Source organism: Stenella coeruleoalba, assembly GCF_951394435.1.
Source record: "Stenella coeruleoalba genome assembly, contig: scaffold_112, whole genome shotgun sequence".
NCBI lineage: Eukaryota > Metazoa > Chordata > Mammalia > Artiodactyla > Delphinidae > Stenella > Stenella coeruleoalba.
Genome location: NW_027646328.1, coordinates 1 through 1,118,939, shown reverse-complemented (window position 1 = coordinate 1,118,939; position 1,118,939 = coordinate 1). Strand labels below are relative to the sequence as shown.

The 1,118,939-nt window shown below is 44.1% G+C and overlaps 2 long non-coding RNA genes across 2 annotated transcripts; both read left to right on the top strand.

The window, feature by feature from the left end:
* The first annotated feature begins 388,189 nt into the window (after positions 1-388,189).
* Positions 388,190-944,070, top strand: LOC307181170. Its single transcript, XR_013826061.1, has 5 exons — positions 388,190-388,271; positions 765,019-765,104; positions 851,271-851,352; positions 892,308-892,389; positions 944,026-944,070. It is a non-coding gene; the product is annotated as an uncharacterized lncRNA (long non-coding RNA).
* Positions 432,405-437,227, top strand: LOC307181169. The gene is made up of 3 exons (XR_013826060.1): positions 432,405-432,490; positions 435,562-435,647; positions 437,139-437,227. It is a non-coding gene; the product is annotated as an uncharacterized lncRNA (long non-coding RNA).
* Positions 944,071-1,118,939: the final 174,869 nt, after the last annotated feature.

Sequence of the window (1,118,939 nt, the reverse complement as noted above, 5' to 3'; positions counted from 1 at the left end):
CGGGAGAGTGTTAGTAAAGCGTCTGGAATGTTACACCCGAGTACCAGGGTACGAAAACTGAGACATATTTGAACACGTCTCCCGATCACATGGTTGATCATACTCTAGGTTCCACATGCATGTTTTAGCTGAAGGAAGAATACCTTAAACCTGGGTAGTTGAAACCCGTGGAATGGATACCATGCAATATGACTTCAAAGGGTCTTCATTTGCTCACCGAACCTCTCCAATCCTATCACTGCTGCGTTTATGCCCCTGTACACATGCTTGATTCTCTTTCGGAGACATAGCAATCCATAGGTTTTAAGATACTTACTAGTCAGGTACATTCTTAGGCGTTTAATATGAGGTGTTGAGTCCATTTCGTTGAGCAAGGAGTAGCTCTTGTCTATTCCATATTTGGCTTAAGGAACTTTATCTGTGCTCATTTCAATCTCTGGTTTTATGCAGCACCCCAACTCACCTTTACCCTTAAGCAAGCATAAGTTGGTTTTCTAAATTTGAGACCCTGTTCTGTTCTGTAATTCAGTTCCTGTGTAGCCAAGTTTACATTCCATGTATTACTGATATCTTATGATGTTTCTTTTTCTGTGTGACTTATTTCAGTTAGAATCATCATACCTGAATCCACTCATTGTGCTGCTAAGGGCCTGATGACACAGATTTCATTGCTGAGTGATATTGCTTTGTAAGTAAATACCACAACTTTTTTATCCATTTTTCACTTTCTGCGATGTTGAACTTGTACTGTAAACGAGGTTCTTGTAAACAGAGCCGTTCCAAACTTTGGGGTGGCTGTGTCTTTTTGATTTTAAATTCCCTAAGCTATAGGACCATAAGTGGAAGTGCCTAGGCTCTGTTGCTTTGTTTTTTAGATGTTTCAGGAAGCACCATACACTTCTCCGGAGTGGTTGTTGGCAATTTACATCCCGCCCATCAGCATAACAAGGCTCCCAGTTCTCCATGGCCTGTCCTGCCTTTCTGGATTTTACACTTTTTTCAGATGGCCCTTTTGACCGGGGGGAAGTGAGACTTCATTGTAGTGCAGATTTCCTTTGCAAGCTTGCTTGGTTGGCCAACAAGGGCGTATGCGTTTTTTCCTGAATATATTCAGGAAAAAACGCATACGCCCTTTTTGGCCAAGTGCATCATTGTGGACGTTCTGCCTCTTTTCCTATGCTTTCAATGCAATTCCAGTCTACCTCCTGAAATCGGTTTCCTGCAATTCTGCCCCGCTTTCAAGTCCTCTTGGCAGCCTTACTTCAGTCTATTTTTGGACGATAGCTGTCATTTATAACTCTGCAGGTTTGTGAATTACAGTGCCCCTGAGCTCCTTTCTTCAACTCGCTTTCTTGTGAGCTGGCCGCAACACCGCAGGATGGCTTCAGGCCCTAATCTGGTTCCGGCACGGCACGCTGAGCCTTTGGTTAATTCCTCTTCCTGGTGGGAAATGAGAGTTAAATTTGCCCGTCCAGACACCTCCAGCTAGTCTCTCATTGGTTCTCGCTATTCCTGTTCATCTTCCGCAGAAATTGCAAACTGGGCCAAACAGGAGGTTAAAGGGACTGACTCTCCAAGTCGGGAGAGTGTTAGTAAAGCGTCTGGAATGTTGCACCCGAGTACCAGGGTACGAAAACTGAGACATATTTGAACACGTCTCCCGATCACATGGTTGATCATACTCTAGGTTCCACATGCATGTTTTAGCTGAAGGAAGAATACCTTAAACCTGGGTAGTTGAAACCCGTGGAATGGGTACCATGCAATATGACTTCAAAGGGTCTTCATTTGCTCACCGAACCTCCCCAATTCTATCACTGCTGCGTTTATGCCCCTGTACACATGCTTGATTCTCTTTCGGAGACATAGCAATCCATAGGTTTTAAGATACTTACTAGTCAGGTACATTCTTAGGCGTTTAATATGAGGTGTTGAGTCCATTTCGTTGAGCAAGGAGTAGCTCTTGTCTATTCCATATTTGGCTTAAGGAACTTTATCTGTGCTCATTTCAATCTCTGGTTTTATGCAGCACCCCAACTCACCTTTACCCTTAAGCAAGCATAAGTTGGTTTTCTAAATTTGAGACCCTGTTCTGTTCTGTAATTCAGTTCCTGTGTAGCCAAGTTTACATTCCATGTATTACTGATATCTTATGATGTTTCTTTTTCTGTGTGACTTATTTCAGTTAGAATCATCATACCTGAATCCACTCATTGTGCTGCTAAGGGCCTGATGACACAGATTTCATTGCTGAGTGATATTGCTTTGTAAGTAAATACCACAACTTTTTTATCCATTTTTCACTTTCTGCGATGTTGAACTTGTACTGTAAACGAGGTTCTTGTAAACAGAGCCGTTCCAAACTTTGGGGTGGCTGTGTCTTTTTGATTTTAAATTCCCTAAGCTATAGGACCATAAGTGGAAGTGCCTAGGCTCTGTTGCTTTGTTTTTTAGATGTTTCAGGAAGCACCACACACTTCTCCGGAGTGGTTGTTGGCAATTTACATCCCGCCCATCAGCATAACAAGGCTCCCAGTTCTCCATGGCCTGTCCTGCCTTTCTGGATTTTACACTTTTTTCAGATGGCCCTTTTGACCGGGGGGAAGTGAGACTTCATTGTAGTGCAGATTTCCTTTGCAAGCTTGCTTGGTTGGCCAAAAAGGGCGTATGCGTTTTTTCCTGAATATATTCAGGAAAAAACGCATACGCCCTTTTTGGCCAAGTGCATCATTGTGGACGTTCTGCCTCTTTTCCTATGCTTTCAATGCAATTCCAGTCTACCTCCTGAAATCGGTTTCCTGCAATTCTGCCCCGCTTTCAAGTCCTCTTGGCAGCCTTACTTCAGTCTATTTTTGGACGATAGCTGTCATTTATAACTCTGCAGGTTTGTGAATTACAGTGCCCCTGAGCTCCTTTCTTCAACTCGCTTTCTTGTGAGCTGGCCGCAACACCGCAGGATGGCTTCAGGCCCTAATCTGGTTCCGGCACGGCACGCTGAGCCTTTGGTTAATTCCTCTTCCTGGTGGGAAATGAGAGTTAAATTTGCCCGTCCAGACACCTCCAGCTAGTCTCTCATTGGTTCTCGCTATTCCTGTTCATCTTCCGCAGAAATTGCAAACTGGGCCAAACAGGAGGTTAAAGGGACTGACTCTCCAAGTCGGGAGAGTGTTAGTAAAGCGTCTGGAATGTTGCACCCGAGTACCAGGGTACGAAAACTGAGACATATTTGAACACGTCTCCCGATCACATGGTTGATCATACTCTAGGTTCCACATGCATGTTTTAGCTGAAGGAAGAATACCTTAAACCTGGGTAGTTGAAACCCGTGGAATGGGTACCATGCAATATGACTTCAAAGGGTCTTCATTTGCTCACCAAACATCCCCAATCCTATCACTGCTGCGTTTATGCCCCTGTACACATGCTTGATTCTCTTTCGGAGACATAGCAATCCATAGGTTTTAAGATACTTACTAGTCAGGTACATTCTTAGGCGTTTAATATGCGGTGTTGAGTCCATTTCGTTGAGCAAGGAGTAGCTCTTGTCTATTCCATATTTGGCTTAAGGAACTTTATCTGTGCTCATTTCAATCTCTGGTTTTATGCAGCACCCCAACTCACCTTTCCCCTTAAGCAAGCATAAGTTGGTTTTCTAAATTTGAGACCCTGTTCTGTTCTGTAATTCAGTTCCTGTGTAGCCAAGTTTCCATTCCGTGTATTACTGATATCTTATGATGTTTCTTTTTCTGTGTGACTTATTTCAGTTAGAATCATCATACCTGAATCCACTCATTGTGCTGCTAAGGGCCTGATGACACAGATTTCATTGCTGAGTGATATTGCTTTGTAAGTAAATACCACAACTTCTTTCTCCATTTTTTACTTTCTGCGGTGTTGAACTTGTACTGTAAACGAGGTTCTTGTAAACAGAGCCTTTCGAAACTTTGGGGTGGCTGTGTCTTTTTGATTTTAATTTCCCTAAGCTATAGGACCATAAGTGGAAGTGCCCTAGGTTCTGTTGCTTTGTTTTTTAGATGTTTCAGGAAACACCATACACTTCTCCCGAGTGTCTGTTGGCAATTTACATCCCGCCCATCAGCATAACAAGGCTCCCAGTTCTCCATGGCCTGTCCTGCCTTTCTGGATTTTACACTTTTTTCAGATGGCCCTTTTGACCGGGGGGAAGTGAGACTTCATTGTAGTGCAGATTTCCTTTGCAAGCTTGCTTGGTTGGCCAAAAAGGGCGTATGCGTTTTTTCCTGAATATATTCAGGAAAAAACGCATACGCCCTTTTTGGCCAAGTGCATCATTGTGGACGTTCTGCCTCTTTTCCTATGCTTTCAATGCAATTCCAGTCTACCTCCTGAAATCGGTTTCCTGCAATTCTGCCCCGCTTTCAAGTCCTCTTGGCAGCCTTACTTCAGTCTATTTTTGGACGATAGCTGTCATTTATAACTCTGCAGGTTTGTGAATTACAGTGCCCCTGAGCTCCTTTCTTCAACTCGCTTTCTTGTGAGCTGGCCGCAACACCGCAGGATGGCTTCAGGCCCTAATCTGGTTCCGGCACGGCACGCTGAGCCTTTGGTTAATTCCTCTTCCTGGTGGGAAATGAGAGTTAAATTTGCCCGTCCAGACACCTCCAGCTAGTCTCTCATTGGTTCTCGCTATTCCTGTTCATCTTCCGCAGAAATTGCAAACTGGGCCAAACAGGAGGTTAAAGGGACTGATTCTCCAAGTCGGGAGAGTGTTAGTAAAGCGTCTGGAATGTTACACCCGAGTACCAGGGTACGAAAACTGAGACATATTTGAACACGTCTCCCGATCACATGGTTGATCATACTCTAGGTTCCACATGCATGTTTTAGCTGAAGGAAGAATACCTTAAACCTGGGTAGTTGAAACCCGTGGAATGGATACCATGCAATATGACTTCAAAGGGTCTTCATTTGCTCACCGAACCTCTCCAATCCTATCACTGCTGCGTTTATGCCCCTGTACACATGCTTGATTCTCTTTCGGAGACATAGCAATCCATAGGTTTTAAGATACTTACTAGTCAGGTACATTCTTAGGCGTTTAATATGCGGTGTTGAGTCCATTTCGTTGAGCAAGGAGTAGCTCTTGTCTATTCCATATTTGGCTTAAGGAACTTTATCTGTGCTCATTTCAATCTCTGGTTTTATGCAGCACCCCAACTCACCTTTACCCTTAAGCAAGCATAAGTTGGTTTTCTAAATTTGAGACCCTGTTCTGTTCTGTAATTCAGTTCCTGTGTAGCCAAGTTTACATTCCATGTATTACTGATATCTTATGATGTTTCTTTTTCTGTGTGACTTATTTCAGTTAGAATCATCCTACCTGAATCCACTCATTGTGCTGCTAAGGGCCTGATGACACAGATTTCATTGCTGAGTGATATTGCTTTGTAAGTAAATACCACAACTTTTTTATCCATTTTTCACTTTCTGCGATGTTGAACTTGTACTGTAAACGAGGTTCTTGTAAACAGAGCCGTTCCAAACTTTGGGGTGGCTGTGTCTTTTTGATTTTAAATTCCCTAAGCTATAGGACCATAAGTGGAAGTGCCTAGGCTCTGTTGCTTTGTTTTTTAGATGTTTCAGGAAGCACCATACACTTCTCCGGAGTGGTTGTTGGCAATTTACATCCCGCCCATCAGCATAACAAGGCTCCCAGTTCTCCATGGCCTGTCCTGCCTTTCTGGATTTTACACTTTTTTCAGATGGCCCTTTTGACCGGGGGGAAGTGAGACTTCATTGTAGTGCAGATTTCCTTTGCAAGCTTGCTTGGTTGGCCAAAAAGGGCGTATGCGTTTTTTCCTGAATATATTCAGGAAAAAACGCATACGCCCTTTTTGGCCAAGTGCATCATTGTGGACGTTCTGCCTCTTTTCCTATGCTTTCAATGCAATTCCAGTCTACCTCCTGAAATCGGTTTCCTGCAATTCTGCCCCGCTTTCAAGTCCTCTTGGCAGCCTTACTTCAGTCTATTTTTGGACGATAGCTGTCATTTATAACTCTGCAGGTTTGTGAATTACAGTGCCCCTGAGCTCCTTTCTTCAACTCGCTTTCTTGTGAGCTGGCCGCAACACCGCAGGATGGCTTCAGGCCCTAATCTGGTTCCGGCACGGCACGCTGAGCCTTTGGTTAATTCCTCTTCCTGGTGGGAAATGAGAGTTAAATTTGCCCGTCCAGACACCTCCAGCTAGTCTCTCATTGGTTCTCGCTATTCCTGTTCATCTTCCGCAGAAATTGCAAACTGGGCCAAACAGGAGGTTAAAGGGACTGATTCTCCAAGTCGGGAGAGTGTTAGTAAAGCGTCTGGAATGTTACACCCGAGTACCAGGGTACGAAAACTGAGACATATTTGAACACGTCTCCCGATCACATGGTTGATCATACTCTAGGTTCCACATGCATGTTTTAGCTGAAGGAAGAATACCTTAAACCTGGGTAGTTGAAACCCGTGGAATGGATACCATGCAATATGACTTCAAAGGGTCTTCATTTGCTCACCGAACCTCTCCAATCCTATCACTGCTGCGTTTATGCCCCTGTACACATGCTTGATTCTCTTTCGGAGACATAGCAATCCATAGGTTTTAAGATACTTACTAGTCAGGTACATTCTTAGGCGTTTAATATGAGGTGTTGAGTCCATTTCGTTGAGCAAGGAGTAGCTCTTGTCTATTCCATATTTGGCTTAAGGAACTTTATCTGTGCTCATTTCAATCTCTGGTTTTATGCAGCACCCCAACTCACCTTTACCCTTAAGCAAGCATAAGTTGGTTTTCTAAATTTGAGACCCTGTTCTGTTCTGTAATTCAGTTCCTGTGTAGCCAAGTTTACATTCCATGTATTACTGATATCTTATGATGTTTCTTTTTCTGTGTGACTTATTTCAGTTAGAATCATCATACCTGAATCCACTCATTGTGCTGCTAAGGGCCTGATGACACAGATTTCATTGCTGAGTGATATTGCTTTGTAAGTAAATACCACAACTTTTTTATCCATTTTTCACTTTCTGCGATGTTGAACTTGTACTGTAAACGAGGTTCTTGTAAACAGAGCCGTTCCAAACTTTGGGGTGGCTGTGTCTTTTTGATTTTAAATTCCCTAAGCTATAGGACCATAAGTGGAAGTGCCTAGGCTCTGTTGCTTTGTTTTTTAGATGTTTCAGGAAGCACCATACACTTCTCCGGAGTGGTTGTTGGCAATTTACATCCCGCCCATCAGCATAACAAGGCTCCCAGTTCTCCATGGCCTGTCCTGCCTTTCTGGATTTTACACTTTTTTCAGATGGCCCTTTTGACCGGGGGGAAGTGAGACTTCATTGTAGTGCAGATTTCCTTTGCAAGCTTGCTTGGTTGGCCAAAAAGGGCGTATGCGTTTTTTCCTGAATATATTCAGGAAAAAACGCATACGCCCTTTTTGGCCAAGTGCATCATTGTGGACGTTCTGCCTCTTTTCCTATGCTTTCAATGCAATTCCAGTCTACCTCCTGAAATCGGTTTCCTGCAATTCTGCCCCGCTTTCAAGTCCTCTTGGCAGCCTTACTTCAGTCTATTTTTGGACGATAGCTGTCATTTATAACTCTGCAGGTTTGTGAATTACAGTGCCCCTGAGCTCCTTTCTTCAACTCGCTTTCTTGTGAGCTGGCCGCAACACCGCAGGATGGCTTCAGGCCCTAATCTGGTTCTGGCACGGCACGCTGAGCCTTTGGTTAATTCCTCTTCCTGGTGGGAAATGAGAGTTAAATTTGCCCGTCCAGACACCTCCAGCTAGTCTCTCATTGGTTCTCGCTATTCCTGTTCATCTTCCGCAGAAATTGCAAACTGGGCCAAACAGGAGGTTAAAGGGACTGATTCTCCAAGTCGGGAGAGTGTTAGTAAAGCGTCTGGAATGTTACACCCGAGTACCAGGGTACGAAAACTGAGACATATTTGAACACGTCTCCCGATCACATGGTTGATCATACTCTAGGTTCCACATGCATGTTTTAGCTGAAGGAAGAATACCTTAAACCTGGGTAGTTGAAACCCGTGGAATGGATACCATGCAATATGACTTCAAAGGGTCTTCATTTGCTCACCGAACCTCTCCAATCCTATCACTGCTGCGTTTATGCCCCTGTACACATGCTTGATTCTCTTTCGGAGACATAGCAATCCATAGGTTTTAAGATACTTACTAGTCAGGTACATTCTTAGGCGTTTAATATGAGGTGTTGAGTCCATTTCGTTGAGCAAGGAGTAGCTCTTGTCTATTCCATATTTGGCTTAAGGAACTTTATCTGTGCTCATTTCAATCTCTGGTTTTATGCAGCACCCCAACTCACCTTTACCCTTAAGCAAGCATAAGTTGGTTTTCTAAATTTGAGACCCTGTTCTGTTCTGTAATTCAGTTCCTGTGTAGCCAAGTTTACATTCCATGTATTACTGATATCTTATGATGTTTCTTTTTCTGTGTGACTTATTTCAGTTAGAATCATCATACCTGAATCCACTCATTGTGCTGCTAAGGGCCTGATGACACAGATTTCATTGCTGAGTGATATTGCTTTGTAAGTAAATACCACAACTTTTTTATCCATTTTTCACTTTCTGCGATGTTGAACTTGTACTGTAAACGAGGTTCTTGTAAACAGAGCCGTTCCAAACTTTGGGGTGGCTGTGTCTTTTTGATTTTAAATTCCCTAAGCTATAGGACCATAAGTGGAAGTGCCTAGGCTCTGTTGCTTTGTTTTTTAGATGTTTCAGGAAGCACCATACACTTCTCCGGAGTGGTTGTTGGCAATTTACATCCCGCCCATCAGCATAACAAGGCTCCCAGTTCTCCATGGCCTGTCCTGCCTTTCTGGATTTTACACTTTTTTCAGATGGCCCTTTTGACCGGGGGGAAGTGAGACTTCATTGTAGTGCAGATTTCCTTTGCAAGCTTGCTTGGTTGGCCAAAAAGGGCGTATGCGTTTTTTCCTGAATATATTCAGGAAAAAACGCATACGCCCTTTTTGGCCAAGTGCATCATTGTGGACGTTCTGCCTCTTTTCCTATGCTTTCAATGCAATTCCAGTCTACCTCCTGAAATCGGTTTCCTGCAATTCTGCCCCGCTTTCAAGTCCTCTTGGCAGCCTTACTTCAGTCTATTTTTGGACGATAGCTGTCATTTATAACTCTGCAGGTTTGTGAATTACAGTGCCCCTGAGCTCCTTTCTTCAACTCGCTTTCTTGTGAGCTGGCCGCAACACCGCAGGATGGCTTCAGGCCCTAATCTGGTTCCGGCACGGCACGCTGAGCCTTTGGTTAATTCCTCTTCCTGGTGGGAAATGAGAGTTAAATTTGCCCGTCCAGACACCTCCAGCTAGTCTCTCATTGGTTCTCGCTATTCCTGTTCATCTTCCGCAGAAATTGCAAACTGGGCCAAACAGGAGGTTAAAGGGACTGATTCTCCAAGTCGGGAGAGTGTTAGTAAAGCGTCTGGAATGTTACACCCGAGTACCAGGGTACGAAAACTGAGACATATTTGAACACGTCTCCCGATCACATGGTTGATCATACTCTAGGTTCCACATGCATGTTTTAGCTGAAGGAAGAATACCTTAAACCTGGGTAGTTGAAACCCGTGGAATGGATACCATGCAATATGACTTCAAAGGGTCTTCATTTGCTCACCGAACCTCTCCAATCCTATCACTGCTGCGTTTATGCCCCTGTACACATGCTTGATTCTCTTTCGGAGACATAGCAATCCATAGGTTTTAAGATACTTACTAGTCAGGTACATTCTTAGGCGTTTAATATGAGGTGTTGAGTCCATTTCGTTGAGCAAGGAGTAGCTCTTGTCTATTCCATATTTGGCTTAAGGAACTTTATCTGTGCTCATTTCAATCTCTGGTTTTATGCAGCACCCCAACTCACCTTTACCCTTAAGCAAGCATAAGTTGGTTTTCTAAATTTGAGACCCTGTTCTGTTCTGTAATTCAGTTCCTGTGTAGCCAAGTTTACATTCCATGTATTACTGATATCTTATGATGTTTCTTTTTCTGTGTGACTTATTTCAGTTAGAATCATCATACCTGAATCCACTCATTGTGCTGCTAAGGGCCTGATGACACAGATTTCATTGCTGAGTGATATTGCTTTGTAAGTAAATACCACAACTTTTTTATCCATTTTTCACTTTCTGCGATGTTGAACTTGTACTGTAAACGAGGTTCTTGTAAACAGAGCCGTTCCAAACTTTGGGGTGGCTGTGTCTTTTTGATTTTAAATTCCCTAAGCTATAGGACCATAAGTGGAAGTGCCTAGGCTCTGTTGCTTTGTTTTTTAGATGTTTCAGGAAGCACCATACACTTCTCCGGAGTGGTTGTTGGCAATTTACATCCCGCCCATCAGCATAACAAGGCTCCCAGTTCTCCATGGCCTGTCCTGCCTTTCTGGATTTTACACTTTTTTCAGATGGCCCTTTTGACCGGGGGGAAGTGAGACTTCATTGTAGTGCAGATTTCCTTTGCAAGCTTGCTTGGTTGGCCAAAAAGGGCGTATGCGTTTTTTCCTGAATATATTCAGGAAAAAACGCATACGCCCTTTTTGGCCAAGTGCATCATTGTGGACGTTCTGCCTCTTTTCCTATGCTTTCAATGCAATTCCAGTCTACCTCCTGAAATCGGTTTCCTGCAATTCTGCCCCGCTTTCAAGTCCTCTTGGCAGCCTTACTTCAGTCTATTTTTGGACGATAGCTGTCATTTATAACTCTGCAGGTTTGTGAATTACAGTGCCCCTGAGCTCCTTTCTTCAACTCGCTTTCTTGTGAGCTGGCCGCAACACCGCAGGATGGCTTCAGGCCCTAATCTGGTTCCGGCACGGCACGCTGAGCCTTTGGTTAATTCCTCTTCCTGGTGGGAAATGAGAGTTAAATTTGCCCGTCCAGACACCTCCAGCTAGTCTCTCATTGGTTCTCGCTATTCCTGTTCATCTTCCGCAGAAATTGCAAACTGGGCCAAACAGGAGGTTAAAGGGACTGACTCTCCAAGTCGGGAGAGTGTTAGTAAAGCGTCTGGAATGTTGCACCCGAGTACCAGGGTACGAAAACTGAGACATATTTGAACACGTCTCCCGATCACATGGTTGATCATACTCTAGGTTCCACATGCATGTTTTAGCTGAAGGAAGAATACCTTAAACCTGGGTAGTTGAAACCCGTGGAATGGGTACCATGCAATATGACTTCAAAGGGTCTTCATTTGCTCACCGAACATCCCCAATCCTATCACTGCTGCGTTTATGCCCCTGTACACATGCTTGATTCTCTTTCGGAGACATAGCAATCCATAGGTTTTAAGATACTTACTAGTCAGGTACATTCTTAGGCGTTTAATATGCGGTGTTGAGTCCATTTCGTTGAGCAAGGAGTAGCTCTTGTCTATTCCATATTTGGCTTAAGGAACTTTATCTGTGCTCATTTCAATCTCTGGTTTTATGCAGCACCCCAACTCACCTTTCCCCTTAAACAAGCATAAGTTGGTTTTCTAAATTTGAGACCCTGTTCTGTTCTGTAATTCAGTTCCTGTGTAGCCAAGTTTCCATTCCGTGTATTACTGATATCTTATGATGTTTCTTTTTCTGTGTGACTTATTTCAGTTAGAATCATCATACCTGAATCCACTCATTGTGCTGCTAAGGGCCTGATGACACAGATTTCATTGCTGAGTGATATTGCTTTGTAAGTAAATACCACAACTTCTTTCTCCATTTTTTACTTTCTGCGGTGTTGAACTTGTACTGTAAACGAGGTTCTTGTAAACAGAGCCTTTCGAAACTTTGGGGTGGCTGTGTCTTTTTGATTTTAATTTCCCTAAGCTATAGGACCATAAGTGGAAGTGCCCTAGGTTCTGTTGCTTTGTTTTTTAGATGTTTCAGGAAACACCATACACTTCTCCCGAGTGTCTGTTGGCAATTTACATCCCGCCCATCAGCATAACAAGGCTCCCAGTTCTCCATGGCCTGTCCTGCCTTTCTGGATTTTACACTTTTTTCAGATGGCCCTTTTGACCGGGGGGAAGTGAGACTTCATTGTAGTGCAGATTTCCTTTGCAAGCTTGCTTGGTTGGCCAAAAGGGGCGTATGCGTTTTTTCCTGAATATATTCAGGAAAAAACGCATACGCCCTTTTTGGCCAAGTGCATCATTGTGGACGTTCTGCCTCTTTTCCTATGCTTTCAATGCAATTTCAGTCTACCTCCTGAAATCGGTTTCCTGCAATTCTGCCCCGCTTTCAAGTCCTCTTGGCAGCCTTACTTCAGTCTATTTTTGGACGATAGCTGTCATTTATAACTCTGCATGTTTGTGAATTACAGTGCCCCTGAGCTCTTTCTTTAACTCGCTTTCTTGTGAGCTGGCCGCAACACCGCAGGATGGCTTCAGGCCCTAATCTGGTTCCGGCACGGCACGCTGAGCCTTTGGTTATTTCCTCTTCCTATTGGGAAATGAGAGTTAAATTTGCCCGTCCAGACACCTCCAGCTAGTCTCTCATTGGTTCTCGCTATTCCTGTTCATCTTCCGCAGAAATTGCAAACTGGGCCAAACAGGAGGTTAAAGGCGCTGACTCTCCAAGTCGGGAGAGTGTTAGTAAAGCATCTGGAATGTTGCACCCGAGTACCAGGGTACAAAAACTGAGACATATTTGAACACGTCTCCCGATCACATGGTTGATCATACTCTAGGTTCCACATGCATGTTTTAGGTGAAGGAAGAATACCTTAAACCTGGGTAGTTGAAACCCGTGGAATGGGTACCATGCAATATGACTTCAAAGGGTCTTCATTTGCTCACCGAACCTCTCCAATCCTATCACTGCTGCGTTTATGCCCCTGTACACATGCTTGATTCTCTTTCGGAGACATAGCAATCCATAGGTTTTAAGATACTTACTAGTCAGGTACATTCTTAGGCGTTTAATATGCGGTCTTGAGTCCATTTCGTTGAGCAAGGAGTAGCTCTTGTCTATTCCATATTTGGCTTAAGGAACTTTATCTGTGCTCATTTCAATCTCTGGTTTTATGCAGCACCCCAACTCACCTTTACCCTTAAGCAAGCATAAGTTGGTTTTCTAAATTTGAGACCCTGTTCTGTTCTGTAATTCAGTTCCTGTGTAGCCAAGTTTACATTCCATGTATTACTGATATCTTATGATGTTTCTTTTTCTGTGTGACTTATTTCAGTTAGAATCATCATACCTGAATCCACTCATTGTGCTGCTAAGGGCCTGATGACACAGATTTCATTGCTGAGTGATATTGCTTTGTAAGTAAATACCACAACTTTTTTATCCATTTTTCACTTTCTGCGATGTTGAACTTGTACTGTAAACGAGGTTCTTGTAAACAGAGCCGTTCCAAACTTTGGGGTGGCTGTGTCTTTTTGATTTTAAATTCCCTAAGCTATAGGACCATAAGTGGAAGTGCCTAGGCTCTGTTGCTTTGTTTTTTAGATGTTTCAGGAAGCACCATACACTTCTCCGGAGTGGTTGTTGGCAATTTACATCCCGCCCATCAGCATAACAAGGCTCCCAGTTCTCCATGGCCTGTCCTGCCTTTCTGGATTTTACACTTTTTTCAGATGGCCCTTTTGACCGGGGGGAAGTGAGACTTCATTGTAGTGCAGATTTCCTTTGCAAGCTTGCTTGGTTGGCCAACAAGGGCGTATGCGTTTTTTCCTGAATATATTCAGGAAAAAACGCATACGCCCTTTTTGGCCAAGTGCATCATTGTGGACGTTCTGCCTCTTTTCCTATGCTTTCAATGCAATTCCAGTCTACCTCCTGAAATCGGTTTCCTGCAATTCTGCCCCGCTTTCAAGTCCTCTTGGCAGCCTTACTTCAGTCTATTTTTGGACGATAGCTGTCATTTATAACTCTGCAGGTTTGTGAATTACAGTGCCCCTGAGCTCCTTTCTTCAACTCGCTTTCTTGTGAGCTGGCCGCAACACCGCAGGATGGCTTCAGGCCCTAATCTGGTTCCGGCACGGCACGCTGAGCCTTTGGTTATTTCCTCTTCCTGGTGGGAAATGAGAGTTAAATTTGCCCGTCCAGACACCTCCAGCTAGTCTCTCATTGGTTCTCGCTATTCCTGTTCATCTTCCGCAGAAATTGCAAACTGGGCCAAACAGGAGGTTAAAGGGACTGACTCTCCAAGTCGGGAGAGTGTTAGTAAAGCGTCTGGAATGTTGCACCCGAGTACCAGGGTACGAAAACTGAGACATATTTGAACACGTCTCCCGATCACATGGTTGATCATACTCTAGGTTCCACATGCATGTTTTAGCTGAAGGAAGAATACCTTAAACCTGGGTAGTTGAAACCCGTGGAATGGGTACCATGCAATGTGACTTCAAAGGGTCTTCATTTGCTCACCGAACATCCCCAATCCTATCACTGCTGCGTTTATGCCCCTGTACACATGCTTGATTCTCTTTCGGAGACATAGCAATCCATAGGTTTTAAGATACTTACTAGTCAGGTACATTCTTAGGCGTTTAATATGAGGTGTTGAGTCCATTTCGTTGAGCAAGGAGTAGCTCTTGTCTATTCCATATTTGGCTTAAGGAACTTTATCTGTGCTCATTTCAATCTCTGGTTTTATGCAGCACCCCAACTCACCTTTACCCTTAAGCAAGCATAAGTTGGTTTTCTAAATTTGAGACCCTGTTCTGTTCTGTAATTCAGTTCCTGTGTAGCCAAGTTTACATTCCATGTATTACTGATATCTTATGATGTTTCTTTTTCTGTGTGACTTATTTCAGTTAGAATCATTATACCTGAATCCACTCATTGTGCTGCTAAGGGCCTGATGACACAGATTTCATTGCTGAGTGATATTGCTTTGTAAGTAAATACCACAACTTTTTTATCCATTTTTCACTTTCTGCGATGTTGAACTTGTACTGTAAACGAGGTTCTTGTAAACAGAGCCGTTCCAAACTTTGGGGTGGCTGTGTCTTTTTGATTTTAAATTCCCTAAGCTATAGGACCATAAGTGGAAGTGCCTAGGCTCTGTTGCTTTGTTTTTTAGATGTTTCAGGAAGCACCATACACTTCTCCGGAGTGGTTGTTGGCAATTTACATCCCGCCCATCAGCATAACAAGGCTCCCAGTTCTCCATGGCCTGTCCTGCCTTTCTGGATTTTACACTTTTTTCAGATGGCCCTTTTGACCGGGGGGAAGTGAGACTTCATTGTAGTGCAGATTTCCTTTGCAAGCTTGCTTGGTTGGCCAAAAAGGGCGTATGCGTTTTTTCCTGAATATATTCAGGAAAAAACGCATACGCCCTTTTTGGCCAAGTGCATCATTGTGGACGTTCTGCCTCTTTTCCTATGCTTTCAATGCAATTCCAGTCTACCTCCTGAAATCGGTTTCCTGCAATTCTGCCCCGCTTTCAAGTCCTCTTGGCAGCCTTACTTCAGTCTATTTTTGGACGATAGCTGTCATTTATAACTCTGCAGGTTTGTGAATTACAGTGCCCCTGAGCTCCTTTCTTCAACTCGCTTTCTTGTGAGCTGGCCGCAACACCGCAGGATGGCTTCAGGCCCTAATCTGGTTCCGGCACGGCACGCTGAGCCTTTGGTTAATTCCTCTTCCTGGTGGGAAATGAGAGTTAAATTTGCCCGTCCAGACACCTCCAGCTAGTCTCTCATTGGTTCTCGCTATTCCTGTTCATCTTCCGCAGAAATTGCAAACTGGGCCAAAGAGGAGGTTAAAGGGACTGACTCTCCAAGTCGGGAGAGTGTTAGTAAAGCGTCTGGAATGTTGCACCCGAGTACCAGGGTACGAAAACTGAGACATATTTGAACACGTCTCCCGATCACATGGTTGATCATACTCTAGGTTCCACATGCATGTTTTAGCTGAAGGAAGAATACCTTAAACCTGGGTAGTTGAAACCCGTGGAATGGGTACCATGCAATATGACTTCAAAGGGTCTTCATTTGCTCACCGAACATCCCCAATCCTATCACTGCTGCGTTTATGCCCCTGTACACATGCTTGATTCTCTTTCGGAGACATAGCAATCCATAGGTTTTAAGATACTTACTAGTCAGGTACATTCTTAGGCGTTTAATATGCGGTGTTGAGTCCATTTCGTTGAGCAAGGAGTAGCTCTTGTCTATTCCATATTTGGCTTAAGGAACTTTATCTGTGCTCATTTCAATCTCTGGTTTTATGCAGCACCCCAACTCACCTTTCCCCTTAAACAAGCATAAGTTGGTTTTCTAAATTTGAGACCCTGTTCTGTTCTGTAATTCAGTTCCTGTGTAGCCAAGTTTCCATTCCGTGTATTACTGATATCTTATGATGTTTCTTTTTCTGTGTGACTTATTTCAGTTAGAATCATCATACCTGAATCCACTCATTGTGCTGCTAAGGGCCTGATGACACAGATTTCATTGCTGAGTGATATTGCTTTGTAAGTAAATACCACAACTTCTTTCTCCATTTTTTACTTTCTGCGGTGTTGAACTTGTACTGTAAACGAGGTTCTTGTAAACAGAGCCTTTCGAAACTTTGGGGTGGCTGTGTCTTTTTGATTTTAATTTCCCTAAGCTATAGGACCATAAGTGGAAGTGCCCTAGGTTCTGTTGCTTTGTTTTTTAGATGTTTCAGGAAACACCATACACTTCTCCCGAGTGTCTGTTGGCAATTTACATCCCGCCCATCAGCATAACAAGGCTCCCAGTTCTCCATGGCCTGTCCTGCCTTTCTGGATTTTACACTTTTTTCAGATGGCCCTTTTGACCGGGGGGAAGTGAGACTTCATTGTAGTGCAGATTTCCTTTGCAAGCTTGCTTGGTTGGCCAAAAGGGGCGTATGCGTTTTTTCCTGAATATATTCAGGAAAAAACGCATACGCCCTTTTTGGCCAAGTGCATCATTGTGGACGTTCTGCCTCTTTTCCTATGCTTTCAATGCAATTTCAGTCTACCTCCTGAAATCGGTTTCCTGCAATTCTGCCCCGCTTTCAAGTCCTCTTGGCAGCCTTACTTCAGTCTATTTTTGGACGATAGCTGTCATTTATAACTCTGCATGTTTGTGAATTACAGTGCCCCTGAGCTCTTTCTTTAACTCGCTTTCTTGTGAGCTGGCCGCAACACCGCAGGATGGCTTCAGGCCCTAATCTGGTTCCGGCACGGCACGCTGAGCCTTTGGTTATTTCCTCTTCCTATTGGGAAATGAGAGTTAAATTTGCCCGTCCAGACACCTCCAGCTAGTCTCTCATTGGTTCTCGCTATTCCTGTTCATCTTCCGCAGAAATTGCAAACTGGGCCAAACAGGAGGTTAAAGGCGCTGACTCTCCAAGTCGGGAGAGTGTTAGTAAAGCATCTGGAATGTTGCACCCGAGTACCAGGGTACAAAAACTGAGACATATTTGAACACGTCTCCCGATCACATGGTTGATCATACTCTAGGTTCCACATGCATGTTTTAGGTGAAGGAAGAATACCTTAAACCTGGGTAGTTGAAACCCGTGGAATGGGTACCATGCAATATGACTTCAAAGGGTCTTCATTTGCTCACCGAACCTCTCCAATCCTATCACTGCTGCGTTTATGCCCCTGTACACATGCTTGATTCTCTTTCGGAGACATAGCAATCCATAGGTTTTAAGATACTTACTAGTCAGGTACATTCTTAGGCGTTTAATATGCGGTCTTGAGTCCATTTCGTTGAGCAAGTAGTAGCTCTGGTCTATTCCATATTTGGCTTAAGGAACTTTATCTGTGCTCATTTCAATCTCTGGTTTTATGCAGCACCCCAACTCACCTTTCCCCTTAAGCAAGCATAAGTTGGTTTTCTTAATTTGAGACCCTATTCTGTTCTGTAATTCAGTTCCTGTGTAGCCAAGTTTCCATTCCGTGTATTACTGATATCTTATGATGTTTCTTTTTCTGTGTGACTTATTTCAGTTAGAATCATCATACCTGAATCCACTCATTGTGCTGCTAAGGGCCTGATGACATAGATTTCATTGCTGAGTGATATTGCTTTGTAAGTAAATACCACAACTTCTTTATCCATTTTTCACTTTCTGCGATGTTGAACTTGTACTGTAAATGAGGTTCTTGTAAACAGAGCCGTTCCAAACTTTGGGGTGTCTGTGTCTTTTTGATTTTAATTTCCCTAAGCTATAGGACCATAAGTGGAAGTGCCCTAGGCTCTGTTGCTTTGTTTTTTAGATGTTTCAGGAAACACCATACACTTCTCCCGAGTGGTTGTTGGCAATTTACATCCCGCCCATCAGCATAACAAGGCTCCCAGTTCTCCATGGCCTGTCCTGCCTTTCTGGATTTTACCCTTTTTTCAGATGGCCCTTTTGACCGGGGGGAAGTGAGACTTCATTGTAGTGCAGATTTCCTTTGCAAGCTTGCTTGGTTGGCCAAAAAGGGCGTATGCGTTTTTTCCTGAATATATTCAGGAAAAAACGCATACGCCCTTTTTGGCCAAGTGCATCATTGTGGACGTTCTGCCTCTTTTCCTATGCTTTCAATGCAATTCCAGTCTACCTCCTGAAATCGGTTTCCTGCAATTCTGCCCCGCTTTCAAGTCCTCTTGGCAGCCTTACTTCAGTCTATTTTTGGATGATAGCTGTCATTTATAACTCTGCAGGTTTGTGAATTACAGTGCCCCTGAGCTCCTTTCTTCAACTCGCTTTCTTGTGACCTGGCCGCAACACCGCAGGATGGCTTCAGGCCCTAATCTGGTTCCGGCACGGCATGCTGAGCCTTTGGTTAATTCCTCTTCCTGGTGGGAAATGAGAGTTAAATTTGCCCGTCCAGACACCTCCAGCTAGCCTCTCATTGGTTCTCGCTATTCCTGTTCATCTTCCGCAGAAATTGCAAACTGGGCCAAACAGGAGGTTAAAGGCGCTGACTCTCCAAGTGGGGAGAGTGTTAGTAAAGCGTCTGGAATGTTGCACCCGAGTACCAGGGGAGGAAAACTGAGACATATTTGAACACGTCTCCCGATCACATGGTTGATCATACTCTGGGTTCCACATGCATGTTTTAGCTGAAGGAAGAATACCTAAAACCTGGGTAATTGAAACCCGTGGAATGGGTACCATGCAATATGACTTCAAAGGGTCTTCATTTGCTCACCGAACCTCTCCAATCCTATCACTGCTGCGTTTATGCCCCTGTACACATGCTTGATTCTCTTTCGGAGACATAGCAATCTATAGGTTTTAAGATACTTACTAGTCAGGTACATTCTTAGGCGTTTAATATGAGTTGTTGAGTCCATTTCGTTGAGCAAGGAGTAGCTCTTGTCTATTCCATATTTGGCTTAAGGAACTTTATCTGTGCTCATTTCAATCTCTGGTTTTATGCAGCACCCCAACTCACCTTTCCCCTTAAGCAAGCATAAGTTGGTTTTCTAAATTTGAGACCCTGTTCTGTTCTGTAATTCAGTTCCTGTGTAGCCAAGTTTACATTCCGTGTATTACTGATATCTTATGATGTTTCTTTTTCTGTGTGACTTATTTCAGTTAGAATCATCCTACCTGAATCCACTCATTGTGCTGCTAAGGGCCTGATGACACAGATTTCATTGCTGAGTGATACTGCATTGTACGTAAGTACCACAAGTTCTTTATCCATTTTTCACTTTCTGCGATGTTGAACTTGTACTGTAAACGAGGTTCTTGTAAACAGAGCCGTTCCAAACTTTGGGGTGGCTGTGTCTTTTTGATTTTAATTTCCCTAAGCTACAGGACCATAAGTGGAAGTGCCCTAGGCTTTGTTGCTTTGTTTTTTAGATGTTTCAGGAAACACCATACACTTCTCCCAAGTGTCTGTTGGCAATTTACATCCCGCCCATCAGCATAACAAGGCTCCCAGTTCTCCATGGTCTGTTGCCTTTCTGGATTTTACACTTTTTTCAGATGGCCCTTTTGACCGGGGGGAAGTGAGACTTCATTGTAGTGCAGATTTCCTTTGCAAGCTTGCTTGGTTGGCCAAAAAGGGCGTATGCGTTTTTTCCTGAATATATTCAGGAAAAAACGCATACGCCCTTTTTGGCCAAGTGCATCATTGTGGACGTTCTGCCTCTTTTCCTATGCTTTCAATGCAATTCCAGTCTACCTCCTGAAATCGGTTTCCTGCAATTCTGCCCCGCTTTCAAGTCCTCTTGGCAGCCTTACTTCAGTCTATTTTTGGACGATAGCTGTCATTTATAACTCTGCAGGTTTGTGAATTACAGTGCCCCTGAGCTCCTTTCTTCAACTCGCTTTCTTGTGACCTGGCCGCAACACCGCAGGATGGCTTCAGGCCCTAATCTGGTTCTGGCACGGCACGCTGAGCCTTTGGTTAATGCCTCTTCCTGGTGGGAAATGAGAGTTAAATTTGCCCGTCCAGACACCTCCAGCTAGCCTCTCATTGGTTCTCGCTATTCCTGTTCATCTTCCGCAGAAATTGCAAACTGGGCCAAACAGGAGGTTAAAGGGACTGATTCTCCAAGTCGGGAGAGTGTTAGTAAAGCGTCTGGAATGTTACACCCGAGTACCAGGGTACGAAAACTGAGACATATTTGAACACGTCTCCCGATCACATGGTTGATCATACTCTAGGTTCCACATGCATGTTTTAGCTGAAGGAAGAATACCTTAAACCTGGGTAGTTGAAACCCGTGGAATGGATACCATGCAATATGACTTCAAAGGGTCTTCATTTGCTCACCGAACCTCTCCAATCCTATCACTGCTGCGTTTATGCCCCTGTACACATGCTTGATTCTCTTTCGGAGACATAGCAATCCATAGGTTTTAAGATACTTACTAGTCAGGTACATTCTTAGGCGTTTAATATGCGGTGTTGAGTCCATTTCGTTGAGCAAGGAGTAGCTCTTGTCTATTCCATATTTGGCTTAAGGAACTTTATCTGTGCTCATTTCAATCTCTGGTTTTATGCAGCACCCCAACTCACCTTTCCCCTTAAGCAAGCATAAGTTGGTTTTCTAAATTTGAGACCCTGTTCTGTTCTGTAATTCAGTTCCTGTGTAGCCAAGTTTACATTCCATGTATTACTGATATCTTATGATGTTTCTTTTTCTGTGTGACTTATTTCAGTTAGAATCATCATACCTGAATCCACTCATTGTGCTGCTAAGGGCCTGATGACACAGATTTCATTGCTGAGTGATATTGCTTTGTAAGTAAATACCACATCTTTTTTATCCATTTTTCACCTTCTGCGATGTTGAACTTGTACTGTAAACGAGGTTCTTGTAAACAGAGCCGTTCCAAACTTTGGGGTGGCTGTGTCTTTTTGATTTTAAATTCCCTAAGCTATAGGACCATAAGTGGAAGTGCCTAGGCTCTGTTGCTTTGTTTTTTAGATGTTTCAGGAAGCACCATACACTTCTCCGGAGTGGTTGTTGGCAATTTACATCCCGCCCATCAGCATAACAAGGCTCCCAGTTCTCCATGGCCTGTCCTGCCTTTCTGGATTTTACACTTTTTTCAGATGGCCCTTTTGATCGGGGGGAAGTGAGACTTCATTGTAGTGCAGATTTCCTTTGCAAGCTTGCTTGGTTGGCCAAAAGGGGCCTATGCGTTTTTTCCTGAATATATTCAGGAAAAAACGCATACGCCCTTTTTGGCCAAGTGCATCATTGTGGACGTTCTGCCTCTTTTCCTATGCTTTCAATGCAATTTCAGTCTACCTCCTGAAATCGGTTTCCTGCAATTCTGCCCCGCTTTGAAGTCCTCTTGGCAGCCTTACTTCAGTCTATTTTTGGACGATAGCTGTCATTTATAACTCTGCAGGTTTGTGAATTACAGTGCCCCTGAGCTCTTTCTTTAACTCGCTTTCTTGTGAGCTGGCCGCAACACCGCAGGATGGCTTCAGGCCCTAATCTGGTTCCGGCACGGCACGCTGAGCCTTTGGTTATTTCCTCTTCCTATTGGGAAATGAGAGTTAAATTTGCCCGTCCAGACACCTCCAGCTAGTCTCTCATTGGTTCTCGCTATTCCTGTTCATCTTCCGCAGAAATTGCAAACTGGGCCAAACAGGAGGTTAAAGGCGCTGACTCTCCAAGTCGGGAGAGTGTTAGTAAAGCATCTGGAATGTTGCACCCGAGTACCAGGGTACAAAAACTGAGACATATTTGAACACGTCTCCCGATCACATGGTTGATCATACTCTAGGTTCCACATGCATGTTTTAGGTGAAGGAAGAATACCTTAAACCTGGAGAGTTGAAACCCGTGGAATGGGTACCATGCAATATGACTTCAAAGGGTCTTCATTTGCTCACCGAACCTCTCCAATCCTATCACTGCTGCGTTTATGCCCCTGTACACATGCTTGATTCTCTTTTGGAGACATAGCAATCCATAGGTTTTAAGATACTTACTAGTCAGGAACATTCTTAGGCGTTTAATATGGGGTGTTGAGTCCATTTCGTTGAGCAAGGAGTAGCTCTTGTCTATTCCATATTTGGCTTAAGGAACTTTATCTGTGCTCATTTCAATCTCTGGTTTTATGCAGCACCCCAACTCACCTTTACCCTTAAGCAAGCATAAGTTGGTTTTCTAAATTTGAGACCCTGTTCTGTTCTGTAATTCAGTTCCTGTGTAGGCAAGTTTACATTCCGTGTATTAGTGATATCTTATGATGTTTCTTTTTCTGTGTGACTTATTTCAGTTAGAATCATCATACCTGAATCCACTCATTGCGATGCTAAGGGCCTGATGACATAGATTTCATTGCTGAGTGATATTGCTTTGTAAGTGAATACCACAACTTCTTTATCCATTTTTCACTTTCTGCGATGTTGAACTTGTACTGTAAATGAGGTTCTTGTAAACAGAGCCGTTCCAAACTTTGGGGTGGCTGTGTCTTTTTGATTTTAATTTCCCTAAGCTATAGGACCATAAGTGGAAGTGCCCTAGGCTCTGTTGCTTTGTTTTTTAGATGTTTCAGGAAACACCATACACTTCTCCCAAGTGTCTGTTGGCAATTTACATCCCGCCCATCAGCATAACAAGGCTCCCAGTTCTCAATGGCCTGTTGCCTTTCTGGATTTTACACTTTTTTCAGATGGCCCTTTTGACCGGGGGGAAGTGAGACTTCATTGTAGTGCAGATTTCCTTTGCAAGCTTGCTTGGTTGGCCAAAAAGGGCCTATGCGTTTTTTCCTGAATATATTCAGGAAAAAACGCATACGCCCTTTTTGGCCAAGTGCATCATTGTGGACGTTCTGCCTCTTTTCCTATGCTTTCAATGCAATTCCAGTCTACCTCCTGAAATCGGTTTCCTGCAATTCTGCCCCGCTTTCAAGTCCTCTTGGCAGCCTTACTTCAGTCTATTTTTGGACGATAGCTGTCATTTATAACTCTGCAGGTTTGTGAATTACAGTGCCCCTGAGCTCCTTTCTTCAACTCGCTTTCTTGTGACCTGGCTGCAACACCGCAGGATGGCTTCAGGCCCTAATCTGGTTCCGGCCCGGCATGCTGAGCCTTTGGTTAATTCCTCTTCCTGGTGGGAAATGAGAGTTAAATTTGCCCGTCCAGACACCTCCAGCTAGCCTCTCATTGGTTCTCGCTATTCCTGTTCATCTTCCGCAGAAATTGCAAACTGGGCCAAACAGGAGGTTAAAGGGACTGACTCTCCAAGTCGGGAGGGTGTTAGTAAAGCGTCTGGAATGTTGCACCCGAGTACCAGGGGAGGAAAACGGAGACATATTTGAACACGTCTCCCGATCACATGGTTGATCATACTCTGGGTTCCACATGCATGTTTTTGCTGAAGGAAGAATACCTTAAAACTGGAGAGTTGAGACCCGTGTAATGGGTACCATGCAATATAACTTCAAAGGGTCTTCATTTGCTCACCGAACCTCTCCAATCCTATCACTGCTGTGTTTATTCCCCTGTACACACGCTTGATTCTCTTTTGGAGACATAGCAATCCATAGGTTTTAAGATACTTACTAGTCAGGTACATTCTTAGGGGTTTAATATGGGGTTTTGAGTCCATTTCGTTGAGCAAGGAGTAGCTCTTGTCTATTCCATATTTGGCTTAAGGAACTTTATCTGTGCTCATTTCAATCTCTGGTTTTATGCAGCACCCCAACTCACCTTTCCCCTTAAGCAAGCATAAGTTGGTTTTCTAAATTTGAGACCCTGTTCTGTTCTGTAATTCAGTTCCTGTGTAGCCAAGTTTACATTCCGTGTATTACTGATATCTTATGATGTTTCTTTTTCTGTGTGACTTATTTCAGTTAGAATCATCATACCTGAATCCACTCATTGTGATGCTAAGGGCCTGATGACATAGAATTCATTGCTGAGTGATATTGCTTTGTAAGTAAATACCACAACTTCTTTATCCATTTTTCACTTTCTGCGATGTTGAACTTGTACTGTAAACGAGGTTCTTGTAAACGGAGCCGTTCCAAACTTTGGGGTGGCTGTGTCTTTTTGATTTTAATTTCCCTAAGCTATAGGACCATAAGTGGAAGTGCCCTAGGCTCTGTTGCTTTGTTTTTTAGATGTTTCAGGAAACACCATACACTTCTCCCGAGTGGTTGTTGGCAGTTTACATCCCGCCCATCAGCATAACAAGGCTCCCAGTTCTCCATGGCCTGTTCTGCCTTTCTGGATTTTACACTTTTTTCAGATGGCCCTTTTGACCGGGGGGAAGTGAGACTTCATTGTAGTGCAGATTTCCTTTGCAAGCTTGCTTGGTTGGCCAAAAATTGCGTATGCGTTTTTTCCTGAATATATTCAGGAAAAAACGCATACGCCCTTTTTGGCCAAGTGCATCATTGTGGACGTTCTGCCTCTTTTCCTGTGCTTTCAATGCAATTCCAGTCTACCTCCTGAAATCGGTTTCCTGCAATTCTGCCCCGCTTTCAAGTCCTCTTGGCAGCCTTACTTCAGTCTATTTTTGGACGATAGCTGTCATTTATAACTCTGCAGGTTTGTGCATTACAGGGCCCCTGAGCTCCTTTCTTCAACTCGCTTTCTTGTGACCTGGCCGCAACACCGCAGGATGGCTTCAGGACATAAACTGGTTCCGGCACGGCACGCTGAGCCTTTGGTTAATTCCTCTTCCTGGTGGGAAATGAGAGTTAAATTTGCCCGTCCAGACACCTCCAGCTAGCCTCTCATTGGTTCTCGCTATTCCTGTTCATCTTCCGCAGAAATTGCAAACTGGGCCAAACAGGAGGTTAAAGGCACTGACTCTCCAAGTGGGGAGAGTGTTAGTAAAGCGTCTGGAATGTTGCACCCGAGTACCAGGGGAGGAAAACTGAGACATATTTGAACACGTCTCCCGTTCACATGGTTGATCATACTTGGGTTCCACATGCATGTTTTAGCTGAAGGAAGAATACCTTAAACCTGGGGAGTTAAGACCCGTGTAATGGGTACCATGCAATATGACTTCAAAGGGTCTTCATTTGCTCACCGAACCTCTCCAATCCTATCACTGCTGCGTTTATGCCCCTGTAAACATGCTTGATTCTCTTTCGGAGACATAGCAATCCATAGGTTTTTAAGATACTTACTAGTCAGGTACATTCTTAGGCGTTTAATATGCGGTGTTGAGTCCATTTCGTTGAGCAAGGAGTAGCTCTTGTCTATTCCATATTTGACTTAAGGAACTTTATCTGTGCTCATTTCAATCTCTGGTTTTATGCAGCACCCCAACTCACCTTTACCCTTAAGCAAGCATAAGTTGGTTTTCTAAATTTGAGACCCTGTTCTGTTCTGTAATTCAGTTCCTGTGTAGCCAAGTTTACATTCCGTGTATTACTGATATCTTATGATGTTTCTTTTTCTGTGTGACTTACTTCAGTTAGAATCATCATACCTGAATCCACTCATTGTGCTGCTAAGGGCCTGATGACACAGATTTCATTGCTGAGTGATATTGCTTTGTAAGTAAATACCACAACTTCTTTATCCATTTTTCACTTTCTGCGATGTTAAACTTGTACTGTAAACGAGGTTCTTGTAAACAGAGCCGTTCCAAAATTTGGGGTGGCTGTGTCTTTTTGATTTTAATTTCCCTAAGCTATAGGACCATAAGTGGAAGTGCCCTAGGTTCTGTTGCTTTGTTTTTTAGATGTTTCAGGAAACACCATACACTTCTCCCGAGTGGTTGTTGGCAATTTACATCCCGCCCATCAGCATAACAAGGCTCCCAGTTCTCCATGGCCTGTCCTGCCTTTCTGGATTTTACACTTTTTTCAGATGGCCCTTTTGACCGGGGGGAAGTGAGACTTCATTGTAGTGCAGATTTCCTTTGCAAGCTTTCTTGGTTGGCCAAAAAGGGCGTATGCGTTTTTTCCTGAATATATTCAGGAAAAAACGCATACGCCCTTTTTGGCCAAGTGCATCATTGTGGACGTTCTGCCTCTTTTCCTATGCTTTCAATGCAATTCCAGTCTACCTCCTGAAATCGGTTTCCTGCAATGCTGCCCCGCTTTCAAGTCCTCTTGGCAGCCTTACTTCAGTATATTTTTGGACGATAGCTGTCATTTATAACTCTGCAGGTTTGTGAATTACAGTGCCCCTGAGCTCCTTTGTTCAACTCGCTTTCTTTTGAGCTGGCCGCAACACCGCAGGATGGCTTCAGGCCCTAATCTGGTTCCGGTACGGCACGCTGAGCCTTTGGTTATTTCCTCTTCCTGGTGGGAAATGAGAGTTAAATTTGCCCGTCCAGACACCTCCAGCTAGCCTCTCATTGGTTCTCGCTATTCCTGTTCATCTTCCGCAGAAATTGCAAACTGGGCCAAACAGGAGGTTAAAGGCGCTGACTCTCCAAGTGGGGAGAGTGTTAGTAAAGCGTCTGGAATGTTGCACCCGAGTACCAGGGGAGGAAAACTGAGACATATTTGAACACGTCTCCCGTTCACATGGTTGATCATACTTGGGTTCCACATGCATGTTTTAGCTGAAGGAAGAATACCTAAAACCTGGGTAGTTGAAACCCGTGGAATGGGTACCATGCAATATGACTTCAAAGGGTCTTCATTTGCTCACCGAACCTCTCCAATCCTATCACTGCTGCGTTTATGCCCCTGTACACATGCTTGATTCTCTTTTGGAGACATAGCAATCCATAGGTTTTAAGATACTTACTAGTCAGGTACATTCTTAGGCGTTTAATATGCGGTGTTGAGTCCATTTCGTTGAGCAAGGAGTAGCTCTTGTCTATTCCATATTTGGCTTAAGGAACTTTATCTGTGCTCATTTCAATCTCTGGTTTTATGCAGCAACCCAACTCACCTTTCCCCTTAAGGAAGCATAAGTTGGTTTTCTAAATTTGAGACCCTGTTCTGTTTTGGAATTCAGTTCCTGTGTAGCCAAGTTTACATTCCGTGTATTAGTGATATCTTATGATGTTTCTTTTTCTGTGTGACTTATTTCAGTTAGAATCATCGTACCTGAATCTACTCATTATGCTGCTACGGGCCTGATGACATAGATTTCATTGCTGAGTGATACTGCATTGTTCGTAAGTACCACAAGTTCTTTATCCATTTTTCACTTTCTGCGATGTTGAACTTGTACTGTAAACGAGGTTCTTGTAAACAGAGCCGTTCCAAACTTTGGGGTGGCTGTGTCTTTTTGATTTTAATTTCCCTAAGCTATAGGACCATAAGTGGAAGTGCCCTAGGCTCTGTTGCTTTGTTTTTTAAATGTTTCAGGAAACACCATACACTTCTCCCGAGTGGTTGTTGGCAATTTACATCCCGCCCATCAGCATAACAAGGCTCCCAGTTCTCCATGGCCTGTCCTGCCTTTCTGGATTTTACACTTTTTTCAGATGGCCCTTTTGACCAGGGGGAAGTGAGACTTCATTGTAGTGCAGATTTCCTTTGCAAGCTTGCTTGGTTGGCCAAAAAGGGCGTATGCGTTTTTTCCTGAATATATTCAGGAAAAAAACGCATACGCCCTTTTTGGCCAAGTGCATCATTGTGGACGTTCTGCCTCTTTTCCTATGCTTTCAATGCAATTCCAGTCTACCTCCTGAAAGGTTTCCTGCAATTCTGCCCCGCTTTCAAGTCCTCTTGGCAGCCTTACTTCAGTCTATTTTTGGACGATAGCTGTCATTTATAACTCTGCAGGTTTGTGCATTACAGTGCCCCTGAGCTCCTTTCTTCAACTCGCTTTCTTGTGACCTGGCCGCAACACCGCAGGATGGCTTCAGGACCTAATCTGGTTCCGGCACGGCACGCTGAGCCTTTGGTTAATTCCTCTTCCTGGTGGGAAATGAGAGTTAAATTTGCCCGTCCAGACACCTCCAGCTAGCCTCTCATTGGTTCTCGCTATTCCTGTTCATCTTCCGCAGAAATTGCAAACTGGGCCAAACAGGAGGTTAAAGGCACTGACTCTCCAAGTGGGGAGAGTGTTAGTAAAGCGTCTGGAATGTTGCACCCGAGTACCAGGGGAGGAAAACTGAGACATATTTGAACACGTCTCCCGTTCACATGGTTGATCATACTTGGGTTCCACATGCATGTTTTAGCTGAAGGAAGAATACCTTAAACCTGGGGAGTTAAGACCCGTGTAATGGGTACCATGCAATATGACTTCAAAGGGTCTTCATTTGCTCACCGAACCTCTCCAATCCTATCACTGCTGCGTTTATGCCCCTGTAAACATGCTTGATTCTCTTTCGGAGACATAGCAATCCATAGGTTTTTAAGATACTTACTAGTCAGGTACATTCTTAGGCGTTTAATATGCGGTGTTGAGTCCATTTCGTTGAGCAAGGAGTAGCTCTTGTCTATTCCATATTTGACTTAAGGAACTTTATCTGTGCTCATTTCAATCTCTGGTTTTATGCAGCACCCCAACTCACCTTTACCCTTAAGCAAGCATAAGTTGTTTTTCTAAATTTGAGACCCTGTTCTGTTCTGTAATTCAGTTCCTGTGTAGCCAAGTTTACATTCCGTGTATTACTGATATCTTATGATGTTTCTTTTTCTGTGTGACTTACTTCAGTTAGAATCATCATACCTGAATCCACTCATTGTGCTGCTAAGGGCCTGATGACACAGATTTCATTGCTGAGTGATATTGCTTTGTAAGTAAATACCACAACTTCTTTATCCATTTTTCACTTTCTGCGATGTTAAACTTGTACTGTAAACGAGGTTCTTGTAAACAGAGCCGTTCCAAAATTTGGGGTGGCTGTGTCTTTTTGATTTTAATTTCCCTAAGCTATAGGACCATAAGTGGAAGTGCCCTAGGTTCTGTTGCTTTGTTTTTTAGATGTTTCAGGAAACACCATACACTTCTCCCGAGTGGTTGTTGGCAATTTACATCCCGCCCATCAGCATAACAAGGCTCCCAGTTCTCCATGGCCTGTCCTGCCTTTCTGGATTTTACACTTTTTTCAGATGGCCCTTTTGACCGGGGGGAAGTGAGACTTCATTGTAGTGCAGATTTCCTTTGCAAGCTTGCTTGGTTGGCCAAATAGTGCGTATGCGTTTTTTCCTGAATATATTCAGGAAAAAACGCATACGCCCTTTTTGGCCAAGTGCATCATTGTGGACGTTCTGCCTCTTTTCCTATGCTTTCAATGCAATTCCAGTCTACCTCCTGAAATCGGTTTCCTGCAATGCTGCCCCGCTTTCAAGTCCTCTTGGCAGCCTTACTTCAGTCTATTTTTGGACGATAGCTGTCATTTATAACTCTGCAGGTTTGTGAATTACAGTGCCCCTGAGCTCCTTTGTTCAACTCGCTTTCTTTTGAGCTGGCCGCAACACCGCAGGATGGCTTCAGGCCCTAATCTGGTTCCGGTACGGCACGCTGAGCCTTTGGTTATTTCCTCTTCCTGGTGGGAAATGAGAGTTAAATTTGCCCGTCCAGACACCTCCAGCTAGCCTCTCATTGGTTCTCGCTATTCCTGTTCATCTTCCGCAGAAATTGCAAACTGGGCCAAACAGGAGGTTAAAGGCGCTGACTCTCCAAGTGGGGAGAGTGTTAGTAAAGCGTCTGGAATGTTGCACCCGAGTACCAGGGGAGGAAAACTGAGACATATTTGAACACGTCTCCCGTTCACATGGTTGATCATACTTGGGTTCCACATGCATGTTTTAGCTGAAGGAAGAATACCTTAAACCTGGAGAGTTAAGACCCGTGTAATGGGTACCATGCAATATGACTTCAAAGGGTCTTCATTTGCTCACCGAACCTCTCCAATCCTATCACTGCTGCGTTTATGCCCCTGTACACATGCTTGATTCTCTTTCGGAGACATAGCAATCCATAGGTTTTTAAGATACTTACTAGTCAGGTACATTCTTAGGCGTTTAATATGCGGTGTTGAGTCCATTTCGTTGAGCAAGGAGTAGCTCTTGTCTATTCCATATTTGACTTAAGGAACTTTATCTGTGCTCATTTCAATCTCTGGTTTTATGCAGCACCCCAACTCACCTTTACCCTTAAGCAAGCATAAGTTGGTTTTCTAAATTTGAGACCCTGTTCTGTTCTGTAATTCAGTTCCTGTGTAGCCAAGTTTACATTCCGTGTATTACTGATATCTTATGACGTTTCTTTTTCTGTGTGACTTACTTCAGTTAGAATCATCATACCTGAATCCACTCATTGTGCTGCTAAGGGCCTGATGACACAGATTTCATTGCTGAGTGATATTGCTTTGTAAGTAAATACCACAACTTCTTTATCCATTTTTCACTTTCTGCGATGTTGAACTTGTACTGTAAACGAGGTTCCTGTAAACAGAGGCGTCCCAAACTTTGGGGTGGCTGTGTCGTTTTGATTTTAATTTCCCTAAGCTATAGGACCATAAGTGGAAGTGCCCTAGGTTCTGTTGCTTTGTTTTTTAGATGTTTCAGGAAACACCATACACTTCTCCCGAGTGGTTGTTGGCAATTTACATCCCGCCCATCAGCATAACAAGGCTCCCAGTTCTCCATGGCCTGTCCTGCCTTTCTGGATTTTACACTTTTTTCAGATGGCCCTTTTGACCGGGGGGAAGTGAGACTTCATTGTAGTGCAGATTTCCTTTGCAAGCTTGCTTGGTTGGCCAAAAAGGGCGTATGCGTTTTTTCCTGAATATATTCAGGAAAAAACGCATACGCCCTTTTTGGCCAAGTGCATCATTGTGGACGTTCTGCCTCTTTTCCTATGCTTTCAATGCAATTCCAGTCTACCTCCTGAAATCGGTTTCCTGCAATTCTGCCCCGCTTTCAAGTCCTCTTGGCAGCCTTACTTCAGTATATTTTTGGACGATAGCTGTCATTTATAACTCTGCAGGTTTGTGAATTACAGTGCCCCTGAGCTCCTTTGTTCAACTCGCTTTCTTTTGAGCTGGCCGCAACACCGCAGGATGGCTTCAGGCTCTAATCTGGTTCCGGTACGGCACGCTGAGCCTTTGGTTAATTCCTCTTCCTGGTGGGAAATGAGAGTTAAATTTGCCCGTCCAGACACCTCCAGCTAGCCTCTCATTGGTTCTCGCTATTCCTGTTCATCTTCCGCAGAAATTGCAAACTGGGCCAAACAGGAGGTTAAAGGCGCTGACTCTCCAAGTGGGGAGAGTGTTAGTAAAGCGTCTGGAATGTTGCACCCGAGTACCAGGGGAGGAAAACTGAGACATATTTGAACACGTCTCCCGTTCACATGGTTGATCATACTTGGGTTCCACATGCATGTTTTAGCTGAAGGAAGAATACCTTAAACCTGGGTAGTTGAAACCCGTGGAATGGGTACCATGAAATATGACTTCAAAGGGTCTTCATTTGCTCACCGAACCTCTCCAATCCTATCACTGCTGCGTTTATGCCCCTGTACACATGCTTGATTCTCTTTTGGAGACATAGCAATCCATAGGTTTTAAGATACTTACTAGTCAGGAACATTCTTAGGCGTTTAATATGGGGTGTTGAGTCCATTTCGTTGAGCAAGGAGTAGCTCTTGTCTATTCCATATTTGGCTTAAGGAACTTTATCTGTGCTCATTTCAATCTCTGGTTTTATGCAGCACCCCAACTCACCTTTACCCTTAAGCAAGCATAAGTTGGTTTTCTAAATTTGAGACCCTGTTCTGTTCTGTAATTCAGTTCCTGTGTAGACAAGTTTACATTCCGTGTATTAGTGATATCTTATGATGTTTCTTTTTCTGTGTGACTTATTTCAGTTAGAATCATCATACCTGAATCCACTCATTGCGATGCTAAGGGCCTGATGACATAGATTTCATTGCTGAGTGATACTGCTTTGTAAGTGAATACCACAACTTCTTTATCCATTTCTCACTTTCTGCGATGTTGAACTTGTACTGTAAACGACGTTCTTGTAAACAGAGCCGTTCCAAACTTTGGGGTGGCTGTGTCTTTTTGATTTTAATTTCCCTAAGCTATAGGACCATAAGTGGAAGTGCCCTAGGCTCTGTTGCTTTGTTTTTTAGATGTTTCAGGAAACACCATACACTTCTCCCGAGTGTCTGTTGGCAATTTACATCCCGCCCATCAGCATAACAAGGCTCCCTGTTCTCAATGGCCTGTTGCCTTTCTGGATTTTACACTTTTTTCAGATGGCCCTTTTGACTGGGGGGAAGTGAGACTTCATTGTAGTGCAGATTTCCTTTGCAAGCTTGCTTGGTTGGCCAAAAAGGGCGTATGCGTTTTTTCCTAAATATATTCAGGAAAAAACGCATACGCCCTTTTTGGCCAAGTGCATCATTGTGGACGTTCTGCCTCTTTTCCTATGCTTTCAATGCAATTCCAGTCTACCTCCTGAAATCGGTTTCCTGCAATGCTGCCCCGCTTTCAAGTCCTCTTGGCAGCCTTACTTCAGTCTATTTTTGGACGATAGCTGTCATTTATAACTCTGCAGGTTTGTGAATTACAGTGCCCCTGAGCTCCTTTCTTCAACTCGCTTTCTTGTGACCTGGCCGCAACACCGCAGGATGGCTTCAGGCCCTAATCTGGTTCCGGCACGGCACGCTGAGCCTTTGGTTATTTCCTCTTCCTGGTGGGAAATGAGAGTTAAATTTGCCCGTCCAGACACCTCCAGCTAGCCTCTCATTGGTTCTCGCTATTCCTGTTCATCTTCCGCAGAAATTGCAAACTGGGCCAAACAGGAGGTTAAAGGCACTGACTCTCCAAGTGGGGAGAGTGTTAGTAAAGCGTCTGGAATGTTGCACCCGAGTACCAGGGGAGGAAAACTGAGACATATTTGAACACGTCTCCCGTTCACATGGTTGATCATACTTGGGTTCCACATGCATGTTTTAGCTGAAGGAAGAATACCTTAAACCTGGAGAGTTAAGACCCGTGTAATGGGTACCATGCAATATGACTTCAAAGGGTCTTCATTTGCTCACCGAACCTCTCCAATCCTATCACTGCTGCGTTTATGCCCCTGTACACATGCTTGATTCTCTTTCGGAGACATAGCAATCCATAGGTTTTTAAGATACTTACTAGTCAGGTACATTCTTAGGCGTTTAATATGCGGTGTTGAGTCCATTTCGTTGAGCAAGGAGTAGCTCTTGTCTATTCCATATTTGACTTAAGGAACTTTATGTGTGCTCATTTCAATCTCTGGTTTTATGCAGCACCCCAACTCACCTTTACCCTTAAGCAAGCATAAGTTGGTTTTCTAAATTTGAGACCCTGTTCTGTTCTGTAATTCAGTTCCTGTGTAGCCAAGTTTACATTCCGTGTATTACTGATATCTTATGATGTTTCTTTTTCTGTGTGACTTACTTCAGTTAGAATCATCATACCTGAATCCACTCATTGTGCTGCTAAGGGCCTGATGACACAGATTTCATTGCTGAGTGATATTGCTTTGTAAGTAAATACCACAACTTCTTTATCCATTTTTCACTTTCTGCGATGTTGAACTTGTACTGTAAACGAGGTTCTTGTAAACAGAGCCGTTCCAAACTTTGGGGTGGCTGTGTCTTTTTGATTTTAATTTCCCTAAGCTATAGGACCATAAGTGGAAGTGCCCTAGGTTCTGTTGCTTTGTTTTTTAGATGTTTCAGGAAACACCATACACTTCTCCCGAGTGTCTGTTGGCAATTTACATCCCGCCCATCAGCATAACAAGGCTCCCAGTTCTCCATGGCCTGTCCTGCCTTTCTGGATTTTACACTTTTTTCAGATGGCCCTTTTGACCGGGGGGAAGTGAGACTTCATTGTAGTGCAGATTTCCTTTGCAAGCTTGCTTGGTTGGCCAAAAAGGGCGTATGCGTTTTTTCCTGAATATATTCAGTAAAAAACGCATACGCCCTTTTTGGCCAAGTGCATCATTGTGGACGTTCTGCCTCTTTTCCTATGCTTTCAATGCAATTCCAGTCTACCTCCTGAAATCGGTTTCCTGCAATGCTGCCCCGCTTTCAAGTCCTCTTGGCAGCCTTACTTCAGTCTATTTTTGGACGATAGCTGTCATTTATAACTCTGCAGGTTTGTGAATTACAGTGCCCCTGAGCTCCTTTGTTCAACTCGCTTTCTTTTGAGCTGGCCGCAACACCGCAGGATGGCTTCAGGCCCTAATCTGGTTCCGGTACGGCACGCTGAGCCTTTGGTTATTTCCTCTTCCTGGTGGGAAATGAGAGTTAAATTTGCCCGTCCAGACACCTCCAGCTAGCCTCTCATTGGTTCTCGCTATTCCTGTTCATCTTCCGCAGAAATTGCAAACTGTGCCAAACAGGAGGTTAAAGGCGCTGACTCTCCAAGTGGGGAGAGTGTTAGTAAAGCGTCTGGAATGTTGCACCCGAGTACCAGGGGAGGAAAACTGAGACATATTTGAACACGTCTCCCGTTCACATGGTTGATCATACTTGGGTTCCACATGCATGTTTTAGCTGAAGGAAGAATACCTAAAACCTGGGTAGTTGAAACCCGTGGAATGGGTACCATGCAATATGACTTCAAAGGGTCTTCATTTGCTCACCGAACCTCTCCAATCCTATCACTGCTGCGTTTATGCCCCTGTACACATGCTTGATTCTCTTTTGGAGACATAGCAATCCATAGGTTTTAAGATACTTACTAGTCAGGTACATTCTTAGGCGTTTAATATGCGGTGTTGAGTCCATTTCGTTGAGCAAGGAGTAGCTCTTGTCTATTCCATATTTGGCTTAAGGAACTTTATCTGTGCTCATTTCAATCTCTGGTTTTATGCAGCAACCCAACTCACCTTTACCCTTAAGCAAGCATAAGTTGGTTTTCTAAATTTGAGACCCTGTTCTGTTTTGGAATTCAGTTCCTGTGTAGCCAAGTTTACATTCCGTGTATTAGTGATATCTTATGATGTTTCTTTTTCTGTGTGACTTATTTCAGTTAGAATCATCGTACCTGAATCTACTCATTATGCTGCTACGGGCCTGATGACATAGATTTCATTGCTGAGTGATACTGCATTGTACGTAAGTACCACAAGTTCTTTATCCATTTTTCACTTTCTGCGATGTTGAACTTATACTGTAAACGAGGTTCTTGTAAACAGAGCCGTTCCAAACTTTGGGGTGGCTGTGTCTTTTTGATTTTAATTTCCCTAAGCTATAGGACCATAAGTGGAAGTGCCCTAGGCTCTGTTGCTTTGTTTTTTAGATGTTTCAGGAAACACCATACACTTCTCCCGAGTGGTTGTTGGCAATTTACATCCCGCCCATCAGCATAACAAGGCTCCCAGTTCTCCATGGCCTGTCCTGCCTTTCTGGATTTTACACTTTTTTCAGATGGCCCTTTTGACCAGGGGGAAGTGAGACTTCATTGTAGTGCAGATTTCCTTTGCAAGCTTGCTTGGTTGGCCAAAAAGGGCGTATGCGTTTTTTCCTGAATATATTCAGGAAAAAAACGCATACGCCCTTTTTGGCCAAGTGCATCATTGTGGACGTTCTGCCTCTTTTCCTATGCTTTCAATGCAATTCCAGTCTACCTCATGAAATCGGTTTCCTGCAATTCTGCCCCGCTTTCAAGTCCTGTTGGCAGCCTTACTTCAGTCTATTTTTGGACGATAGCTGTCATTTATAACTCTGCAGGTTTGTGAATTACAGTGCCCCTGAGCTCCTTTCTTCAACTCGCTTTCTTGTGACCTGGCCGCAACACCGCAGGATAGCTTCAGGACCTAATCTGGTTCCGGCACGGCACGCTGAGCCTTTGGTTAATTCCTCTTCCTGGTGGGAAATGAGAGTTAAATTTGCCCGTCCAGACACCTCCAGCTAGCCTCTCATTGGTTCTCGCTATTCCTGTTCATCTTCCGCAGAAATTGCAAACTGGGCCAAACAGGAGGTTAAAGGGACTGACACTCCAAGTGGGGAGAGTGTTAGTAAAGCGTCTGGAATGTTGCACCCAAGTACCAGGGTACGAAAACTGAGACATATTTGAACACGTCTCCCGATCACATGGTTGATCATACTCTAGGTTCCACATGCATGTTTTAGCTGAAGGAAGAATACCTTAAACCTGGGTAGTTGAAACCCGTGGAATGGGTACCATGCAATATGACTTCAAAGGGTCTTCATTTGCTCACCGAACCTCTCCAATCCTATCACTGCTGCGTTTATGCCCCTGTACACATGCTTGATTCTCTTTTGGAGACATAGCAATCCATAGGTTTTAAGATACTTACTAGTCAGGAACATTCTTAGGCGTTTAATATGGGGTGTTGAGTCCATTTCGTTGAGCAAGGAGTAGCTCTTGTCTATTCCATATTTGGCTTAAGGAACTTTATCTGTGCTCATTTCAATCTCTGTTTTTATGCAGCACCCCAACTCACCTTTACCCTTAAGCAAGCATAAGTTGGTTTTCTAAATTTGAGACCCTGTTCTGTTCTGTAATTCAGTTCCTGTGTAGCCAAGTTTCCATTCCATGTATTAGTGATATCTTATGATGTTTCTTTTTCTGTGTGACTTACTTCAGTTAGAATCATCATACCTGAATCCACTCATTGCGGTGCTAAGGGCCTGATGACATAGATTTCATTGCTGAGTGATATTGCTTTTTAAGTGAATACCACAACTTCTTTATCCATTTTTCACTTTCTGCGATGTTGAACTTGTACTGTAAACGAGGTTCTTGTAAACAGAGCCGTTCCAAACTTTGAGGTGGCTGTGTCTTTTTGATTTTAATTTCCCTAAGCTATAGGACCATAAGTGGAAGTGCCCTAGGCTCTGTTGCTTTGTTTTTTAGATGTTTCAGGAAACACCATACACTTCTCCCAAGTGTCTGTTGGCAATTTACATCCAGCCCATCAGCATAACAAGGCTCCCAGTTCTCAATGGCCTGTTGCCTTTCTGGATTTTACACTTTTTTCAGATGGCCCTTTTGACCGGGGGGAAGTGAGACTTCATTGTAGTGCAGATTTCCTTTGCAAGCTTGCTTGGTTGGCCAAAAAGGGCGTATGCGTTTTTTCCTGAATATATTCAGGAAAAAACGCATACGCCCTTTTTGGCCAAGTGCATCATTGTGGACGTTCTGCCTCTTTTCCTATGCTTTCAATGCAATTCCAGTCTACCTCCTGAAATCGGTTTCCTGCAATGCTGCCCCGCTTTCAAGTCCTCTTGGCAGCCTTACTTCAGTCTATTTTTGGACGATAGCTGTCATTTATAACTCTGCAGGTTTGTGAATTACAGTGCCCCTGAGCTCCTTTCTTCAACTCGCTTTCTTGTGACCTGGCCGCAACACCGCAGGATGGCTTCAGGCCCTAATCTGGTTCCGGCACGGCACGCTGAGCCTTTGGTTATTTCCTCTTCCTGGTGGGAAATGAGAGTTAAATTTGCCCGTCCAGACACCTCCAGCTAGCCTCTCATTGGTTCTCGCTATTCCTGTTCATCTTCCGCAGAAATTGCAAACTGGGCCAAACAGGAGGTTAAAGGCACTGACTCTCCAAGTGGGGAGAGTGTTAGTAAAGCGTCTGGAATGTTGCACCCGAGTACCAGGGGAGGAAAACTGAGACATATTTGAACACGTCTCCCGTTCACATGGTTGATCATACTTGGGTTCCACATGCATGTTTTAGCTGAAGGAAGAATACCTTAAACCTGGAGAGTTAAGACCCGTGTAATGGGTACCATGCAATATGACTTCAAAGGGTCTTCATTTGCTCACCGAACCTCTCCAATCCTATCACTGCTGCGTTTATGCCCCTGTACACATGCTTGATTCTCTTTTGGAGACATAGCAATCCATAGGTTTTTAAGATACTTACTAGTCAGGTACATTCTTAGGCGTTTAATATGCGGTGTTGAGTCCATTTCGTTGAGCAAGGAGTAGCTCTTGTCTATTCCATATTTGACTTAAGGAACTTTATCTGTGCTCATTTCAATCTCTGGTTTTATGCAGCACCCCAACTCACCTTTACCCTTAAGCAAGCATAAGTTGGTTTTCTAAATTTGAGACCCTGTTCTGTTCTGTAATTCAGTTCCTGTGTAGCCAAGTTTACATTCCGTGTATTACTGATATCTTATGATGTTTCTTTTTCTGTGTGACTTATTTCAGTTAGAATCATCATACCTGAATCCACTCATTGCGATGCTAAGGCCCTGATGACATAGATTTCATTGCTGAGTGATATTGCTTTGTAAGTGAATACCACAACTTCTTTATCCATTTTTCACTTTCTGCAATGTTGAACTTGTACTGTAAACGAGGTTCTTGTAAACAGAGCCGTTCCAAACTTTGGGGTGGCTGTGTCTTTTTGATTTTAATTTCCCTAAGCTATAGGACCATAAGTGGAAGTGCCCTAGGCTCTGTTGCTTTGTTTTTTAGATGTTTCAGGAAACACCATACACTTCTCCCAAGTGTCTGTTGGCAATTTACATCCCGCCCATCAGCATAACAAGGCTCCCAGTTCTCAATGGCCTGTTGCCTTTCTGGATTTTACACTTTTTACAGATGGCCCTTTTGACCGGGATGAACTGAGACTTCATTGTAGTGCAGATTTCCTTTGCAAGCTTGCTTGGTTGGCCAAAAAGGGCGTATGCGTTTTTTCCTGAATATATTCAGGAAAAAACGCATACGCCCTTTTTGGCCAAGTGCATCATTGTGGACGTTCTGCCTCTTTTCCTATGCTTTCAATGCAATTCCAGTCTACCTCCTGAAATCGGTTTCCTGCAATTCTGCCCCGCTTTCAAGTCCTCTTGGCAGCCTTACTTCAGTCTATTTTTGGACGATAGCTGTCATTTATAACTCTGCGGGTTTGTGAATTACAGTGCCCCTGAGCTCCTTTCTTCAACTCGCTTTCTTTTGAGCTGGCCGCAACACCGCATGATGGCTTCAGGCCCTAATCTGGTTCCGGTACGGCACGCTGAGCCTTTGGTTATTTCCTCTTCCTGGTGGGAAATGAGAGTTAAATTTGCCCGTCCAGACACCTCCAGCTAGCCTCTCATTGGTTCTCGCTATTCCTGTTCATCTTCCGCAGAAATTGCAAACTGGGCCAAACAGGAGGTTAAAGGCACTGACTCTCCAAGTGGGGAGAGTGTTAGTAAAGCGTCTGGAATGTTGCACGCAAGTACCAGGGGAGGAAAACTGAGACATCTTTGAACACGTCTCCCGTTCACATGGTTGATCATACTTGGGATCCACATGCATGTTTTAGCTGAAGGAAGAATACCTTAAACCTGGAGAGTTGAGGCCCGTGTAATGGGTACCATGCAATATGACTTCAAAGGGTCTTCATTTGCTCACCGAACCTCTCCAATCCTATCACTGCTGCGTTTATGCCCCTGTACACATGCTTGATTCTCTTTTGGAGACATAGCAATCCATAGGTTTTACGATACTTACTAGTCAGGTACATTCTTAGGCGTTTAATATGCGGTGTTGAGTCCATTTCGTTGAGCAAGGAGTAGCTCTTGTCTATTCCATATTTGACTTAAGGAACTTTATCTGTGCTCATTTCAATCTCTGGTTTTATGCAACACCCCAACTCACCTTTACCCTTAAGCAAGCATAAGTTGGTTTTCTAAATTTTAGACCCTGTTCTGTTTTGGAATTCAGTTCCTATGTAGCCAAGTTTAAATTCCGTGTATTAGTGATATCTTATGATGTTTCTTTTTCTGTGTGACTTATTTCAGTTACAATCATCGTACCTGAATCCACTCATTGTGCTGCTAAAGGCCTGATGACATAGATTTCATTGCTGAGTGATATTGCTTTGTAAGTAAATACCACAACTTCTTTATCCATTTTTCACTTTCTGCGATATTGAACTTGTACTGTAAAGGAGGTTCTTGTAAACAGAGCCGTTCCAAACTTTGGGGTGGCTGTGTCTTTTTGATTTTAATTTCCCTAAGCTATAGGACCATAAGTGGAAGTGCCCTAGGTTCTGTTGCTTTGTTTTTTACATGTTTCAGGAAACACCATACACTTCTCCCGAGTGGTTCTTGGCAATTTACATCCCGCCCATCAGCATAACAAGGCTCCCAGTTCTCCATGGCATGTCCTGCCTTTCTGGATTTTACACTTTTTTCAGATGGCCCTTTTGACCGGGATGAACTGAGACTTCATTGTAGTGCAGATTTCCTTTGCAAGCTTGCTTGGTTGGCCAAAAAGGGCGTATGCGTTTTTTCCTGAATATATTCAGGAAAAAACACATACGCCCTTTTTGGCCAAGTGCATCATTGTGGACGTTCTGCTTCTTTTCCTATGCTTTCAATGCAATTCCAGTCTACCTCCTGAAATCGGTTTCCTGCAATTCTGCCCTGCTTTCAAGTCCTCTTGGCAGCCTTACTTCAGTCTATTTTTGGACGATAGCTGTCATTTATAACTCTGCAGGTTTGTGAATTACAGTGCCCCTGAGCTCCTTTCTTCAACTCGCTTTCTTTTGAGCTGGCCGCAACACCGCAGGATGGCTTCAGGCCCTAATCTGGTTCCGGCACGGCACGCTGAGCCTTTGCTTATTTCCTCTTCCTGGTGGGAAATGAGAGTTAAATTTGCCCGTCCAGACACCTCCAGCTAGCCTCTCATTGGTTCTCGCTATTCCTGTTCATCTTCCGCAGAAATTGCAAACTGGGCCAAACAGGAGGTTAAAGGGACTGACTCTCCAAGTCGGGAGAGTGTTAGTAAAGCGTCTGGAATGTTGCACCCGAGTACCAGGGTACGAAAACTGAGACATATTTGAACACGTCTCCCGATCACATGGTTGATCATACTCTAGGTTCCACATGCATGTTTTAGCTGAAGGAAGAATACCTTAAACCTGGGTAGTTGAAACCCGTGGAATGGGTACCATGCAATATGACTTCAAAGGGTCTTCATTTGCTCACCGAACCTCTCCAATCCTATCACTGCTGCGTTTATGCCCCTGTACACATGCTTGATGCTCTTTCGGAGACATAGCAATCCATAGGTTTTAAGATACTTACTAGTCAGGTACATTCTTAGGCGTTTAATATGCGGTGTTGAGTCCATTTCGTTGAGAAAGGAGTAGCTCTTGTCTATTCCATATTTGGCTTAAGGAACTTTATCTGTGCTCATTTCAATCTCTAGTTTTATGCAGCACCCCAACTCACCTTTACCCTTAAGCAAGCATAAGTTGGTTTTCTAAATTTGAGTCCCTGTTCTGTTCTGTAATTCAGTTCCTGTGTAGCCAAGTTTACATTCCGTGTATTACTGATATCTTATGATGTTTCTTTTTCTGTGTGACTTACTTCAGTTAGAATCATCATACCTGAATCCCTTCATTGTGCTGCTAAGGGCCTGATGACACAGATTTCATTGCTGAGTGATATTGCTTTGTAAGTAAATACCACAACTTCTTTATCCATTTTTCACTTTCTGCGATGTTGAACTTGTACTGTAAACGAGGTTCTTGTAAACAGAGGAGTCCCAAACTTTGGGGTGGCTGTGTCTTTTTGATTTTAATTTCCCTAAGCTATAGGACCATAAGTGGAAGTGCCCTAGGTTCTGTTGCTTTGTTTTTTAGATGTTTCAGGAAACACCATACACTTCTCCCGAGTCTCTGTTGGCAATTTACATCCGGCCCATCAGCATAACAAGGCTCCCAGTTCTCCATGGCCTGTCCTGCCTTTCTGGATTTTACACTTTTTTCAGATGGCCCTTTTGACCGGGGGGAAGTGAGACTTCATTGTAGTGCAGATTTCCTTTGCAAGCTTGCTTGGTTGGCCAAAAAGGGCATATGCGTTTTTTCCTGAATATATTCAGGAAAAAACGCATACGCCCTTTTTGGCCAAGTGCATCATTGTGGACGTTCTGCCTCTTTTCCTATGCTTTCAATGCAATTCCAGTCTACCTCCTGAAATCGGTTTCCTGCAATTCTGCCCCGCTTTCAAGTCCTCTTGGCAGCCTGACTTCAGTCTATTTTTGGACGATAGCTGTCATTTATAGTTCTGCAGGTTTGTGAATTACAGTGCCGCTGAGCTCCTTTCTTCAACTCGCTTTCTTGTGACCTGGCCGCAACACCGCAGGATGGCTTCAGGCCCTAATCTGGTTCCGGTACGGCACGCTCAGCCTTTGGTTAATTCCTCTTCCTGGTGGGAAATGAGAGTTAAATTTGCCCGTCCAGACACCTCCAGCTAGCCTCTCATTGGTTCTCGCTATTCCTGTTCATCTTCCGCAGAAATTGCAAACTGGGCCAAACAGGAGGTTAAAGGCGCTGACTCTCCAAGTGGGGAGAGTGTTAGTAAAGCGTCTGGAATGTTGCACCCGAGTACCAGGGGAGGAAAACTGAGACATATTTGAACACGTCTCCCGATCACATGGTTGATCATACTCTAGGTTCCACATGCATGTTTTAGCTGAAGGAAGAATACCTTAAACATGGAGAGTTGAGACCCGTGGAATGGGTACCATGCAATATGACTTCAAAGGGTCTTCATTTGCTCACCGAACCTCTCCAATCCTATCACTGCTGCGTTTATGCCCCTGTACACATGCTTGATTCTCTTTTGGAGACATAGCAATCCATAGGTTTTACGATACTTACTAGTCAGGTACATTCTTAGGCGTTTAATATGTGGTGTTGAGTCCATTTCGTTGAGCAAGGAGTAGCTCTTGTCTATTCCATATTTGACTTAAGGAACTTTATCTGTGCTCATTTCAATCTCTGGTTTTATGCAGCACCCCAACTCACCTTTACCCTTAAGCAAGCATAAGTTGGTTTTCTAAATTTGAGACCCTGTTCTGTTCTGTAATTCAGTTCCTGTGTAGCCAAGTTTACATTCCGTGTATTACTGATATCTTATGATGTTTCTTTTTCTGTGTGACTTATTTCAGTTAGAATCATCATACCTGAATCCACTCATTGTGCTGCTAAGGGCCTGATGACACAGATTTCATTGCTGAGTGATATTGCTTTGTAAGTAAATACCACAACTTCTTTATCCATTTTTCACTTTCTGCGATGTTGAACTTGTGCTGTAAACGAGGTTCTTGTAAACAGAGGCGTCCCAAACTTTGGGGAGGCTGTGTCTTTTTGATTTTAATTTCCCTAAGCTATAGGACCATAAGTGGCAGTGCCCTAGGCTCTGTTGCTTTGTTTTTTAGATGTTTCAGGAAACACCATACACTTCTCCCGAGTGTCTGTTGGCAATTTACATCCCGCCCATCAGCATAACAAGGCTCCCAGTTCTCCATGGCCTGTCCTGCCTTTCTGGATTTTACACTTTTTTCAGATGGCCCTTTTGACCGGGGGGAAGTGAGACTTCATTGTAGTGCAGATTTCCTTTGCAAGCTTGCTTGGTTGGCCAAAAAGGGCGTATGCGTTTTTTCCTGAATATATTCAGGAAAAAACGCATACGCCCTTTTTGGCCAAGTGCATCATTGTGGACGTTCTGCCTCTTTTCCTATGCTTTCAATGCAATTCCAGTCTACCTCCTGAAATCGGTTTCCTGCAATTCTGCCCCGCTTTCAAGTCCTCTTGGCAGCCTTACTTCAGTCTATTTTTGGACGATAGCTGTCATTTATAACTCTGCAGGTTTGTGAATTACAGTGCCCCTGAGCTCCTTTCTTCAACTCGCTTTCTTGTGACCTGGCCGCAACACCGCAGGATGGCTTCAGGCCCTAATCTGGTTCCGGCCCGGCACGCTGAGCCTTTGGTTATTTCCTCTTCCTGGTGGGAAATGAGAGTTAAATTTGCCCGTCCAGACACCTCCAGCTAGTCTCTCATTGGTCCTTGCTATTCCTGTTCTTCTTCCGCAGAAATTGCAAACTGGGCCAAACAGGAGGTTAAAGGCGCTGACTCTCCAAGTGGGGAGAGTGTTAGTAAAGCGTCTGGAATGTTGCACGCGAGTACCAGGGGAGGAAAACTGAGACATATTTGAACACGTCTCCCGTTCACATGGTTGATCATACTTGGGTTCCACATGCATGTTTTAGCTGAAGGAAGAATACCTTAAACCTGGAGAGTTAAGACCCGTGTAATGGGTACCATGCAATATGACTTCAAAGGGTCTTCATTTGCTCACCGAACCTCTCCAATCCTATCACTGCTGCGTTTATGCCCCTGTACACATGCTTGATTCTCTTTCGGAGACATAGCAATCCATAGGTTTTAAGATACTTACTAGTCAGGTACATTCTTAGGCGTTTAATATGCGGTGTTGAGTCCATTTCGTTGAGCAAGGAGTAGCTCTTGTCTATTCCATATTTGACTTAAGGAACTTTATCTGTGCTCATTTCAATCTCTGGTTTTATGCAGCACCCCAACTCACCTTTCCCCTTAAGCAAGCATAAGTTGGTTTTCTAAATTTGAGACCCTGTTCTGTTCTGTAATTCAGTTCCTGTGTAGCCAAGTTTACATTCCGTGTATTACTGATATCTTATGATGTTTCTTTTTCTGTGTGACTTACTTCAGTTAGAATCATCATACCTGAATCCACTCATTGTGCTGCTAAGGGCCTGATGACACAGATTTCATTGCTGAGTGATATTGCTTTGTAAGTAAATACCACAACTTCTTTATCCATTTTTCACTTTCTGCGATGTTGAACTTGTACTGTAAACGAGGTTCTTGTAAACAGAGGCGTCCCAAACTTTGGGGTGGCTGTGTCTTTTTGATTTTAATTTCCCTAAGCTATAGGACCATAAGTGGCAGTGCCCTAGGCTCTGTTGCTTTGTTTTTTAGATGTTTCAGGAAACACCATACACTTCTCCCGAGTGGTTGTTGGCAATTTACATCCCGCCCATCAGCATAACAAGGCTCCCAGTTCTCCATGGCCTGTCCTGCGTTTCTGGATTTTACACTTTTTTCAGATGGCCCTTTTGACCGGGGGGAAGTGAGACTTCATTGTAGTGCAGATTTCCTTTGCAAGCTTGCTTGGTTGGCCAAAAAGTGCGTATGCGTTTTTTCCTGAATATATTCAGGAAAAAACGCATACGTCCTTTTTGGCCAAGTGCATCATTGTGGACGTTCTGCCTCTTTTCCTATGCTTGCAATGCAATTCCAGTCTACCTCCTGAAATCGGTTTCCTGCAATTCTGCCCCACTTTCAAGTCCTCTTGGCAGCCTTACTTCAGTCTATTTTTGGACGATAGCTGTCATTTATAACTCTGCAGGTTTGTGAATTACAGTGCCCCTGAGCTCCTTTCTTCAACTCGCTTTCTTGTGACCTGGCCGCAACACCGCAGGATGGCTTCAGGCCCTAATCTGGTTCCGGCACGGCACGCTGAGCCTTTGGTTATTTCCTCTTCCTGGTGGGAAATGAGAGTTAAATTTGCCCGTCCAGACACCTCCAGCTAGTCTCTCATTGGTTCTCGCTATTCCTGTTCATCTTCCGCAGAAATTGCAAACTGGGCCAAACAGGAGGTTAAAGGCGCTGACTCTCCAAGTGGGGAGAGTGTTAGTAAAGCATCTGGAATGTTGCACCCGAGTACCAGGGGAGGAAAACTGAGACATATTTGAACACGTCTCCCGTTCACATGGTTGATCATACTTGGGTTCCACATGCATGTTTTAGCTGAAGGAAGAATACCTTAAACCTGGGTAGTTGAGACCCGTGTAATGGGTACCATGCAATATGACTTCAAAGGGTCTTCATTTGCTCACCGAACCTCTCCAATCCTATCACTGCTGCGTTTATGCCCCTGTACACATGCTTGATTCTCTTTCGGAGACATAGCAATCCATAGGTTTTAAGATACTTACTAGTCAGGTACATTCTTAGGCGTTTAATATGCGGTGTTGAGTCCATTTCGTTGAGCAAGGAGTAGCTCTTGTCTATTCCATATTTGACTTAAGGAACTTTATCTGTGCTCATTTCAATCTCTGGTTTTATGCAGCACCCCAACTCACCTTTACCCTTAAGCAAGCATAAGTTGGTTTTCTAAATTTGAGACCCTGTTCTGTTCTGTAATTCAGTTCCTGTGTAGCCAAGTTTACATTCCGTGTATTACTGATATCTTATGATGTTTCTTTTTCTGTGTGACTTACTTCAGTTAGAATCATCATACCTGAATCCACTCATTGTGCTGCTAAGGGCCTGATGACACAGATTTCATTGCTGAGTGATATTGCTTTGTAAGTAAATACCACAACTTCTTTATCCATTTTTCACTTTCTGCGATGTTGAACTTGTACTGTAAACGAGGTTCTTGTAAACAGAGGCGTCCCAAACTTTGGGGTGGCTGTGTCTTTTTGATTTTAATTTCCCTAAGCTATAGGACCATAAGTGGCAGTGCCCTAGGCTCTGTTGCTTTGTTTTTTAGATGTTTCAGGAAACACCATACACTTCTCCCGAGTGTCTGTTGGCAATTTACATCCCGCCCATCAGCATAACAAGGCTCCCAGTTCTCCATGGCCTGTCCTGCCTTTCTGGATTTTACACTTTTTTCAGATGGCCCTTTTGACCGGGGGGAAGTGAGACTTCATTGTAGTGCAGATTTCCTTTGCAAGCTTGCTTGGTTGGCCAAAAAGGGCGTATGCGTTTTTTCCTGAATATATTCAGGAAAAAACGCATAGGCCCTTTTTGGCCAAGTGCATCATTGTGGACGTTCTGCCTCTTTTCCTATGCTTTCAATGCAATTCCAGTCTACCTCCTGAAATCGGTTTCCTGCAATTCTGCCCCGCTTTCAAGTCCTCTTGGCAGCCTTACTTCAGTCTATTTTTGGACGATAGCTGTCATTTATAACTCTGCAGGTTTGTGAATTACAGTGCCCCTGAGCTCCTTTCTTCAACTCGCTTTCTTGTGACCTGGCCGCAACACCGCAGGATGGCTTCAGGCCCTAATCTGGTTCCGGCACGGCACGCTGAGCCTTTGGTTATTTCCTCTTCCTGGTGGGAAATGAGAGTTAAATTTGCCCGTCCAGACACCTCCAGCTAGTCTCTCATTGGTTCTCGCTATTCCTGTTCATCTTCCGCAGAAATTGCAAACTGGGCCAAACAGGAGGTTAAAGGCGCTGACTCTCCAAGTGGGGAGAGTGTTAGTAAAGCGTCTGGAATGTTGCACCCGAGTACCAGGGGAGGAAAACTGAGACATATTTGAACACGTCTCCCGTTCACATGGTTGATCATACTTGGGTTCCACATGCATGTTTTAGCTGAAGGAAGAATACCTTAAACCTGGAGAGTTAAGACCCGTGTAATGGGTACCATGCAATATGACTTCAAAGGGTCTTCATTTGCTCACCGAACCTCTCCAATCCTATCACTGCTGCGTTTATGCCCCTGTACACATGCTTGATTCTCTTTCGGAGACATAGCAATCCATAGGTTTTAAGATACTTACTAGTCAGGTACATTCTTAGGCGTTTAATATGCGGTGTTGAGTCCATTTCGTTGAGCAAGGAGTAGTTCTTGTCTATTCCATATTTGACTTAAGGAACTTTATCTGTGCTCATTTCAATCTCTGGTTTTATGCAGCACCCCAACTCACCTTTACCCTTAAGCAAGCATAAGTTGGTTTTCTAAATTTGAGACCCTGTTCTGTTCTGTAATTCAGTTCCTGTGTAGCCAAGTATACATTCCGTGTATTACTGATATCTTATGATGTTTCTTTTTCTGTGTGACTTACTTCAGTTAGAATCATCATACCTGAATCCACTCATTGTGCTGCTAAGGGCCTGATGACACAGATTTCATTGCTGAGTGATATTGCTTTGTAAGTAAATACCACAACTTCTTTATCCATTTTTCACTTTCTGTGATATTGAACTTGTACGGTAAACGAGGTTCTTGTAAATGGAGGCGTCCCAAACTTTGGGGTGGCTGTGTCTTTTTGATTTTAATTTCCCTAAGCTATAGGACCATAAGTGGAAGTGCCCTAGGCTCTGTTGCTTTGTTTTTTAGATGTTTCAGGAAACACCATACACTTCTCCCGAGTGTCTGTTGGCAATTTACATCCCGCCCATCAGCATAACAAGGCTCCCAGTTCTCCATGGCCTGTCCTGCCTTTCTGGATTTTACACTTTTTTCAGATGGCCCTTTTGACCGGGGGGAAGTGAGACTTCATTGTAGTGCAGATTTCCTTTGCAAGCTTGCTTGGTTGGCCAAAAAGGACGTATGCGTTTTTTCCTGAATATATTCAGGAAAAAACGCATACGCCCTTTTTGGCCAAGTGCATCATTGTCGACGTTCTGCCTCTTTTCCTATGCTTTCAATGCAATTCCAGTCTACCTCCTGAAATCGGTTTCCTGCAATTCTGCCCCGCTTTCAAGTCCTCTTGGCAGCCTTACTTCAGTCTATTTTTGGACGATAGCTGTCATTTATAACTCTGCAGGTTTGTGAATTACAGTGCCCCTGAGCTCCTTTGTTCAACTCGCTTTCTTGTGACCTGGCCGCAACACCGCAGGATGGCTTCAGGCCCTAATCTGGTTCCGGTACGGCACGCTGAACCTTTGGTTATTTCCTCTTCCTGGTGGGAAATGAGAGTTAAATTTGCCCGTCCAGACACCTCCAGCTAGCCTCTCATTGGTTCTCGCTATTCCTGTTCATCTTCCGCAGAAATTGCAAACTGGGCCAAACAGGAGGTTAAAGGCGCTGACTCTCCAAGTGGGGAGAGTGTTAGTAAAGCGTCTGGAATGTTGCACCCGAGTACCAGGGGAGGAAAACTGAGACATATTTGAACACGTCTCCCGTTCACATGGTTGATCATACTTGGGTTCCACATGCATGTTTTAGCTGAAGGAAGAATACCTTAAACCTGGAGAGTTGAGACCCGTGTAATGGGTACCATGCAATATGACTTCAAAGGGTCTTCATTTGCTCACCGAACCTCTCCAATCCTATCACTGCTGCGTTTATGCCCCTGTACACATGCTTGATTCTCTTTTGGAGACATAGCAATCCATAGGTTTTAAGATACTTACTAGTCAGGTACATTCTTAGGCGTTTAATATGCGGTGTTGAGTCCATTTCGTTGAGCAAGGAGTAGCTCTTGTCTATTCCATATTTGACTTAAGGAACTTTATCTGTGCTCATTTCAATCTCTGGTTTTATGCAGCACCCCAACTCACCTTTACCCTTAAGCAAGCATAAGTTGGTTTTCTAAATTTGAGACCCTGTTCTGTTCTGTAATTCAGTTCCTGTGTAGCCAAGTTTACATTCCGTGTATTACTGATATCTTATGATGTTTCTTTTTCTGTGTGACTTATTTCAGTTAGAATCATCATACCTGAATCCACTCATTGTGATGCTAAGGGCCTGATGACATAGATTTCATTGCTGAGTGATATTGCTTTGTAAGTAAATACCACAACTTCTTTATCCATTTTTCACTTTCTGCGATGTTGAACTTGTACTGTAAACGAGGTTCTTGTAAACAGAGCCGTTCCAAACTTTGGGGTGGCTGTGTCTTTTTGATTTTAATTTCCCTAAGCTATAGGACCATAAGTGGAAGTGCCCTAGGCTCTGTTGCTTTGTTTTTTAGATGTTTCAGGAAACACCATACACTTCTCCCGAGTGTCTGTTGGCAATTTACATCCCGCCCATCAGCATAACAAGGCTCCCAGTTCTCCATGGCCTGTCCTGCCTTTCTGGATTTTACACTTTTTTCAGATGGCCCTTTTGACCGGGGGGAAGTGAGACTTCATTGTAGTGCAGATTTCCTTTGCAAGCTTGCTTGGTTGGCCAAAAAGGGCGTATGCGTTTTTTCCTGAATATATTCAGGAAAAAACGCATACGCCCTTTTTGGCCAAGTGCATCATTGTGGACGTTCTGCCTCTTTTCCTATGCTTTCAATGCAATTCCAGTCTACCTCCTGAAATCGGTTTCCTGCAATTCTGCCCCGCTTTCAAGTCCTCTTGGCAGCCTTACTTCAGTCTATTTTTGGACGATAGCTGTCATTTATAACTCTGCAGGTTTGTGAATTACAGTGCCCCTGAGCTCCTTTCTTCAACTCGCTTTCTTGTGACCTGGCCGCAACACCGCAGGATGGCTTCAGGCCCTAATATGGTTCCGGCCCGGCATGATGAGCATTTGGTTAATTCCTCTTCCTGGTGGGAAATGAGAGTTAAATTTGCCCGTCCAGACACCTCCAGGTAGCCTCTCATTGGTTCTCGCTATTCCTGTTCATCTTCCGCAGAAATTGCAAACTGGGCCAAACAGGAGGTTAAAGGGACTGACTCTCCAAGTGGGGAGAGTGTTAGTAAAGCGTCTGGAATGTTGCACCCGAGTACCAGGGGAGGAAAACTGAGACATATTTGAACACGTCTCCCGATCACATGGTTGATCATACTCTAGGTTCCACATGCATGTTTTAGCTGAAGGAAGAATACCTTAAACCTGGGTAGTTGAAACCCGTGGAATGGGTACCATGCAATATGACTTCAAAGGGTCTTCATTTGCTCACCGAGCCTCTCCAATCCTATCACTGCTGCGTTTACGCCCCTGTACACATGCTTGATTCTCTTTCGGAGACATAGCAATCCATAGGTTTTAAGATACTTACTAGTCAGGTACATTCTTAGGCGTTTAATATGGTGTGTTTAGTCCATTTCGTTGAGCAAGGAGTAGCTCTTGTCTATTCCATATTTGGCTTAAGGAAATTTATCTGTGCTCATTTCAATCTCTGGTTTTATGCAGGACCCCAACTCACCTTTACCTTTAAGCAAGAATAAGTTGGTTTTCTAAAATTGAGACCCTGTTCTGTTCTGTAATTCAGTTCCTGTGTAGCCAAGTTTACATTCCGTGTATTACTGATATCTTATGATGTTTCTTTTTCTGTGTGACTTATTTCAGTTAGAATCATCATACCTGAATCCACTCATTGTGCTGCTAAGGGCCTGATGACACAGATTTCATTGCTGAGTGATATTGCTTTGTAAGTAAATACCACAACTTCTTTATCCATTTTTCACTTTCTGCGATGTTGAACTTGTACTGTAAACGAGGTTCTTGTAAACAGAGCCGTTCCAAACTTTGGGGTGGCTGTGTCTTTTTGATTTTAATTTCCCTAAGCTATAGGACCATAAGTGGAAGTGCCCTAGGTTCTGTTGCTTTGTTTTTTAGATGTTTCAGGAAACACCATACACTTCTCCCGAGTGGTTGTTGCCAATTTACATCCCGCCCATCAGCATAACAAGGCTCCCAGTTCTCCATGGCCTGTCCTGCTTTTCTGGATTTTACACTTTTTTCAGATGGCCCTTTTGACCGGGGGGAAGTGAGACTTCATTGTAGTGCAGATTTCCTTTGCAAGCTTGCTTGGTTGGCCAAAAAGTGCGTATGCGTTTTTTCCTGAATATATTCAGGAAAAAACGCATACGCACTTTTTGGCCAAGTGCATCATTGTGGACGTTCTGCCTCTTTTTCTATGCTTTCAATGCAATTCCAGTCTACCTCCTGAAATCGGTTTCCTGCAATTCTGCCCCGCTTTCAAGTCCTCTTGGCAGCCTTACTTCAGTCTATTTTTGGACGATAGCTGTCATTTATAACTCTGCAGGTTTGTGCATTACAGTGCCCCTGAGCTCTTTTCTTCAACTCGGTTTCTTTTGAGCTGGCCGCAACACCGCAGGATGGCTTCAGGCCCTAATCTGGTTCCGGTACGGCACGCTGAGTCTTTGGTTATTTCCTCTTCCTGGTGGGAAATGAGAGTTAAATTTGCCCGTCCAGACACCTCCAGCTAGCCTCTCATTGGTTCTCGCTATTCCTGTTCATCTTCCGCAGAAATTGCAAACTGGGCCAAACAGGAGGTTAAAGGCGCTGACTCTCCAAGTGGGGAGAGTGTTAGTAAAGCGTCTGGAATGTTGCACCCGAGTACCAGGGGAGGAAAACTGAGACATATTTGAACACGTCTCCCGTTCACATGGTTGATCATACTTGGGTTCCACATGCATGTTTTAGCTGAAGGAAGAATACCTTAAACCTGGAGAGTTGAGACCCGTGTAATGGGTACCATGCAATATGACTTCAAAGGGTCTTCATTTGCTCACCGAACCTCTCCAATCCTATCACTGCTGCGTTTATGCCCCTGTACACATGCTTGATTCTCTTTTGGAGACATAGCAATCCATAGGTTTTACGATACTTACTAGTCAGGTACATTCTTAGGCGTTTAATATGCGGTGTTGAGTCCATTTCGTTGAGCAAGGAGTAGCTCTTGTCTATTCCATATTTGACTTAAGGAACTTTATCTGTGCTCATTTCAATCTCTGGTTTTATGCAGCACCCCAACTCACCTTTACCCTTAAGCAAGCATAAGTTGGTTTTCTAAATTTGAGACCCTGTTCTGTTCTGTAATTCAGTTCCTGTGTAGCCAAGTTTACATTCCGTGTATTACTGATATCTTATGATGTTTCTTTTTCTGTGTGACTTATTTCAGTTAGAATCATCATACCTGAATCCACTCATTGTGCTGCTAAGGGCCTGATGACACAGATTTCATTGCTGAGTGATATTGCTTTGTAAGTAAATACCACAACTTCTTTATCCATTTTTCACTTTCTGCGATGTTGAACTTGTACTGTAAACGAGGTTCTTGTAAACAGAGCCGTCCCAAACATTGGGGTGGCTGTGTCTTTTTGATTTTAATTTCCCTAAGCTATAGGACCATAAGTGGCAGTGCCCTAGGCTCTGTTGCTTTGTTTTTTAGATGTTTCAGGAAACACCATACACTTCTCCCAAGTGTCTGTTGGCAATTTACATCCCGCCCATCAGCATAACAAGGCTCCCAGTTCTCCATGGCCTGTCCTGCCTTTCTGGATTTTACACTTTTTTCAGATGGCCCTTTTGACCGGGGGGAAGTGAGACTTCATTGTAGTGCAGATTTCCTTTGCAAGCTTGCTTGGTTGGCCAAAAAGGGCGTATGCGTTTTTTCCTGAATATATTCAGGGAAAAACGCATACGCCCTTTTTGGCCAAGTGCATCATTGTGGACGTTCTGCCTCTTTTCCTATGCTTTCAATGCAATTGCAGTCTACCTCCTGAAATCGGTTTCCTGCAATTCTGCCCCGCTTTCAAGTCCTCTTGGCAGCCTTACTTCAGTCTATTTTTGGACGATAGCTGTCATTTATAACTCTGCAGGTTTGTGAATTACAGTGCCCCTGAGCTCCTTTCTTCAACTCGCTTTCTTTTGAGCTGGCCGCAACACCGCAGGATGGCTTCAGGCTCTAATCTGGTTCCGGTACGGCACGCTGAGCCTTTGGTTGTTTCCTCTTCCTGGTGGGAAATGAGAGTTAAATTTGCCCGTCCAGACACCTCCAGCTAGCCTCTCATTGGTTCTCGCTATTCCTGTTCATCTTCCGCAGAAATTGCAAACTGGGCCAAACAGGAGGTTAAAGGCGCTGACTCTCCAAGTGGGGAGAGTGTTAGTAAAGCATCTGGAATGTTGCACCCGAGTACCAGGGGAGGAAAACTGAGACATATTTGAACACGTCTCCCGTTCACATGGTTGATCATACTTGGGTTCCACATGCATGTTTTAGCTGAAGGAAGAATACCTTAAACCTGGAGAGTTGAGACCCGTGTAATGGGTACCATGCAATATGACTTCAAAGGGTCTTCATTTGCTCACCGAACCTCTCCAATCCTATCACTGCTGCGTTTATGCCCCTGTACACATGCTTGATTCTCTTTTGGAGACATAGCAATCCATAGGTTTTACGATACTTACTAGTCAGGTACATTCTTAGGCGTTTAATATGCGGTGTTGAGTCCATTTCGTTGAGCAAGGAGTAGCTCTTGTCTATTCCATATTTGACTTAAGGAACTTTATCTGTGCTCATTTCAATCTCTGGTTTTATGCAGCACCCCAACTCACCTTTACCCTTAAGCAAGCATAAGTTGGTTTTCTAAATTTGAGACCCTGTTCTGTTCTGTAATTCAGTTCCTGTGTAGCCAAGTTTACATTCCGTGTATTACTGATATCTTATGATGTTTCTTTTTCTGTGTGACTTATTTCAGGTAGAATCATCATACCTGAATCCACTCATTGTGATGCTAAGGGCCTGATGACATAGATTTCATTGCTGAGTGATATTGCTTTGTAAGTAAATACCACAACTTCTTTATCCATTTTTCACTTTCTGCGATGTTGAACTTGTACTGTATACGAGGTTCTTGTAAACAGAGGCGTCCCAAACTTTGGGGTGGCTGTGTCTTTTTGATTTTAATTTCCCTAAGCTATAGGACCATAAGTGGCAGTGCCCTAGGCTCTGTTGCTTTGTTTTTTAGATGTTTCAGGAAACACCATACACTTCTCCCGAGTGTCTGTTGGCAATTTACATCCCGCCCATCAGCATAACAAGGCTCCCAGTTCTCCATGGCCTGTCCTGCCTTTCTGGATTTTACACTTTTTTCAGATGGCCCTTTTGACCGGGGGGAAGTGAGACTTCATTGTAGTGCAGATTTCCTTTGCAAGCTTGCTTGGTTGGCCAAAAAGGGCGTATGCGTTTTTTCCTGAATATATTCAGGAAAAAACACATACGCCCTTTTTGGCCAAGTGCATCATTGTGGACGTTCTGCCTCTTTTCCTATGCTTTCAATGCAATTCCAGTCTACCTCCTGAAATCGGTTTCCTGCAATTCTGCCCCGCTTTCAAGTCCTCTTGGCAGCCTTACTTCAGTCTATTTTTGGACGATAGCTGTCATTTATAACTCTGCAGGTTTGTGAATTACAGTGCCCCTGAGCTCCTTTCTTCAACTCGCTTTCTTGTGACCTGGCCGCAACACCGCAGGATGGCTTCAGGCTTTAATCTGGTTCCGGCACGGCACGCTGAGCCTTTGGTTATTTCCTCTTCCTGGTGGGAAATGAGAGTTAAATTTGCCCGTCCAGACACCTCCAGCTAGCCTCTCATTGGTTCTCGCTATTCCTGTTCATCTTCCGCAGAAATTGCAAACTGGGCCAAACAGGAGGTTAAAGGGACTGACTCTCCAAGTGGGGAGAGTGTTAGTAAAGCGTCTGGAATGTTGCACCCGAGTACCAGGGGAGGAAAACTGAGACATATTTGAACACGTCTCCCGATCACATGGTTGATCATACTTGGGTTCCACATGCATGTCTTAGCTGAAGGAAGAATACCTTAAACCTGGAGAGTTGAGTCCCGTGTAATGGGTACCATGCAATATGACTTCAAAGGGTCTTCATTTGCTCACCGAACCTCTCCAATCCTATCACTGCTGCGTTTATGCCCCTGTACACATGCTTGATTCTCTTTCGGAGACATAGCAATCCATAGGTTTTAAGATACTTACTAGTCAGGTACATTCTTAGGCGTTTAATATGCGGTGTTGAGTCCATTTCGTTGAGCAAGGAGTAGCTCTTGTCTATTCCATATTTGACTTAAGGAACTTTATCTGTGCTCATTTCAATCTCTGTTTTTATGCAGCACCCCAACTCACCTTTACCCTTAAGCAAGCATAAGTTGCTTTTCTAAATTTGAGACCCTGTTCTGTTCTGTAATTCAGTTCCTGTGTAGCCAAGTTTACATTCCGTGTATTACTGATATCTTATGATGTTTCTTTTTCTGTGTGACTTACTTCAGTTAGAATCATCATACCTGAATCCACTCATTGTGCTGCTAAGGGCCTGATGACACAGATTTCATTGCTGAGTGATATTGCTTTGTAAGTAAATACCACAACTTCTTTATCCATTTTTCACTTTCTGCAATGTTGAACTTGTACTGTAAACGAGGTTCTTGTAAACAGAGCCGTTCCAAACTTTGGGGTGGCTGTGTCTTTTTGATTTTAATTTCCCTAAGCTATAGGACCATAAGTGGCAGTGCCCTAGGCTCTGTTGCTTTGTTTTTTAGATGTTTCAGGAAACACCATACACTTCTCCCGAGTGTCTGTTGGCAATTTACATCCCGCCCATCAGCATAACAAGGCTCCCAGTTCTCCATGGCCTGTCCTGCCTTTCTGGATTTTACACTTTTTTCAGATGGCCCTTTTGACCGGGGGGAAGTGAGACTTCATTGTAGTGCAGATTTCCTTTGCAAGCTTGCTTGGTTGGCCAAAAAGGGCGTATGCGTTTTTTCCTGAATATATTCAGGAAAAAACGCATACGCCCTTTTTGGCCAAGTGCATCATTGTGGACGTTCTGCCTCTTTTCCTATGCTTTCAATGCAATTCCAGTCTACCTCCTGAAATCGGTTTCCTGCAATTCTGCCCCGCTTTCAAGTCCTCTTGGCAGCCTTACTTCAGTCTATTTTTGGACGATAGCTGTCATTTATAACTCTGCAGGTTTGTGAATTACAGTGCCCCTGAGCTCCTTTCTTCAACTCGCTTTCTTGTGACCTGGCCGCAACACCGCAGGATGGCTTCAGGCCCTAATCTTGTTCCGGCCCGACATGCTGAGCCTTTGGTTAATTCCTCTTCCTGGTGGGAAATGAGAGTTAAATTTGCCCGTCCAGACACCTCCAGCTAGCCTCTCATTGGTTCTCGCTATTCCTGTTCATCTTCCGCAGAAATTGCAAACTGGGCCAAACAGGAGGTTAAAGGCGCTGACTCTCCAAGTGGGGAGAGTGTTAGTAAAGCGTCTGGAATGTTGCACCCGAGTACCAGGGGAGGAAAACTGAGACATATTTGAACACGTCTCCCGTTCACATGGTTGATCATACTTGGGTTCCACATGCATGTTTTAGCTGAAGGAAGAATACCTTAAACCTGGAGAGTTGAGACCCGTGTAATGGGTACCATGCAATATGACTTCAAAGGGTCTTCATTTGCTCACCGAACCTCTCCAATCCTATCACTGCTGCGTTTATGCCCCTGTACACATGCTTGATTCTCTTTTGGAGACATAACAATCCATAGGTTTTACGATACTTACTAGTCAGGTACATTCTTAGGCGTTTAATATGCGGTGTTGAGTCCATTTCGTTGAGCAAGGAGTAGCTCTTGTCTATTCCATATTTGACTTAAGGAACTTTATCTGTGCTCATTTCAATCTCTGGTTTTATGCAGCACCCCAACTCACCTTTACCCTTAAGCAAGCATAAGTTGGTTTTCTAAATTTGAGACCCTGTTCTGTTCTGTAATTCAGTTCCTGTGTAGCCAAGTTTACATTCCGTGTATTACTGATATCTTATGATGTTTCTTTTTCTGTGTGACTTATTTCAGTTAGAATCATCATACCTGAATCCACTCATTGTGATGCTAAGGGCGTGATGACATAGATTTCATTGCTGAGTGATATTGCTTTGTAAGTAAATACCACAACTTCTTTATCCATTTTTCACTTTCTGCGATGTTGAACTTGTACTGTAAACGAGGTTCTTGTAAACAGAGCCGTTCCAAACTTTGGGGTGGCTGTGTCTTTTTGATTTTAATTTCCCTAAGCTATACGACCATAAGTGGCAGTGCCCTAGGCTCTGTTGCTTTGTTTTTTAGATGTTTCAGGAAACACCATACACTTCTCCCGAGTGTCTGTTGGCAATTTACATCCCGCCCATCAGCATAACAAGGCTCCCAGTTCTCCATGGCCTGTCCTGCCTTTCTGGATTTTACACTTTTTTCAGATGGCCCTTTTGACCTGGGGGAAGTGAGACTTCATTGTAGTGCAGATTTCCTTTGCAAGCTTGCTTGGTTGGCCAAAAAGGGCGTATGCGTTTTTTCCTGAATATATTCAGGAAAAAACGCATACGCCCTTTTTGGCCAAGTGCATCATTGTGGACGTTCTGCCTCTTTTCCTATGCTTTCAATGCAATTCCAGTCTACCTCCTGAAATCGGTTTCCTGCAATTCTGCCCCGCTTTCAAGTCCTCTTGGCAGCCTTACTTCAGTCTATTTTTGGACGATAGCTGTCATTTATAACTCTGCAGGTTTGTGAATTACAGTGCCCCTGAGCTCCTTTCTTCAACTCGCTTTCTTGTGACCTGGCCGCAACACCGCAGGATGGCTTCAGGCCCTAATATGGTTCCGGCCCGGCATGCTGAGCCTTTGGTTAATTCCTCTTCCTGGTGGGAAATGAGAGTTAAATTTGCCCGTCCAGACACCTCCAGCTAGCCTCTCATTGGTTCTCGCTATTCCTGTTCATCTTCCGCAGAAATTGCAAACTGGGCCAAACAGGAGGTTAAAGGCGCTGACTCTCCAAGTGGGGAGAGTGTTAGTAAAGCGTCTGGAATGTTGCACCCGAGTACCAGGGGAGGAAAACTGAGACATATTTGAACACGTCTCCCGTTCACATGGTTGATCATACTTGGGTTCCACATGCATGTTTTAGCTGAAGGAAGAATATCTTAAACCTGGAAAGTTAAGACCCGTGTAATGGGTACCATGCAATATGACTTCAAAGGGTCTTCATTTGCTCACTGAACCTCTCCAATCTTATCACTGCTGTGTTTATGCCCCTGTACACATGCTTGATTCTCTTTCGGAGACATAGCAATCCATAGGTTTTAAGATACTTACTAGTCAGGTACATTCTTAGGCGTTTAATATGGGGTGTTGAGTCCAATTTGTTGAGCAAGGAGTAGCTCTTGTCTATTCCATATTTGACTTAAGGAACTTTATCTGTGCTCATTTCAATCTCTGGTTTTATGCAGCACCCCAACTCACCTTTACCCTTAAGCAAGCATGAGTTGGTTTTCTAAATTTGAGACCCTGTTCTGTTCTGTAATTCAGTTCCTGTGTAGCCAAGTTTACATTCCGTGTATTACTGATATCTTATGATGTTTCTTTTTCTGTGTGACTTACTTCAGTTAGAATCATCATACCTGAATCCACTCATTGTGCTGCTAAGGGCCTGATGACACAGATTTCATTGCTGAGTGATATTGCTTTGTAAGTAAATACCAAAACATCTTTATCCATTTTTCACTTTCTGCGATGTTGAACTTGTACTGTATACGAGGTTCTTGTAAACAGAGGCGTCCCAAACTTTGGGGTGGCTGTGTCTTTTTGATTTTAATTTCCCTAAGCTATAGGACCATAAGTGGCAGTGCTCTAGGCTCTGTTGCTTTGTTTTTTAGATGTTTCAGGAAACACCATACACTTCTCCCGAGTGTCTATTGAAAATTTACATGCCGCCCATCAGCATAACAAGGCTCTCAGTTCTCCATGGCCTGTCCTGCCTTTCTGGATTTTACACTTTTTTCAGATGGCCCTTTTGACTGGGGGGAAGTGAGACTTCATTGTAGTGCAGATTTCCTTTGCAAGCTTGCTTGGTTGGCCAAAAAGGGCGTATGCGTTTTTTCCTGAATATATTCAGGAAAAAACGCATACGCCCTTTTTGGCCAAGTGCATCATTGTGGACGTTCTGCCTCTTTTCCTATGCTTTCAATGCAATTCCAGTCTACCTCCTGAAATCGGTTTCCTGCAATTCTGCCCCGCTTTCAAGTCCTCTTGGCAGCCTTACTTCAGTCTATTTTTGGACGATAGCTGTCATTTATAACTCTGCAGGTTTGTGAATTACAGTGCCCCTGAGCTCCTTTGTTCAACTCGTTTTCTTTTGAGCTGGCCGCAACACCGCAGGATGGCTTCAGGCCCTAATCTGGTTCCGGTACGGCACGCTGAGCCTTTGGTTATTTCCTCTTCCTGGTGGGAAATAAGAGTTAAATTTGCCCGTCCAGACACCTCCAGCTAGCCTCTCATTGGTTCTCGCTATTCCTGTTCATCTTCCGCAGAAATTGCAAACTGGGCCAAACAGGAGGTTAAAGGCGCTGACTCTCCAAGTGGGGAGAGTGTTAGTAAAGCGTCTGGAATGTTGCACCCGAGTACCAGGGGAGGAAAACTGAGACATATTTGAACACGTCTCCCGTTCACATGGTTGATCATACTTAGGTTCCACATGCATGTTTTAGCTGAAGGAAGAATACCTTAAACCTGGAGAGTTGAGACTCGTGTAATGGGTACCATGCAATATGACTTCAAAGGGTCTTCACTTGCTCACCGAACCTCTCCAATCCTATCACTGCTGCGTTTATGCCCCTGTACACATGCTTGATTCTCTTTTGGAGACATAGCAATCCATAGGTTTAACGATACTTACTAGTCAGGTACATTCTTAGGCGTTTAATATGCGGTGTTGAGTCCATTTCGTTGAGCAAGGAGTAGCTCTTGTCTATTCCATATTTGACTTAAGGAACTTTATCTGTGCTCATTTCAATCTCTGGTTTTATGCAGCACCCCAACTCACCTTTACCCTTAAGCAAGCATAAGTTGGTTTTCGAAATTTGAGACCCTGTTCTGTTCTGTAATTCAGTTCCTGTGTAGCCAAGTTTACATTCCGTGTATTACTGATATCTTATGATGTTTCTTTTTCTGTGTGACTTATTTCAGTTAGAATCATCATACCTGAATCCACTCATTGTGATGCTAAGGGCCTGATGACATAGATTTCATTGCTGAGTGATATTGCTTTGTAAGTAAATACCACAACTTCTTTATCCATTTTTCACTTTCTGCGATGTTGAACTTGTACTGTAAACGAGGTTCTTGTAAACAGAGGCGTCCCAAACTTTGGGGTGGCTGTGTCTTTTTGATTTTATTTTCCCTAAGCTATAGGACCATAAGTGGCAGTGCCCTAGGCTCTGTTGCTTTGTTTTTTAGATGTTTCAGGAAACACCATACACTTCTCCCGAGTGTCTGTTGGCAATTTACGTCCCGCCCATCAGCATAACAAGGCTCCCAGTTCTCCATGGCCTGTCCTGCCTTTCTGGATTTTACACTATTTTCAGATGGCCCTTTTGACCGGGGGGAAGTGAGACTTCATTGTAGTGCAGATTTCCTTTGGAAGCTTGCTTGGTTGGCCAAAAAGGGCATATGCGTTTTTTCCTGAATATATTCAGGAAAAAACGCATACGCCCTTTTTGGCCAAGTGCATCATTGTGGACGTTCTGCCTCTTTTCCTATGCTTTCAATGCAATTCCAGTCTACCTCCTGAAATCAGTTTCCTGCAATTCTGCCCCGCTTTCAAGTCCTCTTGGCAGCCTTACTTCAGTCTATTTTTGGACGATAGCTGTCATTTATAACTCTGCAGGTTTGTGAATTACAGTGCCCCTGAGCTCCTTTCTTCAACTCGCTTTCTTGTGACCTGGCCGCAACACCGCAGGATGGCTTCAGGCCCTAATCAGGTTCCGGCCCTGCATGCTGAGCCTTTGGTTAATTCCTCTTCCTGGTGGGAAATGAGAGTTAAATTTGCCCGTCCAGACACCTCCAGCTAGCCTCTCATTGGTTTTCGCTATTCCTGTTCATCTTCCGCAGAAATTGCAAACTGGGCCAAACAGGAGGTTAAAGGGACTGACTCTCCAAGTGGGGAGAGTGTTAGTAAAGCGTCTGGAATGTTGCACTCGAGTACCAGGGGAGGAAAACTGAGACATATTTGAACACGTCTCCCGATCACATGGTTGATCATACTCTAGGTTCCACATGCATGTTTTAGCTGAAGGAAGAATACCTTAAACCTGGGTAGTTGAAACCCGTGGAATGGGTACCATGCAATATGACTTCAAAGGGTCTTCATTTGCTCACCGCACCTCTCCAATCCTATCACTGCTGCGTTTATGCCCCTGTACACATGCTTGATTCTCTTTCGGAGACATAGCAATCCATAGGTTTTAAGATACTTACTAGTCAGGTACATTCTTAGGCGTTTAATATGGGGTGTTGAGTCCATTTCGTTGAGCAAGGAGTAGCTCTTGTCTATGCCATATTTGGCTTAAGGAACTTTATGTGTGCTCATTTCAATCTCTGGTTTTATGCAGCACCCCAACTCACCTTTACCCTTAAGCAAGCATAAGTTGGTTTTCTAAATTTGAGACCCTGTTCTGTTCCCTAATTCAGTTCCTGTGTAGTCAAGTTTACATTCCATGTATTACTGATATCTTATGATGTTTCTTTTTCTGTGTGACTTATTTCAGTTAGAATCATCATACCTGAATCCACTCATTGTGCTGCTAAGGGCGTGATGACACAGATTTCATTGCTGAGTGATATTGCTTTGTAAGTAAATACCACATCTTCTTTATCCATTTTTCAGTTTCTGCGATGTTGAACTTGTACTGTAAACGAGGTTCTTGTAAACAGAGCCGTTCCAAATTTTGGGGTGGCTGTGTCTTTTTGATTTTAATTTCCCTAAGCTATAGGACCATAAGTGGAAGTGCCCTAGGTTCTGTTGCTTTGTTTTTTAGATGTTTCAGGAAACACCATACACTTCTCCCGAGTGGTTGTTGGCAATTTACATCCCGCCCATCAGCATAACAAGGCTCCCAGTTCTCCATGGCCTGTCCTGCCTTTCTGGATTTTACACTTTTTTCAGATGGCCCTTTTGACCGGGGGGAATTGAGACTTCATTGTAGTGCAGATTTCCTTTGCAAGCTTGCTTGGTTGACCAAAAAGGGCGTATGCGTTTTTTCCTGAATATATTCAGGAAAAAACGCATACGCCCTTTTTGGCCAAGTGCATCATTGTGGACGTTCTGCCTCTTTTCCTATGCTTTCAATGCAATTCCAGTCTACCTCCTGAAATCGGTTTCCTGCAATTCTGCCCCGCTTTCTAGTGCTCTTGGCAGCCTTACTTCAGTCTATTTTTGGACGATAGCTGTCATTTATAACTCTGCAGGTTTGTGAATTACAGTGCCCCTGAGCTCCTTTGTTCAACTCGCTTTCTTTTGAGCTGGCCGCAACACCGCAGGATGGCTTCAGGCCCTAATCTGGTTCTGGTACGGCACGCTGAGCCTTTGGTTATTTCCTCTTCCTGGTGGGAAATGAGAGTTAAATTTGCCCGTCCAGACACCTCCAGCTAGCCTCTCATTGGTTCTCGCTATTCCTGTTCATCTTCCGCAGAAATTGCAAACTGGGCCAAACAGGAGGTTAAAGGGACTGACTCTCCAAGTGGGGAGAGTGTTAGGAAAGCGTCTGGAATGTTGCACCCGAGTACCAGGGGAGGAAAACTGAGACATATTTGAACACCTCTCACGTTCACATGGTTGATCATACTTGGGTTCCACATGCATGTTTTAGCTGAAGGAAGAATACCTTAAACCTGGAGAGTTGAGACCCGTGGAATGGGTACCATGCAATATGACTTCAAAGGGTCTTCATTTGCTCACCGAACCTCTCCAATCCTATCACTGCTGCGTTTATGCCCCTGTACACATGCTTGATTCTCTTTTGGAGACATAGCAATCCATAGGTTTTACGATACTTACTAGTCAGGTACATTCTTAGGCGTTTAATATGCGGTGTTGAGTCCATTTCGTTGAGCAAGGAGTAGCTCTTGTCTATTCCATATTTGGCTTAAGGAACTTTATCTGTGCTCATTTCAATCTCTGGTTTTATGCAGCACCCCAACTCACCTTTACCCTTAAGCAAGCATAAGTTGGTTTTCGAAATTTGAGACCCTGTTCTGTTCTGTAATTCAGTTCCTGTGTAGCCAAGTTTACATTCCGTGTATTACTGATATCTTATGATGTTTCTTTTTCTGTGTGACTTATTTCAGTTAGAATCATCATACCTGAATCCACTCATTGTGATGCTAACGGCCTGATGACATAGATTTCATTGCTGAGTGATATTGCTTTGTAAGTAAATACCACAACTTCTTTATCCATTTTTCACTTTCTGCGATGTTGAACTTGTACTGTAAACGAGGTTCTTGTAAACAGAGGCGTCCCAAACTTTGGGGTGGCTGTGTCTTTTTGATTTTAATTTCCCTAAGCTATAGGACCATAAGTGGCAGTGCCCTAGGCTCTGTTGCTTTGTTTTTTAGATGTTTCAGGAAACACCATACACTTCTCCCGAGTGTCTGTTGGCAATTTACATCCCGCCCATCAGCATAACAAGGCTCCCAGTTCTCCATGGCCTGTCCTGCCTTTCTGGATTTTACACTTTTTTCAGATGGCCCTTTTGACCGGGGGGAAGTGAGACTTCATTGTAGTGCAGATTTCCTTTGCAAGCTTGCTTGGTTGGCCAAAAAGGGCGTATGCGTTTTTTCCTGAATATATTCAGGAAAAAACGCATACGCCCTTTTTGGCCAAGTGCATCATTGTGGACGTTCTGCCTCTTTTCCTATGCTTTCAATGCAATTCCAGTCTACCTCCTGAAATCGGTTTCCTGCAATTCTGCCCCGCTTTCAAGTCCTCTTGGCAGCCTTACTTCAGTCTATTTTTGGACGATAGCTGTCATTTATAACTCTGCAGGTTTGTGAATTACAGTGCCCCTGAGCTCCTTTCTTCAACTCGCTTTCTTGTGACCTGGCCGCAACACCGCAGGATGGCTTCAGGCCCTAATCTGGTTCCGGCCCGGCATGCTGAGCCTTTGGTTAATTCCTCTTCCTGGTGGGAAATGAGAGTTAAATTTGCCTGTCCAGACACCTCCAGCTAGCCTCTCATTGGTTTTCGCTATTCCTGTTCATCTTCCGCAGAAATTGCAAACTGGGCCAAACAGGAGGTTAAAGGGACTGACTCTCCAAGTGGGGAGAGTGTTACGAAAGCGTCTGGAATGTTGCACCCGAGTACCAGGGGAGGAAAACTGAGACATATTTGAACACGTCTCCCGATCACATGGTTGATTATACTCTAGGTTCCACATGCATGTTTTAGCTGAAGGAAGAATACCTTAAACCTGGGTAGTTGAAACCCGTGGAATGGGTACCATTCAATATGACTTCAAAGGGTCTTCATTTGCTCACCGCACCTCTCCAATCCTATCACTGCTGCGTTTATGCCCCTGTACACATGCTTCATTCTCTTTCGGAGACATAGCAATCCATAGGTTTTAAGATACTTACAAGTCAGGTACATTCTTAGGCGTTTAATATGCGGTGTTGAGTCCATTTCGTTGAGCAAGGAGTAGCTCTTGTCTATTCCATATTTGGCTTAAGGAACTTTATCTGTGCTCATTTCAATCTCTGGTTTTATGCAGCACCCCAACTCACCTTTACCCTTAAGCAAGCATAAGTTGTTTTTCTAAATTTGAGACCCTGTTCTGTTCTGTAATTCAGTTCCTGTGTAGCCAAGTTTCAATTCCGTGTATTACTGATATCTTATGATGTTTCTTTTTCTGTGTGACTTATTTCAGTTAGAATCATCATACCTGAATCCACTCATTGTGCTGCTAAGGGCCTGATGACATAGATTTCATTGCTGAGTGATATTGCTTTATAAGTGAATACCACAACTTCTTTATCCATTTTTCACTTTCTGCGATGTTGAACTTGTACTGTAAACGAGGTTCTTGTAAACAGAGGCGTCCCAAACTTTGGGGTGGCTGTGTCTTTTTGATTTTAATTTCCCTAAGCTATAGGACCATAAGTGGCAGTGCCCTAGGCTCTGTTGCTTTGTTTTTTAGATGTTTCAGGAAACACCATACACTCCTCCCGAGTGTCTGTTGGCAATTTACATCCCGCCCATCAGCATAACAAGGCTCCCAGTTCTCCATGGCCTGTCCTGCCTTTCTGGATTTTACACTTTTTTCAGATGGCCCTTTTGACCGGGGGGAAGTGAGACTTCATTGTAGTGCAGATTTCCTTTGCAAGCTTGCTTGGTTGGCCAAATAGTGCGTATGCGTTTTTTCCTGAATATATTCAGGAAAAAACGCATACGCCCTTTTTGGCCAAGTGCATCATTGTGGACGTTCTGCCTCTTTTCCTATGCTTTCAATGCAATTCCAGTCTACCTCTTGAAATCGGTGTCCTGCAATTCTGCCCCGCTTTCAAGTCCTCTTGGCAGCCTTACTTCAGTCTATTTTTGGACGATAGCTGTCATTTATAACTCTGCAGGTTTGTGAATTACAGTGCCCCTGAGCTCCTTTCTTCAACTCGCTTTCTTGTGACCTGGCCGCAACACCGCAGGATGGCTTCAGGCCCTAATCTGGTTCCGGACCGGCATGCTGAGCCTTTGGTTAATTCCTCTTCCTGGTGGGAAATGAGAGTTAAATTTGCCCGTCCAGACACCTCCAGCTAGCCTCTCATTGGTTCTCGCTATTCCTGTTCATCTTCCGCAGAAATTGCAAACTGGGCCAAACAGGAGGTTAAAGGGACTGACTCTCCAAGTGGGGAGAGTGTTAGTAAAGCGTCTGGAATGTTGCACCCGAGTACCAGGGGAGGAAAACTGAGACATATTTAAACACGTCTCCCGATCACATGGTTGATCATACTCTAGGTTCCACATGCATGTTTTAGCTGAAGGAAGAATACCTTAAACCTGGGTAGTTGAAACCCGTGGAATGGGTACCATGCAATATGACTTCAAAGGGTCTTCATTTGCTCACCGAACCTCTCCAATCCTATCACTGCTGCGTTTATGCCCCTGTACACATGCTTGATTCTCTTTCGGAGACATAGCAATCCATAGGTTTTAAGATACTTACTAGTCAGGTACATTCTTAGGCGTTTAATATGGGGTGTTGAGTCCATTTCGTTGAGCAAGGAGTAGCTCTTGTCTATTCCATATTTGGCTTAAGGAACTTTATCTGTGCTCATTTCAATCTCTGGTTTTATGCAGCACCCCAACTCACCTTTACCCTTAAGCAAGCATAAGTTGGTTTTCTAAATTTGAGACCCTGTTCTGTTCTGTAATTCAGTTCCTGTGTAGCCAAGTTTACATTCCGTGTATTACTGATATCTTATGATGTTTCTTTTTCTGTGTGACTTATTTCAGTTAGAATCATCATACCTGAATCCACTCATTGTGCTGCTAAAGGCCTGATGACACAGATTTCATTGCTGAGTGATATTGCTTTGTAAGTAAATACAACTTCTTTATCCATTTTTCACTTTCTGCGATGTTGAACTTGTACTGTAAACGAGGTTCCTGTAAACAGAGCCGTTCCAAACTTTGGGGTGGCTGTGTCTTTTTGATTTTAATTTCCCTAAGCTATAGGACCATAAGTGGAAGTGCCCTAGGCTCTGTTGCTTTGTTTTTTAGATGTTTCAGGAAACACCATACACTTCTCCCAAGTGTCTGTTGGCAATTTACATCCCGCCCATCAGCATAACAAGGCTCCCAGTTCTCAATGGCCTGTTGCCTTTCTGGATTTTACACTTTTTTCAGATGGCCCTTTTGGCCGGGTGGAAGTGAGACTTCATTGTAGTGCAGATTTCCTTTGCAAGCTTGCTTGGTTGGCCAAAAAGGGCGTATGCGTTTTTTCCTGAATATATTCAGGAAAAAACGCATACGCCCTTTTTGGCCAAGTGCATCATTGTGGACGTTCTGCCTCTTTTCCTATGCTTTCAATGCAATTCCAGTCTACCTCCTGAAATCGGTTTCCTGCAATTCTGCCCCGCTTTCAAGTCCTCTTGGCAGCCTTACTTCAGTCTATTTTTGGACGATAGCTGTCATTTATAACTCTGCAGGTTTGTGAATTACAGTGCCCCTGAGTCCTTTCTTCAACTCGCTTTCTTGTGACCTGGCCGCAACACCGCAGGATGGCTTCAGGCCCTAATCTGGTTCCGGCCCGGCATGCTGAGCCTTTGGTTAATGCCTCTTCCTGGTGGGAAATGAGAGTTAAATTTGCCCGTCCAGACACCTCCAGCTAGCCTCTCATTGGTTCTCGCTATTCCTGTTCATCTTCCGCAGAAATTGCAAACTGGGCCAAACAGGAGGTTAAAGGGACTGACTCTCCAAGTGGGGAGAGTGTTAGTAAAGCGTCTGGAATGTTGCACCCGAGTACCAGGGGAGGAAAACTGAGACATATTTGAACACGTCTCCCGATCACATGGTTGATCATACTCTAGGTTCCACATGCATGTTTTAGCTGAAGGAAGAATACCTTAAACCTGGGTAGTTGAAACCCGTGGAATGGGTACCATGCAATATGACTTCAAAGGGTCTTCATTTGCTCACCGCACCTCTCCAATCCTATCACTGCTGCGTTTATGCCCCTGTACACATGCTTGATTCTCTTTCGGAGACATAGCAATCCATAGGTTTTAAGATACTTACTAGTCAGGTACATTCTTAGGCGTTTAATATGGGGTGTTGAGTCCATTTCGTTGAGCAAGGAGTAGCTCTTGTCTATTCCATATTTGGCTTAAGGAACTTTATCTGTGCTCATTTCAATCTCTGGTTTTATGCAGCACCCCAACTCACCTTTACCCTTAAGCAAGCATAAGTTGGTTTTCTAAATTTGAGACCCTGTTCTGTTCTGTAATTCAGTTCCTGTGTAGCCAAGTTTCCATTCCGTGTATTACTGATATCTTATGATGTTTCTTTTTCTGTGTGACTTATTTCAGTTAGAATCATCATACCTGAATCCACTCATTGTGCTGCTAAGGGCCTGATGACACAGATTTCATTGCTGAGTGATATTGCTTTGTAAGTCAATACCACAACTTCTTTATCCATTTTTCACTTTCTGCGATGTTGAACTTGTACTGTAAACGAGGTTCTTGTAAACAGAGGCGTCCCAAACTTTGGGGTGGCTGTGTCTTTTTGATTTTAATTTCCCTAAGCTATAGGACCATAAGTGGCAGTGCCCTAGGCTCTGTTGCTTTGTTTTTTAGATGTTTCAGGAAACACCATACACTCCTCCCGAGTGTCTGTTGGCAATTTATATCCCGCCCATCAGCATAACAAGGCTCCCAGTTCTCCATGGCCTGTCCTGCCTTTCTGGATTTTACACTTTTTTCAGATGGCCCTTTTGACCGGGGGGAAGTGAGACTTCATTGTAGTGCAGATTTCCTTTGCAAGCTTGCTTGGTTGGCCAAATAGTGCGTATGCGTTTTTTCCTGAATATATTCAGGAAAAAACGCATACGCCCTTTTTGACCAAGTGCATCATTGTGGACGTTCTGCCTCTTTTCCTATGCTTTCAATGCAATTCCAGTCTACCTCTTGAAATCGGTGTCCTGCAATTCTGCCCCGCTTTCAAGTCCTCTTGGCAGCCTTACTTTAGTCTATTTTTGGACGATAGCTGTCATTTATAACTCTGCAGGTTTGTGAATTACAGTGCCCCTGAGCTCCTTTCTTCAACTCGCTTTCTTGTGACCTGGCCGCAACACCGCAGGATGGCTTCAGGCCCTAATCTGGTTCCGGACCGGCATGCTGAGCCTTTGGTTAATTCCTCTTCCTGGTGGGAAATGAGAGTTAAATTTGCCCGTCCAGACACCTCCAGCTAGCCTCTCATTGGTTCTCGCTATTCCTGTTCATCTTCCGCAGAAATTGCAAACTGGGCCAAACAGGAGGTTAAAGGGACTGACTCTCCAAGTGGGGAGAGTGTTAGTAAAGCGTCTGGAATGTTGCACCCGAGTACCAGGGGAGGAAAACTGAGACATATTTAAACACGTCTCCCGATCACATGGTTGATCATACTCTAGGTTCCACATGCATGTTTTAGCTGAAGGAAGAATACCTTAAACCTGGGTAGTTGAAACCCGTGGAATGGGTACCATGCAATATGACTTCAAAGGGTCTTCATTTGCTCACCGAACCTCTCCAATCCTATCACTGCTGCGTTTATGCCCCTGTACACATGCTTGATTCTCTTTCGGAGACATAGCAATCCATAGGTTTTAAGATACTTACTAGTCAGGTACATTCTTAGGCGTTTAATATGGGGTGTTGAGTCCATTTCGTTGAGCAAGGAGTAGCTCTTGTCTATTCCATATTTGGCTTAAGGAACTTTATCTGTGCTCATTTCAATCTCTGGTTTTATGCAGCACCCCAACTCACCTTTCCCCTTAAGCAAGAATAAGTTGGTTTTCTAAATTTGAGACCCTGTTCTGTTCTGTAATTCAGTTCCTGTGTAGCCAAGTTTACATTCCGTGTATTACTGATAACTTATGATGTTTCTTTTTCTGTGTGACTTATTTCAGTTAGAATCATCATACCTGAATCCACTCATTGTGCTGCTAAGGGCCTGATGACACAGATTTCATTGCTGAGTGATATTGCTTTGTAAGTAAATACCACAACTTCTTTATCCATTTTTCACTTTCTGCGATGTTGAACTTATACTGTAAACGAGGTTCTTGTAAACAGAGGCGTCCCAAACTTTGGGGTGGCTGTGTCTTTTTGATTTTAATTTCCCTAAGCTATAGGACCATAAGTGGCAGTGCCCTAGGCTCTGTTGCTTTGTTTTTTAGATGTTTCAGGAAACACCATACACTCCTCCCGATTGTCTGTTGGCAATTTATATCCCGCCCATCAGCATAACAAGGCTCCCTGTTCTCCATGGCCTGTCCTGCCTTTCTGGATTTTACACTTTTTTCAGATGGCCCTTTTGACCGGGGGGAAGTGAGACTTCATTGTAGTGCAGATTTCCTTTGCAAGCTTGCTTGGTTGGCCAAATAGTGCGTATGCGTTTTTTCCTGAATATATTCAGGAAAAAACGCATACGCCCTTTTTGACCAAGTGCATCATTGTGGACGTTCTGCCTCTTTTCCTATGCTTTCAATGCAATTCCAGTCTACCTCTTGAAATCGGTGTCCTGCAATTCTGCCCCGCTTTCAAGTCCTCTTGGCAGCCTTACTTCAGTCTATTTTTGGACGATAGCTGTCATTTATAACTCTGCAGGTTTGTGAATTACAGTGCCCCTGAGCTCCTTTCTTCAACTCGCTTTCTTGTGACCTGGCCGCAACACCGCAGGATGGCTTCAGGCCCTAATCTGGTTCCGGACCGGCATGCTGAGCCTTTGGTTAATTCCTCTTCCTGGTGGGAAATGAGAGTTAAATTTGCCCGTCCAGACACCTCCAGCTAGCCTCTCATTGGTTCTCGCTATTCCTGTTCATCTTCCGCAGAAATTGCAAACTGGGCCAAACAGGAGGTTAAAGGGACTGACTCTCCAAGTGGGGAGAGTGTTAGTAAAGCGTCTGGAATGTTGCACCCGAGTACCAGGGGAGGAAAACTGAGACATATTTAAACACGTCTCCCGATCACATGGTTGATCATACTCTAGGTTCCACATGCATGTTTTAGCTGAAGGAAGAATACCTTAAACCTGGGTAGTTGAAACCCGTGGAATGGGTACCATGCAATATGACTTCAAAGGGTCTTCATTTGCTCACCGAACCTCTCCAATCCTATCACTGCTGCGTTTATGCCCCTGTACACATGCTTGATTCTCTTTCGGAGACATAGCAATCCATAGGTTTTAAGATACTTACTAGTCAGGTACATTCTTAGGCGTTTAATATGGGGTGTTGAGTCCATTTCGTTGAGCAAGGAGTAGCTCTTGTCTATTCCATATTTGGCTTAAGGAACTTTATCTGTGCTCATTTCAATCTCTGGTTTTATGCAGCACCCCAACTCACCTTTACCCTTAAGCAAGCATAAGTTGGTTTTCTAAATTTGAGACCCTGTTCTGTTCTGTAATTCAGTTCCTGTGTAGCCAAGTTTCCATTCCGTGTATTACTGATATCTTATGATGTTTCTTTTTCTGTGTGACTTATTTCAGTTAGAATCATCATACCTGAATCCACTCATTGTGCTGCTAAGGGCCTGATGACACAGATTTCATTGCTGAGTGATATTGCTTTGTAAGTCAATACCACAACTTCTTTATCCATTTTTCACTTTCTGCGATGTTGAACTTGTACTGTAAACGAGGTTCTTGTAAACAGAGCCGTTCCAAACTTTGGGGTGGCTGTGTGTTTTTGATTTTAATTTCCCTAAGCTATAGGACCATAAGTGGAAGTGCCCTAGGCTCTGTTGCTTTGTTTTTTAGATGTTTCAGGAAACACCATACACTTCTCCCAAGTGTCTGTTGGCAATTTACATCCCGCCCATCAGCATAACAAGGCTCCCAGTTCTAAATGGCCTGTTGCCTTTCTGGATTTTACACTTTTTTCAGATGGCCCTTTTGGCCGGGGGGAAGTGAGACTTCATTGTAGTGCAGATTTCCTTTGCAAGCTTGCTTGGTTGGCCAAAAAGGGCGTATGCGTTTTTTCCTGAATATATTCAGGAGAAAACGCATACGCCCTTTTTGGCCAAGTGCATCATTGTGGACGTTCTGCCTCTTTTCCTATGCTTTCAATGCAATTCCAGTCTACCTCCTGAAATCGGTTTCCTGCAATTCTGCCCCGCTTTCAAGTCCTCTTGGCAGCCTTACTTCAGTCTATTTTTGGACGATAGCTGTCATTTATAACTCTGCAGGTTTGTGAATTACAGTGCCCCTGAGCTCCTTTCTTCAACTCGCTTTCTTGTGACCTGGCCGCAACACCGCAGGATGGCTTCAGGCCCTAATCTGGTTCCGGCCCAGCATGCTGAGCCTTTGGTTAATTCCTCTTCCTGGTGGGAAATGAGAGTTAAATTTGCCCGTCCAGACACCTCCAGCTAGCCTCTCATTGGTTCTCGCTATTCCTGTTCATCTTCCGCAGAAATTGCAAACTGGGCCAAACAGGAGGTTAAAGGGACTGACTCTCCAAGTGGGGAGAGTGTTAGTAACTCGTCTGGAATGTTGCACCCGAGTACCAGGGGAGGAAAACTGAGACATATTTGAACACGTCTCCCGATCACATGGTTGATCATACTCTAGGTTCCACATGCATGTTTTAGCTGAAGGAAGAATACCTTAAACCTGGGTAGTTGAAACCCGTGGAATGGGTACCATGCAATATGACTTCAAAGGGTCTTCATTTGCTCACCGAACCTCTCCAATCCTATCACTGCTGCGTTTATGCCCCTGTACACATGCTTGATTCTCTTTCGGAGACATAGCAATCCATAGGTTTTAAGATACTTACTAGTCAGGTACATTCTTAGGCGTTTAATATGGGGTGTTGAGTCCATTTCGTTGAGCAAGGAGTAGCTCTTGTCTATTCCATATTTGGCTTAAGGAACTTTATCTGTGCTCATTTCAATCTCTGGTTTTATGCAGCACCCCAACTCACCTTTACCCTTAAGCAAGAATAAGTTGGTTTTCTAAATTTGAGACCCTGTTCTGTTCTGTAATTCAGTTCCTGTGTAGCCAAGTTTACATTCCGTGTATTACTGATAACTTATGATGTTTCTTTTTCTGTGTGACTTATTTCAGTTAGAATCATCATACCTGAATCCACTCATTGTGCTGCTAAGGGCCTGATGACACAGATTTCATTGCTGAGTGATATTGCTTTGTAAGTAAATACCACAACTTCTTTATCCATTTTTCACTTTCTGCGATGTTGAACTTGTACTGTAAACGAGGTTCTTGTAAACAGAGGCGTCCCAAACTTTGGGGTGGCTGTGTCTTTTTGATTTTAATTTCCCTAAGCTATAGGACCATAAGTGGCAGTGCCCTAGGCTCTGTTGCTTTGTTTTTTAGATGTTTCAGGAAACACCATACACTCCTCCCGAGTGTCTGTTGGCAATTTATATCCCGCCCATCAGCATAACAAGGCTCCCAGTTCTCCATGGCCTGTCCTGCCTTTCTGGATTTTACACTTTTTTCAGATGGCCCTTTTGACCGGGGGGAAGTGAGACTTCATTGTAGTGCAGATTTCCTTTGCAAGCTTGCTTGGTTGGCCAAATAGTGCGTATGCGTTTTTTCCTGAATATATTCAGGAAAAAACGCATACGCCCTTTTTGACCAAGTGCATCATTGTGGACGTTCTGCCTCTTTTCCTATGCTTTCAATGCAATTCCAGTCTACCTCTTGAAATCGGTGTCCTGCAATTCTGCCCCGCTTTCAAGTCCTCTTGGCAGCCTTACTTTAGTCTATTTTTGGACGATAGCTGTCATTTATAACTCTGCAGGTTTGTGAATTACAGTGCCCCTGAGCTCCTTTCTTCAACTCGCTTTCTTGTGACCTGGCCACAACACCGCAGGATGGCTTCAGGCCCTAATCTGGTTCCGGACCGGCATGCTGAGCCTTTGGTTAATTCCTCTTCCTGGTGGGAAATGAGAGTTAAATTTGCCCGTCCAGACACCTCCAGCTAGCCTCTCATTGGTTCTCGCTATTCCTGTTCATCTTCCGCAGAAATTGCAAACTGGGCCAAACAGGAGGTTAAAGGGACTGACTCTCCAAGTGGGGAGAGTGTTAGTAAAGCGTCTGGAATGTTGCACCCGAGTACCAGGGGAGGAAAACTGAGACATATTTAAACACGTCTCCCGATCACATGGTTGATCATACTCTAGGTTCCACATGCATGTTTTAGCTGAAGGAAGAATACCTTAAACCTGGGTAGTTGAAACCCGTGGAATGGGTACCATGCAATATGACTTCAAAGGGTCTTCATTTGCTCACCGAACCTCTCCAATCCTATCACTGCTGCGTTTATGCCCCTGTACACATGCTTGATTCTCTTTCGGAGACATAGCAATCCATAGGTTTTAAGATACTTACTAGTCAGGTACATTCTTAGGCGTTTAATATGGGGTGTTGAGTCCATTTCGTTGAGCAAGGAGTAGCTCTTGTCTATTCCATATTTGGCTTAAGGAACTTTATCTGTGCTCATTTCAATCTCTGGTTTTATGCAGCACCCCAACTCACCTTTACCCTTAAGCAAGAATAAGTTGGTTTTCTAAATTTGAGACCCTGTTCTGTTCTGTAATTCAGTTCCTGTGTAGCCAAGTTTACATTCCGTGTATTACTGATATCTTATGATGTTTCTTTTTCTGTGTGACTTATTTCAGTTAGAATCATCATACCTGAATCCACTCATTGTGCTGCTAAGGGCCTGATGACACAGATTTCATTGCTGAGTGATATTGCTTTGTAAGTAAATACCACAACTTCTTTATCCATTTTTCACTTTCTGCGATGTTGAACTTATACTGTAAACGAGGTTCTTGTAAACAGAGGCGTCCCAAACTTTGGGGTGGCTGTGTCTTTTTGATTTTAATTTCCCTAAGCTATAGGACCATAAGTGGCAGTGCCCTAGGCTCTGTTGCTTTGTTTTTTAGATGTTTCAGGAAACACCATACACTCCTCCCGAGTGTCTGTTGGCAATTTATATCCCGCCCATCAGCATAACAAGGCTCCCTGTTCTCCATGGCCTGTCCTGCCTTTCTGGATTTTACACTTTTTTCAGATGGCCCTTTTGACCGGGGGGAAGTGAGACTTCATTGTAGTGCAGATTTCCTTTGCAAGCTTGCTTGGTTGGCCAAATAGTGCGTATGCGTTTTTTCCTGAATATATTCAGGAAAAAACGCATACGCCCTTTTTGACCAAGTGCATCATTGTGGACGTTCTGCCTCTTTTCCTATGCTTTCAATGCAATTCCAGTCTACCTCTTGAAATCGGTGTCCTGCAATTCTGCCCCGCTTTCAAGTCCTCTTGGCAGCCTTACTTCAGTCTATTTTTGGACGATAGCTGTCATTTATAACTCTGCAGGTTTGTGAATTACAGTGCCCCTGAGCTCCTTTCTTCAACTCGCTTTCTTGTGACCTGGCCGCAACACCGCAGGATGGCTTCAGGCCCTAATCTGGTTCCGGACCGGCATGCTGAGCCTTTGGTTAATTCCTCTTCCTGGTGGGAAATGAGAGTTAAATTTGCCCGTCCAGACACCTCCAGCTAGCCTCTCATTGGTTCTCGCTATTCCTGTTCATCTTCCGCAGAAATTGCAAACTGGGCCAAACAGGAGGTTAAAGGGACTGACTCTCCAAGTGGGGAGAGTGTTAGTAAAGCGTCTGGAATGTTGCACCCGAGTACCAGGGGAGGAAAACTGAGACATATTTAAACACGTCTCCCGATCACATGGTTGATCATACTCTAGGTTCCACATGCATGTTTTAGCTGAAGGAAGAATACCTTAAACCTGGGTAGTTGAAACCCGTGGAATGGGTACCATGCAATATGACTTCAAAGGGTCTTCATTTGCTCACCGAACCTCTCCAATCCTATCACTGCTGCGTTTATGCCCCTGTACACATGCTTGATTCTCTTTCGGAGACATAGCAATCCATAGGTTTTAAGATACTTACTAGTCAGGTACATTCTTAGGCGTTTAATATGGGGTGTTGAGTCCATTTCGTTGAGCAAGGAGTAGCTCTTGTCTATTCCATATTTGGCTTAAGGAACTTTATCTGTGCTCATTTCAATCTCTGGTTTTATGCAGCACCCCAACTCACCTTTACCCTTAAGCAAGAATAAGTTGGTTTTCTAAATTTGAGACCCTGTTCTGTTCTGTAATTCAGTTCCTGTGTAGCCAAGTTTACATTCCGTGTATTACTGATAACTTATGATGTTTCTTTTTCTGTGTGACTTATTTCAGTTAGAATCATCATACCTGAATCCACTCATTGTGCTGCTAAGGGCCTGATGACACAGATTTCATTGCTGAGTGATATTGCTTTGTAAGTAAATACCACAACTTCTTTATCCATTTTTCACTTTCTGCGATGTTGAACTTGTACTGTAAACGAGGTTCTTGTAAACAGAGGCGTCCCAAACTTTGGGGTGGCTGTGTCTTTTTGATTTTAATTTCCCTAAGCTATAGGACCATAAGTGGCAGTGCCCTAGGCTCTGTTGCTTTGTTTTTTAGATGTTTCAGGAAACACCATACACTCCTCCCGAGTGTCTGTTGGCAATTTATATCCCGCCCATCAGCATAACAAGGCTCCCAGTTCTCCATGGCCTGTCCTGCCTTTCTGGATTTTACACTTTTTTCAGATGGCCCTTTTGACCGGGGGGAAGTGAGACTTCATTGTAGTGCAGATTTCCTTTGCAAGCTTGCTTGGTTGGCCAAATAGTGCGTATGCGTTTTTTCCTGAATATATTCAGGAAAAAACGCATACGCCCTTTTTGACCAAGTGCATCATTGTGGACGTTCTGCCTCTTTTCCTATGCTTTCAATGCAATTCCAGTCTACCTCTTGAAATCGGTGTCCTGCAATTCTGCCCCGCTTTCAAGTCCTCTTGGCAGCCTTACTTCAGTCTATTTTTGGACGATAGCTGTCATTTATAACTCTGCAGGTTTGTGAATTACAGTGCCCCTGAGCTCCTTTCTTCAACTCGCTTTCTTGTGACCTGGCCGCAACACCGCAGGATGGCTTCAGGCCCTAATCTGGTTCCGGACCGGCATGCTGAGCCTTTGGTTAATTCCTCTTCCTGGTGGGAAATGAGAGTTAAATTTGCCCGTCCAGACACCTCCAGCTAGCCTCTCATTGGTTCTCGCTATTCCTGTTCATCTTCCGCAGAAATTGCAAACTGGGCCAAACAGGAGGTTAAAGGGACTGACTCTCCAAGTGGGGAGAGTGTTAGTAAAGCGTCTGGAATGTTGCACCCGAGTACCAGGGGAGGAAAACTGAGACATATTTAAACACGTCTCCCGATCACATGGTTGATCATACTCTAGGTTCCACATGCATGTTTTAGCTGAAGGAAGAATACCTTAAACCTGGGTAGTTGAAACCCGTGGAATGGGTACCATGCAATATGACTTCAAAGGGTCTTCATTTGCTCACCGAACCTCTCCAATCCTATCACTGCTGCGTTTATGCCCCTGTACACATGCTTGATTCTCTTTCGGAGACATAGCAATCCATAGGTTTTAAGATACTTACTAGTCAGGTACATTCTTAGGCGTTTAATATGGGGTGTTGAGTCCATTTCGTTGAGCAAGGAGTAGCTCTTGTCTATTCCATATTTGGCTTAAGGAACTTTATCTGTGCTCATTTCAATCTCTGGTTTTATGCAGCACCCCAACTCACCTTTACCCTTAAGCAAGAATAAGTTGGTTTTCTAAATTTGAGACCCTGTTCTGTTCTGTAATTCAGTTCCTGTGTAGCCAAGTTTACATTCCGTGTATTACTGATATCTTATGATGTTTCTTTTTCTGTGTGACTTATTTCAGTTAGAATCATCATACCTGAATCCACTCATTGTGCTGCTAAGGGCCTGATGACACAGATTTCATTGCTGAGTGATATTGCTTTGTAAGTAAATACCACAACTTCTTTATCCATTTTTCACTTTCTGCGATGTTGAACTTGTACTGTAAACGAGGTTCTTGTAAACAGAGCCGTTCCAAACTTTGGGGTGGCTGTGTCTTTTGATTTTAATTTCCCTAAGCTATAGGACCATAAGTGGAAGTGCCCTAGGCTCTGTTGCTTTGTTTTTTAGATGTTTCAGGAAACACCATACACTTCTCCCAAGTGTCTGTTGGCAATTTACATCCCGCCCATCAGCATAACAAGGCTCCAGTTCTCAATGGCCTGTTGCCTTTCTGGATTTTACACTTTTTTCAGATGGCCCTTTTGGCCGGGGGGAAGTGAGACTTCATTGTAGTGCAGATTTCCTTTGCAAGCTTGCTTGGTTGGCCAAAAAGGGCGTATGCGTTTTTTCCTGAATATATTCAGGAAAAAACGCATACGCCCTTTTTGGCCAAGTGCATCATTGTGGACGTTCTGCCTCTTTTCCTATGCTTTCAATGCAATTCCAGTCTACCTCCTGAAATCGGTTTCCTGCAATTCTGCCCCGCTTTCAAGTCCTCTTGGCAGCCTTACTTCAGTCTATTTTTGGACGATAGCTGTCATTTATAACTCTGCAGGTTTGTGAATTACAGTGCCCCTGAGCTCCTTTCTTCAACTCGCTTTCTTGTGACCTGGCCGCAACACCGCAGGATGGCTTCAGGCCCTAATCTGGTTCCGGCCCGGCATGCTGAGCCTTTGGTTAATTCCTCTTCCTGGTGGGAAATGAGAGTTAAATTTGCCCGTCCAGACACCTCCAGCTAGCCTCTCATTGGTTCTCGCTATTCCTGTTCATCTTCCGCAGAAATTGCAAACTGGGCCAAACAGGAGGTTAAAGGGTCTGACTCTCCAAGTGGGGAGAGTGTTAGTAAAGCGTCTGGAATGTTGCACCCGAGTACCAGGGGAGGAAAACTGAGACATATTTGAACACGTCTCCCGATCACATGGTTGATCATACTCTAGGTTCCACATGCATGTTTTAGCTGAAGGAAGAATACCTTAAACCTGGGTAGTTGAAACCCGTGGAATGGGTACCATGCAATATGACTTCAAAGGGTCTTCATTTGCTCACCGCACCTCTCCAATCCTATCACTGCTGCGTTTATGCCCCTGTACACATGCTTGATTCTCTTTCGGAGACATAGCAATCCATAGGTTTTAAGATACTTACTAGTCAGGTACATTCTTAGGCGTTTAATATGGGGTGTTGAGTCCATTTCGTTGAGCAAGGAGTAGCTCTTGTCTATTCCATATTTGGCTTAAGGAACTTTATCTGTGCTCATTTCAATCTCTGGTTTTATGCAGCACCCCAACTCACCTTTACCCTTAAGCAAGAATAAGTTGGTTTTCTAAATTTGAGACCCTGTTCTGTTCTGTAATTCAGTTCCTGTGTAGCCAAGTTTACATTCCGTGTATTACTGATAACTTATGATGTTTCTTTTTCTGTGTGACTTATTTCAGTTAGAATCATCATACCTGAATCCACTCATTGTGCTGCTAAGGGCCTGATGACACAGATTTCATTGCTGAGTGATATTGCTTTGTAAGTAAATACCACAACTTCTTTATCCATTTTTCACTTTCTGCGATGTTGAACTTGTACTGTAAACGAGGTTCTTGTAAACAGAGGCGTCCCAAACTTTGGGGTGGCTGTGTCTTTTTGATTTTAATTTCCCTAAGCTATAGGACCATAAGTGGCAGTGCCCTAGGCTCTGTTGCTTTGTTTTTTAGATGTTTCAGGAAACACCATACACTCCTCCCGAGTGTCTGTTGGCAATTTATATCCCGCCCATCAGCATAACAAGGCTCCCAGTTCTCCATGGCCTGTCCTGCCTTTCTGGATTTTACACTTTTTTCAGATGGCCCTTTTGACCGGGGGGAAGTGAGACTTCATTGTAGTGCAGATTTCCTTTGCAAGCTTGCTTGGTTGGCCAAATAGTGCGTATGCGTTTTTTCCTGAATATATTCAGGAAAAAACGCATACGCCCTTTTTGACCAAGTGCATCATTGTGGACGTTCTGCCTCTTTTCCTATGCTTTCAATGCAATTCCAGTCTACCTCTTGAAATCGGTGTCCTGCAATTCTGCCCCGCTTTCAAGTCCTCTTGGCAGCCTTACTTTAGTCTATTTTTGGACGATAGCTGTCATTTATAACTCTGCAGGTTTGTGAATTACAGTGCCCCTGAGCTCCTTTCTTCAACTCGCTTTCTTGTGACCTGGCCGCAACACCGCAGGATGGCTTCAGGCCCTAATCTGGTTCCGGACCGGCATGCTGAGCCTTTGGTTAATTCCTCTTCCTGGTGGGAAATGAGAGTTAAATTTGCCCGTCCAGACACCTCCAGCTAGCCTCTCATTGGTTCTCGCTATTCCTGTTCATCTTCCGCAGAAATTGCAAACTGGGCCAAACAGGAGGTTAAAGGGGCTGACTCTCCAAGTGGGGAGAGTGTTAGTAAAGCGTCTGGAATGTTGCACCCGAGTACCAGGGGAGGAAAACTGAGACATATTTAAACACGTCTCCCGATCACATGGTTGATCATACTCTAGGTTCCACATGCATGTTTTAGCTGAAGGAAGAATACCTTAAACCTGGGTAGTTGAAACCCGTGGAATGGGTACCATGCAATATGACGTCAAAGGGTCTTCATTTGCTCACCGAACCTCTCCAATCCTATCACTGCTGCGTTTATGCCCCTGTACACATGCTTGATTCTCTTTCGGAGACATAGCAATCCATAGGTTTTAAGATACTTACTAGTCAGGTACATTCTTAGGCGTTTAATATGGGGTGTTGAGTCCATTTCGTTGAGCAAGGAGTAGCTCTTGTCTATTCCATATTTGGCTTAAGGAACTTTATCTGTGCTCATTTCAATCTCTGGTTTTATGCAGCACCCCAACTCACCTTTACCCTTAAGCAAGAATAAGTTGGTTTTCTAAATTTGAGACCCTGTTCTGTTCTGTAATTCAGTTCCTGTGTAGCCAAGTTTACATTCCGTGTATTACTGATAACTTATGATGTTTCTTTTTCTGTGTGACTTATTTCAGTTAGAATCATCATACCTGAATCCACTCATTGTGCTGCTAAGGGCCTGATGACACAGATTTCATTGCTGAGTGATATTGCTTTGTAAGTAAATACCACAACTTCTTTATCCATTTTTCACTTTCTGCGATGTTGAACTTATACTGTAAACGAGGTTCTTGTAAACAGAGGCGTCCCAAACTTTGGGGTGGCTGTGTCTTTTTGATTTTAATTTCCCTAAGCTATAGGACCATAAGTGGCAGTGCCCTAGGCTCTGTTGCTTTGTTTTTTAGATGTTTCAGGAAACACCATACACTCCTCCCGAGTGTCTGTTGGCAATTTATATCCCGCCCATCAGCATAACAAGGCTCCCTGTTCTCCATGGCCTGTCCTGCCTTTCTGGATTTTACACTTTTTTCAGATGGCCCTTTTGACCGGGGGGAAGTGAGACTTCATTGTAGTGCAGATTTCCTTTGCAAGCTTGCTTGGTTGGCCAAATAGTGCGTATGCGTTTTTTCCTGAATATATTCAGGAAAAAACGCATACGCCCTTTTTGACCAAGTGCATCATTGTGGACGTTCTGCCTCTTTTCCTATGCTTTCAATGCAATTCCAGTCTACCTCTTGAAATCGGTGTCCTGCAATTCTGCCCCGCTTTCAAGTCCTCTTGGCAGCCTTACTTTAGTCTATTTTTGGACGATAGCTGTCATTTATAACTCTGCAGGTTTGTGAATTACAGTGCCCCTGAGCTCCTTTCTTCAACTCGCTTTCTTGTGACCTGGCCGCAACACCGCAGGATGGCTTCAGGCCCTAATCTGGTTCCGGACCGGCATGCTGAGCCTTTGGTTAATTCCTCTTCCTGGTGGGAAATGAGAGTTAAATTTGCCCGTCCAGACACCTCCAGCTAGCCTCTCATTGGTTCTCGCTATTCCTGTTCATCTTCCGCAGAAATTGCAAACTGGGCCAAACAGGAGGTTAAAGGGACTGACTCTCCAAGTGGGGAGAGTGTTAGTAAAGCGTCTGGAATGTTGCACCCGAGTACCAGGGGAGGAAAACTGAGACATATTTAAACACGTCTCCCGATCACATGGTTGATCATACTCTAGGTTCCACATGCATGTTTTAGCTGAAGGAAGAATACCTTAAACCTGGGTAGTTGAAACCCGTGGAATGGGTACCATGCAATATGACTTCAAAGGGTCTTCATTTGCTCACCGAACCTCTCCAATCCTATCACTGCTGCGTTTATGCCCCTGTACACATGCTTGATTCTCTTTCGGAGACATAGCAATCCATAGGTTTTAAGATACTTACTAGTCAGGTACATTCTTAGGCGTTTAATATGGGGTGTTGAGTCCATTTCGTTGAGCAAGGAGTAGCTCTTGTCTATTCCATATTTGGCTTAAGGAACTTTATCTGTGCTCATTTCAATCTCTGGTTTTATGCAGCACCCCAACTCACCTTTACCCTTAAGCAAGAATAAGTTGGTTTTCTAAATTTGAGACCCTGTTCTGTTCTGTAATTCAGTTCCTGTGTAGCCAAGTTTACATTCCGTGTATTACTGATAACTTATGATGTTTCTTTTTCTGTGTGACTTATTTCAGTTAGAATCATCATACCTGAATCCACTCATTGTGCTGCTAAGGGCCTGATGACACAGATTTCATTGCTGAGTGATATTGCTTTGTAAGTAAATACCACAACTTCTTTATCCATTTTTCACTTTCTGCGATGTTGAACTTGTACTGTAAACGAGGTTCTTGTAAACAGAGGCGTCCCAAACTTTGGGGTGGCTGTGTCTTTTTGATTTTAATTTCCCTAAGCTATAGGACCATAAGTGGCAGTGCCCTAGGCTCTGTTGCTTTGTTTTTTAGATGTTTCAGGAAACACCATACACTCCTCCCGAGTGTCTGTTGGCAATTTATATCCCGCCCATCAGCATAACAAGGCTCCCAGTTCTCCATGGCCTGTCCTGCCTTTCTGGATTTTACACTTTTTTCAGATGGCCCTTTTGACCGGGGGGAAGTGAGACTTCATTGTAGTGCAGATTTCCTTTGCAAGCTTGCTTGGTTGGCCAAATAGTGCGTATGCGTTTTTTCCTGAATATATTCAGGAAAAAACGCATACGCCCTTTTTGACCAAGTGCATCATTGTGGACGTTCTGCCTCTTTTCCTATGCTTTCAATGCAATTCCAGTCTACCTCTTGAAATCGGTGTCCTGCAATTCTGCCCCGCTTTCAAGTCCTCTTGGCAGCCTTACTTCAGTCTATTTTTGGACGATAGCTGTCATTTATAACTCTGCAGGTTTGTGAATTACAGTGCCCCTGAGCTCCTTTCTTCAACTCGCTTTCTTGTGACCTGGCCGCAACACCGCAGGATGGCTTCAGGCCCTAATCTGGTTCCGGACCGGCATGCTGAGCCTTTGGTTAATTCCTCTTCCTGGTGGGAAATGAGAGTTAAATTTGCCCGTCCAGACACCTCCAGCTAGCCTCTCATTGGTTCTCGCTATTCCTGTTCATCTTCCGCAGAAATTGCAAACTGGGCCAAACAGGAGGTTAAAGGGACTGACTCTCCAAGTGGGGAGAGTGTTAGTAAAGCGTCTGGAATGTTGCACCCGAGTACCAGGGGAGGAAAACTGAGACATATTTAAACACGTCTCCCGATCACATGGTTGATCATACTCTAGGTTCCACATGCATGTTTTAGCTGAAGGAAGAATACCTTAAACCTGGGTAGTTGAAACCCGTGGAATGGGTACCATGCAATATGACTTCAAAGGGTCTTCATTTGCTCACCGAACCTCTCCAATCCTATCACTGCTGCGTTTATGCCCCTGTACACATGCTTGATTCTCTTTCGGAGACATAGCAATCCATAGGTTTTAAGATACTTACTAGTCAGGTACATTCTTAGGCGTTTAATATGGGGTGTTGAGTCCATTTCGTTGAGCAAGGAGTAGCTCTTGTCTATTCCATATTTGGCTTAAGGAACTTTATCTGTGCTCATTTCAATCTCTGGTTTTATGCAGCACCCCAACTCACCTTTACCCTTAAGCAAGAATAAGTTGGTTTTCTAAATTTGAGACCCTGTTCTGTTCTGTAATTCAGTTCCTGTGTAGCCAAGTTTACATTCCGTGTATTACTGATATCTTATGATGTTTCTTTTTCTGTGTGACTTATTTCAGTTAGAATCATCATACCTGAATCCACTCATTGTGCTGCTAAGGGCCTGATGACACAGATTTCATTGCTGAGTGATATTGCTTTGTAAGTAAATACCACAACTTCTTTATCCATTTTTCACTTTCTGCGATGTTGAACTTGTACTGTAAACGAGGTTCTTGTAAACAGAGCCGTTCCAAACTTTGGGGTGGCTGTGTCTTTTTGATTTTAATTTCCCTAAGCTATAGGACCATAAGTGGAAGTGCCCTAGGCTCTGTTGCTTTGTTTTTTAGATGTTTCAGGAAACACCATACACTTCTCCCAAGTGTCTGTTGGCAATTTACATCCCGCCCATCAGCATAACAAGGCTCCCAGTTCTCAATGGCCTGTTGCCTTTCTGGATTTTACACTTTTTTCAGATGGCCCTTTTGGCCGGGGGGAAGTGAGACTTCATTGTAGTGCAGATTTCCTTTGCAAGCTTGCTTGGTTGGCCAAAAAGGGCGTATGCGTTTTTTCCTGAATATATTCAGGAAAAAACGCATACGCCCTTTTTGGCCAAGTGCATCATTGTGGACGTTCTGCCTCTTTTCCTATGCTTTCAATGCAATTCCAGTCTACCTCCTGAAATCGGTTTCCTGCAATTCTGCCCCGCTTTCAAGTCCTCTTGGCAGCCTTACTTCAGTCTATTTTTGGACGATAGCTGTCATTTATAACTCTGCAGGTTTGTGAATTACAGTGCCCCTGAGCTCCTTTCTTCAACTCGCTTTCTTGTGACCTGGCCGCAACACCGCAGGATGGCTTCAGGCCCTAATCTGGTTCCGGCCCGGCATGCTGAGCCTTTGGTTAATTCCTCTTCCTGGTGGGAAATGAGAGTTAAATTTGCCCGTCCAGACACCTCCAGCTAGCCTCTCATTGGTTCTCGCTATTCCTGTTCATCTTCCGCAGAAATTGCAAACTGGGCCAAACAGGAGGTTAAAGGGTCTGACTCTCCAAGTGGGGAGAGTGTTAGTAAAGCGTCTGGAATGTTGCACCCGAGTACCAGGGGAGGAAAACTGAGACATATTTGAACACGTCTCCCGATCACATGGTTGATCATACTCTAGGTTCCACATGCATGTTTTAGCTGAAGGAAGAATACCTTAAACCTGGGTAGTTGAAACCCGTGGAATGGGTACCATGCAATATGACTTCAAAGGGTCTTCATTTGCTCACCGCACCTCTCCAATCCTATCACTGCTGCGTTTATGCCCCTGTACACATGCTTGATTCTCTTTCGGAGACATAGCAATCCATAGGTTTTAAGATACTTACTAGTCAGGTACATTCTTAGGCGTTTAATATGGGGTGTTGAGTCCATTTCGTTGAGCAAGGAGTAGCTCTTGTCTATTCCATATTTGGCTTAAGGAACTTTATCTGTGCTCATTTCAATCTCTGGTTTTATGCAGCACCCCAACTCACCTTTACCCTTAAGCAAGAATAAGTTGGTTTTCTAAATTTGAGACCCTGTTCTGTTCTGTAATTCAGTTCCTGTGTAGCCAAGTTTACATTCCGTGTATTACTGATAACTTATGATGTTTCTTTTTCTGTGTGACTTATTTCAGTTAGAATCATCATACCTGAATCCACTCATTGTGCTGCTAAGGGCCTGATGACACAGATTTCATTGCTGAGTGATATTGCTTTGTAAGTAAATACCACAACTTCTTTATCCATTTTTCACTTTCTGCGATGTTGAACTTGTACTGTAAACGAGGTTCTTGTAAACAGAGGCGTCCCAAACTTTGGGGTGGCTGTGTCTTTTTGATTTTAATTTCCCTAAGCTATAGGACCATAAGTGGAAGTGCCCTAGGCTCTGTTGCTTTGTTTTTTAGATGTTTCAGGAAACACCATACACTCCTCCCGAGTGTCTGTTGGCAATTTATATCCCGCCCATCAGCATAACAAGGCTCCCAGTTCTCCATGGCCTGTCCTGCCTTTCTGGATTTTACACTTTTTTCAGATGGCCCTTTTGACCGGGGGGAAGTGAGACTTCATTGTAGTGCAGATTTCCTTTGCAAGCTTGCTTGGTTGGCCAAATAGTGCGTATGCGTTTTTTCCTGAATATATTCAGGAAAAAACGCATACGCCCTTTTTGACCAAGTGCATCATTGTGGACGTTCTGCCTCTTTTCCTATGCTTTCAATGCAATTCCAGTCTACCTCTTGAAATCGGTGTCCTGCAATTCTGCCCCGCTTTCAAGTCCTCTTGGCAGCCTTACTTCAGTCTATTTTTGGACGATAGCTGTCATTTATAACTCTGCAGGTTTGTGAATTACAGTGCCCCTGAGCTCCTTTCTTCAACTCGCTTTCTTGTGACCTGGCCGCAACACCGCAGGATGGCTTCAGGCCCTAATCTGGTTCCGGACCGGCATGCTGAGCCTTTGGTTAATTCCTCTTCCTGGTGGGAAATGAGAGTTAAATTTGCCCGTCCAGACACCTCCAGCTAGCCTCTCATTGGTTCTCGCTATTCCTGTTCATCTTCCGCAGAAATTGCAAACTGGGCCAAACAGGAGGTTAAAGGGACTGACTCTCCAAGTGGGGAGAGTGTTAGTAAAGCGTCTGGAATGTTGCACCCGAGTACCAGGGGAGGAAAACTGAGACATATTTAAACACGTCTCCCGATCACATGGTTGATCATACTCTAGGTTCCACATGCATGTTTTAGCTGAAGGAAGAATACCTTAAACCTGGGTAGTTGAAACCCGTGGAATGGGTACCATGCAATATGACTTCAAAGGGTCTTCATTTGCTCACCGAACCTCTCCAATCCTATCACTGCTGCGTTTATGCCCCTGTACACATGCTTGATTCTCTTTCGGAGACATAGCAATCCATAGGTTTTAAGATACTTACTAGTCAGGTACATTCTTAGGCGTTTAATATGGGGTGTTGAGTCCATTTCGTTGAGCAAGGAGTAGCTCTTGTCTATTCCATATTTGGCTTAAGGAACTTTATCTGTGCTCATTTCAATCTCTGGTTTTATGCAGCACCCCAACTCACCTTTACCCTTAAGCAAGAATAAGTTGGTTTTCTAAATTTGAGACCCTGTTCTGTTCTGTAATTCAGTTCCTGTGTAGCCAAGTTTACATTCCGTGTATTACTGATATCTTATGATGTTTCTTTTTCTGTGTGACTTATTTCAGTTAGAATCATCATACCTGAATCCACTCATTGTGCTGCTAAGGGCCTGATGACACAGATTTCATTGCTGAGTGATATTGCTTTGTAAGTAAATACCACAACATCTTTATCCATTTTTCACTTTCTGCGATGTTGAACTTGTACTGTAAACGAGGTTCCTGTAAACAGAGCCGTTCCAAACTTTGGGGTGGCTGTGTCTTTTTGATTTTAATTTCCCTAAGCTATAGGACCATAAGTGGAAGTGCCCTAGGCTCTGTTGCTTTGTTTTTTAGATGTTTCAGGAAACACCATACACTTCTCCCAAGTGTCTGTTGGCAATTTACATCCCGCCCATCAGCATAACAAGGCTCCCAGTTCTCAATGGCCTGTTGCCTTTCTGGATTTTACACTTTTTTCAGATGGCCCTTTTGGCCGGGGGGAAGTGAGACTTCATTGTAGTGCAGATTTCCTTTGCAAGCTTGCTTGGTTGGCCAAAAAGGGCGTATGCGTTTTTTCCTGAATATATTCAGGAAAAAACGCATACGCCCTTTTTGGCCAAGTGCATCATTGTGGACGTTCTGCCTCTTTTCCTATGCTTTCAATGCAATTCCAGTCTACCTCCTGAAATCGGTTTCCTGCAATTCTGCCCCGCTTTCAAGTCCTCTTGGCAGCCTTACTTCAGTCTATTTTTGGACGATAGCTGTCATTTATAACTCTGCAGGTTTGTGAATTACAGTGCCCCTGAGCTCCTTTCTTCAACTCGCTTTCTTGTGACCTGGCCGCAACACCGCAGGATGGCTTCAGGCCCTAATCTGGTTCCGGCCCGGCATGCTGAGCCTTTGGTTAATTCCTCTTCCTGGTGGGAAATGAGAGTTAAATTTGCCCGTCCAGACACCTCCAGCTAGCCTCTCATTGGTTCTCGCTATTCCTGTTCATCTTCCGCAGAAATTGCAAACTGGGCCAAACAGGAGGTTAAAGGGTCTGACTCTCCAAGTGGGGAGAGTGTTAGTAAAGCGTCTGGAATGTTGCACCCGAGTACCAGGGGAGGAAAACTGAGACATATTTGAACACGTCTCCCGATCACATGGTTGATCATACTCTAGGTTCCACATGCATGTTTTAGCTGAAGGAAGAATACCTTAAACCTGGGTAGTTGAAACCCGTGGAATGGGTACCATGCAATATGACTTCAAAGGGTCTTCATTTGCTCACCGCACCTCTCCAATCCTATCACTGCTGCGTTTATGCCCCTGTACACATGCTTGATTCTCTTTCGGAGACATAGCAATCCATAGGTTTTAAGATACTTACTAGTCAGGTACATTCTTAGGCGTTTAATATGGGGTGTTGAGTCCATTTCGTTGAGCAAGGAGTAGCTCTTGTCTATTCCATATTTGGCTTAAGGAACTTTATCTGTGCTCATTTCAATCTCTGGTTTTATGCAGCACCCCAACTCACCTTTACCCTTAAGCAAGAATAAGTTGGTTTTCTAAATTTGAGACCCTGTTCTGTTCTGTAATTCAGTTCCTGTGTAGCCAAGTTTACATTCCGTGTATTACTGATATCTTATGATGTTTCTTTTTCTGTGTGACTTATTTCAGTTAGAATCATCATACCTGAATCCACTCATTGTGCTGCTAAGGGCCTGATGACACAGATTTCATTGCTGAGTGATATTGCTTTGTAAGTAAATACCACAACTTCTTTATCCATTTTTCACTTTCTGCGATGTTGAACTTGTACTGTAAACGAGGTTCTTGTAAACAAAGCCGTTCCAAACTTTGGGGTGGCTGTGTCTTTTTGATTTTAATTTCCCTAAGCTATAGGACCATAAGTGGAAGTGCCCTAGGCTCTGTTGCTTTGTTTTTTAGATGTTTCAGGAAACACCATACACTTCTCCCGAGTGGTTGTTGGCAATTTACATCCCGCCCATCAGCATAACAAGGCTCCCAGTTCTCCATGGCCTGTCCTGCCTTTCTGGATTTTACACTTTTTTCAGATGGCCCTTTTGACCGGGGGGAAGTGAGACTTCATTGTAGTGCAGATTTCCTTTGCAAGCTTGCTTGGTTGGCCAAAAAGGGCGTATGCGTTTTTTCCTGAATATATTCAGGAAAAAACGCATACGCCCTTTTTGGCCAAGTGCATCATTGTGGACGTTCTGCCTCTTTTCCTATGCTTTCAATGCAATTCCAGTCTACCTCCTGAAATCGGTTTCCTGCAATTCTGCCCCGCTTTCAAGTCCTCTTGGCAGCCTTACTTCAGTATATTTTTGGACGATAGCTGTCATTTATAACTCTGCAGGTTTGTGAATTACAGTGCCCCTGAGCTCCTTTCTTCAACTCGCTTTCTTTTGAGCTGGCCGCAACACCGCAGGATGGCTTCAGGCCCTAATCTGGTTCCGGTACGGCACGCTGAGCCTTTGGTTATTTCCTCTTCCTGGTGGGAAATGAGAGTTAAATTTGCCCGTCCAGACACCTCCAGCTAGTCTCTCATTGGTTCTCGCTATTCCTGTTCATCTTCCACAGAAATTGCAAACTGGGCCAAACAGGAGGTTAAAGGCGCTGACTCTCCAAGTGGGGAGAGTGTTAGTAAAGCGTCTGGAATGTTGCACCTGAGTTCCAGGGGAGGAAAACTGAGACATATTTGAACACGTCTCCCGATCACATGGTTGATCATACTCTAGGTTCCACATGCATGTTTTAGCTGAAGGAAGAATACCTTAAACCTGGGTAGTTGAAACCCGTGGAATGGGTACCATGCAATATGACTTCAAAGGGTCTTCATTTGCTCACCGAACCTCTCCAATCCTATCACTGCTGCGTTTATGCCCCTGTACACATGCTTGATTCTCTTTCGGAGACATAGCAATCCATAGGTTTTAAGATACTTACTAGTCAGGTACATTCTTAGGCGTTTAATATGGGGTGTTGAGTCCATTTCGTTGAGCAAGGAGTAGCTCTTGTCTATTCCATATTTGGCTTAAGGAACTTTATCTGTGCTCATTTCAATCTCTGGTTTTATGCAGCACCCCAACTCACCTTTACCCTTAAGCAAGAATAAGTTGGTTTTCTAAATTTGAGACCCTGTTCTGTTCTGTAATTCAGTTCCTGTGTAGCCAAGTTTACATTCCGTGTATTACTGATATCTTATGATGTTTCTTTTTCTGTGTGACTTATTTCAGTTCGAATCATCATACCTGAATCCACTCATTGTGCTCCTAAGGGCCTGATGACATAGATTTCATTGCTGAGCGATATTGCTTTGTAAGTAAATACCACAACTTCTTTATCCATTTTTCACTTTCTGCGATGTTGAACTTGTACTGTAAACGAGGTTCTTGTAAACAGAGCCGTTCCAAACTTTGGGGTGGCTGTGTCTTTTTGATTTTAATTTCCCTAAGCTATAGGACCATAAGTGGAAGTGCCCTAGGCTCTGTTGCTTTGTTTTTTAGATGTTTCAGGAAACACCATACACTTCTCCCGAGTGGTTGTTGGCAATTTACATCCCGCCCATCAGCATAACAAGGCTCCCAGTTCTCCATGGCCTGTCCTGCCTTTCTGGATTTTACACTTTTTTCAGATGGCCCTTTTGACCGGGGGGAAGTGAGACTTCATTGTAGTGCAGATTTCCTTTGCAAGCTTGCTTGGTTGGCCAAAAAGTGCGTATGCGTTTTTTCCTGAATATATTCAGGAAAAAACACATACGCCCTTTTTGGCCAAGTGCATCATTGTGGACGTTCTGCCTCTTTTCCTATGCTTTCAATGCAATTCCAGTCTACCTCCTGAAATCGGTTTCCTGCAATTCTGCCCCGCTTTCAAGTCCTCTTGGCAGCCTTACTTCAGTCTATTTTTGGACGATAGCTGTCATTTATAACTCTGCAGGTTTGTGAATTACAGTGCCCCTGAGCTCCTTTCTTCAACTCGCTTTCTTTTGAGCTGGCCGCAACACCGCAGGATGGCTTCAGGCCCTAATCTGGTTCCGGTACGGCACGCTGAGCCTTTGGTTATTTCCTCTTCCTGGTGGGAAATGAGAGTTAAATTTGCCCGTCCAGACACCTCCAGCTAGCCTCTCATTGGTTCTCGCTATTCCTGTTCATCTTCCGCAGAAATTGCAAACTGGGCCAAACAGGAGGTTAAAGGCGCTGACTCTCCAAGTGGGGAGAGTGTTAGTAAAGCATCTGTAATATTGCACCCGAGTACCAGGGGAGGAAAACTGAGACATATTTGAACACGTCTCCCGTTCACATGGTTGATCATACTTGGGTTCCACATGCATGTTTTAGCTGAAGGAAGAATACCTTAAACCTGGAGAGTTGAGACCCGTGGAATGGGTACCATGCAATATGACATCAAAGGGTCTCCACTTGCTCACCAAACCTCTCCAATCCTATCACTGCTTCGTTTATGCCCCTGTACACATGCTTGATTCTCTTTCGGAGACATAGCAATCCATAGGTTTTACGATACTTACTAGTCAGGTACATTCTTAGGCGTTTAATATGCGGTGTTGAGTCCATTTCGTTGAGCAAGGAGTAGCTCTTGTCTATTCCATATTTGACTTAAGGAACTTTATCTGTGCTCATTTCAATCTCTGGTTTTATACAGCACCCCAACTCACCTTTACCCTTAAGCAAGCATAAGTTGGTTTTCTAAATTTGAGACCCTGTTCTGTTCTGTAATTCAGTTCCTGTGTAGCCAAGTTTACATTCCGTGTATTACTGATATCTTATGATGTTTCTTTTTCTGTGTGACTTATTTCAGTTAGAATCATCATACCTGAATCCACTCATTGTGATGCTAAGGGCCTGATGACATAGATTTCATTGCTGAGTGATATTGCTTTGTAAGTAAATACCACAACTTCTTTATCCATTTTTCACTTTCTGCGATGTTGAACTTGTACTGTAAACGAGGTTCTTGTAAACAGAGCCGTTCCAAACTTTGGGGTGGCTGTGTCTTTTTGATTTTAATTTCCCTAAGCTATAGGACCATAAGTGGAAGTGCCCTAGGTTCTGTTGCTTTGTTTTTTAGATGTTTCAGGAAACACCATACACTTCTCCCGAGTGGTTGTTGGCAATTTACATCCCGCCCATCAGCATAACAAGGCTCCCAGTTCTCCATGGCCTGTCCTGCCTTTCTGGATTTTACACTTTTTTCAGATGGCCCTTTTGACCGGGGGGAAGTGAGACTTCATTGTAGTGCAGATTTCCTTTGCAAGCTTGCTTGGTTGGCCAAAAAGTGCGTATGCGTTTTTTCCTGAATATATTCAGGAAAAAACGCATACGCCCTTTTTGGCCAAGTGCATCATTGTGGACGCTCTGCCTCTTTTCCTATGCTTTCAATGCAATTCCAGTCTACCTCCTGAAATCGGTTTCCTGCAATTCTGCCCCGCTTTCAAGTCCTCTTGGCAGCCTTACTTCAGTCTATTTTTGGACGATAGCTGTCATTTATAACTCTGCAGGTTTGTGAATTACAGTGCCCCTGAGCTCCTTTCTTCAACTCGCTTTCTTGTGACCTGGCCGCAACACCGCAGGATGGCTTCAGGCCCTAATCTGGTTCCGGCACGGCACGCTGAGCCTTTGGTTATTTCCTCTTCCTGGTGGGAAATGAGAGTTAAATTTGCCCGTCCAGACACCTCCAGCTAGCCTCTCATTGGTTCTCGCTATTCCTGTTCATCTTCCGCAGAAATTGCAAACTGGGCCAAACAGGAGGTTAAAGGGACTGACTCTCCAAGTGGGGAGAGTGTTAGTAAAGCGTCTGGAATGTTGCACCCGAGTACCAGGGGAGGAAAACTGAGACATATTTGAACACGTCTCCCGATCACATGGTTGATCATACTCTAGGTTCCACATGCATGTTTTAGCTGAAGGAAGAATACCTTAAACCTGGGTAGTTGAAACCCGTGGAATGGGTACCATGCAATATGACTTGAAAGGGTCTTCATTTGCTCACCGAACCTCTCCAATCCTATCACTGCTGCATTTATGCCCCTGTACACATGCTTGATTCTCTTTCGGAGACATAGCAATCCATAGGTTTTAAGATACTTACTAGTCAGGTACATTCTTAGGCGTTTAATATGCGGTGTTGAGTCCATTTCGTTGAGCAAGGGTAGCTCTTGTCTATTCCATATTTGGCTTAAGGAACTTTATCTGTGCTCATTTCAATCTCTGGTTTTATGCAGCACCCCAACTCACCTTTACCCTTAAGCAAGCATAAGTTGTTTTTCTAAATTTGAGACCCTGTTCTGTTCTGTAATTCAGTTCCTGTGTAGCCAAGTTTACATTCCGTGTATTACTGATATCTTATGATGTTTCTTTTTCTGTGTGACTTATTTCAGTTAGAATCATCATACCTGAATCCACTCATTGTGCTGCTAAGGGCCTGATGACATAGATTTCATTGCTGAGTGATATTGCTTTGTAAGTGAATACCACAACTTCTTTATCCATTTTTCACTTTCTGCGATGTTGAACTTGTACTGTAAACGAGGTTCTTGTAAACAGAGCCGTTCCAAACTTTGGGGTGGCTGTGTCTTTTTGAATTTAATTTCCCTAAGCTATAGGACCATAAGTGGCAGTGCCCTAGGCTCTGTTGCTTTGTTTTTTAGATGTTTCAGGAAACACCATACACTTCTCCCAAGTGTCTGTTGGCAATTTACATCCCGCCCATCAGCGTAAAAAGGCTCCCAGTTCTCCATGGCCTGTTGCCTTTCTGGATTTTACACTTTTTTCAGATGGCCCTTTTGACCGGGGGGAAGTGAGACTTCATTGTAGTGCAGATTTCCTTTGCAAGCTTGCTTGGTTGGCCAAAAAGTGCGTATGCGTTTTTTCCTGAATATATTCAGGAAAAAACGCATACGCCCTTTTTGGCCAAGTGCATCATTGTGGACGCTCTGCCTCTTTTCCTATGCTTTCAATGCAATTCCAGTCTACCTCCTGAAATCGGTTTCCTGCAATTCTGCCCCGCTTTCAAGTCCTCTTGGCAGCCTTACTTCAGTCTATTTTTGGACGATAGCTGTCATTTATAACTCTGCAGGTTTGTGAATTACAGTGCCCCTGAGCTCCTTTCTTCAACTCGCTTTCTTGTGACCTGGCCGCAACACCGCAGGATGGCTTCAGGCCCTAATCTGGTTCCGGCACGGCACGCTGAGCCTTTGGTTATTTCCTCTTCCTGGTGGGAAATGAGAGTTAAATTTGCCCGTCCAGACACCTCCAGCTAGCCTCTCATTGGTTCTCGCTATTCCTGTTCATCTTCCGCAGAAATTGCAAACTGGGCCAAACAGGAGGTTAAAGGGACTGACTCTCCAAGTGGGGAGAGTGTTAGTAAAGCGTCTGGAATGTTGCACCCGAGTACCAGGGGAGGAAAACTGAGACATATTTGAACACGTCTCCCGATCACATGGTTGATCATACTCTAGGTTCCACATGCATGTTTTAGCTGAAGGAAGAATACCTTAAACCTGGGTAGTTGAAACCCGTGGAATGGGTACCATGCAATATGACTTGAAAGGGTCTTCATTTGCTCACCGAACCTCTCCAATCCTATCACTGCTGCATTTATGCCCCTGTACACATGCTTGATTCTCTTTCGGAGACATAGCAATCCATAGGTTTTAAGATACTTACTAGTCAGGTACATTCTTAGGCGTTTAATATGCGGTGTTGAGTCCATTTCGTTGAGCAAGGGTAGCTCTTGTCTATTCCATATTTGGCTTAAGGAACTTTATCTGTGCTCATTTCAATCTCTGGTTTTATGCAGCACCCCAACTCACCTTTACCCTTAAGCAAGCATAAGTTGTTTTTCTAAATTTGAGACCCTGTTCTGTTCTGTAATTCAGTTCCTGTGTAGCCAAGTTTACATTCCGTGTATTACTGATATCTTATGATGTTTCTTTTTCTGTGTGACTTATTTCAGTTAGAATCATCATACCTGAATCCACTCATTGTGCTGCTAAGGGCCTGATGACATAGATTTCATTGCTGAGTGATATTGCTTTGTAAGTGAATACCACAACTTCTTTATCCATTTTTCACTTTCTGCGATGTTGAACTTGTACTGTAAACGAGGTTCTTGTAAACAGAGCCGTTCCAAACTTTGGGGTGGCTGTGTCTTTTTGAATTTAATTTCCCTAAGCTATAGGACCATAAGTGGCAGTGCCCTAGGCTCTGTTGCTTTGTTTTTTAGATGTTTCAGGAAACACCATACACTTCTCCCAAGTGTCTGTTGGCAATTTACATCCCGCCCATCAGCATAAAAAGGCTCCCAGTTCTCCATGGCCTGTTGCCTTTCTGGATTTTACACTTTTTTCAGATGGCCCTTTTGACCGGGGGGAAGTGAGACTTCATTGTAGTGCAGATTTCCTTTGCAAGCTTGCTTGGTTGGCCAAAAAGGGCGTATGCGTTTTTTCCTGAATATATTCAGGATAAAACGCATACGCCCTTTTTGGCCAAGTGCATCATTGTGGACGTTCTGCCTCTTTTCCTATGCTTTCAATGCAATTCCAGTCTACCTCCTGAAATCGGTTTCCTGCAATTCTGCCCCGCTTTCAAGTCCTCTTGGCAGCCTTACTTCAGTCTATTTTTGGACGATAGCTGTCATTTATAACTCTGCAGGTTTGTGAATTACAGTGCCCCTGAGCTCCTTTCTTCAACTCGCTTTCTTGTGACCTGGCCGCAACACCGCAGGATGGCTTCAGGCCCTAATCTGGTTCCGGCCCGGCATGCTGAGCCTTTGGTTAATGCCTCTTCCTGGTGGGAAATGAGAGTTAAATTTGCCCGTCCAGACACCTCCAGCTAGCCTCTCATTGGTTCTCGCTATTCCTGTTCATCTTCCGCAGAAATTGCAAACTGTGCCAAACAGGAGGTTAAAGGCGCTGACTCTCCAAGTGGGGAGAGTGTTAGTAAAGCGTCTGGAATGTTACACCCGAGTACCAGGGGAGGAAAACTGAGACATATTTGAACACGTCTCCCGATCACATGGTTGATCATACTCTGGGTTCCACATGCATGTTTTAGCTGAAGGAAGAATACCTAAAACCTGGGTAGTTGAAACCCGTGGAATGGGTACCATGCAATATGACTTCAAAGGGTCTTCATTTGCTCACCGAACCTCTCCAATCCTATCACTGCTGCGTTTATGCCCCTGTACACATGCTTGATTCTCTTTCGGAGACATAGCAATCCATAGGTTTTAAGATACTTACTAGTCAGGTACATTCTTAGGCGTTTAATATGCGGTGTTGAGTCCATTTCGTTGAGCAAGGAGTAGCTCTTGTCTATACCATATTTGGCTTAAGGAACTTTATCTGTGCTCATTTCAATCTCTGGTTTTATGCAGCAACCCAACTCACCTTTCCCCTTAAGCAAGCATAAGTTGGTTTTCTAAATTTGAGAACCTGTTCTGTTTTGGAATTCAGTTCCTGTGTAGCCAAGTTTACATTCCGTGTATTACTGATATCTTATGATGTTTCTTTTTCTGTGTGACTTATTTCAGTTAGAATCATCGTACCTGAATCTACTCATTATGCTGCTACGGGCCTGATGACATAGATTTCATTTCTGAGTGATACTGCATTGTACGTAAGTACCACAAGTTCTTTATCCATTTTTCACTTTCTGTGATGTTGAACTTGTACTGTAAACGAGGTTCTTGTAAACAGAGCCGTTCCAAACTTTGGGGTGGCTGTGTCTTTTTTATTTTAATTTCCCTAAGCTATAGGACCATAAGTGGAAGTGCCCTAGGCTCTGTTGCTTTGTTTTTTAGATGTTTCAGGAAACACCATACACTTCTCCCAAGTGTCTGTTGGCAATTTACATCCCGCCCATCAGCAAACCAAGGCTCCCAGTTCTCAATGGCCTGTTGCCTTTCTGGATTTTACACTTTTTTCAGATGGCCCTTTTGACCGGGGGGAAGTGAGACTTCATTGTAGTGCAGATTTCCTTTGCAAGCTTGCTTGGTTGGCCAAAAAGGGCGTATGCGTTTTTTCCTGAATATATTCAGGAAAAAACGCATACGCCCTTTTTGGCCAAGTGCATCATTGTGGACGTTCTGCCTCTTTTCCTATGCTTTCAATGCAATTCCAGTCTACCTCCTGAAATCGGTTTCCTGCAATTCTGCCCCGCTTTCAAGTCCTCTTGGCAGCCTTACTTCAGTCTATTTTTGGACGATAGCTGTCATTTATAAGTCTGCAGGTTTGTGAATTACAGTGCCCCTGAGCTCCTTTCTTCAACTCGCTTTCTTGTGACCTGGCCGCAACACCGCAGGATGGCTTCAGGCCCTAATCTGGTTCCGGCACGGCACGCTGAGCCTTTGGTTAATGCCTCTTCCTGGTGGGAAATGAGAGTTAAATTTGCCCGTCCAGACACCTCCAGCTAGTCTCTCATTGGTTTTCGCTATTCCTGTTCATCTTCCGCAGAAATTGCAAACTGGGCCAAACAGGAGGTTAAAGGGACTGACTCTCCAAGTGGGGAGAGTGTTAGTAAAGCGTCTGGAATGTTGCACCGGAGTACTAGGGGAGGAAAACTGAGACATATTTGAACACGTCTCCCGATCACATGGTTGATCATACTCTAGGTTCCACATGCATGTTTTAGCTGAAGGAAGAATACCTTAAACCTGGGTAGTTGAAACCCGTGGAATGGGTACCATGCAATATGACTTCAAAGGGTCTTCATTTGCTCACCGAACCTCTCCAATCCTATCACTGCTGCGTTTATGCCCCTGCACACATGCTTGATTCTCTTTCGGAGACATAGCAATCCATAGGTTTTAAGATACTTACTAGTCAGGAACATTCTTAGGCGTTTAATATGGGGTGTTGAGTCCATTTCGTTGAGCAAGGATTAGCTCTTGTCTATTCCATATTTGGCTTAAGGAACTTTATCTGTGCTCATTTCAATCTCTGGTTTTATGCAGCACCCCAACTCACCTTTACCCTTAAGCAAGAATAAGTTGGTTTTCTAAATTTGAGACCCTGTTCTGTTCGGTAATTCAGTTCCTGTGTAGCCAAGTTTACATTCCGTGTATTACTGATATCTTATGATGTTTCTTTTTCTGTGTGACTTACTTCAGTTAGAATCATCATACCTGAATCCACTCATTGTGCTGCTAAGGGCCTGATGACACAGATTTCATTGCTGAGTGATATTGCTTTGTAAGTGAATACCACAACTTCTTTATCCATTTTTCACTTTCTGCGATGTTGAACTTGTACTGTAAACGAGGTTCTTGTAAACAGAGCCGTTCCAAACTTTGGGGTGGCTGTGTCTTTTTGATTTTAATTTCCCTAAGCTATAGGACCATAAGTGGCAGTGCCGTAGGCTCTGTTGCTTTGTTTTTTAGATGTTTCAGGAAACACCATACACTTCTCCCAAGTGTCTGTTGGCAATTTACATCCCGCCCATCAGCATAACAAGGCTCCCAGTTCTCCATGGCCTGTCCTGCCTTTCTGGATTTTACACTTTTTTCAGATGGCCCTTTTGACCGCGGGGAAGTGAGACTTCATTGTAGTGCAGATTTCCTTTGCAAGCTTGCTTGGTTGGCCAAAAAGGGCGTATGCGTTTTTTCCTGAATATATTCAGGATAAAACGCATACGCCCTTTTTGGCCAAGTGCATCATTGTGGACGTTCTGCCTCTTTTCCTATGCTTTCAATGCAATTCCAGTCTACCTCCTGAAATCGGTTTCCTGCAATTCTGCCCCGCTTTCAAGTCCTCTTGGCAGCCTTACTTCAGTCTATTTTTGGACGATAGCTGTCATTTATAACTCTGCAGGTTTGTGAATTACAGTGCCCCTGAGCTCCTTTCTTCAACTCGCTTTCTTGTGACCTGGCCGCAACACCGCAGGATGGCTTCAGGCCCTAATCTGGTTCCGGCCCGGCATGCTGAGCCTTTGGTTAATTCCTCTTCCTGGTGGGAAATGAGAGTTAAATTTGCCCGTCCAGACACCTCCAGCTAGCCTCTCATTGGTTCTCGCTATTCCTGTTCATCTTCCGCAGAAATTGCAAACTGGGCCAAACAGGAGGTTAAAGGGACTGACTCTCCAAGTGGGGAGAGTGTTAGTAAAGCGTCTGGAATGTTGCACCGGAGTACTAGGGGAGGAAAACTGAGACATATTTGAACACGTCTCCCGATCACATGGTTGATCATACTCTAGGTTCCACATGCATGTTTTAGCTGAAGGAAGAATACCTTAAACCTGGGTAGTTGAAACCCGTGGAATGGGTACCATGCAATATGACTTCAAAGGGTCTTCATTTGCTCACCGAACCTCTCCAATCCTATCACTGCTGCGTTTATGCCCCTGTACACATGCTTGATTCTCTTTCGGAGACATAGCAATCCATAGGTTTTAAGATACTTACTAGTCAGGAACATTATTAGGCGTTTAATATGGGGTGTTGAGTCCATTTCGTTGAGCAAGGAGTAGCTCTTGTCTATTCCATATTTGGCTTAAGGAACTTTATCTGTGCTCATTTCAATCTCTGGTTTTATGCAGCACCCCAACTCACCTTTACCCTTAAGCAAGAATAAGTTGGTTTTCTAAATTTGAGACCCTGTTCTGTTCTGTAATTCAGTTCCTGTGCAGCCAAGTTTACATTCCGTGTATTACTGATATCTTATGATGTTTCTTTTTCTGTGTGACTTATTTCAGTTAGAATCATCATACCTGAATCCACTCATTGTGCTGCTAAGGGCCTGATGACACAGATTTCATTGCTGAGTGATATTGCTTTGTAAGTAAATACCACAACTTCTTTATCCATTTTTCACTTTCTGCGATGTTGAACTTGTACTGTAAACGAGGTTCTTGTAAACAGAGCCGTTCCAAACTTTGGGGTGGCTGTGTCTTTTTGATTTTAATTTCCCTAAGCTATAGGACCATAAGTGGAAGTGCCCTAGGTTCTGTTGCTTTGTTTTTTAGATGTTTCAGGAAACACCATACACTTCTCCCGAGTGGTTGTTGGCAATTTACATCCCGCCCATCAGCATAACAAGGCTCCCAGTTCTCCATGGCCTGTCCTGCCTTTCTGGATTTTACACTTTTTTCAGATGGCCCTTTTGACCGGGGGGATGTGAGACTTCATTGTAGTGCAGATTTCCTTTGCAAGCTTGCTTGGTTGGCCAAAAAGGGCGTATGCGTTTTTTCCTGAATATATTCAGGAAAAAACGCATACGCCCTTTTTGGCCAAGTGCATCATTGTGGACGTTCTGCCTCTTTTCCTATGCTTTCAATGCAATTCCAGTCTACCTCCTGAAATCGGTTTCCTGCAATTCTGCCCCGCTTTCAAGTCCTCTTGACAGCCTTACTTCAGTCTATTTTGGATGATAGCTGTCATTTATAACTCTGCAGATTTGTGAATTACAGTGCCCCTGAGCTCCTTTCTTCAACTTGCTTTCTTGTGACCTGGCCGCAACACCGCAGGATGGCTTCAGGCCCTAATCTGGTTCCGGCACGGCACGCTGAGCCTTTGGTTATTTCCTTTTCCTGGTGGGAAATGAGAGTTAAATTTGCCCGTCCAGACACCTCCAGCTAGTCTCTCATTGGTTCTCGCTATTCCTGTTCATCTTCCGCAGAATTTGCAAACTGGGCCAAACAGGAGGTTAAAGGCGCTGACTCTCCAAGTGGGGAGAGTGTTAGTAAAGCGTCTTGAATGTTGCACCCGAGTACCAGGGGAGGAAAACTGAGACATATTTGAACACGACTCCCGTTCACATGGTTGATCATACTTGGGTTCCACATGCATGTTTTAGCTGAAGGAAGAATACCTTAAACCTGGAGAGTTGAGACCCGTGTAATGGGTACCATGCAATATGATTTCAAAGGGTCTTCATTTGCTCACCGAACCTCTCCAATCCTATCACTGCTGCGTTTATGCCCCTGTACACATGCTTGATTCTCTTTCGGAGACATAGCAATCCATAGGTTTTAAGATACTTACTAGTCAGGTACATTCTTAGGCGTTTAATATGCGGTGTTGAGTCCATTTCGTTGAGCAAGGAGTAGCTCTTGTCTATTCCATATTTGACTTAAGGAACTTTATCTATGCTCATTTCAATCTCTGGTTTTATGCAGCAACCCAACTCACCTTTCCCCTTAAGCAAGCATAAGTTGTTTTTCTAAATTTGAGACCCTGTTCTGTTCTGTAATTCAGTTCCTGTGTAGCCAAGTTTACATTCCGTGTATTACTGATATCTTATGATGTTTCTTTTTCTGTGTGACTTACTTCAGTTAGAATCATCATACCTGAATCCACTCATTGTGCTGCTAAGGGCCTGATGACACAGATTTCATTGCTGAGTGATATTGCTTTGTAAGTAAATACCACAACTTCTTTATCCATTTTTCACTTTCTGCGATGTTGAACTTGTACTGTAAACGAGGTTCTTGTAAACAGAGCCGTTCCAAACTTTGGGGTGGCTGTGTCTTTTTGATTTTAATTTCCCTAAACTATAGGACCATAAGTGGAAGTGCCCTAGGTTCTGTTGCTTTGTTTTTTAGATGTTTCAGGAAACACCATACACTTCTCCCGAGTGGTTGTTGGCAATTTACATCCCGCCCATCAGCATAACAAGGCTCCCAGTTCTCCATGGCCTGTCCTGCCTTTCTGGATTTTACACTTTTTTCAGATGGCCCTTTTGACCGGGGGGAAGTGAGACTTCATTGTAGTGCAGATTTCCTTTGCAAGCTTGCTTGGTTGGCCAAAAAGGGCGTATGCGTTTTTTCCTGAATATATTCAGGAAATATTTTTCCTGAATATATTCAGGAAAAAACGCATACGCCCTTTTTGGCCAAGTGCATCATTGTGGACGTTCTGCCTCTTTTCCTATGCTTTCAATGCAATTCCAGTCTACCTCCTGAAATCGGTTTCCTGCAATTCTGCCCCGCTTTCAAGTCCTCTTGGCAGCCTTACTTCAGTCTATTTTTGGACGATAGCTGTCATTTATAAGTCTGCAGGTTTGTGAATTACAGTGCCCCTGAGCTCCTTTCTTCAACTCGCTTTCTTTTGAGCTGGCCGCCACACCGCAGGATGGCTTCAGGCCCTAATCTGGTTCCGGTACGGCACGCTGAGCCTTTGGTTATTTCCTCTTCCTGGTGGGAAATGAGAGTTAAATTTGCCCGTCCAGACACCTCCAGCTAGCCTCTCATTGGTTCTCGCTATTCCTGTTCATCTTCCGCAGAAATTGCAAACTGGGCCAAACAGGAGGTTAAAGGCGCTGACTCTCCAAGTGGGGAGAGTGTTAGTAAAGCGTCTGGAATGTTGCACCCGAGTATCAGGGGAGGAAAACTGAGACATATTTGAACACGTCTCCCGTTCACATGGTTGATCATTCTTGGGTTCCACATGCATGTTTTAGCTGAAGGAAGAATACCTTAAACCTGGAGAGTTGAGACCCGATGAATGGGTACCATGCAATATGACTTCAAAGGGTCTTCATTTGCTCACCGAACCTCTCCAATCCTATCACTGCTGCGTTTATGCCCCTGTACACATGCTTGATTCTCTTTTGGAGACATAGCAATCCATAGGTTTTACAATACTTACTAGTCAGGTACATTCTTAGGCGTTTAATATGCGGTGTTGAGTCCATTTCGTTGAGCAAGGAGTAGCTCTTGTCTATTCCATATTTGACTTAAGGAACTTTATCTGTGCTCATTTCAATCTCTGGTTTTATGCAGCACCCCAACTCACCTTTCCCCTTAAGCAAGCATAAGTTGGTTTTCTAAATTTGAGACCCTATTCTGTTCTGTAATTCAGTTCCTGTGTAGCCAAGTTTCCATTCCGTGTATTACTAATATCTTATGATGTTTCTTTTTCTGTGTGACTTATTTCAGTTAGAATCATCATACCTGAATCCACTCATTGTGATGCTAAGGGCCTGATGACATAGATTTCATTGCTGAGTGATATTGCTTTGTAAGTAAATACCACAACTTCTTTATCCATTTTTCACTTTCTGCGATGTTGAACTTGTACTGTAAACGAGGTTCTTGTAAACAGAGGCGTCCCAAACTTTGGGGTGGCTGTGTCTTTTTGATTTTAATTTCCCTAAGCTATAGGACCATAAGCGGCAGTGCCCTAGGCTCTGTTGCTTTGTTTTTTAGATGTTTCAGGAAACACCATACACTTCTCCCGAGTGTCTGTTGGCAATTTACATCCCACCCATCAGCATAACAAGGCTCCCAGTTCTCCATGGCCTGTCCTGCCTTTCTGGATTTTACACTTTTTTCAGATGGCCCTTTTGACCGGGGGGAAGTGAGACTTCATTGTAGTGCAGATTTCCTTTGCAAGCTTGCTTGGTTGGCCAAAAAGGGCGTATGCGTTTTTTCCTGAATATATTCAGGAATAATTTGCCCGTCCAGACACCTCCAGCTAGCCTCTCATTGGTTCTCGCTATTCCTGTTCATCTTCCGCAGAAATTGCAAACTGGGCCAAACAGGAGGTTAAAGGCGCTGACTCTCCAAGTGGGGAGAGTGTTAGTAAAGCGTCTGGAATGTTGCACCCGAGTACCAGGGGAGGAAAACTGAGACATATTTGAACACGTCTCCCGTTCACATGGTTGATCATACTTGGGTTCCACATGCATGTTTTAGCTGAAGGAAGAATACCTTAAACCTGGAGAGTTGAGACCCGTGGAATGGGTACCATGCAATATGACTTCAAAGGGTCTTCATTTGCTCACCGAACCTCTCCAATCCTATCACTGCTGCGTTTATGCCCCTGTACACATGCTTGATTCTCTTTTGGAGACATAGCAATCCATAGGTTTTACGATACTTACTAGTCAGGTACATTCTTAGGCGTTTAATATGCGGTGTTGAGTCCATTTCGTTGAGCAAGGAGTAGCTCTTGTCTATTCCATATTTGACTTAAGGAACTTTATCTGTGCTCATTTCAATCTCTGGTTTTATGCAGCACCCCAACTCACCTTTACCCTTAAGCAAGAATAAGTTGGTTTTCTAAATTTGAGACCCTGTTCTGTTCTGTAATTCAGTTCCTGTGTAGCCAAGTTTACATTCCGTGTATTACTGATATCTTATGATGTTTCTTTTTCTGTGTGACTTATTTCAGTTAGAATCATCATACCTGAATCCACTCATTGTGATGCTAAGGGCCTGATGACATAGATTTCATTGCTGAGTGATATTGCTTTGTAAGTAAATACCACAACTTCTTTATCCATTTTTCACTTTCTGCGATGTTGAACTTGTACTGTAAACGAGGTTCTTGTAAACAGAGGCGTCCCAAACTTTGGGGTGGCTGTGTCTTTTTGATTTTAATTTCCCTAAGCTATAGGACCATAAGTGGCAGTGCCCTAGGCTCTGTTGCTTTGTTTTTTAGATGTTTCAGGAAACACCATACACTTCTCCCGAGTGTCTGTTGGCAATTTACATCCCGCCCATCAGCATAACAAGGCTCCCAGTTCTCCATGGCCTGTTGCCTTTCTGGATTTTACACTTTTTTCAGATGGCCCTTTTGACCGGGGGGAAGTGAGACTTCATTGTAGTGCAGATTTCCTTTGCAAGCTTGCTTGGTTGGCCAAAAAGGGCGTATGCGTTTTTTCCTGAATATATTCAGGAATAATTTGCCCGTCCAGACACCTCCAGCTAGCCTCTCATTGGTTCTCGCTATTCCTGTTCATCTTCCGCAGAAATTGCAAACTGGGCCAAACAGGAGGTTAAAGGCGCTGACTCTCCAAGTGGGGAGAGTGTTAGTAAAGCGTCTGGAATGTTGCACCCGAGTACCAGGGGAGGAAAACTGAGACATATTTGAACACGTCTCCCGTTCACATGGTTGATCATACTTGGGTTCCACATGCATGTTTTAGCTGAAGGAAGAATACCTTAAACCTGGAGAGTTGAGACCCGTGTAATGGGTACCATGCAATATGACTTCAAAGGGTCTTCATTTGCTCACCGAACCTCTCCAATCCTATCACTGCTGCGTTTATGCCCCTGTACACATGCTTGATTCTCTTTTGGAGACATAGCAATCCATAGGTTTTATGATACTTACTAGTCAGGTACATTCTTAGGCGTTTAATATGCGGTGTTGAGTCCATTTCGTTGAGCAAGGAGTAGCTCTTGTCTATTCCATATTTGACTTAAGGAACTTTATCTGTGCTCATTTCAATCTCTGGTTTTATGCAGGACCCCAACTCACCTTTACCCTTAAGCAAGCATAAGTTGGTTTTCTAAATTTGAGACCCTGTTCTGTTCTGTAATTCAGTTCCTGTGTAGCCAAGTTTACATTCCGTGTATTACTGATATCTTATGATGTTTCTTTTTCTGTGTGACTTATTTCAGTTAGAATCATCATACCTGAATCCACTCATTGTGCTGCTAAGGGCCTGATGACACAGATTTCATTGCTGAGTGATATTGCTTTGTAAGTAAATACCACAACTTCTTTATCCATTTTTCACTTTCTGCGATGTTGAACTTGTACTGTAAACGAGGTTCTTGTAAACAGAGCCGTTCGAAAGTTTGGGGTGGCTGTGTCTTTTTGATTTTAATTTCCCTAAGCTATAGGACCATAAGTGGAAGTGCCCTAGGCTCTGTTGCTTTGTTTTTTAGATGTTTCAGGAAACACCATACACTTCTCCCAAGTGTCTGTTGGCAATTTACATCCCGCCCATCAGCATAACAAGGTTCCCAGTTCTCAATGGCCTGTTGCCTTTCTGGATTTTACACTTTTTTCAGATGGCCCTTTTGACCGGGGGGAAGTGAGACTTCATTGTAGTGCAGATTTCCTTTGCAAGCTTGCTTGGTTGGCCAAAAAGGGCGTATGCGTTTTTTCCTGAATATATTCAGGAATAATTTGCCCGTCCAGACACCTCCAGCTAGCCTCTCATTGGTTCTCGCTATTCCTGTTCATCTTCCGCAGAAATTGCAAACTGGGCCAAACAGGAGGTTAAAGGCGCTGACTCTCCAAGTGGGGAGAGTGTTAGTAAAGCGTCTGGAATGTTGCACCCGAGTACCAGGGGAGGAAAACTGAGACATATTTGAACACGTCTCCCGTTCACATGGTTGATCATACTTGGGTTCCACATGCATGTTTTAGCTGAAGGAAGAATACCTTAAACCTGGAGAGTTGAGACCCGTGGAATGGGTACCATGCAATATGACTTCAAAGGGTCTTCATTTGCTCACCGAACCTCTCCAATCCTATCACTGCTCCGTTTATGCCCCTGTACACATGCTTGATTCTCTTTTGGAGACATAGCAATCCATAGGTTTTACGATACTTACTAGTCAGGTACATTCTTAGGCGTTTAATATGCGGTGTTGAGTCCATTTTGTTGAGCAAGGAGTAGCTCTTGTCTATTCCATATTTGACTTAAGGAACTTTATCTGTGCTCATTTCAATCTCTGGTTTTATGCAGCACCCCAACTCACCTTTACCCTTAAGCAAGCATAAGTTGGTTTTCTAAATTTGAGACCCTGTTCTGTTCTGTAATTCAGTTCCTGTGTAGCCAAGTTTACATTCCGTGTATTACTGATATCTTATGATGTTTCTTTTTCTGTGTGACTTATTTCAGTTAGAATCATCATACCTGAATCCACTCATTGTGATGCTAAGGGCCTGATGACATATATTTCATTGCTGAGTGATATTGCTTTGTAAGTAAATACCACAACTTCTTTATCCATTTTTCACTTTCTGCGATGTTGAACTTGTACTGTAAACGAGGTTCTTGTAAACAGAGGCGTCCCAAACTTTGGGGTGGCTGTGTCTTTTTGATTTTAATTTCCCTAAGCTATAGGACCATAAGTGGCAGTGCCCTAGGCTCTGTTGCTTTGTTTTTTAGATGTTTCAGGAAACACCATACACTTCCCCGAGTGTCTGTTGGCAATTTACATCCCGCCCATCAGCATAACAAGGCTCCCAGTTCTCCATGGCCTGTCCTACCTTTCTGGATTTTACACTTTTTTCAGATGACCCTTTTGACCGGGGGGAAGTGAGACTTCATTGTAGTGCAGATTTCCTTTGCAAGCTTGCTTGGTTGGCCAAAAAGGGCGTATGCGTTTTTTCCTGAATATATTCAGGAATAATTTGCCCGTCCAGACACCTCCAGCTAGCCTCTCATTGTTTCTCGCTATTCCTATTCATCTTCCGCAGAAATTGCAAACTGGGCCAAACAGGAGGTTAAAGGCGCTGACTCTCCAAGTGGGGAGAGTGTTAGTAAAGCGTCTGGAATGTTGCACCCGAGTACCAGGGGAGGAAAACTGAGACATATTTGAACACGTCTCCCGTTCACATGGTTGATCATACTTGGGTTCCACATGCATGTTTTAGCTGAAGGAAGAATACCTTAAACCTGGAGAGTTGAGACCCGTGGAATGGGTACCATGCAATATGACTTCAAAGGGTCTTCATTTGCTCACCGAACCTCTCCAATCCTATCACTGCTGCGTTTATGCCCCTGTACACATGCTTGATTCTCTTTTGGAGACATAGCAATCCATAGGTTTTACGATACTTACTAGTCAGGTACATTCTTAGGCGTTTAATATGCGGTGTTGAGTCCATTTCGTTGAGCAAGGAGTAGCTCTTGTCTATTCCATATTTGACTTAAGGAACTTTATCTGTGCTCATTTCAATCTCTGGTTTTATGCAGCACCCCAACTCACCTTTACCCTTAAGCAAGCATAAGTTGGTTTTCTAAATTTGAGACCCTGTTCTGTTCTGTAATTCAGTTCCTGTGTAGCCAAGTTTACATTCCGTGTATTACTGATATCTTATGATGTTTTTTTTCTGTGTGAGTTATTTCAGTTAGAATCATCATACCTGAATCCACTCATTGTGCTGCTAAGGGCCTGATGACACAGATTTCATTGCTGAGTGATATTGCTTTGTAAGTAAATACCACAACTTCTTTATCCATTTTTCACTTTCTGCGATGTTGAACTTGTACTGTAAACGAGGTTCTTGTAAACAGAGCCGTTCCAAACTTTGGGGTGGCTGTGTCTTTTTGATTTTAATTTCCCTAAGCTATAGGACCATAAGTGGAAGTGCCCTAGGCTCTGTTGCTTTGTTTTTTAGATGTTTCAGGAAACACCATACACTTCTCCCAAGTGTCTGTTGGCAATTTACATCCCGCCCATCAGCATAACAAGGCTCCCAGTTCTCAATGGCCTGTTGCCTTTCTGGATTTTACACTTTTTTCAGATGGCCCTTTTGGCCGGGGGGAAGTGAGACTTCATTGTAGTGCAGATTTCCTTTGCAAGCTTGCTTGGTTGGCCAAAAAGGGCGTATGCGTTTTTTCCTGAATATATTCAGGAAAAAACGCATACGCCCTTTTTGGCCAAGTGCATCATTGTGGACGTTCTGCCTCTTTTCCTATGCTTTCAATGCAATTCCAGTCTACCTCCTGAAATCGGTTTCCTGCAATTCTGCCCCGCTTTCAAGTCCTCTTGGCAGCCTTACTTCAGTCTATTTTTGGACGATAGCTGTCATTTATAACTCTGCAGGTTTGTGAATTACAGTGCCCCTGAGCTCCTTTCTTCAACTCGCTTTCTTTTGAGCTGGCCGCAACACCGCAGGATGGCTTCAGGCCCTAATCTGGTTCCGGCCCGGCATGCTGAGCCTTTGGTTAATTCCTCTTCCTGGTGGGAAATGAGAGTTAAATTTGCCCGTCTAGACACCTAAAGCTAGCCTCTCATTGGTTCTCGCTATTCCTGTTCATCTTCCGCAGAAATTGCAAACTGGGCCAAACAGGAGGTTAAAGGGACTGACTCTCCAAGTGGGGAGAGTGTTAGTAAAGCGTCTGGAATGTTGCACCCGAGTACCAGGGGAGGAAAACTGAGACATATTTGAACATGTCTCCCGATCACATGGTTGATCATACTCTAGGTTCCACATGCATGTTTTAGCTGAAGGAAGAATACCTTAAACCTGGGTAGTTGAAACCCGTGGAATGGGTACCATGCAATATGACTTCAAAGGGTCTTCATTTGCTCACCGAACCTCTCCAATCCTATCACTGCTGCGTTTATGCCCCTGTACACATGCTTGATTCTCTTTTGGAGACATAGCAATCCATAGGTTTTAAGATACTTACAAGTCAGGTACATTCTTAGGCGTTTAATATGCGGTGTTGAGTCCATTTCGTTGAGCAAGGAGTAGCTCTTGTCTATTCCATATTTGGCTTAAGGAACTTTATCTGTGCTCATTTCAATCTCTGGTTTTATGCAGCACCCCAACTCACCTTTACCCTTAAGCAAGCATAAGTTGGTTTTCTAAATTTGAGACCCTGTTCTGTTCTGTAATTCAGTTCCTGTGTAGCCAAGTTTACATTCCGTGTATTACTGATATCTTATGATGTTTCTTTTTCTGTGTGACTTATTTCAGTTAGAATCATCATACCTGAATCCACTCATTGTGATGCAAAGGGCCTGATGACATAGATTTCATTGCTGAGTGATATTGCTTTGTAAGTAAATACCACAACTTCTTTATCCATTTTTCACTTTCTGCGATGTTGAACTTGTACTGTAAACGAGGTTCTTGTAAACAGAGGCGTCCCAAACTTTGGGGTGGCTGTGTCTTTTTGATTTTAATTTCCCTAAGCTATAGGACCATAAGTGGCAGTGCCCTAGGCTCTGTTGCTTTGTTTTTTAGATGTTTCAGGAAACACCATACACTTCTCCCGAGTGGTTGTTGGCAATTTACATCCCGCCCATCAGCATAACAAGGCTCCCAGTTCTCCATGGCCTGTCCTGCCTTTCTGGATTTTACACTTTTTTCAGATGGCCCTTTTGACCGGGGGGAAGTGAGACTTCATTGTAGTGCAGATTTCCTTTGCAAGCTTGCTTGGTTGGCCAAAAAGGGCGTATGCGTTTTTTCCTGAATATATTCAGGAAAAAACGCATACGCCCTTTTTGGCCAAGTGCATCATTGTGGACGTTCTGCCTCTTTTCCTATGCTTTCAATGCAATTGCAGTCTACCTCCTGAAATCGGTTTCCTGCAATTCTGCCCCGCTTTCAAGTCCTCTTGGCAGCCTTACTTCAGTCTATTTTTGGATGATAGCTGTCATTTATAACTCTGCAGGTTTGTGAATTACAGTGCCCCTGAGCTCCTTTCTTCAACTCGCTTTCTTGTGACCTGGCCGCAACACCGCAGGATGGCTTCAGGCCCTAATCTGGTTCCGGCCCGGCATGCTGAGCCTTTGGTTAATTCCTCTTCCTGGTGGGAAATGAGAGTTAAATTTGCCCGTCCAGACACCTCCAGCTAGCCTCTCATTGGTTCTCGCTATTCCTGTTCATCTTCCGCAGAAATTGCAAACTGGGCCAAACAGGAGGTTAAAGGGACTGACTCTCCAAGTGGGGAGAGTGTTAGTAAAGCGTCTGGAATGTTGCACCCGAGTACCAGGGGAGGAAAACTGAGACATATTTGAACATGTCTCCCGATCACATGGTTGATCATACTCTAGGTTCCACATGCATGTTTTAGCTGAAGGAAGAATACCTTAAACCTGGGTAGTTGAAACCCGTGGAATGGGTACCATGCAATATGACTTCAAAGGGTCTTCATTTGCACACCGAACCTCTCCAATCCTATCACTGCTGCGTTTATGCCCCTGTACACATGCTTGATTCTCTTTCGGAGACATAGCAATCCATAGGTTTTAAGATACTTACAAGTCAGGTACATTCTTAGGCGTTTAATATGCGGTGTTGAGTCCATTTCGTTGAGCAAGGAGTAGCTCTTGTCTATTCCATATTTGGCTTAAGGAACTTTATCTGTGCTCATTTCAATCTCTGGTTTTATGCAGCACCCCAACTCACCTTTACCCTTAAGCAAGCATAAGTTGGTTTTCTAAATTTGAGACCCTGTTCTGTTCTGTAATTCAGTTCCTGTGTAGCCAAGTTTCCATTCCGTGTATTACTGATATCTTATGATGTTTCTTTTTCTGTGTGACTTATTTCAGTTAGAATCACCATACCTGAAGCCACTCATTGTACAGCTAAGGGCCTGATGACATGGATTTCATTGCTGAGTGATATTGCTTTGTAAGTGAATACCACATCTTCTTTATCCATTTTTCACTTTCTGCGATGTTGAACTTGTACTGTAAACGAGGTTCTTGTAAACAGAGCCGTTCCAAACTTTGGGGTGGCTGTGTCTTTTTGATTTTAATTTCCCTAAGCTATAGGACCATAAGTGGAAGTGCCCTAGGCTCTGTTGCTTTGTTTTTTAGATGTTTCAGGAAACACCATACACTTCTCCCAAGTGTCTGTTGGCAATTTACATCCCGCCCATCAGCATAACAAGGCTCCCAGTTCTCAATGGCCTGTTGCCTTTCTGGATTTTACACTTTTTTCAGATGGCCCTTTTGACCGGGGGGAAGTGAGACTTCATTGTAGTGCAGATTTCCTTTGCAAGCTTGCTTGGTTGGCCAAAAAGGGCGTATGCGTTTTTTCCTGAATATATTCAGGAAAAAACGCATACGCCCTTTTTGGCCAAGTGCATCATTGTGGACGTTCTGCCTCTTTTCCTATGCTTTCAATGCAATTCCAGTCTACCTCCTGAAATCGGTTTCCTGCAATTCTGCCCCGCTTTCAAGTCCTCTTGGCAGCCTTACTTCAGTCTATTTTTGGACGATAGCTGTCATTTATAACTCTGCAGGTTTGTGAATTACAGTGCCCCTGAGCTCCTTTCTTCAACTCGCTTTCTTTTGAGCTGGCCGCAACACCGCAGGATGGCTTCAGGCCCTAATCTGGTTCCGGTACGGCACGCTGAGCCTTTGGTTATTTCCTCTTCCTGGTGGGAAATGAGAGTTAAATTTGCCCGTCCAGACACCTCCAGCTAGCCTCTCATTGGTTCTCGCTATTCCTGTTCATCTTCCGCAGAAATTGCAAACTGGGCCAAACAGGAGGTTAAAGGCGCTGACTCTCCAAGTGGGGAGAGTGTTAGTAAAGCGTCTGGAATGTTGCACCCGAGTACCAGGGGAGGAAAACTGAGACATATTTGAACACGTCTCCTGTTCACATGGTTGATCATACTTGGGTTCCACATGCATGTTTTAGCTGAAGGAAGAATACCTTAAACCTGGAGAGTTGAGACCCGTGGAATGGGTACCATGCAATATGACTTCAAAGGGTCTTCATTTGCTCACCAAACCTCTCCAATCCTATCACTGCTGCGTTTATGCCCCTGTACACATGCTTGATTCTCTTTTGGAGACATAGCAATCCATAGGTTTTACGATACTTACTAGTCAGGTACATTCTTAGGCGTTTAATATGCGGTGTTGAGTCCATTTCGTTGAGCAAGGAGTAGCTCTTGTCTATTCCATATTTGACTTAAGGAACTTTATCTGTGCTCATTTTAATCTCTGGTTTTATGCAGCACCCCAACTCACCTTTACCCTTAAGCAAGCATAAGTTGGTTTTCTAAATTTGAGACCCTGTTCTGTTCTGTAATTCAGTTCCTGTGTAGCCAAGTTTACATTCCGTGTATTACTGATATCTTATGATGTTTCTTTTTCTGTGTGACTTATTTCAGTTAGAGTCATCATACCTGAATCCACTCATTGTGATGCTAAGGGCCTGATGACATAGATTTCATTGCTGAGTGATATTGCTTTGTAAGTAAATACCACAACTTCTTTATCCATTTTTCACTTTCTGCGATGTTGAACTTGTACTGTAAACGAGGTTCTTGTAAACAGAGGCGTCCCAAACTTTGGGGTGGCTGTGTCTTTTTGATTTTAATTTCCCTAAGCTATAGGACCATAAGTGGCAGTGCCCTAGGCTCTGTTGCTTTGTTTTTTAGATGTTTCAGGAAACACCATACACTTCTCCCGAGTGGTTGTTGGCAATTTACATCCCGCCCATCAGCATAACAAGGCTCCCAGTTCTCCATGGCCTGTCCTGCCTTTCTGGATTTTACACTTTTTTCAGATGGCCCTTTTGACCGGGGGGAAGTGAGACTTCATTGTAGTGCAGATTTCCTTTGCAAGCTTGCTTGGTTGGCCAAAAAGGGCTTATGCGTTTTTTCCTGAATATATTCAGGAAAAAACGCATACGCCCTTTTTGGCCAAGTGCATCATTGTGGACGTTCTGCCTCTTTTCCTATGCTTTCAATGCTATTCCAGTCTACCTCCTGAAATCGGTTTCCTGCAATTCTGCCCCGCTTTCAAGTCCTCTTGGCAGCCTTACTTCAGTCTATTTTTGGACGATAGCTGTCATTTATAACTCTGCAGGTTTGTGAATTACAGTGACCCTGAGCTCCTTTCTTCAACTTGCTTTCTTGTGACCTGGCCGCAACACCGCAGGATGGCTTCAGGCCCTAATCTGGTTCCGGCACGGCACGCTGAACCTTTGGTTATTTCCTCTTCCTGGTGGGAAATGAGAGTTAAATTTGCCCGTCCAGACACCTTCAGCTAGCCTCTCATTGGTTCTCGCTATTCCTGTTCATCTTCCGCAGAAATTGCAAACTGGGCCAAACAGGAGGTTAAAGGCGCTGACTCTCCAAGTGGGGAGAGTGTTAGTAAAGCGTCTGGAATGTTGCACCCGAGTACCAGGGGAGGAAAACTGAGACATATTTGAACACGTCTCCCGTTCACATGGTTGATCATACTTGGGTTCCACATGCATGTTTTAGCTGAAGGAAGAATACCTTAAACCTGTAGAGTTGAGACCCGTGGAATGGGTACCATGCAATATGACTTCAAAGGGTCTTCATTTGCTCACCGAACCTCTCCAATCCTATCACTGCTGCGTTTATGCCCCTGTACACATGCTTGATTCTCTTTCGGAGACATAGCAATCCATAGGTTTTACGATACTTACTAGTCAGGTACATTCTTAGGCGTTTAATATGCGGTGTTGAGTCCATTTCATTGAGCAAGGAGTAGCTCTTGTCTATTCCATATTTGGCTTAAGGAACTTTATCTGTGCTCATTTCAATCTCTGGTTTTATGCAGCACCCCAACTCACCTTTACCCTTAATCAAGCATAAGTTGGTTTTCTAAATTTGAGAACCTGTTCTGTTCTGTAATTCAGTTCCTGTGTAGCCAAGTTTACATTCCGTGTATTACTGATATCTTATGATGTTTCTTTTTCTGTGTGACTTATTTCAGTTAGAATCATCATACCTGAATCCACTCATTGTGCTGCTAAGGGCCTGATGACATAGATTTCATTGCTGAGTGATATTGGTTTGTAAGTAAATACCACAACTTCTTTATCCATTTTTCACTTTCTGCGATGTTGAACTTGTACTGTAAACGAGGTTCTTGTAAACAGAGCCGTTCCAAACTTTGGTGTGGCTGTGTCTTTTTGATTTTAATTTCCCTAAGCTATAGGACCATAAGTGGAAGTGCCCTAGGTTCTGTTGCTTTGTTTTTTAGATGTTTCAGGAAACACCATACACTTCTCCCGAGTGGTTGTTGGCAATTTACATCCCGCCCATCAGCATAACAAGGCTCCCAGTTCTCCATGGCCTGTCCTGCCTTTCTGGATTTTACACTTTTTTCAGATGGCCCTTTTGACCGGGGGGAAGTGAGACTTCATTGTAGTGCAGATTTCCTTTGCAAGCTTGCTTGGTTGGCCAAAAAGGGCGTATGCGTTTTTTCCTGAATATATTCAGGATAAAACGCATACGCCCTTTTTGGCCAAGTGCATCATTGTGGACGTTCTGCCTCTTTTCCTATGCTTTCAATGCAATTCCAGTCTACCTCCTGAAATCGGTTTCCTGCAATTCTGCCCCGCTTTCAAGTCCTCTTGGCAGCCTTACTTCAGTCTATTTTTGGACGATAGCTGTCATTTATAACTCTGCAGGTTTGTGAATTACAGTGCCCCTGAGCTCCTTTCTTCAACTTGCTTTCTTGTGACCTGGCCGCAACACCGCAGGATGGCTTCAGGCCCTAATCTGGTTCCGGCACGGCACGCTGAGCCTTTGGTTATTTCCTCTTCCTGGTGGGAAATGAGAGTTAAATTTGCCCGTCCAGACACCTCCAGCTAGCCTCTCATTGGTTCTCGCTATTCCTGTTCATGTTCCGCAGAAATTGCAAACTGGGCCAAACAGGAGGTTAAAGGGAATGACTCTCCAAGTCGGGAGAGTGTTAGTAAAGCGTCTGGAATGTTGCACCCGAGTACCAGGGGAGGAAAACTGAGACATATTTGAACATGTCTCCCGATCACATGGTTGATCATACTCTAGGTTCCACATGCATGTTTTAGCTGAAGGAAGAATACCTTAAACCTGGGTAGTTGAAACCCGTGGAATGGGTACCATGCAATATGACTTCAAAGGGTCTTCATTTGCTCACCGAATCTCTCCAATCCTATCACTGCTGCGTTTATGCCCCTGTACACATGCTTGATTCTCTTTCGGAGACATAGCAATCCATAGGTTTTAAGATACTTACAAGTCAGGTACATTCTTAGGCGTTTAATATGCGGTGTTGAGTCCATTTCGTTGAGCAAGGAGTAGCTCTTGTCTATTCCATATTTGGCTTAAGGAACTTTATCTGTGCTCATTTCAATCTCTGGTTTTATGCAGCACCCCAACTCACCTTTCCCCTTAAGCAAGCATAAGTTGTTTTTCTAAATTTGAGACCCTGTTCTGTTCTGTAATTCAGTTCCTGTGTAGCCAAGTTTCCATTCCGTGTATTACTGATATCTTATGATGTTTCTTTTTCTGTGTGACTTATTTCAGTTAGAATCATCATACCTGAATCCACTCATTGTGCTGCTAAGGGCCTGATGACATAGATTTCATTGCTGAGTGATATTGCTTTGTAAGTGAATACCACATCTTCTTTATCCATTTTTCACTTTCTGCGATGTTGAACTTGTACTGTAAACGAGGTTCTTGTAAACAGAGGCGTCCCAGACTTTGGGGTGGCTGTGTCTTTTTGATTTTAATTTCCCTAAGCTATAGGACCATAAGTGGAAGTGCCCTAGGCTCTGTTGCTTTGTTTTTTAGATGTTTCAGGAAACACCATACACTTCTCCCAAGTGTCTGTTGGCAATTTACATCCCGCCCATCAGCATAACAAGGCTCCCAGTTCTCAATGGCCTGTTGCCTTTCTGGATTTTACACTTTTTTCAGATGGCCCTTTTGACCGGGGGGAAGTGAGACTTCATTGTAGTGCAGATTTCCTTTGCAAGCTTGCTTGGTTGGCCAAAAAGGACGTATGCGTTTTTTCCTGAATATATTCAGGAAAAAACGCATACGCCCTTTTTGGCCAAGTGCATCATTGTGGACGTTCTGCCTCTTTTCCTATGCTTTCAATGCAATTCCAGTCTACCTTCTGAAATTGGTTTCCTGCAATTCTGCCCCGCTTTCAAGTCCTCTTGGCAGCCTTACTTCAGTCTATTTTTGGACGATAGCTGTCATTTATAACTCTGCAGGTTTGTGAATTACAGTGCCCCTGAGCTCCTTTCTTCAACTCGATTTCTTGTGACCTGGCCGCAACACCGCAGGATGGCTTCAGGCCCTAATCTGGTTCCGGCCCGGCACGCTGAGCCTTTGGTTAATTCCTCTTCCTGGTGGGAAATGAGAGTTAAATTTGTCCGTCCAGACACCTCCAGCTAGCCTCTCATTGGTTCTCGCTATTCCTGTTCATCTTCCGCAGAAATTGCAAACTGGGCCAAACAGGAGGTTAAAGGGACTGACTCTCCAAGTGGGGAGAGTGTTAGTAAAGCATCTGGAATGTTGCACCCGAGTACCAGGGGAGGAAAACTGAGACATATTTGAACACGTCTCCCGATCACATGGTTGATCATACTCTAGGTTCCACATGCATGTTTTAGCTGAAGGAAGAATACCTTAAACCTGGGTAGTTGAAACCCGTGGAATGGGTACCATGCAATATGACTTCAAAGGGTCTTCATTTGCTCACCGAACCTCTCCAATCCTATCACTGCTGCGTTTATGCCCCTGTACACATGCTTGATTCTCTTTCGGAGACATAGCAATCCATAGGTTTTAAGATACTTACTAGTCAGGTACATTCTTAGGCGTTTAATATGGGGTGTTGAGTCCATTTCGTTGAGCAAGGAGTAGCTCTTGTCTATTCCATATTTGGCTTAAGGAACTTTATCTGTGCTCATTTCAATCTCTGGTTTTATGCAGCACCCCAACTCACCTTTACCCTTAAGCAAGAATAAGTTGGTTTTCTAAATTTGAGACCCTGTTCTGTTCTGTAATTCAGTTCCTGTGTAGCCAAGATTCCATTCCGTGTATTACTGATATCCTATGATGTTTCTTTTTCTGTGTGACTTATTTCAGTTAGAATCATCATACCTGAATCCACTCATTGTGCTGCTAAGGGCCTGATGACACAGATTTCATTGCTGAGTGATATTGCTTTGTAAGTAAATACCACAACTTCTTTATCCATTTTTCACTTTCTGCGATGTTGAACTTGTACTGTAAACGAGGTTCTTGTAAACAGAGCCGTTCCAAACTTTGGGGTGGCTGTGTCTTTTTGATTTTAATTTCCCTAAGCTATAGGACCATAAGTGGAAGTGCCCTAGGTTCTGTTGCTTTGTTTTTTAGATGTTTCAGGAAACACCATACACTTCTCCCGAGTGGTTGTTGGCAATTTACATCCCGCCCATCAGCATAACAAGGCTCCCAGTTCTCCATGGCCTGTCCTGCCTTTCTGGATTTTACACTTTTTTCAGATGGCCCTTTTGACCGGGGGGAAGTGAGACTTCATTGTAGTGCAGATTTCCTTTGCAAGCTTGCTTGGTTGGCCAAAAAGGGCGTATGCGTTTTTTCCTGAATATATTCAGGAAAAAACGCATACGCCCTTTTTGGCCAAGTGCATCATTGTGGACGTTCTGCCTCTTTTCCTATGCTTTCAATGCAATTCCAGTCTACCTCCTGAAATCGGTTTCCTGCAATTCTGCCCCGCTTTCAAGTCCTCTTGGCAGCCTTACTTCAGTCTATTTTTGGACGATAGCTGTCATTTATAACTCTGCAGGTTTGTGAATTACAGTGCCCCTGAGCTCCTTTCTTCAACTTGCTTTCTTGTGACCTGGCCGCAACACCGCAGGATGGCTTCACGCCCTAATCTGGTTCCGGCACGGCACGCTGAGCCTTTGGTTATTTCCTCTTCCTGGTGGGAAATGAGAGTTAAATTTGCCCGTCCAGACACCTCCAGCTAGTCTCTCATTGGTTCTCGCTATTCCTGTTCATCTTCCGCAGAAATTGCAAACTGGGCCAAACAGGAGGTTAAAGGCGCTGACTCTCCAAGTGGGGAGAGTGTTAGTAAAGCGTCTGGAATGTTGCACCCGAGTACCAGGGGGGGAAAACTGAGACATATTTGAACACATCTCCCGTTCAGATGGTTGATCATACTTGGTTTCCACATGCATGTTTTAGCTGAAGGAAGAATACCTTAAACCTGGAGAGTTGAGACCCGTGTAATGGGTACCATGCAATATGACTTCAAAGGGTCTTCATTTGCTCACCGAACCTCTCCAATCCTATCACTGCTGCGTTTATGCCCCTGTACACATGCTTGATTCTCTTTCGGAGACATAGCAATCCATAGGTTTTAAGATACTTACTAGTCAGGTACATTCTTAGGCGTTTAATATGCGGTGTTGAGTCCATTTCGTTGAGCAAGGAGTAGCTCTTGTCTATTCCATATTTGACTTAAGGAACTTTATCTGTGCTCATTTCAATCTCTGGTTTTATACAGCACCCCAACTCCCCTTTACCCTTAAACAAGCATAAGTTGGTTTTCTAAATTTGAGACCCTGTTCTGTTCTGTAATTCAGTTCCTGTGTAGCCAAGTTTACATTCCATGTATTACTGATATCTTATGATGTTTCTTTTTCTGTGTGAATTACTTCAGATAGAATCATCATACCTGAATCCACTCATTGTGCTGCTAAGGGCCTGATGACACAGATTTCATTGCTGAGTGATATTGCTTTGTAAGTAAATACCACAACTTCTTTATCCATTTTTCACTTTCTGCGATGTTGAACTTGTACTGTAGACGAGGTTCTTGTAAACAGAGCCGTTCCAAACTTTGGGGTGGCTGTGTCTTTTTGATTTTAATTTCCCTAAGCTATATGACCATAAGTGGAAGTGCCCTAGGTTCTGTTGCTTTGTTTTTTAGATGTTTCAGGAAACACCATACACTTCTCCCGAGTGGTTGTTGGCAATTTACATCCCGCCCATCAGCATAACAAGGCTGCCAGTTCTCCATGGCCTGTCCTGCCTTTCTGGATTTTACACTTTTTTCAGATGACCCTTTTGGCTGGGAGGAAGTGAGACTTCATTGTAGTGCAGATTTCCTTTGCAAGCTTGCTTGGTTGGCCAAAAAGGGCGTATGCGTTTTTTCCTGAATATATTCAGGAAAAAACGCATACGCCCTTTTTGGCCAAGTGCATCATTGTGGACGTTCTGCCTCTTTTCCTATGCTTTCAATGCAATTCCAGTCTACCTCCTGAAATCGGTTTCCTGCAATTCTGCCCCGCTTTCAAGTCCTCTTGGCAGCCTTACTTCAGTTTATTTTTGGACGATAGCTGTCATTTATAACTCTGCAGGTTTGTGAATTACAGTGCCCCTGAGCTCCTTTCTTCAACTCGCTTTCTTTTGAGCTGGCCGCAACACCGCAGGATGGCTTCAGGCCCTAATCTGTTTCCGGTACGGCACGCTGAGCCTTTGTTTATTTCCTCTTCCTGGTGGGAAATGAGAGTTAAATTTGCCTGTCCAGACACCTCCAGCTAGCCTCTCATTGGTTCTCGCTATTCCTGTTCATCTTCCGCAGAGATTGCAAACTAGGCCAAAGAGGAGGTTAAAGGGACTGACTCTCCAAGTGGGGAGAGTGTTAGTAAAGCGTCTGGAATGTTGCACCCGAGTACCATGGGAGGAAAACTGAGACATATTTGAACACGTCTCCCGATCTCATGGTTGATCATACTCTAGGTTCCACATGCATGTTTTAGCTGAAGGAAGAATACCTTAAATTGGGTAGTTGAAACCCGTGGAATGGGTACCATGCAATATGACTTCAAAGGGTCTTCATTTGCTCACCGAACCTCTCCAATCCTATCACTGCTGCGTTTATGCCCCTGTACACATGCTTGATTCCTTTTGGAGACATAGCAATCCATAGGTTTTACGATACTTACTAGTCAGGTACATTCTTAGGCGTTTAATATGCGGTGTTGAGTCCATTTTGTTGAGCAAGGAGTAGCTCTTGTCTATTCCATATTTGACATAAGGAACTTTATCTGTGCTCATTTCAATCTCTGGTTTTATGCAGCACCCCAACTCACCTTTACCCTTAAGCAAGCATAAGTTGGTTTTCTAAATTTGAGACCCTGTTCTGTTCTGTAATTCAGTTCCTGTGTAGCCAAGTTTACATTCGGTGTATTACTGATATCTTATGATGTTTTTTTTCTGTGTGACTTATTTCAGTTAGAATCATCATACCTGAATCCACTCATTGTGATGCTAAGGGCCTGATGACATAGATTTCATTGCTGAGTGATATTGCTTTGTAAGTAAATACCACAACTTCTTTATCCATTTTTCACTTTCTGCAATGTTGAACTTGTACTGTAAACGAGGTTCTTGTAAACAGAGGCGTCCCAAACTTTGGGGTGGCTGTGTCTTTTTGATTTTAATTTCCCTAAGCTATAGGACCATAAGTGGCAGTGCCCTAGGCTCTGTTGCTTTGTTTTTTAGATGTTTCAGGAAACACCATACACTTCTCCCAAGTGTCTGTTGGCAATTTACATCCCGCCCATCAGCATAACAAGGCTCCCAGTTCTCCATGGCCTGTCCTGCCTTTCTGGATTTTACACTTTTTCCAGATGGCCCTTTTGACCGGGGGAAGTGAGACTTCATTGTAGTGCAGATTTCCTTTGCAAGCTTGCTTGGTTGGCCAAAAAGGGCGTATGCGTTTTTTCCTGAATATATTCAGGAAAAAACGCATACGCCCTTTTTGGCCAAGTGCATCATTGTGGACGTTCTGCCTCTTTTCCTATGCTTTCAATGCAATTCCAGTCTACCTCCTGAAATCGGTTTCCTGCAATTCTGCCCCGCTTTCAAGTCCTCTTGGCAGCCTTACTTCAGTCTATTTTTGGACGATAGCTGTCATTTATAACTCTGCAGGTTTGTGAATTACAGTGCCCCTGAGCTCCTTTCTTCAACTCGCTTTCTTGTGACCTGGCCGCAACACCGCAGGATGGCTTCAGGCCCTAATCTGGTTCCGGCCCGGCATGCTGAGCCTTTGGTTAATTCCTCTTCCTGGTGGGAAATGACAGTTAAATTTGCCCGTCCAGACACCTCCAGCTAGCCTCTCATTGGTTCTCACTATTCCTGTTCATCTTCCGCAGAAATTGCAAACTGGGCCAAACAGGAGGTTAAAGGGACTGACTCTCCAAGTGGGGAGAGTGTTAGTAAAGCGTCTGGAATGTTGCACCCGAGTACCAGGGGAGGAAAACTGAGACATATTTGAACACGTCTCCCGATCACATGGTTGATCATACTCTAGGTTCCACATGCATGTTTTAGCTGAAGGAAGAATACCTTAAACCTGGGTAGTTGAAACCCGTGGAATGGGTACCATGCAATATGACTTCAAAGGGTCTTCATTTGCTCACCGAACCTCTCCAATCCTATCACTGCTGCGTTTATGCCCCTGTACACATGCTTGATTCTCTTTTGGAGACATAGCAATCCATAGGTTTTAAGATACTTACAAGTCAGGTACATTCTTAGGCGTTTAATATGCGGTGTTGAGTCCATTTCGTTGAGCAAGGAGTAGCTCTTGTCTATTCCATATTTGGCTTAAGGAACTTTATCTGTGCTCATTCCAATCTCTGGTTTTATGCAGCACCCCAACTCACCTTTACCCTTAAGCAAGCATAAGTTGTTTTTCTAAATTTGAGACCCTGTTCTGTTCTGTAATTCAGTTCCTGTGTAGCCAAGTTTCCATTCCGTGTATTACAGATATCTTATGATGTTTCTTTTTCTGTGTGACTTATTTCAGTTAGAATCATCATACCTGAATCCACTCATTGTGCTGCTAAGGGCCTGTTGACATAGATTTCATTGCTGAGTGATATTGCTTTGTAAAGGAATACCACAACTTCTTTATCCATTTTTCACTTTCTGCGATGTTGAACTTGTACTGTAAACGAGGTTCTTGTAAACAGAGCCATTCCAAACTTTGGGGTGGCTGTGTCTTTTTGATTTTAATTTCCCTAAGCTATAGGACCATAAGTGGAAGTGCCCTAGCCTCTGTTGCTTTGTTTTTTAGATGTTTCAGGAAACACCATACACTTCTCCCAAGTGTCTGTTGGCAATTTACATCCCGCCCATCAGCATAACAAGGCTCCCAGTTCTCCATGGCCTGTCCTGCCTTTCTGGATTTTACACTTTTTTCAGATGGCCCTTTTGACCGGGGGGAAGTGAGACTTCATTGTAGTGCAGATTTCCTTTGCAAGCTTGCTTGGTTGGCCAAAAAGGGCGTATGCGTTTTTTCCTGAATATATTCAGGAAAAAACGCATACGCCCTTTTTGGCCAAGTGCATCATTGTGGACGTTCTGCCTCTTTTCCTATGCTTTCAATGCAATTCCAGTCTACCTCCTGAAATCGGTTTCCTGCAATTCTGCCCCGCTTTCAAGTCCTCTTGGCAGCCTTACTTCAGTCTATTTTTGGACGATAGCTGTCATTTATAACTCTGCAGGTTTGTGAATTACAGTGCCCCTGAGCTCCTTTCTTCAACTTGCTTTCTTGTGACCTGGCCGCAACACCGCAGGATGGCTTCACGCCCTAATCTGGTTCCGGCACGGCACGCTGAGCCTTTGGTTATTTCCTCTTCCTGGTGGGAAATGAGAGTTAAATTTGCCCGTCCAGACACCTCCAGCTAGTCTCTCATTGGTTCTCGCTATTCCTGTTCATCTTCCGCAGAAATTGCAAACTGGGCCAAACAGGAGGTTAAAGGCGCTGACTCTCCAAGTGGGGAGAGTGTTAGTAAAGCGTCTGGAATGTTGCACCCGAGTTCCAGGGGGGGAAAACTGAGACATATTTGAACACGTCTCCCGTTCACATGGTTGATCATACTTGGGTTCCACATGCATGTTTTAGCTGAAGGAAGAATACCTTAAACCTGGAGAGTTGAGACCCGTGTAATGGGTACCATGCAATATGACTTCAAAGGGTCTTCATTTGCTCACCGAACCTCTCCAATCCTATCACTGCTGCGTTTATGCCCCTGTACACATGCTTGATTCTCTTTCGGAGACATAGCAATCCATAGGTTTTAAGATACTTACTAGTCAGGTACATTCTTAGGCGTTTAATATGCGGTGTTGAGTCCATTTCGTTGAGCAAGGAGTAGCTCTTGTCTATTCCATATTTGACTTAAGGAACTTTATCTGTGCTCATTTCAATCTCTGGTTTTATACAGCACCCCAACTCCCCTTTACCCTTAAGCAAGCATAAGTTGGTTTTCTAAATTTGAGACCCTGTTCTGTTCTGTAATTCAGTTCCTGTGTAGCCAAGTTTACATTCCATGTATTACTGATATCTTATGATGTTTCTTTTTCTGTGTGAATTACTTCAGTTAGAATCATCATACCTGAATCCACTCATTGTGCTGCTAAGGGCCTGATGACACAGATTTCATTGCTGAGTGATATTGCTTTGTAAGTAAATACCACAACTTCTTTATCCATTTTTCACTTTCTGCGATGTTGAACTTGTACTGTAGACGAGGTTCTTGTAAACAGAGCCGTTCCAAACTTTGGGGTGGCTGTGTCTTTTTGATTTTAATTTCCCTAAGCTATAGGACCATAAGTGGAAGTGCCCTAGGTTCTGTTGCTTTGTTTTTTAGATGTTTCAGGAAACACCATACACTTCTCCCGAGTGGTTGTTGGCAATTTACATCCCGCCCATCAGCATAACAAGGCTGCCAGTTCTCCATGGCCTGTCCTGCCTTTCTGGATTTTACACTTTTTTCAGATGACCCTTTTGGCTGGGAGGAAGTGAGACTTCATTGTAGTGCAGATTTCCTTTGCAAGCTTGCTTGGTTGGCCAAAAAGGGCGTATGCGTTTTTTCCTGAATATATTCAGGAAAAAACGCATACGCCCTTTTTGGCCAAGTGCATCATTGTGGACGTTCTGCCTCTTTTCCTATGCTTTCAATGCAATTCCAGTCTACCTCCTTAAATCGGTTTCCTGCAATTCTGCCCCGCTTTCAAGTCCTCTTGGCAGCCTTACTTCAGTTTATTTTTGGACGATAGCTGTCATTTATAACTCTGCAGGTTTGTGAATTACAGTGCCCCTGAGCTCCTTTCTTCAACTCGCTTTCTTTTGAGCTGGCCGCAACACCGCAGGATGGCTTCAGGCCCTAATCTGTTTCCGGTACGGCACGCTGAGCCTTTGTTTATTTCCTCTTCCTGGTGGGAAATGAGAGTTAAATTTGCCCGTCCAGACACCTCCAGCTAGCCTCTCATTGGTTCTCGCTATTCCTGTTCATCTTCCGCAGAGATTGCAAACTGGGCCAAACAGGAGGTTAAAGGGACTGACTCTCCAAGTGGGGAGAGTGTTAGTAAAGCGTCTGGAATGTTGCACCCGAGTACCATGGGAGGAAAACTGAGACATATTTGAACACGTCTCCCGATCACATGGTTGATCATACTCTAGGTTCCACATGCATGTTTTAGCTGAAGGAAGAATACCTTAAACCTGGAGAGTTGAGACCCGTGTAATGGGTACCATGCAATATGACTTCAAAGGGTCTTCATTTGCTCACCGAACCTCTCCAATCCTATCACTGCTGCGTTTATGCCCCTGTACACATGCTTGATTCTCTTTTGGAGACATAGCAATCCATAGGTTTTACGATACTTACTAGTCAGGTACATTCTTAGGCGTTTAATATGCGGTGTTGAGTCCATTTCGTTGAGCAAGGAGTAGCTCTTGTCTATTCCATATTTGACATAAGGAACTTTATCTGTGCTCATTTCAATCTCTGGTTTTATGCAGCACCCCAACTCACCTTTACCCTTAAGCAAGCATAAGTTGGTTTTCTAAATTTGAGACCCTGTTCTGTTCTGTAATTCAGTTCCTGTGTAGCCAAGTTTACATTCGGTGTATTACTGATATCTTATGATGTTTTTTTTCTGTGTGACTTATTTCAGTTAGAATCATCATACCTGAATCCACTCATTGTGATGCTAAGGGCCTGATGACATAGATTTCATTGCTGAGTGATATTGCTTTGTAAGTAAATACCACAACTTCTTTATCCATTTTTCACTTTCTGCGATGTTGAACTTGTACTGTAAACGAGGTTCTTGTAAACAGAGGCGTCCCAAACTTTGGGGTGGCTGTGTCTTTTTGATTTTAATTTCCCTAAGCTATAGGACCATAAGTGGCAGTGCCCTAGGCTCTGTTGCTTTGTTTTTTAGATGTTTCAGGAAACACCATACACTTCTCCCAAGTGTCTGTTGGCAATTTACATCCCGCCCATCAGCATAACAAGGCTCCCAGTTCTCCATGGCCTGTCCTGCCTTTCTGGATTTTACACTTTTTCCAGATGGCCCTTTTGACCGGGGGAAGTGAGACTTCATTGTAGTGCAGATTTCCTTTGCAAGCTTGCTTGGTTGGCCAAAAAGGGCGTATGCGTTTTTTCCTGAATATATTCAGGAAAAAACGCATACGCCCTTTTTGGCCAAGTGCATCATTGTGGACGTTCTGCCTCTTTTCCTATGCTTTCAATGCAATTCCAGTCTACCTCCTGAAATCGGTTTCCTGCAATTCTGCCCCGCTTTCAAGTCCTCTTGGCAGCCTTACTTCAGTCTATTTTTGGACGATAGCTGTCATTTATAACTCTGCAGGTTTGTGAATTACAGTGCCCCTGAGCTCCTTTCTTCAACTCGCTTTCTTGTGACCTGGCCGCAACACCGCAGGATGGCTTCAGGCCCTAATCTGGTTCCGGCCCGGCATGCTGAGCCTTTGGTTAATTCCTCTTCCTGGTGGGAAATGACAGTTAAATTTGCCCGTCCAGACACCTCCAGCTAGCCTCTCATTGGTTCTCACTATTCCTGTTCATCTTCCGCAGAAATTGCAAACTGGGCCAAACAGGAGGTTAAAGGGACTGACTCTCCAAGTGGGGAGAGTGTTAGTAAAGCGTCTGGAATGTTGCACCCGAGTACCAGGGGAGGAAAACTGAGACATATTTGAACACGTCTCCCGATCACATGGTTGATCATACTTTAGGTTCCACATGCATGTTTTAGCTGAAGGAAGAATACCTTAAACCTGGGTAGTTGAAACCCGTGGAATGGGTACCATGCAATATGACTTCAAAGGGTCTTCATTTGCTCACCGAACCTCTCCAATCCTATCACTGCTGCGTTTATGCCCCTGTACACATGCTTGATTCTCTTTTGGAGACATAGCAATCCATAGGTTTTACGATACTTACTAGTCAGGTACATTCTTAGGCGTTTAATATGCGGTGTTGAGTCCATTTCGTTGAGCAAGGAGTAGCTCTTGTCTATTCCATATTTGACTTAAGGAACTTTATCTGTGCTCATTTCAATCTCTGGTTTTATGCAGCACCCCAACTCACCTTTACCCTTAAGCAAGCATAAGTTGGTTTTCTAAATTTGAGACCCTGTTCTGTTCTGTAATTCAGTTCCTGTGTAGCCAAGTTTACATTCGGTGTATTACTGATATCTTATGATGTTTTTTTTCTGTGTGACTTATTTCAGTTAGAATCATCATACCTGAATCCACTCATTGTGATGCTAAGGGCCTGATGACATAGATTTCATTGCTGAGTGATATTGCTTTGTAAGTAAATACCACAACTTCTTTATCCATTTTTCACTTTCTGCAATGTTGAACTTGTACTGTAAACAAGGTTCTTGTAAACAGAGGCGTCCCAAACTTTGGGGTGGCTGTGTCTTTTTGATTTTAATTTCCCTAAGCTATAGGACCATAAGTGGCAGTGCCCTAGGCTCTGTTGCTTTGTTTTTTAGATGTTTCAGGAAACACCATACACTTCTCCCGAGTGTCTGTTGGCAATTTACATCCCGCCCATCAGCATAACAAGGCTCCCAGTTCTCCATGGCCTGTCCTGCCTTTCTGGATTTTACACTTTTTTCAGATGGCCCCTTTGACCGGGGGGAAGTGAGACTTCATTGTAGTGCAGATTTCCTTTGCAAGCTTGCTTGGTTGGCCAAAAAGGGCGTATGCGTTTTTTCCTGAATATATTCAGGAAAAAACGCATACGCCCTTTTTGGCCAAGTGCATCATTGTGGACGTTCTGCCTCTTTTCCTATGCTTTCAATGCAATTCCAGTCTACCTCCTGAAATCGGTTTCCTGCAATTCTGCCCCGCTTTCAAGTCCTCTTGGCAGCCTTACTTCAGTCTATTTTTGGACGATAGCTGTCATTTATAACTCTGCAGGTTTGTGAATTACAGTGCCCCTGAGCTCCTTTCTTCAACTCGCTTTCTTGTGACCTGGCCGCAACACCGCAGGATGGCTTCACGCCCTAATCTGGTTCCGGCCCGGCATGCTGAGCCTTTGGTTAATTCCTCTTCCTGGTGGGAAATGAGAGTTAAATTTGCCCGTCCAGACACCTCCAGCTAGCCTCTCATTGGTTCTCGCTATTCCTGTTCATCTTCCGCAGAAATTGCAAACTGGGCCAAACAGGAGGTTAAAGGGACTGACTCTGCAAGTGGGGAGAGTGTTAGTAAAGCGTCTGGAATGTTGCACCCGAGTACCAGGGGAGGAAAACTGAGACATATTTGAACACGTCTCCCGATCACATGGTTGATCATACTCTAGGTTCCACATGCATGTTTTAGCTGAAGGAAGAATACCTTAAACCTGGGTAGTTGAAACCCGTGGAATGGGTACCATGCAATATGACTTCAAAGGGTCTTCATTTGCTCACCGAACCTCTCCAATCCTATCACTGCTGCGTTTATGCCCCTGTACACATGCTTGATTCTCTTTCGGAGACATAGCAATCCATAGGTTTTAAGATACTTACTAGTCAGGTACATTCTTAGGCGTTTAATATGGGGTGTTGAGTCCATTTCGTTGAGCAAGGAGTAGCTCTTGTCTATTCCATATTTGACTTAAGGAACTTTATCTGTGCTCATTTCAATCTCTGGTTTTATGCAGCACCCCAACTCACCTTTACCCTTAAGCAAGAATAAGTTGGTTTTCTAAATTTGAGACCCTGTTCTGTTCTGTAATTCAGTTCCTGTGTAGCCAAGTTTCCATTCCGTGTATTACTCATATCCTATGATGTTTCTTTTTCTGTGTGACTTATTTCAGTTAGAATCATCATACCTGAATCCACTCATTGTGCTGCTAAGGGCCTGATGACACAGATTTCATTGCTGAGTGATATTGCTTTGTAAGTAAATACCACAACTTCTTTATCCATTTTTCACTTTCTGCGATGTTGAACTTGTACTGTAAACGAGGTTCTTGTAAACAGAGCCGTTCCAAACTTTGGTGTGGCTGTGTCTTTTTGATTTTAATTTCCCTAAGCTATAGGACCATAAGTGGAAGTGCCCTAGGTTCTGTTGCTTTGTTTTTTAGATGTTTCAGGAAACACCATACACTTCTCGCGAGTGGTTGTTGGCAATTTACATCCCGCCCATCAGCATAACAAGGCTCCCAGTTCTCCATGGCCTGTCCTGCCTTTCTGGATTTTACACTTTTTTCAGATGGCCCTTTTGACCGGGGGGAAGTGAGACTTCATTGTAGTGCAGATTTCCTTTGCAAGCTTGCTTGGTTGGCCAAAAAGGGCGTATGCGTTTTTTCCTGAATATATTCAGGATAAAACGCATACGCCCTTTTTGGCCAAGTGCATCATTGTGGACGTTCTGCCTCTTTTCCTATGCTTTCAATGCAATTCCAGTCTACCTCCTGAAATCGGTTTCCTGCAATTCTGCCCCGCTTTCAAGTCCTCTTGGCAGCCTTACTTCAGTCTATTTTTGGACGATAGCTGTCATTTATAACTCTGCAGGTTTGTGAATTACAGTGCCCCTGAGCTCCTTTCTTCAACTTGCTTTCTTGTGACCTGGCCGCAACACCGCAGGATGGCTTCAGGACCTAATCTGGTTCCGGCACGGCACGCTGAGCCTTTGGTTAATTCCTCCTCCTGGTGGGAAATGAGAGTCAAATTTGCCCGTCCAGACACCTCCAGCTAGCCTCTCATTGGTTCTCGCTATTCCTGTTCATCTTCCGCAGAAATTGCAAACTGGGCCAAACAGGAGGTTAAAGGCGCTGACTCTCCAAGTGGGGAGAGTGTTAGTAAAGCGTCTGGAATGTTGCACCCGAGTACCAGGGGAGGAAAACTGAGACATATTTGAACACGTCTCCCGTTCACATGGTTGATCATACTTGGGTTCCACATGCATGTTTTAGCTGAAGGAAGAATACCTTAAACCTGGAGAGTTGAGACCCGTGTAATGGGTACCATGCAATATGACTTCAAAGGGTCTTCATTTGCTCACCGAACCTCTCCAATCCTATCACTGCTGCGTTTATGCCCCTGTACACATGCTTGATTCTCTTTCGGAGACATAGCAATCCATAGGTTTTACGATACTTACTAGTCAGGTACATTCTTAGGCGTTTAATATGCGGTGTTGAGTCCATTTCGTTGAGCAAGGAGTAGCTCTTGTCTATTCCATATTTGACTTAAGGAACTTTATCTGTGCTCATTTCAATCTCTGGTTTTATGCAGCACCCCAACTCACCTTTACCCTTAAGCAAGCATAAGTTGGTTTTCTAAATTTGAGAACCTGTTCTGTTCTGTAATTCAGTTCCTGTGTAGCCAAGTTTACATTCCGTGTATTACTGATATCTTATGATGTTTCTTTTTCTGTGTGACTTATTTCAGTTAGAATCATCATACCTGAATCCACTCATTGTGCTGCTAAGGGCCTGATGACATAGATTTCATTGCTGAGTGATATTGCTTTGTAAGTGAATACCACAACTTCTTTATCCATTTTTCACTTTCTGCGATGTTGAACTTGTACTGTAAACGAGGTTCTTGTAAACAGAGGCGTCCCAGACTTTGGGCTGGCTGTGTCTTTTTGATTTTAATTTCCCTAAGCTATAGGACCATAAGTGGAAGTGCCCTAGGCTCTGTTGCTTTGTTTTTTAGATGTTTCAGGAAACACCATACACTTCTCCCAAGTGTCTGTTGGCAATTTACATCCCGCCCATCAGCATAACAAGGCTCCCAGTTCTCCATGGCCTGTCCTGCCTTTCTGGATTTTACACTTTTTTCAGATGGCCCTTTTGACCGGGGGGAAGTGAGACTTCATTGTAGTGCAGATTTCCTTTGCAAGCTTGCTTGGTTGGCCAAAAAGGGCGTATGGGTTTTTTCCTGAATATATTCAGGAAAAAACGCATACGCCCTTTTTGGCCAAGTGCATCATTGTGGACGTTCTGCCTCTTTTCCTATGCTTTCAATGCAATTCCAGTCTACCTCCTGAAATCGGTTTCCTGCAATTCTGCCCCGCTTTCAAGTCCTCTTGGCAGCCTTACTTCAGTCTATTTTTGGACGATAGCTGTCATTTATAACTCTGCAGGTTTGTGAATTACAGTGCCCCTGAGCTCCTTTCTTCAACTTGCTTTCTTGTGACCTGGCCGCAACACCGCAGGATGGCTTCAGGACGTAATCTGGTTCCGGCACGGCACGCTGAGCCTTTGGTTAATTCCTCTTCCTGGTGGGAAATGAGAGTTAAATTTGCCCGTCCAGACACCTACAGCTAGCCTCTCATTGGTTCTCGCTATTCCTGTTCATCTTCCACAGAAATTGCAAACTGGGCCAAACAGGAGGTTAAAGGGACTGACTCTCCAAGTGGGGAGAGTGTTAGTAAAGCGTCTGGAATGTTGCACCCGAGTACCAGGGGAGGAAAACTGAGACATATTTGAACACGTCTCCCGATCACATGGTTGATCATACTCTAGGTTCCACATGCATGTTTTAGCTGAAGGAAGAATACCTTAAACCTGGGTAGTTGAAACCCGTGGAATGGGTACCATGCAATATGACTTGAAAGGGTCTTCATTTGCTCACCGAACCTCTCCAATCCTATCACTGCTGCGTTTATGCCCCTGTACACATGCTTGATTCTCTTTCGGAGACATAGCAATCCATAGGTTTTAAGATACTTACTAGTCAGGTACATTCTTAGGCGTTTAATATGGGGTGTTGAGTCCATTTCGTTGAGCAAGGAGTAGCTCTTGTCTATTCCATATTTGGCTTAAGGAACTTTATCTGTGCTCATTTCAATCTCTGGTTTTATGCAGCACCCCAACTCACCTTTACCCTTAAGCAAGAATAAGTTGGTTTTCTAAATTTGAGACCCTGTTCTGTTCTGTAATTCAGTTCCTGTGTAGCCAAGTTTCCATTCCGTGTATTACTGATATCCTATGATGTTTCTTTTTCTGTGTGACTTATTTCAGTTAGAATCATCATACCTGAATCCACTCATTGTGCTGCTAAGGGCCTGATGACACAGATTTCATTGCTGAGTGATATTGCTTTGTAAGTAAATACCACAACTTCTTTATACATTTTTCACTTTCTGCGATGTTGAACTTGTACTGTAAACGAGGTTCTTGTAAACAGAGCCGTTCCAAACTTTGGGGTGGCTGTGTCTTTTTGATTTTAATTTCCCTAAGCTATAGGACCATAAGTGGAAGTGCCCTAGGTTCTGTTGCTTTGTTTTTTAGATGTTTCAGGAAACACCATACACTTCTCCCGAGTGGTTGTTGGCAATTTACATCCCGCCCATCAGCATAACAAGGCTCCCAGTTCTCCATGGCCTGTCCTGCCTTTCTGGATTTTACACTTTTTTCAGATGGCCCTTTTGACTGGGGGGAAGTGAGACTTCATTGTAGTGCAGATTTCCTTTGCAAGCTTGCTTGGTTGGCCAAAAAGGGCGTATGCGTTTTTTCCTGAATATATTCAGGAAAAAACGCATACGCCCTTTTTGGCCAAGTGCATCATTGTGGACGTTCTGCCTCTTTTCCTATGCTTTCAATGCAATTCCAGTCTACCTCCTGAAATCGGTTTCCTGCAATTCTGCCCCGCTTTCAAGTCCTCTTGGCAGCCTTACTTCAGTCTATTTTTGGACGATAACTGTCATTTATAACTCTGCAGGTTTGTGAATTACAGTGTCCCTGAGCTCCTTTCTTCAACTTGCTTTCTTGTGACCTGGCCGCAACACCGCAGGATGGCTTCACGCCCTAATCTGGTTCCGGCACGGCACGCTGAGCCTTTGGTTATTTCCTCTTCCTGGTGGGAAATGAGAGTTAAATTTGCCCGTCCAGACACCTCCAGCTAGTCTCTCATTCGTTCTCGCTATTCCTGTTCATCTTCCGCAGAAATTGCAAACTGGGCCAAACAGGAGGTTAAAGGCGCTGACTCTCCAAGTGGGGAGAGTGTTAATAAAGCGTCTGGAATGTTGCACCCGAGTACCAGGGGGGGAAAACTGAGACATATTTGAACACGTCTCCCGTTCACATGGTTGATCATACTTGGGTTCCACATGCATGTTTTAGCTGAAGGAAGAATACCTTAAACCTGGAGAGTTGAGACCCGTGTAATGGGTACCATGCAATATGACTTCAAAGGGTCTTCATTTGCTCACCGAACCTCTCCAATCCTATCACTGCTGCGTTTATGCCCCTGTACACATGCTTGATTCTCTTTCGGAGACATAGCAATCCATAGGTTTTAAGATACTTACTAGTCAGGTACATTCTTAGGCGTTTAATATGCGGTGTTGAGTCCATTTCGTTGAGCAAGGAGTAGCTCTTGTCTATTCCATATTTGACTTAAGGAACTTTATCTGTGCTCATTTCAATCTCTGGTTTTATACAGCACCCCAACTCACCTTTACCCTTAAGCAAGCATAAGTTGGTTTTCTAAATTTGAGACCCTGTTCTGTTCTGTAATTCAGTTCCTGTGTAGCCAAGTTTACATTCCATGTATTACTGATATCTTATGATGTTTCTTTTTCTGTGTGAATTACTTCAGTTAGAATCATCATACCTGAATCCACTCATTGTGCTGCTAAGGGCCTGATGACACAGATTTCATTGCTGAGTGATATTGCTTTGTAAGTAAATACCACAACTTCTTTATCCATTTTTCACTTTCTGCGATGTTGAACTTGTACTGTAAACGAGGTTCTTGTAAACAGAGCCGTTCCAAACTTTGGGGTGGCTGTGTCTTTTTGATTTTAATTTCCCTAAGCTATAGGACCATAAGTGGAAGTGCCCTAGGTTCTGTTGCTTTGTTTTTTAGATGTTTCAGGAAACACCATACACTTCTCCCGAGTGGTTGTTGGCAATTTACATCCCGCCCATCAGCATAACAAGGCTCCCAGTTCTCCATGGCCTGTCCTGCCTTTCTGGATTTTACACTTTTTTTCAGATGGCCCTTTTGACCGGGGGGAAGTGAGACTTCATTGTAGTGCAGATTTCCTTTGCAAGCTTGCTTGGTTGGCCAAAAAGGGCGTATGGGTTTTTTCCTGAATATATTCAGGAAAAAACGCATACGCCCTTTTTGGCCAAGTGCATCATTGTGGACGTTCTGCCTCTTTTCCTATGCTTTCAATGCAATTCCAGTCTACCTCCTGAAATCGGTTTCCTGCAATTCTGCCCCGCTTTCAAGTCCTCTTGGCAGCCTTACTTCAGTCTATTTTTGGACGATAGCTGTCATTTATAACTCTGCAGGTTTGTGAATTACAGTGCCCCTGAGCTCCTTTCTTCAACTTGCTTTCTTGTGACCTGGCCGCAACACCGCAGGATGGCTTCAGGACGTAATCTGGTTCCGGCACGGCACGCTGAGCCTTTGGTTAATTCCTCTTCCTGGTGGGAAATGAGAGTCAAATTTGCCCGTCCAGACACCTCCAGCTAGCCTCTCATTGGTTCTCGCTATTCCTGTTCATCTTCCGCAGAAATTGCAAACTGGGCCAAACAGGAGGTTAAAGGCGCTGACTCTCCAAGTGGGGAGAGTGTTAGTAAAGCGTCTGGAATGTTGCACCCGAGTACCAGGGGAGGAAAACTGAGACATATTTGAACACGTCTCCCGTTCACATGGTTGATCATACTTGGGTTCCACATGCATGTTTTAGCTGAAGGAAGAATACCTTAAACCTGGAGAGTTGAGACCCGTGGAATGGGTACCATGCAATATGACTTCAAAGGGTCTTCATTTGCTCACCGAACCTCTCCAATCCTATCACTGCTGCGTTTATGCCCCTGTACACATGCTTGATTCTCTTTCGGAGACATAGCAATCCATAGGTTTTACGATACTTACTAGTCAGGTACATTCTTAGGCGTTTAATATGCGGTGTTGAGTCCATTTCGTTGAGCAAGGAGTAGCTCTTGTCTATTCCATATTTGACTTAAGGAACTTTATCTGTGCTCATTTCAATCTCTGGTTTTATGCAGCACCCCAACTCACCTTTACCCTTAATCAAGCATAAGTTGGTTTTCTAAATTTGAGAACCTGTTCTGTTCTGTAATTCAGTTCCTGTGTAGCCAAGTTTACATTCCGTGTATTACTGATATCTTATGATGTTTCTTTTTCTGTGTGACTTATTTCAGTTAGAATCATCATACCTGAATCCACTCATTGTGCTGCTAAGGGCCTGATGACATAGATTTCATTGCTGAGTGATATTGGTTTGTAAGTAAATACCACAAATTCTTTTTCCATTTTTCACTTTCTGCGATGTTGAACTTGTACTGTAAACGAGGTTCTTGTAAACACAGGCGTCCCAAACTTTGGGGTGGCTGTGTCTTGTTGATTTTAATTTCCCTAAGCTATAGGACCATAAGTGGCATTGCCCTAGGCTCTGTTGCTTTGTTTTTTAGATGTTTCAGGAAACACCATACACTTCTCCCGAGTGTCTGTTGGCAATTTACATCCCGCCCATCAGCATAACAAGGCTCCCAGTTCTCCATGGCCTGTCCTGCCTTTCTGGATTTTACACTTTTTTCAGATGGCCCTTTTGACCGGGGGGAAGTGAGACTTCATTGTAGTGCAGATTTCCTTTGCAAGCTTGCTTGGTTGGCCAAAAAGGGCGTATGCGTTTTTTCCTGAATATATTCAGGAAAAAACGCATACGCCCTTTTTGGCCAAGTGCATCATTGTGGACGTTCTGCCTCTTTTCCTATGCTTTCAATGCAATTCCAGTCTACCTCCTGAAATCGGATTCCTGCAATTCTGCCCTGCTTTCAAGTCCTCTTGGCAGCCTTACTTCAGTCTATTTTTGGACGATAGCTGTCATTTATAACTCTGCAGGTTTGTGAATTACAGTGCCCCTGAGCTCCTTTCTTCAACTCGCTTTCTTGTGACCTGGCCGCAACACCGCAGGATGGCTTCAGGCCCTAATCTGGTTCCGGCACGGCACGCTGAGCCTTTGGTTAATTCCTCTTCCTGGTGGCAAATGAGAGTTAAATTTGCCCGTCCAGACACCTCCAGCTAGCCTCTCATTGTTTCTCGCTATTCCTGTTCATGTTCCGCAGAAATTGCAAACTGGGCCAAACAGGAGGTTAAAGGGAATGACTCTCCAAGTCGGGAGAGTGTTAGTAAAGCGTCTGGAATGTTGCACCCGAGTACCAGGGTACGAAAACTGAGACATATTTGAACATGTCTCCCGATCACATGGTTGATCATACTCTAGGTTCCACATGCATGTTTTAGCTGAAGGAACAACACCTTAAACCTGGGTAGTTGAAACCCGTGGAATGGGTACCATGCAATATGACTTCAAAGGGTCTTCATTTGCTCACCGAACCTCTCCAATCCTATCACTGCTGCGTTTATGCCCCTGTACACATGCTTGATTCTCTTTCGGAGACATAGCAATCCATAGGTTTTAAGATACTTACAAGTCAGGTACATTCTTAGGCGTTTAATATGCGGTGTTGAGTCCATTTCGTTGAGCAAGGAGTAGCTCTTGTCTATTCCATATTTGGCTTAAGGAACTTTATCTGTGCTCATTTCAATCTCTGGTTTTATGCAGCACCCCAACTCACCTTTACCCTTAAGCAAGCATAAGTTGTTTTTCTAAATTTGAGACCCTGTTCTGTTCTGTAATTCAGTTCCTGTGTAGCCAAGTTTCCATTCCGTGTATTACTGATATCTTATGATGTTTCTTTTTCTGTGTGACTTATTTCAGTTAGAATCATCATACCTGAATCCACTCATTGTGCTGCTAAGGGCCTGATGACATAGATTTCATTGCTGAGTGATATTGCTTTGTAAGTGAATACCACAACTTCTTTATCCATTTTTCACTTTCTGCGATGTTGAACTTGTACTGTAAACGAGGTTCTTGTAAACAGAGGCGTCCCAGACTTTGGGCTGGCTGTGTCTTTTTGATTTTAATTTCCCTAAGCTATAGGACCATAAGTGGAAGTGCCCTAGGCTCTGTTGCTTTGTTTTTTAGATGTTTCAGGAAACACCATACACTTCTCCCAAGTGTCTGTTGGCAATTTACATCCCGCCCATCAGCATAACAAGGCTCCCAGTTCTCCATGGCCTGTCCTGCCTTTCTGGATTTTACACTTTTTTCAGATGGCCCTTTTGACCGGGGGGAAGTGAGACTTCATTGTAGTGCAGATTTCCTTTGCAAGCTTGCTTGGTTGGCCAAAAAGGGCGTATGCGTTTTTTCCTGAATATATTCAGGAAAAAACGCATACGCCCTTTTTGGCCAAGTGCATCATTGTGGACGTTCTGCCTCTTTTCCTATGCTTTCAATGCAATTCCAGTCTACCTCCTGAAATCGGTTTCCTGCAATTCTGCCCCGCTTTCAAGTCCTCTTGGCAGCCTTACTTCAGTCTATTTTTGGACGATAACTGTCATTTATAACTCTGCAGGTTTGTGAATTACAGTGCCCCTGAGCTCCTTTCTTCAACTTGCTTTCTTGTGACCTGGCCGCAACACCGCAGGATGGCTTCACGCCCTAATCTGGTTCCGGCACGGCACGCTGAGCCTTTGGTTATTTCCTCTTCCTGGTGGGAAATGAGAGTTAAATTTGCCCGTCCAGACACCTCCAGCTAGTCTCTCATTCGTTCTCGCTATTCCTGTTCATCTTCCGCAGAAATTGCAAACTGGGCCAAACAGGAGGTTAAAGGCGCTGACTCTCCAAGTGGGGAGAGTGTTAATAAAGCGTCTGGAATGTTACACCCGAGTACCAGGGGAGGAAAACTGAGACATATTTGAACACGTCTCCCGTTCACATGGTTGATTATACTTGGGTTCCACATGCATGTTTTAGCTGAAGGAAGAATACCTTAAACCTGGAGAGTTGAGACCCGTGTAATGGGTACCATGCAATATGACTTCAAAGGGTCTTCATTTGCTCACCGAACCTCTCCAATCCTATCACTGCTGCGTTTATGCCCCTGTACACATGCTTGATTCTCTTTCGGAGACATAGCAATCCATAGGTTTTAAGATACTTACTAGTCAGGTACATTCTTAGGCGTTTAATATGCGGTGTTGAGTCCATTTCGTTGAGCAAGGAGTAGCTCTTGTCTATTCCATATTTGACTTAAGGAACTTTATCTGTGCTCATTTCAATCTCTGGTTTTATACAGCACCCCAACTCACCTTTACCCTTAAGCAAGCATAAGTTGGTTTTCTAAATTTGAGACCCTGTTCTGTTCTGTAATTCAGTTCCTGTGTAGCCAAGTTTACATTCCATGTATTACTGATATCTTATGATGTTTCTTTTTCTGTGTGAATTACTTCAGTTAGAATCATCATACCTGAATCCACTCATTGTGCTGCTAAGGGCCTGATGACACAGATTTCATTGCTGAGTGATATTGCTTTGTAAGTAAATACCACAAATTCTTTTTCCATTTTTCACTTTCTGCGATGTTGAACTTGTACTGTAAACGAGGTTCTTGTAAACAGAGCCGTTCCAAACTTTGGGGTGGCTGTGTCTTTTTGATTTTAATTTCCCTAAGCTATAGGACCATAAGTGGAAGTGCCCTAGGTTCTGTTGCTTTGTTTTTTAGATGTTTCAGGAAACACCATACACTTCTCCCGAGTGGTTGTTGGCAATTTACATCCCGCCCATCAGCATAACAAGGCTCCCAGTTCTCCATGGCCTGTCCTGCCTTTCTGGATTTTACACTTTTTTCAGATGGCCCTTTTGACCGGGGGGAAGTGAGACTTCATTGTAGTGCAGATTTCCTTTGCAAGCTTGCTTGGTTGGCCAAAAAGGGCGTATGCGTTTTTTCCTGAATATATTCAGGAAAAAACGCATACGCCCTTTTTGGCCAAGTGCATCATTGTGGACGTTCTGCCTCTTTTCCTATGCTTTCATTGCAATTCCAGTCTACCTCCTGAAATCGGTTTCCTGCAATTCTGCCCCGCTTTCAAGTCCTCTTGGCAGCCTTACTTCAGTCTATTTTTGGACGATAGCTGTCATTTATAACTCTGCAGGTTTGTGAATTACAGTGCCCCTGAGCTCCTTTCTTCAACTCGCTTTCTTGTGACCTGGCCGCAACACCGCAGGATGGCTTCAGGCCCTAATCTGGTTCCGGTACGGCACGCTGAGCCTTTGGTTATTTCCTCTTCCTGGTGGGAAATGAGAGTTAAATTTGCCCGTCCAGACACCTCCAGCTAGCCTCTCATTGGTTCTCGCTATTCCTGTTCATCTTCCGCAGAAATTGCAAACTGGGCCAAACAGGAGGTTAAAGGCGCTGACTCTCCAAGTGGGGAGAGTGTTAGTAAAGCGTCTGGAATGTTGCACCCGAGTACCAGGGGAGGAAAACTGAGACATATTTGAACACGTCTCCCGTTCACATGGTTGATCATACTTGGGTTCCACATGCATGTTTTAGCTGAAGGAAGAATACCTAAAACCTGGGTAGTTGAAACCCGTGGAATGGGTACCATGCAATATGACTTCAAAGGGTCTTCATTTGCTCACCGAACCTCTCCAATCCTATCACTGCTGCGTTTATGCCCCTGTACACATGCTTGATTCTCTTTTGGAGACATAGCAATCCATAGGTTTTAAGATACTTACTAGTCAGGTACATTCTTAGGCGTTTAATATGCGGTGTTGAGTCCATTTCGTTGAGCAAGGAGTAGCTCTTGTCTATTCCATATTTGGCTTAAGGAACTTTATCTGTGCTCATTTCAATCTCTGGTTTTATGCAGCAACCCAACTCACCTTTACCCTTAAGCAAGCATAAGTTGGTTTTCTAAATTTGAGACCCTGTTCTGTTTTGGAATTCAGTTCCTGTGTAGCCAAGTTTACATTCCGTGTATTACTGATATCTTATGATGTTTCTTTTTCTGTGTGACTTATTTCAGTTAGAATCATCGTACCTGAATCTACTCATTATGCTGCTACGGGCCTGATGACATAGATTTCATTGCTGAGTGATACTGCATTGTACGTAAGTACCACAAGTTCTTTATCCATTTTTCACTTTCTGCGATGTTGAACTTGTTCTGTAAACGAGGTTCTTGTAAACAGAGCCGTTCCAAACTTTGGGGTGGCTGTGTCTTTTTGATTTTAATTTCCCTAAGCTATAGGACCATAAGTGGAAGTGCCCTAGGCTCTGTTGCTTTGTTTTTTAGATGTTTCATGAAACACCATACACTTCTCCCGAATGGTTGTTGGCAATTTACATCCCGCCCATCAGCATAACAAGGCTCCCAGTTCTCCATGGCCTGTCCTGCCTTTCTGGATTTTACACTTTTTTCAGATGGCCCTTTTGACCGGGGAGAGTTGAGACTTCATTGTAGTGCAGATTTCCTTTGCAAGCTTGCTTGGTTGGCCAAAAAGTGCGTATGCGTTTTTTCCTGAATATATTCAGGAAAAAACGCATACGCCCTTTTTGGCCAAGTGCATCATTGTGGACGTTCTGCCTCTTTTCCTATGCTTTCAATGCAATTCCAGTCTACCTCCTGAAATCGGTTTCCTGCAATTCTGCCCCGCTTTCAAGTCCTCTTGGCAGCCTTACTTCAGTCTATTTTTGGACGATAGCTGTCATTTATAACTCTGCAGGTTTGTGAATTACAGTGCCCCTGAGCTCCTTTCTTCAACTCGCTTTCTTGTGACCTGGCAGCAACACCGCAGGATGGCTTCAGGACCTAATCTGGTTCAGGCACGGCACGCTGAGCCTTTGGTTAATTCCTCTTCCTGGTGGGAAATGAGAGTCAAATTTGCCCGTCCAGACACCTCCAGCTAGCCTCTCATTGGTTCTCGCTATTCCTGTTCATCTTCCGCAGAAATTGCAAACTGGGCCAAACAGGAGGTTAAAGGCGCTGACTCTCCAAGTGGGGAGAGTGTTAGTAAAGCGTCTGGAATGTTGCACCCGAGTACCAGGGGAGGAAAACTGAGACATATTTGAACACGTCTCCCGTTCACATGGTTGATCATACTTGGGTTCCACATGCATGTTTTAGCTGAAGGAAGAATACCTTAAACCTGGAGAGTTGAGACCCGTGGAATGGGTACCATGCAATATGACTTCAAAGGGTCTTCATTTGCTCACCGAACCTCTCCAATCCTATCACTGCTGCGTTTATGCCCCTGTACACATGCTTGATTCTCTTTCGGAGACATAGCAATCCATAGGTTTTACGATACTTACTAGTCAGGTACATTCTTAGGCGTTTAATATGCGGTGTTGAGTCCATTTCGTTGAGCAAGGAGTAGCTCTTGTCTATTCCATATTTGGCTTAAGGAACTTTATCTGTGCTCATTTCAATCTCTGGTTTTATGCAGCACCCCAACTCACCTTTACCCTTAATCAAGCATAAGTTGGTTTTCTAAATTTGAGAACCTGTTCTGTTCTGTAATTCAGTTCCTGTGTAGCCAAGTTTACATTCCGTGTATTACTGATATCTTATGATGTTTCTTTTTCTGTGTGACTTATTTCAGTTAGAATCATCATACCTGAATCCACTCATTGTGCTGCTAAGGGCCTGATGACATAGATTTCATTGCTGAGTGATATTGGTTTGTAAGTAAATACCACAAATTCTTTTTCCATTTTTCACTTTCTGCGATGTTGAACTTGTACTGTAAACGAGGTTCTTGTAAACACAGGCGTCCCAAACTTTGGGGTGGCTGTGTCTTGTTGATTTTAATTTCCCTAAGCTATAGGACCATAAGTGGCATTGCCCTAGGCTCTGTTGCTTTGTTTTTTAGATGTTTCAGGAAACACCATACACTTCTCCCCAGTGTCTGTTGGCAATTTACATCCCGCCCATCAGCATAACAAGGCTCCCAGTTCTCCATGGCCTGTCCTGCCTTTCTGGATTTTACACTTTTTTCAGATGGCCCTTTTGACCGGGGGGAAGTGAGACTTCATTGTAGTGCAGATTTCCTTTGCAAGCTTGCTTGGTTGGCCAAAAAGGGCGTATGCGTTTTTTCCTGAATATATTCAGGAAAAAACGCATACGCCCTTTTTGGCCAAGTGCATCATTGTGGACGTTCTGCCTCTTTTCCTATGCTTTCAATGCAATTCCAGTCTACCTCCTGAAATCGGATTCCTGCAATTCTGCCCTGCTTTCAAGTCCTCTTGGCAGCCTTACTTCAGTCTATTTTTGGACGATAGCTGTCATTTATAACTCTGCAGGTTTGTGAATTACAGTGCCCCTGAGCTCCTTTCTTCAACTCGCTTTCTTGTGACCTGGCCGCAACACCGCAGGATGGCTTCAGGCCCTAATCTGGTTCCGGCACGGCACGCTGAGCCTTTGGTTAATTCCTCTTCCTGGTGGCAAATGAGAGTTAAATTTGCCCGTCCAGACACCTCCAGCTAGCCTCTCATTGTTTCTCGCTATTCCTGTTCATGTTCCGCAGAAATTGCAAACTGGGCCAAACAGGAGGTTAAAGGGAATGACTCTCCAAGTCGGGAGAGTGTTAGTAAAGCGTCTGGAATGTTGCACCCGAGTACCAGGGGAGGAAAACTGAGACATATTTGAACATGTCTCCCGATCACATGGTTGATCATACTCTAGGTTCCACATGCATGTTTTAGCTGAAGGAACAACACCTTAAACCTGGGTAGTTGAAACCCGTGGAATGGGTACCATGCAATATGACTTCAAAGGGTCTTCATTTGCTCACCGAACCTCTCCAATCCTATCACTGCTGCGTTTATGCCCCTGTACACATGCTTGATTCTCTTTCGGAGACATAGCAATCCATAGGTTTTAAGATACTTACAAGTCAGGTACATTCTTAGGCGTTTAATATGCGGTGTTGAGTCCATTTCGTTGAGCAAGGAGTAGCTCTTGTCTATTCCATATTTGGCTTAAGGAACTTTATCTGTGCTCATTTCAATCTCTGGTTTTATGCAGCACCCCAACTCACCTTTACCCTTAAGCAAGCATAAGTTGTTTTTCTAAATTTGAGACCCTGTTCTGTTCTGTAATTCAGTTCCTGTGTAGCCAAGTTTCCATTCCGTGTATTACTGATATCTTATGATGTTTCTTTTTCTGTGTGACTTATTTCAGTTAGAATCATCATACCTGAATCCACTCATTGTGCTGCTAAGGGCCTGATGACATAGATTTCATTGCTGAGTGATATTGCTTTGTAAGTGAATACCACAACTTCTTTATCCATTTTTCACTTTCTGCGATGTTGAACTTGTACTGTAAACGAGGTTCTTGTAAACAGAGGCGTCCCAGACTTTGGGCTGGCTGTGTCTTTTTGATTTTAATTTCCCTAAGCTATAGGACCATAAGTGGAAGTGCCCTAGGCTCTGTTGCTTTGTTTTTTAGATGTTTCAGGAAACACCATACACTTCTCCCAAGTGTCTGTTGGCAATTTACATCCCGCCCATCAGCATAACAAGGCTCCCAGTTCTCAATGGCCTGTTGCCTTTCTGGATTTTACACTTTTTTCAGATGGCCCTTTTGACCGGGGGGAAGTGAGACTTCATTGTAGTGCAGATTTCCTTTGCAAGCTTGCTTGGTTGGCCAAAAAGGGCGTATGCGTTTTTTCCTGAATATATTCAGGAAAAAACGCATACGCCCTTTTTGGCCAAGTGCATCATTGTGGACGTTCTGCCTCTTTTCCTATGCTTTCAATGCAATTCCAGTCTACCTTCTGAAATTGGTTTCCTGCAATTCTGCCCCGCTTTCAAGTCCTCTTGGCAGCCTTACTTCAGTCTATTTTTGGACGATAGCTGTCATTTATAACTCTGCAGGTTTGTGAATTACAGTGTTCCTGAGCTCCTTTCTTCAACTCGATTTCTTGTGACCTGGCCGCAACACCGCAGGATGGCTTCAGGCCCTAATCTGGTTCCGGCCCGGCACGCTGAGCCTTTGGTTAATTCCTCTTCCTGGTGGGAAATGAGAGTTAAATTTGCCCGTCCAGACACCTACAGCTAGCCTCTCATTGGTTCTCGCTATTCCTGTTCATCTTCCGCAGAAATTGCAAACTGGGCCAAACAGGAGGTTAAAGGGACTGACTCTCCAAGTGGGGAGAGTGTTAGTAAAGCGTCTGGAATGTTGCACCCGAGTACCAGGGGAGGAAAACTGAGACATATTTGAACACGTCTCCCGATCACATGGTTGATCATACTCTAGGTTCCACATGCATGTTTTAGCTGAAGGAAGAATACCTTAAACCTGGGTAGTTGAAACCCGTGGAATGGGTACCATGCAATATGACTTGAAAGGGTCTTCATTTGCTCACCGAACCTCTCCAATCCTATCACTGCTGCGTTTATGCCCCTGTACACATGCTTGATTCTCTTTCGGAGACATAGCAATCCATAGGTTTTAAGATACTTACTAGTCAGGTACATTCTTAGGCGTTTAATATGGGGTGTTGAGTCCATTTCGTTGAGCAAGGAGTAGCTCTTGTCTATTCCATATTTGGCTTAAGGAACTTTATCTGTGCTCATTTCAATCTCTGGTTTTATGCAGCACCCCAACTCACCTTTACCCTTAAGCAAGAATAAGTTGGTTTTCTAAATTTGAGACCCTGTTCTGTTCTGTAATTCAGTTCCTGTGTAGCCAAGTTTCCATTCCGTGTATTACTGATATCCTATGATGTTTCTTTTTCTGTGTGACTTATTTCAGTTAGAATCATCATACCTGAATCCACTCATTGTGCTGCTAAGGGCCTGATGAGACAGATTTCATTGCTGAGTGATATTGCTTTGTAAGTAAATACCACAACTTCTTTATCCATTTTTCACTTTCTGCGATGTTGAACTTGTACTGTAAACGAGGTTCTTGTAAACAGAGCCGTTCCAAACTTTGGGGTGGCTGTGTCTTTTTGATTTTAATTTCCCTAAGCTATAGGACCATAAGTGGAAGTGCCCTAGGTTCTGTTGCTTTGTTTTTTAGATGTTTCAGGAAACACCATACACTTCTCCCGAGTGGTTGTTGGCAATTTACATCCTGCCCATCAGCATAACAAGGCTCCCAGTTCTCCATGGCCTGTCCTACCTTTTTGGATTTTACACTTTGTTCAGATGGCCCTTTTGACCGGGGGGAAGTGAGACTTCATTGTAGTGCAGATTTCCTTTGCAAGCTTGCTTGGTTGGCCAAAAAGGGCATATGCGCGCATACGCCCTTTTTGGCCAAGTGCATCATTGTGGACGTTCTGCCTCTTTTCCTATGCTTTCAATGCAATTCCAGTCTACCTCCTGAAATCGGTTTCCTGCAATTCTGCCCCGCTTTCAAGTCCTCTTGGCAGCCTTACTTCAGTCTATTTTTGGACGATAGCTGTCATTTATAACTCTGCAGGTTTGTGAATTACAGTGCCCCTGAGCTCCTTTCTTCAACTCGCTTTCTTTTGAGCTGGCCGCAACACCGCAGGATGGCTTCAGGACCTAATCTGGTTCCGGTACGGCACGCTGAGCCTTTGGTTATTTCCTCTTCCTGGTGGGAAATGAGAGTTAAATTTGCCCGTCCAGACACCTCCAGCTAGCCTCTCATTGGTTCTCGCTATTCCTGTTCATCTTCCGCAGAAATTGCAAACTGGGCCAAACAGGAGGTTAAAGGCGCTGACTCTCCAAGTGGGGAGAGTGTTAGTAAAGCGTCTGGAATGTTGCACCCGAGTACCAGGGGAGGAAAACTGAGACATATTTGAACACGTCTCCCGTTCACATGGTTGATCATACTTGGGTTCCACATGCATGTTTTAGCTGAAGGAAGAATACCTTAAACCTGGAGAGTTGAGACCCGTGGAATGGGTACCATGCAATATGACTTCAAAGGGTCTTCATTTGCTCACCGAACCTCTCCAATCCTATCACTGCTGCGTTTATGCCCCTGTACACACGCTTGATTCTCTTTTGGAGACATAGCAATCCATAGGTTTTAAGATACTTACTAGTCAGGTACATTCTTAGGCGTTTAATATGGGGTGTTGAGTCCATTTCGTTGAGCAAGGAGTAGCTCTTGTCTATTCCATATTTGGCTTAAGGAACTTTATCTGTGCTCATTTCAATCTCTGGTTTTATGCAGCACCCCAACTCACCTTTACCCTTAAGCAAGCATAAGTTGGTTTTCTAAATTTGAGACCCTGTTCTGTTCTGTAATTCAGTTCCTGTGTAGCCAAGTTTACATTCCGTGTATTACTGATATCTTATGATATTTCTTTTTCTGTGTGACTTACTTCAGTTAGAATCATCATACCTGAATCCACTCATTGTGCTGCTAAGGGCCTGATGACACAGATTTCATTGCTGAGTGATATTGCTTTGTAAGTAAATACCACAACTTCTTTATCCATTTTTCACTTTCTGCGATGTTGAACTTGTACTGTAAACGAGGTTCTTGTAAACAGAGGCGTCCCAAACTTTGGGGTGGCTGTGTCTTTTTGATTTTAATTTCCCTAAGCTATAGGACCATAAGTGGAAATGCCCTAGGTTCTGTTGCTTTGTTTTTTAGATGTTTCAGGAAACACCATACACTTCTCCCGAGTGGTTGTTGGCAATTTACATCCCGCCCATCAGCATAACAAGGCTCCCAGTTCTCCATGGCCTGTCCTGCCTTTCTGGATTTTACACTTTTTTCAGATGGCCCTTTTGACCGGGGGGAAGTGAGACTTCATTGTAGTGCAGATTTCCTTTGCAAGCTTGCTTGGTTGGCCAAAAAGGGCGTATGCGTTTTTTCCTGAATATATTCAGGAAAAAACGCATACGCCCTTTTTGGCCAAGTGCATCATTGTGGACGTTCTGCCTCTTTTCCTATGCTTTCAATGCAATTCCAGTCTACCTCCTGAAATTGGTTTCCTGCAATTCTGCCCCGCTTTCAAGTCCTCTTGGCAGCCTTACTTCAGTCTATTTTTGGACGATAGCTGTCACTTATAACTCTGCAGGTTTGTGAATTACAGTGCCCCTGAGCTCCTTTCTTCAACTCGCTTTCTTGTGACCTGGCCCCAACACCGCAGGATGGCTTCAGGACCTAATCTGGTTCCGGCACGGCACGCTGAGCCTTTGGTTAATTCCTCTTCCTGGTGGGAAATGAGAGTTAAATTTGCCCGTCCAGACACCTCCAGCTAGCCTCTCATTGGTTCTCGCTATTCCTGTTCATCTTCCGCAGAAATTGCAAACTGGGCCAAACAGGAGGTTAAAGGGACTGACTCTCCAAGTGGGGAGAGTGTTAGTAAAGCGTCTGGAATGTTGGACCCGAGTACCAGGGTACGAAAACTGAGACATATTTGAACACGTCTCCCGATCACATGGTTGATCATACTCTAGGTTCCACATGCATGTTTTAGCTGAAGGAAGAATACCTTAAACCTGGGTAGTTGAAACCCGTGGAATGGGTACCATGCAATATGACTTCAAAGGGTCTTCATTTGCTCACCGAACCTCTCCAATCCTATCACTGCTGCGTTTATGCCCCTGTACACATGCTTGATTCTCTTTTGGAGACATAGCAATCCATAGGTTTTAAGATACTTACTAGTCAGGAACATTCTTACGCGTTTAATATGGGGTGTTGAGTCCATTTCGTTGAGCAAGGAGTAGCTCTTGTCTATTCCATATTTGGCTTAAGGAACTTTATCTGTGCTCATTTCAATCTCTGGTTTTATGCAGCACCCCAACTCACCTTTACCCTTAAGCAAGCATAAGTTGGTTTTCTAAATTTGAGACCCTGTTCTGTTCTGTAATTCAGTTCCTGTGTAGGCAAGTTTACATTCCGTGTATTAGTGATATCTTATGATGTTTCTTTTTCTGTGTGACTTATTTCAGTTAGAATCATCATACCTGAATCCACTCATTGCGATGCTAAGGCCCTGATGACATAGATTTCATTGCTGAGTGATATTGCTTTGTAAGTGAATACCACAACTTCTTTATCCATTTTTCACTTTCTGCGATGTTGAACTTGTACTGTAAACGAGGTTCTTGTAAACAGAGCCGTTCCAAACTTTGGGGTGGCTGTGTCTTTTTGATTTTAATTTCCCTAAGCTATAGGACCATAAGTGGAAGTGCCCTAGGCTCTGTTGCTTTGTTTTTTAGATGTTTCAGGAAACACCATACACTTCTCCCAAGTGTCTGTTGGCAATTTACATCCCGCCCATCAGCATAACAAGGCTCCCAGTTCTCAATGGCCTGTTGCCTTTCTGGATTTTACACTTTTTTCAGATGGCCCTTTTGACCGGGGGGAAGTGAGACTTCATTGCAGTGCAGATTTCCTTTGCAAGCTTGCTTGGTTGGCCAAAAAGGGCGTATGCGTTTTTTCCTGAATATATTCAGGAAAAAACGCATACGCCCTTTTTGGCCAAGTGCATCATTGTGGACGTTCTGCCTCTTTTCCTATGCTTTCAATGCAATTCCAGTCTACCTCCTGAAATCGGTTTCCTGCAATTCTGCCCCGCTTTCAAGTCCTCTTGGCAGCCTTACTTCAGTCTATTTTTGGACGATAGCTGTCATTTATAACTCTGCAGGTTTGTGAATTACAGTGCCCCTGAGCTCCTTTCTTCAACTCGCTTTCTTGTGACCTGGCCGCAACACCGCAGGATGGCTTCAGGCCCTAATCTGGTTCCGGCCCGGCATGCTGAGTTTTTGGTTAATTCCTCTTCCTGGTGGGAAAGGAGAGTTAAATTTGCCCGTCCAGACACCTCCAGCTAGTCTCTCATTGGTTCTCAATATTCCTGTTCATCTTCCGCAGAAATTGCAAACTGGGCCAAACAGGAGGTTAAAGGGACTGACTCTCCAATTCGGGAGAGTGTTAGTAAAGCGTCTGGAATGTTGCACCCGAGTACCAGGGGAGGAAAACTGAGACATATTTGAACACGTCTCCCGATCACATGGTTGATCATACTCTAGGTTCCACATGAATGTTGTAGCTGAAGGAAGAATACCTTAAACCTGGAGAGTTGAGACCCGTGTAATGCGTACCATGCAATATGACTTCAAAGGGTCTTCATTTGCTCACCGAACCTCTCCAATCCTATCACTGCTGCGTTTATGCCCCTGTACACATGCTTGATTCTTTTTTGGAGACATAGCAATCCATAGGTTTTCCGATACTTACTAGTCAGGTACATTCTTAGGCGTTTAATATGCGCTGTTGAGTCCATTTCGTTGAGCAAGGAGTAGCTCTTGTCTATTCCATATTTGACTTAAGGAACTTTATCTGTGCTCATTTCAATCTCTGGTTTTATGCAGCACCCCAACTCACCTTTACCCTGAAGCAAGCATAAGTTGGTTTTCTAAATTTGAGACCCTGTTCTGTTCTGTAATTCAGTTCCTGTGTAGCCAAGTTTACATTCCGTGTATTAGTGATATCTTATGATGTTTCTTTTCTGTGTGACTTATTTCAGTTAGAATCATCATACCTGAATCCACTCATTGTGCTGCTACGGGCCTGATGACACAGATTTCATTGCTGAGTGATATTGCTTTGTAAGTAAATACCACAACTTCTTTATCCATTTTTCACTTTCTGCGATGTTGAACTTGTACTGTAAACGAGGTTCTTGTAAACAGAGCCGTTCCAAACTTTGGGGTGGCTGTGTCTTTTTGATTTTAATTTCCCTAAGCTATAGGACCATAAGTGGCAGTGCCCTAGGCTCTGTTGCTTTGTTTTTTAGATGTCTCAGGAAACACCATACACTTCTCCCGAGTGTCTGTTGGCAATTTACATCCCGCCCATCAGCATAACAAGGCTCCCAGTTGTCCATGGCCTGTCCTGCCTTTCTGGATTTTACACTTTTTTCAGATGGCCCTTTTGACCGGGGGGAAGTGAGACTTCATTGTAGTGCAGATTTCATTTGCAAGCTTGTTTGGTTGGCCAAAAAGGGCGTATGCGTTTTTTCCTGAATATATTCAGGAAAAAACGCATACGCCCTTTTTGGCCAAGTGCATCATTGTGGACGTTCTGCCTCTTTTCCTATGCTTTCAATGCAATTCCAGTCTACCTCCTGAAATCGGTTTCCTGCAATTCTGCCCCGCTTTCAAGTCCTCTTGGCAGCCTTACTTCAGTCTATTTTTGGACGATAGCTGTCATTTATAACTCTGCAGGTTTGTGAATTACAGTGCCCCTGAGCTCCTTTCTTCAACTCGCTTTCTTGTGACCTGGCCGCAACACCGCAGGATGGCTTCAGGCCCTAATCTGGTTCCGGCACGGCATGCTGAGCCTTTGGTTAATTCCTCTTCCTGGTGGGAAATGAGAGTTAAATTTGCCCGTCCAGACACCTCCAGCTAGTCTCTCATTGGTTCTCGCTATTCCTGTTCATCTTCCGCAGAAATTGCAAACTGGGCCAAACAGGAGGTTAAAGGCGCTGACTCTCCAAGTTGGGAGAGTGTTAGTAAAGCGTCTGGAATGTTGCACCCGAGTACCAGGGGAGGAAAACTGAGACATATTTCAACACGTCTCCCGTTCACATGGTTGATCATACTTGGGTTCCACATGCATGTTTTAGCTGAAGGAAGAATACCTTAAACCTGGAGAGTTGAGACCCATGTAATGGGTACCATGCAATATGACTTCAAAGGGTCTTCATTTGCTCACCGAACCTCTCCAATCCTATCACTGCTGCGTTTATGCCCCTGTACACACGCTTGATTCTCTTTTGGAGACATAGAAATCCATAGGTTTTAAGATACTTACTAGTCAGGTACATTCTTAGGCGTTTAATATGGGGTGTTGAGTCCATTTCGTTGAGCAAGGAGTAGCTCTTGTCTATTCCATATTTGGCTTAAGGAACTTTATCTGAGCTCATTTCAATCTCTGGTTTTATGCAGCACCCCAACTCACCTTTACCCTTAAGCAAGCATAAGTTGGTTTTCTAAATTTGAGACCCTGTTCTGTTTTGGAATTCAGTTCCTGTGTAGCCAAGTTTACATTCCGTGTATTAGTGATATCTTATGATGTTTCTTTTTCTGTGTGACTTATTTCAGTTAGAATCATCGTACCTGAATCCACTCATTGTGCTGCTAAGGGCCTGATGACACAGATTTCATTGCTGAGTGATATTGCTTTGTAAGTAAATACCACAACTTCTTTATCCATTTTTCACTTTCTGCGATGTTGAACTTGTACTGTAAACGAGGTTCTTGTAAACAGAGCCGTTCCAAACTTTGGGGTGGCTGTGTCTTTTTGATTTTAATTTCCCTAAGCTATAGGACCATAAGTGGAAGTGCCCTAGGCTCTGTTGCTTTGTTTTTTAGATGTTTCAGGAAACACCATACACTTCTCCCAAGTGTCTGTTGGCAATTTACATCCCGCCCATCAGCATAACAAGGCTCCCAGTTCTCAATGGCCTGTTGCCTTTCTGGATTTTACACTTTTTTCAGATGGCCCTTTTGACCGGGGGGAAGTGAGACTTCATTGCAGTGCAGATTTCCTTTGCAAGCTTGCTTGGTTGGCCAAAAAGGGCGTATGCGTTTTTTCCTGAATATATTCAGGAAAAAACGCATACGCCCTTTTTGGCCAAGTGCATCATTGTGGACGTTCTGCCTCTTTTCCTATGCTTTCAATGCAATTCCAGTCTACCTCCTGAAATCGGTTTCCTGCAATTCTGCCCCGCTTTCAAGTCCTCTTGGCAGCCTTACTTCAGTCTATTTTTGGACGATAGCTGTCATTTATAACTCTGCAGGTTTGTGAATTACAGTGCCCCTGAGCTCCTTTCTTCAACTCGCTTTCTTGTGACCTGGCCGCAACACCGCAGGATGGCTTCAGGCCCTAATCTGGTTCCGGCCCGGCATGCTGAGTTTTTGGTTAATTCCTCTTCCTGGTGGGAAAGGAGAGTTAAATTTGCCAGTCCAGACACCTCCAGCTAGTCTCTCATTGGTTCTCGATATTCCTGTTCATCTTCCGCAGAAATTGCAAACTGGGCCAAACAGGAGGTTAAAGGGACTGACTCTCCAATTCGGGAGAGTGTTAGTAAAGCGTCTGGAATGTTGCACCCGAGTACCAGGGGAGGAAAACTGAGACATATTTGAACACGTCTCCCGATCACATGGTTGATCATACTCTAGGTTCCACATGAATGTTGTAGCTGAAGGAAGAATACCTTAAACCTGGAGAGTTGAGACCCGTGTAATGCGTACCATGCAATATGACTTCAAAGGGTCTTCATTTGCTCACCGAACCTCTCCAATCCTATCACTGCTGCGTTTATGCCCCTGTACACATGCTTGATTCTTTTTTGGAGACATAGCAATCCATAGGTTTTCCGATACTTACTAGTCAGGTACATTCTTAGGCGTTTAATATGCGCTGTTGAGTCCATTTCGTTGAGCAAGGAGTAGCTCTTGTCTATTCCATATTTGACTTAAGGAACTTTATCTGTGCTCATTTCAATCTCTGGTTTTACGCAGCACCCCAACTCACCTTTACCCTGAAGCAAGCATAAGTTGGTTTTCTAAATTTGAGACCCTGTTCTGTTCTGTAATTCAGTTCCTGTGTAGCCAAGTTTACATTCCGTGTATTAGTGATATCTTATGATGTTTCTTTTCTGTGTGACTTATTTCAGTTAGAATCATCATACCTGAATCCACTCATTGTGCTGCTACGGGCCTGATGACACAGATTTCATTGCTGAGTGATATTGCTTTGTAAGTAAATACCACATCTTCTTTATCCATTTTTCACTTTCTGCGATGTTGAACTTGTACTGTAAACGAGGTTCTTGTAAACAGAGCCGTTCCAAACTTTGGGGTGGCTGTGTCTTTTTGATTTTAATTTCCCTAAGCTATAGGACCATAAGTGGCAGTGCCCTAGGCTCTGTTGCTTTGTTTTTTAGATGTCTCAGGAAACACCATACACTTCTCCCGAGTGTCTGTTGGCAATTTACATCCCGCCCATCAGCATAACAAGGCTCCCAGTTGTCCATGGCCTGTCCTGCCTTTCTGGATTTTACACTTTTTTCAGATGGCCCTTTTGACCGGGGGGAAGTGAGACTTCATTGTAGTGCAGATTTCATTTGCAAGCTTGTTTGGTTGGCCAAAAAGGGCGTATGCGTTTTTTCCTGAATATATTCGGGAAAAAACGCATACGCCCTTTTTGGCCAAGTGCATCATTGTGGACGTTCTGCCTCTTTTCCTATGCTTTCAATGCAATTCCAGTCTACCTCCTGAAATCGGTTTCCTGCAATTCTGCCCCGCTTTCAAGTCCTCTTGGCAGCCTTACTTCAGTCTATTTTTGGACGATAGCTGTCATTTATAACTCTGCAGGTTTGTGAATTACAGTGCCCCTGAGCTCCTTTCTTCAACTCGCTTTCTTGTGACCTGGCCGCAACACCGCAGGATGGCTTCAGGCCCTAATCTGGTTCCGGCACGGCATGCTGAGCCTTTGGTTAATTCCTCTTCCTGGTGGGAAATGAGAGTTAAATTTGCCCGTCCAGACACCTCCAGCTAGTCTCTCATTGGTTCTCGCTATTCCTGTTCATCTTCCGCAGAAATTGCAAACTGGGCCAAACAGGAGGTTAAAGGCGCTGACTCTCCAAGTTGGGAGAGTGTTAGTAAAGCGTCTGGAATGTTGCACCCGAGTACCAGGGGAGGAAAACTGAGACATATTTCAACACGTCTCCCGTTCACATGGTTGATCATACTTGGGTTCCACATGCATGTTTTAGCTGAAGGAAGAATACCTTAAACCTGGAGAGTTGAGACCCATGTAATGGGTACCATGCAATATGACTTCAAAGGGTCTTCATTTGCTCACCGAACCTCTCCAATCCTATCACTGCTGCGTTTATGCCCCTGTACACACGCTTGATTCTCTTTTGGAGACATAGAAATCCATAGGTTTTAAGATACTTACTAGTCAGGTACATTCTTAGGCGTTTAATATGGGGTGTTGAGTCCATTTCGTTGAGCAAGGAGTAGCTCTTGTCTATTCCATATTTGGCTTAAGGAACTTTATCTGAGCTCATTTCAATCTCTGGTTTTATGCAGCACCCCAACTCACCTTTACCCTTAAGCAAGCATAAGTTGGTTTTCTAAATTTGAGACCCTGTTCTGTTTTGGAATTCAGTTCCTGTGTAGCCAAGTTTACATTCCGTGTATTAGTGATATCTTATGATGTTTCTTTTTCTGTGTGACTTATTTCAGTTAGAATCATCGTACCTGAATCCACTCATTGTGCTGCTAAGGGCCTGATGACACAGATTTCATTGCTGAGTGATATTGCTTTGTAAGTAAATACCACAACTTCTTTATCCATTTTTCACTTTCTGCGATGTTGAACTTGTACTGTAAACGAGGTTCTTGTAAACAGAGCCGTTCCAAACTTTGGGGTGGCTGTGTCTTTTTGATTTTAATTTCCCTAAGCTATAGGACCATAAGTGGAAGTGCCCTAGGCTCTGTTGCTTTGTTTTTTAGATGTTTCAGGAAACACCATACACTTCTCCCGAGTGGTTGTTGGCAATTTACATCCCGCCCATCAGCATAACAAGGCTCCCAGTTCTCCATGGCCTGTCCTGCCTTTCTGGATTTTACACTTTTTTCAGATGGCCCTTTTGACCGGGGGGAAGTGAGACTTCATTGTAGTGCAGATTTCCTTTGCAAGCTTGCTTGGTTGGCCAAAAAGGGCGTATGCGTTTTTTCCTGAATATATTCAGGAAAAAACGCATACGCCCTTTTTGGCCAAGTGCATCATTGTGGACGTTCTGCCTCTTTTCCTATGCTTTCAATGCAATTCCAGTCTACCTCCTGAAATCGGTTTCCTGCAATTCTGCCCCGCTTTCAAGTCCTCTTGGCAGCCTTACTTCAGTCTATTTTTGGACGATAGCTGTCATTTATAACTCTGCAGGTTTGTGAATTACAGTGCCCCTGAGCTCCTTTCTTCAACTCGCTTTCTTTTGAGCTGGCCGCAACACCGCAGGATGGCTTCAGGCCGTAATCTGGTTCTGGTACGGCACGCTGAGCCTTTGGCTATTTCCTCTTCCTGGTGGGAAATGAGAGTTAAATTTGCCCGTCCAGACACCTCCAGCTAGCCTCTCATTGGTTCTCGCTATTCCTGTTCATCTTCCGCAGAAATTGCAAACTGGGCCAAACAGGAGGTTAAAGGCGCTGACTCTCCAAGTGGGGAGAGTGTTAGTAAAGCGTCTGGAATGTTGCACCCGAGTACCAGGGGAGGAAAACTGAGACATATTTGAACACGTCTCCCGTTCACATGGTTGATCATACTTGGGTTCCACATGCATGTTTTAGCTGAAGGAAGAATACCTTAAACCTGGAGAGTTGAGACCCGTGGAATGGGTTCCATGCAATATGACTTCAAAGGGTCTTCATTTGCTCACCGAACCTCTCCAATCCTATCACTGCTGCGTTTATGCCCCTGTACACATGCTTGATTCTCTTTTGGAGACATAGCAATCCATAGGTTTTACGATACTTACTAGTCAGGTACATTCTTAGGCGTTTAATATGGGGTGTTGAGTCCATTTCGTTGAGCAAGGAGTAGCTCTTGTCTATTCCATATTTGACTTAAGGAACTTTATCTGTGCTCATTTCAATCTCTGGTTTTATGCAGCACCCCAACTCACCTTTACCCTTAAGCAAGCATAAGTTGGTTTTCTAAATTTGAGACCCTGTTCTGTTCTGTAATTCAGTTCCTGTGTAGCCAAGTTTACATTCCGTGTATTACTGATATCTTATGATGTTTCTTTTTCTGTGTGACTTATTTCAGGTAGAATCATCATACCTGAATCCACTCATTGTGATGCTAAGGGCCTGATGAAATAGATTTCATTGCTGAGTGACATTGCTTTGTAAGTAAATACCACAACTTCTTTATCCATTTTTCACTTTCTGCGATGTTGAACTTGTACTGTAAACGAGGTTCTTGTAAACAGAGGCATCCCAAACTTTGGGGTGGCTGTGTCTTTTTGATTTTAATTTCCCTAAGCTATAGGACCATAAGTGGCAGTGCCCTAGGCTCTGTTGCTTTGTTTTTTAGATGTTTCAGGAAACACCATACACTTCTCCCGAGTGTCTGTTGGCAATTTACATCCCGCCCATCAGCATAACAAGGCTCCCAGTTCTCCATGGCCTGTCCTCCCTTTCTGGATTTTACACTTTTTTCAGATGGCCCTTTTGACCGGGGGGAAGTGAGACTTCATTGTAGTGCAGATTTCCTTTGCAAGCTTGCTTGGTTGGCCAAAAAGGGCGTATGCGTTTTTTCCTGAATATATTCAGGAAAAAACGCATACGCCCTTTTTGGCCAAGTGCATCATTGTGGACGTTCTGCCTCTTTTCCTATGCTTTCAATGCAATTCCAGTCTACCTCCTGAAATCGGTTTCCTGCAATTCTGCCCCGCTTTCAAGTCCTCTTGGCAGCCTTACTTCAGTCTATTTTTGGACGATAGCTGTCATTTATAACTCTGCAGGTTTGTGAATTACAGTGCCCCTGAGCTCCTTACTTCAACTCGCTTTCTTGTGACCTGGCCGCAACACCGCAGGATGGCTTCAGGCCCTAATCTGGTTCCGGCACGGCACGCTGAGCCTTTGGTTAATTCCTCTTCCTGGTGGGAAATGAGAGTTAAATTTGCCCGTCCAGACACCTACAGCTAGTCTCTCATTGGTTCTCGCTATTCCTGTTCATCTTCCGCAGAAATTGCAAACTGGGCCAAACAGGAGGTTAAAGGCGCTGACTCTCCAAGTGGGGAGAGTGTTAGTAAAGCGTCTGGAATGTTGCACCCGAGTACCAGGGGAGGAAAACTGAGACATATTTGAACACGTCTCCCGTTCACATGGTTGATCATACTTGGGTTCCACATGCATGTTTTAGCTGAAGGAAGAATACCTTAAACCTGGAGAGTTGAGACCCGTGGAATGGGTACCATGCAATATAACTTCAAAGGGTCTTCATTTGCTCACCGCACCTCTCCAATCCTATCACTGCTGTGTTTATGCCCCTGTACACACGCTTGATTCTCTTTTGGAGACATAGCAATCCATAGGTTTTAAGATACTTACTAGTCAGGTACATTCTTAGGCGTTTAATATGGGGTGTTGAGTCCATTTCGTTGAGCAAGGAGTAGCTCTTGTCTATTCCATATTTGGCTTAAGGAACTTTATCTGTGCTCATTTCAATCTCTGGTTTTATGCAGCACCCCAACTCACCTTTACCCTTAAGCAAGCATAAGTTGGTTTTCTAAATTTGAGACCCTGTTCTGTACTGTAATTCAGTTCCTGTGTAGCCAAGTTTACATTCCGTGTATTAGTGATATCTTATGATGTTTCTTTTTCTGTGTGACTTATTTCAGTTAGAATCATCGTACCTGAATCCACTCATTGTGATGCTAAGGGCCTGATGACACAGATTTCATTGCTGAGTGATATTGCTTTGTAAGTAAATACCACAACTTCTTTATCCATTTTTCACTTTCTGCGATGTTGAACTTGTACTGTAAACGAGGTTCTTGTAAACAGATCCGTTCCAAACTTTGGGGTGGCTGTGTCTTTTTGATTTTAATTTCCCTAAGCTATAGGACCATAAGTGGAAGTGCCCTAGGCTCTGTTGCTTTGTTTTTTAGATGTTTCAGGAAACACCATACACTTCTCCCGAGTGGTTGTTGGCAATTTACATCCTGCCCATCAGCATAACAAGGCTCCCAGTTCTCCATGGCCTGTCTTGTCTTTCTGGATTTTACACTTTTTTCAGATGGCCCTTTTGACCGGGGGGAAGTGAGACTTCATTGTAGTGCAGATTTCCTTTGCAAGCTTGCTTGGTTGGCCAAAAAGGGCGTATGCGTTTTTTCCTGAATATATTCAGGAAAAAACGCATACGCCCTTTTTGGCCAAGTGCATCATTGTGGACGTTCTGCCTCTTTTCCTATGCTTTCAATGCAATTCCAGTCTACCTCCTGAAATCGGTTTCCTGCAATTCTGCCCCGCTTTCAAGTCCTCTTGGCAGCCTTACTTCAGTCTATTTTTGGACGATAGCTGTCATTTATAACTCTGCAGGTTTGTGAATTACAGTGCCCCTGAGCTCCTTTCTTCAACTCGCTTTCTTTTGAGCTGGCCGCAACACCGCAGGATGGCTTCAGGCCCTAATCTGGTTCCGGTACGGCACGCTGAGCCTTTGGTTATTTCCTCTTCCTGGTGGGAAATGAGAGTTAAATTTGCCCGTCCAGACACCTCCAGCTAGCCTCTCATTGGTTCTCGCTATTCCTGTTCATCTTCCGCAGAAATTGCAAACTGGGCCAAACAGGAGGTTAAAGGCGCTGACTCTCCAAGTGGGGAGAGTGTTAGTAAAGCATCTGGAATGTTGCACCCGAGTACCAGGGGAGGAAAACTGAGACATATTTGAACACGTCTCCCGTTCACATGGTTGATCATACTTGGGTTCCACATGCATGTTTTAGCTGAAGGAAGAATACCTTAAACCTGGAGAGTTGAGACCCGTGTAATGGGTACCATGCAATATGACTTCAAAGGGTCTTCATTTGCTCACCGAACCTCTCCAATCCTATCACTGCTGCGTTTATGCCCCTGTACACATGCTTGATTCTCATTTGGAGACATAGCAATCCATAGGTTTTACGATACTTACTAGTCAGGTACATTCTTAGGCGTTTAATATGCGGTGTTGAGTCCATTTCGTTGAGCAAGGAGTAGCTCTTGTCTATTCCATATTTGACTTAAGGAACTTTATCTGTGCTCATTTCAATCTCTGGTTTTATGCAGCACCCCAACTCACCTTTACCCTTAAGCAAGCATAAGTTGGTTTTCTAAATTTGAGACCCTGTTCTGTTCTGTAATTCAGTTCCTGTGTAGCCAAGTTTACATTCCGTGTATTACTGATATCTTATGATGTTTCTTTTTCTGTGTGACTTATTTCAGGTAGAATCATCATACCTGAATCCACTCATTGTGATGCTAAGGGCCTGATGACATAGATTTCATTGCTGAGTGATATTGCTTTGTAAGTAAATACCACAACTTCTTTATCCATTTTTCACTTTCTGCGATGTTGAACTTGTACTGTAAACGAGGTTCTTGTAAACAGAGCCGTTCCAAACTTTGGGGTGGCTGTGTCTTTTTGATTTTAATTTCCCTAAACTATAGGACCATAAGTGGCAGTGCCCTAGGCTCTGTTGCTTTGTTTTTTAGATGTTTCAGGAAACACCATACACTTCTCCCAATTATCTGTTGGCAATTTACATCCCGCCCATCAGCATAACAAGGCTCCCAGTTCTCAATGGCCTGTTGCCTTTCTGGATTTTACACTTTTTTCAGATGGCCCTTTTGACCGGGGGGAAGTGAGACTTCATTGTAGTGCAGATTTCCTTTGCAAGCTTGCTTGGTTGGCCAAAAAGGGCGTATGCGTTTTTTCCTGAATATATTCAGGAAAAAACGCATACGCCCTTTTTGGCCAAGTGCATCATTGTGGACGTTCTGCCTCTTTTCCTATGCTTTCAATGCAATTCCAGTCTACCTCCTGAAATCGGTTTCCTGCAATTCTGCCCCGCTTTCAAGTCCTCTTGGCAGCCTTACTTCAGTCTATTTTTGGACGATAGCTGTCATTTATAACTCTGCAGGTTTGTGCATTACAGTGCCCCTGAGCTCCTTTCTTCAACTTGCTTTCTTGTGACCTGGCCGCAACACCGCAGGATGGCTTCAGGCCCTAATCTGGTTCCGGCACGGCACGCTGAGCCTTTGGTTATTTCCTCTTCCTGGTGGGAAATGAGAGTTAAATTTGCCCGTCCAGACACCTCCAGCTAGCCTCTCATTGGTTCTCGCTATTCCTGTTCATCTTCCGCAGAAATTGCAAACTGGGCCAAACAGGAGGTTAAAGGCGCTGACTCTTCAAGTGCGGAGAATGTTAGTAAAGCGTCTGGAATGTTGCACCCGAGTACCAGGGGAGGAAAACTGAGACATATTTGAACACGTCTCCCGTTCACATGGTTGATCATACTTGGGTTCCACATGCATGTTTTAGCTGAAGGAAGAATACCTTAAACCTGGAGAGTTGAGACCCGTGTAATGGGTACCATGCAATATGACTTCAAAGGGTCTTCATTTGCTCACCGAACCTCTCCAATCCTATCACTGCTGCGTTTATGCCCCTGTACACACGCTTGATTCTCTTTTGGAGACATAGCAATCCATAGGATTTAAGATACTTACTAGTCAGGTACATTCTTAGGCGTTTACTATGGGGTGTTGAGTCCATTTCGTTGAGCAAGGAGTAGCTCTTGTCTATTCCATATTTGGCTTAAGGAACTTTATCTGTGCTCATTTCAATCTCTGGTTTTATGCAGCACCCCAACTCACCTTTCCCCTTAAGCAAGCATAAGTTGGTTTTCTAAATTTGAGACCCTGTTCTGTTTTGGAATGCAGTTCCTGTGTAGCCAAGTTTACATTCCGTGTATTAGTGATATCTTATGATGTTTCTTTTTCTGTGTGACTTATTTCAGTTAGAATAATCGTACCTGAATCCACTCATTATGCTGCTACGGGCATGATGACATAGATTTCATTGCTGAGTGATACTGCATTGTACGTAAGTACCACAAGTTCTTTATCCATTTTTCACTTTCTGTGATATTGAACTTGTATGGTAAACAAGGTTCTTGTAAACGGAGGCGTCCCAAACTTTGGGGTGGCTGTGTCTTTTTGATTTTAATTTCCCTAAGCTATAGGACCATAAGTGGAAGTGCCCTAGGCTCTGTTGCTTTGTTTTTTAGATGTTTCAGGAAACACCATACACTTCTCCCGAGTGGTTGTTGGCAATTTACATCCCGCCCATCAGCATAACAAGGCTCCCAGTTCTCCATGGCCTGTCTTGTCTTTCTGGATTTTACACTTTTTTCAGATGGCCCTTTTGACCGGGGGGAAGTGAGACTTCATTGTAGTGCAGATTTCCTTTGCAAGCTTGCTTGGTTGGCCAAAAAGGGCGTATGCGTTTTTTCCTGAATATATTCAGGAAAAAACGCATACGCCCTTTTTGGCCAAGTGCATCATTGTGGACGTTCTGCCTCTTTTCCTATGCTTTCAATGCAATTCCAGTCTACCTCCTGAAATCGGTTTCCTGCAATTCTGCCCCGCTTTCAAGTCCTCTTGGCAGCCTTACTTCAGTCTATTTTTGGACGATAGCTGTCATTTATAACTCTGCAGGTTTGTGAATTACAGTGCCCCTGAGCTCCTTTCTTCAACTCGCTTTCTTTTGAGCTGGCCGCAACACCGCAGGATGGCTTCAGGCCCTAATCTGGTTCCGGTACGGCACGCTGAGCCTTTGGTTATTTCCTCTTCCTGGTGGGAAATGAGAGTTAAATTTGCCCGTCCAGACACCTCCAGCTAGCCTCTCATTGGTTCTCGCTATTCCTGTTCATCTTCCGCAGAAATTGCAAACTGGGCCAAACAGGAGGTTAAAGGCGCTGACTCTCCAAGTGGGGAGAGTGTTAGTAAAGCGTCTGGAATGTTGCACCCGAGTACCAGGGGAGGAAAACTGAGACATATTTGAACACGTCTCCCGTTCACATGGTTGATCATACTTGGGTTCCACATGCATGTTTTAGCTGAAGGAAGAATACCTTAAACCTGGAGAGTTGAGACCCGTGTAATGGGTACCATGCAATATGACTTCAAAGGGTCTTCATTTGCTCACCGAACCTCTCCAATCCTATCACTGCTGCGTTTATGCCCCTGTACACATGCTTGATTCTCTTTTGGAGACATAGCAATCCATAGGTTTTACGATACTTACTAGTCAGGTACATTCTTAGGCGTTTAATATGCGGTGTTGAGTCCATTTCGTTGAGCAAGGAGTAGCTCTTGTCTATTCCATATTTGACTTAAGGAACTTTATCTGTGCTCATTTCAATCTCTGGTTTTATGCAGCACCCCAACTCACCTTTACCCTTAAGCAAGCATAAGTTGGTTTTCTAAATTTGAGACCCTGTTCTGTTCTGTAATTCAGTTCCTGTGTAGCCAAGTTTACATTCCGTGTATTACTGATATCTTATGATGTTTCTTTTTCTGTGTGACTTATTTCAGGTAGAATCATCATACCTGAATCCACTCATTGTGATGCTAAGGGCCTGATGACATAGATTTCATTGCTGAGTGATATTGCTTTGTAAGTAAATACCACAACTTCTTTATCCATTTTTCACTTTCTGCGATGTTGAACTTGTACTGTAAACGAGGTTCTTGTAAACAGAGGCGTCCCAAATTTTGGGGTGGCTGTGTCTTTTTGATTTTAATTTCCCTAAACTATAGGACCATAAGTGGCAGTGCCCTAGGCTCTGTTGCTTTGTTTTTTAGATGTTTCAGGAAACACCATACACTTCTCCCAATTATCTGTTGGCAATTTACATCCCGCCCATCAGCATAACAAGGCTCCCAGTTCTCAATGGCCTGTTGCCTTTCTGGATTTTACACTTTTTTCAGATGGCCCTTTTGACCGGGGGGAAGTGAGACTTCATTGTAGTGCAGATTTCCTTTGCAAGCTTGCTTGGTTGGCCAAAAAGGGCGTATGCGTTTTTTCCTGACTATATTCAGGAAAAAACGCATACGCCCTTTTTGGCCAAGTGCATCATTGTGGACGTTCTGCCTCTTTTCCTATGCTTTCAATGCAATTCCAGTCTACCTCCTGAAATCGGTTTCCTGCAATTCTGCCCCGCTTTCAAGTCCTCTTGGCAGCCTTACTTCAGTCTATTTTTGGACGATAGCTGTCATTTATAACTCTGCAGGTTTGTGCATTACAGTGCCCCTGAGCTCCTTTCTTCAACTTGCTTTCTTGTGACCTGGCCGCAACACCGCAGGATGGCTTCAGGCCCTAATCTGGTTCCGGCACGGCACGCTGAGCCTTTGGTTATTTCCTCTTCCTGGTGGGAAATGAGAGTTAAATTTGCCCGTCCAGACACCTCCAGCTAGCCTCTCATTGGTTCTCGCTATTCCTGTTCATCTTCCGCAGAAATTGCAAACTGGGCCAAACAGGAGGTTAAAGGCGATGACTCTTCAAGTGCGGAGAATGTTAGTAAAGCGTCTGGAATGTTGCACCCGAGTACCAGGGGAGGAAAACTGAGACATATTTGAACACGTCTCCCGTTCACATGGTTGATCATACTTGGGTTCCACATGCATGTTTTAGCTGAAGGAAGAATACCTTAAACCTGGAGAGTTGAGACCCGTGTAATGGGTACCATGCAATATGACTTCAAAGGGTCTTCATTTGCTCACCGAACCTCTCCAATCCTATCACTGCTGCGTTTATGCCCCTGTACACACGCTTGATTCTCTTTTGGAGACATAGCAATCCATAGGATTTAAGATACTTACTAGTCAGGTACATTCTTAGGCGTTTACTATGGGGTGTTGAGTCCATTTCGTTGAGCAAGGAGTAGCTCTTGTCTATTCCATATTTGGCTTAAGGAACTTTATCTGTGCTCATTTCAATCTCTGGTTTTATGCAGCACCCCAACTCACCTTTCCCCTTAAGCAAGCATAAGTTGGTTTTCTAAATTTGAGACCCTGTTCTGTTTTGGAATGCAGTTCCTGTGTAGCCAAGTTTACATTCCGTGTATTAGTGATATCTTATGATGTTTCTTTTTCTGTGTGACTTATTTCAGTTAGAATAATCGTACCTGAATCCACTCATTATGCTGCTACGGGCATGATGACATAGATTTCATTGCTGAGTGATACTGCATTGTACGTAAGTACCACAAGTTCTTTATCCATTTTTCACTTTCTGTGATATTGAACTTGTATGGTAAACAAGGTTCTTGTAAACGGAGGCGTCCCAAACTTTGGGGTGGCTGTGTCTTTTTGATTTTAATTTCCCTAAGCTATAGGACCATAAGTGGAAGTGCCCTAGGCTCTGTTGCTTTGTTTTTTAGATGTTTCAGGAAACACCATACACTTCTCCCGAGTGGTTGTTGGCAATTTACATCCCGCCCATCAGCATAACAAGGCTCCCAGTTGTCCATGGCCTGTCCTGCCTTTCTGGATTTTACACTTTTTTCAGATGGCCCTTTTGACCGGGGGGAAGTGAGACTTCATTGTAGTGCAGATTTCCTTTGCAAGCTTGCTTGGTTGGCCAAAAAGGGCGTATGCGTTTTTTCCTGAATATATTCAGGAAAAAACGCATACGCCCTTTTTGGCCAAGTGCATCATTGTGGACGTTCTGCCTCTTTTCCTATGCTTTCAATGCAATTCCAGTCTACCTCCTGAAATCGGTTTCCTGCAATTCTGCCCCGCTTTCAAGTCCTCTTGGCAGCCTTACTTCAGTCTATTTTTGGACGATAGCTGTCATTTATAACTCTGCAGGTTTGTGAATTACAGTGCCCCTGAGCTCCTTTCTTCAACTTGCTTTCTTGTGACCTGGCCGCAACACCGCAGGATGGCTTCAGGCCCTAATCTGGTTCCGGCACGGCACGCTGAGCCTTTGGTTATTTCCTCTTCCTGGTGGGAAATGAGAGTTAAATTTGCCCGTCCAGACACCTCCAGCTAGTCTCTCATTGGTTCTCGCTATTCCTGTTCATCTTCCGCAGAAATTGCAAACTGGGCCAAACAGGAGGTTAAAGGCGCTGACTCTCCAAGTGGGGAGAGTGTTATTAAAGCGTCTGGAATGTTGCACCCGAGTACCAGGGGAGGAAAACTGAGACATATTTGAACACGTCTCCCGTTCACATGGTTGATCATACTTGGGTTCCACATGCATGTTTTAGCTGAAGGAAGAATACCTTAAACCTGGAGAGTTAAGACCCGTGTAATGGGTACCATGCAATATGACTTCAAAGGGTCTTCATTTGCTCACCGAACCTCTCCAATCCTATTACTGCTGCGTTTATGTCCCTGTACACATGCTTGATTCTCTTTCAGAGACATAGCAATCCATAGGTTTTAAGATACTTACTAGTCAGGTACATTCTTAGGCGTTTAATATGCGATGTTGAGTCCATTTCGTTGAGCAAGGAGTAGCTCTTGTCTATTCCATATTTGACTTAAGGAACTTTATCTGTGCTCATTTCAATCTCTGGTTTTATGCAGCACCCCAACTCACCTTTCCCCTTAAGCAAGCATAAGTTGGTTTTCTAAATTTGAGTCCCTGTTCTGTTCTGTAATTCAGTTCCTGTGTAGCCAAGTTTCCATTCCGTGTATTACTGATATCTTATGATGTTTCTTTTTCTGTGTGACTTACTTCAGTTAGAATCATCATACCTGAATCCACTCATTGTGCTGCTAAGGGCCTGATGACACAGATTTCATTGCTGAGTGATATTGCTTTGTAAGTAAATACCACAACTTCTTTATCCATTTTTCACTTTCTGCGATGTTGAACTTGTACTGTAAATGAGGTTCTTGTAAACAGAGCCGTTCCAAACTTTGGGGTGGCTGTGTCTTTTTGATTTTAATTTCCCTAAGCTATAGGACCATAAGTGGAAGTGCCCTAGGTTCTGTTGCTTTGTTTTTTAGATGTTTCAGGAAACACCATACACTTCTCCCGAGTGTCTGTTGGCAATTTACATTCTGCCCATCAGTATAACAAGGCTCCCAGTTCTGCATGGCCTGTCCTGCCTTTCTGGATTTTACACGTTTTTCAGATGGCCCTTTTGACCGGGGGGAAGTGAGACTTCATTGTAGTGCAGATTTCCTTTGCAAGCTTGCTTGGTTGGCCAAAAAGGGCGTATGCGTTTTTTCCTGAATATATTCAGGAAAAAACGCATACGCCCTTTTTGGCCAAGTGCATCATTGTGGACGTTCTGCCTCTTTTCCTATGCTTTCAATGCAATTCCAGTCTACCTCCTGAAATCGGTTTCCTGCAATTCTGCCCCGCTTTCAAATCCTCTTGGCAGCCTTACTTCAGTCTATTTTTGGACGATAGCTGTCATTTATAACTCTGCAGGTTTGTGAATTACAGTGCCCCTGAGCTCCTTTCTTCAACTCGCTTTCTTTTGAGCTGGCCGCAACACCGCAGGATGGCTTCAGGCCCTAATCTGGTTCCGGCACGGCACGCTGAGCCTTTGGTTATTTCCTCTTCCTGGTGGGAAATGAGAGTTAAATTTGCCCATCCAGACACCGCCAGCTAGCCTCTCATTGGTTCTCGCTATTCCTGTTCATCTTCCGCAGAAATTGCAAACTGGGCCAAACAGGAGGTTAAAGGGACTGACTCTCCAAGTCGGGAGAGTGTTAGTAAAGCGTCTGGAATGTTGCACCCGAGTACCAGGGTACGAAAACTGACATATTTGAACACGTCTCCCGATCACATGGTTGATCATACTCTAGGTTCCACATGCATGTTTTAGCTGAAGGAAGAATACCTTAAACCTGGGTAGTTGAAACCCGTGGAATGGGTACCATGCAATATGACTTCAAAGGGTCTTCATTTGCTCACCGAACCTCTCCAATCCTATCACTGCTGCGTTTATGCCCCTGTACACATGCTTGATTCTCTTTCGGAGACATAGCAATCCATAGGTTTTAAGATACTTACTAGTCAGGTACATTCTTAGGCGTTTAATATGCGGTGTTGAGTCCATTTCGTTGAGCAAGGAGTAGCTCTTGTCTATTCCATATTTGACTTAAGGAACTTTATCTGTGCTCATTTCAATCTCTGGTCTTATGCAGCACCCAAACTCACCTTTACCCTTAAGCAAGCATAAGTTGGTTTTCTAAATTTGAGTCCCTGTTCTGTTCTGTAATTCAGTTCCTGTGTAGCCAAGTTTACATTCCGTGTATTACTGATATCTTATGATGTTTCTTTTTCTGTGTGACTTACTTCAGTTAGAATCATCATACCTGAATCCACTCATTGTGCTGCTATGGGCCTGATGACACAGATTTCATTGCTGAGTGATATTGCTTTGTAAGTAAATACCACAACTTCTTTATCCATTTTTCACTTTCTGCGATGTTGAACTTGTACTGTAAACGAGGTTCTTGTAAACAGAGCCGTTCCAAACTTTGGGGTGGCTGTGTCTTTTTGATTTTAATTTCCCTAAGCTATAGGACCATAAGTGGAAGTGCCCTAGGCTCTGTTGCTTTGTTTTTTAGATGTTTCAGGAAACACCATACACTTCTCCCAAGTGTCTGTTGGCAATTTACATCCCGCCCATCAGCATAACAAGGCTCCCAGTTCTCAATGGCCTGTTGTCTTTCTGGATTTTACACTTTTTTCAGATGGCCCTTTTGGCCGGGGGGAAGTGAGACTTCATTGTAGTGCAGATTTCCTTTGCAAGCTTGCTTGGTTGGCCAAAAAGGGCGTATGCGTTTTTTCCTGAATATATTCAGGAAAAAACGCATACGCCCTTTTTGGCCAAGTGCATCATTGTGGACGTTCTGCCTCTTTTCCTATGCTTTCAATGCAATTGCAGTCTACCTCCTGAAATCGGTTTCCTGCAATTCTGCCCCGCTTTCAAGTCCTCTTGGCAGCCTTACTTCAGTCTATTTTTGGACGATAGCTGTCATTTATAACTCTGCAGGTTTGTGAATTACAGTGCCCCTGAGCTCCTTTCTTCAACTCGCTTTCTTGTGACCTGGCCGCAACACCGCAGGATGGCTTCAGGCCCTAATCTGGTTCCGGCACGGCACGCTGAGCCTTTGGTTATTTCCTCTTCCTGGTGGGAAATGAGAGTTAAATTTGCCCGTCCAGACACCTCCAGCTAGTCTCTCATTGGTTCTCGCTATTCCTGTTCATCTTCCGCAGAAATTGCAAACTGGGCCAAACAGGAGGTTAAAGGCGCTGACTCTCCAAGTGGGGAGAGTGTTATTAAAGCGTCTGGAATGTTGCACCCGAGTACCAGGGGAGGAAAACTGAGACATATTTGAACACGTCTCCCGTTCACATGGTTGATCATACTTGGGTTCCACATGCATGTTTTAGCTGAAGGAAGAATACCTTAAACCTGGAGAGTTAAGACCCGTGTAATGGGTACCATGCAATATGACTTCAAAGGGTCTTCATTTGCTCACCGAACCTCTCCAATCCTATTACTGCTGCGTTTATGTCCCTGTACACATGCTTGATTCTCTTTCGGAGACATAGCAATCCATAGGTTTTAAGATACTTACTAGTCAGGTACATTCTTAGGCGTTTAATATGCGATGTTGAGTCCATTTCGTTGAGCAAGGAGTAGCTCTTGTCTATTCCATATTTGACTTAAGGAACTTTATCTGTGCTCATTTCAATCTCTGGTTTTATGCAGCACCCCAACTCACCTTTCCCCTTAAGCAAGCATAAGTTGGTTTTCTAAATTTGAGTCCCTGTTCTGTTCTGTAATTCAGTTCCTGTGTAGCCAAGTTTCCATTCCGTGTATTACTGATATCTTATGATGTTTCTTTTTCTGTGTGACTTACTTCAGTTAGAATCATCATACCTGAATCCACTCATTGTGCTGCTAAGGGCCTGATGACACAGATTTCATTGCTGAGTGATATTGCTTTGTAAGTAAATACCACAACTTCTTTATCCATTTTTCACTTTCTGCGATGTTGAACTTGTACTGTAAATGAGGTTCTTGTAAACAGAGCCGTTCCAAACTTTGGGGTGGCTGTGTCTTTTTGATTTTAATTTCCCTAAGCTATAGGACCATAAGTGGAAGTGCCCTAGGTTCTGTTGCTTTGTTTTTTAGATGTTTCAGGAAACACCATACACTTCTCCCGAGTGTCTGTTGGCAATTTACATTCTGCCCATCAGTATAACAAGGCTCCCAGTTCTGCATGGCCTGTCCTGCCTTTCTGGATTTTACACGTTTTTCAGATGGCCCTTTTGACCGGGGGGAAGTGAGACTTCATTGTAGTGCAGATTTCCTTTGCAAGCTTGCTTGGTTGGCCAAAAAGGGCGTATGCGTTTTTTCCTGAATATATTCAGGAAAAAACGCATACGCCCTTTTTGGCCAAGTGCATCATTGTGGACGTTCTGCCTCTTTTCCTATGCTTTCAATGCAATTCCAGTCTACCTCCTGAAATCGGTTTCCTGCAATTCTGCCCCGCTTTCAAATCCTCTTGGCAGCCTTACTTCAGTCTATTTTTGGACGATAGCTGTCATTTATAACTCTGCAGGTTTGTGAATTACAGTGCCCCTGAGCTCCTTTCTTCAACTCGCTTTCTTTTGAGCTGGCCGCAACACCGCAGGATGGCTTCAGGCCCTAATCTGGTTCCGGCACGGCACGCTGAGCCTTTGGTTATTTCCTCTTCCTGGTGGGAAATGAGAGTTAAATTTGCCCATCCAGACACCGCCAGCTAGCCTCTCATTGGTTCTCGCTATTCCTGTTCATCTTCCGCAGAAATTGCAAACTGGGCCAAACAGGAGGTTAAAGGGACTGACTCTCCAAGTCGGGAGAGTGTTAGTAAAGCGTCTGGAATGTTGCACCCGAGTACCAGGGTACGAAAACTGACATATTTGAACACGTCTCCCGATCACATGGTTGATCATACTCTAGGTTCCACATGCATGTTTTAGCTGAAGGAAGAATACCTTAAACCTGGGTAGTTGAAACCCGTGGAATGGGTACCATGCAATATGACTTCAAAGGGTCTTCATTTGCTCACCGAACCTCTCCAATCCTATCACTGCTGCGTTTATGCCCCTGTACACATGCTTGATTCTCTTTCGGAGACATAGCAATCCATAGGTTTTAAGATACTTACTAGTCAGGTACATTCTTAGGCGTTTAATATGCGGTGTTGAGTCCATTTCGTTGAGCAAGGAGTAGCTCTTGTCTATTCCATATTTGACTTAAGGAACTTTATCTGTGCTCATTTCAATCTCTGGTCTTATGCAGCACCCAAACTCACCTTTACCCTTAAGCAAGCATAAGTTGGTTTTCTAAATTTGAGTCCCTGTTCTGTTCTGTAATTCAGTTCCTGTGTAGCCAAGTTTACATTCCGTGTATTACTGATATCTTATGATGTTTCTTTTTCTGTGTGACTTACTTCAGTTAGAATCATCATACCTGAATCCACTCATTGTGCTGCTATGGGCCTGATGACACAGATTTCATTGCTGAGTGATATTGCTTTGTAAGTAAATACCACAACTTCTTTATCCATTTTTCACTTTCTGCGATGTTGAACTTGTACTGTAAACGAGGTTCTTGTAAACAGAGCCGTTCCAAACTTTGGGGTGGCTGTGTCTTTTTGATTTTAATTTCCCTAAGCTATAGGACCATAAGTGGAAGTGCCCTAGGCTCTGTTGCTTTGTTTTTTAGATGTTTCAGGAAACACCATACACTTCTCCCAAGTGTCTGTTGGCAATTTACATCCCGCCCATCAGCATAACAAGGCTCCCAGTTCTCAATGGCCTGTTGTCTTTCTGGATTTTACACTTTTTTCAGATGGCCCTTTTGGCCGGGGGGAAGTGAGACTTCATTGTAGTGCAGATTTCCTTTGCAAGCTTGCTTGGTTGGCCAAAAAGGGCGTATGCGTTTTTTCCTGAATATATTCAGGAAAAAACGCATACGCCCTTTTTGGCCAAGTGCATCATTGTGGACGTTCTGCCTCTTTTCCTATGCTTTCAATGCAATTGCAGTCTACCTCCTGAAATCGGTTTCCTGCAATTCTGCCCCGCTTTCAAGTCCTCTTGGCAGCCTTACTTCAGTCTATTTTTGGACGATAGCTGTCATTTATAACTCTGCAGGTTTGTGAATTACAGTGCCCCTGAGCTCCTTTCTTCAACTCGCTTTCTTGTGACCTGGCCGCAACACCGCAGGATGGCTTCAGGCCCTAATCTGGTTCCGGCACGGCACGCTGAGCCTTTGGTTATTTCCTCTTCCTGGTGGGAAATGAGAGTTAAATTTGCCCGTCCAGACACCTCCAGCTAGTCTCTCATTGGTTCTCGCTATTCCTGTTCATCTTCCGCAGAAATTGCAAACTGGGCCAAACAGGAGGTTAAAGGCGCTGACTCTCCAAGTGGGGAGAGTGTTATTAAAGCGTCTGGAATGTTGCACCCGAGTACCAGGGGAGGAAAACTGAGACATATTTGAACACGTCTCCCGTTCACATGGTTGATCATACTTGGGTTCCACATGCATGTTTTAGCTGAAGGAAGAATACCTTAAACCTGGAGAGTTAAGACCCGTGTAATGGGTACCATGCAATATGACTTCAAAGGGTCTTCATTTGCTCACCGAACCTCTCCAATCCTATTACTGCTGCGTTTATGTCCCTGTACACATGCTTGATTCTCTTTCGGAGACATAGCAATCCATAGGTTTTAAGATACTTACTAGTCAGGTACATTCTTAGGCGTTTAATATGCGATGTTGAGTCCATTTCGTTGAGCAAGGAGTAGCTCTTGTCTATTCCATATTTGACTTAAGGAACTTTATCTGTGCTCATTTCAATCTCTGGTTTTATGCAGCACCCCAACTCACCTTTCCCCTTAAGCAAGCATAAGTTGGTTTTCTAAATTTGAGTCCCTGTTCTGTTCTGTAATTCAGTTCCTGTGTAGCCAAGTTTCCATTCCGTGTATTACTGATATCTTATGATGTTTCTTTTTCTGTGTGACTTACTTCAGTTAGAATCATCATACCTGAATCCACTCATTGTGCTGCTAAGGGCCTGATGACACAGATTTCATTGCTGAGTGATATTGCTTTGTAAGTAAATACCACAACTTCTTTATCCATTTTTCACTTTCTGCGATGTTGAACTTGTACTGTAAATGAGGTTCTTGTAAACAGAGCCGTTCCAAACTTTGGGGTGGCTGTGTCTTTTTGATTTTAATTTCCCTAAGCTATAGGACCATAAGTGGAAGTGCCCTAGGTTCTGTTGCTTTGTTTTTTAGATGTTTCAGGAAACACCATACACTTCTCCCGAGTGTCTGTTGGCAATTTACATTCTGCCCATCAGTATAACAAGGCTCCCAGTTCTGCATGGCCTGTCCTGCCTTTCTGGATTTTACACGTTTTTCAGATGGCCCTTTTGACCGGGGGGAAGTGAGACTTCATTGTAGTGCAGATTTCCTTTGCAAGCTTGCTTGGTTGGCCAAAAAGGGCGTATGCGTTTTTTCCTGAATATATTCAGGAAAAAACGCATACGCCCTTTTTGGCCAAGTGCATCATTGTGGACGTTCTGCCTCTTTTCCTATGCTTTCAATGCAATTCCAGTCTACCTCCTGAAATCGGTTTCCTGCAATTCTGCCCCGCTTTCAAATCCTCTTGGCAGCCTTACTTCAGTCTATTTTTGGACGATAGCTGTCATTTATAACTCTGCAGGTTTGTGAATTACAGTGCCCCTGAGCTCCTTTCTTCAACTCGCTTTCTTTTGAGCTGGCCGCAACACCGCAGGATGGCTTCAGGCCCTAATCTGGTTCCGGCACGGCACGCTGAGCCTTTGGTTATTTCCTCTTCCTGGTGGGAAATGAGAGTTAAATTTGCCCATCCAGACACCGCCAGCTAGCCTCTCATTGGTTCTCGCTATTCCTGTTCATCTTCCGCAGAAATTGCAAACTGGGCCAAACAGGAGGTTAAAGGGACTGACTCTCCAAGTCGGGAGAGTGTTAGTAAAGCGTCTGGAATGTTGCACCCGAGTACCAGGGTACGAAAACTGACATATTTGAACACGTCTCCCGATCACATGGTTGATCATACTCTAGGTTCCACATGCATGTTTTAGCTGAAGGAAGAATACCTTAAACCTGGGTAGTTGAAACCCGTGGAATGGGTACCATGCAATATGACTTCAAAGGGTCTTCATTTGCTCACCGAACCTCTCCAATCCTATCACTGCTGCGTTTATGCCCCTGTACACATGCTTGATTCTCTTTCGGAGACATAGCAATCCATAGGTTTTAAGATACTTACTAGTCAGGTACATTCTTAGGCGTTTAATATGCGGTGTTGAGTCCATTTCGTTGAGCAAGGAGTAGCTCTTGTCTATTCCATATTTGACTTAAGGAACTTTATCTGTGCTCATTTCAATCTCTGGTCTTATGCAGCACCCAAACTCACCTTTACCCTTAAGCAAGCATAAGTTGGTTTTCTAAATTTGAGTCCCTGTTCTGTTCTGTAATTCAGTTCCTGTGTAGCCAAGTTTACATTCCGTGTATTACTGATATCTTATGATGTTTCTTTTTCTGTGTGACTTACTTCAGTTAGAATCATCATACCTGAATCCACTCATTGTGCTGCTATGGGCCTGATGACACAGATTTCATTGCTGAGTGATATTGCTTTGTAAGTAAATACCACAACTTCTTTATCCATTTTTCACTTTCTGCGATGTTGAACTTGTACTGTAAACGAGGTTCTTGTAAACAGAGCCGTTCCAAACTTTGGGGTGGCTGTGTCTTTTTGATTTTAATTTCCCTAAGCTATAGGACCATAAGTGGAAGTGCCCTAGGCTCTGTTGCTTTGTTTTTTAGATGTTTCAGGAAACACCATACACTTCTCCCAAGTGTCTGTTGGCAATTTACATCCCGCCCATCAGCATAACAAGGCTCCCAGTTCTCAATGGCCTGTTGTCTTTCTGGATTTTACACTTTTTTCAGATGGCCCTTTTGGCCGGGGGGAAGTGAGACTTCATTGTAGTGCAGATTTCCTTTGCAAGCTTGCTTGGTTGGCCAAAAAGGGCGTATGCGTTTTTTCCTGAATATATTCAGGAAAAAATGCATACGCCCTTTTTGGCCAAGTGCATCATTGTGGACGTTCTGCCTCTTTTCCTATGCTTTCAATGCAATTGCAGTCTACCTCCTGAAATCGGTTTCCTGCAATTCTGCCCCGCTTTCAAGTCCTCTTGGCAGCCTTACTTCAGTCTATTTTTGGACGATAGCTGTCATTTATAACTCTGCAGGTTTGTGAATTACAGTGCCCCTGAGCTCCTTTCTTCAACTCGCTTTCTTGTGACCTGGCCGCAACACCGCAGGATGGCTTCAGGCCCTAATCTGGTTCCGGCACGGCATGCTGAGGCTTTGGTTAATTGCTCTTCCTGGTGGGAAATGAGAGTTAAATTTGCCCGTCCAGACACCTCCAGCTAGCCTCTCATTGGTTCTCGCTATTCCTGTTCATCTTCCACAGAAATTGCAAACTGGGCCAAACAGGAGGTTAAAGGGACTGACTCTCCAAGTGGGGAGAGTGTTAGTAAAGCGTCTGGAATGTTGCACCCGAGTACCAGGGGAGGAAAACTGAGACATATTTGAACACGTCTCCCGATCACATGGTTGATCATACTCTAGGTTACACATGCATGTTTTAGCTGAAGGAAGAATACCTTAAACCTGGGTAGTTGAAACCCGTGGAATGGGTACCATGCAATATGACTTCAAAGGGTCTTCATTTGCTCACCGCACCTCTCCAATCCTATCACTGCTGCGTTTATGCCCCTGTGCACATGCTTGATTCTCTTTCGGAGACATAGCAATCCATAGGTTTTAAGATACTTACTAGTCAGGTACATTCTTAGGCGTTTAATATGGGGTGTTGAGTCCATTTCGTTGAGCAAGGAGTAGCTCTTGTCTATTCCATATTTGGCTTAAGGAACTTTATCTGTGCTCATTTCAATCTCTGGTTTTATGCAGCACCCCAACTCACCTTTACCCTTAAGCAAGCATAAGTTGGTTTTCTAAATTTGAGACCCTGTTCTGTTCTGTAATTCAGTTCCTGTGTAGCCAAGTTTCCATTCCGTGTATTACTGATATCTTATGATGTTTCTTTTTCTGTGTGACTTATTTCAGTTAGAATCATCATACCTGAATCCACTCATTGTGCTGCTAAGGGCCTGATGACACAGATTTCATTGCTGAGTGATATTGCTTTGTAAGTAAATACCACAACTTCTTTATCCATTTTTCACTTTCTGCGATGTTGAACTTGTACTGTAAACGAGGTTCTTGTAAACAGAGCCTTTCCAAACTTTGGGGTGGCTGTGTCTTTTTTATTTTAATTTCCCGAAGCTATAGGACCATAAGTGGAAGTGCCCTAGGCTCTGTTGCTTTGTTTTTTAGATGTTTCAGGAATCACCATACACTTCTCCCGAGTGTCTGTTGGCAATTTACATCCCGCCCATCAGCATAACAAGGCTCCCAGTTCTCAATGGCCTGTTGCCTTTCTGGATTTTACACTTTTTTCAGATGGCCCTTTTGGCCGGGGGGAAGTGAGACTTCATTGTAGTGCAGATTTCCTTTGCAAGCTTGCTTGGTTGGCCAAAAAGGGCGTATGCGTTTTTTCCTGAATATATTCAGGAGAAAACGCATACGCCCTTTTTGGCCAAGTGCATCATTGTGGACGTTCTGCCTCTTTTCCTATGCTTTCAATGCAATTCCAGTCTACCTCCTGAAATCGGTTTCCTGCAATTCTGCCCCTCTTTCAAGTCCTCTTGGCAGCCTTACTTCAGTCTATTTTTGGACGATAGCTGTCATTTATAACTCTGCAGGTTTGTGCATTACAGTGCCCCTGAGCTCCTTTCTTCAACTTACTTTCTTGTGACCTGGCCGCAACACCGCAGGATGGCTTCAGGCCCTAATCTGGTTCCGGCACGGCACGCTGAGCCTTTGGTTAATTCCTCTTCCTGGTGGGAAATGAGAGTTAAATTTGCCCGTCCAGACACCTCCAGCTAGCCTCTCATTGGTTCTCGCTATTCCTGTTCATCTTCCGCAGAAATTGCAAACTGGGCCAAACAGGAGGTTAAAGGGACTGACTCTCCAAGTGGGGAGAGTGTTAGTAAAGCGTCTGGAATGTTGCACCCGAGTACCAGGGGAGGAAAACTGAGACATATTTGAACACGTCTCCCGATCACATGGTTGATCATACTCTAGGTTCCACATGCATGTTTTAGCTGAAGGAAGAATACCTTAAACCTGGGTAGTTGAAACCCGTGGAATGGGTACCATGCAATATGACTTCAAAGGGTCTTCATTTGCTCACCGAACCTCTCCAATCCTATCACTGCTGCGTTTATGCCCCTGTACACATGCTTTATTCTCTTTCGGAGACATAGCAATCCATAGGTTTTAAGATACTTACTAGTCAGGTACATTCTTAGGCGTTTAATATGGGGTGTTGAGTCCATTTCGTTGAGCAAGGAGTAGCTCTTGTCTATTCCATATTTGGCTTAAGGAACTTTATCTGTGCTCATTTCAATCTCTGGTTTTATGCAGCACCCCAACTCACCTTTACCCTTAAGCAAGCATAAGTTGGTTTTCTAAATTTGAGACCCTGTTCTGTTCTGTAATTCAGTTCCTGTGTAGCCAAGTTTCCATTCCGTGTATTACTCATATCTTATGATGTTTCTTTTTCTGTGTGACTTATTTCAGTTAGAATCATCATACCTGAATCCACTCATTGTGCTGCTAAGGGCCTGATGACACAGATTTCATTGCTGAGTGATATTGCTTTGTAAGTAAATACCACAACTTCTTTATCCATTTTTCACATTCTGCGATGTTGAACTTGTACTGTAAACGAGGTTCTTGTAAACAGAGCCGTTCCAAACTTTGGGGTGGCTGTGTCTTTTTGATTTTAATTTCCCTAAGCTATAGGACCATAAGTGGAAGTGCCCTAGGCTCTGTTGCTTTGTTTTTTAGATGTTTCAGGAAACACCATACACTTCTCCCAAGTGTCTGTTGGCAATTTACATCCCGCCCATCAGCATAACAATGCACCCCGTTCTCAATGGCCTGTTGCCTTTCTGGATTTTACACTTTTTTCAGATGGCCCTTTTGGCCGGGGGGAAGTGAGACTTCATTGTAGTGCAGATTTCCTTTGCAAGCTTGCTTGGTTGGCCAAAAAGGGCGTATGCGTTTTTTCCTGAATATATTCAGGAAAAAACGCATACGCCCTTTTTGGCCAAGTGCATCATTGTGGACGTTCTGCCTTTTTTCCTATGCTTTCAATGCAATTCCAGTCTACCTCCTGAAATCGGTTTCCTGCAATTCTGCCCCGCTTTCAAGTCCTCTTGGCAGCCTTACTTCAGTCTATTTTTGGACGATAGCTGTCATTTATAACTCTGCAGGTTTGTGAATTACAGTGCCCCTGAGCTCCTTTCTTCAACTCGCTTTCTTGTGACCTGGCCGCAACACCGCAGGATGGCTTCAGGCCCTAATCTGGTTCCGGCCCGGCATGCTGAGCCTTTGGTTAATTCCTCTTCCTGGTGGGAAATGAGAGTTAAATTTGCCCGTCCAGACACCTCCAGCTAGTCTCTCATTGGTTCTCGCTATTCCTGTTCATCTTCCGCAGAAATTGCAAACTGGGCCAAACAGGAGGTTAAAGGGACTGACTCTCCAAGTGGGGAGAGTGTTAGTAAAGCGTCTGGAATGTTGCACCCGAGTACCAGGGGAGGAAAACTGAGACATATTTGAACACGTCTCCCGATCACATGGTTGATCATACTCTAGGTTCCACATGCATGTTTTAGCTGAAGGAAGAATACCTTAAACCTGGGTAGTTGAAACCCGTGGAATGGGTACCATGCAATATGACTTCAAAGGGTCTTCATTTGCTCACCGCACCTCTCCAATCCTATCACTGCTGCGTTTATGCCCCTGTACACATGCTTGATTCTCTTTCGGAGACATAGCAATCCATAGGTTTTAAGATACTTACAAGTCAGGTACATTCTTAGGTGTTTAATATGCGGTGTTGAGTCCATTTCGTTGAGCAAGGAGTAGCTCTTGTCTATTCCATATTTGGCTTAAGGAACTTTATCTGTGCTCATTTCAATCTCTGGTTTTATGCAGCACCCCAACTCACCTTTACCCTTAAGCAAGCATAAGTTGGTTTTCTAAATTTGAGACCCTGTTCTGTTCGGTAATTCAGTTCCTGTGTAGCCAAGTTTACATTCCGTGTATTACTGATATCTTATGATGTTTCTTTTTCTGTGTGACTTACTTCAGTTAGAATCATCATACCTGAATCCACTCATTGTGCTGCTAAGGGCCTGATGACACAGATTTCATTGCTGAGTGATATTGCTTTGTAAGTAAATACCACAACTTCTTTATCCATTTTTCACTTTCTGCGATGTTGAACTTGTACTGTAAACGAGGTTCTTGTAAACAGAGCCGTTCCAAACTTTGGGGTGGCTGTGTCTTTTTGATTTTAATTTCCCTAAGCTATAGGACCATAAGTGGAAGTGCCCTAGGTTCTGTTGCTTTGTTTTTTAGATGTTTCAGGAAACACCATACACTTCTCCCGAGTGGTTGTTGGCAATTTACATCCCGCCCATCAGCATAACAAGGCTCCCAGTTCTCCATGGCCTGTCCTGCCTTTCTGGATTTTACACTTTTTTCAGATGGCCCTTTTGACCGGGGGGAAGTGAGACTTCATTGTAGTGCAGATTTCCTTTGCAAGCTTGCTTGGTTGGCCAAAAAGGGCGTATGCGTTTTTTACTGAATATATTCAGGAAAAAACGCATACGCCCTTTTTGGCCAAGTGCATCATTGTGGACGTTCTGCCTCTTTTCCTATGCTTTCAATGCAATTCCAGTCTACCTCCTGAACTCGGTTTCCTGCAATTCTGCCCCGCTTTCAAGTCCTCTTGGCAGCCTTACTTCAGTGTATTTTTGGACGATAGCTGTCATTTATAACTCTGCAGGTTTGTGAATTACAGTGCCCCTGAGCTCCTTTCTTCAACTCGCTTTCTTGTGACCTGGCCGCAACACCGCAGGATGGCTTCAGGCCCTAATCTGGTTCCGGCACGGCACGCTGAGCCTTTGGTTATTTCCTCTTCCTGGTGGGAAATGAGAGTTAAATTTGCCCGTCCAGACACCTCCAGCTAGCCTCTCATTGGTTCTCGCTATTCCTGTTCATCTTCCGCAGAAATTGCAAACTGGGCCAAACAGGAGGTTAAAGGCGCTGAGTCTCCAAGTGGGGAGAGTGTTAGTAAAGCGTCTGGAATGTTACACCCGAGTACCAGGGGAGGAAAACTGAGACATATTTGAACACGTCTCCCGATCACATGGTTGATCATACTCTGGGTTCCACATGCATGTTTTAGCTGAAGGAAGAATACCTAAAACCTGGGTAGTTGAAACCCGTGGAATGGGTACCATGCAATATGACTTCAAAGGGTCTTCATTTGCTCACCGAACCTCTCCAATCCTATCACTGCTGCGTTTATGCCCCTGTACACATGCTTGATTCTCTTTCGGAGACATAGCAATCCATAGGTTTTAAGATACTTACTAGTCAGGTACATTCTTAGGCGTTTAATATGCGGTGTTGAGTCCATTTCGTTGAGCAAGGAGTAGCTCTTGTCTATAACATATTTGGCTTAAGGAACTTTATCTGTGCTCATTTCAATCTCTGGTTTTATGCAGCAACCCAACTCACCTTTCCCCTTAAGCAAGCATAAGTTGGTTTTCTAAATTTGAGAACCTGTTCTGTTTTGGAATTCAGTTCCTGTGTAGCCAAGTTTACATTCCGTGTATTACTGATATCTTATGATGTTTCTTTTTCTGTGTGACTTATTTCAGTTAGAATCATCGTACCTGAATCTACTCATTATGCTGCTACGGGCCTGATGACATAGATTTCATTGCTGAGTGATACTGCATTGTACGTAAGTACCACAAGTTCTTTATCCGTTTTTCACTTTCTGCGATGTTGAACTTGTACTGTAAACGAGGTTCTTGTAAACAGAGCCGTTCCAAACTTTGGGGTGGCTGTGTCTTTTTGATTTTAATTTCCCTAAGCTATAGGACCATAAGTGGAAGTGCCCTAGGCTCTGTTGCTTTGTTTTTTAGATGTTTCAGGAAACACCATACACTTCTCCCAAGTGTCTGTTGGCAATTTACATCCCGCCCATCAGCATAACAAGGCTCCCAGTTCTCAATGGCCTGTAGCCTTTCTGGATTTTACACTTTTTTCAGATGGCCCTTTTGACCGGGGGGAAGTGAGACTTCATTGTAGTGCAGATTTCCTTTGCAAGCTTGCTTGGTTGGCCAAAAAGGGCGTATGCGTTTTTTCCTGAATATATTCAGGAAAAAACGCATACGCCCTTTTTGGCCAAGTGCATCATTGTGGACGTTCTGCCTCTTTTCCTATGCTTTCAATGCAATTCCAGTCTACCTCCTGAAATCGGTTTCCTGCAATTCTGCCCCGCTTTCAAGTCCTCTTGGCAGCCTTACTTCAGTCTATTTTTGGACGATAGCTGTCATTTATAACTCTGCAGGTTTGTGAATTACAGTGCCCCTGAGCTCCTTTCTTCAACTCGCTTTCTTGTGACCTGGCCGCAACACCGCATGATGGCTTCAGGCCCTAATCTGGTTCCGGCACGGCACGCTGAGCCTTTGGTTAATGCCTCTTCCTGGTGGGAAATGAGAGTTAAATTTGCCCGTCCAGACACCTCCAGCTAGTCTCTCATTGGTTCTCGCTATTCCTGTTCATCTTCCGCAGAAATTGCAAACTGGGCCAAACAGGAGGTTAAAGGCGCTGACTCTCCAAGTGGGGAGAGTGTTAGTAAAGCGTCTGGAATGTTGCACCCGAGTACCAGGGGAGGAAAACTGAGACATATTTGAACACGTCTCCCGTTCACATGGTTGATCATACTTGGGTTCCACATGCATGTTTTAGCTGAAGGAAGAATACCTTAAACCTGGAGAGTTGAGACCCGTGGAATGGGTACCATGCAATATGACTTCAAAGGGTCTTCATTTGCTCACCGAACCTCTCCAATCCTATCACTGCTGCGTTTATGCCCCTGTACACATGCTTGATTCTCTTTCGGAGACATAGCAATCCATAGGTTTTACGATACTTACTAGTCAGGTACATTCTTAGGCGTTTAATATGCGGTGTTGAGTCCATTTCGTTGAGCAAGGAGTAGCTCTTGTCTATTCCATATTTGACTTAAGGAACTTTATCTGTGCTCATTTCAATCTCTGGTTTTATGCAGCACCCCAACTCACCTTTACCCTTAAGCAAGCATAAGTTGGTTTTCTAAATTTGAGACCCTGTTCTGTTCTGTAATTCAGTTCCTGTGTAGCCAAGTTTACATTCCGTGTATTACTGATATCTTATGATGTTTCTTTTTCTGTGTGACTTACTTCAGTTAGAATCATCATACCTGAATCCACTCATTGTGCTGCTAAGGGCCTGATGACACAGATTTCATTGCTGAGTGATATTGCTTTGTAAGTAAATACCACAACTTCTTTATCCATTTTTCACTTTCTGCGATTTTGAACTTGTACTGTAAATGAGGTTCTTGTAAACAGAGCCGTTCCAAACTTTGGGGTGGCTGTGTCTTTTTGATTTTAATTTCCCTAAGCTATAGGACCATAAGTGGAAGTGCCCTAGGTTCTGTTGCTTTGTTTTTTAGATGTTTCAGGAAACACCATACACTTCTCCCGAGTGGTTGTTGGCAATTTACATCCCGCCCATCAGCATAACAAGGCTCCCAGTTCTCCATGGCCTGTCCTGCCTTTCTGGATTTTACACTTTTTTCAGATGGCCCTTTTGACCGGGGGGAAGTGAGACTTCATTGTAGTGCAGATTTCCTTTGCAAGCTTGCTTGGTTGGCCAAAAAGGGCGTATGCGTTTTTTCCTGAATATATTCAGGAAAAAACGCATAGGCCCTTTTTGGCCAAGTGCATCATTGTGGACGTTCTGCCTCTTTTCCTATGCTTTCAATGCAATTCCAGTCTACCTCCTGAAATCGGTTTCCTGCAATTCTGCCCCGCATTGAAGTCCTCTTGGCAGCCTTACTTCAGTATATTTTTGGACGATAGCTGTCATTTATAACTCTGCAGGTTTGTGAATTACAGTGCCCCTGAGCTCCTTTCTTCAACTCGCTTTCTTGTGACCTGGCCGCAACACCACAGGATGGCTTCAGGCCCTAATCTGGTTCCGGTACGGCACGCTGAGCCTTTGGTTATTTCCTCTTCCTGGTGGGAAATGAGAGTTAAATTTGCCCGTCCAGACACCTCCAGCTAGCCTCTCATTGGTTCTCGCTATTCCTGTTCATCTTCCGCAGAAATTGCAAACTGTGCCAAACAGGAGGTTAAAGGCGCTGACTCTCCAAGTGGGGAGAGTGTTAGTAAAGCGTCTGGAATGTTGCACCCGAGTACCAGGGGAGGAAAACTGAGACATATTTGAACACGTCTCCCGATCACATGGTTGATCATACTTGGGTTCCACATGCATGTTTTAGCTGAAGGAAGAATACCTAAAACCTGGGTAGTTGAAACCCGTGGAATGGGTACCATGCAATATTACTTCAAAGGGTCTTCATTTGCTCACCGAACCTCTCCAATCCTATCACTGCTGCGTTTATGCCCCTGTACACATGCTTGATTCTCTTTCGGAGACATAGCAATCCATAGGTTTTAAGATACTTACTAGTCAGGAACATTCTTAGGCGTTTAATATGGGATGTTGAGTCCATTTCGTTGAGCAAGGAGTAGCTCTTGTCTATTCCATATTTGGCTTAAGGAACTTTATCTGTGCTCATTTCAATCTCTGGTTTTATGCAGCACCCCAACTCACCTTTACCCTTAAGCAAGCATAAGTTGTTTTTCTAAATTTGAGACCCTGTTCTGTTCTGTAATTCAGTTCCTGTGTAGCCAAGTTTCCATTCCCTGTATTACTGATATCTTATGATGTTTCTTTTTCTGTGTGACTTACTTCAGTTAGAATCATCATACCTGAATCCACTCATTGTGCTGCTAAGGGCCTGATGACACAGATTTCATTGCTGAGTGATATTGCTTTGTAAGTAAATACCACAACTTCTTTATCCATTTTTCACTTTCTGCGATGTTGAACTTGTACTGTAAACGAGGTTCTTGTAAACAGAGCCGTTCCAAACTTTGGGGTGGCTGTGTCTTTTTGATTTTAATTTCCCTAAGCTATAGGACCATAAGTGGAAGTGCCCTACGTTCTGTTGCTTTGTTTTTTAGATGTTTCAGGAAACACCATACACTTCTCCCGAGTGGTTGTTGGCAATTTACATCCCGCCCATCAGCATAACAAGGCTCCCAGTTCTCCATGGCCTGTCCTGCCTTTCTGGATTTTACACTTTTTTCAGATGGCCCTTTTGACCGGGGGGAAGTGAGACTTCATTGTAGTGCAGATTTCCTTTGCAAGCTTGCTTGGTTGGCCAAAAAGGGCGTATGCGTTTTTTCCTGAATATATTCAGGAAAAAACGCATACGCCCTTTTTGGCCACGTGCATCATTGTGGACGTTCTGCCTCTTTTCCTATGCTTTCAATGCAATTCCAGTCTACCTCCTGAAATCGGTTTCCTGCAATTCTGCCCTGCTTTCAAGTCCTCTTGGCAGCCTTACTTCCGTCTATTTTTGGATGATAGCTGTCATTTATAACTCTGCAGGTTTGTGAATTACAGTGCCCCTGAGCTCCTTTCTTCAACTCGCTTTCTTGTGACCTGGCCGCAACACCGCAGGATGGCTTCAGGCCATAATCTGGTTCCGGCACGGCACGCTGAGCCTTTCGTTATTTCCTCTACCTGGTGGGAAATGAGAGTTAAATTTGCCCGTCCAGACACCTCCAGCTAGTCTCTCATTGGTTCTCGCTATTCCTGTTCATCTCCCGCAGAAATTGCAAACTGGGCCAAACAGGAGGTTAAAGGCGCTGACTCTCCAAGTGGGGAGAGTGTTAGTAAAGCGTCTGGAATGTTGCACCCGAGTACCAGGGGAGGAAAACTGAGACATATTTGAACACGTCTCCCGTTCACATGGTTGATCATACTTGGGTTCCACATGCATGTTTTAGCTGAAGGAAGAATACCTTAAACCTGGAGAGTTAAGACCCGTGTAATGGGTACCATGCAATATGACTTCAAAGGGTCTTCATTTGCTCACCGAACCTCTCCAATCCTATCACTGCTGCGTTTATGCCCCTGTACACATGCTTGATTCTCTTTCGGAGACATAGCAATCCATAGGTTTTAAGATACTTACTAGTCAGGTACATTCTTAGGCGTTTAATATGCGGTGTTGAGTCCATTTCTTTGAGCAAGGAGTAGCTCTTGTCTATTCCATATTTGACTTAAGGAACTTTATCTGTGCTCATTTCAATCTCTGGTTTTATGCAGCACCCCAACTCACCTTTCCCCTTAAGCAAGCATAAGTTGGTTTTCCAAATTTGAGACCCTGTTCTGTTCTGTAATTCAGTTCCTGTGTAGCCAAGTTTACATTCCGTGTATTACTGATATCTTATGATGTTTCTTTTTCTGTGTGACTTACTTCAGTTAGAATCATCATACCTGAATCCACTAATTGTGCTGCTAAGGGCCTGATGACACAGATTTCATTGCTGAGTGATATTTCTTTGTAAGTAAATACCACAACTTCTTTATCCATTTTTCACTTTCTGCGATGTTGAACTTGTACTGTAAACGAGGTTCTTGTAAACAGAGCCGTTCCAAACTTTGGGGTGGCTGTGTCTTTTTGATTTTAATTTCCCTAAGCTATAGGACCATAAGTGGAAGTGCCCTAGGTTCTGTTGCTTTGTTTTTTAGATGTTTCAGGAAACACCATACACTTCTCCCGAGTGGTTGTTGGCAATTTACATCCCGCCCATCAGCATAACAAGGCTCCCAGTTCTCCATGGCCTGTCCTGCCTTTCTGGATTTTACACTTTTTTCAGATGGCCCTTTTGACCGGGGGGAAGTGAGACTTCATTGTAGTGCAGATTTCCTTTGCAAGTTTGCTTGGTTGGCCAAAAAGGGCGTATGCGTTTTTTCCTGAATATATTCAGGAAAAAACGCATACGCCCTTTTTGGCCAAGTGCATCATTGTGGACGTTCTGCCTCTTTTCCTATGCTTTCAATGCAATTCCAGTCTACCTCCTGAAATCGGTTTCCTGCAATTCTGCCCCGCTTTCAAGTCCTCTTGGCAGCCTTACTTCAGTCTATTTTTGGACGATAGCTGTCATTTATAACTCTGCAGGTTTGTGAATTACAGTGCCCCTGAGCTCCTTTCTTCAACTCGCTTTCTTTTGAGCTGGCCGCCACACCGCAGGATGGCTTCAGGCCCTAATCTGGTTCCGGTACGGCACGCTGAGCCTTTGGTTATTTCCTCTTCCTGGTGGGAAATGAGAGTTAAATTTGCCCGTCCAGACACCTCCAGCTACCCTCTCATTGGTTCTCGCTATTCCTGTTCATCTTCCGCAGAAATTGCAAACTGGGCCAAACAGGAGGTTAAAGGCGCTGACTCTCCAAGTGGGGAGAGTGTTAGTAAAGCGTCTGGAATGTTGCACCCGAGTACCAGGGGAGGAAAACTGAGACATATTTGAACACGTCTCCCGTTCACATGGTTGATCATTCTTGGGTTCCACATGCATGTTTTAGCTGAAGGAAGAATACCTTAAACCTGGAGAGTTGAGACCTGTGGAATGGGTACCATGCAATATGACTTCAAAGGGTCTTCATTTGCTCACCGAACCTCTCCAATCCTATCACTGCTGCGTTTATGCCCCTGTACACATGCTTGATTCTCTTTTGGAGACATAGCAATCCATAGGTTTTACAATACTTACTAGTCAGGTACATTCTTAGGCGTTTAATATGCGGTGTTGAGTCCATTTCGTTGAGCAAGGAGTAGCTCTTGTCTATTCCATATTTGACTTAAGGAACTTTATCTGTGCTCATTTCAATCTCTGGTTTTATGCAGCACCCCAACTCACCTTTCCCCTTAAGCAAGCATAAGTTGGTTTTCTAAATTTGAGACCCTGTTCTGTTCTGTAATTCAGTTCCTGTGTAGCCAAGTTTTCATTCTGTGTATTACTGATATCTTATGATGTTTCTTTTTCTGTGTGACTTATTTCAGTTAGAATCATCATACCTGAATCCACTCATTGTGATGCTAAGGGCCTGATGACATAGATTTCATTGCTGAGTGATATTGCTTTGTAAGTAAATACCACAACTTCTTTATCCATTTTTCACTTTCTGCGATGTTGAACTTGTACTGTAAACGAGGTTCTTGTAAACAGAGGTGTCCCAAACTTTGGGGTGGCTGTGTCTTTTTGATTTTAATTTCCCTAAGCTATAGGACCTTAAGCGGCAGTGCCCTAGGCTCTGTTGCTTTGTTTTTTAGATGTTTCAGGAAACACCATACACTTCTCCCGAGTGTCTGTTGGCAATTTACATCCCGCCCATCAGCATAACAAGGCTCCCAGTTCTCCATGGCCTGTCCTGCCTTTCCGGATTTTACACTTTTTTCAGATGGCCCTTTTGACCGGGGGGAAGTGAGACTTCATTGTAGTGCAGATTTCCTTTGCAAGCTTGCTTGGTTGGCCAAAAAGGGCGTATGCGTTTTTTCCTGAATATATTCAGGAATAATTTGCCCGTCCAGACACCTCCAGCTAGCCTCTCATTGGTTCTCGCTATTCCTGTTCATCTTCCGCAGAAATTGCAAACTGGGCCAAACAGGAGGTTAAAGGCGGTGACTCTCCAAGTGGGGAGAGTGTTAGTAAAGCGTCTGGAATGTTGCACCCGAGTACCAGGGGAGGAAAACTGAGACATATTTGAACACGTCTCCCGTTCACATGGTTGATCATACTTGGGTTCCACATGCATGTTTTAGCTGAAGGAAGAATACCTTAAACCTGGAGAGTTGAGACCCGTGGAATGGGTACCATGCAATATGACTTCAAAGGGTCTTCATTTGCTCACCGAACCTCTCCAATCCTATCACTGCTGCGTTTATGCCCCTGTACACATGCTTGATTCTCTTTTGGAGACATAGCAATCCATAGGTTTTACGATACTTACTAGTCAGGTACATTCTTAGGCGTTTAATATGCGGTGTTGAGTCCATTTCGTTGAGCAAGGAGTAGCTCTTGTCTATTCCATATTTGACTTAAGGAACTTTATCTGTGCTCATTTCAATCTCTGGTTTTATGCAGCACCCCAACTCACCTTTACCCTTAAGCAAGCATAAGTTGGTTTTCTAAATTTGAGACCCTGTTCTGTTCTGTAATTCAGTTCCTGTGTAGCCAAGTTTACATTCCGTGTATTACTGATATCTTATGATGTTTCTTTTTCTGTGTGACTTATTTCAGTTAGAATCATCATACCTGAATCCACTCATTGTGATGCTAAGGGCCTGATGACATAGATTTCATTGCTGAGTGATATTGCTTTGTAAGTAAATACCACAACTTCTTTATCCATTTTTCACTTTCTGCGATGTTGAACTTGTACTGTAAACGAGGTTCTTGTAAACAGAGGCGTCCCAAACTTTGGGGTGGCTGTGTCTTTTTGATTTTAATTTCCCTAAGCTATAGGACCATAAGTGGCAGTGCCCTAGGCTCTGTTGCTTTGTTTTTTAGATGTTTCAGGAAACACCATACACTTCTCCCGAGTGTCTGTTGGCAATTTACATCCCGCCCATCAGCATAACAAGGCTCCCAGTTCTCCATGGCCTGTCCTACCTTTCTGGATTTTACACTTTTTTCAGATGGCCCTTTTGACCGGGGGGAAGTGAGACTTCATTGTAGTGCAGATTTCCTTTGCAAGCTTGCTTGGTTGGCCAAAAAGGGCGTATGCGTTTTTTCCTGAATATATTCAGGAATAATTTGCCCGTCGAGACACCTCCAGCTAGCCTCTCTTTGGTTCTCGCTATTCCTGTTCATCTTCCGCAGAAATTGCAAACTGGGCCAAACAGGAGGTTAAAGGCGCTGACTCTCCAAGTGGGGAGAGTGTTAGTAAAGCGTGTGGAATGTTGCACCCGAGTACCAGGGGAGGAAAACTGAGACATATTTGAACATGTCTCCCGTTCACATGGTTGATCATACTTGGGTTCCACATGCATGTTTTAGCTGAAGGAAGAATACCTTAAACCTGGAGAGTTGAGACCCGTGTAATGGGTACCATGAAATATGACTTCAAAGGGTCTTCATTTGCTCACCGAACCTCTCCAATCCTATCACTGCTGCGTTTATGCCCCTGTACACATGCTTGATTCTCTTTTGGAGACATAGCAATCCATAGGTTTTACGATATTTACTAGTCAGGTACATTCTTAGGCGTTTAATATGCGGTGTTGAGTCCATTTCGTTGAGCAAGGAGTAGCTCTTGTCTATTCCATATTTGACTTAAGGAACTTTATCTGTGCTCATTCCAATCTCTGGTTTTATGCAGCACCCCAACTCACCTTTACCCTTAAGCAAGCATAAGTTGGTTTTCTAAATTTGAGACCCTGTTCTGTTCTGTAATTCAGTTCCTGTGTAGCCAAGGTTACATTCCGTGTATTACTGATATTTTATGATGTTTTTTTTCTGTGTGACTTATTTCAGTTAGAATCATCATACCTGAATCCACTCATTGTGATGCTAAGGGCCTGATGACATAGATTTCATTGCTGAGTGATATTGCTTTGTAAGTAAATACCACAACTTCTTTATCCATTTTTCACTTTCTGCGATGTTGAACTTGTACTGTAAACGAGGTTCTTGTAAACAGAGGCGTCCCAAACTTTGGGGTGGCTGTGTCTTTTTGATTTTAATTTCCCTAAGCTATAGGACCATAAGTGGCAGTGCCCTAGGCTCTGTTGCTTTGTTTTTTAGATGTTTCAGGAAACACCATACACTTCTCCCAAGTGTCTGTTGGCAATTTACATCCCGCCCATCAGCATAACAAGGCTCCCAGTTCTCCATGGCCTGTCCTGCCTTTCTGGATTTTACACGTTTTTCAGATGGCCCTTTTGACCGGGGGGAAGTGAGACTTCATTGTAGTGCAGATTTCCTTTGCAAGCTTGCTTGGTTGGCCAAAAAGGGCGTATGCGTTTTTTCCTGAATATATTCAGGAAAAAACGCATACGCCCTTTTTGGCCAAGTGCATCATTGTGGACGTTCTGCCTCTTTTCCTATGCTTTCAATGCAATTCCAGTCTACCTCCTGAAATCGGTTTCCTGCAATTCTGCCCCGCTTTCAAGTCCTCTTGGCAGCCTTACTTCAGTCTATTTTTGGACGATAGCTGTCATTTATAACTCTGCAGGTTTGTGAATTACAGTGCCCCTGAGCTCCTTTCTTCAACTCGCTTTCTTGTGACCTGGCCGCAACACCGCAGGATGGCTTCAGGCCCTAATCTGGTTCCGGCCCGGCATGCTGAGCCTTTGGTTAATTCCTCTTCCTGGTGGGAAATGAGAGTTAATTTTGCCCGTCTAGACACCTCCAGCTAGCCTCTCATTGGTTCTCGCTATTCCTGTTCATCTTCCGCAGAAATTGCAAACTGGGCCAAACAGGAGGTTAAAGGCGCTGACTCTCCAAGTGGGGAGAGTGTTAGTAAAGCGTCTGGAATGTTGCACCCGAGTACCAGGGGAGGAAAACTGAGACATATTTGAACACGTCTCCCGTTCACATGGTTGATCATACTTGGGTTCCACATGCATGTTTTAGCTGAAGGAAGAATACCTTAAACCTGGAGAGTTGAGACCCGTGGAATGGGTACCATGCAATATGACTTCAAAGGGTCTTCATTTGCTCACCGAACCTCTCCAATCCTATCACTGCTGCGTTTATGCCCCTGTACACATGCTTGATTCTCTTTTGGAGACATAGCAATCCATAGGTTTTACGATACTTACTAGTCAGGTACATTCTTAGGCGTTTAATATGCGGTGTTGAGTCCATTTCGTTGAGCAAGGAGTAGCTCTTGTCTATTTCATATTTGACTTAAGGAACTTTATCTGTGCTCATTTCAATCTCTGGTTTTATGTAGCACCCCAACTCACCTTTACCCTTAAGCAAGCATAAGTTGGTTTTCTAAATTTGAGACCCTGTTCTGTTCTGTAATTCAGTTCCTGTGTAGCCAAGTTTACATTCCGTGTATTACTGATATCTTATGATGTTTCTTTTTCTGTGTGACTTATTTCAGTTAGAATCATCATTCCTGAATCCACTCATTGTGATGCAAAGGGCCTGATGACATAGATTTCATTGCTGAGTGATATTGCTTTGTAAGTAAATACCACAACTTCTTTATCCATTTTTCACTTTCTGCGATGTTGAACTTGTACTGTAAACGAGGTTCTTGTAAACAGAGCCGTTCCAAACTTTGGGGTGGCTGTGTCTTTTTGATTTTAATTTCCCTAAGCTATAGAACCATAAGTGGAAGTGCCCTAGGCTCTGTTGCTTTGTTTTTTAGATGTTTCAGGAAACACCATACACTTCTCCCAAGTGTCTGTTGGCAATTTACATCCCGCCCATCAGCATAACAAGGTTCCCAGTTCTCAATGGCCTGTTGCCTTTCTGGATTTTACAATTTTTTCAGATGGCCCTTTTGACCGGGGGGAAGTGAGACTTCATTGTAGTGCAGATTTCCTTTGCAAGCTTGCTTGGTTGGCCAAAAAGGGCGTATGCGTTTTTTCCTGAATATATTCAGGAAAAAACGCATACGCCCTTTTTGGCCAAGTGCATCATTGTGGACGTTCTGCCTCTTTTCCTATGCTTTCAATGCAATTCCAGTCTACCTCCTGAAATCGGTTTCCTGCAATTCTGCCCCGCTTTCAAGTCCTCTTGGCAGCCTTACTTCAGTCTATTTTTGGACGATAGCTGTCATTTATAACTCTGCAGGTTTGTGAATTACAGTGCCCCTTAGCTCCTTTCTTCAACTCGCTTTCTTGTGACCTGGCCGCAACACCGCAGGATGGCTTCAGGCCCTAATCTGGTTCCGGCCCGGCATGCTGAGCCTTTGGTTAATTCCTCTCCCTGGTGGGAAATGAGAGTTAAATTTGCCCGTCCAGACACCTCCAGCTAGCCTCTCATTGGTTCTCGCTATTCCTGTTCATCTTCCGCAGAAATTGCAAACTGGGCCAAACAGGAGGTTAAAGGCGCTGACTCTCCAAGTGGGGAGAGTGTTAGTAAAGCGTCTGGAATGTTGCACCCGAGTACCAGGGGAGGAAAACTGAGACATATTTGAACACGTCTCCCGTTCACATGGTTGATCATACTTGGGTTCCACATGCATGTTTTAGCTGAAGGAAGAATACCTTAAACCTGGAGAGTTGAGACCCGTGGAATGGGTACCATGCAATATGACTTCAAAGGGTCTTCATTTGCTCACCGAACCTCTCCAATCCTATCACTGCTGCGTTTATGCCCCTGTGCACATGCTTGATTCTCTTTTGGAGACATAGCAATCCATAGGTTTTACGATACTTACTAGTCAGGTACATTCTTAGGCGTTTAATATGCGGTGTTGAGTCCATTTCGTTGAGCAAGGAGTATCTCTTGTCTATTTCATATTTGACTTAAGGAACTTTATCTGTGCTCATTTCAATCTCTGGTTTTACGCAGCACCCCAACTCACCTTTACCCTTAAGCAAGCATAAGTTGGTTTTCTAAATTTGAGACCCTGTTCTGTTCTGTAATTCAGTTCCTGTGTAGCCAAGTTTACATTCCGTGTATTACTGATATCTTATGATGTTTCTTTTTCTCTGTGACTTATTTCAGTTAGAATCATCATACCTGAATCCACTCATTGTGATGCAAAGGGCCTGATGACATAGATTTCATTGCTGAGTGATATTGCTTTGTAAGTAAATACCACAACTTCTTTATCCATTTTTCACTTTCTGCGATGTTGAACTTGTACTGTAAACGAGGTTCTTGTAAACAGAGGCGTCCCAAACTTTGGGGTGGCTGTGTCTTTTTGATTTTAATTTCCCTAAGCTATAGGACCATAAGTGGCAGTGCCCTAGGCTCTGTTGCTTTGTTTTTTAGATGTTTCAGGAAACACCATACACTTCTCCCGAGTGTCTGTTGGCAATTTACATCCCGCCCATCAGCATAACAAGGCTCCCAGTTCTCCATGGCCTGTCCTGCCTTTCTGGATTTTACACTTTTTTCAGATGGCCCTTTTGACCGGGGGGAAGTGAGACTTCATTGTAGTGCAGATTTCCTTTGCAAGCTTGCTTGGTTGGCCAAAAAGGGCGTATGCGTTTTTTCCTGAATATATTCAGGAAAAAACGAATACGCCCTTTTTGGCCAAGTGCATCATTGTGGACGTTCTGCCTCTTTTCCTATGCTTTCAATGCAATTCCAGTCTACCTCCTGAAATCGGTTTCCTGCAATTCTGCCCCGCTTTCAAGTCCTCTTGGCAGCCTTACTTCAGTCTATTTTTGGACGATAGCTGTCATTTATAACTCTGCAGGTTTGTGAATTACAGTGCCCCTGAGCTCCTTTCTTCAACTCGCTTTCTTTTGAGCTGGCCGCAACACCGCAGGATGGCTTCAGGCCCTAATCTCGTTCCGGTACGGCATGCTGAGCCTTTGGTTATTTCCTCTTCCTGGTGGGAAATGAGAGTTAAATTTGCCCGTCCAGACACCTCCAGCTAGCCTCTCATTGCTTCTCGCTATTCCTGTTCATCTTCCGCAGAAATTGCAAACTGGGCCAAACAGGAGGTTAAATGCGCTGACTCTCCAAGTGGGGAGAGTGTTAGTAAAGCGTCTGGAATGTTGCACCCGAGTACCAGGGGAGGAAAACTGAGACATATTTGAACACGTCTCCCGTTCACATGGTTGATCATACTTGGGTTCCACATGCATGTTTTAGCTGAAGGAAGAATACCTTAAACCTGGAGACTTGAGACCCGTGGAATGGGTACCATGCAATATGACTTCAAAGGGTCTTCATTTGCTCACCGAACCTCTCCAATCCTATCACTGCTGCGTTTATGCCCCTGTACACATGCTTGATTCTCTTTTGGAGACATAGCAATCCATAGGTTTTACGATACTTACTAGTCAGGTACATTCTTAGGCGTTTAATATGCGGTGTTGAGTCCATTTCGTTGAGCAAGGAGTAGCTCTTGTCTATTCCATATTTGACTTAAGGAACTTTATCTGTGCTCATTTCAATCTCTGGTTTTATGCAGCACCCCAACTCACCTTTACCCTTAAGCAAGCATAAGTTGGTTTTCTAAATTTGAGACCCTGTTCTGTTCTGTAATTCAGTTCCTGTGTAGCCAAGTTTACATTCCGTGTATTACTGATATCTTATGATGTTTCTTTTTCTGTGTGACTTATTTCAGTTAGAGTCATCATACCTGAATCCACTCATTGTGATGCAAAGGGCCTGATGACATAGATTTCATTGCTGAGTGATATTGCTTTGTAAGTAAATACCACAACTTCTTTATCCATTTTTCACTTTCTGCGATGTTGAACTTGTACTGTAAACGAGGTTCTTGTAAACAGAGGCGTCCCAAACTTTGGGGTGGCTGTGTCTTTTTGATTTTAATTTCCCTAAGCTATAGGACCATAAGTGGCAGTGCCCTAGGCTCTGTTGCTTTGTTTTTTAGATGTTTCAGGAAACACCATACACCTCTCCCGAGTGTCTGTTGGCAATTTACATCCCGCCCATCAGCATAACAAGGCTCCCAGTTCTCCATGGCCTGTCCTGCCTTTCTGGATTTTACACTTTTTTCAGATGGCCCTTTTGACCGGGGGGAAGTGAGACTTCATTGTAGTGCAGATTTCCTTTGCAAGCTTGCTTGGTTGGCCAAAAAGGGCGTATGCGTTTTTTCCTGAATATATTCAGGAAAAAACGCATACGCCCTTTTTGGCCAAGTGCATCATTGTGGACGTTCTGCCTCTTTTCCTATGCTTTCAATGCAATTCCAGTCTACCTCCTGAAATCGGTTTCCTGCAATTCTGCCCCGCTTTCAAGTCCTCTTGGCAGCCTTACTTCAGTCTATTTTTGGACGATAGCTGTCATTTATAACTCTGCAGGTTTGTGAATTACAGTGCCCCTGAGCTCCTTTCTTCAACTCGCTTTCTTGTGACCTGGCCGCAACACCGCAGGATGGCTTCAGGCCCTAATCTGGTTCCGGCCCGGCACGCTGAGCCTTTGGTTAATTCCTCTTCCTGGTGGGAAATGAGAGTTAAATTTGCCCGTCCAGACACCTCCAGCTAGCCTCTCATTGGTTCTCGCTATTCCTGTTCATCTTCCGCAGAAATTGCAAACTGGGCCAAACAGGAGGTTAAAGGGACTGACTCTGCAATTGGGGAGAGTGTTAGTAAAGCGTCTGGAATGTTGCACCCGAGTACCAGGGGAGGAAAACTGAGACATATTTGAACACATCTCCCGATCACATGGTTGATCATACTCTAGGTTCCACATGCATGTTTTAGCTGAAGGAAGAATACCTTAAACCTGGGTAGTTGAAACCCGTGGAATGGGTACCATGCAATATGACTTCAAAGGGTCTTCATTTGCTCACCGAACCTCTCCAATCCTATCACTGCTGCGTTTATGCCCCTGTACACATGCTTGATTCTCTTTCGGAGACATAGCAATCCATAGGTTTTAAGATACTTACTAGTCAGGTACATTCTTAGGCGTTTAATATGCGGTGTTGAGTCCATTTCGTTGAGCAAGGAGTAGCTCTTGTCTATTCCATATTTGACTTAAGGAACTTTATCTGTGCTCATTTCAATCTCTGGTTTTATGCAGCACCCCAACTCACCTTTACCCTTATGCAAGCATAAGTTGGTTTTCTAAATTTGAGACCCTGTTCTGTTCTGTAATTCAGTTCCTGTGTAGCCAAGTTTACATTCCATGTATTACTGATATCTTATGATGTTTCTTTTTCTGTGTGAATTACTTCAGTTAGAATCATCATACCTGAATCCACTCATTGTGCTGCTAAGGGCCTGATGACACAGATTTCATTGCTGAGTGATATTGCTTTGTAAGTAAATACCACAACTTCTTTATCCATTTTTCACTTTCTGCGATGTTGAACTTGTACTGTAGACGAGGTTCTTGTAAACAGAGCCGTTCCAAACTTTGGGGTGGCTGTGTCTTTTTGATTTTAATTTCCCTAAGCTATAGGACCATAAGTGGAAGTGCCCTAGGTTCTGTTGCTTTGTTTTTTAGATGTTTCAGGAAACACCATACACTTCTCCCGAGTGGTTGTTGGCAATTTACATCCCGCCCATCAGCATAACAAGGCTCCCAGTTCTCCATGGCCTGTCCTGCCTTTCTGGATTTTACACTTTTTTCAGATGACCCTTTTGACCGGGGGGAAGTGAGACTTCATTGTAGTGCAGATTTCCTTTGCAAGCTTGCTTGGTTGGCCAAAAAGGGCGTATGCGTTTTTTCCTGAATATATTCAGGAAAAAACGCATACGCCCTTTTTGGCCAAGTGCATCATTGTGGACGTTCTGCCTCTTTTCCTATGCTTTCAATGCAATTCCAGTCTACCTCCTGAAATCGGTTTCCTGCAATTCTGCCCCGCTTTCAAGTCCTCTTGGCAGCCTTACTTCAGTCTATTTTTGGACGATAGCTGTCATTTATAACTCTGCAGGTTTGTGAATTACAGTGCCCCTGAGCTCCTTTCTTCAACTTGCTTTTTTGTGACCTGGCCGCAACACCGCAGGATGGCTTCAGGCCCTAATCTGGTTCCGGCACGGCACGCTGAGCCTTTGGTTATTTCCTCTTCCTGGTGGGAAATGAGAGTTAAATTTGCCCGTCCAGACACCTTCAGCTAGCCTCTCATTGGTTCTCGCTATTCCTGTTCATCTTCCGCAGAAATTGCAAACTGGGCCAAACAGGAGGTTAAAGGCGCTGACTCTCCAAGTGGGGAGAGTGTTAGTAAAGCGTCTGGAATGTTGCACCCGAGTACCAGGGGAGGAAAACTGAGACATATTTGAACACGTCTCCTGATCACATGGTTGATCATACTTGGGTTCCACATGCATGTTTTAGCTGAAGGAAGAATACCTTAAAACTGGGTAGTTGAAACCCGTGGAATGGGTACCATGCAATATGACTTCAAAGGGTCTTCATTTGCTCACCGAACCTCTCCAATCCTATCACTGCTGCGTTTATGCCCCTGTACACATGCTTGATTCTCTTTCGGAGACATAGCAATCCATAGGTTTTAAGATACTTACAAGTCAGGTACATTCTTAGGCGTTTAATATGCGGTGTTGAGTCCATTTCGTTGAGCAAGGAGTAGCTCTTGTCTATTCCATATTTGGCTTAAGGAACTTTATCTGTGCTCATTTCAATCTCTGGTTTTATGCAGCACCCCAACTCACCTTTACCCTTAAGCAAGCATAAGTTGTTTTTCTAAATTTGAGACCCTGTTCTGTTCTGTAATTCAGTTCCTGTGTAGCCAACTTTCCATTCCGTGTATTACTGATATCTTATGATGTTGCTTTTTCTGTGTGACTTATTTCAGTTAGAATCATCATACCTGAATCCACTCATTGTGCTGCTAAGGGCCTGATGACATAGATTTCATTGCTGAGTGATATTGCTTTGTAAGTGAATACCACAACTTCTTTATCCATTTTTCACTTTCTGCGATGTTGAACTTGTACTGTAAACGAGGTTCTTGTAAACAGAGGCGTCCCAAACTTTGGGGTGGCTGTGTCTTTTTGATTTTAATTTCCCTAAGCTATAGGACCATAAGTGGAAGTGCCCTAGGCTCTGTTGCTTTGTTTTTTAGATGTTTCAGGAAACACCATACACTTCTCGCGAGTGGTTGTTGGCAATTTACATCCCGCCCATCAGCATAACAAGGCTCCCAGTTCTCCATGGCCTGTCCTGCCTTTCTGGATTTTACACTTTTTTCAGATGGCCCTTTTGACCGGGGGGAAGTGAGACTTCATTGTAGTGTGGATTTCCTTTGCAAGCTTGCTTGGTTGGCCAAAAAGGGCGTATGCGTTTTTTCCTGAATATATTCAGGAAAAAACGCATACGCCCTTTTTGGCCAAGTGCATCATTGTGGACGTTCTGCCTCTTTTCCTATGCTTTCAATGCAATTCCAGTCTACCTCCTGAAATCGGTTTCCTGCAATTCTGCCCCGCTTTCAAGTCCTCTTGGCAGCCTTACTTCAGTCTATTTTTGGACGATAGCTGTCATTTATAACTCTGCAGGTTTGTGAATTACAGTGTCCCTGAGCTCCTTTCTTCAACTTGCTTTCTTGTGACCTGGCCGCAACACCGCAAGATGGCTTCACGCCCTAATCTGGTTCCGGCACGGCACGCTGAGCCTTTGGTTATTTCCTCTTCCTGGTGGGAAATGAGAGTTAAATTTGCCCGTCCAGACACCTCCAGCTAGTCTCTCATTGGTTCTCGCTATTCCTGTTCATCTTCCGCAGAAATTGCAAACTGGGCCAAACAGGAGGTTAAAGGCGCTGACTCTCCAAGTGGAGAGAGTGTTAGTAAAGCGTCTGGAATCTTGCACCCGAGTACCAGGGGGGGAAAACTGAGAGATATTTGAACACGTCTCCCGTTCACATGGTTGATCATACTTGGGTTCCACATGCATGTTTTAGCTGAAGGAAGAATACCTTAAACCTGGAGAGTTGAGACCCGTGTAATGGGTACCATGCAATATGACTTCAAAGGGTCTTCATTTGCTCACCGAACCTCTCCAATCCTATCACTGCTGCGTTTATGCCCCTGTACACATGCTTGATTCTCTTTCGGAGACATAGCAATCCATAGGTTTTACGATACTTACTAGTCAGGTACATTCTTAGGCGTTTAATATGCGGTGTTGAGTCCATTTCGTTGAGCAAGGAGTAGCTCTTGTCTATTCCATATTTGACTTAAGGAACTTTATCTGTGCTCATTTCAATCTCTGGTTTTATGCAGCACCCCAACTCACCTTTACCCTTAAGCAAGCATAAGTTGGTTTTCTAAATTTGAGACCCTGTTCTGTTCTGTAATTCAGTTCCTGTGTAGCCAAGTTTACATTCCGTGTATTACTGATATCTTATGATGTTTCTTTTTCTGTGTGACTTATTTCAGTTAGAATCATCATACCTGAATCCACTCATTGTGATGCTAAGGGCCTGATGACATAGAATTCATTGCTGAGTGATATTGCTTTGTAAGTAAATACCACAACTTCTTTATCCATTTTTCACTTTCTGCGATGTTGAACTTGTACTGTAAACGAGGTTCTTGTAAACAGAGGCGTCCCAAACTTTGGGGTGGCTGTGTCTTTTGGATTTTAATTTCCCTAAGCTATAGGACCATAAGTGGAAGTGCCCTAGGCTCTGTTGCTTTATTTTTTAGATGTTTCAGGAAACACCATACACTTCTCCCGAGTGTCTGTTGGCAATTTACATCCCGCCCATCAGCATAACAAGGCTCCCAGTTCTCCATGGCCTGTCCTGCCTTTCTGGATTTTACACTTTTTTCAGATGGCCCTTTTGACCTGGGGGAAGTGAGACTTCATTGTAGTGCAGATTTCCTTTGCAAGCTTGCTTGGTTGGCCAAAAAGGGCGTATGCGTTTTTACATCCCGCCCATCAGCATAACAAGACTCCCAGTTCTCCATGGCCTGTCCTGCCTTTCTGGATTTTACACTTTTTTCAGATGGCCCTTTTGACCGGGGGGATGTGAGAGTTCATTGTAGTGCAGATTTCCTTTGCAAGCTTGCTTGGTTGGCCAAAAAGGGCGTATGCGTTTTTTCCTGAATATATTCAGGAAAAAACGCATACGCCCTTTTTGGCCAAGTGCATCATTGTGGACGTTCTGCCTCTTTTCCTATGCTTTCAATGCAATTCCAGTCTACCTCCTGAAATCGGTTTCCTGCAATTCTGCCCTGCTTTCAAGTCCTCTTGGCAGCCTTACTTCAGTCTATTTTTGGAGGATAGCTGTCATTTATAACTCTGCAGGTTTGTGCATTACAGTGCCCCTGAGCTCCTTTCTTCAACTTGCTTTCTTGTGACCTGGCAGCAACACCGCAGGATGGCTTCACGCCCTAATCTGGTTTCGGCACGGCACGCTGAGCCTTTGGTTATTTCCTTTTCCTGGTGGGAAATGAGAGTTAAATTTGCCAGTCCAGACACCTTCAGATAGTCTCTCATTGGTTCTCGCTATTCCTGTTCATCTTCCGCAGAAATTGCAAACTGGGCCAAACAGGAGGTTAAAGGCGCTGACTCTCCAAGTGGGGAGAGTGTTAGTAAAGCGTCTGGAATGTTGCACCCGAGTACCAGGGGAGGAAAACTGAGACATATTTGAACACGTCTCCTGTTCACATGGTAGATCATACTTGGGTTCCACATGCATGTTTTAGTTGAAGGAAGAATACCTTAAACCTGGAGAGTTAAGACCCGTGTAATGGGTACCATGCAATATGACTTCAAAGGGTCTTCATTTGCTCACCAAACCTCTCCAATCCTATCACTGCTGCGTTTATGCCCCTGTACACATGCTTGATTCTCTTTTGGAGACATAGCAATCCATAGGTTTTTAAGATACTTACTAGTCAGGTACATTCTTAGGCATTTAATATGCGGTGTTGAGTCCATTTCGTTGAGCAAGGAGTAGCTCTTGTCTATTCCATATTTGACTTAAGGAACTTTATCTGTGCTCATTTCAATCTCTGGTTTTATGCAGCACCCCAACTCACCTTTACCCTTAAGCAAGCATAAGTTTGTTTTCTAAATTTGAGACCCTGTCCTGTTCTGTAATTCAGTTCCTGTGTAGCCAAGTTTACATTCCGTGTATTACTGATATCTTATGATGTTTCTTTTTCTGTGTGACTTACTTCTGTTAGAATCATCATACCTGAATCCACTCATTGTGATGCTAAGGGCCTGATGACATAGAATTCATTGCTGAGTGATATTGCTTTGTAAGTAAATACCACAACTTCTTTATCCATTTTTCACTTTCTGCGATGTTGAACTTGTACGGTAAACGAGTTCTTGTAAACAGAGGCGTCCCAAACTTTGGGGTGGCTGTGTCTTTTTGATTTTAATTTCCCTAAGCTATAGGACCATAAGTGGCAGTGCCCTAGGCTCTGTTGCTTTGTTTTTTAGATGTTTCAGGAAACACCATACACTTCTCCCGAGTGTCTGTTGGCAATTTACATCCCGCCCATCAGCATAACAAGGCTCCCAGTTCTCCATGGCCTGTCCTGCCTTTCTGGATTTTACACTTTTTTCAGATGGCCCTTTTGACCGGGGGGAAGTGAGACTTCATTGTAGTGCAGATTTCCTTTGCAAGCTTGCTTGGTTGGTCAAAAAGGGCGTATGCGTTTTTTCCTGAATATATTCAGGAAAAAACGCATACGCCCTTTTTGGCCAAGTGCATCATTGTGGACGTTCTGCCTCTTTTCCTATGCTTTCAATGCAATTCCAGTCTACCTCCTGAAATCGGTTTCCTGCAATTCTGCCCCGCTTTCAAGTCCTCTTGGCAGCCTTACTTCAGTTTATTTTTGGACGATAGCTGTCATTTATAACTCTGCAGGTTTGTGAATTACAGTGCCCCTGAGCTCCTTTCTTCAACTCGCTTTCTTGTGACCTGGCCGCAACACCGCAGGATGGCTTCAGGCCCTAATCTGGTTCCGGCACGGCACGCTGAGCCTTTGGTTATTTCCTCTTCCTGGTGGGAAATGAGAGTTAAATTTGCCCGTCCAGACACCTTCAGCTAGTCTCTCATTGGTTCTCGCTATTCCTGTTCATCTTCCGCAGAAATTGCAAACTGGGCCAAACAGGAGGTTAAAGGGACTGACTCTCCAAGTCGGGAGAGTGTTAGTAAAGCGTCTGGAATGTTGCACCCGAGTACCAGGGTACGAAAACTGAGACATATTTGAACACGTCTCCCGTTCACATGGTTGATCATACTTGGGTTCCACATGCATGTTTTAGCTGAAGGAAGAATACCTTAAACCTGGAGAGTTGAGACCCGTGTAATGGGTACCATGCAATATGACTTCAAAGGGTCTTCATTTGCTCACCGAACCTCTCCAATCCTATCACTGCTGCGTTTATGCCCCTGTACACATGCTTGATTCTCTTTCGGAGACATAGCAATCCATAGGTTTTAAGATACTTACTAGTCAGGTACATTCTTAGGCATTTAATATGCGGTGTTGAGTCCATTTCGTTGAGCAAGGAGTAGCTCTTGTCTATTCCATATTTGACTTAAGGAACTTTATCTGTGCTCATTTCAATCTCTGGTTTTATGCAGCACCCCAACTCACCTTTACCCTTAAGCAAGCATAAGTTGGTTTTCTAAATTTGAGTCCCTGTTCTGTTCTGTAATTCAGTTCCTGTGTAGCCAAGTTTACATTCCGTGTATTAGTGATATCTTATGATGTTTCTTTTTCTCTGTGACTTATTTCAGTTAGAATCATCGTACCTGAATCCACTCTTTGTGCTGCTAAGGGCCTGATGACACAGATTTCATTGCTGAGTGATATTGCTTTGTAAGTAAATACCACAACTTCTTTATCCATTTTTCACTTTCTGCGATGTTGAACTTGTACTGTAAACGAGGTTCTTGTAAACAGATCCGTTCCAAACTTTGGGGTGGCTGTGTCTTTTTGATTTTAATTTCCCTAAGCTATAGGACCATAAGTGGAAGTGCCCTAGGTTCTGTTGCTTTGTTTTTTACATGTTTCAGGAAACACCATACACTTCTCCCGAGTGGTTGTTGGCAATTTACATCCCGCCCATCAGCATAACAAGGCTCCCAGTTCTCCATGGCCTGTCTTGTCTTTCTGGATTTTACACTTTTTTCAGATGGCCCTTTTGACCGGGGGGAAGTGAGACTTCATTGTAGTGCGGATTTCCTTTGCAAGCTTGCTTGGTTGGCCAAAAAGGGCGTATGCGTTTTTTCCTGAATATATTCAGGAAAAAACGCATACGCCCTTTTTGGCCAAGTGCATCATTGTGGACGTTCTGCCTCTTTTCCTATGCTTTCAATGCAATTCCAGTCTACCTCCTGAAATCGGTTTCCTGCAATTCTGCCCCGCTTTCAAGTCCTCTTGGCAGCCTTACTTCAGTCTATTTTTGGACGATAGCTGTCATTTATAACTCTGCAGGTTTGTGAAATACAGTGCCCCTGAGCTCCTTTCTTCAACTCGCTTTCTTGTGACCTGGCCGCAACACCGCAGGATGGCTTCAGGCCTTAATCTGGTTCCGGCCCGGCATGCTGAGCCTTTGGTTAATTCCTCTTCCTGGTGGGAAATGAGAGTTAAATTTGCCCGTCCAGACACCTCCAGCTAGTCTCTCATTGGTTCTCGCTATTCCTGTTCATCTTCCGCAGAAATTGCAAACTGGGCCAAACAGGAGGTTAAAGGGACTGACTCTCCAAGTCGGGAGAGTGTTAGTAAAGCGTCTGGAATGTTGCACCCGAGTACCAGGGGAGGAAAACTGAGACATATTTGAACACGTCTCCCGATCACATGGTTGATCATACTCTAGGTTCCACATGCATGTTTTAGCTGAAGGAAGAATACCTTAAACCTGGAGAGTTGAGACCCGTGTAATGCGAACCATGCAATATGACTTCAAAGGGTCTTCATTTGCTCACCGAACCTCTCCAATCCTATCACTGCTGCGTTTATGCCCCTGTACACATGCTTGATTCTCTTTCGGAGACATAGCAATCCATAGGTTTTAAGATACTTACTAGTCAGGTACATTCTTAGGCGTTTAATATGCGGTGTTGAGTCAATTTCGCTGAGCAAGGAGTAGCTCTTGTCTATTCCATATTTGGCTTAAGGAACTTTATCTGTGCTCATTTCAATCTCTGTTTTTATGCAGCACCCCAACTCACCTTTACCCTTAAGCAAGAATAAGTTGGTTTTCTAAATTTGAGACCCTGTTCTGTTCTGTAATTCAGTTCCTGTGTAGCCAAGTTTACATTCCGTGTATTACTGATATCTTATGATGTTTCTTTTTCTGTGTGACTTATTTCAGTTAGAATCATCATACCTGAATCCACTCATTGTGCTGTTAAGGTCCTGATGACACAGATTTCATTGCTGAGTGATATTGCTTTGTAAGTAAATACCACAACTTCTTTATCCATTTTTCACTTTCTGCGATGTTGAACTTGTACTGTAAACGAGGTTCTTGTAAACAGAGCCGTTCCAAACTTTGGGGTGGCTGTGTCTTTTTGATTTTAATTTCCCTAAGCTATAGGACCATAAGTGGAAGTGCCCTAGGCTCTGTTGCTTTGTTTTTTAGATGTTTCAGGAAACACCATACACTTCTCCGGAGTGGTTGTTGGCAATTTACATCCCGCCCATCAGCATAACAAGGCTCCCAGTTCTCCATGGCCTGTCCTGCCTTTCTGGATTTTACACTTTTTTCAGATGGCCCTTTTGACCGGGGGGAAGTGAGACTTCATTGTAGTGCAGATTTCCTTTGCAAGCTTGCTTGGTTGGCCAAAAAGGGCGTATGCGTTTTTTCCTGAATATATTCAGGAAAAAACGCATACGCCCTTTTTGGCCAAGTGCATCATTGTGGACGTTCTGCCTCTTTTCCTATGCTTTCAATGCAATTCCAGTCTACCTCCTGAAATCGGTTTCCTGCAATTCTGCCCCGCTTTCAAGTCCTCTTGGCAGCCTTACTTCAGTCTATTTTTGGACGATAGCTGTCATTTATAACTCTGCAGGTTTGTGAATTACAGTGCCCCTGAGCTCCTTTCTTCAACTCGCTTTCTTTTGAGCTGGCCGCAACACCGCAGGATGGCTTCAGGCCCTAATCTGGTTCCGGTACGGCACGCTGAGCCTTTGGTTATTTCCTCTTCCTGGTGGGAAATGAGAGTTAAATTTGCCCGTCCAGACACCTCCAGCTAGCCTCTCATTGGTTCTCGCTATTCCTGTTCATCTTCCGCAGAAATTGCAAACTGGGCCAAACAGGAGGTTAAAGGCGCTGACTCTCCAAGTGGGGAGAGTGTTAGTAAAGCGTCTGGAATGTTGCACCCGAGTACCAGGGGAGGAAAACTGAGACATATTTGAACACGTCTCCCGTTCACATGGTTGATCATAGTTGGGTTCCACATGCATGTTTTAGCTGAAGGAAGAATACCTTAAACCTGGAGAGTTGAGACCCGTGTAATGGGTACCATGCAATATGACTTCAAAGGGTCTTCATTTGCTCACCGAACCTCTCCAATCCTATCACTGCTGCGTTTATGCCCCTGTACACATGCTTGATTCTCTTTTGGAGATATAGCAATCCATAGGTTTTACGATACTTACTAGTCAGGTACATTCTTAGGCGTTTAATATGCGGTGTTGAGTCCATTTCGTTGAGCAAGGAGTAGCTCTTGTCTATTCCATATTTGGTTTAAGGAACTTTATCTGTGCTCATTTCAATCTCTGGTTTTATGCAGCACCCCAACTCACCTTTACCCTTAAGCAAGCATAAGTTGGTTTTCTAAATTTGAGACCCTGTTCTGTTCTGTAATTCAGTTCCTGTGTAGCCAAGTTTACATTCCGTGTATTACTGATATCTTATGATGTTTCTTTTTCTGTGTGACTTATTTCAGGTAGAATCATCATACCTGAATCCACTCATTGTGATGCTAAGGGCCTGATGACATAGATTTCATTGCTGAGTGATACTGCTTTGTAAGTAAATACCACAATTTCTTTATCCATTTTTCACTTTCTGCGATGTTGAACTTGTACTGTAAACGAGGTTCTTGTAAACAGAGCCGTTCGAAAGTTTGGGGTGGCTGTGTCTTTTTGATTTTAATTTCCCTAAGCTATAGGACCATAAGTGGCAGTGCCCTAGGCTCTGTTGCTTTGTTTTTTAGATGTTTCAGGAAACACCATACACTTCTCCCGAGTGTCTGTTGGCAATTTACATCCCGCCCATCAGCATAACAAGGCTCCCAGTTCTCCATGGCCTGTCCTCCCTTTCTGGATTTTACACGTTTTTCAGATGGCCCTTTTGACCGGGGGGAAGTGAGACTTCATTGTAGTGCAGATTTCCTTTGCAAGCTTGCTTGGTTGGCCAAAAAGGGCGTATGCGTTTTTTCCTGAATATATTCAGGAAAAAACGCATACGCCCTTTTTGGCCAAGTGCATCATTGTGGACGTTCTGCCTCTTTTCCTATGCTTTCAATGCAATTCCAGTCTACCTCCTGAAATCGGTTTCCTGCAATTCTGCCCCGCTTTCAAGTCCTCTTGGCAGCCTTACTTCAGTCTATTTTTGGACGATAGCTGTCATTTATAACTCTGCAGGTTTGTGAATTACAGTGCCCCTGAGCTCCTTTCTTCAACTCGCTTTCTTGTGACCTGGCCACAACACCGCAGGATGGCTTCAGGCCCTAATCTGGTTCCGGCATGGCACGCTGAGCCTTTGGTTAATTCCTCTTCCTGGTGGGAAATGAGAGTTAAATTTGCCCGTCCAGACACCTCCAGCTAGTCTCTCATTGGTTCTCGCTATTCCTGTTCATCTTCCGCAGAAATTGCAAACTGGGCCAAACAGGAGGTTAAAGGCGCTGACTCTCCAAGTGGGGAGAGTGTTAGTAAAGCGTCTGGAATGTTGCACCCGAGTACCAGGGGAGGAAAACTGAGACATATTTGAACACGTCTCCCGTTCACATGGTTGATCATACTTGGGTTCCACATGCATGTTTTAGCTGAAGGAAGAATACCTTAAACCTGGAGAGTTGAGACCCGTGTAATGGGTACCATGCAATATGACTTCAAAGGGTCTTCATTTGATCACCGAACCTCTCCAATCCTATCACTGCTGCGTTTATGCCCCTGTACACACGCTTGATTCTCTTTTGGAGACATAGCAATCCATAGGTTTTAAGATACTTACTAGTCAGGTACATTCTTAGGCGTTTAATATGGGGTGTTGAGTTCATTTCGTTGAGCAAGGAGTAGCTCTTGTCTATTCCATATTTGGCTTAAGGAACTTTATCTGTGCTCATTTCAATCTCTGGTTTTATGCAGCACCCCAACTCACCTTTACCCTTAAGCAAGCATAAGTTGGTTTTCTAAATTTGAGACCCTGTTCTGTTTTGGAATTCAGTTCCTGTGTAGCCAAGTTTACATTCCGTGTATTAGTGATATCTTATGATGTTTCTTTTTCTGTGTGACTTATTTCAGTTAGAATCATCGTACCTGAATCCACTCATTGTGCTGCTAAGGGCCTGATGACACAGATTTCATTGCTGAGTGATATTGCTTTGTAAGTAAATACCACAACTTCTTTATCCATTTTTCACTTTCTGCGATGTTGAACTTGTACTGTAAACGAGGTTCTTGTAAACAGATCCGTTCCAAACTTTGGGGTGGCTGTGTCTTTTTGATTTTAATTTCCCTAAGCTATAGGACCATAAGTGGAAGTGCCCTAGGTTCTGTTGCTTTGTTTTTTAGATGTTTCAGGAAACACCATACACTTCTCCGGAGTGGTTGTTGGCAATTTACATCCCGCCCATCAGCATAACAAGGCTCCCAGTTCTCCATGGCCTGTCTTGTCTTTCTGGATTTTACACTTTTTTCAGATGGCCCTTTTGACCGGGGGGAAGTGAGACTTCATTGTAGTGCAGATTTCCTTTGCAAGCTTGCTTGGTTGGCCAAAAAGGGCGTATGCGTTTTTTCCTGAATATATTCAGGAAAAAACGCATACGCCCTTTTTGGCCAAGTGCATCATTGTGGACGTTCTGCCTCTTTTCCTATGCTTTCAATGCAATTCCAGTCTACCTCCTGAAATCGGTTTCCTGCAATTCTGCCCTGCTTTCAAGTCCTCTTGGCAGCCTTACTTCAGTCTATTTTTGGACGATAGCTGTCATTTATAACTCTGCAGGTTTGTGAATTACAGTGCCCCTGAGCTCCTTTCTTCAACTCGCTTTCTTTTGAGCTGGCCGCAACACCGCAGGATGGCTTCAGGCCCTAATCTCGTTCCGGTACGGCACGCTGAGCCTTTGGTTATTTCCTCTTCCTGGTGGGAAATGAGAGTTAAATTTGCCCGTCCAGACACCTCCAGCTAGCCTCTCATTGGTTCTCGCTATTCCTGTTCATCTTCCGCAGAAATTGCAAACTGGGCCAAACAGGAGGTTAAAGGCGCTGACTCTCCAAGTGGGGAGAGTGTTAGTAAAGCGTCTGGAATGTTGCACCCGAGTACCAGGGGAGGAAAACTGAGACATATTTGAACACGTCTCCCGTTCACATGGTTGATCATACTTGGGTTCCACATGCATGTTTTAGATGAAGGAAGAATACCTTAAACCTGGAGAGTTCAGACCCGTGTAATGGGTACCATGCAATATGACTTCAAAGGGTTTTCATTTGATCACCGAACCTCTCCAATCCTATCACTGCTGCGTTTATGCCCCTGTACACATGCTTGATTCTCTTTTGGAGACATAGCAATCCATAGGTTTTAAGATACTTACTAGTCAGGTACATTCTTAGGCGTTTAATATGGGGTGTTGAGTTCATTTCGTTGAGCAAGGAGTAGCTCTTGTCTATTCCATATTTGGCTTAAGGAACTTTATCTGTGCTCATTTCAATCTCTGGTTTTATGCAGCACCCCAACTCACCTTTACCCTTAAGCAAGCATAAGTTGGTTTTCTAAATTTGAGACCCTGTTCTGTTTTGGAATTCAGTTCCTGTGTAGCCAAGTTTACATTCCGTGTATTAGTGATATCTTATGATGTTTCTTTTTCTGTGTGACTTATTTCAGTTAGAATCATCGTACCTGAATCCACTCATTGTGCTGCTAAGGGCCTGATGACACAGATTTCATTGCTGAGTGATATTGCTTTGTAAGTAAATACCACAACTTCTTTATCCATTTTTCACTTTCTGCGATGTTGAACTTGTACTGTAAACGAGGTTCTTGTAAGCAGATCCGTTCCAAACTTTGGGGTGGCTGTGTCTTTTTGATTTTAATTTCCCTAAGCTATAGGACCATAAGTGGAAGTGCCCTAGGTTCTGTTGCTTTGTTTTTTAGATGTTTCAGGAAACACCATACACTTCTCCCGAGTGGTTGTTGGCAATTTACATCCCGCCCATCAGCATAACAAGGCTCCCAGTTCTCCATGGCCTGTCTTGTCTTTCTGGATTTTACACTTTTTTCAGATGGCCCTTTTGACCGGGGGGAAGTGAGACTTCATTGTAGTGCAGATTTCCTTTGCAAGCTTGCTTGGTTGGCCAAAAAGGGCGTATGCGTTTTTTCCTGAATATATTCAGGAAAAAACGCATACGCCCTTTTTGGCCAAGTGCATCATTGTGGACGTTCTGCCTCTTTTCCTATGCTTTCAATGCAATTCCAGTCTACCTCCTGAAATCGGTTTCCTGCAATTCTGCCCTGCTTTCAAGTCCTCTTGGCAGCCTTACTTCAGTCTATTTTTGGACGATAGCTGTCATTTATAACTCTGCAGGTTTGTGAATTACAGTGCCCCTGAGCTCCTTTCTTCAACTCGCTTTCTTTTGAGCTGGCCGCAACACCGCAGGATGGCTTCAGGCCCTAATCTGGTTCCGGTACGGCACGCTGAGCCTTTGGTTATTTCCTCTTCCTGGTGGGAAATGAGAGTTAAATTTGCCCGTCCAGACACCTCCAGCTAGCCTCTCATTGGTTCTCGCTATTCCTGTTCATCTTCCGCAGAAATTGCAAACTGGGCCAAACAGGAGGTTAAAGGCGCTGACTCTCCAAGTGGGGAGAGTGTTAGTAAAGCGTCTGGAATGTTGCACCCGAGTACCAGGGCAGGAAAACTGAGACATATTTGAACACGTCTCCCGTTCACATGGTTGATCATACTTGGGTTCCACATGCATGTTTTAGCTGAAGGAAGAATACCTTAAACCTGGAGAGTTCAGACCCGTGTAATGGGTACCATGCAATATGACTTCAAAGGGTCTTCATTTGCTCACCGAACCTCTCCAATCCTATCACTGCTGCGTTTATGCCCCTGTACACATGCTTGATTCTCTTTTGGAGACATAGCAATCCATAGGTTTTACGATACTTACTAGTCAGGTACATTCTTAGGCGTTTAATATGCGGTGTTGAGTCCATTTCGTTGAGCAAGGAGTAGCTCTTGTCTATTCCATAATTGACTTAAGGAACTTTATCTGTGCTCATTTCAATCTCTGGTTTTATGCAGCACCCCAACTCACCTTTACCCTTAAGCAAGCATAAGTTCGTTTTCTAAATTTGAGACCCTGTTCTGTTTTGGAATTCAGTTCCTGTGTAGCCAAGTTTACATTCCGTGTATTAGTGATATCTTATGATGTTTCTTTTTCTGTGTGACTTATTTCAGTTAGAATCATCGTACCTGAATCCACTCATTGTGCTGCTAAGGGCCTGATGACACAGATTTCATTGCTGAGTGATATTGCTTTGTAAGTAAATACCACAACTTCTTTATCCATTTTTCACTTTCTGCGATGTTGAACTTGTACTGTAAACGAGGTTCTTGTAAACAGATCCGTTCCAAACTTTGGGGTGGCTGTGTCTTTTTGATTTTAATTTCCCTAAGCTATAGGACCATAAGTGGAAGTGCCCTAGGTTCTGTTGCTTTGTTTTTTAGATGTTTCAGGAAACACCATACACTTCTCCCCAGTGGTTGTTGGCAATTTACATCCCGCCCATCAGCATAACAAGGCTCCCAGTTCTCCATGGCCTGTCTTGTCTTTCTGGATTTTACACTTTTTTCAGATGGCCCTTTTGACCGGGGGGAAGTGAGACTTCATTGTAGTGCAGATTTCCTTTGCAAGCTTGCTTGGTTGGCCAAAAAGGGCGTATGCGTTTTTTCCTGAATATATTCAGGAAAAAACGCATACGCCCTTTTTGGCCAAGTGCATCATTGTGGACGTTCTGCCTCTTTTCCTATGCTTTCAATGCAATTCCAGTCTACCTCCTGAAATCGGTTTCCTGCAATTCTGCCCTGCTTTCAAGTCCTCTTGGCAGCCTTACTTCAGTCTATTTTTGGACGATAGCTGTCATTTATAACTCTGCAGGTTTGTGAATTACAGTGCCCCTGAGCTCCTTTCTTCAACTCGCTTTCTTTTGAGCTGGCCGCAACACCGCAGGATGGCTTCAGGCCCTAATCTGGTTCCGGTACGGCACGCTGAGCCTTTGGTTATTTCCTCTTCCTGGTGGGAAATGAGAGTTAAATTTGCCCGTCCAGACACCTCCAGCTAGCCTCTCATTGGTTCTCGCTATTCCTGTTCATCTTCCGCAGAAATTGCAAACTGGGCCAAACAGGAGGTTAAAGGCGCTGACTCTCCAAGTGGGGAGAGTGTTAGTAAAGCGTCTGGAATGTTGCACCCGAGTACCAGGGGAGGAAAACTGAGACATATTTGAACACGTCTCCCGTTCACATGGTTGATCATACTTGGGTTCCACATGCATGTTTTAGCTGAAGGAAGAATACCTTAAACCTGGAGAGTTGAGACCCGTGTAATGGATACCATGCAATATGACTTCAAAGGGTCTTCATTTGCTCACCGAACCTCTCCAATCCTATCACTGCTGCGTTTATGCCCCTGTACACATGCTTGATTCTCTTTCGGAGACATAGCAATCCATAGGTTTTACGATACTTACTAGTCAGGTACATTCTTAGGCGTTTAATATGGGGTGTTGAGTCCATTTCGTTGAGCAAGGAGTAGCTCTTGTCTATTCCATATTTGACTGAAGGAACTTTATCTGTGCTCATTTCAATCTCTGGTTTTATGCAGCACCCCAACTCACCTTTACCCTTAAGCAAGCATAAGTTGGTTTTCTAAATTTGAGACCCTGTTCTGTTCTGTAATTCAGTTCCTGTGTAGCCAAGTTTACATTCCGTGTATTAGTGATATCTTATGATGTTTCTTTTTCTGTGTGACTTATTTCAGTTAGAATCATCGTACCTGAATCCACTCATTATGCTGCTACGGGCCTGATGACAGATTTCATTGCTGAGTGATACTGCATTGTACGTAAGTACCACAAGTTCTTTATCCATTTTTCACTTTCTGTGATATTGAACTTGTATGGTAAACGAGGTTCTTGTAAACGGAGGCGTCCCAAACTTTGGGGTGGCTGTGTCTTTTTGATTTTAATTTCCCTAAGCTATAGGACCATAAGTGGAAGTGCCCTAGGCTCTGTTGCTTTGTTTTTTAGATGTTTCAGGAAACACCATACACTTCTCCCCAGTGGTTGTTGGCAATTTACATCCCGCCCATCAGCATAACAAGGCTCCCAGTTGTCCATGGCCTGTCCTGCCTTTCTGGATTTTACACTTTTTTCAGATGGCCCTTTTGACCGGGGGGAAGTGAGACTTCATTGTAGTGCAGATTTCCTTTGCAAGCTTGCTTGGTTGGCCAAAAAGTGCGTATGCGTTTTTTCCTGAATATATTCAGGAAAAAACGCATACGCCCTTTTTGGCCAAGTGCATCATTGTGGACGTTCTGCCTCTTTTCCTATGCTTTCAATGCAATTCCAGTCTACCTCCTGAAATCGGTTTCCTGCAATTCTGCCCCGCTTTCAAGTCTTCTTGGCAGCCTTACTTCAGTCTATTTTTGGACGATAGCTGTCATTTATAACTCTGCAGGTTTGTGAATTACAGTGCCCCTGAGCTCCTTTCTTCAACTTGCTTTCTTGTGACCTGGCCGCAACACTGCAGGATGGCTTCAGGCCCTAATCTGGTTCCGGCACGGCACGCTGAGCCTTTGGTTATTTCCTCTTCCTGGTGGGAAATGAGAGTTAAATTTGCCCGTCCAGACACCTCCAGCTAGCCTCTCATTGGTTCTCGCTATTCCTGTTCATCTTCCGCAGAAATTGCAAACTGCGCCAAACAGGAGGTTAAAGGGACTGACTCTCCAAGTCGGGAGAGTGTTAGTAAAGCGTCTGGAATGTTGCACCCGAGTACCAGGGTACGAAAACTGACATATTTGAACACGTCTCCCGATCACATGGTTGATCATACTCTAGGTTCCACATGCATGTTTTAGCTGAAGGAAAAATACCTTAAACCTGGGTAGTTGAAACCCGTGGAATGGGTACCATGCAATATGACTTCAAAGGGTCTTCATTTGCTCACCGAACCTCTCCAATCCTATCACTGCTGCGTTTATGCCCCTGTACACATGCTTGATTCTCTTTCGGAGACATAGCAATCCATAGGTTTTACGATACTTACTAGTCAGGTACATTCTTAGGCGTTTAATATGCGGTGTTGAGTCCATTTCATTGAGCAAGGAGTAGCTCTTGTCTATTCCATATTTGACTTAAGGAACTTTATCTGTGCTCATTTCAATCTCTGGTCTTATGCAGCACCCAAACTCACCTTTACCCTTAAGCAAGCATAAGTTGGTTTTCTAAATTTGAGTCCCTGTTCTGTTCTGTAATTCAGTTCCTGTGTAGCCAAGTTTACATTCCGTGTATTACTGATATCTTATGATGTTTCTTTTTCTGTGTGACTTACTTCAGTTAGAATCATCATACCTGAATCCACTCATTGTGCTGCTACGGGCCTGATGACACAGATTTCTTTGCTGAGTGATATTGCTTTGTAAGTTAATACCACAACTTCTTTATCCATTTTTCACTTTCTGCGATGTTGAACTTGTACTGTAAACGAGGTTCTTGTAAACAGAGCCGTTCGAAAGTTTGGGGTGGCTGTGTCTTTTTGATTTTAATTTCCCTAAGCTATAGGACCATAAGTGGAAGTGCCCTAGGTTCTGTTGCTTTGTTTTTTAGAAGTTTCAGGAAACACCATACACTTCTCCCGAGTGGTTGTTGGCAATTTACATCCCGCCCATCAGCATAACAAGGCTCCCAGTTCTCCATGGCCTGTCCTGCCTTTCTGGATTTTACACTTTTTTCAGATGGCCCTTTTGACCGGGGGGAAGTGAGACTTCATTGTAGTGCAGATTTCCTTTGCAAGCTTGCTTGGTTGGCCAAAAAGGGCGTATGCGTTTTTTCCTGAATATATTCAGGAAAAAACGCATACGCCCTTTTTGGCCAAGTGCATCATTGTGGACGTTCTGCCTCTTTTCCTATGCTTTCAATGCAATTCCAGTCTACCTCCTGAAATCGGTTTCCTGCAATTCTGCCCCGCTTTCAAGTCCTCTTGGCAGCCTTACTTCAGTCTATTTTTGGACGATAGCTGTCATTTATAACTCTGCAGGTTTGTGAATTACAGTGCCCCTGAGCTCCTTTCTTCAACTCGCTTTCTTTTGAGCTGGCCGCAACACCGCAGGATGGCTTCAGGCCCTAATCTGGTTCCGGTACGGCACGCTGAGCCTTTGGTTATTTCCTCTTCCTGGTGGGAAATGAGAGTTAAATTTGCCCGTCCAGACACCTCCAGCTAGCCTCTCATTGGTTCTCGCTATTCCTGTTCATCTTCCGCAGAAATTGCAAACTGGGCCAAACAGGAGGTTAAAGGCGCTGACTCTCCAAGTGGGGAGAGTGTTAGTAAAGCGTCTGGAATGTTGCACCCGAGTACCAGGGGAGGAAAACTGAGACATATTTGAACACGTCTCCCGTTCACATGGTTGATCATACTTGGGTTCCACATGCATGTTTTAGCTGAAGGAAGAATACCTTAAACCTGGAGAGTTGAGACCCGTGTAATGGGTACCATGCAATATGACTTCAAAGGGTCTTCATTTGCTCACCGAACCTCTCCAATCCTATCACTGCTGCGTTTATGCCCCTGTACACACGCTTGATTCTCTTTTGGAGACATAGCAATCCATAAGTTTTAAGATACTTACTAGTCAGGTACATTCTTAGGCGTTTAATATGGGGTGTTGAGTCCATTTCGTTGAGCAAGGAGTAGCTCTTGTCTATTCCATATTTGGCTTAAGGAACTTTATCTGTGCTCATTTCAATCTCTGGTTTTATGCAGCACCCCAACTCACCTTTACCCTTAAGCAAGCATAAGTTGGTTTTCTAAATTTGAGACACTGTTCCGTTTTGGAATTCAGTTCCTGTGTAGCCAAGTTTACATTCCGTGTATTAGTGATATCTTATGATGTTTCTTTTTCTCTGTGACTTATTTCAGTTAGAATCATCATACCTGAATCCACTCATTGTGCTGCTAAGGGCCTGATGACACAGATTTCATTGCTGTGTGATATTGCTTTGTAAGTAAATACCACAACTTGTTTATCCATTTTTCACTTTCTGCGATGTTGAACTTGTAGTGTAAACGAGGTTCTTGTAAACAGAGCCGTTCCAAACTTTGGGGTGGCTGTGTCTTTTTGATTTTAATTTCCCTAAGCTATAGGACCATAAGTGGAAGTGCCCTAGGTTCTGTTGCTTTGTTTTTTACATGTTTCAGGAAACACCATACACTTCTCCCGAGTGTTTGTTGGCAATTTACATCCCGCCCATCAGCATAACAAGGCTCCCAGTTCTCCATGGCCTGTCTTGTCTTTCTGGATTTTACACTTTTTTCAGATGGCCCTTTTGACCGGGGGGAAGTGAGACTTCATTTTAGTGCAGATTTCCTTTGCAAGCTTGCTTGGTTGGCCAAAAAGGGCATATGCGTTTTTTCCTGAATATATTCAGGAAAAAACGCATACGCCCTTTTTGGCCAAGTGCATCATTGTGGACGTTCTGCCTCTTTTCCTATGCTTTCAATGCAATTCCAGTCTACCTCCTGAAATCGGTTTCCTGCAATTCTGCCCCGCTTTCAAGTCCTCTTGGCAGCCTTACTTCAGTCTATTTTTGGACGATAGCTGTCATTTATAACTCTGCAGGTTTGTGAAATACAGTGCCCCTGAGCTCCTTTCTTCAACTCGCTTTCTTGTGACCTGGCTGCAACACCGCAGGATGGCTTCAGGCCCTAATCTTGTTCTGGCACGGCACGCTGAGCCTTTGGTTAATTCCTCTTCCTGGTGGGAAATGAGAGTTAAATTTGCCCGTCCAGACACCTCCAGCTAGTCTCTCATTGGTCCTCGCTATTCCTGTTCATCTTCCGCAGAAATTGCAAACTGGGCCAAACAGGAGGTTAAAGGCGCTGACTCTCCAAGTGGGGAGAGTGTTAGTAAAGCGTCTGGAATGTTGCACCCGAGTACCAGGGGAGGAAAACTGAGAAATATTTGAACACGTCTCCCGATCACATGGTTGATCATACTCTAGGTTCCACATGCATGTTTTAGCTGAAGGAAGAATACCTTAAACCTGGAGAGTTGAGACCCGTGTAATGCGTACCATGCAATATGACTTCAAAGGGTCTTCATTTGCTCACCGAACCTCTCCAATCCTATCACTGCTGCGTTTATGCCCCTGTACACATGCTTGATTCTCTTTTGGAGACATAGCAATCCATAGGTTTTCTGATACTTACTAGTAAGGTACATTCTTAGGCGTTTAATATGCGGTGTTGAGTCCATTTCGTTGAGCAAGGAGTAGCTCTTGTCTATTCCATATTTGACTTAAGGAACTTTATCTGTGCTCATTTCAATCTCTGGTCTTATGCAGCACCCAAACTCACCTTTACCCTTAAGCAAGCATAAGTTGGTTTTCTAAATTTGAGTCCCTGTTCTGTTCTGTAATTCAGTTCCTGTGTAGCCAAGTTTACATTCCGTGTATTACTGATATCTTATGATGTTTCTTTTTCTGTGTGACTTACTTCAGTTAGAATCATCATACCTGAATCCACTCATTGTGCTGCTACGGGCCTGATGACACAGATTTCATTGCTGAGTGATATTGCTTTGTAAGTAAATACCACAACTTCTTTATCCATTTTTCACTTTCTGCGATGTTGAACTTGTACTGTAAACGAGGTTCTTGTAAACAGAGCCGTTCGAAAGTTTGGGGTGGCTGTGTCTTTTTGATTTTAATTTCCCTAAGCTATAGGACCATAAGTGGAAGTGCCCTAGGTTCTGTTGCTTTGTTTTTTAGATGTTTCAGGAAACACCATACACTTCTCCCGAGTGGTTGTTGGCAATTTACATCCCGCCCATCAGCATAACAAGGCTCCCAGTTCTCCATGGCCTGTCCTGCCTTTCTGGATTTTACACTTTTTTCAGATGGCCCTTTTGACCGGGGGGAAGTGAGACTTCATTGTAGTGCAGATTTCCTTTGCAAGCTTGCTTGGTTGGCCAAAAAGGGCGTATGCGTTTTTTCCTGAATATATTCAGGAAAAAACGCATACGCCCTTCCTGGCCAAGTGCATCATTGTGGACGTTCTGCCTCTTTTCCTATGCTTTCAATGCAATTCCAGTCTACCTCCTGAAATCGGTTTCCTGCAATTCTGCCCCGCTTTCAAGTCCTCTTGGCAGCCTTACTTCAGTCTATTTTTGGACGATAGCTGTCATTTATAACTCTGCAGGTTTGTGAAATACAGTGCCCCTGAGCTCCTTTCTTCAACTCGCTTTCTTGTGACCTGGCCGCAACACCGCAGGATGGCTTCAGGCCCTAATCTGGTTCTGGCATGGCACGCTGAGCCTTTGGTTAATTCCTCTTCCTGGTGGGAAATGAGAGTTAAATTTGCCCGTCCAGACACCTCCAGCTAGTCTCTCCTTGGTTCTCGCTATTCCTGTTCATCTTCCGCAGAAATTGCAAACTGGGCCAAACAGGAGGTTAAAGGGACTGACTCTCCAAGTCGGGAGAGTGTTAGTAAAGCGTCTGGAATGTTGCACCCGAGTACCAGGGGAGGAAAACTGAGACATATTTGAACACGTCTCCCGATCACATGGTTGATCATACTCTAGGTTCCACATGCATGTTTTAGCTGAAGGAAGAATACCTTAAACCTGGAGAGTTGAGACCCGTGTAATGCGTACCATGCAATATGACTTCAAAGGGTCTTCATTTGCTCACTGAACCTCTCCAATCCTATCACTGCTGCGTTTATGCCCCTGTACACATGCTTGATTCTCTTTTGGAGACATAGCAATCCATAGGTTTTCCGATACTTACTAGTAAGGTACATTCTTAGGCGTTTAATATGCGGTGTTGAGTCCATTTCGTTGAGCAAGGAGTAGCTCTTGTCTATTCCATATTTGACTTAAGGAACTTTATGTGTGCTCATTTCAATCTCTGGTTTTATACAGCACCTCAACTCACCTTTACCCTTAAGCAAGCATAAGTTGGTTTTCTAAATTTGAGACCCTGTTCTGTTCTGTAATTCAGTTCCTGTGTAGCCAAGTTTACATTCCGTGTATTAGTGATATCTTATGATGTTTCTTTTCTGTGTGACTTATTTCAGTTAGAATCATCATACCTGAATCCACTCATTGTGCTGCTACGGGCCTGATGACACAGATTTCATTGCTGAGTGATATTGCTTTGTAAGTAAATACCACAACTTCTTTATCCATTTTTCACTTTCTGCGATGTTGAACTTGTACTGTAAACGAGGTTCTTGTAAACAGAGGCGTCCCAAACTTTGGGGTGGCTGTGTCTTTTTGATTTTAATTTCCCTAAGCTATAGGACCATAAGTGGCAGTGCCCTAGGCTCTGTTGCTTTGTTTTTTAGATGTTTCAGGAAACACCATACACTTCTCCCGAGTGTCTGTTGGCAATTTACATCCCGCCCATCAGCATAACAAGGCTCCCAGTTCTCCATGGCCTGTCCTGCCTTTCTGGATTTTACACTTTTTTCAGATGGCCCTTTTGACCGGGGGGAAGTGAGACTTCATTGTAGTGCAGATTTCCTTTGCAAGCTTGCTTGGTTGGCCAAAAAGGGCGTATGCGTTTTTTCCTGAATATATTCAGGAAAAACCACATACGCCCTTTTTGGCCAAGTGCATCATTGTGGACGTTCTGCCTCTTTTCCTATGCTTTCAATGCAATTCCAGTCTACCTCCTGAAATCGGTTTCCTGCAATTCTGCCCCGCTTTCAAGTCCTCTTGGCAGCCTTACTTCAGTCTATTTTTGGACGATAGCTGTCATTTATAACTCTGCAGGTTTGTGAAATACAGTGCCCCTTAGCTCCTTTCTTCAACTCGCTTTCTTGTGACCTGGCCGCAACACCGCAGGATGGCTTCAGGCCCTAATCTGGTTCTGGCACGGCACGCTGAGCCTTTGGTTAATTCCTCTTCCTGGTGGGAAATGAGAGTTAAATTTGCCCGTCCAGACACCTCCAACTAGTCTCTCATTGGTTCTCGCTATTCCTGTTCATCTTCTGCAGAAATTGCAAACTGGGCCAAACAGGAGGTTAAAGGGACTGACTCTCCAAGTCGGGAGAGTGTTAGTAAAGCGTCTGGAATGTTGCACCCGAGTACCATGGGAGGAAAACTGAGACATGTTTGAACACGTCTCCTGATCACATGGTTGATCATACTCTAGGTTCCACATGCATGTTTTAGCTGAAGGAAGAATACCTTAAACCTGGAGAGTTGAGACCCGTGTAATGCGTACCATGCAATATGACTTCAAAGGGTCTTCATTTGCTCACCGAACCTCTCCAATCCTATCACTGCTGCGTTTATGCCCCTGTACACATGCTTGATTCTCTTTTGGAGACATAGCAATCCATAGGTTTTCCGATACTTACTAGTAAGGTACATTCTTAGGCGTTTAATATGCGGTGTTGAGTCCATTTCGTTGAGCAAGGAGTAGCTCTTGTCTATTCCATATTTGACTTAAGGAACTTTATCTGTGCTCATTTCAATCTCTGGTTTTATGCAGCACCCCAACTCACCTTTACCCTTAAGCAAGCATAAGTTGGTTTTCTAAATTTGAGACCCTGTTCTGTTCTGTAATTCAGTTCCTGTGTAGCCAAGTTTACATTCCGTGTATTACTGATATCTTATGATGTTTCTTTTCTGTGTGACTTATTTCAGTTAGAATCATCATACCTGAATCCACTCATTGTGCTGCTACGGGCCTGATGACACAGATTTCATTGCTGAGTGATATTGCTTTGTAAGTAAATACCACAACTTCTTTATCCATTTTTCACTTTCTGCGATGTTGAACTTGTATTGTAAACGAGGTTCTTGTAAACAGAGCCGTTCGAAAGTTTGGGGTGGCTGTGTCTTTTTGATTTTAATTTCCCTAAGCTATAGGACCATAAGTGGCAGTGCCCTAGGCTCTGTTGCTTTGTTTTTTAGATGTTTCAGGAAACACCATACACTTCTCCCGAGTGTCTGTTGGCAATTTACATCCCGCCCATCAGCATAACAAGGCTCCCAGTTCTCCATGGCCTGTCTTGTCTTTCTGGATTTTACACTTTTTTCAGATGGCCCTTTTGACCGGGGGGAAGTGAGACTTCATTGTAGTGCAGATTTCCTTTGCAAGCTTGCTAGGTTGGCCAAAAAGGGCGTATGCGTTTTTTCCTGAATATATTCAGGAAAAACCGCATACGCCCTTTTTGGCCAAGTGCATCATTGTGGACGTTCTGCCTCTTTTCCTATGCTTTCAATGCAATTCCAGTCTACCTCCTGAAATCGGTTTCCTGCAATTCTGCCCCGCTTTCAAGTCCTCTTGGCAGCCTTACTTCAGTCTATTTTTGGACGATAGCTGTCATTTATAACTCTGCAGGTTTGTGAAATACAGTGCCCCTTAGCTCCTTTCTTCAACTCGCTTTCTTGTGACCTGGCCGCAACACCGCAGGATGGCTTCAGGCCCTAATCTGGTTCTGGCACGGCACGCTGAGCCTTTGGTTAATTCCTCTTCCTGGTGGGAAATGAGAGTTAAATTTGCCCGTCCAGACACCTCCAGCTAGCCTCTCATTGGTTCTCGCTATTCCTGTTCATCTTCCGCAGAAATTGCAAACTGGGCCAAACAGGAGGTTAAAGGGACTGACTCTCCAAGTCGGGAGAGTGTTAGTAAAGCGTCTGGAATGTTGCACCCGAGTACCAGGGGAGGAAAACTGAGACATATTTGAACACGTCTCCCGATCACATGGTTGATCATACTCTAGGTTCCACATGCATGTTTTAGCTGAAGGAAGAATACCTTAAACCTGGAGAGTTGAGACCCGTGTAATGCGTACCATGCAATATGACTTCAAAGGGTCTTCATTTGCTCACCGAACATCTCCAATCCTATCACTGCTGCGTTTATGCCCCTGTACACATGCTTGATTCTCTTTTGGAGACATAGCAATCCATAGGTTTTCCGATACTTATTAGTCAGGTACATTCTTAAGCATTTAATATGCGGTGTTGAGTCCATTTCGTTGAGCAAGGAGTAGCTCTTGTCTATTCCATATTTGACTTAAGGAACTTTATGTGTGCTCATTTCAATCTCTGGTTTTATGCAGCACCCCAACTCACCTTTACCCTTAAGCAAGCATAAGTTGGTTTTCTAAATTTGAGACCCTGTTCTGTTCTGTAATTCAGTTCCTGTGTAGCCAAGTTTACATTCCGTGTATTACTGATATCTTTTGATGTTTCTTTTCTGTGTGACTTATTTCAGTTAGAATCATCATACCTGAATCCACTCATTGTGCTGCTACGGGCCTGATGACACAGATTTCATTGCTGAGTGATATTGCTTTGTAAGTAAATACCACAACTTCTTTATCCATTTTTCACTTTCTGCGATGTTGAACTTGTACTGTAAACGAGGTTCTTGTAAACAGAGCCGTTCGAAAGTTTGGGGTGGCTGTGTCTTTTTGATTTTAATTTCCCTAAGCTATAGGACCATAAGTGGCAGTGCCCTAGGCTCTGTTGCTTTGTTTTTTAGATGTTTCAGGAAACACCATACACTTCTCCCGAGTGTCTGTTGGCAATTTACATCCCGCCCATCAGCATAACAAGGCTCCCAGTTCTCCATGGCCTGTCCTGCCTTTCTGGATTTTACACTTTTTTCAGATGGCCCTTTTGACCGGGGGGAAGTGAGACTTCATTGTAGTGCAGATTTCCTTTGCAAGCTTGCTTGGTTGGCCAAAAAGGGCGTATGCGTTTTTTCCTGAATATATTCAGGAAAAAACGCATACGCCCTTTTTGGCCAAGTGCATCATTGTGGACGTTCTGCCTCTTTTCCTATGCTTTCAATGCAATTCCAGTCTACCTCCTGAAATCGGTTTCCTGCAATTCTACCCCGCTTTCAAGTCCTCTTGGCAGCCTTACTTCAGTCTATTTTTGGACGATACCTCTCATTTATAACTCTGCAGGTTTGTGAATTACAGTGCCCCTGAGCTCCTTTCTTCAACTCGCTTTCTTGTGACCTGGCCGCAAAACCGCAGGATGGCTTCAGGCCCTAATCTGGTTCCGGCACGGCACGCTGAGCCTTTGGTTAATTCCTCTTCCTGGTGGGAAATGAGAGTTAAATTTGCCCGTCCAGACACCTCCAGTTAGTCTCTCATTGGTTCTCGCTATTCTTGTTCATCTTCCGCAGAAATTGCAAACTGGGCCAAACAGGAGGTTAAAGGGACTGACTCTCCAAGTCGGAAGAGTGTTAGTAAAGCGTCTGGAATTTTGCACCCGAGTATCAGGGGAGGAAAACTGAGACATATTTGAACACGTCTCCCGTTCACATGGTTGATCATACTCTGGGTTCCACATGCATGTTTTAGCTGAAGGAAGAATACCTTAAACCTGGAGAGTTGAGACCCGTGTAATGGGTACCATGCAATATGACTTCAAAGGCTCTTCATTTGCTCACCGAACCTCTCCAATCCTATCACTGCTGCGTTTATGCCCCTGTACACATGCTTGATTCTCTTTTGGAGACATAGCAATCCATAGGTTTTAAGATACTTACTAGTCAGGTACATTCTTAGGCGTTTAATATGCGGTGTTGAGTCCATTTCGTTGAGCAAGGAGTAGCTCTTGTCTATTCCATATTTGACTTAAGGAACTTTATGTGTGCTCATTTCAATCTCTGGTTTTATGCAGCACCCCACCTCACCTTTACCCTTAAGCAAGCATAAGTTGGTTTTCTAAATTTGAGACCCTGTTCTGTTCTGTAATTCAGTTCCTGTGTAGCCAAGTTTACATTCCGTGTATTACTGATATCTTATGATGTTTCTTTTTCTGTGTGACTTATTTCAGTTAGAATCATCATACCTGAATCCACTCATTGTGATGCTAAGGGCCTGATGACATAGATTTCATTGCTGAGTGATATTGCTTTGTAAGTAAATACCACAACTTCTTTATCCATTTTTCACTTTCTGCGATGTTGAACTTGTACTGTAAACGAGGTTCTTGTAAACAGAGACGTCCCAAACTTTGGGGTGGCTGTGTCTTTTTGATTTTAATTTCCCTAAGCTATAGGACCATAAGTGGCAGTGCCCTAGGCTCTGTTGCTTTGTTTTTTAGATGTTTCAGGAAACACCATACACTTCTCCCGAGTGTCTGTTGGCAATTTACATCCCGCCCATCAGCATAACAAGGCTCCCATTTCTCCATGGCCTTTCCTGCCTTTCTGGATTTTACACTTTTTTCAGATGGCCCTTTTGACCGGGGGGAAGTGAGACTTCATTGTAGTGCAGATTTCCTTTGCAAGCTTGCTTGGTTGGCCAAAAAGGGCGTATGCGTTTTTTCCTGAATATATTCAGGAAAAAACGCATACGCCCTTTTTGGCCAAGTGCATCATTGTGGACGTTCTGCCTCTTTTCCTATGCTTTCAATGCAATTCCAGTCTACCTCCTGAAATCGGTTTCCTGCAGTTCTGCCCCGCTTTCAAGTCCTCTTGGCAGCCTTACTTCAGTCTATTTTTGGACGATAGCTGTCATTTATAACTCTGCAGGTTTGTGAATTACAGTGCCCCTGAGCTCCTTTCTTCAACTCGCTTTCTTGTGACCTGGCCGCAACACCGCAGGATGGCTTCAGGCCCTAATCTGGTTCCGGCATGGCACGCTGAGCCTTTGGTTATTTCCTCTTCCTGGTGGGAAATGAGAGTTAAATTTGCCCGTCCAGACACCTCCAGCTAGTCTCTCATTGGTTCTCGCTATTCCTGTTCATCTTCCGCAGAAATTGCAAACTGGGCCAAACAGGAGGTTAAAGGCGCTGACTCTCCAAGTGGGGAGAGTGTTAGTAAAGCGTCTGGAATGTTGCACCCGAGTACCAGGGGAGGAAAACTGAGACATATTTGAACACGTCTCCCGTTCACATGGTTGATCATACTTGGGTTCCACATGCATGTTTTAGCTGAAGGAAGAATACCTTAAACCTGGAGAGTTAAGACCCGTGTAATGGGTACCATGCAATATGACTTCAACGGGTGTTCATTTGCTCACCGAACCTCTCCAATCCTATCACTGCTGCGTTTATGCCCCTGTACACATGCTTGATTCTCTTTTGGAGACATAGCAATCCATAGGTTTTAAGATACTTAGTAGTCAGGTACATTCTTAGGCGTTTAATATGCAGTGTTGAGTCCATTTCGTTGAGCAAGGAGTAGCTCTTGTCTATTCCATATTTGACTTAAGGAACTTTATCTGTGCTCATTTCAATCTCTGGTTTTATGCAGCACCCCAACTCACCTTTACCCTTAAGCAAGCATAAGTTGTTTTTCTAAATTTGAGACCCTGTTCTGTTCTGTAATTCAGTTCCTGTGTAGCCAAGTTTACATTCCGTGTATTACTGATATCTTATGATGTTTCTTTTTCTGTGTGACTTATTTCAGTTAGAATCATCATACCTGAATCCACTCATTGTGATGCTAAGGGCCTGATGACATAGATTTCATTGCTGAGTGATATTGCTTTGTAAGTAAATACCACAACTTCTTTATCCATTTTTCACTTTCTGCGATGTTGAACTTGTACTGTAAACGAGGTTCTTGTAAACAGAGGCGTCCCAAACTTTGGGGTGGCTGTGTCTTTTTGATTTTAATTTCCCTAAGCTATAGGACCATAAGTGGCAGTGCCCTAGGCTCTGTTGCTTTGTTTTTTAGATGTTTCAGGAAACACCATACACTTCTCCCGAGTGTCTGTTGGCAATTTACATCCCGCCCATCAGCATAACAAGGCTCCCAGTTCTCCATGGCCTGTCCTGCCTTTCTGGATTTTACACTTTTTTCAGATGGCCCTTTTGACCGGGGTGAAGTGAGACTTCATTGTAGTGCAGATTTCCTTTGCAAGCTTGCTTGGTTGGCCAAAAAGGGCGTATGCGTTTTTTCCTGAATATATTCAGGAAAAAACGCATACGCCCTTTTTGGCCAAGTGCATCATTGTGGACGTTCTGCCTCTTTTCCTATGCTTTCAATGCAATTCCAGTCTACCTCCTGAAATCGGTTTCCTGCAATTCTGCCCCGCTTTCAAGTCCTCTTGGCAGCCTTACTTCAGTCTATTTTTGGACGATAGCTGTCATTTATAACTCTGCAGGTTTGTGAATTACAGTGCCCCTGAGCTCCTTTCTTCAACTCGCTTTCTTGTGACCTGGCCGCAACACCGCAGGATGGCTTCAGGCCCTAATCTGGTTCCGGCATGGCACGCTGAGCCTTTGGTTATTTCCTCTTCCTGGTGGGAAATGAGAGTTAAATTTGCCCGTCCAGACACCTCCAGCTAGTCTCTCATTGGTTCTCGCTATTCCTGTTCATCTTCCGCAGAAATTGCAAACTGGGCCAAACAGGAGGTTAAAGGCGCTGACTCTCCAAGTGGGGAGAGTGTTAGTAAAGCGTCTGGAATGTTGCACCCGAGTACCAGGGGAGGAAAACTGAGACATATTTGAACACGTCTCCCGTTCACATGGTTGATCATACTTGGGTTCCACATGCATGTTTTAGCTGAAGGAAGAATACCTTAAACCTGGAGAGTTAAGACCCGTGTAATGGGTACCATGCAATATGACTTCAACGGGTGTTCATTTGCTCACCGAACCTCTCCAATCCTATCACTGCTGCGTTTATGCCCCTGTACACATGCTTGATTCTCTTTTGGAGACATAGCAATCCATAGGTTTTAAGATACTTAGTAGTCAGGTACATTCTTAGGCGTTTAATATGCAGTGTTGAGTCCATTTCGTTGAGCAAGGAGTAGCTCTTGTCTATTCCATATTTGACTTAAGGAACTTTATCTGTGCTCATTTCAATCTCTGGTTTTATGCAGCACCCCAACTCACCTTTACCCTTAAGCAAGCATAAGTTGTTTTTCTAAATTTGAGACCCTGTTCTGTTCTGTAATTCAGTTCCTGTGTAGCCAAGTTTACATTCCGTGTATTACTGATATCTTATGATGTTTCTTTTTCTGTGTGACTTATTTCAGTTAGAATCAACATACCTGAATCCACTCATTGTGATGCTAAGGGCCTGATGACATAGATTTCATTGCTGAGTGATATTGCTTTGTAAGTAAATACCACAACTTCTTTATCCATTTTTCACTTTCTGCGATGTTGAACTTGTACTGTAAACGAGGTTCTTGTAAACAGAGGCGTCCCAAACTTTGGGGTGGCTGTGTCTTTTTGATTTTAATTTCCCTAAGCTATAGGACCATAAGTGGCAGTGCCCTAGGCTCTGTTGCTTTGTTTTTTAGATGTTTCAGGAAACACCATACACTTCTCCCGAGTGTCTGTTGGCAATTTACATCCCGCCCATCAGCATAACAAGGCTCCCAGTTGTCCATGGCCTGTCCTGCCTTTCTGGATTTTACACTTTTTTCAGATGGCCCTTTTGACCGGGGGGAAGTGAGACTTCATTGTAGTGCAGATTTCCTTTGCAAGCTTGCTTGGTTGGCCAAAAAGTGCGTATGCGTTTTTTCCTGAATATATTCAGGAAAAAACGCATACGCCCTTTTTGGCCAAGTGCATCATTGTGGACGTTCTGCCTCTTTTCCTATGCTTTCAATGCAATTCCAGTCTACCTCCTGAAATCGGTTTCCTGCAATTCTGCCCCGCTTTCAAGTCCTCTTGGCAGCCTTACTTCAGTCTATTTTTGGACGATAGCTGTCATTTATAACTCTGCAGGTTTGTGAATTACAGTGCCCCTGAGCTCCTTACTTCAACTCGCTTTCTTGTGACCTGGCCGCAACACCGCAGGATGGCTTCAGGCCCTAATCTGGTTCCAGCCCGGCATGCTGAGCCTTTGGTTAATTCCTCTTCCTGGTGGGAAATGAGAGTTAAATTTGCCCGTCCAGACACCTCCAGCTAGTCTCTCATTGGTTCTCGCTATTCCTGTTCATCTTCCGCAGAAATTGCAAACTGGGCCAAACAGGAGGTTAAAGGCGCTGACTCTCCAAGTGGGGAGAGTGTTAGTAAAGCGTCTGGAATGTTGCACCCGAGTACCAGGGGAGGAAAACTGAGACATATTTGAACACGTCTCCCGTTCACATGGTTGATCATACTTGGGTTCCACATGCATGTTTTAGCTGAAGGAAGAATACCTTAAACCTGGAGAGTTAAGACCCGTGTAATGGGTACCATGCAATATGACTTCAACGGGTGTTCATTTGCTCACCGAACCTCTCCAATCCTATCACTGCTGCGTTTATGCCCCTGTACACATGCTTGATTCTCTTTTGGAGACATAGCAATCCATAGGTTTTAAGATACTTAGTAGTCAGGTACATTCTTAGGCGTTTAATATGCAGTGTTGAGTCCATTTCGTTGAGCAAGGAGTAGCTCTTGTCTATTCCATATTTGACTTAAGGAACTTTATCTGTGCTCATTTCAATCTCTGGTTTTATGCAGCACCCCAACTCACCTTTACCCTTAAGCAAGCATAAGTTGTTTTTCTAAATTTGAGACCCTGTTCTGTTCTGTAATTCAGTTCCTGTGTAGCCAAGTTTACATTCCGTGCATTACTGATATCTTATGATGTTTCTTTTTCTGTGTGACTTATTTCAGTTAGAATCAACATACCTGAATCCACTCATTGTGATGCTAAGGGCCTGATGACATAGATTTCATTGCTGAGTGATATTGCTTTGTAAGTAAATACCACAACTTCTTTATCCATTTTTCACTTTCTGCGATGTTGAACTTGTACTGTAAACGAGGTTCTTGTAAACAGAGGCGTCCCAAACTTTGGGGTGGCTGTGTCTTTTTGATTTTAATTTCCCTAAGCTATAGGACCATAAGTGGCAGTGCCCTAGGCTCTGTTGCTTTGTTTTTTAGATGTTTCAGGAAACACCATACACTTCTCCCGAGTGTCTGTTGGCAATTTACATCCCGCCCATCAGCATAACAAGGCTCCCAGTTGTCCATGACCTGTCCTGCCTTTCTGGATTTTACACTTTTTTCAGATGGCCCTTTTGACCGGGGGGAAGTGAGACTTCATTGTAGTGCAGATTTCCTTTGCAAGCTTGCTTGGTTGGCCAAAAAGGGCGTATGCGTTTTTTCCTGAATATATTCAGGAAAAAACGCATACGCCCTTTTTGGCCAAGTGCATCATTGTGGACGTTCTGCCTCTTTTCCTATGCTTTCAATGCAATTCCAGTCTACCTCCTGAAATCGGTTTCCTGCAATTCTGCCCCGCTTTCAAGTCCTCTTGGCAGCCTTACTTCAGTCTATTTTTGGACGATAGCTGTCATTTATAACTCTGCAGGTTTGTGAATTACAGTGCCCCTGAGCTCCTTTCTTCAACTCGCTTTCTTGTGACCTGGCCGCAACACCGCAGGATGGCTTCAGGCCCTAATCTGGTTCCGGCACGGCACGCTGAGCCTTTGGTTATTTCCTCTTCCTGGTGGGAAATGAGAGTTAAATTTGCCCGTCCAGACACCTCCAGCTAGTCTCTCATTGGTTCTCGCTATTCCTGTTCATCTTCCGCAGAAATTGCAAACTGGGCCAAACAGGAGGTTAAAGGCGCTGACTCTCCAAGTGGGGAGAGTGTTAGTAAAGCGTCTGGAATGTTGCACCCGAGTACCAGGGGAGGAAAACTGAGACATATTTGAACACGTCTCCCGTTCACATGGTTGATCATACTTGGGTTCCACATGCATGTTTTAGCTGAAGGAAGAATACCTTAAACCTGGAGACTTGAGACCCGTGTAATGGGTACCATGCAATATGACTTCAAAGGGTCTTCATTTGCTCACCGAACCTCTCCAATCCTATCACTGCTGCGTTTATGCCCCTGTACACATGCTTGATTCTCTTTCGGAGACATAGCAATCCATAGGTTTTAAGATACTTACTAGTCAGGTACATTCTTAGGCGTTTAATATGCGGTGTTGAGTCCATTTCGTTGAGCTAGGAGTAGCTCTTGTCTATTCCATATTTGACTTAAGGAACTTTATCTGTGCTCATTTCAATCTCTGGTTTTATGCAGCACCCCAACTCACCTTTACCCTTAAGCAAGCATAAGTTGGTTTTCTAAATTTGAGACCCTGTTCTGTTCTGTAATTCAGTTCCTGTGTAGCCAAGTTTACATTCCGTGTATTACTGATATTTTATGATGTTTCTTTTTCTGTGTGACTTACTTCAGTTAGAATCATCATACCTGAATCCACTCATTGTGCTGCTACGGGCCTGATGACACAGATTTCATTGCTGAGTGATATTGCTTTGTAAGTAAATACCACAACTTCTTTATCCATTTTTCACTTTCTGCGATGTTGAACTTGTACTGTAAACGAGGTTCTTGTAAACAGAGCCGTTCCAAACTTTGGGGTGGCTGTGTCTTTTTGATTTTAATTTCCCTAAGCTATAGGACCATAAGTGGAAGTGCCCTAGGCTCTGTTGCTTTGTTTTTTAGATGTTTCAGGAAACACCATACACTTCTCCCAAGTGTCTGTTGGCAATTTACATCCCGCCCATCAGCATAACAATGCTCCCAGTTCTCAATGGCCTGTTGCCTTTCTGGATTTTACACTTTTTTCAGATGGCCCTTTTGACCGGGGGGAAGTGAGACTTCATTGTAGTGCAGATTTCCTTTGCAAGCTTGCTTGGTTGGCCAAAAAGGGCGTATGCGTTTTTTCCTGAATATATTCAGGAAAAAACGCATACGCCCTTCCTGGCCAAGTGCATCATTGTGGACGTTCTGCCTCTTTTCCTATGCTTTCAATGCAATTCCAGTCTACCTCCTGAAATCGGTTTCCTGCAATTCTTCCCCGCTTTCAAGTCCTCTTGACAGCCTTACTTCAGTCTATTTTTGGACGATAGCTGTCATTTATAACTCTGCAGGTTTGTGAATTACAGTGCTCCTGAGCTCCTTTCTTCAACTCGCTTTCTTGTGACCTGGCCGCAACACCGCAGGATGGCTTCAGGCCCTAATCTGGTTCCGGCCCGGCATGCTGAGCCTTTGGTTAATTCCTCTTCCTGGTCGGAAATGAGAGTTAAATTTGCCCGTCCAGACACCTCCAGCTAGCCTCTCATTGGTTCTCGCTATTCCTGTTCATCTTCCGCAGAAATTGCAAACTGGGCCAAACAGGAGGTTAAAGGCGCTGACTCTCCAAGTGGGGAGAGTGTTAGTAAAGCGTCTGGAATGTTGCACCCGAGTACCAGGGGAGGAAAACTGAGACATATTTGAACACGTCTCCCGATCACATGGTTGATCATACTCTAGGTTCCACATGCATGTTTTAGCTGAAGGAAGAATACCTTAAACCTGGGTAGTTGAAACCCTTGGAATGGGTACCATGCAATATGACTTCAAAGGGTCTTCATTTGCTCCCCGAACCTCTCCAATCCTATCACTGCTGCGTTTATGCCCCTGTACACATGCTTGATTCTCCTTCGGAGACATAGCAATCCATAGGTTTTAAGATACTTACTAGTCAGGTACATTCTTAGGCGTTTAATATGCGGTGTTGAGTCCATTTCGTTGAGCAAGGAGTAGCTCTTGTCTATTCCATATTTGACTTAAGGAACTTTATCTGTGCTCATTTCAATCTCTGGTTTTATGCAGCACCCCAACTCACCTTTACCCTTAAGCAAGCATAAGTTGGTTTTCTAAATTTGAGACCCTGTTCTGTTCTGTAATTCAGTTCCTGTGTAGCCAAGTTTACATTCCGTGTATTACTGATATCTTATGATGTTTCTTTTTCTGTGTGACTTACTTCAGTTAGAATCATCATACCTGAATCCACTCATTGTGCTGCTAAGGGCCTGATGACACAGATTTCATTGCTGAGTGATATTGCTTTGTAAGTAAATACCACAACTTCTTTATCCATTTTTCACTTTCTGCGATGTTGAACTTGTACTGTAAACGAGGTTCTTGTAAACAGAGCCGTTCCAAACTTTGGGGTGGCTGTGTCTTTTTGATTTTAATTTCCCTAAGCTATAGGACCATAAGTGGAAGTGCCCTAGGTTCTGTTGCTTTGTTTTTTAGATGTTTCAGGAAACACCATACACTTCTCCCGAGTGGTTGTTGGCAATTTACATCCCGCCCATCAGCATAACAAGGCTCCCAGTTCTCCATGGCCTGTCCTGCCTTTCTGGATTTTACACTTTTTTCAGATGGCCCTTTTGACCGGGGGGAAGTGAGACTTCATTGTAGTGCAGATTTCCTTTGCAAGCTTGCTTGGTTGGCCAAAAAGGGCGTGTGCGTTTTTTCCTGAATATATTCAGGAAAAAACGCATACGCCCTTTTTGGCCAAGTGCATCATTGTGGACGTTCTGCCTCTTTTCCTATGCTTTCAATGCAATTCCAGTCTACCTCCTGAAATTGGTTTCCTGCAATTCTGCCCTGATTTCAAGTCCTCTTGGCAGCCTTACTTCAGTCTATTTTTGGACGATAGCTGTCATTTATAACTCTGCAGGTTTGTGAATTACAGTGCCCCTGAGCTCCTTTCTTCAACTTGCTTTCTTGTGACCTGGCCGCAACACCACAGGATGGCTTCAGGCCCTAATCTGTTTCCGGTATGGCACGCTGAGCCTTTGGTTATTTCCTCTTCCTGGTGGGAAATGAGAGTTAAATTTTCCCGTCCAGACACTTCCAGCTAGCCTCTCATTGGTTCTCGCTATTCCTGTTCATCTTCCGCAGAAATTGCAAACTGGGCCAAACAGGAGGTTAAAGGCGCTGACTCTCCAAGTGGGGAGAGTGTTAGTAAAGCGTCTGGAATGTTGCACCCGAGTACCAGGGGAGGAAAACTGAGACATATTTGAACACGTCTCCCGTTCACATGGTTGATCATACTTGGGTTCCACATGCATGTTTTAGCTGAAGGAAGAATAACTTAAACCTGCAGAGTTGAGACCCGTGTAATGGGTACCATGCAATATGACTTCAAAGGGTCTTCATTTGCTCACCGAACCTCTCCAATCCTATCACTGCTGCGTTTATGTCCCTGTACACATGCTTGATTCTCTTTTGGAGACATAGCAATCCATAGGTTTTACGATACTTAGTAGTCAGGTACATTCTTAGGCGTTTAATATGCGGTGTTGAGTCCATTTCGTTGAGCAAGGAGTAGCTCTTGTCTATTCCATATTTGACTTAAGGAACTTAATCTGTGCTCATTTCAATCTCTGGTTTTATGCAGCACCCCAACTCACCTTTACCCTTAAGCAAGCATAAGTTGGTTTTCTAAATTTGAGACCCTGTTCTGTTCTGTAATTCAGTTCCTGTGTAGCCAAGTTTACATTCCGTGTATTACTGATATCTTATGATGTTTCTTTTTCTGTGTGACTTACTTCAGTTAGAATCATCATACCTGAATCCACTCATTGTGATGCTAAGTGCCTGATGACATAGATTTCATTGCTGAGTGATATTGCTTTGTAAGTAAATACCACAACTTCTTTATCCATTTTTCACTTTCTGCGATGTTGAACTTGTACTCTAAACGAGGTTCTTGTAAACAGAGGCGTCCCAAACTTTGGGGTGGCTGTGTCTTTTTGATTTTAATTTCCCTAAGCTATAGGACCATAAGTGGCAGTGCCCTAGGCTCTGTTGCTTTGTTTTTTAGATGTTTCAGGAAACACCATACACTTCTCCCGATTGTCTGTTGGTAATTTACATCCCGCCCATCAGCATAACAAGGCTCCCAGTTCTCCATGGCCTGTTCTGCCTTTCTGGATTTTACACTTTTTTCAGATGGCCCTTTTGACCGGGGGGAAGTGAGACTTCATTGTAGTGCAGATTTCCTTTGCAAGCTTGCTTGGTTGGCCAAAAAGGGCGTATGCGTTTTTTCCTGAATATATTCAGGAAAAAACGCATACGCCCTTTTTGGCCAAGTGCATCATTGTGGACGTTCTGCCTCTTTTCCTATGCTTTCAATGCAATTCCAGTCTACCTCCTGAAATCGGTTTCCTGCAATTCTGCCCCGCTTTCAAGTCCTCTTGGCAGCCTTACTTCAGTCTATTTTTGGACGATAGCTGTCATTTATAACTCTGCAGGTTTGTGAATTACAGTGCCCCTGAGCTCCTTTCTTCAACTCGCTTTCTTGTGACCTGGCCGCAACACCGCAGGATGGCTTCAGGCCCTAATCTGGTTCCGGCACGGCACGCTGAGCCTTTGGTTATTTCCTCTTCCTGGTGGGAAATGAGAGTTAAATTTGCCCGTCCAGACACCTCCAGCTAGTCTCTCATTGGTTCTCGCTATTCCTGTTCATCTTCCGCAGAGATTGCAAACTGGGCCAAACAGGAGGTTAAAGGCGCTGACTCTCCAAGTGGGGAGAGTGTTAGTAAAGCGTCTGGAATGTTGCACCCGAGTACCAGGAGAGGAAAACTGAGACATATTTGAACACGTCTCCCGATCACATGGTTGATCATACTCTAGGTTCCACATGCATGTTTTAGCTGAAGGAAGAATACCTTAAACCTGGGTAGTTGAAACCCGTGGAATGGGTACCATGCAATATGACTTCAAAGGGTCTTCATTTGCTCCCCGAACCTCTCCAATCCTATCACTGCTGCGTTTATGCCCCTGTACACATGCTTGATTCTCCTTCGGAGACATAGCAATCCATAGGTTTTAAGATACTTACTAGTCAGGTACATTCTTAGGCGTTTAATATGTGGTGTTGAGTCCATTTCGTTGAGCAAGGAGTAGCTCTTGTCTATTCCATATTTGACTTAAGGAACTTTATCTGTGCTCATTTCAATCTCTGGTTTTATGCAGCACCCCAACTCACCTTTACCCTTAAGCAAGCATAAGTTGGTTTTCTAAATTTGAGACCCTGTTCTGTTCTGTAATTCAGTTCCTGTGTAGCCAAGTTTACATTCCGTGTATTACTGATATCTTATGATGTTTCTTTTTCTGTGTGACTTACTTCAGTTAGAATCATCATACCTGAATCCACTCATTGTGCTGCTAAGGGCCTGATGACACAGATTTCATTGCTGAGTGATATTGCTTTGTAAGTAAATACCACAACTTCTTTATCCATTTTTCACTTTCTGCGATGTTGAACTTGTACTGTAGACGAGGTTCTTGTAAACAGAGCCGTTCCAAACTTTGGGGTGGCTGTGTCTTTTTGATTTTAATTTCCCTAAGCTATAGGACCATAAGTGGAAGTGCCCTAGGTTCTGTTGCTTTGTTTTTTAGATGTTTCAGGAAACACCATACACTTCTCCCGAGTGGTTGTTGGCAATTTACATCCCGCCCATCAGCATAACAAGGCTCCCAGTTCTCCATGGCCTGTCCTGCCTTTCTGGATTTTACACTTTTTTCAGATGGCCCTTTTGACCGGGGGGAAGTGAGACTTCATTGTAGTGCAGATTTCCTTTGCAAGCTTGCTTGGTTGGCCAAAAAGGGCGTGTGCGTTTTTTCCTGAATATATTCAGGAAAAAACGCATACGCCCTTTTTGGCCAAGTGCATCATTGTGGACGTTCTGCCTCTTTTCCTATGCTTTCAATGCAATTCCAGTCTACCTCCTGAAATTGGTTTCCTGCAATTCTGCCCTGCTTTCAAGTCCTCTTGGCAGCCTTACTTCAGTCTATTTTTGGACGATAGCTGTCATTTATAACTCTGCAGGTTTGTGAATTACAGTGCCCCTGAGCTCCTTTCTTCAACTTGCTTTCTTGTGACCTGGCCGCAACACCGCAGGACGGCTTCAGGCCCTAATCTGTTTCCGGTATGGCACGCTGAGCCTTTGGTTATTTCCTCTTCCTGGTGGGAAATGAGAGTTAAATTTGCCCGTCCAGACACTTCCAGCTAGCCTCTCATTGGTTCTCGCTATTCCTGTTCATCTTCCGCAGAGATTACAAACTGGGCCAAACAGGAGGTTAAAGGCGCTGACTCTCCAAGTGGGGAGAGTGTTAGTAAAGCGTCTGGAATGTTGCACCCGAGTACCAGGGGAGGAAAACTGAGACATATTTGAACACGTCTCCCGTTCACATGGTTGATCATACTTGGGTTCCACATGCATGTTTTAGCTGAAGGAAGAATAACTTAAACCTGCAGAGTTGAGACCCGTGTAATGGGTACCATGCAATATGACTTCAAAGGGTCTTCATTTGCTCACCGAACCTCTCCAATCCTATCACTGCTGCGTTTATGTCCCTGTACACATGCTTGATTCTCTTTTGGAGACATAGCAATCCATAGGTTTTACGATACTTACTAGTCAGGTACATTCTTAGGCGTTTAATATGCGGTGTTGAGTCCATTTCGTTGAGCAAGGAGTAGCTCTTGTCTATTCCATATTTGACTTAAGGAACTTAATCTGTGCTCATTTCAATCTCTGGTTTTATGCAGCACCCCAACTCACCTTTACCCTTAAGCAAGCATAAGTTGGTTTTCTAAATTTGAGACCCTGTTCTGTTCTGTAATTCAGTTCCTGTGTAGCCAAGTTTACATTCTGTGTATTACTGATATCTTATGATGTTTCTTTTTCTGTGTGACTTACTTCAGTTAGAATCATCATACCTGAATCCACTCATTGTGATGCTAAGTGCCTGATGACATAGATTTCATTGCTGAGTGATATTGCTTTGTAAGTAAATACCACAACTTCTTTATCCATTTTTCACTTTCTGCGATGTTGAACTTGTACTCTAAACGAGGTTCTTGTAAACAGAGGCGTCCCAAACTTTGGGGTGGCTGTGTCTTTTTGATTTTAATTTCCCTAAGCTATAGGACCATAAGTGGAAGTGCCCTAGGTTCTGTTGCTTTGTTTTTTAGATGTTTCAGGAAACACCATACACTTCTCCCGAGTGGTTGTTGGCAATTTACATCCCGCCCATCAGCATAACAAGGCTGCCAGTTCTCCATGGCCTGTCCTGCCTTTCTGGATTTTACACTTTTTTCAGATGACCCTTTTGGCTGGGAGGAAGTGAGACTTCATTGTAGTGCAGATTTCCTTTGCAAGCTTGCTTGGTTGGCCAAAAAGGGCGTATGCGTTTTTTCCTGAATATATTCAGGAAAAAACGCATACGCCCTTTTTGGCCAAGTGCATCATTGTGGACGTTCTGCCTCTTTTCCTATGCTTTCAATGCAATTCCAGTCTACCTCCTGAAATCGGTTTCCTGCAATTCTGCCCCGCTTTCAAGTCCTCTTGGCAGCCTTACTTCAGTTTATTTTTGGACGATAGCTGTCATTTATAACTCTGCAGGTTTGTGAATTACAGTGCCCCTGAGCTCCTTTCTTCAACTCGCTTTCTTTTGAGCTGGCCGCAACACCGCAGGATGGCTTCAGGCCCTAATCTGTTTCCGGTACGGCACGCTGAGCCTTTGTTTATTTCCTCTTCCTGGTGGGAAATGAGAGTTAAATTTGCCCGTCCAGACACCTCCAGCTAGCCTCTCATTGGTTCTCGCTATTCCTGTTCATCTTCCGCAGAGATTGCAAACTGGGCCAAACAGGAGGTTAAAGGGACTGACTCTCCAAGTGGGGAGAGTGTTAGTAAAGCGTCTGGAATGTTGCACCCGAGTACCATGGGAGGAAAACTGAGACATATTTGAACACGTCTCCCGATCACATGGTTGATCATACTCTAGGTTCCACATGCATGTTTTAGCTGAAGGAAGAATACCTTAAACCTGGGTAGTTGAAACCCGTGGAATGGGTACCATGCAATATGACTTCAAAGGGTCTTCATTTGCTCACCGAACCTCTCCAATCCTATCACTGCTGCGTTTATGCCCCTGTACACATGCTTGATTCTCTTTCGGAGACATAGCAATCCATAGGTTTTAAGATACTTACTAGTCAGGTACATTCTTAGGCGTTTAATATGGGGTGTTGAGTCCATTTCGTTGAGCAAGGAGTAGCTCTTGTCTATTCCATATTTGGCTTAAGGAGCTTTATCTGTGCTCATTTCAATCTCTGGTTTTATGCAGCACCCCAACTCACCTTTACCCTTAAGCAAGAATAAGTTGGTTTTCTAAATTTGAGACCCTGTTCTGTTCTGTAATTCAGTTCCTGTGTAGCCAAGTTTCAATTCCGTGTATTACTGATATCTTATGATGTTTCTTTTTCTGTGTGACTTATTTCAGTTAGAATCATCATACCTGAATCCACTCATTGTGCTGCTAAGGGCCTGATGACACAGATTTCATTGCTGAGTGATATTGCTTTGTAAGTAAATACCACAACTTCTTTATCCATTTTTCACTTTCTGCGATGTTGAACTTGTACTGTAAACGAGGTTCTTGTAAACAGAGGCGTCCCAAACTTTGGGGTGGCTGTGTCTTTTTGATTTTAATTTCCCTAAGCTATAGGACCATAAGTGGCAGTGCCCTAGGCTCTGTTGCTTTGTTTTTTAGATGTTTCAGGAAACACCATACACTTCTCCCAAGTGTCTGTTGGCAATTTACATCCCGCCCATCAGCATAACAAGGCTCCCAGTTCTCCATGGCCTGTCCTGCCTTTCTGGATTTTACACTTTTTCCAGATGGCCCTTTTGACCGGGGGAAGTGAGACTTCATTGTAGTGCAGATTTCCTTTGCAAGCTTGCTTGGTTGGCCAAAAAGGGCGTATGCGTTTTTTCCTGAATATATTCAGGAAAAAACGCATACGCCCTTTTTGGCCAAGTGCATCATTGTGGACGTTCTGCCTCTTTTCCTATGCTTTCAATGCAATTCCAGTCTACCTCCTGAAATCGGTTTCCTGCAATTCTGCCCCGCTTTCAAGTCCTCTTGGCAGCCTTACTTCAGTCTATTTTTGGACGATAGCTGTCATTTATAACTCTGCAGGTTTGTGAATTACAGTGCCCCTGAGCTCCTTTCTTCAACTCGCTTTCTTGTGACCTGGCCGCAACACCGCAGGATGGCTTCAGGCCCTAATCTGGTTCCGGCCCGGCATGCTGAGCCTTTGGTTAATTCCTCTTCCTGGTGGGAAATGAGAGTTAAATTTGCCCGTCCAGACACCTCCAGCTAGCCTCTCATTGGTTCTCACTATTCCTGTTCATCTTCCGCAGAAATTGCAAACTGGGCCAAACAGGAGGTTAAAGGGACTGACTCTGCAAGTGGGGAGAGTGTTAGTAAAGCGTCTGGAATGTTGCACCCGAGTACCAGGGGAGGAAAACTGAGACATATTTGAACACGTCTCCCGATCACATGGTTGATCATACTTTAGGTTCCACATGCATGTTTTAGCTGAAGGAAGAATACCTTAAACCTGGGTAGTTGAAACCCGTGGAATGGGTACCATGCAATATGACTTCAAAGGGTCTTCATTTGCTCACCGAACCTCTCCAATCCTATCACTGCTGCGTTTATGCCCCTGTACACATGCTTGATTCTCTTTTGGAGACATAGCAATCCATAGGTTTTACGATACTTACTTGTCAGGTACATTCTTAGGCGTTTAATATGCGGTGTTGAGTCCATTTCGTTGAGCAAGGAGTAGCTCTTGTCTATTCCATATTTGACTTAAGGAACTTTATCTGTGCTCATTTCAATCTCTGGTTTTATGCAGCACCCCAACTCACCTTTACCCTTAAGCAAGCATAAGTTGGTTTTCTAAATTTGAGACCCTGTTCTGTTTTGGAATGCAGTTCCTGTGTAGCCAACTTTACATTCGGTGTATTACTGATATCTTATGATGTTTTTTTTCTGTGTGACTTATTTCAGTTAGAATCATCATACCTGAATCCACTCATTGTGATGCTAAGGGCCTGATGACATAGATTTCATTGCTGAGTGATATTGCTTTGTAAGTAAATACCACAACTTCTTTATCCATTTTTCACTTTCTGCAATGTTGAACATGTACTGTAAACGAGGTTCTTGTAAACAGAGGCGTCCCAAACTTTGGGGTGGCTGTGTCTTTTTGATTTTAATTTCCCTAAGCTATAGGACCATAAGTGGCAGTGCCCTAGGCTCTGTTGCTTTGTTTTTTAGATGTTTCAGGAAACACCATACACTTCTCCCGAGTGTCTGTTGGCAATTTACATCCCGCCCATCAGCATAACAAGGCTCCCAGTTCTCCATGGCCTGTCCTGCCTTTCTGGATTGTACACTTTTTTCAGATGGCCCCTTTGACCGGGGGGAAGTGAGACTTCATTGTAGTGCAGATTTCCTTTGCAAGCTTGCTTGGTTGGCCAAAAAGGGCGTATGCGTTTTTTCCTGAATATATTCAGGAAAAAACGCATACGCCCTTTTTGGCCAAGTGCATCATTGTGGACGTTCTGCCTCTTTTCCTATGCTTTCAATGCAATTCCAGTCTACCTCCTGAAATCAGTTTCCTGCAATTCTGCCCCGCTTTCAAGTCCTCTTGGCAGCCTTACTTCAGTCTATTTTTGGACGATAGCTGTCATTTATAACTCTGCAGGTTTGTGAATTACAGTGCCCCTGAGCTCCTTTCTTCAACTCGCTTTCTTGTGACCTGGCCGCAACACCGCAGGATGGCTTCACGCCCTAATCTGGTTCCGGCCCGGCATGCTGAGCCTTTGGTTAATTCCTCTTCCTGGTGGGAAATGAGAGTTAAATTTGCCCGTCCAGACACCTCCAGCTAGCCTCTCATTGGTTCTCGCTATTCCTGTTCATCTTCCGCAGAAATTGCAAACTGGGCCAAACAGGAGGTTAAAGGGACTGACTCTGCAAGTGGGGAGAGTGTTAGTAAAGCGTCTGGAATGTTGCACCCGAGTACCAGGGGAGGAAAACTGAGACATATTTGAACACGTCTCCCGATCACATGGTTGATCATACTCTAGGTTCCACATGCATGTTTTAGCTGAAGGAAGAATACCTTAAACCTGGGTAGTTGAAACCCGTGGAATGGGTACCATGCAATATGACTTCAAAGGGTCTTCATTTGCTCACCGAACCTCTCCAATCCTATCACTGCTGCGTTTATGCCCCTGTACACATGCTTGATTCTCTTTCGGAGACATAGCAATCCATAGGTTTTAAGATACTTACTAGTCAGGTACATTCTTAGGCGTTTAATATGGGGTGTTGAGTCCATTTCGTTGAGCAAGGAGTAGCTCTTGTCTATTCCATATTTGACTTAAGGAACTTTATCTGTGCTCATTTCAATCTCTGGTTTTATGCAGCACCCCAACTCACCTTTACCCTTAAGCAAGAATAAGTTGGTTTTCTAAATTTGAGACCCTGTTCTGTTCTGTAATTCAGTTCCTGTGTAGCCAAGTTTCCATTCCGTGTATTACTGATATCTTATGATGTTTCTTTTTCTGTGTGACTTATTTCAGTTAGAATCATCATACCTGAATCCACTCATTGTGCTGCTAAGGGCCTGATGACACAGATTTCATTGCTGAGTGATATTGCTTTGTAAGTAAATACCACAACTTCTTTATCCATTTTTCACTTTCTGCGATGTTGAACTTGTACTGTAAACGAGGTTCTTGTAAACAGAGCCGTTCCAAACTTTGGTGTGGCTGTGTCTTTTTGATTTTAATTTCCCTAAGCTATAGGACCATAAGTGGAAGTGCCCTAGGTTCTGTTGCTTTGTTTTTTAGATGTTTCAGGAAACACCATACACTTCTCCCGAGTGGTTGTTGGCAATTTACATCCCGCCCATCAGCATAACAAGGCTCCCAGTTCTCCATGGCCTGTCCTGCCTTTCTGGATTTTACACTTTTTTCAGATGGCCCTTTTGACCGGGGGGAAGTGAGACTTCATTGTAGTGCAGATTTCCTTTGCAAGCTTGCTTGGTTGGCCAAAAAGGGCGTATGCGTTTTTTCCTGAATATATTCAGGAAAAAACGCATACGCCCTTTTTGGCCAAGTGCATCATTGTGGACGTTCTGCCTCTTTTCCTATGCTTTCAATGCAATTCCAGTCTACCTCCTGAAATCGGTTTCCTGCAATTCTGCCCCGCTTTCAAGTCCTCTTGGCAGCCTTACTTCAGTCTATTTTTGGACGATAGCTGTCATTTATAACTCTGCAGGTTTGTGAATTACAGTGCCCCTGAGCTCCTTTCTTCAACTTGCTTTCTTGTGACCTGGCCGCAACGCCGCAGGATGGCTTCAGGACCTAATCTGGTTCCGGCACGGCACGCTGAGCCTTTGGTTAATTCCTCCTCCTGGTGGGAAATGAGAGTCAAATTTGCCCGTCCAGACACCTCCAGCTAGCCTCTCATTGGTTCTCGCTATTCCTGTTCATCTTCCGCAGAAATTGCAAACTGGGCCAAACAGGAGGTTAAAGGCGCTGACTCTCCAAGTGGGGAGAGTGTTAGTAAAGCGTCTGGAATGTTGCACCCGAGTACCAGGGGAGGAAAACTGAGACATATTTGAACACGTCTCCCGTTCACATGGTTGATCATACTTGGGTTCCACATGCATGTTTTAGCTGAAGGAAGAATACCTTAAACCTGGAGAGTTGAGACCCGTGGAATGGGTACCATGCAATATGACTTCAAAGGGTCTTCATTTGCTCACCGAACCTCTCCAATCCTATCACTGCTGCGTTTATGCCCCTGTACACATGCTTGATTCTCTTTCGGAGACATAGCAATCCATAGGTTTTACGATACTTACTAGTCAGGTACATTCTTAGGCGTTTAATATGCGGTGTTGAGTCCATTTCGTTGAGCAAGGAGTAGCTCTTGTCTATTCCATATTTGACTTAAGGAACTTTATCTGTGCTCATTTCAATCTCTGGTTTTATGCAGCACCCCAACTCACCTTTACCCTTAATCAAGCATAAGTTGGTTTTCTAAATTTGAGAACCTGTTCTGTTCTGTAATTCAGTTCCTGTGTAGCCAAGTTTACATTCCGTGTATTACTGATATCTTATGATGTTTCTTTTTCTGTGTGACTTATTTCAGTTAGAATCATCATACCTGAATCCACTCATTGTGCTGCTAAGGGCCTGATGACATAGATTTCATTGCTGAGTGATATTGGTTTGTAAGTAAATACCACAAATTCTTTTTCCATTTTTCACTTTCTGCGATGTTGAACTTGTACTGTAAACGAGGTTCTTGTAAACACAGGCGTCCCAAACTTTGGGGTGGCTGTGTCTTGTTGATTTTAATTTCCCTAAGCTATAGGACCATAAGTGGCATTGCCCTAGGCTCTGTTGCTTTGTTTTTTAGATGTTTCAGGAAACACCATACACTTCTCCCGAGTGTCTGTTGGCAATTTACATCCCGCCCATCAGCATAACAAGGCTCCCAGTTCTCCATGGCCTGTCCTGCCTTTCTGGATTTTACACTTTTTTCAGATGGCCCTTTTGACCGGGGGGAAGTGAGACTTCATTGTAGTACAGATTTCCTTTGCAAGCTTGCTTGGTTGGCCAAAAAGGGCGTATGCGTTTTTTCCTGAATATATTCAGGAAAAAACGCATACGCCCTTTTTGGCCAAGTGCATCATTGTGGACGTTCTGCCTCTTTTCCTATGCTTTCAATGCAATTCCAGTCTACCTCCTGAAATCGGATTCCTGCAATTCTGCCCTGCTTTCAAGTCCTCTTGGCAGCCTTACTTCAGTCTATTTTTGGACGATAGCTGTCATTTATAACTCTGCAGGTTTGTGAATTACAGTGCCCCTGAGCTCCTTTCTTCAACTCGCTTTCTTGTGACCTGGCCGCAACACCGCAGGATGGCTTCAGGCCCTAATCTGGTTCCGGCACGGCACGCTGAGCCTTTGGTTAATTCCTCTTCCTGGTGGCAAATGAGAGTTAAATTTGCCCGTCCAGACACCTCCAGCTAGCCTCTCATTGTTTCTCGCTATTCCTGTTCATGTTCCGCAGAAATTGCAAACTGGGCCAAACAGGAGGTTAAAAGGAATGACTCTCCAAGTCGGGAGAGTGTTAGTAAAGCGTCTGGAATGTTGCACCCGAGTACCAGGGGAGGAAAACTGAGACATATTTGAACATGTCTCCCGATCACATGGTTGATCATACTCTAGGTTCCACATGCATGGTTTAGCTGAAGGAAGAATACCTTAAACCTGGAGAGTTGAGACCCGTGGAATGGGTACCATGCAATATGACTTCAAAGGGTCTTCATTTGCTCACCGAACCTCTCCAATCCTATCACTGCTGCGTTTATGCCCCTGTACACATGCTTGATTCTCTTTCGGAGACATAGCAATCCATAGGTTTTAAGATACTTACAAGTCAGGTACATTCTTAGGCGTTTAATATGCGGTTTTGAGTCCATTTCGTTGAGCAAGGAGTAGCTCTTGTCTATTCCATATTTGGCTTAAGGAACTTTATCTGTGCTCATTTCAATCTCTGGTTTTATGCAGCACCCCAACTCACCTTTACCCTTAAGCAAGCATAAGTTGTTTTTCTAAATTTGAGACCCTGTTCTGTTCTGTAATTCAGTTCCTGTGTAGCCAAGTTTCCATTCCGTGTATTACTGATATCTTATGATGTTTCTTTTTCTGTGTGACTTATTTCAGTTAGAATCATCATACCTGAATCCACTCATTGTGCTGCTAAGGGCCTGATGACATAGATTTCATTGCTGAGTGATATTGCTTTGTAAGTGAATACCACAACTTCTTTATCCATTTTTCACTTTCTGCGATGTTGAACTTGTACTGTAAACGAGGTTCTTGTAAACAGAGGCGTCCCAGACTTTGGGCTGGCTGTGTCTTTTTGATTTTAATTTCCCTAAGCTATAGGACCATAAGTGGAAGTGCCCTAGGCTCTGTTGCTTTGTTTTTTAGATGTTTCAGGAAACACCATACACTTCTCCCAAGTGTCTGTTGGCAATTTACATCCCGCCCATCAGCATAACAAGGCTCCCAGTTCTCAATGGCCTGTTGCCTTTCTGGATTTTACACTTTTTTCAGATGGCCCTTTTGACCGGGGGGAAGTGAGACTTCATTGTAGTGCAGATTTCCTTTGCAAGCTTGCTTGGTTGGCCAAAAAGGGCGTATGCGTTTTTTCCTGAATATATTCAGGAAAAAACGCATACGCCCTTTTTGGCCAAGTGCATCATTGTGGACGTTCTGCCTCTTTTCCTATGCTTTCAATGCAATTCCAGTCTACCTCCTGAAATTGGTTTCCTGCAATTCTGCCCCGCTTTCAAGTCCTCTTGGCAGCCTTACTTCAGTCTATTTTTGGACGATAGATGTCATTTATAACTCTGCAGGTTTGTGAATTACAGTGTCCCTGAGCTCCTTTCTTCAACTCGATTTCTTGTGACCTGGCCGCAACACCGCAGGATGGCTTTAGGCCCTAATCTGGTTCCGGCCCGGCACGCTGAGCCTTTGGTTAATTCCTCTTCCTGGTGGGAAATGAGAGTTAAATTTGCCCGTCCAGACACCTACAGCTAGCCTCTCATTGGTTCTCGCTATTCCTGTTCATCTTCCACAGAAATTGCAAACTGGGCCAAACAGGAGGTTAAAGGGACTGACTCTCCAAGTGGGGAGAGTGTTAGTAAAGCGTCTGGAATGTTGCACCCGAGTACCAGGGGAGGAAAACTGAGACATATTTGAACACGTCTCCCGATCACATGGTTGATCATACTCTAGGTTCCACATGCATGTTTTAGCTGAAGGAAGAATACCTTAAACCTGGGTAGTTGAAACCCGTGGAATGGGTACCATGCAATATGACTTGAAAGGGTCTTCATTTGCTCACCGAACCTCTCCAATCCTATCACTGCTGCGTTTATGCCCCTGTACACATGCTTGATTCTCTTTCGGAGACATAGCAATCCATAGGTTTTAAGATACTTACTAGTCAGGTACATTCTTAGGCGTTTAATATGGGGTGTTGAGTCCATTTCGTTGAGCAAGGAGTAGCTCTTGTCTATTCCATATTTGGCTTAAGGAACTTTATCTGTGCTCATTTCAATCTCTGGTTTTATGCAGCACCCCAACTCACCTTTACCCTTAAGCAAGAATAAGTTGGTTTTCTAAATTTGAGACCCTGTTCTGTTCTGTAATTCAGTTCCTGTGTAGCCAAGTTTCCATTCCGTGTATTACTGATATCCTATGATGTTTCTTTTTCTGTGTGACTTATTTCAGTTAGAATCATCATACCTGAATCCACTCATTGTGCTGCTAAGGGCCTGATGACACAGATTTCATTGCTGAGTGATATTGCTTTGTAAGTAAATACCACAACTTCTTTATACATTTTTCACTTTCTGCGATGTTGAACTTGTACTGTAAACGAGGTTCTTGTAAACAGAGCCGTTCCAAACTTTGGGGTGGCTGTGTCTTTTTGATTTTAATTTCCCTAAGCTATAGGACCATAAGTGGAAGTGCCCTAGGTTCTGTTGCTTTGTTTTTTAGATGTTTCAGGAAACACCATACACTTCTCCCGAGTGGTTGTTGGCAATTTACATCCCGCCCATCAGCATAACAAGGCTCCCAGTTCTCCATGGCCTGTCCTGCCTTTCTGGATTTTACACTTTTTTCAGATGGCCCTTTTGACCGGGGGGAAGTGAGACTTCATTGTAGTGCAGATTTCCTTTGCAAGCTTGCTTGGTTGGCCAAAAAGGGCGTATGCGTTTTTTCCTGAATATATTCAGGAAAAAACGCATACGCCCTTTTTGGCCAAGTGCATCATTGTGGACGTTCTGCCTCTTTTCCTATGCTTTCAATGCAATTCCAGTCTACCTCCTGAAATCGGTTTCCTGCAATTCTGCCCCGCTTTCAAGTCCTCTTGGCAGCCTTACTTCAGTCTATTTTTGGACGATAACTGTCATTTATAACTCTGCAGGTTTGTGAATTACAGTGCCCCTGAGCTCCTTTCTTCAACTTGCTTTCTTGTGACCTGGCCGCAACACCGCAGGATGGCTTCACGCCCTAATCTGGTTCCGGCACGGCACGCTGAGCCTTTGGTTATTTCCTCTTCCTGGTGGGAAATGAGAGTTAAATTTGCCCGTCCAGACACCTCCAGCTAGTCTCTCATTCGTTCTCGCTATTCCTGTTCATCTTCCGCAGAAATTGCAAACTGGGCCAAACAGGAGGTTAAAGGCGCTGACTCTCCAAGTGGGGAGAGTGTTAATAAAGCGTCTGGAATGTTGCACCCGAGTACCAGGGGGGGAAAACTGAGACATATTTGAACACGTCTCCCGTTCACATGGTTGATCATACTTGGGTTCCACATGCATGTTTTAGCTGAAGGAAGAATACCTTAAACCTGGAGAGTTGAGACCCGTGTAATGGGTACCATGCAATATGACTTCAAAGGGTCTTCATTTGCTCACCGAACCTCTCCAATCCTATCACTGCTGCGTTTATGCCCCTGTACACATGCTTGATTCTCTTTCGGAGACATAGCAATCCATAGGTTTTAAGATACTTACTAGTCAGGTACATTCTTAGGCGTTTAATATGCGGTGTTGAGTCCATTTCGTTGAGCAAGGAGTAGCTCTTGTCTATTCCATATTTGACTTAAGGAACTTTATCTGTGCTCATTTCAATCTCTGGTTTTATACAGCACCCCAACTCACCTTTACCCTTAAGCAAGCATAAGTTGGTTTTCTAAATTTGAGACCCTGTTCTGTTCTGTAATTCAGTTCCTGTGTAGCCAAGTTTACATTCCATGTATTACTGATATCTTATGATGTTTCTTTTTCTGTGTGAATTACTTCAGTTAGAATCATCATACCTGAATCCACTCATTGTGCTGCTAAGGGCCTGATGACACAGATTTCATTGCTGAGTGATATTGCTTTGTAAGTAAATACCACAACTTCTTTATCCATTTTTCACTTTCTGCGATGTTGAACTTGTACTGTAAACGAGGTTCTTGTAAACAGAGCCGTTCCAAACTTTGGGGTGGCTGTGTCTTTTTGATTTTAATTTCCCTAAGCTATAGGACCATAAGTGGAAGTGCCCTAGGTTCTGTTGCTTTGTTTTTTAGATGTTTCAGGAAACACCATACACTTCTCCCGAGTGGTTGTTGGCAATTTACATCCCGCCCATCAGCATAACAAGGCTCCCAGTTCTCCATGGCCTGTCCTGCCTTTCTGGATTTTACACTTTTTTCAGATGGCCCTTTTGACCGGGGGGAAGTGAGACTTCATTGTAGTGCAGATTTCCTTTGCAAGCTTGCTTGGTTGGCCAAAAAGGGCGTATGGGTTTTTTCCTGAATATATTCAGGAAAAAACGCATACGCCCTTTTTGGCCAAGTGCATCATTGTGGACGTTCTGCCTCTTTTCCTATGCTTTCAATGCAATTCCAGTCTACCTCCTGAAATCGGTTTCCTGCAATTCTGCCCCGCTTTCAAGTCCTCTTGGCAGCCTTACTTCAGTCTATTTTTGGACGATAGCTGTCATTTATAACTCTGCAGGTTTGTGAATTACAGTGCCCCTGAGCTCCTTTCTTCAACTTGCTTTCTTGTGACCTGGCCGCAACACAGCAGGATGGCTTCAGGACCTAATCTGGTTCCGGCACGGCACGCTGAGCCTTTGGTTAATTCCTCTTCCTGGTGGGAAATGAGAGTCAAATTTGCCCGTCCAGACACCTCCAGCTAGCCTCTCATTGGTTCTCGCTATTCCTGTTCATCTTCCGCAGAAATTGCAAACTGGGCCAAACAGGAGGTTAAAGGCGCTGACTCTCCAAGTGGGGAGAGTGTTAGTAAAGCGTCTGGAATGTTGCACCCGAGTACCAGGGGAGGAAAACTGAGACATATTTGAACACGTCTCCCGTTCACATGGTTGATCATACTTGGGTTCCACATGCATGTTTTAGCTGAAGGAAGAATACCTTAAACCTGGAGAGTTGAGACCCGTGGAATGGGTACCATGCAATATGACTTCAAAGGGTCTTCATTTGCTCACCGAACCTCTCCAATCCTATCACTGCTGCGTTTATGCCCCTGTACACATGCTTGATTCTCTTTCGGAGACATAGCAATCCATAGGTTTTACGATACTTACTAGTCAGGTACATTCTTAGGCGTTTAATATGCGGTGTTGAGTCCATTTCGTTGAGCAAGGAGTAGCTCTTGTCTATTCCATATTTGACTTAAGGAACTTTATCTGTGCTCATTTCAATCTCTGGTTTTATGCAGCACCCCAACTCACCTTTACCCTTAATCAAGCATAAGTTGGTTTTCTAAATTTGAGACCCTGTTCTGTTCTGTAATTCAGTTCCTGTGTAGCCAAGTTTACATTCCGTGTATTACTGATATCTTATGATGTTTCTTTTTCTGTGTGACTTATTTCAGTTAGAATCATCATACCTGAATCCACTCATTGTGCTGCTAAGGGCCTGATGACATAGATTTCATTGCTGAGTGATATTGGTTTGTAAGTAAATACCACAAATTCTTTTTCCATTTTTCACTTTCTGCGATGTTGAACTTGTACTGTAAACGAGGTTCTTGTAAACACAGGCGTCCCAAACTTTGGGGTGGCTGTGTCTTGTTGATTTTAATTTCCCTAAGCTATAGGACCATAAGTGGCATTGCCCTAGGCTCTGTTGCTTTGTTTTTTAGATGTTTCAGGAAACACCATACACTTCTCCCAAGTGTCTGTTGGCAATTTACATCCCGCCCATCAGCATAACAAGGCTCCCAGTTCTCCATGGCCTGTCCTGCCTTTCTGGATTTTACACTTTTTTCAGATGGCCCTTTTGACCGGGGGGAAGTGAGACTTCATTGTAGTGCAGATTTCCTTTGCAAGCTTGCTTGGTTGGCCAAAAAGGGCGTATGCGTTTTTTCCTGAATATATTCAGGAAAAAACGCATACGCCCTTTTTGGCCAAGTGCATCATTGTGGACGTTCTGCCTCTTTTCCTATGCTTTCAATGCAATTCCAGTCTACCTCCTGAAATCGGATTCCTGCAATTCTGCCCTGCTTTCAAGTCCTCTTGGCAGCCTTACTTCAGTCTATTTTTGGACGATAGCTGTCATTTATAACTCTGCAGGTTTGTGAATTACAGTGCCCCTGAGCTCCTTTCTTCAACTCGCTTTCTTGTGACCTGGCCGCAACACCGCAGGATGGCTTCAGGCCCTAATCTGGTTCCGGCACGGCACGCTGAGCCTTTGGTTAATTCCTCTTCCTGGTGGCAAATGAGAGTTAAATTTGCCCGTCCAGACACCTCCAGCTAGCCTCTCATTGTTTCTCGCTATTCCTGTTCATGTTCCGCAGAAATTGCAAACTGGGCCAAACAGGAGGTTAAAGGGAATGACTCTCCAAGTCGGGAGAGTGTTAGTAAAGCGTCTGGAATGTTGCACCCGAGTACCAGGGGAGGAAAACTGAGATATATTTGAACATGTCTCCCGATCACATGGTTGATCATACTCTAGGTTCCACATGCATGTTTTAGCTGAAGGAACAACACCTTAAACCTGGGTAGTTGAAACCCGTGGAATGGGTACCATGCAATATGACTTCAAAGGGTCTTCATTTGCTCACCGAACCTCTCCAATCCTATCACTGCTGCGTTTATGCCCCTGTACACATGCTTGATTCTCTTTCGGAGACATAGCAATCCATAGGTTTTAAGATACTTACAAGTCAGGTACATTCTTAGGCGTTTAATATGCGGTGTTGAGTCCATTTCGTTGAGCAAGGAGTAGCTCTTGTCTATTCCATATTTGGCTTAAGGAACTTTATCTGTGCTCATTTCAATCTCTGGTTTTATGCAGCACCCCAACTCACCTTTACCCTTAAGCAAGCATAAGTTGTTTTTCTAAATTTGAGACCCTGTTCTGTTCTGTAATTCAGTTCCTGTGTAGCCAAGTTTCCATTCCGTGTATTACTGATATCTTATGATGTTTCTTTTTCTGTGTGACTTATTTCAGTTAGAATCATCATACCTGAATCCACTCATTGTGCTGCTAAGGGCCTGATGACATAGATTTCATTGCTGAGTGATATTGCTTTGTAAGTGAATACCACAACTTCTTTATCCATTTTTCACTTTCTGCGATGTTGAACTTGTACTGTAAACGAGGTTCTTGTAAACAGAGGCGTCCCAGACTTTGGGCTGGCTGTGTCTTTTTGATTTTAATTTCCCTAAGCTATAGGACCATAAGTGGAAGTGCCCTAGGCTCTGTTGCTTTGTTTTTTAGATGTTTCAGGAAACACCATACACTTCTCCCAAGTGTCTGTTGGCAATTTACATCCCGCCCATCAGCATAACAAGGCTCCCAGTTCTCAATGGCCTGTTGCCTTTCTGGATTTTACACTTTTTTCAGATGGCCCTTTTGACCGGGGGGAAGTGAGACTTCATTGTAGTGCAGATTTCCTTTGCAAGCTTGCTTGGTTGGCCAAAAAGGGCGTATGCGTTTTTTCCTGAATATATTCAGGAAAAAACGCATACGCCCTTTTTGGCCAAGTGCATCATTGTGGACGTTCTGCCTCTTTTCCTATGCTTTCAATGCAATTCCAGTCTACCTTCTGAAATTGGTTTCCTGCAATTCTGCCCCGCTTTCAAGTCCTCTTGGCAGCCTTACTTCAGTCTATTTTTGGACGATAGCTGTCATTTATAACTCTGCAGGTTTGTGAATTACAGTGCCCCTGAGCTCCTTTCTTCAACTCGCTTTCTTGTGACCTGGCCGCAACACCGCAGGATGGCTTCAGGCCCTAATCTGGTTCCGGTACGGCACGCTGAGCCTTTGGTTATTTCCTCTTCCTGGTGGGAAATGAGAGTTAAATTTGCCCGTCCAGACACCTCCAGCTAGCCTCTCATTGGTTCTCGCTATTCCTGTTCATCTTCCGCAGAAATTGCAAACTGGGCCAAACAGGAGGTTAAAGGCGCTGACTCTCCAAGTGGGGAGAGTGTTAGTAAAGCGTCTGGAATGTTGCACCCGAGTACCAGGGGAGGAAAACTGAGACATATTTGAACACGTCTCCCGTTCACATGGTTGATCATACTTGGGTTCCACATGCATGTTTTAGCTGAAGGAAGAATACCTAAAACCTGGGTAGTTGAAACCCGTGGAATGGGTACCATGCAATATGACTTCAAAGGGTCTTCATTTGCTCACCGAACCTCTCCAATCCTATCACTGCTGCGTTTATGCCCCTGTACACATGCTTGATTCTCTTTTGGAGACATAGCAATCCATAGGTTTTAAGATACTTAGTAGTCAGGTACATTCTTAGGCGTTTAATATGCGGTGTTGAGTCCATTTCGTTGAGCAAGGAGTAGCTCTTGTCTATTCCATATTTGGCTTAAGGAACTTTATCTGTGCTCATTTCAATCTCTGGTTTTATGCAGCAACCCAACTCACCTTTACCCTTAAGCAAGCATAAGTTGGTTTTCTAAATTTGAGACCCTGTTCTGTTTTGGAATTCAGTTCCTGTGTAGCCAAGTTTACATTCCGTGTATTACTGATATCTTATGATGTTTCTTTTTCTGTGTGACTTATTTCAGTTAGAATCATCGTACCTGAATCTACTCATTATGCTGCTACGGGCCTGATGACATAGATTTCATTGCTGAGTGATACTGCATTGTACGTAAGTACCACAAGTTCTTTATCCATTTTTCACTTTCTGCGATGTTGAACTTGTTCTGTAAACGAGGTTCTTGTAAACAGAGCCGTTCCAAACTTTGGGGTGGCTGTGTCTTTTTGATTTTAATTTCCCTAAGCTATAGGACCATAAGTGGAAGTGCCCTAGGCTCTGTTGCTTTGTTTTTTAGATGTTTCATGAAACACCATACACTTCTCCCGAATGGTTGTTGGCAATTTACATCCCGCCCATCAGCATAACAAGGCTCCCAGTTCTCCATGGCCTGTCCTGCCTTTCTGGATTTTACACTTTTTTCAGATGGCCCTTTTGACCGGGGAGAATTGAGACTTCATTGTAGTGCAGATTTCCTTTGCAAGCTTGCTTGGTTGGCCAAAAAGTGCGTATGCGTTTTTTCCTGAATATATTCAGGAAAAAACGCATACGCCCTTTTTGGCCAAGTGCATCATTGTGGACGTTCTGCCTCTTTTCCTATGCTTTCAAAGCAATTCCAGTCTACCTCCTGAAATCGGTTTCCTACAATTCTGCCCCGCTTTCAAGTCCTCTTGGCAGCCTTACTTCAGTCTATTTTTGGACGATAGCTGTCATTTATAACTCTGCAGGTTTGTGAATTACAGTGCCCCTGAGCTCCTTTCTTCAACTCGCTTTCTTGTGACCTGGCAGCAACACCGCAGGATGGCTTCAGGACCTAATCTGGTTCCGGCACGGCACGCTGAGCCTTTGGTTAATTCCTCTTCCTGGTGGGAAATGAGAGTTAAATTTGCCCGTCCAGACACCTCCAGCTAGCCTCTCATTGGTTCTCGCTATTCCTGTTCATCTTCCGCAGAAATTGCAAACTGGGCCAAACAGGAGGTTAAAGGGACTGACTCTCCAAGTCGGGAGAGTGTTAGTAAAGCGTCTGGAATGTTGCACCCAAGTACCAGGGTACGAAAACTGAGACATATTTGAACACGTCTCCCGATCACATGGTTGATCATAATCTAGGTTCCACATGCATGGTTTAGCTGAAGGAAGAATACCTTAAACCTGGGTAGTTGAAACCCGTGGAATGGGTACCATGCAATATGACTTCAAAGGGTCTTCATTTGTTCACCGAACCTCTCCAATCCTATCACTGCTGCGTTTATGCCCCTGTACACATGCTTGATTCTCTTTTGGAGACATAGCAATCCATAGGTTTTAAGATATTTACTAGTCAGGAACATTCTTAGGCGTTTAATATGGGGTGTTGAGTCCATTTCGTTGAGCAAGGAGTAGCTCTTGTCTATTCCATATTTGGCTTAAGGAACTTTATCTGTGCTCATTTCAATCTCTGGTTTTATGCAGCACCCCAACTCACCTTTACCCTTAAGCAAGCATAAGTTGGTTTTCTAAATTTGAGACCCTGTTCTGTTCTGTAATTCAGTTCCTGTGTAGCCAAGTTTACATTCCGTGTATTACTGATATCTTATGATGTTTCTTTTTCTGTGTGACTTATTTCAGTTAGAATCATCATACCTGAATCCACTCATTGCGATGCTAAGGGCCTGATGACATAGATTTCATTGCTGAGTGATATTGCTTTGTAAGTGAATACCACAAATTCTTTATCCATTTTTCACTTTCTGTGATATTGAACTTGTACTGTAAACGAGGTTCTTGTAAACAGAGCCGTTCCAAACTTTGGGGTGGCTGTGTCTTTTTGATTTTAATTTCCCTAAGCTATAGGACCATAAGTGGAAGTGCCCTAGGTTCTGTTGCTTTGTTTTTTAGATGTTTCAGGAAACACCATACACTTCTCCCGAGTGTCTGTTGGCAATTTACATCCCGCCCATCAGCATAACAAGGCTCCCAGTTCTCCATGGCCTGTCCTGCCTTTCTGGATTTTACACTTTTTTCAGATGGCCCTTTTGACCGGGGGGAAGTGAGACTTCATTGTAGTGCAGATTTCCTTTGCAAGCTTGCTTGGTTGGCCAAAAAGGGCGTATGCGTTTTTTCCTGAATATATTCAGGAAAAAACGCATACGCCCTTTTTGGCCAAGTGCATCATTGTGGACGTTCTGCCTCTTTTCCTATGCTTTCAATGCAATTCCAGTCTACCTCCTGAAATCGGTTTCCTGCAATTCTGCCCCGCTTTCAAGTCCTCTTGGCAGCCTTACTTCAGTATATTTTTGGACGATAGCTGTCATTTATAACTCTGCAGGTTTGTGAATTACAGTGCCCCTGAGCTCCTTTCTTCAACTCGCTTTCTTGTGACCTGGCCGCAACACCGCAGGATGGCTTCAGGCCCTAATCTGGTTCCGGTACGGCACGCTGAGCCTTTGGTTATTTCCTCTTCCTGGTGGGAAATGAGAGTTAAATTTGCCCGTCCAGACACCTCCAGCTAGCCTCTCATTGGTTCTCGCTATTCCTGTTCATCTTCCGCAGAAATTGCAAACTGGGCCAAACAGGAGGTTAAAGGCGCTGACTCTCCAAGTGGGGAGAGTGTTAGTAAAGCGTCTGGAATGTTGCACCCGAGTACCAGGGGAGGAAAACTGAGACATATTTGAACACGTCTCCCGTTCACATGGTTGATCATACTTGGGTTCCACATGCATGTTTTAGCTGAAGGAAGAATACCTAAAACCTGGGTAGTTGAAACCCGTGGAATGGGTACCATGCAATATGACTTCAAAGGGTCTTCATTTGCTCACCGAACCTCTCCAATCCTATCACTGCTGCGTTTATGCCCCTGTACACATGCTTGATTCTCTTTTGGAGACATAGCAATCCATAGGTTTTAAGATACTTACTAGTCAGGTACATTCTTAGGCGTTTAATATGCGGTGTTGAGTCCATTTCGTTGAGCAAGGAGTAGCTCTTGTCTATTCCATATTTGGCTTAAGGAACTTTATCTGTGCTCATTTCAATCTCTGGTTTTATGCAGCACCCCAACTCACCTTTCCCCTTAAGCAAGCATAAGTTGGTTTTCTAAATTTGAGACCCTGTTCTTTTCTGTAATTCAGTTCCTGTGTAGCCAAGTTTACATTCCGTGTATTACTGATATCTTATGATGTTTCTTTTTCTGTGTGACTTATTTCAGTTAGAATCATCATACCTGAATCCACTCATTGTGCTGCTAAGGGCCTGATGACACAGATTTCATTGCTGAGTGATACTGCATTGTACGTAAGTACCACAAGTTCTTTATCCATTTTTCACTTTCTGCGATGTTGAACTTGTACTGTAAACGAGGTTCTTGTAAACAGAGCCGTTCCAAACTTTGGGGTGGCTGTGTCTTTTTGATTTTAATTTCCCTAAGCTATAGGACCATAAGTGGAAGTGCCCTAGGCTCTGTTGCTTTGTTTTTTAGATGTTTCAGGAAACACCATACACTTCTCCCGAGTGGTTGTTGGCAATTTACATCCCGCCCATCAGCATAACAAGGCTCCCAGTTCTCCATGGCCTGTCCTGCCTTTCTGGATTTTACACTTTTTTCAGATGGCCCTTTTGACCGGGGGGAAGTGAGACTTCATTGCAGTGCAGATTTCCTTTGCAAGCTTGCTTGGTTGGCCAAAAAGGGCGTATGCGTTTTTTCCTGAATATATTCAGGAAAAAACGCATACGCCCTTTTTGGCCAAGTGCATCATTGTGGACGTTCTGCCTCTTTTCCTATGCTTTCAATGCAATTCCAGTCTACCTCCTGAAATCGGTTTCCTGCAATTCTGCCCCGCTTTCAAGTCCTCTTGGCAGCCTTACTTCAGTCTATTTTTGGACGATAGCTGTCATTTATAACTCTGCAGGTTTGTGAATTACAGTGCCCCTGAGCTCCTTTCTTCAACTCGCTTTCTTGTGAGCTGGCCGCAACACCGCAGGATGGCTTCAGGACCTAATCTGGTTCCGGCACGGCACGCTGAGCCTTTGGTTAATTCCTCTTCCTGGTGGGAAATGAGAGTTAAATTTGCCCGTCCAGACACCTCCAGCTAGCCTCTCATTGGTTCTCGCTATTCCTGTTCATCTTCCGCAGAAATTGCAAACTGGGCCAAACAGGAGGTTAAAGGGACTGACTCTCCAAGTCGGGAGAGTGTTAGTAAAGCGTCTGGAATGTTGCACCCAAGTACCAGGGTACGAAAACTGAGACATATTTGAACACGTCTCCCGTTCACATGGTTGATCATACTCTAGGTTCCACATGCATGTTTTAGCTGAAGGAAGAATACCTTAAACCTGGGTAGTTGAAACCCGTGGAATGGGTACCATGCAATATGACTTCAAAGGGTCTTCATTTGCTCACCGAACCTCTCCAATCCTATCACTGCTGCGTTTATGCCCCTGTACACATGCTTGATTCTCTTTCGGAGACATAGCAATCCATAGGTTTTAAGATACTTACTAGTCAGGTACATTCTTAGGCGTTTAATATGCGGTGTTGAGTCCATTTCGTTGAGCAAGGAGTAGCTCTTGTCTATTCCATATTTGACTTAAGGAACTTTATCTGTGCTCATTTCAATCTCTGGTTTTATGCAGCAACCCAACTCACCTTTACCCTTAAGCAAGCATAAGTTGGTTTTCTAAATTTGAGTCCCTGTTCTGTTCTGTAATTCAGTTCCTGTGTAGCCAAGTTTACATTCCGTGTATTACTGATATCTTATGATGTTTCTTTTTCTGTGTGACTTACTTCAGTTAGAATCATCATACCTGAATCCACTCATTGTGCTGCTACGGGCCTGATGACACAGATTTCATTGCTGAGTGATATTGCTTTGTAAGTAAATACCACAACTTCTTTATCCATTTTTCACTTTCTGCGATGTTGAACTTGTACTGTAAACGAGGTTCTTGTAAACAGAGCCGTTCCAAACTTTGGGGTGGCTGTGTCTTTTTGATTTTAATTTCCCTAAGCTATAGGACCATAAGTGGAAGTGCCCTAGGTTCTGTTGCTTTGTTTTTTAGATGTTTCAGGAAACACCATACACTTCTCCCGAGTGGTTGTTGGCAATTTACATCCCGCCCATCAGCATAACAAGGCTCCCAGTTCTCCATGGCCTGTCCTGCCTTTCTGGATTTTACACTTTTTTCAGATGGCCCTTTTGACCGGGGGGAAGTGAGACTTCATTGTAGTGCAGATTTCTTTGCAAGCTTGCTTGGTTGGCCAAAAAGGGCGTATGCGTTTTTTCCTGAATATATTCAGGAAAAAACGCATACGCCCTTTTTGGCCAAGTGCATCATTGTGGACGTTCTGCCTCTTTTCCTATGCTTTCAATGCAATTCCAGTCTACCTCCTGAAATCGGTTTCCTGCAATTCTGCCCCGCTTTCAAGTCCTCTTGGCAGCCTTACTTCAGTCTATTTTTGGACGATAGCTGTCATTTATAACTCTGCAGGTTTGTGAATTACAGTGCCCCTGAGCTCCTTTCTTCAACTCGCTTTCTTTTGAGCTGGCCGCAACACCGCAGGATGGCTTCAGGACCTAATCTGGTTCCGGTACGGCACGCTGAGCCTTTGGTTATTTCCTCTTCCTGGTGGGAAATGAGAGTTAAATTTGCCCGTCCAGACACCTCCAGCTAGCCTCTCATTGGTTCTCGCTATTCCTGTTCATCTTCCGCAGAAATTGCAAACTGGGCCAAACAGGAGGTTAAAGGCGCTGACTCTCCAAGTGGGGAGAGTGTTAGTAAAGCGTCTGGAATGTTGCACCCGAGTACCAGGGGAGGAAAACTGAGACATATTTGAACACGTCTCCCGTTCACATGGTTGATCATACTTGGGTTCCACATGCATGTTTTAGCTGAAGGAAGAATACCTTAAACCTGGAGAGTTGAGACCCGTGGAATGGGTACCATGCAATATGACTTCAAAGGGTCTTCATTTGCTCACCGAACCTCTCCAATCCTATCACTGCTGCGTTTATGCCCCTGTACACACGCTTGATTCTCTTTTGGAGACATAGCAATCCATAGGTTTTAAGATACTTACTAGTCAGGTACATTCTTAGGCGTTTAATATGGGGTGTTGAGTCCATTTCGTTGAGCAAGGAGTAGCTCTTGTCTATTCCATATTTGGCTTAAGGAACTTTATCTGTGCTCATTTCAATCTCTGGTTTTATGCAGCACCCCAACTCACCTTTACCCTTAAGCAAGCATAAGTTGGTTTTCTAAATTTGAGACCCTGTTCTGTTCTGTAATTCAGTTCCTGTGTAGCCAAGTTTACATTCCGTGTATTACTGATATCTTATGATATTTCTTTTTCTGTGTGACTTACTTCAGTTAGAATCATCATACCTGAATCCACTCATTGTGCTGCTAAGGGCCTGATGACACAGATTTCATTGCTGAGTGATATTGCTTTGTAAGTAAATACCACAACTTCTTTATCCATTTTTCACTTTCTGCGATGTTGAACTTGTGCTGTAAACGAGGTTCTTGTAAACAGAGCCATTCCAAACTTTGGGGTGGCTGTGTCTTTTTGATTTTAATTTCCCTAAGCTATAGGACCATAAGTGGAAGTGCCCTAGGTTCTGTTGCTTTGTTTTTTAGATGTTTCAGGAAACACCATACACTTCTCCCGAGTGGTTGTTGGCAATTTACATCCCGCCCATCAGCATAACAAGGCTCCCAGTTCTCCATGGCCTGTCCTGCCTTTCTGGATTTTACACTTTTTTCAGATGGCCCTTTTGACCGGGGGGAAGTGAGACTTCATTGTAGTGCAGATTTCCTTTGCAAGCTTGCTTGGTTGGCCAAAAAGGGCGTATGCGTTTTTTCCTGAATATATTCAGGAAAAAACGCATACGCCCTTTTTGGCCAAGTGCATCATTGTGGACGTTCTGCCTCTTTTCCTATGCTTTCAATGCAATTCCAGTCTACCTCCTGAAATCGGTTTCCTGCAATTCTGCCCCGCTTTCAAGTCCTCTTGGCAGCCTTACTTCAGTATATTTTTGGACGATAGCTGTCATTTATAACTCTGCAGGTTTGTGAATTACAGTGCCCCTGAGCTCCTTTGTTCAACTCGCTTTCTTTTGAGCTGGCCGCAACACCGCAGGATGGCTTCAGGCCCTAATTTGGTTCCGGTACGGCACGCTGAGCCTTTGGTTATTTCCTCTTCCTGGTGGGAAATGAGAGTTAAATTTGCCCGTCCAGACACCTCCAGCTAGCCTCTCATTGGTTCTCACTATTCCTGTTCATCTTCCGCAGAAATTGCAAACTGGGCCAAACAGGAGGTTAAAGGCGCTGACTCTCCAAGTGGGGAGAGTGTTAGTAAAGCGTCTGGAATGTTGCACCCGAGTACCAGGGGAGGAAAACTGAGACATATTTGAACACGTCTCCCGTTCACATGGTTGATCATACTTGGGTTCCACATGCATGTTTTAGCTGAAGGAAGAATACCTAAAACCTGGGTAGTTGAAACCCGTGGAATGGGTACCATGCAATATGACTTCAAAGGGTCTTCATTTGCTCACCGAACCTCTCCAATCCTATCACTGCTGCGTTTATGCCCCTGTACACATGCTTGATTCTCTTTTGGAGACATAGCAATCCATAGGTTTTAAGATACTTACTAGTCAGGTACATTCTTAGGGGTTTAATATGCGGTGTTGAGTCCATTTCGTTGAGCAAGGAGTAGCTCTTGTCTATTCCATATTTGGCTTAAGGAACTTTATCTGTGCTCATTTCAATCTCTGGTTTTATGCAGCACCCCAACTCACCTTTCCCCTTAAGCAAGCATAAGTTGGTTTTCTAAATTTGAGACCCTGTTCTGTTCTGTAATTCAGTTCCTGTGTAGCCAAGTTTCAATTCCGTGTATTACTGATATCTTATGATGTTTCTTTTTCTGTGTGACTTATTTCAGTTAGAATCATCATACCTGAATCCACTCATTGTGCTGCTAAGGGCCTGATGACACAGATTTCATTGCTGAGTGATATTGCTTTGTAAGTAAATACCACAACTTCTTTATCCATTTTTCACTTTCTGCGATGTTGAACTTGTACTGTAAACGAGGTTCTTGTAAACAGAGGCGTCCCAAACTTTGGGGTGGCTGTGTCTTTTTGATTTTAATTTCCCTAAGCTATAGGACCATAAGTGGAAATGCCCTAGGTTCTGTTGCTTTGTTTTTTAGATGTTTCAGGAAACACCATACACTTCTCCCGAGTGGTTGTTGGCAATTTACATCCCGCCCATCAGCATAACAAGGCTCCCAGTTCTCCATGGCCTGTCCTGCCTTTCTGGATTTTACACTTTTTTCAGATGGCCCTTTTGACCGGGGGGAAGTGAGACTTCATTGTAGTGCAGATTTCCTTTGCAAGCTTGCTTGGTTGGCCAAAAAGGGCGTATGCGTTTTTTCCTGAATATATTCAGGAAAAAACGCATACGCCCTTTTTGGCCAAGTGCATCATTGTGGACGTTCTGCCTCTTTTCCTATGCTTTCAATGCAATTCCAGTCTACCTCCTGAAATTGGTTTCCTGCAATTCTGCCCCGCTTTCAAGTCCTCTTGGCAGCCTTACTTCAGTCTATTTTTGGACGATAGCTGTCACTTATAACTCTGCAGGTTTGTGAATTACAGTGCCCCTGAGCTCCTTTCTTCAACTCGCTTTCTTGTGACCTGGCCCCAACACCGCAGGATGGCTTCAGGACCTAATCTGGTTCCGGCACGGCACGCTGAGCCTTTGGTTAATTCCTCTTCCTGGTGGGAAATGAGAGTTAAATTTGCCCGTCCAGACACCTCCAGCTAGCCTCTCATTGGTTCTCACTATTCCTGTTCATCTTCCGCAGAAATTGCAAACTGGGCCAAACAGGAGGTTAAAGGCGCTGACTCTCCAAGTGGGGAGAGTGTTAGTAAAGCGTCTGGAATGTTGCACCCGAGTACCAGGGGAGGAAAACTGAGACATATTTGAACACGTCTCCCGTTCACATGGTTGATCATACTTGGGTTCCACATGCATGTTTTAGCTGAAGGAAGAATACCTAAAACCTGGGTAGTTGAAACCCGTGGAATGGGTACCATGCAATATGACTTCAAAGGGTCTTCATTTGCTCACCGAACCTCTCCAATCCTATCACTGCTGCGTTTATGCCCCTGTACACATGCTTGATTCTCTTTTGGAGACATAGCAATCCATAGGTTTTAAGATACTTACTAGTCAGGTACATTCTTAGGGGTTTAATATGCGGTGTTGAGTCCATTTCGTTGAGCAAGGAGTAGCTCTTGTCTATTCCATATTTGGCTTAAGGAACTTTATCTGTGCTCATTTCAATCTCTGGTTTTATGCAGCACCCCAACTCACCTTTCCCCTTAAGCAAGCATAAGTTGGTTTTCTAAATTTGAGACCCTGTTCTGTTCTGTAATTCAGTTCCTGTGTAGCCAAGTTTACATTCCGTGTATTACTGATATCTTATGATGTTTCTTTTTCTGTGTGACTTATTTCAGTTAGAATCATCATACCTGAATCCACTCATTGTGCTGCTAAGGGCCTGATGACACAGATTTCATTGCTGAGTGATATTGCTTGGTAAGTAAATACCACAACTTCTTTATCCATTTTTCACTTTCTGCGATGTTGAACTTGTACTGTAAACGAGGTTCTTGTAAACAGAGGCGTCCCAAACTTTGGGGTGGCTGTGTCTTTTTGATTTTAATTTCCCTAAGCTATAGGACCATAAGTGGAAATGCCCTAGGTTCTGTTGCTTTGTTTTTTAGATGTTTCAGGAAACACCATACACTTCTCCCGAGTGGTTGTTGGCAATTTACATCCCGCCCATCAGCATAACAAGGCTCCCAGTTCTCCATGGCCTGTCCTGCCTTTCTGGATTTTACACTTTTTTCAGATGGCCCTTTTGACCGGGGGGAAGTGAGACTTCATTGTAGTGCAGATTTCCTTTGCAAGCTTGCTTGGTTGGCCAAAAAGGGCGTATGCGTTTTTTCCTGAATATATTCAGGAAAAAACGCATACGCCCTTTTTGGCCAAGTGCATCATTGTGGACGTTCTGCCTCTTTTCCTATGCTTTCAATGCAATTCCAGTCTACCTCCTGAAATTGGTTTCCTGCAATTCTGCCCCGCTTTCAAGTCCTCTTGGCAGCCTTACTTCAGTCTATTTTTGGACGATAGCTGTCACTTATAACTCTGCAGGTTTGTGAATTACAGTGCCCCTGAGCTCCTTTCTTCAACTCGCTTTCTTGTGACCTGGCCCCAACACCGCAGGATGGCTTCAGGACCTAATCTGGTTCCGGCACGGCACGCTGAGCCTTTGGTTAATTCCTCTTCCTGGTGGGAAATGAGAGTTAAATTTGCCCGTCCAGACACCTCCAGCTAGCCTCTCATTGGTTCTCGCTATTCCTGTTCATCTTCCGCAGAAATTGCAAACTGGGCCAAACAGGAGGTTAAAGGGACTGACTCTCCAAGTCGGGAGAGTGTTAGTAAAGCGTCTGGAATGTTGGACCCGAGTACCAGGGTACGAAAACTGAGACATATTTGAACACGTCTCCCGATCACATGGTTGATCATACTCTAGGTTCCACATGCATGTTTTAGCTGAAGGAAGAATACCTTAAACCTGGGTAGTTGAAACCCGTGGAATGGGTACCATGCAATATGACTTCAAAGGGTCTTCATTTGCTCACCGAACCTCTCCAATCCTATCACTGCTGCGTTTATGCCCCTGTACACATGCTTGATTCTCTTTTGGAGACATAGCAATCCATAGGTTTTAAGATACTTACTAGTCAGGAACATTCTTACGCGTTTAATATGGGGTGTTGAGTCCATTTCGTTGAGCAAGGAGTAGCTCTTGTCTATTCCATATTTGGCTTAAGGAACTTTATCTGTGCTCATTTCAATCTCTGGTTTTATGCAGCACCCCAACTCACCTTTACCCTTAAGCAAGCATAAGTTGGTTTTCTAAATTTGAGACCCTGTTCTGTTCTGTAATTCAGTTCCTGTGTAGGCAAGTTTACATTCCGTGTATTAGTGATATCTTATGATGTTTCTTTTTCTGTGTGACTTATTTCAGTTAGAATCATCATACCTGAATCCACTCATTGCGATGCTAAGGCCCTGATGACATAGATTTCATTGCTGAGTGATATTGCTTTGTAAGTGAATACCACAACTTCTTTATCCATTTTTCACTTTCTGCGATGTTGAACTTGTACTGTAAACGAGGTTCTTGTAAACAGAGCCGTTCCAAACTTTGGGGTGGCTGTGTCTTTTTGATTTTAATTTCCCTAAGCTATAGGACCATAAGTGGAAGTGCCCTAGGCTCTGTTGCTTTGTTTTTTAGATGTTTCAGGAAACACCATACACTTCTCCCAAGTGTCTGTTGGCAATTTACATCCCGCCCATCAGCATAACAAGGCTCCCAGTTCTCAATGGCCTGTTGCCTTTCTGGATTTTACACTTTTTTCAGATGGCCCTTTTGACCGGGGGGAAGTGAGACTTCATTGCAGTGCAGATTTCCTTTGCAAGCTTGCTTGGTTGGCCAAAAAGGGCGTATGAGTTTTTTCCTGAATATATTCAGGAAAAAACGCATACGCCCTTTTTGGCCAAGTGCATCATTGTGGACGTTCTGCCTCTTTTCCTATGCTTTCAATGCAATTCCAGTCTACCTCCTGAAATCGGTTTCCTGCAATTCTGCCCCGCTTTCAAGTCCTCTTGGCAGCCTTACTTCAGTCTATTTTTGGACGATAGCTGTCATTTATAACTCTGCAGGTTTGTGAATTACAGTGCCCCTGAGCTCCTTTCTTCAACTCGCTTTCTTGTGACCTGGCCGCAACACCGCAGGATGGCTTCAGGCCCTAATCTGGTTCCGGCCCGGCATGCTGAGTTTTTGGTTAATTCCTCTTCCTGGTGGGAAATGAGAGTTAAATTTGCCCGTCCAGACACCTCCAGCTAGTCTCTCATTGGTTCTCGATATTCCTGTTCATCTTCCGCAGAAATTGCAAACTGGGCCAAACAGGAGGTTAAAGGCGCGGACTCTCCAAGTGGGGAGAGTGTTAGTAAAGCGTCTGGAATGTTGCACCCGAGTACCAGGGGAGGAAAACTGAGACATATTTGAACACGTCTCCCGTTCACATGGTTGATCATACTTGGGTTCCACATGCATGTTTTGGCTGAAGGAAGAATACCTTAAACCTGGAGAGTTGAGACCCGTGTAATGGGTACCATGCAATATGACTTCAAAGGGTCTTCATTTGCTCACCGAACCTCTCCAATCCTATCACTGCTGCGTTTATGCCCCTGTACACATGCTTGATTCTCTTTTGGAGACATAGCAATCCATAGGTTTTAAGATACTTACTAGTCAGGTACATTCTTAGGCGTTTAATATGCGGTGTTGAGTCCATTTCGTTGAGCAAGGAGTAGCTCTTGTCTATTCCATATTTGACTTAAGGAACTTTATCTGTGCTCATTTCAATCTCTGGTTTTATGCAGCACCCCAACTCACCTTTACCCTTAAGCAAGCATAAGTTGGTTTTCTAAATTTGAGACCCTGTTCTGTTCTGTAATTCAGTTCCTGTGTAGCCAAGTTTACATTCCGTGTATTACTGATATCTTATGATGTTTCTTTTTCTGTGTGACTTATTTCAGTTAGAATCATCATACCTGAATCCACTCATTGTGATGCTAAGGGCCTGATGACATAGATTTCATTGCTGAGTGATATTGCTTTGTAAGTAAATACCACAACTTCTTTATCCATTTTTCACTTTCTGCGATGTTGAACTTGTACTGTAAACGAGGTTCTTGTAAACAGAGCCGTTCCAAACTTTGGGGTGGCTGTGTCTTTTTGATTTTAATTTCCCTAAGCTATAGGACCATAAGTGGCAGTGCCCTAGGCTCTGTTGCTTTGTTTTTTAGATGTTTCAGGAAACACCATACACTTCTCCCGAGTGTCTGTTGGCAATTTACATCCCGCCCATCAGCATAACAAGGCTCCCAGTTCTCCATGGCCTGTCCTGCCTTTCTGGATTTTACACTTTTTTCAGATGGCCCTTTTGACCAGGGGGAAGTGAGACTTCATTGTAGTGCAGATTTCCTTTGCAAGCTTGCTTGGTTGGCCAAAAAGGGCGTATGCGTTTTTTCCTGAATATATTCAGGAAAAAACGCATACGCCCTTTTTGGCCAAGTGCATCATTGTGGACGTTCTGCCTCTTTTCCTAGGCTTTCAATGCAATTCCAGTCTACCTCCTGAAATCGGTTTCCTGCAATTCTGACCCGCTTTCAAGTCCTCTTGGCAGCCTTACTTCAGTCTATTTTTGGACGATAGCTGTCATTTATAACTCTGCAGGTTTGTGAATTACAGTGCCCCTGAGCTCCTTTCTTCAACTCGCTTTCTTTTGAGCTGGCCGCAACACCGCAGGATGGCTTCAGGCCCTAATCTGGTTCTGGCACGGCACGCTGAGCCTTTGGTTAATTCCTCTTCCTGGTGGGAAATGAGAGTTAAATTTGCCCGTCCAGACACCTCCAGCTAGCCTCTCATTGGTTCTCGCTATTCCTGTTCATCTTCCGCAGAAATTGCAAACTGGGCCAAACAGGAGGTTAAAGGCGCTGACTCTCCAAGTGGGGAGAGTGTTAGTAAAGCGTCTGGAATGTTGCACCCGAGTACCAGGGGAGGAAAACTGAGACATATTTGAACACGTCTCCCGTTCACATGGTTGATCATACTTGGGTTCCACATGCATGTTTTAGCTGAAGGAGGAATACCTTAAACCTGGAGAGTTCAGACCCGTGTAATGGGTACCATGCAATATGACTTCAAAGGGTCTTCATTTGCTCACCGAACCTCTCCAATCCTATCACTGCTGCGTTTATGCCCCTGTACACATGCTTGATTCTCTTTTGGAGACATAGCAATCCATAGGTTTTAAGATACTTACTAGTCAGGTACATTCTTAGGCGTTTAATATGGGGTGTTGAGTCCATTTCGTTGAGCAAGGAGTAGCTCTTGTCTATTCCATATTTGGTTTAAGGAGCTTTATCTGTGCTCATTTCAATCTCTGGTTTTATGCAGCACCCCAACTCACCTTTACCCTTAAGCAAGCATAAGTTGGTTTATTAAATTTGAGACACTGTTCTGTTTTGGAATTCAGTTCCTGTGTAGCCAAGTTTACATTCCGTGTATTAGTGATATCTTATGATGTTTCTTTTTCTGTGTGACTTATTTCAGTTAGAATCATCGTACCTGAATCCACTCATTGTGCTGCTAAGGGCCTGATGACACAGATTTCATTGCTGAGTGATATTGCTTTGTAAGTAAATACCACAACTTCTTTATCCATTTTTCACTTTCTGCGATGTTGAACTTGTACTGTAAACGAGGTTCTTGTAAACAGATCCGTTCCAAACTTTGGGGTGGCTGTGTCTTTTTGATTTTAATTTCCCTAAGCTATAGGACCATAAGTGGAAGTGCCGTAGGTTCTGTTGCTTTGTTTTTTACATGTTTCAGGAAACACCATACACTTCTCCCGAGTGGTTGTTGGCAATTTACATCCCGCCCATCAGCATAACAAGGCTCCCAGTTCTCCATGGCCTGTCTTGTCTTTCTGGATTTTACACTTTTTTCAGATGGCCCTTTTGACCGGGGGGAAGTGAGACTTCATTGTAGTGCAGATTTCCTTTGCAAGCTTGCTTGGTTGGCCAAAAAGGGCGTATGCGTTTTTTCCTGAATATATTCAGGAAAAAACGCATACGCCCTTTTTGGCCAAGTGCATCATTGTGGACGTTCTGCCTCTTTTCCTGCGCTTTCAATGCAATTCCAGTCTACCTCCTGAAATCGGTTTCCTGCAATTCTGCCCCGCTTTCAAGTCCTCTTGGCAGACTTACTTCAGTCTATTTTTGGACGATAGCTGTCATTTATAACTCTGCAGGTTTGTGAATTACAGTGCCCCTGAGCTTCTTTCTTCAACTCGCTTTCTTGTGACCTGGCCGCAACACCGCAGGATGGCTTCAGGCCCTAATCTGGTTCCGGCCCGGCATGCTGAGCCTTTGGTTAATTCCTCTTCCTGGTGGGAAATGAGAGTTAAATTTGCCCGTCCAGACACCTCCAGCTAGTCTCTCATTGGTTCTCGCTATTCCTGTTCATCTTCCGCAGAAATTGCAAACTGGGCCAAACAGGAGGTTAAAGGGACTGACTCTCCAATTCGGGAGAGTGTTAGTAAAGCGTCTGGAATGTTGCACCCGAGTACCAGGGGAGGAAAACTGAGACATATTTGAACACGTCTCCCGATCACATGGTTGATCATACTCTAGGTTCCACATGAATGTTGTAGCTGAAGGAAGAATACCTTAAACCTGGAGAGTTGAGACCCGTGTAATGCGTACCATGCAATATGACTTCAAAGGGTCTTCATTTGCTCACCGAACCTCTCCAATCCTATCACTGCTGCGTTTATGCCCCTGTACACATGCTTGATTCTTTTTTGGAGACATAGCAATCCATAGGTTTTCCGATACTTACTAGTCAGGTACATTCTTAGGCGTTTAATATGCGCTGTTGAGTCCATTTCGTTGAGCAAGGAGTAGCTCTTGTCTATTCCATATTTGACTTAAGGAACTTTATCTGTGCTCATTTCAATCTCTGGTTTTATGCAGCACCCCAACTCACCTTTACCCTGAAGCAAGCATAAGTTGGTTTTCTAAATTTGAGACCCTGTTCTGTTCTGTAATTCAGTTCCTGTGTAGCCAAGTTTACATTCCGTGTATTAGTGATATCTTATGATGTTTCTTTTCTGTGTGACTTATTTCAGTTAGAATCATCATACCTGAATCCACTCATTGTGCTGCTACGGGCCTGATGACACAGATTTCATTGCTGAGTGATATTGCTTTGTAAGTAAATACCACAACTTCTTTATCCATTTTTCACTTTCTGCGATGTTGAACTTGTACTGTAAACGAGGTTCTTGTAAACAGAGCCGTTCCAAACTTTGGGGTGGCTGTGTCTTTTTGATTTTAATTTCCCTAAGCTATAGGACCATAAGTGGCAGTGCCCTAGGCTCTGTTGCTTTGTTTTTTAGATGTCTCAGGAAACACCATACACTTCTCCCGAGTGTCTGTTGGCAATTTACATCCCGCCCATCAGCATAACAAGGCTCCCAGTTGTCCATGGCCTGTCCTGCCTTTCTGGATTTTACACTTTTTTCAGATGGCCCTTTTGACCGGGGGGAAGTGAGACTTCATTGTAGTGCAGATTTCCTTTGCAAGCTTGTTTGGTTGGCCAAAAAGGGCGTATGCGTTTTTTCCTGAATATATTCAGGAAAAAACGCATACGCCCTTTTTGGCCAAGTGCATCATTGTGGACGTTCTGCCTCTTTTCCTATGCTTTCAATGCAATTCCAGTCTACCTCCTGAAATCGGTTTCCTGCAATTCTGCCCCGCTTTCAAGTCCTCTTGGCAGCCTTACTTCAGTCTATTTTTGGACGATAGCTGTCATTTATAACTCTGCAGGTTTGTGAATTACAGTGCCCCTGAGCTCCTTTCTTCAACTCGCTTTCTTGTGACCTGGCCGCAACACCGCAGGATGGCTTCAGGCCCTAATCTGGTTCCGGCACGGCATGCTGAGCCTTTGGTTAATTCCTCTTCCTGGTGGGAAATGAGAGTTAAATTTGCCCGTCCAGACACCTCCAGCTAGTCTCTCATTGGTTCTCGCTATTCCTGTTCATCTTCCGCAGAAATTGCAAACTGGGCCAAACAGGAGGTTAAAGGCGCTGACTCTCCAAGTTGGGAGAGTGTTAGTAAAGCGTCTGGAATGTTGCACCCGAGTACCAGGGGAGGAAAACTGAGACATATTTCAACACGTCTCCCGTTCACATGGTTGATCATACTTGGGTTCCACATGCATGTTTTAGCTGAAGGAAGAATACCTTAAACCTGGAGAGTTGAGACCCATGTAATGGGTACCATGCAATATGACTTCAAAGGGTCTTCATTTGCTCACCGAACCTCTCCAATCCTATCACTGCTGCGTTTATGCCCCTGTACACACGCTTGATTCTCTTTTGGAGACATAGAAATCCATAGGTTTTAAGATACTTACTAGTCAGGTACATTCTTAGGCGTTTAATATGGGGTGTTGAGTCCATTTCGTTGAGCAAGGAGTAGCTCTTGTCTATTCCATATTTGGCTTAAGGAACTTTATCTGAGCTCATTTCAATCTCTGGTTTTATGCAGCACCCCAACTCACCTTTACCCTTAAGCAAGCATAAGTTGGTTTTCTAAATTTGAGACCCTGTTCTGTTTTGGAATTCAGTTCCTGTGTAGCCAAGTTTACATTCCATGTATTAGTGATATCTTATGATGTTTCTTTTTCTGTGTGACTTATTTCAGTTAGAATCATCGTACCTGAATCCACTCATTGTGCTGCTAAGGGCCTGATGACACAGATTTCATTGCTGAGTGATATTGCTTTGTAAGTAAATACCACAACTTCTTTATCCATTTTTCACTTTCTGCGATGTTGAACTTGTACTGTAAACGAGGTTCTTGTAAACAGAGCCGTTCCAAACTTTGGGGTGGCTGTGTCTTTTTGATTTTAATTTCCCTAAGCTATAGGACCATAAGTGGCAGTGCCCTAGGCTCTGTTGCTTTGTTTTTTAGATGTTTCAGGAAACACCATACACTTCTCCCGAGTGGTTGTTGGCAATTTACATCCCGCCCATCAGCATAACAAGGCTCCCAGTTCTCCATGGCCTGTCCTGCCTTTCTGGATTTTACACTTTTTTCAGATGGCCCTTTTGACCGGGGGGAAGTGAGACTTCATTGTAGTGCAGATTTCCTTTGCAAGCTTGCTTGGTTGGCCAAAAAGGGCGTATGCGTTTTTTCCTGAATATATTCAGGAAAAAACGCATACGCCCTTTTTGGCCAAGTGCATCATTGTGGACGTTCTGCCTCTTTTCCTATGCTTTCAATGCAATTCCAGTCTACCTCCTGAAATCGGTTTCCTGCAATTCTGCCCCGCTTTCAAGTCCTCTTGGCAGCCTTACTTCAGTCTATTTTTGGACGATAGCTGTCATTTATAACTCTGCAGGTTTGTGAATTACAGTGCCCCTGAGCTCCTTTCTTCAACTCGCTTTCTTTTGAGCTGGCCGCAACACCGCAGGATGGCTTCAGGCCGTAATCTGGTTCTGGTACGGCACGCTGAGCCTTTGGTTATTTCCTCTTCCTGGTGGGAAATGAGAGTTAAATTTGCCCGTCCAGACACCTCCAGCTAGCCTCTCATTGGTTCTCGCTATTCCTGTTCATCTTCCGCAGAAATTGCAAACTGGGCCAAACAGGAGGTTAAAGGCGCTGACTCTCCAAGTGGGGAGAGTGTTAGTAAAGCGTCTGGAATGTTGCACCCGAGTACCAGGGGAGGAAAACTGAGACATATTTGAACACGTCTCCCGTTCACATGGTTGATCATACTTGGGTTCCACATGCATGTTTTAGCTGAAGGAAGAATACCTTAAACCTGGAGAGTTGAGACCCGTGTAATGGGTTCCATGCAATATGACTTCAAAGGGTCTTCATTTGCTCACCGAACCTCTCCAATCCTATCACTGCTGCGTTTATGCCCCTGTACACATGCTTGATTCTCTTTTGGAGACATAGCAATCCATAGGTTTTACGATACTTACTAGTCAGGTACATTCTTAGGCGTTTAATATGCGGTGTTGAGTCCATTTCGTTGAGCAAGGAGTAGCTCTTGTCTATTCCATATTTGGCTTAAGGAACTTTATCTGTGCTCATTTCAATCTCTGGTTTTATGCAGCACCCCAACTCACCTTTACCCTTAAGCAAGCATAAGTTGGTTTTCTAAATTTGAGACCCTGTTCTGTTCTGTAATTCAGTTCCTGTGTAGCCAAGTTTACATTCCGTGTATTACTGATATCTTATGATGTTTCTTTTTCTGTGTGACTTATTTCAGGTAGAATCATCATACCTGAATCCACTCATTGTGATGCTAAGGGCCTGATGAAATAGATTTCATTGCTGAGTGACATTGCTTTGTAAGTAAATACCACAACTTCTTTATCCATTTTTCACTTTCTGCGATGTTGAACTTGTACTGTAAACGAGGTTCTTGTAAACAGAGGCATCTCAAACTTTGGGGTGGCTGTGTCTTTTTGATTTTAATTTCCCTAAGCTATAGGACCATAAGTGGCAGTGCCCTAGGCTCTGTTGCTTTGTTTTTTAGATGTTTCAGGAAACACCATACACTTCTCCCGAGTGTCTGTTGGCAATTTACATCCCGCCCATCAGCATAACAAGGCTCCCAGTTCTCCATGGCCTGTCCTCCCTTTCTGGATTTTACACTTTTTTCAGATGGCCCTTTTGACCGGGGGGAAGTGAGACTTCATTGTAGTGCAGATTTCCTTTGCAAGCTTGCTTGGTTGGCCAAAAAGGGCGTATGCGTTTTTTCCTGAATATATTCAGGAAAAAACGCATACGCCCTTTTTGGCCAAGTGCATCATTGTGGACGTTCTGCCTCTTTTCCTATGCTTTCAATGCAATTCCAGTCTACCTCCTGAAATCGGTTTCCTGCAATTCTGCCCCGCTTTCAAGTCCTCTTGGCAGCCTTACTTCAGTCTATTTTTGGACGATAGCTGTCATTTATAACTCTGCAGGTTTGTGAATTACAGTGCCCCTGAGCTCCTTACTTCAACTCGCTTTCTTGTGACCTGGCCGCAACACCGCAGGATGGCTTCAGGCCCTAATCTGGTTCCGGCACGGCACGCTGAGCCTTTGGTTAATTCCTCTTCCTGGTGGGAAATGAGAGTTAAATTTGCCCGTCCAGACACCTCCAGCTAGTCTCTCATTGGTTCTCGCTATTCCTGTTCATCTTCCGCAGAAATTGCAAACTGGGCCAAACAGGAGGTTAAAGGCGCTGACTCTCCAAGTGGGGAGAGTGTTAGTAAAGCGTCTGGAATGTTGCACCCAAGTACGAGGGGAGGAAAACTGAGACATATTTGAACACGTCTCCCGTTCACATGGTTGATCATACTTGGGTTCCACATGCATGTTTTAGCTGAAGGAAGAATACCTTAAACCTGGAGAGTTGAGACCCGTGGAATGGGTACCATGCAATATGACTTCAAAGGGTCTTCATTTGCTCACCGCACCTCTCCAATCCTATCACTGCTGTGTTTATGCCCCTGTACACACGCTTGATTCTCTTTTGGAGACATAGCAATCCATAGGTTTTAAGATACTTACTAGTCAGGTACATTCTTAGGCGTTTAATATGGGGTGTTGAGTCCATTTCGTTGAGCAAGGAGTAGCTCTTGTCTATTCCATATTTGGCTTAAGGAACTTTATCTGTGCTCATTTCAATCTCTGGTTTTATGCAGCACCCCAACTCACCTTTACCCTTAAGCAAGCATAAGTTGGTTTTCTAAATTTGAGACCCTGTTCTGTTTTGGAATTCAGTTCCTGTGTAGCCAAGTTTACATTCCGTGTATTAGTGATATCTTATGATGTTTCTTTTTCTGTGTGACTTATTTCAGTTAGAATCATCGTACCTGAATCCACTCATTGTGATGCTAAGGGCCTGATGACACAGATTTCATTGCTGAGTGATATTGCTTTGTAAGTAAATACCACAACTTCTTTATCCATTTTTCACTTTCTGCGATGTTGAACTTGTACTGTAAACGAGGTTCTTGTAAACAGAGGCATCCCAAACTTTGGGGTGGCTGTGTCTTTTTGATTTTAATTTCCCTAAGCTATAGGACCATAAGTGGCAGTGCCCTAGGCTCTGTTGCTTTGTTTTTTAGATGTTTCAGGAAACACCATACACTTCTCCCGAGTGTCTGTTGGCAATTTACATCCCGCCCATCAGCATAACAAGGCTCCCAGTTCTCCATGGCCTGTCCTCCCTTTCTGGATTTTACACTTTTTTCAGATGGCCCTTTTGACCGGGGGGAAGTGAGACTTCATTGTAGTGCAGATTTCCTTTGCAAGCTTGCTTGGTTGGCCAAAAAGGGCGTATGCGTTTTTTCCTGAATATATTCAGGAAAAAACGCATACGCCCTTTTTGGCCAAGTGCATCATTGTGGACGTTCTGCCTCTTTTCCTATGCTTTCAATGCAATTCCAGTCTACCTCCTGAAATCGGTTTCCTGCAATTCTGCCCCGCTTTCAAGTCCTCTTGGCAGCCTTACTTCAGTCTATTTTTGGACGATAGCTGTCATTTATAACTCTGCAGGTTTGTGAATTACAGTGCCCCTGAGCTCCTTACTTCAACTCGCTTTCTTGTGACCTGGCCGCAACACCGCAGGATGGCTTCAGGCCCTAATCTGGTTCTGGCACGGCATGCTGAGCCTTTGGTTAATTCCTCTTCCTGGTGGGAAATGAGAGTTAAATTTGCCCGTCCAGACACCTCCAGCTAGTCTCTCATTGGTTCTCGCTATTCCTGTTCATCTTCCGCAGAAATTGCAAACTGGGCCAAACAGGAGGTTAAAGGCGCTGACTCTCCAAGTGGGGAGAGTGTTAGTAAAGCGTCTGGAATGTTGCACCCAAGTACGAGGGGAGGAAAACTGAGACATATTTGAACACGTCTCCCGTTCACATGGTTGATCATACTTGGGTTCCACATGCATGTTTTAGCTGAAGGAAGAATACCTTAAACCTGGAGAGTTGAGACCCGTGGAATGGGTACCATGCAATATGACTTCAAAGGGTCTTCATTTGCTCACCGCACCTCTCCAATCCTATCACTGCTGTGTTTATGCCCCTGTACACACGCTTGATTCTCTTTTGGAGACATAGCAATCCATAGGTTTTAAGATACTTACTAGTCAGGTACATTCTTAGGCGTTTAATATGGGGTGTTGAGTCCATTTCGTTGAGCAAGGAGTAGCTCTTGTCTATTCCATATTTGGCTTAAGGAACTTTATCTGTGCTCATTTCAATCTCTGGTTTTATGCAGCACCCCAACTCACCTTTACCCTTAAGCAAGCATAAGTTGGTTTTCTAAATTTGAGACCCTGTTCTGTTTTGGAATTCAGTTCCTGTGTAGCCAAGTTTACATTCCGTGTATTAGTGATATCTTATGATGTTTCTTTTTCTGTGTGACTTATTTCAGTTAGAATCATCGTACCTGAATCTACTCATTGTGATGCTAAGGGCCTGATGACACAGATTTCATTGCTGAGTGATATTGCTTTGTAAGTAAATACCACAACTTCTTTATCCATTTTTCACTTTCTGCGATGTTGAACTTGTACTGTAAACGAGGTTCTTGTAAACAGATCCGTTCCAAACTTTGGGGTGGCTGTGTCTTTTTGATTTTAATTTCCCTAAGCTATAGGATCATAAGTGGAAGTGCCCTAGGCTCTGTTGCTTTGTTTTTTAGATGTTTCAGGAAACACCATACACTTCTCCCGAGTGGTTGTTGGCAATTTACATCCCGCCCATCAGCATAACAAGGCTCCCAGTTCTCCATGGCCTGTCTTGTCTTTCTGGATTTTACACTTTTTTCAGATGGCCCTTTTGACCGGGGGGAAGTGAGACTTCATTGTAGTGCAGATTTCCTTTGCAAGCTTGCTTGGTTGGCCAAAAAGGGCGTATGCGTTTTTTCCTGAATATATTCAGGAAAAAACGCATACGCCCTTTTTGGCCAAGTGCATCATTGTGGACGTTCTGCCTCTTTTCCTATGCTTTCAATGCAATTCCAGTCTACCTCCTGAAATCGGTTTCCTGCAATTCTGCCCCGCTTTCAAGTCCTCTTGGCAGCCTTACTTCAGTCTATTTTTGGACGATAGCTGTCATTTATAACTCTGCAGGTTTGTGAATTACAGTGCCCCTGAGCTCCTTTCTTCAACTCGCTTTCTTTTGAGCTGGCCGCAACACCGCAGGATGGCTTCAGGCCCTAATCTGGTTCCGGTACGGCACGCTGAGCCTTTGGTTATTTCCTCTTCCTGGTGGGAAATGAGAGTTAAATTTGCCCGTCCAGACACCTCCAGCTAGCCTCTCATTGGTTCTCGCTATTCCTGTTCATCTTCCGCAGAAATTGCAAACTGGGCCAAACAGGAGGTTAAAGGCACTGACTCTCCAAGTGGGGAGAGTGTTAGTAAAGCGTCTGGAATGTTGCACCCGAGTACCAGGGGAGGAAAACTGAGACATATTTGAACACGTCTCCCGTTCACATGGTTGATCATACTTGGGTTCCACATGCATGTTTTAGCTGAAGGAAGAATACCTTAAACCTGGAGAGTTGAGACCCGTGTAATGGGTACCATGCAATATGACTTCAAAGGGTCTTCATTTGCTCACCGAACCTCTCCAATCCTATCACTGCTGCGTTTATGCCCCTGTACACATGCTTGATTCTCATTTGGAGACATAGCAATCCATAGGTTTTACGATACTTACTAGTCAGGTACATTCTTAGGCGTTTAATATGCGGTGTTGAGTCCATTTCGTTGAGCAAGGAGTAGCTCTTGTCTATTCCATATTTGACTTAAGGAACTTTATCTGTGCTCATTTCAATCTCTGGTTTTATGCAGCACCCCAACTCACCTTTACCCTTAAGCAAGCATAAGTTGGTTTTCTAAATTTGAGACCCTGTTCTGTTCTGTAATTCAGTTCCTGTGTAGCCAAGTTTACATTCCGTGTATTACTGATATCTTATGATGTTTCTTTTTCTGTGTGACTTATTTCAGGTAGAATCATCATACCTGAATCCACTCATTGTGATGCTAAGGGCCTGATGACATAGATTTCATTGCTGAGTGATATTGCTTTGTAAGTAAATACCACAACTTCTTTATCCATTTTTCACTTTCTGCGATGTTGAACTTGTACTGTAAACGAGGTTCTTGTAAACAGAGGCGTCCCAAATTTTGGGGTGGCTGTGTCTTTTTGATTTTAATTTCCCTAAACTATAGGACCATAAGTGGCAGTGCCCTAGGCTCTGTTGCTTTGTTTTTTAGATGTTTCAGGAAACACCATACACTTCTCCCAATTATCTGTTGGCAATTTACATCCCGCCCATCAGCATAACAAGGCTCCCAGTTCTCAATGGCCTGTTGCCTTTCTGGATTTTACACTTTTTTCAGATGGCCCTTTTGACCGGGGGGAAGTGAGACTTCATTGTAGTGCAGATTTCCTTTGCAAGCTTGCTTGGTTGGCCAAAAAGGGCGTATGCGTTTTTTCCTGAATATATTCAGGAAAAAACGCATACGCCCTTTTTGGCCAAGTGCATCATTGTGGACGTTCTGCCTCTTTTCCTATGCTTTCAATGCAATTCCAGTCTACCTCCTGAAATCGGTTTCCTGCAATTCTGCCCCGCTTTCAAGTCCTCTTGGCAGCCTTACTTCAGTCTATTTTTGGACGATAGCTGTCATTTATAACTCTGCAGGTTTGTGCATTACAGTGCCCCTGAGCTCCTTTCTTCAACTTGCTTTCTTGTGACCTGGCCGCAACACCGCAGGATGGCTTCAGGCCCTAATCTGGTTCCGGCACGGCACGCTGAGCCTTTGGTTATTTCCTCTTCCTGGTGGGAAATGAGAGTTAAATTTGCCCGTCCAGACACCTCCAGCTAGCCTCTCATTGGTTCTCGCTATTCCTGTTCATCTTCCGCAGAAATTGCAAACTGGGCCAAACAGGAGGTTAAAGGCGCTGACTCTTCAAGTGCGGAGAATGTTAGTAAAGCGTCTGGAATGTTGCACCCGAGTACCAGGGGAGGAAAACTGAGACATATTTGAACACGTCTCCCGTTCACATGGTTGATCATACTTGGGTTCCACATGCATGTTTTAGCTGAAGGAAGAATACCTTAAACCTGGAGAGTTGAGACCCGTGTAATGGGTACCATGCAATATGACTTCAAAGGGTCTTCATTTGCTCACCGAACCTCTCCAATCCTATCACTGCTGCGTTTATGCCCCTGTACACACGCTTGATTCTCTTTTGGAGACATAGCAATCCATAGGATTTAAGATACTTACTAGTCAGGTACATTCTTAGGCGTTTACTATGGGGTGTTGAGTCCATTTCGTTGAGCAAGGAGTAGCTCTTGTCTATTCCATATTTGGCTTAAGGAACTTTATCTGTGCTCATTTCAATCTCTGGTTTTATGCAGCACCCCAACTCACCTTTCCCCTTAAGCAAGCATAAGTTGGTTTTCTAAATTTGAGACCCTGTTCTGTTTTGGAATGCAGTTCCTGTGTAGCCAAGTTTACATTCCGTGTATTAGTGATATCTTATGATGTTTCTTTTTCTGTGTGACTTATTTCAGTTAGAATAATCGTACCTGAATCCACTCATTATGCTGCTACGGGCATGATGACATAGATTTCATTGCTGAGTGATACTGCATTGTACGTAAGTACCACAAATTCTTTATCCATTTTTCACTTTCTGTGATATTGAACTTGTATGGTAAACAAGGTTCTTGTAAACGGAGGCGTCCCAAACTTTGGGGTGGCTGTGTCTTTTTGATTTTAATTTCCCTAAGCTATAGGACCATAAGTGGAAGTGCCCTAGGCTCTGTTGCTTTGTTTTTTAGATGTTTCAGGAAACACCATACACTTCTCCCGAGTGGTTGTTGGCAATTTACATCCCGCCCATCAGCATAACAAGGCTCCCAGTTCTCCATGGCCTGTCTTGTCTTTCTGGATTTTACACTTTTTTCAGATGGCCCTTTTGACCGGGGGGAAGTGAGACTTCATTGTAGTGCAGATTTCCTTTGCAAGCTTGCTTGGTTGGCCAAAAAGGGCGTATGCGTTTTTTCCTGAATATATTCAGGAAAAAACGCATACGCCCTTTTTGGCCAAGTGCATCATTGTGGACGTTCTGCCTCTTTTCCTATGCTTTCAATGCAATTCCAGTCTACCTCCTGAAATCGGTTTCCTGCAATTCTGCCCCGCTTTCAAGTCCTCTTGGCAGCCTTACTTCAGTCTATTTTTGGACGATAGCTGTCATTTATAACTCTGCAGGTTTGTGAATTACAGTGCCCCTGAGCTCCTTTCTTCAACTCGCTTTCTTTTGAGCTGGCCGCAACACCGCAGGATGGCTTCAGGCCCTAATCTGGTTCCGGTACGGCACGCTGAGCCTTTGGTTATTTCCTCTTCCTGGTGGGAAATGAGAGTTAAATTTGCCCGTCCAGACACCTCCAGCTAGCCTCTCATTGGTTCTCGCTATTCCTGTTCATCTTCCGCAGAAATTGCAAACTGGGCCAAACAGGAGGTTAAAGGCGCTGACTCTCCAAGTGGGGAGAGTGTTAGTAAAGCGTCTGGAATGTTGCACCCGAGTACCAGGGGAGGAAAACTGAGACATATTTGAACACGTCTCCCGTTCACATGGTTGATCATACTTGGGTTCCACATGCATGTTTTAGCTGAAGGAAGAATACCTTAAACCTGGAGAGTTGAGACCCGTGTAATGGGTACCATGCAATATGACTTCAAAGGGTCTTCATTTGCTCACCGAACCTCTCCAATCCTATCACTGCTGCGTTTATGCCCCTGTACACATGCTTGATTCTCTTTTGGAGACATAGCAATCCATAGGTTTTACGATACTTACTAGTCAGGTACATTCTTAGGCGTTTAATATGCGGTGTTGAGTCCATTTCGTTGAGCAAGGAGTAGCTCTTGTCTATTCCATATTTGACTTAAGGAACTTTATCTGTGCTCATTTCAATCTCTGGTTTTATGCAGCACCCCAACTCACCTTTACCCTTAAGCAAGCATAAGTTGGTTTTCTAAATTTGAGACCCTGTTCTGTTCTGTAATTCAGTTCCTGTGTAGCCAAGTTTACATTCCGTGTATTAGTGATATCTTATGATGTTTCTTTTTCTGTGTGACTTATTTCAGGTAGAATCATCGTACCTGAATCCACTCATTATGCTGCTACGGGCATGATGACATAGATTTCATTGCTGAGTGATACTGCATTGTACGTAAGTACCACAAGTTCTTTATCCATTTTTCACTTTCTGTGATATTGAACTTGTATGGTAAACAAGGTTCTTGTAAACGGAGGCGTCCCAAACTTTGGGGTGGCTGTGTCTTTTTGATTTTAATTTCCCTAAGCTATAGGACCATAAGTGGAAGTGCCCTAGGCTCTGTTGCTTTGTTTTTTAGATGTTTCAGGAAACACCATACACTTCTCCCAAGTGTCTGTTGGCAATTTACATCCCGCCCATCAGCATAACAAGGCTCCCAGTTGTCCATGGCCTGTCCTGCCTTTCTGGATTTTACACTTTTTTCAGATGGCCCTTTTGACCGGGGGGAAGTGAGACTTCATTGTAGTGCAGATTTCCTTTGCAAGCTTGCTTGGTTGGCCAAAAAGGGCGTATGCGTTTTTTCCTGAATATATTCAGGAAAAAACGCATACGCCCTTTTTGGCCAAGTGCATCATTGTGGACGTTCTGCCTCTTTTCCTATGCTTTCAATGCAATTCCAGTCTACCTCCTGAAATCGGTTTCCTGCAATTCTGCCCCGCTTTCATGTCCTCTTGGCAGCCTTACTTCAGTCTATTTTTGGACGATAGCTGTCATTTATAACTCTGCAGGTTTGTGAATTACAGTGCCCCTGAGCTCCTTTCTTCAACTTGCTTTCTTGTGACCTGGCCGCAACACCGCAGGATGGCTTCAGGCCATAATCTGGTTCCGGCACGGCACGCTGAGCCTTTGGTTATTTCCTCTTCCTGGTGGGAAATGAGAGTTAAATTTGCCCGTCCAGACACCTCCAGCTAGTCTCTCATTGGTTCTCGCTATTCCTGTTCATCTTCCGCAGAAATTGCAAACTGGGCCAAACAGGAGGTTAAAGGCGCTGACTCTCCAAGTGGGGAGAGTGTTATTAAAGCGTCTGGAATGTTGCACCCGAGTACCAGGGGAGGAAAACTGAGACATATTTGAACACGTCTCCCGTTCACATGGTTGATCATACTTGGGTTCCACATGCATGTTTTAGCTGAAGGAAGAATACCTTAAACCTGGAGAGTTAAGACCCGTGTAATGGGTACCATGCAATATGACTTCAAAGGGTCTTCATTTGCTCACCGAACCTCTCCAATCCTATCACTGCTGCGTTTATGTCCCTGTACACATGCTTGATTCTCTTTCGGAGACATAGCAATCCATAGGTTTTAAGATACTTACTAGTCAGGTACATTCTTAGGCGTTTAATATGCGATGTTGAGTCCATTTCGTTGAGCAAGGAGTAGCTCTTGTCTATTCCATATTTGACTTAAGGAACTTTATCTGTGCTCATTTCAATCTCTGGTTTTATGCAGCACCCCAACTCACCTTTCCCCTTAAGCAAGCATAAGTTGTTTTTCTAAATTTGAGTCCCTGTTCTGTTCTGTAATTCAGTTCCTGTGTAGCCAAGTTTCCATTCCGTGTATTACTGATATCTTATGATGTTTCTTTTTCTGTGTGACTTACTTCAGTTAGAATCATCATACCTGAATCCACTCATTGTGCTGCTAAGGGCCTGATGACACAGATTTCATTGCTGAGTGATATTGCTTTGTAAGTAAATACCACAACTTCTTTATCCATTTTTCACTTTCTGCGATGTTGAACTTGTACTGTAAACGAGGTTCTTGTAAACAGAGCCGTTCCAAACTTTGGGGTGGCTGTGTCTTTTTGATTTTAATTTCCCTAAGCTATAGGACCATAAGTGGAAGTGCCCTAGGTTCTGTTGCTTTGTTTTTTAGATGTTTCAGGAAACACCATACACTTCTCCCGAGTGTCTGTTGGCAATTTACATTCTGCCCATCAGTATAACAAGGCTCCCAGTTCTGCATGGCCTGTCCTGCCTTTCTGGATTTTACACTTTTTTCAGATGGCCCTTTTGACCGGGGGGAAGTGAGACTTCATTGTAGTGCAGATTTCCTTTGCAAGCTTGCTTGGTTGGCCAAAAAGGGCGTATGCGTTTTTTCCTGAATATATTCAGGAAAAAACGCATACGCCCTTTTTGGCCAAGTGCATCATTGTGGACGTTCTGCCTCTTTTCCTATGCTTTCAATGCAATTCCAGTCTACCTCCTGAAATCGGTTTCCTGCAATTCTGCCCCGCTTTCAAATCCTCTTGGCAGCCTTACTTCAGTCTATTTTTGGACGATAGCTGTCATTTATAACTCTGCAGGTTTGTGAATTACAGTGCCCCTGAGCTCCTTTCTTCAACTCGCTTTCTTTTGAGCTGGCCGCAACACCGCAGGATGGCTTCAGGCCCTAATCTGGTTCCGGCACGGCACGCTGAGCCTTTGGTTATTTCCTCTTCCTGGTGGGAAATGAGAGTTAAATTTGCCCATCCAGACACCGCCAGCTAGCCTCTCATTGGTTCTCGCTATTCCTGTTCATCTTCCGCAGAAATTGCAAACTGGGCCAAACAGGAGGTTAAAGGGACTGACTCTCCAAGTCGGGAGAGTGTTAGTAAAGCGTCTGGAATGTTGCACCCGAGTACCAGGGGAGGAAAACTGAGACATATTTGAACACGTCTCCCGATCACATGGTTGATCATACTCTAGGTTACACATGCATGTTTTAGCTGAAGGAAGAATACCTTAAACCTGGGTAGTTGAAACCCGTGGAATGGGTACCATGCAATATGACTTCAAAGGGTCTTCATTTGCTCACCGCACCTCTCCAATCCTATCACTGCTGCGTTTATGCCCCTGTGCACATGCTTGATTCTCTTTCGGAGACATAGCAATCCATAGGTTTTAAGATACTTACTAGTCAGGTACATTCTTAGGCGTTTAATATGGGGTGTTGAGTCCATTTCGTTGAGCAAGGAGTAGCTCTTGTCTATTCCATATTTGGCTTAAGGAACTTTATCTGTGCTCATTTCAATCTCTGGTTTTATGCAGCACCCCAACTCACCTTTACCCTTAAGCAAGCATAAGTTGGTTTTCTAAATTTGAGACCCTGTTCTGTTCTGTAATTCAGTTCCTGTGTAGCCAAGTTTACATTCCGTGTATTACTGATATCTTATGATGTTTCTTTTTCTGTGTGACTTATTTCAGTTAGAATCATCATACCTGAATCCACTCATTGTGCTGCTAAGGGCCTGATGACACAGATTTCATTGCTGAGTGATATTGCTTTGTAAGTAAATACCACAACTTCTTTATCCATTTTTCACTTTCTGCGATGTTGAACTTGTACTGTAAACGAGGTTCTTGTAAACAGAGCCTTTCCAAACTTTGGGGTGGCTGTGTCTTTTTTATTTTAATTTCCCTAAGCTATAGGACCATAAGTGGAAGTGCCCTAGGCTCTGTTGCTTTGTTTTTTAGATGTTTCAGGAAACACCATACACTTCTCCCGAGTGTCTGTTGGCAATTTACATCCCGCCCATCAGCATAACAAGGCTCCCAGTTCTCAATGGCCTGTTGCCTTTCTGGATTTTACACTTTTTTCAGATGGCCCTTTTGGCCGGGGGGAAGTGAGACTTCATTGTAGTGCAGATTTCCTTTGCAAGCTTGCTTGGTTGGCCAAAAAGGGCGTATGCGTTTTTTCCTGAATATATTCAGGAGAAAACGCATACGCCCTTTTTGGCCAAGTGCATCATTGTGGACGTTCTGCCTCTTTTCCTATGCTTTCAATGCAATTCCAGTCTACCTCCTGAAATCGGTTTCCTGCAATTCTGCCCCTCTTTCAAGTCCTCTTGGCAGCCTTACTTCAGTCTATTTTTGGACGATAGCTGTCATTTATAACTCTGCAGGTTTGTGCATTACAGTGCCCCTGAGCTCCTTTCTTCAACTTACTTTCTTGTGACCTGGCCGCAACACCGCAGGATGGCTTCAGGCCCTAATCTGGTTCCGGCACGGCACGCTGAGCCTTTGGTTAATTCCTCTTCCTGGTGGGAAATGAGAGTTAAATTTGCCCGTCCAGACACCTCCAGCTAGCCTCTCATTGGTTCTCGCTATTCCTGTTCATCTTCCGCAGAAATTGCAAACTGGGCCAAACAGGAGGTTAAAGGGACTGACTCTCCAAGTGGGGAGAGTGTTAGTAAAGCGTCTGGAATGTTGCACCCGAGTACCAGGGGAGGAAAACTGAGACATATTTGAACACGTCTCCCGATCACATGGTTGATCATACTCTAGGTTCCACATGCATGTTTTAGCTGAAGGAAGAATACCTTAAACCTGGGTAGTTGAAACCCGTGGAATGGGTACCATGCAATATGACTTCAAAGGGTCTTCATTTGCTCACCGAACCTCTCCAATCCTATCACTGCTGCGTTTATGCCCCTGTACACATGCTTTATTCTCTTTCGGAGACATAGCAATCCATAGGTTTTAAGATACTTACTAGTCAGGTACATTCTTAGGCGTTTAATATGCGGTGTTGAGTCCATTTCGTTGAGCAAGGAGTAGCTCTTGTCTATTCCATATTTGGCTTAAGGAACTTTATCTGTGCTCATTTCAATCTCTGGTTTTATGCAGCACCCCAACTCACCTTTACCCTTAAGCAAGCATAAGTTGGTTTTCTAAATTTGAGACCCTGTTCTGTTCTGTAATTCAGTTCCTGTGTAGCCAAGTTTACATTCCGTGTATTACTGATATCTTATGATGTTTCTTTTTCTGTGTGACTTATTTCAGTTAGAATCATAATACCTGAATCCACTCATTGTGCTGCTAAGGGCCTGATGACACAGATTTCATTGCTGAGTGATATTGCTTTGTAAGTAAATACCACAACTTCTTTATCCATTTTTCACTTTCTGCGATGTTGAACTTGTACTGTAAACGAGGTTCTTGTAAACAGAGCCTTTCCAAACTTTGGGGTGGCTGTGTCTTTTTTATTTTAATTTCCCTAAGCTATAGGACCATAAGTGGAAGTGCCCTAGGCTCTGTTGCTTTGTTTTTTAGATGTTTCAGGAAACACCATACACTTCTCCCGAGTGTCTGTTGGCAATTTACATCCCGCCCATCAGCATAACAAGGCTCCCAGTTCTCAATGGCCTGTTGCCTTTCTGGATTTTACACTTTTTTCAGATGGCCCTTTTGGCCGGGGGGAAGTGAGACTTCATTGTAGTGCAGATTTCCTTTGCAAGCTTGCTTGGTTGGCCAAAAAGGGCGTATGCGTTTTTTCCTGAATATATTCAGGAAAAAACGCATACGCCCTTTTTGGCCAAGTGCATCATTGTGGACGTTCTGCCTCTTTTCCTATGCTTTCAATGCAATTCCAGTCTACCTCTTGAAATCGGTGTCCTGCAATTCTGCCCCGCTTTCAAGTCCTCTTGGCAGCCTTACTTCAGTCTATTTTTGGACGATAGCTGTCATTTATAACTCTGCAGGTTTGTGAATTACAGTGCCCCTGAGCTCCTTTCTTCAACTCGCTTTCTTGTGACCTGGCCGCAACACCGCAGGATGGCTTCAGGCCCTAATCTGGTTCCGGCCCGGCATGCTGAGCCTTTGGTTAATTCCTCTTCCTGGTGGGAAATGAGAGTTAAATTTGCCCGTCCAGACACCTCCAGCTAGCCTCTCATTGGTTCTCGCTATTCCTGTTCATCTTCCGCAGAAATTGCAAACTGGGCCAAACAGGAGGTTAAAGGGACTGACTCTCCAAGTGGGGAGAGTGTTAGTAAAGCGTCTGGAATGTTGCACCCGAGTACCAGGGGAGGAAAACTGAGACATATTTAAACACGTCTCCCGATCACATGGTTGATCATACTCTAGGTTCCACATGCATGTTTTAGCTGAAGGAAGAATACCTTAAACCTGGGTAGTTGAAACCCGTGGAATGGGTACCATGCAATATGACTTCAAAGGGTCTTCATTTGCTCACTGAACCTCTCCAATCCTATCACTGCTGCGTTTATGCCCCTGTACACATGCTTGATTCTCTTTCGGAGACATAGCAATCCATAGGTTTTAAGATACTTACTAGTCAGGTACATACTTAGGCGTTTAATATGGGATGTTGAGTCCATTTCGTTGAGCAAGGAGTAGCTCTTGTCTATTCCATATTTGGCTTAAGGAACTTTATCTGTGCTCATTTCAATCTCTGGTTTTATGCAGCACCCCAACTCACCTTTACCCTTAAGCAAGAATAAGTTGGTTTTCTAAATTTGAGACCCTGTTCTGTTCTGTAATTCAGTTCCTGTGTAGCCAAGTTTCCATTCCGTGTATTACTGATATCTTATGATGTTTCTTTTTCTGTGTGACTTATTTCAGTTAGAATCATCATACCTGAATCCACTCATTGTGCTGCTAAGGGCCTGATGACACAGATTTCATTGCTGAGTGATATTGCTTTGTAAGTAAATACCACAACTTCTTTATCCATTTTTCACATTCTGCGATGTTGAACTTGTACTGTAAACGAGGTTCTTGTAAACAGAGCCGTTCCAAACTTTGGGGTGGCTGTGTCTTTTTGATTTTAATTTCCCTAAGCTATAGGACCATAAGTGGAAGTGCCCTAGGCTCTGTTGCTTTGTTTTTTAGATGTTTCAGGAAACACCATACACTTCTCCCAAGTGTCTGTTGGCAATTTACATCCCGCCCATCAGCATAACAAGGCTCCCCGTTCTCAATGGCCTGTTGCCTTTCTGGATTTTACACTTTTTTCAGATGGCCCTTTTGGCCGGGGGGAAGTGAGACTTCATTGTAGTGCAGATTTCCTTTGCAAGCTTGCTTGGTTGGCCAAAAAGGGCGTATGCGTTTTTTCCTGAATATATTCAGGAAAAAACGCATACGCCCTTTTTGGCCAAGTGCATCATTGTGGACGTTCTGCCTTTTTTCCTATGCTTTCATTGCAATTCCAGTCTACCTCCTGAAATCGGTTTCCTGCAATTCTGCCCCGCTTTCAAGTCCTCTTGGCAGCCTTACTTCAGTCTATTTTTGGACGATAGCTGTCATTTATAACTCTGCAGGTTTGTGAATTACAGTGCCCCTGAGCTCCTTTCTTCAACTCGCTTTCTTGTGACCTGGCCGCAACACCGCAGGATGGCTTCAGGCCCTAATCTGGTTCCGGCCCGGCATGCTGAGCCTTTGGTTAATTCCTCTTCCTGGTGGGAAATGAGAGTTAAATTTGCCCGTCCAGACACCTCCAGCTAGTCTCTCATTGGTTCTCGCTATTCCTGTTCATCTTCCGCAGAAATTGCAAACTGGGCCAAACAGGAGGTTAAAGGGACTGACTCTCCAAGTGGGGAGAGTGTTAGTAAAGCGTCTGGAATGTTGCACCCGAGTACCAGGGGAGGAAAACTGAGACATATTTGAACACGTCTCCCGATCACATGGTTGATCATACTCTAGGTTCCACATGCATGTTTTAGCTGAAGGAAGAATACCTTAAACCTGGGTAGTTGAAACCCGTGGAATGGGTACCATGCAATATGACTTCAAAGGGTCTTCATTTGCTCACCGCACCTCTCCAATCCTATCACTGCTGCGTTTATGCCCCTGTACACATGCTTGATTCTCTTTCGGAGACATAGCAATCCATAGGTTTTAAGATACTTACAAGTCAGGTACATTCTTAGGTGTTTAATATGCGGTTTTGAGTCCATTTCGTTGAGCAAGGAGTAGCTCTTGTCTATTCCATATTTGGCTTAAGGAACTTTATCTGTGCTCATTTCAATCTCTGGTTTTATGCAGCACCCCAACTCACCTTTACCCTTAAGCAAGCATAAGTTGGTTTTCTAAATTTGAGACCCTGTTCTGTTCGGTAATTCAGTTCCTGTGTAGCCAAGTTTCCATTCCGTGTATTACTGATATCTTATGATGTTTCTTTTTCTGTGTGACTTACTTCAGTTAGAATCATCATACCTGAATCCACTCATTGTGCTGCTAAGGGCCTGATGACACAGATTTCATTGCTGAGTGATATTGCTTTGTAAGTAAATACCACAACTTCTTTATCCATTTTTCACTTTCTGCGATGTTGAACTTGTACTGTAAACGAGGTTCTTGTAAACAGAGCCGTTCCAAACTTTGGGGTGGCTGTGTCTTTTTGATTTTAATTTCCCTAAGCTATAGGACCATAAGTGGAAGTGCCCTAGGTTCTGTTGCTTTGTTTTTTAGATGTTTCAGGAAACACCATACACTTCTCCCGAGTGGTTGTTGGCAATTTACATCCCGCCCATCAGCATAACAAGGCTCCCAGTTCTCCATGGCCTGTCCTGCCTTTCTGGATTTTACACTTTTTTCAGATGGCCTTTTTGACCGGGGGGAAGTGAGACTTCATTGTAGTGCAGATTTCCTTTGCAAGCTTGCTTGGTTGGCCAAAAAGGGCGTATGCGTTTTTTCCTGAATATATTCAGGAAAAAACGCATACGCCCTTTTTGGCCAAGTGCATCATTGTGGACGTTCTGCCTCTTTTCCTATGCTTTCAATGCAATTCCAGTCTACCTCCTGAAATCGGTTTCCTGCAATTCTGCCCCGCTTTCAAGTCCTCTTGGCAGCCTTACTTCAGTATATTTTTGGACGATAGCTGTCATTTATAACTCTGCAGGTTTGTGAATTACAGTGCCCCTGAGCTCCTTTCTTCAACTCGCTTTCTTGTGACCTGGCCGCAACACCGCAGGATGGCTTCAGGCCCTAATCTGGTTCCGGCACGGCACGCTGAGCCTTTGGTTATTTCCTCTTCCTGGTGGGAAATGAGAGTTAAATTTGCCCGTCCAGACACCTCCAGCTAGCCTCTCATTGGTTCTCGCTATTCCTGTTCATCTTCCGCAGAAATTGCAAACTGGGCCAAACAGGAGGTTAAAGGGACTGACTCTCCAAGTGGGGAGAGTGTTAGTAAAGCGTCTGGAATGTTGCACCCGAGTACCAGGGGAGGAAAACTGAGACATATTTGAACACGTCTCCCGATCACATGGTTGATCATACTCTAGGTTCCACATGCATGTTTTAGCTGAAGGAAGAATACCTTAAACCTGGGTAGTTGAAACCCGTGGAATGGGTACCATGCAATATGACTTCAAAGGGTCTTCATTTGCTCACCGAACCTCTCCAATCCTATCACTGCTGCATTTATGCCCCTGTACACATGCTTGATTCTCTTTCGGAGACATAGCAATCCATAGGTTTTAAGATACTTACTAGTCAGGTACATTCTTAGGCGTTTAATATGCGGTGTTGAGTCCATTTCGTTGAGCAAGGAGTAGCTCTTGTCTATTCCATATTTGGCTTAAGGAACTTTATCTGTGCTCATTTCAATCTCTGGTTTTATGCAGCACCCCAACTCACCTTTACCCTTAAGCAAGCATAAGTTGTTTTTCTAAATTTGAGACCCTGTTCTGTTCTGTAATTCAGTTCCTGTGTAGCCAAGTTTCCATTCCGTGTATTACTGATATCTTATGATGTTTCTTTTTCTGTGTGACTTATTTCAGTTAGAATCATCATACCTGAATCCACTCATTGTGCTGCTAAGGGCCTGATGACACAGATTTCATTGCTGAGTGATATTGCTTTGTAAGTGAATACCACAACTTCTTTATCCATTTTTCACTTTCTGCGATGTTGAACTTGTACTGTAAACGAGGTTCTTCTAAACAGAGCCGTTCCAAACTTTGGGGTGGCTGTGTCTTTTTGAATTTAATTTCCCTAAGCTATAGGACCATAAGTGGCAGTGCCCTAGGCTCTGTTGCTTTGTTTTTTAGATGTTTCAGGAAACACCATACACTTCTCCCAAGTGTCTGTTGGCAATTTACATCCCGCCCATCAGCATAACAAGGCTCCCAGTTCTCCATGGCCTGTTGCCTTTCTGGATTTTACACTTTTTTCAGATGGCCCTTTTGACTGGGGGGAAGTGAGACTTCATTGTAGTGCAGATTTCCTTTGCAAGCTTGCTTGGTTGGCCAAAAAGGGCGTATGCGTTTTTTCCTGAATATATTCAGGATAAAACGCATACGCCCTTTTTGGCCAAGTGCATCATTGTGGACGTTCTGCCTCTTTTCCTATGCTTTCAATGCAATTCCAGTCTACCTCCTGAAATCGGTTTCCTGCAATTCTGCCCCGCTTTCAAGTCCTCTTGGCAGCCTTACTTCAGTCTATTTTTGGACGATAGCTGTCATTTATAACTCTGCAGGTTTGTGAATTACAGTGCCCCTGAGCTCCTTTCTTCAACTCGCTTTCTTGTGACCTGGCCGCAACACTGCAGGATGGCTTCAGGCCCTAATCTGGTTCCGGCCCGGCATGCTGAGCCTTTGGTTAATTCCTCTTCCTGGTGGGAAATGAGAGTTAAATTTGCCCGTCCAGACACCTCCAGCTAGCCTCTCATTGGTTCTCGCTATTCCTGTTCATCTTCCGCAGAAATTGCAAACTGGGCCAAACAGGAGGTTAAAGGGACTGACTCTCCAAGTGGGGAGAGTGTTAGTAAAGCGTCTGGAATGTTGCACCCGAGTACTAGGGGAGGAAAACTGAGACATATTTGAACACGTCTCCCGTTCACATGGTTGATCATACTTGGGTTCCACATGCATGTTTTAGCTTAAGGAAGAATACCTTAAACCTGGAGAGTTAAGACCCGTGTAATGGGTACCATGCAATATGACTTCAAAGGGTCTTCATTTGCTCACCGAACCTCTCCAATCCTATCACTGCTGCGTTTATGCCCCTGTACACATGCTTGATTCTCTTTCAGAGACATAGCAATCCATAGGTTTTAAGATACTTACTAGTCAGGTACATTCTTAGGCGTTTAATATGCGGTGTTGAGTCCATTTCGTTGAGCAAGGAGTAGCTCTTGTCTATTCCATATTTGGCTTAAGGAACTTTATCTGTGCTCATTTCAATCTCTGGTTTTATGCAGCACCCCAACTCACCTTTACCCTTAGCAAGAATAAGTTGTTTTTCTAAATTTGAGACCCTGTTCTGTTCTGTAATTCAGTTCCTGTGTAGCCAAGTTTACATTCCGTGTATTACTGATATCTTATGATGTTTCTTTTTCTGTGTGACTTATTTCAGTTAGAATCATCATACCTGAATCCACTCATTGTGCTGCTAAGGGCCTGATGACACAGATTTCATTGCTGAGTGATATTGCTTTGTAAGTAAATACCACAACTTCTTTATCCATTTTTCACTTTCTGCGATGTTGAACTTGTACTGTAAACGAGGTTCTTGTAAACAGAGCCGTTCCAAACTTTGGGGTGGCTGTGTCTTTTTGATTTTAATTTCCCTAAGCTATAGGACCATAAGTGGAAGTGCCCTAGGTTCTGTTGCTTTGTTTTTTAGATGTTTCAGGAAACACCATACACTTCTCCCGAGTGGTTGTTGGCAATTTACATCCCGCCCATCAGCATAACAAGGCTCCCAGTTCTCAATGGCCTGTTGCCTTTCTGGATTTTACACTTTTTTCAGATGGCCCTTTTGACCGGGGGGAAGTGAGACTTCATTGTAGTGCAGATTTCCTTTGCAAGCTTGCTTGGTTGGCCAAAAAGGGCGTATGCGTTTTTTCCTGAATATATTCAGGAAAAAACGCATACGCCCTTTTTGGCCAAGTGCATCATTGTGGACGTTCTGCCTCTTTTCCTATGCTTTCAATGCAATTCCAGTCTACCTCCTGAACTCGGTTTCCTGCAATTCTGCCCAGCTTTCAAGTCCTCTTGGCAGCCTTACTTCAGTATATTTTTGGACGATAGCTGTCATTTATAACTCTGCAGGTTTGTGAATTACAGTGCCCCTGAGCTCCTTTCTTCAACTCGCTTTCTTTTGAGCTGGCCGCAACACCGCAGGATGGCTTCAGGCCCTAATCTGGTTCCGGTACGGCACGCTGAGCCTTTGGTTATTTCCTCTTCCTGGTGGGAAATGAGAGTTAAATTTGCCCGTCCAGACACCTCCAGCTAGCCTCTCATTGGTTCTCACTATTCCTGTTCATCTTCCGCAGAAATTGCAAACTGGGCCAAACAGGAGGTTAAAGGCGCTGAGTCTCCAAGTGGGGAGAGTGTTAGTAAAGCGTCTGGAATGTTACACCCGAGTACCAGGGGAGGAAAACTGAGACATATTTGAACACGTCTCCCGATCACATGGTTGATCATACTCTGGGTTCCACATGCATGTTTTAGCTGAAGGAAGAATACCTAAAACCTGGGTAGTTGAAACCCGTGGAATGGGTACCATGCAATATGACTTCAAAGGGTCTTCATTTGCTCACCGAACCTCTCCAATCCTATCACTGCTGCGTTTATGCCCCTGTACACATGCTTGATTCTCTTTCGGAGACATAGCAATCCATAGGTTTTAAGATACTTACTAGTCAGGTACATTCTTAGGCGTTTAATATGCGGTGTTGAGTCCATTTCGTTGAGCAAGGAGTAGCTCTTGTCTATAACATATTTGGCTTAAGGAACTTTATCTGTGCTCATTTCAATCTCTGGTTTTATGCAGCAACCCAACTCACCTTTCCCCTTAAGCAAGCATAAGTTGGTTTTCTAAATTTGAGAACCTGTTCTGTTTTGGAATTCAGTTCCTGTGTAGCCAAGTTTACATTCCGTGTATTACTGATATCTTATGATGTTTCTTTTTCTGTGTGACTTATTTCAGTTAGAATCATCGTACCTGAATCTACTCATTATGCTGCTACGGGCCTGATGACATAGATTTCATTGCTGAGTGATACTGCATTGTACGTAAGTACCACAAGTTCTTTATCCATTTTTCACTTTCTGCGATGTTGAACTTGTACTGTAAACGAGGTTCTTGTAAACAGAGCCGTTCCAAACTTTGGGGTGGCTGTGTCTTTTTGATTTTAATTTCCCTAAGCTATAGGACCATAAGTGGAAGTGCCCTAGGCTCTGTTGCTTTGTTTTTTAGATGTTTCAGGAAACACCATACACTTCTCCCAAGTGTCTGTTGGCAATTTACATCCCGCCCATCAGCATAACAAGGCTCCCAGTTCTCAATGGCCTGTAGCCTTTCTGGATTTTACACTTTTTTCAGATGGCCCTTTTGACCGGGGGGAAGTGAGATTTCATTGTAGTGCAGATTTCCTTTGCAAGCTTGCTTGGTTGGCCAAAAAGGGCGTATGCGTTTTTTCCTGAATATATTCAGGAAAAAACGCATACGCCCTTTTTGGCCAAGTGCATCATTGTGGACGTTCTGCCTCTTTTCCTATGCTTTCAATGCAATTCCAGTCTACCTCCTGAAATCGGTTTCCTGCAATTCTGCCCCGCTTTCAAGTCCTCTTGGCAGCCTTACTTCAGTCTATTTTTGGACGATAGCTGTCATTTATAACTCTGCAGGTTTGTGAATTACAGTGCCCCTGAGCTCCTTTCTTCAACTCGCTTTCTTGTGACCTGGCCGCAACACCGCATGATGGCTTCAGGCCCTAATCTGGTTCCGGCACGGCACGCTGAGCCTTTGGTTAATGCCTCTTCCTGGTGGGAAATGAGAGTTAAATTTGCCCGTCCAGACACCTCCAGCTAGTCTCTCATTGGTTCTTGCTATTCCTGTTCATCTTCCGCAGAAATTGCAAACTGGGCCAAACAGGAGGTTAAAGGCGCTGACTCTCCAAGTGGGGAGAGTGTTAGTAAAGCGTCTGGAATGTTGCACCCGAGTACCAGGGGAGGAAAACTGAGACATATTTGAACACGTCTCCCGTTCACATGGTTGATCATACTTGGGTTCCACATGCATGTTTTAGCTGAAGGAAGAATACCTTAAACCTGGAGAGTTGAGTCCCGTGTAATGGGTACCATGCAATATGACTTCAAAGGGTCTTCATTTGCTCACCGAACCTCTCCAATCCTATCACTGCTGCGTTTATGCCCCTGTACACATGCTTGATTCTCTTTCGGAGACATAGCAATCCATAGGTTTTACGATACTTACTAGTCAGGTACATTCTTAGGCGTTTAATATGCGGTGTTGAGTCCATTTCGTTGAGCAAGGAGTAGCTCTTGTCTATTCCATATTTGACTTAAGGAACTTTATCTGTGCTCATTTCAATCTCTGGTTTTATGCAGCACCCCAACTCACCTTTACCCTTAAGCAAGCATAAGTTGGTTTTCTAAATTTGAGACCCTGTTCTGTTCTGTAATTCAGTTCCTGTGTAGCCAAGTTTACATTCCGTGTATTACTGATATCTTATGATGTTTCTTTTTCTGTGTGACTTACTTCAGTTAGAATCATCATACCTGAATCCACTCATTGTGCTGCTAAGGGCCTGATGACACAGATTTCATTGCTGAGTGATATTGCTTTGTAAGTAAATACCACAACTTCTTTATCCATTTTTCACTTTCTGCGATTTTGAACTTGTACTGTAAATGAGGTTCTTGTAAACAGAGCCGTTCCAAACTTTGGGGTGGCTGTGTCTTTTTGATTTTATTTTCCCTAAGCTATAGGACCATAAGTGGAAGTGCCCTAGGTTCTGTTGCTTTGTTTTTTAGATGTTTCAGGAAACACCATACACTTCTCCCGAGTGGTTGTTGGCAATTTACATCCCGCCCATCAGCATAACAAGGCTCCCAGTTCTCCATGGCCTGTCCTGCCTTTCTGGATTTTACACTTTTTTCAGATGGCCCTTTTGACCGGGGGGAAGTGAGACTTCATTGTAGTGCAGATTTCCTTTGCAAGCTTGCTTGGTTGGCCAAAAAGGGCCTATGCGTTTTTTCCTGAATATATTCAGGAAAAAACGCATAGGCCCTTTTTGGCCAAGTGCATCATTGTGGACGTTCTGCCTCTTTTCCTATGCTTTCAATGCAATTCCAGTCTACCTCCTGAAATCGGTTTCCTGCAATTCTGCCCCGCATTGAAGTCCTCTTGGCAGCCTTACTTCAGTATATTTTTGGACGATAGCTGTCATTTATAACTCTGCAGGTTTGTGAATTACAGTGCCCCTGAGCTCCTTTCTTCAACTCGCTTTCTTGTGACCTGGCCGCAACACCACAGGATGGCTTCAGGCCCTAATCTGGTTCCGGTACGGCACGCTGAGCCTTTGGTTATTTCCTCTTCCTGGTGGGAAATGAGAGTTAAATTTGCCCGTCCAGACACCTCCAGCTAGCCTCTCATTGGTTCTCGCTATTCCTGTTCATCTTCCGCAGAAATTGCAAACTGTGCCAAACAGGAGGTTAAAGGCGCTGACTCTCCAAGTGGGGAGAGTGTTAGTAAAGCGTCTGGAATGTTGCACCCGAGTACCAGGGGAGGAAAACTGAGACATATTTGAACACGTCTCCCGATCACATGGTTGATCATACTTGGGTTCCACATGCATGTTTTAGCTGAAGGAAGAATACCTAAAACCTGGGTAGTTGAAACCCGTGGAATGGGTACCATGCAATATGACTTCAAAGGGTCTTCATTTGCTCACCGAAACTCTCCAATCCTATCACTGCTGCGTTTATGGCCTTGTACACATGCTTGAATCTCTTTCGGAGACATAGCAATCCATAGGTTTTAAGATACTTACTAGTCAGGTACATTCTTAGGTGTTTAATATGCGGTGTTGAGTCAATTTCATTGAGCAAGGAGTAGCTCTTGTCTATTCCATATTTGGCTTAAGGAACTTTATCTGTGCTCATTTCAATCTCTGGTTTTATGCAGCAACCCAACTCACCTTTCCCCTTAAGCAAGCATAAGTTGGTTTTCTAAATTTGAGAACCTGTTCTGTTTTGGAATTCAGTTCCTGTGTAGCCAAGTTTACATTCCGTGTATTAGTGATATCTTATGATGTTTCTTTTTCTGTGTGACTTATTTCAGTTAGAATCATCGTACCTGAATCTACTCATTATGCTGCTACAGGCCTGATGACATAGATTTCATTGCTGAGTGACACTGCATTGTACGTAAGTACCACAAGTTCTTTATCCATTTTTCACTTTCTGCGATGTTGAACTTGTACTGTAAACGAGGTTCTTGTAAACAGAGCCGTTCCAAACTTTGGGGTGGCTGTGTCTTTTTGATTTTAATTTTCCTAAGCTATAGGACCATAAGTGGAAGTGCCCTAGGCTCTGTTGCTTTGTTTTTTAGATGTTTCAGGAAACACCATACACTTCTCCCAAGTGTCTGTTGGCAATTTACATCCCGTCCATCAGCATAACAAGGCTCCCAGTTCTCCATGGCCTGTTGCCTTTCTGGATTTTACACTTTTTTCAGATGGCCCTTTTGACCGGGGGGAAGTGAGACTTCATTGTAGTGCAGATTTCCTTTGCAAGCTTGCTTGGTTGGCCAAAAAGTGCGTATGCGTTTTCTCCTGAATATATTCAGGAAAAAACGCATACGCCCTTTTTGGCCAAGTGCATCATTGTGGACGTTCTGCCTCTTTTCCTATGCTTTCAATGCAATTCCAGTCTACCTCCTGAAATCGGTTTCCTGCAATTCTGCCCCGCTTTCAAGTCCTCTTGGCAGCCTTACTTCAGTCTATTTTTGGACGATAGCTGTCATTTATAACTCTGCAGTTTTGTGAATTACAGTGCCCCTGAGCTCCTTTCTTCAACTCGCTTTCTTGTGACCTGGCCGCAACACCGCAGGATGGCTTCAGGCCCTAATCTGGTTCCGGCCCGGCATGGTGAGCCTTTGGTTAATTCCTCTTCCTGGTGGGAAATGAGAGTTAAATTTGCCCGTCCAGACACCTACAGCTAGTCTCTCATTGGTTCTCACTATTCCTGTTCATCTTCCGCAGAAATTGCAAACTGGGCCAAACAGGAGGTTAAAGGGACTGACTCTCCAAGTCGGGAGAGTGTTAGTAAAGCGTCTGGAATGTTGCACCCGAGTTCCAGGGTACGAAAACTGAGACATATTTGAACACGTCTCCCGATCACATGGTTGATCATACTCTAGGTTCCACATGCATGTTTTAGCTGAAGGAAGAATACCTTAAACCTGGGTAGTTGAAACCCGTGGAATGGGTACCATGCAATATGACTTCAAAGGGTCTTCATTTGCTCACCGAACCTCTCCAATCCTATCACTGCTGCGTTTATGCCCCTGTACACATGCTTGATTCTCTTTCGGAGACATAGCAATCCATAGGTTTTAAGATACTTACTAGTCAGGAACATTCTTAGGCGTTTAATATGGGATGTTGAGTCCATTTCGTTGAGCAAGGAGTAGCTCTTGTCTATTCCATATTTGGCTTAAGGAACTTTATCTGTGCTCATTTCAATCTCTGGTTTTATGCAGCACCCCAACTCACCTTTACCCTTAAGCAAGCATAAGTTGTTTTTCTAAATTTGAGACCCTGTTCTGTTCTGTAATTCAGTTCCTGTGTAGCCAAGTTTCCATTCCCTGTATTACTGATATCTTATGATGTTTCTTTTTCTGTGTGACTTATTTCAGTTAGAATCATCATACCTGAATCCACTCATTGTGCTGCTAAGGGCCTGATGACACAGATTTCATTGCTGAGTGATATTGCTTTGTAAGTAAATACCACAACTTCTTTATCCATTTTTCACTTTCTGCGATGTTGAACTTGTACTGTAAACGAGGTTCTTGTAAACAGAGCCGTTCCAAACTTTGGGGTGGCTGTGTCTTTTTGATTTTAATTTCCCTAAGCTATAGGACCATAAGTGGAAGTGCCCTACGTTCTGTTGCTTTGTTTTTTAGATGTTTCAGGAAACACCATACACTTCTCCCGAGTGGTTGTTGGCAATTTACATCCCGCCCATCAGCATAACAAGGCTCCCAGTTCTCCATGGCCTGTCCTGCCTTTCTGGATTTTACACTTTTTTCAGATGGCCCTTTTGACCGGGGGGAAGTGAGACTTCATTGTAGTGCAGATTTCCTTTGCAAGCTTGCTTGGTTGGCCAAAAAGGGCGTATGCGTTTTTTCCTGAATATATTCAGGAAAAAACGCATACGCCCTTTTTGGCCAAGTGCATCATTGTGGACGTTCTGCCTCTTTTCCTATGCTTTCAATGCAATTCCAGTCTACCTCCTGAAATCGGTTTCCTGCAATTCTGCCCTGCTTTCAAGTCCTCTTGGCAGCCTTACTTCAGTCTATTTTTGGACGATAGCTGTCATTTATAACTCTGCAGGTTTGTGAATTACAGTGCCCCTGAGCTCCTTTCTTCAACTCGCTTTCTTGTGACCTGGCCGCAACACCGCAGGATGGCTTCAGGCCATAATCTGGTTCCGGCACGGCACGCTGAGCCTTTCGTTATTTCCTCTACCTGGTGGGAAATGAGAGTTAAATTTGCCCGTCCAGACACCTCCAGCTAGTCTCTCATTGGTTCTCGCTATTCCTGTTCATCTCCCGCAGAAATTGCAAACTGGGCCAAACAGGAGGTTAAAGGCGCTGACTCTCCAAGTGGGGAGAGTGTTAGTAAAGCGTCTGGAATGTTGCACCCGAGTACCAGGGGAGGAAAACTGAGACATATTTGAACACGTCTCCCGTTCACATGGTTGATCATACTTGGGTTCCACATGCATGTTTTAGCTGAAGGAAGAATACCTTAAACCTGGAGAGTTAAGACCCGTGTAATGGGTACCATGCAATATGACTTCAAAGGGTCTTCATTTGCTCACCGAACCTCTCCAATCCTATCACTGCTGCGTTTATGCCCCTGTACACATGCTTGATTCTCTTTCGGAGACATAGCAATCCATAGGTTTTAAGATACTTACTAGTCAGGTACATTCTTAGGCGTTTAATATGCGGTGTTGAGTCCATTTCTTTGAGCAAGGAGTAGCTCTTGTCTATTCCATATTTGACTTAAGAAACTTTATCTGTGCTCATTTCAATCTCTGGTTTTATGCAGCACCCCAACTCACCTTTCCCCTTAAGCAAGCATAAGTTGGTTTTCTAAATTTGAGACCCTGTTCTGTTCTGTAATTCAGTTCCTGTGTAGCCAAGTTTACATTCCGTGTATTACTGATATCTTATGATGTTTCTTTTTCTGTGTGACTTACTTCAGTTAGAATCATCATACCTGAATCCACTAATTGTGCTGCTAAGGGCCTGATGACACAGATTTCATTGCTGAGTGATATTTCTTTGTAAGTAAATACCACAACTTCTTTATCCATTTTTCACTTTCTGCGATGTTGAACTTGTACTGTAAACGAGGTTCTTGTAAACAGAGCCGTTCCAAACTTTGGGGTGGCTGTGTCTTTTTGATTTTAATTTCCCTAAGCTATAGGACCATAAGTGGAAGTGCCCTAGGTTCTGTTGCTTTGTTTTTTAGATGTTTCAGGAAACACCATACACTTCTCCCGAGTGGTTGTTGGCAATTTACATCCCGCCCATCAGCATAACAAGGCTCCCAGTTCTCCATGGCCTGTCCTGCCTTTCTGGATTTTACACTTTTTTCAGATGGCCCTTTTGACCGGGGGGAAGTGAGACTTCATTGTAGTGCAGATTTCCTTTGCAAGTTTGCTTGGTTGGCCAAAAAGGGCGTATGCGTTTTTTCCTGAATATATTCAGGAAAAAACGCATACGCCCTTTTTGGCCAAGTGCATCATTGTGGACGTTCTGCCTCTTTTCCTATGCTTTCAATGCAATTCCAGTCTACCTCCTGAAATCGGTTTCCTGCAATTCTGCCCCGCTTTCAAGTCCTCTTGGCAGCCTTACTTCAGTCTATTTTTGGACGATAGCTGTCATTTATAACTCTGCAGGTTTGTGAATTACAGTGCCCCTGAGCTCCTTTCTTCAACTCGCTTTCTTTTGAGCTGGCCGCCACACCGCAGGATGGCTTCAGGCCCTAATCTGGTTCCGGTACGGCACGCTGAGCCTTTGGTTATTTCCTCTTCCTGGTGGGAAATGAGAGTTAAATTTGCCCGTCCAGACACCTCCAGCTACCCTCTCATTGGTTCTCGCTATTCCTGTTCATCTTCCGCAGAAATTGCAAACTGGGCCAAACAGGAGGTTAAAGGCGCTGACTCTCCAAGTGGGGAGAGTGTTAGTAAAGCGTCTGGAATGTTGCACCCGAGTACCAGGGGAGGAAAACTGAGACATATTTGAACACGTCTCCCATTCACATGGTTGATCATTCTTGGGTTCCACATGCATGTTTTAGCTGAAGGAAGAATACCTTAAACCTGGAGAGTTGAGACCTGTGGAATGGGTACCATGCAATATGACTTCAAAGGGTCTTCATTTGCTCACCGAACCTCTCCAATCCTATCACTGCTGCGTTTATGCCCCTGTACACATGCTTGATTCTCTTTTGGAGACATAGCAATCCATAGGTTTTACAATACTTACTAGTCAGGTACATTCTTAGGCGTTTAATACGCGGTGTTGAGTCCATTTCGTTGAGCAAGGAGTAGCTCTTGTCTATTCCATATTTGACTTAAGGAACTTTATCTGTGCTCATTTCAATCTCTGGTTTTATGCAGCACCCCAACTCACCTTTACCCTTAAGCAAGCATAAGTTGGTTTTCTAAATTTGAGACCCTGTTCTGTTCTGTAATTCAGTTCCTGTGTAGCCAAGTTTTCATTCTGTGTATTACTGATATCTTATGATGTTTCTTTTTCTTTGTGACTTATTTCAGTTAGAATCATCATACCTGAATCCACTCATTGTGATGCTAAGGGCCTGATGACATAGATTTCATTGCTGAGTGATATTGCTTTGTAAGTAAATACCACAACTTCTTTATCCATTTTTCACTTTCTGCGATGTTGAACTTGTACTGTAAACGAGGTTCTTGTAAACAGAGGCGTCCCAAACTTTGGGGTGGCTGTGTCTTTTTGATTTTAATTTCCCTAAGCTATAGGACCATAAGCGGCAGTGCCCTAGGCTCTGTTGCTTTGTTTTTTAGATGTTTCAGGAAACACCATACACTTCTCCCGAGTGTCTGTTGGCAATTTACATCCCGCCCATCAGCATAACAAGGCTCCCAGTTCTCCATGGCCTGTCCTGCCTTTCCGGATTTTACACTTTTTTCAGATGGCCCTTTTGACCGGGGGGAAGTGAGACTTCATTGTAGTGCAGATTTCCTTTGCAAGCTTGCTTGGTTGGCCAAAAAGGGCGTATGCGTTTTTTCCTGAATATATTCAGGAATAATTTGCCCGTCCAGACACCTCCAGCTAGCCTCTCATTGGTTCTCGCTATTCCTGTTCATCTTCCGCAGAAATTGCAAACTGGGCCAAACAGGAGGTTAAAGGCGGTGACTCTCCAAGTGGGGAGAGTGTTAGTAAAGCGTCTGGAATGTTGCACCCGAGTACCAGGGGAGGAAAACTGAGACATATTTGAACACGTCTCCCGTTCACATGGTTGATCATACTTGGGTTCCACATGCATGTTTTAGCTGAAGGAAGAATACCTTAAACCTGGAGAGTTGAGACCCGTGGAATGGGTACCATGCAATATGACTTCAAAGGGTCTTCATTTGCTCACCGAACCTCTCCAATCCTATCACTGCTGCGTTTATGCCCCTGTACACATGCTTGATTCTCTTTTGGAGACATAGCAATCCATAGGTTTTACGATACTTACTAGTCAGGTACATTCTTAGGCGTTTAATATGCGGTGTTGAGTCCATTTCGTTGAGCAAGGAGTAGCTCTTGTCTATTCCATATTTGATTTAAGGAACTTTATCTGTGCTCATTTCAATCTCTGGTTTTATGCAGCACCCCAACTCACCTTTACCCTTAAGCAAGCATAAGTTGGTTTTCTAAATTTGAGACCCTGTTCTGTTCTGTAATTCAGTTCCTGTGTAGCCAAGTTTACATTCCGTGTATTACTGATATCTTATGATGTTTCTTTTTCTGTGTGACTTATTTCAGTTAGAATCATCATACCTGAATCCACTCATTGTGATGCTAAGGGCCTGATGACATAGATTTCATTGCTGAGTGATATTGCTTTGTAAGTAAATACCACAACTTCTTTATCCATTTTTCACTTTCTGCGATGTTGAACTTGTACTGTAAACGAGGTTCTTGTAAACAGAGGCGTCCCAAACTTTGGGGTGGCTGTGTCTTTTTGATTTTAATTTCCCTAAGCTATAGGACCATAAGTGGCAGTGCCCTAGGCTCTGTTGCTTTGTTTTTTAGATGTTTCAGGAAACACCATACACTTCTCCCGAGTGTCTGTTGGCAATTTACATCCCGCCCATCAGCATAACAAGGCTCCCAGTTCTCCATGGCCTGTCCTACCTTTCTGGATTTTACACTTTTTTCAGATGGCCCTTTTGACCGGGGGGAAGTGAGACTTCATTGTAGTGCAGATTTCCTTTGCAAGCTTGCTTGGTTGGCCAAAAAGGGCGTATGCGTTTTTTCCTGAATATATTCAGGAATAATTTGCCCGTCCAGACACCTCCAGCTAGCCTCTCATTGGTTCTCGCTATTCCTGTTCATCTTCCGCAGAAATTGCAAACTGGGCCAAACAGGAGGTTAAAGGCGCTGACTCTCCAAGTGGGGAGAGTGTTAGTAAAGCGTCTGGAATGTTGCACCCGAGTACCAGGGGAGGAAAACTGAGACATATTTGAACATGTCTCCCGTTCACATGGTTGATCATACTTGGGTTCCACATGCATATTTTAGCTGAAGGAAGAATACCTTAAACCTGGAGAGTTGAGACCCGTGTAATGGGTACCATGAAATATGACTTCAAAGGGTCTTCATTTGCTCACCGAACCTCTCCAATCCTATCACTGCTGCGTTTATGCCCCTGTACACATGCTTGATTCTCTTTTGGAGACATAGCAATCCATAGGTTTTACGATACTTACTAGTCAGGTACATTCTTAGGCGTTTAATATGCGGTGTTGAGTCCATTTCGTTGAGCAAGGAGTAGCTCTTGTCTATTCCATATTTGACTTAAGGAACTTTATCTGTGCTCATTCCAATCTCTGGTTTTATGCAGCACCCCAACTCACCTTTACCCTTAAGCAAGCATAAGTTGGTTTTCTAAATTTGAGACCCTGTTCTGTTCTGTAATTCAGTTCCTGTGTAGCCAAGGTTACATTCCGTGTATTACTGATATTTTATGATGTTTTTTTTCTGTGTGACTTATTTCAGTTAGAATCATCATACTTGAATCCACTCATTGTGATGCTAAGGGCCTGATGACATAGATTTCATTGCTGAGTGATATTGCTTTGTAAGTAAATACCACAACTTCTTTATCCATTTTTCACTTTCTGCGATGTTGAACTTGTACTGTAAACGAGGTTCTTGTAAACAGAGGCGTCCCAAACTTTGGGGTGGCTGTGTCTTTTTGATTTTAATTTCCCTAAGCTATAGGACCATAAGTGGCAGTGCCCTAGGCTCTGTTGCTTTGTTTTTTAGATGTTTCAGGAAACACCATACACTTCTCCCAAGTGTCTGTTGGCAATTTACATCCCGCCCATCAGCATAACAAGGCTCCCAGTTCTCCATGGCCTGTCCTGCCTTTCTGGATTTTACACTTTTTTCAGATGGCCCTTTTGACCGGGGGGAAGTGAGACTTCATTGTAGTGCAGATTTCCTTTGCAAGCTTGCTTGGTTGGCCAAAAAGGGCGTATGCGTTTTTTCCTGAATATATTCAGGAAAAAACGCATACGCCCTTTTTGGCCAAGTGCATCATTGTGGACGTTCTGCCTCTTTTCCTATGCTTTCAATGCAATTTCAGTCTACCTCCTGAAATCGGTTTCCTGCAATTCTGCCCCGCTTTCAAGTCCTCTTGGCAGCCTTACTTCAGTCTATTTTTGGACGATAGCTGTCATTTATAACTCTGCAGGTTTGTGAATTACAGTGCCCCTGAGCTCCTTTCTTCAACTCGCTTTCTTGTGACCTGGCCGCAACACCGCAGGATGGCTTCAGGCCCTAATCTGGTTCCGGCCCGGCATGCTGAGCCTTTGGTTAATTCCTCTTCCTGGTGGGAAATGAGAGTTAAATTTGCCCGTCCAGACACCTCCAGCTAGCCTCTCATTGGTTCTCGCTATTCCTGTTCATCTTCCGCAGAAATTGCAAACTGGGCCAAACAGGAGGTTAAAGGCGCTGACTCTCCAAGTGGGGAGAGTGTTAGTAAAGCGTCTGGAATGTTGCACCCGAGTACCAGGGGAGGAAAACTGAGACATATTTGAACACGTCTCCCGTTCACATGGTTGATCATACTTGGGTTCCACATGCATGTTTTAGCTGAAGGAAGAATACCTTAAACCTGGAGAGTTGAGACCCGTGGAATGGGTACCATGCAATATGACTTCAAAGGGTCTTCATTTGCTCACCGAACCTCTCCAATCCTATCACTGCTGCATTTATGCCCCTGTGCACATGCTTGATTCTCTTTTGGAGACATAGCAATCCATAGGTTTTACGATACTTACTAGTCAGGTACATTCTTAGGCGTTTAATATGCGGTGTTGAGTCCATTTCGTTGAGCAAGGAGTAGCTCTTGTCTATTTCATATTTGACTTAAGGAACTTTATCTGTGCTCATTTCAATCTCTGGTTTTACGCAGCACCCCAACTCACCTTTACCCTTAAGCAAGCATAAGTTGGTTTTCTAAATTTGAGACCCTGTTCTGTTCTGTAATTCAGTTCCTGTGTAGCCAAGTTTACATTCCGTGTATTACTGATATCTTATGATGTTTCTTTTTCTGTGTGACTTATTTCAGTTAGAATCATCATACCTGAATCCACTCATTGTGATGCACAGGGCCTGATGACATAGATTTCATTGCTGAGTGATATTGCTTTGTAAGTAAATACCACAACTTCTTTATCCATTTTTCACTTTCTGCGATGTTGAACTTGTACTGTAAACGAGGTTCTTGTAAACAGAGGCGTCCCAAACTTTGGGGTGGCTGTGTCTTTTTGATTTTAATTTCCCTAAGCTATAGGACCATAAGTGGCAGTGCCCTAGGCTCTGTTGCTTTGTTTTTTAGATGTTTCAGGAAACACCATACACTTCTCCCGAGTGTCTGTTGGCAATTTACATCCCGCCCATCAGCATAACAAGGCTCCCAGTTCTCCATGGCCTGTCCTGCCTTTCTGGATTTTACACTTTTTTCAGATGGCCCTTTTGACCGGGGGGAAGTGAGACTTCATTGTAGTGCAGATTTCCTTTGCAAGCTTGCTTGGTTGGCCAAAAAGGGCGTATGCGTTTTTTCCTGAATATATTCAGGAAAAAACGCATACGCCCTTTTTGGCCAAGTGCATCATTGTGGACGTTCTGCCTCTTTTCCTATGCTTTCAATGCAATTCCAGTCTACCTCCTGAAATCGGTTTCCTGCAATTCTGCCCCGCTTTCAAGTCCTCTTGGCAGCCTTACTTCAGTCTATTTTTGGACGATAGCTGTCATTTATAACTCTGCAGGTTTGTGAATTACAGTGCCCCTGAGCTCCTTTCTTCAACTCGCTTTCTTTTGAGCTGGCCGCAACACCGCAGGATGGCTTCAGGCCCTAATCTCGTTCCGGTACGGCATGCTGAGCCTTTGGTTATTTCCTCTTCCTGGTGGGAAATGAGAGTTAAATTTGCCCGTCCAGACACCTCCAGCTAGCCTCTCATTGCTTCTCGCTATTCCTGTTCATCTTCCGCAGAAATTGCAAACTGGGCCAAACAGGAGGTTAAAGGCGCTGACTCTCCAAGTGGGGAGAGTGTTAGTAAAGCGTCTGGAATGTTGCACCCGAGTACCAGGGGAGGAAAACTGAGACATATTTGAACACGTCTCCCGTTCACATGGTTGATCATACTTGGGTTCCACATGCATGTTTTAGCTGAAGGAAGAATACCTTAAACCTGGAGACTTGAGACCCGTGGAATGGGTACCATGCAATATGACTTCAAAGGGTCTTCATTTGCTCACCGAACCTCTCCAATCCTATCACTGCTGCGTTTATGCCCCTGTACACATGCTTGATTCTCTTTTGGAGACATAGCAATCCATAGGTTTTACGATACTTACTAGTCAGGTACATTCTTAGGCGTTTAATATGCGGTGTTGAGTCCATTTCGTTGAGCAAGGAGTAGCTCTTGTCTATTCCATATTTGACTTAAGGAACTTTATCTGTGCTCATTTCAATCTCTGGTTTTATGCAGCACCCCAACTCACCTTTACCCTTAAGCAAGCATAAGTTGGTTTTCTAAATTTGAGACCCTGTTCTGTTCTGTAATTCAGTTCCTGTGTAGCCAAGTTTACATTCCGTGTATTACTGATATCTTATGATGTTTCTTTTTCTGTGTGACTTATTTCAGTTAGAGTCATCATACCTGAATCCACTCATTGTGATGCAAAGGGCCTGATGACATAGATTTCATTGCTGAGTGATATTGCTTTGTAAGTAAATACCACAACTTCTTTATCCATTTTTCACTTTCTGCGATGTTGAACTTGTACTGTAAACGAGGTTCTTGTAAACAGAGGCGTCCCAAACTTTGGGGTGGCTGTGTCTTTTTGATTTTAATTTCCCTAAGCTATAGGACCATAAGTGGCAGTGCCCTAGGCTCTGTTGCTTTGTTCTTTAGATGTTTCAGGAAACACCATACACCTCTCCCGAGTGTCTGTTGGCAATTTACATCCCGCCCATCAGCATAACAAGGCTCCCAGTTCTCCATGGCCTGTCCTGCCTTTCTGGATTTTACACTTTTTTCAGATGGCCCTTTTGACCGGGGGGAAGTGAGACTTCATTGTAGTGCAGATTTCCTTTGCAAGCTTGCTTGGTTGGCCAAAAAGGGCGTATGCGTTTTTTCCTGAATATATTCAGGAAAAAACGCATACGCCCTTTTTGGCCAAGTGCATCATTGTGGACGTTCTGCCTCTTTTCCTATGCTTTCAATGCAATTCCAGTCTACCTCCTGAAATCGGTTTCCTGCAATTCTGCCCCGCTTTCAAGTCCTCTTGGCAGCCTTACTTCAGTCTATTTTTGGACGATAGCTGTCATTTATAACTCTGCAGGTTTGTGAATTACAGTGCCCCTGAGCTCCTTTCTTCAACTCGCTTTCTTGTGACCTGGCCGCAACACCGCAGGATGGCTTCAGGCCCTAATCTGGTTCCGGCCCGGCACGCTGAGCCTTTGGTTAATTCCTCTTCCTGGTGGGAAATGAGAGTTAAATTTGCCCGTCCAGACACCTCCAGCTAGCCTCTCATTGGTTCTCGCTATTCCTGTTCATCTTCCGCAGAAATTGCAAACTGGGCCAAACAGGAGGTTAAAGTGACTGACTCTGCAATTGGGGAGAGTGTTAGTAAAGCGTCTGGAATGTTGCACCCGAGTACCAGGGGAGGAAAACTGAGACATATTTGAACACATCTCCCGATCACATGGTTGATCATACTCTAGGTTCCACATGCATGTTTTAGCTGAAGGAAGAATACCTTAAACCTGGGTAGTTGAAACCCGTGGAATGGGTACCATGCAATATGACTTCAAAGGGTCTTCATTTGCTCACCGAACCTCTCCAATCCTATCACTGCTGCGTTTATGCCCCTGTACACATGCTTGATTCTCTTTCGGAGACATAGCAATCCATAGGTTTTAAGATACTTACTAGTCAGGTACATTCTTAGGCGTTTAATATGGGGTGTTGAGTCCATTTCGTTGAGCAAGGAGTAGCTCTTTTCTATACCACATTTGGCTTAAGGAACTTTATCTGTGCTCATTTCAATCTCTGGTTTTATGCAGCACCCCAACTCACCTTTACCCTTAAGCAAGAATAAGTTGGTTTTCTAAATTTGAGACCCTGTTCTGTTCTGTAATTCAGTTCCTGTGTAGCCAAGATTCCATTCCGTGTATTACTGATATCTTATGATGTTTCTTTTTCTGTGTGACTTATTTCAGTTAGAATCATCATACCTGAATCCACTCATTGTGCTGCTAAGGGCCTGATGACACAGATTTCATTGCTGAGTGATATTGCTTTGTAAGTAAATACCACAACTTCTTTATCCATTTTTCACTTTCTGCGATGTTGAACTTGTACTGTAAACGAGGTTCTTGTAAACAGAGCCGTTCCAAACTTTGGTGTGGCTGTGTCTTTTTGATTTTAATTTCCCTAAGCTATAGGACCATAAGTGGAAGTGCCCTAGGTTCTGTTGCTTTGTTTTTTAGATGTTTCAGGAAACACCATACACTTCTCCCGAGTGGTTGTTGGCAATTTACATCCCGCCCATCAGCATAACAAGGCTCCCAGTTCTCCATGGCCTGTCCTGCCTTTCTGGATTTTACACTTTTTTCAGATGGCCCTTTTGACCGGGGGGAAGTGAGACTTCATTGTAGTGCAGATTTCCTTTGCAAGCTTGCTTGGTTGGCCAAAAAGGGCGTATGCGTTTTTTCCTGAATATATTCAGGAAAAAACGCATACGCCCTTTTTGGCCAAGTGCATCATTGTGGACGTTCTGCCTCTTTTCCTATGCTTTCAATGCAATTCCAGTCTACCTCCTGAAATCGGTTTCCTGCAATTCTGCCCCGCTTTCAAGTCCTCTTGGCAGCCTTACTTCAGTCTATTTTTGGACGATAGCTGTCATTTATAACTCTGCAGGTTTGTGAATTACAGTGCCCCTGAGCTTTCTTCAACTCGATTTCTTGTGACCTGGCCGCAACACCGCAGGATGGCTTCAGGCCCTAATCTGGTTCCGGCCCGGCACGCTGAGCCTTTGGTTAATTCCTCTTCCTGGTGGGAAATGAGAGTTAAATTTGCCCGTCCAGACACCTCCAGCTAGCCTCTCATTGGTTCTCGCTATTCCTGTTCATCTTCCGCAGAAATTGCAAACTGGCCCAAACAGGAGGTTAAAGGCGCTGACTCTCCAAGTGGGGAGAGTGTTAGTAAAGCGTCTGGAATGTTGCACCCGAGTACCAGGGGAGGAAAACTGAGACATATTTGAACACGTCTCCCGATCACATGGTTGATCATACTCTAGGTTCCACATGCATGTTTTAGCTGAAGGAAGAATACCTTAAACCTGGGTAGTTGAAACCCGTGTAATGGGTACCATGCAATATGACTTCAAAGGGTCTTCATTTGCTCACCGAACCTCTCCAATCCTATCACTGCTGCGTTTATGCCCCTGTACACATGCTTGATTCTCTTTCGGAGACATAGCAATCCATAGGTTTTAAGATACTTACTAGTCAGGTACATTCTTAGGCGTTTAATATGGGGTGTTGAGTCCATTTCGTTGAGCAAGGAGTAGCTCTTGTCTATTCCATATTTCGCTTAAGGAACTTTATCTGTGCTCATTTCAATCTCTGGTTTTATGCAGCACCCCAACTCACCTTTACCCTTAAGCAAGAATAAGTTGGTTTTCTAAATTTGAGACCCTGTTCTGTTCTGTAATTCAGTTCCTGTGTAGCCAAGTTTCCATTCCGTGTATTACTGATATCCTATGATGTTTCATTTTCTGTGTGACTTATTTCAGTTAGAATCATCATACCTGAATCCACTCATTGTGCTGCTAAGGGCCTGATGACACAGATTTCATTGCTGAGTGATATTGCTTTGTAAGTAAATACCACAACTTCTTTATCCATTTTTCACTTTCTGCGATGTTGAACTTGTACTGTAAACGAGGTTCTTGTAAACAGAGCCGTTCCAAACTTTGGGGTGGCTGTGTCTTTTTGATTTTAATTTCCCTAAGCTATAGGACCATAAGTGGAAGTGCCCTAGGTTCTGTTGCTTTGTTTTTTAGATGTTTCAGGAAACACCATACACTTCTCCCGAGTGGTTGTTGGCAATTTACATCCTGCCCATCAGCATAACAAGGCTCCCAGTTCTCCATGGCCTGTCCTGCCTTTCTGGATTTTACACTTTTTTCAGATGGCCCTTTTGACCGGGGGGAAGTGAGACTTCATTGTAGTGCAGATTTCCTTTGCAAGCTTGCTTGGTTGGCCAAAAAGGGCGTATGCGTTTTTTCCTGAATATATTCAGGAAAAAACGCATACGCCCTTTTTGGCCAAGTGCATCATTGTGGACGTTCTGCCTCTTTTCCTATGCTTTCAATGCAATTCCAGTCTACCTCCTGAAATCGGTTTCCTGCAATTCTGCCCCGCTTTCAAGTCTCTTGGCAGCCTTACTTCAGTCTATTTTTGGACGATAGCTGTCATTTATAACTCTGCAGGTTTGTGAATTACAGTGCCCCTGAGCTCCTTTCTTCAACTTGCTTTCTTGTGACCTGGCCGCAACACCGCAGGATGGCTTCACGCCCTAATCTGGTTCCGGCACGGCACGCTGAGCCTTTGGTTATTTCCTCTTCCTGGTGGGAAATGAGAGTTAAATTTGCCCGTCCAGACACCTCCAGCTAGTCTCTCATTGGTTCTCGCTATTCCTGTTCATCTCCCGCAGAAATTGCAAACTGGGCCAAACAGGAGGTTAAAGGCGCTGACTCTCCAAGTGGGGAGAGTGTTAGTAAAGCGTCTGGAATGTTGCACCCGAGTACCAGGGGAGGAAAACTGAGACATATTTGAACACGTCTCCCGTTCACATGGTTGATCATACTTGGGTTCCACATGCATGTTTTAGCTGAAGGAAGAATACCTTAAACCTGGAGAGTTGAGACCCGTGTAATGGGTACCATGCAATATGACTTCAAAGGGTCTTCATTTGCTCACCGAACCTCTCCAATCCTATCACTGCTGCGTTTATGCCCCTGTACACATGCTTGATTCTCTTTCGGAGACATAGCAATCCATAGGTTTTAAGATACTTACTAGTCAGGTACATTCTTAGGCGTTTAATATGCGGTGTTGAGTCCATTTCGTTGAGCAAGGAGTAGCTCTTGTCTATTCCATATTTGACTTAAGGAACTTTATCTGTGCTCATTTCAATCTCTGGTTTTATGCAGCACCCCAACTCACCTTTACCCTTATGCAAGCATAAGTTGGTTTTCTAAATTTGAGACCCTGTTCTGTTCTGTAATTCAGTTCCTGTGTAGCCAAGTTTACATTCCATGTATTACTGATATCTTATGATGTTTCTTTTTCTGTGTGAATTACTTCAGTTAGAATCATCATACCTGAATCCACTCATTGTGCTGCTAAGGGCCTGATGACACAGATTTCATTGCTGAGTGATATTGCTTTGTAAGTAAATACCACAACTTCTTTATCCATTTTTCACTTTCTGCGATGTTGAACTTGTACTGTAGACGAGGTTCTTGTAAACAGAGCCGTTCCAAACTTTGGGGTGGCTGTGTCTTTTTGATTTTAATTTCCCTAAGCTATAGGACCATAAGTGGAAGTGCCCTAGGTTCTGTTGCTTTGTTTTTTAGATGTTTCAGGAAACACCATACACTTCTCCCGAGTGGTTGTTGGCAATTTACATCCCGCCCATCAGCATAACAAGGCTCCCAGTTCTCCATGGCCTGTCCTGCCTTTCTGGATTTTACACTTTTTTCAGATGACCCTTTTGACCGGGGGGAAGTGAGACTTCATTGTAGTGCAGATTTCCTTTGCAAGCTTGCTTGGTTGGCCAAAAAGGGCGTATGCGTTTTTTCCTGAATATATTCAGGAAAAAACGCATACGCCCTTTTTGGCCAAGTGCATCATTGTGGACGTTCTGCCTCTTTTCCTATGCTTTCAATGCAATTCCAGTCTACCTCCTGAAATCGGTTTCCTGCAATTCTGCCCCGCTTTCAAGTCCTCTTGGCAGCCTTACTTCAGTCTATTTTTGGACGATAGCTGTCATTTATAACTCTGCAGGTTTGTGAATTACAGTGCCCCTGAGCTCCTTTCTTCAACTTGCTTTTTTGTGACCTGGCCGCAACACCGCAGGATGGCTTCAGGCCCTAATCTGGTTCCGGTACGGCACGCTGAGCCTTTGGTTATTTCCTCTTCCTGGTGGGAAATGAGAGTTAAATTTGCCCGTCCAGACACCTTCAGCTAGCCTCTCATTGGTTCTCGCTATTCCTGTTCATCTTCCGCAGAAATTGCAAACTGGGCCAAACAGGAGGTTAAAGGCGCTGACTCTCCAAGTGGGGAGAGTGTTAGTAAAGCGTCTGGAATGTTGCACCCGAGTACCAGGGGAGGAAAACTGAGACATATTTGAACACGTCTCCCGTTCACATGGTTGATCATACTTGGGTTCCACATGCATGTTTTAGCTGAAGGAAGATTACCTTAAACCTGGAGAGTTAAGACCCGTGTAATGGGTACCATGCAATATGACTTCAAATGGTCTTCATTTGCTCACCGAACCTCTCCAATCCTATCACTGCTGCGTTTATGCCCCTGTACACATGCTTGATTCTCTTTTGGAGACATAGCAATCCATAGGTTTTACGATACTTACTAGTCAGGTACATTCTTAGGCGTTTAATATGCGGTGTTGAGTCCATTTCGTTGAGCAAGGAGTAGCTCTTGTCTATTCCGTATTTGACTTAAGGAACTTTATCTGTGCTCATTTCAATCTCTGGTTTTATGCAGCACCCCAACTCACCTTTACCCTTAAGCAAGCATAAGTTGGTTTTCTAAATTTGAGACCCTGTTCTGTTCTGTAATTCAGTTCCTGTGTAGCCAAGTTTACATTCCGTGTATTACTGATATCTTATGATGTTTCTTTTTCTGTGTGACTTATTTCAGTTAGAATCATCATACCTGAATCCACTCATTGTGATGCTAAGGGCCTGATGACATAGATTTCATTGCTGAGTGATATTGCTTTGTAAGTAAATACCACAACTTCTTTATCCATTTTTCACTTTCTGCGATGTTGAACTTGTACTGTAAACGAGGTTCTTGTAAACAGAGGCGTCCCAAACTTTGGGGTGGCTGTGTCTTTTTGATTTTAATTTCCCTAAGCTATAGGACCATAAGTGGCAGTGCCCTAGGCTCTGTTGCTTTGTTTTTTAGATGTTTCAGGAAACACCATACACTTCTCCCGAGTGTCTGTTGGCAATTTACATCCCGCCCATCAGCATAACAAGGCTCCCAGTTCTCCATGGCCTGTCCTGCCTTTCTGGATTTTACACTTTTTTCAGATGGCCCTTTTGACCGGGGGGAAGTGAGACTTCATTGTAGTGCAGATTTCCTTTGCAAGCTTGCTTGGTTGGCCAAAAAGGGCGTATGCATTTTTTCCTGAATATATTCAGGAAAAAACGCATACGCCCTTTTTGGCCAAGTGCATCATTGTGGACGTTCTGCCTCTTTTCCTATGCTTTCAATGCAATTCCAGTCTACCTCCTGAAATCGGTTTCCTGCAATTCTGCCCCGCTTTCAAGTCCTCTTGGCAGCCTTACTTCAGTTTATTTTTGGACGATAGCTGTCATTTATAACTCTGCAGGTTTGTGAATTACAGCGCCCCTGAGCTCCTTTCTTCAACTCGCTTTCTTGTGACCTGGCCGCAACACCGCAGGATGACTTCAGGCCCTAATCTGGTTCCGGTACGGCACGCTGAGCCTTTGTTTATTTCCTCTTCCTGGTGGGAAATGAGAGTTAAATTTGCCCGTCCAGACACCTCCAGCTAGCCTCTCATTGGTTCTCGCTATTCCTGTTCATCTTCCGCAGAAATTGCAAACTGGGCCAAACAGGAGGTTAAAGGTACTGACTCTCCAAGTGGGGAGAGTGTTAGTAAAGCGTCTGGAATGTTGCACCCGAGTACCATGGGAGGAAAACTGAGACATATTTGAACACGTCTCCCGATCACATGGTTGATCATACTCTAGGTTCCACATGCATGTTTTAGCTGAAGGAAGAATACCTTAAAACTGGGTAGTTGAAACCCGTGGAATGGGTACCATGCAATATGACTTCAAAGGGTCTTCATTTGCTCACCGAACCTCTCCAATCCTATCACTGCTGCGTTTATGCCCCTGTACACATGCTTGATTCTCTTTCGGAGACATAGCAATCCATAGGTTTTAAGATACTTACTAGTCAGGTACATTCTTAGGCGTTTAATATGGGGTGTTGAGTCCATTTCGTTGAGCAAGGAGTAGCTCTTGTCTATTCCATATTTGGCTTAAGGAACTTTATCTGTGCTCATTTCAATCTCTGGTTTTATGCAGCACCCCAACTCACCTTTACCCTTAAGCAAGCATAAGTTGGTTTTCTAAATTTGAGACCCTGTTCTGTTCTGTAATTCAGTTCCTGTGTAGCCAAGTTTACATTCCGTGTATTACTGATATCTTATGATGTTTCTTTTTCTGTGTGACTTATTTCAGTTAGAATCATCATACCTGAATCCACTCATTGTGCTGCTAAGGGTCTGATGACACAGATTTCATTGCTGAGTGATATTGCTTTGTAAGTAAATACCACAACTTCTTTATCCATTTTTCACTTTCTGCGATGTTGAACTTGTACTGTAAACGAGGTTCTTGTAAACAGAGCCGTTCCAAACTTTGGGGTGGCTGTGTCTTTTTGATTTTAATTTCCCTAAGCTATAGGACCATAAGTGGAAGTGCCCTAGGTTCTGTTGCTTTGTTTTTTAGATGTTTCAGGAAACACCATACACTTCTCCCGAGTGTCTGTTGGCAATTTACATCCCGCCCATCAGCATAACAAGGCTCCCAGTTCTCCATGGCCTGTCCTGCCTTTCTGGATTTTACACTTTTTTCAGATGGCCCTTTTGACCGGGGGGAAGTGAGACTTCATTGTAGTGCAGATTTCCTTTGCAAGCTTGCTTGGTTGGCCAAAAAGGGCGTATGCGTTTTTTCCTGAATATATTCAGGAAAAAACGCATACGCCCTTTTTGGCCAAGTGCATCATTGTGGACGTTCTGCCTCTTTTCCTATGCTTTCAATGCAATTCCAGTCTACCTCCTGAAATCGGTTTCCTGCAATTCTGCCCCGCTTTCAAGTCCTCTTGGCAGCCTTACTTCAGTCTATTTTTGGACGATAGCTGTCATTTATAACTCTGCAGGTTTGTGAATTACAGTGCCCCTGAGCTCCTTTCTTCAACTTGCTTTTTTGTGACCTGGCCGCAACACCGCAGGATGGCTTCAGGCCCTAATCTGGTTCCGGCACGGCACGCTGAGCCTTTGGTTATTTCCTCTTCCTGGTGGGAAATGAGAGTTAAATTTGCCCGTCCAGACACCTCCAGCTAGCCTCTCATTGGTTCTCGCTATTCCTGTTCATCTTCCGCTGAAATTGCAAACTGGGCCAAACAGGAGGTTAAAGGCGCTGACTCTCCAAGTGGGGAGAGTGTTAGTAAAGCGTCTGGAATGTTGCACCCGAGTACCAGGGGAGGAAAACTGAGACATATTTGAACACGTCTCCCGTTCACATGGTTGATCATACTTGGGTTCCACATGCATGTTTTAGCTGAAGGAAGAATACCTTAAACCTGGAGAGTTAAGACCCGTGTAATGGGTACCATGCAATATGACTTCAAAGGGTCTTCATTTGCTCACCGAACCTCTCCAATCCTATCACTGCTGCGTTTATGCCCCTGTACACATGCTTGATTCTCTTTTGGAGACATAGCAATCCATAGGTTTTACGATACTTACTAGTCAGGTACATTCTTAGGCGTTTAATATGCAGTGTTGAGTCCATTTCGTTGAGCAAGGAGTAGCTCTTGTCTATTCCGTATTTGACTTAAGGAACTTTACGTGTGCTCATTTCAATCTCTGGTTTTATGCAGCACCCCAACTCACCTTTACCCTTAAGCAAGCATAAGTTGGTTTTCTAAATTTGAGACCCTGTTCTGTTCTGTAATTCAGTTCCTGTGTAGCCAAGTTTACATTCCGTGTATTACTGATATCTTATGATGTTTCTTTTTCTGTGTGACTTATTTCAGTTAGAATCATCATACCTGAATCCACTCATTGTGATGCTAAGGGCCTGATGACATAGATTTCATTGCTGAGTGATATTGCTTTGTAAGTAAATACCACAACTTCTTTATCCATTTTTCACTTTCTGCGATGTTGAACTTGTACTGTAAACGAGGTTCTTGTAAACAGAGGCGTCCCAAACTTTGGGGTGGCTGTGTCTTTTTGATTTTAATTTCCCTAAGCTATAGGACCATAAGTGGCAGTGCCCTAGGCTCTGTTGCTTTGTTTTTTAGATGTTTCAGGAAACACCATACACTTCTCCCGAGTGTCTGTTGGCAATTTACATCCCGCCCATCAGCATAACAAGGCTCCCAGTTCTCCATGGCCTGTCCTGCCTTTCTGGATTTTACACTTTTTTCAGATGGCCCTTTTGACCGGGGGGAAGTGAGACTTCATTGTAGTGCAGATTTCCTTTGCAAGCTTGCTTGGTTGGCCAAAAAGGGCGTATGCGTTTTTTCCTGAATATATTCAGGAAAAAACGCATACGCCCTTTTTGGCCAAGTGCATCATTGTGGACGTTCTGCCTCTTTTCCTATGCTTTCAATGCAATTCCAGTCTACCTCCTGAAATCGGTTTCCTGCAATTCTGCCCCGCTTTCAAGTCCTCTTGGCAGCCTTACTTCAGTCTATTTTTGGACGATAGCTGTCATTTATAACTCTGCAGGTTTGTGAATTACAGTGCCCCTGAGCTCCTTTCTTCAACTCGCTTTCTTGTGACCTGGCCGCAACACCGCAGGATGGCTTCAGGCCCTAATCTGGTTCCGGCCCGGCACGCTGAGCCTTTGGTTAATTCCTCTTCCTGGTGGGAAATGAGAGTTAAATTTGCCCGTCCAGACACCTCCAGCTAGCCTCTCATTGGTTCTCGCTATTCCTGTTCATCTTCCGCAGAAATTGCAAACTGGGCCAAACAGGAGGTTAAAGGGACTGACTCTCCAAGTGGAGAGAGTGTTAGTAAAGCGTCTGGAATGTTGCACCCGAGTACCAGGGGAGGAAAACTGAGACATATTTGAACACGTCTCCCGATCACATGGTTGATCATACTCTAGGTTCCACATGCATGTTTTAGCTGAAGGAAGAATACCTTAAAACTGGGTAGTTGAAACCCGTGGAATGGGTACCATGCAATATGACTTCAAAGGGTCTTCATTTGCTCACCGAACCTCTCCAATCCTATCACTGCTGCGTTTATGCCCCTGTACACATGCTTGATTCTCTTTCGGAGACATAGCAATCCATAGGTTTTAAGATACTTACAAGTCAGGTACATTCTTAGGCGTTTAATATGCGGTGTTGAGTCCATTTCGTTGAGCAAGGAGTAGCTCTTGTCTATTCCATATTTGGCTTAAGGAACTTTATCTGTGCTCATTTCAATCTCTGGTTTTATGCAGCACCCCAACTCACCTTTACCCTTAAGCAAGCATAAGTTGTTTTTCTAAATTTGAGACCCTGTTCTGTTCTGTAATTCAGTTCCTGTGTAGCCAAGTTTCCATTCCGTGTATTACTGATATCTTATGATGTTGCTTTTTCTGTGTGACTTATTTCAGTTAGAATCATCATACCTGAATCCACTCATTGTGCTGCTAAGGGCCTGATGACATAGATTTCATTGCTGAGTGATATTGCTTTGTAAGTGAATACCACAACTTCTTTATCCATTTTTCACTTTCTGCGATGTTGAACTTGTACTGTAAACGAGGTTCTTGTAAACAGAGGCGTCCCAAACTTTGGGGTGGCTGTGTCTTTTTGATTTTAATTTCCCTAAGCTATAGGACCATAAGTGGAAGTGCCCTAGGCTCTGTTGCTTTGTTTTTTAGATGTTTCAGGAAACACCATACACTTCTCGCGAGTGGTTGTTGGCAATTTACATCCCGCCCATCAGCATAACAAGGCTCCCAGTTCTCCATGGCCTGTCCTGCCTTTCTGGATTTTACACTTTTTTCAGAAGGCCCTTTTGACCGGGGGGAAGTGAGACTTCATTGTAGTGCGGATTTCCTTTGCAAGCTTGCTTGGTTGGCCAAAAAGGGCGTATGCGTTTTTTCCTGAATATATTCAGGAAAAAACGCATACGCCCTTTTTGGCCAAGTGCATCATTGTGGACGTTCTGCCTCTTTTCCTATGCTTTCAATGCAATTCCAGTCTACCTCCTGAAATCGGTTTCCTGCAATTCTGCCCCGCTTTCAAGTCCTCTTGGCAGCCTTACTTCAGTCTATTTTTGGACGATAGCTGTCATTTATAACTCTGCAGGTTTGTGAATTACAGTGTCCCTGAGCTCCTTTCTTCAACTTGCTTTCTTGTGACCTGGCCGCAACACCGCAGGATGGCTTCATGCCCTAATCTGGTTCCGGCACGGCACGCTGAGCCTTTGGTTATTTCCTCTTCCTGGTGGGAAATGAGAGTTAAATTTGCCCGTCCAGACACCTCCAGCTAGTCTCTCATTGGTTCTCGCTATTCCTGTTCATCTTCCGCAGAAATTGCAAACTGGGCCAAACAGGAGGTTAAAGGCGCTGACTCTCCAAGTGGAGAGAGTGTTAGTAAAGCGTCTGGAATGTTGCACCCGAGTACCAGGGGGGGAAAACTGAGACATATTTGAACACGTCTCCCGTTCACATGGTTGATCATACTTGGGTTCCACATGCATGTTTTAGCTGAAGGAAGAATACCTTAAACCTGGAGAGTTGAGACCCGTGTAATGGGTACCATGCAATATGACTTCAAAGGGTCTTCATTTGCTCACCGAACCTCTCCAATCCTATCACTGCTGCGTTTATGCCCCTGTACACATGCTTGATTCTCTTTCGGAGACATAGCAATCCATAGGTTTTAAGATACTTACTAGTCAGGTACATTCTTAGGCGTTTAATATGCGGTGTTGAGTCCATTTCGTTGAGCAAGGAGTAGCTCTTGTCTATTCCATATTTGACTTAAGGAACTTTATCTGTGCTCATTTCAATCTCTGGTTTTATGCAGCACCCCAACTCACCTTTACCCTTAAGCAAGCATAAGTTGGTTTTCTAAATTTGAGACCCTGTTCTGTTCTGTAATTCAGTTCCTGTGTAGCCAAGTTTACATTCCGTGTATTACTGATATCTTATGATGTTTCTTTTTCTGTGTGACTTATTTCAGTTAGAATCATCATACCTGAATCCACTCATTGTGATGCTAAGGGCCTGATGACATAGAATTCATTGCTGAGTGATATTGCTTTGTAAGTAAATACCACAACTTCTTTATCCATTTTTCACTTTCTGCGATGTTGAACTTGTACTGTAAATGAGGTTCTTGTAAACAGAGGCGTCCCAAACTTTGGGGTGGCTGTGTCTTTTGGATTTTAATTTCCCTAAGCTATAGGACCATAAGTGGAAGTGCCCTAGGCTCTGTTGCTTTATTTTTTAGATGTTTCAGGAAACACCATACACTTCTCCCGAGTGTCTGTTGGCAATTTACATCCCGCCCATCAGCATAACAAGGCTCCCAGTTCTCCATGGCCTGTCCTGCCTTTCTGGATTTTACACTTTTTTCAGATGGCCCTTTTGACCTGGGGGAAGTGAGACTTCATTGTAGTGCAGATTTCCTTTGCAAGCTTGCTTGGTTGGCCAAAAAGGGCGTATGCGTTTTTACATCCCGCCCATCAGCATAACAAGACTCCCAGTTCTCCATGGCCTGTCCTGCCTTTCTGGATTTTACACTTTTTTCAGATGGCCCTTTTGACCGGGGGGATGTGAGACTTCATTGTAGTGCAGATTTCCTTTGCAAGCTTGCTTGGTTGGCCAAAAAGGGCGTATGCGTTTTTTCCTGAATATATTCAGGAAAAAACGCATACGCCCTTTTTGGCCAAGTGCATCATTGTGGACGTTCTGCCTCTTTTCCTATGCTTTCAATGCAATTCCAGTCTACCTCCTGAAATCGGTTTCCTGCAATTCTGCCCTGCTTTCAAGTCCTCTTGGCAGCCTTACTTCAGTCTATTTTTGGAGGATAGCTGTCATTTATAACTCTGCAGGTTTGTGCATTACAGTGCCCCTGAGCTCCTTTCTTCAACTTGCTTTCTTGTGACCTGGCAGCAACACCGCAGGATGGCTTCACGCCCTAATCTGGTTTCGGCACGGCACGCTGAGCCTTTGGTTATTTCCTTTTCCTGGTGGGAAATGAGAGTTAAATTTGCCCGTCCAGACACCTTCAGCTAGTCTCTCATTGGTTCTCGCTATTCCTGTTCATCTTCCGCAGAAATTGCAAACTGGGCCAAACAGGAGGTTAAAGGCGCTGACTCTCCAAGTGGGGAGAGTGTTAGTAAAGCGTCTGGAATGTTGCACCCGAGTACCAGGGGAGGAAAACTGAGACATATTTGAACACGTCTCCCGTTCACATGGTAGATCATACTTGGGTTCCACATGCATGTTTTAGTTGAAGGAAGAATACCTTAAACCTGGAGAGTTAAGACCCGTGTAATGGGTACCATGCAATATGACTTCAAAGGGTCTTCATTTGCTCACCGAACCTCTCCAATCCTATCACTGCTGCGTTTATGCCCCTGTACACATGCTTGATTCTCTTTCGGAGACATAGCAATCCATAGGTTTTAAGATACTTACTAGTCAGGTACATTCTTAGGCGTTTAATATGCGGTGTTGAGTCAATTTCGCTGAGCAAGGAGTAGCTCTTGTCTATTCCATATTTGGCTTAAGGAACTTTATCTGTGCTCATTTCAATCTCTGTTTTTATGCAGCACCCCAACTCACCTTTACCCTTAAGCAAGAATAAGTTGGTTTTCTAAATTTGAGACCCTGTTCTGTTCTGTAATTCAGTTCCTGTGTAGCCAAGTTTACATTCCGTGTATTACTGATATCTTATGATGTTTCTTTTTCTGTGTGACTTATTTCAGTTAGAATCATCATACCTGAATCCACTCATTGTGCTGTTAAGGTCCTGATGACACAGATTTCATTGCTGAGTGATATTGCTTTGTAAGTAAATACCACAACTTCTTTATCCATTTTTCACTTTCTGCGATGTTGAACTTGTACTGTAAACGAGGTTCTTGTAAACAGAGCCGTTCCAAACTTTGGGGTGGCTGTGTCTTTTTGATTTTAATTTCCCTAAGCTATAGGACCATAAGTGGAAGTGCCCTAGGCTCTGTTGCTTTGTTTTTTAGATGTTTCAGGAAACACCATACACTTCTCCGGAGTGGTTGTTGGCAATTTACATCCCGCCCATCAGCATAACAAGGCTCCCAGTTCTCCATGGCCTGTCCTGCCTTTCTGGATTTTACACTTTTTTCAGATGGCCCTTTTGACCGGGGGGAAGTGAGACTTCATTGTAGTGCAGATTTCCTTTGCAAGCTTGCTTGGTTGGCCAAAAAGGGCGTATGCGTTTTTTCCTGAATATATTCAGGAAAAAACGCATACGCCCTTTTTGGCCAAGTGCATCATTGTGGACGTTCTGCCTCTTTTCCTATGCTTTCAATGCAATTCCAGTCTACCTCCTGAAATCGGTTTCCTGCAATTCTGCCCCGCTTTCAAGTCCTCTTGGCAGCCTTACTTCAGTCTATTTTTGGACGATAGCTGTCATTTATAACTCTGCAGGTTTGTGAATTACAGTGCCCCTGAGCTCCTTTCTTCAACTCGCTTTCTTTTGAGCTGGCCGCAACACCGCAGGATGGCTTCAGGCCCTAATCTGGTTCCGGTACGGCACGCTGAGCCTTTGTTTATTTCCTCTTCCTGGTGGGAAATGAGAGTTAAATTTGCCCGTCCAGACACCTCCAGCTAGCCTCTCATTGGTTCTCGCTATTCCTGTTCATCTTCCGCAGAAATTGCAAACTGGGCCAAACAGGAGGTTAAAGGCGCTGACTCTCCAAGTGGGGAGAGTGTTAGTAAAGCGTCTGGAATGTTGCACCCGAGTACCAGGGGAGGAAAACTGAGACATATTTGAACACGTCTCCCGTTCACATGGTTGATCATAGTTGGGTTCCACATGCATGTTTTAGCTGAAGGAAGAATACCTTAAACCTGGAGAGTTGAGACCCGTGTAATGGGTACCATGCAATATGACTTCAAAGGGTCTTCATTTGCTCACCGAACCTCTCCAATCCTATCACTGCTGCGTTTATGCCCCTGTACACATGCTTGATTCTCTTTTGGAGACATAGCAATCCATAGGTTTTACGATACTTACTAGTCAGGTACATTCTTAGGCGTTTAATATGCGGTGTTGAGTCCATTTCGTTGAGCAAGGAGTAGCTCTTGTCTATTCCATATTTGGTTTAAGGAACTTTATCTGTGCTCATTTCAATCTCTGGTTTTATGCAGCACCCCAACTCACCTTTACCCTTAAGCAAGCATAAGTTGGTTTTCTAAATTTGAGACCCTGTTCTGTTCTGTAATTCAGTTCCTGTGTAGCCAAGTTTACATTCCGTGTATTACTGATATCTTATGATGTTTCTTTTTCTGTGTGACTTATTTCAGGTAGAATCATCATACCTGAATCCACTCATTGTGATGCTAAGGGCCTGATGACATAGATTTCATTGCTGAGTGATACTGCTTTGTAAGTAAATACCACAATTTCTTTATCCATTTTTCACTTTCTGCGATGTTGAACTTGTACTGTAAACGAGGTTCTTGTAAACAGAGCCGTTCGAAAGTTTTGGGTGGCTGTGTCTTTTTGATTTTAATTTCCCTAAGCTATAGGACCATAAGTGGCAGTGCCCTAGGCTCTGTTGCTTTGTTTTTTAGATGTTTCAGGAAACACCATACACTTCTCCCAAGTGTCTGTTGGCAATTTACATCCCGCCCATCAGCATAACAAGGCTCCCAGTTCTCCATGGCCTGTCCTCCCTTTCTGGATTTTACACTTTTTTCAGATGGCCCTTTTGACCGGGGGGAAGTGAGACTTCATTGTAGTGCAGATTTCCTTTGCAAGCTTGCTTGGTTGGCCAAAAAGGGCGTATGCGTTTTTTCCTGAATATATTCAGGAAAAAACGCATACGCCCTTTTTGGCCAAGTGCATCATTGTGGACGTTCTGCCTCTTTTCCTATGCTTTCAATGCAATTCCAGTCTACCTCCTGAAATCGGTTTCCTGCAATTCTGCCCCGCTTTCAAGTCCTCTTGGCAGCCTTACTTCAGTCTATTTTTGGACGATAGCTGTCATTTATAACTCTGCAGGTTTGTGAATTACAGTGCCCCTGAGCTCCTTTCTTCAACTCGCTTTCTTGTGACCTGGCCACAACACCGCAGGATGGCTTCAGGCCCTAATCTGGTTCCGGCATGGCACGCTGAGCCTTTGGTTAATTCCTCTTCCTGGTGGGAAATGAGAGTTAAATTTGCCCGTCCAGACACTTCCAGCTAGTCTCTCATTGGTTCTCGCTATTCCTGTTCATCTTCCGCAGAAATTGCAAACTGGGCCAAACAGGAGGTTAAAGGCGCTGACTCTCCAAGTGGGGAGAGTGTTAGTAAAGCGTCTGGAATGTTGCACCCGAGTACCAGGGGAGGAAAACTGAGACATATTTGAACACGTCTCCCGTTCACATGGTTGATCATACTTGGGTTCCACATGCATGTTTTAGCTGAAGGAAGAATACCTTAAACCTGGAGAGTTGAGACCCGTGTAATGGGTACCATGCAATATGACTTCAAAGGGTCTTCATTTGATCACCGAACCTCTCCAATCCTATCACTGCTGCGTTTATGCCCCTGTACACACGCTTGATTCTCTTTTGGAGACATAGCAATCCATAGGTTTTAAGATACTTACTAGTCAGGTACATTCTTAGGCGTTTAATATGGGGTGTTGAGTTCATTTCGTTGAGCAAGGAGTAGCTCTTGTCTATTCCATATTTGGCTTAAGGAACTTTATCTGTGCTCATTTCAATCTCTGGTTTTATGCAGCACCCCAACTCACCTTTACCCTTAAGCAAGCATAAGTTGGTTTTCTAAATTTGAGACCCTGTTCTGTTTTGGAATTCAGTTCCTGTGTAGCCAAGTTTACATTCCGTGTATTAGTGATATCTTATGATGTTTCTTTTTCTGTGTGACTTATTTCAGTTAGAATCATCGTACCTGAATCCACTCATTGTGCTGCTAAGGGCCTGATGACACAGATTTCATTGCTGAGTGATATTGCTTTGTAAGTAAATACCACAACTTCTTTATCCATTTTTCACTTTCTGCGATGTTGAACTTGTACTGTAAACGAGGTTCTTGTAAACAGATCCGTTCCAAACTTTGGGGTGGCTGTGTCTTTTTGATTTTAATTTCCCTAAGCTATAGGACCATAAGTGGAAGTGCCCTAGGTTCTGTTGCTTTGTTTTTTAGATGTTTCAGGAAACACCATACACTTCTCCCGAGTGGTTGTTGGCAATTTACATCCCGCCCATCAGCATAACAAGGCTCCCAGTTCTCCATGGCCTGTCTTGTCTTTCTGGATTTTACACTTTTTTCAGATGGCCCTTTTGACCGGGGGGAAGTGAGACTTCATTGTAGTGCAGATTTCCTTTGCAAGCTTGCTTGGTTGGCCAAAAAGGGCGTATGCGTTTTTTCCTGAATATATTCAGGAAAAAACGCATACGCCCTTTTTGGCCAAGTGCATCATTGTGGACGTTCTGCCTCTTTTCCTATGCTTTCAATGCAATTCCAGTCTACCTCCTGCAATCGGTTTCCTGCAATTCTGCCCCGCTTTCAAGTCCTCTTGGCAGCCTTACTTCAGTCTATTTTTGGACGATAGCTGTCATTTATAACTCTGCAGGTTTGTGAATTACAGTGCCCCTGAGCTCCTTTCTTCAACTCGCTTTCTTTTGAGCTGGCCGCAACACCGCAGGATGGCTTCAGGCCCTAATCTGGTTCCGGTACGGCACGCTGAGCCTTTGGTTATTTCCTCTTCCTGGTGGGAAATGAGAGTTAAATTTGCCCGTCCAGACACCTCCAGCTAGCCTCTCATTGGTTCTCGCTATTCCTGTTCATCTTCCGCAGAAATTGCAAACTGGGCCAAACAGGAGGTTAAAGGCGCTGACTCTCCAAGTGGGGAGAGTGTTAGTAAAGCGTCTGGAATGTTGCACCCGAGTACCAGGGGAGGAAAACTGAGACATATTTGAACACGTCTCCCGTTCACATGGTTGATCATACTTGGGTTCCACATGCATGTTTTAGCTGAAGGAAGAATACCTTAAACCTGGAGAGTTCAGACCCGTGTAATGGGTACCATGCAATATGACTTCAAAGGGTCTTCATTTGCTCACCGAACCTCTCCAATCCTATCACTGCTGCGTTTATGCCCCTGTACACATGCTTGATTCTCTTTTGGAGACATAGCAATCCATAGGTTTTACGATACTTACTAGTCAGGTACATTCTTAGGCGTTTAATATGCGGTGTTGAGTCCATTTCGTTGAGCAAGGAGTAGCTCTTGTCTATTCCATATTTGACTTAAGGAACTTTATCTGTGCTCATTTCAATCTCTGGTTTTATGCAGCACCCCAACTCACCTTTACCCTTAAGCAAGCATAAGTTGGTTTTCTAAATTTGAGACCCTGTTCTGTTTTGGAATTCAGTTCCTGTGTAGCCAAGTTTACATTCCGTGTATTACTGATATCTTATGATGTTTCTTTTTCTGTGTGACTTATTTCAGTTAGAATCATCGTACCTGAATCCACTCATTGTGCTGCTAAGGGCCTGATGACACAGATTTCATTGCTGAGTGATATTGCTTTGTAAGTAAATACCACAACTTCTTTATCCATTTTTCACTTTCTGCGATGTTGAACTTGTACTGTAAACGAGGTTCTTGTAAACAGATCCGTTCCAAACTTTGGGGTGGCTGTGTCTTTTTGATTTTAATTTCCCTAAGCTATAGGACCATAAGTGGAAGTGCCCTAGGTTCTGTTGCTTTGTTTTTTAGATGTTTCAGGAAACACCATACACTTCTCCCGAGTGGTTGTTGGCAATTTACATCCCGCCCATCAGCATAACAAGGCTCCCAGTTCTCCATGGCCTGTCTTGTCTTTCTGGATTTTACACTTTTTTCAGATGGCCCTTTTGACCGGGGGGAAGTGAGTCTTCATTGTAGTGCAGATTTCCTTTGCAAGCTTGCTTGGTTGGCCAAAAAGGGCGTATGCGTTTTTTCCTGAATATATTCAGGAAAAAACGCATACGCCCTTTTTGGCCAAGTGCATCATTGTGGACGTTCTGCCTCTTTTCCTATGCTTTCAATGCAATTCCAGTCTACCTCCTGAAATCGGTTTCCTGCAATTCTGCCCCGCTTTCAAGTCCTCTTGGCAGCCTTACTTCAGTCTATTTTTGGACGATAGCTGTCATTTATAACTCTGCAGGTTTGTGAATTACAGTGCCCCTGAGCTCCTTTCTTCAACTCGCTTTCTTTTGAGCTGGCCGCAACACCGCAGGATGGCTTCAGGCCCTAATCTGGTTCCGGTACGGCACGCTGAGCCTTTGGTTATTTCCTCTTCCTGGTGGGAAATGAGAGTTAAATTTGCCCGTCCAGACACCTCCAGCTAGCCTCTCATTGGTTCTCGCTATTCCTGTTCATCTTCCGCAGAAATTGCAAACTGGGCCAAACAGGAGGTTAAAGGCGCTGACTCTCCAAGTGAGGAGAGTGTTAGTAAAGCGTCTGGAATGTTGCACCCGAGTACCAGGGGAGGAAAACTGAGACATATTTGAACACGTCTCCCGTTCACATGGTTGATCATACTTGGGTTCCACATGCATGTTTTAGCTGAAGGAAGAATACCTTAAACCTGGAGAGTTGAGACCCGTGTAATGGGTACCATGCAATATGACTTCAAAGGGTCTTCATTTGCTCACCGAACCTCTCCAATCCTATCACTGCTGCGTTTATGCCCCTGTACACATGCTTGATTCTCTTTTGGAGACATAGCAATCCATAGGTTTTACGATACTTACTAGTCAGGTACATTCTTAGGCGTTTAATATGCGGTGTTGAGTCCATTTCGTTGAGCAAGGAGTAGCTCTTGTCTATTCCATATTTGGTTTAAGGAACTTTATCTGTGCTCATTTCAATCTCTGGTTTTATGCAGCACCCCAACTCACCTTTACCCTTAAGCAAGCATAAGTTGGTTTTCTAAATTTGAGACCCTGTTCTGTTCTGTAATTCAGTTCCTGTGTAGCCAAGTTTACATTCCGTGTATTACTGATATCTTATGATGTTTCTTTTTCTGTGTGACTTATTTCAGGTAGAATCATCATACCTGAATCCACTCATTGTGATGCTAAGGGCCTGATGACATAGATTTCATTGCTGAGTGATACTGCTTTGTAAGTAAATACCACAATTTCTTTATCCATTTTTCACTTTCTGCGATGTTGAACTTGTACTGTAAACGAGGTTCTTGTAAACAGAGCCGTTCGAAAGTTTTGGGTGGCTGTGTCTTTTTGATTTTAATTTCCCTAAGCTATAGGACCATAAGTGGCAGTGCCCTAGGCTCTGTTGCTTTGTTTTTTAGATGTTTCAGGAAACACCATACACTTCTCCCGAGTGTCTGTTGGCAATTTACATCCCGCCCATCAGCATAACAAGGCTCCCAGTTCTCCATGGCCTGTCCTCCCTTTCTGGATTTTACACTTTTTTCAGATGGCCCTTTTGACCGGGGGGAAGTGAGACTTCATTGTAGTGCAGATTTCCTTTGCAAGCTTGCTTGGTTGGCCAAAAAGGGCGTATGCGTTTTTTCCTGAATATATTCAGGAAAAAACGCATACGCCCTTTTTGGCCAAGTGCATCATTGTGGACGTTCTGCCTCTTTTCCTATGCTTTCAATGCAATTCCAGTCTACCTCCTGAAATCGGTTTCCTGCAATTCTGCCCCGCTTTCAAGTCCTCTTGGCAGCCTTACTTCAGTCTATTTTTGGACGATAGCTGTCATTTATAACTCTGCAGGTTTGTGAATTACAGTGCCCCTGAGCTCCTTTCTTCAACTCGCTTTCTTGTGACCTGGCCACAACACCGCAGGATGGCTTCAGGCCCTAATCTGGTTCCGGCATGGCACGCTGAGCCTTTGGTTAATTCCTCTTCCTGGTGGGAAATGAGAGTTAAATTTGCCCGTCCAGACACTTCCAGCTAGTCTCTCATTGGTTCTCGCTATTCCTGTTCATCTTCCGCAGAAATTGCAAACTGGGCCAAACAGGAGGTTAAAGGCGCTGACTCTCCAAGTGGGGAGAGTGTTAGTAAAGCGTCTGGAATGTTGCACCCGAGTACCAGGGGAGGAAAACTGAGACATATTTGAACACGTCTCCCGTTCACATGGTTGATCATACTTGGGTTCCACATGCATGTTTTAGCTGAAGGAAGAATACCTTAAACCTGGAGAGTTGAGACCCGTGTAATGGGTACCATGCAATATGACTTCAAAGGGTCTTCATTTGATCACCGAACCTCTCCAATCCTATCACTGCTGCGTTTATGCCCCTGTACACACGCTTGATTCTCTTTTGGAGACATAGCAATCCATAGGTTTTAAGATACTTACTAGTCAGGTACATTCTTAGGCGTTTAATATGGGGTGTTGAGTTCATTTCGTTGAGCAAGGAGTAGCTCTTGTCTATTCCATATTTGGCTTAAGGAACTTTATCTGTGCTCATTTCAATCTCTGGTTTTATGCAGCACCCCAACTCACCTTTACCCTTAAGCAAGCATAAGTTGGTTTTCTAAATTTGAGACCCTGTTCTGTTTTGGAATTCAGTTCCTGTGTAGCCAAGTTTACATTCCGTGTATTAGTGATATCTTATGATGTTTCTTTTTCTGTGTGACTTATTTCAGTTAGAATCATCGTACCTGAATCCACTCATTGTGCTGCTAAGGGCCTGATGACACAGATTTCATTGCTGAGTGATATTGCTTTGTAAGTAAATACCACAACTTCTTTATCCATTTTTCACTTTCTGCGATGTTGAACTTGTACTGTAAACGAGGTTCTTGTAAACAGATCCGTTCCAAACTTTGGGGTGGCTGTGTCTTTTTGATTTTAATTTCCCTAAGCTATAGGACCATAAGTGGAAGTGCCCTAGGTTCTGTTGCTTTGTTTTTTAGATGTTTCAGGAAACACCATACACTTCTCCCGAGTGGTTGTTGGCAATTTACATCCCGCCCATCAGCATAACAAGGCTCCCAGTTCTCCATGGCCTGTCTTGTCTTTCTGGATTTTACACTTTTTTCAGATGGCCCTTTTGACCGGGGGGAAGTGAGACTTCATTGTAGTGCAGATTTCCTTTGCAAGCTTGCTTGGTTGGCCAAAAAGGGCGTATGCGTTTTTTCCTGAATATATTCAGGAAAAAACGCATACGCCCTTTTTGGCCAAGTGCATCATTGTGGACGTTCTGCCTCTTTTCCTATGCTTTCAATGCAATTCCAGTCTACCTCCTGCAATCGGTTTCCTGCAATTCTGCCCTGCTTTCAAGTCCTCTTGGCAGCCTTACTTCAGTCTATTTTTGGACGATAGCTGTCATTTATAACTCTGCAGGTTTGTGAATTACAGTGCCCCTGAGCTCCTTTCTTCAACTCGCTTTCTTTTGAGCTGGCCGCAACACCGCAGGATGGCTTCAGGCCCTAATCTGGTTCCGGTACGGCACGCTGAGCCTTTGGTTATTTCCTCTTCCTGGTGGGAAATGAGAGTTAAATTTGCCCGTCCAGACACCTCCAGCTAGCCTCTCATTGGTTCTCGCTATTCCTGTTCATCTTCCGCAGAAATTGCAAACTGGGCCAAACAGGAGGTTAAAGGCGCTGACTCTCCAAGTGGGGAGAGTGTTAGTAAAGCGTCTGGAATGTTGCACCCGAGTACCAGGGGAGGAAAACTGAGACATATTTGAACACGTCTCCCGTTCACATGGTTGATCATACTTGGGTTCCACATGCATGTTTTAGCTGAAGGAAGAATACCTTAAACCTGGAGAGTTCAGACCCGTGTAATGGGTACCATGCAATATGACTTCAAAGGGTCTTCATTTGATCACCGAACCTCTCCAATCCTATCACTGCTGCGTTTATGCCCCTGTACACACGCTTGATTCTCTTTTGGAGACATAGCAATCCATAGGTTTTAAGATACTTACTAGTCAGGTACATTCTTAGGCGTTTAATATGGGGTGTTGAGTTCATTTCGTTGAGCAAGGAGTAGCTCTTGTCTATTCCATATTTGGCTTAAGGAACTTTATCTGTGCTCATTTCAATCTCTGGTTTTATGCAGCACCCCAACTCACCTTTACCCTTAAGCAAGCATAAGTTGGTTTTCTAAATTTGAGACCCTGTTCTGTTTTGGAATTCAGTTCCTGTGTAGCCAAGTTTACATTCCGTGTATTACTGATATCTTATGATGTTTCTTTTTCTGTGTGACTTATTTCAGTTAGAATCATCGTACCTGAATCCACTCATTGTGCTGCTAAGGGCCTGATGACACAGATTTCATTGCTGAGTGATATTGCTTTGTAAGTAAATACCACAACTTCTTTATCCATTTTTCACTTTCTGCGATGTTGAACTTGTACTGTAAACGAGGTTCTTGTAAACAGATCCGTTCCAAACTTTGGGGTGGCTGTGTCTTTTTGATTTTAATTTCCCTAAGCTATAGGACCATAAGTGGAAGTGCCCTAGGTTCTGTTGCTTTGTTTTTTAGATGTTTCAGGAAACACCATACACTTCTCCCGAGTGGTTGTTGGCAATTTACATCCCGCCCATCAGCATAACAAGGCTCCCAGTTCTCCATGGCCTGTCTTGTCTTTCTGGATTTTACACTTTTTTCAGATGGCCCTTTTGACCGGGGGGAAGTGAGACTTCATTGTAGTGCAGATTTCCTTTGCAAGCTTGCTTGGTTGGCCAAAAAGGGCGTATGCGTTTTTTCCTGAATATATTCAGGAAAAAACGCATACGCCCTTTTTGGCCAAGTGCATCATTGTGGACGTTCTGCCTCTTTTCCTATGCTTTCAATGCAATTCCAGTCTACCTCCTGAAATCGGTTTCCTGCAATTCTGCCCTGCTTTCAAGTCCTCTTGGCAGCCTTACTTCAGTCTATTTTTGGACGATAGCTGTCATTTATAACTCTGCAGGTTTGTGAATTACAGTGCCCCTGAGCTCCTTTCTTCAACTCGCTTTCTTTTGAGCTGGCCGCAACACCGCAGGATGGCTTCAGGCCCTAATCTGGTTCCGGTACGGCACGCTGAGCCTTTGGTTATTTCCTCTTCCTGGTGGGAAATGAGAGTTAAATTTGCCCGTCCAGACACCTCCAGCTAGCCTCTCATTGGTTCTCGCTATTCCTGTTCATCTTCCGCAGAAATTGCAAACTGGGCCAAACAGGAGGTTAAAGGCGCTGACTCTCCAAGTGGGGAGAGTGTTAGTAAAGCGTCTGGAATGTTGCACCCGAGTACCAGGGGAGGAAAACTGAGACATATTTGAACACGTCTCCCGTTCACATGGTTGATCATACTTGGGTTCCACATGCATGTTTTAGCTGAAGGAAGAATACCTTAAACCTGGAGAGTTCAGACCCGTGTAATGGGTACCATGCAATATGACTTCAAAGGGTCTTCATTTGCTCACCGAACCTCTCCAATCCTATCACTGCTGCGTTTATGCCCCTGTACACATGCTTGATTCTCTTTTGGAGACATAGCAATCCATAGGTTTTACGATACTTACTAGTCAGGTACATTCTTAGGCGTTTAATATGCGGTGTTGAGTCCATTTCGTTGAGCAAGGAGTAGCTCTTGTCTATTCCATATTTGACTTAAGGAACTTTATCTGTGCTCATTTCAATCTCTGGTTTTATGCAGCACCCCAACTCACCTTTACCCTTAAGCAAGCATAAGTTGGTTTTCTAAATTTGAGACCCTGTTCTGTTTTGGAATTCAGTTCCTGTGTAGCCAAGTTTACATTCCGTGTATTACTGATATCTTATGATGTTTCTTTTTCTGTGTGACTTATTTCAGTTAGAATCATCGTACCTGAATCCACTCATTGTGCTGCTAAGGGCCTGATGACACAGATTTCATTGCTGAGTGATATTGCTTTGTAAGTAAATACCACAACTTCTTTATCCATTTTTCACTTTCTGCGATGTTGAACTTGTACTGTAAACGAGGTTCTTGTAAACAGATCCGTTCCAAACTTTGGGGTGGCTGTGTCTTTTTGATTTTAATTTCCCTAAGCTATAGGACCATAAGTGGAAGTGCCCTAGGTTCTGTTGCTTTGTTTTTTAGATGTTTCAGGAAACACCATACACTTCTCCCGAGTGGTTGTTGGCAATTTACATCCCGCCCATCAGCATAACAAGGCTCCCAGTTCTCCATGGCCTGTCTTGTCTTTCTGGATTTTACACTTTTTTCAGATGGCCCTTTTGACCGGGGGGAAGTGAGTCTTCATTGTAGTGCAGATTTCCTTTGCAAGCTTGCTTGGTTGGCCAAAAAGGGCGTATGCGTTTTTTCCTGAATATATTCAGGAAAAAACGCATACGCCCTTTTTGGCCAAGTGCATCATTGTGGACGTTCTGCCTCTTTTCCTATGCTTTCAATGCAATTCCAGTCTACCTCCTGAAATCGGTTTCCTGCAATTCTGCCCCGCTTTCAAGTCCTCTTGGCAGCCTTACTTCAGTCTATTTTTGGACGATAGCTGTCATTTATAACTCTGCAGGTTTGTGAATTACAGTGCCCCTGAGCTCCTTTCTTCAACTCGCTTTCTTTTGAGCTGGCCGCAACACCGCAGGATGGCTTCAGGCCCTAATCTGGTTCCGGTACGGCACGCTGAGCCTTTGGTTATTTCCTCTTCCTGGTGGGAAATGAGAGTTAAATTTGCCCGTCCAGACACCTCCAGCTAGCCTCTCATTGGTTCTCGCTATTCCTGTTCATCTTCCGCAGAAATTGCAAACTGGGCCAAACAGGAGGTTAAAGGCGCTGACTCTCCAAGTGAGGAGAGTGTTAGTAAAGCGTCTGGAATGTTGCACCCGAGTACCAGGGGAGGAAAACTGAGACATATTTGAACACGTCTCCCGTTCACATGGTTGATCATACTTGGGTTCCACATGCATGTTTTAGCTGAAGGAAGAATACCTTAAACCTGGAGAGTTGAGACCCGTGTAATGGGTACCATGCAATATGACTTCAAAGGGTCTTCATTTGCTCACCGAACCTCTCCAACCCTATCACTGCTGCGTTTATGCCCCTGTACACATGCTTGATTCTCTTTCGGAGACATAGCAATCCATAGGTTTTACGATACTTACTAGTCAGGTACATTCTTAGGCGTTTAATATGCGGTGTTGAGTCCATTTCGTTGAGCAAGGAGTAGCTCTTGTCTATTCCATATTTGACTTAAGGAACTTTATCTGTGCTCATTTCAATCTCTGGTTTTATGCAGCAACCCAACTCACCTTTACCCTTAAGCAAGCATAAGTTTGTTTTCTAAATTTGAGACCCTGTTCTGTTCTGTAATTCAGTTCCTGTGTAGCCAAGTTTACATTCCGTGTATTACTGATATCTTATGATGTTTCTTTTTCTGTGTGACTTATTTCAGGTAGAATCATCATACCTGAATCCACTCATTGTGATGCTAAGGGCCTGATGACATAGATTTCATTGCTGAGTGATATTGCTTTGTAAGTAAATACCACAACTTCTTTATCCATTTTTCACTTTCTGCGATGTTGAACTTGTACTGTAAACGAGGTTCTTGTAAACAGAGGCGTCCCAAACTTTGGGGTGGCTGTGTCTTTTTGATTTTAATTTCCCTAAGCTATAGGACCATAAGTGGCAGTGCCCTAGGCTCTGTTGCTTTGTTTTTTAGATGTTTCAGGAAACGCCATACACTTCTCCCAAGTGTCTGTTGGCAATTTACATCCCGCCCATCAGCATAACAAGGCTCCCAGTTCTCCATGGCCTGTCCTGCCTTTCTGGATTTTACACTTTTTTCAGATGGCCCTTTTGACCGGGGGGAAGTGAGACTTCATTGTAGTGCAGATTTCCTTTGCAAGCTTGCTTGGTTGGCCAAAAAGGGCGTATGCGTTTTCTCCTGAATATATTCAGGAAAAAACGCATACGCCCTTTTTGGCCAAGTGCATCATTGTGGACGTTCTGCCTCTTTTCCTATGCTTTCAATGCAATTCCAGTCTACCTCCTGAAATCGGTTTCCTGCAATTCTGCCCCGCTTTCAAGTCCTCTTGGCAGCCTTACTTCAGTCTATTTTTGGACGATAGCTGTCATTTATAACTCTGCAGGTTTGTGCATTACAGTGCCCCTGAGCTCCTTTCTTCAACTTGCTTTCTTGTGACCTGGCCGCAACACCGCAGGATGGCTTCAGGCCCTAATCTGGTTCCGGCACGGCACGCTGAGCCTTTGGTTATTTCCTCTTCCTGGTGGGAAATGAGAGTTAAATTTGCCCGTCCAGACACCTCCAGCTAGCCTCTCATTGGTTCTCGCTATTCCTGTTCATCTTCCACAGAAATTGCAAACTGGGCCAAACAGGAGGTTAAAGGCGCTGACTCTTCAAGTGCGGAGAGTGTTAGTAAAGCGTCTGGAATGTTGCACCCGAGTACCAGGGGAGGAAAACTGAGAAATATTTGAACACGTCTCCCGATCACATGGTTGATCATACTCTAGGTTCCACATGCATGTTTTAGCTGAAGGAAGAATACCTTAAACCTGGAGAGTTGAGACCCGTGTAATGCGTACCATGCAATATGACTTCAAAGGGTCTTCATTTGCTCACCGAACCTCTCCAATCCTATCACTGCTGCGTTTATGCCCCTGTACACATGCTTGATTCTCTTTTGGAGACATAGCAATCCATAGGTTTTCTGATACTTACTAGTAAGGTACATTCTTAGGCGTTTAATATGCGGTGTTGAGTCCATTTCGTTGAGCAAGGAGTAGCTCTTGTCTATTCCATATTTGACTTAAGGAACTTTATCTGTGCTCATTTCAATCTCTGGTCTTATGCAGCACCCAAACTCACCTTTACCCTTAAGCAAGCATAAGTTGGTTTTCTAAATTTGAGTCCCTGTTCTGTTCTGTAATTCAGTTCCTGTGTAGCCAAGTTTACATTCCGTGTATTACTGATATCTTATGATGTTTCTTTTTCTGTGTGAGTTACTTCAGTTAGAATCATCATACCTGAATCCACTCATTGTGCTGCTACGGGCCTGATGACACAGATTTCATTGCTGAGTGATATTGCTTTGTAAGTAAATACCACAACTTCTTTATCCATTTTTCACTTTCTGCGATGTTGAACTTGTACTGTAAACGAGGTTCTTGTAAACAGAGCCGTTCGAAAGTTTGGGGTGGCTGTGTCTTTTTGATTTTAATTTCCCTAAGCTATAGGACCATAAGTGGAAGTGCCCTAGGTTCTGTTGCTTTGTTTTTTAGATGTTTCAGGAAACACCATACACTTCTCCCGAGTGGTTGTTGGCAATTTACATCCCGCCCATCAGCATAACAAGGCTCCCAGTTCTCCATGGCCTGTCCTGCCTTTCTGGATTTTACACTTTTTTCAGATGGCCCTTTTGACCGGGGGGAAGTGAGACTTCATTGTAGTGCAGATTTCCTTTGCAAGCTTGCTTGGTTGGCCAAAAAGGGCGTATGCGTTTTTTCCTGAATATATTCAGGAAAAAACGCATACGCCCTTCCTGGCCAAGTGCATCATTGTGGACGTTCTGCCTCTTTTCCTATGCTTTCAATGCAATTCCAGTCTACCTCCTGAAATCGGTTTCCTGCAATTCTGCCCCGCTTTCAAGTCCTCTTGGCAGCCTTACTTCAGTCTATTTTTGGACGATAGCTGTCATTTATAACTCTGCAGGTTTGTGAAATACAGTGCCCCTGAGCTCCTTTCTTCAACTCGCTTTCTTGTGACCTGGCCGCAACACCGCAGGATGGCTTCAGGCCCTAATCTGGTTCTGGCATGGCACGCTGAGCCTTTGGTTAATTCCTCTTCCTGGTGGGAAATGAGAGTTAAATTTGCCCGTCCAGACACCTCCAGCTAGTCTCTCCTTGGTTCTCGCTATTCCTGTTCATCTTCCGCAGAAATTGCAAACTGGGCCAAACAGGAGGTTAAAGGGACTGACTCTCCAAGTCGGGAGAGTGTTAGTAAAGCGTCTGGAATGTTGCACCCGAGTACCAGGGGAGGAAAACTGAGACATATTTGAACACGTCTCCCGATCACATGGTTGATCATACTCTAGGTTCCACATGCATGTTTTAGCTGAAGGAAGAATACCTTAAACCTGGAGAGTTGAGACCCGTGTAATGCGTACCATGCAATATGACTTCAAAGGGTCTTCATTTGCTCACTGAACCTCTCCAATCCTATCACTGCTGCGTTTATTCCCCTGTACACATGCTTGATTCTCTTTTGGAGACATAGCAATCCATAGGTTTTCCGATACTTACTAGTAATGTACATTCTTAGGCGTTTAATATGCGGTGTTGAGTCCATTTCGTTGAGCAAGGAGTAGCTCTTGTCTATTCCATATTTGACTTAAGGAACTTTATGTGTGCTCATTTCAATCTCTGGTTTTATACAGCACCTCAACTCACCTTTACCCTTAAGCAAGCATAAGTTGGTTTTCTAAATTTGAGACCCTGTTCTGTTCTGTAATTCAGTTCCTGTGTAGCCAAGTTTACATTCCGTGTATTACTGATATCTTATGATGTTTCTTTTCTGTGTGACTTATTTCAGTTAGAATCATCATACCTGAATCCACTCATTGTGCTGCTAAGGGCCTGATGACACAGATTTCATTGCTGAGTGATATTGCTTTGTAAGTAAATACCACAACTTCTTTATCCATTTTTCACTTTCTGCGATGTTGAACTTGTACTGTAAACGAGGTTCTTGTAAACAGAGCCGTTCGAAAGTTTGGGGTGGCTGTGTCTTTTTGATTTTAATTTCCCTAAGCTATAGGACCATAAGTGGCAGTGCCCTAGGCTCTGTTGCTTTGTTTTTTAGATGTTTCAGGAAACACCATACACTTCTCCCGAGTGTCTGTTGGCAATTTACATCCCGCCCATCAGCATAACAAGGCTCCCAGTTCTCCATGGCCTGTCCTGCCTTTCTGGATTTTACACTTTTTTCAGATGGCCCTTTTGACCGGGGGGAAGTGAGACTTCATTGTAGTGCAGATTTCCTTTGCAAGCTTGCTTGGTTGGCCAAAAAGGGCGTATGCGTTTTTTCCTGAATATATTCAGGAAAAAACGCATACGCCCTTTTTGGCCAAGTGCATCATTGTGGACGTTCTGCCTCTTTTCCTATGCTTTCAATGCAATTCCAGTCTACCTCCTGAAATCGGTTTCCTGCAATTCTACCCCGCTTTCAAGTCCTCTTGGCAGCCTTACTTCAGTCTATTTTTGGACGATAGCTCTCATTTATAACTGTGCAGGTTTGTGAATTACAGTGCCCCTGAGCTCCTTTCTTCAACTCGCTTTCTTTTGAGCTGGCCGCAACACCGCAGGATGGCTTCAGGCCCTAATCTGGTTCCGGCACGGCACGCTGAGCCTTTGGTTAATTCCTCTTCCTGGTGGGAAATGAGAGTTAAATTTGCCCGTCCAGACACCTCCAGTTAGTCTCTCATTGGTTCTCGCTATTCTTGTTCATCTTCCGCAGAAATTGCAAACTGGGCCAAACAGGAGGTTAAAGGGACTGACTCTCCAAGTCGGAAGAGTGTTAGTAAAGCGTCTGGAATTTTGCACCCGAGTATCAGGGGAGGAAAACTGAGACATATTTGAACACGTCTCCCGTTCACATGGTTGATCATACTCTGGGTTCCACATGCATGTTTTAGCTGAAGGAAGAATACCTTAAACCTGGAGAGTTGAGACCCATGTAATGGGTACCATGCAATATGACTTCAAAGGCTCTTCATTTGCTCACCGAACCTCTCCAATCCTATCACTGCTGCGTTTATGCCCCTGTACACATGCTTGATTCTCTTTTGGAGACATAGCAATCCATAGGTTTTAAGATACTTACTAGTCAGGTACATTCTTAGGCGTTTAATATGGGGTGTTGAGTCCATTTCGTTGAGCAAGGAGTAGCTCTTGTCTATTCCATATTTGACTTAAGGAACTTTATCTGTGCTCATTTCAATCTCTGGTTTTATGCAGCACCCCACCTCACCTTTACCCTTAAGCAAGCATAAGTTGGTTTTCTAAATTTGAGACCCTGTTCTGTTCTGTAATTCAGTTCCTGTGTAGCCAAGTTTACATTCCGTGTATTACTGATATCTTATGATGTTTCTTTTTCTGTGTGACTTATTTCAGTTAGAATCATCATACCTGAATCCACTCATTGTGATGCTAAGGGCCTGATGACATAGATTTCATTGCTGAGTGATATTGCTTTGTAAGTAAATACCACAACTTCTTTATCCATTTTTCACTTTCTGCGATGTTGAACTTGTACTGTAAACGAGGTTCTTGTAAACAGAGGCGTCCCAAACTTTGGGGTGGCTGTGTCTTTTTGATTTTAATTTCCCTAAGCTATAGGACCATAAGTGGAAGTGCCCTAGGCTCTGTTGCTTTGTTTTTTAGATGTTTCAGGAAACACCATACACTTCTCCCGAGTGTCTGTTGGCAATTTACATCCCGCCCATCAGCATAACAAGGCTCCCAGTTCTCCATGGCCTTTCCTGCCTTTCTGGATTTTACACTTTTTTCAGATGGCCCTTTTGACCGGGGGGAAGTGAGACTTCATTGTAGTGCAGATTTCCTTTGCAAGCTTGCTTGGTTGGCCAAAAAGGGCGTATGCGTTTTTTCCTGAATATATTCAGGAAAAAACGCATACGCCCTTTTTGGCCAAGTGCATCATTGTGGACGTTCTGCCTCTTTTCCTATGCTTTCAATGCAATTCCAGTCTACCTCCTGAAATCGGTTTCCTGCAATTCTGCCCCGCTTTCAAGTCCTCTTGGCAGCCTTACTTCAGTCTATTTTTGGACGATAGCTGTCATTTATAACTCTGCAGGTTTGTGAATTACAGTGCCCCTGAGCTCCTTTCTTCAACTCGCTTTCTTGTGACCTGGCCGCAACACCGCAGGATGGCTTCAGGCCCTAATCTGGTTCCGGCATGGCACGCTGAGCCTTTGGTTATTTCCTCTTCCTGGTGGGAAATGAGAGTTAAATTTGCCCGTCCAGACACCTCCAGCTAGTCTCTCATTGGTTCTCGCTATTCCTGTTCATCTTCCGCAGAAATTGCAAACTGGGCCAAACAGGAGGTTAAAGGCGCTGACTCTCCAAGTGGGGAGAGTGTTAGTAAAGCGTCTGGAATGTTGCACCCGAGTACCAGGGGAGGAAAACTGAGACATATTTGAACACGTCTCCCGTTCACATGGTTGATCATACTTGGGTTCCACATGCATGTTTTAGCTGAAGGAAGAATACCTTAAACCTGGAGAGTTAAGACCCGTGTAATGGGTACCATGCAATATGACTTCAACGGGTGTTCATTTGCTCACTGAACCTCTCCAATCCTATCACTGCTGCGTTTATGCCCCTGTACACATGCTTGATTCTCTTTTGGAGACATAGCAATCCATAGGTTTTAAGATACTTAGTAGTCAGGTACATTCTTAGGCGTTTAATATGCAGTGTTGAGTCCATTTCGTTGAGCAAGGAGTAGCTCTTGTCTATTCCATATTTGACTTAAGGAACTTTATCTGTGCTCATTTCAATCTCTGGTTTTATGCAGCACCCCAACTCACCTTTACCCTTAAGCAAGCATAAGTTGTTTTTCTAAATTTGAGACCCTGTTCTGTTCTGTAATTCAGTTCCTGTGTAGCCAAGTTTACATTCCGTGTATTACTGATATCTTATGATGTTTCTTTTTCTGTGTGACTTATTTCAGTTAGAATCAACATACCTGAATCCACTCATTGTGATGCTAAGGGCCTGATGACATAGATTTCATTGCTGAGTGATATTGCTTTGAAAGTAAATACCACAACTTCTTTATCCATTTTTCACTTTCTGCGATGTTGAACTTGTACTGTAAACGAGGTTCTTGTAAACAGAGGCGTCCCAAACTTTGGGGTGGCTGTGTCTTTTTGATTTTAATTTCCCTAAGCTATAGGACCATAAGTGGCAGTGCCCTAGGCTCTGTTGCTTTGTTTTTTAGATGTTTCAGGAAACACCATACACTTCTCCCGAGTGTCTGTTGGCAATTTACATCCCGCCCATCAGCATAACAAGGCTCCCAGTTGTCCATGGCCTGTCCTGCCTTTCTGGATTTTACACTTTTTTCAGATGGCCCTTTTGACCGGGGGGAAGTGAGACTTCATTGTAGTGCAGATTTCCTTTGCAAGCTTGCTTGGTTGGCCAAAAAGGGCGTATGCGTTTTTTCCTGAATATATTCAGGAAAAAACGCATACGCCCTTTTTGGCCAAGTGCATCATTGTGGACGTTCTGCCTCTTTTCCTATGCTTTCAATGCAATTCCAGTCTACCTCCTGAAATCGGTTTCCTGCAATTCTGCCCCGCTTTCAAGTCCTCTTGGCAGCCTTACTTCAGTCTATTTTTGGACGATAGCTGTCATTTATAACTCTGCAGGTTTGTGAATTACAGTGCCCCTGAGCTCCTTTCTTCAACTCGCTTTCTTGTGACCTGGCCGCAACACCGCAGGATGGCTTCAGGCCCTAATCTGGTTCCGGCACGGCACGCTGAGCCTTTGGTTATTTCCTCTTCCTGGTGGGAAATGAGAGTTAAATTTGCCCGTCCAGACACCTCCAGCTAGTCTCTCATTGGTTCTCGCTATTCCTGTTCATCTTCCGCAGAAATTGCAAACTGGGCCAAACAGGAGGTTAAAGGCGCTGACTCTCCAAGTGGGGAGAGTGTTAGTAAAGCGTCTGGAATGTTGCACCCGAGTACCAGGGGAGGAAAACTGAGACATATTTGAACACGTCTCCCGTTCACATGGTTGATCATACTTGGGTTCCACATGCATGTTTTAGCTGAAGGAAGAATACCTTAAACCTGGAGAGTTAAGACCCGTGTAATGGGTACCATGCAATATGACTTCAAAGGGTCTTCATTTGCTCACCGAACCTCTCCAATCCTATCACTGCTGCGTTTATGCCCCTGTACACATGCTTGATTCTCTTTCGGAGACATAGCAATCCATAGGTTTTAAGATACTTACTAGTCAGGTACATTCTTAGGCGTTTAATATGCGGTGTTGAGTCCATTTCGTTGAGCTAGGAGTAGCTCTTGTCTATTCCATATTTGACTTAAGGAACTTTATCTGTGCTCATTTCAATCTCTGGTTTTATGCAGCACCCCAACTCACCTTTACCCTTAAGCAAGCATAAGTTGGTTTTCTAAATTTGAGACCCTGTTCTGTTCTGTAATTCAGTTCCTGTGTAGCCAAGTTTACATTCCGTGTATTACTGATATTTTATGATGTTTCTTTTTCTGTGTGACTTACTTCAGTTAGAATCATCATACCTGAATCCACTCATTGTGCTGCTAAGGGCCTGATGACACAGATTTCATTGCTGAGTGATATTGCTTTGTAAGTAAATACCACAACTTCTTTATCCATTTTTCACTTTCTGCGATGTTGAACTTGTACTGTAAACGAGGTTCTTGTAAACAGAGCCGTTCCAAACTTTGGGGTGGCTGTGTCTTTTTGATTTTAATTTCCCTAAGCTATAGGACCATAAGTGGAAGTGCCCTAGGCTCTGTTGCTTTGTTTTTTAGATGTTTCAGGAAACACCATACACTTCTCCCAAGTGTCTGTTGGCAATTTACATCCCGCCCATCAGCATAACAAGGCTCCCAGTTCTCAATGGCCTGTTGCCTTTCTGGATTTTACACTTTTTTCAGATGGCCCTTTTGACCGGGGGGAAGTGAGACTTCATTGTAGTGCAGATTTCCTTTGCAAGCTTGCTTGGTTGGCCAAAAAGGGCGTATGCGTTTTTTCCTGAATATATTCAGGAAAAAACGCATACGCCCTTCCTGGCCAAGTGCATCATTGTGGACGTTCTGCCTCTTTTCCTATGCTTTCAGTGCAATTCCAGTCTACCTCCTGAAATCGGTTTCCTGCAATTGTTCCCCGCTTTCAAGTCCTCTTGACAGCCTTACTTCAGTCTATTTTTGGAGGATAGCTGTCATTTATAACTCTGCAGGTTTGTGAATTACAGTGCTCCTGAGCTCCTTTCTTCAACTCGCTTTCTTGTGACCTGGCCGCAACACCGCAGGATGGCTTCAGGCCCTAATCTGGTTCCGGCCCGGCATGCTGAGCCTTTGGTTAATTCCTCTTCCTGGTCGGAAATGAGAGTTAAATTTGCCCGTCCAGACACCTCCAGCTAGCCTCTCATTGGTTCTCGCTATTCCTGTTCATCTTCCGCAGAAATTGCAAACTGGGCCAAACAAGAGGTTAAAGGCGCTGACTCTCCAAGTGGGGAGAGTGTTAGTAAAGCGTCTGGAATGTTGCACCCGAGTACCAGGGGAGGAAAACTGAGACATATTTGAACACGTCTCCCGATCACATGGTTGATCATACTCTAGGTTCCACATGCATGTTTTAGCTGAAGGAAGAATACCTTAAACCTGGGTAGTTGAAACCCGTGGAATGGGTACCATGCAATATGACTTCAAAGGGTCTTCATTTGCTCCCCGAACCTCTCCAATCCTATCACTGCTGCGTTTATGCCCCTGTACACATGCTTGATTCTCCTTCGGAGACATAGCAATCCATAGGTTTTAAGATACTTACTAGTCAGGTACATTCTTAGGCGTTTAATATGTGGTGTTGAGTCCATTTCGTTGAGCAAGGAGTAGCTCTTGTCTATTCCATATTTGACTTAAGGAACTTTATCTGTGCTCATTTCAATCTCTGGTTTTATGCAGCACCCCAACTCACCTTTACCCTTAAGCAAGCATAAGTTGGTTTTCTAAATTTGAGACCCTGTTCTGTTCTGTAATTCAGTTCCTGTGTAGCCAAGTTTACATTCCGTGTATTACTGATATCTTATGATGTTTCTTTTTCTGTGTGACTTACTTCAGTTAGAATCATCATACCTGAATCCACTCATTGTGCTGCTAAGGGCCTGATGACACAGATTTCATTGCTGAGTGATATTGCTTTGTAAGTAAATACCACAACTTCTTTATCCATTTTTCACTTTCTGCGATGTTGAACTTGTACTGTAAACGAGGTTCTTGTAAACAGAGCCGTTCCAAACTTTGGGGTGGCTGTGTCTTTTTTATTTTAATTTCCCTAAGCTATAGGACCATAAGTGGAAGTGCCCTAGGTTCTGTTGCTTTGTTTTTTAGATGTTTCAGGAAACACCATACACTTCTCCCGAGTGGTTGTTGGCAATTTACATCCCGCCCATCAGCATAACAAGGCTCCCAGTTCTCCATGGCCTGTCCTGCCTTTCTGGATTTTACACTTTTTTCAGATGGCCCTTTTGACCGGGGGGAAGTGAGACTTCATTGTAGTGCAGATTTCCTTTGCAAGCTTGCTTGGTTGGCCAAAAAGGGCGTGTGCGTTTTTTCCTGAATATATTCAGGAAAAAACGCATACGCCCTTTTTGGCCAAGTGCATCATTGTGGACGTTCTGCCTCTTTTCCTATGCTTTCAATGCAATTCCAGTCTACCTCCTGAAATTGGTTTCCTGCAATTCTGCCCTGCTTTCAAGTCCTCTTGGCAGCCTTACTTCAGTCTATTTTTGGACGATAGCTGTCATTTATAACTCTGCAGGTTTGTGAATTACAGTGCCCCTGAGCTCCTTTCTTCAACTTGCTTTCTTGTGACCTGGCCGCAACACCGCAGGATGGCTTCAGGCCCTAATCTGTTTCCGGTATGGCACGCTGAGCCTTTGGTTATTTCCTCTTCCTGGTGGGAAATGAGAGTTAAATTTGCCCGTCCAGACACTTCCAGCTAGCCTCTCATTGGTTCTCGCTATTCCTGTTCATCTTCCGCAGAAATTGCAAACTGGGCCAAACAGGAGGTTAAAGGCGCTGACTCTCCAAGTGGGGAGAGTGTTAGTAAAGCGTCTGGAATGTTGCACCCGAGTACCAGGGGAGGAAAACTGAGACATATTTGAACACGTCTCCCGTTCACATGGTTGATCATACTTGGGTTCCACATGCATGTTTTAGCTGAAGGAAGAATAACTTAAACCTGCAGAGTTGAGACCCGTGTAATGGGTACCATGCAATATGACTTCAAAGGGTCTTCATTTGCTCACCGAACCTCTCCAATCCTATCACTGCTGCGTTTATGTCCCTGTACACACGCTTGATTCTCTTTTGGAGACATAGCAATCCATAGGTTTTACGATACTTAGTAGTCAGGTACATTCTTAGGCGTTTAATATGCGGTGTTGAGTCCATTTCGTTGAGCAAGGAGTAGCTCTTGTCTATTCCATATTTGACTTAAGGAACTTAATCTGTGCTCATTTCAATCTCTGGTTTTATGCAGCACCCCAACTCACCTTTACCCTTAAGCAAGCATAAGTTGGTTTTCTAAATTTGAGACCCTGTTCTGTTCTGTAATTCAGTTCCTGTGTAGCCAAGTTTACATTCCGTGTATTACTGATATCTTATGATGTTTCTTTTTCTGTGTGACTTACTTCAGTTAGAATCATCATACCTGAATCCACTCATTGTGATGCTAAGTGCCTGATGACATAGATTTCATTGCTGAGTGATATTGCTTTGTAAGTAAATACCACAACTTCTTTATCCATTTTTCACTTTCTGCGATGTTGAACTTGTACTCTAAACGAGGTTCTTGTAAACAGAGACGTCCCAAACTTTGGGGTGGCTGTGTCTTTTTGATTTTAATTTCCCTAAGCTATAGGACCATAAGTGGCAGTGCCCTAGGCTCTGTTGCTTTGTTTTTTAGATGTTTCAGGAAACACCATACACTTCTCCCGATTGTCTGTTGGCAATTTACATCCCGCCCATCAGCATAACAAGGCTCCCAGTTCTCCATGGCCTGTTCTGCCTTTCTGGATTTTACACTTTTTTCAGATGGCCCTTTTGACCGGGGGGAAGTGAGACTTCATTGTAGTGCAGATTTCCTTTGCAAGCTTGCTTGGTTGGCCAAAAAGGGCGTATGCGTTTTTTCCTGAATATATTCAGGAAAAAACGCATACGCCCTTTTTGGCCAAGTGCATCATTGTGGACGTTCTGCCTCTTTTCCTATGCTTTCAATGCAATTCCAGTCTACCTCCTGAAATCGGTTTCCTGCAATTCTGCCCCGCTTTCAAGTCCTCTTCGCAGCCTTACTTCAGTCTATTTTTGGACGATAGCTGTCATTTATAACTCTGCAGGTTTGTGAATTACAGTGCCCCTGAGCTCCTTTCTTCAACTCGCTTTCTTGTGACCTGGCCGCAACACCGCAGGATGGCTTCAGGCCCTAATCTTGTTCCGGCACGGCACGCTGAGCCTTTGGTTATTTCCTCTTCCTGGTGGGAAATGAGAGTTAAATTTGCCCGTCCAGACACCTCCAGCTAGTCTCTCATTGGTTCTCGCTATTCCTGTTCATCTTCCGCAGAGATTGCAAACTGGGCCAAACAGGAGGTTAAAGGCGCTGACTCTCCAAGTGGGGAGAGTGTTAGTAAAGCGTCTGGAATGTTGCACCCGAGTACCAGGGGAGGAAAACTGAGACATATTTGAACACGTCTCCCGATCACATGGTTGATCATACTCTAGATTCCACATGCATGTTTTAGCTGAAGGAAGAATACCTTAAACCTGGGTAGTTGAAACCCGTGGAATGGGTACCATGCAATATGACTTCAAAGGGTCTTCATTTGCTCCCCGAACCTCTCCAATCCTATCACTGCTGCGTTTATGCCCCTGTACACATGCTTGATTCTCCTTCGGAGACATAGCAATCCATAGGTTTTAAGATACTTACTAGTCAGGTACATTCTTAGGCGTTTAATATGTGGTGTTGAGTCCATTTTGTTGAGCAAGGAGTAGCTCTTGTCTATTCCATATTTGACTTAAGGAACTTTATCTGTGCTCATTTCAATCTCTGGTTTTATGCAGCACCCCAACTCACCTTTACCCTTAAGCAAGCATAAGTTGGTTTTCTAAATTTGAGACCCTGTTCTGTTCTGTAATTCAGTTCCTGTGTAGCCAAGTTTACATTCCGTGTATTACTGATATCTTATGATGTTTCTTTTTCTGTGTGACTTACTTCAGTTAGAATCATCATACCTGAATCCACTCATTGTGCTGCTAAGGGCCTGATGACACAGATTTCATTGCTGAGTGATATTGCTTTGTAAGTAAATACCACAACTTCTTTATCCATTTTTCACTTTCTGCGATGTTGAACTTGTACTGTAAACGAGGTTCTTGTAAACAGAGCCGTTCCAAACTTTGGGGTGGCTGTGTCTTTTTGATTTTAATTTCCCTAAGCTATAGGACCATAAGTGGAAGTGCCCTAGGTTCTGTTGCTTTGTTTTTTAGATGTTTCAGGAAACACCATACACTTCTCCCGAGTGGTTGTTGGCAATTTACATCCCGCCCATCAGCATAACAAGGCTCCCAGTTCTCCATGGCCTGTCCTGCCTTTCTGGATTTTACACTTTTTTCAGATGGCCCTTTTGACCGGGGGGAAGTGAGACTTCATTGTAGTGCAGATTTCCTTTGCAAGCTTGCTTGGTTGGCCAAAAAGGGCGTGTGCGTTTTTTCCTGAATATATTCAGGAAAAAACGCATACGCCCTTTTTGGCCAAGTGCATCATTGTGGACGTTCTGCCTCTTTTCCTATGCTTTCAATGCAATTCCAGTCTACCTCCTGAAATTGGTTTCCTGCAATTCTGCCCTGCTTTCAAGTCCTCTTGGCAGCCTTACTTCAGTCTATTTTTGGACGATAGCTGTCATTTATAACTCTGCAGGTTTGTGAATTACAGTGCCCCTGAGCTCCTTTCTTCAACTTGCTTTCTTGTGACCTGGCCGCAACACCGCAGGATGGCTTCAGGCCCTAATCTGTTTCCGGTATGGCACGCTGAGCCTTTGGTTATTTCCTCTTCCTGGTGGGAAATGAGAGTTAAATTTGCCCGTCCAGACACTTCCAGCTAGCCTCTCATTGGTTCTCGCTATTCCTGTTCATCTTCCGCAGAAATTGCAAACTGGGCCAAACAGGAGGTTAAAGGCGCTGACTCTCCAAGTGGGGAGAGTGTTAGTAAAGCGTCTGGAATGTTGCACCCGAGTACCAGGGGAGGAAAACTGAGACATATTTGAACACGTCTCCCTTTCACATGGCTGATCATACTTGGGTTCCACATGCATGATTTAGCTGAAGGAAGAATAACTTAAACCTGCAGAGTTGAGACCCGTGTAATGGGTACCATGCAATATGACTTCAAAGGGTCTTCATTTGCTCACCGAACCTCTCCAATCCTATCACTGCTGCGTTTATGTCCCTGTACACATGCTTGATTCTCTTTTGGAGACATAGCAATCCATAGGTTTTACGATACTTACTAGTCAGGTACATTCTTAGGCGTTTAATATGCGGTGTTGAGTCCATTTCGTTGAGCAAGGAGTAGCTCTTGTCTATTCCATATTTGACTTAAGGAACTTTATCTGTGCTCATTTCAATCTCTGGTTTTATGCAGCACCCCAACTCACCTTTACCCTTAAGCAAGCATATGTTGGTTTTCTAAATTTGAGACCCTGTTCTGTTCTGTAATTCAGTTCCTGTGTAGCCAAGTTTACATTCCGTGTATTACTGATATCTTATGATGTTTCTTTTTCTGTGTGACTTATTTCAGTTAGAATCATCATACCTGAATCCACTCATTGTGCTGCTAAGGGCCTGATGACACAGATTTCATTGCTGAGTGATATTGCTTTGTAAGTAAATACCACAACTTCTTTATCCATTTTTCACTTTCTGCGATGTTGAACTTGTACTGTAAACGAGGTTCTTGTAAACAGAGCCGTTCCAAACTTTGGGGTGGCTGTGTCTTTTTGATTTTAATTTCCCTAAGCTATAGGACCATAAGTGGAAGTGCCCTAGGTTCTGTTGCTTTGTTTTTTAGATGTTTCAGGAAACACCATACACTTCTCCCGAGTGGTTGTTGGCAAATTACATCCCGCCCATCAGCATAACAAGGCTCCCAGTTCTCCATGGCCTGTCCTGCCTTTCTGGATTTTACACTTTTTTCAGATGGCCCTTTTGACCGGGGGGAAGTGAGACTTCATTGTAGTGCAGATTTCCTTTGCAAGCTTGCTTGGTTGGCCAAAAAGGGCGTATGCGTCTTTTCCTGAATATATTCAGGAAAAAACGCATACGCCCTTTTTGGCCAAGTGCATCATTGTGGACGTTCTGCCTCTTTTCCTATGCTTTCAATGCAATTCCAGTCTACCTCCTGAAATCGGTTTCCTGCAATTCTGCCCCGCTTTCAAGTCCTCTTGGCAGCCTTACTTCAGTCTATTTTTGGACGATAGCTGTCATTTATAACTCTGCATGTTTGTGAATTACAGTGCCCCTGAGCTCCTTTCTTCAACTCGCTTTCTTGTGACCTGGCCGCAACACCGCAGGATGGCTTCAGGCCCTAATCTGGTTCCGGCACGGCACTCTGAGCCTTTGGTTAATTCCTCTTCCTGGTGGGAAATGAGAGTTAAATTTGCCCGTCCAGACACCTCCAGCTAGCCTCTCATTGGTTCTCGCTATTCCTGTTCATCTTCCGCAGAAATTGCAAACTGGGCCAAACAGGAGGTTAAAGGCGCTGACTCTCCAAGTGGGGAGAGTGTTAGTAAAGCGTCTGGAATGTTGCACCCGAGTACCAGGGGAGGAAAACTGAGACATATTTGAACACGTCTCCCGTTCACATGGTTGATCATACTTGGGTTCCACATGCATGTTTTAGCTGAAGGAAGAATACCTTAAACCTGGAGAGTTGAGACCCGTGTAATGGGTACCATGCAATATGACTTCAAAGGGTCTTCATTTGCTCACCGAACCTCTCCAATCCTATCACTGCTGCGTTTATGCCCCTGTACACATGCTTGATTCTCTTTCGGAGACATAGCAATCCATAGGTTTTACGATACTTACTAGTCAGGTACATTCTTAGGCGTTTAATATGCGGTGTTGAGTCCATTTCGTTGAGCAAGGAGTAGCTCTTGTCTATTCCATATTTGACTTAAGGAACTTTATCTGTGCTCATTTCAATCTCTGGTTTTATGCAGCACCCCAACTCACCTTTACCCTTAAGCAAGCATAAGTTGGTTTTCTAAATTTGAGACCCTGTTCTGTTCTGTAATTCAGTTCCTGTGTAGCCAAGTTTACATTCCGTGTATTACTGATATCTTATGATGTTTCTTTTTCTGTGTGACTTATTTCAGTTAGAATCATCATACCTGAATCCACTCATTGTGATGCTAAGGGCCTGCTGACATAGACTTCATTGCTGAGTGATATTGCTTTGTAAGTAAATACCACAACTTCTTTATCCATTTTTCACTTTCTGCGATGTTGAACTTGTACTGTAACGAGGTTCTTGTAAACAGAGGCGTCCCAAACTTTGGGGTGGCTGTGTCTTTTTGATTTTAATTTCCCTAAGCTATAGGACCATAAGTGGCAGTGCCCTAGGTTCTGTTGCTTTGTTTTTTAGATGTTTCAGGAAACACCATACACTTCTCCCGAGTGTCTGTTGGCAATTTACATCCCGCCCATCAGCATAACAAGGCTCCCAGTTCTCCATGGCCTGTCCTGCCTTTCTGGATTTTACACTTTTTTCAGATGGCCCATTTGACCGGGGGGAAGTGAGACTTCATTGTAGTGCAGATTTCCTTTGCAAGCTTGCTTGGTTGGCCAAAAAGGGCGTATGCGTTTTTTCCTTAATATATTCAGGAAAAAACGCATACGCCCTTTTTGGCCAAGTGCATCATTGTGGACGTTCTGCCTCTTTTCCTATGCTTTCAATGCAATTCCAGTCTACTTCCTGAAATCGGTTTCCTGCAATTCTGCCCCGCTTTCAAGTCCTCTTGGCAGCCTTACTTCAGTCTATTTTTGGACGATAGCTGTCATTTATAACTCTGCAGGTTTGTGAATTACAGTGCCCCTGAGCTCCTTTCTTCAACTCGCTTTCTTGTGACCTGGCCGCAACACCGCAGGATGGCTTCAGGCCCTAATCTGGTTCCGGTCCGGCATGCTGAGCCTTTGGTTAATTCCTCTTCCTGGTGGGAAATGAGAGTTAAATTTGCCCGTCCAGACACCTCCAGCTAGCCTCTCATTGGTTCTCGCTATTCCTGTTCATCTTCCGCAGAAATTGCAAACTGGGCCAAACAGGAGGTTAAAGGGACTGACTCTCCACTTAGGGAGAGTGTTAGTAAAGCGTCTGGAATGTTGCACCCGAGTACCAGGGGAGGAAAACTGAGACATATTTGAACACGTCTCCCGATCACATGGTTGATCATACTCTAGGTTCCACATGCATGTTTTAGCTGAAGGAAGAATACCTTAAACCTGGGTAGTTGAAACCCGTGGAATGGGTACCATGCAATATGACTTCAAAGGGTCTTCATTTGCTCACCGAACCTCTCCAATCCTATCACTGCTGTGTTTATGCCCCTGTACACATGCTTGATTCTCTTTCGGAGACATAGCAATTCTTAGGTTTTAAGATACTTACAAGTCAGGTACATTCTTAGGCGTTTAATATGCGGTGTTGAGTCCATTTCGTTGAGCAAGGAGTAGCTCTTGTCTATTCCATATTTGGCTTAAGGAACTTTATCTGTGCTCATTTCAATCTCTGGTTTTATGCAGCACCCCAACTCACCTTTCCCCTTAAGCAAGCATAAGTTGGTTTTCTAAATTTGAGACCCTGTTCTGTTCTGTAATTCAGTTCCTGTGTAGCCAAGTTTACATTCCGTGTATTACTGATATCTTATGATGTTTCTTTTTCTGTGTGACTTACTTCAGTTAGAATCATCATACCTGAATCCACTCATTGTGCTGCTAAGGGCCTGATGACACAGATTTCATTGCTGAGTGATATTGCTTTGTAAGTAAATACCACAACTTCTTTATCCATTTTTCACTTTCTGCGATGTTGAACTTGTACTGTAAACGAGGTTCTTGTAAACAGAGCCGTTCCAAACTTTGGGGTGGCTGTGTCTTTTTTATTTTAATTTCCCTAAGCTATAGGACCATAAGTGGAAGTGCCCTAGGTTCTGTTGCTTTGTTTTTTAGATGTTTCAGGAAACACCATACACTTCTCCCGAGTGGTTGTTGGCAATTTACATCCCGCCCATCAGCATAACAAGGCTCCCAGTTCTCCATGGCCTGTCCTGCCTTTCTGGATTTTACACTTTTTTCAGATGGCCCTTTTGACCGGGGGGAAGTGAGACTTCATTGTAGTGCAGATTTCCTTTGCAAGCTTGCTTGGTTGGCCAAAAAGGGCGTGTGCGTTTTTTCCTGAATATATTCAGGAAAAAACGCATACGCCCTTTTTGGCCAAGTGCATCATTGTGGACGTTCTGCCTCTTTTCCTATGCTTTCAATGCAATTCCAGTCTACCTCCTGAAATTGGTTTCCTGCAATTCTGCCCTGCTTTCAAGTCCTCTTGGCAGCCTTACTTCAGTCTATTTTTGGACGATAGCTGTCATTTATAACTCTGCAGGTTTGTGAATTACAGTGCCCCTGAGCTCCTTTCTTCAACTTGCTTTCTTGTGACCTGGCCGCAACACCGCAGGATGGCTTCAGGCCCTAATCTGTTTCCGGTATGGCACGCTGAGCCTTTGGTTATTTCCTCTTCCTGGTGGGAAATGAGAGTTAAATTTGCCCGTCCAGACACTTCCAGCTAGCCTCTCATTGGTTCTCGCTATTCCTGTTCATCTTCCGCAGAAATTGCAAACTGGGCCAAACAGGAGGTTAAAGGCGCTGACTCTCCAAGTGGGGAGAGTGTTAGTAAAGCGTCTGGAATGTTGCACCCGAGTACCAGGGGAGGAAAACTGAGACATATTTGAACACGTCTCCCGTTCACATGGTTGATCATACTTGGGTTCCACATGCATGTTTTAGCTGAAGGAAGAATAACTTAAACCTGCAGAGTTGAGACCCGTGTAATGGGTACCATGCAATATGACTTCAAAGGGTCTTCATTTGCTCACCGAACCTCTCCAATCCTATCACTGCTGCGTTTATGTCCCTGTACACATGCTTGATTCTCTTTTGGAGACATAGCAATCCATAGGTTTTACGATACTTAGTAGTCAGGTACATTCTTAGGCGTTTAATATGCGGTGTTGAGTCCATTTCGTTGAGCAAGGAGTAGCTCTTGTCTATTCCATATTTGACTTAAGGAACTTAATCTGTGCTCATTTCAATCTCTGGTTTTATGCAGCACCCCAACTCACCTTTACCCTTAAGCAAGCATAAGTTGGTTTTCTAAATTTGAGACCCTGTTCTGTTCTGTAATTCAGTTCCTGTGTAGCCAAGTTTACATTCCGTGTATTACTGATATCTTATGATGTTTCTTTTTCTGTGTGACTTACTTCAGTTAGAATCATCATACCTGAATCCACTCATTGTGATGCTAAGTGCCTGATGACATAGATTTCATTGCTGAGTGATATTGCTTTGTAAGTAAATACCACAACTTCTTTATCCATTTTTCACTTTCTGCGATGTTGAACTTGTACTCTAAACGAGGTTCTTGTAAACAGAGGCGTCCCAAACTTTGGGGTGGCTGTGTCTTTTTGATTTTAATTTCCCTAAGCTATAGGACCATAAGTGGCAGTGCCCTAGGCTCTGTTGCTTTGTTTTTTAGATGTTTCAGGAAACACCATACACTTCTCCCGATTGTCTGTTGGCAATTTACATCCCGCCCATCAGCATAACAAGGCTCCCAGTTCTCCATGGCCTGTTCTGCCTTTCTGGATTTTACACTTTTTTCAGATGGCCCTTTTGACCGGGGGGAAGTGAGACTTCATTGTAGTGCAGATTTCCTTTGCAAGCTTGCTTGGTTGGCCAAAAAGGGCGTATGCGTTTTTTCCTGAATATATTCAGGAAAAAACGCATACGCCCTTTTTGGCCAAGTGCATCATTGTGGACGTTCTGCCTCTTTTCCTATGCTTTCAATGCAATTCCAGTCTACCTCCTGAAATCGGTTTCCTGCAATTCTGCCCCGCTATCAAGTCCTCTTCGCAGCCTTACTTCAGTCTATTTTTGGACGATAGCTGTCATTTATAACTCTGCAGGTTTGTGAATTACAGTGCCCCTGAGCTCCTTTCTTCAACTCGCTTTCTTGTGACCTGGCCGCAACACCGCAGGATGGCTTCAGGCCCTAATCTTGTTCCGGCACGGCACGCTGAGCCTTTGGTTATTTCCTCTTCCTGGTGGGAAATGAGAGTTAAATTTGCCCGTCCAGACACCTCCAGCTAGTCTCTCATTGGTTCTCGCTATTCCTGTTCATCTTCCGCAGAGATTGCAAACTGGGCCAAACAGGAGGTTAAAGGCGCTGACTCTCCAAGTGGGGAGAGTGTTAGTAAAGCGTCTGGAATGTTGCACCCGAGTACCAGGGGAGGAAAACTGAGACATATTTGAACACGTCTCCCGATCACATGGTTGATCATACTCTAGATTCCACATGCATGTTTTAGCTGAAGGAAGAATACCTTAAACCTGGGTAGTTGAAACCCGTGGAATGGGTACCATGCAATATGACTTCAAAGGGTCTTCATTTGCTCACCGAACCTCTCCAATCCTATCACTGCTGCGTTTATGCCCCTGTACACATGCTTGATTCTCTTTCGGAGACATAGCAATCCATAGGTTTTACGATACTTACTAGTCAGGTACATTCTTAGGCGTTTAATATGCGGTGTTGAGTCCATTTCGTTGAGCAAGGAGTAGCTCTTGTCTATTCCATATTTGACTTAAGGAACTTTATCTGTGCTCATTTCAATCTCTGGTTTTATGCAGCACCCCAACTCACCTTTACCCTTAAGCAAGCATAAGTTGGTTTTCTAAATTTGAGACCCTGTTCTGTTCTGTAATTCAGTTCCTGTGTAGCCAAGTTTACATTCCGTGTATTACTGATATCTTATGATGTTTCTTTTTCTGTGTGACTTATTTCAGTTAGAATCATCATACCTGAATCCACTCATTGTGATGCTAAGGGCCTGCTGACATAGACTTCATTGCTGAGTGATATTGCTTTGTAAGTAAATACCACAACTTCTTTATCCATTTTTCACTTTCTGCGATGTTGAACTTGTACTGTAACGAGGTTCTTGTAAACAGAGGCGTCCCAAACTTTGGGGTGGCTGTGTCTTTTTGATTTTAATTTCCCTAAGCTATAGGACCATAAGTGGCAGTGCCCTAGGTTCTGTTGCTTTGTTTTTTAGATGTTTCAGGAAACACCATACACTTCTCCCGAGTGTCTGTTGGCAATTTACATCCCGCCCATCAGCATAACAAGGCTCCCAGTTCTCCATGGCCTGTCCTGCCTTTCTGGATTTTACACTTTTTTCAGATGGCCCATTTGACCGGGGGGAAGTGAGACTTCATTGTAGTGCAGATTTCCTTTGCAAGCTTGCTTGGTTGGCCAAAAAGGGCGTATGCGTTTTTTCCTTAATATATTCAGGAAAAAACGCATACGCCCTTTTTGGCCAAGTGCATCATTGTGGACGTTCTGCCTCTTTTCCTATGCTTTCAATGCAATTCCAGTCTACTTCCTGAAATCGGTTTCCTGCAATTCTGCCCCGCTTTCAAGTCCTCTTGGCAGCCTTACTTCAGTCTATTTTTGGACGATAGCTGTCATTTATAACTCTGCAGGTTTGTGAATTACAGTGCCCCTGAGCTCCTTTCTTCAACTCGCTTTCTTGTGACCTGGCCGCAACACCGCAGGATGGCTTCAGGCCCTAATCTGGTTCCGGTCCGGCATGCTGAGCCTTTGGTTAATTCCTCTTCCTGGTGGGAAATGAGAGTTAAATTTGCCCGTCCAGACACCTCCAGCTAGCCTCTCATTGGTTCTCGCTATTCCTGTTCATCTTCCGCAGAAATTGCAAACTGGGCCAAACAGGAGGTTAAAGGGACTGACTCTCCACTTAGGGAGAGTGTTAGTAAAGCGTCTGGAATGTTGCACCCGAGTACCAGGGGAGGAAAACTGAGACATATTTGAACACGTCTCCCGATCACATGGTTGATCATACTCTAGGTTCCACATGCATGTTTTAGCTGAAGGAAGAATACCTTAAACCTGGGTAGTTGAAACCCGTGGAATGGGTACCATGCAATATGACTTCAAAGGGTCTTCATTTGCTCACCGAACCTCTCCAATCCTATCACTGCTGTGTTTATGCCCCTGTACACATGCTTGATTCTCTTTCGGAGACATAGCAATTCTTAGGTTTTAAGATACTTACAAGTCAGGTACATTCTTAGGCGTTTAATATGCGGTGTTGAGTCCATTTCGTTGAGCAAGGAGTAGCTCTTGTCTATTCCATATTTGGCTTAAGGAACTTTATCTGTGCTCATTTCAATCTCTGGTTTTATGCAGCACCCCAACTCACCTTTCCCCTTAAGCAAGCATAAGTTGGTTTTCTAAATTTGAGACCCTGTTCTGTTCTGTAATTCAGTTCCTGTGTAGCCAAGTTTACATTCCGTGTATTACTGATATCTTATGATGTTTCTTTTTCTGTGTGACTTACTTTAGTTAGAATCATCATACCTGAATCCACTCATTGTGCTGCTAAGGGCCTGATGACACAGATTTCATTGCTGAGTGATATTGCTTTGTAAGTAAATACCACAACTTCTTTATCCATTTTTCACTTTCTGCGATGTTGAACTTGTACTGTAAACGAGGTTCTTGTAAACAGAGCCGTTCCAAACTTTGGGGTGGCTGTGTCTTTTTTATTTTAATTTCCCTAAGCTATAGGACCATAAGTGGAAGTGCCCTAGGTTCTGTTGCTTTGTTTTTTAGATGTTTCAGGAAACACCATACACTTCTCCCGAGTGGTTGTTGGCAATTTACATCCCGCCCATCAGCATAACAAGGCTCCCAGTTCTCCATGGCCTGTCCTGCCTTTCTGGATTTTACACTTTTTTCAGATGGCCCTTTTGACCGGGGGGAAGTGAGACTTCATTGTAGTGCAGATTTCCTTTGCAAGCTTGCTTGGTTGGCCAAAAAGGGCGTGTGCGTTTTTTCCTGAATATATTCAGGAAAAAACGCATACGCCCTTTTTGGCCAAGTGCATCATTGTGGACGTTCTGCCTCTTTTCCTATGCTTTCAATGCAATTCCAGTCTACCTCCTGAAATTGGTTTCCTGCAATTCTGCCCTGCTTTCAAGTCCTCTTGGCAGCCTTACTTCAGTCTATTTTTGGACGATAGCTGTCATTTATAACTCTGCAGGTTTGTGAATTACAGTGCCCCTGAGCTCCTTTCTTCAACTTGCTTTCTTGTGACCTGGCCGCAACACCGCAGGATGGCTTCAGGCCCTAATCTGTTTCCGGTATGGCACGCTGAGCCTTTGGTTATTTCCTCTTCCTGGTGGGAAATGAGAGTTAAATTTGCCCGTCCAGACACTTCCAGCTAGCCTCTCATTGGTTCTCGCTATTCCTGTTCATCTTCCGCAGAAATTGCAAACTGGGCCAAACAGGAGGTTAAAGGCGCTGACTCTCCAAGTGGGGAGAGTGTTAGTAAAGCGTCTGGAATGTTGCACCCGAGTACCAGGGGAGGAAAACTGAGACATATTTGAACACGTCTCCCGTTCACATGGTTGATCATACTTGGGTTCCACATGCATGTTTTAGCTGAAGGAAGAATAACTTAAACCTGCAGAGTTGAGACCCGTGTAATGGGTACCATGCAATATGACTTCAAAGGGTCTTCATTTGCTCACCGAACCTCTCCAATCCTATCACTGCTGCGTTTATGTCCCTGTACACATGCTTGATTCTCTTTTGGAGACATAGCAATCCATAGGTTTTACGATACTTAGTAGTCAGGTACATTCTTAGGCGTTTAATATGCGGTGTTGAGTCCATTTCGTTGAGCAAGGAGTAGCTCTTGTCTATTCCATATTTGACTTAAGGAACTTAATCTGTGCTCATTTCAATCTCTGGTTTTATGCAGCACCCCAACTCACCTTTACCCTTAAGCAAGCATAAGTTGGTTTTCTAAATTTGAGACCCTGTTCTGTTCTGTAATTCAGTTCCTGTGTAGCCAAGTTTACATTCCGTGTATTACTGATATCTTATGATGTTTCTTTTTCTGTGTGACTTACTTCAGTTAGAATCATCATACCTGAATCCACTCATTGTGATGCTAAGTGCCTGATGACATAGATTTCATTGCTGAGTGATATTGCTTTGTAAGTAAATACCACAACTTCTTTATCCATTTTTCACTTTCTGCGATGTTGAACTTGTACTCTAAACGAGGTTCTTGTAAACAGAGGCGTCCCAAACTTTGGGGTGGCTGTGTCTTTTTGATTTTAATTTCCCTAAGCTATAGGACCATAAGTGGCAGTGCCCTAGGCTCTGTTGCTTTGTTTTTTAGATGTTTCAGGAAACACCATACACTTCTCCCGATTGTCTGTTGGCAATTTACATCCCGCCCATCAGCATAACAAGGCTCCCAGTTCTCCATGGCCTGTTCTGCCTTTCTGGATTTTACACTTTTTTCAGATGGCCCTTTTGACCGGGGGGAAGTGAGACTTCATTGTAGTGCAGATTTCCTTTGCAAGCTTGCTTGGTTGGCCAAAAAGGGCGTATGCGTTTTTTCCTGAATATATTCAGGAAAAAACGCATACGCCCTTTTTGGCCAAGTGCATCATTGTGGACGTTCTGCCTCTTTTCCTATGCTTTCAATGCAATTCCAGTCTACCTCCTGAAATCGGTTTCCTGCAATTCTGCCCCGCTTTCAAGTCCTCTTCGCAGCCTTACTTCAGTCTATTTTTGGACGATAGCTGTCATTTATAACTCTGCAGGTTTGTGAATTACAGTGCCCCTGAGCTCCTTTCTTCAACTCGCTTTCTTGTGACCTGGCCGCAACACCGCAGGATGGCTTCAGGCCCTAATCTTGTTCCGGCACGGCACGCTGAGCCTTTGGTTATTTCCTCTTCCTGGTGGGAAATGAGAGTTAAATTTGCCCGTCCAGACACCTCCAGCTAGTCTCTCATTGGTTCTCGCTATTCCTGTTCATCTTCCGCAGAGATTGCAAACTGGGCCAAACAGGAGGTTAAAGGCGCTGACTCTCCAAGTGGGGAGAGTGTTAGTAAAGCGTCTGGAATGTTGCACCCGAGTACCAGGGGAGGAAAACTGAGACATATTTGAACACGTCTCCCGATCACATGGTTGATCATACTCTAGATTCCACATGCATGTTTTAGCTGAAGGAAGAATACCTTAAACCTGGGTAGTTGAAACCCGTGGAATGGGTACCATGCAATATGACTTCAAAGGGTCTTCATTTGCTCCCCGAACCTCTCCAATCCTATCACTGCTGCGTTTATGCCCCTGTACACATGCTTGATTCTCCTTCGGAGACATAGCAATCCATAGGTTTTAAGATACTTACTAGTCAGGTACATTCTTAGGCGTTTAATATGTGGTGTTGAGTCCATTTTGTTGAGCAAGGAGTAGCTCTTGTCTATTCCATATTTGACTTAAGGAACTTTATCTGTGCTCATTTCAATCTCTGGTTTTATGCAGCACCCCAACTCACCTTTACCCTTAAGCAAGCATAAGTTGGTTTTCTAAATTTGAGACCCTGTTCTGTTCTGTAATTCAGTTCCTGTGTAGCCAAGTTTACATTCCGTGTATTACTGATATCTTATGATGTTTCTTTTTCTGTGTGACTTACTTCAGTTAGAATCATCATACCTGAATCCACTCATTGTGCTGCTAAGGGCCTGATGACACAGATTTCATTGCTGAGTGATATTGCTTTGTAAGTAAATACCACAACTTCTTTATCCATTTTTCACTTTCTGCGATGTTGAACTTGTACTGTAAACGAGGTTCTTGTAAACAGAGCCGTTCCAAACTTTGGGGTGGCTGTGTCTTTTTGATTTTAATTTCCCTAAGCTATAGGACCATAAGTGGAAGTGCCCTAGGTTCTGTTGCTTTGTTTTTTAGATGTTTCAGGAAACACCATACACTTCTCCCGAGTGGTTGTTGGCAATTTACATCCCGCCCATCAGCATAACAAGGCTCCCAGTTCTCCATGGCCTGTCCTGCCTTTCTGGATTTTACACTTTTTTCAGATGGCCCTTTTGACCGGGGGGAAGTGAGACTTCATTGTAGTGCAGATTTCCTTTGCAAGCTTGCTTGGTTGGCCAAAAAGGGCGTGTGCGTTTTTTCCTGAATATATTCAGGAAAAAACGCATACGCCCTTTTTGGCCAAGTGCATCATTGTGGACGTTCTGCCTCTTTTCCTATGCTTTCAATGCAATTCCAGTCTACCTCCTGAAATTGGTTTCCTGCAATTCTGCCCTGCTTTCAAGTCCTCTTGGCAGCCTTACTTCAGTCTATTTTTGGACGATAGCTGTCATTTATAACTCTGCAGGTTTGTGAATTACAGTGCCCCTGAGCTCCTTTCTTCAACTTGCTTTCTTGTGACCTGGCCGCAACACCACAGGATGGCTTCAGGCCCTAATCTGTTTCCGGTATGGCACGCTGAGCCTTTGGTTATTTCCTCTTCCTGGTGGGAAATGAGAGTTAAATTTGCCCGTCCAGACACTTCCAGCTAGCCTCTCATTGGTTCTCGCTATTCCTGTTCATCTTCCGCAGAAATTGCAAACTGGGCCAAACAGGAGGTTAAAGGCGCTGACTCTCCAAGTGGGGAGAGTGTTAGTAAAGCGTCTGGAATGTTGCACCCGAGTACCAGGGGAGGAAAACTGAGACATATTTGAACACGTCTCCCTTTCACATGGCTGATCATACTTGGGTTCCACATGCATGATTTAGCTGAAGGAAGAATAACTTAAACCTGCAGAGTTGAGACCCGTGTAATGGGTACCATGCAATATGACTTCAAAGGGTCTTCATTTGCTCACCGAACCTCTCCAATCCTATCACTGCTGCGTTTATGTCCCTGTACACATGCTTGATTCTCTTTTGGAGACATAGCAATCCATAGGTTTTACGATACTTACTAGTCAGGTACATTCTTAGGCGTTTAATATGCGGTGTTGAGTCCATTTCGTTGAGCAAGGAGTAGCTCTTGTCTATTCCATATTTGACTTAAGGAACTTTATCTGTGCTCATTTCAATCTCTGGTTTTATGCAGCACCCCAACTCACCTTTACCCTTAAGCAAGCATATGTTGGTTTTCTAAATTTGAGACCCTGTTCTGTTCTGTAATTCAGTTCCTGTGTAGCCAAGTTTACATTCCGTGTATTACTGATATCTTATGATGTTTCTTTTTCTGTGTGACTTAGTTCAGTTAGAATCATCATACCTGAATCCACTCATTGTGCTGCTAAGGGCCTGATGACACAGATTTCATTGCTGAGTGATATTGCTTTGTAAGTAAATACCACAACTTCTTTATCCATTTTTCACTTTCTGCGATGTTGAACTTGTACTGTAAACGAGGTTCTTGTAAACAGAGCCGTTCCAAACTTTGGGGTGGCTGTGTCTTTTTGATTTTAATTTCCCTAAGCTATAGGACCATAAGTGGAAGTGCCCTAGGTTCTGTTGCTTTGTTTTTTAGATGTTTCAGGAAACACCATACACTTCTCCCGAGTGGTTGTTGGCAAATTACATCCCGCCCATCAGCATAACAAGGCTCCCAGTTCTCCATGGCCTGTCCTGCCTTTCTGGATTTTACACTTTTTTCAGATGGCCCTTTTGACCGGGGGGAAGTGAGACTTCATTGTAGTGCAGATTTCCTTTGCAAGCTTGCTTGGTTGGCCAAAAAGGGCGTATGCGTCTTTTCCTGAATATATTCAGGAAAAAACGCATACGCCCTTTTTGGCCAAGTGCATCATTGTGGACGTTCTGCCTCTTTTCCTATGCTTTCAATGCAATTCCAGTCTACCTCCTGAAATCGGTTTCCTGCAATTCTGCCCCGCTTTCAAGTCCTCTTGGCAGCCTTACTTCAGTCTATTTTTGGACGATAGCTGTCATTTATAACTCTGCATGTTTGTGAATTACAGTGCCCCTGAGCTCCTTTCTTCAACTCGCTTTCTTGTGACCTGGCCGCAACACCGCAGGATGGCTTCAGGCCCTAATCTGGTTCCGGCACGGCACGCTGAGCCTTTGGTTAATTCCTCTTCCTGGTGGGAAATGAGAGTTAAATTTGCCCGTCCAGACACCTCCAGCTAGCCTCTCATTGGTTCTCGCTATTCCTGTTCATCTTCCGCAGAAATTGCAAACTGGGCCAAACAGGAGGTTAAAGGCGCTGACTCTCCAAGTGGGGAGAGTGTTAGTAAAGCGTCTGGAATGTTGCAGCCGAGTACCAGGGGAGGAAAACTGAGACATATTTGAACACGTCTCCCGTTCACATGGTTGATCATACTTGGGTTCCACATGCATGTTTTAGCTGAAGGAAGAATACCTTAAACCTGGAGAGTTGAGACCCGTGTAATGGGTACCATGCAATATGACTTCAAAGGGTCTTCATTTGCTCACCAAACCTCTCCAATCCTATCACTGCTGCATTTATGCCCCTGTACACATGCTTGATTCTCTTTCGGAGACATAGCAATCCATAGGTTTTACGATACTTACTAGTCAGGTACATTCTTAGGCGTTTAATATGCGGTGTTGAGTCCATTTCGTTGAGCAAGGAGTAGCTCTTGTCTATTCCATATTTGACTTAAGGAACTTTATCTGTGCTCATTTCAATCTCTGGTTTTATGCAGCACCCCAACTCACCTTTACCCTTAAGCAAGCATAAGTTGGTTTTCTAAATTTGAGACCCTGTTCTGTTCTGTAATTCAGTTCCTGTGTAGCCAAGTTTACATTCCGTGTATTACTGATATCTTATGATGTTTCTTTTTCTGTGTGACTTATTTCAGTTAGAATCATCATACCTGAATCCACTCATTGTGATGCTAAGGGCCTGCTGACATAGACTTCATTGCTGAGTGATATTGCTTTGTAAGTAAATACCACAACTTCTTTATCCATTTTTCACTTTCTGCGATGTTGAACTTGTACTGTAACGAGGTTCTTGTAAACAGAGGCGTCCCAAACTTTGGGGTGGCTGTGTCTTTTTGATTTTAATTTCCCTAAGCTATAGGACCATAAGTGGCAGTGCCCTAGGTTCTGTTGCTTTGTTTTTTAGATGTTTCAGGAAACACCATACACTTCTCCCGAGTGTCTGTTGGCAATTTACATCCCGCCCATCAGCATAACAAGGCTCCCAGTTCTCCATGGCCTGTCCTGCCTTTCTGGATTTTACACTTTTTTCAGATGGCCCATTTGACCGGGGGGAAGTGAGACTTCATTGTAGTGCAGATTTCCTTTGCAAGCTTGCTTGGTTGGCCAAAAAGGGCGTATGCGTTTTTTCCTTAATATATTCAGGAAAAAACGCATACGCCCTTTTTGGCCAAGTGCATCATTGTGGACGTTCTGCCTCTTTTCCTATGCTTTCAATGCAATTCCAGTCTACTTCCTGAAATCGCTTTCCTGCAATTCTGCCCCGCTTTCAAGTCCTCTTGGCAGCCTTACTTCAGTCTATTTTTGGACGATAGCTGTCATTTATAACTCTGCAGGTTTGTGAATTACAGTGCCCCTGAGCTCCTTTCTTCAACTCGCTTTCTTGTGACCTGGCCGCAACACCGCAGGATGGCTTCAGGCCCTAATCTGGTTCCGGTCCGGCATGCTGAGCCTTTGGTTAATTCCTCTTCCTGGTGGGAAATGAGAGTTAAATTTGCCCGTCCAGACACCTCCAGCTAGCCTCTCATTGGTTCTCGCTATTCCTGTTCATCTTCCGCAGAAATTGCAAACTGGGCCAAACAGGAGGTTAAAGGGACTGACTCTCCACTTAGGGAGAGTGTTAGTAAAGCGTCTGGAATGTTGCACCCGAGTACCAGGGGAGGAAAACTGAGACATATTTGAACACGTCTCCCGATCACATGGTTGATCATACTCTAGGTTCCACATGCATGTTTTAGCTGAAGGAAGAATACCTTAAACCTGGGTAGTTGAAACCCGTGGAATGGGTACCATGCAATATGACTTCAAAGGGTCTTCATTTGCTCACCGAACCTCTCCAATCCTATCACTGCTGTGTTTATGCCCCTGTACACATGCTTGATTCTCTTTCGGAGACATAGCAATTCTTAGGTTTTAAGATACTTACAAGTCAGGTACATTCTTAGGCGTTTAATATGCGGTGTTGAGTCCATTTCGTTGAGCAAGGAGTAGCTCTTGTCTATTCCATATTTGGCTTAAGGAACTTTATCTGTGCTCATTTCAATCTCTGGTTTTATGCAGCACCCCAACTCACCTTTCCCCTTAAGCAAGCATAAGTTGGTTTTCTAAATTTGAGACCCTGTTCTGTTTTGGAATGCAGTTCCTGTGTAGCCAAGTTTACATTCCGTGTATTAGTGATATCTTATGATGTTTCTTTTTCTGTGTGACTTATTTCAGTTAGAATCATCGTACCTGAATCCACTCATTATGCTGCTACGGGCCTGATGACATAGATTTCATTGCTGAGTGATACTGCATTGTACGTAAGTACCACAAGTTCTTTATCCATTTTTCACTTTCTGTGATATTGAACTTGTACGGTAAACGAGGTTCTTGTAAACGGAGGCGTCCCAAACTTTGGGGTGGCTGTGTCTTTTTGATTTTAATTTTCCTAAGCTATAGGACCATAAGTGCCCTAGGCTCTGTTGCTTTGTTTTTTAGATGTTTCAGGAAACACCATACACTTCTCCCGAGTGGTTGTTGGCAATTTACATCCCGCCCATCAGCATAACAAGGCTCCCAGTTCTCCATGGCCTGTCCTGCCTTTCTGGATTTTACACTTTTTTCAGATGGCCCTTTTGCCTGGGGGGAAGTGAGACTTCATTGTAGTGCAGATTTCCTTTGCAAGCTTGCTTGGTTGGCCAAAAAGGGCGTATGCGTTTTTTCCTGAATATATTCAGGAAAAAACGCATACGCCCTTTTTGGCCAAGTGCATCATTGTGGACGTTCTGCCTCTTTTCCTATGCTTTCAATGCAATTCCAGTCTACCTCCTGAAATCGGTTTCCTGCAATTCTGCCCCGCTTTCAAGTCCTCTTGGCAGCCTTACTTCAGTCTATTTTTGGACGATAGCTGTCATTTATAACTCTGCAGGTTTGTGAATTACAGTGCCCCTGAGCTCCTTTCTTCAACTTGCTTTCTTGTGACCTGGCCGCAACACTGCAGGATGGCTTCAGGCCCTAATCTGGTTCCGGCACGGCACGCTGAGCCTTTGGTTATTTCCTCTTCCTGGTGGGAAATGAGAGTTAAATTTGCCCGTCCAGACACCTCCAGCTAGTCTCTCATTGGTTCTCGCTATTCCTGTTCATCTTCCGCAGAAATTGCAAACTGGGCCAAACAGGAGGTTAAAGGCGCTGACTCTCCAAGTGGGGAGAGTGTTAGTAAAGCGTCTGGAATGTTGCACCCGAGTACCAGGGGAGGAAAACTGAGACATATTTGAACACGTCTCCCGATCACATGGTTGATCATACTCTGGGTTCCACATGCATGTTTTAGCTGAAGGAAGAATACCTTAAACCTGGGTAGTTGAAACCCGTGGAATGGGTACCATGCAATATGACTTCAAAGGGTCTTCATTTGCTCACCGAACCTCTCCAATCCTATCACTGCTGCGTTTATGCCCCTGTACACATGCTTGATTCTCTTTTGGAGACATAGCAATCCATAGGTTTTAAGATACTTACAAGTCAGGTACATTCTTAGGCGTTTAATATGCTGTGTTGAGTCCATTTCGTTGAGCAAGGAGTAGCTCTTGTCTATTCCATATTTGGCTTAAGGAACTTTATCTGTGCTCATTTCAATCTCTGGTTTTATGCAGCACCCCAACTCACCTTTACCCTGAAGCAAGCATAAGTTGTTTTTCTAAATTTGAGTCCCTGTTCTGTTCTGTAATTCACTTCCTGTGTAGCCAAGTTTACATTCCATGTATTACTGATATCTTATGATGTTTCTTTTTCTGTGTGACTTACTTCAGTTAGAATCATCATACCTGAATCCACTCATTGTGATGCTAAGGGCCTGATGACATAGATTTCATTGCTGAGTGATATTGCTTTGTAAGTAAATACCACAACTTCTTTATCCATTTTTCACCTTCTGCGATGTTGAACTTGTACTGTAAACGAGGTTCTTGTACACAGAGGCGTCCCAAACTTTGGGGTGGCTGTCTCTTTTTGATTTTAATTTCCCTAAGCTATAGGACCATAAGTGGAAGTGCCCTAGGTTCTGTTGCTTTGTTTTTTAGATGTTTCAGGAAACACCATACACTTCTCCCGAGTGGTTGTTGGCAATTTACATCCCGCCCATCAGCATAACAAGGCTCCCAGTTCTCCATGGCCTGTCCTGCCTTTCTGGATTTTACACTTTTTTCAGATGGCCCTTTTGACCGGGGGGAAGTGAGACTTCATTGTAGTGCAGATTTCCTTTGCAAGCTTGCTTGGTTGGCCAAAAAGGGCGTATGCGTTTTTTCCTGAATATATTCAGGAAAAAACGCATACGCCCTTTTTGGCCAAGTGCATCATTGTGGACGTTCTGCCTCTTTTCCTATGCTTTCAATGCAATTCCAGTCTACCTCCTGAAATCGGTTTCCTGCAATTCTGCCCCGCTTTCAAGTCCTCTTGGCAGCCTTACTTCAGTCTATTTTTGGACGATAGCTGTCATTTATAACTCTGCAGGTTTGTGAATTACAGTCCCCCTGAGCTCCTTTCTTCAACTCGCTTTCTTTTGAGCTGGCCGCAACACCGCAGGATGGCTTCAGGCCCTAATCTGGTTCCGGTACGGCACGCTGAGACTTTGGTTATTTCCTCTTCCTGGTGGGAAATGAGAGTTAAATTTGCCCGTCCAGACACCTCCAGCTAGCCTCTCATTGGTTCTCGCTATTCCTGTTCATCTTCCGCAGAAATTGCAAACTGGGCCAAACAGGAGGTTAAAGGCGCTGACTCTCCAAGTGGGGAGAGTGTTAGTAAAGCGTCTGGAATGTTGCACCCGAGTACCAGGGGAGGAAAACTGAGACATATTTGAACACGTCTCCCGTTCACATGGTTGATCATACTTGTGTTCCACATGCATGTTTTAGCTGAAGGAAGAATACCTTAAACCTGGAGAGTTAAGACGCGTGTAATGGGTACCATGCAATATGACTTCAAAGGGTCTTCATTTGCTCACCGAACCTCTCCAATCCTATCACTGCTGCGTTTATGCCCCTGTACACATGCTTGATTCTCTTTCGGAGACATAGCAATCCATAGGTTTTAAGATACTTACTAGTCAGGTACATTCTTAGGCGTTTAATATGCGGTGTTGAGTCCATTTCGTTGAGCAAGGAGTAGCTCTTGTCTATTCCATATTTGACTTAAGGAACTTTATCTGTGCTCATTTCAATCTCTGGTTTTATGCAGCACCCCAACTCACCTTTACCCTTAAGCAAGCATAAGTTGTTTTTCTAAATTTGAGTCCCTGTTCTGTTCTGTAATTCAGTTCCTGTGTAGCCAAGTTTACATTCCATGTATTACTGATATCTTATGATGTTTCTTTTTCTGTGTGACTTACTTCAGTTAGAATCATCATACCTGAATCCACTCATTGTGCTGCTAAGGGCCTGATGACACAGATTTCATTGCTGAGTGATATTGCTTTGTAAGTAAATACCACAACTTCTTTATCCATTTTTCACTTTCTGCGATGTTGAACTTGTACTGTAAACGAGGTTCTTGTAAACAGAGCCGTTCCAAACTTTGGGGTGGCTGTGTCTTTTTGATTTTAATTTCCCTAAGCTATAGGACCATAAGTGGAAGTGCCCTAGGCTCTGTTGCTTTGTTTTTTAGATGTTTCAGGAAACACCATACACTTCTCCCGAGTGTCTGTTGGGAATTTACATCCCGCCCATCAGCATAACAAGGCTCCCAGTTCTCAATGGCCTGTTGCGTTTCTGGATTTTACACTTTTTTCAGATGGCCCTTTTGACCGGGGGGAAGTGAGACTTCATTGTAGTGCAGATTTCCTTTGCAAGCTTGCTTGGTTGGCCAAAAAGGGCGTATGCGTTTTTTCCTGAATATATTCAGGAAAAAACGCATACGCCCTTTTTGGCCAAGTGCATCATTGTGGACGTTCTGCCTCTTTTCCTATGCTTTCAATGCAATTCCAGTCTGCCTCCTGAAATCGGATTCCTGCAATTCTGCCCCGCTTTCAAGTCCTCTTGGCAGCCTTACTTCAGTCTATTTTTGGACGATAGCTGTCATTTATAACTCTGCAGGTTTGTGAATTACAGTGCCCCTGAGCTCCTTTCTTCAACTCGCTTTCTTGTGACCTGGACGCAACACCGCAGGATGGCTTCAGGCCCTAATCTGGTTCTGGCCTGGCATGCTGAGTTTTGGTTAATTCCTCTTCCTGGTGGGAAATGAGAGTTAAATTTGCCCGTTCAGACACCTCCAGCTAGTCTCTCATTGGTTCTCGCTATTATGTTCATCTTCCGCAGAAATTGCAAACTGGGCCAAACAGGAGGTTAAAGGGACTGACTCTCCAAGTCGGGAGAGTGTTAGTAAAGCGTCTGGAATGTTGCACCCGAGTACCAGTGGAGGAAAACTGAGACATATTTGAACACGTCTCCCGTTCACATGGTTGATCATACTCTGGGTTCCACATGCATGTTTTAGCTGAAGGAAGAATACCTTAAACCTGGAGAGTTGAGACCCGTGGAATGGGTACCATGCAATATGACTTCAAAGGGTCTTCATTTGCTCACCGAACCTCTCCAATCCTATCACTGCTGCGTTTATGCCCCTGTACACACGCTTGATTCTCTTTTGGAGACATAGCAATCCATAGGTTTTAAGATACTTACTAGTCAGGTACATTCTTAGGCGTTTAATATGGGGTGTTGAGTCCATTTCGTTGAGCAAGGAGTAGCTCTTGTCTATTCTATATTTGGCTTAAGGAACTTTATCTGTGCTCATTTCAATCTCTGGTTTTATGCAGCACCCCAACTCACCTTTCCCCTTAAGCAAGCATAAGTTGGTTTTCTAAATTTGAGACCCTGTTCTGTTCTCTAATTCAGTTCCTGTGTAGCCAAGTTTACATTCCGTGTATTAGTGATATCTTATGATGTTTCTTTTTCTGTGTGACTTATTTCAGTGAGAATCATCGTACCTGAATCCACTCATTATGCTGCTACGGGCCTGATGACATAGATTTCATTGCTGAGTGATACTGCATTGTACGTAAGTACCAAAAATTCTTTATCCATTTTTCACTTTCTGTGATATTGAACTTGTACGGTAAACGAGGTTCTTGTAAACGGAGGCGTCCCAAACTTTGGGGTGGCTGTGTCTTTTTGATTTTAATTTCCCTAAGCTATAGGACCATAAGTGGAAGTGCCCTAGGCTCTGTTGCTTTGTTTTTTACATGTTTCAGGAAACACCATACACTTCTCCCGAGTGGTTGTTGGCAATTTACATCCCGCCCATCAGCATAACAAGGCTCCCAGTTCTCCATGGCCTGTCCTGCCTTTCTGGAGTTTACACTTTTTTCAGATGGCCCTTTTGACCGGGGGGAAGTGAGACTTCATTGTAGTGCAGATTTCCTTTGCAAGCTTGCTTGGTTGGCCAAAAAGGGCGTATGCGTTTTTTCCTGAATATATTCAGGAAAAAACGCATACGCCCTTTTTGGCCAAGTGCATCATTGTGGACGTTCTGCCTCTTTTCCTATGCTTTCAATGCAATTCCAGTCTACCTCCTGAAATCGGTTTCCTGCAATTCTGCCCCGCTTTCAAGTCCTCTTGGCAGTCTTACTTCAGTCTATTTTTGGACGATAGCTGTCATTTATAACTCTGCAGGTTTGTGAATTACAGTGCCCCTGAGCTCCTTTCTTCAACTCGCTTTCTTGTGACCTCGCCGCAACACCGCAGGATGGCTTCAGGCCCTAATCTGGTTCCGGCACGGCACGCTGAGCCTTTGGTTATTTCCTCTTCCTGGTGGGAAATGAGAGTTAAATTTGCCCGTCCAGACACCTCCAGCTAGTCTCTCATTGGTTCTCGCTATTCCTGTTCATCTTCCGCAGAAATTGCAAACTGGGCCAAACAGGAGGTTAAAGGGACTGACTCTCCAAGTGGGGAGAGTGTTAGTAAAGCGTCTGGAATGTTTCACCCGAGTACCAGGGGAGGAAAACTGAGACATATTTGAACACGTCTCCCGTTCACATGGTTGATCATACTTGGGTTCCACATGCATGTTTTAGCTGAAGGAAGAATATCTTAAACCTGGAAAGTTAAGACCCGTGTAATGGGTACCATGCAATATGACTTCAAAGGGTCTTCATTTGCTCACCGAACCTCTCCAATCCTATCACTGCTGCGTTTATGCCCCTGTACACATGCTTGATTCTCTTTCGGAGACATAGCAATCCATAGGTTTTACGATAATTACTAGTCAGGTACATTCTTAGGCGTTTAATATGCGGTGTTGAGTCCATTTCGTTGAGCAAGGAGTAGCTCTTGTCTATTCCATATTTGACTTAAGGAACTTTATCTGTGCTCATTTCAATCTCTGGTTTTATGCAGCACCCCAACTCACCTTTACCCTTAAGCAAGCATAAGTTGGTTTTCTAAATTTGAGACCCTGTTCTGTTCTGTAATTCAGTTCCTGTGTAGCCAAGTTTACATTCCGTGTATTACTGATATCTTATGATGTTTCTTTTTCTGTGTGACTTATTTCAGTTAGAATCATCATACCTGAATCCACTCATTGTGATGCTAAGGGCCTGATGACATAGATTTCATTGCTGAGTGATATTGCTTTGTAAGTAAATACCACAACTTCTTTATCCATTTTTCACTTTCTGCGATGTTGAACTTGTACTGTAAACGAGGTTCTTGTAAACAGAGGCGTCCCAAACTTTGGGGTGGCTGTGTCTTTTTGATTTTAATTTCCCTAAGCTATAGGACCATATGTGGCAGTGCCCTAGGCTCTGTTGCTTTGTTTTTTAGATGTTTCAGGAAACACCATACACTTCTCCCGAGTGTCTGTTGGCAATTTACATCCCGCCCATCAGCATAACAAGGCTCCCAGTTCTCCATGGCCTGTCCTGCCTTTCTGGATTTTACACTTTTTTCAGATGGCCCTTTTGACCGGGGGGAAGTGAGACTTCATTGTAGTGCAGATTTCCTTTCCAAGCTTGCTTGGTTGGCCAAAAAGGGCGTATGCGTTTTTTCCTGAATATATTCAGGAAAAAACGCATACGCCCTTTTTGGCCAAGTGCATCATTGTGGACGTTCTACCTCTTTTCCTATGCTTTCAATGCAATTCCAGTCTACCTCCTGAAATCAGTTTCCTGCAATTCTGCCCCGCTTTCAAGTCCTCTTGGCAGCCTTACTTCAGTCTATTTTTGGACGATAGCTGTCATTTATAACTCTGCAGGTTTGTGAATTACAGTGCCCCTGAGCTCCTTTCTTCAACTCGCTTTCTTGTGACCTGGCCGCAACACCGCAGGATGGCTTCAGGCCCTAATCTCGTTCCGGCACGGCACGCTGAGCCTTTGGTTATTTCCTCTTCCTGGTGGGAAATGAGAGTTAAATTTGCCCGTCCAGACACCTCCAGCTAGTCTCTCATTGGTTCTCGCTATTCCTGTTCATCTTCCGCAGAAATTGCAAACTGGGCCAAACAGGAGGTTAAAGGGACTGACTCTCCAAGTGGGGAGAGTGTTAGTAAAGCGTCTGGAATGTTTCACCCGAGTACAAGGGGAGGAAAACTGAGACATATTTGAACACGTCTCCCGTTCACATGGTTGATCATACTTGGGTTCCACATGCATGTTTTAGCTGAAGGAAGAATATCTTAAACCTGGAAAGTTAAGACCCGTGTAATGGGTACCATGCAATATGACTTCAAAGGGTCTTCATTTGCTCACCGAACCTCTCCAATCCTATCACTGCTGCGTTTATGCCCCTGTACACATGCTTGATTCTCTTTCGGAGACATAGCAATCCATAGGTTTTCCGATACTTACTAGTCAGGTACATTCTTAGGCGTTTAATATGCGGTGTTGAGTCCATTTCGTTGAGCAAGGAGTAGCTCTTGTCTATTCCATATTTGACTTAAGGAACTTTATCTGTGCTCATTTCAATCTCTGGTTTTATGCAGCACCCCAACTCACCTTTACCCTTAAGCAAGCATAAGTTGGTTTTCTAAATTTGAGACCCTGTTCTGTTCTGTAATTCAGTTCCTGTGTAGCCAAGTTTACATTCCATGTATTACTGATATCTTATGATGTTTCTTTTTCTGTGTGACTTACTTCAGTTAGAATCATCATACCTGAATCCACTCATTGTGCTGCTAAGGGCCTGATGACACAGATTTCATTGCTGAGTGATATTGCTTTGTAAGTAAATACCACAACTTCTTTATCCATTTTTCACTTTCTGCGATGTTGAACTTGTACTGTAAACGAGGTTCTTGTAAACAGAGCCGTTCCAAACTTTGAGGTGGCTGTGTCTTTTTGATTTTAATTTCCCTAAGCTATAGGACCATAAGTGGAAGTGCCCTAGGTTCTGTTGCTTTGTTTTTTACATGTTTCAGGAAACACCATACACTTCTCCCGAGTGGTTGTTGGCAATTTACATCCCGCCCATCAGCATAACAAGGCTCCCAGTTCTCCATGACCTGTCCTGCCTTTCTGGATTTTACACTTTTTTCAGATGGCCCTTTTGACCGGGGGGAAGTGAGACTTCATTGTAGTGCAGATTTCCTTTGCAAGCTTGCTTGGTTGGCCAAAAAGGGCGTATGCGTTTTTTCCTGAATATATTCAGGAAAAAACGCATACGCCCTTTTTGGCCAAGTGCATCATTGTGGACGTTCTGCCTCTTTTCCTATGCTTTCAATGCAATTCCAGTCTACCTCCTGAAATCGGTTTCCTGCAATTCTGCCCCACTTTCAAGTCCTCTTGGCAGCCTTACTTCAGTCTATTTTTGGACGATAGCTGTCATTTATAACTCTGCAGGTTTGTGAATTACAGTGCCCCTGAGCTCCTTTCTTCAACTTCTGTCTTGTGACCTGGCCGCAACACCGCAGGATGGCTTCAGGCCCTAATCTGGTTCCGGTACGGCACGCTGAGCCTTTGGTTATTTCCTCCTCCTGGTGGGAAATGAGAGTTAAATTTGCCCGTCCAGACACCTCCAGCTAGCCTCTCATTGGTTCTCGCTATTCCTGTTCATCTTCCGCAGAAATTGCAAACTGGGCCAAACAGGAGGTTAAAGGCGCTGACTCTCCAAGTGGGGAGAGTGTTAGTAAAGCATCTGGAATGTTGCACCCGAGTACCAGGGGAGGAAAACTGAGACATATTTGAACACGTCTCCCGATCACATGGTTGATCATACTCTAGGTTCCACATGCATGTTTTAGCTGAAGGAAGAATACCTTAAACCTGGGTAGTTGAAACCCGTGGAATGGGTACCATGCAATATGACTTCAAAGGGTCTTCATTTGCTGACCGAACCTCTCCAATCCTATCACTGCTGCGTTTATGCCCCTGTACACATGCTTGATTCTCTTTCGGAGACATAGCAATCCATAGGTTTTACGATAATTACTAGTCAGGTACATTCTTAGGCGTTTAATATGCGGTGTTGAGTCCATTTCGTTGAGCAAGGAGTAGCTCTTGTCTATTCCATATTTGACTTAAGGAACTTTATCTGTGCTCATTTCAATCTCTGGTTTTATGCAGCACCCCAACTCACCTTTACCCTTAAGCAAGCATAAGTTGGTTTTCTAAATTTGAGACCCTGTTCTGTTCTGTAATTCAGTTCCTGTGTAGCCAAGTTTACATTCCGTGTATTACTGATATCTTATGATGTTTCTTTTTCTGTGTGACTTAGTTCAGTTAGAATCATCATACCTGAATCCACTCATTGTGATGCTAAGGGCCTGATGACATAGATTTCATTGCTGAGTGATATTGCTTTGTAAGTAAATACCACAACTTCTTTATCCATTTTTCACTTTCTGCGATGTTGAACTTGTACTGTAAACGAGGTTCTTGTAAACAGAGGCGTCCCAAACTTTGGGGTGGCTGTGTCTTTTTGATTTTAATTTCCCTAAGCTATAGGACCATAAGTGGCAGTGCCCTAGGCTCTGTTGCTTTGTTTTTTAGATGTTTCAGGAAACACCATACACTTCTCCCGAGTGTCTGTTGGCAATTTACATCCCGCCCATCAGCATAACAAGGCTCCCAGTTCTCCATGGCCTGTCCTGCCTTTCTGGATTTTACACTTTTTTCAGATGGCCCTTTTGACCGGGGGGAAGTGAGACTTCATTGTAGTGCAGATTTCCTTTCCAAGCTTGCTTGGTTGGCCAAAAAGGGCGTATGCGTTTTTTCCTGAATATATTCAGGAAAAAACGCATACGCCCTTTTTGGCCAAGTGCATCATTGTGGACGTTCTGCCTCTTTTCCTATGCTTTCAATGCAATTCCAGTCTACCTCCTGAAATCGGTTTCCTGCAATTCTGCCCCGCTTTCAAGTCCTCTTGGCAGCCTTACTTCAGTCTATTTTTGGACGATAGCTGTCATTTATAACTCTGCAGGTTTGTGAATTACAGTGCCCCTGAGCTCCTTTCTTCAACTCGCTTTCTTGTGACCTGGCCGCAATACCGCAGGATGGCTTCAGGCCCTAATCTGGTTCCGGCACGGCACGCTGAGCCTTTGGTTATTTCCTCTTCCTGGTGGGAAATGAGAGTTAAATTTGCCCGTCCAGACACCTCCAGCTAGTCTCTCATTGGTTCTCGCTATTCCTGTTCATCTTCCGCAGAAATTGCAAACTGGGCCAAACAGGAGGTTAAAGGGACTGACTCTCCAAGTGGGGAGAGTGTTAGTAAAGCGTCTGGAATGTTGCACCCGAGTACCAGGGGAGGAAAACTGAGACATATTTGAACACGTCTCCCGTTCACATGGTTGATCATACTAGGGTTCCACATGCATGTTTTAGCTGAAGGAAGAATATCTTAAACCTGGAAAGTTAAGACCCGTGTAATGGGTACCATGCAATATGACTTCAAAGGGTCTTCATTTGCTCACCGAACCTCTCCAATCCTATCACTGCTGCGTTTATGCCCCTGTACACATGCTTGATTCTCTTTTGGAGACATAGCAATCCATAGGTTTTCCGATACTTACTAGTCAGGTACATTCTTAGGCGTTTAATATGCGGTGTTGAGTCCATTTCGTTGAGCAAGGAGTAGCTCTTGTCTATTCCATATTTGACTTAAGGAACTTTATCTGTGCTCATTTCAATCTCTGGTTTTATGCAGCACCCCAACTCACCTTTGCCCTTAAGCAAGCATAAGTTGGTTTTCTAAATTTGAGACCCTGTTCTGTTCTGTAATTCAGTTCCTGTGTAGCCAAGTTTACATTCCGTGTATTACTGATATCTTATGATGTTTCTTTTTCTGTGTGACTTACTTCAGTTAGAATCATCATACCTGAATCCACTCATTGTGCTGCTAAGGGCCTGATGACACAGATTTCATTGCTGAGTGATATTGCTTTGTAAGTAAATACCACAACTTCTTTATCCATTTTTCACTTTCTGCGATGTTGAACTTGTACTGTAAACGAGGTTCTTGTAAACAGAGCCGTTCCAAACTTTGAGGTGGCTGTGTCTTTTTGATTTTAATTTCCCTAAGCTATAGGACCATAAGTGGAAGTGCCCTAGGTTCTGTTGCTTTGTTTTTTAGATGTTTCAGGAAACACCATACACTTCTCCCGAATGGTTGTTGGCAATTTACATCCCGCCCATCAGCATAACAAGGCTCCCAGTTCTCCATGACCTGTCCTGCCTTTCTGGATTTTACACTTTTTTCAGATGGCCCTTTTGACCGGGGGGAAGTGAGACTTCATTGTAGTGCAGATTTCCTTTGCAAGCTTGCTTGGTTGGCCAAAAAGGGCGTATGCGTTTTTTCCTGAATATATTCAGGAAAAAACGCATACGCCCTTTTTGGCCAAGTGCATCATTGTGGACGTTCTGCCTCTTTTCCTATGCTTTCAATGCAATTCCAGTCTACCTCCTGAAATCGGTTTCCTGCAATTCTGCCCCGCTTTCAAGTCCTCTTGGCAGCCTTACTTCAGTATATTTTTGGACGATAGCTGTCATTTATTACTCTGCAGGTTTGTGAATTACAGTGCCCCTGAGCTCCTTTCTTCAACTCGCTTTCTTGTGACCTGGCCGCAACACCGCAGGATGGATTCAGGCCCTAATCTGGTTCCGGCACGGCACGCTGAGCCTTTGGTTATTTCCTCTTCCTGGTGGGAAATGAGAGTTAAATTTGCCCGTCCAGACACCTCCAGCTAGTCTCTCATTGGTTCTCGCTATTCCTGTTCATCTTCCGCAGAAATTGCAAACTGGGCCAAACAGGAGGTTAAAGGGACTGACTCTCCAAGTGGGGAGAGTGTTAGTAAAGCGTCTGGAATGTTTCACCCCAGTACCAGGGGAGGAAAACTGAGACATATTTGAACACGTCTCCCGTTCACATGGTTGATCATACTTGGGTTCCACATGCATGTTTTAGCTGAAGGAAGAATATCTTAAACCTGGAAAGTTAAGACCCGTGTAATGGGTACCATGCAATATGACTTCAAAGGGTCTTCATTTGCTCACCGAACCTCTCCAATCCTATCACTGCTGCGTTTATGCCCCTGTACACATGCTTGATTCTCTTTCGGAGACATAGCAATCCATAGGTTTTCCGATACTTACTAGTCAGGTACATTCTTAGGCGTTTAATATGCGGTGTTGAGTCCATTTTGTTGAGCAAGGAGTAGCTCTTGTCTATTCCATATTTGACTTAAGGAACTTTATCTGTGCTCATTTCAATCTCTGGTTTTATGCAGCACCCCAACTCACCTTTACCCTTAAGCAAGCATAAGTTGGTTTTCTAAATTTGAGACCCTCTTCTGTTCTGTAATTCAGTTCCTGTGTAGCCAAGTTTACATTCCGTGTATTACTGATATCTTATGATGTTTCTTTTTCTGTGTGACTTACTTCAGTTAGAATCATCATACCTGAATCCACTCATTGTGCTGCTAAGGGCCTGATGACACAGATTTCATTGCTGAGTGATATTGCTTTGTAAGTAAATACCACAACTTCTTTATCCATTTTTCACTTTCTGCGATGTTGAACTTGTACTGTAAACGAGGTTCTTGTAAACAGAGCCGTTCCAAACTTTGAGGTGGCTGTGTCTTTTTGATTTTAATTTCCCTAAGCTATAGGACCATAAGTGGAAGTGCCCTAGGTTCTGTTGCTTTGTTTTTTAGATGTTTCAGGAAACACCATACACTTCTCCCAAATGGTTGTTGGCAATTTACATCCCGCCCATCAGCATAACAAGGCTCCCAGTTCTCCATGACCTGTCCTGCCTTTCTGGATTTTACACTTTTTTCAGATGGCCCTTTTGACCGGGGGGAAGTGAGACTTCATTGTAGTGCAGATTTCCTTTGCAAGCTTGCTTGGTTGGCCAAAAAGTGCGTATGCGTTTTTTCCTGAATATATTCAGGAAAAAACGCATACGCCCTTTTTGGCCAAGTGCATCATTGTGGACGTTCTGCCTCTTTTCCTATGCTTTCAATGCAATTCCAGTCTACCTCCTGAAATCGGTTTCCTGCAATTCTGCCCTGCTTTCAAGTCCTCTTGGCAGCCTTACTTCAGTCTATTTTTGGACGATAGCTGTCATTTATAACTCTGCAGGTTTGTGAATTACAGTGCCCCTGAGCTCCTTTCTTCAACTCGCTTTCTTGTGACCTGGCCGCAACACCGCAGGATGGCTTCAGGCCCTAATCTGGTTCCGGTACGGCACGCTGAGCCTTTGGTTATTTCCTCTTCCTGGTGGGAAATGAGAGTTAAATTTGCCCGTCCAGACACCTCCAGCTAGCCTCTCATTGGTTCTCGCTATTCCTGTTCATCTTCCGCAGAAATTGCAAACTGGGCGAAACAGGAGGTTAAAGGCGCTGACTCTCCAAGTGGGGAGAGTGTTAGTAAAGCGTCTGGAATGTTGCACCCCAGTACCAGGGGAGGAAAACTGAGACATATTTGAACACGTCTCCCGATCACATGGTTGGTCATACTCTAGGTTCCACATGCATGTTTTAGCTGAAGGAAGAATACCTTAAACCTGGGTAGTTGAAACCCGTGTAATGGGTACCATGCAATATGACTTCAAAGGGTCTTCATTTGCTCACCGAACCTCTCCAATCCTATCACTGCTGCGTTTATGGCCCTGTACACATGCTTGATTCTCTTTCGGAGACATAGCAATCCATAGGTTTTAAGATACTTAAATGTCAGGTACATTCTTAGGCGTTTAATATGCGGTGTTGAGTCCATTTCGTTGAGCAAGGAGTAGCTCTTGTCTATTCCATATTTGACTTAAGGAACTTTATCTGTGCTCATTTCAATCTCTGGTTTTATGCAGCACCCCAACTCACCTTTACCCTTAAGCAAGCATAAGTTGGTTTTCTAAATTTGAGGCCCTGTTCTGTTCTGTAATTCAGTTCCTGTGTAGCCAAGTTTCCATTCCGTGTATTACTGATATCTTATGATGTTTCTTTTTCTGTGTGACTTATTTCAGTTAGAATCATCATACCTGAAACCACTCATTGTGCTGCTAAGGGCCTGATGACATAGATTTCATTGCTGAGTGATATTGCTTTGTAAGTGAATACCACAACTTCTTTATCCATTTTTCACTTTCTGCGATGTTGAACTTGTACTGTAAACGAGGTTCTTGTAAACAGAGCCATTCCAAACTTTGGGGTGGCTGTGTCTTTTTGATTTTAATTTCCCTAAGCTATAGGACCATAAGTGGAAGTGCCCTAGGCTCTGTTGCTTTGTTTTTTAGATGTTTCAGGAAACACCATACACCTCTCCCAAGTGTCTGTTGGCAATTTACATCCCGCCCATCAGCATAACAAGGCTCCCAGTTCTCAATGGCCTGTTGCCTTTCTGGATTTTACACTTTTTTCAGATGTCCCTTTTGACCGGGGGGAAGTGAGACTTCATTGTAGTGCAGATTTCCTTTGCAAGCTTGCTTGGTTGGCCAAAAAGGGCGTATGCGTTTTTTCCTGAATATATTCAGGAAAAAACGCATACGCCCTTTTTGGCCAAGTGCATCATTGTGGACGTTCTGCCTCTTTTCCTATGCTTTCAATGCAATTCCAGTCTACCTCCTGAAATCGGTTTCCTGCAATTCTGCCCCGCTTTCATGTCCTCTTGGCAGCCTTACTTCAGTCAATTTTTGGACGATAGCTGTCATTTATAACTCTGCAGTTTTGTGAATTACAGTGCCCCTGAGCTCCTTTCTTCAACTCGCTTTCTTGTGACCTGGCCGCAACACCGCAGGATGGCTTCAGGCCCTAATCTGGTTCCAGCCCGGCATGCTGAGCCTTTGGTTAATTCCTCTTCCTGGTGGGAAATGAGAGTTAAATTTGCCCGTCCAGACACCTCCAGCTAGCCTCTCATTGGTTCTCGCTATTCCTGTTCATCTTCCGCAGAAATTGCAAACTGGGCCAAACAGGAGGTTAAAGGGACTGACTCTCCAAGTGGGGAGAGTGTTAGTAAAGCGTCTGGAATGTTGCACCCGAGTACCAGGGGAGGAAAACTGAGACATATTTGAACACGTCTCCCGATCACATGGTTGATCATACTCTAGGTTCCACATGCATGTTTTAGCTGAAGGAAGAATACCTTAAACCTGGGTAGTTGAAACCCGTGTAATGGGTACCATGCAATATGACTTCAAAGGGTCTTCATTTGCTCACCGAACCTCTCCAATCCTATCACTGCTGCGTTTATGGCCCTGTACACATGCTTGATTCTCTTTCGGAGACATAGCAATCCATAGGTTTTAAGATACTTACTAGTCAGGTACATTCTTAGGCGTTTAATATGCGGTGTTGAGTCCATTTCGTTGAGCAAGGAGTAGCTCTTGTCTATTCCATATTTGACTTAAGGAACTTTATCTGTGCTCATTTCAATCTCTGGTTTTATGCAGCACCCCAACTCACCTTTACCCTTCAGCAAGCATAAGTTGGTTTTCTAAATTTGAGGCCCTGTTCTGTTCTGTAATTCAGTTCCTGTGTAGCCAAGTTTCCATTCCGTGTATTACTGATATCTTATGATGTTTCTTTTTCTGTGTGACTTATTTCAGTTAGAATCATCATACCTGAAACCACTCATTGTGCTGCTAAGGGCCTGATGACATAGATTTCATTGCTGAGTGATATTGCTTTGTAAGTGAATACCACAACTTCTTTATCCATTTTTCACTTTCTGCGATGTTGAACTTGTACTGTAAACGAGGTTCTTGTAAACAGAGCCATTCCAAACTTTGGGGTGGCTGTGTCTTTTTGATTTTAATTTCCCTAAGCTATAGGACCATAAGTGGAAGTGCCCTAGGCTCTGTTGCTTTGTTTTTTAGATGTTTCAGGAAACACCATACACCTCTCCCAAGTGTCTGTTGGCAATTTACATCCCGCCCATCAGCATAACAAGGCTCCCAGTTCTCAATGGCCTGTTGCCTTTCTGGATTTTACACTTTTTTCAGATGTCCCTTTTGACCGGGGGGAAGTGAGACTTCATTGTAGTGCAGATTTCCTTTGCAAGCTTGCTTGGTTGGCCAAAAAGGGCGTATGCGTTTTTTCCTGAATATATTCAGGAAAAAACGCATACGCCCTTTTTGGCCAAGTGCATCATTGTGGACGTTCTGCCTCTTTTCCTATGCTTTCAATGCAATTCCAGTCTACCTCCTGAAATCGGTTTCCTGCAATTCTGCCCCGCTTTCATGTCCTCTTGGCAGCCTTACTTCAGTCAATTTTTGGACGATAGCTGTCATTTATAACTCTGCAGGTTTGTGAATTACAGTGCCCCTGAGCTCCTTTCTTCAACTCGCTTTCTTGTGACCTGGCCGCAACACCGCAGGATGGCTTCAGGCCCTAATCTGGTTCCAGCCCGGCATGCTGAGCCTTTGGTTAATTCCTCTTCCTGGTGGGAAATGAGAGTTAAATTTGCCCGTCCAGACACCTCCAGCTAGCCTCTCATTGGTTCTCGCTATTCCTGTTCATCTTCCGCAGAAATTGCAAACTGGGCCAAACAGGAGGTTAAAGGGACTGACTCTCCAAGTGGGGAGAGTGTTAGTAAAGCGTCTGGAATGTTGCACCCAAGTACCAGGGGAGGAAAACTGAGACATATTTGAACACGTCTCCCGATCACATGGTTGATCATACTCTAGGTTCCACATGCATGTTTTAGCTGAAGGAAGAATACCTTAAACCTGGGTAGTTGAAACCCGTGTAATGGGTACCATGCAATATGACTTCAAAGGGTCTTCATTTGCTCACCGAACCTCTCCAATCCTATCACTGCTGCGTTTATGGCCCTGTACACATGCTTGATTCTCTTTCGGAGACATAGCAATCCATAGGTTTTAAGATACTTACTAGTCAGGTACATTCTTAGGCGTTTAATATGCGGTGTTGAGTCCATTTCGTTGAGCAAGGAGTAGCTCTTGTCTATTCCATATTTGGCTTAAGGAACTTTATCTGTGCTCATTTCAATCTCTGGTTTTATGCAGCACCCCAACTCACCTTTACCCTTAAGCAAGAATAAGTTGGTTTTCTAAATTTGAGACCCTGTTCTGTTCTGTAATTCAGTTCCTGTGTAGCCAAGTTTACATTCCGTGTATTACTGATATCTTATGATGTTTCTTTTTCTGTGTGACTTATTTCAGTTAGAAACATCATACCTGAATCCACTCATTGTGCTGCTAAGGGCCTGATGACACAGATTTCATTGCTGAGTGATATTGCTTTGTAAGTAAATACCACAAATTCTTTATCCATTTTTCACTTTCTGCGATGTTGAACTTGTACTGTAAACGAGGTTCTTGTAAACAGAGGCGTTCCAAACTTTGGGGTGGCTGTGTCTTTTTGATTTTAATTTCCCTAAGCTATAGGACCATAAGTGGAAGTGCCCTAGGTTCTGTTGCTTTGTTTTTTAGATGTTTCAGGAAACACCATACACTTCTCCCGAGTGTCTGTTGGCAATTTACATCCCGCCCATCAGCATAACAAGGCTCCCAGTTCTCCATGGCCTGTCCTGCCTTTCTGGATTTTACACTTTTTTCAGATGGCCCTTTTGACCGGGGGGAAGTGAGACTTCATTGTAGTGCAGATTTCCTTTGCAAGCTTGCTTGGTTGGCCAAAAAGGGCGTATGCGTTTTTTCCTGAATATATTCAGGAAAAAACGCATACGCCCTTTTTGGCCAAGTGCATCATTGTGGACGTTCTGCCTCTTTTCCTATGCTTTCAATGCAATTCCAGTCTACCTCCTGAAATCGGTTTCCTGCAATTCTGCCCCACTTTCAAGTCCTCTTGGCAGCCTTACTTCAGTCTATTTTTGGACGATAGCTGTCATTTATAACTCTGCAGGTTTGTGAATTACACTGCCCCTGAGCTCCTTTCTTCAACTCGCTTTCTTTTGAGCTGGCCGCAACACCGCAGGATGGCTTCAGGCCCTAATCTGGTTCCGGCACGGCACGCTGAGCCTTTGGTTATTTCCTCTTCCTGGTGGGAAATGAGAGTTAAATTTGCCCGTCCAGACACCTCCAGCTAGTCTCTCATTGGTTCTCGCTATTCCTGTTCATCTTCCGCAGAAATTGCAAACTGGGCCAAACAGGAGGTTAAAGTCGCTGACTCTCCAAGTGGGGAGAGTGTTAGTAAAGCGTCTGGAATGTTGCACCCGAGTACCAGGGGAGGAAAACTGAGACATATTTGAACACGTCTCCCGTTCACATGGTTGATCATACTTGGGTTCCACATGCATGTTTTAGCTGAAGGAAGAATACCTTAAACCTGGAGAGTTAAGACCCGTGTAATGGGTACCATGCAATATGACTTCAAAGGGTCTTCATTTGCTCACCGAACCTCTCCAATCCTATCACTGCTGTGTTTATACCCCTGTACACATGCTTGATTCTCTTTCGGAGACATAGCAATCCATAGGTTTTAAGATACTTACTAGTCAGGTACATTCTTAGGCGTTTAATATGCGGTGTTGAGTCCATTTCGTTGAGCAAGGAGTAGCTCTTGTCTATTCCATATTTGACTTAAGGAACTTTATCTGTGCTCATTTCAATCTCTGGTTTTATGCAGCACCCCAACTCACCTTTACCCTTAAGCAAGCATAAGTTGGTTTTCTAAATTTGAGACCCTGTTCTGTTCTGTAATTCAGTTCCTGTGTAGCCAAGTTTACATTCCGTGTATTACTGATATCTTATGATGTTTCTTTTTCTGTGTGACTTACTTCAGTTAGAATCATGATACCTGAATCCACTCATTGTGCTGCTAAGGGCCTGATGACACAGATTTCATTGCTGAGTGATATTGCTTTGTAAGTAAATACCACAACTTCTTTATCCATTTTTCACTTTCTGCGATGTTGAACTTGTACGGTAAACGAGGTTCTTGTAAACAGAGGCGTCCCAAACTTTGGGGTGGCTGTGTCTTTTTGATTTTAATTTCCCTAAGCTATAGGACCATAAGTGGAAGTGCCCTAGGTTCTGTTGCTTTGTTTTTTAGATGTTTCAGGAAACACCATACACTTCTCCCGAGTGGTTGATGGCAATTTACATCCCGCCCATCAGCATAACAATGCTCCCAGTTCTCCATGGCCTGTCCAGCCTTTCTGGATTTTACACTTTTTTCAGATGGCCCTTTTGACCGGGGGGAAGTGAGACTTCATTGTAGTGCAGATTGCCTTTCCAAGCTTGCTTGGTTGGCCAAAAAGGGCGTATGCGTTTTTTCCTGAATATATTCAGGAAAAAACGCATACGCCCTTTTTGGCCAAGTGCATCATTGTGGACGTTCTGCCTCTTTTCCCATGCTTTCAATGCAATTCCAGTCTACCTCCTGAAATCGGTTTCCTGCAATTCTGCCCCACTTTCAAGTCCTCTTGGCAGCCTTACTTCAGTCTATTTTTGGACGATAGCTGTCATTTATAACTCTGCAGGTTTGTGAATTACAGTGCCCCTGAGCTCCTTTCTTCAACTCGCTTTCTTGTGACCTGGCCGCAACACCGCAGGATGGCTTCAGGCCCTAATCTGGTTCCGGTGCGGCACGCTGAGCCTTTGGTTAATTCCTCTTCCTGGTGGGAAATGAGAGTTAAATTTGCCCGTCCAGACACCTCCAGCTAGCCTCTCATTGGTTCTCGCTATTCCTGTTCATCTTCCGCAGAAATTGCAAACTGGGCCAAACAGGAGGTTAAAGGCGCTGACTCTCCAAGTGGGGAGAGTGTTAGTAAAGCGTCTGGAATGTTGCACCCGAGTACCAGGGGAGGAAAACTGAGACATATTTGAACACGTCTCCCGTTCACATGGTTGATCATACTTGGGTGCCACATGCATGTTTTAGCTGAAGGAAGAATACCTTAAACCTGGAGAGTTGAGACCCGTGTAAAGGGTACCATGCAATATGACTTCAAAGGGTCTTCATTTGCTCACCGAACCTCTCCAATCCTATCACTGCTGCGTTTATGCCCCTGTACACATGCTTGATTCTCTTTCGGAGACATAGCAATCCATAGGTTTTAAGATACTTACTAGTCAGGTACATTCTTAGGCGTTTAATATGCGGTGTTGAGTCCATTTCGTTGAGCAAGGAGTAGCTCTTGTCTATTCCATATTTGACTTAAGGAACATTATCTGTGCTCATTTCAATCTCTGGTTTTATGCAGCACCCCAACTCACCTTTACCCTTAAGCAAGCATAAGTTGGTTTTCTAAATTTGAGACCCTGTTCTGTTCTGTAATTCAGTTCCTGTGTAGCCAAGTTTACATTCCGTGTATTACTGATATCTTATGATGTTTCTTTTTCTGTGTGACTTACTTCAGTTAGAATCATCATACCTGAATCCACTCATTGTGCTGCTAAGGGCCTGATGACACAGATTTCATTGCTGAGTGATATTGCTTTGTAAGTAAATACCACAACTTCTTTATCCATTTTTCACTTTCTGCGATGTTGAACTTGTACTGTAAATGAGGTTCTTGTAAACAGAGCCGTTCCAAACTTTGGGGTGGCTGTGTCTTCTTGATTTTAATTTTCCTAAGCTATAGGACCATAAGTGGAAGTGCCCTAGGTTCTGTTGCTTTGTTTTTTAGATGTTTCAGGAAACACCATACACTTCTCCCGAGTGGTTGTTGGCAATATACATCCCGCCCATCAGCATAACAAGGCTCCCAGTTCTCCATGGCCTGTCCTGCCTTTCTGGATTTTACACTTTTTTCAGATGGCCCTTTTGACCGGGGGGAAGTGAGACTTCATTGTAGTGCAGATTTCCTTTGCAAGCTTGCTTGGTTGGCCAAAAAGGGCGTATGCGTTTTTTCCTGAATATATTCAGGAAAACACGCATACGCCCTTTTTGGCCAAGTGCATCATTGTGGACGTTCTGCCTCTTTTCCTATGCTTTCAATGCAATTCCAGTCTACCTCCTGAAATCGGTTTCCTGCAATTCTGCCCCGCTTTCAAGTCCTCTTGGCAGCCTTACTTCAGTATATTTTTGGACGATAGCTGTCATTTATAACTCTGCAGGTTTGTGAATTACAGTGCCCCTGAGCTCCTTTCTTCAACTCGCTTTCTTGTGACCTGGCCGCAACACCGCAGGATGGCTTCAGGCCCTAATCTGGTTCCGGCACGGCACGCTGAGCCTTTGGTTATTTCCTCCTCCTGGTGGGAATTGAGAGTTAAATTTGCCCGTCCAGACACCTCCAGCTAGCCTCTCATTGGTTCTCGCTATTCCTGTTCATCTTCCGCAGAAATTGCAAACTGTGCCAAACAGGAGGTTAAAGGGACTGACTCTCCAAGTGGGGAGAGTGTTAGTAAAGCGTCTGGAATGTTGCACCCAAGTACCAGGGGAGGAAAACTAAGACATATTTGAACACGTCTCCCGATCACATGGTTGATCATACTCTAGGTTCCACATGCATGTTTTAGCTGAAGGAAGAATACCTAAAACCTGGGTAGTTGAAACCCGTGGAATGGGTACCATGCAATATGACTTCAAAGGGTCTTCATTTGCTCACCGAACCTCTCCAATCCTATCACTGCTGCGTTTATGCCCCTGTACACATGCTTGATTCTCTTTCGGAGACATAGCAATCCATAGGTTTTAAGATACTTACTAGTCAGGAACATTCTTAGGCGTTTAATATGGGGTGTTGAGTCCATTTCGTTGAGCAAGGAGTAGCTCTTGTCTATTCCATATTTGGCTTAAGGAACTTTATCTGTGCTCATTTCAATCTCTGGTTTTATGCAGCACCCCAACTCACCTTTACCCTTAAGCAAGAGTAAGTTGGTTTTCTAAATTTGAGACCCTGTTCTGTTCTGTAATTCAGTTCCTGTGTAGCCAAGTTTACATTCCGTGTATTACTGATATCTTATGATGTTTCTTTTTCTGTGTGACTTATTTCAGTTAGAATCATCATACCTGAATCCACTCATTGTGCTGCTAAGGGCCTGATGACACAGATTTCATTGCTGAGTGATATTGCTTTGTAAGTAAATACCACAAGTTCTTTATCCATTTTTCACTTTCTGCGATGTTGAACTTGTACTTTAAACGAGGTTCTTGTAAACAGAGCCGTTCCAAACTTTGGGGTGGCTGTGTCTTTTTGATTTTAATTTCCCTAAGCTATAGGACCATAAGTGGAAGTGCCCTAGGTTCTGTTGCTTTGTTTTTTAGATGTTTCAGGAAACACCATACACTTCTCCCGAGTGGTTGTTGGCAATTTACATCCCGCCCATCAGCATAACAAGGCTCCCAGTTCTCCATGGCCTGTCCTGCCTTTCTGGATTTTACACCTTTTTCAGATGGCCCTTTTGACCGGGGGGAAGTGAGACTTCATTGTAGTGCAGATTTCCTTTGCAAGCTGGCTTGGTTGGCCAAAAAGGGCGTATGCGTTTTTTCCTGAATATATTCAGGAAAACACGCATACGCCCTTTTTGGCCAAGTGCATCATTGTGGACGTTCTGCCTCTTTTCCTATGCTTTCAATGCAATTCCAGGCTACCTCCTGAAATCGGTTTCCTGCAATTCTGCCCCGCTTTCAAGTCCTCTTGGCAGCCTTACTTCAGTCTATTTTTGGACGATAGCTGTCATTTATAAATCTGCAGGTTTGTGAATTACAGTGCCCCTGAGCTCCTTTCTTCCACTCGCTTTCTTTTGAGCTGGCCGCAACACCGCAGGATGGCTTCAGGCCCCAATCTGGTTCCGGCACGGCACGCTGAGCCTTTGGTTAATTCCTCTTCCTGGTGGGAAATGAGAGTTAAATTTGCCCGTCCAGACACCTCCAGCTAGCCTCTCATTGGTTCTCGCTATTCCTGTTCATCTTCCGCAGAAATTGCAAACTGGGCCAAACAGGAGGTTAAAGGGACTGACTCTCCAAGTCGGGAGAGTGTTACTAAAGCGTCTGGAATGTTGCACCCGAGTACCAGGGGAGGAAAACTGAGACATATTTGAACACGTCTCCCGATCACATGGTTGATCATACTCTAGGTTCCACATGCATGTTTTAGCTGAAGGAAGAATACCTTAAACCTGGAGAGTTGAGACCCGTGGAATGGGTACCATGCAATATGACTTCAAAGGGTCTTCATTTGCTCACCGAACCTCTCCAATCCTATCACTGCTGCGTTTATGCCCCTGTACACACGCTTGATTCTCTTTCGGAGACATAGCAATCCATAGGTTTTAAGATACTTACTAGTCAGGTACATTCTTAGGCGTTTAATATGCGGTGTTGAGTCCATTTCGTTGAGCAAGGAGTAGCTCTTGTCTATTCCATATTTGACTTAAGGAACTTTATCTGTGCTCATTTCAATCTCTGGTTTTATGCAGCACCACAACTCACCTTTACCCTTAAGCAAGCATAAGTTGGTTTTCTAAATTTGAGACCCTGTTCTGTTCTGTAATTCAGTTCCTGTGTAGCCAAGTTTACATTCCGTGTATTACTGATATCTTATGATGTTTCTTTTTCTGTGTGACTTACTTCAGTTAGAATCATCATACCTGAATCCACTCTTTGTGCTGCTAAGGGCCTGATGACACAGATTTCATTGCTGAGTGATATTGCTTTGTAAGTAAATACCACAACTTCTTTATCCATTTTTCACTTTCTGCGATGTTGAACTTGTACTGTAAACGAGGTTCTTGTAAACAGAGCCGTTCCAAACTTTGGGGTGGCTGTGTCTTTTTGATTTTAATTTCCCTAAGCTATAGGACCATAAGTGGAAGTGCCCTAGGTTCTGTTGCTTTGTTTTTTAGATGTTTCAGGAAACACCATACACTTCTCCCGAGTGGTTGTTGGCAATTTACATCCCGCCCATCAGCATAACAAGGCTCCCAGTTCTCCATGGCCTGTTGCCTTTCTGGATTTTACACTTTTTTCAGATGGCCCTTTTGACCGGGGGGAAGTGAGACTTCATTGTAGTGCAGATTTCCTTTGCAAGCTTGCTTGGTTGGCCAAAAAGTGCGTATGCGTTTTTTCCTGAATATATTCAGGAAAAAACGCATACGCCCTTTTTGGCCAAGTGCATCATTGTGGACGTTCTGCCTCTTTTCCTATGCTTTCAATGCAATTCCAGTCTACCTCCTGAAATCGGTTTCCTGCAATTCTGCCCCGCTTTCAAGTCCTCTTGGCAGCCTTACTTCAGTCTATTTTTGGACGATAGCTGTCATTTATAACTCTGCAGGTTTGTGAATTACAGTGCCCCTGAGCTCCTTTCTTCAACTTGCTTTCTTGTGACCTGGCCGCAACACCGCAGGATGGCTTCAGGCCCCAATCTGGTTCCGGCACGGCACGCTGAGCCTTTGGTAAATTCCTCTTCCTGGTGGGAAATGAGAGTTAAATTTGCCCGTCCAGACACCTCCAGCTAGCCTCTCATTGGTTCTCGCTATTCCTGTTCATCTTCCGCAGAAATTACAAACTGGGCCAAACAGGAGGTTAAAGGGACTGACTCTCCAAGTCGGGAGAGTGTTACTAAAGCGTCTGGAATGTTGCACCCGAGTACCAGGGGAGGAAAACTGAGACATATTTGAACACGTCTCCCGTTCACACGGTTGATCATACTCTGGGTTCCACATGCATGTTTTAGCTGAAGGAAGAATACCTTAAACCTGGAGAGTTGAGACCCGTGGAATGGGTACCATGCAATATGACTTCAAAGGGTCTTCATTTGCTCACCGAACCTCTCCAATCCTATCACTGCTGCGTTTATGCCCCTGTACACATGCTTGATTCTCTTTCGGATACATAGCAATCCATAGGTTTTAAGATACTTACTAGTCAGGTACATTCTTAGGCGTTTAATATGCGGTGTTGAGTCCATTTCGTCGAGCAAGGAGTAGCTCTTGTCTATTCCATATTTGGCTTAAGGAACTTTATCTGTGCTCATTTCAATCTCTGGTTTTATGCAGCACCCCAACTCACCTTTCCCCTTAAGCAAGCATAAGTTGGTTTTCTAAATTTGAGACCCTGTTCTGTTTTGGAATGCAGTTCCTGTGTAGCCAAGTTTACATTCCGTGTATTAGTGATATCTTATGATGTTTCTTTTTCTGTGTTACTTATTTCAGTTAGAATCATCGTACCTGAATCCACTCATTGTGCTCCTAAGGGCCTGATGACATAGATTTCATTGCTGAGTGATATTGCTTTGTAAGTAAATACCACAACTTCTTTATCCATTTTTCACTTTCTGCGATGTTGAACTTGTACTGTAAACGAGGTTCTTGTAAACAGAGCCGTGCCAAACTTTCAGGTGGCTGTGTCTTTTTGATTTTAATTTCCCTAAGCTATAGGACCATAAGTGGAAGTGCCCTAGGCTCTGTTGCTTTGTTTTTTAGATGTTTCAGGAAACACCATACACTTCTCCCGAGTGTCTGTTGGCAATTTACATCCCGCCCATCAGCATAACAAGGCTCCCAGTTCTCCATGGCCTGTCCTGCCTTTCTGGATTTTACACTTTTTTCAGATGACCCTTTTGACCGGGGGGATGTGAGACTTCATTGTAGTGCAGATTTGCTTTGCAAGCTTGCTTGGTTGGCCAAAAAGGGCGTATGCGTTTTTTCCTGAATATATTCAGGAAAAAACGCATACGCCCTTTTTGGCCAAGTGCATCATTGTGGACGTTCTGCCTCTTTTCCTATGCTTTCAATGCAATTCCAGTCTACCTCCTGAAATCGGTTTCCTGCAATTCTGCCCCACTTTCAAGTCCTCTAGGCAGCCTTACTTCAGTATATTTTTGGACGATAGCTGTCATTTATAACTCTGCAGGTTTGTGAATTACAGTGACCTTGAGCTCCTTTCTTCAACTCGCTTTCTTGTGAGCTGGCCGCAACACCACAGGATGGCTTCAGGACCTAATCTGGTTCCGGCGTGGCACGGTGAGCCTTTAGTTACTTCCTCTTCCTGGTGGGAAATGAGAGTTAAATTTGCCCGTCCAGACACCTCCAGCTAGTCTCTCATTGGTTCTCGCTATTCCTGTTCATCTTCCGCAGAAATTGCAAACTGGGCCAAACAGGAGGTTAAAGGGACTGACTCTCCAAGTCGGGAGAGTGTTAGTAAAGCGTCTGGGATGTTGCACCCGAGTACCAGGGTACGAAAACTGAGACATATTTGAACATGTCTCCCGATCACATGGTTGATCATACTCTAGGTTCCACATGCATGTTTTAGCTGAAGGAAGAATACCTTAAACCTGGGTAGTTGAAACCCGTGGAATGGGTACCATGCAATATGACTTCAAAGGGTCTTCATTTGCTCACCGAACCTCTCCAATCCTATCACTGCTGCGTTTATGTCCCTGTACACATGCTTGATTCCCTTTCGGAGACATAGCAATCCATAGGTTTTAAGATACTTACTAGTCAGGTACATTCTTAGGCGTTTAATATGCGGTGTTGAGTCCATTTCGTTGAGCAAGGAGTAGCTCTTGTCTATTCCATATTTGGCTTAAGGAACTTTATCTGTGCTCATTTCAATCTCTGGTTTTATGCAGCACCCCAACTCACCTTTTCCCTTAAGCAAGCATAAGTTGGTTTTCTAAATTTGAGACCCTGTTATGTTTTGTAATTCAGTTCCTGTGTAGCCAAGTTTACATTCCGTGTATTAGTGATATCTTATGATGTTTCTTTTTCTGTGTTACTTATTTCAGTTAGAATCATCGTACCTGAATCCACTCATTGTGCTCCTAAGGGCCTGATGACATAGATTTCATTGCTGAGTGATATTGCTTTGTAAGTAAATACCACAACTTCTTTATCCATTTTTCACTTTCTGCGATGTTGAACTTGTACTGGAAACGAGGTTCTTGTAAACAGAGCCGTCCCAAACTTTGGGATGGCTGTGTCTTTTTGAATTTAATTTCCCTAAGCTATAGGACCCTAAGTGGAAGTGCCCTAGGCTCTGTTGCTTTGTTTTTTAGATGTTTCAGGAAACACCATACACTTCTCCCGAGTGTCTGTTGGCAATTTACATCCCGCCCATCAGCATAACAAGGCTCCCAGTTCTCCATGGCCTGTCCTGCCTTTCTGGATTTTACACTTTTTTCAGATGGCCCTTTTGACCGGGGGGATGTGAGACTTCATTGTAGTGCAGATTTCCTTTGCAAGCTTGCTTGGTTGGCCAAAAAGGGCGTATGCGTTTTTTCCTGAATATATTCAGGAAAAAACGCATACGCCCTTTTTGGCCAAGTGCATCATTGTGGACGTTCTGCCTCTTTTCCTATGCTTTCAATGCAATTCCAGTCTACCTCCTGAAATCGGTTTCCTGCAATTCTGCGCCGCTTTCAAGTCCTCTTGGCAGCCTTACTTCAGTATATTTTTGGACGATAGCTGTCATTTATAACTCTGCAGGTTTGTGAATTACAGTGCCCCTGAGCTCCTTTCTTCAACTCGCTTTCTTGTGAGCTGGCCGCAACACCGCAGGATGGCTTCAGGCCCTAATATGGTTCCGGCACGGCACGCTGAGCCTTTGGTTAATTCCTCTTCCTGGTGGGAAATGAGAGTTAAATTTGCCCGTCCAGACACCTCCAGCTAGTCTCTCATTGGTTCTCCCTATTCCTGTTCATCTTCCGCAGAAATTGCAAACTGGGCCAAACAGGAGGTTAAAGGGACTGACTCTCCAAGTTGTGAGAGTGTTAGTAAAGTGTCTGGAATGATGCACCTGAGTACCAGGGTACGAAAACTGAGACATATTTGAACACGTCTCCCGATCACATGGTTGATCATACTCTAGGTTCCACATGCATGTTTTAGCTCAAGGAAGAATACCTTAAACCTGGGTAGTTGAAACCCGTGGAATGGGTACCATGCAATATGACTTCAAAGGGTCTTCATTTGCTCACCGAACCTCTCCAATCCTATCACTGCTGCGTTTATGCCCCTGTACACATGCTTGATTCTCTTTCGGAGACATAGCAATCCATAGGTTTTAAGATACTTACTAGTCAGGTACATTCTTAGGCGTTTAATATGCGGTGTTGAGTCCATTTCGTCGAGCAAGGAGTAGCTCTTGTCTATTCCATATTTGGCTTAAGGAACTTTATCTGTGCTCATTTCAATCTCTGGTTTTATGCAGCACCCCAACTCACCTTTCCCCTTAAGCAAGCATAAGTTGGTTTTCTAAATTTGAGACCCTGTTTTGTTTTGTAATTCAGTTCCTGTGTAGCCAAGTTTACATTCCGTGTATTACTGATATCTTATGATGTTTCTTTTTCTGTGTTACTTATTTCAGTTAGAATCATCGTACCTGAATCCACTCATTGTGCTCCTAAGGGCCTGATGACATAGATTTCATTGCTGAGTGATATTGCTTTGTAAGTAAATACCACAACTTCTTTATCCATTTTTCACTTTCTGCGATGTTGAACTTGTACTGTAAACGAGGTTCTTGTAAACAGAGCCGTGCCAAACTTTCAGGTGGCTGTGTCTTTTTGATTTTAATTTCCCTAAGCTATAGGACCATAAGTGGAAGTGCCCTAGGCTCTGTTGCTTTGTTTTTTAGATGTTTCAGGAAACACCATACACTTCTCCCGAGTGTCTGTTGGCAATTTACGTCCCGCCCATCAGCATAACAAGGCTCCCAGTTCTCCATGGCCTGTCCTGCCTTTCTGGATTTTACACTTTTTTCAGATGACCCTTTTGACCGGGGGGATGTGAGACTTCATTGTAGTGCAGATTTGCTTTGCAAGCTTGCTTGGTTGGCCAAAAAGGGCGTATGCGTTTTTTCCTGAATATATTCAGGAAAAAACGCATACGCCCTTTTTGGCCAAGTGCATCATTGTGGACGTTCTGCCTCTTTTCCTATGCTTTCAATGCAATTCCAGTCTACCTCCTGAAATCGGTTTCCTGCAATTCTGCCCCACTTTCAAGTTCTCTTGGCAGCCTTACTTCAGTATATTTTTGGACGATAGCTGTCATTTATAACTCTGCAGGTTTGTGAATTACAGTGACCTTGAGCTCCTTTCTTCAACTCGCTTTCTTGTGAGCTGGCCGCAACACCACAGGATGGCTTCAGGCCCTAATCTGGTTCCGGCGTGGCACGGTGAGCCTTTAGTTACTTCCTCTTCCTGGTGGGAAATGAGAGTTAAATTTGCCCGTCCAGACACCTCCAGCTAGTCTCTCATTGGTTCTCGCTATTCCTGTTCATCTTCCGCAGAAATTGCAAACTGGGCCAAACAGGAGGTTAAAGGGACTGACTCTCCAAGTCGGGAGAGTGTTAGTAAAGCGTCTGGGATGTTGCACCCGAGTACCAGGGTACGAAAACTGAGACATATTTGAACATGTCTCCCGATCACATGGTTGATCATACTCTAGGTTCCACATGCATGTTTTAGCTGAAGGAAGAATACCTTAAACCTGGGTAGTTGAAACCCGTGGAATGGGTACCATGCAATATGACTTCAAAGGGTCTTCATTTGCTCACCAAACCTCTCCAATCCTATCACTGCTGCGTTTATGTCCCTGTACACATGCTTGATTCCCTTTCGGAGACATAGCAATCCATAGGTTTTAAGATACTTACTAGTCAGGTACATTCTTAGGCGTTTAATATGCGGTGTTGAGTCCATTTCGTTGAGCAAGGAGTAGCTCTTGTCTATTCCATATTTGGCTTAAGGAACTTTATCTGTGCTCATTTCAATCTCTGGTTTTATGCAGCACCCCAACTCACCTTTTCCCTTAAGCAAGCATAAGTTGGTTTTCTAAATTTGAGACCCTGTTATGTTTTGTAATTCAGTTCCTGTGTAGCCAAGTTTACATTCCGTGTATTAGTGATATCTTATGATGTTTCTTTTTCTGTGTGACTTATTTCAGTTAGAATCATCGTACCTGAATCCACTCATTGTGCTGCTAATGGCCTGATGACATAGATTTCATTGCTGAGTGATACTGCATTGTACGTAAGTACCACAAGTTCTTTATCCATTTTTCACTTTCTGCGATGTTGAACTTGTACTGTAAACGAGGTTCTTGTAAACAGAGGCGTCCCAAATTTTGGGGTGGCTGTGTCTTTTTGATTTTAATTTCCCTAAGCTATGGGACCATAAGTGGAAGTGCCCTAGGCTCTGTTGCTTTGTTTTTTAGATGTTTCAGGAAACACCATACACTTCTCCCGAGTGTCTGTTGGCAATTTACATCCCGCCCATCAGCATAACAAGGCTCCCAGTTCTCCATGGCCTGTCCTGCCTTTCTGGATTTTACACTTTTTTCAGATGGCCCTTTTGACCGGGGGGAAGTGAGACTTCATTGTAGTGCAGGTTTCCTTTGCAAGCTTGCTTGGTTGGCCAAAAAGTGCGTATGCGTTTTTTCCTGAATATATTCAGGAAAAAACGCATACGCCCTTTTTGGCCAAGTGCATCATTGTGGACGTTCTGCCTCTTTTCCTATGCTTTCAATGCAATTCCAGTCTACCTCCTGAAATCGGTTTCCTGCAATTCTGCCCCGCTTTCAAGTCCTCTTGACAGCCTTACTTCAGTATATTTTTGGACGATAGCTGTCATTTATAACTCTGCAGGTTTGTGAATTACAGTGCCCCTGAGCTCCTTTCTTCAACTCGCTTTCTTGTGAGCTGGCCGCAACACCGCAGGATGGCTTCAGGCCCTAATCTGGTTCCGGCACGGCATGCTGAGTCTTTGGTTATTTCCTCTTCCTGGTGGGAAATGAGAGTTAAATTTGCCCGTCCAGACACCTCCAGCTAGTCTCTCATTGGTTCTCCCTATTCCTGTTCATCTTCCACAGAAATTGCAAACTGGGCCAAACAGGAGGTTAAAGGCGCTGACTCTCCAAGGGGGAGAGTGTTAGTAAAGCGTCTGGAATGTTGCCCCCGAGTACCAGGGGAGGAAAACTGAGACATATTTGAACACGTCTCCCGTTCCCATGGTTCATCGTACTCTGGGTTCCACATGCATGTTTTAGCTGAAGGAAGAATACCTTAAACCTGGAGAGTTGAGACTCGTGGAATGGGTACCATGCAATATGAATTCAAAGGTATTCATTTGCTCACTGAACCTCTCCAATCCTATCACTGCTGCGTTTATGTCCCTGTGCACACGCTTGATTCTCTTTTGGAGACATAGCAATCCATAGGTTTTAAGATACTTACTAGTCAGGTACATTCTTAGGCGTTTAATATGGGGTGTTGAGTCCATTTCGTTGAGCAAGGAATAGCTCTTGTCTATTCCATATTTGGCTTAAGGAACTTTATCTGTGCTCATTTCAATCTCTGGTTTTATGCAGCACCCCAACTCACCTTTACCCTTAAGCAAGCATAAGTTGGTTTTCTAAATTTGAGACCCTGTTCTGTTTTTGAATTCAGTTCCTGTGTAGCCACGTTTACATTCCGTGTATTACTGATATCTTATGATGTTTCTTTTTCTGTGTGACTTATTTCAGTTAGAATCATCGTACCTGAATCCACTCATTGTGCTGCTAAGGGCCTGATGACATAGAGTTCATGGCTGAGTGATATTGCTTTGTAAGTAAATACCACAACTTCTTTATCCATTTTTCACTTTCTGCGATGTTGAACTTGTACTGTAAACGAGGTTCTTGTAAACAGAGCCGTTCCAAACTTTGGGGTGGCTGTGTCTTTTTGATTTTAATTTCCCTAAGCTATAGGACCATAAGTGGAAGTGCCCTAGGCTCTGTTGCTTTGTTTTTTAGATGTTTCAGGAAACACCATACACTTCTCCTGAGTGTCTGTTGGCAATTTCCATCCTGCCCATCAGCATAACAAGGCTCCCAGTTCTCCATGGCCTGTCTTGCCTTTCTGCATTTTACACTTTTTTCAGATGGTCCTTTTGACCGGGGGGAAGTGAGACTTCATTGTAGTGCAGGTTTCCTCTACAAGCTTGCTTGGTTGGCCAAAAAGGGCGTATGCGTTTTTTCCTGAATATATTCAGGAAAAAACGCATATGCCCTTTTTGGCCAATTGCATCATTGTGGACGTTCTGCCTCTTTTCCTATGCTTTCAATGCAATTCCAGTCTACCTCCTGAAATTGGTTTCCTGCAATTCTGCCCCGCTTTCAAGTCCTCTTGGCAGCCTTACTTCAGTATATTTTTGGACGATAGCTGTCATTTATAACTCTGCAGGTTTGTGAATTACAGTGCCCCTGAGCTCCTTTCTTCAACTCGCTTTCTTGTGACCTGGCCGCAACACCGCAAGATGGCTTCAGGCCCTAATCTGGTTCCGGCACGGCATGCTGAGCCTTTGGTTAATTCCTCTTCCTGGTGGGAAATGAGAGTTAAATTTGCCCGTCCAGACACCTCCAGCTAGTCTCTCATTGGTTCTCGCTATTCCTGTTCATCTTCCGCAGAAATTGGAAACTGGGCCAAACAGGAGGTTAAAGGGACTGACTCTCCAAGTCGGGAGAGTGTTAGTAAAGCGTCTGGAATGTTGCACCGGAGTACCAGGGTACGAAAACTGAGACATGTTTGAACATGTCTCCCGATCACATGGTTGATCATACTCTAGGTTCCACATGCATGTTTTAGCTGAAGGAAGAATACCTTAAACCTGGGTAGTAGAAAACCGTGGAATGGGTACCATGCAATATGACTTCAAAGGGTCTTCATTTGCTCACCGAACCTCTCCAATCCTATCACTGCTGCGTTTATGCCCCTGTACACATGCTTGATTCTCTTTCGGAGACATAGCAATCCATAGGTTTTAAGATACTTACTAGTCAGGTACATTCTTAGGCGTTTAATATGCGGTGTTGAGTCCATTTCGTTGAGCAAGGAGTAGCTCTTGTCTATTCCATATTTGGCTTAAGGAACTTTATCTGTGCTCATTTCAATCTCTGGTTTTATGCAGCACCCCAACTCACCTTTACCCTTAATTAAGCATAAGTTGGTTTTCTAAATTTGAGACCCTGTTCTGTTCTGTAATTCATTTCCTGTGTAGCCAAGTTTATTGCGTGTATTACTGATATCTTATGATGTTTCTTTTTCTGTGTGACTTTTTTCAGTTAGAATCATCATACCTGAATCCACTCATTGTGCTGCTAAGGGCCTGATGACATAGATTTCATTGCTGAGTGATATTGCTTTGTAAGTAAATACCACAACTTCTTTATCCATTTTTCACTTTCTGCGATGTTGAACTTGTACTGTAAACGAGGTTCTTGTAAACAGAGGCGTCCCAAACTTTGGGGTGGCTGTGTCTTTTTGATTTTAATTTCCCTAAGCTATAGGACCATAAGTGGAAGTGCCCTAGGCTCTGTTGCTTTGTTTTTTAGATGTTTCAGGAAACACCATACACTTCTGCGGAGTGTCTGTTGGCAATTTACATCCCGCCCATCAGCATAACAAGGCTCCCAGTTCTCCATGGCCTGTCCTGCCTTTCTGGATTTTACACTTTTTTCAGATGGCCCTTTTGACCGGGTGGAAGTGAGACTTCATTGTAGTGCAGCTTTCCTTTGCAAGCTTGCTTGGTTGGCCAAAAAGGGCGTATGCGTTTTTTCCTGAATATATTCAGGAAAAAACGCATACGCCCTTTTTGGCCAAGTGCATCATTGTGGACGTTCTGCCTCTTTTCCTATGCTTTCAATGCAATTCCAGTCTACCTCCTGAAATCGGTTTCCTGCAATTCTGCCCCGCTTTCAAGTCCTCTTGACAGCCTTACTTCAGTATATTTTTGGACGATAGCTGTCATTTATAACTCTGCAGGTTTGTGAATTACAGTGCCCCTGAGCTCCTTTCTTCAACTCGCTTTCTTTTGAGCTGGCCGCAACACCGCAGGATGGCTTCAGGCCCTAATCTGGTTCCGGCATGGCATGCTGAGTCTTTGGTTATTTCCTCTTCCTGGTGGGAAATGAGAGTTAAATTTGCCCGTCCAGACACCTCCAGCTAGTCTCTCATTGGTTCTCCCTATTCCTGTTCATCTTCCACAGAATTTGCAAACTGGGCCATCAGGAGGTTAAAGGCGCTGACTCTCCAAGGGGGAGAGTGTTAGTAAAGCGTCTGGAATGTTGCACCCGAGTACCAGGGGAGGAAAACTGAGACATATTTGAACACGTCTGCCGTTCACACGGTTGATCATACTCTGGGATCCACATGCATGTTTTAGCTGAAGGAAGAATACCTTAAACCTGGGTAGTTGAAACCCGTGGAATGGGTACCATGCAATATGACTTCAAAGGGTCTTCATTTGCTCACCGATCTTCTCCAATCCTATTACTGCTGCGTTTATGCCCCTGTACACACGCTTGATTCTCTTTTGGAGACATAGCAATCCATAGGTTTTAAGATACTTACTAGTCAGGTACATACTTAGGCGTTTAATATGCGGTGTTGAGTCCATTTCGTTGAGCAAGGAGTAGCTCTTGTCTATTCCATATTTGGCTTAAGGAACTTTATCTGTGCTCATTTCAATCTCTGGTTTTATGCAGCACCCCAACTCACCTTTCCCCTTAAGCAAGCATAAGTTGGTTTTCTAAATTTGAGACCCTGTTCTGTTTTGGAATTCAGTTCCTGTGTAGCCAAGTTTACATTCCGTGTATTAGTGATATCTTATGATGTTTCTTTCTCTGTGTGACTTATTTCAGTTAGAATCATCGTACCTGAATCAACTCATTATGCTGCTACGAGCCTGATGACATAGATTTCATGCTGAGTGATACTGCATTGTACGTAAGTACCACAAGTTCTTTATCCGTTTTTCACTTTCTGTGATATTGAACTTGTACGGTAAACGATGTTCTTGTAAACAGAGCTGTCCCAAACTTTGGGGTGGCTGTGTCTTTTTGATTTTAATTTCCCTAAGCTATAGGACCATAAGTGGAAGTGCCCTAGGCTCTGTTGCTTTGTTTCTTAGATGTTTCAGGAAACACCATACTCTTCTCCCGAGTGTCTGTTGGCAATTTCCATCCCGCCCATCAGCATAACAGGGCTCCCAGTTCTTCATGGCCTGTCTTGCCTTTCTGGATTTTACACTTTTTTCAGATGGCCCTTTTGACCGGGTGGAAGTGAGACTTCATTGTAGTGCAGCTTTCCTTTGCAAGCTTGCTTGGTTGGCCAAAAAGGGCGTATGCGTTTTTTCCTGAATATATTCAGGAAAAAACGCATACGCCCTTTTTGGCCAAGTGCATCATTGTGGACGTTCTGCCTCTTTTCCTATGCTTTCAATGCAATTCCAGTCTACCTCCTGAAATCGGTTTCCTGCAATTCTGCCCCGCTTTCAAGTCCTCTTGACAGCCTTACTTCAGTATATTTTTGGACGATAGCTGTCATTTATAACTCTGCAGGTTTGTGAATTACAGTGCCCCTGAGCTCCTTTCTTCAACTCGCTTTCTTGTGACCTGGCCGCAACACCGCAGGATGGCTTCAGGCCCTAATCTGGTTCCGGCATGGCATGCTGAGTCTTTGGTTATTTCCTCTTCCTGGTGGGAAATGAGAGTTAAATTTGCCCGTCCAGACACCTCCAGCTAGTCTCTCATTGGTTCTCCCTATTCCTGTTCATCTTCCACAGAAATTGCAAACTGGGCCATCAGGAGGTTAAAGGCGCTGACTCTCCAAGGGGGAGAGTGTTAGTAAAGCGTCTGGAATGTTGCACCCGAGTACCAGGGGAGGAAAACTGAAACATATTTGAACACCTCTCCCGATCACATGGTAGATCATACTCTAGGTTCCACATGCATGTTTTAGCTGAAGGAAGAATACCTTAAACCTGGGTAGTTGAAACCCGTGGAATGGGTACCATGCAATATGACTTCAAAGGTCTTCATTTGCTCACCGAACCTCTCCAATCCTATCACTGCTGCGTTTATGTCCCTGTACACACGCTTGATTCTCTTTTGGAGACATAGCAATCCATAGGTTTTAAGATACTTACTAGTCAGGTACATTCTTAGGCGTTTAATATGCGGTGTTGAGTCCATTTCGTTGAGCAAGGAGTAGCTCTTGTCTATTCCATATTTGACTTAAGGAACTTTATCTGTGCTCATTTCAATCTCTGGTTTTATGCAGCACCCCAACTCACCTTTACCCTTAAGCAAGCATAAGTTGGTTTTCTAAATTTGAGACACTGTTCTGTTTTGGAATTCAGTTCCTGTGTAGCCAAGTTTACATTCCGTGTATTAGTGATATCTTATGATGTTTCTTTTTCTGTGTGACTTATTTCAGTTAGAATCATCATACCTGAATCCACTCATTGTGCTGCTAAGGGCCTGATGACATAGATTTCATTGCTGAGTGATATTGCTTTGTAAGTAAATACCACAACTTCTTTATCCATTTTTCACTTTCTGGGATGTTGAACTTCTACTGTAAACGAGGTTCTTGTAAACAGAGCCGTTCCAAACTTTGGGGTGACTGTGTCTTTTGGATTTTAATTTCCCTAATCTATAGGACCATAAGTGGAAGTGCCCTAGGCTCTGTTGCTTTGTTTTTTAGATGTTTCAGGAAACACCATACACTTCTCCCGAGTGTCTGTTGGCAATTTACATCCCGCCCATCAGCATAACAAGGCTCCCAGTTCTCCATGGCCTGTCCTGCCTTTCTGGATTTTACACTTTTTTCAGATGGCCCTTTTGACCGGGGGGAAGTGAGACTTCATTGTAGTGCAGATTTCCTTTGCAAGCTTGCTTGGTTGGCCAAAAAGGGCGTATGCGTTTTTTCCTGAATATATTCAGGAAAAAACGCATACGCCCTTTTTGGCCAAGTGCATCATTGTGGACGTTCTGCCTCTTTTCCTATGCTTTCAATGCAATTCCAGTCTACCTCCTGAAATCGGTTTCCTGCAATTCTGCCCTGCTTTCAAGTCCTCTTGGCAGCCTTACTTCAGTATATTTTTGGACGATAGCTGTCATTTATAACTCTGCAGGTTTCTGCATTACAGTGTCCCCGAGCTCCTTTCTTCAACTGGCTTTCTTGTGAGCTGGCCGCAACACCGCAGGATGGCTTCAGGCCCTAATCTGGTTCAGGCACGGCACACTGAGCCTTTGGTTAATTCCTCTTCCTGGTGGGAAATGAGAGTTAAATTTGCCCGTCCAGACACCTCCAGCTAGTCTCTCATTGGTTCTCCCTATTCCTGTTCATCTTCCACAGAAATTGCAAACTGGGCCATCAGGAGGTTAAAGGCGCTGACTCTCCAAGTGGGGAGAGTGTTAGTAAAGTGTCTGGAATGTTGCACCCGAGTACCAGGGTACGAAAACTGAGACATATTTGAACACATCTCCCGTTCCCATGGTTCATCGTACTCTGGGTTCCACATGCATGTTTTAGCTGAAGGAAGAATACCTTAAACCTGGAGAGTTGAGACCCGTGGAATGTGTACCATGCAATATGAATTCAAAGGTCTTCATTTGCTCACCGAACCTCTCCAATCCTATCACTGCTGCGTTTATGTCCCTGTACACACGCTTGATTCTCTTTTGGAGACATAGCAATCCATAGGTTTTAAGATACTTACAAGTCAGGTACATTCTTAGGCGTTTAATATGGGGTGTTGAGTCCATTTCGTTGAGCAAGGAGTACCTCTTGTCTATTCCATAATGGCTTAAGGAACTTTATCTGTGCTCATTTCAATCTCTGGTTTTATGCAGCACCCCAACTCACCTTTCCCCTTAAGCAAGCATAAGTTGGTTTTCTAAATTTGAGACCCTGTTCTGTTTTGGAATCCAGTTCCTGTGTAGCCAAGTTTACATTCCGTGTATTACTGATATCTTATGATGTTTCTTTTTCTGTGTGACTTATTTCAGTTAGAATCATCGTACCTGAATCCACTCATTATGCTGCTACGGGCCTGATGACATAGATTTCATTGCTGAGTGATACTGCATTGTACGTAAGTACCACAAGTTCTTTATCCATTTTTCACTTTCTGTGATATTGAACTTGTACGGTAAACAAGGTTCTTGTAAACAGAGGCCTCCCAAACTTTGGGGTGGCTGTGTCTTTTTGATTTTAATTTCCCTAAGCTATAGGACCATAAGTGGAAGTGCCCTAGGCTCTGTTGCTTTGTTTTTTAGATGTTTCAGGAAACACCATACACTTCTCCGGAGTGTCTGTGTGCAATTTACATCCCGCCATTCAGCATAACAAGGCTCCCAGTTCTCCATGGACTGTCCTGCCTTTCTGGACTTTACACTTTTTTCAGATGCTCCTTTTGACCGGGGGGAAGTGCGACTTCATTGTAGTGCAGATTTCCTTTGCAAGTTTGCTTGGTTGGCCAAAAAGGGCGTATGCGTTTTTTCCTGAATATATTCAGGAAAAAACGCATACGCCCTTTTTGGCCAAGTGCATCATTGTGGACGCTCTGCCTCTTTTCCTATGCTTTCAATGCAATTCCAGTCTACCTCCTGAAATCGGTTTCCTGCAATTCTGCCCCGCTTTCAAGTCCTCTTGGCAGCCTTACTTCAGTATATTTTTGGACGATAGCTGTCATTTATAACTCTGCAGGTTTGTGCATTACAGTGCCCCTGAGCTCCTTTCTTCAACTCGCTTTCTTGTGAGCTGGCCGCAACACCGCAGGATGGCTTCAGGCCCTAATCTGGTTCCGGCACGGCACGCTGAGCCTTTGGTTAATTCCTCTTCCTGGTGGGAAATGAGAGTTAAATTTGCCCGTCCAGACACCTCCAGCTAGTTTCTCATTTGTTCTCGCTATTCCTGTTCATCTTCCGCAGAAATTGGAAACTGGGCCAAATAGGAGGTTAAAGGCGCTGACTCTCCAAGTGGGGAGAGTGTTAGTAAAGCGTCTGGAATGTTGCACACGAGTACCAGGGTATGAAAACTGAGACATATTTGAACACGTCTCCCGATCACATGGTTGATCATGCTTTAGGTTCCACATGCATGTTTTAGCTGAAGGAAGAATACCTTAAACCTGCAGAGTTGAAACCCGGGAATGGGTACCATGCAATGTGACTTCAAAGGGTTTTCATTTGCTCACCGAACCTCTCCAATCCTATCACTGCTGCGTTTATGCCCCTGTACACATGCTTGATTCTCTTTCGGAGACATAGCAATCCATAGGTTTTAAGATACTTACTAGTCAGGTACATTCTTAGGCGTTTAATATGCGGTGTTGAGTCCATTTCGTTGAGCAAGGAGTAGCTCTTGTCTATTCCATATTTGGCTTAAGGAACTTTATCTTTGCTCATTTCAATCTCTGGTTTTATGCAGCACCCCAACTCACCTTTCCCCTTCAGCAAGCATAAGTTGGTTTTCTAAATTTGAGACCCTGTTCTGTTTTGGAATCCAGTTCCTGTGTAGCCAAGTTTACATTCCGTGTATTACTGATATCTTATGATGTTTCTTTTTCTGTGTGACTTATTTCAGTTAGAATCATCGTACCTGAATCCACTCATTATGCTGCTACGGGCCTGATGACATAGATTTCATTGCTGAGTGATACTGCATTGTACGTAAGTACCACAATTTCTTTATCCATTTTTCACTTTCTGTGATATTGAACTTGTACGGTAAACGAGGTTCTTGTAAACAGAGGCCTCCCAAACTTTGGGGTGGCTGTGTCTTTTTGATTTTAATATCCCTAAGCTATAGGACCATAAGTGGAAGTGCCCTAGGCTCTGTTGCTTTGTATTTTAGATGTTTCAGGAAACACCATACACTTCTCCTGAGTGTCTGTGTGCAATTTACATCCCGCCCATCAGCATAACAAGGCTCCCAGTTCTCCATGGACTGTCCTGCCTTTCTGGATTTTACACTTTTTTCAGATGGTCCTTTTGACCGGGGGGAAGTGCGACTTCATTGTAGTGCAGATTTCCTTTGCAAGTTTGCTTGGTTGGCCAAAAAGGGCGTATGCGTTTTTTCCTGAATATATTCAGGAAAAAACGCATACGCCCTTTTTGGCCAAGTGCATCATTGTGGACGCTCTGCCTCTTTTCCTATGTTTTCAATGCAATTCCAGTCTACCTCCTGAAATCGGTTTCCTGCAATTCTGCCCCGCTTTCAAGTCCTCTTGGCAGCCTTACTTCAGTATATTTTTGGACGATAGCTGTCATTTATAACTCTGCAGGTTTGTGCATTACAGTGCCCCTGAGCTCCTTTCTTCAACTCGCTTTCTTGTGAGCTGGCCGCAACACCGCAGGATGGCTTCAGGCCCTAATCTGGTTCCGGCACGGCATGCTGAGCCTTTGGTTAATTCCTCTTCCTGGTGGGAAATGAGAGTTAAATTTGCCCGTCCAGACACCTCCAGCTAGTCTCTCATTGGTTCTCGCTATTCCTGTTCATCTTCCGCAGAAATTGCAAACTGGGCCAAACAGGAGGTTAAAGGCGCTGACTCTCCAAGTGGGGAGAGTGTTAGTAAAGCGTCTGGAATGTTGCACACGAGTCCCAGGGTATGAAAACTGAGACATATTTGAACACGTCTCCCGATCACATGGTTGATCATGCTTTAGGTTCCACATGCATGTTTTAGCTGAAGGAAGAATACCTTAAACCTGCAGAGTTGAAACCCGGGAATGGGTACCATGCAATGTGACTTCAAAGGGTTTTCATTTGCTCACCGAACCTCTCCAATCCTATCACTGCTGCGTTTATGCCCCTGTACACATGCTTGATTCTCTTTCGGAGACATAACAATCCATAGGTTTTAAGATACTTACTAGTCAGGTACATTCTTAGGCGTTTAATATGCGGTGTTGAGTCCATTTCGTTGAGCAAGGAGTAGCTCTTGTCTATTCCATATTTGGCTTAAGGAACTTTATCTTTGCTCATTTCAATCTCTGGTTTTATGCAGCACCCCAACTCACCTTTACCCTTAAGCAAGCATAAGTTGGTTTTCTAAATTTGAGACACTGTTCTGTTTTGGAATTCAGTTCCTGTGTAGCCAAGTTTACATTCCGTGTATTAGTGATATCTTATGATGTTTCTTTTTCTGTGTGACTTATTTCAGTTAGAATCATCATACCTGAATCCACTCATTGTGCTGCTAAGGGCCTGATGACATAGATTTCATTGCTGAGTGATATTGCTTTGTAAGTAAATACCACAACTTCTTTATCCATTTTTCACTTTCTGGGATGTTGAACTTCTTCTGTAAACGAGGTTCTTGTAAACAGAGCCGTTCCAAACTTTGGGGTGGCTGTGTCTTTTTGATTTTAATTTCCCTAAGCTATAGGACCATAAGTGGAAGTGCCCTAGGCTCTGTTGCTTTGTTTTTTAGATGTTTCAGGAAACACCATACACTTCTCCCGAGTGTCTGTTGGCAATTTACATCCCGCCCATCAGCATAACAAGGCTCCCAGTTCTCCATGGACTGTCCTGCCTTTCTGGATTTTACACTTTTTTCAGATGGCCCTTTTGACCGGGGGGAAGTGAGACTTCATTGTAGTGCAGATTTCCTTTGCAAGCTTGCTTGGTTGGCCAAAAAGGGCGTATGCGTTTTTTCCTGAATATATTCAGGAAAAAACGCATACGCCCTTTTTGGCCAAGTGCATCATTGTGGACGCTCTGCCTCTTTTCCTATGCTTTCAATGCAATTCCCGTCTACCTCCTGAAATCGGTTTCCTGCAATTTTGCCCCGCTTTCAAGTGCTCTTGGCAGCCTTACTTCAGTATATTTTTGGACGATAGCTGTCATTTATAACTCTGCAAGTTTGTGCATTACAGTGTCCCTGAGCTCCTTTCTTCAACTCGCTTTCTTGTGAGCTGGCCGCAACACCGCAGGATGGCTTCAGGCCCTAATCTGGTTCCAGCACGGCACGCTGAGCCTTTGGTTAATTCCTCTTCCCGGTCGGAAATGAGAGTTAAATTTGCCCGTCCAGACACCTCCAGCTAGTCTCTCATTGGTTCTCGCTATTCCTGTTCATCTTCCGCAGAAATTGCAAACTGGGCCAAACAGGAGGTTAAAGGCGCTGACTCTCCAAGTGGGGAGAGTGTTAGTAAAGCGTCTGGAATGTTGCACCCGAGTACCAGGCGAGAAAAACTGAGACATATTTGAACACGTCTCCCGTTCACATGGTTGATCATACTCTGGGTTCCACATGCATGTTTTAGCTGAAGGAAGAATACCTTAAACCTGGGTAGTTGAAACCCGTGGAATGGGTACCATGAAATATTATTTCAAAGGGTCTTCATTTGCCTACCGATCCTCTCCAATCCTATCACTGCTGCATTTATGCCCCTGTACACACGCTTGATTCTCTTTTGGAGACATAGCAATCCATAGGTTTTAAGATACTTACTAGTCAGGTACATTCTTAGGCGTTTAATATGGGGTGTTGAGTCCATTTCGTTGAGCAAGGAGAAGCTCTTGTCTATTCCATATTTGGCTTAAGGAATTTTATCTGTGCTCATTTCAATTTCTGGTTTTATGCAGCACCCCAACTCACCTTTCCCCTTAAGCAAGCATAAGTTGGTTTTCTGAATTTGAGACCATGTTCTGTTTTGGAATTCAGTTCCTGTGTAGCCAAGTTTACATTCCGTGTATTACTGATATCTTATGATGTTTCTTTTTCTGTGTGACTTATTTCAGTTAGAATCATCGTACCTGAATCCACTCATTATGCTGTTACGGGCCTGATGACATAGATTTCATTGCTGTGTGATACTGCATTGTACGTAAGTACCACAAGTTCTTTATCCATTTTTCACTTTCTGTGATATTGAACTTGTACGGTAAACGAGGTTCTTGTAAACAGAGGCGTCCCAAACTTTGGGGTGGCTGTGTCTTTTTGATTTTAATTTCCCTAAGCTATAGGACCATAGGTGGAAGTGCCCTAGGCTCTGTTGCTTTGTTTTTTAGATGTTTCAGGAAACACCATACACTTCTCCGGAGTGTCTGTTGGCAATTTACATCCCGCCCATCAGCATAACAAGGCTCCCAGTTCTCCATGGCCTGTCCTGCCTTTCTGGATTTTACACTTTTTACAGATGGCCCTTTTGACTGGGGGGAAGTGAGACTTCATTGTAGTGCAGATTTCCTTTGCAAGCTTGCTTGGTTGGCCAAAAAGGGCGTATGCGTTTTTTCCTGAATATATTCAGGAAAAAAGGCATACGCCCTTTTTGGCCAAGTGCATCATTGTGGACGTTCTGCCTCTTTTCCTATGCTTTCAATGCAATTCCAGTCTACCTCCTGAAATCGGTTACCTGCAATTTTGCCCGGCTTTCAAGTCCTCTTGGCAGCCTTACTTCAGTATATTTTTGGACGATAGCTGTCATTTATAACTCTGCAGGTTTGTGAATTACAGTGCCCCTGAGCTCCTTTCTTCAACTCGCTTTTTTGTGACCTGGCCGCAACACAGCAGGATGGCTTCAAGCCCTAATCTGGTTCCCGCACGGCACGCTGAGCCTTTGGTTAATTCCTCTTCCTGGTGGGAAATGAGAGTTAAATTTGCCCGTCCAGACACCTCCAGCTAGTCTCTCATTGGTTCTCGCTATCCCTGTTCATCTTCCGCAGCAATTGCAAACTGGGCCAAACAGGAGGTTAAAGGGACTGACTCTCCAAGTAGGGAGAGTGTTAGTAAAGCGTCTGGAATGTTGAACCCGAGTACCAGGGTACGAAAACTGAGACATATTTGAACAAGTCTCCCGATCACATGGTTGATCATACTCTAGGTTCCACATGCATGTTTTAGCTGAAGGAAGAATACCTTAAACCTGGAGAGTTGAAACCCGTGGAATGGGTACCATGCAATATGACTTCAAAGGGTCTTCATTTGCTCACCGAACATCTCCAATCCTATCACTGCTGCGTTTATGCCCCTGTACACATGCTTGATTCTCTTTCGGAGACATAGCAATCCATAGGTTTTAAGATACTTACTAGTCAGGTACATTCTTAGGCGTTTAATATGCGGTGTTGAGTCCATTTCGTTGAGCAAGGAGTAGCTCTTGTCTATTCCATATTTGGCTTAAGGAACTTTATCTGTGCTCATTTCAATCTCTGGTTTTATGCAGCACCCCAACTCACCTTTCCCCTTAAGCAAGCATAAGTTGGTTTTCTAAATTTGAGACCCTGTTCTGTTTTGGAATTCAGTTCCTGTGTAGCCAAGTTTACATTCCGTGTATTACTGATATCTTATGATGTTTCTTTTTCTGTATGACTTATTTCAGTTAGAATCATCGTACCTGAATCCACTCATTATGCTGCTACGGGCCTGATGACATAGATTTCATTGCTGAGTGATACTGCATTGTACGTAAGTACCACAAGTTCTTTATCCATTTTTCACTTTCTGTGATATTGAACTTGTACGGTAAACGAGGTTCTTGTAAACAGAGGCGTCCCAAACTTTGGGGTGGCTGTGTCTTTTTTATTTTAATTTCCCTAAGCTATAGGACCATAAGTGGAAGTGCCCTAGGCTCTGTTGCTTTGTTTTTTAGATGTTTCAGGAAACACCATACACTCCTCCGGAGTGTCTGTCGGCAATTTACATCCCGCCCATCAGCATAACAAGGCTCCCAGTTCTCCATGGCCTGTCCTGCCTTTCTGGATTTTACACTTTTTACAGATGGCCCTTTTGACCGGGGGGGAAGTGAGACTTCATTGTAGTGCAGATTTCCTTTGCAAGCTTGCTTGGTTGGCCAAAAAGGGCGTATGCGGTTTTTCCTGAATATATTCAGGAAAAAACGCATACGCCCTTTTTGGCCAAGTGCATCATTGTGGATGTTCTGCCTCTTTTCCTATGCTTTCAATGCAATTCCAGTCTACCTCCTGAAATCGGTTTCCTGCAATTCTGCCCCGCTTTCAAGTCCTCTTGGCAGCCTTACTTCAGTATATTATTGGACGATAGCTGTCATTTATAACTCTGCAGGTTTGTGAATTACAGTGCCCCTGAGCTCCTTTCTTCAACTCACTATCATTTGAGCTGGCCGCAACACCGCAGGATGGCTTCAGGCCCTAATCCGGTTCTGGCACGGCACGCTGAGCCTTTGGTTAATTCCTCTTCCTGGTGGGAAATGAGAGTTAAATTTTCCCGTCCAGACACCTCCAGCTAGTCTCTCATTGGTTCTCCCTATTCCTGTTCATCTTCCGCAGAAATTGCAAACTGGGCCAAACAGGAGTTTAAAGGCGCTGACTCTCCAAGTGGGGAGAGTGTTAGTAAAGCATCTGGAATGTTGCACCCGAGTACCAGGGTACGAAAACTGAGACATATTTGAACACGTCTCCCGATCACATGGTTGATCATACTCTAGGTTCCACAGGCATGTTTTAGCTGAAGGAAGAATACCTTAAACCTGGAGAGTTGAGACCCGTGGAATAGGTACAATGCAATATGACTTCAAAGGGTCTTCATTTGCTCACCGAACCTCTCCAATCTTATCACTGCTGCGTTTATGCCCCTGTACACATGCTTGATTCTCTTTCGGAGACATAGCAATCCATAGGTTTTAAGGTACTTACTAGTCAGGTACATTCTTAGGCGTTTAATATGCGGTGTTGAGTCCATTTCGTTGAGCAAGGAGTAGCTCTTGTCTTTTCCATATTTGGCTTAAGGAACTTTATCTGTGCTCATTTCAATCTCTGGTTTTATGCAGCACGCCAAATCACCTTTCCCCTTAAGCAAGCATAAGTTGGTTTTCTAAATTTGAGACCCTGTTCTGTTCTGTAATTCTGTTCCTGTGTAGCCAAGTTTACATTCCGTGTATTACTGATATCTTATGATGTTTCTTTTTCTGTGTGACTTATTTCAGTTAGAATCATCATACCTGAATCCACTCATTGTGCTGCTAAGGGCCTGATGACATAGAGTTCATGGCTGAGTGATATTGCTTTGTAAGTAAATACCACAAATTCTTTATCCATTTTTCACTTTCTGTGATATTGAACTTGTACGGTAAACGAGGTTCTTGTAAACAGCGGCGTCCCAAGCTTTGGGGACGCTGTGTCTTTTTGATTTTAATTTCCCTAAGCTATAGGACCATAAGTGGAAGTGACCTTGGCTCTGTTGCTTTGTTTTTTAGATGTTTCACGAAACACCATACACTTCTCCCGAGTGTCTGTTGGCAATTTACATCCCGCCCATCAGCATAACAAGGCTCCCAGTTCTCCATGGCCTGTCCTGCCTTTCTGGATTTTACACTTTTTTCAGATGGCCCTTTTGACCGCGGGGAAGTGAGACTTCACTGTAGTGCAGATTTCCTTTGCAAGTTTGCTTGGTTGGCCAAAAAGGGCGTATGCGTTTTTTCCTGAATATATTCAGGAAAAAACGCATACGCCCTTTTTGGCCAAGTGCATCATTGTGGACGTTCTGCCTCTTTTCCTATGCTTTCAATGCAATTCCAGTCTACCTCCTGAAATCGGTTTCCTGCAATTCTGCGCCGCTTTCAAGTCCTCTTGGCAGCCTTACTTCAGTATATTTTTGGACGATAGCTGTCATTTATAACTCTGCAGGTTTGTGAATTACAGTGCCCCTGAGCTCCTTTCTTCAACTCGCTTTCTTTTGAGCTGGCCGCAACACCGCAGGATGGCTTCCGGCCCTAATCTGGTTCCAGCATGGCACGTTGAGCCTTTGGTTATTTCCTCTTCCTGGTGGGAAATGAGAGTTAAATTTGCCCGTCCAGACACCTCCAGCTAGTCTCTCATTGGTTCTCCCTATTCCTGTTCATCTTCCGCAGAAATTGCAAACTGGTTCAAACTAGAGTTTAAAGGCGCTGACTCTCAAAGTGGGGAGAGTGTTAGTAAAGAGTCTGGAATGTTGCACCCGAGTACCAGGGGAGGAAAACTGAGACATATTTGAACACGTCTCCCGTTCACACGGTTGATCATACTCTGGGTTCCACATGCATGTTTTAGCTGAAGGAAGAATACCTTAAACCTGGAGAGTTGAGACCCGTGTAATGGGTACCATGCAATATGACTTCAAAGGGTCTTCATTTGAGCACCGAACCTCTCCAATCCTATCACTGCTGCGTTTATGCCCCTGTACACATGCTTGATTCTCTTTTGGATACATAGCAATCCATAGGTTTTAAGATAGTTACTAGTCAGGTACATTCTTAGGCGTTTAATATGGGGTGTTGAGTCCATTTCGTTGAGCAAGGATTAGCTCTTGTCTATTCCATATTTGGCTTAAGGAACTTTATCTGTGCTCATTTCAATCTCTGGTTTTATGCAGCACCCCAAATCACCTTTCCCCTTAAGCAAGCATAAGTTGGTTTTCTAAATTAGAGACCCTGTTCTGTTTTGGAATTCAGTTCCTGTGTAGCCAAGTTTACATTCCGTGTATTAGTGATATCTTATGATGTTTCTTTTTCTGTGTGACTTATTTCAGTTAGAATCATCGTACCTGAATCCACTCATTATGCTGCTACGGGCCTGATGACATAGATTTCATTGCTGAGTGATACTGCATTGTACGTAAGTACCACAAGTTCTTTATCCATTTTTTACTTTCTGTGATATTGAACTTGTGCGGTAAACGAGGTTCTTGTAAACAGAGGCGTCCCAAACTTTGGGGTGGCTGTGTGTTTTTTATTTTAATTTCCCTAAGCTATAGGACCATAAGTGGAAGTGACTTTGGCTCTGTTGCTTTGTTTTTTAGATGTTTCAGGAAACACCATACACTTCTCCCGAGTGTCTGTTGGCAATTTACATCCCGCCCATCAACATAACAAGGCTCCGAGTTCTCCATGGCCTGTCCTGCCTTTCTGGATTTTACACTTTTTTCAGATGGCCCTTTTGACCGGGGGGAAGTGAGACTTCATTGTACTGCAGATTTCCTTTGCAAGTTTGCTTGGTTGGCCAAAAAGGGCGTATGCGTTTTTTCCTGAATATATTCAGGAAAAAACGCATACGCCCTTTTTGGCCAAGTGCATCATTGTGGACGTTCTGCCTCTTTTCCTATGCTTTCAATGCAATTCCAGTCTACCTCCTGAAATCGGTTTCCTGCAATTCTGCCCCGCTTTCAAGTCCTCTTGGCAGCCTTACTTCAGTATATTTTTGGACGATAGCTGTCATTTATAACTCTGCAGGTTTGTGAATTACAGTGCCCCTGAGCTCCTTTCTTCAACTCGCTTTCTTGTGAGCTGGCCGCAACACCGCAGGATGGCTTCAGGCCCTAATCTGATCCCGGCACGGCACGCTGAGCCTTTGGTTAATTCCTCTTCCTGGTGGGAAATGAGAGTAAAATTTACACGTCCAGACACCTCCAGCTAGTCTCTCATTGTTTCTCGTTATTCCTGTTCATCTTCCGCAGAAATTGCAAACTGGGCCAAACAGGAGGTTAAAGGGACTGACTCTCCAAGTGGGGAGAGTGTTAGTAAAGCGTCTGGAATGTTGCACCCGAGTATCAGGGTACGAAAACTGAGACATATTTGAACACGTCTCCCGATCACATGGTTGATCATACTCTAGGTTCCACATGCATGATTTAGCTGAAGGAAGAATACCTTAAACCTGGAGAGTTGAGACCCGTGGAATGGGTACCATGCAATATGACTTCAAAGGGTCTTCATTTGCTCACCGAACCTCTCCAATCCTATCACTGCTGCGTTTATGCCCCTGTACACATGCTTGATTCTCTTTTGGAGACATAGCAATCCATAGGTTTTAAGATACTTACTAGTCAGGTACATTCTTAGGCGTTTAATATGGGTTGTTGAGTCCATTTCGTTGAGCAAGGAGTAGCTCTTGTCTATTCCATATTTGGCTTAAGGAACTTTATCTGTGCTCATTTCAATCTCTGGTTTTATGCAGCTCCCCAACTCACCTTTCCCCTTAAGCAAGCATAAGTTGGTTTTCTAAATTTGAGACCCTGTTCTGTTTTGGAATTCAGTTCCTGTGTAGCCAAGTTTACATTCCGTGTATTAGTGATATCTTATGATGTTTCTTTTTCTGTGTGACTTATTTCAGTTAGAATCATTGTACCTGAATCCACTCATTATGCTGCTAAGGGCCTGATGACATAGATTTCATTGCTGAGTGATACTGCATTGTACATAAGTACCACAAGTTCTTTATCCATTTTTCACTTTCTGTGATATTGAACTTGTACGGTAAACGAGGTTCTTGTAAACAGAGGCGTCCCAAACTTTGGGGTGGCTGTGTCTTTTTGATTTTAATTTCCCTGAGCTATAGGACCATAAGTGGAAGTGCCCTAGGCTCTGTTGCTTTGTTTTTTAGATATTTCAGGAAACACCATACACTTCTCCCGAGTGTCTGTTGGCAATTTACATCCCGCCCATCAGCATAACAAGGCTCCCAGTTCTCCATGGCCTGTCCTGCCTTTCTGGATTTTACACTTTTTTCAGATGGCCCTTTTGACCGGGGGGAAGTGAGACTTCATTGTAGTGCAGATTTCCTTTGCAAGCTTGCTTGGTTGGCCAAAAAGGGCGTATGCGTTTTTTCCTGAATATATTCAGGAAAAAACGCATACGCCCTTTTTGGCCAAGTGCATCATTGTGGACGTTCTGCCTCTTTTCCTATGCTTTCAATGCAATTCCAGTCTACCTCCTGAAATCGGTTTCCTGCAATTCTGCCCCGCTTTCAAGTCCTCTTGGCAGCCTTACTTCAGTCTATTTTTGGACGATAGCTGTCATTTATAACTCTGCAGGTTTGTGAATTACAGTCCCCCTGAGCTCCTTTCTTCAACTCGCTTTCTTTTGAGCTGGCCGCAACACCGCAGGATGGCTTCAGGCCCTAATCTGGTTCCGGAACGGCACGCTGAGCCTTTGGTTAATTCCTCTTTTTGGTGGGAAATGAGAGTTAAATTTGCCCGTCCAGACACCTCCAGCTAGTCTCTCATTGGTTCTCGCTATTCCTGTTCATCTTCCGCAGAAATTGCAAACTGGGCCAAACAGGAGGTTAAAGGGACTGACTCTCCAAGTGGGGAGAGTGTTAGTAAAGCGTCTGGAATGTTGCACCCGAGTACCAGGGGAGGAAAACTGAGACATATTTGAACACGTCTCCCGATCACATGGTTGATCATACTCTGGGTTCCACATGCATGTTTTAGCTGAAGGAAGAATACCTTAAACATGGGTAGTTGAAACCCGTGGAATCGGTACCATGCAATATGACTTCAAAGGGTCTTCATTTGATCACCGAACCTCTCCAATCCTATCACTGCTGCGTTTATGTCCCTGTACACATGCTTGATTCTCTTTCGGAGACATAGCAATCCATAGGTTTTAAGATACTTACTAGACAGGTACATTCTTAGGCGTTTAATATGGCGTGTTGAGTCCATTTCGTTGAGCAAGGAGTAGCTCTTGTCTATTCCATATTTGGCTTAAGGAACTTTATCTGTGCTCATTTCAATCTCTGGTTTTATGCAGCACCCCAACTCACCTTTCCCCTTAAGCAAGCATAAGTTGGTTTTCTAAATTTGAGACCCTGTTCTGTTTTGGAATTCAGTTCCTGTGTAGCCAAGTTTACATTCCGTGTATTAGTGATATCTTATGATGTTTCTTTTTCTCTGTGACTTATTTCAGTTAGAATCATCGTACCTGAATCCACTCATTATGCTGCTACGGGCCTGATGACATACATTTCATTGCTGAGTGATACTGCATTGTACGTAAGTACCACAAGTTCTTTATCCATTTTACACTTTCTGCGATGTTGAATTTGTACGGTAAACGAGGTTCTTGTAAACAGAGGCGTCCCAAACTTTGGGGTGGCTGTGTCTTTTTTATTTTAATTTCCCTAAGCTATAGGACCATAAGTGGAAGTACCCTATGCTCTGTTGCTTTGTTTTTTAGATGTTTCAGGAAACACCATACACTTCTCCTGAGTGTGTGTTGGCAATTTACATCCCGCCCATCAGCATAACAAGGCTCCCAGTTCTCCATGGCCTGTCCTGCCTTTCTGGATTTCACACTTTTTTCAGATGGCCCTTTTGACTGGAGGGAATTGAGACTTCATTGTAGTGCAGATTTCTTTTGCAAGCTTGCTTGGTTGGCCAAAAAGGGCGTATGCGTTTTTTCCTGAATATATTCAGGAAAAAACGCATACGCCCTTTTTGGCCAAGTACAGCATTGTGGACGTTCTGCCTCTTTTCCTATGCTTTCAATGCAATTCCAGTCTACCTCCTGAAATCGTTTTCCTGCAATTCTGCCCCGCTTTCAAGTCCTCTTGGCAGCCTTACTTCAGTCTATTTTTGGATGATAGCTGTCATTTATAACTCTGCAGGTTTGTGAATTACAGTGCCCCTGAGCTCCTTTCTTCAACTCGCTTTCTTGTGAGCTAGCCGCAACACCGCAGGATGGCTTCAGGCCCTAATCTGGTTCCGGCACGGCACGCTGAGCCTTTGGTTAATTCCTCTTCCTGTTGGGAAATGAGAGTTAAATTTGCCCGTCCAGACACCTCCAGCCAATCTCTCATTGGTTCTCGCTATTCCTGTTCATCTTCCGCAGAAATTGCAAACTGGGCCAAACAGGAGGTTAAAGGTGCTGACTCTCCAAGTGGGGAGAGTATTAGTAAAGCGTCTGGAATGTTGCACCCGAGTACCAGGGGAGGAAAACTGAGACATATTTGAACACGTCTCCCGATCACATGGTTGATCATACTCTGGGTTCCACATGCATGTTTTAGCTGAAGGAAGAATACCTTAAACCTGGAGAGTTGAGACCCGTGGAATGGGTACCATGCAATATGACTTCAAGGGGTCTTCATTTGCTCACCGAACCTCTCCAATCCTATCACTGCTGCGTTTATGCCCCTGTACACACGCTTGATTCTCTTTTGGAGACATAGCAATCCATAGGTTTTAAGATACTTACTAGTCAGGTACATTCTTAGGCGTTTAATATGCGGTGTTGAGTCCATTTTGTTGAGCAAGGAGTAGCTCTTTTCTATTCCATATTTGGCTTAAAGAACTTTATCTGTGCTCATTTCAATCTCTGGTTTTATGCAGCACCCCAACTCACCTTTCCCCTTAAGCAAGCATAAGTTAGTTTTCTAAATTTGAGACCCTGTTCTGTTCTGTAATTCAGTTCCTGTGTAGCCAAGTTTACATTCCGTGTATTACTGATATCTTATGATGTTTCTTTTTCTCTGTGACTTATTTCAGTTAGAATCATCGTACCTGAATCCACTCATTGTGCTGCTAAGGGCCTGATGACATAGATTTCATTGCTGAGTGATATTGCTTTGTAAGTAAATACCACAACTTCTTTATCCATTTTTCACTTTCTGCGATGTTGAACTTGTTCTGAAAATGAGGTTCTTGTAAACAGAGCCGTTCCAAACTTTGGGGTGGCTGTGTCTTTTTGATTTTAATTTCCCTAAGCTATAGGACCATAAGTGGAAGTGCCCTAGGCTCTGTTGCTTTGTTTTTTAGATGTTTCAGGAAACACCATACACTTCTCCTGTGTGTGTGTTGGCAATTTACATCCTGCCCATCAGCATAACAAGGCTCCCAGTTCTCCATGGCCTGTCCTGCCTTTCTGGATTTTACACTTTTTTCAGATGGCTCTTTTGACCGGGGGGAAGTGAGACTTCATTGTAGTGCAGATTTCCTTTGCAAACTTGCTTGGTTGGCCAAAAAGGGCGTATGCGTTTTTTTCTGGAATATATTCAGGAAAAAACGCATATGCCCTTTTTGGCCAAGTGCATAATTGTGGACGTTCTGCCTCTTTTCCTATGCTTTCAATGCAATTCCAGTGTACCTCCTGAAATCGGTTTCCTGCAATTCTGCCCCGCTTTCAAGTCCTCTTGGCAGCCTTACTTCAGTCTATTTTTGGACGATAGCTGTCATTTATAACTCTGCAGGTTTGTGAATTACAGTGCCCCTGAGCTCCTTTCTTCAACTCGCTTTCTTGTGAGCTGGCCGCAACACCGCAGGATGGCTTCAGTCCCTAATCTGATCCCGGCACGGCACGCTGAGCGTTTGGTTAATTCCTCTTCCTGGTGGGAAATGAGAGTTAAATTTACACGTCCAGACACCTCCAGCTAGTCTCTCATTGTTTCTCGCTATTCCTGTTCATCTTCCGCAGAAATTGCAAACTGGGCGAAAAAGGAGGTTAAAGGGACTGACTCTCCAAGTCGGGAGAGTGTTAGTAAAGCGTCTGGAATGTTGCACCCGAGTACCAGGGTACGAAAACTGAGACATATTTGAACACGTCTCCCGATCACATGGTTGATCATACTCTAGGTTCCACATGCATGTTTTAGCTGAAGGAAGAATACCTTAAACCTGGGTAGTTGAAACCCGTGGAATGGGTACCATGCAATATGACTTCAAAGGGTCTTCATTTGATCACCGAACCTCTCCAATCCTATCACTGCTGCGTTTATGTCCCTGTACACATGCTTGATTCTCTTTTGGAGGCATAGCAATCCATAGGTTTTAAGATACTTACTAGTCAGGTACATTCTTAGGCGTTTAATATGGGGTGTTGAGTCCATTTCGTTGAGCAAGGAGTAGCTCTTGTCTATTCCATATTTGGCTTAAGGAACTTTATCTGTGCTCATTTCAATCTCTGGTTTTATGCAGCACCCCAACTCACCTTTCCCCTTAAGCAAGCATAAGTTGGTTTTCTAAATTTGAGACCCTGTTCTGTTCTGTAATTCAGTTCCTGTGTAGCCAGGTTTACATTCCGTGTATTACTGATATCTTATGATGATTCTTTTTCTGTGTGACTTATTTCAGTTAGAATCATCATACCTGAATCCACTCATTGTGCTGCTAAGGGCCTGATGACATAGAGTTCATGGCTGAGTGATATTGCTTTGTAAGTAAATACCACAACTTCTTTATCCATTTTTCACTTTCTGCGATGTTGAACTTGTACTGTAAACGAGATTCTTGTAAACAGAGGCGTCCCAAACTTTGGGGTGGCTGTGTCTTTTTGATTTTAATTTCCCTAAGCTATAGGACCATAAGTGGAAGTGCCCTAGGCTCTGTTGCTTTGTTTTTTAGATGTTTCAGGAAACACCATACACTTCTCCCGAGTGTCTGTTGGCAATTTTCATCCCGCCCATCAGCATAACAAGGCTCCCGGTTCTCCATGGCCTGTCCTGCCTTTCTGGATTTTACACTTTTTTCAGATGGCCCTTTTCACCGGGGGGAAGTGAGACTTCATTGTAGTGCAGATTTCCTTTGCAAGCTTGCTTGGTTGGCCAAAAAGGGCGTATGCGTTTTTTCCTGAATATATTCAGGAAAAAACGCATACGCCCTTTTTGACCAAGTGCATCATTGTGGACGTTCTGCCTCTTTTCCTATGCTTTCAATGCAATTCCAGTCTACCTCCTGAAATCGGTTTCCTGCAATTCTGCCCCGCTTTCAAGTCCTCTTGGCAGCCTTACTTCAGTATATTTTTGGACGATAGCTGTCATTTATAACTCTGCAGGTATGTGAATTACAGTTCCCCTGAGCTCCTTTCTTCAACTCGCTTTCTTGTGAGCTGGCCGCAACACCGCAGGATGGCTTCAGGCCCTAATCTGGTTCCGGCACGGCACGCTGAGCCTTTGGTTAATTGCTCTTCCTGGTGGGAAATGAGAGTTAAATTTGCCCGTCCAGACACCTCCAGCTAGTCTCTCATTGGTTCTCGCTATTCCTGTTCATCTTCCGCAGAAATTGCAAACTGGGCCAAACAGGAGGTTAAAGGCGCTGACTCTCCAAGTGGGGAGAGTGTTAGTAAATCGTCTGAAATGTTGCACCCGAGTACCAGGGGAGGAAAACTGAGACATATTTGAACACGTCTCCCGTTCACACAGTTGATCATACCTTGGGTTCCACATGCATGTTTTAGCTGAAGGAAGAATACCTTAAAACTGGAGAGTTGAGACCCGTGTAATGGGTACCATGCAATATGACTTCAAAGGGTCTTCATTTGCTCACCGAACCTCTCCAATCCTATCACTGCTGCGTTTATGTCCCTGTACACACGCTTGATTCTCTTTTGGAGACATAGCAATCCATAGGTTTTAAGATACTTACTAGTCAGGTACATTCTTAGGCGTTTAATATGGCGTGTTGAGTCCATTTCGTTGAGCAAGGAGTAGCTCTTGTCTATTCCATATTTGGCTTAAGGAACTTTATCTGTGCTCATTTCAATCTCTGGTTTTATGCAGCACCCCAACTCACCTTTCCCCTTAAGCAAGCATAAGTTGGTTTTCTAAATTTGAGACCCTGTTCTGTTTTGGAATTCAGTTCCTGTGTAGCCAAGTTTACATTCAGTTTATTAGTGATATCTTATGATGTTTCTTTTTCTGTGTGACTTATTTCAGTTAGAATCATCGTACCTGAATCCACTCATTATGCTGCTACGGGCCTGATGACATAGATTTCATTGCTGAGTGATACTGCATTGTACGTAAGTACCACAAGTTCTTTATCCATTTTTCACTTTCTGCGATGTTGAACTTGTACTTTAAACGAGGTTCTTGTAAACAGAGCCGTTCCAAACTTTGGGGTGGCTGTGTCTTTTTGATTTTAATTTCCCTAAGCTATAGGACCATAAGTGGAAGTACCCTATGCTCTGTTGCTTTGTTTTTTAGATGTTTCAGGAAACACCATACACTTCTCCTGAGTGTGTGTTGGCAATTTACATCCCGCCCATCAGCATAACAAGGCTCCCAGTTCTCCATGGCCTGTCCTGCCTTTCTGGATTTTACACTTTTTTCAGATGGCCCTTTTGACTGGGGGAAAGTGAGACTTCATTGTAGTGCAGATTTCCTTTGCAAGCTTGCTTGGTTGGCCAAAAAGTGCGTATGCGTTTTTTCCTGAATATATTCAGGAAAAAACGCATACGCCCTTTTTGGCCAAGTACAGCATTGTGGACGTTCTGCCTCTTTTCCTATGCTTTCAATGCAATTCCAGTCTACCTCCTGAAATCGGTTTCCTGCAATTCTGCCCCACTTTCAAGTCCTCTTGGCAGCCTTACTTCAGTATATTTTTGGACGATAGCTGTCATTTATATCTCTGCAGGTTTGTGAATTACAGTGCCCCTGAGCTCCTTTCTTCAACTCGCTTTCTTGTGAGCTAGCCGCAACACCGCAGGATGGCTTCAGGCCCTAATCTGGTTCCGGCACGGCACGCTGAGCCTTTGGTTAATTCCTCTTCCTGTTGGGAAATGAGAGTTAAATTTGCCCGTCCAGACACCTCCAGCCAATCTCTCATTGGTTCTCGCTATTCCTGTTCATCTTCCGCAGAAATTGCAAACTGGGCCAAACAGGAGGTTAAAGGCGCTGACTCTACAAGTGGGGAGAGTATTAGTAAAGCGTCTGGAATGTTGCACCCGAGTACCAGGGGAGGAAAACTGAGACATATTTGAACACGTCTCCCGATCACATGGTTGATCATACTCTGGGTTCCACATGCATGTTTTAGCTGAAGGAAGAATACCTTAAACCTGGAGAGTTGAGACCCGTGTAATGGGTACCATGCAATATGACTTCAAAGGGTCTTCATTTGCTCACCGAACCTCTCCAATCCTATCACTGCTGCGTTTATGCCCCTGTACACACGCTTGATTCTCTTTCGGAGACATAGCAATCCATAGGTTTTAAGATACTTACTAGTCAGGTACATTCTTAGGCGTTTAATATGCGGTGTTGAGTCCATTTCGTTGAGCAAGGAGTAGCTCTTGTCTATTCCATATTTGGCTTAAGGAACTTTATCTGTGCTCATTTCAATCTCTGGTTTTATGCAGCACCCCAACTCACCTTTACCCTTAAGCAAGCATAAGTTGGTTTTCTAAATTTGAGACCCTGTTCTGTTCTGTAATTCAGTTACTGTGTAGCCAAGTTTAATTCCGTGTATTAGTGATATCTTATGATGTTTCTTTTTCTGTGTGACTTATTTCAGTTAGAATCATCGTACCTGAATCCACTCATTATGCTACTACGGGCCTGATGACATAGATTTCATTGCTGAGTGATACTGCATTGTACGTATGTACCACAAGTTCTTTATCCATTTTTCACTTTCTGTGATATTGAACTTGTACAGTAAACGAGGTTCTTGTAAACAGAGGCGTCCCAAACTTTGGGGTGGCTGTGTCTTTTTGAATTTTAATTTCCCTAAGCTATAGGACCATAAGTGGAAGTGCCCTAGGCTCTGTTGCTTTGTTTCTTAGATGTTTCAGGAAACACCATACACTTCTCCCGAGTGGTTGTTGGCAATTTACATCCCGCCCATCAGCATAACAAGGCTCCCAGTTCTCCATGGCCTGTCCTGCCTTTCTGGATTTTACACTTTTTTCAGATGGCCCTTTTGACCGGGGGGAAGTGAGACTTCATTTTAGTGCAGATTTCCTTTGCAAGCTTGCTTGGTTGGCCAAAAAGGGCGTATGCGTTTTTTCCTGAGGAAAAAAGGCATTCGCCCTTTTTGGCCAAGTGCATCATTGTGGACGCTCTGCCTCTTTTCCTATGCTTTCAATGCAGTTCCAGTCTACCTCCTGAAATCGGTTTCCTGCAATTCTGCCCCGCTTTCAAGTCCTCTTGGCAGCCTTACTTCAGTATATTTATGGACGATAGCTGTCATTTATAACTCTGCAGGTTTGTGAATTACAGTGCCCCTGACCTCCTTTCTTCAACTGGCTTTCTTGTGAGCTGGCCGCAACACCGCAGGATGGCTTCAGGCACTAATCTTCTTCCGGCACGGCACGCTGAGCCTTTGGTTATTTCCTCTTCCTGGTGGGAAATGAGAGTTAAATTTGCGTGTCCAGACACCTCCAGCTAGTGTCTCATTGGTTCACCCTATTCTTTTCATCTTCCGCAGAAATTGCAAACTGGGCCAAACAGGTGGTTAAAGGCGCTGACTCTCCAAGTGGGGAGAGTGTTAGTAAAGCATCTGGAATGTTGCACAAGAGTACCAGGGGAGGAAAACTGAGACATATTTGAACACGTCTCCGACTCACACGGTTGATCATACTCTGGGTTCCACATGCATATTTTAGCTGAAGGAAGAATACCTTAAACCTGGAGAGTTGAGACCCGTGTAATGGGTACCATGCAATATGACTTCAAAGGGTCTTCATTTGCTCACCGAACCTCTCCAATCCTATCACTGCTGCGTTTATGCCCCTGTACACATGCTTGATTCTCTTTCGGAGACATAGCAATCCATAGGTTTTAAGATACTTACTAGTCAGGTACATTCTTAGGCGTTTAATATGCGGTGTTTAGTCCATTTCGTTGAGCAAGGAGTAGCTCTTGTCTATTCCATATTTGGCTTAAGGAACTTTATCTGTGCTCATTTCGATCTCTGGTTTTATGCAGCACCCCAACTCACCTTTCCCCTTCAGCAAGCATAAGTTGGTTTTCTAAATTTGAGACCCTGTTCTGTTCTGTAATTCAGTTCCTGTGTAGCCAAGTTTACATTCCGTGTATTAGTGATATCTTATGATGTTTCTTTTTCTGTGTGACTTATTTCAGTTAGAATCATCGTACCTGAATCCACTCATTATGCTGCTAAGGGCCTGATGACATAGATTTCATTGCTGAGTGATACTGCATTGTACGTAAGTACCACAAGTTCTTTATCCATTTTTCACTTTCTGCGATGTTGAACTTGTACTGTAAACGAGGTTCTTGTAAACAGATCCGTTCCAAACTTTGGGGTGGCTGTGTCTTTTTGATTTTAATTTCCCTAAGCTAAAGGACCATAAGTGGAAGTGCCCTAGGCTCTGTTGCTTTGTTTTTTAGATGTTTCAGGAAACACCATACACTTCTCCCGAGTGGTTGTTGGCAATTTACATCACGCCCATCAGCATAACAAGGCTCCCAGTTCTCCATGGCCTGTCCTGCCTTTCTGGATTTTACGCTTTTTTCAGATGGCCCTTTTGACCGGGGGGAAGTGAGACTTCATTGTAGTGCAGATTTCCTTTGCAAGCTTGCTTGGTTGGCCAAAAAGGGCGTATGCGTTTTTTCCTGAATATATTCAGGAAAAAACGCATACGCCCTTTTTGGCCAAGTGCATCATTGTGGACGCTCTGCCTCTTTTCCTATGCTTTCAATGCAATTCCAGTCTACCTCCTGAAATCGGATTCCTGCAATTCTACCCCGTTTTCAAGTCCTCTTGGCAGCCTTACTTCAGTCTATTTTTGGACGATAGCTGTCATTTATAACTCTGCAGGTTTGTGAATTACAGTGCCCCTGAGCTCCTTTCTTCAACTCGCTTTCTTGTGAGCTGGCCGCAACACCGCAGGATGGCTTCAGGCCCTAATCTGTTTCCGGCACGGCACGCTGAGCCTTTGGTTATTTCCTCTTCCTGTTGGGAAATCAGAGTTAAATTTGCCCGTCCAGACACCTCCAGCTAGTCTCTCATTTGTTCTCCCTATTCCTGTTCATCTTCCGCAGCAATTGCAAACTGGGCCAAACAGGAAGTTAAAGGCGCTGACTCTCCAAGTGGGGAGAGTGTTAGTAAAGCGTCTGGAATGTTGCACCCGAGTACCAGGGGAGGAAAAGTGAGACATATTTGAACACATCTCCCGTTCACATGGTTGATCATACTGTGGGTTCCACATGCATGTTTTAGCAGAAGGAAGAATACCTTAAACCTGGAGAGTTGAGACCCGTGTAATGGGTACCATGCAATATGATTTCAAAGGGTCTTCATTTGCTCACCGAACCTCTCCAATCCTATCACTGCTGCGATTATGCCCCTGTACACACACTTGATTCTCTTTTGGAGACATAGCAATCCATAGGTTTTAAGATACTTACTAGTCAGGTACATTCTTAGGCGTTTAATATGGGGTGTTGAGTCCATTTCGTTGAGCAAGGAGTAGCTCTTGTCTATTCCATATTTGGCTTAAGGAACTTTATCTGTGCTCATTTCAATCTCTGGTTTTATGCAGCACCCCAACTCACCTTTCCCCTTAAGGAAGCATAAGTTGGTTTTCTAAATTTGAGACCCTGTTCTGTTCTGTAATTCAGTTCCTGTGTAGCCAAGTTTACATTCCGTGTATTAGTGATATCTTATGATGTTTCTTTTTCTGTGTGACTTATTTCAGTTAGAATCATCGTACCTGAATCCACTCATTATGCTGCTACGGGCCTGATTACATAGATTTCATTGCTGAGTGATACTGCATTGTACGTAAGTACCAAAAGTTCTTTATCCATTTTTCACTTTCTGTGATATTGAACTTGTACGGTAAATGAGGTTCTTGTAAACAGAGGCGTCCCAAACTTTGGGGTGGCTGTGTCTTTTTGATTTTAATTTCCCTAAGCTATAGGACCATAAGTGGAAGTGCCCTAGGCTCTGTTGCTTTGTTTTTTAGATGTTTCAGGAAACACCATACACTTCTCCCGAGTGTCTGTTGGCAATTTCCATCTCGCCCATCAGCATAACAAGGCTCCCAGTTCTCCATGGCCTGTCCTGCCTTTCTGGATTTTACACTTTTTTCAGGTGGACCGTTTGACCGGGGGGAAGTGAGACTTCATTGTAGTGCAGATTTCCTTTGCAAGCTTGCTTGGTTGGCCAAAAAGTGTGTATGCGTTTTTAACTGAATATATTCAGGAAAAAACGCATATGCCCTTTTTGGCCAAGTGCATCATTGTGGACGCTCTGCCTCCTTTCCTATGCTTTCAATGCAATTCCAGTCTACCTCCAGAAATCGGTTTCCTGCAATTCTGCCCCGCTTTCATGTCCTCTTGGCAGACTTACTTCAGTATATTTTTGGACGATAGCTGCCATTTATAACTCTGCAGGTTTGTGAATTACAGTGCCCCTGAGCTCCTTTCTTCAACTCGCTTTCTTGTGAGCTGGCCGCAACATGGCAGAATGGCTTCAGGCCCTAATCTTGTCCGGCACGGCACGCTGAGCCTTTGGTTATTTCCTCTTCCTGGTGGGAAATGAGAGTTAAATTTGCCCGTCCAGACACCTCCAGCTAGTCTCTCATTGGTTCTCGCTATTCCTGTTCATCTTCCGCAGAAATTGCAAACTGGGCTAAACAGGAGGTTAAAGGGACTGACTCTCCAAGTGGGGAGAGTGTTAGTAAAGCGTCTGGAATGTTGCACCCGAGTACCAGGGGAGGAAAACTGAGACATATTTGAACACGTCTCCCGATCACATGGTTGATCATACTCTAGGTTCCACATGCATGTTTTAGCTGAAGGAAGAATACCTCAAACCTGGAGAGTTGAGACCCGTGCAATGGGTACCATGCAATATGACTTCAAAGGGTCTTCATTTGCTCACCGAACCTCTCCAATCCTATCACTGCTGCGTTTATGTCCCTGTACACACGCTTGATTCTCTTTTGGAGACATAGCAATCCATAGGTTTTAAGATACTTACTAGTCAGGTACATTCTTAGGCGTTTAATATGGGGTGTTGAGTCCATTTCATTGAGCAAAGAGTAGTTCTTGTCTATTCCATATTTGGCTTAAGGAACTTTATCTGTGCTCATTTCAATCTCTGGTTTTATGCAGCACCCCAACTCACCTTTCCCCTTAAGGAAGCATAAGTTGGTTTTCTAAATTTGAGACCCTGTTCTGTTTTGGAATTCAGTTCCTGTGTAGCCAAGTTTACATTCAGTGTATTAGTGATATCTTATGATGTTTCTTTTTCTGTGTGACTTATTTCAGTTAGAATCATCGTACCTGAATCCAGTCATTATGCTGCTACGGGCCTGATGACATAGATTTCATTGCTGAGTGATACTGCATTGTACGTAAGTACCACAAGTTCTTTATCCATTTTTCACTTTCTGTGATATTGAACTTGTACGGTAAACGAGGTTCTTGTAAACAGAGGCGTCCCAAACTTTGGGGTGGCTGTGTCTTTTTGATTTTAATTTCCCTAAACTATAGGACCATAAGTGCAAGTGCCCTAGGCTCTGTTGCTTTGTTTTTTAGATGTTTCAGGAAACACCATACACTTCTCCCAAGTGTCTGTTGGCAATTTACATCCCGCCCATCAGCATAACAAGGCTCCCAGTTCTCCATGGCCTGTCCTGCCTTTCTGGATTTTACGCTTTTTTCAGATGGCCCATTTGACCGGGGGGAAGTGAGACTTCATTGTAGTGCAGATTTCCTTTGCAAGCTTGCTTGGTTGGCCAAAAAGGGCGTATGCGTTTTTTCCTGAATATATTCAGGAAAAAACGCATACGCCCTTTTTGGCCAAGTGCATCATTGTGGACGCTCTGCCTCTTTTCCTATGCTTTCAATGCAATTCCAGTCTACCTCCTGAAATCGGATTCCTGCAATTCTACCCCGTTTTCAAGTCCTCTTGGCAGCCTTACTTCAGTCTATTTTTGGACGATAGCTGTCATTTATAACTCTGCAGGTTTGTGAATTACAGTGCCCCTGAGCTCCTTTCTTCAACTCGCTTTCTTGTGAGCTGGCCGCAACACCGCAGGATGGCTTCAGGCCCTAATCTGTTTCCGGCACGGCACGCTGAGCCTTTGGTTATTTCCTCTTCCTGTTGGGAAATCAGAGTTAAATTTGCCCGTCCAGACACCTCCAGCTAGTCTCTCATTTGTTCTCCCTATTCCTGTTCATCTTCCGCAGCAATTGCAAACTGGGCCAAACAGGAAGTTAAAGGCGCTGACTCTCCAAGTGGGGAGAGTGTTAGTAAAGCGTCTGGAATGTTGCACCCGAGTACCAGGGGAGGAAAAGTGAGACATATTTGAACACATCTCCCGTTCACATGGTTGATCATACTGTGGGTTCCACATGCATGTTTTAGCAGAAGGAAGAATACCTTAAACCTGGAGAGTTGAGACCCGTGTAATGGGTACCATGCAATATGATTTCAAAGGGTCTTCATTTGCTCACCGAACCTCTCCAATCCTATCACTGCTGCGATTATGCCCCTGTACACACACTTGATTCTCTTTTGGAGACATAGCAATCCATAGGTTTTAAGATACTTACTAGTCAGGTACATTCTTAGGCGTTTAATATGGGGTGTTGAGTCCATTTCGTTGAGCAAGGAGTAGCTCTTGTCTATTCCATATTTGGCTTAAGGAACTTTATCTGTGCTCATTTCAATCTCTGGTTTTATGCAGCACCCCAACTCACCTTTCCCCTTAAGGAAGCATAAGTTGGTTTTCTAAATTTGAGACCCTGTTCTGTTCTGTAATTCAGTTCCTGTGTAGCCAAGTTTACATTCCGTGTATTAGTGATATCTTATGATGTTTCTTTTTCTGTGTGACTTATTTCAGTTAGAATCATCGTACCTGAATCCACTCATTATGCTGCTACGGGCCTGATTACATAGATTTCATTGCTGAGTGATACTGCATTGTACGTAAGTACCAAAAGTTCTTTATCCATTTTTCACTTTCTGTGATATTGAACTTGTACGGTAAATGAGGTTCTTGTAAACAGAGGCGTCCCAAACTTTGGGGTGGCTGTGTCTTTTTGATTTTAATTTCCCTAAGCTATAGGACCATAAGTGGAAGTGCCCTAGGCTCTGTTGCTTTGTTTTTTAGATGTTTCAGGAAACACCATACACTTCTCCCGAGTGTCTGTTGGCAATTTCCATCTCGCCCATCAGCATAACAAGGCTCCCAGTTCTCCATGGCCTGTCCTGCCTTTCTGGATTTTACACTTTTTTCAGGTGGACCGTTTGACCGGGGGGAAGTGAGACTTCATTGTAGTGCAGATTTCCTTTGCAAGCTTGCTTGGTTGGCCAAAAAGTGTGTATGCGTTTTTAACTGAATATATTCAGGAAAAAACGCATATGCCCTTTTTGGCCAAGTGCATCATTGTGGACGCTCTGCCTCCTTTCCTATGCTTTCAATGCAATTCCAGTCTACCTCCAGAAATCGGTTTCCTGCAATTCTGCCCCGCTTTCATGTCCTCTTGGCAGACTTACTTCAGTATATTTTTGGACGATAGCTGCCATTTATAACTCTGCAGGTTTGTGAATTACAGTGCCCCTGAGCTCCTTTCTTCAACTCGCTTTCTTGTGAGCTGGCCGCAACATGGCAGAATGGCTTCAGGCCCTAATCTTGTCCGGCACGGCACGCTGAGCCTTTGGTTATTTCCTCTTCCTGGTGGGAAATGAGAGTTAAATTTGCCCGTCCAGACACCTCCAGCTAGTCTCTCATTGGTTCTCGCTATTCCTGTTCATCTTCCGCAGAAATTGCAAACTGGGCTAAACAGGAGGTTAAAGGGACTGACTCTCCAAGTGGGGAGAGTGTTAGTAAAGCGTCTGGAATGTTGCACCCGAGTACCAGGGGAGGAAAACTGAGACATATTTGAACACGTCTCCCGATCACATGGTTGATCATACTCTAGGTTCCACATGCATGTTTTAGCTGAAGGAAGAATACCTCAAACCTGGAGAGTTGAGACCCGTGCAATGGGTACCATGCAATATGACTTCAAAGGGTCTTCATTTGCTCACCGAACCTCTCCAATCCTATCACTGCTGCGTTTATGTCCCTGTACACACGCTTGATTCTCTTTTGGAGACATAGCAATCCATAGGTTTTAAGATACTTACTAGTCAGGTACATTCTTAGGCGTTTAATATGGGGTGTTGAGTCCATTTCATTGAGCAAAGAGTAGTTCTTGTCTATTCCATATTTGGCTTAAGGAACTTTATCTGTGCTCATTTCAATCTCTGGTTTTATGCAGCACCCCAACTCACCTTTCCCCTTAAGGAAGCATAAGTTGGTTTTCTAAATTTGAGACCCTGTTCTGTTTTGGAATTCAGTTCCTGTGTAGCCAAGTTTACATTCAGTGTATTAGTGATATCTTATGATGTTTCTTTTTCTGTGTGACTTATTTCAGTTAGAATCATCGTACCTGAATCCAGTCATTATGCTGCTACGGGCCTGATGACATAGATTTCATTGCTGAGTGATACTGCATTGTACGTAAGTACCAAAAGTTCTTTATCCATTTTTCACTTTCTGTGATATTGAACTTGTACGGTAAACGAGGTTCTTGTAAACAGAGGCGTCCCAAACTTTGGGGTGGCTGTGTCTTTTTGATTTTAATTTCCCTAAACTATAGGACCATAAGTGGAAGTGCCCTAGGCTCTGTTGCTTTGTTTTTTAGATGTTTCAGGAAACACCATACACTTCTCCCAAGTGTCTGTTGGCAATTTACATCCCGCCCATCAGCATAACAAGGCTCCCAGTTCTCCATGGCCTCTCCTGCCTTTCTGGATTTTACGCTTTTTTCAGATGGCCCTTTTGACCGGGGGGAAGTGAGACTTCATTGTAGTGCAGATTTCCTTTGCAAGCTTGCTTGGTTGGCCAAAAAGGGCGTATGCGTTTTTTCCTGAATATATTCAGGAAAAAACGCATACGCCCTTTTTGGCCAAGTGCATCATTGTGGACATTCTGCCTCTTTTCCTATGCTTTCAATGCAATTCCAGTCTACCTCCTGAAATCGGTTCCCTGCAATTCTGCCCCGCTTTCAAGTCCCCTTGGCAGCCTTACTTCAGTATATTTTTGGACGATAGCTGTCATTTATAACTCTGCAGGTTTGTGAATTACAGTGCCCCTGAGCTCCTTTCTTCAACTCGCTTTCTTGTGAGCTGGCCGCAACACCGCAGGATGGCTTCAGGCCCTAAACTAGTAAAGGCATGGCACGCTGAGCCTTTGGTTATTTCCTCTTCCTGGTGGGAAATGAGAGTTAAATTTGCCTGTCCAGACACCTCCAGCTAGTCTCTCATTGGTTCTCCCTATTCCTGTTCATCTTCCGCAGAAATTGCAAACTGGGCCAAACAGGAGGTTAAAGGCGCTGACTCTCCAAGTGGGGAGAATGTTAGTAAAGCGTCTTGAATGTTGCACCCGAGTACCAGGGGAGGAAAACTGAGACATATTTGAACACATCTCCCGTTCACATGGTTGATCATACTCTGGGTTCCACATGCATGTTTTAGCAGAAGGAAGAATACCTTAAACCTGGAGAGTTGAGACCCGTGTAATGGGTACCATGCAATATGACTTCAAAGGGTCTTCATTTGCTCACCGAACCTCTCCAATCCTATCACTGCTGCGATTATGCCCCTGTACACACACTTGATTCTCTTTTGGAGACATAGCAATCCATAGAATTAAGATACTTACTAGTCAGGTACATTCTTAGGCGTTTAATATGCGGTGTTGAGTCCATTTCGTTGAGCAAGGAGTAGCTCTTGTCTATTCCATATTTGGCTTAAGGAACTTTATCTGTGCTCATTTCAATCTCTGGTTTTATGCAGCAACCCAACTCACTTTTACCCTTAAGCAAGCATAAGTTGGTTTTCTAAATTTGAGACCCTCTTCTGTTCTGTAATTCAGTTCCTGTGTAGCCAAGTTTACATTCCGTGTATTACTGATATCTTATGATGTTTCTTTTTCTGTGTGACTTATTTCAGTTAGAATCATCGTACCTAAATCCACTCATTGTGCTGCTAAGGGCCTGATGACATAGATTTCTTTGCTGAGTGATATAGCTTTATACGTAAATACCACAACTTCTTTATCCATTTTTCACTTTCTGTGATGTTGAACTTGTACTGTAAACGAGGTTCTTGTAAACAGAGCCATTCCAAACTTTGGGGTGGCTGTGTCTTTTTGATTTTAATTTCCCTAAGCTATAGGACCATAAGTGAAAGTGTCCTAGGCTCTGTTGCTTTGTTTTTTAGATGTTTCAGGAAACACCATACACTTCTCCCGAGTGTCTGTTGGCAATTTACATCCAGCCCATCAGCATAACAAGGCTCCCAGTTCTCCATGGCCTGTCCTGCCTTTCTGGATTTTACACTTTTTTCAGAGGGCCCTTTTGACCGGGGGGATGTGAGACTTCATTGTAGTGCAGATTTCCTTTGCAAGCTTGCTTGGTTGGCCAAAAAGGGGCGTATGCGTTTTTTCCTGAATATATTCAAGAAAAAACGCATACGCCCTTTTTGGCCAAGTGCATCATTGTGGACGTTCTGCCTCTTTTCCTATGCTTTCAATGCAATTCCAGTCTACCTCCTGAAATCGGTTTCCTGCAATTCTGCCCCGCTTTCAAGTCCTCTTGGAAGCCTTACTTCAGTCTATTTTTGGACGATAGTTGTCATTTATAACTCTGCAGGTTTGTGAATTACAGTGCCCCTGAGCTCCTTTCTTCAACTCGCTTTCTTTTGAGCTGGCCGCAACACCGCAGGATGGCTTCAGGCTCTAATCTGGTTCCGGCACGGCACGCTGAGCTTTTGGTTATTTCCTCTTCCTGGTGGGAAATGAGAGTTAAATTTGCCCATCCAGAAACCTCCAGCTAGTCTCTCATTGGTTCTCCCTATTCCTGTTCATCTTCCGCAGAAATTGCAAACTGGGCCAAACAGGAGGTTAAAGGCGCTGACTCTCCAAGTCGGGAGAGTGTTAGTAAAGCATCTGGAATGTTGCACCCAAGTACCAGGGGAGGAAAACTGAGACATATTTGAACATGTCTCCCGTTCACACGGTTGATCATACTCTGGGTTCCACATGCATGTTTTAGCTGAAGGAAGAATACCTTAAACCTGGAGAGTTGAGACCCGTGGAATGGGTACCATGCAATATGACTTCAAAGGGTCTTCATTTGCTCACCGAACCTCTCCAATCCTATCACTGCTGCGTTTATGCCCCTGTACACACGCTTGATTCTCTTTTGGAGACATAGCAATCCATAGGTTTTAAGATACATACTAGTCAGGTACATTCTTAGGCATTTAATATGGGGTGTTGAGTCCATTTCGTTGAGCAAGGAGTAGCTCTTGTCTATTCCATATTTGGCTTAAGGAACTTTATCTGTGCTCATTTCAATCTCTGGTTTTATGCAGCGCCCCAATTCACCTTTCCACTTAAACAAGCATAAGTTGGTTTTCTAAATTTGAGATCCTGTTCTGTTTTGGAATTCAGTTCCTGTGTAGCCAAGTTTACATTCCGTGTATTAGTGATATCTTATGATGTTTCTTTTTCTGTGTGACTTACTTCAGTTAGAATAATCGTACCTGAATCCACTCATTATGCTGCTACGGGCCTGATGACATAGATTTCATTGCTGAGTGATATTGCTTTGTAAGTAAATACCACAACTTCTTTATCCATTTTTCACTTTCTGCGATGTTGAACTTGTACTGTAAACAAGGTTCTTGTAAACAGAGCCGTGCCAAACTTTCAGGTGGCTGTGTCTTTTTGATTTTAATTTCCCTAAGCTATAGGACCATAAGTGGAAGTACCCTAGGCTCTGTTGTTTTGTTTTTTAGATGTTTAAGGAAACACCATACACTTCTCCCGAGTGTCTGTTGGCAATTTACATCCCGCCCATCAGCATGACAAGGCTCCCAGTTCTCCATGACCTGTCCTGCCTTTCTGGATTTTACACTTTTTTCAGATGGCCCTTTTGACCGGGGGGATGTGAGACTTCATTGTAGTGCAGATTTGCTTTGCAAGCTTGCTTGGTTGGCCAAAAAGTGCGTATGCTCTTTTTCCTGAATATATTCAGGAAAAAAAGCATACGCCCTTTTTGACCAAGTGCATCATTGTGGACGTTCTGCCTCTTTTCCTATGCTTTCAATGCAATTCCAGTCTACCTCCTGAAATCGGTTTCCTGCAATTCTGCCCCGCTTTCAAGTCCTCTTGGCAGCCTTACTTCAGTATATTTTTGGACGATAGCTGTCATTTATAACTCTGCAGGTTTGTGAATTACAGTGACCTTGAGCTCCTTTCTTCAACTCGCTTTCTTGTGAGCTGGCCGCAACACCGCAGGATGGCTTCAGGCCCTAATCTGGTTCCGGCACGGCACGCTGAGCCTTTGGTTATTTCCTCCTCCTGGTGGGAATTGAGAGTTAAATTTGCCCGTCCAGACACCTCCAGCTAGTCTCTCATTGGTTCTCGCTATTCCTGTTCATCTTCCGCAGAAATTGCAAACTGGGCCAAACAGGAGGTTAAAGGGACTGACTCTCCAAGTGGGGAGAGTGTTAGTAAAGCGTCTGGGATGTTGCACCCGAGTACCAGGGTACGAAAACTGAGACATATTTGAACATGTCTCCCGATCACATGGTTGATCATACTCTAGGTTCCACATGCATGTTTTAGCTGAAGGAAGAATACCTTAAACCTGGGTAGTTGAAAACCGTGGAATGGGTACCATGCAATATGACTTCAAAGGGTCTTCATTTGCTCACCGAACCTCTCCAATCCTATCACTGCTGTGTTTATACCCCTGTACACATGCTTGATTCTCTTTCGGAGACATAGCAATCCATAGGTTTTAAGATACTTACTAGTCAGGTACATTCTTAGGCGTTTAATATGCGGTGTTGCGTCCATTTCGTTGAGCAAGGAGTAGCTCTTGTCTATTCCATATTTGACTTAAGGAACTTTATCTGTGCTCATTTCAATCTCTGGTTTTATGCAGCACCCCAACTCACCTTTACCCTTAAGCAAGCATAAGTTGGTTTTCTAAATTTGAGACCCTGTTCTGTTCTGTAATTCAGTTCCTGTGTAGCCAAGTTTACATTCCGTGTATTACTGATATCTTATGATGTTTCTTTTTCTGTGTGACTTACTTCAGTTAGAATCATGATACCTGAATCCACTCATTGTGCTGCTAAGGGCCTGATGACACAGATTTCATTGCTGAGTGATATTGATTTGTAAGTAAATACCACAACTTCTTTATCCATTTTTCACTTTCTGCGATGTTGAACTTGTACGGTAAACGAGGTTCTTGTAAACAGAGGCGTCCCAAACTTTGGGGTGGCTGTGTCTTTCTGATTTTAATTTCCCTAAGCTATAGGGCCATAAGTGGCAGTGCCCTAGGCTCTGTTGCTTTGTTTTTTAGATGTTTCAGGAAACACCATACACTTCTCCCGAGTGTCTGTTGGCAATTTACATCCCGCCCATCAGCATAACAAGGCTCCCAGTTCTCCATGGCCTGTCCTGCCTTTCTGGATTTTACACTTTTTTCAGATGGCCCTTTTGACCGGGGGGAAGTGAGACTTCATTGTAGTGCAGATTTCCTTTGCAAGCTTGCTTGGTTGGCCAAAAAGGGCGTATGCGTTTTTTCCTGAATATATTCAGGAAAAAACGGATACGCCCTTTTTGGCCAAGTGCATCATTGTGGACGTTCTGCCTCTTTTCCTATGCTTTCAATGCAATTTCAGTCTACCTCCTGAAATCGGTTTCCTGCAATTCTGCCCCGCTTTCAAGTCCTCTTGGCAGCCTTACTTCACTCTATTTTTGGACGATAGCTGTCATTTATAACTCTGCAGGTTTGTGAATTAAAGTGCCCCTGAGCTCCTTTCTTCAACTCGCTTTCTTGTGACCTGGCCGCAACACCGCAGGATGGCTTCAGGCCCTAATCTGGTTCCGGCACGGCACGCTGAGCCTTTGGTTATTTCCTCCTCCTGGTGGGAATTGAGAGTTAAATTTGCCCGTCCAGACACCTCCAGCTAGCCTCTCATTGGTTCTCGCTATTCCTGTTCATCTTCCGCAGAAATTGCAAACTGTGCCAAACAGGAGGTTAAAGGCGCTGACTCTCCAAGTGGGGAGAGTGTTAGTAAAGCGTCTGGAATGTTGCACCCAAGTACCAGGGGAGGAAAACTGAGACATATTTGAACACGTCTCCCGATCACATGGTTGATCATACTCTGGGTTCCACATGCATGTTTTAGCTGAAGGAAGAATACCTAAAACTTGGGTAGTTGAAACCCGTGGAATGGGTACCATGCAATATGACTTCAAAGGGTCTTCATTTGCTCACCGAACCTCTCCAATCCTATCACTGCTGCGTTTATGCCCCTGTACACATGCTTGATTCTCTTTCGGAGACATAGCAATCTATAGGTTTTAAGATACTTACTAGTCAGGTACATTCTTAGGCGTTTAATATGCGGTGTTGAGTCCATTTCGTTGAGCAAGGAGTAGCTCTTGTCTATTCCATATTTGACTTAAGGAACTTTATCTGTGCTCATTTCAATCTCTGGTTTTATGCAGCACCCCAACTCACCTTTACCCTTAAGCAAGCATAAGTTGGTTTTCTAAATTTGAGACCCTGTTCTGTTCTGTAATTCAGTTCCTGTGTAGCCAAGTTTACATTCCGTGTATTACTGATATCTTATGATGTTTCTTTTTCTGTGTGACTTATTTCAGTTAGAATCATCATACCTGAATCCACTCATTGTGCTGCTAAGGGCCTGATGACACAGATTTCATTGCTGAGTGATATTGCTTTGTAAGTAAATACCACAACTTCTTTATCCATTTTTCACTTTCTGCAATGTTGAACTTGTACTGTAAACGAGGTTCTTGTAAACAGAGGCGTCCCAAACTTTGGGGTGGCTGTGTCTTTTTGATTTTAATTTCCCTAAGCTATAGGACCATAAGTGGAAGTGCCCTAGGTTCTGTTGCTTTGTTTTTTAGATGTTTCAGGAAACACCATACACTTCTCCCGAGTGGTTGTTGGCAATTTACATCCCGCCCATCAGCATAACAAGGCTCCCAGTTCTCCATGGCCTGTCCTGCCTTTCTGGATTTTACACTTTTTTCAGATGGCCCTTTTGACCGGGGGGAAGTGAGACTTCATTGTAGTGCAGATTTCCTTTGCAAGCTGGCTTGGTTGGCCAAAAAGGGCGTATGCGTTTTTTCCTGAATATATTCAGGAAAAAACGCATACGCCCTTTTTGGCCAAGTGCATCATTGTGGACGTTCTGCCTCTTTTCCTATGCTTTCAATGCAATTCCAGTCTACCTCCTGAAATCGGTTTCCTGCAATTCTGCCCCGCTTTCAAGTCCTCTTGGCAGCCTTACTTCAGTCTATTTTTGGACGATAGCTGTCATTTATAACTCTGCAGGTTTGTGAATTACAGTGCCCCTGAGCTCCTTTCTTCAACTCGCTTTCTTTTGAGCTGGCCACAACACCGCAGGGTGGCTTCAGGCCCTAATCTGGTTCCGGCACGGCACGTTGAGCCTTTGGTTAATTCCTCTTCCTGGTGGGAAATGAGAGTTAAATTTGCCCGTCCAGACACCTCCAGCTAGCCTCTCATTGGTTCTCGCTATTCCTGTTCATCTTCCGCAGAAATTGCAAACTGGGCCAAACAGGAGGTTAAAGGGACTGACTCTCCAAGTGGGGAGAGTGTTAGTAAAGCGTCTGGAATGTTGCACCCGAGTACCAGGGGAGGAAAACTGAGACATATTTAAACACGTCTCCCGTTCACACGGTTGATCATACTCTGGGTTCCACATGCATGTTTTAGCTGAAGGAAGAATACCTTAAACCTGGAGAGTTGAGACCCGTGGAATGGGTACCATGCAATATGACTTCAAAGGGTCTTCATTTGCTCACCGAACCTCTCCAATCCTATCACTGCTGCGTTTATGTCCCTGTACACACGCTTGATTCTCTTTTGGAGACATAGCAATCCATAGGTTTTAAGATACTTACTAGTCAGGTACATTCTTAGGCGTTTAATATGGGGTGTTGAGTCCATTTCGTTGAGCAAAGAGTAGCTCTTGTCTATTCCATATTTGGCTTAAGGAACTTTATCTGTGCTCATTTCAATCTCTGGTTTTATGCAGCACCCCAACTCACCTTTACCCTTAAGCAAGAATAAGTTGGTTTTCTAAATTTGAGACCCTGTTCTGTTTTGGAATTCAGTTCCTGTGTAGCCAAGTTTACATTCCGTGTATTACTGATATCTTATGATGTTTCTTTTTCTGTGTGACTTATTTCAGTTAGAATCATCGTACCTGAATCCACTCATTATGCTGCTACGGGCCTGATGACATAGATTTCATTGCTGAGTGATACTTCATTGTACGTAAGTACCACAAGTTCTTTATCCATTTTTCACTTTCTGTGATATTGAACTTGTACGGTAAACGAGGTTCTTGTAAACAGAGGCGTCCCAAACTTTGGGGTGGCTGTGTCTTTTTGATTTTAATTTCCCTAAGCTATAGGACCATAAGTGGAAGTGCCCTAGGCTCTGTTGCTTTGTTTTTTAGATGTTTCAGGAAACACCATACACTTCTCCCGAGTGTCTGTTGGCAATTTACATCCCGCCCATCAGCATAACAAGGCTCCCAGTTCTCCATGGCCTGTCCTGCCTTTCTGGATTTTACACTTTTTTCAGATGGCCCTTTTGACCGGGGGGAAGTGAGACTTCATTGTAGTGCAGATTTCCTTTGCAAGCTTGCTTGGTTGGCCAAAAAGGGCGTATGCGTTTTTTCCTGAATATATTCAGGAAAAAACGCATACGCCCTTTTTGGCCAAGTGCATCATTGTGGACGTTCTGCCTCTTTTCCTATGCTTTCAATGCAATTCCAGTCTACCTCCTGAAATCGGTTTCCTGCAATTCTGCCCGGCTTTCAAGTCCTCTTGGCAGCCTTACTTCAGTATATTTTTGGACGATAGCTGTCATTTATAACTCTGCAGGTTTGTGAATTACAGTGCCCCTGAGCTCTTTTCTTCAACTCGCTTTCTTTTGAGCTGGCCGCAACACCGCAGGATGGCTTCAGGCCCTAATCTGGTTCCGACACGGCACACTGAGCCTTTGGTGATTTCCTCTTCCTGGTGGGAAATGAGAGTTAAATTTGCCCGTCCAGACACCTCCAGGTAGTCTCTCATTGGTTCTCCCTATTCCTGTTCATCTTCCGCAGAAATTGCAAACTGGGCCAAACAGGAGGTTAAAGGCGCTGACTCTCCAAGTGGGGAGAGTGTTACTAAAGCGTCTGGAATGTTGCACCCGAGTACCAGGGGAGGAAAACTGAGACATATTTAAACACGGCTCCCGTTCACACGGTTGATCATACTCTGGGTTCCACATGCATGTTTTAGCTGAAGGAAGAATACCTTAAACCTGGAGAGTTGAGACCCGTGGAATGGGTACCATGCAATATGACTTCAGAGGTCTTCATTTGCTCACCGAACCTCTCCAATCCTATCACTGCTGCGTTTATGTCCCTGTACACACGCTTGATTCTCTTTTGGAGACATAGCAATCCATAGGTTTTAAGATACTTACTAGTCAGGTACATTCTTAGGCGTTTAATATGCGGTGTTGAGTCCATTTCGTTGAGCAAGGAGTAGCTCTTGTCTATTCCATATTTGGCTTAAGGAACTTTATCTGTGCTCATTTCAATCTCTGGTTTTATGCAGCACCCCAACTCACCTTTACCCTTAAGCAAGCATAAGTTGGTTTTCTAAATTTGAGACCCTGTTCTGTTTTGGAATTCAGTTCCTGTGTAGCCAAGTTTACATTCCGTGTATTAGTGATATCTTATGATGTTTCTTTTTCTGTGTGACTTATTTCAGTTAGAATCATCATACCTGAATCCACTCATTGTGCTGCTAAGGGCCTGATGACATAGATTTCATTGCTGAGTGATATTGCTTTGTAAGTAAATACCACAACTTCTTTATCCATTTTTCACTTTCTGGGATGTTGAACTTCTACTGTAAACGAGGTTCTTGTAAACAGAGCCGTTCCAAACTTTGGGGTGGCTGTGTCTTTTTGATTTTAATTTCCCTAAGCTATAGGACCATAAGTGGAAGTGCCCTAGGCTCTGTTGCTTTGTTTTTTAGATGTTTCAGGAAACACCATACACTTCTCCCGAGTGTCTGTTGGCAATTTACATCCCGCCCATCAGCATAACAAGGCTCCCAGTTCTCCATGGCCTGTCCTGCCTTTCTGGATTTTACACTTTTTTCAGATGGCCCTTTTGACCGGGGTAATTGAGACTTCATTGTACTGCAGATTTCCTTTGCAAGCTTGCTTGGTTGGCCAAAAAGGGTGTATGCGTTTTTTCCTGAATATATTCAGGAAAAAACGCATACGCCCTTTTTGGCCAAGTGCATCATTGTGGACGTTCTGCCTCTTTTCCTATGCTTTCAATGCAATTCCAGTCTACCTCCTGAAATCGGTTTCCTGCAATTCTGCCCCACTTTCAAGTCCTCTTGGCAGCCTTACTTCAGTATATTTTTGGACGATAGCTGTCATTTATAACTCTGCAGGTTTGTGAATTACAGTGCCCCTGAGCTCCTTTCTTCAACTCGCTTTCTTTTGAGCTGGCCGCAACACCGCAGGTTGGCTTCAGGCCCTAATCTGGTTCCGGAACGGCATGCTGAGCCTTTGGTTAATTCCTCTTCCTGGTGGGAAATGAGAGTTAAATTTGCCCGTCCAGACACCTCCAGCTAGTCTCTCATTGGTTCTCCCTATTCCTGTTCATCTTCCGCAGAAATTGCAAACTGGGCCAAACAGGAGGTTAAAGGCGTTGACTCTCCAAGTTGGGAGAGTGTTAGTAAAGCGTCTGGAATGTTGCACCCGAGTACCAGGGGAGAAAAACTGAGACATATTTGAACATGTCTCCCGTTCACACGGTTGATCATACTCTGGGTTCCACATGCATGTTTTAGCTGAAGGAAGAATACCTTAAACCTGGAGAGTTGAGACCCGTGGAATGGGTACCATGCAATATGACTTCAGAGGTCTTCATTTGCTCACCGAACCTCTCCAATCCTATCACTGCTGCGTTTATGTCCCTGTACACACGCTTGATTCTCTTTTGGAGACATAGCAATCCATAGGTTTTAAGATACTTACTAGTCAGGTACATTCTTAGGCGTTTAATATGCGGTGTTGAGTCCATTTCGTTGAGCAAGGAGTAGCTCTTGTCTATTCCATATTTGGCTTAAGGAACTTTATCTGTGCTCATTTCAATCTCTGGTTTTATGCAGCACCCCAACTCACCTTTCCCCTTAAGCAAGCATAAGTTGGTTTTATAAATTTGAGACCCTGTTCTGTTTTGGAATTCAGTTACTGTGTAGCCAAGTTTACATTCCGTGTATTACTGATATCTTATGATGTTTCTTTTTCTGTGTGACTTATTTCAGTTAGAATCATCGTACCTGAATCCACTCATTATGCTGCTACGAGCCTGATGACATAGATTTCATTGCTGAGTGATACTGCATTGTACGTAAGTACCACAAGTTCTTTATCCGTTTTTCACTTTCTGTGATATTGAACTTGTACGGTAAACGATGTTCTTGTAAACAGAGCTGTCCCAAACTTTGGGGTGGCTGTGTCTTTTTGATTTTAATTTCCCTAAGCTATAGGACCATAAGTGGAAGTGCCCTAGGCTCTGTTGCTTTGTTTTTTAGATGTTTCAGGAAACACCATACACTTCTCCCGAGTGTCTGTTGGCAATTTACATCCCGCCCATCAGCATAACAAGGCTCCCAGTTCTCCATGGCCTGTCCTGCCTTTCTGGATTTTACACTTTTTTCAGATGGCCCTTTTGACCGTGTGGAAGTGAGACTTCATTGTAGTGCAGGTTTCCTTTGCAAGCTTGCTTGGTTGGCCAAAAAGGGCGTATGCGTTTTTTCCTGAATATATTCAGGAAAAAACGCATATGCCCTTTTTGGCCAAGTGCATCATTGTGGACGTTCTGCCTCTTTTCCTATGCTTTCAATGCAATTCCAGTCTACCTCCTGAAATCGGTTTCCTGCAATTCTGCCCCGCTTTCAAGTCCTCTTGACAGCCTTACTTCAGTATATTTTTGGACGATAGCTGTCATTTATAACTCTGCAGGTTTGTGAATTACAGTGCCCCTGAGCTCCTTTCTTCAACTCGCTTTCTTGTGAGCTGGCCGCAACACCGCAGGATGGCTTCAGGCCCTAATCTGTTTCTGGCATGGCATGCTGAGTCTTTGGTTATTTCCTCTTCCTGGTGGGAAATGAGAGTTAAATTTGCCCGTCCAGACACCTCCAGCTAGTCTCTCATTGGTCTCCCTATTCCTGTTCATCTTCCACAGAAATTGCAAACTGGGCCAAACAGGAGGTTAAAGGCGCTGACTCTCCAAGGGGGAGAGTGTTAGTAAAGCGTCTGGAATGTTGCACCCGAGTACCAGGGGAGGAAAACTGAAACATATTTGAACACGTCTCCCGTTCCCATGGTTCATCGTACTCTGTGTTCCACATGCATGTTTTAGCTGAAGGAAGAATACCTTAAACCTGGAGAGTTGAGACCCGTGGAATGGGTACCATGCAATATGACTTCAAATGTCTTCATTTGCTCACCGAACCTCTCCAATCCTATCACTGCTGCGTTTATGTCCCTGTACACACGCTTGATTCTCTTTTGGAGACATAGCAATCCATAGGTTTTAAGATACTTACTAGTCAGGTACATTCTTAGGCGTTTAATATGGGGTGTTGAGTCCATTTCGTTGAGCAAGGAATAGCTCTTGTCTATTCCATATTTGGCTTAAGGAACTTTATCTGTGCTCATTTCAATCTCTGGTTTTATGCAGCACCCCAACTCACCTTTCCCCTTAAGCAAGCATAAGTTGGTTTTCTAAATTTGAGACCCTGTTCTGTTTTGGAATTCAGTTCCTGTGTAGCCAAGTTTACATTCCGTGTATTAGTGATATCTTATGATGTTTCTTTTTCTGTGTGACTTATTTCAGTTAGAATCATCGTACCTGAATCCACTCATTATGCTGCTATGGGCCTGATGACATAGATTTCATTGCTGAGTGATACTTCATTGTACGTAAGTACCACAAGTTCTTTATCCATTTTTCACTTTCTGTGATATTGAACTTGTACGGTAAATGAGGTTCTTGTAAACAGAGGCGTCCCAAACTTTGGGGTGGCTGTGTCTTTTTGATTTTAATTTCCCTAAGCTATAGGACCATAAGTGGAAGTGCCCTAGGCTCTGTTGCTTTGTTTTTTAGATGTTTCAGGAAACACCATACACTTCTCCCGAGTGTCTGTTGGCAATTTACATCCCGCCCATCAGCATAACAAGGCTCCCAGTTCTCCATGGCCTGTCCTGCCTTTCTGGATTTTACACTTTTTTCAGATGGCCCTTTTGACCGGGGGGAAGTGAGACTTCATTGTAGTGCAGATTTCCTTTGCAAGCTTGCTTGGTTGGCCAAAAAGGGCGTATGCGTTTTTTCCTGAATATATTCAGGAAAAAACGCATACGCCCTTTTTGGCCAAGTGCATCATTGTGGACGTTCTGCCTCTTTTCCTATGCTTTCAATGCAATTCCAGTCTACCTCCTGAAATCGGTTTCCTGCAATTCTGCCCCGCTTTCAAGTCCTCTTGGCAGCCTTACTTCAGTCTATTTTTGGACGATAGCTGTCATTTATAACTCTGCAGGTTTGTGAATTACAGTGCCCCTGAGCTCTTTTCTTCACCTCTCTTTCTTTTGAGTTGGCCGCAACACCGCAGGATGGCTTCAGGCCCTAATCTGGTTCCGGCACGGCACGCTGAGCCTTTGGTTATTTCCTCTTCCTGGTGGGAAATGAGAGTTAAATTTGCCCGTCCAGACACCTCCAGCTAGTCTGTCATTGGTTCTCCCTATTCCTGTTCATCTTCCGCAGAAATTGCAAACTGGGCCAAACAGGAGGTTAAAGGCGCTGATTCTCCAAGTGGGGAGAGTGTTAGTAAAGCGTCTGGAATGTTGCACCCGAGTACCAGGGGAGGAAAACTGAGACATATTTGAACACGTCTCCCGTTCACACGGTTGATCATACTCTGGGTTCCACTGCATGTTTTAGCTGAAGGAAGAATACCTTAAACCTGGAGAGTTGAAACCCGTGGAATGGGTACCATGCAATATGACTTCAAAGGTCTTCATTTGCTCACCGATCCTCTCCAATCCTATCACTGCTGCGTTTATGCCCCTGTACACACGCTTGATTCTCTTTTGGAGACATAGCAATCCATAGGTTTTAAGATACTTACTAGTCAGGTACATTCTTAGGCGTTCAATATGGGGTGTTGAGTCCATTTCGTTGAGCAAGGAGTAGCTCTTGTCTATTCCATATTTGGCTTAAGGAACTTTATCTGTGCTCATTTCAATCTCTGGTTTTATGCAGCACCCCAACTCACCTTTCCCCTTAAGCAAGCATAAGTTGGTTTTCTAAATTTGAGACCCTGTTCTGTTCTGTAATTCAGTTCCTGTGTAGCCAAGTTTACATTCCGTGTATTAGTGATATCTTACGATGTTTCTTTTTCTGTGTGACTTATTTCAGTTAGAATAATCATACCTGAATCCACTCATTATGCTGCTATGGGCCTGATGACATAGATTTCATTGCTGAGTGATACTGCATTGTACGTAAGTACCACAAGTTCTTTATCCATTTTTCACTTTTTGTGATATTGAACTTGTACTGTAAACGAGGTTCTTGTAAACAGAGGCGTCCCAAACTTTGGGGTGGCTGTGTCTTTTTGATTTTAATTTCCCTAAGCTATAGGACCATAAGTGGAAGTGCCCTAGGCTCTGTTGCTTTGTTTTTTAGATGTTTCAGGAAACACCATACACTTCTCCCGAGTGGTTGTTGGCAATTTACATCCCACCCATCAGCATAACAAGGCTCCCAGTTCTCCATGGCCTGTCCTGCCTTTCTGGATTTTACACTTTTTTCCGATGGCCCTTTTGACCGGAGGGAAGTGAGACTTCATTGTAGTGCAGATTTCCTTTGCAAGCTTGCTTGGTTGGCCAAAAAGGGCGTATGCGTTTTTTCCTGAATATATTCAGGAAAAAACGCATACGCCCTTTTTGGCCAAGTGCATCATTGTGGACGTTCTGCCTCTTTTCCTATGCTTTCAATGCAATTCCAGTCTACCTCCTGAAATCGGTTTCCTGCAATTCTGCCCCGCTTTCAAGTCCTCTTGGCAGCCTTCCCTCAGTATATTTTTGGACGATAGCTGTCATTTATAACTCTGCAGGTTTGTGAATTACAGTGCCCCTGAGCTCCTTTCTTCAACTCGCTTTCTTGTGACCTGGCTGCAACACCGCAGGATGGCTTCAGGCCCTAATCTTGTTCAGGCATGGCACGATGAGCCTTTGGTTATTTCCTCTTCCTGGTGGGAAATGAGAGTTAGAGTTGCCCGTCCAGACACCTCCAGCTAGTCTCTCATTGGTTCTCGCTATTCCTGTTCATCTTCCGCATTAATTGCAAACTGGGCCAAACAGGAGGTTAAAGGCGCTGACTCTCCAAGTGGGGAGAGTGTTAGTAAAGCGTCTGGAATGTTGCACCCGAGTACCAGGGGAGGAAAACTGAGACATATTTGAACACGTCTCGCGTTCACACAGTTGATCATACTCTGGGTTCCACATGCATGTTTTAGCTGAAGAATTCCTTAAACCTGGAGAGTTGAGACCCGTGTAATGGGTACCATGCAATATGACTTCAAAGGGTCTTAATTTGTTCACCGAACCTCTCCAATCCTATCACTGCTGCGTTCATGCCCCTGTACACATGCTTCATTCTCTTTCAGCGACATAGCAATCCATAGGTTTTAAGATACTTACTAGTCAAGTATATTCTTAGGCGTTTAATATGCGGTGTTGAGTCCATTTCATTGAGCAAGGAGTAGCTCTTGTCTATTCCATATTTGGCTTAAGGAACTTTATCTGTGCTCATTTCAATCTCTGGTTTTATGCAGCACCTCAACTCACCTTCCCCCTTAAGCAAACATAAGTTGGTTTTCTAAATTTGAGACCCTGTTCTGTTCTTTAATTCAGTTCCTGTGTAGCCAAGTTTACATTCCGTGTATTACTGATATCTTATGATGTTTCTTTTTCTGTGTGACTTATTTCAGTTAGAATCATCATACCTGAATCCAGTCATTGTGCTGCTAAGGGCCTGATGACATAGATTTCATTGCCGAGTGATATTGCTTTGTAAGTAAGTACCACAACTTCTTTATCCATTTTTCACTTTCTGCGATGTTGAACTTGTACTGTAAACGAGGTTCTTGTAAACAGAGGCGTCCCAAACTTTGGGGTGGCTGTGTCTTTTTAATTTTAATTTCCCTAAGCTATAGGACCATAATTGGAAGTGCCCTAGGCTCTGTTGCTTTGTTTTTTAGATGTTTCAGGAAACACCATACACTTCTCCCGAGTGTCTGTTAGCAATTTACATCCCGCCCATCAGCATAACAAGGCTCCCAGTTCTCCATGGCCTGTCCTGCCTTTCTGGATTTTACACTTTTTTCAGATGGACCTTTTGACCGGGGGGAAGTGAGACTTCATTGTAGTGCAGATTTCCTTTGCAAGCTTGCTTGGTTGGCCAAAAAGGGCGTATGCGTTTTTTCCTGAATATATTCAGGAAAAAACGCATACGCCCTTTTTGGCCAAGTGCATCATTGTGGACGCTCTGCCTCTTTTCCTATGCTTTCAATGCAATTCCAGTCTACCTCCTTAAATCGGATTCCTGCAATTCTGTCCCGCTTTCAAGTCCTCTTGGCAGCCTTACTTCAGTATATTTTTGGACGATAGCTGTCATTTATAACTCTGCAGGTTTGTGAATTACAGTGCCCCTGAGCTCCTTTCTTCAACTCGCTTTCTTGTGAGCTGGCCGCAACACCGCAGGATTGCTTCAGGCCCTAATCTGGTTCTGGCACGGCACGCTGAGCCTTTGGTTAATTCCTCTTCCTGGTGGGAAATGAGAGTTAAATTTGCCCGTCCAGACACCTCCAGCTAGTCTCTCATTGGTTCTCCCCATTCCTGTTCATCTTCCGCAGAAATTGCAAACTGGGCCAAACAGGAGGTTAAAGGCGCTGACTCTCCAAGTGGGGAGAGTGTTACTAAAGCGTCTGGAATGTTGCACCCGAGTACCAGGGGAGGAAAACTGAGACATATTTGAACACGTCTCCCGTTCACATGGTTGATCATACTCTGGGTTCCACATGCATGTTTTAGCTGAAGGAAGAATACCTTAAACCGGGAGAGTTGAGACCCGTGTAAAGGGTACCATGCAATATGATTTCAAAGGGTCTTCATTTGCTCACCGAACCTCTCCAATCCTATCAGTGCTGCGTTTATTCCCCTGTACACACGCTTGATTCTCTTTTGGAGACATAGCAATCCATAGGTTATAAGATACTTACTAGTCAGGCACATTCTTAGGCGTTTAATATGAGGTGTTGAGTCCATTTCGTTGAGCAAGGAGTAGCTCTTGTCTATTCCATATTTGGCTTAAGGAACTTTATCTGTGCTCATTTCAATCTCTGGTTTTATGCAGCACCCCAACTCACCTTTCCCTTTAAGCAAGCATAAGTTGGTGTTCTAAATTTGAGACCCTGTTCTGTTTTGGAATTCAGTTCCTGTGTAGCCAAGTTTACATTATGTGTATTAGTGATATATTATGATGTTTCTTTTTCTGTGTGACTTATTTCAGTTAGAATCATCATACCTGAATCCACTCATTGTGCTGCTAAGGGCCTGATGACATAGATTTCATTGCTGAGTGATATTGCTTTGTAAGTAAATACCACAACTTCTTTATCCATTTTTCACTTTCTGCGATGTTGAACTTGTACTGTAAAAGAGTTTCTTGTAAACAGAGCCGTTCCAAACTTTGGGGTGGCTGTGTCTTTTTGATTTTAATTTCCCTAAGCTATAGGACCATAAGTGGAAGTGCCCTAGGTTCTGTTGCTTTGTTTTTTAGATGTTTCAGGAAACACCATACACTTCTCCCGAGTGTTTGTTGGCAATTTACATCCCGCCCATCAGCATAACAAGGCTCCCAGTTCTCCATGGCCTGTCCTGCCTTTCTGGATTTTACACTTTTTTCAGATGGCCCTTTTGACCGGGGGGAAGTGAGACTTCATTGTAGTGCAGATTTCCTTTGCAAGCTTGCTTGGTTGGCCAAAAAGGGCGTATGCGTTTTTTCCTGAATATATTCAGGAAAAAACGCATACGCCCTTTTTGGCCAAGTGCATCATTGTGGACGTTCTGCCTCTTTTCCTATGCTTTCAATGCAATTCCAGTCTACCTCCTGAAATCGGTTTCCTGCAATTCTGCCCCGCTTTCAAGTCCTCTTGGCAGCCTTACTTCAGTCTATTTTTGGACGATAGCTGTCATTTATAACTCTGCAGGTTTGTGAATTCCAGTGCCCCTGAGCTCCTTTCTTCAACTCGCTTTCTTGTGACCTGGCCGCAACACCGCAGGATGGCTTCAGGCCCTAATCTGGTTCCGGCACGGCACGCTGAGCCTTTGGTTAATTCCTCTTCCTGGTGGGAAATGAGAGTTAAATTTGCCCGTCCAGACACCTCCAACTAGCCTCATTGGTTCTCGCTATTCCTGTTCATCTTCCGCAGAAATTGCAAACTGGGTCAAACAGGAGGTTAAAGGCGCTGACTCTCCAAGTCGGGAGAGTGTTAGTAAAGCGTCTGGAATGTTGCACCCGAGTACCAGGGTATGAAAACTGAGACATATTTGAACACGTCTCCCGATCACATGGTTGATCATACTCTAGGTTCCACATGCATGTTTTAGCTGAAGGAAGAATACCTTAAACCTGGTTAGTTGAAACCCGTGGAATGGGTACCATGCAATATGACTTCAAAGGGTCTTCATTTGCTCACCGAACCTCTCCAATCCTATCACTGCTGCGTTTATGCCCCTGTACACATGCTTGATATCTTTCGGAGACATAGCAATCCATAGGTTTTAAGATACTTACTAGTCAGGTACATTCTTAGGCGTTTAATATGGGGTGTTGAGTCCATTTCGTTGAGCAAGGAGTAGCTCTTGTCTATTCCATATTTGGCTAAAGGAACTTTATCTGTGCTCATTTCAATCTCTGGTTTTATGCAGCACCCCAACTCACCTTTCCCCTTAAGCAAGCATAAGTTGGTTTTCTAAATTTGAGACCCTGTTCTGTTCTGTAATTCAGTTCCTGTGTAGCCAAGTTTACATTCCGTGTATTACTGATATCTTATGATGTTTCTTTTTCTGTGTGACTTATTTCAGTTAGAATCATCATACCTGAATCCACTCATTGTGCTGCTAAGGGCCTGATGACACAGATTTCATTGCTGAGTGATATTGCTTTGTAAGTAAATACCACAACTTCTTTATCCATTTTTCACTTTCTGTGATGTTGAACTTGTACTGTAAACGAGGTTCTTGTAAACAGAGCCGTTCCAAACTTTGGGGTGGCTGTGTCTTTTTGATTTTAATTTCCCTAAGCTATAGGACCATAAGTGGAAGTGCCCTAGGTTCTGTTGCTTTGTTTTTTAGATGTTTCAGGAAACACCATACACTTCTCCCGAGTGGTTGTTGGCAATTTACATCCCGCCCATCAGCATAACAAGGCTCCCAGTTCTCCATGGCCTGTCCTGCCTTTCTGGATTTTACACTTTTTTCAGATGGCCCTTTTGACCGGGGGGAAGTGAGACTTCACTGTAGTGCAGATTTCCTTTGCAAGCTTGCTTGGTTGGCCAAAAAGGGCGTATGCGTTTTTTCCTGAATATATTCAGGAAAAAACGCATACGCCCTTTTTGGCCAAGTGCATCATTGTGGACGTTCTGCCTCTTTTCCTATGCTTTCAATGCAATTCCAGTCTACCTCCTGAAATCGGTTTCCTGCAATTCTGCCCCGCTTTCAAGTCCTCTTGGCAGCCTTACTTCAGTCTATTTTTGGACGATAGCTGTCATTTATAACTCTGCAGGTTTGTGAATTACAGTGCCCCTGAGCTCCTTTCTTCAACTTGCTTTCTTGTGACCTGGCCGCAACACCGCAGGATGGCTTCAGGCCCTAATCTGGTTCCGGCACGGCACGCTGAGCCTTTGGTTATTTCCTCTTCCTGGTGGGAAATGAGAGTTAAATTTGCCCGTCCAGACACCTCCAGCTAGTCTCTCATTGGTTCTCGCTATTCTTGTTCATCTTCCGCAGAAATTGCAAACTGGGCCAAACAGGAGGTTAAAGGCGCTGACTCTCCAAGTGGGGAGAGTGTTAGTAAAGCGTCTGGAATGTTGCACCCGAGTACCAGGGGAGGAAAACTGAGACATATTTGAACACGTCTCCCATTCACATGGTTGATCATACTTGGGTTCCACATGCATGTTTTAGCTGAAGGAAGAATACCTTAAACCTGGAGAGTTAAGACCCGTGTAATGGGTACCATGCAATATGACTTCAAAGGGTCTTCATTTGCTCACCGAACCTCTCCAATCCTATCACTGCTGCGTTTATGCCCCTGTACACATGCTTGATTCTCTTTCAGAGACATAGCGATCCATAGGTTTTAAGATACTTACTAGTCAGGTACATTCTTAGGCGTTTAATATGCGTTGTTGAGTCCATTTCGTTGTGCAAGGAGTAGCTCTTGTCTATTCCATATTTGACTTAAGGAACTTTATCTGTGCTCATTTCAATCTCTGGTTTTATGCAGCACCCCAACTCACCTTTACCCTTAAGCAAGCATAAGTTGGTTTTCTAAATTTGAGACCCTTTTCTGTTCTGTAATTCAGTTCCTGTGTAGCCAAGTTTACATTCCGTGTATTACTGATATCTTATGATGTTTCTTTTTCTGTGTGACTTATTTCAGTTAGAATCATCATACCTGAATCCACTCATTGTGCTGCTAAGGGCCTGATGACACAGATTTCATTGCTGAGTGATATTGCTTTGTAAGTAAATACCACAACTTCTTTATCCATTTTTCACTTTCTGCGATGTTGAACTTGTATTGTAAACGAGGTTCTTGTAAACAGAGTCGTCCCAAACTTTGGGGTGGCTGTGTCTTTTTGATTTTAATTTCCCTAAGCTATAGGACCATAAGTGGAAGTGCCCTAGGCTGTGTTGCTTTGTTTTTTAGATGTTTCAGGAAACACCATACACTTCTCCAGAGTGGCTGTTGGCAATTTACATCCCGCCCATCAGCATAAGAAGGCTCCCAGTTCTCCATGGCCTGTCGTGCCTTTATGGATTTTACACTTTTTTCAGATGGCCCTTTTGACCGGGGGGAAGTGAGACTTCATTGTAGTGCAGATTTCCTTTGCAAGCTTGCTTGGTTGGCCAAAAAGGGCGTATGCGTTTTTTCCTGAATATATTCAGGAAAAAACGCATACGCACTTTTTGGCCAAGTGCATCATTGTGGACGTTCTGCCTCTTTTCCTATGCTTTCAATGCAATTCCAGTCTACCTCCTGAGATCGGTTTCCTGCAATTCTGCCCGGCTTTCAAGTCCTCTTGGCAGCCTTACTTCAGTCTATTTTTGGACGATAGCTGTCATTTATAACTCTGCAGGTTTGTGAATTCCAGTGTCCCTGAGCTCCTTTCTTCAACTCGCTTTCTTGTGACCTGGCCGCAACACCGCAGGATGGCTTCAGGCCCTAATCTGGTTCTGGCACGGCACGCTGAACCTTTGGTTATTTCCTCTTCCTGGTGGGAAATGAGAGTTAAATTTGCCCGTCCAGACACCTCCAGCTAGTCTCTCATTGGTTCTCGCTATTCCTGTTCATCTTCCGCAGAAATTGCAAACTGGGCCAAACAGGAGGTTAAAGGGATTGACTCTCCAAGTGGCGAGAGTGTTAGTAAAGCGTCTGGAATGTTGCACCCGAGTACCAGGGGAGGAAAACTGAGACATATTTGAACACGTCTCCCGATCACATGGTTGATCATACTCTAGGTTCCCCATGCATGTTTTAGCTGAAGGAAGAATACCTAAAACCTGGGTAGTTGAAACCCATGGAATGGGTACCATGCAATATGACTTCAAAGGGTCTTCATTTGCTCACCGAACCTCTCCAATCCTATCACTGCTGCGTTTATGCCCCTGTACACATGCTTGATTCTCTTTCGGAGACATAGCAATCCATAGGTTTTAAGATACTTACTAGTCAGGAACATTCTTAGGCGTTTAATATGGGGTGTTGAGTCCATTTCGTTGAGCAAGGAGTAGCTCTTGTCTATTCCATATTTGGCTTAAGGAACTTTATCTGTGCTCATTTCAATCTCTCGTTTTATGCAGCACCCCAAATCACCTTTACCCTTAAGCAAGAATAAGTTGGTTTTCTAAATTTGAGACCGTGTTCTGTTCTGTAATTCAGTTCCTGTGTAGCCAAGTTTCCATTCCGTGTATTACTGATATCTTATGATGTTTCTTTTTCTGTGTGACTTATTTCAGTTAGAATCATCGTACCTGAATCCACTCATTATGCTGCTACGGGCCTGATGACATAGATTTCATTGCTGAGTGATACTGCATTGTACGTAAGTACCACAAGTTCTTTATCCATTTTTCACTTTCTGTGATATTGAACTTGTACGGTAAACGAGGTTCTTGTAAACAGAGCCGTTCCAAACTTTGGGGTGGCTGTGTCTTTTTGATTTTAAATTCCCTAAGCTATAGGACCATAAGTGGAAGTGCCCTAGGCTCTGTTGCTTTGTTTTTTAGATGTTTCAGGAAACACCATACACTTCTCCTGAGTGGTTGTTGGCAATTTACATCCCGCCCATCAGCATAACAAGGCTCCCAGTTCTCCATGGCCTGTCCTGTCTTTCTGGATTTTACACTTTTTTCAGATGGCCCTTTTGACCGGGGGGAAGTGAGACTTCATTGTAGTGCAGATTTCCTTTGCAAGCTTGCTTGGTTGGCCAAAAAGGGCGTATGCGTTTTTTCCTGAATATATTCAGGAAAAAACGCATACGCCCTTTTTGGCCAAGTGCATCATTGTGGACGTTCTGCCTCTTTTCCTATGCTTTCAATGCAATTCCAGTCTACCTCCTGAAATCGGTTTCCTGCAATTCTGCCCCGCTTTCAAGTCCTCTTGGCAGCCTTACTTCAGTCTATTTTTGGACGATAGCTGTCATTTATAACTCTGCAGGTTTGTGAAATACAGTGCCCCTGAGCTCCTTTCTTCAACTCGCTTTCTTGTGACCTGGCCGCAACACCGCAGGATGGCTTCAGGCCCTAATCTGGTTCTGGCACCGCACGCTGAGCCTTTGGTTAATTCCTCTTCCTGGTGGGAAAAGAGAGTTAAATTTGCCCGTCCAGACACCTCCAGCTAGTCTCTCATTGGTTCTCGCTATTCCTGTTCATCTTCCGCAGAAATTGCAAACTGGGCCAAACAGGAGGTTAAAGGGACTGACTCTCCAAGTCAGGAGAGTGTTAGTAAAGCGTCTGGAATGTTGCACCAGAGTACCAGGGGAGGAAAACTGAGACATATTTGAACACGTCTCCCGATCACATGGTTGATCATACTCTGGGTTCCACATGCATGTTTTAGCTGAAGGAAGAATACCTTAAACCTGGGTAGTTAAAACCCATGGAATGGGTACCATGCAATATGACTTCAAAGGGTCTTCATTTGCTCACTGAACCTCTCCAATCCTATCACTGCTGCGTTTATGCCCCTGTACACATGCTTGATTCTCTTTCGGAGACATAGCAATCCATAGGTTTTAAGATACTTACTAGTCAGGTACATTCTTTGGCGTTTAATATGGGGTGTTGAGTCCATTTCGTTGAGCAAGGAGTAGCTCTTGTCTAATCCATATTTGGCTTAAGGAACTTTATCTGTGCTCATTTCAATCTCTGGTTTTATGCAGCACCCCAACTCACCTTTCCCCTTAAGCAAGCATAAGTTGGTTTTCTAAATTTGAGACCCTGTTCTGTTTTGGAATGCAGTTCCTGTGTAGCCAAGTTTACATTCCGTGTATTACTGATATCTTATGATGTTTCTTTTACTGTGTGACTTATTTCAGTTAGAATCATCGTACCTGAATCCACTCATTATGCTGCTACGGGCCTGATGACATAGATTTCATTGCTGAGTGATACTGCATTGTATGTAAGTACCACAAGTTCTTTATCCATTTTTCACTTTCTGTGATATTGAACTTGTACGGTAAACGAGGTTCTTGTAAACGGAGGCGTCCCAAACTTTGGGGTGGCTGTGTCTTTTTGATTTTAATTTCCCTAAGCTATAGGACCATAAGTGGAAGTGCCCTAGGCTCTGTTGCTTTGTTTTTTAGATGTTTCAGGAAACACCATACACTTCTCCCGAGTGTCTGTTGGCAATTTACATCCCGCCCATCAGCATAACAAGGCTCCCAGTTCTCCATGGCCTGTCCTGCCTTTCTGGATTTTACACTTATTTCAGATGGCCCTTTTGACCGGGGGGAAGTGAGACTTCATTGTAGTGCAGATTTCCTTTGCAAGCTTGCTTGGTTGGCCAAAAAGGGCGTATGCGTTTTTTCCTGAATATAATCAGGAAAAAACGCATACGCCCTTTTTGGCCAAGTGCATCATTGTGGACGTTCTGCCTCTTTTCCTATGCTTTCAATGCAATTCCAGTCTACCTCCTGAAATCGGTTTCCTGCAATTCTGCCCGGCTTTCAAGTCCTCTTGACAGCCTTACTTCAGTCTATTTTTGGACGATAGCTGTCATTTATAACTCTGCAGGTTTGTGAATTACAGTGCCCCTGAGCTCCTTTCTTCAACTCGCTTTCTTGTGACCTGGCCGCAACACCGCAGGATGTCTTCAGGCCCTAATCTGGTTCTGGCACGGCTGCTGAGCCTTTGGTTAATTCCTCTTCCTGGTGGGAAATGAGAGTTAAATTTGCCCATCCAGACACCTCCAGGTAGTCTCTCATTGATTCTCGCTATTCCTGTTCATCTTCCGCAGAAATTGCAAACTGGGCCAAACAGGAGGTTAAAGGGACTGACTCTCCAAGTGGGGAGAGTGTTAGTAAGCGTCTGGAATGTTGCACCCGAGTACCAGGGTACGGAAACTGAGACATATTTGAACACGTCTCCCGATCACATGGCTGATCATACTCTAGGTTCCACATGCATGTTTTAGCTGAAGGAAGAATACCTTAAACCTGGGTAGTTGAAACCCGTGGAATGGGTACCATGCAATATGACTTCAAAGGGTCTTCATTTGCTCACCGAACCTCTCCAATCCTATCACTGCTGCGTTTATGCCCCTGTACACATGCTTGATTCACTTTCGGAGACATAGCAATCCATAGGTTTTAAGATACTTACTAGTCAGGTACATTCTTAGGCGTTTAATATGCGATGTTGAGTGCATTTCGTTGAGCAAGGAGTAGCTCTTGTCTATTCCATATTTGACTTAAGGAACTTTATCTGTGCTCATTTCAATCTCTGGTTTTATGCAGCACCCCAACTCACCTTTACCCTTAAGCAAGCATAAGTTGGTTTTCTAAATTTGAGACCCTTTTCTGTTCTGTAATTCAGTTCCTCTGTAGCCAAGTTTACATTCCGTGTATTACTGATATCTTATGATGTTTCTTTTTCTGTGTGACTTACTTCAGTTAGAATCATCATACCTGAATCCACTCATTGTGCTGCTAAGGGCCTGATGACACAGATTTCATTGCTGAGTGATATTGCTTTGTAAGTAAATACCACAACTTCTTTATCCATTTTTCACTTTCTGCGATGTTGAACTTGTACTGTAAACGAGGTTCTTGTAAACAGAGCCGTTCCAAACTTTGGGGTGGCTGTGTCTTTTTGATTTTAATTTCCCTAAGCTATAGGACCATAAGTGGAAGTGCCCTAGGTTCTGTTGCTTTGTTTTTTAGATGTTTCAGGAAACACCATACACTTCTCCCGAGTGGTTGTTGGCAATTTACATCCCGCCCATCAGCATAACAAGGCTCCCAGTTCTCCATGGCCTGTCCTGCCTTTCTGGATTTTACACTTTTTTCAGATGGCCCTTTTGACCGGGGGGAAGTGAGACTTCATTGTAGTGCAGATTTCCTTTGCAAGCTTGCTTGGTTGGCCAAAAAGGGCGTATGCGTTTTTTCCTGAATATATTCAGGAAAAAACGCATACGCCCTTTTTGGCCAAGTGCATCATTGTGGACGTTCTGCCTCTTTTCCTATGCTTTCAATGCAATTCCAGTCTACCTCCTGAAATCGGTTTCCTGCAATTCTGCCTCGCTTTCAAGTCCTCTTGGCAGCCTTACTTCAGTCTATTTTTGGACGATAGCTGTCATTTATAACTCTGCAGGTTTATGAATTACAGTGCCCCTGAGCTCCTTTCTTCAACTCGCTTTCTTATGACCTGGCCGCAACACCGCAGGATGTCTTCAGGCCCTAATCTGGTTCTGGCACGGCACGCTGAGCCTTTGGTTGATTCCTCTTCCTGGTGGGAAATGAGAGTTAAATTTGCCCATCCAGACACCTCCAGCTACTCTCTCATTGGTTCTCGCTATTCCTGTTCATCTTCCACAGAAATTGCAAACTGGGCCAAAGAGGAGGTTAAAGGGACTGACTCTCCAAGTGGGGAGAGTGTTAGTAAAGCGTCTGGAATGTTGCACCCGAGTACCAGGGTACGAAAACTGAGACATATTTGAACACGTCTCCCGACCACATGGTTGATCATACTTGGGTTCCACATGCATGTTTTAGCTGAAGGAAGAATACCTTAAACCTGGAGAGTTGAGACCCGTGTAATAGGAACCATGCAATATGACTTCAAAGGGTCTTCATTTGCTCACCGAACCTCTCCAATCCTATCACTGCTGCGTTTATGCCCCTGTACACATGCTTGATTCTCTTTTGGAGACATAGCAATCCATAGGTTTTACGATACTTACTAGTCAGGTACATTCTTAGGCGTTTAATATGCGGTGTTGAGTCCCTTTCGTTGAGCAAGGAGTAGCTCTTGTCTATTCCATATTTGACTTAAGGAACTTTATCTGTGCTCATTTCAATCTCTGGTTTTATGCAGCACCCCAACTCACCTTTCCCCTTAAGCAAGCATAAGTTGGTTTTCTAAATTTGAGACCCTGTTCTGTTCTGTAATTCAGTTCCTGTGTAGCCAAGTTTACATTCCGTGTATTACTGATATCTTATGATGTTTCTTTTACTGTGTGACTTATTTCAGTTAGAATCATCGTACCTGAATCCACTCATTATGCTGCTACGGGCCTGATGACATAGATTTCATTGCTGAGTGATACTGCATTGTATGTAAGTACCACAAGTTCTTTATCCATTTTTCACTTTCTGTGATATTGAACTTGTACGGTAAACGAGGTTCTTGTAAACGGAGGCGTCCCAAACTTTGGGGTGGCTGTGTCTTTTTGATTTTAATTTCCCTAAGCTATAGGACCATAAGTGGAAGTGCCCTAGGCTCTGTTGCTTTGTTTTTTAGATGTTTCAGGAAACACCATACACTTCTCCCGAGTGTCTGTTGGCAATTTACATCCCGCCCATCAGCATAACAAGGCTCCCAGTTCTCCATGGCCTGTCCTGCCTTTCTGGATTTTACACTTTTTTCAGATGGCCCTTTTGACCGGGGGGGAAGTGAGACTTCATTGTAGTGCAGATTTCCTTTGCAAGCTTGCTTGGTTGGCCAAAAAGGGCGTATGCGTTTTTTCCTGAATATATTCAGGAAAAAACGCATACGCCCTTTTTGGCCAAGTGCATCATTGTGGACGTTCTGCCTCTTTTCCTATGCTTTCAATGCAATTCCAGTCTACCTCCTGAAATCGGTTTCCTGCAATTCTGCCCGGCTTTCAAGTCCTCTTGGCAGCCTTACTTCAGTCTATTTTTGGACGATAGCTGTCATTTATAACTCTGCAGGTTTGTGAATTACAGTGCCCCTGAGCTCCTTTCTTCAACTCGCTTTCTTGTGACCTGGCCGCAACACCGCAGGATGTCTTCAGGCCCTAATCTGGTTCTGGCACGGCTGCTGAGCCTTTGGTTAATTCCTCTTCCTGGTGGGAAATGAGAGTTAAATTTGCCCGTCCAGACACCTCCAGGTAGTCTCTCATTGATTCTCGCTATTCCTGTTCATCTTCCGCAGAAATTGCAAACTGGGCCAAACAGGAGGTTAAAGGGACTGACTCTCCAAGTGGGGAGAGTGTTAGTAAGCGTCTGGAATGTTGCACCCGAGTACCAGGGTACGGAAACTGAGACATATTTGAACACGTCTCCCGATCACATGGTTGATCATACTCTAGGTTACACATGCATGTTTTAGCTGAAGGAAGAATACCTTAAAACTGGGTAGTTGAAACCCGTGGAATGGGTACCATGCAATATGACTTCAAAGGGTCTTCATTTGCTCACAGAACCTCTCCAATCCTATCACTGCTGCGTTTATGCCCCTGTACACATGCTTGATTCTCTTTTGGAGACATAGCAATCCATAGGTTTTAAGATACTTACTAGTCAGGTACATTCTTAGGCGTTTAATATGCGATGTTGAGTGCATTTCGTTGAGCAAGGGGTAGCTCTTGTCTATTCCATATTTGACTTAAGGAACTTTATCTGTGCTCATTTCAATCTCTGGTTTTATGCAGCACCCCAACTCACCTTTACCCTTAAGCAAGCATAAGTTGGTTTTCTAAATTTGAGACCCTGTTCTGTTCTGTAATTCATTTCCTGTGTACCCAAGTTTACATTCCGTGTATTACTGATATCTTATGATGTTTCTTTTTCTGTGTGACTTACTTCAGTTAGAATCATCATACCTGAATCCACTCATTGTGCTGCTAAGGGCCTGATGACACAGATTTCATTGCTGAGTGATATTGCTTTGTAAGTATATACCACAACTTCTTTATCCATTCTTCACTTTCTGCGATGTTGAACTTGTACTGTAAACGAGGTTCTTGTAAACAGAGCCGTTCCAAACTTTGGGGTGGCTGTGTCTTTTTGATTTTAATTTCCCTAAGCTATAGGACCATAAGTGGAAGTGCCCTAGGTTCTGTTGCTTTGTTTTTTAGATGTTTCAGGAAACACCATACACTTCTCCCGAGTGTTTGTTGGCAATTTACATCCCGCCCATCAGCATAACAAGGCTCCCAGTTCTCCATGGCCTGTCCTGCCTTTCTGGATTTTACACTTTTTTCAGATGGCCCTTTTGACCGGGGGGAAGTGAGACTTCATTGTAGTGCAGATTTCCTTTGCAAGCTTGCTTGGTTGGCCAAAAAGGGCGTATGCGTTTTTTCCTGAATATATTCAGGAAAAAACGCAGACGCCCTTTTTGGCCAAGTGCATCATTGTGGACGTTCTGCCTCTTTTCCTATGCTTTCAATGCAATTCCAGTCTACCTCCTGAAATCGGTTTCCTGCAATTCTGCCCCGCTTTCAAGTCCTCTTGGCAGCCTTACTTCAGTCTATTTTTGGACGATAGCTGTCATTTATAACTCTGCAGGTTTGTGAATTACAGTGCCCCTGAGCTCCTTTCTTCAACTCGCTTTCTTTTGAGCTGGCCGCAACACCGCAGGATGGCTTCAGGCCCTAATCTGGTTCCGGTACGGCACGCTGAGCCTTTGGTTATTTCCTCTTCCTGGTGGGAAATGAGAGTTAAATTTGCCCGTCCAGACACCTCCAGCTAGCCTCTCATTGGTTCTCGCTATTCCTGTTCATCTTCCGCAGAAATTGCAAACCGGGCCAAACAGGAGGTTAAAGGCGCTGACTCTCCAAGTGGGGAGAGTGTAAGTAAAGCGTCTGGAATGTTGCACCCGAGTACCAGGGGAGGAAAACTGAGACATATTTGAACACGTCTCCCGTTCACATGGTTGATCATACTTGGGTTCCACATGCATGTTTTAGCTGAAGGAAGAATACCTTAAACCTGGAGAGTTGAGACCCGTGTAATGGGTACCATGCAATATGACTTCAAAGGGTCTTCATTTGCTCACCGAACCTCTCCAATCCTATCACTGCTGCATTTATGCCCCTGTACACATGCTTGATTCTCTTTCGGAGACATAGCAATCTATAGGTTTTACGATACTTACTAGTCAGGTACATTCTTAGGCGTTTAATATGCGGTGTTGAGTCCATTTCGTTGAGCAAGGAGTAGCTCTTGTCTATTCCATATTTGACTTAAGGAACTTTATCTGTGCTCATTTCAATCTCTGGTTTTATGCAGCACCCCAACTCACCTTTACCCTTAAGCAAGCATAAGTTGGTTTTCTAAATTTGAGACCCTGTTCTGTTCTGTAATTCAGTTCCTGTGTAGCCAAGTTTACATTCCGTGTATTACTGATATCTTATGATGTTTCTTTTTCTGTGTGACTTACTTCAGTTAGAATCATCATACCTGAATCCACCCATTGTGCTGCTAAGGGCCTGATGACACAGATTTCATTGCTGAGTGATATTGCTTTGTAAGTAAATACCACAACTTCTTTATTCATTTTTCACTTTCTGCGATGTTGAACTTGTACTGTAAACGAGGTTCTTGTAAACAGAGCCGTTCCAAACTTTGGGGTGGCTGTGTCTTTTTGATTTTAATTTCCCTAAGCTATAGGACCATAAGTGGAAGTGCCCTAGGTTCTGTTGCTTTGTTTTTTAGATGTTTCAGGAAACACCATACACTTCTCCCGAGTGGTTGTTGGCAATTTACATCCCGCCCATCAGCATAACAAGGCTCCCAGTTCTCCATGGCCTGTCCTGCCTTTCTGGATTTTACACTTTTTTCAGATGGCCCTTTTGACCGGGGGGGAAGTGAGACTTCATTGTAGTGCAGATTTCCTTTGCAAGCTTGCTTGGTTGGCCAAAAAGGGCGTATGCGTTTTTTCCTGAATATATTCAGGAAAAAACGCATACGCCCTTTTTGGCCAAGTGCATCATTGTGGACGTTCTGCCTCTTTTCCTATGCTTTCAATGCAATTCCAGTCTACCTCCTGAAATCGGTTTCCTGCAATTCTGCCCGGCTTTCAAGTCCTCTTGGCAGCCTTACTTCAGTCTATTTTTGGACGATAGCTGTCATTTATAACTCTGCAGGTTTGTGAATTCCAGTGCCCCTGAGCTCCTTTCTTCAACTCGCTTTCTTGTGACCTGGCCGCAACACCGCAGGATGTCTTCAGGCCCTAATCTGGTTCTGGCACGGCTGCTGAGCCTTTGGTTAATTCCTCTTCCTGGTGGGAAATGAGAGTTAAATTTGCCCATCCAGACACCTCCAGGTAGTCTCTCATTGATTCTCGCTATTCCTGTTCATCTTCCGCAGAAATTGCAAACTGGGCCAAACAGGAGGTTAAAGGGACTGACTCTCCAAGTGGGGAGAGTGTTAGTAAGCGTCTGGAATGTTGCACCCGAGTACCAGGGTACGGAAACTGAGACATATTTGAACACGTCTCCCGATCACATGGCTGATCATACTCTAGGTTCCACATGCATGTTTTAGCTGAAGGAAGAATACCTTAAACCTGGGTAGTTGAAACCCGTGGAATGGGTACCATGCAATATGACTTCAAAGGGTCTTCATTTGCTCACCGAACCTCTCCAATCCTATCACTGTTGCGTTTATGCCCCTGTACACATGCTTGATTCACTTTCGGAGACATAGCAATCCATAGGTTTTAAGATACTTACTAGTCAGGTACATTCTTAGGCGTTTAATATGCGATGTTGAGTGCATTTCGTTGAGCAAGGAGTAGCTCTTGTCTATTCCATATTTGACTTAAGGAACTTTATCTGTGCTCATTTCAATCTCTGGTTTTATGCAGCACCCCAACTCACCTTTACCCTTAAGCAAGCATAAGTTGGTTTTCTAAATTTGAGACCCTGTTCTGTTCTGTAATTCAGTTCCTGTGTAGCCAAGTTTACATTCCGTGTATTACTGATATCTTATGATGTTTCTTTTTCTGTGTGACTTACTTCAGTTAGAATCATCATACCTGAATCCACTCATTGTGCTGCTAAGGGCCTGATGACACAGATTTCATTGCTGAGTGATATTGCTTTGTAAGTAAATACCACAACTTCTTTATCCATTTTTCACTTTCTGCGATGTTGAACTTGTACTGTAAACGAGGTTCTTGTAAACAGAGCCGTTCCAAACTTTGGGGTGGCTGTGTCTTTTTGATTTTAATTTCCCTTAGCTATAGGACCATAAGTGGAAGTGCCCTAGGTTCTGTTGCTTTGTTTTTTAGATGTTTCAGGAAACACCATACACTTCTCCGGAGTGGTTGTTGGCAATTTACATCCCGTCCATCAGCATAACAAGGCTCCCAGTTCTCCATGGCCTGTCCTGCCTTTCTGGATTTTACACTTTTTTCAGATGGCCCTTTTGACCGGGGGGAAGTGAGACTTCATTGTAGTGCAGATTTCCTTTGCAAGCTTGCTTGGTTGGCCAAAAAGGGCGTATGCGTTTTTTCCTGAATATATTCAGGAAAAAACGCATACGCCCTTTTTGGCCAAGTGCATCATTGTGGACGTTCTGCCTCTTTTCCTATGCTTTCAATGCAATTCCAGTCTACCTCCTGAAATCGGTTTCCTGCAATTCTGCCCCGCTTTCAAGTCCTCTTGGCAGCCATACTTCAGTCTATTTTTGGACGATAGCTGTCATTTATAACTCTGCAGGTTTGTGAATTACAGTGCCCCTGAGCTCCTTTCTTCAACTCGCTTTCTTATGACCTGGCCGCAACACCGCAGGATGTCTTCAGGCCCTAATCTGGTTCTGGCACGGCACGCTGAGCCTTTGGTTGATTCCTCTTCCTGGTGGGAAATGAGAGTTAAATTTGCCCATCCAGACACCTCCAGCTACTCTCTCATTGGTTCTCGCTATTCCTGTTCATCTTCCACAGAAATTGCAAACTGGGCCAAAGAGGAGGTTAAAGGGACTGACTCTCCAAGTGGGGAGAGTGTTAGTAAAGCGTCTGGAATGTTGCACCCGAGTACCAGGGTACGAAAACTGAGACATATTTGAACACGTCTCCCGACCACATGGTTGATCATACTTGGGTTCCACATGCATGTTTTAGCTGAAGGAAGAATACCTTAAACCTGGAGAGTTGAGACCCGTGTAATAGGAACCATGCAATATGACTTCAAAGGGTCTTCATTTGCTCACCGAACCTCTCCAATCCTATCACTGCTGCGTTTATGCCCCTGTACACATGCTTGATTCTCTTTTGGAGACATAGCAATCCACAGGTTTTACGATACTTACTAGTCAGGTACATTCTTAGGCGTTTAATATGCGGTGTTGAGTCCCTTTCGTTGAGCAAGGAGTAGCTCTTGTCTATTCCATATTTGACTTAAGGAACTTTATCTGTGCTCATTTCAATCTCTGGTTTTATGCAGCACCCCAACTCACCTTTACCCTTAAGCAAGCATAAGTTGGTTTTCTAAATTTGAGACCCTGTTCTGTTCTGTAATTCAGTTCCTGTGTAGCCAAGTTTCCATTCCGTGTATTACTGATATCTTATGATGTTTCTTTTACTGTGTGACTTATTTCAGTTAGAATCATCGTACCTGAATCCACTCATTATGCTGCTACGGGCCTGATGACATAGATTTCATTGCTGAGTGATACTGCATTGTATGTAAGTACCACAAGTTCTTTATCCATTTTTCACTTTCTGTGATATTGAACTTGTACGGTAAACGAGGTTCTTGTAAACGGAGGCGTCCCAAACTTTGGGGTGGCTGTGTCTTTTTGATTTTAATTTCCCTAAGCTATAGGACCATAAGTGGAAGTGCCCTAGGCTCTGTTGCTTTGTTTTTTAGATGTTTCAGGAAACACCATACACTTCTCCCGAGTGTCTGTTGGCAATTTACATCCCGCCCATCAGCATAACAAGGCTCCCAGTTCTCCATGGCCTGTCCTGCCTTTCTGGATTTTACACTTTTTTCAGATGGCCCTTTTGACCGGGGGGGAAGTGAGACTTCATTGTAGTGCAGATTTCCTTTGCAAGCTTGCTTGGTTGGCCAAAAAGGGCGTATGCGTTTTTTCCTGAATATAATCAGGAAAAAACGCATACGCCCTTTTTGGCCAAGTGCATCATTGTGGACGTTCTGCCTCTTTTCCTATGCTTTCAATGCAATTCCAGTCTACCTCCTGAAATCGGTTTCCTGCAATTCTGCCCGGCTTTCAAGTCCTCTTGGCAGCCTTACTTCAGTCTATTTTTGGACGATAGCTGTCATTTATAACTCTGCAGGTTTGTGAATTACAGTGCCCCTGAGCTCCTTTCTTCAACTCGCTTTCTTGTGACCTGGCCGCAACACCGCAGGATGTCTTCAGGCCCTAATCTGGTTCTGGCACGGCTGCTGAGCCTTTGGTTAATTCCTCTTCCTGGTGGGAAATGAGAGTTAAATTTGCCCATCCAGACACCTCCAGGTAGTCTCTCATTGATTCTCGCTATTCCTGTTCATCTTCCGCAGAAATTGCAAACTGGGCCAAACAGGAGGTTAAAGGGACTGACTCTCCAAGTGGGGAGAGTGTTAGTAAGCGTCTGGAATGTTGCACCCGAGTACCAGGGTACGGAAACTGAGACATATTTGAACACGTCTCCCGATCACATGGTTGATCATACTCTAGGTTCCACATGCATGTTTTAGCTGAAGGAAGAATACCTTAAACCTGGGTAGTTGAAACCCGTGGAATGGGTACCATGCAATATGACTTCAAAGGGTCTTCATTTGCTCACAGAACCTCTCCAATCCTATCACTGCTGCGTTTATGCCCCTGTACACATGCTTGATTCTCTTTCGGAGACATAGCAATCCATAGGTTTTAAGATACTTACTAGTCAGGTACATTCTTAGGCGTTTAATATGCGATGTTGAGTGCATTTCGTTGAGCAAGGAGTAGCTCTTGTCTATTCCATATTTGACTTAAGGAACTTTATCTGTGCTCATTTCAATCTCTGGTTTTATGCAGCACCCCAACTCACCTTTACCCTTAAGCAAGCATAAGTTGGTTTTCTAAATTTGAGACCCTGTTCTGTTCTGTAATTCATTTCCTGTGTACCCAAGTTTACATTCCGTGTATTACTGATATCTTATGATGTTTCTTTTTCTGTGTGACTTACTTCAGTTAGAATCATCATACCTGAATCCACTCATTGTGCTGCTAAGGGCCTGATGACACAGATTTCATTGCTGAGTGATATTGCTTTGTAAGTATATACCACAACTTCTTTATCCATTCTTCACTTTCTGCGATGTTGAACTTGTACTGTAAACGAGGTTGTTGTAAACAGAGCCGTTCCAAACTTTGGGGTGGCTGTGTCTTTTTGATTTTAATTTCCCTAAGCTATAGGACCATAAGTGGAAGTGCCCTAGGTTCTGTTGCTTTGTTTTTTAGATGTTTCAGGAAACACCATACACTTCTCCCGAGTGTTTGTTGGCAATTTACATCCCGCCCATCAGCATAACAAGGCTCCCAGTTCTCCATGGCCTGTCCTGCCTTTCTGGATTTTACACTTTTTTCAGATGGCCCTTTTGACCGGGGGGAAGTGAGACTTCATTGTAGTGCAGATTTCCTTTGCAAGCTTGCTTGGTTGGCCAAAAAGGGCGTATGCGTTTTTTCCTGAATATATTCAGGAAAAAACGCAGACGCCCTTTTTGGCCAAGTGCATCATTGTGGACGTTCTGCCTCTTTTCCTATGCTTTCAATGCAATTCCAGTCTACCTCCTGAAATCGGTTTCCTGCAATTCTGCCCCGCTTTCAAGTCCTCTTGGCAGCCTTACTTCAGTCTATTTTTGGACGATAGCTGTCATTTATAACTCTGCAGGTTTGTGAATTACAGTGCCCCTGAGCTCCTTTCTTCAACTCGCTTTCTTTTGAGCTGGCCGCAACACCGCAGGATGGCTTCAGGCCCTAATCTGGTTCCAGTACGGCACGCTGAGCCTTTGGTTATTTCCTCCTCCTGGTGGGAAATGAGAGTTAAATTTGCCCGTCCAGACACCTCCAGCTAGCCTCTCATTGGTTCTCGCTATTCCTGTTCATCTTCCGCAGAAATTGCAAACCGGGCCAAACAGGAGGTTAAAGGCACTGACTCTCCAAGTGGGGAGAGTGTTAGTAAAGCGTCTGGAATGTTGCACCCGAGTACCAGGGGAGGAAAACTGAGACATATTTGAACACGTCTCCCGTTCACATGGTTGATCATACTTGGGTTCCACATGCATGTTTTAGCTGAAGTAAGAATACCTTAAACCTGGAGAGTTGAGACCCGTGGAATGGGTACCATGCAATATGACTTCAAAGGGTCTTCATTTGCTCACCGAACCTCTCCAATCCTATCACTGCTGCATTTATGCCCCTGTACACATGCTTGATTCTCTTTCGGAGACATAGCAATCTACAGGTTTTACGATACTTACTAGTCAGGTACATTCTTAGGCGTTTAATATGCGGTGTTGAGTCCATTTCGTTGAGCAAGGAGTAGCTCTTGTCTATTCCATATTTGACTTAAGGAACTTTATCTGTGCTCATTTCAATCTCTGGTTTTATGCAGCACCCCAACTCACCTTTACCCTTAAGCAAGCATAAGTTGGTTTTCTAAATTTGAGACCCTGTTCTGTTCTGTAATTCAGTTCCTGTGTAGCCAAGTTTACATTCCGTGTATTACTGATATCTTATGATGTTTCTTTTTCTGTGTGACTTACTTCAGTTAGAATTATCATACCTGAATCCACTCATTGTGCTGCTAAGGGCCTGATGACACAGATTTCATTGCTGAGTGATATTGCTTTGTAAGTAAATACCACAACTTCTTTATCCATTTTTCACTTTCTGCGATGTTGAACTTGTACTGTAAACGAGGTTCTTGTAAACAGAGCCGTTCCAAACTTTGGGGTGGCTGTGTCTTTTTGATTTTAATTTCCCTAAGCTATAGGACCATAAGTGGAAGTGCCCTAGGTTCTGTTGCTTTGTTTTTTAGATGTTTCAGGAAACACCATACACTTCTCCCGAGTGGTTGTTGGCAATTTACATCCCGCCCATCAGCATAACAAGGCTCCCAGTTCTCCATGGCCTGTCCTGCCTTTCTGGATTTTACACTTTTTTCAGATGGCCCTTTTGACCGGGGGGAAGTGAGACTTCATTGTAGTGCAGATTTCCTTTGCAAGCTTGCTTGGTTGGCCAAAAAGGGCGTATGCGTTTTTTCCTGAATATATTCAGGAAAAAACGCATACGCCCTTTTTGGCCAAGTGCATCATTGTGGACGTTCTGCCTCTTTTCCTATGCTTTCAATGCAATTCCAGTCTACCTCCTGAAATCGGTTTCCTGCAATTCTGCCCCGCTTTCAAGTCCTCTTGGCAGCCTTACTTCAGTCTATTTTTGGACGATAGCTGTCATTTATAACTCTGCAGGTTTGTGAATTACAGTGCCCCTGAGCTCCTTTCTTCAACTCGCTTTCTTATGACCTGGCCGCAACACCGCAGGATGTCTTCAGGCCCTAATCTGGTTCTGGCACGGCACGCTGAGCCTTTGGTTGATTCCTCTTCCTGGTGGTAAATGAGAGTTAAATTTGCCCATCCAGACACCTCCAGCTAGTCTCTCATTGGTTCTCGCTATTCCTGTTCATCTTCCACAGAAATTGCAAACTGGGCCAAAGAGGAGGTTAAAGGGACTGACTCTCCAAGTGGGGAGAGTGTTAGTAAAGCGTCTGGAATGTTGCACCCGAGTACCAGGGGAGGAAAACTGAGACATATTTGAACACGTCTCCCGTTCACATGGTTGATCATACTTGGGTTCCACATGCATGTTTTAGCTGAAGGAAGAATACCTTAAACCTGGCGAGTTCAGACCCGTGTAATGGGTACCATGCAATATGACTTCAAAGGGTCTTCATTTGCTCACCGAACCTCTCCAATCCTATCACTGCTGCGTTTATGCCCCTGTACACATGCTTGATTCTCTTTCGGAGACATAGCAATCCATAGGTTTTAAGATACTTACTAGTCAGGTACATTCTTAGGCGTTTAATATGCGGTGTTGAGTCCATTTCGTTGAGCAAGGAGTAGCTCTTGTCTATTCCATATTTGACTTAAGGAACTTTATCTGTGCTCATTTCAATCTCTGGTTTTATTCAGCACCCCAACGCACCTTTACCCTTAAGCAAGCATAAGTTGGTTTTCTAAATTTGAGACCCTGTTCTGTTCTGTAATTCAGTTCCTGTGTAGCCAAGTTTACATTCCGTGTATTACTGATATCTTATGATGTTTCTTTTTCTGTGTGACTTATTTCAGTTAGAATCATCATACCTGAATCCACTCATTGTGATGCTAAGGGCCTGATGACATAGATTTCATTGCTGAGTGATATTGCTTTGTAAGTAAATACCACAACTTCTTTATCCATTTTTCACTTTCTGCGATGTTGAACTTGTACTGTAAACGAGGTTCTTGTAAACAGAGGCGTCCCAAACTTTGGGGTGGCTGTGTCTTTCTGATTTTAATTTCCCTAAGCTATAGGGCCATAAGTGGCAGTGCCCTAGGCTCTGTTGCTTTGTTTTTTAGATGTTTCAGGAAACACCATACACTTCTCCAGAGTGTCTGTTGGCAATTTACATCCCGCCCATCAGCATAACAAGGCTCCCAGTTCTCCATGGCCTGTCCTGCCTTTCTGGATTTTACACTTTTTTCAGATGGCCCTTTTGACCGGGGGGAAGTGAGACTTCATTGTAGTGCAGATTTCCTTTGCAAGCTTGCTTGGTTGGCCAAAAAGGGCGTATGCGTTTTTTCCTGAATATATTCAGGAAAAAACGCATACGCCCTTTTTGGCCAAGTGCATCATTGTGGACGTTCTGCCTCTTTTCCTATGCTTTCAATGCAATTTCAGTCTACCTCCTGAAATCGGTTTCCTGCAATTCTGCCCCGCTTTCAAGTCCTCTTGGCAGCCTTACTTCAGTCTATTTTTGGACGATAGCTGTCATTTATAACTCTGCAGGTTTGTGAATTACAGTGCCCCTGAGCTCCTTTCTTCAACTCGCTTTCTTGTGACCTGGCCGCAACACCGCAGGATGGCTTCAGGCCCTAATCTGGTTCTGGCACGGCACGCTGAACCTTTGGTTATTTCCTCCTCCTGCTGGGAAATGAGAGTTAAATTAGCCGTCCAGACACCTCCAGCTAGCCTCTCATTGGTTCTAGCTATTCCTGTTCATCTTCCGCAGAAATTGCAAACTGGGCCAAACAGGAGGTTAAAGGCGCTGACTCTCCAAGTGGGGAGAGTGTTAGTAAAGCGTCTGGAATGTTGCACCCGAGTACCAGGGGAGGAAAACTGAGACATATTTGAACACGTCTCCCGATCACATGGTTGATCATACTCTGGGTTCCACATGCATGTTTTATCTGAAGGAAGAATACCTAAAACCTGGGTAGTTGAAACCCGTGGAATGGGTACCATGCAATATGACTTCAAAGGGTCTTCATTTGCTCACCGAACCTCTCCAATCCTATCACTGCTGCGTTTATGCTCCTGTACACATGCTTGATTCTCTTTCGGAGACATAGCAATCCATAGGTTTTAAGATACTTACTAGTCAGGTACATTCTTAGGCGTTTAATATGCGGTGTTGAGTCCATTTCATTGAGCAAGGAGTAGCTCTTGTCTATTCCATATTTGACTTAAGGAACTTTATCTGTGCTCATTTCAATCTCTGGTTTTATGCAGCACCCCAACTCACCTTTCCCCTTAAGCAAGCATAAGTTGGTTTTCTAAATTTGAGACCCTGTTCTGTTCTGTAATTCAGTTCCTGTGTAGCCAAGTTTACATTCCGTGTATTACTGATATCTTATGATGTTTCTTTTTCTGTGTGACTTACTTCAGTTAGAATCATCATACCTGAATCCACTCATTGTGCTGCTAAGGGCCTGATGACACAGATTTCATTGCTGAGTGATATTGCTTTGTAAGTAAATACCACAACTTCTTTATCCATTTTTCACTTTCTGCGATGTTGAACTTGTACTGTAAACGAGGTTCTTGTAAACAGAGCCGTTCCAAACTTTGGGGTGGCTGTGTCTTTTTGATTTTAATTTCCCTAAGCTATAGGACCATAAGTGGAAGTGCCCTAGGTTCTGTTGCTTTGTTTTTTAGATGTTTCAGGAAACACCATACACTTCTCCCGAGTGGTTGTTGGCAATTTACATCCCGCCCATCAGCATAACAAGGCTCCCAGTTCTCCATGGCCTGTCCTGCCTTTCTGGATTTTACACTTTTTTCAGATGGCCCTTTTGACCGGGGGGAAGTGAGACTTCATTGTAGTGCAGATTTCCTTTGCAAGCTTGCTTGGTTGGCCAAAAAGGGCGTATGCGTTTTTTCCTGAATATATTCAGGAAAAAACACATACGCCCTTTTTGGCCAAGTGCATTATTGTGGACGTTCTGCCTCTTTTCCTATGCTTTCAATGCAATTCCAGTCTACCTCCTGAAATCGGTTTCCTGCAATTCTGCCCCGCTTTCAAGTCCTCTTGGCAGCCTTACTTCAGTCTATTTTTGGACGATAGCTGTCATTTATAACTCTGCAGGTTTGTGAATTACAGTGCCCCTGAGCTCCTTTCTTCAACTCGCTTTCTTGTAACCTGGCCGCAACACCGCAGGATGGCTTCAGGCCTTAATCTGGTTCCGGCCCGGCATGCTGAGCCTTTGGTTATTTCCTTTTCCTGGTGGGAAATGAGAGTTAAATTTGCCCGTCCAGACACCTCCAGCTAGCCTCTCATTGGTTCTCGCTATTCCTGTTCATCTTCCGCAGAAATTGCAAACTGGGCCAAACAGGAGTTTAAAGGCGCTGACTCTCCAAATGGGGAGAGTGTTAGTAAAGCATCTGGAATGTTGCACCCGAGTACCAGGGGAGGAAAACTGAGACATATTTGAACACGTCTCCCGTTCACATGGTTGATCATACTTGGGTTCCACATGCATGTTTTAGCTGAAGGAAGAATACCTTAAACCTGGAGAGTTGAGACCCGTGTAATGGGTACCATGCAATATGACTTCAAAGGGTCTTCATTTGCTCACCGAACCTCTCCAATCCTATCACTGCTGCGTTTATGCCCCTGTACACATGCTTGATTCTCTTTCGGAGACATAGCAATCCATAGGTTTTTAAGATACTTACTAGTCAGGTACATTCTTAGGCCTTTAATATGCGGTGTTGAGTCCATTTCGCTGAGCAAGGAGTATCTCTTGTCTATTCCATATTTGACTTAAGGAACTTTATCTGTGCTCATTTCAATCTCTGGTTTTATGCAGCACCCCAACTCACCTTTCCCCTTAAGCAAGCATAAGTTGGTTTTCTAAATTTGAGACCCTGTTCTGTTCTGTAATTCAGTTCCTGTGTAGCCAAGTTTACATTCCGTGTATTACTGATATCTTATGATGTTTCTTTTTCTGTGTGACTTACTTCAGTTAGAATCATCATACCTGAATCCACTCATTGTGCTGCTAAGGGCCTGATGACACAGATTTCATTGCTGAGTGATATTGCTTTGTAAGTATATACCACAACTTCTTTATCCATTCTTCACTTTCTGCGATGTTGAACTTGTACTGTAAACGAGGTTCTTGTAAACGGAGCCGTTCCAAACTTTGGGGTGGCTGTGTCTTTTTGATTTTAATTTCCCTAAGCTATAGGACCATAAGTGGAAGTGCCCTAGGTTCTGTTGCTTTGTTTTTTAGATGTCTCAGGAAACACCATACACTTCTCCCAAGTGGTTGTTGGCAATTTACATCCCGCCCATCAGCATAACAAGGCTCCCAGTTCTCCATGGCCTGTCCTGCCTTTCTGGATTTTACACTTTTTTCAGATGGCCCTTTTCACCGGGGGGAAGTGAGACTTCATTGTAGTGCAGATTTCCTTTGCAAGCTTGCTTGGTTGGCCAAAAAGGGCGTATGCGTTTTTTCCTGAATATATTCAGGAAAAAACGCATACGCCCTTTTTGGCCAAGTGCATCATTGTGGACGTTCTGCCTCTTTTCCTATGCTTTCAATGCAATTCCAGTCTACCTCCTGAAATCGGTTTCCTGCAATTCTGCCCCGCTTTCAAGTCCTCTTGGCCGCCTTACTTCAGTCTATTTTTGGACGATAGCTGTCATTTATAACTCTGCAGGTTTGTGAATTACAGTGCCCCTGAGCTCCTTTCTTCAACTCGCTTTCTTGTGAGCTGGCCGCAACACCGCAGGATGGCTTCAGGCCCTAATCTGGTTCCGGCACGGCACACTGAGCCTTTGGTTATTTCCTCTTCCTGGTGGGAAATGAGAGTTAAATTTGCCCGTCCAGACACCTCTAGCTAGCCTCTCATTGGTTTTCGCTATTCCTGTTCATCTTCCGCAGAAATTGCAAACTGGGCCAAACAGGAGGTTAAAGGCGCTGACTCTCCAAGTGGGGAGAGTGTTAGTAAAGCGTCTGGAATGTTGCACCCGAGTACCAGGGGAGGAAAACTGAGACATATTTGAACACGTCTCCCGATCACATGGTTGATCATACTCTAGGTTCCACATGCATGTTTTAGCTGAAGGAAGAATACCTTAAACCTGGGTAGTTGAAACCCATGGAATGGGTACCATGCAATATGACTTCAAAGGGTCTTCATTTGCTCACCGAACCTCTCCAATCCTATCACTGCTGCGTTTATGCCCCTGTACACATGCTTGATTCTCTTTTGGAGACATAGCAATCCATAGGTTTTAAGATACTTACTAGTCAGGTACATTCTTAGGCGTTTAATATGGGGTGTTGAGTCCATTTCGTTGAGCAAGGAGTAGCTCTTGTCTATTCCATATTTGGCTTAAGGAACTTTATCTGTGCTCATTTCAATCTCTGGTTTTATGCAGCACCCCAACTCACCTTTACCCTTAAGCAAGAATAAGTTGGTTTTCTAAATTTGAGACACTGTTCTGTTCTGTAATTCAGTTCCTGTGTAGCCAAGTTTACATTCCGTGTATTACTGATATCTTATGATGTTTCTTTTTCTGTGTGAGTTATTTCAGTTAGAATCATCATACCTGAATCCACTCATTGTGCTGCTAAGGGCCTGATGACACAGATTTCATTGCTGAGTGATATTGCTTTGTAAGTAAATACCACAACTTCTTTATCCATTTTTCACTTTCTGCGATGTTGAACTTGTACTGTAAACGAGGTTCTTGTAAACAGAGGCGTCCCAAACTTTGGGGTGGCTGTGTCTTTTTGATTTTAATTTCCCTAAGCTATAGGACCATAAGTGGAAGTGCCCTAGGTTCTGTTGCTTTGTTTTTTAGATGTTTCAGGAAACACCATACACTTCTCCCGAGTGGTTATTGGCAATTTACATCCCGCCCATCAGCATAACAAGGCTCCCAGTTCTCCATGGCCTGTCCTGCCTTTCTGGATTTTACACTTTTTTCAGATGGCCCTTTTGACCGGGGGGAAGTGAGACTTCATTGTAGTGCAGATTTCCTTTGCAAGCTTGCTTGGTTGGCCAAAAAGGGCGTATGCGTTTTTTCCTGAATATATTCAGGAAAAAACGCATACGCCCTTTTTGGCCAAGTGCATCATTGTGGACGTTCTGCCTCTTTTCCTATGCTTTCAATGCAATTCCAGTCTACCTCCTGAAATCGGTTTCCTGCAATTCTGCCCCGCTTTCAAGTCCTCTTGGCAGCCTTACTTCAGTCTATTTTTGGACGATAGCTGTCATTTATAACTCTGCAGGTTTGTGAATTACAGTGCCCCTGAGCTCCTTTGTTCAACTCGCTTTCTTTTGAGCTGGCCGCAACACCGCAGGATGGCTTCAGGCCCTAATCTGGTTCCGGTACGGCACGCTGAGCCTTTGGTTATTTCCTCTTCCTGGTGGGAAATGAGAGTTAAATTTGCCCGTCCAGACACCTCCAGCTAGCCTCTCATTGGTTCTCGCTATTCCTGTTCATCTTCCGCAGAAATTGCAAACTGGGCCAAACAGGAGGTTAAAGGCGCTGACTCTCCAAGTGGGGAGAGTGTTAGTAAAGCATCTGGAATGTTGCACCCGAGTACCAGGGGAGGAAAACTGAGACATATTTGAACACGTCTCCCGTTCACATGGTTGATCATACTTGGGTTCCACATGCATGTTTTAGCTGAAGGAAGAATACCTTAAACCTGGAGAGTTGAGACCCGTGGAATGGGTACCATGCAATATGACTTCAAAGGGTCTTCATTTGCTCACCGAACCTCTCCAATCCTATCACTGCTGCGTTTATGCCCCTGTACACACGCTTGATTCTCTTTTGGAGACATAACAATCCATAGGTTTTAAGATACTTACTAGTCAGGTACATTCTTAGGCGTTTAATATGGGGTGTTGAGTCCATTTCGTTGAGCAAGGAGTAGCTCTTGTCTATTCCATATTTGGCTTAAGGAACTTTATCTGTGCTCATTTCAATCTCTGGTTTTATGCAGCACCCCAACTCACCTTTCCCCTTAAGCAAGCATAAGTTGGTTTTCTAAATTTGAGACCCTGTTCTGTTCTGTAATTCAGTTCCTGTGTAGCCAAGTTTACATTCCGTGTATTACTGATATCTTATGATGTTTCTTTTCTGTGTGACTTACTTCAGTTAGAATCATCATACCTGAATCCACTCATTGTGCTGCTAAGGACCTGATGACACAGATTTCATTGCTGAGTGATATTGCTTTGTAAGTAAATACCACAACTTCTTTATCCATTTTTCACTTTCTGCGATGTTGAACTTGTACTGTAAACGAGGTTCTTGTAAACAGAGCCGTTCCAAACTTTGGGGTGGCTGTGTCTTTTTGATTTTAATTTCCCTAAGCTATAGGACCATAAGTGGAAGTGCCCTAGGTTCTGTTGCTTTGTTTTTTAGATGTTTCAGGAAACACCATACACTTCTCCCGAGTGGTTGTTGGCAATTTACATCCCGCCCATCAGCATAACAAGGCTCCCAGTTCTCCATGGCCTGTCCTGCCTTTCTGGATTTTACACTTTTTTCAGATGGCCCTTTTGACCGGGGGGAAGTGAGACTTCATTGTAGTGCAGATTTCCTTTGCAAGCTTGCTTGGTTGGCCAAAAAGGGCGTATGCGTTTTTTCCTGAATATATTCAGGAAAAAACGCATACGCCCTTTTTGGCCAAGTGCATCATTGTGGACGTTCTGCCTCTTTTCCTATGCTTTCAATGCAATTCCAGTCTACCTCCTGAAATCGGTTTCCTGCAATTCTGCCCCGCTTTCAAGTCCTCTTGGCAGCCTTACTTCAGTCTATTTTTGGACGATAGCTGTCATTTATAACTCTGCAGGTTTGTGAATTACAGTGCCCCTGAGCTCCTTTCTTCAACTCGCTTTCTTTTGAACTGGCCGCAACACCGCAGGATGGCTTCAGGCCCTAATCTGGTTCCGGTACGGCACGCTGAGCCTTTGGTTATTTCCTCTTCCTGGTGGGAAATGAGAGTTAAATTTGCCCGTCCAGACACCTCCAGCTAGCCTCTCATTGGTTCTCGCTATTCCTGTTCATCTTCCGCAGAAATTGCAAACTGGGCCAAACAGGAGGTTAAAGGGACTGACTCTCCAAGTCGGGAGAGTGTTAGTAAAGCGTCTGGAATATTGCACCCAAGTACCAGGGTACGAAAACTGAGACATATTTGAACACGTCTCCCGATCACATGGTTGATCATACTCTAGGTTCCATATGCATGTTTTAGCTGAAGGAAGAATACCTTAAACCTGGGTAGTTGAAACCCGTGGAATGGGTACCATGCAATATGACTTCAAAGGGTCTTCATTTGCTCACCGAACCTCTCCAATCCTATCACTGCTGCGTTTATGCCCCTGTACACATGCTTGATTCTCTTTTGGAGACATAGCAATCCATAGGTTTTAAGATATTTACTAGTCAGGAACATTCTTAGGCGTTTAATATGGGGTGTTGAGTCCATTTCGTTGAGCAAGGAGTAGCTCTTGTCTATTCCATATTTGGCTTAAGGAACTTTATCTGTGCTCATTTCAATCTCTGGTTTTATGCAGCACCCCAACTCACCTTTACCCTTAAGCAAGCATAAGTTGGTTTTCTAAATTTGAGACACTGTTCTGTTCTGTAATTCAGTTCCTGTGTAGGCAAGTTTACATTCCGTGTATTAGTGATATCTTATGATGTTTCTTTTTCTGTGTGACTTATTTCAGTTAGAATCATCATACCTGAATCCACTCATTGTGATGCTAAGGGCCTGATGACACAAATTTCATTGCTGAGTGATATTGCTTTGTAAGTGAATACCACAACTTCTTTATCCATTTTTCACTTTCTGCGATGTTGAACTTGTACTGTAAACGAGGTTCTTGTAAACAGAGCCGTTCCAAACTTTGGGGTGGCTGTGTCTTTTTGATTTTAATTTCCCTAAGCTATAGGACCATAAGTGGAAGTGCCCTAGGCTCTGTTGCTTTGTTTTTTAGATGTTTCAGGAAACACCATACACTTCTCCCGAGTGTCTGTTGGCAATTTACATCCCGCCCATCAGCATAACAAGGTTCCCAGTTCTCAATGGCCTGCTGCCTTTCTGGATTTTACACTTTTTTCAGATGGCCATTTTGACCGGGGGGAAGTGAGACTTCATTGTAGTGCAGATTTCCTTTGCAAGCTTGCTTGGTTGGCCAAAAAGGGCGTATGCGTTTTTTCCTGAATATATTCAGGAAAAAACGCATACGCCCTTTTTGGCCAAGTGCATCATTGTGGACGTTCTGCCTCTTTTCCTATGCTTTCAATGCAATTCCAGTCTACCTCCTGAAATCGGTTTCCTGCAATTCTGCCCCGCTTTCAAGTCCTCTTGGCAGCCTTACTTCAGTCTATTTTTGGACGATAGCTGTCATTTATAACTCTGCAGGTTTGTGAATTACAGTGCCCCTGAGCTCCTTTGTTCAACTCGCTTTCTTTTGAGCTGGCCGCAACACCGCAGGATGGCTTCAGGCCCTAATCTGGTTCCGGTACGGCACGCTGAGCCTTTGGTTATTTCCACTTCCTGGTGGGAAATGAGAGTTAAATTTGCCCGTCCAGTCACCTCCAGCTAGCCTGTCATTGGTTCTCGCTATTCCTGTTCATCTTCCGCAGAAATTGCAAACTGGGCCAAACAGTAGGTTAAAGGCGCTGACTCTCCAAGTGGGGAAAGTGTTAGTAAAGCGTCTGGAATGTTGCACCCGAGTACCAGGGGAGGAAAACTGAGACATATTTGAACACGTCTCCTGTTCACATGGTTGATCTTACTTGGGTTCCACATGCATGTTTTAGCTGAAGGAAGAATACCTTAAACCTGGAGAGTTGAGACCCGTGGAATGGGTACCATGCAATATGACTTCAAAGGGTCTTCATTTGCTCACCGAACCTCTCCAATCCTATCACTGCTGCGTTTATGCCCCTGTACACACGCTTGATTCTCTTTTGGAGACATAGCAATCCATAGGTTTTAAGATACTTACTAGTCAGGTACATTCTTAGGCGTTTAATATGGGGTGTTGAGTCCATTTCGTTGAGCAAGGAGTAGCTCTTGTCTATTCCATATTTGGCTTAAGGAACTTTATCTGTGCTCATTTCAATCTCTGGTTTTATGCAGCACCCCAACTCACCTTTACCCTTAAGCAAGCATAAGTTGGTTTTCTAAATTTGAGACCCTGTTCTGTTCTGTAATTCAGTTCCTGTGTAGCCAAGTTTACATTCCGTGTATTACTGATATCTTATGATGTTTCTTTTCTGTGTGACTTATTTCAGTTAGAATCATCATACCTGAATCCACTCATTGTGGTGCTACGGGCCTGATGACACAGATTTCATTGCTGAGTGATATTGCTTTGTAAGTAAATACCACAACTTCTTTATCCATTTTTCACTTTCTGCGATGTTGAACTTGTACTTTAAACGAGGTTCTTGTAAACAGAGGCGTCCCAAACTTTGGGGTGGCTGTGTCTTTTTGATTTTAATTTCCCTAAGCTATAGGACCATAAGTGGAAGTGCCCTAGGTTCTGTTGCTTTGTTTTTTAGATGTTTCAGGAAACACCATACACTTCTCCCGAGTGGTTGTTGGCAATTTACATCCCGCCCATCAGCATAACAAGGCTCCCAGTTCTCCATGGCCTGTCCTGCCTTTCTGGATTTTACACTTTTTTCAGATGGCCCTTTTGACCGGGGGGAAGTGAGACTTCATTGTAGTGCAGATTTCCTTTGCAAGCTTGCTTGGTTGGCCAAAAAGGGCGTATGCGTTTTTTCCTGAATATATTCAGGAAAAAACGCATACGCCCTTTTTGGCCAAGTGCATCATTGTGGACGTTCTGCCTCTTTTCCTATGCTTTCAATGCAATTCCAGTCTACCTCCTGAAATCGGTTTCCTGCAATTCTGCCCCGCTTTCAAGTCCTCTTGGCAGCCTTACTTCAGTCTATTTTTGGACGATAGCTGTCATTTATAACTCTGCAGGTTTGTGAATTACAGTGCCCCTGAGCTCCTTTCTTCAACTCGCTTTCTTTTGAACTGGCCGCAACACCGCAGGATGGCTTCAGGCCCTAATCTGGTTCCGGTACGGCACGCTGAGCCTTTGGTTATTTCCTCTTCCTGGTGGGAAATGAGAGTTAAATTTGCCCGTCCAGACACCTCCAGCTAGCCTCTCATTGGTTCTCGCTATTCCTGTTCATCTTCCGCAGAAATTGCAAACTGGGCCAAACAGGAGGTTAAAGGGACTGACTCTCCAAGTCGGGAGAGTGTTAGTAAAGCGTCTGGAATATTGCACCCAAGTACCAGGGTACGAAAACTGAGACATATTTGAACACGTCTCCCGATCACATGGTTGATCATACTCTAGGTTCCATATGCATGTTTTAGCTGAAGGAAGAATACCTTAAACCTGGGTAGTTGAAACCCGTGGAATGGGTACCATGCAATATGACTTCAAAGGGTCTTCATTTGCTCACCGAACCTCTCCAATCCTATCACTGCTGCGTTTATGCCCCTGTACACATGCTTGATTCTCTTTTGGAGACATAGCAATCCATAGGTTTTAAGATATTTACTAGTCAGGAACATTCTTAGGCGTTTAATATGGGGTGTTGAGTCCATTTCGTTGAGCAAGGAGTAGCTCTTGTCTATTCCATATTTGGCTTAAGGAACTTTATCTGTGCTCATTTCAATCTCTGGTTTTATGCAGCACCCCAACTCACCTTTACCCTTAAGCAAGCATAAGTTGGTTTTCTAAATTTGAGACACTGTTCTGTTCTGTAATTCAGTTCCTGTGTAGGCAAGTTTACATTCCGTGTATTAGTGATATCTTATGATGTTTCTTTTTCTGTGTGACTTATTTCAGTTAGAATCATCATACCTGAATCCACTCATTGTGATGCTAAGGGCCTGATGACACAAATTTCATTGCTGAGTGATATTGCTTTGTAAGTGAATACCACAACTTCTTTATCCATTTTTCACTTTCTGCGATGTTGAACTTGTACTGTAAACGAGGTTCTTGTAAACAGAGCCGTTCCAAACTTTGGGGTGGCTGTGTCTTTTTGATTTTAATTTCCCTAAGCTATAGGACCATAAGTGGAAGTGCCCTAGGCTCTGTTGCTTTGTTTTTTAGATGTTTCAGGAAACACCATACACTTCTCCCGAGTGTCTGTTGGCAATTTACATCCCGCCCATCAGCATAACAAGGTTCCCAGTTCTCAATGGCCTGCTGCCTTTCTGGATTTTACACTTTTTTCAGATGGCCATTTTGACCGGGGGGAAGTGAGACTTCATTGTAGTGCAGATTTCCTTTGCAAGCTTGCTTGGTTGGCCAAAAAGGGCGTATGCGTTTTTTCCTGAATATATTCAGGAAAAAACGCATACGCCCTTTTTGGCCAAGTGCATCATTGTGGACGTTCTGCCTCTTTTCCTATGCTTTCAATGCAATTCCAGTCTACCTCCTGAAATCGGTTTCCTGCAATTCTGCCCCGCTTTCAAGTCCTCTTGGCAGCCTTACTTCAGTCTATTTTTGGACGATAGCTGTCATTTATAACTCTGCAGGTTTGTGAATTACAGTGCCCCTGAGCTCCTTTGTTCAACTCGCTTTCTTTTGAGCTGGCCGCAACACCGCAGGATGGCTTCAGGCCCTAATCTGGTTCCGGTACGGCACACTGAGCCTTTGGTTATTTCCACTTCCTGGTGGGAAATGAGAGTTAAATTTGCCCGTCCAGTCACCTCCAGCTAGCCTGTCATTGGTTCTCGCTATTCCTGTTCATCTTCCGCAGAAATTGCAAACTGGGCCAAACAGGAGGTTAAAGGCGCTGACTCTCCAAGTGGGGAAAGTGTTAGTAAAGCGTCTGGAATGTTGCACCCGAGTACCAGGGGAGGAAAACTGAGACATATTTGAACACGTCTCCCGTTCACATGGTTGATCATACTTGGGTTCCACATGCATGTTTTAGCTGAAGGAAGAATACCTTAAACCTGGAGAGTTGAGACCCGTGGAATGGGTACCATGCAATATGACTTCAAAGGGTCTTCATTTGCTCACCGAACCTCTCCAATCCTATCACTGCTGCGTTTATGCCCCTGTACACATGCTTGATTCTCTTTTGGAGACATAGCAATCCATAGGTTTTAAGATACTTACTAGTCAGGTACATTCTTAGGCGTTTAATATGCGGTGTTGAGTCCATTTCGTTGAGCAAGGAGTAGCTCTTGTCTATTCCATATTTGGCTTAAGGAACTTTATCTGTGCTCATTTCAATCTCTGGTTTTATGCAGCACCCCAACTCACCTTTACCCTTAAGCAAGCATAAGTTGGTTTTCTAAATTTGAGACCCTGTTCTGTTCTGTAATTCAGTTCCTGTGTAGCCAAGTTTACATTCCGTGTATTACTGATATCTTATGATGTTTCTTTTTCTGTGTGACTTACTTCAGTTAGAATCATCATACCTGAATCCACTCATTGTGCTGCTAAGGGCCTGATGACACAGATTTCATTGCTGAGTGATATTGCTTTGTAAGTAAATACCACAACTTCTTTATCCATTTTTCACTTTCTGCGATGTTGAACTTGTACTGTAAACGAGGTTCTTGTAAACAGAGGCGTCCCAAACTTTGGGGTGGCTGTGTCTTTTTGATTTTAATTTCCCTAAGCTATAGGACCATAAGTGGAAGTGCCCTAGGCTCTGTTGCTTTGTTTTTTAGATGTTTCAGGAAACACCATACACTTCTCCCGAGTAGTTGTTGGCAATTTACATCCCGCCCATCAGCATAACAAGGCTCCCAGTTCTCCATGGCCTGTCCTGCCTTTCTGGATTTTACACTTTTTTCAGATGGCCCTTTTGACCGGGGGGAAGTGAGACTTCATTGTAGTGCAGATTTCCTTTGCAAGCTTGCTTGGTTGGCCAAAAAGGGCGTATGCGTTTTTTCCTGAATATATTCAGGAAAAAACGCATACGCCCTTTTTGGCCAAGTGCATCATTGTGGACGTTCTGCCTCTTTTCCTATGCTTTCAATGCAATTCCAGTCTACCTCCTGAAATCGGTTTCCTGCAATTCTGCCCCGCTTTCAAGTCCTCTTGGCAGCCTTACTTCAGTCTATTTTTGGACGATAGCTGTCATTTATAACTCTGCAGGTTTGTGAATTACAGTGCCCCTGAGCTCCTTTGTTCAACTCGCTTTCTTTTGAGCTGGCCGCAACACCGCAGGATGGCTTCAGGCCCTAATCTGGTTCCGGTACGGCACGCTGAGCCTTTGGTTATTTCCTCTTCCTGGTGGGAAATGAGAGTTAAATTTGCCCGTCCAGACACCTCCAGCTAGCCTCTCATTGGTTCTCGCTATTCCTGTTCATCTTCCGCAGAAATTGCAAACTGGGCCAAACAGGAGGTTAAAGGCGCTGACTCTCCAAGTGGGGAGAGTGTTAGTAAAGCGTCTGGAATGTTGCACCCGAGTACCAGGGGAGGAAAACTGAGACATATTTGAACACGTCTCCCGTTCACATGGTTGATCATACTTGGGTTCCACATGCATGTTTTAGCTGAAGGAAGAATACCTAAAACCTGGGTAGTTGAAACCCGTGGAATGGGTACCATGCAATATGACTTCAAAGGGTCTTCATTTGCTCACCGAACCTCTCCAATCCTATCACTGCTGCGTTTATGCCCCTGTACACATGCTTGATTCTCTTTTGGAGACATAGCAATCCATAGGTTTTAAGATACTTACTAGTCAGGTACATTCTTAGGCGTTTAATATGCGGTGTTGAGTCCATTTCGTTGAGCAAGGAGTAGCTCTTGTCTATTCCATATTTGGCTTAAGGAACTTTATCTGTGCTCATTTCAATCTCTGGTTTTATGCAGCAACCCAACTCACCTTTCCCCTTAAGCAAGCATAAGTTGGTTTTCTAAATTTGAGACCCTGTTCTGTTTCGGAATTCAGTTCCTGTGTAGCCAAGTTTACATTCCGTGTATTACTGATATCTTATGATGTTTCTTTTTCTGTGTGACTTATTTCAGTTAGAATCATCGTACCTGAATCTACTCATTATGCTGCTACGGGCCTGATGACATAGATTTCATTGCTGAGTGATACTGCATTGTACGTAAGTACCACAAGTTCTTTATCCATTTTTCACTTTCTGCGATGTTGAACTTGTACTGTAAACGAGGTTCTTGTAAACAGAGCCGTTCCAAACTTTGGGGTGGCTGTGTCTTTTTGATTTTAATTTCCCTAAGCTATAGGACCATAAGTGGAAGTGCCCTAGGCTCTGTTGCTTTGTTTTTTAGATGTTTCAGGAAACACCATACACTTCTCCTGAGTGGTTGTTGGCAATTTACATCCCGCCCATCAGCATAACAAGGCTCCCAGTTCTCCATGGCCTGTCCTGCCTTTCTGGATTTTACACTTTTTTCAGATGGCCCTTTTGACCGGGGGGAAGTGAGACTTCATTGTAGTGCAGATTTCCTTTGCAAGCTTGCTTGGTTGGCCAAAAAGGGCGTATGCGTTTTTTCCTGAATATATTCAGGAAAAAATGCATACGCCCTTTTTGGCCAAGTGCATCATTGTGGACGTTCTGCCTCTTTTCCTATGCTTTCAATGCAATTCCAGTCTACCTCCTGAAATCGGTTCCCTGCAATTCTGCCCCGCTTTCAAGTCCTCTTGGCAGCCTTACTTCAGTCTATTTTTGGACGATAGCTGTCATTTATAACTCTGCAGGTTTGTGAATTACAGTGCCCCTGAGCTCCTTTCTTCAACTCACTTTCTTGTGACCTGGCCGCAACACTGCAGGATGGCTTCAGGACCTAATCTGGTTCCGGCACGGCACGCTGAGCCTTTGGTTAATTCCTCTTCCTGGTGGGAAATGAGAGTTAAATTTGCCTGTCCAGACACCTCCAGCTAGCCTCTCATTGGTTCTCGCTATTCCTGTTCATCTTCCGCAGAAATTGCAAACTGGGCCAAACAGGAGGTTAAAGGCGCTGACTCTCCAAGTGGGGAGAGTGTTAGTAAAGCGTCTGGAATGTTGCACCCGAGTACCAGGGGAGGAAAACTGAGACATATTTGAACACGTCTCCCGTTCACATGGTTGATCATACTTGGGATCCACATGCATGTTTTAGCTGAAGGAAGAATACCTTAAACCTGGAGAGTTGAGACCCGTGTAATGGGTACCATGCAATATGACTTCAAAGGGTCTTCATTTGCTCACCGAACCTCTCCAATCCTATCACTGCTGCGTTTATGCCCCTGTACACACGCTTGATTCTCTTTTGGAGACATAGCAATCCATAGGTTTTAAGATACTTACTAGTCAGGTACATTCTTAGGCGTTTAATATGGGTTGTTGAGTCCATTTCGTTGAGCAAGGAGTAGCTCTTGTCTATTCCATATTTGACTTAAGGAACTTTATCTGTGCTCATTTCAATCTCTGGTTTTATGCAGCACCCCAACTCACCTTTACCCTTAAGCAAGCATAAGTTGGTTTTCTAAATTTGAGACCCTGTTCTGTTCTGTAATTCAGTTCCTGTGTAGCCAAGTTTACATTCCGTGTATTACTGATATCTTATGATGTTTCTTTTTCTGTGTGACTTACTTCAGTTAGAATCATCATACCTGAATCCACTCATTGTGCTGCTAAGGGCCTGATGACACAGATTTCATTGCTGAGTGATATTGCTTTGTAAGTAAATACCACAACTTCTTTATCCATTTTTCACTTTCTGCGATGTTGAACTTGTACTGTAAACGAGGTTCTTGTAAACGGAGCCGTTCCAAACTTTGGGGTGGCTGTGTCTTTTTGATTTTAATTTCCCTAAGCTATAGGACCATAAGTGGAAGTGCCCTAGGTTCTGTTGCTTTGTTTTTTAGATGTTTCAGGAAACACCATACACTTCTCCCGAGTGGTTGTTGGCAATTTACATCCCGCCCATCAGCATAACAAGGCTCCCAGTTCTCCATGGCCTGTCTTGCCTTTCTGGATTTTACACTTTTTTCAGATGGCCCTTTTGACCGGGGGGAAGTGAGACTTCAATGTAGTGCAGATTTCCTTTGCAAGCTTGCTTGGTTGGCCAAAAAGGGCGTATGCGTTTTTTCCTGAATATATTCAGGAAAAAACGCATACGCACTTTTTGGCCAAGTGCATCATTGTGGACGTTCTGCCTCTTTTCCTATGCTTTCAATGCAATTCCAGTCTACCTCCTGAAATTGGTTTCCTGCAATTCTGCCCCGCATTCAAGTCCTCTTGGCCGCCTTACTTCAGTCTATTTTTGGACGATAGCTGTCATTTATAACTCTGCAGGTTTGTGAATTACAGTGCCCCTGAGCTCCTTTCTTCAACTCGCTTTCTTGTGAGCTGGCCGCAACACCGCAGGATGGCTTCAGGCCCTAATCTGGTTCCGGCACGGCACACTGAGCCTTTGGTTATTTCCTCTTCCTGGTGGGAAATGAGAGTTAAATTTGCCCGTCCAGACACCTCCAGCTAGTCTCTCATTGGTTTTCGCTATTCCTGTTCATCTTCCGCAGAAATTGCAAACTGGGCCAAACAGGAGGTTAAAGGCGCTGACTCTCCAAGTGCGGAGAGTGTTAGTAAAGCGTCTGGAATGTTGCACCCGAGTACCAGGGGAGGAAAACTGAGACATATTTGAACACGTCTCCCGTTCACATGGTTGATCATACTTGGGTTCCACATGCATGTTTTAGCTGAAGGAAGAATACCTTAAACCTGGGTATTTGAAACCCGTGGAATGGGTACCATGCAATATGACTTCAAAGGGTCTTCATTTGCTCACCGAACCTCTCCAATCCTATCACTGCTGCGTTTATGCCCCTGTACACATGCTTGATTCTCTTTCGGAGACATAGCAATCCATAGGTTTTAAGATACTTACTAGTCAGGTACATTCTTAGGCGTTTAATATGCGGTGTTGAGTCCATTTCGTTGAGCAAGGAGTAGCTCTTGTCTATTCCATGTTTGGCTTAAGGAACTTTATCTGTGCTCATTTCAATCTCTGGTTTTATGCAGCACCCCAACTCACCTTTACCCTTAAGCAAGCATAAGTTGGTTTTCTAAATTTGAGACCCTGTTCTGTTCTGTAATTCAGTTCCTGTGTAGCCAAGTTTACATTCCGTGTATTACTGATATCTTATGATGTTTCTTTTTCTGTGTGACTTATTTCAGTTAGAATCATCATACCTGAATCCACTCATTGTGCTGTTAAGGGCCTGATGACACAGATTTCATTGCTGAGTGATATTGCTTTGTAAGTAAATACCACAACTTTTTAATCCATTTTTCTCTTTCTGCGATGTTGAACTTGTACTGTAAACGAGGTTCTTGTAAACAGAGCCGTTCGAAACTTTGGGGTGGCTGTGTCTTTTTGATTTTAAATTCCCTAAGCTATAGGACCATAAGTGGAAGTGACCTAGGCTCTGTTGCTTTGTTTTTTAGATGTTTCAGGAAACACCATACACTTCTCCCGAGTGTTTGTTGGCAATTTACATCCCGCCCTTCAGCATAACAAGGCTCCCAGTTCTCCATGACCTGTCCTGCCTTTTTGGATATTACACTTTTTTCAGATGGCCCTTTTGACCGGGGGGAAGTGAGACTTCATTGTAGTGCAGATTTCCTTTGCAAGCTTGCTTGGTTGGCCAAAAAGGGCGTATGCGTTTTTTCCTGAATATATTCAGGAAAAAACGCATACGCCCTTTTTGGCCAAGTGCATCATTGTGGACGTTCTGCCTCTTTTCCTATGCTTTCAATGCAATTCCAGTCTACCTCCTGAAATCAGTTTCCTGCAATTCTGCCCCACTTTCAAGTCCTCTTGGCAGCCTTACTTCAGTATATTTTTGGACGATAGTTGTCATTTATAACTCTGCAGGTTTGTGAATTACAGTGCCCCTGAGCTCCTTTCTTCAACTCGCTTTCTTTTGAGCTGGCCGCAACACCGCAGGATGGCTTCAGGCCCTAATCTGGTTCCGGTACGGCATGCTGAGCCTTTGGTTATTTCCTCTTCCTGGTGGGAAATGAGAGTTAAATTTGCCCGTCCAGACACCTCCAGCTAGCCTCTCATTGGTTCTCGCTATTCCTGTTCATCTTCCGCAGAAATTGCAAACTGGGCCAAACAGGAGGTTAAAGGCGCTGACTCTCCAAGTGGGGAGAGTGTTAGTAAAGCGTCTGGAATGTTGCACCCGAGTACCAGGGGAGGAAAACTGAGACATATTTGAACACGTCTCCCGATCACATGGTTGATCATACTCTGGGTTCCACATGCATGTTTTATCTGAAGGAAGAATACCTAAAACCTGGGTAGTTGAAACCCGTGGAATGGGTACCATGCAATATGACTTCAAAGGGTCTTCATTTGCTCACCGAACCTCTCCAATCCTATCACTGCTGCGTTTATGCCCCTGTACACATGCTTGATTCTCTTTCGGAGACATAGCAATCCATAGGTTTTAAGATACTTACTAGTCAGGTACATTCTTAGGCGTTTAATATGCGGTGTTGAGTCCATTTCGTTGAGCAAGGAGTAGCTCTTGTCTATTCCATATTTGACTTAAGGAACTTTATCTGTGCTCATTTCAATCTCTGGTTTTATGCAGCACCCCAACTCACCTTTACCCTTAAGCAAGCATAAGTTGGTTTTCTAAATTTGAGACCCTGTTCTGTTCTGTAATTCAGTTCCTGTGTAGCCAAGTTTACATTCCGTGTATTACTGATATCTTATGATGTTTCTTTTTCTGTGTGACTTACTTCAGTTAGAATCATCATACCTGAATCCACTCATTGTGCTGCTAAGGGCCTGATGACACAGATTTCATTGCTGAGTGATATTGCTTTGTAAGTAAATACCACAACTTCTTTATCCATTTTTCACTTTCTGCGATGTTGAACTTGTACTGTAAACGAGGTTCTTGTAAACGGAGCCGTTCCAAACTTTGGGGTGGCTGTGTCTTTTTGATTTTAATTTCCCTAAGCTATAGGACCATAAGTGGAAGTGCCCTAGGTTCTGTTGCTTTGTTTTTTAGATGTTTCAGGAAACACCATACACTTCTCCCGAGTGGTTGTTGGCAATTTACATCCCGCCCATCAGCATAACAAGGCTCCCAGTTCTCCATGGCCTGTCCTGCCTTTCTGGATTTTACACTTTTTTCAGATGGCCCTTTTGACCGAGGGGAAGTGAGACTTCATTGTAGTGCAGATTTCCTTTGCAAGCTTGCTTGGTTGGCCAAAAAGGGCGTATGCCTTTTTTCCTGCATATATTCAGGAAAAAACGCATACGCTCTTTTTGGCCAAGTGCATCATTGTGGACGTTCTGCCTCTTTTCCTATGCTTTCAATGCAATTCCAGTCTACCTCCTGAAATCGGTTTCCTGCAATTCTGCCCCACTTTCAAGTCCTCTTGGCAGCCTTACTTCAGTATATTTTTGGACGATAGCTGTCATTTATAACTCTGCAGGTTTGTGAATTACAGTGCCCCTGAGCTCCTTTCTTCAACTCGCTTTCTTGTGAGCTGGCCGCAACACCGCAGGATGGCTTCAGGCCCTAATCTGGTTCAGGTACGGCACGCTGAGCCTTTGGTTATTTCCTCTTCCTGGTGGGAAATGACAGTTAAATTTGCCCGTCCAGACACCTCCAGCTAGCCTCTCATTGGTTCTCGCTATTCCTGTTCATCTTCCGCAGAAATTGCAAACTGTGCCAAACAGGAGGTTAAAGGCGCTGACTCTCCAAGTGGGGAGAGTGTTAGTAAAGCGTCTGGAATGTTGCACCCGAGTACCAGGGGAGGAAAACTGAGACATATTTGAACACGTCTCCCGATCACATGGTTGATCATACTCTGGGTTCCACATGCATGTTTTATCTGAAGGAAGAATACCTAAAACCTGGGTAGTTGAAACCCGTGGAATGGGTACCATGCAATATGACTTCAAAGGGTCTTCATTTGCTCACCGAACCTCTCCAATCCTATCACTGCTGCGTTTATGCCCCTGTACACATGCTTGATTCTCTTTCGGAGACATAGCAATCCATAGGTTTTAAGATACTTACTAGTCAGGTACATTCTTAGGCGTTTAATATGCGGTGTTGAGTCCATTTCGTTGAGCAAGGAGTAGCTCTTGTCTATTCCATATTTGACTTAAGGAACTTTATCTGTGCTCATTTCAATCTCTGGTTTTATGCAGCACCCCAACTCACCTTTCCCCTTAAGCAAGCATAAGTTGGTTTTCTAAATTTGAGACCCTGTTCTGTTCTGTAATTCAGTTCCTGTGTAGCCAAGTTTACATTCCGTGTATTACTGATATCTTATGATGTTTCTTTTTCTGTGTGACTTACTTCAGTTAGAATCATCATACCTGAATCCACTCATTGTGCTGCTAAGGGCCTGATGACACAGATTTCATTGCTGAGTGATATTGCTTTGTAAGTAAATACCACAACTTCTTTATCCATTTTTCACTTTCTGCGATGTTGAACTTGTACTGTAAACGAGGTTCTTGTAAACGGAGCCGTTCCAAACTTTGGGGTGGCTGTGTCTTTTTGATTTTAATTTCCCTAAGCTATAGGACCATAAGTGGAAGTGCCCTAGGTTCTGTTGCTTTGTTTTTTAGATGTTTCAGGAAACACCATACACTTCTCCCGAGTGGTTGTTGGCAATTTACATCCCGCCCATCAGCATAACAAGGCTCCCAGTTCTCCATGGCCTGTCCTGCCTTTCTGGATTTTACAGTTTTTTCAGATGGCCCTTTTGACCGGGGGGAAGTGAGACTTCATTGTAGTGCAGATTTCCTTTGCAAGCTTGCTTGGTTGGCCAAAAAGGGCGTATGCGTTTTTTCCTGAATATATTCAGGAAAAAACGCATACGCCCTTTTTGGCCAAGTGCATCATTGTGGACGTTCTGCCTCTTTTCCTATGCTTTCAATGCAATTCCAGTCTACCTCCTGAAATCGGTTTCCTGCAATTCTGCCCCGCTTTCAAGTCCTCTTGGCAGCCTTACTTCAGTCTATTTTTGGACGATAGCTGTCATTTATAACTCTGCAGGTTTGTGAATTACAGTGCCCCTGAGCTCCTTTCTTCAACTCGCTTTCTTGTGACCTGGCCTCAACACCGCGGGATGGCTTCAGGCCCTAATCTGGTTCCGGTACGGCACGCTGAGCCTTTGGTTATTTCCTCTTCCTGGTGGGAAATGACAGTTAAATTTGCCCGTCCAGACACCTCCAGCTAGCCTCTCATTGGTTCTCGCTATTCCTGTTCATCTTCCGCAGAAATTGCAAACTGGGCCAAACAGGAGGTTAAAGGCACTGACTCTCCAAGTGGGGAGAGTGTTAGTAAAGCGTCTGGAATGTTGCACCCGAGTACCAGGGGAGGAAAACTGAGACATATTTGAACACGTCTCCCGTTCACATGGTTGATCATACTTGGGTTCCACATGCATGTTTTAGCTGAAGGAAGAATACCTAAAACCTGGGTAGTTGAAACCCGTGGAATGGGTACCATGCAATATGACTTCAAAGGGTCTTCATTTGCTCACCGAACCTCTCCAATCCTATCACTGCTGCGTTTATGCCCCTGTACACATGCTTGATTCTCTTTCGGAGACATAGCAATCCATAGGTTTTAAGATACTTACAAGTCAGGTACATTCTTAGGCGTTTAATATGCGGTGTTGAGTCCATTTCGTTGAGCAAGGAGTAGCTCTTGTCTATTCCATATTTGGCTTAAGGAACTTTATCTGTGCTCATTTCAATCTCTGGTTTTATGCAGCAACCCAACTCACCTTTCCCCTTAAGCAAGCATAAGTTGGTTTTCTAAATTTGAGACCCTGTTCTGTTTTGGAATTCAGTTCCTGTGTAGCCAAGTTTACATTCCGTGTATTAGTGATATCTTATGATGTTTCTTTTTCTGTGTGACTTATTTCAGTTAGAATCATCATACCTGAATCCACTCATTGTGATGCTAAGGGCCTGATGACACAGATTTCATTGCTGAGTGATATTGCTTTGTAAGTGAATATTACAACTTCTTTATCCATTTTTCACTTTCTGCGATGTTGAACTTGTACTGTAAACGAGGTTCTTGTAAACAGAGCCGTTCCAAACTTTGGGGTGGCTGTGTCTTTTTGATTTTAATTTCCCTAAGCTATAGGACCATAAGTGGAAGTGCCCTAGGCTCTGTTGCTTTGTTTTTTAGATGTTTCAGGAAACACCATACACTTCTCCCAAGTGTCTGTTTGCAATTTACATCCCGCCCATCAGCATAACAAGGCTCCCAGTTCTCAATGGCCTGTTGCCTTTCTGGATTTTACACTTTTTTCAGATGGCCCTTTTGACCGGGGGGAAGTGAGACTTCATTGTAGTGCAGATTTCCTTTGCAAGCTTGCTTGGTTGGCCAAAAAGGGCGTATGCGTTTTTTCCTGAATATATTCAGGAAAAAACGCATACGCCCTTTTTGGCCAAGTGTATTATTGTGGACGTTCTGCCTCTTTTCCTATGCTTTCAATGCAATTCCAGTCTACCTCCTGAAATCGGTTTCCTGCAATTGTGCCCCGCTTTCAAGTCCTCTTGGCAGCCTTACTTCAGTCTATTTTTGGACGATAGCTGTCATTTATAACTCTGCAGGTTTGTGAATTACAGTGCCCCTGAGCTCCTTTCTTCAACTCGCTTTCTTGTGACCTGGCCGTAACACCGCAGGATGGCTTCAGGCCCTAATCTTGTTCCGGTCCGGCATGCTGAGCCTTTGGTTATTTCCTTTTCCTGGTGGGAAATGAGAGTTAAATTTGCCCGTCCAGACACCTCCAGCTAGTCTCTCATTGGTTCTCGCTATTCCTGTTCATCTTTCGCAGAAATTGCAAACTGGGCCAAACAGGAGGTTAAAGGCGCTGACTCTCCAAGTGGGGAGAGTGTTAGTAAAGCGTCTGGAATGTTGTACCCGAGTATCAGGGGAGGAAAACTGAGACATATTTGAACACATCTCCCGTTCACATGGTTGATCATACTTGGGTTCCACATGCATGTTTTAGCTGAAGGAAGAATACCTTAAACCTGGAGAGTTAAGACCCGTGTAATGGGTACCATGCAATATGACTTCAAAGGGTCTTCATTTGCTCACCGAACCTCTCCAATCCTATCACTGCTGCGTTTATGCCCCTGTACACATGCTTGATTCTCTTTCGGAGACATAGCAATCCATAGGTTTTTAAGATACTTACTAGTCAGGTACATTCTTAGGCGTTTAATATGCGGTGTTGAGTCCATTTCGTTGAGCAAGGAGTATCTCTTGTCTATTCCATATTTGACTTAAGGAACTTTATCTGTGCTCATTTCAATCTCTGGTTTTATGCAGCACCCCAACTCACCTTTACCCTTAAGCAAGCATAAGTTGGTTTTCTAAATTTGAGACCCTGTTCTGTTCTGTAATTCAGTTCCTGTGTAGCCAAGTTTACATTCCGTGTATTACTGATATCTTATGATGTTTCTTTTTCTGTGTGACTTACTTCAGTTAGAATCATCATACCTGAATCCACTCATTGTGCTGCTAAGGGCCTGATGACACAGATTTCATTGCTGAGTGATATTGCTTTGTAAGTAAATACCACAACTTCTTTATCCATTTTTCACTTTCTGCGATGTTGAACTTGTACTGTAAACGAGGTTCTTGTAAACGGAGCCGTTCCAAACTTTGGGGTGGCTGTGTCTTTTTGATTTTAATTTCCCTAAGCTATAGGACCATAAGTGGAAGTGCCCTAGGTTCTGTTGCTTTGTTTTTTAGATGTTTCAGGAAACACCATACACTTCTCCCGAGTGGTTGTTGGCAATTTACATCCCGCCCATCAGCATAACAAGGCTCCCAGTTCTCCATGGCCTGTCCTGCCTTTCTGGATTTTACACTTTTTTCAGATGGCCCTTTTGACCGGGGGGAAGTGAGACTTCATTGTAGTGCAGATTTCCTTTGCAAGCTTGCTTGGTTGGCCAAAAAGGGCGTATGCGTTTTTTCCTGAATATATTCAGGAAAAAACGCATACGCCCTTTTTGGCCAAGTGCATCATTGTGGACGTTCTGCCTCTTTTCCTATGCTTTCAATGCAATTCCAGTCTACCTCCTGAAATCGGTTTCCTGCAATTCTGCCCCGCTTTCAAGTCCTCTTGGCAGCCTTACTTCAGTCTATTTTTGGACGATAGCTGTCATTTATAACTCTGCAGGTTTGTGAATTACAGTGCCCCTGAGCTCCTTTCTTCAACTCGCTTTCTTTTGAGCTGGCCGCAACACCGCAGGATGGCTTCAGGCCCTAATCTGGTTCCGGTACGGCACGCTGAGCCTTTGGTTATTTCCTCTTCCTGGTGGGAAATGAGAGTTAAATTTGCCCGTCCAGACACCTCCAGCTAGCCTCTCATTGGTTCTCGCTATTCCTGTTCATCTTCCGCTGAAATTGCAAACTGGGCCAAACAGGAGATTAAAGGCGCTGACTCTCCAAGTGGGGAGAGTGTTAGTAAAGCGTCTGGAATGTTGCACCCGAGTACCAGGGGAGGAAAACTGAGACATATTTGAACACGTCTCCCGTTCACATGGTTGATCATACTTGGGTTCCACATGCATGTTTTAGCTGAAGGAAGAATACCTAAAACCTGGGTAGTTGAAACCCGTGGAATGGGTACCATGCAATATGACTTCAAAGGGTCTTCATTTGCTCACCGAACCTCTCCAATCCTATCACTGCTGCGTTTATGCCCCTGTACACCTGCTTGATTCTCTTTCGGAGACATAGCAATCCATAGGTTTTAAGATACTTACTAGTCAGGTACATTCTTAGGCGTTTAATATGCGGTGTTGAGTCCATTTCGTTGAGCAAGGAGTAGCTCTTGTCTATTCCATATTTGGCTTAAGGAACTTTATCTGTGCTCATTTCAATCTCTGGTTTTATGCAGCAACCCAACTCACCTTTCCCCTTAAGCAAGCATAAGTTGGTTTTCTAAATTTGAGACCCTGTTCTGTTTTGGAATTCAGTTCCTGTGTAGCCAAGTTTACATTCCATGTATTAGTGATATCTTATGATGTTTCTTTTTCTGTGTGACTTATTTCAGTTAGAATCATCATACCTGAATCCACTCATTGTGATGCTAAGGGCCTGATGACACAGATTTCATTGCTGAGTGATATCGCTTTGTAAGTGAATACTACAACTTCTTTATCCATTTTTCACTTTCTGCGATGTTGAACTTGTACTGTAAACGAGGTTCTTGTAAACAGAGCTGTTCCAAACTTTGGGGTGGCTGTGTCTTTTTGATTTTAATTTCCCTAAGCTATAGGACCATAAGTGGAAGTGCCCTAGGCTCTGTTGCTTTGTTTTTTAGATGTTTTAGGAAACACCATACACTTCTCCCAAGTGTCTGTTGGCAATTTACATCCCGCCCATCAGCATAACAAGGCTCCCAGTTCTCAATGGCCTGTTGCCTTTCTGGATTTTACACTTTTTTCAGATGGCCCTTTTGACCGGGGGGAAGTGAGACTTCATTGTAGTGCAGATTTCCTTTGCAAGCTTGCTTGGTTGGCCAAAAAGGGCGTATGCGTTTTTTCCTGAATATATTCAGGAAAAAACGCATATGCCCTTTTTGGCCAAGTGCATCATTGTGGACGTTCTGCCTCTTTTCCTATGCTTTCAATGCAATTCCAGTCTACCTCCTGAAATCGGTTTCCTGCAATTCTGCCCCGCTTTCAAGTCCTCTTGGCAGCCTTACTTCAGTCTATTTTTGGACGATAGCTGTCATTTATAACTCTACAGGTTTGTGAATTACAGTGCCCCTGAGCTCCTTTCTTCAACTCGCTTTCTTGTGACCTGGCCGCAACACCGCAGGATGGCTTCAGGCCCTAATCTGGTTCCGGCCCGGCATGCTGAGCCTTTGGTTAATTCCTCTTCCTGGTGGGAAATGAGAGTTAAATTTGCCCGTCCAGACACCTCCAGCTAGCCTCTCATTGGTTCTCGCTATTCCTGTTCATCTTCCGCAGAAATTGCAAACTGGGCCAAACAGGAGGTTAAAGGGACTGACTCTCCAAGTCGGGAGAGTGTTAGTAAAGCGTCTGGAATGTTGCACCCGAGTACCAGGGGAGGAAAACTGAGACATATTTGAACACGTCTCCCGATCACATGGTTGATCATACTCTGGGTTCCACATGCATGTTTTAGCTGAAGGAAGAATACCTTAAACCTGGAGAGTTGAGACCCGTGTAATGGGTACCATGCAATATGACTTCAAAGGGTCTTCATTTGCTCACCGAACCTCTCCAATCCTATCACTTCTGCGTTTATGCCCCTGTACACATGCTTGATTCTCTTTCGGAGACATAGCAATCCATAGGTTTTAAGATATTTACTAGTTAGGTACATTCTTAGGCGTTTAATATGCGGTGTTGAGTCCATTTCATTGAGCAAGGAGTAGTTCTTGTCTATTCCATATTTGACTAAAGGAACTTTATCTGTGCTCATTTCAATCTCTGGTTTTATGCAGCACCCCAACTCACCTTTCCACTTAAGCAAGCATAAGTTGCTTTTCTAAATTTGAGTCCCTGTTCTGTTCTGTAATTCAGTTCCTGTGTAGCCAAGTTTACATTCCGTGTACTACTGATATCTTATGATGTTTCTTTTTCTGTGTGACTTACTTCAGTTAGAATCATCATACCTGAATCCACTCATTGTGCTGTTAAGGGCCTGATGACACAGATTTCATTGCTGAGTGATATTGCTTTGTAAGTAAATACCACAACTTCTTTATCCATTTTTCACTTTCTGCGATGTTGAACTTGTACTGTAAACGAGGTTCTTGTAAACAGAGCCGTTCCAAACTTTGGGGTGGCTGTGTCTTTTTGATTTTAATTTCCCTAAGCTATAGGACCATAAGTGGAAGTGCCCTAGGTTCTGTTGCTTTGTTTTTTAGATGTTTCAGGAAACACCATACACTTCTCCCGAGTGGTTGTTGGCAATTTACATCCCGCCCATCAGCATAACAAGGCTCCCAGTTCTCCATAGCCTGTCCTGCCTTTCTGGATTTTACAGTTTTTTCAGATGGCCCTTTTGACCGGGGGGAAGTGAGACTTCATTGTAGTGCAGATTTCCTTTGCAAGCTTGCTTGGTTGGCCAAAAAGGGCGTATGCGTTTTTTCCTGAATATATTCAGGAAAAAACGCATACGCCCTTTTTGGCCAAGTGCATCATTGTGGACGTTCTGCCTCTTTTCCTATGCTTTCAATGCAATTCCAGTCTACCTCCTGAAATCGGTTTCCTGCAATTCTGCCCCGCTTTCAAGTCCTCTTGGCAGCCTTACTTCAGTCTATTTTTGGACGATAGCTGTCATTTATAACTCTGCAGGTTTGTGAATTACAGTGCCCCTGAGCTCCTTTCTTCAACTCGCTTTCTTTTGAGCTGGCCGCAACACCGCAGGATGGCTTCAGGCCCTAATCTGGTTCCGGTACGGCACGCTGAGCCTTTGGTTATTTCCTCTTCCTGGTGGGAAATGAGAGTTAAATCTGCCCGTCCAGACACCTCCAGCTAGTCTCTCATTGGTTCTCGCTATTCCTGTTCATCTTCCGCAGAAATTGCAAACTGGGCCAAACAGGAGGTTAAAGGCGCTGACTCTCCAAGTGGGGAGAGTGTTAGTAAAGCGTCTGGAATGTTGCACCCGAGTACCAGGGGAGGAAAACTGAGACATATTTGAACACGTCTCCCGTTCACATGGTTGATCATACTTGGGTTCCACATGCATGTTTTAGCTGAAGGAAGAATACCTTAAACCTGGAGAGTTGAGACCCGTGTAATGGGTACCATGCAATATGACTTCAAAGGGTCTTCATTTGCTCACCGCACCTCTCCAATCCTATCACTGTTGCGTTTTTGCTCCTGTACACATGCTTGATTCTCTTTCGGAGACATAGCAATCCATAGGTTTTAAGATACTTACTAGTCAGGTACATTCTTAGGCGTTTAATATGCGGTGTTGAGACCATTTCGTTGAGCAAGGAGTAGCTCTTGTCTATTCCATATTTGGCTTAAGGAACTTTATCTGTGCTCATTTCAATCTCTGGTTTTATGCAGCACCCCAACTCACCTTTACCCTTAAGCAAGCATAAGTTGGTTTTCTAAATTTGAGACCCTGTTCTGTTCTGTAATTCAGTTCCTGTGTAGCCAAGTTTACATTCCGTGTATTACTGATATCTTATGATGTTTCTTTTTCTGTGTGACTTACTTCAGTTAGAATCATCATACCTGAATCCACTCATTGTGCTGCTAAGGGCCTGATGACACAGATTTCATTGCTGAGTGATATTGCTTTGTAAGTAAATACCACAACTTCTTTATCCATTTTTCACTTTCTGCGATGTTGAACTTGTACTGTAAACGAGGTTCTTGTAAACAGAGCCGTTCCAAACTTTGGGGTAGCTGTGTCTTTTTGATTTTAATTTCCCTAAGCTATAGGACCATAAGTGGAAGTGCCCTAGGTTCTGTTGCTTTGTTTTTTAGATGTTTCAGGAAACACCATACACTTCTCCCGAGTGGTTGTTGGCAATTTACATCCCGCCCATCAGCATAACAAGGCTCCCAGTTCTCCATGGCCTGTCCTGCCTTTCTGGATTTTACACTTTTTTCAGATGGCCCTTTTGACCGGGGGGAAGTGAGACTTCATTGTACTGCAGATTTCCTTTGCAAGCTTGCTTGGTTGGCCAAAAAGGGCGTATGCGTTTTTTCCTGAATATATTCAGGAAAAAACGCATACGCCCTTTTTGGCCAAGTGCATCATTGTGGACGTTCTGCCTCTTTTCCTATGCTTTCAATGCAATTCCAGTCTACCTCCTGAAATCGGTTTCCTGCAATTCTGCCCCGCTTTCAAGTCCTCTTGGCAGCCTTACTTCAGTATATTTTTGGACGATAGCTGTCATTTATAACTCTGCAGGTTTGTGAATTATAGTGCCCCTGAGCTCCTTTCTTCAACTCGGTTTCTTTTGAGGTGGCCGCAACACCACAGGATGGCTTCAGGCCCTAATCTGGTTCCGGTACGGCACGCTGAGCCTTTGGTTATTTCCTCTTCCTGGTGGGAAATGAGAGTTAAATTTGCCCGTCCAGACACCTCCAGCTAGCCTCTCATTGGTTCTCGCTATTCCCGTTCATCTTCCGCAGAAATTGCAAACTGGGCCAAACAGGAGGTTAAAGGCGCTGACTCTCCAAGTGGGGAGAGTGTTAGTAAAGCGTCTGGAATGTTGCACCCGAGTACCAGGGGAGGAAAACTGAGACATATTTGAACACGTCTCCCGTTCACATGGTTGATCATACTTGGGTTCCACATGCATGTTTTAGCTGAAGGAAGAATACCTAAAACCTGGGTAGTTGAAACCCGTGGAATGGGTACCATGCAATATGACTTCAAAGGGTCTTCATTTGCTCACCGAACCTCTCCAATCCTATCACTGCTGCGTTTATGCCCCTGTACACATGCTTGATTCTCTTTCGGAGACATAGCAATCCATAGGTTTTAAGATACTTACTAGTCAGGTACATTCTTAGGCGTTTAATATGCGGTGTTGAGTCCATTTCGTTGAGCAAGGAGTAGCTCTTGTCTATTCCATATTTGGCTTAAGGAACTTTATCTGTGCTCATTTCAATCTCTGGTTTTATGCAGCACCCCAACTCACCTTTCCCCTTAAGCAAGCATAAGTTGGTTTTCTAAATTTGAGACTCTGTTCTGTTTTGGAATTCAGTTCCTGTGTAGCCAAGTTTACATTCCGTGTATTAGGGATATCTTATGATGTTTCTTTTTCTGTGTGACTTATTTCAGTTAGAATCATCGTACCTGAATCTACTCATTATGCTGCTACGGGCCTGATGACATAGATTTCATTGCTGAGTGATACTGCATTGTACGTAAGTACCACAAGTTCTTTATCCATTTTTCACTTTCTGCGATGTTGAACTTGTACTGTAAACGAGGTTCTTGTAAACAGAGCCATTCCAAACTTTGGGGTGGCTGTGTCTTTTTGATTTTAATTTCCCTAAGCTATAGGACCATAAGTGGCAGTGCCCTAGGCTCTGTTGCTTTGTTTTTTAGATGTTTCAGGAAACACCATACACTTCTCCCGAGTGGTTGTTGGCAATTTACATCCCACCCATCAGCATAACAAGGCTCCCAGTTCTCCATGACCTGTCCTGCCTTTCTGGATTTTACACTTTTTTCAGATGGCCCTTTTGACCGGGGGGAAGTGAGACTTCATTGTAGTGCAGATTTCCTTTGCAAGCTTGCTTGGTTGGCCAAAAAGGGCGTATGCGTTTTTTCCTGAATATATTCAGGAAAAAACGCATACGCCCTTTTTGGCCAAGTGCATCATTGTGGACGTTCTGCCTCTTTTCCTATGCTTTCAATGCAATTCCAGTCTACCTCCTGAAATCGGTTTCCTGCAATTCTGCCCCGCTTTCAAGTCCTCTTGGCAGCCTTACTTCAGTCTATTTTTGGACGATAGCTGTCATTTATAACTCTGCAGGTTTGTGCATTACAGTGCCCCTGAGCTCCTTTCTTCAACTCGCTTTCTTGTGACCTGGCCGCAACACCGCAGGATGGCTTCAGGCCTTAATCTGGTTCCGGCACGGCACGCTGAGCCTTTGGTTATTTCCTTTTCCTGGTGGGAAATGAGAGTTAAATTTGCCCGTCCTGACACCTCCAGCTAGTCTCTCATTGGTTCTCGCTATTCCTGTTCATCTTCCACAGAAATTGCAAACTGGGCCAAACAGGAGGTTAAAGGCGCTGACTCTCCAAGTGGGGAGAGTGTTAGTAAAGCGTCTGGAATGTTGCACCCGAGTACCAGGGGAGGAAAACTGAGACATATTTGAACACGTCTCCCTTTCACATGGCTGATCATACTTGGGTTCCACATGCATGTTTTAGCTGAAGAAAGAATACCTTAAACCTGGAGAGTTAAGACCCGTGTAATGTGTACCATGCAATATGACTTCAAAGGGTCTTCATTTGCTCACCGAACCTCTCCAATCCTATCACTGCTGCGTTTATGCCCCTGTACACATGCTTGATTCTCTTTCGGAGACATAGCAATCCATAGGTTTTTAAGATACTTACTAGTCAGGTACATTCTTAGGCATTTAATATGCGGTGTTGAGTCCATTTCGTTGAGCAAGGAGTAGCTCTTGTCTATTCCATATTTGACTTAAGGAACTTTATCTGTGCTCATTTCAATCTCTGGTTTTATGCAGCACCCCAACTCACCTTTACCCTTAAGCAAGCATAAGTTGGTTTTCTATATTTGAGACCCTGTTCTGTTCTGTAATTCAGTTCCTGTGTAGCCAAGTTTACATTCCGTGTATTACTGATATCTTATGATGTTTCTTTTTCTGTGTGACTTACTTCAGTTAGAATCATCATACCTGAATCCACTCATTGTGCTGCTAAGGGCCTGATGACACAGATTTCATTGCTGAGTGATATTGCTTTGTAAGTAAATACCACAACTTCTTTATCCATTTTTCACTTTCTGCGATGTTGAACTTGTACTGTAAACGAGGTTCTTGTAAACAGAGCCGTTCCAAACTTTGGGGTGGCTGTGTCTTTTTGATTTTAATTTCCCTAAGCTATAGGACCATAAGTGGAAGTGCCCTAGGTTCTGTTGCTTTGTTTTTTAGATGTTTCAGGAAACACCATACACTTCTCCCGAGTGGTTGTTGGCAATTTACATCCCGCCCATCAGCATAACAAGGCTCCCAGTTCTCCATGGCCTGTCCTGCCTTTCTGGATTTTACACTTTTTTCAGATGGCCCTTTTGACCGGGGGGAAGTGAGACTTCATTGTAGTGCAGATTTCCTTTGCAAGCTTGCTTGGTTGGCCAAAAAGGGCGTATGCGTTTTTTCCTGAATATATTCAGGAAAAAACGCATACGCCCTTTTTGGCCAAGTGCATCATTGTGGACGTTCTGCCTCTTTTCCTATGCTTTCAATGCAATTCCAGTCTACCTCCTGAAATCGGTTTCCTGCAATTCTGCCCCGCTTTCAAGTCCTCTTGGCAGCCTTACTTCAGTCTATTTTTGGACGATAGCTGTCATTTATAACTCTGCAGGTTTGTGAATTACAGTGCCCCTGAGCTCCTTTCTTCAACTCGCTTTCTTGTGACCTGGCCGCAACACTGCAGGATGGCCTCAGGCCCTAATCTGGTTCCGGTACGGCACGCTGAGCCTTTGGTTATTTCCTCTTCCTGGTGGGAAATGAGAGTTAAATTTGCCCGTCCAGACACCTCCAGCTAGTCTCTCATTGGTTCTCGCTATTCCTGTTCATCTTCCGCAGAAATTGCAAACTGGGCCAAACAGGAGGTTAAAGGGACAGACTCTCCAAGTCGGGAGAGTGTTAGTAAAGCGTCTGGAATGTTGCACCCGAGTACCAGGGTACGAAAACTGAGACATATTTGAACACGTCTCCCGATCACATGGTTGATCATACTCTAGGTTCCACATGCATGTTTTAGCTGAAGGAAGAATACCTAAAACCTGGGTAGTTGAAACCCGTGGAATGGGTACCATGCAATATGACTTCAAAGGGTCTTCATTTGCTCACCGAACCTCTCCAATCCTATCACTGCTGCGTTTATGCCCCTGTACACATGCTTGATTCTCTTTCAGACACATAGCAATCCATAGGTTTTAAGATACTTACTAGTCAGGTACATTCTTAGGCGTTTAATATGCGGTGTTGAGTCCATTTCGTTGAGCAAGGAGTAGCTCTTGTCTATTCCATATTTGACTTAAGGAACTTTATCTGTGCTCATTTCAATCTCTGGTTTTATGCAGCACCCCAACTCACCTTTACCCTTAAGCAAGCATAAGTTGGTTTTCTAAATTTGAGTCCCTGTTCTGTTCTGTAATTCAGTTCCTGTGTAGCCAAGTTTACATTCCGTGTATTACTGATATCTTATGATGTTTCTTTTTCTGTGTGACTTATTTCAGTTAGAATCATCATACCTGAATCCACTCATTGTGCTGCTACGGGCCTGATGACACAGATTTCATTGCTGAGTGATATTGCTTTGTAAGTAAATACCACAACTTCTTTATCCATTTTTCACTTTCTGCGATGTTGAACTTGTACTGTAAACGAGGTTCTTGTAAACAGAGCCATTCCAAACTTTGGGGTGGCTGTGTCTTTTTGATTTTAATTTCCCTAAGCTATAGGACCATAAGTGGAAGTGCCCTAGGTTCTGTTGCTTTGTTTTTTAGATGTTTCAGGAAACACCATACACTTCTCCCGAGTGGTTGTTGGCAATTTACATCCCGCCCATCAGCATAACAAGGCTCCCAGTTCTCCATGGCCTGTGCTGCCTTTCTGGATTTTACACTTTTTTCAGATGGCCCTTTTGACCGGTGGGAAGTGAGACTTCATTGTAGTGCAGATTTCCTTTGCAAGCTTGCTTGGTTGGCCAAAAAGGGCGTATGCGTTTTTTCCTGAATATATTCAGGAAAAAACGCATACGCCCTTTTTGGCCAAGTGCATCATTGTGGACGTTCTGCCTCTTTTCCTATGCTTTCAATGCAATTCCAGTCTACCTCCTGAAATCGGTTTCCTGCAATGCTGCCCCGCTTTCAAGTCCTCTTGGCAGCCTTACTTCAGTCTATTTTTGGACGATAGCTGTCATTTATAACTCTGCAGGTTTGTGAATTACAGTGCCCCTGAGCTCCTTTCTTCAACTCGCTTTCTTGTGACCTGGCCGCAACACCGCAGGATGGCTTCAGGCCCTAATCTGGTTCCGGCACGGCACGCTGAGCCTTTGGTTATTTCCTCTTCCTGGTGGGAAATGAGAGTTAAATTTGCCCGTCCAGACACCTCCAGCTAGCCTCTCATTGGTTCTCGCTATTCCTGTTCATCTTCCGCAGAAATTGCAAACTGGGCCAAAGAGGAGGTTAAAGGCGCTGACTCTCCAAGTGGGGAGAGTGTTAGTAAAGCGTCTGGAATGTTGCACCCGAGTACCAGGGGAGGAAAACTGAGACATATTTGAACACGTCTCCCTTTCACATGGCTGATCATACTTGGGTTCCACATGCATGTTTTAGCTGAAGAAAGAATACCTTAAACCTGGAGAGTTAAGACCCGTGTAATGTGTACCATGCAATATGACTTCAAAGGGTCTTCATTTGCTCACCGAACCTCTCCAATCCTATCACTGCTGCGTTTATGCCCCTGTACACATGCTTGATTCTCTTTCGGAGACATAGCAATCCATAGGTTTTTAAGATACTTACTAGTCAGGTACATTCTTAGGCATTTAATATGCGGTGTTGAGTCCATTTCGTTGAGCAAGGAGTAGCTCTTGTCTATTCCATATTTGACTTAAGGAACTTTATCTGTGCTCATTTCAATCTCTGGTTTTATGCAGCACCCCAACTCACCTTTACCCTTAAGCAAGCATAAGTTGGTTTTCTATATTTGAGACCCTGTTCTGTTCTGTAATTCAGTTCCTGTGTAGCCAAGTTTACATTCCGTGTATTACTGATATCTTATGATGTTTCTTTTTCTGTGTGACTTACTTCAGTTAGAATCATGATACCTGAATCCACTCATTGTGCTGCTAAGGGCCTGATGACACAGATTTCATTGCTGAGTGATATTGCTTTGTAAGTAAATACCACAACTTCTTTATCCATTTTTCACTTTCTGCGATGTTGAACTTGTACTGTAAACGAGGTTCTTGTAAACAGAGCCGTTCCAAACTTTGGGGTGGCTGTGTCTTTTTGATTTTAATTTCCCTAAGCTATAGGACCATAAGTGGAAGTGCCCTAGGTTCTGTTGCTTTGTTTTTTAGATGTTTCAGGAAACACCATACACTTCTCCCGAGTGGTTGTTGGCAATTTACATCCCGCCCATCAGCATAACAAGGCTCCCAGTTCTCCATGGCCTGTCCTGCCTTTCTGGATTTTACACTTTTTTCAGATGGCCCTTTTGACCGGGGGGAAGTGAGACTTCATTGTAGTGCAGATTTCCTTTGCAAGCTTGCTTGGTTGGCCAAAAAGGGCGTATGCGTTTTTTCCTGAATATATTCAGGAAAAAACGCATACGCCCTTTTTGGCCAAGTGCATCATTGTGGACGTTCTGCCTCTTTTCCTATGCTTTCAATGCAATTCCAGTCTACCTCCTGAAATCGGTTTCCTGCAATTCTGCCCCGCTTTCAAGTCCTCTTGGCAGCCTTACTTCAGTCTATTTTTGGACGATAGCTGTCATTTATAACTCTGCAGGTTTGTGAATTACAGTGCCCCTGAGCTCCTTTCTTCAACTCGCTTTCTTGTGACCTGGCCGCAACACTGCAGGATGGCCTCAGGCCCTAATCTGGTTCCGGTACGGCACGCTGAGCCTTTGGTTATTTCCTCTTCCTGGTGGGAAATGAGAGTTAAATTTGCCCGTCCAGACACCTCCAGCTAGTCTCTCATTGGTTCTCGCTATTCCTGTTCATCTTCCGCAGAAATTGCAAACTGGGCCAAACAGGAGGTTAAAGGGACAGACTCTCCAAGTCGGGAGAGTGTTAGTAAAGCGTCTGGAATGTTGCACCCGAGTACCAGGGTACGAAAACTGAGACATATTTGAACACGTCTCCCGATCACATGGTTGATCATACTCTAGGTTCCACATGCATGTTTTAGCTGAAGGAAGAATACCTAAAACCTGGGTAGTTGAAACCCGTGGAATGGGTACCATGCAATATGACTTCAAAGGGTCTTCATTTGCTCACCGAACCTCTCCAATCCTATCACTGCTGCGTTTATGCCCCTGTACACATGCTTGATTCTCTTTCAGACACATAGCAATCCATAGGTTTTAAGATACTTACTAGTCAGGTACATTCTTAGGCGTTTAATATGCGGTGTTGAGTCCATTTCGTTGAGCAAGGAGTAGCTCTTGTCTATTCCATATTTGACATAAGGAACTTTATCTGTGCTCATTTCAATCTCTGGTTTTATGCAGCACCCCAACTCACCTTTACCCTTAAGCAAGCATAAGTTGGTTTTCTAAATTTGAGTCCCTGTTCTGTTCTGTAATTCAGTTCCTGTGTAGCCAAGTTTACATTCCGTGTATTACTGATATCTTATGATGTTTCTTTTTCTGTGTGACTTATTTCAGTTAGAATCATCATACCTGAATCCACTCATTGTGCTGCTACGGGCCTGATGACACAGATTTCATTGCTGAGTGATATTGCTTTGTAAGTAAATACCACAACTTCTTTATCCATTTTTCACTTTCTGCGATGTTGAACTTGTACTGTAAACGAGGTTCTTGTAAACAGAGCCATTCCAAACTTTGGGGTGGCTGTGTCTTTTTGATTTTAATTTCCCTAAGCTATAGGACCATAAGTGGAAGTGCCCTAGGTTCTGTTGCTTTGTTTTTTAGATGTTTCAGGAAACACCATACACTTCTCCCGAGTGGTTGTTGGCAATTTACATCCCGCCCATCAGCATAACAAGGCTCCCAGTTCTCCATGGCCTGTGCTGCCTTTCTGGATTTTACACTTTTTTCAGATGGCCCTTTTGACCGGTGGGAAGTGAGACTTCATTGTAGTGCAGATTTCCTTTGCAAGCTTGCTTGGTTGGCCAAAAAGGGCGTATGCGTTTTTTCCTGAATATATTCAGGAAAAAACGCATACGCCCTTTTTGGCCAAGTGCATCATTGTGGACGTTCTGCCTCTTTTCCTATGCTTTCAATGCAATTCCAGTCTACCTCCTGAAATCGGTTTCCTGCAATGCTGCCCCGCTTTCAAGTCCTCTTGGCAGCCTTACTTCAGTCTATTTTTGGACGATAGCTGTCATTTATAACTCTGCAGGTTTGTGAATTACAGTGCCCCTGAGCTCCTTTCTTCAACTCGCTTTCTTGTGACCTGGCCGCAACACCGCAGGATGGCTTCAGGCTCTAATCTGGTTCCGGCACGGCACGCTGAGCCTTTGGTTATTTCCTCTTCCTGGTGGGAAATGAGAGTTAAATTTGCCCGTCCAGACACCTCCAGCTAGCCTCTCATTGGTTCTCGCTATTCCTGTTCATCTTCCGCAGAAATTGCAAACTGGGCCAAAGAGGAGGTTAAAGGCGCTGACTCTCCAAGTGGGGAGAGTGTTAGTAAAGCGTCTGGAATGTTGCACCCGAGTACCAGGGGAGGAAAACTGAGACATATTTGAACACGTCTCCCGTTCACATGGTTGATCATACTTGGGTTCCACATGCATGTTTTAGCTGAAGGAAGAATACCTTAAACCTGGAGAGTTAAGACCCGTGTAATGGGTACCATGCAATATGAATTCAAAGGGTCTTCATTTGCTCACCGAACCTCTCCAATCCTATCACTGCTGCGTTTATGCCCCTGTACACATGCTTGATTCTCTTTCGGAGACATAGCAATCCATAGGTTTTTAAGATACTTACTAGTCAGGTACATTCTTAGGCGTTTAATATGCGGTGTTGAGTCCATTTCGTTGAGCAAGGAGTAGCTCTTGTCTATTCCATATTTGACTTAAGGAACTTTATCTGTGCTCATTTCAATCTCTGGTTTTATGCAGCACCCCAACTCACCTTTCCCCTTAAGCAAGCATAAGTTGGTTTTCTAAATTTGAGACCCTGTTCTGTTCTGTAATTCAGTTCCTGTGTAGCCAAGTTTACATTCCGTGTATTACTGATATCTTATGATGTTTCTTTTTCTGTGTGACTTACTTCAGTTAGAATCATCATACCTGAATCCACTCATTGTGCTGCTAAGGGCCTGATGACACAGATTTCATTGCTGAGTGATATTGCTTTGTAAGTAAATACCACAACTTCTTTATCCATTTTTCACTTTCTGCGATGTTGAACTTGTACTGTAAACGAGGTTCTTGTAAACAGAGCCGTTCCAAACTTTGGGGTGGCTGTGTCTTTTTGATTTTAATTTCCCTAAGCTATAGGACCATAAGTGGAAGTGCCCTAGGTTCTGTTGCTTTGTTTTTTAGATGTTTCAGGAAACACCATACACTTCTCCCGAGTGGTTGTTGGCAATTTACATCCTGCCCATCAGCATAACAAGGCTCCCAGTTCTCCATGGCCTGTCCTGCCTTTCTGGATTTTACACTTTTTTCAGATGGCCCTTTTGACCGGGGGGAAGTGAGACTACATTGTAGTGCAGATTTCCATTGCAAGCTTGCTTGGTTGGCCAAAAAGGGCGTATGCGTTTTTTCCTGAATATATTCAGGAAAAAACGCATACGCCCTTTTTGGCCAAGTGCATCATTGTGGACGTTCTGCCTCTTTTCCTATGCTTTCAATGCAATTCCAGTCTACCTCCTGAAATCGGTTTCCTGCAATTCTGCCCCGCTTTCAAGTCCTCTTGGCAGCCTTACTTCAGTCTATTTTTGGACGATAGCTGTCATTTATAACTCTGCATGTTTGTGAATTACAGTGCCCCTGAGCTCCTTTGTTCAACTCGCTTTCTTTTGAGCTGGCCGCAACACCGCAGGATGGCTTCAGGCCCTAATCTGGTTCCGGTACGGCACGCTGAGCCTTTGGTTATTTCCTCTTCCTGGTGGGAAATGAGAGTTAAATTTGCCCGTCCAGACACCTCCAGCTAGCCTCTCATTGGTTCTCGCTATTCCTGTTCATCTTCTGCAGAAATTGCAAACTGGGCCAAACAGGAGGTTAAAGGCGCTGACTCTCCAAGTGGGGAGAGTGTTAGTAAAGCGTCTGGAATGTTGCACCCGAGTACCAGGGGAGGAAAACTGAGACATATTTGAACACGTCTCCCGTTCACATGGTTGATCATACTTGGGTTCCACATGCATGTTTTAGCTGAAGGAAGAATACCTAAAACCTGGGTAGTTGAAACCCGTGGAATGGGTACCATGCAATATGACTTCAAAGGGTCTTCATTTGCTCACCGAACCTCTCCAATCCTATCACTGCTGCGTTTATGCCCCTGTACACATGCTTGATTCTCTTTCGGAGACATAGCAATTCATAGGTTTTAAGATACTTACTAGTCAGGTACATTCTTAGGCGTTTAATATGCGGTGTTGAGTCCATTTCGTTGAGCAAGGAGTAGCTCTTGTCTATTCCATATTTGGCTTAAGGAACTTTATCTGTGCTCATTTCAATCTCTGGTTTTATGCAGCACCCCAACTCACCTTTCCCCTTAAGCAAGCATAAGTTGGTTTTCTAAATTTGAGACCCTGTTCTGTTCTGTAATTCAGTTCCTGTGTAGCCAAGTTTACATTCCATGTATTACTGATATCTTATGATGTTTCTTTTTCTGTGTGACTTACTTCAGTTAGAATCATCATACCTGAATCCACTCATTGTGCTGCTAAGGGCCTGATGACACAGATTTCATTGCTGAGTGATATTGCTTTGTAAGTAAATACCACAACTTCTTTATCCATTTTTCACTTTCTGCGATGTTGAACTTGTACTGTAAACGAGGTTCTTGTAAACGGAGCCGTTCCAAACTTTGGGGTGGCTGTGTCTTTTTGATTTTAATTTCCCTAAACTATAGGACCATAAGTGGAAGTGCCCTAGGTTCTGTTGCTTTGTTTTTTAGATGTTTCAGGAAACACCATACACTTCTCCCGAGTGGTTGTTGGCAATTTACATCCCGCCCATCAGCATAACAAGGCTCCCAGTTCTCCATGGCCTGTCCTGCCTTTCTGGATTTTACACTTTTTTCAGATGGCCCTTTTGACCGGGGGGAAGTGAGACTTCATTGTAGTGCAGATTTCCTTTGCAAGCTTGCTTGGTTGGCCAAAAAGGGCGTATGCGTTTTTTCCTGAATATATTCAGGAAAAAACGCATACGCCCTTTTTGGCCAAGTGCATCATTGTGGACGTTCTGCCTCTTTTCCTATGCTTTCAATGCAATTCCAGTCTACCTCCTGAAATCGGTTTCCTGCAATTCTGCCCCGCTTTCAAGTCCTCTTGGCAGCCTTACTTCAGTCTATTTTTGGACGATAGCTGTCATTTATAACTCTGCAGGTTTGTGAATTACAGTGCCCCTGAGCTCCTTTCTTCAACTCGCTTTCTTGTGACCTGGCCGCAACACCGCAGGATGGCTTCAGGCCCTAATCTGGTTCCGGTACGGCACGCTGAGCCTTTGGTTATTTCCTCTTCCTGGTGGGAAATGAGAGTTAAATTTGCCCGTCCAGACACCTCCAGCTAGCCTCTCATTGGTTCTCGCTATTCCTGTTCATCTTCCGCAGAAATTGCAAACTGGGCCAAACAGGAGGTTAAAGGCGCTGACTCTCCAAGTGGGGAGAGTGTTAGTAAAGCGTCTGGAATGTTGCACCCGAGTACCAGGGGAGGAAAACTGAGACATATTTGAACACGTCTCCCGTTCACATGGTTGATCATACTTGGGTTCCACATGCATGTTTTAGCTGAAGGAAGAATACCTAAAACCTGTGTAGTTGAAACCCGTGGAATGGGTACCATGCAATATGACTTCAAAGGGTCTTCATTTGCTCACCGAACCTCTCCAATCCTATCACTGCTGCGTTTATGCCCCTGTACACATGCTTGATTCTCTTTTGGAGACATAGCAATCCATAGGTTTTAAGATACTTACTAGTCAGGTACATTCTTAGGCGTTTAATATGCGGTGTTGAGTCCATTTCGTTGAGCAAGGAGTAGCTCTTGTCTATTCCATATTTGGCTTAAGGAACTTTATCTGTGCTCATTTCAATCTCTGGTTTTATGCAGCAACCCAACTCACCTTTCCCCTTAAGCAAGCATAAGTTGGTTTTCTAAATTTGAGACCCTGTTCTGTTTTGGAATTCAGTTCCTGTGTAGCCAAGTTTACATTCCGTATATTACTGATATCTTATGATGTTTCTTTTTCTGTGTGACTTATTTCAGTTAGAATCATCGTACCTGAATCTACTCATTATGCTGCTACGGGCCTGATGACATGGATTTCATTGCTGAGTGATACTGCATTGTACGTAAGTACCACAAGTTCTTTATCCATTTTTCACTTTCTGCGATGTTGAACTTGTACTGTAAACGAGGTTCTTGTAAACAGAGCCGTTCCAAACTTTGGGGTGGCTGTGTCTTTTTGATTTTAATTTCCCTAAGCTATAGGACCATAAGTGGAAGTGCCCTAGGCTCTGTTGCTTTGTTTTTTAGATGTTTCAGGAAACACCATACACTTCTCCCGAGTGGTTGTTGGCAATTTACATCCCGCCCATCAGCATAACAAGGCTCCCAGTTCTCCATGGCCTGTCCTGCCTTTCTGGATTTTACACTTTTTTCAGATGGCCCTTTTGACCGGGGGGAAGTGAGACTTCATTGTAGTGCAGATTTCCTTTGCAAGCTTGCTTGGTTGGCCAAAAAGGGCGTATGCGTTTTTTCCTGAATATATTCAGGAAAAAACGCATACGCCCTTTTTGGCCAAGTGCATCATTGTGGACGTTCTGCCTCTTTTCCTATGCTTTCAATGCAATTCCAGTCTACCTCCTGAAATCGGTTTCCTGCAATTCTGCCCCGCTTTCAAGTCCTCTTGGCAGCCTTACTTCAGTCTATTTTTGGACGATAGCTGTCATTTATAACTCTGCAGGTTTGTGAATTACAGTGCCCCTGAGCTCCTTTCTTCAACTCGCTTTCTTGTGACCTGGCCGCAACACCGCAGGATGGCTTCAGGACCTAATCTGGTTCCGGCACGGCACGCTGAGCCTTTGGTTAATTCCTCTTCCTGGTGGGAAATGAGAGTTAAATTTGCCTGTCCAGACACCTCCAGCTAGCCTCTCATTGGTTCTCGCTATTCCTGTTCATCTTCCGCAGAAATTGCAAACTGGGCCAAACAGGAGGTTAAAGGGACTGACTCTCCAAGTCGGGAGAGTGTTAGTAAAGCGTCTGGAATGTTGCACCCAAGTACCAGGGTACGAAAACTGAGACATATTTGAACACGTCTCCCGATCACATGGTTGATCATACTCTAGGTTCCACATGCATGTTTTAGCTGAAGGAAGAATACCTTAAACCTGGGTAGTTGAAACCCGTGGAATGGGTATCATGCAATATGACTTCAAAGGGTCTTCATTTGCTCACCGAACCTCTCCAATCCTATCACTGCTGCGTTTATGCCCCTGTACACATGCTTGATTCTCTTTTGGAGACATAGCAATCCATAGGTTTTAAGATACTTACTAGTCAGGAACATTCTTAGGCGTTTAATATGGGGTGTTGAGTCCATTTCGTTGAGCAAGGAGTAGCTCTTGTCTATTCCATATTTGGCTTAAGGAACTTTATCTGTGCTCATTTCAATCTCTGGTTTTATGCAGCACCCCAACTCACCTTTACCCTTAAGCAAGCATAAGTTGGTTTTCTAAATTTGAGACCCTGTTCTGTTCTGTAATTCAGTTCCTGTGTAGCCAAGTTTACATTCCGTGTATTAGTGATATCTTATGATGTTTCTTTTTCTGTGTGACTTATTTCAGTTAGAATCATCATACCTGAATCCACTCATTGCGATGCTAAGGGCCTGATGACATAGATTTCATTGCTGAGTGATATTGCTTTGTAAGTGAATACCACAACTTCTTTATCCATTTTTCACTTTCTGCGATGTTGAACTTGTACTGTAAACGAGGTTCTTGTAAACAGAGCCGTTCCAAACTTTGGGGTGGCTGTGTCTTTTTGATTTTAATTTCCCTAAGCTATAGGACCATAAGTGGAAGTGCCCTAGGCTCTGTTGCTTTGTTTTTTAGATGTTTCAGGAAACACCATACACTTCTCCCAAGTGTCTGTTGGCAATTTACATCCCGTCCATCAGCATAACAAGGCTCCCAGTTCTCAATGGCCTGTTGCCTTTCTGGATTTTACACTTTTTTCAGATGGCCCTTTTGACCGGGGGGAAGTGAGACTTCATTGTAGTGCAGATTTCCTTTGCAAGCTTGCTTGGTTGGCCAAAAAGGGCGTATGCGTTTTTTCCTGAATATATTCAGGAAAAAACGCATACGCCCTTTTTGGCCAAGTGCATCATTGTGGACGTTCTGCCTCTTTTCCTATGCTTTCAATGCAATTCCAGTCTACCTCCTGAAATCGGTTTCCTGCAATTCTGCCCCGCTTTCAAGTCCTCTTGGCAGCCTTACTTCAGTCTATTTTTGGACGATAGCTGTCATTTATAACTCTGCAGGTTTGTGAATTACAGTGCCCCTGAGCTCCTTTCTTCAACTCGCTTTCTTGTGACCTGGCCGCAACACCGCAGGATGGCTTCAGGCCCTAATCTGGTTCCGGCCCGGCACGCTGAGCCTTTGGTTATTTCATCTTCCTGGTGGGAAATGAGAGTTAAATTTGCCCGTCCAGACACCTCCAGCTAGCCTCTCATTGGTTCTCGCTATTCCTGTTCATCTTCCGCAGAAATTGCAAACTGGGCCAAACAGGAGGTTAAAGGGACTGACTCTCCAAGTCGGGAGAGTGTTAGTAAAGCGTCTGGAATGTTGCACCCGAGTACCAGGGGAGGAAAACTGAGACATATTTGAACACGTCTCCCGTTCACATAGTTGATCATACTCTGGGTTCCACATGCATGTTTTAGCTTAAGGAAGAATACCTTAAACCTGCAGAGTTGAGACCCGTGTAATGGGTACCATGCAATATAACTTCAAAGGGTCTTCATTTGCTCACCGAACCTCTCCAATCCTATCACTGCTGTGTTTATTCCCCTGTACACACGCTTGATTCTCTTTTGGAGACATAGCAATCCATAGGTTTTAAGATACTTACTAGTCAGGTACATTCTTAGGGGTTTAATATGGGGTTTTGAGTCCATTTCGTTGAGCAAGGAGTAGCTCTTGTCTATTCCATATTTGGCTTAAGGAACTTTATCTGTGCTCATTTCAATCTCTGGTTTTATGCAGCACCCCAACTCACCTTTCCCCTTAAGCAAGCATAAGTTGGTTTTCTAAATTTGAGACCCTGTTCTGTTCTGTAATTCAGTTCCTGTGTAGCCAAGTTTACATTCCGTGTATTACTGATATCTTATGATGTTTCTTTTTCTGTGTGACTTATTTCAGTTAGAATCATCATACCTGAATCCACTCATTGTGATGCTAAGGGCCTGATGACATAGAATTCATTGCTGAGTGATATTGCTTTGTAAGTAAATACCACAACTTCTTTATCCATTTTTCACTTTCTGCGATGTTGAACTTGTACTGTAAACGAGGTTCTTGTAAACAGAGGCGTCCCAAACTTTGGGGTGGCTGTGTCTTTTTGATTTTAATTTCCCTAAGCTATAGGACCATAAATGGCAGTGCCCTAGGCTCTGTTGCTTTGTTTTTTAGATGTTTCAGGAAACACCATACACTTCTCCCGAGTGTCTGTTGGAAATTTACATCCCGCCCATCAGCATAACAAGGCTCCCAGTTCTCCATGGCCTGTCCTGCCTTTCTGGATTTTACACTTTTTTCAGATGGCCCTTTTGACCGGGGGGAAGTTAGACTTCATTGTAGTGCAGATTTCCTTTGCAAGCTTGCTTGGTTGGCCAAAAAGGGCGTATGCGTTTTTTCCTGAATATATTCAGGAAAAAACGCATACGCCCTTTTTGGCCAAGTGCATCATTGTGGACGTTCTGCCTCTTTTCCTATGCTTTCAATGCAATTCCAGTCTACCTCCTGAAATCGGTTTCCTGCAATTCTGCCCCGCTTTCAAGTCCTCTTGGCAGCCTTACTTCAGTCTATTTTTGGACGATAGCTGTCATTTATAACTCTGCAGGTTTGTGAATTACAGTGCCCCTGAGCTCCTTTCTTCAACTCGCTTTCTTGTGACCTGGCCGCAACACCGCAAGATGGCTTCAGGCCCTAATCTGGTTCCGGCACGGCACGCTGAGCCTTTGGTTATTTCCTCTTCCTGGTGGGAAATGAGAGTTAAATTTGCCCGTCCAGACACCTCCAGCTAGCCTCTCATTGGTTCTCGCTATTCCTGTTCATCTTCCGCAGAAATTGCAAACTGGGCCAAACAGGAGGTTAAAGGCGCTGACGCTCCAAGTGGGGAGAGTGTTAGTAAAGCGTCTGGAATGTTGCACCCGAGTACCAGGGGAGGAAAACTGAGACATATTTGAACACGTCTCCCGTTCACATGGTTGATCATACTTGGGTTCCACATGCATGTTTTAGCTGAAGGAAGAATACCTAAAACCTGGGTAGTTGAAACCCGTGGAATGGGTACCATGCAATATGACTTCAAAGGGTCTTCATTTGCTCACCGAACCTCTCCAATCCTATCACTGCTGCGTTTATGCCCCTGTACACATGCTTGATTCTCTTTTGGAGACATAGTAATCCATAGGTTTTAAGATACTTACTAGTCAGGTACATTCTTAGGCGTTTAATATGCGGTGTTGAGTCCATTTCGTTGAGCAAGGAGTAGCTCTTGTCTATTCCATATTTGGCTTAAGGAACTTTATCTGTGCTCATTTCAATCTCTGGTTTTATGCAGCAACCCAACTCACCTTTACCCTTAAGCAAGCATAAGTTGGTTTTCTAAACTTGAGAACCTGTTCTGTTTTGGAATTCAGTTCCTGTGTAGCCAAGTTTACATTCCGTGTATTACTGATATCTTATGATGTTTCTTTTTCTGTGTGACTTATTTCAGTTAGAATCATCGTACCTGAATCTACTCATTATGCTGCTACGGGCGTGATGACATAGATTTCATTACTGAGTGATACTGCATTGTACGTAAGTACCACAAGTTCTTTATCCATTTTTCACTTTCTGCGATGTTGAACTTGTACTGTAAACGAGGTTCTTGTAAACAGAGCCGTTCCAAACTTTGGGGTGGCTGTGTCTTTTTGATTTTAATTTCCCTAAGCTATAGGACCATAAGTGGAAGTGCCCTAGGTTCTGTTGCTTTGTTTTTTAGATGTTTCAGGAAACACCATACACTTCTCCCGAGTGGTTGTTGGCAATTTACATCCCGCCCATCAGCATAACAAGGCTCCCAGTTCTCCATGGCCTGTCCTGCCTTTCTGGATTTTACACTTTTTTCAGATGGCCCTTTTGACCGGGGGGAAGTTAGACTTCATTGTAGTGCAGATTTCCTTTGCAAGCTTGCTTGGTTGGCCAAAAAGGGCGTATGCGTTTTTTCCTGAATATATTCAGGAAAAAACGCATACGCCCTTTTTGGCCAAGTGCATCATTGTGGACGTTCTGCCTCTTTTCCTATGCTTTCAATGCAATTCCAGTCTACCTCCTGAAATCGGTTTCCTGCAATTCTGCCCCGCTTTCAAGTCCTCTTGGCAGCCTTACTTCAGTCTATTTTTGGACAATAGCTGTCATTTATAACTCTGCAGGTTTGTGAATTACAGTGCCCCTGAGCTCCTTTCTTCAACTCGCTTTCTTGTGACCTGGCCGCAACACCGCAGGATGGCTTCAGGCCCTAATCTGGTTCCGGCACGGCACGCTGAGCCTTTGGTTATTTCCTCTTCCTGGTGGGAAATGAGAGTTAAATTTGCCCGTCCAGACACCTCCAGCTAGTCTCTCATTGGTTCTTGCTATTCCTGTTCATCTTCCGCAGAAATTGCAAACTTGGCCAAACAGGAGGTTAAAGGGACTGACTCTCCAAGTCGGGAGAGTGTTAGTAAAGCATCTGGAATGTTGCACCCGAGTACCAGGGTACGAAAACTGAGACATATTTGAACACGTCTCCCGATCACATGGTTGATCATACTCTAGGTTCCACATGCATGTTTTAGCTGAAGGAAGAATACCTTAAACCTGGAGAGTTGAGACCCGTGTGATGGGTACCATGCAATATGACTTCAAAGGGTCTTCATTTGCTCACCGAACCTCTCCAATCCTATCACTGCTGCGTTTATGCCCCTGTACACACGCTTGATTCTCTTTTGGAGACATAGCAATCCATAGGTTTTAAGATACTTACTAGTCAGGTACATTCTTAGGCGTTTAATATGGGGTGTTGAGTCCATTTCGTTGAGCAAGGAGTAGCTCTTGTCTATTCCATATTTGGCTTAAGGAACTTTATCTGTGCTCATTTCAATCTCTGGTTTTATGCAGCACCCCAACTCACCTTTACCCTTAAGCAAGCATAAGTTGGTTTTCTAAATTTGAGACCCTGTTCTGTTCTGTAATTCAGTTCCTGTGTAGCCAAGTTTACATTCCGTGTATTACTGATATCTTATGATGTTTCTTTTTCTGTGTGACTTACTTCAGTTAGAATCATCATACCTGAATCCACTCATTGTGCTGCTAAGGGCCTGATGACACAGATATCATTGCTGAGTGATATTGCTTTGTAAGTAAATACCACAACTTCTTTATCCATTTTTCACTTTCTGCGATGTTGAACTTGTACTGTAAACGAGGTTCTTGTAAACAGAGCCGTTCCAAACTTTGGGGTGGCTGTGTCTTTTTGATTTTAATTTCCCTAAGCTATAGGACCATAAGTGGAAGTGCCCTAGGTTCTGTTGCTTTGTTTTTTAGATGTTTCAGGAAACACCATACACTTCTCCCGAGTGGTTGTTGGCAATTTACATCCCGCCCATCAGCATAACAAGGCTCCCAGTTCTCCATGGCCTGTCCTGCCTTTCTGGATTTTACACTTTTTTCAGATGGCCCTTTTGACCGGGGGGAAGTGAGACTTCATTGTAGTGCAGATTTCCTTTGCAAGCTTGCTTGGTTGGCCAAAAAGGGCGTATGCGTTTTTTCCTGAATATATTCAGGAAAAAACGCATACGCCCTTTTTGGCCAAGTGCATCATTGTGGACGTTCTGCCTCTTTTCCTATGCTTTCAATGCAATTCCAGTCTACCTCCTGAAATCGGTTTCCTGCAATTCTGCCCCGCTTTCAAGTCCTCTTGGCAGCCTTACTTCAGTCTATTTTTGGACGATAGCTGTCATTTATAACTCTGCAGGTTTGTGAATTACAGTGCCCCTGAGCTCCTTTCTTCAACTCGCTTTCTTTTGAGCTGGCCGCAACACCGCAGGATGGCTTCAGGCCCTAATCTGGTTCCGGTACGGCACGCTGAGCCTTTGGTTATTTCCTCTTCCTGGTGGGAAATGAGAGTTAAATTTGCCCGTCCAGACACCTCCAGCTAGCCTCTCATTGGTTCTCGCTATTCCTGTTCATCTTCCGCAGAAATTGCAAACTGGGCCAAACAGGAGGTTAAAGGCGCTGACTCTCCAAGTGGGGAGAGTGTTAGTAAAGCGTCTGGAATGTTGCACCCGAGTACCAGGGGAGGAAAACTGAGACATAGTTGAACACGTCTCCCGTTCACATGGTTGATCATACTTGGGTTCCACATGCATGTTTTAGCTGAAGGAAGAATACCTAAAACCTGGGTAGTTGAAACCCGTGGAATGGGTACCATGCAATATGACTTCAAAGGGTCTTCATTTGCTCACCGAACCTCTCCAATCCTATCACTGCTGCGTTTATGCCCCTGTACACATGCTTGATTCTCTTTTGGAGACATAGTAATCCATAGGTTTTAAGATACTTACTAGTCAGGTACATTCTTAGGCGTTTAATATGCGGTGTTGAGTCCATTTCGTTGAGCAAGGAGTAGCTCTTGTCTATTCCATATTTGGCTTAAGGAACTTTATCTGTGCTCATTTCAATCTCTGGTTTTATGCAGCAACCCAACTCACCTTTACCCTTAAGCAAGCATAAGTTGGTTTTCTAAATTTGAGAACCTGTTCTGTTTTGGAATTCAGTTCCTGTGTAGCCAAGTTTACATTCCGTGTATTACTGATATCTTATGATGTTTCTTTTTCTGTGTGACTTATTTCAGTTAGAATCATCGTACCTGAATCTACTCATTATGCTGCTACGGGCGTGATGACATAGATTTCATTACTGAGTGATACTGCATTGTACGTAAGTACCACAAGTTCTTTATCCATTTTTCACTTTCTGCGATGTTGAACTTGTACTGTAAACGAGGTTCTTGTAAACAGAGCCGTTCCAAACTTTGGGGTGGCTGTGTCTTTTTGATTTTAATTTCCCTAAGCTATAGGACCATAAGTGGAAGTGCCCTAGGTTCTGTTGTTTTGTTTTTTAGATGTTTCAGGAAACACCATACACTTCTCCCGAGTGGTTGTTGGCAATTTACATCCCGCCCATCAGCATAACAAGGCTCCCAGTTCTCCATGGCCTGTCCTGCCTTTCTGGATTTTACACTTTTTTCACATGGCCCTTTTGACCGGGGGGAAGTGAGACTTCATTGTAGTGCAGATTTCCTTTGCAAGCTTGCTTGGTTGGCCAAAAAGGGCGTATGCGTTTTTTCCTGAATATATTCAGGAAAAAACGCATACGCCCTTTTTGGCCAAGTGCATCATTGTGGACGTTCTGCCTCTTTTCCTATGCTTTCAATGCAATTCCAGTCTACCTCCTGAAATCGGTTTCCTGCAATTCTGACCCGCTTTCAAGTCCTCTTGGCAGCCTTACTTCAGTCTATTTTTGGACGATAGCTGTCATTTATAACTCTGCAGGTTTGTGAATTACAGTGCCCCTGAGCTCCTTTCTTCAACTCGCTTTCTTGTGACCTGGCCGCAACACCGCAGGATGGCTTCAGGCCCTAATCTGGTTCCGGCACGGCACGCTGAGCCTTTGGTTATTTCCTCTTCCTGGTGGGAAATGAGAGTTAAATTTGCCCGTCCAGACACCTCCAGCTAGCCTCTCATTGGTTCTCGCTATTCCTGTTCATCTTCCGCAGAAATTGCAAACTGGGCCAAACAGGAGGTTAAAGGGACTGACTCTCCAAGTCGGGAGAGTGTTAGTAAAGCGTCTGGAATGTTGCACCCAAGTACCAGGGTACGAAAACTGAGACATATTTGAACACGTCTCCCGATCACATGGTTGATCATACTCTAGGTTCCACATGCATGTTTTAGCTGAAGGAAGAATACCTTAAACCTGGGTAGTTGAAACCCGTGGAATGGGTACCATGCAATATGACTTCAAAGGGTCTTCATTTGCTCACCGAACCTCTCCAATCCTATCACTGCTGCGTTTATGCCCCTGTACACATGCTTGATTCTCTTTTGGAGACATAGCAATCCATAGGTTTTAAGATACTTACTAGTCAGGAACATTCTTAGGCGTTTAATATGGGGTGTTGAGTCCATTTCGTTGAGCAAGGAGTAGCTCTTGTCTATTCCATATTTGGCTTAAGGAACTTTATCTGTGCTCATTTCAATCTCTGGTTTTATGCAGCACCCCAACTCACCTTTACCCTTAAGCAAGCATAAGTTGGTTTTCTAAATTTGAGACACTGTTCTGTTCTGTAATTCAGTTCCTGTGTAGGCAAGTTTACATTCCGTGTATTAGTGATATCTTATGATGTTTCTTTTTCTGTGTGACTTATTTCAGTTAGAATCATCATACCTGAATCCACTCATTGTGATGCTAAGGGCCTGATGACACAAATTTCATTGCTGAGTGATATTGCTTTGTAAGTGAATACCACAACTTCTTTATCCATTTTTCACTTTCTGCGATGTTGAACTTGTACTGTAAACGAGGTTCTTGTAAACAGAGCCGTTCCAAACTTTGGGGTGGCTGTGTCTTTTTGATTTTAATTTCCCTAAGCTATAGGACCATAAGTGGAAGTGCCCTAGGCTCTGTTGCTTTGTTTTTTAGATGTTTCAGGAAACACCATACACTTCTCCCAAGTGTCTGTTGGCAATTTACATCCCTCCCATCAGCATAACAAGGTTCCCAGTTCTCAATGGCCTGCTGCCTTTCTGGATTTTACACTTTTTTCAGATGGCCCTTTTGACCGGGGGGAAGTGAGACTTCATTGTAGTGCACATTGCCTTTGCAAGCTTGCTTGGTTGGCCAAAAAGGGCGTATGCGTTTTTTCCTGAATATATTCAGGAAAAAACGCATACGCCCTTTTTGGCCAAGTGCATCATTGTGGACGTTCTGCCTCTTTTCCTATGCTTTCAATGCAATTCCAGTCTACCTCCTGAAATCGGTTTCCTGCAATTCTGCCCCACTTTCAAGTCCTCTTGGCAGCCTTACTTCAGTCTATTTTTGGACGATAGCTGTCATTTATAACTCTGCAGGTTTGTGAATTACAGTGCCCCTGAGCTCCTTTGTTCAACTCGCTTTCTTTTGAGCTGGCCGCAACACCGCAGGATGGCTTCAGGCCCTAATCTGGTTCCGGTACGGCACGCTGAGCCTTTGGTTATTTCCTCTTCCTGGTGGGAAATGAGAGTTAAATTTGCCCGTCCAGACACCTCCAGCTAGCCTCTCATTGGTTCTCGCTATTCCTGTTCATCTTCCGCAGAAATTGCAAACTGGGCCAAACAGGAGGTTAAAGGCGCTGACTCTCCAAGTGGGGAGAGTGTTAGTAAAGCGTCTGGAATGTTGCACCCGAGTACCAGGGGAGGAAAACTGAGACATATTTGAACACGTCTCCCGTTCACATGGTTGATCATACTTGGGTTCCACATGCATGTTTTAGCTGAAGGAAGAATACCTTAAACCTGGAGAGTTGAGACCCGTGGAATGGGTACCATGCAATATGACTTCAAAGGGTCTTCATTTGCTCACCGAACCTCTCCAATCCTATCACTGCTGCGTTTATGCCCCTGTACACACGCTTGATTCTCTTTTGGAGACATAGCAATCCATAGGTTTTAAGATACTTACTAGTCAGGTACATTCTTAGGCGTTTAATATGGGGTGTTGAGTCCATTTCGTTGAGCAAGGAGTAGCTCTTGTCTATTACATATTTGTCTTAAGGAACTTTATCTGTGCTCATTTCAATCTCTGGTTTTATGCAGCACCCCAACTCACCTTTACCCTTAAGCAAGCATAAGTTGGTTTTCTAAATTTGAGTCCCTGTTCTGTTCTGTAATTCAGTTCCTGTGTAGCCAAGTTTACATTCCGTGTATTACTGATATCTTATGATGTTTCTTTTTCTGTGTGACTTACTTCAGTTAGAATCATCATACCTGAATCCACTCATTGTGCTGCTAAGGGCCTGATTACACAGATTTCATTGCTGAGTGATATTGCTTTGTAAGTAAATACCACAACTTCTTTATCCATTTTTCACTTTCTGCGATGTTGAACTTGTACTGTAAACGAGGTTCTTGTAAACAGAGCCGTTCCAAACTTTGGGGTGGCTGTGTCTTTTTGATTTTAATTTCCCTAAGCTATAGGACCATAAGTGGAAGTGCCCTAGGTTCTGTTGCTTTGTTTTTTAGATGTTTCAGGAAACACCATACACTTCTCCCGAGTGGTTGTTGGCAATTTACATCCCGCCCATCAGCATAACAAGGCTCCCAGTTCTCCATGGCCTGTCCTGCCTTTCTGGATTTTACACTTTTTTCAGATGGCCCTTTTGACCGGGGGGAAGTGAGACTTCATTGTAGTGCAGATTTCCTTTGCAAGCTTGCTTGGTTGGCCAAAAAGGGCGTATGCGTTTTTTCCTGAATATATTCAGGAAAAAACGCATACGCCCTTTTTGGCCAAGTGCATCATTGTGGACGTTCTGCCTCTTTTCCTATGCTTTCAATGCAATTCCAGTCTACCTCCTGAAATCGGTTTCCTGCAATTCTGCCCCGCTTTCAAGTCCTCTTGGCAGCCTTACTTCAGTCTATTTTTGGACGATAGCTGTCATTTATAACTCTGCAGGTTTGTGAATTACAGTGCCCCTGAGCTCCTTTCTTCAACTCGCTTTCTTGTGACCTGGCCTCAACACCGCGGGATGGCTTCAGGCCCTAATCTGGTTCCGGTACGGCACGCTGAGCCTTTGGTTATTTCCTCTTCCTGGTGGGAAATGAGAGTTAAATTTGCCCGTCCAGACACCTCCAGCTAGCCTCTCATTGGTTCTCGCTATTCCTGTTCATCTTCCGCAGAAATTGCAAACTGGGCCAAACAGGAGGTTAAAGGCGCTGACTCTCCAAGTGGGGAGAGTGTTAGTAAAGCGTCTGGAATGTTGCACCCGAGTACCAGGGGAGGAAAACTGAGACATATTTGAACACGTCTCCCGTTCACATGGTTGATCATACTTGGGTTCCACATGCATGTTTTAGCTGAAGGAAGAATACCTAAAACCTGGGTAGTTGAAACCCGTGGAATGGGTACCATGCAATATGACTTCAAAGGGTCTTCATTTGCTCACCGAACCTCTCCAATCCTATCACTGCTGCGTTTATGCCCCTGTACACATGCTTGATTCTCTTTTGGAGACATAGCAATCCATAGGTTTTAAGATACTTACTAGTCAGGTACATTCTTAGGCGTTTAATATGCGGTGTTGAGTCCATTTCGTTGAGCAAGGAGTAGCTCTTGTCTATTCCATATTTGGCTTAAGGAACTTTATCTGTGCTCATTTCAATCTCTGGTTTTATGCAGCAACCCAACTCACCTTTACCCTTAAGCAAGCATAAGTTGGTTTTCTAAATTTGAGACCCTGTTCTGTTTCGGAATTCAGTTCCTGTGTAGCCAAGTTTACATTCCGTGTATTACTGATATCTTATGATGTTTCTTTTTCTGTGTGACTTATTTCAGTTAGAATCATCGTACCTGAATCTACTCATTATGCTGCTACGGGCGTGATTACATAGATTTCATTACTGAGTGATACTGCATTGTACGTAAGTACCACAAGTTCTTTATCCATTTTTCACTTTCTGCGATGTTGAACTTTTACTGTAAACGAGGTTCTTGTAAACAGAGCCGTTCCAAACTTTGGGGTGGCTGTGTCTTTTTGATTTTAATTTCCCTAAGCTATAGGACCATAAGTGGAAGTGCCCTAGGCTCTGTTGCTTTGTTTTTTAGATGTTTCAGGAAACACCATACACTTCTCCCGAGTGGTTGTTGGCAATTTACATCCCGCCCATCAGCATAACAAGGCTCCCAGTTCTCCATGGCCTGTCCTGCCTTTCTGGATTTTACACTTTTTTCAGATGGCCCTTTTGACCGGGGGGAAGTGAGACTTCATTGTAGTGCAGATTTCCTTTGCAAGCTTGCTTGGTTGGCCAAAAAGGGCGTATGCGTTTTTTCCTGAATATATTCAGGAAAAAACGCATACGCCCTTTTTGGCCAAGTGCATCATTGTGGACGTTCTGCCTCTTTTCCTATGCTTTCAATGCAATTCCAGTCTACCTCCTGAAATCGGTTTCCTGCAATTCTGCCCCGCTTTCAAGTCCTCTTGGCAGCCTTACTTCAGTCTATTTTTGGACGATAGCTGTCATTTATAACTCTGCAGGTTTGTGAATTACAGTGCCCCTGAGCTCCTTTCTTCAACTCGCTTTCTTGTGACCTGGCCGCAACACCGCAGGATGGCTTCAGGCCCTAATCTGGTTCTGGCACGGCACGCTGAGCCTTTGGTTAATGCCTCTTCCTGGTGGGAAATGAGAGTTAAATTTGCCCGTCCAGACACCTCCAGCTAGCCTCTCATTGGTTCTCGCTATTCCTGTTCATCTTCCGCAGAAATTGCAAACTGGGCCAAACAGGAGGTTAAAGGGACTGACTCTCCAAGTCGGGAGAGTGTTAGTAAAGCGTCTGGAATGTTGCACCCAAGTACCAGGGTACGAAAACTGAGACATATTTGAACACGTCTCCCGATCACATGGTTGATCATACTCTAGGTCCCACATGCATGTTTTAGCTGAAGGAAGAATACCTTAAACCTGGGTAGTTGAAACCCGTGGAATGGGTACCATGCAATATGACTTCAAAGGGTCTTCATTTGCTCACCGAACCTCTCCAATCCTATCACTGCTGCGTTTATGCCCCTGTACACATGCTTGATTCTCTTTCGGACACATAGCAATCCATAGGTTTTAAGATACTTACTAGTCAGGAACATTCTTAGGCGTTTAATATGGGGTGTTGAGTCCATTTCGTTGAGCAAGGAGTAGCTCTTGTCTATTCCATATTTGGCTTAAGGAACTTTATCTGTGCTCATTTCAATCTCTGGTTTTATGCAGCACCCCAACTCACCTTTACCCTTAAGCAAGCATAAGTTGGTTTTCTAAATTTGAGACACTGTTCTGTTCTGTAATTCAGTTCCTGTGTAGGCAAGTTTACATTCCGTGTATTAGTGATATCTTATGATGTTTCTTTTTCTGTGTGACTTATTTCAGTTAGAATCATCATACCTGAATCCACTCATTGTGATGCTAAGGGCCTGATGACACAAATTTCATTGCTGAGTGATATTGCTTTGTAAGTGAATACCACAACTTCTTTATCCATTTTTCACTTTCTGCGATGTTGAACTTGTACTGTAAACGAGGAACTTGTAAACAGAGCCGTTCCAAACTTTGGGGTGGCTGTGTCTTTTTGATTTTAATTTCCCTAAGCTATAGGACCATAAGTGGAAGTGCCCTAGGCTCTGTTGCTTTGTTTTTTAGATGTTTCAGGAAACACCATACACTTCTCCCAAGTGTCTGTTGGCAATTTACATCCCGCCCATCAGCATAACAAGGTTCCCAGTTCTCAATGGCCTGCTGCCTTTCTGGATTTTACACTTTTTTCAGATGGCCATTTTGACCGGGGGGAAGTGAGACTTCATTGTAGTGCAGATTTCCTTTGCAAGCTTGCTTGGTTGGCCAAAAAGGGCGTATGCGTTTTTTCCTGAATATATTCAGGAAAAAACGCATACGCCCTTTTTGGCCAAGTGCATCATTGTGGACGTTCTGCCTCTTTTCCTATGCTTTCAATGCAATTCCAGTCTACCTCCTGAAATCGGTTTCTTGCAATTCTGCCCCGCTTTCAAGTCCTCTTGGCAGCCTTACTTCAGTCTATTTTTGGACGATAGCTGTCATTTATAACTCTGCATGTTTGTGAATTACAGTTCCCCTGAGCTCCTTTGTTCAACTCGCTTTCTTTTGAGCTGGCCGCAACACCGCAGGATGGCTTCAGGCCCTAATTTGGTTCCGGTACGGCACGCTGAGCCTTTGGTTATTTCCTCTTCCTGGTGGGAAATGAGAGTTAAATTTGCCCGTCCAGACACCTCCAGCTAGCCTCTCATTGGTTCTCGCTATTCCTGTTCATCTTCCGCAGAAATTGCAAACTGGGCCAAACAGGAGGTTAAAGGTGCTGACTCTCCAAGTGGGGAGAGTGTTAGTAAAGCGTCTGGAATGTTGCACCCGAGTACCAGGGGAGGAAAACTGAGACATATTTGAACACGTCTCCCGTTCACATGGTTGATCATACTTGGGTTCCACATGCATGTTTTAGCTGAAGGAAGAATACCTTAAACCTGGAGAGTTGAGACCCGTGGAATGGGTACCATGCAATATGACTTCAAAGGGTCTTCATTTGCTCACCGAACCTCTCCAATCCTATCACTGCTGCGTTTATGCCCCTGTACACACGCTTGATTCTCTTTTGGAGACATAGCAATCCATAGGTTTTAAGATACTTACTAGTCAGGTACATTCTTAGGCGTTTAATATGGGGTGTTGATTCCATTTCGTTGAGCAAGGAGTAGCTCTTGTCTATTCCATATTTGGCTTAAGGAACTTTATCTGTGCTCATTTCAATCTCTGGTTTTATGCAGCACCCCAACTCACCTTTCCCCTTAAGCAAGCATAAGTTGGTTTTCTAAATTTGAGACCCTGTTCTGTTCTGTAATTCAGTTCCTGTGTAGCCAAGTTTACATTCCGTGTATTACTGATATCTTATGATGTTTCTTTTCTGTGTGACTTACTTCAGTTAGAATCATCATACCTGAATCCACTCATTGTGCTGCTAAGGACCTGATGACACAGATTTCATTGCTGAGTGATATTGCTTTGTAAGTAAATACCACAACTTCTTTATCCATTTTTCACTTTCTGCGATGTTGAACTTGTACTGTAAACGAGGTTCTTGTAAACAGAGCCGTTCCAAAGTTTGGGGTGGCTGTGTCTTTTTGATTTTAATTTCCCTAAGCTATAGGACTATAAGTGGAAGTGCCCTAGGTTCTGTTGCTTTGTTTTTTAGATGTTTCAGGAAACACCATACACTTCTCCCGAGTGGTTGTTGGCAATTTACATCCCGCCCATCAGCATAACAAGGCTCCCAGTTCTCCATGGCCTGTCCTGCCTTTCTGGATTTTACAGTTTTTTCAGATGGCCCTTTTGACCGGGGGGGAAGTGAGACTTCATTGTAGTGCAGATTTCCTTTGCAAGCTTGCTTGGTTGGCCAAAAAGGGCGTATGCGTTTTTTCCTGAATATATTCAGGAAAAAACGCATACGCCCTTTTTGGCCAAGTGCATCATTGTGGACGTTCTGCCTCTTTTCCTATGCTTTCAATGCAATTCCAGTCTACCTCCTGAAATCGGTTTCCTGCAATTCTGCCCCGCTTTCAAGTCCTCTTGGCAGCCTTACTTCAGTCTATTTTTGGACGATAGCTGTCATTTATAACTCTGCAGGTTTGTGAATTACAGTGCCCCTGAGCTCCTATCTTCAACTCGCTTTCTTTTGAGCTGGCCGCAACACCGCAGGATGGCTTCAGGCCCTAATCTGGTTCCGGAACGGCATGCTGAGCCTTTGGTTATTTCCTCTTCCTGGTGGGAAATGAGAGTTAAATTTGCCCGTCCAGACACCTCCAGCTAGCCTCTCATTGGTTCTCGCTATTCCTGTTCATCTTCCGCAGAAATTGCAAACTGGGCCAATCAGGAGGTTAAAGGCGCTGACTCTCCAAGTGGGGAGAGTGTTAGTAAAGCGTCTGGAATGTTGCACCCGAGTACCAGGGGAGGAAAACTGAGACATATTTGAACACGTCTCCCGTTCACATGGTTGATCTTACTTGGGTTCCACATGCATGTTTTAGCTGAAGGAAGAATACCTTAAACCTGGAGAGTTGAGACCCGTGGAATGGGTACCATGCAATATGACTTCAAAGGGTCTTCATTTGCTCACCGAACCTCTCCAATCCTATCACTGCTGCGTTTATGCCCCTGTACACACGCTTGATTCTCTTTTGGAGACATAGCAATCCATAGGTTTTAAGATACTTACTAGTCAGGTACATTCTTAGGCGTTTAATATGGGGTGTTGAGTCCATTTCGTTGAGCAAGGAGTAGCTCTTGTCTATTCCATATTTGGCTTAAGGAACTTTATCTGTGCTCATTTCAATCTCTGGTTTTATGCAGCACCCCAACTCACCTTTACCCTTAAGCAAGCATAAGTTGGTTTTCTAAATTTGAGACCCTGTTCTGTTCTGTAATTCAGTTCCTGTGTAGCCAAGTTTACATTCCGTGTATTACTGATATCTTATGATGTTTCTTTTCTGTGTGACTTATTTCAGTTAGAATCATCATACCTGAATCCACTCATTGTGGTGCTACGGGCCTGATGACACAGATTTCATTGCTGAGTGATATTGCTTTGTAAGTAAATACCACAACTTCTTTATCCATTTTTCACTTTCTGCGATGTTGAACTTGTACTGTAAACGAGGTTCTTGTAAACAGAGGCGTCCCAAACTTTGGGGTGGCTGTGTCTTTTTGATTTTAATTTCCCTAAGCTATAGGACCATAAGTGGAAGTGCCCTAGGTTCTGTTGCTTTGTTTTTTAGATGTTTCAGGAAACACCATACACTTCTCCCGAGTGGTTGTTGGCAATTTACATCCCGCCCATCAGCATAACAAGGCTCCCAGTTCTCCATGGCCTGTCCTGCCTTTCTGGATTTTACACTTTTTTCACATGGCCCTTTTGACCGGGGGGAAGTGAGACTTCATTGTAGTGCAGATTTCCTTTGCAAGCTTGCTTGGTTGGCCAAAAAGGGCGTATGCGTTTTTTCCTGAATATATTCAGGAAAAAACGCATACGCCCTTTTTGGCCAAGTGCATCATTGTGGACGTTCTGCCTCTTTTCCTATGCTTTCAATGCAATTCCAGTGTACCTCCTGAAATCGGTTTCCTGCAATTCTGCCCCGCTTTCAAGTCCTCTTGGCAGCCTTACTTCAGTCTATTTTTGGACGATAGCTGTCATTTATAACTCTGCAGGTTTGTGAATTACAGTGCCCCTGAGCTCCTTTCTTCAACTCGCTTTCTTTTGAGCTGGCCGCAACACCGCAGGATGGCTTCAGGCCCTAATCTGGTTCCGGTACGGCACGCTGAGCCTTTGGTTATTTCCTCTTCCTGGTGGGAAATGAGAGTTAAATTTGCCCGTCCAGACACCTCCAGCTAGCCTCTCATTGGTTCTCGCTATTCCTGTTCATCTTCCGCAGAAATTGCAAACTGGGCCAAACAGGAGGTTAAAGGGACTGACTCTCCAAGTCGGGAGAGTGTTAGTAAAGCGTCTGGAATGTTGCACCCAAGTACCAGGGTACGAAAACTGAGACATATTTGAACACGTCTCCCGATCACATGGTTGATCATACTCTAGGTTCCACATGCATGTTTTAGCTGAAGGAAGAATACCTTAAACCTGGGTAGTTGAAACCCGTGGAATGGGTACCATGCAATATGACTTCAAAGGGTCTTCATTTGCTCACCGAACCTCTCCAATCCTATCACTGCTGCGTTTATGCCCCTGTACACATGCTTGATTCTCTTTCGGACACATAGCAATCCATAGGTTTTAAGATACTTACTAGTCAGGAACATTCTTAGGCGTTTAATATGGGGTGTTGAGTCCATTTCGTTGAGCAAGGAGTAGCTCTTGTCTATTCCATATTTGGCTTAAGGAACTTTATCTGTGCTCATTTCAATCTCTGGTTTTATGCAGCACCCCAACTCACCTTTACCCTTAAGCAAGCATAAGTTGGTTTTCTAAATTTGAGACACTGTTCTGTTCTGTAATTCAGTTCCTGTGTAGGCAAGTTTACATTCCGTGTATTAGTGATATCTTATGATGTTTCTTTTTCTGTGTGACTTATTTCAGTTAGAATCATCATACCTGAATCCACTCATTGTGATGCTAAGGGCCTGATGACACAAATTTCATTGCTGAGGGATATTGGTTTGTAAGTGAATACCACAACTTCTTTATCCATTTTTCACTTTCTGCGATGTTGAACTTGTACTGTAAACGAGGTTCTTGTAAACAGAGCCGTTCCAAACTTTGGGGTGGCTGTGTCTTTTTGATTTTAATTTCCCTAAGCTATAGGACCATAAGTGGAAGTGCCCTAGGCTCTGTTGCTTTGTTTTTTAGATGTTTCAGGAAACACCATACACTTCTCCCAAGTGTCTGTTGGCAATTTACATCCCGCCCATCAGCATAACAAGGTTCCCAGTTCTCAATGGCCTGCTGCCTTTCTGGATTTTACACTTTTTTCAGATGGCCATTTTGACCGGGGGGAAGTGAGACTTCATTGTAGTGCAGATTTCCTTTGCAAGCTTGCTTGGTTGGCCAAAAAGGGCGTATGCGTTTTTTCCTGAATATATTCAGGAAAAAACGCATACGCCCTTTTTGGCCAAGTGCATCATTGTGGACGTTCTGCCTCTTTTCCTATGCTTTCAATGCAATTCCAGTGTACCTCCTGAAATCGGTTTCCTGCAATTCTGCCCCGCTTTCAAGTCCTCTTGGCAGCCTTACTTCAGTCTATTTTTGGACGATAGCTGTCATTTATAACTCTGCAGGTTTGTGAATTACAGTGACCCTGAGCTCCTTTCTTCAACTCGCTTTCTTTTGAGCTGGCCGCAACACCGCAGGATGGCTTCAGGCCCTAATCTGGTTCCGGTACGGCACGCTGAGCCTTTGGTTATTTCCTCTTCCTGGTGGGAAATGAGAGTTAAATTTGCCCGTCCAGACACCTCCAGCTAGCCTCTCATTGGTTCTCGCTATTCCTGTTCATCTTCCGCAGAAATTGCAAACTGGGCCAAACAGGAGGTTAAAGGGACTGACTCTCCAAGTCGGGAGAGTGTTAGTAAAGCGTCTGGAATGTTGCACCCAAGTACCAGGGTACGAAAACTGAGACATATTTGAACACGTCTCCCGATCACATGGTTGATCATACTCTAGGTTCCACATGCATGTTTTAGCTGAAGGAAGAATACCTTAAACCTGGGTAGTTGAAACCCGTGGAATGGGTACCATGCAATATGACTTCAAAGGGTCTTCATTTGCTCACCGAACCTCTCCAATCCTATCACTGCTGCGTTTATGCCCCTGTACACATGCTTGATTCTCTTTCGGACACATAGCAATCCATAGGTTTTAAGATACTTACTAGTCAGGAACATTCTTAGGCGTTTAATATGGGGTGTTGAGTCCATTTCGTTGAGCAAGGAGTAGCTCTTGTCTATTCCATATTTGGCTTAAGGAACTTTATCTGTGCTCATTTCAATCTCTGGTTTTATGCAGCACCCCAACTCACCTTTACCCTTAAGCAAGCATAAGTTGGTTTTCTAAATTTGAGACACTGTTCTGTTCTGTAATTCAGTTCCTGTGTAGGCAAGTTTACATTCCGTGTATTAGTGATATCTTATGATGTTTCTTTTTCTGTGTGACTTATTTCAGTTAGAATCATCATACCTGAATCCACTCATTGTGATGCTAAGGGCCTGATGACACAAATTTCATTGCTGAGTGATATTGCTTTGTAAGTGAATACCACAACTTCTTTATCCATTTTTCACTTTCTGCGATGTTGAACTTGTACTGTAAACGAGGTTCTTGTAAACAGAGCCGTTCCAAACTTTGGGGTGGCTGTGTCTTTTTGATTTTAATTTCCCTAAGCTATAGGACCATAAGTGGAAGTGCCCTAGGCTCTGTTGCTTTGTTTTTTAGATGTTTCAGGAAACACCATACACTTCTCCCAAGTGTCTGTTGGCAATTTACATCCCGCCCATCAGCATAACAAGGTTCCCAGTTCTCAATGGCCTGCTGCCTTTCTGGATTTTACACTTTTTTCAGATGGCCATTTTGACCGGGGGGAAGTGAGACTTCATTGTAGTGCAGATTTCCTTTGCAAGCTTGCTTGGTTGGCCAAAAAGGGCGTATGCGTTTTTTCCTGAATATATTCAGGAAAAAACGCATACGCCCTTTTTGGCCAAGTGCATCATTGTGGACGTTCTGCCTCTTTTCCTATGCTTTCAATGCAATTCCAGTGTACCTCCTGAAATCGGTTTCCTGCAATTCTGCCCCGCTTTCAAGTCCTCTTGGCAGCCTTACTTCAGTCTATTTTTGGACGATAGCTGTCATTTATAACTCTGCAGGTTTGTGAATTACAGTGCCCCTGAGCTCCTTTGTTCAACTCGCTTTCTTTTGAGCTGGCCGCAACACCGCAGGATGGCTTCAGGCCCTAATCTGGTTCCGGTACGGCACGCTGAGCCTTTGGTTATTTCCTCTTCCTGGTGGGAAATGAGAGTTAAATTTGCCCGTCCAGACACCTCCAGCTAGCCTGTCATTGGTTCTCGCTATTCCTGTTCATCTTCCGCAGAAATTGCAAACTGGGCCAAACAGGAGGTTAAAGGCGCTGACTCTCCAAGTGGGGAAAGTGTTAGTAAAGCGTCTGGAATGTTGCACCCGAGTACCAGGGGAGGAAAACTGAGACATATTTGAACACGTCTCCCGTTCACATGGTTGATCATACTTGGGTTCCACATGCATGTTTTAGCTGAAGGAAGAATACCTTAAACCTGGAGAGTTGAGACCCGTGGAATGGGTACCATGCAATATGACTTCAAAGGGTCTTCATTTGCTCACCGAACCTCTCCAATCCTATCACTGCTGCGTTTATGCCCCTGTACACACGCTTGATTCTCTTTTGGAGACATAGCAATCCATAGGTTTTACGATACTTACTAGTCAGGTACATTCTTAGGCGTTTAATATGGGGTGTTGAGTCCATTTCGTTGAGCAAGGAGTAGCTCTTGTCTATTCCATATTTGGCTTAAGGAACTTTATCTGTGCTCATTTCAATCTCTGGTTTTATGCAGCACCCCAACTCACCTTTACCCTTAAGCAAGCATAAGTTGGTTTTCTAAATTTGAGACCCTGTTCTGTTCTGTAATTCAGTTCCTGTGTAGCCAAGTTTACATTCCGTGTATTACTGATATCTTATGATGTTTCTTTTCTGTGTGACTTATTTCAGTTAGAATCATCATACCTGAATCCACTCATTGTGGTGCTACGGGCCTGATGACACAGATTTCATTGCTGAGTGATATTGCTTTGTAAGTAAATACCACAACTTCTTTATCCATTTTTCACTTTCTGCGATGTTGAACTTGTACTGTAAACGAGGTTCTTGTAAACAGAGGCGTCCCAAACTTTGGGGTGGCTGTGTCTTTTTGATTTTAATTTCCCTAAGCTATAGGACCATAAGTGGAAGTGCCCTAGGTTCTGTTGCTTTGTTTTTTAGATGTTTCAGGAAACACCATACACTTCTCCCGAGTGGTTGTTGGCAATTTACATCCCGCCCATCAGCATAACAAGGCTCCCAGTTCTCCATGGCCTGTCCTGCCTTTCTGGATTTTACACTTTTTTCAGATGGCCCTTTTGACCGGGGGGAAGTGAGACTTCATTGTAGTGCAGATTTCCTTTGCAAGCTTGCTTGGTTGGCCAAAAAGGGCGTATGCGTTTTTTCCTGAATATATTCAGGAAAAAACGCATACGCCCTTTTTGGCCAAGTGCATCATTGTGGACGTTCTGCCTCTTTTCCTATGCTTTCAATGCAATTCCAGTGTACCTCCTGAAATCGGTTTCCTGCAATTCTGCCCCGCTTTCAAGTCCTCTTGGCAGCCTTACTTCAGTCTATTTTTGGACGATAGCTGTCATTTATAACTCTGCAGGTTTGTGAATTACAGTGCCCCTGAGCTCCTTTCTTCAACTCGCTTTCTTTTGAGCTGGCCGCAACACCGCAGGATGGCTTCAGGCCCTAATCTGGTTCCGGTACGGCACGCTGAGCCTTTGGTTATTTCCTCTTCCTGGTGGGAAATGAGAGTTAAATTTGCCCGTCCAGACACCTCCAGCTAGCCTCTCATTGGTTCTCGCTATTCCTGTTCATCTTCCGCAGAAATTGCAAACTGGGCCAAACAGAAGGTTAAAGGGACTGACTCTCCAAGTCGGGAGAGTGTTAGTAAAGCGTCTGGAATGTTGCACCCAAGTACCAGGGTACGAAAACTGAGACATATTTGAACACGTCTCCCGATCACATGGTTGATCATACTCTAGGTTCCACATGCATGTTTTAGCTGAAGGAAGAATACCTTAAAACTGGGTAGTTGAAACCCGTGGAATGGGTACCATGCAATATGACTTCAAAGGGTCTTCATTTGCTCACCGAACCTCTCCAATCCTATCACTGCTGCGTTTATGCCCCTGTACACATGCTTGATTCTCTTTCGGACACATAGCAATCCATAGGTTTTAAGATACTTACTAGTCAGGAACATTCTTAGGCGTTTAATATGGGGTGTTGAGTCCATTTCGTTGAGCAAGGAGTAGCTCTTGTCTATTCCATATTTGGCTTAAGGAACTTTATCTGTGCTCATTTCAATCTCTGGTTTTATGCAGCACCCCAACTCACCTTTACCCTTAAGCAAGCATAAGTTGGTTTTCTAAATTTGAGACACTGTTCTGTTCTGTAATTCAGTTCCTGTGTAGGCAAGTTTACATTCCGTGTATTAGTGATATCTTATGATGTTTCTTTTTCTGTGTGACTTATTTCAGTTAGAATCATCATACCTGAATCCACTCATTGTGATGCTAAGGGCCTGATGACACAAATTTCATTGCTGAGTGATATTGCTTTGTAAGTGAATACCACAACTTCTTTATCCATTTTTCACTTTCTGCGATGTTGAACTTGTACTGTAAACGAGGTTCTTGTAAACAGAGCCGTTCCAAACTTTGGGGTGGCTGTGTCTTTTTGATTTTAATTTCCCTAAGCTATAGGACCATAAGTGGAAGTGCCCTAGGCTCTGTTGCTTTGTTTTTTAGATGTTTCAGGAAACACCATACACTTCTCCCAAGTGTCTGTTGGCAATTTACATCCCGCCCATCAGCATAACAAGGTTCCCAGTTCTCAATGGCCTGCTGCCTTTCTGGATTTTACACTTTTTTCAGATGGCCATTTTGACCGGGGGGAAGTGAGACTTCATTGTAGTGCAGATTTCCTTTGCAAGCTTGCTTGGTTGGCCAAAAAGGGCGTATGCGTTTTTTCCTGAATATATTCAGGAAAAAACGCATACGCCCTTTTTGGCCAAGTGCATCATTGTGGACGTTCTGCCTCTTTTCCTATGCTTTCACTGCAATTCCAGTCTACCTCCTGAAATCGGTTTCCTGCAATTCTGCCCCGCTTTCAAGTCCTCTTGGCAGCCTTACTTCAGTCTATTTTTGGACGATAGCTGTCATTTATAACTCTGCAGGTTTGTGAATTACAGTGCCCCTGAGCTCCTTTCTTCAACTCGCTTTCTTTTGAGCTGGCCGCAACACCGCAGGATGGCTTCAGGCCCTAATCTGGTTCCGGTACGGCACGCTGAGCCTTTGGTTATTTCCTCTTCCTGGTGGGAAATGAGAGTTAAATTTGCCCGTCCAGACACCTCCAGCTAGCCTGTCATTGGTTCTCGCTATTCCTGTTCATCTTCCGCAGAAATTGCAAACTGGGCCAAACAGGAGGTTAAAGGCGCTGACTCTCCAAGTGGGGAAAGTGTTAGTAAAGCGTCTGGAATGTTGCACCCGAGTACCAGGGGAGGAAAACTGAGACATATTTGAACACGTCTCCCGTTCACATGGTTGATCATACTTGGGTTCCACATGCATGTTTTAGCTGAAGGAAGAATACCTTAAACCTGGGTAGTTGAGACCCGTGGAATGGGTACCATGCAATATGACTTCAAAGGGTCTTCATTTGATCACCGAACCTCTCCAATCCTATCACTGCTGCGTTTATGCCCCTGAACACACGCTTGATTCTCTTTTGGAGACATAGCAATCCATAGGTTTTAAGATACTTACTAGTCAGGTACATTCTTAGGCGTTTAATATGGGGTGTTGAGTCCATTTCGTTGAGCAAGGAGTAGCTCTTGTCTATTCCATATTTGGCTTAAGGAACTTTATCTGTGCTCATTTCAATCTCTGGTTTTATGCAGCACCCCAACTCACCTTTACCCTTAAGCAAGCATAAGTTGGTTTTCTAAATTTGAGACCCTGTTCTGTTCTGTAATTCAGTTCCTGTGTAGCCAAGTTTACATTCCGTTTATTACTGATATCTTATGATGTTTCTTTTTCTGTGTGACTTACTTCAGTTAGAATCATCATACCTGAATCCACTCATTGTGCTGCTAAGGGCCTGATGACACAGATTTCATTGCTGAGTGATATTGCTTTGTAAGTAAATACCACAACTTCTTTATCCATTTTTCACTTTCTGTGATGTTGAACTTGTACTGTAAACGAGGTTCTTGTAAACAGAGGCGTCCCAAACTTTGGGGTGGCTGTGTCTTTTTGATTTTAATTTCCCTAAGCTATAGGACCATAAGTGGAAGTGCCCTAGGTTCTGTTGCTTTGTTTTTTAGATGTTTCAGGAAACACCATACACTTCTCCCGAGTGGTTGTTGGCAATTTACATCCCGCCCATCAGCATAACAAGGCTCCCAGTTCTCCATGGCCTGTCCTGCCTTTCTGGATTTTACACTTTTTTCAGATGGCCCTTTAGACCGGGGGGAAGTGAGACTTCATTGTAGTGCAGATTTCCTTTGCAAGCTTGCTTGGTTGGCCAAAAAGGGCGTATGCGTTTTTTCCTGAATATATTCAGGAAAAAACGCATACGCCCTTTTTGGCCAAGTGCATCATTGTGGACGTTCTGCCTCTTTTCCTATGCTTTCAATGCAATTCCAGTCTACCTCCTGAAATCGGTTTCCTGCAATTCTGCCCCGCTTTCAAGTCCTCTTGGCAGCCTTACTTCAGTCTATTTTTGGACGATAGCTGTCATTTATAACTCTGCAGGTTTGTGAATTACAGTGCCCCTGAGCTCCTTTCTTCAACTCGCTTTCTTTTGAGCTGGCCGCAACACCGCAGGATGGCTTCAGGCCCTAATCTGGTTCCGGTACGGCACGCTGAGCCTTTGGTTATTTCCTCTTCCTGGTGGGAAATGAGAGTTAAATTTGCCCGTCCAGACACCTCCAGCTAGCCTCTCATTGGTTCTCGCTATTCCTGTTCATCTTCCGCAGAAATTGCAAACTGGGCCAAACAGGGGGTTAAAGGCGCTGACTCTCCAAGTGGGGAGAGTGTTAGTAAAGCGTCTGGAATGTTGCACCCGAGTACCAGGGGAGGAAAACTGAGACATATTTGAACACGTCTCCCGTTCACATGGTTGATCATACTTGGGTTCCACATGCATGTTTTAGCTGAAGGAAGAATACCTAAAACCTGTGTAGTTGAAACCCGTGGAATGGGTACCATGCAATATGACTTCAAAGGGTCTTCATTTGCTCACCGAACCTCTCCAATCCTATCACTGCTGCGTTTATGCCCCTGTACACATGCTTGATTCTCTTTTGGAGACATAGCAATCCATAGGTTTTAAGATACTTACTAGTCAGGTACATTCTTAGGCGTTTAATATGCGGTGTTGAGTCCATTTCGTTGAGCAAGGAGTAGCTCTTGTCTATTCCATATTTGGCTTAAGGAACTTTATCTGTGCTCATTTCAGTCTCTGGTTTTATGCAGCAACCCAACTCACCTTTCCCCTTAAGCAAGCATAAGTTGGTTTTCTAAATTTGAGACCCTGTTCTGTTTCGGAATTCAGTTCCTGTGTAGCCAAGTTTACATTCCGTGTATTACTGATATCTTATGATGTTTCTTTTTCTGTGTGACTTATTTCAGTTAGAATCATCGTACCTGAATCTACTCATTGTGCTGCTACGGGCCTGATGACATAGATTTCATTGCTGAGTGATACTGCATTGTACGTAAGTACCACAAGTTCTTTATCCATTTTTCACTTTCTGCGATGTTGAACTTGTACTGTAAACGAGGTTCTTGTAAACAGAGCCGTTCCAAACTTTGGGGTGGCTGTGTCTTTTTGATTTTAATTTCCCTAAGCTATAGGACCATAAGTGGAAGTGCCCTAGGTTCTGTTGCTTTGTTTTTTAGATGTTTCAGGAAACACCATACACTTCTCCCGAGTGGTTGTTGGCAATTTACATCCCGCCCATCAGCATAACAAGGCTCCCAGTTCTCCATGGCCTGTCCTGCCTTTCTGGATTTTACACTTTTTTCAGATGGCCCTTTTGACCGGGGGGAAGTGAGACTTCATTGTAGTGCAGATTTCCTTTGCAAGCTTGCTTGGTTGGCCAAAAAGGGCGTATGCGTTTTTTCCTGAATATATTCAGGAAAAAACGCATACGCCCTTTTTGGCCAAGTGCATCATTGTGGACGTTCTGCCTCTTTTCCTATGCTTTCAATGCAATTCCAGTGTACCTCCTGAAATCGGTTTCCTGCAATTCTGCCCCGCTTTCAAGTCCTCTTGGCAGCCTTACTTCAGTCTATTTTTGGACGATAGCTGTCATTTATAACTCTGCAGGTTTGTGAATTACAGTGCCCCTGAGCTCCTTTCTTCAACTCGCTTTCTTTTGAGCTGGCCGCAACACCGCAGGATGGCTTCAGGCCCTAATCTGGTTCCGGTACGGCACGCTGAGCCTTTGGTTATTTCCTCTTCCTGGTGGGAAATGAGAGTTAAATTTGCCCGTCCAGACACCTCCAGCTAGCCTCTCATTGGTTCTCGCTATTCCTGTTCATCTTCCGCAGAAATTGCAAACTGGGCCAAACAGGAGGTTAAAGGCGCTGACTCTCCAAGTGGGGAGAGTGTTAGTAAAGCGTCTGGAATGTTGCACCCGAGTACCAGGGGAGGAAAACTGAGACATATTTGAACACGTCTCCCGTTCACATGGTTGATCTTACTTGGGTTCCACATGCATGTTTTAGCTGAAGGAAGAATACCTTAAACCTGGAGAGTTGAGACCCGTGGAATGGGTACCATGCAATATGACTTCAAAGGGTCTTCATTTGCTCACCGAACCTCTCCAATCCTATCACTGCTGCGTTTATGCCCCTGTACACACGCTTGATTCTCTTTTGGAGACATAGCAATCCATAGGTTTTAAGATACTTACTAGTCAGGTACATTCTTAGGCGTTTAATATGGGGTGTTGAGTCCATTTCGTTGAGCAAGGAGTAGCTCTTGTCTATTCCATATTTGGCTTAAGGAACTTTATCTGTGCTCATTTCAATCTCTGGTTTTATGCAGCACCCCAACTCACCTTTACCCTTAAGCAAGCATAAGTTGGTTTTCTAAATTTGAGACACTGTTCTGTTCTGTAATTCAGTTCCTGTGTAGGCAAGTTTACATTCCGTGTATTAGTGATATCTTACGATGTTTCTTTTTCTGTGTGACTTATTTCAGTTAGAATCATCATACCTGAATCCACTCATTGTGATGCTAAGGGCCTGATGACACAAATTTCATTGCTGAGTGATATTGCTTTGTAAGTGAATACCACAACTTCTTTATCCATTTTTCACTTTCTGCGATGTTGAACTTGTACTGTAAACGAGGTTCTTGTAAACAGAGCCGTTCCAAACTTTGGGGTGGCTGTGTCTTTTTGATTTTAATTTCCCTAAGCTATAGGACCATAAGTGGAAGTGCCCTAGGCTCTGTTGCTTTGTTTTTTAGATGTTTCAGGAAACACCATACACTTCTCCCAAGTGTCTGTTGGCAATTTACATCCCGCCCATCAGCATAACAAGGTTCCCAGTTCTCAATGGCCTGCTGCCTTTCTGGATTTTACACTTTTTTCAGATGGCCATTTTGACCGGGGGGAAGTGAGACTTCATTGTAGTGCAGATTTCGTTTGCAAGCTTGCTTGGTTGGCCAAAAAGGGCGTATGCGTTTTTTCCTGAATATATTCAGGAAAAAACGCATACGCCCTTTTTGGCCAAGTGCATCATTGTGGACGTTCTGCCTCTTTTCCTATGCTTTCAATGCAATTCCAGTCTACCTCCTGAAATCGGTTTCCTGCAATTCTGCCCCGCTTTCAAGTCCTCTTGGCAGCCTTACTTCAGTCTATTTTTGGACGATAGCTGTCATTTATAACTCTGCAGGTTTGTGAATTACAGTGCCCCTGAGCTCCTTTGTTCAACTCGCTTTCTTTTGAGCTGGCCGCAACACCGCAGGATGGCTTCAGGCCCTAATCTGGTTCCGGTACGGCATGCTGAGCCTTTGGTTATTTCCTCTTCCTGGTGGGAAATGAGAGTTAAATTTGCCCGTCCAGACACCTCCAGCTAGCCTCTCATTGGTTCTCGCTATTCCTGTTCATCTTCCGCAGAAATTGCAAACTGGGCCAAACAGGAGGTTAAAGGCGCTGACTCTCCAAGTGGGGAAAGTGTTAGTAAAGCGTCTGGAATGTTGCACCCGAGTACCAGGGGAGGAAAACTGAGACATATTTGAACACGTCTCCCGTTCACATGGTTGATCATACTTGGGTTCCACATGCATGTTTTAGCTGAAGGAAGAATACCTTAAACCTGGAGAGTTGAGACCCGTGGAATGGGTACCATGCAATATGACTTCAAAGGGTCTTCATTTGCTCACCGAACCTCTCCAATCCTATCACTGCTGCGTTTATGCCCCTGTACACACGCTTGATTCTCTTTTGGAGACATAGCAATCCATAGGTTTTAAGATACTTACTAGTCAGGTACATTCTTAGGCGTTTAATATGGGGTGTTGAGTCCATTTCGTTGAGCAAGGAGTAGCTCTTGTCTATTCCATATTTGGCTTAAGGAACTTTATCTGTGCTCATTTCAATCTCTGGTTTTATGCAGCACCCCAACTCACCTTTACCCTTAAGCAAGCATAAGTTGGTTTTCTAAATTTGAGACCCTGTTCTGTTCTGTAATTCAGTTCCTGTGTAGCCAAGTTTACATTCCGTGTATTACTGATATCTTATGATGTTTCTTTTCTGTGTGACTTATTTCAGTTAGAATCATCATACCTGAATCCACTCATTGTGGTGCTACGGGCCTGATGACACAGATTTCATTGCTGAGTGATATTGCTTTGTAAGTAAATACCACAACTTCTTTATCCATTTTTCACTTTCTGCGATGTTGAACTTGTACTGTAAACGAGGTTCTTGTAAACAGAGGCGTCCCAAACTTTGGGGTGGCTGTGTCTTTTTGATTTTAATTTCCCTAAGCTATAGGACCATAAGTGGAAGTGCCCTAGGTTCTGTTGCTTTGTTTTTTAGATGTTTCAGGAAACACCATACACTTCTCCCGAGTGGTTGTTGGCAATTTACATCCCGCCCATCAGCATAACAAGGCTCCCAGTTCTCCATGGCCTGTCCTGCCTTTCTGGATTTTACACTTTTTTCAGATGGCCCTTTTGACCGGGGGGAAGTGAGACTTCATTGTAGTGCAGATTTCCTTTGCAAGCTTGCTTGGTTGGCCAAAAAGGGCGTATGCGTTTTTTCCTGAATATATTCAGGAAAAAACGCATACGCCCTTTTTGGCCAAGTGCATCATTGTGGACGTTCTGCCTCTTTTCCTATGCTTTCAATGCAATTCCAGTCTACCTCCTGAAATCGGTTTCCTGCAATTCTGCCCCGCTTTCAAGTCCTCTTGGCAGCCTTACTTCAGTCTATTTTTGGACGATAGCTGTCATTTATAACTCTGCAGGTTTGTGAATTACAGTGCCCCTGAGCTCCTTTGTTCAACTCGCTTTCTTTTGAGCTGGCCGCAACACCGCAGGATGGCTTCAGGCCCTAATCTGGTTCCGGTACGGCACGCTGAGCCTTTGGTTATTTCCTCTTCCTGGTGGGAAATGAGAGTTAAATTTGCCCGTCCAGACACCTCCAGCTAGCCTCTCATTGGTTCTCGCTATTCCTGTTCATCTTCCGCAGAAATTGCAAACTGGGCCAAACAGGAGGTTAAAGGCGCTGACTCTCCAAGTGGGGAGAGTGTTAGTGAAGCGTCTGGAATGTTGCACCCGAGTACCAGGGGAGGAAAACTGAGACATATTTGAACACGTCTCCCGTTCACATGGTTGATCATACTTGGGTTCCACATGCATGTTTTAGCTGAAGGAAGAATACCTAAAACCTGTGTAGTTGAAACCCGTGGAAAGGGTACCATGCAATATGACTTCAAAGGGTCTTCATTTGCTCACCGAACCTCTCCAATCCTATCACTGCTGCGTTTATGCCCCTGTACACATGCTTGATTCTCTTTTGGAGACATAGCAATCCATAGGTTTTAAGATACTTACTAGTCAGGTACATTCTTAGGCGTTTAATATGCGGTGTTGAGTCCATTTCGTTGAGCAAGGAGTAGCTCTTGTCTATTCCATATTTGGCTTAAGGAACTTTATCTGTGCTCATTTCAATCTCTGGTTTTATGCAGCAACCCAACTCACCTTTCCCCTTAAGCAAGCATAAGTTGGTTTTCTAAATTTGAGACCCTGTTCTGTTTCGGAATTCAGTTCCTGTGTAGCCAAGTTTACATTCCGTGTATTACTGATATCTTATGATGTTTCTTTTTCTGTGTGACTTATTTCAGTTAGAATCATCGTACCTTAATCTACTCATTATGCTGCTACGGGCCTGATGACATGGATTTCATTGCTGAGTGATACTGCATTGTACGTAAGTACCACAAGTTCTTTATCCATTTTTCACTTTCTGCGATGTTGAACTTGTACTGTAAACGAGGTTCTTGTAAACAGAGCCGTTCCAAACTTTGGGGTGGCTGTGTCTTTTTGATTTTAATTTCCCTAAGCTATAGGACCATAAGTGGAATTGCCCTAGGCTCTGTTGCTTTGTTTTTTAGATGTTTCAGGAAACACCATACACTTCTCCCGAGTGGTTGTTGGCAATTTACATCCCGCCCATCAGCATAACAAGGCTCCCAGTTCTCCATGGCCTGTCCTGCCTTTCTGGATTTTACACTTTTTTCAGATGGCCCTTTTGACCTGGGGGAAGTGAGACTTCATTGTAGTGCAGATTTCCTTTGCAAGCTTGCTTGGTTGGCCAAAAAGGGCGTATGCGTTTTTTCCTGAATATATTCAGGAAAAAACGCATACGCCCTTTTTGGCCAAGTGCATCATTGTGGACGTTCTGCCTCTTTTCCTATGCTTTCAATGCAATTCCAGTGTACCTCCTGAAATCGGTTTCCTGCAATTCTGCCCCGCTTTCAAGTCCTCTTGGCAGCCTTACTTCAGTCTATTTTTGGACGATAGCTGTCATTTATAACTCTGCAGGTTTGTGAATTACAGTGCCCCTGAGCTCCTTTCTTCAACTCGCTTTCTTGTCACCTGGCCGCAACACTGCAGGATGGCTTCAGGACCTAATCTGGTTCCGGCACGGCACGCTGAGCCTTTGGTTAATTCCTCTTCCTGGTGGGAAATGAGAGTTAAATTTGCCTGTCCAGACACCTCCAGCTAGCCTCTCATTGGTTCTCGCTATTCCTGTTCATCTTCCGCAGAAATTGCAAACTGGGCCAAACAGGAGGTTAAAGGCGCTGACTCTCCAAGTGGGGAGAGTGTTAGTAAAGCGTCTGGAATGTTGCACCCGAGTACCAGGGGAGGAAAACTGAGACATATTTGAACACGTCTCCCGTTCACATGGTTGATCATACTTGGGATCCACATGCATGTTTTAGCTGAAGGAAGAATACCTTAAACCTGGAGAGTTGAGACCCGTGAAATGGGTACCATTCAATATGACTTCAAAGGGTCTTCATTTGCTCACCGAACCTCTCCAATCCTATCACTGCTGCGTTTATGCCCCTGTACACACGCTTGATTCTCTTTTGGAGACATAGCAATCCATAGGATTTAAGATACTTACTAGTCAGGTACATTCTTAGGCGTTTAATATGGGGTGTTGAGTCCATTTCGTTGAGCAAGGAGTAGCTCTTGTCTATTCCATATTTGGCTTAAGGAACTTTATCTGTGCTCATTTCAATCTCTGGTTTTATGCAGCACCCCAACTCACCTTTACCCTTAAGCAAGCATAAGTTGGTTTTCTAAATTTGAGACCCTGTTCTGTTCTGTAATTCAGTTCCTGTGTAGCCAAGTTTACATTCCGTGTATTACTGATATCTTATGATGTTTCTTTTCTGTGTGACTTACTTCAGTTAAAATCATCATACCTGAATCCACTCATTGTGCTGCTAAGGACCTGATGACACAGATTTCATTGCTGAGTGATATTGCTTTGTAAGTAAATACCACAACTTCTTTATCCATTTTTCACTTTCTGCGATGTTGAACTTGTACTGTAAACGAGGTTCTTGTAAACAGAGCCGTTCCAAACTTTGGGGTGGCTGTGTCTTTTTGATTTTAATTTCCCTAAGCTATAGGACCATAAGTGGAAGTGCCCTAGGTTCTGTTGCTTTGTTTTTTAGATGTTTCAGGAAACACCATACACTTCTCCCGAGTGGTTGTTGGCAATTTACATCCCGCCCATCAGCATAACAAGGCTCCCAGTTCTCCATGGCCTGTCCTGCCTTTCTGGATTTTACACTTTTTTCAGATGGCCCTTTTGACCGGGGGGAAGTGAGACTTCATTGTAGTGCAGATTTCCTTTGCAAGCTTGCTTGGTTGGCCAAAAAGGGCGTATGCGTTTTTTCCTGAATATATTCAGGAAAAAACGCATACGCCCTTTTTGGCCAAGTGCATCATTGTGGACGTTCTGCCTCTTTTCCTATGCTTTCAATGCAATTCCAGTCTACCTCCTGAAATCGGTTTCCTGCAATTCTGCCCCGCTTTCAAGTCCTCTTGGCAGCCTTACTTCAGTCTATTTTTGGACGATAGTTGTCATTTATAACTCTGCAGGTTTGTGAATTACAGTGCCCCTGAGCTCCTATCTTCAACTCGCTTTCTTTTGAGCTGGCCGCAACACCGCAGGATGGCTTCAGGCCCTAATCTGGTTCCGGAACGGCACGCTGAGCCTTTGGTTATTTCCTCTTCCTGGTGGGAAATGAGAGTTAAATTTGCCCGTCCAGACACCTCCAGCTAGCCTCTCATTGGTTCTCGCTATTCCTGTTCATCTTCCGCAGAAATTGCAAACTGGGCCAAACAGGAGGTTAAAGGCGCTGACTCTCCAAGTGGGGAGAGTGTTAATAAAGCGTCTGGAATGTTGCACCCGAGTACCAGGGGAGGAAAACTGAGACATATTTGAACACGTCTCCCGTTCACATGGTTGATCTTACTTGGGTTCCACATGCATGTTTTAGCTGAAGGAAGAATACCTTAAACCTGGAGAGTTGAGACCCGTGGAATGGGTACCATGCAATATGACTTCAAAGGGTCTTCGTTTGCTCACCGAACATCTCCAATCCTATCACTGCTGCGTTTATGCCCCTGTACACACGCTTGATTCTCTTTTGGAGACATAGCAATCCATAGGTTTTAAGATACTTACTAGTCAGGTACATTCTTAGGCGTTTAATATGGGGTGTTGAGTCCATTTCGTTGAGCAAGGAGTAGCTCTTGTCTATTTCATATTTGGCTTAATGAACTTTATCTGTGCTCATTTCAATCTCTGGTTTTATGCAGCACCCCAACTCACCTTTACCCTTAAGCAAGCATAAGTTGGTTTTCTAAATTTGAGTCCCTGTTCTGTTCTGTAATTCAGTTCCTGTGTAGCCAAGTTTACATTCCGTGTATTACTGATATCTTATGATGTTTCTTTTCTGTGTGACTTATTTCAGTTAGAATCATCATACCTGAATCCACTCATTGTGGTGCTACGGGCCTGATGACACAGATTTCATTGCTGAGTGATATTGCTTTGTAAGTAAATACCACAACTTCTTTATCCATTTTTCACTTTCTGCGATGTTGAACTTGTACTGTAAACGAGGTTCTTGTAAACAGAGCCGTTCCAAACTTTGGGGTGGCTGTGTCTTTTTGATTTTAATTTCCCTAAGCTATAGGACCATAAGTGGAAGTGCCCTAGGTTCTGTTGCTTTGTTTTTTAGATGTTTCAGGAAACACCATACACTTCTCCCGAGTGGTTGTTGGCAATTTACATCCCGCCCATCAGCATAACAAGGCTCCCAGTTCTCCATGGCCTGTCCTGCCTTTCTGGATTTTACACTTTTTTCAGATGGCCCTTTTGACCGGGGGGAAGTGAGACTTCATTGTAGTGCAGATTTCCTTTGCAAGCTTGCTTGGTTGGCCAAAAAGGGCGTATGCGTTTTTTCCTGAATATATTCAGGAAAAAACGCATACGCCCTTTTTGGCCAAGTGCATCATTGTGGACGTTCTGCCTCTTTTCCTATGCTTTCAATGCAATTCCAGTCTACCTCCTGAAATCGGTTTCCTGCAATTCTGCCCCGCTTTCAAGTCCTCTTGGCAGCCTTACTTCAGTCTATTTTTGGACGATAGCTGTCATTTATAACTCTGCAGGTTTGTGAATTACAGTGCCCCTGAGCTCCTTTCTTCAACTCGCTTTCTTGTGACCTGGCCGCAACACCGCAGGATGGCTTCAGGACCTAATCTGGTTCCGGCACGGCACGCTGAGCCTTTGGTTAATTCCTCTTCCTGGTGGGAAATGAGAGTTAAATTTGCCCGTCCAGACACCTCCAGCTAGCCTCTCATTGGTTCTCGCTATTCCTGTTCATCTTCCGCAGAAATTGCAAACTGGGCCAAACAGGAGGTTAAAGGGACTGACTCTCCAGGTCGGGAGAGTGTTAGTAAAGCGTCTGGAATGTTGCACCCGAGTACCAGGGTACGAAAACTGAGACATATTTGAACACGTCTCCCGATCACATGGTTGATCATACTCTAGGTTCCACATGCATGTTTTAGCTGAAGGAAGAATACCTTAAACCTGGGTAGTTGAAACCCGTGGAATGGATACCATGCAATATGACTTCAAAGGGTCTTCATTTGCTCACCGAACCTCTCCAATCCTATCACTGCTGCGTTTATGCCCCTGTACACATGCTTGATTCTCTTTTGGAGACATAGCAATCCATAGGTTTTAAGATACTTACTAGTCAGGAACATTCTTAGGCGTTTAATATGGGGTGTTGAGTCCATTTCGTTGAGCAAGGAGTAGCTCTTGTCTATTCCATATTTGGCTTAAGGAACTTTATCTGTGCTCATTTCAATCTCTGGTTTTATGCAGCACCCCAACTCACCTTTACCATTAAGCAAGCATAAGTTGGTTTTCTAAATTTGAGACCCTGTTCTGTTTTGGAATTCAGTTCCTGTGTAGGCAAGTTTACATTCCGTGTATTACTGATATCTTATGATGTTTCTTTTTCTGTGTGACTTATTTCAGTTAGAATCATCATACCTGAATCCAGTCATTGCGATGCTAAGGGCCTGATGACACAGATTTCATTGCTGAGTGATATTGCTTTGTAAGTGAATACCACAACTTCTTTATCCATTTTTCACTTTCTGCGATGTTGAACTTGTACTGTAAACGAGGTTCTTGTAAACAGAGCCGTTCCAAACTTTGGGGTGGCTGTGTCTTTTTGATTTTAATTTCCCTAAGCTATAGGACCATAAGTGGAAGTGCCCTAGGCTCTGTTGCTTTGTTTTTTAGATGTTTCAGGAAACACCATACACTTCTCCCAAGTGTCTGTTGGCAATTTACATCCCGCCCATCAGCATAACAAGGCTCCCAGTTCTCAATGGCCTGTTGCCTTTCTGGATTTTACACCTTTTTCAGATGGCCCTTTTGACCGGGGGGAAGTGAGACTTCATTGTAGTGCAGATTTCCTTTGCAAGCTTGCTTGGTTGGCCAAAAAGGGCGTATGCGTTTTTTCCTGAATATATTCAGGAAAAAACACATACGCCCTTTTTGGCTAAGTGCATCATTGTGGACGTTCTGCCTCTTTTCCTATGCTTTCAATGCAATTCCAGTCTACCTCCTGAAATCGGTTTCCTGCAATTCTGCCCCGCTTTCAAGTCCTCTTGGCAGCCTTACTTCAGTCTATTTTTGGACGATAGCTGTCATTTATAACTCTGCAGGTTTGTGAATTACAGTACCCCTGAGCTCCTTTGTTCAACTCGCTTTCTTTTGAGCTGGCCGCAACACCGCAGGATGGCTTCAGGCCCTAATCTGGTTCCGGTACGGCACGCTGAGCCTTTGGTTATTTCCTCTTCCTGGTGGAAAATGAGAGTTAAATTTGCCCGTCCAGACACCTCCAGCTAGCCTCTCATTGGTTCTCGCTATTCCTGTTCATCTTCCGCAGAAATTGCAAACTGGGCCAAACAGGAGGTTAAAGGCGCTGACTCTCCAAGTGGGGAGAGTGTTAGTAAAGCGTCTGGAATGTTGCACCCGAGTACCAGGGGAGGAAAACTGAGACATATTTGAACACGTCTCCCGTTCACATGGTTGATCATACTTGGGATCCACATGCATGTTTTAGCTGAAGGAAGAATACCTTAAACCTGGAGAGTTGAGACCCGTGTAATGGGTACCATGCAATATGACTTCAAAGGGTCTTCATTTGCTCACCGAACCTCTCCAATCCTATCACTGCTGCGTTTATGCCCCTGTACACACGCTTGATTCTCTTTTGGAGACATAGCAATCCATAGGTTTTAAGATACTTACTAGTCAGGTACATTCTTAGGCGTTTAATATGGGTTGTTGAGTCCATTTCATTGAGCAAGGAGTAGCTCTTGTCTATTCCATATTTGGCTTAAGGAACTTTATCTGTGCTCATTTCAATCTCTGGTTTTATGCAGCACCCCAACTCACCTTTCCCCTTAAGCAAGCATAAGTTGGTTTTCTAAATTTGAGACCCTGTTCTGTTCTGTAATTCAGTTCCTGTGTAGCCAAGTTTACATTCCGTGTATTACTGATATCTTATGATGTTTCTTTTCTGTGTGACTTACTTCAGTTAGAATCATCATACCTGAATCCACTCATTGTGCTGCTAAGGACCTGATGACACAGATTTCATTGCTGAGTGATATTGCTTTGTAAGTAAATACCACAACTTCTTTATCCATTTTTCACTTTCTGCGATGTTGAACTTGTACTGTAAACGAGGTTCTTGTAAACAGAGCCGTTCCAAACTTTGGGGTGGCTGTGTCTTTTTGATTTTAATTTCCCTAAGCTATAGGACCATAAGTGGAAGTGCCCTAGGTTCTGTTGCTTTGTTTTTTAGATGTTTCAGGAAACACCATACACTTCTCCCGAGTGGTTGTTGGCAATTTACATCCCGCCCATCAGCATAACAAGGCTCCCAGTTCTCCATGGCCTGTCCTGCCTTTCTGGATTTTACACTTTTTTCAGATGGCCCTTTTGACCGGGGGGAAGTGAGACTTCATTGTAGTGCAGATTTCCTTTGCAAGCTTGCTTGGTTGGCCAAAAAGGGCGTATGCGTTTTTTCCTGAATATATTCAGGAAAAAACGCATATGCCCTTTTTGGCCAAGTGCATCATTGTGGACGTTCTGCCTCTTTTCCTATGCTTTCAATGCAATTCCAGTCTACCTCCTGAAATCGGTTTCCTGCAATTCTGCCCCGCTTTCAAGTCCTCTTGGCAGCCTTACTTCAGTCTATTTTTGGACGATAGCTGTCATTTATAACTCTGCAGGTTTGTGAATTACAGTGCCCCTGAGCTCCTTTGTTCAACTCGCTTTCTTTTGAGCTGGCCGCAACACCGCAGGATGGCTTCAGGCCCTAATCTGGTTCCGGTACGGCACGCTGAGCCTTTGGTTATTTCCTCTTCCTGGTGGGAAATGAGAGTTAAATTTGCCCGTCCAGACACCTCCAGCTAGCCTCTCATTGGTTCTCGCTATTCCTGTTCATCTTCCGCAGAAATTGCAAACTGGGCCAAACAGGAGGTTAAAGGCGCTGACTCTCCAAGTGGGGAGAGTGTTAGTAAAGCGTCTGGAATGTTGCACCCGAGTACCAGGGGAGGAAAACTGAGACATATTTGAACACGTCTCCCATTCACATGGTTGATCATACTTGGGATCCACATGCATGTTTTAGCTGAAGGAAGAATACCTTAAACCTGGAGAGTTGAGACCCGTGTAATGGGTACCATGCAATATGACTTCAAAGGGTCTTCATTTGCTCACCGAACCTCTCCAATCCTATCACTGCTGCGTTTATGCCCCTGTACACACGCTTGATTCTCTTTTGGAGACATAGCAATCCATAGGTTTTAAGATACTTACTAGTCAGGTACATTCTTAGGCGTTTAATATGGGGTGTTGAGTCCATTTCATTGAGCAAGGAGTAGCTCTTGTCTATTCCATATTTGGCTTAAGGAACTTTATCTGTGCTCATTTCAATCTCTGGTTTTATGCAGCACCCCAACTCACCTTTACCCTTAAGCAAGCATAAGTTGGTTTTCTAAATTTGAGACCCTGTTCTGTTCTGTAATTCAGTTCCTGTGTAGCCAAGTTTACATTCCGTGTATTACTGATATCTTAGGATGTTTCTTTTCTGTGTGACTTACTTCAGTTAGAATCATCATACCTGAATCCACTCATTGTGCTGCTAAGGACCTGATGACACAGATTTCATTGCTGAGTGATATTGCTTTGTAAGTAAATACCACAACTTCTTTATCCATTTTTCACTTTCTGCGATGTTGAACTTGTACTGTAAACGAGGTTCTTTTAAACAGAGCCGTTCCAAACTTTGGGGTGGCTGTGTCTTTTTGATTTTAATTTCCCTAAGCTATAGGACCATAAGTGGAAGTGCCCTAGGTTCTGTTGCTTTGTTTTTTAGATGTTTCAGGAAACACCATACACTTCTCCCGAGTGTTTGTTGGCAATTTACATCCCGCCCATCAGCATAACAAGCTCCCAGTTCTCCATGGCCTGTCCTGCCTTTCTGGATTTTACACTTTTTTCAGATGGCCCTTTTGACCGGGGGGAAGTGAGACTTCATTGTAGTGCAGATTTCCTTTGCAAGCTTGCTTGGTTGGCCAAAAAGGGCGTATGCGTTTTTTCCTGAATATATTCAGGAAAAAACGCATACGCCCTTTTTGGCCAAGTGCATCATTGTGGACGTTCTGCCTCTTTTCCTATGCTTTCAATGCAATTCCAGTCTACCTCCTGAAATCGGTTTCCTGCAATTCTGCCCCGCTTTCAAGTCCTCTTGGCAGCCTTACTTCAGTCTATTTTTGGACGATAGCTGTCATTTATAACTCTGCAGGTTTGTGAATTACAGTGCCCCTGAGCTCCTTTCTTCAACTCGCTTTCTTTTGAGCTGGCCGCAACACCGCAGGATGGCTTCAGGCCCTAATCTGTTTCCGGAACGGCACGCTGAGCCTTTGGTTATTTCCTCTTCCTGGTGGGAAATGAGAGTTAAATTTGCCCGTCCAGACACCTCCAGCTAGCCTCTCATTGGTTCTCGCTATTCCTGTTCATCTTCCGCAGAAATTGCAAACTGGGCCAATCAGGAGGTTAAAGGCGCTGACTCTCCAAGTGGGGAGAGTGTTAGTAAAGCGTCTGGAATGTTGCACCCGAGTACCAGGGGAGGAAAACTGAGACATATTTGAACACGTCTCCCGTTCACATGGTTGATCTTACTTGGGTTCCACATGCATGTTTTAGCTGAAGGAAGAATACCTTAAACCTGGAGAGTTGAGACCCGTGGAATGGGTACCATGCAATATGACTTCAAAGGGTCTTCATTTGCTCACCGAACCTCTCCAATCCTATCACTGCTGCGTTTATGCCCCTGTACACACGCTTGATTCTCTTTTGGAGACATAGCAATCCATAGGTTTTAAGATACTTACTAGTCAGGTACATTCTTAGGCGTTTAATATGGGGTGTTGAGTCCATTTCGTTGAGCAAGGAGTAGCTCTTGTCTATTCCATATTTGGCTTAAGGAACTTTATCTGTGCTCATTTCAATCTCTGGTTTTATGCAGCACCCCAACTCACCTTTACCCTTAAGCAAGCATAAGTTGGTTTTCTAAATTTGAGACCCTGTTCTGTTCTGTAATTCAGTTCCTGTGTAGCCAAGTTTACATTCCGTGTATTACTGATATCTTATGATGTTTCTTTTCTGTGTGACTTATTTCAGTTAGAATCATCATACCTGAATCCACTCATTGTGCTGCTACGGGCCTGATGACACAGATTTCATTGCTGAGTGATATTGCTTTGTAAGTAAATACCACAACTTCTTTATCCATTTTTCACTTTCTGCGATGTTGAACTTGTACTTTAAACGAGGTTCTTGTAAACAGAGGCGTCCCAAACTTTGGGGTGGCTGTGTCTTTTTGATTTTAATTTCCCTAAGCTATAGGACCATAAGTGGAAGTGCCCTAGGTTCTGTTGCTTTGTTTTTTAGATGTTTCAGGAAACACCATACACTTCTCCCGAGTGTTTGTTGGCAATTTACATCCCGCCCATCAGCATAACAAGGCTCCCAGTTCTCCATGGCCTGTCCTGCCTTTCTGGATTTTACACTTTTTTCAGATGGCCCTTTTGACCGGGGGGAAGTGAGACTTCATTGTAGTGCAGATTTCCTTTGCAAGCTTGCTTGGTTGGCCAAAAAGGGTGTATGCGTTTTTTCCTGAATATATTCAGGAAAAAACGCATACGCCCTTTTTGGCCAAGTGCATCATTGTGGACGTTCTGCCTCTTTTCCTATGCTTTCAATGCAATTCCAGTCTACCTCCTGAAATCGGTTTCCTGCAATTCTGCCCCGCTTTCAAGTCCTCTTGGCAGCCTTACTTCAGTCTATTTTTGGACGATAGCTGTCATTTATAACTCTGCAGGTTTGTGAATTACAGTGCCCCTGAGCTCCTTTCTTCAACTCGCTTTCTTTTGAGCTGGCCGCAACACCGCAGGATGGCTTCAGGCCCTAATCTGGTTCCGGTACGGCACGCTGAGCCTTTGGTTATTTCCTCTTCCTGGTGGGAAATGAGAGTTAAATTTGCCCGTCCAGACACCTCCAGCTAGCCTCTCATTGGTTCTCGCTATTCCTGTTCATCTTCCGCAGAAATTGCAAACTGGGCCAAACAGGAGGTTAAAGGCGCTGACTCTCCAAGTGGGGAGAGTGTTAGTAAAGCGTCTGGAATGTTGCACCCGAGTACCAGGGGAGGAAAACTGAGACATATTTGAACACGTCTCCCGATCACATGGTTGATCATACTCTAGGTTCCACATGCATGTTTTAGCTGAAGGAAGAATACCTTAAACCTGGGTAGTTGAAACCCGTGGAATGGGTACCATGCAATATGACTTCAAAGGGTCTTCATTTGCTCACCGAACCTCTCCAATCCTATCACTGCTGCGTTTATGCCCCTGTACACACGCTTGATTCTCTTTTGGAGACATAGCAATCCATAGGTTTTAAGATACTTACTAGTCAGGTACATTCTTAGGCGTTTAATATGGGGTGTTGAGTCCATTTCGTTGAGCAAGGAGTAGCTCTTGTCTATTCCATATTTGGCTTAAGGAACTTTATCTGTGCTCATTTCAATCTCTGGATTTATGCAGGACCCCAACTCACCTTTACCCTTAAGCAAGCATAAGTTGGTTTTCTAAATTTGAGACCCTGTTCTGTTCTGTAATTCAGTTCCTGTGTAGCCAAGTTTACATTCCGTGTATTACTGATATCTTATGATGTTTATTTTCTGTGTGACTTACTTCAGTTAGAATCATCATACCTGAATCCACTCATTGTGCTGCTAAGGGCCTGATGACACAGATTTCATTGCTGAGTGATATTGCTTTGTAAGTAAATACCACAACTTCTTTATCCATTTTTCACTTTCTGCGATGTTGAACTTGTACTGTAAACGAGGTTCTTGTAAACAGAGCCGTTCCAAACTTTGGGGTGGCTGTGTCTTTTTGATTTTAATTTCCCTAAGCTATAGGACCATAAGTGGAAGTGCCCTAGGTTCTGTTGCTTTGTTTTTTAGATGTTTCTGGAAACACCATACACTTCTCCCAAGTGGTTGTTGGCAATTTACATCCCGCCCATCAGCATAACAAGGCTCCCAGTTCTCCATGGCCTGTCCTGCCTTTCTGGATTTTACACTTTTTTCAGATGGCCCTTTTGACCGGGGGGAAGTGAGACTTCATTGTAGTGCAGATTTCCTTTGCAAGCTTGCTTGGTTGGCCAAAAAGGGCGTATGCGTTTTTTCCTGAATATATTCAGGAAAAAACGCATACGCCCTTTTTGGCCAAGTGCATCATTGTGGACGTTCTGCCTCTTTTCCTATGCTTTCAATGCAATTCCAGTCTACCTCCTGAAATCGGTTTCCTGCAATTCTGCCCCGCTTTCAAGTCCTCTTGGCAGCCTTACTTCAGTCTATTTTTGGACGATAGCTGTCATTTATAACTCTGCAGGTTTGTGAATTACAGTGCCCCTGAGCTCCTTTCTTCAACTCGCTTACTTTTGAGCTGGCCGCAACACCGCAGGGTGGCTTCAGGCCCTAATCTGGTTCCGGTACGGCACGCTGAGCCTTTGGTTATTTCCTCTTCCTGGTGGGAAATGAGAGTTAAATTTGCCCGTCCAGACACCTCCAGCTAGCCTCTCATTGGTTCTCGCTATTCTTGTTCATCTTCCGCAGAAATTGCAAACTGGGCCAAACAGGAGGTTAAAGGCGCTGACTCTCCAAGTGGGGAGAGTGTTAGTAAAGCGTCTGGAATGTTGCACCCGAGTACCAGGGGAGGAAAACTGAGACATATTTGAACACGTCTCCCGTTCACATGGTTGATCATACTTGGGTTCCACATGCATGTTTTAGCTGAAGGAAGAATACCTTAAACCTGGAGAGTTGAGACCCGTGGAATGGGTACCATGCAATATGACTTCAAAGGGTCTTCATTTGCTCACCGAACCTCTCCAATCCTATCACTGCTGCGTTTATGCCCCTGTACACATGCTTGATTCTCTTTTGGAGACATAGCAATCCATAGGTTTTAAGATACTTACTAGTCAGGTACATTCTTAGGCGTTTAATATGCGGTGTTGAGTCCATTTCGTTGAGCAAGGAGTAGCTCTTGTCTATTCCATATTTGACTTAAGGAACTTTATCTGTGCTCATTTCAATCTCTGGTTTTATGCAGCACCCCAACTCACCTTTACCCTTAAGCAAGCATAAGTTGGTTTTCTAAATTTGAGACCCTGTTCTGTTCTGTAATTCAGTTCCTGTGTAGCCAAGTTTACATTCCGTGTATTACTGATATCTTATGATGTTTCTTTTTCTGTGTGACTTATTTCAGTTAGAATCATCATACCTGAATCCACTCATTGTGATGCTAAGGGCCTGATGACATAGATTTCATTGCTGAGTGATATTGCTTTGTAAGTAAATACCACAACTTCTTTATCCATTTTTAACTTTCTTCGATGTTGAACTTGTACTGTAAACGAGGTTCTTGTAAACAGAGCCGTTCCAAACTTTGGGGTGGCTGTGTCTTTTTGATTTTAATTTCCCTAAGCTATAGGACCATAAGTGGAAGTGCCCTAGGTTCTGTTGCTTTGTTTTTTAGATGTTTCAGGAAACACCATACACTTCTCCCAAGTGGTTGTTGGCAATTTACATCCCGCCCGTCAGCATAACAAGGCTCCCAGTTCTCCATGGCCTGTCCTGCCTTTCTGGATTTTACACTTTTTTCAGATGGCCCTTTTGACCGGGGGGAAGTGAGACTTCATTGTAGTGCAGATTTCCTTTGCAAGCTTGCTTGGTTGGCCAAAAAGGGCGTATGCGTTTTTTCCTGAATATATTCAGGAAAAAACGCATACGCCCTTTTTGGCCAAGTGCATCATTGTGGACGTTCTGCCTCTTTTCCTATGCTTTCAATGCAATTCCAGTCTACCTCCTGAAATCGGTTTCCTGCAATTCTGCCCCGCTTTCAAGTCCTCTTGGCAGCCTTACTTCAGTCTATTTTTGGACGATAGCTGTCATTTATAACTCTGCAGGTTTGTGAATTACAGTGCCCCTGAGCTCCTTTCTTCAACTCGCTTTCTTTTGAGCTGGCCGCAACACCGCAGGATGGCTTCAGGCCCTAATCTGGTTCCGGCACGGCATGCTGAGCCTTTGGTTAATTCCTCTTCCTGGTGGGAAATGAGAGTTAAATTTGCCCGTCCAGACACCTCCAGCTAGCCTCTCATTGGTTCTCGCTATTCCTGTTCATCTTCCGCAGAAATTGCAAACTGGGCCAAACAGGAGGTTAAAGGGACTGACTCTCCAAGTCGGGAGAGTGTTAGTAAAGCGTCTGGAATGTTGCACCTAAGTACCAGGGGAGGAAAACTGAGACATATTTGAACACGTCTCCCGATCACATGGTTGATCATACTCTAGGTTCCACATGCATGTTTTAGCTGAAGGAAGAATACCTTAAACCTGGGTAGTTGAAACCCGTGGAATGGGTACCGTGCAATATGACTTCAAAGGGTCTTCATTTGCTCACCGAACCTCTCCAATCCTATCACTGCTGCGTTTATGCCCCTGTACACATGCTTGATTCTCTTTCGGAGACATACCAATCCATAGGTTTTAAGATACTTACTAGTCAGGTACATTCTTAGGCGTTTAATATGCGGTGTTGAGTCCATTTCATTGAGCAAGGAGTAGCTCTTGTCTATTCCATATTTGGCTTAAGGAACTTTAACTGTGCTCATTTCAATCTCTGGTTTTATGCAGCCCCCCAACTCACCTTTCCCCTTAAGCAAGCATAAGTTGGTTTTCTAAATTTGAGACCCTGTTCTGTTCTGGAAAGCAGTTCCTGTGTAGCCAAGTTTACATTCCGTGTATTAGTGATATCTTATGATGTTTCTTTTTCTGTGTGACTTATTTCAGTTAGAATCATCGTACCTGAATCCACTCATTATGCTGCTACGGGCCTGATGACATAGATTTCATTGCTGAGTGATACTGCATTGTACGTAAGTACCACAAGTTCTTTATCCATTTTTCACTTTCTGCGATGTTGAACTTGTACTTTAAACGAGGTTCTTGTAAACAGAGGCGTCCCAAACTTTGGGGTGGCTGTGTCTTTTTGATTTTAATTTCCCTAAGCTATAGGACCATAAGTGGCAGTGCCCTAGGCTCTGTTGCTTTGTTTTTTAGATGTTTCAAGAAACACCATACACTTCTCCCGAGTGTCTGTTGGCAATTTGCATCCCGCCCATCAGCATAACAAGGCTCCCAGTTCTCCATGGCCTGTCCTGCCTTTCTGGATTTTACACTTTTTTCAGATGGCCCTTTTGACCGGGGGGAAGTGAGACTTCATTGTAGTGCAGATTTCCTTTGCAAGCTTGCTTGGTTGGCCAAAAAGGGCGTATGCGTTTTTTCCTGAATATATTCAGGAAAAAACGCATACGCCCTTTTTGGCCAAGTGCATCATTGTGGACGTTCTGCCTCTTTTCCTATGCTTTCAATGCAATTCCAGTCTACCTCCTGAAATCGGTTTCCTGCAATTCTGCCCCGCTTTCAAGTCCTCTTGGCAGCCTTACTTCAGTCTATTTTTGGACGATAGCTGTCATTTATAACTCTGCAGGTTTGTGAATTACAGTGCCTCTGAGCTCCTTTCTTCAACTCGCTTCCTTTTGAGCTGGCCGCAACACCGCAGGACGGCTTCAGGCCCTAATCTGGTTCCGGTACGGCACGCTGAGCCTTTGGTTATTTCCTCTTCCTGTTGGGAAATGAGAGTTAAATTTGCCCGTCCAGACACCTCCAGCTAGCCTCTCATTGGTTCTCGCTATTCCTGTTCATCTTCCGCAGAAATTGCAAACTGGGCCAAACAGGAGGTTAAAGGGACTGACTCTCCAGGTCGGGAGAGTGTTAGTAAAGCGTCTGGAATGTTGCACCCGAGTACCAGGGTACGAAAACTGACATATTTGAACACGTCTCCCAATCACATGGTTGATCATACTCTAGGTTCCACATGCATGTTTTAGCTGAAGGAAGAATACCTTAAACCTGGGTAGTTGAAACCCGTGGAATGGGTACCATGCAATATGACTTCAAAGGGTCTTCATTTGCTCACCGAACCTCTCCAATCCTATCACTGCTGCATTTATGCCCCTGTACACACGCTTGATTCTCTTTTGGAGACATAGAAATCCATAGGTTTTAAGATACTTACTAGTCAGGTACATTCCTAGGCGTTTAATATGGGGTGTTGAGTCCATTTCGTTGAGCAAGGAGTAGCTCTTGTCTATTCCATATTTGGCTTAAGGAACTTTATCTGTGCTCATTTCAATCTCTGGTTTTATGCAGCACCCCAACTCACCTTTCCCCTTAAGCAAGCATAAGTTGGTTTTCTAAATTTGAGACACTGTTCTGTTTTGGAATTCAGTTCCTGTGTAGCCAAGTTTACATTCCATGTATTAGTGATATCTTATGATGTTTCTTTTTCTGTGTGACTTATTTCAGTTAGAATCATCGTACCTGAATCCACTCATTGTGCTGCTAAGGGCCTGATGACAGAGATTTCATTGCTGAGTGATATTGCTTTGTAAGTAAATACTTCAACTTCTTTATCCATTTTTCACTTTCTGCGATGTTGAACTTGTACTGTAAACGAGGTTCTTGTAAACAGAGCCATTCCAAACTTTGGGGTGGCTGTGTCTTTTTGATTTTAATTTCCCTAAGCTATAGGACCATAAGTGGAAGTGCCCTAGGTTCTGTTGCTTTGTTTTTTACATGTTTCAGGAAACACCATACACTTCTCCCGAGTGGTTCTTGGCAATTTACATCCCGCCCATCAGCATAACAAGGCACCCAGTTCTCCATGGCCTGTTGCCTTTCTGGATTTTACACTTTTTTCAGATGGCCCTTTTGACCGGGGGGAAGTGAGACTTCATTGTAGTGCAGATTTCCTTTGCAAGCTTGCTTGGTTGGCCAAAAAGGGCATATGCTTTTTTTCCTGAATATATTCAGGAAAAAACGCATACGCCCTTTTTGGCCAAGTGCATCATTGTGCACGTTCTGCCTCTTTTCCTATGCTTTCAATGAAATTCCAGTCTGCCTCCTGAAATCGGTTTCCTGCAATTCTGCCCCGCTTTCAAGTCCTCTTGGCAGCCTTACTTCAGTATATTTTTGGACGATAGCTGTCATTTATAACTCTGCAGGTTTGTGAATTACAGTGCCCCTGAGCTCCTTTCTTCAACTCGCTTTCTTGTTACCTGGCCGCAACACCGCAGCATGGCTTCAGGCCCTAATCTGGTTCTGGCCCGGCATGCTGAGCCTTTGGTTAATTCCTCTTCCTGGTGGGAAATGAGAGTTAAATTTGCCCGTTCAGACACCTCCAGCTAGTCTCTCATTGGTTCTCGCTATTCCTGTTCATCTTCCGCAGAAATTGCAAACTGGGCCAAACAGGAGGTTAAAGGGACTGACTCTCCAAGTCGGGAGAGTGTTAGTAAAGCATCTGGAATGTTGCACCCGAGTACCAGGGGAGGAAAACTGAGACATATTTGAACACGTCTCCCGTTCACATGGTTGATCATACTCTGGGTTCCACATGCATGTTTTAGCTGAAGGAAGAATACCTTAAACCTGGAGAGTTGAGACCCGTGGAATGGGTAAAATGCAATATGACTTCAAAGGGTCTTCATTTGCTCACCGAACCTCTCCAATCCTATCACTGCTGCGTTTATGCCCCTGTACACACGCTTGATTCTCTTTTGGAGACATAGCAATCCATAGGTTTTACGATACTTACTAGTCAGGTACATTCTTAGGCGTTTAATATAGGGTGTTGAGTCCATTTCGTTGAGCAAGGAGTAGCTCTTGTCTATTCCATATTTGGCTTAAGGAACTTTATCTGTGCTCATTTCAATCTCTGGTTTTTTGCAGCACCCCAACTCACCTTTCCCCTTAAGCAAGAATAAGTTGTTTTTCTAAATTTGAGACCCTGTTCTGTTCTATAATTCAGTTCCTGTGTAGCCAAGTTTACATTCCGTGTATTACTGATATCTTATGATGTTTCTTTTTCTGTGTGACTTATTTCAGTTAGAATCATCGTACCTGAATCTACTCATTATGCTGCTACGGGCCTGATGACATAGATTTCATTGCTGAGTGATACTGCATTGTACGTAAGTACCACAAGTTCTTTATCCATTTTTCACTTTCTTCGATGTTGAACTTGTACTGTAAACGAGGTTCTTGTAAACAGAGCCGTTCCAAACTTTGGGGTGGCTGTGTCTTTTTGATTTTAATTTCCCTAAGCTATAGCACCATAAGTGGCAGTGCCCTAGGCTCTGTTGCTTTGTTTTTTAGATGTTTCAGGAAACACCATACACTTCTCCCGAGTGTCTGTTGGCAATTTACATCCCGCCCATCAGCATAACAAGGCTCCCAGTTCTCAATGGCCTGTTGCCTTTCTGGAATTTACACTTTTTTCAGATGGCCCTTTTGACCGGGGGAAAGTGAGACTTCATTGTAGTGCAGATTTCCTTTGCAAGCTTGCTTGGTTGGCCAAAAAGGGCGTATGCGTTTTTTCCTGAATATATTCAAGAAAAAACGCATACGCCCTTTTTGGCCAAGTGCATCATTGTGGACGTTCTGCCTCTTTTCCTATGCTTTCAATGCAATTCCAGTCTACCTCCTGAAATCGGTTTCCTGCAATTCTGCCCCGCTTTCAAGTCCTCTTGGCAGCCTTACTTCAGTCTATTTTTGGACGATAGCTGTCATTTATAACTCTGCAGGTTTGTGAATTACAGTGCCCCTGAGCTGCTTTCTTCAACTTGCTTTCTTTTGAGCTGGCCGCAACACCGCAGGATGGCTTCAGGCCCTAATCTGGTTCCGGTACGGCACGCTGAGCCTTTGGTTATTTCCTCTTCCTGGTGGGAAATGAGAGTTAAATTTGCCCGTCCAGACACCTCCAGCTAGCCTCTCATTGGTTCTCGCTATTCCTGTTCATCTTCCGCAGAAATTGCAAACTGGGCCAAACAGGAGGTTAAAGGCGCTGACTCTCCAAGTGGGGAGAGTGTTAGGAAAGCGTCTGAAATGTTGCACCCGAGTACCAGGGGAGGAAAACTGAGACATATTTGAACACGTCTCCCGTTCACATGGTTGATCATACTTGGGTTCCACATGCATGTTTTAGCTGAAAAAAGAATACTTTAAACCTGGAGAGTTGAGACCCGTGTAATGGGTACCATGCAATATGAATTCAAAGGGTCTTCATTTGCTCACCGAACCTCTCCAATCCTATCACTGCTGCGTTTATGCCCCTGTACACCTGCTTGATTCTCTTTTGGAGACATAGCAATCCATAGGTTTTACGATACTTACTAGTCAGGTACATTCTTAGGCGTTTAATATGCGGTGTTGAGTCCATTTCGTTGAGCAAGGAGTAGCTCTTGTCTATTCCATATTTGACTTAAGGAACTTTATCTATGCTCATTTCAATCTCTGGTTTTATGCAGCACCCCAACTCACCTTTACCTTTAAGCAAGCATAAGTTGGTTTTCTAAATTTGAGACCCTGTTCTGTTCTGTAATTCAGTTCCTGTGTAGCCAAGTTTACATTCCGTGTATTACTGATATCTTATGATGTTTATTTTCTGTGTGACTTACTTCAGTTAGAATCATCATACCTGAATCCACTCATTGTGCTGCTAAGGGCCTGATGACACAGATTTCATTGCTGAGTGATATTGCTTTGTAAGTAAATACCACAACTTCTTTATCCATTTTTCACTTTCTGCGATGTTGAACTTGTACTGTAAACGAGGTTCTTGTAAACAGAGCCGTTCCAAACTTTGGGGTGGCTGTGTCTTTTTGATTTTAATTTCCCTAAGCTATAGGACCATAAGTGGAAGTGCCCTAGGTTCTGTTGCTTTGTTTTTTAGATGTTTCTGGAAACACCATACACTTCTCCCGAGTGGTTGTTGGCAATTTACATCCCGCCCATCAGCATAACAAGGCTCCCAGTTCTCCATGGCCTGTCTTGTCTTTCTGGATTTTACACTTTTTTCAGATGGCCCTTTTGACCGGGGGGAAGTGAGACTTCATTGTAGTGCAGATTTCCTTTGCAAGCTTGCTTGGTTGGCCAAAAAGGGCGTATGCGTTTTTTCCTGAATATATTCAGGAAAAAACGCATACGCCCTTTTTGGCCAAGTGCATCATTGTGGACGTTCTGCCTCTTTTCCTATGCTTTCAATGCAATTCCAGTCTACCTCCTGAAATCGGTTTCCTGCAATTCTGCCCCGCTTTCAAGTCCTCTTGGCAGCCTTACTTCAGTCTATTTTTGGACGATAGCTGTCATTTATAACTCTGCAGGTTTGTGAATTACAGTGCCCCTGAGCTCCTTTCTTCAACTCGCTTTCTTTTGAGCTGGCCGCAACACCGCAGGATGGCTTCAGGCCCTAATCTGGTTCCGGCACGGCATGCTGAGCCTTTGGTTAATTCCTCTTCCTGGTGGGAAATGAGAGTTAAATTTGCCCGTCCAGACACCTCCAGCTAGCCTCTCATTGGTTCTCGCTATTCCTGTTCATCTTCCGCAGAAATTGCAAACTGGGCCAAACAGGAGGTTAAAGGGACTGACTCTCCAAGTCGGGAGAGTGTTAGTAAAGCGTCTGGAATGTTGCACCTAAGTACCAGGGGAGGAAAACTGAGACATATTTGAACACGTCTCCCGATCACATGGTTGATCATACTCTAGGTTCCACATGCATGTTTTAGCTGAAGGAAGAATACCTTAAACCTGGGTAGTTGAAAGCCGTGGAATGGGTACCGTGCAATATGACTTCAAAGGGTCTTCATTTGCTCACCGAAGCTCTCCAATCCTATCACTGCTGCGTTTATGCCCCTGTACACATGCTTGATTCTCTTTCGGAGACATACCAATCCATAGGTTTTAAGATACTTACTAGTCAGGTACATTCTTAGGCGTTTAATATGCGGTGTTGAGTCCATTTCATTGAGCAAGGAGTAGCTCTTGTCTATTCCATATTTGGCTTAAGGAACTTTAACTGTGCTCATTTCAATCTCTGGTTTTATGCAGCCCCCCAACTCACCTTTCCCCTTAAGCAAGCATAAGTTGGTTTTCTAAATTTGAGACCCTGTTCTGTTCTGGAAAGCAGTTCCTGTGTAGCCAAGTTTACATTCCGTGTATTAGTGATATCTTATGATGTTTCTTTTTCTGTGTGACTTATTTCAGTTAGAATCATCGTACCTGAATCCACTCATTATGCTGCTACGGGCCTGATGACATAGATTTCATTGCTGAGTGATACTGCATTGTACGTAAGTACCACAAGTTCTTTATCCATTTTTCACTTTCTGCGATGTTGAACTTGTACTTTAAACGAGGTTCTTGTAAACAGAGGCGTCCCAAACTTTGGGGTGGCTGTGTCTTTTTGATTTTAATTTCCCTAAGCTATAGGACCATAAGTGGCAGTGCCCTAGGCTCTGTTGCTTTGTTTTTTAGATGTTTCAAGAAACACCATACACTTCTCCCGAGTGTCTGTTGGCAATTTGCATCCCGCCCATCAGCATAACAAGGCTCCCAGTTCTCCATGGCCTGTCCTGCCTTTCTGGATTTTACACTTTTTTCAGATGGCCCTTTTGACCGGGGGGAAGTGAGACTTCATTGTAGTGCAGATTTCCTTTGCAAGCTTGCTTGGTTGGCCAAAAAGGGCGTATGCGTTTTTTCCTGAATATATTCAGGAAAAAACGCATACGCCCTTTTTGGCCAAGTGCATCATTGTGGACGTTCTGCCTCTTTTCCTATGCTTTCAATGCAATTCCAGTCTACCTCCTGAAATCGGTTTCCTGCAATTCTGCCCCGCTTTCAAGTCCTCTTGGCAGCCTTACTTCAGTCTATTTTTGGACGATAGCTGTCATTTATAACTCTGCAGGTTTGTGAATTACAGTGCCTCTGAGCTCCTTTCTTCAACTCGCTTTCTTTTGAGCTGGCCGCAACACCGCAGGATGGCTTCAGGCCCTAATCTGGTTCCGGTACGGCACGCTGAGCCTTTGGTTATTTCCTCTTCCTGGTGGGAAATGAGAGTTAAATTTGCCCGTCCAGACACCTCCAGCTAGCCTCTCATTGGTTCTCGCTATTCCTGTTCATCTTCCGCAGAAATTGCAAACTGGGCCAAACAGGAGGTTAAAGGGACTGACTCTCCAAGTCGGGAGAGTGTTAGTAAAGCGTCTGGAATGTTGCACCCGAGTACCAGGGTACGAAAACTGACATATTTGAACACGTCTCCCAATCACATGGTTGATCATACTCTAGGTTCCACATGCATGTTTTAGCTGAAGGAAGAATACCTTAAACCTGGGTATTTGAAACCCGTGGAATGGGTACCATGCAATATGACTTCAAAGGGTCTTCATTTGCTCACCGAACCTCTCCAATCCTATCACTGCTGCGTTTATGCCCCTGTACACACGCTTGATTCTCTTTTGGAGACATAGAAATCCATAGGTTTTAAGATACTTACTAGTCAGGTACATTCCTAGGCGTTTAATATGGGGTGTTGAGTCCATTTCGTTGAGCAAGGAGTAGCTCTTGTCTATTCCATATTTGGCTTAAGGAACTTTATCTGTGCTCATTTCAATCTCTGGTTTTATGCAGCACCCCAACTCACCTTTCCCCTTAAGCAAGCATAAGTTGGTTTTCTAAATTTGAGACACTGTTCTGTTTTGGAATTCAGTTCCTGTGTAGCCAAGTTTACATTCCATGTATTAGTGATATCTTATGATGTTTCTTTTTCTGTGTGACTTATTTCAGTTAGAATCATCGTACCTGAATCCACTCATTGTGCTGCTAAGGGCCTGATGACAGAGATTTAATTGCTGAGTGATATTGCTTTGTAAGTAAATACCACAACTTCTTTATCCATTTTTCACTTTCTGCGATGTTGAACTTGTACTGTAAACGAGGTTCTTGTAAACAGAGCCATTCCAAACTTTGGGGTGGCTGTGTCTTTTTGATTTTAATTTCCCTAAGCTATAGGACCATAAGTGGAAGTGCCCTAGGTTCTGTTGCTTTGTTTTTTACATGTTTCAGGAAACACCATACACTTCTCCCGAGTGGTTCTTGGCAATTTACATCCCGCCCATCAGCATAACAAGGCACCCAGTTCTCCATGGCCTGTTGCCTTTCTGGATTTTACACTTTTTTCAGATGGCCCTTTTGACCGGGGGGAAGTGAGACTTCATTGTAGTGCAGATTTCCTTTGCAAGCTTGCTTGGTTGGCCAAAAAGGGCGTATGCTTTTTTTCCTGAATATATTCAGGAAAAAACGCATACGCCCTTTTTGGCCAAGTGCATCATTGTGGACGTTCAGCCTCTTTTCCTATGCTTTCAATGCAATTCCAGTCTACCTCCTGAAATCGGTTTCCTGCAATTCTGCCCCGCTTTCAAGTCCTCTTGGCAGCCTTACTTCAGTCTATTTTTGGACGATAGCTGTCATTTATAACTCTGCAGGTTTGTGAATTACAGTGCCCCTGAGCTCCTTTCTTCAACTCGCTTTCTTGTGACCTGGCCGCAACACCGCAGGATGGCTTCAGGCCCTAATCTGGTTCCGGCCCGGCATGCTGAGCCTTTGGTTAATTCCTCTTCCTGGTGGGAAATGAGAGTTAAATTTGCCCGTCCAGACACCTCCAGCTAGCCTCTCATTGGTTCTCGCTATTCCTGTTCATCTTCCGCAGAAATTGCAAACTGGGCCAAACAGGAGGTTAAAGGGACTGACTCTCCAAGTGGGGAGAGTGTTAGTAAAGCGTCTGGAATGTTTCACCCGAGTACCAGGGGAGGAAAACTGAGACATATTTGAACAAGTCTCCCGATCACATGGTTGATCATACTTGGGTTCCACATGCATGTTTTAGCTGAAGAAAGAATACCTTAAACCTGGGTAGTTGAAACCCGTGGAATGGGTACCATGCAATATGACTTCAAAGGGTCTTCATTTGCTTACCGAACCTCTCCAATCCTATCACTGCTGCGTTTACGCCCCTGTACACATGCTTGATTCTCTTTCGGAGACATAGCAATCCATAGGTTTTAAGATACTTACTAGTCAGGTACATTCTTAGGCGTTTAATATGCGGTGTTGAGTCCATTTCGTTGAGCAAGGAGTAGCTCTTGTCTATTCCATATTTGCCTTAAGGAACTTTATCTGTGCTCATTTCAATCTCTGGTTTTATGCAGCACCCCAACTCACCTTTACCTTTAAGCAAGAATAAGTTGGTTTTCTAAATTTGAGACCCTGTTCTGTTCTGTAATTCAGTTCCTGTGTAGCCAAGTTTACATTCCGTGTATTACTGATATCTTATGATGTTTCTTTTTCTGTGTGACTTATTTCAGTTAGAATCATCATACCTGAATCCACTCATTGTGCTGCTAAGGGCCTGATGACACAAATTTCATTGCTGAGTGATATTGCTTTGTAAGTAAATACCACAACTTCTTTATCCATTTTTCACTTTCTGCGATGTTGAACTTGTACTGTAAACGAGGTTCTTGTAAACAGAGGCGTCCCAAACTTTGGGGTGGCTGTGTCTTTTTGATTTTAATTTCCCTAAGCTATAGAACCATAAGTGGCAGTGCCCTAGGCTCTGTTGCTTTGTTTTTTAGATGTTTCAGGAAACACCATACACTTCTCCCGAGTGTCTGTTGGCAATTTACATCCCGCCCATCAGCATAACAAGGCGCCCAGTTCTCCATGGCCTGTCCTGCCTTTCTGGATTTTACACTTTTTTCAGATGGCCCTTTTGACCGGGGGGAAGTGAGACTTCATTGTAGTGCAGATTTCCTTTGCAAGCTTGCTTGGTTGGCCAAAAAGGGCGTATGCGTTTTTTCCTGAATATATTCAGGAAAAAACGCATACGCCCTTTTTGGCCAAGTGCATCATTGTGGACGTTCTGCCTCTTTTCCTATGCTTTCAATGCAATTCCAGTCTACCTCCTGAAATCGGTTTCCTGCAATTCTGCCCCGCTTTCAAGTCCTCTTGGCAGCCTTACTTCAGTCTATTTTTGGACGATAGCTGTCATTTATAACTCTGCAGGTTTGTGAATTACAGTGCCCCTGAGCTCCTTTCTTCAACTCGCTTTCTTGTGAGCTGGCCGCAACACCGCAGGATGGCTTCAGGCCCTAATCTGGTTCCGGCACGGCATGCTGAGCCTTTGGTTAATTCCTCTTCCTGGTGGGAAATGAGAGTTAAATTTGCCCGTCCAGACACCTCCAGGTAGCCTGTCATTGGTTCTCGCTATTCCTGTTCATCTTCCGCAGAAATTGCAAACTGGGCCAAACAGGAGGTTAAAGGGACTGACTCTCCAAGTGGGGAGAGTGTTAGTAAAGCGTCTGGAATGTTGCACCCGAGTACCAGGGGAGGAAAACTGAGACATATTTGAACACGTCTCCCGATCACATGGTTGATCATACTCTAGGTTCCACATGCATGTTTTAGCTGAAGGAAGAATACCTTAAACCTGGGTAGTTGAAACCCGTGGAATGGGTACCATGCAATATGACTTCAAAGGGTCTTCATTTGCTCACCGAACCTCTCCAATCCTATCACTGCTGCGTTTATGCCCCTGTACACATGCTTGATTCTCTTTCGGAGACATAGCAATCCATAGGTTTTAAGATACTTACTAGTCAGGTACATTCTTAGGCGTTTAATATGCGGTGTTGAGTCCATTTCGTTGAGCAAGGAGTAGCTCTTGTCTATTCCATATTTGGCTTAAGGAACTTTATCTGTGCTCATTTCAATCTCTGGTTTTATGCAGCACCCCAACTCACCTTTACCTTTAAGCAAGAATAAGTTGGTTTTCTAAATTAGAGACCCTGTTCTGTTCTGTAATTCAGTTCCTGTGTAGCCAAGTTTACATTCCGTGTATTACTGATATCTTATGATGTTTCTTTTTCTGTGTGACTTATTTCAGTTAGAATCATCATACCTGAATCCACTCATTGTGCTGCTAAGGGCCTGATGACACAGATTTCATTGCTGAGTGATATTGCTTTGTAAGTAAATACCACAACTTCTTTATCCATTTTTCACTTTCTGCGATGTTGAACTTGTACTGTAAACGAGGTTCTTGTAAACAGAGCTGTCCCAAACTTTGGGGTGGCTGTGTCTTTTTGATTTTAATTTCCCTAAGCTATAGGACCATAAGTGGAAGTGCCCTAGGTTCTGTTGCTTTGTTTTTTAGATGTTTCAGGAAACACCATACACTTCTCCCGAGTGGTTGTTGGCAATTTACATCCCGCCCATCAGCATAACAAGGCTCCCAGTTCTCCATGGCCTGTCCTGCCTTTCTGGATTTTACACTTTTTTCAGATGGCCCTTTTGACCGGGGGGAAGTGAGACTTCATTGTAGTGCAGATTTCCTTTGCAAGCTTGCTTGGTTGGCCAAAAAGGGCGTATGCGTTTTTTCCTGAATATATTCAGGAAAAAACGCATACGCACTTTTCGGCCAAGTGCATCATTGTGGACGTTCTGCCTCTTTTCCTATGCTTTCAATGCAATTCCAGTCTACCTCCTGAAATCGGTTTCCTGCAATTCTGCCCCGCTTTCAAGTCTTCTTGGCAGCCTTACTTCAGTCTATTTTTGGACGATAGCTGTCATTTATAACTCTGCAGGTTTGTGCATTACAGTGCCCCTGAGCTCTTTTCTTCAACTCGCTTTCTTTTGAGCTGGCCGCAACACCGCAGGATGGCTTCAGGCCCTAATCTGGTTCCGGTACGGCACGCTGAGCCTTTGGTTATTTCCTCTTCCTGGTGGGAAATGAGAGTTAAATTTGCCCGTCCAGACACCTCCAGCTAGCCTCTCATTGGTTCTCGCTATTCCTGTTCATCTTCCGCAGAAATTGCAAACTGGGCCAAACAGGAGGTTAAAGGCGCTGACTCTCCAAGTGGGGAGAGTGTTAGTAAAGCATCTGGAATGTTGCACCCGAGTACCAGGGCAGGAAAACTGAGACATATTTGAACACGTCTCCCGTTCACATGGTTGATCATACTTGGGTTCCACATGCATGTTTTAGCTGAAGGAAGAATACCTTAAACCTGGAGAGTTGAGACCCGTGTAATGGGTACCATGCAATATGACTTCAAAGGGTCTTCATTTGCTCACCGAACCTCTCCAATCCTATCACTGCTGCGTTTATGCCCCTGTACACATGCTTGATTCTCTTTTGGAGACATAGCAATCCATAGGTTTTACAATACTTACTAGTCAGGTACATTCTTAGGCGTTTAATATGCGGTGTTGAGTCCATTTCGTTGAGCAAGGAGTAGCTCTTGTCTATTCCATATTTGCCTTAAGGAAATTTATCTGTGCTCATTTCAATCTCTGGTTTTATGCAGCACCCCAACTCACATTTACCCTTAAGCAAGCATAAGTTGGTTTTCTAAATTTGAGACCCTGTTCTGTTCTGTAATTCAGTTCCTGTGTAGCCAAGTTTACATTCCGTGTATTACTGATATCTTATGATGTTTCTTTTTCTGTGTGACTTATTTCAGTTAGAATCATCATACCTGAATCCACTCATTGTGCTGCTAAGGGCCTGATGACACAAATTTCATTGCTGAGTGATATTGCTTTGTAAGTAAATACCACAACTTCTTTATCCATTTTTCACTTTCTGCGATGTTGAACTTGTACTGTAAACGAGGTTCTTGTAAACAGAGGCGTCCCAAACTTTGGGGTGGCTGTGTCTTTTTGATTTTAATTTCCCTAAGCTATAGGACCATAAGTGGCAGTGCCCTAGGCTCTGTTGCTTTGTTTTTTAGATGTTTCAGGAAACACCATACACTTCTCCCGAGTGTCTGTTGGCAATTTACATCCCGCCCATCAGCATAACAAGGCGCCCAGTTCTCCATGGCCTGTCCTGCCTTTCTGGATTTTACACTTTTTTCAGATGGCCCTTTTGACCGGGGGGAAGTGAGACTTCATTGTAGTGCAGATTTCCTTTGCAAGCTTGCTTGGTTGGCCAAAAAGGGCGTATGCGTTTTTTCCTGAATATATTCAGGAAAAAACGCATACGCCCTTTTTGGCCAAGTGCATCATTGTGGACGTTCTGCCTCTTTTCCTATGCTTTCAATGCAATTCCAGTCTACCTCCTGAAATTGGTTTCCTGCAATTCTGCCCCGCTTTCAAGTCCTCTTGGCAGCCTTACTTCAGTCTATTTTTGGACGATAGCTGTCATTTATAACTCTGCAGGTTTGTGAATTACAGTGCCCCTGAGCTCCTTTCTTCAACTCGCTTTCTTGTGAGCTGGCCGCAACACCGCAGGATGGCTTCAGGCCCTAATCTGGTTCCGGCACGGCATGCTGAGCCTTTGGTTAATTCCTCTTCCTGGTGGGAAATGAGAGTTAAATTTGCCCGTCCAGACACCTCCAGGTAGCCTGTCATTGGTTCTCGCTATTCCTGTTCATCTTCCGCAGAAATTGCAAACTGGGCCAAACAGGAGGTTAAAGGCACTGACTCTCCAAGTGGGGAGAGTGTTAGTAAAGCGTCTGGAATGTTGCACCCGAGTACCAGGGGAGGAAAACTGAGACATATTTGAACACGTCTCCCGATCACATGGTTGATCATACTCTAGGTTCCACATGCATGTTTTAGCTGAAGGAAGAATACCTTAAACCTGGGTAGTTGAAACCCGTGGAATGGGTACCATGCAATATGACTTCAAAGGGTCTTCATTTGCTCACCGAACCTCTCCAATCCTATCACTGCTGCGTTTACGCCCCTGTACACATGCTTGATTCTCTTTCGGAGACATACCAATCCATAGGTTTTAAGATACTTACTAGTCAGGTACATTCTTAGGCGTTTAATATGCGGTGTTGAGTCCATTTCGTTGAGCAAGGAGTAGCTCTTGTCTATTCCATATTTGGCTTAAGGAACTTTATCTGTGCTCATTTCAATCTCTGGTTTTATGCAGCACCCCAACTCACCTTTACCTTTAAGCAAGAATAAGTTGGTTTTCTAAATTAGAGACCCTGTTCTGTTCTGTAATTCAGTTCCTGTGTAGCCAAGTTTACATTCCGTGTATTACTGATATCTTATGATGTTTCTTTTTCTGTGTGACTTATTTCAGTTAGAATCATCATACCTGAATCCACTCATTGTGCTGCTAAGGGCCTGATGACACAGATTTCATTGCTGAGTGATATTGCTTTGTAAGTAAATACCACAACTTCTTTATCCATTTTTCACTTTCTGCGATGTTGAACTTGTACTGTAAACGAGGTTCTTGTAAACAGAGCTGTCCCAAACTTTGGGGTGGCTGTGTCTTTTTGATTTTAATTTCCCTAAGCTATAGGACCATAAGTGGAAGTGCCCTAGGTTCTGTTGCTTTGTTTTTTAGATGTTTCAGGAAACACCATACACTTCTCCCGAGTGGTTGTTGGCAATTTACATCCCGCCCATCAGCATAACAAGGCTCCCAGTTCTCCATGGCCTGTCCTGCCTTTCTGGATTTTACACTTTTTTCAGATGGCCCTTTTGACCGGGGGGAAGTGAGACTTCATTGTACTGCAGATTTCCTTTGCAAGCTTGCTTGGTTGGCCAAAAAGGGCGTATGCGTTTTTTCCTGAATATATTCAGGAAAAAACGCATACGCACTTTTCGGCCAAGTGCATCATTGTGGACGTTCTGCCTCTTTTCCTATGCTTTCAATGCAATTCCAGTCTACCTCCTGAAATCGGTTTCCTGCAATTCTGCCCCGCTTTCAAGTCCTCTTGGCAGCCTTACTTCAGTCTATTTTTGGACGATAGCTGTCATTTATAACTCTGCAGGTTTGTGCATTACAGTGCCCCTGAGCTCTTTTCTTCAACTCGCTTTCTTTTGAGCTGGCCGCAACACCGCAGGATGGCTTCAGGCCCTAATCTGGTTCCGGTACGGCACGCTGAGCCTTTGGTTATTTCCTCTTCCTGGTGGGAAATGAGAGTTAAATTTGCCCGTCCAGACACCTCCAGCTAGCCTCTCATTGGTTCTCGCTATTCCTGTTCATCTTCCGCAGAAATTGCAAACTGGGCCAAACAGGAGGTTAAAGGCGCTGACTCTCCAAGTGGGGAGAGTGTTAGTAAAGCGTCTGGAATGTTGCACCCGAGTACCAGGGGAGGAAAACTGAGACATATTTGAACACGTCTCCCGTTCACATGGTTGATCATACTTGGGTTCCACATGCATGTTTTAGCTGAAGGAAGAATACCTTAAACCTGGAGACTTGAGACCCGTGGAATGGGTACCATGCAATATGACTTCAAAGGGTCTTCATTTGCTCACCGAACCTCTCCAATCCTATCACTGCTGCGTTTATGCCCCTGTACACATGCTTGATTCTCTTTTGGAGACATAGCAATCCATAGGTTTTACGATACTTACTAGTCAGGTACATTCTTAGGCGTTTAATATGCGGTGTTGAGTCCATTTCGTTGAGCAAGGAGTAGCTCTTGTCTATTCCATATTTGGCTTAAGGAACTTTATCTGTGCTCATTTCAATCTCTGGTTTTATGCAGCACCCCAACTCACATTTACCCTTAAGCAAGCATAAGTTGGTTTTCTAAATTTGAGACCCTGTTCTGTTCTGTAATTCAGTTCCTGTGTAGCCAAGTTTACATTCCGTGTATTACTGATATCTTATGATGTTTCTTTTTCTGTGTGACTTATTTCAGTTAGAATCATCATACCTGAATCCACTCATTGTGCTGCTAAGGGCCTGATGACACAGATTTCATTGCTGAGTGATATTGCTTTGTAAGTAAATACCACAACTTCTTTATCCATTTTTCACTTTCTGCGATGTTGAACTTGTACTGTAAACGAGGTTCTTGTAAACAGAGGCGTCCCAAATTTTGGGGTGGCTGTGTCTTTTTGATTTTAATTTCCCTAAGCTATAGGACCATAAGTGGAAGTGCCCTAGGCTCTGTTGCTTTGTTTTTTAGATGTTTCAGGAAACACCATACACTTCTCCCGAGTGGTTGTTGGCAATTTACATCCCGCCCATCAGCATAACAAGGCTCCCAGTTCTCCATGCCCTGTCCTGCCTTTCTGGATTTTACACTTTTTTCAGATGGCCCTTTTGACCGGGGGGAAGTGAGACTTCAGTGTAGTGCAGATTTCCTTTGCAAGCTTGCTTGGTTGGCCAAAAAGGGCGTATGCGTTTTTTCCTGAATATATTCAGGAAAAAACGCATACGCCCTTTTTGGCCAAGTGCATCATTGTGGACGTTCTGCCTCTTTTCCTATGCTTTCAATGCAATTCCAGTCTACCTCCTGAAATCGGTTTCCTGCAATTCTGCCCCGCTTTCAAGTCCTCTTGGCAGCCTTACTTCAGTCTATTTTTGGACGATAGCTGTCATTTATAACTCTGCAGGTTTGTGAATTACAGTGCCCCTGAGCTCCTTTCTTCAACTCGCTTTCTTCTGACCTGGCCGCAACACCGCAGGATGGCTTCAGGCCCTAATCAGGTTCCGGCCCGGCATGCTGAGCCTTTGGTTAATTCCTCTTCCTGGTGGGAAATGAGAGTTAAATTTGCCCGTCCACACACCTCCAGCTAGCCTCTCATTGGTTCTCGCTATTCCTGTTCATCTTCTGCAGAAATTGCAAACTGGGCCAAACAGGAGGTTAAAGGGACTGACTCTCCAAGTGGGGAGAGTGTTAGTAAAGCGTCTGGAATGTTGCACCCGAGTACCAGGGGAGGAAAACTGAGACATATTTGAACACGTCTCCTGATCACATGGTTGATCATACTCTAGGTTCCACATGCATGTTTTAGCTGAAGGAAGAATACCTTAAACCTGGGTAGTTGAAACCCGTGGAATGGGTACCATGCAATATGACTTCAAAGGGTCTTCATTTGCTCACCGAACCTCTCCAATCCTATCACTGCTGCGTTTATGCCCCTGTACACATGCTTGATTCTCTTTCGGAGACATAGCAATCCATAGGTTTTAAGATACTTACTAGTCAGGTACATTCTTAGGCGTTTAATATGGGGTGTTGAGTCCATTTTGTTGAGCAAGGAGTAGCTCTTGTCTATTCCATATTTGGCTTAAGGAACTTTATCTGTGCTCATTTCAATCTCTGGTTTTATGCAGCACCCCAACTCACCTTTACCCTTAAGCAAGAATAAGTTGGTTTTCTAAATTTGAGACCCTGTTCTGTTCTGTAATTCAGTTCCTGTGTAGCCAAGTTTACATTCCGTGTATTACTGATATCTTATGATGTTTCTTTTTCTGTGTGACTTATTTCAGTTAGAATCATCATACCTGAATCCACTCATTGTGCTGCTAAGGGCCTGATGACACAGATTTCATTGCTGAGTGATATTGCTTTGTAAGTAAATACCACAACTTCTTTATCCATTTTTCACTTTCTGCGATGTTGAACTTGTACTGTAAACGAGGTTCTTGTAAACAGAGCCGTTCCAAACTTTGGGGTGGCTGTGTCTTTTTGATTTTAATTTCCCTAAGCTATAGGACCATAAGTGGAAGTGCCCTAGGCTCTGTTGCTTTGTTTTTTAGATGTTTCAGGAAACACCATACACTTCTCCCAAGTGTCTGTTGGCAATTTACATCCCGCCCATCAGCATAACAAGGCTCCCAGTTCTCAATGGCCTGTTGCCTTTCTGGATTTTACACTTTTTTCAGATGGCCCTTTTGGCCTGGGGGAAATGAGACTTCATTGTAGTGCAGATTTCCTTTGCAAGCTTGCTTGGTTGGCCAAAAAGGGCGTATGCGTTTTTTCCTGAATATATTCAGGAAAAAACGCATACACCCTTTTTGGCCAAGTGCATCATTGTGGACGTTCTGCCTCTTTTCCTATGCTTTCAATGCAATTCCAGTCTACCTCCTGAAATCGGTTTCCTGCAATTCTGCCCCGCTTTCAAGTCCTCTTGGCAGCCTTACTTCAGTCTATTTTTGGACGATAGCTGTCATTTATAACTCTGCAGGTTTGTGAATTACAGTGCCCCTGAGCTCCTTTCTTCAACTCGCTTTCTTGTGCCCTGGCCGCAACACCGCAGGATGGCTTCAGGCCCTAATCTGGTTCCGGCCCGGCATGCTGAGCCTTTGGTTAATTCCTCTTCCTGGTGGGAAATGAGAGTTAAATTTGCCCGTCCAGACACCTCCAACTAGCCTCTCATTGGTTCTCGCTATTCCTGTTCATCTTCCGCAGAAATTGCAAACTGGGCCAAACAGGAGGTTAAAGGCGCTGACTCTCCAAGTGGGGAGAGTGTTAGTAAAGCGTCTGGAATGTTGCACCCGAGTACCAGGGAAGGAAACCTGAGACATATTTGAACACGTCTCCCATTCACATGGTTGATCATACTTGGGTTCCACATGCATGTTTTAGCTGAAGGAAGAATACCTTAAACCTGGAGAGTTAAGACCCGTGCAATGGGTACCATGCAATATGACTTCAAAGGGTCTTCATTTGCTCACCGAACCTCTCCAATCCTATCACTGCTGCGTTTATGCCCCTGTACACACGCTTGATTCTCTTTTGGAGACATAGAAATCCATAGGTTTTAAGATACTTACTAGTCAGGTACATTCCTAGGCGTTTAATATGGGGTGTTGAGTCCATTTCGTTGAGCAAGGAGTAGCTCTTGTCTATTCCATATTTGGCTTAAGGAACTTTATCTGTGCTCATTTCAATCTCTGGTTTTATGCAGCACCCCAACTCACCTTTCCCCTTAATCAAGCATAAGTTGGTTTTCTAAATTTGAGACACTGTTCTGTTTTGGAATTCAGTTCCTGTGTAGCCAAGTTTACATTCCGTGTATTAGTGATATCTTATGATGTTTCTTTTTCTGTGTGACTTATTTCAGTTAGAATCATCGTACCTGAATCCACTCATTGTGCTGCTAAGGGCCTGATGACAGAGATTTCATTGCTGAGTGATATTGCTTTGTAAGTAAATACCACAACTTCTTTATCCATTTTTCACTTTCTGCGATGTTGAACTTGTACTGTAAACGAGGTTCTTGTAAACAGAGCCATTCCAAACTTTGGGGTGGCTGTGTCTTTTTGATTTTAATTTCCCTAAGCTATAGGACCATAAGTGGAAGTGCCCTAGGTTCTGTTGCTTTGTTTTTTACATGTTTCAGGAAACACCATACACTTCTCCCGAGTGGTTCTTGGCAATTTACATCCCGCCCATCAGCATAACAAGGCACCCAGTTCTCCATGGCCTGTTGCCTTTCTGGATTTTACACTTTTTTCAGATGGCCCTTTTGACCGGGGGGAAGTGAGACTTCATTGTAGTGCAGATTTCCTTTGCAAGCTTGCTTGGTTGGCCAAAAAGGGCGTATGCTTTTTTTCCTGAATATATTCAGGAAAAAACGCATACGCCCTTTTTGGCCAAGTGCATCATTGTGGACGTTCTGCCTCTTTTCCTATGCTTTCAATGCAATTCCAGTCTACCTCCTGAAATCGGTTTCCTGCAATTCTGCCCCGCTTTCAAGTCCTCTTGGCAGCCTTACTTCAGTCTATTTTTGGACGATAGCTGTCATTTATAACTCTATAGGTTTGTGAATTACAGTGCCCCTGAGCTCCTTTCTTCAACTCGCTTTCTTGTGACCTGGCCGCAACACCGCAGGATGGCTTCAGGCCCTAATCTGGTTCCGGCCCGGCATGCTGAGCCTTTGGTTAATTCCTCTTCCTGGTGGGAAATGAGGGTTAAATTTGCCCGTCCAGACACCTCCAGCTAGCCTCTCATTGGTTCTCGCTATTCCTGTTCATCTTCCGCAGAAATTGCAAACTGGGCCAAACAGGAGGTTAAAGGGACTGACTCTCCAAATGGGGAGAGTGTTAGTAAAGCGTCTGGAATGTTTCACCCGAGTACCAGGGGAGGAAAACTGAGACATATTTGAACAAGTCTCCCGATCACATGGTTGATCATACTTGTGTTCCACATGCATGTTTTAGCTGAAGGAAGAATACCTTAAACCTGGGTAGTTGAAACCCGTGGAATGGGTACCATGCAATATGACTTCAAAGGGTCTTCATTTGCTTACCGAACCTCTCCAATCCTATCACTGCTGCGTTTACGCCCCTGTACACATGCTTGATTCTCTTTCGGAGACATAGCAATCCATAGGTTTTAAGATACTTACTAGTCAGGTACATTCTTAGGCGTTTAATATGGGGTGTTGAGTCCATTTCGTTGAGCAAGGAGTAGCTCTTGTCTATTCCATATTTGCCTTAAGGAACTTTATCTGTGCTCATTTCAATCTCTGGTTTTATGCAGCACCCCAACTCACCTTTACCTTTAAGCAAGAATAAGTTGGTTTTCTAAATTTGAGACCCTGTTCTGTTCTGTAATTCAGTTCCTGTGTAGCCAAGTTTACATTCCGTGTATTACTGATATCTTATGATGTTTCTTTTTCTGTGTGACTTATTTCAGTTAGAATCATCATACCTGAATCCACTCATTGTGCTGCTAAGGGCCTGATGACACAAATTTCATTGCTGAGTGATATTGCTTTGTAAGTAAATACCACAACTTCTTTATCCATTTTTCACTTTCTGCGATGTTGAACTTGTACTGTTAAGGAGGTTCTTGTAAACAGAGGCGTCCCAAACTTTGGGGTGGCTGTGTCTTTTTGATTTTAATTTCCCTAAGCTATAGGACCATAAGTGGCAGTGCCCTAGGCTCTGTTGCTTTGTTTTTTAGATGTTTCAGGAAACACCATACACTTCTCCCGAGTGTCTGTTGGCAATTTACATCCCGCCCATCAGCATAACAAGGCTCCCAGTTCTCCATGGCCTGTCCTGCCTTTCTGGATTTTACACTTTTTTCAGATGGCCCTTTTGACCGGGGGGAAGTGAGACTTCATTGTAGTGCAGATTTCCTTTGCAAGCTTGCTTGGTTGGCCAAAAAGGGCGTATGCTTTTTTTCCTGAATATATTCAGGAAAAAACGCATACGCCCTTTTTGGCCAAGTGCATCATTGTGGACGTTCAGCCTCTTTTCCTATGCTTTCAATGCAATTCCAGTCTACCTCCTGAAATCGGTTTCCTGCAATTCTGCCCCGCTTTCAAGTCCTCTTGGCAGCCTTACTTCAGTCTATTTTTGGACGATAGCTGTCATTTATAACTCTGCAGGTTTGTGAATTACAGTGCCCCTGAGCTCCTTTCTTCAACTCGCTTTCTTGTGACCTGGCCGCAACACCGCAGGATGGCTTCAGGCCCTAATCTGGTTCCGGCCCGGCATGCTGAGCCTTTGGTTAATTCCTCTTCCTGGTGGGAAATGAGAGTTAAATTTGCCCGTCCAGACACCTCCAGCTAGCCTCTCATTGGTTCTCGCTATTCCTGTTCATCTTCCGCAGAAATTGCAAACTGGGCCAAACAGGAGGTTAAAGGGACTGACTCTCCAAGTGGGGAGAGTGTTAGTAAAGCGTCTGGAATGTTTCACCCGAGTACCAGGGGAGGAAAACTGAGACATATTTGAACAAGTCTCCCGATCACATGGTTGATCATACTTGGGTTCCACATGCATGTTTTAGCTGAAGGAAGAATACCTTAAACCTGGGTAGTTGAAACCCGTGGAATGGGTACCATGCAATATGACTTCAAAGGGTCTTCATTTGCTTACCGAACCTCTCCAATCCTATCACTGCTGCGTTTACGCCCCTGTACACATGCTTGATTCTCTTTCGGAGACATAGCAATCCATAGGTTTTAAGATACTTACTAGTCAGGTACATTCTTAGGCGTTTAATATGGGGTGTTGAGTCCATTTCGTTGAGCAAGGAGTAGCTCTTGTCTATTCCATATTTGCCTTAAGGAACTTTATCTGTGCTCATTTCAATCTCTGGTTTTATGCAGCACCCCAACTCACCTTTACCTTTAAGCAAGAATAAGTTGGTTTTCTAAATTTGAGACCCTGTTCTGTTCTGTAATTCAGTTCCTGTGTAGCCAAGTTTACATTCCGTGTATTACTGATATCTTATGATGTTTCTTTTTCTGTGTGACTTATTTCAGTTAGAATCATCATACCTGAATCCACTCATTGTGCTGCTAAGGGCCTGATGACACAAATTTCATTGCTGAGTGATATTGCTTTGTAAGTAAATACCACAACTTCTTTATCCATTTTTCACTTTCTGCGATGTTGAACTTGTACTGTAAACGAGGTTCTTGTAAACAGAGGCGTCCCAAACTTTGGGGTGGCTGTGTCTTTTTGATTTTAATTTCCCTAAGCTATAGAACCATAAGTGGCAGTGCCCTAGGCTCTGTTGCTTTGTTTTTTAGATGTTTCAGGAAACACCATACACTTCTCCCGAGTGTCTGTTGGCAATTTACATCCCGCCCATCAGCATAACAAGGCGCCCAGTTCTCCATGGCCTGTCCTGCCTTTCTGGATTTTACACTTTTTTCAGATGGCCCTTTTGACCGGGGGGAAGTGAGACTTCATTGTAGTGCAGATTTCCTTTGCAAGCTTGCTTGGTTGGCCAAAAAGGGCGTATGCGTTTTTTCCTGAATATATTCAGGAAAAAACGCATACGCCCTTTTTGGCCAAGTGCATCATTGTGGACGTTCTGCCTCTTTTCCTATGCTTTCAATGCAATTCCAGTCTACCTCCTGAAATCGGTTTCCTGCAATTCTGCCCCGCTTTCAAGTCCTCTTGGCAGCCTTACTTCAGTCTATTTTTGGACGATAGCTGTCATTTATAACTCTGCAGGTTTGTGAATTACAGTGCCCCTGAGCTCCTTTCTTCAACTCGCTTTCTTGTGAGCTGGCCGCAACACCGCAGGATGGCTTCAGGCCCTAATCTGGTTCCGGCACGGCATGCTGAGCCTTTGGTTAATTCCTCTTCCTGGTGGGAAATGAGAGTTAAATTTGCCCGTCCAGACACCTCCAGCTAGCCTCTCATTGGTTCTCGCTATTCCTGTTCATCTTCCGCAGAAATTGCAAACTGGGCCAAACAGGAGGTTAAAGGGACTGACTCTCCAAGTGGGGAGAGTGTTAGTAAAGCGTCTGGAATGTTGCACCCGAGTACCAGGGGAGGAAAACTGAGACATATTTGAACACGTCTCCCGATCACATGGTTGATCATACTCTAGGTTCCACATGCATGTTTTAGCTGAAGGAAGAATACCTTAAACCTGGGTAGTTGAAACCCGTGGAATGGGTACCATGCAATATGACTTCAAAGGGTCTTCATTTGCTCACCGAACCTCTCCAATCCTATCACTGCTGCGTTTACGCCCCTGTACACATGCTTGATTCTCTTTCGGAGACATAGCAATCCATAGGTTTTAAGATACTTACTAGTCAGGTACATTCTTAGGCGTTTAATATGCGGTGTTGAGTCCATTTCGTTGAGCAAGGAGTAGCTCTTGTCTATTCCATATTTGGCTTAAGGAACTTTATCTGTGCTCATTTCAATCTCTGGTTTTATGCAGCACCCCAACTCACCTTTACCTTTAAGCAAGAATAAGTTGGTTTTCTAAATTAGAGACCCTGTTCTGTTCTGTAATTCAGTTCCTGTGTAGCCAAGTTTACATTCCGTGTATTACTGATATCTTATGATGTTTCTTTTTCTGTGTGACTTATTTCAGTTAGAATCATCATACCTGAATCCACTCATTGTGCTGCTAAGGGCCTGATGACACAGATTTCATTGCTGAGTGATATTGCTTTGTAAGTAAATACCACAACTTCTTTATCCATTTTTCACTTTCTGCGATGTTGAACTTGTACTGTAAACGAGGTTCTTGTAAACAGAGCTGTCCCAAACTTTGGGGTGGCTGTGTCTTTTTGATTTTAATTTCCCTAAGCTATAGGACCATAAGTGGAAGTGCCCTAGGTTCTGTTGCTTTGTTTTTTAGATGTTTCAGGAAACACCATACACTTCTCCCGAGTGGTTGTTGGCAATTTACATCCCGCCCATCAGCATAACAAGGCTCCCAGTTCTCCATGGCCTGTCCTGCCTTTCTGGATTTTACACTTTTTTCAGATGGCCCTTTTGACCGGGGGGAAGTGAGACTTCATTGTAGTGCAGATTTCCTTTGCAAGCTTGCTTGGTTGGCCAAAAAGGGCGTATGCGTTTTTTCCTGAATATATTCAGGAAAAAACGCATACGCACTTTTCGGCCAAGTGCATCATTGTGGACGTTCTGCCTCTTTTCCTATGCTTTCAATGCAATTCCAGTCTACCTCCTGAAATCGGTTTCCTTCAATTCTGCCCCGCTTTCAAGTCCTCTTGGCAGCCTTACTTCAGTCTATTTTTGGACGATAGCTGTCATTTATAACTCTGCAGGTTTGTGCATTACAGTGCCCCTGAGCTCTTTTCTTCAACTCGCTTTCTTTTGAGCTGGCCGCAACACCGCAGGATGGCTTCAGGCCCTAATCTGGTTCCGGTACGGCACGCTGAGCCTTTGGTTATTTCCTCTTCCTGGTGGGAAATGAGAGTTAAATTTGCCCGTCCAGACACCTCCAGCTAGCCTCTCATTGGTTCTCGCTATTCCTGTTCATCTTCCGCAGAAATTGCAAACTGGGCCAAACAGGAGGTTAAAGGCGCTGACTCTCCAAGTGGGGAGAGTGTTAGTAAAGCGTCTGGAATGTTGCACCCGAGTACCAGGGGAGGAAAACTGAGACATATTTGAACACGTCTCCCGTTCACATGGTTGATCATACTTGGGTTCCACATGCATGTTTTAGCTGAAGGAAGAATACCTTAAACCTGGAGAGTTGAGACCCGTGTAATGGGTACCATGCAATATGACTTCAAAGGGTCTTCATTTGCTCACCGAACCTCTCCAATCCTATCACTGCTGCGTTTATGCCCCTGTACACATGCTTGATTCTCTTTCGGAGACATAGCAATCCATAGGTTTTACGATACTTACTAGTCAGGTACATTCTTAGGCGTTTAATATGCGGTGTTGAGTCCATTTCGTTGAGCAAGGAGTAGCTCTTGTCTATTCCATATTTGGCTTAAGGAACTTTATCTGTGCTCATTTCAATCTCTGGTTTTATGCAGCACCCCAACTCACATTTACCCTTAAGCAAGCATAAGTTGGTTTTCTAAATTTGAGACCCTGTTCTGTTCTGTAATTCAGTTCCTGTGTAGCCAAGTTTACATTCCGTGTATTACTGATATCTTATGATGTTTCTTTTTCTGTGTGACTTATTTCAGTTAGAATCATCATACCTGAATCCACTCATTGTGCTGCTAAGGGCCTGATGACACAGATTTCATTGCTGAGTGATATTGCTTTGTAAGTAAATACCACAACTTCTTTATCCATTTTTCACTTTCTGCGATGTTGAACTTGTACTGTAAACGAGGTTCTTGTAAACAGAGGCGTCCCAAATTTTGGGGTGGCTGTGTCTTTTTGATTTTAATTTCCCTAAGCTATAGGACCATAAGTGGCAGTGCCCTAGGCTCTGTTGCTTTGTTTTTTAGATGTTTCAGGAAACACCATACACTTCTCCCGAGTGTCTGTTGGCAATTTACATCCCGCCCATCAGCATAACAAGGCTCCCAGTTCTCCATGCCCTGTCCTGCCTTTCTGGATTTTACACTTTTTTCAGATGGCCCTTTTGACCGGGGGGAAGTGAGACTTCAGTGTAGTGCAGATTTCCTTTGCAAGCTTGCTTGGTTGGCCAAAAAGGGCGTATGCGTTTTTTCCTGAATATATTCAGGAAAAAACGCATACGCCCTTTTTGGCCAAGTGCATCATTGTGGACGTTCTGCCTCTTTTCCTATGCTTTCAATGCAATTCCAGTCTACCTCCTGAAATCGGTTTCCTGCAATTCTGCCCCGCTTTCAAGTCCTCTTGGCAGCCTTACTTCAGTCTATTTTTGGACGATAGCTGTCATTTATAACTCTGCAGGTTTGTGAATTACAGTGCCCCTGAGCTCCTTTCTTCAACTCGCTTTCTTCTGACCTGGCCGCAACACCGCAGGATGGCTTCAGGCCCTAATCAGGTTCCGGCCCGGCATGCTGAGCCTTTGGTTAATTCCTCTTCCTGGTGGGAAATGAGAGTTAAATTTGCCCGTCCACACACCTCCAGCTAGCCTCTCATTGGTTCTCGCTATTCCTGTTCATCTTCTGCAGAAATTGCAAACTGGGCCAAACAGGAGGTTAAAGGGACTGACTCTCCAAGTGGGGAGAGTGTTAGTAAAGCGTCTGGAATGTTGCACCCGAGTACCAGGGGAGGAAAACTGAGACATATTTGAACACGTCTCCTGATCACATGGTTGATCATACTCTAGGTTCCACATGCATGTTTTAGCTGAAGGAAGAATACCTTAAACCTGGGTAGTTGAAACCCGTGGAATGGGTACCATGCAATATGACTTCAAAGGGTCTTCATTTGCTCACCGAACCTCTCCAATCCTATCACTGCTGCGTTTATGCCCCTGTACACATGCTTGATTCTCTTTCGGAGACATAGCAATCCATAGGTTTTAAGATACTTACTAGTCAGGTACATTCTTAGGCGTTTAATATGGGGTGTTGAGTCCATTTTGTTGAGCAAGGAGTAGCTCTTGTCTATTCCATATTTGGCTTAAGGAACTTTATCTGTGCTCATTTCAATCTCTGGTTTTATGCAGCACCCCAACTCACCTTTACCCTTAAGCAAGAATAAGTTGGTTTTCTAAATTTGAGACCCTGTTCTGTTCTGTAATTCAGTTCCTGTGTAGCCAAGTTTACATTCCGTGTATTACTGATATCTTATGATGTTTCTTTTCCTGTGTGACTTATTTCAGTTAGAATCATCATACCTGAATCCACTCATTGTGCTGCTAAGGGCCTGATGACACAGATTTCATTGCTGAGTGATATTGCTTTGTAAGTAAATACCACAACTTCTTTATCCATTTTTCACTTTCTGCGATGTTGAACTTGTACTGTAAACGAGGTTCTTGTAAACAGAGCCGTTCCAAACTTTGGGGTGGCTGTGTCTTTTTGATTTTAATTTCCCTAAGCTATAGGACCATAAGTGGAAGTGCCCTAGGCTCTGTTGCTTTGTTTTTTAGATGTTTCAGGAAACACCATACACTTCTCCCAAGTGTCTGTTGGCAATTTACATCCCGCCCATCAGCATAACAAGGCTCCCAGTTCTCAATGGCCTGTTGCCTTTCTGGATTTTACACTTTTTTCAGATGGCCCTTTTGGCCTGGGGGAAATGAGACTTCATTGTAGTGCAGATTTCCTTTGCAAGCTTGCTTGGTTGGCCAAAAAGGGCGTATGCGTTTTTTCCTGAATATATTCAGGAAAAAACGCATACGCCCTTTTTGGCCAAGTGCATCATTGTGGACGTTCTGCCTCTTTTCCTATGCTTTCAATGCAATTCCAGTCTACCTCCTGAAATCGGTTTCCTGCAATTCTGCCCCGCTTTCAAGTCCTCTTGGCAGCCTTACTTCAGTCTATTTTTGGACGATAGCTGTCATTTATAACTCTGCAGGTTTGTGAATTACAGTGCCCCTGAGCTCCTTTCTTCAACTCGCTTTCTTGTGCCCTGGCCGCAACACCGCAGGATGGCTTCAGGCCCTAATCTGGTTCCGGCCCGGCATGCTGAGCCTTTGGTTAATTCCTCTTCCTGGTGGGAAATGAGAGTTAAATTTGCCCGTCCAGACACCTCCAACTAGCCTCTCATTGGTTCTCGCTATTCCTGTTCATCTTCCGCAGAAATTGCAAACTGGGCCAAACAGGAGGTTAAAGGCGCTGACTCTCCAAGTGGGGAGAGTGTTAGTAAAGCGTCTGGAATGTTGCACCCGAGTACCAGGGAAGGAAACCTGAGACATATTTGAACACGTCTCCCGTTCACATGGTTGATCATACTTGGGTTCCACATGCATGTTTTAGCTGAAGGAAGAATACCTTAAACCTGGAGAGTTAAGACCCGTGCAATGGGTACCATGCAATATGACTTCAAAGGGTCTTCATTTGCTCACCGAACCTCTCAAATCCTATCACTGCTTCGTTTATGCCCCTGTAGACATGCTTGATTCTCTTTCGGAGACATAGCAATCCATAGGTTTTAAGATACTTACTAGTCAGGTACATTCTTAGGCGTTTAATATGCGGTGTTGAGTCCATTTCGTTGAGCAAGGAGTAACTCTTGTCTATTCCATATTTGACTTAAGGAACTTTATCTGTGCTCATTTCAATCTCTGGTTTTATGCAGCACCCCAACTCACCTTTACCCTTAAGCAAGCATAAGTTGGTTTTCTAAATTTGAGAACCTGTTCTGTTCTGTAATTCATTTCCTGTGTAGTCAAGTTTACATTCCGTGTATTACTGATATCTTATGATGTTTCTTTTTCTGTGTGACTTATTTCAGTTAGAATCATCATACCTGAATCCACTCATTGTGCTGCTAAGGGCGTGATGACACAGATTTCATTGCTGAGTGATATTGCTTTGTAAGTAAATACCACAACTTCTTTATCCATTTTTCACTTTCTGCGATGTTGAACTTGTACTGTAAACGAGGTTCTTGTAAACAGAGCCGTTCCAAACTTTGGGGTGGCTGTGTCTTTTTGATTTTAATTTCCCTAAGCTATAGGACCATAAGTGGAAGTGCCCTAGGTTCTGTTGCTTTATTTTTTAGATGTTTCAGGAAACACCATACACTTCTCCCGAGTGGTTGTTGGCAATTTACATCCCGCCCATCAGCATAACAAGGCTCCCAGTTCTCCATGGCCTGTCCTGCCTTTCTGGATTTTACACTTTTTTCAGATGGCCCTTTTGACCGGGGGGAAGTGAGACTTCATTGTAGTGCAGATTTCCTTTGCAAGCTTGCTTGGTTGGCCAAAAAGGGCGTATGCGTTTTTTCCTGAATATATTCAGGAAAAAACGCATACGCCCTTTTTGGCCAAGTGCATCATTGTGGACGTTCTGCCTCTTTTCCTATGCTTTCAATGCAATTCCAGTCTACCTCCTGAAATCGGTTTCCTGCAATTCTGCCCCGCTTTCAAGTCCTCTTGGCAGCCTTACTTCAGTCTATTTTTGGACGATAGCTGTCATTTCTAACTCTGCAGGTTTGTGAATTACAGTGCCCCTGAGCTCCTTTCTTCAACTCGCTTTCTTTTGAGCTGGCCGCAACACCGCAGGATGGCTTCTGGCCCTAATCTGGTTCCGGTACGGCACGCTGAGCCTTTGGTTATTTCCTCTTCCTGGTGGGAAATGAGAGTTAAATTTGCCCGTCCAGACACCTCCAGCTAGCCTCTCATTGGTTCTCGCTATTCCTGTTCATCTTCCGCAGAAATTGCAAACTGGGCCAAACAGGAGGTTAAAGGCGCTGACTCTCCAAGTGGGGAGAGTGTTAGTAAAGCGTCTGGAATGTTGCACCCGAGTACCAGGGGAGGAAAACTGAGACATATTTGAACACGTCTCCCGATCACATGGTTGATCATACTCTGGGTTCCACATGCATGTTTTAGCTGAAGGAAGAATACCTAAAACCTGGGTAATTGAAACCCATGGAATGGGTACCATGCAATATGATTTCAAAGGGTCTTCATTTGCTCACCGAACCTCTCCAATCCTATCACTGCTACGTTTATGCCCCTGTACACATGCTTGATTCTCTTTCGGAGACATAGCAATCTATAGGTTTTAAGATACTTACTAGTCAGGTACATTCTTAGGCGTTTAATATGCGGTGTTGAGTCCATTTCGTTGAGCAAGGAGTAGCTCTTGTCTATTCCATATTTGGCTTAAGGAACTTTATCTGTGCTCATTTCAATCTCTGGTTTTATGCAGCACCCCAACTCACCTTTACCCTTAAGCAAGCATAAGTTGGTTTTCTAAATTTGAGACCCTGTTCTGTTCTGTAATTCAGTTCCTGTGTAGCCAAGTTTACATTCCGTGTATTACTGATATCTTATGATGTTTCTTTTTCTGTGTGACTTATTTCAGTTAGAATCATCCTACCTGAATCCACTCATTGTGCTGCTAAGGGCCTGATGACACAGATTTCATTGCTGAGTGATATTGCTTTGTAAGTAAATACCACAACTTCTTTATCCATTTTTCACTTTCTGCGATGTTGAACTTGTACTTTAAACGAGGTTCTTGTAAACAGAGCCGTTCCAAACTTTGGGGTGGCTGTGTCTTTTTGATTTTAATTTCCCTAAGCTATAGGACCATAAGTGGCAGTGCCCTTGGCTCTGTTGCTTTGTTTTTTAGATGTTTCAGGAAACACCATACACTTCTCCCGAGTGTCTGTTGGCAATTTACATCCCGCCCATCAGCATAACAAGGCTCCCAGTTCTCCATGGCCTGTCCTGCCTTTCTGGATTTTACACTTTTTTCAGATGGCCCTTTTGACCGGGGGGAAGTGAGACTTCATTGTAGTGCAGATTTCCTTTGCAAGCTTGCTTGGTTGGCCAAACAGGGCGTATGCGTTTTTTCCTGAATATATTCAGGAAAAAAACGCATACGCCCTTTTTGGCCAAGTGCATCATTGTGGACGTTCTGCCTCTTTTCCTATGCTTTCAATGCAATTCCAGTCTACCTCCTGAAATCGGTTTCCTGCAATTCTGCCCCGCTTTCAAGTCCTCTTGGCAGCCTTACTTCAGTCTATTTTTGGACGATAGCTGTCATTTATAACTCTGCATGTTTGTGAATTACAGTGCCCCTGAGCTCCTTTCTTCAACTCGCTTTCTTGTGACCTGGCCGCAACACCGCAGGATGGCTTCAGGCCCTAATCTGGTTCCGGCCCGGCACGCTGAGCCTTTGGTTAATTCCTCTTCCTGGTGGGAAATGAGAGTTAAATTTGCCCGTCCAGACACCTCCAGCTAGCCTCTCATTGGTTCTCGCTATTCCTGTTCATCTTCCGCAGAAATTGCAAACTGGGCCAAACAGGAGGTTAAAGGGACTGACTCTCCAAGTGGGGAGAGTGTTAGTAAAGCGTCTGGAATGTTGCACCCGAGTACCAGGGGAGGAAAACTGAGACATATTTGAACACGTCTCCCGATCACATGGTTGATCATACTCTAGGTTCCACATGCATGTTTTAGCTGAAGGAAGAATACCTTAAACCTGGGTAGTTGAAACCCGTGGAATGGGTATCATGCAATATGACTTCAAAGGGTCTTCATTTGCTCACCGAACCTCTCCAATCCTATCACTGCTGCGTTTATGCCCCTGTACACATGCTTGATTCTCTTTCGGAGACATAGAAATCCATAGGTTTTAAGATACTTACTAGTCAGGTACATTCTTAGGCGTTTAATATGGGGTGTTGAGTCCATTTCGTTGAGCAAGGAGTAGCTCTTGTCTATTCCATATTTGGCTTAAGGAACTTTATCTGTGCTCATTTCAATCTCTGGTTTTATGCAGCACCCCAACTCACCTTTACCCTTAAGCAAGCATAAGTTGGTTTTCTAAATTTGAGACCCTGTTCTGTTCTGTAATTCAGTTCCTGTGTAGCCAAGTTTACATTCCGTGTATTACTGATATCTTATGATGTTTCTTTTTCTGTGTGACTTATTTCAGTTAGAATCATCATACCTGAATCCACTCATTGTGGTGCTACGGGCCTGATGACACAGATTTCATTGCTGAGTGATATTGCTTTGTAAGTAAATACCACAACTTCTTTATCCATTTTTCACTTTCTGCGATGTTGAACTTGTACTGTAAACGAGGTTCTTGTAAACAGAGCCATTCCAAACTTTGGGGTGGCTTTGTCTTTTTGATTTTAATTTCCCTAAGCTATAGGACCATAAGTGGAAGTGCCCTAGGCTCTGTTGCTTTGTTTTTTAGATGTTTCAGGAAACACCATACACTTCTCCCGAGTGTCTGTTGGCAATTTACATCCCGCCCATCAGCATAACAAGGCTCCCAGTTCTCCATGGCCTGTCCTGCCTTTCTGGATTTTACACTTTTTTCAGATGGCCCTTTTGACCGGGGGGAAGTGAGACTTCATTGTAGTGCAGATTTCCTTTGCAAGCTTGCTTGGTTGGCCAAAAAGGGCGTATGCGTTTTTTCCTGAATATATTCAGGAAAAAACGCATACGCCCTTTTTGGCCAAGTGCATCATTGTGGACGTTCTGCCTCTTTTCTTATGCTTTCAATGCAATTTCAGTCTACCTCCTGAAATCGGTTTCCTGCAATTCTGCCCCGCTTTCAAGTCCTCTTGGCAGCCTTACTTCAGTCTATTTTTGGACGATAGCTGTCATTTATAACTCTGCAGGTTTGTGAATTACAGTGCCCCTGAGCTCCTTTCTTCAACTCGGTTTCTTGTGACCTGGCCGCAACACCGCAGGATGGCTTCTGGCCCTAATCTGGTTCTGGCACGGCAGGCGTAGCCTTTGGTTATTTCCTCCTCCTGGTGGGAAATGAGAGTTAAATTTGCCCGTCCAGACACCTCCAGCTAGCCTTTCATTGGTTCTCGCTATTCCTGTTCATCTTCCGCAGAAATTGCAAACTGGGCCAAACAGGAGGTTAAAGGCGCTGACTCTCCAAGTGGGGAGAGTGTTAGTAAAGCGTCTGGAATGTTGCACCCGAGTACCAGGGGAGGAAAACTGAGACATATTTGAACACGTCTCCCGATCACATGGTTGATCATACTCTGGGTTCCACATGCATGTTTTAGCTGAAGGAAGAATACCTAAAACCTGGGTAATTGAAACCCGTGGTATGGGTACCATGCAATATGACTTCAAAGGGTCTTCATTTGCTCACCGAACCTCTCCAATCCTATCACTGCTGCGTTTATGCCCCTGTACACATGCTTGATTCTCTTTCGGAGACATAGCAATCTATAGGTTTTAAGATACTTACTAGTCAGGTACATTCTTAGGCGTTTAATATGAGGTGTTGAGTCCATTTCGTTGAGCAAGGAGTAGCTCTTGTCTATTCCATATTTGGCTTAAGGAACTTTATCTGTGCTCATTTCAATCTCTGGTTTTATGCAGCACCCCAACTCACCTTTACCCTTAAGCAAGCATAAGTTGGTTTTCTAAATTTGAGACCCTGTTCTGTTCTGTAATTCAGTTCCTGTGTAGCCAAGTTTACATTCCGTGTATTACTGATATCTTATGATGTTTCTTTTTCTGTGTGACTTATTTCAGTTAGAATCATCCTACCTGAATCCACTCATTGTGCTGCTAAGGGCCTGATGACACAGATTTCATTTCTGAGTGATATTGCTTTGTAAGTAAATACCACAACTTCTTTATCCATTTTTCACTTTCTGCGATGTTGAACTTGTACTTTAAACGAGGTTCTTGTAAACAGAGCCGTTCCAAACTTTGGGGTGGCTGTGTCTTTTTGATTTTAATTTCCCTAAGCTATAGGACCATAAGTGGAAGTGCCCTAGGCTCTGTTGCTTTGTTTTTTAGATGTTTCAGGAAACACCATACACTTCTCCCGAGTGGTTGTTGGCAATTTACATCCCGCCCATCAGCATAACAAGGCTCCCAGTTCTCCATGGCCTGTCCTGCCTTTCTGGATTTTACACTTTTTTCAGATGGCCCTTTTGACCGGGGGGAAGTGAGACTTCATTGTAGTGCAGATTTCCTTTGCAAGCTTGCTTGGTTGGCCAAAAAGGGCGTATGCGTTTTTTCCTGAATATATTCAGGAAAAAACGCATACGCCCTTTTTGGCCAAGTGCATCATTGTGGACGTTCTGCCTCTTTTCCTATGCTTTCAATGCAATTCCAGTCTACCTCCTGAAATCGGTTTCCTGCAATTCTGCCCCGCTTTCAAGTCCTCTTGGCAGCCTTACTTCAGTCTATTTTTGGACGATAGCTGTCATTTATAACTCTGCAGGTTTGTGAATTACAGTGCCCCTGAGCTCCTTTCTTCAACTCGGTTTCTTGTGACCTGGCCGCAACACCGCAGGATGGCTTCTGGCCCTAATCTGGTTCTGGCACGGCAGGCGTAGCCTTTGGTTATTTCCTCCTCCTGGTGGGAAATGAGAGTTAAATTTGCCCGTCCAGACACCTCCAGCTAGCCTTTCATTGGTTCTCGCTATTCCTGTTCATCTTCCGCAGAAATTGCAAACTGGGCCAAACAGGAGGTTAAAGGCGCTGACTCTCCAAGTGGGGAGAGTGTTAGTAAAGCGTCTGGAATGTTGCACCCGAGTACCAGGGGAGGAAAACTGAGACATATTTGAACACGTCTCCCGATCACATGGTTGATCATACTCTGGGTTCCACATGCATGTTTTAGCTGAAGGAAGAATACCTAAAACCTGGGTAATTGAAACCCGTGGTATGGGTACCATGCAATATGACTTCAAAGGGTCTTCATTTGCTCACCGAACCTCTCCAATCCTATCACTGCTGCGTTTATGCCCCTGTACACATGCTTGATTCTCTTTCGGAGACATAGCAATCTATAGGTTTTAAGATACTTACTAGTCAGGTACATTCTTAGGCGTTTAATATGAGGTGTTGAGTCCATTTCGTTGAGCAAGGAGTAGCTCTTGTCTATTCCATATTTGGCTTAAGGAACTTTATCTGTGCTCATTTCAATCTCTGGTTTTATGCAGCACCCCAACTCACCTTTACCCTTAAGCAAGCATAAGTTGGTTTTCTAAATTTGAGACCCTGTTCTGTTCTGTAATTCAGTTCCTGTGTAGCCAAGTTTACATTCCGTGTATTACTGATATCTTATGATGTTTCTTTTTCTGTGTGACTTATTTCAGTTAGAATCATCCTACCTGAATCCACTCATTGTGCTGCTAAGGGCCTGATGACACAGATTTCATTTCTGAGTGATATTGCTTTGTAAGTAAATACCACAACTTCTTTATCCATTTTTCACTTTCTGCGATGTTGAACTTGTACTTTAAACGAGGTTCTTGTAAACAGAGCCGTTCCAAACTTTGGGGTGGCTGTGTCTTTTTGATTTTAATTTCCCTAAGCTATAGGACCATAAGTGGAAGTGCCCTAGGCTCTGTTGCTTTGTTTTTTAGATGTTTCAGGAAACACCATACACTTCTCCCGAGTGGTTGTTGGCAATTTACATCCCGCCCATCAGCATAACAAGGCTCCCAGTTCTCCATGGCCTGTCCTGCCTTTCTGGATTTTACACTTTTTTCAGATGGCCCTTTTGACCGGGGGGAAGTGAGACTTCATTGTAGTGCAGATTTCCTTTGCAAGCTTGCTTGGTTGGCCAAAAAGGGCGTATGCGTTTTTTCCTGAATATATTCAGGAAAAAACGCATACGCCCTTTTTGGCCAAGTGCATCATTGTGGACGTTCTGCCTCTTTTCCTATGCTTTCAATGCAATTCCAGTCTACCTCCTGAAATCGGTTTCCTGCAATTCTGCCCCGCTTTCAAGTCCTCTTGGCAGCCTTACTTCAGTCTATTTTTGGACGATAGCTGTCATTTATAACTCTGCAGGTTTGTGAATTACAGTGCCCCTGAGCTTCTTTCTTCAACTCGCTTTCTTTTGAGCTGGCCGCAACACCGCAGGATGGCTTCAGGCCCTAATCTGGTTCCGGTACGGCACGCTGAGCCTTTGGTTATTTCCTCTTCCTGTTGGGAAATGAGAGTTAAATTTGCCCGTCCAGACACCTCCAGCTAGCCTCTCATTGGTTCTCGCTCTTCCTGTTCATCTTCCGCAGAAATTGCAAACTGTGTCAAACAGGAGGTTAAAGGCGCTGACTCTCCAAGTGGGGAGCGTGTTAGTAAAGCGTCTGGAATGTTGCACCCGAGTACCAGGGGAGGAAAACTGAGACATATTTGAACACGTCTCCCGATCACATGGTTGATCATACTCTGGGTTCCACATGCATGTTTTAGCTGAAGGAAGAATACCTAAAACCTGGGAAGTTGAAACCCGTGGAATGGGTACCATGCAATATGACTTCAAAGGGTCTTCATTTGCTCACCGAACCTCTCCAATCCTATCACTGCTGCGTTTATGCCCCTGTACACATGCTTGATTCTCTTTCGGAGACATAGCAATCCATAGGTTTTAAGATACTTACTAGTCAGGTACATTCTTAGGCGTTTAATATGCGGTGTTGAGTCCATTTCGTTGAGCAAGGAGTAGCTCTTGTCTATTCCATATTTGGCTTAAGGAACTTTATCTGTGCTCATTTCAATCTCTGGTTTTATGCAGCAACCCAACTCACCTTTCCCCTTAAGCAAGCATATGTTGGTTTTCTAAATTTGAGAACCTGTTCTGTTTTGGAATTCAGTTCCTGTGTAGCCAAGTTTACATTCCGTGTATTACTGATATCTTATGATGTTTCTTTTTCTGTGTGACTTATTTCAGTTAGAATCATCGTACCTGAATCTACTCATTATGCTGCTACGGGTCTGATGACATAGATTTCATTGCTGAGTGATACTGCATTGTACGTAAGTACCACAAGTTCTTTATCCATTTTTCACTTTCTGCGATGTTGAACTTGTACTGTAAACGAGGTTCTTGTAAACAGAGCCATTCCAAACTTTGGGGTGGCTGTGTCTTTTTGATTTTAATTTCCCTAAGCTATAGGACCATAAGTGGAAGTGCCCTAGGCTCTGTTGCTTTGTTTTTTAGATGTTTCAGGAAACACCATACACTTCTCCCAAGTGTCTGTTGGCAATTTACATCCCGCCCATCAGCATAACAAGGCTCCCAGTTCTCCATGGTCTGTTGCCTTTCTGGATTTTACACTTTTTTCAGATGGCCCTTTTGACCGGGGGGAAGTGAGACTTCATTGTAGTGCAGATTTCCTTTGCAGGCTTGCTTGGTTGGCCAAAAAGGGCGTATGCGTTTTTTCCTGAATATATTCAGGAAAAAACGCATACGCCCTTTTTGGCCAAGTGCATCATTGTGGACGTTCTGCCTCTTTTCCTATGCTTTCAATGCAATTCCAGTCTACCTCCTGAAATCGGTTTCCTGCAATTCTGCCCCGCTTTCAAGTCCTCTTGGCAGCCTTACTTCAGTCTATTTTTGGACGATAGCTGTCATTTATAACTCTGCAGGTTTGTGAATTACAGTGCCCCTGAGCTCCTTTCTTCAACTCGCTTTCTTGTGACCTGGCCGCAACACCGCAGGATGGCTTCAGGCCCTAATCTGGTTCTGGCACGGCACGCTGAGCCTTTGGTTAATGCCTCTTCCTGGTGGGAAATGAGAGTTAAATTTGCCCGTCCAGACACCTCCAGCTAGTCTCTCATTGGTTCTCGCTATTCCTGTTCATCTTCCGCAGAAATTGCAAACTGGGCCAAACAGGAGGTTAAAGGGACTGACTCTCCAAGTTGGGAGAGTGTTAGTAAAGCGTCTGGAATGTTGCACCCGAGTACCAGGGGAGGAAAACTGAGACATATTTGAACACGTCTCCCGATCACATGGTTGATCGTACTCTAGGTTCCACATGCATGTTTTAGCTGAAGGAAGAATACCTTAAACCTGGGTAGTTGAAACCCGTGGAATGGGTACCATGCAATATGACTTCAAAGGGTCTTCATTTGCTCACCGAACCTCTCCAATCCTATCACTGCTGCGTTTATGCCCCTGTACACATGTTTGATTCTCTTTCGGAGACATAGCAATCCATAGGTTTTAAGATACTTACTAGTCAGGAACATTCTTAGGCGTTTAATATGGGGTGTTGAGTCCATTTCGCTGAGCAAGGAGTAGCTCTTGTCTATTCCATATTTGGCTTAAGGAACTTTATCTGTGTTCATTGCAATCTCTGGTTTTAGGCAGCATCCCAACTCACCTTTACCCTTAAGCAAGAATAAGTTGGTTTTCTAAATTTGAGACCCTGTTCTGTTCTGTAATTCAGTTCCTGTGTAGCCAAGTTTACATTCCGTGTATTACTGAAATCTTATGATGTTTCTTTTTCTGTGTGACTTATTTCAGTTAGAATCATCATACCTGAATCCACTCATTGTGATGCTAAGGGCCTGATGACACAGATTTCATTGCTGAGTGATATTGCTTTGTAAGTAAATACCACAACTTCTTTATCCATTTTTCACTTTCTGCGATGTTGAACTTGTACTGTAAACGAGGTTCTTGTAAACAGAGCCGTTCCAAACTTTGGGGTGGCTGTGTCTTTTTGATTTTAATTTCCCTAAGCTATAGGACCATAAGTGGAAGTGCCCTAGGTTCTGTTGCTTTGTTTTTTAGATGTTTCAGGAAACACCATACACTTCTCCCGAGTGGTTGTTGGCAATTTACATCCCGCCCATCAGCATAACAAGGCTCCCAGTTCTCCATGGCCTGTCCTGCCTTTCTGGATTTTACACTTTTTTCAGATGTCCCGTTTGACCGGGGGGAAGTGAGACTTCATTGTAGTGCAGATTTCCTTTGCAAGCTTGCTTGGTTGGCCAAAAAGGGCGTATGCGTTTTTTCCTGAATATATTCAGGAAAAAACGCATACGCCCTTTTTGGCCAAGTGCATCATTGTGGACGTTCTGCCTCTTTTCCTATGCTTTCAATGCAATTCCAGTCTACCTCCTGAAATCGGTTTCCTGCAATTCTGCCCCGCTTTCAAGTCCTCTTGGCAGCCTTACTTCAGTCTATTTTTGGACGATAGCTGTCATTTATAACTCTGCAGGTTTGTGAATTACAGTGCCCCTGAGCTCCTTTGTTCAACTCGCTTTCTTTTGAGCTGGCCGCAACACCGCAGGATGGCTTCAGGCCCTAATCTGGTTCCGGTACGGCATGCTGAGCCTTTGGTTATTTCCTCTTCCTGGTGGGAAATGAGAGTTAAATTTGCCCGTCCAGACACCTCCAGCTAGCCTCTCATTGGTTCTCGCTATTCCTGTTCATCTTCCGCAGAAATTGCAAACTGGGCCAAACAGGAGGTTAAAGGCGCTGACTCTCCAAGTGGGGAGAGTGTTAGTAAAGCGTCTGGAATGTTGCACCCGAGTACCAGGGGAGGAAAACTGAGACATATTTGAACACGTCTCCCGTTCACATGGTTGATCATACTTGGGTTCCACATGCATGTTTTAGCTGAAGGAAGAATACCTTAAACCTGGAGAGTTGAGACCCGTGGAATGGGTACCATGCAATATGACTTCAAACGGTCTTCATTTGCTCACCAAACCTCTCCAATCCTATCACTGCTGCGTTTATGCCCCTGTACACATGCTTGATTCTCTTTCGGAGACATAGCAATCCATAGGTTTTACGATACTAGTCAGGTACATTCTTAGGCGTTTAATATGCGGTGTTGAGTCCATTTCGTTGAGCAAGGAGTAGCTCTTGTCTATTCCATATTTGACTTAAGGAACTTTATCTGTGCTCATTTCAATCTCTGGTTTTATGCAGCACCCCACCTCACCTTTACCCTTAAGCAAGCATAAGTTGGTTTTCTAAATTTGAGACCCTGTTCTGTTCTGTAATTCAGTTCCTGTGTAGCCAAGTTTACATTCCGTGTATTACTGATATCTTATGATGTTTCTTTTTCTGTGTGACTTATTTCAGTTACAATCATCATACCTGAATCCACTCATTGTGATGCTAAGGGCCTGATGACATAGATTTCATTGCTGAGTGATATTGCTTTGTAAGTAAATACCACAACTTCTTTATCCATTTTTCACTTTCTGCGATGTTGAACTTGTACTGTAAACGAGGTTCTTGTAAACAGAGGTGTCCCAAACTTTGGGGTGGCTGTGTCTTTTTGATTTTAATTTCCCTAAGCTATAGGACCATAAGTGGCAGTGCCCTAGGCTCTGTTGCTTTGTTTTTTAGATGTTTCAGGAAACACCATACACTTCTCCCGAGTGTCTGTTGGCAATTTACATCCCGCCCATCAGCATAACAAGGCTCCCAGTTCTCCATGGCCTGTCCTGCCTTTCTGGATTTTACACATTTTTCAGATGGCCCTTTTGACCGGGGGGGAAGTGAGACTTCATTGTAGTGCAGATTTCCTTTGCAAGCTTGCTTGGTTGGCCAAAAAGGGCGTATGCGTTTTTTCCTGAATATATTCAGGAAAAAACGCATACGCCCTTTTTGGCCAAGTGCATCATTGTGGACGTTCTGCCTCTTTTCTTATGCTTTCAATGCAATTTCAGTCTACCTCCTGAAATCGGTTTCCTGCAATTCTGCCCCACTTTCAAGTCCTCTTGGCAGCCTTACTTCAGTCTATTTTTGGACGATAGCTGTCATTTATAACTCTGCAGGTTTGTGAATTACAGTGCCCCTGAGCTCCTTTCTTCAACTCGCTTTCTTGTGACCTGGCCGCAACACCGCAGGATGGCTTCTGGCCCTAATCTGGTTCTGGCACGGCAGGCTGAGCCTTTGGTTATTTCCTCCTCCTGGTGGGAAATGAGAGTTAAATTTGCCCGTCCAGACACCTCCAGCTAGCCTCTCATTGGTTCTCGCTATTCCTGTTCATCTTCCGCAGAAATTGCAAACTGGGCCAAACAGGAGGTTAAAGGCGCTGACTCTCCAAGTGGGGAGAGTGTTAGTAAAGCGTCTGGAATGTTGCACCCGAGTACCAGGGGAGGAAAACTGAGACATATTTGAACACGTCTCCCGATCACATGGTTGATCATACTCTGGGTTCCACATGCATGTTTTAGCTGAAGGAAGAATACCTAAAACCTGGGTAATTGAAACCCGTGGAATGGGTACCATGCAATATGACTTCAAAGGGTCTTCATTTGCTCACCGAACCTCTCCAATCCTATCACTGCTACGTTTATGCCCCTGTACACATGCTTGATTCTCTTTCGGAGACATAGCAATCTATAGGTTTTAAGATATTTACTAGTCAGGTACATTCTTAGGCGTTTAATATGCGGTGTTGAGTCCATTTCGTTGAGCAAGGAGTAGCTCTTGTCTATTCCATATTTGGCTTAAGGAACTTTATCTGTGCTCATTTCAATCTCTGGTTTTATGCAGCACCCCAACTCACCTTTACCCTTAAGCAAGCATAAGTTGGTTTTCTAAATTTGAGACCCTGTTCTGTTCTGTAATTCAGTTTCTGTGTAGCCAAGTTTACATTCCGTGTATTACTGATATCTTATGATGTTTCTTTTTCTGTGTGACTTATTTCAGTTAGAATCATCATACCTGAATCCACTCATTGTGCTGCTAAGGGCCTGATGACACAGATTTCATTGCTGAGTGATATTGCTTTGTAAGTAAATACTACAACTTCTTTATCCATTTTTCACTTTCTGCGATGTTGAACTTGTACTTTAAACGAGGTTCTTGTAAACAGAGCCGTTCCAAACTTTGGGGTGGCTGTGTCTTTTTGATTTTAATTTCCCTAAGCTATAGGACCATAAGTGGAAGTGCCCTAGGTTCTGTTGCTTTGTTTTTTAGATGTTTCAGGAAACACCATACACTTCTCCCGAGTGGTTGTTGGTAATTTACATCCCGCCCATCAGCATAACAAGGCTCCCAGTTCTCCATGGCCTGTCCTGCCTTTCTGGATTTTACACTTTTTTCAGATGGCCCTTTTGACCGGGGGGAAGTGAGACTTCATTGTAGTGCAGATTTCCTTTGCAAGCTTGCTTGGTTGGCCAAAAAGGGCGTATGCGTTTTTTCCTGAATATATTCAGGAAAAAACGCATACGCCCTTTTTGGCCAAGTGCATCATTGTGGACGTTCTGCCTCTTTTCCTATGCTTTCAATGCAATTCCAGTCTACCTCCTGAAATCGGTTTCCTGCAATTCTGCCCCGCTTTCAAGTCCTCTTGGCAGCCTTACTTCAGTCTATTTTTGGACAATAGCTGTCATTTATAACTCTGCAGGTTTGTGAATTACAGTGCCCCTGAGCTCCTTTCTTCAACTCGCTTTCTTGTGACCTGGCCGCAACACCGCAGGATGGCTTCAGGCCCTAATCTGGTTCCGGTACGGCACGCTGAGCCTTTGGTTATTTCCTCTTCCTGTTGGGAAATGAGAGTTAAATTTGCCCGTCCAGACACCTCCAGCTAGCCTCTCATTGGTTCTCGCTATTCCTGTTCATCTTCCGCAGAAATTGCAAACTGTGCCAAACAGGAGGTTAAAGGCGCTGACTCTCCAAGTGGGGAGAGTGTTAGTAAAGCGTCTGGAATGTTGCACCCGAGTACCAGGGGAGGAAAACTGAGACATATTTGAACACGTCTCCCGATCACATGGTTGATCATACTCTGGGTTTCACATGCATGTTTTAGCTGAAGGAAGAATACCTAAAACCTGGGTAGTTGAAACCCGTGGAATGGGTACCATGCAATATGACTTCAAAGGGTCTTCATTTGCTCACCGAACCTCTCCAATCCTATCACTGCTGCGTTTATGCCCCTGTACACATGCTTGATTCTCTTTCGGAGACATAGCAATCCATAGGTTTTAAGATACTTACTAGTCAGGTACATTCTTAGGCGTTTAATATGGGGTGTTGAGTCCATTTTGTTGAGCAAGGAGTAGCTCTTGTCTATTCCATATTTGGCTTAAGGAACTTTATCTGTGCTCATTTCAATCTCTGGTTTTATGCAGCAACACAACTCACCTTTCCCCTTAAGCAAGCATATGTTGGTTTTCTAAATTTGAGAACCTGTTCTGTTTTGGAATTCAGTTCCTGTGTAGCCAAGTTTACATTCCGTGTATTACTGATATCTTATGATGTTTCTTTTTCTGTGTGACTTATTTCAGTTAGAATCATCGTACCTGAATCTACTCATTATGCTGCTACGGGCCTGATGACATAGATTTCATTGCTGAGTGATACTGCATTGTACGTAAGTACCACAAGTTCTTTATCCATTTTTCACTTTCTGCGATGTTGAACTTGTACTGTAAACGAGGTTCTTGTAAACAGAGCGGTTCCAAACTTTGGGGTGGCTGTGTCTTTTTGATTTTAATTTCCCTAAGCTATAGGACCATAAGTGGAAGTGCCCTAGGTTCTGTTGCTTTGTTTTTTAGATGTTTCAGGAAACACCATACACTTCTCCCGAGTGGTTGTTGGCAATTTACATCCCGCCCATCAGCATAACAAGGCTCCCAGTTCTCCATGGCCTGTCCTGCCTTTCTGGATTTTACACTTTTTTCAGATGGCCCTTTTGACCGGGGGGAAGTGAGACTTCATTGTAGTGCAGATTTCCTTTGCAAGCTTGCTTGGTTGGCCAAAAAGGGCGTATGCGTTTTTTCCTGAATATATTCAGGAAAAAACGCATACACCCTTTTTGGCCAAGTGCATCATTGTGGACGTTCTGCCTCTTTTCCTATGCTTTCAATGCAATTCCAGTCTACCTCCTGAAATCGGTTTCCTGCAATTCTGCCCCGCTTTCAAGTCCTCTTGGCAGCCTTACTTCAGTCTATTTTTGGACGATAGCTGTCATTTATAACTCTGCAGGTTTGTGAATTACAGTGCCCCTGAGCTCCTTTGTTCAACTCGCTTTCTTTTGACCTGGCCGCAACACCGCAGGATGGCTTCAGGCCCTAATCTGGTTCCGGTACGGCACGCTGAGCCTTTGGTTATTTCCTCTTCCTGGTGGGAAATGAGAGTTAAATTTGCCCGTCCAGACACCTCCAGCTAGCCTCTCATTGGTTCTCGCTATTCCTGTTCATCTTCCGCAGAAATTGCAAACTGGGCCAAACAGGAGGTTAAAGGCGCTGACTCTCCAAGTGGGGAGAGTGTTAGTAAAGCGTCTGGAATGTTGCACCCGAGTACCAGGGGAGGAAAACTGAGACATATTTGAACACGTCTCCCGTTCACATGGTTGATCATACTTGGGTTCCACATGCATGTTTTAGCTGAAGGAAGAATACCTTAAACCTGGAGAGTTGAGACCCGTGGAATGGGTACCATGCAATATGACTTCAAACGGTCTTCATTTGCTCACCAAACCTCTCCAATCCTATCACTGCTGCGTTTATGCCCCTGTACACATGCTTGATTCTCTTTCGGAGACATAGCAATCCATAGGTTTTACGATACTAGTCAGGTACATTCTTAGGCGTTTAATATGCGGTGTTGAGTCCATTTCGTTGAGCAAGGAGTAGCTCTTGTCTATTCCATATTTGACTTAAGGAACTTTATCTGTGCTCATTTCAATCTCTGGTTTTATGCAGCACCTCACCTCACCTTTACCCTTAAGCAAGCATAAGTTGGTTTTCTAAATTTGAGACCCTGTTCTGTTCTGTAATTCAGTTCCTGTGTAGCCAAGTTTATATTCCGTGTATTACTGATATCTTATGATGTTTCTTTTTCTGTGTGACTTATTTCAGTTACAATCATCATACCTGAATCCATTCATTGTGATGCTAAGGGCCTGATGACATAGATTTCATTGCTGAGTGATATTGCTTTGTAAGTAAATACCACAACTTCTTTATCCATTTTTCACTTTCTGCGATGTTGAACTTGTACTGTAAACGAGGTTCTTGTAAACAGAGGTGTCCCAAACTTTGGGGTGGCTGTGTCTTTTTGATTTTAATTTCCCTAAGCTATAGGACCATAAGTGGCAGTGCCCTAGGCTCTGTTGCTTTGTTTTTTAGATGTTTCAGGAAACACCATACACTTCTCCAGAGTGGCTGTTGGCAATTTACATCCCGCCCATCAGCATAAGAAGGCTCCCAGTTCTCCATGGCCTGTCGTGCCTTTATGGATTTTACACTTTTTTCAGATGGCCCTTTTGACCGGGTGGAAGTGAGACTTCATTGTAGTGCAGATTTCCTTTGCAAGCTTGCTTGGTTGGCCAAAAAGTGCGTATGCGTTTTTTCCTGAATATATTCAGGATAAAACGCATACGCCCTTTTTTGCCAAGTGCATCATTGTCGAGTTTCTGACTCTCTTCATATGCTTTCAATGCAATTCCAGTCTACCTCCTGAAATCGGTTTCCTGCAATTCTGCCTTGCTTTCAATGCCTCTTCATAGCCTTACCTCAATATATTTTTTAAAAATAGTTGGCCTTTATAACTCTGCAGGTTTTTGAATTGCAGTGGCCCTTAGCTCCATTTTTTAGCTCTTATTTTTGTGGTCTTGCCCCATAACCACAGGATTCCTTGAAGCCCTATTTTTCTTCTGGGGCACCTTGCTGTGCCTTTGGTTAATTCTTCTTACTGATGTGATATTAGAGTGACATGTGCCCATTGAAACCGCTACAGCTAGTTTCTCACTGGTTCCCCCTATTCCCATTCATCCTCTGCACTAACTGCAGACTGTGCGATACCAGAACTTAAAGGCATTGACTCCATGTGGGGATGTTGTTAGTAAAGCGGCTGGAATGTCGATCCGGAGCTCCAGGAGAGGAAAAATGAGGTGCGTTTTAGAAACCTTTCCCGATCATATGGTATACCAGTCGCTGGGTTTCCCAAGCATGGTTTAGCTGTAGGAAGATTCCCTTCAACCTGGAGTGTTGGGACCCTTGGACTGAGTAGCATGAAGTATTGCATTAAACTTTCGGCAGTTGCTCACCAAAGCTCACCAATCCTGTCAGCCCCAAGTGTCCAGCCTTATGTCTTATCCAGCTGTGGGTTTATATGTGGTCAATCCAGGTTGCATCACAGCCCCTGAGCGAATTTTGTAAGAATTTTTCTCTCTTTCATTGTTTCAGCGTTTTGTTTTTAAAATTTATTTCTATAATGGGGTTTAGCTCCTTTTCACTGCTGTGTTTGTGCCGCTCTGCACACACTTGATTCCCTTATGGAGATATATCAATACATGGGTTTTAAGATTCTTATTCCTCAGATATATTTCTCTGCGGTGTATAGGGTGTGTTGAGGCCTGTTCATTGAGCAAGGTGTAGATCTTGTCTAATACCTATTTGGTTTATTGAACGGTATCTGTGCTAATTTCAAACTCTGGTTTTATGCATCACCCCACCTCTCCTTTCCCCTTAAGCTGACATAAGTGTGTTTTCTAAATGTGAGACACTGTTCTGTTCTGTAATTCATTTCTTGTGCAGCCATATTTACCCTCCCTCTATAAGTGATATCTTATGATATGTTTCTTTTTCTGTTTGACTTATTTCAAGTAGTATTATCGGACCTAAATCCACTCTTTATCCTTCTACTAGCCTTATTACATTGATTTCATGGTGAAGAGATATTCCATTGTACATAAGTACCACATCTTCTTTATCCATTGTTCTCTTTCCTGGGATATTTAAGGTGTACTGAAGTTGAGGTTCTTGTAAACAGAGTAGCCCTAAACTGTGGTGTGCTTGTGTCTTGTTGATTTTTAGACTTCCCTAGATATACTCCCATGATTGGAAGTGTCCTATGCTCTGTAGCTCTGTTTTTTAGATGATTTAGGAACCACCATACGCTTCTCCAGAGTGGCTCTCGGCAGTTCACACACTGCCCATCAGCGTATAAAGGCTCCCTGTTCTCCATGGCCTGTCCTGCATTTCTGGTTTTTACAATTTTTTAGGATGGCCCTTTTGACCGGTGGGAAGTGAGACTTCTTTGTTGTGCACATTTGCATTGCTTGCTTGCTTCGTTGCCCATAAAGTGCGTATGCGTTTTTTCCTGGATATAATCAGGAAAAAACGCATACGCGCTTTTGGGCCAACTGCATCATTGTCGAAATTCTGCCGCTTTTCATGTGCGTTAAAGACGAGTCCAATCTATCTCTTGAAATCTGTTTCTTGCAATTCTGTCTTGCATTCAGATCCTCTTCTTTGCCTTACCTCAACATATTTTTGGACGTTAGTTTTCATTTATAACTCTGCAGGTTTGTGAATTGCAGTGACCCTGAGCTCCATTTTTTAAGTTGCTCTTTTGTGAGCTGGCCTCAAACCCGCAGGATTGCTTCAGGCCCTATTTTGGCTCCGGCGAGGCAGGCTGAGCCTTCCTTTAATTCTTACTCTTAATGGGAAATTAGAGTGATATGTGCCCGTCCAAACCCCTACAACTCTTCTCTCATTGGTTCCCCCTCTTCCCGTTCATCCTCCTCACAATTTGCAAAATGTGTGAAACAGAAGTTTAAATGTGCTGATTCTCCAAGTGGGGAGATTCTAAGTAGCGTGGCTGGAATGGTGAACAGGAGCACCAGGAGAGGATAAATGAGGTGCATTTTAGACACATCTCCCGATCACATGGTGTACAGTCCTCTGGGTTTTCCATGCATGTTTTAGCTGTAGGAAGATCCCTTGAACCTGCAGATTTGGGACCCATTGAATGGGTACCAGGTAGTATTACTTTAAAGGGTGTGCATTTCCTCACCCAACCTCACATTTCTCTTAGCGCAAACAGTTTCCAGCCTTATGTCTCATCCTGCTGTGGGTCTAGATGTGTTCAATCCATGTTGCATCACCGTCCCTGAGGAAAAGTTGTAAGAGGTTTTCTCTGTCTCTCTGTCGTTTATTTTTTTCAATTTATTACTATATTGGTTACAGCTGATTTTCAAAGCTCTGTTTCTTGCTGCTGTACATCCACTTGATTCGCGTACAGAGAGACATCAATAAATTCTTTTTCAGATTCTTACCAGTCGTATATATTCTTTTCCGGTGACTTGAGTGTGCTGAGTGCAGTTCTTTTAGCTACCGTGTAGGCCTTGTTGATTATCAGTTTGGTATTTGGAATGGTATCTTTGCTAATTTCAACCTCCTGGATGATGCCTCACCCCTCCCCACCTTTCCCGTTTAGCAGCCTTATGCGTGTTTTCTACATATTTGACTATGTTTTTGTTTTGTAATTTATTTCATGTGTAGCCATTTTGGATTCCACCTTTAAGTGATATCTTATGATATGTGTCTTTTTCTTTTTGAATTCTGTCACTTAGAATGATCATACGTAACTCCTCCGGAGTTGTTACAACTGGCCATATTTCATTGATTTCCAGGCTGAATAATATTCCACTCTACCTAAGTACCACATCTCTATCCATTTTTTCCCTCCAGAGACATTTAAGTTATATCCTAGTCGAGGATCTTTTAAACAGAGAGGGGGTAAACATTGGGGTGCCTGTGTCCTCTCGATTTTTGTTTTTCCCAAGATATACGCCCATGAGTGCAAGTGCCCTATGCTCTGTAGCTCATTTTTTAGATGCTTTAGTAAACACAATACACTTCTCCAGAATGGCCGTTGGCAATATACATTTCCACTATAAGTCTCACAGGGCTCCCTCTTCTCGTTGCCCTGTCCTGCATTTCTGTTGTTTACGCTTTATGAGGATGGCTCTTCTGACTGATGCGAAGTGATATCTTTTGTAGTATTGACTTCCAGTGCCCACCTGTTTGGTTGGCTAAAAAAGTGTATGCCCTTTTCTTGAATATATACAGAAAAGAACGCATACACCCTTTTTGGCCAACTGCAATGTTGGCAATGTTCAGCTCCTTTTCTTGTGCTTAATGGCGAGTCCTTTCTACCTCCTCAAATCCCTTTCCTGCCATTCTCCCTTGCTTACAAGTCCTTTTCTCTGACTTTCCTCAAGACATTTTTCAGTGATGGATATTTTCAACTCTGCAGTTTTGTGAATTTTACTGCCCCTGAGTTCCATTGTTCAACTCGTGTTTATGGGAACTGGCCACAAAGCAGCGGGATTTCCTCAAGCCCTATACTGTTTCCATGGGCAACCCTAGCCTTTGGTCAATTCGTCTTCCTGATTGGAAATTAGAGTGACATGTGCCTGTCTGAACACCTAGGACTTGTCTCTCATTGTTCCTCATCCTTCCGCTTCATCCTCTGGACAAATTCCAAACTGTACGCAACAGGATGTTGACAGTGCTGACATCTCCAAGTGGGGAGACTGTTAGTAAAGACGCTGGAGGGGTGAACCCGAGCACCAGGAGATGAGGAGATGAGATGCCTTTTCCAAACTCTTCCCGATCAGACGGTATACCATCCTCTGGGTGTGACAGACATGTTTTAGCAGTAGGAAGAGTCCCATTCATGTAAGGAGAACACCAGGGCTTTTTCAAAATCAGTGTCTCCCCGAAACCCAAACTGGGGAAGTTTTTAAGCTACGGCTACACATATGTTCATTAAGGGCCTTGGGAAGTAGGCAGAGTCCAAACTTTAGATGATTGAAGTCTTCAGGGTCAGAAGCACTCACCACCAGCTTCCCTTAGGCTACACTTTAACTGTCATTGATAGATGATGTCAATAAAAATATCTATTCTTTTTCAGATTATTTCCCCTTATAGGTTATTGCAAAATGTTGAGTGTAGTTCCCTGTGCTATACAGTAGTTCCTTGTTGATGATCTATTTTATACATAGCAGTGTGTATGTGTTCATTCCAAACTGTTAATTTATCCCTCCTCCCACCTTTCCCCTTTGGTAATAATAAATTATAAGATTTTATACTTCTCAGAAATGGGGGAGCTGAAAGAGAGGTATCATTTTCAATGGAAAAGCATTTAAAACAAGATTGAAGGTTTAACCAAGATTATTAGCAGTACATCCTTGGAAAGAAATCACTTCGTTTCTCTAATATTGACCTGACAAATAAGACAAACCTTTTCACTGAACTTGCTTATAAAAAGTGATGGAAATATCAAATGGAAGTGTTAAAAACATCTTATTTTACCCGAGCCTTATACACTGTTCTATGTTAACTACAGTTTGGCTCACACATCTGTTCATTGAGGTTACAATAGTCTCAATTTCTGTTACTGATCCTCCAGAGTGGACCCCAACAAGTGTCCCCCTGCCCAGTGTCATTGGGGCCAACAGATCGAGACTGAGTTTGGTTCACAAGCAAAGGAAACTTTATATTTTGATCAGAGAATGGAGAGGTGAGAACATGCACTACCCCGTGGGCTGTGGGCTGGGCTGCTGTGTAGAGATCCTGTCAGAGTCAGTGGGAGGGAGGGAGGCGGCGGAGCTCTCGAGGGCCGGGTTGGCTGTAGCTCAGGCTCTATATCGTGGAGTCTGCACTGGGCCCCAGGAGCTGAGGTGTCGACCCAGCCATTCTGCACTAGGAAATCTGGTCTGAAGTGCCGGGTGTGGAACCTCTGCATGCGGGACCCTAGGAGCACGTGAAATTAGACAAAGCACAAAGGATAAAAAAGGTTAGACTTGACTTTATTGCCCAGATTCTATTTTTATCTCCCAGGGATTTTTAATGGGCTTTGCTGGGGACAAACCCCTCCTCTGCCTTTTGTCCCGTTCCTCATTCTTGGAGTGCTGAGGGTGCAGACCCTTCTTCTGTAACTGCTGAGTGCTGAGTTGGGAGCCCTCATACCCTGGGGCGAGGGTCAGAGCTTCTCCCCAGCAGCCTCCCGGTGACGTTGATTGTCCCCAGGACCCCTGCCTCCCTGCTCGTCCACCTGAGCACCAGCATTGGAAGTGTTATAGATTCTAATGACCTTTAAGTGTCCAGGAAAGAGATGTGCAGAGACGCTGTGGGGGCCGGTTTCACCCCGCCCCACATTTGTTCGGCCACCTTAGGCTGACCGTCTCTGCCAGCCTAGATGCTCTGACCAGTAGTCTGCGCTTTCTTCAATTAGGCCCCTGAATTAACGTACAAACAGCACCAGGTGTCAGAGCCCTGCCCGCTCAACTCCCAGACAGTCCAGGGTCAGTGGTGACCAAGGACCATGATGGCTACTGAGTCAACAGCCTTTTGAAGTAAACAGGAGTCCAGCCGGTCTTATTGGCCACCATCATCACGGTGTCTGTCGGCTTTTCTATGGTGACAGTGTGGTATACTGTTCCCCCGCCAAGATTATTAGCTCCCCTCTGGGTGCAGTAAGTCCTGCAAGCAGTAGTCTACTCTTTTGGGACACACTCTTGTTGTTTTATGAGAGAAACTCCAGGTCAAGTGATGTTCACACGAGTCGTCATGGTGCCCTGTTGCCCCCGGTTATCTCTCTGGATGTTGGAGTTGGAGGGTCTCCTCACTCGAGGTCGGTGTGCCCACGGAGCGAACCCTGCAACTTCAGGGCATGGTTGGTGGTTAGGATCACCACGTGGGGTCCTTTTCCCTTAGGAGGGAGGTGGCCTTTTGGGCTGCTGATTTCCAGGTTTTTAGATACCGCCAGTATCTTGGCCAGATGTGGCAGTGGGCCAAGCCCCTTAGTGACCGTAGTTTATCCTACCTGGATGGCATTCTTGCATTGTTCCATTTCAAGTGGTCCCAGTTTTTGCACTAATTCTCCAATGGCGATTCACCTTTCACCGGGAATGTAAAGGTCAAAGGGTTTAGCTAAATTAGGGAGTTCCAGGGCAAGGGTCTGAATTGACTGCTCTTTCCATTCTTGAAAGACCACTTCTGGATTCTATTCAAAAGGATCATCATCTTTTCCTTTCAGTGTTTCATATAGAGGCCCAGCTAGTAGACTGTAGCTAGGGATCCAGAAGCAGCAAACCCTGGCCTCCCCAGGAACCCCTAAGCTGTCTTCTAGTTTTAGAAAGGGGTAAGGCTGAAAATGGTTTCTTCCCTTTCCTGGGATGGGCTTCTCTGACCTTCTGTGAGAATGAAGCCCAGGCAGGTCACCGCAGTCTGTGATATTTGAGCTTTTTCTTGGACAACTTCTATCCTTTATTGGCTTGGTAGTTCAGAGGCCTCCTTAGTAGGGCTGGTGATCAGAATGTCGTCTGCATATTGAAGGAGGGTTTCCTTTTCCAGAGGTAGAACTTTTAGGTCTTTAGCTAAGCTTTCCCCAAAGATGGTGTGGGAATTTTTGCACCCTTGGGGCCAGACGGCCCGGAAGTATTGTTTTAGTTGTATGTTGAGTCCTGCCACTCACAAGCCAAAATTTCTTGTGACTCTGGGACTAATGGAATACAAAAGAAGGCATCATTGAAGACTAATACAGAATACCATGTCCTGGTGGTTGGTAGAATGACCAGCAGGGTGTAGGAATTAGGAGCAACTGGAGGTATATCCTCGGTGGCTTCACTGACTGTCCTGACATCCTTTACCAGGTCCCCAGCAGCCCATGGGGCTCTCGTGGTCAGACCAATCCCAGAATATGGAGCTCACCTGGGCAGGTACCCCACCCCCACCCCAGCCCTCGGGGCTCTTGTGGTCAGGCCCCTCCCAGGATACAGAGCTACCCTTGCAGGTACCGTGGCAGGGCTGGGCACACAGGAACCGTGCACATAGCCCTCATTGCAGAGCACCCCCAGCTCACCTGTCGCTCAGAGCTGACACAGAGCACCTCAGAGCAGGACTTGAACTAACAAACAGCAGCTGCGACAGGTCTGTGACCCTGGGCATCACTCCGTGAGGCCTCCCTCCACCTGGTCTTCCAGAGACTTCCACTGCACCCGGGGCACCAGGCCTCTGTCTCCAACCACCACCCACCCCTCCTCTGCCTGACTCCTGGGTTCCTCTCATTAGGAGAGGGTTTTCTTGAAGTTGTCTCCCACTCATGGGCCAGATAAAATGATTAGAAAACAAGCCAAAGCTGCAGCCCCTTGTCTATCCTGACTCTCAGGAGCCCACACCTGTTCCTTGGACCTGGCCGGTTCAGCAAGTTCCATTTTCTGCAACTGTGAGCCCCTGAGGGGTGATGATTGGCTGACCTGGGCAGCCTTACCGTGCCGGCCAGCCCTCCCCAGGTGTGCCTGGGTTGAGATCAATATAAATACCACTCCAGGCAGCAAGAGCCCCTGCAGCCGTGCCTGACGCCATTTTCTCTGCCCTGTCAGCAGTCTCGGGGCTGGGCTGGTGGGAGGGAGTGAGAGGCCACGGCTTTGTGGGTGGCCCAGTGTGAGTGGGGCTCTGCTGGACTTTCTGCAGCAGTTGCCAGGCTGCCACCTGCTAAAGAAGAGGATGTGTCACCCATACCTGCTGCTGGAATTTCTCCCTGGGCAGAGGTGAGGAAGGAAAAAAGCAGTGGGGGCAGGGACAGGACGGGTATCTCAGGCAGGGAAATGGAAATCTTCCAGAAGAGCACCCAGGGCCAGGACCATCCTGGCTGGCCTGCAGGCACCAAGTCGGCCGGCATGCTGTCACTCGTGTGGCTCTATGGCCCTTCCTCTAGGCTTTCAAGTCCTTGTATATATTCAGGTGTTTTACCTGGGACGGGTGGGAATAGTTCAGCAGCAACTGGCCTGGGGCTCAGCTCACGTTTACTCACAGATGCCTCGGCACGGTGCCCCAGCTTTGCAATGAGGACGCTTGTTGCGTGGGGGCTGCTGGCTGAATGGGAGACGATTCCCCACCACTGACCAACTTCAGAATTGTTTACAACTGGAGCAAGTGCCCTGATACGGTTTTCCTCTGTGTAACTGGTGGGTTCTGTGTTTTTTTTCTCTTTTTCGTTTTTGGTTCAAGGTAGATTTTATTCCTCTTTTTTGTATTTACAGATATAAGCATGGAAATAATTTATTCATATAAATACATGTATGTGCAGGGAATAATTGTTTTTTCTGTTTTATTTTTTAAATTTTACTTCTTTTTAATTTTGAATTTTATTTTATATTTTTATACAGCAGGTTCTTATTGGTTATCTATTTTATACATATAAATGTATACATGCCAATCCCAGTCTCTCAACTCCTCCCACCACCACCCCCCCAACAGCTTTCCCCCCTTGTTGTCCATACGTTTGTTGTCTACATCTGTTGCTCTATTTATGCCTTGCAAAATGGTTAATCTGTACAGTTTTTCTAGGTTCCACATATATGCATGAATATACAAGATTTGTTTTTCTCTTTCTGACTTACTTCACTCTGTATGACAGTCTCTAGATCCATCGACGTCTCTACAAATGACCCAATTTCATTCCTTTTCATGGCTTAGTAATATTCCATTTTATATATGTACCACTGCTTTATGCATTCGTCTGTCTGTGGGCATTTAGGTTGCTTCCATTACCTCGATATTGTAAATAGTGATGCAATGAACATTGCGGTGAATGACTCTTTTTGATTTATGGTTTTGTCTCGGTATATGTCCAGTACTGGGATTGCTGTATCATATGGTAATTCTATTGTTAGTTTCTTAAGAAATTCCATATTGTTCTCCATAATGACTGTATCAATTTATATTCCCAACAATAGTGGAAGAGGGTTCCTTTTCTCCACACCCTTTCCAGCATTTTTTGTTTGTAGATTTTCAATGATGCCTATTCTACCAGGTGTGAGGTGATACCTCATTGTTGAATCCATTTCGTTGAGCAAGGGGTAGCTCTTGTCTATTACATATTTGGCTTATGGAACGGTATCTGTGCTAATTTCAAACTCTGCTTTTATGCAGTACCCCAACTCACCTTCCCCCTTAAGCAGGCATAAGTTGGTTTTCTAAACTTGAGACCCTGTTCTGTTTTGTAATTCAGTTCATGTGTAGCCAAGATCACATTCTGTGTATTAGTGATACCTTATGATGTTTCTTTTTCTGTGTGACTTATTTCACTTAGAATCATCGTGCCTCAATCCACTCATTATGCTGGTACGGGCCTGGTGACATAGATTTCATTGCTGAGTGGTATTCTGTTGTACATAAGTACCGCAACTTCTTTATCCATTATTTGCTCTCTGGGATATTTAACTTGTGCCGTAGAAGAGATTTCTGTAAAAAGACCCATCCCAAATTTTGGGGTTGCTGTGTCTTTTTGATATTAATTTCCCTAAGCTATAGGACCATAAGTGGAAGTGCCCTAGGCTCTGTTGCTTTGTTTTTTAGATGTTTCAGGAAACACCATACACATCTCCCCAGTGTCTGTTGGCAATTTACATCCCGCCCATCAGCATAACAAGGCTCCCAGTTCTCCATGGCCTGTCCTGCCTTTCTGGGTTTTACACTTTTTTCAGATGGCCCTTTTGACCGGGGGGAAGTGAGACTTCATTGTAGTGCAGATTTCCTTTGCAAGCTTGCTTGGTTGGCCAAAAAGGGCGTATGCGTTTTTTCCTGAATATATTGAGGAAAAAACGCATACGCCGTTTTGGCAAAGTGCATCATTGTGGACGTTCTGCCTCTTTTCCTATGCTTTCAATGCAATTCCAGTCTACCTCCTGAAATCGGTATCCTGCAATTCTGCCCCGCTTTCAAGTCCTCTTGGCAGCCTTACTTCAGTATATTTTTGGACGATAGCTGTCATTTATAACTCTGCAGGTTTGTGAATTACAGAGACCCTGAGCTCCTTTCTTCAACTCGCTTTCTTTTGAGCTGGCCGCAACACCGCAGGATGGCTTCAGGCCCTAATCTGGTTCCGGCACGGCACGCTGAGCCTTTGGTTATTTCCTCTTCCTGGTGGGAAATGAGAGTTAAATTTGCCCGTCCAGACACCTCCAGCTAGTCTCTCATTGGTTCTCCCTATTCCTGTTCATCTTCCGCAGAAATTGCAAACTGGGCCAAACAGGAGGTTAAAGGCGCTGACTCTCCAAGTCAGGAGAGTGTTAGTAAAGGGTCTGGAATGTTGCACCCGAGTACCAGGGTATGAAAACTGAGACATATTTGAACACGTCTCCCGTTCACACGGTTGATCATACTCGGGATTCCACATGCATGTTTTAGCTGAAGGAAGAATACCTTAAACCTGGAGAGTTGAGACCCGTGTAATGGGTACCATGCAATATGACTTCAAAGGGTCTTCATTTGCTCACCGAACCTCTGCAATCCCCTCACTGCTGCGTTCATGCCCCTGTACACATGCTTGATTCTCTTTCGGAGACATAGCAATCCATAGGTTTTAAGATACTTACTAGTCAGGTACATTCTTAGGCGTTTAATATGGGGTGTTGAGTCCATTTCGTTGAGCAAGGAGTAGCTCTTGTCTATTCCATATTTGGCTTAAGGAACTTTATCTGTGCTCATTTCAATCTCTGGTTTTATGCAGCACCCCAACTCACCTTTCCCCTTAAGCAAGCATAAGTTGGTTTTCTAAATTTGAGACACTGTTCTGTTCTGTAATTCAGTTCCTGTGTAGCCAAGTTTCCATTCCGTGTATTAGTGATATCTTATGATGTTTCTTTTTCTGTGTGACTTATTTCAGTTAGAATCATCATACCTGAATCCACTCATTGTGCTGCTAAGGGCCTGATGACATAGATTTCATTGCTGAGTGATATTGCTTTGTAAGTGAATACCACAACTTCTTTATCCATTTTTCACTTTCTGCGATGTTGAACTTGTACTGTAAACGAGGTTCTTGTAAACAGAGGCGTCCCAAACTTTGGGGTGGCTGTGTCTTTTTGATTTTAATCTCCCTAAGCTATAGGACCATAAGTGGAAGTGCCCTAGGCTCTGTTGCTTTGTTTTTTAGATGTTTCAGGAAACACCATACACTTCTCCCAAGTGTCTGTTGACAATTTACATCCCGCCCATCAGCATAACAAGGCTCCCAGTTCTCCATGGCCTGTTCTGCCTTTCTGGATTTTACACTTTTTTCAGATGGCCCTTTTGACCGGGGGGAAGTGAGACTTCATTGTAGTGCAGATTTCCTTTGCAAGCTTGCTTGGTTGGCCAAAAAGGGCGTATGCGTTTTTTCCTGAATATATTCAGGAAAAAACGCATACGCCCTTTTTGGCCAAGTGCATCATTGTGGACGTTCTGCCTCTTTTCCTATGCTTTCAATGCAATTCCAGTCTACCTCCTGAAATCGGTTTCCTGCAATTCTGCCCCGCTTTCAAGTCCTCTTGGCAGCCTTACTTCAGTCTATTTTTGGACGATAGCTGTCATTTATAACTCTGCAGGTTTGTGAATTACAGTGCCCCTGAGCTCCTTTCTTCAACTCGCTTTCTTGTGACCTGGCCGCAACACCGCAGGATGGCTTCAGGCCCTAATCTGGTTCCGGCACGGCACGCTGAGCCTTTGGTTATTTCCTCTTCCTGGTGGGAAATGAGAGTTAAATTTGCCCGTCCAGACACCTCCAGCTAGTCTCTCATTGGTTCTCCCTATTCCTGTTCATCTTCCGCAGAAATTGCAAACTGGGCCAAACAGGAGGTTAAAGGCGCTGACTCTCCAAGTCAGGAGAGTGTTAGTAAAGGGTCTGGAATGTTGCACCCGAGTACCAGGGTATGAAAACTGAGACATATTTGAACACGTCTCCCGTTCACATGGTTGATCATACTCGGGGTTCCACATGCATGTTTTAGCTGAAGGAAGAATACCTTAAACCTGGAGAGTTGAGACCCGTGTAATGGGTACCATGCAATATGACTTCAAAGGGTCTTCATTTGCTCACCGAACCTCTGCAATCCCCTCACTGCTGCGTTCATGCCCCTGTACACATGCTTGATTCTCTTTCGGAGACATAGCAATCCATAGGTTTTAAGATACTTACTAGTCAGGTACATTCTTAGGCGTTTAATATGGGGTGTTGAGTCCATTTCGTTGAGCAAGGAGTAGCTCTTGTCTATTCCATATTTGGCTTAAGGAACTTTATCTGTGCTCATTTCAATCTCTGGTTTTATGCAGCACCCCAACTCACCTTTCCCCTTAAGCAAGCATAAGTTGGTTTTCTAAATTTGAGACCCTGTTCTGTTCTGTAATTCAGTTCCTGTGTAGCCAAGTTTCCATTCCGTGTATTAGTGATATCTTATGATGTTTCTTTTTCTGTGTGACTTATTTCAGTTAGAATCATCATACCTGAATCCACTCATTGTGCTGCTAAGGGCCTGATGACATAGATTTCATTGCTGAGTGATATTGCTTTGTAAGTGAATACCACAACTTCTTTATCCATTTTTCACTTTCTGCGATGTTGAACTTGTACTGTAAACGAGGTTCTTGTAAACAGAGGCGTCCCAAACTTTGGGGTGGCTGTGTATTTTTGATTTTAATCTCCCTAAGCTATAGGACCATAAGTGGAAGTGCCCTAGGCTCTGTTGCTTTGTTTTTTAGATGTTTCAGGAAACACCATACACTTCTCCCAAGTGTCTGTTGACAATTTACATCCCGCCCATCAGCATAACAAGGCTCCCAGTTCTCCATGGCCTGTTCTGCCTTTCTGGATTTTACACTTTTTTCAGATGGCCCTTTTGACCGGGGGGAAGTGAGACTTCATTGTAGTGCAGATTTCCTTTGCAAGCTTGCTTGGTTGGCCAAAAAGGGCGTATGCGTTTTTTCCTGAATATATTCAGGAAAAAACGCATACGCCCTTTTTGGCCAAGTGCATCATTGTGGACGTTCTGCCTCTTTTCCTATGCTTTCAATGCAATTCCAGTCTACCTCCTGAAATCGGTTTCCTGCAATTCTGCCCCGCTTTCAAGTCCTCTTGGCAGCCTTACTTCAGTCTATTTTTGGACGATAGCTGTCATTTATAACTCTGCAGGTTTGTGAATTACAGTGCCCCTGAGCTCCTTTCTTCAACTCGCTTTCTTGTGACCTGGCCGCAACACCGCAGGATGGCTTCAGGCCCTAATCTGGTTCCGGCCCCGCACGCTGAGCCGTTGGTTAATTCCTCTTCCTGGTGGGAAATGAGAGTTAAATTTGCCCGTTCAGACACCTCCAGCTAGCCTCTCATTGGTTCTCGCTATTCCTGTTCATCTTCCGCAGAAATTGCAAACTGGGCCAAACAGGAGGTTAAAGGGACTGACTCTCCAAGTCGGGAGAGTGTTAGTAAAGCGTCTGGAAGGTTGCACCCGAGTACCAGGGGAGGAAAACTGAGACATATTTGAACACGTTTCCCGTTCACATGGTTGATCATACTCTGGGTTCCACATGCATGTTTTAGCTGAAGAAAGAATACCTTAAACCTGGAGAGTTGAGACCCGTGTAATGGGTACCATGCAATATGACTTCAAAGGGTCTTCATTTGCTCACCGAACCTCTCCAATCCCCTCACTGCTGTGTTCATGCCCCTGTACACATGCTTGATTCTCTTTCGGAGACATAGCAATCCATAGGTTTTAAGATACTTACTAGTCAGGTACATTCTTAGGCGTTTAATATGGGGTGTTGAGTCCATTTCGTTGAGCAAGGAGTAGCTCTTGTCTATTCCATATTTGGCTTAAGGAACTTTATCTGTGCTCATTTCAATCTCTGGTTTTATGCAGCACCCCAACTCACCTTTCCCCTTAGGCAAGCATAAGTTGGTTTTCTAAATTTGAGACCCTGTTCTGTTCTGTAATTCAGTTCCTGTGTAGCCAAGTTTCCATTCCGTGTATTACTGATATCTTATGATGTTTCTTTTTCTGTGTGACTTATTTCAGTTAGAATCATCATACCTGAATCCACTCATTGTGCTGCTAAGGGCCTGATGACATAGATTTCATTGCTGAGTGATATTGCTTTGTAAGTGAATACCACAACTTCTTTATCCATTTTTCACTTTCTGCGATGTTGAACTTGTACTGTAAACGAGGTTCTTGTAAACAGAGGCGTCCCAAACTTTGGGGTGGCTGTGTCTTTTTGATTTTAATCTCCCTAAGCTATAGGACCATAAGTGGAAGTGCCCTAGGCTCTGTTGCTTTGTTTTTTAGATGTTTCAGGAAACACCATACACTTCTCCCAAGTGTCTGTTGACAATTTACATCCCGCCCATCAGCATAACAAGGCTCCCAGTTCTCCATGGCCTGTTCTGCCTTTCTGGATTTTACACTTTTTTCAGATGGCCCTTTTGACCGGGGGGAAGTGAGACTTCATTGTAGTGCAGATTTCCTTTGCAAGCTTGCTTGGTTGGCCAAAAAGGGCGTATGCGTTTTTTCCTGAATATATTCAGGAAAAAACACATACGCCCTTTTTGGCCAAGTGCATCATTGTGGACGTTCTGCCTCTTTTCCTATGCTTTCAATGCAATTCCAGTCTACCTCCTGAAATCGGTTTCCTGCAATTCTGCCCCGCTTTCAAGTCCTCTTGGCAGCCTTACTTCAGTCTATTTTTGGACGATAGCTGTCATTTATAACTCTGCAGGTTTGTGAATTACAGTGCCCCTGAGCTCCTTTCTTCAACTCGCTTTCTTGTGACCTGGCCGCAACACCGCAGGATGGCTTCAGGCCCTAATCTGGTTCCGGCCCCGCACGCTGAGCCGTTGGTTAATTCCTCTTCCTGGTGGGAAATGAGAGTTAAATTTGCCGGTTCAGACACCTCCAGCTAGCCTCTCATTGGTTCTCGCTATTCCTGTTCATCTTCCGCAGAAATTGCAAACTGGGCCAAACAGGAGGTTAAAGGGACTGACTCTCCAAGTGGGGAGAGTGTTAGTAAAGCGTCTGGAATGTTGCACCCGAGTACCAGGGGAGGAAAACTGAGACATATTTGAACACGTCTCCCGTTCACATGGTTGATCATACTCTGGGTTCCACATGCATGTTTTAGCTGAAGGAAGAATACCTAAAACCTGGAGAGTTGAGACCCGTGGAATGGGTACCATGCAATATGACTTCAAAGGGTCTTCATTTGCTCACCGAACCTCTCCAATCCTATCACTGCTGCGTTTATGCCCCTGAACACACGCTTGATTCTCTTTTGGATACATAGCAATCCATAGGTTTTAAGATACTTACTAGTCAGGTACATTCTTAGGCGTTTAATATGGGGTGTTGAGTCCATTTCGTTGAGCAAGGAGTAGCTCTTGTCTATTCCATATTTGGCTTAAGGAACTTTATCTGTGCTCATTTCAATCTCTGGTTTTATGCAGCACCCCAACTCACCTTTCCCCTTAAGCAAGCATAAGTTGGTTTTCTAAATTTGAGACACTGTTCTGTTCTGTAATTCAGTTCCTGTGTAGCCAAGTTTACATTCCGTGTATTACTGATATCTTATGATGTTTCTTTTTCTGTGTGACTTATTTCAGTTAGAATCATCATACCTGAATCCACTCATTGTGCTGCTAAGGGCCTGATGACACAGATTTCATTGCTCAGTGATATTGCTTTGTAAGTAAATACCACAACTTCTTTATCCATTTTTCACTTTCTGCGATGTTGAACTTGTACTGTAAACAAGGTTCTTGTAAACAGAGGCGTCCCAAACTTTGGGGTGGCTGTGTCTTTTTGATTTTAATTTCCCTAAGCTATAGGACCATAAGTGGAAGTGCCCTAGGCTCTGTTGCTTTGTTTTTTAGATGTTTCAGGAAACACGATACACTTCTCCCGAGTGGTTGTTGGCAATTTACATCCCGCCCATCAGCATAACAAGGCTCCCAGTTCTCCATGGCCTGTCCTGCCTTTCTGGATTTTACACTTTTTTCAGATGGCCCTTTTGACCGGGGGGAAGTGAGACTTCATTGTAGTGCAGATTTCCTTTGCAAGCTTGCTTGGTTGGCCAAAAAGGGCGTATGCGTTTTTTCCTGAATATATTCAGGAAAAAACGCATACGCCCTTTTTGGCCAAGTGCATCATTGTGGACGTTCTGCCTCTTTTCCTATGCTTTCAATGCAATTCCAGTCTACCTCCTGAAATCGGTTTCCTGCAATTCTGCCCCGATTTCAAGTCCTCTTGGCCGCCTTACTTCAGTATATTTTTGGACGATAGCTGTCATTTATAACTCTGCAGGTTTGTGAATTACAGTGCCCCTGAGCTCCTTTCTTCAACTCGCTTTCTTGTGACCTGGCCGCAACACCGCAGGATGGCTTCAGGCCCTAATCTGGTTCCGGCACGGCACGCTGAGCCTTTGGTTAATTCCTCTTCCTGGTGGGAAATGAGAATTAAATTTGCCCGTTCAGACACCTCCAGCTAGTCTCTCATTGGTTCTCGCTATTCCTGTTCATCTTCCGCAGAAATTGCAAACTGGGCCAAACAGGAGGTTAAAGGGACTGACTCTCCAAGTCGGGAGAGTGTTAGTAAAGCGTCTGGAAGGTTGCACCCGAGTACCAGGGGAGGAAAACTGAGACATATTTGAACACGTTTCCCGTTCACATGGTTGATCATACTCTGGGTTCCACATGCATGTTTTAGCTGAAGAAAGAATACCTTAAACCTGGAGAGTTGAGACCCGTGTAATGGGTACCATGCAATATGACTTCAAAGGGTCTTCATTTGCTCACCGAACCTCTCCAATCCTATCACTGCTGCGTTTATGCCCCTGTACACACGCTTGATTCTCTTTTGGAGACATAGCAATCCATAGGTTTTAAGATACTTACTAGTCAGGTACATTCTTAGGCGTTTAATATGGGGTGTTGAGTCCATTTCGTTGAGCAAGGAGTAGCTCTTGTCTATTCCATATTTGGCTTAAGGACCTTTATCTGTGCTCATTTCAATCTCTGGATTTATGCAGCACCCCAACTCACCTTTCCCCTTAAGCAAGCATAAGTTGGTTTTCTAAATTTGAGACCCTGTTCTGTTTTGGAATTCAGTTCCTGTGTAGCCAAGTTTACATTCCGTGTATTAGTGATATCTTATGATGTTTCTTTTTCTGTGTGACTTATTTCAGTTAGAATCATCGTACCTGAATCCACTCATTATGCTGCTACGGGCCTGATGACATAGATTTCATTGCTGAGTGATACTGCATTGTACGTAAGTACCACAATTCTTTATCCATTTTTCACTTTCTGTGATATTGAACCTGTACGGTAAACGAGGTTGTTGTAAACAGAGGCGTCCCAAACTTTGGGGTGGCTGTGTCTTTTTGATTTTAATTTCCCTAAGCTATAGGACCATAAGTGGAAGTGCCCTAGGCTCTGTTGCTTTGTTTTTTAGATGTTTCAGGAGACACCATACAGTTCTCCCGAGTGTCTGTTGGCAATTTACATCCCGCCCATCAGCATAACAAGGCTCCCAGTTCTCCATGGCCTGTCCTGCCTTTCTGGATTTTACACTTTTTTCTGATGGCCCTTTTGAGCAGGGGGGAAGTGAGACTTCATTGTAGTGCAGATTTCCTTTGCAAGTTTGCTTGGTTGGCCAAAAAGGGCGTATGCGTTTTTTCCTGAATATATTCAGGAAAAAACGCATACGCCCTATTTGGCCAAGTGCATCATTGTGGAAGTTCTGCCTCTTTTCCTATGCTTTCAATGCAATTCCAGTCTACCTCCTGAAATCGGTTTCCTGCAATTCTGCCCCGATTTCAAGTCCTCTTGGCCGCCTTACTTCAGTCTATTTTTGGACGATAGCTGTCATTTATAACTCTGCAGGTTTGTGAATTACAGTGCCCTTGAGCTCCTTTCTTCAACTCGCTTTCTTTTGAGCTGGCCGCAACACCGCAGGATGGCTTCAGGCCCTAATCTGGTTCCGGCACGGCACGCTGAGCCTTTGGTTAATTCCTCTTCCTGGTGGGAAATGAGAGTTAAATTTGCCCGTTCAGACACCTCCAGCTAGTCTCTCATTGGTTCTCGCTATTCCTGTTCATCTTCCGCAGAAATTGCAAACTGGGCCAAACAGGAGGTTAAAGGGACTGACTCTCCAAGTCGGGAGAGTGTTAGTAAAGCATCTGGAATGTTGCACCCGAGTACCAGGGTATGAAAACTGAGACATATTTGAACACGTCTCCCGATCACATGGTTGATCATACTCTAGGTTCCACATGCATGTTTTAGCTGAAGGAAGAATACCTTAAACCTTGGTAGTTGAAACCCGTGGAATGGGTACCATGCAATATGACTTCAAAGGGTCTTCATTTGCTCACCGAACCTCTCCAATCCTATCACTGCTGCGTTTATGCCCCTGTACACTTGCTTGATTCTCTTTCGGAGACATAGCAATCCATAGGTTTTAAGATACTTACTAGTCAGGTACATTCTTAGGCGTTTAATATGCGGTGTTGAGTCCATTTCGTTGAGCAAGGAGTAGCTCTTGTCTATTCCATATTTGGCTTAAGGAACTTTATCTGTGCTCATTTCAATCTCTGGTTTTATGCAGCACCCCAACTCACCTTTCCCCTTAAGCAAGCATAAGTTGGTTTTCTAAATTTGAGACCCTGTTCTGTTCTGTAATTCAGTTCCTGTGTAGCCAAGTTTACATTCCGTGTATTACTGATATCTTATGATGTTTCTTTTTCTGTGTGACTTATTTCAGTTAGAATCATCATACCTGAATCCACTCATTGTGCTGCTAAGGGCCTGATGACACAGATTTCATTGCTGAGTGATATTGCTTTGTAAGTAAATACCACAACTTCTTTCTCCACTTTTCACTTTCTGCGATGTTGAACTTGTACTGTAAACGAGGTTCTTGTAACCAGAAGCGTCCCAAACTTTGGGGTGGCTGTGTCTTTTTGATTTTAATTTCCCTAAGCTATAGGACCATAAGTGGAAGTGCCCTAGGTTCTGTTGCTTTGTTTTTTAGATGTTTCAGGAAACACCATACACTTCTCCCCAGTGGTTGTTGGCAATTTACATCCCGCCCATCAGCATAACAAGGCTCCCAGTTCTCCATGGCCTGTCCTGCCTTTCTGGATTTTACAATTTTTTCAGATGGCCCTTTTGACCGGGGGGAAGTGAGACTTCATTGTAGTGCAGATTTCCTTTGCAAGCTTGCTTGGTTGGCCAAAAAGGGCGTATGCGTTTTTTCCTGAATATATTCAGGAAAAAACGCATACGCCCTTTTTGGCCAAGTGCATCATTGTGGACGTTCTGCCTCTTTTCCTATGCTTTCAATGCAATTCCAGTCTACCTCCTGAAATCGGTTTCCTGCAATTCTGCCCCGCTTTCAAGTCCTCTTGGCAGCCTTACTTCAGTATATTTTTGGACGATAGCTGTCATTTATAACTCTGCAGGTTTGTGAATTACAGTGCCCATGAGCTCCTTTCTTCAACTCGCTTTCTTGTGACCTGGCCGCAACACCGCAGGATGTCTTCAGGCCCTAATCTTGTTCCGGCCCGGCATGCTGAGCCTTTGGTTAATTCCTCTTCCTGGTGGGAAAGAAGAGTTAAATTTGCCCATCCAGACACCTCCAGCTAGCCTCTCATTGGTTCTCACTATTCCTGTTCATCTTCCGCAGAAATTTCAAACTGGGCCAAACAGGAGGTTAAAGGGACTGACTCTCCAAGTCGGGAGAGTGTTAGTAAAGCGTCTGGAAGGTTGCACCCGAGTACCAGGGGAGGAAAACTGAGACATATTTGAACACGTCTCCCGTTCACATGGTTGATCATACTCTGGGTTCCACATGCATGTTTTAGCTGAAGGAAGAATACCTTAAACCTGGAGAGTTGAGACCCGTGTAATGGGTACCATGCAATATGACTTCAAAGGGTCTTCATTTGCTCACCAAACCTCTCCAATCCTATCACTGCTGCGTTTATGCCCCTGTACACATGCTTGATTCTCTTTTGGAGACATAGCAATCCATAGGTTTTAAGATACTTACTAGTCAGGTACATTCTTAGGCGTTTAATATGGGGTTTTGAGTCCATTTCGTTGAGCAAGGAGTAGCTCTTGTCTATTCCATATTTGGCTTAAGGAACTTTATCTGTGCTCATTTCAATCTCTGGTTTTATGCAGCACCCCAACTCACCTTTCCCCTTAAGCAAGCATAAGTTGGTTTTCTAAATTTGAGACCCTGTTCTGTTTTGGAATGCAGTTCCTGTGTAGCCAAGTTTACATTCCGTGTATTAGTGATATCTTATGATGTTTCTTTTTCTGTGTGACTTATTTCAGTTAGAATCATCATACCTGAATCCACTCATTGTGCTGCTAAGGGCCTGATGACACAGATTTCATTGCTGAGTGATATTGCTTTGTAAGTAAATACCACAACTTCTTTATCCATTTTTCACTTTCTGCGATGTTGAACTTGTACTGTAAACGAGGTTCTTGTAAACAGAGCCGTTCCAAACTTTGGGGTGGCTGTGTCTTTTTGATTTTAATTTCCCTAAGCTATAGGACCATAAGTGGAAGTGCCCTAGGTTCTGTTGCTTTGTTTTTTAGATGTTCCAGGAAACACCATACACTTCTCCCCAGTGTCTGTTGGCAATTTACATCCCGCACATCAGCATAACAAGGCTCCCAGTTCTCAATGGCCTGTTGCCTTTCTGGATTTTACACTTTTTTCAGATGGCCCTTTTGACCGGGGGGAAGTGAGACTTCATTGTAGTGCAGATTTCCTTTGCAAGCTTGCTTGGTTGGCCAAAAACGGCGTATGCGTTTTTTCCTGAATATATTCAGGAAAAAACGCATACGCCCTTTTTGGCCAAGTGCATCATTGTGGACGTTCTGCCTCTTTTCCTATGCTTTCAATGCAATTCCAGTCTACCTCCTGAAATCGGTTTCCTGCAATTTTGCCCCACTTTCAAGTCCTCTTGGCAGCCTTACTTCAGTCTATTTTTGGACGATAGCTGTCATTTATAACTCTGCAGGTTTGTGAATTACAGTGCCCCTGAGCTCCTTTCTTCAACTCGCTTTCTTGTGAGCTGGCCGCAACACCGCAGGATGGCTTCAGGCCCTAATCTGGTTCCGGCATGGCACGCTGAGCCTTTGGTTAATTCCTCTTCCTGGTGGGAAATGAGAGTTAAATTTGCCCGTCCAGACACCTCCAGCTAGCCTCTCATTGGTTCTCGCTATTCCTGTTCATCTTCCGCAGAAATTGCAAACTGGGCCAAACAGGAGGTTAAAGGAACTGACTCTCCAAGTCGGGAGAGTGTTAGTAAAGCGTCTGGAATGTTGCACCCGAGTACCAGGGTACGAAAACTGAGACATATTTGAACACGTCTCCCGATCACATGGTTGATCATACTCTAGGTTCCACATGCATGTTTTAGCTGAAGGAAGAATACCTTAAACCTGGGTAGTTGAAACCCGTGGAATGGGTACCATGCAATATGACTTCAAAGGGTCTTCATTTGCTCACCGAACCTCTCCAATCCTATCACTGCTCTGTTTATGCCCCTGTACACATGCTTGATTCTCTTTCGGAGACATAGCAATCCATAGGTTTTAAGATACTTACAAGTCAGGTACATTCTTAGGCGTTTAATATGCGGTGTTGAGTCCATTTCGTTGAGCAAGGAGTAGCTCTTGTCTATTCCATATTTGGCTTAAGGAACTTTATCTGTGCTCATTTCAATCTCTGGTTTTATGCAGCACCCCAACTCACCTTTCCCCTTAAGCAAGCATAAGTTGGTTTTCTAAATTTGAGACCCTGTTCTGTTCTGTAATTCAGTTCCTGTGTAGCCAAGTTTACATTCCGTGTATTACTGATATCTTATGATGTTTCTTTTTCTGTGTGACTTATTTCAGTTAGAATCATCATACCTGAATCCACTCATTGTGCTGCTAAGGGCCTGATGACACAGATTTCATTGCTGAGTGATATTGCTTTGTAAGTAAATACCACAACTTCTTTATCCATTTTTCACTTTCTGCGATGTTGAACTTGTACTGTAAACGAGGTTCTTGTAAACAGAGCCGTTCCAAACTTTGGGGTGGCTGTGTCTTTTTGATTTTAATTTCCCTAAGCTATAGGACCATAAGTGGCAGTGCCCTAGGCTCTGTTGCTTTGTTTTTTAGATGTTTCAGGAAACACCATACACTTCTCCCGAGTGTCTGTTGGCAATTTACATCCCGCCCATCAGCATAACAAGGCTCCCAGTTCTCAATGGCCTGTTGCCTTTCTGGATTTTACACTTTTTTCAGATGGCCCTTTTGACCGGGGGGAAGTGAGACTTCATTGTAGTGCAGATTTCCTTTGCAAGCTTGCTTGGTTGGCCAAAAAGGGCGTATGCGTTTTTTCCTGAATATATTCTGGAAAAAACGCATACGCCCTTTTTGGCCAAGTGCATCATTGTGGACGTTCTGCCTCTTTTCCTATGCTTTCAATGCAATTCCAGTCTACCTCCTGAAATCGGTTTCCTGCAATTCTGCCCCGCTTTCAAGTCCTCTTGGCAGCCTTACTTCAGTCTATTTTTGGACGATAGCTGTCATTTATAACTCTGCAGGTTTGTGAATTACAGTGCCCCTGAGCTCCTTTCTTCAACTCGCTTTCTTGTGAGCTGGCCGCAACACCGCAGGATGGCTTCAGGCCCTAATCTGGTTCCGGCACGGCACACTAAGCCTTTGGTTAATTCCTCTTCCTGGTGGGAAATGAGAGTTAAATTTGCCCGTCCAGACACCTCCAGCTAGCCTCTCATTGGTTCTCGCTATTCCTGTTCATCTTCCGCAGAAATTGCAAACTGGGCCAAACAGGAGGTTAAAGGTGCTGACTCTCCAAGTGGGGAGAGTGTTAGTAAAGCGTCTGGAATGTTGCACCCGAGTACCAGGGTACGAAAACTGAGACATATTTGAACACATCTCCCGATCACATGGTTGATCATACTCTGGGTTCCACATGCATGTTTTAGCTGAAGGAAGAATACCTAAAACCTGGGTAGTTGAAACCCGTGGAATGGGTACCATGCAATATGACTTCAAAGGGTCTTCATTTGCTCACAGAACCTCTCCAATCCTATCACTGCTGCGTTTATGCCCCTGTACACACGCTTGATTCTCTTTTGGAGACATAGCAATCCATAGGTTTTAAGATACTTACTAGTCAGGTACATTCTTAGGCGTTTAATATGGGGTGTTGAGTCCATTTCGTTGAGCAAGGAGTAGCTCTTGTCTATTCCATATTTGGCTTAAGGAACTTTATCTGTGCTCATTTCAATCTCTGGTTTTATACAGCACCCCAACTCACCTTCCCCGTTAAGCAAGCGTAAGTTGGTTTTCTAAACTTGAGACACTGTTCTGTTTTGTAATTCAGTTCATGTGTAGCCAAGTTCACATTCTGTGTATTAGTGATACCTTATGATGTTTCTTTTCTGTGTGACTTATTTCAGTTCGAATCATCATACCGGAATCCACTCATTATGCTGCTACGGGCCTGATCACATAGATTTCATTGCTGAGTGATATTGCATTGTACGTAAGTACCACAAGTTCTTTATCCATTTTTCACTATCTGCGATATTGAACTTGTACCGTAAACGAGGTTCTTGTAAACAGAGGCGTCCCAAACTTTGGGGTGGCTGTGTCTTTTTGATTTTAATTTCCCTAAGCTATAGGACCATAAGTGGAAGTGCCCTAGGCTCTGTTGCTTTGTTTTTTAGATGTTTCAGGAAACACCATACACTTCTCCAGAGTGGCTGTTGGCAATTTACATCCCGCCCATCAGCATAAGAAGGCTCCCAGTTCTCCATGGCCTGTCGTGCCTTTATGGATTCTACACTTTTTTCAGATGGCCCTTTTGACCGGGTGGAAGTGAGACTTCATTGTAGTGCAGATTTCCTTTGCAAGCTTGCTTGGTTGGCCAAAAAGTGCGTATGCGTTTTTTCCTGAATATATTCAGGAAAAAACGCATACGCCCTTTTTGGCCAAGTGCATCATTGTCGAGTTTCTGACTCTCTTCATATGCTTTCAATGCAATTCCAGTCTACCTCCTGAAATCGGTTTCCTGCAATTCTGCCTTGCTTTCAATGCCTCTTCATAGCCTTACCTCAATATATTTTTTAAAAATAGTTGGCCTTTATAACTCTGCAGGTTTTTGAATTGCAGTGGCCCTTAGCTCCATTTTTTAGCTCTTATTTTTGTGGTCTTGGCCCGTAACCACAGGATTCCTTGAAGCCCTATTTTTCTTCTGGGGCACCTTGCTGTGCCTTTGGTTAATTCTTCTTACTTATGTGATATTAGAGTGACATGTGCCCATTGAAACCGCTACAGCTAGTTTCTCACTGGTTCCCCCTATTCCCATTCATCCTCTGCACTAACTGCAGACTGTGCGATACCAGAACTTAAAGGCATTGACTCCATGTGGGGATGTTGTTAGTAAAGCGGCTGGAATGTCGATCCGGAGCCCCAGGAGGGGAAAAATGAGGTGCGTTTTAGAAACCTTTCCCGATCATATGGTATACCAGTCGCTGGGTTTCCCAAGCATGGTTTAGCTGTAGGAAGATTCCCTTCAACCTGGAGTGTTGGGACCCTTGGACTGAGTAGCATGAAGTATTGCATTAAACTTTCGGCAGTTGCTCACCAAAGCTCACCAATCCTGTCAGCCCCAAGTGTCCAGCCTTATGTCTTATCCAGCTGTGGGTTTATATGTGGTCAATCCAGGTTGCATCACAGCCCCTGAGTGAATTTTGTAAGAATTTTTCTCTCTTTCATTGTTTCAGCGTTTTGTTTTTAAAATTTATTTCTATAATGGGGTTTAGCTCCTTTTCACTGCTGTGTTTGTGCCGCTCTGCACACACTTGATTCCCTTATGGAGATATATCAATACATGGGTTTTAAGATTCTTATTCCTCAGATATATTTCTCTGCGGTGTATAGGGTGTGTTGAGGCCTGTTCATTGAGCAAGGTGTAGATCTTGTCTAATACCTATTTGGTTTATTGAACGGTATCTGTGCTAATTTCAAACTCTGGTTTTATGCATCACCCCACCTCTCCTTTCCCCTTAAGCTGACATAAGTGTGTTTTCTAAATGTGAGACACTGTTCTGTTCTGTAATTCATTTCTTGTGCAGCCATATTTACCCTCCCTCTATAAGTGATATCTTATGATATGTTTCTTTTTCTGTTTGACTTATTTCAAGTAGTATTATCGGACCTAAATCCACTCTTTATCCTTCTACTAGCCTTATTACATTGATTTCATGGTGAAGAGATATTCCATTGTACATAAGTACCACATCTTCTTTATCCATTGTTCTCTTTCCTGGGATATTTAAGGTGTACTGAAGTTGAGGTTCTTGTAAACAGAGTAGCCCTAAACTGTGGTGTGCTTGTGTCTTGTTGATTTTTAGACTTCCCTAGATATACTCCCATGATTGGAAGTGTCCTATGCTCTGTAGCTCTGTTTTTTAGATGATTTAGGAACCACCATACGCTTCTCCAGAGTGGCTCTCGGCAGTTCACACACTGCCCATCAGCGTATAAAGGCTCCCTGTTCTCCATGGCCTGTCCTGCATTTCTGGTTTTTACAATTTTTTAGGATGGCCCTTTTGACCGGTGGGAAGTGAGACTTCTTTGTTGTGCACATTTGCATTGCTTGCTTGCTTCGTTGCCCATAAAGTGCGTATGCGTTTTTTCCTGGATATAATCAGGAAAAAACGCATACGCCCTTTTGGGCCAACTGCATCATTGTCGAAATTCTGCCGCTTTTCATGTGCGTTAAAGACGAGTCCAATCTATCTCTTGAAATCTGTTTCTTGCAATTCTGTCTTGCATTCAGATCCTCTTCTTTGCCTTACCTCAACATATTTTTGGACGTTAGTTTTCATTTATAACTCTGCAGGTTTGTGAATTGCAGTGACCCTGAGCTCCATTTTTTAAGTTGCTCTTTTGTGAGCTGGCCTCAAACCCGCAGGATTGCTTCAGGCCCTATTTTGGCTCCGGCGAGGCAGGCTGAGCCTTCCTTTAATTCTTACTCTTAATGGGAAATTAGAGTGATATGTGCCCGTCCAAACCCCTACAACTCTTCTCTCATTGGTTCCCCCTCTTCCCGTTCATCCTCCTCACAATTTGCAAAATGTGTGAAACAGAAGTTTAAATGTGCTGATTCTCCAAGTGGGGAGATTCTAAGTAGCGTGGCTGGAATGGTGAACAGGAGCACCAGGAGAGGATAAATGAGGTGCATTTTAGACACATCTCCCGATCACATGGTGTACAGTCCTCTGGGTTTTCCATGCATGTTTTAGCTGTAGGAAGATCCCTTGAACCTGCAGATTTGGGACCCATTGAATGGGTACCAGGTAGTATTACTTTAAAGGGTGTGCATTTCCTCACCCAACCTCACATTTCTCTTAGCGCAAACAGTTTCCAGCCTTATGTCTCATCCTGCTGTGGGTCTAGATGTGTTCAATCCATGTTGCATCACCGTCCCTGAGGAAAAGTTGTAAGAGGTTTTCTCTGTCTCTCTGTCGTTTATTTTTTTCAATTTATTACTATATTGGTTACAGCTGATTTTCAAAGCTCTGTTTCTTGCTGCTGTACATCCACTTGATTCGCGTACAGAGAGACATCAATAAATTCTTTTTCAGATTCTTACCAGTCGTATATATTCTTTTCCGGTGACTTGAGTGTGCTGAGTGCAGTTCTTTTAGCTACCGTGTAGGCCTTGTTGATTATCAGTTTGGTATTTGGAATGGTATCTTTGCTAATTTCAACCTCCTGGATGATGCCTCACCCCTCCCCACCTTTCCCGTTTAGCAGCCTTATGCGTGTTTTCTACATATTTGACTATGTTTTTGTTTTGTAATTTATTTCATGTGTAGCCATTTTGGATTCCACCTTTAAGTGATATCTTATGATATGTGTCTTTTTCTTTTTGAATTCTGTCACTTAGAATGATCATACGTAACTCCTCCGGAGTTGTTACAACTGGCCATATTTCATTGATTTCCAGGCTGAATAATATTCCACTCTACCTAAGTACCACATCTCTATCCATTTTTTCCCTCCAGAGACATTTAAGTTATATCCTAGTCGAGGATCTTTTAAACAGAGAGGGGGTAAACATTGGGGTGCCTGTGTCCTCTCGATTTTTGTTTTTCCCAAGATATACGCCCATGAGTGCAAGTGCCCTATGCTCTGTAGCTCATTTTTTAGATGCTTTAGTAAACACAATACACTTCTCCAGAATGGCCGTTGGCAATATACATTTCCACTATAAGTCTCACAGGGCTCCCTCTTCTCGTTGCCCTGTCCTGCATTTCTGTTGTTTACGCTTTATGAGGATGGCTCTTCTGACTGATGCGAAGTGATATCTTTTGTAGTATTGACTTCCAGTGCCCACCTGTTTGGTTGGCTAAAAAAGTGTATGCCCTTTTCTTGAATATATACAGAAAAGAACGCATACACCCTTTTTGGCCAACTGCAATGTTGGCAATGTTCAGCTCCTTTTCTTGTGCTTAATGGCGAGTCCTTTCTACCTCCTCAAATCCCTTTCCTGCCATTCTCCCTTGCTTACAAGTCCTTTTCTCTGACTTTCCTCAAGACATTTTTCAGTGATGGATATTTTCAACTCTGCAGTTTTGTGAATTTTACTGCCCCTGAGTTCCATTGTTCAACTCGTGTTTATGGGAACTGGCCACAAAGCAGCGGGATTTCCTCAAGCCCTATACTGTTTCCATGGGCAACCCTAGCCTTTGGTCAATTCGTCTTCCTGATTGGAAATTAGAGTGACATGTGCCTGTCTGAACACCTAGGACTTGTCTCTCATTGTTCCTCATCCTTCCGCTTCATCCTCTGGACAAATTCCAAACTGTACGCAACAGGATGTTGACAGTGCTGACATCTCCAAGTGGGGAGACTGTTAGTAAAGACGCTGGAGGGGTGAACCCGAGCACCAGGAGATGAGGAGATGAGATGCCTTTTCCAAACTCTTCCCGATCAGACGGTATACCATCCTCTGGGTGTGACAGACATGTTTTAGCAGTAGGAAGAGTCCCATTCATGTAAGGAGAACACCAGGGCTTTTTCAAAATCAGTGTCTCCCCGAAACCCAAACTGGGGAAGTTTTTAAGCTACGGCTACACATATGTTCATTAAGGGCCTTGGGAAGTAGGCAGAGTCCAAACTTTAGATGATTGAAGTCTTCAGGGTCAGAAGCACTCACCACCAGCTTCCCTTAGGCTACACTTTAACTGTCATTGATAGATGATGTCAATAAAAATATCTATTCTTTTTCAGATTATTTCCCCTTATAGGTTATTGCAAAATGTTGAGTGTAGTTCCCTGTGCTATACAGTAGTTCCTTGTTGATGATCTATTTTATACATAGCAGTGTGTATGTGTTAATTCCAAACTGTTAATTTATCCCTCCTCCCACCTTTCCCCTTTGGTAATAATAAATTATAAGATTTTATACTTCTCAGAAATGGGGGAGCTGAAAGAGAGGTATCATTTTCAATGGAAAAGCATTTAAAACAAGATTGAAGGTTTAACCAAGATTATTAGCTGTACATCCTTGGAAAGAAATCACTTCGTTTCTCTAATATTGACCTGACAAATAAGACAAACCTTTTGACTGAACTTGCTTATAAAAAGTGATGGAAATATCAAATGGAAGTGTTAAAAACATCTTATTTTACCCGAGCCTTATACACTGTTCTATGTTAACTACAGTTTGGCTCACACATCTGTTCATTGAGGTTACAATAGTCTCAATTTCTGTTACTGATCCTCCAGAGTGGACCCCAACAAGTGTCCCCCTGCCCAGTGTCATTGGGGCCAACAGATCGAGACTGAGTTTGGTTCACAAGCAAAGGAAACTTTATATTTTGATCAGAGAATGGAGAGGTGAGAGCATGCACTACCCCGTGGGCTGTGGGCTGGGCTGCTGTGTAGAGATCCTGTCAGAGTCAGTGGGAGGGAGGGAGGCGGCGGAGCTCTCGAGGACCGGGTTGGCTGTAGCTCAGCCTCTATATCGTGGAGTCTGCACTGGGCCCCAGGAGCTGAGGTGTCGACCCAGCCATTCTGCACTAGGAAATCTGGTCTGAAGTGCCGGGTGTGGAACCTCTGCATGCGGGACCCTAGGAGCACGTGAAATTAGACAAAGCACAAAGGATAAAAAAGGTTAGACTTGACTTTATTGCCCAGATTCTATTTTTATCTCCCAGGGATTTTTAATGGGCTTTGCTGGGGACAAACCCCTCCTCTGCCTTTTGTCCCGTTCCTCATTCTTGGAGTGCTGAGGGTGCAGACCCTTCTTCTGTAACTGCTGAGTGCTGAGTTGGGAGCCCTCATACCCTGGGGCGAGGGTCAGAGCTTCTCCCCAGCAGCCTCCCGGTGACGTTGATTGTCCCCAGGACCCCTGCCTCCCTGCTCGTCCACCTGAGCACCAGCATTGGAAGTGTTATAGATTCTAATGACCTTTAAGGGTCCAGGAAAGAGATGTGCAGAGACGCTGTGGGGGCCGGTTTCACCCCGCCCCACATTTGTTCGGCCACCTTAGGCTGACCGTCTCTGCCAGCCTAGATGTTCTGACCAGTAGTCTGCGCTTTCTTCAATTAGGCCCCTGAATTAACGTACAAACAGCACCAGGTGTCAGAGCCCTGCCCGCTCAACTCCCAGACAGTCCAGGGTCAGTGGTGACCAAGGACCATGATGGCTACTGAGTCAACAGCCTTTTGAAGTAAACAGGAGTCCAGCCGGTCTTATTGGCCACCATCATCACGGTGTCTGTAGGCTTTTCTATGGTGACAGTGTGGTATACTGTTCCCCCGCCAAGATTATTAGCTCCCCTCTGGGTGCAGTAAGTCCTGCAAGCAGTAGTCTACTCTTTTGGGACACACTCTTGTTGTTTTATGAGAGAAACTCCAGGTCAAGTGATGTTCACACGAGTCGTCATGGTGCCCTGTTGCCCCCGGTTATCTCTCTGGATGTTGGAGTTGGAGGGCCTCCTCACTCGAGGTCGGTGTGCCCACGGAGCGAACCCTGCAACTTCAGGGCATGGTTGGTGGTTAGGATCACCACGTGGGGTCCTTTTCCCTTAGGAGGGAGGTGGCCTTTTGGGCTGCTGATTTCCAGGTTTTTAGATACCGCCAGTATCTTGGCCAGATGTGGCAGTGGGCCAAGCCCCTTAGTGACCGTAGTTTATCCTACCTGGATGGCATTCTTGCATTGTTCCATTTCAAGTGGTCCCAGTTTTTGCACTAATTCTCCAATGGCGATTCACCTTTCACCGGGAATGTAAAGGTCAAAGGGTTTAGCTAAATTAGGGAGTTCCAGGGCAAGGGTCTGAATTGACTGCTCTTTCCATTCTTGAAAGGCCACTTCTGGATTCTATTCAAAAGGATCATCATCTTTTCCTTTCAGTGTTTCATATAGAGGCCCAGCTAGTAGACTGTAGCTAGGGATCCAGAAGCAGCAAACCCTGGCCTCCCCAGGAACCCCTAAGCTGTCTTCTAGTTTTAGAAAGGGGTAAGGCTGAAAATGGTTTCTTCCCTTTCCTGGGATGGGCTTCTCTGACCTTCTGTGAGAATGAAGCCCAGGCAGGTCACCGCAGTCTGTGATATTTGAGCTTTTTCTTGGACAACTTCTATCCTTTATTGGCTTGGTAGTTCAGAGGCCTCCTTAGTAGGGCTGGTGATCAGAATGTCGTCTGCATATTGAAGGAGGGTTTCCTTTTCCAGAGGTAGAACTTTTAGGTCTTTAGCTAAGCTTTCCCCAAAGATGGTGTGGGAATTTTTGCACCCTTGGGGCCAGACGGCCCGGAAGTATTGTTTTAGTTGTATGTTGAGTCCTGCCACTCACAAGCCAAAATTTCTTGTGACTCTGGGACTAATGGAATACAAAAGAAGGCATCATTGAAGACTAATACAGAATACCATGTCCTGGTGGTTGGTAGAATGACCAGCAGGGTGTAGGAATTAGGAGCAACTGGAGGTATATCCTCGGTGGCTTCACTGACTGTCCTGACATCCTTTACCAGGTCCCCAGCAGCCCATGGGGCTCTCGTGGTCAGACCAATCCCAGAATATGGAGCTCACCTGGGCAGGTACCCCACCCCCACCCCAGCCCTCGGGGCTCTCGTGGTCAGGCCCCTCCCAGGATACAGAGCTACCCTTGCAGGTACCGTGGCAGGGCTGGGCACACAGGAACCGTGCACATAGCCCTCATTGCAGAGCACCCCCAGCTCACCTGTCGCTCAGAGCTGACACAGAGCACCTCAGAGCAGGACTTGAACTAACAAACAGCAGCTGCGACAGGTCTGTGACCCTGGGCATCACTCCGTGAGGCCTCCCTCCACCTGGTCTTCCAGAGACTTCCACTGCACCCGGGGCACCAGGCCTCTGTCTCCAACCACCACCCACCCCTCCTCTGCCTGACTCCTGGGTTCCTCTCATTAGGAGAGGGTTTTCTTGAAGTTGTCTCCCACTCATGGGCCAGATAAAATGATTAGAAAACAAGCCAAAGCTGCAGCCCCTTGTCTATCCTGACTCTCAGGAGCCCACACCTGTTCCTTGGACCTGGCCGGTTCAGCAAGTTCCATTTTCTGCAACTGTGAGCCCCTGAGGGGTGATGATTGGCTGACCTGGGCAGCCTTACCGTGCCGGCCAGCCCTCCCCAGGTGTGCCTGGGTTGAGATCAATATAAATACCACTCCAGGCAGCAAGAGCCCCTGCAGCCGTGCCTGACGCCATTTTCTCTGCCCTGTCAGCAGTCTCGGGGCTGGGCTGGTGGGAGGGAGTGAGAGGCCACGGCTTTGTGGGTGGCCCAGTGTGAGTGGGGCTCTGCTGGACTTTCTGCAGCAGTTGCCAGGCTGCCACCTGCTAAAGAAGAGGATGTGTCACCCATACCTGCTGCTGGAATTTCTCCCTGGGCAGAGGTGAGGAAGGAAAAAAGCAGTGGGGGCAGGGACAGGACGGGTATCTCAGGCAGGGAAATGGAAATCTTCCAGAAGAGCACCCAGGGCCAGGACCATCCTGGCTGGCCTGCAGGCACCAAGTCGGCCGGCATGCTGTCACTCGTGTGGCTCTATGGCCCTTCCTCTAGGCTTTCAAGTCCTTGTATATATTCAGGTGTTTTACCTGGGACGGGTGGGAATAGTTCAGCAGCAACTGGCCTGGGGCTCAGCTCACGTTTACTCACAGATGCCTCGGCACGGTGCCCCAGCTTTGCAATGAGGACGCTTGTTGCGTGGGGGCTGCTGGCTGAATGGGAGACGATTCCCCACCACTGACCAACTTCAGAATTGTTTACAACTGGAGCAAGTGCCCTGATACGGTTTTCCTCTGTGTAACTGGTGGGTTCTGTGTTTTTTTTCTCTTTTTCGTTTTTGGTTCAAGGTAGATTTTATTCCTCTTTTTTGTATTTACAGATATAAGCATGGAAATAATTTATTCATATAAATACATGTATGTGCAGGGAATAATTGTTTTTTCTGTTTTATTTTTTAAATTTTACTTCTTTTTAATTTTGAATTTTATTTTATATTTTTATACAGCAGGTTCTTATTGGTTATCTATTTTATACATATAAATGTATACATGCCAATCCCAGTCTCTCAACTCCTCCCACCACCACCCCCCCAACAGCTTTCCCCCCTTGTTGTCCATACGTTTGTTGTCTACATCTGTTGCTCTATTTATGCCTTGCAAAATGGTTAATCTGTACAGTTTTTCTAGGTTCCACATATATGCATGAATATACAAGATTTGTTTTTCTCTTTCTGACTTACTTCACTCTGTATGACAGTCTCTAGATCCATCGACGTCTCTACAAATGACCCAATTTCATTCCTTTTCATGGCTGAGTAATATTCCATTTTATATATGTACCACAGCTTTATGCATTCGTCTGTCTGTGGGCATTTAGGTTGCTTCCATTACCTCGATATTGTAAATAGTGATGCAATGAACATTGCGGTGAATGACTCTTTTTGATTTATGGTTTTGTCTGGGTATATGTCCAGTACTGGGATTGCTGTATCATATGGTAATTCTATTGTTAGTTTCTTAAGAAATTCCATATTGTTCTCCATAATGACTGTATCAATTTATATTCCCAACAATAGTGGAAGAGGGTTCCTTTTCTCCACACCCTTTCCAGCATTTTTTGTTTGTAGATTTTCAATGATGCCTATTCTACCAGGTGTGAGGTGATACCTCATTGTTGAATCCATTTCGTTGAGCAAGGGGTAGCTCTTGTCTATTACATATTTGGCTTATGGAACGGTATCTGTGCTAATTTCAAACTCTGCTTTTATGCAGCACCCCAACTCACCTTCCCCCTTAAGCAGGCATAAGTTGGTTTTCTAAACTTGAGACCCTGTTCTGTTTTGTAATTCAGTTCATGTGTAGCCAAGTTCACATTCCGTGTATTAGTGATACCTTATGATGTTTCTTTTTCTGTGTGACTTATTTCACTTAGAATCATCGTGCCTCAATCCACTCATTATGCTGGTACGGGCCTGGTGACATAGATTTCATTGCTGAGTGGTATTCTGTTGTACAGAAGTACCGCAACTTCTTTATCCATTATTTGCTCTCTGGGATATTTAACTTGTGCCGTAGAAGAGATTCCTGTAAAAAGAGCCGTCCCAAATTTTGGGGTTGCTGTGTCTTTTTGATATTAATTTCCCTAAGCTATAGGACCATAAGTGGAAGTGCCCTAGGCTCTGTTGCTTTGTTTTTTAGATGTTTCAGGAAACACCATACACTTCTCCCAAGTGTCTGTTGGCAATTTACATCCCGCCCATCAGCATAAGAAGGCTCCCAGTTCTCCATGGCCTGTCGTGCCTTTATGGATTTTACACTTTTTTCAGATGGCCCTTTTGACCGGGTGGAAGTGAGACTTCATTGTAGTGCAGATTTCCTTTGCAAGCTTGCTTGGTTGGCCAAAAAGTGCGTATGCGTTTTTTCCTGAATATATTCAGGAAAAAACGCATACGCCCTTTTTGGCCAAGTGCATCATTGTCGAGTTTCTGACTCTCTTCATATGCTTTCAATGCAATTCCAGTCTACCTCCTGAAATCGGTTTCCTGCAATTCTGCCTTGCTTTCAATGCCTCTTCATAGCCTTACCTCAATATATTTTTTAAAAATAGTTGGCCTTTATAACTCTGCAGGTTTTTGAATTGCAGTGGCCCTTAGCTCCATTTTTTAGCTCTTATTTTTGTGGTCTTGCCCCATAACCACAGGATTCCTTGAAGCCCTATTTTTCTTCTGGGGCACCTTGCTGTGCCTTTGGTTAATTCTTCTTACTGATGTGATATTAGAGTGACATGTGCCCATTGAAACCGCTACAGCTAGTTTCTCACTGGTTCCCCCATTCCCATTCATCCTCTGCACTAACTGCAGACTGTGCGATACCAGAACTTAAAGGCATTGACTCCATGTGGGGATGTTGTTAGTAAAGCGGCTGGAATGTCGATCCGGAGCTCCAGGAGAGGAAAAATGAGGTGCGTTTTAGAAACCTTTCCCGATCATATGGTATACCAGTCGCTGGGTTTCCCAAGCATGGTTTAGCTGTAGGAAGATTCCCTTCAACCTGGAGTGTTGGGACCCTTGGACTGAGTAGCATGAAGTATTGCATTAAACTTTCGGCAGTTGCTCACCAAAGCTCACCAATCCTGTCAGCCCCAAGTGTCCAGCCTTATGTCTTATCCAGCTGTGGGTTTATATGTGGTCAATCCAGGTTGCATCACAGCCCCTGAGCGAATTTTGTAAGAATTTTTCTCTCTTTCATTGTTTCAGCGTTTTGTTTTTAAAATTTATTTCTATAATGGGGTTTAGCTCCTTTTCACTGCTGTGTTTGTGCCGCTCTGCACACACTTGATTCCCTTATGGAGATATATCAATACATGGGTTTTAAGATTCTTATTCCTCAGATATATTTCTCTGCGGTGTATAGGGTGTGTTGAGGCCTGTTCATTGAGCAAGGTGTAGATCTTGTCTAATACCTATTTGGTTTATTGAACGGTATCTGTGCTAATTTCAAACTCTGGTTTTATGCATCACCCCACCTCTCCTTTCCCCTTAAGCTGACATAAGTGTGTTTTCTAAATGTGAGACACTGTTCTGTTCTGTAATTCATTTCTTGTGCAGCCATATTTACCCTCCCTCTATAAGTGATATCTTATGATATGTTTCTTTTTCTGTTTGACTTATTTCAAGTAGTATTATCGGACCTAAATCCACTCTTTATCCTTCTACTAGCCTTATTACATTGATTTCATGGTGAAGAGATATTCCATTGTACATAAGTACCACATCTTCTTTATCCATTGTTCTCTTTCCTGGGATATTTAAGGTGTACTGAAGTTGAGGTTCTTGTAAACAGAGTAGCCCTAAACTGTGGTGTGCTTGTGTCTTGTTGATTTTTAGACTTCCCTAGATATACTCCCATGATTGGAAGTGTCCTATGCTCTGTAGCTCTGTTTTTTAGATGATTTAGGAACCACCATACGCTTCTCCAGAGTGGCTCTCGGCAGTTCACACACTGCCCATCAGCGTATAAAGGCTCCCTGTTCTCCATGGCCTGTCCTGCATTTCTGGTTTTTACAATTTTTTAGGATGGCCCTTTTGACCGGTGGGAAGTGAGACTTCTTTGTTGTGCACATTTGCATTGCTTGCTTGCTTCGTTGCCCATAAAGTGCGTATGCGTTTTTTCCTGGATATAATCAGGAAAAAACGCATACGCGCTTTTGGGCCAACTGCATCATTGTCGAAATTCTGCCGCTTTTCATGTGCGTTAAAGACGAGTCCAATCTATCTCTTGAAATCTGTTTCTTGCAATTCTGTCTTGCATTCAGATCCTCTTCTTTGCCTTACCTCAACATATTTTTGGACGTTAGTTTTCATTTATAACTCTGCAGGTTTGTGAATTGCAGTGACCCTGAGCTCCATTTTTTAAGTTGCTCTTTTGTGAGCTGGCCTCAAACCCGCAGGATTGCTTCAGGCCCTATTTTGGCTCCGGCGAGGCAGGCTGAGCCTTCCTTTAATTCTTACTCTTAATGGGAAATTAGAGTGATATGTGCCCGTCCAAACCCCTACAACTCTTCTCTCATTGGTTCCCCCTCTTCCCGTTCATCCTCCTCACAATTTGCAAAATGTGTGAAACAGAAGTTTAAATGTGCTGATTCTCCAAGTGGGGAGATTCTAAGTAGCGTGGCTGGAATGGTGAACAGGAGCACCAGGAGAGGATAAATGAGGTGCATTTTAGACACATCTCCCGATCACATGGTGTACAGTCCTCTGGGTTTTCCATGCATGTTTTAGCTGTAGGAAGATCCCTTGAACCTGCAGATTTGGGACCCATTGAATGGGTACCAGGTAGTATTACTTTAAAGGGTGTGCATTTCCTCACCCAACCTCACATTTCTCTTAGCGCAAACAGTTTCCAGCCTTATGTCTCATCCTGCTGTGGGTCTAGATGTGTTCAATCCATGTTGCATCACCGTCCCTGAGGAAAAGTTGTAAGAGGTTTTCTCTGTCTCTCTGTCGTTTATTTTTTTCAATTTATTACTATATTGGTTACAGCTGATTTTCAAAGCTCTGTTTCTTGCTGCTGTACATCCACTTGATTCGCGTACAGAGAGACATCAATAAATTCTTTTTCAGATTCTTACCAGTCGTATATATTCTTTTCCGGTGACTTGAGTGTGCTGAGTGCAGTTCTTTTAGTTACCGTGTAGGCCTTGTTGATTATCAGTTTGGTATTTGGAATGGTATCTTTGCTAATTTCAACCTCCTGGATGATGCCTCACCCCTCCCCACCTTTCCCGTTTAGCAGCCTTATGCGTGTTTTCTACATATTTGACTATGTTTTTGTTTTGTAATTTATTTCATGTGTAGCCATTTTGGATTCCACCTTTAAGTGATATCTTATGATATGTGTCTTTTTCTTTTTGAATTCTGTCACTTAGAATGATCATACGTAACTCCTCCGGAGTTGTTACAACTGGCCATATTTCATTGATTTCCAGGCTGAATAATATTCCACTCTACCTAAGTACCACATCTCTATCCATTTTTTCCCTCCAGAGACATTTAAGTTATATCTTAGTCGAGGATCTTTTAAACAGAGAGGGGGTAAACATTGGGGTGCCTGTGTCCTCTCGATTTTTGTTTTTCCCAAGATATACGCCCATGAGTGCAAGTGCCCTATGCTCTGTAGCTCATTTTTTAGATGCTTTAGTAAACACAATACACTTCTCCAGAATGGCCGTTGGCAATATACATTTCCACTATAAGTCTCACAGGGCTCCCTCTTCTCGTTGCCCTGTCCTGCATTTCTGTTGTTTACGCTTTATGAGGATGGCTCTTCTGACTGATGCGAAGTGATATCTTTTGTAGTATTGACTTCCAGTGCCCACCTGTTTGGTTGGCTAAAAAAGTGTATGCCCTTTTCTTGAATATATACAGAAAAGAACGCATACACCCTTTTTGGCCAACTGCAATGTTGGCAATGTTGGCAATGTTCAGCTCCTTTTCTTGTGCTTAATGGCGAGTCCTTTCTACCTCCTCAAATCCCTTTCCTGCCATTCTCCCTTGCTTACAAGTCCTTTTCTCTGACTTTCCTCAAGACATTTTTCAGTGATGGATATTTTCAACTCTGCAGTTTTGTGAATTTTACTGCCCCTGAGTTCCATTGTTCAACTCGTGTTTATGGGAACTGGCAACAAAGCAGCGGGATTTCCTCAAGCCCTATACTGTTTCCATGGGCAACCCTAGCCTTTGGTCAATTCGTCTTCCTGATTGGAAATTAGAGTGACATGTGCCTGTCTGAACACCTAGGACTTGTCTCTCATTGTTCCTCATCCTTCCGCTTCATCCTCTGGACAAATTCCAAACTGTACGCAACAGGATGTTGACAGTGCTGACATCTCCAAGTGGGGAGACTGTTAGTAAAGACGCTGGAGGGGTGAACCCGAGCACCAGGAGATGAGGAGATGAGATGCCTTTTCCAAACTCTTCCCGATCAGACGGTATACCATCCTCTGGGTGTGACAGACATGTTTTAGCAGTAGGAAGAGTCCCATTCATGTAAGGAGAACACCAGGGCTTTTTCAAAATCAGTGTCTCCCCGAAACCCAAACTGGGGAAGTTTTTAAGCTACGGCTACACATATGTTCATTAAGGGCCTTGGGAAGTAGGCAGAGTCCAAACTTTAGATGATTGAAGTCTTCAGGGTCAGAAGCACTCACCACCAGCTTCCCTTAGGCTACACTTTAACTGTCATTGATAGATGATGTCAATAAAAATATCTATTCTTTTTCAGATTATTTCCCCTTATAGGTTATTGCAAAATGTTGAGTGTAGTTCCCTGTGCTATACAGTAGTTCCTTGTTGATGATCTATTTTATACATAGCAGTGTGTATGTGTTCATTCCAAACTGTTAATTTATCCCTCCTCCCACCTTTCCCCTTTGGTAATAATAAATTATAAGATTTTATACTTCTCAGAAATGGGGGAGCTGAAAGAGAGGTATCATTTTCAATGGAAAAGCATTTAAAACAAGATTGAAGGTTTAACCAAGATTATTAGATGTACATCCTTGGAAAGAAATCACTTCGTTTCTCTAATATTGACCTGACAAATAAGACAAACCTTTTCACTGAACTTGCTTATAAAAAGTGATGGAAATATCAAATGGAAGTGTTAAAAACATCTTATTTTACCCGAGCCTTATACACTGTTCTATGTTAACTACAGTTTGGCTCACACATCTGTTCATTGAGGTTACAATAGTCTCAATTTCTGTTACTGATCCTCCAGAGTGGACCCCAACAAGTGTCCCCCTGCCCAGTGTCATTGGGGCCAACAGATCGAGACTGAGTTTGGTTCACAAGCAAAGGAAACTTTATATTTTGATCAGAGAATGGAGAGGTGAGAGCATGCACTACCCCGTGGGCTGTGGGCTGGGCTGCTGTGTAGAGATCCTGTCAGAGTCAGTGGGAGGGAGGGAGGCGGCGGAGCTCTCGAGGGCCGGGTTGGCTGTAGCTCAGCCTCTATATCGTGGAGTCTGCACTGGGCCCCAGGAGCTGAGGTGTCGACCCAGCCATTCTGCACTAGGAAATCTGGTCTGAAGTGCCGGGTGTGGAACCTCTGCATGCGGGACCCTAGGAGCACGTGAAATTAGACAAAGCACAAAGGATAAAAAAGGTTAGACTTGACTTTATTGCCCAGATTCTATTTTTATCTCCCAGGGATTTTTAATGGGCTTTGCTGGGGACAAACCCCTCCTCTGCCTTTTGTCCCGTTCCTCATTCTTGGAGTGCTGAGGGTGCAGACCCTTCTTCTGTAACTGCTGAGTGCTGAGTTGGGAGCCCTCATACCCTGGGGCGAGGGTCAGAGCTTCTCCCCAGCAGCCTCCCGGTGACGTTGATTGTCCCCAGGACACCTGCCTCCCTGCTCGTCCACCTGAGCACCAGCATTGGAAGTGTTATAGATTCTAATGACCTTTAAGGGTCCAGGAAAGAGATGTGCAGAGACGCTGTGGGGGCTGGTTTCACCCCGCCCCACATTTGTTTGGCCACCTTAGGCTGACTGTCTCTGCCAGCCTAGATGCTCTGACCAGTAGTCTGCGCTTTCTTCAGTTAGGCCCCTGAATTAACGTACAAACAGCACCAGGTGTCAGAGCCCTGCCCGCTCAACTCCCAGACAGTCCAGGGTCAGTGGTGACCAAGGACCATGATGGCTACTGAGTCAACAGCCTTTTGAAGTAAACAGGAGTCCAGCCGGTCTTATTGGCCACCATCATCACGGTGTCTGTAGGCTTTTCTATGGTGACAGTGTGGTATACTGTTCCCCCGCCAAGATTATTAGCTCCCCTCTGGGTGCAGTAAGTCCTGCAAGCAGTAGTCTACTCTTTTGGGACACACTCTTGTTGTTTTATGAGAGAAACTCCAGGTCAAGTGATGTTCACACGAGTCGTCATGGTGCCCTGTTGCCCCCGGTTATCTCTCTGGATGTTGGAGTTGGAGGGCCTCCTCACTCGAGGTCGGTGTGCCCACGGAGCGAACCCTGCAACTTCAGGGCATGGTTGGTGGTTAGGATCACCACGTGGGGTCCTTTTCCCTTAGGAGGGAGGTGGCCTTTTGGGCTGCTGATTTCCAGGTTTTTAGATACCGCCAGTATCTTGGCCAGATGTGGCAGTGGGCCAAGCCCCTTAGTGACCGTAGTTTATCCTACCTGGATGGCATTCTTGCATTGTTCCATTTCAAGTGGTCCCAGTTTTTGCACTAATTCTCCAATGGCGATTCACCTTTCACTGGGAATGTAAAGGTCAAAGGGTTTAGCTAAATTAGGGAGTTCCAGGGCAAGGGTCTGAATTGACTGCTCTTTCCATTCTTGAAAGGCCACTTCTGGATTCTATTCAAAAGGATCATCATCTTTTCCTTTCAGTGTTTCATATAGAGGCCCAGGTAGTAGACTGTGGTTAGGGATCCAGAAGCAGCAAACCCTGGCCTCCCCAGGAACCCCTAAGCTGTCTTCTAGTTTTAGAAAGGGGTAAGGCTGAAAATGGTTTCTTCCCTTTCCTGGGATGGGCTTCTCTGACCTTCTGTGAGAATGAAGCCCAGGCAGGTCACCGCAGTCTGTGATATTTGAGCTTTTTCTTGGACAACTCTATCCTTTATTGGCTTGGTAGTTCAGAGGCCTCCTTAGTAGGGCTGGTGATCAGAATGTCGTCTGCATATTGAAGGAGGGTTTCCTTTTCCAGAGGTAGAACTTTTAGGTCTTTAGCTAAGCTTTCCCCAAAGATGGTGTGGGAATTTTTGCACCCTTGGGGCCAGACGGCCCGGAAGTATTGTTTTAGTTGTATGTTGAGTCCTGCCACTCACAAGCCAAAATTTCTTGTGACTCTGGGACTAATGGAATACAAAAGAAGGCATCATTGAAGACTAATACAGAATACCATGTCCTGGTGGTTGGTAGAATGACCAGCAGGGTGTAGGAATTAGGAGCAACTGGAGGTATATCCTCGGTGGCTTCACTGACTGTCCTGACATCCTTTACCAGGTCCCCAGCAGCCCATGGGGCTCTCGTGGTCAGACCAATCCCAGAATATGGAGCTCACCTGGGCAGGTACCCCACCCCCACCCCAGCCCTCGGGGCTCTCGTGGTCAGGCCCCTCCCAGGATACAGAGCTACCCTTGCAGGTACCGTGGCAGGGCTGGGCACACAGGAACCGTGCACATAGCCCTCATTGCAGAGCACCCCCAGCTCACCTGTCGCTCAGAGCTGACACAGAGCACCTCAGAGCAGGACTTGAACTAACAAACAGCAGCTGCGACAGGTCTGTGACCCTGGGCATCACTCCGTGAGGCCTCCCTCCACCTGGTCTTCCAGAGACTTCCACTGCACCCGGGGCACCAGGCCTCTGTCTCCAACCACCACCCACCCCTCCTCTGCCTGACTCCTGGGTTCCTCTCATTAGGAGAGGGTTTTCTTGAAGTTGTCTCCCACTCATGGGCCAGATAAAATGATTAGAAAACAAGCCAAAGCTGCAGCCCCTTGTCTATCCTGACTCTCAGGAGCCCACACCTGTTCCTTGGACCTGGCCGGTTCAGCAAGTTCCATTTTCTGCAACTGTGAGCCCCTGAGGGGTGATGATTGGCTGACCTGGGCAGCCTTACCGTGCCGGCCAGCCCTCCCCAGGTGTGCCTGGGTTGAGATCAATATAAATACCACTCCAGGCAGCAAGAGCCCCTGCAGCCGTGCCTGACGCCATTTTCTCTGCCCTGTCAGCAGTCTCGGGGCTGGGCTGGTGGGAGGGAGTGAGAGGCCACGGCTTTGTGGGTGGCCCAGTGTGAGTGGGGCTCTGCTGGACTTTCTGCAGCAGTTGCCAGGCTGCCACCTGCTAAAGAAGAGGATGTGTCACCCATACCTGCTGCTGGAATTTCTCCCTGGGCAGAGGTGAGGAAGGAAAAAAGCAGTGGGGGCAGGGACAGGACGGGTATCTCAGGCAGGGAAATGGAAATCTTCCAGAAGAGCACCCAGGGCCAGGACCATCCTGGCTGGCCTGCAGGCACCAAGTCGGCCGGCATGCTGTCACTCGTGTGGCTCTATGGCCCTTCCTCTAGGCTTTCAAGTCCTTGTATATATTCAGGTGTTTTACCTGGGACGGGTGGGAATAGTTCAGCAGCAACTGGCCTGGGGCTCAGCTCACGTTTACTCACAGATGCCTCGGCACGGTGCCCCAGCTTTGCAATGAGGACGCTTGTTGCGTGGGGGCTGCTGGCTGAATGGGAGACGATTCCCCACCACTGACCAACTTCAGAATTGTTTACAACTGGAGCAAGTGCCCTGATACGGTTTTCCTCTGTGTAACTGGTGGGTTCTGTGTTTTTTTTCTCTTTTTCGTTTTTGGTTCAAGGTAGATTTTATTCCTCTTTTTTGTATTTACAGATATAAGCATGGAAATAATTTATTCATATAAATACATGTATGTGCAGGGAATAATTGTTTTTTCTGTTTTATTTTTTAAATTTTACTTCTTTTTAATTTTGAATTTTATTTTATATTTTTATACAGCAGGTTCTTATTGGTTATCTATTTTATACATATAAATGTATACATGCCAATCCCAGTCTCTCAACTCCTCCCACCACCACCCCCCCAACAGCTTTCCCCCCTTGTTGTCCATACGTTTGTTGTCTACATCTGTTGCTCTATTTATGCCTTGCAAAATGGTTAATCTGTACAGTTTTTCTAGGTTCCACATATATGCATGAATATACAAGATTTGTTTTTCTCTTTCTGACTTACTTCACTCTGTATGACAGTCTCTAGATCCATCGACGTCTCTACAAATGACCCAATTTCATTCCTTTTCATGGCTTAGTAATATTCCATTTTATATATGTACCACAGCTTTATGCATTCGTCTGTCTGTGGGCATTTAGGTTGCTTCCATTACCTCGATATTGTAAATAGTGATGCAATGAACATTGCGGTGAATGACTCTTTTTGATTTATGGTTTTGTCTGGGTATATGTCCAGTACTGGGATTGCTGTATCATATGGTAATTCTATTGTTAGTTTCTTAAGAAATTCCATATTTTTCTCCATAATGACTGTATCAATTTATATTCCCAACAATAGTGGAAGAGGGTTCCTTTTCTCCACACCCTTTCCAGCATTTTTTGTTTGTAGATTTTCAATGATGCCTATTCTACCAGGTGTGAGGTGATACCTCATTGTTGAATCCATTTCGTTGAGCAAGGGGTAGCTCTTGTCTATTACATATTTGGCTTATGGAACGGTATCTGTGCTAATTTCAAACTCTGCTTTTATGCAGCACCCCAACTCACCTTCCCCCTTAAGCAGGCATAAGTTGGTTTTCTAAACTTGAGACCCTGTTCTGTTTTGTAATTCAGTTCATGTGTAGCCAAGTTCACATTCCGTGTATTAGTGATACCTTATGATGTTTCTTTTTCTGTGTGACTTATTTCACTTAGAATCATCGTGCCTCAATCCACTCATTATGCTGGTACGGGCCTGGTGACATAGATTTCATTGCTGAGTGGTATTCTGTTGTACAGAAGTACCGCAACTTCTTTATCCATTATTTGCTCTCTGGGATATTTAACTTGTGCCGTAGAAGAGATTCCTGTAAAAAGAGCTGTCCCAAATTTTGGGGTTGCTGTGTCTTTTTGATATTAATTTCCCTAAGCTATAGGACCATAAGTGGAAGTGCCCTAGGCTCTGTTGCTTTGTTTTTTAGATGTTTCAGGAAACACCATACACTTCTCCCAAGTGTCTGTTGGCAATTTACATCCCGCCCATCAGCATAAGAAGGCTCCCAGTTCTCCATGGCCTGTCGTGCCTTTATGGATTTTACACTTTTTTCAGATGGCCCTTTTGACCGGGTGGAAGTGAGACTTCATTGTAGTGCAGATTTCCTTTGCAAGCTTGCTTGGTTGGCCAAAAAGTGCGTATGCGTTTTTTCCTGAATATATTCAGGAAAAAACGCATACGCCCTTTTTGGCCAAGTGCATCATTGTCGAGTTTCTGACTCTCTTCATATGCTTTCAATGCAATTCCAGTCTACCTCCTGAAATCGGTTTCCTGCAATTCTGCCTTGCTTTCAATGCCTCTTCATAGCCTTACCTCAATATATTTTTTAAAAATAGTTGGCCTTTATAACTCTGCAGGTTTTTGAATTGCAGTGGCCCTTAGCTCCATTTTTTAGTTCTTATTTTTGTGGTCTTGCCCCATAACCACAGGATTCCTTGAAGCCCTATTTTTCTTCTGGGGCACCTTGCTGTGCCTTTGGTTAATTCTTCTTACTGATGTGATATTAGAGTGACATGTGCCCATTGAAACCGCTACAGCTAGTTTCTCACTGGTTCCCCCTATTCCCATTCATCCTCTGCACTAACTGCAGACTGTGCGATACCAGAACTTATAGGCATTGACTCCATGTGGGGATGTTGTTAGTAAAGCGGCTGGAATGTCGATCCGGAGCCCCAGGAGGGGAAAAATGAGGTGCGTTTTAGAAACCTTTCCCGATCATATGGTATACCAGTCGCTGGGTTTCCCAAGCATGGTTTAGCTGTAGGAAGATTCCCTTCAACCTGGAGTGTTGGGACCCTTGGACTGAGTAGCATGAAGTATTGCATTAAACTTTCGGCAGTTGCTCACCAAAGCTCACCAATCCTGTCAGCCCCAAGTGTCCAGCCTTATGTCTTATCCAGCTGTGGGTTTATATGTGGTCAATCCAGGTTGCATCACAGCCCCTGAGCGAATTTTGTAAGAATTTTTCTCTCTTTCATTGTTTCAGCGTTTTGTTTTTAAAATTTATTTCTATAATGGGGTTTAGCTCCTTTTCACTGCTGTGTTTGTGCCGCTCTGCACACACTCGATTCCCTTATGGAGATATATCAATACATGGGTTTTAAGATTCTTATTCCTCAGATATATTTCTCTGCGGTGTATAAGGTGTGTTGAGGCCTGTTCATTGAGCAAGGTGTAGATCTTGTCTAATACCTATTTGGTTTATTGAACGGTATCTGTGCTAATTTCAAACTCTGGTTTTATGCATCACCCCACCTCTCCTTTCCCCTTAAGCTGACATAAGTGTGTTTTCTAAATGTGAGACACTGTTCTGTTCTGTAATTCATTTCTTGTGCAGCCATATTTACCCTCCCTCTATAAGTGATATCTTATGATATGTTTCTTTTTCTGTTTGACTTATTTCAAGTAGTATTATCGGACCTAAATCCACTCTTTATCCTTCTACTAGCCTTATTACATTGATTTCATGGTGAAGAGATATTCCATTGTACATAAGTACCACATCTTCTTTATCCATTGTTCTCTTTCCTGGGATATTTAAGGTGTACTGAAGTTGAGGTTCTTGTAAACAGAGTAGCCCTAAACTGTGGTGTGCTTGTGTCTTGTTGATTTTTAGACTTCCCTAGATATACTCCCATGATTGGAAGTGTCCTATGCTCTGTAGCTCTGTTTTTTAGATGATTTAGGAACCACCATACACTTCTCCAGAGTGGCTCTCGGCAGTTCACACACTGCCCATCAGCGTATAAAGGCTCCCTGTTCTCCATGGCCTGTCCTGCATTTCTGGTTTTTACAATTTTTTAGGATGGCCCTTTTGACCGGTGGGAAGTGAGACTTCTTTGTTGTGCACATTTGCATTGCTTGCTTGCTTCGTTGCCCATAAAGTGTGTATGCGTTTTTTCCTGGATATAATCAGGAAAAAACGCATACGCCCTTTTGGGCCAACTGCATCATTGTCGAAATTCTGCCGCTTTTCATGTGCGTTAAAGACGAGTCCAATCTATCTCTTGAAATCTGTTTCTTGCAATTCTGTCTTGCATTCAGATCCTCTTCTTTGCCTTACCTCAACATATTTTTGGACGTTAGTTTTCATTTATAACTCTGCAGGTTTGTGAATTGCAGTGACCCTGAGCTCCATTTTTTAAGTTGCTCTTTTGTGAGCTGGCCTCAAACCCGCAGGATTGCTTCAGGCCCTATTTTGGCTCCGGCGAGGCAGGCTGAGCCTTCCTTTAATTCTTACTCTTAATGGGAAATTAGAGTGATATGTGCCCGTCCAAACCCCTACAACTCTTCTCTCATTGGTTCCCCCTCTTCCCGTTCATCCTCCTCACAATTTGCAAAATGTGTGAAACAGAAGTTTAAATGTGCTGATTCTCCAAGTGGGGAGATTCTAAGTAGCGTGGCTGGAATGGTGAACAGGAGCACCAGGAGAGGATAAATGAGGTGCATTTTAGACACATCTCCCGATCACATGGTGTACAGTCCTCTGGGTTTTCCATGCATGTTTTAGCTGTAGGAAGATCCCTTGAACCTGCAGATTTGGGACCCATTGAATGGGTACCAGGTAGTATTACTTTAAAGGGTGTGCATTTCCTCACCCAACCTCACATTTCTCTTAGCGCAAACAGTTTCCAGCCTTATGTCTCATCCTGCTGTGGGTCTAGATGTGTTCAATCCATGTTGCATCACCGTCCCTGAGGAAAAGTTGTAAGAGGTTTTCTCTGTCTCTCTGTCGTTTATTTTTTTCAATTTATTACTATATTGGTTACAGCTGATTTTCAAAGCTCTGTTTCTTGCTGCTGTACATCCACTTGATTCGCGTACAGAGAGACATCAATAAATTCTTTTTCAGATTCTTACCAGTCGTATATATTCTTTTCCGGTGACTTGAGTGTGCTGAGTGCAGTTCTTTTAGCTACCGTGTAGGCCTTGTTGATTATCAGTTTGGTATTTGGAATGGTATCTTTGCTAATTTCAACCTCCTGGATGATGCCTCACCCCTCCCCACCTTTCCCGTTTAGCAGCCTTATGCGTGTTTTCTACATATTTGACTATGTTTTTGTTTTGTAATTTATTTCATGTGTAGCCATTTTGGATTCCACCTTTAAGTGATATCTTATGATATGTGTCTTTTTCTTTTTGAATTCTGTCACTTAGAATGATCATACGTAACTCCTCCGGAGTTGTTACAACTGGCCATATTTCATTGATTTCCAGGCTGAATAATATTCCACTCTACCTAAGTACCACATCTCTATCCATTTTTTCCCTCCAGAGACATTTAAGTTATATCCTAGTCGAGGATCTTTTAAACAGAGAGGGGGTAAACATTGGGGTGCCTGTGTCCTCTCGATTTTTGTTTTTCCCAAGATATACGCCCATGAGTGCAAGTGCCCTATGCTCTGTAGCTCATTTTTTAGATGCTTTAGTAAACACAATACACTTCTCCAGAATGGCCGTTGGCAATATACATTTCCACTATAAGTCTCACAGGGCTCCCTCTTCTCGTTGCCCTGTCCTGCATTTCTGTTGTTTACGCTTTATGAGGATGGCTCTTCTGACTGATGCGAAGTGATATCTTTTGTAGTATTGACTTCCAGTGCCCACCTGTTTGGTTGGCTAAAAAAGTGTATGCCCTTTTCTTGAATATATACAGAAAAGAACGCATACACCCTTTTTGGCCAACTGCAATGTTGGCAATGTTCAGCTCCTTTTCTTGTGCTTAATGGCGAGTCCTTTCTACCTCCTCAAATCCCTTTCCTGCCATTCTCCCTTGCTTACAAGTCCTTTTCTCTGACTTTCCTCAAGACATTTTTCAGTGATGGATATTTTCAACTCTGCAGTTTTGTGAATTTTACTGCCCCTGAGTTCCATTGTTCAACTCGTGTTTATGGGAACTGGCCACAAAGCAGCGGGATTTCCTCAAGCCCTATACTGTTTCCATGGGCAACCCTAGCCTTTGGTCAATTCGTCTTCCTGATTGGAAATTAGAGTGACATGTGCCTGTCTGAACACCTAGGACTTGTCTCTCATTGTTCCTCATCCTTCCGCTTCATCCTCTGGACAAATTCCAAACTGTACGCAACAGGATGTTGACAGTGCTGACATCTCCAAGTGGGGAGACTGTTAGTAAAGACGCTGGAGGGGTGAACCCGAGCACCAGGAGATGAGGAGATGAGATGCCTTTTCCAAACTCTTCCCGATCAGACGGTATACCATCCTCTGGGTGTGACAGACATGTTTTAGCAGTAGGAAGAGTCCCATTCATGTAAGGAGAACACCAGGGCTTTTTCAAAATCAGTGTCTCCCCGAAACCCAAACTGGGGAAGTTTTTAAGCTACGGCTACACATATGTTCATTAAGGGCCTTGGGAAGTAGGCAGAGTCCAAACTTTAGATGATTGAAGTCTTCAGGGTCAGAAGCACTCACCACCAGCTTCCCTTAGGCTACACTTTAACTGTCATTGATAGATGATGTCAATAAAAATATCTATTCTTTTTCAGATTATTTCCCCTTATAGGTTATTGCAAAATGTTGAGTGTAGTTCCCTGTGCTATACAGTAGTTCCTTGTTGATGATCTATTTTATACATAGCAGTGTGTATGTGTTCATTCCAAACTGTTAATTTATCCCTCCTCCCACCTTTCCCCTTTGGTAATAATAAATTATAAGATTTTATACTTCTCAGAAATGGGGGAGCTGAAAGAGAGGTATCATTTTCAATGGAAAAGCATTTAAAACAAGATTGAAGGTTTAACCAAGATTATTAGATGTACATCCTTGGAAAGAAATCACTTCGTTTCTCTAATATTGACCTGACAAATAAGACAAACCTTTTGACTGAACTTGCTTATAAAAAGTGATGGAAATATCAAATGGAAGTGTTAAAAACATCTTATTTTACCCGAGCCTTATACACTGTTCTATGTTAACTACAGTTTGGCTCACACATCTGTTCATTGAGGTTACAATAGTCTCAATTTCTGTTACTGATCCTCCAGAGTGGACCCCAACAAGTGTCCCCCTGCCCAGTGTCATTGGGGCCAACAGATCGAGACTGAGTTTGGTTCACAAGCAAAGGAAACTTTATATTTTGATCAGAGAATGGAGAGGTGAGAGCATGCACTACCCCGTGGGCTGTGGGCTGGGCTGCTGTGTAGAGATCCTGTCAGAGTCAGTGGGAGGGAGGGAGGCGGCGGAGCTCTCGAGGGCCGGGTTGGCTGTAGCTCAGCCTCTATATCGTGGAGTCTGCACTGGGCCCCAGGAGCTGAGGTGTCGACCCAGCCATTCTGCACTAGGAAATCTGGTCTGAAGTGCCGGGTGTGGAACCTCTGCATGCGGGACCCTAGGAGCACGTGAAATTAGACAAAGCACAAAGGATAAAAAAGGTTAGACTTGACTTTATTGCCCAGATTCTATTTTTATCTCCCAGGGATTTTTAATGGGCTTTGCTGGGGACAAACCCCTCCTCTGCCTTTTGTCCCGTTCCTCATTCTTGGAGTGCTGAGGGTGCAGACCCTTCTTCTGTAACTGCTGAGTGCTGAGTTGGGAGCCCTCATACCCTGGGGCGAGGGTCAGAGCTTCTCCCCAGCAGCCTCCCGGTGACGTTGATTGTCCCCAGGACACCTGCCTCCCTGCTCGTCCACCTGAGCACCAGCATTGGAAGTGTTATAGATTCTAATGACCTTTAAGGGTCCAGGAAAGAGATGTGCAGAGACGCTGTGGGGGCCGGTTTCACCCCGCCCCACATTTGTTTGGCCACCTTAGGCTGACTGTCTCTGCCAGCCTAGATGCTCTGACCAGTAGTCTGCGCTTTCTTCAGTTAGGCCCCTGAATTAACGTACAAACAGCACCAGGTGTCAGAGCCCTGCCCGCTCAACTCCCAGACAGTCCAGGGTCAGTGGTGACCAAGGACCATGATGGCTACTGAGTCAACAGCCTTTTGAAGTAAACAGGAGTCCAGCCGGTCTTATTGGCCACCATCATCACGGTGTCTGTAGGCTTTTCTATGGTGACAGTGTGGTATACTGTTCCCCCGCCAAGATTATTAGCTCCCCTCTGGGTGCAGTAAGTCCTGCAAGCAGTAGTCTACTCTTTTGGGACACACTCTTGTTGTTTTATGAGAGAAACTCCAGGTCAAGTGATGTTCACACGAGTCGTCATGGTGCCCTGTTGCCCCCGGTTATCTCTCTGGATGTTGGAGTTGGAGGGCCTCCTCACTCGAGGTCGGTGTGCCCACGGAGCGAACCCTGCAACTTCAGGGCATGGTTGGTGGTTAGGATCACCACGTGGGGTCCTTTTCCCTTAGGAGGGAGGTGGCCTTTTGGGCTGCTGATTTCCAGGTTTTTAGATACCGCCAGTATCTTGGCCAGATGTGGCAGTGGGCCAAGCCCCTTAGTGACCGTAGTTTATCCTACCTGGATGGCATTCTTGCATTGTTCCATTTCAAGTGGTCCCAGTTTTTGCACTAATTCTCCAATGGCGATTCACCTTTCACCGGGAATGTAAAGGTCAAAGGGTTTAGCTAAATTAGGGAGTTCCAGGGCAAGGGTCTGAATTGACTGCTCTTTCCATTCTTGAAAGGCCACTTCTGGATTCTATTCAAAAGGATCATCATCTTTTCCTTTCAGTGTTTCATATAGAGGCCCAGGTAGTAGACTGTGGTTAGGGATCCAGAAGCAGCAAACCCTGGCCTCCCCAGGAACCCCTAAGCTGTCTTCTAGTTTTAGAAAGGGGTAAGGCTGAAAATGGTTTCTTCCCTTTCCTGGGATGGGCTTCTCTGACCTTCTGTGAGAATGAAGCCCAGGCAGGTCACCGCAGTCTGTGATATTTGAGCTTTTTCTTGGACAACTTCTATCCTTTATTGGCTTGGTAGTTCAGAGGCCTCCTTAGTAGGGCTGGTGATCAGAATGTCGTCTGCATATTGAAGGAGGGTTTCCTTTTCCAGAGGTAGAACTTTTAGGTCTTTAGCTAAGCTTTCCCCAAAGATGGTGTGGGAATTTTTGCACCCTTGGGGCCAGACGGCCCGGAAGTATTGTTTTAGTTGTATGTTGAGTCCTGCCACTCACAAGCCAAAATTTCTTGTGACTCTGGGACTAATGGAATACAAAAGAAGGCATCATTGAAGACTAATACAGAATACCATGTCCTGGTGGTTGGTAGAATGACCAGCAGGGTGTAGGAATTAGGAGCAACTGGAGGTATATCCTCGGTGGCTTCACTGACTGTCCTGACATCCTTTACCAGGTCCCCAGCAGCCCATGGGGCTCTCGTGGTCAGACCAATCCCAGAATATGGAGCTCACCTGGGCAGGTACCCCACCCCCACCCCAGCCCTCGGGGCTCTCGTGGTCAGGCCCCTCCCAGGATACAGAGCTACCCTTGCAGGTACCGTGGCAGGGCTGGGCACACAGGAACCGTGCACATAGCCCTCATTGCAGAGCACCCCCAGCTCACCTGTCGCTCAGAGCTGACACAGAGCACCTCAGAGCAGGACTTGAACTAACAAACAGCAGCTGCGACAGGTCTGTGACCCTGGGCATCACTCCGTGAGGCCTCCCTCCACCTGGTCTTCCAGAGACTTCCACTGCACCCGGGGCACCAGGCCTCTGTCTCCAACCACCACCCACCCCTCCTCTGCCTGACTCCTGGGTTCCTCTCATTAGGAGAGGGTTTTCTTGAAGTTGTCTCCCACTCATGGGCCAGATAAAATGATTAGAAAACAAGCCAAAGCTGCAGCCCCTTGTCTATCCTGACTCTCAGGAGCCCACACCTGTTCCTTGGACCTGGCCGGTTCAGCAAGTTCCATTTTCTGCAACTGTGAGCCCCTGAGGGGTGATGATTGGCTGACCTGGGCAGCCTTACCGTGCCGGCCAGCCCTCCCCAGGTGTGCCTGGGTTGAGATCAATATAAATACCACTCCAGGCAGCAAGAGCCCCTGCAGCCGTGCCTGACGCCATTTTCTCTGCCCTGTCAGCAGTCTCGGGGCTGGGCTGGTGGGAGGGAGTGAGAGGCCACGGCTTTGTGGGTGGCCCAGTGTGAGTGGGGCTCTGCTGGACTTTCTGCAGCAGTTGCCAGGCTGCCACCTGCTAAAGAAGAGGATGTGTCACCCATACCTGCTGCTGGAATTTCTCCCTGGGCAGAGGTGAGGAAGGAAAAAAGCAGTGGGGGCAGGGACAGGACGGGTATCTCAGGCAGGGAAATGGAAATCTTCCAGAAGAGCACCCAGGGCCAGGACCATCCTGGCTGGCCTGCAGGCACCAAGTCGGCCGGCATGCTGTCACTCGTGTGGCTCTATGGCCCTTCCTCTAGGCTTTCAAGTCCTTGTATATATTCAGGTGTTTTACCTGGGACGGGTGGGAATAGTTCAGCAGCAACTGGCCTGGGGCTCAGCTCACGTTTACTCACAGATGCCTCGGCACGGTGCCCCAGCTTTGCAATGAGGACGCTTGTTGCGTGGGGGCTGCTGGCTGAATGGGAGACGATTCCCCACCACTGACCAACTTCAGAATTGTTTACAACTGGAGCAAGTGCCCTGATACGGTTTTCCTCTGTGTAACTGGTGGGTTCTGTGTTTTTTTTCTCTTTTTCGTTTTTGGTTCAAGGTAGATTTTATTCCTCTTTTTTGTATTTACAGATATAAGCATGGAAATAATTTATTCATATAAATACATGTATGTGCAGGGAATAATTGTTTTTTCTGTTTTATTTTTTAAATTTTACTTCTTTTTAATTTTGAATTTTATTTTATATTTTTATACAGCAGGTTCTTATTGGTTATCTATTTTATACATATAAATGTATACATGCCAATCCCAGTCTCTCAACTCCTCCCACCACCACCCCCCCAACAGCTTTCCCCCCTTGTTGTCCATACGTTTGTTGTCTACATCTGTTGCTCTATTTATGCCTTGCAAAATGGTTAATCTGTACAGTTTTTCTAGGTTCCACATATATGCATGAATATACAAGATTTGTTTTTCTCTTTCTGACTTACTTCACTCTGTATGACAGTCTCTAGATCCATCGACGTCTCTACAAATGACCCAATTTCATTCCTTTTCATGGCTTAGTAATATTCCATTTTATATATGTACCACAGCTTTATGCATTCGTCTGTCTGTGGGCATTTAGGTTGCTTCCATTACCTCGATATTGTAAATAGTGATGCAATGAACATTGCGGTGAATGACTCTTTTTGATTTATGGTTTTGTCTGGGTATATGTCCAGTACTGGGATTGCTGTATCATATGGTAATTCTATTGTTAGTTTCTTAAGAAATTCCATATTGTTCTCCATAATGACTGTATCAATTTATATTCCCAACAATAGTGGAAGAGGGTTCCTTTTCTCCACACCCTTTCCAGCATTTTTTGTTTGTAGATTTTCAATGATGCCTATTCTACCAGGTGTGAGGTGATACCTCATTGTTGAATCCATTTCGTTGAGCAAGGGGTAGCTCTTGTCTATTACATATTTGGCTTATGGAACGGTATCTGTGCTAATTTCAAACTCTGCTTTTATGCAGCACCCCAACTCACCTTCCCCCTTAAGCAGGCATAAGTTGGTTTTCTACACTTGAGACCCTGTTCTGTTTTGTAATTCAGTTCATGTGTAGCCAAGTTCACATTCCGTGTATTAGTGATACCTTATGATGTTTCTTTTTCTGTGTGACTTATTTCACTTAGAATCATCGTGCCTCAATCCACTCATTATGCTGGTACGGGCCTGGTGACATAGATTTCATTGCTGAGTGGTATTCTGTTGTACAGAAGTACCGCAACTTCTTTATCCATTATTTGCTCTCTGGGATATTTAACTTGTGCCGTAGAAGAGATTCCTGTAAAAAGAGCCATCCCAAATTTTGGGGTTGCTGTGTCTTTTTGATATTAATTTCCCTAAGCTATAGGACCATAAGTGGAAGTGCCCTAGGCTCTGTTGCTTTGTTTTTTAGATGTTTCAGGAAACACCATACACTTCTCCCAAGTGTCTGTTGGCAATTTACATCCCGCCCATCAGCATAAGAAGGCTCCCAGTTCTCCATGGCCTGTCCTGCCTTTCTGGATTTTACACTTTATTCTGATGGCCCTTTTGACCTGGGGGAAGTGAGACTTCATTGTAGTGCAGATTTCCTTTGCAAGCTTCCTTGGTTGGCCAGAAAGGGCGTATGCGTTTTTTCCTGAATATATTCAGGAAAAAACGCATATGCCCTTTTGGCAAAGTGCATCATTGTGGACGTTCTGACTCTTTTCCTATGCTTTCAATGCAATTCCAGTCTACCTCCTGAAATCGGTATCCTGCAATTCTGCCCCGCTTTCAAGTCCTCTTGGAAGCCTTACTTCAGTCTATTTTTGGACGATAACTGTCATTTATAACTCTGCAGGTTTGTGAATTACAGAGGCCCTGAGCTCCTTTCTTCAACTCGCTTTCTTTTGAGCTGGCCGCAACACCGCAGGATGGCTTCAGGCCCTAATCTGGTTCTGGCACGGCACGCTGAGCCTTTGGTTATTTCCTCTTCCTGGTGGGAAATGAGAGTTAAATTTGCCCGTCCAGACACCTCCAGCTAGTCTCTCATTGGTTCTCCCTATTCCTGTTCATCTTCCGCAGAAATTGCAAACTGGGCCAAACAGGAGGTTAAAGGCGCTGACTCTCCAAGTGGGGAGAGTGTTAGTAAAGCGTCTGGAATGTTGCACCCGAGTACCAGGGGAGGAAAACTGAGACATATTTGAACACGTCTCCCGTTCACACGGTTGATCATACTCTAGGTTCCACATGCATGTTTTAGCTGAAGGAAGAATACCTTAAACCTGGAGAGTTGAGACCCGTGGAATGGGTACCATGCAATATGACTTCAAAGGGTCTTCATTTGCTCACCGAACCTCTCCAATCCTATCACTGCTGCGTTTATGCCCCTGTACACACGCTTGATTCTCTTTCGGAGACATAGCAATCCATAGTTTTTAAGATACTTACTAGTCAGGTACATTCTTAGGCGTTTAATAGGGGGTGTTGAGTCCATTAAGTTGAGCAAGGAGTAGCTCTTGTCTATTCCATATTTGGCTTAAGGAACTTTATCTGTGCTCATTTCAATCTCTGGTTTTATGCAGCACCCCAACTCACCTTCCCCCTTAAGCAAGCCTAAGTTGGTTTTCTAAACTTGAGACACTGTTCTGTTTTGTAATTCAGTTCATGTGTAGCCAAGTTCACATTCTGTGTATTAGTGATACCTTATGATGTTTCTTTTCTGTGTGACTTATTTCAGTTCGAATCATCATACCTGAATCCACTCATTGTGCTGCTACGGGCCTGATAACATAGATTTCATTGCTGAGTGATATTGCATTGTACGTAAGTACCACAAGTTCTTTATCCATTTTTCACTTTCTGCGATATTGAACTTGTACCGTAAACGAGGTTCTTGTAAACAGAGCCGTCCCAAACTTTGGGGTGGCTGTGTCTTTTTGATTTTAATTTCCCTAAGCTATAGGACCATAAGTGGAAGTGCCCTAGGCTCTGTTGCTTTGTTTTTTAGATGTTTCAGGAAACACCATACACTTCTCCAGAGTGGCTGTTGGCAATTTACATCCCGCCCATCAGCATAAGAAGGCTCCCAGTTCTCCATGGCCTGTCGTGCCTTTATGGATTTTACACTTTTTTCAGATGGCCCTTTTGACCGGGTGGAAGTGAGACTTCATTGTAGTGCAGATTTCCTTTGCAAGCTTGCTTGGTTGGCCAAAAAGTGCGTATGCGTTTTTTCCTGAATATATTCAGGATAAAACGCATACGCCCTTTTTGGCCAAGTGCATCATTGTCGAGTTTCTGACTCTCTTCATATGCTTTCAATGCAATTCCAGTCTACCTCCTGAAATCGGTTTCCTGCAATTCTGCCTTGCTTTCAATGCCTCTTCATAGCCTTACCTCAATATATTTTTTAAAAATAGTTGGCCTTTATAACTCTGCAGGTTTTTGAATTGCAGTGGCCCTTAGCTCCATTTTTTAGCTCTTATTTTTGTGGTCTTGCCCCATAACCACAGGATTCCTTGAAGCCCTATTTTTCTTCTGGGGCACCTTGCTGTGCCTTTGGTTAATTCTTCTTACTGATGTGATATTAGAGTGACATGTGCCCATTGAAACCGCTACAGCTAGTTTCTCACTGGTTCCCCCTATTCCCATTCATCCTCTGCACTAACTGCAGACTGTGCGATACCAGAACTTAAAGGCATTGACTCCATGTGGGGATGTTGTTAGTAAAGCGGCTGGAATGTCGATCCGGAGCTCCAGGAGAGGAAAAATGAGGTGCGTTTTAGAAACCTTTCCCGATCATATGGTATACCAGTCGCTGGGTTTCCCAAGCATGGTTTAGCTGTAGGAAGATTCCCTTCAACCTGGAGTGTTGGGACCCTTGGACTGAGTAGCATGAAGTATTGCATTAAACTTTCGGCAGTTGCTCACCAAAGCTCACCAATCCTGTCAGCCCCAAGTGTCCAGCCTTATGTCTTATCCAGCTGTGGGTTTATATGTGGTCAATCCAGGTTGCATCACAGCCCCTGAGCGAATTTTGTAAGAATTTTTCTCTCTTTCATTGTTTCAGCGTTTTGTTTTTAAAATTTATTTCTATAATGGGGTTTAGCTCCTTTTCACTGCTGTGTTTGTGCCGCTCTGCACACACTTGATTCCCTTATGGAGATATATCAATACATGGGTTTTAAGATTCTTATTCCTCAGATATATTTCTCTGCGGTGTATAGGGTGTGTTGAGGCCTGTTCATTGAGCAAGGTGTAGATCTTGTCTAATACCTATTTGGTTTATTGAACGGTATCTGTGCTAATTTCAAACTCTGGTTTTATGCATCACCCCACCTCTCCTTTCCCCTTAAGCTGACATAAGTGTGTTTTCTAAATGTGAGACACTGTTCTGTTCTGTAATTCATTTCTTGTGCAGCCATATTTACCCTCCCTCTATAAGTGATATCTTATGATATGTTTCTTTTTCTGTTTGACTTATTTCAAGTAGTATTATCGGACCTAAATCCACTCTTTATCCTTCTACTAGCCTTATTACATTGATTTCATGGTGAAGAGATATTCCATTGTACATAAGTACCACATCTTCTTTATCCATTGTTCTCTTTCCTGGGATATTTAAGGTGTACTGAAGTTGAGGTTCTTGTAAACAGAGTAGCCCTAAACTGTGGTGTGCTTGTGTCTTGTTGATTTTTAGACTTCCCTAGATATACTCCCATGATTGGAAGTGTCCTATGCTCTGTAGCTCTGTTTTTTAGATGATTTAGGAACCACCATACGCTTCTCCAGAGTGGCTCTCGGCAGTTCACACACTGCCCATCAGCGTATAAAGGCTCCCTGTTCTCCATGGCCTGTCCTGCATTTCTGGTTTTTACAATTTTTTAGGATGGCCCTTTTGACCGGTGGGAAGTGAGACTTCTTTGTTGTGCACATTTGCATTGCTTGCTTGCTTCGTTGCCCATAAAGTGCGTATGCGTTTTTTCCTGGATATAATCAGGAAAAAACGCATACGCGCTTTTGGGCCAACTGCATCATTGTCGAAATTCTGCCGCTTTTCATGTGCGTTAAAGACGAGTCCAATCTATCTCTTGAAATCTGTTTCTTGCAATTCTGTCTTGCATTCAGATCCTCTTCTTTGCCTTACCTCAACATATTTTTGGACGTTAGTTTTCATTTATAACTCTGCAGGTTTGTGAATTGCAGTGACCCTGAGCTCCATTTTTTAAGTTGCTCTTTTGTGAGCTGGCCTCAAACCCGCAGGATTGCTTCAGGCCCTATTTTGGCTCCGGCGAGGCAGGCTGAGCCTTCCTTTAATTCTTACTCTTAATGGGAAATTAGAGTGATATGTGCCCGTCCAAACCCCTACAACTCTTCTCTCATTGGTTCCCCCTCTTCCCGTTCATCCTCCTCACAATTTGCAAAATGTGTGAAACAGAAGTTTAAATGTGCTGATTCTCCAAGTGGGGAGATTCTAAGTAGCGTGGCTGGAATGGTGAACAGGAGCACCAGGAGAGGATAAATGAGGTGCATTTTAGACACATCTCCCGATCACATGGTGTACAGTCCTCTGGGTTTTCCATGCATGTTTTAGCTGTAGGAAGATCCCTTGAACCTGCAGATTTGGGACCCATTGAATGGGTACCAGGTAGTATTACTTTAAAGGGTGTGCATTTCCTCACCCAACCTCACATTTCTCTTAGCGCAAACAGTTTCCAGCCTTATGTCTCATCCTGCTGTGGGTCTAGATGTGTTCAATCCATGTTGCATCACCGTCCCTGAGGAAAAGTTGTAAGAGGTTTTCTCTGTCTCTCTGTCGTTTATTTTTTTCAATTTATTACTATATTGGTTACAGCTGATTTTCAAAGCTCTGTTTCTTGCTGCTGTACATCCACTTGATTCGCGTACAGAGAGACATCAATAAATTCTTTTTCAGATTCTTACCAGTCGTATATATTCTTTTCCGGTGACTTGAGTGTGCTGAGTGCAGTTCTTTTAGCTACCGTGTAGGCCTTGTTGATTATCAGTTTGGTATTTGGAATGGTATCTTTGCTAATTTCAACCTCCTGGATGATGCCTCACCCCTCCCCACCTTTCCCGTTTAGCAGCCTTATGCGTGTTTTCTACATATTTGACTATGTTTTTGTTTTGTAATTTATTTCATGTGTAGCCATTTTGGATTCCACCTTTAAGTGATATCTTATGATATGTGTCTTTTTCTTTTTGAATTCTGTCACTTAGAATGATCATACGTAACTCCTCCGGAGTTGTTACAACTGGCCATATTTCATTGATTTCCAGGCTGAATAATATTCCACTCTACCTAAGTACCACATCTCTATCCATTTTTTCCCTCCAGAGACATTTAAGTTATATCCTAGTCGAGGATCTTTTAAACAGAGAGGGGGTAAACATTGGGGTGCCTGTGTCCTCTCGATTTTTGTTTTTCCCAAGATATACGCCCATGAGTGCAAGTGCCCTATGCTCTGTAGCTCATTTTTTAGATGCTTTAGTAAACACAATACACTTCTCCAGAATGGCCGTTGGCAATATACATTTCCACTATAAGTCTCACAGGGCTCCCTCTTCTCGTTGCCCTGTCCTGCATTTCTGTTGTTTACGCTTTATGAGGATGGCTCTTCTGACTGATGCGAAGTGATATCTTTTGTAGTATTGACTTCCAGTGCCCACCTGTTTGGTTGGCTAAAAAAGTGTATGCCCTTTTCTTGAATATATACAGAAAAGAACGCATACACCCTTTTTGGCCAACTGCAATGTTGGCAATGTTCAGCTCCTTTTCTTGTGCTTAATGGCGAGTCCTTTCTACCTCCTCAAATCCCTTTCCTGCCATTCTCCCTTGCTTACAAGTCCTTTTCTCTGACTTTCCTCAAGACATTTTTCAGTGATGGATATTTTCAACTCTGCAGTTTTGTGAATTTTACTGCCCCTGAGTTCCATTGTTCAACTCGTGTTTATGGGAACTGGCCACAAAGCAGCGGGATTTCCTCAAGCCCTATACTGTTTCCATGGGCAACCCTAGCCTTTGGTCAATTCGTCTTCCTGATTGGAAATTAGAGTGACATGTGCCTGTCTGAACACCTAGGACTTGTCTCTCATTGTTCCTCATCCTTCCGCTTCATCCTCTGGACAAATTCCAAACTGTACGCAACAGGATGTTGACAGTGCTGACATCTCCAAGTGGGGAGACTGTTAGTAAAGACGCTGGAGGGGTGAACCCGAGCACCAGGAGATGAGGAGATGAGATGCCTTTTCCAAACTCTTCCCGATCAGACGGTATACCATCCTCTGGGTGTGACAGACATGTTTTAGCAGTAGGAAGAGTCCCATTCATGTAAGGAGAACACCAGGGCTTTTTCAAAATCAGTGTCTCCCCGAAACCCAAACTGGGGAAGTTTTTAAGCTACGGCTACACATATGTTCATTAAGGGCCTTGGGAAGTAGGCAGAGTCCAAACTTTAGATGATTGAAGTCTTCAGGGTCAGAAGCACTCACCACCAGCTTCCCTTAGGCTACACTTTAACTGTCATTGATAGATGATGTCAATAAAAATATCTATTCTTTTTCAGATTATTTCCCCTTATAGGTTATTGCAAAATGTTGAGTGTAGTTCCCTGTGCTATACAGTAGTTCCTTGTTGATGATCTATTTTATACATAGCAGTGTGTATGTGTTCATTCCAAACTGTTAATTTATCCCTCCTCCCACCTTTCCCCTTTGGTAATAATAAATTATAAGATTTTATACTTCTCAGAAATGGGGGAGCTGAAAGAGAGGTATCATTTTCAATGGAAAAGCATTTAAAACAAGATTGAAGGTTTAACCAAGATTATTAGATGTACATCCTTGGAAAGAAATCACTTCGTTTCTCTAATATTGACCTGACAAATAAGACAAACCTTTTGACTGAACTTGCTTATAAAAAGTGATGGAAATATCAAATGGAAGTGTTAAAAACATCTTATTTTACCCGAGCCTTATACACTGTTCTATGTTAACTACAGTTTGGCTCACACATCTGTTCATTGAGGTTACAATAGTCTCAATTTCTGTTACTGATCCTCCAGAGTGGACCCCAACAAGTGTCCCCCTGCCCAGTGTCATTGGGGCCAACAGATCGAGACTGAGTTTGGTTCACAAGCAAAGGAAACTTTATATTTTGATCAGAGAATGGAGAGGTGAGAGCATGCACTACCCCGTGGGCTGTGGGCTGGGCTGCTGTGTAGAGATCCTGTCAGAGTCAGTGGGAGGGAGGGAGGCGGCGGAGCTCTCGAGGGCCGGGTTGGCTGTAGCTCAGCCTCTATATCGTGGAGTCTGCACTGGGCCCCAGGAGCTGAGGTGTCGACCCAGCCATTCTGCACTAGGAAATCTGGTCTGAAGTGCCGGGTGTGGAACCTCTGCATGCGGGACCCTAGGAGCACGTGAAATTAGACAAAGCACAAAGGATAAAAAAGGTTAGACTTGACTTTATTGCCCAGATTCTATTTTTATCTCCCAGGGATTTTTAATGGGCTTTGCTGGGGACAAACCCCTCCTCTGCCTTTTGTCCCGTTCCTCATTCTTGGAGTGCTGAGGGTGCAGACCCTTCTTCTGTAACTGCTGAGTGCTGAGTTGGGAGCCCTCATACCCTGGGGCGAGGGTCAGAGCTTCTCCCCAGCAGCCTCCCGGTGACGTTGATTGTCCCCAGGACACCTGCCTCCCTGCTCGTCCACCTGAGCACCAGCATTGGAAGTGTTATAGATTCTAATGACCTTTAAGGGTCCAGGAAAGAGATGTGCAGAGACGCTGTGGGGGCCGGTTTCACCCCGCCCCACATTTGTTCGGCCACCTTAGGCTGACTGTCTCTGCCAGCCTAGATGCTCTGACCAGTAGTCTGCGCTTTCTTCAGTTAGGCCCCTGAATTAACGTACAAACAACACCAGGTGTCAGAGCCCTGCCCGCTCAACTCCCAGACAGTCCAGGGTCAGTGGTGACCAAGGACCATGATGGCTACTGAGTCAACAGCCTTTTGAAGTAAACAGGAGTCCAGCCGGTCTTATTGGCCACCATCATCACGGTGTCTGTCGGCTTTTCTATGGTGACAGTGTGGTATACTGTTCCCCCGCCAAGATTATTAGCTCCCCTCTGGGTGCAGTAAGTCCTGCAAGCAGTAGTCTACTCTTTTGGGACACACTCTTGTTGTTTTATGAGAGAAACTCCAGGTCAAGTGATGTTCACACGAGTCGTCATGGTGCCCTGTTGCCCCCGGTTATCTCTCTGGATGTTGGAGTTGGAGGGCCTCCTCACTCGAGGTCGGTGTGCCCACGGAGCGAACCCTGCAACTTCAGGGCATGGTTGGTGGTTAGGATCACCACGTGGGGTCCTTTTCCCTTAGGAGGGAGGTGGCCTTTTGGGCTGCTGATTTCCAGGTTTTTAGATACCGCCAGTATCTTGGCCAGATGTGGCAGTGGGCCAAGCCCCTTAGTGACCGTAGTTTATCCTACCTGGATGGCATTCTTGCATTGTTCCATTTCAAGTGGTCCCAGTTTTTGCACTAATTCTCCAATGGCGATTCACCTTTCACCGGGAATGTAAAGGTCAAAGGGTTTAGCTAAATTAGGGAGTTCCAGGGCAAGGGTCTGAATTGACTGCTCTTTCCATTCTTGAAAGGCCACTTCTGGATTCTATTCAAAAGGATCATCATCTTTTCCTTTCAGTGTTTCATATAGAGGCCCAGCTAGTAGACTGTAGCTAGGGATCCAGAAGCAGCAAACCCTGGCCTCCCCAGGAACCCCTAAGCTGTCTTCTAGTTTTAGAAAGGGGTAAGGCTGAAAATGGTTTCTTCCCTTTCCTGGGATGGGCTTCTCTGACCTTCTGTGAGAATGAAGCCCAGGCAGGTCACCGCAGTCTGTGATATTTGAGCTTTTTCTTGGACAACTTCTATCCTTTATTGGCTTGGTAGTTCAGAGGCCTCCTTAGTAGGGCTGGTGATCAGAATGTCGTCTGCATATTGAAGGAGGGTTTCCTTTTCCAGAGGTAGAACTTTTAGGTCTTTAGCTAAGCTTTCCCCAAAGATGGTGTGGGAATATTTGTACCCTTGGGGCCAGACGGCCCGGAAGTATTGTTTTAGTTGTATGTTGAGTCCTGCCACTCACAAGCCAAAATTTCTTGTGACTCTGGGACTAATGGAATACAAAAGAAGGCATCATTGAAGACTAATACAGAATACCATGTCCTGGTGGTTGGTAGAATGACCAGCAGGGTGTAGGAATTAGGAGCAACTGGAGGTATATCCTCGGTGGCTTCACTGACTGTCCTGACATACTTTACCAGGTCCCCAGCAGCCCATGGGGCTCTCGTGGTCAGACCAATCCCAGAATATGGAGCTCACCTGGGCAGGTACCCCACCCCCACCCCAGCCCTCGGGGCTCTCGTGGTCAGGCCCCTCCCAGGATACAGAGCTACCCTTGCGGGTACCGTGGCAGGGCTGGGCACACAGGAACCGTGCACATAGCCCTCATTGCAGAGCACCCCCAGCTCACCTGTCGCTCAGAGCTGACACAGAGCACCTCAGAGCAGGACTTGAACTAACAAACAGCAGCTGCGACAGGTCTGTGACCCTGGGCATCACTCCGTGAGGCCTCCCTCCACCTGGTCTTCCAGAGACTTCCACTGCACCCGGGGCACCAGGCCTCTGTCTCCAACCACCACCCACCCCTCCTCTGCCTGACTCCTGGGTTCCTCTCATTAGGAGAGGGTTTTCTTGAAGTTGTCTCCCACTCATGGGCCAGATAAAATGATTAGAAAACAAGCCAAAGCTGCAGCCCCTTGTCTATCCTGACTCTCAGGAGCCCACACCTGTTCCTTGGACCTGGCCGGTTCAGCAAGTTCCATTTTCTGCAACTGTGAGCCCCTGAGGGGTGATGATTGGCTGACCTGGGCAGCCTTACCGTGCCGGCCAGCCCTCCCCAGGTGTGCCTGGGTTGAGATCAATATAAATACCACTCCAGGCAGCAAGAGCCCCTGCAGCCATGCCTGACGCCATTTTCTCTGCCCTGTCAGCAGTCTCGGGGCTGGGCTGGTGGGAGGGAGTGAGAGGCCACGGCTTTGTGGGTGGCCCAGTGTGAGTGGGGCTCTGCTGGACTTTCTGCAGCAGTTGCCAGGCTGCCACCTGCTAAAGAAGAGGATGTGTCACCCATACCTGCTGCTGGAATTTCTCCCTGGGCAGAGGTGAGGAAGGAAAAAAGCAGTGGGGGCAGGGACAGGACGGGTATCTCAGGCAGGGAAATGGAAATCTTCCAGAAGAGCACCCAGGGCCAGGACCATCCTGGCTGGCCTGCAGGCACCAAGTCGGCCGGCATGCTGTCACTCGTGTGGCTCTATGGCCCTTCCTCTAGGCTTTCAAGTCCTTGTATATATTCAGGTGTTTTACCTGGGACGGGTGGGAATAGTTCAGCAGCAACTGGCCTGGGGCTCAGCTCACGTTTACTCACAGATGCCTCGGCACGGTGCCCCAGCTTTGCAATGAGGACGCTTGTTGCGTGGGGGCTGCTGGCTGAATGGGAGACGATTCCCCACCACTGACCAACTTCAGAATTGTTTATAACTGGAGCAAGTGCCCTGATACGGTTTTCCTCTGTGTAACTGGTGGGTTCTGTGTTTTTTTTCTCTTTTTCGTTTTTGGTTCAAGGTAGATTTTATTCCTCTTTTTTGTATTTACAGATATAAGCATGGAAATAATTTATTCATATAAATACATGTATGTGCAGGGAATAATTGTTTTTTCTGTTTTATTTTTTAAATTTTACTTCTTTTTAATTTTGAATTTTATTTTATATTTTTATACAGCAGGTTCTTATTGGTTATCTATTTTATACATATAAATGTATACATGCCAATCCCAGTCTCTCAACTCCTCCCACCACCACCCCCCCAACAGCTTTCCCCCCTTGTTGTCCATACGTTTGTTGTCTACATCTGTTGCTCTATTTATGCCTTGCAAAATGGTTAATCTGTACAGTTTTTCTAGGTTCCACATATATGCATGAATATACAAGATTTGTTTTTCTCTTTCTGACTTACTTCACTCTGTATGACAGTCTCTAGATCCATCGACGTCTCTACAAATGACCCAATTTCATTCCTTTTCATGGCTGAGTAATATTCCATTTTATATATGTACCACAGCTTTATGCATTCGTCTGTCTGTGGGCATTTAGGTTGCTTCCATTACCTCGATATTGTAAATAGTGATGCAATGAACATTGCGGTGAATGACTCTTTTTGATTTATGGTTTTGTCTGGGTATATGTCCAGTACTGGGATTGCTGTATCATATGGTAATTCTATTGTTAGTTTCTTAAGAAATTCCATATTGTTCTCCATAATGACTGTATCAATTTATATTCCCAACAATAGTGGAAGAGGGTTCCTTTTCTCCACACCCTTTCCAGCATTTTTTGTTTGTAGATTTTCAATGATGCCTATTCTACCAGGTGTGAGGTGATACCTCATTGTTGAATCCATTTCGTTGAGCAAGGGGTAGCTCTTGTCTATTACATATTTGGCTTATGGAACGGTATCTGTGCTAATTTCAAACTCTGCTTTTATGCAGCACCCCAACTCACCTTCCCCCTTAGGCAGGCATAAGTTGGTTTTCTAAACTTGAGACCCTGTTCTGTTCTGTAATTCAGTTCCTGTGCAGCCAAGTTTACATTCCGTGTATTAGTGATATCTTATGATGTTTCTTTCTCTGTGTGACTTATTTCAGTTAGAATCATCGTACCTGAATCCACTCATTATGCTGCTACGGGCCTGATGACATAGATTTCATTGCTGAGTGATACTGCATTGTACGTAAGTAACACAAGTTCTTTATCCATTTTTCACTTTCTGTGATATTGAACATGTACGGTAAACGAGGTTCTTGTAAACGGAGGTGTCAAAAACTTTGGGGTGGCTGTGTCTTTTTTATTTTAATTTCCCTAAGCTATAGGACCATAAGTGGAAGTGCCCTAGGCTCTGTTGCTTTGTTTTTTAGATGTTTCAGGAAACACCATACACTTCTCCCGAGTGTCTCTTGGCAATTTACATCCCGCCCATCAGCATAACAAGGCTCCCAGTTCTCCATGGCCTGTCCTGCCTTTCTGGATTTTACACTTTTTTCAGATGGCCCTTTTGACCGGGGGGAAGTGAGACTTCATTGTAGTGCAGATTTCCTTTGCAAGCTTGCTTGGTTGGCCAAAAAGGGCGTATGCGTTTTTTCCTGAATATATTCAGGAAAAAACGCATACGCCCTTTTTGGCCAAGTGCATCATTGTGGACGTTCTGCCTCTTTTCCTATGCTTTCAATGCAATTCCAGTCTACCTCCTGAAATCGGTTTCCTGCAATTCTGCCCCGCTTTCAAGTCCTCTTGGCAGCCTTACTTCAGTCTATTTTTGGACGATAGCTGTCATTTATAACTCTGCAGGTTTGTGAATTACAGTGCCCCTGAGCTCCTTTGTTCAACTCGCTTTCTTGTGACCTGGCCGCAACACCGCAGGATGGCTTCAGGCCCTAGTCTGGTTCCGGCACGGCACGCTGAGCCTTTGGTTAATTCCTCTTCCTGGTGGGAAATGAGAGTTAAATTTGCCCGTCCAGACACCTCCAGCTAGCCTCTCATTGGTTCTCGCTATTCCTGTTCATCTTCCGCAGAAATTGCAAACTGGGCCAAACAGGAGGTTAAAGGCGCTGACTCTCCAAGTGGGGAGAGTGTTAGTAAAGCGTCTGGAATGTTGCACCCGAGTACCAGGGGAGGAAAACTGAGACATATTTGAACACGTCTCCCGTTCACATGGTTGATCATACTTGGGTTCCACATGCATGTTTTAGCTGAAGGAAGAATACCTTAAACCTGGAGAGTTAAGACCCGTGTAAAGGGTACCATGCAATATGACTTCAAAGGGTCTTCATTTGATCACCGAACCTCTCCAATCCTATCACTGCTGCGTTTATGCCCCTGTACACATGCTTGATTCTCTTTCGGAGACATAGCAATCCCTAGGTTTTAAGATACTTACTAGTCAGGTACATTCTTAGGAGTTTAATATGCGGTGTTGAGTCCATTTCGTTGAGCAAGGAGTAGCTCTTGTCTATTCCATATTTGGCTTAAGGAACTTTATCTGTGCTCATTTCAATCTCTGGTTTTATGCAGCACCCCAACTCACCTTTCCCCTTAAGCAAGCATAAGTTGGTTTTCTAAATTTGAGACCCTGTTCTGTTCTGTAATTCAGTTCCTGTGTAGCCAAGTTTACATTCCGTGTATTACTGATATCTTATGATGTTTCTTTTTCTGTGTGACTTATTTCAGTTAGAATCATCATACCTGAATCCACTCATTGTGCTGCTAAGTGCCTGATGACACAGATTTCATTGCTGAGTGATATTGCTTTGTAAGTAAATACCACAACTTCTTTCTCCATTTTTCACTTTCTGCGATGTTGAACTTGTACTGGAAACGAGGTTCTTGTAAACAGAGCCGTTCGAAACTTTGGGGTGGCTGTGTCTTTTTGATTTTAATTTCCCTAAGCTATGGGACGATAAGTGGAAGTGCCCTAGGTTCTGTTGCTTTGTTTTTTAGATGTTTCAGGAAACACCATACACTTCTCCCCAGTGGTTGTTAGCAATTTACATCCCGCCCATCAGCATAACAAGGCTCCCAGTTCTCCATGGCCTGTCCTGCCTTTCTGGATTTTACACTTTTTTCAGATGGCCCTTTTGACCAGGGGGAAGTGAGACTTCATTGTAGTGCAGATTTCCTTTGCAAGCTTGCTTGGTTGGCCAAAAAGGGCGTATGCGTTTTTTCCTGAATATATTCAGGAAAAAACGCATACGCCCTTTTTGGCCAAGTGCATCATTGTGGACGTTCTGCCTCTTTTCCTATGCTTTCAATGCAATTCCAGTCTACCTCCTGAAATCGGTTTCCTGCAATTCTGCCCTGCTTTCAAGTCCTCTTGGCAGCCTTACTTCAGTCTATTTTTGGACAATAGCTGTCATTTATAACTCTGCAGGTTTGTGAATTACAGTGCCCCTGAGCTCCTTTCTTCAACTCGCTTTCTTGTGAGCTGGCCGCAACACCGCAGGATGGCTTCAGGCCCTAATTTGGTTCAGGCACGGCACGCTGAGCCTTTGGTTAATTCCTCTTCCTGGTGGGAAATGAGAGTTAAATTTGCCCGTCCAGACACCTCCAGCTAGTCTCTCATTGGTTCTCGCTATTCCTGTTCATCTTCCGCAGAAATTGCAAACTGGGCCAAACAGGAGGTTAAAGGGACTGACTCTCCAAGTCGGGAGAGTGTTAGTAAAGCGTCTGGATTGTTGCACCCGAGTACCAGGTACGAAAACTGAGACATATTTGAACACGTCTCCCGATCACATGGTTGATCATACTCTAGGTTCCACATGCATGTTTTAGCTGAAGGAAGAATACCTTAAACCTGGGTAGTTGAAACCCGTGGAATGGGTACCATGCAATATGACTTCAAAGGGTCTTCATTTGCTCACCGAACCTCTCCAATCCTATCACTGCTGCGTTTATGCCCCTGTACACATGCTTGATTCTCTTTTGGAGACATAGCAATCCATAGGTTTTAAGATACTTACTAGTCAGGTACATTCTTAGGCGTTTAATATGCGGTGTTGAGTCCATTTCGTTGAGCAAGGAGTAGCTCTTGTCTATTCCATATTTGGCTTAAGGAACTTTATCTGTGCTCATTTCAATCTCTGGTTTTATGCAGCACCCCAACTCACCTTTACCCTTAAGCAAGCATAAGTTGGTTTTCTAAATTTGAGACCCTGTTCTGTTTTGGAATGCAGTTCCTGTGTAGCCAAGTTTACATTCCGTGTATTAGTGATATCTTATGATGTTTCTTTTTCTGTGTGACTTATTTCAGTTAGAATCATCGTACCTGAATCCACTCATTATGCTGCTACGGGCCTGATGACATAGATTTCATTGCTGAGTGATACTGCATTGTACGTAAGTACCCCAAGTTCTTTATCCATTTCTCACTTTCTGTGATATTTAACTTGTACGGTAAACGAGGTTCTTGTAAACGGAGGCGTCCCAAACTTTGGGGTGGCTGTGTCTTTTTTATTTTAATTTCCCTAAGCTATAGGACCATAAGTGGAAGTGCCCTAGGCTCTGTTGCTTTGTTTTTTAGATGTTTCAGGAAACACCATACACTTCTCCCGAGTGGTTGTTGGCAATTTACATCCCGCCCATCAGCATAACAAGGCTCCCAGTTCTCCATGGCCTGTCCTGCCTTTCTGGATTTTACACTTTTTTCAGATGGCCCTTTTGACCGGGGGGAAGTGAGACTTCATTGTAGTGCAGATTTCCTTTGCAAGCTTGCTTGGTTGGCCAAAAAGGGCATATGCGTTTTTTCCTGAATATATTCAGGAATAAACGCATACGCCCTTTTTGGCCAAGTGCATCATTGTGGACGTTCTGCCTCTTTTCCTATGCTTTCAATGCAATTCCAGTCTACCTCCTGAAATCGGTTTCCTGCAATTCTGCCCCGCTTTCAAGTCCTCTTGGCAGCCTTACTTCAGTCTATTTTTGGACGATAGCTGTCATTTATAACTCTGCAGGTTTGTGAATTACAGTGCCCCTGAGCTCCTTTCTTCAACTCGCTTTCTTGTGACCTGGCCGCAACACCGCAGGATGGCTTCAGGCCCTAATCTGGTTCCGGCACGGCACGCTGAGCCTTTGGTTATTTCCTCTTCCTGGTGGGAAATGAGAGTTAAATTTGCCCGTCCAGACACCTCCAGCTAGTCTCTCATTGGGTCTCGCTATTCCTGTTCATCTTCCGCAGAAATTGCAAACTGGGCCAAACAGGAGGTTAAAGGCGCTGACTCTCCAAGTGGGGAGAGTGTTAGTAAAGCGTCTGGAATGTTGCACCCGAGTACCAGGGGAGGAAAACTGAGACATATTTGAACACGTCTCCCGATCACATGGTTGATCATACTCTAGGTTCCACATGCATGTTTTAGCTGAAGGAAGAATACCTTAAACCTGGGTAGTTGAAACCCGTGGAATGGGTACCATGCAATATCACTTCAAAGGGTCTTCATTTGTTCACCGAACCTCTCCAATCCTATCACTGCTGCGTTTATGCCCCTGTACACATGCTTGATTCTCTTTCAGAGACATAGCAATCCATAGGTTTTAAGATACTTACTAGTCAGGTACATTCTTAGGCGTTTAATATGGGGTGTTGAGTCCATTTCGTTGAGCAAGGAGTAGCTCTTGTCTATTCCATATTTGGCTTAAGGAACTTTATCTGTGCTCATTTCAATCTCTGGTTTTATGCAGCACCCCAACTCACCTTTCCCCTTTAGCAAGAATAAGTTGGTTTTCTAAATTTGAGACCCTGTTCTGTTCTGTAATTCAGTTCCTGTGTAGCCAAGTTTACATTCCGTGTATTACTGATATCTTATGATGTTTCTTTTTCTGTGTGACTTATTTCACTTAGAATCATCATACCTGAATCCACTCATTATGCTGCTAAGGACCTGATGACACAGATTTCATTGCTGAGTGATATTGCTTTGTAAGTAAATACCACAACTTCTTTATCCATTTTTCACTTTCTGCGATGTTGAACTTGTAATGTAAACGAGGTTCTTGTAAACAGAGGCGTCCCAAACTTTGGGGTGGCTGTGTCTTTTTGATTTTAATTTCCCTAAGCTATAGGACCATAAGTGGAAGTGCCCTAGGTTCTGTTGCTTTGTTTTTTAGATGTTTCAGGAAACACCATACACTTCTCCCGAGTGGTTGTTGGCAATTTACATCCCGCCCATCAGCATAACAAGGCTCCCAGTTCTCCATGGCCTGTCCTGCCTTTCTGGATTTTACACTTTTTTCAGATGGCCCTTTTGACCGGGGGTAAGTGAGACTTCATTGTAGTGCAGATTTCCTTTGCAAGCTTGCTTGGTTGGCCAAAAAGGGCGTATGCGTTTTTTCCTGAATATATTCAGGAAAAAACGCATACGCCCTTTTTGGCCAAGTGCATCATTGTGGACGTTCTGCCTCTTTTCCTATGCTTTCAATGCAATTCCAGTCTACCTCCTGAAATCGGTTTCCTGCAATTCTGCCCCGCTTTCAAGTCCTCTTGGCAGCCTTACTTCAGTCTATTTTTGGACGATAGCTGTCATTTATAACTCTGCAGGTTTGTGAATTACAGTGCCCCTGAGCTCCTTTCTTCAACTCGCTTTCTTGTGACCTGGCCGCAACACCGCAGGATGGCTTCAGGCCCTAATCTGGTTCCGGTACGGCACGCTGAGCCTTTGGTTATTTCCTCTTCCTGGTGGGAAATGAGAGTTAAATTTGCCCGTCCAGACACCTCCAGCTAGTCTCTCATTGGTTCTCGCTATTCCTGTTCATCTTCCGCAGAAATTGCAAACTGGGCCAAACAGGAGGTTAAAGGCGCTGACTCTCCAAGTGGGGAGAGTGTTAGTAAAGCGTCTGGAATGTTGCACCCGAGTACCAGGGGAGGAAAACTGAGACATATGTGAACACGTCTCCCGTTCACATGGTTGATCATACTTGGGTTCCACATGCATGTTTTAGCTGAAGGAAGAATACCTTAAACCTGGAGAGTTGAGACCCGTGTAATGGGTACCATGCAATATGACTTCAAAGGGTCTTCATTTGCTCACCGAACCTCTCCAATCCTATCACTGCTGCGTTTATGCCCCTGTACACATGCTTCATTCTCTTTCGGAGACATAGCAATCCATAGGTTTTACGATACTTACTAGTCAGGTACATTCTTAGGCGTTTAATATGGGGTGTTGAGTCCATTTCGTTGAGCAAGGAGTAGCTCTTGTCTATTCCATATTTGGCTTAAGGAACTTTATCTGTGCTCATTTCAATCTCTGGTTTTATGCAGCACCCCAACTCACCTTTCCCCTTAAGCAAGAATAAGTTGGTTTTCTAAATTTGAGACCCTGTTCTGTTCTGTAATTCAGTTCCTGTGTAGCCAAGTTTACATTCCGTGTATTACTGATATCTTATGATGTTTCTTTTTCTGTGTGACTTACTTCAGTTAGAATCATCATACCTGAATCCACTCATTGTGCTGCTAAGGGCCTGATGACACAGATTTCATTGCTGAGTGATATTGCTTTGTAAGTAAATACCACAACTTCTTTATCCATTTTTCACTTTCTGCGATGTTGAACTTGTACTGTAAACGAGGTTCTTGTAAACAGAGCCGTTCCAAACTTTGGGGTGGCTGTGTCTTTTTGATTTTAATTTCCCTAAGCTATAGGACCATAAGTGGAAGTGCCCTAGGTTCTGTTGCTTTGTTTTTTAGATGTTTCAGGAAACACCATACACTTCTCCCGAGTGGTTGTTGACAATTTACATCCCGCCCATCAGCATAACAAGGCTCCCAGTTCTCCATGGCCTGTCCTGCCTTTCTGGATTTTACACTTTTTTCAGATGGCCCTTTTGACCGGGGGAAGTGAGACTTCTTTGTAGTGCAGATTTCCTTTGCAAGCTTGCTTGGTTGGCCAAAAAGGGCGTATGCGTTTTTTCCTGAATATATTCAGGAAAAAACGCATACGCCCTTTTTGGCCAAGTGCATCATTGTGGACGTTTTGCCTCTTTTCCTATGCTTTCAGTGCAATTCCAGTCTACCTCCTGAAATCGGTTTCCTGCAATTCTGCCCCGCTTTCAAGTCCTCTTGGCAGCCTTACTTCAGTCTATTTTTGGACGATAGCTGTCATTTATAACTCTGCAGGTTTGTGAATTACAGTGCCCCTGAGCTCCTTTCTTCAACTCGCTTTCTTGTGACCTGGCCGCAACTCCGCAGGATGGATTCAGGCCCTAATCTGGTTCCGGTACGGCACGATGAGCCTTTGGTTATTTCCTCTTCCTGTTGGAAAATGAGAGTTAAATTTGCCCGTCCAGACACCTCCAGCTAGCCTCTCACTGGTTCTCGCTATTCCTGTTCATCTTCCGCAGAAATTGCAAACTGGACCAAACAGGAGGTTAAAGGCGCTGACTCTCCAATTGGGGAGAGTGTTAGTAAAGCGTCTGGAATGTTGCACCCGAGTACCAGGGGAGGAAAACTGAGACATATTTGAACACGTCTCGCGATCACATGGTTGATCATACTCTGGGTTCCACATGCATGTTTTAGCTGAAGGAAGAATACCTAAAACCTGGGTAGTTGAAACCCGTGGAATGGGTACCATGCAATATGACTTCAAAGGGTCTTCATTTGCTCACCGAACCTCTCCAATTCTATCACTGCTGCGTTTATGCCCCTGTACACATGCTTGATTCTCTTTCGGAGACATAGCAATCCATAGGTTTTAAGATACTTACTAGTCAGGTACATTCTTAGGCGTTTAATATGCGGTGTTGAGTCCATTTCGTTGAGCAAGGAGTAGCTCTTGTCTATTCCATATTTGACTTAAGGAACTTTATCTGTGCTCATTTCAATCTCTCGTTTTATGCAGCACCTCAACTCACCTTTACCCTTAAGCAAGCCTAAGTTGGTTTTCTAAATTTGAGACTCTGTTCTGTTCTGTAATTCAGTTCCTGTGTAGCCAAGTTTACATTCCGTGTATTACTGATATCTTATGATGTTTCTTTTTCTGTGTGACTTACTTCAGTTAGAATCATCATACCTGAATCCACTCATTGTGCTGCTAAGGGCCTGATGACACAGATTTCATTGCTGAGTGATATTGCTTTGTAAGTAAATACCACAACTTCTTTATCCATTTTTCACTTTCTGCGATGTTGAACTTGTACTGTAAACGAGGTTCTTGTAAACAGAGCCGTTCCAAACTTTGGGGTGGCTGTGTCTTTTTGATTTTAATTTCCCTAAGCTATAGGACCATAAGTGGAAGTGCCCTAGGTTCTGTTGCTTTGTTTTTTAGATGTTTCAGGAAACACCATACACTTCTCCCGAGTGGTTGTTGGCAATTTACATCCCGCCCATCAGCATAACAAGCTCCCAGTTCTCCATGGCCTGTCCTGCCTTTCTGGATTTTACACTTTTTTCAGATGGCCCTTTTGACCGGGGGGAAGTGAGACTTCATTGTAGTGCAGATTTCCTTTGCAAGCTTGCTTGGTTGGCCAAAAAGGGCGTATGCGTTTTTTCCTGAATATATTCAGGAAAAAACGCATACGCCCTTTTTGGCCAAGTGCATCATTGTGGACGTTCTGCCTCTTTTCCTATGCTTTCAATGCAATTCCAGTCTACCTCCTGAAATCGGTTTCCTGCAATTCTGCCCCGCTTTCAAGTCCTCTTGGCAGCCTTACTTCAGTCTATTTTTGGACGATAGCTGTCATTTATAACTCTGCAGGTTTGTGAATTACAGTGCCCCTGAGCTCCTTTCTTCAACTCGCTTTCTTGTGACCTGGCCGCAACACCGCAGGATGGCTTCAGGCCCTAATCTTGTTCCGGCCTGGCATGCTGAGCCTTTGGTTAATTCCTCATCCTGGTGGGAAATGAGAGTTAAATTTGCCCGTCCAGACACCTCCAGCTAGCCTCTCATTGGTTCTCGCTATTCCTGTTCATCTTCCGCAGAAATTGCAAACTGGGCCAAACAGGAGGTTAAAGGTGCTGACTCTCCAAGTGGGGAGAGTGTTAGTAAAGCGTCTGGAATGTTGCACCCGAGGACCAGGGGAGGAAAACTGAGACATATTTGAACACGTCTCCCGATCACATGGTTGATCATACTCTAGGTTCCACATGCATGTTTTAGCTGAAGGAAGAATACCTTAAACCTGGGTAGTTGAAACCCGTGGAATGGGTACCATGCAATATGACTGCAAAGGGTCTTCATTTGCTCAACGAACCTCTCCAATCCTATCACTGCTGCGTTTATGCCCCTGTACACATGCTTGATTCTCTTTCGGAGACATAGCAATCCATAGGTTTTAAGATACTTACTAGTCAGGTACATTCTTAGGCGTTTAATATGGGGTGTTGAGTCCATTTCGTTGAGCAAGGAGTAGCTCTTGTCTATTCCATATTTGGCTTAAGGAACTTTATCTGTGCTCATTTCAATCTCTGGTTTTATGCAGCACCCCAACTCACCTTTCCCCTTAAGCAAGAATAAGTTGGTTTTCTAAATTTGAGACCCTGTTCTGTTCTGTAATTCAGTTCCTGTGTAGCCAAGTTTACATTCCGTGTATTACTGATATCTTATGATGTTTCTTTTTCTGTGTGACTTACTTCAGTTAGAATCATCATACCTGAATCCACTCATTGTGCTGCTAAGGGCCTGATGACACAGATTTCATTGCTGAGTGATATTGCTTTGTAAGTAAATACCACAACTTCTTTATCCATTTTTCACTTTCTGCGATGTTGAACTTGTACTGTAAACGAGGTTCTTGTAAACAGAGCCGTTCCAAACTTTGGGGTGGCTGTGTCTTTTTGATTTTAATTTCCCTAATCTATAGGACCATAAGTGGAAGTGCCCTAGGTTCTGTTGCTTTGTTTTTTAGATGTTTCAGGAAACACCATACACTTCTCCCGAGTGGTTGTTGGCAATTTACATCCCGCCCATCAGCATAACAAGGCTCCCAGTTCTCCATGGCCTGTCCTGCCTTTCTGGACTTTACACTTTTTTCAGATGGCCCTTTTGACCGGGGGGAAGTGAGACTTCATTGTAGTGCAGATTTCCTTTGCAAGCTTGCTTGGTTGGCCAAAAAGGGCGTATGCGTTTTTTCCTGAATATATTCAGGAAAAAACGTATACGCCCTTTTTGGCCAAGTGCATCATTGTGGACGTTCTGCCTCTTTTCCTATGCTTTCAATGCAATTCCAGTCTACCTCCTGAAATCGGTTTCCTGCAATTCTGCCCCGCTTTCAAGTCCTCTTGGCAGCCTTACTTCAGTCTATTTTTGGACGATAGCTGTCATTTATAACTCTGCAGATTTGTGAATTACAGTGCCCCTGAGCTCCTTTCTTCAACTCGCTTTCTTGTGACCTGGCCGCAACACCGCAGGATGGCTTCAGGCCCTAATCTGGTTCCGGCCCGGCATGCTGAGCCTTTGGTTAATTCCTCATCCTGGTGGGAAATGAGAGTTAAATTTGCCCGTCCAGACACCTCCAGCTAGCCTCTCATTGGTTCTCGCTATTCCTGTTCATCTTCCGCAGAAATTGCAAACTGGGCCAAACAGGAGGTTAAAGGGGCTGACTCTCCAAGTGGGGAGAGTGTTAGTAAAGCGTCTGGAATGTTGCACCCGAGTACCAAGGGAGCAAAACTGAGACATATTTGAACACGTCTCCTGATCACATGGTTGATCATACTCTGGGTTCCACATGCATGTTTTAGCTGAAGGAAGAATACCTAAAACCTGGGTAGTTGAAACCCGTGGAATGGGTACCATGCAATATGACTTCAAAGGGTCTTCATTTGCTCACCGAACCTCTCCAATCCTATCACTGCTGCGTTTATGCCCCTGTACACATGCTTGATTCTCTTTCGGAGACATAGCAATCCATAGGTTTTAAGATACTTACTAGTCAGGTACATTCTTAGGCGTTTAATATGCGGTGTTGAGTCCATTTCGTTGAGCAAGGAGTAGCTCTTGTCTATTCCATATTTGGCTTAAGGAACTTTATCTGTGCTCATTTCAATCTGTGGTTTTATGCAGCAACCCAACTCACCTTTCCCCTTAAGCAAGCATAAGTTGGTTTTCTAAATTTGAGAACCTGTTCTGTTTTGAAATTCAGTTCCTGTGTAGCCAAGTTTACATTCCGTGTATTAGTGATATCTTATGATGTTTCTTTTTCTGTGTGACTTATTTCAGTTAGAATCATCGTACCTGAATCTACTCATTATGCTGCTACGGGCCTGATGACATAGATTTCATTGTTGAGTGATACTGCATTGTACGTAAGTACCACAAGTTCTTTATCCATTTTTCACTTTCTGCGATGTTGAACTTGTACTGTAAACGAGGTTCTTGTAAACAGAGCCGTTCCAAACTTTGGGGTGGCTGTGTCTTTTTGATTTTAATTTCCCTAAGCTATAGGACCATAAGTGGCAGTGCCCTAGGCTCTGTTGCTTTGTTTTTTAGATGTTTCAGGAAACACCATACACTTCTCCCGAGTGTCTGTTGGCAATTTAATTCCCGCCCATCGGCATAACAAGGCTCCCAGTTCTCAATGGCCTGTTGCCTTTCTGGATTTTACACTTTTTTCAGATGGCCCTTTTGACCGGGGGGAAGTGAGACTTCATTGTAGTGCAGATTTCCTTTGCAAGCTTGCTTGGTTGGCCAAAAAGGGCGTATGCGTTTTTTCCTGAATATATTCAGGAAAAAACGCATACGCCCTTTTTGGCCAAGTGCATCATTGTGGACGTTCTGCCTCTTTTCCTATGCTTTCAATGCAATTCCAGTCTACCTCCTGAAATTGGTTTCCTGCAATTCTGCCCCGCTTTCAAGTCCTCTTGGCAGCCTTACTTCAGTATATTTTTGGACGATAGCTGTCATTTATAACTCTGCAGGTTTGTGAATTACAGTGCCCCGAGCTCCTTTCTTCAACTCGCTTTCTTGTGACCTGGCCGCAACACCGCAGGATGGCTTCAGGCCCTAATCTGGTTCCGGCACGTCAGGCTGAGCCTTTGGTTAATTCCTCTTCCTGGTGGGAAATGAGAGTTAAATTTGCCCGTTCAGACACTTCCAGCTAGCCTCTCATTGGTTCTCGCTATTCCTGTTCATCTTCCACAGAAATTGCAAACTGGGCCAAACAGGAGGTTAAAGGCGCTTACTCTCCAAGTGGGGAGAGTGTTAGTAAAGCGTCTGGAATGTTGCACCCGAGTACCAGGGGAGGAAAACTGAGACATATTTGAACACGTCTCCCGATCACATGGTTGATCATACTCTAGGTTCCACATGCATGTTTTAGCTGAAGGAAGAATACCTTAAACCTGGGTAGTTGAAACCCGTGGAATGGGTACCATGCAATATGACTGCAAAGGGTCTTCATTTGCTCACCGAACCTCTCCAATCCTATCACTGCTGCGTTTATGCCCCTGTACACATGCTTGATTCTCTTTCGGAGACATAGCAATCCATAGGTTTTAAGATACTTACTAGTCAGGTACATTCTTAGGCGTTTAATATGGGGTGTTGAGTCCATTTCGTTGAGCAAGGAGTAGCTCTTGTCTATTCCATATTTGGCTTAAGGAACTTTATCTGTGCTCATTTCAATCTCTGGTTTTATGCAGCACCCCAACTCACCTTTCCCCTTAAGCAAGAATAAGTTGGTTTTCTAAATTTGAGACCCTGTTCTGTTCTGTAATTTTGTTCCTGTGTAGCCAAGTTTACATTCCGTGTATTACTGATATCTTATGATGTTTCTTTTTCTGTGTGACTTACTTCAGTTAGAATCATCATACCTGAATCCACTCATTGTGCTGCTAAGGGCCTGATGACACAGATTTCATTGCTGAGTGATATTGCTTTGTAAGTAAATACCACAACTTCTTTATCCATTTTTCACTTTCTGCGATGTTGAACTTGTACTGTAAACGAGGTTCTTGTAAACAGAGCCGTTCCAAACTTTGGGGTGGCTGTGTCTTTTTGATTTTAATTTCCCTAAGCTATAGGACCATAAGTGGAAGTGCCCTAGGTTCTGTTGCTTTGTTTTTTAGATGTTTCAGGAAACACCATACACTTCTCCCGAGTGGTTGTTGGCAATTTACATCCCGCCCATCAGCATAACAAGGCTCCCAGTTCTCCATGGCCTGTCCTGCCTTTCTGGATTTTACACTTTTTTCAGATGGCCCTTTTGACCGGGGGGAAGTGAGACTTCATTGTAGTGCAGATTTCCTTTGCAAGCTTGCTTGGTTGGCCAAAAAGTGCGTATGCGTTTTTTCCTGAATATATTCAGGAAAAAACGTATACGCCCTTTTTGGCCAAGTGCATCATTGTGGACGTTCTGCCTCTTTTCCTATGCTTTCAATGCAATTCCAGTCTACCTCCTGAAATCGGTTTCCTGCAATTCTGCCCCGCTTTCAAGTCCTCTTGGCAGCCTTACTTCAGTCTATTTTTGGACGATAGCTGTCATTTATAACTCTGCAGGTTTGTGAATTACAGTGCCCCTGAGCTCCTTTCTTCAACTCGCTTTCTTGTGACCTGGCCGCAACACCGCAGGATGGCTTCAGGCCCTAATCTGGTTCCGGCCCGGCATGCTGAGCCTTTGGTTAATTCCTCTTCCTGGTGGGAAATGAGAGTTAAATTTGCCCGTTCAGACACCTCCAGCTAGCCTCTCATTGGTTCTCGCTATTCCTGTTCATCTTCCGCAGAAATTGCAAACTGGACCAAACAAGAGGTTAAAGGGACTGACTCTCCAAGTGGGGAGAGTGTTAGTAAAGCGTCTGGAATGTTGCACCCGAGTACCAGGGGAGGAAAACTGAGACATATTTGAACACGTCTCCTGATCACATGGTTGATCATACTGTAGGTTCCACATGCATGTTTTAGCTGAAGGAAGAATACCTTAAACCTGGGTAGTTGAAACCCGTGGAATGGGTACCATGCAATATGACTTCAAAGGGTCTTCATTTGCTCACCAAACCTCTCCAATCCTATCACTGCTGCGTTTATGCCCCTGTACACATGCTTGATTCTCTTTCGGAGACATAGCAATCCATAGGTTTTAAGATACTTACTAGTCAGGTACATTCTTAGGCGTTTAATATGGGGTGTTGAGTCCATTTCGTTGAGCAAGGAGTAGCTCTTGTCTATTCCGTATTTGGCTTAAGGAACTTTATCTGTGCTCATTTCAATCTCTGGTTTTATGCAGCACCCCAACTCACCTTTCCCCTTAAGCAAGAATAAGTTGGTTTTCTAAATTTGAGACCCTGTTCTGTTCTGTAATTCAGTTCCTGTGTAGCCAAGTTTACATTCCGTGTATTACTGATATCTTATGATGTTTCTTTTTCTGTGTGACTTATTTCAGTTAGAATCATCATACCTGAATCCACTCATTGTGCTGCTAAGGGCCTGATGACACAGATTTCATTGCTGAGTGATATTGCTTTGTAAGTAAATACCACAACTTCTTTATCCATTTTTCACTTTCTGCGATGTTGAACTTGTACTGTAAACGAGGTTCTTGTAAACAGAGCCGTTCCAAACTTTGGGGTGGCTGTGTCTTTTTGATTTTAATTTCCCTAAGCTATAGGACCATAAGTGGAAGTGCCCTAGGCTCTGTTGCTTTGTTTTTTAGATGTTTCAGGAAACACCATACACTTCTCCCGAGTGGTTGTTGGCAATTTACATCCCGCCCATCAGCATAACAAGGCTCCCAGTTCTCCATGGCCTGTCCTGCCTTTCTGGATTTTACACTTTTTTCAGATGGCCCTTTTGACCGGGGGGAAGTGAGACTTCATTGTAGTGCAGATTTCCTTTGCAAGCTTGCTTGGTTGGCCAAAAAGGGCGTATGCGTTTTTTCCTGAATATATTCAGGAAAAAACGCATACGCCCTTTTTGGCCAAGTGCATCATTGTGGACGTTCTGCCTCTTTTCCTATGCTTTCAATGCAATTCCAGTCTACCTCCTGAAATTGGTTTCCTGCAATTCTGCCCCGCTTTCAAGTCCTCTTGGCAGCCTTACTTCAGTATATTTTTGGACGATAGCTGTCATTTATAACTCTGCAGGTTTGTGAATTACAGTGCCCCGAGCTCCTTTCTTCAACTCGCTTTCTTGTGACCTGGCCGCAACACCGCAGGATGGCTTCAGGCCCTAATCTGGTTCCGGCACGTCAGGCTGAGCCTTTGGTTAATTCCTCTTCCTGGTGGGAAATGAGAGTTAAATTTGCCCGTTCAGACACCTCCAGCTAGCCTCTCATTGGTTCTCGCTATTCCTGTTCATCTTCCGCAGAAATTGCAAACTGGGCCAAACAGGAGGTTAAAGGCGCTTACTCTCCAAGTGGGGAGAGTGTTAGTAAAGCGTCTGGAATGTTGCACCCGAGTACCAGGGGAGGAAAACTGAGACATATTTGAACACGTCTCCCGATCACATGGTTGATCATACTCTAGGTTCCACATGCATGTTTTAGCTGAAGGAAGAATACCTTAAACCTGGGTAGTTGAAACCCGTGGAATGGGTACCATGCAATATGACTGCAAAGGGTCTTCATTTGCTCACCGAACCTCTCCAATCCTATCACTGCTGCGTTTATGCCCCTGTACACATGCTTGATTCTCTTTCGGAGACATAGCAATCCATAGGTTTTAAGATACTTACTAGTCAGGTACATTCTTAGGCGTTTAATATGGGGTGTTGAGTCCATTTCGTTGAGCAAGGAGTAGCTCTTGTCTATTCCATATTTGGCTTAAGGAACTTTATCTGTGCTCATTTCAATCTCTGGTTTTATGCAGCACCCCAACTCACCTTTACCCTTAAGCAAGAATAAGTTGGTTTTCTAAATTTGAGACCCTGTTCTGTTCTGTAATTCAGTTCCTGTGTAGCCAAGTTTACATTCCGTGTATTACTGATATCTTATGATGTTTCTTTTTCTGTGTGACTTACTTCAGTTAGAATCATCATACCTGAATCCACTCATTGTGCTGCTAAGGGCCTGATGACACAGATTTCATTGCTGAGTGATATTGCTTTGTAAGTAAATACCACAACTTCTTTATCCATTTTTCACTTTCTGCGATGTTGAACTTGTACTGTAAACGAGGTTCTTGTAAACAGAGCCGTTCCAAACTTTGGGGTGGCTGTGTCTTTTTGATTTTAATTTCCCTAAGCTATAGGACCATAAGTGGAAGTGCCCTAGGTTCTGTTGCTTTGTTTTTTAGATGTTTCAGGAAACACCATACACTTCTCCCGAGTGGTTGTTGGCAATTTACATCCCGCCCATCAGCATAACAAGGCTCCCAGTTCTCCATGGCCTGTCCTGCCTTTCTGGATTTTACACTTTTTTCAGATGGCCCTTTTGACCGGGGGGAAGTGAGACTTCATTGTAGTGCAGATTTCCTTTGCAAGCTTGCTTGGTTGGCCAAAAAGGGCGTATGCGTTTTTTCCTGAATATATTCAGGAAAAAACGTATACGCCCTTTTTGGCCAAGTGCATCATTGTGGACGTTCTGCCTCTTTTCCTATGCTTTCAATGCAATTCCAGTCTACCTCCTGAAATCGGTTTCCTGCAATTCTGCCCCGCTTTCAAGTCCTCTTGGCAGCCTTACTTCAGTCTATTTTTGGACGATAGCTGTCATTTATAACTCTGCAGGTTTGTGAATTACAGTGCCCCTGAGCTCCTTTCTTCAACTCGCTTTCTTGTGACCTGGCCGCAACACCGCAGGATGGCTTCAGGCCCTAATCTGGTTCCGGCCCGGCATGCTGAGCCTTTGGTTAATTCCTCATCCTGGTGGGAAATGAGAGTTAAATTTGCCCGTCCAGACACCTCCAGCTAGCCTCTCATTGGTTCTCGCTATTCCTGTTCATCTTCCGCAGAAATTGCAAACTGGGCCAAACAGGAGGTTAAAGGGGCTGACTCTCCAAGTGGGGAGAGTGTTAGTAAAGCGTCTGGAATGTTGCACCCGAGTACCAAGGGAGCAAAACTGAGACATATTTGAACACGTCTCCTGATCACATGGTTGATCATACTCTGGGTTCCACATGCATGTTTTAGCTGAAGGAAGAATACCTAAAACCTGGGTAGTTGAAACCCGTGGAATGGGTACCATGCAATATGACTTCAAAGGGTCTTCATTTGCTCACCGAACCTCTCCAATCCTATCACTGCTGCGTTTATGCCCCTGTACACATGCTTGATTCTCTTTCGGAGACATAGCAATCCATAGGTTTTAAGATACTTACTAGTCAGGTACATTCTTAGGCGTTTAATATGCGGTGTTGAGTCCATTTCGTTGAGCAAGGAGTAGCTCTTGTCTATTCCATATTTGGCTTAAGGAACTTTATCTGTGCTCATTTCAATCTCTGGTTTTATGCAGCAACCCAACTCACCTTTCCCCTTAAGCAAGCATAAGTTGGTTTTCTAAATTTGAGAACCTGTTCTGTTTTGGAATTCAGTTCCTGTGTAGCCAAGTTTACATTCCATGTATTAGTGATATCTTATGATGTTTCTTTTTCTGTGTGACTTATTTCAGTTAGAATCATCGTACCTGAATCTACTCATTATGCTGCTACGGGCCTGATGACATAGATTTCATTGCTGAGTGATACTGCATTGTACGTAAGTACCACAAGTTCTTTATCCATTTTTCACTTTCTGCGATGTTGAACTTGTACTGTAAACGAGGTTCTTGTAAACAGAGCCGTTCCAAACTTTGGGGTGGCTGTGTCTTTTTGATTTTAATTTCCCTAAGCTATAGGACCATAAGTGGCAGTGCCCTAGGCTCTGTTGCTTTGTTTTTTAGATGTTTCAGGAAACACCATACACTTCTCCCGAGTGTCTGTTGGCAATTTAATTCCCGCCCATCGGCATAACAAGGCTCCCAGTTCTCAATGGCCTGTTGCCTTTCTGGATTTTACACTTTTTTCAGATGGCCCTTTTGACCGGGGGGAAGTGAGACTTCATTGTAGTGCAGATTTCCTTTGCAAGCTTGCTTGGTTGGCCAAAAAGGGCGTATGCGTTTTTTCCTGAATATATTCAGGAAAAAACGCATACGCCCTTTTTGGCCAAGTGCATCATTGTGGACGTTCTGCCTCTTTTCCTATGCTTTCAATGCAATTCCAGTCTACCTCCTGAAATTGGTTTCCTGCAATTCTGCCCCGCTTTCAAGTCCTCTTGGCAGCCTTACTTCAGTCTATTTTTGGACGATAGCTGTCATTTATAACTCTGCAGGTTTGTGAATTACAGTGCCCCGAGCTCCTTTCTTCAACTCGCTTTCTTGTGACCTGGCCGCAACACCGCAGGATGGCTTCAGGCCCTAATCTGGTTCCGGCACGTCAGGCTGAGCCTTTGGTTAATTCCTCTTCCTGGTGGGAAATGAGAGTTAAATTTTCCCGTTCAGACACCTCCAGCTAGCCTCTCATTGGTTCTCGCTATTCCTGTTCATCTTCCGCAGAAATTGCAAACTGGGCCAAACAGGAGGTTAAAGGCGCTTACTCTCCAAGTGGGGAGAGTGTTAGTAAAGCGTCTGGAATGTTGCACCCGAGTACCAGGGGAGGAAAACTGAGACATATTTGAACACGTCTCCCGTTCACATGGTTGATCATACTTGGGTTCCACATGCATGTTTTAGCTGAAGGAAGAATACCTTAAACCTGGAGAGTTGAGACCCGTGTAATGGGTACCATGCAATATGACTTCAAAGGGTCTTCATTTGCTCACCGAACCTCTCCAATCCTATCACTGCTGCGTTTATGCCCCTGTACACATGCTTGATTCTCTTTCGGAGACATAGCAATCCATAGGTTTTAAGATACTTACTAGTCAGGTACATTCTTAGGCGTTTAATATGCGGTGTTGAGTCCATTTCGTTGAGCAAGGAGTAGCTCTTGTCTATTCCATATTTGACTTAAGGAACTTTATCTGTGCTCATTTCAATCTCTGGTTTTATGCAGCACCCCAACTCACCTTTACCCTTAAGCAAGCATAAGTTGGTTTTCTAAATTTGAGACACTGTTCTGTTCTGTAATTCAGTTTCTGTGTAGCCAAGTTTACATTCCGTGTATTACTGATATCTTATGATGTTTCTTTTTCTGTGTGACTTATTTCAGTTAGAATCATCATACCTGAATCCACTCATTGTGCTGCTACGGGCCTGATGACATAGATTTCATTGCGGAGTGATATTGCTTTGTAAGTAAATACCACAACTTCTTTATCCTTTTTTCACTTTCTGCGATGTTGAACTTGTACTGTAAACGAGGTTCTTGTAAACAGAGGCATCCCAAACTTTGGGGTGGCTGTGTCTTTTTGATTTTAATTTCCCTAAGCTATAGGACCATAAGTGGCAGTGCCCTAGGCTCTGTTGCTTTGTTTTTTAGATGTTTCAGGAAACACCATACACTTCTCCCGAGTGTCTGTTGGCAATTTACATCCCGCCCATCAGCATAACAAGGCTCCCAGTTCTCCATGGCCTGTCCTGCCTTTCTGGATTTTACACTTTTTTCAGATGGCCCTTTTGACCGGGGGGAAGTGAGACTTCATTGTAGTGCAGATTTCCTTTGCAAGCTTGCTTGGTTGGCCAAAAAGGGCGTATGCGTTTTTTCCTGAATATATTCAGGAAAAAACGCATACGCCCTTTTTGGCCAAGTGCATCATTGTGGACGTTCTGCCTCTTTTCCTATGCTTTCAATGCAATTCCAGTCTACCTCCTGAAATCGGTTTCCTGCAATTCTGCCCCGCTTTCAAGTCCTCTTGGCAGCCTTACTTCAGTCTATTTTTGGACGATAGCTGTCATTTATAACTCTGCAGGTTTGTGAATTACAGTGCCCCTGAGCTCCTTTCTTCAACTCGCTTTCTTGTGACCTGGCCGCAACACCGCAGGATGGCTTCAGGCCCTAATCTGGTTCCGGCCCGGCATGCTGAGCCTTTGGTTAATTCCTCTTCCTGGTGGGAAATGAGAGTTAAATTTGCCCGTTCAGACACCTCCAGCTAGCCTCTCATTGGTTCTCGCTATTCCTGTTCATCTTCCGCAGAAATTGCAAACTGGGCCAAACAGGAGGTTAAAGGGACTGACGCTCCAAGTGGGGAGAGTGTTAGTAAAGCGTCTGGAATGTTGCACCCGAGTACCAGCGGAGGAAAACTGAGACATATTTGAACACGTCTCCTGATCACATGGTTGATCATACTGTAGGTTCCACATGCATGTTTTAGCTGAAGGAAGAATACCTTAAACCTGGGTAGTTGAAACCCGTGGAATGGGTACCATGCAATATGACTTCAAAGGGTCTTCATTTGCTCACCGAACCTCTCCAATCCTATCACTGCTGCGTTAATGCCCCTGTACACATGCTTGATTCTCTTTCGGAGACATAGCAATCCATAGGTTTTAAGATACTTACTAGTCAGGTACATTCTTAGGCATTTAATATGGGGTGTTGAGTCCATTTCGTTGAGCAAGGAGTAGCTCTGGTCTATTCCATATTTGGCTTAAGGAACTTTATCTGTGCTCATTTCAATCTCTGGTTTTATGCAGCACCCCAACTCACCTTTCCCCTTAAGCAAGAATAAGTTGGTTTTCTAAATTTGAGACCCTGTTCTGTTCTGTAATTCAGTTCCTGTGTAGCCAAGTTTACATTCCGTGTATTACTGATATCTTATGATGTTTCTTTTTCTGTGTGACTTATTTCAGTTAGAATCATCATACCTGAATCCACTCATTGTGCTGCTAAGGGCCTGATGACACAGATTTCATTGCTGAGTGATATTGCTTTGTAAGTAAATACCACAACTTCTTTATCCATTTTTCACTTTCTGCGATGTTGAACTTGTACTGTAAACGAGGTTCTTGTAAACAGAGCCGTTCCAAACTTTGGGGTGGCTGTGTCTTTTTGATTTTAATTTCCCTAAGCTATAGGACCATAAGTGGAAGTGCCCTAGGTTCTGTTGCTTTGTTTTTTAGATGTTTCAGGAAACACCATACACTTCTCCCGAGTGGTTGTTGGCAATTTACATCCCGCCCATCAGCATAACAAGGCTCCCAGTTCTCCATGGCCTGTCCTGCCTTTCTGGATTTTACACTTTTTTCAGATGGCCCTTTTGACCGGGGGGAAGTGAGACTTCATTGTAGTGCAGATTTCCTTTGCAAGCTTGCTTGGTTGGCCAAAAAGGGCGTATGCGTTTTTTCCTGAATATATTCAGGAAAAAACGCATACGCCCTTTTTGGCCAAGTGCATCATTGTGGACGTTCTGCCTCTTTTCCTATGCTTTCAATGCAATTCCAGTCTACCTCCTGAAATCGGTTTCCTGCAATTCTGCCCCGCTTTCAAGTCCTCTTGGCAGCCTTACTTCAGTATATTTTTGGACGATAGTTGTCATTTATAACTCTGCAGGTTTGTGAATTACAGTGCCCCTGAGCTCCTTTCTTCAACTCGCTTTCTTGTGACCTGGCCGCAACACCGCAGGATGGCTTCAGGCCCTAATCTGGTTCCGGCCCGGCATGCTGAGCCTTTGTTTAATTCCTCTTCCTGGTGGGAAATGAGAGTTAAATTTGCCCGTTCAGACACCTCCAGCTAGCCTCTCATTGGTTCTCGCTATTCCTGTTCATCTTCCGCAGAAATTGCAAACTGGGCCAAACAGGAGGTTAAAGGCGCTGACTCTCCAAGTGGGGAGAGTGTTAGTAAAGCGTCTGGAATGTTGCACCCGAGTACCAGGGGAGGAAAACTGAGACATATTTGAAGACATCTCCCGTTCACATGGTTGATCATACTCTGGGTTCCACATGCATGTTTTAGCTGAAGGAAGAATACCTTAAACCTGGAGAGTTGAGACCCGTGTAATGGGTACCATGCAATATGACTTCAAAGGGTCTTCATTTGCTCACCGAACCTCTCCAATCCTATCACTGCTGCGTTTATGCCCCTGTACACATGCTTGATTCTCTTTCGGAGACATAGCAATCCATAGGTTTTAAGATACTTACTAGTCAGGTACATTCTTAGGCGTTTAATATGCGGTGTTGAGTCCATTTCGTTGAGCAAGGAGTAGCTCTTGTCTATTCCATATTTGACTTAAGGAACTTTATCTGTGCTCATTTCCATCTCTGGTTTTATGCAGCACCCCAACTCACCTTTACCCTTAAGCAAGCATAAGTTGGTTTTCTAAATTTGAGACCCTGTTCTGTTCTGTAATTCAGTTTCTGTGTAGCCAAGTTTACATTCCGTGTATTACTGATATCTTATGATGTTTCTTTTTCTGTGTGACTTATTTCAGTTAGAATCATCATACCTGAATCCACTCATTGTGATGCTAAGGGCCTGATGACATAGATTTCATTGCGGAGTGATATTGCTTTGTAAGTAAATACCACAACTTCTTTATCCTTTTTTCACTTTCTGCGATGTTGAACTTGTACTGTAAACGAGGTTCTTGTAAACAGAGGCGTCCCAAACTTTGGGGTGGCTGTGTCTTTTTGATTTTAATTTCCCTAAGCTATAGGACCATAAGTGGCAGTGCCCTAGGCTCTGTTGCTTTGTTTTTTAGATGTTTCAGGAAACACCATACACTTCTCCCGAGTGTCTGTTGGCAATTTACATCCCGCCCATCAGCATAACAAGGCTCCCAGTTCTCCATGGCCTGTCCTGCCTTTCTGGATTTTACACTTTTTTCAGATGGCCCTTTTGACCGGGGGGAAGTGAGACTTCATTGTAGTGCAGATTTCCTTTGCAAGCTTGCTTGGTTGGCCAAAAAGGGCGTATGCGTTTTTTCCTGAATATATTCAGGAAAAAACGCATACGCCCTTTTTGGCCAAGTGCATCATTGTGGACGTTCTGCCTCTTTTCCTATGCTTTCAATGCAATTCCAGTCTACCTCCTGAAATCGGTTTCCTGCAATTCTGCCCCGCTTTCAAGTCCTCTTGGCAGCCTTACTTCAGTCTATTTTTGGACGATAGCTGTCATTTATAACTCTGCAGGTTTGTGAATTACAGTGCCCCTGAGCTCCTTTCTTCAACTCGCTTTCTTGTGATCTGGCCGCAACACCGCAGGATGGCTTCAGGCCCTAATCTGGTTCCGGCCCGGCATGCTGAGCCTTTGGTTAATTCCTCTTCCTGGTGGGAAATGAGAGTTAAATTTGCCCGTCCAGACACCTCCAGCTAGCCTCTCATTGGTTCTCGCTATTCCTGTTCATCTTCCGCAGAAATTGGAAACTGGGCCAAACAGGAGGTTAAAGGGAATGACTCTCCAAGTCGGGAGAGTGTTAGTAAAGCGTCTGGAATGTTGCACCCGAGTACCAGCGGAGGAAAACTGAGACATATTTGAACACGTCTCCCGTTCACATGGTTGATCATACTTGGGTTCCACATGCATGATTTAGCTGAAGGAAGAATACCTTAAACCTGGAGAGTTAAGACCCGTGTAATGGGTACCATGCAATATGACTTCAAAGGGTCTTCATTTGCTCACCGAACCTCTCCAATCCTATCACTGCTGCGTTTATGCCCCTGTACACATGCTTGATTCTCTTTCGGAGACATAGCAATCCATAGGTTTTAAGATACTTACTAGTCAGGTACATTCTTAGGTGTTTAATATGCGGTGTTGAGTCCATTTCGTTGAGCAAGGAGTAGCTCTTGTCTATTCCATATTTGACTTAAGGAACTTTATCTGTGCTCATTTCAATCTCTGGTTTTATGCAGCACCCCAACTCACCTTTCCCCTTAAGCAAGCATAAGTTGGTTTTCTAAATTTGAGACCCTGTTCTGTTCTGTAATTCAGTTCCTGTGTAGCCAAGTTTACATTCCGTGTATTACTGATATCTTATGATGTTTCTTTTTCTGTGTGACTTATTTCAGTTAGAATCATCGTACCTGAATCCACTCATTATGCTGCTACGGGCGTGATGACATAGATTTCATTGCTGAGTGATACTGCATTGTACGTAAGTACCACAAGTTCTTTATCCATTTTTCACTTTCTGTGATATTGCACTTGTATGGTAAACGAGGTTCTTGTAAACGGAGGCGTCCCAACCTTTGGGGTGGCTGTGTGTTTTTGATTTTAATTTCCCTAAGCTATAGGAACATAAGTGGAAGTGCCCTAGGCTCTGTTGCTTTGTTTTTTAGATGTTTCAGGAAACACCATACACTTCTCCCGAGTGGTTGTTGGCAATTTACATCCCGCCCATCAGCATAACAAGGCTCCCAGTTCTCCATGGCCTGTCCTGCCTTTCTGGATTTTACACTTTTTTCAGATGGCCCTTTTGACCGGGGGGAAGTGAGACTTCATTGTAGTGCAGATTTCCTTTGCAAGCTTGCTTGGTTGGCCAAAAAGGGCGTATGCGTTTTTTCCTGAATATATTCAGGAAAAAACGCATACGCCCTTTTTGGCCAAGTGCATCATTGTGGACGTTCTGCCTCTTTTCCTATGCTTTCAATGCAATTCCAGTCTACCTCCTGAAATTGGTTTCCTGCAATTCTGCCCCGCTTTCAAGTCCTCTTGGCAGCCTTACTTCAGTCTATTTTTGGACGATAGCTGTCATTTATAACTCTGCAGGTTTGTGAATTACAGTGCCCCTGAGCTCCTTTCTTCAACTCGCTTTCTTGTGACCTGGCCGCAACACCGCAGGATGGCTTCAGGCCCTAATCTGGTTCCGGCCCGGCATGCTGAGCCTTTGGTTATTTCCTCTTCCTGTTGGGAAATGAGAGTTAAATTTGCCCGTCCAGACACCTCCAGCTAGCCTCTCATTGGTTCTCGCTATTCCTGTTCATCTTCCACAGAAATTGCAAAGTGTGCCAAACAGGAGGTTAAAGGCGCTGACTCTCCAAGTGGGGAGAGTGTTAGTAAAGCGTCTGGAATGTTGCACCCGAGTACCAGGGGAGGAAAACTGAGACATATTTGAACACGTCTCCCGATCACATGGTTGATCATACTCTGGGTTCCACATGCATGTTTTAGCTGAAGGAAGAATACCTAAAACCTGGGTAGTTGAAACCCGTGGAATGGGTACCATGCAATATGACTTCAAAGGGTCTTCATTTGCTCACCGAACCTCTCCAATCCTATCACTGCTGTGTTTATGCCCCTGTACACATGCTTGATTCTCTTTCGGAGACATAGCAATCCATAGGTTTTAAGATACTTACTAGTCAGGTACATCCTTAGGCGTTTAATATGCGGTGTTGAGTCCATTTCGTTGAGCAAGGAGTAGCTCTTGTCTATTCCATATTTGGCTTAAGGAACTTTATCTGTGCTCATTTCAATCTCTGGTTTTATGCAGCAACCCAACTCACCTTTCCCCTTAAGGAAGCATAAGTTGGTTTTCTAAATTTGAGAACCTTTTCTGTTTTGGAATTCAGTTCCTGTGTAGCCAAGTTTACATTCCGTGTATTAGTGATATCTTATGATGTTTCTTTTTCTGTGTGACTTATTTCAGTTAGAATCATCGTACCTGAATCTACTCATTATGCTGCTACGGGCCTGATGACATAGATTTCATTGCTGAGTGATACTGCATTGTACGTAAGTACCACAAGTTCTTTATCCATTTTTCACTTTCAGTGATGTTGAACTTGTACTGTAAACGAGGTTCTTGTAAACAGAGCTGTTCCAAACTTTGGGGTGGCTGTGTCTTTTTGATTTTAATTTTCCTAAGCTATAGGACCATAAGTGGAAGTGCCCTAGGCTCTGTTGCTTTGTTTTTTAGATGTTTCAGGAAACACCATACACTTCTCCCAAGTGTCTGTTGGCAATTTACATCCCGCCCATCAGCATAACAAGGCTCCCAGTTCTCCATGGCCTGTCCTGCCTTTCTGGATTTTACACTTTTTTCAGATGGCCCTTTTGACCGGGGGGAAGTGAGACTTCATTGTAGTGCAGATTTCCTTTGCAAGCTTGCTTGGTTGGCCAAAAAGGGCGTATGCGTTTTTTCCTGAATATATTCAGGAAAAAACGCATACGCCCTTTTTGGCCAAGTGCATCATTGTGGACGTTCTGCCTCTTTTCCTATGCTTTCAATGCAATTCCAGTCTACCTCCTGAAATCGGTTTCCTGCAATTCTGCCCCGCTTTCAAGTCCTCTTGGCAGCCTTACTTCAGTCTATTTTTGGACGATAGCTGTCATTTATAACTCTGCAGGTTTGTGAATTACAGTGCCCCTGAGCTCCTTTCTTCAACTTGCTTTCTTGTGACCTGGCCGCAACACCGCAGGATGGCTTCAGGCCCTAATCTGGTTCCGGCACGGCACGCTGAGCTTTTGGTTATTTCCTTTTCCTGGTGGGAAATGAGAGTTAAATTTGCCCGTCCAGACACCTCCAGCTAGTCTCTCATTGGTTCTCGCTATTCCTGTTCATCTTCCGCAGAAATTGCAAACTGGGCCAAACAGGAGGTTAAAGGCGCTGACTCTCCAAGTGGGGAGAGTGTTAGTAAAGCGTCTGGAATGTTGCACCCGAGTACCAAGGGAGGAAAACTGAGACATATTTGAACACGTCTCCCGTTCACATGGTTGATCATACTTGGGTTCCACATGCATGTTTTAGCTGAAGGAAGAATACCTTAAACCTGGAGAGTTAAGACCCGTGTAATGGGTACCATGCAATATGACTTCAAAGGGTCTTCATTTGCTCACCGAACCTCTCCAATCCTATCACTGCTGCGTTTATGCCCCTGTACACATGCTTGATTCTCTTTCGGAGACATAGCAATCCATAGGTTTTAAGATACTTACTAGTCAGGTACATTCTTAGGCGTTTAATATGCGGTGTTGAGTCCATTTCGTTGAGCAAGGAGTAGCTCTTGTCTATTCCATATTTGACTTAAGGAACTTTATCTGTGCTCATTTCAATCTCTGGTTTTATGCAGCACCCCAACTCACCTTTACCCTTAAGCAAGCATAAGTTGGTTTTCTAAATTTGAGACCCTATTCTGTTCTGTAATTCAGTTCCTGTGTAGCCAAGTTTACATTCCGTGTATTACTGATATCTTATGATGTTTCTTTTTCTGTGTGACTTACTTCAGTTAGAATCATCATACCTGAATCCACTCATTGTGCTGCTAAGGGCCTGATGACACAGATTTCATTGCTGAGTGATATTGCTTTGTAAGTACATACCACAACTTCTTTATCCATTTTTCACTTTCTGCGATGTTGAACTTGTACTGTAAACGAGGTTCTTGTAAACAGAGCCGTTCCAAACTTTGGGGTGGCTGTGTCTTTTTGATTTTAATTTCCCTAAGCTATAGGACCATAAGTGGAAGTGCCCTAGGTTCTGTTGCTTTGTTTTTTAGATGTCTCAGGAAACACCATACACTTCTCCCGAGTGGTTGTTGGCAATTTACATCCCGCCCATCAGCATAACAAGGCTCCCAGTTCTCCATGGCCTGTCCTGCCTTTCTGGATTTTACACTTTTTTCAGATGGCCCTTTTGACCGGGGGGAAGTGAGACTTCATTGTAGTGCAGATTTCCTTTGCAAGCTTGCTTGGTTGGCCAAAAAGGGCGTATGCGTTTTTTCCTGAATATATTCAGGAAAAAACGCATACGCCCTTTTTGGCCAAGTGCATCATTGTGGACGTTCTGCCTCTTTTCCTATGCTTTCAATGCAATTCCAGTCTACCTCCTGAAATCGGTTTCCTGCAATTCTGCCCCGCTTTCAAGTCCTCTTGGCAGACTTACTTCAGTATATTTTTGGACGATAGCTGTCATTTATAATTCTGAAGGTTTGTGAATTACAGTGCCCCTGAGCTCCTTTCTTCAACTCGCTTTCTTTTGAGCTGGCCGCAACACCGCAGGATGGCTTCAGGCCCTAATCTGGTTCCGGTATGGCACGCTGAGCCTTTGGTTATTTCCTCTTCCTGGTGGGAAATGAGAGTTAAATTTGCCCGTCCAGACACCTCCAGCTAGCCTCTCATTGGTTCTCGCTATTCCTGTTCATCTTCCGCAGAAATTGCAAACTGGGCCAAACAGGAGGTTAAAGGCGCTGACTCTCCAAGTGGGGAGAGTGTTAGTAAAGCGTCTGGAATGTTGCACCCGAGTACCAGGGGAGGAAAACTGAGACATATTTGAACACGTCTCCCGTTCACATGGTTGATCATACTTGGGTTCCACATGCATGTTTTAGCTGAAGGAAGAATACCTAAAACCTGGAGAGTTGAGACCCGTGGAATGGGTACCATGCAATATGACTTCAAAGGGTCTTCATTTGCTCACCGAACCTCTCCAATCCTATCACTGCTGCGTTTATGCCCCTGTACACATGCTTGATTCTCTTTCGGAGACATAGCAATCCATAGGTTTTACGATACTTACTAGTCAGGTACATTCTTAGGCGTTTAATATGCGGTGTTGAGTCCATTTCGTTGAGCAAGGAGTAGCTCTTGTCTATTCCATATTTGACTTAAGGAACTTTATCTGTGCTCATTTCAATCTCTGGTTTTATGCAGCACCCCAACTCACCTTTACCCTTAAGCAAGCATAAGTTGGTTTTCTAAATTTGAGACCCTGTTCTGTTTTGGAATGCAGTTCCTGTGTAGCCAAGTTTACATTCCGTGTATTACTGATATCTTATGATGTTTCTTTTTCTGTGTGACTTACTTCAGTTAGAATCATCATACCTGAATCCACTCATTGTGCTGCTAAGGGCCTGATGACACAGATTTCATTGCTGAGTGATATTGCTTTGTAAGTACATACCACAACTTCTTTATCCATTTTTCACTTTCTGCGATGTTGAACTTGTACTGTAAACGAGGTTCTTGTAAACAGAGCCGTTCCAAACTTTGGGGTGGCTGTGTCTTTTTGATTTTAATTTCCCTAAGCTATATGACCATAAGTGGAAGTGCCCTAGGTTCTGTTGCTTTCTTTTTTAGATGTCTCAGGAAACACCATACACTTCTCCCGAGTGGTTGTTGGCAATTTACATCCCGCCCATCAGCATAACAAGGCTCCCAGTTCTCCATGGCCTGTCCTGCCTTTCTGGATTTTACACTTTTTTCAGATGGCCCTTTTGACCGGGGGGAAGTGAGACTTCATTGTAGTGCAGATTTCCTTTGCAAGCTTGCTTGGTTGGCCAAAAAGGGCGTATGCGTTTTTTCCTGAATATATTCAGGAAAAAACGCATACGCCCTTTTTGGCCAAGTGCATCATTGTGGACGTTCTGCCTCTTTTCCTATGCTTTCAATGCAATTCCAGTCTACCTCCTGAAATCGGTTTCCTGCAATTCTGCCCCGCTTTCAAGTCCTCTTGGCAGCCTTACTTCAGTCTATTTTTGGACGATAGCTGTCATTTATAACTCTGCAGGTTTGTGAATTACAGTGCCCCTGAGCTCCTTTCTTCAACTTGCTTTCTTGTGACCTGGCCGCAACACCGCAGGATGGCTTCAGGCCCTAATCTGGTTCCGGCACGGCACGCTGAGCCTTTGGTTATTTCCTCTTCCTGGTGGGAAATGAGAGTTAAATTTGCCCGTCCAGACACCTTCAGCTAGCCTCTCATTGGTTCTCGCTATTCCTGTTCATCTTCCGCAGAAATTGCAAACTGGGCCAAACAGGAGGTTAAAGGCGCTGACTCTCCAAGTGGGGAGAGTGTTAGTAAAGCGTCTGGAATGTTGCACCCGAGTACCAGGGGAGGAAAACTGAGACATATTTGAACACGTCTCCCGTTCACATGGTTGATCATACTTGGGTTCCACATGCATGTTTTAGCTGAAGGAAGAATACCTTAAACCTGGAGAGTTGAGACCCGTGGAATGGGTACCATGCAATATGACTTCAAAGGGTCTTCATTTGCTCACCGAACCTCTCCAATCCTATCACTGCTGCGTTTATGCCCCTGTACACATGCTTGATTCTCTTTTGGAGACATAGCAATCCATAGGTTTTACGATACTTACTAGTCAGGTACATTCTTAGGCGTTTAATATGCGGTGTTGAGTCCATTTCGTTGAGCAAGGAGTAGCTCTTGTCTATTCCATATTTGACATAAGGAACTTTATCTGTGCTCATTTCAATCTCTGGTTTTATGCAGCACCCCAACTCACCTTTACCCTTAAGCAAGCATAAGTTGGTTTTCTAAATTTGAGACCCTGTTCTGTTCTGTAATTCAGTTCCTGTGTAGCCAAGTTTACATTCCGTGTATTACTGATATCTTATGATTTTTTTTTCTGTGTGACTTATTTCAGTTAGAATCATCATACCTGAATCCACTCATTGTGATGCTAAGGGCCTGATGACATAGATTTCATTGCTGAGTGATATTGCTTTGTAAGTAAATACCACAACTTCTTTATCCATTTTTCACTTTCTGCGATGTTGAACTTGTACTGTAAACGAGGTTCTTGTAAACAGAGGCGTCCCAAACTTTGGGGTGGCTGTGTCTTTTTGATTTTAATTTCCCTAAGCTATAGGACCATAAGTGGCAGTGCCCTAGGCTCTGTTGCTTTGTTTTTTAGATGTTTCAGGAAACACCATACACTTCTCCCGAGTGTCTGTTGGCAATTTACATCCCGCCCATCAGAATAACAAGGCTCCCAGTTCTCCATGGCCTGTCCTGCCTTTCTGGATTTTACACTTTTTCCAGATGGCCCTTTTGACCGGGGGAAGTGAGACTTCATTGTAGTGCAGATTTCCTTTGCAAGCTTGCTTGGTTGGCCAAAAAGGGCGTATGCGTTTTTTCCTGAATATATTCAGGAAAAAACGCATACGCCCTTTTTGGCCAAGTGCATCATTGTGGACGGTCTGCCTGTTTTCCTATGCTTTCAATGCAATTTCAGTCTACCTCCTGAAATCGGTTTCCTGCAATTCTGCCCCGCTTTCAAGTCCTCTTGGCAGCCTTACTTCAGTCTATTTTTGGACGATAGCTGTCATTTATAACTCTGCAGGTTTGTGAATTACAGTGCCCCTGAGCTCCTTTCTTCAACTCGCTTTCTTGTGACCTGGCCGCAACACCGCAGGATGGCTTCAGGCCCTAATCTGGTTCCGGACCGGCATGCTGAGCCTTTGGTTAATTCCTCTTCCTGGTGGGAAATGAGAGTTAAATTTGCCCGTCCAGACACCTCCAGCTAGCCTCTCATTGGTTCTCACTATTCCTGTTCATCTTCCGCAGAAATTGCAAACTGGGCCAAACAGGAGGTTAAAGGGACTGACTCTCCAAGTGGGGAGAGTGTTAGTAAAGCGTCTGGAATGTTGCACCCGAGTACCAGGGGAGGAAAACTGAGACATATTTGAACACGTCTCCCGATCACATGGTTGATCATACTCTAGGTTCCACATGCATGTTTTAGCTGAAGGAAGAATACCTTAAACCTGGGTAGTTGAAACCCGTGGAATGGGTACCATGCAATATGACTTCAAAGGGTCTTCATTTGCTCACCGAACCTCTCCAATCCTATCACTGCTGCGTTTATGCCCCTGTACACATGCTTGATTCTCTTTTGGAGACATAGCAATCCATAGGTTTTAAGATACTTACAAGTCAGGTACATTCTTAGGCGTTTAATATGCGGTGTTGAGTCCATTTCGTTGAGCAAGGAGTAGCTCTTGTCTATTCCATATTTGGCTTAAGGAACTTTATCTGTGCTCATTCCAATCTCTGGTTTTATGCAGCACCCCAACTCACCTTTACCCTTAAGCAAGCATAAGTTGTTTTTCTAAATTTGAGACCCTGTTCTGTTCTGTAATTCAGTTCCTGTGTAGCCAAGTTTCCATTCCGTGTATTACTGATATCTTATGATGTTTCTTTTTCTGTGTGACTTATTTCAGTTAGAATCATCATACCTGAATCCACTCATTGTGCTGCTAAGGGCCTGTTGACATAGATTTCATTGCTGAGTGATATTGCTTTGTAAGTGAATACCACAACTTCTTTATCCATTTTTCACTTTCTGCGATGTTGAACTTGTACTGTAAACGAGGTTCTTGTAAACAGAGCCATTCCAAACTTTGGGGTGGCTGTGTCTTTTTGATTTTAATTTCCCTAAGCTATAGGACCGTAAGTGGAAGTGCCCTAGGCTCTGTTGCTTTGTTTTTTAGATGTTTCAGGAAACACCATACACTTCTCCCGAGTGTCTGTTGGCAATTTACATCCCGCCCATCAGCATAACAAGGTTCCCAGTTCTCAATGGCCTGTTGCCTTTCTGGATTTTACACTTTTTTCCGATGGCCCTTTTGACCGGGGGGAAGTGAGACTTCATTGTAGTGCAGATTTCCTTTGCAAGCTTGCTTGGTTGGCCAAAAAGGGCGTATGCGTTTTTTCCTGAATATATTCATGAAAAAACGCATACGCCCTTTTTGGCCAAGTGCATCATTGTGGACGTTCTGCCTCTTTTCCTATGCTTTCAATGCAATTCCAGTCTACCTCCTGAAATCGGTTTCCTGCAATTCTGCCCCGCTTTCAAGTCCTCTTGGCAGCCTTACTTCAGTCTATTTTTGGACGATAGCTGTCATTTATAACTCTGCAGGTTTGTGAATTACAGTGCCCCTGAGCTCCTTTCTTCAACTCGCTTTCTTGTGACCTGGCCGCAACACCGCAGGATGGCTTCAGGCCCTAATCTGGTTCCGGCCCGGCATGCTGAGCCTTTGGTTAATTCCTCTTCCTGGTGGGAAATGAGAGTTAAATTTGCCCGTCTAGACACCTCCAGCTAGCCTCTCATTGGTTCTCGCTATTCCTGTTCATCTTCCGCAGAAATTGCAAACTGAGCCAAACAGGAGGTTAAAGGCGCTGACTCTCCAAGTGGGGAGAGTGTTAGTAAAGCGTCTGGAATGTTGCACCCGAGTACCAGGGGAGGAAAACTGAGACATATTTGAACACGTCTCCCGTTCACATGGTTGATCATACTTGGGTTCCACATGCATGTTTTAGCTGAAGGAAGAATACCTTAAACCTGGAGAGTTGAGACCCGTGTAATGGGTACCATGCAATATGACTTCAAAGGGTCTTCATTTGCTCACCGAACCTCTCCAATCCTATCACTGCTGCGTTTATGCCCCTGTACACATGCTTGATTCTCTTTTGGAGACATAGCAATCCATAGGTTTTACGATACTTACTAGTCAGGTACATTCTTAGGCGTTTAATATGCGGTGTTGAGTCCATTTCGTTGAGCAAGGAGTAGCTCTTGTCTATTTCATATTTGACTTAAGGAACTTTATCTGTGCTCATTTCAATCTCTGGTTTTATGTAGCACCCCAACTCACCTTTCCCCTTAAGCAAGCATAAGTTGGTTTTCTAAATTTGAGACCCTGTTCTGTTCTGTAATTCAGTTCCTGTGTAGCCAAGTTTACATTCCGTGTATTACTGATATCTTATGATGTTTCTTTTTCTGTGTGACTTATTTCAGTTAGAATCATCATACCTGAATCCACTCATTGTGATGCAAAGGGCCTGATGACATAGATTTCATTGCTGAGTGATATTGCTTTGTAAGTAAATACCACAACTTCTTTATCCATTTTTCACTTTCTGCGATGTTGAACTTGTACTGTAAACGAGGTTCTTGTAAACAGAGCCGTTCCAAACTTTGGGGTGGCTGTGTCTTTTTGATTTTAATTTTCCTAAGCTATAGGACCATAAGTGGAAGTGCCCTAGGCTCTGTTGCTTTGTTTTTTAGATGTTTCAGGAAACACCATACACTTCTCCCAAGTGTCTGTTGGCAATTTACATCCCGCCCATCAGCATAACAAGGTTCCCAGTTCTCAATGGCCTGTTGCCTTTCTGGATTTTACACTTTTTTCAGATGGCCCTTTTGACCGGGGGGAAGTGAGACTTCATTGTAGTGCAGATTTCCTTTGCAAGCTTGCTTGGTTGGCCAAAAAGGGCGTATGCGTTTTTTCCTGAATATATTCAGGAAAAAACGCATACGCCCTTTTTGGCCAAGTGCATCATTGTGGACGTTCTGCCTCTTTTCCTATGCTTTCAATGCAATTCCAGTCTACCTCCTGAAATCGGTTTCCTGCAATTCTGCCCCGCTTTCAAGTCCTCTTGGCAGCCTTACTTCAGTCTATTTTTGGACGATAGCTGTCATTTATAACTCTGCAGGTTTGTGAATTACAGTGCCCCTGAGCTCCTTTCTTCAACTCGCTTTCTTGTGACCTGGCCGCAACACCGCAGGATGGCTTCAGGCCCTAATCTGGTTCCGGCCTGGCATGCTGAGCCTTTGGTTAATTCCTCTTCCTGGTGGGAAATGAGAGTTAAATTTGCCCGTCCAGACACCTCCAGCTAGCCTCTCATTGGTTCTCGCTATTCCTGTTCATCTTCCGCAGAAATTGCAAACTGGGCCAAACAGGAGGTTAAAGGCGCTGACTCTCCAAGTGGGGAGAGTGTTAGTAAAGCGTCTGGAATGTTGCACCCGAGTACCAGGGGAGGAAAACTGAGACATATTTGAACACGTCTCCCGATCACATGGTTGATCATACTCTAGGTTCCACATGCATGTTTTAGCTGAAGGAAGAATACCTTAAACCTGGGTAGTTGAAACCCGTGGAATGGGTACCATGCAATATGACTGCAAAGGGTCTTCATTTGCTCACCGAACCTCTCCAATCCTATCACTGCTGCGTTTATGCCCCTGTACACATGCTTGATTCTCTTTCGGAGACATAGCAATCCATAGGTTTTAAGATACTTACTAGTCAGGTACATTCTTAGGCGTTTAATATGGGGTGTTGAGTCCATTTCGTTGAGCAAGGAGTAGCTCTTGTCTATTCCATATTTGGCTTAAGGAACTTTATCTGTGCTCATTTCAATCTCTGGTTTTATGCAGCACCCCAACTCACCTTTCCCCTTAAGCAAGAATAAGTTGGTTTTCTAAATTTGAGACCCTGTTCTGTTCTGTAATTTTGTTCCTGTGTAGCCAAGTTTACATTCCGTGTATTACTGATATCTTATGATGTTTCTTTTTCTGTGTGACTTACTTCAGTTAGAATCATCATACCTGAATCCACTCATTGTGCTGCTAAGGGCCTGATGACACAGATTTCATTGCTGAGTGATATTGCTTTGTAAGTAAATACCACAACTTCTTTATCCATTTTTCACTTTCTGCGATGTTGAACTTGTACTGTAAACGAGGTTCTTGTAAACAGAGCCGTTCCAAACTTTGGGGTGGCTGTGTCTTTTTGATTTTAATTTCCCTAAGCTATAGGACCATAAGTGGAAGTGCCCTAGGTTCTGTTGCTTTGTTTTTTAGATGTCTCAGGAAACACCATACACTTCTCCCGAGTGGTTGTTGGCAATTTACATCCCGCCCATCAGCATAACAAGGCTCCCAGTTCTCCATGGCCTGTCCTGCCTTTCTGGATTTTACACTTTTTTCAGATGGCCCTTTTGACCGGGGGGAAGTGAGACTTCATTGTAGTGCAGATTTCCTTTGCAAGCTTGCTTGGTTGGCCAAAAAGTGCGTATGCGTTTTTTCCTGAATATATTCAGGAAAAAACGTATACGCCCTTTTTGGCCAAGTGCATCATTGTGGACGTTCTGCCTCTTTTCCTATGCTTTCAATGCAATTCCAGTCTACCTCCTGAAATCGGTTTCCTGCAATTCTGCCCCGCTTTCAAGTCCTCTTGGCAGCCTTACTTCAGTCTATTTTTGGACGATAGCTGTCATTTATAACTCTGCAGGTTTGTGAATTACAGTGCCCCTGAGCTCCTTTCTTCAACTCGCTTTCTTGTGACCTGGCCGCAACACCGCAGGATGGCTTCAGGCCCTAATCTGGTTCCGGCCCGGCATGCTGAGCCTTTGGTTAATTCCTCTTCCTGGTGGGAAATGAGAGTTAAATTTGCCCGTTCAGACACCTCCAGCTAGCCTCTCATTGGTTCTCGCTATTCCTGTTCATCTTCCGCAGAAATTGCAAACTGGACCAAACAGGAGGTTAAAGGCGCTGACTCTCCAAGTGGGGAGAGTGTTAGTAAAGCGTCTGGAATGTTGCACCCGAGTACCAGGGGAGGAAAACTGAGACATATTTGAACACGTCTCCTGATCACATGGTTGATCATACTGTAGGTTCCACATGCATGTTTTAGCTGAAGGAAGAATACCTTAAACCTGGGTAGTTGAAACCCGTGGAATGGGTACCATGCAATATGACTTCAAAGGGTCTTCATTTGCTCACCGAACCTCTCCAATCCTATCACTGCTGCGTTTATGCCCCTGTACACATGCTTGATTCTCTTTCGGAGACATAGCAATCCATAGGTTTTAAGATACTTACTAGTCAGGTACATTCTTAGGCGTTTAATATGGGGTGTTGAGTCCATTTCGTTGAGCAAGGAGTAGCTCTTGTCTATTCCGTATTTGGCTTAAGGAACTTTATCTGTGCTCATTTCAATCTCTGGTTTTATGCAGCACCCCAACTCACCTTTCCCCTTAAGCAAGAATAAGTTGGTTTTCTAAATTTGAGACCCTGTTCTGTTCTGTAATTCAGTTCCTGTGTAGCCAAGTTTACATTCCGTGTATTACTGATATCTTATGATGTTTCTTTTTCTGTGTGACTTATTTCAGTTAGAATCATCATACCTGAATCCACTCATTGTGCTGCTAAGGGCCTGATGACACAGATTTCATTGCTGAGTGATATTGCTTTGTAAGTAAATACCACAACTTCTTTATCCATTTTTCACTTTCTGCGATGTTGAACTTGTACTGTAAACGAGGTTCTTGTAAACAGAGCCGTTCCAACCTTTGGGGTGGCTGTGTCTTTTTGATTTTAATTTCCCTAAGCTATAGGACCATAAGTGGAAGTGCCCTAGGCTCTGTTGCTTTGTTTTTTAGATGTTTCAGGAAACACCATACACTTCTCCCGAGTGGTTGTTGGCAATTTACATCCCGCCCATCAGCATAACAAGGCTCCCAGTTCTCCATGGCCTGTCCTGCCTTTCTGGATTTTACACTTTTTTCAGATGGCCCTTTTGACCGGGGGGAAGTGAGACTTCATTGTAGTGCAGATTTCCTTTGCAAGCTTGCTTGGTTGGCCAAAAAGCGCGTATGCGTTTTTTCCTGAATATATTCAGGAAAAAACGCATACGCACTTTTTGGCCAAGTGCATCATTGTGGACGTTCTGCCTCTTTTCTTATGCTTTCAATGCAATTCCAGTCTACCTCCTGAAATCGGTTTCCTGCAATTCTGCCCCGCTTTCAAGTCCTCTTGGCAGCCTTACTTCAGTATATTTTTGGACGATAGCTGTCATTTATAACTCTGCAGGTTTGTGAATTACAGTGCCCCTGAGCTCCTTTCTTCAACTCGCTTTCTTGTGACCTGGCCGCAACACCGCAGGATGGCTTCAGGCCCTAATCTGGTTCCGGCCCGGCATGCTGAGCCTTTGGTTAATTCCTCTTCCTGGTGGGAAATGAGAGTTAAATTTGCCCGTTCAGACACCTCCAGCTAGCCTCTCATTGGTTCTCGCTATTCCTGTTCATCTTCCGCAGAAATTGCAAACTGGGCCAAACAGGAGGTTAAAGGGACTGACGCTCCAAGTGGGGAGAGTGTTAGTAAAGCGTCTGGAATGTTGCACCCGAGTACCAGCGGAGGAAAACTGAGACATATTTGAACACGTCTCCTGATCACATGGTTGATCATACTGTAGGTTCCACATGCATGTTTTAGCTGAAGGAAGAATACCTTAAACCTGGGTAGTTGAAACCCGTGGAATGGGTACCATGCAATATGACTTCAAAGGGTCTTCATTTGCTCACCGAACCTCTCCAATCCTATCACTGCTGCGTTTATGCCCCTGTACACATGCTTGATTCTCTTTCGGAGACATAGCAATCCATAGGTTTTAAGATACTTACTAGTCAGGTACATTCTTAGGCGTTTAATATGCGGTGTTGAGTCCATTTCGTTGAGCAAGGAGTAGCTCTTGTCTATTCCATATTTGACTTAAGGAACTTTATCTGTGCTCATTTCAATCTCTGGTTTTATGCAGCACCCCAACTCACCTTTACCCTTAAGCAAGCATAAGTTGGTTTTCTAAATTTGAGACCCTGTTCTGTTCTGTAATTCAGTTTCTGTGTAGCCAAGTTTACATTCCGTGTATTACTGATATCTTATGATGTTTCTTTTTCTGTGTGACTTATTTCAGTTAGAATCATCATACCTGAATCCACTCATTGTGATGCTAAGGGCCTGATGACACAGATTTCATTGCTGAGTGATATTGCTTTGTAAGTACATACCACAACTTCTTTATCCATTTTTCACTTTCTGCGATGTTGAACTTGTACTGTAAACGAGGTTCTTGTAAACAGAGCCGTTCCAAACTTTGGGGTGGCTGTGTCTTTTTGATTTTAATTTCCCTAAGCTATAGGACCATAAGTGGAAGTGCCCTAGGTTCTGTTGCTTTGTTTTTTAGATGTTTCAGGAAACACCATACACTTCTCCCGAGTGGTTGTTGGCAATTTACATCCCGCCCATCAGCATAACAAGGCTCCCAGTTCTCCATGGCCTGTCCTGCCTTTCTGGATTTTACACTTTTTTCAGATGGCCCTTTTGACCGGGGGAAGTGAGACTTCTTTGTAGTGCAGATTTCCTTTGCAAGCTTGCTTGGTTGGCAAAAAAGGGCGTATGCGTTTTTTCCTGAATATATTCAGGAAAAAACGCATACGCCCTTTTTGGCCAAGTGCATCATTGTGGACGTTTTGCCTCTTTTCCTATGCTTTCAGTGCAATTCCAGTCTACCTCCTGAAATCGGTTTCCTGCAATTCTGCCCCGCTTTCAAGTCCTCTTGGCAGCCTTACTTCAGTCTATTTTTGGACGATAGCTGTCATTTATAACTCTGCAGGTTTGTGAATTACAGTGCCCCTGAGCTCCTTTCTTCAACTCGCTTTCTTTTGAGCTGGCCGCAACTCCGCAGGTTGGATTCAGGCCCTAATCTGGTTCCGGTACGGCACGATGAGCCTTTGGTTATTTCCTCTTCCTGTTGGAAAATGAGAGTTAAATTTGCCCGTCCAGACACCTCCAGCTAGCCTCTCACTGGTTCTCGCTATTCCTGTTCATCTTCCGCAGAAATTGCAAACTGGACCAAACAGGAGGTTAAAGGCGCTGACTCTCCAAGTGGGGAGAGTGTTAGTAAAGCGTCTGGAATGTTGCACCCGAGTACCAGGGGAGGAAAACTGAGACATATTTGAACACGTCTCGCGATCACATGGTTGATCATACTCTGGGTTCCACATGCATGTTTTAGCTGAAGGAAGAATACCTAAAACCTGGGTAGTTGAAACCCGTGGAATGGGTACCATGCAATATGACTTCAAAGGGTCTTCATTTGCTCACCGAACCTCTCCAATTCTATCACTGCTGCGTTTATGCCCCTGTACACATGCTTGATTCTCTTTCGGAGACATAGCAATCCATAGGTTTTAAGATACTTACTAGTCAGGTACATTCTTAGGCGTTTAATATGCGGTGTTGAGTCCATTTCGTTGAGCAAGGAGTAGCTCTTGTCTATTCCATATTTGACTTAAGGAACTTTATCTGTGCTCATTTCAATCTCTCGTTTTATGCAGCACCTCAACTCACCTTTACCCTTAAGCAAGCCTAAGTTGGTTTTCTAAATTTGAGACTCTGTTCTGTTCTGTAATTCAGTTCCTGTGTAGCCAAGTTTACATTCCGTGTATTACTGATATCTTATGATGTTTCTTTTTCTGTGTGACTTACTTCAGTTAGAATCATCATACCTGAATCCACTCATTGTGCTGCTAAGGGCCTGATGACACAGATTTCATTGCTGAGTGATATTGCTTTGTAAGTAAATACCACAACTTCTTTATCCATTTTTCACTTTCTGCGATGTTGAACTTGTACTGTAAACGAGGTTCTTGTAAACAGAGCCGTTCCAAACTTTGGGGTGGCTGTGTCTTTTTGATTTTAATTTCCCTAAGCTATAGGACCATAAGTGGAAGTGCCCTAGGTTCTGTTGCTTTGTTTTTTAGATGTTTCAGGAAACACCATACACTTCTCCCGAGTGGTTGTTGGCAATTTACATCCCGCCCATCAGCATAACAAGGCTCCCAGTTCTCCATGGCCTGTCCTGCCTTTCTGGATTTTACACTTTTTTCAGATGGCCCTTTTGACCGGGGGGAAGTGAGACTTCATTGTAGTGCAGATTTCCTTTGCAAGCTTGCTTGGTTGGCCAAAAAGGGCGTATGCGTTTTTTCCTGAATATATTCAGGAAAAAACGCATACGCCCTTTTTGGCCAAGTGCATCATTGTGGACGTTCTGCCTCTTTTCCTATGCTTTCAATGCAATTCCAGTCTACCTCCTGAAATCGGTTTCCTGCAATTCTGCCCCGCTTTCAAGTCCTCTTGGCAGCCTTACTTCAGTCTATTTTTGGACGATAGCTGTCATTTATAACTCTGCAGGTTTGTGAATTACAGTGCCCCTGAGCTCCTTTCTTCAACTCGCTTTCTTGTGACCTGGCCGCAACACCGCAGGATGGCTTCAGGCCCTAATCTGGTTCCGGCCTGGCATGCTGAGCCTTTGGTTAATTCCTCATCCTGGTGGGAAATGAGAGTTAAATTTGCCCGTCCAGACACCTCCAGCTAGCCTCTCATTGGTTCTCGCTATTCCTGTTCATCTTCCGCAGAAATTGCAAACTGGGCCAAACAGGAGGTTAAAGGTGCTGACTCTCCAAGTGGGGAGAGTGTTAGTAAAGCGTCTGGAATGTTGCACCCGAGGACCAGGGGAGGAAAACTGAGACATATTTGAACACGTCTCCCGATCACATGGTTGATCATACTCTAGGTTCCACATGCATGTTTTAGCTGAAGGAAGAATACCTTAAACCTGGGTAGTTGAAACCCGTGGAATGGGTACCATGCAATATGACTGCAAAGGGTCTTCATTTGCTCACCGAACCTCTCCAATCCTATCACTGCTGCGTTTATGCCCCTGTACACATGCTTGATTCTCTTTCGGAGACATAGCAATCCATAGGTTTTAAGATACTTACTAGTCAGGTACATTCTTAGGCGTTTAATATGGGGTGTTGAGTCCATTTCGTTGAGCAAGGAGTAGCTCTTCTCTATTCCATATTTGGCTTAAGGAACTTTATCTGTGCTCATTTCAATCTCTGGTTTTATGCAGCACCCCAACTCACCTTTCCCCTTAAGCAAGAATAAGTTGGTTTTCTAAATTTGAGACCCTGTTCTGTTCTGTAATTCAGTTCCTGTGTAGCCAAGTTTACATTCCGTGTATTACTGATATCTTATGATGTTTCTTTTTCTGTGTGACTTACTTCAGTTAGAATCATCATACCTGAATCCACTCATTGTGCTGCTAAGGGCCTGATGACACAGATTTCATTGCTGAGTGATATTGCTTTGTAAGTAAATACCACAACTTCTTTATCCATTTTTCACTTTCTGCGATGTTGAACTTGTACTGTAAATGAGGTTCTTGTAAACAGAGCCGTTCCAAACTTTGGGGTGGCTGTGTCTTTTTGATTTTAATTTCCCTAAGCTATAGGACCATAAGTGGAAGTGCCCTAGGTTCTGTTGCTTTGTTTTTTAGATGTTTCAGGAAACACCATACACTTCTCCCGAGTGGTTGTTGGCAATTTACATCCCGCCCATCAGCATAACAAGGCTCCCAGTTCTCCATGGCCTGTCCTGCCTTTCTGGACTTTACACTTTTTTCAGATGGCCCTTTTGACCGGGGGGAAGTGAGACTTCATTGTAGTGCAGATTTCCTTTGCAAGCTTGCTTGGTTGGCCAAAAAGGGCGTATGCGTTTTTTCCTGAATATATTCAGGAAAAAACGTATACGCCCTTTTTGGCCAAGTGCATCATTGTGGACGTTCTGCCTCTTTTCCTATGCTTTCAATGCAATTCCAGTCTACCTCCTGAAATCGGTTTCCTGCAATTCTGCCCCGCTTTCAAGTCCTCTTGGCAGCCTTACTTCAGTCTATTTTTGGACGATAGCTGTCATTTATAACTCTGCAGGTTTGTGAATTACAGTGCCCCTGAGCTCCTTTCTTCAACTCGCTTTCTTGTGACCTGGCCGCAACACCGCAGGATGGCTTCAGGCCCTAATCTGGTTCCGGCCCGGCATGCTGAGCCTTTGGTTAATTCCTCATCCTGGTGGGAAATGAGAGTTAAATTTGCCCGTCCAGACACCTCCAGCTAGCCTCTCATTGGTTCTCGCTATTCCTGTTCATCTTCCGCAGAAATTGCAAACTGGGCCAAACAGGAGGTTAAAGGGGCTGACTCTCCAAGTGGGGAGAGTGTTAGTAAAGCGTCTGGAATGTTGCACCCGAGTACCAAGGGAGCAAAACTGAGACATATTTGAACACGTCTCCTGATCACATGGTTGATCATACTCTGGGTTCCACATGCATGTTTTAGCTGAAGGAAGAATACCTAAAACATGGGTAGTTGAAACCCGTGGAATGGGTACCATGCAATATGACTTCAAAGGGTCTTCATTTGCTCACCGAACCTCTCCAATCCTATCACTGCTGCGTTTATGCCCCTGTACACATGCTTGATTCTCTTTCGGAGACATAGCAATCCATAGGTTTTAAGATACTTACTAGTCAGGTACATTCTTAGGCGTTTAATATGCGGTGTTGAGTCCATTTCGTTGAGCAAGGAGTAGCTCTTGTCTATTCCATATTTGGCTTAAGGAACTTTATCTGTGCTCATTTCAATCTGTGGTTTTATGCAGCAACCCAACTCACCTTTCCCCTTAAGCAAGCATAAGTTGGTTTTCTAAATTTGAGAACCTGTTCTGTTTTGAAATTCAGTTCCTGTGTAGCCAAGTTTACATTCCGTGTATTAGTGATATCTTATGATGTTTCTTTTTCTGTGTGACTTATTTCAGTTAGAATCATCGTACCTGAATCTACTCATTATGCTGCTACGGGCCTGATGACATAGATTTCATTGCTGAGTGATACTGCATTGTACGTAAGTACCACAAGTTCTTTATCCATTTTTCACTTTCTGCGATGTTGAACTTGTACTGTAAACGAGTTTCTTGTAAACAGAGCCGTTCCAAACTTTGGGGTGGCTGTGTCTTTTTGATTTTAATTTCCCTAAGCTATAGGACCATAAGTGGCAGTGCCCTAGGCTCTGTTGCTTTGTTTTTTAGATGTTTCAGGAAACACCATACACTTCTCCCGAGTGTCTGTTGGCAATTTAATTCCCGCCCATCGGCATAACAAGGCTCCCAGTTCTCAATGGCCTGTTGCCTTTCTGGATTTTACACTTTTTTCAGATGGCCCTTTTGACCGGGGGGAAGTGAGACTTCATTGTAGTGCAGATTTCCTTTGCAAGCTTGCTTGGTTGGCCAAAAAGGGCGTATGCGTTTTTTCCTGAATATATTCAGGAAAAAACGCATACGCCCTTTTTGGCCAAGTGCATCATTGTGGACGTTCTGCCTCTTTTCCTATGCTTTCAATGCAATTCCAGTCTACCTCCTGAAATTGGTTTCCTGCAATTCTGCCCCGCTTTCAAGTCCTCTTGGCAGCCTTACTTCAGTATATTTTTGGACGATAGCTGTCATTTATAACTCTGCAGGTTTGTGAATTACAGTGCCCCGAGCTCCTTTCTTCAACTCGCTTTCTTGTGACCTGGCCGCAACACCGCAGGATGGCTTCAGGCCCTAATCTGGTTCCGGCACGTCAGGCTGAGCCTTTGGTTAATTCCTCTTCCTGGTGGGAAATGAGAGTTAAATTTGCCCGTTCAGACACCTCCAGCTAGCCTCTCATTGGTTCTCGCTATTCCTGTTCATCTTCCGCAGAAATTGCAAACTGGGCCAAACAGGAGGTTAAAGGCGCTTACTCTCCAAGTGGGGAGAGTGTTAGTAAAGCGTCTGGAATGTTGCACCCGAGTACCAGGGGAGGAAAACTGAGACATATTTGAACACGTCTCCCGATCACATGGTTGATCATACTCTAGGTTCCACATGCATGTTTTAGCTGAAGGAAGAATACCTTAAACCTGGGTAGTTGAAACCCGTGGAATGGGTACCATGCAATATGACTGCAAAGGGTCTTCATTTGCTCACCGAACCTCTCCAATCCTATCACTGCTGCGTTTATGCCCCTGTACACATGCTTGATTCTCTTTCGGAGACATAGCAATCCATAGGTTTTAAGATACTTACTAGTCAGGTACATTCTTAGGCGTTTAATATGGGGTGTTGAGTCCATTTCGTTGAGCAAGGAGTAGCTCTTGTCTATTCCATATTTGGCTTAAGGAACTTTATCTGTGCTCATTTCAATCTCTGGTTTTATGCAGCACCCCAACTCACCTTTCCCCTTAAGCAAGAATAAGTTGGTTTTCTAAATTTGAGACCCTGTTCTGTTCTGTAATTCAGTTCCTGTGTAGCCAAGTTTACATTCCGTGTATTACTGATATCTTATGATGTTTCTTTTTCTGTGTGACTTACTTCAGTTAGAATCATCATACCTGAATCCACTCATTGTGCTGCTAAGGGCCTGATGACACAGATTTCATTGCTGAGTGATATTGCTTTGTAAGTAAATACCACAACTTCTTTATCCATTTTTCACTTTCTGCGATGTTGAACTTGTACTGTAAACGAGGTTCTTGTAAACAGAGCCGTTCCAAACTTTGGGGTGGCTGTGTCTTTTTGATTTTAATTTCCCTAAGCTATAGGACCATAAGTGGAAGTGCCCTAGGTTCTGTTGCTTTGTTTTTTAGATGTTTCAGGAAACACCATACACTTCTCCCGAGTGGTTGTTGGCAATTTACATCCCGCCCATCAGCATAACAAGGCTCCCAGTTCTCCATGGCCTGTCCTGCCTTTCTGGATTTTACACTTTTTTCAGATGGCCCTTTTGACCGGGGGGAAGTGAGACTTCATTGTAGTGCAGATTTCCTTTGCAAGCTTGCTTGGTTGGCCAAAAAGGGCGTATGCGTTTTTTCCTGAATATATTCAGGAAAAAACGTATACGCCCTTTTTGGCCAAGTGCATCATTGTGGACGTTCTGCCTCTTTTCCTATGCTTTCAATGCAATTCCAGTCTACCTCCTGAAATCGGTTTCCTGCAATTCTGCCCCGCTTTCAAGTCCTCTTGGCAGCCTTACTTCAGTCTATTTTTGGACGATAGCTGTCATTTATAACTCTGCAGGTTTGTGAATTACAGTGCCCCTGAGCTCCTTTCTTCAACTCGCTTTCTTGTGACCTGGCCGCAACACCGCAGGATGGCTTCAGGCCCTAATCTGGTTCCGGCCCGGCATGCTGAGCCTTTGGTTAATTCCTCATCCTGGTGGGAAATGAGAGTTAAATTTGCCCGTCCAGACACCTCCAGCTAGCCTCTCATTGGTTCTCGCTATTCCTGTTCATCTTCCGCAGAAATTGCAAACTGGGCCAAACAGGAGGTTAAAGGGGCTGACTCTCCAAGTGGGGAGAGTGTTAGTAAAGCGTCTGGAATGTTGCACCCGAGTACCAAGGGAGCAAAACTGAGACATATTTGAACACGTCTCCTGATCACATGGTTGATCATACTCTGGGTTCCACATGCATGTTTTAGCTGAAGGAAGAATACCTAAAACCTGGGTAGTTGAAACCCGTGGAATGGGTACCATGCAATATGACTTCAAAGGGTCTTCATTTGCTCACCGAACCTCTCCAATCCTATCACTGCTGCGTTTATGCCCCTGTACACATGCTTGATTCTCTTTCGGAGACATAGCAATCCATAGGTTTTAAGATACTTACTAGTCAGGTACATTCTTAGGCGTTTAATATGCGGTGTTGAGTCCATTTCGTTGAGCAAGGAGTAGCTCTTGTCTATTCCATATTTGGCTTAAGGAACTTTATCTGTGCTCATTTCAATCTCTGGTTTTATGCAGCAACCCAACTCACCTTTCCCCTTAAGCAAGCATAAGTTGGTTTTCTAAATTTGAGAACCTGTTCTGTTTTGGAATTCAGTTCCTGTGTAGCCAAGTTTACATTCCATGTATTAGTGATATCTTATGATGTTTCTTTTTCTGTGTGACTTATTTCAGTTAGAATCATCGTACCTGAATCTACTCATTATGCTGCTACGGGCCTGATGACATAGATTTCATTGCTGAGTGATACTGCATTGTACGTAAGTACCACAAGTTCTTTATCCATTTTTCACTTTCTGCGATGTTGAACTTGTACTGTAAACGAGGTTCTTGTAAACAGAGCCGTTCCAAACTTTGGGGTGGCTGTGTCTTTTTGATTTTAATTTCCCTAAGCTATAGGACCATAAGTGGCAGTGCCCTAGGCTCTGTTGCTTTGTTTTTTAGATGTTTCAGGAAACACCATACACTTCTCCCGAGTGTCTGTTGGCAATTTAATTCCCGCCCATCGGCATAAAAAGGCTCCCAGTTCTCAATGGCCTGTTGCCTTTCTGGATTTTACACTTTTTTCAGATGGCCCTTTTGACCGGGGGGAAGTGAGACTTCATTGTAGTGCAGATTTCCTTTGCAAGCTTGCTTGGTTGGCCAAAAAGGGCGTATGCGTTTTTTCCTGAATATATTCAGGAAAAAACGCATACGCCCTTTTTGGCCAAGTGCATCATTGTGGACGTTCTGCCTCTTTTCCTATGCTTTCAATGCAATTCCAGTCTACCTCCTGAAATTGGTTTCCTGCAATTCTGCCCCGCTTTCAAGTCCTCTTGGCAGCCTTACTTCAGTCTATTTTTGGACGATAGCTGTCATTTATAACTCTGCAGGTTTGTGAATTACAGTGCCCCGAGCTCCTTTCTTCAACTCGCTTTCTTGTGACCTGGCCGCAACACCGCAGGATGGCTTCAGGCCCTAATCTGGTTCCGGCACGTCAGGCTGAGCCTTTGGTTAATTCCTCTTCCTGGTGGGAAATGAGAGTTAAATTTTCCCGTTCAGACACCTCCAGCTAGCCTCTCATTGGTTCTCGCTATTCCTGTTCATCTTCCGCAGAAATTGCAAACTGGGCCAAACAGGAGGTTAAAGGCGCTTACTCTCCAAGTGGGGAGAGTGTTAGTAAAGCGTCTGGAATGTTGCACCCGAGTACCAGGGGAGGAAAACTGAGACATATTTGAACACGTCTCCCGTTCACATGGTTGATCATACTTGGGTTCCACATGCATGTTTTAGCTGAAGGAAGAATACCTTAAACCTGGAGAGTTGAGACCCGTGTAATGGGTACCATGCAATATGACTTCAAAGGGTCTTCATTTGCTCACCGAACCTCTCCAATCCTATCACTGCTGCGTTTATGCCCCTGTACACATGCTTGATTCTCTTTCGGAGACATAGCAATCCATAGGTTTTAAGATACTTACTAGTCAGGTACATTCTTAGGCGTTTAATATGCGGTGTTGAGTCCATTTCGTTGAGCAAGGAGTAGCTCTTGTCTATTCCATATTTGACTTAAGGAACTTTATCTGTGCTCATTTCAATCTCTGGTTTTATGCAGCACCCCAACTCACCTTTACCCTTAAGCAAGCATAAGTTGGTTTTCTAAATTTGAGACACTGTTCTGTTCTGTAATTCAGTTTCTGTGTAGCCAAGTTTACATTCCGTGTATTACTGATATCTTATGATGTTTCTTTTTCTGTGTGACTTATTTCAGTTAGAATCATCATACCTGAATCCACTCATTGTGCTGCTATGGGCCTGATGACATAGATTTCATTGCGGAGTGATATTGCTTTGTAAGTAAATACCACAACTTCTTTATCCTTTTTTCACTTTCTGCGATGTTGAACTTGTACTGTAAACGAGGTTCTTGTAAACAGAGGCATCCCAAACTTTGGGGTGGCTGTGTCTTTTTGATTTTAATTTCCCTAAGCTATAGGACCATAAGTGGCAGTGCCCTAGGCTCTGTTGCTTTGTTTTTTAGATGTTTCAGGAAACACCATACACTTCTCCCGAGTGTCTGTTGGCAATTTCCATCCCGCCCATCAGCATAACAAGGCTCCCAGTTCTCCATGGCCTGTCCTGCCTTTCTGGATTTTACACTTTTTTCAGATGGCCCTTTTGACCGGAGGGAAGTGAGACTTCATTGTAGTGCAGATTTCCTTTGCAAGCTTGCTTGGTTGGCCAAAAAGGGCGTATGCGTTTTTTCCTGAATATATTCAGGAAAAAACGCATACGCCCTTTTTGGCCAAGTGCATCATTGTGGACGTTCTGCCTCTTTTCCTATGCTTTCAATGCAATTCCAGTCTACCTCCTGAAATCGGTTTCCTGCAATTCTGCCCCGCTTTCAAGTCCTCTTGGCAGCCTTACTTCAGTCTATTTTTGGACGATAGCTGTCATTTATAACTCTGCAGGTTTGTGAATTACAGTGCCCCTGAGCTCCTTTCTTCAACTCGCTTTCTTGTGACCTGGCCGCAACACCGCAGGATGGCTTCAGGCCCTAATCTGGTTCCGGCCCGGCATGCTGAGCCTTTGGTTATTTCCTCTTCCTGTTGGGAAATGAGAGTTAAATTTGCCCGTCCAGACACCTCCAGCTAGCCTCTCATTGGTTCTCGCTATTCCTGTTCATCTTCCACAGAAATTGCAAACTGTGCCAAACAGGAGGTTAAAGGCGCTGACTCTCCAAGTGGGGAGAGTGTTAGTAAAGCGTCTGGAATGTTGCACCCGAGTACCAGGGGAGGAAAACTGAGACATATTTGAACACGTCTCCCGATCACATGGTTGATCATACTCTGGGTTCCACATGCATGTTTTAGCTGAAGGAAGAATACCTAAAACATGGGTAGTTGAAACCCGTGGAATGGGTACCATGCAATATGACTTCAAAGGGTCTTCATTTGCTCACCGAACCTCTCCAATCCTATCACTGCTGTGTTTATGCCCCTGTACACATGCTTGATTCTCTTTCGGAGACATAGCAATCCATAGGTTTTAAGATACTTACTAGTCAGGTACATCCTTAGGCGTTTAATATGCGGTGTTGAGTCCATTTCGTTGAGCAAGGAGTAGCTCTTGTCTATTCCATATTTGGCTTAAGGAACTTTATCTGTGCTCATTTCAATCTCTGGTTTTATGCAGCAACCCAACTCACCTTTCCCCTTAAGGAAGCATAAGTTGGTTTTCTAAATTTGAGAACCTTTTCTGTTTTGGAATTCAGTTCCTGTGTAGCCAAGTTTACATTCCGTGTATTAGTGATATCTTATGATGTTTCTTTTTCTGTGTGACTTATTTCAGTTAGAATCATCGTACCTGAATCTACTCATTATGCTGCTACGGGCCTGATGACATAGATTTCATTGCTGAGTGATACTGCATTGTACGTAAGTACCACAAGTTCTTTATCCATTTTTCACTTTCTGTGATGTTGAACTTGTACTGTAAACGAGGTTCTTGTAAACAGAGCTGTTCCAAACTTTGGGGTGGCTGTGTCTTTTTGATTTTAATTTTCCTAAGCTATAGGACCATAAGTGGAAGTGCCCTAGGCTCTGTTGCTTTGTTTTTTAGATGTTTCAGGAAACACCATACACTTCTCCCAAGTATCTGTTGGCAATTTACATCCCGCCCATCAGCATAACAAGGCTCCCAGTTCTCCATGGCCTGTCCTGCCTTTCTGGATTTTACACTTTTTTCAGATGGCCCTTTTGACCGGGGGGAAGTGAGACTTCATTGTAGTGCAGATTTCCTTTGCAAGCTTGCTTGGTTGGCCAAAAAGGGCGTATGCGTTTTTTCCTGAATATATTCAGGAAAAAACGCATACGCCCTTTTTGGCCAAGTGCATCATTGTGGACGTTCTGCCTCTTTTCCTATGCTTTCAATGCAATTCCAGTCTACCTCCTGAAATCGGTTTCCTGCAATTCTGCCCCGCTTTCAAGTCCTCTTGGCAGCCTTACTTCAGTCTATTTTTGGACGATAGCTGTCATTTATAACTCTGCAGGTTTGTGAATTACAGTGCCCCTGAGCTCCTTTCTTCAACTTGCTTTCTTGTGACCTGGCCGCAACACCGCAGGATGGCTTCAGGCCCTAATCTGGTTCCGGCACGGCACGCTGAGCTTTTGGTTATTTCCTTTTCCTGGTGGGAAATGAGAGTTAAATTTGCCCGTCCAGACACCTCCAGCTAGTCTCTCATTGGTTCTCGCTATTCCTGTTCATCTTCCGCAGAAATTGCAAACTGGGCCAAACAGGAGGTTAAAGGCGCTGACTCTCCAAGTGGGGAGAGTGTTAGTAAAGCGTCTGGAATGTTGCACCCGAGTACCAAGGGAGGAAAACTGAGACATATTTGAACACGTCTCCCGTTCACATGGTTGATCATACTTGGGTTCCACATGCATGTTTTAGCTGAAGGAAGAATACCTTAAACCTGGAGAGTTAAGACCCGTGTAATGGGTACCATGCAATATGACTTCAAAGGGTCTTCATTTGCTCACCGAACCTCTCCAATCCTATCACTGCTGCGTTTATGCCCCTGTACACATGCTTGATTCTCTTTCGGAGACATAGCAATCCATAGGTTTTAAGATACTTACTAGTCAGGTACATTCTTAGGCGTTTAATATGCGGTGTTGAGTCCATTTCGTTGAGCAAGGAGTAGCTCTTGTCTATTCCATATTTGACTTAAGGAACTTTATCTGTGCTCATTTCAATCTCTGGTTTTATGCAGCACCCCAACTCACCTTTACCCTTAAGCAAGCATAAGTTGGTTTTCTAAATTTGAGACCCTATTCTGTTCTGTAATTCAGTTCCTGTGTAGCCAAGTTTACATTCCGTGTATTACTGATATCTTATGATGTTTCTTTTTCTGTGTGACTTACTTCAGTTAGAATCATCATACCTGAATCCACTCATTGTGCTGCTAAGGGCCTGATGACACAGATTTCATTGCTGAGTGATATTGCTTTGTAAGTACATACCACAACTTCTTTATCCATTTTTCACTTTCTGCGATGTTGAACTTGTACTGTAAACGAGGTTCTTGTAAACAGAGCCGTTCCAAACTTTGGGGTGGCTGTGTCTTTTTGATTTTAATTTCCCTAAGCTATAGGACCATAAGTGGAAGTGCCCTAGGTTCTGTTGCTTTGTTTTTTAGATGTTTCAGGAAACACCATACACTTCTCCCGAGTGGTTGTTGGCAATTTACATCCCGCCCATCAGCATAACAAGGCTCCCAGTTCTCCATGGCCTGTCCTGCCTTTCTGGATTTTACACTTTTTTCAGATGGCCCTTTTGACCGGGGGGAAGTGAGACTTCATTGTAGTGCAGATTTCCTTTGCAAGCTTGCTTGGTTGGCCAAAAAGGGCGTATGCGTTTTTTCCTGAATATATTCAGGAAAAAACGCATACGCCCTTTTTGGCCAAGTGCATCATTGTGGACGTTCTGCCTCTTTTCCTATGCTTTCAATGCAATTCCAGTCTACCTCCTGAAATCGGTTTCCTGCAATTCTGCCCCGCTTTCAAGTCCTCTTGGCAGACTTACTTCAGTATATTTTTGGACGATAGCTGTCATTTATAATTCTGAAGGTTTGTGAATTACAGTGCCCCTGAGCTCCTTTCTTCAACTCGCTTTCTTTTGAGCTGGCCGCAACACCGCAGGATGGCTTCAGGCCCTAATCTGGTTCCGGTATGGCACGCTGAGCCTTTGGTTATTTCCTCTTCCTGGTGGGAAATGAGAGTTAAATTTGCCCGTCCAGACACCTCCAGCTAGCCTCTCATTGGTTCTCGCTATTCCTGTTCATCTTCCGCAGAAATTGCAAACTGGGCCAAACAGGAGGTTAAAGGCGCTGACTCTCCAAGTGGGGAGAGTGTTAGTAAAGCGTCTGGAATGTTGCACCCGAGTACCAGGGGAGGAAAACTGAGACATATTTGAACACGTCTCCCGTTCACATGGTTGATCATACTTGGGTTCCACATGCATGTTTTAGCTGAAGGAAGAATACCTAAAACCTGGAGAGTTGAGACCCGTGGAATGGGTACCATGCAATATGACTTCAAAGGGTCTTCATTTGCTCACCGAACCTCTCCAATCCTATCACTGCTGCGTTTATGCCCCTGTACACATGCTTGATTCTCTTTTGGAGACATAGCAATCCATAGGTTTTACGATACTTACTAGTCAGGTACATTCTTAGGCGTTTAATATGCGGTGTTGAGTCCATTTCGTTGAGCAAGGAGTAGCTCTTGTCTATTCCATATTTGACTTAAGGAACTTTATCTGTGCTCATTTCAATCTCTGGTTTTATGCAGCACCCCAACTCACCTTTACCCTTAAGCAAGCATAAGTTGGTTTTCTAAATTTGAGACCCTGTTCTGTTTTGGAATGCAGTTCCTGTGTAGCCAAGTTTACATTCCGTGTATTACTGATATCTTATGATGTTTCTTTTTCTGTGTGACTTACTTCAGTTAGAATCATCATACCTGAATCCACTCATTGTGATGCTAAGGGCCTGATGACATAGATTTCATTGCTGAGTGATATTGCTTTGTAAGTAAATACCACAACTTCTTTATCCATTTTTCACTTTCTGCGATGTTGAACTTGTACTGTAAACGAGGTTCTTGTAAACAGAGGCGTCCCAAACTTTGGGGTGGCTGTGTCTTTTTGATTTTAATTTCCCTAAGCTATAGGACCATAAGTGGCAGTGCCCTAGGCTCTGTTGCTTTGTTTTTTAGATGTTTCAGGAAACACCATACACTTCTCCCGAGTGTCTGTTGGCAATTTACATCCCGCCCATCAGAATAACAAGGCTCCCAGTTCTCCATGGCCTGTCCTGCCTTTCTGGATTTTACACTTTTTCCAGATGGCCCTTTTGACCGGGGGAAGTGAGACTTCATTGTAGTGCAGATTTCCTTTGCAAGCTTGCTTGGTTGGCCAAAAAGGGCGTATGCGTTTTTTCCTGAATATATTCAGGAAAAAACGCATACGCCCTTTTTGGCCAAGTGCATCATTGTGGACGGTCTGCCTCTTTTCCTATGCTTTCAATGCAATTTCAGTCTACCTCCTGAAATCGGTTTCCTGCAATTCTGCCCCGCTTTCAAGTCCTCTTGGCAGCCTTACTTCAGTCTATTTTTGGACGATAGCTGTCATTTATAACTCTGCAGGTTTGTGAATTACAGTGCCCCTGAGCTCCTTTCTTCAACTCGCTTTCTTGTGACCTGGCCGCAACACCGCAGGATGGCTTCAGGCCCTAATCTGGTTCCGGACCGGCATGCCGAGCCTTTGGTTAATTCCTCTTCCTGGTGGGAAATGAGAGTTAAATTTGCCCGTCCAGACACCTCCAGCTAGCCTCTCATTGGTTCTCACTATTCCTGTTCATCTTCCGCAGAAATTGCAAACTGGGCCAAACAGGAGGTTAAAGGGACTGACTCTCCAAGTGGGGAGAGTGTTAGTAAAGCGTCTGGAATGTTGCACCCGAGTACCAGGGGAGGAAAACTGAGACATATTTGAACACGTCTCCCGATCACATGGTTGATCATACTCTAGGTTCCACATGCATGTTTTAGCTGAAGGAAGAATACCTTAAACCTGGGTAGTTGAAACCCGTGGAATGGGTACCATGCAATATGACTTCAAAGGGTCTTCATTTGCTCACCGAACCTCTCCAATCCTATCACTGCTGCGTTTATGCCCCTGTACACATGCTTGATTCTCTTTTGGAGACATAGCAATCCATAGGTTTTAAGATACTTACAAGTCAGGTACATTCTTAGGCGTTTAATATGCGGTGTTGAGTCCATTTCGTTGAGCAAGGAGTAGCTCTTGTCTATTCCATATTTGGCTTAAGGAACTTTATCTGTGCTCATTCCAATCTCTGGTTTTATGCAGCACCCCAACTCACCTTTACCCTTAAGCAAGCATAAGTTGTTTTTCTAAATTTGAGACCCTGTTCTGTTCTGTAATTCAGTTCCTGTGTAGCCAAGTTTCCATTCCGTGTATTACTGATATCTTATGATGTTTCTTTTTCTGTGTGACTTATTTCAGTTAGAATCATCATACCTGAATCCACTCATTGTGCTGCTAAGGGCCTGTTGACATAGATTTCATTGCTGAGTGATATTGCTTTGTAAGTGAATACCACAACTTCTTTATCCATTTTTCACTTTCTGCGATGTTGAACTTGTACTGTAAACGAGGTTCTTGTAAACAGAGCCATTCCAAACTTTGGGGTGGCTGTGTCTTTTTGATTTTAATTTCCCTAAGCTATAGGACCGTAAGTGGAAGTGCCCTAGGCTCTGTTGCTTTGTTTTTTAGATGTTTCAGGAAACACCATACACTTCTCCCGAGTGTCTGTTGGCAATTTACATCCCGCCCATCAGCATAACAAGGTTCCCAGTTCTCAATGGCCTGTTGCCTTTCTGGATTTTACACTTTTTTCAGATGGCCCTTTTGACCGGGGGGAAGTGAGACTTCATTGTAGTGCAGATTTCCTTTGCAAGCTTGCTTGGTTGGCCAAAAAGGGCGTATGCGTTTTTTCCTGAATATATTCATGAAAAAACGCATACGCCCTTTTTGGCCAAGTGCATCATTGTGGACGTTCTGCCTCTTTTCCTATGCTTTCAATGCAATTCCAGTCTACCTCCTGAAATCGGTTTCCTGCAATTCTGCCCCGCTTTCAAGTCCTCTTGGCAGCCTTACTTCAGTCTATTTTTGGACGATAGCTGTCATTTATAACTCTGCAGGTTTGTGAATTACAGTGCCCCTGAGCTCCTTTCTTCAACTCGCTTTCTTGTGACCTGGCCGCAACACCGCAGGATGGCTTCAGGCCCTAATCTGGTTCCGGCCCGGCATGCTGAGCCTTTGGTTAATTCCTCTTCCTGGTGGGAAATGAGAGTTAAATTTGCCCGTCTAGACACCTCCAGCTAGCCTCTCATTGGTTCTCGCTATTCCTGTTCATCTTCCGCAGAAATTGCAAACTGAGCCAAACAGGAGGTTAAAGGCGCTGACTCTCCAAGTGGGGAGAGTGTTAGTAAAGCGTCTGGAATGTTGCACCCGAGTACCAGGGGAGGAAAACTGAGACATATTTGAACACGTCTCCCGTTCACATGGTTGATCATACTTGGGTTCCACATGCATGTTTTAGCTGAAGGAAGAATACCTTAAACCTGGAGAGTTGAGACCCGTGTAATGGGTACCATGCAATATGACTTCAAAGGGTCTTCATTTGCTCACCGAACCTCTCCAATCCTATCACTGCTGCGTTTATGCCCCTGTACACATGCTTGATTCTCTTTTGGAGACATAGCAATCCATAGGTTTTACGATACTTACTAGTCAGGTACATTCTTAGGCGTTTAATATGCGGTGTTGAGTCCATTTCGTTGAGCAAGGAGTAGCTCTTGTCTATTTCATATTTGACTTAAGGAACTTTATCTGTGCTCATTTCAATCTCTGGTTTTATGTAGCACCCCAACTCACCTTTCCCCTTAAGCAAGCATAAGTTGGTTTTCTAAATTTGAGACCCTGTTCTGTTCTGTAATTCAGTTCCTGTGTAGCCAAGTTTACATTCCGTGTATTACTGATATCTTATGATGTTTCTTTTTCTGTGTGACTTATTTCAGTTAGAATCATCATACCTGAATCCACTCATTGTGATGCAAAGGGCCTGATGACATAGATTTCATTGCTGAGTGATATTGCTTTGTAAGTAAATACCACAACTTCTTTATCCATTTTTCACTTTCTGCGATGTTGAACTTGTACTGTAAACGAGGTTCTTGTAAACAGAGCCGTTCCAAACTTTGGGGTGGCTGTGTCTTTTTGATTTTAATTTCCCTAAGCTATAGGACCATAAGTGGAAGTGCCCTAGGCTCTGTTGCTTTGTTTTTTAGATGTTTCAGGAAACACCATACACTTCTCCCAAGTGTCTGTTGGCAATTTACATCCCGCCCATCAGCATAACAAGGTTCCCAGTTCTCAATGGCCTGTTGCCTTTCTGGATTTTACACTTTTTTCAGATGGCCCTTTTGACCGGGGGGAAGTGAGACTTCATTGTAGTGCAGATTTCCTTTGCAAGCTTGCTTGGTTGGCCAAAAAGGGCGTATGCGTTTTTTCCTGAATATATTCAGGAAAAAACGCATACGCCCTTTTTGGCCAAGTGCATCATTGTGGACGTTCTGCCTCTTTTCCTATGCTTTCAATGCAATTCCAGTCTACCTCCTGAAATCGGTTTCCTGCAATTCTGCCCCGCTTTCAAGTCCTCTTGGCAGCCTTACTTCAGTCTATTTTTGGACGATAGCTGTCATTTATAACTCTGCAGGTTTGTGAATTACAGTGCCCCTGAGCTCCTTTCTTCAACTCGCTTTCTTGTGACCTGGCCGCAACACCGCAGGATGGCTTCAGGCCCTAATCTGGTTCCGGCCCGGCATGCTGAGCCTTTGGTTAATTCCTCTTCCTGGTGGGAAATGAGAGTTAAATTTGCCCGTCTAGACACCTCCAGCTAGCCTCTCATTGGTTCTCGCTATTCCTGTTCATCTTCCGCAGAAATTGCAAACTGAGCCAAACAGGAGGTTAAAGGCGCTGACTCTCCAAGTGGGGAGAGTGTTAGTAAAGCGTCTGGAATGTTGCACCCGAGTACCAGGGGAGGAAAACTGAGACATATTTGAACACGTCTCCCGTTCACATGGTTGATCATACTTGGGTTCCACATGCATGTTTTAGCTGAAGGAAGAATACCTTAAACCTGGAGAGTTGAGACCCGTGTAATGGGTACCATGCAATATGACTTCAAAGGGTCTTCATTTGCTCACCGAACCTCTCCAATCCTATCACTGCTGCGTTTATGCCCCTGTACACATGCTTGATTCTCTTTTGGAGACATAGCAATCCATAGGTTTTACGATACTTACTAGTCAGGTACATTCTTAGGCGTTTAATATGCGGTGTTGAGTCCATTTCGTTGAGCAAGGAGTAGCTCTTGTCTATTTCATATTTGACTTAAGGAACTTTATCTGTGCTCATTTCAATCTCTGGTTTTATGTAGCACCCCAACTCACCTTTCCCCTTAAGCAAGCATAAGTTGGTTTTCTAAATTTGAGACCCTGTTCTGTTCTGTAATTCAGTTCCTGTGTAGCCAAGTTTACATTCCGTGTATTACTGATATCTTATGATGTTTCTTTTTCTGTGTGACTTATTTCAGTTAGAATCATCATACCTGAATCCACTCATTGTGATGCAAAGGGCCTGATGACATAGATTTCATTGCTGAGTGATATTGCTTTGTAAGTAAATACCACAACTTCTTTATCCATTTTTCACTTTCTGCGATGTTGAACTTGTACTGTAAACGAGGTTCTTGTAAACAGAGCCGTTCCAAACTTTGGGGTGGCTGTGTCTTTTTGATTTTAATTTCCCTAAGCTATAGGACCATAAGTGGAAGTGCCCTAGGCTCTGTTGCTTTGTTTTTTAGATGTTTCAGGAAACACCATACACTTCTCCCAAGTGTCTGTTGGCAATTTACATCCCGCCCATCAGCATAACAAGGTTCCCAGTTCTCAATGGCCTGTTGCCTTTCTGGATTTTACACTTTTTTCAGATGGCCCTTTTGACCGGGGGGAAGTGAGACTTCATTGTAGTGCAGATTTCCTTTGCAAGCTTGCTTGGTTGGCCAAAAAGGGCGTATGCGTTTTTTCCTGAATATATTCAGGAAAAAACGCATACGCCCTTTTTGGCCAAGTGCATCATTGTGGACGTTCTGCCTCTTTTCCTATGCTTTCAATGCAATTCCAGTCTACCTCCTGAAATCGGTTTCCTGCAATTCTGCCCCGCTTTCAAGTCCTCTTGGCAGCCTTACTTCAGTCTATTTTTGGACGATAGCTGTCATTTATAACTCTGCAGGTTTGTGAATTACAGTGCCCCTGAGCTCCTTTCTTCAACTCGCTTTCTTGTGACCTGGCCGCAACACCGCAGGATGGCTTCAGGCCCTAATCTGGTTCCGGCCCGGCATGCTGAGCCTTTGGTTAATTCCTCTTCCTGGTGGGAAATGAGAGTTAAATTTGCCCGTCCAGACACCTCCAGCTAGCCTCTCATTGGTTCTCGCTATTCCTGTTCATCTTCCGCAGAAATTGCAAACTGGGCCAAACAGGAGGTTAAAGGCGCTGACTCTCCAAGTGGGGAGAGTGTTAGTAAAGCGTCTGGAATGTTGCACCCGAGTACCAGGGGAGGAAAAGTGAGACATATTTGAACACGTCTCCAGTTCACATGGTTGATCATACTTGGGTTCCACATGCATGTTTTAGCTGAAGGAAGAATACCTTAAAGCTGGAGAGTTGAGACCCGTGTAATGGGTACCATGCAATATGACTTCAAAGGGTCTTCATTTGCTCACCGAACCTCTCCAATCCTATCACTGCTGTGTTTATGCCCCTGTACACATGCTTGATTCTCTTTTGGAGACATAGCAATCCATAGGTTTTACGATACTTACTAGTCAGGTACATTCTTAGGCGTTTAATATGCGGTGTTGAGCCCATTTCGTTGAGCAAGGAATAGCTCTTGTCTATTTCATATTTGACTTAAGGAACTTTATCTGTGCTCATTTCAATCTCTGGTTTTATGCAGCACCCCAACTCACCTTTCCCCTTAAGCAAGCATAAGTTGGTTTTCTAAATTTGAGACCCTGTTCTGTTCTGTAATTCAGTTCCTGTGTAGCCAAGTTTACATTCCGTGTATTACTGATATCTTATGATGTTTCTTTTTCTGTGTGACTTATTTCAGTTAGAATCATCATACCTGAATCCACTCATTGTGATGCAAAGGGCCTGTTGACATAGATTTCATTGCTGAGTGATATTGCTTTGTAAGTAAATACCACAACTTCTTTATCCATTTTTCACTTTCTGCGATGTTGAACTTGTACTGTAAACGAGGTTCTTGTAAACACAGGCGTCCCAAACTTTGGGGTGGCTGTGTCTTTTTGATTTTAATTTCCCTAAGCTATAGGACCATAAGTGGAAGTGCCCTAGGCTCTGTTGCTTTGTTTTTTAGATGTTTCAGGAAACACCATACACTTCTCCCAAGTGTCTGTTGGCAATTTACATCCCGCCCATCAGCATAACAAGGCTCCCAGTTCTCAATGGCCTGTTGCCTTTCTGGATTTTACACTTTTTTCAGATGGCCCTTTTGGCCGGGGGGATGTGAGACTTCATTGTAGTGCAGATTTCCTTTGCAAGCTTGCTTGGTTGGCCAAAAAGGGCGTATGCGTTTTTTCCTGAATATATTCAGGAAAAAACGCATACGCCCTTTTTGGCCAAGTGCATCATTGTGGACGTTCTGCCTCTTTTCCTATGCTTTCAATGCAATTGCAGTCTACCTCCTGAAATCGGTTTCCTGCAATTCTGCCCCGCTTTCAAGTCCTCTTGGCAGCCTTACTTCAGTCTATTTTTGGACGATAGCTGTCATTTATAACTCTGCAGGTTTGTGAATTACAGTGCCCCTGAGCTCCTTTCTTCAACTCGCTTTCTTGTGACCTGGCCGCAACACCGCAGGATGGCTTCAGGCCCTAATCTGGTTCCGGCACGGCACGCTGAGCCTTTCATTATTTCCTTTTCCTGGTGGGAAATGAGAGTTAAATTTGCCCGTCCAGACACCTCCAGCTAGCCTCTCATTGGTTCTCGCTATTCCTGTTCATCTTCCGCAGAAATTGCAAACTGGGCCAAACAGGAGGTTAAAGGCGCTGACTCTCCAAGTGGGGAGAGTGTTAGTAAAGCGTCTGGAATGTTGCACCTGAGTACCAGGGGAGGAAAACTGAGACATATTTGAACACGTCTCCCGTTCACATGGTTGATCATACTTGGGTTCCACATGCATGTTTTAGCTGAAGGAAGAATACCTTAAACCTGGAGAGTTGAGACCCGTGTAATGGGTACCATGCAATATGACTTCAAAGGGTCTTCATTTGCTCACCGAACCTCTCCAATCCTATCACTGCTGCGTTTATGCCCCTGTACACATGCTTGATTCTCTTTTGGAGACATAGCAATCCATAGGTTTTACGATACTTACTAGTCAGGTACATTCTTAGGCGTTTAATATGCGGTGTTGAGTCCATTTCGTTGAGCAAGGAGTAGCTCTTGTCTATTCTATATTTGACTTAAGGAACTTTATCTGTGCTCATTTCAATCTCTGGTTTTATGCAGCACCTCAACTCACCTTTACCCTTAAGCAAGCATAAGTTGGTTTTCTAAATTTGAGACCCTGTTCTGTTCTGTAATTCAGTTCCTGTGTAGCCAAGTTTCCATTCCGTGTATTACTGATATCTTATGATGTTTCTTTTTCTGTGTGACTTATTTCAGTTAGAATCATCATACCTGAAGCCACTCATTCTACAGCTAAGGGCCTGATGACATGGATTTCATTGCTGAGTGATATTGCTTTGTAAGTGAATACCACAACTTCTTTATCCATTTTTCACTTTCTGCGATGTTGAACTTGTACTGTAAACGACGTTCTTGTAAACAGAGCCGTTCCAAACTTTGGGGTGACTGTGTCTTTTTGATTTTAATTTCCCTAAGCTATAGGACCATAAGTGGAAGTGCCCTAGGCTCTGTTGCTTTGTTTTTTAGATGTTTCAGGAAACACCATACACTTCTCCCAAGTGTCTGTTGGCAATTTACATCCCGCCCATCAGCATAACAAGGCTCCCAGTTCTCAATGGCCTGTTGCCTTTCTGGATTTTACACTTTTTTCAGATGGCCCTTTTGACCGGGGGGAAGTGAGACTTCATTGTAGTGCAGATTTCCTTTGCAAGCTTGCTTGGTTGGCCAAAAAGGGCGTATGCGTTTTTTCCTGAATATATTCAGGAAAAAACGCATACGCCCTTTTTGGCCAAGTGCATCATTGTGGACGTTCTGCCTCTTTTCCTATGCTTTCAATGCAATTCCAGTCTACCTCCTGAAATCGGTTTCCTGCAATTCTGCCCCACTTTCAAGTCCTCTTGGCAGCCTTACTTCAGTCTATTTTTGGACGATAGCTGTCATTTATAACTCTGCAGGTTTGTGAATTACAGTGCCCCTGAGCTCCTTTCTTCAACTCGCTTTCTTTTGAGCTGGCCGCAACACCGCAGGATGGCTTCAGGCCCTAATCTGGTTCCGGTACGGCACGCTGAGCCTTTGGTTATTTCCTCTTCCTGGTGGGAAATGAGAGTTAAATTTGCCCGTCCAGACACCTCCAGCTAGCCTCTCATTGGTTCTCGCTATTCCTGTTCATCTTCCGCAGAAATTGCAAACTGGGCCAAACAGGAGGTTAAAGGCGCTGACTCTCCAAGTGGGGAGAGTGTTAGTAAAGCGTCTGGAATGTTGCACCCGAGTACCAGGGGAGGAAAACTGAGACATATTTGAACACGTCTCCCGTTCACATGGTTGATCATACTTGGGTTCCACATGCATGTTTTAGCTGAAGGAAGAATACCTTAAACCTGGAGAGTTGAGACCCGTGGAATGGGTACCATGCAATATGACTTCAAAGGGTCTTCATTTGCTCACCGAACCTCTCCAATCCTATCACTGCTGCGTTTATGCCCCTGTACACATGCTTGATTCTCTTTTGGAGACATAGCAATCCATAGGTTTTACGATACTTACTAGTCAGGTACATTCTTAGGCGTTTAATATGCGGTGTTGAGTCCATTTCGTTGAGCAAGGAGTAGCTCTTGTCTATTCCATATTTGACTTAAGGAACTTTATCTGTGCTCATTTCAATCTCTGGTTTTATGCAGCACCCCAACTCACCTTTACCCTTAAGCAAGCATAAGTTGGTTTTCTAAATTTGAGACCCTGTTCTGTTCTGTAATTCAGTTCCTGTGTAGCCAAGTTTACATTCCGTGTATTACTGATATCTTATGATGTTTCTTTTTCTGTGTGACTTATTTCAGTTAGAGTCATCATACCTGAATCCACTCATTGTGATGCTAAGGGCCTGATGACATAGATTTCATTGCTGAGTGATATTGCTTTGTAAGTAAATACCACAACTTCTTTATCCATTTTTCACTTTCTGCAATGTTGAACTTGTACTGTAAACGAGGTTCTTGTAAACAGAGGCGTCCCAAACTTTGGGGTGGCTGTGTCTTTTTGATTTTAATTTCCCTAAGCTATAGGACCATAAGTGGCAGTGCCCTAGGCTCTGTTGCTTTGTTTTTTAGATGTTTCAGGAAACACCATACACTTCTCCCGAGTGTCTGTTGGCAATTTACATCCCGCCCATCAGCATAACAAGGCTCCCAGTTCTCCATGGCCTGTCCTGCCTTTCTGGATTTTACACTTTTTTCAGATGGCCCTTTTGACCGGGGGGAAGTGAGACTTCATTGTAGTGCAGATTTCCTTTGCAAGCTTGCTTGGTTGGCCAAAAAGGGCGTATGCGTTTTTTCCTGAATATATTCAGGAAAAAACGCATACGCCCTTTTTGGCCAAGTGCATCATTGTGGACGTTCTGCCTCTTTTCCTATGCTTTCAATGCAATTCCAATCTACCTTCTGAAATCGGTTTCCTGCAATTCTGCCCCGCTTTCAAGTCCTCTTGGCAGCCTTACTTCAGTCTATTTTTGGACGATAGCTGTCATTTATAACTCTGCAGGTTTGTGAATTACAGTGCCCCTGAGCTCCTTTCTTCAACTTGCTTTCTTGTGACCTGGCCGCAACACCGCAGGATGGCTTCAGGCCCTAATCTGGTTCCGGCACGGCACGCTGAGCCTTTGGTTATTTCCTCTTCCTGGTGGGAAATGAGAGTTAAATTTGCCCGTCCAGACACCTTCAGCTAGCCTCTCATTGGTTCTCGCTATTCCTGTTCATCTTCCGCAGAAATTGCAAACTGGGCCAAACAGGAGGTTAAAGGGACTGACTCTCCAAGTGGGGAGAGTGTTAGTAAAGCGTCTGGAATGTTGCACCCGAGTACCAGGGGAGGAAAACTGAGACATATTTGAACACGTCTCCCGTTCACATGGTTGATCATACTTGGGTTCCACATGCATGTTTTAGCTGAAGGAAGAATACCTTAAACCTGGAGAGTTGAGACCCGTGTAATGGGTACCATGCAATATGACTTCAAAGGGTCTTCATTTGCTCACCGAACCTCTCCAGTCCTATCACTGCTGCGTTAATGCCCCTGTACACATGCTTGATTCTCTTTCGGAGACATAGCAATCCATAGGTTTTAAGATACTTACTAGTCAGGTACATTCTTAGGCGTTTAATATGGGGTGTTGAGTCCATTTCGTTGAGCAAGGAGTAGCTCTTGTCTATTCCATATTTGGCTTAAGGAACTTTATCTGTGCTCATTTCAATCTCTGGTTTTATGCAGCACCCCAACTCACCTTTACCCTTAAGCAAGCATAAGTTGGTTTTCTAAATTTGAGAACCTGTTCTGTTCTGTAATTCAGTTCCTGTGTAGCCAAGTTTACATTCCGTGTATTACTGATATCTTATGATGTTTCTTTTTCTGTGTGACTTATTTCAGTTAGAATCATCATACCTGAATCCACTCATTGTGCTGCTAAGGGCCTGATGACATAGATTTCATTGCTGAGTGATATTGGTTTGTAAGTAAATACCACAAATTCTTTATCCATTTTTCACTTTCTGCGATGTTGAACTTGTACTGTAAACGAGGTTCTTGTAAACACAGGCGTCCCAAACTTTGGGGTGGCTGTGTCTTGTTGATTTTAATTTCCCTAAGCTATAGGACCATAAGTGGCATTGCCCTAGGCTCTGTTGCTTTGTTTTTTAGATGTTTCAGGAAACACCATACACTTCTCCCGAGTGTCTGTTGGCAATTTACATCCCGCCCATCAGCATAACAAGGCTCCCAGTTCTCCATGGCCTGTCCTGCCTTTCTGGATTTTACACTATTTTCAGATGGCCCTTTTGACCGGGGGGAAGTGAGACTTCATTGTAGTGCAGATTTCCTTTGCAAGCTTGCTTGGTTGGCCAAAAAGGGCGTATGCGTTTTTTCCTGAATATATTCAGGAAAAAACGCATACGCCCTTTTTGGCCAAGTGCATCATTGTGGACGTTCTGCCTCTTTTCCTATGCTTTCAATGCAATTCCAGTCTACCTCCTGAAATCGGATTCCTGCAATTCTGCCCTGCTTTCAAGTCCTCTTCGCAGCCTTACTTCAGTCTATTTTTGGACGATAGCTGTCATTTATAACTCTGCAGGTTTGTGAATTACAGTGCCCCTGAGCTCCTTTCTTCAACTCGCTTTCTTGTGACCTGGCCGCAACACCGCAGGATGGCTTCAGGCCCTAATCTGGTTCCGGCACGGCACGCTGAGCCTTTGGTTAATTCCTCTTCCTGGTGGCAAATGAGAGTTAAATTTGCCCGTCCAGACACCTCCAGCTAGCCTCTCATTGTTTCTCGCTATTCCTGTTCATGTTCCGCAGAAATTGCAACCTGGGCCAAACAGGAGGTTAAAGGGAATGACTCTCCAAGTCGGGAGAGTGTTAGTAAAGCGTCTGGAATGTTGCACCCGAGTACCAGGGGAGGAAAACTGAGACATATTTGAACATGTCTCCCGATCACATGGTTGATCATACTCTAGGTTCCACATGCATGTTTTAGCTGAAGGAAGAATACCTTAAACCTGGGTAGTTGAGACCCGTGGAATGGGTACCATGCAATATGACTTCAAAGGGTCTTCATTTGCTCACCGAACCTCTCTAATCCTATCACTGCTGCGTTTATGCCCCTGTACACATGCTTGATTCTCTTTTGGAGACATAGCAATCCATAGGTTTTAAGATACTTACTAGTCAGGTACATTCTTAGGCGTTTAATATGCGGTGTTGAGTCCATTTCGTTGAGCAAGGAGTAGCTCTTGTCTATTCCATATTTGGCTTAAGGAACTTTATCTGTGCTCATTTCAATCTCTGGTTTTATGCAGCACCCCAACTCACCTTTACCCTTAAGCAAGCATAAGTTGTTTTTCTAAATTTGAGACCCTGTTCTGTTCTGTAATTCAGTTCCTGTGTAGCCAAGTTTCCATTCCGTGTATTACTGATATCTTATGATGTTTCTTTTTCTGTGTGACTTATTTCAGTTAGAATCATCATACCTGAATCCACTCATTGTGCTGCTAAGGGCCTGATGACATAGATTTCATTGCTGAGTGATATTGCTTTGTAAGTGAATACCACAACTTCTTTATCCATTTTTCACTTTCTGCGATGTTGAACTTGTACTGTAAACGAGGTTCTTGTAAACAGAGGCGTCCCAGACTTTGGGCTGGCTGTGTCTTTTTTATTTTAATTTCCCTAAGCTATAGGACCATAAGTGGAAGTGCCCTAGGCTCTGTTGCTTTGTTTTTTAGATGTTTCAGGAAACACCATACACTTCTCCCAAGTGTCTGTTGGCAATTTACATCCCGCCCATCAGCATAACAAGGCTCCCAGTTCTCAATGGCCTGTTGCATTTCTGGATTTTACACTTTTTTCAGATGGCCCTTTTGACCGGGGGGAAGTGAGACTTCATTGTAGTGCAGATTTCCTTTGCAAGCTTGCTTGGTTGGCCAAAAAGGGCGTATGCGTTTTTTCCTGAATATATTCAGGAAAAAACGCATACGCCCTTTTTGGCCAAGTGCATCATTGTGGACGTTCTGCCTCTTTTCCTATGCTTTCAATGCAATTCCAGTCTACCTTCTGAAATTGGTTTCCTGCAATTCTGCCCCGCTTTCAAGTCCTCTTGGCAGCCTTACTTCAGTCTATTTTTGGACGATAGCTGTCATTTATAACTCTGCAGGTTTGTGAATTACAGTGTCCCTGAGCTCCTTTCTTCAACTCGATTTCTTGTGACCTGGCCGCAACACCGCAGGATGGCTTCAGGCCCTAATCTGGTTCCGGCCCGGCTCGCTGAGCCTTTGGTTAATTCCTCTTCCTGGTGGGAAATGAGAGTTAAATTTGCCCGTCCAGACACCTACAGCTAGCCTCTCATTGGTTCTCGCTATTCCTGTTCATCTTCCGCAGAAATTGCAAACTGGGCCAAACAGGAGGTTAAAGGGACTGACTCTCCAAGTGGGGAGAGTGTTAGTAAAGCGTCTGGAATGTTGCACCCGAGTACCAGGGGAGGAAAACTGAGACATATTTGAACACGTCTCCCGATCACATGGTTGATCATACTCTAGGTTCCACATGCATGTTTTAGCTGAAGGAAGAATACCTTAAACCTGGGTAGTTGAAACCCGTTGAATGGGTACCATGCAATATGACTTCAAAGGGTCTTCATTTGCTCACCGAACCTCTCCAATCCTATCACTGCTGCGTTTATGCCCATGTACACATGCTTGATTCTCTTTCGGAGACATAGCAATCCATAGGTTTTAAGATACTTACTAGTCAGGTACATTCTTAGGCGTTTAATATGGGGTGTTGAGTCCATTTCGTTGAGCAAGGAGTAGCTCTTGTCTATTCCATATTTGGCTTAAGGAACTTTATCTGTGCTCATTTCAATCTCTGGTTTTATGCAGCACCCCAACTCACCTTTACCCTTAAGCAAGAATAAGTTGGTTTTCTAAATTTGAGACCCTGTTCTGTTCTGTAATTCAGTTCCTGTGTAGCCAAGTTTCCATTCCGTGTATTACTGATATCCTATGATGTTTCTTTTTCTGTGTGACTTATTTCAGTTAGAATCATCATACCTGAATCCACTCATTGTGCTGCTAAGGGCCTGATGACACAGATTTCATTGCTGAGTGATATTGCTTTGTAAGTAAATACCACAACTTCTTTATCCATTTTTCACTTTCTGCGATGTTGAACTTGTACTGTAAACGAGGTTCTTGTAAACAGAGCCGTTCCAAACTTTGGGGTGGCTGTGTCTTTTTGATTTTAATTTCCCTAAGCTATAGGACCATAAGTGGAAGTGCCCTAGGTTCTGTTGCTTTGTTTTTTAGATGTTTCAGGAAACACCATACACTTCTCCCGTGTGGTTGTTGGCAATTTACATCCCGCCCATCAGCATAACAAGGCTCCCAGTTCTCCATGGCCTGTCCTGCCTTTCTGGATTTTACACTTTTTTCAGATGGCCCTTTTGACCGGGGGGAAGTGAGACTTCATTGTAGTGCAGATTTCCTTTGCAAGCTTGCTTGGTTGGCCAAAAAGGGCGTATGCGTTTTTTCCTGAATATATTCAAGAAAAAACGCATACGCCCTTTTTGGCCAAGTGCATCATTGTGGACGTTCTGCCTCTTTTCCTATGCTTTCAATGCAATTCCAGTCTACCTCCTGAAATCGGTTTCCTGCAATTCTGCCCCGCTTTCAAGTCCTCTTGGCAGCGTTACTTCAGTCTATTTTTGGACGATAACTGTCATTTATAACTCTGCAGGTTTGTGAATTACAGTGCCCCTGAGCTCCTTTCTTCAACTTGCTTTCTTGTGAGCTGGCCGCAACACCGCAGGATGGCTTCACGCCCTAATCTGGTTCCGGCACGGCACGCTGAGCCTTTGGTTATTTCCTCTTCCTGGTGGGAAATGAGAGTTAAATTTGCCCGTCCAGACACCTCCAGCTAGTCTCTCATTGGTTCTCGCTATTCCTGTTCATCTTCCGCAGAAATTGCAAACTGGGCCAAACAGGAGGTTAAAGGCGCTGACTCTCCAAGTGGGGAGAGTGTTAATAAAGCGTCTGGAATGTTGCACCCGAGTACCAGGGGGGGAAAACTGAGACATATTTGAACACGTCTCCCGTTCACATGGTTGATCATACTTGGGTTCCACATGCATGTTTTAGCTGAAGGAAGAATACCTTAAACCTGGAGAGTTGAGACCCGTGGAATGGGTACCATGCAATATGACTTCAAAGGGTCTTCATTTGCTCACCGAACCTCTCCAATCCTATCACTGCTGCGTTTATGCCCCTGTACACATGCTTGATTCTCTTTCGGAGACATAGCAATCCATAGGTTTTAAGATACTTACTAGTCAGGTACATTCTTAGGCGTTTAATATGCAGTGTTGAGTCCATTTCGTTGAGCAAGGAGTAGCTCTTGTCTATTCCATATTTCACTTAAGGAACTTTATCTGTGCTCATTTCAATCTCTGGTTTTATGCAGCACCCCAACTCACCTTTACCCTTAAGCAAGCATAAGTTGGTTTTCTAAATTTGAGACCCTGTTCTGTTCTGTAATTCAGTTCCTGTGTAGCCAAGTTTCCATTCCGTGTATTACTGATATCCTATGATGTTTCTTTTTCTGTGTGACTTATTTCAGTTAGAATCATCATACCTGAATCCACTCATTGTGCTGCTAAGGGCCTGATGACACAGATTTCATTGCTGAGTGATATTGCTTTGTAAGTAAATACCACAACTTCTTTATCCATTTTTCACTTTCTGCGATGTTGAACTTGTACTGTAAACGAGGTTCTTGTAAACAGAGCCGTTCCAAACTTTGGGGTGGCTGTGTCTTTTTGATTTTAATTTCCCTAAGCTATAGGACCATAAGTGGAAGTGCCCTAGGTTCTGTTGCTTTGTTTTTTAGATGTTTCAGGAAACACCATACACTTCTCCCGAGTGGTTGTTGGCAATTTACATCCCGCCCATCAGCATAACAAGGCTCCCAGTTCTCCATGGCCTGTCCTGCCTTTCTGGATTTTACACTTTTTTCAGATGGCCCTTTTGACCGGGGGGAAGTGAGACTTCATTGTAGTGCAGATTTCCTTTGCAAGCTTGCTTGGTTGGCCAAAAAGGGCGTATGCGTTTTTTCCTGAATATATTCAGGAAAAAACGCATACGCCCTTTTTGGCCAAGTGCATCATTGTGGACGTTCTGCCTCTTTTCCTATGCTTTCAATGCAATTCCAGTCTACCTCCTGAAATCGGTTTCCTGCAATTCTGCCCCGCTTTCAAGTCCTCTTGGCAGCCTTACTTCAGTCTATTTTTGGACGATAGCTGTCATTTATAACTCTGCAGGTTTGTGAATTACAGTGCCCCTGAGCTCCTTTCTTCAACTTGCTTTCTTGTGACCTGGCCGCAACACCGCAGGATGGCTTCACGCCCTAATCTGGTTCCGGCATGGCACGCTGAGCCTTTGGTTATTTCCTCTTCCTGGTGGGAAATGAGAGTTAAATTTGCCCGTCCAGACACCTCCAGCTAGTCTCTCATTGGTTCTCGCTATTCCTGTTCATCTTCCGCAGAAATTGCAAACTGGGCCAAACAGGAGGTTAAAGGCGCTGACTCTCCAAGTGGGGAGAGTGTTAGTAAAGCGTCTGGAATGTTGCACCCGAGTACCAGGGGGGGAAAACTGAGACATATTTGAACACGTCTCCCGTTCACATGGTTGATCATACTCTAGGTTCCACATGCATGTTTTAGCTGAAGGAAGAATACCTTAAACCTGGAGAGTTGAGACCCGTGTAATGGGTACCATGCAATATGACTTCAAAGGGTCTTCATTTGCTCACCGAACCTCTCCAATCCTATCACTGCTGCGTTTATGCCCCTGTACACATGCTTGATTCTCTTTTGGAGACATAGAAATCCATACGTTTTACGATACTTACTAATCAGGTACATTCTTAGGCGGTTAATATGCGGTGTTGAGTCCATTTCGTTGAGCAAGGAGTAGCTCTTGTCTATTCCATATTTGACTTAAGGAACTTTATCTGTGCTCATTTCAATCTCTGGTTTTATGCAGCACCCCAACTCACCTTTCCCCTTAAGCAAGCATAAGTTGGTTTTCTAAATTTGAGACCCTGTTCTGTTCTGTAATTCAGTTCCTGTGTAGCCAAGTTTACATTCCGTGTATTACTGATATCTTATGATGTTTCTTTTTCTGTGTGACATATTTCAGTTAGAATCATCATACCTGAATCCACTCATTGTGCTGCTAAGGGCCTGATGACACAGATTTCATTGCTGAGTGATATTGCTTTGTAAGTAAATACCACAACTTCTTTATCCATTTTTCACTTTCTGCGATGTTGAACTTGTACTGTAAACGAGGTTCTTGTAAACAGAGACGTCCCAAACTTTGGGGTGGCTGTGTCTTTTTGATTTTAATTTCCCTAAGCTATAGGACCATAAGTGGAAGTGCCCTAGGTTCTGTTGCTTTGTTTTTTAGATGTTTCAGGAAACACCATACACTTCTCCCGAGTGGTTGTTGGCAATTTACATCCCGCCCATCAGCATAACAAGGCTCCCAGTTCTCCATGGCCTGTCCTGCCTTTCTGGATTTTACACTTTTTTCAGATGGCCCTTTTGACCGGGGGGAAGTGAGACTTCATTGTAGTGCAGATTTCCTTTGCAAGCTTGCTTGGTTGGCCAAAAAGGGCGTATGCGTTTTTTCCTGAATATATTCAGGAAAAAACGCATACGCCCTTTTTGGCCAAGTGCATCATTGTGGACGTTCTGCCTCTTTTCCTATGCTTTCAATGCAATTCCAGTCTACCTCCTGAAATCGGTTTCCTGCAATTCTGCCCCGCTTTCAAGTCCTCTTGGCAGCCTTACTTCAGTTTATTTTTGGACGATAGCTGTCATTTATAACTCTGCAGGTTTGTGAATTACAGTGCCCCTGAGCTCCTTTCTTCAACTCGCTTTCTTTTGAGCTGGCCGCAACACCGCAGGATGCCTTCAGGCCCTAATCTGGTTCCGGTACGGCACGCTGAGCCTTTGTTTATTTCCTCTTCCTGGTGGGAAATGAGAGTTAAATTTGCCCGTCCAGACACCTCCAGCTAGTCTCTCATTGGTTCTCGCTATTCCTGTTCATCTTCCGCAGAAATTGCAAACTGGGCCAAACAGGAGGTTAAAGGCGCTGACTCTCCAAGTGGGGAGAGTGTTAGTAAAGCGTCTGGAATGTTGCACCCGAGTACCAGGGGAGGAAAACTGAGACATATTTGAACACGTCTCCCGTTCACATGGTTGATCATACTTGGGTTCCACATGCATGTTTTAGCTGAAGGAAGAATACCTTAAACCTGGAGAGTTGAGACCCATGTAATGGGTACCATGCAATATGACTTCAAAGGGTCTTCATTTGCTCACCGAACCTCTCCAATCCTATCACTGCTGCGTTTATGCCCCTGTACACATGCTTGATTCTCTTTTGGAGACATAGAAATCCATACGTTTTACGATACTTACTAATCAGGTACATTCTTAGGCGTTTAATATGCGGTGTTGAGTCCATTTCGTTGAGCAAGGAGTAGCTCTTGTCTATTCCATATTTGACTTAAGGAACTTTATCTGTGCTCATTTCAATCTCTGGTTTTATGCAGCACCCCAACTCACCTTTACCCTTAAGCAAGCATAAGTTGGTTTTCTAAATTTGAGACCCTGTTCTGTTCTGTAATTCAGTTCCTGTGTAGCCAAGTTTACATTCCGTGTATTACTGATATCTTATGATGTTTCTTTTTCTGTGTGACATATTTCAGTTAGAATCATCATACCTGAATCCACTCATTGTGATGCTAAGGGCCTGATGACATAGATTTCATTGCTGAGTGATATTGCTTTGTAAGTAAATACCACAACTTCTTTATCCATTTTTCACTTTCTGCGATGTTGAACTTGTACTGTAAACGAGGTTCTTGTAAACAGAGACGTCCCAAACTTTGGGGTGGCTGTGTCTTTTTGATTTTAATTTCCCTAAGCTATAGGACCATAAGTGGCAGTGCCCTAGGCTCTGTTGCTTTGTTTTTTAGATGTTTCAGGAAACACCATACACTTCTCCCGAGTGTCTGTTGGCAATTTACATCCCGCCCACCAGCATAACAAGGCTCCCAGTTCTCCATGGCCTGTCCTGCCTTTCTGGATTTTACACTTTTTTCAGATGGCCCTTTTGACCGGGGCGAAGTGAGGCTTCATTGTAGTGCAGATTTCCTTTGCAAGCTTGCTTGGTTGGCCAAAAAGGGCGTATGCGTTTTTTCCTGAATATATTCAGGAAAAAACGCATACGCCCTTTTTGGCCAAGTGCATCATTGTGGACGTTCTGCCTCTTTTCCTATGCTTTCAATGCAATTCCAGTCTACCTCCTGAAATCGGTTTCCTGCAATTCTGCCCCGCTTTCAAGTCCTCTTGGCAGCCTTACTTCAGTCTATTTTTGGACGATAGCTGTCATTTATAACTCTGCAGGTTTGTGAATTACAGTGCCCCTGAGCTCCTTTCTTCAACTCGCTTTCTTGTGACCTGGCCGCAACACCGCAGGATGGCTTCAGGCCCTAATCTGGTTCTGGCACGGCACGCTGAGCCTTTGGTTATTTCCTCCTCATGGTGGGAAATGAGAGTTAAATTTGCCCGTCCAGACACCTCCAGCTAGCCTCTCATTGGTTCTCACTATTCCTGTTCATCTTCCGCAGAAATTGCAAACTGGGCCAAACAGGAGGTTAAAGGCGCTGACTCTCCAAGTGGGGAGAGTGTTAGTAAAGCGTCTGGCATGTTGCACCCGAGTACCAGGGGAGGAAAACTGAGACATATTTGAACACGTCTCCCGATCACATGGTTGATCATACTCTGGGTTCCACATGCATGTTTTAGCTGAAGGAAGAATACCTAAAACCTGGGTAGTTGAAACCCGTGGAATGGGTACCATGCAATATGACTTCAAAGGGTCTTCATTTGCTCACCGAACCTCTCGAATCCTATCACTGCTGCGTTTATGCCCCTGTACACATGCTTGATTCTCTTTCGGAGACATAGCAATCTATAGGTTTTAAGATACTTACTAGTCAGGTACATTCTTAGGCGTTTAATATGCGGTGTTGAGTCCATTTCGTTGAGCAAGGAGTAGCTCTTGTCTATTCCATATTTGGCCTAAGGAACTTTATCTGTGCTCATTTCAATCTCTGGTTTTATGCAGCACCCCAACTCACCTTTCCCCTGAAGCAAGCATAAGTTGGTTTTCTAAATTTGAGACCCTGTTCTGTTCTGTAATTCAGTTCCTGTGTAGCCAAGTTTACATTCCGTGTATTACTGATATCTTATGATGTTTCTTTTTCTGTGTGACTTATTTCAGTTAGAATCATCATACCTGAATCCACTCATTGTGCTGCTACGGGCCTGATGACACAGATTTCATTGCTGAGTGATATTGCTTTGTAAGTAAATACCACAACTTCTTTATCCATTTTTCACTTTCTGCGATGTTGAACTTGTACTGTAAACGAGGTTCTTGTAAACAGAGCCGTTCCAAACTTTGCGGTGGCTGTGTCTTTTTGATTTTAATTTCCCTAAGCTATAGGACCAGAAGTGGAAGTGCCCTAGGTTCTGTTGCTTTGTTTTTTAGATGTTTGAGGAAACACCATACACTTCTCCCGAGTGGTTGTTGGCAATTTACATCCCGCCCATCAGCATAACAAGGCTCCCAGTTCTCCATGGCCTGTCCTGCCTTTCTGGATTTTACACTTTTTTCAGATGGCCCTTTTGACCGGGGGGAAGTGAGACTTCATTGTAGTGCAGATTTCCTTTGCAAGCTTGCTTGGTTGGCCAAAAAGGGCGTATGCGTTTTTTCCTGAATATATTCAGGAAAAAACGCATACGCCCTTTTTGGCCAAGTGCATCATTGTGGACGTTCTGCCTCTTTTCCTATGCTTTCAATGCAATTCCAGTCTACCTCCTGAAATCGGTTTCCTGCAATTCTGCCCCGCTTTCAAGTCCTCTTGGCAGCCTTACTTCAGTCTATTTTTGGACGATAGCTGTCATTTATAACTCTGCAGGTTTGTGAATTACAGTGCCCCTGAGCTCCTTTCTTCAACTTGCTTTCTTGTGACCTGGCCGCAACACCGCAGGATGGCTTCAGGCCCTAATCTGGTTCCGGCACGGCACGCTGAGCCTTTGGTTAATTCCTCTTCCTGGTGGGAAATGAGAGTTAAATTTGCCCGTCCAGACACCTCCAGCTAGCCTCTCATTGGTTCTCGCTATTCCTGTTCATCTTCCGCAGAAATTGCAAACTGGGCCAAACAGGAGGTTAAAGGCGCTGACTCTCCAAGTGGGGAGAGTGTTAGTAAAGCGTCTGGAATGTTGCACCCGAGTACCAGGGGAGGAAAACTGAGACATATTTGAACACGTCTCCCGTTCACATGGTTGATCATACTTGGGTTCCACATGCATGTTTTAGCTGAAGGAAGAATACCTTAAACCTGGAGAGTTGAGACCCGTGTAATGGGTACCATGCAATATGACTTCAAAGGGTCTTCATTTGCTCACCACACCTCTCCAATCCTATCACTGCTGCGTTTATGCCCCTGTACACATGCTTGATTCTCTTTTGGAGACATAGCAATCCATAGGTTTTACGATACTTACTAGTCAGGTACATTCTTAGGCGTTTAATATGCGGTGTTGAGTCCATTTCGTTGAGCAAGGAGTAGCTCTTGTCTATTCCATATTTGACTTAAGGAACTTTATCTGTGCTCATTTCAATCTCTGGTTTTATGCAGCACCCCAACTCACCTTTACCCTTAAGCAAGCATAAGTTGGTTTTCTAAATTTGAGACCCTGTTCTGTTCTGTAATTCAGTTCCTGTGTAGCCAAGTTTACATTCCGTGTATTACTGATATCTTATGATGTTTCTTTTTCTGTGTGACTTATTTCAGGTAGAATCATCATACCTGAATCCACTCATTGTGATGCTAAGGGCCTGATGAAATAGATTTCATTGCTGAGTGATATTGCTTTGTAAGTAAATACCACAACTTCTTTATCCATTTTTCACTTTCTGCGATGTTGAACTTGTACTGTAAACGAGGTTCTTGTAAACAGAGGCATCCCAAACTTTGGGGTGGCTGTGTCTTTTTGATTTTAATTTCCCTAATCTATAGGACCATAAGTGGCAGTGCCCTAGGCTCTGTTGCTTTGTTTTTTAGATGTTTCAGGAAACACCATACACTTCTCCCGAGTGTCTGTTGGCAATTTACATCCCGCCCATCAGCATAACAAGGCTCCCAGTTCTCCATGGCCTGTCCTCCCTTTCTGGATTTTACACTTTTTTCAGATGGCCCTTTTGACCGGGGGGAAGTGAGACTTCATTGTAGTGCAGATTTCCTTTGCAAGCTTGCTTGGTTGGCCAAAAAGGGCGTATGCGTTTTTTCCTGAATATATTCAGGAAAAAACGCATACGCCCTTTTTGGCCAAGTGCATCATTGTGGACGTTCTGCCTCTTTTCCTATGCTTTCAATGCAATTCCAGTCTACCTCCTGAAATCGGTTTCCTGCAATTCTGCCCCGCTTTCAAGTCCTCTTGGCAGCCTTACTTCAGTCTATTTTTGGACGATAGCTGTCATTTATAACTCTGCAGGTTTGTGAATTACAGTGCCCCTGAGCTCCTTTCTTCAACTCGCTTTCTTGTGACCTGGCCGCAACACCGCAGGATGGCTTCAGGCCCTAATCTGGTTCCGGCACGGCACGCTGAGCCTTTGGTTAATTCCTCTTCCTGGTGGGAAATGAGAGTTAAATTTGCCCGTCCAGACACCTCCAGCTAGTCTCTCATTGGTTCTCGCTATTCCTGTTCATCTTCCGCAGAAATTGCAAACTGGGCCAAACAGGAGGTTAAAGGCGCTGACTCTCCAAGTGGGGAGAGTGTTAGTAAAGCGTCTGGAATGTTGCACCCGAGTACCAGGGGAGGAAAACTGAGACATATTTGAACACGTCTCCCGTTCACATGGTTGATCATACTTGGGTTCCACATGCATGTTTTAGCTGAAGGAAGAATACCTTAAACCTGGAGAGTTGAGACCCGTGTAATGGGTACCATGCAATATGACTTCAAAGGGTCTTCATTTGCTCACCGAACCTCTCCAATCCTATCACTGCTGCGTTTATGCCCCTGTACACACGCTTGATTCTCTTTTGGAGACATAGCAATCCATAGGTTTTACAATACTTACTAGTCAGGTACATTCTTAGGCGTTTAATATGCGGTGTTGAGTCCATTTCGTTGAGCAAGGAGTAGCTCTTGTCTATTCCATATTTGACTTAAGGAACTTTATCTGTGCTCATTTCAATCTCTGGTTTTATGCAGCACCCCAACTCACCTTTCCCCTTAAGCAAGCATAAGTTGGTTTTCTAAATTTGAGACCCTGTTCTGTTCTGTAATTCAGTTCCTGTGTAGCCAAGTTTCCATTCTGTGTATTACTGATATCTTATGATGTTTCTTTTTCTGTGTGACTTATTTCAGTTAGAATCATCATACCTGAATCCACTCATTGTGATGCTAAGGGCCTGATGACATAGATTTCATTGCTGAGTGATATTGCTTTGTAAGTAAATACCACAACTTCTTTATCCATTTTTCACTTTCTGCGATGTTGAACTTGTACTGTAAACGAGGTTCTTGTAAACAGAGGCGTCCCAAACTTTGGGGTGGCTGTGTCTTTTTGATTTTAATTTCCCTAAGCTATAGGACCATAAGCGGCAGTGCCTTAGGCTCTGTTGCTTTGTTTTTTAGATGTTTCAGGAAACACCATACACTTCTCCCGAGTGGTTGTTGGCAATTTACATCCCGCCCATCAGCATAACAAGGCTCCCAGTTCTCCATGGCCTGTCCTGCCTTTCTGGATTTTACACTTTTTTCAGATGGCCCTTTTGACCGGGGGGAAGTGAGACTTCATTGTAGCGCAGATTTCCTTTGCAAGCTTGCTTGGTTGGCCAAAAAGGGCGTATGCGTTTTTTCCTGAATATATTCAGGAATAATTTGCCCGTCCAGACACCTCCAGCTAGCCTCTCATTGGTTCTCGCTATTCCTGTTCATCTTCCGCAGAAATTGCAAACTGGGCCAAACAGGAGGTTAAAGGCGCTGACTCTCCAAGTGGGGAGAGTGTTAGTAAAGCGTCTGGAATGTTGCACCCGAGTACCAGGGGAGGAAAACTGAGACATATTTGAACACGTCTCCCGTTCACATGGTTGATCATACTTGGGTTCCACATGCATGTTTTAGCTGAAGGAAGAATACCTTAAACCTGGAGAGTTGAGACCCGTGGAATGGGTACCATGCAATATGACTTCAAAGGGTCTTCATTTGCTCACCGAACCTCTCCAATCCTATCACTGCTGCGTTTATGCCCCTGTGCACATGCTTGATTCTCTTTTGGAGACATAGCAATCCATAGGTTTTACGATACTTCCTAGTCAGGTACATTCTTAGGCGTTTAATATGCGGTGTTGAGTCCATTTCGTTGAGCAAGGAGTAGCTCTTGTCTATTCCATATTTGACTTAAGGAACTTTATCTGTGCTCATTTCAATCTCTGGTTTTATGCAGCACCCCAACTCACCTTTACCCTTAAGCAAGCATAAGTTGGTTTTCTAAATTTGAGACCCTGTTCTGTTCTGTAATTCAGTTCCTGTGTAGCCAAGTTTCCAGTCCGTGTATTACTGATATCTTATGATGTTTCTTTTTCTGTGTGACTTATTTCAGTTAGAATCATCATACCTGAATCCACTCATTGTGATGCAAAGGGCCTGATGACATAGATTTCATTGCTGAGTGATATTGCTTTGTAAGTAAATACCACAACTTCTTTATCCATTTTTCACTTTCTGCGATGTTGAACTTGTACTGTAAACGAGGTTCTTGTAAACAGAGCCGTTCCAAACTTTGGGGTGACTGTGTCTTTTTGATTTTAATTTCCCTAAGCTATAGGACCATAAGTGGAAGTGCCCTAGGCTCTGTTGCTTTGTTTTTTAGATGTTTCAGGAAACACCATACACTTCTCCCAAGTGTCTGTTGGCAATTTACATCCCGCCCATCAGCATAACAAGGCTCCCAGTTCTCAATGGCCTGTTGCCTTTCTGGATTTTACACTTTTTTCAGATGGCCCTTTTGACCGGGGGGAAGTGAGACTTCATTGTAGTGCAGATTTCCTTTGCAAGCTTGCTTGGTTGGCCAAAAAGGGCGTATGCGTTTTTTCCTGAATATATTCAGGAAAAAACGCATACGCCCTTTTTGGCCAAGTGCATCATTGTGGACGTTCTGCCTCTTTTCCTATGCTTTCAATGCAATTCCAGTCTACCTCCTGAAATCGGTTTCCTGCAATTCTGCCCCGCTTTCAAGTCCTCTTGGCAGCCTTACTTCAGTCTATTTTTGGACGATAGCTGTCATTTATAACTCTGCAGGTTTGTGAATTACAGTGCCCCTGAGCTCCTTTCTTCAACTCGCTTTCTTTTGAGCTGGCCGCAACACCGCAGGATGGCTTCAGGCCCTAATCTCGTTCCGGTACGGCATGCTGAGCCTTTGGTTATTTCCTCTTCCTGGTGGGAAATGAGAGTTAAATTTGCCCGTCCAGACACCTCCAGCTAGCCTCTCATTGCTTCTCGCTATTCCTGTTCATCTTCCGCAGAAATTGCAAACTGGGCCAAACAGGAGGTTAAAGGCGCTGACTCTCCAAGTGGGGAGATTGTTAGTAAAGCGTCTGGAATGTTGGACCCGAGTACCAGGGGAGGAAAACTGAGACATATTTGAACACGTCTCCCGTTCACATGGTTGATCATACTTGGGTTCCACATGCATGTTTTAGCTGAAGGAAGAATACCTTAAACCTGGAGAGTTGAGACCTGTGGAATGGGTACCATGCAATATGACTTCAAAGGGTCTTCATTTGCTCACCGAACCTCTCCAATCCTATCACTGCTGCGTTTATGCCCCTGTACACATGCTTGATTCTCTTTTGGAGACATAGCAATCCATAGGTTTTACGATACTTACTAGTCAGGTACATTCTTAGGCGTTTAATATGCGGTGTTGAGTCCATTTCGTTGAGCAAGGAGTAGCTCTTGTCTATTCCATATTTGACTTAAGGAACTTTATCTGTGCTCATTTCAATCTCTGGTTTTATGCAGCACCCCAACTCACCTTTCCCCTTAAGCAAGCATAAGTTGGTTTTCTAAATTTGAGACCCTGTTCTGTTCTGTAATTCAGTTCCTGTGTAGCCAAGTTTACATTCCGTGTATTACTGATATCTTATGATGTTTCTTTTTCTGTGTGACTTATTTCAGTTAGAGTCATCATACCTGAATCCACTCATTGTGATGCTAAGGGCCTGATGACATAGATTTCATTGCTGAGTGATATTGCTTTGTAAGTAAATACCACAACTTCTTTATCCATTTTTCACTTTCTGCGATGCTGAACTTGTACTGTAAATGAGGTTCTTGTAAACAGAGGCGTCCCAAACTTTGGGGTGGCTGTGTCTTTTTGATTTTAATTTCCCTAAGCTATAGGACCATAAGTGGCAGTGCCCTAGGCTCTGTTGCTTTGTTTTTTAGATGTTTCAGGAAACACCATACACTTCTCCCGAGTGTCTGTTGGCAATTTACATCCCGGCCATCAGCATAACAAGGCTCCCAGTTCTCCATGGCCTGTCCTGCCTTTCTGGATTTTACACTTTTTTCAGATGGCCCTTTTGACCGGGGGGAAGTGAGACTTCATTGTAGTGCAGATTTCCTTTGCAAGCTTGCTTGGTTGGCCAAAAAGGGCGTATGCGTTTTTTCCTGAATATATTCAGGAAAAAACGCATACGCGCTTTTTGGCCAAGTGCATCATTGTGGACGTTCTGCCTCTTTTCCTATGCTTTCAATGCAATTCCAGTCTACCTCCTGAAATCGGTTTCCTGCAATTCTGCCCCGCTTTCAAGTCCTCTTGGCAGCCTTACTTCAGTCTATTTTTGGACGATAGCTGTCATTTATAACTCTGCAGGTTTGTGAATTACAGTGCCCCTGAGCTCCTTTCTTCAACTCGCTTTCTTGTGACCTGGCCGCAACACGGCAGGATGGCTTCAGGCCCTAATATGGTTCCGGTACGGCATGCTGAGCCTTTGGTTATTTCCTCTTCCTGGTGGGAAATGAGAGTTAAATTTGCCCGTCCAGACACCTCCAGCTAGCCTCTCATTGCTTCTCGCTATTCCTGTTCATCTTCCGCAGAAATTGCAAACTGGGCCAAACAGGAGGTTAAAGGCGCTGACTCTCCAAGTGGGGAGATTGTTAGTAAAGCGTCTGGAATGTTGGACCCGAGTACCAGGGGAGGAAAACTGAGACATATTTGAACACGTCTCCCGTTCACATGGTTGATCATACTTGGGTTCCACATGCATGTTTTAGCTGAAGGAAGAATACCTTAAACCTGGAGAGTTGAGACCTGTGGAATGGGTACCATGCAATATGACTTCAAAGGGTCTTCATTTGCTCACCGAACCTCTCCAATCCTATCACTGCTGCGTTTATGCCCCTGTACACATGCTTGATTCTCTTTTGGAGACATAGCAATCCATAGGTTTTACGATACTTACTAGTCAGGTACATTCTTAGGCGTTTAATATGCGGTGTTGAGTCCATTTCGTTGAGCAAGGAGTAGCTCTTGTCTATTCCATATTTGACTTAAGGAACTTTATCTGTGCTCATTTCAATCTCTGGTTTTATGCAGCACCCCAACTCACCTTTCCCCTTAAGCAAGCATAAGTTGGTTTTCTAAATTTGAGACCCTGTTCTGTTCTGTAATTCAGTTCCTGTGTAGCCAAGTTTACATTCCGTGTATTACTGATATCTTATGATGTTTCTTTTTCTGTGTGACTTATTTCAGTTAGAGTCATCATACCTGAATCCACTCATTGTGATGCTAAGGGCCTGATGACATAGATTTCATTGCTGAGTGATATTGCTTTGTAAGTAAATACCACAACTTCTTTATCCATTTTTCACTTTCTGCGATGCTGAACTTGTACTGTAAACGAGGTTCTTGTAAACAGAGGCGTCCCAAACTTTGGGGTGGCTGTGTCTTTTTGATTTTAATTTCCCTAAGCTATAGGACCATAAGTGGCAGTGCCCTAGGCTCTGTTGCTTTGTTTTTTAGATGTTTCAGGAAACACCATACACTTCTCCCGAGTGTCTGTTGGCAATTTACATCCCGGCCATCAGCATAACAAGGCTCCCAGTTCTCCATGGCCTGTCCTGCCTTTCTGGATTTTACACTTTTTTCAGATGGCCCTTTTGACCGGGGGGAAGTGAGACTTCATTGTAGTGCAGATTTCCTTTGCAAGCTTGCTTGGTTGGCCAAAAAGGGCGTATGCGTTTTTTCCTGAATATATTCAGGAAAAAACGCATACGCGCTTTTTGGCCAAGTGCATCATTGTGGACGTTCTGCCTCTTTTCCTATGCTTTCAATGCAATTCCAGTCTACCTCCTGAAATCGGTTTCCTGCAATTCTGCCCCGCTTTCAAGTCCTCTTGGCAGCCTTACTTCAGTCTATTTTTGGACGATAGCTGTCATTTATAACTCTGCAGGTTTGTGAATTACAGTGCCCCTGAGCTCCTTTCTTCAACTCGCTTTCTTGTGACCTGGCCGCAACACGGCAGGATGGCTTCAGGCCCTAATATGGTTCCGGCCGGGCACGCTGAGCCTTTGGTTAATTCCTCTTCCTGGTGGGAAATGAGAGTTAAATTTGCCCGTCCAGACACCTCCAGCTAGCCTCTCATTGGTTCTCGCTATTCCTGTTCATCTTCCGCAGAAATTGCAAACTGGGCCAAACAGGAGGTTAAAGGGAATGACTCTCCAAGTCGGGAGAGTGTTAGTAAAGCGTCTGGAATGTTGCACCCGAGTACCAGGGGAGGAAAACTGAGACATATTTGAACACATCTCTCGATCACATGGTTGATCATACTCTAGGTTCCACATGCATGTTTTAGCTGAAGGAAGAATACCTTAAACCTGGGTAGTTGAAACCCGTGGAATGGGTACCATGCAATATGACTTCAAAGGGTCTTCATTTGCTCACCGAACCTCTCCAATCCTATCACTGCTGCGTTTATGCCCCTGTACACATGCTTGATTCTCTTTCGGAGACATAGCAATCCATAGGTTTTAAGATACTTACTAGTCAGGTACATTCTTAGGCGTTTAATATGGGGTGTTGAGTCCATTTCGTTGAGCAAGGAGTAGCTCTTGTCTATTCCATATTTGACTTAAGGAACTTTATCTGTGCTCATTTCAATCTCTGGATTTATGCAGCACCCCAACTCACCTTTACCCTTAAGCAAGAATAAGTTGGTTTTCTAAATTTGAGACCCTGTTCTGTTCTGTAATTCAGTTCCTGTGTAGCCAAGTTTCCATTCCGTGTATTACTGATATCTTATGATGTTTCTTTTTCTGTGTGACTTATTTCAGTTAGAATCATCATACCTGAATCCACTCATTGTGCTGCTAAGGGCCTGATGACACAGATTTCATTGCTGAGTGATATTGCTTTGTAAGTAAATACCACAACTTCTTTATCCATTTTTCACTTTCTGCGATGTTGAACTTGTACTGTAAACGAGGTTCTTGTAAACAGAGGCGTCCCAAACTTTGGGGTGGCTGTGTCTTTTTGATTTTAATTTCCCTAAGCTATAGGACCATAAGTGGCAGTGCCCTAGGCTCTGTTGCTTTGTTTTTTAGATGTTTCAGGAAACACCATACACTTCTCCCGAGTGGTTGTTGGCAATTTACATCCCGCCCATCAGCATAACAAGGCTCCCAGTTCTCCATGGCCTGTCCTGCCTTTCTGGATTTTACACTTTTTTCAGATGGCCCTTTTGACCGGGGGGAAGTGAGACTTCATTGTAGTGCAGATTTCCTTTGCAAGCTTGCTTGGTTGGCCAAAAAGGGCGTATGCGTTTTTTCCTGAATATATTCAGGAATAATTTGCCCGTCCAGACACCTCCAGCTAGCCTCTCATTGGTTCTCGCTATTCCTGTTCATCTTCCGCAGAAATTGCAAACTGGGCCAAACAGGAGGTTAAAGGCACTGACTCTCCAAGTGGGGAGAGTGTTAGTAAAGCGTCTGGAATGTTGCACCCGAGTACCAGGGGAGGAAAACTGAGACATATTTGAACACGTCTCCCGATCACATGGTTGATCATACTCTAGGTTCCACATGCATGTTTTAGCTGAAGGAAGAATACCTTAAACCTGGGTAGTTGAAACCCGTGGAATGGGTACCATGGAATATGACTTCAAAGGGTCTTCATTTGCTCACCGAACCTCTCCAATCCTATCACTGCTGCGTTTATGCCCCTGTACACATGCTTGATTCTCTTTTGGAGACATAGCAATCCATAGGTTTTACGATACTTACTAGTCAGGTACATTCTTAGGCGTTTAATATGCGGTGTTGAGTCCATTTCGTTGAGCAAGGAGTAGCTCTTGTCTATTCCATATTTGACTTAAGGAACTTTATCTGTGCTCATTTCAATCTCTGGTTTTATGCAGCACCCCAACTCACCTTTCCCCTTAAGCAAGCATAAGTTGGTTTTCTAAATTTGAGACCCTGTTCTGTTCTGTAATTCAGTTCCTGTGTAGCCAAGTTTACATTCCGTGTATTACTGATATCTTATGATGTTTCTTTTTCTGTGTGACTTATTTCAGTTAGAGTCATCATACCTGAATCCACTCATTGTGATGCTAAGGGCCTGATGACATAGATTTCATTGCTGAGTGATATTGCTTTGTAAGTAAATACCACAACTTCTTTATCCATTTTTCACTTTCTGCGATGCTGAACTTGTACTGTAAACGAGGTTCTTGTAAACAGAGGCGTCCCAAACTTTGGGGTGGCTGTGTCTTTTTGATTTTAATTTCCCTAAGCTATAGGACCATAAGTGGCAGTGCCCTAGGCTCTGTTGCTTTGTTTTTTAGATGTTTCAGGAAACACCATACACTTCTCCCGAGTGTCTGTTGGCAATTTACATCCCGGCCATCAGCATAACAAGGCTCCCAGTTCTCCATGGCCTGTCCTGCCTTTCTGGATTTTACACTTTTTTCAGATGGCCCTTTTGACCGGGGGGAAGTGAGACTTCATTGTAGTGCAGATTTCCTTTGCAAGCTTGCTTGGTTGGCCAAAAAGGGCGTATGCGTTTTTTCCTGAATATATTCAGGAAAAAACGCATACGCGCTTTTTGGCCAAGTGCATCATTGTGGACGTTCTGCCTCTTTTCCTATGCTTTCAATGCAATTCCAGTCTACCTCCTGAAATCGGTTTCCTGCAATTCTGCCCCGCTTTCAAGTCCTCTTGGCAGCCTTACTTCAGTCTATTTTTGGACGATAGCTGTCATTTATAACTCTGCAGGTTTGTGAATTACAGTGCCCCTGAGCTCCTTTCTTCAACTCGCTTTCTTGTGACCTGGCCGCAACACGGCAGGATGGCTTCAGGCCCTAATATGGTTCCGGCCGGGCACGCTGAGCCTTTGGTTAATTCCTCTTCCTGGTGGGAAATGAGAGTTAAATTTGCCCGTCCAGACACCTCCAGCTAGCCTCTCATTGGTTCTCGCTATTCCTGTTCATCTTCCGCAGAAATTGCAAACTGGGCCAAACAGGAGGTTAAAGGGAATGACTCTCCAAGTCGGGAGAGTGTTAGTAAAGCGTCTGGAATGTTGCACCCGAGTACCAGGGGAGGAAAACTGAGACATATTTGAACACATCTCTCGATCACATGGTTGATCATACTCTAGGTTCCACATGCATGTTTTAGCTGAAGGAAGAATACCTTAAACCTGGGTAGTTGAAACCCGTGGAATGGGTACCATGCAATATGACTTCAAAGGGTCTTCATTTGCTCACCGAACCTCTCCAATCCTATCACTGCTGCGTTTATGCCCCTGTACACATGCTTGATTCTCTTTCGGAGACATAGCAATCCATAGGTTTTAAGATACTTACTAGTCAGGTACATTCTTAGGCGTTTAATATGGGGTGTTGAGTCCATTTCGTTGAGCAAGGAGTAGCTCTTGTCTATTCCATATTTGACTTAAGGAACTTTATCTGTGCTCATTTCAATCTCTGGATTTATGCAGCACCCCAACTCACCTTTCCCCTTAAGCAAGAATAAGTTGGTTTTCTAAATTTGAGACCCTGTTCTGTTCTGTAATTCAGTTCCTGTGTAGCCAAGTTTCCATTCCGTGTATTACTGATATCTTATGATGTTTCTTTTTCTGTGTGACTTATTTCAGTTAGAATCATCATACCTGAATCCACTCATTGTGCTGCTAAGGGCCTGATGACACAGATTTCATTGCTGAGTGATATTGCTTTGTAAGTAAATACCACAACTTCTTTATCCATTTTTCACTTTCTGCGATGTTGAACTTGTACTGTAAACGAGGTTCTTGTAAACAGAGGCGTCCCAAACTTTGGGGTGGCTGTGTCTTTTTGATTTTAATTTCCCTAAGCTATAGGACCATAAGTGGCAGTGCCCTAGGCTCTGTTGCTTTGTTTTTTAGATGTTTCAGGAAACACCATACACTTCTCCCGAGTGGTTGTTGGCAATTTACATCCCGCCCATCAGCATAACAAGGCTCCCAGTTCTCCATGGCCTGTCCTGCCTTTCTGGATTTTACACTTTTTTCAGATGGCCCTTTTGACCGGGGGGAAGTGAGACTTCATTGTAGTGCAGATTTCCTTTGCAAGCTTGCTTGGTTGGCCAAAAAGGGCGTATGCGTTTTTTCCTGAATATATTCAGGAATAATTTGCCCGTCCAGACACCTCCAGCTAGCCTCTCATTGGTTCTCGCTATTCCTGTTCATCTTCCGCAGAAATTGCAAACTGGGCCAAACAGGAGGTTAAAGGCACTGACTCTCCAAGTGGGGAGAGTGTTAGTAAAGCGTCTGGAATGTTGCACCCGAGTACCAGGGGAGGAAAACTGAGACATATTTGAACACGTCTCCCGATCACATGGTTGATCATACTCTAGGTTCCACATGCATGTTTTAGCTGAAGGAAGAATACCTTAAACCTGGGTAGTTGAAACCCGTGGAATGGGTACCATGGAATATGACTTCAAAGGGTCTTCATTTGCTCACCGAACCTCTCCAATCCTATCACTGCTGCGTTTATGCCCCTGTACACATGCTTGATTCTCTTTCGGAGACATAGCAATCCATAGGTTTTAAGATACTTACTAGTCAGGTACATTCTTAGGCGTTTAATATGGGGTGTTGAGTCCATTTCGTTGAGCAAGGAGTAGCTCTTGTCTATTCCATATTTGGCTTAAGGAACTTTATCTGTGCTCATTTCAATCTCTGGTTTTATGCAGCACCCCAACTCACCTTTACCCTTAAGCAAGAATAAGTTGGTTTTCTAAATTTGAGACCCTGTTCTGTTCTGTAATTCAGTTCCTGTGTAGCCAAGTTTCCATTCCGTGTATTACTGATATCTTATGATGTTTCTTTTTCTGTGTGACTTATTTCAGTTAGAATCATCATACCTGAATCCACTCATTGTGCTGCTAAGGGTCTGATGACACAGATTTCATTGCTGAGTGATATTGCTTTGTAAGTAAATACCACAACTTCTTTATCCATTTTTCACTTTCTGCGATGTTGAACTTGTACTGTAAACGAGGTTCTTGTAAACAGAGCCGTTCCAAACTTTGGGGTGGCTGTGTCTTTTTGATTTTAATTTCCCTAAGCTATAGGACCATAAGTGGAAGTGCCCTAGGTTCTGTTGCTTTGTTTTTTAGATGTTTCAGGAAACACCATACACTTCTCCCGAGTGGTTGTTGGCAATTTACATCCCGCCCATCAGCATAACAAGGCTCCCAGTTCTCCATGGCCTGTCCTGCCTTTCTGGATTTTACACTTTTTTCAGATGGCCCTTTTGACCGGGGGGAAGTGAGACTTCATTGTAGTGCAGATTTCCTTTGCAAGCTTGCTTGGTTGGCCAAAAAGGGCGTATGCGTTTTTTCCTGAATATATTCAGGAAAAAACGCATATGCCCTTTTCGGCCAAGTGCATCATTGTGGACGTTCTGCCTCTTTTCCTATGCTTTCAATGCAATTCCAGTCTACCTCCTGAAATCGGTTTCCTGCAATTCTGCCCCGCTTTCAAGTCCTCTTGGCAGCCTTACTTCCGTCTATTTTTGGACGATAGCTGTCATTTATAACTCTGCAGGTTTGTGAATTACAGTGCCCCTGAGCTCCTTTCTTCAACTTGCTTTCTTGTGACCTGGCCGCAACACCGCAGGATGGCTTCAGGCCCTAATCTGGTTCCGGCACGGCACGCTGAGCCTTTGGTTATTTCCTCTTCCTGGTGGGAAATGAGAGTTAAATTTGCCCGTCCAGACACCTTCAGCTAGCCTCTCATTGGTTCTCGCTATTCCTGTTCATCTTCCGCAGAAATTGCAAACTGGGCCAAACAGGAGGTTAAAGGCGCTGACTCTCCAAGTGGGGAGAGTGTTAGTAAAGCGTCTGGAATGTTGCACCCGAGTACCAGGGGAGGAAAACTGAGACATATTTGAACACGTCTCCCGTTCACATGGTTGATCATACTTGGGTTCCACATGCATGTTTTAGCTGAAGGAAGAATACCTTAAACCTGGGTAGTTGAAACCCGTGGAATGGGTACCATGCAATATGACTTCAAAGGGTCTTTATTTGCTCAACGAACATCTCCAAACCTATCACTGCTGCGTTTATGCCCCTGTACACATGCTTGATTCTCTTTCGGAGACATTGCAATCCATAGGTTTTAAGATACTTACTAGTCAGGTACATTCTTAGGCGTTTAATATGGGGTGTTGAGTCCATTTCGTTGAGCAAGGAGTAGCTCTTGTCTATACCATATTTGGCTTAAGGAACTTTATCTGTGCTCATTTCAATCTCTGGTTTTATGCAGCACCCCAACTCACCTTTACCCTTAAGCAAGAATAAGTTGGTTTTCTAAATTTGAGACCCTGTTCTGTTCTGTAATTCAGTTCCTGTGTAGCCAAGTTTCCATTCCGTGTATTACTGATATCTTATGATGTTTCTTTTTCTGTGTGACTTATTTCAGTTAGAATCATCATACCTGAATCCACTCATTGTGCTGCTAAGGGCCTGATGACACAGATTTCATTGCTGAGTGATATTGCTTTGTAAGTAAATACCACAACTTCTTTATCCATTTTTCACTTTCTGCGATGTTGAACTTGTACTGTAAACGAGGTTCTTGTAAACAGAGGCGTCCCAAACTTTGGGGTGGCTGTGTCTTTTTGATTTTAATTTCCCTAAGCTATAGGACCATAAGTGGCAGTGCCCTAGGCTCTGTTGCTTTGTTTTTTAGATGTTTCAGGAAACACCATACACTTCTCCCGAGTGTCTGTTGGCAATTTACATCCCGGCCATCAGCATAACAAGGCTCCCAGTTCTCCATGGCCTGTCCTGCCTTTCTGGATTTTACACTTTTTTCAGATGGCCCTTTTGACCGGGGGGAAGTGAGACTTCATTGTAGTGCAGATTTCCTTTGCAAGCTTGCTTGGTTGGCCAAAAAGGGCGTATGCGTTTTTTCCTGAATATATTCAGGAAAAAACGCATACGCGCTTTTTGGCCAAGTGCATCATTGTGGACGTTCTGCCTCTTTTCCTATGCTTTCAATGCAATTCCAGTCTACCTCCTGAAATCGGTTTCCTGCAATTCTGCCCCGCTTTCAAGTCCTCTTGGCAGCCTTACTTCAGTCTATTTTTGGACGATAGCTGTCATTTATAACTCTGCAGGTTTGTGAATTACAGTGCCCCTGAGCTCCTTTCTTCAACTCGCTTTCTTGTGACCTGGCCGCAACACGGCAGGATGGCTTCAGGCCCTAATATGGTTCCGGTACGGCATGCTGAGCCTTTGGTTATTTCCTCTTCCTGGTGGGAAATGAGAGTTAAATTTGCCCGTCCAGACACCTCCAGCTAGCCTCTCATTGCTTCTCGCTATTCCTGTTCATCTTCCGCAGAAATTGCAAACTGGGCCAAACAGGAGGTTAAAGGCGCTGACTCTCCAAGTGGGGAGATTGTTAGTAAAGCGTCTGGAATGTTGGACCCGAGTACCAGGGGAGGAAAACTGAGACATATTTGAACACGTCTCCCGTTCACATGGTTGATCATACTTGGGTTCCACATGCATGTTTTAGCTGAAGGAAGAATACCTTAAACCTGGAGAGTTGAGACCTGTGGAATGGGTACCATGCAATATGACTTCAAAGGGTCTTCATTTGCTCACCGAACCTCTCCAATCCTATCACTGCTGCGTTTATGCCCCTGTACACATGCTTGATTCTCTTTTGGAGACATAGCAATCCATAGGTTTTACGATACTTACTAGTCAGGTACATTCTTAGGCGTTTAATATGCGGTGTTGAGTCCATTTCGTTGAGCAAGGAGTAGCTCTTGTCTATTCCATATTTGACTTAAGGAACTTTATCTGTGCTCATTTCAATCTCTGGTTTTATGCAGCACCCCAACTCACCTTTCCCCTTAAGCAAGCATAAGTTGGTTTTCTAAATTTGAGACCCTGTTCTGTTCTGTAATTCAGTTCCTGTGTAGCCAAGTTTACATTCCGTGTATTACTGATATCTTATGATGTTTCTTTTTCTGTGTGACTTATTTCAGTTAGAGTCATCATACCTGAATCCACTCATTGTGATGCTAAGGGCCTGATGACATAGATTTCATTGCTGAGTGATATTGCTTTGTAAGTAAATACCACAACTTCTTTATCCATTTTTCACTTTCTGCGATGCTGAACTTGTACTGTAAACGAGGTTCTTGTAAACAGAGGCGTCCCAAACTTTGGGGTGGCTGTGTCTTTTTGATTTTAATTTCCCTAAGCTATAGGACCATAAGTGGCAGTGCCCTAGGCTCTGTTGCTTTGTTTTTTAGATGTTTCAGGAAACACCATACACTTCTCCCGAGTGTCTGTTGGCAATTTACATCCCGGCCATCAGCATAACAAGGCTCCCAGTTCTCCATGGCCTGTCCTGCCTTTCTGGATTTTACACTTTTTTCAGATGGCCCTTTTGACCGGGGGGAAGTGAGACTTCATTGTAGTGCAGATTTCCTTTGCAAGCTTGCTTGGTTGGCCAAAAAGGGCGTATGCGTTTTTTCCTGAATATATTCAGGAAAAAACGCATACGCGCTTTTTGGCCAAGTGCATCATTGTGGACGTTCTGCCTCTTTTCCTATGCTTTCAATGCAATTCCAGTCTACCTCCTGAAATCGGTTTCCTGCAATTCTGCCCCGCTTTCAAGTCCTCTTGGCAGCCTTACTTCAGTCTATTTTTGGACGATAGCTGTCATTTATAACTCTGCAGGTTTGTGAATTACAGTGCCCCTGAGCTCCTTTCTTCAACTCGCTTTCTTGTGACCTGGCCGCAACACGGCAGGATGGCTTCAGGCCCTAATATGGTTCCGGCCGGGCACGCTGAGCCTTTGGTTAATTCCTCTTCCTGGTGGGAAATGAGAGTTAAATTTGCCCGTCCAGACACCTCCAGCTAGCCTCTCATTGGTTCTCGCTATTCCTGTTCATCTTCCGCAGAAATTGCAAACTGGGCCAAACAGGAGGTTAAAGGGAATGACTCTCCAAGTCGGGAGAGTGTTAGTAAAGCGTCTGGAATGTTGCACCCGAGTACCAGGGGAGGAAAACTGAGACATATTTGAACACATCTCTCGATCACATGGTTGATCATACTCTAGGTTCCACATGCATGTTTTAGCTGAAGGAAGAATACCTTAAACCTGGGTAGTTGAAACCCGTGGAATGGGTACCATGCAATATGACTTCAAAGGGTCTTCATTTGCTCACCGAACCTCTCCAATCCTATCACTGCTGCGTTTATGCCCCTGTACACATGCTTGATTCTCTTTCGGAGACATAGCAATCCATAGGTTTTAAGATACTTACTAGTCAGGTACATTCTTAGGCGTTTAATATGGGGTGTTGAGTCCATTTCGTTGAGCAAGGAGTAGCTCTTGTCTATTCCATATTTGACTTAAGGAACTTTATCTGTGCTCATTTCAATCTCTGGATTTATGCAGCACCCCAACTCACCTTTACCCTTAAGCAAGAATAAGTTGGTTTTCTAAATTTGAGACCCTGTTCTGTTCTGTAATTCAGTTCCTGTGTAGCCAAGTTTCCATTCCGTGTATTACTGATATCTTATGATGTTTCTTTTTCTGTGTGACTTATTTCAGTTAGAATCATCATACCTGAATCCACTCATTGTGCTGCTAAGGGCCTGATGACACAGATTTCATTGCTGAGTGATATTGCTTTGTAAGTAAATACCACAACTTCTTTATCCATTTTTCACTTTCTGCGATGTTGAACTTGTACTGTAAACGAGGTTCTTGTAAACAGAGGCGTCCCAAACTTTGGGGTGGCTGTGTCTTTTTGATTTTAATTTCCCTAAGCTATAGGACCATAAGTGGCAGTGCCCTAGGCTCTGTTGCTTTGTTTTTTAGATGTTTCAGGAAACACCATACACTTCTCCCGAGTGGTTGTTGGCAATTTACATCCCGCCCATCAGCATAACAAGGCTCCCAGTTCTCCATGGCCTGTCCTGCCTTTCTGGATTTTACACTTTTTTCAGATGGCCCTTTTGACCGGGGGGAAGTGAGACTTCATTGTAGTGCAGATTTCCTTTGCAAGCTTGCTTGGTTGGCCAAAAAGGGCGTATGCGTTTTTTCCTGAATATATTCAGGAATAATTTGCCCGTCCAGACACCTCCAGCTAGCCTCTCATTGGTTCTCGCTATTCCTGTTCATCTTCCGCAGAAATTGCAAACTGGGCCAAACAGGAGGTTAAAGGCACTGACTCTCCAAGTGGGGAGAGTGTTAGTAAAGCGTCTGGAATGTTGCACCCGAGTACCAGGGGAGGAAAACTGAGACATATTTGAACACGTCTCCCGATCACATGGTTGATCATACTCTAGGTTCCACATGCATGTTTTAGCTGAAGGAAGAATACCTTAAACCTGGGTAGTTGAAACCCGTGGAATGGGTACCATGGAATATGACTTCAAAGGGTCTTCATTTGCTCACCGAACCTCTCCAATCCTATCACTGCTGCGTTTATGCCCCTGTACACATGCTTGATTCTCTTTTGGAGACATAGCAATCCATAGGTTTTACGATACTTACTAGTCAGGTACATTCTTAGGCGTTTAATATGCGGTGTTGAGTCCATTTCGTTGAGCAAGGAGTAGCTCTTGTCTATTCCATATTTGACTTAAGGAACTTTATCTGTGCTCATTTCAATCTCTGGTTTTATGCAGCACCCCAACTCACCTTTCCCCTTAAGCAAGCATAAGTTGGTTTTCTAAATTTGAGACCCTGTTCTGTTCTGTAATTCAGTTCCTGTGTAGCCAAGTTTACATTCCGTGTATTACTGATATCTTATGATGTTTCTTTTTCTGTGTGACTTATTTCAGTTAGAGTCATCATACCTGAATCCACTCATTGTGATGCTAAGGGCCTGATGACATAGATTTCATTGCTGAGTGATATTGCTTTGTAAGTAAATACCACAACTTCTTTATCCATTTTTCACTTTCTGCGATGCTGAACTTGTACTGTAAACGAGGTTCTTGTAAACAGAGGCGTCCCAAACTTTGGGGTGGCTGTGTCTTTTTGATTTTAATTTCCCTAAGCTATAGGACCATAAGTGGCAGTGCCCTAGGCTCTGTTGCTTTGTTTTTTAGATGTTTCAGGAAACACCATACACTTCTCCCGAGTGTCTGTTGGCAATTTACATCCCGGCCATCAGCATAACAAGGCTCCCAGTTCTCCATGGCCTGTCCTGCCTTTCTGGATTTTACACTTTTTTCAGATGGCCCTTTTGACCGGGGGGAAGTGAGACTTCATTGTAGTGCAGATTTCCTTTGCAAGCTTGCTTGGTTGGCCAAAAAGGGCGTATGCGTTTTTTCCTGAATATATTCAGGAAAAAACGCATACGCGCTTTTTGGCCAAGTGCATCATTGTGGACGTTCTGCCTCTTTTCCTATGCTTTCAATGCAATTCCAGTCTACCTCCTGAAATCGGTTTCCTGCAATTCTGCCCCGCTTTCAAGTCCTCTTGGCAGCCTTACTTCAGTCTATTTTTGGACGATAGCTGTCATTTATAACTCTGCAGGTTTGTGAATTACAGTGCCCCTGAGCTCCTTTCTTCAACTCGCTTTCTTGTGACCTGGCCGCAACACGGCAGGATGGCTTCAGGCCCTAATATGGTTCCGGCCGGGCACGCTGAGCCTTTGGTTAATTCCTCTTCCTGGTGGGAAATGAGAGTTAAATTTGCCCGTCCAGACACCTCCAGCTAGCCTCTCATTGGTTCTCGCTATTCCTGTTCATCTTCCGCAGAAATTGCAAACTGGGCCAAACAGGAGGTTAAAGGGAATGACTCTCCAAGTCGGGAGAGTGTTAGTAAAGCGTCTGGAATGTTGCACCCGAGTACCAGGGGAGGAAAACTGAGACATATTTGAACACATCTCTCGATCACATGGTTGATCATACTCTAGGTTCCACATGCATGTTTTAGCTGAAGGAAGAATACCTTAAACCTGGGTAGTTGAAACCCGTGGAATGGGTACCATGCAATATGACTTCAAAGGGTCTTCATTTGCTCACCGAACCTCTCCAATCCTATCACTGCTGCGTTTATGCCCCTGTACACATGCTTGATTCTCTTTCGGAGACATAGCAATCCATAGGTTTTAAGATACTTACTAGTCAGGTACATTCTTAGGCGTTTAATATGGGGTGTTGAGTCCATTTCGTTGAGCAAGGAGTAGCTCTTGTCTATTCCATATTTGACTTAAGGAACTTTATCTGTGCTCATTTCAATCTCTGGATTTATGCAGCACCCCAACTCACCTTTCCCCTTAAGCAAGAATAAGTTGGTTTTCTAAATTTGAGACCCTGTTCTGTTCTGTAATTCAGTTCCTGTGTAGCCAAGTTTCCATTCCGTGTATTACTGATATCTTATGATGTTTCTTTTTCTGTGTGACTTATTTCAGTTAGAATCATCATACCTGAATCCACTCATTGTGCTGCTAAGGGCCTGATGACACAGATTTCATTGCTGAGTGATATTGCTTTGTAAGTAAATACCACAACTTCTTTATCCATTTTTCACTTTCTGCGATGTTGAACTTGTACTGTAAACGAGGTTCTTGTAAACAGAGGCGTCCCAAACTTTGGGGTGGCTGTGTCTTTTTGATTTTAATTTCCCTAAGCTATAGGACCATAAGTGGCAGTGCCCTAGGCTCTGTTGCTTTGTTTTTTAGATGTTTCAGGAAACACCATACACTTCTCCCGAGTGGTTGTTGGCAATTTACATCCCGCCCATCAGCATAACAAGGCTCCCAGTTCTCCATGGCCTGTCCTGCCTTTCTGGATTTTACACTTTTTTCAGATGGCCCTTTTGACCGGGGGGAAGTGAGACTTCATTGTAGTGCAGATTTCCTTTGCAAGCTTGCTTGGTTGGCCAAAAAGGGCGTATGCGTTTTTTCCTGAATATATTCAGGAATAATTTGCCCGTCCAGACACCTCCAGCTAGCCTCTCATTGGTTCTCGCTATTCCTGTTCATCTTCCGCAGAAATTGCAAACTGGGCCAAACAGGAGGTTAAAGGCACTGACTCTCCAAGTGGGGAGAGTGTTAGTAAAGCGTCTGGAATGTTGCACCCGAGTACCAGGGGAGGAAAACTGAGACATATTTGAACACGTCTCCCGATCACATGGTTGATCATACTCTAGGTTCCACATGCATGTTTTAGCTGAAGGAAGAATACCTTAAACCTGGGTAGTTGAAACCCGTGGAATGGGTACCATGGAATATGACTTCAAAGGGTCTTCATTTGCTCACCGAACCTCTCCAATCCTATCACTGCTGCGTTTATGCCCCTGTACACATGCTTGATTCTCTTTCGGAGACATAGCAATCCATAGGTTTTAAGATACTTACTAGTCAGGTACATTCTTAGGCGTTTAATATGGGGTGTTGAGTCCATTTCGTTGAGCAAGGAGTAGCTCTTGTCTATTCCATATTTGGCTTAAGGAACTTTATCTGTGCTCATTTCAATCTCTGGTTTTATGCAGCACCCCAACTCACCTTTACCCTTAAGCAAGAATAAGTTGGTTTTCTAAATTTGAGACCCTGTTCTGTTCTGTAATTCAGTTCCTGTGTAGCCAAGTTTCCATTCCGTGTATTACTGATATCTTATGATGTTTCTTTTTCTGTGTGACTTATTTCAGTTAGAATCATCATACCTGAATCCACTCATTGTGCTGCTAAGGGTCTGATGACACAGATTTCATTGCTGAGTGATATTGCTTTGTAAGTAAATACCACAACTTCTTTATCCATTTTTCACTTTCTGCGATGTTGAACTTGTACTGTAAACGAGGTTCTTGTAAACAGAGCCGTTCCAAACTTTGGGGTGGCTGTGTCTTTTTGATTTTAATTTCCCTAAGCTATAGGACCATAAGTGGAAGTGCCCTAGGTTCTGTTGCTTTGTTTTTTAGATGTTTCAGGAAACACCATACACTTCTCCCGAGTGGTTGTTGGCAATTTACATCCCGCCCATCAGCATAACAAGGCTCCCAGTTCTCCATGGCCTGTCCTGCCTTTCTGGATTTTACACTTTTTTCAGATGGCCCTTTTGACCGGGGGGAAGTGAGACTTCATTGTAGTGCAGATTTCCTTTGCAAGCTTGCTTGGTTGGCCAAAAAGGGCGTATGCGTTTTTTCCTGAATATATTCAGGAAAAAACGCATATGCCCTTTTTGGCCAAGTGCATCATTGTGGACGTTCTGCCTCTTTTCCTATGCTTTCAATGCAATTCCAGTCTACCTCCTGAAATCGGTTTCCTGCAATTCTGCCCCGCTTTCAAGTCCTCTTGGCAGCCTTACTTCCGTCTATTTTTGGACGATAGCTGTCATTTATAACTCTGCAGGTTTGTGAATTACAGTGCCCCTGAGCTCCTTTCTTCAACTTGCTTTCTTGTGACCTGGCCGCAACACCGCAGGATGGCTTCAGGCCCTAATCTGGTTCCGGCACGGCACGCTGAGCCTTTGGTTATTTCCTCTTCCTGGTGGGAAATGAGAGTTAAATTTGCCCGTCCAGACACCTTCAGCTAGCCTCTCATTGGTTCTCGCTATTCCTGTTCATCTTCCGCAGAAATTGCAAACTGGACCAAACAGGAGGTTAAAGGCGCTGACTCTCCAAGTGGGGAGAGTGTTAGTAAAGCGTCTGGAATGTTGCACCCGAGTACCAGGGGAGGAAAACTGAGACATATTTGAACACGTCTCCCGTTCACATGGTTGATCATACTTGGGTTCCACATGCATGTTTTAGCTGAAGGAAGAATACCTTAAACCTGGGTAGTTGAAACCCGTGGAATGGGTACCATGCAATATGACTTCAAAGGGTCTTTATTTGCTCAACGAACATCTCCAAACCTATCACTGCTGCGTTTATGCCCCTGTACACATGCTTGATTCTCTTTCGGAGACATTGCAATCCATAGGTTTTAAGATACTTACTAGTCAGGTACATTCTTAGGCGTTTAATATGGGGTGTTGAGTCCATTTCGTTGAGCAAGGAGTAGCTCTTGTCTATACCATATTTGGCTTAAGGAACTTTATCTGTGCTCATTTCAATCTCTGGTTTTATGCAGCACCCCAACTCACCTTTACCCTTAAGCAAGAATAAGTTGGTTTTCTAAATTTGAGACCCTGTTCTGTTCTGTAATTCAGTTCCTGTGTAGCCAAGTTTCCATTCCGTGTATTACTGATATCTTATGATGTTTCTTTTTCTGTGTGACTTATTTCAGTTAGAATCATCATACCTGAATCCACTCATTGTGCTGCTAAGGGCCTGATGACACAGATTTCATTGCTGAGTGATATTGCTTTGTAAGTAAATACCACAACTTCTTTATCCATTTTTCACTTTCTGCGATGTTGAACTTGTACTGTAAACGAGGTTCTTGTAAACAGAGCCGTTCCAAACTTTGGTGTGGCTGTGTCTTTTTGATTTTAATTTCCCTAAGCTATAGGACCATAAGTGGAAGTGCCCTAGGTTCTGTTGCTTTGTTTTTTAGATGTTTCAGGAAACACCATACACTTCTCCCGAGTGGTTGTTGGCAATTTACATCCCGCCCATCAGCATAACAAGGCTCCCAGTTCTCCATGGCCTGTCCTGCCTTTCTGGATTTTACACTTTTTTCAGATGGCCCTTTTGACCGGGGGGAAGTGAGACTTCATTGTAGTGCAGATTTCCTTTGCAAGCTTGCTTGGTTGGCCAAAAAGGGCGTATGCGTTTTTTCCTGAATATATTCAGGAAAAAACGCATACGCCCTTTTTGGCCAAGTGCATCATTGTGGACGTTCTGCCTCTTTTCCTATGCTTTCAATGCAATTCCAGTCTACCTCCTGAAATCGGTTTCCTGCAATTCTGCCCCGCTTTCAAGTCCTCTTGGCAGCCTTACTTCAGTCTATTTTTGGACGATAGCTGTCATTTATAACTCTGCAGGTTTGTGAATTACAGTGCCCCTGAGCTCCTTTCTTCAACTCGCTTTCTTGTGACCTGGCCGCAACACCGCAGGATGGCTTCAGGCCCTAATCTGGTTCCGGCACGGCACGCTGAACCTTTGGTTATTTCCTCTTCCTGGTGGGAAATGAGAGTTAAATTTGCCCGTCCAGACACCTTCAGCTAGCCTCTCATTGGTTCTCGCTATTCCTGTTCATCTTCCGCAGAAATTGCAAACTGGGCCAAACAGGAGGTTAAAGGCGCTGACTCTCCAAGTGGGGAGAGTGTTAGTAAAGCGTCTGGAATGTTGCACCCGAGTACCAGGGGAGGAAAACTGAGACATATTTGAACACGTCTCCCGTTCACATGGTTGATCATACTTGGGTTCCACATGCATGTTTTAGCTGAAGGAAGAATACCTTAAACCTGGAGAGTTGAGACCCGTGTAATGGGTACCATGCAATATGACTTCAAAGGGTCTTCATTTGCTCACCGAACCTCTCCAATCCTATCACTGCTGCGTTTATGCCCCTGTACACATGCTTGATTCTCTTTCGGAGACATAGCAATCCATAGGTTTTACGATACTTACTAGTCAGGTACATTCTTAGGCGTTTAATATGCGGTGTTGAGTCCATTTCGTTGAGCAAGGAGTAGCTCTTGTCTATTCCATATTTGACTTAAGGAACTTTATCTGTGCTCATTTCAATCTCTGGTTTTATGCAGCACCCCAACTCACCTTTACCCTTAAGCAAGCATAAGTTGGTTTTCTAAATTTGAGAACCTGTACTGTTCTGTAATTCAGTTCCTGTGTAGCCAAGTTTACATTCCGTGTATTACTGATATCTTATGATGTTTCTTTTTCTGTGTGACTTATTTCAGTTAGAATCATCATACCTGAATCCACTCATTGTGATGCTAAGGGCCTGATGACATAGATTTCATTGCTGAGTGATATTGGTTTGTAAGTAAATACCACAAATTCTTTATCCATTTTTCACTTTCTGCGATGTTGAACTTGTACTGTAAACGAGGTTCTTGTAAACACAGGCGTCAAAAACTTTGGGGTGGCTGTGTCTTTTTGATTTTAAATTCCCTAAGCTATAGGACCAAAGTGGCATTGCCCTAGGCTCTGTTGCTTTGTTTTTTAGATGTTTCAGGAAACACCATACACTTCTCCCGAGTGTCTGTTGGCAATTTACATCCCGCCCATCAGCATAACAAGGCTCCCAGTTCTCCATGGCCTGTCCTGCCTTTCTGGATTTTACACTTTTTTCAGATGGCCCTTTTGACCGGGGGGAAGTGAGAGTTCATTGTAGTGCAGATTTCCTTTGCAAGCTTGCTTGGTTGGCCAAAAAGGGCGTATGCGTTTTTTCCTGAATATATTCAGGAAAAAACGCATACGCCCTTTTTGGCCAAGTGCATCATTGTGGACGTTCTGCCTCTTTTCCTATGCTTTCAATGCAATTCCAGTCTACCTCCTGAAATCGGATTCCTGCAATTCTGCCCCGCTTTCAAGTCCTCTTGGCAGCCTTACTTCAGTCTATTTTTGGACGATAGCTGTCATTTATAACTCTGCAGGTTTGTGAATTACAGTGCCCCTGAGCTCCTTTCTTCAACTCGCTTTCTTGTGACCTGGCCGCAACATCGCAGGATGGCTTCAGGCCGTAATCTGGTTCCGGCACGGCACGCTGAGCCTTTGGTTAATTCCTCTTCCTGGTGGGAAATGAGAGTTAAATTTGCCCGTCCAGACACCTCCAGCTAGCCTCTCATTGTTTCTCGCTATTCCTGTTCATCTTCCGCAGAAATTGCAAACTGGGCCAAACAGGAGGTTAAAGGGACTGACTCTCCAAGTGGGGAGAGTGTTAGTAAAGCGTCTGGAATGTTGCACCCGAGTACCAGGGGAGGAAAACTGAGACATATTTGAACATGTCTCCCGATCACATGGTTGATCATACTCTAGGTTCCACATGCATGTTTTAGCTGAAGGAAGAATACCTTAAACCTGGGTAGTTGAAACCCGTGGAATGGGTACCATGCAATATGACTTCAAAGGGTCTTCATTTGCTCACCGAACCTCTCCAATCCTATCACTGCTGCGTTTATGCCCCTGTACACATGCTTGATTCTCTTTCGGAGACATAGCAATCCATAGGTTTTAAGATACTTACAAGTCAGGTACATTCTTAGGCGTTTAATATGCGGTGTTGAGTCCATTTCGTTGAGCAAGGAGTAGCTCTTGTGTATTCCATATTTGGCTTAAGGAACTTTATCTGTGCTCATTTCAATCTCTGGTTTTATGCAGCACCCCAACTCACCTTTCCCCTTAAGCAAGCATAAGTTGTTTTTCTAAATTTGAGACCCTGTTCTGTTCTGTAATTCAGTTCCTGTGTAGCCAAGTTTCCATTCCGTGTATTACTGATATCTTATGATGTTGCTTTTTCTGTGTGACTTATTTCAGTTAGAATCATCATACCTGAATCCACTCATTGTGCTTCTAAGGGCCTGATGACACAGATTTCATTGCTGAGTGATATTGCTTTGTAAGTGAATACCACAACTTCTTTATCCATTTTTCACTTTCTGCGATGTTGAACTTGTACTGTAAACGAGGTTCTTGTAAACAGAGCCGTTCCAAACTTTGGGGTGGCTGTGTCTTTTTGATTTTAATTTCCCTAAGCTATAGGACCATAAGTGGAAGTGCCCTAGGTTCTGTTGCTTTGTTTTTTAGATGTTTCAGGAAACACCATACACTTCTCCCGAGTGGTTGTTGGCAATTTACATCCCGCCCATCAGCATAACAAGGCTCCCAGTTCTCCATGGCCTGTCCTGCCTTTCTGGATTTTACACTTTTTTCAGATGGCCCTTTTGACCGGGGGGAAGTGAGACTTCATTGTAGTGCAGATTTCCTTTGCAAGCTTGCTTGGTTGGCCAAAAAGGGCGTATGCGTTTTTTCCTGAATATATTCAGGAAAAAACGCATACGCCCTTTTTGGCCAAGTGCATCATTGTGGACGTTCTGCCTCTTTTCCTATGCTTTCAATGCAATTCCAGTCTACCTCCTGAAATCGGTTTCCTGCAATTCTGCCCCGCATTCAAGTCCTCTTGGCAGCCTTACTTCAGTCTATTTTTGGACGATAGCTGTCATTTATAACTCTGCAGGTTTGTGAATTACAGTGCCCCTGAGCTCCTTTGTTCAACTCGCTTTCTTTTGAGCTGGCCGCAACACCGCAGGATGGCTTCAGGCCCTAATCTGGTTCCGGTACGGCACGCTGAGCCTTTGGTTATTTCCTCTTCCTGGTGGGAAATGAGAGTTAAATTTGCCCGTCCAGAAACCTCCAGCTAGCCTCTCATTGGTTCTCGCTATTCCTGTTCATCTTCTGCAGAAATTGCAAACTGGGCCAAACAGGAGGTTAAAGGCGCTGACTCTCCAAGTGGGGAGAGTGTTAGTAAAGCGTCTGGAATGCTGCACCCGAGTACCAGGGGAGGAAAACTGAGACATATTTGAACACGTCTCCCGTTCACATGGTTGATCATACTTGGGTTCCACATGCATGTTTTAGCTGAAGGAAGAATACCTAAAACCTGGGTAGTTGAAACCCGTGGAATGGGTACCATGCAATATGACTTCAAAGGGTCTTCATTTGCTCACCGAACCTCTCCAATCCTATCACTGCTGCGTTTATGCCCCTGTACACATGCTTGATTCTCCTTCGGAGACATAGCAATCCATAGGTTTTAAGATACTTACTAGTCAGGTACATTCTTAGGCGTTTAATATGCGGTGTTGAGTCCATTTCATTGAGCAAGGAGTAGCTCTTGTCTATTCCATATTTGGCTTAAGGAACTTTATCTGTGCTCATTTCAATCTCTGGTTTTATGCAGCACCCCAACTCACCTTTCCCCTTAAGCAAGCATAAGTTGGTTTTCTAAATTTGAGACCCTGTTCTGTTCTGTAATTCAGTTCCTGTGTAGCCAAGTTTACATTCCGTGTATTACTGATATCTTATGATGTTTCTTTTTCTGTGTGACTTATTTCAGTTAGAATCATCATACCTGAATCCACTCATTGTGATGCTAAGGGCCTGATGACATAGAATTCATTGCTGAGTGATATTGCTTTGTAAGTAAATACCACAACTTCTTTATCCATTTTTCACTTTCTGCGATGTTGAACTTGTACTGTAAACGAGGTTCTTGTAAACAGAGGCGTCCCAAACTTTGGGGTGGCTGTGTCTTTTTGATTTTAATTTCCCTAAGCTATAGGACCATAAGTGGAAGTGCCCTAGGCTCTGTTGCTTTGTTTTTTAGATGTTTCAGGAAACACCATACACTTCTCCCGAGTGTCTGTTGGCAATTTACATCCCGCCCATCAGCATAACAAGGCTCCCAGTTCTCCATGGCCTGTTGCCTTTCTGGATTTTACACTTTTTTCAGATGGCCCTTTTGACCGGGGGGATGTGAGACTTCATTGTAGTGCAGATTTCCTTTGCAAGCTTGCTTGGTTGGCCAAAAAGGGCGTATGCGTTTTTTCCTGAATATATTCAGGAAAAAACGCATACGCCCTTTTTGGCCAAGTGCATCATTGTGGACGTTCTGCCTCTTTTCCTATGCTTTCAATGCAATTCCAGTCTACCTCCTGAAATCGGTTTCCTGCAATTCTGCCCCGCTTTCAAGTCCTCTTGGCAGCCTTACTTCAGTCTATTTTTGGACGATAGCTGTCATTTATAAATCTGCAGGTTTGTGAATTACAGTGCCCCTGAGCTCCTTTCTTCAACTCGCTTTCTTTTGAGCTGGCCGCAACACCGCAGGATGGCTTCAGGCCCCAATCTGGTTCCGGCACGGCACGCTGAGCCTTTGGTTAATTCCTCTTCCTGGTGGGAAATGAGAGTTAAATTTGCCCGTCCAGACACCTCCAGCTAGCCTCTCATTGGTTCTCGCTATTCCTGTTCATCTTCCGCAGAAATTGCAAACTGGGCCAAACAGGAGGTTAAAGGGACTGACTCTCCAAGTCGGGAGAGTGTTACTAAAGCGTCTGGAATGTTGCACCCGAGTACCAGGGGAGGAAAACTGAGACATATTTGAACACGTCTCCCGATCACATGGTTGATCATACTCTAGGTTCCACATGCATGTTTTAGCTGAAGGAAGAATACCTTAAACCTGGAGAGTTGAGACCCGTGGAATGGGTACCATGCAATATGACTTCAAAGGGTCTTCATTTGCTCACCGAACCTCTCCAATCCTATCACTGCTGCGTTTATGCCCCTGTACACACGCTTGATTCTCTTTCGGAGACATAGCAATCCATAGGTTTTAAGATACTTACTAGTCAGGTACATTCTTAGGCGTTTAATATGCGGTGTTGAGTCCATTTCGTTGAGCAAGGAGTAGCTCTTGTCTATTCCATATTTGACTTAAGGAACTTTATCTGTGCTCATTTCAATCTCTGGTTTTATGCAGCACCCAAACTCACCTTTACCCTTAAGCAAGCATAAGTTGGTTTTCTAAATTTGAGACCCTGTTCTGTTCTGTAATTCAGTTCCTGTGTAGCCAAGTTTACATTCCGTGTATTACTGATATCTTATGATGTTTCTTTTTCTGTGTGACTTACTTCAGTTAGAATCATCATACCTGAATCCACTCTTTGTGCTGCTAAGGGCCTGATGACACAGATTTCATTGCTGAGTGATATTGCTTTGTAAGTAAATACCACAACTTCTTTATCCATTTTTCACTTTCTGCGATGTTGAACTTGTACTGTAAACGAGGTTCTTGTAAACAGAGCCGTTCCAAACTTTGGGGTGGCTGTGTCTTTTTGATTTTAATTTCCCTAAGCTATAGGACCATAAGTGGAAGTGCCCTAGGTTCTGTTGCTTTGTTTTTTAGATGTTTCAGGAAACACCATACACTTCTCCCGAGTGTCTGTTGGCAATTTACATCCCGCCCATCAGCATAACAAGGCTCCCAGTTCTCCATGGCCTGTTGCCTTTCTGGATTTTACACTTTTTTCAGATGGCCCTTTTGACCGGGGGGATGTGAGACTTCATTGTAGTGCAGATTTCCTTTGCAAGCTTGCTTGGTTGGCCAAAAAGGGCGTATGCGTTTTTTCCTGAATATATTCAGGAAAAAACGCATACGCCCTTTTTGGCCAAGTGCATCATTGTGGACGTTCTGCCTCTTTTCCTATGCTTTCAATGCAATTCCAGTCTACCTCCTGAAATCGGTTTCCTGCAATTCTGCCCCGCTTTCAAGTCCTCTTGGCAACCTTACTTCAGTCTATTTTTGGACGATAGCTGTCATTTATAAATCTGCAGGTTTGTGAATTACAGTGCCCCTGAGCTCCTTTCTTCAACTCGCTTTCTTTTGAGCTGGCCGCAACACCGCAGGATGGCTTCAGGCCCCAATCTGGTTCCGGCACGGCACGCTGAGCCTTTGGTTAATTCCTCTTCCTGGTGGGAAATGAGAGTTAAATTTGCCCGTCCAGACACCTCCAGCTAGCCTCTCATTGGTTCTCGCTATTCCTATTCATCTTCCGCAGAAATTGCAAACTGGGCCAAACAGGAGGTTAAAGGGACTGACTCTCCAAGTCGGGAGAGTGTTAGTAAAGCGTCTGGAATGTTGCACCCGAGTACCAGGGGAGGAAAACTGAGACATATTTGAACACGTCTCCCGATCACATGGTTGATCATACTCTAGGTTCCACATGCATGTTTTAGCTGAAGGAAGAATACCTTAAACCTGGAGAGTTGAGACCCGTGGAATGGGTACCATGCAATATGACTTCAAAGGGTCTTCATTTGCTCACCGAACCTCTCCAATCCTATCACTGCTGCGTTTATGCCCCTGTACACACGCTTGATTCTCTTTCGGAGACATAGCAATCCATAGGTTTTAAGATACTTACTAGTCAGGTACATTCTTAGGCGTTTAATATGCGGTGTTGAGTCCATTTCGTTGAGCAAGGAGTAGCTCTTGTCTATTCCATATTTGACTTAAGGAACTTTATCTGTGCTCATTTCAATCTCTGGTTTTATGCAGCACCCCAACTCACCTTTACCCTTAAGCAAGCATAAGTTGGTTTTCTAAATTTGAGACCCTGTTCTGTTCTGTAATTCAGTTCCTGTGTAGCCAAGTTTACATTCCGTGTATTACTGATATCTTATGATGTTTCTTTTTCTGTGTGACTTACTTCAGTTAGAGTCATCATACCTGAATCCACTCTTTGTGCTGCTAAGGGCCTGATGACACAGATTTCATTGCTGAGTGATATTGCTTTGTAAGTAAATACCACAACTTCTTTATCCATTTTTCACTTTCTGCGATGTTGAACTTGTACTGTAAACGAGGTTCTTGTAAACAGAGCCGTTCCAAACTTTGGGTTGGCTGTGTCTTTTTGATTTTAATTTCCCTAATCTATAGGACCATAAGTGGAAGTGCCCTAGGTTCTGTTGCTTTGTTTTTTAGATGTTTCAGGAAACACCATACACTTCTCCCGAGTGTCTGTTGGCAATTTACATCCCGCCCATCAGCATAACAAGGCTCCCAGTTCTCCATGGCCTGTTGCCTTTCTGGATTTTACACTTTTTTCAGATGCCCTTTTGACCGGGGGGAAGTGAGACTTCATTGTAGTGCAGATTTCCTTTGCAAGCTTGCTTGGTTGGCCAAAAAGGGCGTATGCGTTTTTTCCTGAATATATTCAGGAAAAAACGCATACGCCCTTTTTGGCCAAGTGCATCATTGTGGACGTTCTGCCTCTTTTCCTATGCTTTCAATGCAATTCCAGTCTACCTCCTGAAATCGGTTTCCTGCAATTCTGCCCCGCTTTCAAGTCCTCTTGGCAGCCTTACTTCAGTCTATTTTTGGACGATAGCTGTCATTTATAACTCTGCAGGTTTGTGAATTACAGTGCCCCTGAGCTCCTTTCTTCAACTCGCTTTCTTGTGACCTGGCCGCAACACCGCAGGATGGCTTCAGGCCCTAATCTGGTTCAGGCACAGCACGCTGAGCCTTTGGTTAATTCCTCTTCCTGGTGGGAAATGAGAGTTAAATTTGCCCGTCCAGACACCTCCAGCTAGCCTCTCATTGTTTCTCGCTATTCCTGTTCATCTTCCGCAGAAATTGCAAACTGGGCCAAACAGGAGGTTAAAGGGACTGGCTCTCCAAGTCGGGAGAGTGTGAGTAAAGCGACTGGAATGTTGCACCCGAGTTCCAGGGTACGAAAACTGAGACATATTTGAACACGTCTCCCGTTCACACGGTTGATCATACTCTGGGTTCCACATGCATGTTTTAGCTGAAGGAAGAATACCTTAAACCTGGAGAGTTGAGACCCGTGGAATGGGTACCATGCAATATGACTTCAAAGAGTCTTCATTTGCTCACCGAACCTCTCCAATCCTATCACTGCTGCGTTTATGCCCCTGTACACACGCTTGATTCTCTTTTGGAGACATAGCAATCCATAGGTTTTAAGATACTTACTAGTCAGGTACATTCTTAGGCGTTTAATATGGGGTGTTGAGTCCATTTCATTGAGCAAGGAGTAGCTCTTGTCTATTCCATATTTGGCTTAAGGAACTTTATCTGTGCTTATTTCAATCTCTGGTTTTATGCAGCACCCCAACTCACCTTTCCCCTTAAGCAAGCATAAGTTGGTTTTCTAAATTTGAGACCCTGTTCTGTTTTGGAATTCAGTTCCTGTGTAGCCACGTTTACATTCCATGTATTAGTGATATCTTATGATGTTTCTTTTTCTGTGTGACTTATTTCAGTTAGAATCATCGTACCTGAATCCACTCATTATGCTGCTACGAGCCTGATGTCATAGATTTCATTGCTGAGTGATACTGCATTGTACGTAAGTACCATAAGTTCTTTATCCATTTTTCACTTTTTGTGATAGTGAACTTGTACGGTAAACGAGGTTCTTGTAAAAAGATCCGCTCCAAACTTTGGGGTGGCTGTGTCTTTTTGATTTTAATTTCCCTAAGCTATAGGACCATAAGTGGCAGTGCCCTAGGCTCTGTTGCTTTGTTTTTTAGATGTTTCAGGAAACACCATACACTTTTCCCGAGTGTCTGTTGGCAATTTACATCCCGCCCATCAGCATAACAAGGCTCCCAGTTCTCCATGGCCTGTCCTGCCTTTCTGGATTTTACACTTTTTTCAGATGGCCCTTTTGACCGGGGGGAAGTGAGACTTCATTGTAGTGCAGATTTCCATTGCAAGCTTGCTTGGTTGGTCAAAAAGGGCGTATGCGTTTTTTCCTGAATATATTCAGGAAAAAACGCATACGCCCTTTTTGGCCAAGTGCATCATTGTGGACGTTCTGCCTCTTTTCCTATGCTTTCAATGCAATTCCAGTCTACCTCCTGAAATCGGTTTCCTGCAATTCTGCCCCGCTTTCAAGTCCTCTTGGCAGCCTTACTTCAGTTTATTTTTGGACGATAGCTGTCATTTATAACTCTGCAGGTTTGTGAATTACAGTGCCCCTGAGCTCCTTTCTTCAACTCGCTTTCTTGTGACCTGGCCGCAACACCGCAGGATGGCTTCAGGCCCTAATCTGGTTCCGGCACGGCACGCTGAGCCTTTGGTTATTTCCTCTTCCTGGTGGGAAATGAGAGTTAAATTTGCCCGTCTAGACACCTCCAGCTAGTCTCTCATTGGTTCTCGCTATTCCTGTTCATCTTCCGCAGAAATTGCAAACTGGGCCAAACAGGAGGTTAAAGGGACTGACTCTCCAAGTCGGGAGAGTGTTAGTAAAGCGTCTGGAATGTTGCACCCGAGTACCAGGGTACGAAAACTGAGACATATTTGAACACGTCTCCCGTTCACATGGTTGATCATACTTGGGTTCCACATGCATGTTTTAGCTGAAGGAAGAATACCTTAAACCTGGAGAGTTGAGACCCGTGGAATGGGTACCATGCAATATGACTTCAAAGGGTCTTCATTTGCTCACCGAACCTCTCCAATCCTATCACTGCTGCGTTTATGCCCCTGTACACATGCTTGATTCTCTTTCGGAGACATAGCAATCCATAGGTTTTAAGATACTTACTAGTCAGGTACATTCTTAGGCATTTAATATGCGGTGTTGAGTCCATTTCGTTGAGCAAGGAGTAGCTCTTGTCTATTCCATATTTGACTTAAGGAACTTTATCTGTGCTCATTTCAATCTCTGGTTTTATGCAGCATCCCAACTCACCTTTACCCTTAAGCAAGCATAAGTTGGTTTTCTAAATTTGAGTCCCTGTTCTGTTCTGTAATTCAGTTCCTGTGTAGCCAAGTTTACATTCCGTGTATTTCTGATATCTTATGATGTTTCTTTTTCTGTGTGACTTACTTCAGTTAGAATCATCATACCTGAATCCACTCATTGTGCTGCTAAGGGCCTGATGACACAGATTTCATTGCTGAGTGATATTGCTTTGTAAGTAAATACCACAACTTCTTTATCCATTTTTCACTTTCTGCGATGTTGAACTTGTACTGTAAACGAGGTTCTTGTAAACAGAGCCGTTCCAAACTTTGGGGTGGCTGTGTCTTTTTGATTTTAATTTCCCTAAGCTATAGGACCATAAGTGGAAGTGCCCTAGGTTCTGTTGCTTTGTTTTTTAGATGTTTCAGGAAACACCATACACTTCTCCCGAGTGGTTGTTTGCAATTTACATCCCGCCCATCAGCATAACAAGGCTCCCAGTTCTCCATGGCCTGTCCTGCCTTTCTGGATTTTACACTTTTTTCAGATGGCCCTTTTGACCGGGGGGAAGTGAGACTTCATTGTAGTGCAGATTTCCTTTGCAAGCTTGCTTGGTTGGCCAAAAAGGGCGTATGCGTTTTTTCCTGAATATATTCAGGAAAAAACGCATACGCCCTTTTTGGCCAAGTGCATCATTGTGGACGTTCTGCCTCTTTTCCTATGCTTTCAATGCAATTCCAGTCTACCTCCTGAAATCGGTTTCCTGCAATTCTGCCCCGCTTTCAAGTCCTCTTGGCAGCCTTACTTCAGTCTATTTTTGGACGATAGCTGTCATTTATAACTCTGCAGGTTTGTGAATTACAGTGCCCCTGAGCTCCTTTCTTCAACTCGCTTTCTTGTGACCTGGCCGCAACACCGCAGGATGGCTTCAGGCCCTAATCTGGTTCCGGCACGGCACGCTGAGCCTTTGGTTATTTCCTCTTCCTGGTGGGAAATGAGAGTTAAATTTGCCCGTCCAGACACCTCCAGCTAGTCTCTCATTGGTTCTCCCTATTCCTGTTCATCTTCCGCAGAAATTGCAAACTTGGCCAAACAGGAGGTTAAAGGCGCTGACTCTCCAAGTGGGGAGAGTGTTAGTAAAGCGTCTGGAATGTTGCACCCGAGTACCAGGGGAGGAAAACTGAGACATATTTGAACACGTCTCCCGTTCACATGGTTGATCATACTCTGGGTTCCACATGCATGTTTTAGCTGAAGGAAGAATACCTTAAACCTGGAGAGTTGAGACCCGTGGAATGGGTACCATGCAATATGACTTCAAAGGGTCTTCATTTGCTCACCGAACCTCTCCAATCCTATCACTGCTGCGTTTATGCCCCTGTACACACGCTTGATTCTCTCTTGGAGACATAGCAATCCATAGGTTTTAAGATACTTACTAGTCAGGTACATTCTTAGGCGTTTAATATGGGGTGTTGAGTCCATTTCGTTGAGCAAGGAGTAGCTCTTGTCTATTCCATATTTGGCTTAAGGAACTTTATCTGTGCTCATTTCAATCTCTGGTTTTATGCAGCACCCCAACTCACCTTTCCCCTTAAGCAAGCATAAGTTGGTTTTCTAAATTTGAGACCCTGTTCTGTTTTGGAATTCAGTTCCTGTGTAGCCAAGTTTACATTCCGTGTATTAGTGATATCTTATGATGTTTCTTTTTCTGTGTGACTTATTTCAGTTAGAATCATCGTACCTGAATCCACTCATTATGCTGCTACGGGCCTGATGACATAGATTTCATTGCTGAGTGATACTGCATTGTACGTAAGTACCACAATTTCTTTATCCATTTTTCACTTTCTGTGATATTGAACTTGTACGGTAAACGAGGTTCTTGTAAACAGAGGCGTCCCAAACTTTGGGGTGGCTGTGTCTTTTTGATTTTAATTTCCCTAAGCTATAGGACCATAAGTGGAAGTGCCCTAGGCTCTGTTGCTTTGTTTTTTAGATGTTTCAGGAAACACCATACACTTCTCCGGAGTGGCTGTTGACAATTCACATCCCGCCCATCAGCATAACAAGGCTCCCAGTTCTCCATGGCCTGTCCTGCCTTTCTGGATTTTACACTTTTTTCAGATGGCCCTTTTGACCGGGGGGAAGTGAGACTTCATTGTAGTGCAGATTTCCTTTGCAAGCTTGCTTGGTTGGCCAAAAAGGGCGTATGCGTTTTTTCCTGAATATATTCAGGAAAAACCGCATACGCCCTTTTTGGCCAAGTGCATCATTGTGGACGTTCTGCCTCTTTTCCTATGCTTTCAATGCAATTCCAGTCTACCTCCTGAAATCGGTTTCCTGCAATTCTGCCCTGCTTTCAAGTCCTCTTGGCAGCCTTACTTCAGTCTATTTTTGGACGATAGCTGTCATTTATAACTCTGCAGGTTTGTGAATTACAGTGCCCCTGAGCTCCTTTCTTCAACTCGCTTTCTTGTGACCTGGCCGCAAAACCGCAGGATGGCTTCAGGCCCTAATCTGGTTCCGGCACGGCACGCTGAGCCTTTGGTTATTTCCTATTCCTGGTGGGAAATGGGAGTTAAATTTGCCCGTCCAGACACCTCCAGCTAGTCTCTCATTGGTTCTCGCTATTCCTGTTCATCTTCCGCAGAAATTGCAAAGTGGGCCAAACAGGAGGTCAAAGGCGTTGACTCTCCAAGTGGGGAGAGTGTTAGTAAAGCGTCTGGAATGTTGCACCCGAGTACCAGGGGATGAAAACTGAGACATATTTGAACACGTCTCCCGTTCACACGGTTGATCATACTCTGGGTTCCACATGCATGTTTTAGCTGAAGGAAGAATACCTTAAACCTGGAGAGTTGAGACCCGTGGAATGGGTACCATGCAATATGACTTCAAAGGGTCTTCATTTGCTCACCGAACCTCTCCAATCCTATCACTGCTGCGTTTATGCCCCTGTACACACGCTTGATTCTCTTTTGGAGACATAGCAATCCATAGGTTTTAAGATACTTATTAGTCAGGTACATTCTTAGGCATTTAATATGCGGTGTTGAGTCCATTTCGTTGAGCAAGGAGTAGCTCTTGTCTATTCCATATTTGACTTAAGGAACTTTATCTGTGCTCATTTCAATCTCTGGTTTTATGCAGCACCCCAACTCACCTTTACCCTTAAGCAAGCATAAGTTGGTTTTCTAAATTTGAGTCCCTGTTCTGTTCTGTAATTCAGTTCCTGTGTAGCCAAGTTTACATTCCGTGTATTTCTGATATCTTATGATGTTTCTTTTTCTGTGTGACTTACTTCAGTTAGAATCATCATACCTGATTCCACTCATTGTGCTGCTAAGGGCCTGATGACACAGATTTCATTGCTGAGTGATATTGCTTTGTAAGTAAATACCACAACTTCTTTATCCATTTTTCACTTTCTGCGATGTTGAACTTGTACTGTAAACGAGGTTCTTGTAAACAGAGCCGTTCCAAACTTTGGGGTGGCTGTGTCTTTTTGATTTTAATTTCCCTAAGCTATAGGACCATAAGTGGAAGTGCCCTAGGTTCTGTTGCTTTGTTTTTTAGATGTTTCAGGAAACACCATACACTTCTCCGGAGTGTCTGTTGGCAATTTACATCCCGCCCATCAGCATAACAAGGCTCCCAGTTCTCCATGGCCTGTCCTGCCTTTCTGGATTTTACACTTTTTTCAGATGGCCCTTTTGACCGGGGGGAAGTGAGACTTCATTGTAGTGCAGATTTCCTTTGCAAGCTTGCTTGGTTGGCCAAAAAGGGCGTATGCGTTTTTTCCTGAATATATTCAGGAAAAAACGCATACGCCCTTTTTGGCCAAGTGCATCATTGTGGACGTTCTGCCTCTTTTCCTATGCTTTCAATGCAATTCCAGTCTACCTCCTGAAATCGGTTTCCTGCAATTCTGCCCCGCTTTCAAGTCCTCTTGGCAGCCTTACTTCAGTCTATTTTTGGACGATAGCTGTAATTTATAACTCTGCAGGTTTGTGAATTACAGTGCCCCTGAGCTCCTTTCTTCAACTCGCTTTCTTGTGACCTGGCCGCAACACCGCAGGATGGCTTCAGGCCCTAATCTGGTTCCGGCACGGCACGCTGAGCCTTTGGTTATTTCCTCTTCCTGGTGGGAAATGAGAGTTAAATTTGCCCGTCCAGACACCTCCAGCTAGTCTCTCATTGGTTCTCCCTATTCCTGTTCATCTTCCGCAGAAATTGCAAACTTGGCCAAACAGGAGGTTAAAGGCGCTGACTCTCCAAGTGGGGAGAGTGTTAGTAAAGCGTCTGGAATGTTGCACCCGAGTACCAGGGGAGGAAAACTGAGACATATTTGAACACGTCTCCCGTTCACATGGTTGATCATACTCTGGGTTCCACATGCATGTTTTAGCTTAAGGAAGAATACCTTAAACCTGGAGAGTTGAGACCCGTGGAATGGGTACCATGCAATATGACTTCAAAGGGTCTTCATTTGCTCACCGAACCTCTCCAATCCTATCACTGCTGCGTTTATGCCCCTGTACACACGCTTGATTCTCTTTTGGAGACATAGCAATCCATAGGTTTTAAGATACTTACTAGTCAGGTACATTCTTAGGCGTTTAATATGGGGTGTTGAGTCCATTTCGTTGAGCAAGGAGTAGCTCTTGTCTATTCCATATTTGGCTTAAGGAACTTTATCTGTGCTCATTTCAATCTCTGGTTTTATGCAGCACCCCAACTCACCTTTCCCCTTAAGCAAGCATAAGTTGGTTTTCTAAATTTGAGACCCTGTTCTGTTTTGGAATTCAGTTCCTGTGTAGCCAAGTTTACATTCCATGTATTAGTGATATCTTATGATGTTTCTTTTTCTGTGTGACTTATTTCAGTTAGAATCATCGTACCTGAATCCACTCATTATGCTGCTACGGGCCTGATGACATAGATTTCATTGCTGAGTGATACTGCATTGTACGTAAGTACCACAAGTTCTTTATCCATTTTTCACTTTCTGTGATATTGAACTTGTACGGTAAACGAGGTTCTTGTAAACAGAGGCGTCCCAAACTTTGGGGTGGCTGTGTCTTTTTGATTTTAATTTCCCTAAGCTATAGGACCATAAGTGGAAGTGCCCTAGGCTCTGTTGCTTTGTTTTTTAGATGTTTCAGGAAACACCATACACTTCTCCCGAGTGGCTGTTGACAATTCACATCCCGCCCATCAGCATAACAAGGCTCCCAGTTCTCCATGGCCTGTCCTGCCTTTCTGGATTTTACACTTTTTTCAGATGGCCCTTTTGACCGGGGGGAAGTGAGACTTCATTGTAGTGCAGATTTCCTTTGCAAGCTTGCTTGGTTGGCCAAAAAGGGCGTATGCGTTTTTTCCTGAATATATTCAGGAAAAAACGCATACGCTCTTTTTGGCCAAGTGCATCATTGTGGACGCTCTGTCTCTTTTCCTATGCTTTCAATGCAATTCCAGTCTACCTCCTGAAATTGGTTTCCTGCAATTCTGCCCCGCTTTCAAGTCCTCTTGGCAGCCTTACTTCAGTCTATTTTTGGACGATAGCTGTCATTTATAACTCTGCAGGTTTGTGAATTACAGTGCCCCCGAGCTCCTTTCTTCAACTCGCTTTCTTGTGACCTGGCCGCAAAACCACAGGATGGCTTCAGGCCCTAATCTGGTTCCGGCACGGCACGCTGAGCCTTTGGTTATTTCCTATTCCTGGTGGGAAATGAGAGTTAAATTTGCCCGTCCAGACACCTCCAGCTAGTCTCTCATTGGTTCTCGCTATTCCTGTTCATCTTCCGCAGAAATTGCAAACTGGGCCAAACAGGAGGTTAAAGGGACTGACTCTCCAAGTGGGGAGAGTGTTAGTAAAGCGTCTGGAATGTTGCACCCGAGTACCAGGGGAGGAAAACTGAGACATATTTGAACACGTCTCCCGATCACATGGTTGATCATACTCTAGGTTCCACATGCATGTTTTAGCTGAAGGAAGAATACCTTAAACCTGGGTAGTTGAAACCCGTGGAATGGGTACCATGCAATATGACTTCAAAGGGTCTTCATTTGCTCACCGAACCTCTCCAATCCTATCACTGCTGCGTTTATGTCCCTGTACACATGTTTGATTCTCTTTCGGAGACATAGCAATCCATAGGTTTTAAGATACTTACTAGTCAGGTACATTCTTAGGCGTTTAATATGGGGTGTTGAGTCCATTTCGTTGAGCAAGGAGTAGCTCTTGTCTATTCCATATTTGGCTTAAGGAACTTTATCTGTGCTCATTTCAATCTCTGGTTTTATGCAGCACCCCAACTCACCTTTCCCCTTAAGCAAGCATAAGTTGGTTTTCTAAATTTGAGACCCTGTTCTGTTCTGTAATTCAGTTCCTGTGTAGCCAAGTTTACATTCCGTGTATTACTGATATCTTATGATGATTCTTTTTCTGTGTGACTTATTTCAGTTAGAATCATCATACCTGAATCCACTCATTGTGCTGCTAAGGGCCTGATGACATAGAGTTCATGGCTGAGTGATATTGCTTTGTAAGTAAATACCACAACTTCTTTATCCATTTTTCACTTTCTGCGATGTTGAACTTGTACTGTAAACGAGGTTCTTGTAAACAGAGGCGTCCCAAACTTTGGGGTGGCTGTGTCTTTTTGATTTTAATTTCCCTAAGCTATAGGACCATAAGTGGAAGTGCCCTAGGCTCTGTTGCTTTGTTTTTTAGATGTTTCAGGAAACACCATACACTTCTCCGGAGTGTCTGTTGGCAATTTACATCCCGCCCATCAGCATAACAAGGCTCCCAGTTCTCCATGGCCTGTCCTGCCTTTCTGGATTTTACACTTTTTTCAGATGGCCCTTTTGACCGGGGGGAAGTGAGACTTCATTGTACTGCAGATTTCCTTTGCAAGCTTGCTTGGTTGGCCAAAAAGGGCGTATGCGTTTTTTCCTGAATATATTAAGGAAAAAACGCATACGCCCTTTTTGGCCAAGTGCATCATTGTGGACGTTCTGCCTCTTTTCCTATGCTTTCAATGCAATTCCAGTCTACCTCCTGAAATCGGTTTCCTGCAATTCTGCCCCGCTTTCAAGTCCTCTTGGCAGCCTTACTTCAGTATATTTTTGGACGATAGCTGTCATTTATAACTCTGCAGGTTTGTGAATTACAGTGCCCCTGAGCTCCTTTCTTCAACTCGCTTTGTTTTGAGCTGGCCGCAACACCGCAGGATGGCTTCCGGCCCTAATCTGGTTCCGGCATGGCACGCTGAGCCTTTGGTTATTTCCTCTTCCGGGTGGGAAATAAGAGTTAAATTTGCCCGTCCAGACACCTCCAGCTAGTCTCTCATTGGTTCTCCCTATTCCTGTTCATCTTCCGCAGAAATTGCAAACTGGTTCAAACAAGAGTTTAAAGGCGCTGACTCTCCAAGTGGGGAGAGTGTTAGTAAAGCGTCTGGAATGTTGCACCCGAGTACCAGGGGAGGAAAACTGAGACATATTTGAACACGTCTCCCGTTCACACGGTTGATCATACTCTGGGTTCCACATGCATGTTTTCGCTGAAGGAAGAATACCTTAAACCTGGGTAGTTGAAATCCTTGGAATGGGTACCATGCAATATGACTTCAAAGGGTCTTCATTTGCTCACCGAACCTCTCCAATCCTAACACTGCTGCGTTTATGCCCCTGTACACACGTTTGATTCTCTTTTGGAGACATAGCAATCCATAGGTTTTAAGATAGTTACTAGTCAGGTACATTCTTAGGCGTTTAATATGGGGTGTTGAGTACATTTCGTTGAGCAAGGAGTAGCTCTTGTCTATTCCATATTTGGCTTAAGGAACTTTATCTGTGCTCATTTCAATCTCTGGTTTTATGCAGCACCCCAACTCACCTTTCCCCTTAAGCAAGCATAAGTTGGTTTTCTAAATTTGAGACCCTGTTCTGTTCTGTAATTCAGTTCCTGTGTAGCCAAGTTTACATTCCGTGTATTACTGATATCTTATGATGTTTCTTTTTCTGTGTGACTTATTTCAGTTAGAATCATCATACCTGAATCCATTCATTGTGCTGCAAAGGGCCTGATGACATAGATTTCACTGCTGAGTGATACTGCATTGTACATAAGTACCACAAGTTCTTTATCCATTTTTCACTTTCTGTGATATTGAACTTGTACGGTAAACGAGGTTCTTGTAAACAGAGGCGTCCCAAACTTTGGGGTGGCTGTGTCTTTTTGATTTTAATTTCCCTGAGCTATAGGACCATAAGTGGAAGTGCCCTAGGCTCTGTTGCTTTGTTTTTTAGATATTTCAGGAAACACCATACACTTCTCCCGAGTGTCTGTTGGCAATTTACATCCCGCCCATCAGCATAACAAGGCTCCCAGTTCTCCATGGCCTGTCCTGCCTTTCTGGATTTTACACTTTTTTCAGATGCCCTTTTGACCGGGGGGAAGTGAGACTTCATTGTAGTGCAGATTTCCTTTGCAAGCTTGCTTGGTTGGCCAAAAAGGGCGTATGCGTTTTTTCCTGAATATATTCAGGAAAAAACGCATACGCCCTTTTTGGCCAAGTGCATCATTGTGGACGTTCTGCCTCTTTTCCTATGCTTTCAATGCAATTCCAGTCTACCTCCTGAAATCGGTTTCCTGCAATTCTGCCCCGCTTTCAAGTCCTCTTGGCAGCCTTACTTCAGTCTATTTTTGGACGATAGCTGTCATTTATAACTCTGCAGGTTTGTGAATTACAGTGCCCCTGAGCTCCTTTGTTCAACTCGCTTTCTTTTGAGCTGGCCGCAACACCGCAGGATGGCTTCAGGCCCTAATCTGGTTCCGGTACGGCACGCTGAGCCTTTGGTTATTTCCTCTTCCTGGTGGGAAATGAGAGTTAAATTTGCCCGTCCAGACACCTCCAGCTAGCCTCTCATTGGTTCTCGCTATTCCTGTTCATCTTCCGCAGAAATTGCAAACTGGGCCAAACAGGAGGTTAAAGGCACTGACTCTCCAAGTGGGGAGAGTGTTAGTAAAGCGTCTGGAATGTTGCACCCGAGTACCAGGGGAGGAAAACTGAGACATATTTGAACACGTCTCCCGATCACATGGTTGATCATACTCTGGGTTCCACATGCATGTTTTAGCTGAAGGAAGAATACCTAAAATCTGGGTAGTTGAAACCCGTGGAATGGGTACCATGCAATATGAATTCAATGGGTCTTCATTTGCTCACTGAACATCTCCAATCCTATCACTGCTGCGTTTATGTCCCTGTACACATGCTTGATTCTCTTTCGGATACATAGCAATCCATAGGTTTTAAGATACTTACTAGTCAGGTACATTCTTAGGCGTTTAATATGCGGTGTTGAGTCCATTTCGTTGAGCAAGGAGTAGCTCTTGGCTATTCCATATTTGGCTTAAGGAACTTTATCTGTGCTCATTTCAATCTCTGGTTTTGTGCAGCACCCCAACTCACCTTTCCCCTTAAGCATGCATAAGTTGGTTTTCTAAATTTGAGACCCTGTTCTGTTTTGGAATTCTGTTCCTGTTTAGCCAAGTTTACATTCCGTGTATTAGTGATATCTTATGATGTTTCTTTTTCTGTGTGACTTATTTCAGTTAGAATCATCGTACCTGAATCCACTCATTATGCTGCTACGGGCCTGATGAAATAGATTTCATTGCTGAGTGATACTGCATTGTACGTAAGTACCACAAGTTCTTTATCCATTTTTCACTTTCTGCGATGTTGAATTTGTACGGTAAACGAGGTTCTTGTAAACAGAAGCGTCCCAAACTTTGGGGTGGCTGTGTCTTTTTCATTTTAATTTCCCTAAGCTATAGGACCATAAGTGGAAGTACCCTATGCTCTGTTGCTTTGTTTTTTAGATGTTTCAGGAAACACCATACACTTCTCCTGAGTGTGTGTTGGCAATTTACATCCCGCCCATCAGCATAACAAGGCTCCCTGTTCTCCATGGCCTGTCCTGCCTTTCTGGATTTTACACTTTTTTCAGATGGCCCTTTTGACTGGGGGGAAGTGAGACTTCATTGTAGTGCAGATTTCCTTTGCAAGCTTGCTTGGTTGGCCAAAAAGAGCGTATGCGTTTTTTCCTGAATATATTCAGGAAAAAACGCATACGCCCTTTTTGGCCAAGTACAGCATTGTGGACGTTCTGCCTCTTTTCCTATGCTTTCAATGCAATTCCAGTCTACCTCCTGAAATCGTTTTCCTGCAATTCTGCCCCACTTTCAAGTCCTCTTGGCAGCCTTACTTCAGTATATTTTTGGACGATAGCTGTCATTTATAACTCTGCAGGTTTGTGAATTACAGTGCCCCTGAGCTCCTTTCTTCAACTCGCTTTCTTGTGAGCTAGCCGCAACACCGCAGGATGGCTTCAGGCCCTAATCTGGTTCCGGCACGGCACGCTGAGCCTTTGGTTAATTCCTCTTCCTGTTGGGAAATGAGAGTTAAATTTGCCCGTCCAGACACCTCCAGCCAATCTCTCATTTGTTCTCGCTATTCCTGTTCATCTTCCGCAGAAATTGCAAACTGGGCCAAACAGGAGGTTAAAGGCGCTGACTCTCCAAGTGGGGAGAGTATTAGTAAAGCGTCTGGAATGTTGCACCCGAGTACCAGGGGAGGAAAACTGAGACATATTTGAACACGTCTCCCGATCACATGGTTGATCATACTCTGGGTTCCACATGCATGTTTTAGCTGAAGGAAGAATACCTTAAACCTGGAGAGTTGAGACCCGTGTAAAGGGTACCATGCAATATGACTTCAAAGGGTCTTCATTTGCTCACCGAACCTCTCCAATCCTATCACTGCTGCGTTTATGCCCGTGTACACACGCTTGATTCTCTTTTGGAGACATAGCAATCCATAGGTTTTAAGATACTTACTAGTCAGGTACATTCTTAGGCGTTTAATATGGGGTGTTGAGTCCATTTCGTTGAGCAAGGAGTAGCTCTTGTCTATTCCATATTTGGCTTAAGGAACTTTATCTGTGCTCATTTCAATCTCTGGTTTTATGCAGCACCCCAACTCACCTTTCCCCTTAAGCAAGCATAAGTTGGTTTTCTAAATTTGAGACCCTGTTCTGTTCTCTAATTCAGTTCCTGTGTAGCCAAGTTTACATTCCTTGTATTAGTTATGTCTTATGATGTTTCTTTTTCTGTGTGACTTATTTCAGTTAGAATCATCATACCTGAATCCACTCATTATGCTGCTACGGGCCTGATGACATAGATTTCATTGCTGAGTGATACTGCATTGTACGTATGTACCACAAGTTCTTTATCCATTTTTCACTTTCTGTGATATTGAACTTGTACAGTAAACGAGGTTCTTGTAAACAGAGGCGTCCCAAACTTTGGGGTGGCTGTGTCTTTTTGATTTTAATTTCCCTAAGCTATAGGACCATAAGTGGAAGTGCCCTAGGCTCTGTTGCTTTGTTTTTTAGATGTTTCAAAAACACCATACACTTCTCCCGAGTGTCTGTTGGCAATTTACATCCCGCCCATCAGCATAACAAGGCTCCCAGTTCTCCATGGCCTGTCCTGCCTTTCTGGATTTTACACTTTTTTCAGATGGCCCTTTTGACCGGGGGGAAGTGAGACTTCATTTTAGTGCCGATTTCCTTTGCAAGCTTGCTTGGTTGGCCAAAAAGGGCGTATGCGTTTTTTCCTGAGGAAAAAAGGCATACGCCCTTTTTGGCCAAGTGCATCATTGTGGACGTTCTGCCTCTTTTCCTATGCTTTCAATGCAATTCCAGTCTACCTCCTGAAATCGGTTTCCTGCAATTCTGCCCCGCTTTCAAGTCCTCTTGGCAGCCTTACTTCAGTATATTTTTGGAAGATAGCTGTCATTTATAACTCTGCAGGTTTGTGAATTACAGTGCCCCTGAGCTCCTTTCTTCAACTCGCTTTCTTTTGAGCTGGCTGCAACACCGCAGGATGGCTTCAAGCCCTAATCTGGTTCCGGCACGGCACGCTGAGCCTTTGGTTAATTGCTCTTCCTGGTGGGAAATGAGAGTTAAATTTGCCCGTCCAGACACCTCCAGCTAGTCTCTCATTGGTTCTCGCTATTCCTGTTCATCTTCCGCAGAAATTGCAAACTGGGCCAAACAGGAGGTTAAAGGCGCTGACTCTCCAAGTGGGGAGAGTGTTAGTAAAGCGTCTGGAATGTTGCACCCGAGTACCAGGGTACGAAAACTGAGACATATTTGAACACGTCTCCCGATCACATGGTTGATCATGCTCTAGGTTCCACATGCATGTTTTAGCTGAAGGAAGAATACCTTAAACCTGGAGTGTTGAGACCCGTGGAATGGGTACCATGCAATATGACTTCAAAGGGTCTTCATTTGCTCACCGAACCTCTCCAATCCTATCACTGCTGCGTATATGCCCCTGTACACACGCTTGATTCTCTTTTGGAGACATAGCAATCCATAGGTTTTAAGATACTTACTAGTCAGGTACATTCTTAGGCGTTTAATATGGGGTGTTGAGTCCATTTCGTTGAGCAAGGAGTAGCTCTTGTCTATTCCATATTTGGCTTAAGGAACTTTATCTGTGCTCATTTCAATCTCTGGTTTTATGCAGCACCCCAACTCACCTTTCCCCTTAAGCAAGCATAAGTTGGTTTTCTAAATTTGAGACCCTGTTCTGTTTTGGAATGCAGTTCCTGTGTAGCCAAGTTTACATTCCGTGTATTACTGATATCTTATGATGTTTCTTTTTCTGTGTGACTTATTTCAGTTAGAATCATCGTACCTGAATCCACTCATTATGCTGCTACGGGCCTGATGACATAGATTTCATTGCTGAGTGATATTGTTTTGTAAGCAAATACCACAAGTTCTTTATCCATTTTTCACTTTCTGCGATGTTGAACTTGTACTGTAAACGACGTTCTTGTAAACAGAGGCGTCCCAAGCTTTGGGGACGCTGTGTCTTTTTGATTTTAATTTCCCTAAGCTATAGGACCATAAGTGGAAGTGCCCTAGGCTCTGTTGCTTTGTTTTTTAGATGTTTCAGGAAACACCATACACTTCTCCCGAGTGTCTGTTGGCAATTTCCATCCCGCCCATCAGCATAACAAGGCTCCCAGTTCTCCATGGCCTCTCCTGCTTTTCTGGATTTTACACTTTTTTCAGATGGCCCTTTTGACCGGGGGGAAGTGAGACTTCATTGTAGTGCAGATTTCCTTTGCAAGCTTGCTTGGTTGGCCAAAAAGTGCGTATGCGTTTTTTCCTGAATATATTCAGGAAAAAACGCATACGCTCTTTTTGGCCAAGTGCATCATTGTGGACGCTCTGTCTCTTTTCCTATGCTTTCAATGCAATTCCAGTCTACCTCCTGAAATCGGTTTCCTGCAATTCTGCCCCGCTTTCAAGTCCTCTTGGCAGCCTTACTTCAGTCTATTTTTGGATGATAGCTGTCATTTATAACTCTGCAGGTTTGTGAATTACAGTGCCCCTGAGCTCCTTTCTTCAACTCGCTTTCTTGTGAGCTGGCCGCAACACCGCAGGATGGCTTCAGGCCCTAATCTGGTTCCGGCACGGCACGCTGAGCCTTTGGTTATTTCCTCTTCCTGGTGGGAAATGAGAGTTAAATTTGCCCGTCCAGACACCTCCATCTAGTCTCTCATTGGTTCTCCCTATTCCTGTTCATCTTCCGCAGAAATTGCAAACTGGGCCAAACAGGAGGTTAAAGGCGCTGACTTTCCAAGTGGGGAGAGTGTTAGTAAAGCGTCTGGAATGTTGCACCCGTGTACAAGGGTACGAAAACTGAGACATATTTGAACACGTCTCCCGTTCACACGGTTGATCATACTCTGGGTTCCACATGCATGTTTTAGCTGAAGGAAGAATACCTTAAACCTGGAGAGTTGAGACCCGTGGAATGGGTACCATGCAATATGACTTCAAAGGGTCTTCATTTGCTCACCGAACCTCTCCAATCCTATCACTGCTGCGTTTATGCCCCTGTACACACGCTTGATTCTCTTTTGGAGACATAGCAATCCATACGTTTTAAGATACTTACTAGTCAGGTACATTCTTAGGCGTTTAATATGGCGTGTTGAGTCCATTTCGTTGAGCAAGGAGTAGCTCTTGTCTATTCCATATTTGGCTTAAGGAACTTTATCTGTGCTCATTTCAATCTCTGGTTTTATGCAGCACGCCATCTCACCTTTCCCCTTAAGCAAGCATAAGTTGGTTTTCTAAATTTGAGACCCTGTTCTGTTTTGGAATTCAGTTCCTGTGTAGCCAAGTTTACATTCCGTGTATTACTGATATCTTATGATGTTTCTTTTTCTGTGTGACTTATTTCAGTTAGAATCATCGTACCTGAATCCACTCATTATGCTGCTACGGGCCTGATGACATAGATTTCATTGCTGAGTGATATTGTTTTGTAAGCAAATACCACAAGTTCTTTATCCATTTTTCACTTTCTGCGATGTTGAACTTGTACTGTAAACGAGGTTCTTGTAAACAGAGGCGTCCCACGCTTTGGGGACGCTGTGTCATTTTGATTTTAATTTCCCTAAGCTATAGGACCATAAGTGGAAGTGCCCTAGGCTCTGTTGCTTTGTTTTTTAGATGTTTCAGGAAACACCATACACTTCTCCCGAGTGTCTGTTGGCAATTTGCATCCCGCCCATCAGCATAACAAGGCTCCCAGTTCTCCATGGCCTCTCCTGCTTTTCTGGATTTTACACTTTTTTCAGATGGCCCTTTTGACCGGGGGGAAGTGAGACTTCATTGTAGTGCAGATTTCCTTTGCAAGCTTGCTTGGTTGGCCAAAAAGGGCGTATGCGTTTTTTCCTGAATATATTCAGGAAAAAACGCATACGCCCTTTTTGGCCAAGTGCATCATTGTGGACGCTCTGCCTCTTTTCCTATGCTTTCAATGCAATTCCAGTCTACCTCCTGAAATCGGTTTCCTGCAATTCTGCCCCGCTTTCAAGTCCTCTTGGCAGCCTTACTTCAGTATATTTTTGGACGATAGCTGTCATTTATAACTCTGCAGGTTTGTGAATTACAGTGCCCCTGAGCTCCTTTCTTCAACTCGCTTTCTTGTGAGCTGGCCGCAACACCGCAGGATGGCTTCAGGCCCTAATCTGGTTCCGGCACGGCACGCTGAGCCTTTGGTTATTTCCTCTTCCTGGTGGGAAATGAGAGTTAAATTTGCCCGTCCAGACACCTCCAGCTAGTCTCTCATTGGTTCTCCCTATTCCTGTTCATCTTCCGCAGAAATTGCAAACTGGGCCAAACAGGAGGTTAAAGACGCTGACTTTCCAAGAGGGAAGAGTGTTAGTAAAGCGTCTGGAATGTTGCACCCGAGTACCAGGGGAGGAAAGTGAGACATATTTGAACACGTCTCCCGTTCACACGGTTGATCATACTCTGGGTTCCACATGCATGTTTTAGCTGAAGGAAGAATACCTTAAACCTGGAGAGTTGAGACCCGTGTAATGGGTACCATGAAATATGACTTCAAAGGGTCTTCATTTGCTCACCGAACCTCTCCAATCCTATCACTGCTGCGTTTATGCCCGTGTACACACGCTTGATTCTCTTTTGGAGACATAGCAATCCATAGGTTTTAAGATACTTACTAGTCAGGTACATTCTTAGGCGTTTAATATGGGGTGTTGAGTCCATTTCGTTGAGCAAGGAGTAGCTCTTGTCTATTCCATATTAGGCATAAGGAACTTTATCTGTGCTCATTTCAATCTCTGGTTTTATGCAGCACCCCAACTCACCTTTCCCCTTAAGCAAGCATAAGTTGGTTTTCTAAATTTGAGACCCTGTTCTGTTCTCTAATTCAGTTCCTGTGTAGCCAAGTTTACATTCCGTGTATTAGTGATGTCTTATGATGTTTCTTTTTCTGTGTGACTTATTTCAGTTAGAATCATCGTACCTGAATCCACTCATTATGCTGCTACGGGCCTGATGACATAGATTTCATTGTTGAGTGATACTGCATTGTACGTATGTACCACAAGTTCTTTATCCATTTTTCACTTTCTGTGATATTGAACTTGTACAGTAAACGAGGTTCTTGTAAACAGAGGCGTCCCAAACTTTGGGGTGGCTGTGTCTTTTTGATTTTAATTTCCCTAAGCTCTAGGACCATAATTGGAAGTGCCCTAGGCTCTGTTGCTTTGTTTTTTAGATGTTTCAAAAACACCATACACTTCTCCCGAGTGTCTGTTGGCAATTTACAGCCCACCCATCAGCATAACAAGGCTCCCAGTTCTCCATGGCCTGTCCTGTCTTTCATGATTTTACACTTTTTTCAGATGGCCCGTTTCACCGGGGGGAAGTGAGACTTCATTGTAGTGCAGATTTCCTTTGCAAGCTTGCTTGGTTGGCCAAAAAGGGCGTATGCGTTTTTTCCTGAATATATTCAGGAAAAAACGCATACGCCCTTTTTGGCCAAGTGCATCATTGTGGACGCTCTGCCTCTTTTCCTATGCTTTCAATGCAATTCCAGTCTACCTCCTGAAATCGGTTTCCTGCAATTCTGCCCCGCTTTCAAGTCCTCTTGGCAGCCTTACTTCAGTATATTTTTGGACGATAGCTGTCATTTATAACTCTGCAGGTTTGTGAATTACAGTTCCCCTGAGCTCCTTTCTTCAACTCGCTTTCTTTTGAGCTGGCCGCAACACCGCAGGATGGCTTCAGGCCCTAATCTGGTTCCGGCACGGCACGCTGAGCCTTTGGTTAATTGTTCTTCCTGGTGGGAAATGAGAGTTAAATTTGCCCGTCCAGACACCTCCAGCTAGTCTCTCATTGGTTCTCGCTATTCCTGTTCATCTTCCGCAGAAATTGCAAACTGGGCCAAACAGAAGGTTAAAGGCGCTGACTCTCCAAGTGGGGAGAGTGTTAGTAAAGCATCTGGAATGTTGCACCCGAGTCCCAGGGTACGAAAACTGAGACATATTTGAACACGTCTCCCGATCACATGGTTGATCATACTCTAGGTTCCACATGCATGTTTTAGCTGAAGGAAGAATACCTTAAAACTGGAGTGTTGAGACCCGTGGAATGGGTACCATGCAATATGACTTCAAAGGGTCTTCATTTGCTCACCGAACCTCTCCAATCCTATCACTGCTGCGTTTACGCCCCTGTACACATGCTTGATTTTCTTTTGGAGACATAGCAATCCATAGGTTTTAAGATACTTACTAGTCAGGTACATTCTTAGGCATTTAATATGGGGTGTTGAGTCCATTTCGTTGAGCAAGGAGTAGCTCTTGTCTATTCCATATTTGGCTTAAGGAACTTTATCTGTGCTCATTTCAATCTCTGGTTTTATGCAGCACCCCAACTCACCTTTACCCTTAAGCAAGCATAAGTTGGTTTTCTAAATTTAAGACCCTGTTCTGTTTTGGAATTCAGTTCCTGTGTAGCCAAGTTTACATTCCGTGTATTAGTGATGTCTTATGATGTTTCTTTTTCTGTGTGACTTATTTCAGTTAGAATCATCGTACCTGAATCCACTCATTATGCTGCTACGGGCCTGATGACATAGATTTCATTGCTGAGTGATATTGCTTTGTAAGCAAATACCACAAGTTCTTTATCCATTTTTCACTTTCTGCGATGTTGAACTTGTACAGTAAACGAGGTTCTTGTAAACAGCGGCGTCCCAAGCTTTGGGGACGCTGTGTCTTTTTGATTTTAATTTCCCTAAGCTATAGGACCATAAGTGGAAGTGCCCTAGGCTCTGTTGCTTTGTTTTTTAGATGTTTCAGGAAACACCATACACTTCTCCCGAGTGTCTGTTGGCAATTTCCATCCCGCCCATCAGCATAACAAGGCTCCCAGTTCTCCATGGCCTCTCCTGCTTTTCTAGATTTTACACTTTTTTCAGATGGCCCTTTTGACCGGGGGGAAGTGAGACTTCATTGTAGTGCAGATTTCCTTTGCAAGCTTGCTTGGTTGGCCAAAAAGGGCGTATGCGTTTTTCCCTGAATATATTCAGGAAAAAACGCATACGCCCTTTTTGGCCAAGTGCATCATTGTGGACGTTCTGCCTCTTTTCCTATGCTTTCAATGCAATTCCAGTCTACCTCCTGAAATCGGTTTCCTGCAATTCTGCCCCGCTTTCAAGTCCTCTTGGCAGCCTTACTTCAGTATATTTTTGGACGATAGCTGTCATTTATAACTCTGCAGGTTTGTGAATTACAGTGCCCCTGAGCTCCTTTCTTCAACTCGCTTTCTTGTGAGCTGGCCGCAACACCGCAGGATGGCTTCAGGCCCTAATCTGGTTCCGGCACGGCACGCTGAGCCTTTGGTTAATTGTTCTTCCTGGTGGGAAATGAGAGTTAAATTTGCCCGTCCAGACACCTCCAGCTAGTCTCTCATTGGTTCTCGCTATTCCTGTTCATCTTCCGCAGAAATTGCAAACTGGGCCAAACAGGAGGTTAAAGGCGCTGACTCTCCAAGTGGGGAGAGTGTTAGTAAAGCGTCTGGAATGTTGCACCCGAGTACCAGGGTACGAAAACTGAGACATATTTGAACACGTCTCCCGATCACATGGTTGATCATACTCTGGGTTCCACATGCATGTTTTAGCTGAAGGAAGAATACCTTAAACCTGGGTAGTTGAAACCCGTGGAATGGGTACCATGCAATATGACTTCAAAGGGTCTTCATTTGCTCACCGAACCTCTCCAATCCTATCACTGCTGCGTTTATGCCCGTGTACACACGCTTGATTCTCTTTTGGAGACATAGCAATCCATAGGTTTTAAGATACTTACTAGTCAGGTACATTCTTAGGCGTTTAATATGGGGTGTTGAGTCCATTTCGTTGAGCAAGGAGTAGCTCTTGTCTATTCCATATTTGGCTTAAGGAACTTTATCTGTGCTCATTTCAATCTCTGGTTTTATGCAGCACCCCAACTCACCTTTCCCCTTAAGCAAGCATAAGTTGGTTTTCTAAATTTGAGACCCTGTTCTGTTCTCTAATTCAGTTCCTGTGTAGCCAAGTTTACATTCCGTGTATTAGTGATGTCTTATGATGTTTCTTTTTCTGTGTGACATATTGCAGTTAGAATCATCATACCTGAATCCACTCATTATGCTGCTACGGGCCTGATGACATAGATTTCATTGCTGAGTGATACTGCATTGTACGTATGTACCACAAGTTCTTTATCCATTTTTCACTTTCTGTGATATTGAACTTGTACAGTAAACGAGGTTCTTGTAAACAGAGCCGTTCCAAACTTTGGGGTGGCTGTGTCTTTTTGATTTTAATTTCCCTAAGCTATAGGACCATAAGTGGAAGTGCCCTAGGCTCTGTTGCTTTGTTTTTTAGATGTTTCAAAAACACCATACACTTCTCCCGAGTGTCTGTTGGCAATTTCCATCCCGCCCAACAGCATAACAAGGCTCCCAGTTCTCCATGGCCTCTCCTGCTTTTCTGGATTTTACACTTTTTTCAGATGGCCCTTTTGACCGGGGGGAAGTGAGACTTCACTGTAGTGCAGATTTCCTTTGCAAGCTTGCTTGGTTGGCCAAAAAGAGCGTATGCGTTTTTTCCTGAATATATTCAGGGAAAAACGCATACGCCCTTTTTGGCCAAGTGCATCATTGTGGACGCTCTGCCTCTTTTCCTATGCTTTCAATGCAATTCCAGTCTACCTCCTGAAATCGGTTTCCTGCAATTCTACCCCGTTTTCAAGTCCTCTTGGCAGCCTTACTTCAGTATATTTTTGGACGATAGCTGTCATTTATAACTCTGCAGGTTTGTGAATTACAGTGCCCCTGAGCTCCTTTCTTCAACTCGCTTTCTTGTGAGCTGGCCGCAACACCGCAGGATGGCTTCAGGCCCTAATCTGGTTCCGGCATGGCACGCTGAGCCTTTGGTTATTTCCTCTTCCTGGTGGGAAATGAGAGTTAAATTTGCCCGTCCAGACACCTCCAGCTAGTCTCTCATTGGTTCTCCCTATTCCTGTTCATCTTCCGCAGAAATTGCAAACTGGGCCAAACAGGAAGTTAAAGGCGCTGACTCTCCAAGTGGGGAGAGTGTTAGTAAAGCGTCTGGAATGTTGCACCCGAGTACCAGGGGAGGAAAATTGAGACATATTTGAACACGTCTCCCATTCACACGGTTGATCATACTCTGGGTTCCACATGCATGTTTTAGCAGAAGGAAGAATACCTTAACCTGGAGAGTTGAGACCCGTGGAATGGGTACCATGCAATATGACTTCAAAGGGTCTTCATTTGCTCACCAAACCTCTCCAATCCTATCACTGCTGCGTTTATGCCCCTGTACACACGCTTGATTCTCTTTTGGAGACATAGCATTCCATAGGTTTTAAGCTACTTACTAGTCAGGTACATTCTTAGGCGTTTAATATGGGGTGTTGAGTCCATTTCATTGAGCAAGGAGTAGCTCTTGTCTATTCCATATTTGGCTTAAGGAACTTTATCTGTGCTCATTTCAATCTCTGGTTTTATGCAGCACCCCAACTCACCTTTCCCCTTAAGCAAGCATAAGTTGGTTTTCTAAATTTGAGACCCTGTTCTGTTTTGGAATTCAGTTCCTGTGTAGCCAAGTTTACATTCCGTGTATTAGTGATATCTTATGATGTTTCTTTTTCTGTGTGACTTATTTCAGTTAGAATCGTCGTACCTGAATCCACTCATTATGCTGCTATGGGCCTGATGACATAGATTTCATTGCTGAGTGATACTGCATTGTACGTAAGTACCACAAGTTCTTTATCCATTTTTCACTTTCTGTGATATTGAACTTGTACGGTAAACGAGGTTCTTGTAAACAGAGGTGTCCCAAACTTTGGGGTGGCTGTGTCTTTTTGATTTTAATTTCCCTAAGCTCTAGGACCATAAGTGGAAGTGCCCTAGGCTCTGTTGCTTTGTTTTTTAGATGTTTCAGGAAACACCATACACTTCTCCGGAGTGTCTGTTGGCAATTTCCATCCCGCCCATCAGCATAACAAGGCTCCCAGTTCTCCATGGCCTGTCCTGCCTTTCTGGATTTTACACCTTTTTCAGATGGCCCTTTTGACCGGGGGGAAGTGAGACTTCATTGTAGTGCAGATTTCCTTTGCAAGCTTGCTTGGTTGGCCAAAAAGGGCGTATGCGTTTTTTCCTGAATATATTCAGGAACAAACGCATACGTCTTTTTTGGCCAAGTGCATCATTGTGGACGCTCTGCCTCTTTTCCTATGCTTTCATTGCAATTCCAGTCTACCTCCTGAAATCGGTTTCCTGCAATTCTGCCCCGCTTTCAAGTCCTCTTGGCAGCCTTACTTCAGTATATTTTTGGACGATAGCTGTCATTTATAACTCTGCAGGTTTGTGAATTACAGTGTCCCTGAGCTCCTTTCTTCAACTCGCTTTCTTGTGAGCTGGCCGCAACACCGCAGGATGGCTTCAGGCCCTAATCTTGTTCCGGCACGGCACGCTGAGCCTTTGGTTATTTCCTCTTCCTGGTGGGAAATGAGAGTTAAATTTGCGTGTCCAGACACCTCCAGCTAGTGTCTCATTGGTTCTCCCTATTCCTGTTCATCTTCCGCAGAAATTGCAAACTGGGCCAAACAGGTGGTTAAAGGCGCTGACTCTCCAAGTGGGGAGAGTGTTAGTAAAGCATCTGGAATGTTGCACAAGAGTACCAGGAGAGGAAAACTGAGACATATTTGAACACGTCTCCGATTCACACGGTTGATCATACTCTGGGTTCCACATGCATGTTTTAGCTGAAGGAAGAATACCTTAAACCTGGAGAGTTGAGACCCGTGGAATGGGTACCATGCAATATGACTTCAAAGGGTATTCATTTGCTCACCGAACCTCTCCAATCCTATCACTGCTGCGTTTATGCCCCTGTACACATGCTTGATTCTCTTTCGGAGACATAGCAATCCATAGGTTTTAAGATACTTACTAGTCAGGTACATTCTTAGGCGTTTAATATGCGGTGTTGAGTCCATTTCGTTGAGCAAGGAGTAGCTCTTGTCTATTCCATATTTGGCTTAAGGAACTTTATCTGTGCTCATTTCGATCTCTGGTTTTATGCAGCACCCCAACTCACCTTTCCCCTTAAGCAAGCATAAGTTGGTTTTCTAAATTTGAGACCCTGTTCTGTTCTGTAATTCAGTTCCTGTGTAGCCAAGTTTACATTCCGTGTATTAGTGATATCTTATGATGTTTCTTTTTCTGTGTTACTTATTTCAGTTAGAATCATCGTACCTGAATCCACTCATTATGCTGCTACGGGCCTGATGACATAGATTTCATTGCTGAGTGATACTGCATTGTACGTAAGTACCACAAGTTCTTTATCCATTTTTCACTTTCAGTGATATTGAACTTGTACGGTAACCGAAGTTCTTGTAAACAGAGGCGTCCCAAACTTTGGGGTGGCTGTGTCTTTTTGATTTTAATTTCCCTAAGCTAAAGGACCATAAGTGGAAGTGCCCTAGGCTCCTTTGCTTTGTTTTTTAGATGTTTCAGGAAACACCATACACTTCTCCCGAGTGTCTGTTGGCAATTTACATCCCGCCCATCAGCATAACAAGGCTCCCAGTTCTCCATGGCCTGTCCTGCCTTTCTGGATTTTACGCTTTTTTCAGATGGCCCGTTTGACCGGGGGGAAGTGAGACTTCATTGTAGTGCAGATTTCCTTTGCAAGCTTGCTTGGTTAGCCAAAAAGGGCGTATGCGTTTTTTCCTGAATATATTCAGGAAAAAACGCATACGCCCTTTTTGGCCAAGTGCATCATTGTGGACGCTCTGCCTCTTTTCCTATGCTTTCAATGCAATTCCAGTCTACCTCCTGAAATCGGTTTCCTGCAATTCTACCCCGTTTTCAAGTCCTCTTGGCAGCCTTACTTCAGTCTATTTTTGGACGATAGCTGTCATTTATAACTCTGCAGGTTTGTGAATTACAGTGCCCTGAGCTCCTTTCTTCAACTCGCTTTCTTGTGAGCTGGCCGCAACACCGCAGGATGGCTTCAGGCCCTAATCTGGTTCCGGCATGGCACGCTGAGCCTTTGGTTATTTCCTCTTCTTGGTGGGAAATGAGAGTTAAATTTGCCTGTCCAGACACCTCCAGCTAGTCTCTCATTTGTTCTCCCTATTCCTGTTCATCTTCCGCAGCAATTGCAAACTGGGCCAAACAGGAAGTTAAAGGCGCTGACTCTCCAAGTGGGGAGAGTGTTAGTAAAGCGTCTGGAATGTTGCACCCGAGTACCAGGGGAGGAAAACTGAGACATATTTGAACACATCTCCCGTTCACATGGTTGATCATACTCTGGGTTCCACATGCATGTTTTAGCAGAAGGAAGAATACCTTAAACCTGGAGAGTTGAGACCCGTGTAATGGGTACCATGCAATATGACTTCAAGGGGTCTTCATTTGCTCACCGAACCTCTCCAATCCTATCACTGCTGCGTTTATGCCCCTGTACACATGCTTGATTCTCTTTCGGAGACATAGCAATCCATAGGTTTTAAGATACTTACTAGTCAGGTACATTCTTAGGCGTTTAATATGCGGTGTTGAGTCCATTTCGTTGAGCAAGGAGTAGCTCTTGTCTATTCCATATTTGGCTTAAGGAACTTTATCTGTGCTCATTTCGATCTCTGGTTTTATGCAGCACCCCAACTCACCTTTCCCCTTAAGCAAGCATAAGTTGGTTTTCTAAATTTGAGACCCTGTTCTGTTCTGTAATTCAGTTCCTGTGTAGCCAAGTTTACATTCCGTGTATTAGTGATATCTTATGATGTTTCTTTTTCTGTGTGACTTATTTCAGTTAGAATCATCGTACCTGAATCCACTCATTATGCTGCTACGGGCCTGATGACATAGATTTCATTGCTGAGTGATACTGCATTGTACGTAAGTACCACAAGTTCTTTATCCATTTTTCACTTTCAGTGATATTGAACTTGTACGGTAACCGAAGTTCTTGTAAACAGAGGCGTCCCAAACTTTGGGGTGGCTGTGTCTTTTTGATTTTAATTTCCCTAAGCTAAAGGACCATAAGTGGAAGTGCCCTAGGCTCTGTTGCTTTGTTTTTTAGATGTTTCAGGAAACACCATACACTTCTCCCGAGTGTCTGTTGGCAATTTACATCCCGCCCATCAGCATAACAAGGCTCCCAGTTCTCCATGGCCTGTCCTGCCTTTCTGGATTTTACGCTTTTTTCACATGGCCCGTTTGACCGGGGGGAAGTGAGACTTCATTGTAGTGCAGATTTCCTTTGCAAGCTTGCTTGGTTAGCCAAAAAGGGCGTATGCGTTTTTTCCTGAATATATTCAGGAAAAAACGCATACGCCCTTTTTGGCCAAGTGCATCATTGTGGACGCTCTGCCTCTTTTCCTATGCTTTCAATGCAATTCCAGTCTACCTCCTGAAATCGGTTTCCTGCAATTCTACCCCGTTTTCAAGTCCTCTTGGCAGCCTTACTTCAGTCTATTTTTGGACGATAGCTGTCATTTATAACTCTGCAGGTTTGTGAATTACAGTGCCCTGAGCTCCTTTCTTCAACTCGCTTTCTTGTGAGCTGGCCGCAACACCGCAGGATGGCTTCAGGCCCTAATCTGGTTCCGGCATGGCACGCTGAGCCTTTGGTTATTTCCTCTTCCTGGTGGGAAATGAGAGTTAAATTTGCCTGTCCAGACACCTCCAGCTAGTCTCTCATTTGTTCTCCCTATTCCTGTTCATCTTCCGCAGCAATTGCAAACTGGGCCAAACAGGAAGTTAAAGGCGCTGACTCTCCAAGTGGGGAGAGTGTTAGTAAAGCGTCTGGAATGTTGCACCCGAGTACCAGGGGAGGAAAACTGAGACATATTTGAACACATCTCCCGTTCACATGGTTGATCATACTGTGGGTTCCACATGCATGTTTTAGCAGAAGGAAGAATACCTTAAACCTGGAGAGTTGAGACCCGTGTAATGGGTACCATGCAATATGACTTCAAGGGGTCTTCATTTGCTCACCGAACCTCTCCAATCCTATCACTGCTGCGTTTATGCCCCTGTACACATGCTTGATTCTCTTTCGGAGACATAGCAATCCATAGGTTTTAAGATACTTACTAGTCAGGTACATTCTTAGGCGTTTAATATGCGGTGTTGAGTCCATTTCGTTGAGCAAGGAGTAGCTCTTGTCTATTCCATATTTGGCTTAAGGAACTTTATCTGTGCTCATTTCGATCTCTGGTTTTATGCAGCACCCCAACTCACCTTTCCCCTTAAGCAAGCATAAGTTGGTTTTCTAAATTTGAGACCCTGTTCTGTTCTGTAATTCAGTTCCTGTGTAGCCAAGTTTACATTCCGTGTATTAGTGATATCTTATGATGTTTCTTTTTCTGTGTGACTTATTTCAGTTAGAATCATCGTACCTGAATCCACTCATTATGCTGCTACGGGCCTGATGACATAGATTTCATTGCTGAGTGATACTGCATTGTACGTAAGTACCACAAGTTCTTTATCCATTTTTCACTTTCAGTGATATTGAACTTGTACGGTAACCGAAGTTCTTGTAAACAGAGGCGTCCCAAACTTTGGGGTGGCTGTGTCTTTTTGATTTTAATTTCCCTAAGCTAAAGGACCATAAGTGGAAGTGCCCTAGGCTCTGTTGCTTTGTTTTTTAGATGTTTCAGGAAACACCATACACTTCTCCCGAGTGTCTGTTGGCAATTTACATCCCGCCCATCAGCGTAACAAGGCTCCCAGTTCTCCATGGCCTGTCCTGTCTTTCTGGATTTTACACTTTTTTCAGATGGCCCTTTTGACCGGGGGGATGTGAGACTTCATTGTAGTGCAGATTTCCTTTGCAAGCTTGCTTGGTTGGCCAAAAAGGGCGTATGCGTTTTTTCCTGAATATATTCAGGAAAAAACCCATACGCCCTTTTTGGCCAAGTGCATCATTGTGGACGTTCTGCCTCTTTTCCTATGCTTTCAATGCAATTCCAGTCTACCTCCTGAAATCGGTTTCCTGCAATTCTGCACCGCTTTCAAGTCCTCTTGGCAGCCTTACTTCAGTCTATTTTTGGACGATAGCTGTCATTTATAACTCTGCAGGTTTGTGAATTACAGTGCCCCTGAGCTCCTTTCTTCAACTCGCTTTCTTGTGAGCTGGCCGCAACACCGCAGGATGGCTTCAGTCCCTAATATGGTTCCGGCACGGCACGCTGAGCCTTTGGTTAATTCCTCTTCCTGGTGGGAAATGAGAGTTAAATTTGCCCGTCCAGACACCTCCAGCTAGTCTCTCATTGGTTCTCGCTATTCCTGTTCATCTTCCGCAGAAATTGCAAACTGGGCCAAACAGGAGGTTATAGGGACTGACTCTCCAAGTTGTGAGAGTGTTAGTAAAGTGTCTGGAATGATGCACCCGAGTACCAGGGTACGAAAACTGAGACATATTTGAACACGTCTCCCGATCACATGGTTGATCATACTCTAGGTTCCACATGCATGTTTTAGCTGAAGGAAGAATACCTTAAACCTGGGTAGTTGAAACCCGTGGAATGGGTACCATGCAATATGACTTCAAAGGGTCTTCATTTGCTCACCGAACCTCTCCAATCCTATCACTGCTGCGTTTATGCCCCTGTACACATGCTTGATTCTCTTTCGGAGACATAGCAATCCATAGGTTTTAAGATACTTACTAGTCAGGTACATTCTTAGGCGTTTAATATGCGGTGTTGAGTCCATTTCGTCGAGCAAGGAGTAGCTCTTGTCTATTCCATATTTGGCTTAAGGAACTTTATCTGTGCTCATTTCAATCTCTGGTTTTATGCAGCACCCCAACTCACCTTTCCCCTTAAGCAAGCATAAGTTGGTTTTCTAAATTTGAGACCCTGTTTTGTTTTGTAATTCAGTTCCTGTGTAGCCAAGTTTACATTCCGTGTATTGCTGATATCTTATGATGTTTCTTTTTCTGTGTTACTTATTTCAGTTAGAATCATCGTACCTGAATCCACTCATTGTGCTCCTAAGGGCCTGATGACATAGATTTCATTGCTAAGTGATATTGCTTTGTAAGTAAATACCACAACTTCTTTATCCATTTTTCACTTTCTGCGATGTTGAACTTGTACTGTAAACGAGGTTCTTGTAAACAGAGCCGTGCCAAACTTTCAGGTGGCTGTGTCTTTTTGATTTTAATTTCCCTAAGCTATAGGACCATAAGTGGAAGTGCCCTAGGCTCTGTTGCTTTGTTTTTTAGATGTTTCAGGAAACACCATACACTTCTCCCGAGTGTCTGTTGGCAATTTACATCCCGCCCATCAGCATAACAAGGCTCCCAGTTCTCCATGGCCTGTCCTGCCTTTCTGGATTTTACACTTTTTTCAGATGACCCTTTTGACCGGGGGGATGTGAGACTTCATTGTAGTGCAGATTTGCTTTGCAAGCTTGCTTGGTTGGCCAAAAAGGGAGTATGCGTTTTTTCCTGAATATATTCAGGAAAAAACGCATACGCCCTTTTTGGCCAAGTGCATCATTGTGGACGTTCTGCCTCTTTTCCTATGCTTTCAATGCAATTCCAGTCTACCTCCTGAAATCGGTTTCCTGCAATTCTGCCCCACTTTCAAGTTCTCTTGGCAGCCTTACTTCAGTATATTTTTGGACGATAGCTGTCATTTATAACTCTGCAGGTTTGTGAATTACAGTGACTTTGAGCTCCTTTCTTCAACTCGCTTTCTTGTGAGCTGGCCGCAACACCACAGGATGGCTTCAGGCCCTAATCTGGTTCCGGCGTGGCACGGTGAGCCTTTAGTTACTTCCTCTTCCTGGTGGGAAATGAGAGTTAAATTTGCCCGTCCAGACACCTCCAGCTAGTCTCTCATTGGTTCTCGCTATTCCTGTTCATCTTCCGCAGAAATTGCAAACTGGGCCAAACAGGAGGTTAAACGGACTGACTCTCCAAGTCGGGAGAGTGTAAGTAAAGCGTCTGGGATGTTGCACCCGAGTACCAGGGTACGAAAACTGAGACATATTTGAACATGTCTCCCGATCACATGGTTGATCATACTCTAGGTTCCACATGCATGTTTTAGCTGAAGGAAGAATACCTTAAACCTGGGTTGTTGAAACCCGTGGAATGGGTACCATGCAATATGACTTCAAAGGGTCTTCATTTGCTCACCGAACCTCTCCAATCTTATCACTGCTGCGTTTATGTCCCTGTACACATGCTTGATTCCCTTTCGGAGACATAGCAATCCATAGGTTTTAAGATACTTACTAGTCAGGTACATTCTTAGGCGTTTAATATGCGGTGTTGAGTCCATTTCGTTGAGCAAGGAGTAGCTCTTGTCTATTCCATATTTGGCTTAAGGAACTTTATCTGTGCTCATTTCAATCTCTGGTTTTATGCAGCACCCCAACTCACCTTTTCCCTTAAGCAAGCATAAGTTGGTTTTCTAAATTTGAGACCCTGTTATGTTTTGTAATTCAGTTCCTGTGTAGCCAAGTTTACATTCCGTGTATTAGTGATATCTTATGATGTTTCTTTTTCTGTGTTACTTATTTCAGTTAGAATCATTGTACCTGAATCCACTCATTGTGCTCCTAAGGGCCTGATGACATAGATTTCATTGCTGAGTGATATTGCTTTGTAAGTAAATACCACAACTTCTTTATCCATTTTTCACTTTCTGCGATGTTGAACTTGTACTGTAAACGAGGTTCTTGTAAACAGAGCCATCCCAAACTTTGGGATGGCTGTGTCTTTTTGAATTTAATTTCCCTAAGCTATAGGACCCTAAGTGGAAGTGCCCGAGGCTCTGTTGCTTTGTTTTTTAGATGTTTCAGGAAACACCATACACTTCTCCCGAGTGTCTGTTGGCAATTTACATCCCGCCCATCAGCATAACAAGGCTCCCAGTTCTCCATGGCCTGTCCTGCCTTTCTGGATTTTACACTTTTTTCAGATGGCCCTTTTGACCGGGGGGATGTGAGACTTCATTGTAGTGCAGATTTCCTTTGCAAGCTTGCTTGGTTGGCCAAAAAGGGCGTATGCGTTTTTTCCTGAATATATTCAGGAAAAAACCCATACGCCCTTTTTGGCCAAGTGCATCATTGTGGACGTTCTGCCTCTTTTCCTATGCTTTCAATGCAATTCCAGTCTACCTCCTGAAATCGGTTTCCTGCAATTCTGCGCCGCTTTCAAGTCCTCTTGGCAGCCTTACTTCAGTATATTTTTGGACGATAGCTGTCATTTATAACTCTGCAGGTTTGTGAATTACAGTGCCCCTGAGCTCCTTTCTTCAACTCGCTTTCTTGTGACCTGGCCGCAACACCGCAGGATGGCTTCAGGCCCTAATATGGTTCCGGCACGGCACGCTGAGCCTTTGGTTAATTCCTCTTCCTGGTGGGAAATGAGAGTTAAATTTGCCCGTCCAGACACCTCCAGCTAGTCTCTCATTGGTTCTCGCTATTCCTGTTCATCTTCCGCAGAAATTGCAAACTGGGCCAAACAGGAGGTTAAAGGGACTGACTCTCCAAGTTGTGAGAGTGTTAGTAAAGTGTCTGGAATGATGCACCTGAGTACCAGGGTACGAAAACTGAGACATATTTGAACACGTCTCCCGATCACATGGTTGATCATACTCTAGGTTCCACATGCATGTTTTAGCTCAAGGAAGAATACCTTAAACCTGGGTAGTTGAAACCCGTGGAATGGGTACCATGCAATATGACTTCAAAGGGTCTTCATTTGCTCACCGAACCTCTCCAATCCTATCACTGCTGCGTTTATGCCCCTGTACACATGCTTGATTCTCTTTCGGAGACATAGCAATCCATAGGTTTTAAGATACTTACTAGTCAGGTACATTCTTAGGCGTTTAATATGCGGTGTTGAGTCCATTTCGTCGAGCAAGGAGTAGCTCTTGTCTATTCCATATTTGGCTTAAGGAACTTTATCTGTGCTCATTTCAATCTCTGGTTTTATGCAGCACCTCAACTCACCTTTCCCCTTAAGCAAGCATAAGTTGGTTTTCTAAATTTGAGACCCTGTTTTGTTTTGTAATTCAGTTCCTGTGTAGCCAAGTTTACATTCCGTGTATTACTGATATCTTATGATGTTTCTTTTTCTGTGTGACATATTTCAGTTAGAATCATCGTACCTGAATCCACTCATTGTGCTCCTAAGGGCCTGATGACATAGATTTCATTGCTGAGTGATATTGCTTTGTAAGTAAATACCACAACTTCTTTATCCATTTTTCACTTTCTGCGATGTTGAACTTGTACTGTAAAGGAGGTTCTTGTAAACAGAGGCGTCCCAAACTTTCAGGTGGCTGTGTCTTTTTGATTTTAATTTCCCTAAGCTATAGGACCATAAGTGGAAGTGCCCTAGGCTCTGTTGCTTTGTTTTTTAGATGTTTCAGGAAACACCATACACTTCTCCCGAGTGTCTGTTGGCAATTTACATCCCGCCCATCAGCATAACAAGGCTCCCAGTTCTCCATGGCCTGTCCTGCCTTTCTGGATTTTACACTTTTTTCAGATGACCCTTTTGACCGGGGGGATGTGAGACTTCATTGTAGTGCAGATTTGCTTTGCAAGCTTGCTTGGTTGGCCAAAAAGGGCGTATGCGTTTTTTCCTGAATATATTCAGGAAAAAACGCATACGCCCTTTTTGGCCAAGTGCATCATTGTGGACGTTCTGCCTCTTTTCCTATGCTTTCAATGCAATTCCAGTCTACCTCCTGAAATCGGTTTCCTGCAATTCTGCCCCACTTTCAAGTTCTCTTGGCAGCCTTACTTCAGTATATTTTTGGACGATAGCTGTCATTTATAACTCTGCAGGTTTGTGAATTACAGTGACCTTGAGCTCCTTTCTTCAACTCGCTTTCTTGTGAGCTGGCCGCAACACCACAGGATGGCTTCAGGCCCTAATCTGGTTCCGGCGTGGCACGGTGAGCCTTTAGTTACTTCCTCTTCCTGGTGGGAAATGAGAGTTAAATTTGCCCGTCCAGACACCTCCAGCTAGTCTCTCATTGGTTCTTGCTATTCCTGTTCATCTTCCGCAGAAATTGCAAACTGGGCCAAACAGGAGGTTAAAGGGACTGACTCTCCAAGTCGGGAGAGTGTTAGTAAAGCGTCTGGGATGTTGCACCCGAGTACCAGGGTACGAAAACTGAGACATATTTGAACATGTCTCCCGATCACATGGTTGATCATACTCTAGGTTCCACATGCATGTTTTAGCTGAAGGAAGAATACCTTAAACCTGGGTAGTTGAAACCCGTGGAATGGGTACCATGCAATATGACTTCAAAGGGTCTTCATTTGCTCACCGAACCTCTCCAATCCTATCACTGCTGCGTTTATGTCCCTGTACACATGCTTGATTCCCTTTCGGAGACATAGCAATCCATAGGTTTTAAGATACTTACTAGTCAGGTACATTCTTAGGCGTTTAATATGCGGTGTTGAGTCCATTTCGTTGAGCAAGGAGTAGCTCTTGTCTATTCCATATTTGGCTTAAGGAACTTTATCTGTGCTCATTTCAATCTCTGGTTTTATGCAGCACCCCAACTCACCTTTTCCCTTAAGCAAGCATAAGTTGGTTTTCTAAATTTGAGACCCTGTTATGTTTTGTAATTCAGTTCCTGTGTAGCCAAGTTTACATTCCGTGTATTAGTGATATCTTATGATGTTTCTTTTTCTGTGTTACTTATTTCAGTTAGAATCATCGTACCTGAATCCACTCATTGTGCTCCTAAGGGCCTGATGACATAGATTTCATTGCTGAGTGATACTGCATTGTACGTAAGTACCACAAGTTCTTTATCCATTTTTCACTTTCTGTGATATTGAACTTGTATGGTAAACGAGGTTCTTGTAAACAGAGGTGTCCCAAACTTTGGGGTGGCTGTGTCTTTTTGATTTTAATTTCCCTAAGTTATAGGACCATAAGTGGAAGTGCCCTAGGCTCTGTTGCTTTGTTTTTTAGATGTTTCAGGAAACACCATACACTTCTCCCGAGTGTCTGTTGGCAATTTACATCCCGCCCATCAGCATAACAAGGCTCCCAGTTCTCCATGGCCTGTCCTGCCTTTCTGGATTTTACACTTTTTTCAGATGGCCCTTTTGACCGGGGGGAAGTGAGACTTCATTGTAGTGCAGATTTCCTTTGCAAGCTTGCTTGGTTGGCCAAAAAGGGCGTATGCGTTTTTTCCTGAATATATTCAGGAAAAAACGCATACGCCCTTTTTGGCCAAGTGCATCATTGTGGACGCTCTGCCCCTTTTCCTATGCTTTCAACGCAATTCCAGTCTGCCTCCTGAAATCGGTTTTCTGCAATTCTGCCCCGCTTTCAAGTCCTCTTGGCAGCCTTACTTCAGTATATTTTTGGACGATAGCTGTCATTTATAACTCTGCAGGTTTGTGAATTACAGTGTCCCTGAGATCCTTTCTTCAACTCGCTTTCTTGTGACCTGGCCGCAACACCGCAGGATGGCTTCAGGCCCTAATCTGGTTCCGGCACGGCACGCTGAGCCTTTGGTTAATTCCTCTTCCTGGTGGGAAATGAGAGTTAAATTTGCCCGTCCAGACACCTCCAGCTAGTCTCTCATTGGTTCTCGCTATTCCTGTTCATCTTCCGCAGAAATTGCAAACTGGGCCAAACAGGAGGTTAAAGGCACTGACTCTCCAAGTCGGGAGAGTGTTAGTAAAGCGTCTGGAATGTTGCACCCGAGTACCAGGGTACGAAAACTGAGACATATTTGAACACGTCTCCCGATCACATGGTTGATCATACTCTAGGTTCCACATGCATGTTTTAGCTGAAGGAAGAATACCTTAAACCTGGAGAGTTGAAACCCGTGTAATGGGTACCATGCAATATGACTTCAAAGGGTCTTCATTTGCTCACCGAACCTCTCCAATCCTATCACTGCTGCGTTTATGCCCCTGTACACACGCTTGATTCTCTTTTGGAGACATAGCAATCCATAGGTTTTAAGATACATACTAGTCAGGTACATTCTTAGGCGTTTAATATGGGGTGTTGAGTCCATTACGTTGAGCAAGGAGTAGCTCTTGTCTATTCCATATTTGCCTTAAGGAACTTTATCTGTGCTCATTTCAATCTCTGGTTTTATGCAGCACCCCAACTCACCTTTACCCTTAAGCAAGCATAAGTTGGTTTTCTAAATTTGAGATCCTGTTCTGTTTTGGAATTCAGTTCCTGTGTAGCCAAGTTTACATTCCGTGTATTAGTGATATCTTATGATGTTTCTTTTTCTGTGTGACTTATTTCAGTTAGAATCATCGTATCTGAATCCACTCATTATGCTGCTACGGGCCTGATGACATAGATTTCATTGCTGAGTGATACTGCATTGTACGTAAGTACCACAAGTTCTTTATCCATTTTTCACTTTCTGTGATATTGAACTTGTACTGTAAACGAGGTTCTTGTAAACAGAGCCGTCCCAAACTTTGGGGTGGCTGTGTCTTTTTGAATTTAATTTCCCTAAGCTATAGGACCATAAGTGGAAGTGCCCTAGGCTCTGTTGCTTTGTTTTTTAGATGTTTCAGGAAACACCATACACTTCTCCCGAGTGTCTGTTGGCAATTTACATCCCGCCCATCAGCATAACAAGGCTCCCAGTTCTCCATGGCCTGTCCTGCCTTTCTGGATTTTACACTTTTTTCAGATGGCCCTTTTGACCGGGGGGATGTGAGACTTCATTGTAGTGCAGATTTCCTTTGCAAGCTTGCTTGGTTGGCCAAAAAGGGCGTATGCGTTTTTTCCTGAATATATTCAGGAAAAAACGCATACGCCCTTTTTGGCCAAGTGCATCATTGTGGACGTTCTGCCTCTTTTCCTATGCTTTCAATGCAATTCCAGTCTACCTCCTGAAATCGGTTTCCTGCAATTCTGCCCCGCTTTCAAGTCCTCTTGGCAGCCTTACTTCAGTATATTTTTGGATGATAGCTGTCATATATAACTCTGCAGGTTTGTGAATAACAGTGCCCCAGAGCTCCTTTCTTCAACTCGCTTTCTTTTGAGCTGGCCGCAACACCGCAGGATGGCTTCAGGCCCTAATCTGGTTCCGGCACGTCACGCTGAGCCTTTGGTTAATTCCTCTTCCTGGTGGGAAATGAGAGTTAAATTTGCCCGTCCAGACACCTCCAGCTAGTCTCTCATTGGTTCTCGCTATTCCTGTTCATCTTCCGCAGAAATTGCAAACTGGGCCAAACAGGAGGTTAAAGGGACTGACTCTCCAAGTCGGGAGAGTGTTAGTAAAGCGTCTGGAATGTTGCACCCGAGTACCAGGGGAGGAAAACTGAGACATATTTGAACACGTCTCCCGATCACATGGTTGATCATACTCTAGGTTCCACATGCATGTTTTAGCTGAAGGAAGAATACCTTAAACCTGGGTAGGTGAAACCCGTGGAATGGGAACCATGCAATATGACTTCAAAGGGTCTTCATTTGCTCACCGAACCTCTCCAATCCTATCACTGCTGCGTTTATGCCCCTGTACACACGCTTGATTCTCTTTTGGAGACATAGCAATCCATAGGTTTTAAGATACTTACTAGTCAGGTACATTCTTAGGCGTTTAATATGCGGTGTTGAGTCCATTTCGTTGAGCAAGGAGTAGCTCTTGTCTATTCCATATTTGGCTTAAGGAACTTTATCTGTGCTCATTTCAATCTCTGGTTTTATGCAGCTCCCCAACTCACCTTTCCCCTTAAGCAAGCATAAGTTGGTTTTCTAAATTTGAGACCCTGTTCTGTTCTGTAATTCAGATCCTGTGTAGCCAAGTTTACATTCCGTGTATTACAGATATCTTATGATGTTTCTTTTTCTGTGTGACTTATTTCAGTTAGAATCATCGTACCTGAATCCACTCATTGTGCTGCTAATGGCCTGATGACATAGATTTCATTGCTGAGTGATACTGCATTGTACGTAAGTAGCACAAGTTCTTTATCCATTTTTCACTTTCTGCGATGTTGAACTTGTACTGTAAACGAGGTTCTTGTAAACAGAGGCGTCCCAAATTTTGGGGTGGCTGTGTCTTTTTGATTTTAATTTCCCTAAGCTATGGGACCATAAGTGGAAGTGCCCTAGGCTCTGTTGCTTTGTTTTTTAGATGTTTCAGGAAACACCATACACTTCTCCCGAGTGTCTGTTGGCAATTTACATCCCGCCCATCAGCATAACAAGGCTCCCAGTTCTCCATGGCCTGTCCTGCCTTTCTGGATTTTACACTTTTTTCAGATGGCCCTTTTGACCGGGTGGAAGTGAGACTTCATTGTAGTGCAGGTTTCCTTTGCAAGCTTGCTTGGTTGGCCAAAAAGGGCGTATGCGTTTTTTCCTGAATATATTCAGGAAAAAACGCATACGCCCTTTTTGGCCAAGTGCATCATTGTGGACGTTCTGCCTCTTTTCCTATGCTTTCAATGCAATTCCAGTCTACCTCCTGAAATCGGTTTCCTGCAATTCTGCCCCGCTTTCAAGTCCTCTTGACAGCCTTACTTCAGTATATTTTTGGACGATAGCTGTCATTTATAACTCTGCAGGTTTGTGAATTACAGTGCCCCTGAGCTCCTTTCTTCAACTCGCTTTCTTGTGAGCTGGCCGCAACACCGCAGGATGGCTTCAGGCCCTAATCTGGTTCCGGCACGGCATGCTGAGTCTTTGGTTATTTCCTCTTCCTGGTGGGAAATGAGAGTTAAATTTGCCCGTCCAGACACCTCCAGCTAGTCTCTCATTGGTTCTCCCTATTCCTGTTCATCTTCCGCAGAAATTGCAAACTGGGCCAAACAGGAGGTTAAAGGCGCTGACTCTCCAAGGGGGAGAGTGTTAGTAAAGCGTCTGGAATGTTGCACCCGAGTACCAGGGGAGGAAAACTGAGACATATTTGAACACGTCTCCCGTTCCCATGGTTCATCGTACTCTGGGTTCCACATGCATGTTTTAGCTGAAGGAAGAATACCTTAAACCTGGAGAGTTGAGACTCGTGGAATGGGTACCATGCAATATGAATTCAAAGGTCTTCATTTGCTCACTGAACCTCTCCAATCCTATCACTGCTGCGTTTATGTCCCTGTGCACACGCTAGATTCTCTTTTGGAGACATAGCAATCCATAGGTTTTAAGATACTTACTAGTCAGGTACATTCTTAGGCGTTTAATATGGGGTGTTGAGTCCATTTCGTTGAGCAAGGAATAGCTCTTGTCTATTCCATATTTGGCTTAAGGAACTTTATCTGTGCTCATTTCAATCTCTGGTTTTATGCAGCACCCCAACTCACCTTTCCCCTTAAGCAAGCATATGTTGGTTTTCTAAATTTGAGACCCTGTTCTGTTTTGGAATTCAGTTCCTGTGTAGCCAAGTTTACATTCGGTGTATTACTGATATCTTATGATGTTTCTTTTTCTGTGTGACTTATTTCAGTTAGAATCATCGTACCTGAATCCACTCATTGTGCTGCTAAGGGCCTGATGACATAGAGTTCATGGCTGAGTGATATTGCTTTGTAAGTAAATACCACAACTTCTTTATCCATTTTTCACTTTCTGCGATGTTGAACTTGTACTGTAAACGAGGTTCTTGTAAACAGAGCCGTTCCAAACTTTGGGGTGGCTGTGTCTTTTTGATTTTAATTTCCCTAAGCTATAGGACCATAAGTGGAAGTGCCCTAGGCTCTGTTGCTTTGTTTTTTAGATGTTTCAGGAAACACCATACACTTCTCCTGAGTGTCTGTTGGCAATTTACATCCCGCCCATCAGCATAACAAGGCTCCCAGTTCTCCATGGCCTGTCCTGCCTTTCTGCATTTTACACTTTTTTCAAATGGTCCTTTTGACCGGGGGGAAGTGAGACTTCATTGTAGTGCAGGTTTCCTCTACAAGCTTGCTTGGTTGGCCAAAAAGGGCGTATGCGTTTTTTCCTGAATATATTCAGGAAAAAACGCATATGCCCTTTTTGGCCAATTGCATCATTGTGGACGTTCTGCCTCTTTTCCTATGCTTTCAATGCAATTCCAGTCTACCTCCTGAAATAGGTTTCCTGCAATTCTGCCCTGCTTTCAAGTCCTCTTGGCAGCCTTACTTCAGTATATTTTTGGACGATAGCTGTCATTTATAACTCTGCAGGTTTGTGAATTACAGTGCCCCTGAGCTCCTTTCTTCAACTCGCTTTCTTGTGACCTGGCCGCAACACCGCAGGATGGCTTCAGGCCCTAATCTGGTTCCGGCACGGCACGCTGAGCCTTTGGTTAATTCCTCTTCCTGGTGGGAAATGAGAGTTAAATTTGCCCGTCCAGACACCTCCAGCTAGTCTCTCATTGGTTCTCGCTATTCCTGTTCATCTTCCGCAGAAATTGGAAACTGGGCCAAACAGGAGGTTAAAGGGACTGACTTTCCAAGTCGGGAGAGTGTTAGTAAAGCGTCTGGAATGTTGCACCGGAGTACCAGGGTACGAAAACTGAGACATGTTTGAACATGTCTCCCGATCACATGGTTGATCATACTCTAGGTTCCACATGCATGTTTTAGCTGAAGGAAGAATACCTTAAACCTTGGTAGTAGAAAACCGTGGAATGGGTACCATGCAATATGACTTCAAAGGGTCTTCATTTGCTCACCGAACCTCTCCAATCCTATCACTGCTGCGTTTATGCCCCTGTACACATGCTTGATTCTCTTTCGGAGACATAGCAATCCATAGGTTTTAAGATACTTACTAGTCAGGTACATTCTTAGGCGTTTAATATGCGGTGTTGAGTCCATTTCGTTGAGCAAGGAGTAGCTCTTGTCTATTCCATATTTGGCTTAAGGAACTTTATCTGTGCTCATTTCGATCTCTGGTTTTATGCAGCACCCCAACTCACCTTTACCCTTAATTAAGCATAAGTTGGTTTTCTAAATTTGAGACCCTGTTCTGTTCTGTAATTCATTTCCTGTGTAGCCAAGTTTATTGCGTGTATTACTGATATCTTATGATGTTTCTTTTTCTGTGTGACTTTTTTCAGTTAGAATCATCATACCTGAATCCACTCATTGTGCTGCTAAGGGCCTGATGACATAGATTTCATTGCTGAGTGATATTGCTTTGTAAGTAAATACCACAACTTCTTTATCCATTTTTCACTTTCTGCGATGTTGAACTTGTACTGTAAACGAGGTTCTTGTAAACAGAGGCGTCCCAAACTTTGGGGTGGCTGTGTCTTTTTGATTTTAATTTCCCTAAGCTATAGGACCATAAGTGGAAGTGCCCTAGGCTCTGTTGCTTTGTTTTTTAGATGTTTCAGGAAACACCATACACTTCTGCGGAGTGTCTGTTGGCAATTTACATCCCGCCCATCAGCATAACAAGGCTCCCAGTTCTCCATGGCCTGTCCTGCCTTTCTGGATTTTACACTTTTTTCAGATGGCCCTTTTGACCGGGGGGAAGTGAGACTTCATTGTAGTGCAGATTTCCTTTGCAAGCTTGCTTGGTTGGCCAAAAAGGGCGTATGCGTTTTTTCCTGAATATATTCAGGAAAAAACGCATACGCCCTTTTTGGCCAAGTGCATCATTGTGGACGTTCTGCCTCTTTTCCTATGCTTTCAATGCAATTCCAGTCTACCTCCTGAAATCGGTTTCCTGCAATTCTGCCCCGCATTCAGGTCCTCTTGGCAGCCTTACTTCAGTATATTTTTGGATGATAGCTGTCATTTATAACTCTGCAGGTTTGTGAATAACAGTGCCCCTGAGCTCCTTTCTTCAACTCGCTTTCTTTTGAGCTGGCCGCAACACCGCAGGATGGCTTCAGGCCCTAATCTGGTTCCAGCACGGCACGCTGAGCCTTTGGTTAATTCCTCTTCCTGGTGGGAAATGAGAGTTAAATTTGCCCGTCCAGACACCTCCAGCTAGTCTCTCATTGGTTCTCGCAATTCCTGTTCATCTTCCCCAGAAATTGCAAACTGGGCCAAACAGGAGGTTAAAGGCGTTGACTCTCCAAGTTGGGAGAGTGTTAGTAAAGCGTCTGGAATGTTGCACCCGAGTACCAGGGGAGAAAAACTGAGACATATTTGAACACGTCTCCCGTTCACACGGTTGATCATACTCTGGGTTCCACATGCATGTTTTAGCTGAAGGAAGAATACCTTAAACCTGGGTAGTTGAAACCCGTGGAATGGGTACCATGCAATATGACTTCAAAGGGTCTTCATTTGCTCACCGATCTTCTCCAATCCTATTACTGCTGCGTTTATGCCCCTGTACACACGCTTGATTCTCTTTTGGAGACATAGCAATCCATAGGTTTTAAGATACTTACTAGTCAGGTACATACTTAGGCGTTTAATATGCGGTGTTGAGTCCATTTCGTTGAGCAAGGAGTAGCTCTTGTCTATTCCATATTTGGCTTAAGGAACTTTATCTGTGCTCATTTCAATCTCTGGTTTTATGCAGCACCCCAACTCACCTTTCCCCTTAAGCAAGCATAAGTTGGTTTTCTAAATTTGAGACCCTGTTCTGTTTTGGAATTCAGTTCCTGTGTAGCCAAGTTTACATTCCGTGTATTAGTGATATCTTATGATGTTTCTTTTTCTGTGTGACTTATTTCAGTTAGAATCATCGTACCTGAATCAACTCATTATGCTGCTACGAGCCTGATGACATAGATTTCATGCTGAGTGATACTGCATTGTACGTAAGTACCACAAGTTCTTTATCCGTTTTTCACTTTCTGTGATATTGTACTTGTACGGTAAACGATGTTCTTGTAAACAGAGCTGTCTCAAACTTTGGGGTGGCTGTGTCTTTTTGATTTTAATTTCCCTAAGCTATAGGACCATAAGTGGAAGTGCCCTAGGCTCTGTTGCTTTGTTTCTTAGATGTTTCAGGAAACACCATACACTTCTCCCGAGTGTCTGTTGGCAATTTACATCCCGCCCATCAGCATAACAAGGCTCCCAGTTCTCCATGGCCTGTCCTGCCTTTCTGGATTTTACACTTTTTTCAGATGGCCCTTTTGACCGGGTGGAAGTGAGACTTCATTGTAGTGCAGCTTTCCTTTGCAAGCTTGCTTGGTTGGCCAAAAAGGGCGTATGCGTTTTTTCCTGAATATATTCAGGAAAAAACGCATACGCCCTTTTTGGCCAAGTGCATCATTGTGGACGTTCTGCCTCTTTTCCTATGCTTTCAATGCAATTCCAGTCTACCTCCTGAAATCGGTTTCCTGCAATTCTGCCCCGCTTTCAAGTCCTCTTGACAGCCTTACTTCAGTATATTTTTGGACGATAGCTGTCATTTATAACTCTGCAGGTTTGTGAATAACAGTGCCCCTGAGCTCCTTTCTTCAACTCGCTTTCTTTTGAGCTGGCCGCAACACCGCAGGATGGCTTCAGGCCCTAATCTGGTTCCAGCACGGCACGCTGAGCCTTTGGTTAATTCCTCTTCCTGGTGGGAAATGAGAGTTAAATTTGCCCGTCCAGACACCTCCAGCTAGTCTCTCATTGGTTCTCGCAATTCCTGTTCATCTTCCCCAGAAATTGCAAACTGGGCCAAACAGGAGGTTAAAGGCGTTGACTCTCCAAGTTGGGAGAGTGTTAGTAAAGCGTCTGGAATGTTGCACCCGAGTACCAGGGGAGAAAAACTGAGACATATTTGAACACGTCTCCCGTTCACACGGTTGATCATACTCTGGGTTCCACATGCATGTTTTAGCTGAAGGAAGAATACCTTAAACCTGGGTAGTTGAAACCCGTGGAATGGGTACCATGCAATATGACTTCAAAGGGTCTTCATTTGCTCACCGATCTTCTCCAATCCTATTACTGCTGCGTTTATGCCCCTGTACACACGCTTGATTCTCTTTTGGAGACATAGCAATCCATAGGTTTTAAGATACTTACTAGTCAGGTACATACTTAGGCGTTTAATATGCGGTGTTGAGTCCATTTCGTTGAGCAAGGAGTAGCTCTTGTCTATTCCATATTTGGCTTAAGGAACTTTATCTGTGCTCATTTCAATCTCTGGTTTTATGCAGCACCCCAACTCACCTTTCCCCTTAAGCAAGCATAAGTTGGTTTTCTAAATTTGAGACCCTGTTCTGTTTTGGAATTCAGTTCCTGTGTAGCCAAGTTTACATTCCGTGTATTAGTGATATCTTATGATGTTTCTTTTTCTGTGTGACTTATTTCAGTTAGAATCATCGTACCTGAATCAACTCATTATGCTGCTACGAGCCTGATGACATAGATTTCATGCTGAGTGATACTGCATTGTACGTAAGTACCACAAGTTCTTTATCCGTTTTTCACTTTCTGTGATATTGAACTTGTACGGTAAACGATGTTCTTGTAAACAGAGCTGTCCCAAACTTTGGGGTGGCTGTGTCTTTTTGATTTTAATTTCCCTAAGCTATAGGACCATAAGTGGAAGTGCCCTAGGCTCTGTTTCTTTGTTTCTTAGATGTTTCAGGAAACACCATACACTTCTCCCGAGTGTCTGTTGGCAATTTACATCCCGCCCATCAGCATAACAAGGCTCCCAGTTCTCCATGGCCTGTCCTGCCTTTCTGGATTTTACACTTTTTTCAGATGGCCCTTTTGACCGGGTGGAAGTGAGACTTCATTGTAGTGCAGCTTTCCTTTGCAAGCTTGCTTGGTTGGCCAAAAAGGGCGTATGCGTTTTTTCCTGAATATATTCAGGAAAAAACGCATACGCCCTTTTTGGCCAAGTGCATCATTGTGGACGTTCTGCCTCTTTTCCTATGCTTTCAATGCAATTCCAGTCTACCTCCTGAAATCGGTTTCCTGCAATTCTGCCCCGCTTTCAAGTCCTCTTGACAGCCTTACTTCAGTATATTTTTGGACGATAGCTGTCATTTATAACTCTGCAGGTTTGTGAATTACAGTGCCCCTGAGCTCCTTTCTTCAACTCGCTTTCTTTTGAGCTGGCCGCAACACCGCAGGATGGCTTCAGGCCCTAATCTGGTTCTGGCATGGCATGCTGAGTCTTTGGTTATTTCCTCTTCCTGGTGGGAAATGAGAGTTAAATTTGCCCGTCCAGACACCTCCAGCTAGTCTCTCATTGGTTCTCCCTATTCCTGTTCATCTTCCACAGAAATTGCAAACTGGGCCATCAGGAGGTTAAAGGCGCTGACTCTCCAAGGGGGAGAGTGTTAGTAAAGCGTCTGGAATGTTGCACCCGAGTACCAGGGGAGGAAAACTGAGACATATTTGAACACGTCTCCCGTTCACACGGTTGATCATACTCTGGGTTCCACATGCATGTTTTAGCTGAAGGAAGAATACCTTAAACCTGGGTAGTTGAAACCCGTGGAATGGGTACCATGCAATATGACTTCAAAGGGTCTTCATTTGCTCACCGATCTTCTCCAATCCTATTACTGCTGCGTTTATGCCCCTGTACACACGCTTGATTCTCTTTTGGAGACATAGCAATCCATAGGTTTTAAGATACTTACTAGTCAGGTACATACTTAGGCGTTTAATATGCGGTGTTGAGTCCATTTCGTTGAGCAAGGAGTAGCTCTTGTCTATTCCATATTTGGCTTAAGGAACTTTATCTGTGCTCATTTCAATCTCTGGTTTTATGCAGCACCCCAACTCACCTTTCCCCTTAAGCAAACATAAGTTGGTTTTCTAAATTTGAGACCCTGTTCTGTTTTGGAATTCAGTTCCTGTGTAGCCAAGTTTACATTCCGTGTATTAGTGATATCTTATGATGTTTCTTTTTCTGTGTGACTTATTTCAGTTAGAATCATCGTACCTGAATCAACTCATTATGCTGCTACGAGCCTGATGACATAGATTTCATGCTGAGTGATACTGCATTGTACGTAAGTACCACAAGTTCTTTATCCGTTTTTCACTTTCTGTGATATTGAACTTGTACGGTAAACGAGGTTCTTGTAAACAGAGGCGTCCCAAACTTTGGGGTGGCTGTGTCTTTTTGATTTTAATTTCCCTAAGCTAAAGTCCATAAGTGGAAGTGCCCTAGGCTCTGTTGCTTTGTTATTTAGATGTTTCAGGAAACACCATACACTTCTCCGAGTGTCTGTTGGCAATTTACATCCCGCCCATCAGCATAACAAGGCTCCCAGTTCTCCATGGCCTGTCCTGCCTTTCTGGATTTTACACTTTTTTCAGATGGCCCTTTTGATCGGGGGGAAGTGAGACTTCATTGTAGTGCAGATTTCCTTTGCAAGCTTGCTTGGTTGGCCAAAAAGAGCGTATGCGTTTTTTCCTGAATATATTCAGGAAAAAACGCATACGCCCTTTTTGGCCAAGTGCATCATTGTGGACGTTCTGCCTCTTTTCCTATGCTTTCAATGCAATTCCAGTCTACCTCCTGAAATCGGTTTCCTGCAATTCTGCCCGGCTTTCAAGTCCTCTTGGCAGCCTTACTTCAGTATATTTTTGGACGATAGCTGTCATTTATAACTCTGAAGGTTTGTGAATTACAGTGCCCCTGAGCTCTTTTCTTCAACTCGCTTTCTTTTGAGCTGGCCGCAACACCGCAGCATGGCTTCAGGCCCTAATCTGGTTCCGGCACGGCACGCTGAGCCTTTGGTTATTTCCTCTTCCTGGTGGGAAATGAGAGTTAAATTTGCCCGTCCAGACACCTCCAGCTAGTCTCTCATTGGTTCTCCCTATTCCTGTTCATCTTCCGCAGAAATTGCAAACTGGGCCAAACAGGAGGTTAAAGGCGCTGACTCTCCAAGTGGAGAGAGTGTTAGTAAAGCGTCTGGAATGTTGCACCCGAGTACCAGGGGAGGAAAACTGAGACATATTTAAACACGGCTCCCGTTCACACGGTTGATCATACTCTGGGTTCCTCATGCATGTTTTAGCTGAAGGAAGAATACCTTAAATTGGAGAGTTGAGACCCGTGGAATGGGTACCATGCAATATGACTTCAGAGGTCTTCATTTGCTCACCGAACCTCTCCAATCCTATCACTGCTGCGTTTATGTCCCTGTACACACGCTTGATTCTCTTTTGGAGACATAGCAATCCATAGGTTTTAAGATACTTACTAGGCAGGTACATTCTTAGGCGTTTAATATGCGGTGTTGAGTCCATTTCGTTGAGCAAGGAGTAGCTCTTGTCTATTCCATATTTGGCTTAAGGAACTTTATCTGTGCTCATTTCAATCTCTGGTTTTATGCAGCACCCCAACTCACCTTTACCCTTAAGCAAGCATAAGTTGGTTTTCTAAATTTGAGACCCTGTTCTGTTTTGGAATTCAGTTCCTGTGTAGCCAAGTTTACATTCCGAGTATTAGTGATATCTTATGATGTTTCTTTTTCTGTGTGACTTATTTCAGTTAGAATCATCATACCTGAATCCACTCATTGTGCTGCTAAGGGCCTGATGACATAGATTTCATTGCTGAGTGATATTGCTTTGTAAGTAAATACCACAACTTCTTTATCCATTTTTCACTTTCTGGGATGTTGAACTTCTACTGTAAACGAGGTTCTTGTAAACAGAGCAGTTCCAAACTTTGGGGTGGCTGTGTCTTTTGGATTTTAATTTCCCTAATCTATAGGACCATAAGTGGAAGTGCCCTAGGCTCTGTTGCTTTGTTTTTTAGATGTTTCAGGAAACACCATACACTTCTCCAGAGTGTCTGTTGGCAATTTACATCCCGCCCATCAGCATAACAAGGCTCCCAGTTCTCCATGGCCTGTCCTGCCTTTCTGGATTTTACACTTTTTTCAGATGGCCCTTTTGACCGGGGGGAAGTGAGACTTCATTGTAGTGCAGATTTCCTTTGCAAGCTTGCTTGGTTGGCCAAAAAGGGCGTATGCGTTTTTTCCTGAATATATTCAGGAAAAAACGCATACGCCCTTTTTGGCCAAGTGCATCATTGTGGACGTTCTGCCTCTTTTCCTATGCTTTCAATGCAATTCCAGTCTACCTCCTGAAATCGGTTTCCTGCAATTCTGCCCTGCTTTCAAGTCCTCTTGGCAGCCTTACTTCAGTATATTTTTGGACGATAGCTGTCATTTATAACTCTGCAGGTTTCTGCATTACAGTGTCCCCGAGCTCCTTTCTTCAACTGGCTTTCTTGAGAGCTGGCCGCAACACCGCAGGATGGCTTCAGGCCCTAATCTGGTTCAGGCACTGCACACTGAGCCTTTGGTTAATTCCTCTTCCTGGTGGGAAATGAGAGTTAAATTTGCCCGTCCAGACACCTCCAGCTAGTCTCTCATTGGTTCTCCCTATTCCTGTTCATCTTCCACAGAAATTGCAAACTGGGCCATCAGGAGGTTAAAGGCGCTGACTCTCCAAGTGGGGAGAGTGTTAGTAAAGTGTCTGGAATGTTGCACCCGAGTACCAGGGGAGGAAAACTGAGACATATTTGAACACATCTCCCGTTCCCATGGTTCATCGTACTCTGGGTTCCACATGCATGTTTTAGCTGAAGGAAGAATACCTTAAACCTGGAGAGTTGAGACCCGTGGAATGGGTACCATGCAATATGAATTCAAAGGTCTTCATTTGCTCACCGAACCTCTCCAATCCTATCACTGCTGCGTTTATGTCCCTGTACACACGCTTGATTCTCTTTTGGAGACATAGCAATCCATAGGTTTTAAGATACTTACAAGTCAGGTACATTCTTAGGCGTTTAATATGGGATGTTGAGTCCATTTCGTTGAGCAAGGAGTACCTCTTGTCTATTCCATAATGGCTTAAGGAACTTTATCTGTGCTCATTTCAATCTCTGGTTTTATGCAGCACCCCAACTCACCTTTCCCCTTAAGCAAGCATAAGTTGGTTTTCTAAATTTGAGACCCTGTTCTGTTTTGGAATTCAGTTCCTGTGTAGCCAAGTTTACATTCCGTGTATTAGTGATATCTTATGATGTTTCTTTTTCTGTGTGACTTATTTCAGTTAGAATCATCGTACCTGAATCCACTCATTATGCTGCTACGGGCCTGATGACATAGATTTCATTGCTGAGTGATACTGCATTGTACGTAAGTACCACAAGTTCTTTATCCATTTTTCACTTTCTGTGATATTGAACTTGTATGGTAAACGAGGTTCTTGTAAACAGAGGCGTCCCAAACTTTGGGGTGGCTGTGTCTTTTTGATTTTAATTTCCCTAAGCTATAGGACCATAAGTGGAAGTGCCCTAGGCTCTGTTGCTTTGTTTTTTAGATGTTTCAGGAAACACCATACACTTCTCCGGAGTGTCTGTTGGCAATTTACATCCCGCCCATCAGCATAACAAGGCTCCCAGTTCTCCATGGCCTGTCCTGCCTTTCTGGATTTTACACTTTTTTCAGATGGCCCTTTTGACCGGGGGGGAAATGAGACTTCAATGTAGTGCAGATTTGGTTTGCAAGCTTGCTTGGTTGGCCAAAAAGGGCGTATGCGTTTTTTCCTGAGTATATTCAGGAAAAAACGCATACGCCCTTTTTGACCAAGTGCATCATTGTGGACGTTCTGCCTCTTTTCCTATGCTTTCAATGCAATTCCAGCCTACCTCCTGAAATCGGTTTCCTGCAATTCTGCCCGGCTTTCAAGTCCTCTTGGCAGCCTTACTTCAGTATATTTTTGGACGATAGCTGTCATTTATAACTCTGCAGGTTTGTGAATTACAGTGCCCCTGAGCTCCTTTCTTCAACTCGCTTTTTTGTGACCTGGCCGCAACACAGCAGGATGGCTTCAAGCCCTAATCTGGTTCCCGCACGGCACGCTGAGCCTTTGGTTAATTCCTCTTCCTGGTGGGAAATGAGAGTTAAATTTGCCCGTCCAGACACCTCCAGCTAGTCTCTCATTGGTTCTCGCTATCCCTGTTCATCTTCCGCAGCAATTGCAAACTGGGCCAAACAGGAGGTTAAAGGTACTGACTCTCCAAGTAGGGAGAGTGTTAGTAAAGCGTCTGGAATGTTGCACCCGAGTACCAGGGTACGAAAACTGAGACATATTTGAACACATCTCCCGATCACATGGTTGATCATACTCTAGGTTCCACATGCATGTTTTAGCTGAAGGAAGAATACCTTAAACCTGGAGAGTAGAAACCCGTGGAATGGGTACCATGCAATATGACTTCAAAGGGTTTTCATTTGCTCACCGAACCTCTCCAATCCTATCACTGCTGCGTTTATGCCCCTGTACACATGCTTGATTCTCTTTTGCAGACATAGCAATCCATAGGTTTTAAGATACTTACTAGTCAGGTACATTCTTAGGCGTTTAATATGCGGTGTTGAGTCCATTTCGTTGAGCAAGGAGTAGCTCTTGTCTATTCCATATTTGGCTTAAGGAACTTTATCTGTGCTCATTTCAATCTCTGGTTTTATGCAGCACCCCAACTCACCTTTCCCCTTAAGCAAGCATAAGTTGGTTTTCTAAATTTGAGACCCTGTTCTGTTTTGCAATCCAGTTCCTGTGTAGCCAAGTTTACATTCCGTGTATTACTGATATCTTATGATGTTTCTTTTTCTGTGTGACTTATTTCAGTTAGAATCATCGTACCTGAATCCACTCATTTTGCTGCTACGGGCCTGATGACATAGATTTCATTGCTGAGTGATACTGCATTGTACGTAAGTACCACAAGTTCTTTATCCATTTTTCACTTTCTGTGATATTGAACTTGTACGGTAAACGAGGTTCTTGTAAACAGAGGCCTCCCAAACTTTGGGGTGGCTGTGTCTTTTTGATTTTAATTTCCCTAAGCTCTAGGACCATAAGTGGAAGTGCCCTAGGCTCTGTTGCTTTGTTTTTTAGATGTTTCAGGAAACACCATACACTTCTCCGGAGTGTCTGTGTGCAATTTACATCCCGCCATTCAGCATAACAAGGCTCCCAGTTCTCCATGGACTGTCCTGCCTTTCTGGATTTTACACTTTTTTCAGATGGTCCTTTTGACCGGGGGGAAGTGCGACTTCATTGTAGTGCAGATTTCCTTTGCAAGTTTGCTTGGTTGGCCAAAAAGGGCGTATGCGTTTTTTCCTGAATATATTCAGGAAAAAACGCATACGCCCTTTTTGGCCAAGTGCATCATTGTGGACGTTCTGCCTCTTTTCCTATGCTTTCAATGCAATTCCAGTCTACCTCCTGAAATCGGTTTCCTGCAATTCTGCCCCGCTTTCAAGTCCTCTTGGCAGCCTTACTTCAGTATATTTTTGGACGATAGCTGTCATTTATAACTCTGCAGGTTTGTGCATTACAGTGCCCCTGAGCTCCTTTCTTCAACTCGCTTTCTTGTGAGCTGGCCGCAACACCGCAGGATGGCTTCAGGCCCTAATCTGGTTCCGGCACGGCACGCTGAGCCTTTGGTTAATTCCTCTTCCTGGTGGGAAATGAGAGTTAAATTTGCCCGTCCAGACACCTCCAGCTAGTCTCTCATTTGTTCTCGCTATTCCTGTTCATCTTCCGCAGAAATTGTAAACTGGGCCAAATAGGAGGTTAAAGGTGCTGACTCTCCAAGTGGGGAGAGTGTTAGTAAAGCGTCTGGAATGTTGCACACGAGTACCAGGGTATGAAAACTGAGACATATTTGAACACGTCTCCCGATCACATGGTTGATCATGCTTTAGGTTCCACATGCATGTTTTAGCTGAAGGAAGAATACCTTAAACCTGCAGAGTTGAAACCCGGGAATGGGTACCATGCAATGTGACTTCAAAGGGTTTTCATTTGCTCACCGAACCTCTCCAATCCTATCACTGCTGCGTTTATGCCCCTGTACACATGCTTGATTCTCTTTCGGAGACATAGCAATCCATAGGTTTTAAGATACTTACTAGTCAGGTACATTCTTAGGCGTTTAATATGCGGTGTTGAGTCCATTTCGTTGAGCAAGGAGTAGCTCTTGTCTATTCCATATTTGGCTTAAGGAACTTTATCTTTGCTCATTTCAATCTCTGGTTTTATGCAGCACCCCAACTCACCTTTCCCCTTAAGCAAGCATAAGTTGGTTTTCTAAATTTGAGACCCTGTTCTGTTTTGGAATCCAGTTCCTGTGTAGCCAAGTTTACATTCCGTGTATTACTGATATCTTATGATGTTTCTTTTTCTGTGTGACTTATTTCAGTTAGAATCATCGTAACTGAATCCACTCATTATGCTGCTACGGGCCTGATGACATAGATTTCATTGCTGAGTGATACTGCATTGTACGTAAGTACCACAATTTCTTTATCCATTTTTCACTTTCTGTGATATTGAACTTGTACGGTAAACGAGGTTCTTGTAAACAGAGGCCTCCCAAACTTTGGGGTGGCTGTGTCTTTTTGATTTTAATTTCCCTAAGCTATAGGACCATAAGTGGAAGTGCTCTAGGCTCTGTTGCTTTGTATTTTAGATGTTTCAGGAAACACCATACACTTCTCCCGAGTGTCTGTGTGCAATTTACATCCCGCCCATCAGCATAACAAGGCTCCCAGTTCTCCATGGACTGTCCTGCCTTTCTGGATTTTACACTTTTTTCAGATGGTCCTTTTGACCGGGGGGAAGTGCGACTTCATTGTAGTGCAGATTTCCTTTGCAAGTTTGCTTGGTTGGCCAAAAAGTGCGTATGCGTTTTTTCCTGAATATATTCAGGAAAAAACGCATACGCCCTTTTTGGCCAAGTGCATCATTGTGGACGCTCTGCCTCTTTTCCTATGCTTTCAATGCAATTCCAGTCTACCTCCTGAAATCGGTTTCCTGCAATTCTGCCCCGCTTTCAAGTCCTCTTGGCAGCCTTACTTCAGTATATTTTGGGATGATAGCTGTCATTTATAACTCTGCAGGTTTGTGCATTACAGTGCCCCTGAGCTCCTTTCTTCAACTCGCTTTCTTGTGAGCTGGCCGCAACACCGCAGGATGGCTTCAGGCCCTAATCTGGTTCCGGCACGGCATGCTGAGCCTTTGGTTAATTCCTCTTCCTGGTGGGAAATGAGAGTTAAATTTGCCCGTCCAGACACCTCCAGCTAGTCTCTCATTGGTTCTCGCTATTCCTGTTCATCTTCCGCAGAAATTGCAAACTGGGCCAAACAGGAGGTTAAAGGCGCTGACTCTCCAAGTGGGGAGAGTGTTAGTAAAGCGTCTGGAATGTTGCACACGAGTCCCAGGGTATGAAAACTGAGACATATTTGAACACGTCTCCCGATCACATGGTTGATCATGCTTTAGGTTCCACATGCATGTTTTAGCTGAAGGAAGAATACCTTAAACCTGCAGAGTTGAAACCCGGGAATGGGTACCATACAATGTGACTTCAAAGGGTTTTCATTTGCTCACCGAACCTCTCCAATCCTATCACTGCTGCGTTTATGCCCCTGTACACATGCTTGATTCTCTTTCGGAGACATAACAATCCATAGGTTTTAAGATACTTACTAGTCAGGTACATTCTTAAGCGTTTAATATGCGGTGTTGAGTCCATTTCGTTGAGCAAGGAGTAGCTCTTGTCTATTCCATATTTGGCTTAAGGAACTTTATCTGTGCTCATTTCAATCTCTGGTTTTATGCAGCACCCCAACTCACCTTTCCCCTTAAGCAAGCATAAGTTGGTTTTCTAAATTTGAGACCCTGTTCTGTTTTGGAATTCAGTTCCTGTGTAGCCAAGTTTACATTCCGTGTATTAGTGATATCTTATGATGTTTCTTTTTCTGTGTGACTTATTTCAGTTAGAATCATCATACCTGAATCCACTCATTGTGCTGCTAAGGGCCTGATGACATAGATTTCATTGCTGAGTGATATTGCTTTGTAAGTAAATACCACAACTTCTTTATCCATTTTTCACTTTCTGGGATGTTGAACTTCTTCTGTAAACGAGGTTCTTGTAAACAGAGCCGTTCCAAACTTTGGGGTGGCTGTGTCTTTTTGATTTTAATTTCCCTAAGCTATAGGACCATAAGTGGAAGTGCCCTAGGCTCTGTTGCTTTGTTTTTTAGATGTTTCAGGAAACACCATACACTTCTCCCGAGTGTCTGTTGGCAATTTACATCCCGCCCATCAACATAACAAGGCTCCCAGTTCTCCATGGACTGTCCTGCCTTTCTGGATTTTACACTTTTTTCAGATGGCCCTTTTGACCGGGGGGAAGTGAGACTTCATTGTAGTGCAGATTTCCTTTGCAAGCTTGCTTGGTTGGCCAAAAAGGGCGTATGCGTTTTTCCCTGAATATATTCAGGAAAAAACGCATACGCGCTTTTTGGCCAAGTGCATCATTGTGGACGCTCTGCCCCTTTTCCTATGCTTTCAATGCAATTCCCGTCTACCTCCTGAAATCGGTTTCCTGCAATTTTGCCCCGCTTTCAAGTCCTCTTGGCAGCCTTACTTCAGTATATTTTTGGACGATAGCTGTCATTTATAACTCTGCAAGTTTGTGCATTACAGTGTCCCTGAGCTCCTTTCTTCAACTCGCTTTCTTGTGACCTGGCCGCAACACCGCAGGATGGCTTCAGGCCCTAATCTGGTTCCGGCACGGCACGCTGAGCCTTTGGTTAATTCCTCTTCCCGGTCGGAAATGAGAGTTAAATTTGCCCGTCCAGACACCTCCAGCTAGTCTCTCATTGGTTCTCGCTATTCCTGTTCATCTTCCGCAGAAATTGCAAACTGGGCCAAACAGGAGGTTAAAGGCACTGACTCTCCAAGTGGGGAGAGTGTTAGTAAAGCGTCTGGAATGTTGCACCCGAGTACCAGGCGAGAAAAACTGAGACATATTTGAACACGTCTCCCGTTCACACGGTTGATCATACTCTGGATTCCACATGCATGTTTTAGCTGAAGGAAGAATACCTTAAACCTGGGTAGTTGAAACCCGTGGAATGGGTACCATGAAATATTACTTCAAAGGGTCTTCATTTGCCTACCGATCCTCTCCAATCCTATCACTGCTGCGTTTATGCCCCTGTACACACGCTTGATTCTCTTTTGGAGACATAGCAATCCATAGGTTTTAAGATACTTACTAGTCAGGTACATTCTTAGGCGTTTAATATGGGGTGTTGAGTCCATTTCGTTGAGCAAGGAGTAGCTCTTGTCTATTCCATATTTGGCTTAAGGAATTTTATCTGTGCTCATTTCAATTTCTGGTTTTATGCAGCACCCCAACTCACCTTTCCCCTTAAGCAAGCATAAGTTGGTTTTCTAAATTTGAGACCATGTTCTGTTTTGGAATTCAGTTCCTGTGTAGCCAAGTTTACATTCCGTGTATTACTGATATCTTATGATGTTTCTTTTTCTGTGTGACTTATTTCAGTTAGAATCATCGTACCTGAATCCACTCATTATGCTGCTACGGGCCTGATGACATAGATTTCATTGCTGTGTGATACTGCATTGTACGTAAGTACCACAAGTTCTTTATCCATTTTTCACTTTCTGTGATATTGAACTTGTACGGTAAACGAGGTTCTTGTAAACAGAGGCGTCCCAAACTTTGGGGTGGCTGTGTCTTTTTGATTTTAATTTCCCTAAACTATAGGACCATAGGTGGAAGTGCCCTAGGCTCTGTTGCTTTGTTTTTTAGATGTTTCAGGAAACACCATACACTTCTCCGGAGTGTCTGTTGGCAATTTACATCCCGCCCATCAGCATAACAAGGCTCCCAGTTCTCCATGGCCTGTCCTGCCTTTCTGGATTTTACACTTTTTACAGATGGCCCTTTTAACCGGGGGGGAAGTGAGACTTCATTGTAGTGCAGATTTCCTTTGCAAGCTTGCTTGGTTGGCCAAAAAGGGCGTATGCGTTTTTTCCTGAATATATTCAGGAAAAAACGCATACGCCCTTTTTGGCCAAGTGCATCATTGTGGACGTTCTGCCTCTTTTCCTATGCTTTCAATGCAATTCCAGTCTACCTCCTGAAATCGGTTACCTGCAATTTTGCCCGGCTTTCAAGTCCTCTTGGCAGCCTTACTTCAGTATATTTTTGGACGATAGCTGTCATTTATAACTCTGCAGGTTTGTGAATTACAGTGCCCCTGAGCTCCTTTCTTCAACTCGCTTTTTTGTGACCTGGCCGCAACACAGCAGGATGGCTTCAAGCCCTAATCTGGTTCCCGCACGGCACGCTGAGCCTTTGGTTAATTCCTCTTCCTGGTGGGAAATGAGAGTTAAATTTGCCCGTCCAGACACCTCCAGCTAGTCTCTCATTGGTTCTCGCTATCCCTGTTCATCTTCCGCAGCAATTGCAAACTGGGCCAAACAGGAGGTTAAAGGGACTGACTCTCCAAGTAGGGAGAGTGTTAGTAAAGCGCCTGGAATGTTGCACCCGAGTACCAGGGTACGAAAACTGAGACATATTTGAACAAGTCTCCCGATCACATGGTTGATCATACTCTAGGTTCCACATGCATGTTTTAGCTGAAGGAAGAATACCTTAAAACTGGAGAGTTGAAACCCGTGTAATGGGTACCATGCAATATGACTTCAAAGGGTCTTCATTTGCTCACCGAACATCTCCAATCCTATCACTGCTGCGTTTATGCCCCTGTACACATGCTTGATTCTCTTTCGGAGACATAGCAATCCATAGGTTTTAAGATACTTACTAGTCAGGTACATTCTTAGGCGTTTAATATGCGGTGTTGAGTCCATTTCGTTGAGCAAGGAGTAGCTCTTGTCTATTCCATATTTGGCTTAAGGAACTTTATCTGTGCTCATTTCAATCTCTGGTTTTATGCAGCACCCCAACTCACCTTTCCCCTTAAGCAAGCATAAGTTGGTTTTCTAAATTTGAGAAAACTTCTTCTTTTTCCTGAATATATTCAGGAAAAAACGCATACGCCCTTTTTGGCCAAGTGCATCATTGTGGACGTTCTGCCTCTTTTCCTATGCTTTCAATGCAATTCCAGTCTACCTCCTGAAATCGGTTTCCTGCAATTCTGCCCCGCTTTCAAGTCCTCTTGGCAGCCTTACTTCAGTATATTTTTGGACGATAGCTGTCATTTATAACTCTGCAGGTTTGTGAATTACAGTGCCCCTGAGCTCCTTTCTTCAACTCGCTTTCTTGTGAGCTGGCCGCAACACCGCAGGATGGCTTCAGGCCCTAATCTGGTTCCGGAACGGCACGCTGAGCCTTTGGTTAATTCCTCTTCCTGGTGGGAAATGAGAGTTAAATTTGCCCGTCCAGACACCTCCAGCTAGTCTCTCATTGGTTCTCGCTATTCCTGTTCATCTTCCGCAGAAATTGCAAACTGGGCCAAACAGGAGGTTAAAGGGACTGACTCTCCAAGTGGGGAGAGTGTTAGTAAAGCGTCTGGAATGTTGCACCCGAGTACCAGGGGAGGAAAACTGAGACATATTTGAACACGTCTCCCGATCACATGGTTGATCATACTCTGGGTTCCACATGCATGTTTTAGCTGAAGGAAGAATACCTTAAACCTGGAGAGTTGAGACCCGTGGAATGGGTACCATGCAATATGACTTCAAAGGGTCTTCATTTGCTCACCGAACCTCTCCAATCCTATCACTGCTGCGTTTATGCCCCTGTACACACGCTTGATTCTCTTTTGGAGACATAGCAATCCATAGGTTTTAAGATACTTACTAGTCAGGTACATTCTTAGGTGTTTAATATGCGGTGTTGAGTCCATTTTGTTGAGCAAGGAGTAGCTCTTTTCTATTCCATATTTGGCTTAAAGAACTTTATCTGTGCTCATTTCAATCTCTGGTTTTATGCAGCACCCCAACTCACCTTTCCCCTTAAGCAAGCATAAGTTGGTTTTCTAAATTTGAGACCCTGTTCTGTTCTGTAATTCAGTTCCTGTGTAGCCAAGTTTACATTCCGTGTATTACTGATATCTTATGATGTTTCTTTTTCTCTGTGACTTATTTCAGTTAGAATCATCGTACCTGAATCCACTCATTGTGCTGCTAAGGGCCTGATGACATAGATTTCATTGCTGAGTGATATTGCTTTGTAAGTAAATACCACAACTTCTTTATCCATTTTTCACTTTCTGCGATGTTGAACTTGTACTGTAAACGAGGTTCTTGTAAACAGAGGCGTCCCAAACTTTGGGGTGGCTGTGTCTTTTTGATTTTAATTTCCCTAAGCTATAGGACCATAAGTGGAAGTGCCCTAGGCTCTGTTGCTTTGTTTTTTAGATGTTTCAGGAAACACCATACACTTCTCCCGAGTGTCTGTTGGCAATTTCCATCCCGCCCATCAGCATAACAAGGCTCCCGGTTCTCCATGGCCTGTCCTGCCTTTCTGGATTTTACACTTTTTTCAGATGGCCCTTTTCACCGGGGGGAAGTGAGACTTCATTGTAGTGCAGATTTCCTTTGCAAGCTTGCTTGGTTGGCCAAAAAGGGCGTATGCGTTTTTTCCTGAATATATTCAGGAAAAAACGCATACGCCCTTTTTGACCAAGTGCATCATTGTGGACGTTCTGCCTCTTTTCCTATGCTTTCAATGCAATTCCAGTCTACCTCCTGAAATCGGTTTCCTGCAATTCTGCCCAGCTTTCAGGTCCTCTTGGCAGCCTTACTTCAGTATATTTTTGGACGATAGCTGTCATTTATAACTCTGCAGGTTTGTGAATTACAGTTCCCCTGAGCTCCTTTCTTCAACTCGCTTTCTTGTGAGCTGGCCGCAACACCGCAGGATGGCTTCAGGCCCTAATGTGGTTCCGGCACGGCACGCTGAGCCTTTGGTTAATTGCTCTTCCTGGTGGGAAATGAGAATTAAATTTGCCCGTCCAGACACCTCCAGCTAGTCTCTCATTGGTTCTCGCTATTCCTGTTCATCTTCTGCAGAAATTGCAAACTGGGCCAAACAGGAGGTTAAAGGCGCTGACTCTCCAAGTGGGGAGAGTGTTAGTAAATCGTCTGGAATGTTGCACCCGAGTACCAGGGGAGGAAAACTGAGACATATTTGAACACGTCTCCCATTCACACGGTTGATCATACTCTGGGTTCCACATGCATGTTTTAGCTGAAGAATTCCTTAAACCTGGAGAGTTGAGACCCGTGGAATGGGTACCATGCAATATGACTTCAAAGGGTCTTCATTTGCTCACCGAACCTCTCCAATCCTATCACTGCTGCGTTTATGTCTCTGTACACACGCTTGATTCTCTTTTGGAGACATAGCAATCCATAGGTTTTAAGATACTTACTAGTCAGGTACATTCTTAGGCGTTTAATATGGCGTGTTGAGTCCATTTCGTTGAGCAAGGAGTAGCTCTTGTCTATTCCATATTTGGCTTAAGGAACTTTATCTGTGCTCATTTCAATCTCTGGTTTTATGCAGCACCCCAACTCACCTTTCCCCTTAAGCAAGCATAAGTTGGTTTTCTAAATTTGAGACCCTGTTCTGTTTTGGAATTCAGTTCCTGTGTAGCCAAGTTTACATTCCGTGTATTAGTGATATCTTATGATGTTTCTTTTTCTGTGTGACTTATTTCAGTTAGAATCATCGTACCTGAATCCACTCATTATGCTGCTACGGGCCTGATGACATAGGTTTCATTGCTGAGTGATACTGCATTGTACGTAAGTACCACAAGTTCTTTATCCATTTTTCACTTTCTGCGATGTTGAACTTGTACGGTAAACGAGGTTCTTGTAAACAGAGGCGTCCCAAACTTTGGGGTGGCTGTGTCTTTTTGATTTTAATTTCCCTAAGCTATAGGACCATAAGTGGAAGTACCCTATGCTCTGTTGCTTTGTTTTTTAGATGTTTCAGGAAACACCATACACTTCTCCTGAGTGTGTGTTGGCAATTTACATCCCGCCCATCAGCATAACAAGGCTCCCAGTTCTCCATGGCCTTTCCTGCCTTTCTGGATTTTACACTTTTTTCAGATGGCCCTTTTGACTGGGGGAAAGTGAGACTTCATTGTAGTGCACATTTCCTTTGCAAGCTTGCTTGGTTGGCCAAAAAGGGCGTATGCGTTTTTTCCTGAATATATTCAGGAAAAAACGCATACGCCCTTTTTGGCCAAGTACAGCATTGTGGACGTTCTGCCTCTTTTCCTATGCTTTCAATGCAATTCCAGTCTACCTCCTGAAATCGTTTTCCTGCAATTCTGCCCCGCTTTCAAGTCCTCTTGGCAGCCTTACTTCAGTATATTTTTGGACGATAGCTGTCATTTATATCTCTGCAGGTTTGTGAATTACAGTGCCCCTGAGCTCCTTTCTTCAACTCGCTTTCTTGTGAGCTAGCCGCAACACCGCAGGATGGCTTCAGGCCCTAATCTGGTTCCGGCACGGCACGCTGAGCCTTTGGTTAATTCCTCTTCCTGTTGGGAAATGAGAGTTAAATTTGCCCGTCCAGACACCTCCAGCTTATCTCTCATTGGTTCTCGCTATTCCTGTTCATCTTCCGCAGAAATTGCAAACTGGGCCAAACAGGAGGTTAAAGGCGCTGACTCTACAAGTGGGGAGAGTATTAGTAAAGCGTCTGGAATGTTGCACCCGAGTACCAGGGGAGGAAAACTGAGACATATTTGAACACGTCTCTCGATCACATGGTTGATCATACTCTGGGTTACACATGCATGTTTTAGCTGAAGGAAGAATACCTTAAACCTGGAGAGTTGAGACCCGTGTAATGGGTACCATGCAATATGACTTCAAAGGGTCTTCATTTGCTCACTGAACCTCTCCAATCCTATCACTGCTGCGTTTATGCCCCTGTACACACGCTTGATTCTCTTTCGGAGACATAGCAATCCATAGGTTTTAAGATACTTACTAGTCAGGTACATTCTTAGGCGTTTAATATGCGGTGTTGAGTCCATTTCGTTGAGCAAGGAGTAGCTCTTGTCTATTCCATATTTGGCTTAAGGAACTTTATCTGTGCTCATTTCAATCTCTGGTTTTATGCAGCACCCCAACTCACCTTTCCCCTTAAGCAAGCATAAGTTGGTTTTCTAAATTTGAGACCCTGTTCTGTTCTGTAATTCAGTTACTGTGTAGCCAAGTTTAATTCCGTGTATTAGTGATATCTTATGATGTTTCTTTTTCTGTGTGACTTATTTCAGTTAGAATCATCGTACCTGAATCCACTCATTATGCTACTACGGGCCTGATGACATAGATTTCATTGCTGAGTGATACTGCATTGTACGTATGTACCACAAGTTCTTTATCCATTTTTCACTTTCTGTGATATTGAACTTGTACAGTAAACGAGGTTCTTGTAAACAGAGGCATCCCAAACTTTGGGGTGGCTGTGTCTTTTTGATTTTAATTTCCCTAAGCTATAGGACCATAAGTGGAAGTGCCCTAGGCTCTGTTGCTTTGTTTCTTAGATGTTTCAGGAAACACCATACACTTCTCCCGAGTGTCTGTTAGCAATTTACATCCCGCCCATCAGCATAACAAGGCTCCCAGTTCTCCATGGCCTGTCCTGCCTTTCATTATTTTACACTTTTTTCAGATGGCCCTTTTGACCGGGGGGAAGTGAGACTTCATTTTAGTGCCGATTTCCTTTGCAAGCTTGCTTGGTTGGCCAAAAAGGGCGTATGCGTTTTTTCCTGAGGAAAAAAGGCATACGCCCTTTTTGGCCAAGTGCATCATTGTGGACGTTCTGCCTCTTTTCCTATGCTTTCAATGCAATTCCAGTCTACCTCCTGAAATCGGTTTCCTGCAATTCTGCCCCGCTTTCAAGTCCTCTTGGCAGCCTTACTTCAGTATATTTTTGGACGATAGCTGTCATTTATAACTCTGCAGGTTTGTGAATTACAGTGCCCCTGAGCTCCTTTCTTCAACTCGCTTTCTTTTGAGCTGGCCGCAACACCGCAGGATGGCTTCAGGCCCTAATCTGGTTCCGGCACGGCACGCTGAGCCTTTGGTTAATTGCTCTTCCTGGTGGGAAATGAGAGTTAAATTTGCCCGTCCAGACACCTCCAGCTAGTCTCTCATTGGTTCTCGCTATTCCTGTTCATCTTCCGCAGAAATTGCAAACTGGGCCAAACAGGAGGTTAAAGGCGCTGACTCTCCAAGTGGGGAGAGTGTTAGTAAAGCGTCTGGAATGTTGCACCCGAGTACCAGGGTACGAAAACTGAGACATATTTGAACACGTCTCCCGATCACATGGTTGATCATACTCTAGGTTCCACATGCATGTTTTAGCTGAAGGAAGAATACCTTAAACCTGGAGTGTTGAGACCCGTGGAATGGGTACCATGCAATATGACTTCAAAGGGTCTTCATTTGCTCACCGAACCTCTCCAATCCTATCACTGCTGCGTTTATGCCCCTGTACACACGCTTGATTCTCTTTTGGAGACATAGCAATCCATAGGTTTTAAGATACTTACTAGTCAGGTACATTCTTAGGCGTTTAATATGGCGTGTTGAGTCCATTTCGTTGAGCAAGGAGTAGCTCTTGTCTATTCCATATTTGGCTTAAGGAACTTTATCTGTGCTCATTTCAATCTCTGGTTTTATGCAGCACCCCAACTCACCTTTCCCCTTAAGCAAGCATAAGTTGGTTTTCTAAATTTGAGACCCTGTTCTGTTTTGGAATTCAGTTCCTGTGTAGCCAAGTTTACATTCCGTGTATTACTGATATCTTATGATGTTTCTTTTTCTGTGTGACTTATTTCAGTTAGAATCATCGTACCTGAATCCACTCATTATGCTGCTAAGGGCCTGATGACATAGATTTCATTGCTGAGTGATATTGCTTTGTAAGCAAATACCACAAGTTCTTTATCCATTTTTCACTTTCTGCGATGTTGAACTTGTACTGTAAACGAGGTTCTTGTAAACAGAGGTGTCCCAAGCTTTGGGGACGCTGTGTCTTTTTGATTTTAATTTCCCTAAGCTATAGGACCATAAGTGGAAGTGCCCTAGGCTCTGTTGCTTTGTTTTTTAGATGTTTCAGGAAACACCATACACTTCTCCTGAGTGTGTGTTGGCAATTTCCATCCCGCCCATCAGCATAACAAGGCTCCCAGTTCTCCATGGCCTCTCCTGCTTTTCTGGATTTTACACTTTTTTCAGATGGCCCTTTTGACCGGGGGGAAGTGAGACTTCATTGTAGTGCAGATTTCCTTTGCAAGCTTGCTTGGTTGGCCAAAAAGGGCGTATGCGTTTTTTCCTGAATATATTCAGGAAAAAACGCATACGCCCTTTTTGGCCAAGTGCATCATTGTGGACGCTCTGCCTCTTTTCCTATGCTTTCAATGCAATTCCAGTCTACCTCCTGAAATCGGTTTCCTGCAATTCTGCCCCGCTTTCAAGTCCTCTTGGCAGCCTTACTTCAGTATATTTTTGGACGATAGCTGTCATTTATAACTCTGCAGGTTTGTGAATTACAGTGCCCCTGAGCTCCTTTCTTCAACTCGCTTTCTTGTGAGCTGGCCGCAACACCGCAGGATGGCTTCAGGCCGTAATCTGGTTCCGGCACGGCATGCTGAGCCTTTGGTTAATTCCTCTTCCTGGTGGGAAATGAGAGTTAAATTTGCCCGTCCAGACACCTCCAGCTAGTCTCTCATTGGTTCTCCCTATTCCTGTTCATCTTCCGCAGAAATTGCAAACTGGGCCAAACAGGAGTTTAAAGGCGCTGACTCTCCAAGTGGGGAGAGTGTTAGTAAAGCGTCTGGAATGTTGCACCCGAGTACCAGGGTACGAAAACTGAGACATATTTGAACACGTCTCCCGATCACATGGTTGATCATACTCTAGGTTCCACATGCATGTTTTAGCTGAAGGAAGCATACCTTAAACCTGGAGAGTTGAGACCCGTGGAATAGGTACCATGCAATATGACTTCAAAGGGTCTTCATTTGCTCACCGAACCTCTCCAATCCTATCACTGCTGCGTTTATGCCCCTGTACACATGCTTGATTCTCTTTCGGAGACATAGCAATCCATAGGTTTTAAGGTACTTACTAGTCAGGTACATTCTTAGGCGTTTAATATGCGGTGTTGAGTCCATTTCGTTGAGCAAGGAGTAGCTCTTGTCTTTTCCATATTTGGCTTAAGGAACTTTATCTGTGCTCATTTCAATCTCTGGTTTTATGCAGCACGCCAAATCACCTTTCCCCTTAAGCAAGCATAAGTTGGTTTTCTAAATTTGAGACCCTGTTCTGTTCTGTAATTCTGTTCCTGTGTAGCCAAGTTTACATTCCGTGTATTACTGATATCTTATGATGTTTCTTTTTCTGTGTGACTTATTTCAGTTAGAATCATCATACCTGAATCCACTCATTGTGCTGCTAAGGGCCTGATGACATAGAGTTCATGGCTGAGTGATATTGCTTTGTAAGTAAATACCACAACTTCTTTATCCATTTTTCACTTTCTGTGATATTGAACTTGTATGGTAAACGAGGTTCTTGTAAACAGAGGCGTCCCAAACTTTGGGGTGGCTGTGTCTTTTCGATTTTAATTTCCCTAAGCTATAGGACCATAAGTGGAAGTGACCTTGGCTCTGTTGCTTTGTTTTTTAGATGTTTCACGAAACACCATACACTTCTCCCGAGTGTCTGTTGGCAATTTCCATCCCGCCCATCAGCATAACAAGGCTCCCGGTTCTCCATGGCCTGTCCTGCCTTTCTGGATTTTACACTTTCTTCAGATGGCCCTTTTCACCGGGGGGAAGTGAGACTTCATTGTAGTGCAGATTTCCTTTGCAAGCTTGCTTGGTTGGCCAAAAAGGGCGTATGCGTTTTTTCCTGAATATATTCAGGAAAAAACGCATACGCCCTTTTTGACCAAGTGCATCATTGTGGACGTTCTGCCTCTTTTCCTATGCTTTCAATGCAATTCCAGTCTACCTCCTGAAATCGGTTTCCTGCAATTCTGCCCCGCTTTCAAGTCCTCTTGGCAGCCTTACTTCAGTATATTTTTGGACGATAGCTGTCATTTATAACTCTGCAGGTTTGTGAATTACAGTTCCCCTGAGCTCCTTTCTTCAACTCGCTTTCTTGTGAGCTGGCCGCAACACCGCAGGATGGCTTCAGGCCCTAATGTGGTTCCGGCACGGCACGCTGAGCCTTTGGTTAATTGCTCTTCCTGGTGGGAAATGAGAATTAAATTTGCCCGTCCAGACACCTCCAGCTAGTCTCTCATTGGTTCTCGCTATTCCTGTTCATCTTCCGCAGAAATTGCAAACTGGGCCAAACAGGAGGTTAAAGGCGCTGACTCTCCAAGTGGGGAGAGTGTTAGTAAATCGTCTGGAATGTTGCACCCGAGTACCAGGGGAGGAAAACTGAGACATATTTGAACACGTCTCCCATTCACACGATTGATCATACTCTGGGTTCCACATGCATGTTTTAGCTGAAGAATTCCTTAAACCTGGAGAGTTGAGACCCGTGTAATGGGTACCATGCAATATGACTTCAAAGGGTCTTCATTTGCTCACCGAACCTCTCCAATCCTATCACTGCTGCGTTTATGTCCCTGTACACACGCTTGATTCTCTTTTGGAGACATAGCAATCCATAGGTTTTAAGATACTTACTAGTCAGGTACATTCTTAGGCGTTTAATATGGCGTGTTGAGTCCATTTCGTTGAGCAAGGAGTAGCTCTTGTCTATTCCATATTTGGCTTAAGGAACTTTATCTGTGCTCATTTCAATCTCTGGTTTTATGCAGCACCCCAACTCACCTTTCCCCTTAAGCAAGCATAAGTTGGTTTTCTAAATTTGAGACCCTGTTCTGTTTTGGAATTCAGTTCCTGTGTAGCCAAGTTTACATTCCGTGTATTAGTGATATCTTATGATGTTTCTTTTTCTGTGTGACTTATTTCAGTTAGAATCATCGTACCTGAATCCACTCATTATGCTGCTACGGGCCTGATGACATAGGTTTCATTGCTGAGTGATACTGCATTGTACGTAAGTACCACAAGTTCTTTATCCATTTTTCACTTTCTGCGATGTTGAACTTGTACGGTAAACGAGGTTCTTGTAAACAGAGGCGTCCCAAACTTTGGGGTGGCTGTGTCTTTTTGATTTTAATTTCCCTAAGCTATAGGACCATAAGTGGAAGTACCCTATGCTCTGTTGCTTTGTTTTTTAGATGTTTCAGGAAACACCATACACTTCTCCTGAGTGTGTGTTGGCAATTTACATCCCGCCCATCAGCATAACAAGGCTCCCAGTTCTCCATGGCCTGTCCTGCCTTTCTGGATTTTACACTTTTTTCAGATGGCCCTTTTGACTGGGGGAAAGTGAGACTTCATTGTAGTGCAGATTTCCTTTGCAAGCTTGCTTGGTTGGCCAAAAAGGGCGTATGCGTTTTTTCCTGAATATATTCAGGAAAAAACGCATACGCCCTTTTTGGCCAAGTACAGCATTGTGGACGTTCTGCCTCTTTTCCTATGCTTTCAATGCAATTCCAGTCTACCTCCTGAAATCGTTTTCCTGCAATTCTGCCCCACTTTCAAGTCCTCTTGGCAGCCTTACTTCAGTATATTTTTGGACGATAGCTGTCATTTATATTTCTGCAGGTTTGTGAATTACAGTGCCCCTGAGCTCCTTTCTTCAACTCGCTTTCTTGTGACCTGGCCGCAACACCGCAGGATGGCTTCAGGCCCTAATCTGGTTCCGGTATGCCACGCTGAGCCTTTGGTTAATTCCTCTTCCTGGTGGGAAATGAGAGTTAAATTTGCCCGTCCAGACACCTCCAGCTTATCTCTCATTGGTTCTCGCTATTCCTGTTCATCTTCCGCAGAAATTGCAAACTGGGCCAAACAGGAGGTTAAAGGCGCTGACTCTACAAGTGGGGAGAGTATTAGTAAAGCATCTGGAATGTTGCACCCGAGTACCAGGGGAGGAAAACTGAGACATATTTGAACACGTCTCCCGATCACATGGTTGATCATACTCTGGGTTCCACATGCATGTTTTAGCTGAAGGAAGAATACCTTAAACCTGGAGAGTTGAGACCCGTGTAATGGGTACCATGCAATATGACTTCAAAGGGTCTTCATTTGCTCACCGAACCTCTCCAATCCTATCACTGCTGCGTTTATGCCCCTGTACACACGCTTGATTCTCTTTCGGAGACATAGCAATCCATAGGTTTTAAGATACTTACTAGTCAGGTACATTCTTAGGCGTTTAATATGCGGTGTTGAGTCCATTTCATTGAGCAAGGAGTAGCTCTTGTCTATTCCATATTTGGCTTAAGGAACTTTATCTGTGCTCATTTCAATCTCTGGTTTTATGCAGCACCCCAACTCACCTTTCCCCTTAAGCAAGCATAAGTTGGTTTTCTAAATTTGAGACCCTGTTCTGTTCTGTAATTCAGTTACTGTGTAGCCAAGTTTAATTCCGTATATTAGTGATATCTTATGATGTTTCTTTTTCTGTGTGACTTATTTCAGTTAGAATCATCGTACCTGAATCCACTCATTATGGTACTACGGGCCTGATGACATAGATTTCATTGCTGAGTGATACTGCATTGTACGTATGTACCACAAGTTCTTTATCCATTTTTCACTTTCTGTGATATTGAACTTGTACAGTAAACGAGGTTCTTGTAAACAGAGGCGTCCCAAACTTTGGGGTGGCTGTGTCTTTTTGATTTTAATTTCCCTAAGCTATAGGACCATAAGTGGAAGTGCCCTAGGCTCTGTTGCTTTGTTTCTTAGATGTTTCAGGAAACACCATACACTTCTCCCGAGTGGTTGTTGGCAATTTACATCCCGCCCATCAGCATAACAAGGCTCCCAGTTCTCCATGGCCTGTCCTGCCTTTCTGGATTTTACACTTTTTTCAGATGGCCCTTTTGACCGGGGGGAAGTGAGACTTCATTGTACTGCAGATTTCCTTTGCAAGCTTGCTTGGTTGGCCAAAAAGGGCGTATGCGTTTTTTCCTGAATATATTCAGGAAAAAACGCATACGCCCTTTTTGGCCAAGTGCATCATTGTGGACGCTCTGCCTCTTTTCCTATGCTTTCAATGCAATTCCAGTCTACCTCCTGAAATCGGTTTCCTGCAATTCTGCCCCGCTTTCAAGTCCTCTTGGCAGCCTTACTTCAGTATATTTTTGGACGATAGCTGTCATTTATAACTCTGCAGGTTTGTGAATTACAGTGCCCCTGAGCTCCTTTCTTCAACTCGCTTTCTTGTGAGCTGGCCGCAACACCGCAGGATGGCTTCAGGCCGTAATCTGGTTCCGGCACGGCACGCTGAGCCTTTGGTTAATTCCTCTTCCTGGTGGGAAATGAGAGTTAAATTTGCCCGTCCAGACACCTCCAGCTAGTCTCTCATTGGTTCTCCCTATTCCTGTTCATCTTCCGCAGAAATTGCAAACTGGGCCAAACAGGAGTTTAAAGGCGCTGACTCTCCAAGTGGGGAGAGTGTTAGTAAAGCGTCTGGAATGTTGCACCCGAGTACCAGGGTACGAAAACTGAGACATATTTGAACACGTCTCCCGATCACATGGTTGATCATACTCTAGGTTCCACATGCATGTTTTAGCTGAAGGAAGAATACCTTAAACCTGGAGAGTTGAGACCCGTGGAATAGGTACCATGCAATATGACTTCAAAGGGTCTTCATTTGCTCACCGAACCTCTCCAATCTTATCACTGCTGCGTTTATGCCCCTGTACACATGCTTGATTCTCTTTCGGAGACATAGCAATCCATAGGTTTTAAGGTACTTACTAGTCAGGTACATTCTTAGGCGTTTAATATGCGGTGTTGAGTCCATTTCGTTGAGCAAGGAGTAGCTCTTGTCTTTTCCATATTTGGCTTAAGGAACTTTATCTGTGCTCATTTCAATCTCTGGTTTTATGCAGCACGCCAAATCACCTTTCCCCTTAAGCAAGCATAAGTTGGTTTTCTAAATTTGAGACCCTGTTCTGTTCTGTAATTCTGTTCCTGTGTAGCCAAGTTTACATTCCGTGTATTACTGATATCTTATGATGTTTCTTTTTCTGTGTGACTTATTTCAGTTAGAATCATCATACCTGAATCCACTCATTGTGCTGCTAAGGGCCTGATGACATAGAGTTCATGGCTGAGTGATATTGCTTTGTAAGTAAATACCACAACTTCTTTATCCATTTTTCACTTTCTGTGATATTGAACTTGTATGGTAAACGAGGTTCTTGTAAACAGAGGCGTCCCAAACTTTGGGGTGGCTGTGTCTTTTCGATTTTAATTTCCCTAAGCTATAGGACCATAAGTGGAAGTGACCTTGGCTCTGTTGCTTTGTTTTTTAGATGTTTCACGAAACACCATACACTTCTCCCGAGTGTCTGTTGGCAATTTCCATCCCGCCCATCAGCATAACAAGGCTCCCGGTTCTCCATGGCCTGTCCTGCCTTTCTGGATTTTACACTTTCTTCAGATGGCCCTTTTCACCGGGGGGAAGTGAGACTTCATTGTAGTGCAGATTTCCTTTGCAAGCTTGCTTGGTTGGCCAAAAAGGGCGTATGCGTTTTTTCCTGAATATATTCAGGAAAAAACGCATACGCCCTTTTTGACCAAGTGCATCATTGTGGACGTTCTGCCTCTTTTCCTATGCTTTCAATGCAATTCCAGTCTACCTCCTGAAATCGGTTTCCTGCAATTCTGCCCCGCTTTCAAGTCCTCTTGGCAGCCTTACTTCAGTATATTTTTGGACGATAGCTGTCATTTATAACTCTGCAGGTTTGTGAATTACAGTTCCCCTGAGCTCCTTTCTTCAACTCGCTTTCTTGTGAGCTGGCCGCAACACCGCAGGATGGCTTCAGGCCCTAATGTGGTTCCGGCACGGCACGCTGAGCCTTTGGTTAATTGCTCTTCCTGGTGGGAAATGAGAATTAAATTTGCCCGTCCAGAAACCTCCAGCTAGTCTCTCATTGGTTCTCGCTATTCCTGTTCATCTTCCGCAGAAATTGCAAACTGGGCCAAACAGGAGGTTAAAGGCGCTGACTCTCCAAGTGGGGAGAGTGTTAGTAAATCGTCTGGAATGTTGCACCCGAGTACCAGGGGAGGAAAACTGAGACATATTTGAACACGTCTCCCATTCACACGGTTGATCATACTCTGGGTTCCACATGCATGTTTTAGCTGAAGAATTCCTTAAACCTGGAGAGTTGAGACCCGTGTAATGGGTACCATGCAATATGACTTCAAAGGGTCTTCATTTGCTCACCGAACCTCTCCAATCCTATCACTGCTGCGTTTATGTCCCTGTACACACGCTTGATTCTCTTTTGGAGACATAGCAATCCATAGGTTTTAAGATACTTACTAGTCAGGTACATTCTTAGGCGTTTAATATGGCGTGTTGAGTCCATTTCGTTGAGCAAGGAGTAGCTCTTGTCTATTCCATATTTGGCTTAAGGAACTTTATCTGTGCTCATTTCAATCTCTGGTTTTATGCAGCACCCCAACTCACCTTTCCCCTTAAGCAAGCATAAGTTGGTTTTCTAAATTTGAGACCCTGTTCTGTTTTGGAATTCAGTTCCTGTGTAGCCAAGTTTACATTCCGTGTATTAGTGATATCTTATGATGTTTCTTTTTCTGTGTGACTTATTTCAGTTAGAATCATCGTACCTGAATCCACTCATTATGCTACTACGGGCCTGATGACATAGATTTCATTGCTGAGTGATACTGCATTGTACGTATGTACCACAAGTTCTTTATCCATTTTTCACTTTCTGTGATATTGAACTTGTACAGTAAACGAGGTTCTTGTAAACAGAGGCGTCCCAAACTTTGGGGTGGCTGTGTCTTTTTGATTTTAATTTCCCTAAGCTATAGGACCATAAGTGGAAGTGCCCTAGGCTCTGTTGCTTTGTTTCTTAGATGTTTCAGGAAACACCATACACTTCTCCCGAGTGTCTGTTAGCAATTTACATCCCGCCCATCAGCATAACAAGGCTCCCAGTTCTCCATGGCCTGTCCTGCCTTTCATTATTTTACACTTTTTTCAGATGGCCCTTTTGACCGGGGGGAAGTGAGACTTTATTTTAGTGCCGATTTCCTTTGCAAGCTTGCTTGGTTGGCCAAAAAGGGCGTATGCGTTTTTTCCTGAGGAAAAAAGGCATACGCCCTTTTTGGCCAAGTGCATCATTGTGGACGTTCTGCCTCTTTTCCTATGCTTTCAATGCAATTCCAGTCTACCTCCTGAAATCGGTTTCCTGCAATTCTGCCCCGCTTTCAAGTCCTCTTGGCAGCCTTACTTCAGTATATTTTTGGACGATAGCTGTCATTTATAACTCTGCAGGTTTGTGAATTACAGTGCCCCTGAGCTCCTTTCTTCAACTCGCTTTCTTTTGAGCTGGCCGCAACACCGCAGGATGGCTTCAGGCCCTAATCTGGTTCCGGCACGGCACGCTGAGCCTTTGGTTAATTGCTCTTCCTGGTTTGGAAATGAGAGTTAAATTTGCCCGTCCAGACACCTCCAGCTAGTCTCTCATTGGTTCTCGCTATTCCTGTTCATCTTCCGCAGAAATTGCAAACTGGGCCAAACAGGAGGTTAAAGGCGCTGACTCTCCAAGTGGGGAGAGTGTTAGTAAAGCGTCTGGAATGTTGCACCCGAGTACCAGGGTACGAAAACTGAGACATATTTGAACACGTCTCCCGATCACATGGTTGATCATACTCTAGGTTCCACATGCATGTTTTAGCTGAAGGAAGAATACCTTAAACCTGGAGAGTTGAGACCCGTGGAATAGGTACCATGCAATATGACTTCAAAGGGTCTTCATTTGCTCACCGAACCTCTCCAATCTTATCACTGCTGCGTTTATGCCCCTGTACACATGCTTGATTCTCTTTCGGAGACATAGCAATCCATAGGTTTTAAGGTACTTACTAGTCAGGTACATTCTTAGGCGTTTAATATGCGGTGTTGAGTCCATTTCGTTGAGCAAGGAGTAGCTCTTGTCTTTTCCATATTTGGCTTAAGGAACTTTATCTGTGCTCATTTCAATCTCTGGTTTTATGCAGCACGCCAAATCACCTTTCCCCTTAAGCAAGCATAAGTTGGTTTTCTAAATTTGAGACCCTGTTCTGTTTTGGAATTCTGTTCCTGTGTAGCCAAGTTTACATTCCGTGTATTACTGATATCTTATGATGTTTCTTTTTCTGTGTGACTTATTTCAGTTAGAATCATCATACCTGAATCCACTCATTGTGCTGCTAAGGGCCTGATGACATAGAGTTCATGGCTGAGTGATATTGCTTTGTAAGTAAATACCACAACTTCTTTATCCATTTTTCACTTTCTGTGATATTGAACTTGTATGGTAAACGAGGTTCTTGTAAACAGAGGCGTCCCAATCTTTGGGGTGGCTGTGTCTTTTCGATTTTAATTTCCCTAAGCTATAGGACCATAAGTGGAAGTGACCTTGGCTCTGTTGCTTTGTTTTTTAGATGTTTCACGAAACACCATACACTTCTCCCGAGTGTCTGTTGGCAATTTACATCCCGCCCATCAGCATAACAAGGCTCCCAGTTCTCCATGGCCTGTCCTGCCTTTCTGGATTTTACACTTTTTTCAGATGGCCCTTTTGACCGCGGGGAAGTGAGACTTCACTGTAGTGCAGATTTCCTTTGCAAGTTTGCTTGGTTGGCCAAAAAGGGCGTATGCGTTTTTTCCTGAATATATTCAGGAAAAAACGCATACGCCCTTTTTGGCCAAGTGCATCATTGTGGACGTTCTGCCTCTTTTCCTATGCTTTCAATGCAATTCCAGTCTACCTCCTGAAATCGGTTTCTTGCAATTCTGCGCCGCTTTCAAGTCCTCTTGGCAGCCTTACTTCAGTATATTTTTGGACGATAGCTGTCATTTATAACTCTGCAGGTTTGTGAATTACAGTGCCCCTGAGCTCCTTTCTTCAACTCGCTTTCTTGTGACCTGGCCGCAACACCGCAGGATGGCTTCCGGCCCTAATCTGGTTCCAGCATGGCACGTTGAGCCTTTGGTTATTTCCTCTTCCTGGTGGGAAATGGGAGTTAAATTTGCCCGTCCAGACACCTCCAGCTAGTCTCTCATTGGTTCTCCCTATTCCTGTTCATCTTCCGCAGAAATTGCAAACTGGTTCAAACAAGAGTTTAAAGGCGCTGACTCTCCAAGTGGGGAGAGTGTTAGTAAAGAGTCTGGAATGTTGCACCCGAGTACCAGGGGAGGAAAACTGAGACATATTTGAACACGTCTCCCGTTCACACGGTTGATCATACTCTGGGTTCCACATGCATGTTTTAGCTTAAGGAAGAATACCTTAAACCTGGAGAGTTGAGACCCGTGTAATGGGTACCATGCAATATGACTTCAAAGGGTCTTCATTTGAGCACCGAACCTCTCCAATCCTATCACTGCTGCGTTTATGCCCCTGTACACATGCTTGATTCTCTTTTGGAGACATAGCAATCCATAGGTTTTAAGATAGTTACTAGTCAGGTACATTCTTAGGCGTTTAATATGGGGTGTTGAGTCCATTTCGTTGAGCAAGGATTAGCTCTTGTCTATTCCATATTTGGCTTAAGGAACTTTATCTGTGCTCATTTCAATCTCTGGTTTTATGCAGCACCCCAAATCACCTTTCCCCTTAAGCAAGCATAAGTTGGTTTTCTAAATTAGAGACCCTGTTCTGTTTTGGAATTCAGTTCCTGTGTAGCCAAGTTTACATTCCGTGTATTAGTGATATCTTATGATGTTTCTTTTTCTGTGTGACTTATTTCAGTTAGAATCATCGTACCTGAATCCACTCATTATGCTGCTACGGGCCTGATGACATAGATTTCATTGCTGAGTGATACTGCATTGTACGTAAGTACCACAAGTTCTTTATCCATTTTTCACTTTCTGTGATATTGAACTTGTGCGGTAAACGAGGTTCTTGTAAACAGAGGCGTCCCAAACTTTGGGGTGGCTGTGTCTTTTTGATTTTAATTTCCCTAAGCTATAGGACCATAAGTGGAAGTGACCTTGGCTCTGTTGCTTTGTTTTTTAGATGTTTCAGGAAACACCATACACTTCTCCCGAGTGTCTGTTGGCAATTTACATCCCGCCCATCAACATGACAAGGCTCCCAGTTCTCCATGGCCTGTCCTGCCTTTCTGGATTTTACACTTTTTTCAGATGGCCCTTTTGACCGGGGGGAAGTGAGACTTCATTGTACTGCAGATTTCCTTTGCAAGTTTGCTTGGTTGGCCAAAAAGGGCGTATGCGTTTTTTCCTGAATATATTCAGGAAAAAACGCATACGCCCTTTTTGGCCAAGTGCATCATTGTGGACGTTCTGCCTCTTTTCCTATGCTTTCAATGCAATTCCAGTCTACCTCCTGAAATCGGTTTCCTGCAATTCTGCGCCGCTTTCAAGTCCTCTTGGCAGCCTTACTTCAGTCTATTTTTGGACGATAGCTGTCATTTATAACTCTGCAGGTTTGTGAATTACAGTGCCCCTGAGCTCCTTTCTTCAACTCGCTTTCTTGTGAGCTGGCCGCAACACCGCAGGATGGCTTCAGGCCCTAATCTGATCCCGGCACGGCACGCTGAGCCTTTGGTTAATTCCTCTTCCTGGTGGGAAATGAGAGTTAAATTTACACGTCCAGACACCTCCAGCTAGTCTCTCATTGTTTCTCGCTATTCCTGTTCATCTTCCGCAGAAATTGCAAACTGGGCCAAACAGGAGGTTAAAGGGACTGACTCTCCAAGTGGGGAGAGTGTTAGTAAAGCGTCTGGAATGTTGCACCCGAGTATCAGGGTACGAAAACTGAGACATATTTGAACACGTCTCCCGATCACATGGTTGATCATACTCTGGGTTCCACATGCATGTTTTAGCTGAAGGAAGAATACCTTAAACCTGGGTAGTTGAAACCCGTGGAATCGGTACCATGCAATATGACTTCAAAGGGTCTTCATTTGATCACCGAACCTCTCCAATCCTATCACTGCTGCGTTTATGTCCCTGTACACATGCTTGATTCTCTTTCGGAGACATAGCAATCCATAGGTTTTAAGATACTTACTAGACAGGTACATTCTTAGGCGTTTAATATGGCGTGTTGAGTCCATTTCGTTGAGCAAGGAGTAGCTCTTGTCTATTCCATATTTGGCTTAAGGAACTTTATCTGTGCTCATTTCAATCTCTGGTTTTATGCAGCACCCCAACTCACCTTTCCCCTTAAGCAAGCATAAGTTGGTTTTCTAAATTTGAGACCCTGTTCTGTTTTGGAATTCAGTTCCTGTGTAGCCAAGTTTACATTCCGTGTATTAGTGATATCTTATGATGTTTCTTTTTCTCTGTGACTTATTTCAGTTAGAATCATCGTACCTGAATCCACTCATTATGCTGCTACGGGCCTGATGACATACATTTCATTGCTGAGTGATACTGCATTGTACGTAAGTACCACAAGTTCTTTATCCATTTTACACTTTCTGCGATGTTGAATTTGTACGGTAAACGAGGTTCTTGTAAACAGAGGCGTCCCAAACTTTGGGGTGGCTGTGTCTTTTTTATTTTAATTTCCCTAAGCTATAGGACCATAAGTGGAAGTACCCTATGGTCTGTTACTTTGTTTTTTAGATGTTTCAGGAAACACCATACACTTCTCCTGAGTGTGTGTTGGCAATTTACATCCCGCCCATCAGCATAACAAGGCTCCCAGTTCTCCATGGCCTGTCCTGCCTTTCTGGATTTTACACTTTTTTCAGATGGCCCTTTTGACTGGGGGGAAGTGAGACTTCATTGTAGTGCAGATTTCCTTTGCAAGCTTGCTTGGTTGGCCAAAAAGAGCGTATGCGTTTTTTCCTGAATATATTCAGGAAAAAACGCATATGCCCTTTTTGGCCAAGTACAGCATTGTGGACGTTCTGCCTCTTTTCCTATGCTTTCAATGCAATTCCAGTCTACCTCCTGAAATCGTTTTCCTGCAATTCTGCCCCGCTTTCAAGTCCTCTTGGCAGCCTTACTTCAGTCTATTTTTGGACGATAGCTGTCATTTATAACTCTGCAGGTTTGTGAATTACAGTGCCCCTGAGCTCCTTTCTTCAACTCGCTTTCTTGTGAGCTAGCCGCAACACCGCAGGATGGCTTCAGGCCCTAATCTGGTTCCGGCACGGCACGCTGAGCCTTTGGTTAATTCCTCTTCCTGTTGGGAAATGAGAGTTAAATTTGCCCGTCCAGACACCTCCAGCCAATCTCTCATTGGTTCTCGCTATTCCTGTTCATCTTCCGCAGAAATTGCAAACTGGGCCAAACAGGAGGTTAAAGGCGCTGACTCTCCAAGTGGGGAGAGTATTAGTAAAGCGTCTGGAATGTTGCACCCGAGTACCAGGGGAGGAAAACTGAGACATATTTGAACACGTCTCCCGATCACATGGTTGATCATACTCTGGGTTCCACATGCATGTTTTAGCTGAAGGAAGAATACCTTAAACCTGGAGAGTTGAGACCCGTGGAATGGGTACCATGCAATATGACTTCAAAGGGTCTTCATTTGCTCACCGAACCTCTCCAATCCTATCACTGCTGCGTTTATGCCCCTGTACACACGCTTGATTCTCTTTTGGAGACATAGCAATCCATAGGTTTTAAGATACTTACTAGTCAGGTACATTCTTAGGCGTTTAATATGCGGTGTTGAGTCCATTTTGTTGAGCAAGGAGTAGCTCTTTTCTATTCCATATTTGGCTTAAAGAACTTTATCTGTGCTCATTTCAATCTCTGGTTTTATGCAGCACCCCAACTCACCTTTCCCCTTAAGCAAGCATAAGTTGGTTTTCTAAATTTGAGACCCTGTTCTGTTCTGTAATTCAGTTCCTGTGTAGCCAAGTTTACATTCCGTGTATTACTGATATCTTATGATGTTTCTTTTTCTGTGTGACTTATTTCAGTTAGAATCATCGTACCTGAATCCACTCATTGTGCTGCTAAGGGCCTGATGACATAGATTTCATTGCTGAGTGATATTGCTTTGTAAGTAAATACCACAACTTCTTTATCCATTTTTCACTTTCTGCGATGTTGAACTTGTTCTGTAAACGAGGTTCTTGTAAACAGAGCCGTTCCAAACATTGGGGTGGCTGTGTCTTTTTGATTTTAATTTCCCTAAGCTATAGGACCATAAGTGGAAGTGCCCTAGGCTCTGTTGCTTTGTTTTTTAGATGTTTCAGGAAACACCATACACTTCTCCTGTGTGTGTGTTGGCAATTTACATCCTGCCCATCAGCATAACAAGGCTCCCAGTTCTCCATGGCCTGTCCTGCCTTTCTGGATTTTACACTTTTTTCAGATGGCTCTTTTGACCGGGGGGAAGTGAGACTTCATTGTAGTGCAGATTTCCTTTGCAAACTTGCTTGGTTGGCCAAAAAGGGCGTATGCGTTTTTTTCTGGAATATATTCAGGAAAAAACGCATACGCCCTTTTGGCCAAGTGCATAATTGTGGACGTTCTGCCTCTTTTCCTATGCTTTCAATGCAATTCCAGTCTACCTCCTGAAATCGGTTTCCTGCAATTCTGCCCCGCTTTCAAGTCCTCTTGGCAGCCTTACTTCAGTCTATTTTTGGACGATAGCTGTCATTTATAACTCTGCAGGTTTGTGAATTACAGTGCCCCTGAGCTCCTTTCTTCAACTCGCTTTCTTGTGAGCTGGCCGCAACACCGCAGGATGGCTTCAGTCCCTAATCTGATCCCGGCACGGCACGCTGAGCCTTTGGTTAATTCCTCTTCCTGGTGGGAAATGAGAGTTAAATTTACACGTCCAGACACCTCCAGCTAGTCTCTCATTGTTTCTCGCTATTCCTGTTCATCTTCCGCAGAAATTGCAAACTGGGCGAAACAGGAGGTTAAAGGGACTGACTCTCCAAGTCGGGAGAGTGTTAGTAAAGCGTCTGGAATGTTGCACCCGAGTACCAGGGTACGAAAACTGAGACATATTTGAACACGTCTCCCGATCACATGGTTGATCATACTCTAGGTTCCACATGCATGTTTTAGCTGAAGGAAGAATACCTTAAACCTGGAGAGTTGAGACCCGTGGAATGGGTACCATGCAATATGACTTCAAAGGGTCTTCATTTGCTCACTGAACCTCTCCAATCCTATAAGTGCTGCGTTTATGTCCCTGTACACACGCTTGATTCTCTTTTGGAGACATAGCAATCCATAGGTTTTAAGATACTTACTAGTCAGGTACATTCTTAGGCGTTTAATATGGCGTGTTGAGTCCATTTCGTTGAGCAAGGAGTAGCTCTTGTCTATTCCATATTTGGCTTAAGGAACTTTATCTGTGCTCATTTCAATCTCTGGTTTTATGCAGCACCCCAACTCACCTTTCCCCTTAAGCAAGCATAAGTTGGTTTTCTAAATTTGAGACCCTGTTCTGTTTTGGAATTCAGTTCCTGTGTAGCCAAGTTTACATTCCGTGTATTAGTGATATCTTATGATATTTCTTTTTCTGTGTGACTTATTTCAGTTAGAATCATCGTACCTGAATCCACTCATTATGCTGCTACGGGCCTGATGACATAGATTTCATTGCTGAGTGATACTGCATTGTACGTAAGTACCACAAGTTCTTTATCCATTTTTCACTTTCTGCGATGTTGAACTTGTGCGGTAAACGAGGTTCTTGTAAACAGAGGCGTCCCAAACTTTGGGGTGGCTGTGTCTTTTTGATTTTAATTTCCCTAAGCTATAGGACCATAAGTGGAAGTACCCTATGCTCTGTTGCTTTGTTTTTTAGATGTTTCAGGAAACACCATACACTTCTCCTGAGTGTGTGTTGGCAATTTACATCCCGCCCATCAGCATAACAAGGCTCCCAGTTCTCCATGGCCTGTCCTGCCTTTCTGGATTTTACACTTTTTTCAGATGGCCCTTTTGACTGGGGGAAAGTGAGACTTCATTGTAGTGCAGATTTCCTTTGCAAGCTTGCTTGGTTGGCCAAAAAGGGCGTATGCGTTTTTTCCTGAATATATTCAGGAAAAAACGCATACGCCCTTTTTGGCCAAGTGCATCATTGTGGACGCTCTCCCTCTTTTCCTATGCTTTCAATGCAATTCCAGTCTACCTCCTGAAATCGGATTCCTGCAATTCTACCCCGTTTTCAAGTCCTCTTGGCAGCCTTACTTCAGTCTATTTTTGGACGATAGCTGTCATTTATAACTCTGCAGGTTTCTGAATTACAGTGCCCCTGAGCTCCTTTCTTCAACTCGCTTTCTTGTGAGCTGGCCGCAACACCGCAGGATGGCTTCAGGCCCTAATCTGTTTCCGGCACGGCACGCTGAGCCTTTGGTTATTTCCTCTTCCTGTTGGGAAATCAGAGTTAAATTTGCCCGTCCAGACACCTCCAGCTAGTCTCTCATTTGTTCTCCCTATTCCTGTTCATCTTCCGCAGCAGTTGCAAACTGGGCCAAACAGGAAGTTAAAGGCGCTGACTCTCCAAGTGGGGAGAGTGTTAGTAAAGCGTCTGGAATGTTGCACCCGAGTACCAGGGGAGGAAAACTGAGACATATTTGAACACATCTCCCGTTCACATGGTTGATCATACTGTGGGTTCCACATGCATGTTTTAGCAGAAGGAAGAATACCTTAAACCTGGAGAGTTGAGACCCGTGTAATGGGTACCATGCAATATGATTTCAAAGGGTCTTCATTTGCTCACCGAACCTCTCCAATCCTATCACTGCTGCGATTATGCCCCTGTACACACACTTGATTCTCTTTTGGAGACATAGCAATCCATAGGTTTTAAGATACTTACTAGTCAGGTACATTCTTAGGCGTTTAATATGCGGTGTTGAGTCCATTTCGTTGAGCAAGGAGTAGCTCTTGTCTATTCCATATTTGGCTTAAGGAACTTTATCTGTGCTCATTTCAATCTCTGGTTTTATGCAGCACCCCAACTCACCTTTACCCTTAAGGAAGCATAAGTTGGTTTTCTAAATTTGAGACCCTGTTCTGTTCTGTAATTCAGTTACTGTGTAGCCAAGTTTACATTCCGTGTATTAGTGATATCTTATGATGTTTCTTTTTCTGTGTGACTTATTTCAGTTAGAATCATCGTACCTGAATCCACTCATTATGCTGCTACGGGCTTGATTACATAGATTTCATTGCTGAGTGATACTGCATTGTACGTAAGTACCAAAAGTTCTTTATCCATTTTTCACTTTCTGTGATATTGAACTTGTACGGTAAATGAGGTTCTTGTAAACAGAGGCGTCCCAAACTTTGGGGTGGCTGTGTCTTTTTGATTTTAATTTCCCTAAGCTATAGGACCATAAGTGGAAGTGCCCTAGGCTCTGTTGCTTTGTTTTTTAGATGTTTCAGGAAACACCATACACTTCTCCCGAGTGTCTGTTGGCAATTTCCATCTCGCCCATCAGCATAACAAGGCTCCCAGTTCTCCATGGCCTGTCCTGCCTTTCTGGATTTTACGCTTTTTTCAGGTGGACCGTTTGACCGGGGGGAAGTGAGACTTCATTGTAGTGCAGATTTCCTTTGCAAGCTTGCTTGGTTGGCCAAAAAGTGTGTATGCGTTTTTAACTAAATATATTCAGGAAAAAACGCATATGCCCTTTTTGGCCAAGTGCATCATTGTGGACGCTCTGCCTCCTTTCCTATGCTTTCAATGCAATTCCAGTCTACCTCCAGAAATCGGTTTCCTGCAATTCTGCCCCGCTTTCATGTCCTCTTGGCAGACTTACTTCAGTATATTTTTGGACGATAGCTGCCATTTATAACTCTGCAGGTTTGTGAATTACAGTGACCCTGAGCTCCTTTCTTCAACTCGCTTTCTTGTGAGCTGGCCGCAACATGGCAGAATGGCTTCAGGCCCTAATCTTGTCCGGCACGGCACGCTGAGCCTTTGGTTATTTCCTCTTCCTGGTGGGAAATGAGAGTTAAATTTGCCCGTCCAGACACCTCCAGCTAGTCTCTCATTGGTTCTCGCTATTCCTGTTCATCTTCCGCAGAAATTGCAAACTGGGCTAAACAGGAGGTTAAAGGGACTGACTCTCCAAGTGGGGAGAGTGTTAGTAAAGCATCTGGAATGTTGCACCCGAGTACCAGGGGAGGAAAACTGAGACATATTTGAACACGTCTCCCGATCACATGGTTGATCATACTCTAGGTTCCACATGCATGTTTTAGCTGAAGGAAGAATACCTCAAACCTGGAGAGTTGAGACCCGTGGAATGGGTACCATGCAATATGACTTCAAAGGGTCTTCATTTGCTCACCGAACCTCTCCAATCCTATCACTGCTGCGTTTATGCCCCTGTACACACGCTTGATTCTCTTTTGGAGACATAGCAATCCATAGGTTTTAAGATACTTACTAGTCAGGTACATTCTTAGGCGTTTAATATGGGGTGTTGAGTCCATTTCATTGAGCAAAGAGTAGTTCTTGTCTATTCCATATTTGGCTTAAGGAACTTTATCTGTGCTCATTTCAATCTCTGGTTTTATGCAGCACCCCAACTCACCTTTCCCCTTAAGGAAGCATAAGTTGGTTTTCTAAATTTGAGACCCTGTTCTGTTTTGGAATTCAGTTCCTGTGTAGCCAAGTTTACATTCAGTGTATTAGTGATATCTTATGATGTTTCTTTTTCTGTGTGACTTATTTCAGTTAGAATCATCGTACCTGAATCCAGTCATTATGCTGCTACGGGCCTGATGACATAGATTTCATTGCTGAGTGATACTGCATTGTACGTAAGTACCACAAGTTCTTTATCCATTTTTCACTTTCTGTGATATTGAACTTGTACGGTAAACGAGGTTCTTGTAAACAGAGGCGTCCCAAACTTTGGGGTGGCTGTGTCTTTTTGATTTTAATTTCCCTAAGCTATAGGACCATAAGTGGCAGTGCCCTAGGCTCTGTTGCTTTGTTTTTTAGATGTTTCAGGAAACACCATACACTTCTCCCGAGTGTCTGTTGGCAATTTACATCCCGCCCATCAGCATAACAAGGCTCCCAGTTCTCCATGGCCTCTCCTGCGTTTCTGGATTTTATGCTTTTTTCAGATGGCCCATTTGACCGGGGGGAAGTGAGACTTCATTGTAGTGCAGATTTCCTTTGCAAGCTTGCTTGGTTGGCCAAAAAGGGCGTATGCGTTTTTTCCTGAATATATTCAGGAAAAAACGCATACGCCCTTTTTGGCCAAGTGCATCATTGTGGACATTCTGCCTCTTTTCCTATGCTTTCAATGCAATTCCAGTCTACCTCCTGAAATCGGTTCCCTGCAATTCTGCCCCGCTTTCAAGTCCCCTTGGCAGCCTTACTTCAGTATATTTTTGGACGATAGCTGTCATTTATAACTCTGCAGGTTTGTGAATTACAGTGCCCCTGAGCTCCTTTCTTCAACTCGCTTTCTTGTGAGCTGGCCGCAACACCGCAGGATGGCTTCAGGCCCTAAACTAGTAAAGGCATGGCACGCTGAGCCTTTGGTTATTTCCTCTTCCTGGTGGGAAATGAGAGTTAAATTTGCCTGTCCAGACACCTCCAGCTAGTCTCTCATTGGTTCTCCCTATTCCTGTTCATCTTCCGCAGCAATTGCAAACTGGGCCAAACAGGAGGTTAAAGGCGCTGACTCTCCAAGTGGGGAGAATGTTAGTAAAGCGTCTTGAATGTTGCACCCGAGTACCAGGGGAGGAAAACTGAGACATATTTGAATACATCTCCCGTTCACATGGTTGATCATACTCTGGGTTCCACATGCATGTTTTAGCAGAAGGAAGAATACCTTAAACCTGGAGAGTTGAGACCCGTGTAATGGGTACCATGCAATATGACTTCAAAGGGTCTTCATTTGCTCACCGAACCTCTCCAATCCTATCACTGCTGCGATTATGCCCCTGTACACACACTTGATTCTCTTTTGGAGACATAGCAATCCATAGAATTAAGATACTTACTAGTCAGGTACATTCTTAGGCGTTTAATATGGGGTGTTGAGTCCATTTCGTTGAGCAAGGAGTAGCTCTTGTCTATTACATATTTGGCTTAAGGAATTTTATCTGTGCTCATTTCAATCTCTGGTTTTATGCAGCACCCCAACTCACCTTTCCCCTTAAGCAAGCATAAGTTGGTTTTCTAAATTTGAGACCCTGTTCTGTTTTGGAATTCAGTTCCTGTGTAGCCAAGTTTACATTCCGTGTATTAGTGATATCTTATGATGTTTCTTTTTCTGTGTGACTTATTTCAGTTAGAATCATCGTACCTGAATCCACTCATTGTGCTGCTAAGGGCCTGATGACATAGATTTCTTTGCTGAGTGATATTGCTTTATACGTAAATACCACAACTTCTTTATCCATTTTTCACTTTCTGCGATGTTGAACTTGTACTGTAAACGAGGTTCTTGTAAACAGAGCCATTCCAAACTTTGGGGTGGCTGTGTCTTTTTGATTTTAATTTCCCTAAGCTATAGGACCATAAGTGGAAGTGCCCTAAGCTCTGTTGCTTTGTTTTTTAGATGTTTCAGGAAACACCATACACTTCTCCCAAGTGTTTGTTGGCAATTTACATCCCGCCCATCAGCATAACAAGGCTCTCAGTTCTCCATGGCCTGTCCTGCCTTTCTGGATTTTACACTTTTTTCAGATGGCCCTTTTGACCGGGGGGATGTGAGACTTCATTGTAGTGCAGATTTCCTTCGCAAGCTTACTTGGTTGGCCAAAAAGGGCGTATGCGTTTTTTCCTGAATATATTCAGGAAAAAACGCATACGCCCTTTTTGGCCAAGTGCATCATTGTGGACGTTCTGCCTCTTTTCCTATGCTTTCAATGCAATTCCAGTCTACCTCCTGAAATCGGTTTCCTGCAATTCTGCCCCGCTTTCAAGTCCTCTTGGCAGCCTTACTTCAGTATATTTTTGGACGATAGCTGTCATTTATAACTCTGCAGGTTTGTGAATTACAGTGCCCCTGAGCTCCTTTCTTCAACTCGCTTTCTTTTGAGCTGGCCGCAACACCGAAAGGATGGCTGCAGGCTCTAATATGGTTCCGGCATGGCACGCTGAGCCTTTGGTTAATTCCTCTTCCTGGTGGGAAAAGAGAGTTAAATTTGCCCGTCCAGACACCTCCAGCTAGTCTCTCATTGGTTCTCGCTATTCCTGTTCATCTTCCGCAGAAATTGCAAACTGGGCCAAACAGGAGGTTAAAGGGACTGACTCTCCAAGTGGTGAGAGTGTTAGTAAAGCGTCTGGAATGCTGCACCCGAGTACCAGGGTACGAAAACTGAGACATATTTGAACACGTCTCCCGATCACATGGTTGATCATACTCTACGTTCCACATGCATGTTTTAGCTGAAGGAAGAATACCTTAAACCTGGGTAGTTGAAACCCGTGGAATGGGTACCATGCAATATGACTTCAAAGGGTCTTCATTTGCTCTCCGAACCTCTCCAATCCTATCACTGCTGCGTTTATGCCCCTGTACACATGCTTGGTTCTCTTTCAGGGACATAGCAATCCACAGGTTTTAAGATACTTACTAGTCAGGTACATTCTTAGGCGTTTAATATGCGGTGTTGAGTCCGTTTCTTCGAGCAAGGAGTAGCTCTTGTCTATTCCATATTTGGCTTAAGGAACTTTATCTGTGCTCATTTCAATCTCTGGTTTTATGCAGCACCCCAACTCACCTTTCCCCTTAAGCAAGCATAAGTTGGTTTTCTAACTTTGAGACCCTGTTATGTTTTGTAATTCAGTTCCTGTGTAGCCAAGTTTACATTCCGTGTATTAGTGATATCTTATGATGTTTCTTTTTCTGTGTTACTTATTTCAGTTAGAATCATCGTACCTGAATCCACTCATTGTGCTCCTAAGGGCCTGATGACATAGATTTCATTGCTGAGCGATATTGCTTTGTAAGTAAATACCACAACTTCTTTATCCATTTTTCACTTTCTGCGATGTTGAACTTGTACTGTAAACGAGGTTCTTGTAAACAGAGCCGTCCCAAACTTTGGGATGGCTGTGTCTTTTTGAATTTAATTTCCCTAAGCTATATGACCGTAAGTGGAAGTGCCCTAGGCTCTGTTGCTTTGTTTTTTAGATGTTTCAGGAAACACCATACACTTCTCCCGAGTGTCTGTTGGCAATTTACATCCCGCCCATCAGCATAACAAGGCTCCCAATTCTCCATGGCCTGTCCTGCCTTTCTGGATTTTACACTTTTTTCAGATGGCCCTTTTGACCGGGGGGAAGTGAGACTTCATTGTAGTGCAGATTTCCTTCGCAAGCTTGCTTGGTTGGCCAAAAAGGGCGTATGCGTTTTTTCCTGAATATATTCAGGAAAAAACGCATACGCCCTTTTTGGCCAAGTGCATCATTGTGGATGTTCTGCCTCTTTTCCTATGCTTTCAATGCAATTCCAGTCTACCTCCTGAAATCGGTTTCCTGCAATTCTGCCCCGCTTTCAAGTCCTCTTGGCAGCCTTACTTCAGTATATTTTTGGACGATAGCTGTCATTTATAACTCTGCAGGTTTGTGAATTACAGTGCCCCTGAGCTCCTTTCTTCAACTCGCTTTCTTTTGAGCTGGCCGCAACACCGCAGGATGGCTTCAGGCCCTAATCTGGTTCCGGCACGGCACGCTGAGCCTTTGGTTAATTCCTCTTCCTGGTGGGAAATGAGAGTTAAATTTGCCCGTCCAGACACCTCCAGCTAGTCTCTCATTGGTTCTCGCTATTCCTGTTCATCTTCCGCAGAAATTGCAAACTGGGCCAAACAGGAGGTTAAAGGCGCTGACTCTCCAAGTGGGGAGAGTGTTAGTAAAGCGTCTGGAATGTTGCACCCGAGTACCAGGGTACGAAAACTGAGACATATTTGAACACGTCTCCCGATCACACGGTTGATCATATTCTGGGTTCCACATGCATGTTTTAGCTGAAGGAAGAATACCTTAAACCTTTAGAGTTGAGACCCGTGGAATGGGTACCATGCAATATGACTTCAAAGGGTCTTCATTTGCTCACCGAACCTCTCCAATCCTATCACTGCTGCGTTTATGCCCCTGTACACACGCTTGATTCTCTTTTGGAGGCATAGCAATCCATAGGTTTTAAGACACATACTAGTCAGGTACATTCTTAGGCGTTTAATATGGGGTGTTGAGTCCATTACGTTGAGCAAGGAGTAGCACTTGTCTATTCCATATTTGGCTTAAGGAACTTTATCTGTGCTCATTTCAATCTCTGGTTTTATGCAGCACCCCAACTCACCTTTCCCCTTAAACAAGCATAAGTTGGTTTTCTAAATTTGAGATCCTGTTCTGTTTTGGAATTCAGTTCCTGTGTAGCCAAGTTTACATTCCGTGTATTAGTGATATCTTATGATGTTTCTTTTTCTGTGTGACTTATTTCAGTTAGAATCATCGTACCTGAATCCACTCATTGTGCTGCTAAGGGCCTGATGACATAGATTTCATTGCTGAGTGATATTGCTTTGTACGTAATTACCACAAGTTCTTTATCCATTTTTCACTTTCTGCGATTTTGAACTTGTACTGTAAACGAGGTTCTTGTAAACAGAGCCGTCCCAAACTTTGGGGTGGCTGTGTCTTTTTGAATTTAATTTCCCTAAGCTATAGGACCATAAGTGGAAGTGCCCTAGGCTCTGTTGCTTTGTTTTTTAGATGTTTCAGGAAACACCATACACTTCTCCCGAGTGTCTGTTGGCAATTTACATCCCGCCCATCAGCATAACAAGGCTCCCAGTTCTCCATGGCCTGTCCTGCCTTTCTGGATTTTACACTTTTTTCAGATGGCCCTTTTGACCGGGGGGATGTGAGACTTCATTGTACTGCAGATTTCCTTTGCAAGCTTGCTTGGTTGGCCAAAAAGGGCGTATGCGTTTTTTCCTGAATATATTCAGGAAAAAACGCATACGCCCTTTTTGGCCAAGTGCATCATTGTGGACGTTCTGCCTCTTTTCCTATGCTTTCAATGCAATTCCAGTCTACCTCCTGAAATCGGTTTCCTGCAATTCTGCCCCGCTTTCAAGTCCTCTTGGCAGCCTTACTTCAGTATATTTTTGGATGATAGCTGTCATTTATAACTCTGCAGGTTTGTGAATTACAGTGCCCCTGAGCTCCTTTCTTCAACTCGCTTTCTTGTGAACTGGCCGCAACACCGCAGGATGGCTTCAGGCCCTAATCTGGTGCCGGCACGGCACGCTGAGCCTTTGGTTAATTCCTCTTCCTGGTGGGAAATGAGAGTTAAATTTGCCCGTCCAGACACCTCCAGCTAGTCTCTCATTGGTTCTCGCTATTCCTGTTCATCTTCCGCAGAAATTGCAAACTGGGCCAAACAGGAGGTTAAAGGGACAGACTCTCCAAGTCGGGAGAGTGTTAGTAAAGCGTCTGGAATGTTGCACCCGAGTACCAGGGTACGAAAACTGAGACATGTTTGAACATGTCTCCCGATCACATGGTTGATCATACTCTAGGTTCCACATGCATGTTTTAGCTGAAGGAAGAATACCTTAAACCTGGGTAGTAGAAACCCGTGGAATGGGTACCATGCAATATGACTTCAAAGGGTCTTCATTTGCTCACGAACCTCTCCAATCCTATCACTGCTGCGTTTATGCCCCTGTACACATGCTTCATTCTCTTTCGGAGACATAGCAATCCATAGGTTTTAAGATACTTACTAGTCAGGTACATTCTTAGGCGTTTAATATGCGGTGTTGAGTCCATTTCGTTGAGCAAGGAGTAGCTGTTGTCTATTCCATATTTGGCTTAAGGAACTTTATCTGTGCTCATTTCGATCTCTGGTTTTATGCAGCACCCCAACTCACCTTTACCCTTAATTAAGCATAAGTTGGTTTTCTAAATTTGAGACCCTGTTCTGTTCTGTAATTCATTTCCTGTGTAGCCAAGTTTATTGCGTGTATTACTGATATCTTATGATGTTTCTTTTTCTGTGTGACTTTTTTCAGTTAGAATCATCGTACCTGAATCCACTCATTATGCTGCTACGGGCCTGATGACATAGATTTCATTGCTGAGTGATATTACTTTGTAAGTAAATACCACAACTTCTTTATCCATTTTTCACTTTCTGCGATGTTGAACTTGTACTGTAAACGAGGTTCTTGTAAACAGAGGCGTCCCAAACTTTGGGGTGGCTGTGTCTTTTTGATTTTAATTTCCCTAAGCTATAGGACCATAAGTGGAAGTGCCCTAGGCTCTGTTGCTTTGTTTTTTAGATGTTTCAGGAAACACCATACACTTCTGCGGAGTGTCTGTTGGCAATTTACATCCCGCCCATCAGCATAACAAGGCTCCCAGTTCTCCATGGCCTGTCCTGCCTTTCTGGATTTTACACTTTTTTCAGATGGCCCTTTTGACCGGGGGGAAGTGAGACTACATTGTAGTGCAGATTTCCTTTGCAAGCTTGCTTGGTTGGCCAAAAAGGGCATATGCGTTTTTTCCTGAATATATTTAGGAAAAAACGCATACGCCCTTTTTGGCCAAGTGCATCATTGTGGACGTTCTGCCTCTTTTCCTATGCTTTCAATGCAATTCCAGTCTACCTCCTGAAATCGGTTTCCTGCAATCCTGCCCCGCTTTCAAGTCCTCTTGACAGCCTTACTTCAGTATATTTTTGGATAATAGCTGTCATTTATAACTCTGCATGTTTGTGAAAAACAGTGTCCCTGAGCTCCTATCTTCAACTCGCTTTCTTTTGAGCTGGCCGCAACACCGCAGGATGGCTTCAGGCCCTAATCTGGTTCCAGCACGGCACGCTGAGCCTTTGGTTAATTCCTCTTCCTGGTGGGAAATGAGAGTTAAATTTGCCCGTCCAGACACCTCCAGCTAGTCTCTCATTGGTTCTCGCTATTCCTGTTCATCTTCCGCAGAAATTGCAAACTGGGCCAAACAGGAGGTTAAAGGGACTGACTCTCCAAGTGGGGAGAGTGTTAGTAAAGCGTCTGGAATGTTGCACCCGAGTACCAGGGGAGGAAAACTGAGACATATTTAAACACGTCTCCCGTTCACACGGTTGATCATACTCTGGGTTCCACATGCATGTTTTAGCTGAAGGAAGAATACCTTAAACCTGGAGAGTTGAGACCCGTGGAATGGGTACCATGCAATATGACTTCAAAGGGTCTTCATTTGCTCACCGAACCTCTCCAATCCTATCACTGCTGCGTTTATGTCCCTGTACACACGCTTGATTCTCTTTTGGAGACATAGCAATCCATAGGTTTTAAGATACTTACTAGTCAGGTACATTCTTAGGCGTTTAATATGGGGTGTTGAGTCCATTTCGTTGAGCAAGGAATAGCTCTTGTCTATTCCATATTTGGCTTAAGGAACTTTATCTGTGCTCATTTCAATCTCTGGTTTTATGCAGCACCCCAACTCACCTTTCCCCTTAAGCAAGCATAAGTTGGTTTTCTAAATTTGAGACCCTGTTCTGTTTTGGAATTCAGTTCCTGTGTAGCCAAGTTTACATTCCGTGTATTAGTGATATCTTATGATGTTTCTTTTTCTGTGTGACTTATTTCAGTTAGAATCATCGTACCTGAATCCACTCATTATGCTGCTACGGGCCTGATGACATAGATTTCATTGCTGAGTGATACTTCATTGTACGTAAGTACCACAAGTTCTTTATCCATTTTTCACTTTCTGTGATATTGAACTTGTACGGTAAACGAGGTTCTTGTAAACAGAGGCGTCCCAAACTTTGGGGTGGCTGTGTCTTTTTGATTTTAATTTCCCTAAGCTATAGGACCATAAGTGGAAGTGCCCTAGGCTCTGTTGCTTTGTTTTTTAGATGTTTCAGGAAACACCATACACTTCTCCCGAGTGTCTGTTGGCAATTTACATCCCGCCCATCAGCATAACAAGGCTCCCAGTTCTCCATGGCCTGTCCTGCCTTTCTGGATTTTACACTTTTTTCAGATGGCCCTTTTGATCGGGGGGAAGTGAGACTTCATTGTAGTGCAGATTTCCTTTGCAAGCTTGCTTGGTTGGCCAAAAAGGGCGTATGCGTTTTTTCCTGAATATATTCAGGAAAAAACGCATACGCCCTTTTTGGCCAAGTGCATCATTGTGGACGTTCTGCCTCTTTTCCTATGCTTTCAATGCAATTCCAGTCTACCTCCTGAAATCGGTTTCCTGCAATTCTGCCCGGCTTTCAAGTCCTCTTGGCAGCCTTACTTCAGTATATTTTTGGACGATAGCTGTCATTTATAACTCTGCAGGTTTGTGAATTACAGTGCCCCTGAGCTCTTTTCTTCAACTCGCTTTCTTTTGAGCTGGCCGCAACACCGCAGGATGGCTTCAGGCCCTAATCTGGTTCCGGCACGGCACGCTGAGCCTTTCGTTATTTCCTCTTCCTGGTGGGAAATGAGAGTTAAATTTGCCCGTCCAGACACCTCCAGCTAGTCTCTCATTGGTTCTCCCTATTCCTGTTCATCTTCCGCAGAAATTGCAAACTGGGCCAAACAGGAGGTTAAAGGCGCTGACTCTCCAAGTGGGGAGAGTGTTAGTAAAGCGTCTGGAATGTTGCACCCGAGTACCAGGGGAGGAAAACTGAGACATATTTAAACACGGCTCCCGTTCACACGGTTGATCATACTCTGGGTTCCACATGCATGTTTTAGCTGAAGGAAGAATACCTTAAACCTGGAGAGTTGAGACCCGTGGAATGGGTACCATGCAATATGACTTCAGAGGTCTTCATTTGCTCACCGAACCTCTCCAATCCTATCACTGCTGCGTTTATGCCCCTGTACACACGCTTGATTCTCTTTTGGAGACATAGCAATCCATAGGTTTTAAGATACTTACTAGTCAGGTACATTCTTAGGCGTTTAATATGCGGTGTTGAGTCCATTTCGTTGAGCAAGGAGTAGCTCTTGTCTATTCCATATTTGGCTTAAGGAACTTTATCTGTGCTCATTTCAATCTCTGGTTTTATGCAGCACCCCAACTCACCTTTACCCTTAAGCAAGCATAAGTTGGTTTTCTAAATTTGAGACCCTGTTCTGTTTTGGAATTCAGTTCCTGTGTAGCCAAGTTTACATTCCGTGTATTAGTGATATCTTATGATGTTTCTTTTTCTGTGTGACTTATTTCAGTTAGAATCATCATACCTGAATCCACTCATTGTGCTGCTAAGGGCCTGATGACATAGATTTCATTGCTGAGTGATATTGCTTTGTAAGTAAATACCACAACTTCTTTATCCATTTTTCACTTTCTGGGATGTTGAACTTCTACTGTAAACGAGGTTCTTGTAAACAGAGCCATTCCAAACTTTGGGGTGGCTGTGTCTTTTTGATTTTAATTTCCCTAAGCTATAGGACCATAAGTGGAAGTGCCCTAGGCTCTGTTGCTTTGTTTTTTAGATGTTTCAGGAAACACCATACACTTCTCCCGAGTGTCTGTTGGCAATTTACATCCCGCCCATCAGCATAACAAGGCTCCCAGTTCTCCATGGCCTGTCCTGCCTTTCTGGATTTTACACTTTTTTCAGATGGCCCTTTTGACCGGGGTAATTGAGACTTCATTGTACTGCAGATTTCCTTTGCAAGCTTCCTTGGTTGGCCAAAAAGGGCGTATGCGTTTTTTCCTGAATATATTCAGGAAAAAACGCATACGCCCTTTTTGGCCAAGTGCATCATTGTGGACGTTCTGCCTCTTTTCCTATGCTTTCAATGCAATTCCAGTCTACCTCCTGAAATCGGTTTCCTGCAATTCTGCCCCACTTTCAAGTCCTATTGGCAGCCTTACTTCAGTCTATTTTTGGACGATAGCTGTCATTTATAACTCTGCAGGTTTGTGAATTACAGTGCCCCTGAGCTCCTTTCTTCAACTCGCTTTCTTTTGAGCTGGCCGCAACACCGCAGGATGGCTTCAGGCCCTAATCTGGTTCCGGCACGGCATGCTGAGCCTTTGGTTATTTCCTCTTCCTGGTGGGAAATGAGAGTTAAATTTGCCCGTCCAGACACCTCCAGCTAGTCTCTCATTGGTTCTCCCTATTCCTGTTCATCTTCCGCAGAAATTGCAAACTGGGCCAAACAGGAGGTTAAAGGCGTTGACTCTCCAAGTTGGGAGAGTGTTAGTAAAGCGTCTGGAATGTTGCACCCGAGTACCAGGGGAGAAAATCTGAGACATATTTGAACACGTCTCCCGTTCACACGGTTGATCATACTCTGGGTTCCACATGCATGTTTTAGCTGAAGGAAGAATACCTTAAACCTGGAGAGTTGAGACCCGTGGAATGGGTACCATGCAATATGACTTCAGAGGTCTTCATTTGCTCACCGAACCTCTCCAATCCTATCACTGCTGCGTTTATGTCCCTGTACACACGCTTGATTCTCTTTTGGAGACATAGCAATCCATAGGTTTTAAGATACTTACTAGTCAGGTACATTCTTAGGCGTTTAATATGCGGTGTTGAGTCCATTTCGTTGAGCAAGGAGTAGCTCTTGTCTATTCCATATTTGGCTTAAGGAACTTTATCTGTGCTCATTTCAATCTCTGGTTTTATGCAGCACCCCAACTCACCTTTCCCCTTAAGCAAGCATAAGTTGGTTTTATAAATTTGAGACCCTGTTCTGTTTTGGAATTCAGTTACTGTGTAGCCAAGTTTACATTCCGTGTATTAGTGATATCTTATGATGTTTCTTTTTCTGTGTGACTTATTTCAGTTAGAATCATCGTACCTGAATCCACTCATTATGCTGCTACGAGCCTGATGACATAGATTTCATTGCTGAGTGATACTGCATTGTACGTAAGTACCACAAGTTCTTTATCCGTTTTTCACTTCCTGTGATATTGAACTTGTACGGTAAACGATGTTCTTGTAAACAGAGCTGTCCCAAACTTTGGGGTGGCTGTGTCTTTTTGATTTTAATTTCCCTAATCTATAGGACCATAAGTGGAAGTGCCCTAGGCTCTGTTGCTTTGTTTTTTAGATGTTTCAGGAAACACCATACACTTCTCCCGAGTGTCTGTTGGCAATTTACATCCCGCCCATCAGCATAACAAGGCTCCCAGTTCTCCATGGCCTGTCCTGCCTTTCTGGATTTTACACTTTTTTCAGATGGCCCTTTTGACCGTGTGGAAGTGAGACTTCATTGTAGTGCAGGTATCCTTTGCAAGCTTGCTTGGTTGGCCAAAAAGGGCGTATGCGTTTTTTCCTGAATATATTCAGGAAAAAACGCATATGCCCTTTTTGGCCAAGTGCATCATTGTGGACGTTCTGCCTCTTTTCCTATGCTTTCAATGCAATTCCAGTCTACCTCCTGAAATCGGTTTCCTGCAATTCTGCCCCGCTTTCAAGTCCTCTTGACAGCCTTACTTCAGTATATTTTTGGACGATAGCTGTCATTTATAACTCTGCAGGTTTGTGAATTACAGTGCTCCTGAGCTCCTTTCTTCAACTCGCTTTCTTGTGAGCTGGCCGCAACACCGCAGGATGGCTTCAGGCCCTAATCTGGTTCTGGCATGGCATGCTGAGTCTTTGGTTATTTCCTCTTCCTGGTGGGAAATGAGAGTTAAATTTGCCCGTCCAGACACCTCCAGCTAGTCTCTCATTGGTCTCCCTATTCCTGTTCATCTTCCACAGAAATTGCAAACTGGGCCAAACAGGAGGTTAAAGGCGCTGACTCTCCAAGGGGGAGAGTGTTAGTAAAGCGTCTGGAATGTTGCACCCGAGTACCAGGGGAGGAAAACTGAAACATATTTGAACACGTCTCCCGTTCCCATGGTTCATCGTACTCTGGGTTCCACATGCATGTTTTAGCTGAAGGAAGAATACCTTAAACCTGGAGAGTTGAGACCCGTGGAATGGGTACCATGCAATATGACTTCAAAGGTCTTCATTTGCTCACCGAACCTCTCCAATCCTATCACTGCTGCGTTTATGTCCCTGTACACACGCTTGATTCTCTTTTGGAGACATAGCAATCCATAGGTTTTAAGATACTTACTAGTCAGGTACATTCTTAGGCGTTTAATATGGGGTGTTGAGTCCATTTCGTTGAGCAAGGAATAGCTCTTGTCTATTCCATATTTGGCTTAAGGAACTTTATCTGTGCTCATTTCAATCTCTGGTTTTATGCAGCACCCCAACTCACCTTTCCCCTTAAGCAAGCATAAGTTGGTTTTCTAAATTTGAGACCCTGTTCTGTTTTGGAATTCAGTTCCTGTGTAGCCAAGTTTACATTCCGTGTATTAGTGATATCTTATGATGTTTCTTTTTCTGTGTGACTTATTTCAGTTAGAATCATCGTACCTGAATCCACTCATTATGCTGCTACGGGCCTGATGACATAGATTTCATTGTTGAGTGATACTTCATTGTACGTAAGTACCACAAGTTCTTTATCCATTTTTCACTTTCTGTGATATTTAACTTGTACGGTAAATGAGGTTCTTGTAAACACAGGCATCCCAAACTTTGGGGTGGCTGTGTCTTTTTGATTTTAATTTCCCTAAGCTATAGGACCATAAGTGGAAGTGCCCTAGGCTCTGTTGCTTTGTTTTTTAGATGTTTCAGGAAACACCATACACTTCTCCCGAGTGTCTGTTGGCAATTTACATCCCGCCCATCAGCATAACAAGGCTCCCAGTTCTCCATGGCCTGTCCTGCCTTTCTGGATTTTACACTTTTTTCAGATGGCCCTTTTGTCCGGGGGGAAGTGAGACTTCATTGTAGTGCAGATTTCCTTTGCAAGCTTGCTTGGTTGGCCAAAAAGGGCGTATGCGTTTTTTCCTGAATATATTCAGGAAAAAACGCATACGCCCTTTTTGGCCAAGTGCATCATTGTGGACGTTCTGCCTCTTTTCCTATGCTTTCAATGCAATTCCAGTCTACCTCCTGAAATCGGTTTCCTGCAATTCTGCCCCGCTTTCAAGTCCTCTTGGCAGCCTTACTTCAGTATATTTTTAGACGATAGCTGTCATTTATAACTCTGCAGGTTTGTGAATTACAGTGCCCCTGAGCTCTTTTCTTCAACTCGCTTTCTTTTGAGCTGGCCGCAACACCGCAGGATGGCTTCAGGCCCTAATCTGGTTCCGGCACGGCACGCTGAGCCTTTGGTTATTTCCTCTTCCTGGTGGGAAATGAGAGTTAAATTTGCCCGTCCAGACACCTCCAGCTAGTCTCTCATTGGTTCTCCCTATTCCTGTTCATCTTCCGCAGAAATTGCAAACTGGGCCAAACAGGAGGTTAAAGGCGCTGACTCTCCAAGTGGAGAGAGTGTTAGTAAAGCGTCTGGAATGTTGCACCCGAGTACCAGGGGAGGAAAACTGAGACATATTTAAACACGGCTCCCGTTCACACGGTTGATCATACTCTGGGTTCCACATGCATGTTTTAGCTGAAGGAAGAATACCTTAAACCTGGAGAGTTGAGACCCGTGGAATGGGTACCATGCAATATGACTTCAGAGGTCTTCATTTGCTCACCGAACCTCTCCAATCCTATCACTGCTGCGTTTATGTCCCTGTACACACGCTTGATTCTCTTTTGGAGACATAGCAATCCATAGGTTTTAAGATACTTACAAGTCAGGTACATTCTTAGGCGTTTAATATGGGGTGTTGAGTCCATTTCGTTGAGCAAGGAATAGCTCTTGTCTATTCCATATTTGGCTTAAGGAACTTTATCTGTGCTCATTTCAATCTCTGGTTTTATGCAGCACCCCAACTCACCTTTCCCCTTAAGCAAGCATAAGTTGGTTTTCTAAATTTGAGACCCTGTTCTGTTTTGGAATTCAGTTCCTGTGTAGCCAAGTTTACATTCCGTGTATTAGTGATATCTTATGATGATTCTTTTTCTGTGTGATTTATTTCAGTTAGAATCATCCTATCTGAATCCACTCATTATGCTGCTACAGGCCTGATGACATAGATTTCATTGCTGAGTGATACTGCATTGTACGTAAGTACCACAAGTTCTTTATCCATTTTTCACTTTCTGCGATGTTGAACTTGTACTGTAAACGAGGTTCTTGTAAACAGAGGCGTCCCAAACTTTGGGGTGGCTGTGTCTTTTTGATTTTAATTTCCCTAAGCTATAGGCCCATAATTGGAAGTGCCCTAGGCTCTGTTGCTTTGTTTTTTAGATGTTTCAGGAAACACCATACACTTCTCCGGAGTGTCTGTTGGCAATTTACATCCCGCCCATCAGGATAACAGGGCTCCCAGTTCTCCATGGCCTGTCCTGCCTTTCTGGATTTTACACTTTTTTCAGATGGCCCTTTTGACCGGGGGGAAGTGAGACTTCATTGTAGTGCAGATTTCCTTTGCAAGCTTGCTTGGTTGGCCAAAAAGGGCGTATGCGTTTTTTCCTGAATATATTCAGGAAAAAACGCATACGCCCTTTTTGGCCAAGTGCATCATTGTGGATGTTCTGCCTCTTTTCCTATGCTTTCAATGCAATTCCAGTCTACCTCCTGAAATCGGTTTCCTGCAATTCTGCCCCGCTTTCAAGTCCTCTTGGCAGCCTTACTTCAGTCTATTTTTGGACGATAGCTGTCATTTATAACTCTGCAGGTTTGTGAATTACAGTGCCCCTGAGCTCTTTTCTTCACCTCGCTTTCTTTTGAGTTGGCCGCAACACCGCAGGATGGCTTCAGGCCCTAATCTGGTTCCGGCACGGCACGCTGAGCCTTTGGTTATTTCCTCTTCCTGGTGGGAAATGAGAGTTAAATTTGCCCGTCCAGACACCTCCAGCTAGTCTCTCATTGGTTCTCCCTATTCCTGTTCATCTTCCGCAGAAATTGCAAACTGGGCCAAACAGGAGGTTAAAGGCGCTGACTCTCCAAGTGGAGAGAGTGTTAGTAAAGCGTCTGGAATGTTGCACCCGAGTACCAGGGGAGGAAAACAGAGACATATTTAAACACGGCTCCCGTTCACACGGTTGATCATACTCTGGGTTCCACATGCATGTTTTAGCTGAAGGAAGAATACCTTAAACCTGGAGAGTTGAGACCCGTGGAATGGGTACCATGCAATATGTCTTCAGAGGTCTTCATTTGCTCAACGAACCTCTCCAATCCTATCACTGCTGCGTTTATGTCCCTGTACACACGCTTGATTCTCTTTTGGAGACATAGCAATCCATAGGTTTTAAGATACTTACTAGTCAGGTACATTCTTAGGCGTTTAATATGCGGTGTTGAGTCCATTTCGTTGAGCAAGGAGTAGCTCTTGTCTATTCCATATTTGGCTTAAGGAACTTTATCTGTGCTCATTTCAATCTCTGGTTTTATGCAGCACCCCAACTCACCTTTACCCTTAAGCAAGCATAAGTTGGTTTTCTAAATTTGAGACCCTGTTCTGTTTTGGAATTCAGTTCCTGTGTAGCCAAGTTTACATTCCGTGTATTAGTGATATCTTATGATGTTTCTTTTTCTGTGTGACTTATTTCAGTTAGAATCATCATACCTAAATCCACTCATTGTGCTGCTAAGGGCCTGATGACATAGATTTCATTGCTGAGTGATATTGCTTTGTAAGTAAATACCACAACTTCTTTATCCATTTTTCACTTTCTGGGATGCTGAACTTCTACTGTAAACGAGGTTCTTGTAAACAGAGCCGTTCCAAACTTTGGGGTGGCTGTGTCTTTTGGATTTTAATTTCCCTAAGCTATAGGACCATAAGTGGAAGTGCCCTAGGCTCTGTTGCTTTGTTTTTTAGATGTTTCAGGAAACACCATACACTTCTCCCGAGTGTCTGTTGGCAATTTACATCCCGCCCATCAGCATAACAAGGCTCCCAGTTCTCCATGGCCTGTCCTTCCTTTCTGGATTTTACACTTTTTTCAGATGGCCCTTTTGACCGGGGGAAGTGAGACTTCATTGTAGTGCAGATTTCCTTTGCAAGCTTGCTTGGTTGGCCAAAAAGGGCGTATGCGTTTTTTCCTGAATATATTCAGGAAAAAACGCATACGCCCTTTTTGGCCAAGTGCATCATTGTGGACGTTCTGCCTCTTTTCCTATGCTTTCAATGCAATTCCAGTCTACCTCCTGAAATCGGTTTCCTGCAATTCTGCCCTGCTTTCAAGTCCTCTTGGCAGCCTTACTTCAGTATATTTTTGGACGATAGCTGTCATTTATAACTCTGCAGGTTTCTGCATTACAGTGTCCCCGAGCTCCTTTCTTCAACTGGCTTTCTTGTGAGCTGGCCGCAACACCGCAGGATGGCTTCAGGCCCTAATCTGGTTCCGGCACGGCACACTGAGCCTTTGGTTAATTCCTCTTCCTGGTGGGAAATGAGAGTTAAATTTGCCCGTCCAGACACCTCCAGCTAGTCTCTCATTGGTTCTCCCTATTCCTGTTCATCTTCCACAGAAATTGCAAACTGGGCCAAACAGGAGGTTAAAGGCGCTGACTCTCCAAGTGGGGAGATTGTTAGTAAAGTGTCTGGAATGTTGCACCCGAGTACCAGGGGAGGAAAACTGAGACATATTTGAACACGTCTCCCATTCCCATGGTTCATCGTACTCTGGGTTCCACATGCATGTTTTAGCTGAAGGAAGAATACCTTAAACCTGGAGAGTTGAGACCCGTGGAATGGGAACCATGCAATATGAATTCAAAGGTCTTCATTTGCTCACCGAACCTCTCCAATCCTATCACTGCTGCGTTTATGTCCCTGTACACACGCTTGATTCTCTTTTGGAGACATAGCAATCCATAGGTTTTAAGCTACTTACATGTCAGGTACATTCTTAGGCGTTTAATATGGGGTGTTGAGTCCATTTCGTTGAGCAAGGAATAGCTCTTGTCTATTCCATATTTGGCTTAAGGAACTTTATCTGTGCTCATTTCAATCTCTGGTTTTATGCAGCACCCCAACTCACCTTTACCCTTAAGCAAGCATAAGTTGGTTTTCTAAATTTGAGACCCTGTTCTGTTTTGGAATTCAGTTCCTGTGTAGCCAAGTTTACATTCCGTGTATTAGTGATATCTTATGATGTTTCTTTTTCTGTGTGATTTATTTCAGTTAGAATCATCCTATCTGAATCCACTCATTATGCTGCTACAGGCCTGATGACATAGATTTCATTGCTGAGTGATACTGCATTGTACGTAAGTACCACAAGTTCTTTATCCATTTCTCACTTTCTGCGATGTTGAACTTGTACTGTAAACGAGGTTCTTGTAAACAGAGGCGTCCCAAACTTTGGGGTGGCTGTGTCTTTTTGATTTTAATTTCCCTAAGCGATAGGACCATAATTGGAAGGGCCCTAGGCTCTGTTGCTTTGTTTTTTAGATGTTTCAGGAAACACCATACACTTCTCCGGAGTGTCTGTTGGCAATTTACATCCCGCCCATCAGGATAACAGGGCTCCCAGTTCTCCATGGCCTGTCCTGCCTTTCTGGATTTTACACTTTTTTCAGATGGCCCTTTTGACCGGGGGGAAGTGAGACTTCATTGTAGTGCAGATTTCCTTTGCAAGCTTGCTTGGTTGGCCAAAAAGGGCGTATGCGTTTTTTCCTGAATATATTCAGGAAAAAACGCATACGCCCTTTTTGGCCAAGTGCATCATTGTGGATGTTCTGCCTCTTTTCCTATGCTTTCAATGCAATTCCAGTCTACCTCCTGAAATCGGTTTCCTGCAATTCTGCCCCGCTTTCAAGTCCTCTTGGCAGCCTTACTTCAGTATATTTTTGGACGATAGCTGTCATTTATAACTCTGCAGGTTTGTGAATTACAGTGCCCCTGAGCTCTTTTCTTCACCTCGCTTTCTTTTGAGTTGGCCGCAACACCGCAGGATGGCTTCAGGCCCTAATCTGGTTCCGGCACGGCACGCTGAGCCTTTGGTTATTTCCTCTTCCTGGTGGGAAATGAGAGTTAAATTTGCCCGTCCAGACACCTCCAGCTAGTCTGTCATTGGTTCTCGCTATTCCTGTTCATCTTCCGCAGAAATTGCAAACTGGGCCAAACAGGAGGTTAAAGGCGCTGATTCTCCAAGTGGGGAGAGTGTTAGTAAAGCGTCTGGAATGTTGCACCCGAGTACCAGGGGAGGAAAACTGAGACATATTTGAACACGGCTCCCGTTCACACGGTTGATCATACTCTGGGTTCCACATGCATGTTTTAGCTGAAGGAAGAATACCTTAAACCTGGAGAGTTGAGACCCGTGGAATGGGTACCATGCAATATGACTTCAAAGGTCTTCATTTGCTCACCGATCCTCTCCAATCCTATCACTGCTGCGTTTATGCCCCTGTACACACGCTTGATTCTCTTTTGGAGACATAGCAATCCATAGGTTTTAAGATACTTACTAGTCAGGTACATTCTTAGGCGTCTAATATGCGGTGTTGAGTCCATTTCGTTGAGCAAGGAGTAGCTCTTGTCTATTCCATATTTGGCTTAAGGAACTTTATCTGTGCTCATTTCAATCTCTGGTTTTATGCAGCACCCCAACTCACCTTTCCCCTTAAGCAAGCATAAGTTGGTTTTCTAAATTTGAGACCCTGTTCTGTTTTGGAATTCAGTTCCTGTGTAGCCAAGTTTACATTCCGTGTATTACTGATATCTTATGATGTTTCTTTTTCTGTGTGACTTATTTCAGTTAGAATCATCGTACCTGAATCCACTCATTATGCTGCTACGGGCCTGATGACATAGATTTCATTGCTGAGTGATATTGCTTTGTAAGTAAATACCACAACTTCTTTATCCATTTTTCACTTTCTGGGATGTTGAACTTCTACTGTAAACGAGGTTCTTGTAAACAGAGCCGTTCCAAACTTTGGGGTGGCTGTGTCTTTTGGATTTTAATTTCCCTAAGCTATAGGACCATAAGTGGAAGTGCCCTAGGCTCTGTTGCTTTGTTTTTTAGATGTTTCAGGAAACACCATACACTTCTCCCGAGTGTCTGTTGGCAATTTACATCCCGCCCATCAGCATAACAAGGCTCCCAGTTCTCAATGGCCTGTTGCCTTTCTGGATTTTACACTTTTTTCAGATGGCCCTTTTGACCGGGGGAAGTGAGACTTCATTGTAGTGCAGATTTCCTTTGCAAGCTTGCTTGGTTGGCCAAAAAGGGCGTATGCGTTTTTTCCTGAATATATTCAGGAAAAAACGCATACGCGCTTTTTGGCCAAGTGCATCATTGTGGACGTTCTGCCTCTTTTCCTATGCTTTCAATGCAATTCCAGTCTACCTCCTGAAATCGGTTTCCTGCAATTCTGCCCCGCTTTCAAGTCCTCTTGGCAGCCTTACTTCAGTCTATTTTTGGACGATAGCTGTCATTTATAACTCTGCAGGTTTGTGAATTACAGTGCCCCTGAGCTCCTTTCTTCAACTCGCTTTCTTGTGACCTGGCCGCAACACCGCAGGATGGCTTCAGGCCCTAATCTGGTTCCGGCACGGCACGCTGAGCCTTTCGTTATTTCCTCTTCCTGGTGGGAAATGAGAGTTAAATTTGCCCGTCCAGACACCTCCAGCTAGTCTCTCATTGGTTCTCGCTATTCCTGTTCATCTTCTGCAGAAATTGCAAACTGGGCCAAACAGGAGGTTAAAGGCGCTGACTCTCCAAGTGGGGAGAGTGTTAGTAAAGCGTCTGGAATGTTGCACCCGAGTACCAGGGGAGGAAAACTGAGACATATTTGAACACGTCTCCCGTTCACATGGTTGATCATACTTGGGTTCCACATGCATGTTTTAGCTGAAGGAAGAATACCTTAAACCTGGAGAGTTAAGACCCGTGTAATGGGTACCATGCAATATGACTTCAAAGGGTCTTCATTTGCTCACCGAACCTCTCCAATCCTATCACTGCTGCGTTTATGTCCCTGTACACATGCTTGATTCTCTTTCGGAGACATAGCAATCCATAGGTTTTAAGATATTAACTAGTCAGGTACATTCTTAGGCGTTTAATATGCGGTGTTGAGTCCATTTTGTTGAGCAAGGAGTAGCTCTTGTCTATTCCATATTTGACTTAAGGAACTTTATCTGTGCTCATTTCAATCTCTGGTTTTATGCAGCACCCCAACTCACCTTTCCCCTTAAGCAAGCATAAGTTGGTTTTCTAAATTTGAGACCCTGTTCTGTTCTGTAATTCAGTTCCTGTGTAGCCAAGTTTACATTCCGTGTATTACTGATATCTTATGATGTTTCTTTTTCTGTGTGACTTACTTCAGTTAGAATCATCATACCTGAATCCACTCATTGTGCTGCTAAGGGCCTGATGACACAGATTTCATTGCTGAGTGATATTGCTTTGTAAGTAAATACCACAACTTCTTTATCCATTTTTCACTTTCTGCGATGTTGAACTTGTACTGTAAACGAGGTTCTTGTAAACAGAGCCGTTCCAAACATTGGGGTGGCTGTGTCTTTTTGATTTTAATTTCCCTAAGCTATAGGACCATAAGTGGCAGTGCCCTAGGCTCTGTTGCTTTGTTTTTTAGATGTTTCAGGAAACACCATACACTTCTCCCGAGTGTCTGTTGGCAATTTACATCCCGCCCATCAGCATAACAAGGCTCCCAGTTGTCCATGGCCTGTCCTGCCTTTCTGGATTTTACACTTTTTTCAGATGGCCCTTTTGACCGGGGGGAAGTGAGACTTCATTGTAGTGCAGATTTCCTTTGCAAGCTTGCTTGGTTGGCCAAAAAGGGCGTATGCGTTTTTTCCTGAATATATTCAGGAAAAAACGCATACGCCCTTTTTGGCCAAGTGCATCATTGTGGACGTTCTGCCTCTTTTCCTATGCTTGCAATGCAATTCCAGTCTACCTCCTGAAATCGGTTTCCTGCAATTCTGCCCCGCTTTCAAGTCCTCTTGGCAGCCTTACTTCAGTCTATTTTTGGACGATAGCTGTCATTTATAACTCTGCAGGTTTGTGAATTACAGTGCCCCTGAGCTCCTTTCTTCAACTCGCTTTCTTGTGACCTGGCCGCAACACCGCAGGATGGCTTCAGGCCCTAATCTGGTTCCGGCCCGGCATGCTGAGCCTTTGGTTAATTCCTATTCCTGGTGGGAAATGAGAGTTAAATTTGCCCGTCCAGACACCTCCAGCTAGTCTCTCATTGGTTCTCGCTATTCCTGTTCATCTTCCGCAGAAATTGCAAACTGGGCCAAACAGGAGGTTAAAGGGACTGACTCTCCAAGTGGGGAGAGTGTTAGTAAAGCGTCTGGAATGTTGCACCCGAGTACCAGGGGAGGAAAACTGAGACATATTTGAACACGTCTCCCGATCACATGGTTGATCATACTCTAGGTTCCACATGCATGTTTTAGCTGAAGGAAGAATACCTTAAACCTGGGTAGTTGAAACCCGTGGAATGGGTACCATGCAATATGACTTGAAAGGGTCTTCATTTGCTCACCGAACCTCTCCAATCCTATCACTGCTGCGTTTATGCCCCTGTACACATGCTTGATTCTCTTTTGGAGACATAGCAATCCATAGGTTTTAAGATACTTACAAGTCAGGTACATTCTTAGGCGTTTAATATGCGGTGTTGAGTCCATTTCGTTGAGCAAGGAGTAGCTCTTGTCTATTCCATATTTGGCTTAAGGAACTTTATCTGTGCTCATTTCAATCTCTGGTTTTATGCAGCACCCCAACTCACCTTTACCCTTAAGCAAGCATAAGTTGTTTTTCTAAATTTGAGACCCTGTTCTGTTCTGTAATTCAGTTCCTGTGTAGCCAAGTTTCCATTCCGTGTATTACTGATATCTTATGATGTTTCTTTTTCTGTGTGACTTATTTCAGTTAGAATCATCATACCTGAATCCACTCATTGTGCTGCTAAGGGCCTGATGACATAGATTTCATTGCTGAGTGATATTGCTTTGTAAGTGAATACCACAATTTCTTTATCCATTTTTCACTTTCTGCGATGTTGAACTTGTACTGTAAACGAGGTTCTTGTAAACAGAGGCGTCCCAAACTTTGGGGTGGCTGTGTCTTTTTGATTTTAATTTCCCTAAGCTATAGGACCATAAGTGGAAGTGCCCTAGGCTCTGTTGCTTTGTTTTTTAGATGTTTCAGGAAACACCATACACTTCTCCCAAGTGTCTGTTGGCAATTTACATCCCGCCCATCAGCATAACAAGGCTCCCAGTTCTCCATGGCCTGTTGCCTTTCTGGATTTTACACTTTTTTCAGATGGCCCTTTTGACCGGGGGGAAGTGAGACTTCATTGTAGTGCAGATTTCCTTTGCAAGCTTGCTTGGTTGGCCAAAAAGGGCGTATGCGTTTTTTCCTGAATATATTCAGGTAAAAACGCATACGCCCTTTTTGGCCAAGTGCATCATTGTGGACGTTCTGCCTCTTTTCCTATGCTTTCAATGCAATTCCAGTCTACCTCCTGAAATCGGTTTCCTGCAATTCTGCCCCGCTTTCAAGTCCTCTTGGCAGCCTTACTTCAGTCTATTTTTGGACGATAGCTGTCATTTATAACTCTGCAGGTTTGTGAATTACAGTGCCCCTGAGCTCCTTTCTTCAACTCGCTTTCTTGTGACCTGGCCGCAACACCGCAGGATGGCTTCAGGCCCTAATCTGGTTCCGGTACGGCACGCTGAGCCTTTGGTTATTTCCTCTTCCTGGTGGGAAATGAGAGTTAAATTTGCCCGTCCAGACACCTCCAGCTAGCCTCTCATTGGTTCTCGCTATTCCTGTTCATCTTCCGCAGAAATTGCAAACTGGGCCAAACAGGAGGTTAAAGGCGCTGATTCTCCAAGTGGGGAGAGTGTTAGTAAAGCGTCTGGAATGTTGCACCCGAGTACCAGGGGAGGAAAACTGAGACATATTTGAACACGGCTCCCGTTCACACGGTTGATCATACTCTGGGTTCCACATGCATGTTTTAGCTGAAGGAAGAATACCTTAAACCTGGAGAGTTGAGACCCGTGGAATGGGTACCATGCAATATGACTTCAAAGGTCTTCATTTGCTCACCGATCCTCTCCAATCCTATCACTGCTGCGTTTATGCCCCTGTACACACGCTTGATTCTCTTTTGGAGACATAGCAATCCATAGGTTTTAAGATACTTACTAGTCAGGTACATTCTTAGGCGTTTAATATGGGGTGTTGAGTCCATTTCGTTGAGCAAGGAGTAGCTCTTGTCTATTCCATATTTGGCTTAAGGAACTTTATCTGTGCTCATTTCAATCTCTGGTTTTATGCAGCACCCCAACTCACCTTTCCCCTTAAGCAAGCATAAGTTGGTTTTCTAAATTTGAGACCCTGTTCTGTTTTGGAATTCAGTTCCTGTGTAGCCAAGTTTACATTCCGTGTATTACTGATATCTTATGATGTTTCTTTTTCTGTGTGACTTATTTCAGTTAGAATCATCGTACCTGAATCCACTCATTGTGCTGCTAAGGGCCTGATGACACAGATTTCATTGCTGAGTGATATTGCTTTGTAAGTAAATACCACAACTTCTTTATCCATTTTTCACTTTCTGCGATGTTGAACTTGTACTGTAAACGAGGTTCTTGTAAACAGAGCCATTTCAAACCTTGGGGTGGCTGTGTCTTTTTGATTTTAATTTCCCTAAGCTATAGGACCATAAGTGGAAGTGCCCTAGGTTCTGTTGCTTTGTTTTTTACATGTTTCACGAAACACCATACACTTCTCCAGAGTGGTTGTTGGCAATTTACATCCCGCGCATCAGCATAACAAGGCTCCCAGTTCTCAATTGCCTGTTGCCTTTCTGGATTTTACACTTTTTTCAGATGGCCCTTTTGACCGGGGGGAAGTGAGACTTCATTGTAGTGCAGATTTCCTTTGCAAGCTTGCTTGGTTGGCCAAAAAGGGCGTATGCGTTTTTTCCTGAATATATTCAGGAAAAAACGCATACGCCCTTTTTGGCCAAGTGCATCATTGTGGACGTTCTGCCTCTTTTCCTATTCTTGCAATGCAATTCCAGTCTACCTCCTGAAATCGGTTTCCTGCAATTCTGCCCCGCTTTCAAGTCCTCTTGGCAGCCTTACTTCAGTCTATTTTTGGACGATAGCTGTCATTTATAACTCTGTAGGTTTGTGAATTACAGTGCCCCTGAGCTCCTTTCTTCAACTCGCTTTCTTGTGACCTGGCCGCAACACCACAGGATGGCTTCAGGCCCTAATCTGGTTCCGGTACGGTACGCTCAGCCTTTGGTTATTTCCTCTTCCTGGTGGGAAATGAGAGTTAAATTTGCCCGTCCAGACACCTCCAGCTAGCCTCTCATTGGTTCTCGCTATTCCTGTTCATCTTCCGCAGAAATTGCAAACTGGGCCAAACAGGAGGTTAAAGGCGCTGACTCTCCAAGTGGGGAGAGTGTTAGTAAAGCGTCTGGAATGTTGCACCCGAGTACCAGGGGAGGAAAACTGAGACATATTTGAACACGTCTCCCGTTCACATGGTTGATCATACTTGGGTTCCACATGCATGTTTTAGCTGAAGGAAGAATACCTTAAACCTGGAGAGTTGAGACCCGTGTAATGGGTACCATGCAATATGACTTCAAAGGGTCTTCATTTGCTCACCGAACCTCTCCAATCCTATCACTGCTGCGTTTATGCCCCTGTACACATGCTTGATTCTCTTTCGGAGACATAGCAATCCATAGGTTTTACGATACTTACTAGTCAGGTACATTCTTAGGCGTTTCATATGCGGTGTTGAGTCCATTTCGTTGAGCAAGGAGTAGCTCTTGTCTATTCCATATTTGGCTTAAGGAACTTTATCTGTGCTCATTTCAATCTCTGGTTTTATGCAGCACCCCAAATCACCTTTACCCTTAAGCAAGCATAAGTTGGTTTTCTAAATTTGAGACCCTGTTCTGTTCTGTAATTCAGTTCCTGTGTAGCCAAGTTTACATTCCGTGTATTACTGATATCTTATGATGTTTCTTTTTCTGTGTGACTTATTTCAGTTAGAATCATCATACCTGAATCCACTCATTGTGATGCTAAGGGCCTGATGACATAGATTTCATTGCTGAGTGATATTGCTTTGTAAGTAAATACCACAACTTCTTTATCCATTTTTCACTTTCTGCGATGTTGAACTTGTACTGTAAATGAGGTTCTTGTAAACAAAGGCGTCCCAAACTTTGGGGTGGCTGTGTCTTTTTGATTTTAATTTCCCTAAGCTATAGGACCATAAGTGGCAGTGCCCTAGGCTCTGTTGCTTTGTTTTTTAGATGTTTCAGGAAACACCATACACTTCTCCCGAGTGTCTGTTGGCAATTTACATCCCGCCCATCAGCATAACAAGGCTCCCAGTTCTCCATGGCCTGTCCTGCCTTTCTGGATTTTACACTTTTTTCAGATGGCCCTTTTGACCGGGGGGAAGTGAGACTTCATTGTAGTGCAGATTTCCTTTGCAAGCTTGCTTGGTTGGCCAAAAAGGGCGTATGCGTTTTTTCCTGAATATATTCAGGAAAAAACGCATACGCCCTTTTTGGCCAAGTGCATCATTGTGGACGTTCTGCCTCTTTTCCTATGCTTTCAATGCAATTCCAGTCTACCTCCTGAAATCGGTTTCCTGCAATTCTGCCCCGCTTTCACGTCGTCTTGGCAGCCTTACTTCAGTCTATTTTTGGACGATAGCTGTCACTTATAACTCTGCAGGTTTGTGAATTACAGTGCCCCTGAGCTCCTTTCTTCAACTCGCTTTCTTGTGACCTGGCCGCAATACCGCAGGATGGCTTCAGGCCCTAATCTGGTTCCGGCCCGGCACGCTGAGCCTTTGGTTAATTCCTCTTCCTGGTGGGAAATGAGAGTTAAATTTGCCCGTCCAGACACCTCCAGCTAGCCTCTCATTGGTTCTCGCTCTTCCTGTTCATCTTCCGCAGAAATTGCAAACTGGGCCAAACAGGAGGTTAAAGGCGCTGACTCTCCAAGTGGGGAGAGTGTTAGTAAAGCGTCTGGAATGTTGCACCCGAGTACCAGGGGAGGAAAACTGAGACATATTTGAACACGTCTCCCGTTCACATGGTTGATCATACTTGGGTTCCACATGCATGTTTTAGCTGAAGGAAGAATACCTTAAACCTGGAGAGTTGAGACCCGTGTAATGGGTACCATGCAATATGACTTCAAAGGGTCTTCATTTGCTCACCGAACCTCTCCAATCCTATCACTGCTGCGTTTATGCCCCTGTACACATGCTTGATTCTCTTTCGGAGACATAGCAATCCATAGGTTTTTAAGATACTTACTAGTCAGGTACATTCTTAGGCGTTTAATATGCGGTGTTGAGTCCATTTCGTTGAGCAAGGAGTAGCTCTTGTCTATTCCATATTTGACTTAAGGAACTTTATCTGTGCTCATTTCAATCTCTGGTTTTATGCAGCACCCCAACTCACCTTTACCCTTAAGCAAGCATAAGTTGGTTTTCTAAATTTGAGACCCTGTTCTGTTCTGTAATTCAGTTCCTGTGTAGCCAAGTTTACATTCCGTGTATTACTGATATCTTATGATGTTTCTTTTTCTGTGTGACTTATTTCAGTTAGAATCATCATACCTGAATCCACTCATTGTGATGCTAAGGGCCTGATGACATAGATTTCATTGCTGAGTGATATTGCTTTGTAAGTAAATACCACAAATTCTTTATCCATTTTTCACTTTCTGCGATGTTGAACTTGTACTGTAAACGAGGTTCTTGTAAACAAAGGCGTCCCAAACTTTGGGGTGGCTGTGTCTTTTTGATTTTAATTTCCCTAAGCTATAGGACCATAAGTGGCAGTGCCCTAGGCTCTGTTGCTTTGTTTTTTAGATGTTTCAGGAAACACCATACATTTCTCCCGAGTGTCTGTTGGCAATTTACATCCCACCCATCAGCATAGCAAGGCTCCCAGTTCTCCATGGCCTGTCCTGCCTTTCTGGATTTTACACTTTTTTCAGATGGCCCTTTTGACCGGGGGGAAGTGAGACTTCATTGTAGTGCAGATTTCCTTTGCAAGCTTGCTTGGTTGGCCAAAAAGGGCGTATGCGTTTTTTCCTGAATATATTCAGGAAAAAACGCATACGCCCTTTTTGGCCAAGTGCATCATTGTGGACGTTCTGCCTCTTTTCCTATGCTTTCAATGCAATTCCAGTCTACCTCCTGAAATCGGTTTCCTGCAATTCTGCCCCGCTTTCAAGTCCTCTTGGCAGCCTTACTTCAGTCTATTTTTGGACGATAGCTGTCATTTATAACTCTGCAGGTTTGTGAATTACAGTGCCCCTGAGCTCCTTTCTTCAACTCGCTTTCTTGTGACCTGGCCGCAACACCGCAGGATGGCTTCAGGCCCTAATCTGGTTCCGGCCCGGCACGCTGAGCCTTTGGTTAATTCCTCTTCCTGGTGGGAAATGAGAGTTAAATTTGCCCGTCCAGACACCTCCAGCTAGCCTCTCATTGGTTCTCGCTATTCCTGTTCATCTTCCGCAGAAATTGCAAACTGGGCCAAACAGGAGGTTAAAGGCGCTGACTCTCCAAGTGGGGAGAGTGTTAGTAAAGCGTCTGGAATGTTGCACCCGAGTACCAGGGGAGGAAAACTGAGACATATTTGAACACGTCTCCCGTTCACATGGTTGATCATACTTGGGTTCCACATGCATGTTTTAGCTGAAGGAAGAATACCTTAAACCTGGAGAGTTAAGACCCGTTTAATGGGTACCATGCAATATGACTTCAAAGGGTCTTTATTTGCTCACCGAACCGCTCCAATCCTATCACTGCTGCGTTTATGCCCCTGTACACATGCTTGATTCTCTTTCGGAGACATAGCAATCCATAGGTTTTAAGATACTTACTAGTCAGGTACATTCTTAGGCGTTTAATATGCGGTGTTGAGTCCATTTCGTTGAGCAAGGAGTAGCTCTTGTCTATTCCATATTTGACTTAAGGAACTTTATCTGTGCTCATTTCAATCTCTGGTTTTATGCAGCACCCCAACTCACCTTTCCCCTTAAGCAAGCATAAGTTGGTTTTCTAAATTTGAGACCCTGTTCTGTTCTGTAATTCAGTTCCTGTGTAGCCAAGTTTACATTCCGTGTATTACTGATATCTTATGATGTTTCTTTTTCTGTGTGACTTATTTCAGTTAGAATCATCATACCTGAATCCACTCATTGTGCTGCTAAGGGCCTGATGACACAGATTTCATTGCTGAGTGATATTGCTTTGTAAGTAAATACCACAACTTCTTTATCCATTTTTCACTTTCTGCGATGTTGAACTTGTACTGTAAACGAGGTTCTTGTAAACAGAGCCGTTCCAAACTTTGGGGTGGCTGTGTCTTTTTGATTTTAATTTCCCTAAGCTATAGGACCATAAGTGGAAGTGCCGTAGGTTCTGTTGCTTTGTTTTTTACATGTTTCATGAAACACCATACACTTCTCCCGAGTGGTTGTTGGCAATTTACATCCCGTGCATCAGCATAACAAGGCTCCCAGTTCTCAATTGCCTGTTGCCTTTCTGGATTTTACACTTTTTTCAGATGGCCCTTTTGACCGGGGGGAAGTGAGACTTCATTGTAGTGCAGATTTCCTTTGCAAGCTTGCTTGGTTGGCCAAAAAGGGCGTATGCGTTTTTTCCTGAATATATTCAGGAAAAAACGCATACGCCCTTTTTGGCCAAGTGCATCATTGTGGACGTTCTGCCTCTTTTCCTATGCTTGCAATGCAATTCCAGTCTACCTCCTGAAATCGGTTTCCTGCAATTCTGCCCCGCTTTCAAGTCCTCTTGGCAGCCTTACTTCAGTCTATTTTTGGACGATAGCTGTCATTTATAACTCTGTAGGTTTGTGAATTACAGTGCCCCTGAGCTCCTTTCTTCAACTCGCTTTCTTGTGACCTGGCCGCAACACCGCAGGATGGCTTCAGGCCCTAATCTGGTTCCGGTACGGTACGCTCAGCCTTTGGTTATTTCCTCTTCCTGGTGGGAAATGAGAGTTAAATTTGCCCGTCCAGACACCTCCAGCTAGCCTCTCATTGGTTCTCGCTATTCCTGTTCATCTTCCGCAGAAATTGCAAACGGGGCCAAGCAGGAGGTTAAAGGCGCTGACTCTCCAAGTGGGGAGAGTGTTAGTAAAGCGTCTGGAATGTTGCACCCGAGTACCAGGGGAGGAAAACTGAGACATATTTGAACACGTCTCCCGTTCACATGGTTGATCATACTTGGGTTCCACATGCATGTTTTAGCTGAAGGAAGAATACCTTAAACCTGGAGAGTTGAGACCCGTGGAATGGGTACCATGCAATATGACTTCAAAGGGTCTTCATTTGCTCACCGAACCTCTCCAATCCTATCACTGCTGCGTTTATGCCCCTGTACACATGCTTGATTCTCTTTCGGAGACATAGCAATCCATAGGTTTTAAGATACTTACTAGTCAGGTACATTCTTAGGCGTTTAATATGCGGTGTTGAGTCCATTTCGTTGAGCAAGGAGTAGCTCTTGTCTATTCCATATTTGACTTAAGGAACTTTATCTGTGCTCATTTCAATCTCTGGTTTTATGCAGCACCCCAACTCACCTTTACCCTTAAGCAAGCATAAGTTGGTTTTCTAAATTTGAGACCCTGTTCTGTTCTGTAATTCAGTTCCTGTGTAGCCAAGTTTACATTCCGTGTATTACTGATATCTTATGATGTTTCTTTTTCTGTGTGACTTATTTCAGTTAGAATCATCATACCTGAATCCACTCATTGTGATGCTAAGGGCCTGATGACATAGATTTCATTGCTGAGTGATATTGCTTTGTAAGTAAATACCACAACTTCTTTATCCATTTTTCACTTTCTGCGATGTTGAACTTGTACTGTAAACGAGGTTCTTGTAAACAGAGGCGTCCCAAACTTTGGGGTGGCTGTGTCTTTTTGATTTTAATTTCCCTAAGCTATAGGACCATATGTGGCAGTGCACTAGGCTCTGTTGCTTTGTTTTTTAGATGTTTCAGGAAACACCATACACTTCTCCCGAGTGTCTGTTGGCAATTTACATCCCGCCCATCAGCATAACAAGGCTCCCAGTTCTCCATGGCCTGTCCTGCCTTTCTGGATTTTACACTTTTTTCAGATGGCCGTTTTGACCGGGGAGAAGTGAGACTTCATTGTAGTGCAGATTTCCTTTGCAAGCTTGCTTGGTTGGCCAAAAAGGGCGTATGCGTTTTTTCCTGAATATATTCAGGAAAAAACGCATACGCCCTTTTTGGCCAAGTGCATCATTGTGGACGTTCTGCCTCTTTTCCTATGCTTGCAATGCAATTCCAGTCTACCTCCTGAAATCGGTTTCCTGCAATTCTGCCCCGCTTTCAAGTCCTCTTGGCAGCCTTACTTCAGTCTATTTTTGGACGATAGCTGTCATTTATAACTCTGCAGGTTTGTGAATTACAGTGCCCCTGAGCTCCTTTCTTCAACTCGCTTTCTTTTCAGCTGGCCGCAACACCGCAGGATGGCTTCAGGCCCTAATCTGGTTCCGGCCCGGCATGCTGAGCCTTTGGTTAATTCCTCTTCCTGGTGGGAAATGAGAGTTAAATTTGCCCGTCCAGACACCTCCAGCTAGCCTCTCATTGGTTCTCGCTATTCCTGTTCATCTTCCGCAGAAATTGCAAACTGGGCCAAACAGGAGGTTAAAGGCGCTGACTCTCCAAGTGGGGAGAGTGTTAGTAAAGCGTCTGGAATGTTGCACCCGAGTACCAGGGTACGAAAACTGAGACATATTTGAACACGTCTCCCGATCACATGGTTGATCATACTCTAGGTTCCATATGCATGTTTTAGCTGAAGGAAGAATACCTTAAACCTGGGTAGTTGAAACCCGTGGAATGGGTACCATGCAATATGACTTCAAAGGGTCTTCATTTGCTCACCGAACCTCTCCAATCCTATCACTGCTGCGTTTATGCCCCTGTACACATGCTTGATTCTCTTTTGGAGACATAGCAATCCTTAGGTTTTAAGATACTTACAAGTCAGATACATTCTTAGGCGTTTAATATGCGGTGTTGAGTCCATTTCGTTGAGCAAGGAGTAGCTCTTGTCTATTCCATATTTGGCTTAAGGAACTTTATCTGTGCTCATTTCAATCTCTGGTTTTATGCAGCACCCCAACTCACCTTTACCCTTAAGCAAGCATAAGTTGGTTTTCTAAATTTGAGACCCTGTTCTGTTCTGTAATTCAGTTCCTGTGTAGCCAAGTTTCCATTCCGTGTATTACTGATATCTTATGATGTTTCTTTTTCTGTGTGACTTATTTCAGTTAGAATCATCATACCTGAATCCACTCATTGTGCTGCTAAGGGCCTGATGACATAGATTTCATTGCTGAGTGATATTGCTTTGTAAGTGAATACCACAACTTCTTTATCCATTTTTCACTTTCTGCGATGTTGAACTTGTACTGTAAACGAGGTTCTTGTAAACAGAGGCGTCCCAAACTTTGGGGTGGCTGTGTCTTTTTGATTTTAATTTCCCTAAGCTATAGGACCATAAGTGGAAGTGCCCTAGGCTCTGTTGCTTTGTTTTTTAGATGTTTCAGGAAACACCATACACTTCTCCCAAGTGTCTGTTGGCAATTTACATCCCGCCCATCAGCATAACAAGGCTCCCAGTTCTCAATTGCCTGTTGCCTTTCTGGATTTTACACTTTTTTCAGATGGCCCTTTTGACCAGGGGGAAGTGAGACTTCATTGTAGTGCAGATTTCCTTTGCAAGCTTGCTTGGTTGGCCAAAAAGGGCGTATGCGTTTTTTCCTGAATATATTCAGGAAAAAACGCATACGCCCTTTTTGGCCAAGTGCATCATTGTGGACGTTCTGCCTCTTTTCCTATGCTTTCAATGCAATTCCAGTCTACCTCCTGAAATCGGTTTCCTGCAATTCTGCCCCGCTTTCAAGTCCTCTTGGCAGCCTTACTTCAGTCTATTTTTGGACGATAGCTGTCACTTATAACTCTGCAGGTTTGTGAATTACAGTGCCCCTGAGCTCCTTTCTTCAACTCGCTTTCTTGTGACCTGGCCGCAACACCGCAGGATGGCTTCAGGCCCTAATCTGGTTCCGGCCCGGCACGCTGAGCCTTTGGTTAATTCCTCTTCCTGGTGGGAAATGAGAGTTAAATTTGCCCGTCCAGACACCTCCAGCTAGCCTCTCATTGGTTCTCGCTATTCCTGTTCATCTTCCGCAGAAATTGCAAACTGGGCCAAACAGGAGGTTAAAGGCGCTGACTCTCCAAGTGGGGAGAGTGTTAGTAAAGCGTCTGGAATGTTGCACCCGAGTACCAGGGGAGGAAAACTGAGACATATTTGAACACGTCTCCCGTTCACATGGTTGATCATACTTGGGTTCCACATGCATGTTTTAGCTGAAGGAAGAATACCTTAAACCTGGAGAGTTGAGACCCGTGTAATGGGTACCATGCAATATGACTTCAAAGGGTCTTCATTTGCTCACCGAACCTCTCCAATCCTATCACTGCTGCGTTTATGCCCCTGTACACATGCTTGATTCTCTTTCGGAGACATAGCAATCCATAGGTTTTACGATACTTACTAGTCAGGTACATTCTTAGGCGTTTAATATGCGGTGTTGAGTCCATTTCGTTGAGCAAGGAGTAGCTCTTGTCTATTCCATATTTGACTTAAGGAACTTTATCTGTGCTCATTTCAATCTCTGGTTTTATGCAGCACCCCAACTCACCTTTACCCTTAAGCAAGCATAAGTTGGTTTTCTAAATTTGAGACCCTGTTCTGTTCTGTAATTCAGTTCCTGTGTAGCCAAGTTTACATTCCGTGTATTACTGATATCTTATGCTGTTTCTTTTTCTGTGTGACTTATTTCAGTTAGAATCATCATACCTGAATCCACTCATTGTGATGCTAAGGGCCTGATGACATAGATTTCATTGCTGAGTGATATTGCTTTGTAAGTAAATACCACAACTTCTTTATCCATTTTTCACTTTCTGCGATGTTGAACTTGTACTGTAAACGAGGTTCTTGTAAACAGAGGCGTCCCAAACTTTGGGGTGGCTGTGTCTTTTTGATTTTAATTTCCCTAAGCTATAGGACCATAAGTGGCAGTGCCCTAGGCTCTGTTGCTTTGTTTTTTAGATGTTTCAGGAAACACCATACACTTCTCCCGAGTGGTTGTTGGCAATTTACATCCCGCCCATCAGCATAACAAGGCTCCCAGTTCTCCATGGCCTGTCCTGCCTTTCTGGATTTTACACTTTTTTCAGATGGCCCTTTTGACCGGGGGGAAGTGAGACTTCATTGTAGTGCAGATTTCCTTTGCAAGCTTGCTTGGTTGGCCAAAAAGGGCGTATGCGATTTTCCTGAATATATTCAGGAAAAAATGCATACGCCCTTTTTGGCCAAGTGCATCATTGTGGACGTTCTGCCTCTTTTCCTATGCTTGCAATGCAATTCCAGTCTACCTCCTGAAATCGGTTTCCTGCAATTCTGCCCCGCTTTCAAGTCCTCTTGGCAGCCTTACTTCAGTCTATTTTTGGACGATAGCTGTCATTTATAACTCTGCAGGTTTGTGAATTACAGTGCCCCTGAGCTCCTTTCTTCAACTCGCTTTCTTGTGACCTGGCCGCAACACCGCAGGATGGCTTCAGGCCCTAATCTGGTTCCGGCCCGGCATGCTGAGCCTTTGGTTAATTCCTCTTCCTGGTGGGAAATGAGAGTTAAATTTGCCCGTCCAGACACCTCCAGCTAGCCTCTCATTGGTTCTCGCTATTCCTGTTCATCTTCCGCAGAAATTGCAAACTGGGCCAAACAGGAGGTTAAAGGCACTGACTCTCCAAGTGGGGAGAGTGTTAGTAAAGCGTCTGGAATGTTGCACCCGAGTACCAGGCGAGGATAACTGAGACATATTTGAACACGTCTCCCGATCACATGGTTGATCATACTCTAGGTTCCACATGCATGTTTTAGCTGAAGGAAGAATACCTTAAACCTGGGTAGTTGAAACCCGTGGAATGGGTACCATGCAATATGACTTCAAAGGGTCTTCATTTGCTCACCGAACCTCTCCAATCCTATCACTGCTGCGTTTATGCCCCTGTACACATGCTTGATTCTCTTTCGGAGACATAGCAATCCATAGGTTTTAAGATACTTACTAGTCAGGTACATTCTTAGGCGTTTAATATGGGGTGTTGAGTCCATTTCGTTGAGCAAGGAGTAGCTCTTGTCTATTCCATATTTGGCTTAAGGAACTTTATCTGTGCTCATTTCAATCTCTGGTTTTATGCAGCACCCCAACTCACCTTTACCCTTAAGCAAGCATAAGTTGGTTTTCTAAATTTGAGACCCTGTTCTGTTCTGTAATTCAGTTCCTGTGTAGCCAAGTTTACATTCCGTGTATTACTGATATCTTATGATGTTTCTTTTTCTGTGTGACTTATTTCAGTTAGAATCATCATACCTGAATCCACTCATTGTGCTGCTAAGGGCCTGATGACACAGATTTCATTGTTGAGTGATATTGCTTTGTAAGTAAATACCACAACTTCTTTATCCATTTTTCACTTTCTGCGATGTTGAACTTGTACTGTAAACGAGGTTCTTGTAAACAGAGGCGTCCCAAACTTTGGGGTGGCTGTGTCTTTTTGATTTTAATTTCTCTAAGCTATAGGACCATAAGTGGAAGTGCCCTAGGTTCTGTTGCTTTGTTTTTTAGATGTTTCAGGAAACACCATACACTTCTCCCGAGTGGTTGTTGGCAATTTACATCCCGCCCATCAGCATAACAAGGCTCCCAGTTCTCCATGGCCTGTCCTGCCTTTCTGGATTTTACACTTTTTTCAGATGGCCCTTTTGACCGGGGGGAAGTGAGACTTCATTGTAGTGCAGATTTCCTTTGCAAGCTTGCTTGGTTGGCCAAAAAGGGCGTATGCGTTTTTTCCTGAATATATTCAGGAAAAAACGCATACGCCCTTTTTGGCCAAGTGCATCATTGTGGACGTTCTGCCTCTTTTCCTATGCTTTCAATGCAATTCCAGTCTACCTCCTGAAATCGGTTTCCTGCAATTCTGCCCCGCTTTCAAGTCCTCTTGGCAGCCTTACTTCAGTATATTTTTGGACGATAGCTGTCATTTATAACTCTGCAGGTTTGTGAATTACAGTGCCCCTGAGCTCCTTTCTTCAACTCGCTTTCTTGTGACCTGGCCGCAACACCGCAGGATGGCTTCAGGCCCTAATCTGGTTCCGGCCCGGCACGCTGAGCCTTTGGTTAATTCCTCTTCCTGGTGGGAAATGAGAGTTAAATTTGCCCGTCCAGACACCTCCAGCTAGCCTCTCATTGGTTCTCGCTATTCCTGTTCATCTTCCGCAGAAATTGCAAACTGGGCCAAACAGGATGTTAAAGGGACTGACTCTCCAAGTGGGGAGAGTGTTAGTAAAGCGTCTGGAATGTTGCACCCGAGTACCAGGGGAGGAAAACTGAGACATATTTGAACACGTCTCCCGTTCACATGGTTGATCATACTTGGGTTCCACATGCATGTTTTAGCTGAAGGAAGAATACCTTAAACCTGGAGAGTTGAGACCCGTGTAATGGGTACCATGCAATATGACTTCAAAGGGTCTTCATTTGCTCACCGAACCTCTCCAATCCTATCACTGCTGCGTTTATGCCCCTGTACACATGCTTGATTCTCTTTCAGAGACATAGCAATCCATAGGTTTTACGATACTTACTAGTCAGGTACATTCTTAGGCGTTTAATATGCGGTGTTGAGTCCATTTCGTTGAGCAAGGAGTAGCTCTTGTCTATTCCATATTTGACTTAAGGAACTTTATCTGTGCTCATTTCAATCTCTGGTTTTATGCAGCACCCCAACTCACCTTTACCCTTAAGCAAGCATAAGTTGGTTTTCTAAATTTGAGACCCTGTTCTGTTCTGTAATTCAGTTCCTGTGTAGCCAAGTTTACATTCTGTGTATTACTGATATCTTATGATGTTTCTTTTTCTGTGTGACTTATTTCAGTTAGAATCATCATACCTGAATCCACTCATTGTGATGCTAAGGGCCTGATGACATAGATTTCATTGCTGAGTGATATTGCTTTGTAAGTAAATACCACAACTTCTTTATCCATTTTTCACTTTCTGCGATGTTGAACTTGTACTGTAAACGAGGTTCTTGTAAACAGAGGCGTCCCAAACTTTGGGGTGGCTGTGTCTTTTTGATTTTAATTTCCCTAAGCTATAGGACCATAAGTGGCAGTGCCCTAGGCTCTGTTGCTTTGTTTTTTAGATGTTTCAGGAAACACCATACACTTCTCCCAAGTGTCTGTTGGCAATTTACATCCCGCCCATCAGCATAACAAGGCTCCCAGTTCTCAATTGCCTGTCCTGCCTTTCTGGATTTTACACTTTTTTCAGATGGCCCTTTTGACCGGGGGGAAGTGAGACTTCATTGTAGTGCAGATTTCCTTTGCAAGCTTGCTTGGTTGGCCAAAAAGGGCGTATGCGTTTTTTCCTGAATATATTCAGGAAAAAACGCATACGCCCTTTTTGGCCAAGTGCATCATTGTGGACGTTCTGCCTCTTTTCCTATGCTTTCAATGCAATTCCAGTCTACCTCCTGAAATCGGTTTCCTGCAATTCTGCCCCGCTTTCAAGTCCTCTTGGCAGCCTTACTTCAGTCTATTTTTGGACGATAGCTGTCACTTATAACTCTGCAGGTTTGTGAATTACAGTGCCCCTGAGCTCCTTTCTTCAACTCGCTTTCTTGTGACCTGGCCGCAACACCGCAGGATGGCTTCAGGCCCTAATCTGGTTCCGGCCCGGCACGCTGAGCCTTTGGTTAATTCCTCTTCCTGGTGGGAAATGAGAGTTAAATTTGCCCGTCCAGACACCTCCAGCTAGCCTCTCATTGGTTCTCGCTATTCCTGTTCATCTTCCGCAGAAATTGCAAACTGGGCCAAACAGGAGGTTAAAGGGACTGACTCTCCAAGTGGGGAGAGTGTTAGTAAAGCGTCTGGAATGTTGCACCCGAGTACCAGGGGAGGAAAACTGAGACATATTTGAACACGTCTCCCGATCACATGGTTGATCATACTCTAGGTTCCATATGCATGTTTTAGCTGAAGGAAGAATACCTAAAACCTGGGTAGTTGAAACCCGTGGAATGGGTACCATGCAATATGACTTCAAAGGGTCTTCATTTGCTCACCGAACCTCTCCATTCCTATCACTGCTGCGTTTATGCCCCTGTACACATGCTTGATTCTCTTTCGGAGACATAGCAATCCATAGGTTTTAAGATACTTACAAGTCAGGTACATTCTTAGGCGTTTAATATGCGGTGTTGAGTCCATTTCGTTGAGCAAGGAGTAGCTCTTGTCTATTCCATATTTGGCTTAAGGAACTTTATCTGTGCTCATTTCAATCTCTGGTTTTATGCAGCACCCCAACTCACCTTTACCCTTAAGCAAGCATAAGTTGGTTTTCTAAATTTGAGACCCTGTTCTGTTCTGTAATTCAGTTCCTGTGTAGCCAAGTTTCCATTCCGTGTATTACTGATATCTTATGATGTTTCTTTTTCTGTGTGACTTATTTCAGTTAGAATCATCATACCTGAATCCACTCATTGTGCTGCTAAGGGCCTGATGACATAGATTTCATTGCTGAGTGATATTGCTTTGTAGGTGAATACCACAACTTCTTTATCCATTTTTCACTTTCTGCGATGTTGAACTTGTACTGTAAACGAGGTTCTTGTAAACAGAGGCGTCCCAAACTTTGGGGTGGCTGTGTCTTTTTGATTTTAATTTCCCTAAGCTATAGGACCATAAGTGGCAGTGCCCTAGGCTCTGTTGCTTTGTTTTTTAGATGTTTCAGGAAACACCATACACTTCTGCCAAGTGTCTGTTGGCAATTTACATCCCGCCCATCAGCATAACAAGGCTCCCAGTTCTCAATTGCCTGTGGACTTTCTGGATTTTACACTTTTTTCAGATGGCCCTTTTGACCGGGGGGAAGTGAGACTTCATTGTAGTGCAGATTTCCTTTGCAAGCTTGCTTGGTTGGCCAAAAGGGCGTATGCCTTTTTTCCTGAATATATTCAGGAAAAAACGCATACGCCCTTTTTGGCCAAGTGCATCATTGTGGACGTTCTGCCTCTTTTCCTATGCTTTCAATGCAATTCCAGTCTACCTCCTGAAATCGGTTTCCTGCAATTCTGCCCCGCTTTCAAGTCCTCTTGGCAGCCTTACTTCAGTCTATTTTTGGACGATAGCTGTCATTTATAACTCTGCAGGTTTGTGAATTACAGTGCCCCTGAGCTCCTTTCTTCAACTCGCTTTCTTGTGACCTGGCCGCAACACCGCAGGATGGCTTCAGGCCCTAATCTGGTTCCGGCACGGCACGCTGAGCCTTTGGTTATTTCCTCTTCCTGGTGGGAAATGAGAGTTAAATTTGCCCGTCCAGACACCTCCAGCTAGTCTCTCATTGGTTCTCGCTATTCCTGTTCATCTTCCGCAGAAATTGCAAACTGGGCCAAACAGGAGGTTAAAGGCGCTGACTCTCCAAGTGGGGAGAGTGTTAGTAAAGCGTCTGGAATGTTGCACCCGAGTACCAGGGGAGGAAAACTGAGACATATTTGAACACGTCTCCCGTTCACATGGTTGATCATACTTGGGTTCCACATGCATGTTTTAGCTGAAGGAAGAATACCTTAAACCTGGAGAGTTAAGACCCGTGTAATGGGTACCATGCAATATGACTTCAAAGGGTCTTCATTTGCTCACCGAACCTCTCCAATCCTATCACTGCTGCGTTTATGCCCCTGTACACATGCTTGATTCTCTTTCGGAGACATAGCAATCCATAGGTTTTAAGATACTTACTAGTCAGGTACATTCTTAGGCGTTTAATATGCGGTGTTGAGTCCATTTCGTTGAGCAAGGAGTAGCTCTTGTCTATTCCATATTTGACTTAAGGAACTTTATCTGTGCTCATTTCAATCTCTGGTTTTATGCAGCACCCCAACTCACCTTTACCCTTAAGCAAGAATAAGTTGGTTTTCTAAATTTGAGACCCTGTTCTGTTCTGTAATTCAGTTCCTGTGTAGCCAAGTTTACATTCCGTGTATTACTGATATCTTATGATGTTTCTTTTTCTGTGTGACTTACTTCAGTTAGAATCATCATACCTGAATCCACTCATTGTGCTGCTAAGGGCCTGATGACACAGATTTCATTGGTGAGTGATATTGCTTTGTAAGTAAATACCACAACTTCTTTATCCATTTTTCACTTTCTGCGATGTTGAACTTGTACTGTAAACGAGGTTCTTGTAAACAGAGCCGTTCCAAACTTTGGGGTGGCTGTGTCTTTTTGATTTTAATTTCCCTAAGCTATAGGACCATAAGTGGAAGTGCCCTAGGTTCTGTTGCTTTGTTTTTTAGATGTTTCAGGAAACACCATACACTTCTCCCGAGTGGTTGTTGGCAATTTACATCCCGTGCATCAGCATAACAAGGCTCCCAGTTCTCCATGGCCTGTTGCCTTTCTGGATTTTACACTTTATTCAGATGGCCCTTTTGACCGGGGGGAAGTGAGACTTCATTGTAGTGCAGATTTCCTTTGCAAGCTTGCTTGGTTGGCCAAAAAGGGCGTATGCGTTTTTTCCTGAATATATTCAGGAAAAAACGCATACGCCCTTTTTGGCCAAGTGCATCATTGTGGACGTTCTGCCTCTTTTCCTATGCTTTCAATGCAATTCCAGTCTACCTCCTGAAATCGGTTTCCTGCAATTCTGCCCCGCTTTCAAGTCCTCTTGGCAGCCTTACTTCAGTCTATTTTTGGACGATAGCTGTCATTTATAACTCTGCAGGTTTGTGAATTACAGTGCCCCTGAGCTCCTTTCTTCAACTCGCTTTCTTTTCAGCTGGCCGCAACACCGCAGGATGGCTTCAGGCCCTAATCTGGTTCCGGCACGGCACGCTGAACCTTTGGTTAATTCCTCTTCCTGGTGGGAAATGAGAGTTAAATTTGCCCGTCCAGACACCTCCAGCTAGCCTCTCATTGGTTCTCGCTATTCCTGTTCATCTTCCGCAGAAATTGCAAACTGGGCCAAACAGGAGGTTAAAGGGACTGACTCTCCAAGTGGGGAGAGTGTTAGTAAAGCATCTGGAATGTTGCACCCGAGTACCAGGGGAGGAAAACTGAGACATATTTGAACACGTCTCCCGATCACATGGTTGATCATACTCTAGGTTCCATATGCATGTTTTAGCTGAAGGAAGAATACCTTAAACCTGGGTAGTTGAAACCCGTGGAATGGGTACCATGCAATATGACTTCAAAGGGTCTTCATTTGCTCACTGAACCTCTCCATTCCTATCACTGCTGCGTTTATGCCCCTGTACACATGCTTGATTCTCTTTCGGAGACATAGCAATCCATAGGTTTTAAGATACTTACAAGTCAGGTACATTCTTAGGCGTTTAATATGCGGTGTTGAGTCCATTTCGTTGAGCAAGGAGTAGCTCTTGTCTATTCCATATTTGGCTTAAGGAACTTTATCTGTGCTCATTTCAATCTCTGGTTTTATGCAGCACCCCAACTCACCTTTACCCTTAAGCAAGCATAAGTTGGTTTTCTAAATTTGAGACCCTGTTCTGTTCTGTAATTCAGTTCCTGTGTAGCCAAGTTTCCATTCCGTGTATTACTGATATCTTATGATGTTTCTTTTTCTGTGTGACTTATTTCAGTTAGAATCATCATACCTGAATCCACTCATTGTGCTGCTAAGGGCCTGATGACATAGATTTCATTGCTGAGTGATATTGCTTTGTAGGTGAATACCACAACTTCTTTATCCATTTTTCACTTTCTGCGATGTTGAACTTGTACTGTAAACGAGGTTCTTGTAAACAGAGGCGTCCCAAACTTTGGGGTGGCTGTGTCTTTTTGATTTTAATTTCCCTAAGCTATAGGACCATAAGTGGCAGTGCCCTAGGCTCTGTTGCTTTGTTTTTTAGATGTTTCAGGAAACACCATACACTTCTGCCAAGTGTCTGTTGGCAATTTACATCCCGCCCATCAGCATAACAAGGCTCCCAGTTCTCAATTGCCTGTGGACTTTCTGGATTTTACACTTTTTTCAGATGGCCCTTTTGACCGGGGGGAAGTGAGACTTCATTGTAGTGCAGATTTCCTTTGCAAGCTTGCTTGGTTGGCCAAAAGGGCGTATGCGTTTTTTCCTGAATATATTCAGGAAAAAACGCATACGCCCTTTTTGGCCAAGTGCATCATTGTGGACGTTCTGCCTCTTTTCCTATGCTTTCAATGCAATTCCAGTCTACCTCCTGAAATCGGTTTCCTGCAATTCTGCCCCGCTTTCAAGTCCTCTTGGCAGCCTTACTTCAGTCTATTTTTGGACGATAGCTGTCATTTATAACTCTGCAGGTTTGTGAATTACAGTGCCCCTGAGCTCCTTTCTTCAACTCGCTTTCTTGTGACCTGGCCGCAACACCGCAGGATGGCTTCAGGCCCTAATCTGGTTCCGGCACGGCACGCTGAGCCTTTCGTTATTTCCTCTTCCTGGTGGGAAATGAGAGTTAAATTTGCCCGTCCAGACACCTCCAGCTAGTCTCTCATTGGTTCTCGCTATTCCTGTTCATCTTCCGCAGAAATTGCAAACTGGGCCAAACAGGAGGTTAAAGGCGCTGACTCTCCAAGTGGGGAGAGTGTTAGTAAAGCGTCTGGAATGTTGCACCCGAGTACCAGGGGAGGAAAACTGAGACATATTTGAACACGTCTCCCGTTCACATGGTTGATCATACTTGGGTTCCACATGCATGTTTTAGCTGAAGGAAGAATACCTTAAACCTGGGGAGTTAAGACCCGTGTAATGGGTACCATGCAATATGACTTCAAAGGGTCTTCATTTGCTCACCGAACCTCTCCAATCCTATCACTGCTGCGTTTATGCCCCTGTACACATGCTTGATTCTCTTTCGGAGACATAGCAATCCATAGGTTTTAAGATACTTACTAGTCAGGTACATTCTTAGGCGTTTAATATGCGGTGTTGAGTCCATTTCGTTGAGCAAGGAGTAGCTCTTGTCTATTCCATATTTGACTTAAGGAACTTTATCTGTGCTCATTTCAATCTCTGGTTTTTTGCAGCACCCCAACTCACCTTTACCCTTAAGCAAGAATAAGTTGGTTTTCTAAATTTGAGACCCTGTTCTGTTCTGTAATTCAGTTCCTGTGTAGCCAAGTTTACATTCCGTGTATTACTGATATCTTATGATGTTTCTTTTTCTGTGTGACTTACTTCAGTTAGAATCATCATACCTGAATCCACTCATTGTGCTGCTAAGGGCCTGATGACACAGATTTCATTGCTGAGTGATATTGCTTTGTAAGTAAATACCACAACTTCTTTATCCATTTTTCACTTTCTGCGATGTTGAACTTGTACTGTAAACGAGGTTCTTGTAAACAGAGCCGTTCCAAACTTTGGGGTGGCTGTGTCTTTTTGATTTTAATTTCCCTAAGCTATAGGACCATAAGTGGAAGTGCCCTAGGTTCTGTTGCTTTGTTTTTTAGATGTTTCAGGAAACACCATACACTTCTCCCGAGTGGTTGTTGGCAATTTACATCCCGTGCATCAGCATAACAAGGCTCCCAGTTCTCCATGGCCTGTTGCCTTTCTGGATTTTACACTTTATTCAGATGGCCCTTTTGACCGGGGGGAAGTGAGACTTCATTGTAGTGCAGATTTCCTTTGCAAGCTTGCTTGGTTGGCCAAAAAGGGCGTATGCGTTTTTTCCTGAATATATTCAGGAAAAAACGCATACGCCCTTTTTGGCCAAGTGCATCATTGTGGACGTTCTGCCTCTTTTCCTATGCTTTCAATGCAATTCCAGTCTACCTCCTGAAATCGGTTTCCTGCAATTCTGCCCCGCTTTCAAGTCCTCTTGGCAGCCTTACTTCAGTCTATTTTTGGACGATAGCTGTCATTTATAACTCTGCAGGTTTGTGAATTACAGTGCCCCTGAGCTCCTTTCTTCAACTCGCTTTCTTTTCAGCTGGCCGCAACACCGCAGGATGGCTTCAGGCCCTAATCTGGTTCCGGCACGGCACGCTGAACCTTTGGTTAATTCCTCTTCCTGGTGGGAAATGAGAGTTAAATTTGCCCGTCCAGACACCTCCAGCTAGCCTCTCATTGGTTCTCGCTATTCCTGTTCATCTTCCGCAGAAATTGCAAACTGGGCCAAACAGGAGGTTAAAGGGACTGACTCTCCAAGTGGGGAGAGTGTTAGTAAAGCATCTGGAATGTTGCACCCGAGTACCAGGGGAGGAAAACTGAGACATATTTGAACACGTCTCCCGATCACATGGTTGATCATACTCTAGGTTCCATATGCATGTTTTAGCTGAAGGAAGAATACCTTAAACCTGGGTAGTTGAAACCCGTGGAATGGGTACCATGCAATATGACTTCAAAGGGTCTTCATTTGCTCACTGAACCTCTCCAATCCTATCACTGCTGCGTTTATGCCCCTGTACACATGCTTGATTCTCTTTCGGAGACATAGCAATCCATAGGTTTTAAGATACTTACAAGTCAGGTACATTCTTAGGCGTTTAATATGCGGTGTTGAGTCCATTTCGTTGAGCAAGGAGTAGCTCTTGTCTATTCCATATTTGACTTAAGGAACTTTATCTGTGCTCATTTCAATCTCTGGTTTTATGCAGCACCCCAACTCACCTTTACCCTTAAGCAAGCATAAGTTGGTTTTCTAAATTTGAGACCCTGTTCTGTTCTGTAATTCAGTTCCTGTGTAGCCAAGTTTACATTCCGTGTATTACTGATATCTTATGATGTTTCTTTTTCTGTGTGACTTATTTCAGTTAGAATCATCATACCTGAATCCACTCATTGTGATGCTAAGGGCCTGATGACATAGATTTCATTGCTGAGTGATATTGCTTTGTAAGTAAATACCACAACTTCTTTATCCATTTTTCACTTTCTGCGATGTTGAACTTGTACTGTAAACGAGGTTCTTGTAAACAGAGCCGTTCCAAACTTTGGGGTGGCTGTGTCTTTTTGATTTTAATTTCCCTAAGCTATAGGACCATAAGTGGCAGTGCCCTAGGCTCTGTTGCTTTGTTTCTTAGATGTTTCAGGAAACACCATACACTTCTCCCGAGTGTCTGTTGGCAATTTACATCCCGCCCATCAGCATAACAAGGCTCCCAGTTCTCCATGGCCTGTCCTGCCTTTCTGGATTTTACACTTTTTTCAGATGGCCCTTTTGACCGGGGGGAAGTGAGACTTCATTGTAGTGCAGATTTCCTTTGCAAGCTTGCTTGGTTGGCCAAAAAGGGCGTATGCGTTTTTTCCTGAATATATTCAGGAAAAAACGCATACGCCCTTTTTGGCCAAGTGCATCATTGTGGACGTTCTGCCTCTTTTCCTATGCTTGCAATGCAATTCCAGTCTACCTCCTGAAATCGGTTTCCTGCAATTCTGCCCCGCTTTCAAGTCGTCTTGGCAGCCTTACTTCAGTCTATTTTTGGACGATAGCTGTCACTTATAACTCTGCAGGTTTGTGAATTACAGTGCCCCTGAGCTCCTTTCTTCAACTCGCTTTCTTGTGACCTGGCCGCAACACCGCAGGATGGCTTCAGGCCCTAATCTGGTTCCGGCCCGGCACGCTGAGCCTTTGGTTAATTCTTCTTCCTGGTGGGAAATGAGAGTTAAATTTGCCGGTCCAGACACCTCCAGCTAGCCTCTCATTGGTTCTCGCTATTCCTGTTCATCTTCCGCAGAAATTGCAAACTGGGCCAAACAGGAGGTTAAAGGCGCTGACTCTCCAAGTGGGGAGAGTGTTAGTAAAGCGTCTGGAATGTTGCACCCGAGTTCCAGGGGAGGAAAACTGAGACATATTTGAACACGTCTCCCGTTCACATGGTTGATCATACTTGGGTTCCACATGCATGTTTTAGCTGAAGGAAGAATACCTTAAACCTAGAGAGTTGAGACCCGTGTAATGGGTACCATGCAATATGACTTCAAAGGGTCTTCATTTGCTCACCGAACCTCTCCAATCCTATCACTGCTGCGTTTATGCTCCTGTACACATGCTTGATTCTCTTTCAGAGACATAGCAATCCATAGGTTTTACGATACTTACTAGTCAGGTACATTCTTAGGCGTTTAATATGCGGTGTTGAGTCCATTTCGTTGAGCAAGGAGTAGCTCTTGTCTATTCCATATTTGACTTAAGGAACTTTATCTGTGCTCATTTCAATCTCTGGTTTTATGCAGCACCCCAACTCACCTTTACCCTTAAGCAAGCATAAGTTGGTTTTCTAAATTTGAGACCCTGTTCTGTTCTGTAATTCAGTTCCTGTGTAGCCAAGTTTACATTCCGTGTATTACTGATATCTTATGCTGTTTCTTTTTCTGCGTGACTTATTTCAGTTAGAATCATCATACCTGAATCCACTCATTGTGATGCTAAGGGCCTGATGACATAGATTTCATTGCTGAGTGATATTGCTTTGTAAGTAAATACCACAACTTCTTTATCCATTTTTCACTTTCTGCGATGTTGAACTTGTACTGTAAACGAGGTTCTTGTAAACAGAGGCGTCCCAAACTTTGGGGTGGCTGTGTCTTTTTGATTTTAATTTCCCTAAGCTATAGGACCATAAGTGGCAGTGCCCTAGGCTCTGTTGCTTTGCTTTTTAGATGTTTCAGGAAACACCATACACTTCTCCCGAGTGTCTGTTGGCAATTTACATCCCGCCCATCAGCATAACAAGGCTCCCAGTTGTCCATGGCCTGTCCTGCCTTTCTGGATTTTACACTTTTTTCAGATGGCCCTTTTGACCGGGGGGAAGTGAGACTTCATTGTAGTGCAGATTTCCTTTGCAAGCTTGCTTGGTTGGCCAAAAAGGGCGTATGCGTTTTTTCCTGAATATATTCAGGAAAAAACGCATACGCCCTTTTTGGCCAAGTGCATCATTGTGGACGTTCTGCCTCTTTTCCTATGCTTGCAATGCAATTCCAGTCTACCTCCTGAAATCGGTTTCCTGCAATTCTGCCCCGCTTTCAAGTCCTCTTGGCAGCCTTACTTCAGCCTATTTTTGGACGATAGCTGTCATTTAAAACTCTGCAGGTTTGTGAATTACAGTGCCCCTGAGCTCCTTTCTTCAACTCGCTTTCTTTTCAGCTGGCCGCAACACCGCAGGATGGCTTCAGGCCCTAATCTGGATCCGGCACGGCACGCTGAGCCTTTGGTTAATTCCTCTTCCTGGTGGGAAATGAGAGTTAAATTTGCCCGTCCAGACACCTCCAGCTAGCCTCTCATTGGTTCTCGCTATTCCTGTTCATCTTCCGCAGAAATTGCAAACTGGGCCAAACAGGAGGTTAAAGGGACTGACTCTCCAAGTGGGGAGAGTGTTAGTAAAGCATCTGGAATGTTGCACCCGAGTACCAGGGGAGTAAAACTGAGACATATTTGAACACGTCTCCCGATCACATGGTTGATCATACTCTAGGTTCCATATGCATGTTTTAGCTGAAGGAAGAATACCTTAAACCTGGGTAGTTGAAACCCGTGGAATGGGTACCATGCAATATGACTTCAAAGGGTCTTCATTTGCTCACCGAACCTCTCCAATCCTATCACTGCTGCGTTTATGCCCCTGTACACATGCTTGATTCTCTTTCGGAGACATAGGAATCCATAGGTTTTAAGATACTTACAAGTCAGGTACATTCTTAGGCGTTTAATATGCGGTGTTGAGTCCATTTCGTTGAGCAAGGAGTAGCTCTTGTCTATTCCATATTTGGCTTAAGGAACTTTATCTGTGCTCATTTCAATCTCTGGTTTTATGCAGCACCCCAACTCACCTTTACCCTTAAGCAAGCATAAGTTGTTTTTCTAAATTTGAGACCCTGTTCTGTTCTGTAATTCAGTTCCTGTGTAGCCAAGGTTACATTCCGTGTATTACTGATATCTTATGATGTTTCTTTTTCTGTGTGACTTATTTCAGTTAGAATCATCATACCTGAATCCACTCATTGTGCTGCTACGGGCCTGATGACATAGATTTCATTGCTGAGTGATATTGCTTTGTAAGTGAATACCACAACTTCTTTATCCATTTTTCACTTTCTGCGATGTTGAACTTGTACTGTAAACGAGGTTCTTGTAAACAGAGCCGTTCCAAACTTTGGGGTGGCTGTGTCTTTTTGATTTTAATTTCCCTAAGCTATAGGACCATAAGTGGAAGTGCCCTAGGCTCTGTTGCTTTGTTTTTTAGATGTTTCAGGAAACACCATACACTTCTCCCAAGTGTCTGTTGGCAATTTACATCCCGCCCATCAGCATAACAAGGCTCCCAGTTCTCAATGGCCTGTTGCCTTTCTGGATTTTACACTTTTTTCAGATGGCCCTTTTGACCGGGGGGAAGTGAGACTTCATTGTAGTGCAGATTTCCTTTGCAAGCTTGCTTGGTTGGCCAAAAAGGGCGTATGCGTTTTTTCCTGAATATATTCAGGAAAAAACGCATACGCCCTTTTTGGCCAAGTGCATCATTGTGGACGTTCTGCCTCTTTTCCTATGCTTTCAATGCAATTCCAGTCTACCTCCTGAAATCGGTTTCCTGCAATTCTGCCCCGCTTTCAAGTCCTCTTGGCAGCCTTACTTCAGTCTATTTTTGGACGATAGCTGTCATTTATAACTCTGCAGGTTTGAGAATTACAGTGCCCCTGAGCTCCTTTCTTCAACTCGCTTTCTTGTGACCTGGCCGCAACACCGCAGGATGGCTTCAGGCCCTAATCTGGTTCCGGCCCGGCATGCTGAGCCTTTGGTTAATTCCTCTTCCTGGTGGGAAATGAGAGTTAAATTTGCCCGTCCAGACACCTCCAGCTAGCCTCTCATTGGTTCTCGCTATTCCTGTTCATCTTCCGCAGAAATTGCAAACTGGGCCAAACAGGAGGTTAAAGGGACTGACTCTCCAAGTGGGGAGAGTGTTAGTAAAGCGTCTGGAATGTTGCACCCGAGTGCCAGGGGAGGAAAACTGAGACATATTTGAACACGTCTCCCGTTCACATGGTTGATCATACTTGGGTTCCACATGCATGTGTTAGCTGAAGGAAGAATACCTTAAACCGGGAGAGTTAAGACCCGTGCAATGGGTACCATGCAATATGACTTCAAAGGGTCTGCATTTGCTCACTGAACCTCTCCAATCCTATCACTGCTGCGTTTATGCCCCTGTACACATGCTTGATTCTCTTTCGGAGACATAGCAATCCATAGGTTTTAAGATATTTACAAGTCAGGTACATTCTTAGGCGTTTAATATGCGGTGTTGAGTCCATTTCGTTGAGCAAGGAGTAGCTCTTGTCTATTCCATATTTGGCTTAAGGAACTTTATCTGTGCTCATTTCAATCTCTGGTTTTATGCAGCACCCCAACTCACCTTTACCCTTAAGCAAGCATAAGTTGGTTTTCTAAATTTGAGACCCTGTTCTGTTCTGTAATTCAGTTCCTGTGTAGCCAAGTTTACATTCCGTGTATTACTGATATCTTATGATGTTTCTTTTTCTGTGTGACTTACTTCAGTTAGAATCATCATACCTGAATCCACTCATTGTGCTGCTAAGGGCCTGATGACACAGATTTCATTGCTGAGTGATATTGCTTTGTAAGTAAATACCACAACTTCTTTATCCATTTTTCACTTTCTGCGATGTTGAACTTGTACTGTAAACGAGGTTCTTGTAAACAGAGCCGTTCCAAACTTTGGGGTGGCTGTGTCTTTTTGATTTTAATTTCCCTAAGCTATAGGACCATAAGTGGAAGTGCCCTAGGTTCTGTTGCTTTGTTTTTTAGATGTTTCAGGAAACACCATACACTTCTCCCGAGTGGTTGTTGGCAATTTACATCCCGCCCATCAGCATAACAAGGCTCCCAGTTCTCCATGGCCTGTCCTGCCTTTCTGGATTTTACACTTTTTTCAGATGGCCCTTTTGACCGGGGGGAAGTGAGACTTCATTGTAGTGCAGATTTCCTTTGCAAGCTTGCTTGGTTGGCCAAAAAGGGCGTATGCGTTTTTTCCTGAATATATTCAGGAAAAAACGCATACGCCCTTTTTGGCCAAGTGCATCATTGTGGACGTTCTGCCTCTTTTCCTATGCTTTCAATGCAATTCCAGTCTACCTCCTGAAATCGGTTTCCTGCAATTCTGCCCCGCTTTCAAGTCCTCTTGGCAGCCTTACTTCAGTCTATTTTTGGACGATAGCTGTCATTTATAACTCTGCAGGTTTGTGAATTACAGTGCCCCTGAGCTCCTTTCTTCAACTCGCTTTCTTGTGACCTGGCCGCAACACCGCAGGATGGCTTCAGGCCCTAATCTGGTTCCGGTACGGTACGCTCAGCCTTTCGTTAATTCCTCTTCCTGGTGGGAAATGAGAGTTAAATTTGCCCGTCCAGACACCTCCAGCTAGCCTCTCATTGGTTCTCGCTATTCCTGTTCATCTTCCGCAGAAATTGCAAACTGGGCCAAACAGGAGGTTAAAGGCGCTGACTCTCCAAGTGGGGAGAGTGTTAGTAAAGCGTCTGGAATGTTGCAGCCGAGTACCAGGGGAGGAAAACTGAGACATATTTGAACACGTCTCCCGTTCACATGGTTGATCATACTTGGGTTCCACATGCATGTTTTAGCTGAAGGAAGAATACCTTAAACCTGGAGAGTTGAGACCCGTGTAATGGGTACCATGCAATATGACTTCAAAGGGTCTTCATTTGCTCACCAAACCTCTCCAATCCTATCACTGCTGCATTTATGCCCCTGTACACATGCTTGATTCTCTTTCGGAGACATAGCAATCCATAGGTTTTACGATACTTACTAGTCAGGTACATTCTTAGGCGTTTAATATGCGGTGTTGAGTCCATTTCGTTGAGCAAGGAGTAGCTCTTGTCTATTCCATATTTGACTTAAGGAACTTTATCTGTGCTCATTTCAATCTCTGGTTTTATGCAGCACCCCAACTCACCTTTACCCTTAAGCAAGCATAAGTTGGTTTTCTAAATTTGAGACCCTGTTCTGTTCTGTAATTCAGTTCCTGTGTAGCCAAGTTTACATTCCGTGTATTACTGATATCTTATGCTGTTTCTTTTTCTGTGTGACTTATTTCAGTTAGAATCATCGTACCTGAATCCACTCATTGTGATGCTAAGGGCCTGATTACATAGATTTCATTGCTGAGTGATATTGCTTTGTAAGTAAATACCACAACTTCTTTATCCATTTTTCACTTTCTGCGATGTTGAACTTGTACTGTAAACGAGGTTCTTGTAAACAGAGGCGTCCCAAACTTTGGGGTGGCTGTGTCTTTTTGATTTTAATTTCCCTAAGCTATAGGACCATAAGTGGAAGTGCCCTAGGTTCTGTTGCTTTGTTTTTTAGATGTTTCAGGAAACACCATACACTTCTCCCGAGTGTCTGTTGGCAATTTACATCCCGCCCATCAGCATAACAAGGCTCCCAGTTGTCCATGGCCTGTCCTGCCTTTCTGGATTTTACACTTTTTTCAGATGGCCCTTTTGACCGGGGGGAAGTGAGACTTCATTGTAGTGCAGATTTCCTTTGCAAGCTTGCTTGGTTGGCCAAAAAGGGCGTATGCGTTTTTTCCTGAATATATTCAGGAAAAAACGCATACGCCCTTTTTGGCCAAGTGCATCATTGTGGACGTTCTGCCTCTTTTCCTATGCTTTCAATGCAATTCCAGTCTACCTCCTGAAATCGGTTTCCTGCAATTCTGCCCCGCTTTCAAGTCGTCTTGGCAGCCTTACTTCAGTCTATTTTTGGACGATAGCTGTCACTTATAACTCTGCAGGTTTGTGAATTACAGTGCCCCTGAGCTCCTTTCTTCAACTCGCTTTCTTGTGACCTGGCCGCAACACCGCAGGATGGCTTCAGGCCCTAATCTGGTTCCGGCCCGGCACGCTGAGCCTTTGGTTAATTCCTCTTCCTGGTGGGAAATGAGAGTTAAGTTTGCCCGTCCAGACACCTCCAGCTAGCCTCTCATTGGTTCTCGCTATTCCTGTTCATCTTCCGCAGAAATTGCAAACTGGGCCAAACAGGAGTTTAAAGGGACTGACTCTCCAAGTGGGGAGAGTGTTAGTAAAGCATCTGGAATGTTGCACCCGAGTACCAGGGGAGTAAAACTGAGACATATTTGAACACGTCTCCCGATCACATGGTTGATCATACTCTAGGTTCCATATGCATGTTTTAGCTGAAGGAAAAATACCTTAAACCTGGGTAGTTGAAACCCGTGGAATGGGTACCATGCAATATGAATTCAAAGGGTCTTCATTTGCTCACCGAACCTCTCCAATCCTATCACTGCTGCGTTTATGCCCCTGTACACATGCTTGATTCTCTTTCGGAGACATAGCAATCCATAGGTTTTAAGATACTTACAAGTCAGGTACATTCTTAGGCGTTTAATATGCGGTGTTGAGTCCATTTCGTTGAGCAAGGAGTAGCTCTTGTCTATTCCATATTTGACTTAAGGAACTTTATCTGTGCTCATTTCAATCTCTGGTTTTATGCAGCACCCCAACTCACCTTTACCCTTAAGCAAGCATAAGTTGGTTTTCTAAATTTGAGACCCTGTTCTGTTCTGTAATTCAGTTCCTGTGTATCAAGTTTACATTCCGTGTATTACTGATATCTTATGATGTTTCTTTTTCTGTGTGACTTATTTCAGTTAGAATCATCATACCTGAATCCACTCATTGTGATGCTAAGGGCCTGATGACATAGATTTCATTGCTGAGTGATATTGCTTTGTAAGTAAATACCACAACTTCTTTATCCATTTTTCACTTTCTGCGATGTTGAACTTGTACTGTAAACGAGGTTCTTGTAAACAGAGCCGTTCCAAACTTTGGGGTGGCTGTGTCTTTTTGATTTTAATTTCCCTAACCTATAGGACCATAAGTGGCAGTGCCCTAGGCTCTGTTGCTTTGTTTTTTAGATGTTTCAGGAAACACCATACACTTCTCCCGAGTGTCTGTTGGCAATTTACATCCCGCCCATCAGCATAACAAGGCTCCCAGTTCTCCATGGCCTGTCCTGCCTTTCTGGATTTTACACTTTTTTCAGATGGCCCTTTTGACCGGGGGGAAGTGAGACTTCATTGTAGTGCAGATTTCCTTTGCAAGCTTGCTTGGTTGGCCAAAAAGGGCGTATGCGTTTTTTCCTGAATATATTCAGGAAAAAACGCATACGCCCTTTTTGGCCAAGTGCATCATTGTGGACGTTCTGCCTCTTTTCCTATGCTTTCAATGCAATTCCAGTCTACCTCCTGAAATCGGTTTCCTGCAATTCTGCCCCGCTTTCAAGTCGTCTTGGCAGCCTTACTTCAGTCTATTTTTGGACGATAGCTGTCACTTATAACTCTGCAGGTTTGTGAATTACAGTGCCCCTGAGCTCCTTTCTTCAACTCGCTTTCTCGTGACCTGGCCGCAACACCGCAGGATGGCTTCAGGCCCTAATCTGGTTCCGGCCCGGCACGCTGAGCCTTTGGTTAATTCCTCTTCCTGGTGGGAAATGAGAGTTAAATTTGCCGGTCCAGACACCTCCAGCTAGCCTCTCATTGGTTCTCGCTATTCCTGTTCATCTTCCGCAGAAATTGCAAACTGGGCCAAACAGGAGGTTAAAGGCGCTGACTCTCCAAGTGGGGAGAGTGTTAGTAAAGCGTCTGGAATGTTGCACCCGAGTACCAGGGGAGGAAAACTGAGACATATTTGAACACGTCTCCCGTTCACATGGTTGATCATACTTGGGTTCCACATGCATGTTTTAGCTGAAGGAAGAATACCTTAAACCGGGAGAGTTAAGACCCGTGTAATGGGTACCATGCAATATGACTTCAAAGGGTCTTCATTTGCTCACCGAACCTCTCCAATCCTATCACTGCTGCGTTTATGCCCCTGTACACATGCTTGATTCTCTTTCGGAGACGTAGCAATCCATAGGTTTTACGATACTTACTAGTCAGGTACATTCTTAGGCGTTTAATATGCGGTGTTGAGTCCATTTCGTTGAGCAAGGAGTAGCTCTTGTCTATTCCATATTTGACTTAAGGAACTTTATCTGTGCTCATTTCAATCTCTGGTTTTATGCAGCACCCCAACTCACCTTTACCCTTAAGCAAGCATAAGTTGGTTTTCTAAATTTGAGACCCTGTTCTGTTCTGTAATTCAGTTCCTGTGTAGCCAAGTTTACATTCCGTGTATTACTGATATCTTATGCTGTTTCTTTTTCTGTGTGACTTATTTCAGTTAGAATCATCATACCTGAATCCACTCATTGTGATGCTAAGGGCCTGATGACATAGATTTCATTGCTGAGTGATATTGCTTTGTAAGTAAATACCACAACTTCTTTATCCATTTTTCACTTTCTGCGATGTTGAACTTGTACTGTAAACGAGGTTCTTGTAAACAGAGGCGTCCCAAACTTTGGGGTGGCTGTGTCTTTTTGATTTTAATTTCCCTAAGCTATAGGACCATAAGTGGCAGTGCCCTAGGCTCTGTTGCTTTGTTTTTTAGATGTTTCAGGAAACACCATACACTTCTCCCGAGTGTCTGTTGGCAATTTACATCCCGCCCATCAGCATAACAAGGCTCCCAGTTCTCCATGGCCTGTCCTGCCTTTCTGGATTTTACACTTTTTTCAGATGGCCCTTTTGACCGGGGGGAAGTGAGACTTCATTGTAGTGCAGATTTCCTTTGCAAGCTTGCTTGGTTGGCCAAAAAGGGCGTATGCGTTTTTTCCTGAATATATATTTTGGAAAAAACGCATACACCCTTTTTGGCCAAGTGCATCATTGTGGACGTTCTGCCTCTTTTCCTATGCTTGCAATGCAATTCCAGTCTACCTCCTGAAATCGGTTTCCTGCAATTCTGCCCCGCTTTAAAGTCCTCTTGGCAGCCTTACTTCAGTCTATTTTTGGACGATAGCTGTCATTTATAACTCTGCAGGTTTGTGAATTACAGTGCCCCTGAGCTCCTTTCTTCAACTCGCTTTCTTGTGACCTGGCCGCAACACCACAGGATGGCTTCAGGCCCTAATCTGGTTCCGGCACGGCACGCTGAGCCTTTGGTTAATTCCTCTTCCTGGTGGGAAATGAGAGTTAAATTTGCCCGTCCAGACACCTCCAGCTAGCCTCTCATTGGTTCTCGCTATTCCTGTTCATCTTCCGCAGAAATTGCAAACTGGGCCAAACAGGAGGTTAAAGGGACTGACTCTCCAAGTGGGGAGAGTGTTAGTAAAGCTTCTGGAATGTTGCACCCGAGTACCAGGGGAGGAAAACTGAGACATATTTGAACACGTCTCCCGATCACATGGTTGATCATACTTGGGTTCCACATGCATGTTTTAGCTGAAGGAAGAATACCTTAAACCTGGAGAGTTAAGACCCGTGTAATGGGTACCATGCAATATGACTTCAAAGGGTCTTCATTTGCTCACCGAACCTCTCCAATCCTATCACTGCTGCGTTTATGCCCCTGTACACATGCTTGATTCTCTTTCGGAGACATAGCAATCCATAGGTTTTAAGATACTTACAAGTCAGGTACATTCTTAGGCGTTTAATATGCGGTGTTGAGTCCATTTCGTTGAGCAAGGAGTAGCTCTTGTCTATTCCATATTTGACTTAAGGAACTTTATCTGTGCTCATTTCAATCTCTGGTTTTATGCAGCACCCCAACTCACCTTTACCCTTAAGCAAGCATAAGTTGGTTTTCTAAATTTGAGACCCTGTTCTGTTCTGTAATTCAGTTCCTGTGTAGCCAAGTTTACATTCCGTGTATTACTGATATCTTATGATGTTTCTTTTTCTGTGTGACTTATTTCAGTTAGAATCATCATACCTGAATCCACTCATTGTGCTGCTAAGGGCCTGATGACACAGATTTCATTGCTGAGTGATATTGCTTTGTAAGTAAATACCACAACTTCTTTATCCATTTTTCACTTTCTGCGATGTTGAACTTGTACTGTAAACGAGGTTCTTGTAAACAGAGCCGTTCCAAACTTTGGGGTGGCTGTGTCTTTTTGATTTTAATTTCCCTAAGCTATAGGACCATAAGTGGAAGTGCCCTAGGTTCTGTTGCTTTGTTTTTTAGATGTTTCAGGAAACACCATACACTTCTCCCGAGTGGTTGTTGGCAATTTACATCCCGCCCATCAGCATAACAAGGCTCCCAGTTCTCCATGGCCTGTCCTGCCTTTCTGGATTTTACACTTTTTTCAGATGGCCCTTTTGACCGGGGGGAAGTGAGACTTCATTGTAGTGCAGATTTCCTTTGCAAGCTTGCTTGGTTGGCCAAAAAGGGCGTATGCGTTTTTTCCTGAATATATTCAGGAAAAAACGCATACGCCCTTTTTGGCCAAGTGCATCATTGTGGACGTTCTGCCTCTTTTCCTATGCTTTCAATGCAATTCCAGTCTACCTCCTGAAATCGGTTTCCTGCAATTCTGCCCCGCTTTCAAGTCCTCTTGGCAGCCTTACTTCAGTCTATTTTTGGACGATAGCTGTCATTTATAACTCTGCAGGTTTGTGAATTACAGTGCCCCTGAGCTCCTTTCTTCAACTCGCTTTCTTTTGAGCTGGCCGCAACACCGCAGGATGGCTTCAGGCCCTAATCTGGTTCCGGTACGGCACGCTGAGCCTTTGGTTATTTCCTCTTCCTGGTGGGAAATGAGAGTTAAATTTGCCCGTCCAGACACCTCCAGCTAGCCTCTCATTGATTCTCGCTATTCCTGTTCATCTTCCGCAGAAATTGCAAACTGGGCCAAACAGGAGGTTAAAGGCGCTGACTCTCCAAGTGGGGAGAGTGTTAGTAAAGCGTCTGGAATGTTGCACCCGAGTACCAGGGGAGGAAAACTGAGACATATTTGAACACGTCTCCCGTTCACATGGTTGATCATACTTGGGTTCCACATGCATGTTTTAGCTGAAGGAAGAATACCTTAAACCTGGAGAGTTGAGACCCGTGTAATGGGTACCATGCAATATGACTTCAAAGGGTCTTCATTTGCTCACCGAACCTCTCCAATCCTATCACTGCTGCGTTTATGCCCCTGTACACATGCTTGATTCTCTTTTGGAGACATAGCAATCCATAGGTTTTACGATACTTACTAGTCAGTTACATTCTTAGGCGTTTAATATGCGGTGTTGAGTCCATTTCGTTGAGCAAGGAGTAGCTCTTGTCTATTCCATATTTGGCTTAAGGAACTTTATCTGTGCTCATTTCAATCTCTGGTTTTATGCAGCACCCCAACTCACCTTTACCCTTAAGCAAGCATAAGTTGGTTTTCTAAATTTGAGACCCTGTTCTGTTCTGTAATTCAGTTCCTGTGTAGCCAAGTTTACATTCCGTGTATTACTGATATCTTATGATGTTTCTTTTTCTGTGTGACTTATTTCAGTTAGAATCATCATACCTGAATCCACTCATTGTGCTGCTAAGGGCCTGATGACACAGATTTCATTGCTGAGTGATATTGCTTTGTAAGTAAATACCACAACTTCTTTCTCCATTTTTCACTTTCTGCGATGTTGAACTTGTACTGTAAACGAGGTTCTTGTAACCAGAGGCGTCCCAAACTTTGGGGTGGCTGTGTCTTTTTGATTTTAATTTCCCTAAGCTATAGGACCATAAGTGGAAGTGCCCTAGGTTCTGTTGCTTTGTTTTTTAGATGTTTCAGGAAACACCATACACTTCTCCCGAGTGGTTGTTGGCAATTTACATCCCGCCCATCAGCATAACAAGGCTCCCAGTTCTCCATGACCTGTCCTGCCTTTCTGGATTTTACACTTTTTTCAGATGGCCCTTTTGGCCGGGGGGAAGTGAGACTTCATTGTAGTGCAGATTTCCTTTGCAAGCTTGCTTGGTTGGCCAAAAAGGGCGTATGCGTTTTTTCCTGAATATATTCAGGAAAAAACGCATACGCCCTTTTTGGCCAAGTGCATCATTGTGGACGTTCTGCCTCTTTTCCTATGCTTTCAATGCAATTCCAGTCTACCTCCTGAAATCGGTTTCCTGCAATTCTGCCCCGCTTTCAAGTCCTCTTGGCAGCCTTACTTCAGTCTATTTTTGGACGATAGCTGTCATTTATAACTCTGCAGGTTTGTGAATTACAGTGCCCCTGAGCTCCTTTCTTCAACTCGCTTTCTTGTGACCTGGCCGCAACATCGCAGGATGGCTTCAGGCCCTAATCTGGTTCCGGTACGGCACGCTGAGCCTTTGGTTATTTCCTCTTCCTGGTGGGAAATGAGAGTTAAATTTGCCCGTCCAGACACCTCCAGCTAGCCTCCCATTGGTTCTCGCTATTCCTGTTCATCTTCCGCAGAAATTGCAAACTGGGCCAAACAGGAGGTTAAAGGCGCTGACTCTCCAAGTGGGGAGAGTGTTAGGAAAGCGTCTGGAATGTTGCACCCGAGTACCAGGGGAGGAAAACTGAGACATATTTGAACACGTCTGCCGATCACATGGTTGATCATACTCTAGGTTCCACATGCATGTTTTAGCTGAAGGAAGAATACCTTAAACCTGGATAGTTGAAACCCTTGGAATGGGTACCATGCAATATGACTTCAAAGGGTCTTCATTTGCTCACCGAACCTCTCCAATCCTATCACTGCTGCGTTTATGCCCCTGTACACATGCTTGATTCTCTTTCGGAGACATAGCAATCCATAGGTTTTAAGATACTTACTAGTCAGGTACATTCTTAGGCGTTTAATATGGGGTTTTGAGTCCATTTCGTTGAGCAAGGAGTAGCTCTTGTCTATTCCATATTTGGCTTAAGGAACTTTATCTGTGCTCATTTCAATCTCTGGTTTTATGCAGCACCCCAACTCACCTTTCCCCTTAAGCAAGCATAAGTTGGTTTTCTAAATTTGAGACCCTGTTCTGTTCTGTAATTCAGTTCCTGTGTAGCCAAGTTTACATTCCGTGTATTACTGATATCTTATGATGTTTCTTTTTCTGTGTGACTTACTTCAGTTAGAATCATCATACCTGAATCCACTCATTGTGCTGCTAAGGGCCTGATGACACAGATTTCATTGCTGAGTGATATTGCTTTGTAAGTAAATACCACAACTTCTTTATCCATTTTTCACTTTCTGTGATATTGAACTTGTACTGTAAGCGAGGTTCTTGTAAACAGAGCCGTTCCAAACTTTGGGGTGGCTGTGTCTTTTTGATTTTAATTTCCCTAAGCTATAGGACCATAAGTGGCAGTGCCCTAGGCTCTGTTGCTTTGTTTTTTAGATGTTTCAGGAAACACCATACACTTCTCCCAAGTGTCTGTTGGCAATTTACATCCCGCCCATCAGCATAACAATGCTCCCGGTTCTCAATGGCCTGTTGTCTTTCTGGATTTTACACTTTTTTCAGATGGCCCTTTTGGCCGGGGGGAAGTGAGACTTCATTGTAGTGCAGATTTCCTTTGCAAGCTTGCTTGGTTGGCCAAAAAGGGCGTATGCGTTTTTTCCTGAATATATTCAGGAGAAAACGCATACGCCCTTTTTGGCCAAGTGCATCATTGTGGACGTTCTGCCTCTTTTCCTATGCTTTCAATGCAATTCCAGTCTACCTCCTGAAATCGGTTTCCTGCAATTCTGCCCCGCTTTCAAGTCCTCTTGGCAGCCTTACTTCAGTCTATTTTTGGACGATAGCTGTCATTTATAACTCTGCAGGTTTGTGAATTACAGTGCCCCTGAGCTCCTTTCTTCAACTCGCTTTCTTGTGACCTGGCCGCAACACCGCAGGATGGCTTCAGGCCCTAATCTGGTTCCGGCCCGGCATGCTGAGCCTTTGGTTAATTCCTCTTCCTGGTGGGAAATGAGAGTTAAATTTGCCAGTCCAGACACCTCCAGCTAGCCTCTCATTGGTTCTCGCTATTCCTGTTCATCTTCCGCAGAAATTTCAAAATGGGCCAAACAGGATGTTAAAGGGACTGACTCTCCAAGTGGGGAGAGTGTTAGTAAAGCGTCTGGAATGTTGCACCCGAGTACCAGGGGAGGAAAACTGAGACATATTTGAACACGTCTCCCGATCACATGGTTGATCATACTCTAGGTTCCACATGCATGTTTTAGCTGAAGGAAGAATACCTTAAACCTCTGTAGTTGAAACCCGTGGAATGGGTACCATGCAATATGACTTCAAAGGGTCTTCATTTGCTCACCGCACCTCTCCAATCCTATCACTGCTGCGTTTATGCCCCTGTACACATGCTTGATTCTCTTTCGGAGACATAGCAATCCATAGGTTTCAAGATACTTACAAGTCAGGTACATTCTTAGGCGTTTAATATGCGGTGTTGAGTCCATTTCGTTGAGCAAGGAGTAGCTCTTGTCTATTCCATATTTGGCTTAAGGAACTTTATCTGTGCTCATTTCAATCTCTGGTTTTATGCAGCACCCCAACTCACCGTTACTCTTAAGCAAGCATAAGTTGTTTTTCTAAATTTGAGACCCTGTTCTGTTCTGTAATTCAGTTCCTGTGTAGCCAAGTTTCCATTCCGTGTATTACTGATATCTTATGATGTTTCTTTTTCTGTGTGACTTATTACAGTTAGAATCATCATACCTGAATCCACTCATTGTGCTGCTAAGGGCCTGATGACACAGATTTCATTGCTGAGTGATATTGCTTTGTAAGTGAATACCACAACTTCTTTATCCATTTTTCACTTTCTGCGATGTTGAACTTGTACTGTAAACGAGGTTCTTGTAAACAGAGCCGTTCCAAACTTTGGGGTGGCTGTGTCTTTTTGATTTTAATTTCCCTAAGCTATAGGACCATAAGTGGAAGTGCCCTAGGCTCTGTTGCTTTGTTTTTTAGATGTTTCAGGAAACACCATACACTTCTCCCAAGTGTCTGTTGGCAATTTACATCCCGCCCATCAGCATAACAACGCTCCCAGTTCTCAATGGCCTGTTGCCTTTCTGGATTTTACACTTTTTTCAGATGGCCCTTTTGGCCGGGGGGAAGTGAGACTTCATTGTAGTGCAGATTTCCTTTGCAAGCTTGCTTGGTTGGCCAAAAAGGGCGTATGCGTTTTTTCCTGAATATATTCAGGAAAAAACGCATACGCCCTTTTTGGCCAAGTGCATCATTGTGGACGTTCTGCCTCTTTTCCTATGCTTTCAATGCAATTCCAGTCTACCTCCTGAAATCGGTTTCCTGCAATTCTGCCCCGCTTTCAAGTCCTCTTGGCAGCCTTACTTCAGTCTATTTTTGGACGATAGCTGTCATTTATAACTCTGCAGGTTTGTGAATTACAGTGCCCCTGAGCTCCTTTCTTCAACTCGCTTTCTTGTGACCTGGCCGCAACACCGCAGGATGGCTTCAGGCCCTAATCTGGTTCCGGCCCGGCATGCTGAGCCTTTGGTTAATTCCTCTTCCTGGTGGGAAATGAGAGTTAAATTTGCCCGTCCAGACACCTCCAGCTAGCCTCTCATTGGTTCTCGCTATTCCTGTTCATCTTCCGCAGATATTGCAAACTGGGCCAAACAGGAGGTTAAAGGGACTGACTCTCCAAGTGGGGAGAGTGTTAGTAAAGCGTCTGGAATGTTGCACCCGAGTTCCAGGGGAGCAAAACTGAGACATATTTGAACACGTCTCCCGATCACATGGTTGATCATACTCTAGGTTCCACATGCATGTTTTAGCTGAAGGAAGAATACCTTAAACCTGGAGAGTTAAGACCCGTGTAATGGGTACCATGCAATATGACTTCAAAGGGTCTTCATTTGCTCACCGAACATCTCCAATCCTATCACTGCTGCGTTTATGCCCCTGTACACATGCTTGATTCTCTTTCGGAGACATAGCAATCCATAGGTTTTAAGATACTTACTAGTCAGGTACATTCTTAGGCGTTTAATATGGGGTGTTGAGTCCATTTCGTTGAGCAAGGAGTAGCTCTTGTCTATTCCATATTTGGCTTAAGGAACTTTATCTGTGCTCATTTCAATCTCTGGTTTTATGCAGCACCCCAACTCACCTTTACCCTTAAGCAAGAATAAGTTGGTTTTCTAAATTTGAGACCCTGTTCTGTTCTGTAATTCAGTTCCTGTGTAGCCAAGTTTACATTCCGTGTATTACTGATATCTTATGATGTTTCTTTTTCTGTGTGACTTATTTCAGTTAGAATCATCATACCTGAATCCACTCATTGTGCTGCTAAGGGCCTGATGACACAGATTTCATTGCTGAGTGATATTGCTTTGTAAGTAAATACCACAACTTCTTTATCCATTTTTCACTTTCTGCGATGTTGAACTTGTACTGTAAACGAGGTTCTTGTAAACAGAGCCGTTCCAAACTTTGGGGTGGCTGTGTCTTTTTGATTTTAATTTCCCTAAGCTATAGGACCATAAGTGGCAGTGCCCTAGGCTCTGTTGCTTTGTTTTTTAGATGTTTCAGGAAACACCATACACTTCTCCCGAGTGTCTGTTGGCAATTTACATCCCGCCCATCAGCATAACAAGGCTCCCAGTTCTCCATGGCCTGTCCTGCCTTTCTGGATTTTACACTTTTTTCAGATGGCCCTTTTGACCGGGGGGAAGTGAGACTTCATTGTAGTGCAGATTTCCTTTGCAAGCTTGCTTGGTTGGCCAAAAAGGGCGTATGCGTTTTTTCCTGAATATATTCAGGAAAAAATGCATACGCCCTTTTTGGCCAAGTGCATCATTGTGGACGTTCTGCCTCTTTTCCTATGCTTTCAATGCAATTCCAGTCTACCTCCTGAAATCGGTTTCCTGCAATTCTGCCCCGCGTTCAAGTCCTCTTGGCAGCCTTACTTCAGTCTATTTTTGGACGATAGCTGTCATTTATAACTCTGCAGGTTTGTGAATTACAGTGCCCCTGAGCTCCTTTCTTCAACTCGCTTTCTTGTGACCTGGCCGCAACACCGCAGGATGGCTTCAGGCCCTAATCTGGTTCCGGCCCGGCATGCTGAGCCTTTGGTTAATTCCTCTTCCTGGTGGGAAATGAGAGTTAAATTTGCCCGTCCAGACACCTCCAGCTAGCCTCTCATTGGTTCTCGCTATTCCTGTTCATCTTCCGCAGAAATTGCAAACTGGGCCAAACAGGAGGTTAAAGGGACTGACTCTCCAAGTGGGGAGAGAGTTAGTAAAGCGTCTGGAATGTTGCACCCGAGTACCAGGGGAGGAAAACTGAGACATATTTGAACACGTCTCCCGATCACATGGTTGATCATACTCTAGGTTCCACATGCATGTTTTAGCTGAAGGAAGAATACCTTAAACCTGGGTAGTTGAAACCCGTGGAATGGGTACCATGCAATATGACTTCAAAGGGTCTTCATTTGCTCACCGAACCTCTCCAATCCTATCACTGCTGCGTTTATGCCCCTGTACACATGCTTGATTCTCTTTCGGAGACATAGCAATCCATAGGTTTTAAAATACTTACTAGTCAGGTACATTCTTAGGCGTTTAATATGGGGTGTTGAGTCCATTTCGTTGAGCAAGGAGTAGCTCTTGTCTATTCCATATTTGGCTTAAGGAACTTTATCTGTGCTCATTTCAATCTCTGGTTTTATGCAGCACCCCAACTCACCTTTACCCTTAAGCAAGAATAAGTTGGTTTTCTAAATTTGAGACCCTGTTCTGTTCTGTAATTCAGTTCATGTGTAGCCAAGTTCACATTCCGTGTATTAGTGATACCTTAAGATATTTCTTTTTCTGTGTGACTTATTTCACTTAGAATCATCGTGCCTCAATCCACTCATTATGCTGGTACGGGCCTGGTGACATAGATTTCATTGCTGAGTTGTATTCTGTTGTACAGAAGTACCGCAACTTCTTTATCCATTATTTGCTCTCTGGGATATTTAACTTGTGCCGTAGAAGAGATTCCTGTAAAAAGAGCCGTCCCAAATTTTGGGGTTGCTGTGTCTTTTTGATATTAATTTCCCTAAGCTATAGGACCATAAGTGGAAGTGCCCTAGGCTCTGTTGCTTTGTTTTTTAGATGTTTCAGGAAACACCATACACTTATCCAGAGTGGCTGTTGGCAATTTACATCCCGCCCATCAGCATAAGAAGGCTCCCAGTTCTCCATGGCCTGTCGTTCCTTTATGGATTTTACACTTTTTTCAGATGGCCCTTTTGACCAGGTGGAAGTGAGACTTCATTGTAGTGCAGATTTCCTTTGCAAGCTTGCTTGGTTGGCCAAAAACGGCGTATGCGTTTTTTCCTGAATATATTCAGGAAAAAACACATACGCCCTTTTTGGCCAAGTGCATCATTGTCGAGTTTCTGACTCTCTTCATATGCTTTCAATGCAATTCCAGTCTACCTCCTGAAATCGGTTTCCTGCAATTCTGCCTTGCTTTCAATGCCTCTTCATAGCCTTACCTCAATATATTTTTTAAAAATAGTTGGCCTTTATAACTCTGCAGGTTTTTGAATTGCAGTGGCCCTTAGCTCCATTTTTTAGCTCTTATTTTTGTGGTCTTGCCCCATAACCACAGGATTCCTTGAAGCCCTATTTTTCTTCTGGGGCACCTTGCTGTGCCTTTGGTTAATTCTTCTTACTGATGTGATATTAGAGTGACATGTGCCCATTGAAACCGCTACAGCTAGTTTCTCACTGGTTCCCCCTATTCCCATTCATCCTCTGCACTAACTGCAGACTGTGCGATACCAGAACTTAAAGGCATTGACTCCATGTGGGGATGTTGTTAGTAAAGCGGCTGGAATGTCGATCCGGAGCCCCAGGAGGGGAAAAATGAGGTGCGTTTTAGAAACCTTTCCCGATCATATGGTATACCAGTCGCTGGGTTTCCCAAGCATGGTTTAGCTGTAGGAAGATTCCCTTCAACCTGGAGTGTTGGGACCCTTGGACTGAGTAGCATGAAGTATTGCATTAAACTTTCGGCAGTTGCTCACCAAAGCTCACCAATCCTGTCAGCCCCAAGTGTCCAGCCTTATGTCTTATCCAGCTGTGGGTTTATATGTGGTCAATCCAGGTTGCATCACAGCCCCTGAGCGAATTTTGTAAGAATTTTTCTCTCTTTCATTGTTTCAGCGTTTTGTTTTTAAAATTTATTTCTATAATGGGGTTTAGCTCCTTTTCACTGCTGTGTTTGTGCCGCTCTGCACACACTTGATTCCCTTATGGAGATATATCAATACATGGGTTTTAAGATTCTTATTCCTCAGATATATTTCTCTGCGGTGTATAGGGTGTGTTGAGGCCTGTTCATTGAGCAAGGTGTAGATCTTGTCTAATACCTATTTGGTTTATTGAACGGTATCTGTGCTAATTTCAAACTCTGGTTTTATGCATCACCCCACCTCTCCTTTCCCCTTAAGCTGACATAAGTGTGTTTTCTAAATGTGAGACACTGTTCTGTTCTGTAATTCATTTCTTGTGCAGCCATATTTACCCTCCCTCTATAAGTGATATCTTATGATATGTTTCTTTTTCTGTTTGACTTATTTCAAGTAGTATTATCGGACCTAAATCCACTCTTTATCCTTCTACTAGCCTTATTACATTGATTTCATGGTGAAGAGATATTCCATTGTACATAAGTACCACATCTTCTTTATCCATTGTTCTCTTTCCTGGGATATTTAAGGTGTACTGAAGTTGAGGTTCTTGTAAACAGAGTAGCCCTAAACTGTGGTGTGCTTGTGTCTTGTTGATTTTTAGACTTCCCTAGATATACTCCCATGATTGGAAGTGTCCTATGCTCTGTAGCTCTGTTTTTTAGATGATTTAGGAACCACCATACGCTTCTCCAGAGTGGCTCTCGGCAGTTCACACACTGCCCATCAGCGTATAAAGGCTCCCTGTTCTCCATGGCCTGTCCTGCATTTCTGGTTTTTACAATTTTTTAGGATGGCCCTTTTGACCGGTGGGAAGTGAGACTTCTTTGTTGTGCACATTTGCATTGCTTGCTTGCTTCGTTGCCCATAAAGTGCGTATGCGTTTTTTCCTGGATATAATCAGGAAAAAACGCATACGCGCTTTTGGGCCAACTGCATCATTGTCGAAATTCTGCCGCTTTTCATGTGCGTTAAAGACGAGTCCAATCTATCTCTTGAAATCTGTTTCTTGCAATTCTGTCTTGCATTCAGATCCTCTTCTTTGCCTTACCTCAACATATTTTTGGACGTTAGTTTTCATTTATAACTCTGCAGGTTTGTGAATTGCAGTGACCCTGAGCTCCATTTTTTAAGTTGCTCTTTTGTGAGCTGGCCTCAAACCCGCAGGATTGCTTCAGGCCCTATTTTGGCTCCGGCGAGGCAGGCTGAGCCTTCCTTTAATTCTTACTCTTAATGGGAAATTAGAGTGATATGTGCCCGTCCAAACCCCTACAACTCTTCTCTCATTGGTTCCCCCTCTTCCCGTTCATCCTCCTCACAATTTGCAAAATGTGTGAAACAGAAGTTTAAATGTGCTGATTCTCCAAGTGGGGAGATTCTAAGTAGCGTGGCTGGAATGGTGAACAGGAGCACCAGGAGAGGATAAATGAGGTGCATTTTAGACACATCTCCCGATCACATGGTGTACAGTCCTCTGGGTTTTCCATGCATGTTTTAGCTGTAGGAAGATCCCTTGAACCTGCAGATTTGGGACCCATTGAATGGGTACCAGGTAGTATTACTTTAAAGGGTGTGCATTTCCTCACCCAACCTCACATTTCTCTTAGCGCAAACAGTTTCCAGCCTTATGTCTCATCCTGCTGTGGGTCTAGATGTGTTCAATCCATGTTGCATCACCGTCCCTGAGGAAAAGTTGTAAGAGGTTTTCTCTGTCTCTCTGTCGTTTATTTTTTTCAATTTATTACTATATTGGTTACAGCTGATTTTCAAAGCTCTGTTTCTTGCTGCTGTACATCCACTTGATTCGCGTACAGAGAGACATCAATAAATTCTTTTTCAGATTCTTACCAGTCGTATATATTCTTTTCCGGTGACTTGAGTGTGCTGAGTGCAGTTCTTTTAGCTACCGTGTAGGCCTTGTTGATTATCAGTTTGGTATTTGGAATGGTATCTTTGCTAATTTCAACCTCCTGGATGATGCCTCACCCCTCCCCACCTTTCCCGTTTAGCAGCCTTATGCGTGTTTTCTACATATTTGACTATGTTTTTGTTTTGTAATTTATTTCATGTGTAGCCATTTTGGATTCCACCTTTAAGTGATATCTTATGATATGTGTCTTTTTCTTTTTGAATTCTGTCACTTAGAATGATCATACGTAACTCCTCCGGAGTTGTTACAACTGGCCATATTTCATTGATTTCCAGGCTGAATAATATTCCACTCTACCTAAGTACCACATCTCTATCCATTTTTTCCCTCCAGAGACATTTAAGTTATATCCTAGTCGAGGATCTTTTAAACAGAGAGGGGGTAAACATTGGGGTGCCTGTGTCCTCTCGATTTTTGTTTTTCCCAAGATATACGCCCATGAGTGCAAGTGCCCTATGCTCTGTAGCTCATTTTTTAGATGCTTTAGTAAACACAATACACTTCTCCAGAATGGCCGTTGGCAATATACATTTCCACTATAAGTCTCACAGGGCTCCCTCTTCTCGTTGCCCTGTCCTGCATTTCTGTTGTTTACGCTTTATGAGGATGGCTCTTCTGACTGATGCGAAGTGATATCTTTTGTAGTATTGACTTCCAGTGCCCACCTGTTTGGTTGGCTAAAAAAGTGTATGCCCTTTTCTTGAATATATACAGAAAAGAACGCATACACCCTTTTTGGCCAACTGCAATGTTGGCAATGTTGGCAATGTTCAGCTCCTTTTCTTGTGCTTAATGGCGAGTCCTTTCTACCTCCTCAAATCCCTTTCCTGCCATTCTCCCTTGCTTACAAGTCCTTTTCTCTGACTTTCCTCAAGACATTTTTCAGTGATGGATATTTTCAACTCTGCAGTTTTGTGAATTTTACTGCCCCTGAGTTCCATTGTTCAACTTGTGTTTATGGGAACTGGCCACAAAGCAGCGGGATTTCCTCAAGCCCTATACTGTTTCCATGGGCAACCCTAGCCTTTGGTCAATTCGTCTTCCTGATTGGAAATTAGAGTGACATGTGCCTGTCTGAACACCTAGGACTTGTCTCTCATTGTTCCTCATCCTTCCGCTTCATCCTCTGGACAAATTCCAAACTGTACGCAACAGGATGTTGACAGTGCTGACATCTCCAAGTGGGGAGACTGTTAGTAAAGACGCTGGAGGGGTGAACCCGAGCACCAGGAGATGAGGAGATGAGATGCCTTTTCCAAACTCTTCCCGATCAGACGGTATACCATCCTCTGGGTGTGACAGACATGTTTTAGCAGTAGGAAGAGTCCCATTCATGTAAGGAGAACACCAGGGCTTTTTCAAAATCAGTGTCTCCCCGAAACCCAAACTGGGGAAGTTTTTAAGCTACGGCTACACATATGTTCATTAAGGGCCTTGGGAAGTAGGCAGAGTCCAAACTTTAGATGATTGAAGTCTTCAGGGTCAGAAGCACTCACCACCAGCTTCCCTTAGGCTACACTTTAACTGTCATTGATAGATGATGTCAATAAAAATATCTATTCTTTTTCAGATTATTTCCCCTTATAGGTTATTGCAAAATGTTGAGTGTAGTTCCCTGTGCTATACAGTAGTTCCTTGTTGATGATCTATTTTATACATAGCAGTGTGTATGTGTTAATTCCAAACTGTTAATTTATCCCTCCTCCCACCTTTCCCCTTTGGTAATAATAAATTATAAGATTTTATACTTCTCAGAAATGGGGGAGCTGAAAGAGAGGTATCATTTTCAATGGAAAAGCATTTAAAACAAGATTGAAGGTTTAACCAAGATTATTAGCTGTACATCCTTGGAAAGAAATCACTTCGTTTCTCTAATATTGACCTGACAAATAAGACAAACCTTTTCACTGAACTTGCTTATAAAAAGTGATGGAAATATCAAATGGAAGTGTTAAAAACATCTTATTTTACCCGAGCCTTATACACTGTTCTATGTTAACTACAGTTTGGCTCACACATCTGTTCATTGAGGTTACAATAGTCTCAATTTCTGTTACTGATCCTCCAGAGTGGACCCCAACAAGTGTCCCCCTGCCCAGTGTCATTGGGGCCAACAGATCGAAACTGAGTTTGGTTCACAAGCAAAGGAAACTTTATATTTTGATCAGAGAATGGAGAGGTGAGAGCATGCACTACCCCGTGGGCTGTGGGCTGGGCTGCTGTGTAGAGATCCTGTCAGAGTCAGTGGGAGGGAGGGAGGCGGCGGAGCTCTCGAGGGCCGGGTTGGCTGTAGCTCAGCCTCTATATCGTGGAGTCTGCACTGGGCCCCAGGAGCTGAGGTGTCGACCCAGCCATTCTGCACTAGGAAATCTGGTCTGAAGTGCCGGGTGTGGAACCTCTGCATGCGGGACCCTAGGAGCACGTGAAATTAGACAAAGCACAAAGGATAAAAAAGGTTAGACTTGACTTTATTGCCCAGATTCTATTTTTATCTCCCAGGGATTTTTAATGGGCTTTGCTGGGGACAAACCCCTCCTCTGCCTTTTGTCCCGTTCCTCATTCTTGGAGTGCTGAGGGTGCAGACCCTTCTTCTGTAACTGCTGAGTGCTGAGTTGGGAGCCCTCATACCCTGGGGCGAGGGTCAGAGCTTCTCCCCAGCAGCCTCCCGGTGACGTTGATTGTCCCCAGGACCCCTGCCTCCCTGCTCGTCCACCTGAGCACCAGCATTGGAAGTGTTATAGATTCTAATGACCTTTAAGGGTCCAGGAAAGAGATGTGCAGAGACGCTGTGGGGGCCGGTTTCACCCCGCCCCACATTTGTTCGGCCACCTTAGGCTGACCGTCTCTGCCAGCCTAGATGCTCTGACCAGTAGTCTGCGCTTTCTTCAATTAGGCCCCTGAATTAACGTACAAACAGCACCAGGTGTCAGAGCCCTGCCCGCTCAACTCCCAGACAGTCCAGGGTCAGTGGTGACCAAGGACCATGATGGCTACTGAGTCAACAGCCTTTTGAAGTAAACAGGAGTCCAGCCGGTCTTATTGGCCACCATCATCACGGTGTCTGTAGGCTTTTCTATGGTGACAGTGTGGTATACTCTTCCCCCGCCAAGATTATTAGCTCCCCTCTGGGTGCAGTAAGTCCTGCAAGCAGTAGTCTACTCTTTTGGGACACACTCTTGTTGTTTTATGAGAGAAGCTCCAGGTCAAGTGATGTTCACACGAGTCGTCATGGTGCCCTGTTGCCCCCGGTTATCTCTCTGGATGTTGGAGTTGGAGGGTCTCCTCACTCGAGGTCGGTGTGCCCACGGAGCGAACCCTGCAACTTCAGGGCATGGTTGGTGGTTAGGATCACCACGTGGGGTCCTTTTCCCTTAGGAGGGAGGTGGCCTTTTGGGCTGCTGATTTCCAGGTTTTTAGATACCGCCAGTATCTTGGCCAGATGTGGCAGTGGGCCAAGCCCCTTAGTGACCGTAGTTTATCCTACCTGGATGGCATTCTTGCATTGTTCCATTTCAAGTGGTCCCAGTTTTTGCACTAATTCTCCAATGGCGATTCACCTTTCACCGGGAATGTAAAGGTCAAAGGGTTTAGCTAAATTAGGGAGTTCCAGGGCAAGGGTCTGAATTGACTGCTCTTTCCATTCTTGAAAGGCCACTTCTGGATTCTATTCAAAAGGATCATCATCTTTTCCTTTCAGTGTTTCATATAGAGGCCCAGCTAGTAGACTGTAGCTAGGGATCCAGAAGCAGCAAACCCTGGCCTCCCCAGGAACCCCTAAGCTGTCTTCTAGTTTTAGAAAGGGGTAAGGCTGAAAATGGTTTCTTCCCTTTCCTGGGATGGGCTTCTCTGACCTTCTGTGAGAATGAAGCCCAGGCAGGTCACCGCAGTCTGTGATATTTGAGCTTTTTCTTGGACAACTTCTATCCTTTATTGGCTTGGTAGTTCAGAGGCCTCCTTAGTAGGGCTGGTGATCAGAATGTCGTCTGCATATTGAAGGAGGGTTTCCTTTTCCAGAGGTAGAACTTTTAGGTCTTTAGCTAAGCTTTCCCCAAAGATGGTGTGGGAATTTTTGCACCCTTGGGGCCAGACGGCCCGGAAGTATTGTTTTAGTTGTATGTTGAGTCCTGCCACTCACAAGCCAAAATTTCTTGTGACTCTGGGACTAATGGAATACAAAAGAAGGCATCATTGAAGACTAATACAGAATACCATGTCCTGGTGGTTGGTAGAATGACCAGCAGGGTGTAGGAATTAGGAGCAACTGGAGGTATATCCTCGGTGGCTTCACTGACTGTCCTGACATCCTTTACCAGGTCCCCAGCAGCCCATGGGGCTCTCGTGGTCAGACCAATCCCAGAATATGGAGCTCACCTGGGCAGGTACCCCACCCCCACCCCAGCCCATGGGGCTCTCGTGGTCAGACCAATCCCAGAATATGGAGCTCACCTGGGCAGGTACCCCACCCCCACCCCAGCCCTCGGGGCTCTCGTGGTCAGGCCCCTCCCAGGATACAGAGCTACCCTTGCAGGTACCGTGGCAGGGCTGGGCACACAGGAACCGTGCACATAGCCCTCATTGCAGAGCACCCCCAGCTCACCTGTCGCTCAGAGCTGACACAGAGCACCTCAGAGCAGGACTTGAACTAACAAACAGCAGCTGCGACAGGTCTGTGACCCTGGGCATCACTCCGTGAGGCCTCCCTCCACCTGGTCTTCCAGAGACTTCCACTGCACCCGGGGCACCAGGCCTCTGTCTCCAACCACCACCCACCCCTCCTCTGCCTGACTCCTGGGTTCCTCTCATTAGGAGAGGGTTTTCTTGAAGTTGTCTCCCACTCATGGGCCAGATAAAATGATTAGAAAACAAGCCAAAGCTGCAGCCCCTTGTCTATCCTGACTCTCAGGAGCCCACACCTGTTCCTTGGACCTGGCCGGTTCAGCAAGTTCCATTTTCTGCAACTGTGAGCCCCTGAGGGGTGATGATTGGCTGACCTGGGCAGCCTTACCGTGCCGGCCAGCCCTCCCCAGGTGTGCCTGGGTTGAGATCAATATAAATACCACTCCAGGCAGCAAGAGCCCCTGCAGCCGTGCCTGACGCCATTTTCTCTGCCCTGTCAGCAGTCTCGGGGCTGGGCTGGTGGGAGGGAGTGAGAGGCCACGGCTTTGTGGGTGGCCCAGTGTGAGTGGGGCTCTGCTGGACTTTCTGCAGCAGTTGCCAGGCTGCCACCTGCTAAAGAAGAGGATGTGTCACCCATACCTGCTGCTGGAATTTCTCCCTGGGCAGAGGTGAGGAAGGAAAAAAGCAGTGGGGGCAGGGACAGGACGGGTATCTCAGGCAGGGAAATGGAAATCTTCCAGAAGAGCACCCAGGGCCAGGACCATCCTGGCTGGCCTGCAGGCACCAAGTCGGCCGGCATGCTGTCACTCGTGTGGCTCTATGGCCCTTCCTCTAGGCTTTCAAGTCCTTGTATATATTCAGGTGTTTTACCTGGGACGGGTGGGAATAGTTCAGCAGCAACTGGCCTGGGGCTCAGCTCACGTTTACTCACAGATGCCTCGGCACGGTGCCCCAGCTTTGCAATGAGGACGCTTGTTGCGTGGGGGCTGCTGGCTGAATGGGAGACGATTCCCCACCACTGACCAACTTCAGAATTGTTTACAACTGGAGCAAGTGCCCTGATACGGTTTTCCTCTGTGTAACTGGTGGGTTCTGTGTTTTTTTTCTCTTTTTCGTTTTTGGTTCAAGGTAGATTTTATTCCTCTTTTTTGTATTTACAGATATAAGCATGGAAATAATTTATTCATATAAATACATGTATGTGCAGGGAATAATTGTTTTTTCTGTTTTATTTTTTAAATTTTACTTCTTTTTAATTTTGAATTTTATTTTATATTTTTATACAGCAGGTTCTTATTGGTTATCTATTTTATACATATAAATGTATACATGCCAATCCCAGTCTCTCAACTCCTCCCACCACCACCCCCCCAACAGCTTTCCCCCCTTGTTGTCCATACGTTTGTTGTCTACATCTGTTGCTCTATTTATGCCTTGCAAAATGGTTAATCTGTACAGTTTTTCTAGGTTCCACATATATGCATGAATATACAAGATTTGTTTTTCTCTTTCTGACTTACTTCACTCTGTATGACAGTCTCTAGATCCATCGACGTCTCTACAAATGACCCAATTTCATTCCTTTTCATGGCTTAGTAATATTCCATTTTATATATGTACCACAGCTTTATGCATTCGTCTGTCTGTGGGCATTTAGGTTGCTTCCATTACCTCGATATTGTAAATAGTGATGCAATGAACATTGCGGTGAATGACTCTTTTTGATTTATGGTTTTGTCTGGGTATATGTCCAGTACTGGGATTGCTGTATCATATGGTAATTCTATTGTTAGTTTCTTAAGAAATTCCATATTGTTCTCCATAATGACTGTATCAATTTATATTCCCAACAATAGTGGAAGAGGGTTCCTTTTCTCCACACCCTTTCCAGCATTTTTTGTTTGTAGATTTTCAATGATGCCTATTCTACCAGGTGTGAGGTGATACCTCATTGTTGAATCCATTTCGTTGAGCAAGGGGTAGCTCTTGTCTATTACATATTTGGCTTATGGAACGGTATCTGTGCTAATTTCAAACTCTGCTTTTATGCAGTACCCCAACTCACCTTCCCCCTTAAGCAGGCATAAGTTGGTTTTCTAAACTTGAGACCCTGTTCTGTTTTGTAATTCAGTTCATGTGTAGCCAAGATCACATTCCGTGTATTAGTGATACCTTATGATGTTTCTTTTTCTGTGTGACTTATTTCACTTAGAATCATCGTGCCTCAATCCACTCATTATGCTGGTACGGGCCTGGTGACATAGATTTCATTGCTGAGTGGTATTCTGTTGTACATAAGTACCGCAACTTCTTTATCCATTATTTGCTCTCTGGGATATTTAACTTGTGCCGTAGAAGAGATTTCTGTAAAAAGACCCATCCCAAATTTTGGGGTTGCTGTGTCTTTTTGATATTAATTTCCCTAAGCTATAGGACCATAAGTGGAAGTGCCCTAGGCTCTGTTGCTTTGTTTTTTAGATGTTTCAGGAAACACCATACACATCTCCCCAGTGTCTGTTGGCAATTTACATCCCGCCCATCAGCATAACAAGGCTCCCAGTTCTCCATGGCCTGTCCTGCCTTTCTGGGTTTTACACTTTTTTCAGATGGCCCTTTTGACCGGGGGGAAGTGAGACTTCATTGTAGTGCAGATTTCCTTTGCAAGCTTGCTTGGTTGGCCAAAAAGGGCGTATGCGTTTTTTCCTGAATATATTCAGGAAAAAACGCATATGCCCTTTTGGCAAAGTGCATCATTGTGGACGTTCTGCCTCTTTTCCTATGCTTTCAATGCAATTCCAGTCTACCTCCTGAAATCGGTATCCTGCAATTCTGCCCCGCTTTCAAGTCCTCTTGGCAGCCTTACTTCAGTATATTTTTGGACGATAGCTGTCATTTATAACTCTGCAGGTTTGTGAATTACAGAGACCCTGAGCTCCTTTCTTCAACTCGCTTTCTTTTGAGCTGGCCGCAACACCGCAGGATGGCTTCAGGCCCTAATCTGGTTCCGGCACAGCACGCTGAGCCTTTGGTTATTTCCTCTTCCTGGTGGGAAATGAGAGTTAAATTTGCCCGTCCAGACACCTCCAGCTAGTCTCTCATTGGTTCTCCCTATTCCTGTTCATCTTCCGCAGAAATTGCAAACTGGGCCAAACAGGAGGTTAAAGGCGCTGACTCTCCAAGTCAGGAGAGTGTTAGTAAAGGGTCTGGAATGTTGCACCCGAGTACCAGGGGAGGAAAACTGAGACATATTTGAACACGTCTCCCGTTCACACGGTTGATCATACTCGGGGTTCCACATGCATGTTTTAGCTGAAGGAAGAATACCTTAAACCTGGAGAGTTGAGACCCGTGTAATGGGTACCATGCAATATGACTTCAAAGGGTCTTCATTTGCTCACCGAACCTCTGCAATCCCCTCACTGCTGCGTTCATGCCCCTGTACACATGCTTGATTCTCTTTCGGAGACATAGCAATCCATAGGTTTTAAGATACTTACTAGTCAGGTACATTCTTAGGCGTTTAATATGGGGTGTTGAGTCCATTTCGTTGAGCAAGGAGTAGCTCTTGTCTATTCCATATTTGGCTTAAGGAACTTTATCTGTGCTCATTTCAATCTCTGGTTTTATGCAGCACCCCAACTCATCTTTCCCCTTAAGCAAGCATAAGTTGGTTTTCTAAATTTGAGACCCTGTTCTGTTCTGTAATTCAGTTCCTGTGTAGCCAAGTTTCCATTCCGTGTATTAGTGATATCTTATGATGTTTCTTTTTCTGTGTGACTTATTTCAGTTAGAATCATCATACCTGAATCCACTCATTGTGCTGCTAAGGGCCTGATGACATAGATTTCATTGCTGAGTGATATTGATTTGTAAGTGAATACCACAACTTCTTTATCCATTTTTCACTTTCTGCGATGTTGAACTTGTACTGTAAACGAGGTTCTTGTAAACAGAGGCGTCCCAAACTTTGGGGTGGCTGTGTCTTTTTGATTTTAATCTCCCTAAGCTATAGGACCATAAGTGGAAGTGCCCTAGGCTCTGTTGCTTTGTTTTTTAGATGTTTCAGGAAACACCATACACTTCTCCGGAGTGTCTGTTGACAATTTACATCCCGCCCATCAGCATAACAAGGCTCCCAGTTCTCCATGGCCTGTTCTGCCTTTCTGGATTTTACACTTTTTTCAGATGGCCCTTTTGACCGGGGGGAAGTGAGACTTCATTGTAGTGCAGATTTCCTTTGCAAGCTTGCTTGGTTGGCCAAAAAGGGCGTATGCGTTTTTTCCTGAATATATTCAGGAAAAAACGCATACGCCCTTTTTGGCCAAGTGCATCATTGTGGACGTTCTGCCTCTTTTCCTATGCTTTCAATGCAATTCCAGTCTACCTCCTGAAATCGGTTTCCTGCAATTCTGCCCCGCTTTCAAGTCCTCTTGGCAGCCTTACTTCAGTCTATTTTTGGACGATAGCTGTCATTTATAACTCTGCAGGTTTGTGAATTACAGTGCCCCTGAGCTCCTTTCTTCAACTCGCTTTCTTGTGACCTGGCCGCAACACCGCAGGATGGCTTCAGGCCCTAATCTGGTTCCGGCCCCGCACGCTGAGCCGTTGGTTAATTCCTCTTCCTGGTGGGAAATAAGAGTTAAATTTGCCCGTTCAGACACCTCCAGCTAGCCTCTCATTGGTTCTCGCTATTCCTGTTCATCTTCCGCAGAAATTGCAAACTGGGCCAAACAGGAGGTTAAAGGGACTGACTCTCCAAGTCGGGAGAGTGTTAGTAAAGCGTCTGGAATGTTGCACCCGAGTACCAGGGGAGGAAAACTGAGACATATTTGAACACGTCTCCCGTTCACATGGTTGATCATACTCTGGGTTCCACATGCATGTTTTAGCTGAAGGAAGAATACCTTAAACCTTGGTAGTTGAAACCCGTGGAATGGGTACCATGCAATATGACTTCAAAGGGTCTTCATTTGCTCACCGAACCTCTCCAATCCTATCACTGCTGCGTTTATGCCCCTGTACACTTGCTTGATTCTCTTTCGGAGACATAGCAATCCATAGGTTTTAAGATACTTACTAGTCAGGTACATTCTTAGGCGTTTAATATGCGGTGTTGAGTCCATTTCGTTGAGCAAGGAGTAGCTCTTGTCTATTCCATATTTGGCTTAAGGAACTTTATCTGTGCTCATTTCAATCTCTGGTTTTATGCAGCACCCCAACTCACCTTTACCCTTAAGCAAGCATAAGTTGGTTTTCTAAATTTGAGACCCTGTTCTGTTCTGTAATTCAGTTCCTGTGTAGCCAAGTTTACATTCCGTGTATTACTGATATCTTATGATGTTTCTTTTTCTGTGTGACTTATTTCAGTTAGAATCATCATACCTGAATCCACTCATTGTGCTGCTAAGGGCCTGATGACACAGATTTCTTTGCTGAGTGATATTGCTTTGTAAGTGAATACCACAACTTCTTTATCCATTTTTCACTTTCTGCGATGTTGAACTTGTACTGTAAACGAGGTTCTTGTAAACAGAGCCGTTCCAAACTTTGGGGTGGCTGTGTCTTTTTGATTTTAATTTCCCTAAGCTATAGGACCATAAGTGGAAGTGCCCTAGGCTCTGTTGCTTTGTTTTTTAGATGTTTCAGGAAACACCATACACTTCTCCCAAGTGTCTGTTGGCAATTTACATCCCGCCCATCAGCATAACAAGGCTCCCAGTTCTCAATGGCCTGTTGCCTTTCTGGATTTTACACTTTTTTCAGATGGCCCTTTTGGCCGGGGGGATGTGAGACTTCATTGTAGTGCAGATTTCCTTTGCAAGCTTGCTTGGTTGGCCAAAAAGGGCGTATGCGTTTTTTCCTGAATATATTCAGGAAAAAACGCATACGCCCTTTTTGGCCAAGTGCATCATTGTGGACGTTCTGCCTCTTTTCCTATGCTTTCAATGCAATTCCAGTCTACCTCCTGAAATCGGTTTCCTGCAATTCTGCCCCGCTTTCAAGTCCTCTTGGCAGCCTTACTTCAGTCTATTTTTGGACGATAGCTGTCATTTATAACTCTGCAGGTTTGTGAATTACAGTGCCCCTGAGCTCCTTTCTTCAACTCGCTTTCTTGTGACCTGGCCGCAACACCGCAGGATGGCTTCAGGCCCTAATCTGGTTCCGGCCCGGCATGCTGAGCCTTTGGTTAATTCCTCTTCCTGGTGGGAAATGAGAGTTAAATTTGCCCGTCCAGACACCTCCAGCTAGCCTCTCATTGGTTCTCGCTATTCCTGTTCATCTTCCGCAGATATTGCAAACTGGGCCAAACAGGAGGTTAAAGGGACTGACTCTCCAAGTGGGGAGAGTGTTAGTAAAGCGTCTGGAATGTTGCACCCGAGTACCAGGGGAGCAAAACTGAGACATATTTGAACACGTCTCCCGATCACATGGTTGATCATACTCTAGGTTCCACATGCATGTTTTAGCTGAAGGAAGAATACCTTAAACCTGGAGAGTTAAGACCCGTGTAATGGGTACCATGCAATATGACTTCAAAGGGTCTTCATTTGCTCACCGAACATCTCCAATCCTATCACTGCTGCGTTTATGCCCCTGTACACATGCTTGATTCTCTTTCGGAGACATAGCAATCCATAGGTTTTAAGATACTTACTAGTCAGGTACATTCTTAGGCGTTTAATATGGGGTGTTGAGTCCATTTCGTTGAGCAAGGAGTAGCTCTTGTCTATTCCATATTTGGCTTAAGGAACTTTATCTGTGCTCATTTCAATCTCTGGTTTTATGCAGCACCCCAACTCACCTTTACCCTTAAGCAAGAATAAGTTGGTTTTCTAAATTTGAGACCCTGTTCTGTTCTGTAATTCAGTTCCTGTGTAGCCAAGTTTACATTCCGTGTATTACTGATATCTTATGATGTTTCTTTTTCTGTGTGACTTATTTCAGTTAGAATCATCATACCTGAATCCACTCATTGTGCTGCTAAGGGCCTGATGACACAGATTTCATTGCTGAGTGATATTGCTTTGTAAGTAAATACCACAACTTCTTTATCCATTTTTCACTTTCTGCGATGTTGAACTTGTACTGTAAACGAGGTTCTTGTAAACAGAGCCGTTCCAAACTTTGGGGTGGCTGTGTCTTTTTGATTTTAATTTCCCTAAGCTATAGGACCATAAGTGGCAGTGCCCTAGGCTCTGTTGCTTTGTTTTTTAGATGTTTCAGGAAACACCATACACTTCTCCCGAGTGTCTGTTGGCAATTTACATCCCGCCCATCAGCATAACAAGGCTCCCAGTTCTCCATGGCCTGTCCTGCCTTTCTGGATTTTACACTTTTTTCAGATGGCCCTTTTGACCGGGGGGAAGTGAGACTTCATTGTAGTGCAGATTTCCTTTGCAAGCTTGCTTGGTTGGCCAAAAAGGGCGTATGCGTTTTTTCCTGAATATATTCAGGAAAAAAAGCATACGCCCTTTTTGGCCAAGTGCATCATTGTGGACGTTCTGCCTCTTTTCCTATGCTTTCAATGCAATTCCAGTCTACCTCCTGAAATCGGTTTCCTGCAATTCTGCCCCGCTTTCAAGTCCTCTTGGCAGCCTTACTTCAGTCTATTTTTGGACGATAGCTGTCATTTATAACTCTGCAGGTTTGTGAATTACAGTGCCCCTGAGCTCCTTTCTTCAACTCGCTTTCTTGTGACCTGGCCGCAACACCGCAGGATGGCTTCAGGCCCTAATCTGGTTCCGGCCCCGCACGCTGAGCCGTTGGTTAATTCCTCTTCCTGGTGGGAAATGAGAGTTAAATTTGCCCGTTCAGACACCTCCAGCTAGCCTCTCATTGGTTCTCGCTATTCCTGTTCATCTTCCGCAGAAATTGCAAACTGGGCCAAACAGGAGGTTAAAGGGACTGACTCTCCAAGTCGGGAGAGTGTTAGTAAAGCGTCTGGAATGTTGCACCCGAGTACCAGGGGAGGAAAACTGAGACATATTTGAACACGTCTCCCGTTCACATGGTTGATCATACTCTGGGTTCCACATGCATGTTTTAGCTGAAGGAAGAATACCTAAAACCTGGAGAGTTCAGACCCGTGGAATGGGTACCATGCAATATGACTTCAAAGGGTCTTCATTTGCTCACCGAACCTCTCCAATCCTATCACTGCTGCGTTTATGCCCCTGTACACACGCTTGATTCTCTTTTGGAGACATAGCAATCCATAGGTTTTAAGATACTTACTAGTCAGGTACATTCTTAGGCGTTTAATATGGGGTGTTGAGTCCATTTCGTTGAGCAAGGAGTAGCTCTTGTCTATTCCATATTTGGCTTAAGGAACTTTATCTGTGCTCATTTCAATCTCTGGTTTTATGCAGCACCCCAACTCACCTTTCCCCTTAAGCAAGCATAAGTTGGTTTTCTAAATTTGAGACACTGTTCTGTTCTGTAATTCAGTTCCTGTGTAGCCAAGTTTACATTCCGTGTATTACTGATATCTTATGATGTTTCTTTTTCTGTGTGACTTATTTCAGTTAGAATCATCGTACCTGAATCCACTCATTATGCTGCTACGGGCCTGATGACATAGATTTCATTGCTGAGTGATACTGCATTGTACGTAAGTACCACAATTCTTTATCCATTTTTCACTTTCTGTGATATTGAACCTGTACGGTAAACGAGGTTGTTGTAAACAGAGGCGTCCCAAACTTTGGGGTGGCTGTGTCTTTTTGATTTTAATTTCCCTAAGCTATAGGACCATAAGTGGAAGTGCCCTAGGCTCTGTTGCTTTGTTTTTTAGATGTTTCAGGAGACACCATACAGTTCTCCCGAGTGTCTGTTGGCAATTTACATCCCGCCCATCAGCATAACAAGGCTCCCAGTTCTCCATGGCCTGTCCTGCCTTTCTGGATTTTACACTTTTTTCAGATGGCCCTTTTGAGCAGGGGGGAAGTGAGACTTCATTGTAGTGCAGATTTCCTTTGCAAGTTTGCTTGGTTGGCCAAAAAGGGCGTATGCGTTTTTTCCTGAATATATTCAGGAAAAAACGCATACGCCCTATTTGGCCAAGTGCATCATTGTGGACGTTCTGCCTCTTTTCCTATGCTTTCAATGCAATTCCAGTCTACCTCCTGAAATCGGTTTCCTGCAATTCTGCCCCGATTTCAAGTCCTCTTGGCCGCCTTACTTCAGTCTGTTTTTGGACGATAGCTGTCATTTATAACTCTGCAGGTTTGTGAATTACAGTGCCCCTGAGCTCCTTTCTTCAACTCGCTTTCTTTTGAGCTGGCCGCAACACCGCAGGATGGCTTCAGGCCCTAATCTGGTTCCGGTACGGCACGCTGAGCCTTTGGTTAATTCCTCTTCCTGGTGGGAAATGAGAGTTAAATTTGCCCGTTCAGACACCTCCAGCTAGTCTCTCATTGGTTCTCGCTATTCCTGTTCATCTTCCGCAGAAATTGCAAACTGGGCCAAACAGGAGGTTAAAGGGACTGACTCTCCAAGTCGGGAGAGTGTTAGTAAAGCATCTGGAATGTTGCACCCGAGTACCAGGGTATGAAAACTGAGACATATTTGAACACGTCTCCCGATCACATGGTTGATCATACTCTAGGTTCCACATGCATGTTTTAGCTGAAGGAAGAATACCTTAAACCTTGGTAGTTGAAACCCGTGGAATGGGTACCATGCAATATGACTTCAAAGGGTCTTCATTTGCTCACCGAACCTCTCCAATCCTATCACTGCTGCGTTTATGCCCCTGTACACTTGCTTGATTCTCTTTCGGAGACATAGCAATCCATAGGTTTTAAGATACTTACTAGTCAGGTACATTCTTAGGCGTTTAATATGCGGTGTTGAGTCCATTTCGTTGAGCAAGGAGTAGCTCTTGTCTATTCCATATTTGGCTTAAGGAACTTTATCTGTGCTCATTTCAATCTCTGGTTTTATGCAGCACCCCAACTCACCTTTCCCCTTAAGCAAGCATAAGTTGGTTTTCTAAATTTGAGACCCTGTTCTGTTCTGTAATTCAGTTCCTGTGTAGCCAAGTTTACATTCCGTGTATTACTGATATCTTATGATGTTTCTTTTTCTGTGTGACTTATTTCAGTTAGAATCATCATACCTGAATCCACTCATTGTGCTGCTAAGGGCCTGATGACACAGATTTCATTGCTGAGTGATATTGCTTTGTAAGTAAATACCACAACTTCTTTCTCCATTTTTCACTTTCTGTGATGTTGAACTTGTACTGTAAACGAGGTTCTTGTAACCAGAAGCGTCCCAAACTTTGGGGTGGCTGTGTCTTTTTGATTTTAATTTCCCTAAGCTATAGGACCATAAGTGGAAGTGCCCTAGGTTCTGTTGCTTTGTTTTTTAGATGTTTCAGGAAACACCATACACTTCTCCCCAGTGGTTGTTGGCAATTTACATCCCGCCCATCAGCATAACAAGGCTCCCAGTTCTCCATGGCCTGTCCTGCCTTTCTGGATTTTACACTTTTTTCAGATGGCCCTTTTGACCGGGGGGAAGTGAGACTTCATTGTAGTGCAGATTTCCTTTGCAAGCTTGCTTGGTTGGCCAAAAAGGGCGTATGCGTTTTTTCCTGAATATATTCTGGAAAAAACGCATACGCCCTTTTTGTCCAAGTGCATCATTGTGGACGTTCTGCCTCTTTTCCTATGCTTTCAATGCAATTCCAGTCTACCTCCTGAAATTGGTTTCCTGCAATTCTGCCCCGCTTTCAAGTCCTCTTGGCAGCCTTACTTCAGTCTATTTTTGGACGATAGCTGTCATTTAAAACTCTGCAGGTTTGTGAATTACAGTGCCCCTGAGCTCCTTTCTTCAACTCGCTTTCTTGTGAGCTGGCCGCAACACCGCAGGATGGCTTCAGGCCCTAATCTGGTTCCGGCACGGCACACTAAGCCTTTGGTTAATTCCTCTTCCTGGTGGGAAATGAGAGTTAAATTTGCCCGTCCAGACACCTCCAGCTAGCCTCTCATTGGTTCTCGCTATTCCTGTTCATCTTCCGCAGAATTTGCAAACTGGGCCAAACAGGAGGTTAAAGGTGCTGACTCTCCAAGTGGGGAGAGTGTTAGTGAAGCGTCTGGAATGTTGCACCCGAGTACCAGGGTACGAAAACTGAGACATATTTGAACACATCTCCCGATCACATGGTTGATCATACTCTGGGTTCCACATGCATGTTTTAGCTGAAGGAAGAATACCTAAAACCTGGGTAGTTGAAACCCGTGGAATGGGTACCATGCAATATGACTTCAAAGGGTCTTCATTTGCTCACAGAACCTCTCCAATCCTATCACTGCTGCGTTTATGCCCCTGTACACACGCTTGATTCTCTTTTGGAGACATAGCAATCCATAGGTTTTAAGATACTTACTAGTCAGGTACATTCTTAGGCGTTTAATATGGGGTGTTGAGTCCATTTCGTTGAGCAAGGAGTAGCTCTTGTCTATTCCATATTTGGCTTAAGGAACTTTATCTGTGCTCATTTCAATCTCTGGTTTTATACAGCACCCCAACTCACCTTCCCCGTTAAGCAAGAATAAGTTGGTTTTCTAAATTTGAGACCCTGTTCTGTTCTGTAATTCAGTTCCTGTGTAGCCAAGTTTACATTCCGTGTATTACTGATATCTTATGATGTTTCTTTTTCTGTGTGACTTATTTCAGTTAGAATCATCATACCTGAATCCACTCATTGTGCTGCTAAGGGCCTGATGACACAGATTTCATTGCTGAGTGATATTGCTTTGTAAGTAAATACCACAACTTCTTTATCCATTTTTCACTTTCTGCGATGTTGAACTTGTACTGTAAACGAGGTTCTTGTAAACAGAGCCGTTCCAAACTTTGGGGTGGCTGTGTCTTTTTGATTTTAATTTCCCTAAGCTATAGGACCATAAGTGGCAGTGCCCTAGGCTCTGTTGCTTTGTTTTTTAGATGTTTCAGGAAACACCATACACTTCTCCCGAGTGTCTGTTGGCAATTTACATCCCGCCCATCAGCATAACAAGGCTCCCAGTTCTCCATGGCCTGTCCTGCCTTTCTGGATTTTACACTTTTTTCAGATGGCCCTTTTGACCGGGGGGAAGTGAGACTTCATTGTAGTGCAGATTTCCTTTGCAAGCTTGCTTGGTTGGCCAAAAAGGGCGTATGCGTTTTTTCCTGAATATATTCAGGAAAAAAAGCATACGCCCTTTTTGGCCAAGTGCATCATTGTGGACGTTCTGCCTCTTTTCCTATGCTTTCAATGCAATTCCAGTCTACCTCCTGAAATCGGTTTCCTGCAATTCTGCCCCGCTTTCAAGTCCTCTTGGCAGCCTTACTTCAGTCTATTTTTGGACGATAGCTGTCATTTATAACTCTGCAGGTTTGTGAATTACAGTGCCCCTGAGCTCCTTTCTTCAACTCGCTTTCTTGTGACCTGGCCGCAACACCGCAGGATGGCTTCAGGCCCTAATCTGGTTCCGGCCCCGCACGCTGAGCCGTTGGTTAATTCCTCTTCCTGGTGGGAAATGAGAGTTAAATTTGCCCGTTCAGACACCTCCAGCTAGCCTCTCATTGGTTCTCGCTATTCCTGTTCATCTTCCGCAGAAATTGCAAACTGGGCCAAACAGGAGGTTAAAGGGACTGACTCTCCAAGTCGGGAGAGTGTTAGTAAAGCGTCTGGAATGTTGCACCCGAGTACCAGGGGAGGAAAACTGAGACATATTTGAACACGTCTCCCGTTCACATGGTTGATCATACTCTGGGTTCCACATGCATGTTTTAGCTGAAGGAAGAATACCTAAAACCTGGAGAGTTCAGACCCGTGGAATGGGTACCATGCAATATGACTTCAAAGGGTCTTCATTTGCTCACCGAACCTCTCCAATCCTATCACTGCTGCGTTTATGCCCCTGTACACACGCTTGATTCTCTTTTGGAGACATAGCAATCCATAGGTTTTAAGATACTTACTAGTCAGGTACATTCTTAGGCGTTTAATATGGGGTGTTGAGTCCATTTCGTTGAGCAAGGAGTAGCTCTTGTCTATTCCATATTTGGCTTAAGGAACTTTATCTGTGCTCATTTCAATCTCTGGTTTTATGCAGCACCCCAACTCACCTTTCCCCTTAAGCAAGCATAAGTTGGTTTTCTAAATTTGAGACACTGTTCTGTTCTGTAATTCAGTTCCTGTGTAGCCAAGTTTACATTCCGTGTATTACTGATATCTTATGATGTTTCTTTTTCTGTGTGACTTATTTCAGTTAGAATCATCGTACCTGAATCCACTCATTATGCTGCTACGGGCCTGATGACATAGATTTCATTGCTGAGTGATACTGCATTGTACGTAAGTACCACAATTCTTTATCCATTTTTCACTTTCTGTGATATTGAACCTGTACGGTAAACGAGGTTGTTGTAAACAGAGGCGTCCCAAACTTTGGGGTGGCTGTGTCTTTTTGATTTTAATTTCCCTAAGCTATAGGACCATAAGTGGAAGTGCCCTAGGCTCTGTTGCTTTGTTTTTTAGATGTTTCAGGAGACACCATACAGTTCTCCCGAGTGTCTGTTGGCAATTTACATCCCGCCCATCAGCATAACAAGGCTCCCAGTTCTCCATGGCCTGTCCTGCCTTTCTGGATTTTACACTTTTTTCAGATGGCCCTTTTGAGCAGGGGGGAAGTGAGACTTCATTGTAGTGCAGATTTCCTTTGCAAGTTTGCTTGGTTGGCCAAAAAGGGCGTATGCGTTTTTTCCTGAATATATTCAGGAAAAAACGCATACGCCCTATTTGGCCAAGTGCATCATTGTGGACGTTCTGCCTCTTTTCCTATGCTTTCAATGCAATTCCAGTCTACCTCCTGAAATCGGTTTCCTGCAATTCTGCCCCGATTTCAAGTCCTCTTGGCCGCCTTACTTCAGTCTGTTTTTGGACGATAGCTGTCATTTATAACTCTGCAGGTTTGTGAATTACAGTGCCCCTGAGCTCCTTTCTTCAACTCGCTTTCTTTTGAGCTGGCCGCAACACCGCAGGATGGCTTCAGGCCCTAATCTGGTTCCGGTACGGCACGCTGAGCCTTTGGTTAATTCCTCTTCCTGGTGGGAAATGAGAGTTAAATTTGCCCGTTCAGACACCTCCAGCTAGTCTCTCATTGGTTCTCGCTATTCCTGTTCATCTTCCGCAGAAATTGCAAACTGGGCCAAACAGGAGGTTAAAGGGACTGACTCTCCAAGTCGGGAGAGTGTTAGTAAAGCATCTGGAATGTTGCACCCGAGTACCAGGGTATGAAAACTGAGACATATTTGAACACGTCTCCCGATCACATGGTTGATCATACTCTAGGTTCCACATGCATGTTTTAGCTGAAGGAAGAATACCTTAAACCTTGGTAGTTGAAACCCGTGGAATGGGTACCATGCAATATGACTTCAAAGGGTCTTCATTTGCTCACCGAACCTCTCCAATCCTATCACTGCTGCGTTTATGCCCCTGTACACTTGCTTGATTCTCTTTCGGAGACATAGCAATCCATAGGTTTTAAGATACTTACTAGTCAGGTACATTCTTAGGCGTTTAATATGCGGTGTTGAGTCCATTTCGTTGAGCAAGGAGTAGCTCTTGTCTATTCCATATTTGGCTTAAGGAACTTTATCTGTGCTCATTTCAATCTCTGGTTTTATGCAGCACCCCAACTCACCTTTCCCCTTAAGCAAGCATAAGTTGGTTTTCTAAATTTGAGACCCTGTTCTGTTCTGTAATTCAGTTCCTGTGTAGCCAAGTTTACATTCCGTGTATTACTGATATCTTATGATGTTTCTTTTTCTGTGTGACTTATTTCAGTTAGAATCATCATACCTGAATCCACTCATTGTGCTGCTAAGGGCCTGATGACACAGATTTCATTGCTGAGTGATATTGCTTTGTAAGTAAATACCACAACTTCTTTCTCCATTTTTCACTTTCTGTGATGTTGAACTTGTACTGTAAACGAGGTTCTTGTAACCAGAAGCGTCCCAAACTTTGGGGTGGCTGTGTCTTTTTGATTTTAATTTCCCTAAGCTATAGGACCATAAGTGGAAGTGCCCTAGGTTCTGTTGCTTTGTTTTTTAGATGTTTCAGGAAACACCATACACTTCTCCCCAGTGGTTGTTGGCAATTTACATCCCGCCCATCAGCATAACAAGGCTCCCAGTTCTCCATGGCCTGTCCTGCCTTTCTGGATTTTACACTTTTTTCAGATGGCCCTTTTGACCGGGGGGAAGTGAGACTTCATTGTAGTGCAGATTTCCTTTGCAAGCTTGCTTGGTTGGCCAAAAAGGGCGTATGCGTTTTTTCCTGAATATATTCTGGAAAAAACGCATACGCCCTTTTTGTCCAAGTGCATCATTGTGGACGTTCTGCCTCTTTTCCTATGCTTTCAATGCAATTCCAGTCTACCTCCTGAAATTGGTTTCCTGCAATTCTGCCCCGCTTTCAAGTCCTCTTGGCAGCCTTACTTCAGTCTATTTTTGGACGATAGCTGTCATTTAAAACTCTGCAGGTTTGTGAATTACAGTGCCCCTGAGCTCCTTTCTTCAACTCGCTTTCTTGTGAGCTGGCCGCAACACCGCAGGATGGCTTCAGGCCCTAATCTGGTTCCGGCACGGCACACTAAGCCTTTGGTTAATTCCTCTTCCTGGTGGGAAATGAGAGTTAAATTTGCCCGTCCAGACACCTCCAGCTAGCCTCTCATTGGTTCTCGCTATTCCTGTTCATCTTCCGCAGAATTTGCAAACTGGGCCAAACAGGAGGTTAAAGGTGCTGACTCTCCAAGTGGGGAGAGTGTTAGTGAAGCGTCTGGAATGTTGCACCCGAGTACCAGGGTACGAAAACTGAGACATATTTGAACACATCTCCCGATCACATGGTTGATCATACTCTGGGTTCCACATGCATGTTTTAGCTGAAGGAAGAATACCTAAAACCTGGGTAGTTGAAACCCGTGGAATGGGTACCATGCAATATGACTTCAAAGGGTCTTCATTTGCTCACAGAACCTCTCCAATCCTATCACTGCTGCGTTTATGCCCCTGTACACACGCTTGATTCTCTTTTGGAGACATAGCAATCCATAGGTTTTAAGATACTTACTAGTCAGGTACATTCTTAGGCGTTTAATATGGGGTGTTGAGTCCATTTCGTTGAGCAAGGAGTAGCTCTTGTCTATTCCATATTTGGCTTAAGGAACTTTATCTGTGCTCATTTCAATCTCTGGTTTTATACAGCACCCCAACTCACCTTCCCCGTTAAGCAAGCGTAAGTTGGTTTTCTAAACTTGAGACACTGTTCTGTTTTGTAATTCAGTTCATGTGTAGCCAAGTTCACATTCTGTGTATTAGTGATACCTTATGATGTTTCTTTTCTGTGTGACTTATTTCAGTTCGAATCATCATACCGGAATCCACTCATTATGCTGCTACGGGCCTGATCACATAGATTTCATTGCTGAGTGATATTGCATTGTACGTAAGTACCACAAGTTCTTTATCCATTTTTCACTTTCTGCGATATTGAACTTGTACCGTAAACGAGGTTCTTGTAAACAGAGGCGTCCCAAACTTTGGGGTGGCTGTGTCTTTTTGATTTTAATTTCCCTAAGCTATAGGACCATAAGTGGAAGTGCCCTAGGCTCTGTTGCTTTGTTTTTTAGATGTTTCAGGAAACACCATACACTTCTCCAGAGTGGCTGTTGGCAATTTACATCCCGCCCATCAGCATAAGAAGGCTCCCAGTTCTCCATGGCCTGTCCTGCCTTTATGGATTCTACACTTTTTTCAGATGGCCCTTTTGACCAGGTGGAAGTGAGACTTCATTGTAGTGCAGATTTCCTTTGCAAGCTTGCTTGGTTGGCCAAAAAGGGCGTATGCGTTTTTTCCTGAATATATTCAGGAAAAAACGCATACGCCCTTTTTGGCCAAGTGCATCATTGTCGAGTTTCTGACTCTCTTCATATGCTTTCAATGCAATTCCAGTCTACCTCCTGAAATCGGTTTCCTGCAATTCTGCCTTGCTTTCAATGCCTCTTCATAGTTTTACCTCAATATATTTTTTAAAAATAGTTGGCCTTTATAACTCTGCAGGTTTTTGAATTGCAGTGGCCCTTAGCTCCATTTTTTAGCTCTTATTTTTGTGGTCTTGGCCCGTAACCACAGGATTCCTTGAAGCCCTATTTTTCTTCTGGGGCACCTTGCTGTGCCTTTGGTTAATTCTTCTTACTGATGTGATATTAGAGTGACATGTGCCCATTGAAACCGCTACAGCTAGTTTCTCACTGGTTCCCCCTGTTCCCATTCATCCTCTGCACTAACTGCAGACTGTGCGATACCAGAACTTAAAGGCATTGACTCCATGTGGGGATGTTGTTAGTAAAGCGGCTGGAATGTCGATCCGGAGCCCCAGGATAGGAAAAATGAGGTGCGTTTTAGAAACCTTTCCCGATCATATGGTATACCAGTCGCTGGGTTTCCCAAGCATGGTTTAGCTGTAGGAAGATTCCCTTCAACCTGGAGTGTTGGGACCCTTGGACTGAGTAGCATGAAGTATTGCATTAAACTTTCGGCAGTTGCTCACCAAAGCTCACCAATCCTGTCAGCCCCAAGTGTCCAGCCTTATGTCTTATCCAGCTGTGGGTTTATATGTGGTCAATCCAGGTTGCATCACAGCCCCTGAGCAAATTTTGTAAGAATTTTTCTCTCTTTCATTGTTTCAGCGTTTTGTTTTTAAAATTTATTTCTATAATGGGGTTTAGCTCATTTTCACTGCTGTGTTTGTGCCGCTCTGCACACACTTGATTCCCTTATGGAGATATATCAATACATGGGTTTTAGGATTCTTATTACTCAGATATATTTCTCTGCGGTGTATAGGGTGTGTTGAGGCCAGTTCATTGAGCAAGGTGTAGATCTTGTCTAATACCTATTTGGTTTATTGAATGGTATCTGTGCTAATTTCAAACTCTGGTTTTATGCATCACCCCACCTCTCCTTTCCCCTTAAGCTGACATAAGTGTGTTTTCTAAATGTGAGACACTGTTCTGTTCTGTAATTCATTTCTTGTGCAGCCATATTTACCCTCCCTCTATAAGTGATATCTTATGATATGTTTCTTTTTCTGTTTGACTTATTTCAAGTAGTATTATCGGACCTAAATCCACTCTTTATCCTTCTACTAGCCTTATTACATTGATTTCATGGTGAAGAGATATTCCATTGTACATAAGTACCACATCTTCTTTATCCATTGTTCTCTTTCCTGGGATATTTAAGGTGTACTGAAGTTGAGGTTCTTGTAAACAGAGTAGCCCTAAACTGTGGTGTGCTTGTGTCTTGTTGATTTTTAGACTTCCCTAGATATACTCCCATGATTGGAAGTGTCCTATGCTCTGTAGCTCTGTTTTTTAGATGATTTAGGAACCATCATACACTTCTCCAGAGTGGCTCTCGGCAGTTCACACACTGCCCATCAGCGTATAAAGGCTCCCTGTTCTCCATGGCCTGTCCTGCATTTCTGGTTTTTACAATTTTTTAGGATGGCCCTTTTGACCAGTGGGAAGTGAGACTTCTTTGTTGTGCACATTTGCATTGCTTGCTTGCTTCGTTGCCCATAAAGTGCGTATGCGTTTTTTCCTGGATATAATCAGGAAAAAACGCATACGCCCTTTTGGGCCAACTGCATCATTGTCGAAATTCTGCCGCTTTTCATGTGCGTTAAAGACGAGTCCACTCTATCTCTTGAAATCTGTTTCTTGCAATTCTGTCTTGCTTTCAGATCCTCTTCTTTGCCTTACCTCAACATATTTTTGGACGTTAGTTTTCATTTATAACTCTGCAGGTTTGTGAATTGCAGTGACCCTGAGCTCCATTTTTTAAGTTGCTCTTTTGTGAGCTGGCCTCAAACCCGCAGGATTGCTTCAGGCCCTATTTTGGCTCCGGCGAGGCAGGCTGAGCCTTTCTTTAATTCTTATTCTTAATGGGAAATTAGAGTGATATGTGCCCATCCAAACCCCTACAACTCTTCTCTCATTGGTTCCCCCTCTTCCCGTTCATCCTCCTCACAATTTGCAAAATGTGTGAAACAGAAGTTTAAATGTGCTGATTCTCCAAGTGGGGAGATTCTAAGTAGCGTGGCTGGAATGGTGAACAGGAGCACCAGGAGAGGATAAATGAGGTGCATTTTAGACACATCTCCCGATCACATGGTGTACAGTCCTCTGGGTTTTCCATGCATGTTTTAGCTGTAGGAAGATCCCTTGAACCTGCAGATTTGGGACCCATTGAATGGGTACCAGGTAGTATTACTTTAAAGGGTGTGCATTTCCTCACCCAACCTCACATTTCTCTTAGCGCAAACAGTTTCCAGCCTTATGTCTCATCCTGCTGTGGGTCTAGATGTGTTCAATCCATGTTGCATCACCGTCCCTGAGGAAAAGTTGTAAGAGGTTTTCTCTGTCTCTCTGTCGTTTATTTTTTTCAATTTATTACTATATTGGTTACAGCTGATTTTCAAAGCTCTGTTTCTTGCTGCTGTACATCCACTTGATTCGCGTACAGAGAGACATCAATAAATTCTTTTTCAGATTCTTACCAGTCGTATATATTCTTTTCCGGTGACTTGAGTGTGCTGAGTGCAGTTCTTTTAGCTACCGTGTAGGCCTTGTTGATTATCAGTTTGGTATTTGGAATGGTATCTTTGCTAATTTCAACCTCCTGGATGATGCCTCACCCCTCCCCACCTTTCCCGTTTAGCAGCCTTATGCGTGTTTTCTACATATTTGACTATGTTTTTGTTTTGTAATTTATTTCATGTGTAGCCATTTTGGATTCCACCTTTAAGTGATATCTTATGATATGTGTCTTTTTCTTTTTGAATTCTGTCACTTAGAATGATCATACGTAACTCCTCCGGAGTTGTTACAACTGGCCATATTTCATTGATTTCCAGGCTGAATAATATTCCACTCTACCTAAGTACCACATCTCTATCCATTTTTTCCCTCCAGAGACATTTAAGTTATATCCTAGTCGAGGATCTTTTAAACAGAGAGGGGGTAAACATTGGGGTGCCTGTGTCCTCTCGATTTTTGTTTTTCCCAAGATATACGCCCATGAGTGCAAGTGCCCTATGCTCTGTAGCTCATTTTTTAGATGCTTTAGTAAACACAATACACTTCTCCAGAATGGCCGTTGGCAATATACATTTCCACTATAAGTCTCACAGGGCTCCCTCTTCTCGTTGCCCTGTCCTGCATTTCTGTTGTTTACGCTTTATGAGGATGGCTCTTCTGACTGATGCGAAGTGATATCTTTTGTAGTATTGACTTCCAGTGCCCACCTGTTTGGTTGGCTAAAAAGTGTATGCCCTTTTCTTGAATATATACAGAAAAGAACGCATACACCCTTTTTGGCCAACTGCAATGTTGGCAATGTTCAGCTCCTTTTCTTGTGCTTAATGGCGAGTCCTTTCTACCTCCTCAAATCCCTTTCCTGCCATTCTCCCTTGCTTACAAGTCCTTTTCTCTGACTTTCCTCAAGACATTTTTCAGTGATGGATATTTTCAACTCTGCAGTTTTGTGAATTTTACTGCCCCTGAGTTCCATTGTTCAACTCGTGTTTATGGGAACTGGCCACAAAGCAGCGGGATTTCCTCAAGCCCTATACTGTTTCCATGGGCAACCCTAGCCTTTGGTCAATTCGTCTTCCTGATTGGAAATTAGAGTGACATGTGCCTGTCTGAACACCTAGGACTTGTCTCTCATTGTTCCTCATCCTTCTGCTTCATCCTCTGGACAAATTCCAAACTGTACGCAACAGGATGTTGACAGTGCTGACATCTCCAAGTGGGGAGACTGTTAGTAAAGACGCTGGAGGGGTGAACCCGAGCACCAGGAGATGAGGAGATGAGATGCCTTTTCCAAACTCTTCCCGATCAGACGGTATACCATCCTCTGGGTGTGACAGACATGTTTTAGCAGTAGGAAGAGTCCCATTCATGTAAGGAGAACACCAGGGCTTTTTCAAAATCAGTGTCTCCCCGAAACCCAAACTGGGGAAGTTTTTAAGCTACGGCTACACATATGTTCATTAAGGGCCTTGGGAAGTAGGCAGAGTCCAAACTTTAGATGATTGAAGTCTTCAGGGTCAGAAGCACTCACCACCAGCTTCCCTTAGGCTACACTTTAACTGTCATTGATAGATGATGTCAATAAAAATATCTATTCTTTTTCAGATTATTTCCCCTTATAGGTTATTGCAAAATGTTGAGTGTAGTTCCCTGTGCTATACAGTAGTTCCTTGTTGATGATCTATTTTATACATAGCAGTGTGTATGTGTTCATTCCAAACTGTTAATTTATCCCTCCTCCCACCTTTCCCCTTTGGTAATAATAAATTATAAGATTTTATACTTCTCAGAAATGGGGGAGCTGAAAGAGAGGTATCATTTTCAATGGAAAAGCATTTAAAACAAGATTGAAGGTTTAACCAAGATTATTAGCTGTACATCCTTGGAAAGAAATCACTTCGTTTCTCTAATATTGACCTGACAAATAAGACAAACCTTTTCACTGAACTTGCTTATAAAAAGTGATGGAAATATCAAATGGAAGTGTTAAAAACATCTTATTTTACCCGAGCCTTATACACTGTTCTATGTTAACTACAGTTTGGCTCACACATCTGTTCATTGAGGTTACAATAGTCTCAATTTCTGTTACTGATCCTCCAGAGTGGACCCCAACAAGTGTCCCCCTGCCCAGTGTCATTGGGGCCAACAGATCGAGACTGAGTTTGGTTCACAAGCAAAGGAAACTTTATATTTTGATCAGAGAATGGAGAGGTGAGAGCATGCACTACCCCGTGGGCTGTGGGCTGGGCTGCTGTGTAGAGATCCTGTCAGAGTCAGTGGGAGGGAGGGAGGCGGCGGAGCTCTCGAGGGCCGGGTTGGCTGTAGCTCAGCCTCTATATCGTGGAGTCTGCACTGGGCCCCAGGAGCTGAGGTGTCGACCCAGCCATTCTGCACTAGGAAATCTGGTCTGAAGTGCCGGGTGTGGAACCTCTGCATGCGGGACCCTAGGAGCACGTGAAATTAGACAAAGCACAAAGGATAAAAAAGGTTAGACTTGACTTTATTGCCCAGATTCTATTTTTATCTCCCAGGGATTTTTAATGGGCTTTGCTGGGGACAAACCCCTCCTCTGCCTTTTGTCCCGTTCCTCATTCTTGGAGTGCTGAGGGTGCAGACCCTTCTTCTGTAACTGCTGAGTGCTGAGTTGGGAGCCCTCATACCCTGGGGCGAGGGTCAGAGCTTCTCCCCAGCAGCCTCCCGGTGACGTTGATTGTCCCCAGGACCCCTGCCTCCCTGCTCGTCCACCTGAGCACCAGCATTGGAAGTGTTATAGATTCTAATGACCTTTAAGGGTCCAGGAAAGAGATGTGCAGAGACGCTGTGGGGGCGGTTTCACCCTGCCCCACATTTGTTCGGCCACCTTAGGCTGACCGTCTCTGCCAGCCTAGATGTTCTGACCAGTAGTCTGCGCTTTCTTCAATTAGGCCCCTGAATTAACGTACAAACAGCACCAGGTGTCAGAGCCCTGCCCGCTCAACTCCCAGACAGTCCAGGGTCAGTGGTGACCAAGGACCATGATGGCTACTGAGTCAACAGCCTTTTGAAGTAAACAGGAGTCCAGCCGGTCTTATTGGCCACCATCATCACGGTGTCTGTAGGCTTTTCTATGGTGACAGTGTGGTATACTGTTCCCCCGCCAAGATTATTAGCTCCCCTCTGGGTGCAGTAAGTCCTGCAAGCAGTAGTCTACTCTTTTGGGACACACTCTTGTTGTTTTATGAGAGAAACTCCAGGTCAAGTGATGTTCACACGAGTCGTCATGGTGCCCTGTTGCCCCCGGTTATCTCTCTGGATGTTGGAGTTGGAGGGCCTCCTCACTCGAGGTCGGTGTGCCCACGGAGCGAACCCTGCAACTTCAGGGCATGGTTGGTGGTTAGGATCACCACGTGGGGTCCTTTTCCCTTAGGAGGGAGGTGGCCTTTTGGGCTGCTGATTTCCAGGTTTTTAGATACCGCCAGTATCTTGGCCAGATGTGGCAGTGGGCCAAGCCCCTTAGTGACCGTAGTTTATCCTACCTGGATGGCATTCTTGCATTGTTCCATTTCAAGTGGTCCCAGTTTTTGCACTAATTCTCCAATGGCGATTCACCTTTCACCGGGAATGTAAAGGTCAAAGGGTTTAGCTAAATTAGGGAGTTCCAGGGCAAGGGTCTGAATTGACTGCTCTTTCCATTCTTGAAAGGCCACTTCTGGATTCTATTCAAAAGGATCATCATCTTTTCCTTTCAGTGTTTCATATAGAGGCCCAGCTAGTAGACTGTAGCTAGGGATCCAGAAGCAGCAAACCCTGGCCTCCCCAGGAACCCCTAAGCTGTCTTCTAGTTTTAGAAAGGGGTAAGGCTGAAAATGGTTTCTTCCCTTTCCTGGGATGGGCTTCTCTGACCTTCTGTGAGAATGAAGCCCAGGCAGGTCACCGCAGTCTGTGATATTTGAGCTTTTTCTTGGACAACTTCTATCCTTTATTGGCTTGGTAGTTCAGAGGCCTCCTTAGTAGGGCTGGTGATCAGAATGTCGTCTGCATATTGAAGGAGGGTTTCCTTTTCCAGAGGTAGAACTTTTAGGTCTTTAGCTAAGCTTTCCCCAAAGATGGTGTGGGAATTTTTGCACCCTTGGGGCCAGACGGCCCGGAAGTATTGTTTTAGTTGTATGTTGAGTCCTGCCACTCACAAGCCAAAATTTCTTGTGACTCTGGGACTAATGGAATACAAAAGAAGGCATCATTGAAGACTAATACAGAATACCATGTCCTGGTGGTTGGTAGAATGACCAGCAGGGTGTAGGAATTAGGAGCAACTGGAGGTATATCCTCGGTGGCTTCACTGACTGTCCTGACATCCTTTACCAGGTCCCCAGCAGCCCATGGGGCTCTCGTGGTCAGACCAATCCCAGAATATGGAGCTCACCTGGGCAGGTACCCCACCCCCACCCCAGCCCTCGGGGCTCTCGTGGTCAGGCCCCTCCCAGGATACAGAGCTACCCTTGCAGGTACCGTGGCAGGGCTGGGCACACAGGAACCGTGCACATAGCCCTCATTGCAGAGCACCCCCAGCTCACCTGTCGCTCAGAGCTGACACAGAGCACCTCAGAGCAGGACTTGAACTAACAAACAGCAGCTGCGACAGGTCTGTGACCCTGGGCATCACTCCGTGAGGCCTCCCTCCACCTGGTCTTCCAGAGACTTCCACTGCACCCGGGGCACCAGGCCTCTGTCTCCAACCACCACCCACCCCTCCTCTGCCTGACTCCTGGGTTCCTCTCATTAGGAGAGGGTTTTCTTGAAGTTGTCTCCCACTCATGGGCCAGATAAAATGATTAGAAAACAAGCCAAAGCTGCAGCCCCTTGTCTATCCTGACTCTCAGGAGCCCACACCTGTTCCTTGGACCTGGCCGGTTCAGCAAGTTCCATTTTCTGCAACTGTGAGCCCCTGAGGGGTGATGATTGGCTGACCTGGGCAGCCTTACCGTGCCGGCCAGCCCTCCCCAGGTGTGCCTGGGTTGAGATCAATATAAATACCACTCCAGGCAGCAAGAGCCCCTGCAGCCGTGCCTGACGCCATTTTCTCTGCCCTGTCAGCAGTCTCGGGGCTGGGCTGGTGGGAGGGAGTGAGAGGCCACGGCTTTGTGGGTGGCCCAGTGTGAGTGGGGCTCTGCTGGACTTTCTGCAGCAGTTGCCAGGCTGCCACCTGCTAAAGAAGAGGATGTGTCACCCATACCTGCTGCTGGAATTTCTCCCTGGGCAGAGGTGAGGAAGGAAAAAAGCAGTGGGGGCAGGGACAGGACGGGTATCTCAGGCAGGGAAATGGAAATCTTCCAGAAGAGCACCCAGGGCCAGGACCATCCTGGCTGGCCTGCAGGCACCAAGTCGGCCGGCATGCTGTCACTCGTGTGGCTCTATGGCCCTTCCTCTAGGCTTTCAAGTCCTTGTATATATTCAGGTGTTTTACCTGGGACGGGTGGGAATAGTTCAGCAGCAACTGGCCTGGGGCTCAGCTCACGTTTACTCACAGATGCCTCGGCACGGTGCCCCAGCTTTGCAATGAGGACGCTTGTTGCGTGGGGGCTGCTGGCTGAATGGGAGACGATTCCCCACCACTGACCAACTTCAGAATTGTTTACAACTGGAGCAAGTGCCCTGATACGGTTTTCCTCTGTGTAACTGGTGGGTTCTGTGTTTTTTTTCTCTTTTTCGTTTTTGGTTCAAGGTAGATTTTATTCCTCTTTTTTGTATTTACAGATATAAGCATGGAAATAATTTATTCATATAAATACATGTATGTGCAGGGAATAATTGTTTTTTCTGTTTTATTTTTTAAATTTTACTTCTTTTTAATTTTGAATTTTATTTTATATTTTTATACAGCAGGTTCTTATTGGTTATCTATTTTATACATATAAATGTATACATGCCAATCCCAGTCTCTCAACTCCTCCCACCACCACCCCCCCAACAGCTTTCCCCCCTTGTTGTCCATACGTTTGTTGTCTACATCTGTTGCTCTATTTATGCCTTGCAAAATGGTTAATCTGTACAGTTTTTCTAGGTTCCACATATATGCATGAATATACAAGATTTGTTTTTCTCTTTCTGACTTACTTCACTCTGTATGACAGTCTCTAGATCCATCGACGTCTCTACAAATGACCCAATTTCATTCCTTTTCATGGCTTAGTAATATTCCATTTTATATATGTACCACAGCTTTATGCATTCGTCTGTCTGTGGGCATTTAGGTTGCTTCCATTACCTCGATATTGTAAATAGTGATGCAATGAACATTGCGGTGAATGACTCTTTTTGATTTATGGTTTTGTCTGGGTATATGTCCAGTACTGGGATTGCTGTATCATATGGTAATTCTATTGTTAGTTTCTTAAGAAATTCCATATTGTTCTCCATAATGACTGTATCAATTTATATTCCCAACAATAGTGGAAGAGGGTTCCTTTTCTCCACACCCTTTCCAGCATTTTTTGTTTGTAGATTTTCAATGATGCCTATTCTACCAGGTGTGAGGTGATACCTCATTGTTGAATCCATTTCGTTGAGCAAGGGGTAGCTCTTGTCTATTACATATTTGGCTTATGGAACGGTATCTGTGCTAATTTCAAACTCTGCTTTTATGCAGCACCCCAACTCACCTTCCCCCTTAAGCAGGCATAAGTTGGTTTTCTACACTTGAGACCCTGTTCTGTTTTGTAATTCAGTTCATGTGTAGCCAAGTTCACATTCCGTGTATTAGTGATACCTTATGATGTTTCTTTTTCTGTGTGACTTATTTCACTTAGAATCATCGTGCCTCAATCCACTCATTATGCTGGTACGGGCCTGGTGACATAGATTTCATTGCTGAGTGGTATTCTGTTGTACAGAAGTACCGCAACTTCTTTATCCATTATTTGCTCTCTGGGATATTTAACTTGTGCCGTAGAAGAGATTCCTGTAAAAAGAGCCATCCCAAATTTTGGGGTTGCTGTGTCTTTTTGATATTAATTTCCCTAAGCTATAGGACCATAAGTGGAAGTGCCCTAGGCTCTGTTGCTTTGTTTTTTAGATGTTTCAGGAAACACCATACACTTCTCCCAAGTGTCTGTTGGCAATTTACATCCCGCCCATCAGCATAAGAAGGCTCCCAGTTCTCCATGGCCTGTCCTGCCTTTCTGGATTTTACACTTTATTCTGATGGCCCTTTTGACCTGGGGGAAGTGAGACTTCATTGTAGTGCAGATTTCCTTTGCAAGCTTCCTTGGTTGGCCAAAAAGGGCGTATGCGTTTTTTCCTGAATATATTCAGGAAAAAACGCATATGCCCTTTTGGCAAAGTGCATCATTGTGGACGTTCTGACTCTTTTCCTATGCTTTCAATGCAATTCCAGTCTACCTCCTGAAATCGGTATCCTGCAATTCTGCCCCGCTTTCAAGTCCTCTTAGAAGCCTTACTTCAGTCTATTTTTGGACGATAACTGTCATTTATAACTCTGCAGGTTTGTGAATTACAGAGGCCCTGAGCTCCTTTCTTCAACTCGCTTTCTTTTGAGCTGGCCGCAACACCGCAGGATGGCTTCAGGCCCTAATCTGGTTCCGGCACGGCACGCTGAGCCTTTGGTTATTTCCTCTTCCTGGTGGGAAATGAGAGTTAAATTTGCCCGTCCAGACACCTCCAGCTAGTCTCTCATTGGTTCTCCCTATTCCTGTTCATCTTCCGCAGAAATTGCAAACTGGGCCAAACAGGAGGTTAAAGGCGCTGACTCTCCAAGTGGGGAGAGTGTTAGTAAAGCGTCTGGAATGTTGCACCCGAGTACCAGGGGAGGAAAACTGAGACATATTTGAACACGTCTCCCGTTCACACGGTTGATCATACTCTAGGTTCCACATGCATGTTTTAGCTGAAGGAAGAATACCTTAAACCTGGAGAGTTGAGACCCGTGGAATGGGTACCATGCAATATGACTTCAAAGGGTCTTCATTTGCTCACCGAACCTCTCCAATCCTATCACTGCTGCGTTTATGCCCCTGTACACACGCTTGATTCTCTTTCGGAGACATAGCAATCCATAGGTTTTAAGATACTTACTAGTCAGGTACATTCTTAGGCGTTTAATATGGGGTGTTGAGTCCATTAAGTTGAGCAAGGAGTAGCTCTTGTCTATTCCATATTTGGCTTAAGGAACTTTATCTGTGCTCATTTCAATCTCTGGTTTTATGCAGCACCCCAACTCACCTTCCCCCTTAAGCAAGCGTAAGTTGGTTTTCTAAACTTGAGACACTGTTCTGTTTTGTAATTCAGTTCATGTGTAACCAAGTTCACATTCTGTGTATTAGTGATACCTTATGATGTTTCTTTTCTGTGTGACTTATTTCAGTTCGAATCATCATACCTGAATCCACTCATTGTGCTGCTACGGGCCTGATAACATAGATTTCATTGCTGAGTGATATTGCATTGTACGTAAGTACCACAAGTTCTTTATCCATTTTTCACTTTCTGCGATATTGAACTTGTACCGTAAACGAGGTTCTTGTAAACAGAGCCGTCCCAAACTTTGGGGTGGCTGTGTCTTTTTGATTTTAATTTCCCTAAGCTATAGGACCATAAGTGGAAGTGCCCTAGGCTCTGTTGCTTTGTTTTTTAGATGTTTCAGGAAACACCATACACTTCTCCAGAGTGGCTGTTGGCAATTTACATCCCGCCCATCAGCATAAGAAGGCTCCCAGTTCTCCATGGCCTGTCGTGCCTTTATGGATTTTACACTTTTTTCAGATGGCCCTTTTGACCGGGTGGAAGTGAGACTTCATTGTAGTGCAGATTTCCTTTGCAAGCTTGCTTGGTTGGCCAAAAAGTGCGTATGCGTTTTTTCCTGAATATATTCAGGATAAAACGCATACGCCCTTTTTGGCCAAGTGCATCATTGTCGAGTTTCTGACTCTCTTCATATGCTTTCAATGCAATTCCAGTCTACCTCCTGAAATCGGTTTCCTGCAATTCTGCCTTGCTTTCAATGCCTCTTCATAGCCTTACCTCAATATATTTTTTAAAAATAGTTGGCCTTTATAACTCTGCAGGTTTTTGAATTGCAGTGGCCCTTAGCTCCATTTTTTAGCTCTTATTTTTGTGGTCTTGCCCCATAACCACAGGATTCCTTGAAGCCCTATTTTTCTTCTGGGGCACCTTGCTGTGCCTTTGGTTAATTCTTCTTACTGATGTGATATTAGAGTGACATGTGCCCATTGAAACCGCTACAGCTAGTTTCTCACTGGTTCCCCCTATTCCCATTCATCCTCTGCACTAACTGCAGACTGTGCGATACCAGAACTTAAAGGCATTGACTCCATGTGGGGATGTTGTTAGTAAAGCGGCTGGAATGTCGATCCGGAGCCCCAGGAGAGGAAAAATGAGGTGCATTTTAGAAACCTTTCCCGATCATATGGTATACCAGTCGCTGGGTTTCCCAAGCATGGTTTAGCTGTAGGAAGATTCCCTTCAACCTGGAGTGTTGGGACCCTTGGACTGAGTAGCATGAAGTATTGCATTAAACTTTCGGCAGTTGCTCACCAAAGCTCACCAATCCTGTCAGCCCCAAGTGTCCAGCCTTATGTCTTATCCAGCTGTGGGTTTATATGTGGTCAATCCAGGTTGCATCACAGCCCCTGAGCGAATTTTGTAAGAATTTTTCTCTCTTTCATTGTTTCAGCGTTTTGTTTTTAAAATTTATTTCTATAATGGGGTTTAGCTCCTTTTCACTGCTGTGTTTGTGCCGCTCTGCACACACTCGATTCCCTTATGGAGATATATCAATACATGGGTTTTAAGATTCTTATTCCTCAGATATATTTCTCTGCGGTGTATAGGGTGTGTTGAGGCCTGTTCATTGAGCAAGGTGTAGATCTTGTCTAATACCTATTTGGTTTATTGAACGGTATCTGTGCTAATTTCAAACTCTGGTTTTATGCATCACCCCACCTCTCCTTTCCCCTTAAGCTGACATAAGTGTGTTTTCTAAATGTGAGACACTGTTCTGTTCTGTAATTCATTTCTTGTGCAGCCATATTTACCCTCCCTCTATAAGTGATATCTTATGATATGTTTCTTTTTCTGTTTGACTTATTTCAAGTAGTATTATCGGACCTAAATCCACTCTTTATCCTTCTACTAGCCTTATTACATTGATTTCATGGTGAAGAGATATTCCATTGTACATAAGTACCACATCTTCTTTATCCATTGTTCTCTTTCCTGGGATATTTAAGGTGTACTGAAGTTGAGGTTCTTGTAAACAGAGTAGCCCTAAACTGTGGTGTGCTTGTGTCTTGTTGATTTTTAGACTTCCCTAGATATACTCCCATGATTGGAAGTGTCCTATGCTCTGTAGCTCTGTTTTTTAGATGATTTAGGAACCACCATACGCTTCTCCAGAGTGGCTCTCGGCAGTTCACACACTGCCCATCAGCGTATAAAGGCTCCCTGTTCTCCATGGCCTGTCCTGCATTTCTGGTTTTTACAATTTTTTAGGATGGCCCTTTTGACCGGTGGGAAGTGAGACTTCTTTGTTGTGCACATTTGCATTGCTTGCTTGCTTCGTTGCCCATAAAGTGCGTATGCGTTTTTTCCTGGATATAATCAGGAAAAAACGCATACGCGCTTTTGGGCCAACTGCATCATTGTCGAAATTCTGCCGCTTTTCATGTGCGTTAAAGACGAGTCCAATCTATCTCTTGAAATCTGTTTCTTGCAATTCTGTCTTGCATTCAGATCCTCTTCTTTGCCTTACCTCAACATATTTTTGGACGTTAGTTTTCATTTATAACTCTGCAGGTTTGTGAATTGCAGTGACCCTGAGCTCCATTTTTTAAGTTGCTCTTTTGTGAGCTGGCCTCAAACCCGCAGGATTGCTTCAGGCCCTATTTTGGCTCCGGCGAGGCAGGCTGAGCCTTCCTTTAATTCTTACTCTTAATGGGAAATTAGAGTGATATGTGCCCGTCCAAACCCCTACAACTCTTCTCTCATTGGTTCCCCCTCTTCCCGTTCATCCTCCTCACAATTTGCAAAATGTGTGAAACAGAAGTTTAAATGTGCTGATTCTCCAAGTGGGGAGATTCTAAGTAGCGTGGCTGGAATGGTGAACAGGAGCACCAGGAGAGGATAAATGAGGTGCATTTTAGACACATCTCCCGATCACATGGTGTACAGTCCTCTGGGTTTTCCATGCATGTTTTAGCTGTAGGAAGATCCCTTGAACCTGCAGATTTGGGACCCATTGAATGGGTACCAGGTAGTATTACTTTAAAGGGTGTGCATTTCCTCACCCAACCTCACATTTCTCTTAGCGCAAACAGTTTCCAGCCTTATGTCTCATCCTGCTGTGGGTCTAGATGTGTTCAATCCATGTTGCATCACCGTCCCTGAGGAAAAGTTGTAAGAGGTTTTCTCTGTCTCTCTGTCGTTTATTTTTTTCAATTTATTACTATATTGGTTACAGCTGATTTTCAAAGCTCTGTTTCTTGCTGCTGTACATCCACTTGATTCGCGTACAGAGAGACATCAATAAATTCTTTTTCAGATTCTTACCAGTCGTATATATTCTTTTCCGGTGACTTGAGTGTGCTGAGTGCAGTTCTTTTAGCTACCGTGTAGGCCTTGTTGATTATCAGTTTGGTATTTGGAATGGTATCTTTGCTAATTTCAACCTCCTGGATGATGCCTCACCCCTCCCCACCTTTCCCGTTTAGCAGCCTTATGCGTGTTTTCTACATATTTGACTATGTTTTTGTTTTGTAATTTATTTCATGTGTAGCCATTTTGGATTCCACCTTTAAGTGATATCTTATGATATGTGTCTTTTTCTTTTTGAATTCTGTCACTTAGAATGATCATACGTAACTCCTCCGGAGTTGTTACAACTGGCCATATTTCATTGATTTCCAGGCTGAATAATATTCCACTCTACCTAAGTACCACATCTCTATCCATTTTTTCCCTCCAGAGACATTTAAGTTATATCCTAGTCGAGGATCTTTTAAACAGAGAGGGGGTAAACATTGGGGTGCCTGTGTCCTCTCGATTTTTGTTTTTCCCAAGATATACGCCCATGAGTGCAAGTGCCCTATGCTCTGTAGCTCATTTTTTAGATGCTTTAGTAAACACAATACACTTCTCCAGAATGGCCGTTGGTAATATACATTTCCACTATAAGTCTCACAGGGCTCCCTCTTCTCGTTGCCCTGTCCTGCATTTCTGTTGTTTACGCTTTATGAGGATGGCTCTTCTGACTGATGCGAAGTGATATCTTTTGTAGTATTGACTTCCAGTGCCCACCTGTTTGGTTGGCTAAAAAAGTGTATGCCCTTTTCTTGAATATATACAGAAAAGAACGCATACACCCTTTTTGGCCAACTGCAATGTTGGCAATGTTGGCAATGTTCAGCTCCTTTTCTTGTGCTTAATGGCGAGTCCTTTCTACCTCCTCAAATCCCTTTCCTGCCATTCTCCCTTGCTTACAAGTCCTTTTCTCTGACTTTCCTCAAGACATTTTTCAGTGATGGATATTTTCAACTCTGCAGTTTTGTGAATTTTACTGCCCCTGAGTTCCATTGTTCAACTCGTGTTTATGGGAACTGGCCACAAAGCAGCGGGATTTCCTCAAGCCCTATACTGTTTCCATGGGCAACCCTAGCCTTTGGTCAATTCGTCTTCCTGATTGGAAATTAGAGTGACATGTGCCTGTCTGAACACCTAGGACTTGTCTCTCATTGTTCCTCATCCTTCCGCTTCATCCTCTGGACAAATTCCAAACTGTACGCAACAGGATGTTGACAGTGCTGACATCTCCAAGTGGGGAGACTGTTAGTAAAGACGCTGGAGGGGTGAACCCGAGCACCAGGAGATGAGGAGATGAGATGCCTTTTCCAAACTCTTCCCGATCAGACGGTATACCATCCTCTGGGTGTGACAGACATGTTTTAGCAGTAGGAAGAGTCCCATTCATGTAAGGAGAACACCAGGGCTTTTTCAAAATCAGTGTCTCCCCGAAACCCAAACTGGGGAAGTTTTTAAGCTACGGCTACACATATGTTCATTAAGGGCCTTGGGAAGTAGGCAGAGTCCAAACTTTAGATGATTGAAGTCTTCAGGGTCAGAAGCACTCACCACCAGCTTCCCTTAGGCTACACTTTAACTGTCATTGATAGATGATGTCAATAAAAATATCTATTCTTTTTCAGATTATTTCCCCTTATAGGTTATTGCAAAATGTTGAGTGTAGTTCCCTGTGCTATACAGTAGTTCCTTGTTGATGATCTATTTTATACATAGCAGTGTGTATGTGTTAATTCCAAACTGTTAATTTATCCCTCCTCCCACCTTTCCCCTTTGGTAATAATAAATTATAAGATTTTATACTTCTCAGAAATGGGGGAGCTGAAAGAGAGGTATCATTTTCAATGGAAAAGCATTTAAAACAAGATTGAAGGTTTAACCAAGATTATTAGCTGTACATCCTTGGAAAGAAATCACTTCGTTTCTCTAATATTGACCTGACAAATAAGACAAACCTTTTCACTGAACTTGCTTATAAAAAGTGATGGAAATATCAAATGGAAGTGTTAAAAACATCTTATTTTACCCGAGCCTTATACACTGTTCTATGTTAACTACAGTTTGGCTCACACATCTGTTCATTGAGGTTACAATAGTCTCAATTTCTGTTACTGATCCTCCAGAGTGGACCCCAACAAGTGTCCCCCTGCCCAGTGTCATTGGGGCCAACAGATCGAGACTGAGTTTGGTTCACAAGCAAAGGAAACTTTATATTTTGATCAGAGAATGGAGAGGTGAGAGCATGCACTACCCCGTGGGCTGTGGGCTGGGCTGCTGTGTAGAGATCCTGTCAGAGTCAGTGGGAGGGAGGGAGGCGGCGGAGCTCTCGAGGGCCGGGTTGGCTGTAGCTCAGGCTCTATATCGTGGAGTCTGCACTGGGCCCCAGGAGCTGAGGTGTCGACCCAGCCATTCTGCACTAGGAAATCTGGTCTGAAGTGCCGGGTGTGGAACCTCTGCATGCGGGACCCTAGGAGCACGTGAAATTAGACAAAGCACAAAGGATAAAAAAGGTTAGACTTGACTTTATTGCCCAGATTCTATTTTTATCTCCCAGGGATTTTTAATGGGCTTTGCTGGGGACAAACCCCTCCTCTGCCTTTTGTCCCGTTCCTCATTCTTGGAGTGCTGAGGGTGCAGACCCTTCTTCTGTAACTGCTGAGTGCTGAGTTGGGAGCCCTCATACCCTGGGGCGAGGGTCAGAGCTTCTCCCCAGCAGCCTCCCGGTGACGTTGATTGTCCCCAGGACACCTGCCTCCCTGCTCGTCCACCTGAGCACCAGCATTGGAAGTGTTATAGATTCTAATGACCTTTAAGGGTCCAGGAAAGAGATGTGCAGAGACGCTGTGGGGGCCGGTTTCACCCCGCCCCACATTTGTTTGGCCACCTTAGGCTGACTGTCTCTGCCAGCCTAGATGCTCTGACCAGTAGTCTGCGCTTTCTTCAGTTAGGCCCCTGAATTAACGTACAAACAGCACCAGGTGTCAGAGCCCTGCCCGCTCAACTCCCAGACAGTCCAGGGTCAGTGGTGACCAAGGACCATGATGGCTACTGAGTCAACAGCCTTTTGAAGTAAACAGGAGTCCAGCCGGTCTTATTGGCCACCATCATCACGGTGTCTGTAGGCTTTTCTATGGTGACAGTGTGGTATACTGTTCCCCCGCCAAGATTATTAGCTCCCCTCTGGGTGCAGTAAGTCCTGCAAGCAGTAGTCTACTCTTTTGGGACACACTCTTGTTGTTTTATGAGAGAAACTCCAGGTCAAGTGATGTTCACACGAGTCGTCATGGTGCCCTGTTGCCCCCGGTTATCTCTCTGGATGTTGGAGTTGGAGGGCCTCCTCACTCGAGGTCGGTGTGCCCACGGAGCGAACCCTGCAACTTCAGGGCATGGTTGGTGGTTAGGATCACCACGTGGGGTCCTTTTCCCTTAGGAGGGAGGTGGCCTTTTGGGCTGCTGATTTCCAGGTTTTTAGATACCGCCAGTATCTTGGCCGGATGTGGCAGTGGGCCAAGCCCCTTAGTGACCGTAGTTTATCCTACCTGGATGGCATTCTTGCATTGTTCCATTTCAAGTGGTCCCAGTTTTTGCACTAATTCTCCAATGGCGATTCACCTTTCACCGGGAATGTAAAGGTCAAAGGGTTTAGCTAAATTAGGGAGTTCCAGGGCAAGGGTCTGAATTGACTGCTCTTTCCATTCTTGAAAGGCCACTTCTGGATTCTATTCAAAAGGATCATCATCTTTTCCTTTCAGTGTTTCATATAGAGGCCCAGGTAGTAGACTGTGGTTAGGGATCCAGAAGCAGCAAACCCTGGCCTCCCCAGGAACCCCTAAGCTGTCTTCTAGTTTTAGAAAGGGGTAAGGCTGAAAATGGTTTCTTCCCTTTCCTGGGATGGGCTTCTCTGACCTTCTGTGAGAATGAAGCCCAGGCAGGTCACCGCAGTCTGTGATATTTGAGCTTTTTCTTGGACAACTTCTATCCTTTATTGGCTTGGTAGTTCAGAGGCCTCCTTAGTAGGGCTGGTGATCAGAATGTCGTCTGCATATTGAAGGAGGGTTTCCTTTTCCAGAGGTAGAACTTTTAGGTCTTTAGCTAAGCTTTCCCCAAAGATGGTGTGGGAATTTTTGCACCCTTGGGGCCAGACGGCCCGGAAGTATTGTTTTAGTTGTATGTTGAGTCCTGCCACTCACAAGCCAAAATTTCTTGTGACTCTGGGACTAATGGAATACAAAAGAAGGCATCATTGAAGACTAATACAGAATACCATGTCCTGGTGGTTGGTAGAATGACCAGCAGGGTGTAGGAATTAGGAGCAACTGGAGGTATATCCTCGGTGGCTTCACTGACTGTCCTGACATCCTTTACCAGGTCCCCAGCAGCCCATGGGGCTCTCGTGGTCAGACCAATCCCAGAATATGGAGCTCACCTGGGCAGGTACCCCACCCCCACCCCAGCCCTCGGGGCTCTCGTGGTCAGGCCCCTCCCAGGATACAGAGCTACCCTTGCAGGTACCGTGGCAGGGCTGGGCACACAGGAACCGTGCACATAGCCCTCATTGCAGAGCACCCCCAGCTCACCTGTCGCTCAGAGCTGACACAGAGCACCTCAGAGCAGGACTTGAACTAACAAACAGCAGCTGCGACAGGTCTGTGACCCTGGGCATCACTCCGTGAGGCCTCCCTCCACCTGGTCTTCCAGAGACTTCCACTGCACCCGGGGCACCAGGCCTCTGTCTCCAACCACCACCCACCCCTCCTCTGCCTGACTCCTGGGTTCCTCTCATTAGGAGAGGGTTTTCTTGAAGTTGTCTCCCACTCATGGGCCAGATAAAATGATTAGAAAACAAGCCAAAGCTGCAGCCCCTTGTCTATCCTGACTCTCAGGAGCCCACACCTGTTCCTTGGACCTGGCCGGTTCAGCAAGTTCCATTTTCTGCAACTGTGAGCCCCTGAGGGGTGATGATTGGCTGACCTGGGCAGCCTTACCGTGCCGGCCAGCCCTCCCCAGGTGTGCCTGGGTTGAGATCAATATAAATACCACTCCAGGCAGCAAGAGCCCCTGCAGCCATGCCTGACGCCATTTTCTCTGCCCTGTCAGCAGTCTCGGGGCTGGGCTGGTGGGAGGGAGTGAGAGGCCACGGCTTTGTGGGTGGCCCAGTGTGAGTGGGGCTCTGCTGGACTTTCTGCAGCAGTTGCCAGGCTGCCACCTGCTAAAGAAGAGGATGTGTCACCCATACCTGCTGCTGGAATTTCTCCCTGGGCAGAGGTGAGGAAGGAAAAAAGCAGTGGGGGCAGGGACAGGACGGGTATCTCAGGCAGGGAAATGGAAATCTTCCAGAAGAGCACCCAGGGCCAGGACCATCCTGGCTGGCCTGCAGGCACCAAGTCGGCCGGCATGCTGTCACTCGTGTGGCTCTATGGCCCTTCCTCTAGGCTTTCAAGTCCTTGTATATATTCAGGTGTTTTACCTGGGACGGGTGGGAATAGTTCAGCAGCAACTGGCCTGGGGCTCAGCTCACGTTTACTCACAGATGCCTCGGCACGGTGCCCCAGCTTTGCAATGAGGACGCTTGTTGCGTGGGGGCTGCTGGCTGAATGGGAGATGATTCCCCACCACTGACCAACTTCAGAATTGTTTACAACTGGAGCAAGTGCCCTGATACGGTTTTCCTCTGTGTAACTGGTGGGTTCTGTGTTTTTTTTCTCTTTTTCGTTTTTGGTTCAAGGTAGATTTTATTCCTCTTTTTTGTATTTACAGATATAAGCATGGAAATAATTTATTCATATAAATACATGTATGTGCAGGGAATAATTGTTTTTTCTGTTTTATTTTTTAAATTTTACTTCTTTTTAATTTTGAATTTTATTTTATATTTTTATACAGCAGGTTCTTATTGGTTATCTATTTTATACATATAAATGTATACATGCCAATCCCAGTCTCTCAACTCCTCCCACCACCACCCCCCCAACAGCTTTCCCCCCTTGTTGTCCATACGTTTGTTGTCTACATCTGTTGCTCTATTTATGCCTTGCAAAATGGTTAATCTGTACAGTTTTTCTAGGTTCCACATATATGCATGAATATACAAGATTTGTTTTTCTCTTTCTGACTTACTTCACTCTGTATGACAGTCTCTAGATCCATCGACGTCTCTACAAATGACCCAATTTCATTCCTTTTCATGGCTTAGTAATATTCCATTTTATATATGTACCACAGCTTTATGCATTCGTCTGTCTGTGGGCATTTAGGTTGCTTCCATTACCTCGATATTGTAAATAGTGATGCAATGAACATTGCGGTGAATGACTCTTTTTGATTTATGGTTTTGTCTGGGTATATGTCCAGTACTGGGATTGCTGTATCATATGGTAATTCTATTGTTAGTTTCTTAAGAAATTCCATATTGTTCTCCATAATGACTGTATCAATTTATATTCCCAACAATAGTGGAAGAGGGTTCCTTTTCTCCACACCCTTTCCAGCATTTTTTGTTTGTAGATTTTCAATGATGCCTATTCTACCAGGTGTGAGGTGATACCTCATTGTTGAATCCATTTTGTTGAGCAAGGGGTAGCTCTTGTCTATTACATATTTGGCTTATGGAACGGTATCTGTGCTAATTTCAAACTCTGCTTTTATGCAGCACCCCAACTCACCTTCCCCCTTAAGCAGGCATAAGTTGGTTTTCTACACTTGAGACCCTGTTCTGTTTTGTAATTCAGTTCATGTGTAGCCAAGTTCACATTCCGTGTATTAGTGATACCTTATGATGTTTCTTTTTCTGTGTGACTTATTTCACTTAGAATCATCGTGCCTCAATCCACTCATTATGCTGGTACGGGCCTGGTGACATAGATTTCATTGCTGAGTGGTATTCTGTTGTACAGAAGTACCGCAACTTCTTTATCCATTATTTGCTCTCTGGGATATTTAACTTGTGCCGTAGAAGAGATTCCTGTAAAAAGAGCCATCCCAAATTTTGGGGTTGCTGTGTCTTTTTGATATTAATTTCCCTAAGCTATAGGACCATAAGTGGAAGTGCCCTAGGCTCTGTTGCTTTGTTTTTTAGATGTTTCAGGAAACACCATACACTTCTCCCAAGTGTCTGTTGGCAATTTACATCCCGCCCATCAGCATAAGAAGGCTCCCAGTTCTCCATGGCCTGTCCTGCCTTTCTGGATTTTACACTTTATTCTGATGGCCCTTTTGACCTGGGGGAAGTGAGACTTCATTGTAGTGCAGATTTCCTTTGCAAGCTTCCTTGGTTGGCCAAAAAGGGCGTATGCGTTTTTTCCTGAATATATTCAGGAAAAAACGCATATGCCCTTTTGGCAAAGTGCATCATTGTGGACGTTCTGACTCTTTTCCTATGCTTTCAATGCAATTCCAGTCTACCTCCTGAAATCGGTATCCTGCAATTCTGCCCCGCTTTCAAGTCCTCTTGGAAGCCTTACTTCAGTCTATTTTTGGACGATAACTGTCATTTATAACTCTGCAGGTTTGTGAATTACAGAGGCCCTGAGCTCCTTTCTTCAACTCGCTTTCTTTTGAGCTGGCCGCAACACCGCAGGATGGCTTCAGGCCCTAATCTGGTTCTGGCACGGCACGCTGAGCCTTTGGTTATTTCCTCTTCCTGGTGGGAAATGAGAGTTAAATTTGCCCGTCCAGACACCTCCAGCTAGTCTCTCATTGGTTCTCCCTATTCCTGTTCATCTTCCGCAGAAATTGCAAACTGGGCCAAACAGGAGGTTAAAGGCGCTGACTCTCCAAGTGGGGAGAGTGTTAGTAAAGCGTCTGGAATGTTGCACCCGAGTACCAGGGGAGGAAAACTGAGACATATTTGAACACGTCTCCCGTTCACACGGTTGATCATACTCTAGGTTCCACATGCATGTTTTAGCTGAAGGAAGAATACCTTAAACCTGGAGAGTTGAGACCCGTGGAATGGGTACCATGCAATATGACTTCAAAGGGTCTTCATTTGCTCACCGAACCTCTCCAATCCTATCACTGCTGCGTTTATGCCCCTGTACACACGCTTGATTCTCTTTCGGAGACATAGCAATCCATAGGTTTTAAGATACTTACTAGTCAGGTACATTCTTAGGCGTTTAATATGGGGTGTTGAGTCCATTAAGTTGAGAAAGGAGTAGCTCTTGTCTATTCCATATTTGGCTTAAGGAACTTTATCTGTGCTCATTTCAATCTCTGGTTTTATGCAGCACCCCAACTCACCTTCCCCCTTAAGCAAGCGTAAGTTGGTTTTCTAAACTTGAGACACTGTTCTGTTTTGTAATTCAGTTCATGTGTAGCCAAGTTCACATTCTGTGTATTAGTGATACCTTATGATGTTTCTTTTCTGTGTGACTTATTTCAGTTCGAATCATCATACCTGAATCCACTCATTGTGCTGCTACGGGCCTGATAACATAGATTTCATTGCTGAGTGATATTGCATTGTACGTAAGTACCACAAGTTCTTTATCCATTTTTCACTTTCTGCGATATTGAACTTGTACCGTAAACGAGGTTCTTGTAAACAGAGCCGTCCCAAACTTTGGGGTGGCTGTGTCTTTTTGATTTTAATTTCCCTAAGCTATAGGACCATAAGTGGAAGTGCCCTAGGCTCTGTTGCTTTGTTTTTTAGATGTTTCAGGAAACACCATACACTTCTCCAGAGTGGCTGTTGGCAATTTACATCCCGCCCATCAGCATAAGAAGGCTCCCAGTTCTCCATGGCCTGTCGTGCCTTTATGGATTTTACACTTTTTTCAGATGGCCCTTTTGACCGGGTGGAAGTGAGACTTCATTGTAGTGCAGATTTCCTTTGCAAGCTTGCTTGGTTGGCCAAAAAGTGCGTATGCGTTTTTTCCTGAATATATTCAGGATAAAACGCATACGCCCTTTTTGGCCAAGTGCATCATTGTCGAGTTTCTGACTCTCTTCATATGCTTTCAATGCAATTCCAGTCTACCTCCTGAAATCGGTTTCCTGCAATTCTGCCTTGCTTTCAATGCCTCTTCATAGCCTTACCTCAATATATTTTTTAAAAATAGTTGGCCTTTATAACTCTGCAGGTTTTTGAATTGCAGTGGCCCTTAGCTCCATTTTTTAGCTCTTATTTTTGTGGTCTTGCCCCATAACCACAGGATTCCTTGAAGCCCTATTTTTCTTCTGGGGCACCTTGCTGTGCCTTTGGTTAATTCTTCTTACTGATGTGATATTAGAGTGACATGTGCCCATTGAAACCGCTACAGCTAGTTTCTCACTGGTTCCCCCTATTCCCATTCATCCTCTGCACTAACTGCAGACTGTGCGATACCAGAACTTAAAGGCATTGACTCCATGTGGGGATGTTGTTAGTAAAGCGGCTGGAATGTCGATCCGGAGCTCCAGGAGAGGAAAAATGAGGTGCGTTTTAGAAACCTTTCCCGATCATATGGTATACCAGTCGCTGGGTTTCCCAAGCATGGTTTAGCTGTAGGAAGATTCCCTTCAACCTGGAGTGTTGGGACCCTTGGACTGAGTAGCATGAAGTATTGCATTAAACTTTCGGCAGTTGCTCACCAAAGCTCACCAATCCTGTCAGCCCCAAGTGTCCAGCCTTATGTCTTATCCAGCTGTGGGTTTATATGTGGTCAATCCAGGTTGCATCACAGCCCCTGAGCGAATTTTGTAAGAATTTTTCTCTCTTTCATTGTTTCAGCGTTTTGTTTTTAAAATTTATTTCTATAATGGGGTTTAGCTCCTTTTCACTGCTGTGTTTGTGCCGCTCTGCACACACTTGATTCCCTTATGGAGATATATCAATACATGGGTTTTAAGATTCTTATTCCTCAGATATATTTCTCTGCGGTGTATAGGGTGTGTTGAGGCCTGTTCATTGAGCAAGGTGTAGATCTTGTCTAATACCTATTTGGTTTATTGAACGGTATCTGTGCTAATTTCAAACTCTGGTTTTATGCATCACCCCACCTCTCCTTTCCCCTTAAGCTGACATAAGTGTGTTTTCTAAATGTGAGACACTGTTCTGTTCTGTAATTCATTTCTTGTGCAGCCATATTTACCCTCCCTCTATAAGTGATATCTTATGATATGTTTCTTTTTCTGTTTGACTTATTTCAAGTAGTATTATCGGACCTAAATCCACTCTTTATCCTTCTACTAGCCTTATTACATTGATTTCATGGTGAAGAGATATTCCATTGTACATAAGTACCACATCTTCTTTATCCATTGTTCTCTTTCCTGGGATATTTAAGGTGTACTGAAGTTGAGGTTCTTGTAAACAGAGTAGCCCTAAACTGTGGTGTGCTTGTGTCTTGTTGATTTTTAGACTTCCCTAGATATACTCCCATGATTGGAAGTGTCCTATGCTCTGTAGCTCTGTTTTTTAGATGATTTAGGAACCACCATACGCTTCTCCAGAGTGGCTCTCGGCAGTTCACACACTGCCCATCAGCGTATAAAGGCTCCCTGTTCTCCATGGCCTGTCCTGCATTTCTGGTTTTTACAATTTTTTAGGATGGCCCTTTTGACCGGTGGGAAGTGAGACTTCTTTGTTGTGCACATTTGCATTGCTTGCTTGCTTCGTTGCCCATAAAGTGCGTATGCGTTTTTTCCTGGATATAATCAGGAAAAAACGCATACGCGCTTTTGGGCCAACTGCATCATTGTCGAAATTCTGCCGCTTTTCATGTGCGTTAAAGACGAGTCCAATCTATCTCTTGAAATCTGTTTCTTGCAATTCTGTCTTGCATTCAGATCCTCTTCTTTGCCTTACCTCAACATATTTTTGGACGTTAGTTTTCATTTATAACTCTGCAGGTTTGTGAATTGCAGTGACCCTGAGCTCCATTTTTTAAGTTGCTCTTTTGTGAGCTGGCCTCAAACCCGCAGGATTGCTTCAGGCCCTATTTTGGCTCCGGCGAGGCAGGCTGAGCCTTCCTTTAATTCTTACTCTTAATGGGAAATTAGAGTGATATGTGCCCGTCCAAACCCCTACAACTCTTCTCTCATTGGTTCCCCCTCTTCCCGTTCATCCTCCTCACAATTTGCAAAATGTGTGAAACAGAAGTTTAAATGTGCTGATTCTCCAAGTGGGGAGATTCTAAGTAGCGTGGCTGGAATGGTGAACAGGAGCACCAGGAGAGGATAAATGAGGTGCATTTTAGACACATCTCCCGATCACATGGTGTACAGTCCTCTGGGTTTTCCATGCATGTTTTAGCTGTAGGAAGATCCCTTGAACCTGCAGATTTGGGACCCATTGAATGGGTACCAGGTAGTATTACTTTAAAGGGTGTGCATTTCCTCACCCAACCTCACATTTCTCTTAGCGCAAACAGTTTCCAGCCTTATGTCTCATCCTGCTGTGGGTCTAGATGTGTTCAATCCATGTTGCATCACCGTCCCTGAGGAAAAGTTGTAAGAGGTTTTCTCTGTCTCTCTGTCGTTTATTTTTTTCAATTTATTACTATATTGGTTACAGCTGATTTTCAAAGCTCTGTTTCTTGCTGCTGTACATCCACTTGATTCGCGTACAGAGAGACATCAATAAATTCTTTTTCAGATTCTTACCAGTCGTATATATTCTTTTCCGGTGACTTGAGTGTGCTGAGTGCAGTTCTTTTAGCTACCGTGTAGGCCTTGTTGATTATCAGTTTGGTATTTGGAATGGTATCTTTGCTAATTTCAACCTCCTGGATGATGCCTCACCCCTCCCCACCTTTCCCGTTTAGCAGCCTTATGCGTGTTTTCTACATATTTGACTATGTTTTTGTTTTGTAATTTATTTCATGTGTAGCCATTTTGGATTCCACCTTTAAGTGATATCTTATGATATGTGTCTTTTTCTTTTTGAATTCTGTCACTTAGAATGATCATACGTAACTCCTCCGGAGTTGTTACAACTGGCCATATTTCATTGATTTCCAGGCTGAATAATATTCCACTCTACCTAAGTACCACATCTCTATCCATTTTTTCCCTCCAGAGACATTTAAGTTATATCCTAGTCGAGGATCTTTTAAACAGAGAGGGGGTAAACATTGGGGTGCCTGTGTCCTCTCGATTTTTGTTTTTCCCAAGATATACGCCCATGAGTGCAAGTGCCCTATGCTCTGTAGCTCATTTTTTAGATGCTTTAGTAAACACAATACACTTCTCCAGAATGGCCGTTGGCAATATACATTTCCACTATAAGTCTCACAGGGCTCCCTCTTCTCGTTGCCCTGTCCTGCATTTCTGTTGTTTACGCTTTATGAGGATGGCTCTTCTGACTGATGCGAAGTGATATCTTTTGTAGTATTGACTTCCAGTGCCCACCTGTTTGGTTGGCTAAAAAAGTGTATGCCCTTTTCTTGAATATATACAGAAAAGAACGCATACACCCTTTTTGGCCAACTGCAATGTTGGCAATGTTCAGCTCCTTTTCTTGTGCTTAATGGCGAGTCCTTTCTACCTCCTCAAATCCCTTTCCTGCCATTCTCCCTTGCTTACAAGTCCTTTTCTCTGACTTTCCTCAAGACATTTTTCAGTGATGGATATTTTCAACTCTGCAGTTTTGTGAATTTTACTGCCCCTGAGTTCCATTGTTCAACTCGTGTTTATGGGAACTGGCCACAAAGCAGCGGGATTTCCTCAAGCCCTATACTGTTTCCATGGGCAACCCTAGCCTTTGGTCAATTCGTCTTCCTGATTGGAAATTAGAGTGACATGTGCCTGTCTGAACACCTAGGACTTGTCTCTCATTGTTCCTCATCCTTCCGCTTCATCCTCTGGACAAATTCCAAACTGTACGCAACAGGATGTTGACAGTGCTGACATCTCCAAGTGGGGAGACTGTTAGTAAAGACGCTGGAGGGGTGAACCCGAGCACCAGGAGATGAGGAGATGAGATGCCTTTTCCAAACTCTTCCCGATCAGACGGTATACCATCCTCTGGGTGTGACAGACATGTTTTAGCAGTAGGAAGAGTCCCATTCATGTAAGGAGAACACCAGGGCTTTTTCAAAATCAGTGTCTCCCCGAAACCCAAACTGGGGAAGTTTTTAAGCTACGGCTACACATATGTTCATTAAGGGCCTTGGGAAGTAGGCAGAGTCCAAACTTTAGATGATTGAAGTCTTCAGGGTCAGAAGCACTCACCACCAGCTTCCCTTAGGCTACACTTTAACTGTCATTGATAGATGATGTCAATAAAAATATCTATTCTTTTTCAGATTATTTCCCCTTATAGGTTATTGCAAAATGTTGAGTGTAGTTCCCTGTGCTATACAGTAGTTCCTTGTTGATGATCTATTTTATACATAGCAGTGTGTATGTGTTCATTCCAAACTGTTAATTTATCCCTCCTCCCACCTTTCCCCTTTGGTAATAATAAATTATAAGATTTTATACTTCTCAGAAATGGGGGAGCTGAAAGAGAGGTATCATTTTCAATGGAAAAGCATTTAAAACAAGATTGAAGGTTTAACCAAGATTATTAGCTGTACATCCTTGGAAAGAAATCACTTCGTTTCTCTAATATTGACCTGACAAATAAGACAAACCTTTTCACTGAACTTGCTTATAAAAAGTGATGGAAATATCAAATGGAAGTGTTAAAAACATCTTATTTTACCCGAGCCTTATACACTGTTCTATGTTAACTACAGTTTGGCTCACACATCTGTTCATTGAGGTTACAATAGTCTCAATTTCTGTTACTGATCCTCCAGAGTGGACCCCAACAAGTGTCCCCCTGCCCAGTGTCATTGGGGCCAACAGATCGAGACTGAGTTTGGTTCACAAGCAAAGGAAACTTTATATTTTGATCAGAGAATGGAGAGGTGAGAGCATGCACTACCCCGTGGGCTGTGGGCTGGGCTGCTGTGTAGAGATCCTGTCAGAGTCAGTGGGAGGGAGGGAGGTGGCGGAGCTCTCGAGGGCCGGGTTGGCTGTAGCTCAGCCTCTATATCGTGGAGTCTGCACTGGGCCCCAGGAGCTGAGGTGTCGACCCAGCCATTCTGCACTAGGAAATCTGGTCTGAAGTGCCGGGTGTGGAACCTCTGCATGCGGGACCCTAGGAGCACGTGAAATTAGACAAAGCACAAAGGATAAAAAAGGTTAGACTTGACTTTATTGCCCAGATTCTATTTTTATCTCCCAGGGATTTTTAATGGGCTTTGCTGGGGACAAACCCCTCCTCTGCCTTTTGTCCCGTTCCTCATTCTTGGAGTGCTGAGGGTGCAGACCCTTCTTCTGTAACTGCTGAGTGCTGAGTTGGGAGCCCTCATACCCTGGGGCGAGGGTCAGAGCTTCTCCCCAGCAGCCTCCCGGTGACGTTGATTGTCCCCAGGACACCTGCCTCCCTGCTCGTCCACCTGAGCACCAGCATTGGAAGTGTTATAGATTCTAATGACCTTTAAGGGTCCAGGAAAGAGATGTGCAGAGACGCTGTGGGGGCCGGTTTCACCCCGCCCCACATTTGTTTGGCCACCTTAGGCTGACTGTCTCTGCCAGCCTAGATGCTCTGACCAGTAGTCTGCGCTTTCTTCAGTTAGGCCCCTGAATTAACGTACAAACAGCACCAGGTGTCAGAGCCCTGCCCGCTCAACTCCCAGACAGTCCAGGGTCAGTGGTGACCAAGGACCATGATGGCTACTGAGTCAACAGCCTTTTGAAGTAAACAGGAGTCCAGCCGGTCTTATTGGCCACCATCATCACGGTGTCTGTAGGCTTTTCTATGGTGACAGTGTGGTATACTGTTCCCCCGCCAAGATTATTAGCTCCCCTCTGGGTGCAGTAAGTCCTGCAAGCAGTAGTCTACTCTTTTGGGACACACTCTTGTTGTTTTATGAGAGAAACTCCAGGTCAAGTGATGTTCACACGAGTCGTCATGGTGCCCTGTTGCCCCCGGTTATCTCTCTGGATGTTGGAGTTGGAGGGCCTCCTCACTCGAGGTCGGTGTGCCCACGGAGCGAACCCTGCAACTTCAGGGCATGGTTGGTGGTTAGGATCACCACGTGGGGTCCTTTTCCCTTAGGAGGGAGGTGGCCTTTTGGGCTGCTGATTTCCAGGTTTTTAGATACCGCCAGTATCTTGGCCAGATGTGGCAGTGGGCCAAGCCCCTTAGTGACCGTAGTTTATCCTACCTGGATGGCATTCTTGCATTGTTCCATTTCAAGTGGTCCCAGTTTTTGCACTAATTCTCCAATGGCGATTCACCTTTCACCGGGAATGTAAAGGTCAAAGGGTTTAGCTAAATTAGGGAGTTCCAGGGCAAGGGTCTGAATTGACTGCTCTTTCCATTCTTGAAAGGCCACTTCTGGATTCTATTCAAAAGGATCATCATCTTTTCCTTTCAGTGTTTCATATAGAGGCCCAGGTAGTAGACTGTGGTTAGGGATCCAGAAGCAGCAAACCCTGGCCTCCCCAGGAACCCCTAAGCTGTCTTCTAGTTTTAGAAAGGGGTAAGGCTGAAAATGGTTTCTTCCCTTTCCTGGGATGGGCTTCTCTGACCTTCTGTGAGAATGAAGCCCAGGCAGGTCACCGCAGTCTGTGATATTTGAGCTTTTTCTTGGACAACTTCTATCCTTTATTGGCTTGGTAGTTCAGAGGCCTCCTTAGTAGGGCTGGTGATCAGAATGTCGTCTGCATATTGAAGGAGGGTTTCCTTTTCCAGAGGTAGAACTTTTAGGTCTTTAGCTAAGCTTTCCCCAAAGATGGTGTGGGAATTTTTGCACCCTTGGGGCCAGACGGCCCGGAAGTATTGTTTTAGTTGTATGTTGAGTCCTGCCACTCACAAGCCAAAATTTCTTGTGACTCTGGGACTAATGGAATACAAAAGAAGGCATCATTGAAGACTAATACAGAATACCATGTCCTGGTGGTTGGTAGAATGACCAGCAGGGTGTAGGAATTAGGAGCAACTGGAGGTATATCCTCGGTGGCTTCACTGACTGTCCTGACATCCTTTACCAGGTCCCCAGCAGCCCATGGGGCTCTCGTGGTCAGACCAATCCCAGAATATGGAGCTCACCTGGGCAGGTACCCCACCCCCACCCCAGCCCTCGGGGCTCTCGTGGTCAGGCCCCTCCCAGGATACAGAGCTACCCTTGCAGGTACCGTGGCAGGGCTGGGCACACAGGAACCGTGCACATAGCCCTCATTGCAGAGCACCCCCAGCTCACCTGTCGCTCAGAGCTGACACAGAGCACCTCAGAGCAGGACTTGAACTAACAAACAGCAGCTGCGACAGGTCTGTGACCCTGGGCATCACTCCGTGAGGCCTCCCTCCACCTGGTCTTCCAGAGACTTCCACTGCACCCGGGGCACCAGGCCTCTGTCTCCAACCACCACCCACCCCTCCTCTGCCTGACTCCTGGGTTCCTCTCATTAGGAGAGGGTTTTCTTGAAGTTGTCTCCCACTCATGGGCCAGATAAAATGATTAGAAAACAAGCCAAAGCTGCAGCCCCTTGTCTATCCTGACTCTCAGGAGCCCACACCTGTTCCTTGGACCTGGCCGGTTCAGCAAGTTCCATTTTCTGCAACTGTGAGCCCCTGAGGGGTGATGATTGGCTGACCTGGGCAGCCTTACCGTGCCGGCCAGCCCTCCCCAGGTGTGCCTGGGTTGAGATCAATATAAATACCACTCCAGGCAGCAAGAGCCCCTGCAGCCGTGCCTGACGCCATTTTCTCTGCCCTGTCAGCAGTCTCGGGGCTGGGCTGGTGGGAGGGAGTGAGAGGCCACGGCTTTGTGGGTGGCCCAGTGTGAGTGGGGCTCTGCTGGACTTTCTGCAGCAGTTGCCAGGCTGCCACCTGCTAAAGAAGAGGATGTGTCACCCATACCTGCTGCTGGAATTTCTCCCTGGGCAGAGGTGAGGAAGGAAAAAAGCAGTGGGGGCAGGGACAGGACGGGTATCTCAGGCAGGGAAATGGAAATCTTCCAGAAGAGCACCCAGGGCCAGGACCATCCTGGCTGGCCTGCAGGCACCAAGTCGGCCGGCATGCTGTCACTCGTGTGGCTCTATGGCCCTTCCTCTAGGCTTTCAAGTCCTTGTATATATTCAGGTGTTTTACCTGGGACGGGTGGGAATAGTTCAGCAGCAACTGGCCTGGGGCTCAGCTCACGTTTACTCACAGATGCCTCGGCACGGTGCCCCAGCTTTGCAATGAGGACGCTTGTTGCGTGGGGGCTGCTGGCTGAATGGGAGACGATTCCCCACCACTGACCAACTTCAGAATTGTTTACAACTGGAGCAAGTGCCCTGATACGGTTTTCCTCTGTGTAACTGGTGGGTTCTGTGTTTTTTTTCTCTTTTTCGTTTTTGGTTCAAGGTAGATTTTATTCCTCTTTTTTGTATTTACAGATATAAGCATGGAAATAATTTATTCATATAAATACATGTATGTGCAGGGAATAATTGTTTTTTCTGTTTTATTTTTTAAATTTTACTTCTTTTTAATTTTGAATTTTATTTTATATTTTTATACAGCAGGTTCTTATTGGTTATCTATTTTATACATATAAATGTATACATGCCAATCCCAGTCTCTCAACTCCTCCCACCACCACCCCCCCAACAGCTTTCCCCCCTTGTTGTCCATACGTTTGTTGTCTACATCTGTTGCTCTATTTATGCCTTGCAAAATGGTTAATCTGTACAGTTTTTCTAGGTTCCACATATATGCATGAATATACAAGATTTGTTTTTCTCTTTCTGACTTACTTCACTCTGTATGACAGTCTCTAGATCCATCGACGTCTCTACAAATGACCCAATTTCATTCCTTTTCATGGCTTAGTAATATTCCATTTTATATATGTACCACAGCTTTATGCATTCGTCTGTCTGTGGGCATTTAGGTTGCTTCCATTACCTCGATATTGTAAATAGTGATGCAATGAACATTGCGGTGAATGACTCTTTTTGATTTATGGTTTTGTCTGGGTATATGTCCAGTACTGGGATTGCTGTATCATATGGTAATTCTATTGTTAGTTTCTTAAGAAATTCCATATTGTTCTCCATAATGACTGTATCAATTTATATTCCCAACAATAGTGGAAGAGGGTTCCTTTTCTCCACACCCTTTCCAGCATTTTTTGTTTGTAGATTTTCAATGATGCCTATTCTACCAGGTGTGAGGTGATACCTCATTGTTGAATCCATTTCGTTGAGCAAGGGGTAGCTCTTGTCTATTACATATTTGGCTTATGGAACGGTATCTGTGCTAATTTCAAACTCTGCTTTTATGCAGCACCCCAACTCACCTTCCCCCTTAAGCAGGCATAAGTTGGTTTTCTACACTTGAGACCCTGTTCTGTTTTGTAATTCAGTTCATGTGTAGCCAAGTTCACATTCCGTGTATTAGTGATACCTTATGATGTTTCTTTTTCTGTGTGACTTATTTCACTTAGAATCATCGTGCCTCAATCCACTCATTATGCTGGTACGGGCCTGGTGACATAGATTTCATTGCTGAGTGGTATTCTGTTGTACAGAAGTACCGCAACTTCTTTATCCATTATTTGCTCTCTGGGATATTTAACTTGTGCCGTAGAAGAGATTCCTGTAAAAAGAGCCATCCCAAATTTTGGGGTTGCTGTGTCTTTTTGATATTAATTTCCCTAAGCTATAGGACCATAAGTGGAAGTGCCCTAGGCTCTGTTGCTTTGTTTTTTAGATGTTTCAGGAAACACCATACACTTCTCCCAAGTGTCTGTTGGCAATTTACATCCCGCCCATCAGCATAAGAAGGCTCCCAGTTCTCCATGGCCTGTCCTGCCTTTCTGGATTTTACACTTTATTCTGATGGCCCTTTTGACCTGGGGGAAGTGAGACTTCATTGTAGTGCAGATTTCCTTTGCAAGCTTCCTTGGTTGGCCAAAAAGGGCGTATGCGTTTTTTCCTGAATATATTCAGGAAAAAACGCATATGCCCTTTTGGCAAAGTGCATCATTGTGGACGTTCTGACTCTTTTCCTATGCTTTCAATGCAATTCCAGTCTACCTCCTGAAATCGGTATCCTGCAATTCTGCCCCGCTTTCAAGTCCTCTTGGAAGCCTTACTTCAGTCTATTTTTGGACGATAACTGTCATTTATAACTCTGCAGGTTTGTGAATTACAGAGGCCCTGAGCTCCTTTCTTCAACTCGCTTTCTTTTGAGCTGGCCGCAACACCGCAGGATGGCTTCAGGCCCTAATCTGGTTCTGGCACGGCACGCTGAGCCTTTGGTTATTTCCTCTTCCTGGTGGGAAATGAGAGTTAAATTTGCCCGTCCAGACACCTCCAGCTAGTCTCTCATTGGTTCTCCCTATTCCTGTTCATCTTCCGCAGAAATTGCAAACTGGGCCAAACAGGAGGTTAAAGGCGCTGACTCTCCAAGTGGGGAGAGTGTTAGTAAAGCGTCTGGAATGTTGCACCCGAGTACCAGGGGAGGAAAACTGAGACATATTTGAACACGTCTCCCGTTCACACGGTTGATCATACTCTAGGTTCCACATGCATGTTTTAGCTGAAGGAAGAATACCTTAAACCTGGAGAGTTGAGACCCGTGGAATGGGTACCATGCAATATGACTTCAAAGGGTCTTCATTTGCTCACCGAACCTCTCCAATCCTATCACTGCTGCGTTTATGCCCCTGTACACACGCTTGATTCTCTTTCGGAGACATAGCAATCCATAGGTTTTAAGATACTTACTAGTCAGGTACATTCTTAGGCGTTTAATATGGGGTGTTGAGTCCATTAAGTTGAGCAAGGAGTAGCTCTTGTCTATTCCATATTTGGCTTAAGGAACTTTATCTGTGCTCATTTCAATCTCTGGTTTTATGCAGCACCCCAACTCACCTTCCCCCTTAAGCAAGCCTAAGTTGGTTTTCTAAACTTGAGACACTGTTCTGTTTTGTAATTCAGTTCATGTGTAGCCAAGTTCACATTCTGTGTATTAGTGATACCTTATGATGTTTCTTTTCTGTGTGACTTATTTCAGTTCGAATCATCATACCTGAATCCACTCATTGTGCTGCTACGGGCCTGATAACATAGATTTCATTGCTGAGTGATATTGCATTGTACGTAAGTACCACAAGTTCTTTATCCATTTTTCACTTTCTGCGATATTGAACTTGTACCGTAAACGAGGTTCTTGTAAACAGAGCCGTCCCAAACTTTGGGGTGGCTGTGTCTTTTTGATTTTAATTTCCCTAAGCTATAGGACCATAAGTGGAAGTGCCCTAGGCTCTGTTGCTTTGTTTTTTAGATGTTTCAGGAAACACCATACACTTCTCCAGAGTGGCTGTTGGCAATTTACATCCCGCCCATCAGCATAAGAAGGCTCCCAGTTCTCCATGGCCTGTCGTGCCTTTATGGATTTTACACTTTTTTCAGATGGCCCTTTTGACCGGGTGGAAGTGAGACTTCATTGTAGTGCAGATTTCCTTTGCAAGCTTGCTTGGTTGGCCAAAAAGTGCGTATGCTTTTTTTCCTGAATATATTCAGGATAAAACGCATACGCCCTTTTTGGCCAAGTGCATCATTGTCGAGTTTCTGACTCTCTTCATATGCTTTCAATGCAATTCCAGTCTACCTCCTGAAATCGGTTTCCTGCAATTCTGCCTTGCTTTCAATGCCTCTTCATAGCCTTACCTCAATATATTTTTTAAAAATAGTTGGCCTTTATAACTCTGCAGGTTTTTGAATTGCAGTGGCCCTTAGCTCCATTTTTTAGCTCTTATTTTTGTGGTCTTGCCCCATAACCACAGGATTCCTTGAAGCCCTATTTTTCTTCTGGGGCACCTTGCTGTGCCTTTGGTTAATTCTTCTTACTGATGTGATATTAGAGTGACATGTGCCCATTGAAACCGCTACAGCTAGTTTCTCACTGGTTCCCCCTATTCCCATTCATCCTCTGCACTAACTGCAGACTGTGCGATACCAGAACTTAAAGGCATTGACTCCATGTGGGGATGTTGTTAGTAAAGCGGCTGGAATGTCGATCCGGAGCTCCAGGAGAGGAAAAATGAGGTGCGTTTTAGAAACCTTTCCCGATCATATGGTATACCAGTCGCTGGGTTTCCCAAGCATGGTTTAGCTGTAGGAAGATTCCCTTCAACCTGGAGTGTTGGGACCCTTGGACTGAGTAGCATGAAGTATTGCATTAAACTTTCGGCAGTTGCTCACCAAAGCTCACCAATCCTGTCAGCCCCAAGTGTCCAGCCTTATGTCTTATCCAGCTGTGGGTTTATATGTGGTCAATCCAGGTTGCATCACAGCCCCTGAGCGAATTTTGTAAGAATTTTTCTCTCTTTCATTGTTTCAGCGTTTTGTTTTTAAAATTTATTTCTATAATGGGGTTTAGCTCCTTTTCACTGCTGTGTTTGTGCCGCTCTGCACACACTTGATTCCCTTATGGAGATATATCAATACATGGGTTTTAAGATTCTTATTCCTCAGATATATTTCTCTGCGGTGTATAGGGTGTGTTGAGGCCTGTTCATTGAGCAAGGTGTAGATCTTGTCTAATACCTATTTGGTTTATTGAACGGTATCTGTGCTAATTTCAAACTCTGGTTTTATGCATCACCCCACCTCTCCTTTCCCCTTAAGCTGACATAAGTGTGTTTTCTAAATGTGAGACACTGTTCTGTTCTGTAATTCATTTCTTGTGCAGCCATATTTACCCTCCCTCTATAAGTGATATCTTATGATATGTTTCTTTTTCTGTTTGACTTATTTCAAGTAGTATTATCGGACCTAAATCCACTCTTTATCCTTCTACTAGCCTTATTACATTGATTTCATGGTGAAGAGATATTCCATTGTACATAAGTACCACATCTTCTTTATCCATTGTTCTCTTTCCTGGGATATTTAAGGTGTACTGAAGTTGAGGTTCTTGTAAACAGAGTAGCCCTAAACTGTGGTGTGCTTGTGTCTTGTTGATTTTTAGACTTCCCTAGATATACTCCCATGATTGGAAGTGTCCTATGCTCTGTAGCTCTGTTTTTTAGATGATTTAGGAACCACCATACGCTTCTCCAGAGTGGCTCTCGGCAGTTCACACACTGCCCATCAGCGTATAAAGGCTCCCTGTTCTCCATGGCCTGTCCTGCATTTCTGGTTTTTACAATTTTTTAGGATGGCCCTTTTGACCGGTGGGAAGTGAGACTTCTTTGTTGTGCACATTTGCATTGCTTGCTTGCTTCGTTGCCCATAAAGTGCGTATGCGTTTTTTCCTGGATATAATCAGGAAAAAACGCATACGCGCTTTTGGGCCAACTGCATCATTGTCGAAATTCTGCCGCTTTTCATGTGCGTTAAAGACGAGTCCAATCTATCTCTTGAAATCTGTTTCTTGCAATTCTGTCTTGCATTCAGATCCTCTTCTTTGCCTTACCTCAACATATTTTTGGACGTTAGTTTTCATTTATAACTCTGCAGGTTTGTGAATTGCAGTGACCCTGAGCTCCATTTTTTAAGTTGCTCTTTTGTGAGCTGGCCTCAAACCCGCAGGATTGCTTCAGGCCCTATTTTGGCTCCGGCGAGGCAGGCTGAGCCTTCCTTTAATTCTTACTCTTAATGGGAAATTAGAGTGATATGTGCCCGTCCAAACCCCTACAACTCTTCTCTCATTGGTTCCCCCTCTTCCCGTTCATCCTCCTCACAATTTGCAAAATGTGTGAAACAGAAGTTTAAATGTGCTGATTCTCCAAGTGGGGAGATTCTAAGTAGCGTGGCTGGAATGGTGAACAGGAGCACCAGGAGAGGATAAATGAGGTGCATTTTAGACACATCTCCCGATCACATGGTGTACAGTCCTCTGGGTTTTCCATGCATGTTTTAGCTGTAGGAAGATCCCTTGAACCTGCAGATTTGGGACCCATTGAATGGGTACCAGGTAGTATTACTTTAAAGGGTGTGCATTTCCTCACCCAACCTCACATTTCTCTTAGCGCAAACAGTTTCCAGCCTTATGTCTCATCCTGCTGTGGGTCTAGATGTGTTCAATCCATGTTGCATCACCGTCCCTGAGGAAAAGTTGTAAGAGGTTTTCTCTGTCTCTCTGTCGTTTATTTTTTTCAATTTATTACTATATTGGTTACAGCTGATTTTCAAAGCTCTGTTTCTTGCTGCTGTACATCCACTTGATTCGCGTACAGAGAGACATCAATAAATTCTTTTTCAGATTCTTACCAGTCGTATATATTCTTTTCCGGTGACTTGAGTGTGCTGAGTGCAGTTCTTTTAGCTACCGTGTAGGCCTTGTTGATTATCAGTTTGGTATTTGGAATGGTATCTTTGCTAATTTCAACCTCCTGGATGATGCCTCACCCCTCCCCACCTTTCCCGTTTAGCAGCCTTATGCGTGTTTTCTACATATTTGACTATGTTTTTGTTTTGTAATTTATTTCATGTGTAGCCATTTTGGATTCCACCTTTAAGTGATATCTTATGATATGTGTCTTTTTCTTTTTGAATTCTGTCACTTAGAATGATCATACGTAACTCCTCCGGAGTTGTTACAACTGGCCATATTTCATTGATTTCCAGGCTGAATAATATTCCACTCTACCTAAGTACCACATCTCTATCCATTTTTTCCCTCCAGAGACATTTAAGTTATATCCTAGTCGAGGATCTTTTAAACAGAGAGGGGGTAAACATTGGGGTGCCTGTGTCCTCTCGATTTTTGTTTTTCCCAAGATATACGCCCATGAGTGCAAGTGCCCTATGCTCTGTAGCTCATTTTTTAGATGCTTTAGTAAACACAATACACTTCTCCAGAATGGCCGTTGGCAATATACATTTCCACTATAAGTCTCACAGGGCTCCCTCTTCTCGTTGCCCTGTCCTGCATTTCTGTTGTTTACGCTTTATGAGGATGGCTCTTCTGACTGATGCGAAGTGATATCTTTTGTAGTATTGACTTCCAGTGCCCACCTGTTTGGTTGGCTAAAAAAGTGTATGCCCTTTTCTTGAATATATACAGAAAAGAACGCATACACCCTTTTTGGCCAACTGCAATGTTGGCAATGTTCAGCTCCTTTTCTTGTGCTTAATGGCGAGTCCTTTCTACCTCCTCAAATCCCTTTCCTGCCATTCTCCCTTGCTTACAAGTCCTTTTCTCTGACTTTCCTCAAGACATTTTTCAGTGATGGATATTTTCAACTCTGCAGTTTTGTGAATTTTACTGCCCCTGAGTTCCATTGTTCAACTCGTGTTTATGGGAACTGGCCACAAAGCAGCGGGATTTCCTCAAGCCCTATACTGTTTCCATGGGCAACCCTAGCCTTTGGTCAATTCGTCTTCCTGATTGGAAATTAGAGTGACATGTGCCTGTCTGAACACCTAGGACTTGTCTCTCATTGTTCCTCATCCTTCCGCTTCATCCTCTGGACAAATTCCAAACTGTACGCAACAGGATGTTGACAGTGCTGACATCTCCAAGTGGGGAGACTGTTAGTAAAGACGCTGGAGGGGTGAACCCGAGCACCAGGAGATGAGGAGATGAGATGCCTTTTCCAAACTCTTCCCGATCAGACGGTATACCATCCTCTGGGTGTGACAGACATGTTTTAGCAGTAGGAAGAGTCCCATTCATGTAAGGAGAACACCAGGGCTTTTTCAAAATCAGTGTCTCCCCGAAACCCAAACTGGGGAAGTTTTTAAGCTACGGCTACACATATGTTCATTAAGGGCCTTGGGAAGTAGGCAGAGTCCAAACTTTAGATGATTGAAGTCTTCAGGGTCAGAAGCACTCACCACCAGCTTCCCTTAGGCTACACTTTAACTGTCATTGATAGATGATGTCAATAAAAATATCTATTCTTTTTCAGATTATTTCCCCTTATAGGTTATTGCAAAATGTTGAGTGTAGTTCCCTGTGCTATACAGTAGTTCCTTGTTGATGATCTATTTTATACATAGCAGTGTGTATGTGTTCATTCCAAACTGTTAATTTATCCCTCCTCCCACCTTTCCCCTTTGGTAATAATAAATTATAAGATTTTATACTTCTCAGAAATGGGGGAGCTGAAAGAGAGGTATCATTTTCAATGGAAAAGCATTTAAAACAAGATTGAAGGTTTAACCAAGATTATTAGCTGTACATCCTTGGAAAGAAATCACTTCGTTTCTCTAATATTGACCTGACAAATAAGACAAACCTTTTCACTGAACTTGCTTATAAAAAGTGATGGAAATATCAAATGGAAGTGTTAAAAACATCTTATTTTACCCGAGCCTTATACACTGTTCTATGTTAACTACAGTTTGGCTCACACATCTGTTCATTGAGGTTACAATAGTCTCAATTTCTGTTACTGATCCTCCAGAGTGGACCCCAACAAGTGTCCCCCTGCCCAGTGTCATTGGGGCCAACAGATCGAGACTGAGTTTGGTTCACAAGCAAAGGAAACTTTATATTTTGATCAGAGAATGGAGAGGTGAGAGCATGCACTACCCCGTGGGCTGTGGGCTGGGCTGCTGTGTAGAGATCCTGTCAGAGTCAGTGGGAGGGAGGGAGGTGGCGGAGCTCTCGAGGGCCGGGTTGGCTGTAGCTCAGCCTCTATATCGTGGAGTCTGCACTGGGCCCCAGGAGCTGAGGTGTCGACCCAGCCATTCTGCACTAGGAAATCTGGTCTGAAGTGCCGGGTGTGGAACCTCTGCATGCGGGACCCTAGGAGCACGTGAAATTAGACAAAGCACAAAGGATAAAAAAGGTTAGACTTGACTTTATTGCCCAGATTCTATTTTTATCTCCCAGGGATTTTTAATGGGCTTTGCTGGGGACAAACCCCTCCTCTGCCTTTTGTCCCGTTCCTCATTCTTGGAGTGCTGAGGGTGCAGACCCTTCTTCTGTAACTGCTGAGTGCTGAGTTGGGAGCCCTCATACCCTGGGGCGAGGGTCAGAGCTTCTCCCCAGCAGCCTCCCGGTGACGTTGATTGTCCCCAGGACACCTGCCTCCCTGCTCGTCCACCTGAGCACCAGCATTGGAAGTGTTATAGATTCTAATGACCTTTAAGGGTCCAGGAAAGAGATGTGCAGAGACGCTGTGGGGGCCGGTTTCACCCCGCCCCACATTTGTTTGGCCACCTTAGGCTGACTGTCTCTGCCAGCCTAGATGCTCTGACCAGTAGTCTGCGCTTTCTTCAGTTAGGCCCCTGAATTAACGTACAAACAGCACCAGGTGTCAGAGCCCTGCCCGCTCAACTCCCAGACAGTCCAGGGTCAGTGGTGACCAAGGACCATGATGGCTACTGAGTCAACAGCCTTTTGAAGTAAACAGGAGTCCAGCCGGTCTTATTGGCCACCATCATCACGGTGTCTGTAGGCTTTTCTATGGTGACAGTGTGGTATACTGTTCCCCCGCCAAGATTATTAGCTCCCCTCTGGGTGCAGTAAGTCCTGCAAGCAGTAGTCTACTCTTTTGGGACACACTCTTGTTGTTTTATGAGAGAAACTCCAGGTCAAGTGATGTTCACACGAGTCGTCATGGTGCCCTGTTGCCCCCGGTTATCTCTCTGGATGTTGGAGTTGGAGGGCCTCCTCACTCGAGGTCGGTGTGCCCACGGAGCGAACCCTGCAACTTCAGGGCATGGTTGGTGGTTAGGATCACCACGTGGGGTCCTTTTCCCTTAGGAGGGAGGTGGCCTTTTGGGCTGCTGATTTCCAGGTTTTTAGATACCGCCAGTATCTTGGCCAGATGTGGCAGTGGGCCAAGCCCCTTAGTGACCGTAGTTTATCCTACCTGGATGGCATTCTTGCATTGTTCCATTTCAAGTGGTCCCAGTTTTTGCACTAATTCTCCAATGGCGATTCACCTTTCACCGGGAATGTAAAGGTCAAAGGGTTTAGCTAAATTAGGGAGTTCCAGGGCAAGGGTCTGAATTGACTGCTCTTTCCATTCTTGAAAGGCCACTTCTGGATTCTATTCAAAAGGATCATCATCTTTTCCTTTCAGTGTTTCATATAGAGGCCCAGGTAGTAGACTGTGGTTAGGGATCCAGAAGCAGCAAACCCTGGCCTCCCCAGGAACCCCTAAGCTGTCTTCTAGTTTTAGAAAGGGGTAAGGCTGAAAATGGTTTCTTCCCTTTCCTGGGATGGGCTTCTCTGACCTTCTGTGAGAATGAAGCCCAGGCAGGTCACCGCAGTCTGTGATATTTGAGCTTTTTCTTGGACAACTTCTATCCTTTATTGGCTTGGTAGTTCAGAGGCCTCCTTAGTAGGGCTGGTGATCAGAATGTCGTCTGCATATTGAAGGAGGGTTTCCTTTTCCAGAGGTAGAACTTTTAGGTCTTTAGCTAAGCTTTCCCCAAAGATGGTGTGGGAATTTTTGCACCCTTGGGGCCAGACGGCCCGGAAGTATTGTTTTAGTTGTATGTTGAGTCCTGCCACTCACAAGCCAAAATTTCTTGTGACTCTGGGACTAATGGAATACAAAAGAAGGCATCATTGAAGACTAATACAGAATACCATGTCCTGGTGGTTGGTAGAATGACCAGCAGGGTGTAGGAATTAGGAGCAACTGGAGGTATATCCTCGGTGGCTTCACTGACTGTCCTGACATCCTTTACCAGGTCCCCAGCAGCCCATGGGGCTCTCGTGGTCAGACCAATCCCAGAATATGGAGCTCACCTGGGCAGGTACCCCACCCCCACCCCAGCCCTCGGGGCTCTCGTGGTCAGGCCCCTCCCAGGATACAGAGCTACCCTTGCAGGTACCGTGGCAGGGCTGGGCACACAGGAACCGTGCACATAGCCCTCATTGCAGAGCACCCCCAGCTCACCTGTCGCTCAGAGCTGACACAGAGCACCTCAGAGCAGGACTTGAACTAACAAACAGCAGCTGCGACAGGTCTGTGACCCTGGGCATCACTCCGTGAGGCCTCCCTCCACCTGGTCTTCCAGAGACTTCCACTGCACCCGGGGCACCAGGCCTCTGTCTCCAACCACCACCCACCCCTCCTCTGCCTGACTCCTGGGTTCCTCTCATTAGGAGAGGGTTTTCTTGAAGTTGTCTCCCACTCATGGGCCAGATAAAATGATTAGAAAACAAGCCAAAGCTGCAGCCCCTTGTCTATCCTGACTCTCAGGAGCCCACACCTGTTCCTTGGACCTGGCCGGTTCAGCAAGTTCCATTTTCTGCAACTGTGAGCCCCTGAGGGGTGATGATTGGCTGACCTGGGCAGCCTTACCGTGCCGGCCAGCCCTCCCCAGGTGTGCCTGGGTTGAGATCAATATAAATACCACTCCAGGCAGCAAGAGCCCCTGCAGCCGTGCCTGACGCCATTTTCTCTGCCCTGTCAGCAGTCTCGGGGCTGGGCTGGTGGGAGGGAGTGAGAGGCCACGGCTTTGTGGGTGGCCCAGTGTGAGTGGGGCTCTGCTGGACTTTCTGCAGCAGTTGCCAGGCTGCCACCTGCTAAAGAAGAGGATGTGTCACCCATACCTGCTGCTGGAATTTCTCCCTGGGCAGAGGTGAGGAAGGAAAAAAGCAGTGGGGGCAGGGACAGGACGGGTATCTCAGGCAGGGAAATGGAAATCTTCCAGAAGAGCACCCAGGGCCAGGACCATCCTGGCTGGCCTGCAGGCACCAAGTCGGCCGGCATGCTGTCACTCGTGTGGCTCTATGGCCCTTCCTCTAGGCTTTCAAGTCCTTGTATATATTCAGGTGTTTTACCTGGGACGGGTGGGAATAGTTCAGCAGCAACTGGCCTGGGGCTCAGCTCACGTTTACTCACAGATGCCTCGGCACGGTGCCCCAGCTTTGCAATGAGGACGCTTGTTGCGTGGGGGCTGCTGGCTGAATGGGAGACGATTCCCCACCACTGACCAACTTCAGAATTGTTTACAACTGGAGCAAGTGCCCTGATACGGTTTTCCTCTGTGTAACTGGTGGGTTCTGTGTTTTTTTTCTCTTTTTCGTTTTTGGTTCAAGGTAGATTTTATTCCTCTTTTTTGTATTTACAGATATAAGCATGGAAATAATTTATTCATATAAATACATGTATGTGCAGGGAATAATTGTTTTTTCTGTTTTATTTTTTAAATTTTACTTCTTTTTAATTTTGAATTTTATTTTATATTTTTATACAGCAGGTTCTTATTGGTTATCTATTTTATACATATAAATGTATACATGCCAATCCCAGTCTCTCAACTCCTCCCACCACCACCCCCCCAACAGCTTTCCCCCCTTGTTGTCCATACGTTTGTTGTCTACATCTGTTGCTCTATTTATGCCTTGCAAAATGGTTAATCTGTACAGTTTTTCTAGGTTCCACATATATGCATGAATATACAAGATTTGTTTTTCTCTTTCTGACTTACTTCACTCTGTATGACAGTCTCTAGATCCATCGACGTCTCTACAAATGACCCAATTTCATTCCTTTTCATGGCTTAGTAATATTCCATTTTATATATGTACCACAGCTTTATGCATTCGTCTGTCTGTGGGCATTTAGGTTGCTTCCATTACCTCGATATTGTAAATAGTGATGCAATGAACATTGCGGTGAATGACTCTTTTTGATTTATGGTTTTGTCTGGGTATATGTCCAGTACTGGGATTGCTGTATCATATGGTAATTCTATTGTTAGTTTCTTAAGAAATTCCATATTGTTCTCCATAATGACTGTATCAATTTATATTCCCAACAATAGTGGAAGAGGGTTCCTTTTCTCCACACCCTTTCCAGCATTTTTTGTTTGTAGATTTTCAATGATGCCTATTCTACCAGGTGTGAGGTGATACCTCATTGTTGAATCCATTTCGTTGAGCAAGGGGTAGCTCTTGTCTATTACATATTTGGCTTATGGAACGGTATCTGTGCTAATTTCAAACTCTGCTTTTATGCAGCACCCCAACTCACCTTCCCCCTTAAGCAGGCATAAGTTGGTTTTCTACACTTGAGACCCTGTTCTGTTTTGTAATTCAGTTCATGTGTAGCCAAGTTCACATTCCGTGTATTAGTGATACCTTATGATGTTTCTTTTTCTGTGTGACTTATTTCACTTAGAATCATCGTGCCTCAATCCACTCATTATGCTGGTACGGGCCTGGTGACATAGATTTCATTGCTGAGTGGTATTCTGTTGTACAGAAGTACCGCAACTTCTTTATCCATTATTTGCTCTCTGGGATATTTAACTTGTGCCGTAGAAGAGATTCCTGTAAAAAGAGCCATCCCAAATTTTGGGGTTGCTGTGTCTTTTTGATATTAATTTCCCTAAGCTATAGGACCATAAGTGGAAGTGCCCTAGGCTCTGTTGCTTTGTTTTTTAGATGTTTCAGGAAACACCATACACTTCTCCCAAGTGTCTGTTGGCAATTTACATCCCGCCCATCAGCATAAGAAGGCTCCCAGTTCTCCATGGCCTGTCCTGCCTTTCTGGATTTTACACTTTATTCTGATGGCCCTTTTGACCTGGGGGAAGTGAGACTTCATTGTAGTGCAGATTTCCTTTGCAAGCTTCCTTGGTTGGCCAAAAAGGGCGTATGCGTTTTTTCCTGAATATATTCAGGAAAAAACGCATATGCCCTTTTGGCAAAGTGCATCATTGTGGACGTTCTGACTCTTTTCCTATGCTTTCAATGCAATTCCAGTCTACCTCCTGAAATCGGTATCCTGCAATTCTGCCCCGCTTTCAAGTCCTCTTAGAAGCCTTACTTCAGTCTATTTTTGGACGATAACTGTCATTTATAACTCTGCAGGTTTGTGAATTACAGAGGCCCTGAGCTCCTTTCTTCAACTCGCTTTCTTTTGAGCTGGCCGCAACACCGCAGGATGGCTTCAGGCCCTAATCTGGTTCCGGCACGGCACGCTGAGCCTTTGGTTATTTCCTCTTCCTGGTGGGAAATGAGAGTTAAATTTGCCCGTCCAGACACCTCCAGCTAGTCTCTCATTGGTTCTCCCTATTCCTGTTCATCTTCCGCAGAAATTGCAAACTGGGCCAAACAGGAGGTTAAAGGCGCTGACTCTCCAAGTGGGGAGAGTGTTAGTAAAGCGTCTGGAATGTTGCACCCGAGTACCAGGGGAGGAAAACTGAGACATATTTGAACACGTCTCCCGTTCACACGGTTGATCATACTCTAGGTTCCACATGCATGTTTTAGCTGAAGGAAGAATACCTTAAACCTGGAGAGTTGAGACCCGTGGAATGGGTACCATGCAATATGACTTCAAAGGGTCTTCATTTGCTCACCGAACCTCTCCAATCCTATCACTGCTGCGTTTATGCCCCTGTACACACGCTTGATTCTCTTTCGGAGACATAGCAATCCATAGGTTTTAAGATACTTACTAGTCAGGTACATTCTTAGGCGTTTAATATGGGGTGTTGAGTCCATTAAGTTGAGCAAGGAGTAGCTCTTGTCTATTCCATATTTGGCTTAAGGAACTTTATCTGTGCTCATTTCAATCTCTGGTTTTATGCAGCACCCCAACTCACCTTCCCCCTTAAGCAAGCCTAAGTTGGTTTTCTAAACTTGAGACACTGTTCTGTTTTGTAATTCAGTTCATGTGTAGCCAAGTTCACATTCTGTGTATTAGTGATACCTTATGATGTTTCTTTTCTGTGTGACTTATTTCAGTTCGAATCATCATACCTGAATCCACTCATTGTGCTGCTACGGGCCTGATAACATAGATTTCATTGCTGAGTGATATTGCATTGTACGTAAGTACCACAAGTTCTTTATCCATTTTTCACTTTCTGCGATATTGAACTTGTACCGTAAACGAGGTTCTTGTAAACAGAGCCGTCCCAAACTTTGGGGTGGCTGTGTCTTTTTGATTTTAATTTCCCTAAGCTATAGGACCATAAGTGGAAGTGCCCTAGGCTCTGTTGCTTTGTTTTTTAGATGTTTCAGGAAACACCATACACTTCTCCAGAGTGGCTGTTGGCAATTTACATCCCGCCCATCAGCATAAGAAGGCTCCCAGTTCTCCATGGCCTGTCGTGCCTTTATGGATTTTACACTTTTTTCAGATGGCCCTTTTGACCGGGTGGAAGTGAGACTTCATTGTAGTGCAGATTTCCTTTGCAAGCTTGCTTGGTTGGCCAAAAAGTGCGTATGCGTTTTTTCCTGAATATATTCAGGATAAAACGCATACGCCCTTTTTGGCCAAGTGCATCATTGTCGAGTTTCTGACTCTCTTCATATGCTTTCAATGCAATTCCAGTCTACCTCCTGAAATCGGTTTCCTGCAATTCTGCCTTGCTTTCAATGCCTCTTCATAGCCTTACCTCAATATATTTTTTAAAAATAGTTGGCCTTTATAACTCTGCAGGTTTTTGAATTGCAGTGGCCCTTAGCTCCATTTTTTAGCTCTTATTTTTGTGGTCTTGCCCCATAACCACAGGATTCCTTGAAGCCCTATTTTTCTTCTGGGGCACCTTGCTGTGCCTTTGGTTAATTCTTCTTACTGATGTGATATTAGAGTGACATGTGCCCATTGAAACCGCTACAGCTAGTTTCTCACTGGTTCCCCCTATTCCCATTCATCCTCTGCACTAACTGCAGACTGTGCGATACCAGAACTTAAAGGCATTGACTCCATGTGGGGATGTTGTTAGTAAAGCGGCTGGAATGTCGATCCGGAGCCCCAGGAGAGGAAAAATGAGGTGCATTTTAGAAACCTTTCCCGATCATATGGTATACCAGTCGCTGGGTTTCCCAAGCATGGTTTAGCTGTAGGAAGATTCCCTTCAACCTGGAGTGTTGGGACCCTTGGACTGAGTAGCATGAAGTATTGCATTAAACTTTCGGCAGTTGCTCACCAAAGCTCACCAATCCTGTCAGCCCCAAGTGTCCAGCCTTATGTCTTATCCAGCTGTGGGTTTATATGTGGTCAATCCAGGTTGCATCACAGCCCCTGAGCGAATTTTGTAAGAATTTTTCTCTCTTTCATTGTTTCAGCGTTTTGTTTTTAAAATTTATTTCTATAATGGGGTTTAGCTCCTTTTCACTGCTGTGTTTGTGCCGCTCTGCACACACTCGATTCCCTTATGGAGATATATCAATACATGGGTTTTAAGATTCTTATTCCTCAGATATATTTCTCTGCGGTGTATAGGGTGTGTTGAGGCCTGTTCATTGAGCAAGGTGTAGATCTTGTCTAATACCTATTTGGTTTATTGAACGGTATCTGTGCTAATTTCAAACTCTGGTTTTATGCATCACCCCACCTCTCCTTTCCCCTTAAGCTGACATAAGTGTGTTTTCTAAATGTGAGACACTGTTCTGTTCTGTAATTCATTTCTTGTGCAGCCATATTTACCCTCCCTCTATAAGTGATATCTTATGATATGTTTCTTTTTCTGTTTGACTTATTTCAAGTAGTATTATCGGACCTAAATCCACTCTTTATCCTTCTACTAGCCTTATTACATTGATTTCATGGTGAAGAGATATTCCATTGTACATAAGTACCACATCTTCTTTATCCATTGTTCTCTTTCCTGGGATATTTAAGGTGTACTGAAGTTGAGGTTCTTGTAAACAGAGTAGCCCTAAACTGTGGTGTGCTTGTGTCTTGTTGATTTTTAGACTTCCCTAGATATACTCCCATGATTGGAAGTGTCCTATGCTCTGTAGCTCTGTTTTTTAGATGATTTAGGAACCACCATACGCTTCTCCAGAGTGGCTCTCGGCAGTTCACACACTGCCCATCAGCGTATAAAGGCTCCCTGTTCTCCATGGCCTGTCCTGCATTTCTGGTTTTTACAATTTTTTAGGATGGCCCTTTTGACCGGTGGGAAGTGAGACTTCTTTGTTGTGCACATTTGCATTGCTTGCTTGCTTCGTTGCCCATAAAGTGCGTATGCGTTTTTTCCTGGATATAATCAGGAAAAAACGCATACGCGCTTTTGGGCCAACTGCATCATTGTCGAAATTCTGCCGCTTTTCATGTGCGTTAAAGACGAGTCCAATCTATCTCTTGAAATCTGTTTCTTGCAATTCTGTCTTGCATTCAGATCCTCTTCTTTGCCTTACCTCAACATATTTTTGGACGTTAGTTTTCATTTATAACTCTGCAGGTTTGTGAATTGCAGTGACCCTGAGCTCCATTTTTTAAGTTGCTCTTTTGTGAGCTGGCCTCAAACCCGCAGGATTGCTTCAGGCCCTATTTTGGCTCCGGCGAGGCAGGCTGAGCCTTCCTTTAATTCTTACTCTTAATGGGAAATTAGAGTGATATGTGCCCGTCCAAACCCCTACAACTCTTCTCTCATTGGTTCCCCCTCTTCCCGTTCATCCTCCTCACAATTTGCAAAATGTGTGAAACAGAAGTTTAAATGTGCTGATTCTCCAAGTGGGGAGATTCTAAGTAGCGTGGCTGGAATGGTGAACAGGAGCACCAGGAGAGGATAAATGAGGTGCATTTTAGACACATCTCCCGATCACATGGTGTACAGTCCTCTGGGTTTTCCATGCATGTTTTAGCTGTAGGAAGATCCCTTGAACCTGCAGATTTGGGACCCATTGAATGGGTACCAGGTAGTATTACTTTAAAGGGTGTGCATTTCCTCACCCAACCTCACATTTCTCTTAGCGCAAACAGTTTCCAGCCTTATGTCTCATCCTGCTGTGGGTCTAGATGTGTTCAATCCATGTTGCATCACCGTCCCTGAGGAAAAGTTGTAAGAGGTTTTCTCTGTCTCTCTGTCGTTTATTTTTTTCAATTTATTACTATATTGGTTACAGCTGATTTTCAAAGCTCTGTTTCTTGCTGCTGTACATCCACTTGATTCGCGTACAGAGAGACATCAATAAATTCTTTTTCAGATTCTTACCAGTCGTATATATTCTTTTCCGGTGACTTGAGTGTGCTGAGTGCAGTTCTTTTAGCTACCGTGTAGGCCTTGTTGATTATCAGTTTGGTATTTGGAATGGTATCTTTGCTAATTTCAACCTCCTGGATGATGCCTCACCCCTCCCCACCTTTCCCGTTTAGCAGCCTTATGCGTGTTTTCTACATATTTGACTATGTTTTTGTTTTGTAATTTATTTCATGTGTAGCCATTTTGGATTCCACCTTTAAGTGATATCTTATGATATGTGTCTTTTTCTTTTTGAATTCTGTCACTTAGAATGATCATACGTAACTCCTCCGGAGTTGTTACAACTGGCCATATTTCATTGATTTCCAGGCTGAATAATATTCCACTCTACCTAAGTACCACATCTCTATCCATTTTTTCCCTCCAGAGACATTTAAGTTATATCCTAGTCGAGGATCTTTTAAACAGAGAGGGGGTAAACATTGGGGTGCCTGTGTCCTCTCGATTTTTGTTTTTCCCAAGATATACGCCCATGAGTGCAAGTGCCCTATGCTCTGTAGCTCATTTTTTAGATGCTTTAGTAAACACAATACACTTCTCCAGAATGGCCGTTGGTAATATACATTTCCACTATAAGTCTCACAGGGCTCCCTCTTCTCGTTGCCCTGTCCTGCATTTCTGTTGTTTACGCTTTATGAGGATGGCTCTTCTGACTGATGCGAAGTGATATCTTTTGTAGTATTGACTTCCAGTGCCCACCTGTTTGGTTGGCTAAAAAAGTGTATGCCCTTTTCTTGAATATATACAGAAAAGAACGCATACACCCTTTTTGGCCAACTGCAATGTTGGCAATGTTGGCAATGTTCAGCTCCTTTTCTTGTGCTTAATGGCGAGTCCTTTCTACCTCCTCAAATCCCTTTCCTGCCATTCTCCCTTGCTTACAAGTCCTTTTCTCTGACTTTCCTCAAGACATTTTTCAGTGATGGATATTTTCAACTCTGCAGTTTTGTGAATTTTACTGCCCCTGAGTTCCATTGTTCAACTCGTGTTTATGGGAACTGGCCACAAAGCAGCGGGATTTCCTCAAGCCCTATACTGTTTCCATGGGCAACCCTAGCCTTTGGTCAATTCGTCTTCCTGATTGGAAATTAGAGTGACATGTGCCTGTCTGAACACCTAGGACTTGTCTCTCATTGTTCCTCATCCTTCCGCTTCATCCTCTGGACAAATTCCAAACTGTACGCAACAGGATGTTGACAGTGCTGACATCTCCAAGTGGGGAGACTGTTAGTAAAGACGCTGGAGGGGTGAACCCGAGCACCAGGAGATGAGGAGATGAGATGCCTTTTCCAAACTCTTCCCGATCAGACGGTATACCATCCTCTGGGTGTGACAGACATGTTTTAGCAGTAGGAAGAGTCCCATTCATGTAAGGAGAACACCAGGGCTTTTTCAAAATCAGTGTCTCCCCGAAACCCAAACTGGGGAAGTTTTTAAGCTACGGCTACACATATGTTCATTAAGGGCCTTGGGAAGTAGGCAGAGTCCAAACTTTAGATGATTGAAGTCTTCAGGGTCAGAAGCACTCACCACCAGCTTCCCTTAGGCTACACTTTAACTGTCATTGATAGATGATGTCAATAAAAATATCTATTCTTTTTCAGATTATTTCCCCTTATAGGTTATTGCAAAATGTTGAGTGTAGTTCCCTGTGCTATACAGTAGTTCCTTGTTGATGATCTATTTTATACATAGCAGTGTGTATGTGTTAATTCCAAACTGTTAATTTATCCCTCCTCCCACCTTTCCCCTTTGGTAATAATAAATTATAAGATTTTATACTTCTCAGAAATGGGGGAGCTGAAAGAGAGGTATCATTTTCAATGGAAAAGCATTTAAAACAAGATTGAAGGTTTAACCAAGATTATTAGCTGTACATCCTTGGAAAGAAATCACTTCGTTTCTCTAATATTGACCTGACAAATAAGACAAACCTTTTCACTGAACTTGCTTATAAAAAGTGATGGAAATATCAAATGGAAGTGTTAAAAACATCTTATTTTACCCGAGCCTTATACACTGTTCTATGTTAACTACAGTTTGGCTCACACATCTGTTCATTGAGGTTACAATAGTCTCAATTTCTGTTACTGATCCTCCAGAGTGGACCCCAACAAGTGTCCCCCTGCCCAGTGTCATTGGGGCCAACAGATCGAGACTGAGTTTGGTTCACAAGCAAAGGAAACTTTATATTTTGATCAGAGAATGGAGAGGTGAGAGCATGCACTACCCCGTGGGCTGTGGGCTGGGCTGCTGTGTAGAGATCCTGTCAGAGTCAGTGGGAGGGAGGGAGGCGGCGGAGCTCTCGAGGGCCGGGTTGGCTGTAGCTCAGGCTCTATATCGTGGAGTCTGCACTGGGCCCCAGGAGCTGAGGTGTCGACCCAGCCATTCTGCACTAGGAAATCTGGTCTGAAGTGCCGGGTGTGGAACCTCTGCATGCGGGACCCTAGGAGCACGTGAAATTAGACAAAGCACAAAGGATAAAAAAGGTTAGACTTGACTTTATTGCCCAGATTCTATTTTTATCTCCCAGGGATTTTTAATGGGCTTTGCTGGGGACAAACCCCTCCTCTGCCTTTTGTCCCGTTCCTCATTCTTGGAGTGCTGAGGGTGCAGACCCTTCTTCTGTAACTGCTGAGTGCTGAGTTGGGAGCCCTCATACCCTGGGGCGAGGGTCAGAGCTTCTCCCCAGCAGCCTCCCGGTGACGTTGATTGTCCCCAGGACACCTGCCTCCCTGCTCGTCCACCTGAGCACCAGCATTGGAAGTGTTATAGATTCTAATGACCTTTAAGGGTCCAGGAAAGAGATGTGCAGAGACGCTGTGGGGGCCGGTTTCACCCCGCCCCACATTTGTTTGGCCACCTTAGGCTGACTGTCTCTGCCAGCCTAGATGCTCTGACCAGTAGTCTGCGCTTTCTTCAGTTAGGCCCCTGAATTAACGTACAAACAGCACCAGGTGTCAGAGCCCTGCCCGCTCAACTCCCAGACAGTCCAGGGTCAGTGGTGACCAAGGACCATGATGGCTACTGAGTCAACAGCCTTTTGAAGTAAACAGGAGTCCAGCCGGTCTTATTGGCCACCATCATCACGGTGTCTGTAGGCTTTTCTATGGTGACAGTGTGGTATACTGTTCCCCCGCCAAGATTATTAGCTCCCCTCTGGGTGCAGTAAGTCCTGCAAGCAGTAGTCTACTCTTTTGGGACACACTCTTGTTGTTTTATGAGAGAAACTCCAGGTCAAGTGATGTTCACACGAGTCGTCATGGTGCCCTGTTGCCCCCGGTTATCTCTCTGGATGTTGGAGTTGGAGGGCCTCCTCACTCGAGGTCGGTGTGCCCACGGAGCGAACCCTGCAACTTCAGGGCATGGTTGGTGGTTAGGATCACCACGTGGGGTCCTTTTCCCTTAGGAGGGAGGTGGCCTTTTGGGCTGCTGATTTCCAGGTTTTTAGATACCGCCAGTATCTTGGCCAGATGTGGCAGTGGGCCAAGCCCCTTAGTGACCGTAGTTTATCCTACCTGGATGGCATTCTTGCATTGTTCCATTTCAAGTGGTCCCAGTTTTTGCACTAATTCTCCAATGGCGATTCACCTTTCACCGGGAATGTAAAGGTCAAAGGGTTTAGCTAAATTAGGGAGTTCCAGGGCAAGGGTCTGAATTGACTGCTCTTTCCATTCTTGAAAGGCCACTTCTGGATTCTATTCAAAAGGATCATCATCTTTTCCTTTCAGTGTTTCATATAGAGGCCCAGGTAGTAGACTGTGGTTAGGGATCCAGAAGCAGCAAACCCTGGCCTCCCCAGGAACCCCTAAGCTGTCTTCTAGTTTTAGAAAGGGGTAAGGCTGAAAATGGTTTCTTCCCTTTCCTGGGATGGGCTTCTCTGACCTTCTGTGAGAATGAAGCCCAGGCAGGTCACCGCAGTCTGTGATATTTGAGCTTTTTCTTGGACAACTTCTATCCTTTATTGGCTTGGTAGTTCAGAGGCCTCCTTAGTAGGGCTGGTGATCAGAATGTCGTCTGCATATTGAAGGAGGGTTTCCTTTTCCAGAGGTAGAACTTTTAGGTCTTTAGCTAAGCTTTCCCCAAAGATGGTGTGGGAATTTTTGCACCCTTGGGGCCAGACGGCCCGGAAGTATTGTTTTAGTTGTATGTTGAGTCCTGCCACTCACAAGCCAAAATTTCTTGTGACTCTGGGACTAATGGAATACAAAAGAAGGCATCATTGAAGACTAATACAGAATACCATGTCCTGGTGGTTGGTAGAATGACCAGCAGGGTGTAGGAATTAGGAGCAACTGGAGGTATATCCTCGGTGGCTTCACTGACTGTCCTGACATCCTTTACCAGGTCCCCAGCAGCCCATGGGGCTCTCGTGGTCAGACCAATCCCAGAATATGGAGCTCACCTGGGCAGGTACCCCACCCCCACCCCAGCCCTCGGGGCTCTCGTGGTCAGGCCCCTCCCAGGATACAGAGCTACCCTTGCAGGTACCGTGGCAGGGCTGGGCACACAGGAACCGTGCACATAGCCCTCATTGCAGAGCACCCCCAGCTCACCTGTCGCTCAGAGCTGACACAGAGCACCTCAGAGCAGGACTTGAACTAACAAACAGCAGCTGCGACAGGTCTGTGACCCTGGGCATCACTCCGTGAGGCCTCCCTCCACCTGGTCTTCCAGAGACTTCCACTGCACCCGGGGCACCAGGCCTCTGTCTCCAACCACCACCCACCCCTCCTCTGCCTGACTCCTGGGTTCCTCTCATTAGGAGAGGGTTTTCTTGAAGTTGTCTCCCACTCATGGGCCAGATAAAATGATTAGAAAACAAGCCAAAGCTGCAGCCCCTTGTCTATCCTGACTCTCAGGAGCCCACACCTGCTCCTTGGACCTGGCCGGTTCAGCAAGTTCCATTTTCTGCAACTGTGAGCCCCTGAGGGGTGATGATTGGCTGACCTGGGCAGCCTTACCGTGCCGGCCAGCCCTCCCCAGGTGTGCCTGGGTTGAGATCAATATAAATACCACTCCAGGCAGCAAGAGCCCCTGCAGCCATGCCTGACGCCATTTTCTCTGCCCTGTCAGCAGTCTCGGGGCTGGGCTGGTGGGAGGGAGTGAGAGGCCACGGCTTTGTGGGTGGCCCAGTGTGAGTGGGGCTCTGCTGGACTTTCTGCAGCAGTTGCCAGGCTGCCACCTGCTAAAGAAGAGGATGTGTCACCCATACCTGCTGCTGGAATTTCTCCCTGGGCAGAGGTGAGGAAGGAAAAAAGCAGTGGGGGCAGGGACAGGACGGGTATCTCAGGCAGGGAAATGGAAATCTTCCAGAAGAGCACCCAGGGCCAGGACCATCCTGGCTGGCCTGCAGGCACCAAGTCGGCCGGCATGCTGTCACTCGTGTGGCTCTATGGCCCTTCCTCTAGGCTTTCAAGTCCTTGTATATATTCAGGTGTTTTACCTGGGACGGGTGGGAATAGTTCAGCAGCAACTGGCCTGGGGCTCAGCTCACGTTTACTCACAGATGCCTCGGCACGGTGCCCCAGCTTTGCAATGAGGACGCTTGTTGCGTGGGGGCTGCTGGCTGAATGGGAGACGATTCCCCACCACTGACCAACTTCAGAATTGTTTACAACTGGAGCAAGTGCCCTGATACGGTTTTCCTCTGTGTAACTGGTGGGTTCTGTGTTTTTTTTCTCTTTTTCGTTTTTGGTTCAAGGTAGATTTTATTCCTCTTTTTTGTATTTACAGATATAAGCATGGAAATAATTTATTCATATAAATACATGTATGTGCAGGGAATAATTGTTTTTTCTGTTTTATTTTTTAAATTTTACTTCTTTTTAATTTTGAATTTTATTTTATATTTTTATACAGCAGGTTCTTATTGGTTATCTATTTTATACATATAAATGTATACATGCCAATCCCAGTCTCTCAACTCCTCCCACCACCACCCCCCCAACAGCTTTCCCCCCTTGTTGTCCATACGTTTGTTGTCTACATCTGTTGCTCTATTTATGCCTTGCAAAATGGTTAATCTGTACAGTTTTTCTAGGTTCCACATATATGCATGAATATACAAGATTTGTTTTTCTCTTTCTGACTTACTTCACTCTGTATGACAGTCTCTAGATCCATCGACGTCTCTACAAATGACCCAATTTCATTCCTTTTCATGGCTTAGTAATATTCCATTTTATATATGTACCACAGCTTTATGCATTCGTCTGTCTGTGGGCATTTAGGTTGCTTCCATTACCTCGATATTGTAAATAGTGATGCAATGAACATTGCGGTGAATGACTCTTTTTGATTTATGGTTTTGTCTGGGTATATGTCCAGTACTGGGATTGCTGTATCATATGGTAATTCTATTGTTAGTTTCTTAAGAAATTCCATATTGTTCTCCATAATGACTGTATCAATTTATATTCCCAACAATAGTGGAAGAGGGTTCCTTTTCTCCACACCCTTTCCAGCATTTTTTGTTTGTAGATTTTCAATGATGCCTATTCTACCAGGTGTGAGGTGATACCTCATTGTTGAATCCATTTTGTTGAGCAAGGGGTAGCTCTTGTCTATTACATATTTGGCTTATGGAACGGTATCTGTGCTAATTTCAAACTCTGCTTTTATGCAGCACCCCAACTCACCTTCCCCCTTAAGCAGGCATAAGTTGGTTTTCTACACTTGAGACCCTGTTCTGTTTTGTAATTCAGTTCATGTGTAGCCAAGTTCACATTCCGTGTATTAGTGATACCTTATGATGTTTCTTTTTCTGTGTGACTTATTTCACTTAGAATCATCGTGCCTCAATCCACTCATTATGCTGGTACGGGCCTGGTGACATAGATTTCATTGCTGAGTGGTATTCTGTTGTACAGAAGTACCGCAACTTCTTTATCCATTATTTGCTCTCTGGGATATTTAACTTGTGCCGTAGAAGAGATTCCTGTAAAAAGAGCCATCCCAAATTTTGGGGTTGCTGTGTCTTTTTGATATTAATTTCCCTAAGCTATAGGACCATAAGTGGAAGTGCCCTAGGCTCTGTTGCTTTGTTTTTTAGATGTTTCAGGAAACACCATACACTTCTCCCAAGTGTCTGTTGGCAATTTACATCCCGCCCATCAGCATAAGAAGGCTCCCAGTTCTCCATGGCCTGTCCTGCCTTTCTGGATTTTACACTTTATTCTGATGGCCCTTTTGACCTGGGGGAAGTGAGACTTCATTGTAGTGCAGATTTCCTTTGCAAGCTTCCTTGGTTGGCCAAAAAGGGCGTATGCGTTTTTTCCTGAATATATTCAGGAAAAAACGCATATGCCCTTTTGGCAAAGTGCATCATTGTGGACGTTCTGACTCTTTTCCTATGCTTTCAATGCAATTCCAGTCTACCTCCTGAAATCGGTATCCTGCAATTCTGCCCCGCTTTCAAGTCCTCTTGGAAGCCTTACTTCAGTCTATTTTTGGACGATAACTGTCATTTATAACTCTGCAGGTTTGTGAATTACAGAGGCCCTGAGCTCCTTTCTTCAACTCGCTTTCTTTTGAGCTGGCCGCAACACCGCAGGATGGCTTCAGGCCCTAATCTGGTTCTGGCACGGCACGCTGAGCCTTTGGTTATTTCCTCTTCCTGGTGGGAAATGAGAGTTAAATTTGCCCGTCCAGACACCTCCAGCTAGTCTCTCATTGGTTCTCCCTATTCCTGTTCATCTTCCGCAGAAATTGCAAACTGGGCCAAACAGGAGGTTAAAGGCGCTGACTCTCCAAGTGGGGAGAGTGTTAGTAAAGCGTCTGGAATGTTGCACCCGAGTACCAGGGGAGGAAAACTGAGACATATTTGAACACGTCTCCCGTTCACACGGTTGATCATACTCTAGGTTCCACATGCATGTTTTAGCTGAAGGAAGAATACCTTAAACCTGGAGAGTTGAGACCCGTGGAATGGGTACCATGCAATATGACTTCAAAGGGTCTTCATTTGCTCACCGAACCTCTCCAATCCTATCACTGCTGCGTTTATGCCCCTGTACACACGCTTGATTCTCTTTCGGAGACATAGCAATCCATAGGTTTTAAGATACTTACTAGTCAGGTACATTCTTAGGCGTTTAATATGGGGTGTTGAGTCCATTAAGTTGAGAAAGGAGTAGCTCTTGTCTATTCCATATTTGGCTTAAGGAACTTTATCTGTGCTCATTTCAATCTCTGGTTTTATGCAGCACCCCAACTCACCTTCCCCCTTAAGCAAGCGTAAGTTGGTTTTCTAAACTTGAGACACTGTTCTGTTTTGTAATTCAGTTCATGTGTAGCCAAGTTCACATTCTGTGTATTAGTGATACCTTATGATGTTTCTTTTCTGTGTGACTTATTTCAGTTCGAATCATCATACCTGAATCCACTCATTGTGCTGCTACGGGCCTGATAACATAGATTTCATTGCTGAGTGATATTGCATTGTACGTAAGTACCACAAGTTCTTTATCCATTTTTCACTTTCTGCGATATTGAACTTGTACCGTAAACGAGGTTCTTGTAAACAGAGCCGTCCCAAACTTTGGGGTGGCTGTGTCTTTTTGATTTTAATTTCCCTAAGCTATAGGACCATAAGTGGAAGTGCCCTAGGCTCTGTTGCTTTGTTTTTTAGATGTTTCAGGAAACACCATACACTTCTCCAGAGTGGCTGTTGGCAATTTACATCCCGCCCATCAGCATAAGAAGGCTCCCAGTTCTCCATGGCCTGTCGTGCCTTTATGGATTTTACACTTTTTTCAGATGGCCCTTTTGACCGGGTGGAAGTGAGACTTCATTGTAGTGCAGATTTCCTTTGCAAGCTTGCTTGGTTGGCCAAAAAGTGCGTATGCGTTTTTTCCTGAATATATTCAGGATAAAACGCATACGCCCTTTTTGGCCAAGTGCATCATTGTCGAGTTTCTGACTCTCTTCATATGCTTTCAATGCAATTCCAGTCTACCTCCTGAAATCGGTTTCCTGCAATTCTGCCTTGCTTTCAATGCCTCTTCATAGCCTTACCTCAATATATTTTTTAAAAATAGTTGGCCTTTATAACTCTGCAGGTTTTTGAATTGCAGTGGCCCTTAGCTCCATTTTTTAGCTCTTATTTTTGTGGTCTTGCCCCATAACCACAGGATTCCTTGAAGCCCTATTTTTCTTCTGGGGCACCTTGCTGTGCCTTTGGTTAATTCTTCTTACTGATGTGATATTAGAGTGACATGTGCCCATTGAAACCGCTACAGCTAGTTTCTCACTGGTTCCCCCTATTCCCATTCATCCTCTGCACTAACTGCAGACTGTGCGATACCAGAACTTAAAGGCATTGACTCCATGTGGGGATGTTGTTAGTAAAGCGGCTGGAATGTCGATCCGGAGCTCCAGGAGAGGAAAAATGAGGTGCGTTTTAGAAACCTTTCCCGATCATATGGTATACCAGTCGCTGGGTTTCCCAAGCATGGTTTAGCTGTAGGAAGATTCCCTTCAACCTGGAGTGTTGGGACCCTTGGACTGAGTAGCATGAAGTATTGCATTAAACTTTCGGCAGTTGCTCACCAAAGCTCACCAATCCTGTCAGCCCCAAGTGTCCAGCCTTATGTCTTATCCAGCTGTGGGTTTATATGTGGTCAATCCAGGTTGCATCACAGCCCCTGAGCGAATTTTGTAAGAATTTTTCTCTCTTTCATTGTTTCAGCGTTTTGTTTTTAAAATTTATTTCTATAATGGGGTTTAGCTCCTTTTCACTGCTGTGTTTGTGCCGCTCTGCACACACTTGATTCCCTTATGGAGATATATCAATACATGGGTTTTAAGATTCTTATTCCTCAGATATATTTCTCTGCGGTGTATAGGGTGTGTTGAGGCCTGTTCATTGAGCAAGGTGTAGATCTTGTCTAATACCTATTTGGTTTATTGAACGGTATCTGTGCTAATTTCAAACTCTGGTTTTATGCATCACCCCACCTCTCCTTTCCCCTTAAGCTGACATAAGTGTGTTTTCTAAATGTGAGACACTGTTCTGTTCTGTAATTCATTTCTTGTGCAGCCATATTTACCCTCCCTCTATAAGTGATATCTTATGATATGTTTCTTTTTCTGTTTGACTTATTTCAAGTAGTATTATCGGACCTAAATCCACTCTTTATCCTTCTACTAGCCTTATTACATTGATTTCATGGTGAAGAGATATTCCATTGTACATAAGTACCACATCTTCTTTATCCATTGTTCTCTTTCCTGGGATATTTAAGGTGTACTGAAGTTGAGGTTCTTGTAAACAGAGTAGCCCTAAACTGTGGTGTGCTTGTGTCTTGTTGATTTTTAGACTTCCCTAGATATACTCCCATGATTGGAAGTGTCCTATGCTCTGTAGCTCTGTTTTTTAGATGATTTAGGAACCACCATACGCTTCTCCAGAGTGGCTCTCGGCAGTTCACACACTGCCCATCAGCGTATAAAGGCTCCCTGTTCTCCATGGCCTGTCCTGCATTTCTGGTTTTTACAATTTTTTAGGATGGCCCTTTTGACCGGTGGGAAGTGAGACTTCTTTGTTGTGCACATTTGCATTGCTTGCTTGCTTCGTTGCCCATAAAGTGCGTATGCGTTTTTTCCTGGATATAATCAGGAAAAAACGCATACGCGCTTTTGGGCCAACTGCATCATTGTCGAAATTCTGCCGCTTTTCATGTGCGTTAAAGACGAGTCCAATCTATCTCTTGAAATCTGTTTCTTGCAATTCTGTCTTGCATTCAGATCCTCTTCTTTGCCTTACCTCAACATATTTTTGGACGTTAGTTTTCATTTATAACTCTGCAGGTTTGTGAATTGCAGTGACCCTGAGCTCCATTTTTTAAGTTGCTCTTTTGTGAGCTGGCCTCAAACCCGCAGGATTGCTTCAGGCCCTATTTTGGCTCCGGCGAGGCAGGCTGAGCCTTCCTTTAATTCTTACTCTTAATGGGAAATTAGAGTGATATGTGCCCGTCCAAACCCCTACAACTCTTCTCTCATTGGTTCCCCCTCTTCCCGTTCATCCTCCTCACAATTTGCAAAATGTGTGAAACAGAAGTTTAAATGTGCTGATTCTCCAAGTGGGGAGATTCTAAGTAGCGTGGCTGGAATGGTGAACAGGAGCACCAGGAGAGGATAAATGAGGTGCATTTTAGACACATCTCCCGATCACATGGTGTACAGTCCTCTGGGTTTTCCATGCATGTTTTAGCTGTAGGAAGATCCCTTGAACCTGCAGATTTGGGACCCATTGAATGGGTACCAGGTAGTATTACTTTAAAGGGTGTGCATTTCCTCACCCAACCTCACATTTCTCTTAGCGCAAACAGTTTCCAGCCTTATGTCTCATCCTGCTGTGGGTCTAGATGTGTTCAATCCATGTTGCATCACCGTCCCTGAGGAAAAGTTGTAAGAGGTTTTCTCTGTCTCTCTGTCGTTTATTTTTTTCAATTTATTACTATATTGGTTACAGCTGATTTTCAAAGCTCTGTTTCTTGCTGCTGTACATCCACTTGATTCGCGTACAGAGAGACATCAATAAATTCTTTTTCAGATTCTTACCAGTCGTATATATTCTTTTCCGGTGACTTGAGTGTGCTGAGTGCAGTTCTTTTAGCTACCGTGTAGGCCTTGTTGATTATCAGTTTGGTATTTGGAATGGTATCTTTGCTAATTTCAACCTCCTGGATGATGCCTCACCCCTCCCCACCTTTCCCGTTTAGCAGCCTTATGCGTGTTTTCTACATATTTGACTATGTTTTTGTTTTGTAATTTATTTCATGTGTAGCCATTTTGGATTCCACCTTTAAGTGATATCTTATGATATGTGTCTTTTTCTTTTTGAATTCTGTCACTTAGAATGATCATACGTAACTCCTCCGGAGTTGTTACAACTGGCCATATTTCATTGATTTCCAGGCTGAATAATATTCCACTCTACCTAAGTACCACATCTCTATCCATTTTTTCCCTCCAGAGACATTTAAGTTATATCCTAGTCGAGGATCTTTTAAACAGAGAGGGGGTAAACATTGGGGTGCCTGTGTCCTCTCGATTTTTGTTTTTCCCAAGATATACGCCCATGAGTGCAAGTGCCCTATGCTCTGTAGCTCATTTTTTAGATGCTTTAGTAAACACAATACACTTCTCCAGAATGGCCGTTGGCAATATACATTTCCACTATAAGTCTCACAGGGCTCCCTCTTCTCGTTGCCCTGTCCTGCATTTCTGTTGTTTACGCTTTATGAGGATGGCTCTTCTGACTGATGCGAAGTGATATCTTTTGTAGTATTGACTTCCAGTGCCCACCTGTTTGGTTGGCTAAAAAAGTGTATGCCCTTTTCTTGAATATATACAGAAAAGAACGCATACACCCTTTTTGGCCAACTGCAATGTTGGCAATGTTCAGCTCCTTTTCTTGTGCTTAATGGCGAGTCCTTTCTACCTCCTCAAATCCCTTTCCTGCCATTCTCCCTTGCTTACAAGTCCTTTTCTCTGACTTTCCTCAAGACATTTTTCAGTGATGGATATTTTCAACTCTGCAGTTTTGTGAATTTTACTGCCCCTGAGTTCCATTGTTCAACTCGTGTTTATGGGAACTGGCCACAAAGCAGCGGGATTTCCTCAAGCCCTATACTGTTTCCATGGGCAACCCTAGCCTTTGGTCAATTCGTCTTCCTGATTGGAAATTAGAGTGACATGTGCCTGTCTGAACACCTAGGACTTGTCTCTCATTGTTCCTCATCCTTCCGCTTCATCCTCTGGACAAATTCCAAACTGTACGCAACAGGATGTTGACAGTGCTGACATCTCCAAGTGGGGAGACTGTTAGTAAAGACGCTGGAGGGGTGAACCCGAGCACCAGGAGATGAGGAGATGAGATGCCTTTTCCAAACTCTTCCCGATCAGACGGTATACCATCCTCTGGGTGTGACAGACATGTTTTAGCAGTAGGAAGAGTCCCATTCATGTAAGGAGAACACCAGGGCTTTTTCAAAATCAGTGTCTCCCCGAAACCCAAACTGGGGAAGTTTTTAAGCTACGGCTACACATATGTTCATTAAGGGCCTTGGGAAGTAGGCAGAGTCCAAACTTTAGATGATTGAAGTCTTCAGGGTCAGAAGCACTCACCACCAGCTTCCCTTAGGCTACACTTTAACTGTCATTGATAGATGATGTCAATAAAAATATCTATTCTTTTTCAGATTATTTCCCCTTATAGGTTATTGCAAAATGTTGAGTGTAGTTCCCTGTGCTATACAGTAGTTCCTTGTTGATGATCTATTTTATACATAGCAGTGTGTATGTGTTCATTCCAAACTGTTAATTTATCCCTCCTCCCACCTTTCCCCTTTGGTAATAATAAATTATAAGATTTTATACTTCTCAGAAATGGGGGAGCTGAAAGAGAGGTATCATTTTCAATGGAAAAGCATTTAAAACAAGATTGAAGGTTTAACCAAGATTATTAGCTGTACATCCTTGGAAAGAAATCACTTCGTTTCTCTAATATTGACCTGACAAATAAGACAAACCTTTTCACTGAACTTGCTTATAAAAAGTGATGGAAATATCAAATGGAAGTGTTAAAAACATCTTATTTTACCCGAGCCTTATACACTGTTCTATGTTAACTACAGTTTGGCTCACACATCTGTTCATTGAGGTTACAATAGTCTCAATTTCTGTTACTGATCCTCCAGAGTGGACCCCAACAAGTGTCCCCCTGCCCAGTGTCATTGGGGCCAACAGATCGAGACTGAGTTTGGTTCACAAGCAAAGGAAACTTTATATTTTGATCAGAGAATGGAGAGGTGAGAGCATGCACTACCCCGTGGGCTGTGGGCTGGGCTGCTGTGTAGAGATCCTGTCAGAGTCAGTGGGAGGGAGGGAGGTGGCGGAGCTCTCGAGGGCCGGGTTGGCTGTAGCTCAGCCTCTATATCGTGGAGTCTGCACTGGGCCCCAGGAGCTGAGGTGTCGACCCAGCCATTCTGCACTAGGAAATCTGGTCTGAAGTGCCGGGTGTGGAACCTCTGCATGCGGGACCCTAGGAGCACGTGAAATTAGACAAAGCACAAAGGATAAAAAAGGTTAGACTTGACTTTATTGCCCAGATTCTATTTTTATCTCCCAGGGATTTTTAATGGGCTTTGCTGGGGACAAACCCCTCCTCTGCCTTTTGTCCCGTTCCTCATTCTTGGAGTGCTGAGGGTGCAGACCCTTCTTCTGTAACTGCTGAGTGCTGAGTTGGGAGCCCTCATACCCTGGGGCGAGGGTCAGAGCTTCTCCCCAGCAGCCTCCCGGTGACGTTGATTGTCCCCAGGACACCTGCCTCCCTGCTCGTCCACCTGAGCACCAGCATTGGAAGTGTTATAGATTCTAATGACCTTTAAGGGTCCAGGAAAGAGATGTGCAGAGACGCTGTGGGGGCCGGTTTCACCCCGCCCCACATTTGTTTGGCCACCTTAGGCTGACTGTCTCTGCCAGCCTAGATGCTCTGACCAGTAGTCTGCGCTTTCTTCAGTTAGGCCCCTGAATTAACGTACAAACAGCACCAGGTGTCAGAGCCCTGCCCGCTCAACTCCCAGACAGTCCAGGGTCAGTGGTGACCAAGGACCATGATGGCTACTGAGTCAACAGCCTTTTGAAGTAAACAGGAGTCCAGCCGGTCTTATTGGCCACCATCATCACGGTGTCTGTAGGCTTTTCTATGGTGACAGTGTGGTATACTGTTCCCCCGCCAAGATTATTAGCTCCCCTCTGGGTGCAGTAAGTCCTGCAAGCAGTAGTCTACTCTTTTGGGACACACTCTTGTTGTTTTATGAGAGAAACTCCAGGTCAAGTGATGTTCACACGAGTCGTCATGGTGCCCTGTTGCCCCCGGTTATCTCTCTGGATGTTGGAGTTGGAGGGCCTCCTCACTCGAGGTCGGTGTGCCCACGGAGCGAACCCTGCAACTTCAGGGCATGGTTGGTGGTTAGGATCACCACGTGGGGTCCTTTTCCCTTAGGAGGGAGGTGGCCTTTTGGGCTGCTGATTTCCAGGTTTTTAGATACCGCCAGTATCTTGGCCAGATGTGGCAGTGGGCCAAGCCCCTTAGTGACCGTAGTTTATCCTACCTGGATGGCATTCTTGCATTGTTCCATTTCAAGTGGTCCCAGTTTTTGCACTAATTCTCCAATGGCGATTCACCTTTCACCGGGAATGTAAAGGTCAAAGGGTTTAGCTAAATTAGGGAGTTCCAGGGCAAGGGTCTGAATTGACTGCTCTTTCCATTCTTGAAAGGCCACTTCTGGATTCTATTCAAAAGGATCATCATCTTTTCCTTTCAGTGTTTCATATAGAGGCCCAGGTAGTAGACTGTGGTTAGGGATCCAGAAGCAGCAAACCCTGGCCTCCCCAGGAACCCCTAAGCTGTCTTCTAGTTTTAGAAAGGGGTAAGGCTGAAAATGGTTTCTTCCCTTTCCTGGGATGGGCTTCTCTGACCTTCTGTGAGAATGAAGCCCAGGCAGGTCACCGCAGTCTGTGATATTTGAGCTTTTTCTTGGACAACTTCTATCCTTTATTGGCTTGGTAGTTCAGAGGCCTCCTTAGTAGGGCTGGTGATCAGAATGTCGTCTGCATATTGAAGGAGGGTTTCCTTTTCCAGAGGTAGAACTTTTAGGTCTTTAGCTAAGCTTTCCCCAAAGATGGTGTGGGAATTTTTGCACCCTTGGGGCCAGACGGCCCGGAAGTATTGTTTTAGTTGTATGTTGAGTCCTGCCACTCACAAGCCAAAATTTCTTGTGACTCTGGGACTAATGGAATACAAAAGAAGGCATCATTGAAGACTAATACAGAATACCATGTCCTGGTGGTTGGTAGAATGACCAGCAGGGTGTAGGAATTAGGAGCAACTGGAGGTATATCCTCGGTGGCTTCACTGACTGTCCTGACATCCTTTACCAGGTCCCCAGCAGCCCATGGGGCTCTCGTGGTCAGACCAATCCCAGAATATGGAGCTCACCTGGGCAGGTACCCCACCCCCACCCCAGCCCTCGGGGCTCTCGTGGTCAGGCCCCTCCCAGGATACAGAGCTACCCTTGCAGGTACCGTGGCAGGGCTGGGCACACAGGAACCGTGCACATAGCCCTCATTGCAGAGCACCCCCAGCTCACCTGTCGCTCAGAGCTGACACAGAGCACCTCAGAGCAGGACTTGAACTAACAAACAGCAGCTGCGACAGGTCTGTGACCCTGGGCATCACTCCGTGAGGCCTCCCTCCACCTGGTCTTCCAGAGACTTCCACTGCACCCGGGGCACCAGGCCTCTGTCTCCAACCACCACCCACCCCTCCTCTGCCTGACTCCTGGGTTCCTCTCATTAGGAGAGGGTTTTCTTGAAGTTGTCTCCCACTCATGGGCCAGATAAAATGATTAGAAAACAAGCCAAAGCTGCAGCCCCTTGTCTATCCTGACTCTCAGGAGCCCACACCTGTTCCTTGGACCTGGCCGGTTCAGCAAGTTCCATTTTCTGCAACTGTGAGCCCCTGAGGGGTGATGATTGGCTGACCTGGGCAGCCTTACCGTGCCGGCCAGCCCTCCCCAGGTGTGCCTGGGTTGAGATCAATATAAATACCACTCCAGGCAGCAAGAGCCCCTGCAGCCGTGCCTGACGCCATTTTCTCTGCCCTGTCAGCAGTCTCGGGGCTGGGCTGGTGGGAGGGAGTGAGAGGCCACGGCTTTGTGGGTGGCCCAGTGTGAGTGGGGCTCTGCTGGACTTTCTGCAGCAGTTGCCAGGCTGCCACCTGCTAAAGAAGAGGATGTGTCACCCATACCTGCTGCTGGAATTTCTCCCTGGGCAGAGGTGAGGAAGGAAAAAAGCAGTGGGGGCAGGGACAGGACGGGTATCTCAGGCAGGGAAATGGAAATCTTCCAGAAGAGCACCCAGGGCCAGGACCATCCTGGCTGGCCTGCAGGCACCAAGTCGGCCGGCATGCTGTCACTCGTGTGGCTCTATGGCCCTTCCTCTAGGCTTTCAAGTCCTTGTATATATTCAGGTGTTTTACCTGGGACGGGTGGGAATAGTTCAGCAGCAACTGGCCTGGGGCTCAGCTCACGTTTACTCACAGATGCCTCGGCACGGTGCCCCAGCTTTGCAATGAGGACGCTTGTTGCGTGGGGGCTGCTGGCTGAATGGGAGATGATTCCCCACCACTGACCAACTTCAGAATTGTTTACAACTGGAGCAAGTGCCCTGATACGGTTTTCCTCTGTGTAACTGGTGGGTTCTGTGTTTTTTTTCTCTTTTTCGTTTTTGGTTCAAGGTAGATTTTATTCCTCTTTTTTGTATTTACAGATATAAGCATGGAAATAATTTATTCATATAAATACATGTATGTGCAGGGAATAATTGTTTTTTCTGTTTTATTTTTTAAATTTTACTTCTTTTTAATTTTGAATTTTATTTTATATTTTTATACAGCAGGTTCTTATTGGTTATCTATTTTATACATATAAATGTATACATGCCAATCCCAGTCTCTCAACTCCTCCCACCACCACCCCCCCAACAGCTTTCCCCCCTTGTTGTCCATACGTTTGTTGTCTACATCTGTTGCTCTATTTATGCCTTGCAAAATGGTTAATCTGTACAGTTTTTCTAGGTTCCACATATATGCATGAATATACAAGATTTGTTTTTCTCTTTCTGACTTACTTCACTCTGTATGACAGTCTCTAGATCCATCGACGTCTCTACAAATGACCCAATTTCATTCCTTTTCATGGCTTAGTAATATTCCATTTTATATATGTACCACAGCTTTATGCATTCGTCTGTCTGTGGGCATTTAGGTTGCTTCCATTACCTCGATATTGTAAATAGTGATGCAATGAACATTGCGGTGAATGACTCTTTTTGATTTATGGTTTTGTCTGGGTATATGTCCAGTACTGGGATTGCTGTATCATATGGTAATTCTATTGTTAGTTTCTTAAGAAATTCCATATTGTTCTCCATAATGACTGTATCAATTTATATTCCCAACAATAGTGGAAGAGGGTTCCTTTTCTCCACACCCTTTCCAGCATTTTTTGTTTGTAGATTTTCAATGATGCCTATTCTACCAGGTGTGAGGTGATACCTCATTGTTGAATCCATTTCGTTGAGCAAGGGGTAGCTCTTGTCTATTACATATTTGGCTTATGGAACGGTATCTGTGCTAATTTCAAACTCTGCTTTTATGCAGCACCCCAACTCACCTTCCCCCTTAAGCAGGCATAAGTTGGTTTTCTACACTTGAGACCCTGTTCTGTTTTGTAATTCAGTTCATGTGTAGCCAAGTTCACATTCCGTGTATTAGTGATACCTTATGATGTTTCTTTTTCTGTGTGACTTATTTCACTTAGAATCATCGTGCCTCAATCCACTCATTATGCTGGTACGGGCCTGGTGACATAGATTTCATTGCTGAGTGGTATTCTGTTGTACAGAAGTACCGCAACTTCTTTATCCATTATTTGCTCTCTGGGATATTTAACTTGTGCCGTAGAAGAGATTCCTGTAAAAAGAGCCATCCCAAATTTTGGGGTTGCTGTGTCTTTTTGATATTAATTTCCCTAAGCTATAGGACCATAAGTGGAAGTGCCCTAGGCTCTGTTGCTTTGTTTTTTAGATGTTTCAGGAAACACCATACACTTCTCCCAAGTGTCTGTTGGCAATTTACATCCCGCCCATCAGCATAAGAAGGCTCCCAGTTCTCCATGGCCTGTCCTGCCTTTCTGGATTTTACACTTTATTCTGATGGCCCTTTTGACCTGGGGGAAGTGAGACTTCATTGTAGTGCAGATTTCCTTTGCAAGCTTCCTTGGTTGGCCAAAAAGGGCGTATGCGTTTTTTCCTGAATATATTCAGGAAAAAACGCATATGCCCTTTTGGCAAAGTGCATCATTGTGGACGTTCTGACTCTTTTCCTATGCTTTCAATGCAATTCCAGTCTACCTCCTGAAATCGGTATCCTGCAATTCTGCCCCGCTTTCAAGTCCTCTTGGAAGCCTTACTTCAGTCTATTTTTGGACGATAACTGTCATTTATAACTCTGCAGGTTTGTGAATTACAGAGGCCCTGAGCTCCTTTCTTCAACTCGCTTTCTTTTGAGCTGGCCGCAACACCGCAGGATGGCTTCAGGCCCTAATCTGGTTCTGGCACGGCACGCTGAGCCTTTGGTTATTTCCTCTTCCTGGTGGGAAATGAGAGTTAAATTTGCCCGTCCAGACACCTCCAGCTAGTCTCTCATTGGTTCTCCCTATTCCTGTTCATCTTCCGCAGAAATTGCAAACTGGGCCAAACAGGAGGTTAAAGGCGCTGACTCTCCAAGTGGGGAGAGTGTTAGTAAAGCGTCTGGAATGTTGCACCCGAGTACCAGGGGAGGAAAACTGAGACATATTTGAACACGTCTCCCGTTCACACGGTTGATCATACTCTAGGTTCCACATGCATGTTTTAGCTGAAGGAAGAATACCTTAAACCTGGAGAGTTGAGACCCGTGGAATGGGTACCATGCAATATGACTTCAAAGGGTCTTCATTTGCTCACCGAACCTCTCCAATCCTATCACTGCTGCGTTTATGCCCCTGTACACACGCTTGATTCTCTTTCGGAGACATAGCAATCCATAGGTTTTAAGATACTTACTAGTCAGGTACATTCTTAGGCGTTTAATATGGGGTGTTGAGTCCATTAAGTTGAGCAAGGAGTAGCTCTTGTCTATTCCATATTTGGCTTAAGGAACTTTATCTGTGCTCATTTCAATCTCTGGTTTTATGCAGCACCCCAACTCACCTTCCCCCTTAAGCAAGCCTAAGTTGGTTTTCTAAACTTGAGACACTGTTCTGTTTTGTAATTCAGTTCATGTGTAGCCAAGTTCACATTCTGTGTATTAGTGATACCTTATGATGTTTCTTTTCTGTGTGACTTATTTCAGTTCGAATCATCATACCTGAATCCACTCATTGTGCTGCTACGGGCCTGATAACATAGATTTCATTGCTGAGTGATATTGCATTGTACGTAAGTACCACAAGTTCTTTATCCATTTTTCACTTTCTGCGATATTGAACTTGTACCGTAAACGAGGTTCTTGTAAACAGAGCCGTCCCAAACTTTGGGGTGGCTGTGTCTTTTTGATTTTAATTTCCCTAAGCTATAGGACCATAAGTGGAAGTGCCCTAGGCTCTGTTGCTTTGTTTTTTAGATGTTTCAGGAAACACCATACACTTCTCCAGAGTGGCTGTTGGCAATTTACATCCCGCCCATCAGCATAAGAAGGCTCCCAGTTCTCCATGGCCTGTCGTGCCTTTATGGATTTTACACTTTTTTCAGATGGCCCTTTTGACCGGGTGGAAGTGAGACTTCATTGTAGTGCAGATTTCCTTTGCAAGCTTGCTTGGTTGGCCAAAAAGTGCGTATGCGTTTTTTCCTGAATATATTCAGGATAAAACGCATACGCCCTTTTTGGCCAAGTGCATCATTGTCGAGTTTCTGACTCTCTTCATATGCTTTCAATGCAATTCCAGTCTACCTCCTGAAATCGGTTTCCTGCAATTCTGCCTTGCTTTCAATGCCTCTTCATAGCCTTACCTCAATATATTTTTTAAAAATAGTTGGCCTTTATAACTCTGCAGGTTTTTGAATTGCAGTGGCCCTTAGCTCCATTTTTTAGCTCTTATTTTTGTGGTCTTGCCCCATAACCACAGGATTCCTTGAAGCCCTATTTTTCTTCTGGGGCACCTTGCTGTGCCTTTGGTTAATTCTTCTTACTGATGTGATATTAGAGTGACATGTGCCCATTGAAACCGCTACAGCTAGTTTCTCACTGGTTCCCCCTATTCCCATTCATCCTCTGCACTAACTGCAGACTGTGCGATACCAGAACTTAAAGGCATTGACTCCATGTGGGGATGTTGTTAGTAAAGCGGCTGGAATGTCGATCCGGAGCTCCAGGAGAGGAAAAATGAGGTGCGTTTTAGAAACCTTTCCCGATCATATGGTATACCAGTCGCTGGGTTTCCCAAGCATGGTTTAGCTGTAGGAAGATTCCCTTCAACCTGGAGTGTTGGGACCCTTGGACTGAGTAGCATGAAGTATTGCATTAAACTTTCGGCAGTTGCTCACCAAAGCTCACCAATCCTGTCAGCCCCAAGTGTCCAGCCTTATGTCTTATCCAGCTGTGGGTTTATATGTGGTCAATCCAGGTTGCATCACAGCCCCTGAGCGAATTTTGTAAGAATTTTTCTCTCTTTCATTGTTTCAGCGTTTTGTTTTTAAAATTTATTTCTATAATGGGGTTTAGCTCCTTTTCACTGCTGTGTTTGTGCCGCTCTGCACACACTTGATTCCCTTATGGAGATATATCAATACATGGGTTTTAAGATTCTTATTCCTCAGATATATTTCTCTGCGGTGTATAGGGTGTGTTGAGGCCTGTTCATTGAGCAAGGTGTAGATCTTGTCTAATACCTATTTGGTTTATTGAACGGTATCTGTGCTAATTTCAAACTCTGGTTTTATGCATCACCCCACCTCTCCTTTCCCCTTAAGCTGACATAAGTGTGTTTTCTAAATGTGAGACACTGTTCTGTTCTGTAATTCATTTCTTGTGCAGCCATATTTACCCTCCCTCTATAAGTGATATCTTATGATATGTTTCTTTTTCTGTTTGACTTATTTCAAGTAGTATTATCGGACCTAAATCCACTCTTTATCCTTCTACTAGCCTTATTACATTGATTTCATGGTGAAGAGATATTCCATTGTACATAAGTACCACATCTTCTTTATCCATTGTTCTCTTTCCTGGGATATTTAAGGTGTACTGAAGTTGAGGTTCTTGTAAACAGAGTAGCCCTAAACTGTGGTGTGCTTGTGTCTTGTTGATTTTTAGACTTCCCTAGATATACTCCCATGATTGGAAGTGTCCTATGCTCTGTAGCTCTGTTTTTTAGATGATTTAGGAACCACCATACGCTTCTCCAGAGTGGCTCTCGGCAGTTCACACACTGCCCATCAGCGTATAAAGGCTCCCTGTTCTCCATGGCCTGTCCTGCATTTCTGGTTTTTACAATTTTTTAGGATGGCCCTTTTGACCGGTGGGAAGTGAGACTTCTTTGTTGTGCACATTTGCATTGCTTGCTTGCTTCGTTGCCCATAAAGTGCGTATGCGTTTTTTCCTGGATATAATCAGGAAAAAACGCATACGCGCTTTTGGGCCAACTGCATCATTGTCGAAATTCTGCCGCTTTTCATGTGCGTTAAAGACGAGTCCAATCTATCTCTTGAAATCTGTTTCTTGCAATTCTGTCTTGCATTCAGATCCTCTTCTTTGCCTTACCTCAACATATTTTTGGACGTTAGTTTTCATTTATAACTCTGCAGGTTTGTGAATTGCAGTGACCCTGAGCTCCATTTTTTAAGTTGCTCTTTTGTGAGCTGGCCTCAAACCCGCAGGATTGCTTCAGGCCCTATTTTGGCTCCGGCGAGGCAGGCTGAGCCTTCCTTTAATTCTTACTCTTAATGGGAAATTAGAGTGATATGTGCCCGTCCAAACCCCTACAACTCTTCTCTCATTGGTTCCCCCTCTTCCCGTTCATCCTCCTCACAATTTGCAAAATGTGTGAAACAGAAGTTTAAATGTGCTGATTCTCCAAGTGGGGAGATTCTAAGTAGCGTGGCTGGAATGGTGAACAGGAGCACCAGGAGAGGATAAATGAGGTGCATTTTAGACACATCTCCCGATCACATGGTGTACAGTCCTCTGGGTTTTCCATGCATGTTTTAGCTGTAGGAAGATCCCTTGAACCTGCAGATTTGGGACCCATTGAATGGGTACCAGGTAGTATTACTTTAAAGGGTGTGCATTTCCTCACCCAACCTCACATTTCTCTTAGCGCAAACAGTTTCCAGCCTTATGTCTCATCCTGCTGTGGGTCTAGATGTGTTCAATCCATGTTGCATCACCGTCCCTGAGGAAAAGTTGTAAGAGGTTTTCTCTGTCTCTCTGTCGTTTATTTTTTTCAATTTATTACTATATTGGTTACAGCTGATTTTCAAAGCTCTGTTTCTTGCTGCTGTACATCCACTTGATTCGCGTACAGAGAGACATCAATAAATTCTTTTTCAGATTCTTACCAGTCGTATATATTCTTTTCCGGTGACTTGAGTGTGCTGAGTGCAGTTCTTTTAGCTACCGTGTAGGCCTTGTTGATTATCAGTTTGGTATTTGGAATGGTATCTTTGCTAATTTCAACCTCCTGGATGATGCCTCACCCCTCCCCACCTTTCCCGTTTAGCAGCCTTATGCGTGTTTTCTACATATTTGACTATGTTTTTGTTTTGTAATTTATTTCATGTGTAGCCATTTTGGATTCCACCTTTAAGTGATATCTTATGATATGTGTCTTTTTCTTTTTGAATTCTGTCACTTAGAATGATCATACGTAACTCCTCCGGAGTTGTTACAACTGGCCATATTTCATTGATTTCCAGGCTGAATAATATTCCACTCTACCTAAGTACCACATCTCTATCCATTTTTTCCCTCCAGAGACATTTAAGTTATATCCTAGTCGAGGATCTTTTAAACAGAGAGGGGGTAAACATTGGGGTGCCTGTGTCCTCTCGATTTTTGTTTTTCCCAAGATATACGCCCATGAGTGCAAGTGCCCTATGCTCTGTAGCTCATTTTTTAGATGCTTTAGTAAACACAATACACTTCTCCAGAATGGCCGTTGGCAATATACATTTCCACTATAAGTCTCACAGGGCTCCCTCTTCTCGTTGCCCTGTCCTGCATTTCTGTTGTTTACGCTTTATGAGGATGGCTCTTCTGACTGATGCGAAGTGATATCTTTTGTAGTATTGACTTCCAGTGCCCACCTGTTTGGTTGGCTAAAAAAGTGTATGCCCTTTTCTTGAATATATACAGAAAAGAACGCATACACCCTTTTTGGCCAACTGCAATGTTGGCAATGTTCAGCTCCTTTTCTTGTGCTTAATGGCGAGTCCTTTCTACCTCCTCAAATCCCTTTCCTGCCATTCTCCCTTGCTTACAAGTCCTTTTCTCTGACTTTCCTCAAGACATTTTTCAGTGATGGATATTTTCAACTCTGCAGTTTTGTGAATTTTACTGCCCCTGAGTTCCATTGTTCAACTCGTGTTTATGGGAACTGGCCACAAAGCAGCGGGATTTCCTCAAGCCCTATACTGTTTCCATGGGCAACCCTAGCCTTTGGTCAATTCGTCTTCCTGATTGGAAATTAGAGTGACATGTGCCTGTCTGAACACCTAGGACTTGTCTCTCATTGTTCCTCATCCTTCCGCTTCATCCTCTGGACAAATTCCAAACTGTACGCAACAGGATGTTGACAGTGCTGACATCTCCAAGTGGGGAGACTGTTAGTAAAGACGCTGGAGGGGTGAACCCGAGCACCAGGAGATGAGGAGATGAGATGCCTTTTCCAAACTCTTCCCGATCAGACGGTATACCATCCTCTGGGTGTGACAGACATGTTTTAGCAGTAGGAAGAGTCCCATTCATGTAAGGAGAACACCAGGGCTTTTTCAAAATCAGTGTCTCCCCGAAACCCAAACTGGGGAAGTTTTTAAGCTACGGCTACACATATGTTCATTAAGGGCCTTGGGAAGTAGGCAGAGTCCAAACTTTAGATGATTGAAGTCTTCAGGGTCAGAAGCACTCACCACCAGCTTCCCTTAGGCTACACTTTAACTGTCATTGATAGATGATGTCAATAAAAATATCTATTCTTTTTCAGATTATTTCCCCTTATAGGTTATTGCAAAATGTTGAGTGTAGTTCCCTGTGCTATACAGTAGTTCCTTGTTGATGATCTATTTTATACATAGCAGTGTGTATGTGTTCATTCCAAACTGTTAATTTATCCCTCCTCCCACCTTTCCCCTTTGGTAATAATAAATTATAAGATTTTATACTTCTCAGAAATGGGGGAGCTGAAAGAGAGGTATCATTTTCAATGGAAAAGCATTTAAAACAAGATTGAAGGTTTAACCAAGATTATTAGCTGTACATCCTTGGAAAGAAATCACTTCGTTTCTCTAATATTGACCTGACAAATAAGACAAACCTTTTCACTGAACTTGCTTATAAAAAGTGATGGAAATATCAAATGGAAGTGTTAAAAACATCTTATTTTACCCGAGCCTTATACACTGTTCTATGTTAACTACAGTTTGGCTCACACATCTGTTCATTGAGGTTACAATAGTCTCAATTTCTGTTACTGATCCTCCAGAGTGGACCCCAACAAGTGTCCCCCTGCCCAGTGTCATTGGGGCCAACAGATCGAGACTGAGTTTGGTTCACAAGCAAAGGAAACTTTATATTTTGATCAGAGAATGGAGAGGTGAGAGCATGCACTACCCCGTGGGCTGTGGGCTGGGCTGCTGTGTAGAGATCCTGTCAGAGTCAGTGGGAGGGAGGGAGGTGGCGGAGCTCTCGAGGGCCGGGTTGGCTGTAGCTCAGCCTCTATATCGTGGAGTCTGCACTGGGCCCCAGGAGCTGAGGTGTCGACCCAGCCATTCTGCACTAGGAAATCTGGTCTGAAGTGCCGGGTGTGGAACCTCTGCATGCGGGACCCTAGGAGCACGTGAAATTAGACAAAGCACAAAGGATAAAAAAGGTTAGACTTGACTTTATTGCCCAGATTCTATTTTTATCTCCCAGGGATTTTTAATGGGCTTTGCTGGGGACAAACCCCTCCTCTGCCTTTTGTCCCGTTCCTCATTCTTGGAGTGCTGAGGGTGCAGACCCTTCTTCTGTAACTGCTGAGTGCTGAGTTGGGAGCCCTCATACCCTGGGGCGAGGGTCAGAGCTTCTCCCCAGCAGCCTCCCGGTGACGTTGATTGTCCCCAGGACACCTGCCTCCCTGCTCGTCCACCTGAGCACCAGCATTGGAAGTGTTATAGATTCTAATGACCTTTAAGGGTCCAGGAAAGAGATGTGCAGAGACGCTGTGGGGGCCGGTTTCACCCCGCCCCACATTTGTTTGGCCACCTTAGGCTGACTGTCTCTGCCAGCCTAGATGCTCTGACCAGTAGTCTGCGCTTTCTTCAGTTAGGCCCCTGAATTAACGTACAAACAGCACCAGGTGTCAGAGCCCTGCCCGCTCAACTCCCAGACAGTCCAGGGTCAGTGGTGACCAAGGACCATGATGGCTACTGAGTCAACAGCCTTTTGAAGTAAACAGGAGTCCAGCCGGTCTTATTGGCCACCATCATCACGGTGTCTGTAGGCTTTTCTATGGTGACAGTGTGGTATACTGTTCCCCCGCCAAGATTATTAGCTCCCCTCTGGGTGCAGTAAGTCCTGCAAGCAGTAGTCTACTCTTTTGGGACACACTCTTGTTGTTTTATGAGAGAAACTCCAGGTCAAGTGATGTTCACACGAGTCGTCATGGTGCCCTGTTGCCCCCGGTTATCTCTCTGGATGTTGGAGTTGGAGGGCCTCCTCACTCGAGGTCGGTGTGCCCACGGAGCGAACCCTGCAACTTCAGGGCATGGTTGGTGGTTAGGATCACCACGTGGGGTCCTTTTCCCTTAGGAGGGAGGTGGCCTTTTGGGCTGCTGATTTCCAGGTTTTTAGATACCGCCAGTATCTTGGCCAGATGTGGCAGTGGGCCAAGCCCCTTAGTGACCGTAGTTTATCCTACCTGGATGGCATTCTTGCATTGTTCCATTTCAAGTGGTCCCAGTTTTTGCACTAATTCTCCAATGGCGATTCACCTTTCACCGGGAATGTAAAGGTCAAAGGGTTTAGCTAAATTAGGGAGTTCCAGGGCAAGGGTCTGAATTGACTGCTCTTTCCATTCTTGAAAGGCCACTTCTGGATTCTATTCAAAAGGATCATCATCTTTTCCTTTCAGTGTTTCATATAGAGGCCCAGGTAGTAGACTGTGGTTAGGGATCCAGAAGCAGCAAACCCTGGCCTCCCCAGGAACCCCTAAGCTGTCTTCTAGTTTTAGAAAGGGGTAAGGCTGAAAATGGTTTCTTCCCTTTCCTGGGATGGGCTTCTCTGACCTTCTGTGAGAATGAAGCCCAGGCAGGTCACCGCAGTCTGTGATATTTGAGCTTTTTCTTGGACAACTTCTATCCTTTATTGGCTTGGTAGTTCAGAGGCCTCCTTAGTAGGGCTGGTGATCAGAATGTCGTCTGCATATTGAAGGAGGGTTTCCTTTTCCAGAGGTAGAACTTTTAGGTCTTTAGCTAAGCTTTCCCCAAAGATGGTGTGGGAATTTTTGCACCCTTGGGGCCAGACGGCCCGGAAGTATTGTTTTAGTTGTATGTTGAGTCCTGCCACTCACAAGCCAAAATTTCTTGTGACTCTGGGACTAATGGAATACAAAAGAAGGCATCATTGAAGACTAATACAGAATACCATGTCCTGGTGGTTGGTAGAATGACCAGCAGGGTGTAGGAATTAGGAGCAACTGGAGGTATATCCTCGGTGGCTTCACTGACTGTCCTGACATCCTTTACCAGGTCCCCAGCAGCCCATGGGGCTCTCGTGGTCAGACCAATCCCAGAATATGGAGCTCACCTGGGCAGGTACCCCACCCCCACCCCAGCCCTCGGGGCTCTCGTGGTCAGGCCCCTCCCAGGATACAGAGCTACCCTTGCAGGTACCGTGGCAGGGCTGGGCACACAGGAACCGTGCACATAGCCCTCATTGCAGAGCACCCCCAGCTCACCTGTCGCTCAGAGCTGACACAGAGCACCTCAGAGCAGGACTTGAACTAACAAACAGCAGCTGCGACAGGTCTGTGACCCTGGGCATCACTCCGTGAGGCCTCCCTCCACCTGGTCTTCCAGAGACTTCCACTGCACCCGGGGCACCAGGCCTCTGTCTCCAACCACCACCCACCCCTCCTCTGCCTGACTCCTGGGTTCCTCTCATTAGGAGAGGGTTTTCTTGAAGTTGTCTCCCACTCATGGGCCAGATAAAATGATTAGAAAACAAGCCAAAGCTGCAGCCCCTTGTCTATCCTGACTCTCAGGAGCCCACACCTGTTCCTTGGACCTGGCCGGTTCAGCAAGTTCCATTTTCTGCAACTGTGAGCCCCTGAGGGGTGATGATTGGCTGACCTGGGCAGCCTTACCGTGCCGGCCAGCCCTCCCCAGGTGTGCCTGGGTTGAGATCAATATAAATACCACTCCAGGCAGCAAGAGCCCCTGCAGCCATGCCTGACGCCATTTTCTCTGCCCTGTCAGCAGTCTCGGGGCTGGGCTGGTGGGAGGGAGTGAGAGGCCACGGCTTTGTGGGTGGCCCAGTGTGAGTGGGGCTCTGCTGGACTTTCTGCAGCAGTTGCCAGGCTGCCACCTGCTAAAGAAGAGGATGTGTCACCCATACCTGCTGCTGGAATTTCTCCCTGGGCAGAGGTGAGGAAGGAAAAAAGCAGTGGGGGCAGGGACAGGACGGGTATCTCAGGCAGGGAAATGGAAATCTTCCAGAAGAGCACCCAGGGCCAGGACCATCCTGGCTGGCCTGCAGGCACCAAGTCGGCCGGCATGCTGTCACTCGTGTGGCTCTATGGCCCTTCCTCTAGGCTTTCAAGTCCTTGTATATATTCAGGTGTTTTACCTGGGACGGGTGGGAATAGTTCAGCAGCAACTGGCCTGGGGCTCAGCTCACGTTTACTCACAGATGCCTCGGCACGGTGCCCCAGCTTTGCAATGAGGACGCTTGTTGCGTGGGGGCTGCTGGCTGAATGGGAGACGATTCCCCACCACTGACCAACTTCAGAATTGTTTACAACTGGAGCAAGTGCCCTGATACGGTTTTCCTCTGTGTAACTGGTGGGTTCTGTGTTTTTTTTCTCTTTTTCGTTTTTGGTTCAAGGTAGATTTTATTCCTCTTTTTTGTATTTACAGATATAAGCATGGAAATAATTTATTCATATAAATACATGTATGTGCAGGGAATAATTGTTTTTTCTGTTTTATTTTTTAAATTTTACTTCTTTTTAATTTTGAATTTTATTTTATATTTTTATACAGCAGGTTCTTATTGGTTATCTATTTTATACATATAAATGTATACATGCCAATCCCAGTCTCTCAACTCCTCCCACCACCACCCCCCCAACAGCTTTCCCCCCTTGTTGTCCATACGTTTGTTGTCTACATCTGTTGCTCTATTTATGCCTTGCAAAATGGTTAATCTGTACAGTTTTTCTAGGTTCCACATATATGCATGAATATACAAGATTTGTTTTTCTCTTTCTGACTTACTTCACTCTGTATGACAGTCTCTAGATCCATCGACGTCTCTACAAATGACCCAATTTCATTCCTTTTCATGGCTTAGTAATATTCCATTTTATATATGTACCACAGCTTTATGCATTCGTCTGTCTGTGGGCATTTAGGTTGCTTCCATTACCTCGATATTGTAAATAGTGATGCAATGAACATTGCGGTGAATGACTCTTTTTGATTTATGGTTTTGTCTGGGTATATGTCCAGTACTGGGATTGCTGTATCATATGGTAATTCTATTGTTAGTTTCTTAAGAAATTCCATATTGTTCTCCATAATGACTGTATCAATTTATATTCCCAACAATAGTGGAAGAGGGTTCCTTTTCTCCACACCCTTTCCAGCATTTTTTGTTTGTAGATTTTCAATGATGCCTATTCTACCAGGTGTGAGGTGATACCTCATTGTTGAATCCATTTCGTTGAGCAAGGGGTAGCTCTTGTCTATTACATATTTGGCTTATGGAACGGTATCTGTGCTAATTTCAAACTCTGCTTTTATGCAGCACCCCAACTCACCTTCCCCCTTAAGCAGGCATAAGTTGGTTTTCTACACTTGAGACCCTGTTCTGTTTTGTAATTCAGTTCATGTGTAGCCAAGTTCACATTCCGTGTATTAGTGATACCTTATGATGTTTCTTTTTCTGTGTGACTTATTTCACTTAGAATCATCGTGCCTCAATCCACTCATTATGCTGGTACGGGCCTGGTGACATAGATTTCATTGCTGAGTGGTATTCTGTTGTACAGAAGTACCGCAACTTCTTTATCCATTATTTGCTCTCTGGGATATTTAACTTGTGCCGTAGAAGAGATTCCTGTAAAAAGAGCCATCCCAAATTTTGGGGTTGCTGTGTCTTTTTGATATTAATTTCCCTAAGCTATAGGACCATAAGTGGAAGTGCCCTAGGCTCTGTTGCTTTGTTTTTTAGATGTTTCAGGAAACACCATACACTTCTCCCAAGTGTCTGTTGGCAATTTACATCCCGCCCATCAGCATAAGAAGGCTCCCAGTTCTCCATGGCCTGTCCTGCCTTTCTGGATTTTACACTTTATTCTGATGGCCCTTTTGACCTGGGGGAAGTGAGACTTCATTGTAGTGCAGATTTCCTTTGCAAGCTTCCTTGGTTGGCCAAAAAGGGCGTATGCGTTTTTTCCTGAATATATTCAGGAAAAAACGCATATGCCCTTTTGGCAAAGTGCATCATTGTGGACGTTCTGACTCTTTTCCTATGCTTTCAATGCAATTCCAGTCTACCTCCTGAAATCGGTATCCTGCAATTCTGCCCCGCTTTCAAGTCCTCTTGGAAGCCTTACTTCAGTCTATTTTTGGACGATAACTGTCATTTATAACTCTGCAGGTTTGTGAATTACAGAGGCCCTGAGCTCCTTTCTTCAACTCGCTTTCTTTTGAGCTGGCCGCAACACCGCAGGATGGCTTCAGGCCCTAATCTGGTTCTGGCACGGCACGCTGAGCCTTTGGTTATTTCCTCTTCCTGGTGGGAAATGAGAGTTAAATTTGCCCGTCCAGACACCTCCAGCTAGTCTCTCATTGGTTCTCCCTATTCCTGTTCATCTTCCGCAGAAATTGCAAACTGGGCCAAACAGGAGGTTAAAGGCGCTGACTCTCCAAGTGGGGAGAGTGTTAGTAAAGCGTCTGGAATGTTGCACCCGAGTACCAGGGGAGGAAAACTGAGACATATTTGAACACGTCTCCCGTTCACACGGTTGATCATACTCTAGGTTCCACATGCATGTTTTAGCTGAAGGAAGAATACCTTAAACCTGGAGAGTTGAGACCCGTGGAATGGGTACCATGCAATATGACTTCAAAGGGTCTTCATTTGCTCACCGAACCTCTCCAATCCTATCACTGCTGCGTTTATGCCCCTGTACACACGCTTGATTCTCTTTCGGAGACATAGCAATCCATAGGTTTTAAGATACTTACTAGTCAGGTACATTCTTAGGCGTTTAATATGGGGTGTTGAGTCCATTAAGTTGAGCAAGGAGTAGCTCTTGTCTATTCCATATTTGGCTTAAGGAACTTTATCTGTGCTCATTTCAATCTCTGGTTTTATGCAGCACCCCAACTCACCTTCCCCCTTAAGCAAGCCTAAGTTGGTTTTCTAAACTTGAGACACTGTTCTGTTTTGTAATTCAGTTCATGTGTAGCCAAGTTCACATTCTGTGTATTAGTGATACCTTATGATGTTTCTTTTCTGTGTGACTTATTTCAGTTCGAATCATCATACCTGAATCCACTCATTGTGCTGCTACGGGCCTGATAACATAGATTTCATTGCTGAGTGATATTGCATTGTACGTAAGTACCACAAGTTCTTTATCCATTTTTCACTTTCTGCGATATTGAACTTGTACCGTAAACGAGGTTCTTGTAAACAGAGCCGTCCCAAACTTTGGGGTGGCTGTGTCTTTTTGATTTTAATTTCCCTAAGCTATAGGACCATAAGTGGAAGTGCCCTAGGCTCTGTTGCTTTGTTTTTTAGATGTTTCAGGAAACACCATACACTTCTCCAGAGTGGCTGTTGGCAATTTACATCCCGCCCATCAGCATAAGAAGGCTCCCAGTTCTCCATGGCCTGTCGTGCCTTTATGGATTTTACACTTTTTTCAGATGGCCCTTTTGACCGGGTGGAAGTGAGACTTCATTGTAGTGCAGATTTCCTTTGCAAGCTTGCTTGGTTGGCCAAAAAGTGCGTATGCGTTTTTTCCTGAATATATTCAGGATAAAACGCATACGCCCTTTTTGGCCAAGTGCATCATTGTCGAGTTTCTGACTCTCTTCATATGCTTTCAATGCAATTCCAGTCTACCTCCTGAAATCGGTTTCCTGCAATTCTGCCTTGCTTTCAATGCCTCTTCATAGCCTTACCTCAATATATTTTTTAAAAATAGTTGGCCTTTATAACTCTGCAGGTTTTTGAATTGCAGTGGCCCTTAGCTCCATTTTTTAGCTCTTATTTTTGTGGTCTTGCCCCATAACCACAGGATTCCTTGAAGCCCTATTTTTCTTCTGGGGCACCTTGCTGTGCCTTTGGTTAATTCTTCTTACTGATGTGATATTAGAGTGACATGTGCCCATTGAAACCGCTACAGCTAGTTTCTCACTGGTTCCCCCTATTCCCATTCATCCTCTGCACTAACTGCAGACTGTGCGATACCAGAACTTAAAGGCATTGACTCCATGTGGGGATGTTGTTAGTAAAGCGGCTGGAATGTCGATCCGGAGCTCCAGGAGAGGAAAAATGAGGTGCGTTTTAGAAACCTTTCCCGATCATATGGTATACCAGTCGCTGGGTTTCCCAAGCATGGTTTAGCTGTAGGAAGATTCCCTTCAACCTGGAGTGTTGGGACCCTTGGACTGAGTAGCATGAAGTATTGCATTAAACTTTCGGCAGTTGCTCACCAAAGCTCACCAATCCTGTCAGCCCCAAGTGTCCAGCCTTATGTCTTATCCAGCTGTGGGTTTATATGTGGTCAATCCAGGTTGCATCACAGCCCCTGAGCGAATTTTGTAAGAATTTTTCTCTCTTTCATTGTTTCAGCGTTTTGTTTTTAAAATTTATTTCTATAATGGGGTTTAGCTCCTTTTCACTGCTGTGTTTGTGCCGCTCTGCACACACTCGATTCCCTTATGGAGATATATCAATACATGGGTTTTAAGATTCTTATTCCTCAGATATATTTCTCTGCGGTGTATAGGGTGTGTTGAGGCCTGTTCATTGAGCAAGGTGTAGATCTTGTCTAATACCTATTTGGTTTATTGAACGGTATCTGTGCTAATTTCAAACTCTGGTTTTATGCATCACCCCACCTCTCCTTTCCCCTTAAGCTGACATAAGTGTGTTTTCTAAATGTGAGACACTGTTCTGTTCTGTAATTCATTTCTTGTGCAGCCATATTTACCCTCCCTCTATAAGTGATATCTTATGATATGTTTCTTTTTCTGTTTGACTTATTTCAAGTAGTATTATCGGACCTAAATCCACTCTTTATCCTTCTACTAGCCTTATTACATTGATTTCATGGTGAAGAGATATTCCATTGTACATAAGTACCACATCTTCTTTATCCATTGTTCTCTTTCCTGGGATATTTAAGGTGTACTGAAGTTGAGGTTCTTGTAAACAGAGTAGCCCTAAACTGTGGTGTGCTTGTGTCTTGTTGATTTTTAGACTTCCCTAGATATACTCCCATGATTGGAAGTGTCCTATGCTCTGTAGCTCTGTTTTTTAGATGATTTAGGAACCACCATACGCTTCTCCAGAGTGGCTCTCGGCAGTTCACACACTGCCCATCAGCGTATAAAGGCTCCCTGTTCTCCATGGCCTGTCCTGCATTTCTGGTTTTTACAATTTTTTAGGATGGCCCTTTTGACCGGTGGGAAGTGAGACTTCTTTGTTGTGCACATTTGCATTGCTTGCTTGCTTCGTTGCCCATAAAGTGCGTATGCGTTTTTTCCTGGATATAATCAGGAAAAAACGCATACGCGCTTTTGGGCCAACTGCATCATTGTCGAAATTCTGCCGCTTTTCATGTGCGTTAAAGACGAGTCCAATCTATCTCTTGAAATCTGTTTCTTGCAATTCTGTCTTGCATTCAGATCCTCTTCTTTGCCTTACCTCAACATATTTTTGGACGTTAGTTTTCATTTATAACTCTGCAGGTTTGTGAATTGCAGTGACCCTGAGCTCCATTTTTTAAGTTGCTCTTTTGTGAGCTGGCCTCAAACCCGCAGGATTGCTTCAGGCCCTATTTTGGCTCCGGCGAGGCAGGCTGAGCCTTCCTTTAATTCTTACTCTTAATGGGAAATTAGAGTGATATGTGCCCGTCCAAACCCCTACAACTCTTCTCTCATTGGTTCCCCCTCTTCCCGTTCATCCTCCTCACAATTTGCAAAATGTGTGAAACAGAAGTTTAAATGTGCTGATTCTCCAAGTGGGGAGATTCTAAGTAGCGTGGCTGGAATGGTGAACAGGAGCACCAGGAGAGGATAAATGAGGTGCATTTTAGACACATCTCCCGATCACATGGTGTACAGTCCTCTGGGTTTTCCATGCATGTTTTAGCTGTAGGAAGATCCCTTGAACCTGCAGATTTGGGACCCATTGAATGGGTACCAGGTAGTATTACTTTAAAGGGTGTGCATTTCCTCACCCAACCTCACATTTCTCTTAGCGCAAACAGTTTCCAGCCTTATGTCTCATCCTGCTGTGGGTCTAGATGTGTTCAATCCATGTTGCATCACCGTCCCTGAGGAAAAGTTGTAAGAGGTTTTCTCTGTCTCTCTGTCGTTTATTTTTTTCAATTTATTACTATATTGGTTACAGCTGATTTTCAAAGCTCTGTTTCTTGCTGCTGTACATCCACTTGATTCGCGTACAGAGAGACATCAATAAATTCTTTTTCAGATTCTTACCAGTCGTATATATTCTTTTCCGGTGACTTGAGTGTGCTGAGTGCAGTTCTTTTAGCTACCGTGTAGGCCTTGTTGATTATCAGTTTGGTATTTGGAATGGTATCTTTGCTAATTTCAACCTCCTGGATGATGCCTCACCCCTCCCCACCTTTCCCGTTTAGCAGCCTTATGCGTGTTTTCTACATATTTGACTATGTTTTTGTTTTGTAATTTATTTCATGTGTAGCCATTTTGGATTCCACCTTTAAGTGATATCTTATGATATGTGTCTTTTTCTTTTTGAATTCTGTCACTTAGAATGATCATACGTAACTCCTCCGGAGTTGTTACAACTGGCCATATTTCATTGATTTCCAGGCTGAATAATATTCCACTCTACCTAAGTACCACATCTCTATCCATTTTTTCCCTCCAGAGACATTTAAGTTATATCCTAGTCGAGGATCTTTTAAACAGAGAGGGGGTAAACATTGGGGTGCCTGTGTCCTCTCGATTTTTGTTTTTCCCAAGATATACGCCCATGAGTGCAAGTGCCCTATGCTCTGTAGCTCATTTTTTAGATGCTTTAGTAAACACAATACACTTCTCCAGAATGGCCGTTGGCAATATACATTTCCACTATAAGTCTCACAGGGCTCCCTCTTCTCGTTGCCCTGTCCTGCATTTCTGTTGTTTACGCTTTATGAGGATGGCTCTTCTGACTGATGCGAAGTGATATCTTTTGTAGTATTGACTTCCAGTGCCCACCTGTTTGGTTGGCTAAAAAAGTGTATGCCCTTTTCTTGAATATATACAGAAAAGAACGCATACACCCTTTTTGGCCAACTGCAATGTTGGCAATGTTGGCAATGTTCAGCTCCTTTTCTTGTGCTTAATGGCGAGTCCTTTCTACCTCCTCAAATCCCTTTCCTGCCATTCTCCCTTGCTTACAAGTCCTTTTCTCTGACTTTCCTCAAGACATTTTTCAGTGATGGATATTTTCAACTCTGCAGTTTTGTGAATTTTACTGCCCCTGAGTTCCATTGTTCAACTCGTGTTTATGGGAACTGGCCACAAAGCAGCGGGATTTCCTCAAGCCCTATACTGTTTCCATGGGCAACCCTAGCCTTTGGTCAATTCGTCTTCCTGATTGGAAATTAGAGTGACATGTGCCTGTCTGAACACCTAGGACTTGTCTCTCATTGTTCCTCATCCTTCCGCTTCATCCTCTGGACAAATTCCAAACTGTACGCAACAGGATGTTGACAGTGCTGACATCTCCAAGTGGGGAGACTGTTAGTAAAGACGCTGGAGGGGTGAACCCGAGCACCAGGAGATGAGGAGATGAGATGCCTTTTCCAAACTCTTCCCGATCAGACGGTATACCATCCTCTGGGTGTGACAGACATGTTTTAGCAGTAGGAAGAGTCCCATTCATGTAAGGAGAACACCAGGGCTTTTTCAAAATCAGTGTCTCCCCGAAACCCAAACTGGGGAAGTTTTTAAGCTACGGCTACACATATGTTCATTAAGGGCCTTGGGAAGTAGGCAGAGTCCAAACTTTAGATGATTGAAGTCTTCAGGGTCAGAAGCACTCACCACCAGCTTCCCTTAGGCTACACTTTAACTGTCATTGATAGATGATGTCAATAAAAATATCTATTCTTTTTCAGATTATTTCCCCTTATAGGTTATTGCAAAATGTTGAGTGTAGTTCCCTGTGCTATACAGTAGTTCCTTGTTGATGATCTATTTTATACATAGCAGTGTGTATGTGTTCATTCCAAACTGTTAATTTATCCCTCCTCCCACCTTTCCCCTTTGGTAATAATAAATTATAAGATTTTATACTTCTCAGAAATGGGGGAGCTGAAAGAGAGGTATCATTTTCAATGGAAAAGCATTTAAAACAAGATTGAAGGTTTAACCAAGATTATTAGCTGTACATCCTTGGAAAGAAATCACTTCGTTTCTCTAATATTGACCTGACAAATAAGACAAACCTTTTCACTGAACTTGCTTATAAAAAGTGATGGAAATATCAAATGGAAGTGTTAAAAACATCTTATTTTACCCGAGCCTTATACACTGTTCTATGTTAACTACAGTTTGGCTCACACATCTGTTCATTGAGGTTACAATAGTCTCAATTTCTGTTACTGATCCTCCAGAGTGGACCCCAACAAGTGTCCCCCTGCCCAGTGTCATTGGGGCCAACAGATCGAGACTGAGTTTGGTTCACAAGCAAAGGAAACTTTATATTTTGATCAGAGAATGGAGAGGTGAGAGCATGCACTACCCCGTGGGCTGTGGGCTGGGCTGCTGTGTAGAGATCCTGTCAGAGTCAGTGGGAGGGAGGGAGGCGGCGGAGCTCTCGAGGGCCGGGTTGGCTGTAGCTCAGCCTCTATATCGTGGAGTCTGCACTGGGCCCCAGGAGCTGAGGTGTCGACCCAGCCATTCTGCACTAGGAAATCTGGTCTGAAGTGCCGGGTGTGGAACCTCTGCATGCGGGACCCTAGGAGCACGTGAAATTAGACAAAGCACAAAGGATAAAAAAGGTTAGACTTGACTTTATTGCCCAGATTCTATTTTTATCTCCCAGGGATTTTTAATGGGCTTTGCTGGGGACAAACCCCTCCTCTGCCTTTTGTCCCGTTCCTCATTCTTGGAGTGCTGAGGGTGCAGACCCTTCTTCTGTAACTGCTGAGTGCTGAGTTGGGAGCCCTCATACCCTGGGGCGAGGGTCAGAGCTTCTCCCCAGCAGCCTCCCGGTGACGTTGATTGTCCCCAGGACACCTGCCTCCCTGCTCGTCCACCTGAGCACCAGCATTGGAAGTGTTATAGATTCTAATGACCTTTAAGGGTCCAGGAAAGAGATGTGCAGAGACGCTGTGGGGGCCGGTTTCACCCCGCCCCACATTTGTTTGGCCACCTTAGGCTGACTGTCTCTGCCAGCCTAGATGCTCTGACCAGTAGTCTGCGCTTTCTTCAGTTAGGCCCCTGAATTAACGTACAAACAGCACCAGGTGTCAGAGCCCTGCCCGCTCAACTCCCAGACAGTCCAGGGTCAGTGGTGACCAAGGACCATGATGGCTACTGAGTCAACAGCCTTTTGAAGTAAACAGGAGTCCAGCCGGTCTTATTGGCCACCATCATCACGGTGTCTGTAGGCTTTTCTATGGTGACAGTGTGGTATACTGTTCCCCCGCCAAGATTATTAGCTCCCCTCTGGGTGCAGTAAGTCCTGCAAGCAGTAGTCTACTCTTTTGGGACACACTCTTGTTGTTTTATGAGAGAAACTCCAGGTCAAGTGATGTTCACACGAGTCGTCATGGTGCCCTGTTGCCCCCGGTTATCTCTCTGGATGTTGGAGTTGGAGGGCCTCCTCACTCGAGGTCGGTGTGCCCACGGAGCGAACCCTGCAACTTCAGGGCATGGTTGGTGGTTAGGATCACCACGTGGGGTCCTTTTCCCTTAGGAGGGAGGTGGCCTTTTGGGCTGCTGATTTCCAGGTTTTTAGATACCGCCAGTATCTTGGCCAGATGTGGCAGTGGGCCAAGCCCCTTAGTGACCGTAGTTTATCCTACCTGGATGGCATTCTTGCATTGTTCCATTTCAAGTGGTCCCAGTTTTTGCACTAATTCTCCAATGGCGATTCACCTTTCACCGGGAATGTAAAGGTCAAAGGGTTTAGCTAAATTAGGGAGTTCCAGGGCAAGGGTCTGAATTGACTGCTCTTTCCATTCTTGAAAGGCCACTTCTGGATTCTATTCAAAAGGATCATCATCTTTTCCTTTCAGTGTTTCATATAGAGGCCCAGGTAGTAGACTGTGGTTAGGGATCCAGAAGCAGCAAACCCTGGCCTCCCCAGGAACCCCTAAGCTGTCTTCTAGTTTTAGAAAGGGGTAAGGCTGAAAATGGTTTCTTCCCTTTCCTGGGATGGGCTTCTCTGACCTTCTGTGAGAATGAAGCCCAGGCAGGTCACCGCAGTCTGTGATATTTGAGCTTTTTCTTGGACAACTTCTATCCTTTATTGGCTTGGTAGTTCAGAGGCCTCCTTAGTAGGGCTGGTGATCAGAATGTCGTCTGCATATTGAAGGAGGGTTTCCTTTTCCAGAGGTAGAACTTTTAGGTCTTTAGCTAAGCTTTCCCCAAAGATGGTGTGGGAATTTTTGCACCCTTGGGGCCAGACGGCCCGGAAGTATTGTTTTAGTTGTATGTTGAGTCCTGCCACTCACAAGCCAAAATTTCTTGTGACTCTGGGACTAATGGAATACAAAAGAAGGCATCATTGAAGACTAATACAGAATACCATGTCCTGGTGGTTGGTAGAATGACCAGCAGGGTGTAGGAATTAGGAGCAACTGGAGGTATATCCTCGGTGGCTTCACTGACTGTCCTGACATCCTTTACCAGGTCCCCAGCAGCCCATGGGGCTCTCGTGGTCAGACCAATCCCAGAATATGGAGCTCACCTGGGCAGGTACCCCACCCCCACCCCAGCCCTCGGGGCTCTCGTGGTCAGGCCCCTCCCAGGATACAGAGCTACCCTTGCAGGTACCGTGGCAGGGCTGGGCACACAGGAACCGTGCACATAGCCCTCATTGCAGAGCACCCCCAGCTCACCTGTCGCTCAGAGCTGACACAGAGCACCTCAGAGCAGGACTTGAACTAACAAACAGCAGCTGCGACAGGTCTGTGACCCTGGGCATCACTCCGTGAGGCCTCCCTCCACCTGGTCTTCCAGAGACTTCCACTGCACCCGGGGCACCAGGCCTCTGTCTCCAACCACCACCCACCCCTCCTCTGCCTGACTCCTGGGTTCCTCTCATTAGGAGAGGGTTTTCTTGAAGTTGTCTCCCACTCATGGGCCAGATAAAATGATTAGAAAACAAGCCAAAGCTGCAGCCCCTTGTCTATCCTGACTCTCAGGAGCCCACACCTGTTCCTTGGACCTGGCCGGTTCAGCAAGTTCCATTTTCTGCAACTGTGAGCCCCTGAGGGGTGATGATTGGCTGACCTGGGCAGCCTTACCGTGCCGGCCAGCCCTCCCCAGGTGTGCCTGGGTTGAGATCAATATAAATACCACTCCAGGCAGCAAGAGCCCCTGCAGCCGTGCCTGACGCCATTTTCTCTGCCCTGTCAGCAGTCTCGGGGCTGGGCTGGTGGGAGGGAGTGAGAGGCCACGGCTTTGTGGGTGGCCCAGTGTGAGTGGGGCTCTGCTGGACTTTCTGCAGCAGTTGCCAGGCTGCCACCTGCTAAAGAAGAGGATGTGTCACCCATACCTGCTGCTGGAATTTCTCCCTGGGCAGAGGTGAGGAAGGAAAAAAGCAGTGGGGGCAGGGACAGGACGGGTATCTCAGGCAGGGAAATGGAAATCTTCCAGAAGAGCACCCAGGGCCAGGACCATCCTGGCTGGCCTGCAGGCACCAAGTCGGCCGGCATGCTGTCACTCGTGTGGCTCTATGGCCCTTCCTCTAGGCTTTCAAGTCCTTGTATATATTCAGGTGTTTTACCTGGGACGGGTGGGAATAGTTCAGCAGCAACTGGCCTGGGGCTCAGCTCACGTTTACTCACAGATGCCTCGGCACGGTGCCCCAGCTTTGCAATGAGGACGCTTGTTGCGTGGGGGCTGCTGGCTGAATGGGAGACGATTCCCCACCACTGACCAACTTCAGAATTGTTTACAACTGGAGCAAGTGCCCTGATACGGTTTTCCTCTGTGTAACTGGTGGGTTCTGTGTTTTTTTTCTCTTTTTCGTTTTTGGTTCAAGGTAGATTTTATTCCTCTTTTTTGTATTTACAGATATAAGCATGGAAATAATTTATTCATATAAATACATGTATGTGCAGGGAATAATTGTTTTTTCTGTTTTATTTTTTAAATTTTACTTCTTTTTAATTTTGAATTTTATTTTATATTTTTATACAGCAGGTTCTTATTGGTTATCTATTTTATACATATAAATGTATACATGCCAATCCCAGTCTCTCAACTCCTCCCACCACCACCCCCCCAACAGCTTTCCCCCCTTGTTGTCCATACGTTTGTTGTCTACATCTGTTGCTCTATTTATGCCTTGCAAAATGGTTAATCTGTACAGTTTTTCTAGGTTCCACATATATGCATGAATATACAAGATTTGTTTTTCTCTTTCTGACTTACTTCACTCTGTATGACAGTCTCTAGATCCATCGACGTCTCTACAAATGACCCAATTTCATTCCTTTTCATGGCTTAGTAATATTCCATTTTATATATGTACCACAGCTTTATGCATTCGTCTGTCTGTGGGCATTTAGGTTGCTTCCATTACCTCGATATTGTAAATAGTGATGCAATGAACATTGCGGTGAATGACTCTTTTTGATTTATGGTTTTGTCTGGGTATATGTCCAGTACTGGGATTGCTGTATCATATGGTAATTCTATTGTTAGTTTCTTAAGAAATTCCATATTGTTCTCCATAATGACTGTATCAATTTATATTCCCAACAATAGTGGAAGAGGGTTCCTTTTCTCCACACCCTTTCCAGCATTTTTTGTTTGTAGATTTTCAATGATGCCTATTCTACCAGGTGTGAGGTGATACCTCATTGTTGAATCCATTTTGTTGAGCAAGGGGTAGCTCTTGTCTATTACATATTTGGCTTATGGAACGGTATCTGTGCTAATTTCAAACTCTGCTTTTATGCAGCACCCCAACTCACCTTCCCCCTTAAGCAGGCATAAGTTGGTTTTCTACACTTGAGACCCTGTTCTGTTTTGTAATTCAGTTCATGTGTAGCCAAGTTCACATTCCGTGTATTAGTGATACCTTATGATGTTTCTTTTTCTGTGTGACTTATTTCACTTAGAATCATCGTGCCTCAATCCACTCATTATGCTGGTACGGGCCTGGTGACATAGATTTCATTGCTGAGTGGTATTCTGTTGTACAGAAGTACCGCAACTTCTTTATCCATTATTTGCTCTCTGGGATATTTAACTTGTGCCGTAGAAGAGATTCCTGTAAAAAGAGCCATCCCAAATTTTGGGGTTGCTGTGTCTTTTTGATATTAATTTCCCTAAGCTATAGGACCATAAGTGGAAGTGCCCTAGGCTCTGTTGCTTTGTTTTTTAGATGTTTCAGGAAACACCATACACTTCTCCCAAGTGTCTGTTGGCAATTTACATCCCGCCCATCAGCATAAGAAGGCTCCCAGTTCTCCATGGCCTGTCCTGCCTTTCTGGATTTTACACTTTATTCTGATGGCCCTTTTGACCTGGGGGAAGTGAGACTTCATTGTAGTGCAGATTTCCTTTGCAAGCTTCCTTGGTTGGCCAAAAAGGGCGTATGCGTTTTTTCCTGAATATATTCAGGAAAAAACGCATATGCCCTTTTGGCAAAGTGCATCATTGTGGACGTTCTGACTCTTTTCCTATGCTTTCAATGCAATTCCAGTCTACCTCCTGAAATCGGTATCCTGCAATTCTGCCCCGCTTTCAAGTCCTCTTGGAAGCCTTACTTCAGTCTATTTTTGGACGATAACTGTCATTTATAACTCTGCAGGTTTGTGAATTACAGAGGCCCTGAGCTCCTTTCTTCAACTCGCTTTCTTTTGAGCTGGCCGCAACACCGCAGGATGGCTTCAGGCCCTAATCTGGTTCTGGCACGGCACGCTGAGCCTTTGGTTATTTCCTCTTCCTGGTGGGAAATGAGAGTTAAATTTGCCCGTCCAGACACCTCCAGCTAGTCTCTCATTGGTTCTCCCTATTCCTGTTCATCTTCCGCAGAAATTGCAAACTGGGCCAAACAGGAGGTTAAAGGCGCTGACTCTCCAAGTGGGGAGAGTGTTAGTAAAGCGTCTGGAATGTTGCACCCGAGTACCAGGGGAGGAAAACTGAGACATATTTGAACACGTCTCCCGTTCACACGGTTGATCATACTCTAGGTTCCACATGCATGTTTTAGCTGAAGGAAGAATACCTTAAACCTGGAGAGTTGAGACCCGTGGAATGGGTACCATGCAATATGACTTCAAAGGGTCTTCATTTGCTCACCGAACCTCTCCAATCCTATCACTGCTGCGTTTATGCCCCTGTACACACGCTTGATTCTCTTTCGGAGACATAGCAATCCATAGGTTTTAAGATACTTACTAGTCAGGTACATTCTTAGGCGTTTAATATGGGGTGTTGAGTCCATTAAGTTGAGCAAGGAGTAGCTCTTGTCTATTCCATATTTGGCTTAAGGAACTTTATCTGTGCTCATTTCAATCTCTGGTTTTATGCAGCACCCCAACTCACCTTCCCCCTTAAGCAAGCCTAAGTTGGTTTTCTAAACTTGAGACACTGTTCTGTTTTGTAATTCAGTTCATGTGTAGCCAAGTTCACATTCTGTGTATTAGTGATACCTTATGATGTTTCTTTTCTGTGTGACTTATTTCAGTTCGAATCATCATACCTGAATCCACTCATTGTGCTGCTACGGGCCTGATAACATAGATTTCATTGCTGAGTGATATTGCATTGTACGTAAGTACCACAAGTTCTTTATCCATTTTTCACTTTCTGCGATATTGAACTTGTACCGTAAACGAGGTTCTTGTAAACAGAGCCGTCCCAAACTTTGGGGTGGCTGTGTCTTTTTGATTTTAATTTCCCTAAGCTATAGGACCATAAGTGGAAGTGCCCTAGGCTCTGTTGCTTTGTTTTTTAGATGTTTCAGGAAACACCATACACTTCTCCAGAGTGGCTGTTGGCAATTTACATCCCGCCCATCAGCATAAGAAGGCTCCCAGTTCTCCATGGCCTGTCGTGCCTTTATGGATTTTACACTTTTTTCAGATGGCCCTTTTGACCGGGTGGAAGTGAGACTTCATTGTAGTGCAGATTTCCTTTGCAAGCTTGCTTGGTTGGCCAAAAAGTGCGTATGCTTTTTTTCCTGAATATATTCAGGATAAAACGCATACGCCCTTTTTGGCCAAGTGCATCATTGTCGAGTTTCTGACTCTCTTCATATGCTTTCAATGCAATTCCAGTCTACCTCCTGAAATCGGTTTCCTGCAATTCTGCCTTGCTTTCAATGCCTCTTCATAGCCTTACCTCAATATATTTTTTAAAAATAGTTGGCCTTTATAACTCTGCAGGTTTTTGAATTGCAGTGGCCCTTAGCTCCATTTTTTAGCTCTTATTTTTGTGGTCTTGCCCCATAACCACAGGATTCCTTGAAGCCCTATTTTTCTTCTGGGGCACCTTGCTGTGCCTTTGGTTAATTCTTCTTACTGATGTGATATTAGAGTGACATGTGCCCATTGAAACCGCTACAGCTAGTTTCTCACTGGTTCCCCCTATTCCCATTCATCCTCTGCACTAACTGCAGACTGTGCGATACCAGAACTTAAAGGCATTGACTCCATGTGGGGATGTTGTTAGTAAAGCGGCTGGAATGTCGATCCGGAGCTCCAGGAGAGGAAAAATGAGGTGCGTTTTAGAAACCTTTCCCGATCATATGGTATACCAGTCGCTGGGTTTCCCAAGCATGGTTTAGCTGTAGGAAGATTCCCTTCAACCTGGAGTGTTGGGACCCTTGGACTGAGTAGCATGAAGTATTGCATTAAACTTTCGGCAGTTGCTCACCAAAGCTCACCAATCCTGTCAGCCCCAAGTGTCCAGCCTTATGTCTTATCCAGCTGTGGGTTTATATGTGGTCAATCCAGGTTGCATCACAGCCCCTGAGCGAATTTTGTAAGAATTTTTCTCTCTTTCATTGTTTCAGCGTTTTGTTTTTAAAATTTATTTCTATAATGGGGTTTAGCTCCTTTTCACTGCTGTGTTTGTGCCGCTCTGCACACACTTGATTCCCTTATGGAGATATATCAATACATGGGTTTTAAGATTCTTATTCCTCAGATATATTTCTCTGCGGTGTATAGGGTGTGTTGAGGCCTGTTCATTGAGCAAGGTGTAGATCTTGTCTAATACCTATTTGGTTTATTGAACGGTATCTGTGCTAATTTCAAACTCTGGTTTTATGCATCACCCCACCTCTCCTTTCCCCTTAAGCTGACATAAGTGTGTTTTCTAAATGTGAGACACTGTTCTGTTCTGTAATTCATTTCTTGTGCAGCCATATTTACCCTCCCTCTATAAGTGATATCTTATGATATGTTTCTTTTTCTGTTTGACTTATTTCAAGTAGTATTATCGGACCTAAATCCACTCTTTATCCTTCTACTAGCCTTATTACATTGATTTCATGGTGAAGAGATATTCCATTGTACATAAGTACCACATCTTCTTTATCCATTGTTCTCTTTCCTGGGATATTTAAGGTGTACTGAAGTTGAGGTTCTTGTAAACAGAGTAGCCCTAAACTGTGGTGTGCTTGTGTCTTGTTGATTTTTAGACTTCCCTAGATATACTCCCATGATTGGAAGTGTCCTATGCTCTGTAGCTCTGTTTTTTAGATGATTTAGGAACCACCATACGCTTCTCCAGAGTGGCTCTCGGCAGTTCACACACTGCCCATCAGCGTATAAAGGCTCCCTGTTCTCCATGGCCTGTCCTGCATTTCTGGTTTTTACAATTTTTTAGGATGGCCCTTTTGACCGGTGGGAAGTGAGACTTCTTTGTTGTGCACATTTGCATTGCTTGCTTGCTTCGTTGCCCATAAAGTGCGTATGCGTTTTTTCCTGGATATAATCAGGAAAAAACGCATACGCGCTTTTGGGCCAACTGCATCATTGTCGAAATTCTGCCGCTTTTCATGTGCGTTAAAGACGAGTCCAATCTATCTCTTGAAATCTGTTTCTTGCAATTCTGTCTTGCATTCAGATCCTCTTCTTTGCCTTACCTCAACATATTTTTGGACGTTAGTTTTCATTTATAACTCTGCAGGTTTGTGAATTGCAGTGACCCTGAGCTCCATTTTTTAAGTTGCTCTTTTGTGAGCTGGCCTCAAACCCGCAGGATTGCTTCAGGCCCTATTTTGGCTCCGGCGAGGCAGGCTGAGCCTTCCTTTAATTCTTACTCTTAATGGGAAATTAGAGTGATATGTGCCCGTCCAAACCCCTACAACTCTTCTCTCATTGGTTCCCCCTCTTCCCGTTCATCCTCCTCACAATTTGCAAAATGTGTGAAACAGAAGTTTAAATGTGCTGATTCTCCAAGTGGGGAGATTCTAAGTAGCGTGGCTGGAATGGTGAACAGGAGCACCAGGAGAGGATAAATGAGGTGCATTTTAGACACATCTCCCGATCACATGGTGTACAGTCCTCTGGGTTTTCCATGCATGTTTTAGCTGTAGGAAGATCCCTTGAACCTGCAGATTTGGGACCCATTGAATGGGTACCAGGTAGTATTACTTTAAAGGGTGTGCATTTCCTCACCCAACCTCACATTTCTCTTAGCGCAAACAGTTTCCAGCCTTATGTCTCATCCTGCTGTGGGTCTAGATGTGTTCAATCCATGTTGCATCACCGTCCCTGAGGAAAAGTTGTAAGAGGTTTTCTCTGTCTCTCTGTCGTTTATTTTTTTCAATTTATTACTATATTGGTTACAGCTGATTTTCAAAGCTCTGTTTCTTGCTGCTGTACATCCACTTGATTCGCGTACAGAGAGACATCAATAAATTCTTTTTCAGATTCTTACCAGTCGTATATATTCTTTTCCGGTGACTTGAGTGTGCTGAGTGCAGTTCTTTTAGCTACCGTGTAGGCCTTGTTGATTATCAGTTTGGTATTTGGAATGGTATCTTTGCTAATTTCAACCTCCTGGATGATGCCTCACCCCTCCCCACCTTTCCCGTTTAGCAGCCTTATGCGTGTTTTCTACATATTTGACTATGTTTTTGTTTTGTAATTTATTTCATGTGTAGCCATTTTGGATTCCACCTTTAAGTGATATCTTATGATATGTGTCTTTTTCTTTTTGAATTCTGTCACTTAGAATGATCATACGTAACTCCTCCGGAGTTGTTACAACTGGCCATATTTCATTGATTTCCAGGCTGAATAATATTCCACTCTACCTAAGTACCACATCTCTATCCATTTTTTCCCTCCAGAGACATTTAAGTTATATCCTAGTCGAGGATCTTTTAAACAGAGAGGGGGTAAACATTGGGGTGCCTGTGTCCTCTCGATTTTTGTTTTTCCCAAGATATACGCCCATGAGTGCAAGTGCCCTATGCTCTGTAGCTCATTTTTTAGATGCTTTAGTAAACACAATACACTTCTCCAGAATGGCCGTTGGCAATATACATTTCCACTATAAGTCTCACAGGGCTCCCTCTTCTCGTTGCCCTGTCCTGCATTTCTGTTGTTTACGCTTTATGAGGATGGCTCTTCTGACTGATGCGAAGTGATATCTTTTGTAGTATTGACTTCCAGTGCCCACCTGTTTGGTTGGCTAAAAAAGTGTATGCCCTTTTCTTGAATATATACAGAAAAGAACGCATACACCCTTTTTGGCCAACTGCAATGTTGGCAATGTTCAGCTCCTTTTCTTGTGCTTAATGGCGAGTCCTTTCTACCTCCTCAAATCCCTTTCCTGCCATTCTCCCTTGCTTACAAGTCCTTTTCTCTGACTTTCCTCAAGACATTTTTCAGTGATGGATATTTTCAACTCTGCAGTTTTGTGAATTTTACTGCCCCTGAGTTCCATTGTTCAACTCGTGTTTATGGGAACTGGCCACAAAGCAGCGGGATTTCCTCAAGCCCTATACTGTTTCCATGGGCAACCCTAGCCTTTGGTCAATTCGTCTTCCTGATTGGAAATTAGAGTGACATGTGCCTGTCTGAACACCTAGGACTTGTCTCTCATTGTTCCTCATCCTTCCGCTTCATCCTCTGGACAAATTCCAAACTGTACGCAACAGGATGTTGACAGTGCTGACATCTCCAAGTGGGGAGACTGTTAGTAAAGACGCTGGAGGGGTGAACCCGAGCACCAGGAGATGAGGAGATGAGATGCCTTTTCCAAACTCTTCCCGATCAGACGGTATACCATCCTCTGGGTGTGACAGACATGTTTTAGCAGTAGGAAGAGTCCCATTCATGTAAGGAGAACACCAGGGCTTTTTCAAAATCAGTGTCTCCCCGAAACCCAAACTGGGGAAGTTTTTAAGCTACGGCTACACATATGTTCATTAAGGGCCTTGGGAAGTAGGCAGAGTCCAAACTTTAGATGATTGAAGTCTTCAGGGTCAGAAGCACTCACCACCAGCTTCCCTTAGGCTACACTTTAACTGTCATTGATAGATGATGTCAATAAAAATATCTATTCTTTTTCAGATTATTTCCCCTTATAGGTTATTGCAAAATGTTGAGTGTAGTTCCCTGTGCTATACAGTAGTTCCTTGTTGATGATCTATTTTATACATAGCAGTGTGTATGTGTTCATTCCAAACTGTTAATTTATCCCTCCTCCCACCTTTCCCCTTTGGTAATAATAAATTATAAGATTTTATACTTCTCAGAAATGGGGGAGCTGAAAGAGAGGTATCATTTTCAATGGAAAAGCATTTAAAACAAGATTGAAGGTTTAACCAAGATTATTAGCTGTACATCCTTGGAAAGAAATCACTTCGTTTCTCTAATATTGACCTGACAAATAAGACAAACCTTTTCACTGAACTTGCTTATAAAAAGTGATGGAAATATCAAATGGAAGTGTTAAAAACATCTTATTTTACCCGAGCCTTATACACTGTTCTATGTTAACTACAGTTTGGCTCACACATCTGTTCATTGAGGTTACAATAGTCTCAATTTCTGTTACTGATCCTCCAGAGTGGACCCCAACAAGTGTCCCCCTGCCCAGTGTCATTGGGGCCAACAGATCGAGACTGAGTTTGGTTCACAAGCAAAGGAAACTTTATATTTTGATCAGAGAATGGAGAGGTGAGAGCATGCACTACCCCGTGGGCTGTGGGCTGGGCTGCTGTGTAGAGATCCTGTCAGAGTCAGTGGGAGGGAGGGAGGTGGCGGAGCTCTCGAGGGCCGGGTTGGCTGTAGCTCAGCCTCTATATCGTGGAGTCTGCACTGGGCCCCAGGAGCTGAGGTGTCGACCCAGCCATTCTGCACTAGGAAATCTGGTCTGAAGTGCCGGGTGTGGAACCTCTGCATGCGGGACCCTAGGAGCACGTGAAATTAGACAAAGCACAAAGGATAAAAAAGGTTAGACTTGACTTTATTGCCCAGATTCTATTTTTATCTCCCAGGGATTTTTAATGGGCTTTGCTGGGGACAAACCCCTCCTCTGCCTTTTGTCCCGTTCCTCATTCTTGGAGTGCTGAGGGTGCAGACCCTTCTTCTGTAACTGCTGAGTGCTGAGTTGGGAGCCCTCATACCCTGGGGCGAGGGTCAGAGCTTCTCCCCAGCAGCCTCCCGGTGACGTTGATTGTCCCCAGGACACCTGCCTCCCTGCTCGTCCACCTGAGCACCAGCATTGGAAGTGTTATAGATTCTAATGACCTTTAAGGGTCCAGGAAAGAGATGTGCAGAGACGCTGTGGGGGCCGGTTTCACCCCGCCCCACATTTGTTTGGCCACCTTAGGCTGACTGTCTCTGCCAGCCTAGATGCTCTGACCAGTAGTCTGCGCTTTCTTCAGTTAGGCCCCTGAATTAACGTACAAACAGCACCAGGTGTCAGAGCCCTGCCCGCTCAACTCCCAGACAGTCCAGGGTCAGTGGTGACCAAGGACCATGATGGCTACTGAGTCAACAGCCTTTTGAAGTAAACAGGAGTCCAGCCGGTCTTATTGGCCACCATCATCACGGTGTCTGTAGGCTTTTCTATGGTGACAGTGTGGTATACTGTTCCCCCGCCAAGATTATTAGCTCCCCTCTGGGTGCAGTAAGTCCTGCAAGCAGTAGTCTACTCTTTTGGGACACACTCTTGTTGTTTTATGAGAGAAACTCCAGGTCAAGTGATGTTCACACGAGTCGTCATGGTGCCCTGTTGCCCCCGGTTATCTCTCTGGATGTTGGAGTTGGAGGGCCTCCTCACTCGAGGTCGGTGTGCCCACGGAGCGAACCCTGCAACTTCAGGGCATGGTTGGTGGTTAGGATCACCACGTGGGGTCCTTTTCCCTTAGGAGGGAGGTGGCCTTTTGGGCTGCTGATTTCCAGGTTTTTAGATACCGCCAGTATCTTGGCCAGATGTGGCAGTGGGCCAAGCCCCTTAGTGACCGTAGTTTATCCTACCTGGATGGCATTCTTGCATTGTTCCATTTCAAGTGGTCCCAGTTTTTGCACTAATTCTCCAATGGCGATTCACCTTTCACCGGGAATGTAAAGGTCAAAGGGTTTAGCTAAATTAGGGAGTTCCAGGGCAAGGGTCTGAATTGACTGCTCTTTCCATTCTTGAAAGGCCACTTCTGGATTCTATTCAAAAGGATCATCATCTTTTCCTTTCAGTGTTTCATATAGAGGCCCAGGTAGTAGACTGTGGTTAGGGATCCAGAAGCAGCAAACCCTGGCCTCCCCAGGAACCCCTAAGCTGTCTTCTAGTTTTAGAAAGGGGTAAGGCTGAAAATGGTTTCTTCCCTTTCCTGGGATGGGCTTCTCTGACCTTCTGTGAGAATGAAGCCCAGGCAGGTCACCGCAGTCTGTGATATTTGAGCTTTTTCTTGGACAACTTCTATCCTTTATTGGCTTGGTAGTTCAGAGGCCTCCTTAGTAGGGCTGGTGATCAGAATGTCGTCTGCATATTGAAGGAGGGTTTCCTTTTCCAGAGGTAGAACTTTTAGGTCTTTAGCTAAGCTTTCCCCAAAGATGGTGTGGGAATTTTTGCACCCTTGGGGCCAGACGGCCCGGAAGTATTGTTTTAGTTGTATGTTGAGTCCTGCCACTCACAAGCCAAAATTTCTTGTGACTCTGGGACTAATGGAATACAAAAGAAGGCATCATTGAAGACTAATACAGAATACCATGTCCTGGTGGTTGGTAGAATGACCAGCAGGGTGTAGGAATTAGGAGCAACTGGAGGTATATCCTCGGTGGCTTCACTGACTGTCCTGACATCCTTTACCAGGTCCCCAGCAGCCCATGGGGCTCTCGTGGTCAGACCAATCCCAGAATATGGAGCTCACCTGGGCAGGTACCCCACCCCCACCCCAGCCCTCGGGGCTCTCGTGGTCAGGCCCCTCCCAGGATACAGAGCTACCCTTGCAGGTACCGTGGCAGGGCTGGGCACACAGGAACCGTGCACATAGCCCTCATTGCAGAGCACCCCCAGCTCACCTGTCGCTCAGAGCTGACACAGAGCACCTCAGAGCAGGACTTGAACTAACAAACAGCAGCTGCGACAGGTCTGTGACCCTGGGCATCACTCCGTGAGGCCTCCCTCCACCTGGTCTTCCAGAGACTTCCACTGCACCCGGGGCACCAGGCCTCTGTCTCCAACCACCACCCACCCCTCCTCTGCCTGACTCCTGGGTTCCTCTCATTAGGAGAGGGTTTTCTTGAAGTTGTCTCCCACTCATGGGCCAGATAAAATGATTAGAAAACAAGCCAAAGCTGCAGCCCCTTGTCTATCCTGACTCTCAGGAGCCCACACCTGTTCCTTGGACCTGGCCGGTTCAGCAAGTTCCATTTTCTGCAACTGTGAGCCCCTGAGGGGTGATGATTGGCTGACCTGGGCAGCCTTACCGTGCCGGCCAGCCCTCCCCAGGTGTGCCTGGGTTGAGATCAATATAAATACCACTCCAGGCAGCAAGAGCCCCTGCAGCCGTGCCTGACGCCATTTTCTCTGCCCTGTCAGCAGTCTCGGGGCTGGGCTGGTGGGAGGGAGTGAGAGGCCACGGCTTTGTGGGTGGCCCAGTGTGAGTGGGGCTCTGCTGGACTTTCTGCAGCAGTTGCCAGGCTGCCACCTGCTAAAGAAGAGGATGTGTCACCCATACCTGCTGCTGGAATTTCTCCCTGGGCAGAGGTGAGGAAGGAAAAAAGCAGTGGGGGCAGGGACAGGACGGGTATCTCAGGCAGGGAAATGGAAATCTTCCAGAAGAGCACCCAGGGCCAGGACCATCCTGGCTGGCCTGCAGGCACCAAGTCGGCCGGCATGCTGTCACTCGTGTGGCTCTATGGCCCTTCCTCTAGGCTTTCAAGTCCTTGTATATATTCAGGTGTTTTACCTGGGACGGGTGGGAATAGTTCAGCAGCAACTGGCCTGGGGCTCAGCTCACGTTTACTCACAGATGCCTCGGCACGGTGCCCCAGCTTTGCAATGAGGACGCTTGTTGCGTGGGGGCTGCTGGCTGAATGGGAGACGATTCCCCACCACTGACCAACTTCAGAATTGTTTACAACTGGAGCAAGTGCCCTGATACGGTTTTCCTCTGTGTAACTGGTGGGTTCTGTGTTTTTTTTCTCTTTTTCGTTTTTGGTTCAAGGTAGATTTTATTCCTCTTTTTTGTATTTACAGATATAAGCATGGAAATAATTTATTCATATAAATACATGTATGTGCAGGGAATAATTGTTTTTTCTGTTTTATTTTTTAAATTTTACTTCTTTTTAATTTTGAATTTTATTTTATATTTTTATACAGCAGGTTCTTATTGGTTATCTATTTTATACATATAAATGTATACATGCCAATCCCAGTCTCTCAACTCCTCCCACCACCACCCCCCCAACAGCTTTCCCCCCTTGTTGTCCATACGTTTGTTGTCTACATCTGTTGCTCTATTTATGCCTTGCAAAATGGTTAATCTGTACAGTTTTTCTAGGTTCCACATATATGCATGAATATACAAGATTTGTTTTTCTCTTTCTGACTTACTTCACTCTGTATGACAGTCTCTAGATCCATCGACGTCTCTACAAATGACCCAATTTCATTCCTTTTCATGGCTTAGTAATATTCCATTTTATATATGTACCACAGCTTTATGCATTCGTCTGTCTGTGGGCATTTAGGTTGCTTCCATTACCTCGATATTGTAAATAGTGATGCAATGAACATTGCGGTGAATGACTCTTTTTGATTTATGGTTTTGTCTGGGTATATGTCCAGTACTGGGATTGCTGTATCATATGGTAATTCTATTGTTAGTTTCTTAAGAAATTCCATATTGTTCTCCATAATGACTGTATCAATTTATATTCCCAACAATAGTGGAAGAGGGTTCCTTTTCTCCACACCCTTTCCAGCATTTTTTGTTTGTAGATTTTCAATGATGCCTATTCTACCAGGTGTGAGGTGATACCTCATTGTTGAATCCATTTCGTTGAGCAAGGGGTAGCTCTTGTCTATTACATATTTGGCTTATGGAACGGTATCTGTGCTAATTTCAAACTCTGCTTTTATGCAGCACCCCAACTCACCTTCCCCCTTAAGCAGGCATAAGTTGGTTTTCTACACTTGAGACCCTGTTCTGTTTTGTAATTCAGTTCATGTGTAGCCAAGTTCACATTCCGTGTATTAGTGATACCTTATGATGTTTCTTTTTCTGTGTGACTTATTTCACTTAGAATCATCGTGCCTCAATCCACTCATTATGCTGGTACGGGCCTGGTGACATAGATTTCATTGCTGAGTGGTATTCTGTTGTACAGAAGTACCGCAACTTCTTTATCCATTATTTGCTCTCTGGGATATTTAACTTGTGCCGTAGAAGAGATTCCTGTAAAAAGAGCCATCCCAAATTTTGGGGTTGCTGTGTCTTTTTGATATTAATTTCCCTAAGCTATAGGACCATAAGTGGAAGTGCCCTAGGCTCTGTTGCTTTGTTTTTTAGATGTTTCAGGAAACACCATACACTTCTCCCAAGTGTCTGTTGGCAATTTACATCCCGCCCATCAGCATAAGAAGGCTCCCAGTTCTCCATGGCCTGTCCTGCCTTTCTGGATTTTACACTTTATTCTGATGGCCCTTTTGACCTGGGGGAAGTGAGACTTCATTGTAGTGCAGATTTCCTTTGCAAGCTTCCTTGGTTGGCCAAAAAGGGCGTATGCGTTTTTTCCTGAATATATTCAGGAAAAAACGCATATGCCCTTTTGGCAAAGTGCATCATTGTGGACGTTCTGACTCTTTTCCTATGCTTTCAATGCAATTCCAGTCTACCTCCTGAAATCGGTATCCTGCAATTCTGCCCCGCTTTCAAGTCCTCTTAGAAGCCTTACTTCAGTCTATTTTTGGACGATAACTGTCATTTATAACTCTGCAGGTTTGTGAATTACAGAGGCCCTGAGCTCCTTTCTTCAACTCGCTTTCTTTTGAGCTGGCCGCAACACCGCAGGATGGCTTCAGGCCCTAATCTGGTTCCGGCACGGCACGCTGAGCCTTTGGTTATTTCCTCTTCCTGGTGGGAAATGAGAGTTAAATTTGCCCGTCCAGACACCTCCAGCTAGTCTCTCATTGGTTCTCCCTATTCCTGTTCATCTTCCGCAGAAATTGCAAACTGGGCCAAACAGGAGGTTAAAGGCGCTGACTCTCCAAGTGGGGAGAGTGTTAGTAAAGCGTCTGGAATGTTGCACCCGAGTACCAGGGGAGGAAAACTGAGACATATTTGAACACGTCTCCCGTTCACACGGTTGATCATACTCTAGGTTCCACATGCATGTTTTAGCTGAAGGAAGAATACCTTAAACCTGGAGAGTTGAGACCCGTGGAATGGGTACCATGCAATATGACTTCAAAGGGTCTTCATTTGCTCACCGAACCTCTCCAATCCTATCACTGCTGCGTTTATGCCCCTGTACACACGCTTGATTCTCTTTCGGAGACATAGCAATCCATAGGTTTTAAGATACTTACTAGTCAGGTACATTCTTAGGCGTTTAATATGGGGTGTTGAGTCCATTAAGTTGAGCAAGGAGTAGCTCTTGTCTATTCCATATTTGGCTTAAGGAACTTTATCTGTGCTCATTTCAATCTCTGGTTTTATGCAGCACCCCAACTCACCTTCCCCCTTAAGCAAGCGTAAGTTGGTTTTCTAAACTTGAGACACTGTTCTGTTTTGTAATTCAGTTCATGTGTAACCAAGTTCACATTCTGTGTATTAGTGATACCTTATGATGTTTCTTTTCTGTGTGACTTATTTCAGTTCGAATCATCATACCTGAATCCACTCATTGTGCTGCTACGGGCCTGATAACATAGATTTCATTGCTGAGTGATATTGCATTGTACGTAAGTACCACAAGTTCTTTATCCATTTTTCACTTTCTGCGATATTGAACTTGTACCGTAAACGAGGTTCTTGTAAACAGAGCCGTCCCAAACTTTGGGGTGGCTGTGTCTTTTTGATTTTAATTTCCCTAAGCTATAGGACCATAAGTGGAAGTGCCCTAGGCTCTGTTGCTTTGTTTTTTAGATGTTTCAGGAAACACCATACACTTCTCCAGAGTGGCTGTTGGCAATTTACATCCCGCCCATCAGCATAAGAAGGCTCCCAGTTCTCCATGGCCTGTCGTGCCTTTATGGATTTTACACTTTTTTCAGATGGCCCTTTTGACCGGGTGGAAGTGAGACTTCATTGTAGTGCAGATTTCCTTTGCAAGCTTGCTTGGTTGGCCAAAAAGTGCGTATGCGTTTTTTCCTGAATATATTCAGGATAAAACGCATACGCCCTTTTTGGCCAAGTGCATCATTGTCGAGTTTCTGACTCTCTTCATATGCTTTCAATGCAATTCCAGTCTACCTCCTGAAATCGGTTTCCTGCAATTCTGCCTTGCTTTCAATGCCTCTTCATAGCCTTACCTCAATATATTTTTTAAAAATAGTTGGCCTTTATAACTCTGCAGGTTTTTGAATTGCAGTGGCCCTTAGCTCCATTTTTTAGCTCTTATTTTTGTGGTCTTGCCCCATAACCACAGGATTCCTTGAAGCCCTATTTTTCTTCTGGGGCACCTTGCTGTGCCTTTGGTTAATTCTTCTTACTGATGTGATATTAGAGTGACATGTGCCCATTGAAACCGCTACAGCTAGTTTCTCACTGGTTCCCCCTATTCCCATTCATCCTCTGCACTAACTGCAGACTGTGCGATACCAGAACTTAAAGGCATTGACTCCATGTGGGGATGTTGTTAGTAAAGCGGCTGGAATGTCGATCCGGAGCCCCAGGAGAGGAAAAATGAGGTGCATTTTAGAAACCTTTCCCGATCATATGGTATACCAGTCGCTGGGTTTCCCAAGCATGGTTTAGCTGTAGGAAGATTCCCTTCAACCTGGAGTGTTGGGACCCTTGGACTGAGTAGCATGAAGTATTGCATTAAACTTTCGGCAGTTGCTCACCAAAGCTCACCAATCCTGTCAGCCCCAAGTGTCCAGCCTTATGTCTTATCCAGCTGTGGGTTTATATGTGGTCAATCCAGGTTGCATCACAGCCCCTGAGCGAATTTTGTAAGAATTTTTCTCTCTTTCATTGTTTCAGCGTTTTGTTTTTAAAATTTATTTCTATAATGGGGTTTAGCTCCTTTTCACTGCTGTGTTTGTGCCGCTCTGCACACACTCGATTCCCTTATGGAGATATATCAATACATGGGTTTTAAGATTCTTATTCCTCAGATATATTTCTCTGCGGTGTATAGGGTGTGTTGAGGCCTGTTCATTGAGCAAGGTGTAGATCTTGTCTAATACCTATTTGGTTTATTGAACGGTATCTGTGCTAATTTCAAACTCTGGTTTTATGCATCACCCCACCTCTCCTTTCCCCTTAAGCTGACATAAGTGTGTTTTCTAAATGTGAGACACTGTTCTGTTCTGTAATTCATTTCTTGTGCAGCCATATTTACCCTCCCTCTATAAGTGATATCTTATGATATGTTTCTTTTTCTGTTTGACTTATTTCAAGTAGTATTATCGGACCTAAATCCACTCTTTATCCTTCTACTAGCCTTATTACATTGATTTCATGGTGAAGAGATATTCCATTGTACATAAGTACCACATCTTCTTTATCCATTGTTCTCTTTCCTGGGATATTTAAGGTGTACTGAAGTTGAGGTTCTTGTAAACAGAGTAGCCCTAAACTGTGGTGTGCTTGTGTCTTGTTGATTTTTAGACTTCCCTAGATATACTCCCATGATTGGAAGTGTCCTATGCTCTGTAGCTCTGTTTTTTAGATGATTTAGGAACCACCATACGCTTCTCCAGAGTGGCTCTCGGCAGTTCACACACTGCCCATCAGCGTATAAAGGCTCCCTGTTCTCCATGGCCTGTCCTGCATTTCTGGTTTTTACAATTTTTTAGGATGGCCCTTTTGACCGGTGGGAAGTGAGACTTCTTTGTTGTGCACATTTGCATTGCTTGCTTGCTTCGTTGCCCATAAAGTGCGTATGCGTTTTTTCCTGGATATAATCAGGAAAAAACGCATACGCGCTTTTGGGCCAACTGCATCATTGTCGAAATTCTGCCGCTTTTCATGTGCGTTAAAGACGAGTCCAATCTATCTCTTGAAATCTGTTTCTTGCAATTCTGTCTTGCATTCAGATCCTCTTCTTTGCCTTACCTCAACATATTTTTGGACGTTAGTTTTCATTTATAACTCTGCAGGTTTGTGAATTGCAGTGACCCTGAGCTCCATTTTTTAAGTTGCTCTTTTGTGAGCTGGCCTCAAACCCGCAGGATTGCTTCAGGCCCTATTTTGGCTCCGGCGAGGCAGGCTGAGCCTTCCTTTAATTCTTACTCTTAATGGGAAATTAGAGTGATATGTGCCCGTCCAAACCCCTACAACTCTTCTCTCATTGGTTCCCCCTCTTCCCGTTCATCCTCCTCACAATTTGCAAAATGTGTGAAACAGAAGTTTAAATGTGCTGATTCTCCAAGTGGGGAGATTCTAAGTAGCGTGGCTGGAATGGTGAACAGGAGCACCAGGAGAGGATAAATGAGGTGCATTTTAGACACATCTCCCGATCACATGGTGTACAGTCCTCTGGGTTTTCCATGCATGTTTTAGCTGTAGGAAGATCCCTTGAACCTGCAGATTTGGGACCCATTGAATGGGTACCAGGTAGTATTACTTTAAAGGGTGTGCATTTCCTCACCCAACCTCACATTTCTCTTAGCGCAAACAGTTTCCAGCCTTATGTCTCATCCTGCTGTGGGTCTAGATGTGTTCAATCCATGTTGCATCACCGTCCCTGAGGAAAAGTTGTAAGAGGTTTTCTCTGTCTCTCTGTCGTTTATTTTTTTCAATTTATTACTATATTGGTTACAGCTGATTTTCAAAGCTCTGTTTCTTGCTGCTGTACATCCACTTGATTCGCGTACAGAGAGACATCAATAAATTCTTTTTCAGATTCTTACCAGTCGTATATATTCTTTTCCGGTGACTTGAGTGTGCTGAGTGCAGTTCTTTTAGCTACCGTGTAGGCCTTGTTGATTATCAGTTTGGTATTTGGAATGGTATCTTTGCTAATTTCAACCTCCTGGATGATGCCTCACCCCTCCCCACCTTTCCCGTTTAGCAGCCTTATGCGTGTTTTCTACATATTTGACTATGTTTTTGTTTTGTAATTTATTTCATGTGTAGCCATTTTGGATTCCACCTTTAAGTGATATCTTATGATATGTGTCTTTTTCTTTTTGAATTCTGTCACTTAGAATGATCATACGTAACTCCTCCGGAGTTGTTACAACTGGCCATATTTCATTGATTTCCAGGCTGAATAATATTCCACTCTACCTAAGTACCACATCTCTATCCATTTTTTCCCTCCAGAGACATTTAAGTTATATCCTAGTCGAGGATCTTTTAAACAGAGAGGGGGTAAACATTGGGGTGCCTGTGTCCTCTCGATTTTTGTTTTTCCCAAGATATACGCCCATGAGTGCAAGTGCCCTATGCTCTGTAGCTCATTTTTTAGATGCTTTAGTAAACACAATACACTTCTCCAGAATGGCCGTTGGTAATATACATTTCCACTATAAGTCTCACAGGGCTCCCTCTTCTCGTTGCCCTGTCCTGCATTTCTGTTGTTTACGCTTTATGAGGATGGCTCTTCTGACTGATGCGAAGTGATATCTTTTGTAGTATTGACTTCCAGTGCCCACCTGTTTGGTTGGCTAAAAAAGTGTATGCCCTTTTCTTGAATATATACAGAAAAGAACGCATACACCCTTTTTGGCCAACTGCAATGTTGGCAATGTTGGCAATGTTCAGCTCCTTTTCTTGTGCTTAATGGCGAGTCCTTTCTACCTCCTCAAATCCCTTTCCTGCCATTCTCCCTTGCTTACAAGTCCTTTTCTCTGACTTTCCTCAAGACATTTTTCAGTGATGGATATTTTCAACTCTGCAGTTTTGTGAATTTTACTGCCCCTGAGTTCCATTGTTCAACTCGTGTTTATGGGAACTGGCCACAAAGCAGCGGGATTTCCTCAAGCCCTATACTGTTTCCATGGGCAACCCTAGCCTTTGGTCAATTCGTCTTCCTGATTGGAAATTAGAGTGACATGTGCCTGTCTGAACACCTAGGACTTGTCTCTCATTGTTCCTCATCCTTCCGCTTCATCCTCTGGACAAATTCCAAACTGTACGCAACAAGATGTTGACAGTGCTGACATCTCCAAGTGGGGAGACTGTTAGTAAAGACGCTGGAGGGGTGAACCCGAGCACCAGGAGATGAGGAGATGAGATGCCTTTTCCAAACTCTTCCCGATCAGACGGTATACCATCCTCTGGGTGTGACAGACATGTTTTAGCAGTAGGAAGAGTCCCATTCATGTAAGGAGAACACCAGGGCTTTTTCAAAATCAGTGTCTCCCCGAAACCCAAACTGGGGAAGTTTTTAAGCTACGGCTACACATATGTTCATTAAGGGCCTTGGGAAGTAGGCAGAGTCCAAACTTTAGATGATTGAAGTCTTCAGGGTCAGAAGCACTCACCACCAGCTTCCCTTAGGCTACACTTTAACTGTCATTGATAGATGATGTCAATAAAAATATCTATTCTTTTTCAGATTATTTCCCCTTATAGGTTATTGCAAAATGTTGAGTGTAGTTCCCTGTGCTATACAGTAGTTCCTTGTTGATGATCTATTTTATACATAGCAGTGTGTATGTGTTAATTCCAAACTGTTAATTTATCCCTCCTCCCACCTTTCCCCTTTGGTAATAATAAATTATAAGATTTTATACTTCTCAGAAATGGGGGAGCTGAAAGAGAGGTATCATTTTCAATGGAAAAGCATTTAAAACAAGATTGAAGGTTTAACCAAGATTATTAGCTGTACATCCTTGGAAAGAAATCACTTCGTTTCTCTAATATTGACCTGACAAATAAGACAAACCTTTTCACTGAACTTGCTTATAAAAAGTGATGGAAATATCAAATGGAAGTGTTAAAAACATCTTATTTTACCCGAGCCTTATACACTGTTCTATGTTAACTACAGTTTGGCTCACACATCTGTTCATTGAGGTTACAATAGTCTCAATTTCTGTTACTGATCCTCCAGAGTGGACCCCAACAAGTGTCCCCCTGCCCAGTGTCATTGGGGCCAACAGATCGAGACTGAGTTTGGTTCACAAGCAAAGGAAACTTTATATTTTGATCAGAGAATGGAGAGGTGAGAGCATGCACTACCCCGTGGGCTGTGGGCTGGGCTGCTGTGTAGAGATCCTGTCAGAGTCAGTGGGAGGGAGGGAGGCGGCGGAGCTCTCGAGGGCCGGGTTGGCTGTAGCTCAGGCTCTATATCGTGGAGTCTGCACTGGGCCCCAGGAGCTGAGGTGTCGACCCAGCCATTCTGCACTAGGAAATCTGGTCTGAAGTGCCGGGTGTGGAACCTCTGCATGCGGGACCCTAGGAGCACGTGAAATTAGACAAAGCACAAAGGATAAAAAAGGTTAGACTTGACTTTATTGCCCAGATTCTATTTTTATCTCCCAGGGATTTTTAATGGGCTTTGCTGGGGACAAACCCCTCCTCTGCCTTTTGTCCCGTTCCTCATTCTTGGAGTGCTGAGGGTGCAGACCCTTCTTCTGTAACTGCTGAGTGCTGAGTTGGGAGCCCTCATACCCTGGGGCGAGGGTCAGAGCTTCTCCCCAGCAGCCTCCCGGTGACGTTGATTGTCCCCAGGACACCTGCCTCCCTGCTCGTCCACCTGAGCACCAGCATTGGAAGTGTTATAGATTCTAATGACCTTTAAGGGTCCAGGAAAGAGATGTGCAGAGACGCTGTGGGGGCCGGTTTCACCCCGCCCCACATTTGTTTGGCCACCTTAGGCTGACTGTCTCTGCCAGCCTAGATGCTCTGACCAGTAGTCTGCGCTTTCTTCAGTTAGGCCCCTGAATTAACGTACAAACAGCACCAGGTGTCAGAGCCCTGCCCGCTCAACTCCCAGACAGTCCAGGGTCAGTGGTGACCAAGGACCATGATGGCTACTGAGTCAACAGCCTTTTGAAGTAAACAGGAGTCCAGCCGGTCTTATTGGCCACCATCATCACGGTGTCTGTAGGCTTTTCTATGGTGACAGTGTGGTATACTGTTCCCCCGCCAAGATTATTAGCTCCCCTCTGGGTGCAGTAAGTCCTGCAAGCAGTAGTCTACTCTTTTGGGACACACTCTTGTTGTTTTATGAGAGAAACTCCAGGTCAAGTGATGTTCACACGAGTCGTCATGGTGCCCTGTTGCCCCCGGTTATCTCTCTGGATGTTGGAGTTGGAGGGCCTCCTCACTCGAGGTCGGTGTGCCCACGGAGCGAACCCTGCAACTTCAGGGCATGGTTGGTGGTTAGGATCACCACGTGGGGTCCTTTTCCCTTAGGAGGGAGGTGGCCTTTTGGGCTGCTGATTTCCAGGTTTTTAGATACCGCCAGTATCTTGGCCAGATGTGGCAGTGGGCCAAGCCCCTTAGTGACCGTAGTTTATCCTACCTGGATGGCATTCTTGCATTGTTCCATTTCAAGTGGTCCCAGTTTTTGCACTAATTCTCCAATGGCGATTCACCTTTCACCGGGAATGTAAAGGTCAAAGGGTTTAGCTAAATTAGGGAGTTCCAGGGCAAGGGTCTGAATTGACTGCTCTTTCCATTCTTGAAAGGCCACTTCTGGATTCTATTCAAAAGGATCATCATCTTTTCCTTTCAGTGTTTCATATAGAGGCCCAGGTAGTAGACTGTGGTTAGGGATCCAGAAGCAGCAAACCCTGGCCTCCCCAGGAACCCCTAAGCTGTCTTCTAGTTTTAGAAAGGGGTAAGGCTGAAAATGGTTTCTTCCCTTTCCTGGGATGGGCTTCTCTGACCTTCTGTGAGAATGAAGCCCAGGCAGGTCACCGCAGTCTGTGATATTTGAGCTTTTTCTTGGACAACTTCTATCCTTTATTGGCTTGGTAGTTCAGAGGCCTCCTTAGTAGGGCTGGTGATCAGAATGTCGTCTGCATATTGAAGGAGGGTTTCCTTTTCCAGAGGTAGAACTTTTAGGTCTTTAGCTAAGCTTTCCCCAAAGATGGTGTGGGAATTTTTGCACCCTTGGGGCCAGACGGCCCGGAAGTATTGTTTTAGTTGTATGTTGAGTCCTGCCACTCACAAGCCAAAATTTCTTGTGACTCTGGGACTAATGGAATACAAAAGAAGGCATCATTGAAGACTAATACAGAATACCATGTCCTGGTGGTTGGTAGAATGACCAGCAGGGTGTAGGAATTAGGAGCAACTGGAGGTATATCCTCGGTGGCTTCACTGACTGTCCTGACATCCTTTACCAGGTCCCCAGCAGCCCATGGGGCTCTCGTGGTCAGACCAATCCCAGAATATGGAGCTCACCTGGGCAGGTACCCCACCCCCACCCCAGCCCTCGGGGCTCTCGTGGTCAGGCCCCTCCCAGGATACAGAGCTACCCTTGCAGGTACCGTGGCAGGGCTGGGCACACAGGAACCGTGCACATAGCCCTCATTGCAGAGCACCCCCAGCTCACCTGTCGCTCAGAGCTGACACAGAGCACCTCAGAGCAGGACTTGAACTAACAAACAGCAGCTGCGACAGGTCTGTGACCCTGGGCATCACTCCGTGAGGCCTCCCTCCACCTGGTCTTCCAGAGACTTCCACTGCACCCGGGGCACCAGGCCTCTGTCTCCAACCACCACCCACCCCTCCTCTGCCTGACTCCTGGGTTCCTCTCATTAGGAGAGGGTTTTCTTGAAGTTGTCTCCCACTCATGGGCCAGATAAAATGATTAGAAAACAAGCCAAAGCTGCAGCCCCTTGTCTATCCTGACTCTCAGGAGCCCACACCTGTTCCTTGGACCTGGCCGGTTCAGCAAGTTCCATTTTCTGCAACTGTGAGCCCCTGAGGGGTGATGATTGGCTGACCTGGGCAGCCTTACCGTGCCGGCCAGCCCTCCCCAGGTGTGCCTGGGTTGAGATCAATATAAATACCACTCCAGGCAGCAAGAGCCCCTGCAGCCATGCCTGACGCCATTTTCTCTGCCCTGTCAGCAGTCTCGGGGCTGGGCTGGTGGGAGGGAGTGAGAGGCCACGGCTTTGTGGGTGGCCCAGTGTGAGTGGGGCTCTGCTGGACTTTCTGCAGCAGTTGCCAGGCTGCCACCTGCTAAAGAAGAGGATGTGTCACCCATACCTGCTGCTGGAATTTCTCCCTGGGCAGAGGTGAGGAAGGAAAAAAGCAGTGGGGGCAGGGACAGGACGGGTATCTCAGGCAGGGAAATGGAAATCTTCCAGAAGAGCACCCAGGGCCAGGACCATCCTGGCTGGCCTGCAGGCACCAAGTCGGCCGGCATGCTGTCACTCGTGTGGCTCTATGGCCCTTCCTCTAGGCTTTCAAGTCCTTGTATATATTCAGGTGTTTTACCTGGGACGGGTGGGAATAGTTCAGCAGCAACTGGCCTGGGGCTCAGCTCACGTTTACTCACAGATGCCTCGGCACGGTGCCCCAGCTTTGCAATGAGGACGCTTGTTGCGTGGGGGCTGCTGGCTGAATGGGAGACGATTCCCCACCACTGACCAACTTCAGAATTGTTTACAACTGGAGCAAGTGCCCTGATACGGTTTTCCTCTGTGTAACTGGTGGGTTCTGTGTTTTTTTTCTCTTTTTCGTTTTTGGTTCAAGGTAGATTTTATTCCTCTTTTTTGTATTTACAGATATAAGCATGGAAATAATTTATTCATATAAATACATGTATGTGCAGGGAATAATTGTTTTTTCTGTTTTATTTTTTAAATTTTACTTCTTTTTAATTTTGAATTTTATTTTATATTTTTATACAGCAGGTTCTTATTGGTTATCTATTTTATACATATAAATGTATACATGCCAATCCCAGTCTCTCAACTCCTCCCACCACCACCCCCCCAACAGCTTTCCCCCCTTGTTGTCCATACGTTTGTTGTCTACATCTGTTGCTCTATTTATGCCTTGCAAAATGGTTAATCTGTACAGTTTTTCTAGGTTCCACATATATGCATGAATATACAAGATTTGTTTTTCTCTTTCTGACTTACTTCACTCTGTATGACAGTCTCTAGATCCATCGACGTCTCTACAAATGACCCAATTTCATTCCTTTTCATGGCTTAGTAATATTCCATTTTATATATGTACCACAGCTTTATGCATTCGTCTGTCTGTGGGCATTTAGGTTGCTTCCATTACCTCGATATTGTAAATAGTGATGCAATGAACATTGCGGTGAATGACTCTTTTTGATTTATGGTTTTGTCTGGGTATATGTCCAGTACTGGGATTGCTGTATCATATGGTAATTCTATTGTTAGTTTCTTAAGAAATTCCATATTGTTCTCCATAATGACTGTATCAATTTATATTCCCAACAATAGTGGAAGAGGGTTCCTTTTCTCCACACCCTTTCCAGCATTTTTTGTTTGTAGATTTTCAATGATGCCTATTCTACCAGGTGTGAGGTGATACCTCATTGTTGAATCCATTTTGTTGAGCAAGGGGTAGCTCTTGTCTATTACATATTTGGCTTATGGAACGGTATCTGTGCTAATTTCAAACTCTGCTTTTATGCAGCACCCCAACTCACCTTCCCCCTTAAGCAGGCATAAGTTGGTTTTCTACACTTGAGACCCTGTTCTGTTTTGTAATTCAGTTCATGTGTAGCCAAGTTCACATTCCGTGTATTAGTGATACCTTATGATGTTTCTTTTTCTGTGTGACTTATTTCACTTAGAATCATCGTGCCTCAATCCACTCATTATGCTGGTACGGGCCTGGTGACATAGATTTCATTGCTGAGTGGTATTCTGTTGTACAGAAGTACCGCAACTTCTTTATCCATTATTTGCTCTCTGGGATATTTAACTTGTGCCGTAGAAGAGATTCCTGTAAAAAGAGCCATCCCAAATTTTGGGGTTGCTGTGTCTTTTTGATATTAATTTCCCTAAGCTATAGGACCATAAGTGGAAGTGCCCTAGGCTCTGTTGCTTTGTTTTTTAGATGTTTCAGGAAACACCATACACTTCTCCCAAGTGTCTGTTGGCAATTTACATCCCGCCCATCAGCATAAGAAGGCTCCCAGTTCTCCATGGCCTGTCCTGCCTTTCTGGATTTTACACTTTATTCTGATGGCCCTTTTGACCTGGGGGAAGTGAGACTTCATTGTAGTGCAGATTTCCTTTGCAAGCTTCCTTGGTTGGCCAAAAAGGGCGTATGCGTTTTTTCCTGAATATATTCAGGAAAAAACGCATATGCCCTTTTGGCAAAGTGCATCATTGTGGACGTTCTGACTCTTTTCCTATGCTTTCAATGCAATTCCAGTCTACCTCCTGAAATCGGTATCCTGCAATTCTGCCCCGCTTTCAAGTCCTCTTGGAAGCCTTACTTCAGTCTATTTTTGGACGATAACTGTCATTTATAACTCTGCAGGTTTGTGAATTACAGAGGCCCTGAGCTCCTTTCTTCAACTCGCTTTCTTTTGAGCTGGCCGCAACACCGCAGGATGGCTTCAGGCCCTAATCTGGTTCTGGCACGGCACGCTGAGCCTTTGGTTATTTCCTCTTCCTGGTGGGAAATGAGAGTTAAATTTGCCCGTCCAGACACCTCCAGCTAGTCTCTCATTGGTTCTCCCTATTCCTGTTCATCTTCCGCAGAAATTGCAAACTGGGCCAAACAGGAGGTTAAAGGCGCTGACTCTCCAAGTGGGGAGAGTGTTAGTAAAGCGTCTGGAATGTTGCACCCGAGTACCAGGGGAGGAAAACTGAGACATATTTGAACACGTCTCCCGTTCACACGGTTGATCATACTCTAGGTTCCACATGCATGTTTTAGCTGAAGGAAGAATACCTTAAACCTGGAGAGTTGAGACCCGTGGAATGGGTACCATGCAATATGACTTCAAAGGGTCTTCATTTGCTCACCGAACCTCTCCAATCCTATCACTGCTGCGTTTATGCCCCTGTACACACGCTTGATTCTCTTTCGGAGACATAGCAATCCATAGGTTTTAAGATACTTACTAGTCAGGTACATTCTTAGGCGTTTAATATGGGGTGTTGAGTCCATTAAGTTGAGAAAGGAGTAGCTCTTGTCTATTCCATATTTGGCTTAAGGAACTTTATCTGTGCTCATTTCAATCTCTGGTTTTATGCAGCACCCCAACTCACCTTCCCCCTTAAGCAAGCGTAAGTTGGTTTTCTAAACTTGAGACACTGTTCTGTTTTGTAATTCAGTTCATGTGTAGCCAAGTTCACATTCTGTGTATTAGTGATACCTTATGATGTTTCTTTTCTGTGTGACTTATTTCAGTTCGAATCATCATACCTGAATCCACTCATTGTGCTGCTACGGGCCTGATAACATAGATTTCATTGCTGAGTGATATTGCATTGTACGTAAGTACCACAAGTTCTTTATCCATTTTTCACTTTCTGCGATATTGAACTTGTACCGTAAACGAGGTTCTTGTAAACAGAGCCGTCCCAAACTTTGGGGTGGCTGTGTCTTTTTGATTTTAATTTCCCTAAGCTATAGGACCATAAGTGGAAGTGCCCTAGGCTCTGTTGCTTTGTTTTTTAGATGTTTCAGGAAACACCATACACTTCTCCAGAGTGGCTGTTGGCAATTTACATCCCGCCCATCAGCATAAGAAGGCTCCCAGTTCTCCATGGCCTGTCGTGCCTTTATGGATTTTACACTTTTTTCAGATGGCCCTTTTGACCGGGTGGAAGTGAGACTTCATTGTAGTGCAGATTTCCTTTGCAAGCTTGCTTGGTTGGCCAAAAAGTGCGTATGCGTTTTTTCCTGAATATATTCAGGATAAAACGCATACGCCCTTTTTGGCCAAGTGCATCATTGTCGAGTTTCTGACTCTCTTCATATGCTTTCAATGCAATTCCAGTCTACCTCCTGAAATCGGTTTCCTGCAATTCTGCCTTGCTTTCAATGCCTCTTCATAGCCTTACCTCAATATATTTTTTAAAAATAGTTGGCCTTTATAACTCTGCAGGTTTTTGAATTGCAGTGGCCCTTAGCTCCATTTTTTAGCTCTTATTTTTGTGGTCTTGCCCCATAACCACAGGATTCCTTGAAGCCCTATTTTTCTTCTGGGGCACCTTGCTGTGCCTTTGGTTAATTCTTCTTACTGATGTGATATTAGAGTGACATGTGCCCATTGAAACCGCTACAGCTAGTTTCTCACTGGTTCCCCCTATTCCCATTCATCCTCTGCACTAACTGCAGACTGTGCGATACCAGAACTTAAAGGCATTGACTCCATGTGGGGATGTTGTTAGTAAAGCGGCTGGAATGTCGATCCGGAGCTCCAGGAGAGGAAAAATGAGGTGCGTTTTAGAAACCTTTCCCGATCATATGGTATACCAGTCGCTGGGTTTCCCAAGCATGGTTTAGCTGTAGGAAGATTCCCTTCAACCTGGAGTGTTGGGACCCTTGGACTGAGTAGCATGAAGTATTGCATTAAACTTTCGGCAGTTGCTCACCAAAGCTCACCAATCCTGTCAGCCCCAAGTGTCCAGCCTTATGTCTTATCCAGCTGTGGGTTTATATGTGGTCAATCCAGGTTGCATCACAGCCCCTGAGCGAATTTTGTAAGAATTTTTCTCTCTTTCATTGTTTCAGCGTTTTGTTTTTAAAATTTATTTCTATAATGGGGTTTAGCTCCTTTTCACTGCTGTGTTTGTGCCGCTCTGCACACACTTGATTCCCTTATGGAGATATATCAATACATGGGTTTTAAGATTCTTATTCCTCAGATATATTTCTCTGCGGTGTATAGGGTGTGTTGAGGCCTGTTCATTGAGCAAGGTGTAGATCTTGTCTAATACCTATTTGGTTTATTGAACGGTATCTGTGCTAATTTCAAACTCTGGTTTTATGCATCACCCCACCTCTCCTTTCCCCTTAAGCTGACATAAGTGTGTTTTCTAAATGTGAGACACTGTTCTGTTCTGTAATTCATTTCTTGTGCAGCCATATTTACCCTCCCTCTATAAGTGATATCTTATGATATGTTTCTTTTTCTGTTTGACTTATTTCAAGTAGTATTATCGGACCTAAATCCACTCTTTATCCTTCTACTAGCCTTATTACATTGATTTCATGGTGAAGAGATATTCCATTGTACATAAGTACCACATCTTCTTTATCCATTGTTCTCTTTCCTGGGATATTTAAGGTGTACTGAAGTTGAGGTTCTTGTAAACAGAGTAGCCCTAAACTGTGGTGTGCTTGTGTCTTGTTGATTTTTAGACTTCCCTAGATATACTCCCATGATTGGAAGTGTCCTATGCTCTGTAGCTCTGTTTTTTAGATGATTTAGGAACCACCATACGCTTCTCCAGAGTGGCTCTCGGCAGTTCACACACTGCCCATCAGCGTATAAAGGCTCCCTGTTCTCCATGGCCTGTCCTGCATTTCTGGTTTTTACAATTTTTTAGGATGGCCCTTTTGACCGGTGGGAAGTGAGACTTCTTTGTTGTGCACATTTGCATTGCTTGCTTGCTTCGTTGCCCATAAAGTGCGTATGCGTTTTTTCCTGGATATAATCAGGAAAAAACGCATACGCGCTTTTGGGCCAACTGCATCATTGTCGAAATTCTGCCGCTTTTCATGTGCGTTAAAGACGAGTCCAATCTATCTCTTGAAATCTGTTTCTTGCAATTCTGTCTTGCATTCAGATCCTCTTCTTTGCCTTACCTCAACATATTTTTGGACGTTAGTTTTCATTTATAACTCTGCAGGTTTGTGAATTGCAGTGACCCTGAGCTCCATTTTTTAAGTTGCTCTTTTGTGAGCTGGCCTCAAACCCGCAGGATTGCTTCAGGCCCTATTTTGGCTCCGGCGAGGCAGGCTGAGCCTTCCTTTAATTCTTACTCTTAATGGGAAATTAGAGTGATATGTGCCCGTCCAAACCCCTACAACTCTTCTCTCATTGGTTCCCCCTCTTCCCGTTCATCCTCCTCACAATTTGCAAAATGTGTGAAACAGAAGTTTAAATGTGCTGATTCTCCAAGTGGGGAGATTCTAAGTAGCGTGGCTGGAATGGTGAACAGGAGCACCAGGAGAGGATAAATGAGGTGCATTTTAGACACATCTCCCGATCACATGGTGTACAGTCCTCTGGGTTTTCCATGCATGTTTTAGCTGTAGGAAGATCCCTTGAACCTGCAGATTTGGGACCCATTGAATGGGTACCAGGTAGTATTACTTTAAAGGGTGTGCATTTCCTCACCCAACCTCACATTTCTCTTAGCGCAAACAGTTTCCAGCCTTATGTCTCATCCTGCTGTGGGTCTAGATGTGTTCAATCCATGTTGCATCACCGTCCCTGAGGAAAAGTTGTAAGAGGTTTTCTCTGTCTCTCTGTCGTTTATTTTTTTCAATTTATTACTATATTGGTTACAGCTGATTTTCAAAGCTCTGTTTCTTGCTGCTGTACATCCACTTGATTCGCGTACAGAGAGACATCAATAAATTCTTTTTCAGATTCTTACCAGTCGTATATATTCTTTTCCGGTGACTTGAGTGTGCTGAGTGCAGTTCTTTTAGCTACCGTGTAGGCCTTGTTGATTATCAGTTTGGTATTTGGAATGGTATCTTTGCTAATTTCAACCTCCTGGATGATGCCTCACCCCTCCCCACCTTTCCCGTTTAGCAGCCTTATGCGTGTTTTCTACATATTTGACTATGTTTTTGTTTTGTAATTTATTTCATGTGTAGCCATTTTGGATTCCACCTTTAAGTGATATCTTATGATATGTGTCTTTTTCTTTTTGAATTCTGTCACTTAGAATGATCATACGTAACTCCTCCGGAGTTGTTACAACTGGCCATATTTCATTGATTTCCAGGCTGAATAATATTCCACTCTACCTAAGTACCACATCTCTATCCATTTTTTCCCTCCAGAGACATTTAAGTTATATCCTAGTCGAGGATCTTTTAAACAGAGAGGGGGTAAACATTGGGGTGCCTGTGTCCTCTCGATTTTTGTTTTTCCCAAGATATACGCCCATGAGTGCAAGTGCCCTATGCTCTGTAGCTCATTTTTTAGATGCTTTAGTAAACACAATACACTTCTCCAGAATGGCCGTTGGCAATATACATTTCCACTATAAGTCTCACAGGGCTCCCTCTTCTCGTTGCCCTGTCCTGCATTTCTGTTGTTTACGCTTTATGAGGATGGCTCTTCTGACTGATGCGAAGTGATATCTTTTGTAGTATTGACTTCCAGTGCCCACCTGTTTGGTTGGCTAAAAAAGTGTATGCCCTTTTCTTGAATATATACAGAAAAGAACGCATACACCCTTTTTGGCCAACTGCAATGTTGGCAATGTTCAGCTCCTTTTCTTGTGCTTAATGGCGAGTCCTTTCTACCTCCTCAAATCCCTTTCCTGCCATTCTCCCTTGCTTACAAGTCCTTTTCTCTGACTTTCCTCAAGACATTTTTCAGTGATGGATATTTTCAACTCTGCAGTTTTGTGAATTTTACTGCCCCTGAGTTCCATTGTTCAACTCGTGTTTATGGGAACTGGCCACAAAGCAGCGGGATTTCCTCAAGCCCTATACTGTTTCCATGGGCAACCCTAGCCTTTGGTCAATTCGTCTTCCTGATTGGAAATTAGAGTGACATGTGCCTGTCTGAACACCTAGGACTTGTCTCTCATTGTTCCTCATCCTTCCGCTTCATCCTCTGGACAAATTCCAAACTGTACGCAACAGGATGTTGACAGTGCTGACATCTCCAAGTGGGGAGACTGTTAGTAAAGACGCTGGAGGGGTGAACCCGAGCACCAGGAGATGAGGAGATGAGATGCCTTTTCCAAACTCTTCCCGATCAGACGGTATACCATCCTCTGGGTGTGACAGACATGTTTTAGCAGTAGGAAGAGTCCCATTCATGTAAGGAGAACACCAGGGCTTTTTCAAAATCAGTGTCTCCCCGAAACCCAAACTGGGGAAGTTTTTAAGCTACGGCTACACATATGTTCATTAAGGGCCTTGGGAAGTAGGCAGAGTCCAAACTTTAGATGATTGAAGTCTTCAGGGTCAGAAGCACTCACCACCAGCTTCCCTTAGGCTACACTTTAACTGTCATTGATAGATGATGTCAATAAAAATATCTATTCTTTTTCAGATTATTTCCCCTTATAGGTTATTGCAAAATGTTGAGTGTAGTTCCCTGTGCTATACAGTAGTTCCTTGTTGATGATCTATTTTATACATAGCAGTGTGTATGTGTTCATTCCAAACTGTTAATTTATCCCTCCTCCCACCTTTCCCCTTTGGTAATAATAAATTATAAGATTTTATACTTCTCAGAAATGGGGGAGCTGAAAGAGAGGTATCATTTTCAATGGAAAAGCATTTAAAACAAGATTGAAGGTTTAACCAAGATTATTAGCTGTACATCCTTGGAAAGAAATCACTTCGTTTCTCTAATATTGACCTGACAAATAAGACAAACCTTTTCACTGAACTTGCTTATAAAAAGTGATGGAAATATCAAATGGAAGTGTTAAAAACATCTTATTTTACCCGAGCCTTATACACTGTTCTATGTTAACTACAGTTTGGCTCACACATCTGTTCATTGAGGTTACAATAGTCTCAATTTCTGTTACTGATCCTCCAGAGTGGACCCCAACAAGTGTCCCCCTGCCCAGTGTCATTGGGGCCAACAGATCGAGACTGAGTTTGGTTCACAAGCAAAGGAAACTTTATATTTTGATCAGAGAATGGAGAGGTGAGAGCATGCACTACCCCGTGGGCTGTGGGCTGGGCTGCTGTGTAGAGATCCTGTCAGAGTCAGTGGGAGGGAGGGAGGTGGCGGAGCTCTCGAGGGCCGGGTTGGCTGTAGCTCAGCCTCTATATCGTGGAGTCTGCACTGGGCCCCAGGAGCTGAGGTGTCGACCCAGCCATTCTGCACTAGGAAATCTGGTCTGAAGTGCCGGGTGTGGAACCTCTGCATGCGGGACCCTAGGAGCACGTGAAATTAGACAAAGCACAAAGGATAAAAAAGGTTAGACTTGACTTTATTGCCCAGATTCTATTTTTATCTCCCAGGGATTTTTAATGGGCTTTGCTGGGGACAAACCCCTCCTCTGCCTTTTGTCCCGTTCCTCATTCTTGGAGTGCTGAGGGTGCAGACCCTTCTTCTGTAACTGCTGAGTGCTGAGTTGGGAGCCCTCATACCCTGGGGCGAGGGTCAGAGCTTCTCCCCAGCAGCCTCCCGGTGACGTTGATTGTCCCCAGGACACCTGCCTCCCTGCTCGTCCACCTGAGCACCAGCATTGGAAGTGTTATAGATTCTAATGACCTTTAAGGGTCCAGGAAAGAGATGTGCAGAGACGCTGTGGGGGCCGGTTTCACCCCGCCCCACATTTGTTTGGCCACCTTAGGCTGACTGTCTCTGCCAGCCTAGATGCTCTGACCAGTAGTCTGCGCTTTCTTCAGTTAGGCCCCTGAATTAACGTACAAACAGCACCAGGTGTCAGAGCCCTGCCCGCTCAACTCCCAGACAGTCCAGGGTCAGTGGTGACCAAGGACCATGATGGCTACTGAGTCAACAGCCTTTTGAAGTAAACAGGAGTCCAGCCGGTCTTATTGGCCACCATCATCACGGTGTCTGTAGGCTTTTCTATGGTGACAGTGTGGTATACTGTTCCCCCGCCAAGATTATTAGCTCCCCTCTGGGTGCAGTAAGTCCTGCAAGCAGTAGTCTACTCTTTTGGGACACACTCTTGTTGTTTTATGAGAGAAACTCCAGGTCAAGTGATGTTCACACGAGTCGTCATGGTGCCCTGTTGCCCCCGGTTATCTCTCTGGATGTTGGAGTTGGAGGGCCTCCTCACTCGAGGTCGGTGTGCCCACGGAGCGAACCCTGCAACTTCAGGGCATGGTTGGTGGTTAGGATCACCACGTGGGGTCCTTTTCCCTTAGGAGGGAGGTGGCCTTTTGGGCTGCTGATTTCCAGGTTTTTAGATACCGCCAGTATCTTGGCCAGATGTGGCAGTGGGCCAAGCCCCTTAGTGACCGTAGTTTATCCTACCTGGATGGCATTCTTGCATTGTTCCATTTCAAGTGGTCCCAGTTTTTGCACTAATTCTCCAATGGCGATTCACCTTTCACCGGGAATGTAAAGGTCAAAGGGTTTAGCTAAATTAGGGAGTTCCAGGGCAAGGGTCTGAATTGACTGCTCTTTCCATTCTTGAAAGGCCACTTCTGGATTCTATTCAAAAGGATCATCATCTTTTCCTTTCAGTGTTTCATATAGAGGCCCAGGTAGTAGACTGTGGTTAGGGATCCAGAAGCAGCAAACCCTGGCCTCCCCAGGAACCCCTAAGCTGTCTTCTAGTTTTAGAAAGGGGTAAGGCTGAAAATGGTTTCTTCCCTTTCCTGGGATGGGCTTCTCTGACCTTCTGTGAGAATGAAGCCCAGGCAGGTCACCGCAGTCTGTGATATTTGAGCTTTTTCTTGGACAACTTCTATCCTTTATTGGCTTGGTAGTTCAGAGGCCTCCTTAGTAGGGCTGGTGATCAGAATGTCGTCTGCATATTGAAGGAGGGTTTCCTTTTCCAGAGGTAGAACTTTTAGGTCTTTAGCTAAGCTTTCCCCAAAGATGGTGTGGGAATTTTTGCACCCTTGGGGCCAGACGGCCCGGAAGTATTGTTTTAGTTGTATGTTGAGTCCTGCCACTCACAAGCCAAAATTTCTTGTGACTCTGGGACTAATGGAATACAAAAGAAGGCATCATTGAAGACTAATACAGAATACCATGTCCTGGTGGTTGGTAGAATGACCAGCAGGGTGTAGGAATTAGGAGCAACTGGAGGTATATCCTCGGTGGCTTCACTGACTGTCCTGACATCCTTTACCAGGTCCCCAGCAGCCCATGGGGCTCTCGTGGTCAGACCAATCCCAGAATATGGAGCTCACCTGGGCAGGTACCCCACCCCCACCCCAGCCCTCGGGGCTCTCGTGGTCAGGCCCCTCCCAGGATACAGAGCTACCCTTGCAGGTACCGTGGCAGGGCTGGGCACACAGGAACCGTGCACATAGCCCTCATTGCAGAGCACCCCCAGCTCACCTGTCGCTCAGAGCTGACACAGAGCACCTCAGAGCAGGACTTGAACTAACAAACAGCAGCTGCGACAGGTCTGTGACCCTGGGCATCACTCCGTGAGGCCTCCCTCCACCTGGTCTTCCAGAGACTTCCACTGCACCCGGGGCACCAGGCCTCTGTCTCCAACCACCACCCACCCCTCCTCTGCCTGACTCCTGGGTTCCTCTCATTAGGAGAGGGTTTTCTTGAAGTTGTCTCCCACTCATGGGCCAGATAAAATGATTAGAAAACAAGCCAAAGCTGCAGCCCCTTGTCTATCCTGACTCTCAGGAGCCCACACCTGTTCCTTGGACCTGGCCGGTTCAGCAAGTTCCATTTTCTGCAACTGTGAGCCCCTGAGGGGTGATGATTGGCTGACCTGGGCAGCCTTACCGTGCCGGCCAGCCCTCCCCAGGTGTGCCTGGGTTGAGATCAATATAAATACCACTCCAGGCAGCAAGAGCCCCTGCAGCCGTGCCTGACGCCATTTTCTCTGCCCTGTCAGCAGTCTCGGGGCTGGGCTGGTGGGAGGGAGTGAGAGGCCACGGCTTTGTGGGTGGCCCAGTGTGAGTGGGGCTCTGCTGGACTTTCTGCAGCAGTTGCCAGGCTGCCACCTGCTAAAGAAGAGGATGTGTCACCCATACCTGCTGCTGGAATTTCTCCCTGGGCAGAGGTGAGGAAGGAAAAAAGCAGTGGGGGCAGGGACAGGACGGGTATCTCAGGCAGGGAAATGGAAATCTTCCAGAAGAGCACCCAGGGCCAGGACCATCCTGGCTGGCCTGCAGGCACCAAGTCGGCCGGCATGCTGTCACTCGTGTGGCTCTATGGCCCTTCCTCTAGGCTTTCAAGTCCTTGTATATATTCAGGTGTTTTACCTGGGACGGGTGGGAATAGTTCAGCAGCAACTGGCCTGGGGCTCAGCTCACGTTTACTCACAGATGCCTCGGCACGGTGCCCCAGCTTTGCAATGAGGACGCTTGTTGCGTGGGGGCTGCTGGCTGAATGGGAGACGATTCCCCACCACTGACCAACTTCAGAATTGTTTACAACTGGAGCAAGTGCCCTGATACGGTTTTCCTCTGTGTAACTGGTGGGTTCTGTGTTTTTTTTCTCTTTTTCGTTTTTGGTTCAAGGTAGATTTTATTCCTCTTTTTTGTATTTACAGATATAAGCATGGAAATAATTTATTCATATAAATACATGTATGTGCAGGGAATAATTGTTTTTTCTGTTTTATTTTTTAAATTTTACTTCTTTTTAATTTTGAATTTTATTTTATATTTTTATACAGCAGGTTCTTATTGGTTATCTATTTTATACATATAAATGTATACATGCCAATCCCAGTCTCTCAACTCCTCCCACCACCACCCCCCCAACAGCTTTCCCCCCTTGTTGTCCATACGTTTGTTGTCTACATCTGTTGCTCTATTTATGCCTTGCAAAATGGTTAATCTGTACAGTTTTTCTAGGTTCCACATATATGCATGAATATACAAGATTTGTTTTTCTCTTTCTGACTTACTTCACTCTGTATGACAGTCTCTAGATCCATCGACGTCTCTACAAATGACCCAATTTCATTCCTTTTCATGGCTTAGTAATATTCCATTTTATATATGTACCACAGCTTTATGCATTCGTCTGTCTGTGGGCATTTAGGTTGCTTCCATTACCTCGATATTGTAAATAGTGATGCAATGAACATTGCGGTGAATGACTCTTTTTGATTTATGGTTTTGTCTGGGTATATGTCCAGTACTGGGATTGCTGTATCATATGGTAATTCTATTGTTAGTTTCTTAAGAAATTCCATATTGTTCTCCATAATGACTGTATCAATTTATATTCCCAACAATAGTGGAAGAGGGTTCCTTTTCTCCACACCCTTTCCAGCATTTTTTGTTTGTAGATTTTCAATGATGCCTATTCTACCAGGTGTGAGGTGATACCTCATTGTTGAATCCATTTTGTTGAGCAAGGGGTAGCTCTTGTCTATTACATATTTGGCTTATGGAACGGTATCTGTGCTAATTTCAAACTCTGCTTTTATGCAGCACCCCAACTCACCTTCCCCCTTAAGCAGGCATAAGTTGGTTTTCTACACTTGAGACCCTGTTCTGTTTTGTAATTCAGTTCATGTGTAGCCAAGTTCACATTCCGTGTATTAGTGATACCTTATGATGTTTCTTTTTCTGTGTGACTTATTTCACTTAGAATCATCGTGCCTCAATCCACTCATTATGCTGGTACGGGCCTGGTGACATAGATTTCATTGCTGAGTGGTATTCTGTTGTACAGAAGTACCGCAACTTCTTTATCCATTATTTGCTCTCTGGGATATTTAACTTGTGCCGTAGAAGAGATTCCTGTAAAAAGAGCCATCCCAAATTTTGGGGTTGCTGTGTCTTTTTGATATTAATTTCCCTAAGCTATAGGACCATAAGTGGAAGTGCCCTAGGCTCTGTTGCTTTGTTTTTTAGATGTTTCAGGAAACACCATACACTTCTCCCAAGTGTCTGTTGGCAATTTACATCCCGCCCATCAGCATAAGAAGGCTCCCAGTTCTCCATGGCCTGTCCTGCCTTTCTGGATTTTACACTTTATTCTGATGGCCCTTTTGACCTGGGGGAAGTGAGACTTCATTGTAGTGCAGATTTCCTTTGCAAGCTTCCTTGGTTGGCCAAAAAGGGCGTATGCGTTTTTTCCTGAATATATTCAGGAAAAAACGCATATGCCCTTTTGGCAAAGTGCATCATTGTGGACGTTCTGACTCTTTTCCTATGCTTTCAATGCAATTCCAGTCTACCTCCTGAAATCGGTATCCTGCAATTCTGCCCCGCTTTCAAGTCCTCTTGGAAGCCTTACTTCAGTCTATTTTTGGACGATAACTGTCATTTATAACTCTGCAGGTTTGTGAATTACAGAGGCCCTGAGCTCCTTTCTTCAACTCGCTTTCTTTTGAGCTGGCCGCAACACCGCAGGATGGCTTCAGGCCCTAATCTGGTTCTGGCACGGCACGCTGAGCCTTTGGTTATTTCCTCTTCCTGGTGGGAAATGAGAGTTAAATTTGCCCGTCCAGACACCTCCAGCTAGTCTCTCATTGGTTCTCCCTATTCCTGTTCATCTTCCGCAGAAATTGCAAACTGGGCCAAACAGGAGGTTAAAGGCGCTGACTCTCCAAGTGGGGAGAGTGTTAGTAAAGCGTCTGGAATGTTGCACCCGAGTACCAGGGGAGGAAAACTGAGACATATTTGAACACGTCTCCCGTTCACACGGTTGATCATACTCTAGGTTCCACATGCATGTTTTAGCTGAAGGAAGAATACCTTAAACCTGGAGAGTTGAGACCCGTGGAATGGGTACCATGCAATATGACTTCAAAGGGTCTTCATTTGCTCACCGAACCTCTCCAATCCTATCACTGCTGCGTTTATGCCCCTGTACACACGCTTGATTCTCTTTCGGAGACATAGCAATCCATAGGTTTTAAGATACTTACTAGTCAGGTACATTCTTAGGCGTTTAATATGGGGTGTTGAGTCCATTAAGTTGAGCAAGGAGTAGCTCTTGTCTATTCCATATTTGGCTTAAGGAACTTTATCTGTGCTCATTTCAATCTCTGGTTTTATGCAGCACCCCAACTCACCTTCCCCCTTAAGCAAGCCTAAGTTGGTTTTCTAAACTTGAGACACTGTTCTGTTTTGTAATTCAGTTCATGTGTAGCCAAGTTCACATTCTGTGTATTAGTGATACCTTATGATGTTTCTTTTCTGTGTGACTTATTTCAGTTCGAATCATCATACCTGAATCCACTCATTGTGCTGCTACGGGCCTGATAACATAGATTTCATTGCTGAGTGATATTGCATTGTACGTAAGTACCACAAGTTCTTTATCCATTTTTCACTTTCTGCGATATTGAACTTGTACCGTAAACGAGGTTCTTGTAAACAGAGCCGTCCCAAACTTTGGGGTGGCTGTGTCTTTTTGATTTTAATTTCCCTAAGCTATAGGACCATAAGTGGAAGTGCCCTAGGCTCTGTTGCTTTGTTTTTTAGATGTTTCAGGAAACACCATACACTTCTCCAGAGTGGCTGTTGGCAATTTACATCCCGCCCATCAGCATAAGAAGGCTCCCAGTTCTCCATGGCCTGTCGTGCCTTTATGGATTTTACACTTTTTTCAGATGGCCCTTTTGACCGGGTGGAAGTGAGACTTCATTGTAGTGCAGATTTCCTTTGCAAGCTTGCTTGGTTGGCCAAAAAGTGCGTATGCGTTTTTTCCTGAATATATTCAGGATAAAACGCATACGCCCTTTTTGGCCAAGTGCATCATTGTCGAGTTTCTGACTCTCTTCATATGCTTTCAATGCAATTCCAGTCTACCTCCTGAAATCGGTTTCCTGCAATTCTGCCTTGCTTTCAATGCCTCTTCATAGCCTTACCTCAATATATTTTTTAAAAATAGTTGGCCTTTATAACTCTGCAGGTTTTTGAATTGCAGTGGCCCTTAGCTCCATTTTTTAGCTCTTATTTTTGTGGTCTTGCCCCATAACCACAGGATTCCTTGAAGCCCTATTTTTCTTCTGGGGCACCTTGCTGTGCCTTTGGTTAATTCTTCTTACTGATGTGATATTAGAGTGACATGTGCCCATTGAAACCGCTACAGCTAGTTTCTCACTGGTTCCCCCTATTCCCATTCATCCTCTGCACTAACTGCAGACTGTGCGATACCAGAACTTAAAGGCATTGACTCCATGTGGGGATGTTGTTAGTAAAGCGGCTGGAATGTCGATCCGGAGCTCCAGGAGAGGAAAAATGAGGTGCGTTTTAGAAACCTTTCCCGATCATATGGTATACCAGTCGCTGGGTTTCCCAAGCATGGTTTAGCTGTAGGAAGATTCCCTTCAACCTGGAGTGTTGGGACCCTTGGACTGAGTAGCATGAAGTATTGCATTAAACTTTCGGCAGTTGCTCACCAAAGCTCACCAATCCTGTCAGCCCCAAGTGTCCAGCCTTATGTCTTATCCAGCTGTGGGTTTATATGTGGTCAATCCAGGTTGCATCACAGCCCCTGAGCGAATTTTGTAAGAATTTTTCTCTCTTTCATTGTTTCAGCGTTTTGTTTTTAAAATTTATTTCTATAATGGGGTTTAGCTCCTTTTCACTGCTGTGTTTGTGCCGCTCTGCACACACTCGATTCCCTTATGGAGATATATCAATACATGGGTTTTAAGATTCTTATTCCTCAGATATATTTCTCTGCGGTGTATAGGGTGTGTTGAGGCCTGTTCATTGAGCAAGGTGTAGATCTTGTCTAATACCTATTTGGTTTATTGAACGGTATCTGTGCTAATTTCAAACTCTGGTTTTATGCATCACCCCACCTCTCCTTTCCCCTTAAGCTGACATAAGTGTGTTTTCTAAATGTGAGACACTGTTCTGTTCTGTAATTCATTTCTTGTGCAGCCATATTTACCCTCCCTCTATAAGTGATATCTTATGATATGTTTCTTTTTCTGTTTGACTTATTTCAAGTAGTATTATCGGACCTAAATCCACTCTTTATCCTTCTACTAGCCTTATTACATTGATTTCATGGTGAAGAGATATTCCATTGTACATAAGTACCACATCTTCTTTATCCATTGTTCTCTTTCCTGGGATATTTAAGGTGTACTGAAGTTGAGGTTCTTGTAAACAGAGTAGCCCTAAACTGTGGTGTGCTTGTGTCTTGTTGATTTTTAGACTTCCCTAGATATACTCCCATGATTGGAAGTGTCCTATGCTCTGTAGCTCTGTTTTTTAGATGATTTAGGAACCACCATACGCTTCTCCAGAGTGGCTCTCGGCAGTTCACACACTGCCCATCAGCGTATAAAGGCTCCCTGTTCTCCATGGCCTGTCCTGCATTTCTGGTTTTTACAATTTTTTAGGATGGCCCTTTTGACCGGTGGGAAGTGAGACTTCTTTGTTGTGCACATTTGCATTGCTTGCTTGCTTCGTTGCCCATAAAGTGCGTATGCGTTTTTTCCTGGATATAATCAGGAAAAAACGCATACGCGCTTTTGGGCCAACTGCATCATTGTCGAAATTCTGCCGCTTTTCATGTGCGTTAAAGACGAGTCCAATCTATCTCTTGAAATCTGTTTCTTGCAATTCTGTCTTGCATTCAGATCCTCTTCTTTGCCTTACCTCAACATATTTTTGGACGTTAGTTTTCATTTATAACTCTGCAGGTTTGTGAATTGCAGTGACCCTGAGCTCCATTTTTTAAGTTGCTCTTTTGTGAGCTGGCCTCAAACCCGCAGGATTGCTTCAGGCCCTATTTTGGCTCCGGCGAGGCAGGCTGAGCCTTCCTTTAATTCTTACTCTTAATGGGAAATTAGAGTGATATGTGCCCGTCCAAACCCCTACAACTCTTCTCTCATTGGTTCCCCCTCTTCCCGTTCATCCTCCTCACAATTTGCAAAATGTGTGAAACAGAAGTTTAAATGTGCTGATTCTCCAAGTGGGGAGATTCTAAGTAGCGTGGCTGGAATGGTGAACAGGAGCACCAGGAGAGGATAAATGAGGTGCATTTTAGACACATCTCCCGATCACATGGTGTACAGTCCTCTGGGTTTTCCATGCATGTTTTAGCTGTAGGAAGATCCCTTGAACCTGCAGATTTGGGACCCATTGAATGGGTACCAGGTAGTATTACTTTAAAGGGTGTGCATTTCCTCACCCAACCTCACATTTCTCTTAGCGCAAACAGTTTCCAGCCTTATGTCTCATCCTGCTGTGGGTCTAGATGTGTTCAATCCATGTTGCATCACCGTCCCTGAGGAAAAGTTGTAAGAGGTTTTCTCTGTCTCTCTGTCGTTTATTTTTTTCAATTTATTACTATATTGGTTACAGCTGATTTTCAAAGCTCTGTTTCTTGCTGCTGTACATCCACTTGATTCGCGTACAGAGAGACATCAATAAATTCTTTTTCAGATTCTTACCAGTCGTATATATTCTTTTCCGGTGACTTGAGTGTGCTGAGTGCAGTTCTTTTAGCTACCGTGTAGGCCTTGTTGATTATCAGTTTGGTATTTGGAATGGTATCTTTGCTAATTTCAACCTCCTGGATGATGCCTCACCCCTCCCCACCTTTCCCGTTTAGCAGCCTTATGCGTGTTTTCTACATATTTGACTATGTTTTTGTTTTGTAATTTATTTCATGTGTAGCCATTTTGGATTCCACCTTTAAGTGATATCTTATGATATGTGTCTTTTTCTTTTTGAATTCTGTCACTTAGAATGATCATACGTAACTCCTCCGGAGTTGTTACAACTGGCCATATTTCATTGATTTCCAGGCTGAATAATATTCCACTCTACCTAAGTACCACATCTCTATCCATTTTTTCCCTCCAGAGACATTTAAGTTATATCCTAGTCGAGGATCTTTTAAACAGAGAGGGGGTAAACATTGGGGTGCCTGTGTCCTCTCGATTTTTGTTTTTCCCAAGATATACGCCCATGAGTGCAAGTGCCCTATGCTCTGTAGCTCATTTTTTAGATGCTTTAGTAAACACAATACACTTCTCCAGAATGGCCGTTGGCAATATACATTTCCACTATAAGTCTCACAGGGCTCCCTCTTCTCGTTGCCCTGTCCTGCATTTCTGTTGTTTACGCTTTATGAGGATGGCTCTTCTGACTGATGCGAAGTGATATCTTTTGTAGTATTGACTTCCAGTGCCCACCTGTTTGGTTGGCTAAAAAAGTGTATGCCCTTTTCTTGAATATATACAGAAAAGAACGCATACACCCTTTTTGGCCAACTGCAATGTTGGCAATGTTCAGCTCCTTTTCTTGTGCTTAATGGCGAGTCCTTTCTACCTCCTCAAATCCCTTTCCTGCCATTCTCCCTTGCTTACAAGTCCTTTTCTCTGACTTTCCTCAAGACATTTTTCAGTGATGGATATTTTCAACTCTGCAGTTTTGTGAATTTTACTGCCCCTGAGTTCCATTGTTCAACTCGTGTTTATGGGAACTGGCCACAAAGCAGCGGGATTTCCTCAAGCCCTATACTGTTTCCATGGGCAACCCTAGCCTTTGGTCAATTCGTCTTCCTGATTGGAAATTAGAGTGACATGTGCCTGTCTGAACACCTAGGACTTGTCTCTCATTGTTCCTCATCCTTCCGCTTCATCCTCTGGACAAATTCCAAACTGTACGCAACAGGATGTTGACAGTGCTGACATCTCCAAGTGGGGAGACTGTTAGTAAAGACGCTGGAGGGGTGAACCCGAGCACCAGGAGATGAGGAGATGAGATGCCTTTTCCAAACTCTTCCCGATCAGACGGTATACCATCCTCTGGGTGTGACAGACATGTTTTAGCAGTAGGAAGAGTCCCATTCATGTAAGGAGAACACCAGGGCTTTTTCAAAATCAGTGTCTCCCCGAAACCCAAACTGGGGAAGTTTTTAAGCTACGGCTACACATATGTTCATTAAGGGCCTTGGGAAGTAGGCAGAGTCCAAACTTTAGATGATTGAAGTCTTCAGGGTCAGAAGCACTCACCACCAGCTTCCCTTAGGCTACACTTTAACTGTCATTGATAGATGATGTCAATAAAAATATCTATTCTTTTTCAGATTATTTCCCCTTATAGGTTATTGCAAAATGTTGAGTGTAGTTCCCTGTGCTATACAGTAGTTCCTTGTTGATGATCTATTTTATACATAGCAGTGTGTATGTGTTCATTCCAAACTGTTAATTTATCCCTCCTCCCACCTTTCCCCTTTGGTAATAATAAATTATAAGATTTTATACTTCTCAGAAATGGGGGAGCTGAAAGAGAGGTATCATTTTCAATGGAAAAGCATTTAAAACAAGATTGAAGGTTTAACCAAGATTATTAGCTGTACATCCTTGGAAAGAAATCACTTCGTTTCTCTAATATTGACCTGACAAATAAGACAAACCTTTTCACTGAACTTGCTTATAAAAAGTGATGGAAATATCAAATGGAAGTGTTAAAAACATCTTATTTTACCCGAGCCTTATACACTGTTCTATGTTAACTACAGTTTGGCTCACACATCTGTTCATTGAGGTTACAATAGTCTCAATTTCTGTTACTGATCCTCCAGAGTGGACCCCAACAAGTGTCCCCCTGCCCAGTGTCATTGGGGCCAACAGATCGAGACTGAGTTTGGTTCACAAGCAAAGGAAACTTTATATTTTGATCAGAGAATGGAGAGGTGAGAGCATGCACTACCCCGTGGGCTGTGGGCTGGGCTGCTGTGTAGAGATCCTGTCAGAGTCAGTGGGAGGGAGGGAGGTGGCGGAGCTCTCGAGGGCCGGGTTGGCTGTAGCTCAGCCTCTATATCGTGGAGTCTGCACTGGGCCCCAGGAGCTGAGGTGTCGACCCAGCCATTCTGCACTAGGAAATCTGGTCTGAAGTGCCGGGTGTGGAACCTCTGCATGCGGGACCCTAGGAGCACGTGAAATTAGACAAAGCACAAAGGATAAAAAAGGTTAGACTTGACTTTATTGCCCAGATTCTATTTTTATCTCCCAGGGATTTTTAATGGGCTTTGCTGGGGACAAACCCCTCCTCTGCCTTTTGTCCCGTTCCTCATTCTTGGAGTGCTGAGGGTGCAGACCCTTCTTCTGTAACTGCTGAGTGCTGAGTTGGGAGCCCTCATACCCTGGGGCGAGGGTCAGAGCTTCTCCCCAGCAGCCTCCCGGTGACGTTGATTGTCCCCAGGACACCTGCCTCCCTGCTCGTCCACCTGAGCACCAGCATTGGAAGTGTTATAGATTCTAATGACCTTTAAGGGTCCAGGAAAGAGATGTGCAGAGACGCTGTGGGGGCCGGTTTCACCCCGCCCCACATTTGTTTGGCCACCTTAGGCTGACTGTCTCTGCCAGCCTAGATGCTCTGACCAGTAGTCTGCGCTTTCTTCAGTTAGGCCCCTGAATTAACGTACAAACAGCACCAGGTGTCAGAGCCCTGCCCGCTCAACTCCCAGACAGTCCAGGGTCAGTGGTGACCAAGGACCATGATGGCTACTGAGTCAACAGCCTTTTGAAGTAAACAGGAGTCCAGCCGGTCTTATTGGCCACCATCATCACGGTGTCTGTAGGCTTTTCTATGGTGACAGTGTGGTATACTGTTCCCCCGCCAAGATTATTAGCTCCCCTCTGGGTGCAGTAAGTCCTGCAAGCAGTAGTCTACTCTTTTGGGACACACTCTTGTTGTTTTATGAGAGAAACTCCAGGTCAAGTGATGTTCACACGAGTCGTCATGGTGCCCTGTTGCCCCCGGTTATCTCTCTGGATGTTGGAGTTGGAGGGCCTCCTCACTCGAGGTCGGTGTGCCCACGGAGCGAACCCTGCAACTTCAGGGCATGGTTGGTGGTTAGGATCACCACGTGGGGTCCTTTTCCCTTAGGAGGGAGGTGGCCTTTTGGGCTGCTGATTTCCAGGTTTTTAGATACCGCCAGTATCTTGGCCAGATGTGGCAGTGGGCCAAGCCCCTTAGTGACCGTAGTTTATCCTACCTGGATGGCATTCTTGCATTGTTCCATTTCAAGTGGTCCCAGTTTTTGCACTAATTCTCCAATGGCGATTCACCTTTCACCGGGAATGTAAAGGTCAAAGGGTTTAGCTAAATTAGGGAGTTCCAGGGCAAGGGTCTGAATTGACTGCTCTTTCCATTCTTGAAAGGCCACTTCTGGATTCTATTCAAAAGGATCATCATCTTTTCCTTTCAGTGTTTCATATAGAGGCCCAGGTAGTAGACTGTGGTTAGGGATCCAGAAGCAGCAAACCCTGGCCTCCCCAGGAACCCCTAAGCTGTCTTCTAGTTTTAGAAAGGGGTAAGGCTGAAAATGGTTTCTTCCCTTTCCTGGGATGGGCTTCTCTGACCTTCTGTGAGAATGAAGCCCAGGCAGGTCACCGCAGTCTGTGATATTTGAGCTTTTTCTTGGACAACTTCTATCCTTTATTGGCTTGGTAGTTCAGAGGCCTCCTTAGTAGGGCTGGTGATCAGAATGTCGTCTGCATATTGAAGGAGGGTTTCCTTTTCCAGAGGTAGAACTTTTAGGTCTTTAGCTAAGCTTTCCCCAAAGATGGTGTGGGAATTTTTGCACCCTTGGGGCCAGACGGCCCGGAAGTATTGTTTTAGTTGTATGTTGAGTCCTGCCACTCACAAGCCAAAATTTCTTGTGACTCTGGGACTAATGGAATACAAAAGAAGGCATCATTGAAGACTAATACAGAATACCATGTCCTGGTGGTTGGTAGAATGACCAGCAGGGTGTAGGAATTAGGAGCAACTGGAGGTATATCCTCGGTGGCTTCACTGACTGTCCTGACATCCTTTACCAGGTCCCCAGCAGCCCATGGGGCTCTCGTGGTCAGACCAATCCCAGAATATGGAGCTCACCTGGGCAGGTACCCCACCCCCACCCCAGCCCTCGGGGCTCTCGTGGTCAGGCCCCTCCCAGGATACAGAGCTACCCTTGCAGGTACCGTGGCAGGGCTGGGCACACAGGAACCGTGCACATAGCCCTCATTGCAGAGCACCCCCAGCTCACCTGTCGCTCAGAGCTGACACAGAGCACCTCAGAGCAGGACTTGAACTAACAAACAGCAGCTGCGACAGGTCTGTGACCCTGGGCATCACTCCGTGAGGCCTCCCTCCACCTGGTCTTCCAGAGACTTCCACTGCACCCGGGGCACCAGGCCTCTGTCTCCAACCACCACCCACCCCTCCTCTGCCTGACTCCTGGGTTCCTCTCATTAGGAGAGGGTTTTCTTGAAGTTGTCTCCCACTCATGGGCCAGATAAAATGATTAGAAAACAAGCCAAAGCTGCAGCCCCTTGTCTATCCTGACTCTCAGGAGCCCACACCTGTTCCTTGGACCTGGCCGGTTCAGCAAGTTCCATTTTCTGCAACTGTGAGCCCCTGAGGGGTGATGATTGGCTGACCTGGGCAGCCTTACCGTGCCGGCCAGCCCTCCCCAGGTGTGCCTGGGTTGAGATCAATATAAATACCACTCCAGGCAGCAAGAGCCCCTGCAGCCATGCCTGACGCCATTTTCTCTGCCCTGTCAGCAGTCTCGGGGCTGGGCTGGTGGGAGGGAGTGAGAGGCCACGGCTTTGTGGGTGGCCCAGTGTGAGTGGGGCTCTGCTGGACTTTCTGCAGCAGTTGCCAGGCTGCCACCTGCTAAAGAAGAGGATGTGTCACCCATACCTGCTGCTGGAATTTCTCCCTGGGCAGAGGTGAGGAAGGAAAAAAGCAGTGGGGGCAGGGACAGGACGGGTATCTCAGGCAGGGAAATGGAAATCTTCCAGAAGAGCACCCAGGGCCAGGACCATCCTGGCTGGCCTGCAGGCACCAAGTCGGCCGGCATGCTGTCACTCGTGTGGCTCTATGGCCCTTCCTCTAGGCTTTCAAGTCCTTGTATATATTCAGGTGTTTTACCTGGGACGGGTGGGAATAGTTCAGCAGCAACTGGCCTGGGGCTCAGCTCACGTTTACTCACAGATGCCTCGGCACGGTGCCCCAGCTTTGCAATGAGGACGCTTGTTGCGTGGGGGCTGCTGGCTGAATGGGAGACGATTCCCCACCACTGACCAACTTCAGAATTGTTTACAACTGGAGCAAGTGCCCTGATACGGTTTTCCTCTGTGTAACTGGTGGGTTCTGTGTTTTTTTTCTCTTTTTCGTTTTTGGTTCAAGGTAGATTTTATTCCTCTTTTTTGTATTTACAGATATAAGCATGGAAATAATTTATTCATATAAATACATGTATGTGCAGGGAATAATTGTTTTTTCTGTTTTATTTTTTAAATTTTACTTCTTTTTAATTTTGAATTTTATTTTATATTTTTATACAGCAGGTTCTTATTGGTTATCTATTTTATACATATAAATGTATACATGCCAATCCCAGTCTCTCAACTCCTCCCACCACCACCCCCCCAACAGCTTTCCCCCCTTGTTGTCCATACGTTTGTTGTCTACATCTGTTGCTCTATTTATGCCTTGCAAAATGGTTAATCTGTACAGTTTTTCTAGGTTCCACATATATGCATGAATATACAAGATTTGTTTTTCTCTTTCTGACTTACTTCACTCTGTATGACAGTCTCTAGATCCATCGACGTCTCTACAAATGACCCAATTTCATTCCTTTTCATGGCTTAGTAATATTCCATTTTATATATGTACCACAGCTTTATGCATTCGTCTGTCTGTGGGCATTTAGGTTGCTTCCATTACCTCGATATTGTAAATAGTGATGCAATGAACATTGCGGTGAATGACTCTTTTTGATTTATGGTTTTGTCTGGGTATATGTCCAGTACTGGGATTGCTGTATCATATGGTAATTCTATTGTTAGTTTCTTAAGAAATTCCATATTGTTCTCCATAATGACTGTATCAATTTATATTCCCAACAATAGTGGAAGAGGGTTCCTTTTCTCCACACCCTTTCCAGCATTTTTTGTTTGTAGATTTTCAATGATGCCTATTCTACCAGGTGTGAGGTGATACCTCATTGTTGAATCCATTTCGTTGAGCAAGGGGTAGCTCTTGTCTATTACATATTTGGCTTATGGAACGGTATCTGTGCTAATTTCAAACTCTGCTTTTATGCAGCACCCCAACTCACCTTCCCCCTTAAGCAGGCATAAGTTGGTTTTCTACACTTGAGACCCTGTTCTGTTTTGTAATTCAGTTCATGTGTAGCCAAGTTCACATTCCGTGTATTAGTGATACCTTATGATGTTTCTTTTTCTGTGTGACTTATTTCACTTAGAATCATCGTGCCTCAATCCACTCATTATGCTGGTACGGGCCTGGTGACATAGATTTCATTGCTGAGTGGTATTCTGTTGTACAGAAGTACCGCAACTTCTTTATCCATTATTTGCTCTCTGGGATATTTAACTTGTGCCGTAGAAGAGATTCCTGTAAAAAGAGCCATCCCAAATTTTGGGGTTGCTGTGTCTTTTTGATATTAATTTCCCTAAGCTATAGGACCATAAGTGGAAGTGCCCTAGGCTCTGTTGCTTTGTTTTTTAGATGTTTCAGGAAACACCATACACTTCTCCCAAGTGTCTGTTGGCAATTTACATCCCGCCCATCAGCATAAGAAGGCTCCCAGTTCTCCATGGCCTGTCCTGCCTTTCTGGATTTTACACTTTATTCTGATGGCCCTTTTGACCTGGGGGAAGTGAGACTTCATTGTAGTGCAGATTTCCTTTGCAAGCTTCCTTGGTTGGCCAAAAAGGGCGTATGCGTTTTTTCCTGAATATATTCAGGAAAAAACGCATATGCCCTTTTGGCAAAGTGCATCATTGTGGACGTTCTGACTCTTTTCCTATGCTTTCAATGCAATTCCAGTCTACCTCCTGAAATCGGTATCCTGCAATTCTGCCCCGCTTTCAAGTCCTCTTGGAAGCCTTACTTCAGTCTATTTTTGGACGATAACTGTCATTTATAACTCTGCAGGTTTGTGAATTACAGAGGCCCTGAGCTCCTTTCTTCAACTCGCTTTCTTTTGAGCTGGCCGCAACACCGCAGGATGGCTTCAGGCCCTAATCTGGTTCTGGCACGGCACGCTGAGCCTTTGGTTATTTCCTCTTCCTGGTGGGAAATGAGAGTTAAATTTGCCCGTCCAGACACCTCCAGCTAGTCTCTCATTGGTTCTCCCTATTCCTGTTCATCTTCCGCAGAAATTGCAAACTGGGCCAAACAGGAGGTTAAAGGCGCTGACTCTCCAAGTGGGGAGAGTGTTAGTAAAGCGTCTGGAATGTTGCACCCGAGTACCAGGGGAGGAAAACTGAGACATATTTGAACACGTCTCCCGTTCACACGGTTGATCATACTCTAGGTTCCACATGCATGTTTTAGCTGAAGGAAGAATACCTTAAACCTGGAGAGTTGAGACCCGTGGAATGGGTACCATGCAATATGACTTCAAAGGGTCTTCATTTGCTCACCGAACCTCTCCAATCCTATCACTGCTGCGTTTATGCCCCTGTACACACGCTTGATTCTCTTTCGGAGACATAGCAATCCATAGGTTTTAAGATACTTACTAGTCAGGTACATTCTTAGGCGTTTAATATGGGGTGTTGAGTCCATTAAGTTGAGCAAGGAGTAGCTCTTGTCTATTCCATATTTGGCTTAAGGAACTTTATCTGTGCTCATTTCAATCTCTGGTTTTATGCAGCACCCCAACTCACCTTCCCCCTTAAGCAAGCCTAAGTTGGTTTTCTAAACTTGAGACACTGTTCTGTTTTGTAATTCAGTTCATGTGTAGCCAAGTTCACATTCTGTGTATTAGTGATACCTTATGATGTTTCTTTTCTGTGTGACTTATTTCAGTTCGAATCATCATACCTGAATCCACTCATTGTGCTGCTACGGGCCTGATAACATAGATTTCATTGCTGAGTGATATTGCATTGTACGTAAGTACCACAAGTTCTTTATCCATTTTTCACTTTCTGCGATATTGAACTTGTACCGTAAACGAGGTTCTTGTAAACAGAGCCGTCCCAAACTTTGGGGTGGCTGTGTCTTTTTGATTTTAATTTCCCTAAGCTATAGGACCATAAGTGGAAGTGCCCTAGGCTCTGTTGCTTTGTTTTTTAGATGTTTCAGGAAACACCATACACTTCTCCAGAGTGGCTGTTGGCAATTTACATCCCGCCCATCAGCATAAGAAGGCTCCCAGTTCTCCATGGCCTGTCGTGCCTTTATGGATTTTACACTTTTTTCAGATGGCCCTTTTGACCGGGTGGAAGTGAGACTTCATTGTAGTGCAGATTTCCTTTGCAAGCTTGCTTGGTTGGCCAAAAAGTGCGTATGCGTTTTTTCCTGAATATATTCAGGATAAAACGCATACGCCCTTTTTGGCCAAGTGCATCATTGTCGAGTTTCTGACTCTCTTCATATGCTTTCAATGCAATTCCAGTCTACCTCCTGAAATCGGTTTCCTGCAATTCTGCCTTGCTTTCAATGCCTCTTCATAGCCTTACCTCAATATATTTTTTAAAAATAGTTGGCCTTTATAACTCTGCAGGTTTTTGAATTGCAGTGGCCCTTAGCTCCATTTTTTAGCTCTTATTTTTGTGGTCTTGCCCCATAACCACAGGATTCCTTGAAGCCCTATTTTTCTTCTGGGGCACCTTGCTGTGCCTTTGGTTAATTCTTCTTACTGATGTGATATTAGAGTGACATGTGCCCATTGAAACCGCTACAGCTAGTTTCTCACTGGTTCCCCCTATTCCCATTCATCCTCTGCACTAACTGCAGACTGTGCGATACCAGAACTTAAAGGCATTGACTCCATGTGGGGATGTTGTTAGTAAAGCGGCTGGAATGTCGATCCGGAGCTCCAGGAGAGGAAAAATGAGGTGCGTTTTAGAAACCTTTCCCGATCATATGGTATACCAGTCGCTGGGTTTCCCAAGCATGGTTTAGCTGTAGGAAGATTCCCTTCAACCTGGAGTGTTGGGACCCTTGGACTGAGTAGCATGAAGTATTGCATTAAACTTTCGGCAGTTGCTCACCAAAGCTCACCAATCCTGTCAGCCCCAAGTGTCCAGCCTTATGTCTTATCCAGCTGTGGGTTTATATGTGGTCAATCCAGGTTGCATCACAGCCCCTGAGCGAATTTTGTAAGAATTTTTCTCTCTTTCATTGTTTCAGCGTTTTGTTTTTAAAATTTATTTCTATAATGGGGTTTAGCTCCTTTTCACTGCTGTGTTTGTGCCGCTCTGCACACACTTGATTCCCTTATGGAGATATATCAATACATGGGTTTTAAGATTCTTATTCCTCAGATATATTTCTCTGCGGTGTATAGGGTGTGTTGAGGCCTGTTCATTGAGCAAGGTGTAGATCTTGTCTAATACCTATTTGGTTTATTGAACGGTATCTGTGCTAATTTCAAACTCTGGTTTTATGCATCACCCCACCTCTCCTTTCCCCTTAAGCTGACATAAGTGTGTTTTCTAAATGTGAGACACTGTTCTGTTCTGTAATTCATTTCTTGTGCAGCCATATTTACCCTCCCTCTATAAGTGATATCTTATGATATGTTTCTTTTTCTGTTTGACTTATTTCAAGTAGTATTATCGGACCTAAATCCACTCTTTATCCTTCTACTAGCCTTATTACATTGATTTCATGGTGAAGAGATATTCCATTGTACATAAGTACCACATCTTCTTTATCCATTGTTCTCTTTCCTGGGATATTTAAGGTGTACTGAAGTTGAGGTTCTTGTAAACAGAGTAGCCCTAAACTGTGGTGTGCTTGTGTCTTGTTGATTTTTAGACTTCCCTAGATATACTCCCATGATTGGAAGTGTCCTATGCTCTGTAGCTCTGTTTTTTAGATGATTTAGGAACCACCATACGCTTCTCCAGAGTGGCTCTCGGCAGTTCACACACTGCCCATCAGCGTATAAAGGCTCCCTGTTCTCCATGGCCTGTCCTGCATTTCTGGTTTTTACAATTTTTTAGGATGGCCCTTTTGACCGGTGGGAAGTGAGACTTCTTTGTTGTGCACATTTGCATTGCTTGCTTGCTTCGTTGCCCATAAAGTGCGTATGCGTTTTTTCCTGGATATAATCAGGAAAAAACGCATACGCGCTTTTGGGCCAACTGCATCATTGTCGAAATTCTGCCGCTTTTCATGTGCGTTAAAGACGAGTCCAATCTATCTCTTGAAATCTGTTTCTTGCAATTCTGTCTTGCATTCAGATCCTCTTCTTTGCCTTACCTCAACATATTTTTGGACGTTAGTTTTCATTTATAACTCTGCAGGTTTGTGAATTGCAGTGACCCTGAGCTCCATTTTTTAAGTTGCTCTTTTGTGAGCTGGCCTCAAACCCGCAGGATTGCTTCAGGCCCTATTTTGGCTCCGGCGAGGCAGGCTGAGCCTTCCTTTAATTCTTACTCTTAATGGGAAATTAGAGTGATATGTGCCCGTCCAAACCCCTACAACTCTTCTCTCATTGGTTCCCCCTCTTCCCGTTCATCCTCCTCACAATTTGCAAAATGTGTGAAACAGAAGTTTAAATGTGCTGATTCTCCAAGTGGGGAGATTCTAAGTAGCGTGGCTGGAATGGTGAACAGGAGCACCAGGAGAGGATAAATGAGGTGCATTTTAGACACATCTCCCGATCACATGGTGTACAGTCCTCTGGGTTTTCCATGCATGTTTTAGCTGTAGGAAGATCCCTTGAACCTGCAGATTTGGGACCCATTGAATGGGTACCAGGTAGTATTACTTTAAAGGGTGTGCATTTCCTCACCCAACCTCACATTTCTCTTAGCGCAAACAGTTTCCAGCCTTATGTCTCATCCTGCTGTGGGTCTAGATGTGTTCAATCCATGTTGCATCACCGTCCCTGAGGAAAAGTTGTAAGAGGTTTTCTCTGTCTCTCTGTCGTTTATTTTTTTCAATTTATTACTATATTGGTTACAGCTGATTTTCAAAGCTCTGTTTCTTGCTGCTGTACATCCACTTGATTCGCGTACAGAGAGACATCAATAAATTGTTTTTCAGATTCTTACCAGTCGTATATATTCTTTTCCGGTGACTTGAGTGTGCTGAGTGCAGTTCTTTTAGCTACCGTGTAGGCCTTGTTGATTATCAGTTTGGTATTTGGAATGGTATCTTTGCTAATTTCAACCTCCTGGATGATGCCTCACCCCTCCCCACCTTTCCCGTTTAGCAGCCTTATGCGTGTTTTCTACATATTTGACTATGTTTTTGTTTTGTAATTTATTTCATGTGTAGCCATTTTGGATTCCACCTTTAAGTGATATCTTATGATATGTGTCTTTTTCTTTTTGAATTCTGTCACTTAGAATGATCATACGTAACTCCTCCGGAGTTGTTACAACTGGCCATATTTCATTGATTTCCAGGCTGAATAATATTCCACTCTACCTAAGTACCACATCTCTATCCATTTTTTCCCTCCAGAGACATTTAAGTTATATCCTAGTCGAGGATCTTTTAAACAGAGAGGGGGTAAACATTGGGGTGCCTGTGTCCTCTCGATTTTTGTTTTTCCCAAGATATACGCCCATGAGTGCAAGTGCCCTATGCTCTGTAGCTCATTTTTTAGATGCTTTAGTAAACACAATACACTTCTCCAGAATGGCCGTTGGCAATATACATTTCCACTATAAGTCTCACAGGGCTCCCTCTTCTCGTTGCCCTGTCCTGCATTTCTGTTGTTTACGCTTTATGAGGATGGCTCTTCTGACTGATGCGAAGTGATATCTTTTGTAGTATTGACTTCCAGTGCCCACCTGTTTGGTTGGCTAAAAAAGTGTATGCCCTTTTCTTGAATATATACAGAAAAGAACGCATACACCCTTTTTGGCCAACTGCAATGTTGGCAATGTTGGCAATGTTCAGCTCCTTTTCTTGTGCTTAATGGCGAGTCCTTTCTACCTCCTCAAATCCCTTTCCTGCCATTCTCCCTTGCTTACAAGTCCTTTTCTCTGACTTTCCTCAAGACATTTTTCAGTGATGGATATTTTCAACTCTGCAGTTTTGTGAATTTTACTGCCCCTGAGTTCCATTGTTCAACTCGTGTTTATGGGAACTGGCCACAAAGCAGCGGGATTTCCTCAGGCCCTATACTGTTTCCATGGGCAACCCTAGCCTTTGGTCAATTCGTCTTCCTGATTGGAAATTAGAGTGACATGTGCCTGTCTGAACACCTAGGACTTGTCTCTCATTGTTCCTCATCCTTCCGCTTCATCCTCTGGACAAATTCCAAACTGTACGCAACAGGATGTTGACAGTGCTGACATCTCCAAGTGGGGAGACTGTTAGTAAAGACGCTGGAGGGGTGAACCCGAGCACCAGGAGATGAGGAGATGAGATGCCTTTTCCAAACTCTTCCCGATCAGACGGTATACCATCCTCTGGGTGTGACAGACATGTTTTAGCAGTAGGAAGAGTCCCATTCATGTAAGGAGAACACCAGGGCTTTTTCAAAATCAGTGTCTCCCCGAAACCCAAACTGGGGAAGTTTTTAAGCTACGGCTACACATATGTTCATTAAGGGCCTTGGGAAGTAGGCAGAGTCCAAACTTTAGATGATTGAAGTCTTCAGGGTCAGAAGCACTCACCACCAGCTTCCCTTAGGCTACACTTTAACTGTCATTGATAGATGATGTCAATAAAAATATCTATTCTTTTTCAGATTATTTCCCCTTATAGGTTATTGCAAAATGTTGAGTGTAGTTCCCTGTGCTATACAGTAGTTCCTTGTTGATGATCTATTTTATACATAGCAGTGTGTATGTGTTAATTCCAAACTGTTAATTTATCCCTCCTCCCACCTTTCCCCTTTGGTAATAATAAATTATAAGATTTTATACTTCTCAGAAATGGGGGAGCTGAAAGAGAGGTATCATTTTCAATGGAAAAGCATTTAAAACAAGATTGAAGGTTTAACCAAGATTATTAGCTGTACATCCTTGGAAAGAAATCACTTCGTTTCTCTAATATTGACCTGACAAATAAGACAAACCTTTTCACTGAACTTGCTTATAAAAAGTGATGGAAATATCAAATGGAAGTGTTAAAAACATCTTATTTTACCCGAGCCTTATACACTGTTCTATGTTAACTACAGTTTGGCTCACACATCTGTTCATTGAGGTTACAATAGTCTCAATTTCTGTTACTGATCCTCCAGAGTGGACCCCAACAAGTGTCCCCCTGCCCAGTGTCATTGGGGCCAACAGATCGAGACTGAGTTTGGTTCACAAGCAAAGGAAACTTTATATTTTGATCAGAGAATGGAGAGGTGAGAGCATGCACTACCCCGTGGGCTGTGGGCTGGGCTGCTGTGTAGAGATCCTGTCAGAGTCAGTGGGAGGGAGGGAGGCGGCGGAGCTCTCGAGGGCCGGGTTGGCTGTAGCTCAGCCTCTATATCGTGGAGTCTGCACTGGGCCCCAGGAGCTGAGGTGTCGACCCAGCCATTCTGCACTAGGAAATCTGGTCTGAAGTGCCGGGTGTGGAACCTCTGCATGCGGGACCCTAGGAGCACGTGAAATTAGACAAAGCACAAAGGATAAAAAAGGTTAGACTTGACTTTATTGCCCAGATTCTATTTTTATCTCCCAGGGATTTTTAATGGGCTTTGCTGGGGACAAACCCCTCCTCTGCCTTTTGTCCCGTTCCTCATTCTTGGAGTGCTGAGGGTGCAGACCCTTCTTCTGTAACTGCTGAGTGCTGAGTTGGGAGCCCTCATACCCTGGGGCGAGGGTCAGAGCTTCTCCCCAGCAGCCTCCCGGTGACGTTGATTGTCCCCAGGACACCTGCCTCCCTGCTCGTCCACCTGAGCACCAGCATTGGAAGTGTTATAGATTCTAATGACCTTTAAGGGTCCAGGAAAGAGATGTGCAGAGACGCTGTGGGGGCCGGTTTCACCCCGCCCCACATTTGTTTGGCCACCTTAGGCTGACTGTCTCTGCCAGCCTAGATGCTCTGACCAGTAGTCTGCGCTTTCTTCAGTTAGGCCCCTGAATTAACGTACAAACAGCACCAGGTGTCAGAGCCCTGCCCGCTCAACTCCCAGACAGTCCAGGGTCAGTGGTGACCAAGGACCATGATGGCTACTGAGTCAACAGCCTTTTGAAGTAAACAGGAGTCCAGCCGGTCTTATTGGCCACCATCATCACGGTGTCTGTAGGCTTTTCTATGGTGACAGTGTGGTATACTGTTCCCCCGCCAAGATTATTAGCTCCCCTCTGGGTGCAGTAAGTCCTGCAAGCAGTAGTCTACTCTTTTGGGACACACTCTTGTTGTTTTATGAGAGAAACTCCAGGTCAAGTGATGTTCACACGAGTCGTCATGGTGCCCTGTTGCCCCCGGTTATCTCTCTGGATGTTGGAGTTGGAGGGCCTCCTCACTCGAGGTCGGTGTGCCCACGGAGCGAACCCTGCAACTTCAGGGCATGGTTGGTGGTTAGGATCACCACGTGGGGTCCTTTTCCCTTAGGAGGGAGGTGGCCTTTTGGGCTGCTGATTTCCAGGTTTTTAGATACCGCCAGTATCTTGGCCAGATGTGGCAGTGGGCCAAGCCCCTTAGTGACCGTAGTTTATCCTACCTGGATGGCATTCTTGCATTGTTCCATTTCAAGTGGTCCCAGTTTTTGCACTAATTCTCCAATGGCGATTCACCTTTCACCGGGAATGTAAAGGTCAAAGGGTTTAGCTAAATTAGGGAGTTCCAGGGCAAGGGTCTGAATTGACTGCTCTTTCCATTCTTGAAAGGCCACTTCTGGATTCTATTCAAAAGGATCATCATCTTTTCCTTTCAGTGTTTCATATAGAGGCCCAGGTAGTAGACTGTGGTTAGGGATCCAGAAGCAGCAAACCCTGGCCTCCCCAGGAACCCCTAAGCTGTCTTCTAGTTTTAGAAAGGGGTAAGGCTGAAAATGGTTTCTTCCCTTTCCTGGGATGGGCTTCTCTGACCTTCTGTGAGAATGAAGCCCAGGCAGGTCACCGCAGTCTGTGATATTTGAGCTTTTTCTTGGACAACTTCTATCCTTTATTGGCTTGGTAGTTCAGAGGCCTCCTTAGTAGGGCTGGTGATCAGAATGTCGTCTGCATATTGAAGGAGGGTTTCCTTTTCCAGAGGTAGAACTTTTAGGTCTTTAGCTAAGCTTTCCCCAAAGATGGTGTGGGAATTTTTGCACCCTTGGGGCCAGACGGCCCGGAAGTATTGTTTTAGTTGTATGTTGAGTCCTGCCACTCACAAGCCAAAATTTCTTGTGACTCTGGGACTAATGGAATACAAAAGAAGGCATCATTGAAGACTAATACAGAATACCATGTCCTGGTGGTTGGTAGAATGACCAGCAGGGTGTAGGAATTAGGAGCAACTGGAGGTATATCCTCGGTGGCTTCACTGACTGTCCTGACATCCTTTACCAGGTCCCCAGCAGCCCATGGGGCTCTCGTGGTCAGACCAATCCCAGAATATGGAGCTCACCTGGGCAGGTACCCCACCCCCACCCCAGCCCTCGGGGCTCTCGTGGTCAGGCCCCTCCCAGGATACAGAGCTACCCTTGCAGGTACCGTGGCAGGGCTGGGCACACAGGAACCGTGCACATAGCCCTCATTGCAGAGCACCCCCAGCTCACCTGTCGCTCAGAGCTGACACAGAGCACCTCAGAGCAGGACTTGAACTAACAAACAGCAGCTGCGACAGGTCTGTGACCCTGGGCATCACTCCGTGAGGCCTCCCTCCACCTGGTCTTCCAGAGACTTCCACTGCACCCGGGGCACCAGGCCTCTGTCTCCAACCACCACCCACCCCTCCTCTGCCTGACTCCTGGGTTCCTCTCATTAGGAGAGGGTTTTCTTGAAGTTGTCTCCCACTCATGGGCCAGATAAAATGATTAGAAAACAAGCCAAAGCTGCAGCCCCTTGTCTATCCTGACTCTCAGGAGCCCACACCTGTTCCTTGGACCTGGCCGGTTCAGCAAGTTCCATTTTCTGCAACTGTGAGCCCCTGAGGGGTGATGATTGGCTGACCTGGGCAGCCTTACCGTGCCGGCCAGCCCTCCCCAGGTGTGCCTGGGTTGAGATCAATATAAATACCACTCCAGGCAGCAAGAGCCCCTGCAGCCGTGCCTGACGCCATTTTCTCTGCCCTGTCAGCAGTCTCGGGGCTGGGCTGGTGGGAGGGAGTGAGAGGCCACGGCTTTGTGGGTGGCCCAGTGTGAGTGGGGCTCTGCTGGACTTTCTGCAGCAGTTGCCAGGCTGCCACCTGCTAAAGAAGAGGATGTGTCACCCATACCTGCTGCTGGAATTTCTCCCTGGGCAGAGGTGAGGAAGGAAAAAAGCAGTGGGGGCAGGGACAGGACGGGTATCTCAGGCAGGGAAATGGAAATCTTCCAGAAGAGCACCCAGGGCCAGGACCATCCTGGCTGGCCTGCAGGCACCAAGTCGGCCGGCATGCTGTCACTCGTGTGGCTCTATGGCCCTTCCTCTAGGCTTTCAAGTCCTTGTATATATTCAGGTGTTTTACCTGGGACGGGTGGGAATAGTTCAGCAGCAACTGGCCTGGGGCTCAGCTCACGTTTACTCACAGATGCCTTGGCACGGTGCCCCAGCTTTGCAATGAGGACGCTTGTTGCGTGGGGGCTGCTGGCTGAATGGGAGACGATTCCCCACCACTGACCAACTTCAGAATTGTTTACAACTGGAGCAAGTGCCCTGATACGGTTTTCCTCTGTGTAACTGGTGGGTTCTGTGTTTTTTTTCTCTTTTTCGTTTTTGGTTCAAGGTAGATTTTATTCCTCTTTTTTGTATTTACAGATATAAGCATGGAAATAATTTATTCATATAAATACATGTATGTGCAGGGAATAATTGTTTTTTCTGTTTTATTTTTTAAATTTTACTTCTTTTTAATTTTGAATTTTATTTTATATTTTTATACAGCAGGTTCTTATTGGTTATCTATTTTATACATATAAATGTATACATGCCAATCCCAGTCTCTCAACTCCTCCCACCACCACCCCCCCAACAGCTTTCCCCCTTGTTGTCCATACGTTTGTTGTCTACATCTGTTGCTCTATTTATGCCTTGCAAAATGGTTAATCTGTACAGTTTTTCTAGGTTCCACATATATGCATGAATATACAAGATTTGTTTTTCTCTTTCTGACTTACTTCACTCTGTATGACAGTCTCTAGATCCATCGACGTCTCTACAAATGACCCAATTTCATTCCTTTTCATGTCTGAGTATTATTCCATTTTATATATGTACCACAGCTTTATGCATTCGTCTGTCTGTGGGCATTTAGGTTGCTTCCATTACCTCGATATTGTAAATAGTGATGCAATGAACATTGCGGTGAATGACTCTTTTTGATTTATGGTTTTGTCTGGGTATATGTCCAGTACTGGGATTGCTGTATCATATGGTAATTCTATTGTTAGTTTCTTAAGAAATTCCATATTGTTCTCCATAATGACTGTATCAATTTATATTCCCAACAATAGTGGAAGAGGGTTCCTTTTCTCCACACCCTTTCCAGCATTTTTTGTTTGTAGATTTTCAATGATGCCTATTCTACCAGGTGTGAGGTGATACCTCATTGTTGAATCCATTTCGTTGAGCAAGGGGTAGCTCTTGTCTATTACATATTTGGCTTATGGAACGGTATCTGTGCTAATTTCAAACTCTGCTTTTATGCAGCACCCCAACTCACCTTCCCCCTTAAGCAGGCATAAGTTGGTTTTCTAAACTTGAGACCCTGTTCTGTTTTGTAATTCAGTTCATGTGTAGCCAAGTTCACATTCCGTGTATTAGTGATACCTTATGATGTTTCTTTTTCTGTGTGACTTATTTCACTTAGAATCATCGTGCCTCAATCCACTCATTATGCTGGTACGGGCCTGGTGACATAGATTTCATTGCTGAGTGGTATTCTGTTGTACAGAAGTACCGCAACTTCTTTATCCATTATTTGCTCTCTGGGATATTTAACTTGTGCCGTAGAAGAGATTCCTGTAAAAAGAGCCGTCCCAAATTTTGGGGTTGCTGTGTCTTTTTGATATTAATTTCCCTAAGCTATAGGACCATAAGTGGAAGTGCCCTAGGCTCTGTTGCTTTGTTTTTTAGATGTTTCAGGAAACACCATACACTTCTCCCAAGTGTCTGTTGGCAATTTACATCCCGCCCATCAGCATAAGAAGGCTCCCAGTTCTCCATGGCCTGTCGTGCCTTTATGGATTTTACACTTTTTTCAGATGGCCCTTTTGACCGGGTGGAAGTGAGACTTCATTGTAGTGCAGATTTCCTTTGCAAGCTTGCTTGGTTGGCCAAAAAGGGCGTATGCGTTTTTTCCTGAATATATTCAGGAAAAAACGCATACGCCCTTTTTGGCCAAGTGCATCATTGTCGAGTTTCTGACTCTCTTCATATGCTTTCAATGCAATTCCAGTCTACCTCCTGAAATCGGTTTCCTGCAATTCTGCCTTGCTTTCAATGCCTCTTCATAGCCTTACCTCAATATATTTTTTAAAAATAGTTGGCCTTTATAACTCTGCAGGTTTTTGAATTGCAGTGGCCCTTAGCTCCATTTTTTAGTTCTTATTTTTGTGGTCTTGCCCCATAACCACAGGATTCCTTGAAGCCCTATTTTTCTTCTGGGGCACCTTGCTGTGCCTTTGGTTAATTCTTCTTACTGATGTGATATTAGAGTGACATGTGCCCATTGAAACCGCTACAGCTAGTTTCTCACTGGTTCCCCCTATTCCCATTCATCCTCTGCACTAACTGCAGACTGTGCGATACCAGAACTTATAGGCATTGACTCCATGTGGGGATGTTGTTAGTAAAGCGGCTGGAATGTCGATCCGGAGCCCCAGGAGGGGAAAAATGAGGTGCGTTTTAGAAACCTTTCCCGATCATATGGTATACCAGTCGCTGGGTTTCCCAAGCATGGTTTAGCTGTAGGAAGATTCCCTTCAACCTGGAGTGTTGGGACCCTTGGACTGAGTAGCATGAAGTATTGCATTAAACTTTCGGCAGTTGCTCACCAAAGCTCACCAATCCTGTCAGCCCCAAGTGTCCAGCCTTATGTCTTATCCAGCTGTGGGTTTATATGTGGTCAATCCAGGTTGCATCACAGCCCCTGAGCGAATTTTGTAAGAATTTTTCTCTCTTTCATTGTTTCAGCGTTTTGTTTTTAAAATTTATTTCTATAATGGGGTTTAGCTCCTTTTCACTGCTGTGTTTGTGCCGCTCTGCACACACTCGATTCCCTTATGGAGATATATCAATACATGGGTTTTAAGATTCTTATTCCTCAGATATATTTCTCTGCGGTGTATAAGGTGTGTTGAGGCCTGTTCATTGAGCAAGGTGTAGATCTTGTCTAATACCTATTTGGTTTATTGAACGGTATCTGTGCTAATTTCAAACTCTGGTTTTATGCATCACCCCACCTCTCCTTTCCCCTTAAGCTGACATAAGTGTGTTTTCTAAATGTGAGACACTGTTCTGTTCTGTAATTCATTTCTTGTGCAGCCATATTTACCCTCCCTCTATAAGTGATATCTTATGATATGTTTCTTTTTCTGTTTGACTTATTTCAAGTAGTATTATCGGACCTAAATCCACTCTTTATCCTTCTACTAGCCTTATTACATTGATTTCATGGTGAAGAGATATTCCATTGTACATAAGTACCACATCTTCTTTATCCATTGTTCTCTTTCCTGGGATATTTAAGGTGTACTGAAGTTGAGGTTCTTGTAAACAGAGTAGCCCTAAACTGTGGTGTGCTTGTGTCTTGTTGATTTTTAGACTTCCCTAGATATACTCCCATGATTGGAAGTGTCCTATGCTCTGTAGCTCTGTTTTTTAGATGATTTAGGAACCACCATACACTTCTCCAGAGTGGCTCTCGGCAGTTCACACACTGCCCATCAGCGTATAAAGGCTCCCTGTTCTCCATGGCCTGTCCTGCATTTCTGGTTTTTACAATTTTTTAGGATGGCCCTTTTGACCGGTGGGAAGTGAGACTTCTTTGTTGTGCACATTTGCATTGCTTGCTTGCTTCGTTGCCCATAAAGTGCGTATGCGTTTTTTCCTGGATATAATCAGGAAAAAACGCATACGCGCTTTTGGGCCAACTGCATCATTGTCGAAATTCTGCCGCTTTTCATGTGCGTTAAAGACGAGTCCAATCTATCTCTTGAAATCTGTTTCTTGCAATTCTGTCTTGCATTCAGATCCTCTTCTTTGCCTTACCTCAACATATTTTTGGACGTTAGTTTTCATTTATAACTCTGCAGGTTTGTGAATTGCAGTGACCCTGAGCTCCATTTTTTAAGTTGCTCTTTTGTGAGCTGGCCTCAAACCCGCAGGATTGCTTCAGGCCCTATTTTGGCTCCGGCGAGGCAGGCTGAGCCTTCCTTTAATTCTTACTCTTAATGGGAAATTAGAGTGATATGTGCCCGTCCAAACCCCTACAACTCTTCTCTCATTGGTTCCCCCTCTTCCCGTTCATCCTCCTCACAATTTGCAAAATGTGTGAAACAGAAGTTTAAATGTGCTGATTCTCCAAGTGGGGAGATTCTAAGTAGCGTGGCTGGAATGGTGAACAGGAGCACCAGGAGAGGATAAATGAGGTGCATTTTAGACACATCTCCCGATCACATGGTGTACAGTCCTCTGGGTTTTCCATGCATGTTTTAGCTGTAGGAAGATCCCTTGAACCTGCAGATTTGGGACCCATTGAATGGGTACCAGGTAGTATTACTTTAAAGGGTGTGCATTTCCTCACCCAACCTCACATTTCTCTTAGCGCAAACAGTTTCCAGCCTTATGTCTCATCCTGCTGTGGGTCTAGATGTGTTCAATCCATGTTGCATCACCGTCCCTGAGGAAAAGTTGTAAGAGGTTTTCTCTGTCTCTCTGTCGTTTATTTTTTTCAATTTATTACTATATTGGTTACAGCTGATTTTCAAAGCTCTGTTTCTTGCTGCTGTACATCCACTTGATTCGCGTACAGAGAGACATCAATAAATTGTTTTTCAGATTCTTACCAGTCGTATATATTCTTTTCCGGTGACTTGAGTGTGCTGAGTGCAGTTCTTTTAGCTACCGTGTAGGCCTTGTTGATTATCAGTTTGGTATTTGGAATGGTATCTTTGCTAATTTCAACCTCCTGGATGATGCCTCACCCCTCCCCACCTTTCCCGTTTAGCAGCCTTATGCGTGTTTTCTACATATTTGACTATGTTTTTGTTTTGTAATTTATTTCATGTGTAGCCATTTTGGATTCCACCTTTAAGTGATATCTTATGATATGTGTCTTTTTCTTTTTGAATTCTGTCACTTAGAATGATCATACGTAACTCCTCCGGAGTTGTTACAACTGGCCATATTTCATTGATTTCCAGGCTGAATAATATTCCACTCTACCTAAGTACCACATCTCTATCCATTTTTTCCCTCCAGAGACATTTAAGTTATATCCTAGTCGAGGATCTTTTAAACAGAGAGGGGGTAAACATTGGGGTGCCTGTGTCCTCTCGATTTTTGTTTTTCCCAAGATATACGCCCATGAGTGCAAGTGCCCTATGCTCTGTAGCTCATTTTTTAGATGCTTTAGTAAACACAATACACTTCTCCAGAATGGCCGTTGGCAATATACATTTCCACTATAAGTCTCACAGGGCTCCCTCTTCTCGTTGCCCTGTCCTGCATTTCTGTTGTTTACGCTTTATGAGGATGGCTCTTCTGACTGATGCGAAGTGATATCTTTTGTAGTATTGACTTCCAGTGCCCACCTGTTTGGTTGGCTAAAAAAGTGTATGCCCTTTTCTTGAATATATACAGAAAAGAACGCATACACCCTTTTTGGCCAACTGCAATGTTGGCAATGTTCAGCTCCTTTTCTTGTGCTTAATGGCGAGTCCTTTCTACCTCCTCAAATCCCTTTCCTGCCATTCTCCCTTGCTTACAAGTCCTTTTCTCTGACTTTCCTCAAGACATTTTTCAGTGATGGATATTTTCAACTCTGCAATTTTGTGAATTTTACTGCCCCTGAGTTCCATTGTTCAACTCGTGTTTATGGGAACTGGCAACAAAGCAGCGGGATTTCCTCAAGCCCTATACTGTTTCCATGGGCAACCCTAGCCTTTGGTCAATTCGTCTTCCTGATTGGAAATTAGAGTGACATGTGCCTGTCTGAACACCTAGGACTTGTCTCTCATTGTTCCTCATCCTTCCGCTTCATCCTCTGGACAAATTCCAAACTGTACGCAACAGGATGTTGACAGTGCTGACATCTCCAAGTGGGGAGACTGTTAGTAAAGACGCTGGAGGGGTGAACCCGAGCACCAGGAGATGAGGAGATGAGATGCCTTTTCCAAACTCTTCCCGATCAGACGGTATACCATCCTCTGGGTGTGACAGACATGTTTTAGCAGTAGGAAGAGTCCCATTCATGTAAGGAGAACACCAGGGCTTTTTCAAAATCAGTGTCTCCCCGAAACCCAAACTGGGGAAGTTTTTAAGCTACGGCTACACATATGTTCATTAAGGGCCTTGGGAAGTAGGCAGAGTCCAAACTTTAGATGATTGAAGTCTTCAGGGTCAGAAGCACTCACCACCAGCTTCCCTTAGGCTACACTTTAACTGTCATTGATAGATGATGTCAATAAAAATATCTATTCTTTTTCAGATTATTTCCCCTTATAGGTTATTGCAAAATGTTGAGTGTAGTTCCCTGTGTTATACAGTAGTTCCTTGTTGATGATCTATTTTATACATAGCAGTGTGTATGTGTTCATTCCAAACTGTTAATTTATCCCTCCTCCCACCTTTCCCCTTTGGTAATAATAAATTATAAGATTTTATACTTCTCAGAAATGGGGGAGCTGAAAGAGAGGTATCATTTTCAATGGAAAAGCATTTAAAACAAGATTGAAGGTTTAACCAAGATTATTAGATGTACATCCTTGGAAAGAAATCACTTCGTTTCTCTAATATTGACCTGACAAATAAGACAAACCTTTTCACTGAACTTGCTTATAAAAAGTGATGGAAATATCAAATGGAAGTGTTAGAAACATCTTATTTTACCCGAGCCTTATACACTGTTCTATGTTAACTACAGTTTGGCTCACACATCTGTTCATTGAGGTTACAATAGTCTCAATTTCTGTTACTGATCCTCCAGAGTGGACCCCAACAAGTGTCCCCCTGCCCAGTGTCATTGGGGCCAACAGATCGAGACTGAGTTTGGTTCACAAGCAAAGGAAACTTTATATTTTGATCAGAGAATGGAGAGGTGTGAGCATGCACTACCCCGTGGGCTGTGGGCTGGGCTGCTGTGTAGAGATCCTGTCAGAGTCAGTGGGAGGGAGGGAGGCGGTGGAGCTCTCGAGGGCCGGGTTGGCTGTAGCTCAGGCTCTATATCGTGGAGTCTGCACTGGGCCCCAGGAGCTGAGGTGTCGACCCAGCCATTCTGCACTAGGAAATCTGGTCTGAAGTGCCGGGTGTGGAACCTCTGCATGCGGGACCCTAGGAGCACGTGAAATTAGACAAAACACAAAGGATAAAAAAGGTTAGACTTGACTTTATTGCCCAGATTCTATTTTTATCTCCCAGGGATTTTTAATGGGCTTTGCTGGGGACAAACCCCTCCTCTGCCTTTTGTCCCGTTCCTCATTCTTGGAGTGCTGAGGGTGCAGACCCTTCTTCTGTAACTGCTGAGTGCTGAGTTGGGAGCCCTCATACCCTGGGGCGAGGGTCAGAGCTTCTCCCCAGCAGCCTCCCGGTGACGTTGATTGTCCCCAGGACACCTGCCTCCCTGCTCGTCCACCTGAGCACCAGCATTGGAAGTGTTATAGATTCTAATGACCTTTAAGGGTCCAGGAAAGAGATGTGCAGAGACGCTGTGGGGGCCGGTTTCACCCCGCCCCACATTTGTTCGGCCACCTTAGGCTGACTGTCTCTGCCAGCCTAGATGCTCTGACCAGTAGTCTGCGCTTTCTTCAGTTAGGCCCCTGAATTAACGTACAAACAGCACCAGGTGTCAGAGCCCTGCCCGCTCAACTCCCAGACAGTCCAGGGTCAGTGGTGACCAAGGACCATGATGGCTACTGAGTCAACAGCCTTTTGAAGTAAACAGGAGTCCAGCCGGTCTTATTGGCCACCATCATCACGGTGTCTGTCGGCTTTTCTATGGTGACAGTGTGGTATACTGTTCCCCCGCCAAGATTATTAGCTCCCCTCTGGGTGCAGTAAGTCCTGCAAGCAGTAGTCTACTCTTTTGGGACACACTCTTGTTGTTTTATGAGAGAAACTCCAGGTCAAGTGATGTTCACACGAGTCGTCATGGTGCCCTGTTGCCCCCGGTTATCTCTCTGGATGTTGGAGTTGGAGGGCCTCCTCACTCGAGGTCGGTGTGCCCACGGAGCGAACCCTGCAACTTCAGGGCATGGTTGGTGGTTAGGATCACCACGTGGGGTCCTTTTCCCTTAGGAGGGAGGTGGCCTTTTGGGCTGCTGATTTCCAGGTTTTTAGATACCGCCAGTATCTTGGCCAGATGTGGCAGTGGGCCAAGCCCCTTAGTGACCGTAGTTTATCCTACCTGGATGGCATTCTTGCATTGTTCCATTTCAAGTGGTCCCAGTTTTTGCACTAATTCTCCAATGGCGATTCACCTTTCACCGGGAATGTAAAGGTCAAAGGGTTTAGCTAAATTAGGGAGTTCCAGGGCAAGGGTCTGAATTGACTGCTCTTTCCATTCTTGAAAGGCCACTTCTGGATTCTATTCAAAAGGATCATCATCTTTTCCTTTCAGTGTTTCATATAGAGGCCCAGCTAGTAGACTGTAGCTAGGGATCCAGAAGCAGCAAACCCTGGCCTCCCCAGGAACCCCTAAGCTGTCTTCTAGTTTTAGAAAGGGGTAAGGCTGAAAATGGTTTCTTCCCTTTCCTGGGATGGGCTTCTCTGACCTTCTGTGAGAATGAAGCCCAGGCAGGTCACCGCAGTCTGTGATATTTGAGCTTTTTCTTGGACAACTTCTATCCTTTATTGGCTTGGTAGTTCAGAGGCCTCCTTAGTAGGGCTGGTGATCAGAATGTCGTCTGCATATTGAAGGAGGGTTTCCTTTTCCAGAGGTAGAACTTTTAGGTCTTTAGCTAAGCTTTCCCCAAAGATGGTGTGGGAATTTTTGCACCCTTGGGGCCAGACGGCCCGGAAGTATTGTTTTAGTTGTATGTTGAGTCCTGCCACTCACAAGCCAAAATTTCTTGTGACTCTGGGACTAATGGAATACAAAAGAAGGCATCATTGAAGACTAATACAGAATACCATGTCCTGGTGGTTGGTAGAATGACCAGCAGGGTGTAGGAATTAGGAGCAACTGGAGGTATATCCTCGGTGGCTTCACTGACTGTCCTGACATCCTTTACCAGGTCCCCAGCAGCCCATGGGGCTCTCGTGGTCAGACCAATCCCAGAATATGGAGCTCACCTGGGCAGGTACCCCACCCCCACCCCAGCCCACGGGGCTCTCGTGGTCAGGCCCCTCCCAGGTTACAGAGCTACCCTTGCGGGTACCGTGGCAGGGCTGGGCACACAGGAACCGTGCACATAGCCCTCATTGCAGAGCACCCCCAGCTCACCTGTCGCTCAGAGCTGACACAGAGCACCTCAGAGCAGGACTTGAACTAACAAACAGCAGCTGCGACAGGTCTGTGACCCTGGGCATCACTCCGTGAGGCCTCCCTCCACCTGGTCTTCCAGAGACTTCCACTGCACCCGGGGCACCAGGCCTCTGTCTCCAACCACCACCCACCCCTCCTCTGCCTGACTCCTGGGTTCCTCTCATTAGGAGAGGGTTTTCTTGAAGTTGTCTCCCACTCATGGGCCAGATAAAATGATTAGAAAACAAGCCAAAGCTGCAGCCCCTTGTCTATCCTGACTCTCAGGAGCCCACACCTGTTCCTTGGACCTGGCCGGTTCAGCAAGTTCCATTTTCTGCAACTGTGAGCCCCTGAGGGGTGATGATTGGCTGACCTGGGCAGCCTTACCGTGCCGGCCAGCCCTCCCCAGGTGTGCCTGGGTTGAGATCAATATAAATACCACTCCAGGCAGCAAGAGCCCCTGCAGCCGTGCCTGACGCCATTTTCTCTGCCCTGTCAGCAGTCTCGGGGCTGGGCTGGTGGGAGGGAGTGAGAGGCCACGGCTTTGTGGGTGGCCCAGTGTGAGTGGGGCTCTGCTGGACTTTCTGCAGCAGTTGCCAGGCTGCCACCTGCTAAAGAAGAGGATGTGTCACCCATACCTGCTGCTGGAATTTCTCCCTGGGCAGAGGTGAGGAAGGAAAAAAGCAGTGGGGGCAGGGACAGGACGGGTATCTCAGGCAGGGAAATGGAAATCTTCCAGAAGAGCACCCAGGGCCAGGACCATCCTGGCTGGCCTGCAGGCACCAAGTCGGCCGGCATGCTGTCACTCGTGTGGCTCTATGGCCCTTCCTCTAGGCTTTCAAGTCCTTGTATATATTCAGGCGTTTTACCTGGGATGGGTGGGAATAGTTCAGCAGCAACTGGCCTGGGGCTCAGCTCACGTTTACTCACAGATGCCTCGGCACGGTGCCCCAGCTTTGCAATGAGGACGCTTGTTGCGTGGGGGCTGCTGGCTGAATGGGAGACGATTCCCCACCACTGACCAACTTCAGAATTGTTTACAACTGGAGCAAGTGCCCTGATACGGTTTTCCTCTGTGTAACTGGTGGGTTCTGTGTTTTTTTTCTCTTTTTCGTTTTTGGTTCAAGGTAGATTTTATTCCTCTTTTTTGTATTTACAGATATAAGCATGGAAATAATTTATTCATATAAATACATGTATGTGCAGGGAATAATTGTTTTTTCTGTTTTATTTTTTAAATTTTACTTCTTTTTAATTTTGAATTTTATTTTATATTTTTATACAGCAGGTTCTTATTGGTTATCTATTTTATACATATAAATGTATACATGCCAATCCCAGTCTCTCAACTCCTCCCACCACCACCCCCCCAACAGCTTTCCCCCCTTGTTGTCCATACGTTTGTTGTCTACATCTGTTGCTCTATTTATGCCTTGCAAAATGGTTAATCTGTACAGTTTTTCTAGGTTCCACATATATGCATGAATATACAAGATTTGTTTTTCTCTTTCTGACTTACTTCACTCTGTATGACAGTCTCTAGATCCATCGACGTCTCTACAAATGACCCAATTTCATTCCTTTTCATGGCTGAGTAATATTCCATTTTATATATGTACCACAGCTTTATGCATTCGTCTGTCTGTGGGCATTTAGGTTGCTTCCATTACCTCGATATTGTAAATAGTGATGCAATGAACATTGCGGTGAATGACTCTTTTTGATTTATGGTTTTGTCTGGGTATATGTCCAGTACTGGGATTGCTGTATCATATGGTAATTCTATTGTTAGTTTCTTAAGAAATTCCATATTGTTCTCCATAATGACTGTATCAATTTATATTCCCAACAATAGTGGAAGAGGGTTCCTTTTCTCCACACCCTTTCCAGCATTTTTTGTTTGTAGATTTTCAATGATGCCTATTCTACCAGGTGTGAGGTGATACCTCATTGTTGAATCCATTTCGTTGAGCAAGGGGTAGCTCTTGTCTATTACATATTTGGCTTATGGAATGGTATCTGTGCTAATTTCAAACTCTGCTTTTATGCAGCACCCCAACTCACCTTCCCCCTTAAGCAGGCATAAGTTGGTTTTCTAAACTTGAGACCCTGTTCTGTTCTGTAATTCAGTTCCTGTGTAGCCAAGATTACATTCCGTGTATTAGTGATATCTTATGATGTTTCTTTCTCTGTGTGACTTATTTCAGTTAGAATCATCGTACCTGAATCCACTCATTATGCTGCTACGGGCCTGATGACATAGATTTCATTGCTGAGTGATACTGCATTGTACGTAAGTAACACAAGTTCTTTATCCATTTTTCACTTTCTGTGATATTGAACATGTACGGTAAACGAGGTTCTTGTAAACGGAGGTGTCAAAAACTTTGGGGTGGCTGTGTCTTTTTTATTTTAATTTCCCTAAGCTATAGGACCATAAGTGGAAGTGCCCTACGCTCTGTTGCTTTGTTTTTTAGATGTTTCAGGAAACACCATACACTTCTCCCGAGTGTCTGTTGGCAATTTACATCCCACCCATCAGCATAACAAGGCTCCCAGTTCTCCATGGCCTGTCGTGCCTTTCTGGATTTTACACTTTTTTCAGATGGCCCTTTTGACCGGGGGGAAGTGAGACTTCATTGTAGTGCAGATTTCCTTTGCAAGCTTGCTCGGTTGGCCAAAAAGGGCGTATGCGTTTTTTCCTGAATATATTCAGGAAAAAACACATACGCCCTTTTTGGCCAAGTGCATCATTGTGGACGTTCTGCCTCTTTTCCTATGCTTTCAATGCAATTCCAGTCTACCTCCTGAAATCGGTTTCCTGCAATTCTGCCCCGCTTTCAAGTCCTCTTGGCAGCCTTACTTCAGTCTATTTTTGGACGATAGCTGTCATTTATAACTCTGCAGGTTTGTGAATTACAGTGCCCCTGAGCTCCTTTCTTCAACTCGCTTTCTTGTGACCTGGCCGCAACACCGCAGGATGGCTTCAGGCCCTAGTCTGGTTCCGGCATGGCACGCTGAGCCTTTGGTTAATTCCTCTTCCTGGTGGGAAATGAGAGTTAAAATTGCCCGTCCAGACACCTCCAGCTAGCCTCTCATTGGTTCTCGCTATTCCTGTTCATCTTCCGCAGAAATTGCAAACTGGGCCAAACAGGAGGTTAAAGACGCTGACTCTCCAAGTGGGGAGAGTGTTAGTAAAGCGTCTGGAATGTTGCACCCGAGTACCAGGGGAGGAAAACTGAGACATATTTGAACACGTCTCCCGTTCACATGGTTGATCATACTTGGGTTCCACATGCATGTTTTAGCTGAAGGAAGAATACCTTAAACCTGGAGAGTTAAGACCCGTGTAAAGGGTACCATGCAATATGACTTCAAAGGGTCTTCATTTGATCACCGAACCTCTCCAATCCTATCACTGCTGCGTTTATGCCCCTGTACACATGCTTGATTCTCTTTCGGAGACATAGCAATCCCTAGGTTTTAAGATACTTACTAGTCAGGTACATTCTTAGGAGTTTAATATGCGGTGTTGAGTCCATTTCGTTGAGCAAGCAGTAGCTCTTGTCTATTCCATATTTGGCTTAAGGAACTTTATCTGTGCTCATTTCAATCTCTGGTTTTATGCAGCACCCCAACTCACCTTTCCCCTTAAGCAAGCATAAGTTGGTTTTCTAAATTTGAGACCCTGTTCTGTTCTGTAATTCAGTTCCTGTGTAGCCAAGTTTACATTCCGTGTATTACTTATATCTTATGATGTTTCTTTTTCTGTGTGACTTATTTCAGTTAGAATCATCATACCTGAATCCACTCATTGTGCTGCTAAGGGCCTGATGACACAGATTTCATTGCTGAGTGATATTGCTTTGTAAGTAAATACCACAACTTCTTTCTCCATTTTTCACTTTCTGCGATGTTGAACTTGTACTGGAAACGAGGTTCTTGTAAACAGAGCCATTCCAAACTTTGGGGTGGCTGTGTCTTTTTGATTTTAATTTCCCTAAGCTATAGGACCATAAGTGGAAGTGACCTAGGCTCTGTTGCTTTGTTTTTTAGATGTTTCAGGAAACACCATACACTTCTCCCGAGTGGTTGTTGGCAATTTACATCCCGCCCATCAGCATAACAAGGCTCCCAGTTCTCCATGGCCTGTCCTGCCTTTCTGGATTTTACACTTTTTTCAGATGGCCCTTTTGACCAGGGCGAAGTGAGACTTCATTGTAGTGCAGATTTCCTTTGCAAGCTTGCTTGGTTGGCCAAAAAGGGCGTATGCGTTTTTTCCTGAATATATTCAGGAAAAAACGCATACGCCCTTTTTGGCCAAGTGCATCATTGTGGACGTTCTGCCTCTTTTCCTATGCTTTCAATGCAATTCCAGTCTACCTCCTGAAATCGGTTTCCTGCAATTCTGCCCTGCTTTCAAGTCCTCTTGGCAGCCTTACTTCAGTCTATTTTTGGACAATAGCTGTCATTTATAACTCTGCAGGTTTGTGAATTACAGTGCCCCTGAGCTCCTTTCTTCAACTCGCTTTCTTGTGAGCTGGCCGCAACACCGCAGGATGGCTTCAGGCCCTAATTTGGTTCAGGAACGGCACGCTGAGCCTTTGGTTAATTCCTCTTCCTGGTGGGAAATGAGAGTTAAATTTGCCCGTCCAGACACCTCCAGCTAGTCTCTCATTGGTTCTCGCTATTCCTGTTCATCTTCCGCAGAAATTGCAAACTGGGCCAAACAGGAGGTTAAAGGGACTGACTCTCCAAGTCGGGAGAGTGTTAGTAAAGCGTCTGGAATATTGCACCCGAGTACCAGGGGAGGAAAACTGAGACATATTTGAACACGTCTCCCGATCACATGGTTGATCATACTCTAGGTTCCACATGCATGTTTTAGCTGAAGGAAGAATACCTTAAACTTGGGTAGTTGAAACCCGTGGAATGGGTACCATGCAATATGACTTCAAAGGGTCTTCATTTGCTCACCGAACCTCTCCAATCCTATCACTGCTGCGTTTATGCCCCTGTACACATGCTTCATTCTCTTTCGGAGACATAGCAATCCATAGGTTTTAAGATACTTACTAGTCAGGTACATTCTTAGGCGTTTAATATGGGGTGTTGAGTCCATTTCGTTGAGCAAGGAGTAGCTCTTGTCTATTCCATATTTGACTTAAGGAACTTTATCTGTGCTCATTTCAATCTCTGGTTTTATGCAGCACCCAAACTCACCTTTCCCCTTAAGCAAGCATAAGTTGATTTTCTAAATTTGAGACCCTGTTCTGTTCTGTAATTCAGTTCCTGTGTAGCCAAGTTTACATTCCGTGTATTACTGATATCTTATGATGTTTCTTTTTCTGTGTGACTTACTTCAGTTAGAATCATCATACCTGAATCCACTCATTATGCTGCTAAGGACCTGATGACACAGATTTCATTGCTGAGTGATATTGCTTTGTAAGTAAATACCACAACTTCTTTATCCATTTTTCACTTTCTGCGATGTTGAACTTGTAATGTAAACGAGGTTCTTGTAAACAGAGGCGTCCCAAACTTTGGGGTGGCTGTGTCTTTTTGATTTTAATTTCCCTAAGCTATAGGACCATAAGTGGAAGTGCCCTAGGTTCTGTTGCTTTGTTTTTTAGATGTTTCAGGAAACACCATACACTTCTCCCGAGTGGTTGTTGGCAATTTACATCCCGCCCATCAGCATAACAAGGCTCCCAGTTCTCCATGGCCTGTTGCCTTTCTGGATTTTACACTTTTTTCAGATGGCCCTTTTGACCGGGGGGAAGTGAGACTTCATTGTAGTGCAGATTTCCTTTGCAAGCTTGCTTGGTTGGCCAAAAAGGGCGTATGCGTTTTTTCCTGAATATATTCAGGAAAAAACGCATACGCCCTTTTTGGCCAAGTGCATCATTGTGGACGTTCTGCCTCTTTTCCTATGCTTTCAATGCAATTCCAGTCTACCTCCTGAAATCGGTTTCCTGCAATTCTGCCCCGCTTTCAAGTCCTCTTGGCAGCCTTACTTCAGTCTATTTTTAGACGATAGCTGTCATTTATAACTCTGCAGGTTTGTGAATTACAGTGCCCCTGAGCTCCTTTCTTCAACTCGCTTTCTTTTGAGCTGGCCGCAACACTGCTGGATGGCTTCAGGCCCTAATCTGTTTCTGGCCCGGCATGCTGAGCATTTGGTTAATTCCTCTTCCTGGTGGGAAATGAGAGTTAAATTTGCCCGTCCAGACACCTCCAGCTAGCCTCTCATTGGTTCTCGCTATTCCTGTACATCTTCCGCAGAAATTGCAAACTGGGCCAAACAGGAGGTTAAAGGGACTGACTCTCCAAGTGGGGAGAGTGTTAGTAAAGCGTCTGGAATTTTGCACCCGAGTACCAGGGGAGGAAAACTGAGACATATTTGAACACGTCTCCCGTTCACATGGTTGATCATACTTGGGTTCCACATGCATGTTTTAGCTGAAGGAAGAATACCTTAAACCTGGAGAGTTGAGACCCGTGTAATGGGTACCATGCAATATGACTTCAAAGGGTCTTCATTTGCTCACCGAACCTCTCCAATCCTATCACTGCTGCGTTTATGCCCCTGTACACATGCTTGATTCTCTTTTGGAGACATAGCAATCCATAGGTTTTACGATACTTACTAGTCAGGTACATTCTTAGGCGTTTAATATGCGGTGTTGAGTCCATTTCGTTGAGCAAGGAGTAGCTCTTGTCTATTCCATATTTGGCTTAAGGAACTTTATCTGTGCTCATTTCAATCTCTGGTTTTATGCAGCACCCCAACTCACCTTTACCCTTAAGCAAGCATAAGTTGGTTTTCTAAATTTGAGACCCTGTTCTGTTCTGTAATTCAGTTCCTGTGTAGCCAAGTTTCCATTCTGTGTATTACTGATATCTTATGATGTTTCTTTTTCTGTGTGACTTATTTCAGTTAGAATCATCATACCTGAATCCACTCATTGTGCTGCTAAGGCCCTGATGACATAGATTTCATTGCTGCGTGATATTGCTTTGTAAGTGAATACCACAACTTCTTTATCCATTTTTCACTTTCTGTGATGTTGAACTTGTACTGTAAACGAGGTTCTTGTAAACAGAGCCGTTCCAAACTTTGGGGTGGCTGTGTCTTTTTGATTTTAATTTCCCTAAGCTATAGGACCATAAGTGGAAGTGCCCTAGGCTCTGTTGCTTTGTTTTTTAGATGTTTCAGGAAACACCATACACTTCTCCCAAGTGTCTGTTGGCAATTTACATCCCGCCCATCAGCATAACAAGGCTCCCAGTTCTCAATGGCCTGTTGCCTTTCTGGATTTTACACTTTTTTCAGATGGCCCTTTTGACCGGGGGGAAGTGAGACTTCATTGTAGTGCAGATTTCCTTTGCAAGCTTGCTTGGTTGGCCAAAAAGGGCGTATGCGTTTTTACCTGAATATATTCAGGAAAAAATGCATACGCACTTTTTGGCCAAGTGCATCATTGTGGACGTTCTGCCTCTTTTCCTATGCTTTCAATGCAATTCCAGTCTACCTCCTGAAATCGGTTTCCTGCAATTCTGCCCCGCTTTCAAGTCCTCTTGGCAGCCTTACTTCAGTCTATTTTTGGACGATAGCTGTCATTTATAACTCTGCAGGTTTGTGAATTACAGTGCCCCTGAGCTCCTTTCTTCAACTCGCTTTCTTGTGACCTGGCCGCAACACCGCAGGATGGCTTCAGGCCCTAATCTGGTTCCGGCCCGGCATGCTGAGCCTTTGGTTAATTCCTCTTCCTGGTGGGAAATGAGAGTTAAATTTGCCCGTCCAGACACCTCCAGCTAGCCTCTCATTGGTTCTCGCTATTCCTGTTCATCTTCCGCAGAAATTGCAAACTGGGCCAAACAGGAGGTTAAAGGGACTGACTCTCCAAGTGGGGAGAGTGTTAGTAAAGCGTCTGGAATGTTGCACCCGAGTACCAGGGGAGGAAAACTGAGACATATTTGAACACGTCTCCCGATCACATGGTTGATCATACTCTAGGTTCCACATGCATGTTTTAGCTGAAGGAAGAATACCTTAAACCTGGGTAGTTGAAACCCGTGGAATGGGTACCATGCAATATGACTTCAAAGGGTCTTCATTTGCTCACCGAACCTCTCCAATCCTATCACTGCTGCGTTTATGCCCCTGTACACATGCTTGATTCTCTTTCGGAGACATAGCAATCCATAGGTTTTAAGATACTTACTAGTCAGGTACATTCTTAGGCGTTTAATATGGGGTGTTGAGTCCATTTCGTTGAGCAAGGAGTAGCTCTTGTCTATTCCATATTTGGCTTAAGGAACTTTATCTGTGCTCATTTCAATCTCTGGTTTTATGCAGCACCCCAACTCACCTTTCCCCTTAAGCAAGCATAAGTTGGTTTTCTAAATTTGAGACCCTGTTCTGTTCTGTAATTCAGTTCCTGTGTAGCCAAGTTTACATTCCGTGTATTACTGATATCTTATGATGTTTCTTTTTCTGTGTGACTTATTTCAGTTAGAATCATCATACCTGAATCCACTCATTGTGCTGCTAAGGGCCTGATGACACAGATTTCATTGCTGAGTGATATTGCTTTGTAAGTAAATACCACAACTTCTTTATCCATTTTTCACTTTCTGCGATGTTGAACTTGTACTGTAAACGAGGTTCTTGTAAACAGAGCCGTTCCAAACTTTGGGGTGGCTGTGTCTTTTTGATTTTAATTTCCCTAAGCTATAGGACCATAAGTGGAAGTGCCCTAGGTTCTGTTGCTTTGTTTTTTAGATGTTTCAGGAAACACCATACACTTCTCCCGAGTGTCTGTTGGCAATTTAATTCCCGCCCATCGGCATAACAAGGCTCCCAGTTCTCAATGGCCTGTTGCGTTTCTGGATTTTACACTTTTTTCAGATGGCCCTTTTGACCGGGGGGAAGTGAGACTTCATTGTAGTGCAGATTTCCTTTGCAAGCTTGCTTGGTTGGCCAAAAAGGGCGTATGCGTTTTTTCCTGAATATATTCAGGAAAAAACGCATACGCCCTTTTTGGCCAAGTGCATCATTGTGGACGTTCTGCCTCTTTTCCTATGCTTTCAATGCAATTCCAGTCTACCTCCTGAAATCGGTTTCCTGCAATTCTGCCCCGCTTTCAAGTCCTCTTGGCAGCCTTACTTCAGTATATTTTTGGACGATAGCTGTCATTTATAACTCTGCAGGTTTGTGAATTACAGTGCCCCGAGCTCCTTTCTTCAACTCGCTTTCTTGTGACCTGGCCGCAACACCGCAGGATGGCTTCAGGCCCTAATCTGGTTCCGGCACGTCAGGCTGAGCCTTTGGTTAATTCCTCTTCCTGGTGGGAAATGAGAGTTAAATTTGCCCGATCAGACACCTCCAGCTAGCCTCTCATTGGTTCTCGCTATTCCTGTTCATCTTCCGCAGAAATTGCAAACTGGGCCAAACAGGAGGTTAAAGGCGCTTACTCTCCAAGTGGGGAGAGTGTTAGTAAAGCGTCTGGAATGTTGCACCCGAGTACCAGGGGAGGAAAACTGAGACATATTTGAACACGTCTCCCGTTCACATGGTTGATCATACTTGGGTTCCACATGCATGTTTTAGCTGAAGGAAGAATACCTTAAACCTGGAGAGTTGAGACCCGTGTAATGGGTACCATGCAATATGACTTCAAAGGGTCTTCATTTGCTCACCGAACCTCTCCAATCCTATCACTGCTGCGTTTATGCCCCTGTACACATGCTTGATTCTCTTTTGGAGACATAGCAATCCATAGGTTTTACGATACTTACTAGTCAGGTACATTCTTAGGCGTTTAATATGCGGTGTTGAGTCCATTTCGTTGAGCAAGGAGTAGCTCTTGTCTATTCCATATTTGGCTTAAGGAACTTTATCTGTGCTCATTTCAATCTCTGGTTTTATGCAGCACCCCAACTCACCTTTACCCTTAAGCAAGCATAAGTTGGTTTTCTAAATTTGAGACCCTGTTCTGTTCTGTAATTCAGTTCCTGTGTAGCCAAGTTTCCATTCTGTGTATTACTGATATCTTATGATGTTTCTTTTTCTGTGTGACTTATTTCAGTTAGAATCATCATACCTGAATCCACTCATTGTGCTGCTAAGGCCCTGATGACATAGATTTCATTGCTGCGTGATATTGCTTTGTAAGTGAATACCACAACTTCTTTATCCATTTTTCACTTTCTGTGATGTTGAACTTGTACTGTAAACGAGGTTCTTGTAAACAGAGCCGTTCCAAACTTTGGGGTGGCTGTGTCTTTTTGATTTTAATTTCCCTAAGCTATAGGACCATAAGTGGAAGTGCCCTAGGCTCTGTTGCTTTGTTTTTTAGATGTTTCAGGAAACACCATACACTTCTCCCAAGTGTCTGTTGGCAATTTACATCCCGCCCATCAGCATAACAAGGCTCCCAGTTCTCAATGGCCTGTTGCCTTTCTGGATTTTACACTTTTTTCAGATGGCCCTTTTGACCGGGGGGAAGTGAGACTTCATTGTAGTGCAGATTTCCTTTGCAAGCTTGCTTGGTTGGCCAAAAAGGGCGTATGCGTTTTTACCTGAATATATTCAGGAAAAAATGCATACGCACTTTTTGGCCAAGTGCATCATTGTGGACGTTCTGCCTCTTTTCCTATGCTTTCAATGCAATTCCAGTCTACCTCCTGAAATCGGTTTCCTGCAATTCTGCCCCGCTTTCAAGTCCTCTTGGCAGCCTTACTTCAGTCTATTTTTGGACGATAGCTGTCATTTATAACTCTGCAGGTTTGTGAATTACAGTGCCCCTGAGCTCCTTTCTTCAACTCGCTTTCTTTTGAGCTGGCCGCAACACCGCAGGATGGCTTCAGGCCCTAATCTGGTTCCGGCCCGGCATGCTGAGCCTTTGGTTAATTCCTCTTCCTGGTGGGAAATGAGAGTTAAATTTGCCCGTCCAGAAACCTCCAGCTAGCCTCTCATTGGTTCTCGCTATTCCTGTTCATCTTCCGCAGAAATTGCAAACTGGGCCAAACAGGAGGTTAAAGGGACTGACTCTCCAAGTGGGGAGAGTGTTAGTAAAGCGTCTGGAATGTTGCACCCGAGTACCAGGGGAGGAAAACTGAGACATATTTGAACACGTCTCCCGATCACATGGTTGATCATACTCTAGGTTCCACATGCATGTTTTAGCTGAAGGAAGAATACCTTAAACCTGGGTAGTTGAAACCCGTGGAATGGGTACCATGCAATATCACTTCAAAGGGTCTTCATTTGCTCACCGAACCTCTCCAATCCTATCACTGCTGCGTTTATGCCCCTGTACACATGCTTGATTCTCTTTCGGAGACATAGCAATCCATAGGTTTTAAGATACTTACTAGTCAGGTACATTCTTAGGCGTTTAATATGGGGTGTTGAGTCCATTTCGTTGAGCAAGGAGTAGCTCTTGTCTATTCCATATTTGGCTTAAGGAACTTTATCTGTGCTCATTTCAATCTCTGGTTTTATGCAGCACCCCAACTCACCTTTCCCCTTAAGCAAGCATAAGTTGGTTTTCTAAATTTGAGACCCTGTTCTGTTCTGTAATTCAGTTCCTGTGTAGCCAAGTTTACATTCCGTGTATTACTGATATCTTATGATGTTTCTTTTTCTGTGTGACTTATTTCAGTTAGAATCATCATACCTGAATCCACTCATTGTGCTGCTAAGGGCCTGATGACACAGATTTCATTGCTGAGTGATATTGCTTTGTAAGTAAATACCACAACTTCTTTATCCATTTTTCACTTTCTGCGATGTTGAACTTGTACTGTAAACGAGGTTCTTGTAAACAGAGCCGTTCCAAACTTTGGGGTGGCTGTGTCTTTTTGATTTTAATTTCCCTAAGCTATAGGACCATAAGTGGAAGTGCCCTAGGTTCTGTTGCTTTGTTTTTTAGATGTTTCAGGAAACACCATACACTTCTCCCGAGTGTCTGTTGGCAATTTAATTCCCGCCCATCGGCATAACAAGGCTCCCAGTTCTCAATGGCCTGTTGCGTTTCTGGATTTTACACTTTTTTCAGATGGCCCTTTTGACCGGGGGGAAGTGAGACTTCATTGTAGTGCAGATTTCCTTTGCAAGCTTGCTTGGTTGGCCAAAAAGGGCGTATGCGTTTTTTCCTGAATATATTCAGGAAAAAACGCATACGCCCTTTTTGGCCAAGTGCATCATTGTGGACGTTCTGCCTCTTTTCCTATGCTTTCAATGCAATTCCAGTCTACCTCCTGAAATTGGTTTCCTGCAATTCTGCCCCGCTTTCAAGTCCTCTTGGCAGCCTTACTTCAGTATATTTTTGGACGATAGCTGTCATTTATAACTCTGCAGGTTTGTGAATTACAGTGCCCCGAGCTCCTTTCTTCAACTCGCTTTCTTGTGACCTGGCCGCAACACCGCAGGATGGCTTCAGGCCCTAATCTGGTTCCGGCACGTCAGGCTGAGCCTTTGGTTAATTCCTCTTCCTGGTGGGAAATGAGAGTTAAATTTGCCCGTTCAGACACCTCCAGCTAGCCTCTCATTGGTTCTCGCTATTCCTGTTCATCTTCCGCAGAAATTGCAAACTGGGCCAAACAGGAGGTTAAAGGCGCTTACTCTCCAAGTGGGGAGAGTGTTAGTAAAGCGTCTGGAATGTTGCACCCGAGTACCAGGGGAGGAAAACTGAGACATATTTGAACACGTCTCCTGATCACATGGTTGATCATACTGTAGGTTCCACATGCATGTTTTAGCTGAAGGAAGAATACCTTAAACCTGGGTAGTTGAAACCCGTGGAATGGGTACCATGCAATATGACTTCAAAGGGTCTTCATTTGCTCACCGAACCTCTCCAATCCTATCACTGCTGCGTTTATGCCCCTGTACACATGCTTGATTCTCTTTCGGAGACATAGCAATCCATAGGTTTTAAGATACTTACTAGTCAGGTACATTCTTAGGCGTTTAATATGGGGTGTTGAGTGCATTTCGTTGAGCAAGGAGTAGCTCTTGTCTATTCCGTATTTGGCTTAAGGAACTTTATCTGTGCTCATTTCAATCTCTGGTTTTATGCAGCACCCCAACTCACCTTTCCCCTTAAGCAAGAATAAGTTGGTTTTCTAAATTTGAGACCCTGTTCTGTTCTGTAATTCAGTTCCTGTGTAGCCAAGTTTACATTCCGTGTATTACTGATATCTTATGATGTTTCTTTTTCTGTGTGACTTATTTCAGTTAGAATCATCATACCTGAATCCACTCATTGTGCTGCTAAGGGCCTGATGACACAGATTTCATTGCTGAGTGATATTGCTTTGTAAGTAAATACCACAACTTCTTTATCCATTTTTCACTTTCTGCGATGTTGAACTTGTACTATAAACGAGGTTCTTGTAAACAGAGCCGTTCCAAACTTTGGGGTGGCTGTGTCTTTTTGATTTTAATTTCCCTAAGCTATAGGACCATAAGTGGAAGTGCCCTAGGCTCTGTTGCTTTGTTTTTTAGATGTTTCAGGAAACACCATACACTTCTCCCGAGTGGTTGTTGGCAATTTACATCCCGCCCATCAGCATAACAAGGCTCCCAGTTCTCCATGGCCTGTCCTGCCTTTCTGGATTTTACACTTTTTTCAGATGGCCCTTTTGACCGGGGGGAAGTGAGACTTCATTGTAGTGCAGATTTCCTTTGCAAGCTTGCTTGGTTGGCCAAAAAGGGCGTATGCGTTTTTTCCTGAATATATTCAGGAAAAAACGCATACGCCCTTTTTGGCCAAGTGCATCATTGTGGACGTTCTGCCTCTTTTCCTATGCTTTCAATGCAATTCCAGTCTACCTCCTGAAATCGGTTTCCTGCAATTCTGCCCCGCTTTCAAGTCCTCTTGGCAGCCTTACTTCAGTCTATTTTTGGACGATAGCTGTCATTTATAACTCTGCAGGTTTGTGAATTACAGTGCCCCTGAGCTCCTTTCTTCAACTCGCTTTCTTGTGACCTGGCCGCAACACCGCAGGATGGCTTCAGGCCCTAATCTGGTTCCGGCCCGGCATGCTGAGCCTTTGGTTAATTCCTCTTCCTGGTGGGAAATGAGAGTTAAATTTGCCCGTTCAGACACCTCCAGCTAGCCTCTCATTGGTTCTCGCTATTCCTGTTCATCTTCCGCAGAAATTGCAAACTGGGCCAAACAGGAGGTTAAAGGCGCTGACTCTCCAAGTGGGGAGAGTGTTAGTAAAGCGTCTGGAATGTTGCATCCGAGTACCAGGGGAGGAAAACTGAGACATATTTGAACACGTCTCCCGATCACATGGTTGATCATACTCTAGGTTCCACATACATGTTTTAGCTGAAAGAAGAATACCTTAAACCTGGGTAGTTGAAACCCGTGGAATGGGTACCATGCAATATGACTTCAAAGGGTCTTCATTTGCTCACCGAACCTCTCCAATCCTATCACTGCTGCGTTTATGCCCCTGTACACATGCTTGATTCTCTTTCGGAGACATAGCAATCCATAGGTTTTAAGATACTTACTAGTCAGGTACATTCTTAGGCGTTTAATATGGGGTGTTGAGTCCATTTCGTTGAGCAAGGAGTAGCTCTTGTCTATTCCATATTTGGCTTAAGGAACTTTATCTGTGCTCATTTCAATCTCTGGTTTTATGCAGCACCCCAACTCACCTTTCCCCTTAAGCAAGAATAAGTTGGTTTTCTAAATTTGAGACCCTGTTCTGTTCTGTAATTCAGTTCCTGTGTAGCCAAGTTTACATTCCGTGTATTACTGATATCTTATGATGTTTCTTTTTCTGTGTGACTTACTTCAGTTAGAATCATCATACCTGAATCCACTCATTGTGCTGCTAAGGGCCTGATGACATAGATTTCATTGCTGAGTGATATTGCTTTGTAAGTAAATACCACAACTTCTTTATCCATTTTTCACTTTCTGCGATGTTGAACTTGTACTGTAAACGAGGTTCTTGTAAACAGAGCCGTTCCAAACTTTGGGGTGGCTGTGTCTTTTTGATTTTAATTTCCCTAAGCTATAGGACCATAAGTGGAAGTGCCCTAGGTTCTGTTGCTTTGTTTTTTAGATGTTTCAGGAAACACCATACACTTCTCCCGAGTGGTTGTTGGCAATTTACATCTCGCCCATCAGCATAACAAGGCTCCCAGTTCTCCATGGCCTGTCCTGCCTTTCTGGATTTTACACTTTTTTCAGATGGCCGTTTTGACCGTGGGGAAGTGAGACTTCTTTGTAGTGCAGATTTCCTTTGCAAGCTTGCTTGGTTGGCCAAAAAGGGCGTATGCGTTTTTTCCTGAATATATTCAGGAAAAAACGCATACGCCCTTTTTGGCCAAGTGCATCATTGTGGACGTTTTGCCTCTTTTCCTATGCTTTCAGTGCAATTCCAGTCTACCTCCTGAAATCGGTTTCCTGCAATTCTGCCCCGCTTTCAAGTCCTCTTGGCAGCCTTACTTCAGTCTATTTTTGGACGATAGCTGTCATTTATAACTCTGCAGGTTTGTGAATTACAGTGCCCCTGAGCTCCTTTCTTCAACTCGCTTTCTTTTGAGCTGGCCGCAACACCGCAGGATGGATTCAGGCCCTAATCTGGTTCCGGTACGGCACGCTGAGCCTTTGGTTATTTCCTCTTCCTGTTGGAAAATGAGAGTTAAATTTGCCCGTCCAGACACCTCCAGCTAGCCTCTCACTGGTTCTTGCTATTCCTGTTCATCTTCCGCAGAAATTGCAAACTGGGCCAAACAGGAGGTTAAAGGCGCTGACTCTCCAAGTGGGGAGAGTGTTAGTAAAGCGTCTGGAATGTTGCACCCGAGTACCAGGGGAGGAAAACTGAGACATATTTGAACACGTCTCGCGATCACATGGTTGATCATACTCTGGGTTCCACATGCATGTTTTAGCTGAAGGAAGAATACCTAAAACCTGGGTAGTTGAAACCCGTGGAATGGGTACCATGCAATATGACTTCAAAGGGTCTTCATTTGCTCACCGAACCTCTCCAATTCTATCACTGCTGCGTTTATGCCCCTGTACACATGCTTGATTCTCTTTCGGAGACATAGCAATCCATAGGTTTTAAGATACTTACTAGTCAGATACATTCTTAGGCGTTTAATATGCGGTGTTGAGTCCATTTCGTTGAGCAAGGAGTAGCTCTTGTCTATTCCATATTTGACTTAAGGAACTTTATCTGTGCTCATTTCAATCTCTCGTTTTATGCAGCACCTCAACTCACCTTTACCCTTAAGCAAGCCTAAGTTGGTTTTCTAAATTTGAGACTCTGTTCTGTTTTGGAATTCAGTTCCTGTGTAGCCAAGTTTACATTCCGTGTATTAGTGATATCTTATGATGTTTCTTTTTCTGTGTGACTTATTTCAGTTAGAATCATCGTACCTGAATCTACTCATTATGCTGCTACGGGCCTGATGACATAGATTTCATTGCTGAGTGATACTGCATTGTACGTAAGTACCACAAGTTCTTTATCCATTTTTCACTTTCTGCGATGTTGAACTTGTACTGTAAACGAGGTTCTTGTAAACAGAGCCGTTCCAAACTTTGGGGTGGCTGTGTCTTTTTGATTTTAATTTCCCTAAGCTATAGGACCATAAGTGGCAGTGCCCTAGGCTCTGTTGCTTTGTTTTTTAGATGTTTCAGGAAACACCATACACTTCTCCCGAGTGTCTGTTGGCAATTTAATTCCCGCCCATCGGCATAACAAGGCTCCCAGTTCTCAATGGCCTGTTGCGTTTCTGGATTTTACACTTTTTTCAGATGGCCCTTTTGACCGGGGGGAAGTGAGACTTCATTGTAGTGCAGATTTCCTTTGCAAGCTTGCTTGGTTGGCCAAAAAGGGCGTATGCGTTTTTTCCTGAATATATTCAGGAAAAAACGCATACGCCCTTTTTGGCCAAGTGCATCATTGTGGACGTTCTGCCTCTTTTCCTATGCTTTCAATGCAATTCCAGTCTACCTCCTGAAATTGGTTTCCTGCAATTCTGCCCCGCTTTCAAGTCCTCTTGGCAGCCTTACTTCAGTATATTTTTGGACGATAGCTGTCATTTATAACTCTGCAGGTTTGTGAATTACAGTGCCCCGAGCTCCTTTCTTCAACTCGCTTTCTTGTGACCTGGCCGCAACACCGCAGGATGGCTTCAGGCCCTAATCTGGTTCCGGCACGTCAGGCTGAGCCTTTGGTTAATTCCTCTTCCTGGTGGGAAATGAGAGTTAAATTTGCCCGTTCAGACACCTCCAGCTAGCCTCTCATTGGTTCTCGCTATTCCTGTTCATCTTCCGCAGAAATTGCAAACTGGGCCAAACAGGAGGTTAAAGGCGCTTACTCTCCAAGTGGGGAGAGTGTTAGTAAAGCGTCTGGAATGTTGCACCCGAGTACCAGGGGAGGAAAACTGAGACATATTTGAACACGTCTCCTGATCACATGGTTGATCATACTGTAGGTTCCACATGCATGTTTTAGCTGAAGGAAGAATACCTTAAACCTGGGTAGTTGAAACCCGTGGAATGGGTACCATGCAATATGACTTCAAAGGGTCTTCATTTGCTCACCGAACCTCTCCAATCCTATCACTGCTGCGTTTATGCCCCTGTACACATGCTTGATTCTCTTTCGGAGACATAGCAATCCATAGGTTTTAAGATACTTACTAGTCAGGTACATTCTTAGGCGTTTAATATGGGGTGTTGAGTCCATTTCGTTGAGCAAGGAGTAGCTCTTGTCTATTCCGTATTTGGCTTAAGGAACTTTATCTGTGCTCATTTCAATCTCTGGTTTTATGCAGCACCCCAACTCACCTTTCCCCTTAAGCAAGAATAAGTTGGTTTTCTAAATTTGAGACCCTGTTCTGTTCTGTAATTCAGTTCCTGTGTAGCCAAGTTTACATTCCGTGTATTACTGATATCTTATGATGTTTCTTTTTCTGTGTGACTTATTTCAGTTAGAATCATCATACCTGAATCCACTCATTGTGCTGCTAAGGGCCTGATGACACAGATTTCATTGCTGAGTGATATTGCTTTGTAAGTAAATACCACAACTTCTTTATCCATTTTTCACTTTCTGCGATGTTGAACTTGTACTATAAACGAGGTTCTTGTAAACAGAGCCGTTCCAAACTTTGGGGTGGCTGTGTCTTTTTGATTTTAATTTCCCTAAGCTATAGGACCATAAGTGGAAGTGCCCTAGGCTCTGTTGCTTTGTTTTTTAGATGTTTCAGGAAACACCATACACTTCTCCCGAGTGGTTGTTGGCAATTTACATCCCGCCCATCAGCATAACAAGGCTCCCAGTTCTCCATGGCCTGTCCTGCCTTTCTGGATTTTACACTTTTTTCAGATGGCCCTTTTGACCGGGGGGAAGTGAGACTTCATTGTAGTGCAGATTTCCTTTGCAAGCTTGCTTGGTTGGCCAAAAAGGGCGTATGCGTTTCTTCCTGAATATATTCAGGAAAAAACGCATACGACCTTTTTGGCCAAGTGCATCATTGTGGACGTTCTGCCTCTTTTCCTATGCTTTCAATGCAATTCCAGTCTACCTCCTGAAATCGGTTTCCTGCAATTCTGCCCCGCTTTCAAGTCTTCTTGGCAGCCTTACTTCAGTCTATTTTTGGACGATAGCTGTCATTTATAACTCTGCAGGTTTGTGAATTACAGTGCCCCTGAGCTCCTTTCTTCAACTCGCTTTCTTGTGACCTGGCCGCAACACCGCAGGATGGCTTCAGGCCCTAATCTGGTTCCGGCCCGGCATGCTGAGCCTTTGGTTAATTCCTCTTCCTGGTGGGAAATGAGAGTTAAATTTGCCCGTTCAGACACCTCCAGCTAGCCTCTCATTGGTTCTCGCTATTCCTGTTCATCTTCCGCAGAAATTGCAAACTGGGCCAAACAGGAGGTTAAAGGGACTGACTCTCCAAGTGGGGAGAGTGTTAGTAAAGCGTCTGGAATGTTGCACCCGAGTACCAGGGGAGGAAAACTGAGACATATTTGAACACATCTCCCGTTCACATGGTTGATCATACTCTGGGTTCCACATGCATGTTTTAGCTGAAGGAAGAATACCTTAAACCTGGAGAGTTGAGACCCGTGTAATGGGTACCATGCAATATGACTTCAAAGGGTCTTCATTTGCTCACCGAACCTCTCCAATCCTATCACTGCTGCGTTTATGCCCCTGTACACATGCTTGATTCTCTTTCGGAGACATAGCAATCCATAGGTTTTAAGATACTTACTAGTCAGGTACATTCTTAGGCGTTTAATATGCGGTGTTGAGTCCATTTCGTTGAGCAAGGAGTAGCTCTTGTCTATTCCATATTTGACTTAAGGAACTTTATCTGTGCTCATTTCAATCTCTGGTTTTATGCAGCACCCCAACTCACCTTTACCCTTAAGCAAGCATAAGTTGGTTTTCTAAATTTGAGACCCTGTTCTGTTCTGTAATTCAGTTTCTGTGTAGCCAAGTTTACATTCCGTGTATTACTGATATCTTATGATGTTTCTTTTTCTGTGTGACTTATTTCAGTTAGAATCATCATACCTGAATCCACTCATTGTGATGCTAAGGGCCTGATGACATAGATTTCATTGCGGAGTGATATTGCTTTGTAAGTAAATACCACAACTTCTTTATCCTTTTTTCACTTTCTGCGATGTTGAACTTGTACTGTAAACGAGGTTCTTGTAAACAGAGGCGTCCCAAACTTTGGGGTGGCTGTGTCTTTTTGATTTTAATTTCCCTAAGCTATAGGACCATAAGTGGCAGTGCCCTAGGCTCTGTTGCTTTGTTTTTTAGATGTTTCAGGAAACACCATACACTTCTCCCGAGTGTCTGTTGGCAATTTACATCCCGCCCATCAGCATAACAAGGCTCCCAGTTCTCCATGGCCTGTCCTGCCTTTCTGGATTTTACACTTTTTTCAGATGGCCCTTTTGACCGGGGGGAAGTGAGACTTCATTGTAGTGCAGATTTCCTTTGCAAGCTTGCTTGGTTGGCCAAAAAGGGCGTATGCGTTTTTTCCTGAATATATTCAGGAAAAAACGCATACGCCCTTTTTGGCCAAGTGCATCATTGTGGACGTTCTGCCTCTTTTCCTATGCTTTCAATGCAATTCCAGTCTACCTCCTGAAATCGGTTTCCTGCAATTCTGCCCCGCTTTCAAGTCCTCTTGGCAGCCTTACTTCAGTCTATTTTTGGACGATAGCTGTCATTTATAACTCTGCAGGTTTGTGAATTACAGTGCCCCTGAGCTCCTTTCTTCAACTCGCTTTCTTGTGACCTGGCCGCAACACCGCAGGATGGCTTCAGGCCCTAATCTGGTTCCGGCCCGGCATGCTGAGCCTTTGGTTAATTCCTCTTCCTGGTGGGAAATGAGAGTTAAATTTGCCCGTCCAGACACCTCCAGCTAGCCTCTCATTGGTTCTCGCTATTCCTGTTCATCTTCCGCAGAAATTGGAAACTGGGCCAAACAGGAGGTTAAAGGGACTGACTCTCCAAGTCGGGAGAGTGTTAGTAAAGCGTCTGGAATGTTGCACCCGAGTACCAGCGGAGGAAAACTGAGACATATTTGAACACGTCTCCCGTTCACATGGTTGATCATACTTGGGTTCCACATGCATGATTTAGCTGAAGGAAGAATACCTTAAACCTGGAGAGTTAAGACCCGTGTAATGGGTACCATGCAATATGACTTCAAAGGGTCTTCATTTGCTCACCGAACCTCTCCAATCCTATCACTGCTGCGTTTATGCCCCTGTACACATGTTTGATTCTCTTTCGGAGACATAGCAATCCATAGGTTTTAAGATACTTACTAGTCAGGTACATTCTTAGGCGTTTAATATGCGGTGTTGAGTCCATTTCGTTGAGCAAGGAGTAGCTCTTGTCTATTCCATATTTGACTTAAGGAACTTTATCTGTGCTCATTTCAATCTCTGGTTTTATGCAGCACCCCAACTCACCTTTCCCCTTAAGCAAGCATAAGTTGGTTTTCTAAATTTGAGACCCTGTTCTGTTCTGTAATTCAGTTTCTGTGTAGCCAAGTTTACATTCCGTGTATTACTGATATCTTATGATGTTTCTTTTTCTGTGTGACTTATTTCAGTTAGAATCATCGTACCTGAATCCACTCATTATGCTGCTACGGGCCTGATGACATAGATTTCATTGCTGAGTGATACTGCATTGTACGTAAGTACCACAAGTTCTTTATCCATTTTTCACTTTCTGCGATGTTGAACTTGTACTGTAAACGAGGTTCTTGTAAACAGAGCCGTTCCAAACTTTGGGGTGGCTGTGTCTTTTTGATTTTAATTTCCCTAAGCTATAGGACCATAAGTGGCAGTGCCCTAGGCTCTGTTGCTTTGTTTTTTAGATGTTTCAGGAAACACCATACACTTCTCCCGAGTGTCTGTTGGCAATTTAATTCCCGCCCATCGGCATAACAAGGCTCCCAGTTCTCAATGGCCTGTTGCGTTTCTGGATTTTACACTTTTTTCAGATGGCCCTTTTGACCGGGGGGAAGTGAGACTTCATTGTAGTGCAGATTTCCTTTGCAAGCTTGCTTGGTTGGCCAAAAAGGGCGTATGCGTTTTTTCCTGAATATATTCAGGAAAAAACGCATACGCCCTTTTTGGCCAAGTGCATCATTGTGGACGTTCTGCCTCTTTTCCTATGCTTTCAATGCAATTCCAGTCTACCTCCTGAAATCGGTTTCCTGCAATTCTGCCCCGCTTTCAAGTCCTCTTGGCAGCCTTACTTCAGTCTATTTTTGGACGATAGCTGTCATTTATAACTCTGCAGGTTTGTGAATTACAGTGCCCCTGAGCTCCTTTCTTCAACTCGCTTTCTTGTGACCTGGCCGCAACACCGCAGGATGTCTTCAGGCCCTAATCTGGTTCCGGCACGGCACGCTGAGCCTTTGGTTATTTCCTTTTCCTGGTGGGAAATGAGAGTTAAATTTGCCCGTCCAGACACCTCCAGCTAGTCTCTCATTGGTTCTCGCTATTCCTGTTCATCTTCCGCAGAAATTGCAAACTGGGCCAAATAGGAGGTTAAAGTCGCTGACTCTCCAAGTGGGGAGAGTGTTAGTAAAGCGTCTGGAATGTTGCACCCGAGTACCAAGGGAGGAAAACTGAGACATATTTGAACACGTCTCCCATTCACATGGTTGATCATACTTGGGTTCCACATGCATGTTTTAGCTGAAGGAAGAATACCTTAAACCTGGAGAGTTAAGACCCGTGTAATGGGTACCATGCAATATGACTTCAAAGGGTCTTCATTTGCTCACCGAACCTCTCCAATCCTATCACTGCTGCGTTTATGCCCCTGTACACATGCTTGATTCTCTTTCGGAGACATAGCAATCCATAGGTTTTAAGATACTTACTAGTCAGGTACATTCTTAGGCGTTTAATATGCGGTGTTGAGTCCATTTCGTTGAGCAAGGAGTAGCTCTTGTCTATTCCATATTTGACTTAAGGAACTTTATCTGTGCTCATTTCAATCTCTGGTTTTATGCAGCACCCCAACTCACCTTTACCCTTAAGCAAGCATAAGTTGGTTTTCTAAATTTGAGACCCTATTCTGTTCTGTAATTCAGTTCCTGTGTAGCCAAGTTTACATTCCGTGTATTACTGATATCTTATGATGTTTCTTTTTCTGTGTGACTTACTTCAGTTAGAATCATCATACCTGAATCCACTCATTGTGCTGCTACGGGCCTGATGACACAGATTTCATTGGTGAGTGATATTGCTTTGTAAGTACATACCACAACTTCTTTATCCATTTTTCACTTTCTGCGATGTTGAACTTGTACTGTAAACGAGGTTCTTGTAAACAGAGGCGTCCCAAACTTTGGGGTGGCTGTGTCTTTTTGATTTTAATTTCCCTAAGCTATAGGACCATAAGTGGCAGTGCCCTAGGCTCTGTTGCTTTGTTTTTTAGATGTTTCAGGAAACACCATACACTTCTCCCGAGTGTCTGTTGGCAATTTACATCCCGCCCATCAGCATAACAAGGCTCCCAGTTCTCCATGGCCTGTCCTGCCTTTCTGGATTTTACACTTTTTTCAGATGGCCCTTTTGACCGGGGGGAAGTGAGACTTCATTGTAGTGCAGATTTCCTTTGCAAGCTTGCTTGGTTGGCCAAAAAGGGCGTATGCGTTTTTTCCTGAATATATTCAGGAAAAAACGCATACGCCCTTTTTGGCCAAGTGCATCATTGTGGACGTTCTGCCTCTTTTCCTATGCTTTCAATGCAATTCCAGTCTACCTCCTGAAATCGGTTTCCTGCAATTCTGCCCCGCTTTCAAGTCCTCTTGGCAGCCTTACTTCAGTCTATTTTTGGACGATAGCTGTCATTTATAACTCTGCAGGTTTGTGAATTACAGTGCCCCTGAGCTCCTTTCTTCAACTCGCTTTCTTGTGACCTGGCCGCAACACCGCAGGATGGCTTCAGGCCCTAATCTGGTTCCGGCCCGGCATGCTGAGCCTTTGGTTAATTCCTCTTCCTGGTGGGAAATGAGAGTTAAATTTGCCCGTCCAGACACCTCCAGCTAGCCTCTCATTGGTTCTCGCTATTCCTGTTCATCTTCCGCAGAAATTGGAAACTGGGCCAAACAGGAGGTTAAAGGGACTGACTCTCCAAGTCGGGAGAGTGTTAGTAAAGCGTCTGGAATGTTGCACCCGAGTACCAGGGGAGGAAAACTGAGACATATTTGAACACGTCTCCTGATCACATGGTTGATCATACTGTAGGTTCCACATGCATGTTTTAGCTGAAGGAAGAATACCTTAAACCTGGGTAGTTGAAACCCGTGGAATGGGTACCATGCAATATGACTTCAAAGGGTCTTCATTTGCTCACCGAACCTCTCCAATCCTATCACTGCTGCGTTTATGCCCCTGTACACATGCTTGATTCTCTTTCGGAGACATAGCAATCCATAGGTTTTAAGATACTTACTAGTCAGGTACATTCTTAGGCGTTTAATATGGGGTGTTGAGTCCATTTCGTTGAGCAAGGAGTAGCTCTTGTCTATTCCGTATTTGGCTTAAGGAACTTTATCTGTGCTCATTTCAATCTCTGGTTTTATGCAGCACCCCAACTCACCTTTCCCCTTAAGCAAGAATAAGTTGGTTTTCTAAATTTGAGACCCTGTTCTGTTCTGTAATTCAGTTCCTGTGTAGCCAAGTTTACATTCCGTGTATTACTGATATCTTATGATGTTTCTTTTTCTGTGTGACTTATTTCAGTTAGAATCATCATACCTGAATCCACTCATTGTGCTGCTAAGGGCCTGATGACACAGATTTCATTGCTGAGTGATATTGCTTTGTAAGTAAATACCACAACTTCTTTATCCATTTTTCACTTTCTGCGATGTTGAACTTGTACTATAAACGAGGTTCTTGTAAACAGAGCCGTTCCAAACTTTGGGGTGGCTGTGTCTTTTTGATTTTAATTTCCCTAAGCTATAGGACCATAAGTGGAAGTGCCCTAGGCTCTGTTGCTTTGTTTTTTAGATGTTTCAGGAAACACCATACACTTCTCCCGAGTGGTTGTTGGCAATTTACATCCCGCCCATCAGCATAACAAGGCTCCCAGTTCTCCATGGCCTGTCCTGCCTTTCTGGATTTTACACTTTTTTCAGATGGCCCTTTTGACCGGGGGGAAGTGAGACTTCATTGTAGTGCAGATTTCCTTTGCAAGCTTGCTTGGTTGGCCAAAAAGGGCGTATGCGTTTTTTCCTGAATATATTCAGGAAAAAACGCATACGCCCTTTTTGGCCAAGTGCATCATTGTGGACGTTCTGCCTCTTTTCCTATGCTTTCAATGCAATTCCAGTCTACCTCCTGAAATCGGTTTCCTGCAATTCTGCCCCGCTTTCAAGTCCTCTTGGCAGCCTTACTTCAGTCTATTTTTGGACGATAGCTGTCATTTATAACTCTGCAGGTTTGTGAATTACAGTGCCCCTGAGCTCCTTTCTTCAACTCGCTTTCTTGTGACCTGGCCGCAACACCGCAGGATGGCTTCAGGCCCTAATCTGGTTCCGGCCCGGCATGCTGAGCCTTTGGTTAATTCCTCTTCCTGGTGGGAAATGAGAGTTAAATTTGCCCGTTCAGACACCTCCAGCTAGCCTCTCATTGGTTCTCGCTATTCCTGTTCATCTTCCGCAGAAATTGCAAACTGGGCCAAACAGGAGGTTAAAGGCGCTGACTCTCCAAGTGGGGAGAGTGTTAGTAAAGCGTCTGGAATGTTGCATCCGAGTACCAGGGGAGGAAAACTGAGACATATTTGAACACATCTCCCGTTCACATGGTTGATCATACTCTGGGTTCCACATGCATGTTTTAGCTGAAGGAAGAATACCTTAAACCTGGAGAGTTGAGACCCGTGTAATGGGTACCATGCAATATGACTTCAAAGGGTCTTCATTTGCTCACCGAACCTCTCCAATCCTATCACTGCTGCGTTTATGCCCCTGTACACATGCTTGATTCTCTTTCGGAGACATAGCAATCCATAGGTTTTAAGATACTTACTAGTCAGGTACATTCTTAGGCGTTTAATATGCGGTGTTGAGTCCATTTCGTTGAGCAAGGAGTAGCTCTTGTCTATTCCATATTTGACTTAAGGAACTTTATCTGTGCTCATTTCAATCTCTGGTTTTATGCAGCACCCCAACTCACCTTTACCCTTAAGCAAGCATAAGTTGGTTTTCTAAATTTGAGACCCTGTTCTGTTCTGTAATTCAGTTTCTGTGTAGCCAAGTTTACATTCCGTGTATTACTGATATCTTATGATGTTTCTTTTTCTGTGTGACTTATTTCAGTTAGAATCATCATACCTGAATCCACTCATTGTGATGCTAAGGGCCTGATGACATAGATTTCATTGCGGAGTGATATTGCTTTGTAAGTAAATACCACAACTTCTTTATCCTTTTTTCACTTTCTGCGATGTTGAACTTGTACTGTAAACGAGGTTCTTGTAAACAGAGGCGTCCCAAACTTTGGGGTGGCTGTGTCTTTTTGATTTTAATTTCCCTAAGCTATAGGACCATAAGTGGCAGTGCCCTAGGCTCTGTTGCTTTGTTTTTTAGATGTTTCAGGAAACACCATACACTTCTCCCGAGTGTCTGTTGGCAATTTACATCCCGCCCATCAGCATAACAAGGCTCCCAGTTCTCCATGGCCTGTCCTGCCTTTCTGGATTTTACACTTTTTTCAGATGGCCCTTTTGACCGGGGGGAAGTGAGACTTCATTGTAGTGCAGATTTCCTTTGCAAGCTTGCTTGGTTGGCCAAAAAGGGCGTATGCGTTTTTTCCTGAATATATTCAGGAAAAAACGCATACGCCCTTTTTGGCCAAGTGCATCATTGTGGACGTTCTGCCTCTTTTCCTATGCTTTCAATGCAATTCCAGTCTACCTCCTGAAATCGGTTTCCTGCAATTCTGCCCCGCTTTCAAGTCCTCTTGGCAGCCTTACTTCAGTCTATTTTTGGACGATAGCTGTCATTTATAACTCTGCAGGTTTGTGAATTACAGTGCCCCTGAGCTCCTTTCTTCAACTCGCTTTCTTGTGACCTGGCCGCAACACCGCAGGATGGCTTCAGGCCCTAATCTGGTTCCGGCCCGGCATGCTGAGCCTTTGGTTAATTCCTCTTCCTGGTGGGAAATGAGAGTTAAATTTGCCCGTCCAGACACCTCCAGCTAGCCTCTCATTGGTTCTCGCTATTCCTGTTCATCTTCCGCAGAAATTGGAAACTGGGCCAAACAGGAGGTTAAAGGGACTGACTCTCCAAGTCGGGAGAGTGTTAGTAAAGCGTCTGGAATGTTGCACCCGAGTACCAGCGGAGGAAAACTGAGACATATTTGAACACGTCTCCCGTTCACATGGTTGATCATACTTGGGTTCCACATGCATGATTTAGCTGAAGGAAGAATACCTTAAACCTGGAGAGTTAAGACCCGTGTAATGGGTACCATGCAATATGACTTCAAAGGGTCTTCATTTGCTCACCGAACCTCTCCAATCCTATCACTGCTGCGTTTATGCCCCTGTACACATGCTTGATTCTCTTTCGGAGACATAGCAATCCATAGGTTTTAAGATACTTACTAGTCAGGTACATTCTTAGGCGTTTAATATGCGGTGTTGAGTCCATTTCGTTGAGCAAGGAGTAGCTCTTGTCTATTCCATATTTGACTTAAGGAACTTTATCTGTGCTCATTTCAATCTCTGGTTTTATGCAGCACCCCAACTCACCTTTACCCTTAAGCAAGCATAAGTTGGTTTTCTAAATTTGAGACCCTGTTCTGTTCTGTAATTCAGTTCCTGTGTAGCCAAGTTTACATTCCGTGTATTACTGATATCTTATGATGTTTCTTTTTCTGTGTGACTTATTTCAGTTAGAATCATCGTACCTGAATCCACTCATTATGCTGCTACGGGCCTGATGACATAGATTTCATTGCTGAGTGATACTGCATTGTACGTAAGTACCACAAGTTCTTTATCCATTTTTCACTTTCTGTGATATTGAACTTGTACGGTAAACGAGGTTCTTGTAAACGGAGGCGTCCCAACCTTTGGGGTGGCTGTGTGTTTTTGATTTTAATTTCCCTAAGCTATAGGAACATAAGTGGAAGTGCCCTAGGCTCTGTTGCTTTGTTTTTTAGATGTTTCAGGAAACACCATACACTTCTCCCGAGTGGTTGTTGGCAATTTACATCCCGCCCATTAGCATAACAAGGCTCCCAGTTCTCCATGGCCTGTCCTGCCTTTCTGGATTTTACACTTTTTTCAGATGGCCCTTTTGACCGGGGGGAAGTGAGACTTCATTGTAGTGCAGATTTCCTTTGCAAGCTTGCTTGGTTGGCCAAAAAGGGCGTATGCGTTTTTTCCTGAATATATTCAGGAAAAAACGCATACGCCCTTTTTGGCCAAGTGCATCATTGTGGACGTTCTGCCTCTTTTCCTATGCTTTCAATGCAATTCCAGTCTACCTCCTGAAATCGGTTTCCTGCAATTCTGCCCCGCTTTCAAGTCCTCTTGGCAGCCTTACTTCAGTCTATTTTTGGACGATAGCTGTCATTTATAACTCTGCAGGTTTGTGAATTACAGTGCCCCTGAGCTCCTTTCTTCAACTCGCTTTCTTGTGACCTGGCCGCAACACCGCAGGATGGCTTCAGGCCCTAATCTGGTTCCGGTACGGCACGCTGAGCCTTTGGTTATTTCCTCTTCCTGTTGGGAAATGAGAGTTAAATTTGCCCGTCCAGACACCTCCAGCTAGCCTCTCATTGGTTCTCGCTATTCCTGTTCATCTTCCGCAGAAATTGCAAACTGTGCCAAACAGGAGGTTAAAGGCGCTGACTCTCCAAGTGGGGAGAGTGTTAGTAAAGCGTCTGGAATGTTGCACCCGAGTACCAGGGGAGGAAAACTGAGACATATTTGAACACGTCTCCCGATCACATGGTTGATCATACTCTGGGTTCCACATGCATGTTTTAGCTGAAGGAAGAATACCTAAAACCTGGGTAGTTGAAACCCGTGGAATGGGTACCATGCAATATGACTTCAAAGGGTCTTCATTTGCTCACCGAACCTCTCCAATCCTATCACTGCTGTGTTTATGCCCCTGTACACATGCCTTGATTCTCTTTCGGAGACATAGCAATCATAGGTTTTAAGATACTTACTAGTCAGGTACATCCTTAGGCGTTTAATATGCGGTGTTGAGTCCATTTCGTTGAGCAAGGAGTAGCTCTTGTCTATTCCATATTTGGCTTAAGGAACTTTATCTGTGTTCATTTCAATCTCTGGTTTATATGCAGCAACCCAACTCACCTTTCCCCTTAAGCAAGCATAAGTTGGTTTTCTAAATTTGAGAACCTTTTCTGTTTTGGAATTCAGTTCCTGTGTAGCCAAGTTTACATTCCGTGTATTAGTGATATCTTATGATGTTTCTTTTTCTGTGTGACTTATTTCAGTTAGAATCATCGTACCTGAATCTACTCATTATGCTGCTACGGGCCTGATGACATAGATTTCATTGCTGAGTGATACTGCATTGTACGTAAGTACCACAAGTTCTTTATCCATTTTTCACTTTCTGTGATGTTGAACTTGTACTGTAAACGAGGTTCTTGTAAACAGAGCTGTTCCAAACTTTGGGGTGGCTGTGTCTTTTTGATTTTAATTTTCCTAAGCTATAGGACCATAAGTGGAAGTGCCCTAGGCTCTGTTGCTTTGTTTTTTAGATGTTTCAGGAAACACCATACACTTCTCCCAAGTGTCTGTTGGCAATTTACATCCCGCCCATCAGC